The 939,102-nt window shown below is 44.2% G+C and overlaps 21 protein-coding genes, 1 long non-coding RNA gene, 2 other non-coding genes and 2 pseudogenes across 49 annotated transcripts; 15 read left to right on the top strand and 11 right to left on the bottom strand.

Annotated features, from left to right (window-relative positions):
• Nucleotides 1–70,414: 70,414 nt before the first annotated feature.
• Nucleotides 70,415–123,496, top strand: PMFBP1 (polyamine modulated factor 1 binding protein 1). Its single transcript, XM_066349651.1, has 21 exons — nucleotides 70,415–70,474; nucleotides 73,069–73,140; nucleotides 78,211–78,374; nucleotides 84,855–85,095; nucleotides 94,847–95,065; nucleotides 100,810–100,980; nucleotides 102,190–102,300; nucleotides 104,591–104,717; nucleotides 104,819–104,976; nucleotides 107,044–107,284; nucleotides 108,552–108,741; nucleotides 108,906–109,059; nucleotides 110,667–110,834; nucleotides 111,121–111,258; nucleotides 114,710–114,874; nucleotides 115,421–115,588; nucleotides 115,900–116,067; nucleotides 116,860–116,963; nucleotides 117,480–117,554; nucleotides 119,731–119,969; nucleotides 123,447–123,496. The coding sequence occupies exons 1-21, from the start codon at nucleotides 70,466–70,468 to the stop codon at nucleotides 123,467–123,469; spliced, it is 3,105 nt and encodes a 1,034-aa protein (XP_066205748.1). The 5' UTR covers nucleotides 70,415–70,465; the 3' UTR covers nucleotides 123,470–123,496.
• Nucleotides 123,497–124,589: 1,093 nt separating this feature from the next.
• DHX38 (DEAH-box helicase 38) lies at nucleotides 124,590–147,918 on the bottom strand. 2 transcript variants are annotated; one of them, XM_066348744.1, is made up of 28 exons: nucleotides 147,768–147,916; nucleotides 146,440–146,533; nucleotides 145,128–145,468; nucleotides 144,365–144,552; nucleotides 143,075–143,176; nucleotides 142,432–142,579; nucleotides 142,154–142,272; nucleotides 141,916–141,992; nucleotides 141,269–141,424; nucleotides 140,562–140,723; nucleotides 140,263–140,370; nucleotides 139,857–139,969; nucleotides 137,842–137,979; nucleotides 137,299–137,485; nucleotides 136,972–137,157; nucleotides 136,447–136,587; nucleotides 134,568–134,678; nucleotides 134,361–134,477; nucleotides 134,064–134,171; nucleotides 133,554–133,666; nucleotides 132,184–132,392; nucleotides 131,909–132,063; nucleotides 131,138–131,293; nucleotides 130,908–131,042; nucleotides 130,586–130,711; nucleotides 130,046–130,141; nucleotides 126,384–126,505; nucleotides 124,590–125,051 (listed from the first exon to the last, which is right to left on the bottom strand). In XM_066348744.1, exons 2-28 carry the CDS (start codon nucleotides 146,473–146,475, stop codon nucleotides 124,967–124,969), a joined length of 3,735 nt encoding a protein of 1,244 aa, XP_066204841.1. In that variant the 5' UTR covers nucleotides 146,476–146,533; nucleotides 147,768–147,916; the 3' UTR covers nucleotides 124,590–124,966. The 2 variants fall into 2 exon arrangements, with proteins under 2 accessions (XP_066204841.1, XP_066204842.1); XM_066348745.1 differs by lacking the exon at nucleotides 146,440–146,533 and having other exon boundaries at nucleotides 147,768–147,918.
• Nucleotides 147,919–148,285: 367 nt separating this feature from the next.
• Nucleotides 148,286–156,378, top strand: TXNL4B (thioredoxin like 4B). Of its 2 annotated transcripts, none has more exons than XM_066348765.1 (4): nucleotides 148,286–148,453; nucleotides 149,937–150,116; nucleotides 152,559–152,710; nucleotides 154,812–156,378. In XM_066348765.1, the coding sequence occupies exons 2-4, from the start codon at nucleotides 149,985–149,987 to the stop codon at nucleotides 154,975–154,977; spliced, it is 450 nt and encodes a 149-aa protein (XP_066204862.1). In that variant the 5' UTR covers nucleotides 148,286–148,453; nucleotides 149,937–149,984; the 3' UTR covers nucleotides 154,978–156,378. The 2 variants fall into 2 exon arrangements, with proteins under 2 accessions (XP_066204862.1, XP_066204861.1); XM_066348764.1 differs by having other exon boundaries at nucleotides 148,288–148,453; nucleotides 149,948–150,116.
• A 3,591-nt stretch (nucleotides 156,379–159,969) lies between these two features.
• On the bottom strand, nucleotides 159,970–164,554 carry LOC136380712 (haptoglobin-like). The gene is made up of 5 exons (XM_066348761.1): nucleotides 164,406–164,554; nucleotides 163,187–163,269; nucleotides 162,784–162,885; nucleotides 161,821–161,895; nucleotides 159,970–160,898 (listed from the first exon to the last, which is right to left on the bottom strand). The coding sequence occupies exons 1-5, from the start codon at nucleotides 164,408–164,410 to the stop codon at nucleotides 160,120–160,122; spliced, it is 1,044 nt and encodes a 347-aa protein (XP_066204858.1). The 5' UTR covers nucleotides 164,411–164,554; the 3' UTR covers nucleotides 159,970–160,119.
• Nucleotides 164,555–183,461: 18,907 nt separating this feature from the next.
• Nucleotides 183,462–195,271, bottom strand: DHODH (dihydroorotate dehydrogenase (quinone)). 2 transcript variants are annotated; one of them, XM_066348763.1, is made up of 9 exons: nucleotides 195,223–195,271; nucleotides 193,395–193,607; nucleotides 191,344–191,543; nucleotides 189,479–189,561; nucleotides 186,931–187,118; nucleotides 185,865–185,978; nucleotides 184,686–184,839; nucleotides 184,350–184,509; nucleotides 183,462–183,844 (listed from the first exon to the last, which is right to left on the bottom strand). In XM_066348763.1, the coding sequence occupies exons 1-9, from the start codon at nucleotides 195,241–195,243 to the stop codon at nucleotides 183,790–183,792; spliced, it is 1,188 nt and encodes a 395-aa protein (XP_066204860.1). In that variant the 5' UTR covers nucleotides 195,244–195,271; the 3' UTR covers nucleotides 183,462–183,789. The 2 variants fall into 2 exon arrangements, with proteins under 2 accessions (XP_066204860.1, XP_066204859.1); XM_066348762.1 differs by lacking the exons at nucleotides 183,462–183,844; nucleotides 184,350–184,509 and having other exon boundaries at nucleotides 184,612–184,839; nucleotides 185,874–185,978.
• A 2,325-nt stretch (nucleotides 195,272–197,596) lies between these two features.
• Nucleotides 197,597–276,250, top strand: PKD1L3 (polycystin 1 like 3, transient receptor potential channel interacting). The gene is given in 43 exon segments (XM_066350182.1): nucleotides 197,597–197,799; nucleotides 197,801–197,908; nucleotides 198,837–198,897; nucleotides 199,312–199,357; nucleotides 203,764–203,880; nucleotides 209,838–209,887; nucleotides 212,462–212,522; nucleotides 212,525–212,731; nucleotides 214,303–214,436; nucleotides 218,231–218,366; nucleotides 218,369–218,388; nucleotides 221,126–221,155; nucleotides 221,157–221,254; nucleotides 221,352–221,484; nucleotides 222,144–222,272; nucleotides 222,600–222,834; nucleotides 225,148–225,252; nucleotides 225,255–225,322; nucleotides 226,751–226,904; nucleotides 226,907–227,015; nucleotides 230,596–230,795; nucleotides 231,295–231,494; nucleotides 231,918–232,095; nucleotides 233,325–233,517; nucleotides 233,613–233,847; nucleotides 237,956–238,055; nucleotides 253,071–253,317; nucleotides 262,618–262,747; nucleotides 263,819–263,885; nucleotides 263,888–264,155; nucleotides 266,206–266,339; nucleotides 270,796–270,923; nucleotides 271,501–271,661; nucleotides 272,829–272,860; nucleotides 272,863–272,892; nucleotides 272,895–273,037; nucleotides 273,898–274,015; nucleotides 274,451–274,581; nucleotides 275,299–275,365; nucleotides 275,477–275,488; nucleotides 275,790–275,863; nucleotides 275,865–275,979; nucleotides 275,982–276,250. Coding segments are annotated over 43 exon segments (5,232 nt in total). The 3' UTR covers nucleotides 276,047–276,250.
• Nucleotides 276,013–726,226, bottom strand: LOC136380711 (IST1 homolog). 4 transcript variants are annotated; one of them, XM_066348759.1, is made up of 10 exons: nucleotides 726,187–726,226; nucleotides 288,780–288,882; nucleotides 288,224–288,404; nucleotides 287,195–287,282; nucleotides 284,299–284,382; nucleotides 283,676–283,786; nucleotides 282,075–282,272; nucleotides 281,251–281,343; nucleotides 280,221–280,269; nucleotides 276,013–277,352 (listed from the first exon to the last, which is right to left on the bottom strand). In XM_066348759.1, the coding sequence occupies exons 2-10, from the start codon at nucleotides 288,865–288,867 to the stop codon at nucleotides 277,153–277,155; spliced, it is 1,092 nt and encodes a 363-aa protein (XP_066204856.1). In that variant the 5' UTR covers nucleotides 288,868–288,882; nucleotides 726,187–726,226; the 3' UTR covers nucleotides 276,013–277,152. The 4 variants fall into 4 exon arrangements, with proteins under 4 accessions (XP_066204856.1, XP_066204855.1, XP_066204853.1 ...); XM_066348758.1 differs by lacking the exon at nucleotides 726,187–726,226 and adding an exon at nucleotides 293,370–293,830; XM_066348756.1 differs by lacking the exon at nucleotides 726,187–726,226 and adding an exon at nucleotides 293,475–293,829.
• Nucleotides 304,594–326,415, top strand: ZNF821 (zinc finger protein 821). 4 transcript variants are annotated; one of them, XM_066349066.1, is made up of 9 exons: nucleotides 304,594–304,890; nucleotides 305,534–305,596; nucleotides 306,757–306,874; nucleotides 308,170–308,286; nucleotides 318,946–319,071; nucleotides 322,285–322,430; nucleotides 323,199–323,303; nucleotides 324,490–324,656; nucleotides 325,443–326,415. In XM_066349066.1, exons 4-9 carry the CDS (start codon nucleotides 308,247–308,249, stop codon nucleotides 326,095–326,097), a joined length of 1,239 nt encoding a protein of 412 aa, XP_066205163.1. In that variant the 5' UTR covers nucleotides 304,594–304,890; nucleotides 305,534–305,596; nucleotides 306,757–306,874; nucleotides 308,170–308,246; the 3' UTR covers nucleotides 326,098–326,415. The 4 variants fall into 4 exon arrangements, with proteins under 4 accessions (XP_066205163.1, XP_066205162.1, XP_066205165.1 ...); XM_066349065.1 differs by having other exon boundaries at nucleotides 306,787–306,874; XM_066349068.1 differs by lacking the exon at nucleotides 318,946–319,071 and having other exon boundaries at nucleotides 306,787–306,874.
• Nucleotides 328,809–339,721, bottom strand: ATXN1L (ataxin 1 like). Of its 3 annotated transcripts, none has more exons than XM_066349773.1 (4): nucleotides 339,599–339,721; nucleotides 337,668–337,735; nucleotides 337,447–337,557; nucleotides 328,809–336,387 (listed from the first exon to the last, which is right to left on the bottom strand). In XM_066349773.1, exon 4 carries the CDS (start codon nucleotides 336,268–336,270, stop codon nucleotides 334,204–334,206), a length of 2,067 nt encoding a protein of 688 aa, XP_066205870.1. In that variant the 5' UTR covers nucleotides 336,271–336,387; nucleotides 337,447–337,557; nucleotides 337,668–337,735; nucleotides 339,599–339,721; the 3' UTR covers nucleotides 328,809–334,203. The 3 variants fall into 3 exon arrangements, with proteins under 3 accessions (XP_066205870.1, XP_066205869.1, XP_066205871.1); XM_066349772.1 differs by having other exon boundaries at nucleotides 337,193–337,557; XM_066349774.1 differs by lacking the exon at nucleotides 337,447–337,557.
• Nucleotides 339,284–357,379, top strand: LOC136381445 (IST1 homolog). The gene is given in 8 exon segments (XM_066350184.1): nucleotides 339,284–339,443; nucleotides 339,495–339,730; nucleotides 345,138–345,249; nucleotides 351,320–351,500; nucleotides 352,761–352,848; nucleotides 353,288–353,371; nucleotides 355,709–355,819; nucleotides 357,353–357,379. Coding segments are annotated over 8 exon segments (999 nt in total).
• LOC136381260 (large ribosomal subunit protein uL23) lies at nucleotides 357,584–358,075 on the top strand. Its single transcript, XM_066349775.1, has one exon. The coding sequence runs from the start codon at nucleotides 357,590–357,592 to the stop codon at nucleotides 358,058–358,060; it is 471 nt and encodes a 156-aa protein (XP_066205872.1). The 5' UTR covers nucleotides 357,584–357,589; the 3' UTR covers nucleotides 358,061–358,075.
• Nucleotides 358,760–359,906, top strand: LOC136381447 (small ribosomal subunit protein eS6-like; annotated as a pseudogene).
• On the bottom strand, nucleotides 362,286–362,361 carry TRNAT-UGU (transfer RNA threonine (anticodon UGU)). Its single transcript has one exon. It is a non-coding gene; the product is annotated as a tRNA-Thr (tRNA).
• On the top strand, nucleotides 369,225–462,452 carry AP1G1 (adaptor related protein complex 1 subunit gamma 1). Of its 3 annotated transcripts, XM_066348747.1 has the most exons (25): nucleotides 369,225–369,563; nucleotides 370,776–370,831; nucleotides 372,093–372,243; nucleotides 396,171–396,374; nucleotides 413,286–413,410; nucleotides 417,846–417,987; nucleotides 420,189–420,285; nucleotides 422,251–422,327; nucleotides 425,640–425,735; nucleotides 426,361–426,441; nucleotides 426,636–426,734; nucleotides 429,443–429,498; nucleotides 431,768–431,881; nucleotides 435,942–436,082; nucleotides 436,809–436,863; nucleotides 442,382–442,504; nucleotides 442,696–442,785; nucleotides 443,383–443,510; nucleotides 445,145–445,249; nucleotides 445,921–446,062; nucleotides 446,244–446,370; nucleotides 452,636–452,740; nucleotides 452,866–453,026; nucleotides 456,747–456,845; nucleotides 458,285–462,452. In XM_066348747.1, exons 4-25 carry the CDS (start codon nucleotides 396,174–396,176, stop codon nucleotides 458,384–458,386), a joined length of 2,466 nt encoding a protein of 821 aa, XP_066204844.1. In that variant the 5' UTR covers nucleotides 369,225–369,563; nucleotides 370,776–370,831; nucleotides 372,093–372,243; nucleotides 396,171–396,173; the 3' UTR covers nucleotides 458,387–462,452. The 3 variants fall into 3 exon arrangements, with proteins under 3 accessions (XP_066204844.1, XP_066204845.1, XP_066204843.1); XM_066348748.1 differs by lacking the exon at nucleotides 372,093–372,243; XM_066348746.1 differs by lacking the exons at nucleotides 370,776–370,831; nucleotides 372,093–372,243 and having other exon boundaries at nucleotides 369,226–369,563.
• Nucleotides 432,166–432,249, top strand: LOC136381674 (small nucleolar RNA SNORD71). Its single transcript, XR_010747150.1, has one exon. It is a non-coding gene; the product is annotated as a small nucleolar RNA SNORD71 (small nucleolar RNA).
• Nucleotides 467,186–547,450, top strand: PHLPP2 (PH domain and leucine rich repeat protein phosphatase 2). The gene is made up of 19 exons (XM_066348742.1): nucleotides 467,186–467,334; nucleotides 474,982–475,247; nucleotides 491,082–491,215; nucleotides 509,082–509,272; nucleotides 516,041–516,166; nucleotides 517,852–518,006; nucleotides 520,554–520,700; nucleotides 521,093–521,323; nucleotides 523,886–524,088; nucleotides 525,907–525,967; nucleotides 526,896–526,991; nucleotides 528,247–528,402; nucleotides 529,599–529,799; nucleotides 534,565–534,727; nucleotides 534,960–535,090; nucleotides 536,040–536,150; nucleotides 536,959–537,153; nucleotides 539,150–539,381; nucleotides 542,724–547,450. Exons 1-19 carry the CDS (start codon nucleotides 467,236–467,238, stop codon nucleotides 543,876–543,878), a joined length of 4,053 nt encoding a protein of 1,350 aa, XP_066204839.1. The 5' UTR covers nucleotides 467,186–467,235; the 3' UTR covers nucleotides 543,879–547,450.
• Nucleotides 549,915–563,139, bottom strand: MARVELD3 (MARVEL domain containing 3). Of its 2 annotated transcripts, none has more exons than XM_066349189.1 (3): nucleotides 562,692–563,139; nucleotides 560,686–560,819; nucleotides 549,915–551,874 (listed from the first exon to the last, which is right to left on the bottom strand). In XM_066349189.1, exons 1-3 carry the CDS (start codon nucleotides 563,105–563,107, stop codon nucleotides 551,237–551,239), a joined length of 1,188 nt encoding a protein of 395 aa, XP_066205286.1. In that variant the 5' UTR covers nucleotides 563,108–563,139; the 3' UTR covers nucleotides 549,915–551,236. The 2 variants fall into 2 exon arrangements, with proteins under 2 accessions (XP_066205286.1, XP_066205287.1); XM_066349190.1 differs by lacking the exon at nucleotides 549,915–551,874 and adding an exon at nucleotides 554,662–556,379.
• Nucleotides 596,494–603,012, bottom strand: LOC136380820 (uncharacterized). 2 transcript variants are annotated; one of them, XR_010746990.1, is made up of 4 exons: nucleotides 602,388–603,012; nucleotides 600,793–601,222; nucleotides 598,042–598,403; nucleotides 596,494–596,538 (listed from the first exon to the last, which is right to left on the bottom strand). It is a non-coding gene; the product is annotated as an uncharacterized lncRNA (long non-coding RNA). The 2 variants fall into 2 exon arrangements; XR_010746989.1 differs by lacking the exon at nucleotides 596,494–596,538 and having other exon boundaries at nucleotides 597,656–598,403.
• On the top strand, nucleotides 625,294–636,527 carry TAT (tyrosine aminotransferase). Its single transcript, XM_066348461.1, has 12 exons — nucleotides 625,294–625,449; nucleotides 626,057–626,302; nucleotides 626,458–626,562; nucleotides 628,985–629,052; nucleotides 629,959–630,117; nucleotides 630,328–630,466; nucleotides 630,862–630,914; nucleotides 632,092–632,244; nucleotides 633,063–633,191; nucleotides 633,503–633,586; nucleotides 634,326–634,424; nucleotides 635,465–636,527. The coding sequence occupies exons 2-12, from the start codon at nucleotides 626,071–626,073 to the stop codon at nucleotides 635,603–635,605; spliced, it is 1,362 nt and encodes a 453-aa protein (XP_066204558.1). The 5' UTR covers nucleotides 625,294–625,449; nucleotides 626,057–626,070; the 3' UTR covers nucleotides 635,606–636,527.
• Nucleotides 659,945–683,002, bottom strand: CHST4 (carbohydrate sulfotransferase 4). 2 transcript variants are annotated; one of them, XM_066348694.1, is made up of 2 exons: nucleotides 682,889–683,002; nucleotides 659,945–662,809 (listed from the first exon to the last, which is right to left on the bottom strand). In XM_066348694.1, the coding sequence occupies exon 2, from the start codon at nucleotides 662,792–662,794 to the stop codon at nucleotides 661,625–661,627; it is 1,170 nt and encodes a 389-aa protein (XP_066204791.1). In that variant the 5' UTR covers nucleotides 662,795–662,809; nucleotides 682,889–683,002; the 3' UTR covers nucleotides 659,945–661,624. The 2 variants fall into 2 exon arrangements, with proteins under 2 accessions (XP_066204791.1, XP_066204790.1); XM_066348693.1 differs by lacking the exon at nucleotides 682,889–683,002 and adding an exon at nucleotides 674,649–674,714.
• Nucleotides 706,362–716,436, top strand: ZNF19 (zinc finger protein 19). The gene is given in 8 exon segments (XM_066350185.1): nucleotides 706,362–706,395; nucleotides 709,059–709,184; nucleotides 710,577–710,690; nucleotides 715,311–715,520; nucleotides 715,523–716,035; nucleotides 716,038–716,079; nucleotides 716,082–716,312; nucleotides 716,315–716,436. Coding segments are annotated over 8 exon segments (1,392 nt in total).
• A 669-nt stretch (nucleotides 726,227–726,895) lies between the features above and the next one.
• ZNF23 (zinc finger protein 23) lies at nucleotides 726,896–738,790 on the top strand. 7 transcript variants are annotated; one of them, XM_066348749.1, is made up of 6 exons: nucleotides 726,917–726,941; nucleotides 727,233–727,406; nucleotides 729,862–729,926; nucleotides 732,400–732,526; nucleotides 733,949–734,062; nucleotides 736,521–738,790. In XM_066348749.1, exons 3-6 carry the CDS (start codon nucleotides 729,894–729,896, stop codon nucleotides 738,326–738,328), a joined length of 2,082 nt encoding a protein of 693 aa, XP_066204846.1. In that variant the 5' UTR covers nucleotides 726,917–726,941; nucleotides 727,233–727,406; nucleotides 729,862–729,893; the 3' UTR covers nucleotides 738,329–738,790. The 7 variants fall into 7 exon arrangements, with proteins under 7 accessions (XP_066204848.1, XP_066204846.1, XP_066204849.1 ...); XM_066348752.1 differs by having other exon boundaries at nucleotides 736,524–738,790; XM_066348753.1 differs by having other exon boundaries at nucleotides 733,949–733,996.
• A 6,165-nt stretch (nucleotides 738,791–744,955) lies between these two features.
• On the top strand, nucleotides 744,956–748,572 carry TLE7 (TLE family member 7). Its single transcript, XM_066348404.1, is given in 11 exon segments — nucleotides 744,956–745,117; nucleotides 745,120–745,183; nucleotides 745,186–745,261; nucleotides 745,387–745,406; nucleotides 745,550–745,608; nucleotides 746,130–746,342; nucleotides 746,451–746,692; nucleotides 746,962–747,103; nucleotides 747,246–747,399; nucleotides 748,103–748,176; nucleotides 748,468–748,572. Coding segments are annotated over 11 exon segments (1,311 nt in total).
• A 28,020-nt stretch (nucleotides 748,573–776,592) lies between these two features.
• On the bottom strand, nucleotides 776,593–806,079 carry CALB2 (calbindin 2). Its single transcript, XM_066349653.1, has 11 exons — nucleotides 805,917–806,079; nucleotides 795,835–795,911; nucleotides 792,662–792,751; nucleotides 789,948–790,028; nucleotides 784,645–784,701; nucleotides 784,034–784,111; nucleotides 783,498–783,553; nucleotides 783,181–783,220; nucleotides 782,951–783,004; nucleotides 781,586–781,657; nucleotides 776,593–777,295 (listed from the first exon to the last, which is right to left on the bottom strand). Exons 1-11 carry the CDS (start codon nucleotides 806,008–806,010, stop codon nucleotides 777,179–777,181), a joined length of 816 nt encoding a protein of 271 aa, XP_066205750.1. The 5' UTR covers nucleotides 806,011–806,079; the 3' UTR covers nucleotides 776,593–777,178.
• A 47,841-nt stretch (nucleotides 806,080–853,920) lies between these two features.
• LOC136380950 (large ribosomal subunit protein uL6 pseudogene) lies at nucleotides 853,921–854,491 on the bottom strand (annotated as a pseudogene).
• Nucleotides 854,492–879,839: 25,348 nt separating this feature from the next.
• CMTR2 (cap methyltransferase 2) lies at nucleotides 879,840–886,756 on the top strand. 4 transcript variants are annotated; one of them, XM_066349099.1, is made up of 2 exons: nucleotides 879,840–881,535; nucleotides 883,230–886,756. In XM_066349099.1, exon 2 carries the CDS (start codon nucleotides 883,249–883,251, stop codon nucleotides 885,544–885,546), a length of 2,298 nt encoding a protein of 765 aa, XP_066205196.1. In that variant the 5' UTR covers nucleotides 879,840–881,535; nucleotides 883,230–883,248; the 3' UTR covers nucleotides 885,547–886,756. The 4 variants fall into 4 exon arrangements, with proteins under 4 accessions (XP_066205196.1, XP_066205197.1, XP_066205198.1 ...); XM_066349100.1 differs by having other exon boundaries at nucleotides 879,840–881,491; XM_066349101.1 differs by having other exon boundaries at nucleotides 879,840–881,253.
• The last annotated feature ends 52,346 nt before the right edge of the window (nucleotides 886,757–939,102 follow it).

Here is a 939,102-nt window from a genome sequence, read left to right on the forward strand (position 1 = left end):
GGATTCTCACTGTAATCATTGAGATCCTGCCTGGCCTCTATAAACGAGTGACACGGTGTGAAATCGGGACTGAACCAGCACTTCTAGAATCTAGGTTTTTAGAGGATACAGCCTGCCCTGCCCTCTGAGGACAGGTCTACCTGATAAGACCTGAGAGGAATTTTTGCATCTAGGGTTTCCTTTTTGTTATGGTCTGTCTCTTGTTGGACTAATCGTTTTTCTGGAATATTCTGCACATTTTTAATAAAATATCTCCATGGTGCTTCGAGGACTTTAAGCTCCTGAACATGAAACCCCTGCGCCCTCAAGTATATCCCTGATGTTAGTGTGAAATCTGATGGCTTTTCTTCACAAAACACTTAATGACTATAGAAACATTCTTGAAAGCACTAGGTGATGATAATGACAAATCAGACATTATTATAAACCAGAACACGACCTCCCAGCTCTGCTTTTCCTTCTAAAATAACCCCAAGAAAGCCTTGCACTAAGAATTGAAAAGGAGAAATAAAACCCATATACACTGAGAATGTTTGAGCATGATAGAGAATTGTTGGCAGATACAGGAAGGGATCAAAAGATTAGGTATTGTGTAAGAAATCTTAACAAATAAGATCGAGGATGGAGATGTGGTCAAAAGACAATGAAAGGGTAAAAAAACAAATTGTGATTCCTGCAAGTATCAAAACAAGTGGGCTTTCATATTCTCTCTGATCCAACTTTTTGCTTCTGGGAAAGAAACAATTGAAGAACACACATGCGGCTGGTGGGATAAACAGAATCATGTTATCTGTTTTTGCTCTGGAGAGCTATCGGGAGAATTCATGGGGCTTCTGTTTCCATCATACTGGTAGAAATAGAGTTTCTCAACCTTTGCACTATTAGCATTTTATACTGAATAATTCTTTGCTGGGGGTGGGAGAGGGTGAGAAGAGTCAGGAAGGGAGTGTCCTGTGCGTTTGAGAATATATAGCACCATTTCTGGCCTCTTTTCACTAGATGCTAGTAACACTGCCCGGTTGTAACAAGTTAAATGTTTTCAGACATTGCCAAATATCCCCTGGGGAGCAAAATCACCAGTGAATCACTGGACCAGAAGGGAGTGATTCTCATTTTGGAAAATAGGCTAAGTTTTGGAGACGATCTTTATTTATACAATAAGGCCCCCATTTGTAATGATGTGTTCGAAACATAGAGATACTTCATGGTCCCTGATGTTGCCATGACTAATGACTGGTTCCAGAGGCGGATTAAGGTCACTTGAGGCCCTGGGCTCAGAAGAAAATATTGAGCCCCTTAAAAAATATAGAGAGAAACAGGGAAAATAAAAATACATGTTAACCATATTTTTAAATAAATAAAAATATTATGTACTATTAATGTTAAAATTGCACGTATGAAAACAAACTTGGTGTCATTAGAAAAAAAAAGTGTAAAGTTGGGGTTTTGCAGGGCCCTTCTAAAGTCAGGGCCCAGGGCGTGCGCCCAGTGTGCCTGCCATTAGATCTGCCTCTGACTGGTTCTCCCAAGGAACTCAGAACTCGAGATAACCGGTAATCTAGACTGGAGGGAGACATGTCTCAAATAGAAGTGAGCAATTGGTTATTGACATATAGAGTTGACCAGGTTCAAATAGATACAAAGCCAACTATGTTTCTGAAAAAGATATACTGTAAATGAAACATTTTGAAATAAATTAAACATCTAAATATATGAAAAGACATCTATGGTCATGGAATTGGAAAATTTCATATTGTAAAGATTTCAACATTTCCCAAAAAGCCACCAGCCTAGCGTATATATGGCTATTTGAGACAAAAATTACCTTAAAGCCCCCAGTCTTCCATAGAAAGCAGGCTGAGCCACAATGGAGAGCATGTTTTTCAATGCCCTTTTCAGAAGTGGCCAAGGAGGATAATGGGGGAGGGGGGGGGAGGGACCTCCCAGAGCCATGGAGAACAATGAACTGCGAGGCTCCTGTAGGGAGCAGAACAAGAGCCCAATCAAAGAACAGTCCCTACCCCTGGGGGGCCTTTACTATGTAATCCCACAAAGATTTCAGAATTGCTGTGAATCAGTGACTGCTGTATGATTTCCTTTCTTTCCCTTTCTAAATGGGAGAGTGTAGTTACCCTGGTCCTCTCCTACCACTATATGTTGGGCACGTGGGGCAAGTAACTTGGCTTGTTACTTTATAAGTGCCTGGATCGAGAGGATCTATCAGAGACCCAGTGTTTTAAGTCTGAAATGTGATTGGATGAGACTCTAAGGTACCTTCTTTCAAGAAGATGTAAAAGTATTATGCATATAAAAGGGGGAGCACATATTTGTCACCGAAGGAACAGACTGTGGCAGATTTTTTTTTGCTCTTATTAATTATTTGCTGTCCTTTCTGGGGATATAATTATACATGCTACTCATTTTCATTTGATTATATGATATGGGTGACGACTGACTCTTTGATGTTAGGTTAGTCATGAGACTTTCTTTTACCGATGAAATGTGGGTAGAAGTGATAGACAAAACTTCCCAGCAGAAGCTTAGCCATGTTGTGGTTCGGTCATCACTTCTTTCCCTCTGTCACTTTGTGCAAAAACTAAAAGCATTTAACTGGCGTCACCAAGTTCATTCAGAGATTTCTACAGGAGGATGGCCATGAGTTTGACTAGGTCTTAGATGTGAGGTTTTTTTAAAACAATCTTTTGCTCAAAACATTTCTCAGTGTTATCTTTTGTTGATTTTAAATAAAAAAAAATAGTTGCATTTTTCGATCCCATTTACAGATCTGCAAGTTCTTTTTTGAGCTTTCTCTTCTATTACCTTGTTAAATGTAGCCAATAGAAACTAAGGCACACTAGAAACGCTCTGTTTCTTACCCTCTTTACCTAAATCCGCAAGCTAATTAGGTACATAATCTTCCTTCCTAGAAAAACCAGACTTAAGCAATGAAACTTTTAAATTTCAAAAACAGAGAAATAACAGAAAAAGCATGACAAAATCCAACACCCTTTTATGATTTAAAAAAAATAAATAAACTAGAACTAAAAGGAAAATTTCTCAACCTGATAAAGGGCACCTGCAAAATCCCAAAGCTAATATCATCCTTTGTGGTAAAGACTAAATGTTTTCCCCCCTAGATCAAGAACTAGACAACAAGTCCATATTCATCACTTCCATTCAACATTGTACAGGAGGTGTAGCCAGGGCAACTAGGCAAGAAAAGGAAATAAAAGGCATCTACACTGGAAGGGGAAAAGTAAAACTATCTTTACCTTCAGATAATATTATCTTTTATATAGAAAATCCTAAACGATCCAAAAAAAAAAAAAAAGGCGACTATTGCAACTAAGTAAACAACTTCACCAGTGCACCAGTGTTGCAGGATATAAGATCAATATACACACATCAATTGTATTGCTTTATACTAGCAATGAAAAATCCAAAAGTGAAATTAAGAAGAAAATTCCAATTAGTATGAAAAGAATAAAATACTTGGGAACAAACTCCTGAAGGTTGAAGGCAAGTAGAGATCATTCTTTTCACACATTATCATTTGTCTTTTTGTGGACCCCTCCAGCACTCAGTATGGTTCTACCTGAATAAGAATTTTGCTGAGTGGTTTGGGTTCAGGGACAGGGCTGTTAGTTGGTGTATGTGTAATTTTTGTGAAGGGTGATTATTCTAACAAAGAGGTTCTAACCTACATCCTTACAAGTGAGAGGTTTATGTGCATACTTGACTTAAGGTGAATTAGACCTTCGGTTTCCCGTTAGTAACTTCTAGAAATTATTTACCTGACATTTTGGGAGTCACTTTATTGATATAAATTGCTTTGTAACTTTTTTTATTTTCTTATAACACTCCTACCCGATAGAGTTAAGCATTCTGTGTTCTGTACAACATCTGTACCTTGTGCAAATTCCTATTTCTGCATGTCTCTTACAATCCCGTAATTATTTGTATAGCTGACACCAGACCGTGGGAAGAAAGACGACATTTTTTTTTTAACTTTGTATCTCCAATGCTTAGAACATGGTCAGGGCATGTTTGCCATCCTCAATTCCCATTTCCATGGGATTTCTGTTTCTCACTTGCTTAACACCTCTCTCCCTGAAGTCTTCTCTCCTCCAAACTCTGCATGTCAGGCCCCTCAAGTTACAGGTTGATATAAAATGAATACATGTGGGCCCTGGCCGGTTTGCTCAGTGGTAGAGCGTCGGCCTGGCATGCAGAGGTCCGGGTTCGATTCCCGGCCAGGGCACGCAGGAGAGGCGCCCATCTGCTTCTCCACCCCTCCCCCTCTCCTTCCTCTCTGTCTCTCTCTTCCCCTCCATTGGAGCAAGGATGGCCCGAGTGCTGGGGATGGCTCCTTGGCCTCTGCCCCAGGCGCTGGAGAGGCTCTGGTCCGGGCAGAGCGACGCCCCGGAGGGGCAGAGTGTCGCCCCCTGGTGGGCAGAGCGTTGCCCCCTGGTGGGCGTGCCGGGTGGATCCCGGTTGGGCGTATGCGGGAGTCTGTCTGGCTGTCTCTCCCAGTTTCCAGCTTCAGAAGAATACAAAAAAAAAAAAATGAATACATGTGTTCTCTCTATGCATTATATCAATTTCCTTATTTCTAAAGTGGTCACTAACCATCATTTCACTATTGACCAAAATGAAGCACAGTCCTGAGAGTCACATGAAATGTCTTGTAATAGGGGGTCACGGCACAGTATGAGAACAGTTCAGCTGTGAACAAGATTATATAGGTACAAAATAAAAATCTATCCACCCTTTATCTTCACCATCTCTGCTTCATCAATATTTCTTAGCCTTTTTAACAACAACAAAAATGCTGCATCTGAGATGCTGAGATCTTCTGTCTGCTGTATCTGCATAGACTATACTTACCTTTTCGGAGAGAGACAGCTGCCTTTGCATTTAGAATAAGGACAGCAGGAAGCCTGCATATAGCTCATGCTTGATGGATATTTATTGTTCAATACATGCTAAAGGAACCTGCATGATCACTAGTGTTTCTATCACTGTGACTATCAGCCTATCAAATCAGACATCATGATAACTGATTGAGTTATGGGTCTGACGGAGGGATATTCTTAATGGTTGGTTGACTGAAAAATCCACCACTAAACAATACAGTCAACATTATAGTCACAGCTTATGTATTCTCTGATAAGAGTGTTAAATCCACACAGTTATTGTTTCTCTAGAGTTTGACATGAAGCTCACTAGTTTGACAGGTATTTTCTCATTTGACTTAACCAGAGATAGACATTTTCCAAGACCCAAACAGCCAAAATGTTTCAGTCTTCGAAAGAAAAATACATGAACATTAATTAACAAAAAATGTATAGCTTCCCAAACGTAGATCTTTGTGAACAAAGTCTTTGCCATTTATCTCTAATAAGTGGTACAATTTGAAGTGTGGTCCTTGGCCAATGCTTGTCTATGAACTGTTGTTACGGGGTCATGATGAGATAAATACAACAATTAAGAATGAGCATTTAGGCCCTGGCTGGGTAGCTCAGTTGGTTATAGCATTGTCCTGATATGGCTGCAGGTTCAATTCCTGGACTGAGCACATAAAAAGAGCAACCAATGAATGCATAAATAAGTGGAACAACAAATCGATGTGTTTCTCTCTCTCTTTCTCTCCCTCCCTCCCTTTTCTTCCCCCCTTCTTTTCTCTCTAAAATCAATTTTTTTAGCCTAACCAGGCGGTGGCAGAGTGGATAGAGCGTCCGACTGGGATGCGGCAGGACCCAGGTTCGAGACCCCAAGGTTGCCAGCTTGAGCACAGGCTCATCTGGTTTGAGCAAAGCTCACCAGCTTGGACTCAAGGTCGCTGGCTCAAGCAAAGGGTTATTCGGTCTGCTGAAGGCCCGCGGTCAAGGCACATATGAGAAAGCAATCAATGAACAACTAAGGTGTCACAACGCGCAACGAAAAACTAATGATTGATGCTTCTCATCTCTTCGTTCCTGCCTGTCTATCCCTCTCTCTGACTCTCTCTCTCTCTGTCTCTGTAAAAAATAAAAATAAATAAATAAAAACAATTTTTTAATAAAATCTTTTTTAAAATGAGCATTTAGAAAATTATATAGCAGCTTGACTGTATTCTTTTGTCTGGGTAATCTAGTCATTAAAAATGGCCTGGGCCCTGGTTGGTTGGCTCAGTGGTAGAGCATTGGCCTGGAGTGTGGAAGTCCGGGGTTTGATTCCCCGCCAGGGCACACAGGAGAAGCGACCATCTGCTTCTCCACCCTTCCCCCCCCTCTCCTTTTTCTCTGTCTCTCTCTTCCTCTCTCTCTCTTCCTCCACAGCCAAGGCTCCATTGGAGCAAAGTTGGCCCAGATGCTGAGGATGACTCCATGGCCTCTGCCTCAGGTACTAGAATGGCTCCAGTTATAACGGAGCAATGGCCCAGATGGGCAGAGCATCGCACCATAGTGGGCTTGCTGGCTGGATCCCAGAAGGGCTCATGCGGGAGTTCTGTCTTTCTGTCTCCCCACTTCAGAAAAATGCAAAAAATATGACCTGGTATTTTATATTTCTTTTACATTCTATTTTTCTAATATTTTATATTTTATAAAAATACATGTCTACAGTGATATGGATATTTTATTTTCAATAACTGGTCTTTAGCCTGACCAGGCAGTGGCGCAGTGGATAGAGCATTGGACTGGAATGCCGAGGACCCAGGTTCGAGACCCCGAGGTTGCCAGCTTGAGCGCGGGCTCATCTGGTTTGAGCAAAAGCTTACCAACTTGGACCCAAGGTCACTGGCTCGAGCAAGGGGTTACTCAGTCTGCTGAAGGCCCATGGTCAAGGCACATATGAGAAAACAATCAATGAACAACTAAGGTGTTGCAATGCACAACGAAAAACTAATGATTGATGCTTCTCATCTCTCCGTTCCTGTCTGTCTGTCCTTGTCTATCCTTCTTTCTGACTCTCTGTCTGTCTCTGTAAAAAAAAAAAAAAAAAAAGGTCTTTACCATAGATTGTTTGGAAACCACTAATTAAAATACCATGTCTCATCGCTACTTGTTTGCTTTTTTCCAGTTTTCAGACCTCATTCCATTTCATACTCACTGCCATTTTCTCTGAACATTCTAAATTAAGAACATTCCCTCCTCTTTAATCTGCAGGCTGTAGGTATGTTAAAAGTTTAAGGCACTGGTTGCACCCTATTTTTAAAGCCCCTGCCATTCGGGGGTTCACTGTGGTCGTGAAGCTGATGAAGTTCCCTCTAGCCACCTTAACAAGGTATTTATCATTTGGAAAATAGAAAAGTTTGTTCCTGTTGGTTGTGACTTTGGCTCCTAGAATATCAAGCTGGAGAAGTTCATCTTAATCCACTATGCCCTTCCAGCGTTACTAACCTTGACATCATCTCTGCACAATCCAATAAATGTTGGTTCTCCATAAGTATTATTCCAAGTGAACTAATATATTGTTTTCATTGTTATATTTCATTTGATTCTTGTGCTGGGCAGTCGACCTGTCTCCAGGAGAATTATGTTTTAACTGATTATGTCTTAACCTATGACATCATATTTATTTTTAAATGTGATTTGAAGACATTGATGTGTATTGCCACTTACAGCTTCTTTTCATCCAGTTTGATTATGGGTTCATGACAGGGAGGCAAGTGATAGAACAGAAAACACAAGACCAGAATCAAGGAGACCAGTGAGGTGTAACCCAGGCAAGAAATAATGAGGGACTATGCTAGGATAGGGACAGCGGTGATGGAGAAGAAAAGACAAGTAGGAGAAGTAGTTAGGCCATAAAACAACAGGATTTGGTGACTAAATATGGAGGGTAGGAAAAAGGAAAAGTGGAAGATGACTCTCACATGTTGGGCTCAGGGTGACTTAAACAGGTGGTGATGCGGTCGGAAGGCAGGAGGAAGAGCAAGCTCGGTTAAAGATGCGGAGTGCTGATGTGCCGGATTCAGGACGTGAGCACACTGCGTTTCCCCGTGTGACACCCAGGCAGCTGGACAGGAGTCTAGAGCTTAGGAGCACAGTCTGGTTTCTAGAGTCGGATTGTTTAAGTCATGAACGTATAATTGTTAAAGCCACAGGGCTGAATGAGAACATAGAGAAATGTAATATTTTAAAGTATCTTAGAGCTATTTCAATTTATTCAACTTCCCCTTAAAATTTAGGATTTTTAATAGGGTTTCTTTATCTGTCACGTGATGAACTAAGATAATAGTTATAGCCGAACAGTTCCCACATGGGTATCGCGGGGTTCTATGAAACGGGAAGCTGATCGGAGAGATCAGGTGAAATGTTTCCTAAACTTGGAACTCTACCTTCCGGTCTAGACCAGCTTATCCAACTCCCCCTCACTCAGCCCTCCTTCCTCATTCACAGTTAGTAGAATCACACAAAATATGCATTAGGATTCAATTCAACCATCACGTGAACCCCTAAAAGATATCATTAAAACCCATTTACAGATGAGAAAATAGACTCAAAGAAATTACACGAGTGGAAAGTGCCTAAGCCCCGGTACTTTAGCACTGTGTGTCTCTAGCCATCTAGTGGGACAGGCTTTGTTTTGGACAGTGCCGTATTTAGGGCCCTACTCTGTGCTTGTCACTCTATGTGCTAGTACCTCTGTCTGCCTCAGCTAAACCAGGCACCCCCAAAGCAGCCAATTTTTGTAGTTCAAAAATCAATTCCTTCAGCTATCCCCAAACACAACTAGCAAACACTAATGGACAGAGGAAAGAGGGTTGTGTTTCAAATGAATGTTGAACCTTATTTATTGATTGATTGATTGATTGATTGATTGCGATAAATCTTACCAACAGTACACATCAAGAGGGCTGGAAATGCTCATTCCTTTTCACCCAGTAATCCTGCTGCTACAAAACTATTCTAAGGAAATAGAGAGCCACCTCGAAATTTACCCGTGCGTTTATTTTTTTTAAACAAATATTTGTAGTGAGCATCCACCAGTCCCAGACACGATGCTAGGAAATGGGAATACAACTGTCAATAAGAAATAGTCTCTGCCCTCTGGCGGCTCCCAGTCCAGCAGCGTATCAGGGGTACAGCTCCTATAACGATAGAGAACTTGACGGGGTATGGTGGGACTAGGGAAGAGGAGGAGTTTAGCAGCCTGCTGGAGGGAAGGCTTCCTGGAGGAAGGGTGCACAGGCTGAGTTGGGGATAGGTGTTAGCCTTGAGAATTCCAGACAGAAGCAACAACATAAGCAGAGTGGTAGGAAAAGAAACTACCTCAGGCTCATCAGGGTCATTTCAGGAATGGACAGTTTGGAGAGCTCAGTCGTACACCACGTTCTGGGGCCTCACTTTCACTCTAAGTCAGAGGTCTTCCCAGGGTGTTCAGAGCAGCCCCAGTGTTTCTCACAGAAGCCTTAGGGGCCCTGTCCACAGGAAGTTGGGTGGGGCTAGAAATTGGTTCAGACTCTGAGCCCCAGACCTGGCACAACCCAAGTTACTTAGGAAGTTTTAAAATAGTTACAGGAAGAGTCCCACTGCTGAAAACAAAATGTGAAAACTTTTGAGAGTGACCACACAGACATATGGGAGGATACTTCACCTGGTGTTTATTTGTAACTGGAAACAGCCTAAATGTCCAATAATAAGAGTGTGATAAAATAATAATAACAACAATAATAATAATAATACGTAGCTAGCATTGAATGCTTACAGTGTGTAGGCACAATGCTAAGTATATATTATATATATATTCTACATCATTTAACCTTGATAGATTCCTCATGAGATGGGAATTAGCAATATGTTGTAGATGTGAGAATTGAGGCTTACTGAGGGTGAGGAGCTGGTTCTACCTCAGCCAGCTATTAAGATGTGGGGCTGGGATTCCATCTCAGATCTAACTCATTGGCATGCCATTCTGCCACCTGAGCTGGGATAAAACCACATGGAAGAATATTAGGCAACCCTTTGAAATCATATTTTCAAAGACTAATGATATGGAGGAAATGTTTACAGAAAAATCATTCCAATTTTATTAAACATACTAGAATGTGAAAAATATTTACCACCGAGTAAAAGGACTGCAGGTAATTTTAATTCTTTCTCTTTTCTTCCAAATTTTCTATAATGAGCATATTTTCCCTTAAACCTTTAGAAGCATTTAAAAAAATGTTTCTATCAGTCATTCTCACCCCAGACTCAGAGGAAGGATCAATTATGTAATACATCTTTCAGAACAACTGTACAAACTATCCTATGTGTAGCTTGTAAGGAAGATCAGTCTATGCTAATTATTGGTCATAGCCTTGAAGTTGAAGTCTCTGGATCTTAGTTGCTTTGCCTAGGAAATTGGGAAGTTAAAGTAAATAGTCTTTACAAATTCTAAAAACACCAAATTTGATAGATGTTTTTTGTTTGTTTTTATTTTCTTTTGTATTTTTAGTACAGTTGAAATCAGGCAGGGGCATGAAAAATGTATTAAATTGTTTTTGCTTTAGTTACATTTTCATGGTCATTTAAGGTGGATCCTTTGATTATATCTTTGCTCTCTGATAATATGCTAATATACTCTGATGCATTCAACATCTGAGCACCATGCCGTGCTTTCACAAAAATTTTTCTTATCTTCACTAAAACCTATTGAGGCGAGCATTATTATCCCTGATGTAAATCAAGGAGTTAAGGAACTCACAGAAGGTCTCTCACAATATGTTGTAGCCAGATTCAGACCCAAATGTTTGTTTGTAAATTCCCAGAATAGTGTTGGTTCAGATGTGGAATTATTTGCTTGCTTATTTATCATTTCAATGACCTACACTGTTGACTATTTTAAAAAAAAATTTAAAAAACAGTTTCTTTCCTCATATCTTTTATATTCTAAAAGTGAGACAAGGTCCTTCTAAAGAAACAATTCTGAAATTAAAATTAAGGATGATATGTAATGGGGCAAAAGCAGACTTTCGGCAATATCTCGTGTATCCTTTAGTGAGAAGCAAACAAAAGGATATTATTATAAAATTGCAAAAGGGGGCAGAAACAGTCACTTATCATTAGTGTCAGGGTCATTTTAATGAAAATTAACCCCAGAAACGCTTGGCTAAGCAATGGAAATATAAGCATCATTTGTACCCTGACAGAACCTGAGCGGTTACATTTTTCCTACCTGCATATGAGCTTAAGAAGTAAATCAGTTCCAAAGCCACTGGCCATGCTAATTGCTCTAATTATTATCTCGGGAAACACTAGATAATATCTATAAAGTATCAAAAGATAGCCACAGCCAGGGATAATCCTGTAAACAAGGAATTCCCAGTGGAATATTCAGTCACTGCTCACAAAGCCTGGGCCAGCCCAGTTGGACAATAAAGCATAAAAATATTTAGTTTGACAGGAATGGTAGAGTCCATAGCATAGGGTGTACTCTCCTGCTGGGGATGACCCTGCGCAGTGGAAATACGGCATTGACAGGAAGAAATTAGGCAGGACATCTCAAAGAGCCATTATCGGTTAACTTAGAAACACTTTGGCCCCTGAAGATGGCTACTTGGTGTGAGTGTGTGTGTGTGTGTGTGTGTGTGTGTGTGTGTGTGTGTGTGAATGTGGGTGAGAATGTGTGGGGGTACACACACATGCACTCATGCACATGTGGCCTTCAAGTAAAAGATCAAACTGTGGTGATTTGTTTATCAGCAACACAGCCTTATTTCTTGAAATGTGACTATTCACCTAACATTTATAGGCTATGTGAAGAGGATTATGTCTAAGTAAGAGCTTCTAGGATTTTGTGAGTGGGCTATCGACTTCTTAAATTCCCTGCTGTCTTGAGATGAAAGAGTGACCCAAGGTGGTAAGTTTGATCTCAAAGGGTAAGTGAAAACAAGGTGTTTTGTGCATGATCAGCACTGCTTTAGCATCTGTACATCATTTGAGGCGTGGGGAAGGGTGCACGGTTTATCCTACTTCAACATTGCTTCTCCAGTAGATTATCTACTTCTAGGTAGTTAAAGAAGTCACTATTGTGAAGTGTTCCAGTTTCTCCAGGGAATGTTGATATGTGGATAAATTACGATGGATCAAAAAGCACTGGACCAGAAATTGGGGCAGTGGCCTTAGCTCCACCGTGTCTCACAATTCATCTACAGGGGCCATTAATTTTCCATTATGAAGGCTAAAACTCTGTTTATTTATATAAGTAACCCAGAACAAATGAAATAATATGTCAAAGCACTGAAATTTCACTTTAAGTAAAGTAGAACAAAATTTAAGGAGCCCTTACTATGTGTAAGATATAGGTTCCATGGGAAATGCAGACAAGATACGGTTCATATGTTTAGGGAGTTTGGAATCTAGTGAGGTGACAGACCAATGCGCATACTGCAACCATTGAGTTGTAACGGACATTGTGATAATTGTTATTTGAAAGTTTATTCAATCACTCAACAAGTATCGGCAGGCACCGTGCAAATTCTAAAAGTAAAATCTCTCTGAGGTTGGGGGAGGCAAAGTCATAAAGCTTCATGGAGATAGTGTTTGGACGGGGCTTTGAAGATGAGAGTAAAATTGTTAGCCAGAGATGAATTGAGGCAGGTGTGACAAAGGGGTGGAATGGGGGAGTAAAATGCATGAGAAACATACAGAGTGTGCTTGAGAAATAGTGAGTAGTCTAGTTGAGGGGAAAAGTAAAAAAAAAAAAATGTATAATTAGGAAAGGAGGAGGTAGTGAGAGATATGCCTGAAAAGATCACATGTGGGTAGATTCAAGGTGGCCAAGCTGAGGAGCTTAGGCTTCTTTCTATAGACAGCAAACGCGTGAAGCAGAGGAGTGACATGGTTACATCTATGCTATAGGACAATAAGTCAGTCAGTGGAGTAAAGGAGGTCAGACTGGAGGAGAGGACACTTAGTAGGAGTCTTTTGCAAGAGCCCAAGAGACAAGAGAGCCAAACTTGGTATAAGAGGGATGGAATAGAGAGGTGGATGCAGAGGCTATGGATGATGCAGAAGCCACAGAACATGGCGCCTACATGGACTTGGGGCCAAGGAGAGGACAGAGTTGAAGCTACTTCTCAAGTGTAGCTATCAACACTCCAGCCCTTTATAAATTTTTGAAATAGGTTGCCTTCTTTTCAGCTGCAGAGAGCTCGGTGCAGTCAGTACCCCTCTTCTGCTATCAGGGCCATGTGTGCCTCTTCCTTTCACTGTCCCAGTCTGTCATCTGGAAAGGGTGGGAAACTCATCCTGCCTACTAAGCACTTCAGTGTTACCCTTCCCAAGTACTTGTCCTTCCCCAGATTGCTAAGCTTTAAGGAAGAGATAGAAACCTTTCAAGGCCATTTCTAATGTTAGTGAGTAATTTTCCTACTAATTAGGAAGTCTTTTATTCTCATGTTTTTTACATTTCAAACTTTGCCTCAATCCAGTCTTGTTTATTGGCAGGGTTCATATTCAAAATACTGACTGACTCCATATAGCACAGTTACTGATGGGTCCGTGAGAACTACTAACCACAAACAACTGTTAAGACCATATCAGAACTTCCCGCTAAGCATCAGCTTGGATATTTGTATCTTCTGGGTTGCTACAGCCTTACAAATAAGAACAGGCCAACAGACCCATAGCCAAGAATTATACCCAGTCTTTTGAAAACTAGATTAACACGGAATGAAAAATAAACTACAATCCACTGCACTATCCCTGAATTTCCAAAGGCAACTGATGCCAGTCCACTGACATTGATCCACAACTGTTTCCCAGTTGCCAGTCCACTAACACTGATCCACAACTGTTTCCCAGGCAAGGTAGGAAGGAGCTGGGAAAATTCTGTGACAGGATACACCTCCTCAACCTGACCCTTCCTCCCCTGCGTGTGGGGGTTTTGCCCCAGTCCCTCTGATGTACTTCGGAGGAAGGGAAGCCAAGCCGCTACCTGTTCCTTGCCCTGCGGCCCCGAGCAGCAGGCTTTTCACCCAGTGAGGCTGTGTCATGACAGTCCGGCCTGGCTCTTATTATCCAAGATTATTCACTCTCTCTTTTATTTGAAAGATCCACGTACTTTTAAATATCACCCAGGAGGCTGCAGCTGTCCCCAGAAATGGAGCTCTGATTAAATTCCTACTGCTCTTTTAAGAGCCAACTTAAATGTCACTTCTAAATAATAATTGGTGACATTTCCTCAGTTTGAGCCAGACACTTTGCTAAGGGCTTTGAATGGATTTTCTCATTTCACCCTCAAAATAAAATTCTGAGGTAAGTACTAGTATTGTCTCCATTTCACAGATGCAGAAACTGAGGGGTTAAAGAACTGATCCAGGGTCTCACAACTAGTAACTAGGAGAGCCCACAGCGGAACACCTGGGTCCTCGGTGCAGGTACATAGTAGGCATTCAGTAACTGATCTATCTGAGTGATGCACAGTCTCTGCTCCCCTTTGCACAATGTCCTTTATAGCAGCCCTCACATTTGCAGCGACTTATCCAGTGCTTGTCTCTCCAAACGCAACAAGACAACCATCAGGCCCCACCTGACCTGGTACTGTGCCTGACATATTGTGGGTTTGCAATAAATCTTCGGGGAAGGAAAAATAAGGGGAAGGAGGTAGTAAAGGAAGAACATAAAGGCTTTCTAGTTTGATGTTTAAAAAATACTGTGACCCACAGAATGGCTATCATCAATAAATCAACGAACAACTGCTGGCAAGATGTAGGGAAAAGGGAACCCCCGTGCACTGTTGGTGGGATTGCCATGTGGAAAATAATGTGGAGGTTCCTCAAAAAAATTAAAAATGGAGCTGCCTTATGATCCATCAAGTCTACTTCTGGGAATGTATCTAAAAGAAATACAAAACACTAACTTGAAAAGATACGGTATATGCACCCCTATGTTCACTGTAGCATTATTTACAACAGTCAAGATGTGGAAGCAATCCAGGTGCCTATCAGTAGACAACGGGATAAAGAAGATGTGGTACATACGTACAATGGAATATTATGCAGCCATAAAAAAGAACAAAATCTTATTATTTGTGACAACATGGATGGACTCAGAGGAGATTATGCTAAGTGAAATAAGTCAGAGAAAGACAAATACCATATGATATTTCACTTATATGTGGAGTCCAAAGGACAATATAAATGATCAAACAAGACAGAAGCAGACTCATGGATACAGTGAACAGGCTGCAGTTGCTAGGTGAGAGGGGGCTGGGAGGAATGGGTGAAAAGGGAGCAAGAAGTTATAAGAGTCCCAGGGATACAAAGAACAACATAGGGGATGTAGTTAATAATATTATAATAACTATGTGTGGGGTCAGGTGGGTACAAGAATTATGAGAAGGATCACTTTGTACATTATTTAATTGTTTGACCAAAATGCAGAACACCTGAAACATATATAAATATCAAATTTATTTGTTTGTTTGTTTGTTTGTTTGTTTTTAAGACACTGTTATCATCCTTGAGATTCCAAGGGTTTTAGGAACTGTGTGCCAGGAACCAGGAACACGGACCAAATTTGTTCCTGTTATATAAATTATTTTAGTATATGCATTTGTTTTCTATATAATTACTATGTATAAAATTTTCATATACATTTTAGTAGATTCAAAACACCAGGGTTGCGATCCCAACTCTGCCATTTCCTGGCCAAGAAACTCCTATGTATATCACTTTACTTTGAGCCTCAGTTTCCACATCTTGTAAAATGGTTTTCTTCATTGGAGATGTGAAAGTTAAATGATATCACGTATATGAATTAGGGCAGCAAAGTGCCTGCTACTCCATAATTGTTGATTGTGTTGTTGAGTAAGCGATACACGGAAGGGAGTGATATATTTCACATCATGCAGAGACGCATGTAGTCATCCTGATCCATAACATACTGCAGGAGACCAGTAACTGTTTTGAGTGATTAGGCCAAATGGCTGTATGTCTAAACATTAAAATATGATATATGCCAGTATTATCAGGAACACCTATTTTATGTCTCAATGCCATCTTTACTGAGATGTGGATCTGTTTATATTTATAATGCAGATGTATTGTGCTACTCCTGGTCAGAGTAGTTGAAATGACTGTTCTTTTCTCTCCCCCACCCTTCCTGCCTCCTGAGCGAATGTATTTCTTCCCCACATTCTCCCTCCAAACACCCTTCATCTGCCTGTCACTTTTCAAAGACAAGCTCCTCAGAATGAAATCTCTGCTTTCTTTGTTTTCCTGGTTTCCATTTTCTATCCTGAAATATTCACTTCAAGTTCCGCTTGACAGACGTCCCTAATCTAATCTCCACGTCTGCTTTCTAATTTTCACAGTCAGAATAAAACAAATAGGTTGGAGTTAATTGCTGGAGCAGCGGGCTGGAGCTCTGAGCTGTGATTTATGAGCTGAGTGCAGGCGCTCTGCAACACATTTTTCTTAATTTATTTTTAATGAGTCTTTCAATTAATTTTCTTGGAAACATCTTAATGATGTTGGAGGCGGGTGTTAATGAGGTCTGCACCGGCTCCTAATTTTGCATATTTTAAAGTGCCTAATGTCATCTTGCACCTTTTCTTTCCATTTTAAGAAGAGGTGGTGGGGGGAGATTATTGTTGAATGGAGACATTTCACTCTTCATGCTTCAGTCTTTGCTTAACCTTTTAGACTTTATGGGCTTATGGTGTGTCTCAGAGCAATTGCTGCTTCCTGCTCCCCTCCCCCACCTGCTCTGGGCTCTCCGAGTCTGAGAAGCTGCCACAGGAAAAGGAGAAAAGATCCAACCTCAGGAAATTGCTAGTTCTAGGGCACAGTCAGTATCCCTGAGTGAAGATGTTCAGAGGGTACTTTTACTAGGTGACCGAACCTTTTCCAAAGCAGACAGTGAATAGGGAGAAATACCAATGACAGAAACGACTCAGGGGTGGCTTATTAACATCCAGATATTTGTTCAAAGAACCTGGTCCCCCAAATGTCTCTGCCAAGCTCCAGGCACCAGATCCACCTCTGCATCCTGCAAGGCCCAGAGCAAAGTGCCACTGAGTCCTCATCGGTCTTCTTTCTGTATTTGCTACGTAGTTAGAACTTATTTTTATGATTAAATGGTCATTAAATGCTTATGAGAGAAATTTTGGGAAATGCAAAAGAATGGATCAGATAAGGAAAAACCAAGTTCTAGCGTCTAAAAACATCCACTGTTAAAATTATCGTGTTTCCTCCTAGACATGGTTCTTCTCTTCATGAATTTATTTTATGCAATTGTGGTGTTACCGAGTATCATTTTTTTTTCCATTTAACATTAGGACATAAGTAACCGATTTCTTTCAAACATTTTTTTACTTTACATAATTTTTTTTATTTTTAAATTACAGTTAACATACAATGTTATATTAGTTTCAGGTGTACAACCCAGTGATTAGACATGTATATAACTTACTAAGTAACCAGCCCAATAAATCTAGTACCATCTGACACCAAACACAGTTATGATAAAATGACTGACCACATTCCCTGTGCTGTACTTTCCGCCCCTGAGGCTGTTCTGTGACTGCCAGTGTGCACTTCTTAACCCCGTCACCTTTTTCACTCATCAGCCTCCCCAGCCCCTCCCATCTGGCAACCATCACAATGTGCTCAGTATCTGTGAGTCTGTTTCTGTTCTGCTTGTTCATTGATTTTTGTCAAACATCATTTTTAATGGCTGTTTAATATTCCATCTAGCAGATTTGTCATAATTTTCTAAGCCATTGCACTGTAACTGGGCATCTAAGCTAATTCTCAAACTGTTATCAGATATACCATCGTGATGGACATCTTTTTATAGAAAGCTTTTTTAAAATATGAGGGATTATTTCCTTTGGAATAGCCTGAACGATTACTGATTGAACTAGTATAATCCTTTATAAGGCTCTTGACATATATTTCTAAATTACTCTCCAAAGTATTATGCCACTTTACTTCCAAAATAATAAACAAGTGTGGTTATTTATTTATTTTTTTGATCTTGCAATAGCATGGAGTATTACAATTATAAAAAAAAAAAACTTAAAAACTTTGCTAATCAGGCAGATTTAAATGTATTTTTGTCATTTTTCCACTAAGTCCCCTTTTGGGGTTATGTTTTCATTAAACCTAAGGCTGCTTTTTCTAGAGAACTCCCTGGATTGTGAACCCCAGCGTGGCCAAGACCTAGGTTTGTCTCTTGGCATATAGTGGAGACTCAGTTAACAATGTGTGTTAAATTGATTTAACAAATATGTGTTAAAATGACTTAACCCAGAAATGGAAAGTTGAAACTGTATCTCTGTGTGTCTTCTTTCCATCTGCCCCGGGACCTCTCCCAGTCAGTGTTTCCAAAACTAAGCACACATCTCCATGCTCACCTTTCCCATCTCGAGCAAAGGTGCCCTATTGAGGCACCTCCCACAAGGTCCAGATAGGGGGGTCTTCTGCCATGCACCCGTGTCCTCACAGCCCCCAATACATGCAGCCAATCAGCCAGTCCTGCGGATATGCCTCCCCACACATTCCCTTCCATACAAAAGTCTCCTAACTGCCTACCATCCTTCCCTCTGTGTTTTAGCCCCTTAAAGTGCCAGAGTGCCGTCTTTCTAACACAAGTGAAACCCTACCATGATTTCCTCCTTGTACATAGAACAAGGTCCAAAATCCTCAGTATGTCATTAGGGGATGTTAACACGACTCGACCCCTAGTACCGCACTGTAAGGGAAATAGAACTACTTCCCTTCCTGTGTAGGGAAAACCCCTGTTCTTCCCTACTGTGCGTCTCTCCTGTTGGCTTCCTTTACTACTCACACAAAACACTTCACCCCTCATGCGTCTGACCACCAAATGTGCAGAGGCTTCCCCCCCACACACACACCCAGCAATGCTCTGCAACACCAGCTGGGTGTCCTACAATTTAACTCAACTCTGACACTATCTAGCTGGAGTTAGCATCAGATCCAGGCAGGTAAAGGGCTCAGTCCCACAAGACTGCCCCTCCCCACCCCCACGTCAGACACCAGTCGCAGGCTCAGGCTATTGCCTACGTTTCTGCCGACAACTGGCTATGTAGATGGGAGGTTCCAACAACCCCTTCTTCGGGCCTGATGAATTTGCTAGAACAGCTCACAGAACTCAGGGAAACACATTTACTGGTTTATGTTATAATAAAGGATACAATAAAGGACGAAGATGAACAGCCAGGTGAAGAGATACATAGAGCGAGGTCTGAAAGGGTCCCGAGTACAGGAGCTCCTGTCCGTGGAGTTGGAGTGCATCATCCTCCCTGTATGGAGGTGTGTCCCCACCTGGAAGGTCCCCACACCCCTACTGTTGTGAGTTTATGGGGGCTTCCCCACATAGGCATGGTCAATTATTGACTCCATCTCCAGCCCCTCCCTCCTCTCTGGAGGATGACGGGTGGGGCTGAAAATTCCAAGCTTCTAAGAATCCTGACTTGGTCTTTCTGGTGACCAGCTGCCATCCAGGAGCCACCCAGAAGACCACCCAGCATCACCTCATTAACAAAAGACCCTCCTAGTGTCCTTATCTCTCAGGAATTTACAAGGGTTTTAGGAGCCTTGTGGAGGGATGGGGTCAAAGGCAAATAATCAGAGTAAGAGATGTTCCTAGTGTTCTTCTCACTCAGGAAATTACAAGGGTTTTAGGAGTTTGTGCCAGAAAATGGGGACAGAGAACAATTTGTGTGTGTGTGTGTGTGTACATATATCTTTTTTTCTATTTTCTCACAATTACCCGTTTCTCCAACATGCTATGCATTTTGTTCAGGCCATTTTGTAAGCCTGGAATGCCCTTTTCCTGCTCCCCATACAGCAGCCTCATGCTGTCTCCTCCATGAAGGCTTGTTCACCACTATAGCTCCCACCTGGAGCATACTTTACCCAAGGTCGATGCCTAGTGAATGTCTGCCGAATGAAGATAGAACGCATCTGTAGAAATGTGTTACCTTCCAAGCTGTTACCCACTGTACTTTCTGGGCTGTTTTATACATTAGGTTAGATATTTATATTAGAAATTTTAAAGAACCCTTCAACCTGGGGGTTCTATGTTTATATTTTAAATTTTTTAAGAACCTTTCAACCCGGGATAAAATAGTTTCTCATGGCATTTTTGTTCTCTGGTAGACTCCATTTCACTTATTACTGGGCACTTCTTAATTTCCATGAAAGGTTCTTTTCAGTGCTTTTACCACTGAGTCCTTGTGCTCATTGTAAGTATTGTCAAAATATTCAGCGACTACAGATTTTAGCTTTAAGGGATAATTGGTTCAGATAAGATTCTGTATCCAGATGCGGAGCTTAATATCTAGTTGTCTTACCGTTAAAACAGGATCTTTCTAGCATTATCTTAAAGCTGAAGGATGTTTTTTAAAAAGCCTCTGACCAGTAGCAATAACTTACCTAGAATTTTGAGATTTTGGTCCTTGATCCCAAACACTTGTCAAATAAATTAATGATTATAAGTGAAGTTTGGACATCAAAGGCATTGTTTTTGAGATTTTTAAGCCCTGAATATACACAGAAAAGAACAGGTATTAGCAGCGGACAGAAGTCAACATAACTAAGCAAGGGTAATAGCAATATTTTTAGATATGATGCTGAAGATGGCTGGCATTGGATGTATTATATAGCATTACTATTATTATAGTACTGGCCACTATATTTTAGAGTTATTTTTAATACTATAAGTGAGTCCTTCATTTTATTTTAAATGTTTAAATTTTCCTAGCAAAATACTAGTCATGATAAGTTTTGCTATAACAAGCAACCTCAAATTTCAGAGATTTGACACAACAAGCATATTTTGCTCACGCAAAGTTTAAGGTAGATATTTTTAGTAGGATGGCACTTCTGGGTAGCTCCCTAGTGACTCAGGGAACGAAGTGCTGCTATCCCCTAGGGCCCTGGTCGGCAAACTGTGGCTCGCGAGCCACATGCGGCTCTTTGGCCCCTTGAGTGTGGCTCTTTCACAAAATATCACGTGCGGGTGCTACCTCTATAAGGAATGTACCTACCTACATAGTTTAAGTTTAAAAAATTTGGCTCTCAGGCCCTGGCCGGTTGGCTCAGTGGTAGAGCGTCGGCCTGGCGTGCGGGAGTCCCGGGTTCGATTCCCAGCCAGGGCACACAGGAGAAGCGCTCATCTGCTTCTCCACCCCTCCCCCTCTCCTTCCTCTCTGTCTCTCTCTTCCCCTCCCGCAGCCAAGGCTCCATTGGAGCAAAGATGGCCTGGGCGTTGAGGATGGCTCTGTGGCCTCTGCCTCAGGCGCTAGAATGGCTCTGATTGCAGCAGAGCAACGCCCCAAGATGGGCAGAGCATCGCCCCCTGGTGGGCATGCCGGGTGGATCCCAGTCGGGTGCATGCGGGAGTCTGTCTGACTGCCTCCGCGTTTCCAGCTTCAGAAAAATACAAAAAAAAAAAAAAAAATTTGGCTCTCAAAAGAAATTTCAACCGTTGTACTGTTGGTATTTGGCTCTGTTGACTAATGAGTTTGCCGACCACTGCCCTAGGGCATTCTTGGAGTCTTCCACTAGGTCCTCTACATTGGGCTGGCCAATGAGTGAAGAGAGGGTATGTGAAGGGCTATGCTGCACATCTTAGAGGCCAGGTGTGTAAGTAGCATACCTCAGCTACGTGATGTGCTAGAATAACTCATTGTGGCTCACAAGAGCTACCTATTAAAGTTTCAGACATTTTGCAAGCTGGTTGTTAAACACAGACATTATTAAAAATTAGTGATATAAACATACCATTAAATTTTTCAAAATTAAATAAAAACAAAAGTAATAATTATTGAAACTTCCTATTTTGCTACATTTTACTATCATCTATGTTTGAGATTATTTATGTCTCTTGTATCTATAAGTAGGAAATACTATAGGATGGTGGGAACTACTGTGCATCTCTTCCTGATTCCATGTTCAATGACACCATGTTAGTTTTTTGAAAGAGAAGATGGTGAGGGTATTTTCACCATGAAAATTGTCAAACACCATAAATCAGGGCTTGACTTATTTTGTTGATAATCTGTCTTTTAAAAGTTATAAAGTATTAAAAATTCAGATTAACTTAAAGCATATTGTATCTGTAGTCATTATACTGTGAATAGCACAAAATATCAAAATATTCTTCTAGTATTTGATAACTGTTAACTGAGTTAAGCAAAGTTACCTATGTTCCTGGGTTACTGGTGAAGGAGTAAATTCTGACATATGGCCCTGGCTGGATAGCTCAGTTAGTTAAAGCATCATCCCGAAAAGCAGAGGTTGCTAATTCAGTTTCCAGTCAGGGCACATACAGGAACGAATTGATGATATTCCTGTCTCTCTCTCTTCCTTCCTCTCTCACTAAAATTTAAAAAAAAAAGAAAAGATTATAATAAGAAAAAAATTCTGACATATGTCTTTATTATTTCACTTACTCTATAATGTAAAAAAATATATATATATATCAACCAGTCTTGATGTTTGGAACTACATACTCATTCATCAATTGTAACCATAGGTTGGCTACAATACAAAACATATGGTAAAAATCACCAAGAGCGTTCTGAGAGAATCATTTGGCTATATGGAAGTTTTAATAAAGTGTACTGCATATTTTTAAAAGTTATATTTTAATTGTTATGTTATTCATTATAAATAATGTGCTACACATCCTTTTATATCAGTAAATTTATAAGAAACTCAAGTACATATGCATATTTTTTTTTTGGAGAGCACATTGTTTAACATCTACCAGCACATCACTCCCTCTAACTACACTGTATTGGCCAGAATTCAATCATGTGATTTCACTTAGATGCCAGGATTGCAGAGTAATTAATGTAGCTATGTGTCAGGAGAGGGAGAAGTGGACATTCATGAGCACTACCAGTCTCTTCCACAGTCTGTCCTTCTGGTCACCAAGTATCAGTTACTGTCCCCTTCCCATACGTAGAACACACTCATCTCTCTGGATGGCCTCAAGTCCCATCCAGTCACAGTCACTGCACTCCGGCTCAAGATCCAGGATCTCTAGATGATACACATATTTCTCTGTCAGGTCAGATGTAACTTTTCTTTTTTCACTCTGTTGAACGCTGTATTTTCTTCCACAACTGCAATAACTTCCTGTCTAACATTCAGAAGCACTTTGCTAGTCACAGCCTCGTTGGAGAAGTAGACCAAATCATCAGTCATGCTATAATCGCTGCAGCACCTGGTCACCACACCATGGACGGTTTTCAACTTGGTGTCCAGATGTAAGTTTTCTGGCATGGCAACCAGTAAACTAAAAAAAAGAAAAGAAAAAAAAAAAGAAAAAGAAGTTATTTTCTGCCCCCCACTTTCAACCTCAGCCCATATACAATATAGTAAAGCAAGGGCAAGAATTGCAGTGAAAAAAATCCCTGTCCGTAAAGGAATGGGAAAGGGTATACAGTACAGTCAGTCATTCTTAAAAAATGCTGAGCTCCTGTGGGGCTGGCATTGGAAAGGCCTCCTGCCCTGACAAGGACCCAGCTCCGCAGTCTGGGAAGAAATCCCTTTGTCTCTAGGTCACATCTGAAATGGGTATTGGGGAGCTCACCATCCTTGGGGAGCTGTACAGAATTAACAGCTTGTGGCCTGCTCTTGGCTTACACTTGGGAGCCTGAAGGTGTTTTGTGTCTCAAGCAGTTAAAGCCTTGTTTAATCAAGACTCATGGTTTCTTTCTCTCAAAAACTAATATAGGCTTCTAGTCTGTTTGCTTCCCAGTTAGTTCCATTACCCAGGAATTACAACCAGTTATTTCCTGGACACGATTGTCAACCCTGCCTCATTCCTCCGCTTCCTCGCCTTCATAAAGGACTCTCTCAGTTTAATAGCAGCTGGCTTGGGGCCATCTGGAGCCATCAGCGTGAAGGTCATACCTTCGGTCTGGTCTTTGCCACACGCTGGGTTGCACTGTTCACCTGAGAGGTTTTATCGGGCCTCTGTCATGTGTCCGCTACTGTTTGGGGTCTAGGAGCGTGAGCTTTTTCAACCCTTTGACTCTGCAAATGTCTGAACTCCTTTTATTCTCATTTATTGCTGCATACAGACCTGCCAATTCTCTCCTGAGTTCATCTCCTTATAGTAATAGCTCAGCAAAGACAGCCAGTGAAAATCAACACACATTAAAAATAATCTACTTTTTAGGCTCTTCCTCTAGAGCAGGGGTCCCCAAACTATGGCCCGCGGGCCGTATGCAGCCCCCTGAGGCCATTTATCCGGCCCCCGCTGCACTTCTGGAAGGGGCACCTCTTTCATTGGTGGTCAGTGAGAGGAGTATAGTTCCCATTGAAATACTGGTCAGTTTGTTGATTTAAATTTACTTGTTCTTTATTTTAAATATTGTATTTGTTCCCGTTTTGTTTTTTTACTTTAAAATAAGATATGTGCAGTGTGCATAGGGATTTGCTCATAGTTTTTTTTTATAGTCCGGCCCTCCAACAGTCTGAGGGACAGTGAACTGGCCCCCTGTGTAAAAAGTTTGGGGACCCCTGCTCTAGAGCTAACAGCGTAGAAGGAGACTGAGCTACCACAGGTAACAGTTTTTTCATGTTTTACCACTGCGTACCCTGGGTCTCATCTTTTTCACCCCAATAACTGCAACCCTCTCGCCACTCACTGCCTGACCACTAAGGCCGCCCCACGTATTTTAGGTTTTTATTAGGGCAGCGCCTCACATCAAGGTACCAATTTCTGTATTAGCCAAAATAGGATAGGCTAAGCAATGGTAACAGAGAAATCCTAGCAGCTTAGCACAACAAAATCGTTTATGCCTGATGGAGAGTTGATGTAGACTTTTGTAATAGGGCGACTCTCTTCCAGATACTGATTCTGAGATACTGATTCTTCTACCCGATGGCTCATGTCCCCCGGAGTCTGCTGGGGGTCCTCAGCACGGCATCCTCTGCGCTCATCCGACAAAGAAGCGAAGAGAGAGAACCTCGTGGGGGATTATAGGGCCCAGGCTGGCAGGGTTCCTATCACTTCCACCCCCACTGCCCCCTTGCCTTTGGCCAGAACTCAGTCATGGTCCCACCTACATGACAGGCAGCTTCTGTGCTTTAGCTATGTATCCAGGGAGAGGAAAAACAGACACTGGTAAGCAATGCCATCTAGATCACACAAACAGGATGAAATTAGTATTTTTACCCTTTTCCTGACTAAAACAAGGATCTTAAGATGCCTTCACTTCCTAACTTTTTAACTTTTTCCACCCATCTTTCCTGTTAGGATTTTCTACTTTTGTTGTTGTTGTTGTTTTAGTCTCACCATTTTGTTTTTGACAGACAGCCAAATGATGTTTCTGTTGCTTGGTTGTTTTTGTTGTTGTTCGTTTGTTCGTTTTTATAGTTAGTATTTATGTAGTTTACAAACATATTTTACCTATTTTTTTGCTCACTGTTGCTTCCTGCATCCTCTTCTCTTCTGGTTTAATTTATGTTCTTGAAACCATTTCCTCTATTTGTTCTTTCAAGCAAGGGTCTGAAACAAATAAACTCTTAGTCTTCATGTGGAAATATCTTTGTATCACCTCACTTTTTTAATAATAATTAGTTGAGTAAAAATTCAAAGTTGTCAGTTATTTTTCCTAAACATTTTGAAGTTCTATTATTTTCAGTTTTTTAGCTGTTTATGTGGATAGCTACCTCCATACTTATAAATACATTATAATAATTATTTATACATTATAAATAATATATCTAACTTCTATTTTTTATTTGCAATGTTAGAAGTTATCCAGTGACTTCAAATTATAATAAATAAGAATTTAGTTCTTTTATTCCACTTTATATCACTCCTGTTTTTAATAATAGTATGTTCAGTATTTATAACACTATGATTATATTAATACTGTTTACTGTTGAGCTGAGTAATGAACTATGATTGCATTTAAATTGGGTTAAGATTCAAGTTCCAGTGCAACTTTAAATTTCTCCTTGTTTATGTGCAAAGTTTGCTACTTACTTATTCTTGACCTTTTTCCCCAAATGATTCTTCATATTAGATTTTTATTCAACTACTTTGTATTTGTTATCTATGCTGTGGAACAGATTGTCCCCAAAACATTATGGCTTAAAACAATAGGCATTTATTGTCTCAAATTTCTGTGGGAAAGGAATGAGACTTGAGTTAGTTGGGTCCTCTGGCTGAGGATCTGTCAGCCAAGGCTGTAGTCATCGCAGGGTTCAGCTAGGTGAGGATCTGTTTCCAAGCTCATTCAAGTGATTGTTAGCAGGATTCAGTTCCTGGTGGGCTTTGGCCAGGACTGTCTCTCAGTTTCTTACCAGATGGACTTCTCTATGGGGCAGCTCACAACAATGACAGCTGGCTTTCAGCAGAGTAAGAGAGGACAAACAAGATGCAAGCCACAATCTTTTTCTTCCCTCATCATGGGAGTAATATCGTAACTCTTGTATCGCATATTCTGTTTATTATCATGAGGTCACTAAGTTCATACTCAAGAGGACGGATTTATACAAGGGCTTCCAGGAGTCTGAGATCATTTGGAATCATTTTGGAAGCTACCTGCCACACTCTTATTTTTCTCTCTCTTGCTCTAATCCAGACTAGTTTATCTCTAGTCTTGCTCTCTGCCAACATCCGGAGAATTTCCTTCACCACTGAGTTTTCTCCTGGATTCCATCATTTCCTGTCTTGGTTTACTCTCTCTCACTTTAGGGAAGCATATCTATAACCACAGCTCCCTAACAAAGATACTGGGAAGGTAAATTCTCTAAGTCAGTTCATATCTGTATTGTATTTGTATTAATTATTCTTACTACTTGGCCAGCTGTAGAATTCAAGGTTAAACATTACTTCCCATCAGAATCTGTAAGGCCTAGCTTCATTTCCTTTCCTTCTAGCATCAAGTACAACTGTCAAAAAAAAAGTATGATCTAAGGAAAAAAAGAAAGTCTGGTCTTTCATTCTTCCGTGAGTGACCTGTTTTTCCATCCCATCTGGAAATTTTCAGGTTCTTCTCTTTATCCCAGATGTTCTGAACTTTCACGATGATATTTTTTGGTAAAGTTATTAGTCTTCATTTAATGTTCTGGATACTCTGTGCACCTTTCCAGTCTCAGACTCATGTCCTTAAGTTGTAGGAATTGTTCTTATATACTCTCTTTGATGATTTCCTCTTTCCATTTTATCTCTTCTCTCTTTCTAGAATTCCTGTTAGTTGGACATTGGACCTTCTAGATCAGGGGTCAGGAAATTTTTTTTTGGATAGATAGTAAACATTTTAGGCTTTTAGGGCCACATATGGCCTCTGTTCCTTATTCTTCTTTTCATACATATATATATGTACATACAATCTGTCACAAATTTAAAAAGCATTTTTAGCTTAAGCAACATATAAAAACAGACCACGGACTAGATATGGCTCATAGGCCATTTATTGCCAACCTCTTCTAGATAGACATATCCTGTGCCTCTTATTTGTTCTTATATTTTCTATTACTTTTACACTCTAGTTCTTTTATTGTATTTTTATTTCAAAAATTATATTTTTAAATTCTAAGAACTCTTTCTTATCCTCTAAATGTTTCCTTTGCATAATATCTTCTCTACTCTCTCTGTAGATATAAACTAGAAGTTGTTTCTTTTTCTCCCCTACATTTTTTCTATTTCCCTCTCATTCTTCCCTTTGTTCTTTTTTTCTTCCTTTCACTTGAGGGGTTTTCCTTAATAAACCCTTGCCTGTCACTTCTGCTTAAATGTGAGATTCTAAACAACGGGACTTCACTTAGGGATGGGAGCAGAGCTTGTCAACTAATGAGCTCCACTTTGGGGTTGCTGGGTAGAGAATACTAGTATGGGGAAGGCTAGTCCTTAGGACCATCTGGTTTATCTTGAAAACAAACTTTCTTTTTGAGAGAGAGAGAGAGAGAGAGAGAGAGAGAGAGAGAGAGAGGAACAGGAGGAAAGAGAGGGGGAGGAGGGAGAGAAGCATCAACTTGTTGCTTCACTTAGTTGTGCCATGATTGCTTCTTGTACTTGCCTTGACTGGAAATCAGACTGACAACCTCAGGCTCAAGTCAAGCCAGTGACCTCTTGCTCTGGCCAGTGATGTCAGATTTCAATCAGGCGACCTCAGCATTCAGGGTTGACACTCTATCCACTGCACCATCACCGGTTAGGTGAGAACAAACTTCTTACTTCCTGCCTGGAGGATAGACGTGTTGCTGCTTAATTTCTGTGTATTGAGACTAGGAGGTGGGAGAAGGTCAACTGCTCTGGTCACTGATTTTACCCAGCACCTGTGCCTAAATCCAAAGGCCTGTCATCCTCTTACATGGACTTTAGGTTGTTGCTTCCTCTATTTGCTTAATGAGTCATCTCATTTAATCATCTGCTTCCTAACTTCCAAAAAATTGTTGACTTTCTTTTATCTGCTGGGTCACCTCTTTCATTTTCTTTTTACAGAGGGTTTATATATTTTTTAAATCCCTGTGCTATCATTTTAATAAGGTCTCAGATGTAAATAGACATAAACACATGTGGTTAATCTACCATAGTAAATGAGACCTATATGTCTTATTTTAGGATCACCTTGGATGGAAGGAATGTTGCTTACTGAGCTCTGGAAGACCAAGTATTCTTTAGAGTGAGTGACCTGAGTGAGGATATTCAGTAGGTAAAAGTGGTTCATCACTGCCAGGCAAAACCTTCACCATAATGAGTGATACAATATAGAGTATTTTCCACTTACCTCTTCAATTTGTCATGAACAGAAAGAACTGAATGTGACCTAAGTATTCTAATTTATACTTGAATCTTTTTAGTCTACACCTGTCAATTAGGTTGATAATCACATATACTTTTGATACTGCCCTTAATATTAGAGCAAGTGACTATTCACTGAGTTTGTTTTGCAGTGAGATTTACTTTTCAATATTGTTACCATTTTCATAAAACATATATTTAGAAGATTGGATGAGTGATGGGGTAGCTCACAGTACTGCTATACAAAAATTTTTGTGAGAATCAAAATATTTCACACTCTGCCTGTAAAAGGAAGGAAATCCTGACACATACTACAACATGGATGACTCTTGAGAATGTCATGCTAAGTGAAATAAACCAATAACAAAAGGACAAACACTGTAGGATTCCACCTATATCAAGTACTTAAGTAGTAAAAATCATAGCAACAGAAAGGAGCATGGTAGCTTCTGGGGGTGAATGGGAGGTGAATGAAAGTTATTATTTAATGGGTATAGACTTTCAGTTTTACAGGGTGGAAAGGGTTCTGGGGATAACTAGTGGTGATGGTAGCACATTATTAATGTATTTACCACTGAACTGCACATTTAAAAATAGTTCAGTTGGTAAATTTTGTATTATATGTATTTTACTACAACAAAAAATTAGAAAAATCATTTAACACTGAGTTTTCTATGATATCATTATTAAATTCATTCAATAAAGATTAATTGGATACCTGTTATGTACCAGGCACTGTTGCAGGCACTGAAGAGTCAACAGTAAGTAAAAAGAGACATCTCTTCCCTCCTGGAGCTTATATTCTATTTGAGATAGATAGATTATAAACTAGTAAGCATATAAGATAAAGGAGGGTGAAGGAAGAGGAGTGACAGGGTGCTATGTTTTAGGGTGCTCGGGGAAATCCTCTGTGATTATGTGGACCTTGAGCACAGACCTGAATGATTTTCATTTCTTAGTATATATCCAACAAGAATTTATTGTTGTGAGTTAACCAACCCCCACCCCCTCCGCCAAAGAACTATATTTGGTAAAAAAAAAAAAAAAAAAAAAAAGCTTTAAATTACAGTTACTCGTTCTTATGGTTGCTGTTGTCACTATTTGAGTGTTCATCTCTGCTTTTAGCTCCTATGATTTCATTCTTTTTTTTTTTTTTTTTTTTTTTTTTCATTTTTCTGAAGCTGGAAACAGGGAGAGACAGTCAGACAGACTCCCGCTTGCACCCGACCGGGATCCACCCGGCACGCCCACCAGGGGCGGTGCTCTGCCCCCCAGGGGGCGATGCTCTGCCCATCCTGGGCGTCGCCATATTGCGACCAGAGCCACTCTAGCGCCTGAGGCAGAGGCCACAGAGCCACGCCCAGCGCCCGGGCCATCTCTGCTCCAATGGAGCCTTGGCTGCGGGAGGGGAAGAGAGAGACAGAGAGGAAAGCGCGGCGGAGGGGTGGAGAAGCAAATGGGCGCTTCTCCCATGTGCCCTGGCCGGGAATCGAACCCGGGTCCTCCGCACGCTAGGCCGACGCTCTACCGCTGAGCCAACCGGCCAGGGCGATTTCATTCTTTTTTATTCACATTAATATTTCGTGACATAGATTGAACTTTTCATCCAAGGAAATCACTGTGCTTAAATTGATTATATCTCACCTGGGAGGATTAGCTCTTACAAAGACCTAAAACACAGGAGTCTCTGGTGAAACCACACACACACTTAAGCCCTCGAGTTCCCAGTCTGCTTTGTTTCGTAAGCCCTGAGCTACCGCACTGCTGTGGGGACTGTGCAAGGCCCCCTCGCTGACAACACCCAGCATACCCATACGTGCACTGCTGATTCTTTTTCCTTCGGCACTTTTTTACTGATAACTGGTCCCTAGGGTGATCAAACCACCCCTTGCCACCGTTCCCCACCTGGAGAAGGACTTACCTAGCAAAGGATCCACTAGGGCAGACATTTTTCTTCCTTCTTTCATTGTTTCTAGCCCCTCCCAGCCTATAATAGTGGAGAGCTTGTTAATTTGGGGCACAGAGAAGAGTAGGTTACTGGATCGTTTTTCACTGACAGTGGCCCTAAAGCTAACTTAATGTGTCCTTTGTCCTGTGAACTCCTGGATGGCGTGGCTCCTGCTGTAGTGGGAACCACGTTGCCTCCTCAGCTCTCTTGGTTTTGCTTTCGGTCAACCAATGGGGGACTCAGAGGCCATGGGAGAAATATTGCCCCTGATGTTCTCACAGCCTGTCAGTCTTGGTTAAATCAAAGAAGACTGAAAAATGAATTCCTTTTTGCTCCTGTCCAAACATGGCAGCTGTTTAATTTCAATTAGCAAAGCTTGAAAAAGAATATTCCAGCAGGAGTAATTAAAGCAGGAAGGGTTCCTTGCTCACTGCCACGCCTCTTCCCAACAGGGGACCGGCAGGGTCCACGGCGGGGCTGTGAAGGTTGGGTTCTGGGAAATTTAGGAGCCTAAGGCTTTGACATAGCTCTCTCTTCGAATAAGTGAAAAGACAGGAAGCACAAACCTCCAGGAAAGATTCATTTAACTTTTTAAAGTCTAAAAATTAGCTTTGCAGATCAGACTTGTCTGCGCTCAACCACCAATTTGTTCACTTCAAGCCCTCGCTTATCTGCTCTCTGTAAATGGTCTGCTTTCAAAGCTCCTCCCCATCTCCCGCTGGGGAAGGCCAAACCCTTTCTTCTCTACCAAACAAGTATTTGTTCTGGTTGATACATTAGAACAGTGGGAGTCAACCTGGTCCCTACCGCCCACTAGTAGGCGTTCCAGCTTTCATGGTGGGCGGTAGGGGAGCAACCAAAGTATAAATAAAAAGATAGATTTAACTATAGTAAGTTGTTTTATAAAGATTGATTCTGCCGAACTTAGTGAAAATCTGACATAAAGTACTTGGTAAGTAATTATTATTATTATATGCTTTAACTTGCTGTAACTCTGCTTAATAAATTTTATAAAGTAAAGTTACTTCCCTACTTTATAAATCACTATTACTGTGGAACCGGTGGGCGGTTAGAAAATGTTACTACTAACAGAGACATACAAAAGTGGGCGGTAGGTATAAAAAGGTTGACTACCCCTGCTTTAGAATATGTGCCAAGAAGCAAAGCAAGCCCCTCCCCGCAACTTCTTAAGTTTCACTGTGTCAGTCAGGGTCTCAGCAGAAAACCAAATTCACCCCTAGTGATACAGATAAAGAGAATTTAAGGAAGGGGCTACTGACAGAGGAGGGGTCAGGATGAAGGAAACAGAAAAGGTGAGGTGCCCAGAGACTAGCAACAGCTGGAGACTTACTCTCTGAGGACTGAAGAAACAGGGGAGGAACATAGTGTTCCCAGAGCCAGTGAGGACTAGAAGAGCGGCCCAGCAGAAACTGGAGTTTTGGAAAGATGTGACCTTCTCAGAGAGGCTGAAGCAAGGAAGAAATGCCCTCCTGCCTCCCAGTCTCCCACATGCGCCTGATGACAATCAATTGTCCCTTCCTGTACATGTCTCTTGTTTCCCCAGCTTGTGGATAGTCAGTGTGAGGGCCAATATATGTCTGCCATTTGTTCCGTATCCCTTGGGTCTTAACCTATACTGAACACATAGGTGCTCAATAAATGCTTTTGTTAGATTTTTTATTATAATTATTACAGTATAAAAATATAATTGAAAAAGAGATAACTATATTTTCCTGTCATTTGTATAATATATCGTGGTATCTCTTTTTTGAAAAAAAAAATACATATATACATATATAAATTGAGATATAATTGACACATAACATTATATAAGTTTATGGTATACAATGTAGCAATTTGATACAGTGAATATATTGTAATGTGATTACCACCATAGCATTAGCTTAACACCTCTATCATGTCCCATAATTATCATTTCTTTTTAGTGGTGAGAACATTTAAGATCCAATTTCTTAGCAACTTTGAAGTATATAATATAGTATTGTTAACTATAATCTTTTTCCTTCAATTATATTTTTATGCTATAATAATTACACTCAAATAATCTAACAGGAGCGTTTATTGAGCACCTATGTGTCATAGGATAATAATGTAGTGATGAGTCTGAAAACACGTGTCAGATATCATTGTAAATCGGTAAGTAGCTCTCAACTGGAAATAAAGAGAGGACTTTCTGTGAAATAGAAGTAAGGAAATAGTGGAGCCTGTGAAAAATGACAGCTATCGGGTACGTTTAGCCAGGTACACTATGCACATGACTTTTGAGGCATAAGTACTGAGTGGTGTTTGCATGGTCTTTTTTTTTAAGAGGCTAAGTGATGGGAGGGGAGAAACGCAGCTTCTGGGAGGAAGACTTACCAGGCTGAGTGAGTGGCCAGGCCCTGCTGGCTTCGTGGGCTCTGTTTAGGAGCAGAGATGTGTGGTGGAAAGGGGGCCCCCTTTAAGGGTTTTCAGAGTCTCAATTCTTCCATTGTGAACATTGTGCACTTGCGTTCCCTCTCTCCCTCCCCCACCCCCACCTCATGCTGGAACATTGAATAGACGGGAAATGGTGCAGGGACATATCACTGGGCCATGGCCCGCTTGCCACTGGGTCCAGCTGACAAAAGTACAGGTTGCTTTGCTCCTTCTGACTCAACTGGCACCAACACTTAAAAGGTGTACATCCCTGTATTTAAGTCAACACTAAGGCAGTTGACATGCTGGCAAGAAACAGATGCATTCTGCATCAATGACAAAAAGCCACAAATAACACAGAACCGTTACTTTGATTATCTTTATAAGCAGTGAGCACCTTTATCTGCAACACGATTTTTATCGTGAGCTGGCTTTTCCTTTGCCCCGTGTCGTTTCTGAACCGCCTGCTCTGCCACTGTTGGCATGCCAAAGATGCAACCTGACGTCAGTTTAGCTCTGGGCAAATATAGTTAGAATGGAAAATTCTGTATTCAGTTTAAGAACTTTCAGCAGGGTAGGAGGAAATGAGAGACTGACTGTCCATATAAGATTAGTGAAAAAAGAAAATCAAGAGGTCTCCTCCATTCTTTGAAGAAGAAATCTTGGATGAGCCTGTTGCTTGCTCCCGGTTACTAAGTGATTTTTCTCCTTCTTTCAGCTGCAAACATTCCCAAATTGGTGGTTATATGTCTTCCTGCCTCTTTTTCAGCACCACACGTTCCTTAGTTAGCCTCCAAAAGCTGACTTCATGACACTCGTGATGACTAATCTTATGTGTCAACTTGACTGGGCCATGAGCCAGATACTGGGTCAAGCATTGTCCTGAACTAGCCTGTGAGGGTGTTTCTGGATGGGGTGGCCCCTCCCAACCAGTGGAAGTCCTGAACAGAAAGAAGATAAAGTCTGAGGAAGAGGGAGCTCCAGCCCGGGCTGGCATGTGGGTCTTTCCCCGCTTTCCGACTCAGACAGAAACATCTGCTCTTCTTGTGTCTCCTACAGCCTTTTAGCCACTTCTCCTCGGTGCTCCCATCTCACGGAAAAGCCCGTGTGTCCGTCCCTCTTCCCTCAACATTGTCTCTTCCTCCTCTTAATTCTTCTGGTGGCTGAAAACGCCGGAGTCTGCTTCGCCCACTCCAGGATCCAATTAATCACCAAATCCTGTTGATTTTTCCATTTATTTCCAGGCACCTAATTCTTTTCATTCCCTCTGCTCAACCCTAGTCCTGCCCCTGTCCCCGCATGTGACAGCCTTTTCCTTGGCCCCTCTGCCTTCGCCTCTCCTTTCCTTCACCCTGCAAATCACTGCCAGATTGATTTTAGCAGGACATTATTTCATCACATCTGTCCCCTCCTCAGTCACCTCCAGTGACTCAGGCAAGGCAAAGCCCAGACTTCTTTCCTGAGCCTCTAAGCCCCTCTGCCATCTGACCCACCATTCCAGGCTGGCTGTTGAGACAGAAATAGAACTCCAGGTCACTGGAGCCATGTTGCACAGAGCTGCCTTCCTGGCACACCCAGCATTCCTTCCAACACTGAAAAATATCGAAACGTAAGTGACTCATACTTTCCCCATTCAAAATCCCCTTCCTACATGCATTCTTTTTTTTAACTCTGAGATTACTTACATTCTGGGTGAAAACATGATTCACATGAAGTTCACTATAAAACTTTTAGGGAGCTAAACATTACCTAGACTGCTTTACTGTTGTTTCTACTAGCGATAGTCATCATTACCACCCTGAGTTAGCCGAGAGCAGGGTTTTGGGGTGAGGCAGTGGATTCTCAGGACAAACTCCCTGGTTTTGAATCCTAGCTCCACCAGCTGTATAGAACTTGGGCAAACCCCTGAATCTCTTGTGGCCTCAATTTCATAATCTACGAGGTGCAGATAGCAATAGTCACACCCATAGGACTATTGTAAGGCTTAACAGAAAGTGGTGACACAGGTGTAACTGCTCATAATAAAGGCGTTCTAGTCCTGGTCACATTGTCGCTGATAGTGAGCTGCCCAGGCAGTAGTGGAGTGACCCCGTGGAGCTGCCCTCCTGGGGTGCCATGGCCATGAGTGAGGGGACATCCTGGTGCTCCCCCCGCTCTTGGCTCACCCTCAAAAGTTATAAATAGGTGTAGGTCATAGAGGTCCCTTACCCAAAGGTACCTTTGGTTCTATTTGTCAGACATTCTATGAGGACTGTCACGTGCATTATCTCATGTCACCTTTCAACAACCCATAAAATGAGACTGAAGCGCTGAGAGGCCAGGCGATTTGCCTAAGGCTACACAGCTGGAATTTGAGCTCTGATCTAGCTGTGCCTTTCTCCTTGTGCCATTGGTTTTGTCCTGTCTCTCCCGTACCATCCCGGTCACTCTCACTCGCTCCTTCAGGCCCCCACCCCATCTTCCAGGAGCAAGTTTTCTAGTCGGGGCATTCGCTCATTTTTAGTTGATTTGAACTGAGGCCAAGCAAAGCAGTGAGATTTCTGCTCTGGTTTTCAGGTTGTTGTAGTCGGACCTTCCCACCTTCATGAGCAGGGGGAAGGGAAGGGGCGGAGACCCTCAGAGCACCGGCTGCTTCTAAAGTTCACCTGCTTATGTCACGCCATGGGGTATCAAGGGTGATGGGCGGGGCTGAGCTGCCGTGACACTGCTGAATAGTCCGTATGCCGAGGAGGCTTTGGTGTTACGTTACAGGTCTGAGAGCAGCCTTCCCGGTAGATGTCCCTGGTGAAGTCATCGCCATGGCCTGAAGATGGCTATGAATCTGAACCTAAGGATTGTACTTACTTTTCTTGCAGCTCAAATGCCTGATTCTCCCAACATTAGCAAGTGAAAAGGTTTATAATTCTTCTACACAGCATCACCAGGGTAGGCCATGCAGTCTGTGGAAGCCTGTTTCTTATAGAACAAGATCAACTAGGCTGAAGTAAGCAAGCCCTGAAATCTAGTGGCTTAATATAACAAAATCTTTTTCTTCTTCGTGCAAAGTCTGAACATTGGGGGCTCTCTGTGCATGCAGGGCCTCAGGGATCCTGGTTCCCTCAATCTGGGGCATTCCTGCCTCAACAGGAGACTTCCAGAGTGACCAAGGCAGGGAAGGAGAGAGCACCTTATCTTTTAAATGCCTTGGCCTGGAGGTGAACATCTACTTTAGCGTCTGGAACTAGTCACATGGCCCTACCTAACTGCAGAGGAGCAGAGGAATGTCGTCTTCCTGCGAGACCAGGAAGGAGAGAAGAGCCAGATGTGCAAGCACACTGCTCATCTGTACCATAATTTTTACGTAAGAAACTACCGGAAACCAGAATTTCCCAAACTTGCCCTGGTGAGAAGGCACCTTCTTATTAACTATTTTAACCATGAAAGAAATATAGCTTCATGGTAAAAATAATGAAGAAAGCACAGGAAAGCAGCAGGGGAAAAGGAGAATTGTCCCTTCTATCTCCTTCCACATCCTTCCCAAAAGTTTCTTGTATGTCCTTTCTGCCGTTGTTTTTCACTCAGTAGTAGTCTTAGATGGCTTCTCATATCAAAACACCTGGAGCTGCCACCTTCTTTTCATTACCTACATGGATTTAGTATCAATGGCCCCATCAGCCCCTATTAATGGACGTTCAGGTTGTTTCCATGTCTTATTATGGTAAACAACGCTATCTTTGCATAGTTTAGTGGATGTAGTACATTCTAAGATAAATGTCTACACAGGCAATGCAGAGTCAGAAGGTACAGGCATTTAAAATCTTGAACCTTATGCCAAATCGCCCTGTCAAAAAGTAATAGGTTCAAAATTTTACTTATAACAAAAAAAAAAAAAAAAGAAAAAAAAAAAGGTGGACCTACCATCTAAATATTGATGAGGATAAGAACTGTTGTTGAGTTTTATTAGGCAGGACAATGATATTGTTCAGTGCATACCTGTTAGGGATAACTACTGAAATCCTTATAGAAGAAATAATATGGTGACTCAGATTTGCTTTTACAAAAATCAAAGAAAAAGAAAGTAGATGGTAATGGATGAAGTCAGATGACAAACTGCTGATCATCATTCAAGTGGGTGGTTCATTACATTCTTCTCTCAATCTTGTATATATTTGATATTTCCCATAATAAAAAGTGAGTTATTTAGGTTTATTCTAAGAGCAGATGTGTGAGAGACTCATCACAGCACAGTATCAACTTCCTGGTGAAAGTCAGATGTGCCCTGGATGAGAGCAGGTCTCACGTGGTCAGTCAGCCCAGAGGAGTTGCAGAGACATGGGAATTGGGGATGAGAAAGAAAACAGAGTCATAGGAAAAAGAGGAGGAGAAAGTTGTTGAAGAAGAGAGATTGCCAGTCCTCCCCAACCTCCCTCCACTCCAGGTGAACCACACAGAAGCTCCTACTTTCAAGGGTGGAGTTGTACATAGGCTTGTGAGACTGTGCACAGCAAGGGAGGGGGTGAGGAGAGAGGAGCAGGGCGGGCAAGGAGAGGGAGAGAGGAAAGGTTTCTAACTGAGGGTGCAACCACTCCCTTGGAAAAGCCACTTAGCATGGCAGGGAACACCTAACTTTACTGCTCCGTCCTTCTCTCCCTGTCGTGAATATTATGCACCTATAAGTCAAGGCACTGCCAGCTATTGGGACCCTCAGAATCTGCCAAAACGATTCAGACCCTGCTCCGGCTCTTCAAGGACTGACAGTTTGGTTCAGAACGTAAGAAATGTAACAAGGAATCATAATATGAGGAGAAAGTAATCATGTGATAAGACAAGTGTGCCCACAGAGTTCAGAGAAGCAAAAACTGCTTCCGGCTTGGGAAAAGGAGGTGGAGGAAAGACTATACAAGCCAGAGGAAGGTCCTGAGCAGAGTCGCCGAGACAGACAGGTTCTTCCCTGGCTGAACGGGGTCCTCCTTTCTCCCAGCCGCCAGCCCAAGGCTCCGTGCCAGACCCCTGCTGGCTGGCTGATTACCTCAGTGCACCCTGCCAAGCACGGGGATGAATGTCTAGCCCAATTGCCCTCTGCTTTGATTAAGGGTCAGTCATAGAAAGAAAATTCACTCTAGCAAGTTAAAGCACTGTCTTAAATGACTTACAAAATTACCAGCGAAGCTAAAATCATAGATACTAGGTAGCGCTTTCGGGAGCCACTCTGAGCACCAAGGAAACTGCTGCCTGGTTTGTGCTCAGGAAGCTGCCACGTCAGGAAGTGGCCAGCAGCGAGAATCCTGACACATCCATGATCCGCTGCCAGAGAAACCGTGGCCCCAGAAAACACGGGCGCCACCCACCTGTCCCTCTCCACCTTTCACGCAGGTACATATAACTGGCATGACTTTCATCACATCCAGAACCCTGGGTGCAAAAGCACCTGGTAAATAAAAGACAGTGTGGGAGATAGTGGTTGCTAGCTTCCCAGGCTCCAGAGTACAGAAAGGAGCGTTAGAAGAAATGGGAACGCAGCCGAGGCTCCATTGGAGCAAAGATGGCCCGGGCGCTGGGGATGGCTCCTTGGCCTCTGCCCCAGGCGCTAGAGTGGCTCTGGTCGCGGCACAGCGATGCCCCGGAGGGGCAGAGCATCGCCCCCTGGTGGGCGTGCCGGGTGGATCCCGGTCGGGCGCATGCGGGAGTCTGTCTGACTGTCTCTCCCCGTTTCCAGCTGCAGAAAAGTACAAAAAAAAAAAAAAGAAGTAAGAAGCTCTTCCCGCTCCAGCTTGCCACCCCCCAGTGGTGGGAGATGGGTGGCCAGTCATAATCCAGAGTGACGAGAGCTACTCTCAAGGCCAGAACCTGGGACATTAGAGAAGACTTCTAAAAGCAGAAAGCGGAAGACAACACTCATATAATCACATTAACGAGAAAGAAAAATCTGGAACATAGTGTAAGGTGCCCGGGCGCACTTTCTAAAGCGAGAGCTCTGGAAGTGTGCAGCCTCTCTGCTCAGATGCAGCCACGGAGGTTCTTAGCTTTTTCTGTGGTTGTTAGAGTTGCAGTAATCAGTGGGGTTGCACAGCATCCCACACACTGATGAAGTCTAAGGGAGACTGTTTTTAGGGTGAATTTCCAAGTCTGAATAACGCTAGGAGGAAGCTGGCACCCAGCTCCAGGTTTTATTTGTCATATCAGTCCCCGCTGAGGAAAGCAAACAGCAGGTAACTGTAGACCACACCTGTCTCTAGCAGCTGTTTGATGTTAGCAGGCTTTGATTGTCAACCGAGCAATTTGCTTAGGATTTGGAAACAAAGGAAGGAGATTGTCAAGAGCCAGAGGAGCAGGTGACATGCGGCATGCCTACGTGCTCCCAGCAGTCAGGAGGAGAGTGCGTGAGCGAGAGATTGGCACCGGAGGGAGTGCGCTTTGCGGAAGTGACAGCCTCCTACAGGGAAGTAATGGGATCTCTGCAATAAAGTGCCAGCTCCCTACCCCAATAAAGCCTGACGTCTCTAAAGACCACGGTATTAGTAAACAATGTGTCAGGGTGGGATCCAGGGGAGGAAAAATGCATGGTTCTTAGCATGCTTAGAGAAAACATCAGGAAGGACTCTAGAAGGAAGCTGGACAGAATGTCTTACAGTTTTTAGTGACTGATGAATTGTTAAGGAATGTCTGAACCAGCCCGCCCTTCAAGATCCAGCTCAAATTCCATATCAACTCCATTCATTCATTCATTCATTCATTCAAAGGTATCTACTCAGCCTACTTTACCTTCCGGGCACAAGATTTACTATACACCATGCTAGTCAGGGTGTCCATAGGGAGATAAGTGAAAGAGACCATCTTCCTTAAGCAACTTCTTTCTCATAGGGAGATAAGACACGAAAAAATAGCTCTAGTAAGAGGTAGCAGGTGAAATAGAGCAATATGAAAAAGTTCCAGGATGGGAGCGTTAACTTCAGTTTGGGGAAGGGAAATGAGAAGTAGCTGGTAGGGCTTCCAGGAGGAAGCAACCTCATGAGCGCCCCAGCCTCGGATGCTCAGTCCCTCTGAGCAACCAGAGAACTCTGCCACATGGCCAGCACCTACCTTGTAGAGTTAGCTGTTTCTCAATATATCTAGTCTTGTGACCTAAGTAATGAGCTTTCAAAGTATTTTTAATGAATTGAGATCATATCTATAAAGGAGGATGTCTAGCCATATAGTTGGTAATTATAAATAATCATCTTTTTCTGGGATTGAAGTGGGCCCGGAGGAAAGGTAAATAAATGTGGTGGTGGAATATAAGGTCAAGAAAGCAGTACAAGCCCTTGGCCAACTGCAGTGTTAAAGGATTGGTGTTGGCAGCTTTGCTTGAATTCTTTATTAGTGTTTGTTTTATAGCCGGTCCTTTCTGTATTCTAAAAACGTGTTCACTCTCATGATGTGGAGAATTACTGAATTAAGAAACCAGATGAAGTGTTGAATATCTTTCTAACAACTTGTTGAGAATGAGAAGTATCTATAATAAAAATGCGGACACCGTTTCTATAACTTTTACACCTTTCAAACTCCAATTTAAATTTAAATCCAAAATGTATTGTTGTAAGGGTAATAAAATTATGAACTCAAATTAGCATCTCATCCCTCTCTCGAGGGAGAGCCCAAGAACTGAAGCCACAGAGCCAGATGTTAGCTTTCCCATCAGACATCCCCAGGTCGGTGCGGAGGCAGTGCTGGGAAAAGTGCTGGAAAAGCAATAATGTAGTCACAATTAGGATTATTCTGTGACAATCTGGGGAGCTCTGTGAGTCTGTCCCACTGGTAAAACAGTAAGGGGAAGACCAGAAAGTGGACAGTTGTCCAACAGAGGGTCATAATCTAGCTAAACTACCCAGGGACCCCACGCATGACAGTCTCTCTGAGTGTCACCAGCAGCATGCAGAATTGGGCCCGCAGGCTACTTGCCTTTTTCCCGGGCAGCCTGCTATTCCCCAAAGCCTGGTAGAGAATGCCCACCAAGACGCAAGCTGTTTCCTTCAAGCAGGGTCCAGCAGCACTAAGTGGATTGTTGCCTTGCGACCCCAGGACAGAGGAGGCGGGGAGGAGAGCAGCGGGTGTCCTGGTGAATTGTGGATGTGCACCCAGCCTTCGTAGGTATTCCACTGACACCAGAACCCCTGTGCTGCCACAATACAAGAGGGCGTGGCCCAGAGGAAGGCCCCACAGACTGCTGGAGTGAAGACACACCTAACACTTTATACTTAAAAATACCCACTTCTGACAATTCAATAAATCTTATTTGAGCAACGCTTGTCAAATGTAGAAACATTTGTATCACAAGTGACTGTAAAACTTCTTTTTTGCTTAAAAAGTGTGTGTTATGGGGGGGGGGGGGGTTTCTCCCTAGATGAGGTGAATGAGTTGGCTTAAATAAAGGGAAACATTGCTGTGGTCAGGGCTTATAGCGGAGAACAGCAGCGACACGTGACCAGAGTGCGAATGGTGGCTCTGCCACTTACTAGTGTGTGACCTTGGAGGAGTCTCTTAGTCTCTCTGTGCCTCAATCTCCTCATCTGTAAGATGAGGGTGTGCCTACTTCGTAGGGTAATAGTGAGGACAAAACGAGTTAAAAATTAACAAAGTGTTTAGAATGGTGCCTGGCGCTGAGTAAGCACCACAGAAGAGTTAACTATTCCTACTACTACTTCTGTTGTTGGTGGTGGTGATGGTGTCATCATCATCATTGCTGTCACCATTATCTGGGGACAGTTCTGCCGACCAGGAGACATTTAGCGGTGTCTGGAGACATTTAGTTGTCATGACTGGGGAGGGAGGTGCTTACTGGCTTCATGTGGGTAGAGGTAGGGAGTGCAGCTAAGCATCTCACAATGCACAGGACGGCCCCGCAACAAAGAATCACCTGGTTGCAGTGTCAACTGTGCCAATGGTGAGAACCCTTTACCCACATGCACCACATCGCACATCACTCTGAGGGTAGAGAAAAGAGTTTGGATGGAGGGAAACATGGGAAGGGGTAGGGATGTCTGTTTCTTCTGCGTGTAGCTGAAGATGCAGCAATCATTTGTATATATTTTGGCAGAGTCAACACAACTGCACCAAAACCTCAAATGCCACCATCTTCTGAGTCCCACTGCTTCTTAGTAGATCTGTAGAACTGGCTTCTTGCAAAGGCGAACTAGAACTGCCTTCTCATTGGCCACCAGGATTCACGCCTCCCATAAGAGAAGGTCAGAGGCATTGGGTTGCCTCCATTTAATCTGGACAACTCTAGTGAGCAGAATCCACACCAGCTTGTTTAGAGGCAGCTGGCTCCTTCATGCTCTACTGGAGATGACTGCCTTTTGCTCAGACACCAACTCCCCTCCATTCACTCAGGGGCCGGCTGGTTCCTTCCAAACATAGGACTATTCCAACTGCAGAAAGGAGCCTCTTTGGACCATTTCCTTCAGAGAAGGCAGGCCTTCAGGGCCTCAGCCTGTCCGTGGGCCACAGATGGTGGAAAGAATACTGAGTTGGGCATCCTCAGACCTAGAGTTATCCTTATTCTGTCTGATCATGTCCTAGCCACAACTTTCTGGATCTTAATTTTCTCACCTGTAAAATGTCCCCCACCTAATCGCAGGGTTGCTGTGCAGTTCAAATAAGGTAATAGTTATGAAAGTACATTGAAAGGCTATAAGAACTGTAATAATGTTATTCCTTTACTATAGAGTAATGAACATAATAAAATTGCTATTGCAGATATTCAATATTAGCATGAGAGCACAGATTGCGCTTCTCTTTAATGAAATTCATCCAGGCTAGAATGCTCAAGCTTTTTGCCTACATTCTCTTGCCATCTTTTTTCAGTGGGAAGCCATAAGGCTCAGTGGTCCCCAGCCACATACCTCTGTATGGGCCACTCTGCCTGAAGAGACATTGCTCAGCTATAGATCAAACATCCTCCTAGAACCTTCCAAGGCCTTAATTGCCTGAACAACTCTAGCAAGAGAGTCAGCAAGCAGTCATGCACCATGCAATGATGTTTTGGTCAAGTAGGGTCTGCCTATATGACAGTGGTCCCATAATATTATAATGGAGCTGAAAAATTCCTATACCTAGTGTCATAGCTGTAATATTGTCACAGTGCAACACATTGTTCACGTGCTTGTGGTGATGCTGGTATGAACAAACCTACTGCACTGCCAATCGTCTGAAAGTATAGCACACCCTGGCCAGGTAGCTCAGCTGGTTAGAGCGTTGAACTGATACACCAAGGTTGTGGGTTTGATTCCCTGATCAGGGCACAAACAAGAATCAACCAATGAAGGCATAAATAAAGGGAACAACAAATCGATGCTTCTCTCTCTCTCTTTCTCTATCTCCCTCTAAAAAAAAATCAATAAAAATATATTTTTAGAAGTATAGCACCTATAATTACACCATGTAGGTTTGTGTAAATGCATTCTGTGATGTTCACACAACAACATAATTCCCTAATGACACATTTCTCAGAATGTATCCTTGTCTTTAAGCAGTGCATGACTATATTTTAAACTAGTAAGTTTGGAAATGATGCTCCAGTATAAATCAAACCAACTTTGATTAGAAAACATGTTCAGTTTTGCGAGTAGCTGGACAATGTGCCAATTACAAGTACTGCGCTTCCCCTTCCTAGTTGGGGGGGGGGGGCTGGTTTAAAGTCCCTGATAGAGGCTGGAGGGCCGACTCTACCTGAGGACACCGTGCTTCCCTGGCCTGTGGACAGGCAGGTGCGGGGCGAGGCTGTTTGGCAACGGCCTTCCAGAGTCTCTGTTGCAGCAGGGCAGGTATAGAGTATAGAACCTTGTGGGCTACCAGCATCTCAGCAAGGGGTTTTCTCTATTCGGATCCAAACGTCACAGTGCTGATCCAAAATTCATTGCAAGGCTTCTTCTCTTCCTTTCTTCTCTGGCTACATTTCTGTCTCGGGCTCCATGAGCATTTCCACCATCACCGCGCTCTCTGTAGAATCAGCAGCGAGCACCAGCAGCCCGTCCCGATTTCACGCTGCCATTCCATCTCCTCTGCTGCTCCCCACATTCTTGTTGCTGCACAGCAGCCTCACAACAGCGGCTTAGTCCCAGCTGAGTGAGCCGCCTGTCGCTACTCCATTTCCCCCCTTATTACAAGATCCTGCCCTCTAAAGGAAGCCACTGCAGAAACCACCTTTCTTCTTTATTTTTATTTTTTTTAATCTCTAAAGACCTTTTCCATAATTTGTCTATGTTTTTAAGATTCCTTTGCCTGACCTTCCACGTAGGCTCTCTGAGGGCTGGACTCTCCTTGCTTTCATTTAGTTATTAGAACAGGTTTCACATCCTTTTTTTTAAAAAGTGCCATTCATAAAAGGGGGAGGTCATCGGAAGGCTAGGGCCACGCAAAACCTGTCAGCCAGGGGGAAGGACGCTGCCTCCTGCCTGGGGACACAAGCAGACCGTGGACAACTCCTGAACCAATGGGGAGAGGTGACCTTGGGCTGAAAACAAAGGGCCGGGCCCCGAAGCACGCCTCTCGGTTCTTGTAACAACACGGCAGCTCACCCTGGGAAGAGCAAGAGCGCAGAAAACAAAGGCGCTCTTGGCATCTCTGATACCATCTTTGGGAGGGAATAAGACAAATAACTTTAAAGGGGCAGGGGAGATCGATGACGCCGCTAACTTGAGACTGTCCGTATATGAGGGACTCTGATTTATCAGCCTTCATAAGAGCGGATAAGCTCTGGAAATGAGTGTTCTGTGATCGGCAGCTGTACCTCCTGCTAATCTGTGTTGCCCTCCTGGTTGGGGGAGTGTGTGGGAAGTAGTGGGAGATGACTGAAAATACATACTTTGTTTCCATTATTTACTGATCTGCAGGTTTGCTTTCTTAGAAAGGAGCTGTTAATTGTAGTATTCCAAGGTACAAGCCCAAAGCCAGTGGGAATTATATTTCAGAACAGGTTTGGGGTTGGGATGGGGGAACTATTGCTGAGAATGGAACCCTGTCAATTTTTTTTTTTTTACCGGTATTATTCTGAACGCTGCATTCCCTGTGTTAGTGGAATGGAGTCAGAGAAACTGTGCAGCCATTCAGAAAGGAGGAGGGGAGTTCTCCCCAGGGCAGGGGGACGTGCAGGATCCAGGGAGAGGGAAGCTATTATTAAAAATAAGACTAAGAAAATAGAACTGTAAAGTGGGCGAATAACTGGGCTGAATATTGGTGCTGAACAGTGTCTGAGCACTGGCTGGGGCTGCCTGAGTAAGATTAAAATCTGCAGGGAAATTTTGTTCCTTAGCACAGGCAGAAATTAGGAATAAATTCAATTGCATTCTGCACAATAGCTGGAAGCTATTGAGGTTAAGTGGCCTCGCTCTCTGATGTGTTAGTATTACTGAGCACTCTCTGACCATGTGACTTGGTGCAATCTGCTCTTGGAACACGTCGCCATGGCAACTGATGATTTCTATTACAGTACATTCAACTTCACATTCTAGGCCTGTCATACGCTTGGAAATTTCCAGTTAAAATATTTATTTATGAAAAAAGCACACATACAAAAAGCCACGGCAGACACTTTCGGGGATAGAAAACAAAAAGATGGCCCAATTGCAGGATGATTTATCTACATACCCACCGTGTATCTGCATATAGGTCTTCAGATGAGAAGAGATTATTTATTGCATTTCCAATTAGCTGTTGCTACCAAACAAAAAATTCTCCATGGGGTAGCCAACTTTGTTGGGGAGAAGGCAGGTGGGAATCTTACCTGCTGTGGTGTGTGTGCAAGTATAATGTCAGTCTGAGTGCAAAGTGACAGAAGTGGCCTGGAAAACCTGCAGATCAGAGTTGCCACTCGGCTCTCTGAGGCACGAGGTTCCCATTTCAGCTTCCCACGAAGGTTCTGCATTGGTTTTTGTAGCCAGCCCTCAACTGGGAAAGAGCTGCCCTGGCCCCTCAGCCATGAGGAGGCCGTGGGGGGAGTTCTCACTGAGTGGGTAGAGCTGCCCTGGCCCCTCAGCCATGAAGAGACTGTGGGGGGAGTTCTCACTGAGTGGGTAGAGCTGCCCTGGCCCCTCAGCCATGAGGAGACCGTGGGGGGAGTTCTCACTGAGTGGGTAGAGCTGCCCTGGCCCCTCAGCCATGAGGAGGCCGTGGGGGGAGTTCTCACTGAGTGGGTAGAGCTGCCCTGGCCCCTCAGCCATGAGGAGACCGTGGGGAGAGTTCTCACTGAGTGGGTTTATATTCTGGGGCCCTCAGCCATGAGGAGACTGTGGGGAGAGTTCTCACTGAGTAGGTCTATATTCTGGGGCTCTCAGCCATGAGGAGACCGTGGGGGGAGTTCTCACTGAGTGGATCTATATTCTGGGGCCCTCAGCCATGAGGAGGCTGTGGGGAGAGTTCTCACTGAGTGGGTAGAGCTGCCCTGGCCCCTCAGCCATGAGGAGACTGGGGGGAGTTCTCACTGAGTGGGTCTATATTCTGGGTCCCTCAGCCATGAGGAGACTGTGGGGAGAGTTCTCACTGAGTGGGTCTATATTCTGGGCCCCCAGGGATTCTCAAGCCAACCTCAGGAACGGAGGGTAGCCTGGGACATTACAGGACAGACTGCACTCTCCTAGAATCCGTAACTGAGTCCCATGACACAAGTCTCTGTGGCTGGCTGGGTACACCGTCCCCTACGCAGAGCCCATGGAGCCCCAGGGACCCCCCCCCCCAAGTCCTTTCAGAAAGACTACCGTTTAGTCTCGTAAATGCCCACTGGCTTCTCCCCAAAGAAAAACAGTCGAGGGTTAAACTCAACCTTTCCTGAGAAAGAAAAAATTGTTTTCCAGCCATCCACCATACAGGGAGGGGTTGCTAACAAGGCCTCCTGGCTTTCTCTACTCCCTACCTCACCTATAGTCAAGCACATGAAATATGTTAATAAAAGACTCCCCAGTCTTTCTCTAGCAGAAGCTTCCAGGTGACAGCAATGATCCTAGGTGCGCAGTTACCTGGAGAGAGCATCGTATGACTCTCAGATGGTTCTTCCTCTTGCTGTTAAAAATCTCTCTCTCTCTCTTTCTCTCTCTCTCATTCTGTTTTGGGGTTTTTTTTGTTTTGTTTTGTTTTGTTTTTTGCATTGTAGCTTTTGCTGTGTCTGATTGAAATTTTATCCTGGTTCATGGGTAGATCTCACTTTGTTTCGTGGGGCAGTGTTTTCTGAACTTTTCTGAGCATAAGCATCACTAGGGTGCTTGTTTAAAATACCTACCAAGTGAAAATCTCCAAGGAAGATGTCTGGGAATCTATATTCTTACAATCAAGCAAATTTGAGTAGAATTTCTCTTGGATTGTGGAGCCTATTAGCAATATTAGGGCTATCTTTCAAAAATTACCCACTGACATCCTCATGTTGTCTCTATATAAGGCACTGAGCCGAAAGTCTTCTGAGAATTCCCTAACCATTATTGGTGTAAAATGTGACAAAAAATATATACTGTATATATTGGGCAATATTAAAGAAATGTAAAGAGTGGATTGATGGTTGTGGTTCTGGAAATTCCCCAATGGAAGCATGAATAAATTCAGTCCTGTAAATATGAAAGTATCTTCTATGCAACCAGTCATCCCATGTGTAAGAAAATAACTTCTTAAAACTCAGATTAATCAATGTGCCAACCCACAGCTCCAAGAAAGGAGTACTGTGCATATAGAACAGATAGGGCTGTCTAGGGATGATGAGTGAATTGCAGGGTTAAATTTTTAGTGCCACTCAGCAGCTTTGTCTAGGAGGATTTACAAGGCAGGTGTTATGTTTACAGACTGCTGACTGTGCATGTGAGAAGGCAGGGGAGGCAACGGTAAAAGATGGCAGTGCTCAAGTCAGAAACCCGGCCAGGGAGGCGTGTGTTCTGTATTTATCAAAGAAGCTGCCAGGCATAGAAGAGGCCCCTGCACCCTATGCTTGGTGTCTCCCGATACCCCTAACACCAGTAAGTGGTGCCTGGACGTACAACTTCTTTGAGGGACTCTAGATAAAGACTTTGGTGTCAAAACCACTCAAATGTGTTGTTCTCCCCTATCTGGGTCCAAGGGTGGGGATTGATGAGCTTTCAGTTGTTCAGTTGGTTGCAGTCGTGTGAGGTAAACTAGGGGGGGCACTTGGAGAGATTAGATCAGCCATGGTTAGTTCTTGAATCAATTAAAGGGTACCAGAGAACAACACACACAAACACAAGCACATACACTCTTCTGCAGGTGGGAGGGGAGAGAGATTGATTTATCCTGCTTTTCTAGAGTCTGGACTCGGGGAACTGGAAATTACTTTTTCAGATTCTGGAGTGGGTTACAGACCCGTAGGCTCTATCCAGCCAAGGAAACAGTTGGACCCCCAGCCCAGGATGGCTGTGGCCAAGCCTAGCTCCGGCTGTCGCCTTTGTGTGGGGCAGCAGCGTCACCTAGTGATCCTGTGGTTTAAGTACAGGCTCTTTTCCTAAGGATTGACCAATTTGGTCAAACTGGAAAGGGATCAATTATCCATATTAATGAATGAGAGTAGGACTATACATAATCCTAGACTAGAGATGACCCCCCAATTCCATTTTTATTTAGCCTGAAACGCCTCCTGTGACTGTGTAACATCATATGGGTTTCCCATCAAGTAACATAAAAGAATATGGCTGAGCTCATGCCTGGCAGGATGGGTGGGGGATGCAGGAAGGGTTAACAAGGTTAAAAGAAGGCTGGACCCTTAGTTAGTTCAGATCCTCCAAGAAGCAAGTGCAGAGATGGTGTGAGAAGTGCAAGAGATTCGGTGGAGTTAGCACCTGTGAAAGATGAAGGGGAGAGGAAGCAGGAGTGTGCCGGGAGCGCCTTCAGACCACCACGCAGGCGGTGAAGAGGAGAGGGGGAAGGAAGGAAGATGAGCTAGGAAGAGCCTCAGACTGCAGGGCATCTGGAGAAGAGCTTGGCCGGCCCCATAGGGCGAGCTGGTGCAAAGATCCAGAAAAGATGGTCCCTACAACTGGCACTGTGCCTGGCTGCTGACCGGGGGCTACCTCGGAAACACAGCTCGAGGCTGCCAGCAAACTTCACCCCTGGGGCAGACTGAGCAGCATGACTCTGAAGTCTCTGCCACAGACCTGAAGGAAAACTGTTCCCTCATAGATGTGCCAGCAGATTCCCTTGTCCACACACGGACACTATCAAAAACAGAGAATGAAGGAACACGGTGGGTGCGTCAGAATTGATAAGTGTAAACTCTATCACTTGTTCTCATTTCAGTAACTACTGTAAACTAAAAAGAAGGACACCTGAGCAGCCTTTATTAATCTCGCCTTTCTAAACGGCAAGCTGCCTGCCATCCATGGTGTGTTCTCTGCCCAGGAAACCAAGTTCAATGTCAATAACCTGGAACACCAGTAGCGCTTGAGCTTCTTTGTTGAGGATGGATTGGGGTCTCTTAATGTCGATATCCTTCCCAAGCATGAACAATGACCTCATATCTGTGCTGGTTCTCTCCCTCCTATAAACGGTCTTTGATGCTGTTGACCCTGAGATGCCCCTGCCCTGGTGATACGACCTGATCTCTGTATTTAAAAACATTGAGGAACTTGCTCAAGTTCAAGGATTTGGGTGAATTAAGAAACCCAGATAGGACCACGGGCAAGGGTGCAAAGTTTTCACATCACAGTTAAACCACAGATGTCCAGAACACCTTGAAAAAAAAAAATGCAAGGAGCCACTTGACAAAGAGCCTTGGAAAGATCTAAAAGTGAAAAAAAGAGCCTACTGTGGAAATCCAGAAAGGGTGAGAAGGAGCCTCCCTACACGAATGAATGTACAAACTCTTTGTAAGGCTTGTCGAGGAAAGATGAGAGCAGCAGAGACTGCAGAATGAGTTAATGCCACCGAAGAGGTTGAGGCAGTGAAAACAGGCTAGAGAAGAGGAAACATGTGCAATAAAGTGGCTAGAGTAATCAATGAGAAGGCGAGCGGAATTAATGATGACTCTGAGTGGCAGAGATACCAAGCTGCTCTTTTCAATTGGTCTTTAACAAGAAAAATAAAAGAAGGGAGCATAGATAATTAGGAAGTAACGAAGACCTTTAGATATAGATATTGAAGTAAACCAGGTAAGGGACTACTTGAAAACATGATACAATATGTAAATCAGCAGGTCCAGAGCATGTATATTCCCCAACCTCGAGGGGATTAGTTAATGAACTTGCTGAACTACTGCCCATTATTTTCAAAGGCTCCAAGAAACCAGGGATTATAAAATGAAAATATTTGGGCCCTGGCCAGGCAGCTCAGCGAATAAAGTGTCATCCTGGTACACCGAGGTCACAGGTTCAATCCCCAGTCAGGGCATGTACAAGAAGCAGTCAGTGACGGCACAACTAAATAGAACGAAGCGTAAGAATGAGTTGATGCTTCTCTCTCTCTCTTTCCCTTTCTCTTCCTCTCTCTCTTTATCAATAGAAAAAATTTTAAACATGAAAATATTTGACCTGTCTTACCAAATTAAAAAAACAAACAGTGACCTCGATAATTACCTGATACTATACATTCTCCCCCCCCCCCCATCATGGGGATGTTATAATGACAGATGAAATTAGAAATATCAAACCACCTGGAGGAAAACATGGTAAGGAAGGGAGCAGCTGGTGGTGGTACGTGCCCTCCGGGCTGACGGGCGGTGTTGTGGAGAATACAGATACTCGACATTTTGTTCAATGGAATGCATTTGGGGGTGCACAATTGTATTTTTGTTTTTTAGGCTGATCTAAAATCAGTTTAGATCCCCCGGAGACTAAGGGAGAGAAAATCTTCATGTGTCAACACATGAAGTATGTGTCAACCTATGATGTTAAATTTTCTTTTTAACTTTTGCATTGATTAGAGAGAGAGAGAGAGAGAGAAAGAGAAAGCATCAACTCACTGCCCCATTTAGTTGTTCCATTTAAAAGTGTACTCATTAGTTGCTTCGTATATGTGCCCTGCCTGGGGATCAAGCCTGCAACCTCAGCACGCCAAAACAACACTCTATCCACTGAGCCATCCAGCCAGGGCCTGATGTTAAATGTTCTACGGATAACCCACAGGTGGACAATGGAGTATAGGCAGTATCAAAAATCCCCAAGCTTTATCTTTAATAAAAAGACTACAACAAGTTATTCTTCATTAATCAAAATAAATAATACATTAATCTTGTAGGGGGGGGGAAGATACAGGTAAGCAATAATAATAATAATCACCTAAAATCCTGCCACTGCTTATAAAATTTGATGTATTTGCATCCATAAATTTCCCTATGAAAATAAATGTAGAAATTGCCTTTCTAAAGGTTAGATGTTCTTATATATAAGATGGTCCATATATATATTAAATCAGTGGTCCCCAACCTTTTTTTGGCCACGGACTGGTTTAATGTCAGAAAATATTTTCACAGACCGGCCTTTAGGGTGGGACGGATAAATGTATCACGTGACCGAGACAAGCATCAAGAGTGAGTCTTAGATGGATGTAACAGAGGGAATCTGGTCATTTTTTAAAAATAAAACATCATTCAGACTTAAATATAAATAAAACAGAAATAATGTAAGTTATTTATTCTTTCTCTGCAGACCGGTACCAAATGGTCCATGGACCGGTACCGGTCCATGGCCTGGGGGTTGGGGACCACTGTATTAAATAATTGGTTTTTTTCTACTCACCGTAACATGTACACCCATCATTTTAAATCACTGCACAGTTATTTAACCAATAATTTTTAGCCATTTAGATTACTTTTCCTTTTTTGTTATTGCTACCAGGAACACTGCAGTTAACACCCTTAAGCAAACATTTTTGTTTGCTTTGTATACTTATTGTTTTCTTCTCTTAGGATATAATTCTATAAGGGGAATTGCCAAGTCAATTGTAGGGTTTTTTAGGACTTTTGTTCCATACTGCTACATTGCTTTCAAGAAAGAAGGCAATTAACACTCCACAAACAATAAATGAAAATGCCAGTTTCCTCATATGCACACCAACTGAATTTAATAAACTTTTTAATCTTACAATTCAATAACAAACATCCTATAAGAGTTGAATTTGGATCATTAGATGAAACAAAACACCTGAAGAAATGTATGTATAATATTTTCTATACTGGCCTTGAACTACTGGGAAATCTCCTTTTTCCCTCCTTCTCTCTATCTCCCTTCTTACTTTCGTTTCTTCCTGCCTGCGTGCCTGTCTGCCTGTCCTTTTTGAATCAAAGCTGCATTGACATATTTTTCATTAAGTTGGATAAGAAATTCAAACAGCACTATTGAGAAGAACAGTCTGGCGCTGTCTTATAAAGTTAAATGTCTGCAGGCCTGTGAACCAGGCACACACGCTTGCATGACAGCATAAGAACGCCCAAGGACACACACAGCAGCCCTGTCCATCATAGCCGAGGAGCTGCCAGCAACCCAACTGCGCAGGGAAAGGGATGCATAAACCGTGCCACATTCCCACAGTGGACTGTCTTATAGCAGTGAAGTGGATAACCACAGCTAAATGCAACCACGTGAACCTCTGAATCTTGGAAACACCGTTGAATGAAAAGAGCAGGCTGCAGAAGATCAAGTACAGTATGAGGCAACTTTTATAAAGTTAAAAAGGAAACAAACTTAAGAACATATTGGTTAGGGTACATATATATATGTAATAAAAGCATTTTTTTTCATCAGATAATAAACAGAAGATTTAGGACAGTGGTTGTTACCTCTGAGTAGGAAGGCAGGGGCAGAGGAATAAAGCAAAGGGAATTCTTAGATGCCACATTGGGAATGTGATCCCCAGAGTTATCGCACGTATTCATTTTACTGTTCTGCTCCATAACTTACATGCATATTATAAGCACCTGAATGTGCCAACCACAGAGAAGCGATTGTGTATTGCACACTCACTAGTTAGCAAATTTCATTGGCTACTATGTCAAATGTAGTGCTCAAATGTCCCCCAAGAGCATAAGCAGTTTTTCCCTGTTGAAACCAGGCCCCATACTGTTGTCTGGGTGCCTGCCACAGAGAATACAGGACAGAGTCTCTCCGGAGGGTTCTTCCACAGTCCCCCAGAGAAGTGGCTGTCTCCTCACACCTCAAGTGGAGAATCCCTCCACTCTAGAGAATCGGGAGAGGAGAAAAATGAACCAGAATGTACAACAGGCACAACTTCGGGAGGAATTCCCTAAGGCTCAGGGCTCTGTCCTTCCCCGTTCGTGTGGACTTTTCTAAAAATAGATCCCAATTCTAGTAAATGGTTAGAGGAAAATAGCCTTATTTTAAAAAGAGAGGTCCTAAATAGCGAAATCATTTTGCTTAAGCAATGAGCCAAGTCACTTCTAATGAGGTTGTGGCATTACTGGAAATAAGAGATATATTTAAATAAATAGTCCATACATTACCCCAATAAATCACTTGAAAAATATTCTCAATGTACCAAATGTATTTTTAGTGGCATGCGCCTGACCTTTCTGGAAGAGAAAAGATAATGCTGGAACATTTTGAGAATAAACATTTATCCAAATTAGTAGTAAAGACACTAGTAAAATTGTTTTACATTTTCTTAACACCTTTAACTATATACCCTGTGCTTCAGAAACAATTTATTTTTCCTACCTTTAATAAAATACAGAGTCTGTCTGTAAAGTAGCAGGAATAGGAGAGCAGAAACTTTTTTGATGACCCAATGAGAAATCCTATAATGGTCCTATTACTTTAAGGCCTCAGGCAAGATGGATATGTGCATTTGCAACATTTCATAAATTAACTTGTAGTCCCTAAAATGCTAGTTTTGTATTACTGTGTTTCTGAGTATTTTAAAATCGGTGCCATATTCTTTTTTCTAATATTCACAATAACAATGTAAATAAGACCCATGTATTCATTCAACAAACATGATCTGAGACCCTGGTCTCTGCTTGGTACTCTGCTCACTTTTCTCACTAAGTCCTCACAGCCTAGGAGGTCTTGTAAAGTGCCCTGAATTAAATCTGTATCTGAACCTTTTTATGTTATGTTTCAGTGCCTGAAAATAATTATTATTAGTGCCTGAATAGTAATAATTGCATTGTTCTCCAGAGAGCACATCGGATTGAGGTTTGCAGGGGAGAAGTTCGGAACCTCAACCTTATTCATTTCCAGGGCTTCCCCCGCCCCACTCTCCCTCCCTCCTCAGGCTCTGCTTGCCCCTTTCTCTGGACCCTTAGCCAAGCCTGTTATCTTCTCTTCCACTTCCTCCCTTTCCCTTCTCTTCCCTCTCCCTCTCTCTCCCCTCTTCCCTTTACTGTAAAACTTTTAGAAGAACATTCACACCACTCTCTCCTCCCAGAAACTCCTCAGCAACTACAGCATCATTTCAGTCCTCCGTTCCACCCACCCTGTGCTCACTAAGGTCAGCAGTGGCCTCCTGCTCTCCAGAAGAATGAATGGCCTGCTTCTGTAGCAGCCATGACCCGGGGACCCCGCCATTATTCCTCTCCCTTTGGAGAGGTCCCTCTGCGGGTTTTCCTTCTGTGGGCTCCTTCTCATCCCTCTTGGCCAACTCCCCTTTCTCTCCCCACCCCTCCACTCACACCCCAGACTGCACTCCCTCTGACCTTGCTGTTCTGACCACTGGGGTCCTCCTGGTGTGCCACAGGCAGCCACATAGCAATGCCCTTGGGCAAGCATGTCCTTTTGTTCCAACACTTGTCCCTGACCTCCTCATCTCACCCAGTGCCCTTTTCTCCATCTGCCCAAGCCCCGCTCACCCTTCAGGGACTGGCTTGAAGGGAAGGCAGCAGGTAGTGGCTGAGGGCATGAGCTCGGGAACCAGCTGGCATAGGTTCAGATCGTGACTGTCCGTGGACAAGCTTGGGCAAAGCTTTCACCTCTCTGTGCCTCATTATCCTCTACTGTAGAATAAAGATAGTATCTGCCTCCGAAGACTGTTATGAGAATTCTGGAGTTAATATTTGTAAAGCCCTTAGAGTGGTGCCTGAAACATTGTAAGTACTATGTGTGTTTGTTTAAAGGGGGGGGGGGGGGGGCTCAATTCTAAATGCATTTTCCAAATGCTCAAGCTTTTAATCATCTCTTATTAGCCCCCTCACCACCATGTGTTATGTTTTTTAGATAAGGGTCTCCCCAGACAGAACACTGTGTGCTCCCTTGGCCAGGGGCCTGTCCCAGTCACCTCTGTGTCCCAACCTGGCACAGGGCCGCTCTCTACATGTCTTTTTTATATATATAATTTTAATTTTTTTTTTCTTTTCATTTTTCTGAAGCTGGAAACAGGGAGAGACAGTCAGACAGACTCCCGCATGCGCCCGACCGGGATCCACCCGGCACGCCCACCAGGGGCGATGCTCTGCCCACCAGGGGGCGATGCTCTGCCCATCCTGGGCGCCGCCATGTTGCGACCAGAGCCACTCTAGCGCCTGAGGCAGAGGCCACAGAGCCATCCCCAGCGCCCGGGCCATCTTTGCTCCAATGGAGCCTTGGCTGCAGGAGGGGAAGAGAGAGACAGAGAGGAAAGCGCGGCGGAGGGGTGGAGAAGCAAATGGGCGCTTCTCCTGTGTGCCCTAGCCGGGAATCGAACCCGGGTCCTCCGCACGCTAGGCCGACGCTCTACCGCTGAGCCAACCGGCCAGGGCTATAATTTTAATTTTTTTTTAACTTTATTTATTCATTTTAGAGAGGAGAGAGAGAGAGAGAGAGAGAGAGAGAGAAGGGAGGAGCAGAAAGCATCAACTCCCATATGTGCCTTGACCAGGTAAGCTCAGGGTTTTGAACCAGCGACCTCAGGGTTCCAGGTTGAAGCTTTATCCACTGCGCCACCACAGGTCAGGCTCTCTACATGTCTTTTGAGTGAGCGACGATCCTAAGGGGTGGGCCTTCCATAGGCAGCCAGGCCCGATGTTAAGACAGAGAGCACGAGCTGAAATTTTCCTTGGGAAGATATTTTGGCAGAGGGTGAGGTGAGGGTGTTGTTGGGCCACCAGCACTTTCCATATTCCCGCAATTTCTTCAGCTCAGTAAACTGATCAGGTGGCGGGAGCCGTAAGGGTGCCAAGCCCAATTAATCCAAACCAGAATGGCACACACTGGACCTTTCTGTGTCGCATCGGTTGAGTTTTATTTTCCATCCCTCATACCTGTTTCCTTCTCCATCTGTAGTTAACGAGCTTTACATTTAAAACATGAAAAGCCAGTAAAACATGAAAATCACAAATCAACAGCACTTTGTTTGAGAATATCCTGTTTAATCAAGAAACCTTCCCAGGCATTGCGTTCCATTTTAGCCACCAGGTGCCAGGTGGCTAGAGGTGCTGTGGGGGGGGGGGGGGAGGCTGGGGAAAAATGCCAGAGAAAAACAGTGCTTTCTTCCCTTGGGGGACTCACAATGCCAGAAATGGTTAGAACACCCCACCCCACTCCTGGGCAAGCATCTTTAGAAATCAGAGATATTCCCATAACCTACTAATGCATCTGTACCTTTAATTAGCCCAATCGAGCAAATAACTCAGTAAAATCCCTCACCTCTTTTGCTCCTTTCAACTAATTTCTGAACATTTCATTTTCTCATAAGCTTTCTCTGCATAACAAGCGCTAATGAAATGACCAATATTAACCCATTGTTAAATTAAACCAAGGACATCGTTGGCTGATAGCATTCTATATTGATGGGGTTTGCAATAGGTCCTATCCTCTGATAAAAACATTCCGTATTTGCCTAATGAGACCATTCTTGTACCTACAAAGGGAAAAAGACATTGTATTAAAACAGTTCGTGCTAACGACGGCATGTTCAGCACTTTCTGCACACAGCCACATCTGTGGGGGAGGCAGGTTTCTCGATATTAAATGCTGCCGTTGGGCCCATATTCCTCGAGAGCTGTCTGATTGGCTACTCCCCAAATATAACTTAAATTGGCTTAAAATAGAACAATCACATCCTAACCCGGTAGCATTAGCAACTCTATTAACAGCCAATTTCACATTCATACCAGAGGGAGTAAAAGGTAATTTGCTCATTATCAACACCCTCTGGCAGTGGAAGGAAATGACTGTTCATCAAAAAGTATTTTCCAACATAACAATAGTAGCGCCCATATGTAACCACCTCACTCTCCCTTCCATCCAACAACTTGATCGCTGGAGAACAGCTACAGGAAAAGACTTTGAAATATAAATGGGTTTGATATGGGAGGTAGTCTACCTGCCGGCATCCCCTTCCAGAATTAGCCCTACCTTCATCTCACCTCCACAACCCTTTTGGGTTGTAAATGAAATGTTGGGCAAATAATCCTAAGGGTCTAGGGTGGATGTCACTACAACAGAAAGTATTTCAATTATTTCCATCAAAAAGGTTTTCCAGTTGGTGTCCTAACTTGAATAGTATCTCAGACTATTTTAACCCAATCAGTTGAATGTGGACAGTTCTTAGAGCCCACTGTAACCAGATTTAATCTGTAGATTCACCTAGTGATTGAGGAAAATGAACCAGACCGTATTATCCCGATGGACAATTTTCCATCTCACCTCTGCATTTAGTAAATATTTATTCAGACATGAAGTTCTTTTTGTTTATTTGCTTTTCACCAGTATTCATTATACTTTAGTATGATATGCTTATGTATTGGGGTATAATATTATACTATTGTAGTGACAAATTAGAGAAACAGCTTTTGTATCTATTGCCCTGATCAACTATTTTTATTTGAAAATAGTCACCTTCTAATTCCTGTCTAGCTCTCTGGGCCTTCTCTTCTTCTTCCTACCTCTGTCTGCCCCGTCTCCTATACACAGAGGCCAGGCTGCTTTGCCTGAAGCAGTTCTTTTGATATCACTCCCCTGCTCAGAAACCTTCACCAGCTCCCTGTAACCTCCAGACACTGCCTCTCCTACTCTTCGGCCTCTAGTTGGAAGTTGTCGTTTCTCCCTAATATTCTAGAATACAACCCATTTTCCCTATCAGAATCAAAGGCAAAATCAAAAGCAACTATCTTCATAAAATCTTTTCTTGATTATCCAATGGGAAGTGATCCTCTGCACCTCTGAACTACAGTAACCTTTGGGATGGTCTGCCGCGGCAGAGTGGATTATAGAGGGGCTCTCCCCAGAGCTTGAAATTGAGAGAAAGAGTGTCTGGGACAAGCTAAACCATATCTAGAGTCACCTTAGCCACCTAAAACAGAACAGCTCTCAGATTTTCAAAACCTGACTGTGCCAGAGTTGCCTATTTAAGGAAAGAGCTTATCAGTCTTATGATGCTGAGAGGGGGAAAGGATGTCTGAGCTCCTCCTACCAATGTCTAGGAGAGAGGGAGACTGATAATACCAGCCCCATGGGCGAGACCTTGGCTATCTGAGATGGTTATGTGATGCTATCCTAGCCAGTTGCCATTCAACACTGGCTTTTGTAAGTATCCTTTAGTTCTGATTTTGTCATCCAAAAACACCTTGTTTTCTTGTGTTGACCTACCTGTAGAGCAGGGGTCCCCAAACTACAGCCAGCGGGCCGCATGCGGCCCTCTGAGGCCATTTATCCGGCCCCTGCCGTACTTCCAGAAGGGGCACCTCTTTCATTGGTGGGTCAGTGAAAGGAGCACAGGATGCGGATGCTGGAGTACTGTATGTGGCGGCGCCATTCACATACAGTACTACTTCCAGTGACACGGGAAGCATGAGTCACAGCTCCAGAAGTGCATCATATCACTTGTTACAGCTAGCAGTGACAAATATGGAACCGGACATTGACCATCTCATTAGCCAAAAGCAGACCCATAGTTCCCATTGAAATACTGGTCAGTTTGTTGATTTAAATTTACTTGTTCTTTATTTTAAATATTGTATTTGTTCTCGTTTTGTTTTTTTACTTTAAAATAAGATATGTGCAGTGTGCATAGGGATTTATTCATAGTTTTTTTTTATAGTCCGGCCCTCCAATGGTCTGAGGAACAGTGAACTGGCCCCCTGTGTAAAAAGTTTGGGAACCCCTGCTGTAGAGAAAGAATGTGCTGGTCATATGGACTAAGAGTATTTCAGCTCCCATGACAGTGATTTCTCACTGTAAATTAATTGGCTCTTCATTCTTTCCATAAATATTACTGAACATCTATTCTGTCCCAGGAATTTGTCTACTCACTTGGGATAAGATAGTGAACAAGAAAATTACAGTCCCTTAGTCTATGTAGTTTACAGTCTAGAGGGAGGTAAAAACAACTATACCCACAATTCTAATACAGAGTGATAATTGATCTTTTAGGGGCAATCAGTGGCTCATGGTGGGAGCACATGGTTGGAGGAAGAATCCAGGTTTGGGGAACCAGAGAAGACGTTGTACCAAAAATTATATTTACTGAGACATCAGGTGGAGTTAGCCCCCAAATGGTGGAAGGCGAAGATTGAATGACGCACGTGGGCAAAGCAGCATGGGCAAAAGCCTCAGGGTCTGTCTGAGAAATGGAACATAGTTCAGTAGAGCTATGATAGGGAATGTGAAGCAGGGCAGGGAGGATGGTCAGGAGAGTGGGACATGGAGCAAGGAGAGCCCTGTAAATGATTCTAGTTGCTGAAGGAATGGGCAGTATCATTAGAGATAAAGAGAAGAGGACCAATAGATTTATTTAGAAGACACAATAGGCAGGACTTGGTAGGTGATGGAATAAGGGGACTGAGAGTTGAACTGAGTGAGAGAAAAGAATCAAGATGGCACTCACATTTCTGGACTTGAACAAACGGAATGGGTATTACCTTTCAACGAAGGCAACAGATAATAATGGTTAGGAGCACAAATTCCAGAGTGGAGCTACTTGGGTTTGAATCCCTGCTTTACCACTTACTACTGTGTGGTCTTGGGAAAGCTTCTTAACTTCTCTGTGCCTCATTTTCTCATCTATAATAAAGATAAGCAGAGTACTTATGTCATAGAGTTGTTATGCAGATTGCATGAGATCATAGTGACCTACTCGGAATAGTGTCTGCCACATAGTAAATGTGTGTTTATTAAGTAAGTAAAATAGAGGACACAGGAGGTGGAGCAGCTTTGGCATTGGAGATTACGATTTTAGTTTCGGAGATGAGTTTAGTCTTGTTGAACTGCAGAGATCTGTGGAACAATCAACAATAACTGTCTAAGTGTGGCGATTGCCAGAGAAAGTAGGGAGGAGGGAGGTCCGAGAGGGTAGAGGGGGGAGAAATGGTGATGGAAGGAGACTTGACTGGGGGTGATGAACACACAATACAGCGTACAGATGGTGTGCTGTAGAACTATGCATCTGAAACCTGTGTAATTTTGTTAACCAGCGTCACTCCTGTAAATTCAATAAAAATGAAAAAAAAAAAGGAAGAAAGAAAGAATAGCTGTGTAGAAGGCAATTATGTATATAGATCTGGAGCTCCACTTGGAGATCTGTGCTGGAGATTTTCTTGTGGGAACAACCGTCAGATGAATGATAACTGAAATGAGGACAATGGATGGAATAGAACAGAGAGGATGTAGAGAAGGAAAGGACAGGACAAGACCAGAGAGAACCTTGGGGACCATTTCAGGAATGGCCTGTAGGAGAGGCATTCAGTTGAGGAAATTGAGGAGCAGGAGGAAAACTCAGAGAGGATGTCAAAAACTAAGGACAGAAAATGTTTCCAGAAGGAAGAAGTAGCCACTGGTGTCAAGTTTGTCAAATACAATAAGAACCAAACATAGCCCACTGGGTCTGACAACCAAAGTTTGACCTTGACCAATCAGAGTGCTGCTACCAGGATAAGGGTGTTGAGGTGGAGGTGGGAAGAAGGTGGTGGAGGAATATAAAGAGACAGTGAATGCAAACAATACATTCTTGAAGAATGGGGAGCAGAGAGTAGACAATAGGGGAAGGTCAGGAGAGGCTTTTGGGGGGGATGGAGTGGGTATAGTAGAGTATACCTGAGCTTTTTTTTACAGGGACAGAGAGAGAGTCAGAGAGAGGGGGACAGACAGACAGGAACGGAGAGAGATGAGAAGCATCAATCATCTGTTTTTCATTGCGACACCTTAGTTGTTCATTGATTGCTTTCTCATATGTGCCTTGACCGTGGGCCTTCAGCGGACCGAGTAACCCCTTGCTCAAGCCAGCAACCTTGGCTTCAAGCTGATGAGCTTTTTTTTCTTTGCTCAAGCCAGATGAGCCCGCGCTCAAGCTGGCGACCTTAGAGTCTCGAACCTGGGTCCTCCACATCCCAGTCTGACGCTCTATCCACTGCGCCACCGCCTGGTCAGGCCTGAACACATTTTAACTGCTGTTATGGGTCGAATTGCATCCTCCAAAATTAATATGTTGAAGTCCCAACCCCCAGTACCTGAGAATGCAACCCTATTTGGCAATGTTTTTAGTTAAGATGAGGTTGTGCTCCCGTAGAGTGGGCCCCCCACTCCACGTGGACTGCTGTCCTTATAAAGGGAAATTTAGAGACAGACACGCACACAGGGAGAACACCACGTGAACACAAAGGCAGAGAAGGGAGGGGCGGGGCAAACCACCGGAAGCTAGGCAAGAGGAATGGAACAGCCCTTGGAAGGAATCAACCCTGCCTACACCTTGATTTCAGGCTTCTACCCTCAGGAACCGTGAGACAATAAATTTGTGTTGTTTAAGCCACACAGTTTGCGGTTCTTTGCTATTCCAGCCCTAGGAAACTAAGACAACTGCTCGTGGCACTTCCCATTTACCATATTAATAAGGGTCTTGGCAGGACATAGATGGCATACTCAGGCTGAGTGATTCGTGGAATTTTTCATGAAGGGACCAGGTATAACTGGTGTGGGCAGAGTATGAGGCAGCTACGAGCTACCTGCGGTGCCCTGCCCGGGTAGAGTAAGAATGGCCCTTGGCCATCTCCAGACCTCAGTGGTCAAGGGAGGGAGCAGACCTACCTGACATGGGTGACACAGCAGCTGTGTGGAAGGGCCCAAGACAGAAGTGTGACCGGAACCTTACTCACTCTTGGAGATTTGCCGGAGCCCCATCTGAGGGCGGACATGCGGACATGGTGCAGTTCTCCCTCCCTCTGGTCTCCTGCTGACTTTACCCTTCAGCCACGCCAGCCAACCAGTGGCTTGAGGGCAGGACTGCTGTTTGATGCAGCACCCACAGGTCCACCTCATGGAGCACAGAGCAGAGAGAGGGCTAGAAAATAAAAACGAGGGACACATGGAGACCCAGCCCAACTCCTTTCCACATTTTGGAATCATTTGACTACATTCCATATTCAAATGTTGAGCCTGACCTGTGGTGGCGCAGTGGATAAAGCATCGACCTGGAAATGCTGAGGTCGCCGGTTCGAAACCCCGGGCTTGCCTGGTCAAGGCACATATGGGAGTTGATGCTTCCAGCTCCTCCCCCTTTCTCTCTCTCCCTCTCTCTCTCCTCTCTAAAAATTAATAAATAAAATTAAAAAAAAACAAACAAAAAACAAACAAACAAAGAAACAAACACCATATTCAAATGTTGAAAGTTTTGCAATGCTAGTAATCGCTGAGAGGGAGAGGCTGCCCTCACAAGGCCTCGGGCTGTGTAAGGCCCCCTACAGGAGGGAAGTGGGCTATTTTACGGCACCAGTATCCTCTCAGTGATATTTGTCACTGTTTAGTTCTGCTTCACTTAATGCATGCTGGGTTCTTAGCACTTTTTAATTACTGAATAAATTATTATTTATAGTGTCTATTTCTCCTCTTTCATCTTTGGAAGTATCCAGTGAGAAGGACTTTTTCTACTATTCACTAACCTTTTGATGATTTGAAGTGACTGAAGTCTACCTCTCTTCTCCTAGGATAACTTGGAAATACATGCCAGTGACCATAAGGAAAGCAGTCCTGGTTTCAAGAGGCAGGAAGTGACTCCAGGAGAAGCTTCTTTTTGTAGCACAATCAGTAAGAATTATTTCTTTTGACTATGACTCTAAGCAATTAACTAAACTATGAAAACTAATATTATCTAAGGTAATAGATGATAACATGCTATCATTGCATCTAGACTAGATTTAGCCAATGCTTTATTTCAAATAGAATCTTAATTCATTACAGAAGTTAGCATGATAATCGTTGATAAAAATAGCAAGTCTTTTATAACAGTGGTCCCTAACCCCCGGGCCGCGGACCGGTACTAGTCCGTGGGCCATTTGGTACTGGTCCGCAGAGAAAGAATAACTTATTATACATTATTTCTGTTTTATCTATATTTAAGTCTGAACAATGTTTTGTTTTTAAAAAATGACCAGATTCCCTCTGTTACGTCCGTCTAAGACTCGCTCTTGACGCTTGTCTCAGTCACGTGATACATTTATCCGTCCCACCCTAAAGGCCGGTCTGTGAAAATATATATTTTCTGACATTAAACCAGTCCGTGGCCCAAAAAAGGTTGAGGACCACTGTTTTATAATGAAAGCCGATGCTCACATGTTCATAGTAGTTCACCTTTGGGTTTTGCAACCTGAATAATGTTTTCATCTCACAAGGTAGCACCAGCTATGTGATAGTCTTTTTGGTCCTTGGGTTGTCTTTTCCAAGTGAAATTAAAGATTTGTTTTGTGACAGTACCCACCTCAGAAGTCTCAACTTCTCACACCATAATTAGGGCTGCATTCCATTTGGTTACCTGCTTCTTGAAACAGAGGGACCAAATTTGGAAGTCAGTCTAATGACGAGAATATTCATGTGAATATCTGCACACTTTGTTATTTATCTATTGTGGAAATAAAAAAGGATGTAATAAAATACAGAAATGTTCTTAATGGAAAGGGAAGGTTGTTCATGAACAAATCATTTAAGGAAAATCAGAAGAGAGCTTTGACCCAATTTCTCTGTCACGTGACTGATGGGATTAAGAGGAGGAGATAGACCAGGCCTCAGAGAACGTCTGTGATGGCAGATGAAGAGACCAGGTGAGTCACAGAAATGGCTGTGCTGGGCTCACAGGTCACCCAGGAAAGCAGCGTTTAGAATCTTTCCAGCTGGAGGTGTTTGAGAACTGGGCGGCGTTATGAGAAGAACAATCAGGAAGCAATGAGAAAGGGCCATAGATAGCTAAGAACTTTAATCTTTTAAAAAAATATATTAAAATTAAAAAGCAGAAGACAAAGTGGACAGGAAGTATGGCAGACTCCACGGCCCAACCTGTCTTCTGATAAAATGCACTTTCATGAATGGACGGCCTATCTCTAATTCCTTAAAAAGTCACACCCAATGTGCTGCAACATCCGGGAATCTTTCCATTTCTTTCCTTCATTTGGGGACAGAAATTCCCTTTGAAGTCTTCTTTTTATCAGAACCGTGGGAGCACTGGGGTTCACTCGGGCCTGGGCTTTCCTCCCTCGTTGCCATTTGCGCAGTTGATGCTCTTAGTTACAAAGCGCTGAACTGCTGCTGCCTTCAGTCAATCTGTTTAGCCGAAGGCCTCTGATTTGTTCACATTTACTACAACACATACAGAGGGCTGGAGGATTTTTTTTTTTTTTTTTTTACTATTGATCTGGTGCTTTAAGAGGGGAAAAAATCTCCTTGGCTGTCTAAACACTATTGATCCCTGCTTGGGAGTCACAGCAGAAGTGTAGAAAGGGCGTGGATGAATTGAAATTTCATTTCCGACAACTTGTTCCTGTTATTTTTACCCTTTCGGACGGGGAGAAACACGTTACCACGGCTTCAGTCAATGTGGTCGATAGCTCCACTGAGAAACTCAACACGGCTTCTGCCACAGGTCTGGCAATGAGACATGATGTCGGATTTAGAGCATATGAAACTGAAGAATGCTGGAGGAAAGCATGAGGTCTTCATGCTGGTCAGAAGCAGAGCAAATGGCTTTGAGCTCGCGAAGAGCTGCCAGAGCTGTGGCTTTGGAGAAAGAAGGATTACGGAGACAGTGACACTCCCAGTTCAGAAAGGCCCTGCGTCATCATGCAAGAAGCTTCGTGGAGCTATATGGGCCGTGCTTCTGACCCTTGGCTGGCTTTCTGCACCAACCGAAACAGAGATCCCTTCTGGCCAAAGCTCAGTTTCAGGCCTGAAAGAAGAGCACTGTGTTGAGCTATTACAGGAAGTGGCTATGACTGTCCAGAAAGGACCCGTGCAGAAACTGGAGCTGCAGGCCCTCGGGGAACTCCTGGGCGACAGTGGGCATGCAAGGGCACACATCTGCAACCAGTGGCCTCAGGAAGCACCCCGCCCTAAGCACACTGAGTAGATGGAGTTTGGTGCCAACAGCACCAGCTTTGTTCTTACTTTTATTAGATGTTCAAAGAATACAGGAGAGAACCAGGCTCCTTCTTCCTAATGGCAACATCTGGCATTCATGTAGCCATGCACCTTTGATCCTTAAGAATACCAAAGCACTTTACAACCTGCTGTAGTGCTAATGGCCATAGCAATGACCTGACCGTAAATGTGGCCAAATATTCCCCATACTGGTTCTCTCCTCTCAGTCTTGGAAGTGTATGTAGCAGTTCTCCATTCTGGAAGGAAGGATTCAGTTCACATCCAAGACACCCCTTTTATCATTCTTTGCAAAGTTTTTATTCATTACTGCCCTTGCCTTTTTTTCTAACTAAATATACTTCATAACCATTCTTAATAAACAGTACTTTGTTTACATTGCCAATTATTTTATAGGCCCATTTCTGCCCCATCCCCATCCATCCCACTCCAGAGAAAGATGAAAATATTCTTCTCCCCTGGGAGCCAAGAATCTGCATTGCGGATGAGGTAGCAAATTCAGACACAATAAACAGAATTAAGAAAAACTGAGCTGGCATTTGACAGAAATTGTAAAATGACACTCAGAAATGTTGCTCTTGTGGAAATTACTGATATTAAAATATAAATCAGTGTCTTGTGTTTCCCGTAGCACCAGGGGCTCTATTAGGTTATGCAGTTTGATTGCTGAGCTGAACCTAAGAGACTTGGCAGTTCGGTGCTGAAGTTCTCCCAAAGTATTTAACCCTTCTCCTGCTGGAGAGCAGGCACGAGGCAGATGCCTCCAAAAGATAATCACATCACTTCGGAAAGACCTTGGCCCACTCCCCGAAGCCTTTGAAACCTGGGAGAAGGTGGAGGGGGCTAACAGAGGGAGAAAAGGGAAAGGTACTTAGAAAACCCTTTGTCATAACAAGAGTCTTCTTGCATAGTATCAGGAAGAAGGCAGCCAAGGACAACTCAAGGAGCAGATTCTATGAATTTTTTTTATCAACTATGATGGGAAAAATAGTAACTGTGTAGTGGATAAATTCAGGAGACACCAGCATAGCCAAGTGACCAAGGTTAGTATCATTAGTAATAAGACACTGACATTATGTAAGATACTTATAACATTGGGGAAACTGGAGAAAGGCTATATAGGAACTCTCTGTACTATTTTTGCAACTTTTCTGGAAATTCAAAAGTATTTCAGAAAGGTCTGTATGTTCCTGTTCATTCACCAGAGTGGACCACGGCTTCCTTTGTGGGGAGACAAGGGAAATCATAAATAGCCATAATAATGGCATATTGTGTTGTAATAAAGGACACACAGGTAAAGTGTTGCAGAAGTGTGGGGGTTGCTGTGAGGATTAACGATGTTAGTTTATGTTTGAAGCAGTACTTGAGATTTAGTGACTGCCATACAAGTTTTCTGGAAATTAAAATTGGAGTTGAGATGACAGAAATGGCCATTGAGTTGGGTCTTGAAGGGGTGTGATTTTTGGACAGGCAGAAAGCAGATATCTCGTTAAAGAAAAAGAGAGAAAGAGAAAGGAAGGAAGGAAGGAAGGAAGGAAGGAAGGAAGGAAGGAAGGAAGGAAGGAAGGAAGGAAGGAAGGAAGAGAGAGAGAGAAAAGAAAGAAAAGAAAAGAAAAAAGACATTGAGCAGCAGTCAGGGGAGAGTTTTTACCATGTCAATCAACCATAATGGCAGCCAAGATTAGATGGGGTGTGAACTTCGGAAGAGGAAATTGTACTAAGTGGCATGGGAATGCCGGTGGTGGCAGTAGAGAGACTAAGTATGATGCCCTCTTCCCCACCCTGGATCCCCCTACTCCTCAAGGAGAAAAAGAGAAAGTAAAAGCAAAGAACTGATGTAACAAGAGAAAACCAAATCAAGTCAAGGAAGGGAATGAGCATTTTTTAAATGTTTATTTTATTGATTTTTATAGAGAGAGGAAGGAAGAGAGAAGAGAGAGACAGGAGAACATTGATCTGCTCCTGTATGTGCCCTGACTAGGGACTGAACCTGCAACCTCTGCACTTCGGGACGATGCTCCAAGCAACCAAGCTATCCAGCCAGGGGGAAAGGAACATTTGAATAGAGTGTCTGTGGGGTTAAAGAGGTGGTCCACAATGAAACAGGAGTTGCAAAATGTACAGTAGAAGCAGCTGGAAGAGGTGCTAGAAATGGGGTGTGAGTTGTAGGGAGGTCTCTCTGAGAGAAACATAAATAAGGGTGTTTTGTCCATTTGCATTAGATCCAGATGCATGAAACAGAAAAAAGTCCAAAATAGCCCTGACCAGATAGCCTGGTTGGTTAGAGCATTGTCCTGAAGCATAGAAGTTGCTGGTTCAATTCCCAATCAGGGCACACACAGGAGCAGATCGATGTTCCGGTCTCTCTCTCACTCTCTCCCTTCCTATCTCTAACATCAATAAAATAAACATTTTAAAATGAAAAAGAATATCCAGAATAACAGTGACGTGATGTGACTTGCTCTCTCTGTCTAGGACTGGTATGATGTGACTTGCTCTCTCTGTCTAGGACTGGTACGATGTGACTTGCTCTCTCTGTCTAGGACTGGTATGATGGTCCCATACCATCAGGGACCTAGGCTCCTTCCTCTCTGTGAGCCTCTCTGCAGAGACCCAGCTCGCCCTCCTTCCTCTCCAGCAGAGCCCCAGTCCTGGGGTTGGGCAATGACCAGTCACTGATGTGGTGTCAGGTTCATTAGATTGCGGTGCAGAATCCACATCATCATCTCCTCCTACCATCTTTCCCCAGTAGAAACGCTCTATCTGATCAGGGATTTTTCTCTTGTAGAACTGGGTTTGGATTTGAAGAGATAGACTCTCTCCACGCCAGGCTCCTGTACACTGTGGCTCCGTCCATGCATCCAGGGTAGAAATACTTATTGAGGAAGAAGCATCCCTGTTCATTCACGGCTCATGTATTCTTTAAAAAGGGGAAATATTGAACATCCTTTCATCATTTCAATAAAGAGACCAAGGATTCATCACACCTTTTTTTTCTTTTTTCTTTTTTGTGGCAGAGACAAAAAGAGTCAGAGAGAGGGACAGATAGGGACAGACAGACAGGAAGGGAGAGAGATGAGAAACATCAATTCTTCGTTGCGGTTCCTTAGTTGTCCATTGATTGATTTCTCATATGTGCCTTGACCGGGGGGCTACAGCAGACTGAGCCAGCAACCCTGGGCTCAAGCTGGTGAGCCTTGCTCAAACCAGATGAGCCCGCACTCAAGCTGGCAACTTCAGGGTCTCGAACCCAGGTCCTCCACATCCCAGTTCAACGCTCTATCCACTGAGCCACTGCCTGATCAGGCATCACACCTTTTCATTGGTAGGATGTAAAACACTGGAGAAAAATCTAAACTCAGTGAGAGTAAAGAAAAAACTAATGGCAGAGTATAGCTCAGTGGTAGTCAACCTGGTCCATACCGCCCACTAGTAGGCGTTCCAGCTTTCATGGTGGGCGGTAGTGGAGCAATCAAAGTATAAATAAAAAGATAGATTTAACTATAATAAGTTGTTTTATAAAGATTTATTCTGCCAAACAGAGAAAATCCAACATAAAGTACTTGGTAAGTAATTATTATTATATGCTTTAACTTGCTGTAACTCTGCTTTATAAATTTTATAAAGTAAAGTTACTTCCCTACTTTATAAATCACCATTACTGTGGAACTGGTGGGCGGTTAGAAAATGTTACTACTAACAGAGATACAAAAGTGGGTGGTAGGTATAAAAAGGTTTTGATTAACCCCCAAGGGTAACTTTAACTTTGAACTGAAGAGCATCTCTTCCTGTGAAAACCTAGAAAAATGTTTTAGATGAGAAAAATAGATCCTTGATAGTCTTCCATCCGGGTCATGTAGGAAAAGGACTAGACAGTGTTGCTCTAAGATCAGTGGTCCGTCGGCTCTCCCAGGCAGTTTGCGGTTCCTTGGGGAGAGAGCCAGCGTCAGCAATCTGTGATCAGGGCCTCTGTGGAGCCTAATGTGAGTTGATGGTGCACAAAGTACCAACATGTGTTTCCCATTCTGCCCTCTCCACCTGGGTTTCATTGGACTTGTTCACTTGTACCCTTTTTTCCTCCTCTCCCTAAAACTAAGCAAAGACTCTCTGAGTTAAGAAACAGAAAGCAGAGGAGAATTTGAGCATAAGCAAGAGAATTAAACCCTAAGATCAAAGGCATGGGCAGAAGTGGAGAACACAATAGAACCTTAGAGAGGGTTAGCAATGTAGAGGCAGAAGAGACTTTGGATCAATACCAGGACTGGGGAGCAGGAAAGTGAGCAAGATCTTAGGATTCTATCCCCTTCTCCTCAACACCTTTCCAGGCAAAGTACAGAATGATGGTAGGGAAGGTCTAAGAAGAGAGGGCCCGAGACCAGTCTCACAGATGTGTGTGTCCTTCTAGCTGCATTAGGAGCATCCTTGAAGGACAAAACAGAGCCGGCAGACCCAAAGCCCACAGGATGAGGAAGGTGCAGTATTTATGGCTTGTTGACCAGGGCACAGACATCCTGCCGCACTTCAGCTGGGAGAGATTCCATGACCATAGACCAGAAGTCAACCCTGATGCCAGGATCCAACCTGGGACCCCAGAACTTACACTCCGGAAAACCTTAAAGAGGGCAAGGGGATCAGGAACCGATTCATTTTTAACCTAAAAATGATGGAGCTTTCACAGAAATAACTAAGATTCTGTTTTCTGCCATTTGGTGGAAATGAAACTCAATAAAGAGTAATAGAAAAATAGTCACTTTTTCTTTGCACACCTGAGTTCATACCTGCTACACCACTCACCCGTGTGAGGCGCAGTTAGTGTTTCTTGGGAATCTGTAAGGTGCTCTGAGTATGGACTGAGTTGACTCGGGAGGCACAAACTTTACTAGATGTTCGGATCAAGGTTTTGTTTTCACTATAATTTTTTTTTCTTTCTAGACACAGCTGTCACCAAGGGAAGGCCTACCGGAAACAGACAGTGGAAGTTTTAAATACAAAAAAGCAGTTCCCTGGGCAAATGCAGCAGAATCCGAGATAACTGATGGAAGAGAAGAGGCATGAGGAAGTTCAGGTCTCAACAAAGGTGCAGGAGACAGCAGCACAGAAGGCAGAGCATAGGGTTTGAGGAGGGAAAAGACCCGAAGTCCTGGGCCCAGACCTCAGTGTGCATGGAGCAGGTGGGAGCCCCTCCCTCTGTGATGAGTTCTCTCCTCTACAAGATATTTGTCCAGCCACACTCCTCAGAGAGCGCTCTGAAGGTTCACGTGATCATTTTAGAAAGCATTTGAGGCTCCCTCAAAGCACTCTTCCTTATCCATCTGGCAAACATTACTGTCAAATGCTTCGAAAATTTATCATATAAGCCTTCTATTCTTTTTTTTTTTTCATCATAAGCACTTCCAAATTGCCCACTGCTGTTGTTAATGACTCACAGGATTCCCACGTTCCTTTCATGGAACACAATTCAGCTCTCTCTTTTCCCTCTCACTTATTTTACTTATTGGAGTCCAATATATTTCCATGCAAATACGAGAGCGTGTGCCTTCCATTTTTCCTTCCAAATACTCTTGGCCCTTGTAACTCCATAGTAGGATGAAACAGTCACAATCTTGGACAGTGGTTTTCTGTCTTTGGGACAAGATTGCATTTGATCTAAGAAGCATCTCCTGACTATCTAGTAGGTCTGCCTATAGAAGAATATTATTCTCAAGGATATATTTATTTCAAGTTTATGTGGTGCTTGAGCCGAGTTCCTATCTTTAGTAAGAAAGAAGCCCGTCAAGGTAGAACATTGAATCAGTAAGCCTGAGCTAGGAAAGACTTAACGGTCATTTACTACCATCCCTCAGTTGGCAGAGGCAGAGGCTCAGAGATATCAGTACCTTTCCCAAAACTACTTTTTGAATTAGGTGTTAAACCAGGTTTAGAAGCTTGGAGGCCTAGAGCCCTCTTTAGTGTTCCCATGTGCCACACTATTTTTAATCTTCTCATTTGCCTAGTGCTATAGATTAAATGTTTGTGTCCCCCCCCAAAAAAAAAAAAATTCATGTGCTGAAATTTTAACCCCAAGGTGATAGTATTAGGAGGTGAGGTCTTTGGGACACGATTAGGTCATGAGGATGGATTCCTCATGAATGAGATTAGCGCTCTTATAAAACAGACCTCACAGAGCTCCCTTGTCCTTACCACAAGTGTGAAGTTACAGCAAAAAAGGAAAAGAAATAAACAGCCATCACAAACGTGGGTCTCCACCAGGTACCAATTCTACCAGTGGCCGCATCTTGGGCTTCTCAGCCTCCAGAACTATGAGAAAGAAACTTCTGTTGTTTACAATAATCTATGACATTTGATTATAGCAGCCCAACCAGCTAAGACACCTAGCATGGAAGTCATTTGTGATGTTCACCAGTATTTCCTTTGGGGAATAAAGGAAGAAGTGTTAGGCATAGCCATGTGACTTGTTTTGGCCAATGAAACAGAAGCAGAAATGAAGTGCGTCACTTCCACTTTAAGAACCTGTATGTGATCCACCAAGTTCCCATTCCACTGCCATGGCAACAGGCAACATCCTAGATGATAAAGATTCTACCAGCTGAGGACAATGAAGAGCAGAGTCCCAACTGCCTCATAAAGGACTAGGATGAGTGAAAAATAGACCTTCCTGGTTTTAAACCACTGAGATTTGGGGTTTGTGACTACAGCATCACTAGCCTCTCCCTGCTGGGTAAGTCTGAGCTACATCACTATTCCCATGATGCATTTCTGTGTAAAGACTTAAGAGGATAAACAATGAGGCACATCAGAATACAACCCCATAAAACATTCCAAATTCCATGTCTCACCAGCACTCTTTCTTCCTCTTGGCTTATATTAGGGGTGGGGGATGTGTTTTCTTACAGAGAATGAGTATTTTGATAGCTTCTCATTCTTAGAACTATTCTGCAGGTAAGTGCCTGGTGGAAATTTCCTCTAGTCTATGAGTTAAAAACATGATGAATTAGATTATTTTATTAAGCTCAATGCATTATGACCTCAAATGCATCATCCTGTACTTACACACATACATGTGTAAAAATCTTTGGCTTTCTTTGAAACTTTTTATCTGAATATTCATAGCACTTTATGTTTTCTGACTTTACAAGCACTAATATTATGGTAACTTGATGCTTAAATCACATCATCAGATATTTCTGATTTATAAATTAGTCGAAGCTCCTTGCGGAGCAGTAAGGGAGCCTGTGTGACATTGGGTAAATCACTTAGCCTCTCTGGGCTTCAGTTTCCTCCTCTGTAAAATAGAGATAGTAATAGTATCTACCCCCATACCATGAGAATAAAGTTGGGTTGTGCACATTCTGTTTGGTTCATAATTAGTGCACAATTTTACCTATGTCTGAGCCCTAGAGTACTTAGAAATCTAGAAGGTAAGATCATTTCAGACCTTTTGCTTTCCAAGAAAGATGAATTTAGAACTATTTAGTGGTGGGTTGTTTTTGTTTTTTGGGTTCTCATTTTGTTTTTTTGTTTTGGGGGGTGTTTTTTTTTTTGTTTTTTTTTTCTTTTGGAAAAGATGTAAAATCATGGTCATCTTTCTGGTGAAGGTTTTAACACTTTTGGAAACACAAACAGATGGGTAAGCAAGTCAGTTTTGCTAGCAGTTCGGGAAATTTTTCTGAACTCCCTGCTGAGAGCACAGGTCCAGATGGGAAAAATCTTTAAAGGGCTGGACTCATTTATACTTTTTCCATCTTAAATTTTTATACTTTTCCAGGCTTATAACGAAGCTCAGAAAATGATAAAACTTAAAGGAGAATTGAGAGGTGCCAAGGAAACGAAAGATGAGGTAAGGCTTCTGACTCCTCTGCTCCCGTGGAGTTGAACCTTTGTTACAAGGGACTGCTTTTCAAGGTTCGTGATTCAAAAGTCTGTAATTAACATCCGAAAATATCACAGCCAGCAGTGGGCAGCAGGCACAGCATTAAAGAAGAGCTAGGGGGTCTGAGTCCACATCTAACTGCAGTATGACACTGGGCATGTGGCACACCCTCTCAGAGCTCCCTCTGCCTTACCTACAAAATATGAGTGATGAGCACCTGGTTCCCAGGCTTGCTATAAAGGATGAAGTGAAATGTTGCGTGTAATACACTAGTGCTTGAGACAGAGAAAGAACTTAAAAAATATTAACCATTGTTGCCAACATTCTCTCTTGATCTGGAATGATACGGAAATGCAGTGTTCTGATTAGCCCAACATTTTGGTCAGATGGTGTTTGTGTAGTAGTCCCTGACTTGTTCCAGAAGGGGTATGTTTCAGTTAGTCTAGGGTTGTTCCACGTGACATGTGCTTTTTAACAGACCTCCTACCAAGAGGTGAGCAGCTCCTAAAAGAGGTGTCTCGGCTCCTTTCCTGCTGGATTGCTAGAGGGAGTCGTACAGTTTCGCTGCGAGTTCTTCAGGGAACAAGAATCTGGTATGAGTTTTCTAGAAGGGCATTCCTTAAGTCCAGCGGATATCTGTGGGCGCCTTCAGTGTGCCAGGCGTTGTTCTAGGGGCTTGGGGATAAAGCACGGGACAAAATACCCAGTGATCCCTGTTCTCACGGAGCTTACCTTCGAGTGAAAGAATTTCTCCGAGGACATGATGGAGAAGGGCATGTGGCTGTAAAAACTGCCCATATTCCACGGGCGGCTAACCTCTGCCGTATAACCATGTGTACCCTGAACCATAGACTTTATACAGTGTGCCAATTTTTAAAGAATTTGGAACTCGATAAAATATACTCTTTCTTCACTATGTGAACATAATTGGTTCCAAAATTTCTGCTCACAGACAAAACCTTGTATAAGTGCCTATTAATTCCCATCACAAGTAGTCAAAAACTGCAAAGTTCCTATAGGTGGAAAAGCAAACTCAGGAATCAAATTAGTAATATCAGTAAACAGTGTTTGAAATTACTGTGGGTAACTGTAAACTCTATTATTACACAAGTAAAATGTATACATTCCTGAAGCAAGGTTAGTTTTTAAGGTTTTCATGCTTTTTAAAAACATAATTCTCACTATAAACTTACATATGTTGAGTGGGAATGGTGGTTAAAGTAGTTTTTTCATTATTTGTTGAAATTTTGTCATTATCTTCAAAGAAGATAATTTCCCAAAGATGATGACCTTTATGGTGTTGTTGGTTAACCCCAAAATTACTCTGGAAACTTCCACCCAACCTTTCTTGTTGTCTCAAGTGCCAGATGCCTGGGAATGCTGTCATCTTGAGCCTTCAAAATGCTCATGGGATTTGAGAGTGCTAATGAATCACAAACTTTAGTTTAACATCAACATCCCCCCCCCCCAAAGAGCGTGACTGTTGGTCAATTCTCTGAAGCCTAGAGCAAAATTTCTTCCATCTTTTGAAATGTATGTTCAAGAAGGCATGCCTTTTGAAAAATGATCCATTGAATTAATACAGAAAATCTGCTTCAGTAAATAACCTATTTCCCCAGGTAACTGTTGTGAGTATATTAGCAACAGTAGCATCAGCACTCACCATTTTGCCTGTGATTGGATGATGTCACATGCCTGCAAGCAGAGTGACCAGGTTCCAACCTTGTATAAGTAAAACCGGGAATCTAAGTGCATGGCTTATGCAAGTGAAAACTTAACCTAGCATCAGAGGCCATCAGTAATGACTTCAGGTCTAGGACAGGATCAGATAGTGCCTGGGAGTCAGCATTACGACTCTCAGTTCATCTTCTGCCCTAGTACTGGTTACCGAGCTTTGATTGATGAAATGTCAGATTAAATCAATTCTTACTACATACTGATACTCAAAGGGCGTCGGCCTGGAATTTAGCCTTCATAAAGTAGATAGGATTAGAAATAGTGTACAGTGACCTCTGTGCAAGATATTAGCAAGAAATTAGGTTTACCGGAACCTCAGAAACACTTGCCTTTCTGGAGTTCGGAGGTGAGCACAGCCTCTTCTTACAATTCCTGCGGTAAAAAATTATACGTGATTCAAGGAAATCACTTTATTGCTCTCCCAGCATTTCCACTCCTGTTCTGATGAATAAAAAAAACCCCTGTACAATTGGCCTTTATGAGCGAATGCTTGGATTTTGATTTCAAAAGTAAATTTCATTTGACATCCAGCAAAACATATTTGTTATTCAACTGGTTTAGGGAGTCCTCAAAGAAAGATTATTTATTACAAAACTCTTGTGTCATGAATGAAGAAATTGCCTCAGAGACTCTGAGTCGATGCTAATGTCCAAATTAGATGAGATCATTGACATTAAAGATCTAATTCTAAAGTCCTGGTCACACAACAAAAGTGGGCCTGCAGGCCTTCAGCTTCGAGGACATCCAAAATCTGGAAGAAGAAGGGATTTTTTTACTATACTGAAAGAGAGGGGGCATTTAACTTATAACCTGGAGAGGTTCACAGTATACTGCACTGGTCCTTTGTTAATGAGTCCACAGTGTGCTGGGCTTCACATGGCACATTTTGGTGACAAGGTCCCCACTGTAAGATGCGTGTATTCAGCATCTAGGCGAGAGTACAGGGCATTCTGCACGTCTATAGGGCAGGCCTTGTATACCTCCTAATCTTCTCATAGATGCCAAAGCAAGGTAGGCCCGGGGCAGGAGGGGAGGACAGCGCTAGGGCCTCCCTCACCAATGAGCCTCTGTATCCTCCTGCCACCGCGGCAGCCCGGACAGAAGGGACTTAGAGCCCTGGGGTCACCCTGCTGCTCCTTGTGGGTCAAGGATTTTGTTTTCTAGTTAGAGAACACTGTCTGTACACTACTTTTTTTTTTTTTAATTTAGAAGTTAAACTTAACGGGGTGACATTGGTCCATAAGAATGCATAGGTTTCAGGTAAACATCTTCATAGCATTTCAACTGTTGATTGTGTTGTGTGCCCATCACCCAAAATCAAATCATTTTCCGTCTGTACACTGCTTTTTTATTTTTTATTTTTTTTATTTTTTTTTTTTTAGCTGCTCTACACATATTCTCTTAAAAGAGTCCCTGGTAATTGTCTTAATGGTAATTACATGCTTGGGGCAGTTTGACATCCACTGTTATTTTTCTGAAAGTGAAGAACAAGGGACAGGAGGAAGAGAGAGAGTTTTGAGATAATGAAATCCTTTTAATGACAGAGCCATGCCGTTAACCTAATTAAACTGTGAAGTGGTAAAAAAAAAAAAAAAAAAAAAAAAATTTTAAGTCCAGGTACTAAATGGAAATGAAGAAATAAATCAGCTGAGACAGCAGCACTTCTGGGAAACCTTCTGAGTTCCGAATACTCTGACATTGCCGTGTCCGACCCCTGTGGTTATTCTCTGGTCCCCCTCAGCCTTGTGCAGAGGTCTCTCAGACTGACCTCTCCAGTGAGGCTTGATTTATGACGTCCATACGAGGCCTCCAGCTCCCCTGGGGATGTGTGTTATGGAGCTCATATATTTAGGAAGCCAGAGCAGTTGGGGGGTTATGGTGACAAGAGTGTTGGCTATTGGGTCGGGAGAGCAGAACTCTCCTCATTCTGCTGCTCACCAGCTATGGGACCTTGTTGTTTAGATCACGGTCCATTTCTTTGCACCCATAGCTTCTGTGTGCTTTTGCACCTGCGACTCTCTTAGAAGAATTGCCCTTAAGTGGTTGGGGTCACTTTGCTCATAAGAGCAGAGAGCTGGAAGTCCTTGGGCGCTTACCTCCCATGGGGCCGCCCTCAGCCATTGACTGGCTGATGCTGAGTCTGATAGCCCAACTTTGAGTGCATCTAATCAGGACAGACTCTGAGGTGTAACTTGCACTTCAGAGTTCCCTGTGGAATCGGGCTAAAAGCTACTGCCTGCAGGACTCCATCTGAAATCCTGCCCTTGCCTGGTTTCTTCCCCTTCTCTGTCCTGCCTCCCCACTTCCTTGCCGATTGCTCTTGGGAGTGTTTCTTTAATAGGTGCCATGAACCCTAGCCTAAGAGCCTGCTTTGAGTAACCTAACATAAAACAGTTACCTACCGTAAAAGCTCCAGCCTCGGTTCCAACATCTACAACTCAGAGGTGGGAGGTAGTGCCTGTCCTCATGAGTGTTCTGAATAGTCAGCACAGTTAGGACTAAAGCCCTGGACAGGGTCACAAAGGGCTACTTCCTAATGTCTTTTCACACTGATGCCAGCCACCCACAACACTGGGAGGGAGTCAAAGGTGGCGCCCTAGTGTAATGGAGCACCGACCGGACCGCTTACCACCGCTCCACAGCCCCGCCCCCACTGAGGCTGCCGTGCTTCCGCTCGCTAATAGCGAACTCGACCAGTAATTTCCATTCTGAACTGGCAATAATTAACTAACCTTTATTTACTTGTATTCAAAGGCAGCGATCATAACCAGCTCAGGGGTTTTACTTTTATTCCCATTGGTGTATAACTCCAAGGAAAAAGTACTCGTTTTACGGGTGAGGGAGGTCTTTCGGTTTAGTGGGTAGAAGAGACAGTTAAGAGACTTCAGAATCCACATCAACTCCATAACTGATTCCCTAGTCTTGACAAGTTCACTTGACATCTCAATATGTTCATTTCATCGGTGGCAGAACCATTAATATTTATAGACAATCCACGAGGTTGCCTGGAATTATTCTAGGCACTGACTTTCTCTTGAAAAACAGGGGAAGTGTCTGTGATGCACCCATGGTAGTGGGCGAAGATTAATTAAATAAGTCATTGCCTGAATAATGAGGAGCACTCAGACACCTCAGAAAATGGAGAATGTGTAAATGTTACACGGAATGAGTAATAACAGCAAAAGGGTAGGTGGACAAATTTCCAGCAAATTTAAAGTCTCTGTCAACCAGCTAAGTGAACAAGAGTAAGCATTATCCTGATGGTTTATAATTGATGCTTCTGTTTTTCTGACTGTCTAGGGTAGGGGAAGAGACAGAGAAGTGAGCAGCCTGAACAGCAAACTCTTGAGCCTGCAAGTTGACATCAAGAATCTACACGATGTTTGCAAGAGACAGGGGAAGACCTTGCAGGAGAGTCAGCTCTGCGCGGAGGAGGCGATGATGGACAGCAGCCACGTAAGGGCGTCAGCAGCTGCTGCCACCTCTGCTCTCTCGGCTTCCACTCTGTGCCCTTGGGCAGGGACAATAATAGAAATTCTTCCACGCGAGCAATGAGAAAGAATTAAGCACATCCCCCACCCCGCCCAGTTCTCTCTCCCCCGCGCGTGTGCGCGGCACGCAGGCCGTCCTGCCCTCAGGACTTTCAGTCTAGCTGTCTCCAAGGTCATCTACATCGGAGACTCCGTCTCTTCCTTATCTGGCCTTTCACACCTGGGTTTGCAGCACCTGTGGCCCTTGCCCTGAAAAGCTCATAGTTATAGAAGGAGAGCAGCATCTCCTAATGGATCTTGGACAACCTTTCTAGTTAAAATAAGGCCCCTTCCACCTGCTCAGAAGTGTCGCTGCTCACCAGGGCAGCAGGGGCTTTTTTTTTTTTATCTTCGACAAAGAAATAGTTTAAATTTTTTTTTTACATTTAATATTATTTTGAATTAGTTTTAGGTGTACAGCATAGTGGTTTGAGTATGTAATCATATACTTTACGAAGTGTCTTCCCTCACCCCAGATTTCCAGTGCCCAGCCGGCACCATCAGTACTTACTACCATGTTATTGACTGCATTTCTGACACTGGACTTTCCGTCCCCGTCGCTGCTCTGTAACTACCGACCTGTCCTGCTCAATCCCGTCACCTTGCGCAGCCAGCCCCCAGCCCCGCTCCCCTCTGGCCGCCATCCGGCTGTCCTCTGCCTCTCTGTCTCGGTTTTGTTTGTTCATTTATAATGTTCTTTAGATTTTACATATAAGTGAAATCATACGGTGTTTGTCTTTCTCTGACTGACTTATTTTACTCACCATAATGCCCTCGAAGTCCATCCATGCTGTTGCAAATGGTAAGATTTTATTCATGTTATGGTTGAGTAATATACCCCTGCTTTTTCATCCACTTGTCCGCTGATGGGCACCTGAGCTGCTTCCAGATCTTGGCTCTTGTAAATAACACTGCAATGAACATAGGGGTGCATATAGTCTTTCAAATTAGTGTTTTGGGTTTCTTTGGATATATACTCAGAAGTAGAATTGCTGGGTCATAAGCAGTTTCATTTTTAATTTTTTGAGATAGTTCCATACTGCTTTCCATAGTAACTGTACCAGTCTGCTTTCCCACCGGCAGTGCATGAGGGTTCTCTTTTCTCTACATCCTCGCCAACACTTGTTTATTGACTCATTGATGATAGCCGTTCTCACTGTGGTTTTAATTTGCATTTTTCTGATGATTAGTGACATTGACCATCTTTTCATATGTTATTGGCCATTCTTATGTCTTCTTTGGAGAAGTATCTATTCAAGTCCTTTACCCACTTTTTTTTTTTTTTTTTTGAGAGAAAGAGAGAGGAAGGGAGAGAGATAGAGCATCAACTCGTAGTTGCATCACTTTAGTTGTTCATCAATTGCTTCTTATACATCCCTTGACTGAGGGGCTCAAGCCAAGCCAGTGGCCCCTTGCTCAAGCCAGTGACCTTAGGCTCAAGCTAGCAACCTTGGGCTTCAACACAGTGGCTTTGGGGCTTAAGCCAGCGAGCACTGGATCATGTTGATGATCCCACACTCAAGCCAGTGACCTCACAGTCAAGCTGGCAATCCTGTGCTCAAGCCAGATGAGCCCATGCTCAAACCAGCAACCTCCGGGTTTCAAACCCGGGACCTCAGTGTCCCAGGTCGATGCTCTATCCACTGCACCACCACTGGTCAGGCTTTTGCCCACTTTTTATTTGGATTTTGAATATTAACCCCTTATCAGATATATCTTTGGAGAATATGTTCTCCTAGTCAGTGGGTTGTTTTTTCATTTTGTTCATGGCTTTCTTTGTTATGCAAAAATGTTTTAGTTTAATGTAGTCCTGTGTGTTTATTTTTTCTTTTGTTTCCCTTGCCCAAGTAGATATTTCAGAAACAATAAGAGAAATGCTCAAGATTTTACTGTCTTCATTTTCTTCTAGGATTGTCACGGTTCTAGTCTTACAGATAAGTCTTTATTCTGATTTGAGTTTATTTGTACATGTGGTATAAGAAGGTGGTATAGTTTCATATTTTTTATGCATGTATCTGTCCAATTTTCCCAACACCATTTGTTGAATAGACTACCTTTATCTCATTATATGTTCTTGCCTCCTTTGTCAAATATTAATTGACCATATAGGCATGGGTTCATTTCTGGGCTCTCTATTCTGTTTCATTGATTTTTGTGTCGGTTTTTATGCCAGGACCATACTGTTTTGATTACTCTGGTCTCGTAGTATAGTTTGATATCAGGTAGCATGATTTCTCCAACTCTGTTCTGCTTTCTCAAGATTGCTGTGGCTATTTGGAATTTTTTATGGTTTGGATTATTTGGTCTAAGTCTGCAACATACATCGTTGGTATGTTTTAGCAGGTGCTCTTTATTGCTGCGCCTGCAGCTCTCCACCTGCAGCTTCTCTTCTTGATGCAGAAACCCAATCATAGGATGAGCTGAAGTGCAAGAGTTAATGCCTCTAGAAGCCCTCAGTGACTGATGGGGAGATGGGGGATTATATAACCTATCTTCCTTGCGCCTCAGTCAGAAATCATTCCAGGCATGCCCTTTTCTCTGTCCCCAAGTTCCTCAGTGGGACCCAGCACCAGCTGCCTGCAGTGGTAACTAGCCTGATAACACACCCTTTCACAGTTTCCTTCCCTTCCTGTCTTACTTTCCCATTCCACTACCTGAGTTTCCTAAGATCATCTCCCACATAAACTACTACCTGACACACGGGGCTTGCTTCCAGCGATGCCCAAGCCAAGCCACTCAGTAACACTGGTCCTACACGGGTGTGAACAGAAAGACCCCTGGCACGGTCCTCTTTCTTGAGATTGCGGTTTTGAACTAATACTTATCTGTCGCCTAAGCAATTCATTTCAATCCGAGTTTTTCTCTCTTTGGGAACTCTCACATTGAGTCCTTAGCCAGTCTCTAAATTTATCCACACAAGTTAGGGGGCCAGCTGGAAAATATTTTCCCAAGCTCTCTAAAAACTGTGGGTTTCCAAGAATTCCGTACTTTGCAGTCTTCATTTCCGTTTAGGGATTTGAGTTCTTGGCAACCATGAAGCAGGTACTGGTTGCACAGACCTGTTGCTGGACCCCCAACTTAGCTTCTTAGCTGCTGTGTAAGCAACCACCGTCTTCTTCAACATTTGTGGCCAGAGATCTGGCCTCTCTTAATTGTGTCTGCTAGAGTTCTCCCAGTACTTACCACCTCCCTATAAAAACCACAAATTGTTTCTCTGTAATGCCCTAAAAATGCTACCAACAAAGCAATTTGACCTTATCTTACTGAGCATTGCTGTTCTTTCCCCAGTAATTCACAAACATAGAAAAATCCATTGGTTTTCCTAAATGGATTTCAGGAAGAATATTATCATAATTTACTTCTTTGTAAATATTAATGTTTCAGAATATTTTCACCATTGCTGTCACAAGTTTATTTATTCCCCAACTCAGGGAAAGCCATGTGGCTGATAAATACCTGGCAACTTGGAAAGGGAAAGATATTAAGTCACATTTTATTATTCTAATTACCCAGAAGGTCTAACAGCTTGAAACAAGCTTTAAAAAGGGCTCTTTTTATCCTAGCACTTAGTGCAGAATTTAAATTGCAGACGACGCATACAAATACACAATTTAATGTAGATTTACACTCATCCACTCAGAAAATCTCTGCAAGATCTGCCTTCTGAGAGGAAATGTAATATGGGAACGGGGTGGGGGGGGGGGGGACTCAAAACTTTCTGCAGTGTTGACTGATACCTAACAGGGATCTGGGGAAACAGCAGGGGGGTCAGAGTTCGGGACCACAGTTATACGAGAAAAGCAAGATATTCCCTCAGATGCTATGTCTAACTAAAGGAGTGGCAGGCCAGGAGTGAGTGGTGAGGGAAGAAAATGACATGGCCTGGAAAATCAAGAAGCCACTGTGTTCTAAAGCCCAGAATAGAGCTGGGACTAAGGTAAAGCAAGGGAGGTGCCCAGGGTGCCACGTTAAGAGGCACTTACTCCTCAGGTGCCAGGCTGGCACTTCCTGGACCCTGAGACTGACAGCCTCCTAGATATTTGCCTATCAGTTGCTTTACTCTCATCTCTACCCAGCCCAGGAATCAAGAGAGTGCCTCATTTAAAGTAAAAGGAGAAGGAAAAAAAAACAACAGAGATGTTGTGATGATGAAAGCTGAAAAGAAAGGGTCACTTTGAACAATTTCCCAGACTTCTCTGGCCCTGGCGGTGGTCTGGGAGAACACCCTGAGATGCGGTAGGGCTCCGCTTGTCACGTTCATCTTTGAAATGTATGGAGGACCTTATTTCTAGCATAAAACTTTTTCAGAAATTTGATTTCTGCAGATAAAAGTAAGTAGTTGAGTATATAAAGTGAGTAGACTCTCAATAAAAATGATCACACAGAGATATCACTTTGAATCACTGGGAATGGGGGGAAAAAATTAAGTGAATATACTAAAGATAATGTGGGATCTGGTATTGGATCCTGGAACAGAAAAAACAAATTAGTTGAAAAACTGATAAAAATCCAAATAAAGTGTTAGTTTAGGTAAGAGTAATCTACTCATGTTCATTTCTTAGTTTGGACAAATGCACTGTGTGGTTCTATAAAATGTGAACATTAGGGGAAAGTGGATGAAAAGTCTATGAGAACTGCCTCACTACATTTGCAATTTTCTAGAAATCTAAAATTATTTCAAAATAGTTTTTTAAGGAAACTAAATAAATAAAAGTGAATCTCTGGTACACAGAGATCACTGATGAGAAGAAGGCCTAAACCACAGTGATGCATCCAAAAGAAATGAATGTAACTTAAACATACCGTTCTGCCTTCAAGAAAGCCTAAGAGATGCAATTTGTAGAAGATCTAAAATGTAACAGATAAACCTATCTAGTGATAAAGCTAAACCAGAGTTACAAGAGAAATACCTCAACACCTCAAAAGAGGGAGAAAGACATTCATGACAATGTCTGGAAAAATATGAGCCTTTCAGTTCTTAAATGAAGAAAAACTATTAGTAAGGATCTGGTTATCAGAGCAACGCCAGCCTGAAACAGAAGAGAATCCGTGAAAACCAGAACAGGGAATAAAATGGTTAAAAAGTATTTTGAAAAGCCAGCGTTAGGCAAATCAGCAGGGCCTTATGACATGCTTCAAAGAGTACTTAAGGAATTGGCAGGTGTTATTACATAGCTGCTAGCGATTATTTTTGAGAACTCAAGAGGATCAAGTCCCTGTAGACTGAAAAAGGGTAAATGAAGTGCTCATCTTTTCTAAAAGGGAAAAAGGACAATCCTCGTAATTATAGACCTGTCAGCTTAACTTCAATATCAGGGAAAATATAGAACTTAACATCAATCAATTAGCATCAACTTGAAAAGCACAGAATATTGGTTGGAAACCCATGTGACTTTTCAAAAGGCAAATCACACCAGGACAATTAATTTCCTTCTGTGATCAAGTAGCCACATAGACAAGGAGGGAGCAATAGTTATAATCTCTTTGACCATAAGTAGGGCTAAAAGGTTGACTAAATATGGAAATAGATTCCCACAGGTGGCCAGTGCCCTCCATCTTTTAAAACAGTTGAGGCCTGGATAAAAATCTACTTACGCATCATGGAAGACCAGATGGCCTCCAGAATTATGTCCAACTCTCAATAGTCATTCTGAGAACTAATCTTATTTCCATAAAATCATTTCCAACTTGCTCCTTTTCTCCAGAACTCAGTTTAAAGGTCAAAGAAGACTCTAATAAACTATCTTCATTAGAAAAAGAAAAAAAAAACCTTAAAAAAAAAAGACAAAGAAGCAACAGGAAATGCATTAATGCCTTTTTAATACTGCTCTTTGGCACACATAAGTGAAATGTAGGCTTAATCCATAGCATGTCATTTTCTATTCATTTAGAATTAAGAAAAATAATCTTTTGAATACTTAAGGATAAATAAGTAGGAATTTAATAGGTCTCAAATAAGTCTAGGCATTTCTCCAAGTCTTTGAAATTTGATTCCTCTAGACTCATAGATAGCTATAGTGAGCAAATGTTTAAAATTCTCATCCAAGAAAACTCTTGTTTCTCTGCATATATGAGCTTTTTTGGATCTTTATAACCAGATAAATTAGGGCAGGTGTTACGTTTGCCCTGTACTAGAAGATTTGAGTGAACTCATCATCTGGCTGGTCCATCAAAGCCAAGAGAAACAGAAGTTTGGAAATTTTTGATAAGGATTTTATTGGGTATTTGCCTCACTAAAATACACCCTTTTGACTTATGTCTACCCCCAAATGTTCACTCTTTTTAGTCCTATCCACATTAAGTATTTATCATGTCTTTTTCCAGTAGCTCTTTACCCCCAGCTTACCTGTATAACAGAGGACTTGGGCTCTAGAGAGCCTCCCCCTTCCTGTGTGTTTGATCTCCACTGCAGAGTAAGAAGCAAGCGTTATCATTCGAGGAATCACAGATGGAGTTTGAGCCCTCTAAACAGCGTCACCTGAGACAACTCCAACAACTCAAGAAAAAGTTGCTGGCCCTTCAACAAGAGCTGGAGTTTCGCACAGAGAAGTTGCAGACTTACTACTGTTCCCTCCTGCAGTATCAGTCCGTCCTCGAGAAGCAGACTTCCGACCTCGTCCTTCTTCACCATCACTGCAAACTGAAAGAAGATGAGGTATAGATAGAATTACTACGGCAATGTCTCATATATCTATGTATCTATAGAGGTCAGGCCAAGCCTCCTAAGAAAGCCAACGTTAGACTGACAGAGGAGAGCTTCGCAACATCTTGAGCAGGTTTTACCAACTTCCCCTCTTTAATTCTTGGTCTTTTTGAAGTAGAGCAGAGGGAAGTAATAGCATAATTGGGTGAGAGTTCCAATATTAATGCATATGGTGTGTGTGGTGCATGAGTTTGTGCACATGTGTGTGTATGATATGTGTGAAGGCTCATCATTTCCATTTTATTATCATTGCAATTTAAATGCAAAAGACTCTAGGTCTCTGAGGGTTATAAAAAAGGCACAAGGTCCATTAAGTGAACCATTTTTAGAAATATCAAGTTAATATAAATTCCTGGCACTGGCATAGTTGATAAGATAACAAGACATCGAGTCTGAACCAGTCATTGAGAAGACCAGATCAGTCATTTTTCAGACTGGAGTTTGAGATCACCTAGACTTAGCTTAACTATATATATTCTGGACATTTATTTCTATTTATGTCCCTGGGTTGTATATTTTAAACCAGAGAATTTTTGTGTAATCCCAAGTAAATTCCAAAGACCAAAGCTACAGAATTTAAACCAGTTGAGCAATGGTGGCACTAGCCGCAGAAAAACCATGGTTCCTAAGTAATGGGACAGGCAGCTTCCCCCAGCATTTCTTTCTTTGCATTTAAAAATAAAATCCAATCACTGTCTTGGATGGTCCTGTTGCTGTGTATGTGTGTGTGTGTGTGTGTGTGTGCGCGCGTGCGCACGCGTGTACACATGCAAGCGTGCACGTGCACATGTGCACACAGACTGTTGCTTAAGGACTAACTCCAGGGGCTTTATTAGGGGCCTTAAACAACATGGAATTTTTTTAAAAGAAACATTATGGCCAGTGAGAATTTGTTAATAAGGGTTAGGTGGGAAAGAAACAGGAAAAGGTTATTCTACAAAATATAATCTGGGACAAAGCTGGGAACATAAATCATGGTTTGATAAAGCTAATGCAGGACCATTGTTAAAACTCACTATAATTTAAACGAGTCTCAACCTGGACAAAGGGACCTTGAATTAGTTGTAATTCTAGTTGGCTGCATATAACAGAAAACAGCCAAGTAATAGTGCTTAAATAAGATACTTTATTTCTATGACATATAGAAGAAGGTCTAAGACTGTCCTGGTAACTGCATGTGTCATCAGGTTCCTAGGATCTTATCTTTTCGCTCCACCATCATCAGTTCAAGGCTTCCTTTTTCTAGGTGGCTGCTGGAGCTCCGATCATCACACCTTTTATCCAAATAATCAGAATGGGGTTTGAGGATGTGGAGAAAAGGCACATGCCTCCCTTTCAAGGATACTTTAAAAGCCCCACCCACTTTCACTTAGATATCAGTGGCCAGAGTTAGTCACATGGCTACAGCTAGGGAGCCTAGGAAATGTACTGTTTTGGTGAGGTGCACTGCGACAGAATAAAGTCAAGGTTCTATTGCTAATGAGGAGGGGAGGAAATGATGCAGCAAGGAGCAGTAGCAGTAGCAGTCTCTGATACAGACCCCAAACCAGGGAAGCACTGAAAAAATTACTTCAGGCATTCTGCCACATTCCCTCAACACTTTATTACACAGAAGCATCAAACTTCTAAGGCCAGGTTTGCCAACAGCAAACACGGAGATGAACTTAAGTAGTTAATTCAGGAGGTAATCTTAGGAAACATGGTGAGAGAATAGGGAAGTAAGTCAAAGAAGGGCAGGAAGCTCATAAAGAAAGTCTATTAAGAAGTTCACTGTTGAGGAGCGGCAAGATGGCGATGGAGTAGGCGAACGTTCCAACTTCCACCTCCAAGAACCAGAGTGGATTACAACTTAATTTTAAGAACAATCATCTGGAAAAACTAACTTTGGGCTAAACCAAGAGGAATCTATAACCAAAGATCAACAAAGAAGCCACACTGACACTGGTAGGAAAAGCAGAAACACGGAGAGAGCTGTCCAGCTCCCAGGAGCGAGCGGCGGCCAGGAGGGACTCACAAGGTGGTGGGGTTTTACCGGAGAGGGGAGGGTCCCCAGGACCGAAGCCCCAGCCTGCAGCCCCGGAGCCTAGAAGAGGTGTACGGACAGTATTTAGCTGCAAAACAAGTCAGTATACTGTTTGCAAGAAAGAGACAGATTTCTCAAACCCAGGATTCGTCTTAAAGGGACCGCACAGAAAATCTCTTTCACAACCACTCACCTGGGGCTCTGGGGGATGGGGAGTGCTGAGAGGACCAGAGTAGCAGGAAGAGAGTGTAATCTAGGAGGTACAGGGAGAAACACTTTGAGAAACAGCCACCCTAACCCCTGGGCTGAGTCACTACCCAAATCTAAAGTGAATATTTTTCCTGGAACCACTAATATCAGCAAAGGGAAGCAGGTCACCAGCCAAATAGAAGCTATCCTGCTACAGTCAGAGCAGAGTTGCTTAGAAGCAGGGAGCCCATCAGGGATACAGTATTGAGTGCTGAGGTCTGAGCTACAGTGCCACCCCCACACTGCTGAGTGCTCGCTGGAGGGTGGAACGTGGGAGCACGGTCCCATCTGTGCGGGCAGAAGCTGGGACCAGCCAAGGCTTGCAGCCCAGATGGGTGAACGCAGTCCTGCCTGCAGAGGCGAGGCAGAAGCCACAGCAACCGCAGTGGTGGGCTGGTGCTGGCAACACCCATGCCTAAACACCTGAGGCGGCAGCAACTGTGGTGGCGGGCCTGCAGATAGACCGCACCTCGGGAACACAAAGCCCACACCCATCGGACTCCTGTGGCCACATCCTTCTGAGGGCTGAAAAGAAAGAAAAATAAAATAAAATAGGTTGTATAGAATGACACCTGAGGCTAAGGGGCAAGCCACATCCAACACCTAACTTAACCCCTGATTTATAGTACTGAGCCCAACAAATAGCCACCAATAAGAGATGGCAGAAAGCAGATCTCAGGGGAACCTGAACATTTAAATGAACATCCCCCAGACCAAAAGTAGATAAAAGCCAGCCTAAGTTGATATTAACAATGGCACCTGGGTTCAGCAGAGGCAGCCACAGGATCTGGATTGCCTGTTGCTCCAAAAGGACAGATAAGGGCCAGTCATAGGCAGTGACCCCCACTGGTCTGCACCAGGATCCAGCCAAGAAGGTCCAGGGAGGGCACAACCAGAGGCCAGATATGGAGAGCATCAGTTCAGGACCTAACAACCCTTGTTAGGGTGACATCTTAAGGAAGGGCTCCTCACACCTGACCCAGTTAAGATATAGAAAACAGAAAAGAAGCTCTACTAGTTAAGGAGACCACAACTCGAACAAGCCTGCAAACCACAAACAGAAACAATGGGGAAGACAGAAGAATATAAGCCATATGAATCAAGAAAAATCTCCAGAAAAAGATCTGGATGAAATGGAAGTAATCAAATTACCCTATGCAGAGTTTAAAATAATGATTGTTAGGATGCTTAAGGATCTCAAAGCTACAATGGATGGACTTAATGAACACCTAAATAAAAAAATTGTAAGCATCAAAAAGGACACTGGAATCATAAAAAACAACCAGACAGAAATGACAAACACAATATCAGAAATGAAGACTACACTAGAAGAAATGAAAAGCAGGCTGGATGAAGCAGAGGATCGAATCAGTGACTTAGAGGACAAGATAGGTGAAAGCACAGAAGCAGAACAGCAAAAAGAAGAGTCTGAGGAAACTCTAAGAGAGCTCTGTGACAACATTAAGAGAAACAATATCCGCATAGTAGGGGTTCCAGAAGGAGAAGAGAAAGAACAAGGGATAGAGAACCTGATTGAAGAAATTATAGCTGAAAATTTCCCTAAATTGATGCAGGAAAGAGTCATACAGGTTCAACAAGAAGAGAGAACCCCATTAAAAAAGAACCCAAAGAGATCTACACTAAGACACATCATAATCAAAATACCAAAGCTAAGATATAAGGAAAGAATTCTAAAAGCTGCAAGAGAAAAACAGGCAATCACCTACAAAGAAGCCCCCATAAGGATGACATCCAACTTTTCAACAGAAACACTTGAGGCCAGAAGGGAATGGCAGGAAATATTCAAAGTAATACAGAACAAGAACCTACAACCAAGACTTCTTTATCCATCAAGGCTATCGTTTAAAATTGAAGGACAAATAAAAAGCTTCCCAGACAAAAAAAAACTCAATAAATCCATCACAACCAAAATAATGCAGCAAGAAATGTTAAGGGGACTGTTGTAGACAGAACAAATCGGGGAAGAAATCTAGTAAAAGAGGAATGTAGATTTAAAGAAAAAAATGGCAATAAACAACTACATATCAATAATAACCTTAAATGTAAGTGGATTAAATGCTCCAATCAAAAGACATAGGGTAGCTGAATGGATAAGAAAACAGGACTTGTACATATGCTGTCTACAGGAGACCCACCTCAAAACAAAAGATACACAGACTGAAAGTAAAAGGATGGAAAAAAATATTTCATGCAAATGGACATCAAAAAAAGCTGGTGTAGCAATACTTATATCTGACAAAATAAACTTTAAAACAAAGACTATAGTAAGGCATAAAGAAAGTCACTGCATAACGATAAAAGGAGCAATCCAACAGGAAGATATAACCATTATAAATATTTATGCACCTAATATAGGAGCACCTAAATATATAAAGCAGACTTTGATGGACATAAAGGGCAAGATCAACAGCAATACTATAATAGTAGGGGATTTCAATATCCCACTAACATCACTGGATAGATCCTCAAGAAAGAAAATTAATAAAGAAACAGGAGAATTAAGGGACACACTAGATCAACTGGATTTAATACATATCTTCAGAACCTTTCACCCTAAAGCAGCAGAATATACATTCTTTTCAAATGCTCACGGTACATTCTCTAGGACAGACCACATGTTATGGCATAAAACAAGCCTCAACAAATTAAGAAGATTGAAATCATTTCAAGTATCTTCTCTGACCACAATGGCATGAAACTAGAAATCAACTACAATAAAAAAACTGGAAAACACTCAAACGCTTGGAAACTAAACAGCATGCTATTAAATAACAAATGGATCAACAATGAGTTTAAGGAAGAAATATAAAATTTCCTTGAAACAAATGAAAATGAGCATACAACAACTCAAAATGTATGGGACACAGCAAAAGCAGTACTGAGAGGGAAGTTCATAGCATTACAGGCATACCTTAAGAAGCTAGAAAGAGCTCAAATAAACAACTTAACCCTGCAACTAAAAGAACTAGAAAAAGAACAGTAAGTAAAGCCCAGAGGAAGTAGAAGGAAGGAAATAATAAAGATCAGAGCAGAAATAAATGACATAGAGGCTAAAAAAAAAATACAGAGGATCAATAAAACCAAGAGCTGTTCTTTGAAAAGGTAAACAAAATTGATGAACCTTTAACCAGACTCACCAAGAAAAAAAGAGAGGACTCAAATAAATAAAATTAGAAATGAGAGTGGAGAAGTAACAACTGACACAGCAGAAATAAAAAGGATTGTAAGAAAAAGCTATGAAGAACTGTATGCCAAAAAATTAGACAACCTTGGTGAAATGGACAAATTTCTTGAAAAATATAATCTCTCAAAAATCAATCTGGAAGAATCAGCACCCATTTATGATCAAAACTCTCAGAAAAGTGGGAATACAGGGAACATACCTCAACATAATAAAGGCCATCTATGACAGACCCACAGCCAATATCATACTCAATGGACAAAAGTTAAAAGTAATCCTCTTAAGATTATGAACAAGGCAGGGGTGCCCCCTTTCACCACTCTTATTCAACATAGTTCTGGAAATCCTAGCCACAGCAATCAGACAAGAAGAAGAAATAAAAGGCATCCAAATTGGAAAAGAAGAAGTAAAACTATCATTATTTGCTGATGATATGATACTGTACATAGAAAACCCTAAAGTTGCAGTAAAAAAAAAAACCACTAGACCTGATAAATGAATTCAGCAAGGTGGCAGGATATAAATTAATACTCAGAAATCAGAGGCATTTTTATACACCAGCAATGATCTGTCTGAAAGAGAAATTTAAAAAACAATCCCCTTCACTATTGCAACAAAAAATAAATAATGTACCTAGGAGTAAATTAAACCAAGGAGGTTAAAGATTTGTACTCAGAAAATTATAAAACATTGATAAAAGAAATCAAGGAAGATACAAACAAGTGGAAGTATATATTGAATATATCTCATGTTCATGGTTAGGAAGAATAAACATCATTAAAATGTCTATATTACCCAAAGCAATTTATAAATTCAACGCAATTTCTATTAAAATACCAATGACATGCTTCAAAGATATAGAACAAATATTCCAAAAATTCATATGGAGCCAAAAAGAACACAAATATCTTAGCAATCTTGAAAAAGAAGAATAAAATGGGTGGTATCTCACTTCCGGATATCAAGTTATACTACAAGGCCATTGTACTCAAAACAGACTGGCGCCTGACCAGGCGGTGGCACAGTGGCTAAAGCGTTGGACTGGGATGCGGAAAGACCCAGGTTCAAGACCCTGAGGTCGCCGGCTTGAGCGCGGGCTCATCTGGCTTGAGCAAAAAGCTCACCAGCTTGGTTGGACCCGGGGTCGCTGACTCGAGCAAGGGGTTAAAGGGGTTACTCGGTAAGACCCGCGGTCAAGGCACATGTGAGAAAGCAATCAATGAACAACTAAGGTGTCACAAGGAAAAGCTGATGATTGATGCTTCTCATCTCTCTCCATTCCTGTCTGTCTATCCCTCTCTCTGACTCTCTCTGTCCCTGTAAAAAAAAAAAAAAAAAAAAAGCCTGACCTGTGGTGGCACAATGGATAAAAGCATCGACCTGGAAATGCTGAAGTCACCAGTTCGAAACCCTGGGCTTGCCTGGTCAAGGTACATATGGGAGTTGATGCTTCCAGCTCCTCCCCCCTTCTCTCTCTCTGTCTCTCCTCTCTCTCTCTCTCTGTCTCTCCCTCTCCTCTCTAAAAAAAAACAAACAAACAAAAAAAAAAAACAGACTGGCATAAGAACAGGCATATAGATCAATGGAACAGAACAGAGAATCCTGAAATAAACCCGCACCTTTATGGACAATTGATATTTGACAAAGGAGGTAAGAGCATACAATGTAGTAAAGACAGTCTCTTTAATAAATGGTGTTGGGAAAATTGGACAGCTACCTGCAAAAAAAAATGAAACTAGACCACCAACTTACACCATTCACAAAAATAAACTCAAAATGGATAAAAGACTTAAATGTAAGTCGTGAAACCATAAGCATCTTAGAAGAAAACATAGGCAGTAAGCTCTCTGACATCACTCACAGCAATATATTTGCTGATTTATCTCCACGGGCAAGGGAAATAAAGGACAGGATAAATAAACGGGACTATATCAAACTAAAAAGCTTTTGCACAGCTAAAGACAATATGAACAAAATAAAAAGACAAACCACACAATGGGAGAACATATTTGACAATAAGTCTGATAAGGGGTTAATAACCAAAATGTATTATATAAAGAACTTGTAAAACTCAACACCAGGAAGATAAACAAGCCAATCAAAAATGGGCAAAAGAAATGAATAGACACTTCTCCAAAGAGGATATACAGATAGCCAATAGGCAGATGAAAAAATGCTCAACATCACTAATCATTAGAGAAATGCAAATTAAAACCACAATGAGATATTACCTCACACTAGTCAGAATGGTGCTTATCAACAAAACAACACAGAATAAGTGCTGGCGAGGATGTGGAGAAAAGGGAACCCTCCTGCACTGCTGGTGGGAATAGAGTGGTGCAGCCACTGTGGAAAACAGTATGGAGATTCTTCACAAAATTAAAAATGGAACCGCCTTTTGATCCAGCCTTCCCACTTTTAGGAATATATCCCAAGAATACCACATCAATGATTCAAAAGAAGAAATGCACCCTCATGTTTATGGCAGCGTTGTTTGCAATAGCCAAGATATGGAAACAGCCCAAGTGTCTGTCAGTGGACGAGTGGATTAAAAAGCAGTGGTACATATACACAGTGGAATAGTATGGGGCCATGAAAAAGAAGGAAATCTTACCTTTTGCAACAACACGGATGGACCTGGAAACTATTATGTTAAGTGAAATAAGCCAGGCAGGGAAAGAAAAATATCATATGACCGCACTCATTTGAGGAATCCAAGGAATAATGTGAACTGAGGAACGGAATAGAGACAGAGGCGGGATCAATGGGTCCAGAGGGACAGTGAACAGAGGGAAAGGGAAGATAGGAAGGGATCAGAAAAGGGAAAAGATTGGTGAAATTATACACACATAACACGGCATTATAGAGAGCAGAAAAGCTAATCCTGGAGGGAAAGGGGGAGGGGGAAAAAGAGGATATTGTGGGGAACATGGGGGGAGGGAGAGATGCATTCAGGGGGACAGTAGAATCTATGTAAACACAATAAATTAAAATTTTAAAAAATTATAATAATAAAAAAAAAAGTTCACTGTTGTAGACACCTGGGGTCTCCACCCTGGAGAACTCTAGGAGACGGTGTGACATATGCCCCAGTCATTAGTTGAGGATTGCACTGAGAGAATTAACTCCGCAGTACTTGTACCCTGCCTTGTCTTACTCCTCTGTTCAGGTGGGCCCCTAGAGCCAGAACATCCCTTAGGCAGAGAGTTGAAGATTCTTGTGCCTGGAATGAATTTAACATGTAAAGGAGTGGTGAGCGCCAAGGGATATGAGCAGGCCACTGACAGCTCCTGTAATTACCATTTAAATATAAAATATCTTTTTTCTCTTCTCCTTACCCAATAAACACCTCAAACTATATGACTCTTTCCTAAGAAGAATCTCAAATGGCAGGCAGCAAGTATAATTAGCTTAGGCCAATAGGACATGTTCTATTCGAATTCTAGGCTGAAGTATTTGAACCAAAGTTCAGCCTTCCTTGGTGATTCTTCTGCTCTTAACTCCTTCCACACATGCACTTCATGCCATAAACTTTGGCTCTCTCCACTATGTCCAGTTGTTTGCTCATTTTAAATCATATCTCTCCAAAACTGTCAAGAGTTTATAAACTCTGAGTGAGGAGCCCATGTCGTATCGGTATGTTTTCCCTCGGCACCCAAGATGTTGCTCATGAGCATTCACTACATATGTCAGTTGGTTCACTAATTAATTGATTAGAAAGAAAAGGAATCTAAATAAGGATTGTACATATCCCAGAGGAAGTTCAGGTCATGTCCCCTCGCGATCTCTAGGGAACGTGGCTGACATGGACCCGTGTGCACAAGGTGCTCTACGTTTTCTAAATTAGACCTCTAGAGAATACCTAGGAGAGACAATACTGGTATTTCAAGCCCTTTTAAAAAAACAGAGCCATACAAATTGATTCCTATTAATCAAGGAACAAGTCTTTATGAAGTTCTTAATGCATGCCAAGCAGAATGGGAAATAGATATGGTCCCTGCCTTTAAGAAGCTTACCAGCTAAATAGGACATCCTTTTTTATTTCTAATCATTAATATTTTGATATTATATATTGTAACTTTTAGAGCTATGCTGGGCCTGTTCTGTGTATCTGTGTTTCTTAAGAGGCGTTAAGATATAAGGCTCCTCTGCATGGAGTCTTATTGCCATATTCTTTCCTCATTAGACACTTCTGTGGGTTCAGTGTGGTTTCCTTCCCATACCAACAGGTGATTCTCTATGAAGAGGAAATTGGAAATCATAATGGGAACACAGGGGGGAAGCTCCATTTGGCACAGGAGCAACTCGCCTTGGCTGGGGACAAGATCGTCTCCCTGGAAAGAAGCTTAAACCTCTACAGGGATAAATACCAGGCTTCCCTAAGCAACATTGAGTTATTGGAGTGCCAAGTGAAGATGGAGGGGGAGCTCAGCGGGATTGTCGGTCAGGTAGGACTTAAACTGGTCTCTCAAACCCCGAGCTCCAGCAAGTGGACAAGCTCCCAGATGGTCCCCGTGACAGTCCCAGCCTCCACCATAAACCCAGACCATCAGCCAGCTGTCATTCCTTCCCCTGGATTGTGTACCCGTCAGCTGTGAACACTCAGCCTTCACATCCTCTTAAAGCTTGTTCCTTAGGAATTTTGAGACCCTTGATCAGTATAAAAAGCCACCACGTCAAACAAGGCAGAAAGTGTACTGCCAAATGAGCTCTCAAATCTTCCATGTCCTCATGAGGGAAGGCTCTAAGGAAGGGTTGTTTAGGTCATAGGACTCATGCAAATCTTGACTTCAGGATCAAACAGGAGGAGAAAGCCATGAAACATGGGAAAGAGAGCCAAAATGCCTGAATTGGTTTTCTTTTTTCAGTTGCTTCTTTAAATTACAGAAGTAATTCAATGATATAGGCTCTCTAGACAGAAGTAGGGAAATTAAATGTGAAAGTCCACTTTCAGCCTCCTCCGCCCCACTCTTCCCCTAGGCAATCACGTGAATAATGCTTGGGGAATCTTCCCCGGCCTTTTGCTGTACAGTTATATACACAAATAGTTAGGATTTTCTTTTTCTATAAATGGGTCACTTTATAAATGGGATTCTACAACTTGCTTTTTAAATGTATCTTAATTTCTTTTTAGTTACTACCTTGTATTCTATAGTATCTATACCATCTACTGACTGGTTAGCCTATTACAAATAAGCTACAAGGCACATCCTCATTTCTGTGGAGTCATTTCCAGAAGTGGGATTGCTAGGCCAAAGGATATGCTTATTTTTAATGTTTAAAGAGACTTATAAATTGCATACCAAAGAGGTCCTACCAGTTTTACTGATAAGAATTGAGGGAATTTATTTTCCCATATTCTGTATATTTCTTAATATTTTTAAGCTGTGCTAAACTAATATATGAAAGAAAGACAGGTATTCTCATTATCATTTTTATTTCCTTTAATTCTAATAATTCTAATAATTGTGGATTGGCTTCTCCAGAAAGCACACTCCGAGACGGATTAGCAGGCTGGGATTTTTAGAGAGAGTTCTTGGTATGAACACCTGTGAAACAGAGGGGACAAAGCAGAGCTGGGCAGAGAGAAAAGCTGAGCTATGATGCAGTCCCCACAAAGGCCTCAGCCAGCTCCACGGGAAGCTCTGGGGCTGGACGGACCTTCAGAGTGGTCCGAAATGGGGGAGAAGGGAGCTGGCCTTGATACCTCCCTGTTGATCAGTTATTGGACGTGAGCTGTCTCCAGGGAGAGGCATGACCTTGGGAAAAAGTTTTCTCCTGCCCAGGTAATCCCCAATTAGGGCTGACAGCTAAGGGCTGTCTTAGGGCGGCACCCTAGGAGCTGGAGCTGTAACTCCTTCACTGCTGAAGGCAGTTTGGGAGACCCATCACAGTGCACACCACCCTAATGACGTTGTTAACACTGTTTATGTGCTTCTCTTGTTTATCAATTACTTGTTTAAATCCTTAATCTACTGTTAGTGGGTTGTTAGTCCTTTTTGTATTGATTCATAAGAGCTTCTTAATATATTATAGGTTAACATGCTTTATTACACGTATTAAAAATATTTTCTCCCCGTTTGTACTTCATACTTTTCACCCAGTTTCATTTTATTAATAGAATTTTTCACCATACAGACATTTTTAATTTGTATGGACTTGAAACTCTCAATCCTTCTTCATAGCTTCTAGATTTTATGTCTTACTTTCGGAGGGCCTTCTCTACCCCCCAAGATTACAAAAGATTGTCTTATATTTTCCTTTAGCACTTTTATAATTTTGTATTTTTATGTTTTTATCTTCAGTTCCTCTGGAAATTTTATGTATTGCTATTTCATGTATGCATAATGAAATAAAGCTATCATTCTATATGTTTATCAACATGGATCCTCCAGGTGTTGTCCCAACTTTACTTACTGAACATTCCACTTTTGCTATTGATTTAAAGTACCAACTCAGTATATGTATTCAGTCTCTGTACCCATGGCTCTTCCTGGATACCATATTTTTTATATGTCTTACCAGTTCCTACACCAGGGTAAAAGTTATTTAGTGACATAAAATAATAGTATGTTATGATAACTCCTCTTAGGGTGGGTCTTCTTTCTCTGTTCTTTACTTTCAAATATCTCTTGACCATTTTTTTTGTATCTCTACTTGGTAAATTTTATATTTATGTTGACTGAATTTCAAATTATATATTAATTTGGGGGAAATTAGTATACCCTGTGGGATATGATATGCTTCTACTTTTTATTCAAATTATGTGTCCTTCAGGAAGACTTTACACTTTTTGTATATATCTCATGTATCTCTTGCTAAGTTTATTTCTAGATATATTATGGTATTATTGGTTTTATGAATGAGATCTTATATACATTTAATTTTATTAATTATTACTGATGTAAAGGAAAACTTATTCTGCCACCTTATTGAGATCTCTTATTAGATTTTTCAGTTAACTGTCTTGGATTTCTCCAAATTGCTTTTCTTTTCAGCATTTGTATGACTTATTTTTCATCTTATTTCACTGACTAGGACCTCCAGGAGAGTATAAAATTAAGACACCCTTGCCTTGCTCCTTACTTTAAATTAAATGTTTCTAGTATTTCACCATTAAATATAATGTCTGTTCTTGGCTGCTTGTTAATACCCCTTTTCAAGCTGAAGGTATGACTATACAAGAATTTTTATCAGGAATGAATGTTGAATCTAATCAGAAGTATTTGTCAGCTTCTATCAAAGTAATCACAGTTTTTTTCCTTTAATGAAATTGATTACACTAATAGATTTTCATTTATAGAACAATCCTTATGTTTCTAGAATAAATCTTACTTGATGCTGACATATTACAATTTTAATAGTAATATGTTATTATACTATAATCAACTGCTATACTACATTTGTTAAATTTTTATTTTTAGCATCTATTTTCAGAAATAAGATTAGTTTAATGGTTTAAATTTTTGTGCTCTCATCTCATTGGAGTCTGGATGACACTACCGTAATACAAATGAGTTGGAAAGCTTTTCTTTTTTAAAAATCTCTGGAACTGTTTATATAACATATAAATTATATATTTCTTTAAGGTTACAAATAAAACCAACCTCTACTTATACTAATTCCCTGTTAATTCTGTTAGAAACAATCGTAGGTCGTAAAATCTCTTAGTATTCCCATGTCTGAATAAGATTTATGTTGCCATCATTCTTGAATGCTAGTTTGGCTGGGTATACAAACTTTCAAAGGCACCTGCCTTTAAGTCTTTGAAGATATTGCTGCATTGTCTTATACAGTAAAGTGTTAAAAAGGAATTTTTAGATCTCACTCTGTCATTTTTATTTGTAAGTTGCCTATTTTATCTTTGACCTCGGGAGGTTTTTTAGGCTTGGCGCTTTTTATTTTATTTTTCATTAAGCTTCTCAACACTTAACAGATCCTTTGAATTTAAAGATGTAGATTTTTCTCCAATCAGGAAATTTTGCTTGTTACTTCAATTTCAATTATTCATCCTATAGTATTAAGGAATTTTTGGAACCTGTAGATAGCGTCTTCCTGTTTCTTAACTTTCCTATTGTTTTCCATTCCTTTGCCCACTTACACTAAAGTATTTATAAGAAAATGGTTTATGATCAAGTGTACATTTCTGACTAACCCTCCTGCAGCACGTTCATGGGCAGCTCTCATGCTCAGTGAACATGAACTATTTCTAACTTTGTTTGGAAAAACCCAGGGAAATAAATTTAATGGAGAAAGGACACACCATATGAACTAGAACTCTTAGCTCTTTTTTTTATTATTTTCTGTATTGGTTTATCCTATCATTAGTGAAGACCAATGAGCAGATAGTTACCTGCATGTATGATTTCAGATGATCTATGAAAAGACATTTTAAAAAATGGTTCTAGGAAAACAGCATGCTCATATTGATGAGAATGTCAATTGGTACAATTTCTTTGAAGAACAATGGGGTAACATCTATGAAAATTTTAATATGTTCTAGGAGTCTCACTTTTATAAACTTAATCTACACATATACCAGAAAAGGTACTCAAAGATTTATATGCAAAAATATTCAGGTATGTTTCAGAGAGGAAACAAAACTTGCAAACAACCTATATTCCCATCAATAGGATTCTTAAAAAGAATTTAAAAGAACAAGATAGAAACACATGTACTAGCATGGATAAATTGCTAAGACATCTTGTCAAGTGAAAAAGATCTATTTCTGTGTTTTAAAAAATATATAGCATCTGCATTTTACAGTTTTATTTATATGTATATAAAGTTCTAGAAAGTTATGCACAAAAGTTCTCTGGAGAATGCAGTGAATATAAGATTAGAGGAAGTGGTCAAAGAGAAATTGTAATGTTACATTGTTTTAAAAAGATAGTATATACATATATTACTTGTACAAGTTGCAATTAAGTTTAAAAGATAATAGATCTACAAGTAACAAAATGGAAAATATCCTAAATAAATTGTCAAGTGAAAACACAATTTCCAGTAGTGTCTAGAAGACTTTTACTTGTGTAGGCAAAAAACTAGGGAGTTATATACATAAATATATGTGCATAAAATATTTCTGAAAAGATACCCCCAAAAAAACAGTAACGGGGACTGTGATGGAGGAGGGAACCTGAATTATAGAGGGCTAAGATAGAGAAAAACTGACTCTTCAGTGTACCCTCTTGTGAACTGTTTGAACTTGATTCCATGTATATACACTTGTTCATTTTAAAAGGTTATGTAAGGAAGGATATATATATTATACATATACATATACATACATATATATATGATATATATATATCATATATATATATACGATGACAGAAAATGATTTGACTTTGGGTGATGGGCATACAACACAATCAACAGTTCAGCTGCTATAGAAATGTTTACCTGAAACCTGTGAACTCTTATTGATCAATGTCACCCCATTAAATTTAATCTTCTAAATAAAATTTTTAAAAATGAGAATTTATCATTCACATATATGAGCATAAACTTTTAGAATATAGGTCTAGAGATTTTTCATGCTCACAGCATTTCTTTTTTTTATTTTGCTTACAGTTGAAAATATATAATTAAAACAATATTTTCTTAGAACTGAGATTGGAAAAATGCAGTGTATCTTACCACTTTATCTAGAGAAAAACAATACAACAAAGGTGAATTGTGATACAATACACTTTCAATCTAATTTTCCTAACTATAGACGTAGACATTAGCATTTATAGGTAACATTTATAATAGAAATAATTACTAATATACTTTCAAACAACACAAGGAATCTGAGAGACTTCAATAAATATAAAATGTATCCAGCAATCTTTAAACAGACTAAAAATAATACAATAGGGAAGATGCAAACACTGAAGATCTGGTCAACCTCCATTTATCATCTATTTGGGGGATTGATGAATAAACATATTAAGAAAAATACTATATATTCAGGGGGTCCTCAGGTTATGACAGTCTCGACATATCATGTTTCATGACGCTCACTCTTATAAAAACTTAAAAGAAATTGAGACGTGAGTGTTTTGGCTTACGCCGTGGTGTCGTACTTACAGACTGTGGGTGAACTAGTGTGATTGTGCATGGCAGAAAAATATGCAGTAATGGCTCACAGCATTCTTAACTCAAAAATTATGAACAAAACCACTCATTATTTTTACTATCCCAGGAACCCGAGAACAAGGGCGATCATTCAAAGGTGCGTGTATACACTTCTCCGTGCATGATTCAGGAGCATCAGGAGACCCTGAAACGGCTGTCTGATGTCTGGCAAAAGGTCTCCGAACAGGATGATCTCATCCAAGAACTTCGAAATAAGCTAGCCTGCAGTAATGCTTTGGTAAGTGCCTTCCTCTAGAACACTTTTCTGAGATCCAAACTAAAACCATGAGAAAAGAAAGGAGGGAAAGAGAGTCACCTAAAGTAATCTCTTTCACCAACACTGTTCAAATGTCTTAAATAAACTCACCTCTACCTTTTATTCACATTCTCCATGGTATGCATCTCCCCAACCCACACTAAGTTCAAGATGGTAAAGAGACATAAAACCTTTCACACAGCAACCTAAGTGTCCATCAGTAGGGAAGTGATGAAAGGGATTGAGAAGTGGTTAAAAAGATATCCATATTATGGAATGATATGCAGCCAAGAAAATGGGTTAAGCAGGTCTGTAAGGGCTATATAGCAGGATGCTTGTGATATATTGTTGATAATAAGTTGCAGAATCTTTTGTGTAGTTTGTCTTTTGTTTTTCAATGCCTTTGATCATGAGTTAGAAATACATATATACTGGGTTGCCTGGCCTGTGGTGGTGCAGCGGATAAACTGTTGACCTGAAATACTGAGGTCGCTGGTTCGAAACCCTGGGCTTGCCCAGTCAAGGCACATACAACAAGCAATCAATGAACAACTAAAGTGAAGCAACTATGACCTGATACTTCTCATTCCCCCCATCTCTCACTCCTTTTTCTCTGTAAAATCAATAAATAAATAAAAAATTTTTAAACATATATTCTGGAAATTGCCAATGTGCACCTTCCCCCTTAGTGGACATGAGAGAGGGAAGAATAAATGGAAAGTAGATTTTCAGTTCTTATTATCAGTGCTTGGGTTTTATTTGAATTATGATCAACAAACAAGAAAAAAAATTTCTTATTTTTTAATTAAAAAAAAAATACATGTGCATTTACCCATTCCATAAAAAACTTCCTTTTTTTATTCTTGACCTTTCAACCCCATCTTCTGATAGATTAAACGCAAAGTCTCCAAAGAACCTTCATCGGCCTAACAAACGGGACCACACAAAGGTTCAGGAGGGCGTTCAAAATGGGTTCCACTGACGACAAACCATTGTCTATGCCTTAGTGAACCTTGATGTGAGATTAGGAACATAACTCCTTCCCCATACCATCCCCACAGGAAGTGAGTGGTGAATTATTTGATGTTACAACAAACTTAGGCTGATAAGAAGAACACCCTGCTAAAACGGTACTTGTGATAAACACGCTACATTGATCATGCAGCATCACTGGCCTGTGCTCACTTGCAGGTCCTCGAGCGTGAAGAGGCTTTGATAAAATTACAGGCAGACTTTGCTTCTTATACAGCCACCCACCGACATCCTCCTAGCACTTCAGAAGATGGTGAAGATATCAAAAAGGTGGGAGAACTTTTGCTTATTTCTGCCTGGTAGGTCATACCAATTTGGGTTTGAGTCTGGGCTTTCCTGCTTAATTTTAATTCTTGTATTATATTTTATTCTCTATTTGTGTGACCTTGGTTGGCCCTGCCACATGGATACTTGTAGATAATGTATGCCAAGCCCCAACAAGTGTGCCTGGCAGCATTAGATCTTGGAATTACACCTGTCCCAACACACTTCCAGCAGTACCCTTGAACAAGGCAGAGATTCCTGTTGGCTTGCCAGATTCAAAAGGACCATTCCAGCCTTCCAGTTTCTGCTTGGAGTTGAAAAGTAGCAAATTGAGGGAAGATTATTAATTTGAATTTACTCCCTTTTTGGAAAACCTAATGTTTTCAAAATTCAAAGGCATCTGAAATATTGATTCTCATAATGAATAAGCATTTAAACCATGTAAATAAATAGCGAGATTTGACCAACCAATAGTCAAAACTAGATTAGGTGCCCTCGTGGGTGAGTCGTGCCCGTTCCTGAGGTACAAGGCAAAGCCGGCCTCGTGAGGCCACGCTGTGGGCAGTGAGGGCAGCCTGCTGGTGCTGAGATAGGGGCAGAGGGAAGGGGCAGCAGAGAGAATAAACAGCACATAGAAGTCCTCTAGTGGGAGAGCAGAGACACTTCTCTTTCCAGGACTCTCTGATCCCAGAAAGTTTGAATGAATGAGGGGTCAGTATTGAACTTTGGAGTTTCCTCCTTGAACATCTGTCAATATTTATTTTAAAGGTCAGTTCCATGTTATTCACAACTGATGTACAGCAAGATCTCATAACACTCCTTTTTTTATTTTTGTCTGAAAAATGTCTTTATTTCTCCCTTACCTTCTCAATTTTTATAGTGGTAAAGAACATATGACATTAAATTTACCATCTTAATTACTTTTAAGTGTACAGTTCATTCATGATGAATATATTGGCACTGGTGTGCGACAAATCTCTAGAATATTATCATCTTGCAAAACTGAAACTCTTTATCTACTAAACACTAATTCTTATTTTAGCACTACATTTTTTGGAAAATGATACAGACTTTCCCAAGAAACAGGCTACACCTTCTTCTGCCATTTTATAAATCCTATCTAAAGCCTTCGGCTTACTCAATATTCTATTAGGAATGAAACCATCCACATCTCAGGTAATGCCAGTAGTCCTCTGCCCCCTCCGCTGGCCTGGCACACACTGGGCCTTTGAGTCCCTGCAGTGCCCACCTGAGGCATAGGGTGACTGCCCTGTATTTCTCCAGCTGTCCCCTGTCTTTATGCTGCAGCAATCCCTCACTGGCAATTCTGAAGTCATGTAATTATCTTCCCCCAGCCTCCCAGGAGGCTGACACTTAACTGCTCCTCCTTGGCCATGTGCACATGTTCCTGCCTTCTCTTCGCTACAGCCCATTTCCCTGGCCTCCGGGGTAGAAGTCAAAGTTCTTGCCAAGGGACTACAAGCCCCACGTGATGTGACGGGCCCCTCACTTCCTCACCTCATCTCCTGCTACTCTCCTTATCACTCGCTCCACTGTGGTCACATGACCTCCTCCAGGTTTTCTCTCCAGGGCCTTGTCACTGGCTACAAAGCTCTTCCCTCAGATACCTAGGACGCAGCTCACACCCTCCTCTCCAGCACAGAGGCCGCCTTCTACGTGAGGCCAACAATCCACCTTGTTCAATGTTTCAACCCTGCAGACCTACCTCCGCCCCATCCCCTGTTTCTTCCACAGCACTTACCAATTGTTAACGTTTTCTGTAAGCCACTACTGACTATGCTCTCTGTCGGTCTCACCCCACCAGGTCAGCTCCATGGGGGCAAGGATTTGTATCTGTTTGCAGCACCCAGGACGGTGCCGGGCACATAGTAGGTGCTCCATCAGGGGCACTGCTTGTTGCAGGGAGGCAGAAGGGGCCTCTTTTGTGCACATTCGATGAGCGTGAAAAGTCCGCCATATCCCTTCTTGAAAAATTCTCTATTTTTAAAAATCGATATGTAATTGACAGACCACAAAATTCACCATTTAAAGTGTACCATCAGTGACGTTTAGTATATTCACAGAGTTGGGCAACATCACCACTAATTCCAGAACATTCTATCAATCCAAAAAGAAACCAGTACCCACGCGGAGTCACCCTCCAGCGCCCCGCAACCCCGGGCAACCACGGCTCCACTTTCCACCCTCCGGACCTGCCAGCCCTAGACCTCCAGGACTGCGGAGAGCCTTCTTCCCCCGGGCTCTCACCTGCCCCGCTCTTCTCCCACCTTCCCAGGTCCTGAAGCACTTGCAGGAGCAGAAAGACAGCCAGTGCCTGCACGTGGAGGAGTACCAGAACCTCGTGAAGGACTTGCGCATGGAGCTGGAAGCCGTGTCGGAACAGAAGAAGAACATCATGAAGGGTGAGCCGTGGGCTGGCGGGCTGTAGCCAGGGGGGGCGGGGATGCAGAAGGATGCTGAGCCCGCCTCGAAGCAAGAAGCACTCTGTCTCATCTCCCCGCAGAAATGATGAAGTTGGAGCTGGACCTGCACGGGCTGCGGGAGGAGACCTCCGCCCACATGGAGAGGAAGGATAAGGAGGTCGCCATCCTGCAGCATAGGCTGCAGGAGCTGCAGGCGCAGTTCACTGAGACCCAAAAGCTTGGTCTGAAGAAAGACACGGTGAGGCTGGGAGCTCTCTAGTTGGAACCACTAGTAAGGCAGGTGGGGGCCCAGGCCGCGGCCAGATGGAGCCGGTTCAGCAGTTCTGCGCCCACTGTGATTGCCCAGAGAGCACCAACATGTGTGCTCCTCAGGCCCACAGACGATCTGAGCACTTCTTTGGCAGTTCTCATAGCACATAATAAATAAATAAAACAGCATTGTCCATGACCATAATAGAGATATTGACTCTGTAAGAAAGAGGTTTTACCCCAGGAAGTTTGGGACACACTTGGGTTGATTCCTTATGCCTTTGTTCAGGCTTGATAGTGGAAAGAAATACTATAAAATAATATGTAGCCTTATTAAGACTATAAAGTGAATTTCAATTTTAAAAATTACAAGTTTCTGCCTGACCAGGCGGTGGCGCAGTGGATAGAGCATCGGACTGGGATGCGGAGGACCCAGGTTTGAGACCCTGAGGTCACCAGCTTGAGCGCGGGCTCATCTAGTTTGAGCAAAAAGCTCACCAGCTTGGACCCAAGGTCGCTGGCTCGAGCAAGGGGTCACTCGGTCTGCTGAAGGCCCGCGGTCAAGGCACATATGAGAAAGCCATCAGTGAACAACTAAGGTGTCGCAATGAAAAACTGATGATTGATGCTTCTCATCTCTCTCCCTTCCTGTCTGTCTGTCCCTATCTATCCCTCTCTCTCTCTCTCTCTCTCTCTCTCTCTCTCTGTAAAAAAAAAAAAAAAATTACAAGTTTCTTAGAATATGCAAATCAGGCAGTTTGAAAATATTAATAGAGCTAATCCCTAGAAGACCTGCCAACACAATCAGGGTCCTGGAAAAGCCCGGGAATGAGACCAAGGACAGAAAGGTGGGGAACTAACGCGCGCTTTGGTATCAGCACTCTCCAACCGCAAACCTTTATTGGAGCTAGCAGAAGTAATCTGGTTGATGGGCTAACTGGCCACTCGCACCTCCTAATTCAAGGTGCAGAGGGCATCCATCAGTCAAAATAGAGACATCTGGAGAGTGACAACAAGAAGCAAGGAGTCTGGAGAGACAGCTTTGAGTCATTCATCTATTCATCCAAAAAATATTTTTTGCCAACCTCTCTTGTAGTCCCTAAGAATATTATAGAATTGTACCCCTGAAACCTATAACCAATTGAATTTATTGGGGTGATACTTATTAACCAATGTCACCGTAATAAATTTAAGTTTTAAGCCTGGCCTGTGGTGGCACAATGGATAAAGCATTGACCTGAAACACTGAGGTTGCTGGTTTGAAACCCTGGGCTCGCTTGGTCAAGGCACATGCAACAAGCAATCAATGAACAGCTAAAGTGAAGCAACTATGAGTTGATACTTCTTGATCCCTCCACCCCGTCCTCTCTCTTTAAAATCAATAAATAAAATCTGTATTTTAAAAAAAATCAATTTAAAATAGAATAGAATAAAACATGCAATATCCCTACTTTTATGGAGCTTACATTCTAGTGTGGAGAGCTGGACAGTAATCAAATAACAAAATTAATATGTCATATAATGTCAGATACTGATAAATTCCTAAAATAGCTTGGTGGTCAGGAAAGGCCTCTTTGACAAGGTGACATCTGGGAAGAGATTTGAAGGAAGTGAGAGAGCCACCCAGGCAGGGTTGCAGGAAGCCTATTCCAGGCAGAGGGAATAGCAAGTGCAAAGGCCCTGCTCGGAGCGTCCCAGGAGACCAGCTGAAGCAGAGGGATGGGGGTGGCAAGAGGTGAGGTCAGCCTGACAGCCAAGGGCCAGATCCTGAGCATCCCGGGAGGCCTTTTTCTGGGTGAGATGGAGCCAGTGGAGGGTTTTGAGCAGAGCACACAAGATCTGATTGCGTTTTTAAAGCCCCCACCCCCACCCCACCCTTAGGCTGCTGCAGGGAGAACAGGCTGAAGGGTGGCCGGGAGCTAAGGTAGGAGACTAGTGCAGCATCCAGGCAAGGGAGGATGGTGGCTGTCGAAGCGCTCCAGTCTCTTAACGGACAGACAGACGTGGCCCTCCGCCGCTCAGGCCTGTGTTCGCCTTAACACCTTGTTCTCCTCAGCTCCTCCAGGAGAAGGACGAAATTCGGCACGAGCTAGAGAAGGAGCTGGCCCAGGTTCAGACAACCCTCCTGAAAAAGGAGATGGAGCTGGAGAAGCAGCAGCTCATAATAGCAGAACTGGAAATTGCCAGCCAGGAGGCGAAGCAGGACAAGTGCAAGGTGGAGTGTGGGGCCCTGCGTGCCGAGATCCAGAAGCTGAAGGGCTGTCTGGAAGATGCCCAGCAGCAGCAGAGGCTGGCTGGTGAGGCCCCGGCGAGCCCTGTGCCCCACCCTCCTGGCGCCTGGGCTAGCGCAGCCCCTTTCTTCTCTCTCTCAACAGCCAGCCACCCGCTCTACCTCCCCGCTTTCTCACTTCAACTCCTGCCCGAGCTCATCTCACATCTCAGCAGTTACCACCGCCCCACTGCCCTCTTCACTCCCTCCCTCGCCCCACCCAGCCTTGCCTGCTGTTCTCCGGAACCTTCCCCACAGAGCAGGTGCGGTTTGGAAGCAGGACCCGCCCGCCCTGTCCTCAGCAGTTCAGCTAAAGAGCCTCTCCCCTCTCTGCCCCGGGGAGGACGGGCTCTGGACTGCGCTTCTTTGCACCACATTCCTCTCCATCTTCTCCCAAACCTTCGTCACACGCTCCATCTCTTCTTACTCCCCTGGGGTTTACACTCTGCTTTTGTTTTTTGTTTATTTCTTTTTTTTCTCCAAAAGTTCTCTTCGGCACAGTTTGCAGTGTGGCTCGCGTTGCACCTCTGTAACACTGCTTTCTCAGAAGTCACCAATCACTTCTTACCTTGGACAGGGGGTTTATTTGGGGGCGATATAAACGTTCTGGAATTAGATACTGGCGATGGTTGCTCACCTTTGGTGGGTATGCCAGAAACCACGGAACTGTACACTTTAAAACTTTCTGTTCTGTGTCCCAGAACACCTACCCAGTTTCCGCTCCTCTCCAGTTAAACCGGTCCCTTCCCATCCTCTCCCACCTGCCTCCCCCAGGCCCCTCACCAGCATTTGCCCTAACAGCCCCCCACCTGGAATTCCCTTCTGCAAGGCAACAGCTTAGCCTCTCTCCCTCTGTAAGTCCCCCTCCAGCTGTTCTTACCCACAGTGACCTTGCTTCCTGAGTTGCCAGTCATCGCAACGTTAACATTACAGCGGTTTCTCTGTCGGATGGGTCAGATCTGGCTTGCTCACTAGACTGTAAACTCCAGGAGGGTCAGGACGTGTCCCCTAATGACGGGATAAACTGCCTAAGACATATTGAGCCATTTCTACCAACTCGTTTAATTCTAGTCGAGAAGGAGACCGCAGCCGGAGGGTAGTTGAAGACAGATAATTGAACAGAGCTCCTTAGGAATGATAAGGGCAAGGAGAGTGATGAGGGCAGATTGGAAAATGAAGTAGGTCGCTCAGTGACAGAACAGACTTCAGCTGTTCTGTTGTGAGAGGCTGTTCTTCGCACATTCTCTCTCCGCTCTCACACGGACGTGCCCCGGCTTGTCTCCCGTGGTCTGCAGCTCAGCAAGCAGCCCAGTATAAAGAAGAGGCCGTCATGGCAAAGAGTAACCTGGAGGAGTCCCAGAGGAAGCTGCAGAGCTGCGTGTTCTTGGAGAAGCAGAAGGCAGACACCATCCAGGAGCTGCAGAGAGAGCTGCAGAAGCTGCAGAAGGGTTCCCTGGTGACTGAGGAGGAACTTGCACCCCTCAGGTACACCAGGCCCCCCTCCAGAGAGAGGCTCTGTCCCTAGTGAGCCGGTCAGGACGCTCTGGGCGGCGGCCCACGAGTGGGACAGGAAGCCCCGTGCGACCGGCTCACAGTCCACCAACACCGACACCGAAGTCCGCCTTCCTACTGTTGCCATTTTGCTTTAGGAAACGGATAGAAGAGCTGACATCGGAGCTCTCTGAGGCCCTGAGGAGGCTTGAAAGTTCCGACAAGGAAAAGAGGCAGCTGCAGAAGACCGTGACGGAGCAGGATGTGAAAGTGAATGAGCTGCGAGACCACATTAAACTCGTTCAGCACCAGGTATGAAGCGCAAGTAGGCAGCCAGCTTAAGCATTTGCTCGGCTCAACATGAAATATATTGGTCTTTATTTGGAAAGGTGCCACCACCAATCCATAGTAAACGAATTGTCCAGAATTTGTGTTAGAATGCTAAGCCAGCAGGTCAGCTCCAGTTCCCATAACCAATAATAAGCATGTTCAAGGGCTAAGCTTAAAAAAATAGTTGGAGGATCCTGACCAGGCAGTGGTGCAGTGGATAGACCGCCAGACTAGGATGCAGAAGACCCATGTTCGAAACCCTGAGGTCACCAGCTTGAAAGCGGCTTGAGCACAGGCTCACCAGCTTGAGCACAAGTTGCTGGCTTGAGCGTGGGATCATAGATATGACCCCATGGTCACTGGCTTGAGCCCAAATTTCCCTGGCTTGAAGCCCAAGGTCTCTGTCTTGAGCCCAAGGTCACTGGCTTGAGCAGGGGTTCACTTACTCTACTATAGCCCTTTGGTCAAGGCACATATGAGAAAGCAGTCAATGAACAATTAAGGTGCTGCAGCAAAGAATTGATGCTTCTCATCTCTCTCCTTTCCTGTCTGTTCCTATTTGTCCCTCTTTCTGTCTTTGTCACAAAAATAATAATAATAATTGGAGGAGGCCCTGGCTGGGTGGCTCAGTGAATGAAGCATCAAACTGACACACCAGAGGCCGTGGGTTTGACCCCCCCCCCCCCCGGTCAGGGCCCATACGAGAAGCAATCAATGAGTGCACAACAAATGTAGCAACTAAGTGAAGCAACGAGTTGATGTCTCTTTCTCTCTTTCAAAATCAGTAGAAAATTTTTCTTAAAAAATAGAAGACAGCCCTGGCCAGTTGGCTCAGTGGTAGAGCATCAGCCTGGCATGTAGGAATCCCGGGTTCGATTCCCAGCCAGGGCACACAGGAGAAGTGCCCATCTGCTTCTCTACCCCTCCCCCTCTCCTTCCTCTCTGTCTCTCTCTTCCCCTCCCGCAGCCAAGGCTCCATTGGAGCAAAGTTGGCCCGGACGCTGAGGATGGCTCCATGGCCTCTGCCTCAGGCGCTAGAATGGCTCTAGTTGCAACAGAGCAATGCCCCAGAGGGGCAGAGCATCGCCCCCTGGTGGGCGTGCCGGGTGAATCCTGGTCAGGCGCATGCGGGAGTCTGTCTGACTGCCTCCCCGTTTCCAACTTCAGAAAAATACAAAAATAAAAATAGAAGACAAGTGTCTTTTTTCTGGGCTTCAAAGCTATTCTTGTCAGTTAATTTAAAGTATTCTATCTCTGAATTACTCGTTTTTGTGCTTTTCTCAGATTTTTTTAAACTTTATTCAAAGACGTTTTTATGTGGAAAGAAATATTTGGTAAGTGAGAGAGAAGGTTGATGCCATGAGAACTGGATTTATAAATAAAATAAATTGGTATATCTAATCAAACAAATTAAAAATGTTGCTGAACATCAGAGGAAACATTTTTTGGTCACTCGCACTAAATAACCAAGGAGTTGTCCTCATATCGACTTCAGCCATTCCCTGTGTACAATTGTCTGAATTTGTTCGTTTTTTCAAAAACATACCGTGTGAGACTATGTTTCAGTTCGGTGAAATGTCTTTTCTCAGCAAAGGGAGCTACTCTCCACCAAAAGCACTCTGGAAGAGGAGCTTAAGGAAGTGACCAGGTTACTGGAGGAGAAACGGGAACAGTTGAAAAAGAGCAAAGAACAGGAGAAACTGCTGGAGGAAGAGATGGAGTCATTCCGACAGGAAGAAAGAAAGAAAGAGAAGATGGTGAGGAGGAGAATCGTGGAAGAGTCAGGGCCCTGAACACAGGGCCAGACGTGAGCCCTGCCAGGCCTGGCGGGAGACAGAGGCTGTGGAGGCTCAGACCTCAGGAGAGGAGGGAGGGAAGGGAGGAAAGGCAAGTGGGGAGAGGAGAGACCTAAGACCCCACAGGGTGCAGCATGAAGCTGGGGACGGGGGGGGGCGGGGGGGGGGGGGACGGACAGAGCCAGGGTCTCCAGGGGCCCACGGGTAACACTGCTTTTCTGGGCTTTGTTCTTTAATCGGGGAACAGTCAAAAGAGACTTTGCGAAAGATAGAGGAGGAAAATGAGAGTCTCAAAATAGAGGTTAAGCAATATTCTTCACAACTGGAGTCCTCTCTCAGCAAATACAGCCAGTCTCAGGAAGTCATCCAAGGGCTGAATATGAAGGTGAGTAGACAGAAGCCCCAAAGGGGTGAGAAACTTGAATTCTCTGTCCCTTGACCTGAAATCCGGTCCTAGCTCTGCTCCACCACAGAAATGCTACCAATTGCTGGGCCATGTGCATCCTGGGGTGCCTGCAGTTCACTTTCCTCCTTGATGTAGGGCCCCCCTTAAGTACCCAGTTGCTCAGCCAAAGAAATGGTTCTCCCACATCTGGATGGTCTTATTTTAACTCTCTGGTTGAGCTCCCAGGCTCTCTGGGCTTTGGCACCAAGTCCTTCAATGTCGCACTTGAGACCAGAGTTGAATAAATCCATTGTTTGGGGCAATTTGCTAGGGAACATTTCCAAAAATAATATCAAAGCACAAAAAGGGATGAAGATGTGTGTTTTTTATTACACAGATAAAGATGACAGAAGGGAGTAAGTGGCATCTAACGTGTGCAAGGCATGTGCTTCAGTTCAGCCATCGTTTATTGACTGTCTACTTATGTCCTTTACATGTTTTCCGTCAGTTTTACTCCCAGCAACACAGGCATTACTATGATCCTCAGTTTACAGAAAAAAAGAAAGGCTGAGTCTTAAAGTGATTAATTCGTAAGTCATGGGATGGGCCAGTATTTGAACCTGGATCACCTGGGTCTGACTTCTAACCTCTTTTCCCTTCATCGTGAATGGCCATACTTTCCCCAACTATCTGGGCAAGAAACAAATAGAGCATCTTAATAGGTGGTCTCTTGGGTTACAGATAAGAAACCAGCAGCTCTGATTCCTTCACAATATTTTTTTAAAAAGTTAATCTTAAAATACTATGACTATTCGAAGTGAAAGAGCAGCAAGCACTACCCAATAGAACTTCCTGCAATGACGGAAAAGTTCTAAATTACAGCTGACTCATACTATACCCTCTGGCTACATGTGGCTGTTGAGTGCTTGGAACATGGCTTAGTACAACTAAGGAACTGAATTTATCATTTTAATATTAACTAATATTAGTTTTATTTAAATGTAAATAGCCTCATATGGCTAGTGTCTACCATATTGGACAGCATAGAAACTCATGTTTCTGGGGGGTTTTTTCTTCAGAAATATAAATCTCTTCTTTACTGTGATCCAGAGTTGAGTTCTGAATCACTTGGGTCCCGAAGGAACCTCTCTATAAATAAGGGATACTATCTAAGTATCTGATATGGTTCTATTATTAAATGTGCCAAAGGAAAGTCAGTCATGTAAATGTGGAAGTAAAAGCACTAATTTCAGAATTCTTCTGGTGGGAATCAGGAGGCTAGAGGATTTTATGTGTGTGTGTAAGCCTGTTCCACTTTTTAAAAGCATGCCCCAAGTATGGTAGACTTATTGAGTCAATTGAAATAGCCATTAGAAAGAGACTTAGTTTTGCATTTAAATGCATTTTCCTTTCATCAATATTCTATAACTCAATTCAAAAATTTTCCATCTGAAATTAAGGCAGTATATATTGAGATCTTTTCCAAATCTTTGATTCTGGGACATATTTCTACCACATTTTATAATTGATTACTGTTAATAATAAGAAAGCTAATTTATTTTTATATGTGTATTACACTTATAAGCAGTAACAGTTTTTCAGTTGCTTCTCATGGATTTTCTAGGTTATGATTAGATCATTTGCAAGCAACAATTTTCTAAACCTTTGTCCTATGTATTATTTCATTTTTCTTGCCTTATTGCATTAGACAGTACCTACACTGTGGTGTTCAACAGTAGTATTCTTTTCTTGCTTTTAATGTTAATGGCATATTTCAGTATGATATTCCCTGTAATGTGATGAATAGTATTAATTAATTGATCTTAAGTTTGGCCCACCCTTGCATTCCAAGTATAAATCTTGACTGTGTATCATGCATGTATGTATCACCCTTTTGATCACTCTTTGGAATGTTCCAAGAAATGAAGTAAGGCTAGTATGACTATAATATAGTATTTAAGAAGGATATTGGTGTAGGGTGATAGTAGAAAGATAGGCAGGGACAGACATTATGACCTCTATAAAGAAATTTTGAGTTTTATTTTAAGAACAATTGGTAGACATTGGTAAAATTTCCTCAAGGGGTGGGAGAGGTGATCTGATCTGATTAAGTTTTCAAAATATAACATCAAATAACATGTGGAAATGGATTGAGGAGAAGGGAAGGTCTGGAGGTGAGGAAATCTGTTGGGAGGCTATTGCTATCTAAGCTAGAGAGCTGTCCGTGAGGACAGAAGTTAGCAAATGCAGGGTGAGTTTCGGCAGTAGAATTAACCAGACTACCTGACAGAATAAATGTGTAAGAAACTGAGGAATCAAGGATGATGTAGTGGAACTCACCTGTAAAACCATCTAGGTCTAATGCCTTTGGCAAGGAGAGAGTAAATCTTTGTGAGAACTTTGATTAAAAGTCCTTGATTCTGTAATGTGTGTGTGTGTGTGTATGTATGTGTGTAGATCTTCAGCTCATGTTAGAGAAATCTAAGATAAAGCTTCCATTTTAGTTTCTAGCATCATTGTGATTTTTTAACACTTTTTTTTTTTTAGTATCTCACCTCTATGGTGACATTTCTTGATTCTGCCACCAAGTATCAACAGCTTACAGTGAATTGTAATTTCTCCAGTGACTCCCCTGGTTTACTGTGCAGACCCAGTTGACTCTATGCTTTTCAGAAGTCTCCAGAAACAGTGTGCTTGTATTTCCAGAAGACCAAATTACCCCACCTTGAGGATTAGTTTCACACACACCCCAGACATGTAAATATAGGGGCAGAAATACAGCCTAACAGTTCTCCCATTCACTGAATCCTAAGGTCAAAGATACTCAAAATTCCGTTTGAAAAAATAATGAACTCCTTCTTTTTTCTTTTCTTTTTTTTTATTAAGTGAGAGGTGGGGTGTCAGGAGGCCCAGAGACAGACTGCCTCATGTGCCCTGACCCGGGATCCACCCAGCAAGCCCCCTACAGGGCGATCTTTTGCTCATCTGGGGCCTCTGCTCCATTGCTTGGCAACTGAGCTATTTCAGCACCTGAGGCAAGACCATGGAGCCATCCTCAGCACCTGGGGCCAACTTGCTCAAACCATTAGAGCCATGGCTGTGAGAGAGGAAGAAAGAGAGAAAGAAAGCGAGAGGGGGGGAGGGGGAGAGAAGCTGCAGAGTCTGTGACAGGGACTTTGCATGTACTTGACACACCAGAGCCCAGTACCTCCACAGTCCTTGCACTGGGGGGACATGCTCACTAGAAGGGGAACTGTGGGGGAGGGAAGCAGAAGATCCTGGAAAGGCAGCTCTTCCTTTTACAACAATGAGGTGGAGATGAGGCGTTATTCCATAGTGCTCTGCGGGTTAGTGCAGAGAGAAGAGAGCCTGGTGCTTGTCCGTTTCCTGTAGACACAGAGCATACCTCTATAGCCATGACCCCTGACAGTGACATTCCCCCTCCCTAAAGATAGCCACTCAGAAGGAGACCTCAGAGAGTCTGCAGGCCCAGCTGGACAAGGCTATCCAGAAAGAGAAGCAGTATCTCCAGACCATGGTCAGTAAAGAAGCCTATGAGGAATTATCCCGGAAGTCAGCTGCCTGCCAAGATGACCTGACACAAACCCTCGAGAAGGTGGGTCACTCCCTGTATCTCCAGGGTTGTTTGGAAGCAAAGACATGTCCCCGCAGTGGGACAAGCATAGGAGTCCATTTCCTACACTACAGACTGTCACCAAGGCTGTCGACAAACCCTTGCACTAACTGGGATGTCTGTCCAAGGAAGGCCTGCTTCTTAGTGAGGGTTTGGGGGAGGGCTGGGGGAAGCAAAGATGGAAGCCAAATCTAACAGATCTTTCCACCCACGGGTGATCCAGGGCAAGGTTTTCCCAAACCTGGATTACCAGGGAAATTCATGCCCCATCCCTGCGCTGATCGTGTCTGGCTGATCAGTTCATAGGACTAAAAGGAGAGAACGAACCAGGAGGGAATGTGGGGATGCAGAAAACCAACCACTGTTTGGCCACTTCCCAACTGCTCTGGGACACTGGGAAAGTGACAGGTGTCTGTGCCACCCTGGGCAGAGGACAGGGAGGGATTGGAACCCTTCTCCATTCAGGGCTCAGCAGAGAGGGCCAGCGGCTCTCACAGCCAGTTTCCTCCCCTTTGTCTCCACGTAAAGCTCAATCACACGATCTCAGAGACCAAGAGCCTGCACCGAAGCCTGGCGCAGGCCCAAGATAGGAAAGCTCAGCTGGAAGACGAAATCATGGCTTACGAGGAGAGGATGAAAAAGCTCAACATGGAATTAAAGAAACTTCAAGGCTTCCACGATCAGAGTGAGCTAGAGGTGAGGAGCAGCCTCGGGCTCAGGCTGCCGTCCTGGTCCAGGTCCCCAAGGTCACCTCTCGCACTCAGGACTATTAAGCACTGAGCCATTTATTCCCCTGGCTACTGGGCTCCCTTCCCTTGTTTGGCCCTGTGAGTTTAAGGCCTAGAGGCCACTCTCAGAGCAGGGGTGCCCTCTTCTGGCCTCTGGAAATGAAATACCCCCCTAACGAATCTCCCAAAGCCCAGAAAGGGCCCCTGGGCTTGGCCATGCGTCCTCTGAGGTCAGGGCAGCAAGCTGGGGCCTCCTCCTCACTTTGCGCTGCCGAGCAGGTACACGCCTTCGACAAGAAGCTGGAGGAGATGAGCAACCAAGTGCTGCAGTGGCAGCAGCAGCATCAGAGTGACCTCAAGATGCTGGCAGCTAAAGAAGAGCAGCTCCGGGCCTTCCAGGAGGAAATGGCCACCCTGAAAGAGAACCTCCTTGCCGACGAGAAGGACGTAGGTGCTCCTTGGCTTCTGGTCACTTCATTCCAGAGCCTCCCAGCACATCCCACAAGCACCTGGATGCCAGAGAGCCCTGGGAGCGGGGGGGGTGCCTGAGAGCAACGGAAGAACACCCACTCTATACAGTCCAGAGCAGAGTCTGGGTGCTCGAGGCCCACAGCATCTGCCTCAACCCCACCATCTTCCTGCGGCTTTGTTGATGGAGATATTGAGTAAAACAAATGCCCCATTCAGGGAAGAGAGAGTGCCCAGTCACCCTTGACTTAGCTAATCCACTGGGCAGTTCCCCTCCAGAGCCCGTCCTGACCTTTTTATCTGCCCTGCAGTGAAGTCAGCTAAGATCTCCTCGGGCATACCCTGGGCAGTGGAATTTATGGCAGGAAGCTGCCGGATGCCTTGGAGTGGCCACAGGGCCTTTGTTCCAATTAGAAAAAAAAGGCATCTCTTCCTCAAGATATTTATTTTCCATATTAAAAAATTGGCTTAACATATTGCTTTTATAGAACAAGCCACTTGAATGCCTTTGGCCTGAAAATTGTAGGTGTATAAGTGTACTTTGTTTCTGCTATGAACAGTGCCTGATCAGAGATGCCACCTTTGGGTTGTTGCAGCCTGCACTGCTGGCGGTGGAGTCCTGCTGTGGCGATTCCAACCCTGGCCTTGGGGGTGGACAGAGGAGTCAGTGCTTCTTCCCCCAGGAAGGGAGAGGAGGCCTGACCTGGGAGTAGAGAGGTGATGGGCCTAGGCCCCCACTCCTTACTGTCTCGTTTTCTTTTTGCACCAAAGCCCTGCTGCCTGCCGCAGCGGTCTGTGCCCAAGGACACCTGCAGGCTGCACTGTGAGAAAGAGCAGATTATGACCAGCATGGAGCACTGGGCAAAAGAGCAGAAGTAAGTAAGGAAGAGAAAAGCAAGAGCCAAGGGCAGGGCTGAACTGAGAACCCATACGTGTGCCGAAGAATAGTGTGTCACACACACCCATTGCCCTCTGGGAAGCTCACCCAGGTGTCACACACACCCGTTGCCCTCTGGGAAGCTCACCCAGTCTCAGCTCACACCCAGGAGTTGGGGATAGGAGAGGAGGCCCTGCTGACTTGGAAATGGAGCAGCTCTGTGGTAGATGCTTCACCGAGGGTCAGTTTTCCTCTTCAGAGCCTGGGGCCCAGCTTCACTGCCTGGATCCCCTGAGTTCACCTGGGATCACAGGGAATTTGCGCAGGAGTTGACTATGGAGTGTCCTCTTAGTTTCCAAGTGCCAGGAAGGCTCCAGCTCTGGGGACTGGGTGACGAGCAGAGGCCCGAGGCCCAGCAGAAGCCTTGCTGAGAGCACTCAGGGTCCTGGTCAGCCGGCCCGTGCTCTCGCTCGCGGGGGTCTGGAACTCTTTTCTCTTGTGGATTTTATCACAGGATCGCCAATGAGCAACTGGGAAACACGGTCCGCGAACAGGTCAAATGCATCGCCAGGCTGACCGGCGAGAAGGAGTAAGTCATCCCGCACCACCCTGGCTGCTGCTCAGGCCCTGAGGGGAAGGGTCGGCCAGAATCCAGGGCGGGCTGCCTCACGGGCTGCTGGCTCAGACCCCAGGACAGGCCTGGGTCTTTGGAAAGACTCCGAGTCCTATTGGCATCTGTGTGACCTTGGACACATCTCTTGACCTCTTTGGGCCATAGTTCCCTCAACAAAAAGGCGTTAGTAGTCGCCGTGCACCTTCCCACTGTCACGTTCTGTGGTTCTCCGAGGTCACTGAACGCAGACTGCGTTAGTCGGGGTGGGGCCGAGCTGCTGGAACGGGGGGCTCCAAATGAAGGAACACGGAACTAGGAACCTCTCTCGGAGGGGAGAGGTCCAGGTTGGTGGGGGTCCTCTGTCCCACGTGGTCATCGGGGACCTAGTTCCTTCCACCTGTTGCTCCTCCCTGCCCCATGGCCTTGCCTCACTTTCATGGTCAAAGCTGGGTCGGCAGGGAGTGTGGTGGGAGAGGAGTGTTGGAAGTTCGGAAATAGAGCGAAAGATGAAAGTCTGCAGCTGAGATTTCAAAGGTGGTAGAGTAATAGGCAGTGTCAAGCTCTAGGACTGTGCCTCCCAGCCTTCTGTCAGAGAACACTTAGAAAATGACCACATTTGTTTGGCACGCTGGGCGGGGCCGGGGCGGGGTTGCTGGGATGAAGCCGACCAATCAGCAGCTGCCCCGTGCCCTGCACCGAGGGTGGAGGTATCAGCACACCAAGAGCCCATCTGTAGGAAGTGCACTGGGCTTTGACCCAGAGGGGTGGCTGAGTCGAAAGAGAGGACAAGATCGCTGGCATAGGAGGGAGGGACGAGAGGCCGAGCCGTGGATAGAAAGTATGGAACACGGTTGACACAGGAATGCTCACCGGAGTGGGCCGGAGAGAGCGGCGGAGAGTCAGGCCCCGAGGGCGCGGGGAGGACCCACCTGCAAGCCCAGTGGCATGTGGAATGTGGTGGCAACGTGAAGGGCTGGCTACAAGGGAAGGTACCCCAGCCAGGTTTCTAGAGAGCAGGAGAGCAGAGCGTATGCCCAGAGGAGGAGTTGAGAGTGAATTTTTTATTTGATTTCCTTTAGGGAAAAAAAAAAGTGAAGGTTTTTTTTTACTAGGACAAAAAATATATATTTTTTGAAAGGGTTTAACGAAAAAAAAAAATGGTCAGAATCTGAGGGTAACCGAGAACTTCAGGCTTTTTCTTACATCGTGCCAAGTGGCAGGCGGTTCCGTTTCATAAAGAACCCGTTCTTGAGGGTGCTTGAGCCTGTTTGAAGGAAAGCCATCTTTGAATAATAATAGCTCCACTAATGTTTATTATGTACACCTGTGAGGCACTGTTCTAAGTGCCTTTACATATATTCACTTATGTCATCTTTATCAGACCTCCCAGTCAGGCCAGTTGTCCCCACTGGTGCATGAGAAAGAGGGGAACTCAGAGGCTAACTAACTGGCCCGTGGTCTCACAACCAGCAAGTGGCAGAGCCAGCAGTCCGACTCTGGAAGTCTGTCCCAGCCCCTGTCGCCGCTGCCCTCGGGAATTTGGGGAAATCCGCTGTTGATACACATACAGCTGCCGTTGGTTGGGCCACAGAAGACCGGCTGCGTTGTCTTCCCCCTCCCCTGCCTCACAGCCACCCTTCTCTCATCTGTACAATGGGGATAAGTTACTGGCCTGAGCTCTCAGCAGAGCCAAATCCCCCCTGCTTTCAGCCTTCCAGCAAAAGGATATGAAAGAACTTGGACCCTGGCACCAGGACTGGGTGAGAGCGTATCCCAGGCATGGCCGTGAGGCCGAGGACATGTGGTCACAGTCGTTTATAACAGCCTCCTGGCTCTTCCGATCAGAGTTCTATCATTTGTCAAACTCAGTTGTGCCCATATAACAGACCAGAAAACTGGGTCGGAGCTGAGATGACTCAGTGCGTGAGGATTCCACTCAACCGCAGGCCTGGGCCTCTCTCAGGGGACGCGCGGAGGCCTCCATTGCCACAGAACGTGTGTGGGAACGCTGGCTCTGGAAGGAACCAGCTGTCCATGGTCCTCCTTGTTCTGGAAGGAACCAGCTGTCCATGGTCCATCCTTCCCGGGGGAGGGGGGGACCCAAGGCACTGAGCATACCAAACACCCACCTGTCCTTCCCTCTCCCTCCCAGCCACCTCCACAATGCAATGATCCACTTGCAGCAGGAAAACAAGAAGCTGAAAAGCGAAATAGAGGAGAGGAAGCTGAAATGCGGGCACCCGCGGTTATGCACCAAAGCCCTGGGCCCGAGTAAGACGGAGCCCATGCCCAGGGGGAAGGCGTGTGGCTCCTTGAACTGGCGGGGGATAACCCCGGACTTGAGCCAAAGAATGGATGTCACCAAGCTTGCCAGGATTCCCCACTGGTCAGGTATGCCTGCCATTTGTCTTTTGTTGTTGTGATGATGTTTTAGTCCCATAGGTCAAAAACTAACGGCCTGATAGTATTCTTCAAGAGGTCAATGGATTGGGGATTCACAAGAGAAAAGAAAACAGATCTTTGTTTTAATGACTCAGGACCAGAGATCTTTGTATCCTTGTCTGTAGACAAGGCTCGTTGTTCTGATCTCAAAATCTTTGCTGATACCCAAGTGCCTCGTGTCTCAGATCTATCCCTTACCCTGACCAAGTCCCTGCTGAGAATTGTGGGGACAGAAGGGGAACCAGCAGAATAGGCATCTTCCTCCTTATAACGTGTTCTGGAGACCCCACACGAGCGCCCTGTCCCCTGCACAACCTGGGTCCACAGCCGCCTTCTCTGCCACATAGACGCCATGTCACCCCAGAGGGAGGTCACGCTGCACCGGAGCTGCCCGGCCACAAGGCCAGTCTCTGAGGAATCACCTCCTTAATTTCACTTCATCAAGATGCTCCTTCCGCCCTGGTCCCTCGGGCTCCTCGTTGTGCTAGAGTCAGCGCCTTGCTCTGGGCTTTGTGTCCACGCGTGCTTTTCAGAGGACAGTGAGTTCCCATCCCTCTCTCCCGACCTGGGTCAGCTGTGATAAGACCGTATCAAGGTCCCGGCCTATCTTGCAATATGCTAACGTTTTATCGAGCTTTGTCCCCATCCTGCAGTGGTACGAGCTTCGGAACCATATTACCACCTCCAGGCCCAAACTCTCCAAGAAGGACACGAGCTCGACAGACTGAGTGGGCTCCTGGCAACCTGCGGACATCTCTGTCCCCTCAGGCCCCCAGCAGCGTGTCCATCCTGCTTTCTCTGCATCCTAACGATACAGGAGGTCTCTTTCATATTTACAGGGAGTTATTATTTATTCCCAAAGCGAGCTCTGGATTAGTCTATAAACCAACAAGAGATAATTAGCTCCTTTATTTTTTTTTATTCTTTCTACCTCTGTCTGGAATTTAAGAAGACAAAAATCCTTAAAAAAAAAAAAACCTCAAAAAGGAAAGTAATCCTGAGGTCCAAAAGAGAGGAAGAGAAATAAATGATGGCGTTTTCCAAACAGACGAGGGCAAGATAGTTTGGACCATCTGCTTTCTCCCCGGCTGCCACATTTCATTCCTCCTTTTAACAGTTTTATTTTTCTCCCCAGCCAGCTCAATACAAGTAAAATCCCATTATAACAAACTCCAAGGACAGCTAAACTATTTTATTGTGGTAGGATTTTGTTAAACTGAGTACATGCCTAGAATTTCTATTTCTAGTCTGTAGGAAATTGAGAGAAATGGCTACGAAGGTAAAGTAAGAAAAAGAAATGAAAGAGCTTGCATTTCCAGGGGTGGAGTGGGTGGGGGTGGGGGTGGAGGGAAAGCATGGGAAGAAACCTACTGGGTGGTAGCAATTCTTAAATATTCCTGCCTCCCTCCCCAGCCAAACAAAAGCCAAGGGAAGTCATTGCTTCTAGCGACATCGATGCCCCAGCCAGGACTTGGGGAAGGGCAAATCCCAGAAGTGCAATGCGAGGTGGGGGTGACGGAAGTTTCTGTTGTGATAAGTCTGTCTGTTTTCTTTACATTCTTTTGACTGTGTTCCCCCATTTGACATAGAATAAGGATATACTTTCAGGAGAAAACAAAGACTGAAGAATCTGGTACTAATAAGGGTTTCCTAGTTCTAGCCTGTAGGCCATTTATTTAAACAAAAGTTCAGTGGCATTAAAATTACCACCACAAGAAGGTATTTTGTCTACTAAGAGGGTATTTTGTCTATAACTTATCAAAAGGTTCCATATATGTTGGTGAAAGTGACAATATATGGATACTTTAAATGTTGTACTTTTTTTTTTTTCAAAGTTGTCTTTCACGTCCTGTAGGGTGATTTCACCAGAGCCACGCAGGTAGTGAGTTACGGGGAGCAAAGGGGCAACAGAGACAGAAAACCATCAATATGTCCCCCAGCCGTCTGGCCTTCACACAGGACACCCGATAGAGTAGAGGAGTTGGACTTAGGAAACGTAGTTTCTCTCAAGTCAGGAGAAAGGGCAGGGAAGCTGAGTGTTGCCTGCCTGTAATTATTTTAAGAGATACCCAAATAAGTTAGTTCCTAAGAAGTAGTTTGAACAGCTGATATATTTTTGAAAATGGTCTGTATGACCTAATGGACATGTCATTACACGTTTGCCCAAACCCACAGAATGTGTAACCCCAAGAGTGACTCCTTTTGTAAACAGGGGGGCCTTCAGGAATAACGATGCAAAGGTTCGTCTGTGGGAACACACACCACCCTGATGGCAGACGTTGATAATGGGGGAGGCTGTGCATGTGGGGTGGAGGGGTGGGCAGGAGTACCTGAGTAATAATCTCTGTTCTTCCTGCTCAATGTTGCTGTCTACCTGCTCTAAGAAATAATTAAAAAGAAAAAAGAGATACAAAGCTGGGACTTAGCCAAAGAGATTATAAATAAAGAGAGTGCTTCAGCCACCCTGGGGGAGGATGTCACTCAGATTCTGGTACCTGGGGCCAGCGGAGCCCCGTGGAGCACCCGGAGGACAGTGCTCCTTCCTCTGAGCGAAGGGACCCAGAGCGAACCCCAGCCCCTCAGTCTGCTTCCGAACCGCAGGGAAGAGAGAGCTCCCTGAACCCCCAGGCTGTCCCATGCACACTTGCCTTTTGAGCCTCCTCTCCGCTGCCCAACTGAGGAGGTAGCTTCCTGCCCTTGACAGGGCCTGGCCAGCCAGCTCTGGGGTCCCCGGAACGAGTCCCCATCTCAGCCCGAGACCCTCACCTCTTGACATTTCCAGTGTATCTAGAGCACCCTGTTACTGCCCACTAGACAGTGCAGGACAGATCCATGTGACCTGAGTACAAGGCAGGGGACCCCTGAAAAAACATCCAGTTCAGCGGCCTCACTGTTCCCTCACACCAAATCTGAAAGCCAGTCTCAGGAATCCACTCTGGGACCGTTGTCACAGAAATGTGTATGTACCTCTAGAAAAAGAGTGAGTTATATCATCTGAGGAAATGATGGTAAGAATCAGAGTATTAAAGCTAAAAGGAACTTAAAGATAAATCTGAATGAATCACCAATTAAAAAGCAAACATTGGAGACATAGATGCAGACCCATAGGCAGAAGTCCCAAAATCCAAACAGATTCAGGTAAAGCCGCTGGTGGGAGGACCCTCCCACTCATCTTGTGGCACCCGTGTGTGCCATGTGTCCCTCGCCAGGTGTTCTTGCTTTTAAACTAGAAGATTGGATTGAACCCATGGTTTTCATAACCTCTCTGGTCATTTTTCTTTCCTAAAAGGACCTGAAGATGAGTCTGTGACTGGTCACAACCTGTAAATCGAGCCATGAATCAGAACCCAATCTTTTTCCTGTTCTGTTGCATCCCAAGCCCAAGTCTGTAAGTAGATTCCATACCCAGCTTACTTCTCTCCACAGAGCAAGTAGACAACTTCTGCTAGCCCTTCAGTCCAGGGCCAAGAGAGAAGCCTTCCCCTGCAAGCAGCAGAAGCCCTCTCCTCACTCCAGAGCCATGAAGGCAATTTCCACCTGCATTCCCAATAAAGGCGGTGAGAGGTAAAAAAAAAAAAAAAAAATCAATGGATGTCAGGGTATAGCTGGTGCTGGCTGGTAAAGCCTGGCCTCCAAACTCATCCATAAAATTGACTTAAATTCTAACATATACTGAGTTATAACAGATGGAAATTCGAATCCCAGGAAGAGCAAGGAAGGGGGTGGAACTAAGTGAGCAGTGTGAGCCAAGCACCCAGGGGCTCTTGCTGAGCGCCAGCCAATAGCCAGGCGCTTCTTAGCCCCAAGCCTGCCGGTGACACAGTCCCAACGCCGAACCTTGCAACCAGCACACCTGGCCTAAGCCCAACCCTAGGGAATCACAGAGGACCATGGGTGACGCAAAGGACCAGATATCAGTCTCCTCAGCCAACTTAAGAGGCTACTTACCAAAAGACTAGTGATTCCAACATAAGGATCATCTTTATATGAAAATCTATAAGCAACATTTTACATTATTTTCCATCAATATACAACCCTTACACACGCAAGTAGGAAGTTCTGCCATTCTGAGCAACAGAGCAGCAGCCCAGCCCCGAGGAAGGCTGCACACAGAAGGGGCACAGCTGCTGACCCCCTCCCTTCCCGACCACCCACCAGCCTCAGGAACAGCCTCAGGAACAGCCTGGCACTTGCAGAAACTGCTAAACCCTTGGGATTTCCTCAGGGACTGGAGTGTCTGTGACAAATGGCAGGAAGCACATGGGCGGGGCTTGAGGGTGGCTCGGATCACATCTGATAGCTTATGCTAATAAGATGACAGGACTGGGCGCTACCAGGCCAGAAAAAGCAACCATTTGATTAGGGGGGCCCAGGCCGGTCTCCTTCCCTGTCACCTGTGCCCCACTCTGCCAGCCCTCCTCTAAGGGGCACTGTCTGGAAAACAGAAAGATGGATGAGCTAAGGTTCTAGCAGCATCTATCCGAGTCAAGTCAGGTTGGAATCCTGCCTACTTTCTCTTTCTATATGATTTAAGGTGGTGAAGGGAAAAGGTAGTCAGAAATGCAGAAACATTTTACAAATAATAAATTTATTTCCAAATCCTGAATTATAACCAAATTACAATTCCCTCTAGGTCTGATTTGCTGCTTTATACAAGAATTTTAAAAAACATAGTCAATGGCCAAGTCATTTGTACACCAAGCGTCCTGGGGGCAGTTTATTTGGTGCGGTGGGTCCAGCCACCTCTCGCAGCTTCTCAGCTGCTCTGCAGCCCGGAGCCGGCCCTGCGGAGCTCCTCCCCTCCCTGCAGAGCCTGGTCCGCAGCGGGCGCTCCCCGACCATGCCGCACACAGATGAAAGCACACAGATGAAAGGGCTTTGTCCGCAGGCCCGGGTGCTCCCACCGCTCAATGCTGGCTCCCATCCTCTGCAGGGACAGCCTCAGCTCATAGCCCGAAGCGGGCTGGCGTGCGGCGAGGAGTCATGGGTTCCCCCTGCTCTTTCCGACCCGGAGTGTAGATCTTTGTAGACCTGCAGACACAAAAAGAAGTGCTGGGATTCACAATGCTACTCACTACAACCAGGACAACCGAGCAGGCCCAGGAGCCTGAGGCCTTGCTGTTTCTAACTGGTGTGTGAGCAGGCTTAGGCCAAGGGTCTTCCCCCAGCACAGTTCCACTCCCCGCCTTCCCCATTGGAGAGTGGAAGCAGAATAAACTATCACCTTGTTCTGCTATTTACCAAGGAATGTTGTAAGACAGATCACTAAACTCCTAGGTGAACTATGTAGGTAGCCTTCCCTACACCTCACCAGCCTGCCACTCCAGCGGTGTCTTAAACTCTGGCTGGCCTTTGTCCCCAGCTGCTGGGAGGAAACTGCTACACCCTTGGATTTCCTAAGGGACTGGAGTGTCTGTGACAAATGGCAGGAAGCTCATGGGCGGGGCTTGAGGGTGGCTCGGATCACATCTGATAGGTTATGCTAATAAGATGACAGGACTGGGCGCTACCAGGCCAGAAAAGCCAACCATTTGATTAGAGGGCTGTGCTCTGAGCCCAGCCTCTGGAGGGAAGGGAGGCCGGAGACAAGTCATTCCTGTGCATGTTGATTCCATCGACGTGCCTCCGTATGAAACCACCAGTAAAACTCTCAGCTCAGAAGCTCAGCTGCGCTTCCCCGTTGGCAGTGCTCTGTGCGTACTGTCACACAGCACCAAGGGGCCAAAGAGCCCTGAGGACAGTGGAAGCTTTGCACTCAGGACCCTCCCAGACATCACGCTATCATCTCTCCCTTTGGCTGGTTCCAATTTGTATCCTTTTGCTATAATAAAACTATAATCAGAAGTATATAGTACTTTCCTGAATTCTGTGAGTTGTTCTAGATAGCAAATTATCAAACCCGAGGGAGTCTGGGGGAGTTCCCAAACCTGTAGTAAGTTGGTCAGAGGTGAGGGGTGACCCTGGGTATGCCCAGCCTGCAGCTGGTGTCTGAAGTGAGGGCAGGCTGACCTAAGTCCAGGCACCAGCGCAGGCGCAGAAGTCCAAGCCCCGCCCCCACTGTGCTTTCCGAGCCCTGGACTGTCAGTCACACTGGGAGACTGCCCTGCTACTGCAACCCACCTCGGCCCCAAACGCAACATGACAATGACAGGGTGTGGCAAATTATCACCACCCTTCAAAGTGTGTCAGGAGCGCCTCCACGTCTCCACACGTGACCCCATCAACTTCTTTCATCAAATCACCTCAACACATTCAACTTCTCTTAAACCTTGACCCTGCATTGGGCCTAGTGGGTCCACCACGCTCGTCCCTGGAGCTTCCAGGGGTGTCCCTCCCAGCCCAGGTCCCAAGGTCAAAACTCGCCTGACACTCCCCAAGGGGCTGCGCTTTTCCTGCTCCTGCCGCCGGGCTCGCAGCTGCTCCTCGGCCAGCGCCATCTCCTCCTCCATGGCAGAGGCTTCCTCTTTGGCCCGTCGGCGGTTCTCCTAGAGAAGGGAGAGCAGGGTCCTGGGGCCACCGGGGACCAGCAGGTAAAAGGGCCTTGTCGGCACCCATCGGCCTGCTGTGTAAACCACACCAGCTCCTGGCAATGGGGCCACACGGCTCCCTGCCCCGGCACCAAGGCCAGGGCCTGCTCCTCTCACTGACGCAAGATAGACACTAGATGATTCAGCCCTACCCCTGTCAAGCCTCAGCACTCCATCCAACTCAGTAAGTACTTATATTTTCTTATATAGTTCACAACTGTGCCAGGAAGTACAGGAAATAGAAAGACTACATCTAGCTGAAAAAATTCAGACTAAGGAAGATGTGTGCAGGCCCCGTGTGGGGAAGACTATGCTGAGAAGACAGAAAGCAAAAAGCCCACAACGTTCCGAAACCCTAAACAATGGATCTAGGTGGTGGCCACTGAGGGACACTAAGACCGTGAGGAGATGGAGGAGGAGGGAAGGAATTTATAGTGGGGGTTTGGGTGGAGCCACTGGGCAAGCTCAGCATCTCACAAGGGGGACCAGGCCTTCCGGCCGGACAGGCAGCTCACAGCAGCACACGCCTGTGCGCATCCCTGCCCAGAACAGCGGAACTTGCACCTGATCAAGGCTGTAGACTAATTACCAGTTCACAGAAAGTATACAGGGCCTGACCTGTGGTGGCGCAGTGGATAAAGCGTTGACCTGGAAATGCTGAGGTCGCCGGTTTGAAACCCTGGGCTTGCCTGGTCAAGGCACATATGGGAGTTGATGCTTCCAGCTCCTCCCCCCCTTCTCTCTCTCTGTCTCTCCTCTCTCTCTCTCTCTCTCTCTTTCTTTCTCTCTCTCTGTCTCTCCCTCTCCTCTCTAAAAATGAATAAATAAAAAAATAAATTAAAAAAAAAATTTGAAAAAAAAAAAAAAGAAAGTACACAGGATCGAGGCACTCGCTAAACGCCTTACGGAACCAATCGGCCCAATACAGAACATGGAACACTCAACAAGATAAATGACCTGGTTTCTCCAATAGATCAATACCATGGGGGGGGGGGGGGGCAGGATAAGACTCAATACATATAACACAATATCAGTGTTTGGATCCTAATTCAAGCAAATCAATTACAGAAAGTCTGAGATAAAAGAGGACATCTGAATATAGACTAGAGACTTAGGTGACACTGAGGATTAGTTTTGTTGAGGAATAATGGCATGATTATATTTAAATTTTTAAAAAGCCCTATTAGAGATACAAAGCCAGGTATTTATGGGTGAAAAAACAGTGTTGGAAATATGCTATAAAATATTCCAGGAAAAAGGCCCACTGCTCCCTCAAGGCCCCCACGCCTTCACCACCAGGTGTCTCCACAGCCACCGCGCCGCTGCCTCCCAGCGCAGCTGGCGGATGCAGCGCAGAGCCCGCCTCCCTTCCCTCTGGGGCTGAAGGCGGGCCTGCGGCTCTCTGCTCCCCAGCCCTCTTCCCAGGACTGCCAAGCACTCAGTGCCCCTCACCTCCCTTCCCTCTGGGGCTGAAGGCGGGCCTGCGGTTCTCTGCTCCCCAGCCCCTCTTCCCAGGACTGCCAAGCACTCAGTGCCCCTCACCTCCCTTCCCTCTGGGGCTGAAGGCGGGCCTGCGGCTCTCTGCTCCCCAGCCCCTCTTCCCAGGACTGCCAAGCACTCAGTGCCCCTCACCTCCCTTCCCTCTGGGGCTGAAGGCGGGCCTGCGGCTCTCTGCTCCCCAGCCCCTCTTCCCAGGACTGCCAAGCACTCAGTGCCCCTCACCTCCGGTTTTGGCCCATCTATCGGCAATGAGTGGCCGGCCCAGCTCAGCCTTCCAGAACCATCTCCACCTGCCCAAGCTGACTTGTAAAAGCAGGCCAAGATCCTGGAGGCCCAATGCTGAGGAAACCAGAACCCACCAGAACACAACCGCAGGAGAGCCGGTCGGTGCATCCCCCACTTAGATACTTCCCAGATGCCTCAAGCCCCCCACACACACACACATACACACCAGACACACACACACACATACGCACCACAGACACACACATACACACACCACACACATACACACACCACACACACACACACATACACATGGCAATGGCATGTGAACTCTGGAGCAGGTGCTCTAGGCTCGAAAGCATCCAGCTTCTTGCAAGAAACCTCAGTGGCTGCCCAGGAAACTGTGCCCCTTCCCTAGGGCACAGGCTCCCATGCCAGCAGCAGGAACTGGCCCCCCAGGGCCTGTGCTAAGACCAGCACGGGGCTCTCAGTGGAGCGGGAAGAGGCAGCGGAAAAGAGGGAGATCAGGGCAGGCACCTCAAGGTTTGGGCGAGCCCGTGAGTATATGTAAGAGACAAACATTAACCAAAAAAACAAAAAATCATGAGAGGCAGACAAAAGCATTCTTGGTAAATTATTTCTAAAAATAAAGTACAGCCTGACTAGGAAGTAGCACAGTGGATAGAGCGTCGGCCTGGGATGCTGAGGACCCAGGTTCAAAACCCTGAGGTCGCTGGATTGAGCACAGGCTTATTTGGCTTGAGCACAGGCTCACCAGCTTCAGCACAGGGTCACTGACTCGGCTGGAGCCCCCCGGTCAAGGCACATATGAGAAAACAATCAATGAACAACTAAGGTGCTGCAACTATGAGCTGATGCTTCTCATCTCTCCCTTCCTGTCTGTCCCTGTCTCTCTCAATATCTATCTCTCAAAAAAGCATAATAAAAATTAAAAAATAAAAATAAAATATAAAAGTAAAATTATAAAATAAAATTAAACAAATAAAATATACCAGAAAAAAATGGATGTTCGGAGGGGAATGGGAATATTTGAAACAAAAATAGCAGAATGTTAATTATAAGGGCTGAGTGATGAATTCTTCATGGCTCATTATACTATTTCTAACCACTTTTATGAATATTTGGACTATTCAATAATTTTATTTTATTTTTATTTTTTTTCATTTTTCTGAAGCTGGAAACAGGGAGAGACAGTCAGACAGACTCCCGCATGCGCCCGACCGGGATCCACCCGGCACGCCCACCAGGGGCTACGCTCTGCCCACCATGGGGCGACGCTCTGCCCACCAGGGGGCGATGCTCTGCCCATCCTGGGCGTCGCCATGTTGCGACCAGAGCCACTCTAGCGCCTGAGGCAGAGGCCAGAGCCATCCCCAGCGCCCGGGCCATCTTTGCTCCAATGGAGCCTTGGCTGCGGGAGGGGAAGAGAGAGACAGAGAGGAAAGCGCGGCGGAGGGGTGGAGAAGCAAATGGGCGCTTCTCCTGTGTGCCCTGGCCGGGAATCGAACCCAGGTCCTCCGCACGCTAGGCCGACGCTCTACCGCTGAGCCAACCGGCCAGGGCCAATATAAAAAGAGGTGGCAAACCAAGCAACTGGAGTGGGTGGAGAAGAATCGGCCACACCTGCCTCGCTAGATCGCAGTCACACTGTCTGAGAGAGAGGTGAGGTGAGCAGGGGATGTACCTCAGTCCCAGGCTGAGGGAAATGGGCCCCAGAGGCAGAGAGGACCTCCTGGAAGGCCCAGGACCTACCTGCCGAGACTTGCCCGCCTGCTTCACGCTGTAGAACATGGGGCCCAGCTCCGCCAGCCACTCTCCGTCCACGGCAGTCACGCACTGCATGTACTCCTGCGGGAGGAGGGGCCACGGCGTCAGGCTGTCCCTCCCAGCGCAGCCCCCCCTGTCAGAAGGGATGTGGGAAGGGCCCTACCCCCAGCCCGCAGACACTGGGACTGGAATCCCTTCCCCACCTCTGCTCCTTCACGCTTCTCCTAGGACCCAAGAGAAAAGGCCCAGCCCCTCAGAACACTATTCGAATGATGACACCAAAAGAGGCTGTTGGTCCCCGGCAGTAGGTAGGAAACATTCCTGCTGGCACAGCCCAGACCATATGACTTAGAGGTTAACTATGTAAATCCCCAAACCTTCAACTGAAAACCATCCTCAACTCCCCGCAAAGCTAGGCAATGGTCTCAAGCTTCCCAAGGTCACAGCTCACCCAAGAAGGCAGTGAAGGGGCCCGGCCCAGCGCGATGGGCCCGTGTCATGCAAGCCGCCTCAGAGAAGACTCACCTTGGTGGTCATGACTAACTCGTGATACACTATGTAGTCTGGGGTGTAGCCCATTCCGAAGAGGGAGCTGGTGGGGTGCAAGTGGCAGGGCATCCCTGTCCGAATATTCACGTACTCTCCGATTCCCTAGCAAGGAGACACAGCAGGTGACCACACTGGGAAGACGCTGCTCACTGGGGCAGCTACCCCGTCCCTCTAGTACTATCTTGACACAGGCTTGTGGGGGAAGCCCAGATCTGCAGAACTGTACAATGAGGAAGGAAGAACGTTGCCCATGCGCAAATATCCTGCCAGGTGGGGGCCCCAGCTCCAACGGGCTCACCTTGAGCTTGGCGGCCTGGTGGAAATAGGCAGCACAGATACACTTCCTGACGATGTCCCAGTCGGTGCCACAGGAGGCCAGGCTCATCCTCTGCTGCACCATGATGTCCTTCAGCTGAGCCCGCACTTCCCGGACCTACAGCAGGACACAGGTAGGAGAGAGTAAAGCCCTCCTTCCTGTGCCTCCCACCCTCCATCCCGACACCCTGCTTATCTGGGCCACGCCCCCACCTTCCGCATGGCCTTGGCATGGATAAAATGATCGTTACACCAGATGGTAGAGTAATTATTGTTCTTCCACTGCAGGTAAACATTCAGGTAGGTCAAATGATCACTCTCGGGGACAGCAAACTTCTCCCGAATTTGATCACTCTCCTCCTCTCGGCCCTAGGAAGGAAAAGGGGACCTCTAAACACGGGGGAGTCCAGGCCCACTGAGAAGAGGCTGGCGGTTCCCTCTCACCTACCCAAACACACAACTTCAAACACATCGATATGTCGTAACAATATAAGAAAGATCAAGTGGTATAAGAATATTTATCCTAACATGTGAGAGTTCAAACACAACCACACTAAGTGCTCTTGGGAAACTTTCAGAACACTCCCTAAAAAGCACTGATCTAGCCCATCTTTCCCCCCACAACCCAACTCAACCTGCTTAACAGAAAACAGTCAAGTCATTCTTTAGAAAACTATGATTGATTCCCTGGAAGGCTGAGGTTGCTGGTTCAAAGCCCTGGGCTTGCCCGGTCAAGGCACATATGACAAGCAATCAATGAACAACTAAAATGAAGCAACTATGAGTTGATGCTTCTTGCCTCCCTCCCCTTCTCTCTGTAAAATCAATAAATAAAATCATTTTTTAAAAATGAAACATGATTCCTGTCCCTCCACTGCACTTTAATAATACAAAGAGAAACTACTGCCCTCTCTAATCCTTCTCAAGCCCGTAACTCCGCCTGCGCTCCTGGGAAGAAGGGAGAGCTGGACACCATCTCCCCACCTTGGGCCTGTAGAAGATGGCTGGGACCGAGAGCATGGAGACGATGAGCAAGATCTCCGAGCTGCAGCCCATGTCACAGGACACAATGAGCATCTTGGACAGGGCTGGGTCCAGAGGGAACTCCACCATCAGCCGCCCAGTTGAGGTCAGACCACCTAGGAGAGAGGAGCAAATGCAGATGCTCAATGAACCCTGTGCAGAGCAGGAGAGGACCCAGGCGCCAGAGCCCATGCGGCCTGGCCTGGCCCAGCCCACCCGGCTCCCAGGAACAGCACCTGTGTTGTCCAGGGCTCCAAGGATCCAGAGCTGATACATGGAGTTGAGCATGTTGTCCTCTGGTGGCGGGTCCATGAAGTGGAACTGCAGCAGGTCCTGCACGCCCAGGGACTTGAGCAGCAGCACCACGTTGGCCAGGTTGGTCCTCTGGATCTCGGGCACCGTGGTGGTCAGCAGCTCATTTTTGTAGGCGCTCTGGGTGTAGAGCCTGCCACAGAGAAGACTGAGTGCTGCCGCGCCCGCCACCACACTGCCCGCTGCGCCCCCGAGTGCTGCCGCGCCCGCCACCACACTGCCCGCTGCGCCCCCGGGTCTGCCGCGCCCGCCACCACACTGCCCGCTGCGCCCCCGGGTCTGCCGCGCCCGCCACCACACTGCCCGCTGCGTCCCCGGGTCCTGCCGCGCCCGCCACCACACTGCCCGCTGCGTCCCCGGGTCCTGCCGCGCCCGCCACCACACTGCCCGCTGCGCCCCCGGGTCCTGCCGCGCCCGCCACCACACTGCCCGCTGCGTCCCCGGGTCCTGCCGCGCCCGCCACCACACTGCCCGCTGAGCCCCCGGGTCCTGCCGCCCCTGTCACCACACTGCCCGCTGAGCCCCCGGGTCCTGCCGCCCCTGTCACCACACTGCCCGCTGGGCCCCCGAGTCCTGCCGCGCCCGCCGAGCCCTTGGGCGTGCCCGGCTGCCTACGCGGAGACCACCTCGGCAGGAGAGCACCGCTACCCCAGCCTCTCACTGCATGTGCACCCCGAACACAAGGGCAGAGGAACGCCACAGGTAGGAGAACTCCCATTTCCCCCTCACCGCTCCCCACTTTCTCTCGGAATTGTGAATTTCCACCGATTCAAAACAGTCCTGCCAGTTTACTCTTCTCCTAGACTATCCTACATACTTTGTTTAATTTCTGGAACCAAAGAGCCTAGGATTAGAATTGTGGCTGGATTTTCTTAATATTTTTCTGTATTTTCTGAATTTCTATAGTAAATATATAATTTTTGAAAATCAGAACTAAAAAGAAATAACTGAAGATGTAAAAAAGAACTAGTGGTGTAATTTGTTCAGATTTATCATGAGGGAGAACGTGCTATAATTATTGGTCTTCTACTACAAGCACACTCAACACAGGACTGCCAAAAACCCGAAACCGCTCGAACCTGAGCTGCCTGCAAAGGCTATTTCTTCCACTCGGCAGCATACAGTGAGAGGACCAACAAGTGGCAGCCCCGCCACCGGTCCCCAGCCTTGGGGATCAGCTCTAGGCCAGCAGACCCCCACTGGATCACAGTCCGAGCCCGCCCGCCCCGGCCCAGCCCCCATCCTCGGTGATTCCAGCACCGCCCCGGAAAGCAGGCTGGCACGGGGTTCCTACCTGAAACACTGACCTGGGCCCGTCCTGCCGGCTCGCCCCGACCTCTGGTTGGCATTGGCCTGGCTGATGGGGTAGATCTGCAGAGCATCCATGCCAATCCTGGGGTTGAAGACCTAGGAGGGGCAGCAGAGCTGATGAAGGACAGAGTGAAGGGGAATAGGGAGGCACTGTGAGACTAAGACACGCACGCTACGTGCTGCACAGCCAAGTGTCTTCGTGGTACTGGCAGCCATCCTTATGGAGCCAGGAACCGCAAGAAATTTCCCCAGAAACACCAGCTCCATGATCTTTATCGAAATTTTTTAACTGTCTACCTCGTCAAGTTACTACAAGGATTCAATGAATCAAGCACATAGCAAATTAGGAACTCAATAAATGCTAGTCTCTTAAACCAGCACCACTTTCCTGTGAGTCACTCACTGCAGGGCCAAGGAACACAGGCCTGCTGCCCCCTCCCCCCACTCAGCTTCGGGTGAGGGCCCAGGGCTCTGGCACCTCTGTCTCTCTTACCTTTAGTTTGCAATAACCAGAATCGATAACAAACATGATGCCGTCAACAGTCAGAGATGTCTCAGCAATGTTAGTGGCAACGATACACTTCCGAACGCCATCCGGAGCCTAGAGCCGGGCAGATGTGCAGAAGGGAGAGCTGTAGCCCTGCAGGCAGCAAAGACCCCCCACTCCCGGAGGAAACAGCATGCCCCACCCCTGGCGGAAAAGTAACTCCTACGCTCTCCTGTCCTCCTTTGGGAGAAGCCGGGAGGACCCCAAGGTGAGGGCCTATCAGAGACGTTCTTGCTGTCGCACCTTCTGGAAGATCTTGGCCTGGAGGTCAGAAGGCAGCTGGGAGTAGATAGGCAACACAGCCAAGGCAGGCGCGTTCTCCAGTTCTTCCAGATGTTCCACAATCTGGTCTGAGGTTACCTGCGGACACAGTATCCATGAGACACTGGAGCCCCAAACTCGCACACATAGGATACACCCATTCACGACAGTCACGGCCGAGGTCCGTACCTCTATGTCCTCCTGGCCAGGCATGAAGATGAGGATGTCCCCAGGGGCCCCCGACAGGTGCACCTGCAAGGACTGCTTCACTGCGGCCTCCACGTAATCCTCCTGCGGGGTCTGCAACACCAGCCAGGGACACCGTCAGAGGAGGCGTCGAGGGAAACGCAGGCCAGGCCCTCTCGGGGAGCCCAGTCTGGGGCTAGAGATGGTGGACTTCCAAGATTGCCACACTACAGATGACCTTGACAATGCCCCTTGGCCCCACACTTCCACTCCAAGGAAACAATAAAACAAAACATACCCAACAGTCCTCTGGCTCTGAGCCCTGGAGCTGCAGGCTGCCCCACTGCCTCTCAGTGCCCACAACGCCTTCCCAACTCAGCCCTGGAGCTGCAGGCTGCCCCACTGCCTCTCAGTGCCCACAACGCCTTCCCAACTCAGCCCTGGAGCTGCAGGCTGCCCCACTGCCTCTCAGTGCCCACAACGCCTTCCCAACTCAGCCCTGGAGCTGCAGGCTGCCCCACTGCCTCTCAGTGCCCACAACGCCTTCCCAACTCAGCCCTGGAGCTGCAGGCTGCCCCACTGCCTCTCAGTGCCCACAACGCCTTTCCCAACTCAGCCCTGGAGCTGCAGGCTGCCCCACTGCCTCTCAGTGCCCACAACGCCTTTCCCAACTCAGCCCTGGAGCTGCAGGCTGCCCCACTGCCTCTCAGTGCCCACAATGCCTTCCCAACTCAGCCCTGGAGCTGCAGGCTGCCTCACTGCCTCTCAGTGCCCACAACGCCTTCCCAACTCAGCCCTGGAGCTGCAGGCTGCCCCACTGCCTCTCAGTGCCCACAATGCCTTCCCAACTCAGCCCTGGAGCTGCAGGCTGCCTCACTGCCTCTCAGTGCCCACAACGCCTTCCCAACTCAGCCCTGGAGCTGCAGGCTGCCCCACTGCCTCTCAGTGCCCACAATGCCTTCCCAACTCAGCCCTGGAGCTGCAGGCTGCCCCACTGCCTCTCAGTGCCCACAACGCCTTCCCAACTCAGCCCTGGAGCTGCAGGCTGCCCCACTGCTTCTCAGTGCCCACAATGCCTTCCCAACTCAGCCCTGGAGCTGCAGGCTGCCTCACTGCCTCTCAGTGCCCACAACGCCTTCCCAACTCAGCCCTGGAGCTGCAGGCTGCCCCACTGCCTCTCAGTGCCCACAATGCCTTCCCAACTCAGCCCTGGAGCTGCAGGCTGCCCCACTGCCTCTCAGTGCCCACAACGCCTTCCCAACTCAGCCCTGGAGCTGCAGGCTGCCCCACTGCCTCTCAGTGCCCACAATGCCTTCCCAACTCAGCCCTGGAGCTGCAGGCTGCCCCACTGCCTCTCAGTGCCCACAACGCCTTTCCCAACTCAGCCCTGGAGCTGCAGGCTGCCTCACTGCCTCTCAGTGCCCACAACGCCTTCCCAACTCAGCCCTGGAGCTGCAGGCTGCCTCACTGCCTCTCAGTGCCCACAACGCCTTCCCAACTCAGCCCTGGAGCTGCAGGCTGCCCCACTGCCTCTCAGTGCCCACAATGCCTTCCCAACTCAGCCCTGGAGCTGCAGGCTGCCCCACTGCCTCTCAGTGCCCACAACGCCTTTCCCAACTCAGCCCTGGAGCTGCAGGCTGCCTCACTGCCTCTCAGTGCCCACAACGCCTTTCCAACTCAGCCCTGGAGCTGCAGGCTGCCCCACTGCCTCTCAGTGCCCACAACGCCTTCCCAACTCAGCCCTGGAGCTGCAGGCTGCCCCACTGCCTCTCAGTGCCCACAACGCCTTTCCCAACTCAGCAGCCTAGCCTGCGCCCTCCAACTTCTCATCGGAGCTCAGGGTCAGCTCAAGTAAGGGTAACAAGCATGCTATCTTCAGTACCTTGCTGAAGAGAATGTCAACAGGGAAGGTACGGCCAGGGATGTGGAAGATGGGGACATTCCCAAAGAAGGCAGCAAATTTCTCGGCATCCATAGTGGCCGATGTGACAATGAGCTTCAGGTCTGAGCGCCGAGCCACCACCTGAGCGAAGGGGTCAGTCAGAGGCTTTCCTGTAGGTTTGGGACTCCTGGCTTCCGCCCTCCAGTCTCATCTACCAACATCATTCCCAAATACAACAGAAGCCGAAGTGGACAAACTGGCACACAGAGGCATGCCAGTCCTGAAGACTGACCGCAGGGAGCCACGGCCAAGAGAGCCACAAGTCACTCAGCTGAGCAGGGACAGAGTGGCCCATAGTTCCAGGTCTGAACCAGCCACCTGGGGCCTCAGCACACTCTGGCCCGAGAGAGACCGCTGCAGCTTCCCCAGGCTAGACCCCAGCCCGCCTGGCGCGCCCCGATCCCTGCCTACTGCCAGTGTGCCGGTCAGAGCCCAGGGACCGAGACCGGACGCGGCGGCCCTCACCTCCCGGAGCAGCCCGAACAGCACGTCGGTGTTGAGGGAGCGCTCGTGCGCCTCGTCCATGATGATGGCGCTGTAGTGGTCCAGGTCGGCTTCCCGGAGCGACTCGCGGAGCAGGATCCCGTCGGTCATGTACTTGATCAAGGTGTTTTCTGAGGTGCAGTCTTCAAAGCGGATGGCATAGCCCACCTGGAGGGCAGAGAGAGACGGCTCAGAAGATCGGCACCGCCTCGTCGCTAGCACACCCGTGCTGGGCCCAGGCCTTAGCAGATCAGCTCAACAGGAGGAAGCTGCCAGGAAACAGCCACCGCTCAGCCCTCGCCCACTCACCTCCTCACCAAGGTTTCCCCCCATCTCTTCACTGACTCTCTTGGCCACCGACATGGCCGCCACACGCCGGGGCTGGGTGCATCCAATCATCCCGTAGTCCGTGTAACCATCTTCATGCAAGTACTGGGTCAGCTGAGTGGTCTTCCCACTGCCCGTCTCCCCAACCACAATCACGATGCTGTTGTCTCTACAAGGGAGCGAAGGCAAAGGGCCAATCAGCCGAGTGGAAGACCACAGCCACATCCACGCCTCCAAGAAGATGCTTCCACCTCCCACCCCCGGGTCTGGCTACCCAAGAAGCAGGCCTGCTCAGAGGAGGCTTTCCCTGGGGAGACAGCCCCATACTGAGACACCACCTGAAATGTCGAGATGCTGAGGTTTGAACAAGAGAATGACAACAAAACAATCCCATCTTGCGGACTTTCCCTTCTCCACTAGATGTAATGCCCAAAAGAAAAAAGAGCTACCAAGTAAACACAGGAGACAAAGGGGACCAATGGGACACCGTTCAGGACTGGAATTCCAGGCCCTTGCAGCAGCTACCTGATAATAGTGAGTAGTTCCTGCTGCACAGCAAAGATGGGCAGGTACTGCCTCTGCTCCAGAATTGACTTCTTTTTTGCGAATTCACTGCTGGCTTCACTCTTCTTCTTCATGTGATCTGCAAACTTCTGCTCTGTCCTGAGAACACACAGCAGCCTAAGCACCCTGCACAATTTCCCACATCTTCCTTCCTGATTGGACTCCTGCCCTTCTTCCTCCACCCCAGAATGAGAACTACTTCAACAAGACGCACTAAATCCTCAAGAAACTAGAGCAGCCAGATGATCCAAGATGCTTCTTGCCTCCTCCAGCCTAAGGGAGCAGAACTGCTGTGTGAGAACCATCACCCACTCACACCAAACAGCCCGGTCAAACAGAGCTAAATACGGCCCAGAGGACTTAAAGATTAACAACGGGCAAACCCTCTGCCCTCGAAGAGTTCAGCCGGAAGCGGAGCTGACACCACCAGCTCATCACCTTATAGAGTATCCCTGGGCAACTTCAGCACAGCCCCCGCAGGGCTAAGAGGAGGAGTCACAGCTGCAGTCATGACCAGGGCAGACCTCCTCCCTCTCTTGGCAGGATGGCAGTCTGTAAGGCTTCTTTCACAAAGACTTGTGAGAACAGCCCAACTTTCTGTACCTACTTCTCCTGGGAGCACTCAGATATCTGACACGTGTACACATCCCAAGACTCAAAAGCACTACGTGGTTTTCCCAAGACTCTACAGCAAAAAGGTACCCGTCCGATGCTCCCTTATCTACACCATCATCCACCCGCCCGCCTCCCAAGACTCTCCTGTCACACCCACCCCACGCTGTCAGCTTCCCATTTCTAATTTCTCAGTCACCTGAGAAACAATCAACATCTAAGGGATTTAATTTTCTAGAGACCAACAAGGGTTGATCAATAAATAGTACCTACCAACTTCTCACTTTGGACACTTCTCACAAGGGTACAGAGAATTATTAATTCAGAGGACAGTTCAACAGGACCTCAGAGTGTTCAAATGACAAGATTCACAAGAGCCTGACCAGGCGGGGGCGCAGTTGATAGAGTGACGGACTGGGATGCGGAGGACCCAGGTTCAAGACCCCAAGGTCACCAGTTTGAGTGCGGGCTCATCTGGTTTGAGCAAAAGCTCACCAGCTTGGACCCAAGGTCACTGGCTCGAGCAAGGGGTTACTCGGTCTGCTGAAGGCCCGCGGTCAAGGCACATATGAGAAAGCAATCAATGAACAACTAAGGTGTCACACGAAAAACTAATGATTGATGCTTCTCATCTCTCTCCGTTCCTGTCTGTCTGTCCCTATCTATCCCTCTCTCTGACTCTCTCTCTGTCCCTGTAAAAAAAAAAAAATTCACAAGAGACATTGAGTCCAGCCACCAAACAAAGTGAGAATCCCAATAAGCACTTACCCAACATCAGCTTAGATACCTCTAGGAACAGGGAAGTCACTACCTGGTGAGACAGCCGCCTCTATTTTCAAACCTCTGTTAAAAATAGTTTTCCTGTGTTGAACTGAAATCTACGGGGGCAGGGCGCACCTCCCCACAACCAACATCCGAAAGGCACTTTAGAGCAGAGTGGCTAAGAGCAGCCTCCTACGCTAGCTTGTCCGAGTGTGATCCTCCGTCTACCACTTCCTAGCTGGGTGACCTCAAACAAGTTACTTAAATTCCTGGGCTCATTCTCCTCACAGAAAAGGGAATTATAGCACCTCTCCCACGGAACTGTGGTGAGAGTTCAGTGAGCAAGTAACCATGAGGCCGTAAGGCCGCCTGGCACAGAGGAAGCTCCTGCGCAGTAGCAGCAGCAGGCATCGTATCTGCACTCGTAAAGAGTGCAGATGGTAGGAGAGAGAGACCAGGAGGAAGGGGCCAGAAGAGATCAGGAGACACAGCAAAGTGACATCACTTTCCTATCCACGAGCCATGAACTTTATCAGTTCTGCTTCAAGTGCCCCTGAGGGCCCCGTCTCTGGGGCCGGCCCGCAGCTGGCCGGCACACCTACCTGTAGTCCACTTTACCATCTTCCGTCAGCGCTTTGTCCAGCTCTTCCTCTTTCTTGACACCCATTATATCTCCCAGCTTGGTTCCAGCCAGTTCCCAGTGTTTGTGCTGAGCCTGAAAAAGACATGAAAAGTGTGCTCCATCCCGATACAAGTCTGTTGAGGAAACCAATCCCATCTCATAGGCTTCACCTGGCTGAGGTGATAAATTCCCAGAAGCATCAGGCCCTGTGGTTGTCCTGAGCTAAGGCCCTGGTGGAGGAAAGCCACGCACCCCCCAAGGGCTGGTTCTTGCTCTGGGAGTGTCCTCTAACTTCCAACAGTTACGACTGGAAGTTCATATGATTTTTAAGGAGGAAAAAGAGAAGAACATGCAGCCTCCGCAGCCCCAGGTGGCAAGAAACCAACCTTCTTGCGCTCCTTTTGCTCCCTGTGCTTCCGCACCGTCTGACTGCCTTTTCGGGCGATGATGGCCAGGTCGGAAGTGGCATCCTTGACGGGAATCACCGGCTCCGGCTGCGGGGCGTGGAGGGGAAGAGAAACTCCCGTTGGTCATTGATCTCAACAAGGTCCATTTCCCAACAGCCCGACTGTAGGAAAGGCGCGGCTTCCCTATCGTCACAGGGCATTTTCCCCCCTTTCCTTTCCTTCCATTTCCCTTCCGGTCTTTCTGAGCTTTCCTCCCTTGGGCCCCAGAGGCACCTCACCTGCTTGGTGAAGACAATCCGTCCATCCAGAAAGGGAGGCACCAGGTTATGCACCATCAGATGCACCTTGGCCGCGCTGTCCTCTTCAAAGTCCTCATCCACCTCTAGCCGGTGGACCACGCCGCTGGTGAGCATGCGGTTGGTCTCCCAGCGCTCGTTATCCTGTGAGGACGCAATGGGGGCCACACTCAGAATGCAACCGAGAAGTCATCCCGAAAGGTCACCAGGCAGGCACGTGCCCTCAGGCCCTGACAGAGGGCATGGGGGCCACAGAGATGTCACAGGTCTCTCCATCTGCAGCTCCTCAGATAGGAGAGATGCTGATCCCAAATCACCTGCAGAACTCTCTCCAAGAAGCAGCACTTACTTTCTATCTCAGTCAGAACCTCTCCGTGGACACACCCGTGGTGACTGTCCCCAGCCCCACTGAGACAAAGAACACAGACCAGAGAGCCAGGTCCCATTCTATTAGTTCCCATCAACACCACCCCTCAAGGAAGTACTGCAGAGAAGGAAGTTATAAGTTGGTTTTTTGTTTAAACTACTGAGAAGTTCCTCACCCCCCTCCTCTGCCTCCGGAGTACAGCTACACCTGTGCTTCAGCAGTGGGGGGACAAGCCGTGCTGGCGCCCGTGCACGAGACCCGCTGCTTCTCCACACGCTCCCACTGCCGCTGACTCTGCCCAGCGAGGAGGCAGCAGCCTCACCTCATTGATCTGTCTCCGCTGAGCCGAAATGCGCTTCTGCTTCTGTTTATGCAGGTGCTGCTCCCGCCTCCTCACGTAGTCCTCAGAGGAGTAGGCCAGGGGATTGTGGAACTCGTCATAGCCCTCGTCCATCATGTACCAATCCCGGTCAGCTTGCTGCAGCGCAGGACACAAAGCAAAGGGAACAGGGGACAGGTCAAGTTTATGCACGGACATGGCCAGAGGGGAGGAGATGTTAGATGAGAAGTCACTGGTGTGGCAGAGCAGCCCTTGTGAGAGGTGCAGGCCACCCAGCTCTGAGATGAGCCATCTAGAGAACTACAGTGACGGAATGTGCATGTGAGACTCTGAATGGTAGCTTGCCATAACAGCACTTCTTAGATTTTCCACATGGTGGCACCAACACACAACTAGAAATTAGGCCTGACCTGCATCAAGTGAGAAGTTTCATCACGGAGCCTGTGCCCTGGAAAGAGATTCCAGGTCTTTGGGACTGAACACGGCTCAGCTTCCCCGAGACTGTCATCGAAGTCCACTTCCCCTAGCGTGTCACTCGTGGCCCTTGTGCTCTGACACATCCTGTCACCCACTCACCAATGGATGGCCGTCACCCCTCACTCAATCCCCCAAAGATAAAAAGTTTTTACCCTCTGGTCATCCTCCCATTGCTGCCGCTCCTCTTCTGTGTCAAACGAAATTCCTTCCTCACCATCCTCACGTCTTGCTGAAGGAGAACATGTAACAGGTCAGACCCCACGACCCCAGCTGGTCCCCAGAGGCCTCCAACAGACCTGCAAGGCCACACGGCTCTGAAGCCCAGCGGCACTCGGCCTGAGCAGGACGAGCAGCCCTGCTTTCCTGCCTCCTGCTCCCACACTGCCTCACCTCGGCCTCTGGACAGACGCGGCGTGGACCCTAAGTGTCTTCTGTCATCGGCCCACTCGTTGTATTTGTAGGATGGGGTTGGCAAAGGTGTGTCATCCGAGTACTTGCTTCTCACAGACCTGGGAAACAGTATAACCAGCATCACTGAACAGTCACTAAGATGAGCCACAGTCCCTAGCTGCCATCTCTCTCCCAGCCCAGACCCCTATGCCCCCATCACATCCACCCATGCCACCCACCCACCCAGAGAAACGAGGCTGCTCTGCCCAGAACATCACCTATCTCGATCTCGACTGGGCAGCCGATGGCTCCGCTCAGAATCCCGGTAGGAAGGCGTTGGGGAGGGCGACTCCCACTGCGAGCGCTTTGAGGAGCCATAGCCACTGTCCTCTTCCTCCCAGGCAGACCTAGAGGGCGTGGCTGCGTCTGCGGCCACAAAAGACACATCCACAGGAAACATCTAATTTAACCAGGACATAGCTCTAGAAATATTAGCCGGAAGTCAATTTCCCAAGCTTATTTTACTATTTATAAACATTGTACCTATTTATAAGGGATAATAAGGTTCTGACGGTTTTAAATATATCTGCATTTTAAGTCCAGTCTTCACCTGTTTATAACATTTCAAGGAATATCCACTCTGTCCTTTTAAATAAATCCTTCTTCTGCTCCCCAGCTCCCTGTTCTTTCCTGCCATTTGGAAGAACGGCCATTCAGTAAACCGGCCTATCACCTTAATGTCCACCCTTACAGAGAGGTCCAGGGCCTTCCCACCCAGCTCAGAACCAAATAGTCCAAGAAGTTCACGGTACAGCCAAGAATTCTCTCTCTGCCCACAATAATCCCCCTGAGGATGGGAGCTGCTCCCCCTGCCTTTTATTCACTTGACCCCTCACAAACCACCACAATGGCTGAGTCTACCTTTCGGTCGGTGTCGCGGGCTCTCTGGTTCATTTCTCCGGCTGCGCTCTGACCCTCCATCCCGCTCCGATCTGCTGCTGTGCCTGCTTCTATCCCGCTCATCTGTCAAGAGTCACACACAGAGATCAGAAGCATGTGTCCTGTCCCAGCTTCCACCCGTCTTCACCCGAGAGGAAGGACAGGCCTCCCCACTCACGAGCAAGCGCGACCTGCACTGCTCTAATGCGACCCCTGGGCTCCTGGCGCCCACAGAGCCCCATTCTTTCAAGGGGAAAAACTAGTTACGAGTTAGAAAATTTCAAACTCACAGTAACAGTTACTGTCCTGTAAGAATTCAAAAAGAATGGTCACAAATCTACAGGGAATAGCTATCTAATAGTTTATAAACTATGAAACTTAGACAATACTGAGCAAAGCCAGCGTTGGAGTTTGTGCCTAGCTTTGCTCCATAGCACTGTCCTTACTCTTTCACCAACACAACCATCAACTGTGGTTTCTTAGACACGTCACCCACTATCACCGAGTTTCATAATAAAAGGAGGACCTCACACTCAAGCAAAGCAGCTTTGTTGCAAGTGAGAGTTCTTAAACTGGCTGCTATTCCCAATCCCAACAGGGTCAAAACCAAGCAGGATGGCATTATGTTAACAGGGCCCCTAGTTTAATGAGCATTATAAAAACTGCAACAGGAAAGAAGCTGGCATGTTTTTTTGTTTTTTAAATTTTTATTTATTAATTTTAGAGAGAGAAGAAGGGAGAGAGAAAGACAGAAATGTGAATCTGTCCCTATATGTGCCATGACTAGGGATCGAACCCACAAATTTTGCATATTGGGACAATGCTTTTAACCAGAGGTAGTCAGCCTTTTTATACCTACCGCCCACTTTTGTATCTCTGTTAGTAGTAACATTTTATAACTGCCCACCAGTTCCACAGTAATGGTGATTTATAAAGTAGGGAAGTAACTTTACTTTATAAAATGTATAAAGCAGAGTTACAGCAAGTTAAAGCATATAATAATAATTACTTACCAAGTACTTTATATCAGATTTTCGCTAAGTTTGGTAGAATAAATCTTTATAAAACAACTTCCTACAGTTAAATCTATCTTTTTATTTATACTTTGGTTGCTCCGCTACTGCCCACCATGAAAGCTGGAACGCCCACTAGTGGGCGGTAGGGACCAGGTTAACTACCACTGCTTTTAACCAACTGACCAACGGCCAGGGCGAAGCTGGCATGTTACTTCAAATGTTTAATGGGCTGCGGGGCCTATGCTAGGCAGGCTACCTCTGTCTCTCTTGCGGTCACAGTCTCGATCCCGTGATCGCTCCTTCTTCCGATCCTTTTCTTCTTTGGACGAGGCATAGACACCATGTTCTCGGCGCTCCCGCTCTCTCTGCCGACTACGTTCCCAAAACTCTTCACTCACACCACCAGGATGGGATGGAGTCTCCACCCGAGCAGACCGATAATGTCTGAAACAGAGACGGCAACTGGTAAAGGCCCCCCGCCCCCGAGGAAAAAACCTTGCCCAAAGCCTCTGGCCGTGCCTAATAAGTGACCTGTCCTTTTCCACTTTATCCCCTGGTACTACAGGCTTACACATGGCAACAACCCAAAGCATTTCTTTTTTTTTTTTTTTAACATTTTTTATTGATTGATTTTAGAGAGAGGAGAGAAAGGCTGGAGTAGGAGGAACAGTAAGCACCAACTCATAGTAGTTGCTTCTTGTATGTGCCTTGATGGGGCAAGCCCAGGGTTTCGAACCAGCAACCTCAGTATTCCAGGTCAATGCTTTATCCTCTGCGCCATCCCAGGCCAGGCAACCCAAAGCGTTTCGAACCACCATCATCTACTCACTGGTCTCCTTTAAATGTTCCCCACAGATCTGAAGAAAATACCAATCCCTATCTACCCTCAATACTATAGAACCATAATAAAATCATAAAGCTCTACATGTCCAACAAGAAAACTGAGAGATAAACACGGGACATTATTTTCTGGCCTCCATTTTCATTCCGTTTGGATCAACCTATCCTAAAGCCGTTACCTGTCTTTCCGGCTACTCTGACCAGACTGGTCACTGCCATCCTCCTCAGCATCCCTCTGGTCATCCTTGCTCTCTTCCCAGTCCTTGTAGGAAGATATCTTGGACTTCTTCTTGTCCTCCCCATCATCCTTCTCTTCTCGCTCCCTCCGTTTCAGGGAAGCCAACAAGTCCAGTCCCAGCAATGAAGGGCGGGGAGCAGGGGCCTTGAAGACGTGCTGCTCACTGGCCGCACTTTTGGTTTTGCAAATAAGACCGCCAACCTGAGAGTCCCCATCAGTGCCTTCCAGTCTATGGATCGAGTTGTCCTCACCGGTGTCCTCCATGACAAGTTCTGGGTTTCTCTGAAAAGAGACAAACCATTTGGTATTGACATAAGAGAGAAAAAGGCTTGGCTCTGCTATATCCCAAGATAACTGTAGTTACAGATATATTTAACCTCTCCCTTAAAACCAGGGTTTCTTTAGTACCTCTTACTAAGATCTTTCCATCAAGTCATTGACAATCTCAAAGGATCACCCTACTCCCGCCTCAACACATATAATAGGTACACACATACAAACACATCCACCCCAAACACCAGGACCCAAGAAAGCATCCTCAGGCCTCAAGACGGCACACTTACCAGAGCACAGTGGCACCTATAAAGGGAATATAGGTCAGAAACCTCAATTGGCATCCAGGTTCTTATTTTCTACATGTATGATTGTAAGCAAATAATTTAATCTTTGGTTAGGCATAACTTCTATAACTATAAAATGGAAATACTTTTTGCTTTATCTAATCCATGGAATTACTGTGAGAACCAAACAAAAAAGTCTATGTGAAAGCTCTACACAAAGAGTTAGGTAAATGTAATTGTTACATTATACTACTTACTGTGTTCCTATATACTAATTGGGTCCCTCGTCGTTTTTTTGGGGTTTTTTTTTTTTGTTGTTTTTTTTACAGAGACAGAGTCAGAGGGAGGGATAGATAGGGACAGACAGACAGGAACGGAGAGAGATGAGAAGCATCAATCATCAGTTTTTCTTTGTGACACCTTAGTGGTTCATTGATTGGTTTCTCATATGTGCCTTGACCGTGGACCTTCAGCAGACCAAGTAACCCCTTGCTCAAGCCAGCGACCTTGGGCTCAAGCTGGTCAGCTTTGCTCAAACCAGATGAGCCCGCGCTCAAACTGGCAACCTTGGGGTCTCGAACCTGGGTCCTTCCGCATCCCAGTCCAACGCTCTATCCACTGTGCCACTACCTGGTCAGACCCTCGTCATTTTTTAAAATGAGTTCTTCTACCTCTCCCTCCCTTTAAACTTACAGATATAGCAGAGATGTTGGGGTATAAGGCTACCATCCATGTTATCCATACTTTAGTGGCATTTTTCGGACAAGTTGTGTACAGCAGTCGAAATCTTTTTAAAAACAATCCATGTTCACCAAAAATAAATGAGAAGCACTAGGTTAGAAAATGGTGTTTCTAAAAATTTAGATGGCTCTAAGTAATAAATCTCTCTTTACCTTCCATTACACACCATCTACTTCTGAGTGCTTGATAATTCCCCTCATTCCAACAAGTCAGTGAAGCAAAGTAAGTGTCAAGGGGCAGTGTACCGCCAGGATCCAGAATATTTTACACAGCTCTAATTAATGTGCACAGCTCTATAGAAGAATATTGTCAAACAGACTGGAAACATAATATGGACACAGACACAAGAGCTGCGTTTTGAAAAATACCATCAGGTAGAAGAGAAAGGAAAGCTGCACATTGGTGACATCTGTATACATGTGAGAAAAATCTAAACAAGAAGGGAAAGCCATACAGGCTCCACTCAGAAGTAGTCTAATCTAGAAAATATACCCCAAGAATGCCATTCTACACAGGAGAGACAACCTTGCCTGTCTTGCTAATGCTGTATGTACTCAATGCCTAGCAAAATAAACATTTGGTGAATTAATGGATAAGTGAATTAAACTGATTAAAGGAAAACAGGATGTACAACATTTCTAGAGATAACAAGGGAAGCTACCAACAGCACTGGACAAGGTGTCTGACCGCAAGACTTAATTAGCTACTGAGATGAACAAATAAAGAGAGAAGGGGCTGGATTCTGGAGAAAGGCTAATGGCAAAGAAGCTACATAGGGTACGAGAAAAACAATGAAAAAAGAAACTGGATTTACTCATTCAACAATTACTCTTTAAGTACCTTCTGTGAGCCAATCGCTGTTCTGGGAAATAGGGATAGAAAGGAGAAAAAAACAGACAAAAATCCCTGCCCTCTTGGAGTTAAGATTCTAGTAGAAGAGATCACGTGGTAGATACCACTGTGACAGTGCAGAGCAAGAAACAAGGAACCCTAAGGGATCGACGTTTGGGATCGTCTAATGCGGAGGCCTAAGGAAGGAGCACCCCAGGGGGCATCCCTGGACCTCAGTGAGGCTGCGCCAGGCTTCAGGGTCTGACCAGAACAAAGAGAAAAGCCGGGCCAAGCAAGACCTGAGCAGCATCCCTAAAGTAAGACAAACTGGGTGACAGGGACAAGACTTGACAAACCCGGGCCCGAACCTGAGCGAAGGACCGATATCCGCCGCCTGGAGCCGCCATGATTGGCGAAGGGCAGGTCATGAAGAAAGAAGGGTCACTCACCTCACCAAGCCTGACTCTCAGGACCTTCTGCCCTGGACTCTGGGGCGCCGGTGCAGCCACCGCTCGCTCAGATCGCGTTAGAGAACCAACACCCGCACCTTGAAAGCGGCCATTATTGTCCCATAATACCTTTGCAGTCCTTTCTATCCTCCCAAAGAGACCATAGAGAGCAACCCGGAAAATGCCGGTTCCCGGCTCTAAATATGGAAATTAACACGACCAGGCCTTCAGGATTAGAGTATCCTCCTTTGGGATTCCGCTCAAAGACACTTTCGAGTCTCCTTGCGGCCAATCACACTTAGCCTAAGAGGCGAAGGCCCGCCTCTGGTCTGAGAGGATAGGAGAAAAAAGAAAAATTGGTCGGTCATGTTTAATAAGGGCAGAAGTGACTCTCAGGCTTCCGGTCGTAGCGGAGTCAAATAGACCGTGACTAGAAAAACCAGTTTATTGGGTTGTTGGACCGGTTAGTCTGCTGCACCGAGCGGTTTCCGTTTCCGTTTCCGTTTTTGTCTCCGGAAGTGTGCTGCGCAGGGTCGTCTGGCAACAGGCCTGGGCTACTTTGGTTTCGGGTCCGTGTAGCGCTTCCGACTGAAGAATGGAACCGCCAGCATCCCGACTCTGAAAAAGAGGGCAGAGTTGCTGACAGTGTTGACGTTGAACAGAGGGAGGTGACTTGTACAAATAAAGTAAGTGTCGTCTTCTTTATGACAGACACCATTAAAAATTTACCAGGGACCCTTAAAACAACGCGGGTTCGAACCGCACGGTGTGTTTCAAGGGCCTACTGCATTCTCCATCCACGGTTGGGTATCCGGGTAGGTCGCGGCCGACTTAAGTTACGCTGAATTCTCGGCTGCGCGGGCTGTAGGCGTCCGAACCCCTGCGTTGTTCAAGGGTCAACTGCATCGACTATTTTGAAAAGATAAAGACACGCACTCCAGTGTGAATAAAACTCACCTGTCTGTTCACACGCAGAGCTAGCCACTGATGGTGTTTAGGGGTATTCCTTCCCAGTTATTTTTCTTTATAAATAAGTGCATTTGTACTATAGTTAGCTTTTGTACCAGATAGAGTGTGTTAACACAGTGGTCTAGACCTTTTTTAGCATGAGAAATTTTCAGTATCTAAAATGTTCATCTCTAGCACAGTATTTAGTGACTGTATATTAGACTATTGCAGGCCTGTACTATCTTTTATTTCACCAATCCTGTTATTAAATTACCATTTAAGTTAGTTCCAGTTTTGTTTTGTTTTTTTTACCCTTATAAATAGGATGAATATCCTTTGTATGTAAATCTTTGTGCATGTGCCTAATTATTTCCTGAGAATAAATTCTCAGTGCTGCAATTGGTGGTCAGAGTATTTCAGCTTTCCCTCAGTAAAAGTCTTGCTTTTCTTCATTCCAGCCGGGATTATGAATGCCTGCCCTTCATTCATACTCTCCGTTTTTGTTTAATCTTTGCCAACTTAATGTCTTTTTAAAATTTCTTTATTGATTGATTTTTAGCCGGAGAGGGAGAGAGAAAGAGAGAGATAGGAACACCGATCTGTTCCTGTATGTGCCCTCCTGCTAAAATCCCATGTTCTTAATTTCTTCTGTTACCTAAGGGTCCAGGTTCCCCCAGGGTGGCTTGCGGTATGGCCTTAGTTCCTCCTCCTGCCCAGTGTTGACCCATGGGTCCTTTGTGATATCTTCCAGGGGTGTTCTTGGGCTGGGGTTGAGGGTCATTAATTTTTTAGAAGTTCTTCACATTCTAGAGATGTAAAGTCTGGTACAAGGAAGTACCCACTCAAAATCTGGTTCCTCACAGAGAGCACGTTTGTATTTTTTAGTGAATGCATAGTAAAACTCTGAAGGATGTATGAGGAACTAATGAAAGTAGTTACCTGGTGTGTGCGGAGAATTGGGACAGTGGCACCTAGACCAGTTGAGGGAAGACAAAGGGAGGAGGGTTTTTCACTCTGTACCTTTCTGCATTGTTGCTTTTTAAACTGGTAGACTTTTTGCCACCAGATTGTGTGTTGAGTGTGTTCCTTTTACTTCTTGATACTGTTATATGAAACCCGGTTTTCCCTCTGGAAAAAAAAACGTGCATTACCTACTCCAAAAATTAAATTTTTTTTTAAGAATGAAGTCTTATGCCCTTAATCTGCATTTAGACATTGCAGCTTTATTTCAGGACTAACAGTGAGGATTGATACTTGGATTATTTCAAGATGAGCTTTCTATTGCCCAAGCTGACCAGCAAAAAAGAAGTCGACCAGGTGATAAAGAGCACTGCAGAGAAGGTGCTGGTTCTCAGGTTTGGGAGAGACGAGGATCCTGTCTGTCTGCAACTAGATGATATTGTAAGTGAATTTTTGGTTTTTATTAAAAATCTGTACATTTTTACTTCAGCATCTGCAAAGTGCATGCAAGAGCACAGGCAGGGTCTGGGATGTAGCTGGTCAGTTGTTTGTACACTTTCACTAAGAGTGAACCCCTAAATCTGTGATTGTGCTGAATCCGCCCTAGTTGTCCTTCTCCATGAGCAGCTGTCGAAGCTCCAGCTCACCAAGGCAGTGAAAGACCAGAAATGTTATGAACAAGCATTTATGAACATTATCGCTTACAACACAGGGTTTTTTGCTATTACTGTTCCCAAGAGGAGAAGTGAATGCCAGAGAGGTCAGGTGACTGACTTCTCATAGGCACAGAACCATCAAATTGCAGAGCTGGGATTTGAACTTTGTTTTCTCTACCTGCAAATATGCTCTACTAGTGTGCTGCTCCTATGGTGTGTGCCCGATGGTAGTCCCTGACTTCACAACCCATCTTCATAGTCTGATGAGTAGGGAGGGCAGTTTGGGGCAGGAGTATATGCTTGCCTCTGTGTATTATGGAAAGAGACCTACCCCAGGACTAACACCTCTTCCACTATTTCTGTTGCTCACATCACTATGTGGATGGAGTGTATGTTTTCTCATTACCGTGATTAAATATGTGTGTGTGATGTGTCATTCTGGTGGGGGGAAGGGTCAGAGGATTATACCCTCAGGTGTAGGGAGCAAGGCCTACCACTAAAGGTCAAGGCTACAGACTCTGAAGCCAACCTGCCTGAATTCAAATCCAGGCCTAACTGCCTACTAGCTCTGTGACCAGGGGCAAGTTAGCTCCCTGTGCCTCGGTTTCCCTATCTATGAAATGGGGACTGTGACTGCGCGCACCGCATAGGAATGTTGTAAGGATTAAATGAATTAAAAGTGGAAAGCCTGACCAGGCGGTGGCGCAGTGGATAGAGCATTGGACTGGGACTCAGAGGACCCAGGTTCGAAACCCCAAGGTCACCGCTTGAGCATGGGCTCATCTGGTTTGAGCAAGGCTCACCAGCTTGAGTGCGGGGTTGCTGGCTTGAGTGTGGGATCATAGATGTGACCCCATGGTCACTGGCTTGAGGCTGAAGGTCACTGGCTTGAAGCCCAAGGTGGCTGGCTTGAGTCCAATATTGCTGGGTTGAGCAAGGGGTCACTTGCTCTGCTGTAGCTCCCACCAGACCCCAGTCAAAGCACATATGAGAAAGCAATCAATGAACAACTAAGGTGCCACAACTAAGAATTCATGCTTCTCGTCTCTCTCCCTTCCTGTCTTTACGTATCTGTTACTCTCTCTGTCTGTCTCTTTCACACACACACACACACACACACACACACACACACACACACAGTGTGGAAAGCAGTTAGGACAGTTAGCATATAATAAGTGCCATGTAAGTGTTTGCTGTTTTGTTTTTTATAACTATCATTTATGTGGGGATAAGAAGGGAAGAGGCATGGAGGAATTCCATTGTCTGTAGTACATGTACATATCATATTTATGACTTGTTTTTGCTTAAAGTGAACATGAATTTTATAAGTCCATAAAAAGTTTATAAAGTCTGTACAATCAAGACTAAAACAGGTGCAGTCTCCCTCCCAGGAGCATGCCCATGCCTTTCCTCCGTCTCAGGTGTGCATGTCCTAAACTATCAGGGTCCCCACAAGACTTGTAACCAGGGGAGAGTAGGCAGTGGCAGCTCGTCCCAGGCTGACCCCTGAGCCTGTCTCCAAGGCCCCTTGCCTCTGACTTCCCAGTGAGCCAAAGCAGCTCTGCCTAAGCTCTCCTATTGCTTCTTCTGACCTAAGCCCTTCCTTGTTTCACTGGCCCCATCTTTCATAAACATACTTTCAAAGTAAAATTAAAAAGAAAGTAGAGCCTGACCAGGCGGTGGCACAGTGGATAGAGCATAGGACTGGGATGTGGAGGACCCAGGTTCGAGACCCCAAGGTCGCCAGCTTGAGCGCGGGCTCATCTGGTTTGAGCAAAGCTCACCAGCTTGGACCCAAGGTTGCTGGCTTGAGCAAGGGGTTACTCGGTCTGCTGTAGCCCCCCCCCCCCTCAGTCAAGACACATATGAGAAAGCAATCAATGAACAACTAAGGAGCCTCAACAAAGAATTGATGTTTCTCATCTCTCTCCCTTCCTGTCTGTCTGTCCCTCTCTCTGACCCTGTCACAAAAAAAAAGAAAAAGTAGAGCAAAAATTAAAGGAATATAGTCACACAATTTATCCAGAACCCTCTCGTAACAGTACCAACAGTGATTCAGATTCTGAATACTAAGGTTACACTGTGTCTAATGTGGAACTCAAACAGGCGAAATTCTTGGCCCAAGAATTTTTTTCAAACAGAATATTTTGTTAAAGCATTTTACAGAAGAAACACTAGCTACCTTTCATATTATTAATATAACCTACATCTATCTCCTCATTTGCAGCTTTCTAAGACCTCTTCTGAACTGAGCAAAATGGCTGCTATATATCTGGTAGATGTGGACCAAACTCCAGTTTATACACACTATTTTGACATCAGTTATATTCCATCTACTGTGTTTTTCTTCAATGGGCAACATATGAAAGTGGATTATGGGTAAGTTACGTTGACATGATGCTGTTGCTGTCTGAAAGTTTCCTTTTTAGCATTTTCCGTAACTTACCTGTTTGCATGCAGTGGTGGCTCGGTGAGTCTTGTATTGATGCCATGTCCTCAACTGAGGCACTTTCTATTTTTTATTGTGAAACTTGGTGCAAAATGAGTGTTCTGGCATGATTGGCAAATTTTAATTTCCCACTTAAGTGTGAAAGAATAGTACAGGCTGTGAAGCACTAACCATCCTTCAGTCTAGAAAATATAGAACTATTTTCTTAAAAGTTTCCCAGGAATTTCATTCAAAATAATACATGTCATTGTTCTTAAACTTCCAGGACTAGTAGGTTGCATTTGTGAAAGAAGTACTCCTTTCAGCAAAGTAAGACATGCTTCTTTCTTGACAAGTTCCCTGTCTATTGCCAGGAAAGAAGTTATTCTTTTGTTGAAACCTGTCAGGAATAAGTAACATGAATTCTTCTTAATGCCTTCCACTCCATCCAGTCAGCACCCCAGTATTTAATATTTATTTTGAAAATATCCATAATTATTATTACTTCTTACTATGGTTGAGATATCCACTCCTCTAGGTCTGTGCATCTGCTTTGTCATTTTCAATTTGAAAATGCATAAAATATTATGTATTTTTAAGTGTTCTGAAGGTATTTATTCTCCTAGAATACAGTTGATATAAGTATTAATTCGGTGCAGTATTTTCAGAGGGCAATTTATGACATTACATACTAAACACCTTTAAAGTTGTCAATTTTTTTAAAATTTTTCTTTCTAGCGGGGTGTGGGGGAGAGATATGAGGAGCATCACATTGTAGTTGTGGCACTCTTCAGTTGTTCGCTGATTGCTTCTCATACATGCCTTGACCAGGGGCTCAAACCGAACCAGGGACCCCCTTGCTCAAGCCAGGGACCTTGGGCCTAAAGCCCAAGCTTGAACCTTTGGGTTCAAGCCAGCGACCGTGGGATTGTGTCTGTGATCCCATACTCAAGCCGGTGACCCTGCACTCAAGTCCAATGAGCCCGCACTCAAGCCAGCAACCTTAGGGTTTCTAACCTGAGACCTCAGTGTCCCAGGTCAATGCTCTATCCACTGCGCCACCACTGATCAGGCAAGATGTGTGTCAGATTTTTAACCCAGCAATTGCATTTCCAGAAATTTATCTGAATGAAAATAATCCTGAAAGTGGGCAAAATTGGCTCTATGGATACTTATCTCATCATTGTTTAGGAAGCAAAATACATAGAAGTTAAATGTCCACAAAGGGATACTAGATACCAATTTATTCTGATATTGTAGGTGTATGATTAACATCTTTGAAAAAAATACATGTTAGTTGAAAAAAAGCACATTGCAATATAGTATGTATGATATAATTTCCATTACTTGAAAAAAGACATACACATACACATATATACATACATATGATTTGAGGGCTATACACCAAAATGTGAAAATATTTTTGTCTAACAAATTTTTATAATAGACATACTTGATGTTTGAAATAGTAAAAGAAAGAAAATGAGAGAGAGAAAGAAAGGATAGGAGGGAGGGGAAGGGGAAGGAAGGGGAGGGAAGGGAAGAGAAAGAGGAAGGAGGGGAGGGAAGGAAGGAAGGAGGGGAGGGGGAGGGGAAGAAGGAAGGAAGGAAGGAAAGAAGGAAAAGGAAAGGAAGGAAGGAAAGGAAGAAAGAAAGTTAACAGCCACTACTCAAAAATAGAATGACTAGAACTTGGAGACCGTGACTGGGGCTTTGCACAGTGCCTAGCCAAACACAGAAACAAACTATGCCCACACCAGTACTCAAAGAATTCTGTTTGATACTGAGTTGAGAAGTGGGTAGAATGCATTTTGAAGTTCTGCATATGACAGGGTGCCCATGCCATCCCGGTGGCCCACAGCTCAGGGTTTAATCGTCTCTCAAATGGGCCCTGTAATTGCAAATGGAAAAATCACTGTCGGGCCTTATGTCTAAAGTATCTCTCACCAGAATAAAGTAAAAGACCTACTACTCATTTTGTTTATCCTGAAGGTCTTCAGCAAGTACCGGTAACTGTTCTGAGCAAGGTTGTTTCTCTTCTGTGCTATCTAGGTCTCCAGATCACACTAAGTTTGTGGGAAGTTTCAAAACCAAACAAGACTTCATAGATTTGATTGAAGTAATTTATCGAGGAGCAATGAGGGGAAAACTTATTGTCCAAAGTCCTATTGATCCCAAGAATATTCCCAAATATGACCTTCTCTATCAAGACATTTAGCACAGTAACTACTGTTAAAGGTGAAGAGAAGGCACACTCGAAACAGTATCTGAGTGCAGCTGTGCTGTTCTTCTGGAGTCCTTCGGAAGTGTGCTCAGCGCCCTGGGGGAGCAGAGGTTTGACTTGTGCGAGTCCCCGAGCGGAAGACCCTCCAGGATGGGACGACATGGGAAGCCCAGGTGTTGACTCCCCACAGACCTCACGGCAGTCAAGTCAACCGTGATGAGTTTCCCCACGTGATCTGTTTGACTTTTCTTTATATTGTGCTTTTCTTTACCCCTTAACATAATACAAATTTGTCCTAACATTGACTACTACAATTTTAATTTAACTGTTTATTTATACATAAGTGAAATGGAAAGAACAAAAATACTTATTTTCTACCCTATACGTATACACACACATCCCTCCCTCACCTTCAACCTTGTCTGTTTTTTAACTCACATATTTATATTCTTCACAGTCTCTCATCTCCAGCCCTAATTATCCCAGGTTCTCTTGGAATGAATGATTCTCCACTGATAGTGGCAAGTGTGTTTATTCTGGAGCCTTTCTGACTCAGACTTTGAAAACTGCCCTGGTTTGCAAATTTACTAGCCTTTGTGCTATTAAAATGCCCAGGAAGTGGAACTTGAACCTTTGCCATCCAGCACCCAATTTGAACTAAACAAAGAATTACGGACTCTTAGTAAGTAAGAACAGGGCTCTGTGAGAAGTCAGAATTCTACCTCCTCCTGAGACAGAAAACTACTTCAAGGGCTCATGACTAGAAAGAGATATCAGAATTGTTAGAAAGAATAGGGGCTCCCCGTGCTACATCTGATTAGGGGTTAATTTTTAAAATATACAAAGAACTAACAATTCAACACCAGAAGACAATTCAATTAAAAAATGAAGAAAGGACCTGAATAGACATATCTCTAAAGAGGACATTCAGATGGCCAGTTGACATATGAGAAGATGCTTAACATCACTAATGATCAGAAAAATGCACATTAAAACAACAATTAGATATCACCTCACACCTGTTAGAATGACTATCATCAATAAATCAACAACAAGTGTTGGCATGGATGTGGAGAAAAGGAAATCCTCGTGCACTGTTGGTGGGAATGCAGACTGGTGCAGCCACTGTGGAAAACAGTATGGAGATTCCTCAAAAAATAATAATGGAACTGCCTTTTGACCCAGCAGTCCCACTTCTGGGAATATAACCTATGAATCCTGAAACACTAATCCGAAAGAATACATGCACCCCTATGTTCATTGCAGTGTTTTTTACAATAGCCAAGATCAGAAAACAGCCTATAAGTGCCTGTCAGTAGATGAGTGGATAAAAAAGCTGTGGTACATAATGGAATACTTCATGACCATAAAATAAGGAAGTCTTACCTTTTGCAACAGTATGGATTGATCTGTAGATTTACTATGCTAAGTGAACTAAGCCAGGCAGAGGAAGACAAGTACCATATGATCTCACTTTTATGTGGAATCTAGTGAACAAAATAGAAACACAGGAATGGACACATGGAACAGACTGACAGCTGTCAGGACAGAGGGCGGGGGATAGTGGGAACAGAATGAAAGAAGGTGAAGGGATTAGCCAAAAACACATACATAACACAGGCACAGACAAGAATGTGATAGCCAGAGGGAAAGAGGGTGGGGGGTAGGTGGAAGTGGACAAAAGCAGGGAAGTGGGGACAGAAAGAGACTGCTTGGAACAATGGGCGGATGCCGCAGGGTGCAGATGGTGTTTTATTGAGTTGTACACTTGAAACCTTTGTAGTTTTGCAAACCAGTATCACCCCAATAAATTCAATTAAGAAAGAATAGGGCCTGCTTTCCCCTACCCTTTACAGGAGTCAATGCAATCCATTTGAGTCATCCATTTCACAAAGATAAGGGTCTCCCAGGAAAATGTTTTCAGAATACTTGAAGATAAAAAGCCCTTTTCCTTTTTTCTTTTTAAGATTTTTATGTGGCCCTGGCTGGTTGGCTCAGCGGTAGAGCATTGGCCCGGGGTGTGGAAGTCCTGGGTTCAATTCCTGGTCAGGGCACACAGAAGCGACCATCTGCTTCTCCACCTCTAACTCTCCTTCCTGCTCTCTCTCTCTCTTCCCTTCCCACAGCCATGGTTGCAATAGTTTGAGGAAGTGGAGGATGGCTCCATGGCCTTGCCTCAGGTGCTTAAAATAGCTCAGTTGCCGAACAACAGAGCAGCGGCCCCAGATAGGGTGAGCATTCCCCAGTAGGGGGCTTGCTGGGTGGATCCCAGTCAAGGCACATGCAGGAGTCTCTCTCTCTGCCTCCTCACCTCTCCATTAAAAAAAATTATTGCCAGGCAAGCCTGCGGTCTTGAACCAGTGACCTCAGCATTCCAAGTTGATGCCTTATCCACTGCACCAACACAGGTCAGACAGGAAGCTCTTTTCCTAACTGAACTTTTTTCTGCTATAAGCCTTCAGTACATGGACCTGTCACCAATGTACCTTCTTGTCATACCAAAATACGGCCTCTCCTCGTCGTATAACCACCTGATGTCTTTCTCTCAGCAGAGTCTAGCCTTCACTGTGAAGTTCTCCTTACATGCATTCTCCAGATCCATTAATAATTTTCAACAGGTCAGAGCTAGTGGACCCATGAAGGACTTAGACCTATATTCTGGAATCTATGAAAGAGATAATAGCCAGTAACTGAAAAATCATATAAACACATTTTTTAAAGCCTCTTAGGATAGTTTTACCATTTTCTTCTGGCAGTACCATAAGTACTCAGTTTTCCTGAAGAATTACCTAATTGGGTTAAGTGGCTTCTGGTCACCACTCAGGACAAATATAATGAGAAAACCTTGGGCATTTTCTCAGTTCACTTATCCTCTCAGCCCTCCTTCCCTGCAGCACCTCCTGCCCAGCCCTCGGGCGGCTCCTCTCTGTGGTTCTCTGAGTGCTCCCTGCCATCCTCTAGTCCCGGGGCCTTCTTTCCCCTGGGCCCTCTCCTGAAACTCCCTTCCCCTTTGGGCAGGAGTACCTCCTATTTTCCTTTATGGCTCTGGCATTGCCTCCTCTAGGAAGCCTTTGTTCCCATCCAGGAGTCATTTGTATTTACACGGCATCTAAAATGGAAGAGGGCATAAAGTATGCACTCAATCAATACTCGTGGAATGGAAAGCAACTAAGATAAGAACAAAAGCATAAATCAGTACACTTCAGAGAAGCCCTCGGGAGGAAAGAAGATTCAAGAATTTTATGCATGCAAGTTCTGAGTTTTTGCTGGTGTCTGAGCACTTACAACAAATCAAATACTGTGTGATTTAGGTTGTGAGGGACAGAACATCCAGCTAACAGTAACAGGCACTGATGATGTCATTTTTTCATAGACGTCTGGAGGGAGGCAGGTCTAGAGTGAACTCAATAGCTCAATGACGTTATCAGCGTGTTCATTCTTCATTCCAGTGCTGGTGGCCTCGTGGTCCTAAGGTGGCTGCTGCAGTACCGTGCATCATGACCACCATCAAAGCGGGGAAGAGAGAAAATAGGTCGTGATGAAAGGGTGAAAGGGCTTGTCTCATTCCTGGAGTGGCTCTCTCCTTTCATCAGGGAAGGACAGACGGGCCCAGCAGCCTTCCCTCTGTGTCACATTCATCAGCACCAGGTTGCATGAAAACTACCTGCAGACCAGGCTGGAAGGGATGCCCCTGGCAAGGAGGATGGGTTGCAGTGACCACGCGGCCCTGCACAGAACTGGGCTTCTGTTGGCAGTAAGGTCAGTGGTTGCCAACAGTCACATGCTGCCTGGCCCGCTTTCCTCCCACTCTGCATCGATCTCATTCTAGAAAGCCCTTACCAATAACCCCCATGAGCTTTGAGAGGAGCAGTAACTTGCCCAAGTGGTGGCAGGTTGTGCCAGGGGAACCAGGAAGAGCAAGAATTCTTCAAAGTTATTAAAATAGGCAAATTCAACCCTGGCCAGTTGGCTCAGCAGTAGAGCATCAGCCCGGCATGTGGAAGTCCCAGGTTCGATTCCCAGCCAGGGCACACAAGAGAAGCGCCCATCTGCTTCTCTACCCTTCCCCTTCTTTTTCTCTGCCTCTCTCTTCCCCTCCCGCAGCCAAGACTCCATTGGAGCAAAGTTGGCCCAGGCGCTGAGGACAGCCTCCGCCTCAGGTTCTAGAATGGCTCCAGTTGCAACAGAGCAACGCCCCAGAGGGGCCAAGCATCGCCCCCTAGTGGGCATGCCGGGTGGATCCCTGTTGGGTGCATGTGGGAGTCTGTCTGAGGCCCCCTGCTTCTCACTTCGGAAAAATACAAAAAAAATTTTTTTAAATGGGCAAATTCCATGATGACTAACCTGTTATTGAGTCCCAGAATGTTACTACTGGCAGGGACTTTAAAGACTGGCTTTAAGCCCCTCCTGGAAAGACCAGGGAACGGATGGGCAGGGAACATAAGGCACTTGGCACATTTATGGCCAGGCTCTGATTTGGACCCAGCAAGTCCAGAGAGCCTGCCTTTATGCCATATTACTTTGTTTTCTGCGATGCTGGTGTGCTGGACCACAAATGTCTATGTCAAAACACTTGTTTTCATCCTACTTTGATCTAGCATCTTCCTCACCAGACCTGTACCCTTTGTCCTCACTCACTTTGAAGAGGCAAAGGAAGCAGGGAAAAGAGCTCAGGATTTGTGTTCAGGCAGATGTAGGTTCAAGGTTCGGCTTCACTACCTGACAGCTGTGTAACCTTAAGCAAATCACTTCGCTTCTCTGAGTCTGTTCCCTTGTGTGTAAAACTGGGATAATGATGACCTTTCTGAGTCCTGCCTCAGTAGGCACTCAATGAGTCAGACCCCCACAGTGGGACAGACTTAGGGATCCCCAGTTGGCCTGGGGTGTTTCTGCCACTCTCCAGTAGACTCTGTGCCACTTGGCTGCTGCTGTACCATAAAGGAAAAGGTAAAAAAGGCCCAAGGCTACAAACGAAAAGCTCAGAAATCAGTCAGAAGCAAGCTCTTTATTGATTGTCTCAGCCCTGCAGCACTGAGCCCCTCAGTTTCACACTAGGCTTTCTCCCCTCCGCTCCATCCCATTCCCTCTTCTGGAGTGAAATCTAGCTTTCAGGCAAAGGCTTCCAGCCCGCTTGCATTAGTTGTCGGCCACAGTTTTCCGAACCCAGTCCAGAATGGAGGTCACCTTCACATACACACCATACTCGGCCACGCTGCAGCTCTTGTCGAAGCTCAGGATCCCAGCTGCATACCAGGTCTCGTCATCTGTGTCGTAAACAGCAAAGGCACTGCCAGCATCCCCATAGCAGGTGTCTTCCTGGTACTTGCTCATGCCAGCACAGAAGGTATGCTCGTTCAGTATGGGCTGCACGCCTACGGGGCTCTTTGGCTCCTTCTTCTCGGGCACCAAGCTCTTTTCATAGTGCTGTACACAGCTGTCCTGGTCAGCCACAGGCAACATGACGTACTTCAGTAGCTCAGTAAAATTAAAGTTGGAATTTCGCCCCCAGCCAGCTACATAACCTATACGTTTCACTTGAGCATAATCTTTGGAAGGCAGGCAAATGGGCATTACTTTCTCACCAACGGGCACCTTCTGTTTGAGTTTGATGAGCCCAATGTCGACCTGGAGGTGGTCAGGGTGGAGAATCACCTTCTCAATCTCCACAGGCTGATTTTTCCCCACAAAGAGTCTTAAAGTAGGGGCGATGTCTTCTGCTTTTGCATCATCTTTATGACCCAGGAAGAGATTTTTAGCTGTAGTCAGCAGCCATTGTTCATTGATCAGCGTGGCCCCGGAGGTGAGATTATGGTGTGAAACCATCTTAGCCTGCCAGGGGAAGCTGTCTTTGGCATCCACCGACCCCCCCAGGATCCGCTGCACCTGGTCCACTGGGTTCTTGGGCTTTCCGCACACTGTCAAGGAGAGCAAGGAAATCATGAGAATCGCCCAGTCTGGGAGGGGTGGTAAAGCTCTGGCTGTCATTGCTGTCTAAATATTATCATTGTACATTCTTCAGAGCCAGCGATATTTCCTTTGTCCTTAACATCTGTCCTCTCATTTCCAATGCTTGCATTCAGTTCCCATGCTGAGGCAGAGTTCTCTATCTTGCTTTCCTAACTCACAAAAGGAACACTGAGAATTTGAAACCCTGACTGATAAACCCTGTTTATTTAAACAATTTATCACAACAAGGACATGTCCACAATTCCTTGAAATTCACTGGAAGGGCGAGGAGCTATACTAACTCATTCTCTCTGAATAAAGAAAGATCAATAGCAGCATTGGCTACAACTCAGATTATGTAGCTACTGCAGTTAATACAAGGCAGGTTAGCTGTTCCGCACCACTGGGAGCAGAAGAGGGTAACAAAATCCTCTTGTTCCAAGAGGGAAAAGGAGAGAGCAACAGCTCTTCCTAACAGCAAGAAATAGAAGTCCTAGTCCATCTCCAGCCTTCTGTCGTACTTCCGTGGATAAGGTTTAGCTATGACTTCCCTTGACTTTTTCTTCCTGAAACTGGCTTTACCCTTGACCCTGGGCTCTCTGGACAGGCTGTCTGTACACATAGGGTCTCCTGCTCCCCTGGGGGCAGTGTACACAGTGGATTCAGTCAATGCCATGCAGGCCCACATGAACAAGATGCATCGCCTAACTGCTCACTTCTCTGTGGCCATTTGTGGTTCTGCCTGGTTTCTGGTTTTGCCTTTTGTGTGCTCAGTAGAAGCCACACAGGAGGGAAGTGTGTCTCCAGGACATTCTGACCAAGACACCTGCCCAAGCACTGGGCTCTCAGCATCTGTCCTTGGTCTGCTTCCCAGGGCCCCTGGCCTCCTACCTGCTTCACATTCGGGAAGCTTCTCTCCAGTGACATCATTTGTCCACTTCTTCTCACTGTTTAAGGTGTACACTCCTGAAACAAAATGGAAAAAAAATAATGAGCCAAAAGAGAAATTGAATCTGGACCTCCTGTAGGGAGAGGAGGTATTTAAAGATAAGGGTTAGAGAAGGGGAAGGCCAGAAAAGGGCAGGGCGAGGGGAGGAAGGGAGGAGCCACCAGGGAGACCCAGCAGGACAGAATTGTGACCATGGTGATCATGGTGACATAATACAGAGTAGGAATCAGGGTTCAAATTCTGACTCTACCTCTTACAGGCTACCCGATATTGGGCAAGTTAGCTCTCTGTGCCTCAGTTTCCTCATCAGCAAATAATAATATCATTTCTGTAGAGGGATGTTGTGAGGACTAAGTGAGCGATAAAGAACTTTGGACAGTGCAGGAACACAGTACCTCCTACAGGAAGGGCCACCAAGTGTCATCACCATCGCTTGTTCTCTGCCACCTCCTTGGTGCATGCAGATCTCACTCAGATGGGTAGGCTACATGGCATCGCCTCCCCTTAGCAAAAGGCAGGCTCCAGGCTGAGCAAAGTTCGTTTGCCCAAAGGTAACAGAACCCTTATTAGAATCTGCATCTCACCTGGCCTGTGGTGGCACAGTGGATAAAGCATCCACCTGAAATGCTGAGGACGCCAGTTCAAAACTCTGGGCTTACCCAGTCAAGGCACAAACAACAGCAATCAATGAACAAGTAAAGTGAAGCAACTATGAGTTGATATGTCTTGCTCTAACCCCCACTCCTCTCTCCTCTCTCTGTAAAATCAATCAACAAAATATGTTTTTAAATAAAGAATCTACATCTCCTGGCTGCAAGGATAGCACATGAATTTTCTAGCCATCCCCCCGGCTCCATTTATCATGGGAACGCCGGGAGGGGAGGGGGGGACACCTGTGCTCCTACCATCTCCTTCCGTGCGCAGTCGGTAGTAGTTACTACAGTGATAGCGAACCAAGTGCTCCACGTGGCCGTTTGCAATCACAGTGGGCTTTGGACAACTGTCATCTGCAAAGAAAAATGCAAAGAGGAGGTTAGCATTCAGAAACTGCTCCCAGAGACTCCTGAAAAGTCAGGTGAAAGGAAGCTGCTCTGCACGTCAACCTCCCTCCACCCCGGATGGGAGCCCAGGGGTGGGCCGTCTTCCCTGATTTCTGTCTGGCTCCCCCATGTTCTTCAGAGTATTGAAAGACCAGAGATGAGGATGAGAAGAGGGGCCTGGGTCTTTCTGGGGAGAGTGCGCAGATCTGATAGGGTCGGACACAGCAGTGCTGGGATGTACCGCTCCTGCCCAAACCCAGAGACCTACCTGCATTATCTGTGCTCTCGCTGCCAGTGTCCACTGCAAAAAGCTGCCCGCAGAGCAGCAGGGCGACGACAGCTCCCAGGGCGCTGCAGAGAGAAGACGGGAAGGATGCAAAGCTGCCTCCCTGCTTCGCACACACACATCTCCCCTCAGGCCGCCAGGAAAGAAGAGCGATGCAGAAGCGCTGGGACCCACCAAACACACACTTTACAGCTTCCAGTACACCCAAGTCCAGCAAGCCCTCTGCTGCTGGGAATGCCACATAAACTGCGGAGAGGGACCACCAAGACCGAAAGGCTTGCAGGTGTGTGGCCTCGGTTTCTGGCGGCGTTCAGGAAACCTTACACTAGTAGTAACATATGCGCTCTCGAGCAAAGAGAAACTCCCTTGGGCACCCCTCAGTACTGGACTACAAGGACACTGCTTATAAAACGTGGGACAGTTGAAGACGGGAATGTGGGGATGAAGGCCAGTCTCGACTTTCAAAATTTTCCTTAAGGAGAGGTTTTTAAAACATTTTATTTAAAATACTTGTATGGTTATTTTTCTAATTTTATGATAATTTGCCTTCAAGAAAGGGTATATCAAACCCCAAAGTGCCAGAAGGCTCCAGGGAAGAGAACCAGCCTCTGAGAGCACGGCCGGACGTGGGCGTCAGCGTAGATGCCACACTAACCAGGGGACCATCTCCCCACATGGGTCAGCTACACAGAGGTTGCTGCATTACGCTCCTAGTCTTGCTACTTCAACAACTCAAAAAATCTTTTCATTTTGATAAAAAATCGAAGTGTCTTAATTGTGTCACCTATATATGTCACTATTGGTTTCTCATTATACATTTTTAAGAAGGAAAAAAATCTGCTAATAAATATATTTAAAATACCAGGAAGCCTATCATGGGAGCTGCTGTCATCTACAAAGATGAAAACGTCACAACCTCAAGGGGAGAAAAGATACTCCGTAGAGTAAGTCACGGCTCCTGGGAAGGACAGCGGTGCCTGCACGCATCCTCTCTGCTAGATGCAGAAAGGCAGAGAATTCAACACACTCTGCCCTTTCTTTCACTGGGATGAGCCATTTGCCCTATTTTTTTGTCAAATTTTTGCCTCTGTCCTGTAGACTTCTGCCTCTGAGCTGTCATGTAGAGAAAAGATGTATACAAAGGGGGGTAAGAGAATGAACCAGAGAAAGGGAGGGACAGTGGGCAGAGCTGCAGGCTCACCTCATCTTCGGCTGGTCCTGCCTCGGGAAGAGCAGTGCTCTGGGCTGCGCTGCGAACACTTTTATCCCTGTGCTGTCTTGCCCCACCCCCTCGCGATGTTGTAACTCCTGTGTCTACACAACTTTGGCCTTGCCAAGGTCACTGGCATTTTCCGGTAACAAAGCCACAAACATCCCTGTTAAGAGTCGAGCTCTTGCTTCACACTTGAGTTTTGCCTGGTGTTCTTTTACAAACCCCAAAGAAGCCTGGCCACATCATGACCCCAGGCAGCTGCCAAAGGGTTTCCCGAAATGAGCCACTGCAGGGCTCGGGGAGGAACCATCCATCTGTATCTCTTTGTTTTGGAGGGCATTCAGCATGGAAAATAAAGCCTTTCTTGGGGTTGTGTCAAACCTATTACAGACACTCCTGCAGCCCGGCTGAGGTGGGGCTCTAAAAAGGCACTTTCTCTTCATAGCCATTTCCCCTGTCCTGTGTTGACATCTCCCGATTGCTTAATAGCCCTCCAACCTGAAATCAGTAAAATGTATTGTATCTTCTCTGATTGCTCTTTGCAAGAAATTACCCAAAAATGGTTAGAGCTATAGTGTAGACTGGCACATACCATATTCAATGGCAGTAGTTCCTATGGTTTATTTGGGGGAGGGGGTGTCTTTGTTTTGTTTTGTTTTTGTGACAGAGACAGAGAGAGGGATAGATAGGGACAGACAGACAGGAATGGAGAGAGATGAGAAGCATCTTTTTTGTGGGCACCTTAATTGTTTATTGATTGCTTTTTCATATGTGCCTTGACAGGGAGCTATAGCAGACCGAGTAACCCCTTGCTCAAGCCAGCGACCTTGGGTCCAAGCTGGTGAGCTTTTGCTCAAACCAGATGAGCCCGCACTCAAGCTGGCGACCTCAGGGTCTTGAACCTGGGTCCTCCGCATTCCAGTCCGACGCTCTATCCACTGCGCCACCACCTGGTCAGGCAGTAGTTCCTACAGTTTTATAGTACAGTAATTAATCCAAATAGGCAGATGAGAAAAAATTTATGTGCTTCAGTCAAATGTCTTCACCTGTTTGTCCCAGTTACTATTCAACTGAAACTTAATAGCAACTTAATAAAGGATTGCTTTATGCATTAAAGAAGGCAAGAGGTTCTTAAACTAGAGTGTACCAAAGAATCACTTTGGGATATTCACGGTAGCCCTGAAGTAATATCAAAATACTAGAAATAACACAAAGTCCATTAATAAGGAAAGGGTAAATTATGTGTGGCATATTTATATAATGAAATATTATACAGCCATGAAAATGAGTGAACTATGAAAGAACCTGAATAATCTCGTAACATAATTTTGAAAGAAAACTGCAACTTTCAGATTACTTTCAGAATGACATCACTGTTGTAGAGCTCAGAACCAAGCTAAATTTGGCAATAGTTTCTTAGCTATGACACCAAAATTACAAGCAACAAAAAAAAAAAATTGATAAATTGGGCTTCATCAAAATTTAAAACTTTTATGCATCAAAGGACAACATCAGGAAAGTGAAAAGACTGTTTGTGAATGGGAGAAAATATTTGCAAATCATATATCCAATAAGAAGTTAATATAAAGAATGCCTACAACAACAAAAACAACCTAATTAAAACATGGGCAAATGATTTGAACAGACATTTCTCCAAGGGAAATATACAAATGGCCAATAAGCACATGAAAAGTTGCTCAACATCACTGGAAAATATCACTAAGGAAATGCAAATCAAAACCACAATGAGACACCCTACTAGAACGGCTACAATATTTTTTAAAGTGTTGGAAAATAGTAGAAAACTTTGAATTCTCTTACACTCCTGGTGGGTATGTAAAATGGTGTTGTTTCTGTGGAAAACAGTCGAATGGTTCCTCAGAAAGCTAAACAATTGCCATGTGACCCAACAATTCTGCTTCTAGGTTTATACCCAAAATAATTGAATAGAAAATAGACTCAAACAGATCACTATACACCACTGTTCATCATGGCATGATTCACAGTAACAAAAAGGTCAAAACAATCCAAGCGTCCTTCAGCAGGTGAATGGAAGTACGAAGCGTGGCATGTACATCGAGTGGAGTATCATTCACCTGTAAGAAGGGATGAAGTTCTGACACACTACCACACGAACAAACCTTGAAAGCCTTGTGCTGAGTGAAAGAAGAAACCAGACACAAGCATTGTATGATTCCATTTATTTAATATCTGGAAAAGGTGAATTCATAGAGATAAAAAGCACATAAGAGGTTACCAGGGGCTGGAGGGAGGGAGGAATGGGGAGTTATTGTGTAATGGGTGCAGAGTTCTGTTTGGGATGATGAAAAAGTTTTGGGAACAGTGGTGGTGGTTGCATAACATTGTGAATGTAATTAATGCCACTGAATTATACACTAAAGCATTGTTAAAATCAGAACTTTTATGTTCTGTGTATTTTATCACAAAAAAAAAGAACTAAAACTAAGTAAATTTCTTAACTTAGGGCCAAAATTTTGTAAAAAAAAAAAAAAAAAAAGCAAAACTGAGCAATATATTGTATAGGCATATTTTTTTAATTTTAGTGAGATGGAAAATAAAATGTAATATGTTACCTCTCATGGGAGGCATCGTGGGAAAGTACATAGGTAGATAAAAATATAAATTATTGCCAGCAATTCAGCTTTTGGGTGGGGTGATAGATTCATGGGTGTACATTTATTTATTGTGCTTTATTTTTAAAGATACATATACTATATATATCACATACAATATTTATAGTGTCAACATTTTAAAATATGAATGAGGGGGAATCACCTGACAGATGCAAAGTGCAGGCCCCTCTTTGCAGAGATTTGAAGCAACAGGTCTGAGCAGAGTCTGAGAATCTGCGTTTTAAATGGCCAACCTCTCCTCATCCCTGTATGCATACTGCAGTGTGACTGCAGCTCTTCCAAGTTACAAGGTGGATAGAGCCTATTTCTCCACCCCTTGAATCTCCGTTTGGCTGTGTGACTATTTTGGCCAATGGAACAGTGGCAACCAGAAAGGAGAGACTTGAAATGTGCTAGTAAATTGGGGCTCGCCTTCTGTTATTGCATCCGGAATCTGAGGACTGCCATATGAATGAGCCCAAGCTATTCCTCCAGTGCTGGAGGATGAGCAGTCACAAGAAGAGAACCCAGGATCCCTGCCCATAGCCTCAGTTACCCAGAAGCTGACCACAGATGTATGAGTGAGCCCCTGCTGAGATCAACCCAGCCTAGCCCGGGCCAAAATGACCCCCAGCCAAGCCCTTCGCAGATTGCTGACCCCACAGAATCATGAGCTAAATGAGAGACTGCTGTTGTAAGCCACTAAGCTTTGTGAAGGCTTAGGTAGCAAATGTTAACCAATACAGCCAGTATATGAAACTTGAAAGTGGAGTTTCTCTGGCTGAATCTGGGTAAAGAGGTGAGAATTTTGCTCCCTAGTTTCCTTATATCTTCTGCAGCAGCTTATTTTTACCAGTAACTGAATTTGTCTATTTTTTCCTAAGTTCTGTTGTTAGGTGCATACAAATTGAGGTTTATTATGTTTTCTTTTCAAATTGACTCTTTATCATTATGAAATGCCCTTATTTGTGCCTAGTAATTCTTGCCATAAAGTCTCTCGGTCTAATATTACTCGAGATACACGAACTTCCTTTTAGTGTTTTGGGGCATATACTATTTTTATTGACATTTAATATAATTACTAATAGAGTTTGTTTTAAGTCTACCATTATACTACTTGTTTTATATTTAATCCATATATTCTTTTTTCTCCTGCCTAATTTTGTATTACTCAGGTTTTTTAAAATTTCCCCTCTATTACCTTATTTTATTACACATTCTTATATTATTTATCTAATGGTTATCCCAAATATTTCAGGATATGCATCTTTGACTTTTTACAATCTAAGTTAATGCCTTTACCACTTTTTTTTTTTTTACCACTTTTCAAGTAGTACAGGAACCTTGCCTGACCTGTGGTGGCACAGTGGGTAAAGCATTGACCTGGAACACTGGGGTTGCTGGTTTGAAACCCTGGGCTTGCCTGGTCAAGGCACATATGAGAGTTGATGCTTTCTGCTCCTTTCTCCTTCTCTCTCCCTCTCTCTCTCCTCTCTAAAATGAATAAATAAAATCTAAAAATTAAAAAAAAGAACCTTGCAACAATTTGTCTTTATCTTCTCCCATATTTATGCTGTATTTTTTTAGAATATTTATAAGAGTTTATTTGAGCCAGACTGATGACATATGCCAGGAAGCAAGATCCCAAATGCTCTCCTCCTTTATGCTATTTTCGTCATGTAGTTTAAATCTGTATATTTCAACTCCCAGAAGTATTTTTTAAAACCAGTTGCTAGTATGTGGGTATGAGACCGTTTGAAATGTACGTAAAAGTCAAGGAGACAGATTCAGCGTTGTGGAAACTTAAAGGAAGGGACATATTCAAGAGAATTTTCAGAAAGACAAACTGCAGAATTCAGAGAGTAACGGCATATGGGGAGGACAAAGGAAAGAAGGCTTGCGGATGACACAGTTTATGAGCTTGAGGCTCAGGACAGAGACCCATGCTGTGGACAGGTATGGGAAAGCAGGACCGGCATGTTAGAGTTCGGGTAGAGAGAGAAAACACTGAGCTCAAGTTCTGAAATGAATATTACGTAAAATTAGGGCTGAAAAATGACCACTGGAAATACAGGACCAGATTTGGAAATTATCTAAATCTACCACTTTTATTGGAATTGTGTAAGAAAAGAGTCTATCAGGGGACTAAATACAAAGGAGTAATCAGAGTGATAAAAAAAAAGGAGTAATCATTCATTCATCAAATCTTTTACAAGTGTCTACAGCAGGGGTTCTCAACCTGTGGGTCGTGACCCCAGCGGGGTCGCCTAAAGCCATCGGAAAATACATAATGCATATCAGGTATTTACATTCCAAATCATAACTGTAGCAAAATTACAGTTATGAAGTAGCCACCAAAATTATTTTTTGGTTTGGGGTCACCGCAACATGAGGAACTGTATTGCGGGGTCACGGCATTAGAAAAGTTGAGAACCACTGGTCTACAGTGTGCTAAGATGTACTTGATGCTGACAATATAACAGAACAAATCAGACAAAAAATCCCTGCTCCCCCCCACCCCAGCGCTGACATTCTAATGAGGATATAAAGACTGACTAGTGGATGCAGTTGGAAAGACGTCATTAATTGAAACAGAGGGGTATGCTATATATTATAAACAGAATCTGTAAGGATGCTATCCATGAAACCTAGGAGTTTTAAAAAGCTTGAAGAAATACTGTATTTTAACAGTTCCCAAACTTTGCTGTACTTTAGAATCTCCTGGGAGCTTTTAAAAATCTTGATGCTGGCGCTGGCCGGTTGGCTCAGCGGTAGAGCGTCGGCCTAGCGTGCGGAGGACCCGGGTTCGATTCCCGGCCAGGGCACACAGGAGAAGCGCCCATTTGCTTCTCCACCCCTCCGCCGCGCTTTCCTCTCTGTCTCTCTCTTCCCCTCCCGCAGCCAAGGCTCCATTGGAGCAAAGATGGCCTGGGCGCTGGGGATGGCTCTGTGGCCTCTGCCTCAGGCGCTAGAGTGGCTCTGGTCGCAACATGGCGACGCCCAGGATGGGCAGAGCATCGCCCCCTGGTGGGCAGAGCGTCGCCCCTGGTGGGCGTGCCGGGTGGATCCCGGTCGGGCGCATGCGGGAGTCTGTCAGACTGTCTCTCCCTGTTTCCAGCTTCAGAAAAAAAAAATAAAAAATAAAAAAAAATCTTGATGCCCAGGTCATACCCTGATTTTTGTAAACCAGAATGAGTGAGGGTGGGCACCAGGCACCAGTCATTTTTAAAGATAACCAGGTGATTCATTTCAGAAAAGTTTAGGAACCAATGCCATATATCATCAAATTTAATAGGCTATGAATTATATGAAAGAAAAAACTCTGCCAATTAAACTCTAATAAAATGCTTAAGATGCCATCAATGTGAGATGCATCTCAATCTCAGAGATGTTAAAAATGGGAAATAAACAGCATCTCAAAACTGATGAACTACTGTGGTCATGAGTGACTGAGCAGCCATGGGGTGAGAACCACTGGATTTTTCCCAGGAGTGTATAAGACTTTAGAACAGAAGGAGTAATTAAGTATTGAATTCGGAACAGCACATGCTGTTCAAAATCTTCCATTTGGATAAGAAAATTAAACAAACATGTTCCTGCTATTACACCTCTTCCTAGGTTATCTCCCTTTCCCTCAGTCACCAAGGACCAGGGTCTATGAAACATGTTCCTGCTAGTACACCTCTTTCTAGGTTATCTCCCTTTCCCTCAGTCACCAAGGACCAGGGTCTATGAAACATGTTCCTGCTATTACACCTCTTTCTAGGTTATCTCCCTTTCCCTCAGTCACCAAGGACCAGGGACTATGATATCCTGCTGTGCTCATAAAATGTGCACTAGTTCCCAACCATACTTCCTTAGTGCCAGCAATTCTCTTATCAAAAACTGGATCACTGGCAGATGTACATATTAGTATTTTAAGCTTATTTTAAAGTTTCTGATTTCAAACTAAACTATAAAGCTATAGAAATCAAAACAGTATGGTATTTGCATAAAAACAGACACAGAGATCTGTGGAACAGAATAGAGAGCCCAGAAATAAACCCATGAATACATAGTCAATTAGTTTCATTTACTACAAAGACAGTCTGTTCAATAAATGGTGTTGGGAAAATTCGACAGCCACATGCAAAGTAATGAAACTGAACTACTATCTTACACCATGGACAAAATTAACTCAAAGCCTGACCAGGCGGTGGCGCAGTGGATAGAGCATCAGACTGGGATGCGGAAGACCCAGGTTTGAGACCCCGAGGTCGCCAGCTTGAGCACGGGCTCATCTGGTTTGAGCAAAAGCTCACTAGCTTGGACCCAAGGTCGCTGGCTCAAGCAAGGGGTTACTTGGTCTGCTGAAGGCCCACGGTCAAGGCACATATGAGAAAGCAATCAATGAACAACTAAGGTGCCACAACAAAAAACTAATGATTGATGCTTCTCATCTCTCTCCATTCCTGTCTGTCCCTATCTATCCCTCTCTCTGACTCTTTCTCTGTCTCTGGGGGGAAAAAATTAACTCAAAAATGATTAAAGACTCGAATGAAAGACCTGAAACCATAAAACTCCTAGAAGAAAACTTAGGTGGTAAGCTTCTTGACATTGGTCTTAGCAATGTTTATTTGGATATGACTCCGAAGACCAGGGAAACAAAATCAAAAATAAACAAATGGCACTGCATCAAACTAAAGGCTCTTGACAGTGAAGGAAACAATCAAGAAAGTGAAAGGGCAGCCTGCTGCATGGGGGAAGATATGTGCCAATCACATATCTAACAAAGGTTAATATCCAAAATATATAAAGAACTCATACAGCTCAATAACACAAAAACAAACAGTGCAATTTAAAAATGGGCAAAGGAGCCTGACCGGTGGTGGTGCAGTGGATACAGCATCAACCTGGGACGTTCAGGTTGATGGTCCCCCGAGGTCAACGGCTTAAGCATGGATTCACCAGCCTGAGTGCAGGGTCACCAGCTTGAGTGTGGGACCATCGACATGATCCCATAGTTGCTGGCTTGAGCCAAAAAGTCACTGGCTTGGAGCCCAAGGTTCGGCTTGAGGAGCGGTTCTCAACCTGTGGTTCGCGACCCGGCGGGGTCTCCTAAAGCCATCGGAAAATACATAATGCATATCAGGTATTTACATTCCGAATCATAACTGTAGCAAAATTACAGTTATGAAGTAGCCACCAAAATTATTTTTTGGTTTGGGGTCACCGCAACATGAGGAACTGTATTGCGGGGTCACGGCATTAGAAAGGTTGAGAACCACTGGGCTTGAGCAAGGAGTCACAGCTGGAGCCCCCGGCATCAAGGCACATATGAGAAGTTCAGTGAACAACTAAAGTGCCACAAATGAGTTGATTCTTCTCATCTCTCTCTCTCTCTCTTCCTGTCTCTCTCTCACATATGCTAAAAAAATAAAATAAAAATGGGCAGAGGAGCCCTGGCCCAGTAGCTCGGTTGGCTATAGCATTGTCCTGACACACCAAGGTTGCTGGTTTGATTCCCAGTCAGGGCACAACAAGAATCAACCAGTGAATGCATGAATAAGTGGAACAACAGATTGGTGTTTTTCTCTCTCTCTCTCTCTCTCTCTCTCTCTCTCTCTCACACACACACACACACACAATTAATAACTAACTAAAACACAAACAGGTGCTCTCTCAGGAGCATGCCCACACCTTTTCCCTCCCTTCCACCCAGGACTGTTTTTCTCTTTCTCCAAAGTTCCCCTTCTTTTACTTCTGCAGTCTTTGTCCTAAAGCCCATTTCTTCTACCTCTGAAAAAAAGAGAGAGAGAGAGAAAGGGAGGGAGGGAGAGAGAGAGAGAGGGAAGAAGGGAGGAAGGGAGAAAGGAAAGAAGAAAGTAAAATGGGCAGAGGAGATGGCCAGTGGACACATGAAAAGGTGTTCGTCATCACTAACCATCAGGGAGATGCAAATCCAAACCACAAGGAGATAGCACCTCACACCCGTCAGAATGACTAATATAAAGACAGGGATAACCAGTTTTAGCAAGGATGTGGAGAAAAGGGAACCCTCATGCACTGCTGGTAGGAATGTAAACTGGTGCAACCGCAGTGGAAAACAGTATGGAGGTCCTCAAAATATTAAAACTTAAACTACCATATGATCCAGCAATTTCACTTGGGGATACCTAGCTGAAGAAAATGAAAACATAATTCAAAAAAAGATACATGAAAAAAAGAAAAAAATGATACATGCACCTTTATGTTTATTCATTGCAGCATTATTTACAATGGCCAAGATATGAAAACAAACTATCTATTGAAGGGTGATTGAATAAAGAAGTTGTGGTATCACATTGCAGACGGATCTTGAGAATTCTCGTGTTTTCTGGTCTAAGGCTCCTGGCAAATCATGAGCATTCTCGGCTTTTCATTGCTGTCATTTAGAGGGAAACAGTGTAACAGAAAATGCATTCGCTGAAGTTAAAAATTACAAAAGGAATTGAAAGTGATTAGTCTCTTGTCATTAGTAATAAAAATAACTTATCTGGCTACTGGATCAAGCTAGCCATAAAACTGCTGGTCGGCAATGTGGTATATACCTATACACAGTGGAATACTACTCAGCCATAAAAAGGATGAATTCTTAATATTTGCAACAACATGAATGAAACTTGAGGGTATTATGCTAAGTGAAATAAGTCAGACAGAGAAAAAAAAATACCACAGAATTTCACCAAAAGTGGAATCTAAAAAACAAACCCAGACTCAGTACAGAGGGGATGGGGATTTGGATACAAAATGGGGAAACGGAGACCAAGAGGGACAAACTTCCAGTTATAAAATGAATGGGGATGAAATTTACAGCATAGGCAATGCAGTCAATAATATTGTATTAACTTTGGATGGTGACATATGGTAACTAGAATTATTGTGGTGATCATTTTGCAACACATACAAATGTCAAATCACTGTGCTGTACACATGAAACTAATATAATATTGTATGTCAGTTATACTTCAGTTAAAAATAAGTAGCTTATTGAAAGTAGCATCAACCCTGACACTTTATAAATGAGGAACTTCCAAGCTCCTAAATCAAATATTATCCTCAGACCAGCTTCCTATCAATAAAGACAGCCAACCAGAGATGGCAAACTCACATAGTCCATCAAAAATTGAAATATGATCTGCCTGTCCCGGTATGAAATTGGTCAGAGATCAAAGGTGTGAGGATATTAATATGTTTAAAAATTAAATCTGTATTCAGAAGATTTCATATCAGTACCACTCAGTTGTTCAGCCTGCATTTTTGGAAGTTTTCTAGACCCTAGGAAACAAGGTAGGGGAACATGTTGGCGTGTGTTTCACCATACTCAGCAAAGCCTGCCACTAACAGACACTCAAGTCAGTTCGCTGAATTGAATAAATGATAAACATAACCTCTGCCCTCAAAGAATTCAAAGCTGAGGGAGAACTGAATACTACAACAGAATTAAATGCTGCCTGTCACATCAGCTTCTGTCCATAATAAAGATCAGGACCTCAGAGGCACACAAGTTATCAGTGGAACCAGCCCTACAAGCACCTTAGGAGAGTAGTTGCTCACCTCGTAACAATAACAGCTAACATTGTGAGAGTCCTTGCTGTGTGCCAGGCACTGTTGTGTGTGCTTTCTCTGTGTCTATTCATTTAATATTTCAACAGTCCTTAAGCAGGAGATCCTTTTTCTATCTAATAACCCTATTTTCACAAATGGGCACAGAAGATAAGGAACTTGCTCAAGGTAACAGAGCTAGTTAGGTAGAGGAGGCAGGATTCAACCCAGGCCAAGCCTTTGGCCACCCGGGGGTGCTACCTCTCCTGCTGGATGAACTTTACAAGATTTTCAAGCCACCCCCTCATATAATCAGCCTTGAGTTCTCACCATTAGAGTCACTTTTAAGGGTCAAATAGAAACAAATCCTCTACCAAGACAGTGCTTACCTAGAAAGGAAAACAGACTCACCACTTAACGATATTAGCCCACCCGCCTAAAGGAATCAGTTCTGAATGGCTATCAAAGTCCATTAAGAACCATGTGTGTTGGATTAAAACCATGACCCAGGCAGTGCTGCCCAGTAGAGAGGGCAAGCTGGCACCATGCTGGAGAAACCTAATGCTGCATAATGGGGGGCCCTTCCTAGCATGAGCCACCCCCACACTCCCACATAGCCCCATCCTCCCCCAACTACCCCTCATCCCAACCCCCTCCCCATCCAGGCTGAGGGCACCACAGCTGGGAAGCAGGCAAAGACCACGTGGGCCATGGCTGAGAAATGCATTAGGAAATAGACCAAGGAAACTGCCTGGCAGAGCATTTGGGAACAGTGAACCCTGGGAGCCCAGCCAGATTCTGGGAGCAGTTGAGCCATTCATTCAATCCCATGACAGATCCCTCTAGATGAGATGGTGTTAAAATAGGATCCTCCTTTTGAGCCATCGGTGCAAGAAATCGGGGTTGCGCAATGATGGTCCTAGGGAACTGTATGAAATTAGTCCTGGCAAGACAGAAAAATCAGTGTAGCTGTTCCTGGCTGAGCCAAGTATTTCACAAACCTACTGTGTGCCAAATCCAGGGCATTCCCACCCTGCTTCTGCACACACACCTCAGCCCTGTCCCCTGGTGTCCTCTTACATGTGACAAGCTACACTAACTTTATTTCCCACGTTTATAACCACAAGGTTCTTACAGAAATTTCCCCTGACTGCCAAGATTCACTCAACACTAGAGGGTAGGTGACGTTCTCATGGTGTGCTAGCACCAGAAATCTGCACCTGGAGGAAAGAGAAATCCTGAAGTGCGTCTTAGCCAAGTAGAAAGCAGATAACATATTTTGTAGGCAAATACAAGATTACTTTAATTTGGCTTTTTTTATTAGCTAGAATTAAATTTGGCTAAATTTGAGAGAAAACTCCAATTAACAGTGACTTAAGCCCTTAAGATTTTCTCAAAAGAGGTGGGGAAGTAAGCAAACAGACCTGGTTTTGTCCATCTGTGAAGCTTTTTCCAGCTTTTGCCTTTGAGGGGACCCTGATCCTTAGGTCAAATATGGCTGCCAGAGCTCCAGCCATCATAGTCAGGTTCCAGGCAGCGAACACTTCCTAGAAGCTGCACACAGTACTTTCCTGTGTATCTCATTGAGTAGATTTTGGTCATATATCCACACCCAGCTACAATGGAGATCAGGAACTACAGACTTTATTCTGGGAATACAGAATGTAGAACTGTTTACAAGACAACTGGCCTGATCTCTTCAGAGATGACTTCTAGATTAGAGAGATACAGGTGAGCCTTGATTGACTATAGAAGATATTTTGAGGACAATTGGGAAAATTTCAAGATGGACTCAATGTTAGATGATATTAGAGAATCATGGCTAATTTTCTTAGTTGTGATCAGAATTATGTTTTCATAGGAGCAAGTTCTTATTTTTAGAAGATGCAGGCTTCAAAGTGAGGTGCAAGCTAAGAGTGAGGTTTCCTGAAATCTACCACTTTCTTTACAATGTTTTATCAAAATACAGTATCTAAATAGGTAAGGAGATTGATAAAGAAAACATGAAAAAGATATAAAAATTGCTGGTAAGATGGATGTAGCGGGTAGAAGGGGTATGGATATTATTTATACTAATCCTTCAACTTTTCTGTATGTCTAATTTCTATTAAAATTGAGGAGAATAGTTCTCTATTTGGTTTGGCTGCCCCACAGTCTTGTTCACGTGTGGTTGACTGCCTCCTGGTGAAAGGGAATGATGTGACTCTGGCCAGTTGGCTCAGTGGATAGAGCATCAGCCCAGCATGCAGATGTCCTGGGTTCAATTCCCAGTCAGCGCACACAAGAGAAGTGACCATCTTCTTCTCTCCTTTTTCTCCCCCTCTACTTCTTCCTCTCCCACAGCTGGTGGCTTGCACTAAAAAGAGTTTGGTGGGTCCAAGCATCAGCCTCAAGTGCTAAAAGTAGCTCAGTTGATTCGAGCATTGGCCCAAGATGGGTTGCTGAGTGGATCCCCATTGGGCGCTTGCAGGAGTCTGTCTCACTATCTCCCCTCCTCTCACATAAAAAAGAAAAAAAGAGAAAGAGAATGATGTTCTTCTCAGTAGTCCAGGGCCAGTCAGTTCAGAGGGTCTTGTCTGCAAGTGGTGGGGTGAATCCCTGTAGTCTTAGCTAACATGATCTCAGAGCTTGTGAGGATTGGGAGAGAAAAGACGGCATCTTGGCCCTCAGCTTCTCAGAGGGTCTTCCCCATCATCTGGAAGGCAGCATGGCAGCAAGGATCCACAAATCCCATCACTTATTTGAGATTACACAGCATAAGATAGAGGAGTCTAAGACTTGCCATTAGGAGAGTCTGTCCTCCATTGTTTCTGCCTGGATCATTTTGGAACAGACACTTCCGTTTCCTTGTCTGTAAAATGGGGATCCTAACTGTTGCCTCGCTCACCTCCAGGGCTGTCTGAGAATGAAGGAAGATGTCATGTATGATTTGCTGTAAATTTACAAATGTACAAGATTATTGGGAAGATGACCTTGCTTGGCCCAGAGCCACTTCATCCTATTGTGCTCTCATGCAATTACCCATAGACCCAGGACCACATGAAGTGTTTCAAAATTCTGCTGTGGTGGTTTGGAGCTATCTCCACAAATTCTTTGACATTTCTCCCTTTAAAAATAGAAGCTAACATAGGGTTGCCAGAATAAATACATGTGGTAGATAAAATAGCTACTCAGCCACCATCTTTCTTAAGAAGAAGGCAGGCCTGAACAGGAGGACTTGCCTACTCAGTAATCCAGCTCAGACCCCCCTTGTAGCGGATGCTGATAAAGGACGATTGGATTAGGGTGCAATTTTGAGGAACTCCCAACCACAAACAGAAGAGGCGATATTCTTATTTTTATTCATTTATTTAGTTAGTTTATTTAGTTTTAGATTTTATTTATTGGCTTTAGAGAGAGGAAAAAAAGAGAATGGCGGGTGTAAAGCCAGTAGCCGTGGCCACCATCACAGTCACCTGGCCCATGAAGGTTCGCATTTGATTCGGACAGTCGGTATGAAACAACAGAGCCAAGAACTGGTGGGCCATTAGCTTTAATCCTAGCTTGTACCCGGCGGGCAAGAAATACACACAGTGGGAAAACACTTCCCTTTCCATTCAGGGCTCCCAAAGCCACTGACTTATCCAAGTTTCCTAGAATCAAAGGTTTCTAGCTCATCAAACTCACCTCTGTTCCCCCACCTCCTTCTCTCTGCACAAACTCTGCACAAACTGGCTTCTCCTTCAGCACTCAACCATCTTGGCTGCTTCTCCTGGCCTCCTCCACGTGGCCTTTCTCTGCTCTCCTCTCCTCCATGTGGCCTTTCTCTGCTCTCCTCTCTAATGCTAATCTCAGGAACCGAGAGCGAGCAAGCTCCAGGTCTGCCCCACTTTATAGTGTAGAAACCAAAACCTTTAATCCAATATACAAATAAGGAAGTCTCTGATACAGAGTCACTTATCTGAGGCATAATGGGACTCCTCATGAGAGTGCATCACTCCACATCAAAAAGGGTAGGACAGGCTTAGTCCCAAAACCAAGCCACAGGCTACAAGGATCCTGCCTGTCCACAGCCCACCCCCAACACACATTAATATAATCATGCCCATCCCAAGCGAGAAGGGCAACCAATACCATCACCTGGGCGACGGGCTTCCATGTGGGCAGTGCCATCTTTAACAAAGTGAGCATAATATATTTTATCTGCCCAACAGGGGGGTGCGGAGAGGAGCAGGAAACGTCAACTCAGGTAGTTGCTTCTCGCATGTGCCTTGACCAGGCAAGCCTGAGGTTTCAAACCCATGACCTCAGCATTCCAGGTCAACCCTCCATGCACTGCACCACCACGGGTCAGGCCAGAAGTGATCTTGCAGCCACCTTTTCCCAAGGCCCTGAGGGATCCATCTAACCCCTGCCCCATCCCTCCGCTGGGGCTGACACCCTTTGCTGGTCTCAGCCTGCCTGCACCCAGGTGTTTTTAAAATAAACTCTCCTTTTGGAACATACTAGCCTTGTGTTTTTGGTTTGGCCCTCGGTTTCTGCCTTTCAACATAATGCCCAAATTAAATTTCAGAAAGACAACAAATAAATTTTAGGATAAGTATATCCCAATTAGTGCACCGGATATACTTATACTAGTGTATTCACTGTTTATCTGGAATTCAGACTTAACTGGGTATCTGTTGTTTTTTCTGTTTCAATAAAACTGGCAACTCCAGCCTGACCTGTGGTGGCGCAGTGGATAACATATCAACCTGGAAATGCTGAGGTCGCCGGTTCGAAACCCTGGGCTTGCCTGGTCAAGGCACATATGGGAGTTGATGCTTCCAGCTCCTCCCCCCTTCTCTCTCTCTCTGTCTCTCTCTCTCTCCCTCTCTCTCTCCTGTCTAAAAATGAATAAAGAAAAAAAGGAAAAAAAAAGATTAAAAAAAAAACTGGCAACTCCATTCGAATCATATGTGATAGGGGGAACTCAAGAGTTAAAATTTTAGCTTGAGTAATAGTGGCTTTAGTTAAAAATCAATAGGCTTAATGGTTAATGCAAGTAAGAGCTTTGTTCCAAGAACCAGGATTCTGAAAAAGGCCTACATGACTCAAGGAGATCTGCAAGTAATCTATTTTTGTGTCCCTGGAGTTCTGGGAGCATCCGCCTTTGTGCCCCAGGGGACTGCGCACAAAGCCTTGATGCCCAAGGACTGAGCATCCCCAGACTATGATCCAATTAACTTTGACTGTGACCTGACTAACTCTCCCTTGAAATCCCAAAACCCTTACCTACCCTTTTCTTCCCCTAATAAAAAGGTTGGCTGGGGGCAGGGTGTTGAGACCGCTTTAGGAACATAACCCCAGTCTCCTCAGATCTCCAGCCAAGTGAAAAAAGCACCCATAAAGATTGAATCCCTGTCTGTTCTTATTTGGCTGAAATGCTGACAGGCAGCACAAACACCAGTAGTTCCAGTTTCACCCGCACCCCCAGCCTTTCCTTGCTGGTATGCCTGGCTCAAGAGAGTTAGGGTGGTACTGATCAAGGACACATAACATATGTATATATCTCCCTTGTTTGATCGCATGAGACACTGGCTGGCCCTCCTGATGGCAAGCCACCTGGACCTGTAGAGTACAGTCCTCTCCCAGAGGGCACCCGGGCCCCCATCTGCCACTGAACGCAGAGCCAGATGAACCCCCAGGATCCTGCACACCCAAGTTCCTGCCAGAACGGACACTGAGCTGCCCAAGTCACACCCTTGGCCATACCTCCACCCCTGACTACAGAGCAACAACGGCACTTTGTTCTTCTCACACTTCAAACTGCTCTGGTGTCTTCTTTCCCAGCCAGATCAAACTCTCTGCTTTTAAAGGGGCCCATGTGACTAGATTAGACCACCTTGAAGATAAGAGATTAAACCTACAGTACCTGTTTAACAGGCACAGGGCTGGGAGTATTATTTCACATTCGTAGGTTCCAGGGATTAGGGAAGAGCATCTGGGGAGAGGAGGCATTTTAAAGAGTGCTGCCTACCACACAGCCTGAGGTCAGATAGAAGAAACGTGTAAGTGCTGATATCCTCATTTTGATGGTTGTACTGCGGTTGTGTAGCAGCAGGAACTTGTTTGCAAGTAATCCATGCTGCAACATTCAGGATGATAGGGCATCAGATCAGCAATTTACTCTCAGAGGATTCAGTATTAAAAAATAGTTCTTTGTGGCCCTAGACCAGGGGTAGTCAACCTTTTTATACCTACCACCCACTTTTGTATCTCTGTTAGTAAAATTTTCTAACCACCCACCAGTTCCACAGTAATGGTGATTTATAAAGTAGGGAAGTAACTTTACTTTATAAAATTTATAAAGCAGAGTTACAGCAAGTTAAAGCATATAATATTAATTACTTACCAAGTACTTTATGTCGGATTTTTGCTAAGTTTGGCAGAATAAATCTTTATAAAACAACTTATTATAGTTAAATCTATCTTTTTATTTATACTTTGGTTGCTCCGCTACCACCCACCATGAAAGCTGGAATGCCCACTAGTGGGCAGTAGGGTCCAGGTTGACTACCACTGCCCTAGACAGTTAGCTCAGCCAGTTAAGGGCATCATCCCAAAACAAGATCCCAGGTTGGATGCCCAGTCGGGGCACACAGCAGCAAGCACCAAAAAATCCACCAACTGCGTGGAACAACAAATGCTTCTCTTCCCTGTCTTTCCAAAAATCAATAAAAATTAAGCCCTGGCCTGATAACTTAGTTGGAGCATTGTCCTGGAACATGGAGACTGCTGGTTAGATTTCTTGATCAGAGCATATATAGGAGCAGCCTGATGTTCCTGTCTCTCTCTCTCCCCTCCTATAAATGAATGGATGGATGGATGGATGAATGAATGAATGGATAGGTAAGAGATAGATATATAAAAATAGTTCTTTGTACCATTCTTCTTGAAATACTTATATATGTGTATGCAGAAAGTTAAAAAGGTAAGTAGCTATGGATACCTACGTTCATATATACAAAGAAAAATGTCTGGAAAAATCTAGAGATACAAAAGTTAACTGTGATTACCTCTGAGAAGTGGAATTGTTTTGGGAGGAAAGAGGTAGACACCTTTTATTTGGGGACTGTATTGTTTAAATTTATTTATGAGTAGATATTATTTTCATAATAAAATAAATACCAGGAAAAAATATTTGAAAAAAAGTGGGAGACTGGCTGCTATTTCCTTGGCAAAGAGTGAGTGGGCCGAGGGGGTCCGGGCCGAGGCCAGGATGGAACATGAGGCCACAGGACACGCTGCCCTTGCAGCTGCCTGACTTCCCAGGGCTGCCGAGAAGCCACACTGAGAAGACAGCCTGTACTGAGCGGGTGGGAACAAAGGTGACTTTCTTTTTTTTTTTTTTTTTTTTTTTTTTTTTTTAGAGAGGCAGGGAGAGAGAGACAGAGACAGGAACATGAGCTGTTCCTGTATGTGCCCTGACCAGGGATTGACAAAGGTGACATTCTGTTGACTGTGAAGGCATGCCAGACATCAACATCACTTCCCAGACAAGGTTTGCAACCTCTCTTCACCATGTGCTTTTTTTAGTATTGAAAAGATGAGTGTTTCTCTATTTCTTTAGCTAATGACTAGACCTCCTTAGCCTCCTGTCTAGTTTTTTGTTTGTTTGTTTTTTAGCAAGAAAGAGAGACAGATAGGGACAGACAGGGTGAGAGATGAGAAGCATCAACTCATAGTTGTGGCACTTTAGTTGTTCATTGATTGCTTTCTCATATGTGCCTTGATGGGGGGCTCCAGCTGAGCCAGTGACCCCCTGCTCAAGCCAGTGACCTTGGGCTCAAGTCAGCAACCTTGGGCTTCAAGCCAGCAACCATGGGTCATGTCTGTGAGCCCGTGCTCAAGCCGGCAACCTCGGTGTTTTGAACCTGGGTCCTCAGCATCCCAGGTCAACACTCTATCCACTGTGCCTCCACCTGGTCAGGCCTTTGTCCAGTATCTTCAAGCTCCTTGAGTACCTCTCTTCCTGATGCCACCCCAAGTCACATGACATGTGACTTGAAAGCAGGGAAACAGCAAGTACGTTTCCTGTGATGGGTTGAATTGGATCTCCCCAAATCAATATTGGAATCCTCACTCCCCAAAACCTCAGGGATAGGATCTTTACAGAGGTAATCAAGTAAAAATGAGGTCACTGGGCTGGGCCCTACTCCAAAATGATGAGCATCCTTAAAAGAAGAGACAAGGACACAGACACACAGTGGGAGGATTATTTGAAGACACAGGGAGAGGACAGCCATGCCCAAGCCCTGTTCGTACAACTTCTGTCTGCTCGAAATGTTTTCAAAATAAAGTTAACACTTGCCTGACCAGGCAGTGGTGCAGTGGATAGAGCGACAACCTGGGACACAGAGGACCCTGATTTGAAACCCTGAGATCGCCGGCTTGAACACAGGATCATAGACATGACCCCATGGCCGCTGGCTTGAGCCCAAACATCACTGGCTTGAGCCCAAGGTCACTGGCTTGAGCCCAAGGTCACTGGCTTGAACAAGTGGTCACTGACTCAGCTGTAGCCCCTGGTCAAGGCACATATGAGTAAGCAATCAATGAACAACTAAGGTGCTGCATGAAAAGTTGATGCTTCTCACCTCTCTCCCTTCCTGTCTGTCTGTCCCTCTCTCTGTCTCTGTCTCTCTTGCTAAAAATAAAAAAAAAATTAAATTTAAATTTAAAAAAATAAATTAACACTTAAAATAAATAAAGTTAAAGCTAGACTGTTAGAGAGCCGGGCTCTGGGGAAACCTGCTGCGGACCTGGTAGCAGCGCCGGAGGGACCTGCAGTGTCTGCAGCCGGCGGACCTTCCAGAGTAGCGGGGAGTTATCCAGGTTTCAAGGGGCTTTATTTTTTCCACGATTCCCCCTCCTCCCCAGATATCTAATGTCCTTGCGATGTGAAAGGATCCTGGGATTTGAGTCTAGAAGATATTCCAAGTGCAGTTCATGGTCTGACAAATGACTGGAGAAAGCCTTGTGTTGATTTTGGTGACCCACTCGAGTGGCTTTTCCAGTCCGCTGGCCTCAGACAAAGGGCTCTTGTTGTCTGTGGGATGTGGCTCGAGACCGAGTCCTCCCTCTCTCGATCCAGCGACAAAGGCTGGCCTGATCTATGGAAAGGTTCCAGATCGGGCTTCCCACCACCAACGTCCTCACCTCCGATGGTCTGCTCCAATGGCATCTGTGACTCTGCTAAAACCCTGCTCCCTGGAGAAAAGAGAAAACAGCTATTTCAGCCACTGAAGGTGGACCCTGTTCTTACCAGAAGCCCACATTCATCTGGGCTCTACCTGCTCCACCACTGCACTTCCCTCTCTCTCTCTCAATCCCAAACACACACCTCGCGCCCCCTACACTCTCTTCACCCAGGAATCTAGAGACGTGAACCCCTGGGTCTTCAGATGAGGAAGGCAGTCGATCTTAAATACTGACAGCTCCTTGACATGAAGCCATTGTTACTGAATTAATGGGAATGCCACCAGAACTCCTCAGGCCTGTGCACACCATTGCCTTGGAAGTTCATCTTGAATTCCTTGACACTTATTTGTCCATTGTCAAAGGAGCAACAGAGTAATTTTTCCTGCATTCGGAGTAAACCCCTCAAATTCTTTTTGCCTGAAGAGTAAGTCCAATGCAACAGGATCCCCTTGATTTGAGTCATTCTGATTTGACATATTAGCTTCTGTTTCAAGCCACCTGTGGCCCCACTCACTTCAAAAGAGCCTCCAGCTCCCGCTTGACTCTGCCCACCACGGGCGGCCCCCGGTAGGTGAGGGCCGTGTACAGCTGCACCAGGGAGGCCCCCGCCCGGATCTTCTCCAGTGCGTCCTGCCCACTGCTGACGCCGCCGACCCCAATGATAGGAACCTTGCCTGCGGAGAAGCACACAGCAACACCATGAAGGGCAGACGGTGTGAGAACCAGGGGCAGTGTGGCTTTCGCCCTCACCCGCCTGCTGAATGCAGCAGGTCAGGGAACACCGATTCTGATCACAACCCCAGCCCCCGAGCCACACACAAAGCTGAAGACATGGACACCGAATCCTTGCCTTGGGTCAGTGCATACATCTCCCGGATGGTTTGTGTTGATAAGTCTCGAAGAGGCTTCCCACTTAGCCCTCCTGCTTCAGAACGCAGGGCACCCTGGAGGCCGGCTGGGCGACTCACTGTGGTGTTCGTGACAATCAATCCATCTATGCCCAACTGCAGTATGAGACAGAGAACGAGCCATCCAGTCATGGTGCTGTCAAACTCAGAGGAGTTTCCCTGGGGGTCTGAGACAGCAGCCAGGCCATGTGCCCACACCTACAGCCCCCAGAATCAAGAACTATCCCAGACCTCACTATACTTCTTAATCATGTCTGAATGAACCTCAACATGACAAGAACTGCCATCACATAGTGACTACCCATAAAGTTCTACTAGGACAGGGTTATAATCCTTCTAACAACCCATTCTAGAGTGTCCCATCCAAAGTCTCCAGGTAGTAAGTGGTGGACCCAGGATTTGAACCCAGGACTGCTGGGCTCAGTCTGTTTCCACTCCTCTCCGATAACAGAGACCTGGTGATAGACTGAAGAGAGAGAATACAGGCATACCTTGGCATATTGCAGGTTCAGTTCCAGACCACCACAAAAAAGCAACCCTCACAATAAAGCGAGTCATAATCCTTTACTAGTGAAGGGCCTTGCTTTCAGTTTGTATAAAACACATCACCTGTGGCCCTGGCTGGGTTGTTCAGTGGACAGAGCATTGTCCCGTGCACCAAGGTCACGAGTTTGATCCCTGGTCAGGTCACATATGAGAAGCGACCAATGAGTGCACAACTAAATGGAACAACTAAGTGGAACAACTCGATGCTTCTCTCTCCCTTACTCTCTCAAAGCAATGGAGGAAAACACACATACACACGCACACCTGTGAACAGCAGTAAAGCAAGGTATGCCTGTACTCTAGTCTGACCAAGACGGGCCAAGGATGCAAGCACAAGCCTGAAAGCCCTTCCTGGATGAAGAGGGGGCAAGAGGAGGGAAGAGGCACGAGAAAAAGACTCATTCAACCACTTATTCAAGCATTCACTTTTTATTATATGACGAATTAAGTCATGAAAGATACCAAACCAGCCCTCAGTGTCACACAAAAGAAACCAGAGAGGCTGCTGCCTGGGCTAGCACAGCTGGCCGAGTGGTCACTGCCGGCAGTGAGGGGCCGCCCCCCCCCACTCTCACCTCTCTCACCACACTGGCGATGTCCTCCTTCTCCTGGGCCGTGAGGTCAGGCGCGATCTTCACCAGCAGGGCTGGCCTGTGTGCTCCCGGCAGGGCATCCCTCTCCTGCAGCACCTACCACAACGCAGCCAGAGATGGGGACCCTGAGACCACAGACCAAGGGTGCAATGGATCTGCAGCCACAGGTCAGTGTATTTTCACATCAGCTATCAAACTAAAGCAGGGGTTGGGAACCTTTTTGGCTGAGAGAGCCATGAACGCCACATATTTTAAAATGTAATTCGTGAGAGCCATACAACAACCCATGTACATTACGCATTATCCGGTAAAAATTTGGTGTTGTCCCGGAGGACAGCTGTGATTGGCTCCAGCCACCCGCAACCATGAACATGAGTGGTAGGAAATGAATGGATTGTAATACATGAGAATGTTTTATATTTTTAACGTTACTACTTTTTTTAATTAAAGATTTGTCTGCGAGCCAGATGCAGCCATCAAAAGAGCCACATCTGGCTCGTGAGCCATAGGTAACTGGCCCCTCAACTAAAGCATGGGCAGTGTCTCCTTTTTGGAAAACCCAGCCCTCAGTTATGCAATATACCCAACCAAGCTGAATCTGATTCCATTCTCTTGAACCTAGAGAACCCCAAGATTGAGTCCCTAATGTCACTGGCATGGGTCGGCTAAGTTATTACAGCTTAGACTTTTGTTCCTAAAAGAGATGACAAGGCTGTGTGATAAGTCATTCATTCACTCATTCATTCAGTCATTAATTCATTCATTCATGTACAGGTGCTAGGGACAGCCCGGTAAATGAGAGACATGGTCCCTCTCATGGGCCTTTATTGTTTAATGTAAGGTACAGATAACTAAGAAACTAATTACTATTGAGTATAATCCGTGTTATGAGAGAGGATTACAGGTACAGCAAGGGGGTCCTAACATGTCGAGGTATTAAGGATAGCTCCTAGATAGTGACATTGAAGCTTCGCCCTGGAGAAGAAACAGACCTGGAGAAGGAACACGATGGGCTGGAGGAGTGGGGCCTGGAAGTGTAATTTCCCACCTTGGTCAGCAGGTGGCGCAGCTCAGCCTTTCCCTGAAGGCTCCGCAGCCCCGCGGTGTTGGGACTGGACACGTTCACTACTAGGTAGTCAGCCAAGGGGCCCAGGACTCGAACCCCTTCTGTGTAGTCCAAGGCAGCGTCCACCGAGGTCTTATTCTTCCCCAGGTTTATCCCCAGTGGCAGCCCACCTGCAAATACTGCTGGTCAAAATTTTGTTCCCACACACCATTTCCTTGACATGAGTAGCCCATGAACAGCCGTATAGGCCTTTCGCCTCCAACAAGAACTTCCTGCACCAGCTACAAATACTGTGGAATACTGCGGGGTGCTGCTGCCTGCTGCCCAGGAAGCGGCTCACTGCCTCTGTCTGCGTGGCCGTGTTCCGGCCACCACCAAGGGCTTATACTGCATTGTGCCCCTGTTCTTTTTTAAAACTTAATGGAAAAATGGGGAAATTTGTAATGCAAATACTAGTGATAAAGAAAAAGTTGGGCTCATAAATGCAATACACCTGAGAACAGACTGAACTCAGCAGGCATGTCAGAAGGGGCAAGCGTTTGCTCTCAAGGGCTGCTCGCCGGACCTGGGTCAAACGGCTGGGCGTGCAGTTGTGAAGAAAAACCAAAAGTAAAGCCTCCGTATAAAATACTGGAAAATGTTTTCAATTATAATGCCTAAAATGTAGAGGTATAATTGTTTTATTATTTCAGTTCTCCTAGGAGGGCCCCCGTGTACCTGGGCGACCACGCACCCCCGCAGCTGTGATTACTCCTGCGGCTGGGCACAGTATCGGAGCCGGCCCGTCTCCCTCTCGTGTCTCGATTTGCACAGCAAGTAATACAGCCCCTTACTTAAACGCCTTTGGATTACCACGTGACTTGCATTTTGGACTTTCAGAAATATATACTTCAGTAACAGGCTTTGTATGAGATGAAGGCGTTTTCTCCTAAAACCCCTCTTCTCTGCAAAGGTCAATGGTGTATCAGTGGTACTGACTGCTTTTCCATGTGGTGGTTGGAAAAAGACCTGAAACGTCAGGTTAGCTCAGAAAACCTGTGTTAAGTCGAGGAGGATCAAAGAACAACATCTCGTCTGCTAACTACCTTCTCATACCCTAATGGTCACCCTTTGATCATCAGCTTGAAAGTAAATGTTGTGTAGCTCATTTTGCATGTGTTGGGTGGGGAATGTCTAACCATTGGACAAAGGTTATATAAACACGGTTCCCAAGTTTTCAAAGTCTAGCATCCATCAAGCCAAGGGCATTTGTAAGCTCTCATTCTTGTCCAGACAAGTAAACTGGCCTGAAGGAGTATCACTTTCACGTAGCTAATGGATCTTTCATTACTAGTTGCCTGCCCACACTGACAAGATTTGGGAGTTAGAGAGAAATTACTGAGTGACTATCCCCAGAGGGCACCACCGCCTTAGCCAGCTCATGTTCCTTGGCAAGGTGCTAGCAATAAGCTGCTTCCGGGCTGCTAGCTGCTGGAAGACACTGGGTGCAGAGCTCAGCTGTAGGATTTTGCTTCACTCCAATAAATATTAGCACCAGAGTAGAGGTGAAGGATGAACAAGGGAGAACGGGGGAGAAAGCTGGTATAGAGCACTGTGGGCAATTAAAAAGAAAGGGAGGCAAGGAGGCAGGGGAGTATCACAAACCACGGAAGTCATGTTATGACCTTCACAGTTCCCCAGGTGACAAGGTCTGTACTGTAGCAGCGTCTGGTTCTGCCAAAGCCAGGGACTTCCAAACAAGGTCACTTTCTACTTCCCAGATCAGAGACTGCTGACAGCCGTGGCCCTTTCAGCCTCGTTCCTGAAATGACCCCGTAACCCAGATTCACCTCATTCCACCTCCAGGCTCCCTAAGGAGACTGAGACGTCCTGGAAGGGCCCCCGGAGTGACCCGACGAGGAGAAAGGCCGGGGCCCCAAACATCCCGAGAGAGCCCCTGGGAAGGTGTGGTGAGGGCCGGCCGCACAGCACCAGGACCACTACGTGCGTCCTGAGGGGAGCAAAGCGGAGCGCCCCGAAGGTGGCCTTCAAACACATGGTGTTTCCAAACTCCCGATGCCAAGAGTAGTTAACCCTGAGTGAAGAATTTCATTTCAGTTTCCTTCTTTTTGCTTCTCTGTGGTTACTAACACTTCTGTGATTAACGGGCATTGTTTACAGAGTGGGGGAAAGGACAGCAGGGCAGGACAAGGATGGTGCTCGAACCCAGCCCACACCTTAGCCACCTAGGTGATCACAGAGGAGCCACTCTGCTCTGCTCACTTCCAGGCGGACCCCTGTCAGATACAACACGGGTTACAGAATGAGGCAGAAACTAAACGCGGCTTTGCTAAATTGCGAAATTCTGTTAAAATCTTGGAAACTGTGGTGGAAGCAGGAAAATTCCTCTAGGAGAGGAGCCCTGCGTTCTGTAGGGTATTTTATTTTCTATTGCTCAGTCATGTTTATGTCATAGGAATGTTCTGATGTTTCTCCCTCATGTTTCCTTCCAACAAGTGAAGAAAGCCCCTCTACTGCAGCCCCGCCTCACCTGCTGTGAGCCTGGCCTGCGTCTGCTGTCTGGCCCGTAGCCGGTGCTCCACCGCTGAGAGCCCGTGACTGTTAAATCCGTATCTGCAACACACAAGGCGCACGGACAAGGTCAGAGCCCTCAGCCAGAAGGCAAAGACTGGAGACATGGCTCCATGGCCAACTGTATGACTTTTAAAAACAGAAAAGAAAAAAAAATGAGTCAATTCCTAAGACTTTCTAGGCCCAAACACCTCTAGGGAAGTTGTCAAAACATGATCAAACATGAAGGGAAAGATTAAAATTTGTAAACAAGCCACCCAGCCAACTAGCGCTGGATACAGCCCAGACTTGGCTGCAGAGCTGCCCCAGACCTGTGTGGGCCCAGCCCCCACCCTCCTTCCCTCTGCACCCGCTCCGCCCAGCGGAGCCTCCTGCGCCTCCCGGAACCCTCCTGCAGCTCCATTTCCCCATCCTTTCTGCCTATTCAAACCATCGCCTCTTCCTGGCCCACATCAAATGCTTCCTCTCCTCCCTGAATAAAGCTCCCATCTAAACACAAGGGAAGGCCCCGGGAAGCTGGACCAGAGTCCTGACATTGCCCTGCTGCTCACCTATCCCTGGAACCACCTACTACACCTGTTCTGAGTGGATAATAGTAACAGGCACCTATTGTTTAAGCTACTTGGTTACTTGCAGCTGAAAACACCTAATGGATACAGTGGCAGTGGCACATGCACTGGCTGACTAAAAGAATGAATTCATCCATTCATTCGGCAAGTGTACTGAGCACCCACTCTGTGCCACACAGAGCCAGAGCTGAGCACACAGTGCTCCAGGGCACAGACTGCCCCCTCAGCCACTTCTCACCTACAGGACCCGCCAGGCACTGCCATCCCAGTACCCGCAGGGATCTGGATGTTCTGAAGATATCGACTCTGCAGTGCAGCACAAAGATCAATAACTTGATCTTTAATGCTGGGCAATTTCCCTGAAACAACAATAAAGCGGGAAGTGGCAGCTGAATCAACTTCCCAGAAGTCAGTCTCCCAGAAAGCCACTCGTGGCCCCAAAGATGCTTATCAAAATCTCCCCCATGAGGCTCTTCAAAATTGTGTGGCCAAAAAGTAAGCACCTCCCTTTCTGGGCTTGCTGTAGTGAGAACTGCCCGGGACTTCACACACTCCAGGAGGCCCCCTCACTAAGAGCAGCTGGGTATGTCGATTACTAAGTTTTCCAGTTTCCTAAAAGCTAGGGCTGAGCTGCCCACACAACAGCCACAGCCACGTGTGCTACCGAGCACAAGTATTTAATTAAATAACAGTAAAAATTACCAGAAAGAAAATAGAATGTATTACTGAAACTCATTTCATCTATTTCTTTTTACTATTTTATCATAGCTACTAGAATATTTTAAATCACATATGGGGTTTGCATTCCACTTATTTATGCATTCATTGGTTGAGTCTTCCATGTGCCCTGACCCGGGATTGAACCCTCAACCTTGGTGCATTGAGATGATGCTCTAACCAACTGCACTACCCGGCCAGGGCTGCATTATATTTCTACTAGACAGGACTGGGCAAGGGCAATGGAGTAACAATGTGGAAAAAGCACAAACTTAAGTCAGATAAGCCTAAATCCATACCCAAGCTCTCCTGCTTATGATCTTGTGGTTGTAGCTAAGTTTTGTCGTTCTGAGCCTCAGGTGTATACGTGTTAAATGGAAATTCTAAAACCTGCTCCTATGCCTGGCACACAGCAGGTGCTCCACATGGTTCTTGAACATTCCAAATGACAGAATAATGTCCACATCATAAGACAGAAAACATCCTGAGCGCCCTGCTGGAAGAAGGCATCCCTGTCACCTCGGGGCCGCTCACCTACCGGTTAATGACGGCCTGGTCCTCAGGGAGGCGGAAGACTCTAGGCCTGGGGTTTCCTTCCTGAGGTTTCGGGGTAACACTGCCCACCTCAACAAAACCAAAGCCCATCTGGTAAAGTCCGTCCACGGCCTCCGCATGCTTGTCAAAGCCTGCAGCCATTCCTACGGGGTTTCGGAACTTACGGCCCAGGACTCTCACTTCCTAGAGAGAGGGAGACAAAGTCAAAGGCACACAGGCGACACCAGTGTTCCCCAAGGTGCGGTCCCCAGCACCTACATCAGAATTCCCTGGGGAGCTCGTTAAACATCCCCTCTCCGGACTAAGGAGTAGAGTCTTTGGGGGATGGTGAGGCAGAAGGAGCCCTGAGCGAATCTATTTGTGACAGTGCTCCCCGGTGACTCTGAGGCCTGCTGGGGCTGAAGACAGTTAGGCTTTATCCTCTGCATCACCAAGGCAGGGGAGGAAAAGCATTTCTGTCATGGGCTGAGCCAGATATGGACACTGTCTTTTCTATGTATGGTTATAGTCATCCCTTCCTATCCGCTATCGTTGGTGACGCGTTGGTCTCAGCCCCTACCTAGTGCTGTTCTGAAACAGTGTCAAGCAGAAAAGTCCTTGAATTAGCCCAGAAAGTTAGCCCCAGTTGTGTCTTGCCCCGGCCAGGCTGACCCCCAAGCCCCAATGATGACCCCAAGACCGCAGTGGGCACCAGCGGGAGGAAAGTGCTCGGCTGGGCAGAAATGATTGCTGGGCTCCAGGCCCAGGCTGTGGCTGGAAACAGGTTCTTCCCGGTCAGACACAGGGTGGATTCCAGATTGTTCCTCAAGGATAGCGGCTTTCAACCATGGCTGCATGACAGGACTCCCCGGGAGCTTGCAGCCCTCACTCCCAGCGATTATGGTGAAATGGCTCTGGCATGAGGCCAGAGCACCCGTATTTTCTAACACGCCCCAGGTGATTTCAGCACACAGCCAGGACTGAGAACCATGGGATCCAGGAAATGATAGAGAGCTGACACTGGGACGTTAAATTGGGGTGAGATGATCAAAGAGTCCTGGTTGTCAGTTAAGGAGTCTGGACCACCTTCTGAATGAATTGCTGAAGGTGGGGACCCACACGGCGGTGTTTAGGACCATAGCTCACAGGCCACACTTGTTCTCCATATCAGCGGTGTTTACAGGACATAGCTTTGTACCTCTCCCAGCCATAACCTCACTTCCTTCCAAATCCACTCAGCTCTGTATCCCCCTCTTTACTCACTCCTGCTACACTGGGTTCCAGGACTCTCAAACTAGCAGTTGGAGATGAAAAAGCTTAAAGAAAAGAACTCTCTCATTCTACAGTGCCTTTAAGTATATATAAGTCAGGCGAAATGCCACCTCTGCCCCAAACTGCCGGATGGGAAAGTGAGAGGGATTCTAAGACAAAAAGGGAAAATGCACAGAAGAGCCACTCGGATTTATAACAGCGACCCTTCCCCAAAGAGGGCTTCTTGTTTGTCTTCGTGTTCACATCATTCTGATGTCCCCCATTTGGTAAGAAGTCCCTCAGATGAGAACTGTCAGGGCTTACATGAAGATGCAGCTTCTAGAAGGATGTGGATCCTTCTGTTTTGTTTGCTGCAATAACCCCAGAACAGTAACAGGCACATGGTGGGGCCCATGTGTTAATGCAGGACTGAATAACCTGGGACAGGTGTTTGTATGCCTTCCTCCAAGGGCGTGGCTAGACATGCCTATGTCACATTAGATGTTTAATGACTCTGGCATGATTCCATATTTCACTGAGGTGAAGACTGAGCTACCTGACCTAAGCAAAGCATCTTCCATGGGTTTGAATCCTGGCTCATCCACTTTGTAGCTGTGGCTAAGTGACTTTGGATAAGTCACATAACTACTCCATGCCTCAGTTTCCTGACCTGTACATGAGGATGACAGTTTTTTATTGGGGCTTACTTGGGACTCTGCTTTTCAAAAGGCTCGACCCCAGCATGTAAATTAGGGAATACTGACCTTTACCTTGTATTGCACAAGGTCTCCCAAGAGCACCTACCAGCATGTCGGAGTCTTGAAATGTGGCCCGAGGAAGGAGCCCCAGGGAGGTGACACGAATAGCCAGCCTGTGCGCTGACTCGGGGTCCAGCAGCCCTTGTAGAGTTGGCATCAAGTGTTCAGCGTAGAAATGCTCATCCCCTGTGGCCGTCAGATAGGAGGCAAAGAGAAGTCCTCCGCCCCCCAGGATGACCAGGGCATCCTGGGCCCGCTTCTGGGGGGGGAAAATAAGGCCGTTGGCTCTCAAAGCCAGGCCGCAGCACCTTCTCTGAGCCCTTTAAACCTCCTCACACAGAATTCATAATGACATTCCACGTGAAGCAGTGCCCCTAGCCTTCTGCTAACACCGATCTCCTTCATTTCTAGTCTTGCTCACACATTGCTCTCTATCGTCGGAAGCTGTATCTACACTTCTGCTAACACACACTCATCTGGCCCTGAGGACCTCTGGGTTTGGGAATTGCATGAACAATCTCCCGCTCAAGTCATGACAAGATGACCAGCCTGCAATCAAACCTCGGGGTAGTGATCTACAATGTCAACATTCCAGGTGGAAACTTTATCCACTGCACCACCACAGGTCAGGTTAGAGTTTCTAAGTAGAGGCTTAAACACTTGACTATCTCACTATCTAGGTGAGTCATACCCTAATATTTACACATTGAAATACATATTATCTTAAATTACTTTCATTTCTCCTTTATATTCCGGTTAGGACATTATGTTGACTTTTAAAAATTATACATAGAAAGAATTCATTGTATATAAACTCCATTTCAGGATAATAAAGGGTGTTGCAAAAGGTTTTTTAAAAAAGGAGCTTCAGGTCTTACTAGGTCAAAAACCACTCTCCTAGCTCAAAATGGTTGGCAATACTTTTTATTATCACTGCCAGATGCTGAGTCATTCATTCATTAATATAATCATTCATCAAATAGTAGTTGACCACTCATAAGTGGGCTAATCAGTCAAGTCCCTACCTTCATGGGGAGTACAACCTCAGGAGGAGACAGAAGTCAATGATCATGCAAATATATAACTGCACAATTGCTATTAAGAAAAAAGGTATAAAGGAAGGACCTCAACTAATCTCAGAGGTAGAGAAAGGCTTCCTTGAGGAAGTGATGCTAATATTCAAAGGTCAAATAGTTAAGCAGAAGGTAGTGGGGGAAGGAAAACAGTGGAAAGGCGCTCTCGTAGCAGAGGAGAATGAGATGCACCCAACGAATGGAAGAAGGGGAAAGGCTTGAGGAGCAAAAATATGGCTTAAAAATAAGTTGGGAGGACAGGAAGAGATCTTGGCCAGAATAGGATTTCAGTTTTGTTCCTTAAGCAAGAAGTGAACACATTTGCCTTTAAGGATCTCTCCTAGCTGTTCATATAGATCACGTATTTGTTGTCTTACTTCTAGTCTCCAGGTTGTACGAACATCCCTTAATGTCAATCAACAAATATCAGCACCGTTACAAAGAGCCCCCGCCCTAACATTTTATCTCTAAGTGTTGGGACCATGCCTTGTAATTTCATTCCTCGTCGGATGCTGCACACACTGCTAGGCGGTCATGTATTCACTGAAATCCCCCGTGCCAAGCTCAGTGCGTTTGGCATCTACCCAGACATACACGTGCCGTTTACACACACTGACCAAGTACATATGCACAAATGCACATGCAGGAGCCTCTGCAGAGACACACAAGCGTGCCAGAGGGCCGACGCTCTCGGAGCGGCCTCCCGTCCACACCTCGCCCCGACTACCCCTACTTTCTCCCCTAGCTCTGCTCTCTCCGACTTCCCCTCGTCCACGCGAGAGACCCAGTTTCTAAACTCACTTTCAGCTGTCTCCATGCCATGATCCTTCTGCGACTGGGCCCGCCTCTGCCTTACTTCCATTGGAGAAGATGACGGGAGATCTCTAATCCCCGCCCCGGAGCTGCCAACTCACCAATCGCCGTGAAGAGGGGTGGGGCTGGCGCATCTGGGCGGAGAAGGCCGCGCTCCGCCCCAGAGGTCTGGTCAAACGCTGACGGGCGCGCGCGCGCGCGCGCATTCGGGGAGGCCACGCCTTTTCCGCCGGGCCACCTGCCGGGCTTCCTGCGTGCGCCCTGGGCGTCGCGGAGGTCGCGGTCAGATGGTTTATTGAGTTAAGCGTTTTATTGATGTGCTTGTGCTCTGAAACCTGTACTGAGAAAGTATGTATCAAGTACTGTAAAAAAGGTTGAAATGAATTACAATACTATAAATACCTGTGTAGACTTCAAAGAAGATTCAACTTAAGGTTTCACTTAAACATGTCTAAAACGCGTGTGTGTGTGTGTGTGTGTGTACGTAAGTTTATGAGGGTGTTGGGAAATTAAGACTTTGTAATTGAAAATATCCTACACTCAAACCATTTCATTGCAACATGGGCTTGCAGGACTCCTCTGCCTAGAAATCTTCCATATAAATTGCAGTCTCTTTTTTTTTTTCTTTTTTTTTTTTTTTTTACTCTCCTGACCAGGCGGTGTCCCAGTGGAGAGAGCCTAGACCTGGGACGCTGAGGACCAAGGGTGGGGCTCCAACGGCTGTAGCAGCACTGGGTCGCCAGCTGAGCGAGGCATCATAGGCATGACTTCATGATCGCTGGCTTGAGCCTAAAGGTCACTGGCTTGAGCCCAATGTCTCTGGCTTGAGCAAGGAAGGGGTCATTGGTGCAGCTGGAGTCCTCTTGGTCAAGGCACATATGTGAAAGCAATCAATGAGCAACTCAAGTGCCACAACTATGAGTTGATGCTTCTCATCTCTGTCTCTGTCTGCTTCTCTCTCTCAAAAAAAATAAAAATTAAAAACATAGTAATAATAATAAATTGCTGTCTTTTCCCTAGCATTTGAAACATTGCAGTTTTGTAGTTTCAGTTCTCAGCACTCTCTCTCAAGTACACATCCCACACACAGACACACACAGAAAATTATTTCTCTTTATAAATACCTTCCACTTTCTCACTTCTATGCATTTACTCATATTGACTCCTCTGTCAACATCCCCATTTCATCTGTCTAAATATGGCCATTCAAGTGTTGGAAATAATATCCCCAGCTGAACCTTCAGAGATTTAAGCTGTTCCTCTCTAGTAACACTTTCTTTGTTAACTACACTTATTATGTCTTTATTAAATACAGTTATGTCTTTTCTTCCCTAGACTAAACTTTTACATGTAGGTACTATACCATATTAATCTTTCATCTGATTACTGCAGTATTTTTTTTTTTGACAGAAGGGTGTATTGGACTCTACGTTCCAGAAAATTTTTAATTTTGGTGCCCGCATCCATAGTGATTTTAAAGAGTAATTGTAAGCATCCTTAGGATAACCAGCTGAACCCTGAAACCTGCCAGGTGATTTCAGTGCCCATGTGTATTTGTATTTATGACCTGTTTTTGAACCAAGAAAGAGAACTAGCTAAAAACATAAATGATAGCTGTGCTACAGCTGAAGATCAAATGACATGTATGAACAGGTTTTTCAGCAAGTTAAAGAACAATGATGAGAGAATTGATTCTTCCCTACTGTGACAAATTCAAAAGAACTTGTGTGGTTGTCTGCCAGAACCATGTGTATCTGACAAGTGACTATTTAATTCAGCAAGTTTGAATTTCACTGGTTTTCTGTTTTGTTTGTATTTAGTTTGTATTCATTCTTTCATTAAATATTTATTCTCTGCATTTTTACAGTTATATAAAGATTTAGGATAGAGTTATGTAAGAGATTGAAAATAGAGTTATATAAGAAATTTAGAATAGAGTAAATGTATTTAAGAAACAATAGAATAATTAATTTAAATTCATGGCTTGCTTTAAAAAGAAAAATAATATATTACTCAAATTTTAGCGACACTGACTTAGATATTCATCATTCTCTATTCCCTTACTGTTTAAGTTTAGCAAATAAAGATCTATTATAAAGCTGAAGGCATATCCTGTTGTGTAGACACAGGTGGTAGTGCCCCAGCTGTAAAGGCCCATTTATTGATCTTTGTTTTCAGCTAATAGGAACTCCACCTGGCTTCTTAAAACAGAACACACAAAACCTTTTGTCTTCTTGACAAATTATTCCCAATTCTTAAAAGAATAATAATAATAAATAAAACAAATCCACAAAGAATATGTTTAAAGGGCCAGGCAGTTTCTGAGCCTCCACACTTTTTGTGCTCAGAGTTCACAGAAAAAATGTTCTTCAAAAGAAGAACCTGGCTTTGGTTATACATCAGAATAAGTATCATTCTAGGTAGTGAGCTAAATAGCCCAGAGCAACATGGTAAAAATAACTGCTATCAGTTTAACAGGTTTCACTGCAGCTTTAAGGAAGCAGAAAATTACTGCCATGCCCAGGGAGGACACCTTGTTTACACTTGGAACCAGGAGGTTCAAGATCATCTGGGGCTTTCTGGAAGGAGGGAAGAAGTGGTGGATTGGGCAAAATTTAATGCTGCTGGGAAAATATCAAGAAAAAAAACAGTCCAACTAAGGCTCTGAGATTTGGTGTTTATGTCGCTTTCTTCCTTTTATTCTGCAGCAGGCAAAAGAAAAAATTTAAATCTTTCTGCCTCGAATACAGAAATATCAGCCAGCTTACTTCTGTCCCATCATTCCTCTGAAATGTTTCCACCTTTGGGCTGCAGCCTTGGAGTTGTCTTTGTAGCCAAGATGATGGGATTTTCTCAGAGCCTATCAAAAATTAACTTACCTAGGCCTGACCTGTGGTGGCGCAGTGGATCAAGCGTCGACCTGGAACTCTGAGGTTGCCAGTTTGAAACCCTGGCTTCCTGGTCAAGGCACATATGGGAGTTGATGCTTCCTGCTCCTCCCCCCCTCCTCTAAAATGAATAAATAAATAAAAATAATTTTTAAAAAATTGACTTACCAATAAAAAATAAATTTAAAAAAAATTGACTTATCTAATATTTCACTCAAAGTATTGTGCAAGTTTCTGAAGTTGGAAGCCTTTTATGGTCACTTTTTCCTGGTAAATATCTCATCATCATTCTTGGCTCCAAGATTTCTAATGCAGAAACTAGGCGAGAAGTTGTTTGCCTGTTGTCTTCCTTTGATATATATTTTCAAAATTATGACAGATTATTTCCATAATCTTGTCATGTTCAAGGAAACTCCAAGACATTTATGTCATAATTATCTTCATTGACTTCTAAGTAAATGAATGCTAAGCCTTGTGATAAAAGACACATAATATGAAAAAATAATCTACAGTACCTGGAGGGGGATCCTAATTTTCATCTATTGAAAGCTAGCAAAATTTGGTTTTTATATTTATATTTTGAAATATTTGACTTTTTATTAATCAATGTCATCCCAATAAATTCAATTTAAAAGTTTTTTTTAATGTTTGACTTTTGAGTATGAAGCTCATCTAAATCTGGTCTTCCTTCTGCAGATGTCACACAGCCCGCAGGGCCACAAAGCCCAGCAGCTGCACTTACGTGTCCAAAAAATCCAGCTGGGTCTGGTTAGAAGTAGACTTGGCCCTGGCCGGTTGGCTCAGTGGTAGAGCGTCGGCCTAGCGTGCGGAGGACCCAGGTTCGATTCCCGGCCAGGGCACACAGGAGAAGCGCCCATTTGCTTCTCCACCCCTCCGCCGCGCTTTCCTCTCTGTCTCTCTCTTCCCCTCCCGCAGCCAAGGCTCCATTGGAGCAAAGATGGCCCGGGCGCTGGGGATGGCTCCTTGGCCTCTGCCCCAGGCGCTAGAGTGGCTCTGGTCGCAATATGGCGACGCCCAGGATGGGCAGAGCATCGCCCCCTGGTGGGCAGAGCGCCGCCCCATGGTGGGCGTGCCGGGTGGATCCCGATCGGGCGCATGCGGGAGTCTGTCTGACTGTCTCTCCCTGTTTCCAGCTTCAGAAAAATGAAAAAAAAAAAAAAAAAAAAAGAAGTAGACTTGTGCTCACTGGGGGCATTATTTCATTTGCCAGACTGGTAAGTGATAAAGCTACACGCTGCCAAAGAGCTAACTTTAGAAACTGATCCTAAGCAAAGAGAGTCTGTGAGAGCATTAGTTAGCAAGTCCACGGGTGGTGGACGATAGGAAGGATGTAAGGATCTTGATGTTCATGGTGTTGATCAGAGCGAGAAGCTTCATGTGGAGTGACTTCCTTCCGCATCCCACTCTGGTAGTTGGAAAGAGGAGAGCTTTATGTATTCCCTTCATTGCTTAACTTGGGCAGAACATGGGAGAAAGTGTATTATTGGGAAGCCCTGTTTTCCATATGTAAACCCCTGATCCATTCACACTTGGGCTTTAAAGAGAAGAAGAGGATCAGAGGAGGAAAAGGGAATATGGTGAAGGAAAACCAGATGATGAGGGTGAGGAGGTTTTCATCAGTTAGAGGTTGGTTTCTTCAGAAGCAGATTCGAGTTAAGGTGTGTGGGGGTGGTGAGGGTGGTGGGTGGTTTTTGTCTTTATAATTAAGCAATGTTTTCATAGTGGTAGTTACATAAAGCATTTACTCTTAGCTCAGTAAAAGCTTGGAGACTTGATGATATCTTGGTAAAAGTTTTGTTTCACTTTTTAAAAAATCACAAGTGCATCCTTATAAAAATATAAGGCATGTATGGGTGTTTTGTAAAACAGAATATATTGCAATACTTCTTTATTACAAGAAATATTTCTCTATGACAGTATTCCTCAAATACTGCATATTGAGAGGACCCAGTATTTTTCGATGTACAGTAATGACTTTTTTTTTCTTTATAGTGAGAGAGAAGAGGGTGATGGGGAAGGACAGGAAGAGAGATGAGAAGCATCATCGATTGCTTTCTCATATGTGCCTTGACGGGGAGTAGGGGGGAGCTCCCGCTGAGCCAGTGACCCCTTGCTCAAACCAGCAACCATGGGCATCAAGCCAGCAATTTTTGGGCTCAAGCCAGTGACCTCGAGGTTTTGAACCTGGGTCCTCAGTGTCCCAGGCCAGTGGTCTATCCACTGCACCACCACCTGGTCAGGTTCAATGTAATGAATTTCTGACTCCAAATCTCTCATTCTTACCGTTTCAAGCTCTTTGTATATTTTTGTCTTACTTTGCCCTTATAACATGGTATTGTTACTGAGGCCAATATTATGAGCCTAATCTCTGCATAAGTCTAGTGGTCATATGTTTTGTTCTCACAAACTGCATTCCTAGCATTGGCCATCTTATAGTCGTGAACTGTTTTTTATCATCTCCAGGATTGAAAAAACAACTCCTTAATACCCTAAATGATAATGATTATCGTATTCATCTTTCACTGTCCCAGAGTTGAGTTTTTAGACATTCTCAGCTACTCTTCATTTTGAAGTGAAAATGTACTTTCTAATATTATCATTCTTGTACTTGCAAGAGATTACTGCTATGGGGTATAGAATGTTTGTGTGAAGATAATCTTGAACAAAAAAAAAATTCTATTCAATTAATCCATTCACTTAATCTAAGCCAGTTCTGCAAATTCTGAGCCTACGTTCTCATAATGAAAGGAAGTCTTTTACTGAACCCAAGAGCTCAGGCTCGAGAGTCACAAGTTCATGTCTTGTTTCTCTGGCTTTCGGTTGTGACACCTTGGGCAAGCAGCTGAACCTCTGTGCATAGTTCCTTCCAGGGGCTGTTGTCAGAAGTAAGATAATACAAGTGGAATATTAGAACTATGCCTGGCACAATATGGTAATTATTACTGTTCATATTGTGCAATTTCTATTTTTTGTTCAAAGTTTATTTTCTGCTCCTAGATAGGTTCACTTTCATGTCAAAGGTGAAAACACTTTTAGAGATTCAGTGTTGCTACCTTTAAAACTAAAGTATTTGCACAATGTATTTATAATTGCTTAGAGGTATTTTGAAATAACTGTTATTGTCATAGTATTTATACACTTTTATTGTGAATTTAAGAAATGCCTCTTCCAAAATAAGATGTGGGTGGGAGAAGTATTTGTAAATTTGTTCCTGAACATTCAAAAGAGAAGCCTAATGCTTTGTATTTTTGTACAGTATTGCTGCAGTTACAGGTTGACTTTTGCGCAATGGAATAGTTGAACTCAAGATTTTTCTTTATTTATTAAAAGAAAAGCACTAAAAATGCCTGACCTGTGGTGGCACAGTGGATAGAATGTCAGCCTGCAATGCTGGTTACCTGTTGGAAACCGCAGACCTGCCCAGTCAGGGCACATATGAGAAGCAACCCATTAAGAGCACAGCTAAATGGAACAACTAAGTGAAACAATGAGTTGATGCTTCTGTCTCTTCTCTCTCTTCTCTCTCTTTATCTTTTCTTTCTTTCTCCTTTCCTTTGATCCCTCTCCCTCCTTCCCTTTTCCTCTCTCTCTCAAATCAGTGGAAAAATTAATTTTAAAAATTACATACATAGCCTGACCAGGCGGTGGCGCAGTGGATGGACTGTCGGACTGGGATGCAGAAGGACCCAGGTTTGAGACCCCAAGGTCACGCTCCAGCTTGAGCGCGGGCTCATCTGGTTTGAGCAAAAGGCTCACCAGCTTGGACCCAAGGTCGCTGACTCGAGCAAGGGGTTACTTGGTCTGCTGAAGGCCCACGGTCAAGGCACATATGAGAAAGCAGTCAATGAACAACTAAGGTGTTACAACGAAAAACTGATGATTGATGCTTCTCATCTCTTTCCATTCCTGTCTGTCTGTCCTTGTCTATCCCTCTCTCTGACTCTCACTCTGTCTTTGAAATAAATAAATAAAATTTAAAAAAAAAGTATTGCTATATTCTTAGCATTTAAAAAATAATAATAAAATAAAATAAAAATTACATACATATTTACTCTTTGACCCAGCGAATCCTGCTGTTAGGAATCTATCCCAAAATTACACTAGCAAAAATACAGAAAGATACGTGTATGAGGCTATTTATTATAGCTCTAGTTATAATAGCAAAGAGTAGAAACAACCCACATACCCATCAGCAGGGGACAGGTGTAAAAAGAAGGAAGGAAGATGTCTGTGTACTGCAGTGGGGTTACCTTTATGTTCGTCAGTGAAAAAAAACCGAGCTGTGGAACAGTGTGTATATTATGCTATTTTGATCTAAGAAAGGCGGTAATGTATGTAAGCATAATAGAAAAACAAACAAAAACTAATGGAAATGATTACCTAAGGGGAGAGAATTGGCTACAAAGGACAAAGATGGGCCTGAGACCTTTCTGAATGTCGTTGTTTCACAGTTTTGACATTGAAACTCTCTACATGTTTACGTAATTAGAAAACAAAATAAAATTTTAAGAAAAGCAATCCCTAAAAAGGAAGAAAGAGAGCAGGAGAGGAAAGGAAGCAGGTGTACAAGTTTAGGTAATTTTTAGGGGCGTTTCCTCAAGAGCAGGAATGAACCTAAACTATACAGAATTCCTTGGGCAATGTAAATTGGTGGGGTTTTCTTTAAGACAGGTACAATAGTAGGCTAGGACAACGTTCTTGATCCAAACTAGTGTGCCACTGGAGGGGTTCGCTCTGTGTGGGAGCATTGTGAAGTGGCAGGGAGAGGCGGTGTCTGTGGGCAGTAGGAGTCTGTGGAAAGGACTCTCATTTGCTGCCCCTTGAGGCAGAAAGCGAGGTTATCACTCGACCTGAGAATGAGGATCAGGGCTACCCCTAGTTGTTGGAGATTTGAGTACAGGATGAGTGGGAAAGGGTTTACGAGGAGAGTAGAAGGACTGGGGGGATTGCAGTGAGTTCCTGGCAATGCGAAGCAGGCCCCTGGGGTCTGTGATCCTGACTTTGAGCTGAGATCTAGTCAGTGAGGTTGTAGGATTTTCTCTAGCAAAGCTCAGCAGCATGATGAGAAACACAGTGCATACGAGGCACCTTCAAGAATACTGTTGCCCACCTTCTGAACTCTTTTATCTCTACCAATAGGAATTCTGGCTTACAAAGGAGAATATTATCCTTAGAATGTCATTTCTTAAAAAGAATTTCATTCTATGTCTTGGCAGTGTTGACCCAATCAGTGGACCTAATTTTGAGATGTTGAATCACATAAGGTGATGACTGTTCTCCAGAGCAAGAGAGCTACTTTAAAATTATGTTGCCTGACCTGTGGTGGCGCAGTGGATAAAGCATCGACCTGGAAATGCTGAGGTCACTGGTTCAAAACCCTGGGCTTGCCTGATCAAGGCACATATGGGAGTTGATGCTTCCAGCTCCTCCCCACTTCTCTCTCTCTCTGTCTCTCTCTCCTCTCTAAAAAAATGAATAAATAAAATAAAATTTAAAATTCTTATGTTATTATTCTTTTTTTTAAATGGATACTAAGCTTTAATTTATATTTTCTTGATTATCACATATGTGCTTATAGACTTAAAATTAGAGTTGTAGCCTATAAATTAACCCCAAATAGATGCCTTTTCAGACCAAGATGCAAATTATGAAAGAAATGGAAATAATTCTCATTTACATCAGAAGCCCAAGAAAACAGAAAACAAAATCCCAATACCAGGAAACAAAACGACCTCAGGTAACATATAGTAAAACTGATTCCTGCCTCGAAGGGTGCACAAGACATTAATGCTCAAAGGTGTCATCACAACAGGGACCCAGTACATATTCGTTGCATTCTGTTTTGTCTGATCTTAATATTGCAGTCTTTGCTTCCATTTTATAAATTTTTATTTTCTTGATAATCCTTTCGCCATCCTCTTTACACATACACCCAAACAAAAGACAAAGCTTTTTTCTGCAGAATATTCCGTAAAAACAAAGAGAGGTTTCTTGAAGTCCTTGCAAAGTCTTTCAAGTGGTGGTGTTCGCTCGTGTTTTATTTTTAATTTTGAAAAGTAAATACTATTTGGGGAAGATGCATTAGCCTGAAATAACCTCAGTCAATATCAGTGTTGGCTGATTCTAGAATCACTTGATGGATTGGGTGAAGAAATAGATTTAAAGTGGGTCTAGTGATTATTCTTAGAGGTATGACCTCACGACTTCCGGGGTTAGGTGTCCTTGTCAACTAGCCCTTTAAGTACCCCTTAAAAGAGCAATTTAGGAAGTGTCATTGTGAATACATACACATGTCAAAATCAATTTTTCTGAATCATTTGTAATGGATACTTGTGAGTTGAGGAAAAATGTTTAGTGATAGCATTAGATGGAAGGACAGATGATACATTTTGGAAAACTTAAGTAATTCCGAAAGTTCTTCTGATTTTTATTAGAGCAATGATGATGAAGATGCACTTGAAAAGGTTTAATTAATCTATGTCGTGAATTATGTTTCATGAAAGCAATTTTTACAAATGAATATACATATATTTATATAACATGTTATTTTTTTTTTTTTTTTTTTTTTTTTTTTTTTCTTTACAGAGACAGAGAGAGAGTCAGAGTGAGGGATAGACAGGGAAAGACAGACAGGAACGGAGAGATGAGAAGCATCAATCATTAGTTTTTCGTTGCGCATTGCGACACCTTAGTTGTTCATTGATTGCTTTCTCAAATGTGTCTTGACCATGGGCCTTCAGCAGACCGAGGAACCCCTTGCTTGAGCCAGCGACCTTGGGTCCAAGCTGGTGAGCTTTTTGCTCAAACCAGATGAGCCCGCGCTCAAGCTGGCGACTTCGGGGTCTCGAACCTGGGTCTTCAGCATCCCAGTCCGACGCTCTATCCACTGCGCCACCGCCTGGTCAGGCAACATGTGATTTTAATATACCTTTATAAAACTAAATAAGTAGATACTTGATGATCTACCTACATCCTTCAAGTTTATATAGTCAAGTTTGCTCAAAAACAACTTCTGAAAAGTCTCCTATACTTATCTGGCAGGGGAGATACCATGATAATGAAGGTGGTTTTCCCAGGGTAAGGCTCACTCATTGTACTCCAAGTATTAATAAACTAAAAAAGAATAAAAGTCTCCTCATTGAGAAAAAAGGTTTCCCTATTTGGGGGATTGCCTATAGTTATATAAGTATATTTATGGTCCTTTAAAATTTCTTGTGTCACTTTGCTTTAAGTGTGTCCCTATTAAATTTTATATAAATGCATCTAATTATTTTACTCACTCTGAGAATATTTTTATAGTAGAGTTCATCACATTTAAATTTATTTTAATAACAGATTTTTCTTTAATAACAGATATCCTTTCTTGCCTTTTCTGTGCTTTCTGGTTCTAACGCTTCCTTGCTACTTTCTTCTGTCTTTTGTTGAAATTTTGTTCTTCAAAATTTTTGTTTTAATTGTTTACCTTTAAAATGCTGGGGGTTTTTATTTATTTATTTTTTACAGAGATGGTGAGTCAGAGAGAGGGATAGACAGGGACAGACAGACAGGAACGGAGAGAGATGAGAAGCATCAATCATTAGTTTTTCGTTGCGCGTTGCTACACCTTAGTTGTTCATTGATTGCTTTCTCATATGTGCCTTGACCGCGGGCCTTCAGCAGACTGAGTAATCCCTTGCTGGAGCCAGCGACCTTGGGTTCAAGCTGGTGGGCTTTTGCTCAAACCAGATGAGCCCGCACTCAAGCTGGGGACCTTGGGGTCTCGAACCTGGGTCTTCCACATCCCAGTCCAACGCTCTATCCACTGCGCCACCACCTGGTCAGGCAAATGCTGTTCTTTTTTATAAACATATTCTTATACCTGTGTTCTTCTAACTGTCAAGATCAGGAACAAAAGTCTCTTAAAACCCTCTCACATGGTTCAAAGAATATAGCTCGTATTAGTTTTCCGCTCCCCACCCTCGTTCCCTAGATCTTGATCTTGTTAGTATAGTTGGTGTGTTTTATTGAGGTTATTATTATATTAAATTATTATTTTTGTATTATACAGCTTCTCTTACAAATACATTTTTCAAACTTTTATCAAAGCCAGATTTCCAACAATAATTTAGAACTTATTTCTGCTTAACTGGCTTTGCATTTATCAGCAATCATCTTATATCATAATTTTACTTTTCTTGAGTTCTTAATTTTATCTAATTTCTACAATTGTTTTTTTTTTCCAAAAAGATTGGCTAGTGGAAATATTTTGGGAACTTTTGAATAGTCGAAAGGGGTCTTTCTTGTCCCTTCCCCATGTTAAAAGAAAATGCTACCCAGGTAGTTTACTGACCTAGTAGGCTTTTAGTCAGTGACTTATGAATTGGGCAGCATCCAATCTAGCAGATGGAAAGGAGCTCTGAAGAGCTGGACAAGGAGAGGGATTTTTATAGACCAAAGTGAACAAGGTTACTTTCCTTAGTTGGAGCAAAGGGAAGTCTTTAAGCCGAGTTGTGTAACTTGTGCTGCACAGGCAAGTGCTGATTGCCTGCCATTTTTGAGAACCAAGCATAGAAACTTAGTTTAGGTTTTGGTTTGCTAAAGTGAGGCTTAGCATGAGTGACTCCATCTTGGGCCTACTCGGTTACTTTAACACCAATTAGCCATATTTTAGCAGAGAGTACAAGTTAAAATATAGGATCAATTGCTGTATATCCTCCATATGTTTCTGCTAGTCTTTTATTTTTATTTATTTATTTTTTTTTTTTCATTTTTCTGAAGCTGGAAACAGGGAGAGACAGTCAGACAGACTCCCGCATGCGCCTGACCGGGATCTACCCAGCACGCCCACCATGGGGCGACGCTCTGCCCACCAGGGGGCGATGCTCTGCCCATCCTGGGCGTCGCCATGTTGCGACCAGAGCCATTCTAGCACCTGAAGCAGAGGCCACAGAGCCATCCCCAGCGCCCGGGCCATCTTTGCTCCAATGGAGCCTTGGCCGCGGGAGGGGAAGAGAGAGACAGAGAGGAAAGCGCGGCGGAGGGGTGGAAAAGCAAATGGGCGCTTCTCCTGTGTGCCCTGGCCAGGAATCGAACCCGGGTCCTCCGCACGCTAGGCCGACGCTCTACCGCTGAGCCAACCGGCCAGGGCTGTTTCTGCTAGTCTTTTAAATGAAAAGACGAGTTTCTTACTTACCAATTTTTCTATTGCATTCTGGGAAAGTGCTTCACATTTATCCTCTATATCATTGATTTCACTTTTCTTTTTTTCTTTTTTTTCTTTTTTTTAATTAAGTGAGAGGCAGGGAGGCAGAGAGACAGACTCCCGCATGTGCCCCGACCAGATTCACCCAGCAAGCCCCCTACCAGGAGATACTCTGCCCATCTGGGGCTGCTGCTCCATTGCTTGGCAACCAAGCTATGTTAGCACCTGGGGCAAGGCCACGAAGCCATCCTCAGTGCCCAGGCCCAACTTTCACTCAAACCATTTGAGCCATGGCTGCAGGGGGGGAAGAGAGAGTGAAGGGCAAAGGAGAGAGGTGGAGAAGCAGATGGTCACTTCTTCTGTGTCCCCTGACTGGGAATTGAACCCAGGACTTCCACACGCCAGGCCGACACTTTACCACTGAGCCAACCATCCAGGGCCAATTTGATTTTTCTAGATTAGTTCTGTTTTGTATTACCTCCAGTGTGGATTTTAATTTTTCAGCAGCATTTTTAGTTTTCTTAAAATCCTCTGTTAACATTTATTTCTCTCTTAATCTATCTCAGTCTTGTGTATTAGGCTTTCTCTATTAAGGAGGCTAAATAGCTTTCTGAAATTATTTTTTATTTTGCTGATGATAATTTTCAGAGGTATAATTTCCTCTGAGTCCTCTGGATTTAGTTCCTAGGTTCTGTGATGGTCATAGGCTCTCGTTTGGTTTTGATTGTTTCCCTATCTTTTTTTTTTTTTTTTTTGTATTTTTCTGAAGCTGGAAACGGGGAGGCAGTCAGACAGACTCCCATATGCACCCTACCGGGATCCACCCGGCACGCCCACCAGGGGGCGATGCTCTGCCCATCTGGGGTGTCGCTCTGTTGTAACCAGAGCCACTCTAGCGCCTGAGGCAGAGGCCACAGAGCCACAGAGCCATCCTCAGCGCCCAGGCCATCTTTGCTCCAATGGAGCCTTGGCTGCGGGAGGGGGAGAGAGAGAGAGGAAGGAGAGGGGGAGGGGTGGAGAAGCAGATGGGCGCTTCTCCTGTGTGCCCTGGCCGGGAATCGAACCCGGGACTTCCGCACGCCAGGCTGACGCTCTACCACTGAGCAAACCAGCCAGGGCCTTGTTTCCCTATCTTTGAAGGCAAGAAACCATAGGAATGCAGGAGGAGGGGCCTACAGGAATGACTGACTCAGCCAGTTAAAGATTATCCACGTCCTATAGATCTCTAGCTGATCTCCTGGAGACTCACAAGAAAAACAGGATCTCTAAATAGATAGGACCAGGGGTCCAGAAACCCCTTGCCCCTTGCTGCCTCCCTGAAACTCCCCACCCCACCCTGAGTCATGAAGTGCACGTAGGACCTCAGACAAAGGAATCACGTCTCCTTGTGTGGACACTGTAAAAGGCATATAAGATGTAAGAAGTCTAACTTCGGGGAGCTCGTGCTTTGGTGCTACTATTCTCACAGGCTCCACCAGCTACTAATAAATTCTTCTTCCTCTATTAAGTTGTCTGAGTGCCTATTATCCTCCCTCGGTGTCGTTTCCTGCAACATTCCCAGCAAGCTAATAACCCTGGTCTGAGGTGACATTTTTCTCAGCTCTACCTGCATTGCGTTAATTTTCACATTGTTAGATGTTATTATACCCATTCTCCAGATGAAAAAAATTAAGAAGTTAAGTCATTTGCTTGAGACTTTGTGGTTACAGTAAAAGGCCAATCTGCTCTGGACCCCAGGCCCTTTGGCTCTGGACCCCAGGTCTCTGGAATCCAGTTTCTTCCTTCTACCTTCCATCCTGTTTGCCACGATAGAGAGACATGGCCTCTGTTCAGAAGAACATCTCAGAACTCTGTCGCCCCAGCAGTGGTAGCTGCAGTGAGTCTGCTGCTAAATACACGTCAGTGCAATGAACAACAGAGGGACTGTTACAAGAAAAGAGAGAGAGAGAGCCGAGCAGGCTTGCTGTAGCCGGATGTATTTCGGTGACCAAGACGCTCGTGGCCTGAGAGAAGTCACCCTAAGTTCGTAGCAGATAGGCATGTTAACACGCAGGTGTTGCCTTCGGAGCATGCTTTTCTTACTGGAAAATGTGGAAGGAGAATGAAAGCAATGAAGGCAATCTGGTAAAATGTTCCAAATGCCCATTTCTAAAAGTCTAGCAGAATATATGCTCTGATTTATTAATAATGAGATTCTCCTCGATGTAAAATTATGAGGCAGATATTTCTGCAGTCTTGTTTATAAGCTGGCACCTTTATGATTGGTTTTGCTTACTATTGATTCTTGTAGCAAGGGTCTTTGAATAGTAAGCAAAGGGATGGGACGTTGGAGATATGTAATGCTTCGGCTTCAGAATTCACACTCGTCTACAGATTTATCAGCAGTGGGAAATCATCGCTCTGGTTTCCTGTATGACTTGTACTTTTTAGCCAAGGATAACAAATAAAATAGGAAGAAATGTATCTATCCTAGGCTTTTACTGGAACTTAATCTGCCTTTTTTTTTTCTACAGGAGCCACTCATCTTTCAGCCAAATGTCGACAGCCCAAGCGTCCTAATCCCGTAAGTATTTGCCTTCACTGTATGCATCTCGGAATGTCGTTCTCTGTGCCATTCCCAGTGGGGCCTGCCAGAGCGCTGCTCTGTCTCCTAGCGTGCTCTCAGTTCCAGTTTCCTAAGAAGGAAAGGGAAGTACTTAAGTGCAGGAGAGAATCGGGTTTAATGGATCATCATTAAAGGAGGTTTTAAAGCCTATATTTGGCTTTCATTTGGTATTATTATCTTTTGATGGTTGTTTGTTTATTCCCTGCTTCATTCCAAGAGGGACTTGTGGCATCTTAAAAATATATATACAATGCAATAAAAAAATTTTAAATATTTCTTTAAAAAGAAAAGAACTTGAGTGGGAAAGTAAAGGCACAAGCTCTGGGTAATCTATACAATTTCACCTTCAAGAAATTTTTTAGCTGTCTTGCCTTTGTACCCTACATAGAAATCTTCCTGTGGATGTCTTAAATATAGGCTTACATTTATTTGGTCCACTGTAAAAAATAAGTATTTTCAGCAGTATAAAAGAGGAGAGATGAAATAAAAAACCCTTAAGTCAGTATTCCTCTGAGGAATAACAACCAGCATTGCTTAAAATGTTGCCAGAAGGAAAGAAAATGAAGATATTTGATTGTAGGAATTCTCAGAGCCTTTTCTATGCCCCAAACTCAACCACTCTCCACCTTCACACTGTCACGCCAGTCAGGCCACCATCATGTCTCACCTGAACTTGGCATCTTCCTCCTGCTGAACTCACTGCTTCTGCCTGTGGCCCCTTCCTGCCAGTTCTCAGCAGAGCAGTCAGAGGAGCCTTCGCAACGGGAGTCCGATCTGCCACTGCAAAGCCCACCCCCCATGTCTTCCCATTTCATTCAAAGTAAAGCCACACTCCCCTCAATTTCCTGACAGAGGACATGCTCTCTGCCCCCCTCCCTCATTTCCACTCCAGGATCTTTTTTATTTCCCCTCCTATGCTTTTGCCCATCTAGCCTTTTCCTTCTTCCTCAAACAAAACCAGCAGGCTGTGGCCTCAGGGCCTTTGCACTTCTCACATCCCCTTCTCCAGCATACTGACAGAGCTTTCTCTCTCCCTTTATTTCATCCTCAGCAAAAATGCCCTTCCCTGACATCTCAGCCTCCTATTTGAAATCTAGCCTTTCTCTTCATCTTCATCTGCTTTTATTTATTTATTTATTTAGCTTCATGGCATTTATTGAAAAGTAATGTAATTTGTCGCTTTCTCTCCATCACTAAAATGGATGATCAGTGAGGGCAAGAACTTGGTTCATTTTGTTCACTGCTGTATCCTCACTTCCCCAGAATGCTGTTTAGCACACGGTAGATGTTTTATTATAATTTATTGAATGGTTGGCACTAAATACACTAAGGTAAATTGTGAATCTTAAAGAGGAAATTATTATATGCTGCTTTCTCAAAACTCAAAACTGTCTTAGCCTGACCAGGCGGTGGTGCAGTGCAGTGGTCCTCAACCCCTGGGCTGCGGACTGGTACTGGTCCGTGGGCCATTTGGTACTGGTCCACAGAGAAAGAATAAATAACTAACATTATTTCCGTTTTATTTATATTTAAGTCTGAATGGTGTTTTATTTTTAAAAAATGACCAGATTCCCTCTGTTACATCCGTCTAAGACTCACTCTTGACGCTTGTCTCAGTCACGTGATACATTTATCTGTCCCACCCTAAAGACCAGTCCGTGAAAATATTTTCTGACATTAAACCGGTCTGTGGCCCAAAAAAGGTTGGAGACCACTGGCGCAGTGGATAGAGCGTCAGACTGGGGTGTGGAGGACTCAGGTTCGAGACCCTGAGGTCACCAGCTTGAGCGCGGGCTCATCTGGTTTGAGCAAAGCTCACCAGCTTGGACCCAAGGTCGCTGGCTCCAGCAAGGGGTTACTCGGTCTGCTGTAGCCCCACAATCAAGGCACATATGAGAAAGCAATCAATGAACAACTAAGGTGTCGCAATGAAAAACTGATGATTGATGCTTCTCATCTCTCTCCGTTCCTGTCTGTCTGTCCCTATCTATCCCTCTCTCTCTGACTCTCTCTCTGTCTCTGTAAAAAAAAAACAAAAAAAAACTGTCTTAGCACAGGAGGTTTTTATTTTTGTTTGTTTTTTTTTGGGGGGGGGGGTTGTGGCAGAGACAGAGAGAGTCAGAGAGAGGGACAGACAGGAAGGGAGAGAGATGAGAAACATCAATTCTTCATTGCAGCTCCTTAGTTGTTCATTGATTAATTTCTCATATGTGCCTTGACCGTGGGGCTACAGCAGACTGAGTGACCCCTTGCTTGAGCCAGCGACCTTGGGCTCAAGCTGGTGAGCTTTTTGCTCAAGCCAGATGAGCCTGCGCTCAAGCTGGCAACCTCAGAGTCTCAAACCTGGGTCCTCTGCATCCCAGTCCGATGCTCTATGCACTGCGCCACCGCCTGGTCAGGCCACAGGAATTTTGGGAGAGAAATGCCTTGTGAGGTCTGGGAGTTCCCAGCAATTTGGAAACACTGCCTTTATTTTTATCATGTGGCTAAAATCAGATTTAGCGTTTTCCTTTACATATTTTTCTCTTTCAGTCCAAGACGCTGTGCCATTCTGTCAGCCCATTTCCTTCGGTCCTACCCAGAGTGGCACAGCAGCGGTATCAGTCCCCTCCACACCATCTGCCTCGCCCTTAACGCCCAGCCAGCCTCTCCCTGCGGTAGCAGAGCCGGCACCGGGAACATGTGCTGCAAAAGCGCTGCCAGGAGGAACTTCCAGCCCCAAAGAGGACGCACATCCAGCTGTGCCCACCCCTCGCCCACACACGTCACTTCAGAGTGCATCTGATTGGGCACATAAGGCACGTGGATGTCACTGAAAAAGCACTTTTCTCCGTTCCTTCTACCTCACTGATGTTTTAGGACTAGTGAAGCTAGGAAGGGGCCCGGTTCACCCCTTCCCTCAGAGCAGAACCGCACCTGAGAATGCCTGACAGACTAGCTTGTGTCCTGCTTAGAAGCAAAACCGGAACAAGCCCCTGAAAATATTCCACAGTGGGTTTTATACCCATTTCAGTATTTAATGCCTACTGTTACTTAATGCTATTCTTTTTTTTTTTTTTTGTATTTTTTCTGAAGTTGGAAACAGGGAGGCAGTCAGACAGAGTCCTGCATGCACCCAACAGGGATCCACCCGGCATGCCCACCAGGGGGCGATGTTCTGCCCCTCTGGGGCGTCGCTCTGTTGCATCCAGAGCCATCCTAGCACCTGAGGCAGAGGCCACAGAGCCATCCCCAGCGCCCGGGCCATCTTTGCTCCAATGGAGCCTCGGGTGCGGGAAGGGAAGAGAGAGAGAGGAAGGAGAGGGGGAGGGGTGGAGAAGCAGATGGGCGCTTCTCCTGTGTGTCCTGGCCGGTAATCGAACCCGGGACTTCTGCACGCCAGGCCGACGCTTTACCACTGAGCCAACCGGCCAGGGCTTAATGCTATTCTATTTAGTGCTTCAGACAGGGTGGAGCCCTTGTTCACCGGCCCCACTTTTTGGCACCAGCAAACCCCCTGGACACCTCCTCCAAGTCACCATCTCCACTGTCCTTGCACCATTGTTCCCCTTTTCACACAAACTGACAAAAAAGGCAAAGCGACTTTAACAGTGTTGACTGAAGAAAGCCATCCTGCTTCTCCCCTCTCCCCTTTTTCTAAACACAAACCCTACTGTCGTGGTCCATGAAGGCAGAATCACCTCTGACTTGAGTGGCTCCAACTCCTGAGCCTAGCAGGACACAGTAGGCATTTAACAAGGATTTATTGAATCCATAACTGAATTAAGTTATATAAGTGGGTGGTTCTCTAGAAATCAGACGTAGTAGTTGGTGTAAACACATTATCCCAGGGTTAGACTTCCAGCTCAAAAGAAGTAGCCACTTAAGCTTTGGGACCATGTCCAGTGTTCTGGGTTGGTTTGTTTTCTCAGAGGTTTTCTGCCTCCCCCTCCTGCTGTGTGGTATTTCAAGGACTTCCCACTTGAACTCTCAAACTGAGGGAAGTAGGGTGGGAAACCTGAGGGGACAAACAGCTTCTGAAGGGAAAAGTTTCTGTTGTTTTGAATCCAAGTTTCCCACACTTTTGATCATGGCCATCGACTTAAACTTACTCTCGTAAATCTTATTTCCAGACTCATTTGTCCTTGGATCAATCATTGTATACCTTTGTTACCCATTTCCTTTACTGTATGGAACACGTGAAAATAAATTTTATCTGTCTGCAGAAAAGCTTCTGAAAGTAATACCTGTTATGGAGAGCCTGTGATTCATAGAGCGTGTAATGTCATCAAAGGTCAACACTCATTAAAACAATGTCACAAACTGCTAAAGTACAAGAATCATATATAAATAATTTTGACAGAATGTTTTGTTCCCAGTAGGTCATAAATGAGGTAGCATGAATTTCAGCCAAGCAATGCATGGTTTGCAAGCTCACAGCAAACTACAGGAAGATTGTGAGGCTGTCCAGCAACTGAGAGCCTTTATCCCAGGATTTTCTCAGTCAGTTCAGGTAAGCAGAGGTCAAGTAGGAGGGAGCAAGATGCAAGAAAGGGGAAAGTGAAAAACAGGAAAAGAGTGATAAAACAGAGTGCGTATAATCTGGAAATTATGCCCTGTGCCGAATTTAGCATTATAAAACTATTTTGAGGAGACTCAAGTGAAATATTAGCAAGTACACTTGTACCTTTAAATCTGGACACTGAGGCCCTGGCCGGTTGGCTCAGTGGTAGAGCATCGGCCTGGCGTGCAGGAGTCCCGGGTTCAACTCCCGGCCAGGGCACACAGGAGAAGCGCCCATCTGCTTCTCCACCCCTCCCCCTCTCCTTCCTCTCTGTCTCTCTCTTCCCCTCCATTGGAGCAAAGTTGGCCCAGGTGCTGAGGATGGCTCCATGGCCTCTGCTTCAGGTGCTAGAATGGCTCTGGTTGCAACAGAGCAACGCCCCCTGGTGAGCATGCCAGGTGGATCCCAGTCAGGCGCATGCGGGAGTCTGTCTGACTGCCTCCCGTTTCCAGCTTCTGAAAAATACAAAAAGAAAAAAAAAGAAAAATCTGGACACTGAAAAAACTTGATCAGTAGTGACATTCTCCTTTATCACATTACTGCCTCTTATGTATGCATTAGGAGAAATCATGGGAGACAAAATAGACCCATGCCTTGCCAGGGAATATGCAGCCTTGAAACAGGCATCAAAAATCAGTACCCCAAGCCCTGGCCGGTTAGCTCAGTGGATAGAATGTTGGCCAGGTGTGCAGTTGTCCCAGGTTCAATCCCTGGTCAGGGCACAAAGGAGAAGCAACCATCTGCATCTCTTCCCTTCCCTCTCCCCCTTCTCTCTCTCTTTCCCTCCCATAGCCAGTGGCTCAGTTGGTCTGAGCTCGTCAGCCTCAGGCGCTAAAAATAGCTTGGTTGATTTGAGCATCAGCCCCAAATGGAGGTAGCTGAGTGGATCCCGGTCAGGTCACTGTCTCTCTATCTCTACTCCTCTCACTTAAAAAAAAAATCAGTACCCCAGTGATATTTACATTTGTTACAACTACATTTGCCAATGTCACTTTCTCATAATTATTTGTGCCTCCTTCTACTCCCTACATATAAGTCAATTAAGGTGGTAGGATTACTGAGGATTTTAATTTTCTTTTTTCCATTTCCTGTATTTACAAATATTCTGCAGTAAGTATATAAATGCAATCTGTATGAGTTTATTTGGACTGTTTAGTTACAGAAATAATGTGTGCTTGTTATCTAAAAAATTAGGAAAAAGCATTCTGCAGATTTAATCACTGTTATTAGTTCAATCTTGATTTGCTGTGTATAACCTCAGACATTTTTTATGCATACACAAGTTTTTTTGGTTTATTTTGTTTTAATAAAGATGAGGTTAAAATATATAAATTTTTGCCTGACCAGGCAGTGTAGCAGTGGATAGAGCGTCGGACTGGGATGCATAAGACCCAGGTTTGAGACAACCGAGGTCGCCAGCTTGAGCGCGGGCTCATCTGGTTTGAGCAAAAATTCCACCAACTTGAGCCCAAGGTCGCTGTCTCCAGCAAGGGGTTACTCGGTCTGCTGTAGCCCCACGGTCAAGGCACATGTGAGAAGGCAATCAGTGAATAACTAGGGTGTTGCAACACACAATGAAAAACTAATGATTGATGCTTCTCATCTCTCTGTTCCTGTCTGTCTGTCCCTGTCTATCCCTCTCTCTGACTCACTCTCTGTCTCTGTAAGAATATATATATATATAATATATATATATATAATATATATATAAATTTTGACCCTAGCTGAGTGCTCAGTGGATAGAGCATCAGCCCAGTGTATGGATGTCCCAGGTTCGATCCCTGGTCAGGGCACACAGGAGAAGTGATCATCTGCTTCTCTCCCCCACCCTCTCCCCCTTCTCTCTCTCTTCCCCTCTTGCAGCCAGTGGCTTGATTGGTTCAAGCATCAGCCTCAGGTGCTGAGGATACCTTGGTTGATTTGAACATTGGCCCCAGATGGGAGTTGCCAGGTAGATCCCAGTTGGGGTGCATGCAGGAGTCTGTCTCACTATCTCCCGTCCTCTCACTTAAAAAAAAATACACACACACACACACACACAAAGAAAATTTTATGCCCCTTGATTTTTTTACTTAACACTGTGTCATAGATATCTTTTCATGACAGTACATAGAAATGAACTCCTTAATGTTGGTTTGGATATTTTTATTTGTTTAACCTTGCAAATAGCACATCCATGGACATCCTGGCACCTACACCTTTTAGTACTGCTGCAGATATTTTTGTGGCCTCAGGTGCTGGAAATAGAGTTGATGGGCCTTTAAATTTTCAATAGATGACAAAATTGCCCTCCTCTCCTAAAAGGAACTACTTTACATTTCCGCCAACCTTTTCCCCACACTTTGATTTTTGCCTATTTCAAAAGCAAGAAAAGAAAAGCGTTTTATTGATCGCTAAGGAGATTGAACATGATTTTTTTTTTTTTTTTTTGGTATTTTTCCAAAGTTAGAAGCAGGGAGGCAGTCAGACAGACTCCTGCATGCGCCCGACTGATCCACCCGGCATGCCCACCAGGGGGCGATGCTCTGCCCATCTGGGGGGTTGCTGCGTTGTGCTCAGACCCATTCTAGCACCTGAGGCAGAGGCCGCAGAGCCATCCTCAACACCCAGGCCAACTTTGCTCCCATGGAGCCTTGGCTGCGGGAGGGGAAGAGAGAGACAGAGAGGAAGGAGAGGGGGAGGGGTGGAGAAGCAGCTGGGCACTTCTCCTGTGTGCCCTGGCCGGGAATTGAACCTGGGGCTTACACACACCGGGCTGATGCTCTACCGCTGAGCCAACCGGCCAGGGTGATTTTTATATTTTTATTGGCCATTTTTATTTCTCCTCCAAAGTGCTTCTTCATGTCCTTCATCCAGTTTCCACCATTGGGTTGTTGTCTCTTCATTTGTTCGTGAAAGAGCTTTTTCTGTTATTTATGTTGGAAATATTTTGTGCCACTGTCTTATTTTTAACTTCTTTATATTTTTATTTGCATGCTTATTTTTGTTATTCTGTATTTTATTTTTCATCTTTTGCAGTTTTTAATAAATGTAACTGAAAATAACATTGCAAAACAAAAATAGTAGTACAATGACTATTCTGTCATTTGGTTTATTTGACTTAGTTTACATGAGAACAACCGACAGGAAGGCGAATTGGTATTTTCTGTATCGTTTAGAGCAGCGGTTCTCAACCTGTGGGTCGCGACCCCAGCGGGGTCGCCTAAAGCCATCGGAAAATACATAATGCATATCAAGTATTTACATTCCGAATCATAACTGTAGCAAAATTACAGTTATGAAGTAGCCACCAAAATTATTTTTTGGTTTGGGGTCACCGCAACATGAGGAACTGTATTGTGGGGTCACGGCATTAGAAAGGTTGAGAACCACTGGTTTAGAATCTTGATCTCTATTGTAAGTCTAGCTTGAATGCTTTTGGGGCCCTACATATGAAGCAGTATCACTCAGAGTTTCTGTCAGCATTGAGCTTTTCTACGGCATTCCTTTTTTAAGAGGAGTTTTGTTAATTAGATAGTTGATCCACTTACCACTCAAAAAGGGTTATGCCAGTTGCTTAGAGTAACCTGAAATACGAGTCCTCCCCAGGGGGAATAGTAGCAGTATATTTTTCTTCCCTGCTACGTTGTAATTTTGCTTCTTATTCAAAATGTGTATTTGAAATGTGTAAAGAACATCAAACTCCTTATCAGAAGAACACAAATTTAAAACAATTATAAACAGTTCAGGAATGCATGTTTGCTTTTTAAAATTCCCAGGTCAATATCGTCAGTGAGAAATTACTGAAAAACCCATTTCAAAACAACAGCGCTCTGGGCTCCCACATCCCTGGCGCTGTCTGCCCCCCTCACTCCCTCCACTCTGCAGTGAAAGCTGATGAGGCCGGCGGGCCAAGACCGAGCACGACATTGAGCAGGTAGTGCAGTATATGCCTCTGGCCAACTCTCCTTGGGAACTTTTAAATCTTTTTGTTTGTTTGTTTGTTTCCTTTTTTTTCTCTATAAATGTAGTGGGATGACATTGATCAATAAGCATACATAGGTTTTGCCTGACCAGAGGTGACACAGTGGATAGAGTGCCAACCTGGGATGCTAAGGTCTCCAGTTCGAAACCCTGATGTTGCTGGCTTGAGCACAGACCCACCAACTTGAGTGTGAGGTCTCCTCCAGCTTGAGCATGAGATCATTGACATGACCCCATGGTCATTGGCTTGAACCCATAGGTCCCTGGCTTGAAGCCCAAGGTCTCTAGCTTGAGCCCCATAGGTCCCTGGCTTGAGCCCCAGGTCTCTAGCTTGAGCAAGGGGATACTGGTTGGGTTTGACCCCAGCCTCTGAGGTCAAGGCACGTATGAGCAGCAATCAAGAACAACTAAAGTGACGCAACTACAAGTTGATTCTTCTCATCTCTCTCTTCCTGTCTGTCTCTCTCTCTCTCAAAAAAAAAAAATAGTACATAGATTCATAGATTTCAAGTAAACATTTCTTTTTTTATTTCATTTTTATTCAAGTTTTATTTTATTTTATTTAGAACTTGAACTTAATTAGGTGATGTTAATCAATAAGAGTACATAGGTTTCAGATGAACATCTCTATAGCATTTGAACTGTTGATTGCATTGTATGCCAATCACTCAAAGTCAGATCGTTTTCCATCACCATGCATTTGTCCCTCTTGGTTCCTCTCCCTCTTACCTCTGTCTCCCTGGTAACCACTTCACTTTTATCTATGTCCATGAGTCTCAGTTTTGTATTCCATCTATTGTATATATGTGTGAAACCATATAGTTCATAGCTTTTTCTGATTTACTCATTTTTACTTAAACTTTTTAAATCCTTTTTAAAATCTTTTTTTAAAGATTTTATTTATTCATTTTAGAGAGAAGAGAGAGAGAGAGAGAGAGAGAGAGAAAGAGAGAAAGGGGGAGGAGCAGGAAGCATCAACTCCCATATGTACCTTGACCAGGCAAGCCCAGGGTTTCGAACCAGCGACCTCAGTGTTCCAGGTTGACGTTTTATCCACTGCGCCACCACAGGTCAAGCATAAACTTTTAAATCTTAACAGATCCAGGATTCACACAGCCTTTTCCTAGACTCTAAATAGAACCCAGCTAAGTCTGCACCACTGAAGAGACTACTCTGTTAAATGTGCTCCAAGACTTGAAGTGAGCCAAGACTACCTACTGCTGTAATCTAGTGAAAAGAACTTAAAATGCTTGGCACAGAGTAAACACTCAGCAAATTATATTTGCTATGCACATGAGAAGGCATTCAACATTATTAAATGCAATCACACCAGCCCTGGCCAGGTAGCTCAGTTGGCTAGGGCATCATCTGGAAGCACAGAGGTTGCCAGTTTGATCCCCAGTCAGGGCACACACAGGAACAGATGGATATTCCTCTCTATCTCTCCCCCACACTTTCTCTAAAACCAACAAATTAAAAAGAATGTAATAGCCAACTGGAATTTAATTTATTTTATAAAAAGTAATCAGACCACAATGAGATGCCACTTCACATCTAATAACAAGTGTTGGCAAGGAGTTAGAGAAATTGGAACCCTCACACATTATTAGATTATCAGAAGATACAGCTACTTTGCAAAACTGTTTGACAGTTCCTCAAAATGTTAAAAATAGATTTAACATGTGACTGAGCAATTCTACTCCTTGGAATAAACCCATATATGTCTACACTGAAACTTGTACAGTGATGTTTATAGCAGTATTATTCAAATAGCCAAGAACTGAAAACAACCCAAATGTTCGTGATCTGATGAATTGATAAATAATATTTGATCCATGAGATGGAATATTATCCCGCAGCAAAAAAGAATGAAATACTGAGTCTGACCTGTGGTGGCACAGTCGATAGTTGACGTGGAACGCTGAGGTTGCTGGTTCGAAGCCCTGGGCTTGCTTGGTCAAGGCACATATGAGAAGCAACTACAAGTTTATGCTTCCTGTTCACCTCCAACCACCTTTCTCTCTCTCTCTCTCTCTCTCATCTCTAAAATCAATAAATAAAATCGTTTTTTAAAAAGTACTGGTAATGCTATAACATGGATGAACCTTGAAATTATGCTCAGTGAATGAATCCAATGGCAAAAGACCATATATTATGATTCCACTTATGTGTAATGTCCAGGAGAGGCAAATCCATAGGTGTAGACTGTAGATGAGTGGTCACCTAAGGCCAGAGCAGATGGCGACAGGAGAATGGACAGTGACTGCTATTGGGTTCTGGGTTTATTTTAGGAAAGATAAAAATAATTCTAAAATTAAATCATTGTGCTAGTTGCACAACCACCATGGATATACCAAAAAACATTGACTTGTGTACTATAAACGGGTGTGGTTGTATGTTTGTATTTCAGTGCAATAAAGCTTTTTTATATAACACCTACCCCAAGCAGATCTGGGGCAGCTTATATATCTGGGGTGAAGAAATACATATCACCTTGGGTGGCCCTCAATAATACAAAGGATGATGAGTCTTTGGCCAGACTGCAAGTATTTACTTTCTATGGGTTCTCTCTAATGAATGTCACCTTTTATTACATCATTGTCAAGACCTCTGTTCCCTTTTAACCCCCTCCAAATTATTTCACTAACCCTGAGGTCACACAAGTCAATGACATTTACCTCTAAATGCAGGTTGAAAATATTCTGAAAATGTCCTTGCTGGCCCTTGAGGGGAATCCAGGAAACATTTCTGCAACAGAACCAGTTTCATGAGCCTTTGATAACTAGGACCTCTTTCATGGTTACCCTGATGTTGAGCAGGTAACATAGGAGGAAGGAAGGGGAGAGTTTCATTTTAGGTCTTTGACCTTTAGAGAACACACATAAGTTGATTTCCATTTAACTTCTTTTCCATTAGCAAAAACCTATCAGCGTTGCCTCTGAGCACTTACACTCTCCCATACCCAGCACCTGTGAGGGTGGGCCTCCTGTCAGCCTCAGCTTTGGAGCAGCTCTTGAATAAATACCCAGGAGTTAACATTCAAGAGAGTGTGAGATTGCTTCTGGTCACAGTGAAAACCGGATTTGATGGCTGTAGGCATTTGGGTGACAAGAATGCATCATGAAATGTAAGCTAACCAGACCAAATGAGAAAAGGTTGTATGCCGTTCATTTCTATTTTTCCCTGGGAGGATTGAAGGCCTCATAAAAATGGTCCATTATGGAGGCTGGAAGCATTAAACAGACTTCTGGATTTAACTAAGTTTCCATGTTTTGATGTGAATTGATCTCAACTCTTCACTGTTTATACAAAGCGAGGAATATTAAAATAACTATGGATTCGATATACCAACCTAGTTATATCAGTATATTGTTGTTTTTTTAGCAATTGCCAAACAAACAGAAGTGGGATGTAGGATTGTTACCTTATCCTGGAAAACAGAATACTTATTTTGTGATAAAATGAATCCTCTAGGTATAAAGATATAAAAAAATAATAATAATCCTGAGGCCCACAAGTAAATGAATCCTCTTTAATTAATTAATTCTTTCTCATATGATCTTACAATGAGAAATATTTTATTTGAGATATTAGCAAGGGGAAAATCCCAACATTCAATTTGTAATGTCTGATTACCTTATTACCTGTTTGGGGTGTTATTTATAAATATTTCTGTAATTGATGAAACTAGAGTTTTTCTCTCTCTAGGTAACAAGACTAGCTTTCAATCCCTTCAGGGATTTTGATGACAAGAACATTGTTGGAAGCATCGGAAGTGTGTTACTAAACTCTAATCACAAATTGCTCCAAGTCCATAATTTAACAGAAGAAATTGAGGTACGACTTGATTATTGGGGAATAAAATAGAAGGGAATAGGAATTTCTGGGGAATAGTATAGAAGGACACAGCACTTTCAAGGAAGTCTTTGGAGAGTTATGGCAGCGTCATTGTTTTGTTATTAACATCTTTACTTAAGAACTTCTACAAACTTCTTCGGAGAAGTTGTTTTAGGTCTTCCTTAACCGCTGACACTGTGTTCACTACTAAAATTCAAAGAGGGAGACCAAGGAAGTTTTATTCCATTATCTCTATAAGGGAGACCGAAATGGAATCAACAGGTGGGCCATCTGCCACTTGAAGAATGATTAACTGCCTCATTCTAGATCACGCTCTGGAGAAATGCAGACATGGAAACCCATCATCCCACCATCATCAACATGAGCACAGACCATTTTACTATCACAGTGAACGTCACTTCCCCGCGGAAATCCCTGATAGTGAGTGTAGAGCCTGAAAGTCCCATTTCAATGACACTCTACCTGGGCTCCCAGTATCAGCCTAACCACACTCCCTTCCATCTGAACACCACCCTTCCAAAGGCTTGGGCGCAGCAGAAAGGTAAAACCCCTCTCAGGTGTGAGCAGTATACTACTATGCAATGCATTTTTTCTCTTTCTTTTTAAAGTAACTTTTTTGTTTGAGATAAATTGTATATGCACATGCAATTGTAAGAAATAAAACAGGCCTGACCAGGTGGTGGCTCAGTGGATAGAGTGTCAGACTGGGATGCAGAGGACCCAGGTTCGAGATCCCGAGGTCGCCAGCATGAGCGCAGGCTCATCTGGTTTGAGCAAAGCTCACCAGCTTGGACCCAAGGTCGCTGGCTTGAGCAAGGGGTTACTCAGTCTGCTGTAGCCCCACGGTCAAGGCACATATGAGAAAGCAATCAATGAACAACTAAGGTGTCGCAACAAAAAACTGATTGATGCTTCTCATCTCTCTCCGTTCCTGTCTGTCTGTCCCTATCCCTCTCTCTGACTCTCTCTCTGTCTCTGGGGGAAAAAAAAAAAATAAAACAGAACTCTGGCCAGATAGCTCAGTTGGTTAGAGCATTGTCCCAAAACACAGAGGTCGCCGGTTTGATCCCCAATCAGGGCACATACAGGAACAGCTTACTGTTCCTGTCTCTCCCTCTCTTTCTCTCCCTCTCTCATTGAAATCAATAAAAAATTTTAAAGTTAAATAAAAAAGAAATAAAATAGAGAGATCTCATATACTTTTTACCCAGTTTCTCCTAATGATAACATCTCACTTAAGTATAGTGCAATGTCCCAACCAGGAAATTACATTGATACAATGCATTGATCTTATTTGGATTCCACTACTTTACAAGCAGCGTGTGTGTTTGTGTGTGTGTGTGTGTGTGTTTAGTTCTGTGTAATTTTATCACATGCATAGATCCATGTTATCATGAAATGTATTTTTAAAAAGATGGATTGTGGGATAGAAGGATATATATGATAAAGCAAATTTAGTAAAAATGTTAATTGTAGAATCTGGTTAGTGACTATATGGGTGTTCACAGTAAAATTCTCTTAACTTTCTATATGGTTGAAAATTTTTGTAGTAAGACTTCTGTAGAAATAAAGTTCCAGCACACTGGGTCATATATATGTCAAAATTTATATATAATAGATGAATATATATATGTGTAATATATCACTTACATTTTAACTTGTTTCTAATCTTAGATTTAGATAATGACTGGGGATAGATATATTTGTAAATCTTGGTATAAGATCAGAATGACTACATTGTAGTGTAGAAAAGTTAAGAATTTTTGAGACATATATAAATAGTTAAGAATTTCTGAGATATATAAACAGTGCCTGCAATATAATGACCAAAAAAATCTTTACATGTAGGACTAACAAATCTTAAGAGCTCCCCCTTTGCCTTAAAAACCATTGGAAAAATAATCAGATTGGATAAAGCACGTTATAATCTCCCTTCGTGACAGCCTTCTCGCATTGAACAAGCTTTCTCAGGGCAGCATATAGGCCTCGCTAACACAGGAACAACCACTGTGTAAGTGACTCCTCCCTTTAGACAAAGCAGCTGAGGCAGCTCAGCTGCCGGTTGCTGTCTGCATCACCGACAGGCTCTTCCCGAGTCAGTGCACGCACACCGTTCACCTTGCTGATCGTGGCAGTAGATCATTTCATGCGGGGTGGGAAGAAATCTTAGAGAGCCGTTAGTTCCGACTCCTTGTTTGAAAGATAAGAAAACTAGAGAGATTGGGTGACTTGCCCCGAACAGCCACCTGGTGACAGAGCCGGGCCTGAAGTCAGGCCTCTGGTGCTCAGTCGGGCTCCTTCCTGGGACCACCCTGTTCCCGTCCTTGCTTTGTCCTTCGGTTTCTCTTTGTCATCTAGGTCTTCTGACTGTTGATGTCGGTGATGATTTCATTTTTCTAAAACTCATAATACATTTTAATTCATTAGACCTAAAGTTTCAGTTTTCAAAAGAACATGATTTTTTTTACTGCAACAGAAGCCATCCAGAGCCCAGGATTGTATCACTGGTCATTAAAAAAAAAATTGCCTGACCCGTGGTGGCGCAGTGGATAAAGCGGCGACCTGGAAATGCTGAGATCACCAGTTCGAAACCCTGGGCTTGCCTGGTCAAGGCACATATGGGAGTTGATGCTTCCTGCTCCTCCCTTCTCTCTCTATCTCTCTCTCTCTCTCTCATTCTCTTTCTCTCTCTCTCCTGTCTAAAATGAATAAATAAAGTCTTTAAAAAAATTTTTTTAAATCATCTGTGACCCTAGGCTTATTACTTTGTAAAATAAAATAATAGGCCATTCAGAAGAAAGGCTGTATTTTTCTCCCCTGTGCAATGCAAGTAAGCCCTCTGCTCTGTTCTCAGACGAGGAGTATACATGGGTGCTGACTCCGGAGAGTCTGCAGCATGGGGTCGGCCTCTACTACGTAGCAGCTGTGCTGAACAGAAGCCAGGAGGCTGCTCAGCGGGTGGAACTGCCGTCACTCGGTGCTATTTTTGGGACAGCCACAACAGCACGTGGAGGCACAGCGGATGTCAGGTAAGAAGCGTGCCTCTTCTCAGCCTCCCCGCTACCTGGGCTGGCATCAGACACAGCACAGCTGCTCTAGGAGGGAAATAGCCTGCGAGAGGGAGGGTCCTGAGCACTGGGCAGGCAGGGTGTCTCTTTATGTTTGCAATTTCTTTCTCAGTCATTAGTCCAGGGTGAATGTGGCAGCTCTAGATAAAATAAGAAAGGCAATGTATGGAAGCTGTTAAATACGTTGTGGGTAAAATGAAACAAACTTCCTGCTAAATAAAAGAGAAGTTTTGTCCTTAAAAATAGCCTGACCAGGGGGTGGCGCAGTGGATAGAGCGTCAGACTGGGATGCGGAAGGATCCAGGTTCGAGACCCCGAGGTCGCCAGCTTGAGCGCGGGCTCATCTGGTTTGAGCAAAAAGCTCACCGGCTTGGACCCAAGGTCGCTGGCTCCAGCAAGGGGTTACTTGGTCTGCTGAAGGCCCACACAGTCAAGGCACATATGAGAAAGCAATCAATGAACAACTAAGAAGTCGCAACGTGCAACGAGAATCTAATGATTGGTGCTTCTCATCTCTCTCCATTCCTGTCTGTCTGTCCCTGTCCATCTCTGCCTCTGTAAAAAAAAAAAAAAAAAAATTATGAAGAAATGTTATAACGTATGGAAGGGTATAGGGACTAATATAATAAAAATTATTAAACACTTTTAGAAATAATAAAACAGGAATAGTCTAAGTCCTCCCTGTATCCTTTACCAACTTCATCTCCTTCCTCCCGCAAAGGGCAACCACTGTCCTGAATTTGGTATACTATGTATTCATCCTTCAAGCAAATATAAATATTTATTGGGCATCTTCTCCACACCGGGCCGAGGCTAGGAGCTAGAGCTACAGTGACGGACAGGACCGTGTCCTCATGAGCTTACATCCCAGTGAGGGGCCTGACAAACGTAGATAAACAAGTATTGTTTTGTATTTTGTGTAAATGGCACCAAACTACACATATCCTTCTTTCACTTGGTGTTTTTTTTTTCACTCAAAATTTATCCATGTTTATATTCATTTTAACTGCTGTATAGAATTCCATACATTTACCTCTACTTATATATGTATGTGTTTGTGTGATCTGCTGTTACTAGACGTACAGGTCGTCTCCGATATTTTACGGTTACAAGCTGTTCATTCTTTCCCGCGTCTCCTTGTGCGCACGTGTGGCTTTCCCCCGGGCTTTCCGTTCAGAGCTGGCCCTGCACAGTCCTCAGGGTTTACGCAGCTTCGGCTTTTCTGTGTTGCCATGCTTTCTGCAGGTTGGTCCTACCAGCTTACACCAGCCCTAGGGTGAATAGGTGACCCGGCACTCTTTTTCCTCTCTGTGTCGCCTGTGTTTATGTTCTGTGTGTGTTCCTTAGCACTCTATTCACTTAGTGTCGATGTCTTGATTCTAATTCCAGGTTGGGCCACAGAGCACAGTTCTGAGGACACAGTGTCTCTGTAACCACTTGACCCTCTTTGGCAGCAGCTTCTTCACTGTGCCCCGGACGGTGAACATTGAAGACACAGTCGAGCTATTCCTTCGCATTACCAACAACCCTGTTGGGATATCATTGCTGCCAGCCTTTTGGGATTCTAGATGCTTGTATTTGTGCGGGCTTGGAGAAAGGATCAAGCAGATGTGCAGAAAGTGATGAGACTGACTCCAGAAGTTTTTACCACCATGTCTTGAGTATGTCAAACAACATGGGGAAAAAATAGCTTCATCGAAAGAGGCAGGATGCATGGTTCTAGGTAGTGTAGACAGTCATGTGGGACTTGTCTTAGATTTCTCTTTATATCTACTCTCTCAAGGCCTAGGAACTTAATTTTTTTTAATTTTTTTTTATTTTTAGATTTTTTTAGATTTGTTTTTAGAGAGGAGAGAGGGAGGGAGAGGGAGAGAGTGAGGGAGAAGGGGGAGAAGAGCAGGAAGCATCAACTCCCATATGTGCCTTGACTAGGCAAGCCCAGGGTTTTTTTTTGGTTTTTGTTTGTTTATTTGTTTGTTTACAGGGACAGAGAGAGAGTCAGAGAGAGAGATAGACAGGAATGGAGAGAGATGAGAAGCATCAATCATCAGTTTTTTGTTGGGACACCTTAGTTGTTCATTAATTGCTTTCTCATATGTGCCTTCAGCAGACTGAGTAACCCCTTGCTCAAGCCAGCGACCTTGGGTCCAAGCTGGTGAGCTTTTGCTCAAACCAGATGAGCCTGCGCTCAAGCTGGCGACCTCAGGATCTCGAACCTGGGTCCTCCACATCCCAGTCCGACGCTCTATCCACTGCGCCACCGCCTGGTCAGGCAAGCCCAGGGTTTTTTAATGAACCATGACCTCAGCATTCCAGGTTGACACTTTATCCACTGCGGCACCACAGGTCAGGTTCAAAACTTAACTCTTTATCTCCATTTCTTTTTCTTTCAGCCAAGGTTGAATTCTCATATGATTCATTTAGTAATAGGCCAAAGGAAAATACCTAAAAAATTTAACTACAATTATATGCAAGTTTGTCTCACTTTATACATTGGACATGAAAGTTATATGTAAGTCAAATTATAATTTAATATAATTGTAATATATAAGAAACCTGTAAGAAATCTTTTTCTGAAACTAAGAAATGCTTTGATGACTGCCTAATCTTTTTTTTTTTTTTTTTTTTTTTTTTTGGTATTTTTCTGAAGTTGGAAACGGGGAGGCAGTCAGACAAACTCCCACATGCGCTCAACCAGGATCCACCTGGCATGCCCACCAGGGGGCAATGCTCTGCCCATCTGGGGCCTTGCTCTGTTGCAACCAGAGCCAGTCTAGCGCCTGAGGCAGAGGCCATAGAGCCATCCTCAGCACCCGGGCCAACTTTGCTCCAATGGAGCCTTGGCTGCGGGAGAGGAAGAGAGAGACAGAGAGGAAGGAGAGGGGGAGGGGTGGAGAAGCAGATGAGCACTTCTCCTGTGTGCCCTGGCCGGGAATCGAACCTGGATGCCAGGGAACTCCTGCATGCCAGGCCGACGCTCTACCACTGAGCCAACCGGCACCAGGCCGACGCTCTACCACTGAGCCAACCGGCCAGGGCCGACTGCCTATTCTTAATTTCTGTTCTATTTCTTTCTTACTCTTGTGTTTTCTTACAATTGGAAATTTAAGAATATATAACATGTTCATTTCTTTGTTGCCATGGGAATATGATTGGCAGTTTTGGTAAATAAAAATTTAGGACACCCAGTTAAATTTGAAACTCAAGTAAGTAGTGAATACATTTTTAATATAGATATATCCCCGATTACTCACTGTTTGTCTGAAACTTAAGTTTAACTGGATGTTTGATGTGTTATCTACCTGGGTGGGAGAGGCCCCTTCAATAGTATTCATATATCCTAAATTTTTATTTTAATGACCATATTTTTCAGTTTCAATATTTCTAGTTTACTTTAGTTGTTTTTTTTTCATAATTTTGTATTCTCCTTAAGTGAATATTATCCCTTTACTTTTTTTATTTTTTATTTATTGATTTTAGTAAGAGAGGCAGGGAGAGAGAGACAGAGACAGGAAAATCAACCTGCTCCTGTATGTGCCCTGACGAGGGACCGAACCGGCAAACCAGCAACCTCTTTGCTTCTGGACAGCGCTCTAACCAGCCGAGCTATCCAGTCAGGTCCCTTTACTTGTATCTTTGAGCAACCTCAAATACTTAGTCTGTCAGACTGTCCCATAAAATTATTTTTCTGGGATGAATTCTTGATTGTGTTGGCTGCCTTTCTCAGCACTAGATTTTTTTTCATGTGCTGAGCAATTTTGAATTGTATGTTCATTTTCAGTAGTTTTAGTGTTAAATATCATTCTCTCCCTCCACACTCATCTCTAACCAGTAGTTTTACTGCTGTTTCCGTCCAGCCCTTCACAGCTCTAGAACTAGGCCTTATTATATTATAGCATTTTGCAGCTCCTATTCCTAGTGAAGTCAGTGCAGCCAGGGCTATTGCAGATCTTGTCGTGAGCCATGGGTCTCCTGGCTCAATTCCTGGTCTGGGGGCTGTCCTCAGAGCCCCCTCTCCACCCGTAAGCACGTAGCTCTGCGGCAGCGTTTTGTTCCGTGTGCCCTTTCATGAGCTCCAGCCTCAGCCCTGGTGTCAAGGCGGGATGATGGCTTCACGCTCCCGTGCCCCAGCCTGTGAAACACTTAGTTCCAGTCACCCTGCAAGTCAGCCTCCACCTGTGTCCCTCCTTCTTCCAGACCTGCGGCCCCGTCCACGGAGGCTTCTTCCCCTGTGCTCTCATTCCATTTCTCTTCCTCAGAGCTGTTTGTTTGTTTGTTTGTTTGTTTTGAAGCCCAGATGCTATTTTGGTTCTTGCTTTTCACATCTTATGTATAGCTCCTTCACGTTTGGGGCAGTGAGTGTGCTCACAATAGGTATTTGCCAAACTATCTGGAGTGGAAGCCTAATGTAAACTTTTAAAAAATTAAAAAATATTGCCTGACCAAGCAGTGGTGCAGTGAATAGAGCATTGGACTGGGATGCTGAGGACCCAGGTTCGAGACCCCGAGGTTGCCAGCTTGAGTGCGGGCTCATCTGGTTTGAGCAAAGCTCACCAGCTTGGACCCAAGGTCCCTGACTCGAGCAAGGGGTTACTTGGTCTGCTGAAGGTCCCCGGTCAAGGCACATATGAGAAAGCAATCAATGAACAACTAAGGTGCCACAACGATAAACTAATGATTGATGCTTCTCATCTCTCTCCGTTCCTGTCTGTCCCTATCTATCCCTCTCTCTGACTCTCCCTGTCCCTGTTAAAATAAATAAATAAATAGTAAAAAAATATTGATCAAAACTCTTAATGGAAATAAAGAAATATATTTTGAAGAATAAAATAAAAAAATAAAAATGAAGTTTTAGACAAAGCAAAAATAAAGCAAGAACAAAAAATTTTGTACAAAGCTAAAACAATAGTGTTTAATTTTAAAATCTTCTACAACATATCCTATACATTTGTTTCAGTTATATTACTTTGTGAGACTAATGTCCTCACCAAAAAAAAAAAAAAAAAAAAAAAAAAAAAAAAAAAAATCTACAACATAAATTAACCTCATGCTCAAAAACTTTTTATCCTAAAATAACCAGAACCATATTATCATGTAACATGAAAGTACCTTCCCAGAGGTGTTTAGTGGCAGAGTTGTTGCCAGGTAGCTCGTTGTCAAGCACACCACATCTCAGTCCAGGGCACTTGCAGAATGAAATCCCGTGGCTTTCCTGTTCTACCTTATCTGTTTAGACACCTGTTCTCCTCCATGATTGTGGAAAAGTTCACCCAGGATTATCTGTGGCTCTCCATTGCAACGCGACATCCCTGGAACCAGTTTACAAGAGTCCAGCAGCGCCTCGCTTGCTGCATGACCCTGCCGCTCTGCGACATGCTCCTCAGTGAGATGTTCTGGAAGACCAGCGGCCCCACTGCCGAGAGGGAGGAGCCAGGTGTGGGTGCGGCCCCGCTGTGCGCTGTCCGTGCGGCGGAACCCTTGTGCTGTACTCCAGCCTCCTTCCAGGTTACAAAGGGAATCATGAGGCGCCTTTGTTTTCTTTTTCTCTTTAAAAATTTTTTTATTATTATTGATTCGAGAGAGAGAGGAAAGGAAGGCAAGAAACAGGAACATAGATCTGTTTGTGTCCTGACCGGGGATTGAACCAGCATCCTCTTCGGGACGATGCTCCAACCAACCGAGCTATTCGCTCAGGACACGCCTCCGTTTTCCTTTGCTGCCCTCACACTGAGTACTCGAACAGGTTTTTCTCACTGTTGTTGTGCGTTAGTAGGTGAAGCAGCCTTAGAACACATCAGTATCTCTTACTGCCATGATAACTTTCTATCCTTAGATAACAGGTTACACTGCTAAATAAATAGACCCGAGAGAGGGATGCCCGTCAGGTGATTTGGTTGTGGAGGAGGAAGGTCGATGTGACGCTCCTCTTTCAGTGGGCCCGTTTGCCATGACCTGGTCCGAACTGCTTGTCAGCATCCAAGCTGCTGTCATCCTCTTCCCCATCAACCTTGTCATCAGGCGGCTCTTCCCACTAATTCAGCCACAGGAGCCTCGGCCTCTCCTTCCTCCCACCCAGGCCTCCTGCCTCCCAGATGCTTCTTTTGAGCCTCTCCTTGTCTCAGAGGTCGTTGAGGTAAGCCTGGTATGAAACGTTACAGGTAAAGGCCCTGCTTCCTCTCCCCGTGTTGTGGAAAAGACAGTGAAAAGGACCTCCTGGGAGGCTCTCGGGTCTTACTGGCATTAGCCTTAGCTGTTCCCTAGTTCCTGTCCTCTCACTTTTCTCCGGATTCTGACGTATTGTGAGGGCTTCATGCGAGTGCGGATGCACTGCTCTGGGGTTGTTTTAGCTTTTCATGTTGATCACTGTCCCTTCTTCTTTCGCTCTGTCTTCATAAAACTAGTGTTGAAGCTACTGGGAGGTGACTTTTTTTTTTTTAAGTAGAGACAAAATGAACAATTGAGGTTCTTTACACTAAGAATACGCTCCTCTGAGTAAATAGAGCCTATTGCCATCTGTTGTTGCTGCCGTTATGACTTATCTCGGTCCTGCATTCAGGAATTGAAGGAAACTGTGGGGTTTCTGCTCAGGAGAAAGACGGACCTTCTCTCAGAGTGTGAACAGTCTTCGTGGACTTCTCACAACATGGCCCGGCTGGTGACATTTCTGTCCAGCCTCATCTGTGCTCACTTAGAGGGCCAGGGCTGTCAGCAGGCAGGACCCTGCTGGGCAAATGGTGAGTTCAGCAGGATTTAGTAACTGATCTTTGCTCTGCCTCCCGCTGCCTCGCACGTCTCTTACTCACTCTTACCTGTCAGCATAACCAACAGACACAATACAACCTTCTGCTTATTTCCCTTCTGCTTATTTCCCTTCTGCTTATTTCCCTAAGTTTTTTTTTGTTGTTTTGTTTTGTTTTTGTATTTTTCTGAAGCTGGAAACGGGGAGAGACAGTCAGACAGACTCCCACATGCGCCCGACCGGGATCCACCCGGCACGCCCACCAGGGGTGACGCTCTGCCCACCAGGGGGCGATGCTCTGCCCCTCCGGGGCGTCGCTCTGCCGCGACCAGAGCCACTCTAGCGCCTGGGGCAGAGGCCAAGGAGCCATCCCCAGTGCCCGGGCCATCTTTGCTCCAATGGAGCCTCGGCTGCGGGAGGGGAAGAGAGAGACAGAGAGGAAGGAGGGTGGGGGAGTGGAGAAGCAAATGGGCGCTTCTCCTATGTGCCCTGGCCGGGAATCGAACCCTGGTCCCCCGCACGCCAGGCCGACACTCTACCGCTGAGCCAACCGGCCAGGGCCTATTTCTCTAAGCTTTTAATAGAGAGCTGATACTTTCATCTCTCTGATGGCTTTTGAGATAATATATCTGATACAAATAAAGGATTAAGGAAAAACTCACCAAAATGTCGTCTGCTTTGTTGGAGACTGTTGAAACTTGCCAGTCTTCTTCTTCTGTGGAATGGTGGGCTTATGAGATTTATGGATTCTGGAATATAGTTTGGGCCTTCTGAGCACTTACCGAGTATGGGTCACATGTGCTGCAGTTCTGGTGAAAAAGCTCAATCAGGTTTTTTGGAGTTTTTTTAAGGTTTTATTTATTGATTTTAGAGAGAGGAGAGAGAGAAAAGGGAAAGGCTTGGAGCAGGAAGCATCAACTTCTAGTAGCTTCTCATATGTGCCTTGACCGGGCAAGGCCGGGTCTTAAACAGGCAACTCCAGCATTCCAGGTCAACACTTTATCCACTGAGCCACCACAGGTGAGGCTCAAGCAGGTCTTAAAAGTCTCTAGATCAAAGCATAGAATTATACAAATTAGAAGTTTACCAGCGTGCTCAGAGAAGACAATATCGTGGGTGTTGGGCCTAGTCTCCATTGACTGGGAAATTTAACCTCATCACCAATTAATGAATTGCTTGTCTCTACCAATTATTACTAGTGATTGAAATCTCCCATCTTTCCAGTGGTTCCTGAAAGCCACCGTCATTTCTGCTGCTACCTGCTCAGAGTTATTCAGAGGCTGCAATCTCACGTGCGCACGTTGGGTCCCACCCAGGTTGACCAGCCTCGTGACTTTGTAGATGCAGCCAGCCAACTGCAAAAACTCCAGGAACTCTCAGAGACACAGGTTCTTCCCCCAGAGCAAGGGCCGCCCGGGTAATGCAGCACACCTGGCTTTCTTTATCCCGTCAGTGCCCTGCGCCTCTCAGCTGTTGGGTATGAGATTTTGACTTTGACTTCTGTTCTTGAAGGGAGGCAACCAGTTTCCCCATCCTGAGTGCACAAGAAGGGAGGAAGTCCGCCTCGCCTGGCCTCCCCGGATGGCTGGTTTACATCTGCTGGCTCCTTCTGGGTGTCACTAGCCTGGCCACCGCCTTGGTCACAGCACTTTATAGCCTGGAACTGAACAAAGACCAAGCCACCAGCTGGGTTATTTCATTGATTTTATCTGTGCTTCAAAACATCTTCATCATCCAGCCAGTAAAGGTAGGAGAGAAACGGCTCACACCACCAGCGGACAGGGAGCTTGGGAAACTGATCCAGGGTGCCCAGTGGTTCTGACAATTTGACCAGAAAAAAGAAAGCCCCTCCTCCCAAAATAAAGAGAGAGAGTGGAATTTGTCAGGAATATGTCTGACATACTCCCAGAAAAACTCACAAGAACTGGCAGACTAGTAGAAGTACAGTATAACAGAAAAAGATTGGGGAGTTAAGAGGGATGAGTAAAAGAAATCAATTGAGAACAAACTATTTTGGGGGGAAAAGCAATATAAAACTTACTTTAAAATTTTTTAAATTGAATAAAATGTCAAACCCACACAAAGATGTGTAGAGAATAGTATAGTGAGCCCTAAAGTTGTATTACTCAGCTTCAACGATTACCAATTCCGGCCAATCTTGTTCCATCTATTTTGAAGGGGAAAAGTGACAGACTTCACATTTCATCCGTAAAAATTTGTATTTTTCTGAAGGATAAAGACTCTTTTTAAAACATAAATATAAGACCATTATCATACCTAAATAAATTAACAATAATTTCTTAATATCCACACAACACTATAAATGTACTTAACACCACTAAACGATACACTTTAAAAAAGTTAAGATGGCAGGTTGTTATGTGTATTTTATCACAATTTTTTTTAAATGCAGTGTTCAGGTTCTTCCAGTTGTCTCATAAATGTTTATTTCACAGTTGTTTTGTTTAAATCAAGATCCATATAAGGTCCATGTGTTGCGGTTAGTTTCTGTGTTTCTTAAGTATTTTTAATTCCCAACCTACAGGCCCCCCTCCCTTTCACTGGCTAAACCAAGTTGTTGGTCCTACAGAGTTTCCAATATTTGGGTTTTGGCCTGACCTGTGGTGGCGCAGTGGATAAAGCGTCGACCTAGTAACGCTGAGGTTGCCAGTTTGAAACCCTGGGCTTGCCTGGTCAAGGCACATATGGGAGCTGATGCTTCCAGCTCCTCCTCCCTTCTCTCTCTGTCTCTCTCTCCTCTCTCTTCCTCTCTGTCTCTCTCTCCCCCCTCTAAAAATGAATAAATAAATAAAAAAAATTTAAAAAAAAGTAGATAATTCTAATAGTCATTTAAAATAAAAAAATAAAAAAATATTTGGGTTTTGGTGGCAGGATCACCTCTGCTTTAGGAACTCCAGAAGATGAGCCTGAGCTCCCCCAAACAAACTGGGGAGCTTTTCAAACCTCTCAGTGCCCAGGCCTCACTCCAGACCAATTAAACCGTAATTTCCAGAGCTGGGCGTCAAGGCCCCGCAGGGTTATGGCTCCCAGGTGCCACCAATGCACAGCCGCAGTCAAGACACAGCGCGGAAGGGGGCCGAGTTTCAAGGAGTGGGTAGATCTTAATTTAAAAACAAAAAAAACAAAACTTTCGGTGGAGACAGACCAAAAACTTAACTGGAACTCTTAAAGAGATTCCATTCCAGCGGATCCTCGAATAATGTGGTTTTGTTTGGTGTTGTTATGTCATTGCGTTGATGAGGGAAAAAGTGGATTCATGACTGAGACTGTTGTCTGGGGGAGTTTGCACGTTCTCCCTGTGTCTGTAAAGACGGGGGCGTGAGGGGGACAGCACCCCCTCACGTGTCTGCATTGTCCCAGTCCCAGTGAGTGGGTGTGGTCTGAGCGGCCCTGCGGTGGGAGAGCCTCCTGTCCAGGAGGGGTCCCACCTGGCGCCCCGAGTTGCCGGGAGAGGCTTCAGCCACCTGACCCTGAACTGGGATAAGCAGGTAGAGAAATAACAAACTTAACTTGTTTTCATTGATCTTTCTAGAATGTATGCAGAGCCCGCATTTATTTCCGTGTTTAGTTTTAGAACTATTTTGGGTCTTTACTTTGAAGTTTGGTGATGGTTTGGGGACCAGAAAGGTTTTGTGCTGTAGGAACTTAACTCTTGTTCCTATCGGTTAGCCTCTGGTAAAATTAGTTTTGTTTTGTCTTCTCACTCAAAGGCACAGTTTCCAAGAACCTAACAACGATGTTAAGTGAGGACTTTACGTATATCAGACACAAAGAGGCCTTCAGGAAATGAAAAACGTGATTTCAGAATTCAGAAGTTGAGTTGAAGAAGATGTCACCATTGAGACTCAAATTAATTTCCAGGAACATCAAACCAAAATAATAGAAAACATCAACCATATGTAAATATTAAAACCATAAGGAAGGGGAGGCCTCGGCAGCAGACCCAGGGTAACCAGTATGCAGTTAACAAGGAGTGGTAATAACTAGACAATTGGAAAAATATCCCCTGTTGCAAAGAAATACTGAACTTATCTACTGAAAGGTTTCAGTTCCAGGCATAATTAATTTTAAAAGACACACACTGACATGGAGGACAGTAGCCTGGGAGGGTCCCAGGCCACATTCCTGATGAGTTCCCAGTGAGCTGACACTGCTGGCCCAAGGGCCACACTTTGAATCATATCATTCTGCATGCCAAATCTAATGTCTTTAAAAGGTCGACATCATAAAAAGGATTAATGGAAAGAGCTATTCTACATCTCTTGAATAATGAGACATTTTTAATATGGATAGGCTCTTCTATTAGGTAATTATTGATAATTTCCTGAAGTGTGACAATGGTATAAGAATGGTCCTGATTTTTAGGTGATACATGCTTGAATACAGTCAATCTGGCTTTGCAGTTTTAATTGCCTGAATTCCAGTTACCGTAATTTAGTTAAATAACAAGTGTTTCCCAGAAATACAGTGCAAACCTCAGTTACCATGGGATGTTAACTGAGTAACTGTGTCAAATAACAAACTGCTGCTAGCTCTTCAGTGGAGAATTCAGATGACTAGGTGTGCTTTCTACTAGTCCCCCCCGTTTTGTCCGCTAGAGGGCGACTTTAGGTTGCAGCAGACACACCCAGAATTGCTGCTTCAAACCCTTTAAACTCCAGCCCTGGCTGGATGGCTTGGTTGGATCCCTAAGCACAGAGGTTGCCAGTTCGATCCTCAGTCAGGGCACGTACAGCAGCAAATCAACGTTCCTGTCTCCCTCTCCTTCCCTCTCTCCCTCTTCTTCCCTCTCTCCTTCCCTCTCTCCCTCCCTCTCTCCCTCCCTCTCTCCCTCCCTCTCTCCCTCCCTCTCTCCCTCCCTCCTTCCCCTCTCTCACCCTCTGTCTCTCTCCCTTCTTTCCTCTCTCACTAAAGTCAATAAATAAACGTAACAAACAAAAAAAACCCTTTAAACTCCAGAGAAGCAGAAAGGCCCTCAAACCCTCGTCCAGACCTCAGGCCTTGCCCTGGTCCATATTGCCCAGCCCTGGGAAGCCCAGGCCGAGCAGAGTGGACTCCCCTGCAGGCCCGGAACAGGGGGAGGGCATCACCTGCACACACTCTTCCCAGCGACCTAGGTGGGAAGCAGTGCAGTATTAGGGCCCTTGTCCTTTATTCCCCTGAGGACTGGAGCACTCCTCCCCTCCGCGGAGATAGAGGGAGTGGGGAACCCTTAAGGTCATACTCAGTTCCAAGATTCCATGGCTTCTTTCTTTTCTTTTTTTTTTTTTAATATTTATTTATTTATTCATTTTAGAGGGGAGGGGGGGAGAGGGAGAGAGAGTGAGAAGTGGGGGAGGAGCAGAAAGCATCAACTCCCATATATGCCTTGACCGGGCAAGCCCAGGGTTTCGAACCGGCGACCTCAGCATTTCCAGGTCGATGCTTTATCCACTGTGCCACCACAGGTCAGGCCCATGACTTCTTTCAAACTGGGATTTAATCCTTAGAACTCTTACAAGTGTGGCTTCTCCGGTCTGGCTCATCATGGGTCTTCCAAAGACAGGTGTGACTGAACCACTTCCACAGCTCGTCACCGACCACTGAGAGTCTGACCTTCCCTAGCCAAGCAGGTGGCAGACTACAGGCAGAATTACAAATACCAGCTTTATTCGGGCACTTGGGACACTTCCAGGTCCCCGTGACTTTGCAAAAGCAATTACGAGATTATTTCTCATTTTTCATAAATATGTCCAAATAATTTAATTGAAAGTCGTTAATAATACCTTCTATGATATCGCCTCCTTGGATCCTGTACTATCTGCTCATGAGTTTCTCCATGATTTCCTGTCCAGCTGGTCCTCCTCTCGTTGTTACTATCACTGACTGTGAACAGGATGCCCGGCCTCAGCAAAGGGAAGGAGCAGGAAACGAAGAGAATCCCCGCGCTCGCAGGTAATTCAGGCTCTGACCACTAACGTCCAACTGGGCGGAGAGCAGGCTGTGTGAGAGCAGTGGCCTTCCAGGCACCTCACTGACTCAGATCTATCCTTCGGGGGCCTTGTCTCCTCAGCTAGTTGCTTCTCCTGCTCTGCCCAAGGCCAGCCAGTGCTCACTGTGAATTCCTCCCTCGATTGTCCCCCTCTCCCTTAGCGCTTCCCCCTCAACTGTGTGCTTGACCGCCTTCAATCTCTTCACTCCTGAGCCCGAAGCTGTTTGCAGCTGCTCACATCTGCACCTGAGTGCCTACACATGTTTCAAATTAAACATCCACCCACCCCTACAGAAGTTTCTGCCGGCTCCACAAAGCCACCTCTGTACTGTATTTTCTTTCTTTCTTTTTTTTTTTTTTTTTTTTGTATTTTTCTGAAGCTGGAAACGGGGAGAGACAGTCAGACAGACTCCCGCATGCACCCGACCGGGATCCACCTGGCACGCCCACCAGGGGCAACCGCTCTGCCCACCAGGGGGCGATGCTCTGCCGTGACCAAAGCCACTCTAGCGCCTGGGGCAGAGGCCAAGGAGCCATCCCCAGTGCCCGGGCCATCTGCTCCAATGGAGCCTTGGCTGCGGGAGGGGAAGAGAGAGACAGAGAGGAAGGAGAGGGGGAGGGGTGGAGAAGCAAATGGGCGCCTCTCCTATGTGCCCTGGCCGGGAATCGAACCCAGGTCCCCCGCACGCCAGGCCGACGCTCTACCGCTGAGCCAACCGGCCAGGGCCTGTACTGTATTTTCGCGTTGCAATTAAGAACATCACCATTGTCTAAAAATGTCAGAATCACCCTGAATTCCTGTCTTATTCCTTACATTCAGTTACCAGGCCTGTAACTGACCAGAGCTACTCATATCACATGGGTGAACCTCACAAACACGACAGTGGGCAGAAAAGCAACTTGCAGGAAAATAACAGAAATTTTTAATTATGCAAAACAATGCATGTCTTGTTTAGAGGATTTTTTGTAATGAAGAAATGCACGGAGGCCCTGGCCAGTTGGCTCAGTGGTAGAGCATTGGCCCAGTGTGTGGAAGTCCCGGGTTTGATTCCCGGCCAGGGCACAGAGGAGAAGTGCCCATCTGCTTCTCCACCCCGTCCCTCCTTTCTCTTTATCTCTCTCTTCCCCTCCCGCAGCCAAGGCTCCATTGGAGCAAAGTTGGCCCAGGCACTGAGGATGGCTCCATGGCCTCCACCTCAGGTGCTAGAATGGCTCAGGTTGCAATAGAGCAACACCCCAGATGGGCAGAGCATCGCCCCCTAATGGGTGCCGGGTGGATCCCGGTCGGGCATATGCAGGAGTCTGTCTCTCTGCCTCTCCGCTTCTCACTTCAGAAAAATACAAAAAAAAAAAAAAAAAAAGAAGAAAGAAAGAAATACATGGAAATGATCAACTCCAAAATGGAGGAGATGATTTACCTCTGAAGGGAAGGAGCGAGGCCATTATAGCGGTGCGCAGCGGGTTTTATGGCACAGTCACTGAGCTGTGAGGGTGAGCCAGGGACACGGCGCTAAGGAAGAGGCACCCCCTTCCTTATGAGACTAAAGAAATTAACAAGCTGACTACAAAGTGCCTTAATGGTCCTCATTTCATTTCTCCATGGTCTTGAATTGTTGTTCTCTCTGCCTAAAATAATTTTTTATTGTCCTCATCCTTGTCTATCTGAAGAGTTCTGTTTAATACTTCAAAACAGATATCAAATGTAACTTTCTCTGTGACACGTTCTCTGCCTCCCACAGGGAGATCTATCTTCTCATTCGTTGATTCCCCCAGCACATGGCAATACATGCTGCCAAGGTTTATGTCATATTCTCATTTATTCTTCCTTCCTCCCTGCACTCTTTTCTCTCCCTCCTCCTTCACTTCCTTCACTTCCTTCACCTCCATCACCTCTATCACCTCCATCACCTCTTTCACCTCCATCACCTCCTTCACCTCCTTCACCTCCTTCACCTCCTTCACCTCCATCACCTCCTTCACCTCCTTCACCTCCTTCACCTCCATCACCTCCTTCACCTCCTTCACCTCCATCACCTCCTTCACCTCCTTCACCTCCTTCACCTCCATCACCTCCATCACCTCCTTCACCTCCATCACCTCCTTCACCTCCTTCACCTCCTTCACCTCCATCACCTCCTTCACCTCCTTCACCTCCATCACCTCCTTCACCTCCTTCACCTCCATCACCTCCTTCACCTCCTTCACCTCCATCACCTCCTTCACCTCCTTCACCTCCTTCACCTCCTTCACCTCCATCACCTCCTTCACCTCCATCACCTCCTTCACCTCCTTCACCTCCTTCACCTCCATCACCTCCATCACCTCCTTCACCTCCTTCACCTCCTTCACCTCCATCACCTCCTTCACCTCCATCACCTCCATCACCTCCTTCACCTCCATCACCTCCTTCACCTCCTTCACCTCCATCACCTCCTTCACCTCCTTCACCTCCTTCACCTCCTTCACCTCCTTCACCTCCTTCACCTCCATCACCTCCTTCACCTTCATCATCTCCTTCATCTCCCCCATCTCCCCTGTGGCCCCCTTCTGTCTCTCTCTCCCCCCTCCTGTCCCTGGATCCTAGTATAACCAAAATTTTAAAAACAACCAAAGGCATGACACCAGCTATGTGTTGGCACAGGTTGATTAGTCACTGACCCATTGAGATGTGCTGTTTAAGGGGAAAGAGTGGGTGGTAGTAGGTGAGATGGTCCTGACGTAAATCCGGATGCCATTTACAACTCAGGCAGAAACCCCCTGACTGATGGGCTGGGGTGAGAAGAGGGGTGGGCTTGGGGAAAGGTTGCTGGTTTCTCGGGCTTTGTAGTTAAGAACTGATTCTAGGTTGCGATACACTCATTGACTGGAAATGATTTGACTTAATGTATTTACGGTCAATAATGATAGATACTATGTAATATCAAGCATGCTATGTGATATGGACATTTATGTGATAAAGTTAAATGTATATCTAAGAATCAGTTATGTATTATGCAGATGTAGAGATTAATGTACATGCTTATATACATGGGGTAAAAAATTAATGTATAATTATACATTATATATATTAGATACTATATATCATTTATGTATTATATGTGTGGCATATAGTGAAATACATACTGATGGGTGAATTTGTCCAATATTTCAATGTTGGCATTATACATAAGGTTAATTTCATTCACTCACATAGGGTGGTTCAGGAAGTAGTTTAAAGCAGAATTTCAGCTTTGGGTGCTGATGCTGGAGCTGGAGCGTCTTCCTAGAGTCTTTGGACGAATTGTTACTCCTCTTCTCTGGTCTCTGAGACCAGGGTCATACAGACACTACAAAGACTTCATTTTAAGAGGTTATTTTAAGAGGGGCATTATACAAGAATAGGACAAAGTGTAGAACTGGAACTGGTTGGGCAGTGATGGTGCGTGGGTGTTCAACTGGCTGTCCCCATTCATATTAGTGTAACAAGCCTGCAGCCAGTAGTCAGAGTGGGCATTGGCTGATGGCAGGCGTGCTGTGCTTGGTTGTTTTGCTATGTGGAGTGTTGGGATAATAGCTAGGATTAAAACTGAGAGGATGAGAGCCAGAACATGCCCTAGTTTGTTGGAATGGATCACAGCATTGCAGAGGCAAATAGGAAATGCCATACTGGCTTGACGTATGGGGGGAAGGTTAAGGGGTAGGCCGGGGTCTAGTTATCTGGGTCTCCTAGGAGGTCAGGTGAAAGAGAACTAATGTCAGTAGTGTTAAAATTAGGAGTGAGGCCCTGGCCGGTTGGCTCAGCGGTAGAGCGTCGGCCTGGCGTGCGGGGGACCCGGGTTCGATTCCTGGCCAGGGCACATAGGAGAAGCGCCCATTTGCTTCTCCATCCCCACCCCCTCCTTCCTCTCTGTCTCTCTCTTCCCCTCCCGCAGCCAAGGCTCCATTGGAGCAAAGATGGCCCGGGCGCTGAGGATGGCTCCTTGGCCTCTGCCCCAGGCGCTAGAGTGGCTCTGGTCGCGGCAGAGCGACACCCTGGAGGGGCAGAGCATCGCCCCCTGGTGGGCAGAGCGTCGCCCCTGGTGGGCGTGCCGGGTGGATCCCGGTCGGGTGCATGCGGGAGTCTGTCTGTCTCTCCCCGTTTCCAGCTTCAGAAAAATGAAAAAAAAAAAAAAATTAGGAGTGAGCCTGACCTGTGGTAGTGCAGTGGATAAAGCGTTGACCTGGAAATGCTGAGGTCGCCGGTTCGAAACCCTGGGCTTGCCTGGTCAAGGCACATATGGGAGTTGATGCTTCCTGCTCCTCCCCCCCTTCTCTCTCTCTCTGTCTCTCCTCTCTCTCTCTCTCTCTCTCTCTCTCTCTCTCTCTGTCTCTCTGTCTCTCTCTCTCCTCTCTAAAATGAATAAATAAATTAAAAAAAAAATTTTAAAATTAGGAGTGAAAGGCCTAGGACACCTCTGACTGTGTAGAATGGGTGCAGTCAAATGGGATTTGTCTGTGTCAGATGGGATTCCTGTTGGGTTATTGGATCCTATTTCGTGAAGCAATAGCTGTACAATTACTAGAGCTCAGAGAATAAAGGGAAAGAGGAAGTCAAAGAATCAGGTGAGGGTGGTTTTATTAGCTGAGAATCCTCTTCAGACGCCCTCGGCAGTGACTCTGGTTCGAATGTAAGGGATTGCTGGAAGACTTGTGACAACTGTTGCTCCTTGACCTGTGGTCTGACCTGTGATGGCACAGTGGATAAAGTGACCTGAGGTCACCAGTTCAAAACCCTGGGCTTGTCAGGTCAAGGCACATATGGGAGTTGATGCTTCCTGCTCCCTCCTCCTTCTCCCACTCTTTCTCCCTCTCTTTCTCCTGCTCTCTCTCCCTCTCCCTCCCTCTCTAATGAATATATTTTTAAAAATTTTTTAAAATTTATACTTAAATGTAGCATCGAATGAAGTAAAATAATCATTTTTTAAAAAAGATATTTGACCTTATGGTAGTACATGATTTATAACTGCTGTCACTGTTACAGTAAATAATAAAATGATTGTGATGTTTCAGGTCTATGAATGTGTAAGATTTGTAACATGGACCTCATCCCATGTACAGAAATAGGCAGATAGACACCTGACATGTGCTGGTGCAGGTGATAACGTATTGACCTGGAACGCTGAGGTCGCCAGTTCTAAACCCCAGGCTTACCCTGTGAAGGCTCATACGAGAAGCAACAGCTATGAGTTGATGCTTCCTGCTCCTCCCTCACCCCTGCCTTTCTCTTTCTCTCCTCTCTCTAAAATCAATAAATCTAAAGGGAAAAAAACTTAGAAGTTATATTAATTTTTTTAAATTAATTTTATGTATACTAAAAAATGAGGTAGAGGTTGTATTTAGGTTCATTGTTGATTTTGTTTTAGGGGAGGGAGGAAGGGGGGAGAGAGAGAGACCTCAATTTGTTGTTCCACTCATTTATGCATTCATTGGTTGACTGTTGTTTGTGCCCTGACTGGGGCTCTGAAACAGATTGATTTATAAGGTTCTTTTTGCCCCAAATTGTGCTCTAATGGTTTGGCGTTTAAATTACTTTCTATTTGTTTTGATTAATGTATAAAATGAAATGTATCTGTATTTGAAGTATAACTTTTTATGTTATGACATACCATTCTGATACATTCCTCTTGCAAAGTGACACTGTGTCTTGGAGGTTTATGGTTTTTAATGCTCTCACTGAGATGTTTAGTTTGTGTAGCCGAAATGCTGATGAAAAGGAGGTGTTGTTTTTTTTCTTTCTTTCTTTTAAACAACCTTTTAGATAAAGATCATGATAGGTTTGTACAGGATAAGGTTGTAGAGTTAATCACCCTCTAACCACTGACCTACCTGGCCAGGGCCCTGTGTAAGTTTAATGAGTGAGGGGATTGGGCTATTTATGATACCAGGGTCCCAACTTTCTCAGTTGGGAAGCTGTGGGTATTGCTGCTTTACATAGTTATGCTACTTCTGTGTGTGTGTGTGTGTGTGTGTGTGTGTGTGTGTGTGTGTGTGAGAGAGAGAGAGAGAGAGAGAGAGAGAGATAGAGACATAAAGTGACAGAGAGAGGGACAGATAGGGACAGACAGACAGGAAGGGAGATGAGAAGCATCGACTTTTCATTGCAGCACCTTAGTTGTTCATTGATTGCTTTCTCATATGTGCCTTGACCGGGAGGCTCCAGCAGACCAAGTGACCCCTTGCTCAAGCCAGCGACCTTGGGGTTTTGAACCTGGGTCCTCCACGTCCCAGTCCAGCACACTGTCCACTGCACCACCACCTGGCCAGGCTAGTTATGCTACTAGATTGATTATGTTTACTGTTTGATTTCTGCTTATTGGAGTCATTGTTATTACAGAAATTATGTGTGGAAAGTAAGTATAATTAGGCTTAGGGTCAATGTAGTCAGAAAAGAAAGGTACAATTTGACTAGGCCTTTTTGGTTGAATGCGCATGTAGAAGCTTTTATTTGGAATTGGGAGATTAATTTTAGTAAAATATAGTATTTTCTAGTCAAATTAGGTCAAGAAATAGTGATGCTGATTTTTGTCTTGCTGACAAGCTTGTTGTGGGGGGAGGCAGTGTACGACAGCTGGAAACTATCCAGGAAGGTTAGAGAGTAAGAATAGTTTTGAGAGATAACTAAACTTGAGATTCTGTGTTGTAAGGCTGAGCTCAGGTGCCAGAACAAAACCTAGCACAGCTACGGCCCGGTGTTAGCTCCAGATAGTGGGGCACATTATCCGGGGAGTAGTCCGGCGGTGCTACTGGAAGTAAAGCAGCAAAGATGCTTCCAATTAAGAGACATTTAATAGACTTTGTTAGGAAGGGTTATCTTTATTAAGATCAGAGTCAGGAAGCGTGGTTGCCCTAGGAGCACAGAGAAGATGATCTAAGCCCGTATTGGCAAATGGTCCCTCCCGCCCACTAGTGGGCAGTCCAGCTTTCATGGTGGGCCAATCGAGGCGCCGTTTGGTTGCTCTGCTACCTCCCACTATGAAAGCTGGAATGCCCACTAGTGCGTGGGAGGGACCAGGTTGACCAGCACAGCAAAAGTGGGCGGTTTTTATAAAAAGGTTCGCCATCACGGATCTAAGCAGTGGAGATAGTTGTAGGGAAGTGGCAACGAGAGCACTTAGCAGGGCTCAGGCCTTGGCATAGGCCCTCTTAGCATTTGGACGGTTAGGTCTCTGGAGTAGAATCCTGTGAGGAAAGGCATTCCTGTTAGTGCTAGACTTCAGTAATGAGTGCAGTTGCGGAGAAGGGTAATGTTTTGAATAGGCCACTTATATTCTGGATATTTTGTTGGTCGTTTAGGTTGTGAATAATAGACCTAGAACATAAGAGTGCTATGGCTTTGAAGAATGCACATGTGCCGATGTGTCAAGTGCTAGATATGGTTAATGCCAATGGTCATTGTTATTAGGCCCAATTGGCTTGAGGTACAAAAGGTGAAAAATTTTTAAAAGATTATATTAATTGATTTCAGAGAGAGGTGAGGAGAGAGAAAGAGAGAAAAGGGGAGGGAGGAGTGCGAAGCATCAACTCAGAGATTTTGCTTCCCATATGTGCCTTGACCAGGCAAGCCTGGGGTTTCCAACTGATGACCCCAGTGCTCCAAGTCAGTGCTTTACCCACTGCGCCACCACAGGTCAGGTTGACAGTCTTTTTTGTATTGTTTTGAGTATGAGTGCAAATTGCTGTGAATAATGTGGTAGTGGCTCCTAGGCATAATGTTGTTTGGTTAAACTTCTTTTCTATTAATAGGTAAAGTCAGATTAGTAGGAAGATTCCTGCTATGACTGTTGTACTTGAGTGGATGGAGTAGGCTAAGACAGGACAAATGTAGGGCCTTCGTTAGTGGGAGGTAGTCATGGGTCACGTCTGAATTGGGTGGATTTTCTGGCCGCAGCTAGAAGGAGCCCAGCTACTGGAAAGTTAGTATTGTTAAGGTTGAGTAAAAAGATCTGTTGAAGATCTCTCTCATGAGTCAAAATTAAACAGGAATCATGCCGTTGACATAATGAATCTGATGTCTGCAGTGTGGTCATATATGATTTCTTGGGAGAGCTGCAGTGTTTGTGTTTGTTCAACCATGCCATCGTCTGATTAGTAGGAATGATACAATTTCTGCTCCTTCTCATCCAGTGACTAGTTGAAAAGATTATTAGCGCTGACCTAGATTAGTATTATATTGAGAATTAAAAGGAGGTATTAAAAAAATTGGTTAGCCCTGGCTGGTTGGCTCAGTGGTAGAGTGTTGGCCTGGCATGCAGGAGTCCCGGGTTCGATTCCCAGCCAGGGCACACAAGAGAAGCGCCCGTCTGCTTTTCCACCCCTCCCACTCCCCTTCCTCTCTGTCTCTCTCTTCCCCTCCTTCAGCCAAGGCTCCATTGGAGCAAAGTTGGCCCGGGCACTGAGGATGGCTCTATGGCCTCTGCCTCAGGCGCTAGAATGGCTCTGGTTATAACAGAGCAACGCCCCAGATGTGCAGAGCATCGCCCCCTGGTGGGCATGCCAGGTGGATCCCGGTCGGGCACATGCGGGAGTCTGTCTGACTGCCTCCCCATTTCCAACTTCAGAAAAATACAAAAAAAAAAAAAAATTGGTTAATAGTGTGGGGGTGGTGGAGGAGGGTATGGGGGGATAGGTAGTGATGGAAGAAGACTTGACTTGGGGGTGAGCACACAATATGGTGAGCAGGGGAATTGTGCACCTGATACCTGTATAATTTTGTTAACTAGTGTCACCCCAGTACATTCAATTAAAAATAAAAACAAAGCAACAAAAATAAAAGAAAAATATATTAAGCTAATTCCAATTATATAAGGCTTTTTGGAAGTGTGATAATAGAGCAAAATGATGTGTTTATTTATAGAGCTTCCTTAACTACTCAGATAGTAGAGCAGATAATCAGTGTGCCCAAATTGGAATGTTAAGCCTGACCTGTGGTGGCGCAGTGGATAAAGTGTCGATCTGGAAATGCTGAAGTCGCCGGTTCGAAACCCTGGGCTTGCCTGGTCAAGGCACATATGGAAGTTGATGCTTCCAGCTCCTCCCCCTTCTCTCTCTCTGTCTCTCCTCTCTCTCTGTCTCTCTCTCTCTCCCTCTCCTCTCTAAAATGAATAAATAAAAATTTAAAAAAAAATTGGAATGTTAAGCAGATAGAATGCTGTGCTAAATAAATCTCAGAATGTCTAGGAGAGCCTTACCAGGCGGTAGTGCAGTAGAGAGAGTGTTGCACTGGGATGCGGAGGACCCAGGTTCGAAACCCCGAGGTCACTGGCCTGAACACAGGCTCATCCAGTTTGAGCACGGACTCACCAGCTTGAGCGCCAGGTTGCTGACTTGAATGTGGGATCATAGACATGACCCCACCAGCCTGGGTGCTGGGGCACCGGCTTGAGCATGGGATCATAGACATGACCCCATGGTTGTTAGCTTGAGCCCAAAGGTCACTGGCTTGAAGCCCATGGTCACTGGCTCAAGCAAGGGGTCCTTCACTCTGCTGTAGCCTACTGGTCAAGGCACATATGAGAAAGCAATCAATGGACAACTAAGATGCCACAACAAAGAACTGATGCTTCTCATCTCTCTCCCTTCCTGTCTGTCTGTCCCTATCTGTCCCTCTCTCTGATTCTGTCTCTGTCAAAAAATTAAATAAAAATTAAATTTAAAAAAAAGAATGCTAAGAGAATACTAACAAAGATAAAAAGCCATCCTTTAAAAAAATTTTTTTAAATGTTACGTGTTTTGCCTGACCAGGAGGTGGTGCAGTGGATAGAGCATTGGACTAGGATGTGGAGGACCCAGGTTCTAGACCCCGAGGTCACTGGCTTGATTGCGGGCTCATCTGGTTTGAGCACAGCTCACCAGCTTGAGCCCAAGGTCGCTGGATCAAGCAAGGAGTCACTCGGTCTGCTGTAGCCCCCCAGTCAAGGCACATATGAGAGATCAATCAATGAACAACTAAGGAACCGCAACGAAGAATTGATATTTCTCATCTTCCTCCCTTCCTATCTGTCTGTCCCTATCTGTCCCTCTCTCTGTCTCTGCCACACACAAAAAGAATAGTTACATGTTTCCACATTTATAAGGCAACTTTTATTTATTGCCTGTTTTGGTTTTGTTGGAGTGACACTTGTTCTCAAAATTATAAGGGTCTCAGGTGTGCCGTTCCTTGGCACCTCATCTGGGCACTGGCTTGTGCGTTCACCACCCCAGGTCAGGTGTCCTCCCATCACCATTTGTCCCCCTGTAGCCTCCTCCACCTGCCCCCACCTGACTTCCGCCACCAGCAGTCACTACACTGTTGTCCCTGTTCATGAGTCTTTTCTCTTTATTTTCAATGGGATAGAAAGCTCTCAAATTCGGATCTCTACTTGCCAAAGGCTCTCTTCTAATCTAGTGTTTCTGGGAAGGAGAATGGCCTCTGCTTCTGACGTCAGACCTTGCCTGTAGCCTCAGTGTGTGTAGAATGTAGACCGAGGGAATGTTTGTTTTTCAGTGATTATTTTTTTCTGTAATCTTTTAAATAACGCTTCAGTCATATGAGGTTCCATCAGTGAAAGTGCATTTGGTGCCTGACCAGGCGGTGGCGCAGTGGATAGAGCGTTGGACTGGGATGCGGAGGACCCAGGTTCGAGACCCCGAGGTCACCAGCTTGAGCGTGGGCTCATCTGGTTTGAACAAAAATTCACCAGCTTGGACCCAAGGTCGCTGGCTCAAGCAAGAGGTTACTTGGTCTGCTGAAGGCCCACGGTCAAGGCACATATGAGAAAGCAATCAATGAATAACTAAGGTGTCGCAATGCACAACGAAAAACTAATGATTGATGCTTCTCATCTCTCCGTTCCTGTCTTTCCCTCTCTCTCTCTCTCTCTGTCTCTGTAAAAAAAACAAAAAAACAAAAAAAAAATACCCTAGAAAGTGCATTTGGTAACACAACTATTTTCCAAAAATGATTGTAAGAAATTAAATGTAGAAAATAAAGACATTTGATTATCGTTGCAAAAAATAAATATAATTTAAAAATTAAAATTTGGCTGATAATAGGATCTGAGTGTATATATCATGTTGCAAATTCTATGATTGATCAGGTGATGAATAGTGCTGCTGGCATAAGTGTTATTTTTAGAGTTGAATAGTTATTCAGTGTCTATTTGAGATGATTATTTCTTGGCCCATTGAATAGATTTTGTAAGGTTAGGTTAGTGATCAAGGCATATGAAACTGCAGTTTTTAGCCTGACCAGGCAGTGGAACAGTGGATAAGAGTGTCACACTGGGATGCAGAGGACCCAGGTTTGGAATCCCCAGGTCACTGGCTTGAGCACAAGCTCATCTACTAGCTTGAGCGCAGGCTCACTAGCTTGAGCGCAAGGTCACTGGCTTGAGCGTGGGATCACAGACATGACCCCATGGTCGCTGGCTTGAGCCCAAGGTCGCTGGCTTGAGCCCAAGGTGTCTGGCTTGAGCAAGGGGTCACTCACTCTGCTGTAGTCCCCCCCCCCCATCAAGGCACATATGAGAAAGCAATCAATGAGCAACTAAGGAGCCACAATGAAGAATTGATGCTCCTCATCTCTCTCTCTCTTCCTGCCTGTCTGTCCCTCTGTCTCTCTCTCTGCCACCAAAAAAAACAAAAACACAGTAGTTTTTCCATAGGAGGATATGTCTTGCTTTGGTAGGTATTAGAGCTGGTTGCTATGACTGGTAGAATTAATACAATTAGAGAAATTAGTGTTGAGGAAATAGAAATAATTACTCTTATTTGGAGTTGCACTGATATTTTAGTTCCCCAGACCAGCGGATAACTCCTATTCTTTTAAAAGTTCGGAGAGGCTATACTAATTAATATATATGGAGGCATGAGTTTGCAGTTCTTGCATACTTTTTCAGTAAGTAAGAACTTTTTGTTTCTGTTGTTAAATTTAAAATCTAGTATCTTCATTCAGCTGTGTTTACAGTACCAAGCTCCTGATTTCGGGGCTGGCGCATGGAAGCAGGAGGGGCAGCGAGTGCAGTTATGACGGTGTGTTCTCAGTGCAGGACAGTTAATGTTGTTGACGGATGTGTTTTCCTTGTTGTGTCATAATTAGTATTAGAGGAAATAGTGGGTGGTAATAGCAATGTTAACTCCTATACGAGTGATAGATAGATTGGACCAAGAGAATGTTGGTATAACTATGAAAAATTCTCCAATTAAAACAATTTTAGGGGCCTGACCTGTGGTGGTGCAGTGGATAAAGTATCAACCTGGAACGCTGAGGTTGCCGGTTTGAAACCCTGGGCTTGCCTGGTCAAGGCACATATGGGAGTTGATATACCTGCTCCTCCCCCTTCTCTCTCTCTCTCTCTCTCTCTCTCTCTCTCTCTTGAAAAATGAATAAGTAAAACCTAAAAATCAAAGTCCAAAAATTAAAAATGTATATATTATTAAAAAAAGAAAGAAATAGGCAGATAGGTTATGGATGTTCCGTTGGCATGGAGATATCATATAACTCAGTCATAGTATACGTTGTGTTCTGCTGTGTCCCGGCAGACATGGGTTATGGGAGAGAAAGCAGTGACAGTGTCTGATGTGTAGTGGAGAAGTAAGAAAAGTTTGGTCAGATTTGCAGGGCCAAGTCGATTCCTAGAAGGATTTTGAAGTTTCATCGTTCATTGGTCAATGAACGAGTTGTTGATAATTTTAATTGGTGGGATTTTCATACTATGAATTGATGCTTTCCGCTCCTCCCCCACTTTCTCTCTCCCTCTCTCATCTCTTTAAGATTTTTTTTTTTTTTTACAGAGACAGAGAGAGTCAGAGAGAGGGATAGATAGGGACAGACAGACAGGAACGGAGAGAGATGAGAAGCATCAATCATCAGTTTTTCGTCGCAACACCTTAGTTCAGGGGTAGTTAACCTTTTTTTTTTTTTTTTTTTTTTTTGTATTTTTCTGAAGTTGGAAACAGGGAGGCAGTCAGAAGACTCCCGCATGCACCCAACCGGGATCCACCTGGCTTGCCCACCAGGGAGCAATGCTCCACCCATCCAGGGTGTTGCTCTATTGCAACCAGAGCCATTCTAGCGCCTGAGGCAAAGGCCACAGAGCCATCCTCAGCGCCCGGGCAAACTTTGCTCCAATGGAGCCTTGGCTGTGGGAGGGGAAGAGAGAGACAGAGAGGAAGAAGAGGGGGAGGGGTGGAGAAGCAGATGGGTGCTTCTCCTGTGTGCCCTGGCCAGGAATCAAACCCAGGACTCCTGCACGCCAGGCCAACGCTCTACCACTGAGTCAATCGGCCAGGGCCTGGTAGTTAACCTTTTTATACCTACCACCCACTTTTGTATCTCTGTTAGTAGTAAAATTTTCTAACCACCCACTGATTCCACAGTAATGGTGATTTATAAAGTAGGGAAGTAACTTTACAAAATTTATAAAGCAGAGTTACAGCAAGTTAAAGCATATAATAATAATTACTTACCAAGTACTTTATGTTGTATTTTTGCTAAGTTTGGCAGAACAAATCTTTATAAAACAACTTACTATAGTTAAATCTACCTTTTTATTTATACTTTGGTTGCTCCGCTACCGCCCTCCATGAAAGCTGGAACACCCACTAGTGGGCAGTAGGGACCAGTACCACTGCCTTAGTTGTTCATTGATTGCTTTCTCATATGTGCCTTGACTGTGGGGCTACAGCAGACCGAGTAACCCTTTGCTCAAGCCAGCGACCTTGGGTTCAAGCTGGTAAGCTTTGCTCAAACCAGATGAGCCCACACTCAAGCTGGCAACCTCAGGGTCTCGAACCTGGTCCTCCACATCCCAGTCCGACACTCTATCCACTGCGCCACCGCCTTGTCAGGCCCTCTACCATCTCTTTAAAATCAATAAATAACATCTTTAAAAATAATAATAATTGTTAGGGGTAAAGCTAGATTAGTAAGACTTACTAGCCCTCACCAGATAACTCATTTGGTTAGAGCAGGGGTCAGGAACCTATGGCTCGCGAGCCAGATGTGGCTCTTTTGATGGCTGCATCTAGCTCACAGACAAATCTTTAATAAAAAAAAAAACGTTGCCTGACCTGTGGTGGTGCAGTGGATCAAGCATTGACCTGGAACCATGAGGTCACCGGTTCAAAACCCTGGACTTGCCCGGTCAAGGCACATATGGGAGTTGATGCTTCCTGCTCTTCCGCCCTTCTCTCTATCTTTCTCTGTCTCTCTCTAAAATGAATAAATAAAAATAATTAAAAAAAAAAAAAAAAAAAAAAAAAAAAAAAAACGTTAAAAATATAAAACATTCTCATATATTACAATCCATTCATTTCCTACCGCTCATGTTCATGGTTGCGGGTGGCTGGAGCCAATCACAGCTGTCCTCTGGGACAACACCAAATTTTTATTAGATAATGGGTAATGTACACGAGTCTTTGTATGGCTCTCACGGAATTACATTTTAAAATATGTGGCATTCATGGCTCTCTCAGCCAAAAAGGTTCCCGACCCCCGGGGTTAGAGCATTGTCCCGAAGCACAAAGATTGCTGGTTCAATCCCTGGTCAGGGTACACAGAGGATCAGATCTATGTTCCTCTCTCCCTCTCTCTCTTCCTCTCTCTTCTTCTCTCTTCCTCTCTCTGTCTCTCTCTCTCTTTCTCTTTCTCTCTCTGTCTAGCTAAAATCCATAAACAAAAATTTTAAAAAATAAGACTTGCTCATAGTCATTGCTCTAAGAACTAAAATATATAAATTTTGTGTGGGACTTTATATATCTAAAGTGAAATTTCTAATTAGTGGAAGAAAAATTCAAGGAATATATAGCTATAAATTGATTATCTCTAACAGACACATGTTTTGGCTTATGTTTACAATTATTAGGTTGAACGATATGAAACTGCCAGTTCTTGACTGTTTTGGGCCTGTAGGAGTCTATGATAGACTTAGGGAAAATGAAGAAAAAGTTGTCGAGGCTTTCTCAACTACAGGCTCAACGAGGATTGTTTTCTGTTCCACGTCCAACGGTCCAAGTCCTCTTCCTTACCCTGCTGATGACTGCGGTCAACTCCGCCCAGAACTCCGGTAGATTTCACCTCCATTGAGCTCTCCGGAAGAGCTTTACTCACCGTTTCTCAGAGATCAAGCTTCTTCAACATTTCCACCCCTGGGCCAGTCACACCCTCCTTCCTAACCTGTACGGGGACTTCAGAGGTAAGGACACAGTCCTGGGCCCAGCCAGGCAAACGTGGGGTGCAGTTAGTTTTCCAAACACCCCCACCTGATGTGTTAGGACACCGGAGAATGGTCAGCTGGCTTTTCCAACATGGCTGCGCCCGGCGGGCACCACAAGGTTTCCACTCTCTGGACCTCATCTAAGCAGGTTCAGGGTTGTGTCGCTTCAGTCACGGGTGATCAGGCCCACAGAGCTGACTCCCACCAGTGATTCTCACAAGAAGCTCACTTAGTAAAGAAGAACGATCATTTTATTCACTTACAGCGTGAGCAGTAGGGGAGTGACCCTGGGACCGGTTGTCTCCCTGTGGAGCAGGGAGCCGCGTGTAGCCGAGAAGGCTGTTCAGTGAGCCCAGAACCAGGAAGACATTGTCACCAGATGGTATTTGATATGTTGCCTCATGTGCAGCCTTCCTTCCCCAAGTCTATGGCATGTCTGTGTAACTTTTCCTGTGTGGTTTCCAGCTCAGTTGCACCAGTATGCACTGATCACCTGGTATGCTGGGAACTGTCCTAGGAGCTAATGGTAAAAAGATGGTTATAATATGGTCTGTGTCTTCCAAGAATCTTACCATCAAGAGGAGTTGGTCTGCTTTGCCTTGGGCAGTGTTGGAGAAATGCTAAAAATTTTCTTTCTTAAGGAATGCTTCTTGTTCTGTATTTTTCACCAGTTACCAAGACTGTCATATTATTACGTTCCATCTTGTCCAGTAAGCTGTATCCTGGAAATTGTTGCATGTGCTTATCTCCGAATTGGTGGCTTCCTGTTGGAATTTGGAGCATCTCCTGTGTTCCTAAAATAATCTGAAAGACATACTAATCTCAGCAAACATTTATAGTCTTTCCTTAAAGGTGTTACTAGGTGCATCCAGGAGAGTTTTTGTTTATGTTTTTGTTTTTTTCTTGTAGGAGAAACAGAGTCAAAGAGAGGGATAGACAGGAAGGGAAAGAGATGAGAAACATCAATTCTTTGTTGCAACACCTTAGTTGTTCATTGATTGCTTTCTCATATGTGCCTTGACCGGGGGGCTACAGCAGACCGAGTGACCCCTTGCTCAAGCCAATGACCTTGGGCTTCAAGCTGGTGAGCTTTGCTCAAACCAGATGAGCTTGCGCTCAAGCTGGTGACCTCGGGGTCTCGAACCTGGGTCCTCCGCATCCCAGTCTGAGGCTCTATCCACTGCGCCACCGCCTGGTCAGGCTCCAGGAGAGTTTTTATAGATGGCAGCTCCTAGTCATTATAGACTGATTCTTTCTAGTTCAGGTAAGGTGGTGACAGTTTGAGGTTCAGGGCACATTATGTTTGCGGTTGGTAACTGTACTGATTAAATACTAAAATGTAAACTGAAGTGCGGGTGACTTTGGCGAGTGCCACTGGGACATGCTGGCTCTCTCTGGGACTGCTCAGGTCTGCAGGCGAGAGAGTGTCATGGCCCACAAGCACGGCTTCAGAAGCCAGCTGCCCAGGGGCATGTTCCTGCTCTCCACTGAGCACAGTGCATTCACCGGTAAATCATTCCACCTCTGCCCTTGGCTTCCCCCTGCCGTCGGGTCTGCCCTGTGAGACTGACATGAAGATGAAAAGCTTAGCCCTGGCCCGATGGCTCGGTTGGGTAGAGCATTGATCCGAAGCATGGAGGGAGTTTGCTCCCTGGCCAAGGCACACACAGGAACAGATCAGTTGTTCTGTCCATCTCACCCTTCCTCTCTCTCTCTAAAATAAAAAATTAAAATTTAAAAACTTAGTATCTCTAAGAGCTTAGAACAGTATGTTGGCATAGTATTCACTGGATAAGTGCTAGCTATTACCTGGGGGAGCTGGAGCACTGCCTCATGTACTGGGACCACGACGTGGACACGAGTTGCCTGGACATGCCAAGTCAGAGCCAGAGCGACCTGCAGACAGAGGTAAAGAAACAGAACGAGGCAGACGTGGGTGCCGCTGAGTGAAAGCTGGCACTAACATGGGTTATCTCTTCAACTCCTAAGAATCTTTGCTTTGAGAATTGATGTGACCCAGTTCTGTTTGTCCAGTTGTTTTTGGAACATCAAAGCCCAAGCCTTTCACAGCAGATAATCCTATGAAAACATAACTTAAAATAGCATATTCCAATATTTAATCACATATAGGGAAAGATTTTCTTTGTAGGACTTAATTAAAATTTCTCTTGCAATAACTTAAACTTGCTTATTCTCTTTTGACTTTCTCCTGAGATGGAAGACAGCTGATCAGAATTTTATCATAATTGTATGTTTTTCACTTAGGAAATAGAAAGCGAAACCCTATTTGAAGGTTGTCACTTCTTCCTTTTATTTTCTGCAGAACTCCAGTGCTTTAACTCTGCCTGTTCCCACTGAACTCTCTGACGTGATCTTTACTTTCATTATAAATATTTACTAATAATTAAAACATGAACATGGAGAAAATTCAGTGAACAAAACTGTATTTTGTGCAACTCTTCTTAGTTTCATGATCTCCCTTTTCGATCTCCAAGAAACAACTACATCCCTGATTTACCACAATATATATCCTCTCAGAGGTACCTATGCATTTGCAGGTACATTTGATGATAAATGGCAGAATACAAAAATACTGTCATGAGCTTTGCTTTTTTCTTTTAAAGATATTACTTATTTTAGACAGAGGAGAGAGAGAGAGAAAGGGTGGAGGAGGAGCAGGAAGCATCAACTCGTAGTAGTTGCCTCCCATATGTGCCTTGACTCAGCAAGCCCGGGGTTTTAGACCGGCAGTCTCAGAGGTCCAGGTCAAAGCTTTATCCACTGCACCACCACAGGCCAGGCAAGTTTTGCTCTTTTGCCTTAACAATTTACCTGGAAATTGTTCCATCTATATATATAAAACTGTCCCTATTATGTTTTATTCATTTACTATATAGTATTCCATTGCATGGATGTACCATAATTTATATAACCAGCTCCAATTGATAGCCACATACATTGTTTCCAATCTTTTATTATTATTACCATTAACACCATTTTACATATGTAATTTTACACGTATACAGATATATCTGTATGAGAAATTCCTTGAAAAGATTCACTAAAATGTATATACATTTTTTTAATAATTTTTTTTTTTGTATTTTTCTGAAGTTGGAAACAAGGAGGCAGTCAGACAGACTCCCGCATGCACCCGACCAGGATCCACCCGGCATGCCCACCAAGGGGTGATGCTCTGCCCATCTGGGGTGTTGCTCTGTTGTAACCAGAGCCACTCTAGCGCCTGAGGCAGAGGCCACAGAGCCATCCTCAGCGCCCAGGCCAACTTTGCTCCAATGGAGCCTTGGCTGCAGGAGGGGAAGAGAGAGACAGAGGGAGGAGAGGGGGAGGGGTGGAGAAGCAGATGGGCGCTTCTCCTGTGTGCCCTGGCCGGGAATCAAACCCAGGACTCCTGCACGCCAGGCTGACACTCTACCACTGAGCCAACCGGCCAGGGCTATACATTTTTTTTTAAATATTTATTAATTTTAGAGTGAGGAGAGAGAGAGAAGGGGGGGAGGAGCAGGAAGCATCAACTCCCATATGTGCCTTGACCAGGCAAGCCCAGGGTTTTGAACCGGCGACCTCAGCTTTCCAGGTCGATGCTTTATCCACTGCGCCACCACAGGCCAGGCTATACATTTTTAATTTAGAAATATATTGTCCACTTTTTCTCCTTGGTTATTGTCCTAGTTAACACTCCCATGAGCCAGTGATAGGAGTCCACCCCTATCTCCAACAGCCCAATGAACAATACATGTACCTCTGAAACGAAGGGAAGACTTTGCGACTGCACTTGTGAGAAAATGCACGTTGAAGTTGAACTAAGGCACCATTTCCACCTCTCACGTGGGCAGAGCTTGCCTCTGCTCTTGCCCTTCTTCATTCCACCCTCCCATGTCATTGTCTAAAACACAAATCTGTGTTACTCCCTTGTTCTAAACCTCCCAGCGATTCCCTTCACATTTAAAATCCCAACCCCTTTCCAGAGCTAACCAGGGTCAGCCCACCTGGCCCCGGCTACACCTGTCACCCCTTCCCCTTCCCCGCCACCCCTCCTTCACTCATCTTCAGCCACCAAGCTTCTCACAAGCCACTTCTCAGAGAAGCTTTCTCTGGCCACCCTTCCTGAATGAACAGCCCTGCTCCTTCCCCACCGAGCTCTGTCTATTTCTTCACCTCACTTAGGTTTTCTCCATAGCGCTGAGTACTGTTTGGTTACCGCCTGTCTGTCTCCCTCCTCAAATATGAGCACTCTGTGCACCAGGACTCCTCCATCCACTACTGTGTCCATGCACCTAGGACAGGAGCCGGTATATGTGAGCACTTAATGCACACTGCCTGAAGGAATGAATGAGTGAATATCATTCCATAATTGTTGCCCACCTTGCTTGCTTGCTTTTTAGTGAGAGAGGTGGGGGAGTGTCAGGGGGGACAGACAGGAAAGAAGAGAGCTGAGTAGCATCAACTCAGAGTTGCAGCACCATAATTGTTCATTGACTGCTTTCTTATATGTGCCTTGACCGGGGGGCTCTAGCCGAGCCGGTGACTTTGTGCTCAAGCCAGCGACCATGGGGTCATGTCTATGATCCCACACTCAAACCTGTGACCTCGGGGTTTCAAACTTGGGTCCTCAAGAGTCCCAGGCTGATGGCGGTATCCATTGCACCATGGCCTGGTCAGACCTTTCATTGGGCTGCTTGGTTTTATTTGCTTGTCTTGATAAATAGCCTTTTATGTATTAAGAGCTTGTTTAGTTGTAAATACAGATTTAGATATTTATATAGATAAAAACTAAGACCTTAAAAAAATTAAAATCATTATCTTTATCATGTTCTCTTCCTATCATGCTTTGTTCTTCTTATCTCATCCTCAGTAATATTCAGAATTGCTCTTCAGAGAATTCTTGCACATCTATTAGCATTTATTTTATCTGTTGTGCCACATTGTAAATAAGATCTTTTATTTATCTATACTTTCTAAGTAATTATTGTTTGGATATACGAAGGATATTGATTTGTCTTTAGTACCTAGCCACCTTGCTAAATGAGCTATTTGTCAGTATAGTTTTTAGGTTCTCTTACCCCCCCCCCCAGATTTATTGAGGTATAATTGACAAAAATTCCACATATTTGAGGTACAACATGATGTTTTGATATGCAACTACATTGTAAATGATTACCACAATCAAGCTAATTAACATAGCTCATAAAATGTTTTGTTCTTGGTGTGGGAAGCCCAAGGTCACATGGCCCTGTAGCTAAGGCCACAGGAGGACAAAGCTGTAGACGAGATTCCCTGAAGCCAGGCCCATAGCTGGAGAGTCAGCCACGTGGGGGACCGACCTTGGCTCGTTGGCCTTGGACTTCACCAAGGATTCACGTCACCTACCTAAATCCCAAAGCTCCCAGAAAGGCACTTTGTCTATGGATGGCTGCCACATTGTTGGAGAGAGATACAGCAAGGGACCTCATTTCCACCATTTGCTGACACCTCTCAGTGGATTCTCGTGATCCATCTAGACCCCTGGTCAGCAAACCACGGCTCGCGATCCACATGCGGCTCTCCAGCCCCTTGAGTGTGGCTCTTCTACAAAATACCACGTGCGGGCGCTACCTCGATAAGGAATGTACCTACCTATATAGTTTAAGTTTAAAAAATTTGGCTCTCAAAAGAAATTTCAATCGTACTGTTGATATTTGGCTCTGTTGACTAATGAGTTTGCAGACCACTGATCTAGACCATTACCTATTGATATATAGCATATGTATATACATCATTATCTACAAATTATAATTTCACTTCTTTCTTTTTTAAATAACTTTCATTTCTTTTTTTTCTTTTTTTACAGAGACACAGAGAGTCAGAGAGAGGGATAGACAGGGACAGACAGACAGGAATGGAGAGATGAGAAGCACCAATCATTAGTTTTTTGTTGTGCATTGCAACACCTTAGTTGTTCAATGATTGCTTTCTCATATGTGCCTTGACCACAGGCCTTCAGCAGACCCCTTGCTGGAGCCAGCGACCTTGGGTCCAAGCTGGTGAGCTTTGCTCAAACCAGATGAGCCCGCGCTCAAGCTGGCGACCTCGGGGTCTTGAACCTGGGTCTTCCGCATCCCAGTCCGATGCTCTATCCACTGCGCCACCGCCTGGTCAGGCTCATTTCTTTTTTTAAAATCCTGTTGCATTAGCTAAAAGCTCCAAAAATGTTTTTTAAAAATAGTGGTGAAACTGCATTTTTGTTCCTTACTTAATGAGGCAGTTTTTACAATGGCTCTTTGTACTCTCTCATTAAGATTTGTTACTGATGGGAACTCCTTTCTTTTTTTTTTTTTTTGTTTGTTTTTTTGTTTTTTGTTTTTTGGTTTTTTTTTTGTATTTTTCTGAAGCTGGAAATGGGGAGAGACAGTCAGACAGACTCCCGCATGCGCCCGACCGGGATCCACCCGGCACGCCCACTAGGGGCCATGCTCTGCCCACCAGGGGGCGATGCTCTGCCCCTCCGGGGCGTCGCTCTGCCACAACCAGAGCTACTCTAGCGCCTGGGGCAGAGGCCAAGGAGCCATCCCCAGCGCCCAGGCCATCTTTGCTCCAATGGAGCCTTGGCTGCGGGAGGGGAAGAGAGAGACAGAGAGGAAGGAGGGGGGGGTGTGGAGAAGCAAATGGGCGCTTCTCCTATGTGCCCTGGCCGGGAATCGAACCGGGGTCCCCCGCACACCAGGCCGACGCTCTACCGCTGAGCCAACCGGCCAGGGCGGGGAACTCCTTTCTTTTGAGCAATGTTCTACTTGTCAGATTCACATTCCCAGCTCTACAGTCTCTCCAACCAGAGTGTCTCCCCAAGAACAAGGGAAGCCATCTCACCAGGATCTGGAGGATACAGAGAATTGTGGGTTTAACTGGAGGCCCCCTGAAATGAACCACACAGAATCAGGCAGCATTTGGCGTTATCAGAATCAGGAGACCCTGGGTGGCTATCCCATCCAAGGGGAATTTGCCACTTACTCAGGAGGAGGATAGGTTGTCAGACTTGGAAGACACGCCAGTTCTGCCATCAGGTGAGTGAGCCTGCGCCCTGAACAGGCTGACCGGGATGTTTGCTCTGTCCGTTCTTAGGACAAGTGCGAATTAAGGACCAGTTTGAGTAGTGCAGACACTTTTATTTTAGACTTTTAAGGAAATGTATCTTTTAGTTTAAAAATTCTTTGTTCAGCCTCAAACTACAGGTATGTTTTAGTTTGCCTATTTGCCAAATCTCATTCCTTTTCTCATCTGGAAAAACGTATCCATTTCAATTGTAGCTGCAGTTGAACTCAGGCAGCTCTAGCTTGGGCAAACTACTCATCAAATATAGGAGAAAACACTGCCCTTCATTGAGAACCACAATCAATCCAAAATTCAAATGCCAAAAATAAATTGCCATGACTTGCAGAGTGGTTTTGTATATTAATCCTGAGAATATGTTATTACGTATGAAAGTCTAAATTAAAATGATTATTTCTTCACTTAAATTTAAGGCAAGAAATTAATTTTTTTTTTCTTTTTCTTTTTTTTTTTTTTTTTTTTTTCATTTTTCTGAAGCTGGAAACGGGGAGAGACAGTCAGATAGACTCCCGCATGCGCCCGACCGGGATCCACCCGGCACGCCCACCAGGGGGCGATGCTCTGCCCATCCTGGGCGTCGCCATATTGCGACCAGAGCCACTCTAGCGCCTGAGGCAGAGGCCACAGAGCCATCCCCAGCGCCCGGGCCATCTTTGCTCCAATGGAGCCTTGGCTGCGGGAGGGGAAGAAAGAGACAGAGAGGAAAGCGCGGCGGAGGGGTGGAGAAGCAAATGGGCGCTTCTCCTATGTGCCCTGGCCGGGAATCGAACCCGGGTCCTCCGCACGCTAGGCCGACGCTCTACCGCTGAGCCAACCGGCCAGGGCTGAAATTAATTTTTTTTTAAATGCCCTAGCTGGCCTGACCTGTGGTGGCGCAGTAGATAAAGTGTTGACCTGGAATGCTGAGGTCGCCGGTTCAAAACCCTGTGCTTGCCTGGTCAAGGCACATATGGGAGTTGATGCTTCCTGCTCCTCCCCCCCTTCTCTCTCTCTCTCTCTCTCTCTCTCTCTCTCTCTCTCCTCTCTAAAAATTAATAAAAGAAAAAAAAAAATGGGCCCTGGCCGGTTGGCTCAGCGGTAGAGCTTCGGCCTAGCGTGCGGAGGAGCCAGGTTCGATTCCCGGCCAGGGCACACAGGAGAAGCGTCCATTTGCTTCTCCACCCCTCCACCACGCTTTCCTCTCTGTCTCTTTCTTCCCCTCCCGCAGCCAAGGCTCCATTGGAGCAAAGATGGCCCGGGCACTGGGGATGGCTCTGTGGCCTCTGCCTCAGGCGCTAGAGTGGCTCTGGTCGCAACATGGCGACGCCCAGGATGGGCAGAGCATCGCCCCCTGGTGGGCAGAGCCTCGCCTCATGGTGGGCGTGCCAGGTGGATCCCGGTCGGGCGCATGCGGGAGTCTGTCTGACTGTCTCTCCCCGTTTCCAGCTTCAGAAAAATGAAAAAATAAAATAAAAATAAAAATAAAAAAAATTTAAAAAAAATGCCCTAGCCAGATAGCTCAGTTGGTTAGATCATCGTCCTGAAGCACAGAGGTTGCTGGTTCAATCCCCGGTCAGGGCACACACAGGAACAGAGATGTTCCTGTCTCTCTCCTGCTCTCTCCTTTACCTTCTCTAAAATCAATAAAATAAACCTTAAAAAAAAAAAATGTCAACCAAATGACATTTCCACCCCTTAACACCTCTCAAAATTGAGCCTGACCTGTGGTGGCGCAGTGGATAAAGCGTCAACCTGGAAACGCTGAGGTTGCCAGATCAAAACCCTGGGCTTGCCTGGTCAAGGCACATATGGGAGTCGATGCTTCCTGCTCCTCCCCCCTTCTCTCTCTCTCTCTCCTCTAAAATAAATAAAAAATAAAAATAATTTAAAAAATAAAAATCAATAAATAAAATCTTTAAAAAAAACACCTCTCAAAATTGAATAGCTATTAGTAAAGAGTACCATTTAACACTTCAAATAGAAGTTAGTTGACATAGCATATAAAATTCCACCTCAGACCTTAAATGCCAAATATATTTTCTTGAACCATTTAACCTTGGTGTGACTACTGTTGTGAAAACTTGCATTAGTAATTATCAAAGGTACAGGTAAACCAGACTGGGAAATGTAGCTCCTCGTTCGGTGTGGGCGATACTGGGAACGCCAGGGCACCCTCCTCCTCTGCGAGGCTGAATGGAGACTGCAGCAGCCTGTCCTGTTTTCCCAGAGTTCCACAGCATCTGGAACAGAGCCACTGGCTGGTCCGCTGCACCAAATGCCTCTTTGTGGAATTTGTGGACTTCAATGCCAATGTGAACCTGTTCTGTGCAGTGACCCTGATTCTGGAATCCAACCATGTGGGTACGAAGGTCCCTTCTTCCCTCCCTCTGACCTGGCCATCCCAGAAGTCCCAATTGATTATCCAGCGGTTCTCAACCTGTGGGTCATGACCCCAGCGGGGTCGAACGACCCCCGCCGGGGTCGCGACCCACAGGTTGAGAACTGCTGGATTATACCATTAAAGGGCATTATTTTACTTAAAGTTATTGCGCATAATTTTAAAAGTCAAACAGTTCAAGGCAAAAACAAGTAGTCCTTACTCCCCACCTCATACCTACACCCCAACATTTTTAACTGGTTCTTCTGGAATTTAAAAATTAAGATACGTATTAGCTATTTCATAAATCTTCAGTTTTAGACAGCATTTTTTATGACAGTGAGGATTTAACTTGCTTATCCCCACATATCCCTAAACAGCGGTCGGCATACGGCGGCTCATGTGGCTCTTCCACAAAATACCACGTGCAGGAGCTACCTCGATAAGGAATGTACCTACCTATATAGTTTAAGTTTAAAAAATTTGGCTCTCGGAAGAAATTTCAATCGTTGTACTGTTGATATTTGGCTCTGTTGACTAATGAGTTTGCCGACCCCTGCTCATACATACACACACACACACACACACACACACACACACACACACCCCTTTTCTCTTTCCTCATGTTCCCACTATAGCGATATAATTTATAGTACTATTTCCATTATTGTGATAGTATATTTTATCTTTTTTTTTTTTTTTTTTTCATTTTTCTGAAGCTGGAAACGGGGAGAGACAGTCAGACAGACTCCCGCATGCGCCCGACCGGGATCCACCCGGCACGCCCACCATGGGGCGACGCTCTGCCCACCAGGGGACAATGCTCTGCCCCTCCGGGGCGTCGCTCTGCCACAACCAGAGCTACTCTAGCGCCTGGGGCAGAGGCCAAGGAGCCATCCCCAGCGCCCAGGCCATCTTTGCTCCAATAGAGCCTTGGCTGCGGAAGGGGAAGAGAGAGACAGAGAGGAAGGAGGGGGGGTGTGGAGAAGCAAATGGGCGCTTCTCCTATGTGCCCTGGCCGGGAATCAAACCGGGGTCCCCCGCACACCAGGCCGACGCTCTACCGCTGAGCCAACCGGCCAGGGCGGGGAACTCCTTTCTTTTGGGCAATGTTCTACTTGTCAGATTCACATTCCCAGCTCTACAGTCTCTCCAACCAGAGTGTCTCCCCAAGAACAAGGGAAGCCATCTCACCAGGATCTGGAGGATACAGAGAATTGTGGGTTTAACTGGAGGCCCCCTGAAATGAACCACACAGAATCAGACAGCATTTGGCGTTATCAGAATCAGGAGACCCTGGGTGGCTATCCCTTCCAAGGGGAATTTGCCACTTACTCAGGAGGAGGATAGGTTGTCAGACTTGGAAGACACGCCAGTTCTGCCATCAGGTGAGCGAGCCTGCGCCCTGAACAGGCTGACCGGGATGTTTGCTCTGTCTGTTCTTAGGACAAGTGCGAATTAAGGACCAGTTTGAGTAGTGCAGACACTTTTATTTTAGACTTTTAAGGAAATGTATCTTTTAGTTAAAAAATTCTTTGTTCAGCCTCAAACTACAGGTATGTTTTAGTTTGCCCATTTGCCAAATCTCATTCCTTTTCTCATCTGGAAAAACGTATCCATTTCAATTGTAGCTGCAGTTGAACTCAGGCAGCTCTAGCTTGGGCAAACTACTCATCAAATATAGGAGAAAAGAGCCTGACCTGTGGTGGCGCAGTGGATAAAGTGTCAACCTGGAAACACTGAGGTTGCTGGTTCAAAACCCTGGCTTGCCTGGTCAAGGCACATATGGGAGTTGATGCTTCCTGCTCCTCCCCTTTCTCTCTCTCTCTCTCTATCTCCCCCCATCCTCTCTAAAATGAATAAATAAATAAAATTAAAAAAAAATATATATAGGAGAAAACACTGCCCTTCATTGAGAACCACAATCAATCCAAAATTCAAATGCCAAAAATAAATTGCCATGACTTGCAGAGTGGTTTTGTATATTAATCCTGAGAATATGTTATTACGTATGAAAGTCTAAATTAAAATGATTATTTCTTCACTTAAATTTAAGACAAGAAATTAATTTTTTTTTAATGCCCTAGCTGGCCTGACCTGTGGTGGCGCAGTAGATAAAGTGTTGACCTGGAATGCTGAGGTCGCTGGTTCAAAACCCTGGGCTTGCCTGGTCAAGGCACATACGGGAGTTGATGCTTCCTGCTCCTCCCCCCCTTCTCTCTCTCTGTCTCTCTCTCTCTCTCTCTCTCCTCTCTAAAAATTAATAAAAGAAAAAAAAAAAAAATGGGCCCTGGCCGGTTGGCTCAGCGGTAGAGCTTCGGCCTAGCGTGCGGAGGAGCCAGGTTCGATTCCCGGCCAGGGCACACAGGAGAAGCGTCCATTTGCTTCTCCACCCCTCCGCCGCGCTTTCCTCTCTGTCTCTCTCTTCCCCTCCCGCAGCCAAGGCTCCATTGGAGCAAAGATGGCCCGGGCACTGGGGATGGCTCTGTGGCCTCTGCCTCAGGCGCTAGAGTGGCTCTGGTCGCAACATGGCGACGCCCAGGATGGGCAGAGCATCGCCCCCTGGTGGGCAGAGCCTCGCCCCATGGTGGGCGTGCCAGGTGGATCCCGGTCGGGCGCATGCGGGAGTCTGTCTGACTGTCTCTCCCCGTTTCCAGCTTCAGAAAAATGAAAAAATAAAATAAAAATAAAAATAAAAAAAATTAAAAAAAAATGCCCTAGCCAGATAGCTCAGTTGGTTAGATCATCGTCCTGAAGCACAGAGGTTGCTGGTTCAATCCTCGGTCAGGGCACACACAGGAACAGAGATGTTCCTGTCTCTCTCCTGCTCTCTCCTTTACCTTCTCTAAAATCAATAAAATAAACCTTAAAAAAAAAAAATGTCAACCAAATGACATTTCCACCCCTTAACACCTCTCAAAATTGAGCCTGACCTGTGGTGGCGCAGTGGATAAAGCGTCAACCTGGAAACGCTGAGGTTGCCAGATCAAAACCCTGGGCTTGCCTGGTCAAGGCACATATGGGAGTCGATGCTTCCTGCTCCTCCCCCCTTCTCTCTCTCTCTCTCCTCTAAAATAAATAAAAAATAAAAATAATTTAAAAAATAAAAATCAATAAATAAAATCTTTAAAAAAAACACCTCTCAAAATTGAATAGCTATTAGTAAAGAGTACCATTTAACACTTCAAATAGAAGTTAGTTGACATAGCATATAAAATTCCACCTCAGACCTTAAATGCCAAATATATTTTCTTGAACCATTTAACCTTGGTGTGACTACTGTTGTGAAAACTTGCATTAGTAATTATCAAAGGTACAGGTAAACCAGACTGGGAAATGTAGCTCCTCGTTCGGTGTGGGCGATACTGGGAACGCCAGGGCACCCTCCTCCTCTGCGAGGCTGAATGGAGACTGCAGCAGCCTGTCCTGTTTTCCCAGAGTTCCACAGCATCTGGAACAGAGCCACTGGCTGGTCCGCTGCACCAAATGCCTCTTTGTGGAATTTGTGGACTTCAATGCCAATGTGAACCTGTTCTGTGCAGTGACCCTGATTCTGGAATCCAACCATGTGGGTACGAAGGTCCCTTCTTCCCTCCCTCTGACCTGGCCATCCCAGAAGTCCCAATTGATTATCCAGCGGTTCTCAACCTGTGGGTCATGACCCCAGCGGGGGTCGAACGACCCCCGCCGGGGTCGCGACCCACAGGTTGAGAACTGCTGGATTATACCATTAAAGGGCATTATTTTACTTAAAGTTATTGCGCATAATTTTAAAAGTCAAACAGTTCAAGGCAAAAACAAGTAGTCCTTACTCCCCACCTCATACCTACACCCCAACATTTTTAACTGGTTCTTCTGGAATTTAAAAATTAAGATACGTATTAGCTATTTCATAAATCTTCAGTTTTAGACAGCATTTTTTATGACAGTGAGGATTTAACTTGCTTATCCCCACATATCCCTAAACAGCGGTCGGCATACGGCGGCTCATGTGGCTCTTCCACAAAATACCACGTGCAGGAGCTACCTCGATAAGGAATGTACCTACCTATATAGTTTAAGTTTAAAAAATTTGGCTCTCGGAAGAAATTTCAATCGTTGTACTGTTGATATTTGGCTCTGTTGACTAATGAGTTTGCCGACCCCTGCTCATACATACACACACACACACACACACACACACACACACCCCTTTTCTCTTTCCTCATGTTCCCACTATAGCGATATAATTTATAGTACTATTTCCATTATTGTGATAGTATATTTTATCTTTTTTTTTTTTTTTTTTCATTTTTCTGAAGCTGGAAACGGGGAGAGACAGTCAGACAGACTCCCGCATGCGCCCGACCGGGATCCACCCGGCACGCCCACCATGGGGCGACGCTCTGCCCACCAGGGGGCGATGCTCTGCCCATCCTGGGCGTCGCCATATTGCGACCAGAGCCACTCTAGCGCCTGAGGAAGAGGCCACAGAGCCATCCCCAGCGCCCGGGCCATCTTTGCTCCAATGGAGCCTTGGCTGCGGGAGGGGAAGAGAGAGACAGAGAGGAAAGTGCGGTGGAGGGGTGGAGAAGCAAATGGGCGCTTCTCCTGTGTGCCCTGGCCAGGAATCGAACCCGGGTCCTCCGCACGCTAGGCCGTGATAGTATATTTTAGAAAGATGAACCATGTAATGTATTACAATTCAACTGCCTTCCTTTCACAACTGTTTTCCCTAGTTTATAATTACTTTCATATTTGCTTGGTTTTGCATGCATTCTATCATTGGAGATGAATCAAACTCTTCGAAGTAAAAATCTCATTCTATTCAAAAGCATCACATAACCTATCATTTTGTCTTTATTTTTTTTAATTGATTTTAGAGAGAGAAAGGGGGGAGGAATGGGAAGCATCAACTCGTAGTAACTGCTTTCCATATGTGCCTTGACCGGGCAAGTCCTGGGTTTCAAACTGGCGACCTCAACATTCCAGGTCAATGCTTTATCCACCACGCCACCACAGGTCAGACTTGTCTTTTTCTCAAGAGACAGCCTCTCTAGGGCCCTGCATCCTTTTGGTCCAGTACAGATTGGTCTTCTCTAGGCCTGCTCTTATCCGGGACCCTCCCTTCACTGTCGCACTAGGGATTAGCTGTACCTCTCTGTTGGACCCTTTCTCTCAGTCCAGGTCTTCCTCTCTTGGCTTCTTTTCTCGTCTTGCTGGAGCACATCTCTGCAATAACTTCCTGGAAGGGTGCAAGGGCAGTAAATTATACAAACTCATTGTTCCACTTAGTTGTGCACCCATTGATTGCTCCTTGTATGTGCCCTGACCAGGGATTGAACCCACCACCTTGGTGCTCCGGAATGACCTTATCCACTGAGCCACCCGGCCAGGGCTCCTGTAGTTCTTCTACAGAATCAATATCCTCTCAGCTCTCTGAGGAGACTACAGGTTCATTTTGTTTTTATCAGCTCTTTCACTTTCTCTAATTCCTCTTAGCTTAGTGTATTCTATTTATTTTATTTTGATCTCCAGTTTACAGTATCAGAAGTTTAAGCATCTGGCTATTCTTTCTTATTTAAGAAAGAGACATTTTTATGCCTGACCAGCTGGTGGCGCAGTGGATAGAGCATTGGACTGGGATGCAGAGAACCCAGGTTCGAGACTCCGAGGTCACCAGCTTGAGCTCGGGCTCATCTGGTTTAAGCAAAGCTCACCAACTTGGACCTAACTAAGGTCGCTGGCTCCAGCAAGGGGTTACTCTGTCTGCTGTAGCCCCACGGTGAAGGCATATATGAGAAAGCAATCAATGAACAACTAAAGTGCCACAATGAAAAACTGATGATTGATGCTTCTCATCTCTCTCCATTCCTGTCTGTCTATCCCTCTCTCTGACTCTGTCCCTGTAAAAAAAAAAAAAAAAAAAAAAAAGACATTTTTTAAAAAAAGCGAATAAATGGTAAATAGAAGCTCTGTATACATGTCAACTGGTATAGCTGTCTTTTTTCTCGGGCAGTCATTTTCAGAGAGGGAGCCTCCAGACTTCTGCTTAGACGACAGAAGCCTGTTAGACTTCCCAGAGCCAGCTGAGAGAAGGGGACAGGGAAGGGTCTCGTCATGTGGCATGTAAACTCTCTCCAGTTCCCTTTTCCAGTAGACTTTCAGATATACCTGCTGTCTCCGAGTTCAGATTCTCTGTAGTTCAACATCACTAGGAAAGAAATCACAAGGGTAGATGGTGGGAGGCAGGCTGGGTGGCAAATGTCTGGTGACAGGGTGAGGAAATCTGGGCTCTAATTGCTTATGTTCAGACTTGCGATCAGTTCTGTCTTCTGTTCCACTTGTCCCCTACCTTCAGAGGAACCTGATGTCCTTAATTCTCAGCCTTTCCAAGTAAGAACTGGCTTGCTTCTGGGTTTCTTGCTTAGGTTTCCACTTTCTTGAATCCAGTCAGTGTCATTCATCTGTTTTCCAGTAGTATGCCGCTCTCATTTGATCACCTCTTCTTCATCTTTTTCAGTTTTTATCCCTTCATTGTCACTGTAGTGGCATTTTGTAAGGGACTGGAGGGAAACTGGTACATTGAATCCCCCTACTTTTAACAGGAAGTCTGTCTTCTTTTACTACTTCCTTTCTTCTCTCCCCAGAATGTGCCCACAAGTGTCCTTCCATTTGCCACCAGGTTTTACTTCGAATCAGGAATGTTTTCTTCCCAGACCCACACAGTAGACCGCTTTTTACACTTACTTCTAAATGAAGCATGAAGGCTTCCTGAGGGTCTTCAGGGGGGTTTTTAATGTTGATAACCACCAAAAGAATAGAGGGGAGATAAACAAAGGGAAAGTCCCAACCTTGAGAGCTAGCTATTTGAAGTAGGAATTTCTTTGTTCTTAAAGTGTACTTCCTACTATCAAGGGGTGCATGTTCTAATAATTTGGGGCTTTATGAAAAGTTTTAGCTACAAGATCTTTCATGCTTTTAATAAAACTGCAACAATCTCCCTGTCCTGCTAGTTGGAATCTGTAGCTTTTTTTTTTAAGTCTATCATCATATAAACATCTGAGTATTCATGAGATACTAATATTAGTATTCGTGGAATAATGTTAATAATAATGCTTTACACATAGAAAATAAATTTGAAATGGTTCAAAGCATTTTCATCATAGTAATTTCTGAAAATGATTTTTAAATAGCTTTAAGCAAAAGTGCCACACTTATATTTAACCCTACTGTCCCCATTTTTTGTTTTTTTTGTGGCAGAGACAGAGTCAGAGAGAGGGACAGACAGGAAGGGAGCGAGATGAAACATCAATTCTTCATTGCAGTTCTTAGTTTTTCATTGATTGATTTCTCATATGTGCCTTGGCAGGGGGGCTACAGCAGACCGAGTAACCCCACCAGATGAGCCTGCGCTCACGCTGGCGACCTCGGGGTCTTGAACCTGGGTCCTCCACACCCCAGTCTGACGCTCTATGCTCTGCGCCACCGCCTGGTCAGGCCCCACTGTTCCCGTTTTATACCACAGTCGTCAGCTCCCGAAACATGTTGCAGCAGCACGTGTGCGTCTCTGCAGCCGTAAGGGAACATCTGTGAGAGCTGTTAAGTCACCGGCACTGCCCTCCAGGTGGGATCAACAATATAATCTCCCTCTACTGATGTTTGGGTTTTTTTGTTTTTGTTTTTTTTAATGTTTATCCTATTGATTTTAGAGAGGGGAAGGAAGAAAGCAGGAAAGAGACAGGAACATCTGTTCCTGTATGTGCCCTGACAGGATCAAATCAGCAACCTCTGCGCTTCAAGACAACGCTCTAACCAGTTGAGCTATGCAGCCAGGGCTCTACTAACTCTTAATCAGCACATTTCCCCAATAGCTTTGTACAAATGCTCTCATTTGATATTCACAACACCTCTAGAGGAAATAGCTTAGAAACTCAAAAATATTTTAACCTGATGGTACAGGAACAGCTGTGATTTATTTCAGAGGCAGAGAATGAAGGGAAAAGGGTAAAAGTTCTAAAGATTCTTGACTTCAAATGTTATTCTCAGGTGCTGTCTTTACCTCTGCAAGACTGGACACTTTCACTTCCCTTCAAACGCCAAAGAAGGGCTTTGCCTGGTCTGTCATCTCACAAGTCATCTATTATCTCTTAGTCTGTTACTACGGCTTCATACAGGTGGGCTAAAAATGTTAGATCTCAGGTCTTGGCAGGTGTCTGGAGAGCTCCACAATGAGCGATTGAATCGTGGCTATGATTTTGGTCCTTTCCAGAAGCTTGACTTCAGTCAAAGGCTGACTGGTTTTCCACAAAGTAGCTCTGTTTGCAAGAGTTAAAGAATTAAATCTGTAGAAAGAATATTGTTTTTTGTACATTGTATGACCCCTATATAAGGCAATAGCAAGAGGTTGAAAGTATGATGAACAAAGCAAGTACTGAAAAATGCTTGTATCTATAAGATAATCTATCTTAAACCAAATAGGATGCTTATTTTCAGGTTTGAAAACTAATTCAGAAACTTCTTATCTAAGTTTAAACAAGAAAAACGACTGTACCCCATTAAAGTTGTATCAGGGAGGGCCAACTTTTCAGTAAGCAGCAGCTCTGACCACAGAGCAGAACCAAGGCCAGAGCCCAGGTGTCCAGCTGGAGCTGACAAGTGCCAGCCGAGTGCTCTGCCAGCGTCCCAGCACCGCGCGAGGGGTGGCGGGGCTCACCGCGCAGGCAAGCAGGAAGGACGCTGGTGTCCGTCTAGGGTTGCCGGCTGAAACAGCTGCGAAGCAGGTTCTTCACGCGGAAAAAAAGCATTCTGGAGAAGAGCATAGTCACTATTAGCTTCGTCATCTTGGGGCTTGACACGAAGCTTATTTCTCTACATAAGAACAACATGGCCCAATACCACCATGACCATGACAGGTAAGAGGGAGCCTGAGAGCACAGGCTCTTCCTGCTCCATGTCCAATTTCCTGTTACACACAGGTGTTCTCACACCCCTCCCCCTCCACTGATCCACCAAATCTGTATTTCTGCATAATGCCGGAGTGAAACGCAGAACGCAGACCAATGTCCACAGCAGGGAAGACGACTACCTAGTGCTAATCGTGCTGGAAAGCTCTGCTGCCTTTCACATAACAAGGGCCTGTTGGTCATTATTTTGCACCACGGCCAAGGAATAAAACCAAAGTCATGATGCGTGATCATCCTTTAAATAAAACCACAACACACAGTACATACTTTAAACCCAAAGCCGGTTGCTTTCTGGGTTAGGGATGTTCCCCCTCTGGGCCCCCTTCTCTGGTCTTCCTCGTTGGGAAGAGCATCTGTGCCCCAGACCACATACTACCACAGCTTTTCTAACCCTCAGCGGCTGGCCGGGGCTATTGATCTAGGGCAGACTCCGTGTCCCAGGAAGCTGCATAGAGGGTTGTTTATGCAGGGACAGCTGGTCTGCAGTCAAATGACAATGGCAACCAAGGCCCAGCCTGCCCTGTGGCACTGCCTAGGTCTTCGACAACAAAAGACCTATGATCGAGTGCCAACCTGCTCCTATCTATGGTTTTTTTTTTATTAACCAGGTTGCTGCAACATAAAATTATGAATGCATCCCTCAAATAAACCTAACAAAAAAAATCAACTCCTAATTGGTAAGTAACAGCCCTCTAGTTTAAGCATCTTTCCACTCAGCACTGTTAAACCCGTTAGACTCTCCTGCCGGAGGACACAGGAAAGCAGCCTAGCATAATGGCACATCCCGTTATGTTAACTCAGCTCCTTCTGAGAGGGGAGCTTTAATCCCACCCAGAGCAAGAGAGGAGGCCGGCCTCGAGTTCCAGGATGAAACGGGAGCAGAGACCAGCTCGGGGCCCCACTTCAAGTTCTCTTCAGCGCAGCTACCAAGTATGCGCCACTTTAGCCAGTGCTCCCAGGTCCACAAATACAGGAGGCCACACTGGACAGCAGTGCTTACACGGCCTACAGGACTCAGAACTGCCGCACTCCGGCGGCGGGAACACTGGAGAGGACATCACAGGAACTGGTGGCGTGCACTTCCTGCTGAGTAACTGTCAGCCTTCCTTGGTACAGGTTCATCAGCTTCCACGAGGCTGTGAAAGTGAACTCGCTGTCATTCATCTCATGGGCTACCTGGTTCGTTGGCAACTGTTCAGCTGTTGAACCTGCTGCACCGTAACCCCAGGCTGCAGGTCATTGGCAGAACGCTCAACCAAGCCTGGGACGAGGTGGTGGGCTTCCTGCTGGTCATCCTCATCCTGCTGACAGACTACGCCATTGCTGTAAGCCCCCACTCAGTGTCTGTCTTTTCCTAAGTGCTGTGGTCTTGGAATCACGTTGCTGCCCTAGGAAGATGTCACTATATGGAAATCATCAGTTCAAGTGGCCGAATTAGGAGGGAAAGTGGAGGAAGAAAGCTGGTTCTAGCTGTCGTCCCATACTTATTTAGCAGTGTGATTTAGGTTCATACCTTTGTCTCATCTTTAAAATGGTCCATCTCGGCCCTGGCCGGTTGGCTCAGCGGTAGAGCGTCAGCCTGGCGTGCGGGGGACCTGGGTTCGATTCCCGGCCAGGGCACATAGGAGAAGCGCCCATTTGCTTCTCCAACCCCCCCCCCCCTTCCTCTCTGTCTCTCTCTTCCCCTCCCGCAGCCAAGGCTCCATTGGAGCAAAGATGGCCCGGGCACTGGGGATAGCTCCTTGGCCTCTGCCCCAGGCGCTAGAGTGGCTCTGGTCGCAGCAGAGCGACGCCCTGGAGGGGCAGAGCATCGCCCCCTGGTGGGCAGAGCATCTCTCCTGGTGGGTGTGCAGGGTGGATCCTGGTCGGGCGCATGCGGGAGTCTGTCTGACTGTCTCTCCCGTTTCCAGCTTCAGAAAAATGCCAAAAAATAATAATAATAATAATAAATAAATAAAATGGTCCATCTCTAAACAGACCGCAAGAATGTGGTCAAATTTATATGAAAACTCGATGTAATTACTACAAAGGAACTTTATATAATTTTTTAGGCCTAGTAATTGAAATGCCTGCTAAGGAATTTCTTGCATTTCCATCCAGTTGGCTCTGTGCTGCCCTCATTCTCCACCTCAAGTCACGGGAGTAGCCTGCCCTGTTCTCTGCCCTGCTGCTTTCTCCTTTTCAGTTTAACCTGCTGTTTAGATGGAGCAGCTATGACTACCGGACTGTTTTCAGCTCAGTGGTGACTTTTGTTGGTCTCCTGATGGGAATCCTTCATCACAAGGAGGTGAAAACCCCAACCTGTTTTTCCTACAGAATTATTTGGTTTAATATACAGGGTGAGTCGAAAGTAGGTTTACAGTTGTGAGTACCTGAAAGTTTACTGTATTATTTTCCATGTGAACAACTGTAAACCTTTTATCCACCCCTGGATTTTCCAGAATTGCCAAAACTTACATGGGCTTTGAATTGTCTTAATTTTGCAACTACCCATTTTCTTCCTGTGCGAGCCCGAGGGCACCGGACGGAATTCCTATACCCTTAGCATCATTCTGCGCGCGCACACGCGCGCGCAGCCCCCCCCCCCCCCCCCAGGAAAGTACTCTCCCTTAGTTCTGCTTTTCCCTTAGGCATCGGTTCCTTATATGAACATATCCTGAACATTAGCATAAAATTTACATTTTTAAAGAAGTGAAACTGTCCGTGTTTAAACTCAAAGTATTTTATTGTCTTTCCAGATTATTGCTTAGACCCCATCCTGGGCTCCTTTCTGGTCCTCACCAGCATCCTCCTGATGGTACTTGTGATCATTAACCTTTTTGTTTCTGTCATCCTAATGTCCTTTGGTAAAGAAAGAAAGGCTCTTTAGGTAGGTGACACTGTGGCTTGGCAATTCACATACAGGTTTCCTCCAAAAATAGAACCCGTTTCTATGAACAATTTTCAAAAGCCAAAATGGCATAAAGAAGCCATCACCACTAATACAGGAAAATTTTTTAAGCTTTCCAGGACCCCCAAAATAACTTAGCAAATAATACATCAAACCGAAAACAACAGTAACATCTGGTGAAGGCAGGAGGGATACAATATGCGGCTTAGGTGGGGCAGACTTGCGGCGTCACCCCGTGTGCCCCCTCTGCAGCAGCTCGCTGCAGACCCTCAGCGCTGTTTCCGCCTCCTCCTCGTCTGCTTCTGGTCAGCGTACACGGGTACCAACACAGGCCTTTCCTAAAAGGGAAGTGGCGTGAAGTGGGGAATACCTGTAAAACCATAGTCTCTACCCTTGGAAAAATCCAGCTGTGGCTGCTCTTAAGAGTACAGATGGACAGAATGCACAATATCACATATTCCGTTCATGAGCCTCCACAGCTCTGCCAACTGCCTCCTAGGAAACCCAGTCTACCAAGACTCCCAAGTTCTAGCCACTGCCCACACATAGCTGACCCTCTGCTAAGAATACTTGACAGCAGATCATTCAAGGGAACAGAATCTTGACTATATATGTTTACTTTTTCGATCTTTGAACTTTTTGTCCTTCAACATTAGCAACCATTTCAATTAACTGCCTTTTCTTCTGTCTTCCCAGACTTGGAAAGAAGCTGCACTGACGGACGTCCTGCTGCAGAAGCTGTCAAGCCTGTTCGGAATCCAGCGTCCCAGGACGCCTGTGAGTGCACAGCGGGGCCAGCACTGGGCACTGCGCTGCAGGGGTTCCCACAGCTGTTCCCACCGGCTAGCCCTTATCATAGCGGGGCACGGCTTAGAGAGGAACAGATGTCTACCGTACACTTTAATTCTGTCAGGGATCAACACCCCCTTCCTTCCCTGAAAGTTCATAGGTTTATGGATCTTGGCACTGTCGGGAAAAGGTTAACCCTGCAAGAGTGACACACTCAATGGCTCTGCTGCTGAACAGCAAGTAACAGTACCCTCCCTCCCAGCTCTAGCCTAGCTGTGGGAAACCTGCGTGCGTCAGACAGGAGCTCACTGCAGCTTATTAAAATTGAAGATACAAGCATGTGATCTGGTTGATGGGGAGCGTTTCTGACACTGTGCTCCTTGCCCTAATTTAATTAGGTTCTGTACCCAACCCAGAGTCCGCAAAACCCCAGCAGAGTAACCAAGCAAACTCACAGACGCTCCCTGGGCTTACACGCAGAGACTGAACCGGGCTCACTGCTGTCGGCATCCATACTACCCACACGGCCAGAGGTAAGGTCTGACTTGTGCCCAGCATGGATCACTTGCTTAAAATATTCTCCACTAAAATCCACGCTCACCATTTGACCAAACCAGGGGAGAAACAGATATTTTACTTTATTATTAGCTACTGAGCTATCAGATACAAACCAATCAAAAACATTAAAGAAAAGTTGTTTGAAGCAGTTATATACAGGTACACTACACAGAAGCCAAAGTTGTATCTTCTGATCCCAAAGTGATCCCTGTGGAAAAGGATGGCCTTAGCTAGGGGGCAAAGGAGCACAGTTACAACAGTAATGAAGAGTCTCGTCCATTGAAAGTGGCAAACAACTGCAGCCACGTGGGCACCAAAATTTATGAGATCAGTTTTTAAAAGTCCTCTTTATAAAGTTTTCCAATGAAAACAGGACCCCCGCTTCTCCTGTAGGCTTTCCAGCTCACTATTCAAGAGACTTGAATACTTCTATTAAGGCAACTGGAAGCCTACCTTAGCCTCGAAAGGTGACTGCCCAATGTGGTCTGTCCTTCCTTCGTCAGCAGTGTAAGCCAACAGCACATGCTATAGGAAAACCAGGAATTTATACAGTGCTGCCCTCTGCTCAAAGGGAAACGGCACTCAAAGCAAAAGGCCACAGAGGGCTACCTGTGAATCCAGTAGGACTGAGAGGCCTTCAACTTTCCAAATAAACTTTGCAACTGGATCCAGGTGGAACAGTGCCCTGCAAAGAGTAGTGTATATGCCAATGAAAGGACTCAGCTTCCAAGAACTGTTACAGTAGCTTCCTGAGTCATTTCCTCTCCCCATTCCTATTAGAGTGAGAAAATACCCATCTTAGCCTAGATTCTCACTCACCACAAACCCCTCTGTACAGGGGTTTGTGCTCTAAGTCTTGAGCATCAGCACAGGGCTGAGACAATTCACGAAGTACTCTCTTCCACAGCCCAGCCATCTTTGTCATCTCTCCCACAATGCTGAGGTGAGGAGAGGACTGGGACCACTGACAGGAACACAGCATGGCTTACAGGAGTCAGCTGCCCCGCAGTCATCTCCAGTGGCTCCAGACACTCAAGTCTCAGGAGCAATACAGAACCGGAAAGCAGCACAGTCTGGTAGAGCAGGAAGAGCGCCCAGAGGAGGCGTGTGCTCAGAGATGAAACAGATTTTCAGAGATTTTGTTACAAGGAGATGTTACTCAGTCTCAACTCCCAGGACTTAGATGTTGCCTGTTTAAGAGGCCTATGTTTTCTTTTTCAACTCTTCAAACCTCCGGGAAAGATCATCGAAGTCAATGTCCTCAGACGCCGAGGTGCTGGCACCAGCAGATGCAGTGGGTAGTGTATCTGGCACAGAGGGCAACTCGGGTAGCACAAAGTTGTCATAGGTGTCCACAGGTCTGGAAGGGGGCTTTGCAGAGGCTTCTGGCTTGGGTCCGGGACCTAATTAAATTAGGGCAAGGAGCACTGTTACAAATGCCAGAGAAGTGGCTCAGACTCTCAGAGTCCCCAGTCCCAACAAAAAAATCAAAATACAACAGAAAACACTAGCTTTCTTTTTCTTTTGACAGAGGAGAGTCAGAGAGAGGGACAGATAGGGACAGAGAGACAGGAAGGAGAGAGATGAGAAGCATCGATTCTTTGTTGCAGCTCCTTAGTTGTTCAGTAACTGCTTTCTCATGTGTCTTGACCGGGGGGCTACAGCAGAGCGAGTGACCCCTTACTCAAGCCAGCAACCTTTGGGCTCAAGCCAACGACCCCTCGCTCAAGCTCAGCCTCCGCTCAAGTGGCGACCTCGGGCTTTCAAATCTGTGTCCTCCATATCCCAGTCTGACACTCTATCCACTGTGCCACCGCCTGGTCAGGCACTAGTTTTCTTTCTAAATGATATTTCATTCTAAACACAGAGCATTCATTTAAATAAACTGTCCCCTTTCAAAGACCTCATAACAACGAAGTCCAAAGTCTGGACTGGAACAGAGTTCTATTAGGATGAAGCTTCTCTTTAAGGCTGGGGGAAACAGCATTTGCCGTAAATGTTAACCCTTTGAGCAGTAAGAACGTTCATGTAAGACCACGTGCCTCCGCAGGGATCATCAAACTTTTTATAAAAACCCGCCCACTTTTGCAGTGCTGGTCAACCTGGTCCCAACCCCCACTAGTGGGCGGTCCAGCTTTCATGGTGGGCCAATCTCAGCGCTATTTAGTTGCTAGCGTGGTAGGGACCAGGTTGACCAGCACTGCAAAAGTGGGCGGTTTTTATAAAAAGTTTGAAGACCCCTGATACATGTACAATCTTTAAACTCTGAACTGGAGCTCAAAGTGTAAGGCAACATTTAAAAAAAGCAAATGTATGTTCTTGTTTCCATAAATTGGTTATCAAACAAACATGATTTTAAGTTAATAAAACTGCAAATGTAACTAATTTCATTTTTTGGAAAAAAACTCACTCCCAGGGGTTAGTGAGCATGAAAAATACTCACTACTCAAAGGGTTAATGTCAATTTTATTTGATGTAATAGGATCTGATCTTTATTTCGAGTCTTCCATTTTGTTTTACCAGTTAAAAATCACACCTCTCCCCCATCTACTGTATGTTTCCGTTTCTATTTAGGTTCTAGAAAAGATAAACATAAACTATAGTTTTAAAAAGAGCCCTTTCCTCTGGGATAGAGGGCTAGAGCTGACTGGAAAGAAACACAAGAGAACTTTTCTGGGTTGACAGAATGTTCTATATATATCTTTACTAAGATGGTGGTTGCATGTTGTGTGTATGATACATGTAATATGAAAACGCATCAAAATATAAACTGTATTTTTGTATATAGATCATATATTCTTGTATGTATGAATTGTACAACAGTATGCCCTGGCTGTGTGGCTCTGAATAAAGCACTGTCCCCAACACTGAAGTCACAAGTTTGACCTCTAGGCAGGGCACGTATAAGAAGCAATCAGTGAGTGCAAAACTGAGTGGAGCCTGACCAGGCAGTGGCGCAGTGGATAGAGCGTCGGACTGGGATGCGGAAGGACCCAGGTTCAAGACCCCGAGGTCGCCAGCTTGAGTGCGGACTCAACTGGTTTGAGCAAAAAAGCTCACCAGCTTGGACCCAAGGTTGCTGGCTCGAGCAAGGGGTTACTTAGTCTGCTGAAGGCCCGCGGTCAAGGCACATATGAGAAAGCAATCAATGAACAACTACGGTGTCACAACAAAAAACTGATGATTGATGCTTCTCATCTCTCTCTGTTCCTGTCTGTCTGTCCCTCTCTCTGACTCTCTGTTTCTGAAAGAAAAAAAAAAAAAAAGAACCAACCAATGAATGCATGAATGGGTGGAACAACAAATCGATGTTTCTCCTGCTCTCTCTCGCTCTCTCTCCCCCACTCCTTTCTCTAAAATCAATTAAAAAAAAAACAAAAAACTGAGTGGAATGGTGAGTTGATGCTTCTCTATCAATGAAAAAATTTTTAAAAATAAATAATACAGAAATACAACTCTAATTTTAAACAAATATAGTAGTAGCCCCTTGGGTTCCTAGGATACTGATACCGTGTTTTCTTTTTTGTTTTGGGGTTTTTTTTTGTATTTTTTTTGTATTTTTCTGAAGCTGGAAACGGGGAGGCAGTCAGACAGACTCCCGCATGCGCCCGACCAGGATCCACCCAGCACGCCCACCAGGGGGCGATGCTCTGCCCATCTGGGGCGTCGCTCTGTTGCAACCAGAGCCATTCTAGCACCTGAGGCAGAGGCCATAGAGCCGTCCTCAGCACGTGGGCAAACTTGGCTCCAATGGAGCCTTGGCCGCGGGAGGGGAAGAGAGAGGAAGGAGGGGGGGAGGGGTAGAGAAGCAGATGGGCGCTTCTCCTGTGTGCCCTGGCCGGGAATCGAACCTGGGACTTCCACACACCAGGCCGACGCTCTACCACTGAGCCAACCGGCCAGGGCATGTTTTCTTTTTTGAATGGATGGCTACATGAGTGTGCCTGCGTTGTGAAGTCATTGAGCTATTTACTTTCATTTGTGCCTATTCATTTCCTTTTTTTAATTTCCAAGCACAGTGGAAGCTGAAATAAGAGAAACATAAAGAACTTGAAAGTAACTGAAAACTAGAAGTTGAAAAAATAAAACTGTGGGAAAGAATGATACCACTAACAGAAACAGAGAACTTGGGGAATTTTGGGAGGCCCGGGAAGAGAGAAACCCTGAGTTCTGTTTCTGCTACCTTGCATTTGGAGAGAAGACAAGGCATGTGGGTTAAATGCCATGGACAGGAAATCCATCTCTGAGAAAAGAGCCAAGAGCTCACTCACCAACAATCTGTGCAGAAGAGACATTCTTATCAGCATTACTGTCATCAACCTGAAACACAAAAATTGTTACCAGAAAAGCAAGCAGTGGCATGACTGGAGAAGTACCGACAGGCCCATAAGCCCCTGTGCTCTCCGAAAGCTAAGCTGCTCAGCAAAAGCAACAGAACCTGCTCCAAAGAACCACCCTCCACTCCCTCCTGAGCCTCCGACAGACGGACCATGCTGAGCTCTTAACCGCCAAGCAGGGGGAAATTCTAACCACACCGCAGCACCGCTTTCATCTACTACCTTTGCCTTCCAGGCAGAGAGAGCACTAAACCACTGACTTCACCTCCAAGAAGCAAGTCCTCTACTGAAGCTCATCTGCCTCACGCCTAGAAACAGCTGTGGCAATGCTTGAAGCATGCAAGACCGAAACAAAAACTCAGGCCCAAGGTACAAACATGAAGCAAGCTCAGGAACAGGAGAATCTACCTACATGAATAATTTCCAGTTGAACAAACAAGCCTGGCAGAAAACAAGTCATCTAATTCTAAACCACAGCTGCTACAACCACTATTACCAAAATAGGCAATTACAGCATGTTTTAACAAGACTAAAATGTAAAATTAATGCTATAGGCTGGAATTTACTAACTGGATGCTTCTGTGTAAAACAAAAATCTAGTCGCTATTCCTTTACACAGTATTGAGAATTTATAAAACTCCTAGTTTAATTATCATATTTTAGCACCAAGACTGTACCAGGTCCAAGTAATTCCCTACACAGTCCAAAAAAAAAAGGACTGGTTAAGTGTCCTCCTAGAACTTGCCAAGAAATCTGTGCTCCTTCCTGATTCCTGGCTGAACCGCAAAGCAATGCACCGCCACACCCCATTTCCAGGGTAATGTTAAAGCAGCACAAGAATCCAAAGCAAGAGCAATGCTGGTACTAGGAGTTCATCAAAACTTTGCCTTCCCTGTGGCCATTATTTTGCTCTCTTCATGGGATTCACTCGCACGCTGCTTATAAAAGAGGCTCGGGCACTTACAGATTCATACGATGGGGGAACTGCTGGTATCTGAGGTGGATGAATATTGGGAAAGGCCTGGTAAGTCCCCATGGGCAATCCATTGAAATCCGACTGCAAGAGGAGAAAGGCAACATCAGCGACACTGCCCCCATTTCCTCAGGGTTGTGCACGGGAAGGGACAAATGCATGCACATACACAGCAAGTCCTCCAATGTCCTTTCCTTACAATGGTCAATGCCATGGGAATGTAAATCTTGTTTCTCTCAACTAGCTTATGCTAACAATGCGTTTTATAATATATCATTTTGATTAAATTCACAGAACTATCAATGACATTACATGAAGACTTACTATGTATATATCCTATATATATGCACACACATACACTCAAGAACCCCAAAAGAGAAAAAAAAACGCCCAACATACATCATCAGGATTCCAAATTTTTAAAGATCTGTAGCCAAAGGCTATTCTTTATCAGCAATGACTTTAATCATTCTGTCTACAAAAGGCTTTTCTACTTGTTAATCAGTGATTGTATTCACTTTTTAGAAAAAGCTACTAGTATGCCTACAACAAGTCCCAAGCATGTTCAGTGAAAAAGCTACACATAAATGAGTTTTTCTAGGACCCTCACTTGATTTACTCACTGCATTACCTACAGCTGAACCAAAAGACTTTCTTTAAATCCCAATATTTTCCCCACAATATGATCATTATTAAGCTAATACCAAATGCCCTCACTGCTAAATCCTCTGGATAACCTACAATCCCTGAGTATATTCAGAGCCATCTTCTGTCACATTTTCTAGAGCTTCCATCGCATTTATAGGTATACTCACTGGTCCCTTTGGGAGTGGGTATGAGAAAGGAGTGCTTGGAGATGGCATGGGCATGGGCATAGGCATTGGCACTGTTCCGTCAGGTCCACCAACTGGTGCTGTGAACCCGCCTCCTCCTCTTCCAGGGCCCCCTTTCTTCACGTCATCCGTGAATCCAACATCAATAAGATCTGTCTCTACTCCAGGGGGAGCTTCTGCCTGAGAAAAAGAGAAATCCCTGTCAGCCCACAGCCCAGGCTAGGTTCCCAGCAAACAGACTGAGATGGAGATTAGCAAGAAGGAAGGTCTCTTGGGCCAGGGACCTGTGGGAAAGGGAAGGAAGCAGGGAGGGGTGAAGGAAGCAGCTGGGCTGTCATGTAGAGACGAGGGCCAATTCCCCAGAGAGCTAGCTCTGCAGCTAGTAGGTGTCCCCAACTGGGTCAAAGGGGAAGTGTCTTTAAATCCCTGCACTGACCAGGTACTGAATACAAGCTCCCACAGGAAAGACTGGTAAGCAAGCTCTCCTAAGGGCCACTGCTGGAGGGACACAGCTCTGTGTGAGATGCAAGTCACCAACTGTCTGTCTCGAGAACTGAGGGACTAAATGCTTTTGTTCTCTTGGTAACACAATGCAATACACAGATAATGTATAGAGGAATTGTGCAATGGAAAACTGTATAATTTTATTAACCAATATTACCAAAAAAAATTCAATTAAAAAAATTTTTAAACTGCTTCTTTTGGGAGAGAGAGAGAGAGAGAGAACGCAGTCTGAGTGGTAAGAAAAATAAACAAACTGCTTCTGGCCTGACCAGGCGGTGGTGCAGTGGATAGAGCATCAGACTAGGACACAGAGGACCTAGGTTTGAAACCCCGAGGTCACCAGCTTGAGCATGGGATCACAGACATGACCCCATGGTCACTGGACTGAAGCCCAAAGGTCGCTGGCTGGAGCAAAGGGTCATTTGCTCTGCTGTAGCCCCCAGTCAAGGTACATATAAAGCAATCAATGAACTAAGGTGCTGCAACAAAAAATTGATGCTTATCTCTCTCCCTTCCTGCCTGTCCCTCTGTCTCTGTCACAAAAAGAAAAGCTTCTGTTCTATAGTGTGTGTTCGTATCTGGGGTGGGGTCATCTAGGCAGCGTACCTAGCATCTGTTATATACCCCATCAACCTTAACTGCTGAAGGCCTATTACTTGCATATCTACCCTCCTCATACTGTACGCCTCTTCAGGACCAGGGTCTTGTTTTTATGCATCTCTGTATTCTCAGCTTTCTGTGTACTGTCTGGCATGGCACAGACACCCAATAAACATTTCAGGATTTGTTCTGGGTCTTGGGGCATTTCTTAATACCCACAGGGTGATTCACAAGTCCTTGACCTTCAGAAAAAAGCAACACATGTGTATCAAGGTTTGTGTCTTTTCAAGGTGCTTTCAGGTGTTCATTTCATCTGATCCTTAAATACTCTTGAGATATTTAGGAACAATTATTTTTTACCCAAAAATGAAATGGGCAAAGGTTTAAACTTTCACACACAAACTGGTGCAACAAATCCGGTTCTAAACCAGGGATATCTAGAGACCCATTTTTCTGTGGACTCTGACAGACTGACTTACCATGACCACAGAGTCGGGCTCATAGGGCACATTGTAGTTCTTGGCGATTTCAATCAGGTATCTCTCCACCAGGATTTTGGGAGGAGCTTCCACGCTCAGTTTGTGCATTAGCTGTAATTAAAAGACCTGGGTTAAGATGCATCTATACTATCCAGCCTAAGTCTAGCCTATCTCACTTCTAAACTTTGTTCCTCTTATTTTATAGGTAAGCTTAGACTAAAAAAGATTCAGACGAGCTAAATGACTTTTTTTCTTGTCACAAAGTACACTGCAAAACCCATGTCTCTCTCACATTCTCTGGTACATAGGACCCAGGTGTTAGTAAAAGGCTGATACTGCTGCCTTCTACATTTGAATTCATCCACCCTTTTCCTGATCTCATTTCCACCTCCACAAATTACAAGGGGCACAAAGAACAGGGGACAAATAAGAAATGACCCAGAATGACAGCCTCACAAATCAGAGGCAGAGGCCAGGGGGAGGAGCTGTCTTCTCACCCTCACTATGAAATGTGTAACCTATATTAACCCTACCACATAGCGGTACCTGCTAGATCACTGCAGGCAATAAATTCACCTGCCCCCGCCCTGCTTAGTTTCATGTTTAACAAGTATGTTTGTTACCCTGTCATTCACAGTTCCAATCTGGTTGGTCCTACATAATTTGCCATATTCTTTGCTATACTTGGCACAGAGCTGATCAGCAACCTGCAGAAAAAAAAATAACAGAAAATTAAAGTGAAGCCCAGGCCAGATGGCTCAGCTGGTTAGAGCTTCATCCTGAAGCTGAGAGGTTGCCGGTTCGATCCCCAGTCAGGGCACATACAGGAGCAGATCTATGCTCCTGCCTCTCTCTCTCTCTCTCTCTCTCCCCCTTTCTCTCTCTATAAAATCAATAAACAAAAATTTTAAATTAGGTCTATTCTTTAAAAAAATTAAAAATGTAGCCTGACCAGGCGCAGTGGATAGAGCATCGGACTGGGATGCCGTAGACCCAGGTTTGAGACCCCAAGGTCGCCAGCTTGAGCACGGGCTCATTTGGTTTGAGCAAAGCTCACCAGCTTGGACCCAAGGTCACTGGCTTGAGCAAGAGGTTACTTGGTCCGCTGAAGGCCCGAGGTCAAGGCACATATGAGAAAGCAATCAATTAATAACTAAGGTGTCACAACGAAAAACTAATGATTGATGCTTCTCATCTCTCTCCGTTCCTGTCTATCCCTCTCTCTGACTCTGTCTCTGTAAAAAGTAAAAAAAGTAAAAAAAAATTAAAAATGTAAGTGGAAACCAATTCCACCCACTGCTTCAAGCTTCTTCCTAGCAACAGTAAACAGGCTGTTACAGGATAGCGTAGTAAAGAGCCAGGGTCTGTAAAACCTGACAGGCTCACACTGATTATTGGTTTATATGCATCCTCCACTGAGCTGCAACTATATGTGAAACTCTAAGCATTATGATCCACACTATACATATACTGGTGAACAAAACCAGACATTGTTCCTACATTTAGAGTCTTGTAATCTCGGAGGAAAACAGTACCCAATCACACAGGTAAAGGTACAAATGCAGCTGTGAAAGTGCTACCCAGAGAAAGCAAGTAAACCATACTATCCACAGCTTATGACAGCAGAATCAGAGCTGACTTAAAAAGTCAGGTAACTGGGTAGTGGGCACACAATACAATATGCAGATGATTATTATAGAACTATACACTTAAACCTCATAATGTTAATGTCACCCCCATAAACTTAATTTAAAAAACAAAAAGTCAGGTAAGACTTCCAGAAGAAAGTGATGCTTCTCTAAGATATAAAGGATGATTAGAAGTTCACTAAAGGAGGGAAGAAAGGGCATTTTAGGAAAAGAAAACAGCATATGCAGAGGTTTCTGGTGGAAAAACAGCCAATCCTCAAGCCAAAACAAGGACAGTGAGCCCTAGTGCAGAGGCTAAGGGAGTAATGTGGGAGGAAATGCAGATAAGACAAGTAGGGCCATGTAGACAAATTTCAGAAGTTTTGTTTCTATCACAAGCACAACAGAAAGACACTAAAGAGCTTTAAAACAAGGCACAATGAGCCTGACCAGGTGATGGCGCAGTGGATAGAGCATCGGACTGGGACGCGGAGGACCCAAGTTCGAGACCCCGAGGCGGGCTCATCTGGTTTGAGCAAAAGCTCACCAGCTTGGACCTAAGGCCGCTGGCTCAAGCAAGGGGTTATTTGGTCTGCTGAAGGCCCATGGTCAAGGCATATATGAGAAAGCAATCAATGAACAACTAACAACTAAGGTGTCGCAACGTGCAACAAAAAACTAATGATTGATGCTTCTCATCTCTCCATTCCTGTCTGTCTGTCCCTGTCTATCCCTCTCTGACTCTGTCTCTGTTAAAAAAAAAAAAAAAAAGGCACAATGACAGGGTAATATCAGTGTTTTTTAACAAAACCCTCAGTTGTTCTGATGAAATGGAACAACTACTAAACATACTAAAGAACACCAAAGCAGACATAGGAAGAACACTCAGGAAGTTACTATAAGCCTGACCAGTGGTAGCGCAATGGATAGAGGTTCAAAATCCCGAGGTTGCTGGCTTGAGCACAGGCTCATACGACTTGAGCGTGGGGTCAGAGACATGACCCATGACCCCATGGTTGCTGACTTGAAGCCCATGGTCACTGGCTTGAGCCCAAGGTGGCTGCCTTGAGCAAGGGGTCACTGGCTCGACTGGAGCCCCCCAGTGAAGGCACCTATGAGAAGCAATCAATGAACAAAAGTGCCACAACTACAAGCTGATACTTTTCATTTCTCTCCCTTCTAATCTCTTTCTTGGTTAAAAGAAAAAAAAAAATTACTCAAGTTTGCAAAACAGTCTTCTATGATGTAAGGCTTGAAAAGGAGTTAGAAACAAATTTACAAAATCTACCTGTGTCAAAGGCAGCATGAGAAGGATTCTAAATACGTGGTCAAGCCTGACCTGAGGTGGCGCAGTAGATAAAGGCTCGACCTGGAACACTGAGGTCACCAGTTCAATACCCCAGGTTTATCTGGTCAAGGAACATATGGGAAGCAACTACAAGTTGATGTGTCCCATTCCTCTCTCTCTCTCTAAAATGAATAAAATCATTTTTTTCTTTTTAGCGAGAAAGAAAGACAAAGGACAGACAGACAGAGAGAGATATAAGCATCAATTAATTCTTCACTGTGGCACCTTAGTGGTTCAGTGACTGCTCTCTCATATGTGCTTTGACCAAGCGGCTCTAGCCGAGCCAGTGACCCCTGGCTCAAGCCAGCGACCATGGGGCTGTATCTATGATTGCACGCTCAAGCCAGTCACACCGAGCTCAAGCCAGCAACCTCAGGATTTCAAACCTGGGTCCTCTGTGTCCCAGGTCGACACTCTTATCTACTGTGCCACCGCCTGATAGATAAATCTTAAAAAAGGAAAATACTTGGTCAAATAATCAGAAATGACCTATGTTAACCAATCTTTGTAACAACATGAAAATCTGAAACTGGTTATACTCACTATTTTCAACTCAGCCACTTCTGACTGGAGTCGAGGAGCAGCCCAGATAAGAGTAGACACAGATTCAGCCAGACCAGAATCTAGCTCCCTAATTAAGGAAAAAATTAGTAAGATTTAACATTCTTTGAAACAAACCAACAATCCTAACATTTGTATGATATACCAGATAGCCTCTTAAGCTATTTCACAAATCTCATTAAATTTTCAGTAACTCTAAAACTTCTAGCCATTTCCATCATCCTATTTTACCTCTTGGAAAACTCAAACTAAACGATGCACCCAAGGTCATAAAGTCAGGAAATGCTTCAGCCAAGACTCAAACTTAGGCATCTTGAGTTTAGGCATCTTGAGTTTAGATACCGTATTTTCTTTTCAACAGTTGTCTACTCTGAGATCAGGCCTTCAAGTGAATAGTAGAAAAGAGGTGCTTGGGTATGTGAAATAGTCCCTTAGTGCTAGCCCCCCACATGTAGGAAGACTAATATTACTCCTTTCTCAAATCCCAGAGGTAATTTTATTTAGGTCTTTGATCAAAACGTCTTAACTCATTAATATTATAGAAGATTAGTGAGTTCCAAAGATCTGCTGAACAACACTGTGCCTATAATTAACAATACTAGCCTGGCTTATGATGGCACAATGGATAACGCCTCAACCTAGAACACTAAAGTTCTTGGTTCCAGGCCCTGGACTTGCTCAGTCAAGGCACATATGAGAAGCAATTGCTACGAGTTCATGCTTCCTACTCACCCCCCCCCCACAAATCAATAAATAAAATCTTAAAAAAACAACAACTATACTGTGTCCTTAAAATTTTGTTAAAAGGGTACATGACATGTATTCTTACCAAAAAAGAAAGGGAGAGAAAATAAGGAAACTTTTGGAGGTGATGTTCATCGCCTTGACTGTGGTATTTGTATACAGATATATGCATATGTCCAAACTCATCTAACTATATACGTTAATTATGTGTAGTTTTCCTACATCAACTATACATCCAAAAAACACACACACAGAGAACAATCTTACTTCATAGACTGAATGAGGCCAAACCGGGCCAGCAGCAGGTCACAATACAGCTCCAGGATCTCCATGGCCTCCACGAGGTAGTCTTCTCGGATAATGTGCTCCACACGGATCCGAGCGCGTTCATCTTTCCCAGCCGCTAGATAGTCAGCAATCTCCTTCCTTGCTTTCTGGGCCAGTTCCGCTAAGGCACAAATTGCACTCTAGTCACACAGTAGAACACTAGGCCCAGGCCCACAGCAGACCTCCACCCCAACAGAGACAAGTGGGTGTTGCTATTATGTCCCAGCTCATATTCCCTTAGTAAATCTAGTCCAGAATTTGCTACTTTGTCTCTCTATTGTTTATGTAGCCAGAAATTCCAGGAGTCATGTTACCTATTCTACAACAACAGGGTATGTCCCTTTCCCTACAACAAAGTGATTTAATCTAAACAGATGTATCCCTAGTTTAAAGGATAAAGGATCCCTAAGACTTCCTGAAAGAGCCAATACTGGGGTGCTAGGACCCAGTGATGTATTTTGGGAGAGAAAATATAAGGCAATCATGCATTACTCACTTTTTTTTTTCTCCAATAGTTTAAGACGGTTTATAACTAATCTCAAATTGACTCGTAAGCGCTCAGCTTTAAATCCAGAGCCCAGCATGCTGTGATGTTCTTCCTGAAAAAAATAAGCATAATGACCACTGTAAGTTAAAATTAGTTCAGAAACTAAAACCAGTTAGAGAGTGGATTATTTAACATTATAAACTAGAGAGGTTTTCATTAGAAAGGCAAATGACATGATCTGATTCACAATTTAAAAGATATTTCTGGCTGTTGTGTGGAGAACTAATTAGGTGTAGGTCTGGGCTAATAAAAAGCAGGAAGGCCTCCTATTTCTCCCCAAAATCTCAACTTAAAACTGAAAGCTTTTCCTCTAAGATCAGGAACAAGAAAAGAATACCAACTCTCACCCATCTTTTTTTCCATTTTTTTTAATTCATTTTAGAGAGGAGGAGAGACAGAGAGAGAGAGAGAGAGAGAGAGAGAGAGAGAGAGAGGAGAGACAGAAAGAGAGAAGGGGGGGAGGAGCTGGAAGCATCAACTCCCATATGTGCCTTGACCAGGCAAGCCCAGGGTTTCGAACCGGTGACCTCAGCATTTCCAGGTCGACGCTTTATCCACTGCACCACCACAGGTCAGGCCCACCCATCTTATTCAACAGTACTTAAAGTCCTAGCCAGAGCAATCAGGCAAGAGAAAGAAATAAAAGGCATCCAAATTGGGAATAAGAAGTAAAATTGTCACTTTTTCCAGATGATATGATTCTATATATAGAAAAGCCTAAAGATTACACCAGAAGACTATCAGAAACAGCTCTGGCTGGGTAGTTCAGTGGGTAAAGCGTCGACCTCGTGTACTAGAGGTTGAGGGGTCAAACCCCCCCCAATCAGGACACATACAAGAAGCAATCGATGAGTACACAACTAAATGAAACAATGAGTCCATGCTTTTCTCTCATCAATGGAAAAAAACTAAACAAACAAACAAAACTTAAAAAAAAAAAAGATGACCCAGAAACAAATACAGCAAAGTTGTAGGATACAAAAATCAATGTACAAAAATCCCCTGCATTCTTATATACTAGCAAAGAAATATCAGGGAAAAAGTGAAGAAAACAATTCCATTTGTGCCTGACCAGGCGGTGGTGCAGTGAATAGAGCGTCGGACTGGGATGCGGAGGACCCAGGTTCAGGACCCCGAGGTCGCTAGCTTGAGTGTGGGCTCATCTGGTTTGAGCAGAGCTCACCAGCTTAGACCCAAGGTCCCTGGCTTGAGCAAGGGGTCACTCAGTCTGCTGTAGCCCCATGGTCAAGGCGCATATGAGAAATCAATCAACGAACAACTAAGGTGTCATAAAAAACTGATGATTGATGCTTCTCATCTCTCTCCGTTCCTGTCTGTTTCAATCTATCCTTCTCTCTGACTCTCTGTCTCTGTAAAAAAAAAAAAAAATATTCCATTTGCAACTGCAACATAAAGGATAAAATAACTAGGAATAAAGTTAACAAAGGAAGTGAAGGATCTATACACTGAAATCTACAGGTCACTGTTGAAGGAAATTGATGAAGGCACAAAGGAATGGAAAATATTCCTTGTTTGTGGATTGCAAGAATCTACATAATTAAAATGCCCATATTACCTATGCAATATACAGATTTAATGCCACCCCCATCAATATCCCAAAGGCAATTTTCCAAAGATATAGAACAAAAAATCAAATTTGTATGGAACCACAAAAGAGAGAAAATAGCCAAAGCAATCCCAAGAAAAAAGAACAAAGCTGGAGGTATCACATTCCCTGACTTCAAATTATACTACAAAGCTACAATAATCAAAACAGTATGGTACTGACAGGAAAAGACACATACAAACACAAAAGAACTAAGAGCCCAGAAATAAACCCACACATACATAGGCAGCTAATTTTTGACAAAGGAGCCAAAAAACATACACTGGAGAAAGAAAAGCCTCTTCAATAAATGATGGGAAAACCACATGCAAAAGAAAGAAAGTAGAATGGTATTTGACACAATACACAAAATGGATTAAAGACTTAAATATAAGACCTGAGCCTGACCAGGTGGTGGCGCAGTGGATAGAGCGCTGGACTAGGATGCAGAGGACCCAAGTTCGAGACCCCGAGGTCGCCAGCTTGAGCGAGTGCTCATCTGGTTTGAGCAAAGCTCACCAGCTTGGACCCAAGGTCGCTGGCTTGAGCAAGGGGTTACTCAGTCTACTGAAGGCCCACGGTCAGGACACATATGAGAAAGCAATCAATGAACAATGAAAAACTGATGACTGATGCTTCTCATCTCTCTCCATTCCTGCCTGTCTGTCCCTATCTATTCCCCCCCCCCCCCCCGTCTCTCTCTCTGTAAAAAACACACACACACAAAAAAAAACATGAAATAACAAAGTCTCTAGAAGAAAGCATACGTACTAGCATACGAACTAAACTTACCAACCTTGGTCTCAGAGAGGCTTTGGTGACCTTGACCCAAACACAAGGGAAGTAAAAGCAAAATTAAATGAATGCAACTACTGTATATCAAACTAAAGCTTCTACACAGCAAAAGAAACCATGAACAAAAAAAGGCAACTAACCAAATGGCAGAATAAGTTTACAAACAATACCTCTAAAAAGGGCTAATATCCAAAACATATATATAAAGAACTCATACATATAAACTCAACAATAAGAAAACAATCCTATTTAAAAATGAGCAGAGATTCTGATCTTTTCCCAAAAAGCTATACTAATGGTCAAAAGATATATGAAAAGATGTTCAACTTCACTAGCTCTAAGGGAAATGCAAATCAAAACCACAAAGAGACATACCTCATACCTGTTAGAATGGCTATTATCAATAAGACAAGTAAGTCAGAATAGGATAAAGGAACACTTATACACTGCTGCTGGGAATGTAAATTGGTACAGCCACTATGGAAAACAGTATGGAGGATCCTCAGAAAAATTAAGAATAAAGCTAACCATATGACTTCAGCAATCTCTCTTCTGTGTATTTACCCCTAATATTTGAAAACATTTATTTATAAATATATATAGTATGTACTCCTTATGTTCATTGCAGTATTCTCAGCAGCCAAGAAATGGAAACCTGTGTCCTTTGATGGAGGATTGAATAAAGAAGATGTGGAACATGCCCTGGCCAGACAGCTCAGTTGGTTAGAGCATCTTCCCGAAGCGCAGAGGTTGCCAGTTCGAAACCCAGTCAGGGCACATATAGGGGGAAAGGTCTATGCTCCTGTCTGTCTCTCCCTTCCTGTCTCTCTAATCAATAAAATAAACAGCCTATTAAAAAAAATAAATAAATAAACAGCCTGACCTGTGGTGGAGCAGTGGATAAAGCGTCAATCTGGAACACTGAGGTCACCAGTTTGAAACCCTGAGCTTGCCAGGCCAGGTCAAGGAACATACAAAAAGCAATCAATGAACAATTCAAGTGGAGCAACTATGAGTGATACTTCTCACCCCCCACACCTTATCTCTGTAAACTTAATAAATAAAATCCTAAGGGAAAAAAATGCTGTAAAAATAAAATTTCCTGTGAACTATTGGTTTGTAGGTACAGTAGTCAAAAGGCTTCTACTTGGGGTACTTGGGGGGGGGGGGTTGTACATAAATCGACTATTTTATTGAATAATTACATAAAGGTGGTATAAATAAAACAAGAGTGATCCTAAATTGACTACTGTTGAAGGAAGATAAGTTGTTATACTCTTCTGTTCGACAATTTCACAACACGTTAAAAAAATAGTAATATATACGTAAGCATGACAGAAAAATTACAATCCCCAAGAACAGTTAAAACACTAGCTGTTTGTTGTTGTTTTTTAATTTAAAAAAAATATTTGTTTTTACTGATTTTAGAGAGAGAAACATCGACTTGGTGTTGCACTTATTCTCACACTCTGTCGTTGAGTCTTCCAAGGGCCCGGACCGCGGAGCGCACAAGCCACCTCGGCGTCTTGGGACAAGGCTCTAAGCAAACGAGCTCCCCGCCAGGGCAAGGCAAGCTCTCCGTTTTAAGTCGACTACTACCGAGAAGGAAAGCGGCTCTCCCGGGCCTCTCCTATCACCTGATTCTTACACAAGCTCTCGCGCGTCTGGGAAATTTTACGCAGGTCGAGTAGCAAGTGCCCGGCCGAGCGCAGAGAACACAAAGCGAGGGGCCAGGGCGGCCGCGGCTCCTCGCGCGGTCTCTCGGCAGACAGGCTGGGGAAAAAGACGATTTCCTCCAGCCAAAGGGGCCCCAGCTGCGGGCGGCCCAGGAGCCAGTCCAGGAGGCCGGCGGACTCGTAGGCACAGCCTTCCCGGCATCTTTCGGTCTTTCCGGGCCCGCGGGAACGGGGGAGGGGCCGCGGGCCCGGCTCAGGCCCCGCCCTTCCACCCAGGGGCGCGGGGCCCAGGCGCCGCGGGATAGGGAGGACCGCAGGAAAGTTCGGCGGCTTCACGGAGCCCGGACCAGCAGTCTGCAAGCGGTTCGCGACCCTGTCGCGGCCCCGGCGTCGGGCGGCGTCCCGCGCTGCTGCCCCTCCGGCCTGACCCCCCACATTCACGACCCTTTTCTTTCTCCTCACCTGCCACTCAGGGTCGTCTGAACCCCCGGGCTGAGGGCTTCTAACTCCCGGCCCCAGTGCGAGGAGGAAAACAAAGACCCTTGACGCTGAGGGTGCCACACTCACCTGACCGAAACCAGGCGTGAAAACGGCAGAGACGGAACCCAGAATCCAAGCTCAGGATCCAAAATGGCGGCCCCCTCGGCCTCAGCACAGCCAACGCGGGCGGAGGGATCCTTGGGCGAGCGAACCACGCTCTCCTTTCCCGGGATTGGCTGAGTGTCCGCCGCTCCCGGGACTCACGCCCACGGACTTCAGGGCTCCCTCGCCCTGCTCCCTTAAGACCCGGCGCGACCGGGGACTACTTCCCGCGGCGCAGGCACGGTGGTGGTGCGTCGCGCCACGCCACGCCAGGCACCCCTGACCACTCAACCTGACTTAGCTGCTAGGGGCGTGCCGGGAATTCTGCAGGGCCTGCCCTGGGCGCAGGCAACCGGGTAACGAAATTCGTGGCTAGCACCTTGTTCCGGATTGTTCCACGCCCTGGAAAAACCGGCTCCAGTACGGCCTTTCACACACCCAGAGTTACTCCCTGAGGTTTGCTCCCTTATCTCTCTCGACTCCTCTCGCCCTGGAGACCTTTACTCCTCAGTCTCGGGGTCTTTCTTCGGATGGAATGGCCGAGCAGGTGTCGACCCTTCTCTGACAACTCGGGGCTGTCTATCCGACCCGTCACCCTCCCCCCTCCAGGGGTCCCCAAACTTTTTACACAGGGGGCCAGTTCACTGTCCCTCAGACCATTGGAGGGCCAGACTATAAAAAAAAAACTATGAACAAATCTCTATGCACACTGCACATATCTTATTTTAAAGTAAAAAAACCAAAACAGGAACAAATACAATATTTAAAATAAAGAACAAGTAAATTTAAATCAACAAACTGACCAGTATTTCAATGGGAACTAGGCTCCTCTCACTGACCACCAATGAAAGAGGTGCCCCTTCCGGAAGTGCGGCGGGGGGCCGGATAAATGGCCTCAGGGGGCCCGCATGCGGCCGTGGGCCGTAGTTTGGGGACCCCTGGTCTATGCCTTGGGTTACTACTGCCCCGTTTTACAAGCAGGTCTGATCTTCCAACCAGAACCTCTACAGTCTGTGTTACTGAACTCGGTGGCGTGTCTCCTTAGCACCACACTCCCCGGCAATTAACCTTATGTCTGTATGCAGAGGAAACCTTTCCATTTAGTTCTCTTTGTTTTTAACTTGAAAACCATTCACCCGCCTTAGCGTTTGGAAGAGGTTTCCTGGACTCGCGGCTGCTGGAAGGACGTAATCTGCCCCCTGCTGTAGAGGCTGCATTTACCCAGAACAAAATTGTGGTTGGTTAAATTGCGATGCGGTCATGAGACAAGGGTGGACCTCGGCGTTACTATGTGAAGTTTACATGAATGAATTTAAAAATACTGTGCTTTTTGGCCCTGGCCGGTTTGCTCAGCGGTAGAGCGTCGGCCCAGCGTGCGGGAGTCCCGGGTTCGATTCCCGGCCAGGGCACACAGGAGAGGCGCCCATCTGCTTCTCCACCCCTCCCCCTCTCCTTCCTCTCTGTCTCTCTCTTCCCCTCCCGCAGCCGAGGCTCCATTGGAGCAAAAGATGGCCCAGGCACTGGGGATGGCTCCATGGCCTCTGCCCCAGGCGCTAGAGTGGCTCTGGTCGCAAGAGTGACGCCCCGGATGGGCAGAGCATCGTCCCCTGGTGGGCATGCCGGTTGGATCCCGGTCGGGCGCATGCGGGAGTCTGTCTGACTGCCTCCCCATTTCCAGCTTCAGAAAAATACACACACACACACACAAAATACTGTGCTTTTTATCTACAAGAAAACTGGCTCTAGATTAAAAGACTAAAGAGACATAATAACCAAATGAAATATATAAAACTCAGTTGGACCCTGGTTAGAAAAAAATAGATTATTTGGGGGAACAATTTGGGAAGTTTGAATATGTACTCAATATTAGATCTTATGAAATTATTGTTAATTTTTCTAGGTGTATATAGTTGTAATGTAGTTGAGATGCATGCTGAACTATGTAAAAGTGAAGGGTCATGATATCTGCAACTTACTTCCAAATATATATATATATATATATTAGATTTTATTTATTCATTATAGAGAGGGGAGAGAGAGAGAGAGAGAGAGAGAGAGAGAGAAGGGGGGAGGAGCAGGAAGCATCAACTCCCATATGTGCCTCGACCAGGCAAGCCCAGAGTTTTTTTGAACCGGTGACCTCAGCGTTTCCAGGTTGACGCTTTATCCACTGTGCCACCACAGGTCAGGCCCAAATATATATTTTTAAAGATTTTATTTATTGATTTTTAGGGTGGGTATGGGGCAGCTGTGTTAGGCTTGCGCATGGGTTTACCAGCTGCAAGCACTTTGCTTGATTAGTGTGTGAGCACCTGGCAGAGTCACGTGGGCATAGCCTATATAAGGCCATAGGTGCTTCCCCCTGGGCTGCAATTTTGCCTTATCACTTTTGGGGCACACCACCGTGAAGTGTGGTTTTTCTTATTCTTTTGCCCTTACTGTGAATAGCAGATTTTTCTTTGTTTATTAGCTTTTTCCCTGTTGTTTATTTGCTCTCCCGTCTTTGCAAGCCTCCAATAAACGGGTATGGCCTGACACTTTCTGGCTCCGCAATTTCTCTACCGTCTGCCGGAATCCAGTGTGAACCTGTCTGGCCACAGCCACCAGCATTACAGTGGGGTGGGGGGAAGGAGAAGTAGTTGCTTCACTCTAGCTGTTTATTCCTTGCTGTCATATGTGCCTGACTGGGCAATCCCATGTTTTGGAAATGGCGACCTCAGGGTTCCAGGTTGGCTGCCCCACCACAGGCACCAAATACTTAAGGAACAAAAAGTGTGTGGGCTATCATATATCTACATGGAAAATGATAGTTTTCTTCCAGAAACTACCGGACTAAGCCAACGTCCCAGCAATAAGTATACAGTATTCTGATTCTATTCCACATTTAATTTAAAAGGATAATAAAAGGGGCTGAATCCAATACCTTCGTTTTGTTTTATTTTACGAGTACCAGTATGTTGCCTGACCAGACAGCGCAGTGGATAGAGCGTTGTCCTAAAACGCCAAAAACCCAGGTTTAAAACCCTGAGGTCGCCAGCTTGGGCGCAGGCTCATCCAGCTTGATTGTGGGGTTGCCAGCTTGAGCATGGGATTGTAGACGTGACTCCATTTTCACTGGCTTGAGCCCAAAGCTCACAGCTTAAGCAAGGGGTCACTGGTTTGGCTGGATCCCCCTGGTTAAGGCACATATGCGAAAGCAATCAATGAACAACTAAGGTGCTGCAATAAAGAATTGATGCTTCTCATCTCACTCCCTTCCTGTCTGTCCCTTTCTCTCTCTCTCTCTCTCTCTCTTAAAAAAATACAAATATGTTTATGATCTTTACTATAGTAATTTGAGAATATACACTGCTCACAAAAATTAGAGAATCACGGAACATGCAGTTACTCCAATTCTTTCAGCCTTTTGTATAGTGCATTTTCACCAATGAAATAAAAGTTGGTTTTGCATCTCATTTGCATAGTTGAGCAACTTTCTTTGACTTGTCCTTTGCTTTTCTGATGTTCTTGTTTAATACAAAGAAATTCAAATGCTTTTTTTTATCGCTTCATATTCATTTTGAAATATCCCCTAATTTTTGTGAGCAGTATATATGTAAGGTATAGTAAAACAAAAGACCTATGTAACACTTTCCATGCCATTATTAATTTTTGGAATATATTATTCTAAGTATATATATTGCTCTATTGATGAGTATTTAGATTATTTCCAATATTTTGCCTCTATAAACAATATTGCAAACCATGACTATATATTTGCCTGTATGAATTGTACTTATTGGGTAAATTCCCAGAATCAGAAGAACTGGGTCAAAGGGTAGGTATATTTTTAATGTTAACAAATAGTGCCAAATCACCCTTCAAAGAGGAAGTCTCAATTTACACCACCACCACCACCAATGTATGCAAGTCCCTATTTCCCAATGCATTCAGTAGCAGAGTGTGTTTAGATAACTTTTTGAGTCCCTAACATTATTACAACACTGTTCAAAAAACAGGAAAGATGTGTGAAAAGTTTCATTGAGCCCATGTCTTGCTAAAAATGATCTGATTCATTTAGAAAAACTTCCTGCTCAGCAATGGTGTAGATTCAGCAATCATTTATATCTTACAAATACATCAATGTGAATTGTGCCACAACCAGCCACTGACAAAACAGTATCTCTGTGCCTAGCTGAATAGACCATTTTTATTCAGATGCTAAACATAATCCAAAAAATCAAACTAACATTGTTTCACTTGTAAATCCTATTTTGTTGTTAGGATAAAAAATAACACATAACATTTCTTTGGTTAACTAACCAGTAATACTGTTTTGTTTTGTTTTTTTACAGAAACAGAGAGAGCCAGAGAGAGGGATAGAGAGGGATAGACAGACAGGAACGGAGAGAGATGAGAAGCATCAATCATCAGTTTTTTTCGTTGCAACACCTTAGTTGTTCATTGATTGCTTTCTCATATGTGCCTTACCTTGGGTCCAAGCTGGTGAGTTTTATTTTGCTCAAACCAGATGAGCCCGCGCTCAAGCTGGCGAGCTCGGGATCTCGAACCTGGGTCCTCCACATCCCAGTCCAACGCTCTATCCACTGTGCCACAGCATAGTCAGGCAGTAATACTTTTTTTTGTACAAAAGATTATAACTAACGGCTGAAACTAAAACCTGCTTGAAACCAGAAGAATAAGAGTTCTAACAGGCTTTCAGGCCAACATTGGTCAGGCCTGTTTTTGTACAGCCCCTCCATCTGAGACTGGTTTTTATGTTGTCAAACGACTGTAAAAGAAAAGGGGGGGGGGAATATGTGATAAAACCCTATGTTGTCCACAAAGCCTGAAATATTTACTAGCTGGCACTTTACAGAAAAAGTTTGCTGGCCCTGGCCGGTTGGCTCAGTGGTAGACCGTCGGCCTGGCGTGCAGAAGTCCCGGGTTTGATTCCCCGCCAGGGCACACAGGAGAAGTGCCCATCTGCTTCTCCACCCCTCCCCCTCTCCTTCCTCTCTGTCTCTCTCTTCCCCTCCTGCAGCTGAGGCTCCATTGGAGCAAAGATGGCCCGGGCACTGGGGATGGCTCCTTGGCCTCTGCCCCAGGCGCTAGAGTGGCTCTGGTCGCAAAAGTGACGCCCTGGATGGGCAGAACATCGTCCCCTGGTGGGCATGCCGGGTGGATCCCGGTCGGGCGCATGCAGGAGTCTGTCTGACTGCCTCCCCGTTTCTAGCTTCAGAAAAATACAAAAAAAAAGAAAAAGAAAAAAAAAGAAAAGAAAAAGTTTTCTGACTCCTGTAATGGAAGAAAGTACTAAGCAATGTATAAGAGAGAAGGGAAAGATGATGGGCAAAGTAATTTGCCTTTTTTTTTTTAAGTATTAACAACATTTAAAAACATGAAAGTCTCAAGAAAGCTTTTAGGCTTAAAAATATATAATGTGAGAGGAACCGCTCTGGACATCTATCTTCCTAAGACCTAAGCAAAAATCAAGAGCATTTTTTAGAGTGTCTATGGAATGATTCTTCAGAGAACTTATTAATTAGGGCTACTTACAAATATTAACCATCTCTGGAATGTTGCAGTTTACAGGGTACTTACAAGCACGTTACCTTAATTTGAGGCTCACACATTCCTATGAAGCAGCTGTAGATCAGAAATGATTTTTGGTTATTATTAGTGGAACTTAGAGCTATACAGTGACCAATACAAGGTCAATAGTTTTTGTTTTTTTTTTTAATTTATTTTATTTTATTTATTCATTTTAGAGAGGAGAGGGAGAGACAGTGAGAGAGGGAGGAGAGACAGAGAGAGAAGGGGGGAGGAGCTGGAAGCATCAACTCCCACATGTGCCTTGACCAGGCAAGCCCAGGGTTTCGAACCGGTGACCTCAGCATTTCCAAGTCGACGCTTTATCCACTGTGCCACCACAGGTCAGGCACAAGGTCAATAGTTTTAAGTGCCAGGATCAGATCTTGAAACCAGATCTTGAGACTTTATTGGCATCATATTCCTTCCATATATCCATATTTCCATAATAATTTGCCTTCTGTTTTTTCTTCAATTGATGTGTATTGAATTTATCAACACATGAAAAGAAAAATGCATTAAAGGGCTCACATGTAAGATTAAAAGAGAGTGCTCAGCCCTGGCTGGGTCACTCATCCCAATACACCAAGGTTGTGAGTTCAACCCTGGTCAGGGCACATACCAGAAAAAAAGAGAGAGACAGTTCTCAAGTCAGATTGTTTTCATGACATTTGTCATCACTATAATCATCTTAGAAAAGTTTATGTTTTTCTAAAATGAATTCAAAGGAATGAAAGCTTATAACTCAGAATTTAAATATAAATTCAAAAACTTAAACTATCTCCTTAAAATATGAGGTTCTTATCAAGACTGTATGACATTAAAAAAAAAAAAAAAAGCCCTGGCCGGGTGGCTCAATGGTAGAGCGTCGGCCTGGCGTGTAGAAGTCCCGGGTTCGATTCCCGGCCAGGGCACACAGGAGAAGCTCCCATTTGCTTCTCCACCCCTCCCCCTCTCGTTCCTCTCTGTCTCTCTCTTCCCCTCCCGCATCTGAGGCTCCATTGGAGCAAAGATGGCCCGGGCGCTGGGGATGGCTCCTTGGCCTCTGCCCCAGGCTCTAGAGTGGTTCTGGTAGTGGCAGAGCGATGCCCCGGAGGGGCAGAGCATCGCCCCCTGGTGGGCAGAGCGTCGCCCCCTGGTGGGCGTGCTGGGTGGATCCCGGTCGGGCGCATGCGGGAGTCTGTCTGTCTCCCAGTTTCTAGCTTCAGAAAAATACAAAAAACAAAACAAACAAACAAAAAAAAACACCTCCCCAATTAAACACAGCTGCTTCTGGCCAAAAACAAAAATAAATTAAAAAGACTGTATGATATTGGCATAAAAACAGGCATTTAGATAAATGGAATAGAAATGAAAATCCAGCCTGACCTGTGGTGGCGCAGTGGATAAAGCGTTGACCTGGAAATGCTGAGGTCGCCGGTTCGAAACCCTGGGCTTGCCTGGTCAAGGCACATATGGGAGTTGATGCTTCCAGCTCCTCCCCCTTCTCTCTCTCTCCCTCTCTCTCCTCTCTAAAAAAAAAATGAATAAAATTAAAAAAAAAAAAAGAAAAAAGAAATGAAAATCCAGAAATAAACCTCCTACATTTATGGTCAATTAATTTTTCAACAAGGATGACAAGACAATTCAGTGAGAGGAAGAACAGACTGTTGACAGTTCAACAGATAGTGCTGGTAAAACTAGATATTCACAGGGAATAAAGTTGTACCTCACTGCCTCAGCCTTATACAAAAACTAATCCAAAATGGGTCAAAGACTTAAAGGTAAGAGTTTTTTTTTAAATTATTTTTATTTATTTATTCATTTTAGAGGAAAGAGAGAGAGAGAGAGAGAGATTGAGAGAGAGAGAGAGAGACAGAGGGGGGAGGAGCAGGAAGCTTCAACTCCCATATGTGCCTCAACTGTGCAAGCCCAGGGTTTTGGGCCGGCAACCTCAGCATTCCAGGTCAACGCTTTATCCACTGCGCCACCACAGGTCAGGCTTAAAAGTAAGAGTTTTTAAAACTCTTAGAAGAAAACATAGGTGTAAATCTTCATTACAGTTGCTTAGAAATGACACCTAAATCACAAGCAACCAAAGAAAAAAATATATAAATTGAATTTCATATAAATAAAAAATTTTGGTGCTTCCAAGAACACTATCAAGAAAATAAAGACAGTCTACAGAATGGAAGATAATTTTTGCAAATATATCCTATAAGGGTCTAGTATCCCGAATTTTAAAAACAACTCTTACAAAAAGACAAACCAACTTTAAAATGAGCATGGAAATTGTATAGATGGTCAATAAAAATCACATGAGAAGATATTCAACATTCTTAGTTTTCAGGAAAATGCAAAGCAAAACCACTGTGAGAGGCCCTGGCCAGTAACCTCAGTCCTTGTGTCTTCCTGAAACACTAAGGTTGCTGGTTCAATCCCTGGTCAGGGCACATACAAGAAGCAACCAGTGAATGCAAGACTAAGTGGAACAACAAATAGAATGCTTCTCTCTCTCTCTCTCTCTGTCTACCTTTCCCACTTTCTCTCTCTAAAATCAATCAATTACAAAAAAAACCCCACAATGCGGTATCACTTCATATCCACTTGATGGCTATAATGAAAAAGATGACACGTGTAGCCCATGGTGTAGAGAAATTTGACCCCTCATATATTGCTGGTAGGTATATAAATTGATGCAGGCACTTTGGAAAACAGTTTGGTAATTCCTTTAAAAATTAATCATAGACCTGGCTAGTTAGCTCAGTCCTTAGAGCTTCATCCCAGAATGACAAGGTTGCTGGTTGGATCCCAGGTCAGGGTACACATCGCACATTTGGGAAGCAACCAATAGATGCACAGTTAAGTGGAACAACAAATGAATGTTTCTCTCTCTCTCTCTCTCTCCCCTCACTTCTCTCTGTCTTTGTAAAATCAATGAATAATTTTTAAAAAATTTAAGTTAAACATAGAGTTACCCTATGATTCAAAAATTCCACTCCTGAGAGAAGTAAAAACATGTTCATATAAAAATTTTACACTAATGTTCACAGCAACATTATTCAGAATAGCCAAAAAGTGGAAACAATACAAATATTCATCAACAAATGAATGGAAGTGAAATGTGGTACTGTATATCCATACAATGGAATACTATTATGTACCCATAAAAAAAGGAATGAAATTATAAAACATGGATGATCCTTGAAAACATTATGCCAAGTGAAAGGAGCCAGACACAAAAGGCCCCCTGTTGGGTGATCCCATTTATATGAAATGCCCAGAATAGGCAAATCCATAGAGACAGAAAATAGTGAATGCCAGGTGCTGCAGAAGGAAGAATTAGGCAGTGACTGCTAATGGGTGTGTGGTTTTTTGGGGGGTGATGAAAACATTTAAAAATTAGATAATGGTGATATTGCACAATCTGTGAATATAGTAAAAACCACTGAATTATGTACACTTAAGGATGAAATTCATGGTGTATTATTATATCTTAAATAAATTTTTAAATGAAATTCTTTCAATTGTCCTACCAGTATTATAATGTAAAGCCCTAACAAAATCATTGTAGGATCCAACAAATACTGAACAGATTAGGAAGCTGTTTAAAAGGAATGTTAATATAGTTGAAGGATGAAGGGGCAAAATAATAGCATAACTATATGAGTAGATTGGGAAAGTACAAATAAAAAAATGAAGCTGAAAAAAAGCCGTAATTAATTAAAAAGTCCTTTAGATACAGAATCAGTTTAGATGAGAGCAGAGGAAAAAGAAACTAATTCCTTATTTTAAAATTTCCTCTTATTTCTTTGTAATCCTGAGTCACAACACCTCAGACATTTCTAGACCACGGGATGGTTATAAGAATAGCATTATTACGATCCCATTTTATTTGCAACTCAAGGAGATGGAACAAACAGCTTAACTTTACACAGTAACTTAATGATGAAGCCAAGAAATTTCATTAGAGACTTTCCCCTAATGCTTTACCTGCTAGCTACTTTTATGTTGAAAATATCAATTATGTCAACTGTAAAGTGATGTAATAAAGTCCTATTTGTATTCCTTGGCCTAAATTCACCAAGAACTACTGTTAAATATAAAAGCCAATGTTTATTCCAACTTGCATTCTTACCTGAAACTCTAAAAACTTTCTGTTTGGATGAGAATATTCCATTTTTGATTTGCTAGAAATTAAAATTTTAAATGAAATTAAAATGTTTCCTTGCCCTGGTGAAATAGCTCAGTTAGTTAGAGCGTCCCCCCAAAGCGCAGAGATTGCAGGCTCAATCCCTGGTCAGGGCACATTCAGGAACAGATCAATGTTCCTGTCCCTCTCTCCCTTCTTCTCAAGCTAAAATCAATAAGTAAATGAAGAAAAACAAATATTTCCTTAACCAAAACTAAAGAAAAATAATTTCTACCTAAATATCCCAACCACGATAAATGAATAAATGAATGAGCTTTTTACTACAGAATTGTGAAGGACCAGGATCCTTTAATACAGCCATTCTCTGACATTAAACACAAGATGCAGACAATGATATCATCTCTTTGGATATTTACGGGAAGGGCATTTCGCAAGAGCGCCTTATGCAAATACCAGGACTTGTTACTTACAAGCAAGGGTCAGCATCCTCATTAACTCACAAAGAGTATTTTGCATAATGCTTTTCATATGTTCACTTTACATTATTATCCGTTTTACATCTCAGGAAGCAGAGATTCAGAACCGGGAAGTGACTAGCTCAAAGTCATTAGGCTCATCAGTAACAGAGCTGGGTGGGACTCAAAACTGGATCTTCTAATACCGGATTCCATCTTCTTCCCACTGCATTCCCTACGTCTCCAAGTAAGCTATGTCAGAGGCAGGCTCTGGCATTCTACAAGAAGAGAGAATGAAAAGAAAAGGAAAGTAGTGAGGCACTAGAAAGGGACGGTGACAGGGGAAGTAGGTGTTTTATTAGGAAGTGAATCTAACCACTCTCAATTGTCCCAAATGTCCCTTAAGTGCCATAGTTCTACAGCTACTATTTTATTATTGTTTGAGATTCATGTTGGGAGACTTAAATGTCTTTTAAAAAATCTAAATATTTTTCTCCTTCGAGGTTCTGATAGCTGAGCCTAGCCTCTCCCACAAAGGCCCATAGGAGCCGAAGAAACCACGAAGTGTGGGGGGAATGAAGGGAAGAGGGTTCCGGTTGGGGGGTGACTAAGGTTGGGCTAAGGAGAGGGGGAGCCTGCGGTGGATCTGTGGTTGAGGGATGTGGGTTTTGTGGTTGAACTTGAAGATGGGGTAGGAAACCAGGATCTGGGCTGACAGGATGGAGTTCACAGGTCCAGGAGGGGGTTAGGGGTGCTGAGGAGTTTAAAGAGGCTCAATGGTCAGTGGGTTGCGAGGATGGAAGCGAGCCCCCTCTGGAGCGTCTGGGATTGGATGCTCCCTACAGTCGGACCCTTCTCCCCTTAAGCCCCGCCCACGACACTGCGCGCGCGCCTGGGGAGCCGGGAGGGGGACCAAGCTGGAGAAGGAGGGAGGGGGAGAGAAGAGGCTGTGCACGCGCCTCACTCGCCGCGGGTGCGCGAGCAGCGCGCTCCCGCCGCCCGCGTCGCCATCTTTTCCCCCTCCGTCCGTCTGTCTGCCGTTGGCTTTGTCCGTCTGCAGCGGGGCCCCTTGGCTCACCGCCTTCTGCTCGGCCCGCAGCCGCCCTCCTCCTGCCGGGGCCCAGTCCAGGAGAGGGCTGGTCTGGCTGGCCCGAGCTGCAGCCCGGGGCCCATTGTCCGGCGGTCCGTCTGTCCGGAGGCGGGGCCCAGGGACCCGGAGCGCCGCGGAGCGCCGAGGCGCCGGGTAAAACGACCCCCGACTACTTCCCTCTGGGGCCAGGCTGAGGATGCAGGGGCTCCCCAACCCCCCACTCTGGGTCACTGGCTGTTGATCTTTTGTCTGTCTGTGTCTGCGGAGGGGGCTGGGGGCTCGCTCTGGCCTGGGGGGCGGGGGCGGCCCAGGCTCCGACCCACCCCCTGCCCCGGTTTCCCCGGACGAGGCGGGACCCGGCTAGCTAGCCTCTCTTCGCCCCTCTGGCGTGGGAGGGGCGTCCGCGCTGCCGCCCTCCCCGCGTGGGCCCAGGTCGGGCTTGGCCTGGAACAGCCGGGACGGCCCCGGCGTCTGACAGGCGGGGGAGGAGCTGGGGGAGGGGGAGGATGGGCGTGGGAGTGCGGACCCGGGTATCAGTCCGGGAGTCGCCGTCTCGCGGACGGGCTTCTAAATTTAGATTTCAGAGAAGACTGTTGTCTGAGGGTTTGTCTGAGCCGACTCGGAAGACCACTGGCTTTCGTCTGATAATTCTTGGGAATCTACCTGGCTCATGCTTGAAGAAGCCAGAGGGACTATCTCGACATTATCCACATGCTCCAGACCAAACAGAAGTCTAAACGGGGTGAATAGTGAGGCAACTACGTGACCAGCTTTCTTGTCCTCTCCTTTCTGGCAGATACAGATCACTGGGATTCAGGCGAGTTTACTTTCCTCCGTGGGAGCTGCACCAGAGCTGGAGGTGGGAGTGCACCCTCTTTTCTTAAAGCTTGGATTTCACACTCGTGTTTTCCTTGCTAAAGTCTGTGGTGTGTTCTGGAAGCTGCAATCGAACACCTGTGGGAGAGCAGGGACGGTGTTGAGGGGAGACGTTGGCCCCCCTCCCAAGGACTCTTACCCTCGTTCTAAGACAGATAAAGCTGCCTTCCTTTTTAGATAGAATCCCTTGTAGATTTGAATCTCACAGTTGACCCTTCTTCCCATCCCGGTTTTCTTCACGGTGGTGATGTTCAGGCGGCTATCCGTTTACATTTTTGTGCTGGCTTCAGATCTGGGCTTGGGAACTAAGTGTTAAAAGTAAAACTCAGTGAGTGACCTTCAGAACAGTGTCTGGATTTTATTAGCTTTTAATGCCTACAAAACAATTGCCTAACCGCTGAGATTTTGTGTGTGGCCAAGAATGAACTTTAAGTGCCATTTATGTACTTACGAATTTATTTGTTTGTTTGTTTATTTTCAAGAGTCCTCTACCATACAGGCTTTCTTTTTTGAGGTAGGGAGAGTATTTGCTTAATTTTCCCTTGATCCCTCAGGTGTGAAGTTCCATTGGGTACCCTCTGGTCGGTTCCCCATTTGGCCACTAGGAGGATTATGAGATGCAGTGGACACTGCCAGTTTAAATATGCAGATATTCATCGGACTTAGTGTTGAACTAAGTTTCGGACTTAGTGTTGAACTGTTGCCTCACCAAGATGATCAGAATAGAGCCTGTCTCAAATTATTTGGCCTTCCTTCAGAAGCATCTTTATTACCTTTATTTCAGTTTCAATTTTTGATCTTGATAGAAATTTAAAGATTAGTTAAGATTTTATATATTTTTTTATCAATAGAGAGGTGTAGCTCTGCAAATTTTAGGAAAAAAAATTAAAGACAACCTGCATTTCATTCAGCTTTCCACTTTGTGATGCCACAGACTTAGAGAAAAAGTGTATGTTATCCCAAATCTAATATCCATTCACTGCTTTTGTTAATAAAATTACTTGATTAGAAAGAAATGGCCTACACAAAACTTAGAATAGAGAATGCATACCATTAGCATGAGAACTCAGCATACTGCCTTTTACATAGCTAAAACTCATTTTTATGTATATTTGGAGGTTGTTTTTTTTTTTTTAATTAAAGGTCTGAAAAAGAACTGTGTTTGATATGCAGATATGATAGAAGACTGCCTGAAAGCTGCTTCCTTTGCCACTTCCTGTGGAGGCCTGTCTTTGCCATTTGCGGTTTCTTTCTTCTTTTGGTAAGGGGAGGCAGGATCTGATTACAGGTCTGAGGTCCTTTCTAGCTACATAGAGGAGTTAGTTGGCATAACAGGAGGTGAGTCTTCACGAACTAGAGTGCCTAGCGTAGCTAGTAGTAACCTCTCATAATGCCTCTTAAGGTAGTAAACTATAATTTTAAATTTGCTCATTCAATGTGAATGCAATTTGAAAAGGCAGGAACTGAAAGAAAAATTAAAACGTGGCCAGATCCATATTCTGGACCTTAGTAGAAAAAAGAATCTATCTCTTTTTAATCTGTGTCTGTCTGTTCACTTTGTCTTCCAACGAAAATTTCACAGCTTCCAATACTAATTCATTTCAGGCTCTCTAACAACACTGGGAAAGTCTTATAACTAACCAAGAACCTCCAGGCTTAAATATCTGTTGCCTTCTGTTTCGGGGAAGCATGTGTCTGCAGCATTTCTCATTTGGGGAGCTTTTCTCTTTGTTTGTTCCACTGATCTCTCTGCTCAAAGAGGCTGGGTTGAGAAGAGACACTAAAGTTATTGAAGACCGCTGCTCCAGAGCATGTGAGCAGGCCCAGGTTGATGTTCACTTTGGGCTGCTGAATTAGTACTCGACAATGTGAATGGCATCTGGCTCTTCTGCTGAGAGCCAATCTTCAACATTGGAAGTCTGATTTGCTTTAGTGCCCTGTGATCCACAGTGCCCAGCACTGTGCCTGCATCACTAGAAAGAGGCTCGTGTTTCCTGATGTTGTTTTGAGATGTTTCCTGTCTCCGGGATGTGATGCCTTTGTCACCTCCAGGCAAGATAACTTCGTGAAAAATACCTGGAGGCTCCCAGTGGTGTATATTGCAGGGCTTGACTTCCAGTGGGCATGTGATCTGCCTCCCTCTTTAGCTTTTTGTGCTTCCTTTTACAATTCACAGGGGTTCATTCCTTGAAGCCCACAGTACTACTAACGCTGATTGCCTGAGTTTTCTTGCTTCCTTTTCTATCCTGTGATCTTGATATGATCTGCTTACCAGTATTCTGGGTTCCACAGATAGATTTAGAGTGGAATTCTCTAAATCCTCTAAAGGATTCCCCTCTTAAACTTTTTGGGACCTTGATGTTGCGCTAAAGGTGTGTTCATTTCTTTCTTTTTTTTTTTTTTAGATGTGTTCATTTCTTTATTTCTTTAATTAGTTCAGTTATCTATAACTGGTGAGTTTTATATGCTTATGAAGAATTTAAAAAAAATTTTATTTGTTAATATTGTATAATATATGGACAAAATAACGTGCTAACGAAATCCTTTTTATTGTAGGTCAGTATCCTACAGGGAAGTAGGAACATATCCAGTCGTGAAACTGGGAAAGGCCAGACCTCTTGGATCAGAGAAACATGTCCCGTCGGAAACAGACAAATCCAAATAAAGTTCACTGTGAGTATTGGGCTCTGTCTCCTGGGATTTGGGAATGTTGAGTATGGAAGAGTACATAATCTGAATTTAGGTTCTAGGCTCACACTAATTTGTAAAGAAAAACAGGTTAAAGGTGTTACACATGATGGATTTAAAAGTGTGTGTGGTTGCTGGAGACAGTGTTGGAAAACTGTCTTGGGAATCCATGCCTTTGACTCATCCTTAGTATTCCTATTAACAAACACTTACAGGGTACTGCTCTGTGAATAGCCTTGTGCTGGATCCCTGGCTTGAAATAACATAAGGATATATAAAACTAGAATGTGTATATACAAATGCTAAGTGCCAAATAGGGATGCTGCAAACTGTGTATACCAGTGGTCCCCAACCCCTGGGCCATGGACCAGTACCTGTCCGCAGAGAAAGAATAAATAACTTACATTATTTCTGTTTTATTTATAATTAAGTCTGAACGATGTTTTATTTTTTTTATTTATTTATTTATTTTTTATTTTTTTGTATTTTTCTGAAGTTGGAAACGGGAGGCAGTCAGACAGACTCCCACATGCGCCTGACTGGGATCCACCCGGCATGCCCACCAGGGGGCGATGCTCTGCCCATCCGGGGCATTGTTCTGTTGCAACCAGAGCCATTCTAGCGCCTGAGGCAGAGGCCACAGAGCCATCCTCAGTGCCTGGGCCAACTTTGCTCCAGTGGAGCCTTGGCTGCAGGAGGGGAAGAGAGAGACAGAGAGGAAGAAGAGGGGGAAGGGTGGAGAAGCAGATGGGCACTTCTCCTGTGTGCCCTGGCTGAGAATCGAACCTGGGACTCCTGCAAGCCAGGCCAGTGCTCTAACACTGAGCCAACCGGCCAGGGTCGATGTTTTATTTTTTTTAAATGACCAGATTCCCTCTTTTACATTCGTCTAAGACTCACTCTTGACACTTGTCTTGGTCACGTGATACATTTATCCGTCCCACCCTAAAGGCCAGTCTGTGAAAATATTTTCTGACATTAAACTGATCCGTGGCCCAAAAAAGGTTGGGGACCACTGGTATATACTATAGAAGTTAAGAGGAGAGAGAGCATTGTGGATTGAGGTAGCAAGGGAATGGTTAATGGAAGAGGCCCAGAACTTGAACTGGGCCGTAGAAGGTAGAAAGTAGATTTTCTTTAAAAAAAAGTTAAGGGAGAGATAAAATCGGGTATGAAAAACAGTATGAGCAAAGATTCAAGAGGGAATACATGGCTCTGGCCGGTTGGCTCAGTGGTGGAGTGTTGGCCTGGCATATGGAAGTCCCAGGTTTGATTCCCCAGTCAGGGCACACAGGAGAAGCCACCATCTACTTCTCTACTCCACCTCTTTCCCTACCCCACATATCTCTCTCTCTCTCTCTCTCTCTCTCTTTCTCTCTCTTTTTCTCTTTCTCTCTCTCTCTTTCTATTTCCGTTCTGCAAAGTTGGCCCCCAGGCGCTGGAGATGGTTCCATGTCCTCCCCTTGATGCTAAAGTAGCCTGGTTGCCCAGCAACAGGAGCAGAGCTTCGCCTGGTAGGGGGCTTGCTGGGTGGATTCTGTCTCTGCCTCACCACCTCTCACTTAAAAAAAGAGAGAGAGCGGGAATACATGTGATATGTTCACGGGACATGAAGACTTTGGATGGAGCAGAAGTTTTACTTGTCCAGAAGTGACTATAGGGCATGAGATTGGAGATGTTTAACTCTACATCGCAGAGGCTGAAAGGCCCAGTGAAGTTCAAACTTCAGTCTTTAGATTGTAAGGAGCTACTGAAAGTTTTTAACCCTTTGAATAGTGAGGTTTTTTATGCTCGCTGACCCTTCGGAGTGAGATTTTTTGTATTTTTTTTTAATGAGATTAAAGACATACATGTACGATCATACTCTGGATGGTCAGGAATTTTGAGGACCTACATGAACATTCGGAGTACTCGAAGGGTTAAGCAGGGAGAGTGGAGTGACTTTAGAATGTATTGTTTTGGGATGAGTTGCATGAGGGAGACACTGGTAACAGGAAGACCAGGTATGCACTCTTGCCTTGCAGTATTCTTCAACTGTTTTGGATATGTGTTTTCTTTCAGAAATTGTACTGTAAACTTCTAGAGGACAGAGACCATGTATATATTTCTTGGTATCCCTTCATCTTTAGCACTGCTCATAGAGGGTATTCAAGTACCTTAAAGCACCTTAATATATCTATGTAGATTTGAGATAGTTAATCAGAAAGTTTCTTATGATCTGGGGAGATAAGCATCCTCACCCCAAATGTCTATAAGAAACAAATAGTCCCCTATTATGGAGAATTGACTAAGTAAAATATAGCAACCTTTGAAGAGAATTCAGTGGTATAACATATGGAAGATTTTATTCTTCCTTTTTTTTTTTTTTTTTCCGGAGACAGAGAGAGAGGGATAGATAGGGACAGACAGACAGGAATGGAGAGAGATGAGAAGCATCAATCATTAGTTTTTCATTGCGAAACCTTAGTTGTTTATTGATTGCTTTCTCATATGTGCCTTGACCGTGGGGCTACAGCAGACCGAGAAATCCCTTGCCCGAGCCAGTGACCTTGGGTCCAAGCTGGTGAGCTTTGCTTAAACCAGATGAGCCCGTGCTCAAGCTGGCAACCTACGGGTCTCGAACCTGGGTCCTCTGCATCCCAGTCCAACACTCTATCCATTGCGCCACCATCTGGTCAGGCTATTTTTCTTTTAAATGGGAGGAGTAAGATAAACAGACTCCCGCATATGCCCAACCAGGATCCACCGGACAACCCCAGCCTGGGGCTGATGCTTGAAACAACTGAGCTATCCTCAGCCTGAGCCTGACACTCAGGTCAGCTGAGCCATCCTCAGCACCCTGCGCCAATGCTCAAACCTGTCGAGCCACTGACTGCAAGAGGGGAAGAGAGACAGAAGGGAGAGGGAGGCAGAAAGAAGCAGATAGTCGCCTCTTATGTGTGCCCTGACTGGGGATCAAACCCAGGACATCCACACATCAGGCCAACACTATCTGCTGAGCCAACCAGCCAGAGCCAAGAGATAGTTTAAAGGAAAAAAAAAAGCATTTGAAAGGACAGATTAGATAAGGAGTTAAGAGGACAAAAATTCATTAAAAACATACTGTATCCCAGGATAATGAGATTAGGGTGGCAAACCTTGAGATACAATTCTTTAAGTCCTGGAAAAATCTTGTAAGACAAAACAAGTTGGATGTTTCTAGCAATACATTCTAGGTGGTTGTGGAAGGTTGCTCAATATAAAGATGAGTGGTTTAAGACGGACTTAGAAATTGCTGCTAAACAATAAAACTGAATGGGCCTGAATGTGAGGATTATTAAGAGATAAAATGAAGTATATCTAGCGTAGTAATTTAACATAGTGGTTTAGGATTGTCTTCTCTAGGTGAAGGTGGATTTTGACTGATAGAAGACAGATGTGACCCCAAGAAGGCAGAGCAGGAAAGGCACTCTTTTTTTTTTTTTTTTTTAATTCACTTTAGAGAGGAGAGAGGGGAGGAGAGAGAGAGAGAGAGAGGAGAGAGAGAAGGGGGGAGGAGCTGGAAGCATCAACTCCCATATGTGCCTTGACCAGGCAAGCCCAGGGTTTCGAACCGGCGACCTCAGCGTTCCAGGTCAAGGCTTTATCCACTGTGCCACCACAGGTCATGCAGGAAAGGTACTCTTAACAGAGGTGATAGGTTCATAAATAACGCATCGTAGGAGTTGGGCCTTGACCTATACAAACCTCCTGTCCAAAGAGACTGGTTAGATTTGAGGAAAGATGATGGGAAGATGATGGCATGATAGTGGCAAGGCCAGGGGAGCCAGGGAAGGCTGTGCGACCCATGCCCGTATCCATGTAACATAGATCCATCAGCTGCATCTTCTTCCACCGTAGTCAGACCAAGATGAGCTGCTGTTAGAGTTGGAAAATAGCTGGACAAGCAGGCCATGGAGCGGGAGAGAATATCACACATCACACAGCTGCAGAAATGCAGTTTCTAGAGCATGGGAACATTCATTGTATTGTGGTAGAGTAGGTGGGACTTTCCAGCCTCTGTGGTGGTGACATATACAGGGCTGTGAACAGAAATATTTAGCTGCTCCTGAAAAGTAGACCCAAGGGAGGGGCTGTTTTCAGTGATACATTTGGGTAGGGAACTCTGAGGACTTCTCAGGTAGTGGACTAAGCTTGACCAAAGAAAAGTACGAACCTTCTATTTATTTACTATTTGAGTTCTGAAGAAGCTGATCTTGCCTTTTTTTGAAAAGTCATCTTCACATTGCCCATGACAGTAATAGCAAGTAGAAATTGGTAAGTTCAGTCTTCTGACCACTTGAATCCCCTGTTCCCTTGCAGTGAAATGGAACCAATCAAATGTATTGAATCTAATACTGCTTGTCTATTTAAAGTAAAAGGAATGGACTCAAGGTCGGGGAGGCAGGAAAGTCTGCAGAAGCTCTACTTCAGTATCAAAGCCAGTCTGCACTCTAGCAGAGTAATGGCTGAGCTCCATTAGGTCTGCCTTCTGGGAAGAAGATTGTGTGGCAGGAAGCTCAAAGCCCGCCTAAAAAGAATATATTAAGGATCTCCCGGCTGTAGCCTGGCAGCATTCATCTGATCCACTTTAGAGGCCAGTGTGCAGGCTGCTCTGACATTTACTTGGCTTTCCTTGGGACTGTCTCTGTATCTCAGAGCTATCCAGTTCATTAATAGACTTGACAAGAGCTTTTGGAATAAAACCCCAGAATTGTTAGTCACAGAAAAACTGCTGATGGACTGAAATCTGTTAGATCTTCCCTCCCTCCTTCCTCATCTCACCCCTTCTGAGTATAAGTTTTTGTCAACTGTTTCTAGAGAGGTTGAAAATAGAGTGCCTTGCACATGCTCATTTGGTGTGTTTATACCAAGCAAACCGCTAAGAAAAAGAAAGCCTTTTCTTAAAAGTTTTTGTTTTCAGATTGCAAAGTACGTACTAAAAACATTCAACTTCAGTTAAAAGTTTTTCAGCTTTACGCCTGACCTGTGGTGGCGCAGTGGATAAAGCGTCGACCTGGAAATGCTGAGGTTGCCGGTTCGAAACCCTGGGCTTGCCTGGTCAAGGCACATATGGGAGTTGATGCTTCCTGCTCCTCCCCCTTCTCTCTCTCTGTCTCTCTGTCTCCTCTCTCTCTCTCTCTCTCCTTTCTAAAATGAATAAATGAAATAAAAAAAAATTAAAAAAAAAAAAAAGATTTATTTAAAAAAAAAAGTTTTTCAGCTTTTACAGAGAAGTAGGAAAAGAAAGCCTTTGTAGTTCCTTCTCTTTTAAAAATTTCAACTTGTTTTATCTTCATTCAGTCATCGTCCCTGTGAGGTAAATGGTTATGTTCCAATATGTGATACACCTTGTGTTATAGAGATTATCAGCTAGAAATGGAATCGTAAGTTCCTCGCTCCCAATACTAGCTCTTTTATTCCCCCAAAGTTGGCATCTGCTCTGTTACAGTATGTTTCAGCTCCTACACTTGATTTTAGTCAGCCAGAAGCTGCATTTGTGAGGTGGGAAAAGTAGCTTTACAGTGTGAGTACTATACGAAACAGTATATTCTTATATCATTTTTTATTGCTGTATTATTTTCCATGAGAAACTGTAAGCTTACTTTTGCCCACTCTTGTATTTTAACTGCATCAGGGACTCGGGAATGAGAATTGTAAAATCTGGCTTTTTAAAAAAAAAATTTTTTTTTTTTATAGAGACAGAGAAGGATAGACAGTGACAGACAGACAGGAACGGAGAGATGAGAAGCATCAATCATTAGTTTTTCGTTGCGACACCTTAGTTGTTCATTGATTGCTTTCTCATATGTGCCTTGACTGTGGGGCTATAGCAGACCGAGTAACCCCTTGCTCAAGCCAGCGACCTTGGGTCCAAGCTGGTGAGCTCTGCTCAAACCAGATGAGCCCGCACTCAAGCTGGCGACCTCGGGGTCTCGAACCTGGGTCCTCTGCATCCCAGTCTGATGCTCTATCCATTGCGCCGCCGCCTGGTCAGGCAAATCTGCCTTCTTAATAACTTTCATCTCTGGTTTCTCATCTCTTCTGCAAACCTGCTTGCATGGCCCTGTTTTTATCTGGTTTGAAAAACCTGAGCCCAATTAAACAGTGTGTGTGTGTGGCAGAGACAGAGACAGATAGGGACAGACAGACAGGAAGGGAGAGAGATGAGAAACATCAATTCTTTGTTGCGTCTCCTTAGTTGTTCATTGATTGATTTCTCATTTGTGCCTTGACTGTGGGGCTATAGCAGACCGAGTAACCCCTTGCTCAAGCTGGCGACCTCGGGGTCTCGAACCTGGGTCCTCTGCATCCCAGTCCGATGCTCTATGCACTGTGCCACCACCCGGTCAGGCTAAACAGTGTATCTTGATTTCAAACTAATAAAAGGAGAGGTGGCACCTCACTTTGTACTGGGGGAGCTTAGATGACTTGTTCTCAGCTATTAATAGACAAATAAATACCCATGTTAAATAAGATGGTTACCCTTTATTAATATTTAGAGATAAGAGGATTTTTCAAACCTACTTCAGCAGTCTCAAGATAGAAGGGAATAATTCTACATTATACAAGTAGGCAATTGTATAACACTTCTTAATCACTAGTATCTCTATGGATCACATTATACTTAATTATGATATACTTTTAGCAAGTGTCACTGCCTACTTCTGAAAGGATAATTCTAGACAGCCAGGTTTTAGGGACTAGGTAAATGACAACTAGAGGACAATTCATATATCTTTTTCTATGAGGTCTGCCAAAATCACGTCTTTTGCATTTTTCTGAAGCTGGAAACAGGGAGAGACAGTCAGACAGACTCCCGCATGCGCCCGACCTGGATCCACCGGCATGCCCACCAGGGGGCGATGCTCTGCCCACCAGGGGGCGATGCTCTGCCCATCCTGGGCGTCACCATGTTGCGACCAGAGCCACTCTAGCCCCTGAGGCAGAGACCACAGAGCCATCCCCAGCGCCCAGGCCATCTTTGCTCCAGTGGAGCCTTGGCTGCAGGAGGGGAAGAGAGAGACAGAGAGGAAGGCGCGGCGGAGGGTGGAGAAGCAAATGGGTGCTTCTCCTGTGTGCCCTGGCCGGGAATCGAACCCGGGTCCTCCGCACGCTAGGCTGACGCTCTACCGCTGAGCCAACCGGCCAGGGCTCAAAATCATGTCTTTTTTTATGTTTTGTATATAGTTTGCTTTGGATGTTTAAAATAAAAAATGGCCCTGCCTGACCAGGCAGTGTTGCAGTGGATAGAGTGTCAGACTGGGACTCAGGGATCCTAGTTTCAAACCCCTAAGATTGCTGGCTTGAGCCCAGGGTTACTGGCTTGAGCGTGAGATCATAGACATGACCCCACGGTCGCTGGCTTGAACAAGAGGTCACTGGTTTGGCTGTAGCCTTCTGGTCAAGGCACATATGAGAAAGCAATCAGTGAACAACTAAGGTGTCCCAACAAAGAATTGATGCTTCTTATCTCTCTCCTTTCTGTCTGTCCCTATCTGTCCCTCTCTCTGTCTCTGTCTCTCTTGCTAAAACAATAGGTATGGCTCTGAGGAATAAAGTTTACCTTAGCCTTTTTTTCGCAGATCAAGAACAGAGTACAGCTTTTCTCTCCAAAAAGCCAGAAAGGAATGACAGAATTAATTTATCTCAACTGTCCTAGATGAGATTGCCTAGGTGAACCAAAAGTCCTAGATAGGGAAGTTATGTGGGACAGACCCTTCTCTGTTCTGTGAAAGCCTGAATATTTAAACATCAATAAACAAAAATAAAGTTTAAGCTCCCATTGCTGGAGACCAAACTGAATTACTAGCTGATCTTCAAATGTACATCATATACTTTTAGGTGTCCTTTTACTAATCCAATGGTGATTCCTTCAGAAAGGGGGAGAAAGTATCTATACATGTTTTTAATATGCTATAAACCTAGCTAACTGGTGAGAATGATCTTCCCCTTGATAATAATATGCTGGTAAATAACTTGTTCTTTTTTTTTTTTTTTTTAATTTATTTTTTACAGAGACAGAGAGTGAGTCAGAGAGGGATAGACAGGGACAGACAGACAGGAATGGAGAGAGATGAGAAGCATCAGTCATTAGTTTTTCATTGCGCGTTGTGACACCTTAGTTGTTCATTGATTGCTTTCTCATATGTGCCTTGACCGCGGGCCTTCAGCAGACCGAGTAACCCCTTGCTGGAGCCAGTAACCTTGGGTTCAAGCTGGTGGGCTTTTGCTCAAACCAGATGAGCCTGCGCTCAAGCTGGCAAGCTTGGGGTCTCGAACCTGGGTCCTCTGCGTCCCAGTTCGACACTCTATCCACTGCGCCACTGCCTGGTCAGGCTATAACTTGTTCTTTAGTGCCATATCTGCCCATAGCTACCAGGCCCGAAAACTTGCACCTACCCAGAATTCAGCAAACGTTCTAGTTGGCCATGGTCTTGTGGTTATAGTGGAAACCAACAAGAAGAAGAAATTAAATATTACACTTCTGCAAAGAAAGAAGAGAAAACACTATAACACAGAATTCACTTTTTGCTTTTCCCTAGCAGTAATTTTTGTCCAGTGTGTAATCTTGGATATCATGAAAATGGACTTAAAGCAGCTTATTTTTGTTTTACTTGAGGGCTGTGTGGTTGCAGTTCATTTCAACTCTAACCACCTTTCTTCTCACTGACTGTATCACAGTAGCCATAATATTACTTACTCTAGCCCAGGCATGGTAATACCACATGGTATCAGAACTATCAATATTGGCCCAGAGAACGTTATTTTGATATTTGAGTTGTGTTTATCAGTTCCTTATGGTATGAAGGTAACTAACACTAGGATCAGAGCTGTTCTTCTCATAGAGACAGCATTTATTTTAAGCAACATTCTGCTTATATCTCTATTAGAAAGCAATTTAAAAATACAGAAATTGGAGTTGGGCAGACCTGGGTTTGAATACTTAGTTCTACCATAGAGCTTAGTTTTCTCCTAAGTATAGGTATTATGTGGGTAGTAATACCTACCACATAGAATTTCAAAAAATTAATGTGAAGTAACTATAAAGCACTTAACAGAGTCTAGAGCTAGGAAGTGCCAATTACTAGGTATTATTAGTGCTCAGCACTTAACATATAATAAATGCTCAATGAGTATTTACTGAATGAATGCCTAAGTCATCACATGAAGCCTTCTTCACATCAGTTCTTTCATTGCCTAAGGACTGGTGGTGCAGATCAACTAACCTGTTCATTTTTCCTACATCATTGTCTCCTGCCTTGGAACCTGATCCTGTTTACTTCCCTTTCTCTCCTCAGTAAGAAAGCGCTATTAGTCTATTGTCAAGCATTTCACTAGGGCTTTTTATTATTCTCTCTTGGTAGCTGGAGAATGGGGACTATAGTTTCCACTCTGACTGAGATAATGGAAACCTCGAGAAACCCAATTCTCTTTTCTCCTTATGCCTGGCCTCTTGGAAATAAAAGAGCACTTAAATGTTAACTCTTCAGTAGCCATCAGAAGTAAGTGCATAAACAGAATGGATCTAGAGCTTTTGGATACTTCCTGCAAAAAAATAAAAAAAGACATTGGATCATTGGACTAAAGACACCAGATGAAATCCTTTTGCAAATTAGATGGCACGACATTTCCAGGAAATGTGTTCCTAAGCAGGAGTTCTTTTAATCCGTTATTCAGCTAGTTGTTGATTTGCTTGTGGCTATGAGAAAGGTAGGTAAGGAAGAACTTCCAGAGCATGTTTTAGAAAGAGTGGATAAAAGTTGGGATTAGCATTGTTATCTAGATGGAGTATGTGAAGCACTGATTTACATGTAGTCAGAGACAGACACTGACTCGGTCATATTGCTAGTACCTTAAGATTCACAGATTGGGCCCTGGCCGGTTGGCTCAGTGGTAGAGCGTCGGCCTGGCGTGCAGGAGTCCCGGGTTCGATTCCCGGCCAGGGCACACAGAAGAAGCGCCCATCTGCTTCTCCACCCCTCCCCCTCTCCTTCCTCTCTGTCTCTCTTCCCCTCCCGCAACCAAGGCTCCATTGGAGCAAAGTTGGCCCGGGCAATGAGGATGGCTCTATGGCCTCTGCCTCAGGCGCTAGAATGGCTCTGGTTGCAACAGAGCAACGCCCCAGATGAGCAGAGCATCGTCCCCTGGTGGGCGTGCCTGGTGGATCCCGATTGGGCGCATGTGGGAGTCTGTCTGACTGCCTCCCCGTTTCCAACTTCAGAAAAATACAAAAAATAAAAATAAAATAAAAAAAAGATTCACAGATTGCGTCAGATTTGTTGCTCTATCTCATCCTGTCCCGCTGCCTCTTGCCTCTGTCTGCCCAATCCTGATGGAGGGTTATAAGTGGAATTGAGATTCTGAAGCTGAATTTGTAAAGTAGCAATTGATCACCTTTTGAAAAGAAGTAAAGATTAGGAAGGTTTAAGGGATGCAAATGATGCTTTCTGGAGCATCAGGCTTACTGCCCAGAAACAGGTGTGGACAACAAGCTGACTTGGAGACAAATGACTCCACCACAGGGTACCTGCCTGTCACCTTTGAATGGTCTGATTTTCCAATGAGCTTGCCTGAGGATGTGCTGCCCAGCTGGTGGCCTGACTCTTTCCTTGTGACCACCAGGGGATCAAGTATTTGCTGGATTAGAAGAGCAAGCCCGCCAGGCGATGATGAAAACGGATTTTCCTGGAGACCTTGGCAGTCAGCGACAAGCTATCCAACAACTAAGAGATCAGGACTCCAGTAGCAGTGAGTTCTACACCTTCTGGTAATGACTCAGGGCAATGGGGGCAGAATTATTAGAGTGTGTGTGCGCTGGGGATTGTGCATGGGTTGGGAAGAAGACATGAAGAAGGAGATTTGTAGATCTTCAGTGTTCCCAGAGATGTTCTAAGGTGCATGGGCAATTGCTTATCCAGAGTGAGAATAGGTTTGGCTTTATAGGTTTTTGGGGTTTTTTTTTAAGAGACAGATTGAGGGACAGACAGACAGGAACAGAGAGATGAGAAGCATCAGTTACCAGTTTTTCATTGCAACTTCTTAGTTGTTCATTGATTGCTTTCTCATATGTGCCTTGACCGTGGGCCTTCAGCACACCGAGTAACCCCTTGCTCGAGCCAGCGACCTTGGGTCCAAACTGTTGAGCTTTTGCTCAAACCAGATGAGCCCGCACTCAAGCTGGCAATCTCAGGGTTTCGAACCTGGGTCCTTCGCATCCCAGTCTGACGCTCTATCCACTGCGCCACCACCTGGTCAGGGTTGTTTTGTTTTTTAAACTCATGTACAATAGTACTTGACACAGTGCCATACACAGATAGGTTTGATGATTGTGATAGATAGGAATATAGGAATAGTTAGTACTCAAGCAGCCCCTGGGTTAGGTCAAGTGAAAATTAAAAAAAAACTTCGTCTCCTTGGCTTGTTTATTCATAATTAATAAAATGTAAGAATGGCATTGATGAAATTTTTGCTTGAGGGCCTAGTTTTAATGTCATACAAGAGACTTTGCGTACCAATGAGGCTATGCATCATATACAATGCTAACATCAAGGTCTTCCCTTTCCACACTAAGTCTGAAGTAGATCCCTGTGGTTGAGAGATGGAAAAGACGGTGGCTGGTGGCCAGTGGAGCCTTGTAGATCGTCTATTCTGTGACCTGCCTGAACAAATACACCTTGGAATGTGTTGTTTTCCATGACAATTTCCACACTTTACTAATCTCATTCAGTACGAGTTATTGTTGGTATCAGTTCAGACAGACACATCAGATTTTTCTCCATGTTTCGGATTGAGGAAGAGTGAGGAGAGAGTTCTGCACCCTTCTTGTTTTCACTCAAACTAGTAATTTAGCAACAAAAAATTAATAATTTGGCAATTAATTGCTCAAGTAGAGAAAAATGAACCCATATCTTTCTAGAAAACCTGTTGGAGCCACCAGTTTGAGTAACAGGTAGGAATGGGAACATCTATAAAAGTCTAATGGGTGTGTCTATTCTGGAAAAGATGTATCCCTCTGGACAGCACACTTTTTTTTTTTTTTTTTAATTTAGTGAGAGGAGGGGAGGCAGAGAGACAGATTTCCTTCCACATGTGTCTCTACCAGGATCCACCCAGCAAGTCCACGAGGGGGCAATACTCTGCCCATCTGGGATGTTGCTCTGCTGTTCAGCAGCCGAGCTCTTCTTAGGGACTGAGGTGGAGGCCATGGAGCCATCTTCAGCGCCTGGGGCCCACTCACTTCAATCAAGCCATGGCTGCAGGTGGGGGTGGGAGAGGGCGTCCAGGTGGAGAAGCAGATGGTCACTTCTCCTGTGTGCCATGACCAGAAATTGAACCCAGAACATCCACATGCTGGGCTGATGCTCTACCACTGAGCTAACTAGTCAAAGCCCTTACTTTTTATTTTATCTTTCAAGTAGAGAGATAGATATATTTGGATGTTGGATAAATTACAAAAATGCATTTGATACATTGTTGTCTTAGACTAAATTTACAAATATTCCAGATAAGCTGGTGAGATAATATGGTATGATTTAATCTGTGCCAATCCTTCTTTACTGAGATGGATTCAAACTAAAGCTCTGAGCTGGGGAATGGGGCATACGTGCCATACCAAATCCAGCACACCAGCCAAGTGGAGCAACTAACAGGGACATGTGTAACTGATAACAGATGATTTGGTTAGGTTTTCATAGGAAGAAGGGAAATATAGTAAGCCAGTTTTGCCCAGATACTGGTGGATTTAGAAATCGTACAAGGGATAGAAAAGAGGACAAGAAGCACTGTCAGCCAGAAAAGCTGAGTCTCACTGCTGATGCAGAGAGACTGGTGAAAGTACCCTGTATTTCTCTCTTGCTTACAGTCAGACCCAGGGGCCCAAGATCTAGGTGGGATTGTGATGGGGCTGGAATCTGACAGCTTCCCTAGGCTTGGCTTCCTCTTGTGATCTTTCAGGTACTAGCACATTTTTTCCTTTCAGAAAGAACTCCCTTTATTATCATGGGTTTCTTTTTTAAAAAAGCATTTTTCACTATTATATAAGTAATAGGGTAGAAAATAAGCTCCCACAAAACTTGAAGATCCCCCAGCCACAGGCAGACCTCCCCACAGCTGTATCTTCTTCCATAAACTAAAACACTCCATTCTTATTGTAGTCACAATAATTATATTTCATTCTAAAGTAAAGAAGAACTTGTTCCTTCTACTTAATGCACCCAATCATCCATCAGATAATCCAAAGAGCCTGCAGAGACAATGGATTTATTTAGCCTAGAATGCTGAGATACTAGCCAAGTAGTAAGAACACAGTGAGACGAATACTGCTATAAACTGCCTAAGGTTGGTTGCTATGCAAATTTTTCCATTATATTAAAGAGTCCTTTCCCTATAAAGTGACATCATTTTAACCTAATTTACTACTGCCTCCTTTACTGAATAGAGAGAAAAAACTTGTTAGTGTTTCTTTAAGTGTGCTCTGGGGTTCATTGGGAGAGGACAGATTAGTGGGACTCAGAATAGTATATGTGACACCATGAAGAAATTGTCAGGGGGTTCAGAGGGTTATGGAGAAAAGTAAGTTTATGAAATCAGTGAGAAGTGTTGGTAAATCAGAGGCAGTATGTTGTGGGAATGGTGAGGTACGTGAGGAGTGTGATTGGAAGTGTGAGATATTTGGGAACCATGGATAAGAAGTTACTATTTTTGATAATGTATAGAGCCCAATAACCATTTTCCAATTCAGTTTTGCCTTAGCTTTTCTCTTTAGTGTATATATGGCCTTAAGACAACTGTAGCTGGCTTCCACTTAACATGACTTGTACCCTACTAAGCACTGACACAAACTATATATTACTACAGAATATCTGAAAATATTTTCCATTATAGCTGCAAACTCTAAGGTGGAAAGCAACACAAGATGTGTTCATGCAAAATAAGAGCAGGTGACCAGTTTGTGTGTTCCAGGTGACAGTGAGGGTGATGAAGAGGAGACCACACAAGATGAAGTCTCTTCCCACACGTCAGAGGAAGATGGAGGGGTAGTCAAAGTGGAAAAAGAGTTAGAAACTGCAGAACAGCCTGTTGGTGGGAACGAAGTGGTAGAGCATGAGGCAAGTGACAAATGGCTCCTGAGTCTGGGAACCCCCTTACCCTCTACTCTGCCCCAGTGCCTCCCATCTAGATATAACAGCCTTCATCTGACGGTCTCCTGGGCCTTCACAGGAAGCCTCTCTTCCTTCACAGCACCAGTTACCCAAACCTCAGACACTCAGCTTTCCTTTCCCACCTACATATCACCACACCCACATACTGCTCTCCTTCCTAAAGCCCCCCACTTCTTTCCAGACAGAATATCCACCTTTGTAAAACTATTAGCTGACTTCCTGATGTGTTCTCTTGAATATGCTTGCACAAATTGTTTAATTAATTTATTTTAGAGGGTGGGGGGAGGAGACAGAAACATCTATCTGTTCCTGTATATGCCCTGACTAGGGATCGAACCTGCAACCTTTGCATATCGGGATGATGTTCTAATCAACGAAGCTATCCGGCCGAGGTGCTTGCTATTTTAAGTCAAAGTGTTAATTCAGTAAGGTGTTTCGTGAAGAGTCCTTCAAGAAGCATGGCAGGAGGAAAGCTAATTCTCTCTCTATAGAATTTACCTTGGGGGAAAAAAGTAGCTAAGCTCTCTCTGGGGCAGTCCTATGCCCTCATGGCAGGAAGCCTTGGAGAAAATGGAGACAGTTTTCCCTGTGGTCCATGTTATAATGTGTGATATCAGGTTGTGTTTTTCTAATAGGACACCCTGTAAAAAGAAGTAGGGGCAGGGAAGAGACTGAGCAGCAGTCTTAATGAACTGTCTACTTACTGAATTGCAGGTCGCAGAGAATTTGAATTCTGAGCCCTTACTTGGCCTCTGCCAGTGTCCCCTCTGCCAACTAGACTGTGGGAGTCGGGAGCAGCTGATCGCTCACGTGTACCAGGTATGGCGGGGGAGCTGCGTGCTCAGGAGCCTGAGCGCCAGCAGCTTGTTGATTAGCCTTTGCTTCCAGCTCCCAGAGGAACCTTGGGTTGTTGCTCTCCTTAAGACCCCACTCCAGCCTGACCTGTGGTGGCGCAGTGGATAAAGCATCGACCTGGAAATGCTGAGGTCGCCGGTTCGAAACCCTGGGCTTGCCTGGTCAAGGCACATATGGGAGTTGATGCTTCCAGCTCCTCCCCCCTCCTCTCTCTCTCCCTCTCTATCTCTCTCTCTCCCTCTCTCTCTCTCCTCTCTAAAAATGAATAAATTAAAAAAAAAAAAAAAAAAAAAAAAAAGACCCCACTCCAAGTCTCAGAACATTCTGGAGACTAAGTGGAATATGTTGGATAAATGTGTTCTGGGGTTCCCAGGCAGACATGCTATGAAAATTAAGTATCATTTTTAAAAATTTACTTAATGCATATTTTAAATAGGGAACTAGAAATAGAAACTAACATCTGCTACTAATGAGGGCTGTGTTTTAAAGAAGAAAAAATGAGTTAACATAAATGTTTCTGACATATGGGAGATAGTTAGTGTAAGTGAGAGGGACAGAGTAAGACAGACTTGTGTTCCGTTTCCCAACCCAGCCCCAGAGCACTGTGCCCTGGGAGCGGAACCAGAACAGCGTCCACACACGCGGCAGCCTGCCTTAGAGTATAAAGACACATCGTATAGAAGAAGACTCATTTCTTCAAAAGATTCTTTAAAGGACTGAAGGAAAGCAGGACACTTAAATATCTTTTGGATAGCCGTCTTTCCAGTTACCTTCTAGACTGGCCATTGTCACTCCCTTCACATGGACCTGTAGCTGCACAATGTGAGGCAGGCAGACAGAAACCATCCTGAGCATGAACTCCTCTCGGGCTCTGAGGATGTCTGGAGCCCATTGCTCAGTTTAGCCACACATCCCAGAATCGAGTCAGAGCCCTAATGAAACGAGAGCAATGGTCTGTGTGGCCGGGCCCTTCTGGAAGCCCATGAACACAAGACTTTTACTTTTCCAGGTGCTAAACAGGGAATATAGTTGCAAATCCTTTGTTTTCTGAGGCTACGGAAAGGGGACGTTTCCCAGAAAGTAGACCCTAAGAGGGCGCGGGTTGTCCTGTAGGTGGTGTGGGTTGACAGATTGAGGCTCTGTTTTACAGCACACTGCGGCAGTGGTGAGCGCCAAGAGCTATATGTGTCCTGTTTGTGGCCGGGCCCTTAGCTCCCCAGGGTCGTTGGGTCGGCACCTCCTAATCCACTCCGAGGACCAGCGGTCTAACTGTGCCGTGTGTGGAGCCCGTTTCACCAGCCATGCCACGTTTAACAGGTTAGCCGGGCACCTAACCCTCTTGTGTTGGGACCAAATTACTGGGTATAGGTTCTGCTTTCCCAGATCAAAGTAAAAGCTAGCGATATGTAATGCAGAGGCAACTGATTCTTGACTCTTCGGAAATACAAATAATGAGGTCAGTAAATATGCCTGTTCCATTAATTAGCCTTCTCCCAAGGGAAATGAATTCCCATTTCCTTCCCCTGTCAGAATAATATTTTCATCTAGGAAGAGATGTGGGGAAGTCCAAGAACTTTCATGATAAAGTATGGGGAAAGAAGTGACAGGGTGCTGAGAGGACCCTGATGTGAGGACATAGTCTCTGTGTCCCAGGAAGATGGAGTGGTGTGAATTGTGTGCTCGTCCCATTTGCTAGTGTACAATGCAGAGTTGGCCAGGGCAGGAGGAGGCTAGACCAGTGGGCTGTACCTCCCCTGAAGGCAGCCTCTACTTCAAGGAAGACTGCCTCCTCCCGCAGCAGGACTGCCTTGCACAGCTACCAAACGCCACCATTCTGGCCTGAATGAAAGGGCTCATTGTAAGGGCTTGGCTGATTTCTAGTGGCTTGCTGTGGGAGTTAGGTCAGTCTCTTAACTCCAGGTGGGCTTTAAAACTTGGTATACACCCTAGCCCAAAGAGCAGAGGTAGAGTGAAGAAGTCTCCCAAGCACTCAAACTGACCCCTAGTGGTGAACTTGCAGCAAGTGGTCTAGTTGGACAGGAATAAGTCAGAATTGAACCTTGCTAGAAGGCAACACTAACCATCCGAAATTTTTGCTTTTAGTGAGAAACTTCCTGAAGTCCTTAATATGGAATCCCTACCCCCAGCCCACAGTGAGGGCCCCTCCAGTGCTGACGGGAAAGACATTGCCTTTAGTCCTCCAGTGTACCCTGCTGGAATTCTGCTCGTGTGCAACAACTGTGCTGCCTACCGTAAGCTGCTGGAAGCCCAGACCCCCAGCGTACGCAAGTGGGCCCTCCGTCGACAGAACGAGCCTTTGGAAGTACGGCTGCAGCGGCTGGAACGAGAGCGCACGGCCAAGAAGAGCCGGCGGGACAATGAGACCCCCGAGGAGCGGGAGGTAAGGCGCATGAGGGACCGTGAGGCCAAGCGCCTGCAGCGCATGCAGGAGACAGACGAGCAGCGGGCACGCCGGCTGCAGCGGGATCGGGAGGCCATGAGGCTCAAGCGGGCCAATGAAACCCCAGAGAAGCGGCAGGCCCGGCTCATCCGGGAGCGGGAGGCTAAGCGGCTCAAGAGGAGGCTGGAGAAAATGGACATGATGTTGCGAGCTCAGTTTGGCCAGGACCCTTCCGCCATGGCAGCCTTAGCAGCCGAAATGAACTTCTTCCAGCTACCTGTGAGTGGGGTGGAGTTGGACAGCCAGCTCCTGGGCAAGATGGCCTTTGACGAGCAGAACAGCAGCTCTCTACACTGAACCACAAACACCCTCCTGTCTGCCCTCCCACTCACCCACCTACCCGAGCCCACAGGGATCATTGCTGCAGCCACCCACAGGGCTCTGTCCTTGCTGCCAGAGGCAGGCCCAGGTTTGTTGCAGGTGGACCTGTGCACCCCTTGCATGTCAGAGCAAGATGATGGGAGTCAGGAGGGACCCAGCTCCAGGCTGGACTAGGGAGCAGGCACTCCAGAGAACTGGACTCCCCATCCCACTGCTGCAGGGCATGGTGTAGGACTGTGGGGCCCCAGGGTGGCCCAGGGAGTTACAAGGGCAAATAAATTAATTTTATCTTTATTGGCCCTTTCCTGCTTTTTCTCTTAGTTTCATTCTAGCAAACGAACTGATCTGGGAGAGGCCTGGGGAGAACTTATCAAGCAGTGACTTCTGGCGGTTATCCTTTTCCAAGGGAGGGTGCTCCTCAAACTAGGCTTGCCAAGCGAAGATCCCTGGGTATTTGGGCCTTTACAAGTTAATGAGACATAATTATGACATTAAAGAGCTGATGCTAACTTTTTGAGGATCCATTCCCACAACTCTAATAGAGATAATTCACAGTTCCTGTGACTTGGGATCATGTCTACAATCCCACGCTCAAGCCGGATGGGCCTGTACTCAAGCCAGGGACCTCAGTGTCTCAGGTCAATGCTCTAACCACTGCACCACCACCAGTCACTCTCTCTTTTCCTTTTTTTTAAAGTTCTTTTATACTGCTTTATTTAGGAAGGGTCCATTTTTACTCAATAGATTTTATGTATTTCTGATATGCTTCTTTACTCATTAGTTTATTTAATTCTGAAGGGTTACGTAGTGTCATCTTGATCAGTCAACCATCTTTATAATAAGATTTATTGACAAGTCCTAGAGATTTTCTGCAAGAACTTCATTGATTTCAGCCACTTCTGATAAAAAAGAATAGAGTTCACTAGCAGCTTTCACACTTTCCAAAGCAACTTATTTATTCAATTTTGTCCTAATTTCAGGCAGACTACAGTAAACATCTCCCAAATGGCTCTGTGCAAAATTGCTGATTCCCACTGTATCAAATATCATTTTATGTTATTCTCCATTCCTGTTTCTCTGTGGATTTATGCACAGAGTAGATTGTGTGTACTGCACAGCACTGGCCTCAGGCCCCAGGGCCGCGGGCTGGCAGCACGCAAGGTGCAGCAGTGGGGGGCGTAAGTGTTGGAGGGTGTGTGGTAGCAAAACTCTGGCCACCCTGCAAGTGGAGGGCGTTACTGGCATTTCCTAAAGAGGATATAGTACTTAACACTAGGTGCTGGCTTCTTTTCCCAGCAGAATTCAGGGCATTTTATATTCTATCCCAGAGAGCAGACAGCTGCACTTAGGAATATGTTTATAGAAGTAGCTGCAATATTAAGGCCTACAGCACCAAGGAACTCATATTTGAGAGAAGAGGTAATTCACCTTTTTATTTCCCAGAGCCAAGGTAGGGTAATCCAGAATTAAGGTGCTAGGAGAGCTCAAGTCAATAGTGGTTAAGGCTAGAGCAAAATGACTACTCTGGCAGGCAGTTTGTATGGTTGCCAAACCACGGAGAAGACCAGAGCTGAGGTCATTTCTAAAAAGCTTCTGTGATGGTACAGAACAAGCACAGAACTTCCCTTCGGCTGCACTAAAGGTTGTGTACAGTTTAGATAATTATAGATATTGAGGTCCAGAAGGAAGTGCCCTAGTTAATTTGTAGCCAGAAAAATAACTATGCCAGGAATGTGGACCTCTTCCAATACCATAACAAAGAAACTTGGATTCTTCTCTGACCTCCACAGGTTCAAGGCTATTCTAATTGTGTTAACTGATCCCCATCCCCAACCATGAAACTAGGGTTAATACCTTCCGGCAGGCTGAAATATTTGTTTTGAAAAATTCAAAAGTTTAAATAAGCTTATTTATAAAGTACTGGACATTTAAAAGAAAGTACTTAATTCAACTGAATGCCTTGAATGCCTTTCTTGCAGAGCTCTTTATTGAAGGCCTACTTGGGATCCTTCAAAATGTTTGCATGCTCACTATGTATCAAAGATTATTCTGAGCACTTTAAATGGATTTTCTCATTTAATTTTCAGAACTATAAATTAACAGACTCGGGAATTAGATGCCTAGATTTAAAATTGTGCACTGCAATTTAATAGCTGTGTAACTTCAGGCAAGATATTTGGCCTTTGTCTCGGTTTCTCCACCCATAAAGTGGAAACATTAGCACTAACAACAAATTATTAGTAGTATATAATGCACTTAGGGTAGTTTGTGGCACATAGTAAATGTTTGGTAAGTGTACCTGAGTCACTATCTTGTAGCTGAGTGTTTCAGTTCTACCAGGGGCAAGCTTTCTGAGTTAGAAGCAGTAACTATCATTGGAACTGACAGATTTCAGCAGAATCTGGCAATGTTCCTGAGGAAAGAAACATGGAAACAGCCACCAATGAAGCCATCTACAGGTCCTTTTGGTTGATTGTGCTGGTATATCTAAATCTAAAAGACTGCTAGGTAGGTCTCTGAAATACACAGCAACAAAATGTGCAGACCATGGGACTGGCTCACATAATCTCAGTCTACCACACAAAGGTGGGCACCATTTGCTATCGCAAGCTCTCCCACAAAGGGCCTCTATCCCCCACCCAATGGCCAGCATCTGAGGCTGGGACAGGAAAAAGGCGCAAACACCAAAAGGAAAAGCTAGTAGTTTATATAGATAGATATATAGATATATAGATATTGATATATATTGTGTTTACATAGTCCACAAGTTAAATGCAGGTATCCATAGAAGAGCATTAACAATAAAAATACAATCTGTGTATAGCCAAGTACAGAGACTTAAAATGGTAAAACAGCAAAAAGGATCTCACAAAAGTACAAATATACAGTACAAATTGATTTATTTAAAACAGTTACAAAAAAGCACAACAAAATAGAGATTATCCTTAGAATTATTAATGCTTTGTTAAAGATCAGGTAGGATTAGAGGGTAAGAAATGGTATGGGTGGGGGGAGCACCTGACTAGTTCTAAGGCTTTAGATACAATGCAGTTGATTACATATTAATTCAGCCATTACATACCGGGGTTGGTAGTTGGGGGTCAGTAATTTATCTACAGGGAACTCCTACACCAATGAGATCCATCCAGACCGCCCCAGTGCTGACCTTCTCTATTCCTTGGGACCCTAAAGCCAACTGGATGACATTCCCATCCTCCTTTCTCCACCCCATTCCCTATACATAGTCTTCCCTCCCCTAAGGTGCTGTGCAAGCTGAGAGCACTTTGCTCTCTGCAGGTGGGACATACTGTTTTGGCTACAAGGATCCTGTATGTGACTAGGAAGGTTGTACGGGACAGCCTTATTTTTAATACTTCAAGTTTGCCATGAAAACAGTCAGTCTCTCCCCCAAGACAAGATTCTCTCAAGTGTATCAAGCAAATGAGGGATGAACCCTGCCTTAAGCAATACCAGCAATGCACTAACCACTAAGCTCACAACTACGTGCAAACTCCCTGTCCAGAGTGGGTGTAAACCACTTCATTAGCTCATGCTCTCTCTCTGATGAACTTCAGTCCCCATGACAGTCATAAAGACAGAAATAAATGCAAGTTTGACGATAGGTAAAGGCACACGGGCTGCTGCCACATACTGCAGACAGGAACCCAATTTGAGGCCACCTTCACTGCTGGGCATTTGCAGTTAGAATGGCTTTGGGACCAGACATTTGAGTTTGCAATCTACCGAGCAAGAACCTAGGCTTAACAGAACTCGTAAAGAAACCTTAGTGTGAAAAGTGCATTTATTACTACTGTTCCTGCTGGGGAGGTTCAGCAGGGCGAACCACACCACTCCTTCCACCTCAGGCGCTGTGCATAGTCTGTAGGTAAGGAGAGAGTGCAGACAACTCTAGGGCCAGGGTTATCCTAGGCCCAGACCAGGATTCTAGTCCAAAGAAGGATCCTAGAGTTGAAAGAGCAACTGACAACTGCAAAGACCCAGGTGCTTATTTTATTATTGCATAATATGCGAGGCCTTCCCTACTCCAGGGAAGCTTGGAAGGTTGAAGGCTTCCCAGCAAAGGACTAATAGGTTCCTGGTCAACATCCAACTTAGCACAGTTCAGCTCTTCAACTGTAGTGTACACTTTTTCCCATCTGAAAAGTTTTGTAGCTTCAGTGTTTTGGTAAACTTCCACCTAGGAGGCCAAGAAGTCTCCCTAAAACTTGGCATTTTCCCTATTCACTTTGCTTTTAAGACTGTGACCTAATCTCCCATGGCCAATTAATCAGGATACTTCAATGGACCCAGGCCATTTCCCAGTAAACCCAAGTCTACCTTTCATTTCCAGTGTGGTCACTCAACTCTTCAATATGCCTACCTGTTGCAAGTTTAAATCATACCTCCAACCAGTGCATCGCCTATGATGCCATGGTAAAAATAAAACTAAACCCCACTAAAGGGCTATTTTAGTCAAACTTCAAACCTTTTCCCAACACAAGACCAGAATCCACATAACTGGAGCCAGATGAACCTTCCTGGGATTGCTGGCACAGGCCCTAACCTAGTTCCTTGTCATTTATTTTTAAAAACAGGATACAAGATACCACAAAGGAAAGACATCAATACACAGAAAACACCCACTAGTAGAACCTGCTTGTTTTTCCCTCAAGAGACTCAGCTATTTGGAGCCAAAGGGCTATTGATAGGCACTAAAGCCATATCCCTTGGGATCCACCAGCTCGCCAGCAGCAAGTCATACTATTCCAAGTCACCATGACTTTGCAATGAAGTAACACTTGCACAGGTGAGAATGAAAAGGATACCTGAATTTCATCTATATGGCCAGAGACATGGAAGGACAGGAAGGTGTAAAGGGCAGCAGGCAGGACAGTGAGCAGACGGCAGCAGTGGCAAAGCAGCGCAGACCAAAGCCCTTAGCATCATGACCAGCTGGGACCAAGAGTGTAGAAGGGTCAGTCCAGATCAGCTAGGGTCCCTCCCCATAGGTACAAGTGCTCAGTTCTGAACTCCTAGGTCCCCTTTTCCCATACTACCATCCTCCCCATCCCCCCTGTGTGTAACCTTGATAGGGATGATGACCCAAGACTTGGATGTATTACCCATCCCTTACCTGGTTCCCCTACTGTCATAGTGGTAGAGTCATTTCTATGTAGTGCCAAAGTTAGCAGTCCTCCTTTCTATCCCTAGGCTCTGGGAATGGCCTACCACTGACAAGAGACTGGCTCTGGCCTCCTTCATTGCCCATTCCCCAAATAGCTGACAGCCTCCCACTAAAATGCTCTCTCCAAACCAGTCTTAAGTTTACTGCAAACTTAGGAAATTCCTGTAAGGAAGAATGGACACACCATAGGTTACTCTTCTCATACTTGGAAGAAAGACTGAACCAGAGGGTGAAGGTAAGGGGGAATGCCACAGCTCTGACCAAGATTTAGAGCACAGAGCTGCTCTTTCTGGGAGACCATACCTTACAGAAGACACCTGTGCAGTTCGCAAAATCAAGTATTAATATATATTACATATGCACGGTACAGTATCAGGGGAGCTGCTGATATTGCTTTCCCAGCAAGAGACAGACGGGAACAGCAGCAGAAAGGTTGGGGCCCAACTTGCCAAGGTGCACAAGATTTTCTTTCCATGATTAAGTGGAAGTTACCAGGTTGGGTAGTAGAGGGTTATTTGATTTAAATTACTTGGCCTGGGTCTGGTTATAGATTTGCTCCCATAATGAGGAAGCTCAGTTGGTGTCCTTGGTGGACACTTCTTGAGTGTCTGCTATATGCAGGTCACTATATTCATTTGTGAGGAAGGATGTTTCTGAGAAACCCGTGCAAACAATCATCCCTAGGAATGAGTTGTTCATGGACAGCTAGAGAGGAGGCCTTTTCCAAGGGCCATCATCTGAGAGGATTCCTCAAGACAGCCCCACAGGCCCGATGGTAGGAAAGAAACTCAAGAAAGCAGCATTCAGAGAATGGGGAACAGAGAAGGGAAAGAGCATGATCCCAAATGAGTACAGGTTGAGTGTTCACCAGACAGGGTTGGTGTTTGGTTCTGAGGTGAACTGGAGACTTAAGTACTCACAGTCAGGACAGCAGCTTCCTTTGGATGAGCCTCCAAAAGCTGACCGACCAGATAACTGCTCTCAAGGAATGAAAAAGTGGAGTGTAGGCTTGTAACAAACAAGCCAGTTTCAGCCACTTTGTTCCCCCAGGAGAACAACCTTTAGCACCTGAACACTAAGAATGACTCCATTCTCAGAACTCCCCCTCCCCCCAGGAGGTAGGTAAGATTATTTATCCCCATTTGGCAGCTGGGGAGGAAGTGAAAGAGTGAGAGGTCACAAGACTTGCTTCAAGTCTTTGACAGAGCAGAGATCAGACCTCAGAGGTTTGAGACTCCTGATGACAGGCCAGGCCTTGGCCAGTCCAAGTACATTTCTAAAGGAAATACCAGGATCATAACCTGGGAGAAGCCTCACCAGAGAGCTGGGTGGACAATACCCTGAGTTGCTTCAAGAGTCAAAAGACCCTAGAAAAACAAACAAAAATCCCACCCACTCACCTGAAAACTGGTGGCGGGGAGCCGCCTAATTCTCAATACCCAGTAGAATCCCACAGTCTGAGCTGATGCTTAAGTTGTGAAGAAAACGTGGGCTTAAGGTACAGGGGGGCAAACACAACTAAGATTGAAAATATTCTTTGCAGAGGACCACTCCACCACAAAATGAAATGTAGGCGACTTCAGGTATTGAAATGTTATCAAGACTCTCCCAGAACCTTAGAGCTGGCTGTGAAAGGGGACAGCTAGGAGAGCAAGTGGGATTAGGACAGCCGGGGCTGTGTAAGAACGCCAGGATGGGTAATGCCTGACCACCAGGTGTGTTTGCCCTGACTTGGGGCACAGCTCCCTTCCTTCTCCACCATGCTGTTCAGCTGCAGAGGGGACATGATTCTTTCTGAGCTTTTAAAAACAGAGACTGTAACTGAAGAGGAAATCAGAGACCCCTACACACCAAAAACTAGAGGTCTTGGTCAGAGTGGACAAAACCAATTTTGCAGAAGGGGAAAGGCAGTGCAGCTACAAATTAGGCCCAGGTCAAGAAACCATGCAGAGGGGTTGGGGCAGCAGAAGGGTGGGAGCCACGCAGGCACTTAGGCACAACACAGAAAGAGAAGGGGTGCAGGGCCTGGGAAAAGAGTCCACTGGTTCTTTCAAAAGTCACCATTACCAACTAGAGATTCAGCACAACTTCGTAGCATTCTGGCATGCTGGATAGGAGGAGCTTTGTTAGGTCAGCTACCTTTCCAGAAGCCCTGCCTAGAGCCTGGTCAGCCTGGCCATACGGTCTTTCTTCCAAAGTCCCTGACTGGGTCCGGGCCAAAGCAGCACTTCACTCTGAACCCTGGAGGGGCTTCTCTCTCTCCTAGTGCTAGAAGCTTGTGGAAGAAATGAGGAGGAGAAATGAGAAAGGCTGAAGCAGGATCAACCAGAGTCCTGTAGATGAGTGCTCCCCCCTCACAAACCAGCCACAGACATCTGTGTAACAAATTACCCTTTAAAGTGCACAGCTCTCAAAAGAAAACCCTCTTATTCCAACCATAGGGCCTCCTGCCCTCCCACCACAAAAAAGGAAAAATAACTTCAGACAGTTGAACTGCTACTATAAGCTGTGGATCATCATTTTTGGCTCTTTCTTTGCTCCCTCCCTCTGCCACCTGCTCCCAAAGCCCGACTTTCCCCTTGCAGGAGCTAGGATGGGGAGGAACAAACAGGGAGGCCCTGATATTTGGAATGTTTCCTATCCAGAGTGCACCCCCTTCCTTCCTTGGCCCAGGCCTGCTGCTCCCCATCACAGCATCCTCTGGGGCTGTCCTGAAAGGATGCCACAGGGTAATGAGCAACAGACCCTGCCTTGGGAGGCTGCCTTTATGCCTCCTGGCCCCCACCCCCAAACTCACTGCCGACAGCCATTCTCTACTCGGCATGTGCAAATCCTCTGCCTGCTCACGGTGAGGCCCAGCTCCGGGGTAAAGCCCCAGTCTGGTCTGCGAGAGAGGTTCATTTTCCGGCATTGGAACGCCCTTCGATGGACAGCTTTACCTCCTGTGGGATGAAAGAGGGACGGAGCAGCGCAGCCCTTGTCCCCTCCCCTTGCATGCTGTATCTTTGGAAGCTCGGAGCTGGCCAGCAGGCCTGAGCACCAGGCTCTGGCTGCGAGGGCTCTACCACTCGGGAGCCCTCGCCTGACGGCTGGCTCTTCCCCTCACTGTCACATTGCTCTCTGGGTCCCAAGACTGTCCTCTCAGGCCTTTCTCGGGGGGTACCCAGCTGCCCTGGGGGAGCACAGCTGGCCTGAGAAACTGAGTTACTGTTCAAGCTCTGTAAACTGATCGAGATGCAGACATCTCCCACCTGTAGCCGATGGCAGGGCAGAGAGAAGAGCTGTGCAGTCCGCCCAGGGCTGCAAGAGGACCAACCCTGACCATAGACAAAAAAGGGGTGCTCGGGGGGCACCTCGATGCTCACTTTGCTCTGCTGCTCACCAACCACAAAATGCAGCATGACAAATCCAGGCCACTGGCTCTCCTGAATGTCCACGACTGTGCTCGAGTCAATCTTCAGCCCCCCGCTCACTTCGGCACTGCGCACAAAATCCTGGGTCTGGAGGTCCTCCACCCGCTTCAGCTCCCCTGTCGCCAGCTGGATGATGGCGCCTTTCATGAAATGGGAGGGCAAGTGGGAGGAGGTAATGGGGGGTGGCGTTGGCTCCTTGTCTGGGAAGATGGCTCTGGCCTGCGGGTCCAAACTTGATGCCACCAGGATCTCCGAGCCTATCGGCAGCAGGCCTGGATCAGTTCCAGTGGGCACCAGGTTGCCATTGGCTACAACCATTGCTTTGGGTAAAGGTCTGTGTTTCACCGGTTCCTGATGGGACTGAGGGTAGAACCCTTGGGCCTGGTTTTTCTCAGCCATCTCTGCTGGGTTCCTGGCTGAACCTCGCCCCTCACCCTGATGGTCAGGGGGATGATGGGACAGGTTGAGGGGGCTGGGCTCATCTTTCCTCTGAGCTGCCACCACATGATAGTCCTGAGAAGCTAAAGCGCCAACCACCCGCTGGACCTCAAGGTCGGTGTCTGGGGTCCCTCGGTGTGCCAGCACCGCCACCTCCACCCGTGCAGTCTGGGAACCTGAAAACAACTGTCCGTCCACCACACATTCTACCACTGGCACCAGTCCCTGGTCGTTGCCCTTGCTGTTGTGCGAGTCCAGGGCTTCGCTTTCCCGTGTTACTAGATTTCGCTCTCGCTGTCTCTGTCCATTGGCAGGGGCTGCTTCCGGAGCAGACTGGCCCTCCTGAGGGTTAAGAATGGGGCTGGCACCAGCTGGAGGGGTTTCATGCAAGGTGTACCCAGCAGGCAGCCTGGACATCTGGTAATAAATAGGCATCCGGCCTGGGGCGAGGTCTAGCGGCTGGGCACTGGAGTGATGTGGCAGCTGCCCAGGCGAAGAGGTGGCAGAGGGGGTTTTGTTGAATGAGTGAGCCGGGGATGAAGCCTGGGGGGGAGGAGTGGCTCCTTCTGCCAGGAGAGAGGCATATGGCACAAAATGTGGAAGGTGGGAAGTGGCAAGGTTGGCAGAAGGGGATAGAAGGGGACTTGGGAGAAAGTTAGGTGGCACAGCATAGGGAAGGCCGTAAGGAGACCCAATAAACTGCAGAGAGGTGGATGGGAGCTGAGCATAGTGGATTGGGGGATAGTGGATTCCTGGATGTTGGATCAGTGAAGATGCTACATTAAATGTGGGGGGCAAGGGGTTCATGTTCACCATGGATGGGAGGCCAGTTGGGGAGAAGGTGGCAGGTGGCACAGCCACCTTATACAGCATGCCATACTGGTCCACCGTCAGACTAGTGATGGCCTCAGCTCCATCACCCCCCAGGCTGACTCTGGCTCCTGCCTGGCTCTGACCTGCCACCACCACCCCTCGGGACCACTCGGAGGCATCACTGGAGGGTGTGTGGTTAGATGAGCAGCTGGTAGTTCTCCCCATATCCTCGCTGGTCACGGGGAGGTCTCGTTTCTTTGGTGGAAGGCATTCCTGACTCCTCTCATGAACAGGTTTCATATTGCTTTGTGGTGTTCCTGGAGCCGGGAAGGGGTCGGCTTGCTCCTTGGGGCATCAGAAAGGGCTTCTCTGTGGCTCCCCTGAACCCCTCTCTGCTGATGGCTGGGGCACCCACATCTGCCAGGGAACAAATCAGAGGCAAAGAAAAGTAACCTAGGGGTGAACCAAATCAAAGGAAATAGCAGGAACTGTGCCCACGCAGAAAGATGTGACAAAGGGGACTGTTGGGAAAAAAGAGGTATGAGTGAGGGGCAGACAAGAATGCTACCCTCTCCCTCACTCAGCCTAGGACATGAAAGAAAGTCATAAAACCACAAAGCTACAAGGACAAACATTCAACAATGCATAAATAAATCCAGAGAGACCAACAGCTTCACTGTTAGTCGTGCCTCTGATGGGAACCTGGACTATTCTCAGTCTCTTGCCCTAAGAGGGATTTAAACACATGGTCTTTGCTGCTGGCTCTTCCAAGTTTCTCCTTTTGCCACCAAAGACTATGGTGCTATCTTCTTTCCTGAACATATGACCTCATACTCACTTCCTTTCCCCAGCCTAAATTGGCTATGATCTCACCTAGCCCCAGCCCCCCAACCCAGGCCTGGTTAAAGTCTCATCCTCCTTTACCTCATATCACCACTACCTCAAGGACTCAGGTGTCAATAAGTCTTCAGGTCTGCTTGTGTCTTTTTGTTGTTGTTGTTTTTTTTTAATTTTTATTTTTCATTCATTGTGTTGACATGGTTTCAAGAGGTCTGCTTGTGTCTTGTGTTAACCTTGCTCCCTAAACCTGTTATGAACATTTGTATCTTCTTTGCCCCATGAAATACTACATTCAAACTTGAGCTCTGTGGAGACAGTGACTGTACTAGTGTTCTACCATGTATCTGTTTCTCCTCCTCCCCCAAAGTAGCAAAACTCTGACCTCACATAGACTTCTTGTTCCCTAGTCTGGCAAGACTTCTTTTCTTCTCATTGACCACCTTCAATTTGCCTTCTTCATTCACTCCCTTTTTTTCTTTTGTGTTTTCTTTTGTCAATGGCTCCTTTTCCACTGTAGCTCTGCTCTAGGCACCACTTCCTAAAAATTCTGATTCCATTCCTTCAAACACGCCAGTTACTATCTTAGGTCTGTATGATTAGTAAGAAAGTTCTTTCTCCCCTTTCACTTGTTGTCACCTTTCATACATGCTTTTGTCCATTGTCATAAAGCATCTTTTTGGTCTGAACACTTCAATGCATATGAACTTTGTCACCTATTTCTTCCAATCAGGCTCCAGTTCTTTGGATCTGAAAAGAGATTTCTATATTACACTCTGTTCTGGTTTTCCACTGTTGAAGCCCAGATTTTTTTTTTTTTTTTTTTTTTTGCAACAAGGTATCCAAAGTACCTGCATTACCTGAGCTTCCAGCTGTGCTTCTGAGTAGCTGTTGTAAGAAGCAGTGTCCTCCCCGCTGGCGTGGGAGCCTAGAACACAGACATGGGGATAAAGTACGCAGAAGCCTCACCTCTGACTCCTCTCCAGGGTCATCAAAAAAAGTAATCCCAAAGCCACAAAGACTTCACAAGTCCCTGCCTCATCGTCTTCTCTAGAGGTAACAGCACATTTATCCAGAGTGCTTGGGCAGTTAAATAAGGAAAAAGCCATCTCTTAAGCTCATTTGTAGGAAGACATCCCTGGAAAAAATTTTCTATATCAAATCTGTTTTTCCTTAGCATCATATTCTTCACTCTACCCATACCCTATTCCCCAAAGATTAAATTTACTTCCAATCCCAATTTCAAGTAAATCACAAATAAAAGCGGAAGACTCAACATTGTTCCCATGTGAACAATGGGAAGCAGGAAAAATCAACTTCACGGATTTCACTTTTATTCAGGGCTGATGAAAACACAGTTGTGGAGGTTATTTAAATGAGAAAAGTGGCACTAGAGGGAAAAGAACAATTATTTATGTTTCTAGGGCAGAAAAAGAGGTCAAGGGGGAGTCACTCAAGGGGAAGCCTTATTAAGAGATTTTCAGGGTGAAAAAAAAAGGTCTCCTGTATGTGTGTAAAATTTTCTGAGGGTGACAACTTTGTATCAAGTGTTGAACCCAGCAAGATAGGAATTAAAAACATCTGCCTTGGTCCTCTCCTAGCTGACAATGGGAAAACAAAAAACTCACCCTAAACTGTCAATATCTGAATCTACTTCTGCCAGAAACATCAAGCACTGAAGAACACAACCTTAATCTCTGCAGAGAAAGCAGTACTGACCCATCATACTCTGAGAAACTACCCATTGTCTTATCCAAGCCCTACTGCAAGATGCCTCAAACCAAACCGAAGGCAACATTTCTCTCTTAAGATTGGCAAAATGCAGATTTACACAAGAAGGTGATAGGAGAGGAAAACATGGTGGGAAGATAAATTCTTAGTTCCATAAATACAAATGACACAATGGGCACAAGTCGTGAATCCCTTCTCTGTAGGCATTTCCAGTAACTGAAAAGCAATTAGCTTTCCTCCTTCGTGCCCATCAGAAACTGTAGTCACATCTTCCACACTAGAATGATCCTTCCTGCCTGCAACTAAAACATTAAAGACCTGCCGCTAGTTCACTGAGGGGTTGGCCAAATAAAAGGACTGAAAGAGGCAAAAGGTCTGCGGGAATGGACGATAAGAGCCAAGCCTGTGTATCAGGCTCCCACAACGCAAAAACACATTTAGGCATCTGAAACCTCGGCCTCTGGAGGGGGCTCAACGAGAATTTCAAAAGTAGGAAAACGTAGCTTTCTACCCCACCCGAGCTAACAGGGAAAAGGGGCTGTTCCAGAGAACTGCCAAGGCTGCCAGCAGAACCACAGAATCAAGAGGCCGAACGCTGCCTGAGACCAGAATTCGCTAAGGGCGAGAGGTGCGCCCGCCAGAGAGGAGCTTGCAAGATACTGGGGGTTGTGGCTTCCTGTGATCCCGCAATCCTTGCTCCAAAAAGGGTAAGGCCCGAAATTGGGAATTCACCGTTTAGAGAGGGATGGGGTCGACCCTTCAAGCAGCAAGGCAGGGGCTAAGCCCGCAGGTGATGCTTCCTTGTTTGGGGGCCCCTTCCCGCGCCAGGGACTCGGACACCCCGGCCAGTGGGGACTCCGCCGCGGGGGCCGGAGGACGCCTTCTGGGCTGGGTCGGAGGAAAGGGTGCGGGGCTCTAAGCGCGGCCTCTTTCGCTCCCTCGGTTCGCGGTTCGAGGGGGCAACGGGCTCCGGGGGGCTACTTCCTCCGGAGCTCCAAGTCCAGGCCTGTTTGGCTTCAGTGAAGCCGGCCCGGCGGCCCCCGCTCCCGGCGACACTCACCTGCCCATCTCACGGCGCTCTTCGGGCTCCTCCCGCTCGTCCCGGAGCCGCCGCAACCGCGGCCGCCGCCATCCCCGGCCCCGGAGCCGCCCCACACCCAGCGCCCCCCCGAGTCGGGCGCCCGGAGATGGCGTAAGCGCGTCCCGCCCCCGGCGCGGGGCGATTGTGTCACTCCTGGCCGGAGAGTGAGGAGAGTGACGCCCAGGAGTCCCCGGGAGGGCAGGGAGCTGGCCGCCCGCCGGTCGCCCCCAGCGGTGAAATCCTGCCGCTGGGGCTCGGTCACGTGGATAGGGCTGGGCCAGGCCCCTCACCTTGACATCATAGTGACCCCACAATCTTACTACTCCAGTAAATTTTTAGGGGTTCCTAAACGGAGCCCCGGGGCATAGCCATCAGCGACCCTCATTTCCTGGACTTCTTGGGCCTGATTTGTGCAGCTTTCTCTTGGGAACCTCGGGGAACCCCGAGGCGATCCGGGCCCAGGAGAGTAAGGAGAGCCCCCTGGAGACCTAGGGTGAATATGGAAGCTCTTTAAGAATTAAGAAATGTCTGAGGGGAATGAGAATGGAGAGGACTCAATCTCTAGGAGAAGGTGAAGCAAGTAATGGGAGGCTTGAAAGTCCGTGAGAAATGAAAGGTAGTAGGAGAAAGAAAAAGCTGGAATTATTCTAATACGATAAGGGGTTTAGTACAGTGGGGAGCAGCTTAGTTTCGTGGGAAGAGGGCCTGACTACTTGATAAAACATTAGGTCCCCATTTCATTGCCAATTAATTAGTAAACTTCATAGTAACTTGAACTTCTGATGAACTTAACTAAAAATAAAAAGGAACACCATTTAAATTTGTGCTTTGATTACATCTATGTTAAAAAAAAAAAAAAGTTCTCCATACTGACAAAAACAAACTAAGCGGAAAAAAATAAGTTTAACTGTTGGAGAGATTGGATTCTGAATGGATTTTCCCCCTTTCAGTTTTTGCAAACTCTGTTCAATAGTAATTGCTTTTTGGCTGTGCTCTGGTCCCTCCCTATTCTATAGCTCTTTGGCCTTAGGATAGTCATTTTGCTACTTTAGACTGGGTTTGCACTTCTGCAAAATGAAAAACAAACTAAATGAAGGAATGAGAGTAAAATGTAGATGAAAGAGCTCTAAACATTTAAATTAAAAAAAATAAGCAAACATGTGCCTACCGCTGGTGCTACAGTGAATAAAGCATTGACTTGGGATGCTGAGGACCCAGGTTCGAAACCCCAAGGTTCCCAGCTTGAGCATGGACTCATCAACATGAGCCCAAGATTGCTGGTTTAAAGCCCAAGATCACTGGCTCGGCTGGAGCCCCCCAGTCAAGGCACGTATGAGAAAAAAATCAATAATCAACTAAAGCGTTGCAACTACAAGTTGATGCTTCTCATCTCCCTCTCTTTCACTTTCTCTCTCTCCCTCTCTCCCTCTTCCTCTCTCTCTCTCCCTCTCTCCCTCTTTCTCTCTCTCAGGGTTTCGAATCTGGGACCTCAGTGTCCCAGGTAAACACTCTATCCATCTGTGCCACCATTGGTCAGGCCAATCTGGCCTTGTATGTGCTCTGACCGGGGATTGAACTGGCAACATCTGTGTTTTGGGACAATGTTCTAACCATCCAAGCTATCTATCTGGTCATGGCTGTCCTCTAAGGTTCTTTCGAGGGAATCGTTAGGTCTCAGTTTTGATATTTTGTCACCTTGATGAGCACAAAGAATTAACAAAATTTTTGAACTACACACACACACACACACACACACCTTGCACCAATGGATAAAACATTGTGAAGCTACTGATCTGGAGACATCTAAGTCAAAGAGCTTTGCTTCATGAATATTAATATTCATGATAGTCATCTTCTCTCTCAGTTTGGCCAAGAAGGAAGTCCTGTGGTCACTCAGTGATTCCGTTTTAGCACAAACTGGCATTCTGGTTTCTAGTTCATTGCTTAGCTCACTAAACTGGCATTCAAACTGTAAAACAGATAGACACCCTTGAACTATCCAGGTGTATTCAAGGATAGCTGTTTTTTCCCAGATCAAGATATGCACTCAGAGATCTGCTTTTCAGTCAAAGTTGAAAGAGCAGACACAGGTAGATACAAGCAAAAAAAATTTTTTTGACTGCCAACCATTAACACAATTACGTGGTGCAAAGGAGTGTCTGATTAAAAAAACAACAACAACAGGATGTTCTCATTGGTGAAACACAGGTGATTTCCTGGTTTGGTGCTGCAGTCCCAAAAGGGTGGGTCATATCTCTGCTGTATCCTGTTTTAGAAATTTTTATTCCAAACAACCGTGATTTCTTTGGTTGTAATATTGATGGTGGGAAGTTTCATTGTGTCAGTTTGACAGGACTATTAGTGATAAGTAAGCTAATATAGTTTAAAGATTTAAGGCAATAAAAACCAAAAGTTATCTTATTTCTATAAAAATCTGTATTATTCTCCATTGTCTGGATAATTCTCTATTTAAGTTATTTATATTAAGTAAACCCAGGGTCTTAAACACTTTAGCTGTCTCAATAAATAGTTGTTGAATGAAATTTCACAGAAATATCGCACACTGGGAGACTTTCCCTGCTAATTCTTTTGCTCCCGTTTTCTCATTTCCTCTAGTTAACCTGTTTGCTGTTTTCACTCTCAACTGAAAGTTCTTCATTTTATTTCACCAAGTTGTTTTTCTTTCCACAGAGTTTTGAGAACTGAAGGACTGAAAGGAGATTTTTAAAGGTATTTGGGACATTGCCCTGGCCGGTTGGCTCAGCGGTAGAGCGTCGGCCTGGCATGCGGGAGTCCCGGGTTCGATTCCCGGCTTGGGCTCACAGGAGAAGCACCCATCTGCTTCTCCACCCCTCCCCCTCTTCTTCCTCTCTGTCTCTCTCTTCCCCTCCCGCAGCCAGCCGAGGCTCCATTGGAGCAAAGATGGCCCGGGCGCTGAGGACGGCTCTGTGGCCTCTGCCTCAGGCGCTAGAATGGCTCTGGGTGCAACAGAGCAACGCCCCAGATGGGCAGAGCATAGCTCCCTGGTGGGCGTGCCAGGTGGATCCCGGTCGGGCGCATGCGAGAGTCTGTCTGACTGTCTCTGTTTCCAGCTTCGGAAAAATGAAAAAAAAAAAAAAAAAGTAAAATAAAGGTATTTGGGACATTTAGGGATTGAAGAATTTAACTTCAGTGTTTTTTTCCATTTCTCTTTCCCTGGATTCCTGTTCAATTCCTTTGATGTGTGTTGATTGAATTTGTGTGATGGGAAAGCCTGAGCTCCCCTGTTGGCAGGAAAACAACAACAAAAGCTTGCCACGCAGGTTATTCTTCTACCTAAGCAGGCAGGACTTTCACACTAGTTCTCTGTGTCATCTCTTTCCTCCTTGGGCTTTTTTTTTTTTTTTTTTTAATATTTATTTATTTATTGTGGCAGAGACAGAGAGAGAGTCAGATAGGGACAGACAGACAGGAAGGGAGAGAAATGAGAAGCATCAATTCTTTGTTGCTGCTCCTGTTCATTGATTGATTTCTCATATGTGCCTTGACCCGGGGGGCTACAGCAGACGGAGTGCCCCCTTGCTCGAGCCAGCGACCTTGTACTCAAGCTGGTGACCCTTGCTCAAACCAGATGAGCTCGTGCTCAACCTGGTGACCTCGGGGTCTCGAACCTGGGTCCTCCATATCCCAGTCCGATGCTCTATCCACTGCGCCACTGCTTGATCAGGCCTCTTTGGGCTTTTTCTAGACTTGTAGTACAGGCAGGGAAAACTCAAACAACTATCCCAGCTTTTTTTTTTTTTTTTCATTTTTCTGAAGCTGGAAACAGGGAGAGACAGTCAGACAGACTCCCGCATGCGCCCGACCGGGATCCACCCAAAGCGCGGTGGAGGGGTGGAGAAGCAAATGGGCACTTCTCCTGTGTGCCCTGGCCGGGAATCGAACCCGGGTCCTCCGCACGCTAGGCCGACGCTCTACCGCTGAGCCAACCGGCCAGGGCCCCAGCTTTTTTTTTTTCTTTTTTGATATTAAGGGATCAAACCAAAGAGAAGTACTTCTAACTTAGGAAACTGTATGTGTCATAACAATGGGAGGAGGTGGCATTTTTTTATACTGTCACATCTTCCTGCTTATATGCCTCAGCCTGTAAAGTTGTCATTTTAGGAAAGGAACTTCATCTTTGAATGCCAGTGACAGAAAATGACTAGCCTCAAAAGATTTTCTAGATGTCCAAGGGTAAAAATTTGCAATATAAAAAATTTATTGATTTATTTTAGAGAGAGGGAGGGAAAGAGAGACAGATACAAACATCAATCTGTTTCTGTATGTACCCTGACCAGGGATCAAACCCGCAACCTCTGTGTATCAGGATCATACTCTAAACAACCAAGCCATCCAGCTGGGGCAGTATGTGCAATTTTTAAGCTTGTGTGTTCTCTACTTCTCTGAACAATTCTATGTCCTCCTTTCCACATGTTTTGTTTTGTTTTGCATTCCTCTGAAGCTGGAAACGGGGAGAGACAGTCAGACAGACTCCCCCATGCGCTCCACCGGGATCCACCCGGCACGCCCACCAGGGGCGATGCCCTGCCCACCAGGGGGCGATGTCAGACAGACTCCCCCATGCGCTTCACCGTGATCCACCCGGCACGCCCACCAGGGGCGATGCTCTGCCCACCAGGGGGCGATGCTCTGCCCCTCCGGGGCTCTGCCGCGACCAGAGCCACTCTAGCGCCTGGGGCAGAGGCCAAGGAGCCATCCCCAGCGCCCGGGCCATCCCCGCTCCAATGGAGGCCCGGCTGCAGGAGGGGAAGAGAGACAGAGAGGAAGGGGGGGGGGTGGAGAAGCAAATGGGCGCCTCTCCTATGTGCCCTGGCCGGGAATCGAACCCGAGTCCCCTGCATGCCAGGCCAACGCTCTACCCAGGGCCCCTTTTCACATGTTTTAATGTTAAGTGGTCTCACTCTGGCCAGATAGCTCAATTGGTTAGAGCATCATCCAGAAGCACAGAGGTTGCTGGTTTGATCCCTGGTCAGGGCACATACAGTAACGTATGTTCCTGTTTCTCCCTTTCTGTTTTTAAAATCAATAAAATAAACATTAAAAAAATATTAATGTTATATGATCTCTTCCAATGGGGATTTCCCTTTCAAATTCATTAATATTTTAGTTAGAAGGAGGTCTTTTAAGTTCTTCATATGTGACTAATATGTCCCTTGGGGTGGGGAATCTTCCTCTGTTATCTGGTTCCTCAGACACTTGCCAAAGACTTTCATGTTTGTCAGAAACTTCCTGCGGAACTCTCAAAAGTTTCAGTAAAAACACTGACTATTAAAATAAACTGGAGAAAACCTAACCCCTGTTAGAATTGCAAGAGTCATATCTGGGGTATTGGTCCACAGCGAGCAAGCGCATCCAGGCCCTTACCGAGCAGTTAGGAATTCATTATGTGGGGCTTGTTGAATGAAAAAAGTGGATGTTGATAAACAGGATCCCCCTCACACTGATAACTCTCTCATTCTCTGGGAAACTTGCTCAGAGTTGCTGTGCCTTGTGGGAAAATCATGTTCAGCTGGTCTTTGAAGCTGATTGACTGAGTGTCAACTTGCAACTGGTTGTCAACTGCCTAAAAGTCCTGGAAAGAAAGAAAAGTGAGTAATACTCCAGGCTGCCCAGCCAGCTGCTTCTCAGATCACTGTGCAGCCTCTCTACCCCTCAGCTACCTACCCCTGCTCACTGATATATCTCCTAAGGCCTTACTTACCAACTTTGGAATTTATTTACTTATTTATCTATTTTTATTTTTTTCAAACTATTAAAGTTTATTTAGAAAGTCACAGAGGTAGAAGAAGTGAGCTGTAGAAGAAATGGGCTCAGGAAACAAGTTATAGAGTCACAAGAAGGGCTCTTGGAGCTTAGGAAAAGAAGAGAGGCATGGTAAAGGCGCCTGGGGAAGGTGGTGGGGAATAGGGCAGGTGTGCTCCCCAGAGAGCACCACCTCCAACTTTGGAATTTAAAATAACATTTCTTTTTTAAAAAATTGTGTGTGTGTGTGAGTGTATTTTTTTTTTTTTTAATTTTTTTTTTTACAGAGACAGAGAGGGATAGATAGGGACAGACAGGAACAGAGAGAGATGAGAAGCATCAATCGTCAGTTTTTCGTTGGGACACCTTAGTTGTTCATTGATTGCTTTCTCATATGTGCCTTGACCATGGGCCTTCAGCAGACCGAGTAACCCCTTGCTCGAGCCAGCGACCTTGGGTCCAAGCTGGTGAGCTTTGCTCAAACCAGATGAGTCCGCACTCAAGCTGGCAACCTCGGGGTCTCGAACCTGGGTCCTCTGCATCCCAGTCCGATGCTCTATCCACTGCGCCACTGCTTGGTCAGGCAAAAAAAATGTATATATTTACTTATCTTTGAGAGAGAGAGAAAAAGAGAGAAACATTGATTTATTTTTCCACATATTTATGCATTCACTGGTTTATACTTGTATGTGCCCTGACTGGGGATTGAACCCGCAACCTTGGTGTATTGGGACTATGCTCTAATCAAATAAGCTACATGGTGGTGGTAACGGGGGGGGGGGCGGGGGGAGCGAAGGAGGGAGAGGGGGAGGGGAGGGAGAGGGGTACACAGAAAACTAGATAGAAGGTGACGGAGGACAATCTCTCTTTGGGTGATGGGTATGCAACAGAATTGAATGACAAGATAACCTGGACATGTTTTCTTTGAATATATGTACCCTGATTTATTGATGTCACCCCATTAAAATAAAAATTTATTTATTAAAAAAACTACAAAAAAACCCACAAATAAGCTACACGGCTAGGGCTAAAATAACATTTCTGACTGGTGGAAATGTTGATATGATTATAATAGTGATCAAATCATTTAAATATTTCCAAAGATGGTTCTGTGTCTTAACTGTATCAATATGGATATGTTGGTTTTGCAAGATGTTACCACTGGGGAAAACACAGTAAAGTGTACCCTGGACCTCTTCATATATTTTTTTAGATTTTATTTATTCATTTTTATTGGAGAGAAAGAGAAAGAGAGGAAAGAGATAGAGAGAACAGGGGGAGGAGCAGGAAGCATCAACTCCCATATGTGCCTTGACCAGGGAAGCCCGGGATTTCGAACCGGCAACCTCAGCATTCCAGGTTGACACTTTATCCACAGCACCACCACAGGTCAGGCCTTCATATTATTTCTTATATACTTCATATCACTGTCAATGAACTCAAAATAAAAAGTTTAATTTTTAAAAAATGTTTCCAAATAAGTAAATAAATAAAAATAAAAAATGTTTCCTGGCCTTGGCTGGATAGCTCAGTGAATGAAGTGTCAACCCAATGTGCCAGAGGTTTGATATCTCTCTCTCTTTCTCTCTCTATTAATGAGAAAAAATGTTTTAAGGTTTCCAAAGGTTTAAAATGTAAAACAATGTCCCGATTACTGGACTTCTCTCCACCAAGAGAAAGAACTTTTATCTAGTCTGACTTTTTCAAATATTCAGTAGCTATAAAGTTTAAGGTAGCTCCCACGCAGATTTTTCTGGAAAGGCTTCCTTATCCTTTCCAAACACCCCCTGCTGCCCCAAATGCTATTTCTTCTATCCTGCGACAGCTCAAGTGGCATTTCACTCATGCATAGATATAATATATGTTGTCTTCTTTCTTTAAGTCCATCTTATTTTCTGTTGCCTTTTGCTCTCTCCTCATTCCTGTGGGTCACATGAATGATCAACCCCCCAATAAACTGAAAAATTAATGATCCCTGATTATGAGGAGGGTTCAGGTGAAATAAATATTGCATGTAAATGTAGTTTTCTGAGTGCTCCATAAAACTATAATCTGTTGGTAGAGAGGCAGTGGTTACTTAAACTTCCAAATTGATTTTTGGGCATTGCTTAGCCGAATCTTGGCATCAGCCCAGCATGTGGAAGTCCCAGGTTCAATTCCCAGCCAGGACTCACAGGAGAGGCACCTGTCTGCTTCTCCACCCCTCCCCTCTCCTTTCTCTCTATCTCTCTTCCCCTCTCACAGTCAAGGCTCCATGGGAGCAAAGTTGGCCAGGGCACTGAGGATGGCTCCAGGGCCTCCGCCTCAGGCACTAGAATGGCTCTGGTTGCAACGGAGCAACAGCCCAGATGGATAGAGCATCGTCCACCAGTGGGCATGCCAGGTGGATCCCGATTGGGTGCATGCTGGTGTCTATCTGTCTGCCTCCCCAGCTTCTCACTTCAGAAAATACAAAAAAAAAAAAAATTGGCCTGACCAGGCGGTGGCACAGTGGATAGAGCATTGGACTGGGATGCAGAGGACCCAGGTTCGAGACCCTGAGGTTGCCAGCTTGAGTGCGGACTCATCTGGTTTGAGCAAAGCTCACCAGCTTGGACCCAAGGTCGCTGGCTCGAGCAAGGGGTTACTCGGTCTGCTGAAGGCCCATGGTCAAGGCACATATGAGAAAGCAATCAATGAACAACTAAGGTGTCACAACGAAAAACTGATAATTGATGCTTCTCATCTCTCTCCGTTCCTGTCTGTCTATCCCTCTGACTCTCTCTGTCCCTGTAAAAAAAAAAAAAAAAAAAAAAAATTGGCCCCCAAATTAAGGTGTGTCTTATACATGTGGGAATGTGGTACATATTATTATTCAGATTAACTTTCATACTCTTTTTACAAATGAAGAAATTTAAAAATGAAATGCCTGAGGCCCTGGCTGGTTTGCTCAGCGGTAGAGCGTCGGCCTGGCGTGCGGGGGGACCCGGGTTCGATTCCCGGCCAGGGCACATAGGAGAAGTGCCCATTTGCTTCTCCACCCCCCCCCCTTCCTCTCTGTCTGTCTCTTCCCCTCCCGCAGCCAAGGCTCCATTGGAGCAAAGATGGCCCAGGCACTGGGGATGGCTCCTTGGCCTCTGCCCCAGGCGCTAGAGTGGCTCTGGTTACCCCAGAGGGGCAGAGCATCGCCCCCTGGTGGGCAGAGCGTAGCCCCTGGTGGGCGTGCCGGGTGGATCCCGTTCAGGCGCATGCGGGAGTCTGTCTGACTGTCTCTCCCTGTTTACAGCTTCAGAAAAATTTAAAAAAGAAAAAGAAAAAAAATGAAATGCCTGATTAATTTGAAATAAATAAAGCAAATTAGCCCTGTCTTACCTTTTTTTTTTTTTTTTTTTTTTTTAGTGAGAGTAGGGGAGATACAGAGACAGACTCCCGCACGTCTGCATGTGCCCTGACCAGGATCCACCCAGCAAACCCCATCTAGGGCTGACGCTCTGCCCACCTGGGGTCATGTTCACAACTGAGCTATTTTTAACACCTGAGGCAAAGGCTCCACAGAGTCATCCTCAGTGCCTGGGTCTGATGCACTTGAATCAATTGAGTCATGGCCGTGGGAGGGGAAGAGAGAGAGTGAGAGAAAAGGAAGGAGAGGGGTGTGGAAATACATGGTTACGTCTCCTGTGTGACTTGACCGGGAATTGAACCCAGGACTTTTATACTCTGGGTTGATGATTTACCACTGAGCCAGTGAGCCAGGGCCTAAATTGATTTCTTTCTTTTTTAGTGAGAGAGAGACAGACAGACAGACAGACAGATAGGGACAGACAGGCTGGAAGGGAGAGAGATGAGAAACATCAATTCTTCATTGCAGCATCTTAGTTTTTCATTGACTGCCTTCTCACATGTACCTTGACTGGAGGACTATAGCAGAGCCAGTGATCCCTTGCTCAAGCAAGCAACCTTGGACTCAAGCCAGCAACCTTGGGCTTCAAGCCAGCAACCTTGGGCTTAAGCCAGCGACCATTGGGTCGTGTCTATGATCCCACGCTCAAGCTGGCAACCTCGGGGGTTTTTTGGTTTTTTTTTTTACAGGGACAGAGAGAGAGAGAGTCAGAGAGAGGGATAGATAGGGACAGACAGACAGGAACAGAGAGAGATGAGAAGCATCAATCATCAGTTTTTCGTTGTGACACCTTAGTTGTTCATTGATTGCTTTCTCATATGTGCCTTGACTGCGGGCCTTCAGCAGACTGAGTAACCCCTTGCTCGAGCCAGGGGCCTTGGGTCCAAGCTGGTGAGCTTTTTGCTCAAGCTGGCAACCTCAGGGTCTCGAACCTGGGTCCTCCACATCCCAGTCCAACGCTCTATTCACTGCGCCATCGCCTGGTCAGGCAACCTCAGGGTTTTGAACCTGGGTCCTCAGCATCCCAGCCCAACACTCTATCCACTGCACCACCACCTAGTCAGGTTAAAGTGATTCTTTTTAAAAGAAGTAATAATCTTGACCTTCCAGGGTTTTGTTTGTAACACAAACTATAACTTGGACACACAATAAATGTTTGTTTGTTGATCTTAGTATTGGAGTACAGCAGTTTAGCATTTATCAAACAAATCCAGTTCTACTGTGGACACTTTTTTTTTGTGACAGAGAAAGAGAAAGGGATAGATAGAGACAAATGGACAGGAAGGGAGAGAGATGAGAAGCATCAATTCTTTGTTGTGGCACTTTTAGTTGTTCATTGACTGCCTTCTCACATGTGCCTTGACTGGGAGGCTACAGCAGAGCAAGTGATGCCTTGCTCGAGCCAGCAACCTTGGGCTCAAGCCAGGAACCATGGGGTCATATCTATGACCCCACACTCAAGCCAGTGACCCCGACTCAAGCTGGTGAGCCTGGGCTCAAGCTGGATGAGCTCATACTCAAGCCAGCGACCTCAGGGTTTCAAACCTGGGTCCTCTGTGTCCCAGTTCGACTCTATCCACTGTGCCACTACCTGGTCAGGCTACTGTGGACACTTTGAGAACAACTGACCTAGTGTGGAACACTGAGAACTTTATCTATGCATCCAGTGGTATATCTTTAAAAAAATTTTTTTAACATTGATTTCTGTGAGATAGGAAGGGAGAGAGAGAGTGACAGGAACATCAAGCGTTTCTTCTGTCTTCTGTGTTCCCTGACTGGGGATCAAACTGACGACTTCTGCACTGTGGGACGATGCTCTAACCCAGTGGTCGGCAAACTCATTAGTCAACAGAGCCAAATATCAACAGTACAACGATAGAAATTTCTTTTGAGAGACAAATTTTTTAAACTTAAATTATAATATATAGGTAGGTACATTGTTATTAACTTAATTAGAGTATTCCTAAGCTGGCCTTTGCTAAACACTCAAGGGGCCAAAGAGCAGCATGTGGCTCGTGAGCCACGGTTTTCCGACCAAGGCTCTAACCAACCAAGCTATCCAGCCAGGGCTCTAATGGTATATCTTTTTATTATTTATTATTTATTTTTTTTTAGTGAGAGACAGGAAGGGAGAGAAATGAGAAACATCAACTCGTAGTTCTGGGACCTTAGTTGTTCATTGATTGCTTTCTCATATATGCCTTGATGGGGGGGGGGGGCTCCAGTTGAGCCAGTGACCCCTTGCCCAAGCCAGTGAACTTGGGATCATGTCTGTGATTTCACACTCAAGCTGATGACCTTGCACTCAAACCAGCGACCTTGGGGTTTTAAACCTGGGTCCTCAGTGTCCCAGGCCTAAGCTCTATCCACTGCACCACGACCTGGTCAGGCTCTAGTGGTATATCTTAAGTGGATATTTTTGTTTGGTTATTTGGTTTTATAAAAACATTGTTTCACACTACTGTGCAACCTGCCTTTTTATTCAACAAATTCGTCTGTGCACATTAATTTTTCTATACATGTGCTTTGTGCTGCAGCTGAGCAGACTTTGAAAGCAAGGAAGGAGATTGCTGACTATCTGGCGGCTGGGAAAGATGAACGCGCTCGAATCCGCGTGGAGCACATTATCCAAGAAGACTACCTCGTGGAGGTCATGGAGATCCTGGAGCTGTATTGTGGCCTACTGCTGGCCCGGTTTAGTTTGATCCAGACCACAAAGTGAGACATATTGAGTCTGCATTGTTCTCAGGCTCCAAGGAATGACAGGACATCCTTGCCCCTGAATGAGGGAGGGAGTAGGCTCTACTTGTTGGGACTGTGTCAAAGAAATTTCTCTCTGCTTGAAGGGAATATATCAGTTCAAAGATCCATTTTTTAAAAACCAAATAAATGTCTTTTGCCCCACTGAGCTGTAAAAATATAGTATAAACTTATAGTAGAAAAGTTGGAAAATACAGAAAAAAAACCCATAAGCACCAAATCTGTAGATAAGAATTTTGGTATATTTCCTTTTGGTTTATGTGTGTGTGTGTGTGTGTATTTATGTGTGTATAAACACTCATATTTGTGTATATAGTTTTGTTTGTTTTTTGTATTTTTCTGAAGTTGGAAACAGGGAGGCAGTCAGACAGACTCCCGCATGCGCCCCACCGGGATCCACCCGGCACGCCCACCAGGGGGCGATGCTCTGCCCATCCGGGGCATTGCTCTGTTGTGACCAGAGCCACTCTAGCGCCTGAGGCAGAGGCCACAGAGCTATCCTCAGTGCCCGGGCCAACTTGGCTCCAATGGATCCTCGGCTGTGGGAGGGGAAGAGAGAGACAGAGAGGAAGGAGAGGGGGAGGGGTGGAGAAGCAGATGGGTGCTTCTCCTGTGTGCCCTGGCTAGGAATCGAATCCGGGACTCCTGCACACCAGGCTGATGCTCTACCACTGATTATATAGTTTTGTATGCATATATGTACATAGAAGTTTATATTCTAATTTCAGTTAAAGATTTTTTTTTGTATTTTTTCTGAAATGAGAAGTGGAGAGGCAGAGAGACAGACTACTGTATGTGCCCAACTGGGATCCACCCAGCATGCCCATTAGGGGGCGATGCTCTGCCCATCTGGGCAGTGCCCCATTGTAACTGAAGCCATTCTAGCACCTGAGGCAGAGGCCATGGAGCCATCCTCAGTGCCTGGGCCAACTTTGCTCCAATGGAGCCTTGGCTGCTGGAGGGGAAGAGAAAGATAGAGAGGAAGGAGAGAGGGAAGGGTGGAGAAGCAGATCGGCGCTTCTCCTGTGTGCCCTGGCCGGGAATCGAACCTGGGACTTCCACACACCAGATCAATGCTCTACTGCTGAGCTAGCCGGCCAGGGCCTAAGTTAAAGATTTTTAACATTATATTTTGAACATCGTCCATGAGCTAACTTTGAAGTAGGGAAAAAAGGGAAACAGAAAGCCCTGAGTTTCATAATTTTGTGCTTTCTTTAGGGAACTGGATTCTGGCCTGGCTGAATCTGTGTCTACACTAATCTGGGCAGCTCCTCGGCTCCAGGCAGAGGTTCCTGAATTGAAAATAGTAAGTTTGATGAGTTTTAACTGCCTCACTATTGTGAGGGTATCACTAATGTTACTTGTTTAGGCTTGTAGGATTACTTGAGAAATCCTTTCTTTCCTTAAAGGAAAACCCCCCACAAGTATTTTTTTCTGTTAGTCTTTAAATGAAAAATAAATACTATTTTTAACAATAATGGTAAGGGGAAAAAAACCTTGCCTAAAAAAAAACAAACTCGAAACTGAGTTTCTTTTGTGGGGGGAAGTTTCACATTTATCAGACACTTATAAACGAACCAAAATGCTTATTTTGTTGTTATTGCTGTTTGATGCTAAAAGAACATAATTCCAATGAGTGAACATGAAAGTGATTTTGCCCTTTTGGTGGTTCTTTATCTATAGCAAATCTACCATAAATTGGTGAATTTTGCCTTTATTTCTGTCTTGGTGATGGTTTACTGCAGGTGTCTAGTCAGCTGTGTGCAAAGTACAGCCAAGAATATGGTCAACTGTGTCGAACCAATGAGATTGGAACTGTCAGCTCTCAGGTACTATCATTTCCAGAGACACATATTTTTCTTTTTCTTTTTTTTTTTTATTATTAAGTGAGAGGCAGGGAGGCAGAAACAGACTCTCGCAAGCACCTAGGTGGATCCACCTGGCAAGCCCCCTTACGGGGCAATGTTCTGCCCATATGGGCCACTGCTCCATTGCTAGGCAACTGAGCCATTTCAGCACCTGAAGTGAGGCCATGGAGCCATCCTCAGCACCCAAGGCCAACTTTGCTCGAACCATTGGAGCCATGGCTGTGGGAGAAGAAGAGAGAGAGAGATGGGGGGGAGGAGAGAAAAAGCAGATGGTCACTTCACTTGTGTGACATGACCGGGAATCGAACCTGGGATTTCCATATACTAGGCCAATGCTTGACTGCCAAGCCAACTGCCCAAGGCCTGACTCAAAATTTTCTAAACCAAGAGGTCTGCAAAAAGCTGAGCAAACTCAGAACATATCCTTCTGTGCAGAGTGAAAGATGTGTAGAAGTAATTTTTGCATTGGAGGCAGAGGAAGTTGGATCAAGATCTTGAGTTAGGGCCTGACCAGGTGGTGGCGCAGTGGATAGAGCATCGGACTGGGATGCGGAAGGACCCAGGTTCGAGACCCCGAGGTTGCCAGCTTGAGCGAGTGCTCATCTGGTTTGAGCAAAAAGCTCACCAGCTTGGACCCAAGGTCGCTGGCTCCAGCAAGGGGTTACTCGGTCTGCTGAAGTCCTGCGTTCAAGGCACATATGAGAAAGCAATCAATGAACAACTAAGAAGTCTCAATGCGCAACGAAAAACTAATGATTGATGCTTCTCATCTCTCTCCATTCCTGTCTGTCTGTCCCTGTCTATCTCTGCCTCTGTAAAAAAAAAAAAAAAAAAAAAAGATCTTGAGTTAGGGAACTCAGATGTTTTTTTTTGTTTTTTTTTTAAAGGCAGTTTGATTTTTTTTAATTTTTAAAAGTTGCTTTTTTTAAATTTTATTTATTCATTTTCAGAGAGGAGAGAGAGAGGGAGAGAGAGAAACAGAGAGAGAGAAGGGGGGAGGAGCTGGAAGCATCAACTCCCATATGTGCCTTGACCAGGCAAGCCCAGGGTTTTAAACCGGCGACCTCAGCATTTCCAGGTCGACACTTTATCCACTGCGCCACCACACGTCAGGCTGAACTCAGATATTTTAAAGGGGCTCAAATATATGGTGACAGATGGAAACTAGACCTTTGGTCGTCAGCATGCAATAGTGTATACTGATATCAAACTATAATCTGAAACTTACATAGTGTTATTAACCAATGTTACCTCAGTTAAGAAAAAAAAAATTAGAGCCTGACCAGGTGGTGGCACAGTGGATAGAGCATTGGACTGGGATGCGGAGGACCCAGGTTTGAGACCCCGAGGTCGCCAGCTTGAGCACGGGTTCATCTGGTTTGAGCAAAAGCTCACCAGCTTGGACCCAAGGTTGCTGGCTTGAGCAAGGGGTTACTCGGTCTGCTGTAGCCTCCTGGTCAAGTCACATATGAGAAAGCAATCAATGAACAACTAAAGTGCCACAACAAGAAACTGATGATTGATGCTTCTCATCTCTCTCTGTTCCTGTCTGTCTATCCCTATCTATCCCTCTCTCTGACTCTCACTCTGTCTCTGTCTCTGTAAAAAAACAAAACAAAACAAAACAAAATAATTAGAGTCAAGAAAACTGAGCTGATTCTTTATAAGAAAGCATATATTTTACTAAATGTAACTCGCCTAGCAGTACAAAAGATGTTGATGTAACTTCGAAGTTTCAACTTTTGAACATCTTATATCATTCAGGATTGACATTCAGCCAGGCACAGAAATCTGCCTGAAGTAGTTGTTCAGGCCAGTGAATGTTCTCATCATTCAGGTGTCCATTCTGATTAGTTAGTGCCTTGCTGTACTGGTTGTTGAGTATATTGAATATCACCTCTGACATAATTCAAATATTTATTATAAAATCAGAATTCTTGATTAAAATTTTTTATGTTTATTTTCTTCCTCTTATTCTACTTGGTTTTAAGTTCCTTCACCCCAGGAAAGGGTTGTCTTATGATATAAGAAAGTCCCCTCTTTATTGTTGCTAATTTATATATCTTTTAAAAATCATACATATTATATGGGAGTTGATGCTTCCTGCTCCTCCCCCTTCTATTTCTCTCCTCTCTGAAATGAATAAAGTCTTAAAAAAAATTTTTTTAAATCATACATGTTAAATAACAGTGACTAGAAAGATGAAGAAAATAATGCAGAGGTGAAAGACCACTTAAACTCGTTTCTTATTTTGTGTGTGTGTGTATGACCAACTCTGTTATGTTCTTTATTTTTCAGCTAATGTGTAAATTAAATGTGAACACCCTACCCCAAGTTCTAGTGCAACAGTACCTGATAGAAATTGCTAGGAGCTATAATGTGCCATATAAATCCAAGACAAGAAGTATGGTAAGTACTTTCAAGAAGGGAGAATTGCCTGACCAGGCAGTGACGCAGTGGATAGAGCATCAACCTGGAATGCTGAGGACCCATGTTCAAAACCCTGAGGTTGCTGGCTTGAGTGTGGACTCACCAGCTTGAGCATGGGGGTCTCTGGCTTGAGCATGGTGTCATAGACATGACCCCATTGTCTCTGGATTGAAGCACAAAGTCACTGTCTTGAGCCCAAATCACTGGCTTGAAGCCCAAGGTTGCTGGCTTGAAGTACAAGTTTGCTAGCTTAAGCCCAAAGTCACTGGCTTGAGCAAGGGGTCACTGGCTCAGCTGGAGTTTCCCAGTCAAGGCACTTGAAAATGCAATCAATGAACAACTAAGGTGCCACAATGATGAGTTGATGCTTCTCATCTCTCTCCCTTCTTGTCTGTTCCTCTCTGTCTCTCTCACACTAAAAAAAAAAAAAGGTAGAGTTGATTTATAGCTGAGATTTTTTAAAAAATTTTTTTATTTTTTTTTTTGTATTTTTCTGAAGCTGGAAACGGGGAGAGACAGTCAAACAGACTCCTGCATGTGCCCGACCGGGATCCACCCGGCACGCCCACCAGGGGCGATGCTCTGCCCCTCCGGGGCATCGCTTTGCCGAGACCAGAGCCACTCTAGCGCCTGGGGCAGAGGCCAAGGAGCCATCCCCAGCGCCCGGGCCATCCCTGCTCCAATGGAGGCTCCTGGTCCCAGTTGCACAACTGTGCATATTTATTATCCTTGTGATCCCCAGCTGCACTGTATAGTAGTGCATGGACGGGGTATAAGGTGACTGGATTTCATAAGCATTCTGCTCCCCTACCATTGCCCTTGTTTAATTCCATGCTGCCTGTGGTGGTGGGAGTGGTGGGTGTGCACCCTTTTGTAATTTGCAAGGTGGAACCCCATGGGGAAGGAAGCCTTGGAGGGTCTTTCAGCATTTCAGTTTTTCTGAGCCTCCGTCTTATTTGTAAAACTAAGTTATAGGGCCCTGGCCGGTTGGCTCAGTAGTAGAGCTTCGGCCTGGCATGCAGGAGTCCCGGGTTTGATTCCCAGCCAGGGCACACAGGAGAAGCGCCCATCTGCTTCTCCACCCCTCCCCCTCTCCTTCCTCTCTGTCTCTCTCTTCCCCTCCCGCAGCAAGGCTCCATTGGAGCAAAGATGGCCCGGGCGCTGGGGATGGCTCCTTGGCCTCTGCCCCAGGCGCTAGAGTGGCTCTGGTTGCGGCAGAGCGATGCCCCGGAGGGGCAGAGCATCGCCCCCTGGTGGGCGTGCCGGGTGGATCCTGGTCGGGCGCATGCGGGAGTCTGTCTGACTGTCTCTCCCTGTTTCCAGCTTCAGAAAAAACAAACAAACAAAAAACTGTCTGTCCCTATCTATCTCTGCCTCTGTAAAAAAAAAAAGATTCTTATTTCTTTCATAATCATTACTTTTTCCAGGGAGTTGGAATGGTGTGTATTTAAATCTCATCCCTGTACTTACTAGCTGTAAATAAGACTTTTGGTGAATGGTACCTCCTGTCAGGTGTGCGTGAAAGAGCTAAGGAACTAGAGGAATGTGTCCTATTAAAAATGAGTATCTTAAGGAATGTGCAAACACTAAGAGTGAATAAGGGAAGTGTTTTCAGAAATCAGTGGAATCCTGTGTGCCTGGGTTCAAATTTAGACTCTGCCACTTACTAGGTGTAAGCTTCCTGTTCTCACCCATAAAATGGGGGAAATAATGAGGATTAAAGAAATAATGTATGTGCTCTTCACGAAGATGGCGCCGAAAGCGAAGAAGGAAGCCCCAGCCCCTCCCAAAGCTGAAGCCAAAGCAAAAGCTTTGAAGGCAAAGAAAGCAGTACTGAAAGGAGTCCAAAGCCACAAAAAAAAGAAGATCCGCACGTCACCCACCTTCCGACGGCCGAAGACACTGCGGCTCCGAAGGCAGCCTAAATACCCTCGGAAGAGTGCCCCCAGGAGAAACAAGCTTGACCACTATGCCATCATCAAGTTCCCCCTGACGACTGAATCAGCCATGAAGAAGATAGAAGACAACAATACACTTGTGTTCATTGTGGATGTCAAGGCCAACAAACACCAGATCAAACAGGCTGTGAAGAAGCTCTATGACATTGACGTGGCCAAGGTCAACACCCTGATCAGGCCTGATGGAGAGAAGAAGGCATATGTTCGACTGGCTCCTGACTACGATGCTTTGGATGTTGCCAACAAAATTGGGATCATCTAAGCTGAGTCCAGCTGGCTAATTCTAAATATAAAGATTTTACACTAAAAAAAAAAAAAAAAAAAAAAAAAAAAGAAATAATGTATGTAAAGCTATTTAGCATGTAGTGGATGCTCAATAAATATTATTTCCTTTCTGGTTTCTATTACTTGCTAAGTTCAGGTGGACTAAATATATGTGTGTTCTAAGAGACTGGATAAAGGAGAGGCTGAGAAAGCAAGACGGCCAAATTAATTATAGTTTGTTTCTTGTGTAACTGGTATTCCCCCCTCCTCCACCTTCTTCTCCTTCTTGTCCTTCTTCTTCCTCTTCCTCTTTCTCTCCTTCCTCTTCTCCTTCTTCTCCTCCTTTTCTTCCTCCTTCTCTCCTTCTCCTCCTCTTCCTCACCTCCTCCTCCTCCTCCTTCTTTTTGAGAGGGGGGGGGAAGGAGAGAGAGAGAGAGAGAGAGAGAGAGAGAGAGAAAAGCATCAACTTGTTGTTCCACTTAGTTGTGTACTCACTGATTATTTATCATATGTACCCTGATGGGGGTTCAAATTGGTGATCCTGCCCCAGGATGATGCTCCATCCACTGTGCCACCAGCCAGGATGGTTTTTCTTTTATTTAAAGAGACATTTTTAAAGAGTAGTTTTAGGTTCATAGAAAAACACCAGATTGCTCTTTTTTTGTGTGGCCACTTGGAGGCAGTTGGCTGCTCCAGGATGAAGCTGAACATCTCTCTCCTACCTACTGGCTGCCAAAAACTCATCGAAGTGGACGATGAATGCAAACTTTATACCTTTTATGAAACATGTATGGCCACAGAAGTTGCTGCTGATGTTCTGGGAGAAGAATGGATGGTTTATACGGTTAAAATCAGTGGTGGAAATGACAAACAAGGTTCCCCCAGAAAGCAGGGTGATTTGACCCATGACTATGTCCACCTGCTGCTAAGAGGCATTCCTGTTATAGACCAAGGAGGGCTGTAGAGAGAAACTGCACATCTGTCTGGGATTGCACTGTGGATGCCAATCTCAGTGTTCTCAACTGGATTATTTTAAATAAGAGGGCTAAAGATACTCCTGGTCTCATTGATATTATTATATATACCTTGTTGCCTGAGGCACAAAAAAGCTAGCAGAATCCACAAACTTTTCAATCTCTCTGAAGATGAGTCTGCCAGTATGTTATGAGAAAGCTCCTAAACAGAGAAGGCAAGAAACCTAGGACTCCAGCCTGTTTGGCTCAGCGGTAGAGCATTGGCCCACTGTATGGATGTCCCAGGTTCAATTCCCAGTCAGGGCACATAGTAGAAGCGAACATCTGCTTCTCCACCCTTCCCCTCTTGCTTCTCTCTATCTCTTTCTCTCTCTTCTCCTCTCCTTCTGCAGCCAGGGATTGATTGGAGCAAGTTGGCCCTGAGCACTGAGGATGGCTCCATGACCTTCACCTCAGGCGCTAAAAACATGGCTTTGGTTGCAAGGGAGCAAGGGCTGCAGATGGACAGAGCATTGCCCCCTAGTGGGCTTGCGGGGTGGATCCTGGTCCCGGCTCATGGGAGAGTCGGTCTGCCTCCCCTCCTCTCACTACAAAAAAAAATAAAAAAGAAATCTAGGACCAAAGCACCCAAGGTTTAGTGTCTTGTTACTCCACGTGTCCTGCAACACAAATGTTAACGTATTGCTCTGAAGAAACAATGTACTAAAAAAACTAAGGAAGAAGCTGCAGAATATGCTAAACGTTTGGCTAAGAGAATGAAGGAGGCCAAAGAAAAATGCTGGGAACAGATTGCCAAGAGACAGACGTAGGCTGTCCTCTCTGAGAGCTTTTACTGCTAAGTCTGAGTCCAGTCAGAATGAGATTTTCTAAGAGGAACAAATAAATAAGAACAAACATCATATCTAAAAAGAAAATAAAAATGCCAAATTAATTTTTTAATTATTTTTTATTTATTTATTTATTTTAGAGGGACAGAGAGAGAGTCAGATAGAGAGATAGAGAGGGACAGACAGACAGGAACGGAGAGAGATGAGAAGCATCAATCATCAGTTTTTTGTTGCGAAACCATAGTTGTTCATTGATTGCTTTCTCATATGTGCCTTGACTGCGGCCCTTCAGCAGACTGAGTAACCCCCCGCTCGAGCCCGTGACCTTGGGTCCAAGCTGGTGAGCTTTTTTGCTCAAGCCAGATGAGCCCATGCTCAAGCTGGTTATCCTGGGGTCTTGAACCTGGGTCCTTCCGCATCCCAGTTCGACACTCTATCCACTGCGCCACCGCCTGCTCAGGCCCAAATTAATTTTTAAATGCAGTTATTGGTTGTGCACAATCTTTATTTCAGAATTCTATTTTATGTGTCCAGGAGAGTTTATATTGCCCTTTTGCATGTGAAAAAGTGGTACCTGTATACCAATTTCTCTCTTAAAAAAAAAAAAATCAATTCTGTCTTGAATGCTTCATTCTGGGATTTTCTTCCCCTTATATATATAAAAAAAAGTTTATTCAAAGAATATGGAGTTCGAAGTATCTTTGAAATCCAAGGGCAGGGACTGACCCACACAGCAAGCTGGCTGCCTTTCTTCTAGAGTAAACGCCTCACCCTGGCACCTGGTGGCATCCTAACCCATCCGCTGGCATGTGTGAGGGACTTGGTGGAGAAGCAGTTTGGTGTTCCCTTAACTGTGTGCCAGGAATTGGCTGCCCCAGTGACTAAGATGTCCCAACCCTTTCTGGACTTCCAGGGCTAATTTTAAAGAAGCTTGTAGGACTGACGGATCTTAAAGAAACAAGAATGGGGTTCTGCACGTAAAGGAGAGCATAACCAATTTACTGTGGATTCTTCTAGGTAAACAATAGTGTCCATACTAAAGAAATAAAAGTACAACAAGTCAGAAGCCCCGCTCTGTTTCTGGGTGATGCATTTTCTGCAGCGGTCTCAGTTTCATCTTCCCTAAATGGGAGCATGGCACTATTCTTTCCAGTTGGGGTTTGACTTGGTTGCAGTCTCCTATCTGGTGAGATGTTGCACTCTAAAAGTACCAACATAATACAGACTCATTTGCAAACCAAGTATAATTATTCTACAAAAAGGAAAATACAACATAAATATGACATAAAACATCTCAGGGATGCCTTCTTAAAAATATCTCTATAGCAAAAAAACAAAACAAAACCCTTGGCTGAGCCTGGTAGCCTCTGGGCTTTGGTCTTTAGTTTGAAGGACTGTGTATTTAGATTTCCTAATGTCCTTGGTAGGAGGTCAAAGAGTGTATGGAATTTTCATTTTTACTTCACTTCTGGCTTTTGTCATAACTTCAGGATTAATTCCTAAACCCTTTCCTTAGGCCAGGATAAACTGCGATTAAGCACCATGCTTAAAAGAATTGTAAAAAACTTTTTTTGTGTGTGTGTGAGAGCATTACATTAACAACAGAGGGACTAATTTCTCTCTGGCCTTCAGGCTCATTTGGAGATTCGGTTGACTCAAACCATAACAAAACAGGCCAGTAGAACTGCCTCTTTGACTCACGTCCCTGTATTTCCTACAGGGTTGTGTCCCCTGTTCACTCTCCTTTCTTGGCTGAGGTTTCTGGCACATGGAGAGTAGGAAGAGTTCCCTGTGAAAGACATTGGCCACATTTCTTCAGAGAGGGCTTTTTTCCTCATCTGCTGTAGAGGTCATATGGCTTCAGCTGGTGATACTGAGCCACTTAAGAACCCCACTGAAGAGAGAGGGTCCTCTTCCACCCCCAGCACCACAGAGTCCAACTGCATGTCATGTCTTCCAAAAACCTCTCTCTCTCACTGCTCTGACTCCTAGCAATCTCTCACCTTTCTGCTTCTTTTTTTTTGGAACTAGGATTTATCTACTGAGTAATAATATCATTGATTTTTTTGTATCTGAGGAGTTGTTTTTCTTTAATCTAGTTTTCTTCAATGAGATTATTATTATTATTATTATTATTTTTGTATTTTTCTGAAGCTGGAAACGGAGAGAGACAGTCAGACAGACTCCCGCATGCGCCCGACCGGGATCCACCCAGCACGCCCACCAGGGCGACGCCCTCTGGGGCATCGCTCTGTTGCGACCAGAGCCAGCCACTCCAGTTCCCGGGGCAGAGGCCAAGGAGCCATTCCCAGCGCCCGGGCCATCTTTGCTCCAATGGAGCCTCGGCTGCGGGAGGGGAAGAGAGAGACAGAGAGGAAGGAGAGGGGGAGGGGTGGAGAAGCAGATGGGCGCCTCTCCTGTGTGCCCTGGCCGGGAATCGAACCCGGGACTTCTGCACACAAGGCCGACGCTCTACCACTGAGCCAACCGGCCAGGGCCGAGATTATTATTATTTTGCCTGACCAGGCGGTGGTGCAGTGGATAGAGCGTCGGACTGGGATGTGGAGGACCCAGGTTTGAGACCACGAGGTCGCCAGCTTGAGCGCAGGCTCAACTGGCTTGAGCAAAGCTCACCAGCTTGGACTCAAAAGGTTGCTGGCTCAAGCAAGGGGTTACTCGGTCTGCTGAAGGCCCGCGGTCAAGGCACATATGAGAAAGCAATCAATGAACAACTAAGGTGTTGCAACGATTATTATTATTTTGAGGGTAGGGAAAATGTCTTTGAAATGTCTATTACAGATTCTGCACACCCAGAACAGTGTGGTATAGTGGAAAGGTGGCACGTTCGTTGAATGATTGGTGTATGGAACAAAAGATAAATTCAGAGTTGAAAAGTCTAGATTGGAGTCTGGTCTCTGCTATATGTAGGTATGACAAATCATTTCATTTCTCTGAGCTTCTGTTTCCTCATGTCTAAAGTAGGGATGATAATATTTATTCTGAAGAGAGCTAATCCTAAAGAGAGCCCTTACTATGTGCCAACTGCTGTTTAAGTAGTTTAAGTCTATCAACTCATTTAATTATAACACCAGCCTTAAGATGCCAATGCTACTATTAGGTCCATTTTACAGATGGGTACACTGAGGTTCAGAAATGCTCAGAGATTTTAAGTAACTCGCTGCAGGTCACACAATAAAGAGAGGAAGAGCAGAGTGTTAAACCCAGAAAATCTAGCACCAGAAACCAACACTTTTAATTACTGTGCTATAATGCCTATATAGTTTACTTTACAAGCTCATGGTAAGTGAGAAGCAAATGAATCAATGTATATGAAAATGCTTTTGTAAATTGTAAAACACAATGCGCTAACTATTGTTACTTGTTGTGGGCAATCAATAAATGCTTTAGTTGAATTGTGCGGTGGCACAAAAATTTTTATGTTCTCATGGCATCATCTCTTGATGATTTTCAGAGTGCTTTCACACATTTGATCCCTCTGCATAATGAGCCACTTTGACTCCATTTTGGAATAGGGCTAGTCATAAATAAGTTTTGGCTAGCTGAGGAAATAGGCCTAGAGATGGTAAGCACCTTGCTCAGGACACAAAGTGAGTTAAACCCAGCCAGGGCAGGCATTCAAGTGGTCTGCCTCCTGGCCATAAACTAAAGTTTTGTTTTTGTTGTTTGTGGTTGTTATTTGTTAAATTGAAACATGAAGTTATCAATAATAAAGAAAATCATTAAAATAATTATTTTCTTCCTCCCAGCCATTATCTCTTTCTAGAAATTTGTTTAATCCTTTCAGGCTGTTGCTGGCTATTTATTTATTTATTTTTATTTATTTTTGTTTCTTTAGGCTGTCGCTGTTTTTGTTTTTGTTTTTGTTTTGGTATTTTTCTGAAGCTGGAAATGGGGAGGCAGTCAGACAGACTCCCGCATGCACCCGACCAGGATCCACCCGGCATGCCCACCAGGGGGCGATGCTCTGCCCATCCGGGGCGTTGCTCTGTTGCGACCGAGCCACTCTAGCACCTGAGGCAGAGGCCACAGAGCCATCCTCAGCGCCCAGGCAATCTTTGCTCCAATGGAGCCCTGGCTGCAGGAGGGGAAGAGAGAGACAGAGAGGAAGGAGAGGGGGAGGGGTGGAGAAGCAGATGGGTGCTACTCCTGTGTGCCCTGGCCGGGAATCGAACCTGGGACTTCCGCATGCCAGGCCGACGCTCTACCACTGAGCCAACCGGCCAGGGCCTAGGCTGTCACTGTTTAAAAACCAAAAATCTCCTTTAGCATTTGGATCCATAAAACTGCATTATCTCATAAGGAGATGTTTTCAAAACATAAAAGTCTCTTTTTTTCAAATAAAAATACAGTATTCTTCTTGCAGCAATAAAGTAAAAATCCTATAAATTCCACTATCCAAGATAAACATTTTTACATTTTAGTTTTATTCTTCAACATTTTCCCTATGTATATACAGTATATACTTTTTTACAAGCCATTTTACGATACCATTTTCTAAAATGTTTTAAAAAATTCTGTTAGACCACGATAAAATTAGAGCTATAGCTTCATATTTATTGGCTGCATAGTATTCCATTTCATTGATGTGCTGTAATTTATTTATCTGAAATTAGGGATTATGTTTGAGTAGATGGGGAGTATTCTCAAACTTCAGTTGCTAGTCAAAGAAACCAAAGATCCTAGGATAATGATGACTATGCTATATGTTGAGTCTATTGCTTTTAGTTTCAGTTGCATTGAAGGAAGGGTTTGATAATTATAAAGATAAATATAAATTTAAAAATACATGAAGAGGGTTTATATTTTATAATGTCTGCCATTTGGCATGGTAGAAAAACGCCTCTTTCTTTTTTTCTTTAGCATGTGCTCTGGAGAGGGATAGAGACAGACAGACAGGAAGGGAGAGAGATGAGAAGCATCAACTCAAAGTTGCAGCACCTTAGTTGTTCATTGATTGCTTTCTCATATGTGCCTTGACCAAGGGGCTCCAGCTGAGCCAGTGACCCCTTGCTCAAGCCAACAACCTTGGGTTCAAGCCAGCAACCGTGGACTGAAGCCAACGATGTTGGGCTCATGTCCATGATCCCACGCTCATGCTCAAGCTCAAGCTGGTGAGCCTGTTGTCAAACCAGTGACCTTGGAGTCTTGAACCTGAGTCCTCAGCCTCCCAGGCCGACACTCTATCCACTGTGCCACTGCCTGGTCAGCCTTCTCCCTCTTATAAGATGGCTCAATAAGATGGCTTAACTTTTCTTCTGTTGTTCTTAATGACAGACATCTAAATTCAAACTCTGAATAAATTTTTGTGACATTGAAAATGGAATACTTTAGCTAACAGCTTTGCAACCTGCAAATTCCTTACTTTTATGGGATCCCCAAACTATAGTACTTTGGCACATGTTCATGCATAGCTATACCTCAGAGGAATTCATGTCAACACATAATTATGGTCTTCTAGTTTTAATGACTACAGTCAGCACTCAGTATCTGTGGGGGACTGGTTCCAGGACCCCATGGATACTAAAATCCAAGGATGCTAACTTCCCTTATATAAAAAAGCATTGAAATTGCCTATAACCTATGCACATCCTTTCATGTGCTTTAAATCATCTCTAGATTACTTGTAATGCCTAATACAATGTAAAGACTATATAACTAGTTGTCATACTGTATAGTTTAGGGACTGATGGCAAAAAGTGTTTGTACATATTCAGTACAGACTCAACCAACTTAGGCCTGAGTACATAGTACATATCAACAACATAACATTTTAACACTTTTTTTTTATTTTTTATTTTTCTGAAGCTGGAAATGGGGAGAGACAGTCAGACAGACTCCCGCATGCGCCCGATCGGGATCCACCCGGCACGCCCACCAGGGGGCGACGCTCTTCCCACCAGGGGGCGATGCTCTGCCCCTCCAGGGCGTCGCTCTGTTGCGACCAGAGCCACTCTAGCGCCTGGGGCAGTGGCCAAGGAGCCATCCCCAGCGCCCGGGCCATCTTTGCTCCAATGGAGCCTCGGCTGCGGAAGGGGAAGAGAGAGACAGAGAGGAAGGAGAGGAGGAGGGGTGGAGAAGCAGATGGGCGCTTCTCCTGTGTGCCCTGGCTGGGAATCGAACCTGGGACCTCTGCACGCCAGGCCGACGCTCTACCACTGAGCCAAACGGCCAAGGCTTTAAAACTTTTTTTTAAACATATATATTTTTATGCAGGAGTCCCGGGTTCGATTTCCGGCCAGGGCACACAGGAGAAGCGCCCATCTGCTTCTCTACCCTTCCCCCTCTCCTTCCTCTCTGTCTCTCTCTTCCCCTCCCTCCCGCAGCCAAGGCTCCATTGGAGCAAAGTTGGCCCGGGCACTGAGGATGGCTCCATGGCCTCTGCCTCAGGTGCTAGAATGGCTCTGGTTGCAGCAGAGCAATGCCCCAGATGGGCAGAGCATCGCCCCCTGGTGGGCATGCCAGGTGGATCCCGGTCAGGCACATGTGGGAGTCTGACTGCCTCCCCGTTTTCAGCTTTGGATACATACAAAAAAAAAAAAAAATATATATATATATATATTTTATTTATTCATTTTAGAGAGAGGAAAGAGAAAGAGAGAGAAGAGGGGAGAAGCAGGAAGCATCAACTTCTATATGTGCCTTGACCAGGCAAGCCCAGGGTTTCAAATCAGTGACCTCAGCATTCCAGGTTGACTCTTTTTATTTTATTTTTTATTTTTCTGAAGTGAGAAGCAGGGAGGCGGAGAGACAGATTCCCACATGCACCCTACCAGGATCTACCCAGCAAGCCCATCTGGGGCATTGCTCTGTTGTAACCTGAGCCATTCTAGTGCCTGAGGTGGAGGCCACAGAGCCATCCTCAGCACCCGGGCCAACTTTGCTCCAATGGAGCCTTGGCTGTAGGAGGGGAAGGGAGAGACAGAGAGGAAGGAGAGGGGGAGGGGTGGAGAAGCAGATGGGCGCTTCTCCTGTGTGCCCGGCCGGAATCGAACCCGGGACTCCTGCATGCCAGGCCGATGCTCTACCACTGAGCCAACCAGCCAGGGCCCAATTGTTAGTTTTTTGTTGCGACACCTTAGTTGTTCATTGATTGCTTTCTCATATGTGCCTTGACTGTGGGGCTACAGCAGATCGAGCGACTCCTTGCTTTAGCCAGAGACCTTGGGTCCAAGCTGGTGAGCTTTGCTCAAACCAGATGAGCCCGCACTCAAGCTGGCGACCTCGGGGTCTCAAATCTGGGTCCTCCACATCCCAGTCCAATGCTCTATCCACTGTGCCACCTCCTGGTCAGGCCAAAAAAATTAAAAAAAAAAATTAAATTAATTTATTTTGGAGAGAAAGGATGGAAGGGTGAGAGGAAGAAAGGGAGAGGAAAAGAGGGAGAGAGAGGGAGAGAGAGAAAGAGAGAGAGAGAGATGGATCTGTTTCTGTATGTGCCCTGACTGGGGATCTACCCAGCAATCTTTGCATATCAGGACGATGCTCCAACGAACTGAGCCATCCAGCCAGGGCTCGACATAACATTTTTATTCCCAACTACTTTTCAGTCGTGGTTGTTTGAGTCCTCCTAGGCGGGATGGGAGGAGGCTCCTGGTCCCAGTTGCACAAGTGTGCATATTTATTATCCTTGTGATCCCCGGCTGCACTGTATAGTAGTGCATAGACGGGGTATAAGGTGACTGGATTTCATAAGCATTCTGCTCCCCTACCATTGCCCTTGTTTAATTCCGCGCTGCCTGTGGTGGTGGGAGTGGTGGGTGTGCACCCTTTTGTAATTTGCAAGGTGGAACCCCATGGGGAAGGAAGCCTTGGAGGGTCTTTCAGCATTTCAGTTTTTCTGAGCCTCCGTCTTATTTGTAAAACTAAGTTATAGGGCCCTGGCCAGTTGGCTCAGTGGTAGAGCGTCGGCCTGGCGTGCAGAAGTCCCGGGTTCAATTCCCGGCCAGGGCACACAGGAGAAGCGCCCATCTGCTTCTCCATCTCTCCCCCTCTGGCAGCGAGGCTCCGTTGGAGCAAAGATGGCCCGGGCGCTGGGGATGGCTCCTTGGCCTCTGCCCCAGGCGCTAGAGTGGCTCTGGTCGTGGCAGAGCGAAGCCCCGGAGGGGCAGAGCATCGCCCCCTGGTGGGCAGAGCATCGCCCCCTGGTGGGCAGAGCGTCGCCCCCTGGTGGGTGTGCCGGGTGGATCCCGGTCGGGCGTATGCGGGAGTCTGTCTGACTGTCTCTCCCGGTTTCCAGCTTCAGAAAAAAACAAAGCAAAACAAACAAAAAAACTAAGTTAAGTTATATATGCTTATCTAGTCTGATTCAGATTTTTGGGAGGTCAAATTAGATTATGTATATGAAAATGCTTTTATAAACAGTGTGTGATATAGATACTTAATAATAAAAGATAATTACTATTATTATGCTCTTGACCTCGTTTTATTCCAGCCACTTGGCATGCCCTGGTAAGTTCAAGACAAAATTGTACACATGGGCCCTCTCAGTTCAATTTTTGTAAAATCTTTTGACATCTCTGCCTGAGAATGGCTAAGGAAAAAGGTGCAACCTCTGTTCTATTGACAGGTCCTAACCTCAAGATATGTGGTTGGTTCAGTTCTGTTTGGCATCTAACTGGGTTTTGTGCTTTATTTACTTTGGGGGGTATTTAATTACCAATACATCTGAAGGATTTTAGTTTAGGTGGGTCACCTTTCCTTTTAATGGGCCACCTTTCATTTTAATGGGCCAAGATATCATGGTCCTCTTTACGTTCACATGGAAAATACTCGGTATCAGGTGTTAGTAATTATTTATCAAGCCAGGAACTGCCTGGTTAGACTGTCTTTGGTTCAGGACATTAATTAATGGAGTCAGTCAGAAATGCCCATTCTGAGAGGATTTTAACTTTCACAAGTCCAAATCCTCTATTTTTATATACGAGGAAACTGCGTTCCTAAGAGTTTAAATTACTTGTCCAGTGCAGGTAGTTTTGTGATGATAGTGGTCTTGCAAAAATACCATAAAACCACAGCATCCAAGACCACTTGGAGCACGTTCCTGACTTTAACCTGAGAAAGCCAAGGTCTCAAATGTGACAGGAAAGAGTGTGGGATTCTCGCGGGTTAGGACCGGCTTAGCCCTGTTCAATGTTCTCGCTCCTGACCTGTTTCGCCTCTTTCACTTCCTCGGTTACCTTCATAGCCCCGCCCTCTTCAGGTGGTCGGGTCGCTTCCTGGTAGCCCAGCCCTCCCCTCAAGCGGAACCAATGTCTGTCGGCTCCAGGGTCAGCCGGATCCTTCTCGCTCAGACTCTTCGCAGCGGTGACTCGGCAGCAGCGTTTCGCGTCATCAGTGACAGCCCCGACCCTTGCTACGCTTTGCGTCGCTCTGCCAGGAGCAGTCACCTCCTCCTTGGCAAATAGTCCTCGGCAGGGTCCGAGTGTTCTTGGATAATAGGAGAGGGGAGGCACGTGAAGTTCCAGTCAGAGGACGCAGATTCGACAAGGAGGGGAAGACAAGGACCGAAGTTTTTGCCATAGCGTGTGAACTTAGTTAAAAACTACCTTCCTCCTAAGGATCCCTCCGCCTGCAGTAGTGGTGGTGTGGCCGAGGGAGCCGCCATTTTGGATGTTCGGTTCCTGCTGCCACTGCTGCCGCCGCCCCCGGAGCTGCTGGTTTCATTCGAGGTTTCGGGCCGGTGAGTGTCACTCTCAGCGCTAAGAGCATACTGCTGCTTTTGCCCCACGCCTGCCGGGAGCGCTTGAACAGAAGCTTCCCAGGGGTCCGGTCCCCGACTGTGGGAGGTGAAAAGAGAGGACTGAGGCTGGGCCAGGAGGGGCCCGGAGCCCCAGGGGCTGCTCCGACTTCTTGCTGGCGGTCCCTGAGGCCTCGGACCCGGAGGCTCCGCGCACGCGACCGCGTTCCGTGCTGTGGCGTTGCCCGGCCGGTGCCGGCCTCCTTGGACCCATTGACTTTCTCAGACTGCGATCCTTCTTTGAGGGCTCATTGAGGGAGCCACGTATCAACATTCTTGCATCTTGTACCCCGGGTCAGGTCTTTTGTAGAACTCTTCGGCATTTCCAAATGGCTAAGTCAATCGCTGTCTGCACCTGCAATGCCGTCCTCTCAGAAGCGGACATCGGCTTCGCTTCCTTCTTATCTTCCGACCAACTTCTTTCCCAATTTTCAGGGTTTTTTTTTTTTTTTTTTTTTTTAAACTCACCTTCGGGTACACTGCTTACCCTTCTCTCAAACTTCTGACGCTGCGGACGTCAGCTTCTAATAATTCTCCCGATCTTCCAGACTGAAAGTGTCGGGACGGTTGGTTACGTTTCCCTGTTAGGGTTTGGTGTAGAAGATCCGTTGAAACACTCGGTCAAGAGTGTAGTTGAGCCGTAAATGTTTATAAAGGTGACTAAGTGGCTTTGGGGCGTCGGTAGGGAGTAGGCTGTCAAGTGTTTTCTTATTTGTGGGTTCCCTTCCTGTGCTGAATACTTAGTTTTTTGGAACTTATTGACACTTAAACGTATTTTTCTTGGTGTTACATATCCTTGGGGATGGAAATCTGCCCTGGAGGAAGAATCTTAATCTGATGTGGGTGGAAAAGCAAGTAACCTTTTTTTTGGCTGCTGTAGGGATTAGTTAACTGAAGAGGGGTGAATGAAGATTTCTTAGTGATCTTAACTTTCAGGTGTTTTGTACAGTAGTGATCTTTGCTGACTGATTCTAAAAAAATACTTGTATTGACTTTATGTATTGGATTTTTCTGGGGATAGTTGGATTTTAAATATTCATTTTCTCCGTTTCTGGTAATATTTGTCAGACTATATACATCTTAACTTTTGGTTTAAAAATACACTTCAGGTACTCATAATCTCACTTTTATTTTACTCTTAACGTATGTTTGCAGTATAGCATGCTTGAATAAAGAGCATTTCACTGATGACTTCGTACATTTCAAGTTAGGTAAGTTTGACTAAATCACCTCTATTTCATCTTAGTTTGGGTTTTGCATTTGAAAAAGAGAAATAACTTCTTAGAGATTACAGCCTAGTGACTGCTGAAACTAAAATTTATAACTTGAACTGGATCAAATATTTTTATTTCCAATTCATGTACAAATGCATTTGTCTTATCAGGTTATCAGGGAGATACATTCCTGTGATGGTCCTATGGTGTCTCAGTAGAAGATTGAATGCTTTAATTGTAAATAGTCAGTGTTCTTGTTTGTTTTTACTGTTTTATTCTTTTAAGGAGACTTTTCAAAAATATATGTTTCTATTTTGTATTTACTCTGAACTTTTGGAGTTTCTTTTCTGGTTTAAAGGAACTGTCAAACACTAAACATCTGTGGAATGCTCACTCATTTACTAAATACCCCTTGGTAGTTGCTACTGAAATGTTCCATCTCTGAGTTAAATGTTTAAAATAAGGTTTGGGAAGAGCTATTAACTAAGTGTTATTTAACTCAGTTCATTTCATGGCACAATGTACTGGTATTTAAATGTCGTTTGAAACTACTTACTAATGGTTTGCATTCAATTGGAGAAAATGTCTTTTGCCTTACAAATTATAAGCAAAGTGCTGTTTAGTGCACTGTTGATCTGAACAAACAGACTTGAATGTCTGCTTTGTCTCAAGTTGTTGGGATTATACTTAAAATTACTGTTTAGGAAATCTCAATTCATTTTCTTTTGGGAACAGTTTGTTCTTTCCTCTGTTTCATTGACAGTAGTTCTAGATTTGAGGGTAAATTTTAGAGTGAAACTTGAGTACAAAAATTGTCAGGAAAGCCTTGGTGGTACTTCATTCCATTATTTATTTTTAAAAGTAGTCTTGAAATCAATGGCATACAGAAACAAAAACCCAGGTGTTTATGATTTATAAAAACTTTTAATAAAAATTGAAAAAGTTGAACAAGTATTTTCCAAATATTATTTTACTTAAAAAAATTGAATTGAGAAACTACTTACCCAAACAGTTTTGAAATGCTTCCTTTTGTATTTGATGAAGATCTAAAAATTTTATGTGTACAGACGGATTGATATAAAAAATTTTAAATTGTTTGGATTTAGCTTGAGAAAATCGAAAACTAACTTTTCTTCAAACTCCAGAAATCTGTTTAGCTGTCTTTGGTGTTTGTGATTCAGTCTTCATTTGCTTTATGAATTGTTTTCTTTTCTTGATTTTGGCTTTTTTTTCAATCTCTTTGTTACTTTTCATTCAGTTTCTTTTTAAAGTAGCAAGCAAGTTTAAAATGAAGAGAACATGCCTGACCTGTGGTGGAGCAGCAGATAAAGCAGTGATGCAGAATACTTAGGTCACAGGTTCAAAACCCCGGGCTTGCCCGGTGAAGGCACATACAAGAAGCAACTACTGTGAGTTGATGCGTCCTACTCCTTGCCCCCTTCTCTCTCTCTCTCTCTCTCCCTCTCTCTCTCTCTTTATAAAATCAATTAAGAAAAATTATGAAAACATAGATTTATCTAAGCTCTTACAGTTCTTGGCTCATATATATTGGAAAGTATTACAGTATCAATAAAAAGCAAGAAAAAGTATTAGGATATTTTCATTTGCCTTTTTGTATAGAAAATTTTAGTTTAATAAAGGCAGTCATTTCTACCTTGAAAATAGGTGTAAGGGTTTTTGCTTCACTGAAGGAGTAGCACTAAACAGTAATTTGGCATGATTTCTAGTTACTAGAAGAACAATCTCGTCAATGTTTGAAGGGTGCAGAAGTAAAAGAAATTAAATAAGTAAATAAATAAATATTTGCCAAACTTGTTGAGTCAGCATCAGCTAACACTTGATAAAAGGGCAAGGTTTAGGATAATATGATTGAAACAAGAAATGCTTTTTTCACCGCTAGGTACTTAGAAGTTTTTCTTTTTGTGTGTGTGTGTGTGTGTGGGGGGGCACTCAAACCACTGGAGAGAGAATATTAATAAGTTATAAATGTCAGTGAAAAAGACTAAGAAGGAAAAAAAATCATTTTTTTAAAAGATGGAGAAAATATATTTGACTATTGTACCTTATGAATATTTAAAGACATTTTAAAGGCAAGTAGGTTTAATCCCCTTTTCTGTTGTTACAGTGTGACAGTCACTGTGTAACCTGATAAGCAATTGCTTTGTTCACTCCAGCTTGTTTGTTGTGGCTGACTGTATTTGTGTTGTATCAAGCATCCTTTGCTTTTCAAAAGCTTTGAGATTAATACTATGGATTCCTGGGAAGAGTAAATACCAGAAATGTATAAACTTTAAGTCTTTGTAACTGTGAAACATTTACATATCTTGTTTTACAAGACTTCGAGTTAAAATTAAGACTACCAATATTATTTGTGATGATGTACAGTATTTGGTTATGAGGTCTAACTCTTGTAAATGATCACACAATTGAATGTACCTCGAAGTAAAAGGAGTTCCACTAGTGGTTTTTTTTTTGTTTTTTTCTTTCATTTTTCTGAAGCTGGAAACAGGGAGAGACAGTCAGACAGACTCCCGCATGTGCCCTAACGGGGTGGGATCCACCCGGCACGCCCACCATGGGGCGACGCTCTGCCCACCAGGGGGCGATGCTCTGCCCATCCTGGGCGTCGCCATGTTGCGACCAGAGCCACTCTAGGGCCTGGGGCAGAGGCCAAGGAGCCATCCCCAGCGCTCGGGCCATCTTTGCTCCAATGGAGCCTTGGCTGCGGGAGGGGAAGAGAGAGACAGAGAGGAAAGCGCGGCGGAGGGGTGGAGAAGCAAATGGGCGCTTCTCCTGTGTGCCCTGGCCGGGAATCGAACCCGAGTCCTCCGCACGCTAGGCCGACGCTCTACCGCTGAGCCAACCGGCCAGGGCTGGTTTGTTTTTTTTAAAGTGAGAAAGATTGAGAGAGAGAGAGACAGGAAGGGAGAGAGGTGAGAAGCATCAGTTCTTCATTGCAGCACCTTAGTTGTTCATTGATTGCTTTCTCCTATGCGCCTTGACCTGGGGGGGGGGGGGTCCAGCCAAGACCCCATTGCTCAAGCCAGTGACCATGACGTCATGTCTATGATCCCATACTCAAGCCAGTGACCCCACGCTCAGGCCGGATGAGCCCACACTGAAGCTGGTGACCTCAAGGTTTTGAACCTGGTCCTCAGCGACCCAGGCTGACTCTCTATCCATTGTACCACCACCTGGTCAGGCTTTTTTACTTTTTTTGAGAGAGGAGAGAGAGCGAGAAGGTGGGGAGAGAAACAGGAAGCATCAACGTAGTAGTTGCTTCTCATATGTGCCTTGACCAGGCAAACCCGGGGTTTCGAACTGGGGACCTCGGCATTCCAGATTGAAGTTTTATCCACTGTGCCACCACAGGTCAGGCCACTAGTGTTTTACAGCTAAATTTAGTGAAACTATTTACTAAACCTCACTATTGGGAAATTATTCAGTTTCAAGCTGAAGAAAAATAAGGGAAGTTCATTTTTCTTACTACTTTTTAAAAGTTTGCACAAAAGATTTGATTCCTTTCTCACTTTATGAAAATTTTGTTAAACAATACTTTCTTTAAAATAAAGTCAAAATACTGGTTTGAGGTGAATGGCGAAACTATCTGAAAATAATTAGACACATTGTAGAGTTCTTGAATTTTGTTGGTATTAGATTTTTTTGTATAATAATTGAAGGAAAACTATTGTAACAAGAAAGAGCCTTTTTTTCTGATAGTACCCAATATATGTGGTGTTTTATAAATGCATATTTTGTCTCTCTCAGTGAATGCTTGGTTTCTGTATTTTCTTTTGTATTTTTCCAAAGTGAGAAGCTTGGGGGGGGGTGAGTTAGACAGATTCTCGCCTGAGCTGGACAGGGATCTACCCAGCATGCCCACCAGGGGGCGATGCTCTGCCAATCTGGGCCATTGCTCCACTGCAATCCAAGGCCTTCTAGCACCTGAGGCGGAGGCCACGGAGCCATCCTCAGCACCCAGGCCAGCTTTGCTCCAGTGGAGCCTTGGCTGAGGGAGGTGAAGAGAGAGACAGAGAGAAAGGAGAGGGGGAAGGGCGGAGAAACAGATGAGTATCTCTCCTGTGTGCCCTGGCCAGGAATCAAACCCGAGACTTCCGTATGCCAGGCCGACACTCTACCACTGAGCCAACCGGCCAGGGCTGGTTTCTGTATTTTCTTCAGAAACTTTCCATGATAAAAGCTTAAAAAATGGTATTGATTATTTTAGAAAGAATGAAGTAGCTTACAATTTTATTAGCATTTAATATTATTTTTATTTATATACACGGAACTTTTTGCTGTTCCTTTAATAGTTATGTTCTTTCATTCTTATAACCTCTTCCTATACCTGGAATCCTTTCTCTCTCTGCCACTGAACCTAGCTTCCTTGTCTCTATACCCCCAGGCAAAAGATGTGTAGCTCTGTTTTAGTACTTGTTGATTGTCTACTTTTCATAGATCTTTCAGAGGTCAAGAACCATCTAATTTGTGGCATCCCTAGTACATAGCACGGCACCTGGCACTTAGTAGCTACACTGAAGAATAGATGCTACGAATGAAAATAACGTGAAGGAATTATTCACTTACTCAGCTATATGGGAACTGGTCGATGCTAGAGCCAAAAGCAGTCAGGATCTTGAGTGAACTATACGAATCTACTGTAATTTACTTGTGACTAGTAGAGTGGATGTCAGTGAAGTTTATTTTATTTTTTGTTTTATTATTAAGTGAGAGGTAGGGAGGCACAGACAGACTCCCACATGGGCCCAGCTGGGATCTAGCCGGCAAGTCCCCAATTGGGTGAAGCTCTGTCCATCTGTGGCCTCTGCTCTGTTGCTTAGAAACCGAGCCATTTTAGCGCCTGAGGCAAGGCTGTGGCAGCACCTTCAGTGCCCAGGGCCAACTTGCTCAGGTTGAGCCTTGGCTGTGGGAAGGGCATAAAGAGAGAGAAAGTGAGAGACAGAGAAAAGGGAGCGGTAGAGAAGCAGATGAGTGCTTCTGTGTGCCCTGACTGGGAATTTCACCTGGAACTTCAACACACGAGGCCCATGCTCTACTGCTGAGCCAGCTGGCCAGAGCCGAAGTTTATTTTCAGGTTTAGAAAATATATACCTTGTTTTCAGGTCTTTGAAAAATTATTTAGATGTTTAAATCTGAAATTGACAGTATCCTTTACCCTGTGATTTTCTCACACTTTTTTCTTTTTCTCTTTTTTTTAGTGAGAGAGAGAGAGCGCATGAGACCGACAGGAAGGGAGAGAGATGAGAAGCATCAACTCATAGTTGTGGCACTTTAGTTGTTCATTTATTGCTTTCTTATACGTGACTTCACTGCAGGGCTCCAGCTGAGCCATTGACCCCTTGCTCAAGCCAGTGACCTTGGGCTCTTGTCTATGATGCCATGCTTAAGCTGGCGACTCCGCCTTCAAGGTGGTAAACCCACGCTTAAGCTGGATGAGCCTGTGCTCATTCCAGCGTCCTTGGGGTTTTGAACCTGGGTCCTCAGTGTCCCAGGCTGATGCTCTATCTACTGTGCCACTTCCTGGTCAGGCAGACCATGTCTTTTTTTATTTAAAGATTTTTTTTATTGATTGATTTTTATTTTTTTTAGAAAAAGGAGAGAGAGAGAGAGAGAGAATGAAGTAAATACCAATTCATTGCTCTGACCATTCATGCCATCATTGGTTGATTCTTGTATGTGCCTTGACTGGGGTATTGTGGAGATGACACTCCAACCAAGGTATCTGGCCAGGCCCACTTTTTTTTTCTTTTGAACACCTGTTATGTAATTTATTATGATAAGGAAACTAATAGTGAATTGAGAATTTCAGTCTTCTCCCCACCAATGGAAATATGTTGATAGTTTAATGATTTGTTACTGACTTTCTCCTTGTGTTTGAATAATCTACTTTTATAGTCCTGAGGGTTTAAAAATTTTTTTAATCTTTTTATTTACAAAATAGTAGGTATTTATTGTACTTATTGTCACTATAGGCTGTGAAATGTTCCAGCACTTTGAGATACCACCACACTCTAAGCAGCCAACTCGCATCCTTCTAAATGGTCTTAAGCTCAGTTCTCCCTAAAATGCCACAATAATTTCAGGAGTCATCTTTTATGCTTAATTATACATAACCAAAATTCATCAAACCTGAAATTTAAAAAATATAGATGTATGGTCTGACCTGTGGTGGCACAGTGGATAAAGCATCAACCTGGAATGCTAGGGTCACTGGTTTGTAATTCTGGGCTTGTCTGGTCAAGGCACATATGGGAGTTGATGCTTCCTGCTCCTTCCCCCCTTTTCTCTCTTTTTCTCTCTCTTCTATCTAAAAAAAGAAAAAGAATAAATTTAAATACGTATCTTTAAAAAAAAAAGCCTGACCAGGCGGTGGCGCAGTTGATAGAGCGTTGGACTGGGATGGGACCCAGAGGACCCAGGTTCGAAACCCCGAAGCCTCCAGCTTGAGCGCAGTCTCATCCAGCTTGAGTGCAGGCTCACCAGCTTGAGCATGCAATCATAGACATGACCCCATGGTTGCTTGCTTGAGCCCAAAGGTCGCTGGCTTGAGCAAGGGGTCAGTTGCTCTGCTGTAGCCACCCCCCCTCCCCAGTCAAGGCACATATGAGAAAGCAATCAATGAACAACTAAGGTGCTGCAACAAAGAATTGATGCTTCTCATCTCTCTTCCTTCCTGTCTGTCCCTATCTGTCCCTCTCTGATTCTGTCAAAAAAATGAAAATAATAATAAAAATAGATGTATGTAAATGCAAATATGTCTACTGAAAAAACTTAAAGACATACTTTTAAGAAAGCTAATTTATTTCCCTCAACCTTTTTATTATTACTTCCTAGCCATTTTACAGGTGTGCTTCATTATTTCTCTCCATGCTTGAGTTAAGTACTGTATATGCTAACATAAGTGTACATATGTAGTGATTCTTTGTTTTTATATTACTCTGTAGCAAGCTCTTCTTTTTATTTATTTATTTTAATTTAGTGAGAGAGAGAGAGAGTGACTCCCACATGCTTTTTGATCAGGATTTACCTGGCAAGCCCACTAGGGGGTGGTTCTCTGCCCATCTGGGGCCCTTGCTCTATTGCAACCTGAGCCATTTTTTCAGTGCCTGAGGCAGAGATCATGGAGCTATCCTCAGCACACAGGGTCAACTTGCTCCAGTTGAGCCATGGCTGCAGGAGAGAAGGTGGAGAGAGAAAGAGAGAGAAAGAAAGAAAGAGAAGCGAAAGGGGGAGAGGTGGAGAAGCAGATGGGAGCTTCTCCGGTGTGCCCTGGACAAGAATTGAACCCGGGACATCCACACGCTGCAGCTGATACTCTACCACTGAGCCAACTAGTCAGGGCACAAGCTCTTCTTATTTATTTATTTATTTAGAGAGAGAAAGAGAGACAGATAGACAGACAGAAAGGAGGAGCAGGAAGCATCAACTCCCATATGTGCCTTGACCAGGCAAACCCAGGGTTTCAAACTGGCGACCTCAGTGTTTCCAGGTCGACACTTTATCCACTGCGCCACCACAGGTCACAAGCTCTTCTTAATACATTTTAATTTCCCTGTTATTGGAGCTATTGATAGCTTCTTTTGGTATGTTTTCTGGCCATTTGGATTTCCTTTATTGAGAATTGTTCATGTCCTTGGTTCATTTTTACAGTATTTCAAGTTTTTCTGCTTATCTTATAGGAACACATTATTATTAATTGTTTATCATATGACACATGTATCTATTCATCTGGAATTAATTTTATATGGTGTGAAATAGGAAGTCTTAACGGTTTTCCTTTGTATAGAGAGCCAACTTTGCCAAGACTAAATAAATCATTCTTTCCTCAATGAATTAAATACCACCATATCATATTTTAAGTTCCCATATGTTTACTCTATTTCTGGATATTCTGTTTTTCTCTTCCTGTACTATTACTTTACTGTTTTGAGTAGAACAACTTTATAGAAAGTTATACTCTTTTTTTTTTTTACAGAGAAAGAAAGTCAGAGAGAGGGATAGACAGGGACAGACAGACAGGAATGGAGAGAGATGAGAAGCATCTCTCATTAGTTTTTCGTTGTGCATTGCAACACCTTAATTGTTCATTGATTGCTTTCTCATATGTGCCTTGACCGCAGGCTTTCAGCAGGCTGAGTAACCCCTTGCTCGAGCCAGCGACGTTGGGTCCAAGCTGGTGAGCTTTTGCTCAAACCAGATGAGCCCTCGCTCAAGCTGGTGACCTCCGGGTCTCGACCTGGGTCTTCCGCATCCCAGTCCGATGCTCTACCCACTGCGCCACCGCCTGGTCAGGCAAAAGTTATACTCTTTTAAGAAAAGCTCCTGACACTGTATTTTTAAATCTCTTGACTATTCTTAAACATTTATTCTTATATCTGTGTTGGTTGAAAATAATTCTGTTGAGTTCAGAAACCCTCAAAAGACCCACTGTTTGAAATTGCACTATAGTCTTATAATAATTTTAGGAGGTATGAGATTTTTTAATGATGATAATTTTTCTTCATTATGATGAGTTTTCCATTTGTTCCGATCTTGTTTTAGTTTTAGGTCCTTCAGTAAAGGTTTCATTGATTTAATATACTGCTCACAAAAATCGGGATATTTCAAAATGAATATGAAGGAATAAAATACCTCTTAATTTTTTTGAGTAGTATAGCTTTCTTCATCTAGTTCATATCTCTTTCCTACTAAATTTATTCCAAGACATTTTATAGTTTTTGACACTGTTGTTGCTGGGACTTTCCCTTAATTTCTAAATAATGTCAGACACATGTGATAAAAATGGTCCTTTAATTACAGAACTCCCCTATGTTCCCCTGTCCTTTCTTGCTATCAACAAAACTTGGATTCATGAACAATATGCTAGGGGAAATTTATCTTAGTATTAAATCACTTACTAATAAACTTTCTAATGTCATCCTGTAGAAAACTACTCTTAAATAAATGTGACACTTTTTTTAGGATGATTGCCATCTTATTATTTTGAAAGTTTACAGGTATTTTTTCTTTTGTTTTTTACAGGGACAGACAGACAGGAATGGAGAGAGATGAGAAGCATCAATCATCAGTTTTTTGTTACGAGACCTTAGTTGTTCATTGATAGCTTTCTCATATGTGCCTTGACTGCGGGCCTTCAGCAGACTGAGTAACCCCTTGCTCCAGGCAGCGACTTTGAGTCCAAGCTGGTGAGCCTTGCTCAAACCAGATGAGCCCGCGCTCAAGCTGGCGACTTCAGGGTTTCAAACCTGGGTCTTCCACATCCCAGTCCGATGCTCTATCCACTGCGCCACCGCCTGGTCAGGCGAAAGTTTACAGTTTCACTTTACCTATTCTTATGTTTAAAAAATTTATTTTAATTTTTAAAGCGTGATTTATTGCTTGTTATACATGTTAGTTATTTGAAAGATATCAGACAATATAGAGAAATTTAAAAGGCATCTATATTCATATTAGGCACTGATAATCTCCCTTAACATTTATTATATCCACCTGACCAGGCAGTGGCGCAGTGGATAGAGCATCGGACTGGGATGTGGAGGTTCCAGGTTTGAGACCCCAGGTTGCCAGCTTGAGTGCGGGCTCATCTGGTTTGAGCAAGGGGTCACTTGGTCTGCTTGTAGACCCCCGGTCAAGGCACATACGTGAAAGCAATCAATGGACAACTAAGGTGCTGCAACGAAAAATTGATGCTTCTCATCTCTCTCCTGTCCCTGTCTGTGTCCTCTCTCTGACTCTGTCTCTCTCTGTGTGTCTGTCCCTCTCTCTGACTCTGTCTCTCTCTGTGTGTTTATGTCATACAGACACAAAAAATTAATTATACTCTTTCAGGAATATCTTAAAAAACTAAGGTTTTGTTTTGATAATTTTGTGACAATTCTTGACAATTGAGGTTAGGAAAGTGAAAGAAATTTACTTCATTAGTGTCAAGTTAGGTGTTGATCCTGTTTATGTATTAATCTTTATTTGGCCTTTATTGGTTTTATGCATCTTAATGCAGTGGAATTGTTCAGTAGGCATATTTGCATTTACATGCATATATTTTTTAGATCTCAGGTTTGGTGAATTTTGGTTATGGATAATTAAGCATAAAAGAAGACTCCTGAAATTACTTTGGCATTTTAGGGCGAACTGAGCTTAAGACCTTTTAGAGGGATGCCAGTTGGCTGCCTAGACAGTATGGTGGTATCTCAATGTGCTGGAACATTTCACAGCCTATTTCTTAGCCTTGAAGATCCAGAAATTCTATTTCAGTGTTTCACCTAGGGATGATCCAGCCAATTCAAACTCACTGATGTGTAAATTAGAATAACAATGTTGTAATTCACAAGGGGCTATGCATTGCTACTGAATTACCTGCACTTTCCAGGGCACCCTGTATTAAGGTACTTGGGAGGCAAGGAAATTGCAAAGGCTGTTATAATCAGAAAGTTACATTGTGAGCCTGAAACCAGAGCATATAAAGTTGGATGGTTTTGAGTGTTTCATCATTCTAGGCCAGGCATGGCCAACATATGGCCTGTAGGCTAGATCAGGCCCGTGTAATGAGTATGTGGCCCACGATTAAATTTTTAATATTCTCCGCTACTTTAAAATCTCAGCTACTCAGAAGCGGAAGCGTCTTTGATTATTGGAAATTGAGATATTTAAGAAGATTATGGGCCCTGGCCAGTTGGCTCAGCGGTAGAGCGTCGGCCTGGTGTGCGGGGGGGGGGGGGGGGGGACCCGGGTTCGATTCCCAGCCAGGGCACATAGGAGAAGTGCCCATTTGCTTCTCCACCCCCCCCCCCCTTCCTCTCTGTCTCTCTCTTCCCCTCCCGCAGCCAAGGCTCCATTGGAGCAAAGATGGCCCGGGCGCTGGGGATGGCTCCTTGGCCTCTGCCCCAGGCGCTAGAGCGGCTCTGGTCACGGCACAGCGATGCCCCGCAGGGGCAGAGCATCGCCCTCTGGTGGGCAGAGCCTCGCCCCTGGTGGGCGTGCCGGGTGGATCCCGGTCGGGCACATGCGGGAGTCTGACTGTCTCTCCCCGTTTCCAGCTTCAGAAAAATACCAAAAAAAAAAAAAAAAAAAAAAAAAAGAAGAAGATTGTGAAATAAATGTGGCAAAGAATTCTGTGTGTGACTAATCTAGGGTTAACTTCCAATAATTGGTTGAATGGATTCGCGATACTTCTTTTTTTTTTTTTTTTTTCCATTTTTCTGAAACTGGAAACAGGGAGAGACAGTCAGACAGACTCCCGCATGCGCCCAACCGGGATCCACCCGGCAGGCCCACCATGGGGCGACGCTCTGCCCACCAGGGGGCGATGCTCTGCCCATCCTGGGCGTCGCCATGTTGCGACCAGAGCCACTCTAGCGCCTGAGGCAGAGGCCACAGAGCCATCCCCAGCGCCCGGGCCATCTTTGCTCCAATGGAGCCTTGGCTGTGGGAGGGGAAGAGAGAGACAGAGAGGAAAGCGCGGCGGAGGGGTGGAGAAGCAAATGGGCGCTTCTCCTGTGTGCCCTGGCCTGGAATCGAACCCGAGTCCTCCGCACGCTAGGCCGACGCTCTACCGCTGAGCCAACCGGCCAGGGCAATACTTATTTATTTTTTTAAAAAAAATCCATGATAAAGATTTACAACTTTTGTACTCGTCTGTACTTCATATGAACTGTTTGACCTTTAGCAGAGATGTGAAACCTACATTCTTTTATTTATTTATTTATTTTTCTGAAGCTAGAAACGGGGAGAGACAGTCGGACAGACTCCCGCATGTGCCCAACTGGGATCCACCCGGCACGCCCACCAGGGGGCAACGCTCTGCCCACCAGGGGGCGATGCTCTGCCCCTCTGGGTACCAGAGCCACTCTAGCGCCCGGGGCAGAGGCCAAGGAGCCATCCCCAGTGCCCGGGCCATCTTTGCTCCAATGGAGCCTCAGCTGCGGGAGGGGAAGAGAGAGACAGAGAGGAAGGAGAGGGGGAGGGGTGGAGAAGCAGATGGGCGCTTCTCCTGTGTGCCCTGGCTGGGAATCGAACCTGGGACCTCTGCACGCCAGGCCGACGCTCTACCACTGAGCTAACCGGCCAGGGCCATACCTACATTCTTTTAGGCGGAATTTGGCAGTGAGCACCCAAGGTCAAACAATTCCTAATTTTTGTGGTTAAGTGTGCTGATTCAAGTGACATTGTAGCATAGACAATAGCTGCAGTTGATAACTGAAAATGTGTCCAGGCTGTTTGTAAAACGAAATAATTGTTTTATTTGCAATATAACCCCTTCAAGCTCATTCTATTAATTAAAATTGTTTCGATAGATTGCGATACAGTTTGGATATGTATACGGTATGTAATTATATTTTTATTAAAATATATTTTTATTGGCCCTGGCCAGTTGGCTCAGTGGTAGAGCGTCGGCCTGGCGTGCAGGAGTGTCGGGTTTGATTCCCAGCCAGGGCACACAGGAGAAGCGCCCATCTGCTTCTCCACCCCTCCCCCTCTCCTTCCTCTCTGTCTCTCTCTTCCCCTCCCGCAGCCAAGGCTCCATTGGAGCAAAGTTTGCCCGGGCTCTGAGGATGGCTCTGTGGCCTCTGCCTCAGGCGCTAGAATGGCTCTGATTGCGGCAGAGCGATGCCCAGAGATGGGCAGAGCATCGCCCCCTGGTGGGCATGCCGGGTGGATCCCGGTTGGGCGCATGCGGGAGTCTGTCTGAGTGCCTCCCCGTTTCCAGGTTCGGAAAAATACAAAAAAAAAAAAATATATATATATATATATTTTTTATTAAAATAATATTGTATATTAAAATTTTTTTCACTCACATTTATTCATAAACAAATTACGTAATAAAATTTTGTTTACTTAAACGAATTATTTTTGTATTTAACATTTTTTTTTTTCCTGAAGTTGGAAACAGGGAGGCAGTCAGACAGACTCCCGCATGCGCCTGACCGGGATCCACCCGGCACGCCCACCAGGGGATGATGCTCTGCCCATCCGGGGCATCGCTCTGCTGCAATCAGAGCCATTCTAGCGCCTGAGGCAGAGGCCACAGAGCCATCCTCAGTGCCCCGACCAACTTTGCTCCAATGGAGCCTTGGCTGTGGGAGGGGAAGAGAGAGACAGAGAGGAAGGAGAGTGGGAGGGGTAGAGAAGTAGATGGGCGCTTCTCCTGTGTGCCGTGGCCGGGAATCGAACCCGGGACTCCTGCACGCCAGGCCAACGCTCCACCGGCCAGGGCTGTATTTAACATTTTTTAATTTTAATATTTCAGCCCGTGAAAAAAGTTTTTTTTCTCATCTGGCCTGGGGGCAAAAACTGTTGGCCATGCCTGTTCTAGGCCATAGTGAAACCTGATGACAGAACTATACCTGTCTCACAATGGTGTTTGCCTCCTCAGTGACCAAAATTTTTATCTCCAGATTTAGTATCTTTTCAAACAGTGATACACTAATACTGATCTCCCCTTTTCACTCTGTAGAACATTTTCCTTCTAAGAACACAGTTCTTCATGTAGGGAAAATAGATGTGCACTAATGCTCTCTCCACCCCAGAAAGAAAAGAATAATTCTATTATAGAGGACAAAGAAGGGCATTTTATTTTGATATAGTGTACAAGCCATGTGAATATTAAACCTGTGGACAGTTAGGCATTGGTAAAAGTCATTGAAATACTAAATGTAAATGTTTAGATATAAAAGGAGAGATTAAAAGAAACACAATCAGCCTGACAGGGCGGTGGCGCAGTGGATAGAGCATTGGACTGGGATGCAGAGGACCCAGGTTCGAGGCCCCGAGATCGCCAGCTTGAGCGCAGGTTCATCTGGTTTGAGCCAAAGCTCACCAGCTTGGACCCAAGGTCGCTGACTCGAGCAAGGGGTTACTTGTTCTGCTGTAGCCCCAGTTCAGGCACATACGAGAAATTAATCAATGAACAACTAAGGTGTCGCAACGAAAAACTAATGATTGATGCTTCTCATCTCTCTCTGTTCCTGTCTGTCTGTCCCTCTCTTTGACTCTCTCTCTGTCACTGTAAAAAAAATAAAGAAACACAATCATTGTGTTAGGCATAACATCATTCTCAGTCTTTGATGGGTTGGGTAGTTAATAAGAGCAGATAACTATCTGAACTATAAAATTCTTAGAAATGTATTCATAGATAAAATTTTATTATTTTTTTAATGTAATTATCATCTTTATTTTTTAAGAGTTTTATTGAGGTATGATATACCAAAACATTGCATGTATTTAATATATATAATTTGATGAGTTAGGCTTCAATTTTATATTCAGGATATGTATATATTTTTTCTTTGTTCCTCTTGAGAGTAGAGGAAATAGACTCCTGCATGTGCCCCAACTGGTATTTGTCTGGGGCCGATGTTCAATTAGCAGCGATATTTTTAGCACTGGAGGCTGATGCTGGTCCCAACTGATGCTTGAACCGATTGAGCCACTGGCTGTAGATGGGGAATGGGAGGGAAAGAGAAGCAGGTGGTTGCTTTTCCTGTGTGCCCTGACCGGGAATCGAACCTGGGACGTCCATGTGCTGGGCCGATGCTCAATCCACTGTGCCAGCTGCCAAGGCCTATATATATTCAGTTTTCTTTACCCTCTGCATTAAATGTACAATGTTGATCTTAAACCATTTTTCTTTTCAGTTAAAAAATTTACTGTTTGATTTTAGAGAAGGAGGGAAAGAGAGAGAAAGAGAAACATCAATTTGCTATTTCACATAGGTGTACATTCATTGGTTTCTTTTTCTATGTGGTCTGGCTGGTGATACCCATATCCTTGACTCATCGGGATGATGCTCCAACCAACTGAGCTACCTGGTCAGGTCAAAGATCTTGAACCATTTCTTTTCTTCTCTTTTCTTTCTTTGTTTCTCTTTTTTGAGATAGAGAAAGGAAAATAGAGAAACGAGAGGGGAAAGGGAAGCATTCACTTGTTGTTCTACTCAGTTGTGCGTTCATTGGTTGCTTCTCATGTATGCCTTGACCAGGGATTGAACCCACAACCTTGATGTTTCTGGACGACACTCTTAACCGACTGAGTTAACTGGCCCGGCCCTTGAACCATTTCTTGATGAATCAGGTCTTGTTATAATAACAAATTATGCTATTTGTAATTTATTAATGGTCTTAGGAGTTTAAGGGGAGTTGAATGCTTTTTGCTAGCACACTCAGATTATGCTTAGTGTGTATGTTTAAGAAATACTTTAATTTTGGCCTGACCAGGCAGTGGCTCAGTGGATAGAGCATCATACTGGGATGCAGAGGACCCAGGTTCAAAACCCCAAGGTCTCTGGTTTGAGCGTGGGCTCACCACCTTGAGCATGGGGTCGCTGCCTTGAACATGGGATCATAAATATGACCTCATGGTCGCTGGCTTGAAGCCAAGGTCTCTGGCTTGAACAAGGAGTCACTCGCTCTGCTGTAGCACCCTGGTCAAGGCACATAGAGAAAACAATCAATGAACAACTAAGGTGCCACAACGAATACTTGATACTTCGATGCTTCTCATCTCTCTCCCTTCTTGTCTGTTCGTCCCTATCTATCCCTCTATCTCTGTTGCAAAAAAACAAAAGAGAAGAAAAATAGAAATACTTTAATTTTGGATTGTTTTAAGCGAGACAGACAGACACACAGACATATAAGAAGGGAGAAAAATGAGAAGCATCAAGTATTCGTTGCGGCACCTTAGTTGTTCATTGATTGTACAGCCCAAACCAGTGACCATGGGCTCAAGCTAGTGACCTTGGGCTTCAAGCCAGTGACCTTTGGACTCAAGTCAGTGACCATGGGGTCATGTCTATGTGCCCATGCTTAAGCGGCGACCTTGTGCTCAAGCCAGCGACCTTAGGGTATTGAACTTGGGTCCTCAGTATCCCAGGATGACACTATTCACTGTGCCACTGCCTGGTCAGGCTGCATTTTTTTTTAAAATTGCAAATTAAGGTAATTAATGGAAGTAAAAGGCAGAGATTTACCTTTTTGCTTAATTATTAAAATTAAAAAAAAATTTTTAAAATTCATTTTAGAGGGACTGGCAGGGGGACTGAGAGAGAAATGGGGGAGAAATGGGTCAACTCCCATATGTACCTTGACCAGGCAAACCCAATGTTTTGAACTGGTGACCTCAGCGTTCCAGTTCGATGCTTTATCTACTGCACCACCACAGGTCAGGTGATTTTAAAATTTTTTATAGGATAGAAATCTATAATGTAAAACACAAACTTTTTTATTTTTTAAGTTGTAAGAAAACAAACTGAAATCTAACCTCTTGACAATTTTTCAGTTTCACAATGCAGTATTGTTAACTGTAGGCACAATGTTGTGTAGCATATCTTCAGAATTTATTAATCTTGCTATAATGCTATTTGAATGCTTGTTTCTGCTAGATGTAGGTTTTTAATTTATTTATTGTTTTGCTGCTGTTTTTGTTTCTTCCCTTGCTTTTAGGTGACATTTTTTTATTTTTATTTTTTTATTCATTTTTAGAGAGGGAGAAGGGGGGGGAGGTGGAAGCATCAACTCCCATATGTTGATGGCAAGCCCACGGTTTTGAACTGGCGACATCAGCATTTCCAGGTCGCTTTATCCACTGCGCCACCACAGGTCAGGCCAACTTTTAGGTGACATTTTAAACTAACATCAGTGCCCTTCCCTAAAACAACCTCTATATTTTGGACCCTCTTTCTCATTTTATTTCTCAGTTTTCTAATTTGTACTATCTGAAATAATAATACACAAGATTGTAATAATCACAAGACTGTAAAAATGTTTTGGAGTCTCAGCTATGTTCTATGTAGCTGAGTCATTACATTACATTCATACCTTTTTTAAAGATAAAATTTGTTATTGTTATTTATGACAAGTGTTTAAGCTGTTCTATTTTAAGGAATCCTGTGGTTTTTGAGTATTTTTATAAGCAAGTAAAAACTAAAAATAAGGTAATCGCAACGTAATAAAAGCAAGTAGGTTATGTTTTCTAGATTATGTGGTCTACAGTATTCACTACATAGGTTAGATGTTTGAATTTAATTAAAAATGTTTTTTATTGATTTTAGAGGGAGGGAAGGAGAGAGAAAGAGAGTGTGTAAGAAAGAAACATCAGTTTGTTGTTTCACTTATTAATACGTTCATTGGTTGATTCCTGTATGTGCCTGGACAGGAGATCAAAACTGCAACCTTGGTGTGTCGGAATGATGCATCAATTGAGCTACCCAGCCTGGGCCTGAATTTAATTTTTAATATGAAATGTATTAGACATAAAATGTATGAAGAATAATCTTAAACATTCTCTTACAACCTACTCTAAGAAATAAAATATCACCAATATAGCTGAAGCCTCTTCAGTATTACTTTGTCCCTAATCATATTGCCCTTCCCCCCAGAAGTGTCACTGTGTTAGATTTGATTTCTATCTTTCATATGCATGTTCTTATTGTCTTGCTGCGTTTTTGTATTTATAAAGAATAGGTCCTTTTACATGTTTTAAACCTTTATAAATGTTACTGTGTATCTTCCGGCAACTTGTTTTTGTACAAAATTAATTTATAGTTTATATATTTATATATATGTATTTATAGTTTATATAGTCAACATAATAGCCACATTTATTTAGTGCTCACTATATACCAAGCACCGTGCTAAGAATTTCACAGGTATTCTCAGATGAGGAACTGGACGCTCTGAGAGGTTTAGCCATTTACTCAAGGACACAGCTAATAAGTGGTAGAGCTGGGATTCAAACCCAGGTCATTTTACTCCAGGGACATCATATTAAACAGTTATAAGGGTCATTCGATAAGAACGAGGGTCCACAATCCTCTATCTCAGTTCTGAAATTTAGAAAACACTGAAAACTGAGAGTTCTTCATAATTCTTTTGGTGTTAAATTCTGACTTGCCCAGACATGAGACTGTTAATATTTATTTCTGTCTTTTAGTATAAATATTTGTATATATTGTTGCAGAAAAATTGTTTGATAATGGAACTGCTGCCTTAGACATGGTGGGTCACATAGTATATGCACTCTGTTACCTTTCTAAAATTCGGAAAATTCTGAGTTCTGTTTAAAATTTTGGATGAAAAATTGTAGACTGGTGCTGTGCTACAGATCTCTTTTATATGGGATTTTGGAGTTGTTGGGCAGATCCACAAAGCACTTAATTTTTTAAATTTTATTTATTTTTATTTTTCTGAAGTGAGAAGCAGGGAGGCAGAGAGACAGACCTCCTGCATGAGGTGGAGGCCATGGAGCCATCCTCAGTCCCGGGCCAACTTTGCTCCAATGGAGCCTTGGCTGCAGGAGGGGAAGAGAGAGACAGAGAGGAAGGAGAGGGAGAAGGGTGAAGAAGCAGATGGGCGCTTCTCTTGTGTGCCCTGGCCGGTAATTGAACCTGGGACTTCCACATGCCAGTCTGCCAGGGCTGCTCTTAATTTTACAAAAGAAAAAAATTCTAACTATTGAATTAGTTTGGCCAAAATTTGGTTTGCCATAAGTATAATTTTTATGTTCTGTTTTTATCAGCAGTTTATGGCTGGAGTTGTAAATATTTGTTTTTCTCACTACAGTTTTGAGTTGTTTGTTTTTAAAATTAAGTGAGAGGCAGGGAGGCAAAGATGGACTCCTGCGTGAACCACGACCAGAATCCACCTGGCAAATACCCTACTGGGCGATGCTCTGCCCATCTGAAGGTGCTGCTCAACTGAGCTGTTTTAGTGCCTAAGGAGAGGCCATGGAGTCATCCTCAGTGCCCTGGGTCAGCTTGCTCAAATGGTTTGAGCCATAGCTGCAGGAGGAGAAGTTGGGGTGAGAAGAGGGGGTGAAGAAGCCGATGGGCGCTTCTCCTGTGTGTCCTGACTGGGAATCAAACCTGGGACTTCCTCAGGGTGGGCTGGTGCTCTACCACTGAGCAAACCAGCCAGGGCACAGTTTTGAATTCTTTTTTTTTTTTTTAATTTATTTATTTTATTTATTTATTTTTTTTACAGAGACAGAGAGAGAATCAGAGTGAGAGATAGACAGGGACAGACAGACAAGAAGAACGGAGAGAGATGAGAAGCATCAATCATTAGTTTTTCGTTGCGCATTGCGACACCTTAGTTGTTCATTGATTGCTTTCTCATATGTGCCTTGACCGTGGGCCTTCAGCAGACCGAGTAACCCCTTGCTTGAGCCAGCGACCTTGGGTCCAAGCTGGTGAATTTTTGCTCAAACCAGATGAGCCCACGCTCAAGCTGGCGACCTCGGGGTCTCGAACCTGGGTCTTCCGCATCCCAGTCTGATGCTCTATCCACTGCGCCACCACCTGGTCAGGCTTGAATTCTTAAGGACAGAGACTGTTCTTGCCAGTCTCAGCATCTACTGCAATGCCAGGCATAGAGAAGACACAGCAAATTGTTGAATGATTGATTAGCACTTTTTGTTATAACTTGTTTCCCTATTACTTAAGTCATGGGATAGTGTGACTAAGAATTGGGATAGGAGGGAAAAGGAGAGGCTCATAAAGCTAACTTCTGATTCCATATTTTTTTACATTCTCCTTCCCCATTTGAAATTGATTTAATGATGCTTATATTAATGTCATTTGTAATATTCTGGTTTTTTTTTTTTTTTACAGAAACAGAGGGATAGATAGGGACAGATAGGAACAGAGAGAGATGAGAAGCATCAATCATCAGTTTTGGGGTTTTTTTTTTTTTTTTTTTACAGAGGCAGAGTCAGAGACAGGGACAGACAGACAGGAACGGAGAGATGAGAAGCATCAATCATTAGTTTTTCGTTGCGCATTGCGACACTTTAGTTGTTTGATCGCTTTCTCATATGTGCCTTGACTGCGGGCCTTCAGCAGACTGAGTAACCCCTTGCTTGAGCCAGCGACCTTGGGTCCAAGCTGGTGAGCTTTACTCAAACCAGATGAGCCTGCGCTCAAGCTGGCGACCTTGGGGTCTCGAACCTGGGTCCTCCACATCCCAATCTGACGCTCTATTCACTGAGCCACCGCCTGGTCAGGCTGTGATAGTCTATTTTATAACTGAAGTCTAAGGAGCCTTGAACCTTTAAACTATTTTTTTCATTTTCTTGATTAAATATCTTATTTCTGTTCCTTGCTGAATTCAAGATTCTCAAACTTAATGGCTGTATTTCACTTTAGTGCATATGTATGCTCCTTATGTAGTTCAGTTTATTTTTTCCTTGTAAAGACCTGCTTGACAGTATTCATCTATGAGGGGGACTACATTTGACTTATAAAAAATGATACTTTTAAAATAAAAAAACTGAAAATAGGATGATTTGAAAGATGTTTATCAAATCCTATATATTTTCTCATTGAGTTTTAGCGGTAATTCTATGCCATATTATTATTATTTTTTATGCCATTATTTTTTAGTTGATGGAACAGAGGTTTGGAGAACTCTGCTTGCCCTGGTTTGCTTGGAGGACAATGATAGTTGATTATTAAGATCTTTCTTTTTTTTTGTTTTGACTCTAATATTTCTTTTAACTGCTCTTTAATGAAATGTCTGTATTTTTACGATTTATAGAAACAGGACTATTTAATGTTATATTAACAGTATATATTTGAAAGATTTAAGAACTTTGATCTATCATTCAAAAGTCTTCATTCAAAATACAAAACTATAATCTCCAAGGTTTATTAATGTAAGAAGACTAGGGTGCGGGCAGGGGGAAAGACTGGCTTACTAGGCTCAGTTCTGTAAACTAGTAGTTTTTTTCTTCTGCTTGTAATTGCTTCACTTTAATTGCTCCTTCTTCCAGTGCATAGTTCCTGCAGTGTGCCTCCCTCCTTTCAGGGCTTTGGCCAAAATAAAGATACAGATTTCTTATTCTCTTCTGCAGGATTTGAAATGACTGGAATTTTTAGAATAGACTTTCTTACATATCTTTTAGTATCCCCAACCTTAACTACTGGGAACCAGTGTTAATCTTTTCCCCCTCACTATAGTTTTGTCCCTTTGAAAATATATAATTGAAATCATTCAGTATGTAACCTCTTGAAACAGTTTTCTTTCACTGGGCATAATGTCTTAGACCTGTGTGCTGTTAAGGCATATAGCAATATTCTGTTCCTTTTTATTGCTACATAGTGTTCCATTTTATGAATTTACTACATTTTGTTTCCAGTTTTTTTTGACAATTATGAACATGGCGCTCTAAACGTTCATAGATAGTATTTTTGTGAAGAAATGTTTTCTAGAATAAATTCCTAGATGTGAGATTGCTGGGTTATATAGTAAGCATATTGCCAGACTGTTCCAGAGTGGCAGTACCATTTTTCATCCCTACCAGCAACATGTGATACTTGTCGCTCTGCATCCTCCCCAGCACTTGGTATTTTAGCCATACTAATAGGTGTGTAGCCTGACCAAGCGGTGGCTGAGTGGATAGAGCGTCGTACTGGGATGCAGAGGACCCAGCTTTGAAACCTGGAGGTTGCTGGCTTGAGCACGGGCAACCAGCTTGAGTGCGGGCTCACCAGCTTGAGTACAAGGTGGCTGGCCTGAGCATGGGATCATAGACATGACCTCATGGTCGCTGGCTTGAGCCCAAGGTCATTGGCTTATGCAGGGGGTCACTTGCTCTGCTGTTGTAGCCCCCCCACCCCTGGTCAAGGCTTACATGAGGAAGCAATCAATGAACAACTAAGGCAATGGTTCTCAAAGTGTGCGCCGGGGCACACTGGTGCACCCTAGAAGATTTCCAGGTGCGCCCTATGGTATTCCAGAGAGATAGGTGTCTGTTGGGGACCAAAAAACCAACAGGGTTTTTGGAGTTTAGATTTTTGTGGGACAGAAGTGTGGGGAATAGGCTGTAAGCCAGCGGTTCTCAACCTGTGGGTCGCGACCCCGGTGGGGCTTGAACGACCAAAACACAGGGGTCGCCTAAAGCCATCTGATGATTAAACATAAGGAATTGTCTCTTGAAGCCTTTTGGATTTTTTTTTTTGTATTTTTTTGTATTTTTCTGAAACTGGAAACGGGAGGCAGTCAGACTCCCACATGAGCCCGACCGGGATCCACCCGGCACACCTACCAGGGGGCGATCCTCTGCCCATCCGGGGCGTCGCTCTGTCGTGACCAGAGCCACTCTAGCGCCTGGCGCAGAGGCCAAGGAGCCATCCCCAGCGCCCGGGCCATCTTTTGCTCCAATGGAGCCTCGGCTGCGGGAGGGGAAGAGAGAGAGAGAGAGAGGGGAAGGAGACGGGGAGGGATGGAGAAGCAGATGGGCGCCTCTCCTGTGTGCCCTGGCTGGGAATCGAACCCGGGACTTCCGCACGCCAGGCTGATGCTCTACCACTGAGCCACCCGGCCAGGGCCCCTTTTGGATTTCTATAAAAGAAAAATATGTGGCAATATCTGAAAAAGCTTTGAACATTTTACTACAATTTTCAACATCCTATTTATGTGAATTAGGATTTTTTACCCTCAACACAATTAAGAGTAAAAAGAGAGAAATTCTTCAGTGTATTGACGAGGAAATGAGAGTTTTCCTTTCAAATATATGCCCAAACATTGAAGAAATCGCTAGGACACATCAGGCTCATGTTTCTCATAAACACAAGAATGAAAAAACTTAACACATTTATGCCAGGACCTGCTGAATTTACTAAATCTTATTAAGAATGTATCTATATTATATATATAGAAAGATAATTTTTTTTTATTTTTTAACCTCTCTTTTTTATGAATTCTAAAAAGCATAACTCAAAAAATGTAACATAAAAATGTTTTTAATATCAGAATAAATTTAATTTTGTATTTATTTTGCTTTACCATAAAAGCACACTCAGACTTTATATTTTTTTCTTTAATATTTGACTTAATTGTTACAACATATTTCTCAGAAATTTGTATATAGTGCGCCTACAATTTGTAGGATTTTAAATGCGCCCCGACTTCAAGAAGTTTGAGAACTACTGAACTAAGGAGCTGCAGTGGAGAATTGATGCTTCTTATCTCTCTCCCTTCCTGTCTGTCCGACTGTCCTTATCTTTCCCTCTCTCTGTTTCTGTCACAAAAAGAAAATAGGCCTGACCAGGCAGTTGCACATTGGATAGAGCGTTGGACTGGGATGTGGAGGACCCAGGTTTGAGACCCTGAGGTTGCCAGCTTGAGCACGGGCTCATCTGGTTTGAGCAAGGCTCACCAGCTTGGACCCAAGGTCGCTGGCTCGAGCAAGGAGTCACTCACTCTGCTCTAGCCCCCGGTCAAGCCACATATGAGAAATCAATCAATGAACAACCAAGGAGCCACAACGAAGAATTGATGGTTCTCATCTCTCTCCCTTCCTGTCTGTCCCTATCTGTTTCTCTCTCTCTCGCTCTCTGTCTCTGCCACAAAAAAAAAAGAAAATGGGTGTATAGAGGTATCTTACTGTGGTTTAATCTGCATTTCTCTAGTACATAATGTTGAGCATCTTTTTTTTTTTTTTTTGTATTTTTCTGAAGCTGGAAACGGGGAGAGACAGTCAGACAGACTCCCGCATGCGCCGGAACGGGATCCACCCGGCACGCCCACCAGGGGCGACGCTCTGCCGAGACCAGAGCCATTCTAGCGCCTGGGGCAGAGGCCAAGGAGCCATCCCCAGCGCTCGGGCCATCTTTTGCTCCAATGGAGCCTCGGCTGCGGGAGGGGAAGAGAGAGAGAGGAAGGAGAGGGGGAGGGGTGGAGAAGCAGATGGGTGCTTCTCCTGTGTGTCCTGGCCGGGAATCGAACCCGGGTCCCCCGCACGCCAGGCCGACGCTCTACTGCTGAGCCAACCGGCCAGGGCCAATGTTGAGCATCTTTTTAAATGTGCTTATTTATCATTCTCATATCTCTTCGGTGAAGTGTCTGTTTTACTCTCTTGCCCATTTTAAAACACTGCAGTTTGAGAGCTTCTTTTATGTTCTGGATACAAGTCCTTTGTCAGATACATATATCAGCAAGAGAGAGACAGACAAGAAGGGAGAGAGATTACAAGCATCAATTTGTAGTTGTTGCACTTTAGTTGTTCATTGATTGCTTCTCATATGTATCTTGACGGGTAAAGTGGGGGTTATTCCTGCTGAGCCGATGACCTTGGGCTTCAAGCCAGTGACCCCATGCTTGGCGCTGGATGAGCCCGTGCTCAAGCTGGCAACCTTGGGGTTTAAACCTGGTACCTCAGTGTACCAGATCAGTGCTCTATTCACTGCGCCATTACAGGTCAGACAGATTTTCTTTTTCTTCTTTTCTTTTTAGATAGAGAGAGGAAGGGAGAGATAAAAAGCATCAACCTGTAGTTGTGTCTTTTTAGTTGTTTATTGATTGCTTCTCATATGTGCCTTGAATCGTACGTACAAGGGGCTCAAATCAAACCAGTGACCCCTTGCTCAAACTAGCAATCTCGGGCTTGAGCCAGTGACCTTTGGGTTCCAATGATCATTTTGGCTATTACAGGTTCTTTTTTTACTTTTAAAAATACTCAGGAAAATATGATATTAATAATCCTCTGAGTTTGGTTTACTATTTTTCTCCTCAATCACATTTTCAAAGCAATTCCAGTGTTCTGAATAACATTTTTTGGAAAGGTGATTTAACCTGACGATTGGTCTTTTTTCCTAATCCCTCACTTTGTTGAGTTGAGCTTTGTGGTAATATTCAGTATTCATCTGATACTTTGTTGAACTGTGCTGAGTTTAACGACAGCTGAGTAGAAATACCTGTTTTCTCTAAGGCTAAGCCATAAACCTTTCTTTATTACTTTATTTTTTTTAATTTATTTTCTTTAAGTGAGAGCAGGGAAGATAGACTCCTGCAGGTTCCCTGACTGGGATCCACTGTCTGTGGTTGATGCTTAAACCAACTGTGCTATCCTTAGCACCTGAGGCTAATGCTTGGATCAACTGAGCTATCCTCAGTGCCTGGGGCCAACGCTTGAACCAGTGGGGCCACTGGTTGAGAGAGTGGAGGAGAGAGAGAACTGGGAGAGGGAGAGGAAGAGAAGCAGATGGTTGCTTCTCATCCCCTGAACGGGGATCGAATCTGGGACATCCACATGCCAGGCTGACACTCTGTCCATTGAGTAAACTGGCCAGGGCCAGACTTTACATGTTGAAGTATTCTATGTTTTATTTTGCTGAATTTAATACTTAATATCCTTAGTTTTATTTTATCCAGAAGTTAACTGAGTTGTGGGAGTTGTTTACAATAGCTTTGCTGAAGCTTTGTATCACTCACTGACTTAGCAAGTCTTGAATTCATAAGAATCAGAAATTTATTGGAAAGTTGTGTGAATGGTTTTGGTAGTAAAAATATGTGAACATCTTTATTTAATGTCTTTTCATGTCCAGAGGATGCCAGCCCCCATCAGATTGCGGGAGCTGATCCGGACCATCCGGACAGCTCGAACCCAAGCCGAAGAAAGAGAAATGATCCAGAAAGAATGTGCTGCAATCCGGTCATCTTTTAGAGAAGAAGATAATACATACCGGTGTCGGAATGTGGCAAAATTACTATATATGCACATGCTGGGCTATCCTGCTCACTTCGGACAGGTAGGCTGGGCTGAGACCACATCTAGCAAGGGTACTCTTGTTTGAATGACAGTAGCTCAGAGACTTTCAATCTTTTCCTGTCAGGATGACAGGATACTTTGATAGTCTTGTAGTCTGATCATTGTTGAACTGCGGGTAGAATTGAGAGAGAAAACTATAGGCTTAGAAAGGCATGATACTGCCATCAGTCGTCCTTTCCATTGGGAATCTCTCATTATGTGGATTAAAATATGTTTTGATGGTGGCAGCTAGCTTCTTAAAACCTGACCAGGGTTAACCAGTAGATTGTGATTGTTCTGTGACAGTGCCTGGACTAGAATGAGTATTTAGGAAAAGTTTGCCTAATGTTTCCTTAATTATTTTCTCTGAGAACTATATTATAAGGTGGAACACTCACGACAGATGTTTTCAAGTAAAAGAAATTAGGTGGTTGCCAAATAATGGCATTAAAATTTTATCCTATTAAAAACATTTTTTTTTCCTATTACCTGAAATACGCTTGAACATTGAGCACTGAATATTGGGGTATGCTCCAACATTGACATTAATTAAATGGAATTCAGTTTACATTTACATGAAGTTTTTATTTTTATTTTCCTGTTTTTCATCTTAGCATCATTGCTTCATGTTATTTTAGGGCTTTAAAATAATTCTAAAAATAAAGTTAACAGAATATTAAAAAAAAAAAGACTTTGTCCTAATTACCTCTTGCTTTGATTGCTATACTCACTGTGCGGGTCTGCTTCCTGACCCTCTCTCACACACAAAGGCATATTCTATAGCGAGTCTCAGCTTTGAGCATATTCTTGGTTATAACTGCTTTCTTCTGTCCGTGTTTATCCATAAAAGGGGTTTGAGTCACAGAGAAGGGTATAGTGTTTTACAGTCCTTATTTATGCTATTAAATTTTATTTCAGCCCTGGCCGGTTAGCTCAGTTGAAGAGCATCGGCCTGACGTGCAGGAGTCCCGGGTTCGATTCCCAGCCAGGGCACACAGGAGAAGTGCCCATCTGCGTATCCACCCCTCCCCTTCTCCTTCCTCTCTGTCTCTCTCTTCCCCTCCAGCAGCCAAGGCTCCATTGGAGCAAAATTTGCCCGGGCGCTGAGGATGGCTCTGGCCTCTGCCTCAGGTGCTAGAATGGCTCTGGTTGCGGCAGAGCGACACCCCAGATGGGCAGAGCATCGCCCCCTGGTGGGCATGCCAGGTGGATCCCAGTCAGGCGCATGTGGGAGTCTGTCTGACTGCCTCCCCATTTCCAGCTTCAGAAAAATACACACACACAAAAAAAATTGATTTCAATTAATTTAAGAATTGTATTATATGCTAAGTAGTCTTTTTAAGGAAAAGAATGCAAAATTGAAGGAAAGAATGTGCAACACTAGGTAGGAAAAAAATACCATCCATATTTTCATTATTCGAAGATAAGTATTGTTAATGTTTGGATATTTATTAGGAAAGTTGTCCACCAGTTTATGTTCTTTTTAGCTTCATAACTTTAGTAGAAACAGATTCTCCCACCCCTGAGTTAAAACAAAAAAGTAAGGGGGATGAATCCTATTAGACGGATTAGTCTTGAGTTCGTCTTGGGGCTGGCAGTCAGATTAGCCTCTCTAGAAGTACATGCTTGAGAGCAGGAGAGCATTATTTCACCAAAGGAAAATTGAGGTGTCAGTAGCAGAGGGAAGGAGGACCAAATATTAGGCAGGCAAAAACAACAGCAGTCGTCTATGGACAAAAATGTATGTGCTTTTACCACGTGAAAAATTGATTCAGCCTGGCCCATGGTGGCACGGTGGATAGAGTGCCGACCTGGACCCAAACGCTGGCCGGTTCGAAACTCTGGGCTTGCCCAGTCAAGGCACATACGAGAAGCAACCAATGAATAGCTAGAGTGAAGCAACTACTTCTTGTTCCCTGCCCCCTCTGTAAAATCAATAAAAAAAAAAAAAGAAAAATTGATTCAGATCGTTATTCCTGTAGTGCATGGCATAGCTAGTACTGTAAAGCAAATATATGTTTATATATTCTTTTTAGCTAATTTCAAGTAGACACGTTAGATTTACAGAAATCTGATATACTCTATTATAAAAGTGTCAGGTCAGGGTAAAACTCTTAAGCCCTCCACTCAGTCAGCTACTGTTAACATCATGGCAACAGTATATTTGCATACTCCCAAGGGAGTTCTTTGAAGACAAATTCTTTAAATCACAGGATAGATGTAAGACTTAGGTGATATTTATTTATTTACTTCCTTACTTATTTATTTATTAGATGAGAGGAGGAGATAGTGAGGTAGACTCCCTGCATGCGCCCCCACTGGGATCCACCCAGCAACACCTTAGGCTAATACTCAAATCCACCGAGCTATATTTAGTGTCTGAGACTGATGCACTTGGATCAGATAAGCTACCCTTAGTGCCCAGGGCCAGTGCTGGAACCAGTCAAGCCACTGGCTGTGGGCAGGGAATATGGAGAGAAAAGAAGAGGGATGGGGTGAGAAGCAGATGGTTACTTTTTCTATGTACCTTGGCCAGGAATTGAACCTGGGATATCCAGGGCTGATGATTTATCCGCTGATTGACCAGCCAGGGCTGATATTTTATTTTTATTTTTTATTTATTTATTTATTTATTTTTAAACAGAGAGAGAGTCAGAGAGGAATAGATAGGGACAGACAGATAGGAATGGAGAAAGAGGAGAAGCATCAATCATCAGTTTTTCATTGTGGCACTTTAGTTGTTGATTGATTGTTTTCTCATATGTGCCTTGACCGTGGGGCTACAGCAGACCGAGTAACCCCCTGCTCGAGCCAGCAACCTTGGGTCCAAGCTGGTGAGCTTTGCTCAAACCAGATGAACCCGCGCTCAAGCTGGCAACCTCAGGGTCTCGAACCTGGGTTCTCCGCATCCCAGTCTGACGCTCTATCCACTGCGCACCGCCTGGTCAGGCCATAATTTTATTTTTTAAAATTTATGTTATTATTTTTTTGTGACAGACAGAAGGAGGGACGGATAGGGACAGACAGACAGGAAGGGAGAGAGATGAGAAGCACCAGTTCTTAGTTGTGGCTCCTTAGTTGTTCATTGATTGCTTTCTCTTATGTGCCTTGACAAGGGGAGCTGGGGGGGTAGCACTAACAGCAGAGCAAGTGACCCCTTGCGTCAGGCTAGTGACCATGGGGTCATGTCTATGATCCCATGCTTAAGTCGGATGAGCCCGCACTTAAGCTGGCGATCTTGGGGTTTCGAACCTGGCTCCTCTGCATCCCAGTCCAACACTCTGTCCACTGTGCCACTGCCTGGTCAGATAGGAGTCATAATTTTAAATCCCTATTCTGTTTCCATTTGAATAAATCATGGCTCTATGTATATCAGTAGTTTAATACCCAATCCATAGGAATTTTCATTATTAAGTACCCATAAAGGTTTCTGGTCTAGATTCTCTCACTTGCATATATGAATCACAGTGCCATTTTCATTTAATTATATGTAAAAACAGCCACCCTTTAATCGTGTTTTATTTGTTAGACCTGTGCTGTTCATTAGGATAGCCACTAGCTCTGTAGCCATTGGTCTCTTGAAATATGGCTAGCTTAACTGAGGCAAATATTAAAGGAAAATTAAAAATTTTGGGGGGGTGTACTTGGTGTGCAGTTATTGGAAAACTTTAAAATATGTTTTAGACAACTTGGGTATGTGAATCTCATTTATCAGTTGTAAATTTTAGGAAATTTTATTGCAGGACAAATATTACGGATGGATATGTAGTGTACAAATTGAGATGTGCCATAAGTGTAAAATGCATATTGTATTTAGAAGCCTTAGTACAAAAAAGGTGTAATATATCTAATAATTTTTATGTTGATTATATGTTCAATATTTTAGATATACTGGGTTAAATAAAATATATCACTAAAACTAATTTTACTTGTATCTTTTTACTTTTCACTGAAGCATTTATCTATCTATTTATCTATCATCTATCTTATCTATCTATCTATCTATCTATCTATCTATCTATCTATCTATCATCTATCTGAAGTGAGAATCGGGGAGGCAGAGAGACAGACTCCTGCATGCTCTTGACTGGGATCCACCTGGCATGCCCACTAGGGCGTGATGCTTTGCCCATCTGAGGCGTTGCTCCATTGCAACTGGAGCCATTCTAGCACCTGAGGCAGAGGCCATGGAACCATACTCAGCATCCAGGCCAACTTTGCTCCAATGTAGCCTTGGCTGCGGGAGGGAAAGAGAGAGGCAGACAGATGCTTCCCCTATGTGCCCTGGCTGGGAATTGAACCTGGGACATCCACAAGCTTGGCTGACAGTCTACCACTGAGCCAACTGGCCAGGGCGTTACTACAGTATTTAGCATGGTGCTGACCAATAGAAATAAAATATGAGCCAATGTATAATTTAAAATTTTTTAGCAGGCCACATTTAGTAGATTCTTATTTAAATAATCCTATAACAGATGAGGAAACTGAAATTTAGAGCTCACCTGACTTGTTTAAATTCACACAGCTAGTGCATATTATAGTGGGGATTAGAACTCAATCTTGTATAACTCTAAAGCCTATTCAGTCTTTGATTTTAGTTTGAATATATAAATAGCTATTTACAGCAAGTTTATTTTATTTACAGAGACAGCGAGAGTGTCAGAGAGAGGGATAGATAGGGACAGACAGACAGTAATGGAGAGAGATGAGAAGCATCAATCATTAGTTTTTCGTTGTGACACCTTAGTTGTTCATTGATTGCTTTCTTATATGTGCCTTGACTGTGGGGCTACAGCAGACCGAGTAACCCCTTGCTCAAGCCAGCGACCTTGGGTTTAAGCTTGGTGAGCTTTGCTCAAACCAGATGAGCCCGCACTCAAGCTGGTGACCTCGGGGTTTCGAACCTGGGTCCTTCGCATCCCAGTCTGATGCTCTATCCACTGTGTCACCACCTTGTCAGGCTACAGCAAGTTTATTATTGAGTCATTTATTTATTTTACTCCTGCCTTGCTATACAAAGGATTTTAGATGGCATATGTTACTGGCATCTACTTAAAAGAGAAAAAGAATAGAAGAAAGTAAGATTTGGGAGAAGGAAGAAAACAGAACACAAAGCCAGTGTAGTTGCTGTTAGAGAGGCAACTAAGACAGAAATCCCCTCCACTCAGTTATGTGGTTATTACCCCAATGTAAGAACACAGCTGCAGGAACCAGACTGCCTGGGTATGAATTCTGGCTTTGTTACTTTACTATCTCTGCTATTTTTAGCAAGATTCTCAACCTTCCTCTCTCATTTTTCTCATGTGTAAAATGAGAACAGTTCTAAAACTGTGCAGGGTTATTATGAAGATTAAGTAAATAAAAAGTCAATATTAGTCATTTTACCATTTCCCCAAGGACAGCAAAATTTTTTGAAAAACACTGAATTCTAGCAAAGATTTTCTTGGGTGTGTCTTTTGTCTAGGTAGGAGTCTCTTAGTAATGTAAGAGTCAGTATTCTCAACATTTTTACAACAAAAGCAGTGATAGATTTCCTGTAAGTTTTATAAACTTTTATTTGTGACTTAAACACAACCCAGAAATAAAGTTGAGTATCTAAGAAGTTAGTAATTACAGGAGTGGAAAATGGTGGCTCAGGAGCCATATTTTTTCACATATATATTTTGTTCTCTTGCACAGTACTTAAAGATTGTTTTGAATTTTCTGCCTACATCTAAAAATTAAGGAACTTCTCATAGAAATCTGGATTTCTAGTTTCTCTTAGTAAATCAGAGGATTTGACAATGCTAGATGACATTTTCAAATGGCAGTAGTAGGCTGGGGAGCTTCTCCATGGTGGGCATTCTTTGTTTCTTTCCAGTTTCAGCCTGGCCTGCTATACCCAACTGCTTGTCTACAGTCTTCCCTTCTATCAATATAATGTAGCACTCCACTGCTTTAGGTCTCTGAAGTTTTACAATATTCTCCATAGGGTCTTACATATCTTTGGTGAAATTTATTCATAGGTTCCTTGGAACTCTTGTTCCTTAAACATTATTACATTGTACGTAAATAGAAATACAATTGATTTTTGTTTGTCTACTTATCGTAACATTACTGGACCTGGTCATAAAAGTCCCTATAGACTTCATTGTTTGCATATATTCAATATTATTGTCTGCAAATAATGGCAGTTCCTTTCCTTTTCCATCCTTAGACATTTTTGTTCTTATGTTCTTACTATTCTGTACATGTAGCAAAATATTGAAAAGAAGCAGTGATAATAGGCATCCTTGTCTTGTGCAATCCCAGATTGGCTGGTCCCAAATCTGCGGCAGGAAATGTACAAAATAAGCTTGAACTGTTTTACTGTGCCAGCAAGCAGGAAAGACTACAGAGGTTATGTTAAAAGTATTAAGCAGCCACCAGAAGAGGCTGTTATTCCTCCAAATGAGAAAATTTGAGCTTTAATAAGAATAATGATTATAATTGAAACCAAATAAATTTGTATCAGTGAGTTCATAATAACAGCAAATTCTAAAAACTCCATTGGTCGTTTTTGGAGGATAATATGGAACCAACTAATTTTGGGAAAGAAACAAAAATCAATCCTACTTTTCCTTACCAGTACTTTCTTTTGAAGGACTTACTGTTAAACTTGGTGTATATCGAGAAGTTGCTCCTTAGAGGACTAGTCTAGTCAATAAATAAAGAAGGAATGAAATAATTATATTGCCATTTTTGGAACCCCTGATGACTATAACTGCCGCTAATGTCACAAAAGAGAGACGACCAGCAGAAATAATTTTATGCCTCCTGATGAAAGTATACTACCACCTATGAAGTGTATTTGCTAAAGCAAAACAAAACAAAAACTGAAAAACTTGAATCAAATCAAGCCTTTTGGTGTGTTTTAAAAAGAGACATTTTTTTGCCTGACCTGTGGTGGCGCAGTGGATAAAGCGTCGACCTGGAAATGCTGAGGTCGCCAGTTCAAAACCCTGGGCCTGCCTGGTCAAGGCACATATGGGAGTTGATGCTTCCAGCTCATCCCCCCTTCTCTCTCTCTGTCTCTCTCCTCTCTAAAAATGAATAAATAAAATTTAAAAAAATTAAAAAAAAAAAAAGAGAGAGACATTTTTCCCTGGCCTGTGGTGGCACAGTGGATAAAGCATTGACCTGGAATACTGAGGTCACCGGTTCAAAACCTTGGGCTTGTCTGGTCAAGGCACAATGGGATTTGATGCTTCCTGCTCCTCCTCACTTCTCTTTCTGTCTCTCTCCCCACTTTCTAAAATGAATAAAAAGAAAAAATTTAAAAATAAAAAGACATTTTTATAATAGTATTCATTGCAGCATTGTTTCTAATAGGGATGCACTGGGAACAATCTATATACATCCACAGAAAGAATAGGTAAGTTGTGAGTACCTATATAAGAGAATTAGAGGTTCTTGTTTGGATGTAATACTCAAAAATGTTAAATAGAAAGCAGGAATATGATCTGATGCTTTTAAAAATATTCAGACAAGCCCTGGCCGGTTGGCTCAGCAGTAGAGCGTCGGCCTGGCGTGCAGGGGAACCTGGGTTCGATTCCTGGCCAGGGCACATAGGAGAAGCGCCCATTTGCTTCTCCACCCCCCCCCCTCCTTCCTCTCTCTCTCTTCCCCTCCTGCAACCAAGGCTCCATTGGATCAAAGATGGCCCGGGCGCTGGGGATGGCTCCTTGGCCTCTGCCCCAGGCGCTAGAGTGGCTCTGGTCGGAGCAGAGCGACGCCCCGGAGGGGCAGAGCATCGCCCCCTGGTGGGCAGAGTGTCGCCTCTGGTGGGCATGCCAGGTGGATCCTGGTCGGGCGCATGCGGGAGTCTGTCTGACTGTCTCTCCCTGTTTCCAGCTTCAGAAAAATACCAAAAAAAAAAAAAAAAAAAAAAAGAATTCAGACATAATAATCTTTTCATGGGCAGTAAGGATGTGCAGCATGGCAAAGATGGAACAGAAATTTTAGTTTTGGTTACTCATGGGGTGGAAAGAGGGAAAATGGGACTGAGGCAGAGTATGTAGAGGGCCTCAATTGGTCTTGTAATATTAAAAATTTTTAAATTAAGTAAATAGGGTAAAAAGTTTTTGTTTTTTTTGTGACAGAGAGAAAGAGAGAGAGAGGGACAGATAGGGACAGACAGGAAAGGAAAGTGATGAGAAACATCAATTTTTCGTTGTGGCTCCTTAGTTGTTCATTGATTAATTTTTCATATGTGCCTTGACGGGGCGGGGGGGGGGGAGCTACAGTAGACCGAGTAACCCCTTGCTTGAGCCAGCAACCATGGGCTCAAACTGGTGAGCTTTGCTCAAACCAGATGAGCCCGCATCCAAACTGGCAACCTCAGGGTCTTGAACCTGGGTCCTCCGCATCCCAGTCCGACGTTCTATCCACTGCGCCACCACCTGGTCAGGTGGGTAAAAAGTTTTGAGAAACTTATTAGTGGGTCAGTGAGTGTTATTTTTGTATATTTTTGAGTGAAATATTTTATAATTTTCTCAGAAAATAGGATATAGTAGGAATTTTGTTTATTTACCCTTTCTCGTTCTGCCACAGAATGAAAAAGTGGTCTCTGGTCTATGTAGATGTTATGTTGCCAGGCTACATAGTAGTAATGCAATCACAAACTTGTTCTTCAAAAGTGTGTGTGTGTATAAACTAGAAAGTTATTTCCGAGTACTAAAATGAAATAAAGGTAACTTTTTAAAATATTTTATTTATTTTTTATTATTTATTTATTTTAGAAAGGGGGAGAGTGAGAGACAGAGAGAGAAAAAGGGGGGGAGGAGCAGGAAGCAGCGACTCCCATAGGCCTTGACCAGGCAAGCCTTGGGTGTTGAACCAGCAACCTCAGTGTTTCAGGTTGATGCTTTTTCCACTGCACCACTGCAGGTCAGGCTAAAGGCAACTTAAAATGACCTAATCAATCAGCTGCAGACCCATTGTTTATAATATATATTTTTAATTATTTATTCATTTTATAGAGGAGAGGGGGGGAGGAGAGAGAGAGAGAAGGGGGAGGAGTAGGAAGCATCAACTCCCATATGTGCCTTGACCAGGCAAGCCAGGGTTTTGAACTGGCAACCTCAGTGTTTCCAGGTTGACGCTTTATCCACTGTGCCACCACAGGTCAGGCTGTTTATAATATTTTATTTTCTATTTTTTATTTTTTATTTTTTTCAGAGACAGAGAGTGAGTCAGAGAGAGGAATAGACAAGGACAGACAGACAGGAACGGAGAGAGATGAGAAGCATCAGTCGTTAGTTTTTCATTGCGTGTTGCAACACCTTAGTTGTTCATTGATTGCTTTCTCATATGTGCCTTGACTGTGAGCCTTCAGCAGACTGAGGAGCCCCTTGCTGGATCCAGTGACCTTAGGTTCAAGCTGGTGGGCTTTTGCTCAAACCAGATGAGCCCGTGCTCAAGCTGGCGACCTCGGGGTCTCTAACCTGAGTCCTCTGCATCCCAGTCCGACGCTCTATCCACTGTGCCACCTCCTGGTCAGGCTGTTTATAATATTTTAACGCACCTTTTCATCAAGATGATTGTGCACATCATAAAACCCAAATGTTAAATTGAAAAGCAAATGTATATGTGCCAATGTGGGTGCAGGGCTTCTTTCTAAAGGATAACCAGATTAAATGATGATAAAAGGCAATGTTTGTACTTTCTTCCGAAAAAATGGAACAAGGCCAGGAACCTGGTCAAGTTCTCCTTTTAAAGATTGCTTTGAAATTCAAAGAAAACTGGAACATTGAGTCATCTAGAATAACTTTGTAAACATTAAATTGTCAGGCTCTCCCTGAAATCCACACCAGATTATCCTGGGGGTTGATTTATATTTCAAAACTCCCAGATGATTTTGATCAGTCAGGTTTGGGAACCACATCTTAAGGTATTTGTTCCAAAGGGGACTGATAACAGTCTTTTAAGACTTGTTGCTAATGGCTGCCTGGAATGTTGCTCAGAAGAATTCTGAGGCCACTTCAAGGATCAGCTGGAGAGAATTAGGTAGGGAGCGGAGAACTGTTAGGGTTCTCTTCCACAATGTGGCTTTGTTACCTTAGTGATGAGGAACCTGAGGCTCAGGTTGTTGAAATAATTTAGCTAGAAATAAGATTAGGGAGGCAGAGCCCTTAACTCAGATTGGTTTCATTCTATTCCACTGTTATATAAAGTGATAGGAACTCTTTTTCTAATCTGAACTGGGTGCCCTTCCTAAGCCATTTCCATAGTAGCTTGTGCATAACTGTTATAGTGTGCATACCATACTTTATGATACATATCCAACTGTTGGTTTTCTTTTATGTGCCCTGCTGTGTATCAGTGACAATGTCTAGCACATTAGTTTGTGCACAACAGTTGACTAAATTAAAGCAAAATGACAGTGTTTCAAAAACAATTGGAAAGTAAATACTGAAAAAATCAGTGAGTAGCAAAGAATGATTACAGTCAGCCCTTTGGAATGATAGGGGGAGAGGGACAAGGTTACTGTGGAAAAGCAAGTATAGTATATTAAGAGAGTTGTTGACAAGGAAGAAATTGATAGTAGGTGAAGAGTACAAAGTAACTGTCAGCTGGGAAAAGCACAGCCATCCTGGGAGTTAGAGATAAGGAATGAACATACTTTTTAAGCTCCTACAGCATAACAAGTATAAAAGAATCGACAATAATTGTTCATTATGAATTTCAGTTATCTAAAAGAGGCTGTTTTAATTTACTGAGTTATATTTTTATAAGATCCTGGTCTTAAATTTTCAGTCTTTTTCAAAAAAGGATTCCAGGACTCAGATGCTTTTTTTGTTATTTTTTGAAATATTGTATATGTTCAAGTTTAGAAGGGGTGGGGTACAAATGATTTCCCTAAGTTTTTTTTTCTTTTAAATCATTATATTAATTTTCCTAACCATAAGTTAAGGTATATTTTCTTTATTTTGCAGTTCTTTTTTGTTTTTGATAGAGACAGAGAGTCAGAGAGAGAGACAGATAGGGACAGACAGACAGGAAGGAAGGAAGAGAGACTCATCAATTCTTCCTTGTGGCACCTTAGTTGTCCATTGATTGCTTTCTCATCTGTGCCTTGACTGTGGGGCTGCAATAGACCGAGTAACCCCTTGCTCGAGCCAGCCACCTTGGATCCAAGCTGGTGAGCTTTGCTCAAATCAGATGAACCCACGCTCAAACTGGCGACCTCGGTGTCTCGAACCTGGGTCTTCCACGTCCCAGTTCGATGCTCTATCCACTGCACCACCACCTGGTCAGGCTGTCTTGCAGTTTTAAATTTTTTCCTGCTAGTCCAATTTTAATGTTAATGTCTTTGGAATAGATAATGACAGTGTATTGATGCAAAATTTAAAGCATACGAAAGGATTTATGATCAAAACTGCTTTCTACTCTCTTCTGATCACTTACTTAGTTTCCCTCTTTATAGGCAATTGGTGGGATCATTTCTTGACTCTTCTTCCAGAGACGTTTTACACACATTCAGTGGATGGATATATTACATATGTTCTCACCCCCTCTCTTAAAATACATATTGTCACATACTGTATGCACTGTTTTTTTTATTTGTCTTAAAGATTAGCCCATATCAATGTATAAAAAGCTTCCTCATTCTTTTTTTCCTAGCTTTTTTGACATGCTTATGGTAGTAGATCCAGTGAAGTACATATTCCGTCACATGTATGAGTCATAATTTATTAAACTGATGCCTTATTAATGGTCATTTATTTCTAATCTTATGTTAAATAATCTTACTGTAGTTGAATAATCTCCATTATCTTGCACTTGTGTGAATGTAAATGTAGTATAAGTTTGTAAAAATGCAGTTGTTGAATCAAAGGGTATGTGTATTTGTGATTTAGATAGGCCAGCTCTTTCTTACCACAGTTTGGGCCAGTTTATACTCCTGTCATTAATGTCCTGTACTGTTGTGACAGTTTTTTTATCTTTGGTAATACAATAGGTTAAAAGTAGTTTCTCCATTATAAGGAGTGAAATAAGTAAATCAGAAAAAAACAAGAACTACATGATTCCATACATTGGTGGAACATAAAAATGAGACTAAGAGACATGGACAAGAGTGTGGTGGTTACCAGGGGTGGGGGGAGGGAGGACAGGGGGAGAGTTAGGGGGAGGGGGAGGGGCACAGAGAACTAGATAGAGGGTAGCGAAGGACAATCTGACTTTGGGCGAGGGGTATGCAACATAATTTAATGACAAAATAACCTAGACATGTTTTCTTTGAATATATGTACCCTGATTTATTAATGTCATCCCATTACCATTAATAAAAATTTATTTAAAAAAAAAAAAAAAAGTAGTTTCTCAGTATGGTTTTGATTTGTATTTCCTTTTTTTGTAATAAATTCACCAAGGCATATTTTACATATATAATTCACCTTTACAAGTATACAATTAAATGGATTTCTTTGTTGTCGTCTGTATTTTTTTAGTAATTTTATCTCATTGGGTTTGCATTTGTTTTATGAGGAGCTTGGACTCCATTTCATATGTTTGAGTTATTTTGTTTTCTTTGAATTGTCCATATTTTTGGTTCGTTTTTCTATTGAGTTGTTGGCTTATTTATTTATTTATTTAGAGAGAGAGAGAGAGAGAGAGAGAGAGGGAGGGACAGACAGGAAGAGAGAGACGAGAGGCATCAACTCGTAGTTGTGGCACTCTTAGTTGTTTCTTGATTGTTTCTTATATGTGCCTTGACTGGGGGACTCCAGCTGAGCCAGTAATTCCTTGCTTAAGAAAGCAACCTTGGGCTCAAGCCAGCAATCATGGGATCATGTCTGTGATCCTGTGCTCAAGCTGGTGAGCCCACGCTCAAGCTGGCAACCTTGGGGTTTCAAACCTGGGTCCTCAGTGTCCTGGGTTGATGTTCTATCCACTGCACCACTGCCTGGTCAGTCATTGAGTTATTAGTTTATTTTTAAAAAACCAACTTGTCGGATCCTGTTACATAGGATTTCACGACTGAAATGAATGACAAGTCTACGGCCATACCACCCTGAACGTGCCCCGATCTTGTCTGAAATGAATGACAAATACTTTTTCCAAGTTGGTCATTTGTCTTTTGACTTTGCTCATAGAGTTTGGGGTAAAAGCAAAAGTTTTCTGGTATGAATATAAAGGCGGGGCTGTTTACTGGAGTCTTAAAGCATTTGACAGATTTATGAGTTAGTAGAGTTTCAGGTGAGATTTCAGGTAGCTTCTTTTGTAGTTGTTAAACATGATTGAGGCCCTGGCTGGTTGGGTCAGTGGCTTGAGAGTCAGCCCAGCGTGTGGACATCCTGGGTTTGATCCCGGTTAGGGCACGCGTGAGAAGTGACCATCTATTACTCTGTCCCACCCTCTCCCTCTTCTCTCCCTCTTCCTCTCCTGCAGCCAGTGGTTCAGTTGGTTTGAGCGGTGGCCCCAGACAGGGGTTGCTGGGTGGATCCCAGTTGGGATTCATGCGGGAGTTTATCTCCCCTCCTCTCACTTAACAAAAAAACAAATAACATGATTGATATTATAACTTTACCTAGTTACCTATTTTTTAAAATTATTTTTATTTTTTAAACTTTAGAAAAATGTTTATTTTATTGACTTGAGAGACAGGAAGGGAGAGAGCAAGAGACAAGAACAATAATTTGTCCCTGTGTACGTGCCCTGCCTGGGGATCGAACTGGCAACCTCTGTATAATCTTATGTTTCCCCTCAAATTTGTCACCTTCAAAATCAAATACTTAAAGCAAATTCACTGTACCAATGAGAATATTAAAAAGAACTAATTTAGGCCCTGGCTGGTTGGCTCAGTGGTAGAGCGTCGGCCTGGCGTGTGGGGGACCCGGGTTCGATTCCCGGCCAGGGCACATAGGAGAAGTGCCCATTTGCTTCTCCACCCCCCCTTCCTTCCTCTCTGTCTCTCTCTTCCCCTCCCGCAGCCAAGGCTCCATTGGAGCAAAGATGGCCCGGGCACTGGGGATGGCTCCTTGGCCTCCGCCCCAGGTGCTAGAGTGGCTCGGGTCACGGCAGAGCATTGCCCCCTGGTGGGCAGAGCGTCACCCCCTGGTGGGCAGAGCGTCACCCCTGGTGGGCGTGCCAGGTGGATCCTGGTTGGATGCATGTGGGAGTCTGTCTGACTGTCTCTCCCCGTTTCCAGCTTCAGAAAAATACAAAAAAAAAAAAAGAAAGAAAGAAAAAAAAAAGAACTAATTTAGTATTTGTTATTTTAAATTTTATTTTTCTTTTTGCTGTTTAGTTTAAGTATCACAAAAACAATGAATTCTACTCACCAGTCACTGATAACTTTTATGTGATTGTCTTAAAACTTGTCCCTTAAAAATACAAATAATGTTAATGACTAAGAGTCTGTCCTTATTAGTTCATCTTAATAAAATATTTTTGAATAATTTACTTGTATAATGCCTAGTATTTGACAGAAGCATGATTCAGTAGGGATGATAAAAATTTCATTGCTCTCTGCTTCTAAGAACATTTTCTTTCACTTCTAAAATATTTAAAAACCTTCAGTTTGAAAAAGATTCTTTTTTCAATTTAGTTTTTGGATTTTATTTATTGATTTTAGAGAGAGGAGGGGGAGAGAGAGAGAGAGAAAGATAAAAAGGAGGGAAAAGCGGGAGGCAGCAATTCGTAGTGGTTGCTTCTTGTATGTGTCTTGACCAGATAAGCCCAGGGTTTTGAACTGGTGACCTCAGTGTTCCAGGTTCAAGCTTTATCCACTGCAACACCACAGGCCAGGCGAAAAAGATTTTTCTAATAACATTTTAGCTTCTGATTTTTCTCATTCATTTCAGAAGTAATTTTTCTGCTGACATTATATAAATGACTTTCATCATCTATTTCATAAGTTAAAAAAAATTTAACTTGAATGTGTAGAAGAAAGGAGAGGGGTTCTTAACCTAATCTTTGTCAATCTCAAAAGCCATTTTAGTTTTTGTTTTGGATCCTGGTGGGTCCCCCTTAGAGGCTTCTTTGACTTGCTCATGATAATTTCTGCTAGCTTATGTGGCTTTTTATTTTTATTATTTTAATGGATTCATTTTAGAGAGAGGAAAGTAGAAAGAGGGAGGCATTTATTTGTTCCATTTTGTGCATTCATTGATCACTTCCTGTATGTGCCCTGACCAGGGATCAAACCTGCAACCTTGGTGTTTTAGGACAACACTCTCACTGACTGACCTAAGTGGCCATACCTTAGGCTTTTTTGTTGTTGTTGTTATTTTTTGGTGAGAGAGAGAGAGAGAAAGAGTAGGGTAGGGGGTGGGGCACAGACAGGAAGGGAGAGAGATGAGAAGCATCAATTTTTTGTTGTAGTTCCTTTGTCTCCTTAGTTCATTGATTGCTTTCTCATATGTGCCTTGACTTGGGGGTTACAGCGGAGCGAGTGACCCCTTGCTCAAGCCAGCGACCTTGGGCTTCAAGCCAGCGAACTTTGGGCTCAAGCCAGCGACTATGGGTTCATGTCTATGATCCCATGCTCAAGCTGGCGACCTCAGGGTTTTGAACCTGGGTCCTCTCCTTCCAAGTCTTATGCTCTATCCACTGCTCCACTGCCTTGTCAGGCCACCTTAGGTGTTTTTTTTTAAATTTTTTTATTCATTTTAGAGAGGTGAGGGAGAGATAGAGATAGAGAGAGAGAGAGAGAGAGAGAGAGAGAGAGAGAGAGAGAGAGAGGAGAGACAGAGAGAGAGAAGGGGAGAGGAGCTGGAATCATCAACTCCCATATGTGCCTTGACCAGGCAAGCCCAGGGTTTCGAACTGGCGACCTCAGCATTTCTAGGTCGACGCTTTATCCACTGCGCCACCACAGGTCAGGCCTTAGGTGTTTTTAATGAAGGTACATTGAAAGAACAATTTTTAGATAGCTCAAAACAATTTATTTGTAAGCTCTTATTTCAGTTTTACTTTTGAACCTATAGGCAAATTCATTTGGCAAGTCTTAGATTCCTGTGTACATGGGCCTTTATTTGAACCCCTTCCCTTGGGATGTGGTGATTCTATATGGGAGCATAGTTTGAAAAACTCTTCTTGGAGAGTCTTAACTTGTGTGTGTAAACGCTTTGAAAACTACTTCTTCAGGATATGATTGACCTTTTCCATGTTAGTCAAGGTGGAATGATAAAGTATAGCATAGTGATTGTGACATTCAAGAAAAGCTAAGGAGAGAGACAGACTGTTTAACTGCAAAGACTGTTAGGCTCAGAGGATTTCTAACAATTATATAAAGAAAAATATCATATCAAACATTTTAGGTTAATTCCACTACTGAGTTTTCTGCTGGCTTTTTCTTTTTCTTTATTTGATTTATAAACCCTTACTTCTCCCATAGTACTTAGTTTAAGTCCTAAATGTAGCACTTTCCACATTATATTAAAGTTAGTTATTGTCTGTTTTTTCTTTACTTGTACATTTTTGATATTTAGTACAGTGTTTGGCAGTTAATGTATTTCTGGTTATTGAGTTTTCTTGATATTCAAAATAGGAACCAGACCTTAAATACACATGTGAGTTAAGTGCTTATTTAATGTTATCTGGGTATTAAATTAGGAATTGGGTCTTTAATATGTTATAATATGTACTTTTCTACTTTGTATGAATCTGTAGAACTAAGGTATATTTGAATATACCTTATATTCGATTTGTGTTTGGTTCACAGATATTTGGATGGCAGATATCATAGGACCTTGACAAATGGTCTATTTCAGAACTTTATTACTATCAAGATATCCAGAGGTCTTAAATCTTTGTCTTTTATTTAGGTGGTTTGATGATACAGGTTATATATATTTAATCATTCATTGATTCTGGGTTAAAAACATTGCTTTCCTGATTGTGGCAGCAATTTTCTTAATTTCTTTCTTTTTTTAAATTTTATTTGCAGTTGGAGTGCCTCAAGCTTATTGCGTCTCAAAAATTCACAGACAAACGCATTGGCTATTTAGGGGCAATGCTGTTGTTAGACGAAAGACAAGATGTCCATCTTCTCATGACCAACTGTATCAAGAAGTAAGTCTAACCTTTCCTTTTTCTAAGAACTAATTTATTATTTTAGGTTTTTCTTAAAATACAGCATCAGTAAATCTTGACATCCTGTATTTACTGATTTTATATTTACTGTCTAGAATATATTTGAATTGTGTTTGGTTCTCTGGCTTATATGTAAAGAGACTTAGCAAAGGATTAAAACTTCTGTAGAGGCCTGACCTGTGGTGGTGCAGTGGATAAAGCGTCGACCTGGAAATACTGAGGTCGCTGGTTCAAAACCCTGGGCTTGCCTGGTCAAGGCACATGTGGGAGTTGATGCTTCCAGCTCCTCCCCTCTGCCTCTCTCTCCTCTCTGTCTCTCTCTCTCTCCTCTCTAAAATGAATAAATTAAAAAAAAAAAAAAAAAAAAACTTCTGTAGAGGATAATTTAATTACATGAAAGTATTGCTGTACATCTTCAGGCACAAGAACACAATTTAGCAATGAAATAACATTTGGGCCTTCATAGAATAGAAAAGGCATTTAGTAAATCTGAATTTTCTTATATTTTCAGGACTTTGAATGCCATGAGTAATGAAATGTTACATTTATTAAAGAATTACCAGTGTGTATTCTGAGTAAATACCATTCAAAGGCTAAAGGAGAAGTCTTGTCTATGGTATAATCCAAGATATCAGTTACATGGAATTATATTTACACCTGTGCATGTTGTTGATAAGTTTTTGTTTGTTTGTTTTTTTTACTAGTCCAGTCATGCTTGTTTAATTTACAAACTGAGGAATGCTTGCTAGATGGAGACATTAGAGAATCCAAACAGGGAATTTAGCAATTCTTCTCTTATAATAAATTTTTGTTAGAAAGTCACAGAAGTTCTGATGGCCTATTGGTTAAAGGTACTTTTTTAGTTTAGTTTGGTTTTCGCTTGTCTGTTTCTCTTTTTTAAGATTTCTATTTCATTTGCAGTTTTTGTATATTTATCAGAAAATAGAAGCAGGAGGATGTAGGTTATCAGATTTGTAGATACTGAACTCTTACACTCTTTTGTGATGACGTTCTACTTTAAAATTTCCCAGTGGGTAATAGAAAATTCCAAAGTAGGAATTATGATTTGGCCTGACCTGTAGTGGCACAGTGGATAAAGAGTCGACCTGGAACGCTGAGGTTGCTAGTTCAAAACCCTAGGTTTGCCTGATCAAGGCACATATGGGAGTTGATGCTTCCAGCTTCTTACCCCCTTCTTTCTTTCGCTCTTTCTTCCCTCTCTAAAATGAATAAATAAAGTCTTAAAAAAAGTAAAAGAATTATGATTTGGTTGTAAATACTGAGTATATCATGTAAATACATAGAGTCTATAAACTTAATTTTGGGAGAATCTTGTTTTTAGGCCTTGAAATAAATTTTAATAATGAAAATACTAAGTTGATTCATTTATTCAACCAGTACTTTTATATACCTGTTGTATCAGGAGCTGTTGTATGGTATGGCAGTGGAGAATGAATAAGATGGAACAGATTTCTTGGTGTCATGGTGGTTACTACATTCTAGAATATTCAGCATGACTTTTGTACATTTACTCTGGAGAGGCCTCTTGAGAGTTTAATTTTTGTTCTTTCATGCTCTGTTGCCTTTATTACTCAAGCCTTCAATCACGTGCTGGTAATTTTACAGTTCTGCCTAGCAGAAAGTTCATGTTTGAGAGTTAATACCAAACTGAAGTATAGTTTTGTACCTTGATAAAAATTGAAGAATGAGGCACATATGCAAAGAAATCTTTATGTTTAATTTTATTGAGACCCCCCCCCCCCCCAAGTGATTTTTGGAGAGAACTAATAGTTGGAAATTGATCTGGATCATTTGTTTTGTTTGTTGTTTTAATCTGTTAATGAATGGTTTTTTTGTGTGCTTTCTTGGTACGTTTTTTTCTTTTTGGATTTTGTTTGTATTATATGACAGTTTTCGGCAGACCTCATCTCGCGAGCCACATGGGGCTCTTTGGCCCCTTGAGTGTGGCTCTTCAACAAAATACCACGTGCAGGTGCTACCTTGATAAGGAATATACCTACCTATATAGTTTAAGTTTAAAAAATTTGACTCTCAAAAGACATTTCAATCATTGTACTGTTGATATTTGGCTCTGTTGACTAATGAGTTTGCCGACCACTGTATAGGACATCTTATATATATATATATCATATATTATATCTCTCTCTCCCTCTCTCTCTTTCTCTCTATATATGTATACACACACATGTATAAAAGCAGTTTTTATGTTTCTTAATGTTTACCTCATTGTTCATTGACCTAGAAAACTTTTAAGGCAATATGTCTTTAAATATTGGATATACATAATATTTTAAGAGCTTGCATTATGCAAATTAATTGTTGAAAAATAGATGAAAAGCCAACTAAAATTCTTGGGAACTGGGAGCCTAAATGGTAAAGCCATGGTTAGTATTTAAGCTTCATTTTGCCAGTAGTTTTAAATACTCAAATTGGTGGAAAGATGCAACCTTTCTAATTTACACTTCTTTCCCTTCATTTTTTAATTGATTTTAGAGAGAAAAGAAGAGAGAGAGAGGGAGGAAGGGAAAGAAATGAAAAGTATCAGTTTGTAGTTGTGGTGCTGTAGTCGTTCATTGATTGATTCTCATATGTGCCTTGATGGGGGTGGAGGGTGCAGCCAAGCCAGTGACCCCTTGCTCAAGCCAGCGACCTTGAGCTTCAATCCAGCAACCTTTGGTCTCAAGCCAGCAACCATGGGGTCATGTCTATGATCTCATGCTTGAGCCGGCAACTCCACGCTCAAGCTGGTGATCCTGTGCTCAAGCCTGTGACCTCGGGGTTTTGAACCTGGGCCCTCAGCTTCCCAGGTCGATTTTTGATCCATTGCGCCACCACCTGGTCAGGCTTGTTGGTTGATTCTTGTATGTGCCCTGGCCAGGGATTGGATCCACAGCCCTGGTGCATCAGTATTTTTTTTTTTTTTTGGTATTTTTCCGAAGCCAGAAACGGGGAGGCAGTCAGACAGACTCCCGCATGCGCTGACCGGGATCCACCAGGCACTCCCACTAGGGGGCGATGCTCTGCCCATCCGGGGCGTCGCTCTGTCTCAACCAGAGCCACTCTAGCGCCTGAGGCAGAGGTCACAGAGCCATCCTCAGCGCCCGGGCCAACTTTGCTCCAATGGAGCCTCGGCTGTGGGAGGGGAAGAGAGAGACAGAGAGGAAGGAGAGGGAGAGGGGTGGAGAAGCAGATGGGCGCTTCTCCTGTGTACCCTGGCCGGGAATTGAACCCGGGACTCCTGCACGCCAGGCCGACGTTCTACCACTGAGCCAACTGGCCAGGGCCAGTATAATATTTTATACTAACCAATTGAGCTACCTGACCATTGCTCCTTCCTTTATTCTTCAGGGAAGACTAAAACCATTTATTAGTTTATTTAAAGTTACCAGTTATGAGCCCTTTACAAATTAATAATATTTTAAAATAAAAAACAAACTTTATTTTATAACAAAATTTAGTGAGAAGAATGGCATTACTGTATTTTACATTTTTTAAAAATTTCCATGGTATCTGGCCTAATAGGAGACACAGCTAGATGCTCATATTTGCTTCTGTGTTCAATTTTTTGTCTTATGTTTTAATTGAAGTATATGAGGGAGATTCAGCCTTTCACATAGGTAATATAGTTAGAAAAAGGAAGATGACTTGAATAGCCTTTCAAATAACTGTGGATAGTTGGTCTGACCTGTGGTACAGTGGATAAAGCGTCAACCTGGAATGCTTAGGTCGCTGGTTTGAAACCCCAGGCTTGCCTGATCAAGGCACCAATGGGAGTTGATGCTTCCCACTCCTTCCCCTTCTCTTTTTCTCTCTCTCCTCTGTCTCTCTAAAAATGAATAAATTAAAAAAAAAATCTAAACTATGGTTAGTCTTCTTTTATTCTATACCAAAACTAATTTCTTCATTTTAGAGGAGGAGAGAGAGAGAAGGGGGAGGAACGGGAAGCATCAATTTGTAGTTTCTTCTGTATGTGCCTTGACCAGGCAAGCCCGATGTTTGGAACCTGCAACCTCAGCATTCTTGCTTGATGCTTTATTCACTGTGCCACCACAGGTCAGGCTCTGTCATTGCCAGTTTTTACTTTCAGTGGTTTGCTAAGTTTTCTAAAGTGGGTTGCATTTAATATTCAACAGTTAATGTCCAATTTCCGTTGCTTTGCTATTTGGAAACATTGAGTGTTAAACCTATAGGAGAAGGACTGTCAGTTTGTGGCACTGGTAATTTGTAATAAAGTCAGAATAAACATTTTTTTTGCAATATATAATTTTATTAATTATTTTCCTTATTGGAGAGATTATGAATTATTCAGAGCTACCTTGTTGGATTCAGTGCTTCTTCATGGGGAGCCCCAGGCTCAGCACATTCATTTCTGCCTTTTCCCTTTCTTTCGCAGTGATCTCAACCACAGCACACAGTATGTACAGGGGCTAGCACTTTGTACCCTCGGCTGTATGGGCTCCTCTGAGATGTGCAGAGATCTTGCAGGAGAGGTAGAGAAGCTCCTGAAAACCTCTAACTCTTACTTAAGAAAAAAGGTAACTTAAACCAAATGTCTACATTTGGATTAGAGAGTATTATGGAGATGAGAAGGCAAATTACTCATTTTTAAAAGCTCCAATGTCAATCTATAACATATTTTTCTCTGTGCAGTAGATGTATTTTATATGATTATATATGAATCAGGTGTTTATAAATTAAATTCTATTTTTATACTAATTTTGGAGGTGATTTTTTTTTTGTTACCAATTAACTCTCCAATTGGTGTGATTGTGAATACTTTAATTATTTTAATTCTTCTTTTTCAGGGAAATGATTTATAAACAAACGTTACTGGATATCCCAGATGGCATATTTAATTACTTCTTAAGTTACCTGATTCTAAAAACACCATTTTTTTTTTTTGGTATTTTTCTGAAGCTGGAAACAGGGAGAGACAGTCAGACAGACTCCCACATGCGCCTGACCGGGATCCACCCGGCATGCCCACCATGGGCGACGCTCTGCCCACCAGGGGGCAATGCTCTGCCCCTCCGGGGGTTGCTCTGCCGTGACCAGAGCCACTCTAGCGCCTGGGGCAGAGGCCAAGGAGCCATCCCCAGCGCCCGGGCCATCTTTGCTCCAATGGAGCCTTGGCTGCGGGAGGGGAAGAGAGAGACAGAGAGGAAGGAGGGGGGGGTGGAGAAGCAAATGGGCGCTTCTCCTATGTGCCCTGGCCGGGAATCGAACCCGGGTCCCCCCGCACACCAGGCCGACGCTCTACCGCTGAGCCAACTGGCCAGGGCTTAAGTTACCTGATTCTAAACAGTATTAAAGTATAGTGAGCAAATATTTACAAATTTACTTTCATCCTAATAATTTAGTGCCCATGTCTTTCTAAATACGCCTTTTAACTCTCTGAGTGTGCAGTTACATTGGGGCCTGTATAGTTATTAGGGAATGATAAAGAAAATACTTTTCTCAAATTGGTATGTCTAAATGGAATAGTAATAGAAGACATGATTTTATTCTCTTATCTGCTTTTATTTGTTGATGTATAAACATTTTACTGTTACTTTATTGTGCTTGAATCCTAAAATCTTTGTAAATAAAGTTATAAAGTGTAAAACTGAGAAGTGAACACATACTGTTGTGTGTGGTTGGCATTTATTGTGCCTCTCTATATTAATGGTGTGAAGCAGCAGTTTTGAAAGGAACAAGCTGTTTCCAGGATCATACACCATTAATGATGGCTGCAAACCAAAGCCTGTTCTTTCTCATAAAGAATGTGTGGGCTGCTCTTGTTCAGAAAGCACATTATTTCCTTAAACAGATTACTCCTGAAAATTAGGGAAAAAAATTTTTTTTCCCTCCTAAATACAACATGGGAAAAATTAGCTAAAATCTTTTCTTGTTAATATATGTAAACTTCATAGTATTCAACTTCAACAAATATGGTTTCTTTGGGGGTTAACCAAAATCAGTCTTTGAATGTAACTTTCTTTCCAGTGAGCAAGCTAAGACCATCTTTTCGTCAGTAGAGACTAGCTAAGTATCTTCTTTAAAATTTGTTATTTATTGATTTTTAAAGAGAGGAATGGGAACGAGTGAGAGAGAGAGAGAAAGAGAAAAACATTGATTTGTTGCACTTTATGCATTCATTGGTTAATTCTTGTATGTGCCCTGACCGGGGATCGAACCTACAATCTTGGGGTATTGGGACAGTGCTCTGCCCAACTTAGCTGCCTGGTCAGAGCCTAGCTAAGTATCTTTCAAATGATTTTCTTGATGTCAACAGAGAGTGACTTGGGGACGGTACAGGTATTATTAAAAGTAACAGCAGATCAAAGCCTCTGCAGTATATATATTTCAGTTAGCCTTATGTTTTTATAAAACCCTGTTTGGTCATCTTACTCAGAGGAATGATTATCACAGGTGGAAGACCTTATATTTTACTTTGCATCTCCACAGAAGTTATGTTTAACTTAATTGATAAATTAATGTTAACCATGGTCTCGTCTAGAAAAGTTTTTATCCACTTAGCAATATATGAACAAAGGGACCGGTGAGCTAGAAGTTTTAATTGATGCAATAGTATAAATTATAAAGCCCTAACATATTAATAATAAAAAATTTGATGTTTTTTCTTTTTTTCTAGCAGGTGAAGTAGCTGATAAGAGTTTTATTATTGTTTATAAGATTGGTTGCCCTGACTTAACTGATAAATCTTCTGTCTTTTTTTTTTTTTTTTTTTAAATAGGCAGCACTATGTGCTGTGCATGTCATCAGGAAGGTTCCTGAACTTATGGAGATGTTTTTACCAGCAACAAAAAACTTACTGAATGAAAAGAACCATGGTAATGTAATTTGGGTGCACTTGGTAGAGTACTGAGGGAGAAGGGAAAAGAGAAAAAGCTTCAGGCACTGGTGGCCTTCTGTCTTAGTGCAATGGAGTTGCCTTCTGCTGTGCGGGACACTTTTCCAGGAAGGTCTGATCAGTTGAATCTCTCTTCCACTCTCATGTTTTGTTTTGTATTTAGAGATTGATTCCTTCATAATACATTTGTTTTTCATTTCTGGCCCTCTTTTACTAAAAGCACTGTACATGTATTCAGTTACTGATATTCAGTGTAATGTACAAGTGATCCTAGGCTCAATTTTCACGCATAAAACCCTTTGATTTCCTGGCTACTTTATAAAAGAAGAAAAAATTAGTTCTTTATTGCCTCATGGTAGGCATTCAAGATTTGTAAAAATCCTTTTAGGTTACTTGTAACAGGAATTTGTAATGGGTACTCAAGTATGCTTAAATAGAAGTTCAGAGGAATGAAATGGAATGTGACTATTCTTTTTGAAACATTTTATTCCTTTGAAGTCAGTGAAATAAGTTCTGATTAAAGAAAATTCATGTATTCTAAATGCTAAGGGAAAAAAGTGCTAGGATATTATTTAATTTGATTAATTCAATCCTATAACTAGAAGGCTCAAAAAATACTTGTTGAACAAGTGAATGTTTAGGCACTTATTTAGTGGAAACTATTATGAGATTCTTTTTTTCCCTTGTTTTCCAAGTTGACAGGAGGGGAGATACAGAGACAGACTCCTGTATGCACCCAGACCAGGATCCACCTGGAAACCCCCTTCTGGGACCATGCTTGTAGCCAAGCTATTTTTAGCGTCTGAGATGGAGACTCCACAGAGCCATCCTCAGTGCCTGGGGCCTGTGCACTTGAACTAATGGAGCCCTGGCTGCAGGAGAGGAAGAGAGGGAGGGAGGGAGAGAGAGAGAGAGAGAGAAAGAGAAAGAGAAAAAGACAGTGAAGAGGAAGTGGGGTGGGAGAGTAGCAGATGTCATTTCTCCTGTGTACCCTGACTGGGAATCCAACCCAGGACTTCCACATACTGGGTGAATGCTCTACCACTGAGCCAACCGGCCAGGGCCTATTGTGAGATTCTTTTTACTCACTCTGGAACAAGCAAATTCACTTTGTCACCCACAGTTAATGTACCTTGAAGTTTTAATATATTTTATGTGGAAAATTTTATTTTTATTTAGTTTTATTTTTTTGTATTTTTCTGAAGTGAAAAGTGGGGAGGCAGAGAGACAGACTCCTGCATGCACCCAAACGGGATCTACCTGGTATGCCCACTAGGGGCGATGCTCTGTCCATCTGGGGTGTTGCTCCATTGCAACGGGAGCCATTCTAGTGCCTAAGGTGGAGGCCATGGAGCCATCCTCAATGCCCGGGCTAACTTTGCTCCATTGGAGCCTTGGCTGTGGTAGGGGAAGAGACAAACAGAGAGAAAGGAGAATGGGAGTGGTGGAGAAGCAGGGATGGTGGGCCAATCGCTGTGCTGTTTGGTTGCTCTGCTACCTTCCACCATGAAAGCTGAAACACCCACTAATGGGCGGTAGGGACTAGGTTGACCAGCACTGCAAAAGTGGGCAGTTTTTATAAAAAGTTTGAGGACCCCTGCAAGCTTAAAAGTATGGAGCATATGATACCTAGCTTTGTATTAACTGTGAGTATGCTTTTATGGGTATTCTCATATAGACATAATGTACTGGTTGTTTTAGCAATTATTTTAGTCATATAATTAAAATATTTTAATTTGACTGACTTAACTGGTATTAACGTTAGTAAGCATCTATTAAATACCTCTTTTGTATTCACCTCAATGCTTAGATTCTTTGGGAAATTTAAAAAACACCACGTATAGCAACTCTCCTTTTTGAAGTGACCTTCAGAATTCAAAGTCCTCTTCTACAAAGGTGACTAATAAAGCCTCATTTTTAGTTTTCATTTGCTCTTTTGTTTCAGGTGTTCTTCACACATCAGTAGTCCTCCTCACAGAAATGTGTGAGCGAAGCCCAGACATGCTTGCACATTTCAGAAAGGTAGGTGCCATTCTGTATGCCTAAGCCTTTCTTGATTGAACGTGGTTTTCCTGAAAAATACATGATCTTCTTACTTACAAATTTTCTTTTGAAAGGAAGCTATGGAGCTGAATAAAGGACTTAACCAGCTCTGCTGTGTTGTAGGGCTGGAAGCCAGATTTAGGCATATAACAACTGGTGATAGTACAGTGCTTTCCCTTTCATAATAGAAGTTTTCTCTCTGTTGACAGACATACCAATTCCTCACGTGCTTTATCTGCTGTTTTCACAGTAAAGTCAAGAATGTAACCCGAGGGCAAATTACAAACAAGAATCAAGAATGTGTTTGTGTGTGTGGTTTCTTTCTTTCTTTCTTTCTTTCTTTTTTTTTTTTAAGGCAGACAGTATTTTTTCATTAAGGTGAAAACTACAGACTGAAATTTGACGTTAACTTTTACCTAATACAGTGTCCCCTACTGTTCATTTTAGGCTATTAACTCTGATGGTGGAAGTCTCTAGCTTTTTAAATTCTCTCCTGCCCTCCCATACAGCATTCTAAAGTAGAAATATTTGTTTTCTCCTCTTTTAGAAGGCCTTAGTCAGGAGGACTCAGAAAGACTGCTGTTTGGATTACATGCATTCATTTTTTCTATAGGGTACTGATCACTTCGTAAATGGGGCTTACTTTATACTTTAGACCTAATGAGGTTTTAATAGCAGCTCCCGTTTTTTTTTTGTTTTTTTTGTTTTTTTTTTTCTTTTTTCTCCTTTAGATGTTCTTGTCTTGATTAAATTATTGTAAAATAGTATGAGACCCGTATCTGTCCCTAATGCTTGCTTTGTATGTTTTGTTCCTGTTGTCTGTGGGGAATCCTGCTGTATGTTAGAATGAAAAGGTAAGAATTAACCCTCTTTTAGATGGTGCATGCTGGCTTTAGGTCCTTAGTAGCTTTGTGTATCCATCCACAAATGAATGTGGCTTTTAAAAATATACTAATGCTGAAGCTATGCTTAATCCTGTGAGTTACTTGTTTCTAGCATTTTTGGCTAACTCCCTAGTCCAGTTTTTGTCTTGTCACTTAAACTCCTGACTCCAAAGTCAGCCTTGGATTTCAGTTGCAGCCTTTCCTGAGTTTTAGGCCTCCTTCTCTGCCTTTATCTTCGCTTGAGAAGCATTGAGGCATGTCCAGTGGTTTTGGTGATGGCAATTCCAGACCAGTCTGGAGCCTTGGCACAAACACTGCTTCCTTTTGAAGCACATATTTTTGAGCCATGTGCGGGTAACTGTACTTTAAAAAGCTCCATGTATACCTCTGAGCCTTCAGTTCAGACTTAGAGCTTCTATTTCTCCCTTCCCTGCACTTATCTTGCTTTGAAGTTTTGAAATATAAAAAAGGATTTTGAGGTAAAGTGGGTGGGCATCAACTGATTTTCATGGCTGCAGCCTTTCCCTTTGTCATCTTATTTTGTTTGTTTTGTCATCAATTTTAGTAACTTGCATACTTGTCTGAATAATAAAGTTGGGTTCCAAGAATTAGTATGCTGAACACTCAGACATTTGTGCTCTTTGTCCCAAGGTGATCTTAAGTGGTGTGCTGGCCTTTTGGTAGTGAATAAAATAAGGAAAAAGGACTTCTCCAAAATATAAACCAGATTAAAAAGTAGTTGAGGATACGTATAGTACAAAAAAGTAGGCCATTGGAAAGTATGCAAGGCGAGACTCTCTTTTTGTGCAGAGCTTACTAACTATATAGATGATCTTGGTTTTATGATGTTAATTTTAAAGCAGTATATAAAATAATATTATTCTTCCCTCTAATATAAATTGTCCTACTGTTCACAAATCTCTATGTGGCTTATATTTGTTTTTAATCTTGGAGTTATCCAAATTAGAATTTTGTTTGGGTGACTTATGAATCACTTGATTCTGAAGTGATATGGCCAATATTTAAATTTACACAGGTTATGTTCTCTTGTATTTAGAAGTGGCCTTAGTGTTGTGAAAATGTTTGGAGTGTATTCCTTGGGCATAGCCTGGCTTGTTTTGATCTTAATCTAGAGTTGGAGAGTAGGGAGAAAACAATTAGAAAAAAATTTGAGTTGTAGCAAAAGTTGGGTCTATTCTAGTTGCCTCATTAAGAGAGGTGATTCAGTTCACTGTGAACACTTCTTAATTTTAGTCATTTAGAGTTGTTTATATAGCTAAATTGAGTTTTTAGTTGTAGACTGAGAAAGTTCCTATTGTGCAAACATTTTGGTTTAGGGTTTTAATATTAAGTGATTGATCAACAGAATGAATATTTAAAGCATCTTTAAGTTCAGGGGCAATAAAATTACTTCTACTTTGTATTATGACTATATGAACAAAATAAAGGAAGGGCAAGAAGGGAATTCTGACTATAAATAATATAAAGTTTTATTAGTAAAATAAGAAAAGAGCCCTGGCCAGATAGCTCAGTTGGTTAGAGCATTGTTCTGAAGCACAGAGGTTGCCAGTTCGATCCCTGGGTCAGGGCACATACAGGAACAGATCAATGTTCCTGTCTTTCTCCCTTCTTCTTTAAAATCAATAAAGCAAACATTAAAAATAAAAAGACAAGACAAGAAAACTGTGACAGATTAGCTTTATAATTAAGGGGTGAGATTAAATTTTATTGAAAATTGTGTCCTATGATCTAAGAATAGGGAAAGGAAATTATTCACGGCCTTGGGATCTTAAAATGAATGAGTTTTTTGTGTGTCTTTTTCCACTTGATCTATGTTGGAGGCTTTTGTATTCCCTGTTGTTTGTTGGAAAAAGATGGCTAGCTCTATCTATCTCAAGAGAAGAAACTTATTTTTTCTCTATTTGAGATAGTGTGTTTTCAAGATATAATTTTAATAAGATCACCAGTATTTTGGGTATGATTCCATTGTATATTCAAATGTTTGTATGTGTGCTGTTGAAGCAAGCACTATATCCAAATGTTTGAATGGATAAAAGTAGAAATGCAATATGCTTCATAGACGTCTGTTTTCCTTGGTTCCCATAGGCTTTCTGACCTACTGTTAATCGCAGTATCTTTGCATATATAACTCTGGAGGAAAAATGTCTAGTTTGTTTTTCATTCAGGTAAAATATGTATTCCTTCTTGAGTTCTTGGTGAAAGTATTCCTAAGTTATATTTATTGAACATCAACAATATACTTAAGAATCACTTGATAATAGTATATTGTATCAGTAGACTGTTTGGATTCAGACCCTTGTACCATTTTTCTAAACCAAGTTACCTGCCTATTCATGAGGAGGACTTTGATGTCTGCTGTTTTTTGATACATCTTTCTTTTCTGCAGCTTGTGCCCCAATTAGTTCGTATTCTAAAGAACCTCATCATGTCCGGATATTCACCAGAACATGATGTTTCTGGTATCAGTGACCCCTTTTTGCAGGTAAGCTTGAAAGAAAGCTTTGGATATATGGTACAAGTTGAATAGCTTTAAATAGATTGTTTCCTCCCTCTTAAGTGTGTGTTGGGTAGGTAGTTGGTAGTTAACTGATTAAACTAATTACATTAATAAATGAACAGTGACACAATTCTGTACTTTATTAAATTAATAGAATGAAATTATGCTTATAATAGTCAAAATTGTCTACAACATAGAGACTTATCAGTATACAGGCACACCTTACTTTATTGCACTTGGTAGATGTTGCATTTTTACAAATTGAAGGTAAGTTCCTGCACCAGCAATAAAGGTATGACATGCTTTATTGTGACACTACTTTACTGTTGTGGTTGGGACTAAACCCTCAGTGTCTCTGAGGTATGCCTGTAATGTAGCTCTGCAGATGGTGGCATCTTTTAGCTGTGGAATGGCAAAGTGTAGGTTATCTAATAACTTCTTTAAGACACAGAAACATATCTCTTCTCTAAAGAAAATATTGAAAATTCCTCTCTTTGAATTTTGACCATTTCTAATGGGATTTAAGACTTCATTTGAGATACTTGAATTTCATACCAAGCATAACTCCTTTGTGCCAGTTTGTTGACCTTTCTCATGTTTTACACATTAGGTACGAATTTTGCGGTTATTAAGAATTTTAGGACGAAATGATGATGACTCAAGTGAAGCGATGAATGATATATTAGCACAGGTGAGTAGACCAAACTTGCATCATATTAAATATTCATCTTAGTCTAGCAGGGGGTAGAATAATTGTATTTATATAGAACAGTGTTTATTTGTTTCCTCATTGGTGGTTATAATAAATCACAAAATGTCTCATTACTTCTGAATATATTTTGGAAGTCTTGTTTTATTGTTGTGCACCGCTCTCTGTCTTTTCAGGTTGCCACTAATACGGAGACTAGTAAAAATGTAGGAAATGCTATTCTTTATGAAACGGTTTTGACTATCATGGATATTAAGTCAGAGAGTGGACTGCGAGTAAGTCTTTTTAAATCTTTTCTTCTCCCTAAACATTTCATTTAGAATAATTGTCTTGGACTTTAGCACTTTGGAAATGAATTCCATTTGAAAATTATCATTAGGGGAGAATTTTTAAATATTTGTTTTAACATAAGAAATAAACACATAAAGTAAAGCTCAAATAGTATAGAGGGAACATAGGGAAGAAAATGTCTGCCTTTAGTTTTCACATGTAGAAGCAATTCTTTCGGTGGGAAATACTGCTACTATTTTCTTTTTTTTATCCCCAGAGATAGAGTCAGAGAGAGGGATAGATAGGGACAGACAGACAGGAATGGAGAAAGATGAGAAGCATCAATCATCAATTTTTCGTTGCGACACCTTAGTTGTTCATTGATTGCTCTCTCATATGTGCCTTGACCGTGGGCCTTCAGCAGACCGAGTAACTCCTTGCTCGAGCCAGAGACCTCGGGTCCAAGCTGGTGGTGAGCTTTTGCTCAAACCAGATGAGCCCGCGCTTAAACCGGCAACTTCGGGGTCTTGAACTTGGGTCCTCGGCATCCCAGTCTGACGCTCTATCCACTGTGCCACAGCCTGGTCAGGCGCTACCATTTTCTAATGTATTTTTTTGGGATGTTTTATTCATGTTTAAATGTGTTTGTGCATGTGTGTTTTTTCTCTTCTCCACTTTTTAAGCGTTTTTATTTGAGCCTGACCAGGCAGTGGCGCAGTGGATAGAGCATTGAACTGGATTACGGAGGACCCAGGTTCGAAACCCCGAGGTTGCTGGCTTGAGTATGGGCTCACCAGCTTAAAGTGCGGAATTGCTGGCTTGAGCGTGGGATCATAGACATGACCCCAAGGTCGCTGGCTTGAGCAAGAGGTCACTTGCTCTGCTGAACTGCTCCCCTCCTCCTCCCCCCCCCCCCCCCCCCCCCCCCCCCCGTCAAGGCACATATGAGAAATCAATCAATGAACAACTAAGATGCCACAACGAAGACTTAATGCTTCTCATTTCTCTCCCTTCCTGTCTGTCCCTATCTGTCCCTCTCTCTGTCTCTGTCATATACACACACACAAAATAAGTTAAAAAAAAACTTTTTATTTGAAGTAATTTTAGACTCACAGAAAAGTTACAAAAACAATTGAGGCTTTATATACCCTTTTCTTCCTGTAATGCTAACATCTTTCATGATTATATAGTGTAATAATCAAAACTCAGAAATTAATATCGGTACCATGCCACTAACTAAATTACCGACTATTTAGATTTCACCAATTTTTCTGCTTATGTCCTTTTTCTGTTCCTGGAGCTAGCCCGTGATTCCACCTTGCATTTCATTGTCATGCCTCCTTTGTTTCCTTTAATTTGTTACAGTTCCTCTGTCTTCCTTTGTCTTGCATGACTTTGACACTTTAGAAGAATACTGATCCTTTACTCTTTAGAACAGTGGTAGTCAACCTGGTCCCTACCGCCCACTAGTGGGTGTTCCAGCTTTCATGGTGGGCGGTAGCGGAGCAACCAAAGTATAAATAAAAAGATAGATTTAACTATAGTAAGTTGTTTCATAAAGATTTATTCTGCCAAACTTAGCGAAAATCCAACATAAAGTATTTGGTAAGTAATTATTATTATATGCTTTAACTTGCTGTAACTCTGCTTTATAAACTTTATAAAGTAAAATTACTTCCCTACTTTATAAATTACCATTACTGTGGAACCAGTGGGTGGTTAGAAAATTTTAGTACTAACAAATACAAAAGTGGGTGGTAGGTATAAAAAGGTTGACTACCCCTGCTTTAGAATGTCTCCCAGTTTCGATCTGTCTGATACTTGATCATGATTAGATTGAAGTTATGCTTTTTTTTTTTATCAAGATTTTCATAGCAGTGATGTGCTTTTCTCAGTATTGTATCCGGAGGTACATGCTATGTCTGTTTGTCTCACTACTGATGGTCTTAAACTTGATCATTTGGTTAAGGTGGTGTCTACTGTAACTCTAAACTAAAATTTTCCTTTTGTAGTTAAAAATATTTTGGGGGAGACGTTTTAAGACTATGAAGATACCTTGTTTTCCTCAGACTTTTGCCCATCAGTGTTAGTATCCATCAGAAGATCTTGTCTGCAACCGTTGTTTACGTATGGTGTTCTAATGATTCTTTCTACTTCCTTCACTTTGTTCTTATTAAATAATTGGCATTCTTTGTAAGGAAGAATTCTCCTTCATGAATTTATTCATTCTTTCAGTCATTTATTAATATAAGAATAGCTAGCCTATAGTTTTATAAAAACAAGTTTAACTACAATACAGTATCTGTGTATTAACCAAAGTAACTTAGGCTAGTTCTTTTCCTCTCCCCACCTTTCAGACAAAATGCTAACAATTGTATATATCAATCTGCACCTTTTTTCACCTAACATTATATTGGAGTTAGTCCATATTCATGTATAGAGATAATCCTAATGCTTTAAAAATTGTGGTAGAATTTACATAGCACAAAATTTACCATTTTAATCATTTTTAAGTTCAGTGGCATTAAGTACAGTCATATTGTTCTGCAACCAACACCATCATTTATCTTCAGAACTTTTTGTTTTTCCGGTCTATAAAATACCAACTACCAGCTTTAAAGAGTTCACATCCAACAGAGGCCAGGGACTAAACCTTAAAAAAATATTAATATTTAATTTTCCTAGATTTTTAACCTATGCTCTTTTTCTTTAGGTCTTAGCCATAAATATCCTGGGTCGTTTCTTATTGAATAATGACAAGAATATAAGGTAAAGCAACTGAAAAATGACTTGTATTTTGTTGTTATAAACTCAGTGTTTTCAAGAGTGACTTTGCTCAAGATCATACATGTATTGAGGGATGTGTCTAAAACTTTAGTTGAGGTAACTCAGGGTTTCTATTTTTAGCATGGTCTTAAAACTACGGTTTTGTTTTTTTTTTAAATTGGGGCTTTACCTCATGGTTTAATTTTTTTTCTTTTTCCTATTTATACTATAAATCAGCAGTCAGCAAGCCTTTTCTGTAAGGGGCCAGATGGTCAATATTTTAGGCTCTGTGGCAGTTATTCAGCCATGCCTTGGGGCATGAAAACAGTCATACACTATATAAATGATGAATGTGGCTGTTCTGATAAAAATTGACTTATAAAACCAGACAGCAGAGGGCTGGATTTTTGCTGGTAGCCTGTAGTTTGCTGACCTCTGCTCTGAAGTAAGAAGAAGAATACAGTGCCTGACCTGTGGTAGCGCAGTGGATAAAGCATCAACCTGGAATGTTGAGGTCACCAGTTTGAAACCCCAGGCTTGCCTGGTCATGGCACATATGGGAGTTGATGCTTCCTGCTCCTCCCTGTTCTCTCTCTCTCTCTCTCTCTCTCTTACTCTCCTCTCTAAAAAAAAACACCAAAAGCCTGACCAGGCGGTGGTGCAGTGGATAGAGCGTTGGACTGTGATGCGGAGGACCCAGGTTCGAAACCCTGAGGTCACCAGCTTGAGCACGGGCTCCTCTGGTTTGAGCAAGGCTTACCAGCTTGAGGCCAGGGTTGCTGGCTTGAGCAAGGAGTCACTTGGTCCCTGGTCAAGGCACATATGAGACAGCAGTCAATGAACAACTAAGGTGATATAATAAAGAATTGATGGTTCTCATCTTTCTCCCTTCCTGTCTGTCTGTCCCTATCTATCCCTCTCTCTGATTTTCTCTATGTCTCTGTCAAAAATAAAAACACCAAAAACAATAGTATTTCAGGACACAAATGTGGAATATGTCTGTCAGTTCCAGTTAGTTTTTTAAAGTAGATGAATTTATTATCTTTTATTTTGAAGTATATCCTGTTTGCCTTTTTTCACTTTTAATCAGAATAATTTTTTATCATGTTAAGCTTTAAAAAATGTTGAAATAATTATGGTAGTATCCTGAATTCTCTTCTCTTCCAAAAGAATTTTTAAATACTTGGACCTTTCACTCAATTTTTTTATGAGTTCAAGTTAAAGCAGAGAAAATACAGATTTCTTTCATTTTGGGGCTGAAGCCTAAAACGGGTTGGGAACCTATGGCTTGCGAGCCAGATGTGGCTCTTTTGATGGCTGCATCTGGCTCGCAGACAAATCTTTAATAAAAAGAAGAATAACGTTAAAAATATAAAACATTCTCATGTATTACAATCCATTTATTTCCTACCACTCATGTTCATGGTTGCGGGTGGCTGGAGCCAATCACAGCTGTCCTCCTGGACAACACCAAATTTCTATTGGATAACACGGGTCGTTGTATGGTTCTCACAGAATTACATTGTAAAATATGTGGCGTTCATGGCTCTCTCACCCAAAAAAATTCCCGACCCCTGGCCTAAAAAGACGTACTGTATGCTTATTATGTTCCACTGTTTGGAAGAACTTGGAAATAATTGAATCAGTCACTTTTAGGAGTTTCAGTGAACTTGACAATGAACGCAAATAGTTTAAGTCCAAAGCTTCTCCTGGTTGCTACTACTATAGATTATAGTGTCTATTGTGCCTTTAAAATGTTATCATGGCCCTGGCCGGTTTGCTCAGTGGTGGAGTGTTGGCCTGGCGTACAGGAGTCCTGGGTTTGATTCCCAGCCAGGGCACACAGGAGAGGTGCCTATCTGCTTCTCCACCCCTCCCCCTCTCCTTCCTCTCTGTCTCTCTCTTCCCCTCCCGCAGCCGAGGCTCCATTGGAGCAAAGTTGGCCCGGGCGCTGAGGATGGCTCTGTGGCCTCTGCCTCAGGCGCTAGGATGGCTCTGATTGCAGCAGAGCGATGCCCCAGATGGGTAGAGCATCGCCCCCTGGTGGGCATGCCGGGTGGATCCCGGTCGGGTGCATGCAGGAGTCTGTCTGACTGCCTCCCCATTTCCAGCTTGGGGGGGGATGTTATCATTATAGTCACTGTCTTTTAAATGTTTAAAAATGTGTGCTTTCCCTTAGTCTTTAGACCTTTTTTGTCATCACTTAGGCAGAAGAAAACTACCTTGAATTCAACATTTTAATTCTGTTCTTCTGCAACTTTATTTCATCCAGATATGTAGCTCTGACATCTTTGTTGAAGACTGTGCAGACAGATCATAATGCCGTGCAGAGGCACAGAAGCACAATTGTGGACTGTCTCAAAGATTTGGATGTCTCAATAAAACGGTAACAAATTATTGAAAGTTCTCTGCCTCCAGCCCACCTAATAGCTGTGTAATAGTTTTGGAAGTGAGAATGCTGACGTTTCTGTATTGTCATCATTTTCACAGATGAATTCTCTGCAGAGGAAATCCTTTTTTAGAAAGGACTAGCAGGGAGAAACTTTAGGTCAATGAAGGAGGCCAATAAGTAATACTTAAGTATACACTGAAGTTGTCCTTTATTCTTTGGTAAATAAAACAGATAAAGATAAGCTAGGCAAAAGATTACTTAACAGAGATACTGTGCTTTGTGTGTTGGAGGATGAAAATGTGGAGTGATCCATCGGCCAAGTGTTTTAGCACGATGCTGAAACTCACTACTGACAGCACACGCTTTATCACAGTGCTCTTGCCCCGAGATACTAGAGACAGCCGTGTTTCCTAGAACAGTACCTCTAGGAATGATGTTAGGTAACAGCACTTTCAAAACGCATAACTATTTTCATTTTTTAAAAAATTTTATGCCCTGGCCAGATTGCTCAGTTGGTGGAGCATTGTCCTGAAGTGCAGAGGTTGCTGGTTCAATCCCCAGTCAGGGCACATACAGGAATAATTCTGTGTTTCTGTTTCTCTCTCTCTCTTCCTTTCTCTCTCACTAAAATCAATAAATAAGAAAGAAAAACAAACAAAGCTCCAGTGGATAGAAAAAAGGAAATAATAAGGATCAGAGCAGAAATAAATGAAATAGAGTCTGAGAAAAACAATACAAAAGATCAGTGAAACCAAGAGCTGGTCCTTTGAAAAGATAAACAAGACTGACAAACCTTTAACCAAACTCATCACGAAAAAAAAAATGAGAGAAGACTAAAAGAAATGAAACCAAAAATGCAAGAGGAAAAGTAACGACTGACTACACAGAAATACAAGGGATTGTAAAAAATATATATATAAACAACTACATACCAACAACTTGGAAAATCTGGCTGAATGAGCTGCGTTCTCCTGCCAGCCCACACTGCACAGCAGAGAATGAGAACCCTACCTTTGTTACCTTAAGCCACTGAGAGTTGAGGTTGACTATTAAGGCAGTATTGCCTGGCCTTTCCTGACTGACACAACGTAGAAATCCAAAGAATAAAGAAACATAAACCTTAAAAAAAAAAAATCAATAAATAAAAATTTTAAAAAAGATAAAAAGAATTTATTATTATTTATTTACATACTTAATTTTATTTATTTTATTAGTTACTCCATGGAGTAACTCTACTAATTCTCTTCTTAGAAGAATTGTAGATGTTATTGAAACCTAGCTACAGGTGGTCCCAGTGAACTTTTAGTGATGGTTGTATGTTCAGATCCAGAACAAATTAGATTTTAAATGATCTCTGGGCCCTGGCTGTTTGGCTCAGTGGTAGAGCATCAGCCCAGCTCAGCTTATGGATATCCTGGGTTCGATTCTCTGTCAGGGCATACAAGAGAAGTGCCCATCTGCTTCTCCATCACTCACCCTCTCACTTTTCTGTCTGTCTGTCTGTCTCTCTCTCTCTCTTCCCCATGGCTCATTTGCAGTGAGTTGACCCCAGGTACTGGGGATGACTCCATGGCCTCCACTTTAGGCGCTAAGATGAGCTTCGTTGTTGAACAATGGAACAGTGCCCCAGATGGGCAGAGAATCACCCCCTAGTGGGCTTGCCAGGTAGATTCCAGTCGGGGTGCGTGCAAGAGTCTGTCCCTCTGTCTCTCCTCCCCCCACTGAATTTAAAAAAAAAAGAGAGAAATGATCTCTGAAATCAACTAACATTTATATATATTGAGTTTTCTTTTTACAGAGAACAATGTAAAGACAAGACCTAAACTTAGTAACAACTTTTACATAGTGCTTTGCAAAGGATCTGTAAACACCCTCTCAGTTCTCTGAGTACACCAGTGAGATGAGGCAATTACTTCTGTCCTCATTTAACAGTTAGTTAAAATATAGTCCCAAAGGAGTCAAATGATTTGACTCAAAACCTTCCCCCTTGTACAGCGCCTACCTGGGAATAGAAATGAGGCCTGACTTGTATTTTGTTGTTCCTCTATACCTTGTTTCTGGGCTTTGCATTTTAAAAGTAAAGCCTATGTCTCTTTGACAGGCTCTGTAATAGTAAGAGCTCAAACTCTGGAGCCATCCTGGCTTACTTCAAATCCTGTCCTTGCCCTTAATCAACATGGTCTAGTTGCTTAACCTTTTAGTGCCTCAGTTGTCCCAAATGTAAAATGTAGGTACAACAGCACCCACCTTACAGGGTTATGCAGGATTAACTGGATTAATGTAACTAAAGTTCTTAAGCATTATATAATTATTAACTATTATATTTCTATAAGATGACAATACTTTCTACTTATTAAATTGATACTTTTGAAAGTCAGTTTGTATACCATGTTTGAAAATACTGACCAAATATGAAAAGATGCATATAGTAACCTTATAACTTTTGTGTTAAACCTTTCCATTCTACCTTGGTTGTCAAATTTGATAGGCAGGTATAGAAACTTACTTGTTCTCGGCCCTGGCCGGTTGGCTCAGCGGTAGAGCGTCGGCCTGGCGTGCAGGAGACCCGGGTTCGATTCCCGGCCGGGGCACATAGGAGAGGCGCCCATTTGCTTCTCCACCCCCCCCTCCTTCCTCTATGTCTCTCTCTTCCCCTCCCGCAGCCAAGGCTCCATTGGAGCAAAGATGGCCCGGGCGCTGGGGATGGCTCCTTGGCCTCTGCCCCAGGCGCTGGAGTGGCTCTGGTCGCGGCAGAGCGACGCCCTGGAGAGGCAGAACCATCGCCCCCTGGTGGGCAGAGCGTCACCCCTGGTGGGCGTGCCGGGTGGATCCCGGTCGGGCGCATGCGGGAGTCTGACTGTCTCTCCCCGTTTCCAGCTTCAGAAAAATACAAAAAAAAAAAAAGAAAAAGAAACTTATTTGTTCTCATAGTATATGCCTTTTTTTCCTTTTTGTGGTCTTCACTCTTTGTTTTGTTTTTTTCCCAGCTTTATTGGGATATAATTGACCTATAACATTGTATAAGTTTAAGATGTACAATGTGTTTGACACAGTTATGAATTACAGAACAGTTATATTAGTTAATACCTGCATCACATTACATAACTACTACTTTTTTGTGTGTGTGCTGAGAACATTTAGGGTCTACTTTCTTAGCAAATTTCAAGAATATAATACAGCATTACTATTGATAACTTTAATCACTAGGCACACATTAGATCCCCAGAACTTAATCATCTTATAACTGGAAGTTTGTACTCTCTGGCTGTCCTCTCCCCTTCTTCCCCACCCTCAGCCCTGGTAACCACCATGCTAGTCTTCTGTGTGATATTTGGCTTTTTTGCTTCCACTTTTTTTTTTTTTTTTGCTTTCACTTTTAAGCGGTAGACAGTATTTGTCTTTCTCTTTCTGGTTTTAGGCACTTAGTGTAATGCCCTCAGGCTTTTTTTCTAATTTTCCACATGCCGTTTTTTTAAAAATTATTGATTTGAGAGAGAGAAGAAGGGAGAGAAAAAGCAAAACATTGATTTATTGTTGCACTTATTTATGCATTCATTGTGCCCTGACCAGGGATTGAACCTGCAATCTTGGCATATGGGGATGACGCTCTGAACAACTGAGCTTGATGTGAACCGTGTTACATCATCTTTGGGCAGAAGTGGGTGTAATAAAAGAGTATGATGACTCTATATATTACATTTTTAAGGAACAACATAGAGAGATACTATCTTTGGGTAATAATTTTGTTTCCTCTTTTAGTGAGCCTTTTAAGTATCCTGAATTTCAATTTCATAGAATAGATCAATGAACGCAAACTGCATTTTTGGTCAGTTGTGTTTCTCTTAGGGATATTTGAAGAAAGTTGAATGACTATTCAAGATAGAAGAACTGACTTTGATAACTTTTGTTATCATTGGGATCACAGGATCGGATCGTGCAAGGATCATTAACACATCTGCCAGTCCTTGGTGTTCAGCGAAAATACACCTGGGTCTTTGTTTCATTCCACAGTAAATATAACTGTTTTCTTTTGTTTAATTTTTTTCCTTGCAAGGCGTGCAATGGAATTGAGTTTTGCCCTGGTAAATGGGAATAATATTCGAGGCATGATGAAGGAATTACTTTATTTTCTGGATTCATGTGAGCCAGAATTTAAAGCAGACTGTGCATCTGGAATCTTTCTTGCTGCAGAAAAGTAAGATTTAATATTTTCTTGATTGGTAAAAGATGCTTTGAACTTTTAAAAGCATCTTCAAAACATGGGGGAAGTGTTGTAAACATGTTTAAACCACATAACTTTTATTTCCAGCTCCCAGTCAGAAAATAGCTTTGAGAAGGCCATTATCGCCAGCGTTTAAGTGTACTAAGAGGAAAAAAAAGAAAAGAAAAAAAATCCCACTTTTTATAAAACCTGGGATTTATAATCCTGCTATAATCTGTTGTTTTATCTCCTATCTATTAGATCCTTTTTTTTATGAGGATATAGAAAAGTTTCAGCGTCTGAATTGTGGTTCTGAGTAAAACTTTTAGGAGGAAATACCTCAAGATTTTAGTAGTATGGTTATTTCTCCACTTTCCACTGTGAATTTAAGAGGACAGTTTCCTAGTCCTGTTGCCTGGGTCTGGGAACAGTCCCTTGTCTTCTTTCCACTCGATCCTCTTCTGCCTTGACTTCATGAATTCCTTTCTGAGACATAGTCCCGTTTCTTAGCTCAGGAACTCCTATTGCAACACAATGGGAATCATCTGAGTTGGACAGTGTGGTGTTGCATCGTGCTATGAAATGGGCATCCCTGCTAGTTTTGAAGGTGATGTGTCTCCAGATATAATCACTTAATGACTGTAGGCAGGATTTTTGAAAGTTACTGAGCACAGTATAATATACAGGATCTAATTTTTTCACTTGGTTCCATTTTCTTAGGTATGCACCTTCCAAACGGTGGCATATAGACACAATTATGCGTGTTCTGACAACGGTAAGTAGCTTTTTCTGAGTCAGCATATACTAAATTCTGGATCTGCTTGATTAAGGCAGACAAAGAAAGCCGTACTTTGTGTTCTAGTGGGGGAGGTAGGAAATTCATGGGGAAATAGGTACTGTACTGTCAGGCAGGGGAAATGTTGTGAGAAACACTAAAGCAGCAGAGGGACTGTGATGCCGGCAGGAGAGATTGGGATGTGGGGCGATGGGCCGAGTATTTTAGGTGGAGTGGTCAGGGCAGGTCACTCAGAGGAGCTAACAGTTGAGTAGAGAACTTAGGAAATTAGCCACGCAAAGATTTGGGAAAAGAATTTGAAACGTTGGGATTGCTGGCTTGAGCGTGGGGAGTGCAGGCTTGTCCCACTTGAGGATAGGCTCACCGGCTTGAGCATGGAGTCACGCTTGAGCGTGGGATCTTAGACATTACCCTATGGTCGCTTTCTTGAGCCCAAGGTCACCGGCATGAAGTGCAAGGTCACTGGCTCAGCCCTGGTCAAGGCACATATAAGAAGCAATCAGTGAACAGCTAAAGTACCGCAACTATAAGTTGCTGCTTCTCATCTCCCTTCCTATCTGTCTGTCCCTGTCTCTCTTGCATGTGTGTATGCACTAAGAAAATAAAAAGAAAACTGTTCTAATCACATCACCAAAGGTAGATACCATAAAGGAAAAACATTTAGATTTGACTATATTAAAATTTAAAACTTGTACAGTATAGCAAAAAGAAAAAAAACTATGAAATTGAAAGGCAAATGACAGCTAGGGGGAAATCATTGTAACATGTAACAGCATATTAATATTTTGATATATAAATAATTTATAATTAATAAATTCAGCCTGACCAGGCAGTGACGCAGTGGATAGAGTGTCAGACTGGGATGTGGAGGACCTAGGTTCGAGACCCCGAAGTCGCCAGCTTGTGCGCAGGCTCATCTGGTTTGAGTAAAGCCCACCAGCTTGGACCCAAGGTTGCTGGCTCGAGCAAGGGGTTACTTGGTCTGCTGAAGGCCCGCGGTCAGGGCACATATGAGAAAGCAATCAATGAACATCTAAGGTGCCGCAATGAAAAACTGATGATTGATGCTTCTCATCTCTCTCCGTTCCTGTCTGTCTATCCCTCTCTCTGACACTCTCTCTGTCCCTGGGGAAAAAAAAAAGAAATTCAAACACTTGAATGGAAAAATTGGCATTTCAACAGGCAGTTCGCAAAGGAAGGAAATGACTAGTTAACATTGAAAAATACTCTTACTAATAAAGTTTAAGAAAAATAAAAGTGAAGTATCACTTTTCACTTACACTTTTTAACTGAATTCCTAGTACAGTATTAGAAAATAAACAAGTAGTACTCTTCATTTTAAGTGGGTATAAAATGTTGCCATCTTTCTAGAGTATAGGTATGGAAAGTCTTAGTTTATACCTTTTAGTTCATTGATTTAATTCTTAGGACTTGATCTTGGAAAGATAAAAGGACACATGTACAAAAACATATATTTAGCCTGACCTGTGGTGGTGCAGTGGATAAAGCGTCGACCTGGAATGCTGAGGTCGCAGGTTCAAAACCCTGGGCTTGTCTGGTCAAGGCAGATATGAGAGTTAATGCTTCCTGTTCGTCCCCCCTTCTCTTTCTCTCTCTCCTCTCTAAAATAAATAAATAAAATCTTTAAAAATATACATATATACAAAGGTGTTCATCCCAGTACTGTTTATATAATCAGGAAAACTGAAAACAGCTTCAAGTTTTTAAATGAGCATTAAGTAAATCTTGAAATACCTGTAGGAGGAAATGATCCCATGAAAAAAAATATATATATTTATTCCTGTTGAATTCTGTCTATGACATACTAGTTTTCTAGTTTACCTACAATGAATTAATTTTGTTAAACATTAAAAGTTAATAGAAGAGGCCCTGGCCGGTTTGCTCAGTGGTAGAGTGTCGGCCTGGCGTGCAGAAGTCCCAGTTCGATTCCTGGCCAGGGCACACAGGAGAAGCGCCCATCTGCTTCTCCACCCCTCCCCCTCTCCTTCCTCTCTGTCTCTCTTTTCCCCTCCCGCAGCCGAGGCTTCATTGGAGCAAAAGATGGCCTGGGTGCTGGGGATGGCTCCTTGGCCTCTGCCCCAGGCGCTAGAGTGGCTCTGGTCGCGACAGAGCAACGCCCCAGAGGGGCAGAGCATTGCCCCCTGGTGGGCAGAGTGTCGCCCCTGGGCCCCTGGTGGGCGTGCCGGGTGGATCCCGGTCAGGCGCATGCTGGAGTGTGACTGACTGTCTCTCCCCGTTTCCAGCTTCAGAAAAAAAAAAAAAAAGTTAATAGAAGAGCTTACTAAATGGGGAAATGTATTCTAACAAAAGATAAGAATCAGGACACATTTGTTTAGTTTTTTAAGGCTCAAAAGAAGGGAAAATTGAGAGCTCCTGAAGAAAAATGTTTATCAAAATTCAAAGCCATTTTCAGAAATGCTCCTACTTTTCATTTTTCCTATGACGTATATTCTTTTATGACGAGCATATGAATTTTCTTAGCTTGTTACTGTGTGGGATTACAATAATTGGTTTTTGATTGTTGAACCAACCTTCCATACCTGAAATAAATTCCACATTATTGTGGTGTATAATTCTTTTTATACATGTTTGACTTGCTAATATTATTAAAGGATTTTCACATCCATGTTCATGAGAGATACTGATGTTTTTAGTAATTTTTTTGATGTTTTCTGTGACACGTGTTATCTAACAGTATGTTTAATTTCTGGCTATTTTGGGATTGCTCAGCTATCTTTGTGTTACGGCTTTGTGGTTCAATTCTGTATGATTTCTATTTTTTTTTAATTTAAGATTTTTATTTTTATGTCTCATAATTTGGTCTGTCTTGGTGAATGTTCCATGTGAGCTTGAGAAGAAGGTGTATTCTGCTGTAGTTGGACGAAGTGGTCTATAGATGTCAGTTAGGTCCTGTTGATGGTTTCTCTTATTTCAAGCATTCTACTTTCTCCCATAAGAATGTATATGTTAAGTTACACCACAAATTACCTGCTTTTTAACTTCTCACCTTTTCTTTTTTTTTTTTTCTGAAGCTGGAAACGGGGAGAGACAGACAGACTCCCGCATGCGCCCAACTGGGATCCACCCGGCATGCCCACCAGGGGCGACACTCTGCCCACCAGGGGGCGATGCTCTGCCCCTCCGGGGCGTCGCTCTGCCACGACCAGAGCCACTCTAGCGCCTGGGGCAGAAGCCAAGGAGCCATCCCCAGCGCCGGGGCCATCTTTGCTCCAATGGAGCCTTGGCTGCGGGAGGGGAAGAGAGAGACAGAAAGGAAGGAGGGGGTGGGGGTAAAGAAGCAAATGGGCGCTTCTCCTATGTGCCCTGGCCGGGAATTGAACCCGGGTCCCCCGCATGCCAGGTCGACGCTCTACCGCTGATCCAACCGGCCAGGGCTCACCTTTTCCCCAAACTTCTCCCTCTGTCTTTGTGGAATTTTTGTGTTTTTTTGTGACAACCAGAGAAAGAGAGAGAGAGACAGAAGAGCAGACAGGGACATACAGACAGGAAGAGAGAGATGAGAAACATCAATTCTTCATTGCGGCACCTTAGTTGTTCATTGATTGCTTTCTCCTATATGCCTTGACTGAGATGGGTGGCTATAGCAGACCAAGTGACCCCTTGCTCAAGCCAACAACCTTGGGCTCAAGCCAGCGACCAGGGGGTCATGTCTATGATCCCATGCTCAAGCCAGCTACCTCGGGGTTTAAACCTGGGTCCTCTGTATCCCAGTCCAATGCCCTATCCACTGTGCCACTGCCTGGTCAGGCTGTCTTTGTGTTTCTTAACAGGAGCGGTGTCTAAATCACCTGAGATTTTTTTTTTCTCCCCAAAGTACACATGGTTAGGCCTGGTCGCAGTTTTGTAAATCATATCTGCTATTCTATTCAGCAATGGCAGAGGGACCCAGATGGGTTGATATTAGGCACAGTTTTCTCTGTGTGTCTGTCCTGTGCAGTTTGGCTGTTGTAATGCTTTGACAAGGCCAAAATTTAGTTTTACTCATAGGTTAAATAGCTTTACTTTGTTCCATGGTTGCAAATAGTATCTCAGACTTCACTATTCCAGAGGATATTAAAAAGACCAAGTAATAAGAAAGAGGTGGATAATAAAATACAAAATATTGCCTGACTAGGCGGTGGCGCAGTGGATAGAGCATCGGACTGGGATGCAGAGGACCCAGGTTCGAGACTCCGAGGTTGCCAGCTTGAGCGCGGGCTCATCTGGTTTGAGCAAAAGCTCACCAGCTTAGACCCAAGGTCGCTGGCTTGAGCAAGGGGTTACTTGGTCTGCTGAAGGCACATATGAGAGAGCAGTCAATGAACAACTAAGGTGTTGCAATGCGCTTCTCATCTCTCCGTTCCTGTCTGTCTGTCCCTGTCTATCCTTCTCTCTGACTCTCTCTCTGTCTCTGTCAAAAAAAAAAAAAAATATTTCCAATCCTGGGACTAATGGTTGGTTCTGTAATATTTATAAACTCTAGTCTTTAAAGGACAATGTAAAGTTTGAAATAAGTTCAAGTTTTTGAAAAGTTACTCTCTGTTTCTTATTTAATATGTCCTTTTAAGCCGTTCGTATACAGTCTTCTCCCCGTCCTCCAGAGTAACGTAACCACTACAGCTAGTTCATATGATTATAACCTGGGTGGTGGGGCATGCTGGGAAGGGAGAGTTTGTTGTAGCTCAGCTCCCAGTGAATGTACCTCTTAAATTTAAAAATCTTATATAGGGGTTGGCAAAAGTAGGTTTATAGTTCTGAGTTTTGTATTATTATTTCACATCCTTATGGTTTATTTTTTAGGTAATAATGGCTGGTAATTTACCTACTTTTGCCCACCCTTGTATCTTATCTATTTTGTGTAGAAAAGGTCTCTCTTAAAATTTTAAGTCTTTATCTTTTCCATTTACTTTGAACTGAGGAGATTTTTTTTATTTTTTATTTTTTTTAATTTATTTCTTTTAGCCTGACCAGTGGTGGCTCAGTGGATAAAGCGTCAACCTGAAACTGCTGAGGTTGCCGGTTCAAAACCCTGAGCTTGCCTGGTCAAGGCACATATGGGAATTGATACTTCTGGCTCCTCCCCCTTCTTTTTCTCTTTCTCTCTTTCTCTTTCTCTCTCTCTCTCTCCCATCTCTGAAATGAATAAATAAAATCTTAAAAAGAAACAACTATTAAAAAAATAATAAGATAAATTTATTTTAGAGATAGAGAGGAAGGGGTGGGGGGAAGAGAATGGTAGGATTGTCTTTCTGTTGGCATCTTTGACTTGATTGGTTTGTTCAACTTATCATTGGTTGATTCTTTTATGTGTTCTGACTGGGGATTGAATTGGCAACCTTGGCTTATGGGGACATGCTCTAACTAGCTTTGTTACCTGACTAGGGCTTAGTAGCCTTTTTTTCCCGGCACAATAATAGCTAACATTTGTTATCATTCCTGTGTGTTTCTAGGGATAACGGTCTGCATTTCCTTTTAGGCAGGAAGTTATGTTCGTGATGATGCAGTCCCCAACTTGATCCAGTTAATAACTAATAGTGTGGAGATGCATGCCTACACTGTCCAGCGCTTATACAAGGCAATTCTTGGTGATTATTCTCAAGTAAGAACTTCCTTTGCCTCCCCCCCCCCCCCAATTTGGGAGGAAATTACACTTTATTTTCCTGTATGTTTGTATTACTAACACTCTAGATGTGCAATTTTGACCTTTATGGTTAGATGACCTGTGTGATTTGCATTAATTTTGTAAAGGTTGAAATCCCTGACAAATCACTGGTGATTTTCTTTTGACAGCAACCTTTGGTACAAGTATCTGCATGGTGTATAGGTGAATATGGAGATCTTCTCATATCTGGCCAGTGTGAAGAGGAAGAGCCTATTCAGGTACCCCTGGTTACTCTTGGTTAGAGGGGAAAAGGGTAGTATTTAATGAGGAGTTGAGGTTGATTCCTTGTAAACCTTTTAAAGAATTAATGCCAGAATTATATTGGGAAACCTACTAATTTTTGAGGTGGAACTAACTGAGCCATTATGAGACTTTTAAAAAGTACTTTAGGATCCATTTCCCACCCAGTTAGGCTGAATCATATTGTTCCTTTTACTCTCCGGCTGATGTAAACAGGAAGAAATGAGGCATATAGTCATGTTCCCATTTGCTCATTAAAGGACTGGCTTGAGAAGTTGTAGTAACAATATTTGAACTGTATAAAACTTTTCTTCTTTCTTTACTTCTGGCTCTTGAAGATATAAATATGCCTCTGAGTCTCCAATGGGAATTTGCCACTCCTTTTTTTTTTAAACCTACCTCCTACCTACTTCAGTTGATGAATCAGTTGATGTACAGTTATCCCTGCAAAGCACAAATTTGTGTTAGAAGTGTTGGTAATGATGGTAGGATTGTCTTTTCTGGTGGCATCCTGTGACTTGAGATAATTATTTTTTACAATTCATTGTACATTGTCTTTTTTTTTTCCTCCTTAGGTAACAGAAGATGAAGTGTTGGATATTTTAGAAAGTGTCCTAATCTCTAATATGTCCACCTCTGTGACACGAGGTTATGCCCTCACTGCCATTATGAAGCTTTCTACTCGATTCACCTGTACTGTAAAGTGAGTATGTAGAAAAAGCAGGGTCAACAGGTTGTTTTTTAATTTTTAAAAACTTTTTATTATGAAAAATTTCAAGCAAAGGCAAAAGTAGGAAGAATAGTAAAGTGAATTGCGTACGCCTATTTTCCCACAATTACAATCATCATTTTGTGTTTAATCCTTATTACATCTATATTTTGCACACTCTCATCCCCCTAGTTATAAATTACTTTGAGAGCAAAAAGTGTGGGGTTTTCTTTGTTTTTTTGTATTCTTCCGAAGTGAGAAGCAGGGAGGCAGAGAGACAGACTCCCGCATGTGCCCAACCGGATCCACTCGGCATACCCACTAGGGGGCGATGCTCGGCCCCTCTGGGGCATTGCTTCGCTGCAACCGGAGCCATTTTAGCGCCTAAGGCGGAGGCCATGGAGCAATAGCTGCGGGAGGAGAAGAGAGAGTCAGAGAGAAAGAAGGGGAGGGGTGAAGAAGCAGATGGGCGCTTCTCCTGTGTGCCCTGGCCGGGAATCAAACCCAGGACTTCCAAACACTAGGCCGATGCTCTACCTCTGAGCCAATTGGCCAGGGCCAAAAAATATGTTTTTAAAGTAAGACTTCTTTTTTTTTTTTTTTTTTGTGACAGAGATAGAAAGAGGGACAGATAGGGATAGACAGACAGGAAGGGAGAGAGATGAAAAGCATTAATTGTTCATTGCAGCACCTTAGTTATTCATTGATTGATTTCTCACATGTGCCTTGACATTGGGGCTACAGCAGACCGAGTGACCCCTTGCTCAAGCCAGCGACCTTTGGGCTCAAGCCAGTGACCACGGGAACATATCTATGATCCCAAGCTCAAGGTGGTGAGCCTATGCTCAAGCGAGATGAGCCCACGCTCAAGCTGACAACCTTGGGCTTTGAAACCTGGGTCCTCCACATCCTAGTGCAACTCTCCATCCACTGTGCTACTGCCTGGTCAGGCTAAAGTCAGATTTCTAATGCCCTTTTTCTTTTTTAAAGTTAAGTTATTCCCCATATAAGGGTTCTGGTTTATTATAATACTTTTAGATGTCTAAAAGAAAATCACACGGGTTGTGGTCTTTAAATTCTGCTGTTTACTACTTTGAATAAAAGTCAATTTTGGATCAGTTTCCCAGCCAAGCCTATATAAGGCACACTTAGACTTTTTACTTTTTATGTTAGGTCTTGTGAAAAATTATATTTTTGATTTACTCTTAAATTGTGAACTATAAGAATTTGGTATCAGGTAATTGATACTTTGTTGATAAAATTCTTATGTTATGCCTCTTTTGTTGAAAAAAAAAAAAGCTTATTTTAAAGGTATTAAAGAAGAGTAGGAACAGTATAAGTTTCTTCTTTTACAGCAAATTGATTGATATATTTTCCTAGCAGTTTTAAGTCATTGACTATTTAACAAATGAAATCTAGTATTACAATTAGAATAAGTATAATGGTGAATGATGGTGTTAAGGTTTATGTTGGATAAATGAAAATAAAGGAAAGATGTTTTGTTTTTGAAAGATTATGTAAATTAAGAAGTGTGTATTTATCATTTTTAACAGAAAACTTTTTAAATTTAATCATTATTCTATCTTCTTGTTTTGCTATTTGAATTTGTTTGTCATTTTTTCCCAAAGCCGAATAAAGAAAGTGGTTTCCATCTATGGAAGCAGCATTGATGTAGAACTCCAGCAGAGGGCAGTAGAATATAATGCACTTTTTAAGAAATATGACCATATGAGGTAAGTGAAAGAAACTAAGCAATGCATGTGTCTCTTAGCATCTGGAACTGATTGTCATCATAATCCTAAAGGGGACTCATTCCTTATGCTTTATTATCTGGACTTCACAGCCCTATTTAGTTCTAATTGCTTGACTGCTTCTGTTTTGTTCATCTTCTATCCTGCCTAGTCTCTAAAGAAAGAAGTTAACTAGTCTTTCATTCTCCTTCTTCCCTTTCTTTTTTGGTATGGAAAGTTATCTTCATTTTCCATTTTATTTTGCTGAAGAAGTGAGAGTTGTATTTTTTCTTCAGAGAATCTTATTCAGATATGATTACTATTAACATTTTGATGCATGCCATCTCTTTTTTCTTCTGTTCTGCAATATCTTCTTAATTGGAATCTGTTAATATTTACTGATTTACCTTTTTCTCATTCTGATTTCTATACCACTAAGAAATATCAGTCTCTTAGGGCTTGTGTGGACTGTTTGTTCATTCAGGGTTTCTTGCCTGCTCTTGATCCAGCTGGGAATTTAGGTCATGGATTCTTATAATCCACCTTCTTCTGTTTTAGTGTGCGTGGGGAGGGGAGATGGCTCTTCAAGCTTGACTCCAATATAGTTACAGTAATGATTTTGGGTGGGGGATCTAGGTTAACTGCCTAGAGTTTAAACTTCAAAGTTTTTTCAGGCCTGCCCTGCTTGAGAGAATGCCTGTCATGGAAAAAGTGACCACAAATGGCCCTACTGAGATTGTTCAGACAAATGGAGAGACAGAACCAGCTCCGTTAGAGACCAAACCACCACCCACTGGCCCACAGCCTACCAGCCAGGTAGCTTTTCACTAGATTATTTGGAGACATTGATGATCTTATAATTCCCTTAGCGGATTCCCTTTAGCGTTCCTAGATTGATTGATGATTTTCTTCCTTATCTCTAAGTGTTGAAAGAGCTTTGTGTTAAATGTAGATCAGGCAAATGACTAATAAATTGAGATATTATTTTCTGGTTTAGGCCAATGATTTATTGGATTTGTTGGGAGGAAATGACATAACACCCGTTATTCCAACTGCACCTACAAGCAAACCAGCTTCTGCTGGTGGAGAACTTCTTGATTTGCTGGGAGACATCACCCTTACAGGTGAGGCCAGAGTGGAATTGTTTAATGCTGATATAGCAATAAAGGCCTTGGGGGAAAACTACACTAAACATAGACTTTCTAGCTCATGAATCAATTGAAGATGGGCTATGACTAGAATATTCACAACATCTGGAATATAAGCTGCCATGCTAATGCTCTAGAGAATAGGGATTCCTTAAAGTCCAGTGTCTAATTTGGGGAGAATTAGTCATAGTATTTTAAGACTTTCAAGCTGGAAAAAAAGATATATCTCAAGTCACCTCTACTTTTAGTTAGTGTCCAAAGAGATCACTTATTCTAGGTTTCTTTCTACTCATGGTCAGGTTTTAAGAGCTAAGGCCATCTGTGGAGAGTGGAAAGATGTTAGCCTGTTTTCCTCCCTCCCCAGCCCTCTCCCTCCTTTCTTCTCTATTATTAAAGCGATGGAAAGAGAAAATCATTTATAATTATATTCAAATATAACTTTGATTTGGGATATATATATATATATTTTTTTTAGAGAGATAGGAAGGGAGAGAGTGAGGGAAGAGATGAGAATCAACTTGTAGTTGTGTCTCTTTAGTTTTTCATTGATTGCTTCTCACATGTGCCTTGACCAGGGTAGGGGGTCCAGGTGAGCCAGTGACCCCTTACTCAAGCCAGTGACCGAGGGCTCAAACCAGCGACCTTGGGCTTCAAGCCAGCGACCATGGGATCATGGTGATGATCCTGTGCTCAGTCCAACAACGTTGGGGTTTTGAACCCAGGATGTCAGCATCCCAGGTTGACACTCTGTCCATTGCACCACCATCAGTCAGGTGGGAGTATGTATTTTTTTATCTTTGTTTTAGTAGTAGACATTTGTAGTTGATGTGTTTAACAATATTATAAACTCCTATGTCTAAGAGTATCATTGTAGTATATAGTTTTTGTCGTGACTTCTTTAAAAGTATAATGGAGGCCCTGGCTGGGTAGCTCAGTTGATTAGAATGTTGTCCCAATACACTTAAGGTTGTGGGTTCGATCCCTGGTTAGGGTACATTAAAGAATTAACCAATGAATGCATAAATAGGTAGAGCAACGAATTGATGTTTCTCTTTCTGTCTCTCCCCTAAAATCAATTTTAAAAAGGTGTAATGGAAGTTACATTTTAGCATACATGACTTCAGATAGAAAACAGCCGTGGAATAAGGATGTTGGAATAGTCATCTAGACTGGCTATCACAGACTAAATTATATTTTTCTAATACAACAGCTTTCCAGAGCTTATAGTTTATATGTCTTAACAAAATTTCACAGTCACTTCATATGTACTTTTGGATTGTTCATAAATAGTCCATTTCAAATCCTCAGATGCCAAAACTATATTGGCTATATGGAGAAGTAAAAACAGTCTCATAGTGTAAACATAGTGGGCCCTGGCCAGTTGGCTCAGTGGTAGAGTGTCAGCTGGCATGTGGATGTCCTGGGTTTCCCGGTCAGTGCACACAGGAGAAGCACCCATCTTCTTCTCCATCTCTTCCCCTCTCTCTCTCTCTCTCTCTCTCTCTCTCTCTCTCTCTCTTCCCCCCTTCCCCTCCCCTCTCGCTTCTCTTTCCCTCTCCCTCCTTCACTCCTTCCTCTTCCCTCCTTCCCTCTCTCCCATTCTCTTCTTTCCTCTCTCCCCTTTTTTCCTTCCCTCTCTTTTTCCCATCCTTTCTCTCTTCCCCTCCCTCCCTACCTTACTCCCTTTCCCACTCTCCCACACTCCTGCAGCCACAGCTTGATATTGGAGCGAGTTGGCCCTGGGAACTGAGGATGGCTCCATGGCCTTCGTCTCAAGCGCTAAGAGCTTGATTGCTGATCAATGAAGCAACACCTCAGATGGGCAGAGCATTGCCTCTTAGTGGGCTTGCTGGGTGAATCATGGTTAGGGCACATGTGGGAGTCTGTCTATGCTTCCCCTCCTCTCACTGAATAATCAAAACAAACAAAAACTTAGTGTATAGTTGATAGGTTTATTTGTTGACACATTAACATTTCTATGTTAGTATAGTCTTTACAATTATAATCTTAAATGGTTGATATTTCATCTAGAAGTTTGTATCATTATTTAATTCCTTACTATTGTTTGTTTCCATATTTTTCTTATTTTGGATTACTTTCTTTGACTAGTTTTTCTGAATCTATTTAAAATAAGAATGATAAATACTGTTCTTAACTGGAAAGGGTATTTGTGAGGAATGATGACTATTTATTGCATGCATGACTCATAGCAGGTCCTTGTAAAGGTTATTTACCTTTCCTCAATGGATGTTGTCATCAGTTTCAGTGTACAGTCCGAAGTATTGTATACAGCTAGTGCTCGAGTTACGACCATGATTGGTTCCAACAGACCGGTCGTAACACGATTTGGTCGTAAGATGAGTAGGTTATATGTACAGTACTGTGAAATGATGTTATAAAAGTCAAAGACAAAGACAGTTTCCTCTTGGTAAACATCTTGGGAAGGGTTTGATGAAAAATATCCAAGACACAAAACACAAATTGCTGTACCGAGTCTGGGATAACAGTTGAAATGGTGCACGCGGAGATGGTAGTGCTGCCGGAAGCTGGTCCACACTGTCGTACACCCAGCTGGGCAACGCTTGCGCTGCCACACGCGGAGCAGTGGTGGCTAGCAATTGTGGTTATAAAGTCGAATGGTCGTATGTTGCATAGGTCATCGATCAATACCTGTACTATCATTTTTTAAAAGCCCCAGCAGATGAAAGATTGGCCTTGTTATTTTGTTAATTTCAAATATTTCAACCATAGGGAATGTTTCATATGGATCCACGTTTGCATTATACACAAATTTCATTTTCCCATATACCTTTTATATCCATAACTCATTTATCATGGGGTCATAGTGTTTTGTTTTTGTTCTTTCTTGTTTTCCTAGTGTTATATGAAAAAACTAAATGATAACATATTAAAAAGCCTAGATTTTTCTTTACTTATTCATAATGTATTTTAAACGTATTTTCCCATTTTTGAGTTCTAGATTCTTTAAGCCATTACTAAGTTATGTCCTAATACATAGTAATGTAAACCAGTGGAAATTAGTAAAGTTAGTTTGTGCTTTTAGAGAAATTGGCACAGGAAGTTTCTGTTGTTTTCGAAAACTACCTATTATATTGTTAAAGGGAAAAAAGCTAAAATTTAAGGGACCAAGGGGACCAATACATTACCTATATACCTTGGATAGCCTCTGATTATTCATGGGAACACATTTCTAAAACTGGAATTGTGGGGAAATGTCTAGATTAGCTTTATAAAAACTAGGAGAACTGTATGAACATTTCTGTGTATGCTTCATTAGCAGCCTGTTTGACTGCATGTTCTGCAGTATCATATTTGTTTTTAGCTTCTTATGCTTTGCTTCGTCATCTGTATTTCTACCTTTCTTGCTAATTTTTAGTATGTTGGATTTTCTTACCCTTAGTGTACTTGGGCAGTTTTTAAAAAAGATATTTCACCCTTCCTTTCTTTTTTAATTTTGTTAATGCTTTTAAAATGGTATGTTTTCAGTTAATCTCATAAGTAATTTGAAGTCTGTTTAAATATAAAATGCATTCTTTATTTTGCTGAATTTTCTTATGCCTCTGCTTAGAATTCTGATTTCTCTCAGTTCATAGATATGTTTTATCACTTGTCCTCAATTGTATGATCCTCATTGTTCTTAATAAAAATGCTAATATGGTCATTTCTTTCCCCCACTTCTTACCACCTTTCCCAGGGTGTGTGTGTGTGTGCTAAATTTGTATTATGCAGTATTCAACATCTGTAACATTCAGTGAATACCTTGATCTACTTAGCTTGTAAAATAAAATATTATTATGAGAGTTGACGTTCCCCTGTACTTTCCCCCTCAACCCCTCCTGTCTTGGTCCCAGAGGTAATACCATCTATGCTAAAACAGTGTTTAACTTTAGTGTTTACTATTTCTGTGTTTTTCTTGATAACAGTGTGTAGTACTGTTTTGCCAGTTTTTACCATTTTAGAAATGATATATAGCTGAATGTATTCTTTTGCACCTTGCTATTTTGCTAAACATTGTGAGAATAATCTATGAATAATTCATGTTAAATGTATACAGCTGACCCTTGAATAACATGAGTTTGAACTGCATTGGTCCATTTATAAGTGACTTTTTTTCAGTTGACCCATGCAATTCATTTGACCCTGCAGTTTAAACCTGAGTTATTCAAAGGTCAGCTCCTTTGTTGGAATCCTCATGGGTGGAAGTCTGACTGTAGTTATACATAGATTTTTGACTGCACAGAAGGTTCACACTCCTAACCTCCACATTATTCAAGGATCATCTCTATTTCTAGTGCATTCACATTTTTACAGTTGTGTATATATAGTGTTTAATTTTATCATCTTACCACAATTTACTTAATCCATCATTTGATGATAGACTTTTGGTTTCTGGTATTTCACTATTAGACACTCTCTTGCTATGCACACCTTTTGTACTTGTTTTCCTGTATACATATGTTAAGAATTAATCAAAAGCATTTGTGAGAAAGGCACTGGTTGTCACCTGGAGAAGATTTTGCCCACCAGGGCTTGGCAGTTGTTTTTGGTTGTCATGACTGGCAGGTGCTACTATCACTTAATGGGTAGAAGCCAGAAATGCTGATAGACATCTTAGAGTGCACAAGACTGCTGCCACAACAAAGAATCATCTAGCTTAAAATTTCACTATCTTTGCCTGACTAGGCGGTGGCGCAGTGGATAGAGCGTTGGACTGGGATGCGGAAGTACCCAGGTTCGAGACCCCGAGGTCACCAGCTTGAGTGCGGGCTCATCTGGCTTGAGCAAAAAGCTCACTAGCTTGGACCCAAGGTCGCTGGCTCCAGCAAGGAGTTACTCGGGCTGCTGAGGCCCCCGGTCAAGGCACATATGAGAAAGCAATCAATGAACAACTAAGGTGTTGCAAAAAATCCTGATAATTGATGCTTCTCATCTCTCTCCATTCCTATCTGTCTATCCCTATCTATCCCTCTCTCTGACTCTCTCTCTCTGTCCCTTTAAAAAAAAAAATTTTTTTACTAGCTTTGAGGTTAAGGAATACTATTGCCAAATTGTGTCTAATTTGGTTGCCCTAGTTCACATCCCTAGGACAGATGTCAGAAGTCCCCATTGCTACATGTTCTTACCAGTATCTGGCATTCTCAGACATTGAAATTCTCACCGTTGTGCTGGGTGTGAAGTGGTATCGCAATGTGGCTTTAAATTCCGTTTCCCTCATTTCTGGTAGAGATGGAACATCTTACTCCATGATGCCCTTTTCCTTCAGGTTCCCTTTTCTGGGAATGGCTTGTTCATATCTCTTACCACTTTTAATTTTTTTTTCTTCAACTTTTTTTCTTATTAAATTGTAGGAAGATAAATTATAGTTCTGAGTACTCATCATTTGTTATTTTGTAGCAAGAATTTTTTCCTTCCTGTGGTCTTTCTTTTTTTTTAAAGTATTTTTCTAAAGTCTTTATTCATTTTTTAGAGAGGAGAGAGAGAGAAAGAGAGAGAGAGAGAGAGAGAGAAGGATGAGGAGCAGGAAAGAAACATCAACTCTCATAAGTGCATTGACCAGGCAAGCCCAGGGTTTTGAACCGGTGACCTCAGTGTTCCAGGTCAACACTTTATCCACTGCGCTACCACAGGCCAGGCTTCTTTCTATTTTTTTTTTAATTTTAATTTTTTTATTTTCTTTAATTTTGCTGAAGTGAGAAGCCGGGAGGCAGAGAAACAGACTCCCGCATGCACCCTACCAGAATCCACCTGGCATGCCCACTAGGGGGCGATGCTCTGCCCATCTGGGGCGTTGCTCTGCTGCAACCAGAGCCATTCTGGCACCTGAGGCGGAGGCCATGGAGCCATCCTCAGCACCCGGGACAACTTTGCTCCCATGGAACCTTGGCTGCAGGAAGGGAAGAGAGAGACAGAGGGAAAGGAGAGGGGGAAGTCTGGAGAAGCAGATGGGTGCTTCTCCTGTGTGCCCTGGCCGGAATCGAACCTGGGACTTCCACACGCTGGGCTGACATGACTGCTGAGCCAACCGACCAGGGCTATTTTTTTAATGAACATTTGTTCATTTTAAAGTGTTTAAATTTTAAGTTCTTTCCCTTTATGGTTTGTCCTTTATGCATCTTGTTTAAGGAATTCTTCCCTTAACCTGAGATCATAATATTTTCTCCTATATTTTTTTGGTGAGCTTTGTCATACTGGATAATTAATGTTAGATGGTTTTGTTTAGGTGCTCCAGCTGCCCCTGCCCCTGCCTCAGCCCCACAGATATCCCAGCCCCCCTTCTTGTTGGACGGGCTTTCATCACAGCCTCTCTTCAATGACATCGCTACAGGTACAGTTACTCATGTTATTATCATTAAAGCAATGAGAAGTAGTTATTGAATTGAAGAAAGCCAGTAATAATTTTGTAAGTATTAGAGTGACTACAGTTAGGCTAATCTTCCTGTACTTTCCCAGGCATCCCCTCCATCACAGCATACAGTAAGAATGGCTTAAAGATAGAATTCACCTTTGAACGGTCAAACACCAACCCCAGTGTCACGGTGATAACGATACAGGCCTCCAACAGCACAGAGCTGGACATGACGGACTTTGTTTTCCAGGCTGCAGTACCAAAGGTACTACATACAATACCTTCCTTGCCTTGTTCTTTTGATTAAAGATTGACTGACTTTATTTTCAAAACACATTTGGTAAGGTACATATTTTAGTGTTTAATTGTCACATTTAGCCCAATCTAACAATAATGTAACTACTATGGCTTATTGAAGAATGTTATTTTAATACTTTTTACTTGGCCATAAAAATCTTAGTATTGTAGGATAAAGAAAGGACATTCTAGTAGTGGTGAGAGCAGACTTCTGTAAGATAGGCTATTAATGATCAGGGCCTCGAGGACAGGCTGGGGTAATACAGTGGTAGAAACTTAATAAACACTTGATATATATCTAAGAGAAACATTCCTCCTTCATTAATATCTAGTTTACTATTGATAAAGTTACTGCTTGTTTTGTAAATTGGAATTTTGTTTATACCAAATCTAAGTTTGGGGAGTGTTTATGTTCATCCTTGAAAAATGATGTTATTTTTCTTTTTTTCTAATTACAGTTGATATTCAATATTACATATATTAATTTCAGCTGTATAGTATAATGGTTAGACATATAATTTACAAAGTGATCCCTGGATAAGTCTGGCATCATACATACCATATTTCCCCATGTATAGACACACCTTAATTTTGGGGCCCAAAATTTGAAAAAAAATGTATTACATAAAGTTATTGAACTCAAGTTTTATTCATTATAAAATTCATACAACTCATCACTGTCAAAACTCCCGTCCATTAACTTGTCCTCATCTGTGTCTGATGATGAATCACTGTCTTCAACAGTGAGCGCAAAAACAAGTGTGAAAAAGCGGGAAACACAAATGAAAAAAAAAAAAAAAAAAAACTGGCCCTGGCCGGTTGGCTCAGCGGTAGAGCGTCGGCCTGGCATGCAGGAGTCCCGGGTTCAATTCCCGGCCAGGGCACACAGGAGAGGCACCCATTCGCTTCTCCACCCCTCTCCCTATCCTTCCTCTCTGTCTCTCTCTTCCCCTCCCGCAGCAAGGCTCCATTGGAGCAAAGATGGCCCAGGCACTGGGGATGGCTCTGTGGCCTCTGCCTCAGGTGCTAGAGTGGCTCTGGATGCAACAGAGCGATGCCCCAGAGGGGCAGGGCATCGCCCCCTGGTGGGCATGCCGGGTGGATCCTGGTCAGGCGCATGCGGGAGTCTGTCTGACTGCCTCCCTGTTTCCAGCTTCGGAAAAATGAAAAAAAAAAAAACAACCAAAAAAACAAAAAACTACAACCACTGTATAAGATGCACCCAATTTTTAGACCCCAAAAGTTAAAAAAAAAGTTTTGAAAAAGGGTGTATCTTATACATGGGGAATATGGTATTTATTACAATATTATTGACTATATTTTCTGTGCTGTACTTTACATCCCCATGACTGTTTTGTAACTGCCAATTTGTACTTAGAAAACTTTTGAGTAAAGAAAAACTTAGAAACCCTGGCCAGTTGTCTCAGCTATAGAGCATTGGCCTGGTGTGTGGATGTCCCGGGTTTGATTCCTGGTCAGGGCACCCAGGAGAAGCGGCCATCTGCTTTTCCACCCCTCTCCCTTCTCTCTCTCTCTCTCTCTCTCTCTCTCATATCTTCCTGCAGCCATGGCTGAAATGGTTTGAGCAAGTTGGCCCCGTGTGCTGAGGATGGCACTATGGCCTTGCCAAGCAATGTAGCAGTGGCTCCAGATGGGCAGAGCATTGCCTGGTAGAGGGTTTACCAATTGGATCCTGGTCGGGGAGCATGCGGGAGTTTGTCTGCCTCCCCGCCTCTCAATTAAAAAAAGAAGAAGAAAAACTTAGACTGAGAAGCTGACAGAATTTTTCTGCAAAAGACAAGATAGTGTTTTCGGTTGTATGGTCTCTGTTGCATCTATCAATTCTGCGGTTATAGTACAAAACAGACACAGGCAGTGTGTAAGTGAAGGAGTGTGGCTATGTTCCAATAAAACATTATTTACAAAACCAGATGTCATTTCATTCTTGGCCATGGGCCATAGTTTGCCAACTCCTGGTTTAGTCTAAGCTAATCTAATTTTTGCAGTGACATAAGCAGTATGACATTTAGACCACACATTTTTAGAAATTTATTTCCTTTTATTTGTGGTTCCTGCTGACTTTGTAATCTTCTTTACTTGCATATTTTAGAAGCCAGAAGAATGTAGATTTTTTAGAAGTAGCAAAGTGGTGTCAGTACTAGTGGTATGACATTAAGCAAGTTACTTAATCTTTCTGCCTCAGTTGCCTCATTTGCAAACAGGGGTGGTATTAAGGATATCTACCTCAGGAGGAATAAATGAGTTTTATGTCCCTGGCACTATTCTAAGTACTTTTCTTGGGTTCAGTGCTCAGGAAATGTTAGCCACTACAACTAGGGTTTTGTATTTGTTACTTCAGGCTGCTCTTCTGGCAGCATATCAGCTCCGCTCTATGACATTTCTTTCTTCTTGGTGCTGTACTGTACAATGCCCTTTATATAACATGATGTGGCTTGTCATATTACATAGAATTTTATGATTACTTTTTTTACTCTTTATTATCTCTGAAATTGAGGTACATTTTTATCTTTATTATTTTTTTTTGAGGTACATTTTTAAAATGACACCTTGTCATAGTTTAATTGGCAGCCTGTTTTCTTTCTCAGTGGTATATGAAATAATGGTATGAATTATAATTGATGGCATCATACATGTAATTAATAAATGTAAATAAACTATTTTAGCTTACATTATTTATCTTGACAACAGAATGTGACCAAGACCCAAACTAACAAACCTGTGCATTGAGTTTAAATTTCTACTCTTGTCATTTTTGGCTCCAGGGAAGAAGGTAGACTTCCCTCTCTCCCTCCCCTGTTTCCCTCATCTCTCTCCTGCTTCTTTCTCTTTCCCTCTCTCTACTCTCTCATTAATGTTTTAGAAGACTGAACTTTCAGGGAAGATTTATTAAAGTCCTAGTATGTAGAGTAGCTACATACAGACTGTGTTGTGCTGGCAATGTGGTTTACCTGTGTTGCTCATAGCACTTTTATCTCTGTTCCCTGTAAACAAACAAGCAAAACCCACTAGCCTGCAGCAGGCTATGGCTTCTGGTTCTCCCAGGTCTTTTGCAGTGTAGGCTAGTTCTGCACATAACTTTTCTGTTAGGACCTGTGTCCCCATTGGGAGATCCATGTACCAGCTGGGTCTTTTGGCCTTTCCCTCACCTCTGTCATATAGGAATAGGCTTGCCACATTTAAGATTATGCAGGCTTTAGAAAGCAAAAATTCAAGTATACAGATCCCAGCCTTTAATTAGTGACTGGTATGCTGGTTTGTTATATTTAGAAAGCTTTTCATTTCTTTGTAGTTTTCTTTTAGCCACAAGCACCTGTTTTTTACCTGCATAGTTGATAAGTTACTGTTAAGCGAGGTTGTTGCCAGAACAAGAATTGGTCACTTTTTGAAAACTGGTAGGATAAAGTTCTTTTCTACCATAAAAGGAAGAGTGGCTCAGTGTTAGTTTTCATGAACAAAGACCTAAGTGGTTGGGTCTTAAAAATACCATGAAGTGATAGTCCACCCACAGACTATGGACTGCTGACATCAGGAAAACAAATAGAAAGTAGTAGCAGGTCAGTCTGTTACTTGAACCACCATGTGGGTGTCTGACTTATCTATTTGCCGCCTTCTCAGACATAGTCGTAAGTGTATTGCTTCCTCTGAAGAGTGCCCTTTGTCTCCCCAGACATTCCAGCTGCAGCTTCTGTCTCCTAGCAGCAGCATTGTCCCAGCATTTAATACGGGGACCATTACACAAGTCATTAAAGTTCTCAACCCACAGAAGGTAAGTAGCACATTTGAAGACAGTATCTGAGGAAGGTATAAGTATATATATGTATTCTTGAAAGAAAATTCTGCATTGTTTCTTTGGACTTTTTTGACTTATAGTCATAAGAAATCTGTGACCATTTCTGGTCCAACCTTGTTCTTCCATAGATAATGAACAGAACCCAGACACATGAAATGATTTAGTGGCATCTTATTAAAGTGCAACTTTAAAAAAATTCTCCCTTTAGAGGCTTAAAGGTCTAGTTTTTGCTGGGGGTGGGGAGCTTAGATATTTTAATCTTTACACAAGTTGCAGTGGGGAAGAACATTTGTTGAATCAAATATCTACATTTCGTGTAATCGTTAAGGATGTGTAGCAAAAGTGGAGCCATTTTAATGAAGCAGCCAAATGAAAAATAGTTTTAGAAATAAATTAGGCAATATTTTTATTTTTTCAAAGTAAATTGACTCTACATAAGACTAATCAATTGACTAGTTTTCAGTTTTTGGAAATGATTTGGAGAGTTTTTTCACCTTGGAAGATTTCTAATAGTGCCTCATAAATACCAGTATGATTTCCTCTTATAACGCTTTTCTTTTCTCTGCTATTTACTGTACTTTAAGTATAGTATGTACATATAGCACAATTATAAATTCCTTTGACAATCTGATACATAGAGTAAAAATTTTCTTACTGCACTTACATTTGAAATCTGCCACATAAAGTGAAAATAACTTAAATTGAGTTCTCTTAAAACTACTGCTATTATCTGTGAGTTAATTATTTTATTTTTCTTTGTGCTTTGGGAATGAAACAAGTTTATGTTCTCATTTACTATAGGTTTTACAGAGCAAGCACCAGTATCTCTGAATATGGAGTATAAAATGAGTGTATGTTTACTCCATTTTTCTAGAAACTTAGACATTAGGGTTGAATCTTTTTGAAAAGTACTCAGCGAATGTTACCATGACAATGCTCCTGAGTGGTTCTGTCCTGTTACTGCGTTGTAGGTTTGAAGCCAGCGATGTGCTCTGGAGATGCACTTCTTCTGCCTGGCTGCGTGACGTTGGCTCTGTGGCTAATAGCTAGAGTATTAGGTGGCTTTTTGTTGTTGTTTGCCTGTGTGTCATTTAAAACAATTTTTCTTCTGTTGATCAAGGGTGTGGGGAGAGAAGCATCAATTCATTTCACTCAGTTTTCTATTTTAGTTGTGCACTCATTGATTGCTTTTTGTATGTCCACTGACTGGGGATTGAACCTGCAACCTCAGTGCACTTGGTTGACACTTCATGCACTGAGCCTCCTGGTCAGGGCCACCTGTGTGTCATTTTTAAGAGACAGCTTTGCTTTAAAATAATTTGTTCCCTCTAAGATTGAAAGTATATTTGTGAACCGGAAAGATTCTATAGATTTTATTTCAGAGTATAATTTGTGATTCTCTTTTATTCTCACAGCAACAACTGCGAATGCGGATCAAGCTCACATATAATCACAAGGGCTCAGCAATGCAAGATCTAGCAGAGGTGAACAACTTCCCCCCTCAGTCCTGGCAATGAGAGTCCGGCACCATTCTCATTCTTATCCCACTCAATCAAAGGAACTCTGGGAAAGAGGTTGTGATCGCTGGCAAGTCCCCCCCAACTGTACCATGGGCATGAGGAGCTGAAGAGAAGAACTGTTGCGGAGGATTTTCCTAAAGTTATTGCTGACCTTGAAGCATTGTTAAAGACTAACCTCCTCTCCTCCACTGTTGAGGCCAGCTGCTTCTGGAGGCTAGTTTGCACTCTTCTTCCTCTTCCCTTTTTCTGCACTTCTCTACCCCTCCTACATTTACAGCCAGAACCGACATTCCCTGGGCCCCTGAGGAACAGCAGCTGGTCTGGAGGAGAGGACTGGAATCCATGGCAAGAAAACACTCACTCTGTCTCTGCAGCAAAGAGTTGCCCCCTTCCTTCTACTGTGTTTCTCTGTGCACTGGGCGAGGTGGGGTATTTATTCCTCACTAGCTGGGTCACCATCTTCAGGCGCTTTTTACATCTGGCATTCAGAATGGAAATGTAACAATGGACATTAGGGAGCCCTGCCTTTTCCTACTGGTTCCCCCAAAGTTTGAAAGAGGCATTAGGCTCCTGGTAGCCTTTTCTGTGCATTGCTGTATACATCACACAGACACACACATGTATGTATGTTTGTTACCAAGAACTGGTCAGACTTTGAGAGGTTGTTTGTAAACACTGGACAGATGCAGTTAAAAAGAGCTTTGTTGAGATTTGGCATGAAGGATATGGTGCTCTATTTGTAACAGAAACTTCCAAGGCTCTTCCGGCTCCCCCTTCTCTCCATTCTTAAGCTGTATTCATGAGTACTCTCCATGATTTTCAAAATTGATTCCCCTTAAAGTGCGAGGTGGACAACTTCTAAAAGATATAATAGGTTAATGCCCTTATTCCTCCCACAAGTTTTAAAGTTTCTCCTAACCCATAACTTGCCTGATGAACTATGGCAAATGGGTGGAAAGAGGAGTTCACCACTTTTAAAGATTTGACTCCTTATCAAAAGCACCTTTACTCATGGGAAGAGTGAGTATCAGACTCATCCTAGAGCAAATTGGAGTCATCTTCCATTACTGCAAACCTCCCTTTTTACTTCTTGAGCCTGGCTTGGACCTTGGCATTCCTTTTGAATTCCTTCTTTTAACTGGAACATTTGTGTTGTATCTGTAACACTGGCACTGAAATAAAGACCACACGGTTAAAGAAATCTTTCCTATATTGTAGTTTATGGTGTTGGAATGAAGCCTTGCAGCTTCCTTGTTTCCTGTGTCAGAGGAATAGACACCATAGGATAGGATATCCCTTCCTGAGTCTGAGAAATGGGTCTCTTGAGAGAGGCCAGTCTCATAAATATCAGCATCAAAGACATGAGGTCTAGAGCTGTTTTAAAATTAATAAGAGTGCAGGGTGCTTTTTAGAAAGGATCCTTGTGTTTTCAGACCTTACCGCTGAGTTGTTGGAATAAGTAGGGTCGCTGCCCCGTGGCACATGTTGAATGTACTGTGTACGTTCAGGTGCACAGGTGCCATATCTGACCTACTAAAGAGGAAAGGAAAAGTCAGCCCACCTCGCTATTCATGTTGGCAATCATTACTGTATTGAGTACAGTATAATGACTACTTCGGCTTTGGTCTTTAACCTGCGTATAAATATCCATTTCCCCCACCTCCATTTTACTAAGCCTTTACTTAAAATCTTCAGTGTCTTGTCAAATCTAGCTCTGTATCAGATGCTAGTCTATTCCTAACATTTGACAGACTGGAGTTGAACTAAAAGGCTCCCAAGGGGAAACTTTCTGGTCTTACTAATATTTAAGAGCAAGATCTGCTAAAACTTACTCTGCTGGGTAAATGGTTGACTGAATCAAGGACAGGATATTATCTTGTGCATAGTTTTCAGTAAAGTAAGTGTGGACTAGTGTATATTTTAGACAACTGCTCTGCCTGTGCAATGAAAAATAGCCTTTAAAGGTTTCTTTGCAGACTGATTTCATTGGATGGACACTTAATGCTGTGAAACATGATAGGATTAACAGATTATTAGTGGATTTCTTGAATAGAATTTGTCTAACATTCCTCTTTGTGGTAGAGGCTTTATTTTCTTTCTCACGTTTATAGTTAACCAGCTCAAGTTTCTTTAGTTGAACTGAGTTGAATCTCAGAAATCTGCTGACGACCATGCTATAAGACAGTGCTAGCTAATGGAGCTGGAAAGGGTCTGTTCTAGTAACAGCGTTTCCTTGGGTGATCACAGTTTTAAGGTAGAGTGTTATACGATCATCCATAGCTTTGTTTAGAAGGAATAAAAATCATGGCCTTAACACAAAGGGTGCTGTGTAGAATATGACGTGATTTCAGAGAGGGAACGAACCCAAGCACCATACTGAAGGACTAGAGGCTAAGTTAACTGCCTAGGATACTGATGGTTGTGAAGACTGTTTCAAATGATCGGATCTTTGAAAGCTTCAGCGTGCCTTAGTTTCTAGGATCAGAATTAGTTCTCTCACTTGGCCTTGCTGCTAAATGGAGAAATCTCTTTAATTTTTGTGAATACTTGCACATTTCAGTAATTTCTTTCCCTAGCATAACCATTCAAGGGGGAGCAAATTTGGATAGATTTACAACTTTAGAGCCATTGTGAGGAAAGAGTGATTTCCATGGCTGTTTTACTAACTTTGGAGTGATAAGCGGTGAGCCTACACACACTTACTTGGACAATTTCACATGCACTTTTACCTCATTTTTTCCTTTTCCAGAGAAGTTTGTATCCTCTCCCTTGCTCTCCTCCCCATCCCCGCAATAATCCTAAGGGAAAATTCATCTAAGTTATCTTAAAAAACTGTAGGACGGGTGCTCTACCCAAGAAGATCCTCCCACAATGCTCCGGTGCTGTTACCTGGAGGTGATTTGGACAGTCGGTGGAATGTTTTATGCTGTGTACGGTGATCATCTGTTCATCTTAAGGTCTTTCATGTAAAGAAACATTCCTCAATGTAACACTTGGGAAGGGATTCTTTCTTCTTGATAGGTTAAAGATGTGGTCCATACCCCTTGTCTGTCCCATTCATACAAGAAAATAGACTTTTAAAACTGTCTAGCATTAACGGTTTGAGTTTTTCTATCTCTATAACATGCTTTTCTTTTTTTTTTTTCTAGAAGAGGTTAGCAGTTAGGGGATACTGTTTTTGAGGTTCAACTTCATTATCTTCTGCATTGGAAAATATTTGGGCCGTGAAAATGAGAGGAAAGAGTTTGAATGCATTTTTTTTTCTAGTGAATGTATTTTATCCACATTGTCCTAAACTGAGAGAGCTAGAGAGCAGATAGTGGATATTCACAAACTTTGTGGTTGGTGGAGAGGTGGTACATGCCTGTTCTCATGAGTTTGGGAGTGGGAAGGGTCATTGAAGAAAGAATTGCTGTGCTGAAGTTTGAAACACTCTGACCAGCGTTGGCTCAGGAGGGTGGGGCTGCTTGTAGAACTGGAAGTAACTCATTTTTCAAGCAATAGCAATGAGTGGGTCCCATCAATGGGGTTCCAGGACCTGGAACACTTAATCAGTAGAAAATGCTGAAGCAGCTTGTATAGCTGCTTCGTGAACTTCCATGAGGCCAATTCTGGCTTCAAGATGGAGCCTTGGAGTTTATCCGTTTTTGTTTTTGGAACCTGCTGTTGCGCTTTGTGTGTTTTGTTTTTGTTTTCTCTTTGGGGGCCTCAAGGGAAAGAGCTTCTGAACTCTTTCCTCTGAACTCCCACGGTGTCCCTGTAAAGTCCCTTTTCTTTCAAAATGTTGTAAGTTACATTTTCATTAAGCCCCATCACATCTTCTTTACTGTAAAAATATTAAAAGGCTGTTTCCAAGTGGGACAGCTAATGAAGTTCTAATTATTGCAGACATATTTTTGAGATGTAAAAAAAATTTAAAATTAAATGATAAGTCTTAGAGGCGAGTGAGGAATAAAATGGATGTAAACATTTACATGGGATGCATTAGAATTCTGCTGTGTGTATTGTCTTTTGGTTGAAACAAATTATGAACAGTGACTAATAATAAAAAGTCAATACTCAACGATTTAAAATTTGCTTCCTCGGTTCTTACAAGTGGATTAGAGAAGTCTTGGATGAATTCTTATTCTAGAACTTTGTTAATTGTTTCTTTTATATTGAAATCTTACCAAGAAAGGAATTTGAACAACTTAAAAATAAAAAAACAAAACTTGTAGACAAATTTTAACTATTATGATTACGTCCATGTTTATCTTCTTTACAAAGGTGTCTCACACAAGGCAAAGAAATCTTGTCAAGGTGAGATATGTATGAGGAGTGGTAATAGAGTTTCAGTTACAAGCTTCTATTTGTGAATTGTTCATGTGTATCTGTAACTGGGAAGAGGAAGGCTTGACTAGCCAAAACGAGTTCTACTTCCTAATCTATTTTATATAAGGTCTACCAGAAAGTTCTGTCCGTTTTTGGAATAAAACAAAATACAAATTTTTCTTGCCGTCAATAAACTTTATTAAATAATATAATTGCCATTATTATTCATGATTTCTTGCCAGCGTGAGGGCAATTTGTATATCCCATTTTTGAAAAATGTTTTATCTTTTGATGTGAAAAATTGAACCAGTGCTTGTTTGATATCTTCTTCATTTTTGAATTTTCTGCCCTTCAAAAAAATTTTTTTTTTTTAATTTTTTTTTATTTTTTACAGAGACGGAGAGTGAGTCAGAGAGAGGGATAGACAGGGACAGACAGACAGGAACGGAGAGAGATGAGAAGCATCAATCATTAGTTTTTCATTGCGCGTTGCAACACCTTAGTTGTTCATTGATTGCTTTCTCATATGTGCCTTGACTGCGGGCCTTCAGCAGACCGAGTGACCCCTTGCTGGAGCCAGCGACCTTGGGTTCAAGCTGGTGGGCTTTTTGCTCAAGCCAGATGAGCCCGCGTTCAAGCTGGCGACCTCGGGGTCTCGAACCTGGGTCCTATGCATCCCAGTCCGATGCTCTATCCACTGTGCCACTGCCTGGTCAGGCCAAAAAAATTTTTAAGGACAAAAACAAGTGATAGTCGGAGGGTGCTAATTCCAGGGAATATGGTGGATATGACAGAATTTCCCAGCCTAGTTCTGCAATTTTTTTTTTTTTTTTTCATTTTTCTGAAGCTGGAAACAGGGAGAGACAGTCAGACAGACTCCCGCATGCGCCCGACCGGGATCCACCCAGCACGCCCACCATGGGGCGACGCTCTGCCCACCAGGGGGCGATGCTCTGCCCATCCTGGGCATCGCCATGTTGCGACCAGAGCCACTCTAGCGCCTGAGGCAGAGGCCACAGAGCCATCCCCAGCGCCCGGGCTATCTTTGCTCCAATGGAGCCTTGGCTGCGGGAGGGGAAGAGAGAGACAGAGAGGAAAGCGCGGCAGAGGGGTGGAGAAGCAAATGGGCGCTTCTCCTGTGTGCCCTGGCCGGGAATCGAACCCAGGTCCTCCGCACGCTAGGCCTAGTTCTGCAATTTTTTGACGAGTCCCCAAAGCAGCATGTGGCCTGGCATTATCATGATGCAGTATGATGTTCTTCCTATTGAACATCGCCGGCCTCTTTTCTAAACTTTGTTAATTTGCTACATCAGTATGTATACATTAAGTGATAAAAATAGAGAGGCACACATGCACCAAATAAACATGTGCTTACGTGTTGAAACTTGTGATAGAAACGGACAGAACTTTCCGGTAGACCCTTATACAAACTTCCATAAAAGTGAGAGTGGTTGGAAGTTGAAAGCTTTAGGTTTTTTATTACTCAGATGATTCTTCATGGTCCCTTTATTGAGAAGGTGGAGAGTGCGACAGTCCCCTAATTGAGGAGAAAGATGTGTTCCTTGGCAATTATCTAGTTTATGCAGAAGAGCCCTTTGGCACTGTTTGATAAGTGACATTCCTGTAATATTTACTTATATATAGCTTAAAATTCATCTTTGTTTTTAATATTAAATTCAGTTAACATGTTCCTCTACATGTAATTAAATGAAAATATAAAAGCTACAGTAGAAAAATTTAGCAAGTAATAGACTCCAGATATTTACTTAATACAATGTGTAGTGTTCTGATTTGAACTCTGATCGAGAAGGACCAAATTAATTTTTATCACTTTTAAGGGTTTTCCATGCCATTTCCTCCCCTAGTTCAGTTGTCCCATATTCAAAAAGGATTAAACTGTTCAAGGAAGAATTTCCTTCAAACCTTGAAGCCAGTTAAATACTGCCTGTTTATTTGCAACTAAAATAAGGCATATCTAAATCCTCTCAACCTGTGGTAGAGTAACAAGGAGGTTAGCCCTAAAGATGACTTTGTAATAATTGAAAGAGTGGGGACAACCTATAAATAAGCCAATGTAGTAACCTCTATGAAAATCTGATACAGGAATTTTCCTTCTTTAGACATTGTTTTCATTTTGTAGTGAGGATTAGGAAAAGCTCCCAAGATGAAAGTGTGTTTGTGTGTCCCCAGGTGGAGAGAGATAGATGCACAGCAGCTTAGAGGAAGAGTACAGAGAGGAAGGTGTCTGGCGACTTTTCTGTCTCTTGGCTTGATCCAAACAGTGATTTTTGTAACAATGAACCTGCAGTGAGGGCAGATGGATTTTTTGCACTAAAAAATCCCAGAGGAATTTATTTTTAGGGTTAGTCTCAGCTGTTTACCATTTCCAGAAATTGTAGTTATATAACCCTTGGCATACATAATGCACACTGCCTTGAACTGGGGAGAATGTATGTGACCTTTGAAACAGTATAAAATGTTAATGGCGGTACATGATTTGAAAGGAAAACAATCAACTGGTTGTCACTATACTGAATTGCATCTTAAATCGTGGAGACATTTAAAGAGAGCTGCATCATAAATTATCCCCTGTAATATCTGGGCTGGTAATTTTTTGTTTTTCCTTTTGAAAGAGGTACAACTTGTTTAAAATGTGGTAAATACATAACTTTAGCATATGTCTGTATTTTGAATTGATGCTTTAGCCCATTATCCCATTAATGAAAACAAAACAAACAAAAATAATACCTACCACTGCTCTTGCCCAGCCTGAACTCAAATCTCAAATGCTGATCTTGGGACATCCTTCCCCTTCAGGTGATCAATCAATAAAGACCCTCTGCTCATGAGATCTGGAAAAGGTAATGTGTAATAAAAACTGGCTTTTGGAAACACTAATTCTGAACCACATTTTTATTCTTTCCGCTGCCTTTTTGCCCTTAGGTCCATTTCTGTCTCCATATTGGTGCCCATCCTTTACAAACTAGTGTTCCTGCTAGAAGTTACCTAGTAAGCACTGCAGTGGGAATCCAACCACTTTGAGTAGCTTTCTTGAAAGTGATTTCAAGGTAGAAAGAAACCCCAGGAGATAGAGGACCTAAGAGCTTTCTTCACCTTACACCAAGAGACACAGAGAAAAATAATTTTTAATTCATTAAAATGAGACAAATGATTATCGGAGACAGTTTTTGTATACGCAAAGCAATTCACATAAAGGGAGAAAGCGACTAAAAGAAGAAATAACATAGGGTCAGAATCTTTGCAAGAGTCAAATTTTGTCTTGGAATTTAAAGTATCTTCAAAAGCATACTTATCAGTAGAGAGAGGCACAGACACCACTATTTTAAAGCGCAAACTCTCTTGCTCTAAGCCTGCCATTAAAACAGGTGGTCTGGACTAAGCACGCTGAAGCAGTGGATAATAGCTGATACCAACCAGTACCGATTATTCAAAGCTCAAGAAATTTTTTTGCAAGTTGCTTGAATGAACATCCGTCAATATCTGTGCAAAGGGAATACCTAAAAGAACAAGAAGTCTATGTTTCCTAGGAAAATATGGAACAATTAACAAGAGTACTCTGAGGAACTGAGTGAACCTTAAATTTGGAAATTCATTTATAATGGCTACTGTGAATCTTTACCATGTGCTAAAAGCATGTTGCACAAAATCTTTATGATAACTACTAGGCAGATAATTCATTTCACAAAGTCTTAGATCAAGTAACTTGCCCAAGGGTATAGATCTAATAAGAGGTACAGTTGAGACTTGGAATCAGCCTTTCTGATTCCAAATTTGGACCACTGGCTGACCCCAAAATTATCACCAATGCAGAAACTAAAACTTTTCAAGGTTTTCTAAATTATTCTTGCAAATAGTAAAATGGCTCACAGACCATATTACTGCTTGAGACAACCGAATTCTGATTTTACTACATGAGGAGAAAGGAAATTAAAATGTGGATGGGAGGTGAGTTAAGATTTTGTACACATGGCTCGGTGGGACTTGCTGAAGGTCGTAAGCATCTCGAATAAGGAAAAGAAAGGTCCTCGCTAAGGTGAGAGCATTCTCAACAATTCGTTTGATGGTTTTGAAGTGAGGGTGACAGGTTAGTTCTGAAGTAGAAAGAGAGGAAACGTCTTTGGAGGGTCAAGTTACAGGAGCCACCCTCTGGGGAGAGCACCGTCCTGTCATCATTGACACCTGCCCTTTGTCCAGCCGGTACTTCGTAGGCGGGAACAGCAGGAACTGACTCTTCGCGCCTCAGTTCCCCAAGGCCAGGGCGGCGGGCAGCGGAGGCCCAGCCCTGCGGTGGCGCCTGCCTCCGCCGCCGTGCATCCAGCCCGCCAGCATGCGGATGGCGACAGCCTGAACGCATCTCGCCCGCGCTACGCAGGTCCGACAGGGCTGCGGGAGGGCGGAGCCCGAGGCGGGGCTGGCGGGGCGCGGGAGGCGGGGCCGCGGGTTGCTCGCGCGCGCCGCCGAGGCTCCGCGCGCCGTCGCGCCGGCCGGGAGTCCCTGTGCAGCCTCTGCCGCCGATGGGGGAGGTGGAGCCGGGGCCCGCGGGCCCGCTCGAGCCCCCGAAGCCGCCCGAAGCACCCGCGAGCCGCCGGCCGGGCGGCATTCGGGTCCTGAAGGTACGGCGGGCGGGCGAGCGGGCTGGGGAGGGAGAGAAGGCGGGAGCGGCTGCCCCAGCTCTGCGCCTTGGCCGAGGCAGCCGGCGACCCCCGCCCCGCATCAGTCAGGACGCCCGGCTGCTCGGCCGCCCCCCAACCCGGGCCTCCGCGCCTGGTCCCCGCCCAGGCCTCGGCCGCCTGCGTCCCCTCCGCTGCCCATCCCTGGCCTCGAGCCACCTCCTCGCAGGCCCACGCCTTGGGTCCGGCGTCCGTCCGGCCGCCGCCACCACCCGGCTCGTTCGGCCCCCGGGGGCCGACTCTACCTCCCTCGGCCGCGCGCCGCGCCCGGGGGCCGGTGGCTCCTAGCTCGGGAGCCGGGCTGGAAGTACGCAGGGCTTCCTCCCCGGACACCTGAAGACATCACCCCAGCGGGAGGATGGCGGCGGTGATTGGCCGAGCGCTGCGGTGTGCTTGGGGCTGCGCCCCGTAGAGCGGGCCGGCTCTGCCCTGAGGCTTTGCCACCGAAGTTCGGACCCGGCTTCCTGCTCCGAGGCACCGGCCTGGTGGCAAGTCCTGCCCCGCCTGGAGAATCCCCGGGCGAGCCTGATCTCTGGGAATCGCTGGGCGTGTTGCGGAGGGAGGAGGGGTTGGACAAAAAAGGGGCATTCCTGCTTGCGGGAGCGGGCCTGACAATCCAGGGAGACGGTAATGGGGGAGCCGTTATGCAACAGGCAGCTTGCGGGGCTTTTTTGCAGAAATTGGGGGGAGTCGGAGGAAATGAAAGCAGATGCAGGCAGGTGGGGGGAGTGGAGCCTAAAAGGTGATGACAAGAAGTTCAAATACACAAGGAATGTAGGGTGGGTAAGGGATAGTGAAGACGGTTTAAAAGGAGGGGTTGTGGGAGACGGACGGACTTTTTCTACTGGCCTTTGAAATAGTGGGAAGAATTATTCCTGTAGGTCAAAGAGGTAAACTAGGTGTCTTCTGGAGATGGAATGGAATTTCTTCTGGAGTTCTAGAAGAGGAAACAGCAGGATTTAAAACTTGCCAGGGAGAAGGAAGAGGAATAAGAAAATTTAGAAGAATGGATGTGTTTCATACTCAGAAATACTCTGCAAACAATGAAAATCCATGTTGTTAAAAAATACGTTTAGTAATAGTTGTTAATTGGGAAGGGAGGTGAGCACAATATACTTGTCATTAAGATTATTAGTAGGACATCTCAAAGATAGGAACACTGAAAAAAATAATAGGTTTGAAGCATGCGGTGAATCCATGAAACAGTGTCAAATAGAACTCTGTAAAATATTAAAGTTTTTCTGCTACTACCTTCCAGTCTTAATCCAGGGATTTAAAGAAATAACTTTCCATAGTTTATCTCCACTTCTGCATAAATCTTGTACATATTTTTTGTAACTTAGTTAACCATAAGTTGCAAATATAGTTACCCAGAGGCTTTTAGATATTTATTTAAAACCATAAGGTTTCAAAAGTGTAAATTATGAATGAACCAAAAAAAAAAAAAAAAGTTCAACCAGCCCAATTTATCAGGAAATGACAGGTCTGAGAGATAATGTCCTCTGGCCTAGAAGGTAAACAATTTTTAGCTTTTTTTTTTTTTTTTTTTTAAGAAGATAGCACTACCTTGTTTAGATTTTATTTATTCATTTTTATTACAGAGAGAGAGAGAGAGAGAGAGAGAGAACAGGGGGAGGAGCTGGAAGCATCAACTCCCATATGTGCCTTGACCAGGCAAGCCTGGGGTTTCGAACTGGCAACCTCAGCATTCCAGGTCGACGCTTTATCCTCTGCGCCACCACTGGTCAGGCACAATTTTTAGCTTTTTTTAATAAGAAATTTTATTTTTATTTATTTTTCCATGGGAAGACAGTGTGAGAGGGAAGGAATTGAGAAATGATCATCTTTATTGAAGGGTCTCACTTCTAGGAAGTGGTCCGACACCCATCCCTGGTTCTCTGAGGTTCCAATATGGGTACCATTAGATTCCAGAAATTGATCTTAATTATAGTCGTCAGCTGGTGTTGTGGGAGGCCCTTGAATCTTTTCCTTTATTGCATATGGTTAATGCTTTAAATAATCCTTGCAAATAAATAGGATTGAGAATGGAGAATAGGTGCTATGTGTTCTACATACAGAAATTCCCTTAAATAGCTGAGTGGTTGAATTTTGTGCCAAGTGAAACTGGAAAAGAAGATATAAGTAGACTTTCTGAATTGGGAGGAAAGCCATTATCTCCAACATGTTATTCTCTGAAGACCCTTTGGGAAAAAAAGACTTATTCTTTATTGTAACTTATACTTAATACCAAATTATGAACATAATTATTATCAGAAAATACAGATCTTTGTAAAAAGACTGATATACTAAGCCAGTATACTTTAGCCAGATTAGACCTAGGTCTGTCTCTATGCAGTATTGGAAAAAAAAAATTTTTTTTGGGGGGGGGGGTGAAAAAGCAGAGTGGGCAGTATTGGAAAATTTGATTGAAATTCTGCCCCTAGATTTATTCAGTAAATTGCTATTTAGAATGTACCCCTTTATAGTTGTAGTTGGAATATATTGTGTTATTTTTAATACAGTACTCTGAAGATTATTGGGAGTTTCATTGAAGCATAAATTTTCTAGCTGTTTCCTCCAGTTTGGATTTTTGCCTTTTTTTTTTTTTTTTTTTTTACTCAAGTCTAAAGAAGAAGATCCGATGTTACAGCTAATCTAGGCAGTGAATGTGATGAGATTAGTTTTCTAAGATTTTCAAGTTTTGATCAAAATAATATGTATGCAATTTAAAAAAATCAATACCAAAAAATTTTAATGAACTGAAATATTCTTTCCCTCTTTATCTTGTCCTACTCCTTCCAAAATATTTCTAACATGTCTGTTTACAGAAATGAGCTCATATTGGTTTAAAGTTTGAATGCGGGAACATATCTCCTCCCTTAGGATATTTTACATTCTGAAAGGCCTCATTGAGTATGGAGAGTTACTTTACAAGACCCTGTTTTTACTGTGCACACCTTAGAGTTAACTGTAGGTGGGCCTCTAATGGTTTTACCACCTTTGAACTGATCACATATTCTCTTCATTTTTATAGAGTTGAGAGCATAAAACTGAAGTGGATACTTAATTTACAGCTTACTCTAAGGACTTTTGCTTCCTAAAAATACTTTTAAATCTTTTTATAAAAAGTTTATTTATTTTAGGGAGAGAGGAAGAGGGGAGAGAGAGAGAGAGACAGGAACATGGATCTGTTCCTGTATGTGTCCTGACCGGGCTTGAACCAGCCACCTCTGCATGTCAGGTGCTCTAAACCAGTGGTCTCCAACCTTTTTTTGGGCCACGGACCGGTTTAATGTCAGAAAATATTTTCAGGGACCGGCCTTTAGGGTGGGACGGATAAATGTATCACATGACCGAGAGAAGCATCAAGAGTGAGTCTTAGACGGATGTAACAGAAGGAATCTGGTCATTTTTTTTTTTTTTTTTTTTTTTTTCATTTTTCTGAAGCTGGAAACGGGGAGAGACAGTCAGACAGACTCCCGCATGCGCCCGACCGGGATCCACCCGGCACGCCCACCATGGGGCGACGCTCTGCCCACCAGGGGGCGATGCTCTGCCCATCCTGGGCGTAGCCATATTGCGACCAGAGCCACTCTAGCGCCTGGGGCAGAGGCCACAGAGCCATCCCCAGTGCCCGGGCCATCTTTGCTCCCATGGAGCCTTGGCTGCGGGAGGGGAAGAGAGAGACAGAGAGGAAAGTGCGGCGGAGGGGTGGAGAAGCAAATGGGCGCTTCTCCTGTGTGCCCTGGCCGGGAATCGAACCCGGGTCCTCCGCACGCTAGGCCGACGCTCTACCGCTGAGCCAACCGGCCAGGGCGAATCTGGTCATTTTTTAAAAATAAAACAGCCTGACCTGTGGTGGCACAGTGGATAAAGCGTCGACCTGGAACGCTGAGGTCGCCAGTTTGAAACCCTGGGCTTGCCTGTTCAAGGCACAAATGGGAGTTGATGCTTCCTGCTCCCCTCCTTCTCTCTCCCTCCCTCCCTCCCTCTCTCTCTCTCTCTCTTCTCTAAAATGAATAAATAAAATCTTAAAAAATTAATTAAAAATAAAACATCGCTCAGACTTAAATATAAATAAAACGGAAATAATGTAAGTTATTTTTTCTCTACGGACCGGTACCAAATGTCCCACGGACCGGTACCAGTCCGCAGCCTGGGGGTTGGAGAGCACTGCTCTAAACAACCGAGCTATCTGGCCAGGACAAAATACTTTTAAATCTTAAACGTATTCTTTATACACTTGTTTGATGTGAGAGGTGATTATAGTTGTGTTCTCTTCTAGGTAAGTTTGTCAACAGTTCCTATATAAGAGTACGGGAGGGAGGAAAGAGAATGTTCTCAATCTAGCAATTCCAGTGGAGTAGTGATTCTAAAAGCTGAAAGCATCTCAGGATAGTACTGGCAGTTACCTGATGCTTTAGGCAGTGAAGAAGAAAGCACTGGGTAATTCAACAGTGGCTAATAATAGCTAAAGAGTCCATCTAGATTGTTGCTGGAAGGCCTGTGCTTTCTTAGTACCTAGGCCTTTTAAATGCCCATTGATACCTACTGAAGTTCTAACTCAGCGGTTTATCTTCATTCCGTGGAATATATCATATACCTGTAGTGAGGAGGCGCATTCTTTGACCAAGAGCACGAATGTTTCAATAATGTAAAGTTCCTTACGGAATTTATAGTTTTAAAGGAAATATATATATCACAGGTCCCCAAACTACGGCCCACAGGCCGCATGCGGCCCCCTGAGGCCATTTATCCGGCCCCCACCGCACTTCCGGAAGGGGCACCTCTTTCATTGGTGGTCAGTGAGAGGAGCATAGTTCCCATTGAAATACTGGTCAGTTTGTTGATTTAAATTTACTTGTTCTTTATTTTAAATATTGTATTTGTTCCCGTTTTGTTTTTTTACTTTAAAATAAAATATGTGCAGTGTGCATAGGGATTTGTTCATAGTTTTTTTTATAGTCCGGCCCTCCAACGACCGGTCTGAGGGACAGTGAACTGGCCCCCTGTGTAAAAAGTTTGGGGACCCCTGATATATATGCACATTAAAAATTATTTAAAAATCCTCCCAGAAGAAAAATCATGGATGTACTATTATAATACTTCTTGGGGTCTTTCTTACTTTTGTAAGACTGAGGTCAGTGGGCTATTATTGGGACATGGTTTTTTGTTGTTGTTTTTGTTTTTAGAGAGAGAGTGGGACAGACAGGCTGGGAGAGAGAGTATCAATTCTTCATTGTGGCATCTTTGTTGACTGCTTTCTCCTGTGTGCCTTTACTGGGTGGTTCTAGCAGGGCGAGTGACCCCTTGCTCAAGCCAGCGACCTTTGGCTTTAAGCCAGCAACCATGGGATCATGTTTATGATCCCATGCTCGAGCCAGTGATCTCGGAATTTTGAACCTGGGTCCTCTGTGTCCTAGTCCAACGCTCTATCCACTGCGCCACTGAATGGTCAGGCAGGCCATGGTTTTTTAAAGAAGCCTTTTGGTGTTTACCTGTTCTCTCAATAGCAGTGAGCAGAATTTCTTTCCACTGAATGCAGAACTTCTTTGTATAATACTTTGTATAGAATACTGTTTTCAGATGGACCAGCTGATCTTTGCCAATGATTAAAACATAAAGAACATTTAAAATTAACCAGTGAATTATTTAGTGGTTAAAATTATTTAGTGCTATACTGGGTGGATCCCGGTTGAGGAGCATGTGGGAGCCCTCTCACCTAAAAAAACAAACAAACAAACAAAAATTGGTACAAATATGATGGCTCCTATGCTTATAAAATAAATATTTGACAGCTCTTTGTTAGTTCTGAGATGTTCAGCTTTAAGAAAATGCTCTTGATGAGAAGAGAGAGACCTAGTTCCTACTTGTTGCAGGGGTTTATCCTACTTATCTAAAGTTAGAATCAGTAAATAATCTTCATGGTTTTGAATAGCTATGCTTAAATCCCTAAAATCTGAAAAATGACTGGATTTACCTATGTTTTTCTAAACTTAAACAATGAAGCCATTCTCACACTTGTTTTATTTTCTTCCCACATGGAAATGCCTTCTAACTTTTCATTCTCCTTTCTTTTCTGCCTTTAGAAATAGAATTTTAGCCCTAGCTGGATAGCTCAGTTGATTAGAGTATTGTCCTGGTACACCAAGGTTGTGGGTTTGCTCCCTGGTCAGGGCACATATAAGAACCAACCAATGAATGTGTAAATAAGTGTAACAACAAATCGATGTTTCTCTCTCTCTCTCTCTCTCTCTCCCTCCCTCCCTCCCTCCCTCCCTCCCTCCCTCCCTCCTCCTCCTCCTCCCTCCTCCTTCTTCACCCTCCCTCCCTAAAATCAATCAACAAATAAAAAAGTTTTAAATATTAAAAAAGAGTGAATTTTAGGTGCTACAGTTATCTTGAAATATTTATCTCAGTAATTATAAAAGTAACATTTGCTTTGCTTATAGTTATTTCTGTTTTCCAGTGAGGATTAGTAGCCAAAGTATTTTATTTACTTTTTGACTGATACAAAGAGGAGATTGTGGTCCTGGCTAGTTGGCTCAGTGGTAGAATGTCGGCCTGGCATGTGGATGTCCCAGGTTTGATTCCTAGTCAGGGCACATAGGAGAAGTGCCCATCTGCTTCTCCACCCTCCTTTCTTATATTGCTATAGCAATTGTTTTTGCCTGGAGAAAACAGTGAGTCCACAGTGTGTATGAATTTCACATGCCTAAATTATCAAATGCATCAGTAATTATTTTGTAACATGATGAGAATGGAAAGAATATTTGTGTAGTATTGTGTTTATTCTGTATTTGCTTATTTGAGATATGAGGCAGAGGTTTAGGACCCTAGAGAAAATTTAGTTTGCAGAAAATGTTTATTGCAGCATTATTTCCAACAGTGAAAAATTAGAAAAAGAAATGAATACCATTAGCAGGAGAATGGATAAATTGCAGTGTATACAAAGATGGAGTATTATTGAAATTATGAGCTGGGAGTATTAGCATGGATATGGCTAAACCAATATAGAACCAAATAAAAATACTGCAGTGTAAAACATAAGTATGTTAGGATTTAAAAATTTTAAATCATGTAGAATGATACTATATATATTTATAGGTATGTACATATATGGCAAACATGAAAATGCATGGAATGATAAATACCAAATATAGTAGAGTGTTTGTTTCTGGGGAGAGAGAAGGGGGGTTTGGGGTTGTAATGGGGTAACAGATGGCTTCAGCTCTGTATAGAAGAATATATTGTATATATGTCTTTTAGAATAATGATCAGAACGAAATATGACAAAATATTAAAATTTATGAAAGTTGGATAGTAGGTACACAGATGTTTTAATATTCTTGACATTTATTCTGAAAATATAAGTAAAAGAAAGGGCAAGAAAAGTGATGGACAGAGACATGAACAGTTCTAACAGTAGAGCAAACGAAGTTTGCCAGGTTTTGAACGGGCAGGGCAGATGTGGCCGGCTCTGTGGGGGGAGGTAATACTTGGCTGAGCAGAGTATTGGTGAACATAGAGGGAAAGGTGGGGTGAGGACTGAACATGTCCGACTCATTCTAGCTAACGATTTTTTTTTAGAGAAATATGAAACGCAATGGGAGCAGAAATTGCTTGAATAGGAGAAGTAGGTTTGGTTCTCGAGAAAGAGACTGGCTGAAAGAAGATGTGAAGAGAGGCTGTGTTTACCTTTATGGAGCAGACTCGACCACTGCCACTGCAACCACCACCTCTGCCGCCGCCGACTTGCACCTTGTCCTTTGCACAGTAGAGACACCAGCATCAGAAATATGTGCTGGAGAGGGAAGGGAAAGTCTTTATTTACAGCTGCATGGAGACCTGGTCAGGTAAGATCTGAGTCTTACCACTCTAATTCTGCTGCAGTGTAAGTAATAGATGTTTCTGCTTGGAAGTGGGCTTCAGGATTTTAATTGTGCTCTGACTGATGTTGATTATGCGGTTACTAGGTTTGAAAAAGATTTTGTCCTTAGAATGCTGATGTTGTGATTCTTAAAACTGTCAGTGATCCTGACCGGGCGTTGGTGCAGTGGATAGAGTGTTGGACTGGGATGCGGAGGACCTAGGTTCGAGACCCTGAGGTCGCTAGCTTGAGCGTGGGCTTATCTGGTTTGAGCAAAGCTCACCAGCTTGGACCTAAGGTCTCTGGCTTGAGCAAGGGGTTACTCGGTCTGCTGTAGCCCCACGGTCAAGGCACATATGAGAAAGCAATCAATAAACAACTAAGGTGTCGCAACGAAAAACTGATGATTGGCCCTGGCCGGTTGGCTCAGCGGTAGAGCGTCGGCCTGGTATGCGGGGGACCCGGGTTCGATTCCCGGGCAGGGCACATAGGAGAAGCGCCCATTTGCTTCTCCACCCCCCACCCCCTCCTTCCTCTTGTCTCTCTCTTCCCCTCCCGCAGCCAAGGCTCCATTGGAGCAAAGATGGCCCGGGCGCTGGGGATGGCTCCTTGGCCTCTGCCCCAGGCACTAGAGTGGCTCTGGTCGCGGCAGAGCGACGCCCCGGAGGGGCAGAGCATCGCCCCCTGGTGGGCAGAGCATCGCCCCTGGTGGGCGTGCCGGGTGGATCCTGGTCGGGCGCATGCGGGAGTCTGTCTGACTGTCTCTCCCTGTTTCCAGCTTCAGAAAAATACAAAAAAAAAAAAGAAAAACTGATGATTGATGCTTCTCATCTCTCTCCATTCCTGCCTGTCTGTCCCTATCTGTTCCTCTCTCTGACTCTCTCTCTGTCTCTGTAAAAAAAAAGGAAAACAGCCTGACTAGGCGGTGGGGCAGTGGATAGAGCGTCGGACTGGGATGTGAAGGACCCAGGTTCGAGACCCTGAGGTCACCAGCTTGAGCGTGGGCTTATCTGGCTCGAGCAAGGGGTCACTCAGTCTGCTATAGTCTCCTGGTCAAGGCACATATGAGAAATCAATCAATGAACAACTAAGGAGCCGCAATGAAGAATTGATGTTTCTAGGTCTGACCTGTGGTGGCGCAGTAAATAAAGCGTCGACCTGGAAATGCTGAGGTCGCCGGTTCGAAACCCTGGGCTTGCCTGGTCAAGGCATATATGGGAGTTGATGCTTCCAGTTGCTCCCCCCTTCTCTCTCTCTGTCTCTCCTCTCTCTCCCTCTCTGCACTCTCTCCCTCTCTCTTTCCTTTCTAAAAAAAAAAATGAATAGAAAAAAACAAACTGTCAGTGAATGAAAATTTGAAGGTACTTCATTTGAATTACACAACAGTTTGGATATTTAACTTTAGATATTTTATAAGTTTTTTATTTTTACTTTATTTATTTATTTTTTTTGAAATTAAATTTAGGCCTGGCCAGTTGCTCAGTGGTAGAGCGTCGGTCCAGCGTGTGGAAGTCCCTGGTCTAATTCCCGGTCAAGGCACACAGGAGACTTGATCATCTGCATCTCCACTCCTCCTCTCTCCTTTTTCTCTCTCATTTTCTCTCTCTCTCTCTTTCTTCCCCTCCTGCAGCCATGGCTCTATCGGTTTGAGCGCATTGATTAGTTTGATTGGTTCGAGGGCATCCGCATGGGCACTGAGGGTGGTTCCTTGGACCCTTCACCTCAGGTACTAAAAATAGCTCGGTTGCAAGCATGGCCCCAGATGGGCAGAGCATCCGCCCCAGATAGGGGTTGCCTGGTGGATCCTGGTCGGAATGCACGCAGCAGTCTGTTTCTCTGTCTCCCCTCCTCTCATTTGGAAAAGAAGGAAAAAAAAGAAAGAAATTAAATTTAATGAGGTGACGCTGATCAATAAGAGTACATAGGTTTTTTTTGTATTTTTCTGAAGCCGGAAACGGGGAGAGACAGTCAGACAGACTCCCGCATACGCCCGATCGGGATCCACCCGGCACGCCCACCAGGGGCAACGCTCTGCCCACCAGGGGGCGATGCTGTGCCCCTCCAGGGCATCGCTCTGCCACGACCAGAGCCACTCTAGCGCCTGGGGCAGAGGCCAAGGAGCCATCCCCAGCGCCCGGGCCATCTTTGCTCCAATGGAGCTTTGGCTGCGGGAGGGGAAGAGAGAGACAGAGAGGAAGGAGGGGGGGGGTGGAGAAGCAAATGGGTGCTTCTCCTATGTGCCCTGGCCGGGAATCGAACCCGGGTCCCCCGCACGCCAGGCCGACGCTCTACCGCTGAGCCAACTGGCCAGGGCCAAGAGTACATAGGTTTTGGGTGAACATTTCTGTAGCATTTGAACTGTTGATTGTGTTGTGTGCCCATCAGGACCCCCCCCCCAAATTTTTTAGGTAATACATGTAAATAGAATGAAATTGAAATACATAAAAGGAAATTGAGTAGTGTGCATACTCATGCACGAGTATCTCTGTATACATATAAATTTTAAAATTAACAGTGCTATTTGCAACACAATGTTGATTAAATATTATTAGTGATCTTCCTATATTAATATTTACATAGTTTTCACTTATTTAATAGCTGCATAGTATTCCATTTCATGAGTCTATCATAATGTTAGCCAATTTCCTGTTAATGGACATTCAGATTGTTACCATTTTCTCACTTCTGTAAGCAGTGATGCAGTGAATATCTTTGTACCTATGCTATTTCTCCTATGTGTGAGCCATCTGTAGGATAAACTCCTGGAAGTTGAATGGCTGGGTCAAAGATATGTGCAGTTATAATTTTGGTAAATATTATTGGATTCCGTTTTATAGAAGTTATACTTTGGTAAATAACATAAAAGCATACCTATTTCCCCCTTTCTCCAGGACATGTTAGTATTAAATTGAATTTATAAATAGAGACACATACTCATGCATGAGCGCATACTTGCTTGTGAATAGACATGATTGTCAACAGTTTTTAAATTGGAGAATCATAAAGTCAGCATTCCAAGAACACATCTTTTTTCAACCCTCATGACTTAGATTTCTGCAAATCTGATAAGAATTGCTATTTCATTTTAATTCTTATTTATCTTAATGAGTGAAGTTGAACATATTTTCAGAGGTTTAAAAGCCATTTATGTTTTATTTAAATTTTTTTATATGAAGAAGAAAAGTTTTCTCCTAGTAGTCTTATACTGTGCATATGAACTGTTTGATTCTTTTTTTTTTCTAATTACTGTTCGTTGACTTAGGTGTCAAATAAGAGCTCCTTATACCTGACCGGTGATTTTCTATCCTTACCCTCTCTGTTTAAGTAAATGTCTTGAAACAATTCAAAGCTGTGGAGTCATTACTATTGAAAGTGAGAAAGGAAGTTCCACTTTCACCTAAAATGTAATAATTGCAACACCTTTAGCTGAGCTAAAAAACTGATGTCATTTTAAAAGTCTAAACTGAGGTTTATTATGTGTTCCTTTTAGGATTTGGACTAATTCGTGAAAAAAGTAGATTAGCATTTGAATGTTTTCCTTGTTCACCAGTTAACTACATTTTCTAAATCCATTTGTAAAACGAAAGGATCAGACAGAGTGATCCTTAAGCTTTTCTAAATCTTAATACTGATTCCAATCTAATTTTATCATGTGGAAAGCCTTGACCTACATATAGCTGGTAGTGATTGATGGATTGATGATGTATTTAAACATAAGACTTACTATTTTGTATACTAGTATATATGTATACAAAGATGCTAAAAATGTGGAGAAAACCTCACCTGAATTGACTTGCTACTGGTAATTGTGTTGTTAAGAATCCAAACGTGATGTAATTAACTTTTGTGAATCTAAACTACATACTTAAAGTGGAAAGTTTATCTCTTTTTAGCCCTATGGCCTTAGTAATTTTATAAAGAATTAGCTCTTTGAAGATATAATTGATTGGAAAATAATGAAAACACTATTGAACTGTGGTTTGAAAAAAAAAATGAATGTATTTTCATTGCTGGAGTAGATACTCAAGAAGTCACATTCAGCCAATGATGGTGAAGATAATGATGATAGATTTTAGCTAACATTGTTTTCTTTGCTATCAGTGCGTTTAGTACTTTTCAAACATTTTCTCATTAATCCCTCACAACTCCAAGGGAGGTAATATATCATTCCTTTCAAATGAGAAAAATTACGGCTTTGTGAAAGGTCTGGTAACCTGTTCAAGGTTAGGGAGGTACTGTCAGGAAGTTGGAATGCCTAAGTCATTCCAGATAGTGGACTTCGTTCTGAGTAAAGGCCCTCCTGGGGAGAAATTGGCACATTGTCCCTTACTCAGTTTCACTATCTAATCATACTTATTTAGAGATCCTTTTCAGCTGGCTTATTCAACTATAAATTGCTTGAGTTCTGTCTTATGTTATCTAATCAGAGGAATAGGTACTTTCTTCCTAATATCCCTTTATAAGATAGTTGACATCTAAGACATTATCTTTTTTAATAACTTTTTTTGCTGCTTACTGGAGTGTAATATGTATTCATTGTAGAAATTTTGGGAAAAAATGAAAAAGTATAAAGAGAAATAATAATTTTTAATGCTTAAGCTTTTTATAGATTACTTCATTTAATCCTCACAACAGTCTTGTGAGGTAAATATTATTCCCATTTTATAGATGAGGAAAATGAGGCTTAAAAAGTTTCTGCCTCTTGCCTGGCCTGTGGTGGTGCAGTGGGATCATTGACTGGGAATGCTGAGGTTGCAGGTTCAACCCCCCGGGCTTGCCCAGTCAAGGCACAAATGACAAGCAACCAATGAAAAACTAAAGTGGAGCAATTATGAGTTGATACTTCTCACTCCCCCCACCCTTTCCACTCTCTGTAAAATCAATAAATAAGATCTTGAAAAAAACAAAACAGTTTATGCGTTTATGCATCTCACCTAAAAGCACTGAGCTTTAAGTGGTAGAGCTGGAATTTGAACTCTGGCATTCTGATACCAGATCCCATATATTGCCTCCCCATGGTAACATTGTTTTCCAGATCTTTTTCAAAGTGAGTGTGTGTAATTTTTAAAAATTTACATATTTTTTAATTTATGGGGCCGTACCATATATTCAGTTTTATTTACCAACTACTTCAAGGTTAGGGAGGTACTGTCAGGAAGTTGAAATGCCTAAGTCATTCAAGAAAGATAGTGGATTCTATTAATTAGAAATTAAAATTCAGTTAATTTTCTTGTGTCATTAAAAATTCCTTAGGCCCTGGCTGGGTGGCTCAGTAAAGCGTCGACCCAGTGTGGGTTTGACACACAGTCAGGACATGGAAGAGAAGGAATCAGTGAGTGCACAACTAAATGGAATAACTAAGTAAAACAAAGAGTTGATGTTTCTCTTTTCTCCTTCCACTCTTCTTTTCTTTCTCTCTCTCTCAGTGGAAAAATATTTAAAAAATCCTTAGATACCAGTTGTAATTGCTACAGACTATTCCAGTTTTTGGAGAAAGTGTTTAAAAATTGATAATATACAGTAGTGGTTTAGAGCTTAGATTTTGGAATAAGAGTTTATAAATTTTAGATCGTGGCTCTGATAGTTACTATGCAAGTTATTTAATGCTCTGTGCCTTAGTTTACTGATCTGTAAAATGGAGGATGATAATGTTTACATTATGGAGTTGTCTTGAGGATTAATTATACAATTTGTGAAGATTAAATGAGTTAATACTTATAAAGTAGTGTTTCTTTCTTTTTTTAGAGAGAGAAGGGTGGGGAGGCAGATAAACTGCCTCATGTGCCCTGACCTGGATCTACCTGGCAAGCCCACTAGGGGACGATGCTCTGCCCATGTGGGCCCACTGCTCCTTTGCTCAGCACCTGAGTCCTTTTTTTAGTGTCTGAAGTGGAGGCCATGGAGCCATCCCCAGCGCCCATGGCCTACTTGCTCACACCAGTTGAGCCATGGCTGCTGGAGGGGAAGAGAGAGAGACAGAGAGGAGAAGGAAGGGTGGGGAAGCAGATGGTCGCTTCTCCTGTGTGCCCTGACTGGGAATTAAACCTCTGACACCCACATGTCAGGCCGACTTAAAGTAGTGTTTCTTTAACTCGAATGTCACCTTGGGAGCTGGGCAGAACACAGATTCTGATTCAGTAGGTCTGGGGTGGGGCTTGAAGTTTCATATTAAGGTCTTTAAAAAAAATGTTTTTTATTTTATTTTATTTTATTTTATTTTATTTTATTTTATTTTATTTATTGATTTGAAAGAGAGAAAGAGAAAGAAAGGTGGGGGGGGGGGGAGCAGGAAGCATCAACTCATATGTTCTAGGGTTGACAGTAAACCCCCTGGGCCACCACAGGTCAGGCTCCTCTTAAACTCCTAAGTGATATGCTGTGCTTTGAGTAGCAAGGAGTTAAAGTACTTAGAATGAATGATGTCTGGCATCAATAAGCGCTCAGTAAATGTTACCTATTTGGGTTTCTTCAAATCATTTAACTCTTAGAAGTAGCATTGTGATGACTGAACCTTTGCCCATAAATCTCCACATGGTTGATTTTCCTGGGCTAGGTCCTAGGAAATTGGACTAAAATTGCAATGTATATTTTCAAATCATTCCTGACTTCTTTTCGTATTCTTTTTCAGTCATGGGCTTGTCACTTGAATAAAGCTGAAGGATTACCCATTTAGAGAATTTTAGCACTTGAAGAGAGAGCCCCAAGAGAGAAAGGCTGTTAGGTAGGGTAGACCTCATCTCCCTAGAAGAGCGGTTCTCAACCTGTGGGTCGCCTCTACCCTACCGAACAGCCCTTTCAGCCCCTGCCCTTTCTTTCTGTTTGGATATGTGTGTGCGGGCAGGGTGTTTTGGTTGTCACAACTACTGGGGAGAGTAACCAGCATTTAGGGGCAAGGGCCAGAGAGGCTTACACAGTAAAGAATTCTCTTGCCCTAAGGCCTGTGATTTTTCCAAGGGGTAGTCATTGAGACCGTGTCCCTTTGTTCCCTCAGTGTGGAGCAGCCTGGAGAGGGCAGGTTGAGAGCACAGGCCTGCAGCTGCCTGCTGCTTGAGCTGCGGTGGGAACACGGTGTCTTGTCTCTCAGCCCATTGCTTTTTACACCATACTATTTGGTCTTTTTTATTGAACTGTTTAAGTGATAAATGACTCACTAGTGAAGCTTAGTGTAATCATTGCCTTCTGTCTGAAAAGTAACAAGATCATATGTGACAAAATGGAGTGCCCTTTGCTTATGATCGTATTTTGCTTTAATTCTTAGTCATCAAAATGACTAAGATTTCTGTGTTTGATGGACTATTATTTTTTTAAATTTATTGATTTTAGAGAGAGGAGAGAGAGAGGGAGGGGCAGGGATGGGGATAAACGGGAAGCATCAACTAGTAGTTACTTCTAGTTGCTTTTTGTATGTGCCTTGACCGGGCAAGTCCAGGACTTCAAACCAGTGACCTCAGCGTTCCAGGTCAACGCCTTATCCACTGCACCACCACAGGTCAGGCATTTTAAGATAAACTAAGAAGCAATAATGTGTGTAACATAAAATAATACCCTTGGCATTTGGGATTCTGAGTTCTAATTCCTTTTCTGCCACTGATTTGCTGGGTGACCTCTTGAAAATTATTAAAACTTTGTTTACTATATATTTTTTTTGTTTATTTTTTTTTGTTTACTTTATTTTGAAGTTATAAAAGTGTAATGAAAAATCCTGTTTCAGGATGTTAATAGCAAATGTTAGATCTTGGGCCCTTAGAGCTTGGGAGAAGAGAGGCAAGGAAAATGCCTGGGGAAGGGGGTGGGGAAGAGGCTGTCCTCCATAGAGAGTCCACTCTGGGTCTTCTGCCTTGAAGGTACTTATCTGGGATCTTAGGGGATAATCACCATAGATTAGAATATGCATCAGCTTTCCAGGTGTGTCCTTTCAGGGTCGTGCTCTCTACTAATTGGTCAACGTCAGTGCAGGGGTTATTAGTCAATGCAGCTGGTCCTGATGTCAGCCATGGGTTGCTTGTCTGGTTTTGCTGCTTTTCTAGGCCTGAAGCTGAAACACAACCTAGGCCTACATGTCTTTGATGTGAGTCAGAACCTCATTGTCCTGGGGGCTTAATGCTTAAGGGCTATTCTCTGGCCCCCTTGATCATTCCCTTCTGAGTGGGTCTAACTCACATGACTAGCAACATGCCAGGGGAGGAAAGGTCAGGGGAGGGGCCAAACTGCATGACCAGCCAATTGCTGGGGAGGAAATGTTACCTTGCAGGGGGAGGTCCTCACTTTCCCAGTTTTGCCCATTGCTAGCCCCCACCCCCACCCCAGGCTTTCTGCCCTAGTGAGTCTGTACCTGGCTCATTGTCCTTTCTCTGCTGATGTCTAACTGCCTACCACGAACAGACCGGAGGCTTTTAAGATTATTTATTATTTTTTTTTAATTTTTTAATTTATTCATTTTAGAGAAGAGAGAGAGAGAGAGAGAAGGGGGGGGAGGAGCAGGAAGCATCAACTCCCATATATGCCTTGACCGGGCAGGCCCAGGGTTTTGAACCGGCAACCTCAGCATTCCAGGTCGACACTCCATCCACTGTGCCACTACAGGTCAGGCCTTTTAAGATTATTTGATCCAGGTCAGAATCTCATTGTCCTGAGGGCTTAATGCTTAAGTGAGTGGTCATGCAAGGGCTTGTATGGGAATTGTATGAGACTATTTTCTGGCCCCCTACTTCCTGCACTAAGGGTGTCTACCACATGTCTAGTGACACGCCAGGAGAGGGTCCGAACTGTATGACCAATGATATGAAAGATCAAGGGGTCTAAACTGCATGACCAGTGATAAGCTAGGGGAGGAAAGGTCACCCTGGTGGTGAGGTCCCATCCTACAATACTTGTTTTCTCAGTTGCAAGGCACCCTGGACTTCCTGCCCGGTGACTTGTACCTGGCCTGTCATTCCTATTCTGCTCGTGTCTGCCTACTATATGAGGGATACATACTCAACAGATTATCACCGAAGAAGGAAAAAGGAGATTAATTTTGTTCTGTGCTTCATATTTCTGTACTATTTTAAATATGTAGGAGAATGTTATAAATTTGTTTTTATTTTTCTCATTTTTTACACTTTTTTTTTTTTTTGTATTTTTCTGAAGCTGGAAACAGGGAGAGACAGTCAGACAGACTCCCGTATGCGCCTGACCAGGATCCACCCGGCACGCCCACCAGGGGCAACGCTCTGCCCACCAGGGGGCGATGCTCTGCCCCTCCAGGGCGTCGCTCTGCCGCGACCAGAGCCACTCTAGCACCTGGGGCAGAGGCCAAGGAGCCATCCCCAGCGCCCGGGCCATCTTTGCTCCAATGGAGCCTTGGCTGCGGGAGGGGAAGAGAGAGACAGAGAGGAAGGAGGGGGAGGGGTGGAGAAGCAAATGGGCGCTTCTCCTATGTGCCCTGGCCGGGAATCCAACCCGGGTCCCCCGCACGCCAGGCCAACGCTCTACCGCTGAGCTAACCGGCCAGGGCCTCTCATTTTTTACACTTTAATACTTCTGAAATCAGCTTGTGTCTTAGAGTTGTTGGTAGGTCATACTTAATTGGCAGCTCTTTTTTAATGGTTATTGCAATACATCTGATTTACTGCAATACAGTTAACATCAACTACCCAGAGTTTGCAAAGACTTCACAAATTAAAGGGCATAGTCCCCAGAAAGACTGTCCTTACTTCAGATTTAGGCCACATTTCTCACCAACTGGATGTACGGTAGGGAGTTGCCATGATCCATTCAGGTTCAGTAGTTTGCTAGAACGACTCAAAGAACTCAAGAAAGCACTATACTTAAAATTACAATTTTAGTATAAAGGATTCAAATTAGGACTAGCCAGATGAAGAGACATGTAGGGGTCTTATAGAACTTATATTCCCAATACCATGTCACCATCCTGGGACATTAATATGGTCACCCATCAGGAAGTTTCATGGAACTTAGGTACAGTTTTTACTGGGTGGGCTTGATTGATTGAATCTCTAATCATGTGCTTGAACTCAACCTCCAGCCCTCTCTCCTCCCCAAATGTCAGGCTGGCTCCTAGCTCCAGCTCAGTCCTCTCATCACATGGTTGGTCTTTCTGGTGATCACTCCCCATCCTGAGTCATCACATCTCAACATAAACTCAGGGGTGATCCAAGGGGCTCATGAATAACTAAAACACTCTCACTACTCAGGATAGTCCAAGGATTTAGAATCTCCCTCCTAGGAACCAATGAGGAAGACTAGTAAGATTCTTTATTATTCAACAATGATGCATAAAAAATAGCATATTTTTCAAATGATGGTATATTAGACTTAATGGGATACAGTAATTTTAAAGCAACTTTTTATAAGTTCCTTGATGTAAATTAACATAAAGTGCTTTGAGCTCTCTCCTGCATAAATTATTTTAACTGTAAAATAATGTGGTTTGCCTCAAAGAAGTTAGGTTTAGTAATGAAACCAGCACAGGTTCAAACTAATTGTGTGACTCCGTGAACCCTGTTTTTCTTATTTGCAAAATAGGCATAGCTTTGTAACATGTAAAATACTTCCAGCATAATGTCAGGTATGGAGTAGATGTTCATTGAAGTATCCTTGTGGTTGCTCTTTGTCTTATTATTTATATTGTTGATGTTAACATTTGCAGATTTACCTTTATTAAAGCAGTCCAGTTTTAATGTAGAGAAAGCTGCAGTGCTTTGTCAGGGTCTTTGATATAATACATTATTTCCTTTGTTGGATTTTTTTTTTAAGGGACAGAGAGAGAGAGAGAGGAACAGACAGACAGGAACTGAGAGATGAGAAGCATCAATCATCAGTTTTTCATTGCAACACCTTAGTTGTGCATTGATTGCTTTCTCATATGTGCCTTGACTGTAGGCCTTCAGCAGGCCAAGTAACCCCTTGCTCAAACCAGCGACCTTGGGTCCAAGCTGGTGAGCTTTTGCTCAAACCAGATGAGCCCACGCTCAAGCTGGGGACCTTGGGTCCGGAACCTGAGTCCTTCGCATCCCAGTTCAACGCTGTATCCCCTGCGCCACCACCTGGTCAGGCCCCTTTGTTGGATTTTAATGTGAGCTTTGGCCTTACACTCTTTGGTAGAATTCTTGTGAAGTGATACTTGGAATGAAATTTACTCCTCTCTTACCTGTGGGCACTCTTTGGAATAACTGTTGGCTATTACTCTTGGCCAAGAGCTATAAACCAGTGTTGATAGTATTACTATATCAGTTCACTGGGTGGAGAGAAATAACCATATGTGTTATATATTCAGAGTTACAAGGACACAGTAGCTCCTAGAAGCCTTAGGAGCCAACTAAATCTATGACAGTAGTCCTACTGTCTCTCCTTTAAAGCATTTAGGAGTATTTCACATGCTGAGCATTTGGAGCCTTTTATTGCCAGCATTATTCTTTCCTACACCTGTTTTGCATGTGTAATTTTCCTTTGATTTGTGAGAGTTTTAACAGATAGCTAATTACCAGTCTGTTAAACTTTTGGAACTTTGAAACACAAAATTGATCTGTAAGCATATTACAGCATTTCCCTCCCCCTTACTCTCTACTCTCCTAAGCAGATGAGTTTAATAAGTAAATGGAATTAGTTCTTCCTTTTACTTGTTTCTTTTTTGCAGTTCTGAAATATTTATTGTTTACTCATTTATGCTAAATTAAGAAGGGCAGATATGAAGATTCTCTTGATTTTTTTTTTTTTCCTCCCACCAGGGAAAATACTTCCTTTAGGTGGAAATATAGAAAGGGTTTCAAAATCTCCAGAGCCTTATTTAATTCTTATTGAATTTATTGGGGTGACATTGGTTAATAAAATTATATAGGTTTCAGGTGTACAATTCTATGAACCATCAATCTACAGAGCCTTTTTAAAGGAAAGGAAATTGATTATGTAAAAGTATGTCAGAATTAGGACATTTTCCATTTCTCCTGATTTTCTAGAAAGAAATAGAAAATTTGAGCTAGTGAGATTTAACCTGAAAGTATTATTTCTTGGTTCTGAATATGTGATCATTATATGGAATTTTGATATTTAAATACGTTGAACTCTGTATCCAAAAATTATAGCAGGGTTCAGGTAGAATTTGTGTTATATTAGGAAGGTATCTTGGATATCAGATAGACTTTTGAGTTCTAAAAGACCCTGAAGATCATTGGCCCAAAGTGATTGTTGAGGAATCTCTTCCAAAATATTGGTGACAGATGGCTCTCTAGCTCTGAGCTATTTTGAGAGGCAGTCTGTTTCATTATGGGCAGCTCTAATTGTTAAGGTTTTTCCTCATTTTTAACCCGTTTACCTGTGCAACAACTTCACATTCTACTCCCATTCTTTGGAGCAATCCACAGTAAGTCTAATCCTTTTTGACACTGGAAGATATAGATAGCTCTTCATGCCCTTTGTCTCCTTGTCTTCAAGTTAATCCTTCAGTCAGTCTTTGTATATGGCTAACTGACTTTCTGGGATACAGTTGATTAGACGTCCCTCTTAAAATCCATCTTTCTTAAAAGAATTCTACCATTGTGTGGGGAAAATGCCTAATATTGTCATAGCCCTTTGTGAATTTTTATTTTGATTAGAAATTAATTGTAACTGGTTTTTTTTCCTTCTGGAAAGATTGTTTTAGTTTCGATTAAATTCAATATTTATTAATCTTCATAGGCTTTCAATTCTTTGGTCCTTCCCCATGTAGTAGTCCTGAGTTTATAGAAGCTAAAAGTCTGAACTTAGCAGTCAGGAGGGGCCAGGTGGTTGTTTTATTTTGTGTGTAAGCTCATCAGTGTGATTTCTATTCCTAAATTATCATTTTGAGGCAGCTTGCATTCAGCTTTGTAGCATTTCCATTTCACGTTATTTTTTACTTAATTTTTATGGCAACAGTATAACCACAAAACAGGTGTTCTTCATACCTTTTTACCATGATGTGATGTGTATTGTGTTGCTTCTAATTAGTGTAATTCTCAAATTTCCTAAAGCGAATCGTTTTAAGACATAAAGACTAATGTTCTTCAAAACATTTTGAATGTACATAGACTTTTCTGTACTTATTTGTTGGTTGTTTCAGATGGGGAAATAATTCTATTTTTATTCTAAGTAAAATTTGGTTCCAATCCTAAGACTTTTTTTGAATATTAATTGTCAGTATGCTATTGAACACTACTACATGCAAGGTGTTTTGCTAAGCATTTTACATATTATCTTATAAGTAAATAAATTTAATAACAACTTTATGAGTTAGATACTATTGTTATTCCCATTATATGTGAGGAATTTAAGACAGTGAGGTTAAACAACTTGTCCAAGGGCATTGAGTTATGTGGCAGAACTGAGACACAAGCCAAGGCAGCCTGCCTTTTGGAGCCTATGCTATTTGCCACTGAATTTATAATTGTTTGCTTTCTGATAAAATAATTGTAAAAGAGCTATCTTGCTGTTATTACTGATGTAGCTCCTTCTAATCAAGCACACATTGATCATTTTGTTTTTCTAATATTTTAAAGTATTTTAAGTCTGTGTGGTTTAACATATGCAGTGTCACCAGAGGCCACAAATGATTACTAGACATTGCGATTTCACTTTAGCTTTCAGTAAGGACCATGTAGTACAATGATTTCTGGAGAATTATTGGGCCATCTTATTCTAACTTTTATGGGAAGAATCTGTGAAGCCAATGGAAATACAAAGTACCTGGGACATAGTAGGTAGGCAGCCCATAATGTGCAGCTTATATGAAAATCAGATATCGACTGATTTTTTACAGGTATAAAAGTGTAATCTTTTATACCTGCCTTAAGTTTGGACTATAGGCTCTTTTTAAAATTTATTTTTATTTTTTCAAGATTTTATTTATTGATTTTAGAGAGGAGAGGGAGAGGCCAGGGGGAGGGAGGAACAGAAAACACCAACTCGTAGTTGCTTCTCATATGTGTCTTGACCTGGCAAGCCCAGGGCTTCCAACCAGTGACCTCAGCATTCCAGGTCAACGCCATATCCACTGTGCCACCACCTGGTCAGGCTGGACCATAGGTTCTTAAAGGACCCTATAGGTAGGTGACTCCTGAGACTCTTTGAAGAGGTCTGTGAGGTCAGACCAATTTCATGATAATATTAAGGCACTGATTTTCTTTTTTACTCTCTCTCTTGTGCATGTACAGAGGAATTTTCTAGAGGCTAGCTAGCGTGTTATCGCAACAGATTAAATTTAGTTGATCTGAGAATCTAGTTTTCCATTCACCTGGAAATTTACAAACATGTAAAACAGTGCTAGTTTCATTTTGAAAAATATATTTTTATTTTTAAATTTTTTTTACAGAGACAGTCAGAGAGAGGGACAGACAGACAAGAACGGAGAGAGATGCAAAGCATCAGTCATCAGTTTTTTGTTGTGACACCTTAGTTGTTCATTGATTGCTTTCTCATATGTGCCTTGACTGTGGGCCTTCAGCAGACTGAGTGACCCCTTGCTCAAGCCAGCAACCTTGGGCCCAAGCTGCTGAGCTTTGCTCAAACCAGATGAGCTCGCGCTCAAGCTGGCAACCTCGGTGTCTTGAACCTGGGTCCTCCACATCCCAATCTGACGCTCTATCCACTGTGCCACTGCCTGGTCAGGCGGAAAAAACATTTTTAAAAGGGTATTATTTATGTTAACATCATTGGTTTATAATTGTTTAAAAGTGGATAAACAAAAACTAGGAACAAGCAAAAGAATGAATAAACAAATGTTTGGAAATTCTTTTTTTTTTTTTTTAATTAATTTTAATGAGGCAGCATTAATCAATCAGGGTACATAAGTTCAGAGAAAACATCTCCAGGTTATTTTGACATTTGATTATGTTGCATACCCATCACCCAAAGTCATATAGTCTTCCGTCACCTTCTATCTGGTTTTCTTTGTGCCCCTCCCCTCCCCCCACTCTCTCCCTTCCCCTCCCCATCCTCTGGTAACCACCACAGTCTTGTCCATGTCTCTTTTTTTTTTTTTTGTATTTTTCTGAAGTTGGAAATGGGGAGATAGTCAGACAGACTCCCGCATGCGCCTGACCGGGATCCACCCGGCACGCCCACCAGGGGGTGATGCTCTGCCCATCTGGGGTGTTGCTCTTTTGCAACCAGAGCCATTCTAGTGCCTGAGGCAGAGGCCACAGAGCCATCCTCAGCACCCGGGCCAACTTTGCTCCAATGGAGCCTTGGCTGCGGGAGGGGAAGAGAGAGAAAGAGGAAGGAGAGGGGGAGGGGTGGAGAAGCAGATGGGTGCCTCTCCTGTGTGCCCTGGCTGGGAATCGAACCCGGGACTCCTGCACACCAGGCCGATGCTCTACCACTGAGCCAACTGGCCAGGGCCTTGTCCATGTCTCTTGAGTCTCATTTTTATGTCCCACCTATGTATGGAATCATATAGTTCTTAGTTTTTTCTGATTTACTTATTTTACTCAGTATAATGTTATCAAGGTCCATCCATGTTGTTGTAAATGATCCAGTGTCATCATTTCTTATGGCTGAGTAGTGTTCCAAGCAAAAGAATGAATAAACAAATGTTTGGAAATTCTTAATTTTAGTTTCTAATTTAGTAGGTATCAATAGATACACTTCATGTAAACAAACAGCGTTTGGGGTCCTCAAAGACTATAGGAGGATCCTGGGACCAAAAACTTTGAGGATCACTTATTTAGATTAGTTGTATCATACGATATTAAAGAAAATCTTGATACAGAAGTAAACATCTAGAGCATATTAAAAGATTTAAAAAATTAAATGAAGCAGTTTTATTACTTACTAAATTTATATTTCTTTTGAATTGTGCAAGCAGGAGACTGGAACCTACTGAGCGACCTCTTCAGATTGTGTATGATTACTTGTCCAGGCTGGGCTACGACGACCCTCGGCGCATACAGGAGGAGGCGACGAACCCCGACCTCGGCTGTGTGCTTCGGTTTTACGGTGGTAAGAATTTATCAGTGGCTTTGTGACTGTGTTAACCACTGTTCAGTTTGTCATTTATTCCTCTGTTTGTCTTCAGCTTTTTGTTTTTATTATTTTATTTTGAGAGAGAGAAAGTTTGTTGGGAGGGGCAACCCATACCAGTTGCTTCTTGTATGTGCCTTGACTGGGCAGGCCTGGGGTTTCGAACTGGTGACCTCAGTGTTCCAGGCCGACGCTTTATCCACTGTGCCACCACAGGCCAGGCTGTTTTCAGCTTTTTAAAAGTATTTAATCAAAATCTCTTTCTAAGCCAATGAGCCAATGGAGTTAAACAGTAAAAACAAGGAGGTGGTGGTTAATGGAAGACTTAGAAGTATTAGCCAAAAATATCTTCCCTTTTTATTTTTAGTCTTTTTGTTGTTTGTTGACTTACTAGAATTATTATTATTATTTTTGTGTGTGTGTGGAATAGCAAAAGGCTTTATTGAGTACAGAGCATGCATCCCGCCCGGCGAGGTTCCCTGGCCCTAAAGAAAAAAAGATGGAGGCCAGGGAAGTTGCAAGGATTAAATCGCGTGGGAGATATTTAAAGGGGTCCTTCCAGGGAAGTCGAGCTAACATGACGTGGTGAAATCCCACTGGCTGGCAGACAGTCGCTTCTTTCCAAACAGTTCCTGTGAAGCCTCTTTTGGCGCGCTTGGTTGTGGGTGGTCCTAGCCAAAGTTCGCTGGTCTGAGTTCCCCACGTGACCATCCCCCGTTATCCACCGACCTTACATTCTGACCTTTTGTGTTAAATAGAAAAAGGGGCGCCGTTTATTCATCTGGCTACTTCCTGCTGAATAGGGGTGTCGTGGGGAGGGGGAGATCGGGAGGTGGTGGCTTTGAGGGGTGTCAGGAGGAACATCTGTGTGGCCATGATTGGAGAAACTTTGCAGATGCAGTCTTGTAAGGATTAAAAAAAAGAGGAGTAATAGGGGGATTTGTAGGGTCCAGCCTTTTGGTGAGCTGGAGATGGATGGAGTCCAGTGGTTCCGACTGCCAGTGGTCCTGTAAGGAGGCAAGCTTGAGGCAAAACTGCATGTCAGGTGTGGCGTAAAAGGGGAAAGGAAGGGGTCCCATCCATTCCCATAACTGAGACCTGTGAGGGAACTAGAGGTCCAGAGTGTGATGGCAAAACAGAGAAGGTAGCCCCCGTGTCCACAAGAAATGAGATGGACTTACCCACTTGTTGCAGAACCCTGGGTTCTCCGAGTCCAGGCCGTGTCCTAGGAGTTTGAGTGATGCACCCACCTGGCTGGATTGGCCTTCCCATTTGGGCGGCTTGTCCTCCATGTAGAGGCGCCGAGGAAAAGCCTGTTGCCCAAAGGGGCAATCACTCCGCCAGTGACTGGGCTGCTTGCAGTCAGGGCAGGGTTCAGTGGGCAGCCGCCAGCAGGGGCCCTGCCAGGACCAGTGGTCCTGCTTGCCACACTTAAAGCAAGCTGCTGGTGGCTCTGCTGGTCTCAGGGTTGCCACAAGAGCCGGGGTTTGGAGCGTTACCTTCTGCTGCATGCAGGCCTGGTGAACAGCCTTGGCCTGTTTCTACTAGTTGGGACCATTAAAAACTTTAAATGCCGTGTTCACAGGTTCCGGATAGGAGTTTGGGGGATTGGGAATAAGAGGAGGGGGGCTTGTGCGGAGCCCGGCACCCAGATCCCGCAGGAAACACTGGAGCCAAAGGCAGGACAGGGCCAGAACTTCCTGCAAGAAAATTGGGGTTGGACGTCCTGAAAACTGGTGTAAGAGCCAATGCCAGGCTGAGAATTGCCTGACGGAGGAGGGGGTTAAAGAACACAGTGAAGGGAGGGGCCCCTGGCCAGCAGGGGAGGAGAAAGAGATGGTAGTGGTGAATAAGAAACAGGTTTTTGAGAAGGGAGGGGAGGGGGCTCTCAGAGGGAAGAGACCCGAGCACAAAAGAGGTCCGCAGAGGGACCGGAGATAGTCCCGAGAGAGGGGTGCCCCCCGGGGGTCAGATAGGGGAGAGAGAGAGTTGGGAGTCTGCGGAGAAGGAAAGATTAGGAGTGGAGGTTTTAGGTGAAGTTTCTCTGGCCAGAAAAAGGCCTGCGCGGTCAAACAGGCGGCACAGAGATTAAGGACAGGTGCGTGAATAATTAGAAGCCGTGTATGTAAGAGATCTCCAATCAGTTCCCAGCTTTTTTGGCGATGGTTAAATTGGTGAGGGTGTTAACACCGAAAGTCCCTTTAGGAGGCTAATTCAGTGGGTTCTGTGGCCTGGCCACAGCGGAGAAGAAGAACAGTTTCTTCTTCTTTAAGGAGGGAGATTCCTGTGCCCCCACAGCCGCCCTCAGTCCTCGGAGTGGTCAGATTTGAGTATTAGCGTCCTAAAAACTCAAGGTCCAGCCACGGATGGAAAAGGTAAAGTGGATGTGCTTGGGGAGGTCTCCACAGCACATGCACTGGGACGGGCGGAAAAGACTTTCCTGATGTAGCTACGGTTTCCGACAGGGAGTCTCGGTGGAAAGAACTGAGAGGAAGGCTGGAGGCAGGGGACTTACCGCACCGTGTGCTGAAGTGGGTGGAAGGTCGGAGATCCTGGTTCTTTCTCCTGATTCTTTCTTGGAGGGGATGAGGAAGAGGAGTGGTCCTTGCGGACTTCTACTCCTCCTGGGTTTTGGCACCAAAATGTAAGGTATTTTTCCCCGCCGAGAAGGAAGGAAGAGGGCTCGGAGCCACCAAGTGTGGAATAGCAAAAGGCTTTATTGAGTACAGAGCGCACATCCCGCCTGGCGAGGTTCCCTGGCCCTGAAGAAAAAAAGATGGAGGCCAGGGAAGTTGCCTATTTTTTATACATAAATTTTTATTTATTTATTTATTTATTTATTTATTGTATTTTTATGAAGCTGGAAACGGGAGAGACAGTCAGACAGACTCCCGCATGCGCCCGACCGGGATCCACCCGGCACGCCCACCACGGGGCCACTCTCTGCCCACCAGGGGGCGATGCTCTGCCCCTCTGGGGCGTCGCTCTGTTGCGACCAGAGCCACTCTAGCGCCTGGGGCAGAGGCCAAGGAGCCATCCCCAGCGCCTGGGCCATCTTTGCTCCAGTGGAGCCTTGGCTGGGGGAGGGGAACAGAGAGACAGAGAGGAAGGAGAGGGGGAGGGGTGGAAAAGCAGATGGGCGCTTCTCCTGTGTGCCCTGGCCGGGAATCGAACCCGGGACTTCTGCACACCAGGCCGACGCTCCACCACTGAGCCAACCGGCCAGGGCCAAATTTTTATTAATTTTAATGGGGTGACATCAATAAATCAGGGTACATATATTCAAAGAAAACATGTCCAGGTTATCTTGTCATTCAATTAGGTTGCATACCCATCACCCAAAGTCAGATTGTCCTCCGTCACCTTCTAGCTAGCTTTCTTTGTGCCCCTCCCCCTCCCCTCCCCTTCTCCCCCCCCCTAACCACCACACTCTTGTCCACGTCTCTTAGTCTCGTTTTTATGTCCCACCAATGTATGGAATGATGCAGTTCTTCGTTTTTTCTGATTTACTGATTTCACTTCGTATAATGTTATCAAGATCCCACCATTTTGTTGTAGATGATCCCATGTCATCATTTCTTATGGCTGAGTAGTATACTATAGTGTATATGTGCCACATCTTCTTTATCCAGTCATATATATAATATATATATATATAATTTTTTTCTTTTTTTTTATTTTTTATTTTTATTTATTTATTTATTTATTTTTTTTATTATTATTATTCATTTTAGAGAGGAGAGGGAGAGACAGAGAGGAGAGACAGAGAGAGAGAGAGAAGGGGGGAGGAGCTGGAAGCATCAACTCCCATATGTGCCTTGACAAGGCAAGCCCAGGGATTTGAACCGGCGACCTCAGCATTTCCAGGTCGATGCTTTATCCACTGCGCCACCACAGGTCAGGCTATATAATTTTTTTCTTTACTGTGATTAAAGCCTTTAAGCAAACTCTTGGCCACTAGAATTATTTTTTTAAATTACTGAATTTAGAAAGAGATAGAAACATCTATTTGTTGTTTCACTTATGTATGTATTCATTGGTTGCTTCACATATGTATATATGCCCTTACTGGAGATTGAACCTACAACCTTGTCATATTGGGAGAGTGCTCTAACCAACTGAGCTATCCAGCCAGGGCTGGCTAGAATTATTTTTTACCTTTGTCAGATTCCTGATCAAGTCATGCTTTAATATCAATTAAAATTTCAAATTCCTTATAAAGCCCCTGAACTTCTGGACAGTTGAAGAAGTAGGTGGTTAGTATTATCTATGACTTAATGTTTGATCATTCACCTGTCAAATGTGCATTTTATTGTATTAACTGGGCTTTAAATCTAGGATTTTTTACTCTCTCTTTTCTTTTGGTACATTTTCTCCCCTTCCAACGTTTTTCACCTGATCACTTCAATGATAAAGTTAGATGTATTAAAATCAGATATATTCAGAATATTATATATACTTCCCAAATATACATAACCTACTACTACCACTACTGAATACCATTTATTGACTGCTTGTTGTGTACTTTTATGCTAATGAAGTACCTAATTTAGATATTAATCCACCTATGCTAAAGGAACAATGAGGTCATTTTATTTTATTTTTTTCTTAAGTAAGAAGCAGGGAGGCAGAGAGACAGACTCCTGCATGTGCTGAGATCCACCTGGCAATCCCCCTACCACCTATGCTGTGCCTGTCTGGGCTGTTGCTTCGTTGCTAGGCAACTGAGCTATTTTTATTTTATACCTGAAGTGAGGCCATGGAGCCATCCTCAGTGCCTAGGGTCAGCTTGCTCCAGCTGAGCCAGGGCTGCAGGAGGAGAATAGAGACATACAGAGAAATAGAGAGAGGGGAAGATGGGGGGAGAAGCAGATGATCGCTTCTCCTGTGTGTCCTGACCTGGAATTGAACCTGGGACATCCACACCCTGGGCTGACGTTGTACTGTTGAGCCAACCGGCCAGGGCCTATTAGGTCATTTTACAGATGAGAAAACTGAGACAGAAGTTAAATAACTTGATCCAGGTCATACAACAGTAAGTGACAGAGCCATTTAACACCTAATAGTTTTGAATTAACATGACCCAATGATCAAACAATTAAACTACTAATTAGTGTTTGTAGGCATAAACATTAACTAAGATTCCCTGCTCCTGTTTTTCAAATTATTGATTTATTCTTTGTATATTTTTATACAACTCTCGTGAAGTGCCACAAGCCAGATTTATTAAATGCACTTCACAAAAGATTTTTTAAATTTTTTATCACAACAGTATTTTATAATGTGTTCCTTAGAAGTTGGTTTTGTTTTATTTCTATTAACTTTTCTCTTTTGCTAGTTTATGGAAGAATAGCTAGATTGAAGTTAAATCTGAGGAAAATCTTATAAGAGTAATTTTTGAGGGATACAACCCATGTAAGTTTAAAAAAAAGCAACTTGGAAGAATAACAGCTCCTTGTCTGATATATTTGAGTGTGAGTTCTTCATTATATGTTTTCATTCTCAGTGAAAGTTGAGCCTTAAAGTGCCTTTGAGGTCCTTTTAACTGTGGATATTGTGTTTGCATTGTTGTATTATTATATAGTTGTTTGCACTGATTCCATTAATTTTTTCTACCACTACCTGGTAAATTATAGCATGCTCAGGATCTTTTTTTTATTTTAAGTAAGAGGAGGGGAAATAGATTCCTGCATGCACTCCAACTGGGATCCACCAGGCAACCCCGTCTGGGGCTGATGCTCGAGTCAGCTGAGCCACTGGCTGTGGGAGAGGAAGAGAAAGAGAAGGAGGAGAAGGAGGAGAGGGAGAGAAGAAGAAGCAGATGGTTGCTTCTCATGTGTGCCCTGATTGGGGATTGAACCTGGTATGTCTGCATGCTAGGCCGACCCTATCCACCAAGCCAACTGGTCAGGGTCACCTAGGATCTTTTTTTTTTTTTTTTTTGTATTTTTCTGAAGTTGGAAACGGGGAGGCAGTCAGACAGACTTCTGCATGCGCCCGACCGGGATCCACCCGGCCAGGGCCTTAGGATCTTAATATACCATTAAGAGGATCCTTCCAGTAGAGCCTAAAAGAGTTAATGTATATATTTTTATGAGACTGATGTGCTACCTACTGCGCTAACGAGGCACCTAATGTGTATTTTTTTTTTTTTTATAGTTTGACTATTTTTGTAATTTTTTTTTTATTTTTTTATTTTTTTTATTTATTCATTTTTTTTAGAGAGGAGAGAGAGGGAGAGAGAGAGACAGAGAGAGGAGAGAGAGACAGGGGGGAGGAGCTGGAAGCATCAACTCCCATATGTGCCTTGACCAGGCAAGCCCAGGGTTTCGAACCGGCGACCTCAGCATTTCCAGGTCGACACTATATCCACTGTGCCACCACAGGTCAGGCCTAATGTGTATATTATTTTAGCCCTGGCCGGTTGGCTCAGTGGTGGAGCGTCGGCCTGGCGTGCAGACGTCCCGGGTTCGATTCCCGGCCAGGGCACACAGGAGAAGCGCCCATCTGCTTCTCCACTCCTCCCCTTCTCCTTCCTCTCTGTCTCTCTCTTCCCCTCCTGCAGCCTAGACTCCATTTGGAGCAGAGATGGCCTGGGCGCTGGGGATGGCTCCTTGGCCTCTGCCCCAGGTGCTAGAGTGGCTCTGGTCGCGACAGAGCGATGCCCCAGAGGGGCAGAGCATCGCCCCCTGGTGGGCAGAGCATCCCTGGTGGGTGTGCCGGGTGGATCCCGGTCGGGTGCATGCGGGAGTCTGTCTGACTGTCTCTCCCCGCTTCCAGCTTCAGAGAAATACCAAAAAAAAAAAAAAAAAATTTATTTTTAAGTGCACAGGTAAGGCATTAATGTAACGTAGTCTTATCATCTGTGGTATTTTAATTTCTTATAGTCACTTCCCAAGCCCATTCATGACTTAATAGATAACCACTCTGAGTTTGGTGTATATCTGTTTAGAATTTTCTAAGTTTTATTTCTATGGATGTGTGTTCATAGAAATATATTTTGTTTACATAAATGGTATCATTTGATACTGGTTTTAATGCTTTTTTCACCCACTGGTATGTTTTGGAGATTTTTTCTTAGCTGTCTTCTATCTTTATTTCTTTAAATTGCAAAGCAATGAATGTTGTATGTATTATAGGTTATGTAACCATTTCCCTAGTGATGGACATTTAGGTTATTTCCAGTTTTTGACTATTACAGTGTTGTAGTAAAATTGCCTTTTGTGCACCTGTATTTATTCTTAGTAAATCTCTACACATGAAACTATTAAATCACAAATATTTGCTTTTAAAATACTAATTGTTACTACCACAGAACAAATGTAGATGTCATTACTATGTCAAATTACACCTTTGCCCACAATATCTCATTTTAATATTATTAGCATTTAAAATTTTTACTAATGTGATGGATAAAATGAAGGTCTCAGTGTGTTAATTTTTGTTTTCCCTGATTACTGGTATGATTGAATATTATTTCATATTTCATTAGATTTTTAGATTTCTTCTCTTTTGACCCATTGATACTTCTGTGCAAATTTCCGTTGTCTTTTTTTATGTTGATCTAAAGAACTTATGTGTATATTCTGGATATACATTTGTTGGATACTATGTCTGTGGTAAACTTTTTCCCCAGCCTATAACTTGTCTTTTAATTTTAATTGTTTTTTTTGGGGGGGGCAGAAATTTTATTTAGTTAGATATAGTCAGTCTTTTCCTTTATACATTTGTATTCTTTCCTTATCCTAGGTTGTAAAAACATTTTATATATTTTCCAGTACTTTTATAGTTTTAAATATGAGGCAGGGATCTAACTTTACTTTTTCCTCTGCAAATAGATTGCCAGTTGTCCCAACAACATTTATGGAATAGCTCATTCTTTTCCTACTGATTTGAAACTTCACCTTATTAAGTTCCTATACAGGTGGGGGGGTGTCTATATTTGTACTCTATTCTGTTACATTGATCTATTTGTCTTGTGCTAATAGCAAAATTAATATATCCTTATGATATATTTTGATAGCTGATAGGCAAGTTGCCTATCATCGTTCTTTTCTGAAAAATGAGAAAGATGTCTAGAATCAGAGAAACCTTTTTTTTTTTTTTTTTAACAGAGTCAGAGAGAGGGACAGATAGGGACCAACAGGCAGGAACAGAGAGAAATGAGAAGCATCAATCATCAGTTTTTCCTTGTGATACCTTAGTTGTTCATTGATTGCTTTCTCATATGTGCCTTGACTGTGGGCCTTCAGCAGACTGAGGGACCCCTTGCTCAAGCCAGCGACTTTGGGTCCAAGCTGCTGAGCTTTTTGCTCAAACCAGATAAGCTCACGCTCAAACTGGCGACCTTGGGGTCTCGAACCTGGGTCCTTCCGCATCCCAATCCGACACTCTATCCACTGCGTCACTGCCTGGTCAGTCTTTTTACTTTCTTTTTTTAAAAGATTTTATCTATTGATTTTACAGAGAGAGGAGTGGGGGAAACAAGAAGTACCAACTCATAGTTGCTTCACTTTAGTTGTTGCTTATTTGTTGCCTTGTCATAAATGCCTTGACCAGGCAAGCTCAGGGTTTTGAACTGGTGACCTCAGCGTTGCAGGTCCATTCTCTATCCACTGCACCGCCATAGGCCAAGCCCAAGCAAGGTATGTTAACTTTTAAGTGGTAATAAGTATAAATTGGAGATATGGAACTTCAGCTGAGGAAAAGGATCTGGGAGTCAGGTACATGGGTTGTTAAAGCTGTGGAAGTTAGGATATGTTGAAAATAATACTTATATTAGGAAAAGAAGGGGGCTTAAAGCAGAACTTTTATAATAACCAATATTTGTTTTATGCCCTTATTATGTGCTGAGCACTTTCTAAAGTGGAGTACTTACATACCTCCTCTCATGTAGTCCTTACACCCCTGTAGGTAGATGTTATTGTTCCACAGAGGTTGTAACTTGCCCTAGTCAAATAGCATATTTAGGAAGCACATAAATCTGGTTTCAAATTTCGTTCTTTTTTTAAATTAAAAAAATTTTTTTAAACTTATTTTAGAGAGGGAAGAGAGAGAAGTATCAGCTTGTTGTTCCACTCATTCATTCATGCATTCATTGTTTGATCCTTGCATGTGCCCTAATGTGGGCTTGAACCCACAATCTTGGTGTATCGCAACAATGCTCCAACTAACCGAGCTACCTGGCCAAGGCCCCAAATTTCATTCTTTTAAATTCTAAGATATTCCACCATTTAGTTGTGTGAGAAAAAGTTTAGACAAGTATGAGGATTCCATAAAATGTGAGAACTGGGAAGGAAGTTCTCTGCTAAAATACTTCAAATAAAAGGTTTTTTGTGTTGTATGGGGAGTCCGTTGCATATTTGAAATTTGTTTTGAGGTTTTCTGTTTTATTCTTTAAAGGTCAGTAAATTACCCCTAATATATTAGCCAATGATTAATTAATTGTCTGTTTAACTTTTCATATTAAGCTAGCTTTAGGTTTTCAGAGCCGTTGGGAAGATAATGCAGAGCACTCCTGTATGCCTCACCTTCATGCGCTCACTTGCTTGTTCAGGTATCAGTAGTGCTTCAGTTTTTCTCTGGCTTCTTTCAGAAAGTGTATTTTTGTGTTTAGTTTTCCATGGTTTGATTATGAAGTGTCTGGGCTTGAATTTCTTTGGGTTTATTCTGTTTGGAGTTCACTGAACTTCTTGAATTTGTAAGTTTATGTTTTTCCCTGGGGCAGTTCTCACCTATTATTTCTTCAAATAATTGTACTTTCTTCTCTCTCTGTGGTTCTGTCCCTTAGTTCAGCTTTCAGAGTTTTTGGCATGCTGTTTAGGAGGACACTGACTCTTGTGTACCTCAGGGGTAAGCCCAATTCTTCGACAACAATATGGAATCATTTGCCCACGCTCCTTTCTGTTCACAGTGTCCTGGGGCTTTCTCCCACCCTGTTGTGTACTTCCCACAATTGCACCCAGACTCCAGGGCTCAGTGGGAGGAAGGAGCAAACGGAATGGTGCAGCAGGTTTCACCCCACTCTCTTGGGATTGCAGAGCTTGTAATCAGAGAGGGAAGTCCACCGCCCAGAGTTCTAGGTGCCTGTGTTCCCTACCCTTGCAACCATGCAGGGGGCTGGGTCTTGAGAAAAGAAAGAAGAATTTCCTCTCCATTGTTTGAGCATCTCTTTCCCACTCCTCAAGACAGAACTTTAGGGCTTCTCTCAGAGCTGTTTGTCCACACCAGTGCCCACTTTTGGGTTTTGGGCTTTCTTGAGTCCTGGCTGGGAGGTGTCACAGGAATTAAAAATGGTTAAACTCACCACTCATTAGGTCAGGCGTGGCCAACAGTTTTTCCCCCTGGGCCAGATTAGAAAGAAAACTTTTTTCACGGGCTGGATGAAATATTAAAATGAAAAATGTTAAATACAAAAACGATTCGTTTAAGTAAACAAAATTTTATTATGTAATTTTTTTATGAATAAATGTGAGTGAAAAAATTTTAATATACAATATTATTTTAATAAAATATATTTTAATAAAAATATAATTATATACCGTATACATATTCAAACTGTATCACAATCAATCGAAACAATATTTAATTAATAGAATGAGCTTGAAGGGGTTATATCACAAATAAAACAATTATTTCGTTCTACAAACAGCCTGGACACGTTTTTAGTTATCAACTGCAGCTATTGTCTACGCTACAATGCCACTTGATTTAGCACACTTGACCACAAAAATAACGAGTTGTTTGACCTTGGGTGCGCACTGGCAAACTCCACCTAAAAGAATATGGGTTTCGCCCTGGCTGGTTGGCTCAGCGGTAGAGCGTCGGCCTAGCGTGCGGAGGACCCGGGTTCGATTCCCGGCCAGGGCACACAGGAGAAGTGCCCATTTGCTTCTCCACCCCCCCGCCGCGCTTTCCTCTCTGTCTCTCTCTTCCCCTCCCGCAGCCAAGGCTCCATTGGAGCAAAGATGGCCCGGGCGCTGAGGATGGCTCTGTGGCCTCTGCCTCAGGCGCTAGAGTGGCTCTGGTCGCAATATGGCGACGCCCAGGATGGGCAGAGCATCGCCCCCTGGTGGGCAGAGCGTCGCCCCTGGTGGGCGTGCCGGGTGGATCCCGGTCGGGCGCATGCGGGAGTCTGTCTGACTGTCTCTCCCTGTTTCCAGCTTCAGAAAAAATGAAAAAAAACAAAACAAAACAAAAAAAGAATATGGGTTTCACATCGCTGTTAAACATCAAACAGTTCATATTGGGTACAGATGGGTACAAAAGTTGTAAATCTTTATAGTGGAATTTTTTTTAAAAATAAAGAACAATCGTGAATCCATTCGACCAATTATTGGAAGTTAACCCTAGATTAGTCACACACGGAATTCTTTTCCATGTGTCACTATATTCTTAAATACCTCAATTTCCAATAATCAAAGATGCTTCTGCTTCTGAGTAGCTGAGATTTTAAAGAAGCAAAGTATATTAAAAATTTAATTGCGGGCTGCATAAACTCATTACGCAGGCCGGATTCGGCCCGTGGGCCGTATGTTGGCCATGGCTGGGTTAGGTGCTATTTCAAATTCTGTTCTTCTTCCCTAATCTGCCTGCTACTATTTAATTTTCAGAGTCCTCATATAGCTGCACCATGTGCTCCATGTGTTCTGTGTTTTATAGGTGCATTCAGTGGGAGAGACAGGCTGGAGTGTGCTTTCTTCGTCTTGCTCAGAACCAAGAACTACTTCTTAATATCATACAATATTACACTTTTTCTTTATTATTTTCTTGAAGTTTTCTCGTTTTGCCTTTCAATTTATATTCACAGTGTATCTATGACTTTGTTTTTTATTCTTTGTTTGGAGTATCATTATCTTGTGGGCTTGTATATATTTATTTCAGCTCATTACAGCCACTCTTTTTGATGCTCAGTGTGACCCGTTCCATCACAGCTGGTGGGAGCTCTTCTCAGTTGGCTTCTGTGTCTCTCCAACATGACTCCAATAGTCTGTAGCATTCTAGATTTTCCATTAAGTTTTTACACAACAGAATGTCCTAAGCTATTCTTTTCATTGTCTGACTCAGAGTAAGAGTACATTTTTTAAGGACTCATAGTTTATTTTAATGAAAAATGATATTTAGATATTATACTATGAGCAGTGGAGGTACTCATTGCTACAGGGTTGCCCTTGATCATATTTTTAGAAACATTTTTTAAATTATAAAAGCAGTCCATTTTCTTTATTAAACATTTGAAAGTATAGATATATAAGGATTAAAATTATCCCTAGCCCTGGCCGGTTGGCTCAGTGGTAGAGCGTCGGCCTGGCGTGCAGGAGTCCCGGGTTCAATTCCCGGCCAGGGCACACAGGAGAGGCACCCATCTGCTTCTCCACCCTTCCCCCTCTCCTTCCTCTCTGTCTCTCTCTTCCCCTCCCGCAGCCAAGGCTCCTTTGGAGCAAAGATGGCCCGGGCGCTGAGGATGGCTCTGTGGCCTCTGCCTCAGGCGCTAGAACAGCTCTGGTTGCAACAGAGCGACGCCCCGGAGGGGCAGAGCATCGCCCCCTGGTGGGCGTGCCAGGTGGATCCCGGTCGGGCGCATGCAGGAGTCTGTTTGACTGCCTCCTGTTTCCAACTTCAGAAAAAAAAAACTAAAAAACAGGTGAAGAAAAAAAAAATTATCCCTAATTTTCCACTTAGAATTTTGGCTTTTGAGACTGGAAAAGTAGTTTTTATTTGTTTGTTTGTTTGTTTGTTTGTTTCTATATTTTTCTGAAGAAGCAGGGAGGCAGAGGCAGACACACAGACTCCCGCATGTGCCGGACTGGGATCCATCTGGCATGTCCCCTCGGGGGTGATGCTCTGCTCATCTGGGCTGTTTCTCCATTGCAACTGGAGCCATTTTTAGCACCTAAGGCGGAAGTCACAGTGGCATCCTCAGTGCCCAGGCCAACTTTGCTCCAATGGAGCCTTGGCTGTGGGAGACGGAAGGAGAGAGAGAGAAAAAAAAGAAGGGGGAAGGGTGGGGAAACAGATGGGCACTTCTCCTGTGTGCCCTGGCTGGAAATCGAACCCAGGACTTCCACAGGCCTGGCAGATGCTCTACTGCTGAGCCAAACCAGCCAGGTCCTGGAAAACTAGTTTTTAATTAGAACTATTAGATATTCCAAATTCTTATTAGAACTTACTCATTCTGGGTTTTTTTTATTTTATCACTTTCAGAAGATCAGAAAACTTGATGTACTCTGCATGCTTATAAAACTTACTAACTTAATAATAAAGTAGTGTGTTTATTGGAGAGATCACTTTGTAAGTTATATAAATGTCTAATCACTGTGCTGTACACCTGAGTCTAATTCAAAATAATGTTGAATATCAACTGTAATTGAAAAAGTATTAAAGACCTTATTTCTAAAATATATAAATTGATTGAATTTAATTCAAAAATATTGAATTCAATTAAAAAAACAGAATTGAATGTTCCCTTGTGAGAGCAGTGGTGAATAAGTTTAGGAGTTTTCTCTGTAATAAAATATATAAAGAAATAAAGCCAAGAAAAAAAGAGACTCAAAGATTCATACATCAATTGATTTAACATCTGTTTTATATAAACTTTAAAAGAGACTGTTAAGCAATTTGGAAGCATAATAAATTGTAATGAAGTCCCATTTTTATATAATTTAGCAGAACCTTGTAAATGATGCTGTGCCAGGTTGAGGAATATAACAGCAATATCAGGTTTGGTGGAAATAATGAGATTTTTTTTTTTTTTTTTTTTTTTTTTTTTTCCATTTTTCTGAAGCTGGAAACAGGGAGAGACAGTCAGACAGACTCCCGCATGCGCCCGACCGGGATCCACCCGGCACACCCACCAGGGGCGACGCTCTGCCCACCAGGGGGCGATGCTCTGCCCATCCTGGGCGTCGCCATGTTGCGACCAGAGCCACTCTAGCGCCTGGGGCAGAGGCCACAGAGCCATCCCCAGCGCCCGGGCCATCTTTGCTCCAATGGAGCCTTGGCTGCGGGAGGGGACGAGAGAGACAGAGAGGAAAGCGCGGCGGAGGGGTGGAGAAGCAAATGGGCGCTTCTCCTGTGTGCCCTGGCCGGGAATCGAACCCGGGTCCTCCGCACGCTAGGCCGACGCTCTACCGCTGAGCCAACCGGCCAGGGCCGAAATAATGAGATTTTAAAAAACAGCTTTATTTTATTAAAAAATGTATTGATTTTAGAGCATGTTACCTTGGTATCCTTTTCAAAAATTAGTTGTCCATAAATGTAAGGGTTTATTTGTGAACTCTCAATTCTATTTCCTTTCCTTATATCTATCTTTATATTAGTATTATACTTTATGTGCCCATGCTCTGTAGTAAGTTTTGAAATTGGGCAATGTGAGTCCTCCAATTTTGTTCTTCTTTTTCAAGATTGATTTGGCTATTCAGAGAACATTACATTTTTATATGACTTTTAGGATTGATATGTCAATTTCTGCCATAAGGGCAACTGGAATTTTCATAGGGATTACATTGAATCAATTTAGGAAGTTTTACCACCTTAACAATATTGTCTTACAAGCCATGAACACTGGATGTCTTTCCATTTATTTAGGTCTTTAGTTTCTTGCAACACTATTTTGTAGTTTTCAGTGTAAAAATTTTGCACTGTCATTTTATTCTATTTAATGCTATTATAAACACAGTTAATTTCTTTGTCTTTTTTTTTTTTTTAACAGAGACAGAGAGAGTCAGAGAGAGGGTTAGACAGGGACAGACAGGAACGGAGAGATGAGAAGCATCAATCATTAGTTTTTCGTTGCACATTGCAATACTTTAGTTGTTCATTGATTGCTTTCTCATATATGCCTTGACCGCGGGCCTTCAGCAGACCGAGTAGCCCCTTGCTCGAGCCAGTGACCTTGGGTCCAAGCTGGTGAGCTTTTTGCTCAAACCAGGTGAGCTCGCGCTCAAGCTGGCGACCTCGGGGTCTCGAACCTGGGTCCTCTGCATCCCAGTCCGACACTCTATCCGTTGCGCCACCGCCTGGTCAGGCTTTATTTGTCTTTTGAGTTATTTGTAGTATATAGAAATATCATTGATTTTTTTAAAAATAAATTTTCCATTGATTTGAGAGAGAGGAAACAAGAGGGGAAACAGGTGGTAGGGGAGAGAGAGACAGGAAAGGAGAGGAGAGAGGACCGTCAGCTCGCCATTTTTACTTAGTTATTTACTCCTTGATTTCTTCTCATGTGTGCCCTGACCATGGGTTGAACCTATGACCTCTGGCGTGCTGAGTCAGTGCTTTATCCACTGAGCTGCCCAGCTAGAGCAAAATACCATTGATTTTAACCAAAACCTTGTCTTCTACAATCTTGGTGAACTCATTTATTAGATAAAATAGTCTTTTTTGTGGCTTACTTAAGATTCTCTGTATGCAGGATCATATAATTTGTGAATAGAGATAGTTTTTATTTCTTTCTTTCCAGCCTGATACTGGTTTGAGTCTATAAATTTGAGGTGAATGGGGACAGCTGTGTGACATGTCTAGTGGGAAGTTGGATATATGAGATCAGAACTAAGGGAAGATTGGGGCAGGAGATACAAAGTTGAGAGCCAGTGTCAACAGGTGAGCTGTGCACTGTAGTGCTGGAAGCTATTGAAGTGCATTGAGTAGCTAGGAGGTGAGGTGATAGAGAGTTAATATAGGAGCCCAATGAGAAGAAAAGTGTCTTGGAAGGGTGAACTTAGAGAATTTCTCAAAATATGGTTTGTGGGCCATCTTCATTCAGATCACCTTGTTACAAATACATATTTGTATGTTCCGTCCCAGACCCTGTGGATTAGACTTTTTGTGGGTAGGTCTTGACATTCTGCCTTTTAAACTAAGTCACATAATTCTTGGACATGTAGAAATTGGAGAATCACTGAAATAAAGGGATTCTGCAGTTGAGCCTGAGAGGGAATAGGAGAAAACTTGAGTGATTTTGTAGCTTTGGTAGAAACAATAAGGAAGGTAGATTTGGAAGAGTGAGAAGAGAAAAACCAAACTCCTGATGAAGGTGGAATTTAGAATACGATGAAAGGACTGGCCTAGAATAGAAGGAGAAATGACTCTTCCATATATCTAGTGTTTACGTACAAAGTTTAAAAGCTTTGAAGTAATCTGGCCAGCTTCCTCATATTATATATGGAAACATATAAGTACAAGGGCAAAGTAATGCCCAGAGTTCAGTTATGCAATAATCAATTATGTAATCATATTGAGTACAGCCCAGTTTTCTCAACACTTGGTTTATTGCTGTTTGTACCACCTCATGCTTTTGCAGCTTCTGTTCAATTTTTTTTTCTTCAAGAAAGAGAGACAGGAAGGGAGAGAGATGAGAAGCATCAACCCATAGTTGTGTTATTTTAATTGTCCATTGATTGCTTCTCATATGTGCCTTGACCTGAGGGCTCAGGCTGAGTCAGTGATCTCTTGTTCAAGCCAGTAACCATAGGATCATGTCAGTGATTCCCACACTCAAGCCAGCGACCCTGCCCTCATGCTGGCAACCTTGGGGTTTCAAATCTGGGTCCTCAACATCCCAGGTTGATGCTCTACCCACTGTACCACTACCGATCAGGCATTACTACTCCTGTTCATTTCTGTGTCAAGTTTTACTTGTTTGTTTTTAGTAGTGCTTTAACCAAGAACATTTGTTCTGTCATAATGTGCTCTTTTATAATTGTGTTCATTATATCTCAGGCATATAAAGAATTCTAATAGGAAGGATGATGCTAAACAAAGGAGAAACTGTGGAATGCACTCTTAACTCCTGCAACTGTGATTGGGCTAGTTGATTGAAATATTAGCCATAAGCTTTTCCCCACGAGCAGAATGATTTGATTGTGTACAGAGCTTGAGTACTCCCATAGTTTTTCATTTCATCCTTCTAGAATAGACTGATCACAACAATAGCAGCTGTCATTTAGTCCATGCTTTTTTTATACCTAAAACTATGCTTTGTTTTTTATATTCATTGTCTTAATTTTTATTTTATTTTTAGCGAGAGAGGAAGGGAGAGAGAGGGAGAGAGATGAGAAGCATCAACTCGTAGTTGCATCACTTTAGTTGTTCACTGATTGCTTTCTTATATGTGCTTTGACGGAGGGCTCCAGCTGAGACAGAGGGCTCTAGCCAGCAACCTTGGGTTCAATTCATTGACCTTTGGGTTTAAGCCTGCAACCATGTTGATGATCCCACACTCAAACCAGCAACCCATGTTCAAGCTGGTGAGCCTGCACTCAAGCCAGATGAGCCTGCACTCATGCCAGCGACTAGGGGTTTTGAACCTGGGCTCTCAGTATCCGAGGTTGATGCTCTATCCACTGTAGCACCGCTGGTCAGGCATTATCTTAATTTTTAAAGAACCCCCTGAAGGTAGATAGTATTATTAAGATCCACACTGTATAATTTAGGAAAATCAAGCTCAATGAGATTAAATAGCTCAAGGAAATAAAGAAAGTGGCTGAACTAGGATTCATTCAAACTCAGGTTTGAATGCTTGGATCCCAAGTCCATGATCTTAACCACTCTGCCATATTGCCTTTCTCTGTGTACATGGAGATATGACTTCTAGAAGAAGAATTAACAGTCAGATCCAAAATCTTGCTTTCTAAACCAAAATTCACAGTACATACTCCCATTATATAACTTCAGTGACGGATAATGTTTTAGGACTGAGATCTTATTTTGTAATACTTAATATTGCTTGGTTGTTTACATCTATAAACAAGGTTGCTGAATGTTGACACATAATACTTTATTTTTCCCTTTTAGTGTTCTTACCCTACTTAAATTGTGGCTTCTGAAGTACTGTTTTCTTTTTCAGAAAAGCCATGCCAGATGGATCATCTGGATCGAATCCTTCTCTCTGGCATCTATAATGTACGCAAGGGGAAGACCCAGCTGCATAAGTGGGCTGAACGCCTAGTTGTTCTCTGTGGCACCTGCCTCATCGTTTCCTCAGTGAAGGATTGTCAAACTGGAAAGATGCACATTTTGCCTCTGGTTGGGGGAAAGGTAAGACTCACAAAGATGAATTATTCTTCTCTCAATTTATAAAAATGTTATATATGCTTATATGCTTTTAACAATCTTTTAAAAGAAGACTATATAAGCATTATTAATATTACATCACAAAATCTATCTTTTAGAGTTCTTAGGTTTAAATGAAAGAAACTGACTCAGGCTAATTTAAACATGAAACAAGTTTATTTGCATCATAGCCTTTCTTGGAGGGCCGTATACATGCCCCATGTTCTCTTGCAGAATCTTTCTTTTGAAGATACTTCTCTCTCCACTGGTAGGCACTGGAAACACCAAGAGTAGACAGAAGGTGCTAACAAATTAGAAGTAGGTACCATTATTCAGTTTCTCCTTTTCCCACATTGGACTAAAACTCAGACTCTGGGGTGGTCATAAGCCCCCATCCAGCAGCCATGGAGACATGTCATTTCTTGCATCTGTACCAGAGAGTGCCCCATCATAGGAAATCTGAATTTAAGAGAACATCTAGACAAAATGACTGGAAACTTCAATTCTGATCCAGATACATAGCAGTGTAGATAAAATGCATATAATAAAAAGATAAATGTATAAAAACTTAGCTGGGCTTAGAAATATAAAATAGAAATGTAAGTGGTCTGAGGGCCTGCTGGGATCTAGGTCTGAAAGGTTGTGGCTGTCCAGAAGTTCAGCTCATGTAAGTATTTGGGTCTTTTTTTTCCTTTCTTTTTTTTTTTTTTTTTACAGAGACAGAGTCAGAGAGGGATAGATAGGGACAGACAGGAACTGAGAGAGATGAGAAGCATCAATTATTAGTTTTTTGTTGCGACACCTTAGTTGTTCATTATTGCTTTCTCATATATGCCTTGACCGTGGGCCTTCAGCAGACTGAGTAACCCCTTGCTCAAGCCAGCAACCTTGGGTCCAAGCTGGTGAGCTTTGCTCAAACCAGATGAGCCTGCGCTCAAGCTGGCGACCTCAGGGTCTCGAACCTGGGTCCTTTACATCCCAGTCCGACGCTCTATCCACTGTGCCACCGCCTGGTCAGGCAGTATTTGGTTCTTAAAGAGCTCTGATTATGATGAGGGACCTGCTGCCATCTTATTGCTTGAAGCCAGAAGATGAGTGGTGCTCTTCACTCCTGAAAGAAAGCTGGGAAAAATAAAATTAGCAACTAAAAAGCTCAAAACCAAAACTTCCTGTTAATCACTTACTAGAACCAAGGCTTATTTCTAGTCATGGTCCAGAGAAGTGAGAGCACCTAATTATATTGCCTGTGATCAGGAAATGAACAAGCCCCAACTGGCTTAATGAATGAATGTTTGTAATTACAGTATCAACCATGGAGCAGGAACCCACCACTACCAATTTGAGATCTGGTTCTGGTCTTGGGGCTGAAGGACTGAGCAAAGAAAGTACCATTTTCCCCCATGTATAAGACACATTTCCCCCTGAAAAATTTGGGGTCTAAAAACTGGGTGCGTCTTATACCGTGGTTGTAGACTTTTTTACTTGCATTTCCCACTTTCTCCCGCTTGTTTTTGCGCTCATTGTTGAAGACACTGATTCGTCATCAGACACAGATGAGGACAAGCTAACGGATGGGTGTTTTGACAGTGGTAAGGAGTTGTATGAATTTTATGATGAATACAACTTGAATTCAATAACTTTATGTAATACATTTTTTCAAATTTCGAGCCCCAAAATTAAGGTGCATCTTATACATGGGAGGTCTTATACATGGGGAAATACGGTAAGTTAAATTTCTCCAAAGGGAGAAAGTGACTGAGGGCAGTGTTGGGGGTTGGTGGAGAGGAAGCATGAGACAGGAAAGGAAAGATAAAGAAAGAAATTAACCTTCCATTCAAGTAATTCTTGCCATTCTCTCTCTTCCCTCACTAATAGAAGAGAATTTTGTTTAGGGTGGCAATATGACCAAGATAAAAAATTGTATCTCCCCAACCTCCCTTGCAACTAGTGGTTGCAACCTAATAGATATAAACAGAAGTTTCCAGGTGAGACTTTAGGGTAGGGCTTGACTCTGCCCTCCTTTGCCCTCTAACACAGCCTCCCAGGGTTAGAGGTGGAGCAGTCATACGGTGATTGGCATGGCAAGCATATGCTGAGTGTGGTCATTTGGAAAGTAGAAGGCCCTTGGGTCTCTGGCATTATGGACCTGCTGTACCAGTTATGGACTATTTTTTTTAAGCCACTGTTTTCCGGATTGATATAATTAAGTGATGTACTGAAGAATTTCACAGTTAACAATATAAAAGAGCCCTTAAGGGGAGGTTCTGGTATACATTAGTAGGGGTTCCAGAGAAGAGAATGGAAAAGAATGAAGAAGCAATAGCTGAGGAAATAATGGTTGAAATTTTTCTAGAAGTAAAGATAAACGACTTTCAGATCGAAAGTACACTGGGTACTAAGTATGATAAATAAAAATAAATCTACACTTAGGCACATTGCAGAACACTAAGGACAAAGAGCAAATAATAAAAGCTTCCAGAGAGAAAAAGATTACCCACAAAGAATCGACAGGCTGACAGCAGTCTTCTTTTCATCAACAATATGTGCTGGAAGACTACAAAATTGCTGAAAGAAAATAAATGTCAACCTATGTTTTATAGCCAGCTGAGTTATCTTTTAAGAGTTAAGGCAAAATAGGACATTTTCAGACAAGGACTAATGAGCTGACATTCTCACTGAAAGAACTACTGAACGGTGTACTTGTATAAAACAACACCCTGCCAAAAAGAGTAAAAGATAAAATAGAACAACAAAGGAAAGTGAATCAAAGGGAAGGTATGAGATATAAGAAACAATAAATATAGACATTGATGAAAAATATGTTGGTAAACTTAATATTGTGAATTGATAAACAGATTTTATATATATATATCTATACAATGAAATACTACTGAGGAATAAAAAAGGAACAGACTGCTGATACAGATTAAGAACAAGAATGAATCTCAGAAGCACTGATCTAAGTGAAAGAGGCCAGGTACAAAAGTCTTTCTGTTGTATGGTTTCATTTATATGAGATTCTGAAAAAGACAAGGAAACTGAAGTGGTGGGAAACATCACTGGGTGTCAGGGTATGCAAGGAAGGGGATTGACTGCAAAGCGGCGGAGGGAAATTTGGGGGTGATGGAATTACACAACTATATTCATTTCTAAAAACTTATCAAATTGTTCACTTAAATAAGTGAATTTTTTTTTTTGCAAATCCACAAATTTTATGTAAGCTATGACTCAATAAAAGTTACCAAAAGACTAATGCAAAAATCATTAATAGGGATAATGAGGCTCACTACAAATTGATGAAAGCAGCATTTCACCATGAGTATTTAATAATTCTAAAGTTGCACATATTTTATTCAATATAATGTAGTCTCAACATATATAATTCAAAAATTAATGTAATTACCCAGAGAAGTTGACAAATTACTGTCTAGTGGGAGATTTACAAACCTTTCTCAGTATTGGACATATATATGACTATATTTTCTGTCAACATCCTATAATAAATATTTAAAAGGAAAGATTATTTTAAAACATCTATTCTTCCTTTCAGTAAAATTCTTTATTTTGGTACTCATTCAATTGCAGTGATCTATTACTAAGAAAAATGTTCATGTAAGTATCATAATTGAAAGTAATAAATATTACTTAATTTTATTACATCTTTTTAATATGATTCTTTCTTGCTTAAAGTGTTTTTGTATTTCTGCTACTTGACTTCATCTTTCCTTTGTACCAGAAACCTAATGATTTATGAGTATAACTTGGAAGTTTCCAGCTGACTCACCAAGATTTAATAGCTATGGTATACCAAAGCAAGATTTCAGACAAAGATGTAACTGGTTCCATAACTATAAAAACACTTCATCCTCATCAAAGCTATATAGGTTGGGTTGTTGGATTTGGAGAATTTCTTTGAAGAAAGCTGTTGCTGTGAATCTCTGCCATCATCCCAAATGGGAATGGGGAGGTTTCTCCCTCTTTCCTCAAGCATGGTGAAAGAAGTTTTGACAGGACTTTGAATCAGGTCATCTGCAGTAAGGGGGACATAACGGACTGGTGTCCTGTCTTCTGACTAGGAAGTCTTGAGGACAAGAGATAGGCTACCTTGCTACTTGGATGATAGAGCAAAGAGCCTAGCTCATGCATTGAGATCATTGTGTACTGCTTGAGTTTGTTAGTTTGTGACTCAGATGGGTTGAAAGAGAGTGAAAGCCATTGGCTGAGTGGGTGGATTCTCTTAGAACATGTCCAATAGGGCCACTTGTAGGGGAAAACAGGCTTCACTAGAGGACAGGCTGTAACTCGACTACCAGATTCCTGTGCATCTGAGGAAGGGGTGGTCAGTTGCTGGAATAGCATTCATTAGCCAGGTCAAGAGATGTGTGAGAAGCTATGATTTGGTTGGATTGGGCTGGGGCAGTGGTCAGCAAACTCATTAGTCAACAGAGCCAAATATCAACAGTACAACAATTGAAATTTCTTTTGAGAGCCAAATTTTTTAAATTTAAACTATATAGGTAGGTACATTCCTTATCGCGGTAGTGCCCGCACGTGGTATTTTGTGGAAGAGCCACACTCAAGGGGCCAAATTGCTGCATGTGGCTCATGAGCCACAGTTTGCCGACCAGGGGGCTGGGGGAACCCTTGGAAGGACCCATTGAAATCTGCTATTAAATCCCCTTTAAAATTTGCTAGGCCCAGAGAGCATGAAGTCAGGTTGTGACTGTTAGTCTAGTAAGAACCTTTGGGCTTATATCTTCCCTGTCCTTCCACCCTCTTTTCTTCAATCCTGGAGGGAGTCAGAATTGGCATCTAGCCAAGTAAGGGAGGAGGGGAGTCCATAAAGCATGAGGGCACCCTTTGCAGGGAGGCAGCCACCTCCAGTCTGCCTGAGTGTTGGGAGAAAGTCTAACCTTTGAAGTGAAATCTTTGCCTCTTATCACGTGACCCTGGAGACTCCTGTTCTGAAGCAGTGCAGATTCCTGTATCACAGACTGGACTTGCTGTTGGTGCTTCTACCTCAGGAGCCTTGCTCCTTGATCCCCTTTGGGTGTTCATTCACATGTTATCTCCTCAGTGAGTCCTTCCTTGACTTCCCTATTCATCATTCGGACCACCCACCCTGTTCCCCTCCAAGGCCTTACCCAGCTTTATTTTTTTTATATATTGCATCATGTCATGCAATATCATGTCACAGCTTTGGTGTGAGAGTGTTTGTCCCCCTCAAACATAAACACCATTGAGAGCAGAGGCCTTGCTGTTTTTCCCCGTTTTGTCCTTAACACCCAGAACAGAAGAATGGATTCATTCAACAAATATTTAATTATCAAATTGAGACTATTTGTTGACTTAAAGAATAATAAATAAATTTACTTATAATTATGTCCTATAAGTCCTACTCTTTCAACATCCTTGTTAAGTAGTAAGTATTCTTTTGCTTTTCCTAAATGGTTTTATTGGGATATAATTAACATACCATCCAGTTCACTCATTTAAAGTGTACAATTTAGTGGCTCTTGATATATTACAGAGCTGTGTAACCATTACCACAGTTTTAGAACATATTCATGACCCTGAAAAGAAACCCCAGACTCCTTAGCCATCGTATAGTATTTCCCCATTCTTTCCTCAGCCCCAGTCACCTACAATCTACTTTCTGTCCCTACAGATTTGGTGGTTTGGGGCATTTCATATTCACGGGATCACATAAAATATATTGTTCTTTGTGACTGGTTTCTTTTATCATAATGTTTGTAAGGTTTATATATGTTATAGTATATATCAATATTTTCTTCTTGTTTATGGCTGAATAATATTTCACTGTGTGGATGTACCGCATTTTTATACTTTTACCTATTAATGGACATTTAGGTTGTTTCCAGTTTTATGAAGAATGCTGCTGGAATATATGTATATGTTATTGTATGGATGTATGTGGTTTTCAGTTCTCTTGGGTCTGTCCTTAGGCATGGAATTGCGAGGTTACATGCTGACTGTTTATTTAGTCTTTTGAGGAACGGCCAGACTGTTTTCCAAAGTGAGTGTACCATTTTACATTCTCACCAGCAGGGCCTGAGGCTTCTAATTTCGCCACATTATTGCTATACTTGTTATCCAACACCTATAATCTGTGTTTTTTATATTAGCTGTCTTAATGGTTTTGATTTGTATTTAATAACTGATGACATTGAACACCATTTCATGTGTTGATTGGCCATTATCCTATATCTTTTTTGGAGAAATGTCTACTCAGATTCTTTGCCTGTTTTTAAAAATAGGGTTATTGTCTTGTTATTGTTCTTTGCTTTTTGATTAGGATTTTAAAAAAATATATTACATATATATATATTATTTTTTAGAGAGAGAGAGAGACAGAGACAGAGAGGAAAGGGGAGAGATGAGAAACATGAACTCGTAGTTGCAGCACCTTAGTTGTTTGTTGATTGCTTCTCATACGTGCCTTGACTGTGGGGTTCCAGCCAAGCCAGTGACCCCTTGCTCAAGCCTGCGACCTTGGGTTCAAGCAAGCAACCATAGGGTCGTGTCTATGATTCCACTCTCAATCCAGACACCCTGTGCTCAAGTTGATGAGCCTGTGCTCAAGCTGAATGAGCCCATGCTCAAGCCAGTGACCTCGGGGTTTTGAACATGAATCCTCAGGGCCCCAGGTTGATGCTCTGTCCACTGTGCCAACACCTGGTCAGGCTAGGATTTTTAAAATTGGTTCTGGTTGTCTTTCCTACTGTTCTTCAGGTAGAAGAAGTGAAACGACGGCAGTACTCCCTTGCATTCAGCTCAGCTGGAGCGCAGGCTCAGACCTATCATATCAGCTTTGAGACTTTGGCTGAGTACCAGAGATGGCAACGGCAAGCATCCAAGGTGATAAACGTCAGGATGTGGAGATAAGAATGTAGAAGCCTAATAGAAATGTATAATACTTTGAAACTAAACTTACTCCCAAGATAGTGAATTATAATTCTTATACATTTTATTCTAGGCCTTTCTGAGTGTATAATGAACAAAACCAAGGAATTCCACCACATCCTTAACTTATTTTGTTTATTTTTGTATTTTTCTGAAGTGAGAAGTGGGGAGACAGAGACTGACTCCCGCATGTGCTTAACTGGGATCCACCCAGCATACCCACTAGGGGGGCGATGCTCTGCCCATCCGGGGCATTGCTCCATTGCAACTGGAGCCATTCTAGTGCCTGAGGCGAAGGCCAAGGAGCCACCTTCAGCACCAGGGCCAACTTTGCTCCAATGGAGCCTTGGCTGTGGGAGGGGAAGAGAGAGATAGAGAGAAAGGAGAGGGGGAAAGATGGAGAAGCAGATGGGCACTTCTCCTGTGTGCCCTGACCAGAATTGAACCTGGGACATCCAAATGCAGGGCCAACATTCTACCACTGAGCCAACTGGCCAGGGCCCTTATTTTATTTGCTAGGTACAGGACACTTTCAAAAGTGTTTTCAGGTGCATTTACCTTTGTCCCATTTCTGTTTGGAGGGTAGGGCCTTGAAGGAATGAGATTCAAATGACCTTCCCTGGACCATAGTAATTGGTGATAGATGGAATCATTCTTTAATTGGTAGCCTAGTTTTCTTGGTCTGTATATATTTAATACAGCTTTGATGAATCACTTCAGATTTGAACTTACTGATGAGACATGGCTTGTGATTCTGCCACAAACCATTATTCCTGTATGCTTAGGGTAATTAACTTTTCAGCACAAATTCTGCTATTTTAGTTTGTAACAGTGAAGCACTCTAAAGTTGTATTGCAGTTTTCAAATTCTCTTGTTCTCCTAGCTATCTTTGCAGAATTTTAGCCCATTTTTCTTTGTGGAGCTAAGTAGCTGCTGCATAAAGGATTTTCAGTATAATGACCTGTTATCAAAACGTGAATGACTTTTCCAGTGATATCTTGTTTGGGTTTTTTTTAAGACATATTTTTCAGAACCTATGTTTTCGTAGCACACTATTATATAAATATAAACCTTGGTTTGGTTTTATTGAATTTTTCTATACTTAAATTGTGTAATAAAATCTGCTTGGAATAAAACTAGTTTCAGTTTTAAGTAACTATTTCATTCTTCTGTCATGAGAAGTTAATATTTTTTGAGCACCTTTTGCATGCTAAGCAGTGTGCTGTGTGCTTGGTTATTTCATTTTATCCTCACAGCAGTTGAAGAAACTGTACTAGTGAAGCAGCACAGCCCATGTGGCAACAAAAGCCCATGTCTTTTGACATCACACTGCCTCCCAAAGTTCTGTAGTTATTTTAAATAATCATAATGTTAAATTCTTGTATGAAATGTTATCTTTCCATCTTTATGATTTATATATTTTTTTATCTTTTGCTTATAGACACTTTACAACATACCTTTAGGTTTTCCTAGTAGCTTATGGTTTTAGGAAAAGTAAAAATTAACTGGTTTTTATAACTGAATAATTGGAACGCATTACCTTTTCCCCTCTGTAGTCCATGCCTTGTGTCCCTGCCACTCCTGCCTGTGCGGGCGAGAGCGTTCGGTGCTAGCTCGGGGTTCTCTCTGACCTTGTGCAGGTGGTGTCCCAGCGGATCAGCACTGTGGATCTCTCGTGCTACAGCCTGGAGGAGGTCCCTGAGCATCTCTTCTACAGCCAAGATATCACCTACCTCAACTTGCGGCACAACTTCATGCAATTAGAACGACCAGGGGGCCTTGACACTCTGTACAAGTATGTGGAGAATAGGTTTCCATACTGCCTTGTTAAAAATGAACCATAATCCATATCTTAGTAGTTTATACTTAGAAGTGAGCATGCTTGCTATCACATTTTTTTTTTTTAACAGAGAGAGAGTCAGAGAGAGGGATAAACAGGGACAGACAGACAGGAACAGAGAGAGATGAGAAGCATCAATCATTAGTTTTTCGTTGTGCTTTGCGACACTTAGTTGTTCATTGATTGCTTTCTCATATGTGCCTTGACCGTGGGCCTTCAGCAGACCGAGAAACCCCTTGCTGGAGCCAGTGACTTTGGGTCCAAGCTGGTGAGCTTTTTGCTCAAACCAGATGAGCCTGCGCTCAAGCTGGCGACCTCGGGGTCTTGAACCTGGGTCCTTCCGCATCCCAGTCCGAGGCTCTATCCACTGCGCCACCGCCTGGTCAGGCAGTTTTTTTTTCCAAAAATTTCCCCTCAGTTTTGAAGAAGAAATAACATTTTTTATTTACATGATTTTTCTTCCCCCTCTATAATTTTTGGATGCAAAATTTCTGTTATCGAGGCCACATTGAGCTGCCATTGAGCTGATTTATTTTTCTATATATTATTGACAGTGATATATGATCTGTGTAGCCAGGGTAAATTGAGAGATTCAGTTTATGGAAGTTTTTGAATCAAAAGTATCAAACATAAATGAACAGGCCTAATTTCAAGAATTCTGCTTCCAGGTTAAAACTTTTATCTTTCCTTTGTTAGTGCTTCTGCCAACTCTCTAGCCTTTTCTTAGCTGTGAAACGTCTTTCTCCTAATAAAGGAAACATTTCACTCCTAAGGGACTATCCTATGACCCATATTTTTTCCATCTCCTTTGTTAGAATATATTTTCCATTCTCAGTCTCCACTCATGTCACCTCCTTCATCTCTTTAAAAGTGGTTGGCAGTGAATATATGTATAAGTAATTATCTGGGCTTCTTGTGGGGAGGGGGAGAAATTGGAAATTAAAGTAATTAAATTACACGGTAATTAAAAAGATAATACACAGGGAAATGACATTTTATACACTTTATTTATATATATATATTTTTACAGAGACAGAGAGTCAGAGAGAGGGATAGATAGGGACAGACAGACCAGAATGGAGAGAGATGAGAAGTATCAATCATTAGTTTTTTTTGTTGCAACACATTAATTGTTCATTGATTGCTTTCTCATATGTGCCTTGACCGTGGGGCTATAGCAGACCTAGGAACTTGCTCAAGCCAGCGACCTTCAGTCCAAGCTGGTGAGCTTTGCTCAAACCAGATGAGCCTGTGCTCAAGCTGGCGACCTCAAGGTCTCGAACCTGGGTCCTCCACATCCCAGTCCGACGCTCCATCCACTGCACCACTGCCTGATCAGGCTACACTTTCTTAATGACTAGTATTTCTAGAATAAATCTCAGAAGGCTCTTTGATTTTTATCTCATGTTTTATAAAGTTTTTCAAGTATAAGCCTATATTTAGTAATGAAATAATTGTTTTAATAACATTGATATATAAAAAATACAAATAAGCTATAATTTTAAGGAATTGGATTTCTCACATTTCCTTCTGAGTTGCTATGAAAATAGGGTTAATCTAATTTGAGGACTAGGTTAGGAATTTGGAAGTTAAGGTACCAAGGCCACAATTAGTATTCAGTGTCAGAACAATTAGAAATCAAGAGTTGAAAATTTGGAAGAGGAGCATTAGAGGGAGGTACCAAGGATTCAAATCTAGACACAGGTGATATAGAGTTTCATTGTGGAGAATACTACCTCAGTTTTACCATCTTGCACTAGCATAATAATGAAGTCTAATACTCAAAAGTAGAATTACCGGAGTGATTCCCATGGATCCGATTTTGGTTGATGCTGTCTCTGGCTAAGACAGTATAGATACTTGTACTAACAAAATAGAAGCACAGGTAATTACTATTTCATGTTTCATATCAGATTACACTACAATAAAACTTCGTATTACACACATATCTTAAGCTAGATATAAGTGGCCCATTCATTTCAAGTAACATTTGAGCCAATATAATTTCAATATGAAAAAAGTTGCTTAAAATGGGATTTGATCTGCATGGTTGTTAGCTATTCCTTTGTCCAGGAGTTGATTAATTGGTTCAAGGTTTTTGTATGTTACATTGCATGTAGAAATTTAATAAAGGAAAAGATTTCAAGCATATCAGTATGAGTTGATGCTAAATAATTATAGCAACATGAGCTTTACTTCAAGATATTCTGCCCTTTTGAGGATAAGACTGGTTTCCTTGGCAACCTGGACTGAGCATTGGTTGTCTTAGGATCTGTGCTGTGCACAATGTTTGGCACATAGCAAGTGCTCAGCAAATATTTGTTGAACAAAGTCTATGATAAAACATTTAAAATAGATTGTGTTTTCACTCAATAGTGTGTATACTATGTTATGTATATATAATATATATGTATGTATATGTATATATATATGTATGCATATATATATATATATATATATATATATATAATATATATAACTTGTGCCACCTCTGCTTTTTAGATTTTCTCAGCTGAAGGGCCTGAACTTGTCCCATAATAAACTTGGGTTGTTTCCTGTATTGTTATGTGAGATTTCTACACTGACTGAGCTAAATCTCTCCTGTAATGGATTTCACGACCTGCCAAGTCAGATTGGTGATCTCCTAAAGTAAGTAGCTTGACTTTTCCTGGAGTCTTCATTTTCCTTGCAGAACAGGTTACTTGTCATGGCATTTGGGACGAAGGTGTACCATGAGCTCTCACAGTGAAATAAGTCCTGTAGTTATGAGGATTCCAGTCAGCAGCAGTTACTTGCCGACAGCAGTGGCTGGTCCTCAGTTTCAACAGCAGAGACTCTGACTATTTGTGATGTTGGAGGGGCCATCACTGTCAGTTATATATAAGCCATTTTACTAAGTTTCTGTAGATAGACCTAGGACATTTTCTCATTTATTGGAGTCATAATAAATTAGTGACATTAGTCAGAATCCATAATTCTAGTTCTGTCCATTCCAATTACAACCTTTCATAAAGTGGACTTGTTTTGTTTTCTTCCCACAGTCTTCAAACTCTCTGCCTTGATGGCAACTTCCTAACTACTTTGCCTGAAGAATTGGGAAATCTGCAACAGCTTTCATCCCTGGGAATTTCCTTCAACAACTTTAGTCAAATTCCAGAGGTTTATGAGAAACTCACTATGTTAGATAAAGTGGGTATGGCAGGAAATCGACTGGAAGTCCTAAACCTTGGGGTGCTGAACAGGATGAGTCACATCAAACACGTAGATTTAAGGTAAGGTTGTTTGTTACCGTATCTTCTTTATTTCTTTTTTTTTATTTTATTTTTATTTTTATTATTTATTTATTTTTTTTCTGAAGCTGGAAATGGGGAGAGACAGTCAGACAGACTCCTGCATGCGCCTGACCGGGATCCACCCGGCACGCCCACCAGGGACGACGCTCTGCCCACCAGGGGGCGATGCTCTGCCCCTCCGGGGCGTCGCTCTGCCGCGACCAGAGCCACCCTAGCGCCTGGGGCAGAGGCCAAGGAGCCATCCCCAGCGCCCGGGCCATCTTTGCTCCAATGGAGCCTTGGCTGCGGGAGGGGAAGAGAGAGACAGAGAGGAAGGAGGGGGGGGGTGGAGAAGCAAATGGGCGCTTCTCCTATGTGCCCTGGCCGGGAATCGAACCCGGGTCCCCTGCATGCCAGGCCGACGCTCTACCGCTGAGCCAACCGGCCAGGGCCTACTGTATCTTCTTTAGATAGACCTCTAACAGACTTGAGGTTTTCTCTTTATAAAGACTTCTTTAAAACATTAGGCTTTTGCCCTGGCTGGTTTGCTCAGTGGTAGAGTGTCGGCCTGGCGTGCAGGAGTCCCGGGTTTGATTCCCGCCAGGGCACACAGGAGAAGCGCCCATCTGCTTCTCCACCCCTCCCCCTCTCCTTCCTCTCTATCTCTCTCTTCCCCTCCCACAGCCAAGGCTCCATTGGAGCAAAGTTTGCCCTGGTGCTAAGGATGGCTCCATGGCTTACACCTCAGGTGCTAGAATGGCTCTGATTGCAACAGAGCAACACCCCGGATGGGCTGAGCATCGCCCCCTGGTGGGCGTGCCGGGTGGATCCCGGTGGGGCGCATGCGGGAGTCTGTCTGCCTCCCCGTTTCCAACTTCAGAAAAATACAAAAAAACCCACATTAGGCTTTTAAAGCTATATTTTGAAAGCTGTATGTAATAAAAGCTTCATTTTTCAACCAATAGCAGAGAGATTATGAATGAGGTAAAGGTGTATGTACCACATGATAGAGACTTCAAATTGCCTTTGAAACAAGTTGTTCTAACTTATCCTCCAAGCAACATTTTATGAGAATTCTCATTTTCTTATAACCTTATCAATGTTGGATTTTAGCATTCTTTTTCCTTATTGTCAGTGCATTAGGTAGAAATGGTAGTTCTTTGTTTTAATTAGTGTATATGAGTGAGGTTAAATATATTATTGCTTATTGATTGGTAGTTTGTATTTTTCTACAAACTTGACCATTTTTCTGTTGAATCATTGAATTTCTTCTTGACATCCATTCTATTATAATTAAAATGTTAAAGGTTTTACTAATAATTTTTAGGAGTTTTTATTTTTTGTTATCTTTTCCTAAAGGAGTTGGTAGAAGACACATACTAGATGTTCTGTCATTTACACTAATATTTTTCAACCTCTGGTCCACAGACTGGTACCGGTCCCTGGAAGAGTTAACCACCCTGATGTTGTATGAAGATTACAGAGTCTGTAATCACTGGGTTTATGATCTTCATACAACATCAGGATGGTTAATTCTTTCATGAACCGGCACAAAATTTCTGGTGGACCAGCAGTTGAAAACCACTAATTTACACTGAGCCACTGATATCCTTGTTAGAGACATAGTAACAGAAAAATATATTGAAATACAAGGAAATAAAAACAGGCTTGTGTGCTTTGTCATATATTGGTATAGAAAGGTACCAAGAAACCATTTTCTGTAATTTGCCCTTCAACTATTCCATTATAGATACTGATTATTTTCCTTTCCAATAATTAATGTAATGTAATCATGGCACTGGGGAGAGTGGGCAGAGCAGCAGGAGGCATGGCTGCTGCCTCTTGCTGCGGTCATGGGGCTCCATGCCTGCTGCCGCTCACTAACCCAGAGCATTATGTTCAGTTTCTTCTTCCTTCGTCCTTCTTCTTCGTCCCTACCTAACTATATTAGGTATTTGTATGGAAGTTTTTAACTAACTTTGTGGGTATGGTACCTTACTCTTTTCTTTTTGTTTAATTTATTATGTATTTGCCAAACTAGATTGTCTTAGTCTAAAACAGGGGTCGGGAACCTTTTTGGCTGAGAGAGCCATGAACACCACATATTTTAACATGTAATTCTGTGAGAGCCATACAACGACCCATGTATGTTATGTGTTTTCCAATAAAAATTTGGTGTTGTCCTGGAGGACAGCTGTGATTGGCTCCAGCCACCCGCAACCATGAACATGAGCAGTAGGAAATGAATGGATTGTAATACATGAGAATGTTTTATATTTTTAACATTATTTTTTTTATTAAAGATTTGTCTGCGAGCCAGATGCAGCCATCAAAAGAGCCACATCTGGCTCGCGAGCCATAGGTTCCCGACCCCTGGTCTAAAACAAAGAACTGAAGGTACAGCCATCTGGTTATTTACTTAGTACCTTGCAAAATGAGGCAAATAGTGAAATTCTTAAATTGTTTAGGAAAGAGAGAAAGGGATCAGACATCTATTTTTCTTTTGATGAGTACATTTAGTAGATTTTATTTCTAATGATTTCCTTATTTCTGAATATTAAGGATGAACCATTTGAAAACTATGGTTATTGAAAATCTGGAGGGAAATAAATACATCACTCACATGGATTTGCGGGACAACCAACTGACTGACTTAGATCTTAGCTCCCTATGTAGCTTGGAGCAGCTGCATTGTGAGCGGAACCATTTGAGAGAGCTGACACTCAGTGGCTTCTCCCTTCGGACTCTCTACGCCAGTTCGAACAGTGAGTTCTCTGTCCAGCCTCCTGTTTTTTCTCCTATAGCTCTCACCAGAGCTTTCTATGAACAGTAGCATCTGTGGTGACCTTAGCCACTCTGCAAAGTCAAATTTGAGGTTCACTGAGACCATGGTCTTTGCTGTGGAAATATTTTTTATCAGGCCCATTTCCCATTCTTAATGTATCTTAAGAATCTGAATGAATGGCCCAATTGGGAAAGACATCATTGACAGATATAGTCCTTAGTAACCAAGATTCTGTGACAGTACTATGGGAATGGGGTTTGTTTGAAGTTAGCTACTCTGTTTACAGAATCTTGAAATTCAACAACCTGGAAGAATTCATATCAACACTTGCAGTTTTGACACTTCAAGAGTAAAGAATTGCCCTGGCCGGTTGGCTCAGCGGTAGAGCGTCGGCCTAGCGTGCGGAGGACCTGGGTTCGATTCCCGGCCAGGGCACACAGGAGAAGCACCCATTTGCTTCTCCACCCTTCTGCCGCGCTTTCCTCTCTGTCCCCCCCCCCCCCCCCCCCCCCCCGCAGCCAAGGCTCCATTGGAGCAAAGATCGCCCGGGCGCTGGGGATGGCTCTGTGGCCTCTGCCTCAGGCGCTAGAGTGGCTCTGGTCGCAACATGGCGACGCCCAGGATGGGCAGAGCATCGCCCCCCGGTGGGCAGAGCGTTGCCCCATGGTGGGCGTGCCGGGTGGATCCCGGTCGGGCGCATGTGGGAGTCTGTCTGACTGTCTCTCCCTGTTTCCAGCTTCAGAAAAATGAAAAAAAAAAAAAAAGAGTAAAGAATTCAGCTTCACAAAAGTTATGCAGATGATTAGTTCTTATAGGAAAAGGCACTCAGCTTTACTAGGCACACCAGGGATGTGCACATTAAAACCCCTGTGTGACATCATTACACACCTACCAGGACTAGAATGAAAAAGGCTGAAAATACCAGTGTCAGCTGTTGGGAATGTGAATTGGTACAGCCACTTTGGAAAACTGTTCAGTACTATCCACTAAAGCTGGACATAAATACCCCCTCGTACTCAACATTACCTCTCCTAGCTTTTATTAGTCCACAAAAGACAAGGAAAAAATGTTTATAGAAGCACTATTCTTGGTAACCCCAACTAGAAAAGACTTACATGTCCTAACTCTAAATGGATAAATAAATTATGGTATATTAACTCGAGAAGCTTGATACCACGGTGAGAATGAACTACAACCATATGCAGTAAGAAGAACAGATCTCACAAGTGCAGTGTGGAGGGAACGAAGCCAGATGAGACTTCACATACTGTATGTGTATACTTACGTGAAGCAAAAGTAGTCTGTGGTACAGGGATTTGGGATGGAGCCAGGCGGGGACTGGAGGGGTAGATGCGGGAAGCTTCAGCAGAGCTAGCAATGTCCTGTTTCTCATTGATCTGGGCACTGGTTACACTAGTTTGTTCCATTTGTAAAAATTGATTGATCTATACACTTAAGATTGTTGTTCTTTTCTATATTTATGTTTTGCTTTAGTTGAAAGTTAAACTATTGCCAGTAAAAATCCAATTATCATGTTTTTTTAGAAAAACTAAGTAGTTACTGTTAACATTTCACAATTGCCTGATCCAGTGTGTAGCCAGTGCAGTACACAGATCCTTCATTCGTTGTTGTGTTTGGTCAAATTGAGATCAAGCAGTAATGTGAGTTACCCGGTGGGTTTTGTCCATGGTGACATCAGTTTCCTTCCTGATGATTTCACTAGGCCACTTTTCTCTTTTTAATCTCCATCACTTTCTTCTGAGAGAATGTGACTAACACCTATTTGTTTTTTGATTAGGGCTGACAGCAGTGAATGTCTACCCTGTACCCAGTCTTCTCACTTCTCTAGAACTTTCCAGGTGAGTGTGTCTCATGAGGGTGGTGCTTGTTTGATTCCTAATATTTAAGAGATGTATTTGGATAATTTGGTAGTTTTGAGGTACAAGAAATCTAAATATATTGAAGTATTTGGATAACCTGGAGAAGGATAAAAGGATGAGTGGAGTAAGTTAAATGTCCATCTTGTCTAGTTAAGGGAAAGGTCGTTCAGAAACAGAAATGTGCCTGTGAATTACTCGTTCTTATAGTCTGTGGGCATGGGGTGAGGTGAATCATGCACTGATTTCCTTCTGGCCAATTGGAATCAGATAATTCTTATTTTTTATATCTTAGTTTATTTTGTGGTCAAAACTAAATATAAATGAGGTTTATTTTATTTCATTTTTAACACATTAGGCATTCAGCATTTAGTGGTTGAGTTTGACAGTATCAGAGAGAGACAAATAGCAGTCGCAGGGAGGTATCCTAAGTGCCAGGTAGAGAGTGCTGGAAGTGGGTGCACAGGGCAAGGCAGTGAGCAGAGTCCTATATGGGCAGGGTTGTTGCAAAGATTAATTGAGATAATAAATGCCAAATATATAGCATAGTGCCTGCAATAAAACAGTCTCTTAAGAAATATTAGTTATAGCAGTATTCTTTATGTTATTACTTTATTATCATTATTATTAAGCTATTGTTCTAGATACCCTTCTCTGCATTTCTTTTTGTCATATCTTCCTAGCAAAATCGATCCAGTATTACACGTTTGGGTACTTGTCTCTGTTCACCTTTCTATCAACATCATTCATTGAGCATCTACTATATTCCTAATGGACCAAGAATGCCTTGGGATAGCATGCTTCTGCCCGTAAGGGGCTCATGGGCCAGTTAACAGATATATTACAGACTGATGAAATCAGTTCCACTCGTCATCGTACATAATGACTTGTATTTATTTATTTTTTATAGAAACCTGTTGGAGTGTGTCCCTGACTGGGCCTGTGAAGCAAAGAAGATAGAAATACTAGATGTGAGCTATAATCTTCTGACAGAAGTTCCTATGAGGTAAGTGTGTGTAATGTATGTATTATGTATGTGTATATTAATCTATATCTTTGTATGCATGTATTTAATTATTTTCCTAGATTTGGGTTACCTTGCATAGGTACTTCCACTTATTCAGTAAATATTGAGGACCTGCTCAGTGCAGGGCCGTGTGGAGTGCTGTGAGGGATACAGTAGTGGGTGATGCAAGGAACTCAGTGAGCAGGTAGGTGAGGGGACTTGTGCACAGATAACTGATAAAACATAACAAGAATTGCTGGCATAGGTTAGTGATGTGATACTAAGAATAGATCATTTTTATTGGATGAGTTGTTGTAAGTTGGGCAATGTTCTAAGAACTTCACTTTTATTACCTTACTTAGTCCTTTTACAGCCTTATTGTATAGGCAGTGTTATCCTCATCTTACAGAGGGCAACTAAGGCTTGAGGTGGCCAGGCAACTTGCCCAAGGTCACACTTAACTAGGAAGTGATGAGAGCTGGCATTTGAATGTGGTTATTCTTCCCTTCCCTTTTCATCACTGTACTCTATAAATAACAGGTTTTAGAAATACAGAACTTTGAATAATTAGAGAGTGCTTCAGGGAGGATGCATATTTGAGTTGATCTTTATAAGATGGTAGGATTTCTGTACTTGGGAAAGGAGGTAACTGATATTTTGAATATATCATTTTCATGAGGTGTAAAATATGTGGTTATCACCTAGTGGAGTCTTTAAAATTAAACTAGAGGCTTTGTAGCATAGTAGGTATGAACCCAACCTTTGGAGTCAGATCTTGGTTCTAATCCTGACTGTGCCATTTATTATGCTCAATGTGAGATCTTTGGCAAATCAGTTACTAACCCATCTGAACTTCAGAGTTAAGTGGCCTAGCACATTTTAAGCACTGAATAGTGGTTTTGTTATAATAAATTTTGTTATTAACTTCTTATAGTTAATTATATTAATAGATTCAGTGAATTTTTAGTGCTGTCTATACTTAAAATCTCAAATCAGTTTATTCTAGAAATTGTTTATTTAGCTCTTTCTGTGCTGCTTGCTTTCGTTAATTCACCTTTTCCCAGAATGACCGTAATGACTTCCTGGTGGGTGGTGGGTAAAGAGAAGGCAATGGCTGCTTTCTTGACTCAAGAAGAGTCTGTTTCTGTTCATTTACTGATTTCACTTAATTAGCCAAGGGCAGACTCAGAAAGAAAGATTTAAGTAAGTTTTTTCTTTGTACTGTTCCCACCTCCCCACCCCACCCCACCTGCAGAATTCTCAGTAGCTTGAGTCTTAGAAAACTGATGGTGGGACACAATCACGTGCAGAGCCTCCCAGTGCTAGTGGAGCACATCCCTCTTGAGGTGTTGGACATTCAACATAACCTGCTCACCAGGCTGCCGGATACCCTCTTCTCCAAGGCCTTAAAGTAAGTAGCGTAGATTTTATTCAGAAGAGCAGAATCAGTGGCTAAACACACTGCACTGACTTGTCATTGGCGTGACCTTTGGAACTAGATTTATAGTGTTTACCTCATAGTCCAGCTGTGGGTGGAGACATTTGCTCTTGCTATGAAATAAAATATGACGGTGTTTTATGAAGCAGTAATCTTCTCCTCAAACGTTGAAATAACCATCAAATACTTAAGAAGTTTTGGTGTAAACAGCTTCAGACGGGGGGGGGGCGGGGGGGGGCTCAGGCTTTCATCTCAGAAAAGGAATACAGGTATGACCTTTAACAGAAATTACAGTGTCCTTGGAAGTTTCAGCTTTCGCACTAGGAGAAAAGGACATGGCACTAAAGTTTAGCTTTTGCTTCTAGCTTCATGAAGCTCTCATTCATTCTCTATATGCTGCACTTTTTTACTACCTACTTTGAAAACTGCATTTAAAGGTAACATTGTTTCAGAAGGTGCTGTTTGCTTTCTCATTGTAAATTAACAATAGATGATATGTCTTCTTATTTTAACACCCATAATTAGGTTTATTTTATCTCCATTCAGTGGAAATTAGTTTTTAATTATAGCCTTGTGCAATATGGAGAAGGCTGTATTGTCTTCAGTTTAAAAATGGAGAAAACAGAGTTAGTTAATCAGTAGTAATTTAACATAAGGCTACAGCAGCACTTTTCAACTGGTGTGCCTCAAGAATTTTTAAAACATGCAATACTTGACTATTTAGTCAGAGTCACTGACCTCTTTTCCCTTAGATTGTCAAGAAAAAAAAATGAGAACAATACAGCAAAAGCTGTCTGGTGTAAATCAAAATTATACCTATTTTTTTTGTCAGATCAGCAAAAAAATACATGTTTTGTTGTGCTACAAAATTTTAGGGATTAATTTATGTGTGCCATGAGATGGAAGAGGTTGAAAATCTCTGGGCTGCAGGAAACATGCAAAAAGCGTTTAGGCTATAAGTGTGTATAGTTCTTTGTCTGACATCTTCTATATCTCAATACACTTTGTTAGAATTTCCAAAAAATAAACCCTTTGGAAATTCAAAAGTGTTTATATATATTTATATTATATTATATTATATTAATCACATCATATCATATATATATTTTAAGTATAATTTGGCAACTAGTAGCCACGAAGAAAAGGCTGACTGGCGTGTGTTCTGTCAGCCTCAGATACTTGAATGCATCCGCAAATAGCCTGGAGTCTCTGCCATCTGCTTGTGCTGGGGAGGAGAGCCTGAGTGCCCTGCAGCTGCTCTACCTGACCAGCAACCTCCTGACCGATCAGTGTGTGCCTGTCCTGGTGGGGCACCCGCACCTGCGGATCTTGCATCTTGCAAACAACCAGCTACAGACTTTTCCCGCGAGGTAAACTAATGCAAACTTCGGTCATTTCAGACAAGTAAGAGGGATTCCGCATTTGTCAGATTACATTGCAGCTATCTGCTGGGTTTTCTTACTTTATGTCAAGTGACTTACTGATGCTGTGAATATACGCATTGAATCAGAAACTGTTTGTGCCCAGTTGTTAAGTGTCAATAATGAGAGAAATTGCGGTTAATTCTTAGTTGTAGTTATCTAGTAATGAATGGTCTAAAAATTTTTAAACCTACAAAAGTACAGGCTTATGAAATAAAAAAAATTCTGGAGACAGTTTTTTCTTTTCTCTTGTCAGCACTATTTTATAAAATACTGTTGAGTCCATTGATTTATTACATACAGTTGACCCTTGAACAACATGAGGGTTAGAGGGAGCTGACCCCCATATAATTGATAATCCACATACAACTTTTGAGTCTACTGTCAGCGCTTTGCATGCATGGATTCAGCCAAGTTGGATGGAGAATAGTATGTTTGATCTGCAGTTGGGAAACCATGGTTGGAAATGCAAAAATGCTGTTTCCCATCCACAGCTAGTCTAAACTGTGGATGGGAAGCCTGTGGGGATGAAGGGCCAGCTGTATTTATTGAAAAGGGTCAGCATATAAGTGGATGAGCACAGTTCAAACCCACCTTGTAAGGGTCCGCTGTCTCTGTGGGGTGCCTGTTGTGTGTTAGTATCAGGGGAGCAGTGGTGAAGTCAGTCTGTGTTCTCCAGGAACTTACAGTCAGATTGGGAAACAGACAGGCACATAGGCATTTGCACTGCAGTGTAATAATTCAGGGTAATAAAGATACACGGGTGGCTAGCTGCACTGCACAAAGCCTGGGAGTGGGGTTGGCCTCCCAGGAAGAAGAAATGAACAGTAGTTAGCTGGGCTTCACCAATAAGAAGACATAGAAAGACATTGATGTGGTCAGACTTTTAAAAAGTATCAGTACAGAAATATCTTCCAAAATATATTTGATTAAATTTGATAGTAGAAAAATCCATCTATACCATGAAAGTAATATTAAAACTCATGTTTTGAAAAACTAAAAAAATAGGGAAATGTTTCATATAATTTGAATGAAAACAAAACTCTCATTCTTTTTTTTTTTTTTTAGCAAGAGAGACAGAGAGAGGGACAGATAGACAGGAAGAGAGAGATGAAAAGCATCAGCTCATAGTTGCAACACTTTTTAGTGGTTTATTGATTGCTTTCTCATGTGTCTTGACTGGGGGCTCCAGCAGAGCCAGTGACCCCTTGCTCAAGCCAGTGACCTTGGGCCCAAGCTAGTGACCATGGGGTCACATCTGTGATCCCACACTTAAAGCACATGACCCCGCGCTCAAGCTGGTAAGCCCACACTCAAACTAGCAACCTCGCGACCTCGGTTTCAAACCTGCGTCCTCAGCATCCCAGGTCAATGCTCTATCCACTGTACCGTGACCTGGTCAGGCCAAAACTATATTTTGATTCTAATTTATAAATTTTCTTGGAGATGATTTCCTGGCCAGTTGGCTCAATGGGTAGAGTGTCAGCCTGGCATGCAGATGTCCCGGGTTCGATCTCCAGTCAGGACACACATGAGAAGCTTCCATCTACTTCTTTTCCCCTCCCTCTTCCCCTCTTTCTCTCTTCTTGCAGCCAGTGGCTCAGTTGGTTCAAATGTTGGCCCCAGACAGGGGCAGCCAGGTGGATCTCAGTTGAGGCGCATGTGGGAGTCCCGTCTATGTCCCCTCCTTTCACTTAAAAAAAAAAAAAAGGAAAGGCCCTGGCCGTTGGCTCAGTGGTAGAGCATCAGCCTGGCGTGCAGAAGTCCTGGGTTCGATTCCCGGCCAGGGCACACAGGAGAAGCGCCCATCTGCTTCTCCACCCCTCCCCCTCTCCTTCCTCTCTGTCTCTCTCTTCCCCTCCCGCAGCCGAGGCTCCACTGGAGCAAAGATGGCCCGGGCGCTGGGGATGGCTCCTCGGCCTCTACCCCAGGTGCTAGAGTGGCTCTGGTTGCAACAGAGCGACGCCCCGGAGGGGCAGAGCGTCGCCCCCTGGTGGGCGTGCTGGGTGGATCCCGGTCGGGCGCATGCAGGAGTCTGTCTGACTGTCTCTCCCTGTTTCCAGATTCAGAAAAATACAAAAAAAAAAAAAAAAGGAAAAAATAAATTTTCTTAGAAATGTGATGAACTCAGAAAAACTGATAGATAACTTTTGTGACTGTTTGTGAAATGAGATATTTAGAGCTTATAAAAGATAATCAGGATAAACTTGATTGCTTTTTTGGAAAGAATTTAAATGGTGTCTTTTAAAGTGAATGTAGAATCTTGCCTGACCAGGCGGTGGCGCAGTGGATAGAGTGTCGGACTGGGATGCCGAGGACGTAGGTTCGAGACCCCGAGTTTACCAGCTTGAGCGCGGGCTCATCTGGTTTGAGCAAAAGCTCACCAGCTTGGACCCAAGGTTGCTGGCTCAAGCAAGGGATTACTCGGTCTGCTGAAGGCCCACAGTCAAGACACATATGAGAAAGCAATCAATGTACAACTAAGGTGTCACAACGAAAAACTGATGATTGATGCTTCTCATCTCTCTCCATTCCTGTCTGTCTGTCCCTATCTATGCCTCTCTCTGACTCTCTTTCTGTTTCTGTAAATAAATAAATAAATAATAAAGTGAATGTAGAATCTTAATTTCAGGATGTGATAGATCTTTTAAGATCCTATGAGATTAATTCAGTTGGCTCCACATATAGTCATATAAAGTGAAAATGACTGACCACTGACAAGTTATATTAGTTTATAAAGCTTTTGAGAGATATGAGATGAATACTCTGAAACTGATGAATTCCACCTAATTTGATGACACTCTTATTGTTGGAGGGGTCAAAAGCAGGCTAATATAAAACTTAAAACATATTAAAAATATGAAAATAAGTCAGAAGTAAAGACAAAAATGAATAGGAGATTATACAAAATTATAGTACTCTGAAAACAGATAATAAAACAAAATGAAATTTAGGAGTAGTACATGAAAGAAAAATACATGCTCTGTACTGCATAAGAAATCCATGTCAAGCCATCTCCTAAACAGTGTTATCATTGCACAGGCACAATCCAAGTCTTCTGTTTCTTTTGCACTGTTTTCACTATCTAGCACAGTCCTGGGTGCTCATGAGAGACTGATGCAGATAGGGACACATGTTTCTACCTACAAGTGAGAAAGGTCCAAGCAGGGGATAGTGTGAGAGGAGAGTGTGAGATTTGGACATGCAGCACTTTTAAACTATAATATTAAGTAAAAAAATAAAAAATTATAAAACATAATGTAGCATCGTTTTTTAATTTTAAAAATAGAGTTTCATGCATTTAAAAGGACAAAAATACTCTTCACCAAAATGTCATCAGAGATCTCTGGTGCTAGGATTAAAAGATTTATTCTTTTTCTGTTTGTCCCTTTTTTCAGTTTTTTCACTGAATGTATATTACTATTGTAGTAAAAAACAGTTTTAATTTACTGAGCTTAGGTATTAGAAAATATATATTTATAGCTTTTCTAGCAATAGAAATTATAAGAAAGGGCAGGATATAGATTTTATGTAAAACAAATATACATATGAAGTTTAGTAGGAAATTCAGCAAAATAAGAGTAATAATTTATTCCACTTAGAGGTATTGTTGATTTTATTTTCTGAATGTTTTCGCTATGTTACAGCAGTTTATTTTTGTAATTTTTAAAATCAGTAAAAAGAAGTCAGAGCAATTTGTAATAATCTAGATAGAGGTGTTAGGCCATTTTTTTTTTTTTTTTTTTTACATTTTTCTGAAGCTGGAAACGGGGAGGCAGTCAGACAGACTCCCGCATGCGCCCGACTGGGATCCACCCGGCACGCCCACCGGGGGGGGGTGCTCTGCCCATCCGGGGGGTCACTCTGTTGTGACCAGAGCCAGTCTAGCGCCTGAGGCAGAAGCCACAAAGCCATCCTCAGCGCCCGGGCCATCTTTGCTCCAATGGAGCCTCGGCTGCGGGAGGGGAAGAGAGAGACAGAGAGGAAGGAGAGGGGGAGGGGTGGAGAAGCAGATGGGCACTTCTTCTGTGTGCCCTGGCCGGGAATTGAACCCAGGACCTCCGCACGCCAGGCCGATGCTCTACCACTGAGCCAACCGGCCAGGGCATGGTGTTAGGCCATTTTAAGATATTTAGAGAAAGCTTTGCTTAATCCAGTGGAACAATGTGATTACTTGTGTTATAGTCCCTCACACAGCGCTGTGTGTATAATAAACACTCAATTAAATATTTAACAGAGATGGATTATGTTACGAATAGGCAATGGTAAAAATTTAAAACTGAAAGGACTCTTAGTGATGATTTAGTACAGCTTCTTTTATAGCTGAGGATATTGATACAAACTGATATTAACTTATGCAGTATTTTGCAACCAGTTAGTGGCGAAGCAAGTACCACAATCAACCTACGAACCCTAGGCTGATGCTGCTCCAGCCCTTCTGTAAGTCACATAGGAAGCTGTTCATGTTCACAAGACCCAGCAGCGGCATGAGAAGCAAGGGAAGCTTCAGCCCCTGAAACACACCGACTGGCAGATTAGGCTGAGAGTTAGCCGAGCGGTCACCTTGCTGAGTCCTTCCCTTTCCAGTGCTGGTCATTCCATTACGACCAGTCACCTGGCAGTGGACCAGGTCGCCTCTGTATTCTGGCTGCTATAAAACTTGCTTGGCAGCTCGTTTTGGGTGCACTGTGGTATACTGGTGTTTCTTTTCCAGCAAACTAAATAAATTGGAACAATTGGAGGAACTGAACCTAAGTGGCAACAAGCTTAAAACCATTCCCACAACCATAGCGAACTGCAAAAGGCTGCACACCCTTGTCGCACACTCCAACAACATCAGCATTTTCCCAGAAATACTGCAGTTGCCTCAGATCCAGGTACTTTCACGTGCTGGCATGGCGTCCCTCGGGGGAGGGGGCAGACAGGGGTGGGGATGAGGTTGATCTCATAAGGAAGAAGAAAGTGGCAGTTAGGGACCACAGTATATTTATTGGATTTCTGGGAAGAAATTAAGCTCCCTTGGAGAATATAGTAGGAGATTGAGCATTAGGGAGATAAGAATTAACTACCTATGGCGTATTTTCTTTTGATTTTCCATTTTCCTGTCAGTTTGTAGACCTAAGTTGCAATGACTTGACAGAAATCCTAATTCCAGAGGCTCTGCCTGCTACCTTACAAGACCTTGACCTGACTGGAAATACAAATCTGGTTCTGGAACACAAGACACTGGACACGTTTAGGTAAGAAGCATTTTGAAAATGAATCCCCATGTGCTCTTACTCCCACCAGCCATGTGTAGGTCTTCTTAAAGATGGTGGAGATCTTGATTATTTAAAGGAACAGACTGGATGAAGCCATAAAGCCTCTCATTCTCTACTTCGATTCAGTTATGGATGGATGTTCTCTCCATCCATATTAATGTCCCCTAGCCCAGTGGTCCCCAGCCCCTGGGCCGCAGACCATACCGGTCCGTGGGCCATTTGGTACCGGGCCATAGAGAAAGAATAAATAACTTACATTATTTCCATTTTATTTATATTTAAGTCTGAATGATGTTTTGTTTTTAAAAAATGACCAGATTCCCTGTTACATCCGTCTAAGACTCACTCTTGACGCTTGTCTAGTAAGTTCTACAATTATATTTAAAGATACCACAGTTTTTACACCGGTCGCATAATTTTATTTTGTGCATTTATCCATCCCACCGTAAAGGGCGGTCCGTGAAAATATTTTCTGACATTAAACTGGTCCATGGCCCAAAAAAGGTTGGGACCACTGCCCTATCCCATTTATATCAGCATTCAGCATCACGGCTACTGCTCAGCACACACTAATTATCTTTACGTGGCAGGCAGAGATATCTTAGGTGGCACAGGTCACATTAAATTACAACACGTAAGGGACAATACGAGCTCATTCATTGGACCATGACTTAATTGTATCAAAATACTTAAAATAAGTAGACATGAACAGCATCAATTGTAACAATATTTGGCCCTTATTTCTTCCTCCTACCCTTTTCCTTTCCCCTCCTTGGCAGGGGGGTCAGCACACTACTGTCTGTCTCTCTGAAAATAAATCTTAGTCTATCAACAGACTATTTTATAAAAACATGTATTACTGTTGGGATAGTTTTTGTGAAACACAGAAGTGTATATGATTTAATCTCCCCTCCTTCTCTTCCCACAGCCATATCACAACCTTGAAAATTGATCAGAAACCTTTGCCAACCACCGATTCTGCAGTTACGTCAACTTTCTGGAGCCATGGGCTGGCTGAGATGGCAGGGCAGAGAAACAAGTGAGTGTCCTGCCGTGGGGACGGGGAAGAAAAAAGGCAGCCCCTGGCCCCTGGGAACTGCTCTGATGCTGAAAGCAGGCCATGTGCTCAGGTTGGATGTAACAAATCATACAATGTCAGCCTCAGATTAAAATCCCTCTGAGACCATGATCCAGTGAGACAAAAACAAGATGAGTGCACAGGCCACAAGATACCAGATGTGCTCTCTTGTCCTTAAAATGAGTGACTGCTACTTTCTGTCCCAATGCCAGCTTTACCCTTGTGCTGTTTTTCCTATAGATAAGATATATTGAGATACCCAGCCATAGGACGGCCCCGCTCTCTGACAGCACCCAGTCCAGTGTGATCACCCCTTCATTAGACCTCCAAAATGACCTAACTGTAGCCCAAATCCTGTATTAGGTTTTGCAGCATCCTCTTACCTGCACATCTCGAGTTCCATGGAGTGCATTCTCCCTTGCTGCAAGCCCAGCTTGTTAACCACAGGTGTGCTCCCGGGGGTCTCTGGCTGAGGACGCTGACAGTACTAGTCCTTAGTCACTACAGAGAGGAAACACTTCATCTTCCCAGCCTTTGGCAGCATTGCAAAGCTAATATGTACTGCCTGTGAATATGGCTGAATTTCCCCATTTCTTATGTCATCAACTCTTTCAAATGCTGCTTAATTATCTAATGTTTTTTCATGTATAGATTAGGAATATTCTTATTCTTGTCCAACCTCAATTAATACTTTTTTAAAGAAGGCTCCCCAGAGAATAACCCTTTTACCAATAGCTTTCTTCGATGTTTGTCTTAATCTCTGCGGCAGGCTGTGTGTGGCCACACTGGCTGTGGATAACTTTGCAGAGGGGGTGGGCGCTGTGTACGGCATGTTTGACGGGGACCGAAACGAGGAGCTCCCGCGCCTGCTGCAGTGCACCATGGCGGATGTGCTTCTGGAAGAGGTGCAGCAGTCGACAAATGACACAGTTTTCATGGCTAACACCTTCTTGGTATCTCACAGGTAAGCAGGTGGGTTGAATAATCCCTAACTTGGTTCTACTTTTGGAAAATAAATTGCACTAAGCCTGAAGGTCCAGGCCTAAATTATAGATAAAGTATCAAAATGAGATTTTGTTCCTTCTGCCCTGACCGTTCTCTCTGTATCAGCGCAGAGTGTGGGGATTTGGGTTCCTTAAAGGGGCTGTGGAACTATCTGTGTTTTCTCTATTGAACCCAAAGGCTGCTGAGGATCTGGAAAGCCCGGAAATGCTGTGAGGATTGTGTGTGTATACATGCATTAATTAGTACATTTGGGGGAGGGAAGATGATAGGCTTTTTTTTTAATTTTACTTATTCATTTTAGAGAGGAGAGAGGAAGGGAGAGAGAGAGACAGAGAGGGAGAGAGAGAGAGGAGAGACAGAGAGAGAATGTGGGGAGGAGCTGGAAGCATCAACTCCCATATGTGCCTTGACCAGGCAAGCCCAGGGTTTCGAACCGGCGACCTCAGCGTTTCCAGGTCGACACTTTATCCACTGCGCCACCACAGGTCAGGCAAGATGATAGGCTTTTATGAGATTCTCCAAAGAGTCAATGACATACAGAAAGTTAAGCACCAATCAGATTCATGTGTTTAAAATACTTATTGGGATTTACCAACTAACCTTCTAAGCCACTTAAGGGTATATGACCTGTCTGCTGAGAATCTTAGTATGTAGTGGAGCAACTCAAACATCAGGTGGGCTGCAGAGAGGAGACGCACAACTGAGAGGTTGTCGTCTTGTCAACAGTCAACAAAAAATGTTGAAGTGCAGCAGCCTGGAGGCCAAGCTGATTTTGTCTCTCATTAAAACACAAAGCAAAGAGGTTGGGCAAGGAGTCTATTTTTCATTAATAGCTAGGAACTTAGCAAAATAAAGGGTTTGGGAAAGAGAACTCAGTTTATAAAGAACCTCCCAAGAGCTGGACACTGTACCAAGCATTTTAACTTTTTTTTTTTTTTTTTTTTTTTTTTTTTTTTTTACAGAGACAGAGAGTCAGAGAGAGGGATAGATAGGGACAGACAGGAACGGAGAGAGATGAGAAGCATCAATCATTAGTTTTTCATTGCGACACCTTAGTTGTTCATTGATTGCTTTCTCATATGTGCCTTGACCATGGGCCTTCAGCAGACTGAGTAACCCCTTGCTCAAGCCAGCGACGTTGGGTCTAAGCTGGTGAGCTTTGCTCAAACCAGATAAACCCGTGCTCAAGCTGGTGACCTCGGGGTCTCGAACGTGGGTCCTCCACATCCCAGTCTGACGCTCTATCCACTGTGCCACCACCTGGTCAGGCCATATCTTTAATTTTTAAAATGAGCCAAAGAGGTGGGTATTTCATCGAAAAATTTTTCAGAGAAATAACTTGCTGAGGCTCTATTGAAACTAAGTCTTTTTGACAACATCTGCTCTCTGCTTAGCACTTCAAACCAAGTGCTGGGGGATGGATGGCGTGTGTGGGAGAACTCCAGGAAAATCATGGTGCTTCCTTCAAGGAACTTACAACCTGAATGAGTGCTTCTCAACGTGCTGTTCTAGGACAGCAGCCTCAACATCACTGGAATCTTGTTAGAAATGCAGATTATTGGGGCTCCCCCTTATCTTCTGAATCAGAAATTCTAGGGGTGGGCCCCCAGCAATGGATTTTAACAAGTCAGTGATTCTGATGCTCCAAAGTTGAAAGCACCTTGTTAAGCCATGTGGCCTGTGATCAGACACAAGTAGAAGGAGCAGAGAAAGATGTAGCTGCACTGTTTCCTCTAGCCTCACTCTCTGTGTGAAATGCCTTTCCGCAGTCGGCTAAGAGTGGAAGGCAGAACTCTTCACCACCACCCCCTATAGCAAGAGACTGCCTGCAGGGGGACAAGGAGAGGCTGGCTCATAGTCACATGGCAGGAAAACAAGGAAACCACGGACACGAAGGACTGCCCCTTTCTTCTAAAACTGGCTACTTGTCTTCCTGTTCTCTTCTTTCTAAACAGGAAGTTAGGGATGGCTGGTCAGAAGTTGGGTTCCTCGGCCCTTCTCTGTTACATCCGCCCTGACACTGCTGACCCGACGAGGAGTTTCAGCTTGACGGTGGCCAACGTTGGCACGTGCCAAGCAGTCCTGTGCCGAGGTGGGAAACCAGTGCCCCTCTCCAAAGTCTTCAGCCTGGAGCAGGACGCAGAGGAGGCCCAAAGGGTGAAGGACCAAAAAGCTATCATAACAGAGGTGAATCTTGCTCTCCACCAGCGACTTCTGCTCCCGAAGTCTAGTGAAGGCTGTTTTGCACAGAGGCGGTGGAGGTCCGCTTTCCTGCTGTTAAGCCTTGTAAACTTGATCCAAGCCAGATAAAGGAACTCTAATGAGCAGCTAAGGACTAGCAAAAAGAAAAGTTCAATTTAAGAGGGAAAAAATCTGAATTTGATTCTTCTTCTTTTTCTTTCAGTAATCACTTGTATTTATTTTGATAATATCATCATGGTGAAAAAATATCAAATACCATTTTGAAGAGCTTAAGGCAAATATTTGACTAAGGGTCTCTCTTTTTTTCACTTGATTACTAAGTTTAACTGTTATATCCAATTCTGCCTTGTGAATTTGACATCCCAAGGCACACATAAACTATTAAAATTCTGCAGCACACCAAAAAATACATTTTTTGCTGATCTAACATAAAAATAGGTACAGTTTTTTCCTTTTTATTGAATTTACTAGGGTGACACTGGTTAACAAAATTATACATGTTTCAGGTGCAAAGTTCTACCACACATCATCTGTACATTGTTGTGTGTGTTCACCCCCCCCAAGTTAGGTCTCCATCCATCTCCACATATTCCCTGTACCCTCCTCTGCCTTCCCCATCCACCCAAGTTAAGTCTCCGTCCATCTCCACATATTCCCTGCACCCTCCTCCGCCTTCCCCAGCCACCCAAGTTAAGTCTCCGTCCATCTCCACATATTCCCTGTACCCTCCTCCGCCTTCCCCATCCACCCAACTTAAGTCTCCGTCCATCTCCACATATTCCCTGTACCCTCCTCCGCCTTCCCCATCCACCCAACTTAAGTCTCCATCCATCTCCACATATTCCCTGTACCCTCCTCTGCCTTCCCCATCCACCCAAGTTAAGTCTCTGTCCATCTCCACACATTCCCTGTATCCTCCTCCGCCTTCCCCATCCACCCAAGTTAAATCTCCACCCATCTCCACATATTCCCTGTACCCTCCTCCGCCTTCCCCATCCACCCAAGTTAAATCTCCACCCATCTCCACATATTCCCTGTACCCTCCTCCGCCTTCCCCATCCACCCAAGTTAAATCTCCACCCATCTCCACATATTCCCTGTACCCTCCGCCTTCCCCATCCACCCAACTTAAGTCTCCACCCATCTCCACACATTCCCTGTACCCTCCTCCGCCTTCCCCAGCCACCTCCCCTGCAGTCACCACACGGGTTCCGTGTCCGTGTCCGTTGGTAAATATAGGGATAATTTTGATTCATTTGCATCAGACTGTTATTGTGTTGGCTGTTGTCACTGTTTTATTTGACAGAAGGGAAAAGAAATCAGAGCTCGACTAAATCAGGTATTGCATGTTTTAAAAATTCTTGCAGCACACCAGTTGAAAATCGCTGCTTCAGATGTATAGCTAGCATGTAAAGTGGATGTGAGTGCCCCCCTTGGTTTATATCCAAACAGGAGAGAAAAGTTCTGTAGTTTGACATCCTGTTCTGAAATGCAAAGTTGCAAAATGTTTTTCCTGTTATATTGTATTTCGCTTGTATGGTGGTATTTTTTAAAGAATGAAGCCTCCATATCTCTAGTATTTTGCAGCTTCTGTTTTAGAAATCAGCATGACATTTTTGCTTTCAGAGTCTTTAGCAATTATCAATATATGTGATCATTGTTTACTGCAAAACATATTCTGTTCACATCTTTTGCTCATTTTTAATTGAATTGTTTGTTTCTTTATGGTTGAGCTTTATGAGTTCTATGTGAATTTTGGATACAAATCCTTATCAGCTTTGTGTTTTACAAATATTTTCTCCCAATCTGTGGCTTGTCTCCTTATTCTTTTAACCTGTATCTTTTCCAGAGAAGTTTTTAGTTTTAATGAAGTCCTACTTATTTTTCTTTCATGGCTCATGTTTTTGGTGTTGTATCTATAAACTCATGGCCAAACCCAAGGCCACCTAGATTTTTTTGTGTTATCTTCTAGAAGTTTTGTATTTTACCTTTAGTAAGTCTGATCTGTTTTGAATTAAATTCTGTGAAAGGTGTAAGCTCCACATCTAGACTCTTGTTCTTTTTTGCATATGAATGCAGCATTTGTTGAATAATAGACTGTCCTTGATCCACTGAATTACCGTTGCTCCTTTGTCAGAGATCAGTTGCCTGTATTTGCGTGGGTCCGTTTCTGGGCCATCTGTTCTGTCAGAACTCTGTGGAAGGACTATCCATGTTAGGGTTTACCCACACCAGCGCAAAACCAAAGCAGGTGTCGTTGTAATGTACAGTAGTTTATACTGTGAAGGTCCTGGAATATCTGAGGCATTAGCTTTAGGAAAGTCTTTCAGTCAAAACAGATGAAAGGTAAAAGATAATGTTTGGTTTGATTAGTCTATTTTTACCGAATTTGGATAATGTTTTGATTGGGGGGGGGGGTCCTAGGTAAGCAGGAAATATTTTTATAAATACTATTTTAACCATAGATATTTATTGTTAGCTTATTATTTGCTAAGCACTGTATTTTCACTTATTTTAACCCCAGTGAAAGAAGTGCTTTCCATTTTGCAGCTGAGAGAGAGAAAATTGTGACAAATTCTGGTAAATGAGAGAGCCAGGAGTTTCACCCAGAGAACAACTGCAACTCTGAAATATATGATGGCTTGAGAGGCTCGGCTTGGTTTTACTTTGAAAAGAAGTAAAAATGTTATTCCTTTTCCTCTAAGTTTAAAACAGTTGTGACTTGACCTGCTCTTCAGTTTTGGTACAGTCCTTAAAGAGTAGGTAAATTTGCTACAGATTTGGACTTTCCTTCTCTAGGCCAAATAGCATTAGAGATTATTTAATGCTTTTGCTACAAAGATTCTCTCAGCCATTTAATATCCACCTGAATCTTGCCAGTTTCGACTGTGACTTTGAACGAGAAATAATTTTTAGTGACCCACCCGAGTTTTGGCCTTCCTGAGAATACTAGTGATGGAGAATTAAAGACAGTTCTGGCCATTGGTTTTCTAACAGGCGTTTCTCTCTTGAAGGACATGCTGAGAACCGCACTTCAAGTTAGAGCAAATATCTTTTGAGATCGAGGTGCCTTTTAGCCACTTAATTTTAATTGGTTTTAACTTCAGTCCTCTGAACTACTTAGTATAATAACCATGATATGTTGTCCATTTAGAATTTTATACATTTATTTTTGTAAGTCCATTTAAAATTATACAGATCCTAGGAAAAACCATATTATGATATATGTTGATTCTGTTTTATTGTAGAGCTCTATGCATTGTGACCTAGAAAGCTATAAATCATCATTGTTGCTTGTTTTCAAATTTTGCGTTCTGCTGTCTCTAGGATAACAAGGTGAACGGGGTGACCTGCTGCACCCGGATGCTGGGCTGCACATACCTCTACCCTTGGATCCTCCCCAAGCCCCACATAGCTTCCACGACACTTACCATTCAGGATGAGCTGCTGATTCTGGGAAACAAAGCGTTGTGGGAACACTTGTCACACACAGAAGCCGTCAGTGCAGTCCGCCATGTGCAAGATCCATTAGCAGCTGCCAAGAAGCTATGCACATTAGCCCAGAGCTACGGTTGTCAGGACAATGTGGGGGCGATGGTGGTTTATCTGAACATTGGTGAGGAAGGCTGCACTTGTGAGATGAATGGGCTCAGCCTCCCAGGTCCGGTGGGATTTGCTTCAACCACCACCCTCAAGGACCCTCCCAAGCCAACCACTCCGTCCTCCAGCAGTGGTATCGCCTCTGAGTTCAGCAGCGAGATGTCCACGTCAGAGGTGAGCAGTGAGGTGGGCTCCACTGCTTCCGATGAGCATAACACTGTGGGCCTGGACGCTGGCTTGCTTCCGAGGCCAGAGCGGCGCTGCAGCCTCCACCCAACACCCACCTCGGGGGTTTTTCAGCGCCAGCCTTCTTGTGCAACTTTCTCAAGTAACCAGTCTGACAATGGCCTGGACAGCGATGATGACCAGCCCGTTGAAGGGGTCATAACAAATGGCAGCAAGGTAGAAGTGGAAGTAGATATCCACTGCTGTAGGGGAAGGGATCTTGAGAACTCGACCACTCTCACAGAGCATTCTCCTGCCCCGTGTCCTGAGGAACATGGGAGAGGATTTTTTGGGGGGATCCGAAGACAGAACAGTGTGAATAGTGGCATACTTCTGCCAGGGAGCAAGGACAGGATGGAGTTACAGAAGTCTCCCTCCACCTCCTGTCTCTATGGAAAGAAACTCTCCAATGGCTCTATTGTGCCCCTAGAAGATAGCCTGAACCTCATTGAAGTGGCCACAGAAGCCCCCAAGAAGAAAACTGGCTATTTTGCTGCCCCCACTCAGCTGGAGCCCGAGGATCAGTTTGTTGTCCCTCGTGACCTAGAAGAAGAAGTAAAGGAACAGATGAAGCAGCATCAGGAGAGCAGGCCTGAGCCTGAGCCTAATGAAGAGGATCGGACCGAGCTCCCGGAGGAGTTTGACACAGCGTTGTAACCCTCCCCCGGAGCCCAGTGCTAGGGAAGGCTGTAGTGTCAGGGCTGGGGACCCTAAGTCATAGATGATGGGGGTAGAATTTAGAGCCAAAAATGGTGAGAGCTATCAGGGGCTTGCTCTGGATAAGCTAGTAAACACCATCAGTGTTAAGTTTCACATTTAACCTGCATTGGAATTCCCAGAGTTACTGGGAAGGAAGCAGATGTTGCTCTGTATCAGTCCTGCCACCTGCCATTAACCCTTTCTCTCCTAGGATAATTTTGAGAATTTGCCTGCCTGGGCAGGAAAGGGACTCTTTCTGTGGAGGTAAAGAACTGAAGAGGATTCCCTTTACTGATTGCTGCTGGTGGATCTCTGTGTCATAGAAATCACCTTATGTCTCAACCTAACTGATGGGACGTGATGTGACTAGTCACATGGCTTTTCATTCTTCTCTACGAGAATATAGCCTATCGAAATGATGTTTATTGGAGATGTAGAACCAATCAAACAGATAATTTATGTATGTAATGTAATAAGAGCACTTTTCATTGACTGTGAACTTTTTATTTTTGAATCTGCACTCGAGCCAATCTTCCTAGAGGCAGCCCAGCACCTTGCCCACAGGTAGAATGATCATCGGGTGTTAGAGCCGTCTTTGAGGTACTAGGAAAGGCCCTTGGAAATTGATTTCATTGTTGGATGTCAGATTGAAAGTTCCTGACGAACTTGGTGGGGGAGTAAGATCATTTGGGAAAGATGAAGATGGGAAGAGAGTGAAGACTAAGACCACTTTCCCCAAGTCACAAAAAGAAGAAAGTCTCTTTGACAAAATGTGACACCTGCTAGAAATTTCCCAGCTGGTCACAAGAGAGGCATTTGGGGATTGGCCTCTTTTCATAACATGCGATGAAGTTGGCAGTCAGCCTCCTAGGATGTAGGGCCAAGGCTGATGCCTCACATCCAGGTAACCTTGAGTTACATAAGACAACCCTGCATAGACCGAGGCTGAAGGAACAGAAGGACGATGGAGCTCAGGGGTTAGACAGGTTCCTTCTCTTATTCTAGAGCTTAGGGATGTTGCAGCTTGAGAGTTCACCTCTTTAGTGTTTAACAGAGTACTCTTCTGAAAGCTTCATGTCACATGGTTTGAGAGTACTGGGCTCAATGATCAATAGAAGAAAGAATTAATTCAGAAAGTCCTAAGCTTTCAGAAAACCTGGTTTACTGTATTTTTTGCACATCCCATGTAACCTTAGCAAAATATAGTTCCATATTTCTGTTCTGTTGCCTTTTCCATTAGAAGATTTACTTAGGAAAATGAATTTCTATTCCTACAAAATTTTGACACTGATTTTACCTAATGGAAACTATGCTTTAAATTTCTAGAATACTTTCATAATTAAAAAGAGTAGAACCATTTTTGTTTCGTGAGAAACAAAATTTTAAAGATAGGGTTGGCATATACATAAATAGGGTTTTTTTAAGTTTTTGTGAAATAGAAAACTAGATGACCTGTCCACAGATGGTTGGTCCACCATGTCTCTTCATCTTTGCAGAGGCCTCGTACCATGTGCGTGTTGGGTGGGTATGCTCTTAGGATCTGCCATTTCAATAACTAAGTTCAACCCCTCAAGAATCTGAATTTGGTCCCCAATTTGTCAGGAACACTTGACTCCTGTGTCAAACTACTGGTCAGCTACTGCAGAATTTTAGAACTCAGGTCTTCATTTGAAGTGGGAAACATAGTGGTTCATACAGAGTTTTAGGTGCTGTTAGAAAGATGGGAACAGTAGTGTGTTGCAGCCTTATTTTTATATGGGAAAATAAAACAGTGAAGGAAAAGTGAAAATGAAGGAAACACCCAAGATACTAGTGATGTGTGATATAAAACTTCTCCCTCCCCAGACAAGCAGAACCTTTTGAGTTACAGAATAGTGATGTCGAGAAAAGAAAGCTGTTTTGGGAACATACCACTTTAATAGTATAGTTTGTTAAAAAACTGTCCTTTATCTGTGAACCTCTTCTTGTCTTCTCTTTGTTACCCACCCTATTTATTGGAACCACCACAAAACCCAGTTGGAAATGTACCAGAAGTAAATGTATTTACTTTTTAGTCAAAAAAACTCTAAATTTCCAAATGTTCTTTTATGTGGTAGATTTATTTTAAGGAAACATTAGGTTGTATTGGAAACCTTTAATATAGGCTATACCAAAATGAATTATTCTTTTTTATAACTTCATTTTCCTTTGTAATTGCTCTATATTAAAGCAGAGGGTAAAAAGGCCATAGTCCATTACCAAAAATTTTCAGAATCTTTTGACCTATGAGGTCATTTACAGTCATTGTGTGAACTGATTAGACTGTCAGTTGGTGAAAGACAGTAATCTGTCTACAGGTGAATGTAACCTACTTCTTAGGATTTTGCCCAGAGGATGTGTTCCCCCGGTGGGCAGAGTACCATTGATCTCTAGGCCAGAGATCTGGGCCTCTGTATGATTCTCAGGTCTCTGTGTGTACCTCCCATTTAACAAAAGAGTTTAAGAGAATTCCTGAAAGAACATCACTCCTCATTATGGGAGCAGCTCAGCAGTCTTACTGAAGAAAGAAAAATGCACGAGTCTTGGCAACCGTGGTATTCTTTTATCCACATGGATCGGGAATATATTTGAAAACTGAATGCTGATATAAAGCTACTGTGCTACCATAGACATTGAATTACCACTCCTAATACAAGTGAAGGCTTTATGATACTACTGTAGCGTGTATGTGTGCAATAATGGTATGAGTTCATTTTCCTGGTGTATAGAAGAGCCAACATGAGCAGCTTGGTAATCATTGGGTGCTATTATAATTGTTTGTAGTGAGTGCTATTTTTCAGGAGATGGAGCCAGTTAGTTAGGTTTGGCTGATCTACTGAATATCAAATGATGCTCTTCTTTCCATGTAGACCCTTCAGCAAAAGCAGGTACTTGGAAGCCACGGGCTCACCTTCTCTATTTACTCAATAATTATTAATGAAGAGACCTCCATAAGGGAGCACTTGGCTGTTATTGATTAATGTATCAATTATTAAGTAGTCTCCAAGCCATTCAGTGATGTCTTCTGCAGCATCACTATAGAACTGTCTTGTGTCACTTTTTACTTCCCTCTGGGTGGGGCCTTTCAGACTCCCCCTGACTATGGAGGCAAATTAATCTCTCTCTCCAGTGAGTGACTTTGCCCCATAGCTGGGTAAACACTTCCTAGATTGAGAAAAGCAGCTACAGTAAATCCTGCTCTGTTTCCTTCATTTGTGATCATTCAACACACATAAGCTCCTTGTATTCTAAATCTCATGCACCTCTCCCAAATGCTATAGGGTGTTCTCTCACTGTTGCCAATGGAATCATCCAAACAGTGAGTTCATATCTTACGGTTTTGTGCAATCATTGTCGTATTGTAGTCCTAAGACTCATTATAGTGTATTTTTGATATTTTTGAAATGTGTTAAATTTTTTAATTCAATAATATGAGCCAGAGCATGTTGCAGCAAATCTATTGTTTGTAAAAAATAACAATAACAATAATAATAAATAAAATAAAAATGGAATATCTTTTTCATGGCTTTGTTTTAAAATGGAATACCTGTTATTTTATAAATATTTTGGCATGCAACTGTAATATTCTCTTGTATGTAGAGTTTCTTAACCAAAAACACCACTAGAATTTTTCTGCTTTTTCTTGCTCTAGGGGAAGATAAATGAAACCATGTCCCATGACACTATGAAGTTAAGGGCCAAATAAATATTTTTGATCACCTTAAATTTAAGCTGAAAGAGCAATAAAGATTTTTTAAATGTTAAGAAACATCATATTCTGACTTGGTTTATATGTGCTTTAAAAATTCAAGAGACAGGAAATATGGTCCTTTTTTACATGCAGGTGACCAGCTGACTAGAGGAAACTCAGTTGTAAACAATCCGCAGTTCTTAGACAAACCGTAGAGCTGATGTTAGAGGAGGTCAGTGGATAATCTGGCCACCATGTTTGATGTAATGTAAAAATGGCTTTGGTATTAGAACTTCATAGAATTTAAGACACACCTGGTGGGTCTTGGCCCATTCAGTACTTATAATCTAGGTAAGCCTCTAAATTGTTCCTCTCTGCTCCCCCCCCCCCCCATTGTCTCACAAACCTCTGGACTTCAGGCAAAATTAGTTACCCCTCACTCCAATAAGATCCAAGTTGAAGTCATTTTTCAGGTTTCCCTCTCATTAGCAGAACAAACATTTTGAGAAGTGAGTTCACCAACTTTTCAGTGAGCACCTTCAATGAACTGGGCTCAACACCATTACCTTTAATGCCTCAGTTCCATAAGACACACACCTCCCTATTCCAGGGTGACAAGTGAAATTCTCTGTGTTCTCTGCTTCTTGTGATGCCAGTTGACAGCTGCACTGAAGGCCACAAGAGTACATTAGTCACAACACGATTCACCAGGTCCTAGGTTTTGCCTCTGCTGCTTAGGTTTGACTTTAGGCAAGTTAACCTCTCCTTTTTTTTTCCCTCTCGATTGTTAAATAGAGATAATAGAATCTGTCTTAACTTTTGAGCCTAAAGGACATGTTGCAAAATGCTTCCTTGGCTCAGTGTGGATCTGGCACATAGTGAGCAGCCGTGAAACGTCGGCTATCGGGCAAACCACTTACCTCCTGGAACCTCTGCTACCTCATGTTAAATGTGAATGATGACTCCTGACCTGCCTCAACAGGGGCAGGAAGTAAGATGTGGCTGGAAACTGCAGGCGTGGGGCTGTGATTACAGTGATGGATGGGCTCCAATCACTGGAGAGGAGCTGAATCTTGGGAGGAGCAGTGTTATAGTGAGGCCTGGGCACCACGTTGGGGTCAGACAGGCCAAAACCCGCATTTCATCAAGCAGGACCTGGACATGGACACGTTTCAGGGAATCTGGGAATAAGTGCTAGGTGAGAATAGTGTGTGTGGTAGAAGTGATTGTTTAGGGCAGGGGTCTCAAACTCGCGGCCGTGCGGCCCGCCCACCAATTTTGTGCGGCCCGCAGATTAATCAAACTTCGTGGATTAATCTGCGAGCCAGTCTGCGGGCCGCACAAAATAGGTGGGCGGGCCCATGCGGCCCGGGGGCCGCGAGTTTGAGACCCCTGGTTTAGGGAGATGTGTTTGTTTGTTTTTTGCAGTTAAACTATTTGTATACTGCTCAGTGGAAACTGTGGGGCCAAGGGTGATACAGAGAGGGACTGCCTTTCTGTGGCAAGGTAGACTGCTAGTTGTTTTCCTCCGAGCCCTATTTTTCCTAAGAGTCTAGTCTAGGTAATTTCCCATTTCTATATGAGGTTCCGTTTTGATCCTTTGCCTAAATAGAAGAATTAGCTATTGAGAGGATTGGAGAGGAGCAAAGATAGGTGATATATTACAGGGAGGAGAGGAGTTGAGAGATGGAGTGGGGGAGATTTCTAACAGTCATTTTTGGCAGATGTTGAAACTTATGTTTGCTGATTTCATACTGTATAGATTGGAGAATGTAAGATCAAAATTGCTGTTTAGAAATTTCTAAAAGTTTGGTTTGAATTAATAATTTAATCGTTTATAACACGAACATAGAACAATATGAAGAAAGATTCCTGATGGGTGGTGGCGCAGTGGACAGAGCGTCGACCTGGGATGCTAAGGTCCCAGGTTGGAAACCCCGAGGTTGCTGGCTTGAACACAGACTTACCAGCCTGAGCGTGGGATCATTAATATGATCCCATGGTTGCTGGTTTGAGCCTAAAGGTCACTGGCTCAGCTGCCTCCCCCCCCCCCCCACTTCCCCAGCAAGGCACATATGAGAAGCAATCAATGAACAACTAAAGTGCCACAATTATAAGTTGATGCTTCTCATCTCTCTCCCTTCCTGTCTATTTCATGTGCTAATATATATATGAAAAAAGAATTAGCTATTGAAAAGCAAGAGGAAAATTATATAAAAAGAAAACTATAACATGTATATCTAGTTGCATCTCACATGAACTGGAAATCAGACTAGTTGTAAATTATAAGAACAGTTATAAAACTTTAAATTTATTGAACTTTATTTTTAAGATTTGGTGTTCACGATGTTACATTATGAAACAATTCAGGGTCCTGAGAGGTTACAATCTGCCTTTAAAGGTCTACTCTATCGAGTCCTGTTGGGGAATGCAGCAATGAAGTCTCCTATAAGCCTTTAGTCTAGTAAAATTAACTGCTTTATCTTGGGAATAGTTGAATAACACATTTAAGAAGTTGATGATTTCAATTTCTCACTATTTGGGAGCCTCATTTAAAATTTTATTTTTACTTACTGATTTTAGTGAGAGAGGAAAGAGAGAGAGAGAGACAGGAACATCGAGCTGTCCCGGTATACACCCTGACTGGGGATCGAACCAGCAACCTCTGAGCTTCAGGATGATGCTCTGACCAACAGAGCTATCTGGCTAGGACTTGGGAGCCTCATATTAAAAAAAAACATATTTCAGGAAAGTTAAATTCCAGTTGAATGAATCACTTGCAACAAAAAAGTAACTTGAAATGCTGGCAAAAAAACAAGACCCTGGCCAGGCAGCTCAGTTGGTTCAAGCATCTTTCCGGTACACCAAGGTTGCGGGTTTGATGCCAGCCAGCGCACATACAGGAATCAACCAAGTAATGAATAAATAAGTGCAACAACCAATTTCTCTCGCTCTCTAAATCAGTAAAAAAAGTTTTTCTCTCAGCTCTAATTCAGGAATCCCGAGGAGGAACAAGCACATAGGAGAAATCCAGACCCCCATCACGCATGGAAGGCAGCTCCTTGAGACCCAGGCAGTCCGGGTACACTGCCCTATGGGCAGAACAGTTTCCCTCCAGGCGAGGATCAGAATATAATTACTCACTTAGAATTCACGCACTGCTTTAAAATGATTTCCCTAGTACCAATAGGAGGGCAAATGGCAGGATTCCTTTGGTGACTCTGAAGAGGTAAGACAGGGAAGCTACTTCTATTATAATGCTGGGCCTGCTCTACCTGATGTGTGTGTAGTTCTCAACTTTCAGAGTTCCTCTGGCTACTCAGCCACGGCCATCACAACCTTACCTTTGGCAAGGGAGCCAGTGCCATAAGGGCATACCCAAACTTCTGATGCACTTTGTAGCAAAGGTGGAGATCTTTTTTCTTCAAGCTTTGAGCTAGACACCACGGTGATAGACAAATGAGATGACCATCTCACTTTGCATTGGTACCAAGAAAGCACTTAAAAAACCAAGTATGTGAAAAGACCAGTGTCAAACGTGATTTTATAGGACCCGTCTTTCTGAGAGAAATAAGGGAGGGGGCTGACGTTTAGGTTCCAGGAGATCTCAGAGTGTCCCGGACCACAGATACTCCGGTGCCCCGCTGGAATTTCTGTGCTGTTCTCGGCTGTCTTTCAAGTGCTTCTGTTCTCGGTAGCTCCGCAGGGCCAGCACCACGCTGACTCCGTACATTATCACCAGAAGACAAGCAAAGGTGGCAGCTGCTCCATCGGTGCCTGTCAGCTGGCAGTTCATCCAGGTGAGACCTTTGCGAGCATAGAGCCGCTCTCTTGCTTTGCAAGTGTCCGTGGCATTGATGCGCAAGGCTACGTGGAGGTAAATGCCAATGCCTATGCAATAGCCCACTGCTGCCAGGAGGCTGAAGGTGGCCTCCAGGAGAAGCCACTTCCTTGGCAGTTTGGTTAGACTCTTGGCTCCTTGGAGTAAGACACCCATAGTGAGGACACCGAGCCCCAGGGAAACAGCCACGCCGCCGTATATCAGGGGTGCCCGGAGGACTGTGTACTGCTGGTCCAGCTGCCGAACCTGCTCCAGCTCGGTGCCCTCGAATGGTGAGTAATAGTTGTTCCCAAAGCCGCCGCCACTGGTAAAGCTGGCACTGAATCCAGCCAGGACAAAGTAGGAGGCCACGATACACATGAGAACCATCCCATTCAGAATCACCTCCACTATCTGTACCACACCTACGAGGAGAGAGATTGGGGATTTAACACTAACAGCACTCACCGGGAAAACGCTCCAGCAGACTCGAGACATACTGGAGACCTGATTTTAAGGACACAGTCAGATTCAACATTAGCATCCTTGGTTTGCTTTTCAATAGTTATACATCTGAAAAATCAAAATGTCACTAAGGAAAAGTTTTTGGCATAAAAACAAAACAAACATACACTTACCATGTGACCCTGCCATTGTGCTCCTGAGCTCTTATCTTAAAGAAATGAGAACTCAGGTCTATACAAATGCATGTACACGAATGCCCACAGTAGCTTTATTTATAATAGCCAAATATCGGACACAACACAAATGCCCTCTGTTGGGCGAATGGTTCAACAATCCGGTGCATCCACAGCAAGGAATACTTTACTCAGCAATAAAAAGAAACCATCTGTTCATACAGGCAACAGCTTGGATGGGTCTCAAGGTAATTATGATGAGTGGGGGAAAACACAAACCAACCAGTCTCAAAGGTTACATGCTGTATGATTGCATTTATGTAACAGTCTCAAAGTAGTGACCAAATGACAGAGGTGGAGAATAACAGACCTGTGGTGGCTGGGAGCTGGGGGTGAGTGGGAGTGGGGGAGGCCGAGGGGAACGGGAGCACAGGGACGCCTGAGGGTGGGACATTCTATACTTGTTTATGATGGTGGTCACACGACACTGCATGGGAACCACACACACAGGCATGAGCACGTGTAAAACTAGTGACAGCAAAGCTTTGGAGATTGTCAATTTCCTGGTTGTGATACTATAGTTTTATAAGATGTTACTATTGGAGAAAATGGGGTTTTAGGATACACAGGATTGCTGTATTTTTTTTTTGTAATGTTTTATGAATCTATTATTTCACATTTAAAATTTTTAAATGATATAAAAAAGTATAAATCAGGAAAACTATGTCCCTGTCCACCCTATTCTCTACCCTCAGCAACTTTCCTAATTTTCTAATATAACTTACCCAGTTCCCTTAGGCATATAAAAGCACAAATCTGCCTTTCATCCCCCCATTCCCTGCTTTTTTCATAAGGAGGCAAACCACATATACTATTCTGCACCCTGCTTTCTTTATTTACTCTTCCTAGTAATGTTTTCAGACCAGCGCCTACAGTGTCAACATTCTTTCTTGTGCGGCCTCCAACTCCATTGTGTGGATGGACCAGTCTATTCAGGATCCTACTGATGGACACGTAGCCTGTCTCCTTGGGGGCTTCTTACAAGTTTAAAGAACCAACAAGTGTCATGGGGCAGCGTGAGTCAACAGGTGGAAGGAGATGAATGTCTTCTTGTCCAAGGTCAGCTCTCATTTGGAACTGACAGGCCCCCGGCTCTTCAAGGCATACTTCTGCGAGAAGTTCTCCCGCCATCGTCTCAGGGTTCAGAGATGGAACTAAGAGAAAAGCATATTAACCTAGAGTGGGAACTCCAGATTCACATCCTACTCTTTACTGCCTGTGACCTTGACCCAAGTCACTCACTGTCTCTAAGCCTCAGACACTTCATCTCACGAATGAAAACAACGCTCGCCTGTCTTATCCCACAGGGCTATGGCAAAGCCCAAATGAAAACAAGCACATGAAATACTTGGAAAAAAATCACAGAATGTTATAAAAGTGGGTGGTAATGCTACTCAGTTTATAAAATGGAAGGGGCTTCGTGAGAGATTTAATAGGACAAAATTTGCGAAAAGCGTGGCTTCTCAGAAATCAGGAAAACCTTCTAGTACTCTAGGAGTACCATAGTTATGAACTGGGTGGGTAAAAGACCGGTATCTCTAAATAACGTACTTAGGGAGCAGCTACTGGGCTTGCTGATCCTGTCTCCCTCTGGGCCCACACAAATTCCTAGGAGATCCACAGGACACAGCAGTCAAGGGCTCTGACAGTTGAGAAGCTACATTCCTCTAATTTAAATCTGAAAATAACATCAGATCAGAACTGCCCACTCTCCGCCCAGGCACTGAAGCTACTGGCCATGTTCTCCCTACAGCAGAGCAAGTCAATTGACCCAGACATCATTCCAATTCATAGGGAATGAGTCCCTCCAACCCCGACGCCTTTCTCTGCCTTGGTTTTCCTTCTGTATACATGTTAATATCTCACACACACCCCCCCCCCCCGTGGAGAAAAAGGTAATACTGTCCGACTACAAGATGTGGAAACCTGAACGTTTCCTTCTGGGTCAGATTCTGTTAAAAGTGGAGTCATAATCCAAACAGCAAATATCTGCTGAAATAGAATAAATCTAGATCTTGTCAACCAACCCACTGACTGCAACAATTGAAAGGAAGAATGGCCTGTTGCTGAGTCTCGTGATACTGGGTCTATTGAAAGAATATGGCCACTGAAAATTGCCACAGCACCGGCCAGACTGACCTTGCTTAGCTGTCAGTGTTAAACAGGCTCAGGTATTGCCAAGAGGCTGTTAGCGCAGAAAGAGTCACAGACATCAGGATAAAAGAAATAAAATAGGCTGACCAGAGCTAGCGGTTTATCTCTTTGGTGAGAGAGAACAAGTCACTGGAAAGACAGCTGAGGGCTCTACGGAGGGACGTGGAGACTCTGATAGAGACGTGAGAGTTTTGTTGTAAAGAATGTCTTTCCCCGTGGGGCTGCTTTTGTGGCTGACCATGTAATACTCTGCTTAATTATACATCTACTTCTGCCTCTGCACTGGAAATGTGGAAGAAGTGAGGAGAACAGGTCAAATTTTTTTATTTACCTAAAATAAAACTAATACATGGGCAGTCAAACCATGCATTAAATGAAAACTTTTTAATCTCCTTTTCTTCAGAAGCAAATACTATTAATGCTTTCTTATGTATTCTTTAAGAAATTTTAAAATCATATACAAGAACATACATGTGTATACACACACACACACACACACACACACTTCCTTTCCTAAACCCCAATGGAACTCACCTTTCAAATGTGATGTTGCTTGTATTTAAGAGAATAATATTATAAACCTATTGTAAAGAGAACCGTCACCTCTAAAGTAAAATTTTCTTTGGATCTTTATTAGATTCACATAAAGAACATATTCACTTGGACCAAGAATATATTGTAATGCACTTTAAGTCATAATTTAACATGTACTGAGAACCCATGAAGTTGTCTGGCCCAAAGTAACATTCTTCTGTTGGGAAAGAGTTCACATTCTTTTATTCTGCATGGATCCTGAATTCCAGATGTCGGGTTTTAGTCTTCGTACAATGGTACATTTATAAGAGGTACAAAACACTTATTGAGCTTTCAAGGCAGTGGTAGGGGGCTTGTTAGAATAGCTTCTTTGCAACCCAACACATTAATTTGATTCCTGTTTCCTCAGCCCACGTCTACCTCCAACTTAAATTTTACAGGAATAGTACTCCAGCATCCTCACCCCCTCCATCCAGTGCATCAAGGAAGTGAAAGGCCACAGAGTTCAACGTGGAACAAATTCGGGGCTAATCTGCTTAAGACAGCTGTGCTTAGAAAAGTTCAGGCTGAAAAGTCTCATGTCCACGGGGCTTTTCATGGACTTTGAAGAGAAGGTTCTCTGAGTACACTTGGGTTATCTCCCTTTATTTAATCAAGAAGTGCACTTTGCTGCAGCACATGCCTTTTCCTTGTGGGTCTTGTGCTCCAGTTTTTGTTTTAAATAGGATATAATTTTGGTTAGTCCCTCACCAGCAGAGGACTCCAGAAGCAGGGTTATTACAGCTCAGAATGACGGTCCTTGTCACCCGTAGCTGGATACCAAAGCTGGCCTATTTTCAAGCTGTGACAAGTTCCACAACATATTCCAAGAAAGACATGATTGAGAGTAATTTATGTCACTTACATTTGGCGGAACGTTTTAAAAAGCCTTTTTTAAAATGCTAACATTTCTGCAGGCTTCTCTTTGAGCTTTCTGATCTTTCGATAACCCTTGATGGACAGCACGGCCCCCAGGGCAAAGACCCCAATGCCCAGGGCAGCAAAGATGCCAGCTCCTATGTCTCCGCCATGGAGGGCACAGCCGAAGCCGCGGTAGCCTTTGCTCTGGTACAGCGCCTCCCTCTCCTTACACACCGGCGAGGCGTAAGCGGCCGCGAGTGAGTGGAAGTAAAAGTACAGAGCTGGCACGTACGCCGCGGCGATGAGCACGTCTAGCACGCCTTCCAGCAGCAGCCACAGGGGGCAATGCCACGGCACACGCAGGACACCCACGGCGACGAGGAGGCAGCTGTAGGCCATGAGGGCTCCACTGCAGGCCATGGCGGCCGTGACTGTGGGCAGCTTTAGCTGGTAGAACTGGACGTCCAGCTGCTGCGCTTTCTCCCCGTCAGCACCACTGAAACCACTGTAAGCCCCTCCAAACTGGTAATAGTAAATGCCCCCCAGGCTGGTGATGCCCGTGTAGCCCCCTGTGGAATTGTAAGACACGGAGCTGCAGGCCAGGATCAGCAAGTTCAGCAGAACCATCAGCATTTGGCAGCAGGCTGCAAAAAAAGGGTGTGTTACCGTTTTTTGAGACACGGTTTTGCAGTCGGGAGATGTCCACCTTGAGGCATCGACACTGTGGCAACTCAAACCACAGCTGGCTCTTTATTCTGTCCCCCTTAGAAGGCCAGGCTGCCAAAGCTGCATTGGATGGCGGCAGGAAGCTGTGCTCTCCAGAAATGATGTGAGACATACTTTGGACTGAAAAGAGTCACTCTCAAAAGGAGCAAAGCAGCCTGCCCCAGGTGGGGCGCGGGCGATGGTGGGAGAAAGTAGGCCAGCGAGCAGAAAGAAAGGCATCCTATCTGGAAGGCACGAACTTTCTCTGCCCCAGCCCTTCCCAGCCGGAAAGTCTAAAGAAGTGTTACCTCCTCTTTAGATTTGGTTTGTGGCTCTCTTCCCTTTGAAAGAGGCAACATCTCCAACTTTGAAGGAAATTATAATGCAGAACTTAATATAATGAAGTTAGAAAAAAGTGTGAAAGACATGCATCAAAATGTTACCTGTGGTTCGCATGCGTTAGAAACAGGAGCGATTAAGTTAATTAAACCCATCAGGCTTACTGAATTACAGAAACATAATTGGTTTTACTGTTACTTAGACTTTAACTCCGTATGTTTAAACTGTAACTTTGTTTTCCTAAGGAGCACATCTGGGCCATGGTATTTTCCCTGAGCTGGATTCTTTCAGGGCCCCTGGCTTCTTTATTTTGGACAAGGAAAGGACTCCAAGTCTTCCACCAAAGCTAGCTGCTTACCTTAAAATCAGCTCTATTGAGACGTAACTCATACTCAACAGCATGACCCACTTTGAGCATACAGCTTGAGTTCTGGCATGTAATCAATCGCATAATCATCATCAAGACGCAGACCATTTCACCTGCCAGAAAGCTCCCTAGAAATCTGACCTTTGTAGTCAATCCCTCGCCTTCCTCCTCAGGCAGCTGCTGACGTGCTTTCTGCCATTAGGAACAGGTCGGCCTTTCCTAGAATTTCAGGTGAATGGAATCTATAGTTATGTACTCTTTAGCGTGTGGCTTCCTTTTCTCCGCGTAATAGAAAGCTGGGGTGCTTCTGAGGTGGGCACTGTGCCTGCTGGAAGGGTTTGGGTGGGTCAGCTGACGCGGAGGGCAGGCTGTCAGCATCTCCCTAGTAGAGAACCGGATTCTGGGTCCGGGGTCCATCTGGTCTATACCTGAAGGTGTGTTCCGTCTACACATTCTCTGAGATGATGAACTCTCAAATAGTATCTCTACCCTCTACAATTTTCCCCGAAAATGCAAATTGCATGATTGTTTTCTTTTTCTTTTTTGCATGATTGTTTTCTTTAATTATAAAAGTAATCTACACTTACAAAAAAAATGTAGATAAAACAAATATATAATGTAAAAATTATCTAAATTCCAAACAATAGTAAAAGAAACACAGTTTTTTCTTCTGGACTTTCCTGCTGTATGTGCATAACTTTTGCTGTTGTTCATTTGCTTGTTTAAATAAGAATAAGGTCCTACTCTATTATTTATATAACTTATCTTTTTTTTTCACTGAAGAATACAGTGTGAACATTTCCTCTATCAGCAAAAATAAACCTACTCAATAATGTTAAGGGATGTAAAAAATACCACGATGATTTTACATAACACCAATGTAAAGGACATTTAGCCTTTTCCCAATGTTTTACTAATGGAAACAAATATAGGCTATATATGTATTTCTTAATGGAGTGTGGGGAGGACTAGAGCTCCCACAGCCCTTAGATCTACTTTTAATAAAACCAGAAAAGAGTCACCGGGGCTGGGAGGGATGTCCAGGGGTATCCATTTTTCAAAATAAAGGCTCAGAGGCTCGCCGGGACCTCTTGACCCCTTGAAGGAGCCTGGCTCTCTGATAGCCCCTCCCTCTCTCCTAAGAAGCAGTGGCTTCTTTCCTCTGACCTGGGCTAAATCTTTCAGATCTGTTCATGAGCTAACATCTTCAAGTCAAAAATGTGGTTTGAAATCTTGGCATTAGTTCAGTCCAGATAAGTACCTGGTTAGGGTATTAAATAAATACCTAAAAGGGGAGACTGAGAATATTAATTGGAGGGAGGGGGAGCACAATGTCCCTGAATCTTTCCAGCGTGATCACAAGTCAGTATCACCGGCTGTGGGAAGGCATCTCAACACCCAAGTCTCCAGGCTCCAAGTGAGAGACAAGCACCACAGACTCAAGAGATTACAACCTTTTTGGAGAAAATAAAATTAAACCTTTAAAGATGCTTTGCCAAGTAAGGCTATAAATTGAATGTAAACATCGTCATGGTTGTTGTTTTTTCTTTAATTTTCTTTTCTTTCTCTCGCAACTTCCTGGCTACACTGGCCCAGCTCTCCGGCAATCTTCTCCACGGTGACTGGAGCACCAAGAGTCTCAAGGGAGAGGGAGCAGGAGCGAACAAAAGGGCAAGGAGCCGCTGCTCCAGAGGCGAACTGCGGGAGCCAGGAGCGCCGCAGGAAATGTGCTTTCTTCCCAGGGGACAGGAATTCCTCACTGGCCCCTCCAAATACTGAATGAGCACAACCTACACACAGACAGGATTCCTGGTGATCTGACAGCCACACGTGACACTTGTACTTCTTTTTCAGCTCATCTTTATCCTCAGCACCTGAAGGTTTTAGTCTCTGCCCTAAAAAGTGGATTGGGGGCCTCTCTCTTCCCATCGGTGTTCCCTGTGTTCCACTGAACGTCCTAAGTTAGGGTGACTCGTAGCCCAACCTTCCTGGCCTCCCCCTCCCCTCCCCCCGGAAGCTGGAGACAGACTCGATTTCATGGGTGAGGAAAAGAAATCATAAAAGATGTATGCTAAGACGGGTGACCTTTACCCAGGCACGCATTTCCTGCTTGAGGCAAGTTCCTGGTGTCTAAGGGCTGCTGCTTCAGCACAACACCACACTGTGTACTTATCTGGGTCTCCGCGCGTGCACAGATCTATCTCCACAAGCCCTCATTTGTTAGCCGCTGGCTGCTGAACCATCCTTTCACTGTCTTGACTCAGAAACCCAACCTCTAGGCCCAAAGCCAAACAGACAGAAGCAGTCAAAGGTGAATCAAGGTGTGTTTTGGTTGGGAGCCTTAAGCTCTGCCTTCTCCTCCTGGTAAACCAACCACAGAGGAAAACATACCTTTATAGAGAAACCTGTTCACCAGCCTGGCTTATTTCTATCATTGACATCAAGAAAAGAAGAAAGGTCCAGCAAGCAGACCATTTCCGGCCTTAAAAGTCAGGCTCTGAGTTTCAATTCCAGCCCTTTTACTTAACCGCTGTGTGACTTGGGGTGACTTACTGTATCTCTCTGGGCCTCAGGAGTTGTTGAAAATGAAAAGCAATGAAGTAGTGCCAACGTATGTGAATTAAAGTGAGGGTTCTTGTACCAGGGTTGCCTAGAGCTCTGCAATGAAAGTTCCACGTAATCCTGTAATCCTGCATATCATTGTAATCACCCTAAAACACATTTTCAAGTTTAAGTTCCATGATTTCTCTCCCTTAGGCTGAGAAATTTCCGCCCTTACTCATCTGCAGCCTAGGAACATTTCTCACCCAACCACGTGAGTCAGAAGGGCTCACCCTGACAAACCAGATTTTCTTCATTGCTGGCAAGGCTGGGACTGGTGCTAGCATGGGGGCTCTGGAAACCCACATTTGGAGCTAGCACATGACATCAGTTAAGTGTTTTCAAACTCTGGGTGCTAATAAGTGTAGGGGGTTTTTTTGTTTGTCTATTTTTTTTTTTTTTTTTTGCTTTTGGTTTGTTTTTAATGAAACAGAATAGAATAGAAATCATCCACGCACCAGATATGTAATAGGGTAAGTACCGTTTCACAACATATTTGTGTATATGTGTGTGAACTTGGTCTGAATGTAGAATATATTTCTCACTGAGGGTCTCGGCCAACAAAGTTTAGAAGCCACGATGGAATGTTCCGGTGTTAGATCTCTTGTTGTGAACCGCAACCTAGCTGCTCCCTCCAGCTGACTTCCACCTCTAATTCGTAGTTGACTCTACCATGTAGACCCCTGAAGTCCACCTGGAACTTATGCAAACATGGCTGTCTGCCTCACCAGACATCAGGGAATCTTTGGGGAAAAGCGTGGGAAATCTAAGACCTTTTAGACATTTCTATCTTTGTTTAGAAAATGAGACCCTTATGCAGGCATGGAAATGAAAATGCCTGGAATCCAAATCTGCTTGAATTTTTGCTTGACCATTTCAGACCCCTTCCAGAACCACCAGCAACCATACATGGCCAGACGGCCTCCAAAATGGCTCACCTCTCCCAGTGCACAAGTATCTGCATTTGTGGCATTCCAGGAGTCCTTCGGCCTCTGACTGGTAGTATTCCACTTCCTCTCGTCTGGGCCTGGGGTTGGAGGGCAGATATCTCCCGGAAGTGGGTTCACTATAACTAAAAACATCCATGAGCATTAGGGAGCCTCAATTTCAATAGCTTGTTCAGTATTAGAACTCTGGACACCTCATGCTGTCCAGACATCAAACAATGTGCAGAACAGAAATAAAATTTGCATATTTCATCCTCCAGGGAATTCTCTGGTTTAGTGACCCCAGAGGGCATCCAAAAACTTGGCCCAACGCTGCTAATTACCCCCATTACTTATCCCTGCAATTCTAAGCACCGCCTTCAATGCTGTTTGTCAGCCAGAGGCGCCATCCTACCAGGTAGATGGGAACAGCCTTAGTGAGCTGCTCAGTGCAGCACGGACCAGGCCACTTCAACTAGTTCGCCTTCACAGGACTCTGATGCCCAGGCTGGGGATGAGAAACTGACTTCAAAGGCAAGCTAAAATGTAGCTCTGTATTTTCCCAGGTCACACAGTTGTAATGCAATGTGACTTTTATCAGGGAAACAACAGCTAGTCCCTATGACTCTATTTGGGCACACCTTCTGTCATAGTTTGGCTAGTTGGTTTTAGATAATGTAATATAAACTCAGGATAGTAGCTTTCCCGCTGTGTGGACACAACAGGGAGAGAGTCTGGGCTTAAACCCACAAATCCCACAGCAGAGAGGAGCCTGACTCCTTAAAGATGGCAGGTGTCAAAAACTAGAAGGAGCCTGACCAGGCGGTGGCGCAGTGGATAGAGCGTCGGACTGGGATGCGGAAGGACCAGGTTCGAGACCCCGAGGTCGCCAGCTTGAGCAAAAAAAAAAAAAAAAAAAAAGCTCACCAGCTTGGACCCAAGGTCACTGGCTCCAGCAAGGGGTTACTCAGTCTGCTGAAGGCCCACAGTCAAGACACATATGAGAAAGTAATCAATGAACAACTAAGGAGTCCCAACGAAAAACTGATGATTGATGCTTCTCATCTCTCTCCGTTCCTGTCTTGTCTATCCCTCTCTCTCTCTGTCCCTGTAAAAAAACAAACAAAAACCAAAAAAAGAAAAAAAACCTAGAAGGAAGTCATCACTCCAGATCCTGTCTGTTTCCTTAATAGACTGACATACATACAATCTGGGCACTCAGTAATATTTGTGGAGTTGGATGGGATGTTTGGTGGGCTCTAGGACCACCTCTTGTCCTCCCTTCCATCCTTACCCTTTCCCATATCACCACAATGCCATCAACTCTGTTCACCAGGCAGGGATGGCAAAGTTTGCTCAGACAGAGGGCGGGGGACGTCTGAAACAATCATGGGATAGGAACGAAGGTGCCCAGAAAGACCTCACTGATGAAAGGGGGAAAATCTCTGCCCTTCAATGGGCAGTTTTTTCTGGTAGGTTTAGTTTTTTTGTTACAAGTGCGGCTTCTTCCTGCTGTTTTTGAAATACACTCGGTCCTGGAAGGGGTTGCACATTAAACTATTAACCCAACATGGGGCTGACTTTATTAGGCCCTGGCCTCCAAAAAGGGGACTTTGAGGTAGGAACACAGGAAAAGGTTCTGAAACCTTAAAGAGCAGTCCTGTGACCACGTGTGTGTGGGGGGGGGGAGGGGGGCGTGTCGGGGAGTAGCTTCAGGTTAACCCCAGCTACCTAATCTTCCCACCCCTCCCCTTTCCTGTCCTGAAGTCCTCTCTCTCACTTTACCTGGTCCCCAGGCTCTGCCACTGCTAACATGGGTGGTTTCTGCTTTATTAATCGGGTTCGGGTCAAGAAGTAGGGGCACGTAAGATTTTTCCTTGGCTCCCAAGTCACCTCAAAGTGCGCAAAGCAATGGCACTGTCTCCCTTTAAACCCGCTTCTTACAAGTCCCAGAGCGGCGCACACTGGCCTGGGTCCCCGGCGCCGAGGTCGCAAGGCCCTGCTCAGCCCCATCTCACCTCTCTGGTCCGCGCCGCCCGGTGCCCTCCTTCCTGCGGTGCGGTGACTCCGGGGTTTCCCAAGGCGCGGGCCAAGGGGGCGGGGCTGCGTCCCAGGTGGGCCGCCAGGGTCCATCCGGCGTCCGGCTCTGGCGGGGTTTTTCCCAAACTCTTTGTTCACCAGGGCCACGGTCCCCGACCTTGTGTCTGTCCTGGCGGGGGTCTCGGTCCCGCCTCCTGTCCCGGTCCCCGTCCCTGTCCTTCCGCTCGCCCCCGTTTCTCTCCCTGCGCCGGTCCCCTGCTCGGTCCCGCTGTCGCTCAGAGTGGCGGTCTTGGTCCGGACGTGGGTGGCGGTCTCGGTCCGGACGGGGGTGCCGGTCTGGGTCCCGCTCTCTCGGCCGTGTACGGGACTCGCGAGTCCCCGACGTTTCCTCCATGGCCCGACTCCGAGTCCCCGCCCCAGAACCACCCGAGGGCAAGAATCAGCACAAGTTTCGCCGGCAGGTGGCCAAGCCCAGGGGCGGAGCGCGGCGGGCGGGGCGGGACGCTCACCTGCGCGGACACGCACTGGCCACGCTGGGGCTTGGGGGCGTTCACCTGCGCGCACGCCGGCCGGAGGCGTGCGAGACTTTTCTGCTGTACACCCGGGGAAGCCAACGACCGCTACCTTCCGCGCCCGTCTGCCCAGAAGTGTCCCCTCCGTGGCCCCTCAAGGTGAGCGGCGTAGGGAAGCGAGCTCTCACTATCTCAGTACGTTGGTGATTTACTCTCCCAGAGTGTATCCATCCACTGAGCCACCCACCCAGTCACCCATCCCTCCCTGTACCCTTCTCTTTCCTTCCCTCTCCTACTATCTTTAGAACACAGTGCTGTAGGGGGGGCTTGAGGCCCATTGATTTATTGCAATAGACCCTGACGAATGTTTTAAAAATGACGAACCCCACAGAATTGGCAGGGTTTTTAAATATATACATAAAGTTTTATTAATTTTAATGGGGTGACATCAATAAATCAGGGTACATATATTCAAAGAAAACATGTCCAGGTTATCTTGTCATTCAATTAGGTTGCATACCCATCACCCAAAGTCAGATTGTCCTCCATCACCTTCTATCTAGTTTTCTTTGTGCCCCTCCCCCTCCCCCTCCCCTTCTCCTCCCCCCCCCCAACCACCACACTCTTGTCCATATCTCTTAGTCTAGTTTTTATGTCCCACCAATGTATGGAATCATGCAGTTCTTGTTTTTTTCTGATTTACTTATTTCACTCCGTATAATGTTATCAAGATCCCACCATTTTGTTGTAGATGATCCCATGTCATCATTTCTTATGACTGAGTAGAACTATACACTATAGTGTATATGTGCCACATCTTCTTTATCCCGTCATATATATATTGTGTGTGTGTGTGTATGTATATATATATATATTTTTACTGTGACTAAAGCCTTTAAGCAAACTCTTGGCCAATACAAGAATCCGTAAAAGAGTAGTGTCCTTAACATGTTCACCAAGTCCAAGTTGGCACCAACACCATTCCAAATCCCTGCGAATGCAACCCAACCCCAGTTCAGTCCTTTAGGAGCTATCACAAGGAGAATTGGCAGCTTTTTATTATTATTATTTCTTAGAGAGACAGACAGACAGGGACAGACAGGAAAGGAGAGAGATAAGAACAATCAACTCAGCGGTTGTGAGACTCTGAAGATGAAGGCCTTGGGCAGCACCTTAGTTGTTCATATTGCTTCTCCTAGGTGCCTTGACCCAGGGGCTCTAGTTGAGTCAGTGACTCCTTGCTCAAGCCAACAACCTTTGGGCTCAAGCTAGTGACCATGGGGTTATGTCTATGATCCCGCACTCAAGCTGGTGACCCTGTTCTCAAGCTGGTGAGCCTGTACTCGAGCTGTGACTTCAGGGTTTTAAACCTGGGTCCTCAGCGTCCCAGGTCGAGGCTCTAAGCACTGTGTCACCACCTGGTCAGGCTGTAATCAAGAATATTTAAAAACATGGAAAATTGCTATCTGTAAATGAATTCTTTCCACAATCATCTGTGAGCACCTAACCTAGCAGGCACTGAAGATACACTGGTGAATCCTACCTGTGTGGTGCTTCTGGTCTTGGGGGTATATGGGGTTGGGGAGCAGGGAAGAACTGACAATAAACAGAGAAGACAATGCCTAAAATTTTTTTCCCCTTAAGTGAGAAGCAGGGAGGCAGAGCGACAGACTCCTGCATGTACCCTGACTGGAATCCACCTGGCAAGCCCCCTACCAGGGTGATGCTCTGGCCATCAGGGCCCTTGCTTTGTCACTCGGCATCCTAGCTATTTTAGCACCTGAGGCAGGCGGTGGAGCCATCCGTGCCCAGGGCCAACTTGCTCCAATCAAGCCATGGCTGCGGGAAGGGAAGAGAGACAGACATGAGGGAGGGTGGAGAAGCAGATGGTCGCTTCTCCTTGTGCCCCAACTGGGAATCAAACCCAGGACATCTACACGCCAGGCCAACACTCTACCACTGAGTCAACTGGCCAGGGCTAACAATGTCTAAAATTTAAGGGGGAGGACAGGTTTCTTTATATGGTGCTGGGAAGGGGACGATGGAATTGAATTCTGGATGGGAAGGAGGAAGCCTTGGGGATAGCTGAGAGAATGTTCCAGAAAGAAGCCAAATAATGCAGAGCTGGACAACAAGGATACTGTGGGCAGAGTGAGGAGGGACGAGATGAGGCTGATAGGTGGAGCCGGCAGATGGTGAAGGATATCCGTGGTGAAGATTGCATTTTTATCTCAAGAGGAGTTCAAGCCAGGAGAGTGCTTGTTCTAATTTATGTTTTAAAAGATGATTCTGGCTTCTGTGAGAAGGATGGACTTCAGCAGGCCAGGCTAGAGGCAAGAGATGAGTTAGGAAGCTACTTAGCTGGGAGTGATCCAGCTGAGGGGTGATGGTGACCAAGTTGACGGTAGGAAGTAGACAGGTCCACTGGAGGAAGAATTTACAAGATGGATTGGATGTGAGTAAGTGAGGGGAAGTAAGAAGTGCCGTTTACCGAGATGGGAGTACTGATGAGAACCAGGTCTGGGGGAAATTGGAGAGTCCCATTTTGGACATGTTAAGATGGCTGTGATCACCGGAGTATAGATGTCTAGTTGCAACTGAGTATCTGAATGACTGGAGTGTGTGTGTAGCAGGGAGGGTGGGGGAGGGGGCTGGAGTGCAGGGGCTCACCTGAGGAGGGAGGGAGGGAGACTGAAGATGGAGGCCTTGGGCAGAGCCACAGGGAAATCTGACTTTTAGAGCTAAAATGCCAGCGGATTAAAAAGTGAGGGGTGAGGAAGGAGGAAACCCAGACGGGTGGGATTACCAGGCCTACCCGCCCAGACCTCAGCCCTCATCCACAGAAGCGTTGCTATGAGTTCCAGCAGCCTTTCTTCCCAGGGTGGAGAGGATGGGGTCCAATTGTAGGACTGTCCACAGATACTTGTGTCTGAGCAAAGCCCCATTCTGAACCTGGGACAGCTGTAGCGATTGAGGACCCCTGGTGAACAGACAGACACAGGAGAGTTTGTAAAATGGAAAAAGCCTTCTCAGAGCTTCCCTCTGGGCCTCCGGAACCCTCTTTTTGAATAAATAACCTCCCATTCCAGCTCACCTTTTTGTTTCATTTGTTTTTGTTTTGTGTCTTCACCTTCATACACTAATTACTATCATTTTGCCACACATTTTGCCTTCATACACCAGTTATCATGTTCTATTTATATTTATAGCTGTAAACTTTTTTTCGATGAAACATTTCAGTTTAGGTTCCAGACACATATCTCGTCCCCTTAAATATAATTACTTCCACATGCATCTTCAAAAGAACAATGTTCTCCTAAATAACCCCTCTACAAGGATCACAGTCTAGAAATTTAGCACTGATATAATATTATTATAAAAAATACAGCTCATATCCAAATTTCCCCTACTATCTCAATAATTCATTAATATTTTTTTTTGGTATTTAAAAATTGCCCAAATTTGGGCCATTGGAGTCCCTTCAAACTACCTCCTACGTGCTTTCGACATCAGGATATCCTAATATGTGCATCAAATTTTTTTGGCTTCAGCTTGTAACTGAACTGCATTGCCTCCTGGTCTAACCTGCCTCCTCTTCTCTGAAGTTTTCATTTCCCTTGATGTTCCCTCAGGTGGAGAATGCTTACTCCTCAGCCCCACACAGAAACGTCCTGTTAACTTCCATATTCAGAATCGTCCCTGTTCCTTTGAGGGTTGTTCTAGTTAGGTGATAAGATGGATTGGTTGGGCCAGAGACCCAACATAACAGTATCTTAAACAAACATGATAGAAAGTGTATTTCTTTCTTGGAAAAGTCCGGGCTGATCTGGTGGCTCTACTCTGTGAAGTTCTTGCAACTCTAGGCTCCTAGATTGTTCTGCCACTCTTCAGGTGTCACCCTTGCCTTATAGCAGTGTCTATATTCCAGCCCATCAGAAGGAAAGAAACGGGTACCAGGAGTGGCTCACCTTGTTCCTTTAAGAGCAAAGTCCACAAGTTGCAGACATCATGCCTGATTAGTGGTGGTGCAGTGGATAGTGTTGACCTGGGACACTGAGGTCCCAGGTTCAAGACCCTGGCATCGCCGGCTTAAGCAGAAGCTCATCTAGCTGGAGCGTGGGGGTCAATGACATGATCCCAAGGTTGCTGACTTGAGCATGGGGTCACTGGCTCGGGTGGAGCCCCCGGTCAAGGCACGTATGAGAAGCAATCAATGAACAACTAAAGTGCCACAACTATGAGTTGATGCTTCTCTCTCTTTTTTTTTAAAGTTAGAGTGTTTATTTGAGATTTTTCTTGTTTATTGAGAAATTCCTATAATGTTACGAATTTCCCTCTTAGGACTGCTTTTCCCCATAGATTTTGGTTTGCATTGTTTATTTTAAAAAATTTTTTTTACAGAGACAGAGTCAGAGAGAGGGATAGATAGGGACAGACAGACAGGAACGGAGAGAGATGAGAAGCATCAGTCGCAATTTTTCATTGCGACACCTTAGTTGTTCATTGATTGCTTTCTCATATGTGCCCTGACCGCAGGCCTTCAGCAGACCAAGTAATCCCTTGCTCGAGCCAGCGACCTTGGGTCCAAGCTGCACAAACCAGATGAGCCCACACTCAAGCTGGCGACCTCGGGGTCTCGAACCCGGGTCCTCCACATCCCAGTTTGACGCTTTATCCACTATGCCAGTAATTTTCAATCTTTTTTGAGCCGCAGCACATTTTTTACATTTACAAAATCCTGGGGCACACCACCTACCAAAATGACACAAAATGACTCTCTAACACAGTACATATTATACATATAGTTAATAATATAGTTTCTAAATGTATTTATACTCAGTGTGAAACCTGGGCCTGTTTCGATGAACACAAAAGGGATATCCTGGCAGGAATGGCAGAAAGACACACACGAAGCTCTTCCTCAACAGTTCTAAGTCTCTCTCTGTTTTTAGTTTTTATCACAGTCAAGCTTGAGAAGCTCAGCTCACATAGATATGTGGTTGAAAACGGGAGCAATGTCAAAATAGCTTTGTTGGCCAGAATGGGGAACTCCTTGGCAACAGATAACCAAAAACTGTCCAAAGGAAGATCAGCAAACTTTAGCTTTAAAGTTAGATAACATTGTGATGCATTGTGATGCATTGTATATCACCTTCTGCGGGGGCCTCTTTTAAAAAGAAAAAGATCAAATATCTGTATACACCATCAGGATAGATATAACCAGCTGAGGCTTCATCTAGTGGTGGCAACATTTACCTCCAGTCCTGACCAGGATTAGAAATCGGGACCATGGGGAGGAGTAGCAGCTTCAACTACTTGCCGCGGCCACACAATGACAAGTGCGCGGCAGCCCGAGCGGGACCTTCCTGGGTGTGGATGAGAGGCGGCCTACTATTGGTTCATCGCTAGTGGTCGGGATGAATCCTAGAAGGTGATTGGTCAGTGAGCGTTCCCTGTGCCTCCACTCTTCCTGTCGCTGATAGCTGGATTGTGAGGGGAATGTTTATGTTCGGATGGAGGTGGCTGGCGGCAGGCTGGATAAATAACCTCCGCGGGCCGTAGTTTGGGGACCCATGTTTAATTTACCCACGGCACACCTGACCATGTCTCACAGCACACTGGTTGAAAAACACTGCACTACGCCACTGCCTGGTCAGGCAAGTTGATGCTTCTCATCTCTCTTCCTGTCTCTCTCTCTCTCTCACTCTTTCACACACACACGAAAGTTGCAGACATCACTTCTGCTCACATTATGTTGGCCAGAAGATAATCACATGATCATAGGTAACTGCATAGGATGCTGGGAAGTGCAGGTATGTACCCAGCTAAAAATTTTTCTGGGAGAGGTTATGCTATAAAAGTGAGGGAGAGGGGCCCTGGCCTGTTGGCTCAGCAGTGGAGCATCGGCCTGGCATGTGGGGGACCCGGGTTCGATTCCCGGCCAGGGCACATCGCCCCCTGGTGGGCAGAGTGTTGCCCCCTGGTGGGCGTGCCGGGTGGATCCCGGTCGGGCGCATGCGGGAGTCTGTCTGACTGTCTCTCCCTGTTTCCAGCTTCGGAAAAATAAAAAAAAAAAAAAAAAAAAAAAAGAGGGAGAGAGTAGATGATGGCGGACAGTCAGAAGTCTTTGTCACAGGGCTTATTCATTGAGTTTCTGGTTTGCTTTGACAATGTCATAAAGTGTCCCCTTAGACCAGGGGTCTCAAACTCGCGGCCTGCGGGCCGCATGCGGCCCGCCGAACAATTTTGTGCGGCCCGCAGACTAATCCATGAAGTTCAAAATATTTTGGATAAAATTAAGTAAGCCTAGGGGCCTACTTGTATTTTTCATTTCTCTAGCATCCTAGCTAGATATTAGCTTAGTTAACAGCAGTTGTGATGCAAACTACAGTTTCTGGTCGTTTTGTGACACTAAAAAGTGTTGCGTAACAGTTGCCTTTTGTAGACCTAGTGCGGCCCACCGAACGGCTGTGATCTTGCTTTCCGGCCCACATGCTGAGTTGAGTTTGAGACCCCTGCCTTAGACTCTCCATTTCACTGAAGACATTGGCACCTCCTTCCATCCCAAGCCCTGCCATCATCAGCACTGAGGCTACAAGATGAACACACTGGCCTCACTTCATTCCAAGAAACTCAACCTCCTGTCCTCTTCAGCCGCCCCACGGCCTTAGCTAGCAGTGTAGAACATGATCATCACACAGAACTTCCCATCTCTGAAATCTTAAGCCCAATATCCCTTGTTTCCATGGTGTCAATACTCTCTCTATGCCTAATTTCAAGTGACCAGTGGTTTAACAACCAGCTCACAGAATTCCTGAGAATGTAACAGTTGGCTCTCATGAGCTGGTGTGAGCTGGTTCTGGCACGCCGCTGCCTTCAGTCCGCTCACACCTGTTCTTTGACATCACTAGGTCTCTGTGGTCCGTAAATCTTTAGTTTTTCCCCCTTCTAACAGATATTTCTTCTCAGTCTGAATCCCTTGATGAACCATCTTAACTGCCTTCTCATCAAAACCCTTGATAACCTCCTAGCCCCTCCTTCCAACCCAGCTGCTCAGCAAAAAGCCCATCCCTGGATTAGTGTATCAGTCCAGCTTTCTAACTTCTAGACCCAGCCAGCGGAATGCTGGGGGAACACACAGCCTAGCAGAGAGGGGCTCCTACCACTTGACCAGTTCCCTACCTCCACAGAGCCGTCAGTGCCGCCCACAAAACTTTCTACCCGTTTTATTTATTTATTTATTTATTTATTTATTTATTTATTTATTTTTGTATATTTTTTTTTTTGTATTTTTCTGAAGCTGGAAATGGGAAGGCAGTCAGACAGACTCCCGCATGCGCCCAACCGGGATCCACCCGGCACGCCCACCAGGGGGCGATGCTCTGCCCATCTGGGGCGTTGCTCTGTCGCGACCAGAGCCACTCTAGCACCTGAGGCAGAGGCCAAGGAGCCATCCCCAGTGCCTGGGCCATCTTTTGCTCCAATGGAGCCTCGGCTGCGGGAGGGGAAGAGAAAGACAGAGAGGAAGGAGAGGGGGAGGGGTGGAGAAGCAGATGGGCACCTCTCCTGTGTGCCCTGGCTGGGAATCGAACCCAGGACTTCCGCACACCAGGCCAACACTCTACCACTGAGCCAACCGGCCAGGGCCTCTACCCGTTTTAGAGCACGCTTTTGAGATGACCTGGATGAAGAGAATTAGGACTGTCTCCGTCATTTCCCATGCCCCATGTGAAATAAAGTATGCCCCTTTTAAAGTATGAAGACTTTAAGATGGTGACAGGGTGTGTTAAACCTAGCAGAGGGCTATTCTAAGCATGAGACCCTGTGTGACTGCACTGTGAAGCTAGCCCTATATAGAATATGGCAGAAGTGACACTGGACGACTTCAGGGGCTTGTCATAAAAGGCAATACAGCTTTTGCCTGGCTGTCTCTACGGGTGCTCCACCCTAAACCCCAGCCACAGTAGTGTAAGGAATCACAGGTTACGTGGAAAAGCCACGTGCAGGTGTTCGTTCCGGTGCTCAGTTCCTACCGCTGTGGAGGAGAGACAAGCCATTGCCACTGGGCCCTTGCAAACTCCTGACCTACAGAATCTATGAGCATAGTAAATGGTTCTCTTACACCCTTAAGTTTAAGGCTGATTTGCCACTCAGCAGACGATAACCAGAAAACCTTCTGTGACTTAGCCCATATTGGCCTCTCCTTTTTTGAATTATCACAGTTTTGGTTCAAAACATGCATCTCATCTGTTGTTCTCAAATTTTGAAATTATATAGTTATTTGTGTTGTCTGTCCCTCTGTCTAGCCTGTCAGCTCTCTGTGACAATCTCTATGCCATTATACATGGTTCAATTAACTGATTGTTGGGTTAATAACATTAGTTTCTTATAGCTGAATCTGTGAACTGAGGAAGGTCATAGAGACCTTATATTTTCTATAGCATAAGGTGCCACATGGCATAAGGTGCATTAACAGTAAAACAATCCTAATATGTGCAATTTTTTTTTTCTGAAGTTGGAAACGGGGAGGCAGTCAGACAGACTCCTGCATGCGCCCGACTGGGATCCACCCAGCATGCCCACCAGGGGGCGATGCTCCGCCCATCTGGGCCATTGCTCTGTTGCAACCAGAGCCATTCTAGTGCCTGAGGCAGAGGCCACAGAGCCATCCCCAGCGCCTAGGCCAACTTTGCTCCAATGGAGCCTTGGCTGTGGGAGGGGAAGAGAGAGACAGAAAGGAAGGAGAGGGGGAGGGGTGGAGAAGCAGATGGGCGCTTCTCCTTTGTGCCCCGGCTGGGAATCGAACCCGGGACCCCCCGCATGCCAGGCTGACGCTTTACCACTGAGCCAACCGGCCAGGGCCTAATATGTGCAATTTTTAATAAATCGACCTAATGAGTAAGGAAGGAGTAAGTAAACAAGTCTGTAAGGCAGTTGTGAGTTAGAGCCCAATGAAAATCTGATGAGTTTCTGGAATTTTAGTTTAGTTTCTGTTCTGTTCTTTTAGTTTTTGTGGAAGAAAAGTTTAGAAACTAATGCCCTGACTTCTCTATTGCCTTTATTAAAAATACAACGTGTTTTGGTCATTCCACTGTTCTTCCAGAGACACTGGGACAGACTTTCTGCATCCTGTGAAAGGTTACAGGGACAGGAGCCCTTTCCTGGGAAATTCCGAGCGTGCAACCGAAAGAGAAAGCATGAATAGCAGGTGGCCCGAGGTCGGACCGAGTACTTGCCATGGAGGGTTCGAGGTAACTTTCCAAAAAAGGTAAAATCATGACTCTTGTTCAGGTATAAAATGACTATATGCTAAAGATTTTTTTTAAAACTCCAAAATCTCTGAGGGAATCAGGCTGATGTTTTAGCAGGTTCAGGAGAGAATCTGAAGAACAGACCTATATGGATCAGGAATAATGAGATGAATGTACAAAGGAGGCAAAACTCCTTTCTTCCAAAGAAGGAAAGCAAATCAGTTGAGCCTCTACCAGACAGGATCAAATCTGCATGTCTACAAACAAGATTTCCTTTTTTTTGCATCGCTCTTAATTCCTTATTATTTACAGAGTTGTAAAATAGCATAGTTTTCTACGAAAGTACAAATGCAAAGACATTGCGTTTGCTTAAACTGGAAAAGTGGGATACTAACTGGTCTTGGGGAAGTGCATCCTGAGACTAGCCCTGAGGAGAGACGGTGTGCACTTGTGCTCTGACACAGCCGGCTTGCAGTGGAGACTGGGCATCCGTGTTTTTCACTAGTTCTGTGAGGCACCCCATTGAGAACCATTCGGTTTTTCCTTCCTTCCTTCCTTCCTTCCTTCCTTCCTTCCTTCCTTCCTTCCTTCCTTCCTTCCTTCCTTCCTTCTTTCGTGTGAGAGAGAGACAGACAGACAGAGGGACAGACAGGCAGGAAGGGAGAGAGATGAGAAGCATCAACTTGTAGTTGTGGTACCTTAGCTGTTCATTGATTGCTTTCTCATATGTGCCTTAACCAAGGGGTTCTAGCCAAGCCAGTGACCCCTTGCTCAAGCCAGCGACCTTGGGTTTCAAGCCAGCCAGCAACCATAGGGTCATATCTTTGATCCCATGCTCAAGCTGGTGACCCCACGCTCAAGCTGATAAGCCATGTTTAAGCCAGCCACCTCAGGGTTTCAAACCTGGGTCTTCAGCATCCCAGGCTGATGCTCTATCTACTGTGCCACCACCTGGTCAGGACAAGTTTTTTCTTTCTTAGAAAGTAAACAGCCCTGGCCGGCTGGCTCAGTGGTAGAGCGTCGGCCTGGCGTGCAGGAGTCCCAGGTTCGATTCCCAGCCAGGGCACACAGGAGAAGCGCCCATTTGCTTCTCCACCCCTCCCCCTCTCCTTCCTCTCTGTCTCTCTCTTCCCCTCCCGCAGCTAAGACTCCATTGGAGCAAAGTTGGCCCGGGCGCTGAGGATGGCTCTGTGGCCTCTGCCTCAGGCACTAGAATGGCTCTGGTTGCAACAGAGCAACGCCCCAGATAGGCAGAGCATCACTCCCTGGTGGGCATGCCGGGTGGATCCCGGTCAGGCGCATGCGGGAGTCTGTCTGACTGCCTCCCCGTTTCCAACTTCAGAAAAATAAAAATAAATAAATAAAATTATAAAAAAAAAAGAAGAAGAAGAAAGTAAACATTTCTGTTGGTTTGGGATATGTTCTTGGGCATTTGGGGACAGAGGGTGCTCTTTCCCAATTCAGTTCTAACTCTGAGGGGCTTCATTGAACCATCCCTATCAGGGAGATGGTCCTTCAGGTATATGGATCAAACGGCAATCCCTGCATATTCCCCGCATGATCTTCTGCCTCTTTTGTGCTTATCAGACCCCAGACTCAAGCTCCGGTGGCAGAGGGGACTTCTGACCCAGTTAAGCCTGCAGCAAGGACAGAACTGACCAGTAGAGGGCAGTGTAGGCTCAGACTGGGTGCAACTCACAGGGAACCTCTCTTCCTTAGCCTGAGCATTTCCTCGTCCATCTGAGCCTAAGTGGCTACACAGGACTTCCCTTATCTCAGATGTGATAGCACGCAGTTCAGTTCGGTGTCTCCTGAACTTTGCATAAGTGACCTTGGGAAGTTACTCAGCCTCTCTGTGCCCCAGGGTCCTCCTATGCAAAATGGGGATAATTGTACCCATCTCATAGGATTAAATATGTATAAACACTTGAAGCAGTGGCTGGCATTTATTAATATTATAAAAGTATTGGCTGTTATTATTGTCATTGTTATTGTTTTATCAGGCACTGTGGATGACCAAGTGAATAAGACAGTCCCTTAGTGAGCTTACAGTTTAACAAGAGAGGCAGAGAGGTAGATGTTGTGGATTATTGCTAAGAAAGTAATGTGCACAGGGTATAGAGGGATAGGGAGGTAGAAGTAACCAAAGCTCAGCTTCCCAGAGGAAGGAATGCTTGAGAACAGCTTTTAGGAATGACTAAGACAGCAGAGGGCCTTGGGCTTGGGTAGCCGAGTGTGGGGCAACATTCCAAAGAAGACAACAAATAGAAAGCAGGCAGGTTTGGGAGCTTCAAGTTCGAATCTTTCCATTTGGACCGAGCACTAGGAGCGAGGGAGGAAGTAAAGGGAAAAGGGACAGAAGAGGTAGGCAGGGGCCCGAGAACAAGAAGCCTTGTAAACCAGCCATATAAACGTGAACTGAATGCTGTGGGGTCTGCGGTCTTCAGGAAAGTGCACACAACCTCCACTGCAGTGTAGGGGTAAAATGGAACTATTTGTAAATGTTATCTCTTCGTGAACCCTTTTTCTGTATCTGATTTATGATGGGAGCAATATATTGGTAATAGGCACACAGATGTCATTTATAAGGAAATATTTGTGTATTAGCACACGTGGTAGGTTTGTGACTACAGGCCATGCTTTGCCACCAGAGATGACTTTTAATCAGGGAAGTACCTCAGTAAAATTTGTTATGGAAATAACGTTTCAGGATGTCTAGAAGAAGAGCAGGCCCAAGCCAAGGCTTTGGCATTGAGAATGAAGAGGAAAAGGATTTGAGCGATATTTAGGAGATATAGCTCCATAAACAAGGAGCAAGTGATCAGTAAGTAGCGCCAAGTGGCCAGGAGCTTGGTTACTGAATGTCAGATGCTCGATGACAGATCCTCAAAGAATGGCGGGTAGTCAAGAAAGGTCAGGTATTTATAGCTGTAAACCTTTTTTTATTACAAAGTTAAGTAAATTCAAGAGAGTGTCACTTATATTTGAAGAGTGTTAGTGACTATGACTAGATCATGAAAGAGTTGCTAGGAAGAAATTTGATTTCTCTCTTGGATGAGAAGAGTAGGAGACAGGGCCATTGCTGGGAGGAAGAAACTGAAGAAATATCTATAGGCTCAAGAGAAAGAAGATCAATAAAGGGATGAGAAACAGAAACAGCTTCTACAGGGTGGACCCTCAGGACTTGCTCTCCCAGAAGCACCTCCCTGCCCGCCCTCCTCACCAGAGAACCCCTTCTCTTGTCAAAGCACTCATTTAAAAGTTAAAAAGCATGACTCGTACAAATATAAAATGCGTCTGTCAAACATTTATTTACTTCATTAGGGCAGACTGTGGTATAAGAAAAATAGGTTCAGCCTGACCAGGCAGTGGTGCAGTGGATAGAACGTCGGACTGGGATGCAGAGGACCCAGGTTCGAGACCCCGAGGTCGCCAGCTTGAGCGTGGGCTCATCTGGTTTGAGCAAAAGCTCACCAACTTGAACCCAAGGTTTCTGCCTTGGGCAAGGGGTTACTAGGTCTGATGAAGGCCCACAGTCAAGGCACATATGAGAAAGCAATCAATGAACAACTAAGGTGTCGCAATGCGCAATGAAAAACTAATGATTGATGCTTCTCATCTCTCTTCGTTCCTGTCTGTCTGTCCCTGTCTATCCCTCTCTCTGACTCTCTCTCTCTGTCCCTGTAAAAAAAAAAAAAAAGAGAAAATAGTTCATGTGTAAATGAAGTCATATGGTATTTGTCTTTCTCTGAATGACTTATTTCACTGAGCATAATACTATCCAGGTCTAGCCATGCTGTCACAAAAGGTAAGATTTTCTTCTTTTTTTTTTATGACCTAGTAGAATTCCACTGTGTAAATGTATCACAGCTTTTTTATCCACTCATCCACTGCTGGGCACATGGGCTGTTTCCAGATCTTGGCCATTGCAAATAATGCTGCAGTGAACATAGGGGTGTACATGTTCTTTTGAATAAGTGTTTTGGGTTTCTTCAGATAATCCCAGAGGTAAAATTGCTGGGTCATAAGGCAGTTTCATTTTTAACTTTTTGAGATAGCCCCATACTGCTTTCTACAGTGACTGCAACAATCTGTTTTCCCAAAAGTAGTGCACAAGGGTTCCCTTTCTCCACACCCTGATCAATACTTGTTGTTGACTTATTGGTGATAGGCATTCTGAACACACAAGGCAATAATCAGATGATGTATTATGGAACTATACACCTGAAACTCTATATAATTTTATTAACCAATGTTACCCCAATAAATTCAATTAAAAAAAATAAATCTGTGTGTGTGTGTGTGTATGTGTGTGTGTGTGTGTATAAAACTAATTCAGAGGCATATGAGAGAGGCTAAAGTATTTCTGGTCAATGAAAGAGTGTTGAAAGAAGATAACCAAGTCAGATCCAAAACTGGCTAATTATATGATATTTTTATCTTTTTTTTTTTTTTTTTTTTTGTATTTTTCTGAAGCTGGAAAAGGGGAGGCAGTCAGACAGACTCCCGCATGCGCCCGACCGGGATCCACCCAGCATGCCCACCAGGGGGCGATGCTCTGCCCATCCGGGGCGTCCTGACCAGAGCCACTCTAGTGCCCGGGACAGAGGCCAAGGAGCCATCCCCAGCGCCCGGGCCATCTTTTGCTCCAGTGGAGCCTTGGCTGCGGGAGGGGAAGAGAGAGACAGAGAGGAAGGAGAGGGGGAGGGGTGAGAAGCAGATGGGCGCCTCTCCTATGTGCCCTGGCCGGGAATCGAACCTGGGACCTCTGCACGCCAGGCCGATGCTCTACCACTGAGCCAACCGGCCAGGGCTATATGATATTTTTAAATGTTTATTTTATTGATTTCAGAGAGAGGAAGGGAGGAAGCGAGAGAGACAGGAACATTGATCTGTTCCTGTATGTGCCCTGACTGGGGATTGAACTGGCAACCTCTGTGCCTCGGGACAATGCTCTGCCCAACAGAGCTGTCCAGCTAGGGCCAAAACTGGCTAATTCTTGCAGGTAGGGTGGCCAACCACCCCAGTTAGCCCAGGATGGTTCTAAAAGTCCTGTGTTCTGGGTAACTTCTCAGTCCTGGGCAAATGGTAACAGTTTTTGTCACCAAATCCACAAAACAATAAACTATAAACTCTGAAGTTACTCTTTCTACAAGACAAGGAATCATTTTCATCCTTAAAGAAAGCATTTACAGCCCTGGCCAGTTGGCTCAGTGGTAGAGCGTCGGCCTGGCGTGCAAGGGGTCCCGGGTTTGATTCCCGGCCAGTGCACACAGGAGAAGCGCCCATCTGCTTCTCCACCCCTCCCCCTTTCTTTCCTCTCTGTCTCTCTCTTCCCCTCCCACAGCCATGGCTCCATTGGAGCAAAGTTGGCCCGGGCACAGAGAAGGCTGGCTGCATGGCTTCCTCCTCAGTTAGAATGGCTCTGGGTGCAACGGAGCATCGCCCCCTGGTGGGCATGCCAGGTGGATCCCAGTTGGGCGCATGTGGGAGTCTGTCTGACTGCCTCCCTGCTTCTAACTTCAGGAAAAAAAAAAAGAACAAGTAATAAGTCAAAGACCTACTGTCTCTAGAGAATCGATCATATTTGGTGGGGGTGGCTCTTAGGCAATACTCTGACCTTGAACACATGTAATTATCTTTTGCCTTATTTTCAAGTGTTGAATAATTTTTCTTAACACTCCACAAAAGCAAAATAAAACAATACAAAACCACAACAACAAAACCAGTTTTTATACCTCATCCATAGCACCCATTTCTCTAGGAAAGAAAAGTCAAGGGCAGGCCCAAGCCTCAGAGCCTGAGAGATTTCTCAAAGTGTAAGCTGTCTACGTGCAAAGTTAAGAATTATCTTGCCTGACCTGTGGTGGTGCAGTGGATAAAGCGTTGACCTGGAACACTGAGGTTACCTGTTCAAAACCCCGGGCTTGCCCAGTCAAGAAGTCAATACAAGAAGCAACTACTACTGAGTGGATGCTTCCCACTACTCACCATTGCCCTTCTCTCTCTAAAATTAAAAAAAAGAAAAACAATTATCTCTCCTACATTATGCACCATTTCCAAAGGTTGTAAAAACTTTAGAGCCTAGGCAGGTTAGAGTTTAGATTCAAGAAACTGGGCCCACCCAGGTAATCCAGGATAATTTCCTTATTTTAAGAGCCTTAATTATATTTGCAAAGCCACCCTTTGCTATGTAAAGTGACATATTCACAGATTGGGAATAGGATGTGGACATCTTTGCTGGGACAGGGGACATTATTCTGTTGACCGCACCGTGGGTCAGAATTCAGGAGTGGCTGGGCTGGGCAGTTAGGGGGTCTCCCAGAAGGTTGCAGCCAAGAGTTCGGCTGGGACTGCAGTCAGCGAGGCTTTCGTGGGGCTGGAGCACCTATCTGCTCCAGAGGTCGTTCACGCACATGGCGGGTATTCTGACGCTGCTGTTGTCAGGAGGCCTTAATTCCTCTTCAAGGGGGCTCTCCACAGGGCTGTTTGGGTATACTCACAAAATGGCAGCTTTTTCCAGAGCAAGAGATCCAAGAGACCACAGTGGAAGTTGCAGTGCATTTTTTTTCCCCTTTGCCTTGAAAGTCACGTAGTATCTCTGCAGTATTCTATTGGTTGCACAAGTCAGCCCTTATCCATTGAAAGGACCACCCAGGGGCTTGAACACCAGATGGCAAGGATCATTGGGGCTATCTAGGAGACTGGTAATACCAAATGGTAATTATCACTCATTTTATTTATTTATTTGTTATTTTTTATGTATTGATTTTAGTGAAGATAAAGGAAGGGAGAAAGACAGGAACACTGATCTGTTCTTGTAAGTGCCCTGACCATGGGTTGAACCAGCAATCTCTGCGCTTCGGGACAATGTTCTAACCAACCGAGCTATCTAGCCAGGGCTTGTCTTTTTTTTAATTTTATTTTTTATGGTTTTATTGGTGTGATACTAGTTAAAATACAGTATATCCATAAAGTCATGGTGCACTTTTGACTGGTCACAGGAAAGCAACAAAAGACAATAGAAATGTGGAATCTGCACCAAATAAAAGGAAAACTCTCCCAGTTTCATACCTCTTCAGTGCAGTTCGATGTGGGCTCACGCACAGATTTTTTAGGGCTCCTTAGGTAGCTATCCCGTGTAGCCTCTATAGACTCATCACTGACTGATGGCCTACCAGAACGGGGTTTCTCCACCAAACTGCCGGTTTCCTTCAACTGCTTATCCCACCGAGTAATGTTATTCCTATGTGGTGGTGCTTCGTTATAAACGTGCCAATATTCACGTTGCACTTTGGTCACGGATTCGAATTTAGCGAGCCACAGAACACACTGAACTCTCCTCTGTACCGTCCACATCTTGACTGGCATGGCTGTGGGCTGCTCCGCTGTATACACGGTGTTACATCATCATCTGCGCATGCGCACATGCTGCCACATCATCCTACAGAAACTGGGAGGGTTTTCCTTTTATTTGGTGCAGATTTCACATTTCTATCGTCTTTTGTTGCTTTCTTGTGACCGGTCAAAAGTGCACCATGACTTTACGGACACACTGTATTATAGAAGTTTCAGGTGCACAATTCTAGAACACATCTTCTGTACACTGTATTGTGTCTTCACCCTCTCCCCCCAAGTCAGGTCTCTACCCATCATGTCACTCATCTTTTGATGTATGGTATCCTTAAGAATTTTCCCAGACAGACCAGGTGGTGGCGCAGTAGATAAAGCATCAGCCTGGGATGCAGAGGACAGAGGTTCGAGGCCCCAAGGTCACTGGCTTGAGCCCAAGGTCGCTGGCTTGAGCAAGAGGTCACTGGCTCAGCTGGAGGCCCCCTCCCCATGAAGGCACATATAAGAAAGCAATTAGTGAACAACTAAGGTGCTGCAACTATGAGTTGATGCTTCTCCTCTCCATCGTTTCCTCTCTTGTCAGTCCCTCTCTCTCTTTTTCTCTAAAAAAAAATTTTTTTTTCAGATCATTGAGACTTTTTCATAGCAGTCTGTTTTTAGAAAAAGTTTATAAAAACATGTGCATATATTAATTGTAAAAGTAATGAAACATAAAAAGTAACCCCTATTCTTACTGTAGACTACTTTCATTTTTGCATATTCTATTAAGGCTTTGTCTGATAAAAAAAATTTTTGACTTGAAAGTACATTTTATTCCTCATTTTTTATTTCTCTATATTTCTTTTTTTTTTTTTTTAGGGAGGAGCAGGGAGAGAGAGAGAGAGAGAGAGAGAGAGAAGGGGGAGGAGCAGGAAGCATCAACTCCCATATATGCCTTGACCAGGCAAGCCAGGGTTTTGAACCAGCAACCTCAGTGTTTCCAGGTTGACGCTTTATCCACTGCGCCACCACAGGTCAGGCTCTATATTTCAATATTATAATCATGACATAAATAAAGTGTTGTGGTATGCATTCTGAAGGGTAGGGTCTCTGGAGCCTGGTTGCTCAGGTTCAAAGCCTGATTCTACTAGTTATTAGCCAAGTGACTTTGAGAAAATAACCTCGCTATGCCTCAGTTTCCTTATCTGCAAAATGAGGATACTCACACACCACAGGGGCATTGTGAAGACTGATCAACATATTTAAAATATTCATAATGCTACCTGATGCGTAGAACATGCCAAATGAGAGTTTGCTGTTATTATTCCTCTTAGCATTATGCTATAAAATACTGTAATGGGTTAGGTTGCATCTCCCCTCAAAAAAAAAAAAAAAAGATGTATCGAAGTCTTAAGCTCCAGCACCTCCGAATGTACCTTTAGTTGGTGATAGAGTCTTTACAGAAGTAATGAAGTTAAAATGAGATCATTAGGTTGGTCCCTAATCTGATATGACCAGTGCCCTTATAAAATGGGGAAATTTGGACACAGAGTTTTAGACATGTACAGAGGAAGGCAGTGTAAGGAGAGACAGGGAAAAGATAGCCAAGAAGAAAGTTCTAGAACAGATGCCTCCCTCACAGGCCTAAGAAGTGAGCGGTCTCACTGACACCTTGATCTTGGACTTCCGGCCTCCAGAACTGTGAGACAATAAATTCCTGTTGTTTAAGCCACCCAGTTTTTGGTATTTTGTTATTCCAGCCCTAGCAAACTGATACACTTGCCAATGGTGGCATATATACCTTTATAATTATAATAAGTATTATAATGTGCCCAGCGAAGATGTCAGGAGGAGCTAGTGAAAAATAGTAGTTCTCTAAGCCTTAGGATGTCAGTGATGGCACATATACGATAGTGAAAAAAGCAGGTTCCTTCATTTATTTTCTAAGTAAATGTCTAGCACATTGCCTTGGAAGGTGACTCGGAGAGAACCCCCTACCGTCCTCGGAATGACACCTGCATCAGTGGATGGGCACAGGCCCATGTGGCTTTCCTCACACTGACGTCAGCAGTATGCCCTGTTCTGTTCTTGGCCCCATGTTGACCGGTGACTGGATGTCAGTGATTCCCAACTCGAGTTTCACAATGTCCCAGGGAGGGTGGTTGAGTATAGGAAGTGGCCTTGGACAAGAGAAGGTGGAGCTCGGACTCCCAAGAACCAGCTGCCAATAACATTGCAACACGGATGAAGCGTGCTGCTCACTGCAGACCTCTCCGTTCAGCATCGTTCCCCTTCTTGGGGCTCCTGTTGCCCCCAGCAGACTGCAGTCTCTCCCTCCAGATCACCTACCCCGAAAATGTGCTCAGTGTCAACTCTTATACAGAGGGACAAATGATCTGTGCCTAATAACGTTAGCCTTCCCCACAATGGGAGCTCCACAGGAGCTGTGGTTTTACTGTTAAGACAGTGCCTGGCATGTGGTAAGTACTCAAAATACATCTGTTGAGTAGAGGAATAAACTTCACTTTTAAAGTTATTAGTATTATTATTTTGGATTATTAGCAGAACTTACTTATAGTAGGAATATTTGAAAATAGAGAGAAGTGTGGAGAAGAAAGGGAAATCACCCATAAATCTACCATCCCTTATTTCAAATAATGTTAATGTAATTTTCTTCCAGTAACTTTGACATCCAATTCTATACACTTGCCATTGTGAAAGTGCTTTAAAACAGTATAAGGTGGTATTAAAAATAATTATGATTTCCTAAAAATGATTCTTTGAGTGGTCCCAAGTATTCTGTCCTCCAGCCGTTCTTGTACCCTGGGGCCATCTTCTTTTGTTCCCAACCTTGACAGAGAGGGTGGGGTTTTCATAGGTTAGGGTGAAACTTGCAAAATCTAATTAATTTTTAAAAGTCAGTTCCTAGTTGGCACTTCCTCTGTTCTGGGGCTGAGATAGAGAGAAGCTGTGGGGAGGTGGAAGGTAAGGTGTCTTGTCACAAAGTCAAATAAACAACTATAACATGTCACGCGTTGCAAACCTAAAATGGTTGAGAACGACCATGGCCCAAAAGCAACGGTCCTGTGACTGTGTGTATGTGTCAGGACAGCCCTTCCAGCAAGCCAGCCCAGGCACCCTGCGCCTTCTGTGCTGGGCTTCTTCATACCACAGTTCTCTCCAGAGGTCTCTTTCCAGTTGATGGTTTGTTTAAAACCCCAACTCCAGCTTAAAACTGTTGTAAATCTCCTCCTAGCAGTGCTATTTTGAGAATAACGGGAGGTAGGAGAGAGACGTTGATCTCTGTAGGAACAGGCCCAGTGTATCACCATGATAGATTTGGGAGCTTGAGCAGGACATTTCATCTTTCTGGACCTAAGTTTCCTTCAAGGAAATAAAAAGTTTTCCCCCGGCCCTGGCCGGTTGGCTCAACGGTAGAGCGTCGGCCTGGCGTGCGGGGGACCCGGGTTCGATTCCCGGCCAGGGCACACAGGAGAAGCGCCCATCTGCTTCTCCACCCCTCCCCCTCTCCTTCCTCTCTGTTTCTCTCTTCTCCTCCCGCAGCCAAGGCTCCATTGGAGCAAAGATGGCCCGGGCCCTGGGGATGGCTCCTTGGCCTCTGCCCCAGGCGAGTGGCTCTGGTCGCGGCAGAGCGTCGCCCCTGGTGGGCGTGCCGGGTGGATCCCGGTCGGGCGCATGCGGGAGTCTGTCTGACTGTCTCTCCCTGTTTCCAGCTTAAAAAAAAAAAAAGAAAAAAAAAGTTTTCCCCCTTTGAAAATGAGCATGATAGAGCTGATTTTACAGGGTAGATGTGAGAATCAAATAACTTCAGACATGTAAAACCCCTAGATTTGGGACTGGCATATGGTAAGTTCTCTGTAAGTGTTAGCTATCATTTTTATTTACTCTTGTATCACTTGACACTTGGACGCTCCCATATTTTGTATAGGAGGGAAAATAAAAGCATGAAAAAAAAAATCTTTTTTTTTTTTTTTTTTTTTTTTAAGAGAGAGGAAAATTGTGGTAGACACGACTTGAAAATGCATAGAGGGGCCCTGGCCGGATAGCTCGGTTGGTTGAATCACTGTCCCAAAGCATAGAGGTTGCCAGTTCTATCCCCGGTCAGAGCACATACAGGAACAGGTCGATGTTCCTGTCTCTCTCTCCCTTCCTCTCATGCCAAAATCAATAAATAAAAAATAAAAAATATTTAAAAAAAAAAAAAAGAAAAGAAAATGCATAGAGGGGGCAATTGGCCCAGGAGCTGTACTGCTGTGCTGTTACTTTCTTTCAGCTCGGCCTGTATCAGACCCAGGTGAGAACTGTCACTCGGTGCTAAAAAGTCAAAATGTGTGAGCTTGCCCAAATGGTCGTTTTGATTAGTTACAGTGTATTTTGGGGGCTGATGTGTTTGGTACTTGTAAATCACCTTTGTTTTAGGAGTTATTAAAAACTGAGATGTGCAAATGTGCCCATATTTTAACCCCCTCTTGGAAACAAACCTTCACCTCTTGATTGCATTGATTGTTGATGTATGCCCTTGTACGTGGAGCTGGCACTGTGTAAGATCAGTTAAACAAACACGGCCCATGTCCTCAGAAATGCACAAATACGATACGAAACAGAGATGCATACACTTCCCCAGAGTCCATGCTTCAGCAAAACACAAGCCAGGAACATGTTAACCAAATATTTACCAGACACAGAAGCATTATAGTTAATAATTTTCATGGGAGGGCTCACTGACACCTGCCTGGGAACTTAGTGGTGTTGAAAAATCAATAAAGTCATAAAAATTAGTAGCTTTTTTTTTTTTTAAAGATTTTATTTATTGATTTTATAGAGAGAGGAGAGGGGAGGACAAGAAATTTCAACTTATAGTTGCTTCACTTTAGTTGTTCATTGATTACTTGTTGTATGTACCTTGACCAGGCAAGCCCAGGGTCTCGAACCAGCAACCTCAGTGCTCCAGGTCAACGCTCTATCCACTGCACCACCACAGGTCAGGCAGTAGCTTTTTAAAGCAAATGTATTGGTCACTTTGATAGATTGATTATATGTATGAAATCTCTTGAGAAAACACTGATTTAACTACCTGTGTGTATAGTTATAGCTATTATTTGCTTATTTAAAAAAAAAAAAGAGACAGGGATTCCTGGGAGACCCCAGGAAAGCTGATACGCACTTGCCCTGTGGTTACTGAGTGTTGGTCTGACATCAGGCAGTAGTCCCATCCCCATCTCTGAGCATCCTGTCCCCTTGTGTATGGGAAACTTTGCAGAATCGATTTCCAGGCGCTCTTTTTGGGTTCTTCCCTCTCTCTGTGTGTCCCAAAGTGGCCCTTAAGTATTCCCCACTCTCATTTACCAGGATTCGAATCTGCCTTGGCCCCCTGATTCTCATTCTGTGGGGAGAATAGATCCATTCTGTGACACACGCAATAAGGTGCAACTCTGAAATCACTGAGCCTGACATTTCTCAATATTTGCTCTAGCAGAGATAGGGAGCTAGAGCTGATCTCCTGTTCCAGGGGGACTGAAAACCGTATTGTCAACAGAGCTCAGTGAGTCCACTCAGCCTCACACCTGGCCTGAGGGAGGTTTGCAGGGCAGTTCAGTCCAGGCTCCTTTCACTCAGTCACTTGGCAAATTGACTCCTTCAAGTGTAAGCTCAAGGGTTGACCAAGTTCCCTTTCTTTCTCTGGGCTTATCTTCTACCTCCTACAGTCTTCGTGGGGGCAGTCATTGGCTTACCAGCCTGTCTCTCATCTCTCTATTCCAGGCGTCTGTCTACCACAGTGCTGGCCGCATCGAGAACACTCGATAGATGTCAATAGAACAAAAAGAAAAAAGCAGGTTGGCTTTGGCTTCTTGCTGCCACTTGATGATGTAGGCCTTAATGAACCAGGGGGCAAGGGGAATAACTGGTCACAAAAGTTAAAGATTCTTATTGCTTTATTAATATGATATATTAACTACCACTTAAGTATCATCAAAATAGGATAGGATGTTTTAGGGGCTACAAGGAACTGTATGTAGCCTGATGGGTAAGAATGCAGATGCTAGAGTAGGCTGCCTTGGTCTGAGTGTTCTGTTTTATTTTTTAGATTTTATTTATTGGTTTTTAGAAAGAGGGGAGATGGAGGGGGGGAGAAACAGTTGCTTCCTGTATGTGCCTTGACTTGGCAAGCTCAAGGATTCAAACCAGCAACATCAGCATTCCAGGTAGATGCTCCACACACTGCACCACTAGAAGTCAGGGGCCTTGGCCTGAGTTTTGACTGTGCCATTTAGTAGCTGTGTGATTTTGGGAAAGTTCCTTAACCTTTCTGTGCCGGAGTTTCCTCATTTGTAAAACGGAGCTTATAATATAGTACCTTACCTCATGTTGGTCTTATGAGAATTAGATGAGTTAACATTTGTAAAGTATTTAGAACTTGCCAAAGGTATAGAGATGCTTGATCAATATTTGTTGATGAATAAAATTACTATTATTTAATTATCAGTTCATTGTTAAAATGATATGTAGATACTCTTCTTTTCCCAAAAAGTTTTTTAAAATATGCTATTTCATATTAGGAGCAGGGCAGTAAGACAGGTTCTAATGGCAATGTTTCCAGCTAGCTTTTCTTTTCTTTTTTTAAAAGATTTTATTGATTTTTAAAATTAATTTTAATGGGGTGACATTGATAAATCAAGGTATATATGTTCAGAGAAAACATCTCCAGGTTATTTTGACATTTGATTATGTTGCATACCCCTCACCCAAAGTCAAATTATCTTCCGTCACCTTCTAACTGGTTTTCTTTGTGCCTCTACCCTTCCCCCACCTTCTCCCTCTCCCCCCCACCGTAACCACCACACTCTTGTCCATGTCTCTGAGTCTCATTTTTATGTCCCACCTATGTATGGAATCATATAGTTCTTAGTTTTTTCTGATTTACTTATTTCACTCAGTATAATGTCATCAAGGTCCACCCATGTTGTTGTAAATGATCCGATGTCATCATTTCTTATGGCTGAGTAGTATTCCATAGTATATATGTACCAAAGCTTTTTAATCCACTTGTCCACTGACAGACACTTGGGCTGTTTCCAGATCTTTGCTATTGTGAACAATGCTGCCATAAACATGGGGGTGCATTTCTCCTTTTGGAACAGTGCTATGGTGTTCTTGGGGTATATTCCTAAAAGTGGGATAGCTACTATAAGGCCATTGTACTCAAAACAGCCTGGTACTGGCATAAGAACAGGCATATAGATCAATGGAACAGAACAGAGAACCCAGAAATAAACCCACAGCTCATTTGACAAAGGAGGTAAGAGCATACAATGGAGTAAAGACAGCCTCTTTAATAAATTGTGTTGGAGCCCTGGCCGGTTGGCTCAGCGGTAGAGCATCGGCCTGGCATGTGGGGGACCCGGTTCGATTCCCAGCCAGGGCACACAGGAGAAGCGCCCATTTGCTTCTCCACCCTGCCCCCCTCCTTCCTCTCTGTCTCTCTCTTCCCCTCCCGCAGCCAAGGCTCCATTGGAGCAAAGATGGCCCGGGCGCTGGGGATGGCTCCTTGGCCTTTGCCCCAGGCGCTAGAGTGGCTCTGGTCACGGCAGAGCGACACCCCGGAGGGGCAGAGCATTGCCCCCTCGTGGGCAGAGCGTCGCCCCTGGGGGCGTGCCGGGTGGATCCCGGTCGGGTGCATGCGGGAGTCTGTCTGACTGTCTCTCCCCGTTTCCAGCTTCAGAAAAATACAAAAAAATAAAAAAATAAAAATAAATAAATAAATAAATTGTGTTGGGAAAATTGGAGATCTACCTTCAAAAGAATGAAACTAGACCACCAACTTACACCATTCACAAAAATAAACTCAAAATGGATAAAAGACTTAAATGTAAGCCGTGAAACCATAAGCATCTTAGAAGAAAACATAGGCAGTAAGCTCTCCAATATCTCTCGCAGCAATATCCACGGGCAAGTGAAATAAAAGACAGGATAAACAAATGGGACTATATCAAACTAAAAAGCTTCTGCACAGCTAAAGACAATAAGAACAGAATAAAAAGACAAACCACACAATGGGAGAACATATTTGACAATACGTCTGATAAGGGGTTAATAACCAAAATTTATAAAGAACTTGTAAAACTCAACACCAGGAAGACAAACAATCCAATCAAAAAATGGGCAAAAGAAATGAATAGACACTTCTCCAAAAAGGACATACAGATGTTTATTGATTTTTTTTTTAAAGAGAGGAGAGAGAGAGAAAGGTGAGGGAGAAAGCAGAAGCATCAACTCATATTAGTTGCTTCTCATATGTGTTTTGACCAGTGAGCCTAGGGTTTTGAACCAGCAACCTCAGCATTTCAGATCGATGCTTTATCCACTGTGCCACCACAGGTCAGGTCTCAGCTAGCTTTTCACCTAGGCCTTCTTCTCAATGAGCCACAATACACCCACAACGCTGCTGCCTTCCTGCATCTTCTCAGTTGTTTCTCCCTTCTTTTTTTATTCATTTATTTTTTTTGTTTTTCTTTTTTTTTGTTTGTTTGGTTTTTGTTTGTTTTGTTTTGTTTTTTTACAGGGACAGAGAAAGTCAGAGAGAGGGACAGACAGGGACAGACAGACAGGAACGGAGAGAGATGAGAAGCATCAATCATTAGTTTTTCATTGCGACACCTTAGTTGTTCATTATTGATTGCTTTCTCATATGTGCCTTGACCACGGGCCTTCAGCAGACCAAGTAACCCCTTGCTCGAGCCAGCGACCTTGGGTCCAAGCTGGTGAGCTTTTTGCTCAAACCAGATGAGCCCACGCTCAATCTGGCGACCTTGGGGTCTCGAACCTGGGTCCTCAGCATCCCAGTCCGATGCTCTATCCACTGCACCACCGCCTGGTCAGGCGAAATGCCTTTTTATTTATGGTTTTTGCTCTGGTCAGACATCACAAAGGGATTGAACTTCATTTTGACCACTGGTGCTTTTATGATGGCTGAAAAAAGGCTAAATACTCTTTTCTTATGCTCTGGTTAGGCTAGGTATTGAAAAGTATTACTCTCTAAGTTGTTGCTAATTTTATAAATTCCCATTCTGATAAAATATTTCAACACTAGAAGAGTTAATATCAGTAAAGAACTTTGAATAGTACCTAACACAAATGCTCAAAAATATTAACTAGTATTATATTATTATTCATTTATTTATTCAGCAAATATTTTTTGAGCATCTACTATATACTAGACACCAGAGATGCATCAGGGAACAAACAGGCAAAAATGCTGCCCTCATGGGATCAACATTCTAATGCGGCAAATAGACAGTAAAATAGAACATGTAAAAATGCATACCATGCCTGACCAGACAGTAGCACAGTGGATAGAACGTCGGACTGAGATGCTGAAGACCCAGGTTTGAAACCCCGAGAGCTCTGGCTTGAGCGCGGGCCCAGCAACTTGAATGCAGGCTCACCAGCTTGAGCGCGTGGTCTCTGGGCTTAAGCGTGGGATCATAGACATGACCCCATGGTCCTGGCTTGAGCCTAAAGGTCGCTGGCTTGAAGCCCAAGGTCGCTGGTTTGAGTCCAAGGTCGTTGGCTTGAGCAAGGGGTCACTAGCTCTTCTGGAGCCCCTGGGTCAAGGCACATATGAGAAAGCAACCAATGAAACAACTAAGATGCCACAATGAAGAATCGATGCTTTTCATCTCTCTCCCTTCCAGCTTGTCTGTTCCTGTCTGTACTTCTCTCTCACTAAAATAAAAACAAAAACAAAAAACCCGCATACCATAATTTTATAGATTTTAAGACACACATTTTAATGTGTTAATATCTCAGAAACTGGGATATATCTTAAAAGTGATAGCATTTTAGCCTTGTCAGGTGGTGGTGCAGTGGATGGAGTGTTGGACTGGGATGTGGAGGACCCAGGTTTGAGGCCCCGAGATCTCCAGCTTAAGCGTGGGATTATCTGGTTTGAGCAAGGCTCACCAGCTTGAGCCCAAGGTTGCTGGCTTGAGCAAGGTGTCACTCGCTCTGCTGTAGCCCCCTGGTCAAGGCATATATGAGAAAGCAATCAATGAACAACTAAGGTGCCACTACGAAGAATTGATGCTTCTCATCTCTCTCCCTTCCTGTATGTCCCTATCTGTCCCTCTCTCTGTCTCTGTCACAAAAACAAAACAAAACAAAAAAACCCGATAGCATTTTACAATTATAATTGCTGGCATTTTTTTCTTTAATACCTAAGATGATACATGTTTTAATCAGTGACATCTTAGATTTTATGTAATGTGAAAAAATGTGAGATACAATCATAGATTTAGGGAAAAAAAGGAAGGACCAGTTGAGCTATTAATGTAATGGCTTTTCTCCTCACATCAGAGCAGGGGTCCCCAAACTACAGCTCAAGGGCCGCATGTGACCCCCTGAGGCCATTTATCTGGCCCCTGCCGCACTTCCAGAAGGGGCACCTCTTTCATTGGTGGTCAGTGAGAGGAGCATAGTTCCCATTGAAATACTGGTCAGTTTGTTGATTTAAATTTACTTGTTCTTTATTTTAAATATTGTATTTGTTCCCGTTTTGTTTTTTTACTTTAAAATAAGATATGTGCAGTGTGCATAGGGATTTGTTCATAGTTTTTTTTTTTATATTCCGGCCCTCCAACGGTCTGAGGGACAGTGAACTGGCCCCCTGTGTAAAAAGTTTGGGGACCCCTGCATGAGAGCTCTAAAGGTTAAAATGGAAATAAGACTTTCATCTGTTTACTGTTTGGAGTGTCTACTGGTCACTTCTCTCATGAAGTCTGGCAGATATCACCATCCTGTTTGTTTTGTGCTTTGCATAACCACTGAAACCATGCCCTGTTAACGGTCAGTTCTCTTCAGTCAGAACTCGGTGTTCCTTCATCTGTGGATGGCTATAATCTCAATCCCACTTTTGTCCCTTATCCATCAAGAACAAGTGTCATTTGTACTTACCAAGGGAGCCACCAAACAAATAAGCCTGGATTCTTGGGAAATAATTCTGCCTTTTTGCCATTCTGATGTCCAGAATAATCCAGAGTCTAAACCATGCTCTAATACCTCAGCCTATCTCTAAATCAAAATTGCTCATTACTTGTGTAATAATATATGTTGACTGTTTTTAAAATTGAAATATAATCTATATACTATAAAATTCACCTTTTCCAAGTGTGCCATTCACTGGTTTTTAGTATATTCACAAGGTTGTACAGTCATCACCTATATTGTCATCACTCCACAAAGAAACCCTGTGCCCATTGGCAGTCACTTCCCACTCCCCACCATTGCACCTTGCCCCTGGCAACACTGATCTACTTTTTATCTCTAAGATTTGCCTATTCTGGACATTCCCACTGAATGAAATAGGACAGTATATGTGTGGTCTTTTGTATTTGACTTCTTTCAGGTAGCATAATAATGTCTTTGAGTTTCATCCATGTCATCGCATGTATCAGTACTTCCTTCCTTGTATGGCTAAATAATAATCCACTGTATAAGCCCTGGCCGGTTGGCTCAGTGGTAGAGCATCGGCCTGGCATGCAGGAGTCCCTGGTTTGATTCCCGGCCAGGGCACACAGGAGAAGTGCCCATCTGCTTCTCCACCCCTCCCCTTCTCCTTCCTCTCTGTCTCTCTCTTCCCCTCCTGCAGCCGAGGCTCCATTGGAGCAAAGTTGGCCCGAGTGCTGAGGATGGCTCTGTGGCCTCTGCCTCAGGTGCTAGAATGGCTCTGGTCGCAACAGAGCAACGCCCCAGAGGGGTAGAGCATCGCCCCCTGGTGGGCATGCCGGGTGGATCCCAGTCCGGTACATGTGGGAGTCTGACTGCCTCCCCATTTCCAACTTAAGAAAAATACAAAAAAAAAAAATCCAGTGTATAAATATAACACATTTTGTTCATCCATTCATCAGGTGATGGACATTGAGGTTGTTCCTTAGTTGACTGTGTTTTTGATAGCTGTTTCATACTTGCTGACAGACTCACCTCCTGGCATCATACCTTGTCATCCTAATTCTTAACCCCCATCCATGTCTTATCTCCAACAAAATATAACCAGATTGTGGTGATAGTTGGAAACACATTAAAAACACACATACCAAATGACCACATTTATAGAAATCAGTGCTGATTTTTCTACCATATTCATTCACTAATGGATTCACATATAGTTCCTGAGTGCCTACTATGTGTTAAGCACCATTTGAAGTTCTGTGGTTGTAAGGTTCATGAAGATACAGGCCCCACTCTCAGGGAACTGGAGCCTAGCGACTAGATGGGCATTAAGTAAATTATTACACAATAGATATTGAAATTGCTATTAGAATAAGTGCCGCAGAGGAGAAGCAAAGAAAGACTAGCCCACGGTAAGGACAGAAGTTGAAGGAGCCTTCCCAGAAGAGGTTGCATTTGAGTTACGTAGCTAAGGATTTGTTCAGAAGAGGGGTGGGGGGAGTCCAAGCTGTAAAGTTAGCATGCTGAAAGCCTTAATGGGCTAGGGGCCTGAGAGAAAGTGGTGGGCCACCGGGGAACAGCAGACAATGAGGCTAGAGCAGGGCAGACGGGCCTGGCCAGATTATAAGGTGATCAGTAGCCTTAGCGGCATCTTCCTGCCAAAAAAGTTAGGTTTTAACTATTTCCTAACATAGCAGGGCATTTAGGAATCCTTCAACCTGCTCAAAATTAAGGAATTTTCTTTCTTTCTTTTTTTGTATAATTTCATTTTATTTATTTATTTATTTGTTTATTTTTGTGGCAGAGACAGAGAGAGGGACAGATAGGGACAGACAGACAGGAAGGGAGAGAGATGAGAAGCATCAACTCTTTGTTGCGGCACCTTAGTTGTTCAATGATTGCTTTCTTATATGTGCCTTGACCTGGGGGGCTACAGCAGACTGAGTGACCCCTTGCTCAAGCCAGTGACCTTGGGCTCAAGCTGGTGAGCCTTGCTCAAACCAGATGAGCCCATGCTCAAGCTGGCAACCTTGAGGTTTCAAACCTGGGTCCCCTGCGTCCCAGTCCAAAGCTCCATCCACTGCGCCACCGCCCAGTCAGGTTCTTTTTTTTATTTATTTTTTATTAAGTGAGAAGTGGGGAGGCAGGGAGGCAAAGAGGCAAAGAGACAGACTCCAGCATGTACCCTGAACGGGATTCACCCAGCAAGCACCCTACAGGGCAATGCTCTGTCCATCTGGGGCCGCTGCTCTGTTGCTCGGCAACCAGTGCCTGAGGCAAAGCCATGGAGCCATCCTCAGAGCCCAGGGCCAAAGTACTTGAACCATTTGAGCCATGGCTGCTGGAAGGAGGGAGGGAGAGAGAGAGAAAAGGAGAAGGGGGAGGGGTGGAGAAGCAGCTGGTCACTTCTCCTGTGTGCCCTGACCAGGAATCAAACCCGGGACTTCCACACACCAGGCCTACACACTACTGCTGAGCCAACCGGCCAGGGCAAAATAGGGAATTTTCCTTCCAGTACCATGAGGAACAATTCTGGTCCTGAACCGTGTTCTTTATTTATTTATTTATTTTTTATTTAAATAAATTTTTATTAATGTTAATGGGGTAACATTAATAAATCAGGGTACATATATTCAAAGAAAACATGTCCAGGTTATCTTGTCATTCAATTATGTTGCATACCCATTGCCCAGAGTCAGATTGTCCTCCGTCACTCTCTATCTAGTTTTCTTTGTGCCCCTCCCCCTCCCCCTAACCCTCTCCCTCCTTCCCTCCCACGTCCTCCCTCCCCCCACCCCTGGTAACCACCACACACTTGTCCATGTCTCTTAGTCTCGTTTTTATGTCCCACCAATGTATGGAATCATGTAGTTCTTGTTTTTTTCTGATTTACTTATTTCACTCTGTATAATGTTATCAAGATCCCACCATTTTGTTGTAAATGAGGCATCATTTCTTATGGCCGAGTAGTATTCCATAGTGTATATGTGCCACATCTTTATCCAGTCTTCTATTGAAGGGCTTTTTGGTTGTTTCCATGTCTTGGCCACTGTGAACTTCTTGTCCACAGGCAACATATCCTAGATATTTGCTTGTCTACTGGTAATATCTTTCCTTTGCCTCTTCAGACCCATTCTTTGCCCTTCCCCACCCTTCTCTGTGCCCCAGGAGGCTGACCTGCATGGACCCCCATTGCTGGGATCCCTTGGCCATGGTGGGTCAGTGGCAGAAGATATGAAGTGGGGGGGAGGTTACTCACAGGTCGAGTAATTAATCCCCTGGCTCCCTTCTGGTTGGGTTGCATTTCTGAAGTCCACAGAGACTATCAGGAGGCCACCTCCATGACTGTTCTCTCTCTTGTGACTATTTCTTCCTTGTGCCCCTTCAGGCCTCAATGGGGACAGCTCCCCTGTTGATTTCTCCATTCCCTACTCACACCTTAAGTCCCCTCAAATGGCTGCAACAATACTCCCACTCCACATGCTCTTCAACAATGTGGCTTTGCCATTTCTGCATGGAGAGGTGGCGTCTATTACTCCACCCTCTTAAACCCGGGCACATCTGTGGCTGCTTTGAGCAATGGGAGTTGGGGGAGATGCGCCATGCCAGTCTGGATACCGTCCTTAACTGATACACCAGCTTGTGCTTCCTGCCCTTGGGCCTCTGAGCCCCCATGTGAGAAACCCAGTTGACTCCGTTGGAGAGAGAAGAACATAGGGGAGCACCAAGGTGCCAGGCAGGTAGGTGGGGAAGCCATCTGGGATGTTTAGCCCACCAGAGCCTTCAGAATACACCACATGGGCCCTGGCCGTCTGGCTCAGTGGTAGAGCGTTGGCCTGGCGTGCAAGAGTCCTGGTTTCGATTCCTGGCGAGGGCACACAGGAGAAGCGCCCATCTGCTTCTCCACCCCTCCCCCTCTCCTTCCTCTCTGTCTCTCTCTTCCCCTCCCGCAGCCAAGGCTCCACTGGAGCAAAGTTTGCCTGGGTGCTGAGGATGGCTCTGTGGCCTCTGCCTCAGGCGCTAGAATGGCTCTGGTTGCGACAGAGCGATGCCTCAAGATGGGCAGAGCATCGCCCCCTGGTGGGCATGCCGGGTGGATCCCGGTCGGGCACATGCGGGAGTCTGTCTGACTGCCTCCCCATTTCCAACTTCGGAAAAATACAAAAAAAAAAAAAAGAATACACCACACGAAGATAACTATGACCACATGACGAATCACTAACAAGATCCACCCAGCCATTCCCAGTCAATCCTCAGAACCACAAGAGATCCAACATAAATTATTTTATGGCAGAACACCTGTGTTTCCTTTAGTAAAATGTCTTCCAATTGCCTCGTTTGTAGGTGCCATCTGTTTCCTGCTGGAATGCCATAGACCAGTGGTTTGTTTTTTTTACAGGGACAGAGAGAGTCAGAGAGAGGGATAGACAGGGACAGACAGACAGGAACGGAGAGAGATGAGAAGCATCAATCATTAGTTTTTCGTTACGAGACCTTAGTTGTTCATTGATTGCTTTCTCATATGTGCCTTGACCGCGGGCCTTCAGCAGACTGAGTAACCCCTTGCTCGAGCCAGTGACCTTGGGGCCAAGCTGGTGAGCTTTTGCTCAAACCAGGTGAACCCGTGCTCAAGCTGGCGACCTCAGGGTCTTGAACCTGGGTCCTCTGCATCCCAGTTTGACGCTCTATCCACTGCGCCACCGCCTGGTCAGGCAACCAGTGGTTTTCAACTGGAGACTGACAGTTGAAAAACGTTGCTATAGACTACAACCAAAAGTGCCCGGCAGTAAATATCCCACTCTAGCTTCTAACCTGGATCACCGAACCCAGTATGGGATGGGGACTGGAATAATCCTGGAAAGCCATCAGTTTGAAATCAGCCTGCATACCCGGGTCTCTATCTATCCTATTTTAAACACAGCACTCAGTCACCTGTTTTAGCACTTTTCACAAGCCGCTTTTAAGAACAGATGTAGCACTTTTTTCTTGCAGGAACCACCATCTTCCAGTAATTTGCCAAAATGACCAACACAAAGGGAAAGAGGAGAGGCACCTGCTATATGTTCTCTAGGCCTTTTAGAAAACATGGAGCTGTGCCCTGGCCAGTTGGCTCAGTGGTAGAGCATCGGCCTGGCGTGCAGGAGTCCCGGGTTCGATTCCTGGCCAGGGCACACAGGAGAAGCGCCCATCTGTTTCTCCACCCCTCCCCCTCTCCTTCCTTCCTGTCTTTCTCTTCCCCTCCTGCAGCCAAGTCTCCATTGGAGCAAAGTTGGCCCGGGTGCTGAGGATGGCTCCATGGCCTCTGCCTCAGGCGCTAGAGTGGCTCTGGTTGCAACAGAGCTACTCCCCAGATGGGCAGAGCATTGCCCCCTGGTGGGCGTGCCGGGTGGATCCCGGTTGGGCGCATGTGAGAGTCTGTCTGACTGCCTCTCCGTTTCCAACTTCAGAAAAATACAAAAAATAAAAAAATAAAGAAAACACGGAGCTGTTCAGTGGTGGGATTCAAATAATTCAACAACCGGTTCTCTGCCCTAATGACCATTTTAAGTATTAAAAAATATATACTGAAAGGTAGTTTATTATTTCATGCACTTAATAATTAAGAACAATAAAAGAGATGTACAAAACTAGATTATGTTATAAGAAAGTTTTAAAATATTAATGAACAAATACTAAATAATACCTGACAAAAAACAGTAAAACTGTTATTTAAGATATTTCCATATTGCTTCTTGATTGGCGTCCTCACTTGCAATTTTTTTCACCTGTGGACAGAATGAACGTTACTATCAGCGCTTACAGGCGTCCCCAAACTACGGCCCGTGGGCCGCATGCAGCCCCCTGAGGCCATTTATCCGGCCCCCCTCCGCACTTCCGGAAGGGGCACCTCTTTCATTGGTGGTCAGTGAGAGGAGCACTGTATGTGGCGGCCCTCCAACGGTCTGAGGGACAGTGAACTGGCCCCTGTGTAAAAAGTTTGGGGACCCCTGCGCGCAGATGAACGTTAAAAAAGAGTAAGGAAGGTAAATTTGTGATTTCCACATTAGGTGGCTGCCCTAGCACCCACCTTAGAGAGAACCCTGATTACAAGTGCCATTTTAACAACTGGTTTGCTGAACTCAGCAGACAATTTGGTATTGGTTCTGCCGAACTGGTGCGAACCGGCTGAATCCCACCATGGGAGCTGTTCCTTTGGCCACGGATACGCAATCTACAGGAAAAGTGATATTGTAGGCATCAAGGGAATAGGCACTGTTCAAAACGGAATTCCCACGAATGTCTCCATGGCAAAACTGGAAGAGTCCACGGTGTCAGCCAGCATGTGGTGAACAAACCAGGGCAGGATTCTTGCCAAGAGAATGAATGTACACATTGAGCATATTAAGCACTCTAAGAGTAATGATAGCTTCCTGAAATGTGTGAAGAAAAATGATCAGAAAAAGAAGAAAGCCAAAGAGAAAGGTACCTGGGTTCCACTGGAGCACCAGCCTGCTCCGCCCAGAAAAGCACACTTTGTGAGAGCCAATGGAACCCATTCCCTGTGAGTTTATGGCATGATAAATGTAAAATGAATGACTTAATTAAAGACTTCTGTACTGATAAAAAAAGAAAAAGAATAGAGGTAGCAGAACAGGTCATTCTGCTGCATGGTGAATCATTCATATACTTGAGAAAGCATCCATTTTTTTTTATTTTGCAAGTCAAGAAAATTGGGCCTGACCAGGTGGTGGTGCAGTGGATAGAGCGTCGGACTGGGATGTGGAGGACCCAGGTTCGAGACCCCGAGGTCGCCAGCTTGAGCGCGGGCTCATCTGGCTTGAGCAAAAGCTCACCAGCTTGGACCCAAGGTCGCTGGCTTGAGCAAGGGGTTACTTGGTCTGCCGAAGGCCCACGGACAAGGCACATATGAGAAAGCAATAAAAAAAAAAAAGAAAATTGGTTCCTGTAACTTCCTCAAAGGAAACTATTATACTTAATTCCTTGTCCATCTTGGAAAGGTGTTGTGGATGGTGGTGCCCAAAACAGAGCTTGGAGTCTCTTGTAAAGGTCTAACTAGTTCTTTATATAAGAGGAGGATATATAGATGTGTGTGTGTGGGGGGAGAGAGATGTGTATACATAAAAAGAGAAAGAGGAGAGATTCTCTTCCTATCAAGTCTGATCTCTGAGCAGCTGCTAAAGGGATAGTTCCAGTAATGACATGAATTACATAAACTTTCTCTCCCTGACCTTTTTGGAATCCCTGAGCTTAGGAGACCCAGCCTTTACCTTGTTACTCAGGCCTACATTTTCCTCTGCAGTGAGAGCTCTGAGCCACAAGACAGGATTTTCCATGAAGGGCATCTCGTGGTAGCACAACATAAAGTTACGCATCCCCTGTCCTGTGCCTGAGTGGGTAATATAGGGTCTTCCTTCCAGACAAGGCAGGAGGTGAGCCTGGATTCCGTGCTGCAGGAAGCCATGGGGCTGCAGTTCCGAAGAACTCTCAGCCGAGAAGCATCAACTTTTCCAAACGTTAAAGGAGTTGCTGCTGCCATCTCTCAGTGAGACCTCAAGGTCTCATTCTGCCAGGAAACAAGTGTCAGAAGTGATGCAACTCTGCAGACTTTCTCCAGATTCCCTGCTGGGATCTGTGGAAGGAAGAGAACCATTGTGGAAGGGGGCCAAAGCACAGTGAATTACCCGAGTCTGGGAACATCAAGTCCTCTCAAGACCCTGGTCAAAATTAGACACAGTGGGGTCTCTAGTGTTTGAGAAGAAGGTCACAGGTAGGTAGCTCTCTCAGCTGAAGGACCGGTTGAGAGAGAATGAAAAAGAATGAGACCAGATAATAGAATTCAGGTTTGAACCAAGTCAAACCTGGAGAGGTGGGCACTGTGCCTACTTATCACTTAAAGCTCTTCTATAGCAGGAGTTCTGTGACCAACTTTAATTAATAAACTCATTGAACAAGTATTTATGAGCCAGGCTCTGTTCCAAGTGCTGGAGATACAGTAATGAAGGAAGCAAGCTGACATCCTACGTTCATGGAACTGACATTCCTATGAGGGTACAAAAGCAATGAACAGGCCCTGGCTGGTTGGCTCAGTGGTAGAGCGTTGGCCTGGCGTGCAGGAGTCCCGGGTTCGATTCCCAGCCAGGGCACACAGGAGAAGCGCCCATCTGCTTCTCTACCCCTCACCCTCTCCTTCCTCTCTGTCTCTCTCTTCCCCTCCCATAGCCAAGACTACATTGGAGCAAAGATGGCCCAGGCGCTGAGGATGGCTCTGTGGCCTCTGCCTCAGGCGCTAGAATGGCTCTGGATGCAACAGAGCGGAGTCCCAGATGGGCGGAGCATCACCCCCTGGTGGGCATGCCAGGTGAATCCTGGTTGGGTGCATATGGGAGTCTGTCTGACTGCCTCCCCATTTCCAACTTCAGAAAAATACACAAAAAAAATAATAATAAATTAATTAATTAATTTAAAAAAAAAGAAAAGAAAAGCAATGAACAAAGAAACATGTTAGGAGGCATCAATGTCATAAAGAAAAATAGCCCTGGCCAGTGGTGCAGTGGATAGAGTGTCGTCCCAGAGCACCAAGGTCACTGGTCTGATCCCCGAGGTCGCCAGCTCGATCCGAGGGTGCCGGCTCCAATCTGAGGTTGCCAGTTCGAGCCCCGGTCAGGGCATGTATGAGAAACAATCAATAGGTGAACAACTAAGTGGAACAATCAGTTGATGCTTCTCTCTCTCTCTCTCTCTCTCTCTCTCTCTCCCTTCTCTCTAAAATCAATGGGGGAAAAAAGAGAAAGAGCAAGGTGTGAAATTAGAATGGTATTTTTGTGTACGATCATCAGAATGGCCCCCTAGAAAGTGACATTTAATGGGAGATGGGAATGAAGAGAGAGAGTCCTGTGGTTGGCTGGGGGCACAGCAATCCAGGCAGAGGGAACAGCACGGTCAAAGGCCTTGAGGCAGGACTGCACTTGGCATGATCTGGACATAGCCAGGCGGGTGGGCTACGGTGGCAAAGCTAAGGATGCTGGAAATGGAGTAAGAAAGTGGTCCGGTCTTGTGACCAAGAGAACTAAAGAGGACTACTGGTTTAACACAGGACAGCGTGTTTCAGAGCCCCAGACTGGGCTGCTAGTCCCAACCTGCCATCTATGAATGCCTTTGGACACGAAGCGGTGTGAGAGTGTATCTGCATCAGCACTGACCTCCACGCAAAACGAAAATAAACCCCACCAATGTAGGTGCTGCTGGTGTTGGGTCAGCAGGGTCATTCAACTCTGTAGCAGTTGGGTGTAGATCAGAAGGACAAACAAACCTAAGGGACTGTCCTTCTGGGTGAATCTGTTCAGACTGGGGCTCTGGTCGGAGGCCCCTGCAGCCGCCTCCAGGAAGCAAACCCACCGCTCAGGGGTTTTACACATACGCTGCCTCATCTCGCTCAGGGACCTTTAAATCCAGCCGTCCCCTTGGCCCTCACTGGAGAGTCCTGCAGAGAGACGGTTGGAGAGAACAGTGATTCCAGTGGTTAAGACTGTAAGAGCCTGATAGGTTTCTTTTTTAAATTTTTTTATTTATTGATGTTAGAAAAAGAGAAAGGGGAAGGGGGAGAGGAAGAGGGAGAGAGAGGGGAGACAGGAACATCCGTCTGTTCCTGTATGTGCCCTGACTGGGGATTGAACCAGCCACCTCTGCAGTTTGGTACGATGCTCTAACCAACCACGCTGTCTGGCCAGGGCAACCCTGATATAGGTTTTATAAGAGAAATTTGAAAGCTATTCATATGTTTAAAAATATCTCACTCCTGTTGCAGAACTTATTTCTAGAACAGTTGACTGCTGAGTTATGAGATCTGTCTAATGCGAAGGTAACGAGTGAATGTGGCAGTCAGAGACTGTCACAGCGTGGAAGGACGTCCTCTGGGCCAGCTGGACTGAATCCCACCTGAGTGCGGGGCTTCTCCACCCAGGCCAATGCAGCCTCCCTCTTTCCTTCTCCCCTCTTCCTGCCCCATGTACTGGGCACACCTTCTTTATCCACGGCTTAGTGAGCGCTCCTGGTCCTCCAAGTTCAGTCTCCACCTGAGAAGTCGGCTCCGGGAGGGCTGGAAAGGCAAGGAGAGCCACACAGTTCCTGGCTTCTTGCCGCCTGTCCATCTCCCACTCTTAGCCCCCTCCTCAGGACAGGCTGCTTTGCTTTTTCCCCATGTCATTTTTTCAGTCCATGGCATATGCATAAATCATGCCCCTTTCCCTGATTTGCCAAAAATCCTTTTCCTTTCTCATAAAGCAGAGAGGATCACAAGGTCTGGGTTTGATAGCTATTGTCTCTGTAACGGACTTCGAGAATCCAATCTGGGAAGCCAGAAGCTGAGCATAGAGTCTCTCTCCGCTGTAACAGCCCTCCCAGTCTTCCATGTGAAATGAGTGCCTCGAAGTGAAGGGCAGAGGAAGGTCGCTGATGAAGGAAAGAGAAAAGCACCTCAGTGCCCCTTCAAGATTATATATGGTGATCCATTAAGCCAAATTTATTATCATGACATTAGTGACCACTTCGTGAGAGGACCATAAAGATAACAGCTTTCTCTGATCTTCTCATTTGAGACCTGTCTTCTGGATTGAAAAACAATTTTCCTACAAAATTGCACATACACTTACCCATGCAACCCTAAGAAAAGATATCCCACTCCTAGGAAAAGAAATAAAAACTTATGTTCATATAAAAACTTGCATGTGAATGTTTCTAATGGCTTTATCCACAATTGTAAAAATTGGGAAACAAACCTAAATGTCCTTCAATTCATGGATGGATAAAAAATATTGTGGTACACTTATATGATGGAATACCATTCCACAATAAAAAGGAATGGACTACCTATGTACACACAGCAACTTGAATGAGTCTCAAATGCATTAGGCCAAATGAAAGAAGCCTGACTCAAAAGGTTACATACATGTAGTGTAATTTCATCTATGGGATATTCTGGAAAAGGCAGAATTACAAGGATAGAAAACAGATCAGTGGGCCTGAGCAGGTGGTGGCGCAGTGGATAGAGCGTCGGACTGGGATGCAGAGGACCCAGGTTCGAGACCCCAAGGTCGCCAGCTTGAGCGCGGGCTCATCTGGTTTAAGCAGAGCTCACCAGCTTGGACCCAAGGTCACTGGCTCAAGCAAGGGGTCACTCGGTCTGCTATAGCCCACGGTCAAGGCACATATGAGAAAGCAATCAATGAACAACTAAGGTGTCACAACGAAAAACTGATGATTGATGCTTCTCTCTCCGTTCCTGTCTGTCCCTATCTATCCCTTTCTCTGACTCTCACTCTGTCTCTGTAAAAAAAACAAAACAAAACATAAACCCAAACAAACAAAAAACAGATCAGTGGTTTCCCAGGGGCTGGGGGTGGAGGAAGGGATGGCTACATATGGGAATTTTGCAGGACGAAGGAATTGTTCCATATCTTGATTACAGTGCTTGTTGTATGACTGCATTTCACAAAGACTGCATGACTGTACAGCAAAAAGAGTGCATTTTACTGTTTGTAAATTGTACCTTAACTTTTAAAAAGGAAGAATAACAGATTACCTCAAAAAAGAAAAATTAAGCCAAACCAAAAAACACCTGTGCTGAGAAGGGTGCCACCGAATCTCAATTCCATCTCCAAAGTAATTCTGCAGAAAGAGCTGGGCTATCACCTGGAGAGTGGTCTGGTGCTCCTTTCAGGAAGTGGAAGTGTCCTTTGTGAACAAAACATATCCAATATCAGGACACTGGTTTGGAGCGGTTTTGCCATTTAGAGTCTCCTACGTGGGGTACATTTGCAAGCAGCAGGGAACAGAACGGAATTAGAGGGCACAAAGTCCCTGTCCTCATCGCCACAGCTCCGTAACTAGTGAATTGCAGCTGGATTGGGTACCGCAGGAGCCTGTTCTCTGAGTTCTATAGGCAGAGAGATCTCAAACTTCACACTCCTCCAAACCTTCAGATGGCTTCTCATTGAATTTGGAAGAAAATCCAAACTTCTCATAAGGCCCCACATGACCTGGCCTCCCCAACTGCTGGCACATTATGTCCTACCACACCCCTCCTCTCTCCAAACTTGGCTATGCGGGCCTTTTAGGTTCTTGAACAAGCCAAGCTCATCTCCACTTGAAGACCACTGCTGCAGCTAGATTTAAATCGCGGGTCCATTACTTCCCAACAGTGTAAACTGGACAAACCACTTAGTCCCTGTACCTCAGTTTCCTCCTTGGTAAAAATGAGAACAAGAATAGTGCCAACTTCAGAGGGTCATGGTGAGATTTGGTAAATTAACACGTCGAAATCACTTAAAACAACACTGGTCACGGTGTACGGGTTTGATAAATATTAGCTGTTATTATCTCTGGTTCAGGAAACTCTTATCTTTTGTACACTTTGGTCTGTGATTAAGAACTGTTTGCGTGTGTGAATGTGCCTACCAGGTAAAGAAAAAGATGCTGTGTCCAAACAAGTCAGTTATTTCTTGACAAACAAGGTGGCTTCAAGTATACTAATTAACTTTTTTGTTGTTGTTGAACTTTTTATACTGCTCACAAAAATTAGGAAATATTTTATAGCAGTGGTTCTCAATCTTTCTAATGCTGTGACCCCGCAATACAGTTCCTAGTGTGGCGGTGACCCCAAACCAAAAAATAATTTTGGTGGCTACTTCATAACTGTAATTTTGCTACAGTTATGATTCGGAATGTAAATACCTGATATGCCCTATGTATTTTCTGATGGCTTTAGGCGACCCCGCTGGGGTCACGACCCACAGGTTGAGAACCGCTGTTTTATAGCTTTATATTCATTTTGAAATATCCCCTAATTTTTGTGAGCAGTATATTTGGGGGTAATATTAGATATATATAAAAATGTTGTAAATATAGTATAGAGATTTTTCATATACCCTTCATCCAGCTCTGCTGTTAATATCTTACATAACTAGTATGATTACAGAAACTAGGAAATTAACATCGACTCACCACTTATTTATTTATTTTTTTGTGACAGAGAGACAGAGAGCCAAGCCAGTGACCCCTTGCTCAAGCCAGAGACCTTGGGCTCAAGTCAGTGACTTTGGGCTGAAGCCAGTGACCATGGGCTCATGTCAATGATCCCACGCTCAAGCCAGTGACCCCATGCTCAAGTCAGTGACCTCAAGGTTTTGAACCTGGGTCTTCTTTGTCCAAGATCGTTGCTCTATCCACTGCACCACCACCTGGTCAGGCTAAATCTGAAACTATTCTAAAGTAAAAAGTTTAATTTAAAAATTAGAAGCTCCAACAGTTACTAAAACAAGCTGGGGTTTGTGTTGCCTGTCACCCTTTTTGCCAATTCATAAGAGACAGGGACTGAGTAGGTATGAGAGCATCTTTAATCAAGAGTGCCAGCAACTTGAGAAGGCAAAGGACTCGGGTCCAAAAAACTACCTTAACAGCCTCAGCTGACTGGCCAGTTTATATACTTCTAGGGAGGTTAGTAATTGATTATTGAGCATACAGTTAATCATGCAGTAGGATGCAGGTGGTTGGGATCTGGCATGCAGAAATGGCCCCCAGCACACTTGCTAGACATGAGCAATGGCCTTATAGGTGTTCTTTTTTTAAAAATTAATTTTCATTTAGACAATTAAATTTAACAGGGTGACATTGGCCAACTAGAGTATATAGGTGTTCTTTAACTTTGTCTCCAGGGCACACACATCTGGAGTCCTTGGGAACCTGTCTGCAAAACAACTCTCCCTATGTTCCTTGGAAGGACATAAAGTAAAGAATATATGGTTCATGAGACAGGCTATTTATTCTTGCTAAGATTTATTATTATGACACCCTTTAACTCCTTACACTTGAAAGAACATGAAGCAAAGATTAAATTTCCTATTGATGACTTATTTTCTAAGCTGTGAGTATATAACAGTTAACCTCTAATACACTATTAACTGCTTACAACCAGGTTCACCTCTCTTTGTCTAGCTCATAGCTCACACCAGTGGAGGGCAATAAGCCATTAATCCCAACCCATGGAGGGCCCACGGGATCCCTATGTCCTAGGGGGAGGAAGGGGAGAGGCAGCTGAGGGCCCGTCCCTGATAATCCCATCCCCTATAATCCTATCACTCATGATTCCATCACTCATTTTGGTGCTGCAGTTTATTTCAAGGAACTGATAACCAGCAAGGTCTACACCCATGGTTTGTTAATTCCAAAACCTTTTTACTTGGCCATGTTTCCTTTTCTTTTTCTCAGACTTTTCTAAAGCAAAGTTCTAATTTTTTTTTTAAATTTATTTATTTATTTTTTACAGAGACAGAGAGTGAGTCAGAGAGAGGGATAGACAGGGACAGACAGGAACGGAGAGAGATGAGAAGCATCAATCATTAGTTTTTCATTGCGCATCGCAACATCTTAGTTGTTCATTGATTGCTTTCTCATATGTGCCTTGACCGTGGGCCTTCAGCAGACCGAGTAACCCCTTGCTGGAGCCAGCAACCTTGGGTTCAAGCTGGTGGGCTTTTTGCTCAAACCAGATGAGCCCGCGCTCAAGCTGGCGACCTCGGGGTCTCGAACCTGGGTCCTCTGCATCACAGTCCGACGCTTCATCCACCAAAGTTCTAATTTTTAATACTATTCTTACCCTGTTTTTCTGAATGGGTAAAATTTCTTTTGATCAGTAGGTGGATATTTGAATATCTGAAACTAGTTTCTTTCTTTCTTTTTTTTTTACAGAGACAGAGAGTCAGAGAGATGAGAAGCATCAATTATCAGTTTTTTGTTGCGACACCTTAGTTGTTCATTGATTGCTTTCTCATGTGTGCCTTGACTGTGGGCCTTCAGCAGACTGAGTAACCCCTTGCTCAAGCCAGCGACCTTGGGTCCAAGCTGGTGAGCTTTGCTCAAACCAGATGAGCCCATGCTCAAGCTGGCGACCTCGGGGTCTCGAACCTGGGTTCTCCACATCCCAGTCTGATGCTCTATCCACTGCGCCACTGCCTGGTCAGGCAGTACAGTTTTTATTTTGTACTTCCTCCAGTCACTTCACCCTTAGTTGTCCCTGCCACCTTACTCTAGTGCCCTTTCCCGACCGTTCCGCATAGAGCTCGTCCCGCCCTTACTTTTCACTCTTCTCTCACCCAAACCACTTACTTGCCAGCCCTTCACCCCCAGAGGCTGGAGAAACACTTCCCAGAGTGTATTCCTCAGCCTTCTCCTCCTATATTTAATGTTTGGGGTATTGATTTACAAAATTGAAGCTGTCTGGGAGAATGCAGGAATTAGCACACCAATAAAAGCAAACAAATAAGACAGATAATAACTAGCACTCAGAATAAAGAATGTTTGACTATAGAGGTGTCAATCATCACACAAGACAAGAAGAAGGAGCCAACAGAAAATAATAATTTCTTCAGGGGAGAAATCAGAGTGCCCTGAAGCCAGAGGTGCATGCAAAAACTAAATTCAGGCCTTTTTTTTTTTTTTTTTTTTTTTTTTTTTTTTCATTTTTTTCTGAAGCTGGAAACAGGGAGAGACAGTCAGACAGACTCCCGCATGTGCCCGACTGGGATCCACCCGGCACGCTCACCAGGGGCGATGCTCTGCCCACCAGGGGGCGATGCTCTGCCCATCCTGGGCGTCGCCATGTTGCGACCAGAGCCACTCTAGTGCCTGAGGCAGAGGCCACAGAGCCATCCCCAGCGCCCGGGCCATCTTTTGCTCCAATGGAGCCTTGGCTGCGGGAGGGGAAGAGAGAGACAGAGAGGAAAGCTCGGCGGAGGGGTGGAGAAGCAAATGAGCGCTTCTCCTGTGTGCCCTGGACGGGAATCAAACCCAGGTCCCCCACACGCCAGGCCGACGCTGTACCGCTGAGCCAACCGGCCAGGGCCAAAACAGACACATTTAAACATTAAACAAAGACTTCACATACACAGATTATAAATTAAGAAATTTTTTTTTAATTTTTTTTAATTTTTACAGAGGCAGAGATAGACAGGGACAGACAGACAGAACTGAGAGAGATGAGAAGCATCAATCATCAGTTTCTCGTTGCGCGTTGCGACTTCTTAGTTATTCATTGATTGCTTTCTCACATGTGCCTTGACCGCGGGCCTTCAGCAGACCGACTAACCCCCTGCTGGAGTCAGCGACCTTGGGTCCAAGCTGGTGAGCTCTTAGCTCAAGCCAGATGAGCCCGCACTCAAGCTGGCGACCTCGGGGTCTCGAACCTGGGTCCTTCCGCATCCCAGTCCGACGCTCTATCCACTGCGCCACCACCTGGTCAGGCATAAATTAAGAAATTTAACTGAGCGTGCTTTACTTATTCCAATTAAAATTATGCTAGAGCCTGACCTGTGGTGGCACAGTGGATAAAGCGTCGACCTGGAAATGCTGAGGTCACCAGTTCGAAACCCTGGGCTTGCCTGGTCAAGGCACATATGGGAGTTGATGCTTCCTGCTCCTCCCCCCTTCTCTCTCTCTGTCTCTCTCTCCTCTCTCTCCCTCTCTGTCTCTCTCTCCTCTCTAAAAATAAATAAATAAAATTAAAAAAATAATAAATTAAAAAAAATTATGCTAGAGATTTTCCTTGACAAACAAAGAGACAAAACAGATTCCTTAGTATTTAAGCACCCAGCTCAATAGACAAAGGTAGGGATTCCCCCGTTAGGGGCCTCTCAGGTGCCCACTCAGCCACGTCCTGGGGGGGAGGGCTTAGGCTCAGTCACCAGAGATTCCTACCAACACATCAATCACTCAGGGGTTTTAGACAGAAACATTAAAAGCAAAGACTGAGATCTCAACAAACACAAAGGTGTCCCTGGAAGTCCTGAGATGAGACTGATCAGCTCAGTATTAACTCAGTCCCTACTCAGGTCTCTTCCTGAGAGCACTCCCAAGTGTGGCACCACCAAATGTCCCCACTCAGGTCTTTCTCTGAGAGCACAACTAGATGTTTCCAGAAGTTTGGGGGCAACTCAGTCCCCACTAATTGTCTTCCTAGAGCATGAACAAATGTGCAAACACAAATGGACACCTCCAGAAGCTCGAGGCAGAACTGATCAACCTGGTTGACTCAGTTCCCACTAATTGTCTTCCTAGAGCATGACTAATTGTGCAAACATAAATGGACATTTCTGGAAGCTCGCTTTCCAGAGTACAACCAGGTGCGACCCAGATCAGCCTAAGGCAGGACCCAAAACTCTCCACTGACGCCTTAGTCTTGAAGAGCCCATTGCAAGAGTGTGACTGCATCCGGTCCTCTAATGCAGTAGATCCAGACGGACTAGTCTCAACTCAGCAAAGCAGAAGATTGGTCCTACCTACACACCTCCAAAGTCCCAACTCAGCAAAGCAGAAGATTTGTCCTACCTACACATCTCTGGAGTCCCAAATCAGTAAAGCAAAAGATTTGCTTTACCTACATATCTCCAGAGTCACAAATCAGCAAAACAAAAGATCTACCTTATCTACTCTAAAACCAGTAGCCACGGCCATCATGACAGCCACCTGGCCCATGCAGGTTTGCATTTGATTCGGACAGACGGTAATGAAACAACAGAGCCAAGAACTGGTGGGCCATTAGCTTTAATCCTAGCTTGCACCCAGCAGGCAAGAAATACACACAGTGGGAAAACACTTCCCTTTCCATTCAGGGCTCCAAAAGCCACAGACTTATCTGAGTTTCCTAGAATCAAAGGCTTATCCCTCACCAGCCTTATTCACCTCTGTTCCCCATCTCCTTCTCTCTGTACAAACTGGCTTCTCCTTCAGCACTCTGCCAATTTGGCTGTTTCTCCTCTCCTCCACGTGGCCTTTCTCTGCTCTCCTCTCTCTGCTCTTCTCTCTAATGCTAATCTCAGGAACCGAGAGAGAGCAAGCTCCCGGTCTGCCCCACCTTATAGTATAGAAATCAAAACCTTGCCTGACCTGTGGTGGCACAGTGGATAAAGTGTTGACCTGGAAACACTGAGGTCACCAGTTCGAAACTCTGGGCTTGCCTGGTCAAAGCACATATGGGAGTTGATGCTTCCTGCTCCTCCTTTCTGTATCTCTCTCTCTAAAATGAATAATAAAAAAAAGAAATCAAAACCTTTAATCCAATATACAACCAAGGAAGTCTCTGATACAAAGTCACTTATCTGAGGCATAATGGGATTCCTTATGAGAGTGCACCACCCCACATCAAAAAGGGGGGGGGGGAAGGCTTAGTTTAAAACTAAGCCTTAGGCTATAAGGATTCTGCCTGCTTACAGCCTGTCTCCCCATACCCAATGCAAACTATAAGCAAGCAAACATATACATCATATTTTAAAACTTATTTGATCAACACCTACATATCTTCAGAGTCACAACTCAGCAAAGCCACAAATCTACCTTACCTACATCCTAGTCCCAAACAGATTGACCAGTACTAGTCCCAAACAGAATTCAGTAAGCAAAAGAGTTGCTTTACCTACCTCCTTGATTTCTCTGCCAAATTGTCCAAATAGTCAAATTTGGGAATCAGGGGGTGTGTTGGGTAGATAAAATATATTATGCTCACTTTGTTAAAGACGGCGCTGCCCACGAGGAGGCTGTCGCCCAGGTGATATTAATGTGTGTCTCTGTGGGCAGGTAGAATCCTTGTAGCCTGGGGCTTGGTTTTGGGATTAAGCCTTTCCCACCCTTTTTGATGTGGGGCAGTACAATCTAATCATGCCTCAGAGAAGTGACTTTGTATTAGAGACTTCCCTATTATGTATATTGGATTAAAGGTTTGGATTTCTACACTATAAAATAGGGGCAGAACAGGAGCTTGCTCTCTTGGTTCCTTGGATGATTAGCATGAGAGAGCAGAGGGAGCAGAGCAGAGAGCAGAAAGAGGCCATGTGGCCAGGAGAAGCAGCCATGATGGCGGAGTGCTGAGTGAAAGGCCAGTTTGTGCAGTTTGACGCTGGTGAAGGAAGGAGATGGGAACTGAGGAGAATAAGGCTGGTGAGCTAGAAACCTTTGATTCTAGGAAACTCGGATAAGTCAGTGGCTTTGTGAGCACTGAATGTGAGTGGGTTTTGGAGCCCAGTGTGTGTTTTTACTTGCCCGCCGGGTGCAAGCTAGAATGAAAGAAAATGGCCTATCAGTTTTTGGCTCCGTTGTTTCTTTACCGACTGTCCGAATCCAATGCGAACCTGCATGGGCCAGGTGGCTGTGATAGTGGCCCTGGCTGCTGGCTTTACAGGGTGTCTACCAAAGAACTTTCCAAACCCACAGGAAAATGGGGAGCCCTGAAAATGCCTCAGGTGGTGCCTCCTTGAGATTCCAGCGGGGTCAGGCAGCCCCCTGGAAAGACCAACCGATTCAGGGTGTCTCTACCCGGTGACACAGAACACTGGATCCCAGATAAGCCCCCAAATCTTGTAAAGTACCATACCCCAAATGTTGTCAAGTACTGTACCTCACTTCCGCTGGTTTATGTAGAGACACCAAGTCCAGATGAATTTTGAAGGAGTTTTATTAAAGGAGGAGATTTATTAATATGCTGGCTGCATATGACTGACACGGGGCATAGCAGACCCAAATCATATAGCCCCCAATACATCTCAGAGGCTGGTTATATACCCTTTGACCACATACAGGTTGGGGGGAGCATGACAGCATGACACAATTATTAACCTGGTCCCTACTGCCCACTAGTGGGCGTTCCAGCTTTCATGGTGGGCGGTAGCGGAGCAACCAAAGTATAAATAAAAAGATAGATTTAACTATAGTAAGTTGTTTTATAAAGATTTATTCTGCCAAACTTAGTGAAAATCCAACATAAAGTACTTGGTAAGTAATTATTATATGCTTTAACTTGCTATAACTCTGCTTTATAAATTTTATAAAGTTACTTCCCTACTTTATAAATCACCATTACTGTGGAACCGGTGGGCGGTTAGAAAATTTTATTACTAACAGAGATACAAAAGTGGGCGGTAGGTATAACAAGTTGACTACCCTTGGTCTAGGGGATTTAAAAACCGTTAAAACTTTCAAGGTAACACAATGGTGATGTCATTTTACATATCAAAATACATTCATAAACCTTCTAGTGTCTATCTTTCCTTCTTTGCCTAGAGGTACACATTAATCTCAGGATTCCAGGAAGGAAGGGAGAGCTAAAATCAGTGTAGGGTGGTATATAAATTCTGTCTTTTATTTAAAGGGAAAGGAAGTTCTTCAGATACCTTAATCCTTTCAGAGAACTAAAACCAAATGACCCAGTTGTCCTTGTAAGTCAGGAGATTTCTATATCCTTTTCCCTTCATTTTCCAAAGAAAGGACAGGACAGAAGCCTGACTTTTCCTCTTTAAAGTGGCATTGCCAGTACTAAGTTTTACAGTTCTCTGGCACCTTACCACAGTCTGTGGCAGGATTTGATCCAGATCGGTGTGGAGCCACCACCACCTTTGAGCAGTGGAGTAGAGGGCTGGCTGCTGTTATGGTCCCCCAGGGCTGTCCTTTTGGGGGCCGTACGCTGGCTGATTTTTACAACCATGCATGAGGATACCGAGAGCTCTGTGGAAGAGGCTGTCAGGAACCAGCAAACCAAGCAGTGGAAGGAGCTGGAGGAAACGTGGGAGAAAGAGATGCCAACCCTGGAGCTGGAGCGAGCACTGGAGAAGAAGGCCGACCAGGTTCGTGAGATTCGCCTGGAAATGGAGCAGCTGCTGGAGAAGGAATCACAGCTTCGTGAGTTCCAGATTGCACTGGACGTTATGGAGAGCCAGCAGCGGCAGGAGGCTGGGGCCGGGGCTCCAAGGCCCGCGGAGCAGAAGGCGGCGGCGGCTCAGAGCTATAGCCCTGCAGCAGGAGCTGGTGTTTTCAGTTCTTCTTTCGAGGATGAGGAGAACAGGGCTGGAGTTGTGATCTGCAGTCTCCAGAAGGTGAGAGCCCAGCAGCAAAGAATACCTACTACGCCCCTGGTAGGTTTGCAATTTTGGAACATAGGGGTGAATTCCATCATGCTCTCCAGAACAGAGATGAAAATGCTGACTGTCATTGCCACGTGCTCCTCCTTGGGACAGTGTAAGACCTGCCAGGACAGCAGTGATGAAGAGGATGGCTGAGGCCCCATGTGCATCGACTGATTCCTGAACTATGACCTGAGTGGGCACTGGCTCCTTGTTGACTGGACTTACGGATTTTGGACAATGTGAAATACCCTGATGGGGGTGGGGGGCGGCTTTGCTGGAGGCCCTCCCCCTGCCCCGGAAGCTTTTCCCATGGCTAGAAAGAAGGCCGAGGACATTTTGCACTTTTGGCAAAGTGCTCAGAGACTGGTGAAGTGTATCTTTGTAATTGTTGAAATTGTATGATTTGTCATGTTGTTGTAATTTGTGTAATGTGCCTAATTTCCTTGTGCAGGAATACCTGTGCTTTAGATTGTGAAGTGAGCAAAAGGGGTGTGTTGGGCAGATAAAATGTATTATGCTCACTTTGTTAAAGATGCCGTCGCCCAGGTGATATTAATGTGTGTTGGGGTGGGCTAAAGGCAGGCAGAATCCTTGTAGCCTGGGGCTTGGTTTTGGGATTAAGCCTTTCCTACCCTTTTTGATGTGGGGTGGTACAATCCAATCATGCCTCAGAGAAGTGACTTTGTATTAGAGACTTCCCTATTTTGTATATTGGATTAAGGGTTTGGATTTCTACACTATAAAATAGGGACGGAGCGGGAGTTTTGTGCTCTTGGTTCCTGGGATGATGAGCAGAGAGCAGCAGAAGGGGGCCACGTGGAGGAGGCCAGGAGAAGCAGCCAAGATGGTGGAGTGCTGAGTGAGATTCCAGTTTGTGTAGAGTTTGTATCTGGGATAAGGAAGGAGATGGGGAACTGAGGAGACTAAGGCTGGTGAGCTAGAAACCTTTGATTCTAGGAAACTCGGATAAGTCAGTGGCTTTGTGAGCACTGAATGTGAGTGGGTTTTGGAGCCCAGTGTGTGTTTTTACTTGCCCGCCGGGTGCAAGCTAGAATTAAAGACTATGGCCCACCAGTTTGTGGCTCCGTTGTTCCTTTACCGACTGTCCGAATCCAATGCGAACCTGCATGGGCTGGGCTGCTCTGATGGTGGCCCTGGCCCTGGCTGTGGCTTCTGGCTTTACATTTGGCGTAGTCTGTGGCAGAATTCCATACAGATCAGCAAGGAGCCTTTGAGCGGTAGAGTAGAGGACTGGCTAGTGTTAGGGTTCCCCATGGCTGTCTTTTTGGGGATTGTAGGCTGGCTAACTTTTACAGCCATGCGTGAGGAAACCAAGAGCTCTGTGGAAGAGGCTGCCCGGGACCTGCAAACTGAGCAGCGGAAGGAGCTGGAGCAAATGTGGGAGAAACTGATGCTGACCCTGGAGCTGGAGGAAGTGCTGGAGGAGGAGGCCGACCAGGTTTGGGAGATTCGCCTGGAAATGGAGCAAACGCTGGAGGAGGATTCAGAGGTTCATGAGTTGCAGCTTGCCCTGGATGTTGCGGAGAGCCAGCAGTGGCAGGAGGCTGGGGCTGAGGCTGAGGCTGAGGTTGGGTCCGGAGTTGCAACGTCTGCGGAGCAGAAGGTGGCGGCAGCCCGGGGCTTGAGCCTGGCAGCGGGAGCTGGTGTTTTCAGTTCCTCTTTGGAGGATGAGGAGAATCGGACTGGAGTTGTGATCTGCAGTCTCCAGAAGGTGAAAGCGCAGCTGGAAGGAGGACCTACTACGGCCCTGGTAGGTCTGCGATTTTGGGACATAGGGCTGGACAAGCTTGCCAGAGCAGAGATGGAAATGCTGACTGCCATTGCCATGTGGCCCTCTTTGGGACAGTGTAAGACCTGCCAGGATGGCAGGGATGAGGGGGTTGGCTGACGCCCCATGTGCACGGACTGATTTCCTGGACTACGACTGGAGCGGGCATTGGCATTGTTGGATGGACTTACGGATTACGGATTTTGGACAATGTAAAATACCCTGATGGGGGTGGGGGGTGGCTTTGCTGGAAGCACTCCCCTGCCCCGGCAAGTTTTTCCTGTGGCAAGAAAGGCCGAGGACATTTTGCGCTTTGGGCTAAGTGCTGAGAGGCTGGTGAAATGTACCTTTGTAATTGTTGAAACTGTATGATTTTTGCTGTTGTAATCTGTGTAATGTTCTAATTTCCTTGCACAGGAATGCTGGTGATGTCAATTGTGGGTAGTAAAGTGAGCATAGGGGTGGATTGTTGGGCAGATAAAATGTATTATGCTCACTTTGTTAAAGATGCCGTCGCCCAGGTGATATTAATGTGTGTTGGGGTGGGCTAAAGGCAGGCAGAATCCTTGTAGCCTGGGGCTTGGTTTTGGGATTAAGTCTTTCCTACCCTTTTTGATGTGGGGTGGTACAATCCAATCATGCCTCAGAGAAGTGACTTTGTATTAGAGACTTCCCTATTTTGTATATTGGATTAAGGGTTTGGATTTCTACACTATAAAATAGGGACGGAGCGGGAGTTTTGTGCTCTTGGTTCCTGGGATGATGAACAGAGAGCAGCAGAAGGGGGCCACGTGGAGGAGGCCAGGAGAAGCAGCCAAGATGGTGGAGTGCTGAGTGAGATGCCAGTTTGTGTAGAGTTTGTATCTGGGATAAGGAAGGAGATGGGGAACTGAGGAGAATAAGGCTGGTGAGCTAGAAACCTTTGATTCTAGGAAACTCGGATAAGTCAGTGGCTTTGTGAGCACTGAATGTGACTGGGTTTTGGAGCCCAGTGTGTGTTTTTACTTGCCCGCCGGGTGCAAGCTAGGATTAAAGACTATGGCCCACCAGTTTGTGGCTCCGTTGTTTCTTTACCGACTGTCCGAATCCAATGCGAACCTGCATGGGCTGGGCTGCTCTGATGGTGGCCCTGGCTGTGGCTTCTGGCTTTACAGGGTGGAATGTAGGTCAAATAAGTTTGTAAATATAACATATATGTTTGCTCGCTTATAGTTTGCATTGGGTGTGGGAGACAGGCTGTCAGCAGGCAGGGTCGTTATAGCCTAAGGCTTAGTTTTAAGACTAAGCTTTTTCCCACACCCTTGACTGTTGCATGATGTGGGGTGGTGCACTCTCATGAGGAATCCCATTATGCCTCAGATAAGTGACTTTGTATCAGAGACTTCCTTGTTTGCATATTGGATTAAAGGTTTTGATTTCTATACTACAAAATGGGGCAGAGGAGCCCATGCAGGAGGAGAGCAAAGAAAGGCCACGTGGAAGAGAAGCAGCAGCCAAGATGGCGGAGTGCTGAAGGAGAAGCCAGTTTGTGCAGAGAAAAGGAGATGGGGAACAGAGGTGAATAAGGCTGGTGAGGGATAAGCCTTCGATTCTAGGAAACTTGGATAAGTCAGTGGCTTTGGGAGCCCTGAATGGAAAGGGAAGTATTTTCCCACTGTGTGAATTTCTTGCCTGCCGGGTGCAAGCTAGGATTAAAGCTAATGGCCCACCAGTTCTTGGCTCTGTTGTTTCATTACCGTCTGTCCGAATCAAATGCGAACCTGCTTGGGCCAGACGGCTGTGATGGTGGCCGTGGCTACTGGCTTTACAGGGAGTTATCCCCAGCTGGCTGCCTCTTCATGTTTTCTATTTATTGAAGAAAGGACTATATTTTTCAACTCACTCGGTCCTCTAAAAAGAAGCAGATCTGTGTAATGAGATCTGGGGCCAGATGGCGAGACTGGAATTCCCAGCTCACACTCACTACCTCTGTGACTCATTACTCCTAGGGTGGATGTGAGGATTGTGAGCTGATTCAGGTGGAGTGTGTCAAACAGGACTTGGTATGGGATAGTTGCCCAGTGAGTGTGAGCTGTTACACCACTTTGCCTGGGTAAAGAAAGGAAGGGTGTGGGAAACAGGTCTATAAAAATGAAGAGCCCAGGGTTTTAGGCAATCATTAAAAAGTAAGTTTACAAAAATGTTATAGTTGTAGAAACATGGTTTTTATTTTTGTTTTTTTTACAGAGACAGAGAGAGAGTCAGAGAAAGGGATAGATAGGGACAAACAGGAACGGAGAGAGATGAGAAGCATCAATCATTAGTTTTTCGTTGTGGCACTTAGTTGTTCATTGATTGCTTTCTCATATGTGCCTTGACCAGGGGCCTTCAGCAGTCTGAGTAACCCCTTGCTCGAGCCAGCGACCTTGGGTCCAAGCTGGTGAGCTTGGCTCAAACCAGATGAGCCCGCGCTCACGCTGGCGACCTTGGGGTCTCGAACCTGGGTCTTCTGCATCCCAGTCCGATGCTCTATCCACTGCGCCACTGCCTGGTCAGGCAGAAATATGTTTATAATATCTTGTAAAATAAGACTCACAGAGTAGAAAATTCTGATTGATAAAGCCTATGGATGTACATCTAGGGAAAAAAAGATATTTCAAAATGTCAATTGTTGGGGAAATGGTTAACAGTGGTTATCTTTCAGCTGTGGCAGTATTTACAAAGTAGTTTTCTATCAAAACGCATAAAGGTTGAAAGTAGAAAGGTAGAGCCCTGGTTGGGTAGCTCAGTTCGTTAGAGTGTTGTCCTGATACACCAAGGCTGTGGGTTCAATCCCCGTTTGAATGCATAAATAAGTGGAACAACAAACTGACTTTTCTTTCTCTCTCTCTCTCTCTCCATTCCTTTCTTTCTAGAATTAATATATATATATATATATATATATAGAGAGAGAGAGAGAGAGAGAGAGAGAGAGATAGAGAGAGAAAGAAAGAAAGAAAAGAAAAAGAAAAAGAAAAAAAAGAAAAGAAAAGAAAAGAAAGGAGATTGCCAAGAGCTGGGAAGAGGATAGAGGGAGAATTAGTGTTCAACAGGTATAAACTTTCAGTTTTGGAATATGAAATCGTTCAAGAGATCTGTTGCACAATCATGTGAATGTACTTAACACTACTTACTGAACTGTATACTTAGAAATGATTAAGCCCTGGCCAGGTAGCTCAGTTGGTTAGAGCGTCATCCCTATATACCAAGGTTGCAGGTTTAATTCCCCGGTCATGGCACAAATAAGAATCAACCAATGAATGCATAAATAAGTGGAACAACAAACAATGCTTCTCTCTTTCTTTAAAACCAATAAATTAAAATGATTAAGATGGTAAATTTAATTTTATGTGTTTTTTATCATAATTTAAAAAACACTTTTCTTTGGCAAATACAATAGTTTTATATGAAAGAAAAAGTCAACGAAAGATATTTTTTGATTCTTAGATGGAAGGCTGGTTGATGTAGCTCTTTGTGAATATTTCTATTCACAATGAATGAATACAGTTTATTGGGCCTGGCTGCCCAGTGGAGTTTACCTGGTGGCGGTAAGTCTTCCTAAGTAGAGCGGGGGTGGAGAGGGGGTGGGGGGCATTCTCATGTGTTCCCCACCCCAGATTTCTGCTGAGAGAAAACACGAGCTACAGAAGAGGGGTCTGACCCAAATTGTTTGCTTTGGCTGTTTTTCCTTCTGTCCTAGGTTCTGTTGTCAGCTACTGAATGAGAGCACATACGGCAGCCCCTGCCCCCTTCACCCACCCTGGGCCCTGGGGATTCTGCGTCAGCTGCTCTGTTTGCAGACCACCCTCCGCGGTCTCGTGCTCCTGACTGTACTTTGATCTGTAAACCGCAGCCTGAGCCAGACTGGTTGAGACAGAAGAGGCTGGGCTGATGATCTCAGAGCAGCTGTTTTATTGCCCCGTGGTGGCTTCATACATAGATCCAAGTCTGACCGAACAAAAATATGAGTCCCCCTGCAAGACAGGTGAGGGACGTGAACAGATAATTTATAAATTGTGAAGAGCCGTTACATGAAAAGTGACCACACTCGCTAAAATAAAAAGTACAGAAATAACAGCAACACTTCAATACCTTCCACCTCACCCTCCCATCAATCAATATGACAAAAATTTTTTAGAAAATTATTCCCCAGGGTTTGCAAACAGTTACTGACAGGAACGTAAATGGCCCTTCTGAAAGCAAGATGGCAATGTATATCAAGAACTGTAAAAATGTTCATTCTAGGATAGAATTTCCACAAATGTTTCAGGAAAATTCAGGGATTTAATGTAAGGAAAAGGTGACATTTCCATTCACAAGGAGAGAGACTGCCATTTCTGACAATATGGAGCTCAGAATGATCTGAAAAATCTTTAATTGTAAAAAATATTTAGAAATGTTGGCCAGGCTTATGGTGGTGCAGTGGATAGAGCGTCTACCTGGGAGGCAGAGGTCCCAGGTTTGAAACCCCAAGGTTGCTGCTTGAGCATGGGCTCATCAACATGACCCCATGGTTGCTGGCTTGAAGCCCAACATCACTGGCTTGATCAAGGGGTCACTGGTGCCTCACCAGGCAGTGGTACAGTGGATAGAGCATCGGACTGGGATGCAGAGGACCCAGGTTCGAAGCCCTGAGGTCGCCAGCTTGAGCGCAGGCTCATCTGGTTCGAGCAAGGCTCACCAACTTGAGCCCAAGGTCACTGGCTTGAGCAAGGGGTCACTCAGTCTGCGGTAGCCCCCTGGTTAAGGCACATATGAGAAATCAATCAGTGAACAACTAAGGTGCCGCAACAAAGAACTGAGGCTTCTCTTCTTGCTCTCTTCCTGTCTGTCTGTCCCTATCTGTCCCTTTCTCTGTCTCTCTGTCCCTGTCACGAAAAAATAAAAAAAGGAGTCACTGGCTCAGCTGAAGCCTCCACCCCACCCCCGTCAAGGCACATACGAAAAGCAATCAGTGAACAACTAAAGTGCTGCAACTACAAGTTGATGCTTCTCATCTCTCTCCCTTCCTGTCTCTGTCTCTCTCTCATATACTTAATTTTTTTTTTAGAAATGTTGGATAAGATATAACAAAATGCTTGAGCTCCAAAGATAAAAAGGGAACGTCCCCAGGGACCAAACAAAAAGGAACCGAAAACCAGTAACAGAGGGGGCTGACCCTGCAGCTGCCCTGGATTATCTGAACAGTCTAAGGCTTTTGCGTTTTTTTTTATTGCTTGATTTTAGAGAGACAGAGAAGAAGAAGGGGGCATTCATTTGTTGCTCCGTTTAGTTATACATTCATTGGTTGCTACCTGACTGGGATTGACCCTGCAACCTTAGACTTTCAGGACAACGCTCCAACCGACTGAGCCAACTGGCCAGGGCCTAAGGCTCCTGTTTTAACATCCAGGTGGGGACAGAACACCAAGCCTTTAGGCTGTGTGGGTGTGTGGGAGGAGGAGTTGAACCTGTTATGTATAGCTGGGATCATTGAAAGTCCATACCTTGAGTGGCAGAAATTGATCACAATAGCTTCTAACCTCAAGACAATCCCATCCTTGCTTGACTTGACTCATGCTAAGGCCAATATCAAGAAAGGCCTTAACCTGAGATTCTGTCCACCCAGAGAACACTCAGCTGATTCCCTGTGTTACCCCTCAAGCTGAATATGTTGTCCTGACATGTAGTCTAAACTCCAAGAGGTTGTCAAAATATGACATATTTGTATGTTTCTTCTTCCTATTGGCCTATTCGTTGATCAGTTTGGGAGGTCTATCAGTATTGGAAATGTGATTCTACTCTCAGGAGACTCTACCACAAATTACAAGATACTTATAAAATAAATCTCAATCATAAATAACAATTGTGTTTAATATGCCTTATTTGTAATAGGAAAAAATTAGAAGCTGCTCATGTCCTAAAGGGTGTAATGGTTAAGCAAACACTATGGGGTTATTGAAAGGAGTGAAGTTGATATAATGTGTGGAAATGGAAAGAATATCCACACAGTATATTACTAAGATGCTTTAAAGAGTAAGCTACATTGCCTGACCTGTGTTAGCACAGTGGATAGAGTGTCAACCTGGAATGCTGGGGTTGCTGGTTTGAAGCCCTGGATTGCCCAGTCAAGGCACATATGACAAGCAACTGCTGCCAGTTGATGCTTCCTGCTCCTCCCCTCTTCCCCTTCTCTCCTCTCTCTAAAATCAATAAATAAAGTCTTAAAAAGAAAGCTATAGAACAGCATTGTCCAATAGAAACAGAACATAAACACATAGTAATTTCTAATTTTCTTTTTTTTAAATTTGAGAAAGACAGAGACAGAGAGAGGGACAGATAGAGACAGACAGACAGACACGAGAGAGATGAGAAGCATCAAGTCTTTGTTGCGGCATCTTAGTTCATTGATTGCTTTCTCATATATGCCTTGATCCAGGGAATATAGCAGAGCAAATGACCCCTTGCTCAAGCCAGTAACCTTGGAGTGAAGCCAGCAACCTTGGGCTCAAGCTAGTGACCATGGGGTCACGTCTGTCACGCTCAAGCCAGTGACCCCGTGCTCAAGCTGGTGAGCCTGCATTCAAGCTGGATTAGCCAACGCTCAAGCCAGTGACCTCGGGGTTTCAAACCAGGGTCTTCTGTGTCCCAGTCCAATGCTCTATCTACTGCGCCACCCCCTGGTCTAATTTTCTAGAAGAAATATTTATATCTCAGTTCTCATAAACCACATTACAAGTATTCAATAGCCACCTATGACTAGTGGATGTAATAAGGGACAATGCAGCTATCGAACAAATGTATAGTATATAATAAATAGTAGTACCTTGAGATACAAATTTAATTTGTTCTGTAACCAAGCTCGTAGGTCAGTCAACTCACATATCAAACAAATTTCTCCCATTTAAAATAACTGAAATAGATTTAATCCATTCCAGCCCTGTGAAGCATCCCCAAACCATCCTAAATTATGAAAAAAGACATTTTTAATTAAGAAACATATATGTATACTTTACCAATGCATAACAAAATATATGAAATAAAAGAAACAATTGTTATTTAGGATTTGCGCTTTTGATGGCATCCTTTTGTTTAAGGATGGTACAAATTGTAGATGTATTGTGGTCATACAGCCTTGCCAGTTCAATCACCCATACACCACACTCATGTTTTTCTATTATTTCTTGCTTTACTTCTATCGACATCATTCTCTTCTTCTTCTCACCACTGTCCTTTACACTCTCTTTGGCCCTATGATAGCACACAAAAAAGTTAGTAAAAAATGCAAAAATGATGCAAGAATGAGTATAGCACACGAGATTTGACTTGATTCCATGGGTAATGCGTGAGAAAGAACGAGATGAGGATGTTGTGCTGCCGATACTGGATCCGTGCACCAATGCACCAACTAGTGGCAGCTTTGCGAATCATGACTCGTATCTCGAACAAAAATGCGGACCGAGTTGCAGCTCGTATCTTTAAAAAAATTCATATGTTGGTCTGTTTGTATCTCAAGGTACCACTGTACACTTTTTTTTTTCTTTTTTTTTTTCTTTTTTGTATTTTTCTGAAGCTGGAAATGGGGAGAGACAGTCAGACAGATTCCCGCATGCGCCCGACCGGGATCCACCCGGCACGCCCACCAGGGGCGACGCTCTGCCCACCAGGGGGCGATGCTCTGCCCCTCCGGGGCATCGCTCTGCCGCAACCAGAGCCACTCTAGCGCCTGGGCCAGAGGCCAAGGAGCCATCCTCAGCGCCCGGGCCATCTTTGCTCCAATGGAGCCTTGACTGTGGGAGGGGAAGAGAGAGACAGAGAGGAAGGAGGGGGTGGGGGGTGGAGAAGCAAATGGGCGCTTCTCCTGTGTGCCCTGGCCGGGAATCGAACCTGGGTCCCCCGCACGCCAGGCCGACGCTCTACCGCTGAGCCAACCGGCCAGGGCTGTACACTTTTTAAAACTCTGAGACCAGCTTCTTTAGTATTGTATAGACATAGGAAACACTTATTAAGGTACAAGAAAAAGCTGAACTGGCTATTTCTTTGGAGTGGGATTGTAGGGAAAGAAGGTGTTTAGAGTTTAGTTTATAAACATCTATTTTATTTTATTAAGTGATAAGCAGGGAGGCAGAGAAACACTTCCACATGCACCCCGACCGAGATCCACCCAGTCAGCCCCCTATGAGGGCAATGCTCTGCCTATCTGGGGCCACTGCTCTGTTGCTCAGCAACTGACCTATTTTAGCACCTGAGGCGAGGCCATGGAGCCATCCTTAGAACCCGGGGCCAACTTTTGCTTGAACTATTTGAACCATGGCTGCAGGAAGGGGAGAGAGAGAAAAAAACAGAGAGGGCGAAGAGGGAGGGAGAGGGGTGGAGCAGCAGACAGTTGCTTCTCCTGTGTGCCCTTGACTGGGAATTGAACCTGGGACTTCCACACACCAGGGCCAATGCTCTACCACTGAGTCAACTGGCCAGGACCAATATACATCTATATTTGATTTTATTAAGTGAGGATATATCATACATTAATTACTAAAACACTAAAAATAAAATATTTATTTTCTTCAATGCAGTAAATCATTGTATAGAAAAATGTATCTTAAAGAAATAATAAACATGTGAACCAACATTTATGCAGCATTACTTACAGTGATAAAAACTAAACTTCACATCATGTCCAACAATAAAAGTTATTTAATAAATTCTGATACTTTATGAAGGAATGTTTTTCATAACATGAAAAATATTCATGATACAATTTTAAAATTTACAAAACAAAAACTATCCAAGTGAATTGAAATATATATATATATATTCACACAAAAACTTGTATACAAATATTAATTGTAGCGTCATTCCCAGTAGCCCAAAAGTGTAAATAAACCAGTGTCCACCAGCTGGTGAATGGATAAACATAATATATCCATGCAGTGGAATCTTAATCAGTCATAAAAAGAAATGGAGTACTGATACAAGCATAACATACATAAACCTTGAAAACATTTTCTAAGTAAACAGAAGTCAGACACAAAGGGCCACATATGGCTTGAATCCATTTATAGGAAATGTCAGGCATAGGCAAATCCATTGAGTCAGAAAGTAGATTTGTGCTTGCCAGGGGCTGGGAAAAGAGGGATGGGGAGTGGGAGTGGCTTTTTAATGGAAATGTTTTGGAATTAGATGGTAGGGATGGTTGCACAACATTGTGAGTGTGCTGCAGACCACTGAATCTTCCGCTGCGAGATGGCTGAGATGGTGGATTGTTAGTTGTGTGAATTTTATCTCTCTTTGAAAAATTTGTGTATAGAACAAGATCTCCCAACTTTATGGGAGTAAAACAAGACTAATGTGCTAAGGGCGGTGGTGGGGATATTTCATTTTTTTCTAAATTTCTCCAGTACATATGCATCATATTTTAAATGGGAGGTAGTGGAATAAAAGCATTTAGAAAAAAAAGACTGGTCTTCTCTCTGGTCAAAATCTGTGTGCTTTGGAAACAGTACCGTGCTCTCACTCCGTTGGCTGCTACACAAAGGCAGCCCTGTCCAGCCAGTGAGGCACACTCCTATCTACACCATGTTTAACTGCATTTCCTAGAACAAACCATGTTTAACTTCATTTCCTTAGCCATTTGCCTTTTGCCATTGGGTGCCAAGTAGCAGAGTTAACTCAAGACTTTCCTTTTCTGCATCTTTCTATGTAGTAGAGACAGGGTTATGCATTCACCTTTTGAAACCAGAGCCACCTTGGTTATCTATTTGGAGCTCAGGGCTCTAGCTTCAGAACTCTAATTCTCTTTACCCTGGCTGGCTTCCTGTCCCTGACTGTGGCTTCTGCTGCTGGCTGCTAAAATGAGATGCTAAATCAGGGGTCCCAAACTACTGCCGCTGGGCCGCATGCGGCCCCCTCAGGCCATTTATCCGGCCCTGCCACACTTCCGGAAGGGGCACCTCTTTCATTGGTGGTCAGTGAGAGGAGCATAGTTCCCATTGAAATACTGGTCAGTTTGTTGATTTAAATTTACTTGTTCTTTATTTTAAATATTGTATTTGTTCCCGTTTTGGTTTTTTACTTTAAAATAAGATATGTGCAGTGTGCATAGGGATTTGTTCATAGTTTTTTTTTACAGTCCGGCTCTCCAACGGTCTGAGGGACAGTGAACTGGCCCCCTGTGTAAAAAGTTTGGGGACCCCTGTGCTAAATGCTTGCTTCACTGGAGTGGGGAAGAGAACACATTAGGTAAGTTCTTCAAGCACTTAAAATAGAAGGTCCAGAAAAAAAAACAAAAGGAGTTATACAACTCCTCTGGAGACTGGAATCACCAAAAAGTGGGTGGAGAAGAACTTATGTAATGACTCTTCATCTCCTAATATAAAACAGATAGGATCTGAGCCAAGGGTTCACAGAGGTGTCTTTGAATCCTTGAAAGGGTGGCATTTTTCACAGCTCACAGGAAGGCTGGGATCTCTGCTGTGCTTGCTTAGCGATGCTGTTCTCTTTAGAACTTACCTGACATCTTATTCTTCTAATAACCCCATAGCAGGTAAACGAAAGAAGCTTCCCAGTCTAAGGATAAAATCACACAGGTTTCAGTTGCTTAGAAGATCGGGTACTTCTAAGATACTTGTTGAGTGGGACTAAATTGACTTCAGCTGCCCGGTTTGTTCTGACTGGCAGAGAACATGTAGACCGACAAGGAAAGAGGTATCCAAGGTGTAAGAAGTAACAAACAGGTGGGACAAGTTGTACAGCAGGATCCCATCTGTGTTTCTAAAATCTCCATGTGTCTATATGCATCAGTGTATCTATCTATCATCTATCTTGGTAAACGGATAGAAAGGCCAAATTATTTCCTCTGCTGATGCGTAAGAGTAAGAATGGAGAGCACAGATGGCAAAGGGCAAGGAAGGACTCTCACTTTTTACTTTGCTCATTTGTCTACTATTAAACTTTTAACAGGTTCTTTTTTAAATTGAATTTATTGGGGATAACACTGATTATTTTGTAACAGAAAATTTTTTTTAGCTTTGCAGTTTTTTTTTTTTTAATTTTTTGTGTGACAGAGACAGAGAGAGGGACAGATAGGGACAGACAGGAAGGAGGAGAGATGAGAAGCCTCAATTCTTCATTGCGGCACCTTAGTTGTTCATTGCTTGCTTTCTCATATGTGCCTTGACCGGGGGGTTCCAGCAGACCAAGTGACCCTTTGCTCAAGCCAGCAACCTTGGGCTCAATTTGCTGATCCTTGTTCAAACCAGATGAGCCTGCGCTCAAGCCAGTGACCTCAGGGTTTTGAACCTGGGTCCTCCGTGTCCCAGTTCGACACTCTATCCACTGCACCACCGCCTGGTCAGGCTGTAACAAAAAAAATTTTAATAAAAATTACCAGTTGTCGGCCTGACCTGTGGTGGTGCAGTTGATAAAAGTGTCAACCTGGAACGCTGTTGTCACTGGTTCGAAACCCGGCTCTTGCCTGGTCAAGGCACATATGGGAGTTGATGCTTTCTGCTCCTCCCTACTCCTTTCTTTCTCTTTCTTTGTCTCTCCTCTCTAAAAAATGAATCAATAAAAATCTTTAAAAAAATTACCAATTGTAATGACAACTACCCTTCTGACAGTCCTTAACATCTATCTCACAAAGTGTTTGGAACAAGTTGACAGAGAGAATTTCAGGTGTTTGATGAGGACAAATTCCTGATTTGGTCGATAGAGGTGGGAATAGGGTTATAGGTGAGACACAACAAAACGTGGAAAGGGGAGGAAAGAAGAGGATTGGCTGCCCAGTTCTCAACCCAACCAATAGCACAAAGGTTTCGGGCCCAACGCCCATTTGTGGAGACTATTTCAGGAGTTAGGAATTGCATCTGAGTTCATTGGCACTTGTCAAAGAAGAGTTAAGACAGCTTTCTGCTTTGGCAACTTGGAGGCTGCCTGCTTCTCCTCTACTTGAAATTTCAAGCATCAGCCAAGTTGGTGGTGATTACTGGGGGGGGGGGGGGTATGCTTTTCTCTTTGTGGTGTATTGACTTCTCTTTACACAGGGCAGAAAGGTGCTTATTAGGATAGCACTTTAATTTTACCAATGAAAATATTAACACTAGATGTCTAACAATGTGGAATGATTCATCCTGGTTCTTGTTTGCAGAAGGCAAGATACAGTCTGTTGAAGTGTTAGGAAGACTGCATAGGAAAGAGAACATAGGTTCTTTGATTGTTTAAGAGTTCTCTTGTCATTCCCCCTCAGTTTCACTGAGAGCATGGTTAAACTTTTATGAGCATTAGGGTTGCACAGAGCGAATCTCTCCATAAATAAATATTCAGCAGAATGCTCTCTGCTAACATTATAAAATGGGCTCTTTCTTTATTTTTCATCTCAGCAAAATGTCTTTAAACTCCCCTCATTCATAACAAAGCTGTTTTTCATGAGAAATCAGCAAAAGAAAGAAAAACGTTTGGAAAGAGATGTCTAATGAAATTACCCCTACGTTTAGGTCCAAATATAGCCGCCCAAGATGGTGCTCTGTTCTTAGTATTATGGGAACCTCGTTTTTCCCCCACAGACTTTGCTAGTGATGGACTCATACGTGATTCAGACAAATGGCAACAGCAGCCTCCCCTCTGTTCTGGATGTGCACGTCAGCCTCAGCGGGAAGAGCTCCATGTCAGGAAAAGGGAAAGGCAGGAAGAGATGGTCTGTGAAGCCCTCCGACATGGCCCGCAATACTTTCAATCCCATCCGGGCCATCGTAGACAGCATGAAGTTGAAGCCAAACCCAGACAAAACCATGATTACTCTGTCAATTGGTGAGTTGGGGACACTCGACTGAGGAGTGGTCATTGTTTGCCTCACCCCCATCCTTGTGGGCTGATGGGAGAAGGTAGGAGTGGAGAGAGAGTCTGAGCAGTGGGTATGAAAGAATAACCTCTTGGTGGCTTTTCTTGTTTCCTCCCATGAAAAGGGGACCCTACTGTGTTTGGAAACCTGCCTACAGACCCAGAAATCATCCAAGCCATGAAAGATGCCCTGGACTCGGGGAAATATAATGGCTATGCCCCCTCCACTGGTAAGCTTCTCCTGAGACTCTAACTGGTGGCTTCCAGATCTTCAGAACTCTTTCAATAGGAATAAATTTCTAGCAATTCTTCTTGCTTTCCTGATGCATAGTTGCTAAGGAGAGACTAAGACAAAATGGCCATCTGGATTTGGGTAAAGGAGTCTTGGGATTCTTTTTTTTTTTTTTTTTTTTTTGTATTTTTCCGAAGTTGGAAACGAGGAGGCAGTCAGACAGACTCCCGCATGCGCCCGACTGGGATGCACCCGGCACGCCCACCAGGGGGCGATGCTCTGCCCATCTGGGGCGTCGCTCTGTTGCAACCAGAGCCATTCTAGCGCCTGAGGCAGAGGCCACAGAGCCATCTTCAGCGCCCGGGCCAACTTTGCTCCAATGGAGCTTTGGCTGCGGGAGGGGAAGAGAGAGACAGAGAGGAAGAAGAGGGGGAAGGGTGGAGAAGCAGATGGGCGCTTCTCCTGTGTGCCCTGGCCGAGAATCGAACCTGGGACTCCTGCACGCCAGGCCGACGCTCTACCACTGAGCCAACCGGCCAGGGCCAAGTCTTGGGATTCTTAAATACAAACTTCAAGGTCCATTGTCTTTCCTGGCTTTCTTTGGCCTTCTGACATCTCTCCTCTAGGCTCCCATCACATATTTAATTGTCAAATAATGTTCCTATCCTGTCATTGCTAATTCTCAAATGAAGGCCTTGAATTTGGCTGCAGCTGCTTGTTTAATGAGCCTGCCAGGTCCTAAGTTAACGTACTTAGTGCCTATCTAAATAGCTGCTTGGCTCTACTTCTCCTTCTCTATGTATTCAATGTTTATTTTAATTATGGTCCTGATCACACTCCCAATGAAATTATAATTGTTTCCTATTAAAGAGAAATAAACAATAACAAAGAAGGGACTACCCTACTGAAGTATAGAAGGTTGTTTCTGACAGAAAGAAATCATTCTCATTTAGGTGTAACTCTCCAGCTATGAAACATTTCTACTCTAAATATTTTGGTAAAATAAGTGATTCCTTTTTTGTGTGTGTGACAGAGACCAGAGACAGAGTCAGAGAGAGGGACAGATAGGGACAGGCAGACAGGAAGGGAGAAAGATTTGAAGCATCAGTTCTTCGTTGCAGTACCTTAGTTGTTCATTGATTGCTTTCTCATATGTGCCTTGACCCGGGGGCTACAGCAGACCAAGTGACCCCTTGCTTAAGCCAGCAACTTTGGGCTCAAGCTGGCGAGCCTTGCTCAAACCAGATGAACCCACGCTCAAACTGGCAACCTCAGGGTCTCGATCCTATGTCCTCCGAGTCCCAGTCCGATGCTCTATCCACTGTGCCACCGCCTGGTCAGGCAAAATATGTGATTCCTTGACTTTGTTTCAGTGTTGCACGTTTTTCTCCTGTGTATCCGTGCCCACAGAGACATATTCTTAAGGCAGAATAAAAATTCAATTTCATGCTAAAATGGAATTTTGATAACGCTGCAAAGAAGTTTCAGGGCCATGATTTTTAGGTTGATTATTTACATTTTATAAAGTTTCATAGAACAAAAGTCAAAACGAAATAAGACCATGTTAGGTCATAAAAATGTTTATAATGAGTTTTATAACCAAAGCATTAGAGAATTGACTCAATGTGGGAAAGCAAAATATTTTTAAATTATTTAAATCTATTTAAATATTTTTTAAAAATTTAAAATTCAAAATATATCTAAATTATTAAATCTCTTAAATATTAAAAGGATATGAATGCTCAGGCCAAAGAATACACAAATCATAATATATAGTATATCTTGGAAAATTCTCTTTCTTATTAGTAATAAAGAAATGCTGATTTATAGACCCATCTCTACCTATTAACTTAACAAACATAAAATATTGCCTCTGGCCTTCCTAACTAAAGACAATCTTTTGAATAGCAATTTTGCAAAACATGATCATTTGCATGAAACTGTCTACATTTCAAGTTTGCAAAGCCGACAATTAGAAATAATATGAGAAAAGTATTATTTTTTAATTGTACAAAAACACTAATAAGGATAGAATATGAAAAGCTTAAAATGGAACCAATGTATCACACTGTTTGATTACAAGTTTTCAAAATATATAGCACCTGGAAGGGATTTGGGAATAATCTAAATCCTGTATTTTATGGAGAATAAACACATAATCATAGTCACCAAGATGATGCAGAATGTTGTATCATTTGGGGAACCCTTTTTTGTTATTATTTATATATGTGTGCTTTAAAACAATTTTTTCAAATACAGGGTTCATTTTCTTTCTCTACTGCAGCTGAGAGCTAAAATGAATAGTATGCACTCTGAGCAGAAACGAAAGGAAGCCCAAAGCTCTGTGTCTCTACAGTACAGCTGTCAGTTCTGGGAGGAAAACCTCCAGCTTCTTCCTTCTGCTCCTTCCTTCCTTTCAGGTTTCCTATCTAGCCGGGAACAGATCGCCTCGTACTACAGCTGTCCCGAGGCACCCCTGGAAGCTAAGGTGAGCCTTAGACAGGGTACTGGCTCTGAAGCAACAAGGGGCAAAGTATGTCCTTTTTGTTGTTCCTGTTTCACAAGGTACAAGGGTTTCAAGGGGAACAAAAACTGAGGGTAGTTTCACTTGAACAGTGGGAGGACTTCTTCTATACTGAGGATACTAATCAGTGATTCTAGTTAAGGTCGTTACAATGTGATAATGAGGTTGCATCCAGCTTATGTGGTGGTGTCTGTCGCAAGGAGGCGTAAAGGACTCCGAGATCATCCTCTATTTGATTCTCTGCAAAAGATCATTGAAAACAAATCATTCATAAATACCAAATAATGAAAAATTTTAATTTTATCAATAGGAGCTTTAAAAACACTTGTAGCTTCCCTCATTCACTTTAAGGTCACGCATATAGGAAGACTGAGGTACTGTGACATTGAATTGATGGCAGTGCCAAGTTTAAACGCCACCTTCGCCTCTACTGTTTACTGTGTGGGGTCGACATTTCTAACATACGAGGTGCCCTTCATCTGTATTTCAGAGAAGAGCTGGGCCTTCTAGTCTCTGATCAAAAGTAAATAAATAACCAGGCAAAAAAACCCTCCCAGGTCATAATGATCTCTCATGGAAGCTGGCTGAGTTACAGCTGGCATATCCTTTTTTAAGTGATATGTTTATTTCTTTGAAGTGGCCAGCATTTTCAACAACCTTTAGCTATGGGCATATATAATAAGCATTTGAATTTCTTTCATTTTTGGCTTAGTGCAGTCCCTACTACTTTACTTAGAACTTGTAAAAGTAAGTTTATTTTTGCTCCCTGCTTACCCACCTGACAATCTCTTTTTCTTCTGTTGTTGTTGGAACTTCTAACAAAATGAACCTTTTATTTATTTATTTACTTACTTCTTCCTTCCTTCACAGGATGTCATTCTGACAAGTGGCTGCAGTCAGGCTATTGAACTTTGTTTATCTGTGCTGGCCAACCCAGGGCAGAACATCCTAGTGCCCAGACCTGGTTTCTCTCTCTATAGGACTTTGGCTGAATCTTTCGGGATTGAGATCAAACTCTACAATTTATTGGTAAATGACTTTTTAATTTTAGACACAAATACTCGATTACTACTTCATAAAAATATGTGAGCTTTATCTTAGCAGAGAAAGATATGAAAGCGGGTGGTTGAGACCACAGACAGACACATTTTATTATTTACATGACACTATTGACCGAAATGAGCATTCCCCCCTAAGTTATTCAGAATCATCTTAGTCTCACTCTTTCTTCCTCCCCAGCCAGAGAAGTCTTGGGAAATTGACCTGAAACAATTGGAATCTCTGATTGATGAAAAGACAGCTTGTCTCATCATCAATAATCCATCAAACCCCTGTGGGTCAGTGTTCAATAAAAGTCATCTCCAGAAGATTCTGGCCGGTGAGTCTAGCAAACTTCACTTGACAGGGGACCAGATGGGGTTGGAATCCTTTAGCCACTTCTTGGACTGAGAAATTACTCCATCATAAAGTTCCAAGCTGGGGTGGGGGAGCTCCCCTGGGGTCTCCAGTGAGCAGTGTGCCATTGGGATGGCAGGACTTGCCCAGAAGAGGTAGAAAAAGAGGAAATACCTCTTCACCACTCCCATCCTGTGGAAGAGAGAGTCTGAAATATCCACTTAATTAAATGGCTAATTTAGACTTCATATCTTGTAAGAGTTTTTAATAAGACAAAACACAAAGCGTGAAATGCAAAGTATGATAAGCCTAGGTAAGTCATCAGAGCAAAGACCATTCGCACTAACAGTGACTTCTACATGTTTCTTTTCTTTTCAGTGGCTGCAAGGCACTATGTCCCCATCTTAGCTGATGAGATCTATAGAGACATGGTGAGTCCTGGGCAGGATAGCTCATGACAATAATCTCAATTCCAAGTTAATTTACTGGGACCTTGAGAGGTGGCATCTAAATAATCAGAAGCCACTCCTAATCATTGCAGTACCGCAAATCAGTATTTCTGCGTTCTTCACAAATATATTGATCTGCGACTCCTCAGTCAGCTGTCTGAAATCCAGAAATCTACAAAAATCCAAAGACTTTTGGAATTTATTTGTTGGCAAAACCTGACTTGGCTGATCTTAAGATATTTGTAGATTTCTATTTTTCTCACTTATGGATCTGTAGGAGAGTGGAGGGAAGGGGCAGAAACTTTAATATGCTAGATGAGGAGTGCAATCCCAGAGCACTCTGGGAGTGTTACATAATATATGCAACGCATTCTTTGAAAATCCAAATAATTTTGCAACATATTTGGGCCCAGGAATTTCAGATAAGTGATTATAGACTCATACTATATATATATATATATGTGTGTGTGTGTGTGTGTGTGTGTGTGTGTGTGTGTATTTTTTTTATTCAGTGAGAGGAGGGGAGGCAGAGACAGACTCCCACATGTGTCCTGACTGAGATCCACCTGCAAGCCCACTAGGGATCAATGCTCTGCCCATCTAGGGCATTGCTCCATTGCTCAGCAACCAAGCTCTTCTTAGCACTGGAAGCAGAGGCATCCTCAGCGCCTGAGGCCAACCTGCTCCAATCGAGCCATGGCTGCAGAAGGGGGAGAGGGGGTGGATACAGGGGGCAGGGTGAAGAAGCAGAAGGGCACTTCTTCTATGTACTTTGACTGGAAATCGAATCCAGGACATCCACACAGCAGGCCGACACTATGCCACTGAGCCAACTGGCCAGGGCCTCATACTCTATTTTAAATCTATAACTCTAGCAATCATTCATTCTCTAGAACTGGCTTCAAGGGGTTGTCTATATTATAGGGCAAGGGTCAGTTTTCTCATTTTAGGCTTCCTTTAATCCAGACCAGACAGCAGGTTAAATGTCTTTGGATATTCCCCTTTGAAGCCTCTTGGGATCCCAGTCATGCTTCAGCTTAGGGATGAACCCCCAAATTCGAGGCCCTGCCCCTAGTGATATCAGAAAAAGGGTAGGAGGCATGGGATTTGGAGAAGAGTAAGCAAGAAGACAATTACAATGAGTTATTCTCCTCCTCAGGTGTTTTCCGATTCCAAATTTGTGCCTCTGGCCACCCTCAGCAGCAATGTCCCTATCCTGTCCTGTGGAGGGTTGGCCAAGCGCTGGCTGGTTCCTGGCTGGAGGTTGGGCTGGATCCTCATCCATGACCAAGGAGACATTTTTGGCAATGAGGTGAGAGCAGTGTGGTATGTCTAATCTGGGATATATATTTACTTTGCATGCACAGTGGTTAGGAGGACGAGGTGGGTGTTTTGAGGTTTTTTCCCTCTTTCTTCCTGGTCCTGTAGTTCTGGGTACCTGGAAAGATGCTAGATAAAGATGGTACTATTTCTTCAATCAGTTTTTCTGTACGTGGTTCTGTGAAGAAGTTCTATCTGCCTCCAATTTTTGGACCACATAAAAGGGATCAATAGCAGTAATACACCTCATATTGTTTACAGGTGTACAATGTGCCAGTACTTTATATAAGTTTCAGGCAGTCCCAGATTACGAACAAGATAGGTTCTGCAGGTTTGTTCTTAAGTTGAATTTGTAAATAAGTTGGAATAGGTATATTTACCTATTAAATGCAACTTCAACAGATGTTTTCTTCACACAGTATTTATCTTTACCTTTCTATGTGTATAAATACTTAAACATTTTCAAACCTGCAGAACTTATCTTGTTTATAACCTGGGGGACTGCCTATATTTAAATATAGGAGACTGCCTATATTTTAATCCTCCCAACAACTGTATGAGGCCATTATTAGTATTAGCTCCATTTTACAGATGAGAAAAATGAGGCACATAGAAGTTGTATAATTTTTCCAGAGTCACATAGCTGGTATGTAGCAGAGCAGGGCTACAAACACCTGTGGTCTGATCAAAGAATGACACTAAGCACCATTCTCCAGAAATATAAAAACTGATAGAGTGGTCAGAACCAGAGTCCCCAAAGCCGGGATATTTAAGAAAGGCTAAATAATGTGTTTGCTGGGGGCCTTATAGATCCGGGATGGACTGGTGAAACTGAGTCAGCGGATCCTGGGACCCTGCACCGTTGTTCAGGGAGCTTTGAAAAGCATCCTGTACCGCACCCCTCAAGAGTTCTACCAAAACACTATGAGCTTTCTCAAGGTAAGGGCAGCCTGTGGCCTTTCACTTTGGGAGCCAGGGGATGCCACCAGTGGAATTAGGAATAATGGGTCCTTATTTATGGAGCAGTGTGTTCCATGATGGTGCTTCCAGATCAGTAGGTGGCACGGGTGAAGGTATCCACCCATTCATTTCTGACTTCTGGCAATTCACTGTGCTCCTGGCCGAAAGCTGCATGTGGCAGGCTTTTTTCTTGTTGACTCCTTATACCAGTAGGACAAACAGGTTCCTTGCTTCTGGTGTGGGCTCTCCTTTTAATGACTTTTTTTTTTTTAATTTGCCTCCTCTTGTAGTCCAGTGCTGATCTGTGCTATGGGGCACTAGCTGCCATCCCTGGACTCCGGCCAGTCCGCCCTTCTGGGGCCATGTACCTCATGGTAAGAATGTGGGTGGCAGTCATTCCTGGCAAAGGCAAAGGGAAGAAGCCAGTCTGCAGTCTTCACGAAGAGCTGCCTAGGAGGCTCCGGAGCCAGTCAGTTTAGGAATTACGTTGTCCTGAGTTATTCCACTGACAGGACCTAAGCTCAGGGTTAAAAAAAATAAAATAAAATAAATCCTTCTTTAAGCGAATTAATTCCTTAATATACTCATTTTATATGTACATACAGGGATGAAATAAGATATAAATAAGAGGCTTTCTAAACCATTGTAGTTCTCAGCTGGGAGCTATACGGGTTCCTGAGGGGTGTTTGGGAATGTATAGGAATGTTGTTTGTTTTTAGAATGACTTGAGCGTGCTGTTGGCATTAATTAGTGATCCAGCCCTGCTAAGTATTTTGCAATGGGCAAGATAGTTCCATGAAATCAAGAATTCTCTGGCCCTTGAGGCTAATAGTGCCTTTTTTGAGAAATACTGGCATTCTATTTCCAGTTTTCACTTATCAGCATATGAGAAGGAACCCTTCAATAAACTAAAATATTGATATAAATATATTCTCTCTTCACCATGAAAAATTCCGTGAGCTCATAAGTGCTAGAACTTATTTATCAAATTAGTTATCAGTTGTAGAGTCCTGAGGTATTTTTTAGAGCAGTCCCTACCTTACTTTCTGGCATTGGGCGTTGGCCTGTTTTTACTCCTCCTGATAAGTTTGTCTTTCCCCGTTATTGGTATAGGTTGGAATTGAGATGGAAAATTTCCCAGAATTTGAGAATGACGTGGAGTTCACGGAGCGGTTAATTGCTGAACAGTCTGTCCAGTGCCTCCCAGGAACGGTGAGTGCTTGTATCTCTTCTCAGGACATTCTCAACAGTTTCTAGAGCCTCAGGAACTCTCCCTGAGCAGGTCTGTAGCCTGACTGTGCCTCCCCTAGCGAAGTGTATTCTCATTTGATCAGATTCAAACTGATGTGTCTCCTTGTTTCTATTTAAAATTTGTTTCTCTCTATCATTATTCCATCCATACTGGGAAGAAAAGGCATGGTGGGACATTCTAGGCGAGGGAAAATCAAGCTTGTCCCACAAATCTTTTTTTTTTTTCTTTTTTTTTTTTTTTTTTTTTGTATTTTTCTGAAGCTAGAAACGGGGAGAGACAGTCAGACTCCCGCATGCGCCCGACCGGGATCCACCCAGCAAGCCCACCAGGGGCGAAGCTCTGCCCACCAGGGGGCGATGCTCTGCCCCTCCTGGGCAGAGCCACTCCAGCGCCTGGGGCAGAGGCCAAGGAGCCATCCCCAGCGCCCGGGCCATCTTTGCTCCAATGGAGCCTCAGTTGCGGGAGGGGAAGAGAGAGACAGAGAGGAAGGAGAGGGGGAGGGGTGGAGAAGCAGATGGGCGCTTCTCCTGTGTGCCCTGGCCAGGAATCGAACCCGAGACTTCTGCACGCCAGGCCGACGTTCTACCACTGAGCCAACCGGCCGGGGCCCACAAATCTTTTTTTAACATAAATGAACTCCGTTACTGACTTAAGAGTCTCAATGATGGGAACTGAGTGACTTGATTGCGCCGAGTAATGGGCTTCGCTGCTTCTTGCTGCTGAGGGTCCTGGCCACTTTATGGTGGTCCGGCGCCAGATTCAGTTGCTCTGAAAATAATGGGCTCATGTTATTATTTTTAAAATATTTTTATTTATTGATTTTAGAGAGAGGAAAGGGGTGGTGGAGAGGAGCGGGAAGCATCAATTCAAAGTAGTTGCTTCTCGTTTGTGCTCCATCCGGGCAAGCCTGGGGTTTCGAACTGGAGACCTCAGCATTTCAGTTCAATGCTCTGTCCACTGCGCCACCGCAGGTCAGGCTAATGGGCTCTTATTTTTGCAGTGCTTTGAGTACCGGAATTTCTTCCGAGTGGTAATCACAGTCCCTGAAGTGATGATGCTGGAGGCCTGTAGCCGGATCCAGGAGTTTTGTGAGCAGCACTACCATTGTGCTGAAGGGAGCCAGGAGGAGTGTGACAAATAGGCCTAAATCTGTGCTCCTGAGCCCATGCCATCCAGGAAGAGCTGGACCGGGCCCTGCTGCTCCTCAGGACGTCAGATGCCCCCACTGGAAGAGGGGCCGTAAGAACACATCAAGGGTTCAGAATTTCCCCTGCTCTACCCCACCTGTATCCATCTACACACTCTGAATCCCAGATTCTTCTCTTCCTCTGCTCTGCTGGAGTGATTAATCCATTGATTTGTCCCCCTTCCATGATGACTTCCTCCTTTTTTTCTGAGAGCACCAGGTGAGCAAAATTTATCAGACAGCAGTAGAGACAAGAAAATTAAGAGTTCAAGATGAGAGAAACTAAAGATTGAGAGAACTTGGGCTCCCAACCATTTCCTCATACTATAAGAACATACTCTCTCTGGTCAGTTCTGAACCCCATCTCTGTTACTGCCTAATTTCAGGTGTAACTTTATGCAATAGAGTTATAATGAAAGAAGTTGGGGACACATGAATTTGTTTATATTTTAAAAGCATTAGGAAACTTTGCTAATTTAAAATATCCCTTACAGAAACACTTTCATTTTTTTTTTATTTGTAAAGAATCATTTTGTAGTGAAAATAAATATCCTTTAATTGACTTTCTAAATTTAGATATGTGTGTATCAGGCTTTCTTAAAATGAAGACACATATGTACTTAAAAAAAGGAGGAATCACAGGACCTTCCTGAAACACTGCTCTATAAGGGCCACAGATATTTTCACTTATTACTGTTATAGAATCACTATTACTTTGCTTGTAATGTTAATATTGATTTATTGATATATATATATTATATTACCTTTTCATATGTTTTCTAAGAAACATTTATATTGACAAGATCCTTTATTTTGCCAAAAGCATAAATTATTGTTTTTCTTTTTTTAAAAAAAATAATAAAATTTACTAACTATACTCTCCTGTGCTGTGTTTTTTCTCTTCTGTGGGAAATTTCTATCCCCAGGTGCTGCTCATCGCTCAGTCTGATTGATGCCTAGGTTTCATTTATTTCTTTGTACACATGCTGAAATATGGAGTTACTTAAGAAACACTATTTCTAAAATATTTTTATTTGGAAGATCAACTTCTGGCTTCTTATTTACAAACTAAGGCAAACTAAGAAGCAACATGGTTAACTTCTGGCCTTAGACTTCACACTTTCAACTTCTGGGGTCCCCAATCTCTGGTTCCAAATTCCTACACTTGTCTAGCCCCAGTAACCTCTCACTGGGGAACAAAGGTGAATGGGTTTGGTAGATCCAGGGAATGAGAGGTATCCAGGGTCTTTTAGCTTTTCTTCATCAATTCCTCTTAGGCTAATTGTTTAAAAAAAATTAGACACTGGTCTAATTTTTTCCTCACCATTTCCTTTGGAGGAGAGAGTCTGAAGTTGAAGTTATTTTGCAAGATTGGGGGCAGAAATATACCATAATCAGTCTGGAGATTCCTCACTAAGGGAAGTTTTTCTTGTGTGAAAGGGAAACTTCAGGTCTCAATGCTGCCAGTCACATCCAATTAATTTCCTTTACAAAAATAAACATCCAATGTTCCTGTTGGTGAGCTCACACTAAAATTTACCTTTCAATTTTCTTCAGCAAATCCAAGAGGAATATACAATGATTGAGATGATAAAGTTTTATTTCCTGTATGGTGCTACTGCTGATAATTTTCTGAAAATGCCTGGCTCCTCTTTTTCCTGTACCCCACCATCTCCCCAACCCACAAAGATCTCTGTCCAGAAATAAACAGGAAGACTTGGTGGTGTCGATGTAAAAAACGTCCAGATTTATACGAATTTTTATTAGTTTATTTGAGCCAAACTGACGATAATTGCTGGGAAGCAAAATCTCAATGAATTGAGAAAATGCTGCAGAGAATGGCAGTCTGGCGCCTTATTTTATACATTACAATCAAAGGAGGAGGTGTAAGGGGGTTACATGAAATTCCTTAACAGACGAGGGAGGTAGGAGACAGCAAAGTGTGGAAATCTCTAGGACTGGATAAAAAGTAAAAGAAATAGACACATTTCTTTTATATAGGTGGATATAATTAACAGTCAACAACTAACACGATAATAACAATGAGAGGATTTGTGGTCTCTGCTCTGGTGTGATTGTGCACTGAGGGGTTGCGAGGGGGGAGGAAATTGCCCTAACATTCCGAAGGTATGTTATAGTAGATGTGTGGGGACCCTAACAGTGAATAAAATCCAGGACCCGCAAGATGCAAAAAAGACAATGCAGGCTCAGCTAAGGTACGCCTTCTTCAGTAAAGATAGCAGCCCAGGACACAACTAACTACCCACCAAACAATTTCAGACCATCCTGTGTGGTTACTTTAGGTCTCTGAGATTGTAAGACAGCCATGCAGGCCTTCCTGAGCTTATCAGGTTTAGTACGTATGTGGCCCCTTTTTCATCCACAGTGGTTTACACATGATATTTTTTTCTTCACAGGTACATATTCCATCAAGCATTACTGAATTCTACTCAGACTTCTTAAATTTTCAAATTTCCTTGGTGTCTACGTTTTGATGAAGTCGAACATTTAAACTAATACATGCACATGGAACAAACTTTGAGCAATGTACTCTCCCCACCCCAATAAAAAGTCTTCAGGTCCTAGGCGAGTCCTTCAGCCACCCAGTATCCTGTCCCCTGAGGTAATCAGTTAGCAGTTGCTGGTTCATTCTTTGAGATCATTCTTTTTTTTATTTTTATTTTATTTACGTGAGCAGAAGGGAGATAGAGAAACAGACACCCACATGTGCCCCAATTGGGATCCACATGGCAACCCCGTCTGGGGCCAATGCTCTGCCCATCTAGGGCCATGCTCACAACTGAGCTATTTTTAGCACCTGAGGTGGAGGCTCTAAGAAGTTGTCCTCAGCGCTTGGGGCCAGTGCGCTGAAATCAATCAACTCAATCAAGCCCTGGCTGCAGGAAGGGAAGAGAGAGAGGGAGTGCGAGAAGGGGGAGGGGGAAGGGTGGAGAAGCAGATGTTCCCTTCTCCTATGTGCCCTGTCCAGAATCGAACCCATGACTTCCACACACCTGGCCAATGCTCTACCACTGAACCAACCAGCCAGGGCTCTTCGAGATTATTCTGTGCATATATATGTATACGTAAACGTGTGTGGGGAGGTATTTTTCCTTTTTTCTTTACTTTCTTCAGTATCTAGTATTCAACCTTATAATTCAGTGTCCTATTGAAGAGCTGCTTCCAAACAAGCTTAAAATCTTAAACTCTTGAGATGCTTCACAGATAATGGAGAAGGTAACAACAGAAATACCGACGTCTGATCGTCCCAGATTGAAATAAAGAATACATAAAAAAAGGTTGGAAACAACGGCTTTCAGGTGTGAATTAACCTTTCTTTTCATACCGGAGCATCACCGCATACTCGGTAACTATCACACACGTGATGCAACACAGCATCCCATTGTGCCCGCAGCAGCCTTTGGGCGAAAGGAAGACTGAAAACCCGCAGCCGGCGCCTCTGTGAGCGCGGACCCGGCGCTGCTCAGGGCGCATGCGTTATGGGGAGGCAACGAGGCGTCCGTCGGGGTGCAGGCGCAGAACCTGAGAGGAAGGTGAGGGTCAGTCCCATTAAACAAGCGCCCACTTTTACTTCTGTCAGTAATGAGCTTGAGTTTTTTATTTTTGTTTGTTTGTTTTTTCTGAAGCTGGAAACGGGGAGAGACAGTCAGACTCCCGCATGCGCCCGACCGGGACCCACCAGGCACGCCCACCAGGGGCGATGCTCTGCCCACCAGGGGGCGATGCTCTGCCCCTCCGGGGCGTCGCTCTGTCGCGACCAGAGCCACTCTAGCGCCTGGGGCAGAGGCCAAGGAGCCATCCCCAGCGCCCGGGCCAACTTTGCTCCAATGGAGCCTCGGCTGCGGGAGGGGAAGAGAGAGACAGAGAGGAAGGAGGGGAGGGGTGGAGAAGCAAATGGGCGCTCCTCCTATGTGCCCTGGCCGGGAATCGAACCCGGGTCCCCTGCACGCCAGGCCGACGCTCTACCGCTGAGCCAACCGTCCAGGGCCGAGCTTGAGTTTTGTTTCTTTCTTCAGCCTCTCCCCTGGACCCGCGCCCTGTTGAGTGTGATTCTCTTCCTCTGCGTCCTGCTTGGCCCTCACCAGCTGGAGGCTTCCAGGAGGTCGACAGACCATCCCTAGGTATTTGTAAACCTGTTAACTTCTTCCCAGCTCTGAGCCAGGCCTGACAAGTCCTGTGCTTTGTGAAACATAACCAGAAATTCCTCCCCAGTAGCGGTTGTAAGGTTCCAAAAAGTATGATCCCTGTAATTATTTCCCCAAAGAATTGTGGCCTTCAGGGTCCCGAGTTCAGATCTCTCTCAGCGGGTAGAAGCCACACAGTACTCCCCACACTCGCTCATTACTATGCACCAGAGGTTACATTGTAAAAGTCTCTAGAAAGGTTGAATTATGGAGTCTGTTGGAGAAGAACTGAATTCCCAGTACAGCTTGTTCATACTGGTATTTATTTTAAACAATTTGGGTGTATTTACAAACAAATTTCATACGGTCTCATGGCTCCTGTAAGTCTGGATGCTCCTATGGGTCAGATTGTTTCACAGCACCTTCCAAAGAAGCAGGTGCTCTCTGACATTGGGTTGCGGTGTGCCACATAGGAGGGGATGCCAGTTCTGCAAAGAAAACAATCAGAAGTAGCAAGTGTGTGTTAACTTTTGGTGATGTTTCCAGCATGGAAAATAATTCTTGCTCCTTGAGACGTTTACTCGTTGATAACTTAAATTCATAATGTAGCCTGACCTGTGGTGGTGCAGTGGATAAAGCGTCAACGTGGAAACACTGAGGTTGCCGGTTCAAAACCCTGGCTTGCCTGGTCAAGGCACATATGGGAGTTGATGCTTCCTGCTCCGCCCCCTTCTCCCTCTATTTCTCTCTCTCTCTCTCCCCCTCTCTAAAATGAATAAATAAATTCATAATGTATGGTAAAATGCAAAGTACATTATGCCTCGTTAAAAAAAATAATAAAGCCCCTGGAATCTTTTGCTTGGGCAGCACATATACTAAAATTGAAAAATATAGAGAAGTTGAGCATGGTACTATCAATGCAAATTCAACAGCACATTGAAAAGGATTATACACCATGACTAAGTGGGATTTATTCTGGAAATGCAAGAACTTTTTTAGTGTATGAAAAATCAGTCTTTGTGATATACCATAATAACAATGAATGACAAAACATGACCATCTCAAGGACAAAAAGAGCTTTCTTTCTTTTCTTTTTTTTGGGGGGGGATCTGTATGAGATAATGGACGTTAACTAAACTTATTGTGTTAATTATTTCACAATATAAATACATAAATCAGTATGCTGCACACCTTAAATTAATAGAGTCCTTTATGTCAAATATATCAATAAAACTGGAAAAAAATAAGCCGTGAAAATGTACGTTTTATGAGGGCAAGGATTTTTTTGTCTGTTTTATTTTCTTTTATGTGCTCAGTGACCAGAACAGCCTCTGGCACATAATAGGCACTCACGCCACAGTTGATGAATGAATGAATGAGAAAATATAGAGACTAATGTATTGCCATTACTTTTTATCTTCTTGGTAAGTAAATTATAAGGAGATATTAAGATTAACTGAAATATTACTAGTGTGGAAGGAAGACTCAGAGACAAAGGCATTTAGAAAGTTTACTTTCATAGATGTGCAAGGGCCCTGGCCAGGTAGTTGAATTGTTCAGAGCATCGTCCCAGTATGCCAAGGTTGCAGGTTTGATCCCCGGTCAGGGCACATACAAAAATCAACCAATGAGCCTGACCAGGCGGTGGCGCAGTGGATAGAGCGTTGGACTGGGATGCGGAAGAGCCAGGTTCGAGACCCTGAGGTCACCAGCTTGAGTGTGGGCTCATCTGGTTTGAGCAAAAGCTCACCAGCTTGGACCCAAGGTCCCAAGGTCGCTGGCTCGAGCAAGGGGTTACTTGGTCTTCTGTAGCCCTACAGTCAAGGCACATATGAGAAAGCAATCAATGAACAATTAAGGTATCGCAACGAAAAACTGATGATTGATGCTTCTAATCTCTCTGTCCCTGTCTATCCTTCTCTCTGACTCTGTAAAAAAAAAAAAAAAAATCAACCAATGAATGCATAAATAAATGGAGCGACACAAATCGATCTGTTTCCCTCCCCTCTCTCTTTCCCTTCCTCTCTCTCTCTAAAATCAATCAATAAATAATTTTTAAAAATATTGAGCCTGATCAGGCAGTGGTGCAGTGGATAGAGTGTCGGACTGGGATGTGGAGGACTCAGGTTTGAGACCCCGAGGTCGCCAGCTTGATCGCGGGCTCATCTGGTTGAGCAAAGCTCACCAGCTTGAGCCCAAGGTCGCTGGCTCGAGCAAGGGGTCACTTGGTCTGCTGTAGCCCTCTGGTCAAGGCACATATGAGAAAGCAATCAATGAACAACTAAGGAACCGCAACAAAGAGTTGATGTTTCTCATCTCTCGCCCTTCCTGTTTATCTGTCCCTATCTCTGACTCTCTCTGTCTCTGACACACACACACACACACACACACACACACACACACACACAAATATATATGCCCCATTAACATTAAGCAAGTACATATTAATTAATGGTACAGGATATATTAATTGGTCATCGTACATAAACCATTAAATTTTAATAAATCCTTGTCAACAGGACTATCCTTATCCGAAGGGGGTCTCTTAATCTACCAACCTCCGTGAAACCAACAACCCGACGGACACCACATGGTAGCACTCTTCTTGCTCCAGGCCCATTAATCGTGGGGGTTTCTAAAACTGGGTCGTAAACGGCATCTGGTTCTTACCTCAGGGCCATGGAACGTAAAATCGCCCACGACTTGCTCTTAAATAAGACATCTCGATGGATTAGTCGCTGGTAAGTCCGTGATATATATATATATATATATATATATAGAGAGAGAGAGAGAGAGAGAGAGAGAGAGAACAGAATCCCTAGCCTTCAAGGTCCATGGTCTTGCTTTCCTCCCTTCTCACTTTGTACCACATATCTGCTAGCTCTTGGGGCTTTGTTACTATAAGGTCCTGTTCCCTCCCTTTGCCATAGGCTTTTTTCTTGTACTTTTGCCTCTGTATCATTAACTTAATTCATTCTTCAAAGCAAAACTTGGAATTCCGTCTTCTAATCCTCCATTTTGGTTAGGTTTCTTTTTGTCATTGCTCTTACCTTTGGTTACTATGTATTCCTTTCAGGGGTTCCAACATTTGATTAATATCTGTCTCCTTTACTAGGCTATAAAGGACCTGAGTTCAAGGACTGCCTGTTTTTGCTTATCATAGTCACCCAACACTTAATTTTGAATAAATGAATGACTGCTGGTGCCATGACAACAGGGAATGGTATCTCTTTACCATCTTTAGCCACTGTCATTCCCTTGGATACACTGTAGACCACGGTCCTATCTTTTATTTCCTGTGGCTGCTACAGGGGAGGAAGGATCCTCTGGAGGCAGGGCGATACGGGCCTGTTTAGGCAGCGCCATTTGCCAGCTGTGGATTCTTGGACAAGACTCTCTATCTCTCTGAACCTCAGTTTCCTGGTCTCCACAGATGGGTTACCACTTGCCTCATAAGGCTTTTTTTTAGTCACACCCAATACATTTAGTATTTTTTCAAAAATATCTAGCACACTGTCCATTTTCAAAGTTCCTAACTGTCCCCATGGTGGCTTTTTTCCAGCCTTTCTTTCCTTTTCTTTTTTTTTTTTTCCAGAGACAGAGTCAGAGAAAGGGATAGACAGGGACAGACAGGAACGAAGAGATGAGAAGCATCAATTATCAGTTTTTCGTTGCAACACCTTAGTTGTTCATTGATTGCTTTCTCATATGTCCTCGAGTAACCCCTTGCTTGAGCCAGTGACCTTGGGTCCAAGCTGGTGAGCTTTTGCTCAAACCAGATGAGCCTGTGCTCAAGCTGGTGACCTTGGGGTCTCGAACCTGGGTCCTCCACATCCCAGTCCGACGCTCTATCCACTACACTACTGCCTGGCCAGGCCAACCTTTCTTTTTTGACTCTAGTTCTAATCAAAGTTCACCCATTGCATCTAGATGTCATATCTCTTTATTCTTCTGTAATGTAAAGCAGTATACTTGATTAAAAAAATTTTTTTTGCCTTTCATGATAGTGACAGTTTTGAAGAGTTCAGGCTTGTTTGTTGTCCCTTGGAATGTCCCAAGTTCAGCATCTGACTGCAGCCTCGTGGTTGGATTCTGGTTAAACATTTTCAGCAGCGATGTTGTGTTCTTCCCCGTACATTCCACAAGGAGGCATACAACGCCAATCAGTCCCATGACAGGTGATACTAAAATCAGTCACTTGGTTAAGGTGCCATTAACCTCACAGAGCTGTGACGGGAGGATTAAATGAAGGAATGTACCCAGGGGGTCAGGTCTTCTTGCTTATGACCCTCCTACCTTCACCTTGGGACAAAAACACAGCATTCCTGACTACACTTCCCCACTACATGTGCCCCTGGGTGAGCCTGGGAGTTATCATTAACTTGGGACTATTTTAAGAAAAAAAAATATTTTAATATGAAACTTGTAAACATATGTAAAAGTAGAGAGAATATTTTAATGAATTTTAATGTATTCATAATTCAGTTCCAAAAATTTTGCTAATTTGTTTTTTTTTTTCTTCTACTTTTTTTCTGGTGCATCTTAAAGCAAATCTAAGATACCATTACGAATTCATCCATAAATACTTTAGTAAGGTACGTCATTAACAGATAGAGACTTTCCTTCTCCTTCCTTCCTTTCCTCCCTCCCTCCCTCTACAATACACCCAACACGCCCATAACACCTAACAAAATGAAAAACAGTGTCTTATCCTTCGGGCCTCTTCTTTTTCCTAACACTGAGCCCACAAGGTCTACGCAGCCATTTGAAGTGGAATCACTAGGTCATGCTGTGACTCTGTGTTTAGCCTGAGGAGCTGCCAAACATTTCTTATTTGTCTTTTTTATCTCAGCCACCCTACTGGGTATCTTATTGTAGTTTTGACTTGCATTTCTCTAATGATTAAGGATTTTGAGCATCTTTTCATGTGCATGTTAGCCATTTGTTTTTTTTTTTTACAGAGGCAGAGATAGACAGGGACAGACAGACAGGAATGGAGAGAGATGAGAAGCATCAATCATTAGTTTTTCGTTGCGCGTTGCAACTTCTTAGTTGTTCATTGATTGCTTTCTCATATGTGCCTTGACTGAGTAACCCCTTGCTGGAGCCAGCGACCTTGGGTCCAAGCTGGTGAGCTTTTTTGCTCAAGCCAGATGAGCCCGTGCTCAAGCTGGCGACCTCGGGTCTCGAACCTGGGTCCTTCCGCATCCCAGTCCGATGCTCTATCCACTGCGCCACCACCTGGTCAGGCACATGTTAGCCATTTGTATATCTTCTTTGGAGAAATGTCTATTTACATCCTCTGCCCATTTTTAAGTTGGGTTATTTGTCTTTTTATTGTTGAAGTGTACTAGTTCTTCATGTATTCCAAATACAAGTTTCTTGTTAGAGACATGATTTGCAAATATTTTCTCCCATTCTCTAGGTTGTCTTTTCACCTTCTTGATGGTTGCCTTTGATGCACAAAGGTTTTTAATTTTGTCCAACTCATCTCTTTTTTCTTTAGTTGCTGATGCCTTTGGTGTCTGAAGTAGGAAATGATCACTTAACAAAAGGTCAAGTAGATTTACTTCATATAGGCTTCTGATCTGTTTGAGTTAACTTTGTGTATCATATAAGGTGGTGGTTCAACTTCATTGTTGTTGGATATGGATCTCTAGTTGTCTCAGCACTATTTGTTGAAAAGACTATTCTTTCCCTATTGAATGGTGTTGCCACCCTTGTCAAAGATCATTTGACCATATATGCAAGGGTTTATTTTTGGGCTCTCTATTTTGTTCTATTAATCTATTTGTGGTATTCTATGAGTACCACATTGTCTTTTTTGATGCATAATTGACTTTTTTTGTGATAGAAACAAAACGAGAAACAGAGAGAGGGACAGATAGGGACAGAGACAGGAAGGAAGGAAGAGAGATGAGAAACATCAATTCTTCGTTGCAGCTCTCCTTAGTTGTTCATTGATTGCTTTCTCATATGTGCCTTGACCAGGGGCTACAGCAGAGCGAGTGATCCTTTGCTCAAGCCAGCAAGCCCGTGCTCAAGCCAGCGACCTTGGACTTCAAGCCAGCGACCTCTGGGCTCAAGACAGCGACCATGGGGTCATGTCTATGATCTCATATTTAAGACAGCAGCCCCGCACTCAAAGCGGTGAACCCACATTCAAGCCCGATGAGCTCGTGCTCAAGCCGATGACCTCGGGGTTTCGAACCTGGGTCCTCTGAGTCCCAGTCCAACACTCTATCCACTGTGCCACTGCCTGGCCATGCGACTTTTAGTTTTTTAAATTACATAATAACACATTTCCTGGGAACTGAACATCTTGTTAGTAGAACATCTTTTTTTTTTTGTATTTTTCTGAAGCTGGAAACGGGGAAAGACAGTCAGACAGACTCCCGCATGCGCCCGACCGGGATCCACCCGGCACGCCCACCAGGGGGCGACGCTCTGCCCACCAGGGGGCGACGCTCTGCCGCTCGGGGCCTTGCTCAGCCGCGACCAGAGCCACTCTAGCACCTGGGGCAGAGGCCAAGGAGCCATCCCCAGTGCCCGGGGCCATCTTTGCTCCAATGGAGCCTCAGCTGCGGGAGGGGAAGAGAGAGACAGAGAGGAAGGGGGGGGGGCGGTGGAGAAGCAAATGGGCGCTTCTCCTATGTGCCCTGGCCGGGAATCAAACCCAGTCCCCCGCACGGCAGGCCAACGCTCTACCGCTGAGCCAACTGGCCGGGGCCTAGAACATCTTTAATACTGAATTTTTTCTGTGTCTCAGGTTTTCCTTTTGACTTGTCACTTCCACAATTTTCTGGGGAGCCACTTAGAGAATGAAGCAGCTAATGTTCAAGCCTTGGCTTTGAATAATGTCTAAGTAACAATTTGTACATTTCATTTTACTCTAAGAATGTTGACTTGTTCAGACATAATACATTGTTATTTCCATTTTTTTATATACTTGTCTTTTAGCTATGACATTCATTTGCAGAAATAGTCTTATTCTTATAGAGGTGATGTAGGTTAGAAAGAGTCTGCAACTTTTTTCCTACCAGATTCAAAATATTCCTATTTCTTTGTACATCACTGTTAACATTTTAAAAAACATTTTAAATTACTGTTTATATTCCATATCATATTTTATTTGTTTCAGGTGTACAGCATAGTGGTTAGATAATCAGGTACTTTACGAAGTGTTCCCCCCAATATTTCTAGTAGTGTCTTTTTGTTTTGTTGATAGTTTTTCTTTGCTGTACAAAACCTTTTTAGTTTGATTTAGTCCCATTTGTTTATTTTTTTCTTTTGTTTCTCTTGCCTGAGGATATATATCACAAAAAAGTATTGCTAAGAGAAATGTCAGAGATTTTATGTTTTCTTCTAGGAGTTGGATGGTTTTGAGCAGGGGTCCCCAAACTTTTTACACAGGGGGCCAGTTCACTGTCCCTCAGACTGTTGGAGGGCCAGACTATAAAAAAAACTATGAGGCTTTGGCTGGTTGGCTCAGTGGTAGAGCGTCGGCCTGGCATGCAGGAGTCCTGGGTTCGATTCCCGGACAGGGCACACAGGAGAGGCGCCCATCTGCTTCTCCACCCCTCCCCCTCTCCTTCCTCTCTGTCTGTCTTTTCCCCTCCCTCAGCCAGGGCTCCATTGGAGCAAAGTTGGCCCAGTGGCTGGGGATGGCTCTATGGCCTCTGCCTCAGGCGCTAGAATGGCTCTGGTTGCAACAGAGCAACGAATGCCCCAGATGGGTAGAGCATCGTCCCCTGGTGAGCATGCCAGGTGGATCCCGGTCGGGCACATGTGGGAGTTTGACTGCCTCCCCATTTCCAACTTCAGAAAAAAAAACACACAAACAAACAAACAAACAAACAAAAAAACTATGAACAAATCCCTATGTACACTGCACATATCTTATTTTAAAGTAAAAAAACAAAACGGGAACAAATACAATATTTAAAATAAAGAACAAGTAAATTTAAATCAACAAACTGACCAGTATTTCAATGGGAACTATGCTCCTCTCACTGACCATCAATGAAAGAGGTGCCCCTTCTGGAAGTGCGGTGGGGACCAGATAAATGGCCTCAGGGGGCTGCATGCAGCCTGCAGGCCATAGTTTGGGGACCCCTGGTTTTGAGTCTTACATTTAAGCCTTTCAGCTTGCCCTTCCTGGCGTGGAACCTGTGAGTGAGCAGGGGTGGAGGCAGTTGGGACCCAGCATTCTCGGCTTTCTGTGCATAGGTAAAGCTTGCGCCCTTCCTGTGGGAATTAGGTTTTGGAAGGAAATCCCAATCCAGTCCCCTGTCTGAAAACGAGCTGGTGTGTTGGTGCCCTGCTCCTCCTAAGGTAAAACCATAAAGTAGGAGCTGAGGGGAGAGAGAACCCTATCTTCTTGGCCACCCTGCCGAGGTAGCAGTCCTGTCACACAGAGTTGGGAAGAGATGAAGTCAGGAAGTGGCTCAGATGCCACAGACTCTTACCATTCTTATCAAGATTTACTAAGTTGTTTGAATAAATGTTTCTCCATTTGCTGTAAACTCTTAGGACACTATCCAGAAACTTTAAACGGTAGTTTTTAATAATTTTCTTTAGTTAAATATTTCCTTCAGTGGGGAAAGTGTCAGATGAGCTGCTCATACTGCCAGTCCAGAAGTGTGATCCCTTTAGAGGTTTTTATTGCCTCCATAATTTTAGTAGGAATTTTTTTTTTGTTGTATTTTTCTGAAGTTGGAAACGGGGAGGCAGTCAGACAGACTCCCGCATGTGCCCGACCAGGATCCACCCGGCACGCCCACCAGGGGGCGATGCTCTGCCCATCTGGGGTGTTGTTCTGTTGCAACCAGAGCCATTCTAGCGCCTGAGGCAGAGGCCACAGAGCCATCCTCGGCGCCCGGGCCAACTTTGCTCCAATGGAGCCTTGGCTGCGGGAGGGGAAGAGAGAGACAGAGAGGAGGAGAGGGGGAGGGGTGGAGAAGCAGATGGGCGCTTCTCCTGTGTGCCCTGTCCGGGAATTGAACCCGGGACTCCTGCACACCAGGCTGACGCTCTACCACTGAGCCAACCAGCCAAGGCCAGTATGAAAAATTTTAAACAGCAAAATTGAAAGATTTTTATAGTGGATACCCATATTCTCCTTAACAATATTCTGCTATTGTTTGCAGGGTTTTTTTTAATTTCTAGGTAAAATTTACAATGAAATATATATGTCTTAAGTGTACAGTCATTGAGTTCTGACAAATTCATGCACTTAGGCAACTCAAAATCCTATCTGGATATGAAACATATCTATCACCTCCACAATGTTCCAGTCAGTCACCACTAGCTCCCACTCCCAAAGGCAACCACTGTTATGATTTCCCCCCACCATTAGTCTTTCCTGTTCTGCAGCTGTATATAAAAGAAATATAGTATAAACTCTTTCCTGGATAACTTTTACTTATCTAATACTTTTGAGAGGCATCCATGTTGGAGGGGTCAGTGGTTCATTCCTTTTTATTGCTGAATACTATTGCATGGTATGGATTGTTTATCCATTCTCCAATCAACAGTCACCTGGACTATTAACTGGAGTACGTTAGGCAGAGAATTGGCATCTAATTTACCCTTTAGATAGGTCATCATGGTTAGTAAATGGAAGGTGAACTATGAGGGCAGCACAAGAAGAGACAAGAGACCAAGTCGGAGGCTCTGTCAGTAGTTCAGGTGATATTTGCGGTTGATGCACATTGTAGCATTGGAGACGGTGCAAGATGGTCTGATTTAGGGTATATTGGAAGTCAAGCTGACAGGATTTGCTGTCAGAGGGATAGGATGTGTAAGGTGAAAGAAAAGAATCAAAGATGACTTTACTTCCCCAGGCCATTCCTTTAACCATACTTTGCCAACATGATATGGTAGAGAGACGATAAAAAACAAGGCAGAAACTCTCTGCTTGGAGATTTGGCTAAAAACCAATTGGAAGGCAATCAGGAAGCAAATATTTGCCAAATGCTTCCAGGTGGCACTTAATTAGCTCATATGCTACAAACACATGCAACTCCTCAGAAAACAAGCATAATTTGCAGTTTCTCTTGCCACAGTAATATCACTCTTAGAAATACAAGTCAGCCCTGGCTGGTTGGCTCAGTGATAGAGCATTGGCCTGGTGTGTGGATGTCCTGGGTTCGATTCCTGGTCAGGGCACACAGGAGATGCAACCATCTGCTTCTCCACTACTCCCCTCCCCCTTTTCTCTCTTTTTCTCTCTCTCTCTCTTTTCTCCTCCTGCAGTTATGGCTCGATTGATTCGAATATGTTGGCCCTAGGCACTAAGGATGGCTGCATGGAGCTTCAGCTTCAGGCACTAAAAAATAGCTTGGTTGTGAGCCTGGCCCAGATGGGCAGAGCATCAGCCCCAGACTATGGTTGCTGGGTAGATCCTGGTCAGTCAGGGTACATGTGGGAGTCTATCTTGCTATTTCCCCTCCTCTCACTTGGAAAAAAAGAAAAAAAAATACAAGTCAACTTAAGTTTTGAATCTCTGCATTATCCCCCCCTCCCCTTCCCACTGCCACCCCACTTGACCCAGCACTTCTGAGCTGTTGGCTTTGAGATTCGACTTCCTTTCTTTCTCTCAAACAGGAAACTTTCAAATGTCAGTTCTTTCTTACTTGAATCTTTAAACATGTCACTCTGTTTCTCAGAATAGAAGAGTCTGTGATTGGCCTTCTATCTAAATATCACATAATGAATGAGCCCTTTACAAAAAATGCAGATGAGATAAAATTTCATTCATTAAACAAATATTTATTGAGTGCCTGCTATGAGCTTTAGAGTGAATAAGAGAGTGTCTTCTCTCCAAGAGTTCAAGAACATGTAAATCAGAGGGTTTTATTATAGTGTGATAATTTTTATGGTAATAGAAAGCCTGTACAAGTGGGACTCCAGAGCGGCTTGCCTGACCTTGTGGTGGCACAGTGGATAGTGCGTCGACCTGGAATGCTGAGACTGCTGGTTCAAAACCTCAGGCTTGTGGGCTTGCCCTGTGGAGGCACATATGAGAAGTAGCTACTATGAGTTGATCCTTTCCGGTCCTCCCCCCTTTCTCTCTCTCTTCCCTCTAAAATAAACAAATAAAATCTTAATAATAATAAAAAAAGAGGTTTAAGGATAAAACCAGGAAAAACTCCCAGAGGAGGCATGTTAGTTGAGAACTGAGGGATAAAAAACAAAACAAAAATATAATCCAGAGAAATTGGAGGTCCGACAGAATCGGGTATTCCAGGTGGGAGAAATAGCATGATCCAGATGTGTACGTAGTATACTGGTAGACTATACATTTGAGATAGGGAGGAAGTAGAATCCAAGAGGGAGTTATAAGCGGGATACAAGGGCCAAATCACAAAAGGCTGTCTAAACTCAATTAAGAAATTTGGATTTTCTACGTGTTTAATACAATGTTGGTCCTGGATTGAAGCTGGCAGCTTTAGGGCAGGCAGAGCAATCAGTCAGTGGTTCAGAAGAGAGAAGATGGTGGCATGAGCAAAGCAGAGGGCAGAAACCTTGGAGGGAAAAAGAGAAGAATTATAGGTGAACTTAAGAAATTGTTCAACTTAAGAATTGACGAGGCCCTGGCCAGTTGGCTCAATGGATAGAGCATTGGCCATGTGTGCAGATGTCCTGGGTTCGATTCCCAGTCAAGGCACGCATGAGGAGCGACCATCTGCTTCTCTCCCCCTCTGTCTCCCCTTCTTTCTCTATTCCTCTCTTTCTCTCTTGTGGCCAGTGGTTCAGTTGGTTTGAGCGTCTGCTTCCGGTGCTGAGGATAGTTCAATTGATTCAAGCATCGGCCTCAGACGGGGGGTGGGGGGTGGGGGGGGTTGCTGGGTAGATCCTTGTTGGGGTGCATGTGGGAGTCTCTCTCTGTCTCCCCTCCTCTCACTTAAAAAAAAGAAAAAAGAAATATTGATGAGTTAAAATTGATAGTTGTTGATGATTGATTGGTGGAAGAAGTCAAGAGCAAAGTCCAGGTTTTTTATTTGGCAACAGGTTGGAAAAACGGGGGAAGATACCCAGGAGGAATGAAGATGTTTGGCATGGTCTGGGCCTAGGGTGGAACAAGGCAGAACGAGAAACGCGGTGTTTGGACATGCTGAGTCTGAGGTATCTTTTAAGATGTTCAAGCTATGTCAAATCAGTGATCGGATTGCGGACGTGGAGCTCAGAGAAGATATACATCAGAAATATACATCTGTGGGTCATCTACATGTTGTTGGTTTTTAAAATCGTGGACATGGATGAGAAAGTCTAGAGCATATTGCAGAAAAAGAAAAGGTTTGATGCTGTGCCTTAGGTAACTCCAACATTGAATAACTAGATAGAAGGAAATTCTAAAAAAAAACCCTGGGAAGTGGCCAAAGAAATAGGAGGAAAACAAGGATAATGTCTGAAGGAGGAAGTACTCAATAAAGTCAGCTGTTGCTGTGAGAGTTCAGGTGAAATAGAAGTTGACAGAAACCCATTGAGTGAATGAGCAACATAACATTTAATTTTTGTTAAAGTTGTTTAGAAGAGAGGGCAAAATCCAGATTGGATTGGGTTGAGGAAGAAGAAGAAGGTGAGAAAATAAAGCCAATGAATATAGACCACTCTCTAGAGCTGTTTGGCTGTGAAGGTGAAGAGAGAGAGGCGAGTAGTTGGATAGGATATGGGAATGAGGGAGAGTTTTTCTTTTTATTTCCCAACAAGGATGAGAATCGAGTAAGTTAAAACGCTAAGGAGGAAGAGTTCTTTGAAGAGAAGTTGAGTGCAGAAGAGAGGGAGTGAATAATAAAAATGTTTAGTTCTTGAAAAGGTGAGAGGGAATGGGGCCCAAAGCTCTGATGGAGAGACTGGCCTTAAACAGGAAATATCGATAGAAAAACATTTCTATTGTAACACGACGTAGGAGGGAAGACAGAATGGTAAGGGATCGAGGAGCTGAGCAGCATGTATCTGCTGGCTTTTCTGTTCTCTGGAAAGGAGGGGAGGGTACGTGGTCAGAAGACGGTTGGGGAAAGTTCTTGTGACGAGGGGAAACGGTTGCACATGGGTGTCGAAGTGATCATAAACTGAGGTAGGAGATCATAAATTCATTGTAAACTTTTTTGTGTATGTTTTCACATTTTATTAGCTACACGATAGGCTCTAAAGCTGCCTGGTTCCCCCCCCTCCCCCCCCCCCCCTCTTATTTCCACACAGGGTTAGTCCTTCCCAGGAGCCTGCCCTTGTCTGATTTTTCTCCATTCAACATTTGCCTCCTTGGGCGTGGGAAAAAGCAAGGAGAAACCAGAGCGTTGGGGCCGTCAGGGTCATGACTGCTGAAAACAGTTCAGCATTCCTCAAACTGGTCTTTCTCCAGACATTCTCCTCACAGATGTTAACAGGTATATCGAAGAAAAAAAGTTCCTTGGTCCAACAAGTTTGGGAGCACTGCTATATACTCTATTCCAGTCTTAATAGGCAACCGACATGATTGAATTCTGAAACCCTTACATTTGAAAACTCAGGTAAATTTAGACTAGTCAACGTTTTCAAGCTTATTTGCACCCAGAATGCTGTGCGCATGTGAGTTGCATCTGTTCAGTCTCATAGTTTGGTTAATGATGGACTGGATAATCAGGAGTTCCCTCCATTCACCTTATCTTTATGTGAAAGGACAGAAGCCTTTATTCCTTTCATTCAGTGTATTGACATTATCTATATAGTTAGCCATTAAACACCCATTGACTCAGGGTGGAGCAGTAGCTGACTTTTTCTGGAAAGGCCTCATTCTTTATGGACAGCAGCTCCACGTGACTATTCCACTTGTTATCAGTTCTGATCAAAAACTTAAAAAAAGCCTGACCTGTGGTGGCGCAGTGGATAAAGCGTCGACTTGGAAATGCTGAGGTCACTGGTTTGAAACCCTGGGCTTGCCTGGTCAAGGCACATGGGAGTTGATGCTTCCACCTCCTCCCCCCTGTCTCTCTCCCCTCTCTCTCTCTCTGTCTCTCTCTGTCTCTCTTTCTCCCTCTCTCTCTCCTCTCTAAAAAATGAATAAATAAAAATTAAAAAAAAAATTAAAAACTTTAAAAAATTAATAAGCTAGATTTCTTATTGTTCTCCCAGGACCATAAGAAGCCAACTTGAAAATTGGCAAGGTAAGCAGGCCCAGTGACATCCCAAAGGGTTAGGATCAGCGTTAGCAGGGAGGGCGGCAAACAGAGTTACGTGTATTACTTACTACTACTAACCAACATTTTCATAAGTCTTTGCAGTCTGCAAATTGATCTCATGTATTATTTTATATAATCACATTTAATTATTGTTGAGCAAGGTATAACTATTATTGGTGAGAAAAAAGAACATTGTTTGAGTAGATAATAAATGAAAGATACAAGTCTTTGCAGTCTACAAATTGTTCTCATGTATTATTTTATATAATCACATTTAATTATTGTTGAGCAAGGTGTAACTATTATTGGTGAGAGCCAGGAACATAGTTTGAGTGGATAACAAATGAAAGATACATTGAGAAACAAAGAGAGGAGCTGGGAACTGAGCTAAAGGAATATTAGGGACAGTGGTCTAAATTATGCATTTTTAATGGAGTTGGTATTGCCACCATGGGACTAAAAAGTGTTCTTGAGGGGCAAATAAAACATATATTACAGGCCCTGGCCGGTTGGCTCAGTGGTAGAGCGTCGGCCTGGCCTGCAGAGGTCCCAGGTTCGATTCCCAGCCAGGGCACACAGGAGAAGCACCCATCTGCTTCTCTACCCCTCCCCCTCTCCTTCCTCTCTGTCTCTCTCTTCCCCTCCCGCAGCGAGGCTCCACTGGAGTAAAGATGGCCCGGGCGCTGGGGATGGCTCCTTGGCCTCTGCCCTAGGCGCTAGAGTGGCTCTGGTTGCGGCAGAGCGAGGCCCTGGAGGGGCAGAGCATCGCCCCCTGGTGGGCAGAGCGTTGCCCCCTGGTGGGCGTGCTGGGTGGATCCCGGTCGGTCGCATGCAGAAGTCAGTCTGACTGTCTCTCCCCGTTTCCAGCTTCAGAAAAATACAAAAAAAAAACAACACAAAAAAACCATATACTACAGTATTTGTGACTTCCAAAGAGCCACAGCACAAAAACAAATAGACAGTATAGTTGTGATATTTAATATTTCATGGTGGGGAGGTGAGTAGAAAAAAAAATCTATGAAGGTTTTTTGAGGGAGAAGGTGATAATAAAAAAGCGGTTGAGGAACACTGGTCTGACCCCTGTGGTGCCTGTGGAACTTAGTGGGCAGGATAAAGGATTCTTCTGTTCCCAGATGTGTTAGACAACCCACTTGTCAAGCACACTGCTTCTGGCTTCATTTGTCCTGCCCATTTTCCCCAGGGCCCTAAATGACCATGTTTTGCCATGTAAACTCTTTTCTCTTCTGGTCACAGCTGACTGAGTTAGGGTGGACATAAACTAGGAGTGACCAGTCCCAGGAAGCCTGGCTGCACTCACTTCCTCTTGTCAGATTCCTGTGATGCTGCTGCTCTGTATTTTTATAATGTCTACTCCACTGCTTCCTTTGAAAGGACTTGAGTGGAAGAGAGCCCTGGTTATAGCCTCTCCCCAAGCAAGACACTTCCCTGGCGGTAGACTGTGTGAGTGAGATTGGATGTGATTGAATGAAGATGGGAGAGAAATCAGTCTGAATCATCAGCGCTTCATCCTTCACGTGTTACCTGATTCAAGTAGGGTTTCTCCTGGCTGCGCTATTGACATTGTGGGCCAGAGAATTCTTTGTGGGGAGAGAGGTTTCCTCTGCATCCTAGGTGGTTTAGATCCCTCCCTACTAGATGTCAGTAACACTGCTTCTGTCCCCCTCCCCCATTTTGGCTGTGACAACCAAAAATGTCTGCAGACATTGCCAAATGTTGCTTAGGTGACAAAATTGCCTCCAATTAGAACTACTGACGTAGAGAAACTAGAAGTTCAGAAAGTTATTAATCTCCTAATTATTATAAGTATGATCCGCAGTGCTGTAAAGGGCTCGTAATTTACTGTTATGCATCACCTTAATGAGGATGTTACTAGAAATGATGGAAGACGGTCCTTGTGGGTCAAGACCAGTTGTTACCGTGATATGCATAGCTAACATTTAGTGAGTGCTTGCTTGTGCGCTGGAATCTTGCTAAGCATGTTCTGTACTATTATTCTATCCACCCTACAGTGAGGGAACTGAGACACAGAGATGTTAAGGGACTTGCCTGAAGTCACCAGATGGTAATAGTAGAGTCACCTAGGCAGCATGGTTCTAGAGCCCATGCGCTATGAGCACATAACCTCTGTCGTACTGTCCTTCCTGTAACGTCTATACTTCTTCATCCTTCACAACACTCAGGATAGTACCAAGCATGTAACAGGTTCTCACTAGACCCTATTGTTTATGGCCATATTGACATTGGCACTTACAGGCATACTTTGCCCCAATCTCTGTTTCACTTGGGTCTCTACTTAAATATTACTTTCTTAATGAAGATGTTTCTTATCACCCTCTTTACAACATTACCCTCCTTCACTCCCTAGCTCTTTATCCTGACTAATCTTTCTCATAGCACTTACCATTATCTGACTATATTTGTTGTTTGTTCAGCCACTCCCCAATATAAGCTGCATGAAAAGAAGAGCTTTGCCTATTTGCTGCTGTATCCTTGGCACCTAAGACATTCCTTGGCATAGAGTAAAGCCCATTAAATGTATGAAATGAATGTAGAAACCCCTTAACTGAAATGCTGTGTTCAAATCTCTTTACTCTCGTTATCATTACTTTTCCTTAATACTGTATTTAAAATAATAACCTGCCCTGGTCATCTGGCTCAGCGGTAGAGTGTCGCCCGGTGTGTAGAAGTCCCGGGTTTGATTCCCGGCCAGGGCACACAGGAGAAGCACCCATCTGCTTCTCCAACCTTCTCTCTCTCCTTTCTCTGTCTCTCTCTTCCCCTCCCACAGCCAAGGCTCCATTGGAGCAAAGTTGGCCTGGGTGCTGAGGATGGCTCCATGGCCACCACCTTAGGTGCTAGAATGGCTCTGGTTGCAATGGAGCAATGCCCCGGATGGGCAGAGCATCGCCCCCTGGTGGGCTTGCCATGTGGATCCTGGTCAGGTGCTGAGGGAGTCTGTCTCTCTGCCTTCCCGCTTATCACTTTGGGAAAATACAAAATAATAATAATAATAATAATAATAATAACCTTTCTCTGACTGACCAGGAATATTTATACAGAGAGGGGCATATCCCTCAACAGAAATCCCAGGGTATTGGGGATCACCAACTAATGCCTTTCAGAGATTTATTGTTAACTGGCCTGTGTCACTCACAAATATTTATTTCTTTTTTTTTTTTTTTTCATTTTTCTGAAGCTGGAAACGGGGAGAGACAGTCAGACAGACTCCCGCATGCGCCGGACCGGGATCCACCCGGCACGCCCACCAGGGGCGACGCTCTGCCCACCAGGGGGCGATGGGGGCGATGCTCTGCCCCTCCGGGGTGTCGCTCTGCCGCGACCAGAGCCACTCTAGCACCTGGGGCAGAGGCCAAGGAGCCATCCCCAGCGCCCGGGCCATCTTTGCTCCAACGGAGCCTTGGCTGCGGGAGGGGAAGAGAGAGACAGAGAGGAAAGCGCAGCGGAGGGGTGGAGAAGCAAATGGGCGCTTCTCCTGTGTGCCCTGACCAGGAATCGAACCCGGGTCCTCCGCACGCTAGGCCGACGCTCTACCGCTGAGCCAACCAGCCAGGGCACAAATATTTATTTCTTTAATTTTGCTTTGCTGGTCTGTGAAAGTAATTCGATAGAAGTTGATAATATACATAGTAAAATTAACTTATATTTAGATTGGTTTTAAATCACATAGTAAAATTTTTTTTAAAGATTTTAGAGAGAGGAGAGAGAGAGAGAGAGGAAGATGCAGGAGGATCAACTTGTAGTTGCTTCTCACATGTGCCTTGACCAGGCAAGCCCGGGGTTTCGAACCAGCGAGCTCACTGTTCCAGGTCAACACTTTATCCACTGAGCCACCACAGGTCAGGCTCCATAGTAAATTATAAACTGTTTTTTTGAGAAACCTGTTACAGACAGTATAATAAGCAGATTTTCATACAAAAATAATAAAAGGATGATTCAACCTTCCCATCTCTCTCCATAACTACTATTCATAAGTTGAAAAGAATAGTTTTAATTAACATTCACTAAAAATTTAGGAATTACTCTCATTATATAGAAATGAAGCCACAATAGTAACACAGTTAAATTGCATTTGAAGCCGTTTTGTTTCAAAATGATGTTTCTCACCCTCCAAAAAACCTATTTAAAATGTGTTGACTCTTCTCTCTCCTCAAAGTGGAGAGCTTAGGGAGGTTACCCAGAATGTTTTTTGTGAAAGCATCAATTGCTGTCCTGAAATGAGGCACTTCGGGCCATTATGCTTGATCCGGACGTATGAGAGAGCTTGTTCCCCAAACCTAAATACTAGCCCTGAGAAATTTAGATCAAATTCATTCCTCATCTATGTTTAAACCTCCTCAGACCCCATGTAGCTAAATAGGCTGAGGAAGCAAACAGTTGCCTTTCCGTTGCTGGGATTTGGGGATGGAACTGGTGTCTCCACGTTAGAGAGAATGTTTAGCAGAACACCATCTTCTGGGCTCACCATGGGTTCTCAGCTCCCCAAACTCCCCATGTCCCACAATTAGTATATTGCTACTCTCCTCACTGAATTCCAGTATCAGCCACCTGAACGCATGGACAGGAGACTGTTCCATTGTTCACTAAGTCTTGCTCAACCCTGGGTCAGGTTTTTAAAGAGGTTATATAGCATGTTTTCATGCAACACTGTCTTATGCTTGTAGAGGTATGAACATTTGCCTGGGAGAGCCTGGGCTCTTGAGGAGTATCTAGAGTGGCTTCAATTTGGATGTTAGAATAAATTCACTCTTTTAAAGCCTAATATAAGTTAATTTAAAAAACCCAGCTGGCAACGGTAGCATCTTGGGTGAGGATACAGCCCAAAAGCTACTTAGCAGAATAGAGTGGGAGAATTCCCATTTGACATTCAGGGAGCTTTATGATGTGAACACCATGTCAGAAGTGAGAGTGGGAACACAAGGAAAGATGAAATGATATTATATCTTAGTTTGGACAAAATTAAATAATTAAAAAGTTAGGACTTAAAGCTCCATGGCGTTCCAGACAGATACAGACCTTCTTCCTGTTCCTTCCAGCCTGAGCTCAGCACCAGTGTCAGAAGTAAGTGGTACAGATACTTGGCATGCCTTGAAAATTCACCTGTCTTGGAGCAAGAAGGCCAACAGCACTGCTGCCCAGTGCAGGCTGTACTATTGCCAGGCTGGCCATGGAAGAGTCCCACGGGTCGCTTGTCGTGGTGTGTGTGTGTGTGTGTGTGTGTGTGTGTGTGTGTATTTTCCCATCCCTCACCCTGGGAGATTTCAATACCAGCAAATCTAAGGTAGGACATGGCAAATGAAATTAAAATAAAATGTTTTTGTTTATTGATTTTTAGGGAGAGAGGAAGGGAGAGAGAGAGAAACGTAGATTTGTTGTTCCGTTTATTTATGAATTCAGTGGTTGATTCTTGTATGTGCCCTGACCAGGGATCAAACCCACAACACTGATTCATGGGGATAACCCTTTTTTTTTTTTTTTTTTTTGCATTTTTCTGAAGCTGGAAACAGGGAGAGACAGTCAGACAGACTCCCACATGCGCCCGACCGGGATCCACCCGGCACGCCCACCATGGGGCGACGCTCTGCCCACCAGGGGGCGATGCTCTGCCCATCCTGGGCGTCACCATGTTGCGACCAGAGCCACTCTAGCGCCTGAGGCAGAGGCCACAGAGCCATCCCCAGCGCCCGGGCCATCTTTGCTCCAATGGAGCCTTGGCTGTGGGAGGGGAAGAGAGAGACAGAGAGGAAGGCGCAGCGGAGGGGTGGAGAAGCAAATGGGCGCTTCTCCTGTGTGCCCTGGCCGGGAATCGAACCCGGGTCCTCTGCACGCTAGGCCGACGCTCTACCGCTGAGCCAACCGGCCAGGGCCTACCCTTTTTTTTTAAACATGTTTATTGTACTGATTTGAGAGAGAGAGAGAGAGAAAGAGAGAGAGAGAGAGGAAGGGAGAGACAGGAACATCCATCTGCTCCCGTATGTGCCCTGACCAGGGATCGAACCCACAACCTCTGTGCTTTGGGATGATGCTCCAAACCAAGTGAGCTCTCTGGCCAGGGCGGGGATAACTCTTTAATCAACTGAGCTACCTGGCCAGGGCAGCAAAATGAAAATTTTTTTTTGGTATTTTTCTGAATTTGGAAACGGGAAGGCAGTCAGATTCCCGCATGTGCCTGACCGGGATCCACCCAGCATGCCCACCAGGGGGCGATGCTCTGCCCATCCGGGGCATCGCTCTGCCACAATCAGAGCCATTCTAGCGCCTGAGGCAGAGGCCACAGAGCCATCCTCAGTGCCCGGGCAAACTTTTGCTCCAGTGGAGCCTTGGCTGCGGGAGGGGAAGAGAGAGACAGAGAGGAAGGAGAGGGGGAGGGGTGGAGAAGCAGATGGGCGCTTCTCCTGTGTGCCCTGGCCGGGAATTGAACCCGGGACTCCTGCACGCCAGGCCGATGCTCCACCACTGAGCCAACCGGCCAGGGCCGCAAAATGAATTTTTAACTGATGATTCTGATACACAGATCTGGGAAATGTTGCAGAGACTGGGAGAAACAACTTTTCTCTTGTTAGGAGAAGTGACTAGGAAGAGCTAAATAGCACCAATCATACTAGAACTGAGATCCTCCAGCTGAGAGATCAGTTTGAAAGAACTCTTTGACCAGATCCTGGAGTGATATATATGGTCTTATTACAACTTAGACCTCTCACAAGAAAGAGAGGGCTTCGTTGCTGGTTGTCTACTTTCTACAAATTCTTAAGAGGGCAGTGTATCAATTATTATTGATAAATTTAGACTTAGTGTATCATCTGACACTGATCATTGTCTTGATAATTTTTCTATGTGTGGGTGATAGATAATAGCAAAAGAAAACAGTATCTATGAAGATGATTATATTCAGGTTACAATCCTTTAAGAATGAGTATTTACTGTTAAGAAAATTAGAAAGCATAAAAGAGGACATTCCAAACAGAATCTTTTTTTGGGATCTCAATGCTAATAGACGGCAACATCACAGGTCAAAATCTCCTATGTATTAGGAAAACACTGAGGAGAAACGACAGCTAAACCAGGCCCAGCCACCCCATGAGCTTGCTCTGTGGTGCAGAGAGTTTGTTTCATATTTGTGATCATGGATGACTGATGGCCAAGCTCATGGGTAAGCTTCCAAGCCTGTCTCCCCTTCCCTTTTTGAATCCACTGGGAGCACCAGGGGCTCAGCATTCACACCCCTGTGGAATGTACTGGTGGGCTCTTTGCCGGAAGACCCATTTCCCTGATTTTTCCTGTCTCTCCCCTTTCCCATTGGCAAGATATGGATAGAGAAGTTCATGGATTTACTCCACTGATACTGTGTGGTGCCAAATATGACCCCGGCCACAAAGTCTGAGGTATACGCAGATAGGAGGCCAAGAAGAGAAGAAGGCAGTACCCCTGCTCAGTGGTGGAATGCGCCACTCACATAAGGTCACCGAGTCTCTTTTCTAGACGTGAGTAGAGCTACATAGATTTCTTCACTTGAGCGTGTGTGGGCACCACTTGTGCTCCCGTGTACGTGAGCAGAGACACAATCACAGTTCAGAAGCAGCCTTCAGTTAATATGGCTAAGGCTGGTGCCAGGCGGAGACAGAGCCTCCTCAATCCTCTTGATAGGATTGCCCGAAGGGGGTCCAGGTAGATAGAAGATTCAGTGACAGGTTTCTCTGCTCTTGTTCAGATCTGACAAGGCCATAGCCCAGCAGCTTCATGGTATTGCCACAGACTTTCTGAAGCCGAGAAACCTTCTCGTAAGGCAAGGACCAGCGCCAGGCCTGGGAGATGTTCAGGGCATCCCTGGCATTTGTATGGAAGGCGTGACGGCCCATGCCCTTGCCTCGAGTGATGTTGTGCACCCAGGTCTGGAGGTGGGGTAAGAATTTCAACCCTGCATATTCGTACATTCGGGCAGTCTGCACGAGGGGGTCCCGGACCAGGTCCTCATAGCGTATGAGGAGGTAGTGCCGCCTGAGGGCTTTGGGCAAGGTCTGCACAGCCTTGTAGATCTCCAGCTGGCTTTGGCAGATGACCTGCATCACATAGTAGGGTTGGTCGTCCTCCTTGAGTTTCTGCTGCTCCTGCCCCATCACAATTTGGCTGTCAATCATGAGTTCCATGGTGGTACGTTCTCGGGAAGAGAACACTGCCCGGGGGTCCCGGACCAGGTGCACAATGTGCAGATTGAGGGAAGGGTCCCTCAGCAGTGGGTAGAGCACCTGCAGGTTGAAGAAGCGTACCTCCTTGAGCACCACGTGGCTGTAGTTGCGGCAAGCCTTCTCCACCACTTCAAAGGGCTGTTTCTTGCACAGGATCTTGCAGTGAGCCTGGGGTATGATCATATCCCGCGGGAAGATGTTACAGGCAGGTGGGGAACACAGGGCCCGGCTGGTTTCCCACTGGAAGAGACTGGACTGTGTTCGGGGACCAGGTGTCATGTAGGCATCAAAGACGCTCATGTCACACAGAAAGATGGACCGTATCAGATCCCGCACTGCCATGTGCAGCCTCCAGGGGGTGCTGTGTGTGAAGGTCATCCAGACGTGCCAGGCAGGCTCCATCAAGTAGAAGACATCTGGGTGCTGCCCAAAGAGCTGCCCCACAAAAGAAGAGCCAGAGCGCCAGGAAGACAGGACCAGCACGTGCATGGGCTTGGGCTCCTCCCTCACAGACGTGGGGTTGTAGTTGTACAAATGGATGAATAAAACCAAGATGGCTATCTGGAAAACCAGGAACAATAGCAGTGGCCTCATATTTTTGGGCAGTATCATCATGCTGAAGTGGAAGACCTTTAAGGAACAAGCAGAGGGGCTGTGTTGGGCTGTTGTTTTGGTATCTGCCTTCTATCCCCCTTCTAGCCAAGGCCACCTTCCCCCTGACCCCCACCAATGAGCACTGCAGAGGGCTGGACCCTTCTGGTAGCCAATTGTACAAATCCTCCTCTGAATCAATTCCTGTCCCTGGCAGTTAGTGTGTCAAATAAGTTCTACTCATTTTAGGCTCTTTACCTCCTCTCTCTCTTTGTTGTGGGTTTTTTTGTTTTGTTTTGTTTTGTTTTGTTTTTTGTATTTTTCTGAAGTTGGAAACGGGGAGGCAGTCAGACAGACTTCCACATGCGCCCGACTGGGATCCACCCAGCATGCCCACCAGGGGGCGATGCTCTGCCCATCTGGGGTGTTGCTCTGTTGTAACCAGAGCCACTCTAGCACCTGAGGCAGAGGCCATGGAGCCATCCTCAGCGCCCGGGCCAACTTTGCTCCAATGGAGCCTCGCTGCGGGAGAGGAAGAGAGAGACAGAGAGGAAGGAGAGGGGGAGGGGTGGAGAAGCAAATGGGCGCCTCTCCTGTGTGCCCTGGCCGGGAATCGAACCCGGGACTCCTGCACGCCAGGCCAGTGCTCTACCACTGAGCCAACCGGCCAGGGCCTTTGTTGTGTTTTGAACTATTAGAAATGTCTGAACTCAGCCATCTTTTGTCACTGTAGGGGAACAACTCCACCCTGGCACCCTGGTGACGTGCACATCTTCACACAGGCCTCTAGGGAAAGCTTAACTATCGTCTTCGCCCAAGTTTTGGTTGAAAGCCCCATGATTCCTTCTGCAACTAAGGAATATAAACTGGCTTGTATGGAACTGCCATGAGGCTGTCACCCGCCCCCCTAACTTGACGTGGCCACATTGTCTGTTTTATCTCAGTTAAGCACAGGACTTACAGCCCCCTGAAGGTTATGGCTGCACGCTATAAAGCTGCTTGGCTTTAGTTCGACGTTACCTCCTTAGTATCATGTGGTCCCCCTGATTTGGTCTCATCCGGTGGGACTAGGAATGTGAGGAGCTGACCCAGTGCTGACCTCACATATGTGTGGGTGATAAATTACCTGGAACTATTTGGGTTGAGTCATTAACAGCCAGGTGTACAAAGTGTGGCAAGCCAACCTGATTGCTGTGGCAGGGGTATTTGTGGCCCTGTAGTGATGTGCTGCTGTCTGGGGAATGCTTGGGCACTTGGCACTGCCTACTCAGGGCTGCCCAGTGTGGCTGGCCAGGCTGTGCACTGCACACCCCTAGGGAATGACATCTCATCAAGGACTTAAGATATTTATTATATAAAAAAAATGTTCTTTCGATTCCCGGCCAGGGCACACAGGAGAAGCGCCCATTTGCTTCTCCACCCCTCCGCCGCGCCTTCCTCTCTGTCTCTCTCCTCCCCTCCCGCAGCCAAGGCTCCATTGGAGCAAAGATGGTCCGGGCGCTGGGGATGGCTCTGTGGCCTCTGCCTCAGGCGCTAGAGTGGCTCTGGTCGCAACATGGCGACGCCCAGGATGGGCAGAGCATCGCCCCCTGGTGGGCGTGCCAGGTGGATCCCGGTCAGGCGCATGCGGGAGTCTGTCTGTCTCTCCCTGTTTCCAGCTTCAGAAAAATGCAAAAAAAAAAAAAAAAAAAAAAAATGTTCTGCAGCCACCGTGGAAAACATTATGGAGATTCCTCAAAAAATTAAAAATCAAACTGCCTTTTGACCCCGCTATCCCACTTTTAGGAATATACCCCAAGAACACCATAGCACTGTTTCAAAAGAAGAAATGCACCCCCATGTTTATGGCAGCATTGTTCACAATAGCAAAGGTCTGGAAACAGCCCAAGTGTTCATCAGTGGACGAGTGGATTAAAAAGCTTTGGTACATATCAATTTATACTATGGAATACTACTCATCCATAAGAAATGATGACATCGGATCATTTACAACAACATGGATGGACCTTGATAACATTATACTGAGCGAAATAAGTAAATCAGAAAAAACTAAGAACTATATGATTCCATACATAGGTGGGACATAAAAATGAGACTCAGAGACATGGACAAGAGTGTGGGGGTTACAGGGGGGGGAGAGGGAGGGGGTTGGGGGAGGGGAGGTGACGGAAGACAATTGGACTTTGGGTGATGGGAATGCAGCATAATCAAATGTCAAAATAACTAGAGATGTTTTCTCTGAACATATGTACCCTGATTTATCAATGTCACCCCATTAAAATGAATTTTAAAAATAAAATAAAAAAAATAAAAAAAAGCTGCAAAACTGCTAAAAGAAATGTTCTGGTAGGTGACAGAAAAGTGTCTTCGTCCAACAGAATAAGTATATTACATGGGTTTGCTATATAGTTTTAGATGTTGGATATTTAGAGAAAGGAATTTCACTTTGTAATTCACTCTGTAGGTCATAGTGGCAATCCTGAACTTACTCCTGTCACAATCAGGGCTAGCTTTGTATGAAAAGACCATGGTTCTTGGGGCCATGCTAGAATATTATTCCAAGGGAGCTCTTAACCCTCCTTAAAGATGATTCTGGATCATTTGGGGTGACTTTCTGACATAACTATTAAGAGATAAAACTCTCTCTCTCTCAAATCAATAAATCTTTTAAAAAGGTAAAATAGCTATTTCACAGAGGGTAAAATGTTAATAGTAGCAAAGTGCTAAATTGCATATCACTGTATAACCCAGAAATTCTTCCTTCAAGCTTTAAGAAAGAAAATACTGTATATTCCTATGCAGTAAGTGGGGGTGGATTTAGGGTTTACTATTATCCTGGTGACAGGTCTTATCACCAATTTTTTAAAGTTTTTAATAGGTGATAGTCACATGGTTAAAATTGTTTTTAAAAGTATCATTAAATATTGGAGAATTACTTTGTAAATTATATAAATATCTAAGCACTATGCCGCACACCTGAAACTAAAATAAAATAATATTAAATATAAACTGTAACTGAAAAATATAAAGAACAATCAAACAAAAACAATATACAAAAATGTATCATTATTATGGACATTAAATCCACAGACTCAGAATTTAAGAGAAGGCTTCCTAAGACTCTGCATGCAGTAAGGGGGGTACTGGCCAGCCTGCAGCCTTGCCTGTCACACCCCAGGTGAGGGGAAATCCTATGACAAGCAGTTGTGTCTGTGAGGAGACCTATTGTCATAAATTAGAAAACTTCTAGAGCTATTTGTAGACAAGGGTAAGGACATGGTTTTAAGAAGGGGTCACATTATTCTGGGGGAAAGAACACCTAAGAGGTTTATCAGCTTCTGAATTAGTAACCTCTTTTCTATTTACTAACAGCTAGTATTTACCTGTCAGCCGGTGTTTTGTTATACTGTCAGTGAAAAGTCTACATCTAACAATTAATTGTCCTCCATCTGCATCTGCTCATTCCTTTTTTTTTTTTTTTTTTTTTTTGGTATTTTTCCTTTTTCTTTTTTACGGAGACAGAGAGTCAGAAAGAGGGATAGATAGGGACAGACAGGAATGGAGAGAGATGAGAAGCATCAATCATTAGTTTTTTGTTGCGACACCTTAGTTGTTCATTGATTGCTTTCTCATATGTGCCTTGACCATGGGGCTACAGCAGACCGAGTAACCCCTTGCTCAAGCCAGCGACCTTCGGTCCAAGCTGGTGAGCTTTGCTCAAACCAGATGAGCCCACACTCAAGCTGGCGATCTCAGGGTCTCGAACCTGGGTCCTCCGTGTCCCAGTCCAATGCTCTATCCACTGCACTGATCAGGCAGTATTTTTCTTAAGTGAGAAGCAAGGAGGCAGAGACAGACTCCCACATGCGCCCGACTGGGGTCCACCCGGCATGCCCACCAGGGGGCGATGCTCTGTCCATCAGGGGCTATTGTTCCGTTGCAGCCGGAGCCATTCCAGTGCCTGAGGCGGAGGCCATGGAGCCATCTTCAGGCCCAGGCCAACTTGCTCCAGTGGAGCCTTGGCTGCGGGAGGGGAAGAGAAAGATAGAAAGAAGGGAGAGGGGGAAGCGTGGAGAAGCAGATGGTTGCTTCGCCTGTATGCCCTGACTAGAATCGAAATCGGGACATCTACACATCCGGCTGACACTATCACTGAGCCAAGTGACCAGGGCTGTTTTTTTGTTGTTGTTGTTTTTTAGCGAGAGAGACAGAAAGGAACAGAGAGAGGGACAGATAGGGACAGACAGGCAGGAAGGGAGAGATATGAGAACAAAGAACTGTTGCAGCATCTTAGTTCTTTATTGATTGCTTTCTCATATGTGCCTTGACTAGGGGGCTACAGCAGAGCAATGATTCCTTGTTCGAGCCACAACTTCAGGTTCAAGCCAGTGACCTTGGGCTTCAAGCCAGTGACCTTTGGGCTCAAGCCAGCGACTATGGGGTTATGTCTATGATCCCAAACTCAAGCTGGTGACCTCGGGGTTTCGGGGTTTCAAACCTGGGTCCTCCACGTCCCAGTCTGACACTGTATCCACTGTGCCACCGCCTGGTCAGGCTACATCTGCTCATTTATAACTTGCTCCAGATAGCAAATGAGTTCATTTTTATCTGTCCTTTTAGTTGCTTTTTGCATACATAGGAAATTCAAATGTATATGTCTTCTGAATTTCCCCCCCCTTTATAATGCAAAAAGTAGCAAGTTTATCCACACTGTGATGCACCTTGCTTTTTAAACTTAACATGATATCTTGGAAATCTTTCCATGGCCATACATAAACTGATTCCTGTTCCTTTTGACCACTATGTAGAATTCTGTTGTATGGATGTACCACAGTTTATTTTACCAGTTTCCTCACTGATGGGCTTTTTGAGTTATTTCTGGTTGTTTGCCATTTCAGAAACTTCAGTAATGACCTGTATGTTATCATCATTATTCATGTATATAGTAAGCTAAGTCCCAGAAGTGGAATTGCTGAGTCAAAAAGTACGGCTGTAAGTACCTTTGACATCTACTGCTCAGATAGTCTTCATATTCTCATGAAACATTCTCTATATCCAGAGCTCCAGAGATTTGAGGGATTGGAGTTTAGTGGAGGAATTGGGCAGCCACAGATGTGATGCTTGGAGTTTATAGCTAGTTTCCTGAGGAGATAGAGGATTCTTTGCCGGTTTATGGGCTTCCCATGGAAGTCCCCTGAAGCTTCTGGGAAGTGTGCAGTGACCCAAGCCAGACCTGTGGCGGTGGCACAGAAACCCTCTTTTCCATTCATCACAACAATGCGTTTCCTCCATATATGCCAAAAGGATCCAGGGAGGATCATCTCTTTGGTGGCCAAAAAGTGCTTTGCTATATATAGGCGAGGGAAATGTGAATGAATGGAAATTCCTGTCTTGGCCTTAAGGTTAGAACAGGAACAGGTAAGGTGTGCTTCTAGTTCTTTTAAGCTTGAGCCCAAGAGGAAATGATTAGAAACTAGGCTATTATTTTTTTATTTTTATTTTTTTTTTCATTTTTCTGAAGCTGGAAACAGGGAGAGACAGTCAGACAGACTCCCGCATGCGCCCGACCGGGATCCACCCGGCACGCCCACCAGGGGCGACGCTCTGCCCACCAGGGGGCGATGCTCTGCCCATCCTGGGCGTCGCCATGTTGCGACCAGAGCCACTCTAGCGCCTGAGGCAGAGCCACAGAGCCATCCCCAGCGCCCGGGCCATCTTTGCTCCAATGGAGCCTTGGCTGCGGGAGGGGAAGAGAGAGACAGAGAGGAAAGCGCGGCGGAGGGGTGGAGAAGCAAATGGGCGCTTCTCCCGTTGTGCCCTGGCCGGGAATCGAACCCGGGTCCTCCGCACGCTAGGCCGATGCTCTACCGCTGAGCCAACCGGCCAGGGCCAGCTATTATTGATAATGATACAAGAATGCTTTCACCCTCCCCAAAGACTGAAGAGGTGACTTTAGCAAGAGATCTCCCGAAGGCATCATGTGCATAAGGAAAAGTTTGGAACAAGAATTGGAAACAATGGAGCAAAAGAGAGAGGGAAGTAGAGAAGAGAAGAACTTGACCTGTGCACAATTATAAGGAAAATGGGATAGAATTTTATAAGCAGGGTTTATAATCAACTCAGGAAAAAGCTAACATTTCTTTGGGATTAGAAAAGTAAACTTTTCAAAGTTATTCTTTCCCTTCCACCATCCCAGCTTTGAGCCAACTTGGTGTTCTGAGTGGGCTCGAGGGCCTCAAGCCTTCCTTGCCCTCCAGCAGCTCCTGGCCTCTTTCCCATTCTCCCTCAGAGCTGGGGCCGGGCCTTCTAACCGTCCCCAGTTGTTTACGGGCTTTAGTTGTCCATGATGCTTAGGAAGTCCCATGGAAACCCTTTGACTTCTTTCTCTGCTTTGTCTTTCCGTGGACACTTTCCCTGGCCAGAAAGAAGGTATGCTTTTGTAAAGTAAGTCCCATCTCTTGTCACCGGGATCTAGACACATCCTAGATCTAGGCGACCTGTGATGCCAGAACAGCTAAGGAACACTTTAAGGTGCGAGTTGGGCAACGCTCATGTCTGCAGAGACTGTAATCAGTGATAGAGGTGGACACTCTGGACCTTGGGTGAAGCCAAGTGATGTGGCTCCCTGAAGAAAAGGAAACCTGAGGCTTCTTATGGCACTCTTCTGTTCCATGGTTGTTCTGCACTTTGCTCCTCTGTAGTCCTTGAGATGATAAGCACTTTGGGAAGTCTGTGACCTGACTCCATCTTGGAGTCCCTTATCCACCATCCTAAGTGTTCTTTTCTGGCTATTCAACTGAATCCCTGAGTCCTGCCCTCACCATTGCCAGAATCCTAAATCTGCTCATCTGTAGCCTGGCTTTGACAGTAAGCAGCCTCTTACTTTTGTCTCTCAGCTCTTTCCATCGTCCACTGCTGCTACCAGAAGCTATCTTTTTTTTTTTTTCTTTTAAAAAATATTTTATTGATTGATTTTACAGAGAGGAGAGAAAGGGGAGGGGGAACAGTAAGTATCAACTCTTTGTTGCTTCACTTTAGTTGTTCATTGATTGCTTGTTATATGTGTCTTGACCAGGCAAGCCCGGGGTTACGAACCAGCAACCTCAGCATTCCAGGTCTATGCTTTATCCACTGCGCCACCACAGGCTGGGCCCTCCTTGTTTTTAAGTAAAACTCAAATGGGTTCAAATTGAAGTAGGAGGAACCAGGATGGGTCAATCTTTCAATCTGATTTTTGGATGTTAAAACTGAATCTCTCTTCTCTATCTGTTTCACCTCACTGTAGAAGGTCATAAATGCCTCCTCTGTGCTGCCTCCACCTGCCAAAGCACCGCTCTCCCCTGAAGCCGCCATTTCCCCGGGCCCAGAAGCTATCTTTTTAATGCACAAGTCTGCCCTGGCCGGTAGCTCCGTTGGTTTGAGTGTCTTCCTGATATGCCAAGGTTGTGGGTTTGATTCCGGACCAGGGCACATACAAGAATCAACAAATGAAATGTGTGAATTAGTGGAACAACAAATCAATCTCTCAATCTCTCTCCCTCCTTTCTCTCTCTCCAAAATTAATAAAAAAGAAATTTAAGTGCAAACCTGTTACTCCTCTCTTTAAACTATTTCAATAGCTTTTTTTTGGGGGGGGGGGAGCAGAGTTTGCCACCCCAAAATATTGATTATTTTAAGCTGGTCATTTTTAAGAAACAAAAGAATCTTTAGCCTTTCCCCTAACTGAATAAGAGAACCAAATAGAAGGCCTACTCCAGGAAAGGAGCCTACTATTGATAGAAAATTATAGTTTAATATAAACTAAGTGTGACCAAAGTCCTCCCTGTGTCCCTTGTTAAAGATGTCCCAGGAAACATTCACTTACCAAATATTTGCATTGCAATTTTTATGTGAATTGCCTTCCTGCCCTTTGATGACTTAACCACAACCCCTTCCCACTCTCTTCTCCTTAGCTCAAGACGGCATATAAGCCTTATTAACTACCTGATCTGTCCTTGGGTCTCATACTCATAGAACCCACATATGAAAATTTGGTCATTTCCTTCTTGTCAATGTGTCTCATGTTAATTTAGTTAAGTTCAGGCAGAACTTAAAGGGGTAGAAGGAAAAGTTATTTTTCCTCTCCCACACTTCCCAACACATACAGTAGTAAGTTGAAATCCCCAAGTCTTATGCCCAGACTCCTTCATGATCTATCTAATCTTTGGTCTCCTGTCACTCCCGTCCTTTTTTTTTTCTTTCCTTTTTTTAAATTGGCTATTTTAGAGACACAGGAAGGGAGAGAGAAACATTGATTTATTGTTTCTCTTATTTATTTATGCATTCATTGGTTGATTCTTACATGTGCCCTGGCCGGGGATCAAACCTGCAACATTGGTGTATCAGGACGACACTCTAACCAACTGAGCTACCCGGCCAGGGCCCTCCCCTCCTTTTTGGTGCCTTAGGCTCGAGACTTTACTCTCAGTTCTTCCCAGCTCGTCCTGTTATTTAGAAGCCCAGAGACATTCATAAGACCCCTCCTCCCTCAAGGTTCTGCCCACATATCAGCTTTCTCCCTGAAAGTTTTCTCCCTTCCTCTAAGACTTAGTTCCCCAAACTTTCCATTAGCATCCACCTCTCACTCTGTAGTAAACAGCTGTAGATGAATGTCTCTCCCACTGGCTATTGTAACTGAAAGGTAAAGGCTGTGTCTCATGTTGTTTACAGGTGCATAACACTTAAAATGATTAGGGCTCATTAAACATTTGTTGAATGAATGAATGAATAAGTAAATAAACAGTTGACTGTGGGAAGAGGTGTAGTCATTGCTAGAAAGCAGATAACTAAATGAAATGCATCAGAAACTGAAACTTGTCCCTTTCTAAAGTACACACAAATGTCTCTTTAGTACCAGTTACTAAAATTTAGGTGATTCTGGTGAATATTGAGCACAGAACCAACATGGTCTCAATTGCATGGAGCAAGATTTAATAAATATGCAGAGGCATAGGTTTGATGCAATATGGCACAGTTAACCTCACTCCAGAAAAACAGTTTCTAGCCTGACCAGGTGGTGGCGCAGTGGATAGAGCATTGGACTGGGATGCAGAGGACCCAGGTTCGAGACCCCAAGGTCGCCAGCTTGAGCACAGGCTCATCTGGTTTAGCAAGGCTCACCAGCTTGAGCCCATGGTCACTGGCTCGAGCAAGGGGTTACTCGGTCTGCTATAGCCCCCTGGTTAAGGCACATATGAGAAAGCAATCAATGAACAACTAAGGAGCCGCAACAAAGAATTGATGTTTTTCATCTCTCTCTCTTCCTGTCCGTCCCTATCTATCCCTCTCTCTGACTCTCTCTCTCTGTCTCTGCCACAAAAAAAGAAAAAAAAAAAGAAAAATAGTTTCTATACTGAGCATGCATTAATTAAAACTAGGGGGGAAATGAGCATTATTTTAGGAAACATTTCTTAATAAGAAATAGAAGTCCCATTACAAAGCAACAGACTACTCAGCTTACTTCCCTTGCTGTAACCAACTCAGTTAGTAGAAGAAGAAAAGAAAAATAGCCTGACCTGTGTTGGTGCAGTAGGATAAAGCGTAGACCTGGAACACTGAGGTTGCCGGTTTGAAACCCTGGGCTTGCCTGGTCAAGGCACATATGGGAGTTGATGCTTCCTGCTCCTTCCTCCTCCCTCTCTCTTATTCTCTCTCCTTTCTCTCTAAAAATCAAATAAAATATTAAAAAGAAAAAAAAGAAAAGAAAAGAAAAATACCCTCAGCACATCTCATCATCACTATCCCCCCAAAAGAATTAAAAAGCATGTTGGCCTGACCTGTGGTGGCGCAGTGGATAAAGCGTCGACCTGGAAATGCTGAGGTCGCTGGTTCGAAACCCTGGGCTCGCCTGGTCAAGGCATATATGGGAGTTGATGCTTCCAGCTCCTCCCCTCCTTCTCTCTCTCTGTCTCTCCTTCTCCTCTCTAAAATCAATAAATAAAAAAATAAAAATAAAAAAACTGAATATTAAAAAAATAAATAAATAAAAAGCATGTTGCCCCAATGAGAGGCAAGCGGTATCATGATGGCACACAAAGGACAGTCCATCACTGAAGAGTCCTGAGTACTTTAGGATCTTGGCATAGGGGTGGCACCTATGTCAGGCACAGGGACCATGCTGCACGAGATCGGTGACCTCATTGAGCAGCCTGATTACAGAGGGCTGAATTATAGATGTCCCCCAAATCGTACCGTTAGCCTTTTAGAAACGAAGTGAAGAATCTGAGAAAGAAACAGGCAGACATCAGTTTAAGAGCTCTGCATTCCATCCGCTGACACATTCCTTTCTTTCTTTTTTTTTTTTTTTAATTTTTTTAAATTCATTTTAGAGTGGAGAGAGCAAGGGAGAGAGAAAGGGAGAGAGAGAGAGGAAAGAGAGACAGAGATAGAAGGTGGGGAGGAGCTGGAAGCATCAACTCCCATATGTGCCTTGACCAGGCAAGCCCAGGGTTTCGAACCGGCGACCTCAGCATTTCCAGGTCGACGCTTTATCCACAGCACTACCACAGGTCAGGCTAAAACTTTCTGATTATTCTTTCTTTCTTTTTTTTTTTTAATTTTTTTATGACACATTCCTAATTTAGATTTCTTTATGAGATTATGCTTCTACAACCAGGAATTATAGATCACAGAAGATACTTGTACAAATAGGGAACAGAGGTAATAAATAGAGCAGAGCTGGGTTGAAGAAACCCACACCTACACTTACAGCTGTAGTCCTGGGAAGCCGGTGGAAATAAGCACGTTGGCAAAGGGTGACCACGTGGAAACACACTGTAACTAGCCCGAAAGCACCATGAGGACTGGCCCTGGGTTCTCATCATTAATGCTATAGCTCTAATGCCAACAACAGTGCCTGGTACATAGTAGGTGCTCAAGAAACATCCTTTGATGAATGACTGAACAAACATTTGTAAAGTATTTTTACTCTTTCAAGTGCTCTCTCTGACCTGGGCAAGGAAGGCAGAAATCAGATATTTTTATTTTGCACATATAAAAGTATTTCGAATTATTCAATTTACTCTAATTTTCCATCTGAATGGTGCTCCACAACGTTGAAAGATCTTTTAGCAGCAGTCACGACAACAATCCAGTTAGGTACACATGCATACCGCATTTCATTGCACTGGGCTTGCTGGCGCTTCACAGATACTAAGTTTTTCACAAATTGAAGGCAAGACCTCCACCAGTCAAAAGAGTACGACCAGCTTTATTGGGAGACTCGCTTGATTGCTATGATCTGGAACTGATCCTGCAATCTCTCCGAGGTGTAGGACAGTGATGACCCACACCTCCGTTTTTTCAGAATAAGTAAACTGAACTTTTAGTAATTGATTCAGTGGTGAAAATAGCTCTGCCAGATTTAGAACCCAGGCCTTTTGAGTCTAGTCCCAGGTCCCAGAGTGTTCAGTTCTCACAGCACGCTTCACCTCAGTTAGAGGAAACCTGCAGCTGCCTGCTCCCCGGTCTGCCACTCCCGAGCCCTGCACAGAGAAGCTGCAGGAAGTCCAGAGGCTTGAGCTCCGAAGCCAGGATCTGAACAAGTTAGATGCTTCAGGGCACTGGCTACAAAAGACACATGAGAACTGCCTGTGCTGGCCTTCTGGGCTCTCTCCGACCCTTTTAGGGCTGGAGCGGTGTGGGGATGCAGGAGCTCCTGGCAGGCTCTGTGCTTCCTCAGGAAGATTCTCCAGGTGGTTCTGAGTCAGCCCCCTCCATCGCCATTGTCCATTGTCGTTGCAATCCTAGTTCAGCTGTCCCAGGTTACCTGATACTGGGCTCCAGTAGCCTGGGATAATGGCCCTGCTTCGGAGGTATCTGCAGAGGAAACTGTTCTTACCTTGTTAATGGCTTGGGCTTCCCAGCAGCTCCGCAGAGGCTCACTGCTGGCCAGGCCACACAGCTTTTCTCTGACTCACCGGCACCCGTCTGGGCTTCCTCCTCCTCCTCCTCCTTGCATTTTACATAACCATCCTTTATCAGAGGAAATTCCACTGCCCTCTCCCTTCTGCCTAAGACAGGACGCACCTTCCAAGACAGGGTTGAGAAGGCATTCCCTTCCAGACAGCCTTGATAGTAGCAGCTTTCACACTGAGGGACTCAAGGGGTAGAGCGACTCTGCTTGAGGTGAGCTAGAAGCGTCTCTCCCACAACTGGGAGATGACTCGGGAATGTAGACTCCTTTAAAGCAGCTGAAAAGGTTGACTCTCTTAGGGCAAAGTGGAAGAGGAAAGACATCCCTGGAAAGCTAGGAGCCGAGGTTGATAGGCAAGTTATGGACAGTTATAACCAAAATACTCACAGGATCTTAAACCTTACTGTCTATCTTGGTCTTATCTTTTGAAAGAAAGGGTGGGGGGATGCGGAGAATAAGAAAGCTATTTTTGGATTGCATCTGACTGCTCATTCCACACTATTAAGGGAGTTAACTTTTTTTTTTTACTTTTGTCACACTCAGCATCTCTACCTTTCTCTAGTAATAACTAGATATATTACCTAAGTATAATAGCTAGATGTATGGGAGGACATAGAAGCATTGGCATTTAGTGGGGGTATAAGGGGAAAAAAGGTTTTCCCTTAAGAATGAAAGAAACAGCCTGACCTGTGGTGGCACAGTGGATAATGTATCGACCTGGAACACTGAGGTCATCAGTTCGAAAGCCTGCACTTGTCTGGTCAAGGCACATATGGGAGTTGATGCTTCCTGCTCCTCCTCTCTCTCTCCTCTCTAAAATGAGTAAATAAAAATAAATGGAAAAAAAAAAGAATAAAAGAAACAAGCTAACATCAAAGATTATAGCTTCTTACTAGCTGTGTGTCTTTCGACAAATCACACAACTGCTCTGAGCTACTTTACATGATTGTTGTTAGTATAAAACAGTAGATGATAAAACTCTTCACAACATCTGCATAAATAAATGTAAATTGTGGAGGGTAAAAGTCACTGACTTTGGATTCAGACATCTGGGCAAGTCATTCCACCTCTTTTGAGCCCTGGAGTATCAATGTACAATAAGGTATAAAACATCAGTGTAAAATATCTATCCACTTTATAGAATTTTTGTGAGTTTTAGAATTGAGTTAATGCATACAACACCCCAATGTATCATATAACAATAATGAGTTATAGGGTGATCATTGTTGTTGAATCATAATAATACTTCTTTCTTCTTACTCAGCTGCTGGTTTCCATCAGCTGAGCCCCTGTGATGGTTCCTTGTATTGATTTCAATTGTGAAGCCCGTCCTCCCTCCCTATTTCTCTCAGGCAGAGAGAAGAAAAACTTCTCTTCCTCAAAATGACTCCGTGCAGACATGTGCAGAGACATATACTGGAGAGCCAGAACTGGGAAGCTGGTGGTTCTGCTTTTGTTTTTGTTATCAAAGTAATATTTGTTAATTATGAAAGCTTTGAAAAATACAAAATGAATAAGGAAGACAGTATAAATTCCTTTATATTTTGCTGCCCGGAGAAAACCACTATTGATCCACCCCCAACCTGCCACTCTGCACATGCAGGAATCTGTATACTTGAGATTAGCCCGGAAAATATTGGTTTGTACTTGTTTTTCCTTGATCTTTATTTTAAAACATTTTAAATTATGAAATTAAAATTAGGGCATAAAGTTACAATTTTTTTTTGAGAGGGAGAGAGAGTAAGAGACAGGAAAGGAGAGAGAGGGAGGGAGAGAAAGAGAGACATCAATTCATAGTTGCTTCACTTTAGTTGTGCATTGATTGCTTCTCATACGGGCCTTGACCTTGACCGGGTGTTGGACCCCGGGCTCAAGCGAAGCCAGCGACCCCTTGCTTAAATCAGCAACCTTTGGGCTCAAGCCAGCAACCTTGGGCTTTCAAGCCAGCAACCTTTGGGCTCAAGCTAGTGACCTTTAGGATCCTGTTGTTGATCCTGTGCTCAAGCTGGCCAGTCTGCACTCAAGCCCATGAGCCTGTGCTCAAGCTAGTGACCTTGGCATTTCGAATTGGTGACCTCAGCATCCCAGGCTGGCACTCGATCTACTGTGCCACCACTGGTCAGGCCATAAAGTTACAATTTTTTTAAATTTAATGGGTGACATTGATCAATAAGAGGACGTAGGTTTTAGATAAAAATTTCTGTAGCATTTGGACTGTTGATTATGTTGTATGCTCATCACCCAAAGCCAGTTAAAAAAATATTTTCATATATTGATTTTAGAGAAAGAGAGAGAAAAAAACAATCTGCCATTCTGCCCACCCATATATTCATTTGTTAATTCCTGCATGCACCCCTACAGGGGATTGAACTCACAACCTTGGTGTAATGGGATGATGCTCTAACCAACTGAGTCACCTGGCCAGTGCTAAAGGTACAATTTAATAATATAAAGGCACTATCACTTAAGAAAAACCCCCAGAACATTGCCAGAGCTGCTCAAGTGTCCCTGGGTCCACAACCTGCCCCCACCCTCGTTACTCAGAGGGGACCACTTTCATGGTAAGTAGTCCCTTACCTTTTCTTAACACTTTCTGCAATACAGTTAAATTTTCCCCAGCTTGACCTTTCAATACATAGAATCATGCCACATATATTCTTTTGTGCTTTGCTTTTTTTTAATCTTATATTATCCTTGTGAGATTTATCATGTTGTTGCATAGTTATAGGGTTTTTTTTGTTTTTATTACTGTGTAATACTCCATGTGTGAATGTACCATGATTTGTCCATGATGTTGTTAATGGACATTTGAGTTGTTTATGATTTAGAGCAATGACTAAACATCCTATACACCTCCTCTGGCATGTATGCAGGTGTCCCCAAACTACGGCCTGCGGGCCGCAATGCGGCCCCCTGAGGCCATTTATCCAGCCCCCACCGCACTTCCAGAAGGGGCAACTCTCTCATTGGTGGTCAGTGAGAGGAGCACTGTATGTGGCAGCCCTCAAAACAGTCTGAGGGACAGTGAACTGACCCCCTGTGTAAAAAGTTTGGGGACCCTTGCTAGGGGATACTTGGACGTGGGGATGGGGAGAGCGTTTGGCTTTGATTTTTTTCACTGCACACTGTGTCATAAGCATTTACTCACATCAACAAATATTTACGGAAGACATTACTTTGAAAGGATTTACCACAAGCCAAGATTCCAGGGCTCTATTGTCAGACATTTAGATTGTTTCCAGTTTTTCCCTCTTACATGTAACCCTGTGATAAATACAGTGCTGTCAATAATTAATGAAGCAACTAGCACAATCCTCAGTACGAGCAGCCGCCCCACCTCTTTCCCTACATGTTATACCACAGATCTGAGCCCCTTTAATTTGTGATTCATAAATTAAGAAGAACTAATTAGAATGGCTGGGTTGGAAGCAGCCATTGAGAAATAGGCATTCATAGTAATTAAAATCCAGGGTATCTAAAACAGGGCATTCACCTGACCAGTGCTGGCGCAGTGGACAAAGCGTCGACCTGGAACACTGGGGTTGCTGGTTTGAAACCCTGGCTTGCCTGGTCAAGGCGCATATGGGAGTTGATGCTTCCTGCTCCTCCCCCCTTCTTTCTAAAATGAATAAACAAAGTCTTTTAAAAAATTAAAAAACAAACAAAAAGCAAAACAGAGGGCATTTCCAGTAAGTAATTATGGAGCGTGATGACCGTGAAAGGAGATAATTATAGCTACTGTTTGTTCAGAGCTTGCTTTCAGCCAGGTACTACACAGATATATGTGCAAAGTCTGGACTCAACCCCAGGTTTGGGACCAAAGCCCAGGCTTACGCGTCAGGCAATGCTACCTCTGTACATTACCATGGAGCAGGACTCTGAGCCTGTTCCCTGGGGGAGGTGCAGTACTCCTGAGAACATCAACATGCAGGGCAGCACTCTTTCTACAATTATGGGAATAGAACTTTAACATTCATAAAGGGCAAAGAACTGCCAAAGTTCCCTGTTCCACCATGTGCTCCCCAGCCCTTGCTGACCTTACAGGGCGGGAGGGGGGGGGTGTCTGCTGACCTCATGTGGAAAGAAAAGAAGAGAAACAGGGAAATGACCTTTGTCAATTGCTGATGAATACTGATAGTTTTAATCCAGCCCTTTCTAATGTTCTTTTCATGCTTTTCATAAGCCTGCCCCAAAATGAGGTTATGCAAACACACCGTAATCTCTAAATAATTCGTATCACCTACCATCTTTTCCTTGATGGGAATCCATGCTGGTAGAATGCCATGCAGCTAAAGAATAGCATCTTCCGGTCCCCAGCATCTGGTCACTCCTAGGTGGTAGTCAGCAGCTGCAGATACTGGGCTCTCGAAGGGTTATAGTATTCTGCAGCCCTGGGAAGGAATTTGAATGCCGGTGTCTGGTATCCAAGCCTTCTCACGGAAATTTCACAGGGAAAACACCATTTCTCTAAGGCAGCACTGTCCAGTAGAACTTTCTGTGGTGAGGAAATAGGATGTGTTGCACCATCTAATTCAATAGCCACTGTCACATGTGGTCATTGAACACTTGAATGTGGCTGATGCTGCCATATTGGAAAGTGCAGTTAAGGTGTAGATCCAATATCTTTGCTTTTGAGTCTCAGAAAATCTGATGAAAGATAAAGTTCTTCTCCAGAAAAATGCACATTTGTTCATCATATAAGCACAAAATCAGACCCAGTTTCAAGGGGTCCCAGGTTAAGAATCCCTGCAAACAGCTGCGTGTATTTCAGGTGCTTCTGAAAACATGCCAGCTGTCTCGGTGGGACCACTGTTCAGCAGAGCTTGTGCCCCATCCCGTGTCCTTGGTTCTTTACCATCCTTTCAGTGCGGGTGAAGAGACCCTCATCAGTCTGATTTTCTCAGAGTTAAGAAGGATCTTTCTGCTGGTGACATGACCCACTCCTGCTGCCTTTACCCAGACCACAGCTCCTGTGTACTAGGATCAGAGTTTCTTCATTGCTCTACTTGGCTCCCTGTCTTTCCTGTCTATTGTGACACCAAAAGAACAGTCAGGCTTTCCTGGAGTTCCTCTCCGTGTGGAGTTCCAGCATTCCTCATTCCTCACTTACTCAGGATGCATCAGCCTGCAATGTGGATATCAAGGCCTGAAACCTGAGTGACATTACACTCCCCACACTGGTTCATTCCTGTGTTGCTCACCAGAGCCTGGTATCAGGCCTGACTAGGGTACTGGCTAAGTGGCTGGGCTTAGAGAATGGATTCCAGAAAACTGGAGCTTTCTGCTCTGACTAAGCATCTGCAGTCTAGGAAGCCAGTGCCTTCTGAAGAAACGCGCCATGAAGGGAAGCTTGGGGCTGTAAATCCTCGAGTTGGACCTTGGGGGGTGAGTGCCTGCGTAGAGATCCCCCGGCCATAAGATGACCCTTATCTCTGTGTTAGAATGTTTGTTTCAACAGTGGGGGAATAAATTGGATTAGGGTAAATCAGGATTAGGGAGAAGGTAAACGTGCTTTTTTTATTATTATTATTATTTTTATTTTTACAGAGACAGAGAGAGAGTCAGAGTGAGAGATAGACAGGGACAGACAGGAACGGAGAGATGAGAAGCATCAATCATTAGTTTTTTGTTGCGCATTGCGACACCTTAGTTGTCCATTGATTGCTTTCTCTGACCATGGGCCTTCACCAGACCGAGTAACCCCTTGCTCGAGCCAGCGACCTTGGGTCCAAGCTGGAGAATTTTTACTCAAATCAGATGAGCCCATGCTTAAGCTGGCGACCTCGGGGTCTCGAACCTGGGTCTTCTGCATCCCAGTTTGATGCTCTATCCACTGCGCCACCACCTGGTCAGGCGGTAAACGTGCTTTTAAGGTGGGTTTTTTGGGGGGGATTTTTGGTTCTTGCTTTCTTGAGGTCCCTTAATGAGGCAGAGAAGGTGAGAAAAATGGGAACTAAGGAGCCAGGATGTCCTTGTAATGCCCAATCCTGTATGTCTTTGGTGGTTCCGAACTTGACATTGCCTTACCTGGAAGAGGGCCAGGACATGATCTGAGAATTCTACATCTAGGCTTTCAGAAACCTCCAAAGACCGGAGGTAACTCACCCATGATGCAATTTGGGGAAGATAGAAGGGTGTCTTCTGGTGGTTCTAATTCTGTGTGTCCCATTGAACACCAGTGTGGGTCTCTTCTACCTCTACCTGTCAAATCTGCTCCCCTTCTCTTTCTGTCCAGAGCTACTCTTTTTGCTCAAGCGCTCAACTTCTTCTGCTTGAATTTCTGTCAATGGCTCAATTATGCCTCTGGCTCCAATCCTACGCCCTCCAGTCCTTGCTCCACCTGCAGCTAGAATGACCTTTCATTGTGTGGCTCGGATTCCTATTCTCTGATAAAAATTCTGCCGTGGAGCTCATTCTAGATAAGATGGAAACTCCCTGGCATGCCCTTAAGCACCTTTTAAAAGCTGATGTCTCTCTACCCTCTATCATAATCTCCTTGGTGCAATAAATTCTAAAGATAGTCATTGGATATTTATTACATATCAGTTTCTGCCCTAGGCCTAGAAAACAGCAGAGAGCAAAACAAACAAAATTCTCTGCCTTTGCGAAGTTTGCATTCCATTGGGTGGGGGACAAACACATCAATAAAATGTGTAGCCTATCAGCTTGTGGTAAGTGCAATGAAGGAAAATAAGGAAAGAACAAACTAGAGATTGTGGCCGAGGCTGGAGGTTGTTCCAGTTTTAAATAGAAGGGTCAGGGAAAGTAACATTTTGGGGAGGACCCGAAGGGAGGTAAAAACAAAAAAGAAATATCTGAGGAAAGACCATTCCAGGCAAGGGAACAACGGGTGATAAGCCAGAAATCACAAGGAAAACAGCGTGATCAGAGTTAAGGGGGACAGGAGAGTATTAAAAGAGGAAGCTGAGAGGTCACAGTGGGCAAGGCAACAATGGACAAATTGTGTAGGAATGCAGTAGTCCTTGTTAGTGGGAATTTGACTCCTACTTAGGGTGAAATGAGAAGCTGCTGGAGGGTATTTGTTTAAGAATGTTTTTTTATGTTCTAAAAAAAATCATTCGGGATACTGTGAGGAGAAGAAACCTTAAGAGGGTTAAAGGCAGAAGCTGGCAGATCAGCTAGGAGACTAGGCAAGAGACCAGTGGCTCGGATCAGGGTAGCGGAAGTATAGGTGGTGGGTTCTGAAACATCTATTAAAACATCTTTTTTTAGCCTGACCAGGTGGTGGTGCAGTGGATAGAGCATCGGACTGGGATGCAGAGGACCCAGGTTCGAGACCCCGAGGTTGCCAGCTTGAGCGCGGGCTCATCTGGTTTGAGCAAAGCTCACCAGCTTGGACCCAAGCTCACTGGCTCAAGCAAGGGGTTACTCAGTCTGCTGAAGGCCCGCAGTCAAGGCACATAGGAGAAAGCAATCAATGAATAACTAAGGTCTCGCAACAAAAAACTGATGATTGATGCTTCTCATCTCTTTCCGTTCCTGTCTGTCTGTCCCTGTCTATCCCTCTCTCTGACTCTCTCTCTGTCTCTGAAGAAAAAAAAGAGGCAATTCATGCAAGAATTAAAATTAAAAAAAAAAAAACACACCAAAAAACCCATCTTTTTTAAAGGTAGAGTCAAATCATTCCCCAATGGATCAGCTGTAAGGAGGAAAGTAAGAGAGGAGTCAAGGCTGACTCAGTGATGTGTTTGCCGTTTTCAAAAGTGGGAAGAACTGGGTTTGGGGTTGGAAATCAGGAGTTTTAATTTTGAATGTGTTAAGTTCAAGATGCCTATTGGATATCCAATTGAGAATACTGAGCAGGCAGCTTGATATATATCTAGAGTTCAGAGGAAGGGTTCAGGCCAGAGACATACATTTAAGAGTCATCACACAGAGTGGCACATAGAGCCAGGAGGTGGATGAGGACACTCAGGAAGAGTGAGAAGAGAGAGCAGGGGACAGAGGAAACCAAGGAGTCAGCAGCAAGTTAAGAGGAAAATAGGTGTGTGGTATTCTGGAAGCTAAGAGAAGAAAATGTCTCGCCAACTAATGATGGGGGTCCCTTGAGGACAGGGCCACTTTTTATCTGTGTGTATCTAGCACCTAGCACAGTGCCTCGCACATAGAAGGTGTTCATCAAAAGCTTGTGAAAGGGGCCTGACCTGTGGTGGCGCAGTGGATAAAGCGTCAACCTGGAAATGCTGAGGTCGCCGGTTCGAAACCCTGGGCTTGCCTGGTCAAGGCACATATGGGAGTTGATGCTTCCAGCTCCTCCCCACTTCTCTCTCTCTGTTTCTCCTCTCTCTCTCTCTCTCTCTCTCTCTCTCTCTGTCTCTCTCTGTCTCTCCCTCTCCTCTCTAAAATGAATAAAAAATATATATCTATATATAAAAAAAAGCTTGTGAAAGGAATGAGTGAATGGATCTTTGTTCAGTCTTTAAGAAGGGGCCTAGAGCTTTGTGCACAGCAGGTACAAAATTCCTCATAACTAAACAGTGTAATCAAATGAACGTACCCACAGACGACCTGGTTCAACAGGATTTTTGAAGCTACAAAATAAAATAAATTCTCATCACAGATTAAAGTGCTTTTCTTCCTCAAGTACAATGGTCACTTCTTAAACACTGGGTACTCAATTTGATATTTTATTATATTGTACAGATTAGTTCAAAGATAATCTAAATCCTATAAGTATACTTTAAAGGGCAGAATGTAAATAAGTGGGCATGACTCAGCCTGGATATCCTTACTGTTATCTTCGGTATACAATACCAAACCATTGTTATCACTAACACTTCCTAAATAATGTCAAGGAACTGAATTGCTTTCAGAAATGACATTATTTATATTAGCATAAAAAGGGGAAAGAGAGAATTTTTACTCGGGGTCTGCAGAGGAAAATATATCTGGTAGCCCAGGCCAAGTATGGGGGTGGGAAGGTGATACTGTCATCCTTATGACAGGTCAGCGATCACAGTACGGCATGATCTGGGGACACTGAGCAAACTGAGTTTTGCTAAAGAAGAGGGTTCCTGGACCTGGCCGATAGTGTGGTTGGTTAGAGCGCAAGAGGTTGCCAGTTTGATCCTTGGTCAGGACACATACAGAAACAGACCAATGTTCCTGTCTCTCTAGCTCTCTTTTTATTTTCTTACTAAATTGTTAAATTAAGAGAAGAAGAATAAGAAAAACAAGAGGGTTTCTGTAGAGAAATAGTAAAAAAGGCTGGGAGTAACTCATATATTATGTGCCAATGATATCTAAATTTTTTAAAGATTTTATTTATTCATTTTTAGAGGGGGAGAGAGAGAGACAGAGAGAAAAGTAGAGGAGGAGGAGGGAGCATCAACTCTCATATGTGCCTTGACCAGGCAAGCCCAGGGTTTTGAACTAGCAACCTCAGCGTTCCAGGTCAAATGATTTATTCACTGCACCACCACAGGTCAGGCATATATCTAAATTTTTTTTTAAAAAAGAGGCTGGCTGTGGTGGGACATTGGGGAGGTTCGTGTGAAAATCTGAATATAAGGCTAGGGGCATTTTAATGTTATCTTTTACTCAGTAGGGAATGCAACAACTTTTGAGCAAGGGAATGACATCATGAAGTGTTGGGCCAGTCTGAGCTTCTAGATTCTAGCAGTATGGTGTGGGATGGTTTCTGCAGAAACATGCCCACTAGTCATATCAAATAAGTTAATACCCAAATACTATTATGCAGATAATATTCCCATTTATTTTTAAATCATATGTCTCATTAAAGTCTAGATTTATGCTGGATGCAAATGACCAAGGAATTATTTCAAGATCATAGGTTTGCTATTTTCTTCCTGAGTCATTTAACCTGTTGTCCAGCCTGACCTGTGGTGGCGCAGTGGATAAAGCATTGACCTGGAACACTGAGGTCACCAGTTCAAAACCCTGGGCTTGCCTGGTCAAGGCACATATGGGAGTTGATGCTTCTTGCTCCTCCTCCTTTCTCTCTCTCACTCTCACTCTCTCCTCTCTAAAATGAATAAATAAATAAAAATTTAAAAAAATTAAAAAATAAAATAAAAATAACCTGTTGTCCATCAAAAGTCCATTGATTATTCCCCCCTCCCTCCTCCTCCTGCTGGTCCAGTTCTGTGAAAAACTTATTACAGCCAGGGGTAGAGGTCAGAAGTAAGAATGAATGAGATTCCATGTAGCCAAAACCAGAATCAACATTGGGATAAACTGTTCTAAGTGCCTCTTCCAAGAGCACATCTCACCTGAGTTATAGCATTTACCTTTAGGGTGTGAAGGTGTCATTTTGTCCTTTAAGGTACTTCATAATCCATTAATTTTATTTGCTACATGGTGTCACTATTTGTTTTTATTGAAGTGGAACTTAAGAGTCAGGAAGGGCCTGACCTGTGGTGGCGCAGTGGTTAAAGCGTTGACCTGGAATGCTGAGGTCACCGGTTCAAAACCCTGGGCTTGCCTGGTCAAGGCACATATGGGAGTTGAAGCTTCCTGCTCCCCCCCCCTTCTGTCTGTCTGTCTGTCTGTCTCTCTCAATCTCTCTCTCCTCTAAAATGAATAAATAAAAATAATTAAAAAAAAAAGAGTCAGGAAGGATAAATATCTTATCCAAAATTTTATGTCATGTTAGTGATAGTAGAATGTCTTTTCACATTCCATTCCTCTATACGTCCTGTTTTCTCTAGAATGTTCTCCTCTCCAGCGTGCTCCCATTCAGCCTTCTCAACCCTGTTCAGACATCCCATGTCTGTGAAACCTCCCCTATACTCAACTCTCTCTCCTTCTCCCCCACCCCATATAAAAGACCATCCTCTAGTTTGTAGGGGCCTTGAAGGTCCTCCCTTTTGTGTCCCCAGCATCAAGCATAGTGCCTAGTTCACAGTATGTGCTTGATTAATGTTTTTAAATCTAAGGAGAGAGAATCTAAAGGCAAAAAAGAAAAATTCTAAACTCTTCTAACAGTCCAAGCAAAAGATTAAGGGACAACGCCTAAAACCATCCCCACTGTGATTCATTTTTGTTTTTCTGCTTTCAAATGTGTGGAGAAGGAGGTTTCAGTCCTCCTGCAGCCAAAGAGGAACTGTCCGTGTGGCCCCTAGGGGTCACTTCAGGGGCTCCCCGTGGACTCCCCGTGGAGGAGCACGCTGAGCAGCGGGACCTGAGAGTGTGGGGGCTCTTCCCACCCTGCCTGCTCTGTTCTCATTTTCTCCCATTTCCTCCACCGGGGAATTTCATTTTCTTCCCTGGGGGAGATCCACCTTCTCAGCCACATCCTCCACTACCTACCTCCCTGCAGAGTGGTGGGCAGTGGGGGTGGGAAGGAGCTCTGCCTCTGGGTCCCAGAGTGTGTTTTCTTTAATGCTCAATGTTCCTCAGACTTTTCATATATGTAATCGGACAGGCGGGAAGTGATATCAACTGGCAGTAGCACCGTTTATTTAGGGGCCAGGAGGACAGCTACACTGTCAGGCTGGCTCTTCCAGCTTCCTATAGCTCCCTCTGGACAAAATTACTGGCCCCACTGGCTTGGGGTTGAATGCAGCAGTTGGATCTTGGGGAAACTGAGTCCTGAAACTTTATACACAGCTGTCGTCAAAATGTGAAAAGAACCAGGGAGGGAGCAGGCATAGTCCAAGGGGCTGGGTGGGGGCCAGCGATGGGAGGTTGAGGGTAGAGCATGAAGCACAGGTGTGCTTCTGCCCCGGAACTTTCAAATCTGTGACAAAGGAGGGCACCGGCAGCCCAGCTGCTCCACCTCTAGGGTCTCCTTCCAAGCACTTTCCCAGGGGAGCCTGACCTGAGGTGGCGCAGTGGATAAAGCATCGACCTGGGATTCCAAGGTTGCCGGTTTGAAACCCTAGGCTTGCCCAGTCAAGGCACATACGAGAAGCAACTACTATGAGTTGATACTTCCCAGTCCTCCCCTTGCCTTTCTCTCTCTCTATCCTCTCTCTAAAATCAATGAATAATATCTTAAATAACAGACACTTTCCCAGGTGAGACAGGAAGTTGCTGGTCCTGCCTCCCCAAACTTCTTCATTTCGCTGATGGAACAACTCAGGTTACGTACATAACCCGGGGCCTCAAGCCTCAGCCTCCGAAGTGGTGAAAACACGATTTTCGCTCGAAAGAGGAGAGCAAAGCAAGGGTAACAGTTGTCTTGAGCTGAGAGAGAAAAAACAAACAATGATGATTTCTGCTTGCATTTTTTTCTAGCAGATCTCTACAAGTAGGTTATTTAAAGCTAGTATAGGGAGTGTTTTCCTAAACACATAATACAATCACATACAGCACATAATAATAGCATATTTATGGAGATTTAAAACCAATAGATTTTTTTTTTCTTTTTTCTTTTTTTTTTCATTTTTCTGAAGCTGGAAACAGGGAGAGACAGTCAGACAGACTCCCGCATGCGCCTGACCGGGATCCACCCGGCACGCCCACCATGGGGCGACGCTCTGCCCACCAGGGGGCGATGCTCTGCCCATCCTGGGCGTCGCCATGTTGCGACCAGAGCCACTCTAGCGCCTGAGGCAGAGGCCACAGAGCCATCCCCAGCGCCCGGGCCATCTTTGCTCCAATGGAGCCTTGGCTGCGGGAGGGGAAGAGAGAGACATAGAGGAAAGCGCGGCGGAGGGGTGGAGAAGCAAATGGACGCTTCTCCTGTGTGCCCTGTCTGGGAATCGAACCCGGGTCCTCCGCACGCTAGGCCGACGCACCAATAGATTTTTTAAATGCACACAACTTAGACCCAAAATGTTGACAGTGGTTATAATAGTTAAGGTTCCCTAAAGAAAGAGAAGGTACCCTAAATTGGAATTTTTAAGGGAATTCCATTTGAAGGGACAATTTACAGAAATGTGGGCACTATTAAGGGAATCAACAAGAGAATGTGAGGTGCCCAGGGTCTGGTACTAGCACCCCTGGGTGTGAAGGGGGAGGGGAGCTCTGTGAAAGCCAAAAGGTGTGGGAGAGGGGCCTCTGGCTGGGAGTTGTGTTTGTGGAGGAAGCCACCACTCCCAGAACTTAGGTGATGAGACGGGAGGAAGTGGGGAATGAAATACCTCAACCTCTCTCTCATCCCACCCTCTGCTTTCCAATAGGGGCCTTCTGCTGGCTGGTCCTCCCTCCCCACTGAAGCCAGGAGGCAAGGAATCCCACCTGTGCAGTCCTCAGGGCTCAGTCTCCCAGGGAGCAGAGCAGGGCAGAGAAAGGTAGAGACATGATCTGGTGGGAAGAGGGGACATATGGGTATAACCAAGCACAGTCGGAGCCAGGATTGGGGTGAGGTAAGTAAGGTTGAGTGGGGCAACTGCCTTTCTTTAAAATTAGGTATTATGTCATCCTAGATTTTTTGCAACAATTTTGATTTTTTTTTTTTTTAGGTGAGAGGAGGGGAGATCCACCCAGCCTCAATCAGGATCTATTCAGTAATTCCATCAGGGGTCGATGCTCGAGTACTGAGCTATTTTTAGTGCCTGAGGCTGATGTGCTCAGACCAACCAAGCCATTCTCAGCATCTGGGGCCACACTCAAACCAATTGAGCCACTGGCTGCAGGAGGGGAAGAGAAAAAGAAGGGGAAGCAGGGATAGGCAGATGGTCGCTTCTCCTGTGTGCCCTGACCAGGAATCAAACCCAGGATGTCCATACGCCAGGCTGACACTGTATCGGCCAGGGCCTTATTCTGATCTTAAATGCTCTATATGGACTTCTGGAAAACCCCGTTGCTGTCCTGGACTCAAGCATAACTCCAAGTCTTGACTCAGTACTCCCAGACTCATTAGTTTTATTCCTTTTCCCTCCAGCCTCTTTTCTGCTCTGTGATGTGTCAGCTTTTGCTCTGAGTAGACCCTGCTTTCAACTTTCTATACTTAGTCTTTTGTAACAAAGTTCTCACAACAATACCGGAACACTTCCTATCCTACAGATTAGTCCCAAATTGTTTATGTTGCCCTTGGCATGCTCAGGATTACACCAAATTTCGTGTTTTAAAATCATCGATTCCTCTGGGGAAAGGAACACAGTCATGTGAAAAAAGGGCTGGAAGGGAAACTTACTCTTTTGTGATAGCTTTTGTATTACTAGTCAAAAATAAAACTTTGGTTTAAATGAAGCAAAAGAAATTATTTCCTGAAATGTAATTATTTATAAGAACTTCCTTGTTTGCCTAGCAGCACTGCATCTAGGAGGCGGGGGATTACCTGGACCAGGGGTTTCAGAAGTAGGAAATATGTCAGGAGTCGCTGGTCAGTGAAGAACGAGTGTGTATTTTAATAGAATGAAAAGGCCTTTGGGAACCTCAGGTTTTTGTTTTTATCCTCTCAGTTAAATGAGTCAGATTTTGGTGGAATAGACTAAGAATATTAATTGGCCTCTCTTACTTTAAGAAAATGATTTTTAAAAAGGTCTGGCTATACTGGAAACTTAGATATACTAGATATCCTATGTACTATACATACTAAACTTTATATAAATACTTTCTGTTTATTTGCTGGTGTTTAATTTAATCAGTGTTTCATTGTGTTCTGCTTTCATTGTTTTCTTGGTATTTTCCCATGCCCTCGCATTTAAAGAAAGGTGGTCAGTGTAGGTGCTGTTGTCCCCGACCAGGTCACTTATTTGCTGTGAGATCTTTGGCGAGTCTTCCCCTTGGTCTCCATGACCTATAGCTGTCGCAGAAAGTAAGACTTGCCTTTATCAGGTAGGAGGGAAACACAAGACCCAGACAGCAAAGTCTTTTGTAAAGTTCCAAGCCCTTCTGGGGTGGTGAATACACAATACAATATATAGATGATGAATTATAGAATTGTACACCTGAAAACGATTTAATTTTATCAACCAATGTCACCCCAATAAGTTCAGTTTAAAAAAAAGTCAGATCCAATGTAATGGGGGAAAGACTTTCATTTATAAGTGTACTATTGTATCCTTTTAATAAGCATTCTTATTCTTAAAGAAAAAGTTAAACATCCTATTCAAAACCTAAATAGTAGTATTAACTATTCCTCATGCTTAAGTCTAAAAATACCATGGAATAGTAAACTAGATGTTGGGTCCACTTTCCAGATCAGAACAATAAAGCTAAAAAGAATGTTCCCTAAATTCCAAACAAGTAAGTGGTTGAGACTTCCTTATTTCTTTATTTTATTTTTTAAAAGATTTTATTAATTGGTTTTAAAGAGAGGAGAATGTGAGAAAAGGGGGAAAGGAGAGGGGGAAACACCAATCCTATTAGTTGCTTCTCTTATGTGCCTTGACTGGGCAAGTCCAGGGTTTTGAATTGGTAACCTTAGCATTCCAGGTTGATGTTCTATCCACTGTGCCACCATAGGTCAGACTTCTTGTTTTTTAATTTATTGACTTTAGAGAGAGGGAAGGAGGGAGAGAAAGAAACATTGACTTGTTGTTCCACTTATTTATGCATCATTGGTTGATTCTTGTATGTACCCTGATGAAATCCATTTTTAGATCCTCAGCTTTCACTAAATTGATCCATGTACTTATGTCCTTGTATAAGGTTTTGGTTCCTCCTCACAAAGAATTTACAGCCATGCATTCGGAAGACCATCAGGCCAGATCTGGGAGGGTTGTAGAGCGCTTGGAATATGCAATATTGGGGGACAGGCTCCTCTGTGCTGAAATGAGTTGGTGGCTGAGTAACTGGGACTGCATTTCATTTGTGCACTCAACACTGCGGCGCAGCGAGTGAGAGGGGATCTATTGTCAAGCCCCACAGATATTGCTCCTATTGGAGAAATCAATTCTTCCTGAACCACACATCCTTCCATTTCTTACAGGAAACTCAGCTCCATTGTAATCTCATGGGACCAACATTGTATATGTGGTTCATTATTGACCAGAACTTTGTTATATGTCATGTGACTATACCACATTCTACTTACTCGCTCAGCAGCTGATGGATATTTGGGCTGTTTCTACTTGTTGGCTATTACAAATAATGCTACTGTGAACATTGGTGTACAAGTATTGGATTGAATACCTGTTTTCATTCTTTTGGGTCAATGCCTTGGAACAAAATTGCTTGTAATTCTGTTTAACATTTTGAGTAACTGCCCAACTTTTCTTTTTTTCTTTTTTTAGATTTTTTAAATTCAGAGAGAGAGAGAGAGAGAGAGAGAGAAGATAGAGAGAGAGAGAGAGACAGAGACAGAGAGAGGTGAGGAGCAGGAAGCATCAAGCCCAGGTTTTCAAACCAGCGACCTCAGCATTCCAGGTTGATGGTTTATCCACTGTGCCACCACAGGTCAGGCAGAAACTGCCCAACTTTTCCACAACCACCACACTATTTTACTCCACCAGCAGGATATGTGGGTTCCAATTGCTACACGTCCTTGACGACTGGTTATTTTCCATTGTTTAAAAATGATAGCTAACCTAGTGAGTTTATTTTTTATTTTTTTATTTTTCTTTTTTTTCTGTATTTTTCTTTTTTGTGTGTGTGTTGGCTGTTGTCATTTTTTATTTTTTTATTTTTTATTTTTTTTCTTTTTATAATAATTTTATTTTTTTAATGGGGTGACATCAATAAATCAGGATACATATATTCAAAGATAACAAGTCCAGGTTATCTTGTCGTTCAATTATGTTGCATACCCATCACCCAAAGTCAGATTGTCCTCTGTCACCTTCTATCTTGTTTTCTTAGTGCCCCTCCCCCTCCCACTTTCCCTCTCCCATTCCCCCCTCCCCCTTGTAACCACCACACTCTTATCAATGTCTCTTAGTTTCATTTTTATGTCCCACCTACGTATGGAATAATGCAGTTCCTGGTTTTTTCTGATTTACTTATTTCGCTTTGTATCATGTTATCAAGATCCCACCATTTTGCTGTAAATGTTCCGATGTCATCATTTCTTATGGCTGAGTAGTATTCCATAGTGTATATGTGCCACATCTTCTTTATCCAGTCATCTATTGATGGGCTTTTTGGTTGTTTCCATGTCCTGGCCACTGTGAACAATGCTGCAATAAACATGGGGCTGCATGTGTCTTTACGTATCAATGTTTCTGAGTTTTTGGGGTATATACCCAGTAGAGGGATTGCTGGGTCATAAGGTAGTTCTATTTTCAGTTTTTTGAGGAACCACCATACTTTCTTCCATAATGGTTGTACTACTTTACATTCCCACCAACAGTGTATGAGGGTTCCTTTTTCTCCACAGCCTCTCCAACATTTGCTATTACCTGTCTTGCTAATAAAAGCTAATTGAACAGGTGTGAGGTGGTATCTCATTGCAGTTTTGATTTGCATTTCTCTAATAGCTAAAGAAGATGAGCATCTTTTCATATATCTGTTGGCCATTTGTATTTCTTCCTGGGAGAAGTGTCTGTTCATATCCTCTTCCCATTTTTTTATTGGATTGTTTGTTTGTTTGTTGTTGAGTTTTATGAGTTCTTTGTATATTTTGGATATTAGGCCCTTATCTGAGCTGTTGTTTGAAAATATCATTTCCCATTTAGTTGGCTTTCTGTTTATTTTGTTATCAGTTTCTCTTGCTGAGCAAAAACTTCTCAGTCTGATGTAGTCCCATTCATTAATTTTTGCCTTCAGTTCTCTTGCCTGTGGAGTCAAATTCATAAAATGCTCTTTAAAACCCAGGTCCATGAGTTGAGTACCTATGTCTTCTTCTATGTACTTAATTGTTTCAGGTCTTATGTTCAGATCTTTGATCCATTTTGAGTTAATTTTTGTACAGGGGGACAAACTGTAGTCCAGTTTCATTCTTTTGCATGTGGCTTTCCAGTTTTCCCAGCACCATTTATTGAAGAGGCTTTCTTTTCTCCATTGTGTGTTATTGGCCCCTTTATCAAAAATTATTTGACTATATATATGTGGTTTTATTTCTGGACTTTCTATTCTGTTCCATTGGTCTGAGTATTTTTCTGTATTTTTCTGAAGCTGGAAACGGGGAGAGACAGTCAGACAGACTCCCGCATGCGCCCGACCGGGATCCACCCGGCTCTGCCCACCAGGGGGCGATGCTCTGCCCCTCCGGGGCGTCGCTCTGCCGCGACCAGAGCCACTCTAGCGCCTGGGGCAGAGGCCAAGGAGCCTTCCCCAGCGCCCGGGCCATCTTTGCTCCAATGGAGCCTTGGCTGCGGGAGGGGAAGAGAGAGACAGAGAGGAAGGAGGGGGGGTGGAGAAGCAAATGGGTGCCTCTCCTATGTGCCCTGGCCGGGAATCGAACCCGGGACCCCCGCACGCCAGGCCGACGCTCTACCGCTGAGCCAACCGGCCAGGGCCAACCTAGAGAGTTTAAAGTGGTACCTCACTGTGGCTTTTTAAAAAAAATAAAATTTATTGATTGATTTTAGAGAGATAAGGAGAGGGAGAGAAAAACAGAAACATCAGTCTGTTTCTTATGTGCTCTGACCAGGGGTCAAACTGGCAACCTCTCCGTATCGGGACAATGTTCCAGCCAACCAAGCTTTCTGGCCAGAGCTCACTGATTTGCATTTCCCTACTGAGCATTTTTTTAATGTGTTTGTTGGCCACAACTTCAGAGTTTTTACAGAATTATTTTAGTGGGTGTGCAAGCAAAAAAGTGGGTGTACAGGGTTCTAGGTCTGAGCCCCTGTGTTTCTGAGGGTCTTGCCCAAACTGCCCTGCTGTTCCCAAGCAACCTTCCCGTTTGGCCCCAAGGATGCAGGAGAACTTGTCTGAGGGACACGTCCCCCTTCTAGACGTGTCAAACTAAAAATAAACTACTTTCCTTTCAGCGGGTGTCTTGAGCATCTGTGTCTTGTAGTTTGAAACCACAGCTTATCAAACAACCTTCTTTCTCTGCTACCTGCTAAATTAGCCTGCCTGTTTCTTTTTTTTTTTTTTTTTTCATTTTTAGAGAGGAGAGGGAGAGAGAGAGAGAGAGAGAGAGAGAGGATAGAGAGAAGGGGGAGGAGCTGGAAGCATCAACTTCCATATGTGCCTTGACCGGGCAAGCCCAGGGTTTCGAACCGGCGACCTCAGCATTTCCAGGTCCACGCTTTATCCACTGCGCCACCACAGGTCAGGCCAGCCTGCCTGTTTCTTGAAGACATTATTATAAATGCTAAGCTTTCAAGTTTCTATGATGATATTTGAATGTCAAAGTCAGCTAGCACCTTGCACATAGCGAGTTTTTCTGTGCTTTGTTGGTTTGACATGACAGCAGAAGGGCCCTATTGCTGTGCCCAACCCTGATTCTCACAAACTGAGCGGGAGTGCTCAGAACAGGATAGTTCTGTGTCAGGCTAGAAGAAAGTGAGGAGATGAAGGGGGCTCTGCATGGATGGGGTGGGCAGGGAGCTGGGAAATGAGAATGTCCAGGGCCCCCTTGTCTGCCCTGGGACAGCAGGGAGCTTTCCCATTGGCAGTCTGCCCGGGATAGATGGCTAGTTCATTGAGGGTAAGGACAGCATCTTCGTCCTGTGTCCCTAACCCAGAACCTGGTGCATAGTAGGTGCACATGGATATTTGCTGAACTGCAATGTGCACTGGTGACATCCTGTCCCATGATGACCATTGGGGCCCCTTGTCCCATTGATGGGAATTAGGAAATAGATAACCAGGTTGTTATACCTGATTCTTGCTCATTTCTGCCCATTTCGGTCTGACATTATCCCATAGCTCTCCATTACCTCCACCGCTTTGTTCCTAGGATTCCCAGTTTGAACATGAAATATCCCCTATATCCTTGGTCATTATTTCTAGAGTATTCCCTCTACTTTTTTTAAATTTCTGTTACACTCAAGCTACCCATAGGCATGGCCATGCTTGGGATCATAGATTCACATCCACTCCTTTGTAGTAAAGAAGACTGTTGCATTTTTGTTGCTAGACTTCTATCCCAGGTTGACCTGAGGTTATTTGTTGCCTCTCAGAAAGAGTCTTCCAGGCTTCCCCACGGAGGGTATAAAGCCTGGTTACCAGTGTTTGAGAGCCAGGTGGGAGGAGAGGGCTCAGGGCAGCTGTGAGGCTTCTCTGTTCAGTATGCATACTTTCATTTATCTCCTTGTTTTAAATCCACTGCTTTAATCTGGCTCTTTGCTCTTTTTTCCCAGAGAATAAAACTCCTATATTATAAGGCTTGGGTGAGTGCTCTGGGCTGTGCATGTGAGGATGGGATCTGCAGGTCCAAGTTGCTCCTTAAACCTCTGACTCTGCCTTGCAGAGTCTCTGACACCTAATTCTTGAGCCTTTCCACTGAGTGAGTCAGTTTACGTCGTGCTGTTATACACCCTCCTCCCCACTCCACTCCCATGCAGGGCTTCAAGTTTTCCCTGCTTACCCCTTTTTATCTTCCCAAACTGTGTTGACATCTCTCATCAGTTTTCATCTTTCTCATTCTCTTATGCTTGTAGATTCCCATCCTTTTTGTATGTTTAGTAGCATGTTATGGGGTTCCAAGCAGCTATTATTTTATTTTTTTTAAGATTTTATTTATTGCCTGACCAGCCGGGGGTGCAGTGGATAGAGTGTCAGACTGGGACATGGAGGACCCAGGTTTGAAACCCCAAGGTCTCCGGCTTGAGCTCGGGCTCAGCAGCTTGAGCGTAGGGTCGCTGGCTTGAGTGTGGGATCATAGAGATGACCCCATGGTCACTGGCTTGAGCCCAAATGTTGCTGGCTTGAAGCCCAAGGTTGCTGGCTTGAGCAAGGGGTCACTCACTCTGCTGCAGCTCCCCAGTCAAGGCACATGTGAGAAAGCAGTCAATGAACAAGCAATCATTGAACAACTAAGATGCCGCAATGAAGAATTGATACTTCTCATCTCCCTTCCTGTCTGTCTGTCCCTCTCTGTTCCTCTCTCTGACTTTCTCTCTGTCTCTATATAAAAAAAAGGAAAAAGAAAAAAAAAGAAAAGATTTAATTGATTTTGCAGAGGAAGGAGGAAGGGGGTGGGTAGGACAAGAAGTATCAATTTATAGTTGCTTCACTTTAGTTGTTCATTGATTGCTTGTCATATGTGCCTTGATTGGGCAAGACCAGGGTCTTGAACTGGCGACCTCAACGTTCCAGGTTGATGCTTTAGCTACTGCACCACCACAGGCCAGGCTCTAAGCTACTATTCTTTAAGTCCGTCAGCTCCATGCAAAGTAATACTCTGCAGTTGTTAAATGAATAACATATCTACATGTCTAGACTTGTGAAGTGGGCCATATAGAAAGTTAAATGAAAAAAGGAAGTTGCACCTGACCACTGGATAGAGCAGTGGTTCTCAACCTTTCTAATGCCGTGACCCTGCAATACAGTTCCTCATGTTGCAGTGACCCCAAACCAAAAAATAATTTTTGTGGCTACTTCATAACTGTAATTTTGCTACAGTTATGATTCAGAATGTAAATACCTGATATGCATTATGTATTTTCCGATGGCTTTAGGCGACCCTGCCGGGGTCCCGACCCACAGGTTGAGAACCGTTGGGATAGAGCATCGACCTAGGATGCTGAGGTCTTGGGTTTGAAACCCCAAGGGTGCTAGTTTGAGCACAGGATCATAGACATGACCCCATGGTTGCTGTCTTGAGCCCAAAGATCACTAGCTTGAAGCCCAAGGTCACTGGCTTGAGCCCAAGGTTACTGGATTGAGCAAAGGGTCACTGGTTTGGCTGCCCCCCCATCAAGGTACATTTGAGAAGCAGTCAGTGAACAACTAGAGTGCTGCAACTATGAGTTGATGCTTCTCCTCCCTCTTCCTTGCTCTCTTTCTCTCTCTCTCTCTTGCTCTCACTAAAAAAAGAAAAGAAAAAAAGTTGCAAGTTGGTATGTATATACTGTTTTCATGAAATATTATGTATATAAATAAAGATACACATATACATATGTTTTATATATAATATAAAATATATTCTCCTTACATTGCCTGAGAGAATATAAATAAGTATCAGAATAAATATAGAACTGGTTGGATTTATTCATTTGGAAAAAAGTATTTCAGGGGGCCTGATTTAAAAGTCTAGTCAATTTGGTGAATGTAAAAATTTACCTTGGGGACCATGGAGCCAGGGAACACCATCACCTTCACACTGTGTTCTGTGTGAACAGTGCTCCCTGGAGTAGTGCACCCATAGTGGCCCTTCCTGGAGGCCCCCCAGAAAGAAGGGTGGCCCTCCAGAGCAGCAGCAGGGGTTCTCCTGCAAAGGAGCTGTTTCTCCCATGTGTAACTTCTAGCGGCCTGTTTCCTGCGTGTGATTATTTGATTGTAGTTAATGATCCTCCTGAACTATCCCTGGGAGACTAACTCATGAGTAAGGTGACTAATAAGCAGCAAAACTTGTATTTGTGGAGATATCTGTTCCCAGCATGTTGTGGAAAACTTGGGGCTCCCCACAAAAGCCACTAACTCTTCCTCCTTTCAACCCACCTTCAACCTCCATGCCAACTCACAACCAAATGAGAAGATATGGAAAATTTCCAGTTCAAACTCAATGGCACAGGGTTGAAAGGAATTTAGCCACATATTCAAGTATTCTCTAGCACAGGGGTCCCCAAACTACGGCCCGCGGGCCGCATGCGGCCCCCTAAGGCCGTTTATCTGTCCCCCACCGCACTTCCGGAAGGGGCACCTCTTTCATTGGTGGTCAGCGAGAGGAGCATAGTTCCCATTGAAATACTGGTCAGTTTGTTGATTTAAATTTACTTGTTCTTTATTTTAAATATTGTATTTGTTCCCGTTTTTTTTTTTTTACTTTAAAATAAGATATGTGCAGTGTGTATAGGGATTTGTTCATAGTTTTTTTTTATAGTCCGGCCTTCCAACGGTCTGAGGGACAGTGAACTGGCCCCCCTGTGTAAAAAGTTTGGGGACCCCTGCTCTAGCACCAGGTCTCTCGCTTTTCCCACATCAAACTTGACTGAATATTAGAATCACCTGGGAAGGTTTTTAAAATCCCATGCCCAGGCTGAACCTTTACCTAGAGAGTCTAATCTTTAACAGGGTTTCTCAGCTGTGGTCCTACTGACCTTTGGGAGTAGCTAATTCTTTGCTGGGGTGTGTGTGTGTGTGTCTTACTTGTGCACTGTGGAATGTTTAGCACCATTCCTGGGCTCTATCCACCAGATGCCAAACTCTCTTCCAGTTGTAATAACCAGAAGACATTACCAAGTATTTCCTGGTGGGAGGAACAAATCACCCAACTGCGAATCACTGCTGTCAGGGCCAGGACCCAGGCATCATTTTTTTTTTTTTTTTTTTTTCATTTTTCTGAAGCTGGAAACGGGGAGAGACAGTCAGACAGACTCCCGCATGCGCCCGACCGGGATCCGCCCGACCGGGATCCACCCGGCACGCCCACCATGGGGCGACGCTCTGCCCACCAGGGGGCGATGCTCTGCCCATCCTGGGCGTCGCCATTTTGTGACCAGAGCCACTCTAGCACCTGGGGCAGAGGCCACAGAGCCATCCCCAGCGCCCGGGCCATCTTTGCTCCAATGGAGCCTTGGCTGCGGGAGGGAAAGAGAGAGACAGAGAGGAAAGTGCAGCGGAGGGGTGGAGAAGCAAATGGGCGCTTCTCCTGTGTGCCCTGGCCGGGAATCGAACCCGGGTCCTCCGCACGCTAGGCCGACGCTCTACCGCTGAGCCAACCGGCCAGGGCAAGGCATCATATTTTTAAAAATCTTCCCAGGTGAATCCAGTGTGCAGCCAAGTTTGAGAATCTGTGCTCTGATGGAGTTTCCTCTGGGAAGTGTATCCTGATGGAAAGTCCCGGGGAATTTTAGAGTGGGTTTTTATAAACTGTGATTCACTATTCATTCAGTAAGCATGTATCTGTTCTGAGCTGGATGAGCAGTTCCACTCATCCTATCTAGTAAGAATACTTCTCTCAATTAAGGGAACTTTGGAAAACAAAGAGGCCGTGAACATCCCAAGAAGCTAGCAAAGCCAGCTGAGCCAGTGACTTAGAGAAACTTCACAGGAAGCTAATGAAAGGGACCCGAGGACCCACAGGATGTACCCTATTGGTGCCTAGATAATAGCTACTGCTGACTGTAGATATTGTATGGGCCAGGGTCTTGTGCTAGGGGGTCTGTTTGCATGTCACCAAAGAAGAAGACATCTAACTTAATATGTTAATAAATTAACAGTAATAATAAATAGGTCTAGTGTAAGGAATAAACATGGCAGTACTTCTGAAACATGTTTTAAACTTAACTGGTGTATATAAACATTTACACATTTTGAGTATGGTCCTCAGCCCCACTTGTCAGGACGATAGTTTGGCTCATACCAGGCCCTTCCCAACCCCTTTCTACTGTGGAAACCAGAAAGCTAAACGCTTGCCTTCCAGGTTCCTCTGCTGTTGGGAGTAGCCACATGACATGATTTTGGCCACTAAGAATACAAGCTCTATGAGGATACAGATTTTTGTCTATTTTGTTCTCTACTAGTTAAAACTCACCAATTTTATTTTATTTTATTATTATTATTATTATTTGTATTTTTCCGAAGTTGGAAATGGGGAGGCAGTCAGATAGACTCCTGCATGCGCCCGACCGGGATCCACCTGGCACGCCCACCAGGGGGTGATACTCCGCCCATCTGGGGCATCGCTCTGCCGCAACCACTGCCATTCTAGCACCTGAGGCAGAGGCCATGGAGCCATCCCCAGCGCCTGGGCCATCTTTGCTCCAATGGAGCCCTGGCTGCGGGAGGGGAAGAGAGAGACAGAGAGGAAGGAGAGGGGGAGGGGTGGAGAAGCAGATGGGCGCCTCTCCTGTGTGCCCTGGCCAGGAATCAAACCCGGGACTCCTGCATGCCAGGCCGACGCTCTACCACTGAGCCAACCGGCCAGGGCCAAAACTCACCAATTTTAGACTCTAAAAATGTCCACTTTGGATGGGGGGATAGAACAGATGTTTAAAAGTACAAATTTGCAACCAATAGTAGATCCTAGAGATCTAATGCATAGTATAGTGACTGTAGGCAACAATATTGAATTACAATCATCAAATATGCCAAGAGACTAGTACTTAATTATTCCAGCGGTAAAAAGAAATGATAATTATGTAATGTGATAGAGGTGCTAATTATTGTCACAATGGCAATCATATTGCAATATATAAATGTATTAAATTTATATGCTGTATACCTTAAGTTACACAATGTTATATGTCAACTATATTTTAATAAAAAATGTCCAGTTTATGTACAATTTCATTTCATTAATGTGAATAATAAAATAGCCTGATCAGGCGGTGGTGAAGTGGATAGAGCGTTGAACTGGGAGGTAGAGGACCCAGGTTCAAAACCCTGAGGTCACCTGCTTGAGCGCGGGCTCTTCTGGTTTGAGCAAGGCTCACCAGCTTGAACCCAGGATTGCTGGCTTGAGCAAGGGGTTACTTGATCTGCTGTAGCCCCCCGGTCAAGGCACATATGAGAAATCAATCAATGAACAACTAAGGAGCTGCAATGAAGAATTGATGCTTCTCATCTCAATCCCTTTCTGTCTGTCTGTCCCTATCTGCCCCTCTCTCTGTCACAAAAAAAGAAAAAGAAAAAGAGCAATTGTTAAGCAAATTAAAAGGCAGAATATATATATAGAAAAATGAAAACATTTCTTGGTCCTTCAGGAAGCTGAGGTGAGAATTCTGAGAGGGAGGGAAACACCAAGACCATGTTTCTCTCAAGTTCAGATAATTTGCAGAGCTACCTGAGATGTATTCTGCTAACACCAGATGTCACCATTGTGCTGGGCAAAAGTAGCTGACCCTCAGGAGTGCTATTTGATATTCAGGATAGGATCAGGCTGTTCAAGTGTCTAAAGATTATTGTTCATCCCCCACCCCATTCAGGCCAGAATGTTATTGTCGTGGCTTTACTTATTAAAACTCCCTGAATCTCGATTTTTCTCTTGTTTATGATTCATTCTACATCCCTTGTGCCCAGTACTGTTTGGGACCAAGCTAGGAGCAGCGGAGGGCAACAGTCTCTATGCTCCAGGCGGAGTGTCCTTGTACAGTGGTTCCCGCCTCAGGTCTCTGCCTGGAACTTTGCTTGCTTCTCAAGGTCTCACAGCTGCAAGTTTCGCTTATGCTGTCATCTAATTTTAGGGACCCTCATTATTACATTGGGCCCACCTGGATAATCCAGGCAAGTCCTCTATTTTAATATCAGGTGATTAGCAACCTTAATTCCTCTTTGTTAAGTAATCTAAATTACAGGTTCCAGAGATTAGAACATAGACATTTTTGAGGGGAATGTTATTCTATCACAGGAAAAATGAGGAGAGTATTGATATGGGGTTTTGGGGGTGGGATGACGAACATGTTCTAAAATTGTGGTGATAATTGTATACTTCTGTGAGTATATCCAAAACTACCAGATTGTTCACTTTAAATGTATTAATTGTATGGGATATGAATTATATATAAAGCAAGTGTGTCTCTGTATGTTCAGTATTTTTAAAACCAAATTCTGTAATCTTCCTGCCTGAAACCAGCTCCTCTTTCTGAACTCCTAATCTCAGTTAATGATACCTTCATATATCAGGACATCCCATCTTCATAGCTATCATAGATTGCTCTCTCTTATAATTCTTAGTAATATTTTTTATCTTTTATTTATTTATTTATTTTTGTATTTTTCTGAAGTTGGAAATGGGGAGGCAGTCAGACTCCTGCATATGCCCGACCAGGATCCACCCAGCATGCCCACCAGGGGGCGATGCTGTGCCCATCTGGGGCGTTGCTCTGTTGTGACCAGAGCCACTCTAGCGCCCGAGGCAGAGGCCATGGAGCCATCCTCAGCACCCGAGCCATCTTTGCTCCAATGGAACCTTGGCTGCGGGAGGGGAAGAGAGAGACAGAGAGGAAGGAGGGGGAGGGGTGGAGAAGCAGATGGGTGCTTCTCCTGTGTGCTCTGGCCAGGAATCAAACTTGGGACTTCTGCACGCCAGGACAATGCTCTACCACTGAGACAACCGGCCAGGGCCTATTTTTTATTGTCCATTGTTTTCACTTTAATGTATCCTTTCTCAATTCTGGTCTTTCTTAATGTATCTTAAGGTATCTTTACCTCTATGGAAGATGTGTGTGTGTGTATGTGTGTGTGTGATGTCCTCTTGCAGTGTAAGGACACCTGTACACACCTCCCAAATCAATTAAAATAGAGTTAAATAGTTAAAAAAATTTTGTGATACATTAATATATGTGCATCTTTACTAATGTGATGAAATGACAATATGAGCCTAATAACGATTGTGAGCCTAATAACAATTGTAATTTTGAGTTTATGGACAAAAAAAGGGCCATAGACTGAACCTGACAAGCGCAGGGAAGGCCTGCATGGTGGGCCTTACAAACTCAGAGACCTGAAGTAGCCACATAGAATGGTCTGAAATTAAAACTTCCTAATAGTGAGCCACAGGCAGTGAGTCATGCCCTAGATCAGTATCTTCCTTGACAAAGTTTAATCTTGACCTTAACTGAGATTGTCTATTACTTTTTTACATTTACAATAACATGCCTTTGGAATATCAGTGACCACAGAACCTTCATGGTTATCTTGTTCCCACACTACCTATATGCTATAAATGTTCATTGTTTACTATCGCTAAAGCCACCAATATAAAAGAAATATGTGTCTATCTGCTTTACTTTCTTTATTTTATATTTATTTATTTATTTTTGTATTTTTCTGAAGTGAGAAGTGGGGAGGCAGAGAAACAGACTTCTGCATGTGCCCAACCAGGATCCACCCGGCATGCCCACCAGGGGGCGATGCTTAGCCCATCTGAGCCATTGCTCCGCTGCAATCAGAGCCGTTCTAATGCCTGAGGCAGAGGCTATGGAGCCATCCTCAGCGCCCGGGCCAACTTTGCTCCAATGGAGCCTTGGCTGTGGGCGGGGAAGAGAGAGATAGAAAGGAGAGGGGGAGGGGTGGAGAAGCAGATGGGCACTTCTTCTGTGTGCCCTGGCCTGGAATCAAACCCAGGACTTCCACACGCCCAGCTGACGCTCTACCACTGAGAAAATCAGCCAGGGCCCCTACTTTTTATCCAAATCAGAGATTTCCCTGGTCTTACTTTATCCCGCCTTCCTAATCTATCACGAATGGATTTCATGTAACCCCCTTAATGTCTTCTCCTTTGATTCTTATGTATAAAATAAGGTATACAATTGCCATTCTCTGGAGCTCCCCCCCATTAATGAGAGATAGAAGCATCAATTCGCTATTCCACTATTCCACTTAGTTCAATTAGTTGTGCATTCATTGATTGCTTCTTGTGTGTGCCCTGACCGGGGATGAACCAGGGGACTTCCACATGCCAAAGGATGCTTATCCACGGAGCCACCCCGCCAGGGCATGGAGCATTTTCTCAACCCACTGAGATTTTTGCTTCCCCAAAATTGTCAGTTTGGCTCAAATAAATTCATAAAAGTTCTTACAGGTTTGGATGTTTCTTATATTAATGATAAAAATAGTCCGCATTTTGAGATATCTACATAAATTGTAATGTGATATAAAATCTGTGATTTATATTGATGACAGAAATCACAGGTACTGATAATACTGTGGCTTGTTGCCAACACGTAAATAAAGGAAATGCTAAGTTTTAGCTAGAGATTAGCAAAAACAGACATAAAACTTCTCTCCCATTCAAGGTCTCCTAGGATCCCAGTTTAAAAAGTCCGAAACTCAGTGGTAAAACCAGAGAACCACTGAACGGTGCGCTCTGGCATCCTAGAGAGGACGCATGTGAGGCTTGGGCGGCGCGGCCGGTGTGACACAGTTCCGGTCATGCAGTGCTTGTACCTGTTCTGAGGTGGGTGTGAGGGTTTGTCGTCTGGGCATCGCGTCTGGGATCGCTCCTTTCACCGTCAGAGAAAGCTGTGGCCTTTGTCCCTGCTGCCGCGGTGGAAGGAGTCAAAGGCAGCCTGCGACCCAGTTCCGCCTTCCCTCGGGGGCCTTGGGTCAAGCCAGCCCGTTTTGGGAAGTGGAGGCTGTGGCTGGAAAGGGGGCGCGTTGCGTGCCTGTCACAGCCAGAAGAACCCAGTACTCGTTGGACAACGACTAATTGAGCAGCTAAATAAATGTCGGTCGCTGTTATAGGTTCCCAGATGCAGCTATGAATGAGACGGGGTGTGAGTTCTGACTTCAGGGAGCTTTCAGGTTAATGAGAAAGTTACATATGAATTAAATCGGACCATTTCTCCAGGTAGCTGCAACCTGTTGCTTTGGGTGGAGGACCAAGCCCTGAAGGTTTACAAGGCACTGCGTGGCTTGGCCTCGTGCAGCTTGACCCTCGCATTGCAGCACAGCCCCCTTGGCTCTGCCACCATAGTCTGGGCTTTTCACTTCCAGAAGATGCTTTTGTACTTACTGTCACTTTTGTAAATATTTCCCTTCTAATATAATTGACTCCTACTAAGTCTTATCATTGAGAATAGATTCTCTTTGGCACTGGTCACAAGTCACAATTGTGATGTTAAAGTTATTTATGAGAATCTTTGCTAATATGAGTGTTTCCTTTAGGCTAGACCAAACTCTGTGACAAAAGGTATCACACCTCTATTTCCCTTCTCTCTCCACTGTATCTCACACTTGGCCTGGAATGAAATAAGTATTCAGTAAATGTTTGTTGAACGAAGAAAGCTCAATCAATGTATAATCTCAAACTGGGAGATGCAGTACCCAGGAAAGGGGATACAGTACGGATGAAATGTGTAACTTGGGGACCGGGTCTGGTCTGTACAGGATGATCTGAAGGATGAACTGGCATGTCCTAGGTGAAGAGGCATTCAGGCTGCTGGAGAGTATTGCAGGTGGACAGAAACAGTTACAGAGGTTTCAGGGTTGAAGAGGAGTGGTGACTGAAACAGAAGCAAGAGCAGATACAGAGGTCCTGAATTAGCATAGTAGAGAAACTGGAAGAAGACTGACGTGACTAAACTAAGGAGAAGGGTGGCACACATGAGCCTAGCAGGAAATTATAGCTAGCAATAAGTTTCTATGGGGAAGATGGCTTTTTTGATAGAATTTGACTGCCTAACAGAACACAAAGTGTTCATAGGGATATAATTAAAATACATCATAAATACATTTTGAATCGTTGAGTTGGCCTTTCAGGGTCCCTTGTGGTTATCACTGGGTCATAGAATAGGATGTTGAACAAAAAGAATGCCTTTTTTGCCTGACCAGGCGGTGGCGCAGTGGATAGAGCGTTGGACTGGGATGCAGAGGACCCAGGTTCGAGACCCCGAGGTTGCCAGCTTGAGCACAGGCTCATCTGGCTTGAGCAAAAAGCTCACCCGCTTAGACCCAAGGTCTCTGGCTTGAGCAAGGGGTTACTCGGTCTGCTGAAGGCCCACGGTCAAGGCACATATGAGAAAGCAGTCAATGAACAACTAAGATGTCGCAATGTGCAACGAAAAACTAATGATTGATGCTTCTCATCTCTCCGTTCCTGTCTGTCTGTCCCTATCTATCCCTCTCTCTGTCTCTGTAAAAAAAAAAAAAAAAAAAAGAATGCCTTTTTTTGTTCAAGAAAAGGAAGACTTACTCTGAGATTCTTGATTCTGAATTTTCTTGGCTACTCATCTATTTTTTCATATTGACCTTAGAAGCACTTTATCATGTTCTAAGAGAAATCCTTTTGGGATTAGATTAGAAGCAAAAGGTAGTTATTTAAAAGCATGACCTTTGGAATCTGACACATCTGGGCTTATATCCAAGTTCCTCCATCTACCGAGTGACTTTGCTAGAGGAAATTATTTTCTTAGCCATATTTTCTGATTTGGGAAAAAGAAGAGATTCAGAGGGTTACTGTGGGTGCTGAATGAGATGTGCATTTTTTCATCAAAGGACATGGTGTTGTTTCTGTTTTCTTTAGCCTTTTATGTTTCTCCGTAAAACTATATTTTTAAAAAATGAAGGTCTGGGTTTCTTCTTGTTAGCTTTTGTTTCTAGGTTTTTTGGTTTCTTTTGCTCTTTCTATACTCTTGTTCTTCCTGTACTCATGTCCTACCTAGGACAGACAGCATTACTTGGTGTTGGGTAGTACAAACTCTGGTGTCTGACTGCGAGTCACACTTAGAATTTGTTTCCTCCTAATTTGAACTTCATGGCCCTGGCCAGTGGATCAGTGGATAGAGCGTTTTTGCCTGGTGTATGGACATCCTGGGTTCATTTTCCAGTCATGGTACACAGAAGTGACCATCTGCTTCTCTCCCTCTCCCCCTTTTCTCCCTCTTCTCTTGCCAAAGCCAGTGGCTTGATTGGTTCAAGCATGGCCCCAAGCACTGAGGATAGCTCCATTGGAGTGCATCAACCTCAGGTGCTAAAAATAGCTTGGCACTGGAGCATCAACCCTAGCTGGGGTTGACAGGTGGATCCCGGTTACAGCACATGTGGAAGTCTGCTTCACTATCTCCCTTCCTCTCACCTAATAAATAAATAGATAAATAATTAAAAAATAAACTTCATGGTATGGTATGGATTTCAAAAGGGAATATTTATTCTCCGGCCATACCACCCTGAACTGCTTCACCAGTGGGAATTTAGTAAATGATTGCTGCTGTTATTGGCAGGCTTGTTGGTTTAAAGGAGAGCCTTTGACTGGGCCAGGCTCACTTGTGGTTCTCTTTGCTTCTGCCCTCAGCCCCTGCCCTTCACTGAGAGGGATCCCAGGTGATGGCAGCGTTGCCCCTGAATGCCTGGCACCAGGTGAGCTGTTGACTCTCGGGTCAGCCTTCGAGAGATCCGATTTGAAGGAAATGGGGAATAAGAGGGATGATTCTGGCAAGAGTCTTAGAGCCAAAACAGTAGGAAGACCCTGTTGATTTTCTCCAGTAGGCCCAGATGCTGGGGGAAAGCTGATGGTGAGGGCCTGAGCAGCCCACCAAGCAGTGGCTGGAGAGTAGCCTGGGAAGCGGAATTATAGCCTCCTGTACTCTGAGAACTTCTGCTGAGCTGGCCGGTTCCCAGGTTTAGAGGGATCTGTGAGAATGAGGGACTCGGGCTAGTGGTGTAGGTATCTGGTCTCAAGGTTCTTGGGAAGTGGTGACAGAGGGATGGCAGGAAGAAGACAAGACAAACGGAGCTTATATCAATTTACCCTCAAAGAAAGAAGTTTGGGCTTCAGAATCAAGGAAAACATGGCTTCCTTGAGACCAGGGCTGCTGGCTAAGGCAAGGCAGTGTCTGTGACAGGAAAAACCTGCCCTAGGACAGGACACCTGAAGTTAGGGATCCCAGGGGGCCTCAGTGGCCTTGAACCAGTAACCTCTTTGCGTCGAAACTGACCTTATTTGTGAAGTGAACATTAAATACCTTGCATTTGTGGGACAGGGAAATTGATTTTTTGAGTAGTTCACTTTTTGAGACTGACGAGTTGCTGAGTGTTGCTTTATCATTTCCTTCCTGGGACTTGTTTATCTAGTAACTTAGCACCCATGAGCCATATCCCAAGTGCCAATCCTGGATTTCTTACACTTGGTAGGTCTTTCTGCCTGACTCTTTCATGATACATTGTCTTCCTGGGAGCTCCCGGCCTCTTCTGATATTCTCTAAGTACTGGTGAGTCACCGGTACCACCGTCTCTAAGTCCTGACCTGATGTTGAGTACTTGGTGACTCTTCTTCCTAGGCACCACCCCCAGAGGGTCACCACGTCCGAACGCTTTTGCCGTCTGTCTCTTCCACCTGTCCCGTATTTGATACGACCTTCATTCAGGGTTTGTTTCTCCTTCTCTGGGGTTTTGTTTGCAGAGCTTCCCACCTGGCTTCTCTGCAGTCTTGTGCTTGCCCCTCACCATCTACTAGTCACCTGATACAGCTCAGTTTCCTGAGCTTGGATTTTATCTTCTAGTCCAGGTTTCTCAGACTTTATAGTGTGTCACAATCACCCGGAGGTCTCACTGATGCAAACATTGCTCTCGGGTGGGGCCCACCAGTTTAGTTTGCCTTTCCAGCAAGTTGTCAGATGCTGCTGCTCTGAGGACCACACTTCGAGGACCACTGTTGTAGTTAGTGGTGACTCATTAATTCTGCTGAATGGGTCAGGTTGTCATTTAAAGGAGGTCATTGTATGTGCTGGCTGAGGATGGATTCAGTGCAGGACAGCCTGGAATTGGAGCTGTTTAAGTGTCCCCATCTGTTGAACCAGCGTGCTGTTTGTGCCATAGTGAAGATGAGTCAGATTCCAGAAATACTGTGGCATCAAAACTGGCAGGATTTGATTACTAACTGCCTAAAGTGAGCAGTGACGGGGTGAGTTAGGCTAGCATGAATCTTAAGTTTCTAGTATAGGAGACGGGGCAGAAATTGGTGCTATCAACTGAGATGGGAAATTAAAATTGTCACTCACTGTTCCGATTTGTTTATATACATTAGAAAGGGAGCCAGTTGTGGGCGGTGAGTTTAGTGTTTGATGTTGGGTCAGACACGTTGGGTCAGCAGAGAGTTTGAGGCAGCGCCCTGACTGGTGGAAGGAGATGTGCAGAACCCGTGAGTTGTGGGGAAGTGGGATGATGCTCACCTCTGGTTCAGGTAGGCTAGTTTGATACTAAAGTCTGGAGAGTGAATAAAGGGTCTGAACCAGATGCTGGAGCTTTCAGGGAGAAGAAAGGATGGCTGTTGAAAAAACATGAGGCCTGGTTGGCAGAAACTATTATAGGTTGTCTAGCCGGTATAAAGAAATGCGGCTGAAAGAGCTATCCAGCAGCAATTTGATTCCAGAAGCATACTCTCCCGGGGAGGCGCTTTAGGAAGCAGAACGCTCGACTGCCCCGGGCAGCGCTGAGCGCCCTCTGCTGGACGTTCTTGAACACAGGCTTCACAGCCCCTTCTTCAAGCGACAGATGGGGGTAGGATGGAGGAGCTCCTGGCAAACCATGACCCTGTTCTTGTTATGCGGCCTGGCAGCTTGGGGCAGAGCGAGCAGTGTGAGGAATGGATGAATTGGCTGGGCACTGGGGCAGTGAAGGGGGAACAGGCGGGTCCTCAGATGCCGCCTGTGAGTGTCAACGTGTTGAAGCTAATTGCCCACTTGTAGGTGTAACAGTAAAAGGCTGACAATATTTACAAATTCAAAGAGATTTTTGTCTGGGAAGGTTAATTAATGAGAAATTCTCCAGTTTTTGAAATATTTTTAATCATGTTTTATAATAGCAAATATTATGTTCTAATCTAAGGGAAGCTCTTCTGATAGTGAAAGAAGTTCCAAATTTTTGGTTGTAGAAATAGTCATTTAATGGTTTAACACCCAGTTCTTTCACCTTTTTTCATTAGCCCTCCCTAATAGGACTCCTCCCTCCCACTGTCCCCTGTGTCCCACTCTGGCCCGGAGTCAGACAGTTGGCTCTGCAGCAGCAGGAACCTCTTGTTTTGGAACGTGGTGACCTTCGAGGACATGGCTGTGTGCCTTACCCAGGCAGAACGGGCTGGCCTTTCTTCTGCACAGAGGGCCCTGTACAGAAGTGTGATGCTGGAGAATTGTGGGAACTTGACCTCCCTGGGTAAGGCCACTTTCCTCCTGGGACTCAGATCCGTGCTTTCCCGCTTCCTTCTTTTTTCCTTGCGGGTTGGGCTGTGGTGTGGAGGAGGAGGGGTGGTCCATGCTATCTCCCCTGAAGGACTCCAGAGCCACGGCTGAATGCCCACTTCAGAGGTCGCTGGGTAGGGAATGGTCTCGGTTCAGTTTGGACCCAATATAGGGAATTGTCCCCTTGTAAGAGTAGTCCCATCCTCCGAGGGGCTCTGGCAGTAAGGAATGAGAGTTTCTGTTGCCAGAGCCAGGTTCTCAGCTCATTGCTCTACCCGCACTGTTTAGGGAAGGGTGTGATCCCTTCCCTTTGCCTGCACATGCCTTGCAGGGTCTCACAACTTACCTGCTCTCAAATAGTAAGAGGTGAGTTTCTTCATTTCTCTCCTTTTTTTTTTTTCTTAGCAAGAGAGAGAGACAGTGAGACAGAGAGTGGGAGAGATAGGGACAGACAGGAAGGGAGAGAGATGAGAAGCATCATTTCTTTGTAGCGGCACCTTAGTTGTTCACTGATTGCTTTCTCATATGTGCCTTGACCTGGGGGCGACAGCTGAGCCAGTGACCCCTTGCTCAAGCCAGTGACCTTGGGCACAAGCCAGCGACCATGGGGTCATGTCTATGATGCCACGCTCAAGCCAGCGACCCCACGTTCATGCTGGTGAGCCTGTGCTCAAGCCAGATGAGCCTGCGCTCAAGCTGATGACCTCAGTGTTTCGAAACTTGGGCCTCTGCATCCCAGGCTGATGCTCTATCCACTGCACCATCTGGTCTTGCCAGTTCAGTTTTTTTCTTTCTTTTTTTAAATTTTTTATTTATTCATTTTAGAGAGGAGAGAGAGAGAGAGAGAGGAGGAGGAGGAGGAGCAGGAAGCATCAACTCCCATATGTGCATTGACCAGGCAAGCCCAGGGTTTCGAACCAGCGACCTCAGTATTTCCAGGTCAACACTTTATCCACTGTGCCACCACAGGTCAGGCCAGTTTTTTCTTTTTTTTTTTAAATTTTATTTATTCATTTTAGAGAGGAGAGAGAAAGGGAGAGAGAGAGAGACAGAGAGGGAGAGAGAGAGGACAGAGAGACAGAGAGAGAAGATGGGGAGGAGCTGGAAGCATCAACTCCCATATGTGCCTTGACCAGGCAAGCCCAGGGTTTCGAACCGGTGACCTCAGCATTTCCAGGTTGACGCTTTATCCACTGCGCCACCACAGGTCAGGCAGGCCAGTTTTTTCTTGATCAAAATCTCTTTTGCCTTCCCCAACCCTGTGCCCTCGCCTGTATATCTCGTTCTTACTGAGGCTCTTGGGGTTTTCTTCCTTTGATATAGCAGACACAGGGCTGAGAGGTGCCATTTTCTTCTCCCTTTTCAGGATACACAGTTCCCAAATTTGCCCTAATCTCACTTCCAGAGGGCAGGGATTTGCCTTGGGACCGGAAGACGCAGGATGACCCGCCTGCAGAGAGGGCCACAGACATCTGTCAAGGTGAGTGAGGCAGGTTTAGAATTGGCAACTGGGGAGCTTTACAGAGCAGTGTATTTGAAAATTAACCATGCCGACAAGGATTTGAATAAAATAGGTATAATATTTATATTAAACCTTCCTTACCAATTTTAACTGTTATCAAGATAACATATTTCCAGTCCAGCATCTCCTATGCAATTCTTGAATCCCTCGTTCCGTCCTGCATTTTAGCATGGCCACCTCAGTGGCCCTTCTTCCTTGGACAGGATGGATTTATTCAGGAGCAACTGCTATGTGTCCAGCACCTGCTGTGTGTTAAGCTTTGTTTAAGACTCTGGAGGATACAGGTTGTGGAGACAGATGTAAAAGCTTTAAAAATGTGTTTTGCCTGCTTCTATTGTATCTAGCAGTGGGCGGTGGGAGCAGAGCGGAAGGGGTGGTTGGAGGAATTCTCATTTAAAAGCTCAGGTAATGCTTCTCCAGGAGCAGGGCTGTTTGTTCCAAATTTGACAGGTTACAATGGATAGCATGTGGAGAAAGCAGGTAAATTACCTGGCCTGAGGAAGGGACTAACGGATCCAGTAAATCATTGTGAAGAACATTGTAGCTTAATGTGCAGGAGAGTCAGCTGGGGAGCATATTTTAAAATGAATCTGTTTTTCTGGAGCCCGCCTGCACGTATTGTTCTGTCTTTTCTAGTAAGCGGTGCAGAAGCACGAGCTTAGGATTCAAAGGCCAAACAAGGTTTTCTGGAGTCCAGGCTGGTGGAGTCTGCAGGGAACCCTGAGCCCCCCTTTCTTTCACCAATGGCACAGGTGAGTGGAGTTGGTGTGTCTCACCCAACTCAGCATTGGGTGGGATATTCAGAATACGGCCTTTGTGGTGGACCTGAGGATCCAGTAAACCCTGAGGAATTTACAGCACAGGAGCAGGAAATGAGAGAGTAGGCAAAACAACCCTGCCGCTAGTTATATAGGAGCCACGAACTTTTAAAATTTATTTAATTTATTTATTTATTTATTTTTAGCCACGAACTTTTGAGTAGGAGAATTGGGTAGGGGATAGTGGTAGTGCCAAATGGAAGAGGAAGGAGTGCGTGGAGCCAGAATGGACCGGATCTTATCAAAACTCGGCCGTAAAAGGGAAGAGTTGAGCCAGATAAACTGGGGAGTCAGGACATAGGAGGAGCTTTTTGAGTTCATATGAATTCAGATCTGAACACAGTCTGAGGTTTCTTTAAAATATATAACTGGGCCCTGGCCGGTTGGCTCAGTGGTAGAGTGTCTGCCTGGCGTGGATGTCCTGGGTTCGATTCCCAATCAGGGGACACAGGAGAAGCGCCCATCTGCTTCTTCACCCCTTCCCCTCTCGCTCCTCTCTCTGTCTCTTTTCCCTTCCTGCAGCCATGGCTCTATTGGAGCGAGTTGACTCCAGGCACTGAGGATGGCTCCATGCCTCCATCTCAGATGCTAAGAAGAGCTCGGTTGCTGAGCAATGGAGCAGTGCTCCAGATGGGCAGAGCATCGCCCCTTAGTGGGCTTGCGGGTGGATCCCGGATGGTGTGCATGCAGGAGTCTGTCTCTCTGCCTGCCCTCCTCTCACCGAATTAAAAAAAAAAATAATATATATATATATATATAATATATATATATATGTATGTATGTATGTGGATGGCTAGCACAGGTCACTGAGAAGGCAAGTGTAGAGTCTGAGGTCAATGTCAGAGAACAAGTACAGATACAAGTGTACTCTACAGAGTTTTAGTTGAAATGAGCCCCAGGGAGCAAAAAGGAGGGCTGAATCTTAAATATTAAGGGATATTTAGTTTTAGTGAGAGAGGGGAGAGAAAGCAGACAGAGGAGGGTCACAGAAGGGAACAGTGAAACCAAAGCCGAGGGTTTGACTTTTAGGGTAGATGATTTGCAGAGAGGAAGTAAATGGGAGATTACAAAATTGAGATAGAACTTTCGTCTCTTATTTTGCTTAGCTTAGAAATGAAAGAAAATATTGTCAATAGTAGCAAATGTCCTTCAAACTCTTTTTTTGATTATGAACCTCAGTAGTTACTGCATTTTACATCAAAACCCTGTGTTCTCATATGTCCTCTGAAACTGGAATTTCAGGAAACAAAATTTACCCTTGGCATTACAATATGTGTGAACCGTATTCTGTTCTGTGTATTCCATTTCTGTTCCTATTCCTATCCCCATTCCTGTCCTTATTCTATTCTCTCATAGACCAGAGTATTTCATTTTAGAATAGTAGTGTTTTTCAAATTGTCTGTCATTAGTTGTGATAGACAATTTGAAAAGCACTACTGTAAGAAGAAAAAAAGTGGATATAAAGGGAAGATCGTTAAGCCCACGAGGATTTGAGGATGTAAAGAAGGCTGAAGGAGAAGGGACGTCCCAGCTGCTAGAGCAGTGCGCCGGGGAGGGCGGCGGCCTCTGGAATGGCCGGAAGGGTGAGGCTGAGAGGGTGGCTGGGGCCGAGGGTGTGGACACAGCGGGGAAGGGAGCTGAGGGCACTGCACGTCGGGCGCTTTGCTCTTTCGGCAGGAAGGAGGTGACAACCACTGGAGAACTAGGAAGGTGGGGTTGCATAGAAGAACCGGCAGTTCTGATCAAGGCGAGTGGTGGAGTACTGGCAGCAGGGAAGCAGAGTGCTGCCATCACATTGCTCAGTCCTGGTTTTATAACACCGAGCAGCCTCCTAGCAAGAGCAGGGCGGGTGTGGGAACAGCCACCGGTTCTCAGCTGTCTTCCTCATCCTTTTCTAGACTGTGACCCTGTTTACCCCCATCTCAGGTCTCTCCTCCTGCATGCCCTCACTCATTAATTCACACTCAAGGGATGAACTTGATGAACCAGCAGATAACCAGATAACCCAAATTAATGTTAAAACAAAATTAGTTTAATGTTTTATATAAAATAAATCGACTTTAACTTAGGTAAAATGTCACCCAGTGTTTAGGAGCACAGTGCCATTTTATAGATGGCTGTTTGTCTCCTTTTATCTAATATGAGAAGGAGTGCTTTGCAGTCTTGGTGTATCTAAGAAAAATTTGTTGTACCCTTTCCAAATAGGCAGAGTCAGTTTAGGGCAGTAGTTACCATGTGTGTATGAGTGTGTGTGGGTATGTGTGTGTGTGAGTTAGAGAGAGAGAGACAGCCAAACAGACAGGAAGGGAGAGAGATGAAGAACATCAACTTGTAGTTACGGCACTTTAGTTGTGCATTGATTGCTTCTCATACGTGCCTTGATGGGGTGGGGGACTCCAGCTGGGCCAGGGACCCCTTGCTCAAGCCAGCGACCTTGGGCTTTAATCCAGTGACCTCTAGGCTCAGGCCAGTGACCTTGGGGTCATGTCTATGATCCAATACTCAAGCCAGCAATCTCGAGGTTTTGAACCTGGGTCCTCAACATGCCAGACCAATGCTCTATCCGCTGCACTACCGCCTGGTCAGGCAGTTTCTGCATGTTTGAGGTTCAGACTTTTTTTTTTCTGAAGTGAGAAGCAGGGAGGCAGAGAGAGAGAGTCCCGCATGTGCCCTACCAGGATCCACCTGGCATGCCCACTAGGGGGCGATGCTCTGCCCATCTGGGCCATTGCTCCACTGCAACTTGAGCCATCCTAGCGCCAGAGATGGAGGCCATGGAGCCATCCTCAGTGCCCGGGCCAACTTTGCTCCAATGGAACCCTGGCTGTGGGAGGGGAAGAGAGAGAGAGGGGAAGGGTGGAGAAGCATATGATTGCTTCTCCTGTGTGCCCTGGCCGGGAATCGAACCCAGTACCTCCACATGCTGGGCCGACATGGCAAGGCTCATGGCGACCACTGAGCCAACTGGCGAGGGTCGAGGTTCAGACTTTTTTGAGAGTCTGATGACAAGATAACAGATGCCAGCATTTTGGGGTGTTTGCTTTTCACCTGTGGAACTCCAGTTACTAAGGTTGACCATCCTCTAAGTGCTCCTGCAACTTTCTTGTCTTCTCACAGCCCATTGGCTTTAAGGCTCAATGTCTCCAGTCTTTTGGGACATTGCAGGGTATGAGTTTTTAAAAAGAACACCATTCATTGCCTTTGCATTTTGACGCTTCAGTTTTATTTTCTGACTTCTGAGTTTTGCCAGCCTCAGTGTCACTACCTACTCTTAGAGCCTATACCTTTGGTATTTTGTAGGCCTGTAAGTACCACAAAGTCAAAAGATACGAGAGCATATGTGGGAGAAGTCATTCAAATTGGAGTCTGGAGAAGCTTAGGAAGCGCCCTGACCGGATGGTTCAATTGGTTAGAGCATCGTCCCAATCTGCAGAGGTTGCCATTTTAATCCCCAGTCAGGGCACATACAGGAAATGATTGGTGTTCCTGTCTCTCTCTCTCTCCCTTCCTCTCTCTATAAAATCAATAAATAATTATAAAAATTAAAAAATAATAAAAGAAAAGCTTAGAAAGCAATCTGATGTGCCGTATGAATGATGATACCGTGTTCCATCTCGCCAGTGTGATATCTAGCACTTTTCTTACTAGCAGGCTAATGGAGGTTGAAATAGTTATGTCTAAAACCCCTATAATATTTGATGCTCTTTTGTGTCTAGTATAACTCTCAGGTGGCACTTGTGTTTTCTGTTTGTTATGTCAGATACTGAGACCAATGTTGACAGTGAATCCATGTCAATGCAGGGAGTTTCTGAAAACAGAGACGTGATGTTGTCTTGTCTGCAGAGAACCAGCTTTCTAGAACCTTGTAAACGGGAGAAGCACCGGGAAATTTCCATGCTGAAGAACGTTAGAGGGAAGGTCCCAGGAATCCACTGTGATAGGAAACCCTTCAGATGTGAGGAGTGTGGAAGTGTTTCAGCTGTTTTTCTCACTGTGTGAGACACCAGAGAATCCACACTGGGGAGAAACCCTCTGAGTGCACTGAGTGTGGGAAAGCCTTTAATGGCCATTCGTCGTTGATTCGGCGTCAGAGGGCCCACACGGGAGAGAAGCCCTGTCAGCGAGAGACCTGAGGGCGAGCGTTCAACGACAACGTCAACCTGATCAGCATCTGAGAATCCACAGGGGACAGACCCTGTCACTGCCGGGAGTGCGGGAGAGGTTTCACCAGTAGTTCTGAGTTTGTTATACACCAGAGAACCCACACTGGGGAGAAACCTTACACATGCAATGAGTGTGGGAAAGCTTTTGTTGGCAATTCACCACTACTTCGACCACAGAAAATCCACAGTGGAGAGAAACCCTATGAATGTAATGAGTGTGGGAAAAGCTTTGGAAGGACTTTCTATCTTATGCAACATCAGCGTATTCACACAGGAGAAAAGTCTTTTTCTTGTAAAATATGTGGGCAAGTCTTCAGTTTGCATAAAAACTAACTTGGCACCAGAGAGACCACAGCGAGAAGAAGCCCTTTGTGTAGATTGTGGAAAAGCCTTCAGTGCTCAGGAACAACTAAGAAGGTATGTAGGGACCCACCTTCAAGAATCTTCCTATGTGTGTGATGAGTGTGGAAAAGTCTTCACTAGCAAAAGAAATTGTCTTCAGCATCAAAGAATCCATCCTGGAGAGAAACCCTCTGAGTGCGTCAAGTATGAGAAAGCCTGTAGGACTTCTTCCCAGCTAGGTGACCGTGAGCATGTCCACCTGGAGAGAAACCTGAGCTGGACATTGGTCATTTTAGCCTCCCAGAGTTTTTCACCCCCTTTGACTGGGAAGAGAATATTAAATTTCCTCTGGGATCATCTGCTCAGGAGTGGGCTGTGTGACACAGCCGGGCTCAGCTGCATGTTCCTTCCCCGGAGCCACAGTCGTCAGCTCAGATGTCAGTAGGTGACCCCAAATGGTCCGATTGGATTCCCAGGGTGTGGCCAGAGTTAATAGGAAGAAATACTCTTCTCCTTAGCCTCCAAGCAGAGAGGATTTCCTGGATTCTAGTGGAAGTTGAGAATAGTGTCACCAGAACAGAAGTCTGAGTTGGAGAGGAATCAACCTTGACAGTTTTGTTTGAACCACTGTATTAAACCACATCTGACGCTAGACATACGTCTGGGTTTTTTAATTCCAGTAGCCAATAAATTCCATGTTTGTGCTTGTTTTGTTTTGTTCAAGCATTTTTAAGTTTTCCTTCCTTGGAATGAAGCCTTATCAGTATAACAATTATCTTTAATAATTGTTTTAATTAAATAATCTTCCTGATGAAGGAGAGATGTTTTGTGTGTATGATGTGTGTGTGGCAAAGTCTTCAGCTCTAGTCCCAGCAGCCCCTGGGATTGTAATAAGAAAGGGAAACCATTGGAACACTCGAATGCCAGGCTGCATTGGGACACTAGTGGGTAGGAGCTCCTAACAGCTTGAGCTCTGTGATGAACGTTTTAGCATGCCTACAAAACCGTCAGTGCATCCGTTCCAAGAAAAGTCTTAACTATGTAACCAAAGCCATCACTAACACTTTCATTTTGTTCACTCCGTTTTTATTTGGAATGGATACTCTTCTAGGCATTAAACTGGTGAATGCCAGGCTATTGTAGCTTTTCTAGTTCAGCGTTTACAAGTTGGTCTAGAATAGCCTGTCCACCCTGCCCTTTGGTCTGCTTCCTCGGCCAAGGAAATGCTTTGGGTCTCACTCCTAAGAGGGTGCTGAGATGTCTCAGCAGAAAACCAAAGAGCTGGCCCTTTCCTTTGGGTGATGGATGTAGCGTGTATCCTCTTTTCTCCCATGTGCCCGTCTGCTGCCGCCCAGAATGGCAGTCACACTACCTGATTCCAGCCTTTACTTGCTCCCTGGGTGGCTTCTCCACCTCTTCCACTTGCCAGCAGTTGAATAAACAGTTGTGTCATGTACTTGGACTGCCCCTGAATAATAGGCTGGGAATCACTTCTTAAGTAAACTTTTAAAAATTGAAGTACAATAGACACAGAAAAATGCAGCAGTCATAGCTGTATAACTTGAGATTTCACAAAAGATAATAGCCTAGTAATCATGAAGATCAGTGAATAGAGCATACCAGAACCCTGTAAGTCTCCCTCTACCTTGTTTCAGTCCTTTCTTCTTTGTCATGGTGACCTCTATTCTGACTTCTGTCATCAAAAAACTTTACATAAATGGTATCAAGAGTATATGTTCATTTACATTGCAGTGTGGTATTCCATTTCATGAGTATACCGCAATTTATTGCTTACTGTTGGTGGGCATTTGGGTTATTTCTTGGGGGATCACTTTGAGGCCAGAAAAATCTAAAAGTCATTCAGAAAAACAAAAATAGAGTAAACAGGGTCACATGTTGCTGCATCAGCTATAGCTGCTCTTTAATAAATGATCATCATAGCAGTAATATTTTTAAAGATTTTATTTATTCATTTTAGAGAGGGGAGAGAGGGAGGGAGGGAGAGAGAGAGAGAGAGAGAGAGAGAGAGAGAGAGAGAGAGAAAGAGAGAGAGAAGGGGGTAGGAGCAGGAAGCATCAACTCCCATATGTGCCTTGACCAGGCAAGCCCAGGGATTCAAACCAGTGACCTCAGTGTTCCAGGTCATCACTTTATCCACTGCATCACCACAGGTCAGGCCATAGCAGTAATATTTTTTTACATTCACCGTATGCCAGGTGATTTCCTAACTTACTACAACTTTATGAAGTAGGTGCTGCGATGAGGAAACAGATTAAATAGGCCAAGAGTCAGAAGTGTCAGAGTAGGGATTGCATCAGGCAGTCAGGTGTCACGGCCCATGTCCTTGCCATCACAGCATTGCCCTATGGAGATCGAGGTCTCTGGGACAGCTGTGTCTTAGTAACAGAAGAATGGGGTTGGAGAATGATTAGCTCCCTAGGGATAAAGGAGAAGACCAGGGTCAATTCAGAGGGAGGCTGTGCCTGACTTCACGGAAAGGAAGGTCGATGGGGAGTAAGCGAGAGGCAGGCAAGCACAGGTTGAGACAGAATAGTCTTCAAGTGCTGTATCGACTCAGAAGTTTTCCAGGGTTGAATTTTAATTTAATTTCTTAGGTTAAGCCTGAGTTACTGGTCCAAGTAGTTAGTATTAATTTTAAACTACTCAGTGACACAGACTATGGCTATAAATTCTTAGGAGGGCGTCCCACTATCATTCCAAAACCTAGGCAAAGACCATTTTTCATTATCTTTGTTAGTGGGACAGTTTTCTAGTTTATCCTTGCATGGATCCAGGCATTTGGGTAGAGGGGTGTGTGTGTGTGTGTGTGTGTGTGTGTGTGTGTGTGTGTGTGTGTGTGTGTGTAACCGCACATTCTACTTCATGCAGGCCTCTTAAATATTATAATTCAACCTTCTCAGATATCAAGATCTTCAACTCTCCATCACTCCTACTCATATTTGCCAAATCATCAGCTCAACTGACCTCTTTGGTTTCAGTCATTCATTTTTGGCATCTTGATATACTTTCCTTTGAGTTAGGTATATGGAATGATGTAAATTATATCTTATCCTAAATTTCTGGAGACTAGTTTATATCAATAAACATTGTCTGAAATGGGACCCTGCCTGATGGTATTCTTTTTTGTCTTAAAATCTTTGCTGTAATAATGTAGCTGGGCTCTTTTTCCTTTAGCACAATACTTATCTGGTGTATCTTTCCATTCTTAACTTTCAATCCTTTTGCTATCTTGGATTTTAGTAGTACCTTATAAAAAGATAAGATTTTTATTCCTAAATTTTAGAATTATGTTCTTTTTGTTTTGTTTTAAGTGAGAGGAGGAGATAGACTTCAGCCCTGACTGGGATCCACCCAGCAACCCCTGTCTGGGACAGATGCTCAAATCATCTGAGCTATCCTTAGTGCCTGAGGCTGATGCTTGGACCAATGAGCTATCCTTAGTGCCTGAGGCCGATGCTTGGACCAATGAGCTATCCTCAGTGTCTGTGGCCGATGCTCAAACCAATCAAGCCACTGCCCTGCTGAAAGGGGAACAGAGAGAGGAGGTGTAGAAGGAGGGAAACAGGTGGTCGCTTCTCATGTGTGCTGTGTCCTAACGGGATCGACCGTGCGACATCCATAGTCTGGTCCAACACTCTATCCACTGAGCCAACCGACCCAGGCGAGAGTCATGTTCACAAGTTCCAGTACAGACTCTATTGGTGTTTCATTTGAATAGATCAATTTACCCCACTTTATTCTTCTTTTTCAAAATTGTTTGAAATTGAACTTAAGATTAAATCAAGATAAATGCCATTCTTTTTGAAAAATTGCCTGTGCCTTTTCGTTTACACAAATTTTTTTGTTGGTGGTGGTTTAGTCCCTGGGTATTTCTATTTTTCTTCATCTGTATCTTAAACATTGATTACACTGTGGAACAATTTTTTTTTCCTTTTTTGTTACATGAGATTTTAGAACATTTTCCTATATATTTCTGCATCGCTGATTCCAAATCTGAAATCCATTTTTTGGTGTATGCTCTATTTTTTTTATGCAATTTTAATTTCTTTTTGTTACAGTTAATGGCATGCATTGGTTTTTAAATTGGAGTTAAAGGGCAACGACTCTTGGATTGAACATACCACAAGGCAATTAATGTTTTACAAACATCACTTTTACATAATTGTAGTTGTTTTTAAATGTAAAAAATTACTATCTGATAAAAAACACCCTCTTATTTTGTTTTAAGATTGAATCATGGCTTCTTCGAGTAGGCATAAATGTAAGAATAGTCCTGACACTTTCTGTTATATATGTGGCTGTTACATACTTCAACGTCAAACGCACAATATTTCATCATTTGTGACACGTGCATATATTGCCTATTTTCAAGTTCCCCTTGAGATCAAGACAAGAATTGGGCTCCTCATATTGTGTGTCATAATTGTAAGGAAATGCTTTGTGACTGCACAAAAGGAAAACGCAAAGGAATGCCTTTTGGTATTCCCATGGTTTGGCATGAACCTAAGGACCACAGCAGTGACTGTTATTTCTGCCTGATCCATACAAAGGGCATCAGCAAGAAAAAACGGCATATGATCGCATATCCTAATATTCCTTCAGCAATATGACCTATCCCACACTCTGAGACACTCCCAGTTCCAGTTTTCAATGGTTTTATTTCTTCTAAGGACGAAAAAAGTGAACATGGTGATCAAGTGTATTTTGATAAGATGCATGAGGAAATGGTTGTAGAATCTGAAGGGTCTTCTTCTGATGTCAAGCAGTGATTAACCCCTCAGCAGTTTAGCCAACCCGAATTGAATGACTCAGTAAGAGATTTGGGCCTATCAAAGAAAGCAGTCTCTAGGGTTCAAGAAAAGAATGTACTTCACCAGTCAGCTAAAGTATCTCATTTCAGGAAGCGTGAACAAATTTTTGTGAACTTTTTTTCCAAAGACAAACACTTTGTTTGCTGTCATGGTATCAGTGGTCTTCTCAGCCAGCTAGGTGTTACCACTTACAGTCCAACAGAATGGCGGCTATTTCTTGACAGCTCTAAATGGAGTCTGAAATGTGTTCTACACAACGGTAATGTTTATACAGCAGTTCCAATTGGTTATTCAACTCATCTGTGAGAAAATTATAATGACATAAAAACTGTCCTCGACTTTCTGAAGTATGAGGAGCATAACTGGATCATTTGTGTGGATCTTAAAATGGTAAATTTACTGCTAGGACAACAGAGAGGTTTTATGAAGTATCCTTGTTTTCTGTGTTTGTGGGACAGCCGAGCTCAGGAGAAACACTGGATACAGAAGGAGTGGCCGAAATGTGAAGCTCTGGAAGTAGGGATGCAAAATATTGTGAATGAACCTGTAGTTAATCGAGACAGGATCATTTTCCCCCACTTCACATCAAACTTGGCTTAATAAAGCAGTTTGTTCAGGCTTTGAATAGAGAAAGTGAATGCTTTCAACATATTATTTCTGCTTTTTTTTTTTTTGCCTTGTCTTTCAAGAAGATAAAAGCAGGTGTATTCGATGGACCTCAAATTTGAACCCTCATATGTGATGAAGAATTTGCCAGGAAAATGAATAAGGAGGAGAAAGAAGCATGGCAGTCTTTTGTGGCAGTTACAAAGAACTTCCTTGGCAACAAAAAAGCAGAAAACTATGAACTTCTGGTTCAAAGGATGCTGTTGGCTTTCTGCGACATTGGATATAACTTGAGCATTAAGATTCACTTCCTGAACAGTCACCTTGATAAGTTTCCCGAAAATCTTGGAGCTGTTAGTGATGAGCAGACTACTGCTGTAGCATCAAATGAGATTGTCCTCAACAAGTACACAAACGCAAGAGCTACAAACGCAAATTTTTGCCTGAATAGAATTTAAATAAGTTTTGCGCAAATTTTATGATTAAAATAAGTGTTTTAATATGTTCTATTTCAAAATTGTAGACAAATTCTGATGCAATCATATCTTTTAGTGTATTTACTGCGTTATATAAATTATTATATTTTCACAAAGATGATGCCCAAGAAGACATTCTACTTCGTTATGTTAAAGTAAATGCTGAAAATTTTACAATAAGATGAAAATCTAAAATCTTGAATTGCAAAAAATACTGTAGCTTACAGAGAAAAACTAATGTCAGCTTTGAGATCAGCACACTCGAATTAGGTAAGAACAAGTGTTTTTGTGGCTGCAACAAAAATTTTGTTCCTCAGTGTTATTAAGCTTATGCCTAAATATTTTTGGTGGTTTTGTTGCTTTTGTGAATAAGATCCCTCCCTGCCCTAGTATTTCTCCACATAATAGGCTGTGTTCTCTTAATTTAATTCACAATATCATTAAGTGAAGGAAGATTTTTATAATATTCAAACATTTTTGAACTCCTGGAAATCCTACCAGGCTTTTACTACTTCCCCACAATTTTCAAGAGCAGAAGTGGGAAGAACAATTTTTACTCTATCATCTTAATACTGGGGACACCAAAAAAGATGTTTTAAATTTTATTTATTTATTTTTTCACAGAGACAAGAGAGTGAGTCAGAGAGAGGGATAGACAGGGACAGACAGACAGGAACAGAGAGAGATGAGAAGCATCAATCATCAGTTTTTCATTGCGCGTTGCAACACTTTGGTTGTTCATTGATTGCTTTATCATATGTGCCTTGACCGCGGGCCTTCAGCAGACCGAGCAACCCCTTACTGGAGCCAGCGACCCTGGGTTCAAGCTGGTGGGCTTCCGTTCAAACCAGATGAGTTCGTGCTAAAGCGGGCGACCTCGGGGTCTCGAACCTGGGTCCTCTGCATCCCAGTCCGACGCTCTATCCACTGCGCCACCGCCTGGTCAGGCAAAAAAGATGTTTTAATGTGAGCAGATTTGTCAGTTTTCCCTGGTGGGCAGGGAGGAAGGAGACAGGGTCCAGGAGAAGAGCGGGTGGCAGTGTGGCTGGCGGCCCAGCATAGAGGTGGATTTCCAGAATGCTGCCATACGAGAACCAGCCCAAGTTTTAAAGTATGTTGTGTGCTTTTCTATCACCTCTCATTTCTAGGGGTGTTAGGATGTGGTCTTGGGTATTGATTCCAAGAACCTAAGTCACTGTGGTTTAAGTATGATGAAAACTTATTTCTCGCTCATATATCATCCGAAGGTAAGCACTAGGGCAGCCACAGCAGCTCCATGACGACTCCTTGGTGCTGTGTCATCAGCAGGGGCCACATCTGCACCCACATGGTCCTGAACACTCACCCCTGGCCAGCATTCCACATAGCTGATGGGGTAAGGGTGGGGTGCTGGGCCAGGGAGAGCACGTCCCTTCTCTTTAAGGGCACGGCATCACTTTTTCTTACAGTCTGTTTGCTAGAGGTTGGCCACATAGCCACACATCGCTTTAAAGGGGACTGGGAAGTGTATTATATTTTCTGGACTGTCTTTGCCTTGCTAGTGTTCTGTTATCATATAAGAAGGGAAGAATGGGGGTTGACAAGGAGTGGTCTCTGCTTCTGCATGTCTTCTGTAGAACTTTTGTAATTTGGAGTTGGAGCTTCATAGTTATTTATGAGGACTTTTAAAAAATATTTCTCAAGGATTTTTTTTTAGATTTTTTTTCAGAGAGGAGAGAGAGAGAGAGAGAGAGATAGAGAGAGAGAGAGAGAAGGAGGGGGGAGGAGCAGGAAGCATCAACTCCCATATGTGCCTTAACCAGGCAAGCCCAGGGTTTGGAACCAGTGAGCTCAGAGCAGCGTCCCAGGTCAGTGCTTTATCCACTGCACCACCACGGGTCAGCTTATTTTCTTACCTATAAAATTAGGTGACTGGTTTGTGATCCAACATTTGGGGCCAGCATTTCTATGACAATGACCTGCTACTTTCTTCCTTAGACAAACCTTTCTTCTTGGTACAGATATACTTTCTGAGCCTAGGAATAAGTGGGAACACTTATTGCCAAGAACAATGTAGCCTCCAGCAATCACTCTGCCCAATTGTGGGATCATTTTCCTATCTGAGTAAGAGGGACCGTGTTAATTGCTCATTTTGGGAAACAGTGATGATCAGGATCAGGGCAATGCAGAGAAGGGTTTCTGTTATAGTCAGTAATCCTATGCATTAGACGGACTCTAACTCCAGTGGCACAGAAATAAAGAAGGACTCTATCCTGGAGCTGCAGCCTTTGGATTATGTCTAAAACAAATATTTATTGCATACCTCCTGTGTGCTGGGCCTTGAGGATAATGGTGTTGAACAAGACAGACATAGTCCCTGCTCCCTGGAGTGAGCAGCGAAGACATATTTAAATAAACTGTCACCATTAAATAAGCACGAGTGTGTGTGAGGCCTCATAACTGGCGGGCCTCCCTTACACTGAGTGGTCAGGGAAGGCTTGCTTTCCAAGAAAAATGAATTTGAGATGAGACCAAGTAACAGTCAAGTCAGAGGATGGGAATGGGAAGGGCACTGTAGGTTTAGAAAACAGCATGTTCAGTCCCTGGCCGTTTGTCTCAGTGGATAGAGCATCAGCCTGGCGTGCCGTGGCCCAGGTTCGATCCCCCATCAGGGCATACATGAGAGGTGACCATCTGTTTCTATTTCTATCTCTCTCCCCTTTCTCTCTCTTCTCTCACAGTCACTGGCATGATTGGTTTGAGCGTTGGCCATGGGTGCTAAGGATAGCTCAGCTTGGTTGGTCCAAGCATCAACCCCACAAGGGGGTTGCTGGGTGGATCCCAGTCGGGGCACACGAGGGAGTCTATCTTCTGTCCTCTCACTTAAAAAAAAAAAAAAAAAGGAAACAGCATGTTCAGCAAGTGAGGCTGAAGTTGAGAGGGGGAGAATGGGAGAACTAAGAGGCTGGAGAGGTGATCATGAGCCACCTCCCAGTGCAGGGAGGGATCAGAGCTGGAATGAGAAAGGCCAACACTATCAGGGACCCTGAGGGTGGTCCAATCCAGTGGCTTTTAGTGCTCCTCACCATACCCCAAGGGCTCATTTTGGAATTTAATGGCAGTACTTTTGTGACAGTGTTTGGTGGTGCTGGATAGGAACCAGGTGTGCCACAAATCCTGAAATGCGCAGGATGGTTCCACCCATTGAAAAAAATTTCAGATATTCATGTGTCTTCCTGGACATTCATGTAGGTAAAAACTGCTTTTAAAATACCTGAAGCTAGAACCTGTTTTTCAGATAAACACAATGTGTTTTTGCACAGTTTTAACATTGTGTTGTGATTCATTTAAACTTTACCAGATAGGGTTCACCCTTTTGGATTCTAGCTTGTGATTTTTTTTTTGTATTTTTCTGAAGCTGGAAACGGGGAGAGACAGTCAGACAGACTCCCGCATGCGCCCGACCGGGATCCACCCGGCATGCCTACCAGGGGCGACGCTCTGCCCACCAGGGGGCGATGCTGTGCCCCTCCGGGGCGTCGCTCTGCTGCGACCAGAGCCATGCTAGCGCCTGGGGCAGAGGCCAAGGAGCCATCCCCAGCACCCGGGCCATCTTTGCTCCAATGGAGCCTTGGCTGCGGGAGGGGAAGAGAGAGACAGAGAGGAAGGAGGGGGAGGGTGGAGAAGCAAATGGGCGCTTCTCCTATGTGCCCTGGCCGGGAATCGAACCCGGGTCCCCCGCACGCCAAGCCGACGCTCTACTGCTGAGCCAACTGGCCAGGGCCTAGCTTGTGATTTTTGAAACACCAATATAAGACACAGCATCGTGTCTGTGGCATTCAGGCGCACTCTGACTGAACACTTCCTTAGGTCTCCTACAGTGGCAGTCATGACCAAATAGTTACTTATTGAAATGTGTTTTAAATAAGGTGACCAACTGTTTTACAATGAAAAGGAGGACAAAAATAAATCGAAGAAAATAGTATTGTAAATAAAAGAAACATTTTTTATATTGCAACAATAATACACTATAATATGATAAATGTATAATAAAAACATTTGTAATATTTTATATTGTAATTATGCTTACTTGCCTATTAATTTTTAATAATTGTAAGAAAAAAGCACTCATTTAGATACAAATACGGCACATCATATGCAGTGGATCGACTCTGCATTGATCCAATACGGACATTTACAGATTAGTCTTCCAATATCAAAAAGGAGGACAGCCTGACCTGTGGTGGCTCAGTGGATAAAGTGTCTACCTGGAATGCTGAGGTCGCTGGTTCGAAACCCTGGGCTGGCCTGGTCAAGGCACTTATGGGAGTTGATGCTTCCTGCTCCTCCCCGCTGCTCTCGCTCTTTCTCTTTCTCTCTCTCTCTCTCCTCTCTAAAAATGAATAAAAAGAATTAAAAAAAAAAAAAAAGGAGGACACTTTCCCAGGGAGGATGGAACTTACAAAAGAAGGACTGGCCTCCCTAAAGGAGGACGATTGGTCACCTTAGATTTAAAAGACAAATTATTTCCCTTTATTTTTTATTTGTTAATAGTTAAGGCATAACAATAGTTTTTAAAATGTACGTTGTTTATATTATCTGTGCTCTTCTAAGTATTATCTATGATTTTCATGACAAGAGAATAAAGTGGCCACTAGGAAACATCTGTTACAGAAAGGGTAGCTTTGGGTCTGATGCCGTGTAACCCACCTACCCAGTCCACAGACTCCCAAATCTGGTTGCAGCCTCAGCTTTACTAACACAGATCCCCGGCACCACCCTCAGGTTGAATCCAGAGCTCTCCTCTGAGCCCTGCCTTCCTCAGCCCACCCCGAAGACATAGCAACCTGAACGACACCCACCCACCCGAGAGGAGCAAAGAGGGCGGGGCCAGAGTATCACCGAGAGGGAGCGACGCTCTTCCTAGAGGGGCGCAGCCACGGCCTAGTGGAGCACGCACTTCCGGTTGCACCGCGAGCCGCTAGCTGCGGAGGTGAGCGTGGGGCTTTGGGAGGTGGGGCGGTTCCCTAGCCTGGAGGCTCTGAGTGCATTAGGGATGCCCTTCCACCGGTGTTGGAGTTGGGTCGCCTGCCCTTGGAGGAGGGAGCAGGGGGGCGGCTCCTCCTCGACTCCCGCTTTGGATTTAGGGCCCGAATACGTTCTGTCCCGTGGGTAGAGATGCTACTGGCTTTTGGGAAGATGTGTCGGAGCAGCTCAAGGGTGGAATATTTGCAGGGGTGAAGCGGCCTGAGGTGATAATCACGAATCTTTTGACATGTTGAAGTCGTGCAGGGACTTTGACGAGGTATGGAGTGTATGCTCTCTGGCCCCTGACACAAGGTCGTGACTCAAGGCCCAGTGGGAGAGCAGAAAAGGCAGGGCCCCTCCCATCTACCCAGAGCTGAAGAAACCGGCTCTTGGAAGAGGTTGTCTGCTGGAGTGGTGTCAGTTCCAAAAGGTAAACGGGCCCTATTCTCGAGCTGTGGGATGACAATGACCTGGGAATGGTCATTACAATAGAAGTACTAATATGCTCAGCTCTAGAGTACACATACAAAAATTCCAGAAATGTACCCGACCAGGCGGTGGCGCAGTGGATAGAGCATCGGACTAAGATGCCGAGAATTCAGGTTCATTAGAGACCCCGTGGTCGCTAGCTTGAGCGCGGGCTCATCTGGTTTGAGCAAAAGCTCATCAGCTTGGACCCAGGGTCGCTGGCTCGAGCAAGGGGTTACTTGGTCTGCTGAAGGCCCGCAGTCAAGGCACATATGAGAAAGCAATCAATGAACAACTAAGGTGTTGCAATGCGCAACGAAAAACTAATGATTGATGCTTCTCATCTCTCCGTTCCTGTCTGTCCCTGTCTATCCCTCTCTCTAGCTCTGTCTCTGTAAAAAAAAAAAAAATTCCATAAATGCTAATTCATACCCTCATGAAAGCAAGTTTACTAATGTCGACCAATAAAGATATGTGGCTATGAAAAAAAAGTTTATCTGGGGTCTTAAAAGATTCCATCCAAGAGATGTGGATTCAGTTAACGATCCAATTTATGCTTTGGAGAGAATGAAGAAAGGTAGTGTGTATAGGCAAAAACCACAAAATGTAATTCTTTTGTACAAATGAAGGATTGCTGGCTAGGTTAACAGGTTTGGTTAGTTCCAATACGGAAAAGGGAGAGGTGAAACTAAGGAAGGAAGTGAATCCATACATGTCCATGTAGCAGTTCTGAGATGTTTATGGTTTCAGCATGTTTATGGCTCTGCCTTTAGCAATAGGTTTTGTGTTTTGCTTTGTTTTTATAGTTTAGTAGCTGGGTGAGTTATGTAAAAGCAGCTCTGAAAACAGAGGCATAAGATGTGCAGAGGCCTCACTTCCTTAATAGCCTCCTAACACTATTCTAAGTAACGTTCTTAACAATGTTTATTACATTTTTTTTCTTCCATTATCACTAACTAGAGGGCAGCATCTGAATACAGATCTTTATAGCCTTGTAGTATTTAGTTAAAATACTGATGTTTTCCAAAGTTACTTAGTTCTTTCCCACCACTTGTGTGGGTATGTTATTCAATTCTAATAGGATAGTTAGGTTCATTTGCTGTTGTATTCCTTTTCAGATCATCACCCCCATCCTATTCCGGTTTGTGTGTGTGTGTGTGTCTGTGTGTGTGTGTGTGTGTCTGTGTGTGTATGTGCATTTATTTATCTGGATATGGAAAACATTACCGTGGTTATGACAGAACAAAAGGCACACTCTGCCCTTCTTTCTACCCAGTTTCCTTCCATCCTGTTCCCATTCCAGGATTCCTTTCACCCACTTCCCACCCACACCTGGTGTAATTGTGTTCTTCTTAATTTCTGGTTTATCCTTCTATTTCTTTTTGCGTTAATGACCAGAGACACATTTTCTTATACTCCTTTTTTTTTCTTACATAAAAGAAAAAACACTACTTTTTCACTTTTTAAAAAAAAAAAATTGACAATATACTCTGGAAATCACTCACATCATAGAGATAACTATTTTAAAGTTATCTCTGACCAGGCGGTGGCGCAGTGGATAGAGCATCGGACTGGGATGCGGAGGACCCAGGTTCAAGACCCTGAGGTTGCCAGCTTGAACGTGGGCTCATCTGGTTTGAGCAAAGCTCACCAGCTTGGACCCAGGGTGGCTGGCTTGAGCAAGGGGTTACTCGGTCTGCTGTAGCCCCATGGTCAAGGCACATATGAGAAAGCAATCAATGAACAACTAAGGTGTTGCAATGTAAAACTAATGTTGGGTACTTCTTACCTTTCTCCGTTCCTGTCTGTCTGTCCCTATCTATCCCTCTCTCTGACTCTCTCTCTATCTCTGTAAAAAAAAAAAAAATACCATTTACCTATAACAGGACTGCATCTAGTATAGCAATTAAGAAGCATAGTAGTAAAACGGGAACCCATGAACACACCTCCCCATTAAGGTAAACATTACCAGTACTGCTCCATCTCTGCTCCCCCCAGCCCAGTTCACAGCTTCCCACCCCTAGAGGTAACAACTGTCTTCTGCAGTGCAATCGAGGATGATGCCTGTTTAGAGAAAGAGAAATAAATCAAAGATCTTGATAATGTTCTGTCTGTTGAACTGAATCACTGATACACGAGTCTTTGTTTTATGACTTTTCAGGCTCTGCATACATTTTTATGCACACTGTTGTGTGTGTGGTATGTGTCAGAATCATAAAATCCTATGGGTCCTGGCAGGAGCATCAGTGCCCTGGCTGGGAGGAGTCCTGGGTACTGAGCGAGCGCACAGGTCACCCCCTTCCTCCTATGGCAGCTCCTGCTCACACTCCTGTCTGGACACAGGCTGCCTGCCTCTTAGAGCTTCTGTTCTTGGTCGGGGTGGCTTGCTTTACACTTGTCTCTTTGTTTTCCCTTAGCTCCAGACCTTCTCTCAGAGGGAGTCCAAGCAATGGCAGCCGTGCTCCTGACAGCCTGGCCCCAGGTGAGCTGTGGGTTCTTCAGGTTTTCCTCTGAGAAGTTTCAGTTTGAAGAGACTGAGAAGGGAGGCTGGTGAGCCCTGCAGTGCGAGCTGGAGGGGGCCTCCATGCTTCCGCGGCCAGACTGGAACTTGTGGCGGAAGTGGTGGTGTGCTGGGCTGCAAGCAGCAGCACAGTGTGCCTGAAGGCACGCTAGACTTGGGCATGTCGAGGTTCTTGGCTCCTCTGGTACAGGCCCTCCCCCAGCAGAGGGCTGTGGGGTATAGGAGATGTGGGAGCTGACCGTGTACGATGCTTTGTGTATGCGTGTGAACGGAGGTGGTAACAGAGAACTGGGATTTCCAGGGACTGGGGTGTTGGTGAAGGTGAAGAGGCTGTACTTCCAGTTTAGGGGAAAATGAGAGAAGTAGAGTCAAGGGAGAAAAATCACTGAAGCTCTGTGGGACAGGATGTCTCGTGTTGTGAGAGGCTTTCAGAGCTTGGGGTGCAGTGGCTCAAACCTGAGGTCTCTATATGAGCTGTGGACCCTCTCCCCCAGACATATATACCTGAAAAGCAGATTTTCCATGCAATTTCAGGGACTTCACGAACCCCCTGAAGCTCATCCATGGACCTCCATGGACTGCAGGTTGGGAATAATCCTAGCCCCAGTAACTCCAGTAACATCGGTTGAGGCTTGCTATGCTGCAGGCACCACGCTAAGCACTTTGCGTGGATTGCGCATTCCTGACAGCCTGAGATCATTACACCACAAAAGACATGAAAGCAAAGGGGAATAGAGTGACTTGCCCAATGTCACTCAGCCATTGTGTGATTCTTAACTGCCAATGACACAGGTGGAACCAGTGAAGTTAACTTGGTCAGATTTGTGATGGCTGTGTAAGGAATAACTTTCAGGGAGATTCAAAAACAGGGTGACCACTTCAGAAAGAATTCCCTGGTCCAGGCAATGTGGCCTTCATCAAGGAAAGTGTTGTTAAAGAGGGGGATCAAATTCAAGTGATGCTTACCATAAAAATCTTTAGGACCTAGAGCCAGAGTAAGGAGATGGGGGTAAGCAAGAGGGAGGAGTCAAGAATGAAACCCCGGGGTTCCAGCTGAGGTTTCCTGCTCCAGCCGAGGTTTGAATCCAGGAGGAAGCACCAGCTTACCTGGGTATAGGGTGGTGGCAGCGGGCAGTGAAGGCATTTTAATTTTGTGCAGAGAAGTTATCTGACCTGTCCGTGGTCACACAGCAAAATGACGCACAGAAAAACCCAGAAGTTGGACTAGGTGTGTTGCTGGGTGGAGATTAGTAGAGTCAGACAAGACAGATCCTGGCAGAGAGGATTTGAGGGCAAATTCCTGCCAGCGTTGTGAGCCTAAGGTTAGAGAAGCGGAGGGGGCAGAGAGCGTGCCAGCAGCAGCCCCGAGTGGCCACGCCTGTGCTGACTGCAGTGCAGTGATGCCGAGAGGAGCAGCTGGAAGGGTGCTGAGTAGCTGGCCAGCAGGAAGCAATGATGCCAAGAGGAGCAGCTGAGAGGGTGCTGAGTAGCTGGCCAGCAGGAAGCAGTGATGCCAAGAGGAGCAGCTGGAAGGGTGCTGAGTAGCTGGCCAGCAGGAAGCAGTGATGCCAAGAGGAGCAGCTGAAAGGGTGTTGAGTAGCTGGCCAGCAGGAAGCAATGATGCCAAGAGGAGCAGCTGAACGGGTGCTGAGTAGCTGGCCAGCAGGAAGCAATGATGCCAAGAGGAGCAGCTGAACGGGTGCTGAGTAGCTGGCCAGCAGGAAGCAATGATGCCAGGAGGAGCAGCTGAGAGGGTGCTGAGTAGCTGGCCAGCAGGAAGCTGAGCTCCCTTCGTGTCCAGACTCTCGGAGAAACAGTGAATTCTTGGGTGACGTCACAAAGGAGGAGGCTTGAATGGCAGAGGGTAACAAAATGTCGAGTTTTCAGCAAGACCCATTTGGAAGCAGAACGGGCAGCTGCCCCCACCCCACGCCCCCCAAGCAGATCTGGGCAGCACCCAGCTTCCTCTGCTGGAGGTTCTCAAGTGGAGGCTGCACAGCCCCTTGCTGGGAGGCTAGTGACTGAGGCTGCAGATGGGGCTGGGTGACATGGAAGCATGGCCGTCCCTGGGGGTGCTCGCTGATTGTGGGTGAGGACAGGGTGTGGGCAGCAGCACAGGGAGCAGGATGGAGGAGCCAAGACCCCACGGCGATGAAGTGGGAATGCTGGTGGGTTGGTCCCGAGCTGTGCCTGCCAGTGAGGGAGTGGTTATGTTACTTTGGTAAGTATAAAGTGGCATGAGGTTTTTGGCCATGAGAGAAGTCAGATATTCCCTGGTTTATATTCCAGATTTTTTTTTTCCAAATCTTTCACCTTGTTATTAATTACGTGCTCTCACAAGCTCCCTCCCCAAGCCCTTATACTACCCTCTGCCCCTCACTTAGGGCCTGAGCCATGGAATTGGCCCTAGGGCAGCAGGAACCTGTTGTTTCAGAAGTTGGTGACCTTCGAGGATGTGGCTGTGTACTTCACCCCAACGGAGTGGGATGGCCTGTCCCCTGCACAGAGGGCCCTGTACAGGGATGTGATGCTGGAGAATTATGGGAATGTGGCCTCCCTGGGTAAGGCCTCCCCTCCTGGCTCCAGACTCTGCAGGTTGGGGTTTCCTGACTTCCTTTCCCTTGACATGTTGGGTCTCTGTAATCCTTTACTGAGTGGGAACGCCAGGGGCTGAGATTCCTAATTCCCTAGGCCCAAGGGTTGCTGGGAAGGGCAAACCCCAAGCCCTGTTAGGGTCAACACAGGACTTTGCCGGGACTAGTGTGCACTCTTTATCCACCCTACAGAAGCTGTGTTTTGGACACAGTGTGGAAAAAACTAACTTCCTGTTTTGTAATGTTATCTTTAGGTTCCCTTCACCCTACCTGCATCTTAGGTCTTTCCACGGATGTCAGTGTACTTTGACTATCTCAGGCCAAGGTCAAAAAATGGTATCCTGCCTCAGCTTGTCGGCCTGGCTTGTGGGTCTCCTGGATTTGATTCCCGGCCAGGGCACACAGGAGAGGCGTCCATCTGCTTCTCCACCCTTACCCCTCTCGCTTCTATTTCTCTCTTCTTCTCTCCTCCTGCAGTCATGGCTCGATTAGAGTGAGTTGGCCCTGTGTGCTGAGGATGGCTCCATGGCCTCTACCTTAGGCACTAAAAAAATGCCTCTAGTTGCAACGGAGCAAGGGTCCCAGATGGGCAGAGCATCACCCCCTAGTGGGCTTGCTGGGTGGATCCTGGTCAGGGCTTATGTGGCAGTCTGGGCTTGCTGGGTGGATCCTGGTCAGGGCTTATGTGGCAGTCTGTTTCTGCCTCTTCTCCTCTCACTAAAAAAAAAAAAGCTCTGGCTGGTTGGCTAAATGGTAAAGCTCTGCCTGGCATGTCGATTTCCAGGTTCAATTCCCGGCCAGGGCACACAGAAGCGCCCATCTGCTTCTCCACCCCTGCCCCTCACTTCTATCTTCCCCCTCCCTTTCTCTCATCTCCTTCCCTCCTCTCCTGCAGCTAAGGCTCAATTAGAGCAAGTTGGCCCTGGACATAGGATGGCTCCATGGCCTCCACCTCAGGCATTAAAATATGGCTCCGTTGCAAGGGAGCAAGGGCCCCAGATGGGCAGAGCATCGCCCCCTAGTGGGCTTGCCGGGTGGATCCCAGTTGGGGCGCATGCGGGAATCTCGCTGCCTTCCCTCCTCTTACTAAAAAAGAAGAAAAGAAAAAAAATTGGTATTCTTTTGGGCAGATTCTCCCTCTTTGTCATGCATGAAGTCTGAGCCCATGGCCTGGGTCCTTCTTAGCTTCTCCCTCACCTTCTCAAGTTCACACACACACACACTCTTACCCTTCCAAGAACAGTGCTCCTCCTCCCCTAGTCCTTAGGCACAGAAACCCTGGGCTCTGGTTTTCCTTCCCAATTGCCAAGACAGTCTGAGAAGAGGCTTAGGAACTCATCCATGGGAGATTATTCACCATTCTCTTCTATTTTCTTTCCCCCCAAACAGGATTTCCACTTCTCAAACCTGCTGTGATCTCACAACTGGAGGGAGGAGGTGAGCTGGGGGGCCCATCTCCACTGGCTGCTGGAATAGGCACAGACCCTCCAGGCCTCTGGACTGGTAAGGGAGGCCCATCTAGAGGGGGAAGGTGACGTGGGGATACTTAATCAGAGAAGTCTGGATTTCATTCTATAGGCAGCAAATAGTCCTGAAGTTTTGAACCACCCATTATGATCTTAGGTGATGATAGAAACGTTGATTTATTCGGTGTTTGTAGGTTAATTGGGTTGAGGACTCAGATGGGTCTCAGGCAGGTAGAAGGCACAAAGCCCATGTCAACAGAGTTGACTTTTAAAAAAAAATAAAACTTTCAAGATAGGGAGACTAGATACTGGCGAGCCAGTAACAGTAACATGTGCCACAACAAGGGATTTGGTAAATAGAAGGTGACTAATGTAGAAAAATTGGCAAAGAATGTACGGTAAGGCCCTGGCCGGTTGGCTCAGTGGTAGAGCGTTGGCCTGGCGTGCGGAAGTCCTGGGTTTGATTCCCGGCCAGGGCACACAGGAGAGGCGCCCATCTGCTTCTCCACCCCTCCCCCTCTCCTTCCTCTCTGTCTCTCTCTTCCCCTCCCGCAGCGGCGTGCCGGGTGGATCCCGGTCGGGCGCATGCGGGAGTCTGTCTGACTGCCTCCCTGTTTCCAGCTTCAGAAAAATACAAAAAAAAAAACAAAAAAAAAACACCTGGATTGTCAGTATAGAGAGGATGATCAAATCAAGGCACCTCTCAAAAGGTACAGACTTCCAGTTATAAGTATTAGGGATACAATGAACAACATGATGACTGCACCCGGGATATATAGTAAATTTGTTAAGAGAGGAAATCCTGAGGGTTCTCATCACAAGAACAAGATTATTTCCTTTTTTAAACTATATGAGAAGATGGATGCTAGCTGAACCTATTGTTTTCATCATTTCAAAATATATAGATATGTAAATAGAGCCATCATGCAATGTGCCTTAAACTTACACAGGGTGTGTCGATTATTTCATAGAAGACTGGGAAACAATTAAGGTATCTGTGTAGGTTGGAGTACTATTTAGCAATTTAAGAAAATATTTTTACAGAATATCTAAAGACATTGGAAAATGATCATTCTTAATGTTCAGAAAAAAATTTTATTTTTGAAAAAATATGAGGAAAATGATTGGGGAAGAGCTACATCAGAAGATAATCAGTAGTTGGTGTTAGGTAGTTGTATTTCAGATAATTTGAATTTTCTTTATAAGTTTCTGATGTTTCAGATAGATATTTTTATAGTTAGGGAAAATCAATAGTATCTTGAAAATGTTTGCTGGGGAGATTCAGGTCATTTGAGTTTCTTGAGGGTGATTATAATGACCTACTGGGGCAGGGGACATATATTACATGTGGCTGAGGAGAGATGAGAGATGGAAAAAAATAGCATTTTGTGCCCAATTTTGAAAAATTGGGGAACAAATGCAGAGATTAAATGTAGCTCTGTTGGCACTATATGGATTATAGAAAGACGAGTGAGTTCATAGAATTTTAGGGAGTGAAGAAGTAAAAGGGCAAGGAGAACGCAGCGGTGTTCCGGGAGGGGTGGGATGAAAGGGGTCGATAGTGGGCCTAAGCACGCCTTTCTGAAGTAGAGAAAAAAGAAGTTGGAGGAAGACTTTTGGAAAGCCTAGAGTTTAAATTCAAAGTAGAGAACCAAAATTCTTTCCCTTGCTGGGACTTGCCACACGGTGTTGCATCCTGTGCCTTTCCCTTTGTAAGCAATTTCCGTTTTTATTAACAAGGGCCTCAGCGACCTGGGGATAAGTGAGAGGAATTGCAGAGTAGTACAGTATGGTGTGATGGTAAGGATGCTTACTTGATGGGTAAGGTCTAGAATTCTGTTCCACTGCTGTCTCTTTTAACCTTTATGTTATTGGTTATTGGTTTAGAGACAGTAATCTTTTAGAATCATTACTTTACAATTTATAATATTGGCACATGCTGAAAACAGTACAGAAAGTGTATAGAGCCTGACCTGTGGTGGCACAGTGGATAAAGCATCGACCTGATATGCTGCAGTCACTGGTTCGAAACCCAGTCCCCCCACCGCGTTTCTCTCCTCTTTCTAAAGTCAATAAGTAAAATGTTCTTTTTAAAAAAGGAAAGGAAAGTATATAAAGTAGGGGGAAACCTACCAAACTTTCTGTGTCAGTTTGCTCACTTTCTTGTGTCTTCCAGAACTTTTCTAGTCGTGTACAAATATGTGTGTCTATGTCAGCCCTTTCTATTTTCCTTTACAAAAACGGAATCTACATACCATTTCTCAACTTGTTTTTCCGTTTAAAAGTATATCTTGGACTTTTCCTGTCAGTATATATGGATATATTTTATTTTCTTGCCAGCTACATATTTTTCCACCTTATGGATAAAACTTAGATTTTTTTTTAACCAAATTTAGTGATTTTAAACAGTCCCTATAGTAATATGATCCTTTATTTTTTCTAGCAGTTTCTTTTTTTAACCATGGTTCTTATATGGCATTTTCTGTTTGTTATAGTAGAGACTGATATCCAGACTGACAGGAATTGGACAAAGGAAATGTATGAAGACAAACATAATACATCATTTGTACTTCAGGAGGACTTTTCCCAAGAAACAGACTTCTCCGAAGTTGATATTCTAGAAAAACAACAGCAGGCAGTCCACCTAGTAGGCGGTATGAAGAAAGAAAACAGCGGTGTCCGTGATGAAACAGTGAAAGGTGACACAAGCCCCATGGAGGGATGTTTCTTTAGTCAGAGTCCAAACCTGAGGCAGTGTCATACCATCGTCTCCACTGGAGAGGAGCCCCCTGAGTACACGGGACTGGGGAGAGCCTTGAGCCTTGACACAAAACCTACCCATCATAAAGTAAGTATTTCTAAGGAGAGACCTCTTGAATGTGAAAAATTAGTGGAAACCTTTAAGTATAACTCTCAATTTAATCATCATCAAGATAGCTACACTGGAGCGAAGCCTTATCAGTGTACGGAGTGTGGCAAAGCCTTTAGCATTAATGCAAAATTAATTTGGCATCAAAGACTTCATAGTGGGGAGAAACCCTTCAAATGTGTGGAGTGTGGGAAAAGCTTCAGTTACAGTTCCCATTACATCACACATCAAACAGTGCACAGTGGGGAGAAGCCCTATCAGTGTAAGGTGTGTGGGAAAGCCTTCAGTGTTAACGGGAGTCTAAGCAGGCATCAGAGAATCCATACAGGAGAGAAGCCCTATCAGTGCAAGGAGTGTGGAAATGGCTTCAGCTGCAGTTCTGCATATATCACACATCAAAGAGTCCACACTGGGGAGAAACCTTATGAGTGTAATGACTGTGGGAAGGCTTTCAATGTTAATGCAAAGTTAATTCAACACCAGAGAATCCACACTGGAGAGAAACCTTATGAATGTAATGAGTGTGGAAAAGGATTCAGGTGCAGCTCCCAGCTTAGGCAGCATCAGAGCATCCACACTGGAGAGAAGCCTTGTCAGTGTAAAGAGTGTGGAAAAGCCTTCAGTAATAATGCAAAACTCATTCAGCATCTGAGGATTCACACAGGTGAGAAACCCTATGAGTGTTCTGAATGTAGAAAAGCCTTCAGTGTCAAAGGGAAGTTGATCCAGCACCAGAGAATCCACACTGGGGAGAAGCCTTATGAGTGTAATGAATGTGGGAAAGCCTTCAGGTGTAACTCCCAGCTTCGGCAGCATCTGCGAATCCACACTGGAGAGAAGCCCTATGCGTGCAGTGAGTGTGGCAAGGCCTTCAATGTCAATGCAAAACTAATGCAGCATCAGAGAATTCACACTGGGGAGAAACCCTTTGAATGTAATGAGTGTGGGAAATGCTTTACTTCTAAAAGAAACCTACTGGATCATCAGCGAATTCATACTGGAGAAAAACCTTACCAATGTAAGGAATGTGGGAAAACCTTCAGTATCAATGCCAAACTGACTAGGCATCAGAGGATTCACACTGGGGAGAAACCTTTCAAATGTATGGAATGTGAGAAAGCGTTTAGCTGTAGTTCTGACTATATTGTACATCAGAGAATTCATACTGGAGAGAAGCCCTTTCAATGTAAGGAGTGTGGAAAAGCCTTCCATGTTAATGCCCATTTAATTCGGCACCAGAGAAGTCACACTGGGGAGAAACCCTTCAGATGTGTGGAATGTGGCAAAGGCTTCAGTTACAGTTCTGACTGTATTATACATCAGACTGTCCACACTTGGAAGAAACCCTACATATGTAATGTATGTGGGAAAGCCTTCAGATTTAGCTTCCAACTTAGTCAACATCAGAGTGTCCATAGTGACGGCAAATCCTAATGAGAAGGATGTAGAAAACTCAAGATTAATATTGAACTGAATCAGGTATCATCAAATTTACCCTGGTAGAAAACCCTGAGAGAAATGAATGTGACAGTCTTCACATGGAAACAAGCCTTTTTCATTTTATTCCATTTTAAATCAGGAATGATGACCAGTTAAAAAAGTCATATCCAAAAATAACTAGTTTAGATAATACCAACAACCAATTAGAAAATACAATGAAAGAAAATATCCCATTCCTAACTTCAAGAAAAGTAGATTTTCTAGGGATAAACTTAAGTATGCAGGAGCTACATGGAGCTCCACTGGGGGCCACAGAAAGAAATAAATGGGGGAGAGAGAGAGAGAGACATTGTTCTTGGATAGAAAAACTCAGATATTCCCTCTCCCTAAATTAATTTATTTCCCTTTCATTTTTGACAACAAGCATGCATCACTTTTGTAAAGAGGAAAAATAAATAAAGGTTTCCTTTAAAAAGGAGAAATGTGGGTACATTTTATTTTTTGTGGAATAGAGGAAACCTTTCTAAGTATCAGGTGAAATCTAGGAACTGAATATAAATTGACTTCAAAATTAAATACTTGTTTTTGTTGTAAATCCCAAATAAGGTTAAAAGATAAAATAACAAAAGTAGAAATACTTTTGTAAAATTTGGTACATGTAAAGAAATCTTACCATTAAGAGGAAAATGAGTAATAAAACCCAGCAAATGGCAGTAGCAGGAAGCTTTTCAAAAGATAGAAAAATGACAAAGTATGACATTCAGTCTCATTAAAACAATGCACACAACCACACAGGGAGCCCCAAACCTCTATCCCACAGACACAAACAACATACAGACCCTGTCATAGATACAACAAACAGATGTACATAGACACAAATTCCTGCATACACAGTCCACTTCCTTGCCCCAGACATACCTGCCTCCGTGCTTTTTAGCTTGTGTACTAGTGTTAGCTGGAAGTACTGTCTTGAGTACTTAGAAGGAACCATTCCTGTCTAAAAGCTAATGACACAGGACATGAACAGTGTCCAGGAGATGTCATTGCATAAGTCCATCCACCCCCACACTCCTATGAGCGGAGCATATGTGGAGGCCCACCCTGGAGCCTCAGACAAAGGAGCATAGCCCTGCTCTGGGAAATTCTAGACTACACACAGGCCCGTAAGTGCCATGGGGTCCAAGTCCATTTACTTACAGTGAAACAGGCCCAGAGATGGATGGCACTCCCTGGTCACACTAAACCAGTGGCTTGTATGATCACCTACCTAGCCCAGAAGGCTACAACTAGCTCCAACCTTTTGGTTCATGAACAGCCTGTAGATGGTTTCTGGGTGTGGCAGTCAAGGAGATGAGGACAGGAAGTCTTGTAATCCCGGTTCCTAGCAGGGTCCAGCCGTTTCTGTTGTAGCAGGGACTCTAGGAGGGTTAAGTCCCTGAAGACAACGAAATGTGCAGGATATGCCGCCAATGTTGTGTGACCTTGACCTCTGGGTCTCCGGTCAGCTCAGGGTGGGAGGGGCTGGTCCCAGGGTTCAAGGCCCTTCCCACCTGGACGGTCCCTGAGGGTTTTCTCTGTAGGTTTGATACTGTCCAGGGCAGGTCCTGTTCAGATTCCAAGGACACCAGGAGAAGAAGGCAGTTACACACCTGCAAAGCTTCATGAAGCCCCATGGCCCCATCGCCCAGAACTCCCTGGGTCCAGTGGAGGCCTTACAAGGACAAAAAGCCACAGTGCTGGAGACCCCTGTGCCTTCACAAAAGCACTTCTCTGAATTGGAGCCACGGGCCTGGAAGATCAGATAGTCTTTCTTCCTCAGTCTTGGTCAGCGTGTTCTGTCCCTGCAGCACAGCGCCCCTCCCACCCCAGCTGGTCCGAGTTCCGGAAACATGGCTGCTACAGGGCACCCAGGAAGTCAGGGGAAAGCCTGTGAGAGACGCCCAAGCAGGGCAGGCAGGGGTGGTAGGGCCTTGGGCTGGTAGAGATAGGGCTCAGTGTCATCTTGGGGTGGGGGGAGAGGCTCACTCAGCACGGTTACCCCTGGGCTAGTGGCCCTCTTCTCCTTGCAGCGGGGCCAACGACTCAGAAGAGGCGTCCGAGCTCTCTGAGGTCCGCCTCCGACCACAACCCCATTTTGTCTGCTCTCCTATCCTGACGAGGATCCGAGGTCACCCTTCCCCTTACTCAGTCCACTCAATTCAACTGAACGTTTGTGGAAGGCAGGCCCCTTTCACATGCCGGGGCTCGCCAAGTACTGGGGAACCCGAGATGAGCGCCCGCAGCCCCTTCCCCATCTCTCCGGCGCCATGCCCACCACAGACCACGTGGTCTCAGCAACTCCCACAGCTCCCAGGACGCCCCGGGCTCCAGCCCCAGGTCTGAGCTCGCTGCCCAGCTCCGGGCCCTCCGTCTGCCTGCCGGCGGCGGGGCCACCCTGCTGCTCCAGCTTCCTCTCCACTGCTCTCCAGCGGGACCCGCACAGGCCGTTTCCCGGGGCCCGGCGGGCCTGAAGGGTGGCCCCCGAAATCCCACCCCCGCTCGGCCCAAGCCCAGCCTCCAGGAAGCCCTGCCCGGCAGCATGGCGGCCCGGCGCCTCTCGCGGCCAGTTTCCTTCAGCCCGGCACGGTAAGGGGTGGTTCCGCGTGTCCGCCTTCGGCCGGGAGCTCAGCGCCCACGTGCTCCGAGCGCAGGGCGAGGCTCCGATCCCACTCGGCCCGCGGTGAGGAGAGGGGGCGGCCTCCCGCGGCCACCCTTCCCGCCCGGCGGCCGTGGCGCGCACCTTGTCGCCTGGCGCTGCTCTGGCCTCCGTGTGCGCAGGAGCAGGGACACTTGCACCTGGACACCGAGAGGCCCTCAGGAGCCGTAGCCGCTAGGCTCGGCCTTCTGCTACCTCTGGCGGCCAGTTCGCTCAGTGCAGCGCTGAGCCGCCGCAGCCCGCCCTCCTGCAAGGGCGGGAGAACAACCAGAGGGCTGCCCTCTCAGTCCGAGCGCCTGGTGGAGAACCTCTTGTGCCCCCGCTGGGCGTGAGGGAGGGGTGGACCTGGCCTTCGGAGCCCGGAAGGCCTGCAGCGCCCACGTCCTCCAGCGTCTGGAGAACTCGCAGCACCGCTGGGCTGGCGCATTGCAGACTTTTAGGAGCACAATCCCCTTCTCCCCGCAGAGGCCCATACTGTCAACTCACCTAAGTAGGGCTGCTGGGGAGGACTGGGAAGGGGGCCAGCAGCCAGCAGGGTCCCGAGAGTGGAGGGCAGAGGGCTTTGCAGGTCGGGGAAGGCGGGCCGGGCCGGTAGGCAGGATTTAGAATCCAAGTGTTGCCCAGCACAGCCGCAGTTGTGAGGTAGGTAAGAACAATGCAAGATGGGAGAGACGAGACCCGCTACAGTCGCACGTGAGAAGGAATGGTGGTTGGAGCCTCCCATGACAAAGAGAGAGAGAGAGGAAGCGCAGGGACCAGGTGAACAGTGAGGAAGGGCCTGGCTATGCCAAGCATTGTCCCGTCTACTCCGGGGGTTTCCTCCTCCCTCTTCACACTGAGCTTGGCCCAAAGCCACCTCCCCCTTGCTGGCCTCCCTGGTCTCTCCGCTAGCATTGCCTGCTCTTTGTCCTCCCCCAGCTCTCTGCTCTCACCTGAGTCTAATAGTTCCCACTCTCTGCCCCCACCACCTTTGCGACTTGGAGCTGCTGGTTTACCTGCTCTCGGTATGGACCACAGGCTCACTGGCTGTCAGTTGAGTAGATGTTATCCGTGAATCAGTAAGGGAAGAAGCGTTTTGTGTCTGTGTTTATATGATTTATACATTTTTGTCCACATTAAACACACAGGTGAATTCCCAGGGGCTTTAGGGCTGGGTGGTGTGGTGGTGGGGAGGAGCAGTATCCTAAGCACAACCTTCAAGTGCACAGACAGGATTATGAGCTCGAAGGGCTTCCAGGTGGTAAGAACTGGGTTGCTCTCCTGCCCACCAGAGGGCGCTTCAGCCTCCAAATAAACGTCTGGAGGATGTAGTAGTTTGAGGTCCGGCTCTGAGCACCCAAACTCTGACCTCAGTGTTCGTCCACCAAGTGCTGGGGCTCCCCTCACGCACCACCACCACATTTGACTATAGCTGGCCACGGTCTCCGGGCAGGGTCACCTTCAGCTCGCTGGCTCATCTCCTAGGGAAACGAAGGTAAGAAAACCACCAGCCTAACTGCCTGAAGCCAACGAAGGAAAGAACTAGAACAGCAGAGTGCGTTCAGTGGGAGGGCCGGGCCCCAGCAGGGGTGAAGGGTGGGAGCGGAGCAGCGGAGGATCCAGCTTCACCGCCCCTTCCCCTCCTGCCAGAAGGGGACCACCAGGCAGAGGGGATCTGCAGTGCTTCTCCAAAGGGGTCCCCAGACCAGCAGTAGCAGCATGTTGACGTCCCATGGGAACTTACTAGGAATACAAACTTTTTGGGCCCTAGAATCCGAATCTCTGGGCTTGGGCCCAGCACTGTGTTAAACTAGCACTCCAGGAGGTTCAGATAAGAACCACTAGATGAGACAGCTGCAGAAAAGAAAGGCTTCCCTGGCCTTCACTTTCAGAGATATTGGTGAAAGGTGAAAGATCAGAGCCAGGCCTGTTCAAGTCAGAAAAGTGGCTTCTCCCTCCTCCCTTGATCACCCACATGGGCATCGGCCGGACACCAGCCCTCCCAGGTGAAGGGGATCCACCCAGAGAGGAAAATTTGAAATGGCTCTTGTGTACAGCCCAACCCAATTGTCTGTGTTTGAGCAACACGGGCTCTTGTGGGGCAGCCCGAACCCAATCCAATGACTTGCCCCTCAAAAAATTTCTCCATTCTTCCTCCTGCCATGAATGAGTTTGGCAGCTCCCCATCTTGCCCCTCATCCAAGGGCACCTCATAAACGGCAGCTCAGCTGGTGGCCCTGCAGTTGGCTGTGGTTGTGGCCACACCCAGCAGACGAGCCATTCATGGCCCAGACATGTGACCCGAGTTCTGACCCTGACCTTGGTTACAATTAGGTGGGAAGTTTAAAAACAGCAGCACTGCAGGGAGTGGGGGCCTCTGAGGACAGTGCCTAGGTGTGGAAGGGAGGGTCCAGAGCTGTGTGTGTGTGTGTGTGTGTGTGTGTGTCCCAGCACTAGAGAGAGCTCAGCTCTGCTGACTTCCCCTATCCAGGGGTTGGCCTTCTGCTTTGAGAGGTGAGTTTCATGTCACAGCGATTGGTGAGTGTTTCTCTCGTTGGCAGGGTTGACTCTCAGCTCTAGTATTTTGCGTTGAAGCTTGGGAAAGAGCCAGTTGCTTGGTAAGGGAGAGGGAGAGAGCAAGGGGAATCTGGATTATCGATTCTTCCTTCTGCTTTTTCTAGAAAGCCTTTCTTATACTTAGGGTGAAATCCTGGTTAAATGGCCTCACGGCCTTTCAGCTTTTCCCAACCCCCGGTCTGGGGGTCTGGGCAGCGCTGGCCCACCCTCGTCACTCGTCACTCGGGGCTGTGTGCTCTATGCTTTCACCCTCAGCAGGGCACAGCCAGCCCTGGTGTATCAGTTAAAGGAGCATGATGTGCTCAGGGTGAATTTGTTAAATTACCTTAAGCAAGTAACAAACGCGAGGTCCCCAAATGATAATGAGAAAGATGAGAAAGAAAGGACTTGGTTGAGAAAAAGGCGCACGTTCCCACAGTTTTAAATTTAGGTTCAAATAGCCACAAATATGCAAAAACAGCCCAAGTTATGTGGCAACGAATCTCCCTCCCATCCTTCTTTCCTGTTTGTCAATTTCCATTTCCAAAGGCAACCACTCTTCCAGGTATGTGCATACAAACGTGCAAAAAAAAGGGTCTTATTTCCATCCTTCTTTGACACAAAAACTGCATAGGTTTTAATTCACCCCTCCACCCATTGATGCACCTTAGAATTTTTCATCTCCATGCAGTAGTGTCCTTGTTAGTTTTAACAGTTGTGTAGTATTTAACTTTACACATATACTTATTTCACCATAGTCCTGGGCACATCTCAAAATGTCTGCAACTTTTTATCATGGCTGCCAACATTTTCTTTAAAAAGTTAGCAGCCTGACCAGGCGGTGGCGCAGTGGATAGAGCATTGGGCTGGGATTTGGAGGACCCAGGTTCGAGATCCCGAGGTTGCCAGCTTGAGCACGGGCTCATCTGGTTTGAGCAAAAGCTCACCAGCTTGGACCCAAGGTCGCTGGCTCGAGCAAGGGGTTATTCGGTCTGCTGAAGGCCCGTGGTCAAGGCACATATGAGAAAGCAATCAATGAACAACTAAGGTGTCGCAACGAAAAACTTGATGATTGATGCTTCTCATCTCTCTCCGTTCCTGTCTGTCTGTCCCTATCTATCCCTCTCTCTGACTCTCTCTCTGTCTCTGTAAAAAAAAATAAATAAATAAAAATTAAAAAATAAATAAATAAAAAGTTAGCAACCAAACTTTTGAATCCTATCATCATGAGAGGTGTTCTCTGACCCTTCTAAATAGACCCCCAAACAACGTATCTGTTTCTCTCTTGCTCCAGAGGACTGGGACAAATTGGAATCCCAGCATCTGTTTGACAGGCCCGTTTCTCGGGCCCTAGAACCAGGTGGGTCAGGCCACTTCGTCGATCTAAGAACATGAGTAGGGCGAAGGAAGACACTTCGTTCAGCATCCTCGGAATTTATGATGAACCAGAGGACAGGAGGTATGAGCCAGAAAGCTCTGGTGTTTCCTCCCAGCCGGGGCGTCAGGCACAGTCCCAACTGGATGGGGGAGGTACGCCCCAGTGGCCCCGGGGTCCCCAGCGCAGCACGGCCCAGTTTATCGGGAGAGGAGCTCTCTGACTCCTCCACGGTGGGCCCTCCAGGCCTAGTCAGGTCTGAGCCCCAGGCCAGCTGGCTGGCTGAGGCGGAGCTGGGAGAAGAGGCAGAGTTTGGCTCTAGGTAGGTCTCCCTTGTGCAGGAAGGGCGGAGGGTGCAGGTACTGGCCTGGGGGGAGGGGTCCCAGCACGGAGCTCTCCGTTTCATGTTCTGTCTCCTCCCTCTCTCCTCTCCATTTGTCATGGCAGCTTCCCAGGACCTGAGTATGGTAAGTCCCCCTGGGACAGTGTGGGCAGGGAGGCTGGTAGCTCAGGGTCCCCAGAGGGGGACCAGGAGCAAGGCCCTGGTGTCAGGAGGGCGGGCTACAGATACCCTCTCTGTGAGCGAGTGGGCATTGACATTTCTCTGCAGGCCGGCCTTGTCCTTCGCCTCCTCCCAGTGGAGATGTCTGGTCATTCCTCAGAGCAATCGTAAGTGCCTTCTTTTTAAAAAAATAAAGACAAACTCGGGCCTTTTTCCTTCCCCATTATCCACCAAACAAGAAGCTAGTCGGAAGATGGTGAAGGTGTGCGATGTGTCCACGCTCACGCACCAGAGGGGGCGGGTGCCCTGTGGCTCCCCGCTTCTTTGGCACCAGGCTGCCCCTCATCCCACCACCCACCTACAGGGTCTTCCGCTCCCGAGTCACTTCCTCGCGCTGCGTCCTGAGGCGCCTGAGCCAGGCCCTGCTCTCGCTGCGGGCGCTCAGAATTGTCAGAAATGTGGCCCTGCTGTTAAGGAGGGAGACCCGGGCGTGGCCCCGGCTCATGCAGAAGGCCTCAGTGGTCTGAGGCCCCCAATGAGGGCACGGTTCGGCCTGGGGCTGAGAGAGGAGCTGTGGGATGAATGGTTAGGAAGGTAGTCAGAGGACAGGGGCCGGGCCGGGAGTCCCGCCTGGGTGCCGGCGGCCCAGGGCTGTGACTCATTCCCAGCCACCCCTCCTCCTCCCCAGCCTCCCGTGGCAGATGAAGCGGTGGTCAGGCAGACGACCCCACGGGCGTGCTGGAAAATGGGCGGACTCTGCCACGGCAAGAAAGTCTGCGCCATCGCCATCAGCAGCTCGACTCACCATGTGTACACGTGCGGCCACGGCTACATCCGGGTGTGGGATGAGAGTGCTCTGCACACCTGGAGCAAGGCCCCGCAGGCTCAGCTGAACTTCCCGGTGAGGGGTGTCCGAGAGAGGCTTGGGGGAGCCTGGACATGGTTCTGTCGGGAGACTCGGGGCCTGTGCTTCGAGGAGGTGAGACGAGAACGTGAACCATCCCCACAGGACCATAGGAACTGTGTCCTCACCTGCAAGCTGTTCCCCGACGAGCAGAGCCTGCTCACGGGCGGTGTGTCGCGGACCCTGACCCTGTGGGATCTGGCACCCACACCGCGCATCAGGGCACAGCTGGCCTCCACAGGCCCCGTATGCCAGTCTCTGGCCATCTCCTCCAATGCCCAGATCTGCTTGGCTTGTTTCAAAGGATTCATTGAGATCTGGGATTTGCAGAACCAAATTCTGATCAGGTATGACCTTGGGGAGGGCCCGGCGTAAGGCCTTCGGGAAAGCACGTGTCCTTTCTGGACCTGGCTGCCCCTCTCTGTGCAGTAGAACTAGGTAGGCTGTCTGTGTGGGGAACATACCCGGGGTCCTTCTAGGGCAGCGGTTCTCACCCTGTGGGTCGCGACCCCGGCGGGGGTCGAACGACCAAAACACCGCTGTTCTGGGGCCTTTCTGAGCTCAGAACTTCCGGGGGTCCAACCAATGTGCAAACCTTTGAGTTGTTTCCTACCAGGAAGCACCAAGTCCCTGAATATGCGTCCCGATGTGTGGATATCACGGGCAATAAGTTCTGGACCGGAGGTGAAGACACCAGCCTGTATTCCTGGGACCTGCGGAGCTACCAGAAGCTGCAGCAGTACAGTCTCCAACATGAGGTGCCTGGCGGCCACCCCGGGCTGAGTGCGGGGCTCCGCGGCTGGGCGCTGCGGGTGCTCACGGCGTGGGGCCCGCGTGTGGAGGTGCACAGAGGATGGGTTGGCGGCTTCGAGCACCGACTACACACCTTCTTCCCGACAGATCCTCAGCATCACCCACGACCCCAGTGAGGAGTGGATGTTAGTGGGCCTGAGGACGAGTGACATCATCATCCTGCACACGCACCGGAAGGAGAAGTTTAAGGCCATTGTACACAACTACGTCCGCCACCACAGCCTCAAGTTTGCCTCCTGTGGTGAGTGAGGAGCCAGGTGACACCCTGGGGAATCCTGTCACATTACAGGGTGTCAACTTACTTGTAGAATTGGGCCCAGCCTTACTTCAGACTTTTAGCTCCTCCCTCTCTAGCCCCAGCACCGGCCAACTCTCACCTCTGGGTGTCCTTCCCCACTGAGGACCCGGCTGCCTTTCCTGCCTTCTCTCTCTCTCACCCTCTCCTCCTCTGGTGCCTTTCCTGCCTTCTCTCTCTCTCTCACCCTCTCCTCCTCTGGTGCCTTTCCTGCCTTCTCTCTCTCTCACCCTCTCCTCCTCTGGTACCTTTCCTACCTTCTCTCTCTCTCACCCTCTCCTCCTCTGGTGCCTTTCCTGCCTTCTCTCTCTCTCACCCTCTCCTCCTCTGGTGCCTTTCCTGCCTTCTCTCTCTCTCACCCTGTCCTGCTCTGGCTGGCTCTGAAATGGAGCGTCCTCCCCAGAGTGACAGTAAGAGCCAGGCAGACAGAGAGGCGTGAGGCCTTAGCGGGCGGTCCTGTGTTCCGTGATGCTCGCCACGATGCTGTGTGTGGCGGGAGGGTGGGGGCAGAGGAGGGAATGGTCTGGGCTGTGCCTCTGGTTTTTATATTTGGGGAAGCAAAGGCAAAGGAACCGTTTCCCTAGTCCAGTTGGGAACAGCTGTGACTAGCATGCAGTGTCTGGTCCCTCCATCTTTCTTTCCTTTGCAGGGAGCTATTTTGTGACCACGCAGGACGAGTCAATCCACTGCTTAGCTGCGCCTTCTCTGCAAAGGTTGTTTCAGGTACCAGAAGGAGGGAGGTGAAAACCCAGGCACTCGAGCTGTGGCCCCAGAGCCCCGTTGATCTGGTCTCAGGGATAGTGCTGGAAAGCACCTCTGAGTTGGCGTCCAGGGCCGTTTCATAGATGAGGGTTATGAGGACTTCAGGTCCTATAAACTGAGGGGCTCCACCTTGAGCCCTGAGGCCTAGCCGTCTCCAAACTGAGCCTTGAAAGAGGCCTAAATGAAGCCTCCATCCCTTGCCCAAGCCTGGCCTTGCATGTGGTCCCGTTTTTGGTCTCTCTTTTCCTCTAGGAAGACGAGTCTGCAGACATTCTGTGTTGTGATATGTCCTCTGACAACCAGTACCTAGTCACCGGCTCCAAGAACTGTGCCACGGTTTACCAGCTCTTGTACTGAAGGCTGTGTGCCGTGGTCCTACTGGCGAAGGCCCAGAGAAGGCCAGCATGCTGAGAGGGAGACCTTGGTGCTGGACGGCGCCCAGTGCCTGCAGCCCTGCACCTTACCCTCGATGGCAGGTCGTCTATCTGTCCCCCTGCCCCCTAAACATACTCCTAACCTGCACTCTAGGTTTTGATCGTACAGCTTAGGGATTTTCATTTTGTTATTTTCCACCGCTGATTGCTGGGTTTGGGTGGGGAAACTTGCCTTTGTAATTAATAAAATAGAAAAGCAAAATCCAGAATGGCCTGGCGACGTGGTCAGTTCTTTCCAATAGCAGACTCACTGTGGTGGATTGCTTGCGCCCCCACGCAGCGAGTCACAGGGTGGGGAAGGAATTTCAGAGCAGGCTTAGTTTTGTGTTGTAACTCTTTTGCGGGCGGGGTCAGGGAATTCTTGGAATTTAAGAAAGCTTGAGAAGAAATGCGTGTACATACAAACCTTCGGGTTGTGTCGGTCGGTAGACCAACAGTGCTCACCTCCTGGCCCAGGTGAGGGTTCCAGGAGCTGGCCTATCCGTAGAGGAAGGGCGCTCTGTCCTTTCCGCTGCCGACTTCATGACACCTTGCTTTATGTGAGTCTTCAGAAGTCCTGATCCTGTGTCTGGCATTTGGTCCCAGTCAGAAGCTATTTGTCTCTGTTTCAGGGCGGCTTCCTTGTGTTTGAGGATGGATGATGTGATCATGTGTGTCTTGCCTCCTCCACGATGGAAAAGCCAGATAGGCCTCCTTTTCAGCCCCCTTCCGTCCTGCCTCCTCTTTGCTCGGTGTCGGCATGGCCGGGAGAGAGTGCCCACTAGAGTCTGTGGCTTGGAGCTGTCGCTAGAAGGGGGCTGCAAAGCCAGGGACCAAGTGGGCCGTCCTTTGCACCGAGGTGATGTTGGGTGCCTAGCTCTTGCTGCCGGGTCACGGATGAAGAATGGATCTCATTGCTGGGCCAAGGCTAAAGGAGTAGGGGTGCCCCCTCCAGGTCCTCTGTCCTCTTCCACCGGCTCAAGGCGAAGGATGGGGAAGCCGTAGAGGACCGCCAGGCGACGAGTGGAAGCATCCTGTGTCCACAAGTCAAACGTGGAGAAAAGTTGCCCACTTTGGACTCTTACGTGGAAGAGAAGTAAACTTATGTTTGAGCTATTTTATACATTTTAGAGTCTATTTGGTACTATAGCACTGGAAATAGCCAACTTAAAGGGCTAGGTAATATTTTAGGCTTTGCCGTGTGGCCTTTGCCCCAGTTAGTTGCACTGCTGTGGCATGAAAGCAGCTACAATCTTCTTCTATCTTCTTATCTTCATATATATATATATATATATATATAAATGTAAATGTTTGTTCAAAATCTTAAATCTCTGAAAGTTCACCGATTGCTTTGAAATTTTGACACAACGTTGCATTCGAATACATGCATGTTTTTATATACCTACTATTATTATAGATGTCACACCTGTGACAGGTAAAAACATGATTTTTTGGAAAAACAGCGCCATCTGTTGGACGTAAAAGCAACACGCTATACTAAATATTTTACAATTTCATTTCAATGTTTCCAATTTACGATCCATTTACGATTTCCAAATTTCCAATTTTATGCTTCCATTTCAGTGTTTCTGATTGCATTGTTAAAATGAATTTTCATGGATTTCTATTTTCATTTTGATTTAATTATTTCGTGTGACATTGCATTGGAATTGAGCTGCATTGTTTACTATAGCGTTCATTTTGTGAGTATAGTTTATTTTTTTTCGTGAACAAAATTACAACACGAGTGATCTTTTGTCGAATGCACAATCAAATATTCCTAAGCTAACACTTGAGCAAAAAGGCACTTATGATCAAATAATGCAAACTGTTGCCTGACCAGGCGGTGGCACAGTGGATAGAGCGTCAGACTGGGATGCAGAGGACCCAGGTTCGAGATCTCGAGGTTGCTAGCTTGAGCGCAGGCTCATCTGGCTTGAGCAAAAAGCTCACCAGCTTGGACCCAAGGTCACTGGCTCGAGCAAGGGGTTACTCGGTCTGCTGAAGGCCCGCAGTCAAGGCACATATGCGAAAGCAATCAATGAACAACTAAGGTGTTGCAACGAAAAACTGATGATTGATGCTTCTCATCTCTCTCTGTTCCTGTCTGTTCCAATCTATTCCTCTCTCTGACTCTCTCTGTCCCTGTAAAAAATAAAATAAAATAAAATAAAATAATGCAAACTTTTAATAACAGGGTTGGAAAAATCTTCTTCTTAGATGCGCCAGGAGGAACTGGTAAAACATTCCTAATTAGATTGATTCTGGCAGCAATTCGATCCCAAAATGGCATAGCCTTAGCTCTTGCATTATCCGGAATGGCTGTGACATTGCTACCGGGTGGAAGAACTGCTCATTCCGCTTTGAAATTGCCATTTAACATGCAATTAATTGAAACTCTCATGTGCAACATTTCCAAAGCATCCGGCATGGGAAAGTATTGCAGAAATGCAAACTTATTGTTTGAGATGAATGCACAATGGCACACAAAATAATCGCTCAAGGCTCTCGATCGATCATTGCAAGATTTGCATGGAAACATCAGACCATTTGGGAACGCGTTAATATTGCTTGCAGGAGATTTCACGCAAACATTACCTGAAATTCCTCGATCAACACCAGCGATTGAAATAAATGCTTGCCTGAAATACTCTACTTTGTGGTGACACGTAAAGACGTTAAAATTAACTACAAATATGTGTGTCCATCTGCAAAATGATTGATCAGCTGAGATATTCTCACATCAATTGCTGGAAATTGGGAACGGAAAGGTGCTGGTTGATCTGACCTCAGGATGAATTTCATTGCCTCATAACTTCTGCAACTTAGTAAGGTCAAAAGAAGAATTGGTTGATAAAGTATTTCCCAATATTCAAACCAATTATAAGAATCACAAGTGGCTGAGTGAATGAGCTATTCTTGCGGCCAAGAACAAAGATGTCTACAAAATTAACAATATTATTCAGTTGAACATTCAAAGCGAGGCAGTCACATACAAGTCCGTCGACACTGGTGTGGAAGCTGATGAAGCAGTTAATTATCCAACAGAATTTTTGAATTCACTCAATCTGCCAGGGATGCCACCGCACATACTGCAGTTGAAAATCGGCGTGCCAATTATGTTGCGAAATAGCAACCAGCCAAAGCTTTGCAACAGCACGCAGCTTGCAGTAAAAAAGTCAACGAGCAACGTCGTAGGAGCAACAATCTTGACAGGTCCTTTCAAAGGTGAAGATGTCCTCGCATTCCTATGATTCCAACGGATATGCCATTTCAATTGAAGAGATTGCAATTCCCAATTCGACTGGCGTTTGCAATCACCATCAACAAAGCTCAGGGCCAATCTTTAGAATTGTGCGTTTAGATCTAGACACGGATTGCTTCTCACATGGACAATTATATGTTGTAGGTTCTAGAGTCGGCTAACCAGACAATCTCTATATCTGCACAGACAATGGAACAACAAAAAATATTGTATACTGACATGCATTGTGAAATTAAACATATTAGAAACGTGTGCTTTCTCTTTTCTTTCTTTTCCATTTAACCAAACTGAGCCACAGCAACGCGTGGCTGGGTACAGCTAGGACATAAATGAATTCATGGGACTGTGTTCCAATAAAACTTTATAAAAACAGGCAGTGGCCAGATTGGTCTGCTGGCTGTGGTTTGCCTACCCTACTATAGCCAGTGTGCCTCTAAATAATATTAGTAATTAGCAGCCATGTGAAAATACAATACAGAGGGAAGAAGCCAACAGTAGATCTATCCTACCAGGGTATAGGGACAATAGACTCCAAATTTTATGACCATTGATGGATGAATGCAAATCAAACCCATGGTGATATATCACTTTATACCTGCAAGAATGGCTAAAATAAAAAAGACAATAACAAGTGTTGGTGAAGATATAGAGAAATTGGAACCCCCGTACATTACTGATGGGATTATAAAATAGTGCAGCCACTTTGAAAAAGCTTGGTAGTTCTTTAAAATGCTAAACATCAAGCATTTTATGACCCGGCAATTTCACTCCTAGATATATGTCAAAGAGAATTGAAAACAAAGACACATAAATTGAGAGAGTAATAATTGGGAGTGATAAAAAAATTCTAAAATATTTTCTGGAAAGTAGATAAAAGTCCCAATTAATAGTAATCTTGATAAGTCGAGTAGCATTGTAATTTCTAGGTTAATTGCTAAAAGAATATTAAATAAGAATATAGCTTCTAATCTAATAGAAAATTCTGACAATAGAATAACTTTATAATTATTTTATAATTTTATTAATTTATCACATTAATGCTACATTAATGTTATAATCTATTATTAATATATATAAAATTATATAATAATCATAAAGCAATCCAAACTAATGATAAAGCAATACATACTAAAGAAAAGCAACAAAGAATAGGCAGAACAAGAAAAGTTTATTAAAATGATAGATTTAAATTCAAATATATAAGTAATTATAGTGAATGTAAATAGAGTAAATACTCCTATTAATCTTTTGATATCCTATGACTGGATTTTAAAAAGTCTCAAATGTACATGTTTAAAAGATATTAAAACATAAGGATACAAAAAATATGGAAATAAAAAAGATTTCATGTACACATATCAAAGCAGGCTGATATATTAATTTTAGATCACATATTCTCTAAACAGCAATATCAGATAAAAGCGAACACCTTATAAATGTTCAATTCATCAGAAAGATACAAAAATTTACTGTTTTATGCATTTATTAATGAAGTCTCAAAATTTATAAAGAAATTTGACAAAATAGACAAATCTCTCAGTTACCAATAGTTTAAACAAATTAATAGCAATATAGATTACACAGACTGATTAGAAAACTTAGAGCAATTTTTATATAACCACTACAGAATACTTTTATTTTTTAAAGATGTTATTTGTTGATTTTTTTTGTTTTTTTATTTTTTATTTTTTATTTATTCATTTTAGAGAGGAGGGAGGGAGAGAGAGAGAGAGAGAGAAAGGGGGGAGGAGCAGAAAGCATCAACTCCCATATATACCTTGACTAGACAAGTGCAGGGTTTTGAACTGGCAAACTCAGTGTTCCCAGGTCGACGCTTTATCCACTGCGCCACCAGAGGTCAGGCTGTTATTTTGTTTTTTTTTACAGTGACAGAGAGTCAGAGAGAGGGATAGATAGAGACAGACAGACAGGAACGAAGATGAGAAGCATCAATCATTAGTTTTTAATTGCAACACCTTAGTTGTTCATTGATTGCTTTCTCATATGTGCCTTGACCATGGGGCTACAGCAGACCGAGTAATGCCTTGCTTGAGCCAGTGACCTTGGGTCCAAGCTGGTGAGCTTTTGCTCAAACCAGAGGAGCCACCCTCAAGCTGGCGACCTCGGGGTCTTGAACCTGGGTCTTTTGCATCCCAGTCCGATGCTCTATCCACTGCGCCACCACCTGGTCAGGTGTTATTTGTTGATTTTAGAGAGAAGAGAGAGAAAGGAGCAGGAATGATCAACTGGCAGTAGTTGTCTTTTGTATGTGCCTTGAGCTGGTTTCGAACTCACGACATCTGTACTCCAGGTTAAAGCTTTATCCACTGCACCACCACAAGTCAGGCAAGGGTACCTCTTTTTATTTCACACACACACAAAGCATTTACAAAACTTGACTGTATATTGAGTCACGAATTTTGGAGAATTTAATTCTTACAGAATATATTTTATGACCACAATAAAATTAAGATAGAAATGAGTAATAATGAGAACTAGAAATGTTCCTATTTTTAAAATTAAGAAATAATACAGACTAAACCACAAAGTAGTAGTTTAAAAGCTATTGTAAACTGAATAAAAATGGAAGGATTCGGGGGACATCTCATTCACTAGTATATGTCGTCAGTTTGGCTCAAATAACATCTTACAAAAACAAACAAACCAACAAACCCAAATTGAAAGATTCCTCTAAAGCTATGGTTAGAGCTTGGTCATTCCCGGGACAGCAGTGCCCGACCCCACCATGCTCTCCTGGGCCACGTGGGGGACCGGTACTGCCTGCCCCAGTCTTCAGGCCTCTGGAAACGGGGTCTAGAATGGAGTGGAGATACAGTCTGGGTCGATAGCTGGAAAAGAACCTGGGGACAAGGCCTTGCTCCGAGCAAAGGAAGTTGGGGAAAAAGAAAACCAGAAGTGGTCTAGGTCTCTAGGAGATTGATTTTCACAGGTGGCGCTAAAGGAATTGAGCCCCTGAGCCATTTCGCCGCAGTCGCGCCAATAGTGCGTATTTTTTCACTAGTGGGTTTTTATTCTTGGGAGCAGGAAACAGCGATCACCCGTGCGGCTGCAACTTCCACAGCAAAACAGCGGTGCCCCCTCTGAGGCTAGAACTCAGGACCTTCAGATTATGAAACTGACGGGCTGTCTGCTGCGCTAAGAGGGCGGCTGGATGGCGCGTCTCCTTTGTCACTAAAGTGCGAATGCCTTCAGCCCCTTTCCCCGGCTCAGTTCCCCCGGAGTGTCGGTCTCTCCTGGCGGAGACCCGGCGGATCCCCGGCCGCCCGCGCGTGCGGACACGTGGGAATATTGCGGGCAGGGGGGGAGGGTCGCTCCCCGGGAGAGGGGCGGTCTCGGCGGAGGTGGGCGCGGAGCAGTCGCGCACCGCGGGGCCCCCGAGGTTCGGAAGGGGGGAGCGGAGGACGCGCGGGCGCGACGCGGGCACCGGCCCCGATAAGTGAGCCCGTGGACACGCGAGAACACGCGCCCGGCTGCGGCGGGGGGTGGAGGGGCGCGGACAGGGACCGGCGAGCGGCCGCCCGAGCTGAGGTCCGCAGTCCCGACGGCCACCGTCGCGCGGGAGGGCGGGAGCGTTGGGGACGAACGGCGGGTGTTGGGGTGGAGGAAGGCTGCCGGGGACGACAGCGGCTGCGGCGCACGTCAGGGGGCGCCCCTGAGCCGGGGTGAGCAGGGCCCGGGGCCGCGGCCCGACAGGGGCGGGGTGAGGAGGGAAGAGGGGCTGAGACGGTGGGGCCCGGGAACCCCCAGGCCCCGGGCTGGGTTTCAGGCGGCGGTGAGGCAGGAGAAGGGCGAGAAGATTCCAGAAGACTTGTGGATGTGAAGTCGGTAGGAAAACCGGAGGGAAGAATCTATAGTTAACCTTGGACTTGATAGCTTGTTTATTAAACCCTGTGTTTTTGTTTTTTCTCTTCTCTTTCAGATAATTTTGCTTCCTTATGTCATAAGGGTTATCTCATCTTGAATGGCAAAGAGTGGCACCATTCCCCGAGAGCAGGGTTTTTAATTTTATTGTTGCAGGAAAAGGCAATGGGGAAAAGAGGACGCAGGATGGATGGGCAGAACATAGAACCATCGCTAAGAGGAGCCCCTTCCTTTCCGCCTCAGGGAAGTTTCTGCTGCCGAAGCCCAGAAGAGATGACTACCGAGGAAGCTTCACCCCATTTACCCAAGATTCTTCAGGGGTAAGATGACTATCTTGGACTTATCAGTTTATGCTAGTTTATTCATTCTCTCAGCTCATGTGGAGTTTTTATTATTATTATTAATTATTATTATTATTATTTAATTAATTTTAGAAGGCCCTGGCTGGATAGCTCGGTTGGAGGATCGTCCCAACATGCTGAGATTGTGGGTTCGATCCTGGGTCAGTGCACATACAGGAATCAACCAATGATGGCATGAATAAGTAGAACAAGTCGATGTTTCTCTGTCTGTCTCCCTTCCTCTCTTTCTAAAAATCAGTTAAGTTATAGAGAAAAAATTTTTAATTGATTTTAGAGAGAGAAAGGGAGGCATTCGTTTGTTGCTCCATTTAGTGTTACACTCAATGGTTGCTTCCTATACATGCCCTGATTGGGGATCAAACCCACAACCTTGGTTTTTGGGGACAGAGCTCTAACCGACTGAGCTATCTAGGCAGGGCTGGAGTACTTGTTTTCAGCACAGTAAGAATACATTTTCCTATCTCGTAGGATGAGCCCCCTTCTCGCACTTGCCCCTCTGGGTTTGGCTGCTCCATTGGAAACAGGTTTCAGCTCATCTCTGGTGCAGCTGTTCTCACTGATTCCCTCTCCCTTCTCTGCTTTCCTAGGTGCTTAGTGAGTGTAGTGCACCCTGTGGTTGAAGGTTGTTCTCAATGTGTCAGTCCTGTCTCCTCCTTGGATTGACTGGGTGCTCTGTGATCCAGGGACAGGATCTGAGCCACCTCTGGGAACACCACCTACAGAAGGATGGGTCGTGGAGGTTCTGGATCCCTGTTCTGGGCCGCCCTCTGCTGCCATCTCCTGTCCAGACTTAGTACTGGAGGGAAAGTGTGCCGTGGGCAAAGAACACTGCAGGAAGAGGCTGCAGCTTGGCTTTGCTCTCTCAGCTACTCCCCAAACTTGGCCTTGTGGCTTCCCGTCCCGTTCACTCTGGGGCAGTCCAAATTCTGTCCCAACAACCAGAGGCAGAAGCTGACTGTGGGGCGGGGCGGGCAGCTCCCCCAGCGGGCGGGGTTCTTAGGTGTTGTGAGAACTGTGCAGCCAGGGCTCTCTCCACCTCGCCACCTTGCGAAGCTGCAGAGGGATGGACTTGGTTTGTTCTAGGAATCTCGCTAGTTACACTTTTCCAGATGTCCTTGCATCTAATCTTGAGTAGCTCCTCGCAGCCTTTGGAGAAATATTCCTCCACGCCTGCAACCGTAAGGCTGACCCTCCGCCTACCATCCAGACAAAACAGGCATGCACTGTCCTGCGGACCCCCCAGTGCCGTCCTGCTCCCAGCCCTGGCTTCTCCTGCCTCCCGCCTGCTGCCTCGTCCTAACCTCCTAACCGGACGGCCTCCACCCACCACACCCCTGCTTCCTGGGCTCCTCTTGAACAGCGGCCCGGAAGTGGCAGACTGTTTCTTTCTCCATCACTGCTTTGCTCCTTTACTCTTCCCCTGAGATGATTTCTCTTTCCCTGGGGCAGAGGTTGGTTTGGAATTTTCTGGATCCTCTGCAGCAAGTACACAAGAACTAGTTTTAGCTTATTGATTTCTGAAATGTGCAGCTTGTAGACGGGCCTATATATAAGGTGACCAACTCTTTTACAATGAAAAAGAGGACAAAAATAAATTGAAGAAAACAATATCATAAATAAAAGAAACATTTTATTCATTGTAACAATAATACACTAATATAAGGTCTACTGGAAAGTTCTGTCCGTTTCTATCACAAGTTTCGACATGTAAGCACATGTTTATTTGGCGCATGTGTGCTTCTCTATTTTTATCACTTAATGTATACATACTGACATAGCAAATTAACTAAAACAAAGTTGATTCATGTTAATCTTATGTGTGAAGCGATAAGTGTACCCATGGCTACTAATAAAGTTCATTTACGCCACTGTATTGTATACGAATTTCAACAAGGAAGAAATGCTACAGAAGCATGTAGAAATTTATTGAAAGTGTTTGGTGAAGGTACAATTTCTGATAGGACATGCAGAAGATGGTTTGAAAAATTCGAAACAGGTGATTTCGACCTTTCTGATAAGCCACGTTCTGGGCGACCATCTTTGATCGATGATGATGTTGTTAAGACCATGTTGGAGCAAGATCCTTTTCTGACAACATTGGAGATCGCAGAAAGGCTTAATTCAGCTCAGCAAACCATTTTGGACCATATTCGGAAGATAGGATTGGTGTGGAAATATATTATTTAATAAAGTTTATTGACGGTAAGAAAAATTTGTATTTTGTTTTATTCCAAAAATGGACAGAACTTTCCGGTAGACCTTATATGATAAATGCACAATAAAAACATTTGTAATATTTTATATTGTAATTATGCTTACATGCCTATTAATTTTTAATAATAATTGTAAGAAAAAAGTACTCATTTAGATACAAATACATCACATCACACGCAATGGATCGACCTCTACATTGATCGAATACGGACATTTACAGATTAGTCTTCCAATATCAAAAAGGAGGACATGTTGGAGGACACTTTTCGAAGGAGGATGGAACTTACAAAAGAAGGACTGTCCTCCCTAAAGGGGGGCGATTGGTCATCTTACTATATAGGACTTGTGGATCCGAGGGTTCAGTGCTGGGGTAGGATGGGTGAGGGTGGGTGAGCGGTGAGAACTGCAGGAGACATGGCCAAGGCCAGGGAGGGGAGGACCTGTGAGGCGAGGCAGGTGCTGCCTGCAGAGGGGGAGCTGTAAGGGTCGGACAATGGAAACCCCCCCAGGACTGTAGTGGGCAGGGAGTGAGGTGCGGAGGACGAAGCAGGCACCAGGGAACATGAAGGGGGCAGTCTTTTCTCCTCGCCCAGGAGCTTTTTTACCACCTCTTCCCTGCTTCATACTTAGCTCAGATATGACTCCTGACTTTATCAGCAAGGTCCTGGGAGATTCTGCAGGGGACACAGATAAGAAAGAAGAAACCCCTGGGGAGGAACAGGGTCATGAAATCCGCCACCATGCACACTGAGGCTGCCCAGTTGTGATAAAGAATAAGGAAGATTTCTATGAACTCATATGGGGTAAATTTCAGGATATACTTACTGTTAAGTAAAAAACTTTTTTGGGCAGCTCTGGCTCAGTTAGTTCGAGTGTCACCTGGACACACCACAGTGTAGGTTCAGTCCCTGGTCAGGGCACATACAAGAATTGACCAATGGCCTGACCAGGCAGTGGCGTAGTGGATAGAGCATTGGACTTGGATGCAGAAAACCCAGGTTCGAAACCTCGAACCAGCTTGAGCGTGGGCTCATCTGGTTTAGCAAGGCTTACCAGCTTGAGCCCAAGGTTGCTGGCTTGAGCAAGGGTCACTTGGTCTGCTGTAGTCCCATGGTCAGGGCACATATGAGAAAGCAATCAATGAACAACTAAGGTGCTGCAACAAAGAATTGATGCTTCTCATCTCTCTTCCTGTCTGTCCCTATCTCTCTCTCTCTCTCTCTCTCTCTCTCTCACTTACACACACACATTGACCAATGAATGCATAAACAAATAGAACAACAAATCAGTGTGTCTCTGCCTCTTCCTCTTTCCCTTCAAACAAAACAAACTACCATATAAGGGCAGATGATCTATAGTGTATACACAAACAAGAAAGGATTATAAAAATAAACATGTCTCTGGTCATTTGTGCAAAAAGAAACCATGAAATTAGTCACCTATAGCATGTGTGTGGAAACGGATGGAAAATGGGTGACTAGGAATGGGGTAGAGGGGGAAGGCGGGTGTGTCTTTTCATATAGTTCTGACATTTGGAAACATAGTCATGTTTCTTTAACCCCCAAAATGAATAATTGAAACCAACTAGGATGTAGAAGTAATCTGAAATGGATTAGAAAAGAAACCCATGAACCTTGTTATATGCCAAATAAATAATACAACCACCTGAAGGGGGTGGGGAAGAAAATAACTCAGCCATGTAGCTGGTGAAACAATATTTATTTATTTATTTCCCTCCCTCCCTCCCTCCCTCCCTCCCTCCCTCCTTTCTTTCTTTCTTTCTTTCTTTCTTCTTTCTTTCTTTCTTTCTTTCTTTCTTTCTTTCTTTCTTTCTTCTTTCTCTCTCTTTCTTTTCTTTTTCCTTCCTTCCTTCCTTCCTTCCTTCCTTCCTTCCTTCCTTCCTTCCTTCCTTCCTTCCTTCGTACTTTCTTTCTTTCTTTCTTTCTTTCTTTCTTTCTTTCTTTCTTCCAAATGAGAGACAGAAGAGGGAACGATAGGGACAGACAGGAAGGGAGAGAGATGAGAGCATCAATTCTTTGTTAGGGCACCTTAGTTGTTCATTGATTCCTTTCTTATGTGTGCCTTGACTGGGGGTTCCAGCCAAGCCAATGTCCCATTGCTCAAGCCGGTGACTCCGTGCTCAAACTGGCAAGCCCACGCTCAAGCCAGTGACCTCGGGGTTTGAACCTAGGTCCTCTGTGTTCCAGGCTGATGCTTTGTCTACTGTGCCACCACTGCCTTGTCAGGCATGAAACAGTATTTCTATCAGATAATGTAAGTCTGGAAATGAAGTCTGCCCATAGATGTACTTCAGTTAGTATTGTGTTTTTCACAGGGGAAGGGTTTAGCATATCGGAAAGTCTTTCATGTAATGTGTTCTAGGGCTGCGCATGGAAGAGGCATGTTTCTCGAGGGTGGAGGAAGGAGGTAGGAGTAAGGGGAGGAGGAGGGCTGGAGTGAATGCTGGGTGTTGTGTTGGAATCAAAGGTGTCAGGGTGAACTCCTGGTTGTCTCAGTGCCAGTGCACTCAGAAAGGCTGGGGGCTGTTGGAAGGACACAGGAGCTAACTTGAAAGTGCTGCCAGTGGACACATCTGGGATCCTTTTGGAAAAAAAATTGATAGTAATGGATTATAGCTTATCGGATAAAATAAATGAGTCCATTCTGATAGAAATAAGTAAATATGTGGCCATGTATACACAGATGTGTAGATATTATATATCTAGTATATCTATATATTGATATAATCTGTATTGAGAGATGGTGGTGGTAGGGATCGCCACTTGGCAAACAGCCAAATACTGATACCGGCAGGTAAGAATCATCTAGGGGGGAAAGACTGTGATTCTTGGTGGAAGAAACCTGCCGGATACCAGCTTTTCCAATCAGCGATGTTGAAACCAGTGGTAAGGATACATGTTGGTGTGAAGTGCTGAAGACAGAGCATCACTTAAATCACTTCTGTGTCTCTCCTGCCCCTAGTGTATCATCCAGATTTATTCACCAAGTAATAGCAGGTAAACCCACACAGAGGGGCAGGCCACAACACCACGGGCCAGTACTCTTCTAGAATAGCATGGTCCGGCCGCGGAGCAGTTGGGCTGTTGGAATGCGGGGGAAGTGAGGAATCTAAGAGGCAGTTGGGCTCGGCTCTGAGCAGAGGGGACCGTTGGGGGAGTGAGAAGGCTGCCGGAGAAGGATGACGGTCAAGGGGAAAGTTTCAGAGCTTAGAGGGCCAGGTCAACGGTAGTGCTGGGAGCTGACCAGGGCTGCTGGGCGGGACACTGGTCTGAGGGCTCTGGTCTGAGGGCGCCCCCGAGGCCAGATTCCTGCTGGCAGGACTCCACAGCGGGCAGGAGGCCAGCTCGGCCATGCAGTTCAGCCATGCCGGACTAGACTAGATCTAATGAACTTAGTGCTGGAATGGAAAGAGGGGTGAGTTCCCTGAGGCTCAGGCCAGGGCACGGGGCGGGGCCTCGGGACTTCCTGGGTTTCAGGGAAAGACAGCCAGGTGGATATATCCTGCCGACCTCTGGAAATCTGTCGGTCAAAGGAGAAGACAAAGGCTCAAATCAAAGAGTAGAGATTGGTCCCACAATAGTCAGAGGAGGCGTGAGTGAGGGAGAAAGGATGCCTCAGGGGCCATGGAGGGGCCACTGGAACGGCCAGCGCAGTCCCACCTTGGAGGCCTCACAACTGTGAGGTTGGGAGCAGAGGCGGATTTTATGGCGCGCGCCCCGGGCCCCGACTTCTGAAGGGCCCCGCAAAACCCCAACTTCACACTTTTTTTTTCTAACGACACCAAGTTTGGTTTCATATGCGCAATTTGAACATGAATAGTACATACTGTTTTTTATTTATTTAAAAATAGGGTTAACATGTCTTTTTATTTTCCCTCTCTCTCTCTCTCTCTCTTTTTTAAGGGGCCCAATATTTTCTTCTGTGCCCGGGGCCTTCAACCGGGAGGGGTACTGGGTCCAACAGCCTGATTGAAACCCTCTTGGGTGCATGTGGGAGCTCTGTCCTTGTGTTTTCTCACCTTTAAGTCGAGCTCTGAGTGAAACCTACCTGAAAGCATTGTTGTTGGGTCAAGTGGGCTCATGTAAACTGCTGTAATGTATGTACAGTAATTCCCGAATGTTACCGTTAATTAGGGGGCAAGACGAGATTGAAGGAGCGAGTCAAGGGGCTGGTGCACATCACTGAGGCCCTGGGCAGAACAGCTTCTAAAAGGGATGCAGTCTTCATCATGCTGAGTGCCAGCCAGCTAGATGCCAGGTATGGAACGTGTGTTATCACAGACAGTTCTCACTATGACCCTTATGAGGGAGTGTCTCTTAACATTCCCACTCTGATGTAACATGCTCAAGGCCACAAGAGCATACGTATAATTCCTGTTCTCATCTGGACCTTGAGTATCAAGTGGCCCTTGGGTTAAAGGCCGGCCTCCCGTTGAAGATGGTCGTCTGTCGGATATCTTCTAAGGGCCAAGACTGCCAAATACTGGTGACTTTGAGGCCCTGGCCGGTTGGCTCAGTGGTAGAGCATCGGTCTGGCATGCAGGAGTCCCGGGTTTAATTCCCGGCCAGGGCACACAGGAGAAGCGCCCATCTGCTTCTCCACCCCTCCCCCTTTCCTTCCTCTCTGTCTCTCTCTTCCCCTCCCACAGCCAAGGCTCCATTGGAGCAAAGTTTGCCCGGGCGCTGAGGATGGCTTTGTGGCCTCTGCCTCAGGCGCTAGAATGGCTCTGATTGCGGCAGAACGACGCCCCAAGATGGGCAGAGCATCGCCCCCTGGTGGGCATGCCGGGTGGATCCCGGTTGGGCGCATGCGGGAGTCTGTCTGACTGCCTCCCTGTTTCCAGCTTCGGAAAAATACAAAAAAAAAAAAAAAAATACTGGTGACTTTGAGATGCACGAACCTTGAGCCATGTCCTCAAGGGAGCTCCCAGTGTGAGGGTTCCTGTCGTCCCTTCCTTCATGGCTCCAGAGGGTCTTTCCAAGGCCAGTTCTCCTCCCCTGGCCCAAGCACCTTCCCTGGCTTCCTGTGGCCTCCAGCCTAGGGACTGAGTCAGCTCTGCCAACAGTCCTCCGTCTGCTTTCGGGGCCTTTTCTGTGCTCTGAGCTGCCATCTTCATCCCTCACTGCTGCCGGTCCTTACCTGGAGCCCCAGTCACTGATCCCTCTCCTGCTTATTAATATACCCTTTGTTCATCTTGGTCTTTTGGTCTGAAATGCTGCCCCTCCCTCTACCAGCCACTGAAATCCAAGCCTCTCCCCTCACAAGTGCAGCATGCAGGAAGTCTTTTCAGGTTACAAATCTGCACTGATCATTCTTCCTTCTCTGTTTTTCTAGAATTAGAGACCGTCCCATGGCGTGACTCCAGGTGAGCAGCTGTACTTTACTCCCATCGTGTGTGTGTGCTGAGTCATACATGAGGACCGAAGCGCTGTGAGTGCTGAGTCATACATGAGGATGGAAGCGCCTGAGCCAGGGATGGTATTTGGGAGGCCCACAGTCCATGTGCGGAGAGCTGCGGGGAAGTTCCAAACCCCACCGAACTCCTGCCACTGTTTATGGCCATCTGGTGCTCAGGCCTGGCTCTGGGCTGGGGGAGCAGGGTGCTGTGGACCGGGATCAGGGCCTTGAGGTCTATGCCATCCCACCCAGTGCGTGGTGAATGATCGTGAGCAAATGGAGTCTTCCCTCTGGGCGTGGCTCTCTGCATCTATCAACTATTAGATATGCCACTGGACTAGAAACGCCCCAAGGCCCTTCTGGTTATTGGAACCAGCTGTTCCTCTTATCTGCGTGAATTTCCCGGAGATCTTAAAATGCAGATTCTGATTCAGTAGGTTTGGATGGGTCCTGAGATTGTGCATGTCTAGAATCTCCAGATGCTGGTGGTCTGTAAACCATGCTTTGAGTTGCAGAGGTCTAGCCTGGTGGATCTCCGCCCTCACTGGAAAGTAGAATGGTCTGAGAGGTTGCTCCTCCTCTTCCCTCTTTCCCTAGCTTAAATATTAAAAGTTCCTCTGGTGAGCCCAAAAATTCTGATGCTAGGGTTGCATCCCAGGCCAATTTAATCAGTTTATGGAGTTGGAAGTCTGGCATCAGTGTTGTTTAAAGCTCCTCGGGTGAGTCTGTTGTGCAGCCAAAGTCGGGCCCCACTGCTTTACCTGGTGGGCCGAGAACTGAGACAAATGGGCTGCTTTCAGTTAAAGCTTTTGTCTCCTGCTGCCTCCTGGTGGCCATCTTGTTCCTGCACATTCAAACTCAAGCTGTTTGGAATAATAAAGTAATGCTGCTGCCCAGGGTGAATGGGTTTCCCTGTGCTGCCAGGACCCACTCTGTTAGTAGTTGGCTCCTCCCCTGCCCTTGTACTTAACAAAATTCTTTAAACCCTCAGCTTTCCTGGCAGGGACCGCAGGAAATCAGTGAGGCTGATCTAAGGTTTGGATTGCTCAGCAATTAGACAGCAGAGGGCACTCTGGCCTCACCTAGATTCCTACCTCTGGTGCCCTAATCCTCTCTTCTCGTCCCTCCCCCACTCCCATCCCTCCCCCTCTCCCGCCCCTCCCCCTCTCCCCTTCCTCCTCCTTCCTCCTTCCTCCTCCTCTCCCCTCCCTCTCGCTGTCCTGTTCCCTCTCTTCCCTCTCCTCCCCTCCACCTCCTTCTCCCCAGAATGCTGACCCCAGCGGAAGTGCAGCAGCTCCCAGGCGAGGGCAGCTGGCTGGTTTGTGGCTGGTGCGCAGTGGGGCGGGGTGGGGTGAGGGAGTGGATACCAATCTTCACAGTGTGCTGTCTGTGAGGTGAGGAGTAAGAAGGTTCTCATGATGCCACCAGCTTGCAGATGCACCATGGCCCTGGGCCGAGAGTTCAGGTGTAGTCCCTACCTCACCACTGACTGACTGTGTGACCCTGACACATTCACTTACCCTCTCTGGGCCTGTTTCCCTGTTTTGACTCCACCAAGTTGTAGGGTTCATCCGTACCAGCCTGGTCTAGGGTACAGAGCATGCCCCAGATCACTCTAAGCTGTGGTGGTGCCATACTGCCCATCCACGCTTTGTACATTGCCCTTAGTGGAAACCAGCCTTTCCCCGCTGTGGGGACTGGTCCTAAGCTGGGCACTTCCCATGTCCTTCCCAAAAGCCACCAGGCACAGCTTGTGAGCTGAGATACCCAGTCAAGGGAAGGAGCTAGGGCCCCTTGAGAAATGAGCCCAGATAGCGTCCAGAGGTGGGCAGTGTGAGGCCTTTTCTGTGAGTTGTCAAAGTACTCCCAACAGTATGACACGTTGTTTCTGTCCATGAGTGTCCCATTTCAGTAAGAAATATCCAGAGAAGGGATGTTCTGTTGACTGAGATAGTGCTTGTCCCAGAGAGGGGCAGGTGACAGAAAGGAACAGCAGGGTGGTGGGAGCTTAGCTTTAAAATAATGTTTACTGGAGAGCATTATGCTACATGAACTAAGCCAGTCAGAGAAAGACAAATGCCATACGATTTCACTCATGTGGGGTCTAATGAACAAAATGAACTAACAAGCAAAACAGTGACAGACTCATAGAGAGCAGGCTGACAGCTGATGGGGTGGGGTGGGGGGATTGAGCAAAAAAGAAAAAGTAATGTTTACTCATTGAAAAAACTGGTCTGATGCACATATGGAAATGGGTGACAGCTGTTAAATCTGTTGTTTTCTGAAACAAAACTTTTAGATTTGTGTATTTGCAAACTAAGAAAAATGTGCTTCTGAACACAATTTGGTTGAACACAGTTTCTTGATTGCCACAGGCCTCCAGGGACGCGATAGTGCCACGCTGGGTGGCTTTCACTCAGACTGAAGGGTGACCACCTGGAAATGAGGACAGAAGCTGAGAGCCCCGGGGCATGGATGTCCGGGCGAGCTCGGCCGTCAGTCCCCGCCTGCCCCACAAACAGCCTCTTGCGATGAAACTAAAGCAGAGAGACACCAAGGGAAAGCCAAGGAAAGGTTTAATGGAGGAAAAATAAGGAAACCTCAAGGGCTCGCTATCACTCATTAATTTCCAGATGTTGGTTAGCTGCTGGCCTCAGGAGCACAGAGGGGGCCTGGCGGGCCCTCTGTGCAGGTTGGATGCACAGGCGTCGGGCCCTGGAGCTGACATGCTCATCCCTCACCTGGGAATCAGCCAGTGGTGCGGCTGGGCACGCTCACCTCTGAGGGGGAGAATGTGACACGTGGGAATTGGAGCTCCTGCTAGTGCTCTCCCAACCTGGAGCGCCTGGGGCTGTGCCTGGGGCTCTGCCACCTGCTGGCTGCGTCCCTCACCTTTGAAAAGTTATATGTACTCTAGTCTTCTTTGTTACGTGGCGAATCAAACAGTTTTAACTGGGTTGGATGGCTATGAAGTTTAAATACGGTAAAATGTACCACAGTTTCTTTTGAGAGGGGTTTTCTTTATTGACAAGGATAAAAAAAAAAAGTTGGAATAATCTCTAAGAAAAGTACCTGACCTCACTATCCTTGGGTGCCTGGTATTGGGGGGAGGTTTTATGAATGGGTATCAGGAATTGATGACCCACCCTCCTGTCCCAAGCTGTAAAGGGTTGTGTCTGCTTATGTGCATATAAATACTTTATTCCCCAATGGAAGAGTCTATAGACTAACTTAGGTGTCAGGACGCAAGCAGATGCCTAGGGGATTTCACAGGCCTTGATTCTCAACCAGAGTTTCTCTGCCTTAGCACTGCTGACATTTGGGAAGGGGGTAATTCTTTGTCTGGGGCGGGAGCATCTGTGTATTGCGGGATGATTAGCAGCATCCCTGGCTCTCCCCATGAGATGCCAGAGCATCCCCTCCAAGTTGTGACAATCAAAAATGCCTGCAGACATTGCCAAATGGCCTTGGGGAGCGGAGAGGGGACAAAATTGCCTCTGGTGGGGAATCACTGCTTTGCTGTGTCCCCTCTGAAGTGAGCCCTAGGTAAGTGGCTGTTACTTGCTGGGCTGGAGTTCATCAGCAAGATTGCTTTTCTGAGCGTTGGTGGTCTCCGCCTACTTCTGCGTACCGTGTGTGCGGAGAGCCCACACACAGTGTGGGATGCTGAGGGCTGGACGCTACAGACCAGGTTGAGGGTGCAGGTCATCATCAGTGTGTGGTGGTGGGGATTCTCTTTCTCAGAGGAGCATGGTAGCCATGGAACTGAGGTACCAGGTTCGTAGTTAATGGCAGATAGCGCCTCCAAGAAGACATCTCTTCAAGCTGGGCAAACGGCACCCAGGATTGTGGTGCAAGTCACAACTGTGTGGAGGCCTCTTATTTGTCATATAGACTGTGCAGCCAATGCCGAGTCTGGCCAGTCTCCATGGGGGCCCAGTCTGATAATGCTCTCTTGGAATTGCCAGAGAGGACTGCTGAGGAAGCTGTTGATGGGGTAGGCCCTGGATTGGCCGTCTTCATCAGAACGGAGTTGGTTCCTCCTTGACCCTGTGAGCCAATGGCTCTTCGGAGCTTACGTGCAGACGGCAAGGGTTTCAGCAGTGCACAGGAGGCCTTGGGTGAGCCTAGGACAGGGTGTAGGACATTCTTCAGTAGGCACAGCCCTCGGATGGGCTGAACTCCTCCGGTGAGGGACGAGGAGGACCTCACTGGTTGGCTTGTTGGTGGTGGGAAGAAGCGGTGAAGGCTGCGTCATAATAGTTGCCATGTAGTTTTTTATTCTTTTTTTTTTTTTTTTTGAACCCAAGCCTCAGATTGTTGTCCACATATACCCTCTTGGGAAAAGGGAAATTCTTTCTTGGGGACAGCAGCGCTCTGCAGATTTATGAGGACCCTTGAGGTGGATGGACAGGGTGAGGCCACAGCAGACCCTCCCAGGTGTGGCGGGGGTCTCCCCTGTGGGCTAGGCCTTTTCATCTTGGTTTGATCACAGAAATCTGGAAATGACAGTTGGCGTATGGTGTCCAGCTCTTTAGAAGAGAAGTTTTTTTTTGCATCTAGTGGGGGGACCCCAGCTGTACCAGTTGGGAGGCAGGCACTGCACTTGGGGCCAGAGATGACCTCTAGGAACTGTTGTTGCGGCTTCCTGTCTGGGCCAGGCTCCTTCAGCAAGAAGAGGAGGATGCCACAGATTGGCTTGTTTGTGCTGGGAGCAAGATTTCACCTGTTTGGTGGTTGGGCCAGAGGAGCTCTCTGGTCGCTGAGGGCATCTTCCAGGAAGTTTCTTGTGACTGTTGACTCCCGTTTGTTGAAAGAGTCTCTCTCTCTCTCTCTCTCTCTCTCTCTCTCTCCCCCTCTCTCCCCTCTCCTCTCTCTCCTCTCTCTTCTCTCTCTCCGTAAGTTTTGTCCTAAAAACATGTCTTGAGTTGGCAGTCCCCACCTTCTGGGGCAAGAGCTCTTTAAACATCCTGTGCCACAAACAGGAGGAGTTCATGGTTTTTCTGTTTAGAACACAGATGCCAATTTTATGGGGCATTTTTGATTTTCTGATGTTTTTCTTCAGGTCTTGGACTTTCTACTTGCTTGTTTTCACTTCCTCAAGCAGCTTCTTCTCTTTCTCTTCCTAATGGACTACCGGTCGCTGTGTCCCCACAGCTGGTTGCCCGTGGCCTTCCTTAAGGCCAGCGTGGTCTTGCTGTTCATTTTTCAAGTGAGCGCCGACCTCCCTCATTGCTTTGCTTTTCTTATTCCTCCGACATTTGTTCGCTGGACAGACACGGCATCTCTCTTGGGTGGGAAGGCCGCATCTTTGTCAGCCCGCTCTCTCCCCCCTGGCCTCGTGTGTGCTGCCGAGCCCGGACTTGCTGCTGCTGGCCTTCGGAAGGCTCGCGTGCTGTCCCTCTTGCGTTTTCAGTAGAGCACAGGTGTTGTACGCCGTCTCAGCTGCCTTTGCTAGGGTACAGCGATGCCTCCTCTCTCCGTCTGGACGAGGCGGAGGAAGCTGCCTCTTTCAGACTGTTGTGGACAGTATTTGGTCCTGGGCTCATCACACTACGACTCATCGGGCTTAGTATTTTTCTTACCCTGGGATTCAACTCTGTTCTGACTCATCAGTGGGGTGGAGTGGGCCCTGGCCTGGGGTGTTTGCCCACCGACCCGTCTCCCCTTAGCTAGAGGATGCTCTGCGGTGTTAAGCCATTTCTGTCCTTACTAATTTGTTCCGGAACGGGTGGCCTCCCTGCTTTTTGGGGCCCATTCCTTTTGCCCTCCATGTTTTTGCTGTGCTTCCTCAGCTTCTTAGCTAATCAGCCCAGTGGGCGTCACCTGCCTGCTCCTCAGTGCGGTACCCTCCCTTCTGAGGAGTGTCTTCTGACTTCAGTGGCTTTCGTGAACCTGAGGCAGAGGAGAGTGACACCGGAGAGGGTGTCCTGAGTGGCAGTCCCCCTTTCCTCAGGACGTAGAGAGGACACTTTTGGGGCGAAGATGAGGAGTCTTTTATCTACATGGAAAAAATGGCTGCTGGCAGTATTCCCCGGGGCCTCGTGCTGCCCTGTGCACCCCCGCCCCGGCCCGGGCCACTGCGCCTGCCTTGTGCTTTAGAAAGATCTGCGTGGTCTGGCGGTACTCTTTGAAACTTCACTTTCTTTTTTAAAATGAACATTCAAAAACCTTGCTTTTCCTTACTTAGCCTTTCATTTCCAGTTGCAATTTCTGCTCTTAACAAATTTTCACATCCCAATTAAGGGGAATTGGTGAGATTCTGGGGCCTGTGGGGAGCTGTTAGGGACGACAGCCCATCTCCTGCTCACAACAAGCCGCGGCGGCGTCACCGGCTGGGTCCTGCTGTGCCCAGGCTGCTGGGTCACAAGCGCACTTCTCCCTGTTCCTAAAGGGTGGGCCCTGCAGGGGGCAGGCGCCTTCTGCAGTCACACACCCTGAGCTTGGTCTAATGCCTGGAACTTCTTAATAGTTTGTTTTTTTTTTGAAGGAGGCCCCATATTTTCTTGTAGCGCTGGGCCCTACAAGTCATTTATCTGGTTAGTCCTGAAGAGGGCAGTGAGGGGAGAGGGGGCAGCTCACCTGGAGAAGGACTTGTGAAAAAAGGCTGGGTGGGGTTCAGGAGAGAGAGAGTAGGGGCTGAATTCAGAGGGGAAGGGGAAGGGACCACCTTAAAATCAACCAGATGAATAGGATGAGAGATGAGGCATTGCGAGGGACTCAGGAGGCAAGACAATTTGTGTGAATATGTGATAATTTGCTCCCTGGAGTGCTGTGCCATCTCATCAGACTGGGAGCCCTGTAGGGCGGGGTGGGGGGTGGGTCTGCTTCCTTCTTCACTGTATAACCAACCCCCACTGTGAGTGTGGCATGACTCACAGCCTGGAGTTCATGCTCCAAACGATAGTTGTCAGGCGGTGACAAACCTCATGACTGAGTGGAGTGACACTGGCATGTGTTTTCTTTGACAAGCTGCAAGTTTTCGGTCCGGGCACTGGTTTAGCGGTGACGTATCAGATCACTGATATTTCTATTGCTGCTTTAACGTGGTGGAGCACGTGCCCTTTCGTATGCGTCTGTAGGCTTGAGTCCGTGGCCACGACCCTGTGGATTGTGCCTTTTGAAGAACTTGACCTTCTCAGCGTCTGGACTTGCAGTTGAGGTTCTTTCCATCTCTGCCGGGTCACTTTCTCCCTCTACCCCCTCTGGGCACTGTGGGGCTCCAACTCATGCACCTTAAAAATGTCTGCTTACGAGGATTACAGACAGCATGGTTGGTCCCACCAACCGCTTCTGTTGCTTTCTGCCTATTTCTCCAGTAGGTATGATTCTTCCCACCTGGCCAGCGCTCCCACCCTTATCCCTACAACTGAATGTATCTTTGGTCAACATAGGTGGTCTGTACATAGGCAATATGCTTGTGTTGCCTGTGATATCTACCCAACCTGCCTGCCTTTCCTGTCCTGGGAGCTGCTCGCTCTGAGGCCAGCCCCCCCCCCCCCCCCCAATGCTCACTGTGCCTGGATTTGCTGGAGAAAACCCGTCAGATGGAGAATCTCCAGGAGGACCTGGATGCTGGGAGCCCCGGGGCAGGTCTCTGTGTGGCAGCTGTGGCTGGGCTGGGGAGCTCCTAAGTATCTTTCTTCTGGGATGTGCGGGACGCCCGGGGCAGAGGGGGAATTGAAGCACGCTCCTCAGTTTACAGCGGATCATTATTCCCAAGTTCTATTCATCTTTCCTATGAAAGAACTGCATCTTGTACCTGCAGTAAGGCGAGTCTTGTTTTCTTCAGCAGGTGTTTCTTTTGCAGTCCATTCCATTGAAGCTGCTGGCCTCGTTCCCCTGAAGTAGAATGCCAGCCAGTGAACCAGCCTTCTCAAACATTGGTGTAATCGCAGAGTTTTTTCTTTCTTTCTTTCTTTTTTTGGTGGTTGTTTTATTTAGAGAATGTTAGAAACTTAGAATTTCAACCGTCCAGTCACAGGTTCTCCCGATGCTCCTCTTCTTTTTCCATTTTTCTTGACTTCCTTCATTTGCAAGCCATGACCACTAACTACTATCAGACCATTCATTGTCTTTGCAAACAAATGTTTTTGAGTTTTTCAAGTGCATACCCAGTAGAGGGATTGCTAGATGTACACCTGAACCCTATGTGATCTTTTTTTTTTTTTTTTGTAGTATTTTCTGAAGCTGGAAACGGGGAGAGACAGTCAGACAGACTCCTGCATGTGCCCGACGGGGATCCACCCGGCACGCCCACCAGGGGGTGACGCTCTGCCCTCCAGGGGGCGATGCTCTGCCCCTCTGGGGCGTCGCTCTGTTGCGACCAGAGCCACTCTAGCGCCTGGGGCAGAGGCCAAGGAGCCATCCCCAGCGCCTGGGCCATCTTTGCTCCAATGGAGCCTTAGCTGCGGGAGGGGAAGAGAGAGAGACAGAGAGGAAGGAGGGGGGGGGGTGGAGAAGCAGATGGGCGCTTCTCCTGTGTGCCCTGGCCGGGAATCGAACCCGGGACTTCTGCACGCCAGGCCGACGCTCTACCTCTGAGCCAACCGGCCAGGGCCCCTATGTGATCTTATGGACCAAGGTCATCCATTAAATTTCATTTCTAAATTAAAAAAAAAAAAAAAAGAATGTTCATTGTCCATAATAGGAAATTATTGCTGGTTACCAGTTTGTTCACTCTTTGTTGAATTAATCGCTGTCATCAACAGCAGCATTATGTATGCTTTCTGTTACTTACATTCCACTTGCTTTGTGCTTCTTTTATGTCTGTTCAGTCAGTGGACAGAGGACTGGACCTTCGGACTGACGCAGTGCTGCGGCAAAGGGTCTGGGGGCTGTGGTGCCATTTCTTATTCTGTTCTTTCTGACACCATGTTACATGTGGTTTTAGCCCTCTACATTCTTAAAACTTACTGAGATTACCCAAAGAGCTTTTGTTTATGTGGGTTAAAACTATCACTATTTACTGCATTAAAAATGGAAACGGAGCCTGACCTGTGGTGGCCCGTTGGATAAAGCGGACACTGGAAATGCTGACGTCGCTAGTTCGAAACCCTGGGCTTGCCTGGTCAAGGCACCTATGGGAGTTGATGCTTCCTGCTTCTCTCCCTCCCTCTCTCTCTTTCTTTATCCCTCTCTCTCCTCTCTAAAATGAATTTTAAAAAAATTAAGTAGGGGGATAAGAAAATAAATACATTGAATTAAAAAATTTTAAAAAGGGAACAAAAAAGATGGAAACGGAGATGGTTAAAAAACGCTGAGTCACTTGAAAATAGCCATGATGAACCCATTGCATGTGAACATAAATAACATGTTAGCATTTCTATGAAAATAGTCTTGACCCTACAGACTGTCTCTCCTCCAGTGATGTGTCCGTTTGTTGCATAATGTGAAAGGGCACTAGGAAGGATGAAGTTTGGAAAGCAAATTTTATTTGTATTATTTTGTAATACTACACCTGGAAAGAAACTATGAAATGTATTATATAAATATTTTAGCAAAGGTTGTTCAGGTTTTATGGGCTTGCCTCCTTGGCTTACTGATTAATACCGCTGCCTGTTATATGGAAGGTCATTCTAGATGACAGAGATTCTGTGCCTCACCAGGGAACTTTTTGATGATTTACATTGAATTTGTCATGGCCTAGAATAGATTATTTAAAAACATAATGAACAAAAAAAAAACCTCCTCACTTATGAGCAAGCCGTGTATACTTCTTTGCTCATTTTAATTCTTTTGCAACCCAAGCCTGCATAGGTTTTTTTTTTTTTAAATAAAGAAAATTAAGGTAAATTATTATTGTAAACATACAGTGGGTTTTAGCATATGTATTGGTTGTGCAACCACCACCACTAAGTGTACCTAATTCCAGAACGTTTTCGAACGAAGACTCCTCCCTGCTCCTCCCTCCCCACCTGCAGCCCCTGGCAACCATGAATCTGCTTTCTGTCTCAGTGGATTTGCCTATTCTGGACTTTTCATGCAAATGGAATTAATTACACGATATGTGGTGTCGTGCGATTGGCTTTTTTGCTCAGCGCGCTTTTGAGGATCAGCCGTGTCGTAGCATGTTTCTGGGTATCATTCCATTTTGGGAGTAATACTCCATTGTATGAATAGACCACAGTCTGTTTGGCCGTTCATCAGTTGATGGATGGTTGGGGTCGTTACCACTTTCTGGTTACCATGAATTATGCTGCTGTGAACATTTGTATGTCAGAGTTTTATGTGGACATATGTCTTCAATACTCCTGGGTCTGTTGACTTTTAGATGTTATCTCTTAATTAAATGAGTAACCAAGGTGTGCTTGCCAGGCACCTGTGATTATATTAAGTGTCCAAATCTCTTCTGACAACTCTTTAGATTTTACCTTTCCAAATAATACACACAGAAAAAAAAAAATGAAAGGGAACTTTCAGGATATCTTTCACCGCTACAATGATCTTTGAGATTTTCCAGAGTAGCTCAGGGCTACCGTGGAAAATCACAGAGATTTGTTCTTGCACCTTATTAAAAGCGAGATGCTAGGAATAATTAGGTCTGCTTGATGTGTTACTATGTGTTACATGAGAAGAGATGTCAGATCAGAAGACATCTTCAGTCCCCCGGTGGTTCAGCTTATATGGAGGACATTAGTTAATGTAGTTCAGAAATTGTATGTTTTACAGGAAGTCCCTGGCCATTTGTCAGTCCCCTACTGCTGGTATGTTTCTACCCTCAGGAGAAACACTCTTTAAAAGTCTTATGAAAGTTACATATTGTATCCTGATAGGGAAGTTTACATCCTCCCTTCTGACATTATTGGTTACAGTGATAAATTAATCACAGCTATGAAGTCTCTGTCATCTGTCTGTTTACTGTGATGCTTGCCTGAAGGCTCAGCTCTAATTAAAAAGGACAGCCTTAGAGCTCATAGCAAGTGACTACCAGGTACTTCAAATCATCCACTGTTTCAAGGATAGACTCTTGGGTGCAGGCTTCTGAGCTGACCTCACTTAAAACAGTGCTTTGCAACCGCCGGTTTGTGGACCAGTCTACCAGAAATTTCCTGCTGGTCCAAAAGGAAGTTAACCACTCTGATGTATGAAGATTATAGACCCAATGATCTTAGTGGAATTCACTTATGCTCAGGGTGACTTCTGTCTTGGCAATCCCTGAAATAATTCTCCTATTTTTACTGGTCCCAAGTGTAAACAGGTTGAAAAACACTGATCAGCAACTCTCAGACTATACTCCTTGACAGGGTCAGGGTTTCCAGGGCTCTTGTTAGTCCAGAAGCAGATGGCTTCTTGACAGCAGACTGCTAATCCACGATGGAATGCAGGCTTCCCCAAACTACAGCCCGCGGGCCACATGCAGCCCCGAGGCCATTTATCTGGCCCCTGTTGCACTTCCAGAAGGGGCACCTCTTTCATTGGTGGTGAGAGGAGCACTGTATGTGGCGGCCCTCCAACGGTCTGAGAGACAGTGAACTGGCCCCCTGTGTAAAAAGCTTGGGGACCCCTGAAATGGAACGAGAAGGAATTACATAGGACTGTAGAAGGGATGTAGGAATTTCCTTGTGGTGGTTATTCATTTAAACTATTGGTATTGTTGATTTAATGCTCTGCTTTCCAGATCTGTAAGCCTTTTCTCTTCTTTAGCTCCCTACAACCCACAACAATTTACTAGACTCCGCTTTTGTAAATGGAAATAAAACTTCTCAAAATTAAGTTTGGTTTTTCATTGGTGTGCAGTGGTATCTTATTGTGGTTTTAACTTGCATTTCCCTAATGGACCTCACCCTGAGATTCCGGGCTCTCCCTGGCCCAGCTTGGACCACATGATCCCTACAGGCTTAGTGGGCTGTAGGCAGGTGGACAGGTCAGATGGTGGCTCACTGGGCTACAGCATCCCAGCTGTGGACAGGATGGCTTCTCTCAGAAAGGCATGTGGTTGGGGAAGAAATGGGGCTTATGTCTGATGCAGGTACGTCCACCCCTCAGTGGTCTGTTTATTGCTCCAGGTGGGTCCTGCATATTGAATACAGGGACATTGCCAAATGTGACCTTGGAGTCAGACCAGCCTGTATTTGAGTCCTAGCTCTGTCACAAGGAGTTGTATTATCTTGAACAAATTTAATGTCTTTGAACTTTAATTTATTCATCTGAAAATAGTATCCATCTATCTCATGGGATTGTTGTGGCATTAAATGAGGAAATGTCAAAAAATGAATCTTGTAGTCAGTCAATAAATGATAGCATTAAAATATCAGTTATTCCTATTCTAACGTCTCTAAGAGCTCTGTGGTGCCAGAGGCTCAGCTAGTCCTATGCCAGCGGCAGCTGATGAGTTGTGGGGTCAAGTGCTCTTTGAGGAGGAGGAGTTAAGTTTGTGGCAGTCTAGAATTCCTCCACATTGCTATTCTATGGTAATAAAGAACATGGATCAGAATTGAGGGACTCACACCTGGCTCTGGCCCCAACTGGCCGTGAGACCTTGGGTTTGTTATCTTCAGTTTCCTTGTCTGTACAGTGGAGACAATCACAGCACCTCTCTCAAAGGATTGAGAGAAACACCCCCATAAACTGTTTAGCACAATACCGGAGATGGCAGGAACAAATGTGGAACAAAGAAGTGGCGGGTGGATGAAAAGGCAGGCAGTGACACGCAGGTCAAAGCCCAGAGCCTGGGATCCTACGCCCTGCTTCTAGTGGTTACCCACCCCCGGGGGGGGGGGGGGAGGCAACACCCTTTTCCGCTCACACGAGTACAGGCTCTCTCTTGGTCAAGAAGAGCTGCTCACTGCAGAGAGAAGCTGACCGCTTGACCAGAATGAGGTGAGCTTCCACAGCAGAACGTTTCCATTTTATTGACTGTAAACTTCTTTGGTAAACAAGAAGACAAGAAACCCTAAGAGCAAAGGGGCATGCTGAGTCAAGAAGACGAGGAAAGGGCTGGCGCCCTCCACAGACAGGAACTCTGCGAGACAGCTACCATTAGCAACGTGGTGGCTGGAACGTGGGAGTTTGGGGTGAAGGGTGGCGTGGGGGAGAAGCGGAGGGGAGCCGGAGGAAGGGTCCACTCTGTTGGATGTAGAAGCCTAAATCATACAGCAAATGAGCTCATGCATTACAGCAAAGAGAATCAGGGACCGTCCCCCCTGCGTCCTGCCCACCTTCCATGCCGTTAATCGGTACCCCCTGCAGGCAGGGCAGGGCTGGGTTGATGTGGGGCTCCAGGAGGCCCTCAGTCTGCAGCCCATCCTCCACCTCTCCCTGCTCTGCAGGCTGGTGTGCGCAGGTTGCGGGGGCGGGGTGGGGGTGGGAGTGGGGGAGGGCACTCATGATCTCCTGATCTGGGTAGAAGTGGCAGGGCAGCAGGGGCAGGGTGTGGGGGAGGTGGGGAGGCAGCCCCTGTACCCCCTTTACATGGGGGGCTCGCTGCAGAGGACAATCTCCAAGTCCTTGCGGTAGAGCTTCCCCGCCTCGGCCAAGGACATGATGCTCTTTCTGTAGTTGGTGAGCTCTTGGATGTTCATTTCCTAGGAGACAAAGAGAGAGGGTAAGAGCAGGCTCTGTGGGTGGCACCACCCAGATGGACCGCCTACTCATTCACAAATACACCTGCTGGAACCTTCTCATCCCATCACAGTACAGGTGGCACGGAGGAAGACCAATCACGGATTGCGGAGTCAGAAAGACCTGGGTTGAAACTTCTTCATTTAACTGTTTGCATTGCTTTGGGGAAAGCATCTAACTCGATTTTCAGCTGCCTTATCTGTAAAATGGGTACACTGACGGTACTTGCCTCACTGAGGAGTCATAACGATTAGAGGAGGGGATGATTAGCTCAGTACCTGCCACAGAGCATGCACTCCAAAAACCAGAAGCTACTCTGGTGACAGCCATTATCTATGTGAACTTCTAGAAGTTCATCCACCTCAGTGGGCCTCCATTTACTCAAGCTGTGTCCCTGCAGGTGAGGAGGAGAATGCCAGGTTCTCCAGGCCCCTGGACCTCATTTTCCTAAGCTTCACCCATTTAAACAAGGAATTCTAACCTCCGTCTCTTCCAGCAGCAAAGCTTACCAGCCTCCTTCCTGTTCACTGGCTTCTCCAGGCCTTCAGAAGCCACTGAGGTGACCCATGAACATATATGTCCATAGTCCCATAAGAAATGGAGGCCGACACAGTTTTAAAATAATTTTTGTTATCTCGTGCGATTCTTGTGTACCTCCAGCTTAAAGTTTAAAGATATACATGTACGATCGTACCCTGGATGGTCAGGAGGCACGAGGACACACATGAGTGTGTGTGCTACTCAAAGGGTTAAACAGCACACCAACCCTTAACGTCTTACAGTGAATAGGCATGTCTCGTTTTTATTGTACTTTTATTGTGCTTCACAGATGTTGTAGGGTTTTGTTTGTTTGTTTTTACAAGTTGAGGGCAAGACTCTCCACCAGCAAAAACATTATGAATTACTTTATTGAGCTACTTGCTTTTTTGTGATGGTCTGGAATTGCACCCACAATATTTCAGAGGTATTCCTGTACTTGCTTTATAGTAATTGCTTTGGATGCAAATAGCCCATGGGTCTGAAATACAGCAAAGTCATCACCCACATTGCAAAGTCACTTAAACAGTTATCTTCTTCCCTCCCTCCCTCCTTCCCTCCCTCTCTTCCTTTTCTTTCCTCTTCCTATCCCCTCCCCTCTTTCCTTCCTCCTCCTCCTTTTGTATTGAAAATGTCCTTAGGTATTTTTTAAAAAATCTCCTTTCAGACTGAGACTGACAGGTCATTATTGCCATTCTGCGAATGAGAAAACCAAAGTATATAGACTAAGGTATGTCCTAAAGGACTGGACCAACTCACAGCCTTAAATATCCTTAGTCCCCTGAGTCCTGAAGTCTCTGTTTACCTGGCTCACCTGTCCGCAACCACCTCTTAGTACTCAAAAGGCCATTCTTTTTTTCGTTGTTTCAGGATATCCCCTCATGTCACTGATTCCTGGTTTTGTGCCAGCACCCAACCCTTAGGGAACTTTGCAGGCATCTCCAGCATTGGGGGACATTTCCTGGAAATGTCACCTAATGATAACATTGGGGTGTGCCTGGTTAGGAACCAAGGGAAAACCCCCAAATGTTAATTTCCAGCTTGAGAAGGCGCCCCTCCTCCCAGTTTAGTGTGGCATCTGGAGCCAGCAGCACTGAGGGAGGGGCTGCTTACTCCCTGCCTCTAAAAGTTTTGCTGGAGGCTGGGGACATTGCAGTTGCCTTAGAAGCACTAAGAAATATTGAAGTTTGATTCCATGAGCGTATCCCTCAGGAGCCTCCAACATGACTCTGCTCAGAAAACAGATTACAGCTCATGCACCATCAAAACGGAACATGCATTTGCCATGTGGGTTCACCAAAAATAACCTTTCCCTTCCCAACTCAGGTGCTGTTATTTTTTATTATTGTTATTGATTTTTAGAGGGTAAGGGAGAGAGCAAGAGAAAAACAATGATGCATCGTTCCACTTTTTTTTTTCTTTTTCTTTTTTTTTCTGAAGCTGGAAACAGGGAAAGACAGTCAGACAGACTCCCGCATGCGCCCGACCAGGATCCACCCGGCACGCCCACCAGGGCGACGCTCTGCCCACCAGGGGGCGATGCTCTGCCCATCCTGGGCGTCGCCATATTGCGACCAGAGCCACTCTAGCGCCTGAGGCAGAGGCCACAGAGCCATCCCCAGCGCCCGGGCCATCTTTGCTCCAATGGAGCCTTGGCTGCGGGAGGGGAAGAGAGAGACGGAGAGGAAAGCGCGGCGGAGGGGTGGAGAAGCAAATGGGCACTTCTCCCATGTGCCCTGGCCGGGAATCAAACCCAGGTCCTCCGCATGCTAGGCCGACGCTCTACCGCTGAGCCAACCGGCCAGGGCCTCGTTCCACTTTTTCATGCATTCACTGGTTGATTCTTGTATGTGCCCTGCCTGGGGATTGAACCCGCAACCTTGGTGTATTGGGATGACGCTCGAACCAAATGAGCTGCCTGGCCGGGGCCTCAGGTGCTGTTGTTTACAGCCATGCAGCTCTCTTTCTCCACAGATTCATCCCCTGGATCCCCAGGTGCCAAATCTGAAGCTGGCTACAGGTGGAAGGTTCCTGAGTAAACAACGTTATGAACAGCCTTGTTTTCTAACCTTCAATGCCTGATTGTTTGTTTGTTTGTTTGTTTCCACATCTCACCTGTGCAGCCATATGTCTTTGGTGATAATCAAGAAAAAGAGCCTAGTCAAGTGATGACCAGGAAATTCACGTCACTGCTGAGGATTAATGCATGCCTTCAGGGTCAGTCAACCTTGGGCGTAAGGCACCGCCACGTGGAGAATAATTATGCCTTATCAATACAATTACTACAGTTAAACATAGTTTCCATTATGATGCCCAAGCTTCCTTGGGTACATAAAAGTGCATAAATAAGTTTCTTCTAGAATTTGGTGCCAGGAAAAAGTCTACCATGTTCAAACACTTGGTGATACTTTCTTCTTCCTGGGAAAAATATTTTCTGCCCCTTTCGAAATGCAATTGGAAGTAACATCGAGAAAGAAAGAAACGCAGGATGAAAGACATGAAGGAGGATGTTCAGGATAAAGAAAGATAGGTTGGAAAGCAATCTGAAAGGGAGACAGGCTCAGAGACTACAATGAAATTTTCCCCTTGAAACTGAGCAGTAAATTTAGCTCCTGCCTGGCAGCCAAGGCAGTTAGACAACAAGATTTTACAGAGTGTCCATCTTCTAATTAAAGGAAGCAGCAAGACCTCTGACTCAGAGGAAGACATTTTCCCGGAGGTGAAGGCTCGCCTCTGGTCTTGTCCCACCTGACCCCTCACATCCAGGGCACCAAGCTGAGCCCTCGGGGACCTCATGGGGGTCTGTCCAGCAGGCAACAGGCCAGGCAAAGTAAAGGAGATCCATCTCTGCATTTTCTTTGAGGGGAACAAATGCTTTCATGGCTCCTTTTAGCCCCTTGCCCAGCTCCAGGTTCTACAATGAATTGATTCAGAATTCCCACTGGGCTCTGCTCTCCAAAATCTCTCCTTGTGTAAAAGTCTTATTTTATTGGCAAAGCAGCTGACAACGAGCTGGGCCAATCAAAACGGCCCTTGCTTTAGGATCATCCACAACAGCCAACAGGAGGAAGCAACCTAAGTGGCATCCATGGATGAATGGATAAACAGAATGTGGCGTAGACACACAGTGGAATATTACTTAGTCTTCAAAAGGAAGGAATTCTGATACATTCTACAACACAGATGAGCCCTGAGGATGTTATGCTAAGTGAAATAAGCCAGTCACACACACACACACACACACAAAACAAATACCATGTGATTCTACCTATATGAGGTACCACCTATAGTTGTCAAATGTATAGAGACAGAAGGTAGAATGGTGGTGGCCAGGGACTGGGGAGTTGTTGTTTAATGAGTATAGAGTTTCGGTTTTGCAAGAGGAACAGAGTCCTGGAGCTGGATGGTGGTGGGGGTTGCACATCATAAATGCATTTGATAGCACTGAACTGTACACTGAAATGTGGTTAAGTTGGTAAACTTTGTGTTATGTGTATTCTATCACAATTAAGTAAAAAACAAAACACCATAAACCAATCAAGAAATCATTCAACCAGAAACAAAACAACCACCTAAAAACTGTTACTGCCTTGTTCTGGCTGATCAGAGGGAAGTCAAGGGCACTCTATGGCGCTCCTTTCCGCCCCTCTCCCAGACACTTCTCCACCCTCCACCTCCCACCCCGTCGCCCCAGGCCCCTGGGCGCAGTTGCTCACCTTCTTGTTTTTCTCATACAGGTCCTTCAGAAGGGCGTCCAGCTCATTCTCATCAATGTAGCCGCTTCCGTCCTGGCGGCGGGCACAGAGTCAGTACGGAGCTCCAGAACGCAGCCCCCTCCCATTCATTCCAACCTTCCCTTTACTCTGTGCAAAAGCAGGTCTGAAGACCGTGCAGTGCCAAAATAACAAGTGGCTTCTGGCTTCACCAGTCAAAGCAGGAGCGGGGTAGTTCAGGGAAAACTTGTGGTAGCCTTTCATTCTGGTGTTTTTCATTTGCATTGAAAATATAAATGAGGTTCAGGAAGCATTTAGCTGAGTGTCACATCCCGTAAGGCGTCAGGATGAACACGGGCTGTCTGAAGCTTACCCCCACAACCCTTCGGTTATAAGGAAGACCATTAGAGCCTGATCAGGTGGTGGAACAGTGGATAGAGCATTGGCTTGAGACACTTGAGGACCCAGGTTCAAAACCCAGAGGTTGCCAGCTTGAGCGCTTGAGCATGGGCTCACAGACATGATCCCATGGTAGCTGGCTTGAGCGCAAAGGTTGCTGGCTTGAAGACCAAGGTCACTGACTTGAGCAAGGGTTCACTGGCTCAGCTGGAGCCCCCCCCCCCCCATCAAGGCATGTATGAGAAGCAATCAATGGACAACTGAAGTGCCGCAACTATGAGTTGATGCTTCTCATCTCTCTCCCTTCCTGTCTGTCTGTCTCCACTTCTGTCTCTCCCTCGCTAAAAAAAAAAAAAAAAAGAAAAAGAAAAAGAAAAAGAAAAAGGAAGACCACTGGGAGTCACATGGGCAGGGGACAACTATGGGAGGGGTGACGGGTACCTTTCATTCTCAATATCCTAGAAAAAACAACTGGCATCATGACCTGAACCAGGAGAGCAGTGCTGAGCACCACCTCCTCCCTTTGGCCCCCAACAATCTAAGTTCTGAACAAAACTCTCTACCATAAACTATTCTCTCGTACTTTATTTATTTTTAAAAAGTTTTATTGGTTTTAGAGAGAAAATAGAAAGTCTGGGTGCAGCGGGGAGCATCAACACATAGCTGTTGCCCCTCATATCTGCTTTGACCGGGCAAGGCGGGAGTTTGGAACCAGCGACCTCAACATTCCAGCCTGACGCTTTATCCACTGTGTCAGCACAGGTCAGGCTCTCTTGTACATTTAAGGATCCACAGGCCATGAATTGCGATGACATCTAATCCCTCACACAGCAGCAGATGCTGGGAAGATTCAAAAGGGGCAGGAAGAAACCACACAGCCGAAGCTGCCCCATGGCCGTTCCTCTAGTCCTAAAGATGACGTGAAGCCACTTGGCCTGCGTTTCCGTCCCACCCTGTCCTCCCTCTCACCTTGTCATAAAACGTAAAGATGGCGTTAAACTCCTCCGAGGTCAGCTTCATGCCCTGGAAGGTTCAAGGTATTAGAGAAGCAAGCGCCGTGTGTTGCGTGAGCGTGCGTGAGCGTGCGTGCGTGAGCGTGCGTGAGTGAGCTTGCGTGTCAGAAGGCAGGAGCCTGGAAGGAGAGGTTCAGAGGGGTAAGAGGAAGGGAGGAGCCCGGGGAGGCGACGTGGCCCTTTTACCTGAAATTTAAGCAGGAAGTTTTCCTGAACAGGCAAGAGTCTGGTAAGAAAACGTGAGAGCAGAGATTAGGAGGCAGAGCAGAGGCGCGAGCTGCCCGCACCTGGGGGCTTGCAGAAGCAGAGTCTGTAGTTATGGAAACAAGCTCTGCGACCTTAATCTTAGATTAGTGGAAAGTTCTAAAAAGAGGGGGACGGGCACACTGAGGTGTTGACCGTCACGATTCTATCTAGCTTTGTTTTGGGCTTCATGCAACCAGGCCTGTCACCTACGAGATAGGGATGGTAGCACAGGACACGGGTTGTGGGCAGGCACGTACCGGGACATCTCCGAGAGGCCCAGTTTGCCATCGCCATTCAAATCAAACATCCGTAGCTGTTGGGGACACAAAGAGGTGCTTGGGTTATTTGCTTTGACCTCCTTTCATGTGGGACCTCGCTCTGCCATCCCCATTTACTGGAGAGGGAGGGAGGTGGGGGGAGCATGCTCAGGTCTCTGAGGTCACCTGGAGGCCAGTGACTAGTCTGATCTAAATCCGTCACTGTTCCTCTGTCCCCGCCTCAGGGAGAATACTGCAGAGGACAGCAGGCCAGCCCCAAAGGCCCACCATCTCTGAGTTTATCTTCGCCAGTGCTGTGGAGGTTGTCATAGAAACAGATTCTCCTGGGCTCAGTGAGAATCTTAGAGAGAGGCTGTTTGGGGCCATCAGCTAGAGTACCTTTTGCCAGCTGCCACTAGGAGTCATTTCACCTGGGCCCAAAGAATCAGCCAACAAAAGACCCCACAAACCAGAATCCCACTGGGTTGGAGCCCAGGTCCTGTGCCCCGGGGAGGAGGAAACTTCTGCCCACTCACTATGGTTTGGGTGTACTCGTGGAGCTTGGGTTCATCATATGGCCGGTTGGCCTTCTTCAGCAGGTCAGACAGGAATCCCTGGAAGACAAAAGGTCTCCTCAGAGCTCTTGATGCAGCCAGTTACTTAGTTCATGACATTTATGTAGTTAACTTCCCTCATAATTCCCTAACCTTTTTCTACTTGTGGAGTGACCTTGGAGGCGGCTCCTGGAGTCAACCTTACCTCATCGTAAAGGCAGTAGAAGCTAGCTGTGGCTCCTCAGAGAGCGCAGGGCACAGGGCTAAGCAATGCCTGGGGAATCACTGGTCCCAGCGGAATGCCGGGGTAGATGTACAAGCCAGAAGGCCAGTCTGCTGGGATGGCCTGGAGGATGCCTGGCCTGGCTACCACGTGCAGAGGAGTGGGGTTTGGTTGAACTCTATGGCCCTATAAGCTCCATGCTACTGATGTCACACGGTTGCCCTGAGTCAGACCTGAGTCTTCCTAAATTGACCAAAACCCATGTTTCTCACCCAATGTCGCCTCCTTCCCCAGGTTCCTTAAACCACCACCACTCTGGCCCTAGCCCCATTCTCTGTGCCCTCCAAACCCTCCCCAAGGCCCATCCTACCTTGAGCTCATTGGCTTCAATGTAGCCACTCCTGTCGGTGTCGTACTTCCGCCAAGCCTGCAATGGGAATGCCAACCTATTCGCAAAGACCTGCTGACATCTGTAGGCCTCCCTCCATTCCCCTCTAATGGACTCAGGTAAGTCTTGATATTTAAGAATATAGCAGTGGGGTGGGGATGTGGAGTTGGTCTAGCTCAGTCCTCGCCATGTTGCAGATGAAGAAATGAGGGAAAGTGTCTTGGCCAAGGTCACATAGAGAAGGAAGAAAACTTCAGGGACAAGGTCTCCCCCCTCTAACTGGCTAAACGTCTGGGTCTCTTTTTGGATCATCCTCTAACCAGGGTTACAGTTTCTGAGGTTAGCAGCTCCTACCAGGGCTAACACTAGGATCTGGCGGATCTGATTTTTGCCGAGTATGTAGGGTGTCCTTTTACTGCTCTGGAAGCTTCACATTTTCTGGGTGGGGGCTGGGAGCCAGGATAGAGCCCTCTGGAAGGGGCTGAAACAGGTTTGGTTACTCTTCATTGCACTCCCTTCTTCATCCCTCTATCATGATGCATATGGCAGTGTGTATGAGGTGGGAAAGAATTGGTATTATAATCAGTCGGTTTAGACTGTCCCAAGGCTGCCTCCCCCCTTCTTATAAAAGCCTTCCAGCCTTCCTTCCTTCCTTCCTTCCTTCCTTCCTTCCTTCCTTCCTTCCTTCTCTCTCTCTTTATCTCTCTCTCTCAACAATCTCTTTCCCATGCTCAAACCATATGCTTCACGAAGGGTTGACCCCCTCTCCAGAGGCAGGCATGTGACCCCTGGATGATCAGTCCCTCTCTGGATCCCATTCCATACTGGTCTGGGCTCCGATCTGAGCCCGGTTATCTGATGCATATGCTGGGTCCCTGTGAGAAACCAGGGCACTGCGTGCTGACCACCGCATCTGGGAGATCAAAGGGAAGCAGAGCTTCAGCAGGTGACATGGGTCTGACCGCCTCCCTCCTCTCTGTTCTGGCCGTCTGAGCAGGAGCAGACATTACACAAGAGAACAAGGAAACATGGTTGTTGTGGCTTTAACACAGAGCCTGATTCCCTTCTCCTTGAACGTGGGCTGGACTTAGTGACTTGGTCCTAATGAATCGAGGATGGCAGATACGAGAGTGTTTGACTTCCAGGACTAGGTAATAAAAGCACTGAGGCTTCCTTCTCATGCTCACTCTTGCATCACTCACTCTGGAGGAAGCCGGCTGCCGTGCTGGAGGACACTCAAGCAGCTCCATGGAAAGGCGTCATGTAGTGAGGAACTGAGGGCTCTTGCCAGTAGCCACATGAGTGAGCCATCTTGGAACAGTAACTTCCAGCTCCAGTCCAGCCTTCAGGTGACCACAGCCCAGCTGACATCTTGACCTCAATCTCACGAGAGACTCTGAGCCAGAACCTTGACTAAGCGGTCCCCAAATTCCTGACCACAGAAACTGTGAGATAACAAGTGTTTGTTGCCTTAGGCTGCTAAATTTGGGGGGTAATTTGTTATGCACCAATAGGTTAACTAATACAATGGTTCTGAGAAACCGTGGTCCTGTGTACAATTGCTCTGAGGCCCCAGCCTTTCACCCAAGCCATCTGGTGGAGAGGAGGGAATACCATGCTAGGGGCTGGGGCAGGGCGCTGCCTGTATCCCTGACAAAAGGCCCAGAGAACCTGACTTCTAAATCCTTGGTCTATTTTGGTGCCTGCTTATATTTCTTAGATTTTTTTTTTTTTTTTTTTTTTTTTTTGAGAGAGAGAGAGAGAGAGACAGGCAGACAGGGACAGACAGATAGGGAGAAAGATGAGAAGCATCAGTTCTTCGTTGTGGCACCTTAGTTGTTCATTGATTGCTTCTCGTTATGTGCCTTGACTGGTGGGGGCTTCAGCTGAGCTAGTGACCCCTTGCTCAAGCCAGCAACCTTGGGCTTCAAGCCAGTGACCTTTGGGTTTAAGTCAGCAACCATGGGGTCACATCTATGATCCCTATGATCCCACGCTCAAGCTGGCAACCCTGTGCCCAAGATGGTGAGCCCACACTCAGGCCAGATGAGCCCACGCTCAAGCTGGTGACCTCGGAGTTTTGAACCTGGGTCCTCAGCGTTCTAGGCTGATGCTCTATCTACTGTGCCACTGGCTGGTCAGGCTCTTAAATTTTTAAAAATTATTTATTTATTCATTTTAGAGGAGAGAAAGAGAAAGGGAGAGGGAGAGAGAGAGAGAAGTGGGGGAGGAGCAGAAAGCATCAACTCCCATATGTGCCTTGACCAGGCAAGCCCAGGGTTTCCAACTGGCGACCTCAGCAGTCCAGGTCAATGCTTTATCCACTGCGCCACCACAGGTCAGGCCGCTCTTAAATTTTTTTTAAAGATTTTATTTATTGATTTTAGAGAGAGGAGAGAGGGAGAGAGAAAGTGGGGGAGGAGTGGGAAGCATCAACTCCTAGTTGTTGCTTCTGGTATGTGCCCTGACCAGGTAAGCCCAGGGCTTTGAACCGGGGACCTCAGCGTTCCAGGTTGATGCTCTATCCACTGTGTTGCCGCAGGTCAGGCCGTGTATCTTAGATTTTTTTCCTCAAGTTTTTTCTTGATTTTAATTTCCTTCTCCCTCAGCTCCAAACTACATACTTAGGCACCAGCAACACTTGATTTTCTGGGTCAGTGAGCACTAAATCTTTCCCCAGAGTTGATCTCTTGCCTCCCCCACTTCTCCACATCACTCCCCCTTTAATTGTCAGGAGTGTGGGAGTTTAGATATTTTAGAATCTTCCTTCCATATCTGCAAACAAGGCTGTGTAATCCTCCCAATATAGTAGTGGCTCAAGAAATTTGATCCTGATATTTATTTATTATAGAGTTCTAGAAAAAAATTTTATAGAGTTTTAGAGTTCTAGAAAAGTGAGCCAGACCCAATAAAAGGGTGGGCTTATACTATGCACGACTTGGGTTGATGGTATTTGATGAGAGGAGTGTATTTTCTCTGAGGAAAAAATGCCTGATTCCATCAGAATATTCCTTCCCATGCCCAGAAAGCCCACCCTTGAGAAAGTACTAAGAAATACATGCAGGTTTTCAAATATGGCCTCACCAACCCCCCTGCATGCATTTAGTACATTAGAATTTAGTTCATGTAGGTTGAGTCTTGACTGGAAAAAAAGGCAGGCAGCCCTGAAATTGTCTAAATGGAGGATATGCTGAAGGGAGCCCAGTCTTTGTACAGAGCAAAGCATCCGGTCGCTGCCAGAGTGAGATCATCCCAGCTGGTCTGACCTAACCTCCTTCCCTCCCTCCCTCTCTTTCCTCCTCCCTCCCTGCACCTACCCCCACCCCTCACATTCCCAGGCTCACTTCTCTCCCCCTCCAGCACTTTGTGCTCATCCATCAGTGGGTCATTATTCTCTTTCTGTTCAAGGAAAAGAGTTAAGAGGCCTGGGCTTTGTGAAATCTCAAAGAAATCCTGAGATGTCACTAAAATTAGAAATTAAAATGTTGTGCTGAGCAGCGGGATGGGAGCTATCTGACAGCACAAGACTTCCAGGGCTACGGAGGGACCGTTTCATGTTTCCAGCTGATAAAAATGGAACAAATGGGCAACCCCAAGAGGGGATGGCACCGTAGGACGGTGGGGTCCCGGGAAACTCGGGGAAGGGGTGTTGGCTCAGCAGTTATACTGGGGCTTAAAAGAAAAGGCAGGCAAGAATATGGAATGATGTCAACTACACAGAAACCACTCATTCTGAGACAGAGAAAGAGAGAAAGAAGGAGGGAGGGAGGGAGGGAGGTAGAGGGCGAGGGAGAGAGAGGGTCTTTTATGTTTCTTTTCGCTCCTCTTTAAGTATCTCAGCCCCCTGCAAGCTATGGTCACCTCCTTTTCCATATCAGAGGTGGGATCGAGGCCACCTTCGGCTGTCTCCCCATCGGGAAAGGGGCAGTCAGACATACCGCTCCCTTTTCTATGGGCAGAAGCACTGACCCTCCCAAAAACAGCACCCCGACAAGCTTAAAGTACACGCAGACGTTCCCCCTCGACAGGCATGAGAAGGACCGAGAACAGACTCCAGAATGTCAATTACCAGCTTATGGAATTTTGCCATCCTGAAAAAAAACTGGAGCAAATCCTTTAAGCACCATAAAATGAAATCCTTATCTGATGCTCAGGCAAGCTGCCACTTAAAAAATGACTCTTTGGCCCTGAGAATAGGTTATTTCCGACCGGCTTACCAGCCATATGTGGAGAACTCTCTGCAGTGTGGGTGTTACGGCTAGCTCGCTAGTTGTTTCAGGCAGTGACTCACGGATAGGGGTCTACCGGTGGCTGGGAATAGATTTAGCACAATGAATGGCAACTCGAGTCAAGTTGAAGGCCAGTCAGCCATCATTTATCATAGTAGGCAGTGTCTGTTGGTTCTGAGTGGAATTTCACTCTGAGGGACACACACACACTGAATGGCCACGGTGTAGGGCCCCAGGAAAAGAGCAAGAAATAACCAGTGGTTTGTTGGCCATCAGAATTAGTAATATATTTGGTTGGACCATATGGAATTTCCAGTTTTTGTAAGTAAAAAATAGTTAAATATCAGCAATTACACATAGTTCAACCCATTGGTTGAATTTTACTCAAAAAACACTTGAGTTTGTAGGTCCTCTTTCACGTGATCTAAAGAATTTCTATGGCAAAGGCGGCAACGCCCACTTAAAAGGGGGGCAATGAAGTCCAGACCGCTGTCAAAGATCAGACCTGGAAGATAGTGGAAACTGGCATTCTCACCAGGCGTTTCCGGTTTGAGGACAGTACATGAATCCACCCTTCCCAAGCCTGCTCCTTGGGACTGACCTTGAGTGACACTAGCGGGATTGTGTGAGAAGAAAGCATGGGTGATCCCAGAGCCAAACCGAGTGAAACTAGTTTCTTTCCTGCAGGATTTGGAACCCATGATATGCAAACATCTGTGACCAATCCCCAAAGAGACGATAGCGTTTACACAGCATTTTCCAAATGTGCTTGACCTAGGCTTCCTTCTCGCCTTATTCCCCGCACTTTAATGCACACACATATCACCAGGGGATCTTGTTAAAATGTAGATTCTGATTCAGTGGCCTGGGGACTCCGAATTTCTAACTAGCACCCAGGTGATGGTGACACTGATGCTGCTGGCCCATGGACCACACTTGGACGAGTGAAGCTCCAAGGGGTTTAGCGTCTCCCAGGGACCACTCCCAGGTACTCGGGTGGGCCTGGTTCTGAACACGGGGGTGTGTGTGGGGGGGACAGGCAGTTCATGGCCTCACCTCCATAAACTCGGCGCTGGAGCCCACATGCTGCCGGAAGCACAGAAGGAAGTTCTCCTCGGTGGGCAGGATCTGCGCCAGCTGTGGGGATCAGAGAGAGACAGTAACGCTATGGAGGCCCTGCCAGGGAGCAGAGCAGACTTCCCTGGAGGAATGGAAAATGGCCAGTGGCAAGGCAGTGTGGGAGTCGCCTTTTGCTTCCTTCCTGAGAACAGCCCTTCAAAGGGGAAGGAGGATATTCAGAGAAGGGCATCTTTGTCACCCCAAACCTTAGGTTATCAACAGCTGCAGGGACAGAGACTGGTGCCAAGTACCCAGACTCAAAAGCATACTAACTATTCATAACTTCCTAAAATATGCAAACGAACCTGGGATTGGTGGTTGCTAGCACAGGGTGCTCGGCACCAGGAGAAGGACAATTTTGGGGTGACAGAAATGCTGAATCTTGATTTGGTGGTGATTACATGGCTGTCTACTACTGTGTAAACTTATGGAATTTTACACTTTAAATCGATTCAATGTATGGAGTTTATTCTACGTAAATTATACCTCAACAAACCTGACTTTTAAAAAATGCAAGTGTTCTTGTGCAGCAAACCCTGTTGGCTACCCACCCAGCTGGCCTTCCCCCGTCTTCTGCTCCCTGCATCCTCCGTCACAGGCAAAACTTGATTAGTTTTAGTTAAATGTGCTAATCTTAGTTCCCTGGAAAGTGATTGGTTTATGGGTAGGCATGTGACCTAGTCATGGCCAATGAAATGTGAGGGGAGGTCTGCTGAGGGTACTCTTGGGAGGGGTTTCCTTGATGTTCTGAGGGACCAAATAAGATGAGCCCCTTCTGCATCTTATGTGGGTGTGATGTCTGGAACTGCTGCAGCCACTTTGCTACCGGTCTGTGGACAAAGCTGTTTCAGGGGCAGAGAACAGAGCCAAGAGAATGGCAGAGAAGCAGAGCTGGACACCTGGCCTTCACCTGGAGTCAGCCCTGCCCATGGCCTTTCCCATTAGGAGCCTCTTATAGTTTGAGCCCAGATTCTGTAAACTGTGGTTCCTGGGCCAAATCTGTAAATGAATTTGTACTGGAACATGGCCATGTCCATTCACTTACAATTGTTTCTGGCTGCTTTTGTGCCACGATGGCAGATCTGAAGAGTGGTGGCAGAGACTGTACGGCCCACAAACCCAAAACACTTAATCAAAATCTGGATCTTCACAGAAAGTCTGCTGACCCCTGGTTGAAGTCTGCCTGAGTCAGGATTTTCTGAGACTTGCAGCTTAGACATCTATAATGGATGCTCTCGATGCATTTCCAAATCCCTTTTAATTTGGCTGGTGGGCCACCCCTCAGCGGCTATGAAGGAGGACCACTAATGGCTCATAGCTGCCCCTGCAGAACTGCCCTCCACCAAACTGGGGCTGCTACAGCCATCCTCCCCAACCCACCCCCAGCTGCATCAACAACTGATTGACAGGGGGATACAAAGGACCATCCCACACCTTGTCTCAACATGGGACCAATCCACACTCCAGAGTTCCCCTTGAGAGCCAGCCAAGACTGGACTCCTTCCTCTGCCCGTTCCTGCTGCCCTCTGCTCCTTTTTCGTGAGAGTTCTCCCTCAGTAAACCCCACACACTGGAATTTCTGTCATCGCTGGGATCTCTGCTTCTAGGGCACTGACCTATGGTGGCAGCCCAATCAGTCCACCCGGGGAGGAGCTATGCCCTCATCATCCTGGACCCCTTGACCATGGGTCGCAAAATGATTGACTGCCAGACGTGTTTGGTTGGCCTGTGCACACATGCATTATGTAAGTGTATGAGGAGTGTATATGTGTATATGAATTGTTAAATAAACAAGGGGTCCTTAATGTCTTAGTAGCCCATGAAAGCAAACTAAAACCTAAACAAACAGCCAACTAGGCTTTCCCAAATAATGCAGCCATTTAAGCGAGAGCCAGTCAGATCATTTCCTTGCTTTGCTTCTACCTCCTCTGTGTAAAAGCCTCTCCCTCAGCTCCTGTTGGTAGAGCGTTCCTAACCATTTCCAGTTTGGCGCTAATTCCAATAGATTTTTGCTCAAAACAACTCTTAAAATTTTTAACATGCCTCAATTTATCTTCTAATAATATGTATATAGCTATTCATATATGAATGTATGTGTGCATGTTATATATAATATATGCATATAAATTATACATGCTATAAGAGATATATACAGGGTGGGAAAAAGTAGGTTTATAGTTGTGAATATGCAAAATGGTTTATTTGTATTATTATTTATTATTGTATTATTAATTTGTATTATTTGTCTTGTTATTATTTCATATCCTTACTTATGATTTATCTTTTAGGTAATGATGGCTGGTAATTTAACCTACTTTTGCCTACCCATATATTATAAAAATTTTGCCTTTGGATGCCTTTAGGTGGGGCATGAACTCTCCTGTTCCCCAGTTTTCACCCTCCCTCCATCACACATTCAGAATACCTGTTGGACCCGAGAGCATTTAAAGTCTCGTCCCTGTCTTAGGCCGTTTGTGGCTCCCTTCCTTGTGAGACACAGAAAAAGCCCCCTTTGGTCAGCCTAAGTGCTGAGGTTGGGGGTGGAGCTTTAAAGCCACCACCTCATTTAGATCCCTAGATGGATGCTTGTACATGGCAGAGGCACAGGTGACATGGCCCTTCCCGCGTAGCCTGTGGACAATAGGACTTACCTCTGCCATCTCGATTTTCCCATCTGAGTTCTTGTCATACTTCTGCATGAACGCCTTCATCTTCTCCCCAAAGTTGTCACTCTTGGACACCTGTGGAGAGACAAAGGGGGCTGATTTTGCCGCTGGGGCCCACGTGAGCCGTGGCTCTCACCCTCTTGGTGCAGCAGTGGGGGGAATAATTTTGAGCCCTGAGTACACAGGCAGAGAACCAGGTTGAGCCAATGCCCTGAGTGATCAGGGCTGTACCTTTTCCCTTTTCAGGATTCCTCCAAGTCCAGTGGTGTCTTGTTCAAGGTTTAGTCACACCATTTTCAAGGAAGAACAGTACATGTGAGGGTGTCCTGCACCATGTAATTAAACATGCCCCTCTTTCTTTGAGATGGGTTAAACCACAACCTTTATCAGGAGGGCAAGGCTCCAATCATTTATATGTAAGAACTGAGGCCCCAACAGTTTACTGCGGCAGCTTCTGATAAAACCTGACTTAATCCAGTGGCCCCCGATAGGATCTAAGCCTTCCACCAAAGCAAGGTGCATTGAGCATTTTCTTCTTTAAAGACTAACTAGCAATTCCATACTATTTTTCACTTTGATTTTATGCCAGGAGGAATGGGAGGAGAGAGTCTTCATATAGTTGCAGGGCAATTTAAATTGTCCACTAGATTACTCTGACTACTAGAAAGGCAAAGAACTTCAAAAGTGCCATTAGCCCTCGTTGCCTATCTTAAATGTAAGGCTCTCTTGAAGTTCTCGAACCTTTTCTTGGTTTGGGGTACAGCTGTTTTATTATTTGCATTAATGAGCTCTTCCTCATCCCTAGTCAATGATGAATCTACTTGAGCAGCTGATGCCTCCTGTTTGCTTATCTGATGACTTTGGGGAGGGCTGTGGGCTTCCTAGGAGAGAGCCGTGGAGAATTCTGATTCTTAGAGTCTCTTCTGCATCCCTTCTATGCTTTCCACCTTTGAAACTGGTCTCAATTTGCCAATATTTATCAGTATTTATTGCTGTACATTTACAAATGTGCATGGGATGATCCTAGGCCCTTATCATATATGTGGTAACCTTATTTACTTTTTATAACAGTCCCTATGAGGTGAGTAGCCTATCCAGCTACACACAAATGGAAGCTGAGATGAAGTGACTTCTCCTGAGGTCACCAGTTAGTAGAGCCAGAATTTAAACTTTTATGGCTCCTGCTTCCAAGGCCAATATTCTTTCTACCATACAACTGCTGCTCTTCTGGACCGAAGAGGACTTAAGCCAGTCTGGGATGATGTCAGTTGAGATTGTAGTGGATAGACTTGAAAATCACCTGTGATGCCACCTGAGGAAGGCAATGACTGAGAAGGATTTCAGGTTTGAAGCACTTCATACCCTGGCTGGGTTGTTCAGTGGATAAAGCATCATCCCAGTGCACTGGGGTTATGGGTTCAGTCGTTGGTCATAGCATGTACGAGAAGCAATCAATGAATGGATAACTAATGGAATATCTAAGTGACTTACTTCATAAAAACATAGTCCTCCACTTACCCCATGACCCCAGAATCAGTTGTGAAGCCTGTTTTCTGCAGCCCAGGCTTCCTTATATTAGTAATGAGAGGTGACAGGAAATCACCTGCATTGCTTAAGCCTGTGGCTTGGATCTCCTCCTAACTGGAGCACAATGTCAAGCTTTGAACCAGGAGTTCAATGGTGGCTTTGTGACTCATCATCACTCAAACTGCTCCACAAAGACTTGCTAATAAGCAGTGGATTGGCGAACAGCCATGCAGCAGGGAGACCCCCAAAGGACCCTCAGGAGCTGGTGGAGGAATTGGGTCTGACTCCGTATATTTGAGAACCAGGTGTGATTCCAATCACCTCACCTTTTCAATATTTCAGACACTCCTCCAAGAGGCTTCAGTGAATTCCACAGTGCCATGCTGGCACGGGGGAACGACATCCCTGTCGTTAGGGGCTGGGACAGGATTTGGAGTCACTTCAGGCAGGCTAAAAATGGTGGTCTGGCACCTCCACACATGAGGCCAGCCAGTCCCACTGGTTCAGACACTGGTTCGGAGCAATTCTCCATTTTCCTCTAGGTCCTTGCTGAGGATGCTTTGTTAGTCTAGGCCAGCGGTTCTCAACCTGTGGGTCGCGACCCCGGTGGGGGTCGAACGACCAAAACACGGGTTGCCTAAAGCCATCGGAAAATACATATTTATTATACAAGACCACAGGTTGCGAACCGCTGGTCTAGGCAGTGGTCGGCAAACCGCGGCTCGCGAGCCACATGCAGCTCTTTGGCCCCTTGAGTGTGGCTCTTTGGCCAGCTTAGGGGTACCTAATTAAGTTAATAACAATGTACCTATCTATATAGTTTAAGTTTAAAAAATTTGGCTCTCAAAAGAAATTTCAATCGTTGTACTGTTGATACGTGGCTCTGTTGACTAATGAGTTTGCCGACCACTGGTCTAGGGCAGTGGTTCTCTCCTGGGGAAGATTCTGCTCCCACTGCGGGGGACATTTGACAATGTCTGGAGGCTTTTCAAATATTTTTATTTATCGATTTTAGAGAAAAAGGAAAGGAGAGAGGAAGACAGGAACATCGATTTGTTCCTGTATGTGCCCTGCCCGGGGACCAAACCAACAACCTTTGTACTTTGGGATGATGCTCTAACCACCCAAGCTATGGACAGGGCATGGAGACATTTTTGATTGTTACAACTTGGAGAGAAGCTACAGGCATCTAATGTCTAGAGAGCCAGGAATGCTGCTAACGACCCCACAATACACAACAATGAGTTATCTGTCCCCAAATGTCAATAGTGCCGAGACTGAGAAACTCTGATTTAGAATAAAAGCACTTGAAACTCCCTAGACATCTACTCTTGAGTCATGACCTCTCTGAGCAATTTAGATAGGCTATGGACTCTTCACTAGGAAAAAATATTTTTATATACATGTACACAGGTACAAAGCTTTGCAATTTTGAGGGTTTCATCAACCTGTGGTCCATTCATGAATACCCCTCAATCCAAGACACCCAGTGATTCTGAGATAATGTACCCTTTTTAGAGAGCACTCCATTTTTTAAAGATCCTTACAAATAAAAGACCAGAGCTGCAGGCTCACAGATGGGATGCATAACTTGAGACAGACAAGCTAAAAGCCATGGGAGAGGGGCTTACCATGCCAGAGCCTTTTCTTGCCTTCTCCAGCTCTTGGAAAAAGTTTTCTAGTTCTTTACCTTCAATATACCCATTTCCTGCAAAGACAGCAAAGAAAAAACTCTTCACCTCAGAGCTAAATACAAATATTGATCGACTTATGACCTATGCAACTTACGACCGACCTTTCGACTTTACAACCACAATCGCTAGCCACAACTGCTCCGCGTCTGGCAGTGCAAGCGTTGCCCAGCTGGGCGTATGACAGTGCAGACCAGCTTCCGGCAGCACTACCATCTCCGCGTGCACCATTTCAACTGTTATCCCAGACTCGGTACAGCAATTTGTGTTTTGTGTCTTGGATATTTTTCATCAAACCCCTCCCAAGATGTCTACCAAGAAGAAATTGTCTTTGCAAATATTAAACCAGTTGTATTGGTAATGCAGTGTTTTACTTAAACCTGACGAATGTAAAAATAAGAAACAAAATGGTGTAGAGATAATACAAATGTCATAAAATGAACAAAGAAAATTATATATAACAATAATGAAAGAAAATTATGATAAAATATGACATAAAGATTTTTATAACATCATTTCACAGTACTGTACATATAGCCTACTCAACTTACGACCAAATCGTGTTACGACTGGTCTGTCAGAACCAATCGTGGTGGTAAGTCAAGCACTAGCTGTAGTTAAGACCAGTGGAAGGGTATGATGGGGAAGTGGGCGGCTTTATGGAAGAACTTCTCCTTGCTAGCCGACAAGCAGGGGTCAGGCCAGCCCAGGACTTTTAGGGGTGCTGGTCCTGCCCTAAGGCATTTGCCACTGTGGAGATGGAAGATTAATAACTGCGTGTCTTTGGGGTATACATTCAGTAGTCAGAGAACACAGGAGGGGCCGGCATCTGGGCCAGCACCAGCGTGGACAGCAGCTGGTAGGGGCTGTGGGGGGTGGGTGGAGGGAAATATAGGGGTGGTGTGTGTGTTCTTCCCATACTCTCCCCCTAACATCCCCTGAGAATTTAGATTCCCAATAAATAACCTTTGTGGTGCCCTCTAGTGGAGAAGCTGCAGTAAATATTGTATGGAAAGACTCATGAGCTAAATGATATATTTTTGTCTGCAGGGAAATGAATGATGTGATTGTAATTGGGTAAATGAGACTTGAGTTCCTCCACCCCCACCCCCAGGATAGAGTAGTCATCTTTCTTCTAGGATGTTTTCTGCAAAGCTTCTTGGGAGAGTTGGAATTTAGTGAGTGTGTGCCTAACAATCTGTGAGGCCAGCCAGGGTTGGAGAATGGAGGAAGGGAGAGAAAGGAGAAGGGGCTTTCTGGGCAAAAAGAAAGTCATCTAGTCAGTTGATGTTAACTCTTGAGTTGGAGGAGCAAGTACATTTTCTCTTCCTAGTCACTTCCTGCAGTGACCTGGCTCTTCTCATATTTCTCAGGCAGAAAGCTGTAGGTAAGCTCTGGGTCCAGGTACAGCTTCTAGCAGCCTGAGGCTGGGGTTGGAGAGGTGGCTCCAAGCTTGCACTGTGAGCATGCGTGAAGCGGGCCTTGGAAGTGGGCCGAGCTCGGGGCAGGCAGACATGTGAGGGAGTGTGCGTCTGTTTCTGGAGAGTATTGAGAGGCGCTGTAGTGACTGCCTGGGCTTCTTTGACAGGGTGGGCAGGGGGGCCTCTCTGAGAAGCCCCTGTGAGGTCAGGAGCTGGGATCGTGACTTTGGAGAAAGGGCCCCTCCTGAATCTGGCTTGAGCAGCAGGACTAGCAGGAGATTCCCAGAGGCTGGGTGAGCCCCTTGTGCCAAGCTAGGAGCGCCCCACCACCTCCCTCTGTGTACCCCAACAAAGGGGCAGAAATGTTCAGTTCATCAAGCTTTTTTTGAATTGAAAAGTTTAACACTGTGGAGCTCAGGGAGCTATAGCCGCATTCTAGATATGGGCCTGTTTTCCAAGAGCATTTAATGGTCTGTTAGGGTGAGGTAACCAGACTAGAATGACGTGAATATTCCAGCTGAAAGCAGAGGGTGAGAAGCAGAGACTAGACAGGCAGGAGTGGCAGGACCCAGAGGGGCATCCTTTACCACTTGGGGGAAAAGGCCTTGCTAGTTTGGCCTCCCTTGGAGCAACTCCCACCCGTTCCCCCAGGAGGTGCCTCTTATCTGAGGCTGGGCTGGGGGATGGTTGCCTACCTTTTTCTAGGGAGGACTTCAGCACTGGGCAAGTGGCTTGCTTTTTCTATGATCCTCTTATGGGGTAGGAGGTGACTGGCCACCAAGCAAATCACACGTGGATGGGTATTTATAGAGCTATGGTTACCATGGCAACCATCACTCCTAACCTAAGTATCAAGTCTGTTCTGTGAACCTTACAAAGAGAGGGCTGGGTGGGAGCCAGGGACTCTCCACCTTCCCTTAGCCTACTCTTGCTACCACTATTCACCACCACTGTGCCTCAGTTTCCCCAAATTTAAAGTGAGACAACACTGCTTTACAATTAATCTGACCGCAAACACTCGAGAAGCCTTGACTGAAGGATGCTCTGACCTCAGGGGGTAGATGCCTACTTGTTTCTCACTGAGACGAGTGTATACAGATTTTCTAAGATTAAAAAAAATTTACTTATTTTGGGGGGGGTGGAGAGAGAGAGAGAAAGAGAGAGAAAGAGAGAGTGAGAGAGAAAGAAGGGGAGGGGAGGAGCAGGAAGCATCAACTCCCATTTGTGCCTTGACCAGGCCAGCCAGGGTTTCAGGCCCCGTGACCTCAGCATTCTAGATTGACACTTTATCTACTGCACCACCACAGGCTAGGCCCAGATTTTCTAAGACTTGAATAGCAAAGAGGAAACCGAGTAGGAGGTACAATTCTACCATCAGCTACATGTCTGTCCATGTGATGTTGAGCAGGTCAGTTTCTCTGAGCCTCAATTTCTTTTTTATTTTCTATTTTTATTTATTTATTTATTTTATTTTTCTGAAGCTGGAAACGGGGAGAGACAGACAGACTCCCGCATGCGCCCGACCGGGATCCACCCGGCACGCCCACCAAGGGCGACGCTCTGCCCCTCCGGGGCGTCGCTCTGCCGCGACCAGAGCCACTCTAGCGCCTGGGGCAGAGGCCAAGGAGCCATTCCCAGCGCCCGGGCCATCTTTGCTCCAATGGAGCCTTGGCTGCGGGAGGGGAAGAGAGAGACAGAGAGGAAGGGGGGGGGGTGGAGAAGCAAATGGGCGCTTCTCCTATGTGCCCTGGCCGGGAATCGAACCTGGGTCCCCCGCACGCCAGGCTGACGCTCTACCGCTGAGCCAACTGGCCAGGACCGAGCCTCAATTTCTTGATCTCTAAAATGGGCATAACTATTTATGCCCTTTATGCTTTGTAAGGCCATTGTGAGAGCCGCACAGGTAATGTTGTGAAAGCATGCTGGAAAATATGAACTCTCACTAAATGGAAAGCACCATTTTATACTCTGTGCTCTGAAGGTCTTCTGAACCAGCCCGTGGCTGTAAACCCTTTGGGCCAAAGAGTCCCAGCGTGCCTGCTCTCTTTAGCATGCTGCCTCTGAGCCCAGGCTGTGGGTAGGAACCACCTGGGAGCTTTTAAAACGGCCGGGGCCCCATCCCTAGAGCTTCGGATTTAATTGATGAGTTGAGCATGTCTCGTGGGTATTTTCAGAGCTCCTAGTGTTAGAATTGTGCGGCCAGGGTAAAGGACTGCTTTAGAGCCACGTGTCTAGAATTTTAAGGTGTGTAAGAATTACCCAGGGAGCTTATTACAATGAAGATTCTGATTTAGTAGGTCTGGCCTTATAAGGCTTGCTGTTCCAAGTGTGGCCTGTAGAACAGTAGCACTGGAATTACCTGGGAGCGTGTTAAATGAAGATTTTTGGTCCCAGACCAGACCTACTGAGTCAGAAGCTTTGGGAGTGAGGCCCAGACACCTGTGTTTGAACAAGCCCTTCTGCAGACTCAAGTTTGAGAGCCACTGGCCCAGATGCTGGTTGGTATAGTGCTCACCTGTCCGTGTTCCTCTGTGATGCGTAGTTAAGAGAAAATCAAGGAAGAGGCAGTTTCAGACTTCTTTGTTAAGTGGCACAAGAGCCCAGGCTACTTGGCTGGTGGTCGGAGTTCCAGTTTATGAAAAGGCGAACAGCCCTCTGCCCTCCAGCCTGAGCACCCTCGGGGACAGTTCGATACCACCCTTCTAGGCAGGAGAGTGGCTTCCTCGGGCTCTGTCCCAATATTAATATGACTATGCAGGATGCACACCATTTACAAAGAGCTTTCCACTCCCCACCCATCTGGTCTTCAGGACTCTGCTAGGTAAGCAGCCAGCATTATAGACCCCATGTTAGGGGGGATTGGAGGGGGAAAAGAATTTTAGTTACAGCTGACAGCCTTGTTTCCTTCTATTCATCTCAGGGACAGGCTCCGTCCATATTTGTATTTGTCTTGGTGTGTCTTTGTTAGACACACACACTTCTCCCAGTGGCCCCCGGGGGACAGAGGGTGGTTCTCGCACAAACAGCTACTGGCTGGCTGTTCAGGCACTTGACTTTTAATCTGTGTTTCTGGGCTGTGTGCTGCTTCTGGACCGGTGGCTCCGGAGCTGGGCTGGGTCCCCTGAACCTGTGGACAGCTGGCAGCCTAATGCTGGGCTGATTCCCAGGCGTGGGCGAAGCCAGAAGGATGGGGCAGATTGGGCAAGAGAGGAGGGGAGACAGCAGAGAGCCAGAGAGGAGGGGAGAGAGCCGAAGCCAGAGGCCCCAGCTGGGACCGGCTGGGCAAAGGAGGGCACATGACGCAATGGGCCAGGAGAGCCGCCAGGCTGCACCGGAGCGGCGCTGCTCGTGGAGAGCCTCGCGCCTGCTCTGTTAATTCTGGTCCCTGGGAACTGGAGGAGGTTCCCTCACGGGTCTCCTTGGCCCTGGAAACCTCTCCCAGGGGCCTGAGCTCGTGAAACCACTGGAGCCCAGAGGGAAATAACCGAGGCCAGCAGGCAGGGATGGCAGGGCCAGCTGCCTGGCAGACAGGCTGAAGTGTCTTGTTTGTGGACATGTGTCCCTGAGGCTGCCTCCCTGGGGGGCCTCAGGACTCAGACACAGCTGCCTCCCTCTGGCTGGTGCAATCTCCCTGCACAGAGAGGCAGGGCGCTGGGCACAGCATCTGCACAGAGGGCACCCAGCACAGGGCTGGCACACCGTGGATGGCTCCACACCGAAGAGCCCTGATCATGAAATAAGTGGGCAGTGACAGGGTGAAGATGGAGGCGAGGCTGGGGTACTTCTTCCTAGGGCCTCCCCTCGCTGGGGCAGGAGGCTGCTCCCGAGTGCCCCATATCCTGACACCATGCCTGACACCATGCCTGACTGAGACACAGGCCCCCTTGGAGACACCCTGACAGGGTTAAAGCCTCTCTCAGACAGCTCTGACCTCGGCTCCCACAGCCAGAATGACTTTAGTGTGCCAGAAAGCAATCATTTTTATAAATCCTATAATTATCTTATGAATAGCACAGTTATATCACATTGTGAACAATGTATTTGTGTAAATACTTAATATTTATATACCAGATATTTTGTAACCCTGTTTGGACATGTCTTCCTTCTTAGTGTTCCAAGAGCCTTCATTTAATACCCCGCTGACGGTCGCCCTGGCCTCCCTCCACCTCTGAGAGGTGCTGTCGTTTTAGCTTTCCTCCCCTTCGCCCACCGGGGATGGGACCTTATCAGGGACTGGAGCCGGGTGGTGGGAGGGTTTGGGGGACGGTTCTGTTCTTACCACTGGGGACCGGACCTTATCAGGGACTGGAGCCGGGTGGTGGGAGGGTTTGGGGGACGGTTCTGTTCTTACCACTGGGTGTAGAAGAGAGGAGAAAAGACTGGGCAGGGCTTGCTGCAGCCCCTTGCAGTCCTTCCTTCTCTAATTTGCAAAGTCCTTGGGGCCCACACAGATAAGGGTAAGATCAAGATCAAGATAAGATGAGGATAAGCTAAAGATAAGGCTCAGTCCCCGTGAGAGGCTTTGAGAGGCCCTGCGTCACCAGGGCCATCTGGACGCAGACAGGCACCCGAGCGTCTGGGCGCATCCCCACACCTGGAGATAGGTGTGCATATATACTGCTCACAGAAATTAGGGGATATTTCAAAATAAATATGAAAAAGAAGCATTTGATTTGTCACTTGCTACTCAATCACAATAATTGAGTTTGCATGTCATTTGCGTAATCAAACAACTTTCTTTGACTTGTCATTTGCTTTTCTGATCTTGTTTAATAAAAAAAAATCTAATGCTTCTTTTTTTTTTTCTCCTGCTTCATATTCATTCTGAAATATCCCCTAATTTTTGTAAGCAGTGTATATTTCTTTCGGGTGGAGGGGGAAGTGTCTCTAAAATCATTTCCTTTTACCTCTTTCTTGTTTTGCTGATTATTCAAGAAACACATGTCTTGTAAAAAATGTCAGACACTGCAGAAATTAACTGAGAAGATGAAAGAAAATGCCTTTCAATTTTGCTTCCTCTCCTCTGCGGGGAGAGCCGCTATTATGCCATCTTCTTTCAGCTATTTTCCAGCACCCGTGTTTCATGAATAATACCAATGGGCTCCTACTCGATGTTCTGCTACAATTTTTAAAATCTTACTAATACATCTTGGACATTTTCCCCTGTCAGTAGCAAAGCCCCACCCATTTTCACTGGTTGCATAGCATTCCACGGTCAGGGTCAGCACGTTTCCCTCCAGATTTTCAGCATTCTGAAGAACTCAGAGAGGGAGCCCCTGGTTCATGGAGCTCTGCACGTGCGCGAGTGTATCTGTAGAGGACAGACTCTTGGAGGGAGTGGGATTTCTCCTGGTCCAGGGAGTGTCTGCTGGCCTCTGGGGGAGAGAACATCTTATTCCTCTGCTTTCAATTGCTTCCAAGGGGCAAAGGTTAAGGCCACAACTTGGCTCCTCACGGACCTCCTACTGGTCGCCAGCAGAATTGGATGGAGCCTGGTGGCCCATGTGGTCAGAACCGCACAGACGGTCAGAGCGAACTCTGAGCGGGTCATCCCTCAGCCACCTGGGTCTTGCAGAGTGAGGAAGTGCCTGACAAAGATGTGATCAGGGAATAACAGTAGAGTGGACTCAGACATACACGTTCAGCCACCTCAGGGTCACTCTGAGCAGGGAGCTGATGTGGAAGAGCGCCGGCCCGACCCAAGTCCTAGGGAGCGCTTGGCTGCTATCCTCCCTACCTCAGCTTTAGGAGTCCACATGGAACCCTCCTAAATGCATGCCCCTGGCTGACCACTGTGGGGGGCTAGGAGGCAGGATTCCTGCCCACCCCCACATCACTTTGCTGTGTGATCTTGTGAAGGAACTTGGCCTCTCTGAGTCCCGATTTCCCCCTCTTCAAACACCGGCTCCATCCTTTCTCCAGCGAAAGGGTAATGATAATTTGAAAGTTATCGAACTCTTTGAGCAAAGCCACCAGGATGATGATTCCTCCTCCTGGTTAGGAATGGGCTGAGTTAGGGTCAGTGTCCCCACCCCAGTCCCGCTCTCCTCAGAATCCAGCGTCTCTTGGTCTCCTGGTCTCTTGTTTACTGTGGAGTCCAGGAGGGGTGGGGCGCTGGTCCCCCCCCCCCCCCCCCCCCGCCCAGGCTGTGACTAATTAGGCTCCAGGGAGCTCACTCCTGGGACTCTCCTTTGCAGAGTCCTCCCAAGACTCCTTAAGTTTGCGAGCAGCAGCGGACCCAGGCTTGGGAAGAAACCCCGTGATGAAAACAGAAGCCAGAGTTAGTAAGAGGGAGTCCCAGAGAGGGCTGGGGATGCCTCTGGGGTGGGGTGGTGAGCTCCCTGGCAGGCTCTGGTGTTCAAGAGGGGACAGGTAGGGAAGGTACAGTGCAGGTGGCCCACAGCTTAATTCTGGGGCCTTAGTGCAATTCCAGATTGGCTGTATCCTCATTTTCCTAAATCACCTCTGTGCTACCAGGCATTTTAACCTTCTTGCCTGCCTTCTCTGTCAGGTCCATGGTTCCTCATTGGGACTGTCCAGAGGTGGGGACCGTAGAGGGCAACGGGATGCCCGGTGGACAAGACGCAAGATGCTCCCTTTTCTCATTGGAGCAGCGGGAGCCACAGGTAGAATGGCTTTGGGGGTCTTTAAAGACTCTCGAGTCTAGTTGTAGAGTAGCTATATCCAGCTACACTAGAGATCCCTTTCTGGGATTAAAAAAACTGCCCATCACCTTGGATACGGGGTCAGGGGTTTTTCTCTGGACAGGATGGAGCGAAAGCAAATGTCCAGACCCCAAGTGGGGAACGGGCACTGGCCAGTCACCTCTGAGAAGTCACTTCTGTGTCTGTTTCCTCATTTACACAAGGAGAGTCGTGATCTGCCCAGCAGGCTCACAGTGCAAAACTCAAGAAGGTGTGATTGTGTTTTGAAAAAGTAGAAAGTCTCAGATAAGTGTAAAGCTTTGCATGATTATCACGAGCACTATTGGTCGTCCCCAGGAGACTAGGGGGAAGGTAGAACTGTGGAGTCCTCTGTTTATAGCTGACTCATCTGGCAGGAGGCCGGTGGTGTAACCTTGGCCACTTGGTAACTTTCCTTGAATCCTGCAAGTCTCTGGTGCAGATAAACCAGCAGGAGCATCCTTAGGGACTGTGCTTGTCATCTGGAATGCTAAGAGGCTGTAAGATTCTTAGAGCCCTTTCACCAGGGGAGTTTTAGGACATCAACTGGGATTGGGAATACAGCCCCTCCTTAGCCCCATTTTACAGATTTAACCATCTACCCCCCTCCTTCTGTAATTCATAAGCAGACCATGATCCTAACCCACAGATCACATGCTCAGCCCTTGTCCCCAATCCCACTTTTCTCAGTTGACTCCAAGGGAACAGAACTTCCCTCATTAGTGTCCCAGACATTACCCCCTGCCTCTCCAGAGCACCCCGGACTGAGGACCTCTGTTTAGCCAACTTTACCCCTGCCCTGCGGAGATGAGGAAGGGAAGGGGGAAGAACTGAGCGAGCCACTGCCTGATCCTCCTTCTGGCTCCTGTATCCCCCCCCCCCCCATCTCGGTCTCAGGATAAACACCCTGAGCAACCATCCTGCCAATGATCTGAGATGCAGATACGTTTTTGATGCCTACCCTAGCCAGGTCCTCAGGGAAGGAATATCAAGATCACATAATTTTTTTGGAGTGGTGGAGAAAGCGTCTCCAGCCAGATCAGAAATCTCTAAAGGGGGCCTCCCTTTATGCCTGAGCATAGACCCCGGGAACTCAGCGCTGGGAGCCATCTCCGAAGGTCGTTCAGTCCAGTCCTCACTTTTTAGGTGAGTCCATGTCGAGACCACACGGAGCAGAGGGTTGTTCACTGAGGCATTTAAAAATTGTGCTTCCTTCCCCACTCAGGTGTGGATTCACCCAAAGCAGCCAGGATTGTCACCATGAGGGAACATGTCAGGCTGGCCCCCCAGCGCTGCCCTCACCACACCCACTGCTGCTGTGGGTGGGACCACATACCTGTCTGGGATCGCAAACGGGCAGAGGAAGCCGGGGGGTGCTCAGGGCCCCAAAGCCATCCTTCAATCCTGTTCCTTGCTAACAGAGCGGGGGAGGCTGAGGGTTTCCCTGCAGGATCCCCCAGTTTGCCCCAGGCCCCAGGATGATGACAGGGCTAACCTAGGATTCAACAAAAGGGGAACTTGAAAGAAATGAGTGGGCTTCTGAGACCTGTGGCTGCAGCAGCTGAAGGCAGGACGTTACCTTGAAGAGAAAGGCGGGAATATAAGATAGCTGGGGAGGGGGGGCACTCATGGGGAGCCTTGTCAGCTCAGCCTCCCTCTGGGAAAGCACCAACTTGCCCACAATGAGCCTGCAAAAGCCGGTGGACACTGTCATCTATCTCAGGGAAGAAAAGTTACTGACAGTTGTCATCAGAGCAGCCAGATGTCTCCCAAACTCAGGAGCCCGACTTCAGCTGGCTTTGCAGTCAAAACACCCCTTGGGGCAAAGGTACACCTGCCCGCATCAGCAATGTCCCCATCCCCTCCATCACAGGTCCCCTGGGGTCGAATGGACACAGAAGTTGGGAGCTTTACTGACCGTCTGCGTCAAAGTGCTTCCAGATTTCCAGGAACTGGGACGCCGTCAGCTCGGCCAGGTGCAGGTAAGGGGGTTGCTGCTGCGCGCCAGCCATGGCGAGCCGCTCGGAGACCTCGGGCAGCACAGTGCTCTCCCTGCGCACTCCGCACTCGGCCGGGTCTTGCGCGCCACGCTGCCTTTATATACAGTCGGGAGGCTGCGCTGGCGCCCAGCCGCCAGCAGGGCGCGCGCGCGCCCAGAGAATCGGCCTGGGTCGCAGAGGGGCGGTGGCCGCCCAGGGGCTCCGCCAGGGTTCCTGGTAGAGTGGGAGCAAGTCTTCGCTGAGAGCACTCCGAGTCTGGCCAGGGAAACAGAGGCTTTTAGGTGCAAAAGGGAGTGAGGCTGCACTTACCTTCCCTCTGCCTCTCTCTGATCATCTCGAGTGCAGCTACCATGTATTGTTGTTAGCAATAGCAATACTGACTAGTAACCGCAACATCGATAACGGTAGTGTCATGCTTGACAAGTATTTAGCACCTGGACTTGGGAGTTCGCTAGGTCTCTTGTGCCTGCCTGCATTTGTCTGACTCTTCCACAGCGGGAAGACCAGGGGCCACTTTTCTGATGTGGAGACTTAAGATTTCAAATGACTAAATGACCTGCCTAGCAAATAGGTGGCAGAGCCAGAACTTGAACCCAGCTCTCTTTTCATGCTTTCATGGCCCCTTAATGGGGCCAGTCGTGGGTAGAAGCCAAGGCTCTTCCCCGGGATGGCTAGAATCAGGGCCAACCAGGGAGGACCCAGGTGGGAGTGGGAGAAGGGGTTTCTGCTGCCCCCGGGTTTTGGTTTTTGCCCATCCTGAACCTCCTGGTGCTTGCCTCACCCCGGACAGAATCCAGGGTCTTTCAGACATTTGTCCAGGGAGTGGCAGAACTGGATTCTCCCTCCAGTGTCTTAGCCATGCCCACCTAAGCCCCCGGCAGAAAAGGTCCAAGGCTGAATTAGGAATGTTGCTCACCGGTATCTGAGAGCTCAGTCGTGAGGACCGCGGGCAGGACCCCCCACGCTGGAAGCTGAGCTCCCTGCCCATTGTCTCCGGCTGCGGAGCTCTGAGGGCCTGTCCTGGCCTTGTGCACCCATTACCCCCCCCCCCCCCCCCAGAGCAGCAGCTTCTTCCTTCCTTTCTCTCCTCTCCACTGAGTGACTGAGAAATGAATGGATACTCATTAACATGTGCTAATGAGTGTTAGCTGAACTGCCTTCCAAAGGGAGAGGGAAAGGGAAGGAGGTGAGAACAGAAAGGAGGTCGCTGGGGGGAGAGGTTGTCCCTAAGGAGGAGGGACATGGCCAGAGTGATCTTAGAGGGGCAACCCAGGGCGAGGGTTTCAAATCCCTTGTTTTCTGCCCAGAGCAAATGTGTATTGAGAGTTACTTACAGGAACACACTGGGAGAGAGAAGTCATAAAAAGCCAGCTTGTGAGTCCTGTATTCATCTCTCCGTTGCTGTCAGAGGAGAGTCCTGGGCTGAGGAATTCACCAAAGCCACTGGGTCTCTCTTGCCTCATCTCTAGGGGGACAGATTGCCCAGTGGTCAGAGTACACACTTTAAAATCAGCCTGCTTGGATCCGTCCCGCAATAAACTGTGTGACCCTGGGCAAATTATGTAACCTGTCTGTCTCTGCTTGTTTTTCTCTTCTGCAAAATGGGAATGTGCATATTTACCTCTTAGAATTGTTCTGAGGATTAAAAGAGTTGGTGCTCTTCCTACCTTATACAGAACCAGAAATCAGTGGTGGTTGGCTTGGCAGGAAATTGTGTGGCCAGCATCTCTCTCCTGGGGTATTGAATGGCTTTTGGAGGAGGCTAACCCCAGAGTGAGGCCAAGAAGAAAGGCTAAACTCAAGCCCTTAAACCCTGTGCTGCGCAGACACTCAGGGGTCTGGCTTGGCCACTTCCAGTTGTGTCACTGTCACTGGGCTTCTCTGCCTCCCGTGGCCCAGATCTATGGGGCCAGAGAGCTCATCTGGCTTTCTAAAGACCAAAGCTGTCACCCCCGTGCTGCTTTAGCTTTCCTGGTGTGGAAGAGAAAGTAGAACTCCTACTTTCTGTTTTCCAGAACTGTTGAGCTGGGAGAAGGTGTTGGCTTGACTGAGGGAGGTTCTGAGAATGACTGCAGGGTGGCCACAGTGACCTCCAAACTCTTCATTGAAACAGCCCTGCATCGCCCATTTTAGATACATGGTAGAAGTCTCTTTCTGGGAGGCTCATCCCTGACTGTCCCAGAGACAGCTCAGGGAAGGTCACCCAGCCCAAGCAAATCCTTTTGTCCTTTGTCTCCAAGTCGAGCCTGCAATAGCAGTCACATTTAGGAGTTACAAATTCTGCTCTGGGGCCAGACAGATGAGGGTGCAGAATCCACTTACTGGTTGTAAGGCCTTCAGGAAGCTGCTTAACCTCTCTGAACCTTATTAAAAATAGAGGTAATCATAAAACTGGTTGCACAAAGTCTGTGTAAGAACCAAAATAATGGAGTCAAGGAGTTAGCTGGCAAGAATCCTGGCAGTGGTAAGTGCCACATTAAAAAGTAGTTATTATAGTCCTGGCGGTGGGCTCAGTGGATAAAGCATTGACCCAGTGCCCCAGAAGTCATGGGTTTGACCCGCAGTCAAGGCAAGAACAAGACACAATCAATGAGTGCACAACTAAATGGAATGGCTAAGTAAAATAAGTTTCTTTTTTTTTATTTTTATTTTTTATTTTTTTTGTATTTTTCTGAAGCTGGAAACGGGGAGAGACAGTCAGACAGACTCCTGCATGCGCCCAACCGGGATCCACCCGGCACGCCCACCAGGGGGCGATGCTCTGCCCCTCCGGGGCGTCATTCTGCCGCGACCAGAGCCACTCTAGCGCCTGGGGCAGAGGCCAAGGAGCCATCCCCAGTGCCCTGGCCATCTTTGCTCCAATGGAGCTTTGGCTGCGGGAGGGGAAGAGAGAGACAGAGAGGAAGGAGGGGGGGGGGGTGGAGAAGCAAATGGGCGCTTCTCCTATGTGCCCCGGCTGGGAATCAAACCCGGGTCCCCCGCACGCCAGGCCGACGCTCTACCATTGAGCCAACCGGCCAGGGCCTAAGTAAAATAAGTTGATGCTTCTTTCTCTCTCTCTCTCTCTTCTCTCTCTCTTTCTCAAATCAATGGAAAAAATTGAAAAGTAGTTATTATTATTAAGATAGGCTGTTAGGAGGAATATTTATTGTTGTTTAGAAACAGTAGCACAAAAGGGGCTAAGCACTTTGCTTGCAAAGCTTCTTCCCGGAAGTCAGGAACCTCCTGACTGCTGGACTCACTAAGCCTGCCCGCTACTTCCAAGCAAGGCCATGTGCTAAGAAAGAGTACCTGCGTGGGGGAGAGAGAGGGGCCTCAGCCTTTGGAGAATGCAGCATTTGTGTCTTCTCTGAAACCAGGTGTTGGGAGCATCTCCAGAAGATCTCTCTAGGTCACTGGGGATGCCTGCACTAAGGGGACACTGGCAAGCCCACTTCTTCCCGGAGCAGAATTCTGGAGTCTGGGCCCCATACTTGGTGCTACTTCTGACTTAGAGCTGTGTGAAGGCCCAGGCTGTCCTGTCCCGAGCTTAGAAGGAAGATGGGGGTGATTGCACCCTATTCTGGTTATCTGCAGCCCTTGGGGGTCTCTGTGGCTCCTGCATGCACAGTTTAATGGAGGAACGGAACCCACATACCTGCTGGTCCATCCAGGTGTTGAAAGAGGCTAAGGTGGAGCTGAAAACGGCTCCTAGAAAACCTTCATCCCACTGTGCAGGGACCCTCTGACTCCCTAGAGAACAGCCTACATACAGCCCATGGTGACTGTGAATTTAGAAGATCTCCTCCTCCCTCTTCTCCTGGCTCATCTTACCTACCCAGGGAGATGTGTCAGGGTGAGCTCACCGCTCCTTCCTGGAGACAAGCCCTTCTGTGCAGTTTGCAGTGAGGAAGAGTAGAGCTTTGAATTAAAGCTGGACTGGATCAAGTTTGCATACCTGAACATGGACTCAGATCAAGAATTTGCCAAGGGACAGATAAGAGATTCGATGAGCATATTTGAAAGCAGTGATGAGAAAAATGAAACTCTTTTTATGTTTATGTCTCAGTGAATTGAGAATCTTGTAAGTTTTTAGATGCCTGAGTTTTTGCAGCTCCTCAGTGATCTCTCCTCACAGTTTATGGTGACAATGATGCTGCTGCCCCCAAGGATACATTTAGATTCCTTTATAGAGGCTTTAATGTATCCTGCTTGTTTGGGACCTCACAACTAGCCTATCAGTTGTACAAAGCACAAATTGGGCCTGTTTTAAAGATTAGGAAACTAAAGCGCAGAGAGGTTAATACCCAACCAACACCTAGCAGGGGTGGGATGTTGAGAACACGTTGACTCTTCCAGTTTCCAGTCCCAGGTTATAGGGAGTCTTTGTGGAGCACGTGCCAAGTCCCTGCATAATTTGTACAAAGTTCTTCCATGATCCTGGCCACCAGAGCCACAGGGTGCCTACCGGTAGCAAGGTGTTTTGCCACATCCAATGTTTCTGGGCTGCCCGTGAATTCAGCTGACGGCTGTTTCCTCCCTTCTCTGGACGTGGCAGATTGGACGCCATCTTCTCTTTTGCACCCCCAGCTCACCAGCTGCATCTTGAATGCTGTAACTCAGTGATTTTAATTTTTTTGCACGCACCAAAAAATATATTTTTGCCTATCTGACAAAAAATAGATATAATTTTGATTCAGTTACACCAGACTGCTCTTGTTGTGTTGGCTATTGTTATATTTATTTATTTTTTAAATTTAACAATCTAAGGGAAAAGAGGTCAGTGCCCCTTACTAGTCAGGTACTGCGTGTTTTAAAAATCCCCTCCTCTCATCAGAGTGCCTGCCGCAGCACACTGGTTGAAAATTACTGCTGTAACCTAATACCTAGGATTAACAAGGAGACATATGCAACTTGTCCTCTGCCTCAGACCTCAGAATTGCTCCCCTAGGAGGGAGGGAGGCCTGCTGACAAGGGGATGGTGAGATGCAGAACAGATGACAACTTCCCAGTCAGCATCCATTGGGCCAGGGTAATTGGCAGAGCACCTGGCTGGAGCTTCCAGTACTATGTTGTATAAGAGTGAAGAGAGTGGGTATCCTTGTCTTATTCCTGATTTTAGAGGGAAAGCTTTCAGTTTTTCACAATTTAGTATGATATTGGCTGACAGTTTGTCATATGTGGCCTTTATTATATTGATATACTTTCCTTCTATACCCATTTTATTGAGTGTTTTTATCATAAATAGATGTTGTATCTTCAAATGGCCAATAGGCATATGAAAAAATGCTCAACATCACTAATCATTAGAGAAATGCAAATTAAAACCACAATGAGATATCACCTCACACCAGTCAGAATGGCGCTCATCAACAAAACAACACAGAATAAGTGCTGGCGAGGATGTGGAGAAAAGGGAACCCTCCTGCACTGCTGGTGGGAATGCAGACTGGTGCAGCCTCTGTGGAAAACAGAGTATGGAGATTTTTTTTGAGTATGGAGATTCCTCAAAAAATTAAAAATCAAACTGCCTTTTGACCCAGCTATCCCACTTTTAGGAATATACCCTAAGAACACCATAGCACTGTTCCAAAAGGAGAAATGCACCCCCATGTTTATGGCAGCATTGTTCACAATAGTGAAGATCTGGAAACAGCCCAACTGTCCGTCAGTGGACGAGTGGATTAAAAAGCTTTGGTACATATATACTATGGAATACTACTCAGCCATAAGAAATGATGACATTGGATCATTTACAATAACATGGATGGACCTTGATAACATTATACGGAGTGAAATAAGTAAATCAGGAAAAACTAAGAACTACATGAATCCATACATAGATGGGACATAAAAATGAGACTCAGAGACATGGACAAGAATGTGATGGTAACGAGGGGGTGGGTGGGGAGGGGGCGAGTAAGAAGAGAGAGGGGGTGGGGGGAGGGGAGGGGCACAAAGAAAACCAGATAGAAGGTGACGGAAGACAATTTGACTTTGGGTGAGGGGTATGCAACATAATCAAATGTCAAAATAATCTGGAGATGTTTTCTTGGAACATATGTACCCTGATTTATCAATGTCACTGATTAAAATTAATAAAAATAAGATAATTGAAAAAAGAAAAAAAATAGATGTATCTTATCGAATGCCTTTTCTGTATCTATTAATAGGATCATATGATTTTTGTCCTTTGTTTAGTTGATGTGGTGTATTACATTGATTGATTTGCATATGTTGAATCATCCTTGTGCTCCTGGAATGAATCCCACTTGATCACGATGTGTTATTTTAAAAAATATATTATTGTATTCAATTTGGTAGTATTTTGTTTAGGATTTTTGCATCTGTATTCATTAGATATATTGGTGTGTGTGTGTGTGTGTGTGTGTGTGTGTGTGTGTGTGTGTGTGTATTGTCCTTGCCAGGTTTTGGTATGAGGGTTATGTTGGCCTCATAAAATGTGTTAAGGAGTATTGTTTCTTCTTCTATTTTTTGGAAGACTTTGAGAAGAATAGATAGCAAATCTTTGAATGTTTGGTACAATTCACTAGTGTAGCTGTCTGGTCCTGGACTTTTATTTTGAGGGAGGTTTTTGATAGTTGTTTCTGTTTCCTCTCTGCTTATGGGTCTATTTAGGTTTTCCACTTCTTCATGACTCAGGCTAAGAAGATTGTGTAGTTCTAGGAACTTACCCATTTCTTCTAGATTATTGAATTTGGTGGCATATAATTTTTTATAGTATTCTAGTATGATTCTTTGTATATCTATGATGTCTGTGGTAATTTCTCTGCTTTCATTTTGGATTTTATTTATAGGAGTCATTTCCTTTTTTCTTTAGTGAGTCTCACCAGGGGTTTGTCAACTTTATTGATCTTTTCAAAGAACCAACTCCTTGTTGTATTAATTTTTCTATAGTTTTTTGTTCTCTATTTTGTTTAGTTCTGTTCTAATTTTTACTATTTCCTTCTTCAGCTGACTTTGGGTTGCCTTTGTTCTTCTTTTTGTAGTTTTTTTTTTTTTTTCTTTGCATTTTTCCGAAGCTGGAAACAGGGAGAGACAGTCAGACAGACTCCCGCATGCGCCCCACCGGGATCCACCCGGCACGCCCACCATGGGGCGACGCTCTGCCCACCAGGGGGCGACGCTCCGCCCATCCTGGGCGCCGCCATGTCGCGACCAGAGCCACTCCAGCGCCTGAGGCAGAGGCCACAGAGCCATCCCCAGCGCCCGGGCCATCCCCGCTCCAGTGGAGCCTCGGCTGCAGGAGGGGAAGAGAGAGACAGAGAGGAAGGTGTGGCGGAGGGGTGGAGAAGCAAATGGGTGCTCCTCCCATGTGCCCTGGATTGGAATCGAACCTGGGTCCCCCGCACGCCAGGCCGACGCTCTACCGCTGAGCCAACCGGCCAGGGCCTTTTTGTAGTTCTTTAATGTGTAATGTTAGGTTGTTTATTTGGGATCGCTCTTGTTTCTTGATGTAAGCAAGTAATGACATAAGCTTCCCCTTTATTACTGCTTTCACTGCATCCCAGAAGTTTTGATATGTCATGTTGTCATTCTCATTAGTCTGTATATATCTTTTGACCTCTGCTTTTATTTCTTCTTTGATCCATTCAGTTTTTAGAAGTATGTTGTTTAATTTCCACATTTTTGTGGGTTTCTTCACTTCAATTTTCCCGTTGAATTCTAATTTCAAAGCTTATGGTCAGAGAATATGTTTGGTATAATTTCAGTCTTCTTAAATTTGAGTTTAGATTTGTGACCCAACATATGGTCTCTTCTTGAGAATATTCCCTGAACACTGGAAAGGAATGTTTAATCTGATGTTCTGGGGTGAAATATTCTGTAAATATCTAGTATGTCCATTTGTTCTAGTGTGTTGTTTAAGGCCAATGTTTCTTTATTGGTTTTCTGTTTGAATGATCTATCTAATGCTGTCAATGGTGTGTTGAGACTTCAAATGTGATTGTGTTTTTGTCTATCTCTGTTTTTCTGTTCTGTTAGTCGATGTCTCATATCTTTTGGTGCTCCCAGATTCAGTGCATATTTATTAAGAAGTGTGATGTCTTCTTGCTATTGTATCCCCTTTGACACTATGAAATGTCCATATTTGTCTTTTGTTACCTTTGTTGTCTTCAAGTCAATATTGTCAGATATTAGTATGGCTGTGGATACATCTGCTTTTCTTTGGGTATTATTTGCTTGGAGAATAATTTTTCAACTTTTTTCTTTGAGTCTACTTTTGTCCCTGAAGCTTAGTGTTTCTCCTGAAGGCATCATATGGTTGGGTTTTGCTCTTTGATCCAATCTGGTATCTGTGCCTTTTTATTGGTGAGTTCAGTCGATTTATGTTTAGGGTAATTATGGGCACATAAGGATTTCCTATAGCCATTTTATGTTTTGTTTTCTGGTACCTCTGTGTCTCCTTTGGTTCTTTTTCTTTGTATTTCTGTCAGTTGTTTTTATTTGGTGGTATTCCATGGTTATTCCCTTTATTTCTTCTTATTTTTTAAGCTGCTTATTTCAATTTTATTTTTTTGTGTGTGGTTACCATTGATTATTGAGAAAAATATTTTATATATACTAGAGTCCTTTGCCTTTGAGTGCTTCTTCACTTTATCCTTCTTTGCTACCTCAGACCTTTATCCTTTCCCGTTTCATGTTTTTGTTATCACAGACTATTCTTATTTACTTTGTAACCTTGTTGGAGACTTTACTTGTAGTTTTGTGTTGTTTTGTTTTTTGTGTCCAGTAGAATAACCCCCTTGAGTATTTCCTATGGTGGGGGTTTTCTGGTGATAAATTCCCTTAGCTTCTGTATGTCTGCAAAAATTTTTTTCCTTTATGTTTGAAATATAACTTTGCTGGATATAGTATTCTTGGCTGGTAATTCCTCTCCTTCAGTAGTTTGAATGTTTGGGTCCACTCTCTTCTGGCTATAGAGTTTGGGCTGAGAAGTCAGACGGTAACCTTATGGGCCTTCCTTTATGTGTTATATTCTTTTTTTCCCTAGCTGCCTTAAGGATTCTTTCTTTGTCACTGAAACTTGATAGTTTTAATACAGTATGCCTTGTATATGAGTCTTGGATGCTGTTGGCCCTTTTGTGGGTGGTGGAGTTAAACCTTCCGACTGGCTGGTCCTAAGAGTCAACTTTCATCACATGTATTAGATACTGTGCAGTGTCTGTCCTCTGGGGCATAGTTATTTTCAGCAGATCTGGTGCCTGCTGGATTTCTCCTTTGGGTATGCCACTTGTGTGGCTAGTTGAGACTAACATTGGTGTGGTCTGTAACCTACTACTGGTTGTGTTGGTTCTGAGTCCTCTAGTGTGGGGTTTGGCTCTAGTGATTTAGGCTGGGGTGTCTGGCCTAGGGTTTAGGACACTCACCTCTCAGGCAAAACCTCCCGGCTATCCCTCCAGACCCTCAGCCATCACCTGCTCCTGGGAGTTGGGGCAGCCCTTTTCGCACCTCTGTCCTTCCTACTAGTCTCAGTGTGGCTTCTGCTGTGAATCCTTGGTCATAAACTCTTCTTGATTTAGTCCTGAGTTGATTTCTCAGGAGGATTGTTCTTAAATTTAGTTGTAACTCCAGTTTGGTCCTGGGAGGAGGCAAGTAGAATGTCTATCTACATACTCTGTTGCTATCTTCCGTGTACAGTAAGTTTTGAAGTCAGTCCTCAAGCTTTGTTCTTTTTTTCAATCCAAGAAGGAAGAAAAAGTCACAGATACATGTTTCAAATGTAAATAGTATTAGACAAAATAAAGTTTATACTACAAATTGACCATAGGAAGATATTAGAGAGAAAAGGATGAGATAAATGTGTATGTGTGTGAAAAAGAGAGAGAGAGAGTGCGTGTGATGTGATGGGGAAGAATCAGTTGTGGCCTCAGATAATGCCTAAAAGTGAAGAGTCTGTAAGTACCTTCAAAGCATGTCATTCAGAGATGACTTTTTTTTTTTTTGTACTTTTCTGAAGCTGGAAACGGGGAGAGACAGTCAGACAGACTCCCACATGCGCCCGACCGGGATTCACCCGGCACGCCCTCCAGGGGCGAGGCTCTGCCCACCAGGGGGCGTCGCTCTGCCGAGACCAGAACCACTCTAGCGCCTGGGGCAGAGGCCAAGGAGCCATCCCCAGCGCCCGGGCCATCTTTGCTCCAATGGAGCCTTGGCTGCGGGAGGGGAAGAGAGAGAGAGAGGAAGGAGGGGGTGGGGGTGGAGAAGCAAATGGGCGCTTCTCCTATGTGCCCTGGCCGGGAATCGAACCCGGGTCCCCCGCACGCCAGGCCGACGCTCTACTGCTGAGCCAACCGGCCAGGGCCAGAGATGACTTTTGGTGAAAGCCCTTGTAATCCAAATGTAGGCATGGATGTGTCAAGGTATATAGAGAGGTAAGCTGAGACAAGCTGAATGACCAGAAATGGAGTTTATTTGGAAATAATAGATGATTTTCAATTCAGAAAACTCTCATCTAGAGCAAGCGATGACAAGTTCACTGAAGTTTGAGGCAAGCTTTATTTATGGCAAGGGAGAGACCCACTCAGAGTGAAAGCAGTAAGTCTACTGGCTGGAGGATGGGGACAGATTTCTGGCAGATATTTATTGGTCAGAAGGTAAGTCCTGGTTGTCTTTATGGGAAGTGGTTCTCTCAGTTTTTAATCTTTGTTTTCCTGAGGGCATAAGCATAAAAATATCCATTTTAAATTTTTAAAAATCTATTGAATTTTAGAGAGAAAGGAAGAGAGAGAAGGAGAGAGAGAGAAACATCGATCTGTTGTTCCATTTATTTATGCATTTCTTGGTTGATTCCTATATGTGCCCTGACTGGCGATTGAACCTAAAACCTTGACATATTGGAATGAGGCTCTAACCAACTGAACTTTGGGCCAGGGCAAGAATTCACATTTTACATACTCTGGTCTTATTTTATATACATTGAAATGCTTCTACATTTCTCCGTTTCGATCAAAAACATTTGCATAAAGCATTGCTGATCAATCATGTAATTTAGGCATTGTTTTCCTTATTTCTCATTTCTCCCCTCTAAATAAAATTACATTGTCATATGGAGTGATGTCCCCCAGAGGTGAGAATAACCACACTAAAGTATCTTGTCCTGCAGAGGAGGAAAATGTCAGGTGGATTTTATTGGCCTTTATTCAAACAATAGAAAGAATGAAAAATGAAGAATCTCAGTTATGCTCCTGTAGGGTGGTTAGCTCAGTTTCCATGGTCAGTTAAAATTTAAGATAAGCAGAAAAACATTATTTTTTGGGGGTCAGTGGGTTGGCTGGAACCCCCTGGTAAAGGCACATATGAGAAACGACCAATATAAAACTATAGTGCCTGACCAGGTGGTGGTGCAGTGGATAGACTGTCAGACTGGAACACAGGACCCAGGTTCGAAATCAGACGTTGCAGGCTTGTAAGCCCAAAGTCACTGGCTTGTAAGCCCAAAGTCTCTGGCTTGTAAACCCAAGGTCTTGGGCTTGAGCCCAGGTCACTGGCTTGAGCCCAAGGTCACTGGCTTGAGCAAAGGTTCACTGGCTTGGCAGGAGCCCCCTGGTGAAGGCACATAAGAGAAAGCAGTCAATGAACAACTGAAGTGCCACAATGACGAACAGATTGTTCTAATCTCTCTTCCTTCCTGTCTGTCCCTGTCTGTTCCTCTCTCTCACACAAAATAAATAAAATAAACAAACAAACAAACAAACAATGAAAGTGATGGAACTACGAGTTGATGCTTCTCATCTCTCTCCCTTCTTGTCTATCTCCTGCTCGCTTGCAAAAAAACAACAACAAACAAACGGGGGGGTGCGGAAGAAATGAAAATGCTTTTCCAAATTTGAAGAGTGTTTTGGGATTCTTAGGATAAATTTATAACAGCAGGATTGCTGGATCAAAACCTAGTTCCAATTTTAATTTTTAAAAATTACTCCATGCTACTTTCCACAGTGGCTGTACCAGTCTGGCTGCACCAGTCTGTGTTCCCACCAACAGTGCACGGGGGATCTCTTTTCTCCACACTCCCGCCAGTACTTGTTGATTTATTGATGAAAGCCATACTGGCAGATGTGCGGCGATATCCCATGGTGGTTTGGATTTGCATTTCCCTGGTGAGAAATGATATTGATATCGGGCACATTTTCAAGTACCTGTTGGGTATTTGGATCTCTTCTTTAAAAAAAATGTCTCTTCATTTCTCTGCCCATATTTTAAATCAGATCTTTTTTTTCCTCAATTGAGTTGTATGAGTTCTTTATATATTTGGGTTATTAATCCCTTATCATTTATACAATTTGCAAATATTACCTCGCATTTGATAGATTGCTTTTTCATTTTGTTGTTAGTTACCCTTGCTGTGCAAATGTTCTTGTTTGATGTATTCTCAGTATTTATTTTTGTTTCTGTTGCCTTTGCTTTGGTTCAAAATCATAAAGACTATGACCAAGTCCAATGTCAAGCAGCTTACTGCCTATATTTTCTTCTAGAAGTTTTATGGTTTCAGGTCTAATTTTCAAGTCTTTAGTGCATTCGGAGTTGACTTTTGTGTGTTTTGTGAGCGAAGGGTCCAGTTTTGCCCCTCTGCCCGTGGTGGGTTAGTTATCCCTACACCATCTGTAGGGCCCCTGGCCTGAGCCCTCCCCCTGCTCCCCCGCTTCACCCAGCCGGGCTCCCCTCTCTCACTAGCAGGCCTCTGCTGGATGTGGAAACCGTGCACGGGGACCCCACAAGGCCAATAGCCTCCACGGGTCCCTGGGACCTGCTCCCCGTGCCCTTTACGTCCTCCTTCCCTTCCTTCCCTCCACCTTGTCTACACGGCCTCCCTCGCTGCTCTTTACCCGTTTTGTTTTTTTTACACACACTGACGGGCCATACACTGGCCTCTTGCCACCTGGGAGACAGTTCGTCTGCCCCTTCTCCCCTCCTGTCCAGTCACTGCCTGCTGTCATCTTCCCCTCTGTTGGGCTTTTATGTAAATTGTCCCCTAGGCCTGGAGTCCCTGCCAGGGGTTACCCGGACCTCCCGAATCTTCATAAGTCAGCCCCTCGGCCTCCCCAGGAGACAGGGACTGGGGGTCCCTTGAGCAGAGCAAAGGCAGAGCAAGGCCAGGCAGGCTGTGGCAGCAGGAGGGGGAGCCCTGCTGTGAGGAACTGGGGGAGAAGAGCTTGCAGGGTTGGGGAGGGGAGTGGGCACCTGGGTTCTTTGTGGGTGGCATTACCAGGCTGTCCCTACACAAGCTTGGCCTCAGAACTTCCTGACTCAAATTTGCGAAGTCACACCTAGAGCCGCCCTACAGCACCTGCTACCCCGGAGGTGGTGGGTTAGACTCAGCCAGCCCTTCAGGCCCCCACGCTCCTTGTCAGTCACTATTGTCACCTGAGGTCAAGTCCTTTCCTAGCCTCCTATAAATCCTTCCTTCGGAGGTAACAGACTCAACTATCTGCACAGGGTCATGGCCTTGGCTCTTGCGCTGCCTTTGGGTGAGGAGGGGTGTCCCTGCCCTGGCTGTTCCTTCTCTGCACACTTTAACATGAAAGGCTGGTGACCTCCCTCCCCACATGACAGAACTTGCTGGTGTCTCACTCAGGTGGAATCACATATATTAAGTCTGCACGAGGCCAGGACCTGTTCACCTCTCTCGTCAGAAGCGGCGAACGAGTTTGTATGAATTGTGCGTGGGTGACTCTCTGCCCCTGGGTTTGTGGGATTGCTCCAGGACCTCGACCGGGTAGGTCTGGAGGCCGAACGTGAGGCGACCAAAAGCTGCCCGCAGCTAAATCTCCTTAGAAAGCCCAACCCTGAACTCTCGGTGCCAGGGAAGGTGGACACGGGCCAGAGCAGCAGGCGGACGCAGCCTTGGGGAGTTGATGCTTCTCTCTCCCTCCAACTTTCAAAACAATTAAACATTAAAAAAAAAAAAGAAAAAGTCTTGCCATGACTCTTTCAGAAGTAATCAGGAGTTAAAGCCTCATCTAGGAGAAGGTTAATGCCAATTTCTCAAAACCTGTAAATTATGCAGCGCAGCTGCTGAGGAACAGTGCACTGATCAGGAGAGAGAAAATGCACCGAGGGGGGCAAGGTGTCTGAACCCTTTCCATCTGGGTCAGTGGTTCTCATACTGATGTTTGGGGGGTTGTGGAAACCCCAGGCAAGGGCGGTCTGAACGGCCACGTGAGGGATCGAGCCGTCAGGACGGGCTTCCTAAGGAATCAGTTTTCTTTACAAAAGATTGCTTAATACTGTTTATTCATTATAAAATGTATAAGAAGGATAATCAATGTTATCTTTCTGTAGCCAGATGGCCCCAAAAACGGTTGAGCCAGCCTGGCACACCCTGTTCTTTTGCCTTGTGTTTCCATGAAACAGTTTTAACAATTTTTTTTTTTAAGTGAGAGGAGGGGAGATAAACAGACTCCTGCATGCGCCCCAACCAGGATTCACCTGGCATCACCGTCTGGGGCCGATGCCCAGACCAACCGAGCTTAACCTCAGAGCCCAGGCTGACGCTTGCAACAATAGAGCCCCACTGGCTGTGGGAGGGGCAGAGAGAGAGGAGGAGAGGGAGGAGAAGAGAAGCAGATGGTTTCTTCTTTTATGTGCTTTGACTGGAGATCAAACCCGAGACTTCTATATGCTGGACCGATGCTCTGTCCACTGATCCAACCAGCCAGGGCCAAATGTTTTTTTGTCATTGTAGAAGTATTTGCTGTTCCCCTCAGGTGTCTCGTGGGAAGGAAAGACGAGGGAGGCTGGCTTGTGCTGGGACACTGGAATGAGGAGGAGTCAGTGCAGATTCCTGGTACTGTTCTCGCTTGATGCCACCAGCTCTGCTAAATACAAGCCCTCCAGGATCCCAAGATGTAGGTCAAAGGCTGGGCACTGAGTGGTCTCGGGCCCTCGCACCACCCGCTCTCTCCATGGTCCCGGGGCAGCTGGGATGTCTCTGTGATGCCCCATGACTTACCTCTTTTCATTTCCCTTGGGAACTTGAAGGATGTTATTCTGGGTGGGACAACATAAAGCCCTTAAGTCCGATCACATATTTATGGAACCTAAACTCCAGCTGCATTTTTCCTAGGTTTCGGTGAACAATGTATAGTGTCAGTAGAAGGCCTGTCCTTAGTGCAGAAGTCCTTAAATGTTGCCCCCAAGTAGCACTTGGGCAGGAAAGTGGGCTCTGACGTGGCTCCTACTTCCTCATCTGGAGGACCCATACACGTCCTAAGAGGGCCAGATGGAGAGAGATGGGAGTAGCCAACCACGGCCCCTCTCCACAAGCTTCTTCCCCAGGTCTCTCCCTTGCGCTATAGCCCTGTGACCTGGGCTGAGCCTCAGAGGAGAGAATTCAGTCTTACCTGTGTCCCATGTGGGTACTGGGGAGTTGGAGTGAACAGGACTGCTGTCCCCTGGCCCCAAGGAGTTGGATCATCCGTTTTCTTCGTCGTGTCTGGGATGCCAGTGCCTAGGGCCCGACAGGTCATGGAGAGAAGGGACATTTTTTTGGGGTAGGACCAACCCCCTTGAGCAGATGGAGGAATGGAGGATGGGGGCTAACCACTGAGGAAGGGTCTTGTGGAGAGATCCTCAAACTCTGCGTGGCCCCCCCCCTCCCTGCTCTGGACATTAGAAGTCAGAGCTCAAAGTTCCAGTTTGCAGGCAGACAGCATTCACTTCATCGTCATTTGTAAACTGAAGGCCAGTGGCAGGAGGGATCGGGCTTACCTGGTCTTCAAACCCGGTGCAAACAGGGGAAGGGGCGCCAGTGGTAGGGTGTGTCTTCTCAACAGGGACCCACCCTGTAGGCCGAGTGGATCAATGGTGGGAATTCTGCTGGGTCCAAAAGAAAGTATCATTCTGGACCATGAGCACACCAGGCTGTGGTCAGGGGAGCCAGCCCAGTCTGTGCCCCATTGGAAGGGGCAGGCCGCCTTTGTTGTTTGTGAGTGTTCAGGGGTCCACCTCCCCACCCTCAGTGAGCGCTCCCAAGACTCACCTTATTAGGAGGCCATGGTGCTAGCTTTAGGCTGTCCAATCGCGAGCTGCCTGGCCCAGCTGGGTGGGCAGAAGTTTTGGGACATGGTCTCCCGGACTTCTGGCCTGTCTGCCCTTTCTTATCTTCTGTTAGAGCTGGGGAGTGTCTGCACTGTGTCCTGCAGGGAAGGGAGGAAGGAAGGTGTGGAGGTTGTGAGGCCTCAGAGAGGCCCCTCCAGGGAGCCTTGACCTCCAGTTGCACTTTCTCCCACATCCCCAGAAGCCTATGGCTGTCCCCAGACAGGCTGCAGGAACACGGTCCTCACCCGGCCAATGCTGAAGGCCAGCCAGACTGCAGAGCTCAACAACGACCCTCTGAGAGCCCAGGACCTCAGACACCAGGGTGACTCGCCCCAGAGGGTCCCTGCCCTCCCTAAGCTTCCAAGCTCTGAAACCTTACATCAAGGCTTGCCTCTCCCGCCACTGCCGCAGGCCCCCATCCAGAGAGTCTTTGCTCTGCCAGAGGGCCCCTAGTCACTCTCTACTGGGGAGGCTGGTTTAGGGAGTGGGGCATGTCCCAGGCACAGGGCAGGGTCTCGGTTTCTGAATGAGGAGAGTTGTGGTTGGCCACCTGAAGGCAAGGGGCCTGCAGGAACGATGCCCTGAGTTTACCAAGCCCAGCCACCCCTTCCTAATGGCAGCTTGGAGAGCCTTGGTGGTGGTGGGCGAAGTGTGGACACAGGAGCTTGTTACATTTTCTTTGGCCTGTGCTCCAGCCCCCAGGAGGGGCATCCCCTGGGTGATACAGGCCACACGCCCAGATGGCTGAGAACTCTTTGTGGAGACAGGGCTTTTCGGACACCGGAGGGCCCACCAGGATTACCTGGAGATGATGTCCGCCAATTTCTTATGCCTGTGTCCATCCTTAGACCGACATACGAATTTTCCAGAGGGATGTATATCCATGGACTGGGCCTCCGGGCCCCGGACACGGTTTATAGGTCGTCCCACGGCAGGGGGCTCAAGTAGAGAAGGTGTCAGAGCAGGAGAGGTGTAGGAGCAGGTGCTCCATCTCCCCAGGGGGCTGGTGGCCGCAGACTCGCGGGAAGGGGCCTTCTGGCCACGGTAATTGGAAGGTTGGACAGGGATAGGGTGGAGGAGAGGAGGGGAAGGTGAACTGGGTGTGAGGGGGTACAGGGGCAACCCGGTGGTTGAGTCGTACCTGCAGGGCTTGTTGAGTTTCATGGGAGAGGGGGGCCTGCTGTAGATAATTGGGAACCTGGTTCGGCGAAGTGGGGGGGTATGAGGAGGGCTAGGCCATTCGCCCATTCTGGGGGCCTGCCATGGGATGTGGCTGATATCAGGGGGGGAGGAATGGGCAGGGGGAGAGGAAGGGGGAGAGGGTGTGTTGAGGGTAGTATCTGAGGAGGAAGAGCTAGGGAAATAGTAACAGGGAGTAGATATGGGAGTAATATCTGAGCACGAAGGGGCAGGGGAAATAGAAGGGGGAGGAGTTTGGCTCAGGATAATAGCTGAGGGGGAGGGGGAAAAGAAAGGGGGAGGGGTTTTGCTGGGGGCAATGGCTGAGGAGGAAGGGGCATGGGAAGTGGAAGGGGGACGGGGTATGCTGGGGGCAGTAGCTGAGGAGGAAGGGGCATAGGAAGTGGAAGGGGGACGGGGTTTGCTGAGGGCAGTAGCTGAGGAGGAAGGGGCATGGGAAGTGGAAGGGGGATGGGGTATGCTAGGGGCAATGGTTGAGGAGGAAGGGGTGTGGGAAGTGGGAGGGGGACGGGGTTTGCTGGGGGCAGTAGCTGAGGAGGAAGGAAAATGGGAAGAGGAAGAGGGATGAGATTTTCTGGGGGCAATGACTGAGGAGGAAGAGGCATGGGAAGTGGAAGATGAAAGGGGTGTGCCGGGGGCAGCAGGAAAAGAGAAACCAGCTGAGGGGGAACGAGCATGGAAATTAGAAGGGGGACGAGGTTTTCTGGGGGCAGTAGAGAGATGGACACCAGCTGAGGAGGAAGGGGCATGGGAAATTGAAGGGGGAGGGTGTTGGCCAGAGAGGGTAGGAAAATGGAAACCAGCTGACAGGGAAGGGGCATAGGAAGTGGAAGGGAATGGGGGTTTTCTGGGGGCAGTAGCTGAGGAGGAAGGGGCATAGGAAGTGGAAGGGAATGGAGGTTTTCTGGGGGCAGTAGCTGAGGAGGAAGGGGCATAGGAAGTGGAAGGGAATGGAGGTTTTCTGGGGGCAGTAGCTGAGGAGGAAGGGGCATAGGAAGTGGAAGGGAATGGGGGTTTTCTGGGGGCAGTAGCTGAGGAGGAAGGGGCATAGGAAGTGGAAGGGAATGGGGGTTTTCTGGGGGCAGTAGCTGAGGAGGAAGGGGCATAGGAAGTGGAAGGGAATGGGGGTTTTCTGGGGGCAGTAGCTGAGGAGGAAGGGGCATAGGAAGTGGAAGGGAATGGAGGTTTTCTGGGGGCAGTAGCTGAGGAGGAAGGGGCATAGGAAGTGGAAGGGAATGGGGGTTTGCTGAGGGCAGTAGCTGAGGAGGAAGGGGCATAGGAAGTGGAAGGGAATGGGGGTTTTCTGGGGGCAGTAGCTGAGGAGGAAGGGGCATGGGAAGTGGAAGGGTGATGTGGTTTGCTAGGGACAGTAGGGAAACGGAAACCAGCTGAGGAGGAAGGGGCATGGGAAGTGGAAGGGGGAGGGGGTTTGCCAGAGGTAATAGCTGAGGAGGAAGGGGCATGGGAAGTGGAAGGGGGAGGGGGTTTGCCAGAGGCAATAGCTGAGGAGGAAGGGGCATGGGAAGTAGAAGGAGCCGGAGGTTTGCCAGGGGCAGTAAGAAAACCCAAAGGCTGCTTCTTCATTGCTGCAAAGAAGTGAAGGAACACACAGAGAGCAGGATCCAGTCAAACTCACAGAGTGAGGGCAGGATCCAACTGTGGGGCTCTGGCATCTGCCTCTGTCCTTGTGACCTCATAGGCAGCAACTTTTAGAGAGAGTCTGGGAAGCCCCGCCCGAAGCACATCTGTGTGCACTGTAGGGCTAGCAAACCAAGGATTCTCTGTATTCAGTACACTTTACTTTCATATGGTTTTGTGTTAGTTTCAGGTGTAGGATACAGTGGTTAGACAGTTGTACACTTTACAGAGTGTCCACCAGATACTTCCAGTACTCACCTGGCAACATGCACAGTTATTACAACATTATTGGCTGTTGCCTGTGATTTCCTTTACATCCCTGGGACTATTTTGTAACTATGAATCTGTATTTCTCAATCCCTTTGCCTTTTAATCCAGTCCCCCGATCCTCCACCCCCTTATGACAAACATCAGTTTATTCTCCATATCTATCTGTGAATCTGATTCTGTTTTGTTTATTGGTATTGTTCTTTAGATTCCACATAAAAGCAAAATCATATATTATTTGTCTTTGACTCATTTCACTAAGCATAATAACTTCTATGTCCATCGAATCTGTCACAAATGGTAAGATTTTATATTTGGGGGTGAGTAATATTCCCAAATATATATGTACCACCCTGAAATTTTTTTAAGATTTTTAAAAATTTTATCTAGAAAATTAAATTTAATGGGGTGACATTGATCAATAAGAGTACATAGGTTTCAGATAAACATTTCTTTATATATTTTGGACATTAACCCTTTATCGGAGCTATTGTTTGCAAATATCATCTCCCATTTAGTTGGCAATTTGTGTTGTGAGTTTCTTTTGCTGTGCAGAAGCTTTTCAGTTTGATATAGTCCTATTCACTTATTTTTGCCTTTACTTCCCTTGCCTTTCGGGTCAAATTCATAAGTTGTTTTCTACAGCCAAGGTCCATGAATTTAGTACCTATGTTTTCTTCTGTGTAATCTATTGTTTCATATTTTATATTTAGGTCTTTGATCCATTTTGAATTAATTTTTGTGCAGGGGACAAACTGTAGTTGAGTTCATTCTCTTGCATGTGTCTTTCCAATTTTCCCAGCACCATTTATTTATTGAATAGTCTTTCTTTCCTCCACTGTGTGTTTTTGGCTCCTTTGTTCATATATATGTGGTTTTATTTCTGGACTTTCTATTCTGTTCCATTGGTCTGAGTATCTGTTTTTCTGCCAATACCATGCTGTTTTGATTATCGTGGCTCTGTAGTACAATTTGAAGTCAGATATTGTAATACCTCGGCTTTGTTCTTTTTTCTCAGGATTGCTTTAGCTATTTGTGTTTTTTAAGGTTCCATACAAACCTGGTGATTTTTTTGTTTTTTCTTTAAAAGAAGAAATTGGATTTTTGATGGGGATTGCATGAAATTTGCATATTGCTTTGGGTAATATGGTCATTTTAACTATGTTGATCCTTCCTATCCATAAACATGGTATATTTTACCATTTTATTGTGTCTTTTTCAATTTCTTTTAATAATGCTTTGTAGTTTTCAGTATATAGATCCTTTAAGTTTTTTGTTAAGTTTATTCCTAGGTATTTTATTGTATTTTTGTTGCAACTGTAAAAGGGATTATTTTTTTAGTTCATTTTCCAAAGTTGCATTGTTGGCATATAAAAAAACAATAGACTGGCCCTGGCCGGTTGGTTCAGTGGTAGAGCGTCGGCCTGGCGTGCAGAAGTCCCAGGTTCGATTCCCGGCCAGGGCACACAGGAGAAGCACCCATCTGCTTCTCCACCCCTCCCCCTCTCCTTCCTCTCTGTCTCTCTCTTCCCCTCCCGCAGCGAGGCTCCATTGGAGCAAAGATGGCCCGGGCGCTGGGGATGGCTCCTTGGCCTCTGCCCCAGGCGCTAGAGTGGCTCTGGTTGCAACAGAGCGACGCCCCGGAGAGGCAGAGCATCGCCCCCTGGTGGGCAGAGCGTCGCCCCCTGGTGGGCGTGCTGGGTGGATCCCGGTCGGGCGCATGGGGGAGTCTGTCTGACTGTCTCTCCCCATTTCCAGCTTCAGAAAAGTACAAAAACAAAACAAAACAAAACAAAAAACAATAGACTTCTGTGTATTGATTTTGTATCCTATGACCTTACTGTATTGGTTTATTGTTTCTAATAGTCTTTCTGTGGAATCTTTGGGGTTTTCTATATACAGAATCATGTTATCTGCAAAAAGTGAAACCTTTACTTCTTATTTTGCGATATGAATACCTTTTCTTTCTCTTGTCTGATTGCTCTGGCTAGAACAGGGGTCCCCAAACTTTTTACACAGGGGGTCAGTTCACTGTCCCTCAGACCTTTGGAGGGCCGGACTATAAAATAAACTATGAACAAATCCTTATGCACACTGCACATATCTTATTTTAAAGTAAAAAAATAAAACGGGAACAAATACAATATTTAAAATAAAGAACAAGTAAATTTAAATCAACAAACTGACCAGTATTTCAATGGGAACTATGCTCCTCTCACTGACCACGAATGAAAGAGGTGCCCCTTCCAGAAGTGCGGCGGGGGCCGGATAAATGGCCTCAGGGGGCCGCATGCGGCCCGTAGTTTGGGGACCCCTGGGCTAGAACTTCCAGCACTGTGTTGAATAGGAGTGGAGAGCATGCGCAGCCTTATCTTGTTCCTGATTTTAGAGGAGAAGTTTTCAGTTTTTCACCATTTAGTATGATATTAAGCTGATGGTTTGTCATCTGTGGCCTTTATTATGTTGAGGTATTTTCCTTCTATACCCATTTTATTGAGTGTTTAAACATAAAGGGGTGTTGTATCTTATCAAATGCCTTCTCTACATCAATTGATAGGATTATATGCTTTTTGTTCTTTGTTTTGTTGATATAGTGTATTTTATTAATCGATTTATGTATGTTGAACAATCCTTGTGCTCCTGGAATGAATTCCACTTGACCATGATGTATTATTTTTTTTAATGTGTTGTTGTATTCTATTTGCTAGTATTTTGTTTAGGATTTTTGCATCTGTATTAATTAGCAATATTGATCTGTAATTTTTTTTATTGTCCCTGCCAGGGTTTGGTATGAGGGTTATGTTGGCCTTATGAAATATGTTAGAAAATATTGCTGCTTCTACTTTTTGGAAGACTTTGAGAAGGATAGGAACAAAATCTTTTATGAATGTTTGGTAAAATTCACTAGTGTAGCTGTCTGGTCCTGGACTTTTATTTTTGGGGAGGCTTTTGATAGTTGTCTCTATTTCCTCCCTGCTAATGGGTCTATTTAGGTTTTCCACTTCTTCGTGACTCATTCTAGGAAGATTGTATAGTTCTAGGAATTTATCCACTTCTTCTAGATTGTTGAATTTGGTGGCATATAATTTTTGATAGTATTGTAGTATCCTTTATATATCTGTGATGTCTGTGGTAGTTTCTCTGCTTTCATTTTGGATATTATTTATAGGAGTCATTTCTCATTTTTCTTTAGTGAGTCTCTCCAGGGATTTGTCAACTTTATTGATCTTTTCAAAGAACCAATTCTTTGTTGTATTAATTTTTCTATAGTTTTTTGTTCTCTATTTTGTTTAGTTCTGCTCTAATTTTTACTATTTCCTTCTTCAGCTGACTTTGGGTTGCCTTTGTTCTTCTTTTTGTAGTTCTTTAAGATGTGATGTTAGGTTGTTTATTTGGGATCACTTGTCTCTTGAAGCCAGTAATGACGTAGCCTTCCCCTTATTACTGCTTTTGCTGCATTCCAGAAGTTTTGATATGCCATATTGTCATTCTCGTTAGTCTGTATATATCTTTTGACCTCTGCTTTTATTTCTTCTTTGATCCATTCATTTTTTAGAAGTATGTTGTTTAATTTCCACATTTTTATGGTTTCTTCACTTCTATTTTCCTGTTCAATTCTAATTTCAAAGTCTTATGGTCAGAGAAATGCTTGGTATAATTTCAGTCTTTTTAAATTTGTTGAGGTTAGTTTTGTGACTCAACATATGGTCTCTCCTTGAGAACGTTCCCTGAACACTGGGAAGGAATGTTTAATGTTCTGGGATGAAATATTCTATAAATATCTAATATATCCATTTGCTCTAGTGTGTCGCTTAAGGCCAATGTTTCTTTATTGATTTTCTGTTTGAATGATCTATCTAATGCTGTCAATGGTGTGTTGAGACTTCAAATGTGATTGTGTTTTTGTCTACCTCTGTTTTTCTGTTCTGTGAGTTGATGTCTCATATCTTTTGGTGCTCCCAGATTCAGTGCATATTTATTAAGAAGTGTGATGTCTTCTTGCTATCGTGTCCCCTTTGACACTATGAAATGTCCAAATTTGTCTTTTGTTATCTTTGTTGTCTTCAAGTCAATATTATATAAGTATGGCTACACCTGCTTTTCTTTGGGTATTATTTGCTTGGAGAATCATTTTTCAACCTTTCTCTTTGAATCTACTTTTGTCCTTGTAGCTTAGATGTGTCACCTAAAGGCAGCATATGGTTGGGTGTTGCTTTTTGATCCAACCTGGTATCTGTGTCTTTTTATTGATGAGCTCAGTTCATTTATGTTTAGGGTAATTATGGACATATAAGGATATTCTATAGCTATTTTATGTATTGCTTTCTGATAGCTCTGTGTCTGGTTTGGTTCCTCTCTTTTATTTTTCTATGAGTTATTTTTGTTTGGTGTTACTTCACACTTTTTTCCCTTGTTTTTTCTTTTTTTAAGCTATGTTTTTTAGTAGTATCATTTTTGTATGACACTACTAAGTATGTCAGTTGTCATATTTATTTATTTTTTTATTTTTTATTTTTACAGAGACAGAGAGAGAGTCAGAGGGATAGACAGGGACAGACAGACAGGAATGGAGACTGATGAGAAGCATCAATTATTAGTTTTTTGTTGTGCGTTGCGACTTCTTAGTTGTTCATTGATTGCTTTCTCATACGTGCCTTGACTGCGGGCCTTCAGCAGACCGAGTAACCCCTTGCTGGAGCCAGCGACCCTGGGTCCGAGCTGGTGAGTTTTTGCTCAAGCCAGATGAGCCCATGCTCAAGCCAGATGAGCCCATGCTCAAGCTGGCGACCTTGGTCTCAAACCTGGGTCCTTCAACAGCCCAGTCCAATGCTCTATCCACTGTGCCACCGCCTGGTCAGGCTGTCAGTTGTCATATTTAAAAGCACCCATTACCTTATGATTGCTTCTGCGCTCCCTCCTTCTTTGCTACTGCTGATCTTTACATCTCCTTTTATGTTATTGTTGTCACAGATTATCCTTGTTTTTATTTTGACCTTGTTGGAGCTTTTACTTATAGTTTTATTTTTGATAGAGAGACTGACTCCCACATGTGCCCTGCCTGGGAACCACCCAGCCCCTATCTGGGGCTGATGCTCCGACCATTTGTGCTATTCTCAGCACCCAGGGCCAACGTTTGGACCAGTCGAACCACTTTTGTCCTGACTGGGAATCGAACCTACCATTTTTTTTTCTTTTAAAAAAATTTTTAAAAATTGTTTATTTTATTGATTTTAGAGAGAGAGGAAGGGAGAGAGAGACAGGAACATCATTCTGTTTCTGCATGTGCTGTGAGTGGGGATCATACCGTCAACATCTATGTCCTGGGACTTTGCCCCAACCAACTGAGCCATGCAATATACCTGCTAAAGTTGGGGTTTTAAAAATATATATTTTTTCACCTGACCAGGCGGTGGCGCAGTGGATAGAGCATTGGACTGGGATGCTGAGAACCTAGGTTCGAAACCCCAAGGTTGCCAGCTGAGCGTGGGCTCATCTGGTTTGAGCAAAAGCTCACCAGCTTGGACCCAAGGTCGCTGGCTAGAGCAAGGGGTTACTTGGTCTGCTGAAGGCCCGCGGTCAAGGCACATATGAGAAAGCAATCAATGAACAACTAAGGTGTCGCAATGTGTAACGAAAAACTAATGATTGATGCTTCTCATCTCTCTGTTCCTGTCTGTCTTTCCCTATTTATCTTTCTCTCTGACTCTCTCTCTGTCTCTGTAAAAACAAACAAAAAATATATTTTTTTCAATTTCAGTTTACATTCAATATTACTTTGTATTAGTTTCAGGTGTACCGCACAGTGGTTAGACAATCATATACTTTACCAAGTGTTCCCCCCAATATTTCCAGTACCCACCTGGCACCATACACAGTTACTGCGATATTACCGACTACATTCCCTGTGCTGTACGTTACATCCCCATGACTGCTTTGTAATGGCCAGTTTGCACTTCTCAACTCATCACGTTTTCTACCCAGCCCCCCAACCCCCTCCCCTCTGGCAATCATCAGTCTGTTCTCTTTATCTGAGTCTGTTTCAATTTTGTATGTTTATTTTGTTCTTTAGTTCCCTCATATAAGTGAAATCATACGGCATTTGTCTTTCTCTGACTGCTTTTATGTGAGGCCATTTAAATCCTAGGTTGCTGCCCAGCTGCCCGTGGTACCCACCCCTTGATTCAGTTGGCTGTGGCTGGGGGCAGGGGGTGAGGATAGTGGTGGGAAGTGCAGAAGGGTGCTGTTTTCCTTAGAGAGACTTGTGGGCATGATTGCATTAACTGACCTTTCTAGTACTGGGTGTACAATGTGGTAAACTTAGGCAAGCAGTGGACTTTTGCTGAAAACCTGGGTGAAAAACATCCTGACCAATGAGTGCAAATGTAAAAGGGAGAGCCAAGTGGTGGGGTAACTTCTCAAAAGGGTTGGCAAGTTTTGGGTGTTTTTTTTTTGTAAAGGGCCATATAGTACATTTTTTGGCTTTGTGGGTCATAGGGTCTCCATCTCCACAACTCAACTCTGCCGTTGTAGTGCAAAAGCAGCCACAGACAATTTATAAACACCTGCACATAGCTGTTTCAACAAAACTTTATTTATAAAAGCATGCGGTGGGCCAGATTTGGCCTGTGGGACATAGCTTGCTGGCCTCTGATCTAGGAGAATGGATTATCGGCCTCTCTAACCTCTCCAAGCCTCAGCTTCTTCTGTGAAATAGGGACACTAAAAGAACCTTTGTCAAAGGATTGCTGTAACGAATCAGTAAAATGATGTGTGTAAATGCCTTAGCACAGTGTCTGGCCCAGAGGAGGCTGGCTGCTTTTATTCTCTTGATCATGCAGTGGGATCTCAGAATAACTGGATTGTGGATCGCCACTTTGCTTTATGAATCCAGAAGAGTCCATTCTCTGAGTTGATCTAGGAGCTGATAATCCATCTTTCTAGAAGGTGAGGTGGGATCCCTACAGGCAGGAGGGGATGGAGAAGGACAGAGTGCAGGCAAGGAGGGCCAGGAGGAATGTAGTGGCAAATAAATTTGAATCTACAGGACCTTGGTGTGAGGTTGGCTTGGCCTCTGCTTGGGGACCTGGCAGGGAGCCCGGGGCTCAATTTGCAAACAAACCTCCATTTCCTGCCAGAACAGGACTTCCTGGTAGCCGGGAACTTGGCTCCTTTCACCAAGGAAAGGAGAAGGGTCCCTAGAGAGCGGTGTCCCACTTCCAGTCTTCTCTAGGACATAGCAGGGATGTCGGAGTGTAGTGCTAAAAGATAAGGGCTGCATTCCATTCATTCATGAATTCACTTAAAATGTAATTCATTTGTGATGTCAAAAAAAGATTTGTTAACCATCCGCTTAGTGCCAGGTGCTGTACTAGGTCTTAGGGATTTAATGGTTAGCAGAACCATTGAATGAACTCCTGAGATGCCTCCCCACAGGAGTTGAGAGTTGAGTGTGGGGAGACAGAGATAGACCGAACCACTCCATTGAACATAAAAGCACAGACTGAATGGATAATAGGAGTCTTGTAAATATCAAGCACTTAACCGGGAGAAGGGAGGCAGGGAGCATTCCTGGGACCTAAACCCCATGCACAAAGGCTCCATAGTGGAGGAACTGTAAGAAGGCCAGCGGGACTGGAGTGTAGGGTGGGTGGGGGTGTACGGTGGGAGTGACCTGGGGAGGTAGGCATTGGTTAGCATCCATCTCTAGGGCTGGCAGGCACCTCCCTTCTACCACGGGGCAAACTCTGGAGAAGGGTGCAGGTGTGACCGGTTAGCAGCTAACATCTGCAGCAGCTGTGAGGTGGGTGGGAGTTTTGGCCAACAAAGGGCATTGAGCAAGGCCCCAACAATGACTGCTACACCCTGGACAGGGCCAGGTGCATCAAGAAGTCTGCGCAAGGACAGACAAGGCCAGCCGCTCTGGAGCCGTAGCCAGTGCGGAGGACCCAGTGATCTTCCAGGGGACCTCCACCCCTCATTACTAGTTATCTGGTTATCATTGCCCTCCCTCCCACTCAGGCACCATCCTGGAGGCAAGGAGAAGATGGAAAAGCCTGAACATTTATCCAAAGTGCCCTTCTCAGAGAAATGGCAGAGTGGGACCATAAACTGACTCTCCCCCAATCCTGTACCACTCCAGCAGGGTGGGGCACTTGAGGAAGATGTCCAATTATGGGAAACAAAGAACCTCTATTTTCCTTGAGCATCTCAGTGAATTGTGACCTTGCAAAGCTCAGTTCTTTGTCATCCCTACTAGAATGGAGGTGAGAACCCTATCTACTTTGTTCCTCATTTTTCCCAGCTTTCAACAGTTTGTGGCCCATATACACTCAATAATTGTAGAAGAAAGGAAGGGAGGGGGGAGGGAGGGAGAGAGGAAGGGAGGGGGAAAGGAAGGAAGGAAAGAGGGGTGGAAGGACAGATGGGCAGCAGAGTGGACGAGGATGCTTGTGTTCATAGAATCGCGACCCTCTGGCAGCTCTAGCTCCCTTGCACTGACCTGGCCAGCCCAACTTCTGGCAATCAGGTGCCAGGCAGCAGGCCCTCAGGAGGGCAGCTGCTCACCCGGCTGGGGGTGCAGCACCGTCTGGTGAGGAGGAGCTGCCTGGCTGTTGTCCTCTCCTCTCATTCATTAATCCTCGGGCCTAGCTCGTGGCTGCTGCCCTGCCCTGCCTTCCTGATCACGTCAGGGAATCCCCTCCCAGGCAGGCCACAGGACGGGGTGCAAGGTGGGCAGGCCGAGGCTGGAAGAGGTCACACAGGGGCACTTCTTGGAATCTTCAGCTCAGGCTGTGATTGCCAATGGTCAGATACAGGAGCCAGGAGCTGGGGCCAGGCCAAGCCCAGACATCCTGGGACGCGACAGAGGAGGAGACCCAGAAGGAAGAGAAGAGTGGAGGAGAAGGGTAGGAAAGGGCTGGGAATCTGGTTTTCCAAGAGTCAAAATGCCAGTTAATGAGGTCTGGGCCTCCAGGGTCACCTGTCCATTGTAGATGCCAATGGCAACCTCCGAGGACCGCTCTTACGGCGGGACAGTATCCCCCACTGCTGTGAGTGTTGACTGCTGTTGAGGGCTCAAAGCCGCACCACTCTTTGTAGAAGTGCACCTTGCCCAGAGATGCCTCCCTGCTGTGCAACAACCAGTAGCCGATGGGTGACAGATACAGGGTATCATGGCCTGTCCCCTTGCCTCAAAGTGAGAGAACTGTGAGGTCCCACTCATACCGTAGAGCTCCCCAGGGGATCAGGCTGAGGCCAGACTTCCACTGAACTCACATCTTGGCTTCTTCCCCTGCCTCTTCCTTCTCCTTGGCTCCCCCAGACCCCTCCCCCCACCCCCCGCCCCGAGCACGCTGCCTCAATAACTCACCTGTATGAGAACCCCTGTCTTGGGCTCTGCTGTTAGATCAGACCTAAGACATGCTCTCAGACTAAAACTTCTCTCTCTCACTGCTTACTGGGAAGCCCAACTGTCCAGTGTCTCAGGGTATCTAGAAACAAATGTGTTTTCATGTGAGGGCAGGGTGGCTTCCAGCATGTCACCATGTCAGTGGTGTGCCCACAAAGCATTCTAGCACCACCATTTATCACCTGAACTTGGACCAGGACTTTACCTTCTCAGAGTTTCTATTTCTGTCTTAGAGGAATTGAAATCATAGACTCTCACAGGGTGGCTCACAGGAGCAAAGAACCTGGCTTTCGTGTCAGATCATCCAGCTGTGTGACCTCGGGTGTATGGTTAACTTCCTTAGCCTTTGTTTTCTCATCCAAATAAAACTTTATTTCCAAAAGCATGTGGCGGGCCAGATTTGCCCCTGTGGGACAGTTTGCCGGCCCCTGATCTAGTAGAATGGATTCTAGGCCCTCTCGAACCTCTCCAAGCCTCCGCTAGTAGAACCCAAGTTGAAGGATTGTTGTAACGATTCAGTAAAAAGATGTACGTAAATTACTTAGCGCAGTGTCTGTCACAGAGTTGATAGACATTGGCTGCTTTTACTCTGTCATGCAGTGGGATCTCAGAATAACGGGATTCTGATGATGATAGTACTGAAGCCACAGATTCCTGGGAGCAGACAGGTCTGTGAAGCACTCAACACAAAGCCTGACCCATTTAGTGAGCAGCTGCCATAGAAGGGTTATAGGGCACCTTGCCCAGCCAAGTACCCAACACCAAGTGAATATTGTTATTAATGGAGATTATAAGTCAAAAGTCAGGTGGGAGTCATAATAACAAATACCACGGGTAATTTGGGAGAGGTGCCCCAGAAGTGTGACAGATGAGACCCTTGGGGCCTGGTTCTTCAGATGTGGTCTGGGTAGGGGTAGGCAGATGGAACCCGCCCGAGCTCGCTTCTCAGTCAACCTGCATGGGCCCGGAGGCCATTGTTCTGCAGTGGCCGGCGTGCCAACCCATTTGTCACTCTGTCATCTCCTGCACACTTGGAAGCCGATCCCCAGGGATCGTGGACAAAGCACACAGAACAAGGAGTTCCTTTTTTTCTCTCGGACCAGAGAAGGGGAGGAGAGGATGGCAAACAGCAAAGAACATTCAAGGGCTTGTCCTTGTGGAAGAGACTCTTGGACAAGAAGGAGAGGCGCAGACTGTCTTTCACAAGGAGCAGAGGCCAGCGCACAGTGGCTCTCAGGCCAAGCCAGCCACCTTCTGCGTTTGCTCCGCAGGCCAGCTAAGAAGGATGATCACATTTGTAAATGGTCTACAAAAACTCAAGAGAAGAATAATATTTTATGAAAATTCTGTGACATTCAAATGTCAGTGCCCAAGAATAAAACTTTACTGGGACACAGCTATGCCCGTTCACTTCCTGAGTACCTGTGGCTGCCTTCCTGCTGGAAAGGCAGAGTCGAATGACTTCAGAGGCGGCTCTGTGGCCCACAGAGCCAACAAGGTTTATTGTCCGGTCATTTCAGAAAAGGCTCGCCGACCCTGGTGTAGCACATCAGGCTGACTGAGACCGGGCAGAGAGGACTGGTTCCTTCCCTGCTTACCTGTGTTCCCTTCCGCTATTCCGTCTCTCTTCAGTCACCTTTCACTTCAGAATGCTTGGCTAAAGCAGAGGAGAGGATCTGATGAATAAAATTACAAGTAGGTGGTGGTGACTTAATGTATTGCACCCTCCTGCTCCCAGAGGATTGGACTGAAGGAATAAATCTTTGCATGGTGGAGTTTCAGGAACTGTGGACAGTGTGTGAGGGGGGGGGGGGGGGGAGGAAGAGGGAGAGGGAGAGGGAGAGAAGAAAAAGAATTTGTAATCACAAAGGATGGAAGCTGCAGAGCCCTTGCCCAAAGGAAATAGATAAATAGGTTCTTTGGGAATGAGTGGTGTGGGCCCACCTGAGTGACTCCCGGAGCCTCTGAGGACAGGTTAAAGAAGGTGCCGCCCCTTGCGATGTGACTGTAACCTTTATGGCACCAGGCTCCTTTCATGATCAGGTAACACCGGAGGACGTGGAATCTGTGAGCAAGTCAGGATAATGGGGACCCCAGCTCAATGTCGGGGTGCCGCCCAGGAGGTCAGACTCCCATGGCTTGACCAGAGGACAGGTGACAGCTGGCTTTCTGCCTTTGTTGGCCTTGACACTTGCTGTATGGGCCTTTGGTGCTCTGGGTACCAGCTGTTTGCCTTCATGTGGCAGCAAACCTTTGTCCTCTTTTCTGTGCTGCTGGATCTGAAGGGCAGTCACAGCTGGAGGGCAGGGCTGATTCAGCTTGGCTGCTGCTGCTCGGCCCCTCCGCAGACTGTGGCCTCAGCTGTCCTGACTTCAGGCTGTAATTGGCTGGACAGCCGAAATAGGGTTTTACCCAGCCTGTCACCTCTGGCGTCTCTTCTCCAAGTTGACCTCCCTACAAGATCTAGGGTGAGCTTTCTAAACTGTCAGCTGTTATGGGCTAAACAGTGGCCCCACTGAACTCATGTCTTGAAGTCCTAACCCCCAGTACCCCACACTGACTGTATTTGGGGATAGGACCTTGAAGGAGGTCATTAAGTCAAAATGAGGCTATTAGAGTGGGCCCTACCAATCTGATGTCCTCTTAAGAAGGAAAAATTTGGACAGAGAGACACCACCCACACCTAACTCCTAGCAGTTGCCAGTGTGACTTTCATATGTGGTGTCCTGTGTGGGTGGCAACTCCCACCCCTTCTTCAAGGCTTCTTCCCAGCCCCGCCTCCTTCCACCTCCCTGATAGGAACACCAGCTAGGGCTCTGGTGGATGTTACATCCTGAATTCCCTGGTGACCAGTCCATTCGCTTCGAGAGGACAAAGACTGTGCTCCATTTGTCTCTGTGGCCTCAGAACTCAGCACACGGCCAGACCCATGAGATCTGTAGTTCTTCTTCGTGAGTGCTTTCGCAGAGGTCGGTGCTGGGCTGAGCACCTCACCCGGCATGATCTCACTTAACTCTCAGCTGCGAAGTGGGCATCATACATTTCCCACCTCCTAAGACCGCACAAGGAATAAACACTGTGAGGTAGCTAAAGTGCTTGGCGCCCATCTGCCAGGTTCACACCTGCTCCCTCCTTCAGGGACCACCTGAGCCACTTTTCCTGCCGGGGAACTGGGTGTGCTCCTGAGGGGTCAGGTCAGGCTGAGGCTGAGACTTGATGTGACATCACACCCTGGCTTGGCTCCTTTCCCCTCCTTGTCCTGCTCCCTTGCAGCCCCTTACTGGTTCCTCTAGGCAGTATTTCCTTGACAAATCACTTGCCTCTTTTTTTTTTTTTTTTTTTTTTTTTTTGTATTTTTCTGAAGCTGGAAATGGGGAGAGACAGTCAGACAGACTCCCACATGCGCCCGACCGGGATCCACCCGGCACGCCCACCAGGGGCGATGCTCTGCCCCTCCGGGGGGTCGCTCTGCCATGACCAGAGCCACTCTAGTGCCTGGGGCAGAGGCCAAGGAGCCATCCCCAGCACCCGGGCCATCTTTGCTCCAATGGAGCCTTGGCTGTGGGAGGGGAAGAGAGAGACAGAGAGGAAGGAGGGGGGGGTGGAGAAGCAAATGGGCGCTTCTCCTATGTGTCCTGGCCGGGAATCAAACCCGGGTCCCCCGCACGCCAGGCTGACGCTCTACCGCTGAGCCAACCGGCCAGGGCCTCACTTGCCTCTTAATGCTTGTATCAAGTTTTGCTTCTGGAAGAGTCTGTCCTAATATGGGGTTGACAACCTTTTCTTGCAAAGGGCCAGATAATAAATATTTAATAAATATTTTAGGCTTTACGGGCCACATAGTCTCTGTCGTCACTACTCAGCTCTGCCGTTATTGCAGGAAAGCAGCCATAGACGATATGCTGATGAAGGTACAGGGCTATGTTCCCATAACACTTTATTCACAGAAACGGGGTAGGCGGGACTTTGGAGGCCGTGGTTTGCTGACCTCTGACCTCTGACAGCAGCCAGGGAAGCTCGGTATCTGTCTCATCCCCATTGTTTGAGGTGAGCGGTTATGTAAGCCTCCTAGGGTGACCCACAGGGTGAGTGGCAGGACATCTCTGCCGACTGCCTCCCCCACCAGGGGCCTAGTAAGGGAATGGCTTCAGGTATCATTCGGGGGAAGTGAAAAGGGGATACAGGTGAGGAAGTTCTGATTGGCTTACCTCCCCTCCGTTCCCAGAAGGAACAGTAGGAAATAGGGTGGGAACGCATCTCCCCTAAAGTTCTGGGTGATTTCCACTAAATTATGAATCGGTTCATTTGCTTTCCTGAAGCACGGCGTGGACTGAGAAGGACTCCTAGACTCCTTTGTGAAACCTATGTGCTGGGAAGATTTTAAAAATAGCACCGGGCCCTTTGACAAGTCAAGTGCTAATTACCCTGGTGTGCAGGCACCCCAGCCCATGTGCCCCGCGGAGGAGGCTCGGAGCCCTCCCCCAGCTCTCAGTAGGGAAGTCTGTTGAGAAGTGAGGGGAGGCTGCCAGCATGCACGACTCTTTGAGCTCAGGCCAGGGTGCTGGTTCATCCCATGGGTCCCCAAGCTGAATGTCATTTTCAGGGGAATATGGCAGAATCCCATTCGGCACAAGAAAGAGAGCCAGGTGGGGGTGAGAGAAGCCCAGGTTAGTCCCAGGAAGCTTTCTGGCCAGCCGCGTGCGCACCTGCACACACTTTTTCTTAGCAAAAGTCATTAATATTCATTGTAGTAAATACTACTCAACAAAAAGAAGAAAAACTACCCATAATTCCATCCCTTGGATAGCAATTTATTAACATTTTGGGTTAATTCCTTCCAGTTGTTTTTCCTATGCATATTTTTACTCATTGTTTTTTAATTACAAAATGGGACCCTTCTGTGCATATGGTTGTATTTCCTGATTTTTGATCATCTTTCCATGTCATCACATCATCTTCTATAATGTCTTTTTGAGTGATCGTGCATGATACACTCTTGGCATGCGTGTCTCACGACTTATTTACTATTTTCCTGTCATTCGGGAAAAGGTATTATTTTCCGTCACTTTGCTGTTATAAATAAAACAATCTTTGTTCAAATCCTTGAAGTTCCATTTATATTTTTGGTGTGGAATTGCTAGGGTTGGGGTAGCCATTGAGGGGCTGGAATTTTATTGATCTGTTCTAAGTTATCTGCAGCTTTTTGATAGATATTCTCAGGGACCAATTAAGAGCACATGTTCTAAAGACTAAACAGCTGAGTTTGATTAACAGTTCTGTCTAGAAAAGGTTTAGAACCTTGGGCTTATTACTTAACCTCAGTTGCTCTATCTGTAATGTTGGAATAACACTAGTACCCAACTTTTTTATGTTACTGTGATAAAGATCTGAGTCTCCACCACTGATCTGGCCTGGTTCCCTCCTGCCCTTGTCCTTGCTCCTGCTACCCCAGCTTGACTGATGGAACACATCAGTGACATGTCCACCACAGGTCCTTTGCACTTGCTGTCCTCCAAATATGATAAATATGATATAGTCTTCCTACAGACTTCCACATGGTTTACTTTCTCACTCCCTTCAGGTCTTGGCTCAGGTGACCCCCTTTCTGACCATCTCCTCTCCACCATTGTCTGTCCCTGTACTGGGTTTTACTTTTCTTAGCCTACTATGACTTCCTGACATATGACGTTTGTTTTTGTATATTTACCCTCCAACCCTGAGAATGTAAGTTTCTTGAGAGCAAGGAGTTTCTTATTTTCTTCATGGCCATGTCCCCAATATCTGAATTATATTGTCTGTTGCATAGAAGGTGCTCAAATGTAATTTTTGAAATGAATGAATTTGGCGTGTCCAGTGCTGAGCACAGTGCTAAACCCAGGTTGGGGTGCAAAAAATTGTTATTCACCTGCTTGAAGCATTGAATGGAATGACTGAGAAGTTGAAATGGGGTGTTCCAGGGGGTCTGAGTGGTGGTAACATTCTGAGGAGACAGGAGGCAGGTGGTGGACTGCTCTCGGTTGAACAGGGAATGGGGTGGCTGAGCTGATGGGCATTGGGGAGGTGTGGCCATGGTGTCCCCTTCTGTCCCCTTGCAGCTCCCTTCTCTTTGAGGACACTGCTCTTCCTTCCCCAAACACAGTCCCCCCCCTCTTAACTAGTCTCTTCCTGTGCTATTTGATATTAAAGGGGAGCCAGGCAGCTGGAAGCCCATGAAACCCAAGGGATTCGCTTGGTCCTTGAGCTCATCTCTCCTCTCTTTCACCCTCATGCTGTGATCACATGGACATGCTCTCTGCGCTCTGAATGCTCTCTTCCATCTCTGGGCTTCACGCATACACTGTTCTCCCCGCGTGGAGCACCTGTCCTGAAGTCTGTCCACTCCCCCATCGCATCCCAGCCAAATCTTGCTCGTCCTTCGACACTCAGTTCAGGTTTCACCTGAAAAGTACCCAAGACCCACCTCCCTAGTCTGACACCTTAGCAGCCTCCCTGCTCCTGCTCTCATTGTTTTTCTCACACTGGGTTGTAATTCTCTGTTTTCTTATTGGCCTCCAGACTAAACTGCAAGGTGGACCCGGGGACTCTGCGGTGCTCACCACCTATCCTCAGTGCCTGGCTGACACAGAGAAGGTGCTCAGCATTTGTGGAGTGAATGAATTAATGCTGATGAAATCGGCACTGAAAATGTCAGTGGGGGTGGGACATCTTCTGGGTGGGATGCCGCTCATGGTCATGTGGTCAGTTGGTGCCAGGGTCTGGAGTCTTGGGTTCTGGCTCTGAGGCCAGTCCCTTCTCTGGTGTCTGGATGAAGCATCCTTAGGTGTCTGGGGAGAGACTTTCTCTCTGTGGTGTTCCAGCCATGTCAGATTCAAACGCTTCAGCCAGTTTCTATAAATGTGAGCATTTTAATTGGGCAGCAGCTGCCATGGTAACTGGCTAAATCTTAGAACCTAGGGACTGGGAACCGACCAGAGATCAGATAACTTTTAAGAGGCTCCTTTTGAATTGTGCTCTCAACAGTGAGAACTGACTTTGCAGTTCTGCAACGACAGCCCTCCATGCTTCCCTCTCTTTGGAACAGGAGTGGCAAGGCCTTTCTCTGGTCAGATTGGTGGTGTTCCCAGCTTCTCCTCCTGGATCCCAGGTTGTCTGGGGCTCAGATGAAGCAGGCTGAGGTTCTCCTTGGTGATAAGACTGGAAGGGAGGGAGCGTGGTGATCCAGGGAGGGAAAGTCACACTCACCTTTAATATTCTGTTCCAAGCAAACTTCCCACCATCCAGACTCCTGGTCACTTTCTGCTCCTGGAGCTTTCCTGAAGTGACAGGACAATGTTTTTGAGGCATTAACTCATGCTATTTCTCCCACGCCATTTTTTTTCTTCCCATTCAGGCCTTATGGCTGTGTGGTCAACATGTCTGCAGCACACACAGCTGTGCACACGCATCCAGCTGTTCGAGTTGTGCACTGCGTAAGTCCACCCAGGCTGGCCCTGTGCACGATGCTCCCTAGAACCGTGCAGTGCGATCGCCCCAGGGAGGATATGATGGCAAAGATGAAAGGACTTGCTTTCCTGATTTTGCATTCAAAAGTCTTGGCCTTAGAACAAAAGGAACTTGAAGTATTGATTAGAGGATGAGAGAATGCTGGATAACTAACAATAAGAATTCTTCAGCCCCAGTTTAAAGAAAGAAAGATTCCTTGGCCTGTCAGAGGGAGACAGGTACATAGAAGTTAGTAGCTCACTGAGAAGAGGACCCTGTACTCTGCCCCCTCGGCTAAGTCCAGGCTGGGGCAGGAGAATGTGGCAGAAACCTCAAGTCAACTCGCAGAATCCATGAGTCTCAGAGACTAGTGCCCGATTTCCCACGCGGAGCTCCAGGAAAGAAAGGGCTGCGTGGTAAATGTAGGCAGACAGGGCCTCCAAGGAGGAGGGGCAGCAGGAGTTCAGTGCTGTGGATATAGCGTCTGAGCTGGCCAGGGAGCTAGCTGCTGAGACAGGATGGGCCATGGTTGAGCAGCCTTCTCTGTAGACCAGCGATGAGGGCGGATGGGGTGAGGGCTGAATGTGAGCCAGTCTGAGCAAATGCAGATAGCAAGACTCAGTTCTCCCTTCACCCCCGCCCCTCTGTGCTCTTGGGAACCTAAATGCAAGTGTGTGGGGGAGTGGAGTTGGGGGGTTCTCAATTTAGCCAAGATTGACTATCTGTTCTCTGGTGGAATGAGAGCTCAGAATACAGATTGAGTTGCATTAAAGAAAAAAAAAGGTAATGTATTTTGCATTCAGTTCTGAGTCTTGCATATACAAGACTTGTTCCCACAGCAACACATTGCTCAGAGTTTCTCAAAAAGCAGCCTGATTGGCCGTCACTGGCTTATGCTAGTGGTTATGCACCAGGGCTCTACTTGGAATCACATGGGGAGCTTGTCCAAACACGCACATGTGCTCTTAGACTGAGGGATCCAGAATATCTCCAATGGGCTGGTCTGTACTCCACTGGTGAGATCAGTGCCTAGAAAGTAGCCAGTGAGAATCTTTCTTAACTGAATTTGCTGTGTGCCTTTGGGAAAAATTTCTTACTCTTTTTCCTGTTTCTTTATTTATATAAATGGGTAAATTTCTTCTCTTCTTGTGACTGAACACTCAATGTTTCAGAGGAATGCTCTTAAAAGAAACACATAGCTGTTCACTAAAAAGCACTCCATGAATATTGTTTTAAACAGGAGTCTTTGCCATTTGAAAATTTATTTTTTAATATTAACAGATGAAATAATAATGATAAGAATAACAAAATCAGTAGCCAATAGATGGACAAAAGGATTAATAGGTGAACAAAAGGAACAGGTGGAGGAGACAGGGTCCGAAGCGAACTTCTTAGAATGCACTTTTTCTATAGATCTGACTCTGGAGCCGTGTCAAAGTTTTGCATGATTAGAAAACAAAATTAACTAAAAAATGGAGTAATCCCTGAACAATGAAGTAAATATGAGAAATGTGAACTTAACTGTGTGTCAAGTTGGAGGCATGCAAGAAGAAGTTATTTGATGTGACTTGTAAAACACAGTAATTTAACTTTATGTACCTAGTGGAATATATCTGAATGACAAAATAACTGAAAAATAGTTCTTAAAATTCTTTTCAGTAAAAATATCATTATGTCAGAAATGATATTGATTTTATTCAAAAGTATTTCATACACATATAGAGTAAAATAAAGCAAATAAGTAATGATGTTCTTAGAGGCCAAAATTATCAACATAAGAGGAGATATAAATATAAAATTAAAGACTTTGAGTACAAATTTTATAATTTAAAATTTGAATTGGAATAGTTTACATTTATGGTATATTTCTCTTTTCACACACACACATACAACTTGTATCTTCTACATCTATAAACCCCAAAAGCCCAGACAGTGTCCAATTTTATATCAATAGGAAGACCAGGACCCAATTTCTAGTCTCCCAAACCATTATCCATTAAAAGGGGACATTTCAATGAAATTCAGTGTGTGGGACTTGTTTAGATCCTACCCTGAGCAGAACAGCTTTAAGGAAACATTTATGAAATGATCAGGAATTTCTGAAGACTAATTTGATACTTGACAAAGTTAAAGAATTACCATTGTACTTGGCTATGGTTTTAAACAGAGACCTTATCTTTTTAAGATATATACCAAAGTATTCACAGATGACAACTCCGAGAACTGCTTCTGAATGATCCAGGAGGAATGAGGGGAGGTGGGTGGAGGCAGAGAAGAAAAACGATTGAACAAGTATTCATCATTGGTTACATGGAGATTCATGGTACTATTCTCTGTACTATTGAATATGTCCAAAAATTTCCACCAAGACATTTTTTTAAGTCGACCAAAAAGAAGCAGGAGGAGGAGGAGGAGGAGGAGGAGGAGAAAGAGCAGAAAAAGGGCTGCATTTTGGAGATGACCCAAGTTGAAGGAATCATAGGTTGTCCTTGAAGAGAGAAGTCCAGGTACCTCCAAGGAGCGGAGCTACTTCCCTCTGCCCCAAAGGTCATAGGGCCTACAGGGCCGTGGAGCATCTGACTGGAGGGACCCAGACAGTGATTCAGAAAGCATGGCAGTGAATTGGCTAATCTACTTAGAGGCAGCTGGCTGAGCTGGCCTGGTGGAGGGCAGCCATGAGCTTGGCGCAGGCAGAGAGAACTGAGGAGTGGAACCAGCTCTGCGTCCTGATCCCTATTCTCTGTGGCCATGCTTTCAAAGAGAACAAAGCCTGGTTTTCAAGGTGCGATAGTCCTACTTGGAAGGTATCACTGGAAAGGTGTCGACTGAGCCAGGCTCTGGAGGTACCTGTGTGATCCCAGAGTTAAAGCACATATATATTTTACAACACTGATGTATTTTTTCAAATGATGAAAATAACAGTCTTAATAACATGTTATTAAATAACATGAAAACATAATGTTTCATGGAAGGAGCCAGATATAACAACAGACTATGGACTATGCTATTTCATTATATAAAATTAAAAAGCAGCAGAGATTAACTGCGTTGTTTAGAGATACATGATTAGATGATGATTTGGGAAAAACCAGGATGTGAACAACCAGGCAGTGAAAAGAATGGTCCCATTCAGGGGGCAGAGAGGGTTGTGATCAGAAGGTACATAGGTCGGCCTTCTGGCTCCTCATCTGGGTGGTGGTTACACAGGTGTTTATTCTCTAATTGACTAAGCTCCAAATTTGTGTTTTATGCACGTCTTCCTAAATGTGTTATATTTTACAATATAAATATAAAACAATATACTTTGCCTGTAGAAAATAGGAAAAAATGCAAATAAAAAAAGTCATCTATAATCACTCTACCTATTCAAATGGTAGCCCTTAGAACAGAATTTTAAACAGTTCAAAGTAGTATGCCTCTTTCCCATCATCTAAAAGCTGAAAAAGATTGCAGATTTAAATGTAGAAGAGACCTTTTCTCATGTAGGGAAAGTCCAGAGGTGGGTGGTCTGGGCCTGGGAATGGAGGCTCCACAGAGCCATCAGGCTGATTCCTGTATCTCTCCTTTGCCACCTGCAGCTCACAGTCAACCATAAGTCACCTCATGGTCTAAAACAGCTGCTAGTGCACCAGCCATTAGGTATCCAGTCCAGGCCGTAGAGCCAGGTGATAGAGGGAGAAAAAGTAGATGGCAGTGGAAGGAAATGCCTTCCCTTTTTTTTTTTTTTTTTTTGTGACAGAGACAGAGCAAGACAGAGAGAGGGACAGATAGGGACAGACAGACAGGAAGGGAGAGAGATGAGAAGCATCAATTTTTCATTGGCACTCCTTAGTTGTTCATTGATTACTTTCTCATAGAATGCCTTCCCTTTTGAAGAGTCTTTCCAAAAGTTCCATGCAATACTTCCACTTACATCTTATTAGCCAGAACTTAGTCACCTGGCCACACCTAGAACCAAGGGAGTCTGGGAAATATTGTGACCCAAATACAATTGGCATCCTGTTATAAAGGAGAAAGGTGAGAATGGTTGGGATAGGCATCAAGCAGGCCCTGCCTCAGCTGGAAGGCTCTGCCTGCGGGCCGTCTTACCTGCATGGCTCTCACCGGTAACGGGAGCTGGCACGGAACAGGCATTTCTGGGACTGACAGTGTGCTGAGGTGGGGCGCATCAATGTCACAGTCATATAGAAATCGCCGTGGGGTCCTGGAAAGCCGCCTGTCCTGCACCGCACTGATCTCCCAGGCTTCCTACAGCTACTTGATCTGGTGTGTCCTTCTCTTGACCCCTCTTTGAAGAATACCCTCCCAAACCCCCAATTCCAAAATGTGTAGGGTGATTTCCAGAAACCTTTAGAGGTTGTTTTTTGTTTGTTTGTTTAGTACTCTGTACTTTTCAAAGTGCCTTTACAGACATGGTTTTGATTTATTCCTCTTGAGGCCTCAGTTAATAGTATCTTGGTGTTTAAAGATCTTGCCATTGCCATGGAAACACTAAACACTTTTATGTGCATCATCTCACTTCATCCTCACAGTGGCCCAAGTGGCTTGCTGGAACTGCTGGGAGCCCATTTTTCAGATAAAGAAATGGAGGCCTAAAGAGGTTAACTGACTTACTTGAGGTCACAAAAAATGAGGTTGGGATTTGAAACCAGTTCTGATTCTGAAGATCCTGCAGCTTAACCATAAGGCTAGAGTGGCTCTTATTCCCACTTGATAGCTGAGAAAAAGAAACCCCAAGAGAGTTAAAGTGACTTGTAAAAGGTTATAAACCAAGTGGGTGGTGATGCCAACATCAGGACCCAGGAGCTCAGCACTCACCACTGAGCCGCATGGACTCATTGCCCAGGACCCAAAGCAGCATCCATGCCACGCTGACTGACGTGTCCCGGATTACCTCAGATCCCTTGCCCCTCCACCTGTTTCCAACCTAGAGGCATCCAGGCTAATCAAGTGCAACGGAGGACTTGTGAGGTGCCTGGGAGAGGCTGTGCACATAGCAGGAGGGAGGAGGAAGCATCTTTTGATTTCTGAGCTGAGCCTCTTTGATCTGAAAACCAATAGGAGTAAATTGGTTAGGCCCACAGAAGCCTTCCCCCAACATGCCCTGCATGCAGGAGCTCTTGAACTTGCCGCTCCCCTCCAGCATTGTGACTTCCATCCAGGATGACCCCTTCAGCGCCCCTGAGGAAAAAGCAGGCAAAAGATGGAGCTAGCATTCTGCCAGCACCAAACCGGTGAGGTTTTGCTTTTTGCTGGTTCCAGCCCATGGTGCGACTTCTCTTCCCCACTCTTTGGGGCAGCTGACTCCGAGTCTCAGCTGTAAGATGGCCTGGATTTATGAGGTCTTTATAGAAAATGCCAACTGGATCCTAGCAAAGCTTCCTGGAGACCCCACAGGGAGCATCACAGGGTTTGTTAAGACTTTCCAGCCTTATTTAAGAGGGCTGAGCACTGTGGCCAGCCAGGCATTTGGCATGCATGGGCTGCCGGGCTGAAATGTAGCTGTGGAGCTTGTCATCTGTCCTGTTGATCACTCCGAGGCTTTTGGCCAGTTTCAGGATTGCCAGTTTTAGGATCGCTCACGATCAGCAGACCCAAAGCTGGAAGGGAGTGTTATGGTCATCTGGTTCACTCCTGGATCTCCAGGCTGCACCATGGCAAACCAGACTTATGCAGAATATTTTTTAGATGTAAATAATTTACCCTGCTTCAGTGCCTGGCACATCCTAGGCACTCAATGAATAAATGCTGAATTAATGAATATGTAAACAAATTGCCTCTGTAACCGAATGACTTTTGAGCCAGGAAGTTCTGCAGGGATCTCTGAGAACTCACGTTTAGTCATCACCTGTACAGGAGACAAGTGTGAGCTCAGGAAATGGAGCATGTGTTCCTAGCAACCTCCTCTGTGACCATCAGCCTGTTACACAATCCCTTATTTCATTACAGGCAGATTTCCTAGACTCCAGAAGCTCTAGCATGATGGTCGAGACTGTAAGCTTTAGTATCTGACAGACCTGGGTTCAAATCCAATCTCTGTCACATGTTATCTGGGTAACCTCAGGCAAATCACTTCATCTCTTTGAGACTTGCTTTTCCCATCAGTAGAGTGGGGCAATAGTTGTACCTGACTCTTGGGCTATTTACAGAGTTGCCTGAGACAATGCATGTGATGACTGGCCAGAGAGATCAAGCGACTTAGCCAAGGTCAAAAATTAGTGAGTGAGATCCAAGATTTAAATCTAGATTTTTCTGCCCTGGCCGGTTGGCTCAGCGGTAGAGCGTCGGCCTAGCATGCGGAGGACCTGGGTTCGATTCTCGGCCAGGGCACACAGGAGAAGCGCCCATTTGCTTCTCCACCCCTCCGCCGTGCTTTCCTCTCTGTCTCTCTCTTCCCCTCCCGCAGCCAAGGCTCCATTGGAGCAAAGATGGCCCGGGCGCTGGGGATGGCTCTGTGGCCTCTGTCTCAGGCGCTAGAGTGGCTCTGGTCGCAACATGGCAATGCCCAGGATGGGCAGAGCATCGCCCCCTGGTGGGCAGAGCGTCGCCCCTGGTGGGCGTGCCGGGTGGATCCCGGTCGGGCGCATGCGGGAGTCTGTCTGACTGTCTCTCCCTGTTTCCAAGCTTCAGAAAAATGAAAAAAGAAAAAAAAAAAAAATCTAGATTTTTCTGATACTGAAGTCTATGGTCTTAGCCAGTGTACTCTTTTTTTCAAGTCTTTGGGGAATTTTCTCTTCTCTCTCCTTTATTTGCTTCTTTTGTCTTTAGGAGAAATAGTCCTTAGAGCAATGAATATAGTGTAGGCTCATAGCCCTTTCTGTGGTTGGATTATGGAGCCACTGTACTTCTGAGTCATATTGAAAGGCAGTAGTCTCTGATGACTTTGAGGTGTTCCACATGTTCTTCTTCTCCAGTGAGGGGCCCAAGATCTTCTTTTCATCCATCCATCCATCCATCCCAGAAATATCTTGAGCACCTAATAGATATTATTTTATTCTTGCTGCTCTTTGATCTTTCTTTTCTTTCTTTATTATTATTATTTTGTATTTTTCTGAAATGAGAAGAGGGGAGGCAGAGAGACAGACTCCACATGTGCTTGACTGGAATCCACCTGGCAAGCCCACCAGGGGGCGATGCTCTGCCCATTTGGGACATTGCTCTGTTGCAACCGAAGCCATTCTAGTGCCCAAGGCAGAGGCCATGGAGCCATCCTCAGCGCCCAGGCCAACTTTGCTCCATTGGAGCCTTGGCTGTAGGAGGGAAAGAGAGAGATAGAGAGGAAGGAGAGGGGGAAGGATGAAGAAGCAGATGGGCGCTTCTCCTGTGTGCCCTGGCCAGGAATTGAACCCGGGACTTCCACACGCTGGGCTGATGCCCTACTGCTGAGCCAACCAGCCAGGGCTCTTTTTTTTTTTTTTTTAAGTGAGAAAGAGAACAGACACGCAGGGAGACAGGAATGGAGAGAGATGAAAAGTATCAATTCTTCATTGCAGCACCTTAGTTGTTCATTGATTGCTTCCCACATGTGCCCTAACTGAGGGGCTCCAGCTGAGCCAGTGACCCCTTGCTCAAACAAGTGACCTTGGGCTCAAGCCATTGACTTTGGGTTTCAAGCCAGTGATCTTTGGGCTCAAGCCAGTGAGCATAGGGTCATGTCTATGATCCCACGCTCAAGCTAGCAATTGCATGCTCAAGCTGGTTAGCCTGTGCTTAAGCTGCATGAGCCCACGCTCAAGCCTGTGACCTCAGGGTTTCAAACCTGGGTCCTCAGCATCCCAGATTGATGCTCTATCCACTGAGTCATTGCCTAGTCAGGCTCTTTGATCATTTTAAAGATTCAAGTTTGGGGGCTCTGGCTGGCTAGGTTAGTTGGTTGGAGCATTGTTTGGGCATGCTCTGGTTGTGGGTTTGATCCTGTCAAGGCACATACAAGAGCCAGCCAACAAATACATAAATAAGTGGAGTAACAAATCAATGTTTCTCTCTCTGTCTTTCTTCCTCTCTCTAAAAATCAATTTTAAAAAATCAAGATTGGGAATTTAGTCCTACAACAATCAACCCTTAAAGGAAAATTCTCTGGGTCCTGGGTGGGTGACTCAGTGTCTAAAACTTAAGCATCCTCCTGGCACACTGAAATCGTGGGTTCTGTCATCGGGCAGGGCAGCTTTGAGAAGCAATCAATGAGTGCATAATTAAGTGGAACAATGAGTTGATGCTTCTCTCTCTCTCTCTCTCTTTCTTTCTTTCTCCCTCATGTCCTTGCCGTCTCTCTCTCTCTTTCAAATCAATGGAAAAATTAAAAAAATAGAAAAAGAACAACTTCTCTGAAATATGCCTTCTGGTTAATAAGATTACCGAAATGTACCTAGAAAGTGCACGTATAAACATGTGTTAGCTATGTGGGTGTTATTTTAATTTTTAAGGCTGCCTTGTTTAAGAGAAAATGTCTTAAAGGAATATACAATAGGAAAACGCTTTGGTCTATTGGAGCCCACTTTGATATGAACAGTAAGAGCCAAGGGACAGGACAATACAGCTCAGAAACTTAGAACTGGGACACAGACAGTCTTTCATGTTTAGGTCACTGAACTGAATCCAGCCCAAGGCAAAACTGTCTAAAACTTAAGCGTCAACAGCTACCCAGTGGACCATGTGTGAGGGACTTGGGATGATATCATTTGCCATCATATTTGCGTTTTCTACCCGACTTTGAGGCTGCACTTAGGTGTCACCCTTGATAACAGAAATGTAAATACTGGTAGCATTGTCATTCCCTGTTTAGTGGATGGAGAGACTGGGGTAGAAATGGACGTTTAGCGAGGTCAAGAAGATGCCAAGATTCAAGTCTGGGTCTTGAATTTAGGTGCTTTGCCTACCCTGTCTAACACAGTGTGTCCTAAGCACCAGGTGTTCTTTTGTTGCTGTGATGAGTCTTACCACATCTGTTGTGTACCACTTGTGCTTTTACTTACACGATTTAAAAAAGTAATCCATAATTTTGCATGAATAACTTATTTTATAAAGGAAATTTATTTTACTACCATTAATCCAACACCTTTACTACTTGCCATAAATAGAAGGTAATGATAAGGCATGATAAGTTATATAACCATTACACTTTTATTAATGTTTATCTGTGTATTAATTAATTATCTGTGTACCTTGCATTGCCATTAGTGGAACGCATTAGCCCTGAATCCTTCTGTGAGAAAGGAAGTGTATGTTTAGCTCTAGATTATACATAGGCAACAGATCAGGTTTATCATTCTCCTACATCTTTGTTAGTTCATTAATTCATTCATTGACTTGACATCCATCAGCTCCCTATTCCAAGCTTAGCAGAGGTTCCCATCTCTGGGATCCCTCTTAAGTAAGATTATTTCTGTGGGTCACAAATGTGAGATGTTTTTTTTTTGTTTGTTTTTTGTTTTTTTTTTTGTTTTGTTTTGTTTTTTTTTTTCATTTTTCTGAGGCTGGAAACAGGGAGAGACAGTCAGACAGACTCCCGCATGCGCCCGACCGGGATCTACCCGGCACGCCCACCAGGGGCGGTGCTCTGCCCCCCAGGGGGCGATGCTCTGCCCATCCTGGGCGTCGCCATGTTGCGACCAGAGCCACTCTAGCGCCTGAGGCAGAGGCCACAGAGCCATGCCCAGCGCCCGGGCCATCTTTGCTCCAATGGAGCCTTGGCTGCGGGAGGGGAAGAGAGAGACAGAGAGGAAAGCGCGGCGGAGGGGTGGAGAAGCAAATGGGCGCTTCTCCTATGTGCCCTGGCCGGGAATCGAACCCGGGTCCTCCGCACGCTAGGCCGATGCTCTACCGCTGAGCCAACTGGCCAGGGCAAATGTGAGATGTTTTGCTCTGGGTTTTTGTGGTGCTTCTTGGGCTGCAAACTGGGTTGATCGGCAGTTGGGACACACCAGGATAATCAGACTGATTGTTTATAGGTGACACCTATTCTGACTGCTCAGCGCCTCTGATCCAGATGGGTCAGTTATTAAATATTTTAAACACTACTCTTAGTGGCAAGCAATAGAAACGAATTCAAATTATTTTAAGTGAAGGGGAATATATTGAAAGGAATTGAGACCTCACAGAATTTGGGGAGGTTGAAGAACCAGGCAGGGGGTTGGCCAGAGCCGAGGCCAATCTGGACTGCAGGGATGGAGGAGACACTGGCGTGGTTAGGACCTGATGCTGGTCAGGAAGGGACCCCACAGGCTCGGTCTCTTTGAGTTTCTGATCATGACTAAAATCTGGAGACCAAGTGTCTGATTGCTGTGGGTCAGCTGGATGGACACAGCTTGAGTGGCACAAGGCAAGGCCTGGGTTAAAGAGAGGAGGAAACAGAAGTGGTTTCGGAAAAGGGAAGTGGATGATGGGTGGTGAAAGGCAACACATATCCAAAAATACTATCCTTTCCGATCTGGGGGAGAAAAACTTAGCTCTGTTGCTAATTAGTGGAATACTGTGGGATGGGAAGATGGGTTTTGCTATGAATGATAAAGTCAGAAAATAATGGCAATATTTACCCTTCAGCTATTTATTAGAAAGAAGTGCCTTTTTCTCAGTGATTTTATATTATCTTATTACATGATTATACTAATTGAACTTGTGTATTTAATGGTAAGGATCATTGTACTTGGAGTGGAAGGTTCTCATTTTGCCACTATGTTCAACTGTGAGCTTAACAACCCCCCCCTCAGATGTGGGATTTAGTAGATTATTTGTCTTTGCGTCCTAGCTCTTGGAAACTTTTCTGTGGTCTGAGACCAAGACGAACTTCCTAGTATCTCTCCTGGATTGATGGTTACCCAAGTCAGCATTTTTTTTTTCCAGATTGGCATTTTAAGGCAGATAAGTTTGTAGAGGCCTCCTCAGTTCATAAGTACTCCTACTGATACTTAAAAATGAACCTACTTTAGGCAGTAGTATCAGCCTTGGGGAATAAAGAACATCAAACCCCAGCCCTGGCTGGTTGGCTGAGCGGTAGAGCGTCAGCCCGGAGTGTGGAAGTCGGGTTGGATTCCCGGCCAGGGCACACAGGAGAAGCGCCCATCTGCTTCTGCACCCTTCCCCCTCTCCTTCCTCTCTGTCTCTCTGTTCCCCTCCTGCTCAAGGCTCCATTGGAGCAAAGTTGGCCCGGGTGCTGAGGACAGCTCCATGGCCTCTGCCTCAGGCGCTAGAATGGCTCTGGTTGAAATGAAGCAATGCCCCAGATGGGCAGAGCATCACCCCCTAGTGGGCATGCTGGGTGGATCCTGGTCAGGTGCATGCGGGAGTCAGTCTGACTGCCTCCCCGCTTCTAACTTCGGAAAAATACAAAAAAAAAAAAAAAAAAGAACATCAAATCCTGGATGTCTGACTGAATCTTTTCTTCACTGTGTTTTTTTATTTGGAGAACTAGCATAACTTTCCCAGAAGGGTAGCTTGCTGGACCATTGGAGTTGCTTTATTCATTTTGGCTAGACCAGGAGAAATGGCATGTTTCACTTTAATCAAAGGAAGACATCAATAGTCAGTAAAGCCAGATAGAGTTTAAGAAAGGGTTTCTCTAGAGGAAATTTATTTAAAGGATCAGTGGTTTTCCAATTTTTAATATATATATCTGTATTTATCCATTTATCAAATCTCAGTACACATATTCAGACACACACGCGGTTCATAAAACAACACTTACTCTGTGAGCAAATACTCTATCCATTTTTATTCCATTTTTTCTTTATTTTCTCTTTAAAATTCTGGTCACAACCCTCATGTTTTGCATTGACCCACAGTTTTATTTTTTCCCAAGTCAACACATGGTTTTTATTGCATCTTTAAAATATTGCAAACACGTCTTAGGAATCATTTGGCATCCTACTGTTTCTGTAGCTGGAACTTAGACCTCACTCATCAGCCTGCTGAACTGTTCCTTTTTCAGAAACAATTTTCTGATGTTCTGGTTTTTAACTGTCGTGGCTTGCTGAATCAAGGCAGCTGAATTTGATACAAGTTCAATGTCATTTCCTTCGAGAATCAGCGCATTTTCTGGACTTGAGATACTGAACAAGCAATGCCTGACCTCATTCAAACCCAGAGGATGTATTTTTTTTCCCCAAGAAATTTCTAATATTGACAAGCAAATCATTCTCCTGAATAACAATGTTGATGGGGAAGTGAGCGTGCACAGACCTCATCATCTTCTAAGGGAAGCCCAGTGTAACGCCCTTGATCACGTTCTTCTGCACGTGACTGCTGATGGTGGGAACAGGGGCCAGTTCCTTTCTAGTTCCCCACTACTTGTCAACCTGGCGCCTCTTCTTTTTCTTTCCAAGGAGACTAAGCTCTGCATTGATGTGATTGAAGTCTCTCCACAGGGAGCCCCTGGCACCCTTCACAATAACTGTGCGTCCTTTCAGAGTGCTGGCCACAGTTTTCTGGGATGTCAACGGTCTGATTGCTGAGAATGGTCCTCATCCTCACAGTAGATGTGGCAAAGAGAGCGACCCACAGTTTTCAAAACACTGATTTATATGGTCCAAGTTCAAGGCCAGCACCTTCTGCAACCATTTGCTGTTGGTAGAGCTGTCCACAGTGCTGATTTCTGCCTACTGAATTGACTTGGTATGTAAGAAAAAACCTCCTGAAACTTCTTGGGTTAACCACCAGGAGGTGCACTTTGATGCTTACTTTCTCCGCTTTCCTACCCTGAAAAAGATTCTCTGGCTTTAGGGTTGCATGTAACAAGGTATAATTGTGTGCAACGGAAACAGCCCTTGCTAAGCAATCAGCAACTGTCTTGAGCATTTTGCATATATTATCTCTTTCAACCCTTGTAATAACCCCATTCATAAGAAGTAGACAACCTTCTTACCTCCATTTTTAGATAAATAAGTGGGTTTTCAAGGAGATTTATAACTTGCTCAAGGTCACATAGTTATGTAGAGATGACATTGTGATTTAAATCCAGAATTTTCTGACTTCAAAGATTTTTTAATATTGACTTTTAAAATCTTATCTATTGATTTTAGAGAAAATGGGAGCTAGATGGACAGACAGAAACATTGATCTGTTCCTGTATGTGCCCGACCAGGGATCGAACTGACAACCTATGCGCCTTGGGAGGATGTTCTAACTATCCAAGCTATCGGAACAGGGCTGACTTCAAAGATTTTTAATAAAAATTTCTCCTTATGATGTGTAGGTATGAGAGCTAAATAATTTAAATCAATTCTACAGCATGATATTTACTTTTTCACAGAGGGCCAAATGACAGCACTCACCTCGGGGCACAGCCTGTGGTGGAATGTCACAGGGAGGCTGCACGTGAGGCTCAGTGTTGGTGACCAGCCAACACTGACAACTAAGCCTTGCTGAGGGCCAAAAGCACATTCCTCTCTGAACCCCAAGCACCCTGCCATATGGAGAAATGCTTCTCTTAAGTTCTGAGGCATTTCTAAACACAGCCGGCCTCCCTGCAAAAAAATACAGTGTGTCTGTAAAGTCATGGTGCACTTTTGACCAGTCACAGGAAAGCAACAGAAGACAATAGAAATGTGAAATCTGAGCCAAATAAAAGGAAAACCCTCCCAGTTTCTGTAGGATGATGTGGCAGCATGTGCGCATGCGCAGATGATGACGTAACACCATGTGTACAGCGGAGCAGCTCACGGCCATACCAGTCGAGATGTGGACAGTACAGAGGAAAGTTCATTGTGTTCTGTGGCTCGCTAAATTCGAATCCATGACCAAAGTGCAATGTGAATATCGGCGCGTTTATAACGAAGTGCCACCACATAGGAATAACATTACTTGGTGGGATAAGCAGTTGAAGGAAACTGGCAGTTTGGTGGAGAAACCCCGTTCTGGTAGGCCATCAGTCAATGACGAGTCTGTAGAGGCTATACGGGATAGCTACCTAAGGAGCCCTTAAAAATCTGTGCGTCTGTTCACAGTGGCCAAGACATGGAAACAACCAAAAAGCCCTTCAATAGAAGACTGGATAAAGAAGATGTGGCACATATACACTATGGAATACTACTCAGCCATAAGAAATGATGACATCAGATCATTTACAGCAAAATGGTGGGATCTTGATAACATTATAAGGAGTGAAATAAGTAAATCAGAAAAAAACAAGAACTACATGATTCCATACATTGGTGGAACATAAAAATGAGACTAAGAGACATGGACAAGAGTGTGGTGGTTACCAGGGGTGGGGGGAGGGAGGACAGGGGGAGAGTTAGGGGGAGGGGGAGGGGCACAGAGAACTAGATAGAGGGTGGCGAAGGACAATCTGACTTTGGGCGAGGGGTATGCAACATAATTTAATGACAAAATAACCTAGACATGTTTTCTTTGAATATATGTACCCTGATTTATTAATGTCATCCCATTACCATTAATAAAAATTTATTAAAAAAAAAAAAAATCTGTGCGTGAGCCCACATCGAACTGCACTGAATAGGTATGAAACTGGGAGAGTTTTCCTTTTATTTGGTGCAGATTTCACATTTCTGTCGTCTTTTGTTGCTTTCCTGTGACTGGTCAAAAGTGCACCATGACTTTATGGACACACTGTATACCTTCCTCATCCTTGTATGTTGGCTTAACTGTGGCTCGCGAGCCACATGCGGCTCTTTGGCCCCTTGAGTGTGGCTCTTCCACAAAATACCACGTGCGAGTGCTACCTCGATAAGGAATGTACCTACCTATATAGTTTAATTTTTAAAAATTTGACTCTCAAAAGAAATTTCAATTGTTGTACTGTTGATATTTGGCTCTGTTGACTAATGAGTTTACCGACCGTTAGAACTTAGAGCAAATCCAGCGAAAGAGAACACAGCCTACTCAAGAGAGCAGGAAGTGAGCACACATGTGCAAAGAGCACCTCTGTTTACAATCCACACGCTCGCGCTCAAACCAGAGAGTTTAATATATCTACGTAAATGGCTGATATTATACCAGTGCAAGCTTCCTCAAGGTCACCTGGGCATTGCAATATTCTACAGTCCAGACATCTGACATGGACCAGATGGCTCCCTTCTTTTTTCATAATAACGTGTTTACTTCCTCTCATTCTCTGTCTGACATTTATGGAGTACCTGGTCAGATGAGCAAAGAAAAATAAGACAAGGCTCATCTGCTATTAACGCTGATGCAGTCGCTACCTTGCACAACTGCCTGTTACAGGCCCTTTGTGTGCATTGCCTGAGGCCTCTCTTCTCTCTCTCTGTTCTTCTGTTTTCTGTATACTTGGCTGTGCTCTATCCCCAGAGATCAGTACAAATTAATGTGTGCATTGGAGGCCAGCACCTGGTGACGTCAGGAACTTAAGGAAGCCGGTTTTCCTTGTGTAGAAGTGATAGGCTCAGCTCCCCACGGCTTCTCAAGTTCTAATGAAACATGCTAATGAGAAACCCACGAACAAGCAAAGACTCAGAAGAGGGTGGCTTCAAAAGGGTTGTGGGAGGCTGTTCTGAACTCTTATTTAATACTGTGGGTTAAGATTTCCTACCCTTTGTTTTTCATCAAGAAGTGTTGTTTTGCTCTCGGTCTGCATTCTCCTACCTACTAAGTGGGATTCCTCAAGCTATTTTGCCATCATCTTTATCATGGTTGACAAGTGGTACTTATATAATTTCAGTATTTGATTAATTGATATCCCACAAGAGCCAGTATTGGCATCTCTTTTGATCTTCCTTTGACTGCACATTTAGGTGCAGTCATATTAGGTACTTGCCTGTTTGTTAAATTAATTAGTTAGATGTTGAAGAAAGTCCAGGTTCATCTAGAAAGCATTTTCATTGTTCATGGGTGGTATAAGGTGGAACAGTCTCAGGAGAAAATACTTTTAAAATGAGAACTCTGAGAGTCAACACACATCTCTGGATTTGAGGACAAAGTCTCATCAGCCAGTGTCAACCATAGTGCCCTTATGCTTGTTTGGGGGTGTGATTATGTGGATATAGAATTTAAGAAATCTAAACCTAAAAGAGGGTTGTGAACTATTACAGTAATGGGAGAAGTTTTGGGGGACATTTAGACATAATGTACCTTTTTGAGTTATGTGGAAGATGATTAAAACCTTCTTTTCATGACTGGGCAAACCTCAATTATCAATAACATCTTCTAGAATTCCACAACCCAGGCAGACATCTCTCTTTTCTATACTGGTTCAGTAGTATCCCAAGATGTCCCAAGGATATTAGAATTTTAGACCTGGAGAGAACTTTTGATATCACAGAATCCAAATAACATTGTTTCATAAACGAGTCTTGGGCTAGTTGAGTTCCTTCATTTATTCAGTAATTCAATATCTAGGTCTTAAAAATCTACTAGATGCCAGGCACTGAGCTCACGTTACTGCAGGGCCACAGTAGTAAACAAAACAGAAAAGCCCTCCTAACTACACTCTTTGCTCTTATGTAGTTTACATATTGATGGAATGACACAAAGAGAAAACCAATCAAATGAATATATGCACAGAAAGTTTTAGACAGTGGTGAATACTAGAAAGAAGATAAAGCAAGGTGATGAGACTGACTGAGAGAGGGGATGACAGACACGAAATAGGGAAACAGACCTCTCTAACGAATATTTAAATTGGGATCTGAATGAGAAGAAGGAGTCAACCTTGCAAAGTTCAACGTTGAAGAGATTTCTGGCTGCTTTTCTGCCAAATAGCACAAGATGGGAATGAGTTGTTCTATTCAAGAGCAGAAGAAAGGTCAAATGTGCCTGGATCATGGTGAAGAAGGGGGAGGCAAGACCAAAGGTGGAAGAAGTGGATGGAGGTCCTATTGTGTATGGCTTTGCAACTCCTGGCAAGTGATTTGGATTTCATTCTTTGTGGAATAGGAAACCACTGGGAAGCTTCAAGCAGGGAAGCTGTTGGCCAAATAAGTTTGTAAATACGATATATATGTTTGCTCACTTATATTTTGTATTGGGTGTAGGGGACAGGCTGTAAGCAGGCAGGGTTGTTATAGCCTAAGGCTTAGTTTTAAGACTAAGCTCTTCCCCACACCCTTGACTGATTGCATGATGTGGGGTGGTGCACTCTCATGAGGGATCCCATTATGCCTCAGATAAGTCACTTTGTATCAGAGACTTCCTTGTTTGTATATTGGATTAAAGGTTTTGATTTCTATACTATAAAGTGGAGCAGACCGGGAGCTTGCTCTCTCTCTGTTCCTGCAATCACCATTGCAGGGGCCTCCCTGATCCCTTGCTCTTCATGGGAAAAACAGATTTTCTGCTTTTCCCTTGTCTTCTTTTGTGACTTACCTGTCTTGCTGAGACACCAATAAACAGAATGGCCCACTGTAAAGCCAGTAGCCACAGCCACCATCACAGCCGCCTGGCCCATGCAGATTTGCATTAGAGTCAAACAGATGGTAATGAAACAACAGAGCCAAGAACTGGTGGGCCATCATCTTTAATCCTAGCTTGCACCCAGTGGGCAAGTAAAAACACACATTGGGCTCCAAAACCCACTCATTCAATGCTCACAAAGCTACTGACTTATCCAAGTTTCCTAGAATCAAAGGTTTCTAGCTCACCAGCCTTATTCACCTCTGTTCCCCATCTCCTCTCTACACAAGCTGTGCACAAACTGGCTTCTCCTGCAGCACTCCACCATCTTCGCTGCCTCTCCTCTCCTCCACGTGGCCTTTCTCTGCTCTCCTCTGTAATGCTAATCTCAGGAACCAATAGAGAGCAAGCTCCTGGTCTGCCCCCATTTTATAATGTGGATTCAAAACCTTCAATCCAATATACAAAATAGGGGAAGTCTCTAATACAAATTCACTTATCTGAGGCATGATGGGATTGTACCACCCCACATCAAAAAGAGTGGGAAAGGCTTAGTCCTAAAACCAAGCCCCAGGCTACAAGGATCCTGCCTGCCCACAGCCCGCCCCCAACACACATTAATATCACCTGGGTGACAGGCTTCCACGTGGGCAGCGCCATCTTTAACAAAGTGAGCATAATATATTTTATCTGCCCAACATCCAACATCCTCCAACTCCGCCATTTCTTTACTGTCTGCCCAAATCCAATGGGAACCTGCATGTGAATGGCCACGATGGTGGCTCCTGGCCTTACAGAAGCAAAATGATTTGATATGATTTTTAAAGGGCTACTCTAGCTGTCTAAGGGAAATAGTCCATTAGTGGTAGCAACAGAGAAGCATGAAGTATGGAGAAGAGCTTCTGCTATGTTCCAAATGAGTGATAACTCCTCCAGCCTAGAGTGAGTTAATGACAGAGCAGAGGTAAGAAAATTAGGTTTCTTCTAACAACAAATGGATTCTGTGCCATTGAAAAATATAAAAATAAAAGAGTTGTTATCATTTTAAGTGTTTAGTGTTGCCAGGCTCTGTGTGATGGCTTTATACTCATCATTTTATTTAATAGTTTTCAGAATGATCTAAGGTAGATTCTATTCTTTCTGTTTTTCAGATGAGTAAAGTGAGCTTCAAGAATTTTAGTGTCAAGCCCTGGCCGGTTGGCTCAGTGGTAGAGCATCGGCCTGGCGTGTAGAGGTCCCGGGTTCGATTCCCGGCCAGGGCACACAGGAGAAGCGCCATCTGCTTCTCCACCCCTCCCCCTCTCCTTCCTCTCTGTCTCTTTCTTCCCCTCCCGCAGCGAGGCTCCGTTGGAGCAAGGATGGCCCGGGCACTGGGGATGGCTCCTTGGCCTCTGCCCCAGGCGCTGGAGTGGCTCTGGTCGTGGCGGGGCGATGCCCCGGAGGGGCAGAGCATCGCCCCCTGGTGGGCAGAGCGTCGCCCCTGTTGGGCGTGCCGGGTGGATCCTGGTTGGGCGCATGCGGGAGTCTGTCTGACTGTCTCTCCCCGTTTCCAGCTTCAGAAAAATACAAAAAAAAAAAATAAATAAAAGAATTTTAGTGTCCAACTTGCCATAGATAGCAAATGACAGAGAGGCCACAGCAATCACTCACAGTTTATAGTGAGGGCCACTATTGCCTAATGGTTAAGCAGGTGGGTGCTGGAGCCAGAAGTCCTGTGCTCACATCGCAGCCTTCTTGCTTGCTAACTCTGTGACCCTGTAACGTGGTTGAAATGTTCGCTATATTCCTTCTCTCTCTCTGTTCTTTCCCCCACCATTTCCCCATGGTGACTAGTAATAAAACTGGAAAAATAGAACTCTTGAGTTTTATCTTTGCAAAGAATGGGGAAGCTGGGAAGACGGGGTCCTTGATGGGGTCCAGACGTAGCTTAGAGGGTGGATGGTACCCCTGCCTGAGGGAAAAGAACAGATTCCGACTGAGTCCCTGGGGAAAAGGAGAAGGGAAAAGTGATGGGGGGCAGGGGATTCTGAATTAGGCTTAATACGCAGCCTTGGAGCTGGGTAGGGAGAAAGTCCTTATTGGTTCCTTAATACATGTGTGGTCTGGTGGTCTGTGAAACCCAAATTCATTGTTTTTCACTGACTGTTCAGTGTCTGTGTGCTTACAGATTATGGTCAGCAGGGGGCAGTGTGGCCAATGTGTTATTTGTGAGTGAGGGGCTGCCTGCTTTTCACACAGAGGTCTAGGAAGGATTATGCAGCCTAAACCTGCCTATCCAGGCAGGTTCTGGATAGAGAACTCCACCTCCCTCTTCTCCAGGGTCCCGTTCTTCCCTCTTCCCTTTTGTCTCCTGTTCTATTTCGCTTCCCGCACCCTCTGCTCTCTCTCATACCCCAGGGTTCACTTTTACTTTGTTAAACGTGCTCACACCCTCTGATTCCAGAGTCCTCCAAAATATTACATAAGAGAGACAGGGTCAGGTTAAATATTTGTCTTTTGCAGATGAAGAAGTAGAGGCCTAGAGAGGCGCCTGACCCCTTGCCCCATTCCTTCCTCCAATATACTTACAGGACACGGAAGCCAACAGCAGAGGCTTTTCCTGTTTATCATTCTAGACCACCAGGGCATCACACTCACTTTGGGATTAGAGCAAAAACCAAGAAGGTGCTTGTTCAGAGTCATGGACTCTGGGGCACTATGAATGTCACAAGGCCCTCCCCTGAAAGGTTGAAAAGTCAAAGAGCTAACCCCTTCGAATACACACTTGTGACCAGGTGTGTATAGATCAACCTTTGTGCTTTTTAAGAAAAGAAACCACTGGAGTCCCTGACTCAGAGCCCCGTTGGTCAGACTGAGCCAGTGAAAGCTAAGACTGAATCCTTTGCACAGAAGTGTTAGACTGTAGGCAAGTTTCTTTATCTCTTTAAGCTTCCATTTCTGCTCATGGGAGGGGAAATTGTAACAGAGCAGCTGTGACAGAGTCTACACATACTCTGCGTTCAACCACTATTATTACTGGGGTCAAAATAGGAGATTTACATACTGTTTTCATAGGTACTCATTGTGGGAGATTGATTACATCAATGGCTGCAATTAATGACTTTCTATATCTATTCCCTTTGCAATGACGATTTCTCCTCCCTGCCCTCTCTGACTCCAAGATGGCCTTGTGTCTTGCTTTGGCCAACATAATGTGGCATTTGTTAGTTTCATGCCTGGGCCTTCAAGGGCCTTGCACTCTTCTGCGATCTCTTGTTGCTTTTGAGCCCTGTCACTGTCACAGGTAAAAGGCCAGGCTAGCATGCTGGAGGATGAGAACCACATGGATCTCAGGGACGTGTCACTCCAGCAGAGACCAGAAGATATCTGCTCGGCTGACCCATACAGACATTTGGAAGGTTACAAACTGTTCTGCTCACAAAAATTAGGGGATATTTTATAGCTTCATATTCATTTTGAAAAATCCCCTAAATTTTGTGAGCAGTATATATTATTGAATGCTTAAAGCAGTACAGTATTTTTAGAGTTTCAAGTTCAGGGATAGTCATGGTAATTTAAATACTGGAATAAGACAGACCTGGATCCAGATCCTTAATCTATCACTTACTAAATGCGTACCTTTGGTCAGATTTCTGAACCACTCTATGACTCAATTTCCTCTTCTGTAGAGTGGGGATAATAAAAGTTATTGGTAGGATAAAATGGGTTAATGTGTGGAGAGTGTTTAGTATGATGCCTGGTACCTAGTGAGAACTCATAAGGGTTAATAAGCATTTTTACTAGACACGTGCAGCCCCATGTTTATTGCAGCACTGTTCACAGTGGCCAAGAAATGGAAACAACTAAAAAGCCCTTCAATAGAGGAGTGGATAAAGAAGATGTGGTACATATATACTATGGAATACTACTCAGCCATAAGAAATGATGACATCGGATCATTTACAATAACATGGATGGACCTTGATAACATACTGAGTGAAATAAGTAAATCAGAAAAAACTAAGATCTGTATGATTTCATACATACGTGGGACATAAAAATGAGATTCAGGGACATGGACAAGAGTGTGGTCGTTACTGAGGGGGTGGGGGGTGGAGGAAGGACAGGGAGGGGATGGGGGGAGGGGAGGGGCACAAAGAAAACCAGATAGAAGGTGATGGAAGACAATTTGACTTTGGGTGATGGGTATGCAACATAATCAAATGTCAAAATAACCTGGAGATGTTTTCTCTGAACCTATGTACCCTGATTGATCTATGTCACCCCATTAAAATTAATTTTAAAAAAGCATTTTTACTGACAATAATAAGTTTAATCTCCAAGGGACCACCTCTACAAACAACCATGTGGTTGCTGCAGGTTCAGTTGGTAACCCAGGACAGGATTTCACAATTAATTCATCTAAAGCTTTGAAAAAAGAAGAATACAATTACATACATATTTTTCATCCTTTGTTTAACTATAAAAATAATATATACTATATACCTTCATCCAAAATCTCTTCTAGGGCAAAATTCTTGATTCAAAGAAAATTTATACTGTGAGTTATGACTTATAATTATGAATATTGAACTCTACTTCAGAGCATGGAGATAAACCTTATTTTCTTACAAAAGAAATGTGCACACCATGCCCAATTGTGAGACAGGTGCATAAATCTCTCTCCGTTGCAAGTTGTAACAACTTACCCCATATTTCATTGAACAAGGAAGCAGAGATTATCCACAATATCTGAGGTAGAAAAAAATCGTCTGACTGTGTAGCTCTCATGTGAGGGTTTAACTCAAAAGGAAATCAGATTTAGGTTTAATGCTCTGGGCAAAAGTTCTTCAATGATCAAGTCCTCACAATGATCTATTTCAGCTGGCACTCACTGACATTTATTCCTAATGGAGAAGGACATTTGTGGGGAGGAGAGAGTCAGAGTAGAAATTCTTCTCAGACTAGAGAGACATGCTGTGTCAACTCCTTGTTCCGGAGCAGAATTAGGTTGTGTGAGTACTCACTCATTTTATTGACTCTCAGTTGATTTAACTTCAAAAAATAAAGAAAAAGTGACCTTGGTCCTAAGCACGGATTCTCAGCCTTTTTAGTTTTGTTTTATCTTGGTCATGTTGGTAGAGTATTCGTAATTCTCCACATACCCGTGTGTACCCACAACATTCTGCGCATATGATGAAGGTGTTCGCAGTCCCTGAGACACACCGAGGAGTTCCATCGTCCTGTGTTAGAGGAAGTGGCTAATCCTCCAAATCCCATCACCCAGTGGTGAATCTTTCCAGCCCCTTCTCGTGCAGATCAGATGGAGGCTTTCTGTCCCTGCGTAGGTCACTTGTGTGTGTGCTTCCAGGGACCACAGTGAATGCACTTGACATTATCACAGAAACCCATCGGTGACTTGTCTGGCAGCAATACCGACTCTCCAGTGGGCCACACAGGAAATCTGTGATCATGCTGAGGTTTCTGTGCTGGGCTGCCTCTGTGACGCCCGCTTGAGTGATAGTGAGGTTCTTGGGTCAGGCCTTCCCCAGCCTAACTCCCTGAGGGCAGCAGCATGGTCGAGGTGAGAGAGCAGTGTGCTTCAGGGTGGCAGACAAGTTAGTGAGGACCCAGGGTCCAGCAGTGGGGCAGCACCAGAGGTTTACGGTGAGTTCCCTCCTGATTGGTTGGTATTTGGGCCTTTTTGGTTGTTAAATATTATGACTATCACCTCTGGTTGCAAGGGACAGAAACAGGCAGTTTTTATAGTACCTTTCCAAATCCAAGGGAGGAAGCATAGCCTCTCCCCTCTCCCTGCTCATACCTGGCTTTTCTCTGAGCAGAAGATGATTTTATTAATATCGTTTCTTTTCAAGCCTCTAGCAGAAAACAAAGGTCTCTGGATTGCAATTCAGAATTCCTGCACGAGAGAATCTAATTGGCCAGGCTTGGGTCAGGTGTCTACCTCCAGTCCAATGTGGCCAGGAGATCACAGTCATGTGATACATTATAGCATTTAGCCTGCCCCTCTGAGTGAGGTTGAGGGGGCAGTTACCTGAAAAGGTCACTGTGCTAGGTGGCTTCTGAAACCGCTCCCAGTCATGGCTGCTGCCTGGTATCCACACCTCTGAGTAATCCCCTTGAGTGTGGGCTGGGTCTATCTAGTGACTCTCCCTTCTGATGAATGGATTATTGCCAAAAGTAGGTTACATAAGACTGGGACCTCCATCTTGCCTGGACTCTTTCTCTCTGGTTCTTGTTGATTTGCTCTGATGAAGCAAGCTGCCATGTTGTGCCCTATGGAGAGGTCCGTGTGTCTAGGAACTGAGGGTGGAGTCTGGCTAAGTGCCAGCAAGGACCTAAATCCTGCCAATACCACGAGAGTGAACTTGGAAGCGTGTCCTTTCCCAGTGAAGCCTTGAGATGACTGTAGCCCAGCTGACACTTAGACTGCAGCATTGTGACCCGGAGCCAGGGACACCTGGCTGTGCTCAGACTCCTGATTCACACAGAATGCAAGACGACAGACAATGTTTTAAGTCCACCATTCCAGAAATCCCACCCTGAAGCTACTAAGTCTTGGGGGTAGGTCATTATGCAGTAACTAATATGGGCACCTTGTGTTTGGAGAGGCTCTGAGGTCAGATGGCCCGTGTCTTGTCCTAACTTCACCGTGTAACAGTTTGTATGGTTTTGTGCAAGTTATTGAACCTGTTCAAGTAAAATGGGGATAACAGTAATAATATGGCTGTTGTGAGGACTAAATAAGTAATTCAGTGTCAGCACTGAGTTTAGCTATATTCATATTAATGAACTAATATTAGTGATATCAATAACGTTTAGCTACTGTTCCTGAGCTTTCACAGTTCTGCTACCCCTCTACACTGGGTTGTTGGTGCCTCAGTTTCTCCTTCAGTGAAGTTTGGAGAATTTGGTGTCCCTTAAAGGAATGATATAGAGATGAACATAAAATATCCAACAGTCTCCTCGAAGCAAATGGTTATTAACTACTAAATATGGAGAACTGTTTCCTCTTTATTCATTTCGGCTTTATAGTAAAGAACAATTCCATACCAGAGAGAAGGCAAATAACAGAATTTGTGCTCTTAGATTCAAAATATCAAAAAATATTTGAGTTGAGAGAATAGAATTTGTTTTTGCCATTTCCTTTACACAAAGGCGTCTGACAAACCTCCTGCAGCCAATTATTTTGCGCGTGGAAATGCCAGGGCGCTCTGCAGGTGGCAGTGCATCAGAGAGACGTGCCCGGAGATGAGGAGCGCGGAGACGATCATCTGCGCTTAAAAGGCTTCTGCCTTCAGAGGCCAGAGCCCACTGTGTCAAAGCTTGCTCATTAATTCCAGGCTTGAATGTTCGGTTACCTTGCTTTCATTTCCCCTTGGGGATGCTGTGTTTCTCCCAGTGGGGGCTGTGGACCCTGCCTGGTGGTGGGAGACGTCAGATTTGCAGGTCTCCACCCCCTTCACCACCATCTTTTCACTGCACCATCCTGAGATCCCTGCCCAAGTCCGGATTTCCTGCCTGACTCCTTTTGTGATGCTGGGTCTTTATTATGGTCTCAGGGGCTCAACCCGCCCATGCTGGTCTGCGTTCATTCACACTGCTCCGAGTCCTTCCTGAGCCTGGCTGCTCAGTGGGGAGCAGCGTTCTGAGCTTCCTTTAGCCTTTGCTGTCCTGAAGTCAACAAGAGCCCTTTCTGTGTTAAGGGTGACACTACTCCGTGGTGAGAAAACAAAGGGCAGCAGAAAGAGTAAATGAGAAGAAGTTCCTTTCTTCGCAGGAAGCTCTGTACAAGAAATACCAGGTTCCCTAAGTTGGGCCTGCCACTGCCACTGCCACTGACAGGGGGAACTCAAGAGTTAAAATTTAGCTTGAGTAATGGTGGCTTTGGTTATGGTCAGTGAGCTTAATGCTTAATGCAAATAAAGGCTTTGTTCCAGGAGCTGGGAATACCTGAACAGGCCTACAGGACTTATGGAGATCTGCAGCTAATACCCTTTTGTGCCCCAGGAGTCTGCCAATGATCCACCTTGGGCCCCAGGGGACTGAAGGCGAAGCCTGTGTGCTCCAAGGACTGAGCGCCTGCTGACTATTGTCCAATTAACTTTGACTGTGACCTGATTAACTCTCCTTTGAAATCCCCAAACCCTTACCTACCCTTTTCTTCCCCTTATAAAAAGCGTGGCTGTGGATAAGTGGTTGAGACAATTTGGGAACATAACCCCAGTGTCCTCAGATCACTGGCCATCTGAATAAAGTGCCCTTAAAAGATTCAGCCTGGCCTGTGGTGGTGGTGTGGATAGAGCATTGACCTGGGGCACTGAGGTCACCGGTTCAAAACCTTGGGCTTGCCTGGTCAAGGCACATACAACAAGCAAGCAATGAACAACTAAAGTGAAGCAACTATGAGTTGAAAATTCTCATCCCCACCCTGCCATCCCCCCTAAAATCAATGAATTAAAAAAAGGAAAAGATTCAGTCCCTATCTCTATGTATTTGGCTGAATTGGTGACAGGCAGCACGAACTCTGATGTTTTGTTTCACAGTGAAGATGGGGTCTGTTAGGGTCTACCTGAACTATATTTCATTTCCCCCACCCCCACCCTTCCCCACCCTGTCCCTAAAGGTGGTAGGGTGAACTTAGCAGTCTACTCACAACTAAAACATTATGTTTTCTGCTTCCAGAATTATCCTCCCCCATCACTCAATGAAACAGAACAGTTAAAAATAATTACCAGTAACAACCAAACTAGAGGAGAGGTTATTTCTTTGCTCTATACTGAAAAGTGTCCTACCAGAAGAGAAACAAGATTTTGGAGTGACTTAGTGCAGCTCCTACACCATTTATCCCCCCACCCCCACCCCAGATGTGAAGAAAGTGAGTTGCAAAACCTTGAGAATTCTCACCAATGCTCCTGATTCAAGTAGAAGCTGATAAAGTTGGGAGTAGGAAGCTTAGAGAAAAGTCAATGAAATCTCTTCCAATAGCAGAGGTTCTCACCTATGATCTCAGTATCACAAGTGAGCCAGGAAGAGCCCACAGGTGTCATCATGTTCCATGTTGAGTAAAGGAGTTGAATTAATGCCTGAGAATGTCCACTGCCCCAACTGGAAGAGGGGGTACCCCTTCCTGGATATTAAAAAGTCTTAAAAGTACAAATAAGCACAGTCCTTTTTTTTTTTTCTGAAATGAGAAGCAGGGAGTCAGAGAGACAGACTCCGCATGTACCCGACCAGGATCCACCAAGCATGCCCTCCAGGAGGTGATGTTCTGTCCATCTGGGCGTTGCTCCATTGTGGCCGGAGCTATTCTAGCGTCTGAAGCAGAGTCCATGAAGCCATCCTCAGTGCGCGGGCCAACTTTGCTCCAGTGGAGCCTTGGCTGTGGGAGGGGAAGAGAGAGATAGAGAGAAAGGAGAGGGGGAAGGGTGGAAAAGCAGATGGGTGCTTCTCCTGTGTGCCCTGACTAAGAATCAAACTCAGGACTTCCACACGCCACTGGGCCGATGCTCTACCACTGAGCTAAGTGGCCAGGGCCTAAGCACAGTCTTATATCAATGGCTACAGGATGTTTGCCAAGCACTTTTCAAGTTCCAGCCCTCAGGCTATAGGAAAGTGGGTGGAATGCAACTCCTAGGCCTCAAAATGCAGATGGATGAGGTAAAAGGGTTTCAGATAAGTTTTCAATGAAAATCCATTTCCTAACAAGGCAGAAAAGAAGGAGGAGGAGCAGAAAATGAAAGGGGAAGAGGAGGAGGAGGACTGGGTCGAGCTGCAAATGGGGCAAAGGAAAGGGCGGCAATTGATTGGGATGGTGGGGTCAGGATAATGTTTCTTAAAGATGGAACTGGATGTGGTGAATAGGAAAAGAGGGATGATTTCTAATTCTATTAGGCAATTGGCTAGCCAGCTTGACCTCAGTGGTGAGCTTTGTGTTGGAAAAGTAAATTTGGGAATTATCAACATATTTAAGATTAGATGAAAGATCCTAGAAGAGCATGTAGACTGGAGAGCACAGGGCTTAGCAGAAAACTCTGAGACATCAATATTTAACAAATATGCAGAGTATTGCAACCTACAAAGAAACCTCAGGAAAAAATACCGCAGGAGATCATATTGTCACCAAAGTCACGGAAAGAGAATGTTTCAAGAAGGAAGACCAGAGGGTTGAGTAGTGTCAGGAATCCAGTAAAGATGGGGCAAAGAATTCTGGGTGGGATGTAACAACAAAGGAGGTTATTTGGGGGTGTCCAATGAGAAAGTTTCAAGGATGTAATGGAGGAGAAGGAAAAATTTTAAGGATGTGAAGAATTACTGGGAAATGATGAAATAGAAACCGAAATCACAGCTCGTCTAAGAACTTTGGCTGTGAAAGAGATGGGGAGATATAGGAAGACACAGATTTGAGAGACTTATTTTCAAGATGGTAAAGCATACATATCTAAATGTTGATTGAAAGTTACTAGGAGAGGAGGGAAGGAGAGGCTCCTTTGTGCCTTTGGGATGAAGTTCAGAGAGATAGAGAGAGATAGACAGAGAGAGCTATAAGAGAGAGACAACTGATGAAATCAGGTTCCTGGAGAAGGTGGAGGTATTAGTCTTAGATGCCTATTCCATTATGACAGGAAGGATAAGAGGGTGGGTATGGATGTAGATAAGTGAGTGATGAGTGGAAGAATTCTGAAGGAGTGCTCTTCTGATGGCTTTTATTTCCTTTGTGAAGGAGGAGGTAACATCATCTCCTGACAAGGAGGGAGAGGACAATAGGGTAGGAAATATGAGAAGAGTGGAATAAGGTTGAAATTATCTCTGGGAAAGAGAAACAGATTAGTCATTTGGAAACAGGGAGTCGGGGAATGAAAGGGAGTTATTTGTTCTACTTTTTTTGGTTTATTGCATTCAAGAAATAGACCTCTTAAAAAAAGATTAAGAGTGTTCAAAATGAGTCATCAAAGAAGATGTGGTTAAGATGGGCTTGAGTTCCTCTGGGTCTCTTAGGAGCCATGTCAATAAACTCGTCTGATCCTTTCTAGTCTCAGCTTAGAAGCCAATTCTCAACTCTTCGGCTTGCAGTTAGGAGAGAATTGTCGATCTGACCCCAACAGGAACTGTAGAAACATTGGAATCAGGATCCTGGGATATGCCTTGAGGCAGAGAGGATGTTCAATGAAGAAGATAACAAGTAGGAGTATCTGTTTATCATCTTCTACAGTAAGGTCCACAAGTTATGGCCCATGAGCCAAATCCAGCTCATTCCTGGTTTTTGTAACAAGTTGTATTACAATATAGCCATGTCTATGGTTATTTTCCAGCTACAACATCAGACCTGAGTGGTCCTGCCAGAGATTTTATGGCCTACAAAGCTGAAAATATAATTATATTTACTATCTGGCCCTTTTACAGAAAATGTTTGACAATCTTGTTCTGGAGGGAAAACAGGAAGGTTTTGGAGGAAGGGTAACCTTGAGAAAAATCGCAACTTCTGAGTCTGCTTCCTTTTCTGCAAAATAAGGACACCATTCATTAAATCATTCTTTCATTTAGCAAACATTTATTGATTGCATACTGTGTGCCAGAAGCTGGGAGAGCAGAGATCAATAAGATCCAGCCTTGTCCTTTCAAAGCCCACAGCAGAGATGGATGGGTAAACAAATAGTTGAAATGCTTAGAGATAAATGCTATATGTGAGTGCTATGGGGAAGAAGGGGAGGTGTCTCACTCGGCCCAGATGGGGCTGGGAGGGCTTCACTGAAAAACAGAAGAGGAGGGGCTTGTCAGCATGTGGGGTTGTTGTGGATGAGAAGAAAATCAGTCAGGGGTTGTTACAGCATGAGGCAAGATCAAGGGGGATCAGGGAGGAGGAATTCTTGGAAACACCAAGATAAGAAGGGTAGGCAAAGGGAGATGGAGAAGGAGCAGTGAGAGAGGCAGAGAAGAAACGGAAAGTGTACAGATTATCAATCAGACACATAGGACATCATGCACCACCCTGCCCTTGACACACCTCTCTATTGATCATTGCCCTCCCTGTGGAGCCCAGATGTGGTTTCACATCTGTTTTACGAGAGCCCTCTGGGCAGCCACCGTCAATCAGTTGAAGTTTGCCCCTGAGATGAAACTTGTTGGTGATCTTAAGGTACATACAAGCAATCTTAAGGTATATACAAGCAATTTGTTAATTACAGAGCACTCACAAAATGTAATGCGCTATTACTATCAATCATTAACAAAATAAAATGAAATAAAATTCTAATAATAGGGTAATATCTGTAATTGAACCCAAACGTCAGAATTTAAATTCTATTTTGGTGATGTAAACATAGCACAAAACATAACCTTGTTTTAATAGTTTCATTATACTCTTCAAATTGAATCCGAGAAGCACACTCGTTCCTGAAAATCATACATATGACTTAATTGAACAAGTGGATTTCTAAAGGACATGGGAATGTGAGCAAATTTAAGAATGAGGCAGACAGTTCTCCTTTTCAGTTTAATATTTTAAGGAAATAATTTAAACATTTGAAGAGACTATAACCCCGCGTATCCACTGCCTAGATTTTAAAAGTGCTAATATTTTGCCATTGCTTCAGAGCTTCATAAAAAGAATGAAGACATTAGATATAGTTGATGTCCCTTTTGTTCCTCTTTGGTATCCCTTCTATCTCCCTAGAGATTACCACTCTCCGGAAGTTAGTATGTATCTCCTTCATTTGTGTTTTTATGTTTTTACCGCATTTGTATCAATAAACATTAACCAGAATTGTTTTTATGTGTTTTTAAACATTATGTAAGTGGTAAGGCAATGTAAAACTGTTCTGCAACTTGCCTTTATAGTTTCAGATTATGTTTTTGAAATGCAGCCATGTTGATCCACATGTTCATTCATTTTGCAGCTGGCCTTCTTTCTGCTCTTTGAAACCTGCCCAAATTATTGAAGACAGAAAGCAGATACAATCTGATGGCTTTTCAGTGGCAGATATGAAATAATTTGGTCTTCTTTCTTTTTCCCTTTCTTCTCCTGGGTCTCCCTCCTTCTTTTCCTCTCCTGCTCTATTAAGGATTTTGAATATATAAAGAAACAACAAAAGAAGGAAATCTCAGAAAAGAGGATCTGAATTTAGCACCCAGAAAAGAACAGACATTTTTCAGGAGCAGCTAACATTGATCAGAGAGTGGCTAAATGCAAGAACCTGCCCTAAGCACTTTATGATCACTTGGGAATTCGCAGTGCCACCCATGGACGTTTCCCTTGCCCAAGGTCACAGAGCTAGTCAGTGGAGATTTTAACCCAGGAACTCAGATTCTAGAGCTGATGAACTTTAGCTATTCAAAAAGAGAGGCCATATTGATCTCAAGGAGGGTCAGTGTTAGGTGAACTATGGACAGGAAGAATCCCCAGAGCCAGTGTTTAACAACTTTTGGTATTGATTTTACTTCTAAATTAAGTATCATAATGACTGTAAATAATAAATAATAATAAAGTACTTACTTGCAAATTCACAGGGTTGAGTGTTACTATGGATTTTTTCACTTGAACTTCAGACATCTATTGATTTCCAACTCTCTCCTGGATATTTCCACTTGACAATTCCACTATCATTCCTAACTCCGTAAGAGCCAAATGTATTTATTTCCTTCCTTCTTGACCATTTCCTGTTACAGCAGATTCTGGTGCCTTAGTCTTGCTTCCATGGGCCTCCATACTCTACTTTCATTCCTCCTATGGACTGAATTGTGTCCTCCAAACATTCATATGTTGAAGCTCTAACCCCCAATGGGATGGTGTTTTGGAGATAGGGCCGTTAGGAGACAATTGGGTTTAGAAGAGGTCCCAAGGATGGGGTCCCCATGGATTAGTGCCTTCATAAGAAGAGACCATAGAGTGTTCGTTCTCTCTGTGTTTATGTTGTGAGCCCAGTTAGAAGGTGGCCAGCTGCAAGCTCTGAAGAGAGCTCTCACCAGGAACTAAATTTGCCAGCACCTTGATCCTGGACTTCCCAAGCTCCAGAATGGTGAGAAATAAGTTTTTGTTGTTTAAGTCACCCAGTCTATAGGAGTTTGTTACAGCAGCCTGAACTAAGACACTACCTGTATAGCATTTCAATTGTATTACCTTTTGTCCCTTTTCTGCATCACCCTTCTTCTTTTCTGTTTTTTTTTCACCTATGTTATTTTCCTGTGCAAGGCAGGTACTCCCCTCTCCAGATAACAGCAACATTTTTTTTTCTTTAATTTCCACTGATTTGAGAGTGAGAGAGGAAGAGAGACAGAGAAACATCTATTTGGTCTACATATTTGTTTTAATTAATTGTGCACTCATTGATTGCTTCTTTACAGTGACAGAGAGAGACAGACAGGAACAGAGAGAGATGAGAAGCATCAATGATCAGTTTTTTGTTGCGACACCTTATTGTTCATTGATTGCTCTCTCATATGTGCCTTGACCGTGGGCCTTCAGCAGACCGAGTAACCCCTTGCTTGAGGTTTGCCTTGCTCAAACCAGATGAGCCCGCACTCAAGCTGGCGACCTTGGGTCTCAAACCTGAGTCCGCTGCATCCCATTCCGAGGCTCTATCCACTGCGCCACTGCCTGGTCAGGCTGATTGCTTCTTGTATGTGCCCTGACTGGAAATTTATACTGCGACCTTGGTGCACCAGGACGATCCTCCATCTACTGAGCTACCTAGATAGGTCAACAACAATCTTTTATTTATTTATTTATTTATTTATTTATTTATTTATTTATTTATTTATATCAATTTTTTAAGGTAAAAATTAAAGTCTCTTTCCCCCATCTTTTTTCTACTAATTTCCCCTCCTTTAACTTCGTCTACAACACTTATTCTGTAACATAGTACTAAGTTATATAATCTTATTTATTTATAAACATCTTGTATCTTGTGTCTGCAATAAAATAATTAATGCTTCAAGGGTGGGCCATGTCTTATATTCTATCCACATATCAGTGTTTCCCAACTTTTTTTTTTTTTTTACAACTTCTGAGCACATCTCACAGTAATGATCATTCTCTTTTAACCCCATATTATTATTTCTTTTAAAGGTCAATTTAGTTATTTTTACATGGGAGAAAATAAGTGATTTAAAGTAAAAAGCATATTTTAGGTCAGCATATTATTAATGCTTGTATTATTAATCTTGTTTTTAAAGTTTATTTAAAATATTTTAATGATATTCATAACCTAAAAAGACATTCTGACTTTTCCCCTTTTAGTAAAATGACTCTCTCTGTTTGATTAACTTTAGATTAACTATGTAAGAAAAAAACATATGAATTGCTGGAAAATAAATTTTAAGAAAGAAATTTCATATTGAGTTTTAGTCCTGAATATATATTAAAATGCAGAATTAAGCTTAACTGTGTGTTATAGGACCAAAAATAGGCAAAAACTGGTTTCCTGACCTGATGTTTAGAATTCTTGTATTTATGCTTAAAAATGAAATGATTTATATTAATAGTTTTTGTTTAGTTTCTAAACAGTAAGAAAAGGGCTTTTAGGCTGCTGTTTTTAAGCACTTTCCCACAAATACCGAGTACATAGATGCTCTACCCAACAGTTGAACAGACAAAATATAATAAGACAAGTTATCATTTTTACTGTATTCCCTTTTTATAACATTGGGTTTTTTTTTGATAGCTTAAGGTGCTACTTCAGAATTTTAATGAGAACGCAATTTAAAGATCCAGTGAAGGCCTAGCCTGTGGTGGCGCAGTGGATAGAGCGTTGACTTGGAATGCTGAGGTCACCAGTTCAAAACCCTGGGCTTACCTGGTCAAGGCACATGTGAGAAGCAAATACTACTAGTGGATGCTTTCCATTCCTCCCCCCATATTTATTCTCTCTCTAAACTCAATAAATAAAAATTTTAAAAAATGAAGATCATCATGAGGGAAACTGAAAGAATTATTTACCAGGTTTATAACCTTCATTAACTGCTGGAATTTCAACATGACTGTTTTCTTAGTTTTCTGCATTTAAACAATGGTGTATTCCATGTGCCAAGAATAGAGTAAGTAGAACTCTATGTGACAAAAAATAGGAAAAATGTAAGATTGTGTAATAGTCAAAACCAAGCCTGACGGTGTTCACTGAATCAGGTAAATGGATCAAGTGAGCCATGAGAACATTCGCTTGGTCTCCAGCAAGTCCGATGCTGATCACTTAAAGCTCATTCAGAGGCCCTGCTTCCAGCCTGACCAGGCGGTGGCACAGTGGATAGAATGTTGGACTGGGATGCGGAGGCCCTGCTTCCTTCGTTAGTGGGAAATACCAGATACACGTATGTATGTAGGTATTTAGTTTTTTAATTAAAAGAGATTCCATTCTTGACTTTTATGATATGAATCTATTTCCCCCAATATTTTATGAAAAATTTCAACAGAGGAAAGCTGAATTACAGAGCAAACAGCCAAATGCTCACCACCTGGATTCTATAATCATGAACATTTTGTGATTACTTAATTATTGATCCATTCCCCTATCCATCCATCAATGTATTTTATGTATGATGCACTTCGAAGTAAGGTACAGAGGTCAGTGTACTTCTAAACACTTCAGCATGCTTGTGGTTAGGCAGAGTTCAATATTTGTTTAGGGTTTTTTTCTTTTTTTTTTTTTTTGCATTTTTCCAAAGTGAGAAGCTCGGGGGAGGCAGACAGACTCCCACATGTGTCTGACTAGGATCCACCCAGCATGCCCACCCGGGGGTGATGCTCCGCCCATCTGGGGCGTTGCTCCGATGCAACTAGAGCCATTCTAGCTCCTGAGGCGGAAGCTATGGAGCCATCCTCAGTGCCAGGACCAACTTTGCTCCAATGGAGCCTTGGCTGTGGGAGGTGAAGAGAGAGATAGAGAGGAAGGAGAAGGGGAAGGGTGGAGAAGTAGATGGGCGCTTCTCCTGTGTGCCCTGGTTAGGAATTAAACCTGGGACTTCCACACGCTGGGCTGACGCTCTTCTGCTGAGCCATCTGGCCAGGGCTAGAGTTCTTTTAAGTAAAATTTATTTTTAATGCAATGCTCAAATCTTAATTATATCATTTGATGAGTTTTGATATGTGCACAGATCTCTTCACCTGTCAAGATACTAACATTTCTATCACCCACAAAAACTCCCTCGGGGTTTTTGGAACTACAGTTTGTACACTGTCACCTCACAGAATCTGTCTGAGGATGTAATTAGAGACTCAGCAAGTTGATTGGTGATAAATGACCACAGAAGTTTAGTTTCTGTTTGCTTTGACAGAGAAAAAACCACCACTGAGGAGCAGGTTGTTTTAATTTCTGTATGCTACTTATGTTCTCATTGTCATGCGAGTTTGGTGTAAAGAACATTCAGGAACTGGAAAGAATAATTGTAGCTAAGTTCCTTCAGATAATGTTTGTTAAAATATATACTGTAAGTAAAAGTTGATATTAAATGCATTCACATTTCAACTTTTTAAACTTTCACTACTAATTTTATTCATTACATTTCATCTTTTCCAAAAAGTTTGCAGCAATTAGGACTAAATGAAACATTTTTTTTTTCCTTAAATTACTGGCCTATTATAAGTATCTCTGGCGATAAAGGTGGATGATAAAGTTGTTTTTAAATTACTGGAGGCAATGTCTAGGAATTCTCTGCAGAACAGATTGGCCTTGGAGTCAGGTTGACATAGAGCCAAACCTTGATTCTGGTGCTTACTGATTACATGATCCTCAGCAAATTGGTTAATCACTTCCACCCTTGATTTCTCTGTTTATAAAGTGGGTATGTTATATGAATCTACCTTATGGAGTTGTTGAGAGGATTAAATGAAAAAAAAAAGCAATTTTTAGTGCTTAGCACATACTATGTACTCAAAAAATGTTCATGTTGTGATTATTTTAGTATAAAGACTGGCTCACTATAAGTTTTGTTATTTGGAATATTCCATTTATAAACCTCAGGAAATATAGTGATTGTGTTTAGGAGATCACATATTCTTCATCTAGTCTGTAGTCCCACAGAAGAACAATATCCACAGATTTTCATTTTTACTTACCATTTATTAAAAACCATGTAAAAAGCACCCAACTCCCACCAATAGCTAAAATGAAAAAGGTTCACAACACCAAAAGTTGGCAAGGACATGAAGCCACCAGAATTCTGCAGGTTGTCCTCAAATTCCTTCAGCTTAAATTAGCCAATATGCCAAGCCACCATGATTTGGGGTAGCGTGTTCTGAACCCTGTCATTTTTCATCCATGTTGTTGTATATATCTCTAGTTTGTTCCTTTTTATTGCTAAGTAGTACAGAGGTGTGTTGCAGAATCGAGCATCTGAAACCTGTATAATTAATTACGTTAACAGTGTCAGTCTACAAATTCAATAAAAAAAGAAATCTCTCTCTCTCTCTCTCTCTCTCTCTCTCTCTCACACACACACACACACACACACACACACACACACACACACACACCGTCCTTCTACTTGAAGATGGAAGGGCTCCAAGAGGAATCTGAAGGAGCACGCCCTGCAAGTTTCCCCCGTGTGCCCCTCTTAGCTCATAGCCGTTTGTCACATTTTCCCACTACTCATCAAACCTAGTATAAAAACACTAAGGTTGAAATGCTTCTTCAGGTCATTTCCTTGTGAAGGCTCTCATGTCATATAAAATATATTAGTAAATTTATATGCTTTTCTCTTCTCAATCTACCTTTTAAAAATATTATATAGAGGAAAGGGGAGAGAGAGAGAGACAGAGGTTAACTTGTTGTTCCACATAGTTGTGCATCCATTGATTGCTTCTCCTACGTGCCTTGACCCAGGATGGCGCTGGTAGCCTTGACACTCTGGGTAAACACTCTATTCACTGCATCACCACTCATCAGGCAGTCAATCTCTCTTGTTACAGTCTCAGTTGAGAACCTAGAAGGGTAGAAGGAAAAAAAATTTCCCCTTCCCTGCAATATAAATATATATATTGACACTGAGTGGAAAGCAGCTGGAAACATATTCTTAAACTGTAATGATAAAATTTATATAAAATTCAACCTGACCAGTGGTGGTGCAGTAGATAAAGCATCCACCTGGGATGCTGAAGTCCCAGGTTTGAAACCCCGAGGTCACTGGCTTGATCACAGGCTCATCCAACTTGAGTGCAGGCTTGCCATCTTGAGTGCAGGTTCACTGGCTTGAGCCCCAAGGTTGCTGGCTTGAAGCCCAAGGTCACTGCTTGAGCAAGAGGTCACTGGCTCAGCTGGAGCCCCCAGTCAAGGACATATGAGAAGCAATCGATGAACAACTAAAGTGCTGCGACTGTGAGTTGATAGTTCACTTCTCTCTTTCTCTCCCCCCACCAAAATAATTATTATATGAAATTCTAGAATAGGCAAAACAAAACTCTGGTGACAGAAAACAGATCAGTGATTGCTTCTTATGGGAGGAAGATTGATTGGGAAGGGGCTCAAAGGACCTTTCTGAAATATTTAATATGTGTTTGGCAAAAGTGTTTGCCTAGTACACTTAAGATCTGAACATTTGACTACATAAATTACACCTCAAAAGAATTGGGGAAAAATAGGGCAACGAACCAGTCAGTTTGGAAGATCTTGAAAGATCTTTTTCTTCCAATCAGCTTCCAATTGCTTGCTCTTTGTACTCCCCAACACTAACATCTTCAGTCTTTTTCCTTTTAGCCGGTGTAATGTATAATTATATCTCATTATAGGTTTAGTTTATATTCCCCAAAGACTAATGAAGTTGAACATCTTTTCATATTTTATCGCCTTTTGGATCTCATCTTTTTGAAGTGTTCCAGTTTTTTTCCCACTAGGAAAATTTATATTTCTTGTAGTAGTTTTTTTCACTTGTAGGAGTTGTATATTCTGGAAATAAGTCTTTGGTCATACATATGTACATTACTGTATATATCTTTTCCCACTCGAGGTTGACTTTCACTCTCAATGTTGTATTATCATGAACATTTTTAATCTTAATATAGTTCAATTCATATTTTCCCCTTATTAGTGCATTTTATTTCCTATTATAAACTTGTTGCTTACCTCAAGGTCATAAAGATGTTTTCTTCTAAAAGAATTATTGTTTGACTTTTAAAATATAAATTGGCAATCCAAGTGAACTGTAGTTTTGTTTATAATGTGAGTTCAAATAAAGTTTTTTCCATTTGGATTTCCAAATGAACTAGCACCATTTTTTGAAAAGACATTTTTTTTCCCTTCATAGATGCATGGCCCAGAAAACTTGTGAAAAAATGTTTACATATTTAAATTTTATATAAAATGGTCCAAACTCTACACACAGTTGTATAGTCTCTTATTTTCATGTATTACTGTTACACATATAGCCTATTAATAGATGCATAATATTCCATTATATGGATGCACTATAAAGAATTTAATTACCTTAAAGGAGACATTTAGTTTCCAATATTTAATTTTTAATTTTTTTTTAGCACGTGCACACAATAGAGATTGATAAGGAGATGAGAAGCACCAACCTGTAGTTGCCTCACATTAGTTGTTCACTGATTGCTTCTCGTATGTGCCTTGACCATGTGGCTCCAGCCAAGCTAGTGACCCCTTGCTCATGCCAGCGACCATGGTATCATATTGATGATCTCACACTTAAGCCAGCAACCCTGTGCTCAAGCTGGTGAGCCTGTGCTCACACCCAGGTGGGCCTACCTCAGGGTTTGGAACCTAGGACTTGTGTCCTACCTAAGTCTACATGCTATTCACTGTGCTACCACTGGTCGGGCACTAGAGTTTCCAATTTTTTATTGTTAGTAAGATGCTGAAATAAACTTTTTTTCCAAGTGAGTGCCATTTGTTTGTTTACTAAAGATAAATTGTTAGGAGTGGAGATTGCTAGGCTGTTTTAAAGTTTGCCTTCTGTTAGGTTTTATCTAAATTTTTAATACCACTCACAGTAGTTCGTTTCTCCATATTCCAACCAACTGTGGCTATTATCGATTATTGAAAATCTTTGCTAAATTGGGTGAAAACATTGTTTTCATTTCCAATTTTTTTTCCCCATAGTAGGTTAAACACCTTTGTATATCCTTATTGACTATTTGTTTTGCTCTCTTTGGACCGCCTGTTCAAATCTTCGCCTATTTTATGAACGTTTTCGCCATTTTACCCGAGGATTTTTTCTTACTCATTTCTAAACATATACACAAATATCAACTATATGATAATAGGGCTTCATTTGAAGATTAAAGTGTTTCAAACTGAAAGCAATAAAGAGCTATAAAAAATAACAGTATTATCTTGCAGTGTCCCAGTCTGTTTTTTTTAACTTCATATTGTATAAAGACACCAGTTTTAACTAAACTATCTTTTGCCGAACAGTTTCTTAAAAGTCTCAGGCGCCCAGGGTCAAGGTGGGCAGAGCCAGCGTGCAGGATAGCTTTGCCCCATCTTCTTCCACAGCACCACCGAGGGGGCGGGACCAAAGGACGCTCTGTCTGCGCGCGCAGCTTTCGTTGCCATAGACGCTGTGCGGAGAGAAGCCGGCGCTTTCCAGCTCCTGTACCCCGCGGAAAGACAAAACCTGGCACCGAGACCTCGGCCCTGCTAGAACCGCCGACGTGCGTAATGTTGGCGTGTGTCGTCATTCCGGTCTCGAGGCGCGTGCGCAGTATGTCTGTCAGGCTCCCGGGCCGCCGTCTCCCGGCGTTCTGTGGCGGCTTTTTGGCCTGGAGGTGGATTTCTGCTCCCGGTGTCGGGAAGGCGGGTTTGGGCCTCCTTCCCGGCCTCCCGGCGCGCCACCTCCCTGCTCTGCGGTGGGGGGTTGCGGTAGACATCCCCTCAGGAGCGGAAATGGAGAATGGCCCCCTCCAGTGAGGAGAGCGAGTGGAAGCGCCGCCTCCCGAGGCTCTGTGGGCCGGGCCGAGGTGGGCGTGAGCGAAGGTAATTCAGACCCAGGTTCCGAGTCCCGTCGTCCCTCGGTATTCCAGTGGGTGAGGCAGGGGCTGGGGCTGAGGTTCCTCCAGTTCCTCTTAGAGCTTGGGACTCACTTCCAACTGAAAGAAGATCTGGGGTCCCGTTGGCCCAAAGTGAAACGCTGGATCCACAGCAGCTTGTCCCTGTTGCTGGCGGGAGGAATTGGCGGAAGCACTTGTAAAACTCCTTTGTGTTGATTGCAGAGGTAACAACCGTTGATGGGATCCCGTGGGTCTATGAATTTTGCAGGTATTCCTTTCGTCTCTTTGGGCAGAGGGTACATGACTTCTAGTCGAGTTTGCAAAATAAGCATGGTAATACTGACCCTCCTAGCCGAATTATGATGCCACAAAGCTCAGTGGAGTGTTTAATGAAAGGGATAGAGGAACACATACTTTTCTTTATATTCTTCAAGCAGCGGGCTTTTTTGTTTGTTTGTTTTTTGTCATGCATTGAAGTGCTGGAGTGAAGTTGAAAAGTTCATTATTATAACTCATTCAGAACATAGTCAAAGGAGTGCCTTTTATGTTAGATAAGATATCCACTCTTTTTGGATAAATAACTTACTGAGTGCTTGCAGTGTACTAAGGCCCTGTTCCAACCTCGGGCTCTCATAAGTCAGTAAAGACACTGCTGAAAGAACAGTAAAAGTAGATGCTAATTAATAGATTACAGTGTTCTGGTTATTATTGCATTTACTGTAGCGCTAGCTCCCCTTTAGTTCCTATTTTAATCAACATTGGCTTTTGTGAGATAGTGATTGTCAATTTTTTCATGTTTAAGAAATTTAGATTTTTTTTTTTTTGAAAACGTGTAGAATGCATTGGATATACTAAATAAAGGCAGAACTCATGAACTTGATCATCTGTTGATTAACATTGTACTAACAAGTACAGTGGACCCCTGAAAAACACAGGGGTTAGGGTGCCAACCACGGTGTATGACTTTTGACTTCCCCAAAACTAAACTACTAATAGCCTATTGTAGGCTGAAGGCCTTACTGATAACATAAGTATTTAATGCTTATCATGTGTATTTTATGCACTATGTACTATATTTCTCCAATAAAGTAAGCTAGAGAAAAATGTTAAAATCATAAAGAAGAGAATATACAATGATAGTATTTAGAGAAAACAAAATCTATGTATAAATGGACCTGTGCCGTTCAACCCAGCACTGAAGGGCCAACTGTACCATGTAATATTCATGGCTCTGTCTGCTGGAATTTAGAACTTTCCAACGTTTTACCATTAAGCCATGCTTCTTTCTCTTATATATGTTTCCCTTTCTGGTGGACAGATGTTTTTGGTTTCTTTGGCAGTGTTAGAACACAGAATGTAAGGTGACTATTTGTAATTTGTATATTCAATAAGAATATTCTTCACTTTAAAATTCTTCTGTCAAACTGGGTTAAGTTTTAGTGGTAAATAGAGATGTTTTATAGTGTGGACATGAAGCTGTCTGACTGACCAGATGAGGCAGGAATTTGTAGTTCAGAGACATGGCAGGGTGAACTATAGGTCACCCTGTAGTTCACCCTAGGTCACCCTGTAGTTCACCCTGCTACTATGGTAATAGGAGCTGCTATTCACTGATGAATATTCTGGTATTTGCTTTGTATATGCTAGTATGTTTTGTCTTTCTCTAAAAAAATGATACCTCAAGTTTTCAAATAAGAAACCACGACTCAAAGATGTTAACTTATTTGCCCAGGGCCACTTATTGAGCTCTTAGTGGGAGAGCTGGAATTCGAGCCCAGGTCTGTTGGATATCAAATCCCCTATTTATTCTTTATTCCAGAATGCCTCATTTTATAATCATCTGTGTTGACATTAGCCTTCCCATTGTATGTTGTCTGTCATCAGTGTCATCCGATTTGCTGTGGATGAGATTTCACTCACTAATAAATTTGATTCATTTAATTATGTGTTTTCTTTTTCTAGATTTTAATTTAATTTGAAAATGAGTAAGTGCAGAAAGCCACCACTGAGTTCAAGTCCTGAGACATTTAGTCCAGATGTTGTTGCTGACATTTTTGAACTCTTTGCCAAGAACTTTTCTTACATCAAGCCGCTTAATGATGAGTGGCAGTTACCAGATCCCAGTGAGATTTTTACCTGTGACCACACGGAATTTAATGCATTTCGTGATTTGAAGAACTCCCTAAATGAAGTAAAAAACCTGCTGAGTGATAAGAAACTGGATGAATGGCATGAGCACACTGCTTTCACTAATAAAGCTGGAAAAATAATTTCTCATGTAAGAAAATCTGTGAACGCCGAACTTTGTACTCAAGCGTGGTGTAAGTTTCATGAAATTTTGTGCAGCTTTCCAATTATTCCACAGGAAGCTTTTCAGAATGGACAACTGAATTCTCTACACCTTTGTGAAGCTCCTGGAGCTTTTATAGCTAGTCTCAATCACTATTTAAAATCTCGTCCATTCCCTTGTGATTGGAATTGGGTGGCTAATACTCTAAATCCATACCATGAAGCAAATGACAATCTTATGATGATTATGGATGACCGACTTATTGCAAATACCTTGCATTGGTGGTACTTTGGTCCAGATAACACCGGTGATATTATGAGCTTGAAATACCTGACCGGACTTCAGAATTTCATAAGCAACATGGCCACTGTTCACTTGATCACTGCGGATGGGAGTTTTGATTGCCAAGGAAACCCAGGTGAACAAGAAGCTTTAGTCTCTTCTTTGCATTACTGTGAAGTAGTCACTGCTCTGACAACTCTAGGAAATGGTGGTTCTTTTGTTCTGAAGATGTTTACTTTGTTTGAACATTGTTCCATAAACTTGATGTACCTGCTAAACTGTTCCTTTGACCAAGTCTATGTTTTCAAACCTGCTACAAGCAAGGCAGGAAACTCAGAAGTCTATGTGATCTGTCTCCATTATAAGGGGAGAGAGGTTATCCATCCTCTGTTAACTAAGATGGTACTGCATTTTGGGACTGAAATGACCAGGAAAGCTCTCTTTCCCCATCATGTGATTCCTGAATCTTTTCTTAAAAGACATGAAGAGTGTTGTGTGTTCTTTTATAAATATCAGCAAGAGACTATTTCTGAGAACATTCGTCTGTTTCAGTGTATGGGAAAAGGGGAAAAAGCAAGGCTGAATAATTTAAGGGACTATGCTGTTCATTATTTCATGCAGAAGTTGGAATTGAAGCCTCTTTCCAGAAATAATTGGCTAGTAAAGAAATCTAATATTGGTTGTAGTACAAATACAAAATGGTTTGGGCAGAGGAACAGATATTTTAAAACCTATAATGAGAGAAAAATGCTAGAAACCCTTTCATGGAAAGATAAGGTGGTCAAGGGATACTTTAATAGTTGGGCTGAGGAACATACTGCATATCATCCTGGACAAAGTTCTCTTTTAGAAGGGACAGCTTCCAATCTTGAGTATCACTTATGGTATGTTTTAGAGGGAAAGAAACTGCCAAAAGTAAAGTGTTCTCCTTTTTGCGATGGTGACATTTTAAAGGCTCTTAATGAAGCAATTGAAAAGTCATTAGGAGGAGCCTTGAGTTTGGTTTCCAAGTTTAGGCTAAAACAGCAGAATTATTGTTCTTGTCATGTTTTTTCTGAAGAACTGATATTTTCTGAGTTGTTTAGCCTTATCAAGTGCCTTCAGGATGAGCAGGTTGTGCAACTCAGCAACCAAATAAAGTGCCTGCTTGTGGGTTTTCCGACTCTTCCTGATATCAAAATGTGTGTACCTTTGGAAGTTCAACTCCTTCAATCAGCTGAACTCTTGGCTTATACCTGTTCATTGCTTCATGATGGAGACCCAGCTTACCAGCATTTATTTTTGGACTGCCTTCTACATTCATTACAGGAGCTTAGCACAGGAGATGTTATGATTTTGCCTGTGCTTTCTTGTTTTACTAGGTTTATGGCTGGTTTGATGTTTGTTCTCCATAGCTGTTTTAGACTCATCACATTTTCTTGTCCCACATCCTCCGAGCCCCTGAAGACCTGTGCAGTCCTGCTGTGTGTTGGTTACCAGGACCTTCCAAATCCAGTTTTCCAGTATCTGCAGAATGTGAATGAATTGTTGAGTTCTTTGCTTAGCTCTAATGCACCCCAGCAAGTTTTACAGTTTGTGCCAATGGAAGTGCTCCTTAAGGGGACACTACTTGACTTTTTGTGGGATATGAATGCTGCCATTGCTAAAAGGCATTTGCATTTGATTATTCAAGGTGAGAGAGAGGAAATCAGCAGCCTTCAGTTATGAAATTGAACTTGTCTTTCTGAGATTTAACATAATAGCTTCTTACAATTTCCATTGTTATTTCACTCATTTGCTGTTAATTTAAAACCTTTCATTTGGGGGAAGGCCAACTTTTGCATCATTTAAAGGCTTTTTATTTTTGGAAAACCATCAGCTGGTTCCCATGTCTAGGATATATATATCCACAGGCATAGAGTTTTCCTTGTGGAATCTGTGAGTGATGATAATTCAGCCTCAGACATGATATGTGTGTATGTGCTGGGGTGGACACACCCATGTTTCTTGCATATGAAGTATAGTCAGTCTTACTTATCTGCTTAAGATTTATACCTGTGTGCCTTCATTCAGATTTTTTTTCAGCTGATTTCCTCTTGATGGCTAATGCTGTTAATGAATTGATAGAGGACTTTCATGATAGGAATTGAGTCACTCCTGAGCCACACTGATTTCCTTTAACATTGCCCATGTCATTTATGGATTTGGGGAATACATCTTGTCAGATTTCTTGATATTTGCCATACATTACCATTGTCCAAATTTATTTTTATGATTTGAATGAAGTTGCTGTGCTGTTTGATGAATATTTTACTAACCACAACCATCTAACTAAAAAGGATATCAGGGTAGCTTCAAACCAAAGATCATTTTTAAAACAATGTAAATCATTGTGTTTAAAAATTCCTGTTTCATGAAAAGCCTCTTTAAGCAATGGTGTAGTAATTTTTAACTGCCAGCAAATTAAATGTCAACTAAAAGATAATTTAAAATTGCAAAATAATGTTTATGGTTTCATATTGGGAACACATAAATGTGATAAATATAGTGAATACCGAAGAAGAATTTTAATGGTTTCATAATGATGGTTCAGTATTTAACATTTTTTTAGTCTTTGCAATCTCTTTTTTTGGTATGAAAGCACTATCAAAAGCTTAACTGTGAGATGGTTCTTTTGTCAATTATGTTTTGATTTCTTTGAATTATATATATTTAACTGTAATAGCTTTTCTGGCAAACTTGTAAGCAAATCTTCCTACTTTGAAATTCCACAAACTGGAGAATATTTATATTACACATGCATTTTAGACATTTTTGTTAGTTATATGAAATATAGATATGTTCTCTGATGTATTTGGTTGATAAATATTAATCTGAATTTTTTTCATGTTCTTTGCTATTTTGAGTTCCATTAGAGATTCATGAATAAAGTCATTAGCAGAGAGATTTTTGTGTTCGTCTTTTTTAAAGGGAATCATGGGGGAAGTTAAAAATATAACTTGGAAACAGATTTTTTTAAGGAAGGTTTGAATGAGAGTTAATGTTCCTTCATTTCCTCTGATTTGTATTCATTAAAATTTAGTCCTTAATATTGTAATATTTATGGAAGCTCTACTTTGGGAAAGAAATTGAATACTTAAGGGAGAGCGGGAAGGCAGTAGATTTAGTTCTTGTCAGGGAGGATGTGGATGCCTGGAAGTAGATTTCTAGAGGAAATGGTGATTTTCTTCTGGTGACCTTATGGAAGTAGTTCCAGTTGTGTAATGACAGAAAATTGGTTACCAAGAGAGAATACCACTTTTGGAAAACCATTTTGCACTTAGCATTCTTTATGCTTTGGTTGGTTTGGTACAATGTAATGACACAATTTACTTTTACTTATTTTAAGCATTTGTTTAGAATGAAGTTGAAAGCCTAGGTCCAGGTTCTGGTATTAAAACTTTTTATTAAGCCTCTTAAATAAATACTGAATGCTTAGGTGGTTTTTTTTTTTGTTGTTGTTTGTTTTTTTGTGTTTTTTTTTTTAGTGTTGTTGTTTTTTTTTTATTAATTTTAATGGGGTGACATTGATAAATCAGGGTACATATGTTCAGAGAAAACATCTCCAGGTTATTTTGACATTTGATTATGCTGCATTCCCGTCACCCAAAGTCCAATTGTCTTCAGTCACCTTCTAACTGGTTTTCTTTGTGCCCCTCCCCTCCCCCAAACCCCTCCTTCTCCTCCCCCGCTCCCCATAACCATCACACTCTTGTCCATGTATCTGAGTCTCATTTTTATGTCCCACCTATGTATGGAGTCATATAGTTCTTAGTTTTTTCTGATTTACTTATTTAGCTCAATATAATGTTATCAAGGTCCATCCATGTTGTAAATCAGCGGTTCTCAACCTGTGGGTCACGACCCCAGCTGGGTCGCCTAAAGCCATCGGAAAAGACATAATGCATATCAGGTATTTACATTCCAAATCATAACTGTAGCAAAATTACAGTTATGAAGTAGCCACCAAAATTATTTTTTGGTTTGGGGTCACCGCAACATGAGGAACTGTTGTGGGGTCACGGCATTAGAAAGGTTGAGAACCACTGTTGTAAATGATCCGATGTCATCATTTCTTATGGCTGAGTAGTATTCCATAGTATATATGTACCAAAGCTTTTTAATCCACTTGTCAACTGATGGACACTTGGGCTGTTTCCAGATCTTCGCTATTGTGAACAATGCTGCCATAAACATGGGGGTGCATTTCTTCTTTTCAAACAGTGCTATGGTGTTCTTAGGGTATATTCCTAAAAGTGGGATAGCTGGATCAAAAGGCAGTTCGATTTTTAATTTTTTGAGGAATCTCCATACTGTTTTCCACAGAGGCTGCACCAGTCTGCATTCCCACCAGCAGTGCAGGAGGGTTCCCTTTTCTCCATATCCTCGCCAGTACTTATTCTGTGTTGTTTTGTGGAGGAGCGCCATTCTGACTGGTGTGAGGTGATATCTCATTGTAGTTTTAATTTGCATTTCTCTAATGATTAGTGATGTTGAGCACTTTTTCATATGCCTATTGGCCATCTGTATGTCCTCTTTGGAGAAGTATCTATTCATTTCTTTTTTTTAAAATTAATTTTAGTGCAGTGACATTGATAAGTCAGGGTACATATGTTCAGAGAAAACATCTCCAGATTATTTTGACATTTGATTATGTTGCATACCCCTCATCCAAAGTTAAATTGTCTTCCATTACCTTCTATCTGGTTTTCTTTGTGCTCCTCCCCTCCCCCCCCTCCTCGCCTCCTCCCCACCCCCCACTCCCCCACTTGTTACCATCACACTCTTGTCCATGTCTCTGAGTCTCATTTCTATGTCCCATCTATGTATGGATTCATATAGTTCTTAGTTTTTTCTGATTTACTTATTTCACTCCATATAATGTTATCAAGGTCCATCCATGTTATTGTAAATGATCCGATGTCATCATTTCTTATGGCTGAGTAGTATTCCATAGTATATATGTACCAATATACTTAGGTTTTTAATGCTAACCTTTTTAGGAATATATAATATACTGGTGTATCCTAGAATGTATTTTGGTTTTCAACTGGCTTTTGGAATCAGTTGCTGTTCATCTGATTTATAGACTCAAATTTGCTTTAAAGGTGAGATATGACTTGAGGAAGAACCAAATTGAATTGAATATAGATGACAGGTACCAGTGATTTATGGGAATTTTTCTTTTATTTATTTATTATTATTATTTTTTTCTTTCTTTTTTGAAGCTGGAAACAGGGAGAGACAGTCAGACAGACTCCCGCATGCGCCCGACCGGGATCCACCCGGCACGCCCACCAGGGGTGAAGCTCTGTCCACCAGGGGGCGATGCTCTGCTCCTCCGGGGCGTCCCTCTGCCACGACCAGAGCCACTCTAGCGCCTGGGGCAGAGGCCAAGGAGCCATCCCCAGCGCCCAGGCCATCTTTGCTCCAATGGAGCCTTGGCTGCGGGAGGGGAAGAGAGAGACAGAGAGGAAGGAGGGGGGGCGCTTCTCCTATGTGCCCTGGCCGGGAATCAAACCCAGGTCCCCCGCACGCCAGGCCGACGCTCTACCGCTGAGCCAACCGGCCAGGGCCTATGGGAATTTTTCTTTGAGGAACGGGAGAAAAAAATGCTTTCCAAAAAATGAATGAAAAAGTAGAAAATGCTAAGTTTGTGATGGTTCATATAGTTTTTTTTATTTGTTTTTTTTTTTTTTTAATAATTTTATTTTTTTAATGGGGTGACATCAATAAATCAGGATACATATATTCAAAGATAACAAGTCCAGGTTATCTTGTCGTTCAATTATGTTGCATACCCATCACCCAAAGTCAGATTGTCCTCTGTCACCTTCTATCTAGTTTTCGGTTCATATAGTTTTAGCAAGGCATTCACAGCTCTTTAAAAAAAATTTTTTGTGTGTGTATATTTTGAGATTTTTAATTGTGTTGATTTTGGAAAAGAGTTTGTAAAAGCCAGAAAGTTTAGACTTCATGAATATGTTTCTTAAAAAACTTAGTTGAGCCTGACCGGTGGTAGTGCAGTGAATTGAGTATTGGCCTGGGAGTCTGAGGGCCCCTGGTTCGAAATACCAAGGTTGCCCGCTAGAATGTGGGCTCGTTGGCTTCAGTGCAGGCTTGCCAGCTTAAGTGTGGGGTCTGCAGCTTGAGTGTGGGATCATCGACATGATCCCAAGGTCGCTGGCTTGAGCCCAAGATCGCTTTCTTGAGTAAGGGGTCACTGGCTGCCTTAACACCCCACCTCTCATCTAGGCACGTATGAGAAGCAATCGAATAACTAAAGTGAAGCAGCCACAAGTTGATGTTTCTCAGCTCCCTCCTTCCTCTTTCTCCCTTCCTGTTTTTCTAAAAAACAAACTTAGATGAGAACGCTCTTATCAATTTAATTTCTTTAATTTTAATTTTTGTCCCTTCTAAAAAACTGTCAGTTTTATATTTCATTGGGGGTTTTTATGTATTTTTCTAATGTTACTTAAATATTTGAATGTGTTGAAAATCTTTTCTGAAATAAATTTAAAACCCAAATGTGTGGATTTTGCTCTATCTTGAAAATAGTTATTTTGTTTAAAAAGAATTGTATTAATTTTTCTACTTCAAAGATCTTGGAATGGGATAAAAGAAGCAAATTATATTAGGAAAGAGTTGAAAATACATGTTTCTTTATATTTTTATTTTACTTATCTTTGATGAAAATATCAGGTCTTTAAAAAGATTTAATCCTTATTCTTTATTTCCAGATGAGATCATTAATTGAATAGTTTTAAAATGAGTTACAGTGCAGTGGTGTAGATATATGAAATTAGTTAATCCCTCATGATTTTAGAAATGAAAATGTTGATTATAAACCTAATCAAAATCTTATTTTCCATGGTTACTTTTCATTGATTTTTTTTTAAAAAAGGGCAGCACTGATATTTATATTTTTAGTTTCTAAAATGAAAGTAGGAACTAGGACGTTTTTAGTTCTGATTCAATTTTTTAAATAGTTTTAAGAAATGATTATTTTTAAATAAAAGTGGTACATGCTTATAAAGATTTTATTTATTTTTATTAATTTTTTTTAAGTGAGAAGAGGGGAGATAGACAGACTCCCCCATAAAACCTGACAGAGATCCACCTGGTAACCCCCATCTGGGGCCATGTTTGCAACTGAGCGATTTTTTTTTTTTTATAATAATTTTATTTTTTTAATAGGGTGACATCAATAAATCAGGATACATATATTCAAAGATAACAAGTTAACAAGTCCAGGTTATCTTGTCGTTCAATTATGCAACTGAGCGATTTTTAGCCTGAAGCCGATACTCCACTGTGTCACCCTCAGCACCTGGGCCTACCGGCTGAAAACAATCCATGGCTGTGGGGGAAAAAGAGAGTAAGAGAGAAGGGGAGGAGGAGGGGAGGAGTAGCAGATGGTCACCTCTCCTGTGTGCCATGACCTGGAATCGAACCTGGTACTTCCACATGCTGGGGGACGCTCTACCACTGAGCCAACTGGCCAGGGCCTTATAAAGATTTTTTTTTTTTTTTTTTTTACAGAGACAGAGAGAGAGTCAGAGAGAGGGATAGATAGGGACAGACAGACGGGAACGGAGAGAGATGAGAAGCATCAATTATCAGTTTTTTGTTGCGACACCTTAGTTGTTCATTGATTGCTTTCTTACATGTGCCTTGACCGTGAGGCTTCAGCAGACTGATTAACCCCATGCTTGAGCCAGAGACCTTGGGTCCAAGCTGGTGAGCTTTGCTCAAACCAGATAAGCCCACACTCAAGCTGGCGACCTCGGGGGTCTCGAACCTGGGTCCTCCGCGTCCCAGTCCAACACTCTATCCACTGTGCCACCACCCGGTCAGGCCTTATAAAGATTTTTTAAAGAAGCATAAGAGGGTCTCTAATTTTTATGTTCTAAAAATGTTTATTAATTATACTAGTTAATTAGGCCTTATTTAAATTTCCTTTGTAATCTGTTTAATACAATTGGAACAAAATTTAGACAATGTAAATGTCATTGTCTTTTAAATTGATGAAAAATTATTATACATACAAGGTACAGATATGCAAAACCTAGCTGAAAATTTGTTGACTATATAGGTGCTACTAAGAAAGAGAGTCAAGGCCCTGGCCGGTTGGCTCAGTGGTAGAGCATCTGCCTGGTGTGCAGGAGTCGCAGGTTCGATTCCCGGCCAGGGCACATAGGAGAGGCGCCCATCTGCTTCTCCACCGCTTCCCCTCTCCTTCCTCTCTCTCTTTTCCCCTACCGGAGGCGCTAGAATGGCTCTGGTTGCAACAGAGCGACACCCCTCTGGTGGGCATGCCGGGTGGATCTCGGTCGGGCGCATGTGGGAGTCTGTCTGACTGCCTCCCTGTTTCCAACTTCAGAAAAATACAAAAAAAAAAGAAAAAAAAAAAAGAAAAAGAAAGAAAGAGTCAATAATAGGCCTCTCTTTTCTTTCCTTACACTGGATTAGAACTGATTTGAAGCTGATTTTAGGAACAGAACTAACTATAAGACAGACATTTCAATATTTTCTGATGATTTCTTTTTTTTTTTTTTTTTTTTTTTTTCTGAAGCTGGAAACAGGGAGAGACAGTCAGACAGACTCCCGCATGCGCCCGACCGGGATCTACCCGGCACGCCCACCATGGGGCGACGCTCTGCCCACCAGGGGGCGATGCTCTGCCCATCCTGGGGGTCACCATGTTGCAACCAGAGCCACTCTAGCACCTGAGGCAGAGGCCACAGAGCCATCCCCAGCGCCCGGGCCATCTTTGCTCCAATGGAGCCTTGGCTGCGGGAGGGGAAGAGAGAGACAGAGAGGAAAGCGCGGCGGAGGGGTGGAGAAGCAAATGGGCGCTTCTCCTGTGTGCCCTGGCCGGGAATTGAACCCGGGTCCTCCGCACGCTAGGCCGACGCTCATTCTTTTTGGTGGAAAACGCTTTTTTAGGGTTGGCCTAATGGCCAAGTAACAAGGAAACTAAAATCTTGATACTACATACAGTAACTCATAATATGTGGGCTTGTTTTAGGACATGTATTTAAAATAATTTAAATTTATAATAAGTTGTTTTATTATTTTCCTAATCAATGCATTCTTTATATAAACTAGCAATTTTTGACTAAGATGTCCTTTATCTCCACCCCCAACCCTATTCTATTATTTGTTTTTTCTTAGTGTTGGCCTATAGAGAAAATGAAGGTAACTTCGAATACATACAGGTTTATACTGGAATGTTTTGGGGAGAGGTGAAGCTGCTTTATGACCACTGATGCATGAAGATGCCAGCTGGTCTTTATTAGTGAAATTATTTAGAAATCTGTCACTGATCATTTAATTTAAAAGTCTTACCTGCTTGTGTTCACATAAAAGTTGTGTACTCATTTACAAATTATACTCATGATAAGGTTTCTTTAATTTTCTTGAGATCTTGATCTTTGTGTCTTGCCAGTGTCTTAACAGATCAACTAGGTGTAATCATTCTGTGTTTTAGCCTGTTATTGGACATTTAATATTATTTAATATTTGATATTACAGCCACATTGTAGCCTTGTGGCTTAAATTTGTTGTAAGCTAATTAAGGAAAACATTTGTAGAGATTCTTCTTTTTCTCTAAACTGTGTACATTATGCTGCAAAGATATTTGTATTAAAAAGATTCTACAGTCTTATTGGATAAACCTATTTTATTTATGCTACAGGTATATCTGCATCTCTTTGCTATTTAAGATTGTACTTCAACACCGGATCATTTACTGTCTAGACTTTTGAGAATTTCTTTTCTGTTTCCAGAGAACTCCAGGATTGAAATTAATCTGCGTATTAGCCTAGCTTAGAAAATTCAAAACAAGCACAAACACATCCTGGTGAATTTCTTTTTTTTTTTTTTTTTAAATTAGATGTATACATCATCACTGCAATTATCCAATAATTCTAGTAATATTAATGTCTTTCTGGAGCTATTGTGTTTACTGCTTGAATCGTTCAGTTTGATATTACTTTAAGCGATCTTATATTTTCTTTTTTTCTCCATTATTTTATTTTCTTACTAGAATTATAAACTCAAGAACAAGGCACTATGACGAGGATACTTATTTATATGTCATATTACCAATATAGGTGTCTACAGAATACTGTTTGGTTTTATTTTTTATTATAGAAAACATTCAGTATGCACAAAAATAAAATCATGTTACCCTCACCCTGTTTCCAAAACCACCAACATTTTGTTGAACTTGGTTTATCTGCCAACCTTTCTCTTTCTTGGGATATTTTAGAGCAGATTCCTGAAGTATATACTTTCTGAAGGACTTTATCACACCTAACAAATTAATATCATCCAATACTTAGCCCATGTTCAAATTTTCTAGGTTGTGTCAAAAATGAGGTTCACACATCCCATTTCTTTAACATGTCTCTGAAGTCAATCTGTAAGAGCCCCTCTCGCCGCTCCCCAGTCCCAGCATTGTCTTTTCCATGTCGTTCTAACTGTCCTGTAGTTTTCTACATTCTGTGTTTGGCTGATTATTTTACCTTTTAACTTGTATCTCTATGACACTTATTTTCTATAAATTGGTAGTATAGGACTGATTACTTTTGGCAAAAATACTTCACAAGTAGCGGTGTGTTCTTCCTTTTTTTTTTTTTTTTAAAGTGAGGAGGGGAGATAACAGGGACAAGCTCCCATATGTGTCCCAACTGGGATTCACTCAGCAACCCCCCTCTGGGGCAACTCGCAACAGAGCTATTTTTAGTACCTAAGGTGGAGGCTTGACAAATCCATCCTCAGGGCCCAGGGCTGATGTGCTCAAATCAAATGAGCTATGGCTGCAGGAGAGGAAGAGAGAGCGAGAGAGAGAGGAAAAGAAAAGGGGGAGGGGGTAAAGCAGATGGTCACCTCTTCTGTGTGTCCTGACCAGGAATTCAACCTGGGAGTTCCACATGCTGGGTCAACACTCTACCACTGAGCCAACCAGCTGGGGCCTGTACTTCCTTCTTAAAATTGTCATGAAGCACAAAATAGCTAGTTGTCCCCTCTCAGCAACATTAGGGTTCATCAGAGGTTCAGATGTTAACCTTATTCATACACTATATTTTATTTTGATCTTTCACTTAATGGTTTTAGCATCTATTGAATATTGATACTTAGTTCTATTAATGGTTTCAAATTAGTGATTTTCTACCCATATTTCTTCTGTATTAATTGAGCTTTATAATAAGTACTTGAAGTTATCTATTTTTTTCTGAAAATTTGCTTAGGAAAAGCTGGAGAAATGCTTAATTTTTAAAACATTTTTATCAATTTTCAGAAAAGTAAAGGTAACCAATGGGATCTTTTGGTTATCTTTAGAAACTCATACATGGGTGGCTATATACTTGATCAGTGCAACTATTGTTCACACTTGATGCCCAAATTATCCTACTTTGGCTTCAGTGCGTGAGGAAGGGGCTCCTTCTGGTTGATACCTATATCATTTATTTTTACATAAATAGTCTGTGATAGCTTCTATATTTTCTGGCACATGCGCCATTTTCATCTTGTGTATATTCTGCCCAGAACTGACATCATCCTGAACTTAGTGGAATGTCTGTTGTGATACAGTCTCAAACTTTTTGGCCTCAAGACCCCTTTACTCTCTGAAAAATTATTGAGGAATCCAAAGGACTTTGGTTTATGGGAGTTATATGTGTTTAATTTCCATATCAGAAATTAAAACAGACATTTTAATTTAAAACAATGATAAACCAGCTTGAGCACGGGCTCATCTGGCTTGAGCCAAAAAAAAGCTCACCAGCTTGGACCCAAGGTCACTGGCTCAAGCAAGGGGTTACTTCGTTTGCTGAAGGCCCGCGGTCAAGGCACATATGAGAAAGCAATCGATGAACAACTAAGGAGTCCCAATGAAAAACTGATGATTGATGCTTCTCATCTCTCTCCGTTCCTGTCTGTCTGTCCCTATCTATCCCTCTCTCTGACTCTCTCTCTGTCCCTGTAAAAAATAATAATAATAATAATAATAATAAAACAATGATAAAACCATTACATGTTAATATATTTTTTAATGAAAAAATAACTTTCAAAACAATGTTGTGAACGTGGCTTTGTTTACATTTTTACAAATCTTATTTTTATAAGACTGAACAGCTAAATTCTCAGGTTTCTTTTTACATTTAATCTGTTGCAATATGTTGTTTAGGTTGAAGTACTTAAGAAAATCTGGCCTCACATAGAATGTAGTTGGAAAAGGGAGGAGTATTTTAATAACTTTTTCAGGTAATTATTTTCAGGTATTTTTTTGATACTACTCCAAAACTTGACAGGTGATAGTTTCTTAAAAGTTGGTTGTAATGAAGAATCTTAGACCCTGGCTGGTTGGCTCAGCGGTAGAGTATCGGCCTGGTGTGTGGAAGTCCTGGGTTCCATCCCCAGTCAGGGCACACAGGAGAAGTGCCCATCTGCTTCTCCACCCTTCCCCCTTCCTTCCTCTCTCTCTCTTCCTCTCCTGCAGCCAAGGCTCCATTGGGAAAAGTTGGCCCGGGTGCTGAGGATGGCTCCATGGCCTTCGCCTCAGGTGCTAGAATGGCTCTGGCCGCAGCAGAGCAATGCCCCAGATGGGCAGAGCATCACCCCCTGGTGGGCATGTGTTGTGGACCATTAATGGCAAAAAGCCATTATAGATTTGAGGCTTGGCAGGGGGCTAAGTTCTCCCCCCTCCATCTCCATATTTGGCTTTGATGCTGAGTATTTGCACCCACTCCACTTCCTTCCTTGGGTTGCAGGAAGCAATATACATGCCCTTCCTCTGACTCTTTGTTTGGTTTAGATGTTTGTAAATTTCACTAATGTATCCTGTTTTTGTCTTGGGAGAGTTCCTGTCTTAGCCTTTGATGTGCAACTTTGTATCAGGGTCCTTGATTTGCATAGGTCTATATAATAAAGCGAACTGGGGCTGTGAGGCACTCAGATACTGCCAGGCAGTTTGAGGAGTCCTCCCGGTCCCATGGGTTTTGTTCTGACAAAGTGTGTTTCCTTAATTCCACACCATTATTTGGAGCTGCGCTGGTCTGCAGCAGGCATGCTAGGTGGAACCCGGTCCGGCATATGAGGGAGTCTGTCTGTCTGCCTTCCAGTTTCTCAATTCGGAAAAAAATACAAAAAAAAAAAAAAAAAGGAATCTTAAATGACCTCAATGAACTTTTGTGTGTGTGTGTGTGTGTGTGTGTGTGTGTGTGTGTGTGTGGCAGAGAGAGAGAGAGAGAGAGTCAGAGAGAGGGAGAGACAGATAGGAAGGGAGGGAGATGAGAAACATCAATTCTTTGTTGTGGTTCCTTAGTTGTTCATTGATTGCTTTCTCATATGTGCCTTGACCGTGGGCCTTCAGCAGACCGAGTGACCCCTTGCTCAAGCCAGCGACCTTGGGCTCAAGTTGGTGGGCCTTGCTCAAACCAGATGAGCCTGCGCTCAAGCTGCTAACCTTGGGGTCTTGTACCTGGGTCCTCCACATCCCCAGTCTAATGTTCTATTCACTGCGCCACTGCCTGGTCAGGCCTCAATGAACTTTTTGTACTGTTACATTAAAATCCATTATCTTGCACTTTGAATGGACCACCTATGCACATGTAGTTTTGCAACACCCATGAATTTGTCATTTGGGAAATACTAGTTCATTAAGTTACACAGATCTTGCAAATGTTGACATATTTGACTATAAGGTATCAAAAAGAAACCACATTTTAAAACATCACTGTTGATCTCATCAGAAAAATCCAAATATGGAAGCTGTCAAGCTTAAGGTGTTGAACAAAAATTTTCAAAATTTCTAATTTTCTCTTTAATACTTGAATTTATCATGGCAACAAATACTGAAGGTTATTTTCTGTGAAGTGATAGCTCACTTTATTAATTCTTAAGAAAATGTCTGTCAAATATATCTGAATAACTGGAGTTTGGCTGCCCATTGTTCTTTAAAGTAAAAATGGTGTTCCATGAAAAATGTACAACTTGTTTGCCACTCAATCACACAAATGCTTTTTCTGGAGACAGCCATCCTACCTTGGTATGCAGCGAAAGTGTGTTTCCTGTACTTCCCATTTCTGCACCTGGAATATTAAAAACATGTGGCAAGTGTCAAGACTTAATAAAATTAATCATTTTTACCACTTCATCAAGGATATTCTTAAGTAGAGATGGCTTTTTTCTCCGCTGTAAATATGTGTGAAAAAGTACAGTGACTGCTAGTCCAATTTGGTGCCATTACCTTTGTTTGGGCAAAGGCACCAGCAATTTTGCTCACCACGGCTTTGGCATCATCAGTGTGACTCGATATAGTGAAAAGGGGAAATAAATACTGTCTTGGTTTGGGTCCATGAGCTGCTGCTCTAGTGTTTCCCCATTATATCAACTACTAATTTCTAAATTTTATTATTTTATATTAATGAGGTATTAATTACTATTTTTGAGGCTTTTTAAAAACATAAATGCATGATTAGTTTTTCCATGTTTTAAATCTTTGGATATATTTCCCTTTAGATCTATGATATTGTATTAATGGATTAATTGTATTAATGGATTTCCTAACATTGAATCCCTCTCATTTCTGGAATAAGCACTGCTTGATTATGTTGGATTATTGGATTCTATTTACTAATGTTTTATTGAACATTTTGGAATTATTTATGTGAGATTGGTCTATAGTTTTGTTTTATTGAGCAATATTTATCTAGTTTGGGGATCAATGTTAAATTTGCTTTAGAAAAATGATTTGGACATTTTCTTTTTTCTATGCTCTGCAGTAGTTTAAGTAGCATTTGCCTCATCTGATAATTAAAGGTTGGATAGTCGTCTTTGTGAAAGCATCTGAGTCTGGTGTCATTTAGGTAGGGAAGCTCTTTTATGACTTCCTATATTTCATTTTACAAAATTCATTTGTTTAGAGTTTTTATCTTTGTTAGTGTCAGTTTTGATATATTTACCCAGCATATTATTTATTTCATCTAGATTTTCTTTTTTTTAATAATATTTTCTCTTTGAGAAGGTAGTCTCATGATTTTAAAAAATTTCCTGTTTTGAGTTTGTTTCTTTTGTTTGTGTACTTGTGCTTTCTCCCCATCCTTTAAAAATCAGGTTAACTATTTCTATTTTGTTGAATAATTTTTCAAATGATCAGATTTTTTGGTTCACTATTTTCTTTTTCTTTTTGACTCAACAATTTCTACTTTATTTTTTTTAATCGTTATATAATTGACTATAATATATTAGTTTCAGGGGTACAATATGATTTGATATATGTATCTATATTGTGAAATGATCACCACAGCAAGTCTAATAAACATCCACCACTGTACATAGTTAAAAATTTTTTTCTTATGAGAACTTTAAGACATTCTCTTAGCAACTTTCAAATCTACAATACATACTTTATATATATACATATATATGATATATATACAATGCAGTATTATTTCATTAACATGTACTTTATATATATATATCTCCACTTCTGGCAACCCCAAGCTGTTCTCTGTATCCAAGAGCTCAGTTATTTAAAAAAAAATTTAATGATTTTATATATAAGTGAGATCATGCAGTATTTGCCTTGTCTGACTTATTTTACTTAGCATAATGCCCTCAAGGTCTATTCATGTTGACTCAAATGATAGGATTTTATTCTTATTTTATAGCTGGATAATATTCCACTGTGCATATATCACATTTTCTTTATCTTTCATTTTGTTAATGTGGTGTATCACATTGGTTGATTTGCAGATGATAAACCATCATTGCATCCCTGGAGTAAATCCCGCTTGATCATGGTATATGATCCTTTTAATGTATTGTTGAATGTGGTTTGTTAATATTTTATTAGCATCTGTGAGCATGAAAACCTGTGGAGTGAAAATGTCAGTGACAAGATCTGTCTGCAGTGACTGTGCTGGCCTTTGGTTTCCTTAGCCACAGACTGAAACCTGAGACTGAAGCCACAGACAGAAGACTGAGACCCAGTCTTCTAGGGTCTACAATGAGATTCATAGTGATGAAAGCTGGAGAAGGGGATCTGCAACATCTGCAAGGGCTGTGAGGTCCTCAGCAGTGAAGACTTCTGCGGTCCATTGCAGACAGAGCAGGCCACTAACTGCAGTTGTTCATGCTGCATGACTGATACTGGTAGCCCCTGCCCTTTGCTCCTAGCCATCTCTAGACATCTCAGCTTTGCTGGTCTCTGGGCTGGGTAAAACTGAAGTGGGGTTTTTCAGGCAGTTCTCAGAAAGGGGAAGCTGGTTGCTCACCCTGCTTTCCTTTTACTGGTGAGGAGAATTCTTTGGGGCTAGGCTGGGATGATACAGGCAAAATGAAATTGTTTTTCCTACACTTTTTGTTTGGTTACTCTCAGGTTTTTGTTCTGTGTTGTTGGAGCTCCTTTTTTTTTTTTTTTTTTTTTTTTTTGTATTTTTTTTCTGAAGCCGGAAACGGGGAGAGACAGTCAGACAGACTCCCGCATACGCCCGACCGGGATCCACCCGGCACGCCCACCAGGGGCAATGCTCTGCCCCTCCAGGGCGTCGCTCTGCCGCGACCAGAGCCACTCTAGCGCCTGGGGCAGAGGCCAAGGAGCCATCCCCAGTGCCCGGGCCATCTTTTGCTCCAAGGGAGCCTCGGCTGTGGGAGGGGAAGAGAGAGACAGAGAGGAAGGAGGGGGGGGGGGTGGAGAAGCAGATGGGCGCTTCTCCTGTGTGCCCTGGCCGGGAATCGAACCGGGGACTTCCGCATGCCAGGCCGACACTCTACCACTGAGCCAACCGGCCAGGGCCCCAGAGCTATTTTCATTCATTGGATAGATGTCTAATCGTTGTCCTTTGTGTGGGATAGAAACTGGAGCCTATTTTGTTATCTTGAGGATGTCACTCTTGTTCAGCCCTTTAAAGATTTCACTCTAATGCTACAACCTTGCTATAATCACTTACTAATTATAGGAGTTTTGTTGATTTTTTTTTTCATTTTCTACGTAGACCATGGCAACCGCAGACAAAAACAACTTTATTTCTCCCTTCTCAATATACAGTCGTCCCTCGCCATATTGTGGTTCACTTTTCGCAGACTCACTGTATCGCGGATTTTTAAATTGTAGATATCTAATTTTGTATCGCAAATTTTTCACTATATTGTGGGATTTTACAGTATATAGGAATTTTTATATGTTTATTATTTTAATTATTTTTGCGGTAAAATAAGCATTTTCTAGCCTAAAAAATCAAAAACAACAAAAATATAAAAAATATTAATTAAAACATATTAAAAGAATATTAAGTTGAATAAAATGCGTAGCGTAGAATTTTATATGTTGTTAAAATTATGTAGGTTTAAGAGTGTAGAAAGTGTTTAAGAGCATAGGAAGTGTCTGTAAGGGTCTGGGAAAGGTTTATAAGAGAGGGGAGGGTTTATAAAACCTTAAAATACATATAAATAATAAAATAAATATAAGGTTGCCACTTCGCGGATTTTTGCCTATTGCGGGGGGTTCTGGAACCTAACCCCCATGATAGATGGGACCACTGTATATACCTTTTATTTCCTTTTCTTGTCTTATTATATTACCCCAGATTTCCGGTATGATGTTGAAAAGCAGTGATGAGAAGGGACATTCTTGCTTTGTTCCTGATCTTTGCTGGAAAGCTTTGAGTTTCTCATCGTTAACTATGATGTTGACTTTAGATTTTTTTGTAAATGTTCTTTGTCAAATTGAGGAAGTTCACCTCTATTCTTAGTTTGCTGGATTTTTATCACGAATGGTATTGGATATTTTACATCTATTAATATCATCATGTGATTTTATTTTCTTTAGGTCATTGATGTCATGGATTACATTAATGGATTTTTGAACGTTGAATCAATGTCACATACTTGGGATAAAGCCCACTTGGTTGTATAATTATTTCTATGCACTGTTGGATTTATTTTGCTATATTTTGTTGAGGATTTTTGCATCTATGTCCATGAGCAATATTTGTCTGTATTTTTTCTTGTAAAGGTATTGTCTGGTTTTGGAAATAGGATAATGCTGGCCTTATAGAATGAGCTAAGTAATATTTCTGCTTCTATCAGCTGGAAGAGATTGTAAAGAATTGGTATAATTTTTTTCTTTAATGTTTAATAGAATTTACTAGTGAACCATTTGGGCTCAATGCTTTATGACTTGGAAGGTTATTAATTATTGATTCAAAATTCTTTAATAGATACACATCTATTACAATTATCTATTTCCTCTGTGTGATTTTTGGCAGATTGTGCCTTCCAAGGAGTTGGCCCATTTCATCAAGGTTATTATATTTGTGGGCATAGAGTTGTTCATAGTATTTCTCTATTATCCTTTTATTGTCCATAGGATTTGTAGTGATGTACCTTCTTTCATTTGTGGTATTAGTAATCCATGTCTTCTCTCTTTTCCTTAATTAACCTGGCTAGAGGCTTATCAATTTTACTGATTTTTCAAAGATCCAAATTTTGGTTTTATTGATTTTCTATATTAATTTGCTATTTTCAGTTTTATTGATTTCTACACTAATTCTTACTAAAATTTCCCCCTTACTTTAGATTTAATTTGCTCTTCTATTTTTATTTTTTTAAGATACATGCTTAGATTATTAATTTTAGCTCATCTTATCTTAAATATACATTTACAGCTATAGATTTTCCTGTAAAATACAACTTTTGCTGCATACTACAAATTTTATTTTATTTTATCATTATTTTTTTTCCCACAGAGACAGAGAGAGAGTCAGAGGGATAGGTGGGGACAGACAGACAGGAACGGAGAGAGATGAGAAGCATCAATCATCAGTTTTTCATTGTGGCACTTTAGTTGTTCATTGATTGCTTTCTCATATGTGCCTTGACTGTGGGGGGCTACAGCAGACCAAGTAACCCCTTGCTTGAGCCAGCAATCTTGGGTCCAAGCTGGTGAGCTTTGCTCAAAACCAGGTGAGCCCGCGCTTAAGCTGGCGACCTCGGGGTCTCAAACCTGGGTTCTCCACATCCCAGTCCGACGCTCTATCCACTGCGCCACTGCCCAGTCTGGCTACAACTTTTATTTTTATTTTAATTTAGTGCAAAATATTTTAAAGTTTCTCTGGAGATTTCTTCTTTGAGTTTTATGTTGTTTAGAAATGTGTTGTTTAGCCTGCAAGTATTTTGGGATGTTTCAGCTCTTTCTGTTATTGACTTAAAGTGTAATTCTATGTGGTCTGAGAGCAGAGATTGTATATCTGTTCCTTTAAATTTATTAAAATGTGTTTTATGGCCCACAGTGTGATCTATCTTGGTGGATGTTCCATGTGAGCTTGAGAAGAATGTGTAATTTGCTGTTGGGTAAAATAGTCTATAGATGTTAATTATATGCACTTGATTGATGGCACTGTTGAATTTAATTATGCCTTTACTGATGTTCTGCCTTCTGGATTGGTCCATTTCTGACAGAAAGATGTTGTGAAATAATAGTGAAAATGTATATTGGTCTCTGTTCCTGCTTCCTGTCATAGGATTCCTACAACTCTTGTAATTTCCTAAGTGACAAGAACACTAGGAGCATCTTTTATTCTAATATTTGCTCTTTGACTCCAGCTTCTGACACAAATTCTGAATTTCTTGTAATTTCCTGGATGATAGAAGCGTATACCATTCCATTTATTTAGGTCTTTTAAAAAGTCTTTAGCTATATGTTGAAATATTTTTCATAAAAATCTTTTCTACCTTTGTTAGAATTGTTCCTAGAGACTTTATAGTTTTTCATGCTGTTTAAACAAGTTTTATCTAATTTGTTATTACTGAATTATAAAAATGCTACCGATTTATGTTATTCTGACATCTAGACAATTGATCGAGCTTTCTTATTTTTCTAAGTTTACCTGTTTATACTATTCTGTGTGGTATATTGAACTATGTGGTGTCTGAGAAAAAAGTAATCTCTTCCTTTATTTCCTTTATTTAATATTTTTTGCCTTGTTACATTAATTAAGATTTCTAAAACAATGACAACAACAAATTGTATTGTGCTGTGCTTGACTTTAATTCATGAAATATTCTACAAGTATTATGTTTGTTAAAGTATTTTTTTGTCATTGGATAACTGTCCTGTTTAGTATGCTAACTTTTTATGATTAATTAAAAAACTTCATCCTGTTGTCTCTAGCTTATATTTTTTTAACAAGATGGCTTATAATTCTTATATTTATTTCTCTCTAGGAGTTTGTCCCCTTTCCCCTCCACTTTGGCTATCTTTAAGATTTTGTCTTTGTTCTGTGTATTCAGAAGTTGAATATGATAACTAGCTCTGGCCTGAGTATCTTTGTTGGTGGTTTGAATCTGTAGTTGAATGATGCCATTTATTCTGGAAATTCTTAGTCCTTATCCCTTCAAATATATTTTTTTTAACATTTAAAAATTTTATTTACTTATTTATTTTTTACAGAGACAGAGAGTGAGTCAGAGAGAGGGATAGACTGGGACAGACAGACAGGAACGGAGAGAGATGAGAAGCATCAATCTTTAGTTTTTCATTGCACGTTGCGACACCTTAGTTGTTCATGGATTGCTTTCTCATATGTGCCTTGACCGCGGGCCCTCAGCAGACCAAGTAACCCCTTGCTGGAGCCAGTGACCTTGGGTTCAAGCTGGTGGGCTTTTCCTCAAACCAGATGAGCCTGCACTCAAGCTGACGACCTCGGGGTCTCGAACCTGGGTCCTCTGCATCCCAGTCCGACGCTCTATCCACTGTGCCACTGCCTGGTCAGGCTATCCCTTCAAATATTTATTCTACCCCATTCTCTATCTTTTTTTCTCTTTTTCATTCTGGAGTTCTAATTGCACATTTATTAGATCATTTGATTTTCTCTTACAGTTCTGTTTTTATTTTTTTACTCTTTTTCTCTTTCAGTTTGGATATTTTCAAGTTTACCGATTCTTTCCTTAGCTCTATTAAGTTTGCTGATGAGACTGTCAACGACAATTTTTAAACTTCTTTCTTTTTTTAAAAAAAATTTAATTATTGATTAGAGAGAGAAAGGGGGAAGATAGATAGATAGATAGATAGATAGATAGATAGAGAGAAGCATCAATTTGTTGTTCTACTTATTTATACATTCATTGGTTGATTCTTGTATGTGCCCTGGTTGAAGATTGGACTCTGAATCTTGGTGTATTAGGACAATGCTCTAAACTAACCGAGCTACCCGGCTGGGGATTGTCGATGACAATCATGATCTCTATTACTGTTTTTCATTTCTAGCATCTTCATTTAATTTTTAAGTTTAGAGTTCCCATCTTGCTACTGAAACTATTCATCTGACACTGAGTGACGTTCAGTTTTTTTCACTGGTGACTGACATATTTTTAATAGTTATTTTAAATTCTATTCTATATCTGACTGCACTAACATCTGTGTTATATATGAGTCTGGTTCTATTGAATATTTTGTCTCTTGGCATTGTAGAGTTTTTCCCCTTGCTTTTTTATACACCACATCCCCATTGATGTTTTCTTTTACAGGGAAGGTAGAGAATAAGAATTCAGGCAGTGCTCCATGGCCTTCCTGAAGCAGCTGCTCTTCCCCTCGCCAGGGTCTGTACTGTGAGAGATGCTTTTTCAGGACTTTTGCCATCATTTTTGGTGAGTACTCATTAGAATCTGTGGAGGGCAAAGCCTGTGAGTGTTGTGAATTCTCCTTATATCTGAAACCTTTAGGATTCTAGAGTGTCACCAGCCAATTCAGCCTCTACCAGTTTGTTAACAATTTAAGCAAGTGCTTCTAACTGATGTTCAACTGCTCCAAGTAAACAAATGCTTGTATTCCATGTCTTTCCAGAGGGGTTGTTTCTTCTAAGATTTTGGTATAGTTGGCATGTTCTCAACCTTAACTCTTTGTTGGATCCAAGAAAAGTCATTAACTTGCAGATTGTTCTTTCTTTCTTTTTTTTTAATAATAAGGGTGGCTGTGACATTTTTTTCTAGCTCTTTTCTAGGTCTCTGTAGCCAAGTAGAAACCAGGAACCTGACCCTCATTTAAATACCTCTGATGTATTTAGAGCCAAAATGATGTGACACTGGGAATTTATTTTAAAATACTAAAGAAGGGTAAAGGGAGAGAGAAATATAATAGATAAAAACAAGGATAACAAAGTGTTGATAATTATTGAAGCTAGTTGGTAGGTACATGGAGGTTCATTATTTTATTATCTCATTGTTTTTTGTATTTTTGTCAGTTTCCATAATAAAAACTTTAGAAAAGGGAGACAAGGACATAACCAGGAATCTATTTCTTAAAAAGAAAAAGGAAAAGGTAATTATCCTCCAATTTAAACTAGTAAAAAGTGATGTTTTTTACTAGTGGCAGATCAGAGGCAATGTAGCCATGCCTAAAAGTTTATTGAAAACTTGCTGTGCCTTCATGATTATTCAGCAAACCAGATAACCTGCGATACAATAGGTACAGGGAGAAAAAAGCAGGTGGAATGCCATGGATTCAGTGCAGTTCGGTGCTGCAGACCCACACTGCACCAGGAGGAGGGAATTAGCCCTGCAGGTGCCTTTTTCATCCTAACTCAACTTAGTGTCTCTTTTGTGCAGACTTATCATAGAAGGGATACACTCTGCTTTTCTTTCCTTTTATCCAGGTTCTCACTGTCCCTCCATTCTCCCCTGTTCATAATATGGAGAGACAAATGCCTTGCGAAGGAGGGTAACAAGGCTATAAACTCCATGGGGGCAAGGACTAGTCACTGTTTTGAACAGCAAATGTACACCTAGTACCATTACTGGCACATAAAAGACATTAAATAAATATTGGATGAAGAAGTGAATAAATAAATTCACATTTTGCTGTTTGCCACATAGAAGGAACCTAATAAATATTGTATTCATTGAATTGAGTTGTGAATGACAGAATTGAAAAGAAAATTTTAGAGTTCATGTCCATTTAGTACCAGCCCTCTTCAGAATCCTTGAAAGATGTCTAGATGAGCAGAATGAGACAATGGGATGTCTGTAAACAGGCAAGGAAGCCAAACTGAAATTCAGCTTCATTTAAAATTAAAAGAACGATGTACAGTTACATATATGTCATCTTCCTTTCAAATATATTCATGGACATGATTAGGAGAGAAAAGTGATTTTCTCCTCCCCTCTAAAGGTCCTCATGCTATATAGTTCTGCAAAGAAACCAGGAGGCTTTGTAATATTCTGTCCACAAAAAGTTGAAATGACAGGTAGCCTTAAATAAACAGGCATAATTAATCATGGCGCTGCTTGTTTTGATGAGCATGCAAGAGTGACAAGTTAATAATAAATCTCTAGCTCATACAGGGAAGGTGGCTGTGGGTTAATTTACATCTTTGGATGGCACCAAAGATTTAATAATCTCCCTGCCTCATACATCAAACTAATACTCCTGAGGCAGAAAAGCAAACCATTTTTAACTGTTAATCTGAGAAGCAATAAGATCCTGTCTTAGGTCACAAATAAATTGAGTTGCTGATGGTTTTGATGGACCCCTAGAGTGTGTGATTTATTCAGATTCCAAAGCCACTCGGGACTCCTGGGAACCTTGGCAGCAAAGCCAGGCAAGCTTAGAATGCCATGGGAATTGCCAATCTAATCAGATAGTCTAGACTCAAGACTGAGGGCAGTGACTGATTTTACCTTAGACCTGCCCAATGATTTATTTCACCTTCCACGTCGACAACAATAGAGTATGGAATATAGGCGTATATGAATTTGAGATTCAGTTCTAAATGATTGCCTTTAGTTCAGATTCTAACTGTCTTTCTGCTTATGTAGTATTTGTTCTTAAAAGATTAAAAGCTGTTTCAAAGTTTTTACTTTATAAATGTAGGATTTTAACCTGGCTGGAGAAACTGGGACACAGAAAAGAGAACTAACTCTTCATGGCACAATGAGCCATTTGTGAATCCTAAACAATTTTTATATTTTCAGTTCCCAGTGAAAGCATCCCTGTTTAGGTTAGTGAGGAAAGCGGAGCATTTCTTATTCCCTATTTCCTTCGGGGTTTGATTATATATTTAGCCAATTTTTCGCTCGACCATACCTTTGGGTGTATTGCGAAACATCTGGAGGCTCCAAGGATAAGTTTTTCTGTTTCTGGTTGAAGATCTTGTTGAGTTTTGGGGGAGATTTATCAGTATCGCTTTCTACTGCGCCATTACGCTGACATCATCTCCGCTAAACAATTTTTATATGTCCAGCTCTTCATTTCTTAAGCAGCTAAGCTATGGGATGTATTAGATTTATTGACTTGGAAAAATGTCCCCTAATTGATACTAATATATAAAATATCATATTCCTGGTTTAAAGAACGGGCCATAATGGTCTCAGAGAAAGAAGGAAGTAGGGTTATATGCATTAGCAGCATGTATATGTGCATTTATTGCTCTGTCAAGAAATAATTTTTATAAAGGAATTAGATTGTAAAATATGACTTCTATTCACCTTTTTTACTAATGCTATTTATAATTTCAACTAAACCATTTGTGCTGTTTAATATACTATTATTAGAAAAGGAAAAAAGGATTTAAGTTGGTACCATAAAAATAGCCAGTTCCTTCCCTCCTCTCCTTCTCTTCTCTCCTTCCCTCTAGCCCCAGGGTCTAAATCACAGCTGAAATTAGGATTGCATTTTGTCATACCTTCCAAGGGCATGCTGACTAGCACATCTATTCAACTTAGCAATTAAGAAAACATATACCACCCCAGATATACCTGGGTTGCTTCTGTCTACCTTTCTCTGAGGAAGGCTAGATTCTCATGGTCAGGAGTTCAGGTTGGGCCAGGCAGGAGAAACAGAAACCTTAAAGGAAAATCTCTTTCTGCTTCAGTAATTCACTTAGCAAACAATCACTGACTGCTTCAGGTCCTGGGGATATAAAGGCCATATAAGGACAGTGCAAAGAGCACTGGATCGGTTTCCTACTGCTACTGCAAGAAACTACCGCAGCTTCAGTGGCATAAAACAACACAAATTTATTATCTTCCAGTTTTGAAGGTCAGAACTCTAAAATCGAGGTATTGGCAGTGTGTGTTCCCTCTGGAGGCTCTAGGGGAAAAATCTCTTTCTTTGCCTTTTCCAGCTTCTCCAGGCCACCTGCAGTCCTTGGCTCATGGCTCCGTCCTCAGATTACTTCAGGCCAGTGGTGGGATTCAGATAATTTAACAACTGGTTCTCTGCCCTAATGACTGTTTTAAGTATAAAAAAAACAATATACCAAAAGGCAGTTTATTACTTCATGTGTTTAATACTTAAACAAGAACAATAAAAGAGGTATACAAAACAAAATTATAGTATTAGAGTTTTAAAATGTTAATGAAAACATATTAAATAGTACCTGACAAAAAACAATAAAACTGTTATTTAAGATATTTCCATATTGCTTCTTGATTGGCGTCCTCACTTGCTTAGAATGGACGGAATGAACATTATCATGGGTGCTTAGAATATACTGTTGCACAGATGAATGTTTAAAAAGAGTAAGGAATGTAAACTTGTGATTTCCACACTGGGCCCACTTTAGAGAGAGCCTGGATTACAAGTGCCATTTTAACAACCGGTTTGCTGAACTCAACAAAAAATAAAGTATCGGTTCTGCAGAACCAGTGCGAACCGGCTGAATCCCACCGCTGTTTCAGACTCTTGCTTCTGTTATCACATCCCCTACTACACAATATGATCTCCTACCCCCCTCTTGTGATTACAAAAAATCTTGTGATTATATTGAGCCTACCTGGATAATCCAGGAGAACATCCCCACCTTTAATCTTTAATTTAATCACAACTCTAAAGTCTTATTTCCATATGAGATAACATTCACAGATTCCCAGAAATAGTATGTGGACATTTTTGAAGGGGCCATTTTTTCTTTCTTTTTTTCCTCTTTTAATTTTTTTCTTTCTTTTTCTTTTCTTTTTTTTTAACCTTCTTCTACCTCCCCAATCTTGTTGGTTTGCCGTTCCCTTGGAAGGCGTCTAAAGTTAGCCAGACATTTGAGGAAGAAAAAATGACAAGCTTCAACAGTGGGTTGGGAAAAGTAGGTATTTTGAAATTTTTTTTCTCATTTTTAAAAATAATTACATAGAGAGGGAAGAACTTCTCCTCCGAGTATTTAAAGGTCCAACAATAGATTCCAGGTTTGGAGCAGGAAATATAAACGATGAACGTGGACCATCTTGTTATACAAAATGAAAGGACACTGTCAATGACTGCAGTTGCAGCAGAAGGGCACAGGGAAAATTGGAGAATCAAAAAGCATCACTGCGACTGATTGAAGTACAGAAAATGTAAAAATATCTTAGTTCAAACCGATAACTTAAAAAATTGTCATTGGAAATTGCCATGACACTGACTTACTACTCTGAAAATTAATAAAGATACGGAATTAAGCAGTTATCCTGTCTTGCATATATGACCTATGTTCAGGGGAAAATAGCTGATGAAAGTTATTCTTTATTATATAATTTTTTTCTTATTTTGTGACAATCTCAAACTTACCAAAAATGTCTAATATAGTATAGTGAATGACTTTATTTCTGCAGGCCATTTGAGAATAGGCTTACAGACCTGCTGCCTTATCACCCCTGCATACTGAATATCTGAAATGCTTGGTATTTCCCACAAATGAGGATAGTCTCCTAGATACCCACAATATAGTCATCAAAATTAAGAAATTAACATCAATGTCTAATCATCCTAATACCATCCTTTATAGCAAAAGGGCCCTGTTCAGAATCACATATGTGCACTTAATGTCATGTTTCTCTAATCTCCTTCATTCTGGAGAAATTTCTCTATATCCGCCCTTATGATCCTGACATTTTTGGAAATTATATGTCAGTTATTTTGTAAACTGTCTATCAAGTAGATTTGTTGGGCATTTCCTTGTGATTAGATTCAAGTCTATTCAAGTTGTGCATTTTTTGGAAGAAATATCAGAGAACTGAAGCTGTTTTCTTCCTTTTGCAACTTTTTGTCAAGTGATGCATGATTTTGTCAAAGGATATTCACGTTGATCACTTGATTAAGTTGGCGTCCATCAGGCTTCTTCACTGTAAAGTTACTCTTTTTCTCTTTGTAATTTAAGAAGTATTTTATGAGGAGATACTTAGAAAATAATTAAATATCCTATTCTTCATCAAGCATTCATTTTATTCACTTATTTGTGTCAGTGAACTTATGAATTCTCATTTTATCCAATGGGTTATAATCTGTTACTATCACTATTTATTTATTTATTTATTTATTTTATTTTATTTTTTTATTTTTTTTCATTTTTCTGAAGCTGGAAACAGGGAGAGACAGTCAGACAGACTCCCGCATGCGCCCGACCAGGATCCACCCGGCACGCCCACCATGGGGCGACGCTCTGCCCACCAGGGGGCGATGCTCTGCCCATCCTGGGCGTCGCCATGTTGCGACCAGAGCCACTCTAGCGCCTGAGGCAGAGGCCACAGAGCCATCCCCAGCGCCGGGGCCATCTTTGCTCCAATGGAGCCTTGGCTGCGGGAGGGGAAGAGAGAGACAGAGAGGAAAGCGCAGCAGAGGGGTGGAGAAGCAAATGGGCGCTTCTCCTGTGTGCCCTGGCCGGGAATCGAACCCGGGTCCTCCGCACGCTAGGCCGACGCTCTACTGCTGAGCCAACCGGCCAGGGCCTCACTATTTATTTTGATGCTCAAATTTCTTAGATTAGAAATGCAGGTTCCCCTTCAATTTGGCCTTTATGCCTGTGGGCGTGTCCCATCCTTCTTTGAGGACTTCCTTACTTTCAGGCGCAAGATGTCTCAAGCATACCTTGTACTTTCCTTGCTCGAAACCTTGGATCAGCCATTTCTCCCTGGTCCCTCCTAGTGGAAAATAAATTTTAGAAACCATGATTAGGTGTAATTGCTGTTGGCTACCACTGCTCCTAGGCCATCTTATCCTCCCAGTGCATGGGCTGGACAAGGGAGTGTGTGTGCGCGCACGTGCGTATGTGAGTAATGCAATGTGTGGACCTTGCTTTGTGTTTGGATTCAAATGACATTTTGAGAGAGTTGGAGAAATTTTATAGGAACTTGGAATTAGATGATATCAAGTACTTGTACATTTTTTATGTGTGATAAAGACTTTCTATGTTTAAAAAATTCTTTTCTGAGAGAGGAAACTGACATACAAGTGAACTCTACCTTCAAGGGACTTAAATGAGATAATATAGGCAGAAAGGGCTATCTAAATAATTTATTATTCCACAGATAAGTGGGTCTACACACATGCACACACATACATGCAGATATACACACACATCTGTAATTTGATATTAAACTTAAACTTGATATATATAAGTATTTAGACTCTCAGCCCTCTATATCCAATGTTTAGAGTTCATGTAATCCAAAGCTTCCTGTTAAAATAAACTCGTGGCCCTGGCCATTTGGCTCACTGTTGGAGCATCGGCCCAGTGTGTGGATGTCTCGGGTTCAATTCCTGGCCAGAGCACATAGGAGAGGTGCCCATCTGCTTCTCCACCCTTCCCCCTCTCACTTCTCTCTCTCTCTCTCTCTCTCTCTTCTCCTCTCCTCCTGCAGCCATCTTGATTGCAATGATTTGGCCCCTGGTACTGAGAATGGCTATATGGCCTCCGCCTCAGGCGCTAAAAAATGGCTCCAATTGCAACAGAGCAAGGGCCCCAGATGGGCAGAGCATTGCCCCCTAGTGGGCTTGCCAGGTGAATCTTGGCTGGGGCACATGCCAGAGTCTGTCTCTGCCTCTCCTCCTTTCACTAGATAAAAAAATAAAATAAAAAATAAACTTATATCACAATCCCCATTTTATAAGACCTCCATAGGGTTATTTTTCCATGATTGATTTATCTTTTTCTTTTGTATTTAATTTATTGGGGTGACATTGATTAATAAAATTATATAGGTTTCAAGTGTACAATTCTATTGATAATAAATACATCTTCTGTATATTGTATTGTGTGTTTACCACTCCAGGCTCTTTCCATCACCTTTTATCCCCCCTATCCTCTTCCACTTCTCCCAGCCCCCTTCCCCTCTGGTAATCACCATCCTGTTTTCTTAATCTCTTCCCCTTCTTCACCCAGCCCCACAACGCCCCTGCCCTCTGACACCTGTCCGTCTGTTTTCAGATGGTTTTGGCCATGTCTGGAGAAGACTTGTCTCCTGACCTTGATCTTATCCCAAAGATGAAACTGATAATTGGAGACAACATGAAACATTATTGGCTCTGGTTCAGTTTGTATGACATTAAATGTTCTTTAGGATCAAATAAAAACCTATCCTTCATAGTCCTATTAGTGAACTGTTGCTGGCATGACGGTAGGAATCAATACAGACATAAGGACTTGCATCCCTCAGTGGGTAATGGAGTTGGCCTCTAGCTCCCACAGCTGTTCCCTGCTGGAACCATCATGGTTCCTTGGTCCTCTTTGACATCTTGAGCAGCTGCAACAGCAAGCAATTTAGTGCAAAATAATCCATCAATTAATCTTTTTGTTATTGGACATTAAAGATGCTTGCGTCTTGAATCGTACAGTAAATGAGGTGGGAAGTGGCATGCCTCTTGAGTCAAGAGTCTTGACTGTAGCAGGAATCTATCAACATTGTGGTCATCCTGCCACTTTATCAGTAACTCCCGGGGAGCTCCAGAGCCCAGAAAAATGAGCCACGGTATTAGAAGGTGGTGGCACCAATAGTCTTCGGGTTATACATAATTCCTTCAACCCTGGCAGGGATGCCACCCTTTGTCTCCTACCCCTGGAAGCATAACAGAATGCCAGTCAGCAAAAGGGTTAACTTTTGGGTCCTCTTTCAATATAAAAAAGGTAAATTATTTGAAAACTTCAATACTTAGAACATTGGCAGCAGACCAGTATCAAAATTTCATGGTTCAGAGCTGCTGCTCTAGTGGAATACTTTTAATAAAAGAAATGTAAAATGAAGTCTACATGCTTTGGCAGAATTGTCCAGAGGCCCGACTCTTACCAATGCAGAAAAATCCCTCGGATATCTTCAGCTTCGCACTTAATTCACGACCTCCCTGGCTGTTTCTCTTTTACGCTTTCTCTCCTCCCCTGTGATTTTTCCCTTCTTGTTGCCAAATAAGTTTTCTTTTCCAGACTCCATCTGTTTCAGAAGATTTTTGCATTTCCTTTCTCCTTTCCAAAGTGGCCCTACTTTGGGGCTTAAGTTTCCCCTCAATGAACTGCTTTACCTGTGTTACCACATGAACTGATAGGAGGAAAAGTTGTGGCTTTCCAAATTAAAGTATACCCAGGAACCCAACAGAGACATTCTTCTGGACTTGGAAATGTTAAAAAAAACCCACAAAATTTAATCAAGTAAATTTGAAGATTTAATTGGCTTTAATTAAGCGATTCATGCAATGGGCAGCATTCCATCTAGCAACTAGAAGGGTACTCCAAGGGATTGTACGAAATGGAAGTTTTTTGTTTTCTTTATTTATTGAATTTATTAGGGTGACATTGATTAATAAAATTATATAGGTTTCAGGTGTACAGTTCTATAATTACATCATCTGTATCTTGTATTACGTGTTCACCGTCCTAAGTCAAGTCTCCTTCTATTATCATTAGTCTCCCCTTTACCCTCTTCTACCCTGCCTCACCCCCTTTTCCCTCTGGTAATAACCACATTGTTGTCTGTGTCTGTGCATTGTAATCTTTTTTGCTTAATCCCTTCACCTTTTTCACTCATCCCCTCAAGCCCTTTCCCCGCTGACAGCTGTTAGTCTGTTCTCGGTATCTCTGAGTCTGTTTATATTTTATATGTTACTTTATTTTATTCATTGGATTCCACATATCAGTGAAATCATATGGTACTTGTCTTCCTCTGTCTTTCTTTTTTTTTTTTGACAGAGACAGAGAGAGAGTCAGAGAGAGGGACAGATAGGGACAGACAGACAGGAAGGGAGAGAGATGAGAAGCATAAATTTTTTGTTGCAGCTCTTTAGTTGTTCAGTGATTGCTTTCTCATATGTGCCTTGACCGGGGGCTACAGCAGAGTGAGTGACCCCTTGCTCAAGCCAGTGACCTTGGGTTTCAAGCCAGCAACCTTTGGGCTCAAGCCGGAGACCTTGGGCTTTTGAACCTGGGTCCTCTGCATCCCAGTCCTACGCTCTATCCACTGCACCACCACCTAGTCAGGCTATTTGACTGTCTTATTTCACTTAGCCTAATACTCTATAGGTCCATCCATGCTGTCACAAAAGGTAAGATTTCCTTCTTTTTTATGGCCAAGTAGTATTCCATTGTGTAAATACCATAGCTTTTTTACCCACTCTTCTATAGATGGACACTTGGGCTGCTTCCAAATCTTGGCTATTGTAAATAATGCTGCATATATTCTTTCAAATTAGTGTTTTGGGTCTCTTCAGATATGTTCCCAGAAGTGGAATCGCTGGTTCATAAGGCAATTCCACTTTTAATTTTTTGAGGTAACTCCATGCTACTTTCCACAGTCGTTATACCAATCTATATCTCCACCAATAATAGTGCACAAGGTTCCCTTTTCTTCACACCCTTGCCAACACTTGTTTGTCGATTTTTTGATGATAGCCATTCTGACAGGTGTGAGGTAATATCTCACTGTGATTTTAATTTGCATTTCTCTGATGATTAGTGATGTTGAGCATGTTTTTATATGTCTATTGGCCATTAGTGTATCCTCTTTGGAGAAGTGTCTGTTCAGGTCCTTTGCCCATTTTTAAATTGGATTGTATGGGTTTTTTGGTGTTAAGCTTATAAATTCTTTATAAATTTTGAATAGTAATCCTTTTTCAGATATATCATTGGCAATTATGTTTTCCCATTCAGTGGGTTGTCTTTCCTTTTGTTGATAGTTTTCTTTGCTGTGAAAAATATTTTTAGTTTGATGTGGCCTCATTTGTTTATTTTTTCTTTTGTTTACCTTGCTCGAGGAGATACATCAGAAAAAAATATTGCTATGAGAGATGTCTGACATTTTACTGCCTATGTTTTCTTCTAGGATTTTTATGGTTTTGAGTCTTACATTTAAGTCTTTAGTCCATTTTGAGTTTATTCTTTTTTTTTTTTTTGTATTTTTCCGAAGTTGGAAACAGGGAGGCAGTCAGACAGACTCCCGCATACGCCCGACCGGGATCCACCCGTCATGCCCACCAAGGGGCGATGCTCTGCCTAACTTGGGGTGTCACTCTGCTGCAACCAGAGCCATTCTAGCGCCTGAGGCAGAGGCCACAGAGCCATCCCCAGGGCCAGGGCAAACTTTGCTCCAATGGAGCCTTGGCTGCAGGAGGGGAAGAGAGAGGCAGAGAGGAAGGAGGGGGAGGGGTGGAGAAGCAGATGGGCACTTCTCCTGTGTGCCCTGGCTGGGAATCGAACCCGGGACTCCTGCACGCCAGGCCGATGCTCTACCACTGAGCCAACCGGCCAGGGCCTTAAGTTTATTCTTGGGTATGGTGTAAGAACGTGGTCTAATTTCATTTTTTGCATGTATTTGTCCAAATTTCCCAACAACATTTATTGAATAGACTATCTTTACCCCATTGTGTGTTTTTGCCTAGTTTGTCAAATATTAATTGACTATAAAAGTGTAGGTTTATTTCTAGGCTCTCTGTTTGGTTCCATTGATCTATATATCTGTTTTTATGCCAGTACCATGCTGTTTTTATTACTATGACCTTGTAGTGTAGTTTGATTTTAGTAGCATGATTCCTTCAACTTTATTCATCTTTCTCAAGATTGCTGTGACTATTCAGGGCCTTCTGTGGTTCCATATACATTTTTGGAATATTTGTTCTAGTTCTGTAAATTATGTCATTGATATTTTGATAGGAATTGTGTTGAATCTATAGATTGCTTTGGGTAGTATAGACATTTTAATGCTGTTAATTCTTTCTGTCCATGAACATAGTATATGCTTCCACTTATTTGTATCTTCTTCAAATTCTTTCTTCAGTGTCTTGTAATTTTCCAAGCACAGTTCTTTTACATTCTTGGTTAAATTTATTCCTAGGTTTCATTTTTGTTTTTGTTGCAATTGTAAATGGGGTTGTTTTTCTTAGTTTCCCTTTCTGATAGTTCATTATTGATGTATAAATATGAAACTGATTTCTGGATATTTATTTTGTATCCTGCTATTTTACTGAATTCATTGATTAATTCTAGTAGCTTTTTTTGTGGAATCTTTAGGGTTCTCTCTAAATAGTATCATGTCACCTGCAAATGAAATGGAAGGTTTTTTCAGAAGAAGAGTGGGGCAAGGGAGCTATTATCAAAAGAAAAAAAAAAAGATTATGTTTAGGCTAGGGCATCTTCCTTTGGGGAGAAGGAAATGGCAAGGGTTTTTATCATGCAGATTATCTCTTTCTATAGGGTATAGAGAGGGCCCATGTGACAGATTATTGGTGCTTGACCAGAAAAATTCCAGACTGGTTGATTAAAATTACACTTGTGGAAGAGGTTAAAACTGCAGTTAGATCAGATATTAAATCTAGGTTTGGTATCATGGGCTTTAGCACAAGTGATGCCATTTTATGTTCCTGGTGCACCTGCTCTCTTAAAGACTTTGGGGTACAGGGATTGATTTGTGGTATCTTTTAAGAATATCTTTGGTTTGCTATAAAACCTCAAAGAATTCAAAAACATCAGAAGGAGAAAATAAAACTCACTTCTCCAACACAAGTCATATTCCTCAGAGGGATATGGACTCCTCAGCTGCATACAGTGACCCTAGTGACTGCTATCAACAGTGTGGTCTGTATCCTTCTAGTCTTTTTGCTATGCATGTATCAAGATATGAGATGTGAATAATAAAAATTTAAGACCAATTGGATCCTACTAGATATATTGTCTGCAACTTGCTTATTATTAGTTTACATAAATATTACAGGCATCTTTTCATGTCAGTAAACATATGTTTGCTCATTACATTTAATAACTGCTATTCCACAGTATGCATATACCAATATTTATTTACCCAACCCATGACTAATATACATTGGTTCCAAAATCTCCTTATTATTATGAATGCCTAACACATTGATCTTTATGCTTGTGCAACTTTATCTGCAGGATAGTTGGAATTGATGCATCAAAGGGTATGTACATTTTAAATGTTGGTAAGGGTACAGGGTGTGTTTCAAAGGTTTATTTAGGCATTTTAAACATTGGTAGATACTGTTCTAAGCTTTATATTTGATCATTAATAGAAGCTCAGCATTTTCTCCCTCTAATTATAAGAGATTATGAGGTAAATGACAAGGATTTGTAAAGTATAAAGTTGTTGGGGACCAAAAAATAAACAGGGTATTTTTACAATCTGGATATCTTGGGGAGAGAGATGCTGGGCCTACCCCCCCACCTCACCTGCCTAGTTAACAAAGAGCTATACCTGATTCTTGTTTGTCCCACCCATGTGCTCCAGAAGAGGCTGAAAGCTAGTTTCTTATTGGTGTAAAGTTAGATTTGAATGGTATGGTGGGGTTGTCTTTGAGTTGTCTTGGAAACAATTGAATTGCTAATGGCCACATTCTTTCCCTGAATGAAGACAGATGCGCTTGTGGGAGCAGCCATGTTATGGCTGAGGAACAGCAGAGACTGTTCTCCGTGCCATCCTCCCGAACCCATCTGTATATATACATCTTTAAGTCTCTGTCTATCATTTATTCAACTCCATATCTTTTCTTGTTCGAGACCCTGGAATAGACTTGTTGTGGCTGGACCGCAACATAAAGTGATTCACAAAGTATTCTTATTCAATTTATTAAACACTCATGGATACTCAGTGGGCAGATAATGTTCTCTCCAGTGGACAGGTAAAGAAACAGAGGCTTAGCAAAACTCTGATTCGCCTGAGATAATGCACTTAGAAGTGGCAGAGCTGAGCCTGAGTCTCTCTTTCACCTCCCAGCCTGCAGTTCATGGTTCTGCACAGCTACCGTGGAGGGGCACCAAGGCTTCTGTTGGGATGGACTGACTGAACGGAGGTGCGGGGGAGGCAGGTGTGGGACTGTTGGCCAGCCACCTTCATCCTGGTGTGGCACAGCCATGGGCACACAGGCATTTCTTTCTGTGCCAACTCCACTGGTGATCTCGTTTGGCCACAGCTTTAAATACCATCGACATGGCAGTGACTCCCAAACATACTTCCAGTCTAGAACTCTCTCCTTAAAGTATCCTGTACTGAACCCTCAATCTTTTCCCCTAAGTCTGCTCTGCCTACAACCATCTCTGTTGGTTAATACCTCATCCTTTTAGTTCCTCAGACCCAAATCCTTGATTCCTCCCTCTCTCTCTCATATCCCTCATTCACAGGCAATACAACCAAGGCCAACTGTGACTTCCTGCCAGGTCTGGAGTTGAAATCCAGGCATGTCTTGCTCTTAAACACACCTTGATTAAATTGCTTTATTCTAATTCCGTTAACCTGAAATGTAATTCTGATCTGACTCTTGAAAGTTTTATTCCACTGTAGGAGCCCGTGCTGCATAAATGTTTAGCAGTGAGGTCACCTTGTTAATTTATTTCTACTAGTTCTAAGGCTACAAAAATTGAAAGTCCGAGTTATTCTAACTGAACACATAGTGAGTCTTAGCTGAGGAGATGATCAGACCCGGAGTTTTGAAAACACACAAGTCCTCCCTAGATCAGTTCTTCCATATTTCATGTGTGCGGGAGGGGGAGGAAGAATGGAATGAGAGGCGTCCCAGGAGGGAGCCTCTTGGTCTGCGGCTCCTCTCTCCCTCACAAAGCACAGGATCGGAACGGCTCTGCCAGTGGGAAGGTGGCTGGTTCTGAAGGTTTAAACAGGAACTGCGGCGAAGCTGTGGACCTTCCTCAATGCACAGAGGAAAGCAGGCTCTTAAGTAAATGATAGTGAAAATCTTAAATTATTGATCAGAAGGGGGATTTAACTTGCTGGGAAGTGTTTAATTTTAGTGAATATTTTTGGTCTATGTGTGTCTGTGTATATTTTTTGTGTGCAGGAAGTTGTCATAGTCAGAAACCAAAAGTTAAACAGTCTAAGTACTATTTTAATTATAATTCAGTTGTCAACTGGGACCTCCCTGGCCCTAGGAAATTTAAGTAAATTGAAATCAAATTCTCAATTTTATAGCCTGGCTAGAGGTCGTCTGGGACAGAAGGGGGTTTCCTGGAACATGAGCTTTCCGATGCTACCATTGGAAAATTCCTGCACAAACTGCAACAAGTCAGTTGCTCTAAGCTTGACTGGGTCCAGAGCCCTCAACACAATTTTTGAAAATTCCGAACTGCTTAATTTTTTCAGGCCCTTCGTTATGACTTTTGTATTCAGGCTTCCTCAATTCCCCTCCGGGCTGGCCTGCATGCAGATCTCAGTTAGTTCACAGATTTCCACAAAAGACGCACTTAGCACTATATTTAATGAAGTTAGCTGCTTTCCTGCAGACTTAGGGGTCACATATTCCACTGAACAGCTTTAACCATCTCTTTGGCTTCTTAGCCATCCCTTTTCTTCTGCCTCTTCCTTATAATATGTAGCAGTCAGCAAATTTGTCCTCTTCTCCCGAGTATTTCTGTCTCTCAAGGCCCTCGGTGTTCGGAGGTCCCACATTTTATTCCCTGGGGATATACCAGGAAATTTTTTTAACAAAGGTGAGTCTCATCTAAGAGGAATTCTTAACTGGCTACTTAAAGAATAATATTGTGTCTATTATATTATAACACAAATATTTTATACAAACATGGATGAAAAATTTTGACCTTGTTTGGGAATTATTAAGCTGCCTTTTTTTCCCCTCTTTACTGAGATCTTATAAGATGCCACTCTACCCACAATTACACAATGCCATTTTTCTTTTCTCCTTGAGCATACCAGAAAGAGCTAAACTGAGGTAGAGTTCAACTGTCTTCTTGTTTTAGGGATATCAGGAAATTTTCCTCAGAGGTATGTGTTTTGATGCATTAACAAACCCCTCAGGATACTGGCTTTGCGAGGGGAATTGTGTGTGCATCTTAAAAACCAAGTGATGCATCTTTCCTAACAGAAAGCATTAAAGATTCAAGTCTGTCTTGGACCAGAGGCCATAATAATGAGAAAGTTGTCAAAACCATTCATCAGGAAAGAGCTAGGATGAGACTGGGTTATCCGGAGCCCCTGAGTAAGGATCCTTTCTGCTCCTCTTGGAGCTGACACATCTGAGCAAGTGTGGGAGCCTGTTTGGGTGGAGGTCAGATGTCACGCCTGGCTTTCAGTTCCTCTATTCAGTAGGTCTGGACTCTGGGAGAGTCAAGGAGTGTTATTTATAGGGAAGTTAGCCAGTAGAAGAGGGAGGCCTGGGAAAAGGAATGCATGGGAGATAGAAGATGGGCCAAGAAGGTGTAAAATGGTTAGAAGCCTCCAGTAGTCTCTGTCCCTTGATAAGTTGTGTGTATGTGACCAAAGAATACTGATCATAATAATGGCTGACATTTATTGCACACTGACTATATGCCATGTGTTTAATGCATACATGAAAAGGTATTAAACTTAAGTTACCAGGGAAATGCAAATTGAAATTACAATGCGATAGTGCTACAAATGGCTAAAATGAAAATGTCAGAGAATACCAAGTGTTGGTAAGATGTGGGGCAACTGAACTTTCATATATCGCTAGTAAGGATTTTATCTGGAACAACCATTTTGGAAAACTGGTTGGTAGTTATCTGCTAAAGCTGATACTCTCTGACTCAGAAATCTCACTTGACCTAGAAATTATATATATTTTCACCTAAAGATATGTACAAAAATTTTCATAGAAGCACTACTTGTAATAACCCCCCAATGGGAACAACTGAAATCTCTACCATGAGTAGAATGGATAAAAAAATCACAGAATGTTTGCAAAATGAACTATTATACAGCAATGAGGATGTCTGAACTCCATCTACATGCAACATTATGAATGAATTTTATTTATTCTTCACAGTAACTTTATAAGGTAGCTCTTATTATTGTTCTCATTTTACAGATGAGGAAACGGAGCACGGAGAGGGTAAGTTATTGCCCTAGGCCACAAAGCCAGGAAGTGGAGTAGCTAGAACTTAAGCCCTGGCAGTTGAATTCATTCCAACCCTTAACCACTGTGTACCACTACCTCCAGCCCCTAGTCATCCAAGCTGCTGCAGGTGTTTAGTGTGTGTGCTGTTTTGTCTTTTTTTTTTTTTTTTTCTGAAGCTGGAAACGGGGAGGCAGTCAGACAGACTCCCGCATGCTCCTGACCGGGATCCACCCGGCACACCCACCAGGGGGCGATGCTCTGCCCATCTGGGGCATTGCTCTGTTTCAACCAGAGCCATTCTAGCGCCTGAGGCAGAGGCCATAGAGCCATCCTCAGTGCCCGGGGCCAACTTTGCTCCAGTGGAGCCTTGGCTGCGGGGAGGGGAAGAGAGAGACAGAGAGGAACGAGAGGGGGAGGGGTGGAGAAGCAGATGAGCGCTTCTCCTGTGTGCCCTGGCCGGGAATTGAACCCGGGACTCCTGCACGCCAGGCCGACGCTTTACCACTGGCCAGGGCCTTATTTTTTTATTTTTTTAATTTTCGTTGTCCCTCTCCGAAATTTTAGAAATTTTATTTTTAAATTTCGGAGAGGGACAGATAGGGACAGACAGATAGGAAGGGAGAGAGATGAGAAACATCAATTCTGCGGCTCCTTAGTTGTTCATTGATTAATTTCTCATATGTGCCTTGACCGAGGGGCTACAGCATACTGAGTGACTCCTTGCTCGAGCCAGCGACCTTGGGCTCAAGCTGGTGAGCCTTGCTCAAACCAGATGAGCCCACACTCAAGCTGGCTACCTCGGGGTCTTGAACCTGGGTCTTCCACATCCCAGTCCAACACTCTATCCACTATGCCACTGCCTGCTCAGGTGTGTGTGTGCTGCTTTGGTAAGACATACTCAGAGGCATGGGGTGGAGCTGGTACAGGCTGGCTCTGCAGAAGGTGTCTACCAGGTAACTTTGATTACCACATGTCAGGCTGTATACAAGTGTTTCAAATAGATTACAATGTTTAATCTCCACAAGGGCCCTTTGTGGTGGGTTCTATTACAAATGGGGAAACAGATATGGAAAGGTAAAATAATTGATTTAGGTCATATAACCAGTATGTGATGGAGCCAGGATTCAAAGCCAGATCTGCGTGGTATCTTTCACCACAGACTCTCCTCAGCACCAACCAGGGCAGCAAAGCCAAGGGGCCGAGCTCCTCCTTGGAACCACTGCTCTTGGACACAGATCTTGAGTTCTTAGAGCTATATCAGTTGACAAAAACAATGATAATTTGAGAACAAACCTCTGAAGTTTCAAGAGGCCAAGTGAGCAAAGTATCTGCCGTAGGTTGTCTTTATCTACTTTCAAGGGAAGAAGATGCACGACCCTGCCCATGTCTTCCTGGAAACAAAAAAGATAGTTGGTAATTTCTTCAGTTTTTGAAGCTGTGCCAGAGTGCTTCCAGGCAGGCTGTGAGCATGGCTTCCTTCTAACAGCCAGAGCTGAGTGGCCTTATACTGGGGAGAGAGGGAGAGCTGCTTCCCAGATGGTGAGAGGTGTGCATGGATTCCCCAGTGAGCTCTGAAATGGGCATGGGCTACACCCCAGGGCGTTCTAAGGAGAGGAGGTCTGGACACTGGTAACCTTAGCCACCGGCTGCTCAAGAAACAGATGCTAGGCCCTCCTGCATTGCCAAGAGCAGAAGACTCTGGGACTCAAGGTTCTTTTGCTTGAATGTGTTAATGGTGGAACGAGAGGCAGGAGAGTTGGGAGCATTTTTATATTTCCTCCCAATTGTAGAGTTTTATCATTTCCAGCCTAAATCATTATAGTGGCCTCTTATCTTAACTGTTTAACTCCAGCCTTTCTCCCCCCTCACCTACCCATCTCACAGCCCACAGGTAGTAAGTTCATGTCCAAAGCTCGCTGCCTCTTCCCCAAGGGCTCCGCTGTTGAATGCACATGCTGAAGCCTCCCACTCAACATGGCAGGAGGCTTCTCATCCTCGAAGGCTCGGTTCAAAGCTCTGTCCTCGGTGTTGCCCTCTTTGATCATTTTCCTAGGTAGAATCCATTGTTCCCCCTCAGCACTCCCAGAACACCCCCCCCCCCGACTTTTAACACATAACATTCCTGCTCTAACAACGCATTGTAATAATTTGCCATCCTGTCTGTTGAGAAGACCGTGAGCTTCTTTCTTACAGGCAGGAGCTGTGTCATATTCATCCTCAGATCCCTAGCTAACAGCGCCTGGCTTGTCTGGGTGCCGAGTAAACATTTGTTGGATGAAATCCAAAAGCACAGAGGTTTGAGGTATAGCATCATCTTGTCTTTGAAACTCCAGCACAGACATTGAAGAGAGAATCTCTCAGGCCAGCTTTGCCCTCTGTTGCCACATTGCTCTCTCACCCACATGTGCCCCTTTTTGCCATTTTGCCATTAGAACCTGAAGCTCTAGATTTTAAGGGTTGACAGCGAGTTACTTTCCTCTCAGATGGCTGCTGGGGAGGTAACAGAATTCGTTATCAGTGATGTGGTCTGATATGGTATGGGGTATTTGAGGGCGGGGAACAAGGACTTATTTGTTCTCTGTGCCGCCCAGCTCCCATGATGGCTTAGCATATATCAAAAGCTTTAACAAGCAAACTTAAAATTTTTTTAAATTGATTTTTGGAGAGAGAGGAAGGGAGAGAGAGAAACATTTTCTTTCCACTTATTTTTTAAAAAAATATTTTATGTATTGATTTTAGAGAGAGGAGAGAGAGAGAGAAAGGTAGGGAGAGGGGGAAGGGGCAGAGGAGAGAAGCAAGAAACATCAACTGGTATGCTTCCCATTGACCGGGCAAGCCCAGGGCTTCGAACCAGTGACCTCAGCATTCCAGGTCAACACCTTATCCCCTGTGCCGCCACAGATCAGACTGATTTGTTGTTCCACTTATTGTATATTCATGCCATCATTGGTTGATTCTTGTATGTGCCCTGACTGGGGTTCGAATCCTCAACTTTGGCATGTCGGCACGACACTCTAACCAACTGAGCTACCCAGCCAGGGCCTTAATAAGCAAACTTTTAAGAAACAGATTTTATTTTTTAGAACAGTTAACTAAAGTTTACCATTTATTCAGATTTCCTTAGTTTTACTTAATGTTCTTTTCTTTATCCCATTTAGGATTAAACATTACATTTAGTCATCATGTTTACTTAGGCTCCTCTCTCTGGTGAGACAGTTTCTTAGACATTTCTTATTTTGGATGACCTTGACATTTTTGAGAAGTACTGGTCATGCATATTGTCGATGTCTCTCTATTGGAATTTTTCTGGTAATTAGACTTGGGTTATGGATTTGGAGGAGGAAGATCACAGAAGGTAAGGTATCATTTTTGTCCCATCATATCAAGAGTATAAGCAAACTTTTAAAAATGTAAGCATATCATCACCTCTCCTTGTCCTTAAATTTGTGTTCCCTTCTTTATTTCCTATCTCGATTAATGGCGTCATCAAACACCAGTCATGAAGGCTGGAAATTGCATCTGCTCTCTTTCATCTTCCATCCAACTAGCTATCAAATACTAAGAGACTACTGCCCCGGCAGCATGTTTTTCTCTTATTCACACTGTCTCTGGTTAGCTATGTGTTATTTTCTTCCATATACTATTTCCATAGTCCCCTAATTGGTCTCCTTAATTCCTCTTTCTTACCTCTCCATTTTATTCTTCCTAATACTATTAATTATATTGTTTTAACATCAGCTCCATTTTCAGAAATTTCAGAATTATCCCCCATCACATACAGAATAATGTTGAAATTTCTTGGCGTGGAATTCAAGAAACTCTTCTGGTGCTAGCTCTAAATGGCCCCATTTGCCAGGGTAAATAGTAGGTCCATTACTCTATATTTAATGGTTTTGGGGAATTTGTTAATCTCAAAAATAAATAGATGTTTTCTTAAAGTAATTTCCTCCCCAGAAAAGAAAATGAAACAATGTATATGTGTGTGTGTGTGTGTGTGTGTGTGTGTGTGTGTGTGTGTGAGAGAGAGAGAGAGAGAGAGAGAGAGAGAGAGAGAGAGAGAGAGATGTGCACACCCTCACTGGAATGTGTACCTCTCTAGAGGTCATGGCTTTAGCAGGGAGAAAGAGCTACCTGTGGCTTAATATCTGGTATGATTAGGACCGACCCACTTGTTGCATAGTTTGTATCAGGTTAGAAAAGATGAGAGGGAAAAAGAAGATAAGGAGATAGTACATTTGTCCAGAAGTGTGTGTGAGTGTTCAACAAAACCTTCACTCACTTTCCTTTTCAGTGGCTTAAAGCAACAGCATTGATTCTCTCAGGGTTTCTGTGTGTCGGGAATCTTGCCATGGCTTAGCTGGCTCCTCTGGCCCTGGGTTTCTCACTGCGCTGCAATCAAGGTATTAGCTTTCCTACTCATTTTGCACTTCAATCACAAACACTTTCTAAAATTCTCTGGCTAACCTTCAACTACATCAAACTTCTGTAATGGCGTAGAGCTTTTGTCACTGGAAAATGGTGTTTAAATGTAAATTGAATTCCTTCTTGCATGGGATAGCCAGTTGTCTATGCCACAGGCTGTGAAACGAGTGCATTGTGCTTGATTGTATAATATGGCTGCCCTCAATTTTAATAAGCAAAAGAAAACGGCTTTCAAGTTCCATCTGCCAATTATTCATGGATGTCTACAATCTTCATTATTAAAGTTTAAAAGTGCTCAAGGAATTCGTGAGTCTCTTAGGCAGTCTGCCGAGGAATGCATAAGTAGTCTAGACCAGGGACCATTTTTATGCCCAACAGTAGGCAAGAGAAAGGCCAACAGAGGCAGGGGAGCAAGCGTGGAGAGAACAGGAGCCACGGGTCTGAGAGTGCTCTCAGGCAAGAATTTGGATAAATCATTGGATTAATTAATCAGGAAGATGAATTCTCTCTTTGCATACTTATGAATATTGGGCTGTTAGCAGTCCATTGAAGCTGTGTATGGGAAAAGGCAGACACTGTGCAGAAATAGGCACTGATTTGGAAACTGTCTTCATTTCCTGAGCTGCTAAATAATGAAACTATTTTCTGAGAGTGGAACAAGAACTGTTATTCTAGGGTGGGAAACATCCACAGATTGTCTGATAAACACAGCAACTGAAACCCCTGGTGTTTACCTATTCTTTGGGGACCCAGTTTATCCCTGATATAGGATGCTTCAACCTTACATGATTCTCGCTAATTCTGTGTTGCCACGCAGCAGAAATACTGTTTATTAAAGGGTTAGGTGGCAAGGTGTAGACATTGACAACATGACAGTTAGTCAGAAATAGGAAGAACACCTGGATAGAAGACATGTAATTCCACTATATCCTCGTGGACTTAGACTTTATGTCCTTATCTTCATCTTGGCTCAAGAAAATGTGCATACTCATGCACACACCCACACCCATACACACGCACACACACACACACACACACACACACATGCACCCATTCATGTATGTATCAGCTATGTTTCTCCATTAGGCTTCTGATTTTTCCCTCATTCATGGAATAGCTGAGACTGTTTTGAAATATTTTTTCTTGGTATATTATTCATGTCTTGATCACTCTGTTAGTCCAGGTAGGCAATATTTGATTTAATAAACATTTGGTGATGTTGTTACTACCGTATTTTAATTTTTCTTTTTCTTTTTTTCCTATTCCTATAGGGGGATTATTTTTCTTAAATCCTAACATAATTTTAGGGGTTTTTTTGTGGTTCATTTCCCACCAAAAGACATTGCCCTCAGTTTTCAAAGTTATAACCATATCCAGAGGGTCAGCAGCTAGGACCAAATCATATCAGGGTCATCCCTGGATGCCATTAACCTCTCTGATACATCCGTCTGCTTTTCTAATGAGGCCAGGGACCTGTGGACTCTCCAAAGCCTCAGGATTGGTCTAATGGGAAGATGAGGGCAATGGGGTGCTTATACATTCAATTTCCTTGTCTCCTTCTAATATTCCATTTATGAAAGACCACTAGCTCAGTGTCTGCCTCCTTCTGGTCCCCTTCTCATGTCATTATTATAGAGGTTATACCCCTTTATAGTTCAACTAGTTAGAAATTAAACAATTGAGAGTTTTCCTCTGTACTCCCTAGATTCTGACACAGTTGGTACAGTCTTGAATATCAAGGTGTCTGAGAAGTGTGTGCTTAAATGAATGGGTGAGTTCTTATATATTCTTCTCCATTTCTGTAACGATTTTGTAATTGTCAGAGCAAAAGTTTTATACGGACACAAATCAAACATTTCTTCTCTGCTACGCGTTTCACAAATCCCTCCTCATTTTTCCAGAAAGAGAAAAGAGAATCTGAGATATGTCACACCCCTGCCCACTAAAGTCAAAGTCCTCGCCCCTGTCTGTCCTCTTCTTTATGTCCTGGCTCTGTCAATCTTCAGTATTTTATTCCCAAGTATCTAAGATTCAGATTTATCTCAGAAAGCGTGGTCTTCTCCATGGTAAATCCCTATCGAGCTGTTTACTGGTATGTTGTAGCTGCCCCGCCCCCTAGTCTGGAAGCCTCACCCCTCTTTTGCTCTCTCTAACTCTAGCTTGTTCACAGTGTCATCCCCAGTGTCTGGCACGGACTAAGTACTCATCCAGAGCTAATGAATGTGTTAAATAAATAAATGAAGGGGACTGTGAGCTTTCAGTGAACCCCTCCTCCCAGTGCATGATCTGTTCTAGAGCAAGGTTCAATACAGTATTTGATGAGTCCATCAGAGGTCATGTTAAGTGAATCAACATTTTACTGGTCCTTCCTCAGCCACTTCAAGTTTTTCTGACAACTCCAGCCAACCATGATCTTTCCCTTCTTAACCACACTTGTGTTTATTAGATGTTTTTATAGATGATTACACTGCTATTGATTCTGTGATGTATTGCACATCAGTATTTGCATGTCTGTGTGCATTACCTCGCTGTGATTGCACACTCTATCCAGGGGCTAATTTTTGCGGAGCTTGATGCATACAGCATTTTGGAAGCCATTAATCACAAATACAGATCAGATACAAAAGTAGATTTTTTTTAGGATGAGTTATATAATATAACATAAAAAGCTGCTGAGTACCACACACATCACAAAATAAAAAATAAGATTTTTATTTATTAGCTGCCTGCTAATAAATTTCTACAATAATTTACTCTTACATTTTTGTCTTTGTAATCTGATTGCCCCTTCATATAACATGATATTGTAATATTTTATAGAGAGAATAGAAAGATAGTTCAGTGTGTTCTTTTTTTTGTTCTGTTTTGTTTTTGTTATTTCTGTGTGTGTGTGAGAGAGAGAGACAGATAGGAAGGGAGAGAGATGAGAAGCATCAACTCTTAGTTGCGGCACCTTAGTTGTTTATTGATTGCTTCTAGTATATACCTTGCTCGAGCAAGGGGGCTTGAGCTGAGCCGGTGAGCCCTTGCTCAAGCCAGTGTCCTCTGGGTTCAAGCCAGCAATCATGAGGTCTTGTCTATGATCCCACGCTCAAGGCAGCGATCCCATGCTCAAGCTGGTGAGCCGATGTTCAAGCCGGATGAGTTCATGCTCAAGCTGGCGACCTTGGGGTTTTGAACCTGTGTCCTCAGCGTCCCAGGCCACTGCTCTACCCACTGCGTCACCACCTGGTCAGGCAGGTCAGTGTTTTCTAAGTAGGTTGATGTTAATTGGTGTTTTTGTTATATATAGTTGCATGTATACCATGTGTATGACTTCATACACAGACATTTTTATTCCCTGTGGTACTGCTATGAAAAAATAAAGAAAGAAGGAAGAAAGAAAGAGAGAAGCTGAGGGAGGAAGGAAGGAAAGAAGGAAGGAAGGAAGGAAGGAAGGAAGGAAGGAAGGAAGGAAGGAAGGAAGGAAGGAAGGAAGGAAGAAAGAAAGAAAGAAAGAAAGAAAGAAAGAAAGAAAGAAAGAAAGAAAGGGTAGTATATCTGTAATTGTATATGCTGCATTATCATGTACTTTCCTAACAGGAGAGAATTTTGGTTTTGCCTGGGTATTGACAAGAACCAAACCCTCTGCTTGCCATTGTACATGCCTGATTGGAAGAATTTTTCACAGACTAGCTCTGGTTTTTACCCCTTGTAAACCATATCCATTCTCTACCAGATGCTTTTGGTTCCAGAGCCTTATGACACTTTCCTGTCGTGAATCAATCCCTGGTCGTGGGTGTTCATGTCTACTACTCCTTAAATTATGTCTCACGCCACCAGACACAGGGTCTGGTGTCTCTTGCTGACAAGTGTCTCTCTCTGGGCCTCCTTTTGACAGTTAATCACTGGCAGAGTAATTCTGTTGGCAGTTCATGGATCTGAATATTTAGGAAGTCCAAAACAATAAAATCTGCTTCTAAATTCTCTCCTAACCCAGACACAGTTCATGTGGACTAATTCTCAGGATGACATAAGATATATTCCCCCCCTATAAACTAGACAGGGTAATTAAACATGGTGCTGACAACTTTTGTTCCTAGGCCTTGTAAGAGCATTATAATTGGTCTTTTAACTGTTGAAATGAGTCTGATGTCCTAGTAGGAGGAGACCAGTTCTACAAATTGAATAAATTAGTAGAGGGGCAGGTGTAGAAGATGGCAAAGGACTAGACCTTGGGGAGTTGTGTCATTTTGGTTAAAACCTTAGACTCAAGTCAGACCTAAGTCCTGCCACTTACTGCCCAAGTAATTTGGGGCAAGTCATTAATGCTTTCTGGGCCTCAGCTCCTCAATAAGGAAATGAAGACAACACCACAGGGGTTGTGCGGATTCACGCGTGTAAAGCCTTCTGCACAGAAACGTATGGCAAGCCCTCCGAGATGTTAGGTATCATTTATTCCAATATTTCTCTCTCTTCTAGGTCTATCTAGAGATCTGAATAGCTGATATCTTTGGTTGTTTAAACCATTTCCCAGACTCCAGCTTCTTTAGCTGTTTTTCAAAAAGCACTCTTTTTGCCCTGGTTGGTTGGCTCAGGGTACAGTGTCAGACTGGCATGTGGAAGTCCTGGGTCCATTCTTGGTCAGGGCACACAGGAGAAGTGCCCATCTGCCTCTCCACCCTTCCCCCCTCCTTTCTCTCTGTCTCTCTCTTCCCCTCCAGCAGCCAAGGCTCCATTGGAGCAAAGTTGGCCTGGGCACTGAGGATGGCTCCATTGCCTCCACCTCAGGCCCTAGAATGGCTCCAATTGCAGCAGAACAATGCCCCAGATGGGCAGAGCATCGCCCCCTGGTGGGCATGCCTTGTGGATCCTGGTTGGGTGCATACAGGAGTCTGTGTGTCTGCTCTCCCCTCCCACCCCTACCCCCCCACCCCGCTTCTCACTTCAGAAAAATACAAAACAAAAAAAAACCCACTCTTTTGACAGCAGTGGCCAGAGCTTAGTCATTTTCATTTTCTGCCCATAGTGCCTAAAACAGAATTTTGTGTATAATACTACCTCTCATTCATTTAGCAATCTACTATTTACAGTGTTTCCCTTGTTGTATTGCTCAGTCTTCAGAGTCACCCTCCAGTGGTGCTGTCACCAGAGTCTCCCTACTCCACCTTCTGCTTCCTCTCCCAGGCTCGGGCTCAGCAAGGCCACTGCCCTTGGCTCCTCCCTCGTAAATGCCTGGCTGTCCTTGCTTGTCATTCCAATCTCACCATAGGGGTCATGGCTTCAGAGAGGCCTCTGGCCCATCCGCTCAGTCATTCTCCATCATAGCATTCTAATTTACGATTTCCACAGCACTTTTCACATCAGATAGTTTACTTTTTCTTCCTTTTAAGTCAACTTCTCACACTAGAATATAGGAAGAACATTTTCAAAAGGGGTGATTTTGTCCCCAAAGGGGAAAACTTGGTTCCAGAGAGGGCAAAAATTGCTCTTTTCATGTATAAAGCACAGATTTATATAGTTTACACAAACATATATATATATTATACACACACACATACATGGTATTAAAGTGTGAGAGGCATAATTAAGATCAAATTGTCTAAAAAGACTTCTTAGGGGAGAAATAATGGGAAAAAAAAGGTTGAGAACACTGCTTTACAGTATAGAACAGTGCTGAGCACAGGTTAGACTCGTGACGCACATGGTTTTGAATGACTGAGTCAAGCCTCCTAGTAGCTGAAGAGACTGCGGTTCAGAGAGTTGAAGGAGCTAATCTCAGGGCCTAAAGGTGATAGATGGTTTCCAACCCATTTCCTGGGTTTCGTGCTTTTTATTGTAAGCCACTCAGTAAATGCTCGGAATAAGCTTTTTGAGTTGACATGAATCTATTAGACATCCACACAAGAAGAAGCAAAGTCAATTTGTATTTTCTAAGTGACACAACAAATGATTTCAGAAAGTCGTTCTGTTCAGAAGAGTGCAGCTAGTCGTCTTCTCTGGGGGCACCCATGATGTGTTACACATGTCTCATCTTTGAAATGGGAGTCAGTTCCATCTCCTGCTCTTGGTAAAATAAGAGGAAAGAGGTGAGCGATTTTTTTCATGTGTTAGTAATTGTTTCACAGCATCCCTGGGCCAAAAGAAATAACTGACAATTCCTTTATTAAGTAATTAAGTCCAAATGACTTCATACGTATTTATGTCCTAACCATTTAGTGCCTGTTGACCACAGCATACCTTCTCAAGCCTTGGAATTGTGTTGGACACCACCCCCTCATTTCCTCTTCCACATTTATTTTCAGATGGTACTTGTTTTCATTACGGCAACTACCGAAAACCCAGCTCTGAAAAGATTTGGTCACCTGCAGCAGTATCACAGTATAGTGTGGAAACTGTGAACTACCTCAACCTGGTAGTTTCTGACAGATGTCGCTGTGATTCCGTGAACATTTAAAGCGTCCCGAGACAACCCCTGTGAGTTCACTGTGGCACCCAGAGGTGCCTCAGCGCACAGCTGAGGAACTGTGGCAGGAGACCAAGGCAAGATGTGATGCTGGCTTGAGGTAGGGTGGTGGCAGGGGAGTTGGAAAGAAGTGGAAAATTTTGAAGATATCTAGCAATGAGAACTTGGAGGCGTGGAGAACTGGCCCACATGTGTTGAATGCGCAGGATGTGGAGATGGAGGCAAGAGGTTTTAGGAAGTGAAGTTTGGGTGGTTGGAGAACTCCCGTGTGGTAGAAGGCTGTTGGCACCCCTGGCCAGCCCACCTTCACTTTCTTGTGAATGACAACCATCCTCCACTCAGGAGTGACCCTGGAAGCCATATTCATTTTGTATGACATCCGGCTGGCAGAGGGTGCTTGGACATGGGGGATATGTTGCACTTGAATCGGCCTAATCCAATCAGTTTGTTTCCCCCAAGAATTTGGAATTAAGACAATATTTTTGTTTTCTATAGCTGCTGCAACAAATCATCATTAACAGGTATCTTCAAACAACAGAAATTTATTCTTTCGCAGTTCTGGGGGTCAGAAGTCTGAAATAAAGGCATAGGCAGGGCTGAAATCACTTTGGAGATTCTGGGGGGAACACTTCCTTGCTTTTTCCAGTTTTTGGTGGCTCTTGGTGGTCCTTGGCTTTCTTGGTCATATATCATTCCAATCTCTGCCTCTGTGGTCACATTGCCAGCCACCTCCTCTTTATGCGTCTATGTCTTCTTCCATTCTGTCTCTTATGAGGTCAGTGGATTTAGGGTCCATTTGGGAAATTCAGGATAATCTCATCTCAAGATCTTTTCTTTTTTTTTATTTTTTTAATTTTAATTTTAATTTTTTATTTTTCTGAAGTTGGAAACAGGGAGCCAGTCAGACAGACTCCCGCATGCGCCCAACCGGGATCCACCTGGTATGCCCACCAGGGGGCGATGCTCTGCCCATCTGGGGCGTCGCTCTGCTGCAACCAGAGCCATTCCAGTGCCTGAGGCAGAGGCCATAGAGCCATCCTCAGCGCCCAGGCCAACCTTGCCCCAATGGAGCCTCGGCTGAGGGAGGGGAATAGAGAGACAGAGAGGAAGGAGAGGGGGAGGGGTGGAGAAGCAGATGGGCGCCTCTCCTGTGTGCCCTGGCTGGGAATCAAACCCGGGACTCCTGCACACCAGGCTGATGCTCCACCACTGAGCCAATCAGCCAGGGCCTTCAAGATCTTTTCTTAATTACATCTGTAAAGACCTTTTTTTCCAAATAAAGTAACAACATTCACAGAGTCCGGAGATTAGGACACAGACATATCTTTTTCAGAGTCTTCTTTTAACCCACTATACTTAGACTTAGAGTGCATGTGCACTGAGAGAATGAATGTGTGGGGTACTGAGACAACTACTGTACGATTTGCGTGGCGAAGTAGAGAGATACAAGTGTAAGGTGAAGGAGAAAAATGACATAGATGTAGAGAAGCAGAAACAAAGGGACATAGAGCCCAGAGTGGCAGGCAGAGGGACCAGCAATGCTTTGGTTCTGTTTAACTTTCCACTTCTTGGTTGCTGTCCCCCAGGAAGCTCAGCTACCTTCAGGTTCTATGATTTAGTTGACATCTTCAACAAATTCTCCCGTTCACTTAAACTATTTTGAGTGGGTTTTTCTAATTTTCAACCAAGAGCCTTCACTTAGGCAAAACAGCAAAGGGGTAGGGAAATGAGTCTCAATTTTGGCAAACCATCAGTGTTTTTAAGGCTGTGATTTATGCCACTAAAGCATCAGCAGAAGATTCTGTTAGTGGGTACTCACAAAATGAGACAGATTAGCATTTATTTACTATCTTGAAATGTAATTCAATATCTGTTTTTACAATAGCCCCACTATACACACTAATCAAAGCACTTGAGAGACTGTGTTTCATTTTGAGCAACAATGAAGGAGGACATTGTCCCAGTGGCATTGGTCCTATGAAATGTGGCTGGGATAGAAAAGGACTAGAAATCATGCCACACGAGAAATTGCTTATGAGACTAGAGGCATTTAGTTTGAAAATGGAGGACTTGGAAGGCCATGATGGATGGTTTCTAAACAGGAAGGACTGTCGTGCAAAAGAGAAATTAGACATATTAAGTCACATTCTGCATTAATTCAGAAAGAAGTTTCCAAACATTTTCGCTGTTCAAAAGTGGAGTGGCCTGATGCCTGAGCTTAGATTTGGGAAGGCGTGGGAAGTAAGCATCCTAAAAAGAAAAAGACCCTGAGCCCGGTGAGGGCAGTGACTGTGTCTTGTTCATTTGGGTATACTCAGTACCTAACATAAGGTTTAGTGCTTAGTGGATTCTCAGTCAAAATTTGATAAATGGAAGAATGAAGAACAGGAGTTTAAAGAAAGACAGAGTATCTTAGTCTGTTTGGGCTGATACAACAACAACAACAACAAAAACACCCATAGACTTGGTGCTTAAACAATAGATATTTATTTCTCCTAGCTCTGGAGTCTGGGAAGTCCAAGATCAAGGTGCTGGGAGATTCAGTGTCTGGCGAGAGCCCACTTCCTGGTTCATAGGTGCCGTCCTCTCATTCTGTCCTCACATGGAGAAAGGAGTGAGGAAGTTTTTAGGGTCTCTTGGTAAAGGCATTAATTCCATTCATGAGGGCTCCATGCTCATGACCTAATCACCTTCCAAAGACTCCACCTCCTAACCCAGCACACTGAGGCTTAGTGAATTTTGAGTTTTAAATAATGACACAAGCATTTGGTCTCTAGTACTGGAGGTGATGTTGAAGAGTAAGAAGACCAAACTGAAGGGGGTTAATGATTAATAAATAGATAGCTTTTATTTATTAAGCCCTTGGTTTATGTTACCCTCTTATTTTATCTTCAACAACCCTATACAGTAGTTGCCCTTATTTTACAGATGGGGGAATGCATGAAGCACAGAGAGTTGAAATAGCAAATTCCACACAAGGAGTAAGTTCAGAACTGGAGTTATCTTGTAATAGAAAGAAAAATCATTGCTCCTGTATTGAAAAGCTATGGTGTTCTAGAGTTTTATACACATTGATCTCTAAAGCTCTTTAAAATGGTGAGTCCATGATTTCTGGGTATCTGCCTTCCAAGTTCTTGCCCAAGGCCCTCCTTTGATGGGTACCATTGGCCAGGGTTTTCTAAGGTGCCTAGGGGCCCTCTGGGTAACTGGCCTACTTACCATGCTAAAGTCTGAAGAAGGCTCAGTCTTTATAGTCTTCACTGCTCATCGACCTGATGATCTGTTCACGCCTTAGAAAGAACAGGGCTGTGGCCTCATCTCTCTTATCCTGATCCTTAGGGATCAGGCAGCTTAAAAATGGAAAAATCTTCACCTTTCCATTAGCCTTTTTGTTTAAAGGGAAACATACCTAAGCTAACAAAAACAATTCTTAAATTTGATCTAGTTTTTAATATCATAATTAGCCTTCAATGGGACATTCTTTTTCAGGTGCATGACATTTTTTTGTTTTGTTTTGTTTTTGGTTCTTTTTTTAATTTTTCCGAAGTTAGAAGTGGGAAGGCAGTCAGACTCCTGCATGCACCCAACCAGGATCCACCCGGCATGCCCACCAGGGGGCGATGCTCTGCCCATCTGAGTTGTTGCTCCATTGTGGCTGGAGCCATTCTAGCGCCTGAGGCAGAGACCATGGAGCCATCCTCAGCGCCTGGGCCAACTTTGCTCCAATGGAGCCTTGGCTGCTGGAAGGGGAGAGAGAGACAGAGAGAAAGGAGGGGGGGAAGAGTGGAGAAGCAGAGGGGCACTTCTCCGGTGTGCCTTGGCCAGGAATCGAACCCAGGACCTCCACACGCTGGGCCAACTCTCTACCACTGAGCCAACCAGCCAGGGCCCAGGTGCATGGCATTTTTGTTTTTGTGTTTGTTTTCTCTGTTTTTGTCTGCTCACCCGACTATCTGGCACTGAGAACACACTGGGTTTCCATCATTGTGCAGCAGCTGCAGATGGACCCTGAGGGAGCAGCGGCCATGGTCACTGGCTGCAGCTCTCAGCAGTCCTGTAAGGCCTCTGGGGGTGGGGGACTACCTGCTAGTCTTAGGTCTGAGGCCAAGGTGCTACGTGACTTTAATCTATTTTTCCCCTGGGACAATATACACTTAAATCATTAGTTTTATAAGTCTTCTTCTACTGTTCTGTGTACTTCAAGAATAACATGTTTTTTGCCTATATTTATAGCCTGTCTCATATTTCTTAAATGACCCTTAAATCAAACAAGCCTGACTTGTGGGCTGTAGTCATAAAACAAGTTAATTTTTGTCTTCTAGTCTCTTAAAATGTGTCTGTGGGCAAACTGGGTGAACTCAGTCAGCTGCTAAGACTTTTATAGACCCTCTTGGTCTCAATAGAATCTTTTGAATGTTCTATCCAAGGCAATAATCAAAACTTTAAAGTTAGGGCTTCTCCTTTTTTCAGTTTGGGCCTGCTGCAAGCAGGAAGCCTGCCGCTGGGGCATGAAAGCACAGTCACCTTTCTCGTTTCTTTCCTGTTGTCTTCTACGTGGGCTCAGTGCCAGCCTCTACACCTGTGCCGTGCCCCGAGCTGGGTAACTGTTCTCTGGCCCCTCTGGGATTAGACCATGAGGAGGGAAGAGAGGAAAAGATGGTGAGAAAACTGTTACTTGTCTGATACTACTTTGATTAAGCTGATGCTTCATCTTGTGGGGTACTTTCAAGAGTTTTCCAGAAAACTTAACCTCATCACTGGGCATCTATCTGTACCTTGCAGTTCTTTTAATGGGATCAAATGCATCTCTTTTTTGTCTGTTTCTTCGCTTTTCCTTGGCCTCTAGGAACCTACCCAAACCCCCAGCTTCCCTTTGCTGAGGTCTCTTTGTCCCACCAAATATCCCTTTTAGAAAGGCTCCAGAATGACCTTACCCATTTCTCATGAGTGGCTTGCATCTGTTTCATAGAAAATTCATGCATTTTTACCTTGATAAATCCTGGAGGAAGGGGAGAGGATATTCCCAATCAAATAACGTTTCCTTTGTTCTGCTATCTGCTGACTCAGATGCTTGTCTCTTACCCTTTAGAACTCCTAGGTGGATTCAGACACAAGCCCACTGTCTCTCCCTAAGTGGCAGGAGCCAAACACTAAACTCATCTAATCAGGTGGTCCTCTCAAAGCCCCATTTTTTTTGATGGGAGGTTAGGAGGTGGGGCTCACAGCTCAGACAGATCTCTTTGAAGAAACCCTCCCTAATCTCCTACTGCTGACCCTTTTATACACTCAGCATGTGAAAGGCTTGTCTGACCTGTTTTCTCTGTAAATTCTTGGTCTAGTTCCTCTATTGAAATTTGCTACCTATTGTGCCTTAGCTGAAAAGTCTATTTTTCACTTAGGATTAAATTCCTACTAGATCAGTGCTGCCCTATAGAAATATAATGCAAGCCACATATATAATTAACATTTTCTAGCAATGAGATTAAAACAGAAACAAGTGAAATTAATTTTAACAATAGATCTTATTTAACCCAAACTATATTCAAAATGTTTTAATTTCAATATGAAATCAATATTAAAAATTATGAAATATTTTACATTCTTGTTTTGCACTAAGTCTTTAAAATCTGTAGTTGACACTTGCCCCACATTCCAATTCAGACCAGCTACATATCAAATCCTCAGTGGTCAAAAGTGTCTAGTGGCTACTGAAGGTTAGAATGGCAGTAGACAGTAAACTCTATAGGCAAGATTGGTGTTCTTTAAAAAAATGATTAGATTCAATAGATATAAAATTACATTTCAATAAATAAGATTGGTGTTCTTGGTCATTGCTATATACTATAGTGCTTGCATATACAAGGTATTTGATATTTGTGAAATTGAACTGAAATATAATAGAATGAAGAAATTATCAATGGAATTGTTAACAGCTTCCTACAGCACTTACAGTCTAAATTATTCAATTTTACATACATTTAGTTTGCCTACATAGTTTGCGATTCACTTATTCCAGAAGCATTTAAGCTCCAAGGAGGTGGAGGTATCTTTATCTTGTCCCCATAATCTACCACAGTTCTTAGTATTGTGATATGGAAATCCATACAGTCAACAAATACGTATATAGTGTCCATGCTGGGGCCATTATTTTAGGTGCCAGGGATACTGTGTTGAGCAATGCAGACACGGTCTCTGTCCTATGGAGTTCAGAGACAATAAAAAAAATAGGAGCTCAGAAAGAAAAAACTGGGGTGATAGGATAGGATGTGATTGGGGAATGGAGGAGCGAAGGAGTAGGGAGACATAG

The sequence above is a fragment of the Saccopteryx leptura genome, chromosome 9, assembly GCF_036850995.1.
Source record: "Saccopteryx leptura isolate mSacLep1 chromosome 9, mSacLep1_pri_phased_curated, whole genome shotgun sequence".
NCBI classification, from domain to species: Eukaryota; Metazoa; Chordata; class Mammalia; order Chiroptera; family Emballonuridae; genus Saccopteryx; species Saccopteryx leptura.

Excerpts from the sequence above, each read along its gene's own strand:
- PMFBP1 (XM_066349651.1), top strand. Across the intron at positions 102,301-104,590 it reads ATGGTGAAGATATCAAAAAG|GTCCTGAAGCACTTGCAGGA; the intron begins GTGGGAGAACTT and ends CCACCTTCCCAG. Across the intron at positions 116,964-117,479 it reads CACTGGGCAAAAGAGCAGAA|GATCGCCAATGAGCAACTGG; the intron begins GTAAGTAAGGAA and ends ATTTTATCACAG.
- DHX38 (XM_066348744.1), bottom strand. The coding sequence starts at position 146,475 with ATGGTAGCCTTATACCCCAACATCTCTGCTATATCT. Across the intron at positions 141,993-142,153 it reads GCGTCTGTCCAGAGGCCGAG|CAAGACGTGAGGATGGTGAG; the intron begins GTGAGGCAGTGT and ends GTTCTCCTTCAG. Across the intron at positions 139,970-140,262 it reads AGCAAAAGGAGCGCAAGAAG|GCTCAGCACAAACACTGGGA; the intron begins GTTGGTTTCTTG and ends TGTCTTTTTCAG.
- TXNL4B (XM_066348765.1), top strand. The coding sequence starts at position 149,985 with ATGAGCTTTCTATTGCCCAAGCTGACCAGCAAAAAAGAAGTCGACCAG. Across the intron at positions 150,117-152,558 it reads GTCTGCAACTAGATGATATT|CTTTCTAAGACCTCTTCTGA; the intron begins GTAAGTGAATTT and ends CCTCATTTGCAG. Across the intron at positions 152,711-154,811 it reads CATATGAAAGTGGATTATGG|GTCTCCAGATCACACTAAGT; the intron begins GTAAGTTACGTT and ends TGTGCTATCTAG.
- LOC136380712 (XM_066348761.1), bottom strand. Across the intron at positions 162,886-163,186 it reads CGAGAGCACAGATAATGCAG|ATGACAGTTGTCCAAAGCCC; the intron begins GTAGGTCTCTGG and ends TTTTCTTTGCAG. Across the intron at positions 160,899-161,820 it reads GCTTCCCGAATGTGAAGCAG|TGTGCGGAAAGCCCAAGAAC; the intron begins GTAGGAGGCCAG and ends TCTCCTTGACAG.
- DHODH (XM_066348763.1), bottom strand. The coding sequence starts at position 195,243 with ATGGCATGGAGACAGCTGAAA. Across the intron at positions 187,119-189,478 it reads GCAGGCCAGGCTCACAGCAG|GTGGGCTGCCACTGGGGATA; the intron begins GTGAGGCGGGGC and ends CAGTATTTGCAG. Across the intron at positions 184,840-185,864 it reads TCGCCAGTGTGGTGAGAGAG|TTGGGCATAGATGGATTGAT; the intron begins GTGAGAGTGGGG and ends CTCATACTGCAG.
- LOC136380711 (XM_066348759.1), bottom strand. The coding sequence starts at position 288,867 with ATGCTGGGCTCTGGATTTAAAGCTGAGCGCTTACGAGTCAATTTGAGA. Across the intron at positions 288,405-288,779 it reads ACTATTGGAGAAAAAAAAAA|CGGAACTGGCCCAGAAAGCA; the intron begins GTGAGTAATGCA and ends TTTGTGCCTTAG. Across the intron at positions 282,273-283,675 it reads AGCCCGACTCTGTGGTCATG|GCAGAAGCTCCCCCTGGAGT; the intron begins GTAAGTCAGTCT and ends TCTTTTTCTCAG.
- ZNF821 (XM_066349066.1), top strand. The coding sequence starts at position 308,247 with ATGTCCCGTCGGAAACAGACAAATCCAAATAAAGTTCACT. Across the intron at positions 308,287-318,945 it reads AAATCCAAATAAAGTTCACT|GGGATCAAGTATTTGCTGGA; the intron begins GTGAGTATTGGG and ends TGTGACCACCAG. Across the intron at positions 324,657-325,442 it reads AGCCATGCCACGTTTAACAG|TGAGAAACTTCCTGAAGTCC; the intron begins GTTAGCCGGGCA and ends TTTTGCTTTTAG.
- ATXN1L (XM_066349774.1), bottom strand. The coding sequence starts at position 336,270 with ATGAAACCTGTTCATGAGAGGAGTCAGGAATGCCTTCCACCAAAGAAA.
- LOC136381260 (XM_066349775.1), top strand. The coding sequence starts at position 357,590 with ATGGCGCCGAAAGCGAAGAAGGAAGCCCCAGCCCCTCCCAAAGCTGAA.
- AP1G1 (XM_066348747.1), top strand. The coding sequence starts at position 396,174 with ATGCCAGCCCCCATCAGATTGCGGGAGCTGATCCGGACCATCCGGACA. Across the intron at positions 442,505-442,695 it reads TTCTTGGTGATTATTCTCAA|CAACCTTTGGTACAAGTATC; the intron begins GTAAGAACTTCC and ends TTCTTTTGACAG. Across the intron at positions 456,846-458,284 it reads AAGTTCTCAACCCACAGAAG|CAACAACTGCGAATGCGGAT; the intron begins GTAAGTAGCACA and ends TTATTCTCACAG.
- PHLPP2 (XM_066348742.1), top strand. The coding sequence starts at position 467,236 with ATGGGGGAGGTGGAGCCGGGGCCCGCGGGCCCGCTCGAGCCCCCGAAG. Across the intron at positions 518,007-520,553 it reads GGCCTTGACACTCTGTACAA|ATTTTCTCAGCTGAAGGGCC; the intron begins GTATGTGGAGAA and ends TCTGCTTTTTAG. Across the intron at positions 528,403-529,598 it reads CTCTTCTCCAAGGCCTTAAA|CCTCAGATACTTGAATGCAT; the intron begins GTAAGTAGCGTA and ends GTGTTCTGTCAG.
- MARVELD3 (XM_066349189.1), bottom strand. The coding sequence starts at position 563,107 with ATGGAGGAAACGTCGGGGACTCGCGAGTCCCGTACACGGCCGAGAGAG. Across the intron at positions 560,820-562,691 it reads GGGCGGCGCGGACCAGAGAG|TTATAGTGAACCCACTTCCG; the intron begins GTGAGATGGGGC and ends GGATGTTTTTAG. Across the intron at positions 551,875-560,685 it reads ATACTTGTGCACTGGGAGAG|GTGTGGTACAGATAGTGGAG; the intron begins GTGAGCCATTTT and ends CTCTCCTCGTAG.
- TAT (XM_066348461.1), top strand. The coding sequence starts at position 626,071 with ATGGACTCATACGTGATTCAGACAAATGGCAACAGCAGCCTCCCCTCT. Across the intron at positions 626,303-626,457 it reads CATGATTACTCTGTCAATTG|GGGACCCTACTGTGTTTGGA; the intron begins GTGAGTTGGGGA and ends TCCCATGAAAAG. Across the intron at positions 630,467-630,861 it reads TCTCCAGAAGATTCTGGCCG|TGGCTGCAAGGCACTATGTC; the intron begins GTGAGTCTAGCA and ends TTTTCTTTTCAG.
- CHST4 (XM_066348694.1), bottom strand. The coding sequence starts at position 662,794 with ATGATGATACTGCCCAAAAATATGAGGCCACTGCTATTGTTCCTGGTT.
- ZNF23 (XM_066348751.1), top strand. The coding sequence starts at position 729,894 with ATGGCAGCCGTGCTCCTGACAGCCTGGCCCCAG. Across the intron at positions 729,927-732,399 it reads TCCTGACAGCCTGGCCCCAG|AAGTTGGTGACCTTCGAGGA; the intron begins GTGAGCTGTGGG and ends CTGTTGTTTCAG. Across the intron at positions 734,063-736,520 it reads CCCTCCAGGCCTCTGGACTG|TAGAGACTGATATCCAGACT; the intron begins GTAAGGGAGGCC and ends TGTTTGTTATAG.
- CALB2 (XM_066349653.1), bottom strand. The coding sequence starts at position 806,010 with ATGGCTGGCGCGCAGCAGCAACCCCCTTACCTGCACCTGGCCGAGCTG. Across the intron at positions 784,702-789,947 it reads CCAGCGCCGAGTTTATGGAG|GCTTGGCGGAAGTACGACAC; the intron begins GTGAGGCCATGA and ends TTCCCATTGCAG. Across the intron at positions 784,112-784,644 it reads TTGAAGCCAATGAGCTCAAG|GGATTCCTGTCTGACCTGCT; the intron begins GTAGGATGGGCC and ends TTTGTCTTCCAG.
- CMTR2 (XM_066349099.1), top strand. The coding sequence starts at position 883,249 with ATGAGTAAGTGCAGAAAGCCACCACTGAGTTCAAGTCCTGAGACATTT.